This window comes from Lissotriton helveticus, chromosome 9 (genome assembly GCF_964261635.1).
Source record: "Lissotriton helveticus chromosome 9, aLisHel1.1, whole genome shotgun sequence".
Classification (NCBI taxonomy): Eukaryota; Metazoa; Chordata; class Amphibia; order Caudata; family Salamandridae; genus Lissotriton; species Lissotriton helveticus.
The window spans coordinates 1,124,549,989-1,125,683,308 of record NC_136070.1 but is presented as its reverse complement, the minus strand read 5'-3'; the positions used below and the strand labels follow the sequence as shown (position 1 = coordinate 1,125,683,308).

The 1,133,320-nt window shown below is 43.7% G+C and overlaps 1 protein-coding gene across 2 annotated transcripts; it reads right to left on the bottom strand.

The window, feature by feature from the left end:
- Positions 1-251,603: 251,603 nt before the first annotated feature.
- Positions 251,604-986,299, bottom strand: SYNPR (synaptoporin). 2 transcript variants are annotated; one of them, XM_078661539.1, is made up of 6 exons: positions 986,169-986,299; positions 985,979-986,044; positions 369,303-369,427; positions 282,756-282,954; positions 264,117-264,308; positions 251,604-253,300 (listed from the first exon to the last, which is right to left on the bottom strand). In XM_078661539.1, exons 1-6 carry the CDS (start codon positions 986,184-986,186, stop codon positions 252,992-252,994), a joined length of 909 nt encoding a protein of 302 aa, XP_078517665.1. In that variant the 5' UTR covers positions 986,187-986,299; the 3' UTR covers positions 251,604-252,991. The 2 variants fall into 2 exon arrangements, with proteins under 2 accessions (XP_078517665.1, XP_078517666.1); XM_078661540.1 differs by lacking the exons at positions 985,979-986,044; positions 986,169-986,299 and adding an exon at positions 512,226-512,351.
- Positions 986,300-1,133,320: the final 147,021 nt, after the last annotated feature.

The following is a 1,133,320-nucleotide window of genomic DNA, read 5'->3' as shown; positions in this document are numbered from 1 at the left end:
GCCAAAGATTTGGCATATATTTTGTAATCGATGTTGACAAGTGATATCGGTCTGTAATTCTTACAGTGTTGAGTATCCTTCCCCTCCTTTGGTATAATACAAATATAAGCATCTGAAAAAGTGCCCGAGGAAGCACCACTGGTTTTGAAAGAATCCAGAAGGTGAAGTAGTTTGGGCAACAAAAGAGTGGCAAAATGTTGATAAAATTCGACAGTAAAGCCATCTGGGCCGGGGGCTTTGTCTTTCTTAAGGGAATGAAGTGCCGTATGTAGTTCACGAATGGTAAGGGGAATTTCAAGGGAGGTTAGGTCGACAGGAAAGTTGGGAGGGGGTTGAATGCTTGTAAAGAAGGTGGAAAGAGAGTGATCAGAAGAGTAAAGTGTAGAATAGAAGCGAGAAAATTCCTCCAGAATATCCGCATCTTTATGTTGCAGAACTGAATTAGCATCAAAAACAGACTCAATATTCAATTTGTTTTGTTTAACTTTCAAATAGTTAGCAAGAACTTTCCCCGCCTTATTCTTCCCACCATAAAATTTCGAGCTGGATTTCAATAAGTACAACAATGCATCATCAGTAGACTGTTTGTTACAGTTCATTTTCGCATTAACAAGAGCTGTTAAACTTTCCTGGGTGTGAGAGGTATAAAAGGCGTGTTCTAGAGCTTTGATCTGAGATAAAAGATCACTGGTACGTTTACGGGCAAGTTTACGCTTTGTGGCAACATGTCTGAGGATAAAGTCTCTGGCTGCAGCTTTATAGGCGTCCCAGATAGTGTGAGTGGCTAAGGAGGGAGTGTCATTAATGGCAAAAAATTCAGTAGTAAACTCAATAAAGGAGGCAGTAAATTTGGGATCAAGAAGGAGGGCATTGTTGAAACGCCATCTTTTGGGACCGGTGGATTTGGGTAGAATGTCAATGTTAATTAGAACTGGGGCATGATCAGAGAATACAATGGGGCCAATCTCAGCTTTGGTGAGGGATTGGGATAAATGGTGAGAGAGAAAGACATAGTCAATACGTGACTGGGAGTGATGAACCGGGGAGTAGAATGTAAATTCTTTACTGGTTGGGTTGCATAGTCGCCAGGCGTCAATCAGTTTATGTTGAGAAATGGCGTGCGTGAAGAGCTTGTGGGATTTATTAGGGACAAAAAAAGATTTGGAATGCCTGTCTAAAAAGGGATCCAATGGTAAGTTGCAATCGCCTGCTAAAATGAAGTTTTCATCAATACATTCAGTAATACGAGAGGCAAACGCACTCCAGAAAATAGGATTCCCCCCTGTGGGGGCATAGACATTGAGCAAGGAAAAAGGGACACCTTTAGAGGAAAGTTTAACAAATAACCATCTGCCGTCGGGGTCAGATTCGGAGTGCAATACAGAATGAGAAAAAGACTTTCGAATTAACAAAACAACACCATTTCTTTTTCCATCACCAGGAGCTGAAAAAACCCTTCCCACCCAACCTCTTTGGAGCTTAGCAGCCTCGGTATCAGATAGATGGGTTTCTTGCAGGAAGGCGACATCTACATTCAATTTAGCTAAATGGGAAAGGATCTTTTGCCTCTTAATGGGCGAATTTAAACCTTTAACGTTCCAAGAAACAATGCGTACTGACATCAAGAACAATTAAGAAGGGAAAGTGTAAGCAGGAAACATAAGAAAGCCTCATAAAATACGAGAAAGGAGAAACAAGAGAAGAAAAGAGAAAAATTCTTGAAAAAGAAAATAAGAAGGAGAACATTGACAGGGAGTACCATGAAGAAGAAGAACGTTGTGAGAGAATGAGGAGATCGTGGTGAGAAAATAATAGCAGACTGGGGGAGAGAGAAAGCAGTAGAGGAAAAAAACCTTAGGAGACAAGTAAAAAGTACTGTGGAGAGAAGACATGAAAAGAGATGCAGAATAAGTCGAAAGGATAAACGAAGTAAAATGGTAAGAGAATACAGAAAAAGAACGTGAGGGACAATATAATACCATAGAACACTAAGGAGGAGAAGAGAAAGAATGTGAAGAAGAATGGAAAACGATTTTAGCGGGAGTGACGACAACATAGTGGAATAAAGGAAGAAGGATACAAAAAGAAAGAAAACAAATGCGATAAATGTTAACATAGCACAATGTGATGTAGGGAAGGTACTTACTAGGAGTATCGGAGGGGAGAAACGGTCAACAACAGAACAAAGGGGGAACAGTACGGAGGTGGCGATAGGGGGGTAAGACCAACCAACGGAGGGCGAGCACACAGGACAGCGGGGAGTCCCACTGGAGAAAAACACGACGGAGCGCTGTCAACAATCTGAGGAAAAAGGGAGAACAACGGGATTAGAGAATAACAAAAACCAAGACCAAGAGCACAAACAAATATCGTAATGACAAATGTAAGAACTGTAACAGATAATCAGAGAGAACAATATTTAAACTTGAGAAAAGGGCTAAGAACATGGTTCTAAGCAATCATAAGAGAGCAATGAACCAGGTGACAGGAAAAAATCAGTGGAGTCAACAACAAGATTCATGGAGGAAACGCTGAAGAGGGGTTGGAGAACTCCATGCCTGCAGAACCACAAGAATTCAGGAAACTACGAAGTCGCACAGGGTCCTCATAAGTAGTAGTCTTGTTGTTGTAGGTAACTTTAAATAGGCACGGGTGGAAAAGTCCATATCTTGCTCCAATGGAACGGAGGTCTGGGCGCATATCAAGGAAGGCTTTTCGGCGGGCAGCAGTAGATTTAGCGTAGTCTTGAGCGAAGAATAAAGTGGATCCTGACCAAGTAATGCGTGGAAATGCTTTGGCGGCTAAAAGGACCTTCAATAAGTCTGTGTATTCAAGGAAGTACATTATCACACCCCTGGGTTTAGTTGAGGGCGAAGTAGAGGAGGGGAGTCGTCCAAGTCTGTAGGCACGTTGAATGTTGAGGAGGGTACCTTCAGGTAGGTGCAACAGCTTAGGGAGAAAGGGCTGGAAGAAGCCAATAGGATCACTCCCCTCACTTTCCTCTTTCAGGTCGTAGAGACGCAGGTTATTGCGTCTGTTTCTGTTTTCAAGGTCTTCGACCTGTTTTTGAAGAGAAGATATTTGAAGGTCCATATAGGCAACCTTGGTTGTCTTTTCCTGAAGAGACGAGACATCCTTTTTGACAGTGGAGACCCTAGCGTCCAAGTTTGACCAATTGTCGGTAAGCGTTTGCAGCTTGGCATTGGTGTCTTCCATGTATGGACGCAGAGCCCGTATTTCTTCAAGGAGCAGTTCTATTGAGATAGAGGAGGAGGAGTTCGGAGGGGAGGGTGGATTTCCCTTCAGCCTCTTTGGGTTGGTTTTGGTCACCACCTGAGAAGAAGAGGCCTCCATATCATCAGTCGCAGTATCAGCGGATAGGACTGTAGAGGCTTCTAGAGTGGCCAACGTTGAAAATAACTTAGAGTTCCCTAATAAAGTTGCGCTTAGGGGTCTTATCAATGCGCTGCGCCATTGAGATGTGGAGAAATCAGGTGTTAGGAATAGCGCAGACTGAAGTAGAACAAAATGGCCGCCCAGCCTGAGGAGAACAGAAAGTTCGGAGTAAGCGCCAGAAATCAGTGCCAAAAACTAAAAAGGAGTCACCTGTGTAAACTGAGAGTAGATATCATCAGGATGTGATGAAGAGCTGCCTCATGAAGGGTCCATGTGAGCTGATGAAGAAATGCGCGATGTCGCGCGCAGCTACTAGAGGCACCGGCAAGAAAACAAAATGTCGGTCGCGATCCGGAGGAGCCGCGACAGGAGCGAAAATCGGTGAATTAAAGCACCGCCGATGCACTGGGGCAAGAGAAACTAGCCTGGAATATGCCCGGTCAGTTCCGACGCATAATGCTGGTCTCCATGTCTCGCTGGAAGGGCGCTAACCGCCTGTGCACTCCGGTGTGAACGGAGCCGCTAACTGTGAGCTTCCATCCGTATCGGGCGCTTAGCCACGCCCCCCCCCCCCCCGAAATCTAAAGTTCTAACCCTGATCTTTAGGATAGGGAGTTTATTCCTTTATGGTACACTCTTAATGTAAGATATATTTGATGCTTTGTTATAACCATTCATGTGATGAGATTTCTGTAAACTTATTTAATTTATGGACTAACGGAAATAAAGACAAAATAAAGAAAAATAACTTTACTAATCTCTTAATGAGAATAAAGGTTTTAGAAAATGATCTCAACTCTCTTTATTGACTGAATTTAAAACTGTTGATGCTGTTTAAATTTGTGTTGCTGAATTTTCTTCTTGACTTCTAATACAACATTCCAAATCCATCAGAAGGAAGAAGAAGAGCTGTACAATGGAGTTTAAGCAAATATTTTTAAAAGATTGGGGCCAAGTCCACGCTATCAGTTTCTGGTAGCAAAGTGGGGTTTAATGTTTGGAGCAAGGAGCTATAAATAATTATCCAAGTTAGAATAAAGTACCTGAATCCTGGAGTCCAATGCCCAGAGCTTGAGGAGCTAACAAGGTGAGATTTTCTAAGGTAGTTGCTGTTTGGAGACGTGAGTACTAACAGGGTGATGCAACATCTATGGTAATTATGTTTACTGTTGTATTAGTGAGTTGAGAGTAAATGGATGTTTACTGTTTCTATGTGAAGAGATTAATGACTTTAGACTTGGTGTAGTTTAAGATCGTAGGATATTAAAGAGATATTGAGACCAGGGTGGAAGACACTTGAATGAGCCATCGTCAAATGGTATTTCTTTTTTGCAGAGATTTGTGGTGTAGTGCCTGATGTACCATCACCTACACAATTGAGATAGAAATGCTAATGATCTGTTGTGGTTGTCAAATATTGACTGATGTTAACAGAATCGAATTGCGCAAAGAGAGGAAGCTGGTTGAGAATTTACTCACCAATTGAATTTCTGTTTGGGTCATAAAAGTCAGAAGGTGTAAAACCCTTAATATTCCAGTTGTTGAATTGTTATGTTGTTATGGTACTTGGTACTTGTAAAGCGCACAGCGACTCCACAGAGTGTCCCAGCACTAAGAAAGACCCAGAGACCGAAACAGTGAAGACAGACTGACATGGAAATCTCTACTGGCGTTGGAAAAGCCAAGTTTTAAGATTTTTCATAAAGCTGAGGAGATCCTGAACCTGTCTAAAAAAAGGCGGCAGGCTGTTCCACAGCTGTGAGGCCACCACCTGAAAGGAGCGGCCCCTTATGGGAGAGCAAGCAAATTTTGGCACCGTCAACAGTCACTGAGTGGAAGATCTCAGTGTTCTAAGGGGAATATAATGTTGAATTCTATTCCTGATGTACAGGCCCCTATTTTGTGAAAAGCCTCAAAAGCCAGATGTGGACTTTAAAATGTATCCTCTTTCGCACCGGAAGCCAGTGCAAGGATATCAGGTGAAGGATCATATGTGTCCTGGGGCCTACCATGAGTACGGCCCATGTTGCCTCGTTTTGTACCACCTGAAGGCAGCCTAATAGGTAGTCTGGGAGGTCAAGGTACAAAATATCGACATTGTCCAGTCTAGATGTTATTAAGGCCTGGATTACAGTTTTCTTGTGAGGAACTGGTAGAAGAAGAAGAAAGTTCCTCAACATTTTGAATAGTCCAAAGCATGTCCCGGCCACAGTTTGGACCTGAGACTTCATGGACATGTCCGCTTCTAATTTTACTCCAAGATTTTTCACCGTGGTGACTGCCCTGACTGCAGGGGACATGTGCTGAGGCCACCACTGGTGCCATTCCTCCTCCAGATTATGCCCAAAGAAAATGATTTCGATTTTTCAGAGTTGCACATCAACTGGTTCTGTCTGAACCAGGCAAACACCTTCGACAGGCAAGCATTTATCTTGCTTCCCCTCAGCATACTGTCTTTCTCACACGTGAACAGCAGCTGAGTGTCGTCGGTGTAGGATATTACTTTGGCGCCGCATTCCTCTGCCAGAAGGGCCAGGGGTGCCATCTACACATTAAAAAGGGATGGGCTCAGAATAGATCCCTATGGGACTCCTACTTTCATAGAGGGGATGAGGGCTGAAAAGGGAGGGGCCTACACTATTTGCCTACGGTCTTCCAAATATGAAGTAAGCCACCGAAGTACCGTGCCTCCAATGCCACATGCCCTAAGTCTGTGCAGAAGTAGATCATGGGGCACGGTATGAAAGCTGCAGAAAGGTCTAATAGTATCAGTACAGCTTTACCTCTTCTATCGAGCATGCTTTTTAACGTTTCTGAAATGTCAAGTAGCGCTGTCTCTGTACTGAAGTTGGCTCAGAACCCTGATTGACTTGGGTGTAAAACATGATTGGCCTCTATAAAATAAGTTATGACATTATTTACATATTTCTCCAAAGCCTTTGACAAGAAAGATAGCAGCCATATTGGCCTGTAATTGCTTGCTACAGTAGAATCTACCGAGGGTTTCTTTAGGAGCGGTAACATTTTCCCAACTTTCCAGCTAATGGGCATTGTACCCTCGGACAGTGAAAGGTTCACAATCAAGTTGACCACAGGGTTGAGGGGGGAATTGCTATTGTTTTCCCTTGGAAAAGACAAGCAAGAACTGATATATGTTTTTTTTGTTAAAGAGTTTTTCGTTTGGTTTGTGTAAGTATGAGGGTAATTGTGAACGAGAATAAACTACTGCAAGGTGCAAGATTATACAACATAGGGCCATATGTAGGTGGCCAAATACCAGTCGGTAAAGCCAAAAATCAGTAAATTTCGGCTTTACCGACCGGTATTTAGCCCTGTGAGATGTACGTATTACCGAATGGCATTGGTAATAACGAATCGGTAAATAATTACTGATTCCTTATTTACCGATCGGAGAACACCGAAACAATGAATACTGAAACGGTAAATAACGAATCGGTAAAAATCCCAAAATGCGATGTAGCAAAAATCGGTATTACCGAATTTGACCAAAATCGGTAATAACGATTCGGTATTTACCACTGATCCTGAGCAGGTGGTAATCAGGTGCAGTGCATAGAAACAGCCCCAAAATGCAACAGTGTGAACTCAATGGCGGGCCTCTACCTCATACCAAGGTGGCTACGCTTGAGAGCAGCAGGAGTGAGGATCTGGAGACGGGAAGAGCGAGTGTACAGACAGCGCATCACATTGTTTCAATTGACTGAACCAGAAATCCATGAAAGGTACAGGCTGCACCCACACACCATCCTTGACCTAATACGGGACCTCAAACCCTATCTTGAGCATCAGACACCAATGGCGCACCCATGTCCAGGTACTCTGTTGCCTGCACCTCCTGGCATCAGGAAGTTACCAGGGTGTGATAGCCGCAGTAGGTGGTGTGTCACAGAGCAGTCTATCTTGTTTTTTCAACACCTTCCTGGATGCCATGATGGACAGAATGGAACATTACATTACCTTCCCCAGTACACAGGCGGAGCTGCAGAGGACCAAGCTGGATTTCTACCAACTGGCGCAGTTCCCACACGTCATTGGCTGCGTCGATGGGACCCATATACTAATCTGCCCACCTGCAGCAACAGAATACATTTACCGCAACCGAAAATCCACCCACTCCATTAATGTGCAGGTAATATGTGATGCCAAGTTCATCATAACTGACATCGTGGCCAAATTCCCAGGGAGTACCCATGACTCGTACATATTCCGGAACAGTGGTATCCATACACGTCTGGCTGCTGGTGATTTTGGAGAAGGATACCCACTAGGTAAATCAATGTGACACACCCTGATGTACACCTTGGCTCAAGCGATTGGTCACACAAATTAATTACACTTTCTTTTGTATTTAGGTGACAGCGCATATGCCCTCCGGCCTTACCTACTCACACCATATCTCAACCCAACCACCCCAAGGGAGAGGAGATACAATGTGGCACATAAGAGCACACGCAACGTGGTGGAGCGCACCTTTGGACTGTTTAAAAGCAGATTCCGTTGCCTACACAAAAGTGGAGGTGCACGTCAGTACAGCCCCATCAAATGTTGCAAAATTATTGCTACATGTGCCATGCTACACAATCTGGCCACAAAAAAAGGAACAGCAGTGGAACTAACTGACTCTGAGGGCGAGGACGAGAACAACCCTCAGCCAGAGCCCTGCGCAGCTGGTGTTGCAGTTGAACATGATGGGAGACAGAGACGGGCAGAGATAATGTCAAATAATTTCTGAGTGAGTAACGAGACAGAGCCAGTAACAGTTTTTTGTAATGGTGTTTAATAGGCACACCACCAGTATTGTAAGCAGTGTCTATTTGGACATGGGCTACATCACCCATCTAATGTTTGGCAATTGGCAGTGGTTCCTACTTCCTGCGTCCACACGCTGCATGTGCACATTCCCTGCCAACACTGTCTGTAGTGTCAAACTGTTGCTGCGCAGCGCCGTGGCGTTCGCTGCGCCTCCTGCCCTCGGTGGGAGAAGGCGTAATGCTACCACGGCTGGTAGCCATCTCACAGTCCCCCCCCTTCCATTGTGGCCGCCGTTGCCTTCTGCAGGAGCTCTAATGCAGAGGTCATTGAAACCATGCCACTGGCCACATCCCTGCGACAATGCACCATCTCCTCCTGCATGGCGATGGACCTGCGACACATCAGTGAGGTTGCAGTGGCCAGCCGGTTCACTGCCTTGGTATAGGCCTGGAGCCTCTGCCTCTCCCTGCGCCTGCCAAGACGTTCCTGCTCCAACTGGCTGCAGAGGTTGTCCACAGAGATTGCAACTTTCTGCATTCCCTCACACATGTTGTCTCCCATTGCACTGATGCCCTTTTCCATCCTGTGCATGTGTTTGTTAATGTGTGCCACCTCCCTGTGCAGTGATCTCAACTCTCTCCATTGCAGGCACTGGACCTTCAGCATGTTGCCTTCCAGTCCAGCAAACACACTTCCACCCTGTTCGGATGCTTCAGGACTGTCCGGCCTTGCCCTGCGGCGTCGGGATGAACTGTGGGTGCCCTCAGATGGAGTACCAGCCCTCTCCCTGTTGCCCCCCTCATGGACTGGAGACTGTTGGCCCCCTGTGCCCTCCTCTGACGACTCCTCCATCTGCTGGAGGGTGGCCATGGCATGCCTCCCGCCTGACTGTGGTGGTGGTGGTGTTGGTGTTGGTGATCGTCGCAGTGGGGACTGGGTATGAGGGGATGGCGGCGTTCCCTGGCGCTGTGGTGATGCCTGTGATGTAGGAGTTGGTGGTGGTGGTTGCGCTGAGCTTGTGGTCCCTGCAGGCATGCTTTCTTCCTCATGTTGCCTCCCCTCTGGCCTGGCTGTCTTTGCTCTGCTCCCCTCTGCAGCACTGCGAGATGTCTCGCCTGTAATGACACAAATGTAGATATACTCACTGCTCTGTCTGCATTTGAATTACATTAAACATCATGCCTACAGATCACAGTGATTGTCCTGAGATTGCCAATTACTTTCACACGTTATTGTATTTGCTAGCCTGACTGTCCTATACATCAGTTCCCTCCAACTACATCTCCCACAATGCATATCAGGTAATTAGTAAAACATGGAGTGGAGTGGGAGCCCCGATGCCACTATGGGGGTTGGGGAGGGGGTAGCACAGCATGCTGGGCATGCGTCTTACCTTGTTTCCTTGCTGCTCTGGCAGAGCTGTCTGCGTCTCCCACGCCACTCACACTCTCCGGCTGGAGGGTGGACTCCACCATCAGTTCCAGTGGTGTTGGTGCTGGTGCTCTGTTCTTTCCTCCACCAGTTTTGCCAGCCTGCCTCTGCCTCTCTGTCATCCTTGCTTTCGCTGTCTTCCTGAGGTCGTATCACCTCTTCTTGATGTCCTCAATGGTACGCTGGGTCACACCTATGGCTTTTATTTTGTCCTCTATGCCAATCCAGATCTGTCTCTTTTGAGACTCGGGCACATGGAGGGACTGCTTACCAAAAAGCCTGTCATGGTCCTGACTCATATCCTGGATCAGTACCTCCAGCTCCTTTTTCCTGAACTTTAGCTTTCTTTTCCTCTCACTTCCCTCCTTCTCCCTGTCCTAACTTGCCATTTCAAAGCAGTATTTTTTTTTCTGGTTTGTAGCTGTGAAGGCTCTGTTGCTCCTGGCTCCTCAGCTCACCTGCCTGCCTCACAGTAAGCTCCAGGTTCTTTGCAGCTGCCTGGGTGTGGCCACTTCCTGTTTGGGAGGTGATTGGGTGACACAGGATTGGCTGATTCATCGAATTACGAATTTTTGAATTACCAATTCGGTATTTACCGATTCCGTAATGAATTCGGTAATTCCGAATCGTTATTGGTTTTTCTGTCTTTTTTTTTTTTTACCGATTCGTTCCGATTCGGTATTTTTTACCGATTTTTAACGAATCGGTAATATTTACCGATTTTTTATCTACATCGCATTTTCCGATTCCTTAATACCGAATCGGTAAAATTCGGTATTAAGGAATCGTTATTCATGGTTTACCTACATATGGCCCACAGTGTTTTGTGCTAAAATTGGTTAAAGGTGTGCTTTCATGGTGGGATTGGTTGGTGATATCAAAGGGCTGCGCTGTGATAGGCCAGTAATTTTTTGAATGCCGCATTGAGCTTTGTTGACAGGATTTTGAAAAATAACAACTGAGAACAGACTGGAAGGGAACATTTGACGTTTAAGGAACACATTTTGATAAATAACAACTGAGACAAGACTGGAAGTGAAAATTTGACGTTTAAGAAACAGAATCATAACACTGAACTGTGAATTGTTTACATTACGAGTCTCATGGAAACATAACTTTTTTTAAACGATGTAAGAGTTGTCTGAGAGGAGATGTTACAGTTCCAATACTAAAAGATGAAGAGGCACCTACTAAGAGTATGCCTGCAGATTTTATGTTATCTGAAGTGGGATTAAATATGTGTTGATGGCTTTGTCAATGGTGCAAGATTACTGAGAAAGAGGATCCATTGAGGTTTTCAAAATATGGGAGTTTTGAAATATAAGAATTCTTGACAAATTACGGGAAATATTATGTGAGATGAAGCCACCACCTACACCCACACAATTTGATGTTTTAGGCATGTGGGACAAGGCTGCAAGAGACCAAGAAAGAGAAAAATACCAAAAAAGGACAAAGAGAGCAATGCATACGTATGCAGATGCTCGATGGGATGAAGAACAACGTAGATAGTGGAAAGCCATAGATGAAGGCACAAGCTTATGTCCAGCAATTTCTCCCAAAATGCCGGAAAAAGGAAAGAAGAAACATACTAAAGAAAAAGACAAGGATGGAAAAGAGGATGAATATAAGATAGATAGTGATTCAGGAGATGATATATTAGAAGAGAAGTTAGCTGTACGACCCCTAACCATACGCAACTGCAGCTGGTAGTCCTTGAAGTAATGCCACCGCAGCAGTACAGCAGCAACAGCTCCTGTAGAAACTAGAGTGGTACAAATTGAGAGACCACTTCAAATGTTGCAGATTGCCCCACCACAGTTGCTCAGAGACAGATTGTTCCTCCATCTGTGGTAAATCCACCTGCTATGCATGTACTGGTGCAAGCCCGCAAACAGTAACTGTACAGAAGCACCCCAATAAATATTAATCTGACCTCAGAGACACAAGGAGCTGCAGGAGGTTCGCCTGTGAAAGGGTTCATCCAGCCTTGTCAAAAGTCACAGATTGTTGTGTGGAGACCATCTCAAACAGTTCAAGCACTACGAGATGGGGGAACAATTGTCTTTACGATACCAGTGACCCAGGAGGAAACTAACTTGATTGAGAATGGAATTTTTCCACTATGGTTTATTAAGCTGTAGGTATTAAAAAGACAGAAAGCACAGTGCAAGTGACTAGCCCACAACCTGAGAAAGAAAGGTCATTTAAAATCTAAAATTATAAATTAAATGAAAGAAAATTACGCGGGGATGTTCGGATTTAGAATTTTTGAGTACATATTACGAAAATAATTGATCTGCTATGTAAAGAAATTACAAGATGAGCAGCAATTACATGTGAAAAATTTACTAAATTGGCCCAGAAATAAGATGTTGATATTCTAAAAATCCCTCTTACTAGAAGAGTTATAGGGTACAGTTAGATGATGTAGCAATTGAAAACCGGCATCCTACAGGAATGCAGTTACACATTACCGAATTCATAAAATGTATTAATAAATGGAGTGATTTTGAAAAAGTATAAAGCAAATGGACAAAGAAACATGAAAAGGAAAACAAACAGCCAGAAATGGGAAAGGAAAATAAGGAGTCAGATGAGAAAGGAGCTTTGGCTTATCCACTTAGGGAAGCAGCAGGAGGAGTGTATGTTCATGTGTCTTGGAGCAGAGGTGACCTTGGAGCTTTATGAACAATTTCCCAAAATTAAGAGACAAGCCTGTGCAGAGGTACACACAAGTTGATCGATTTGTGAAAATGTCAAAGGTGTTGTAATCTGATTTGGATATATTATTTGATATTGTGGTGCCAAGTGATTTGTGGGCTGAGTGTGAGACCACTGTACAATAGCTATGTTATGTTATGTTAAAAAAGTTTACTAAATCGCTCGTACACCGGTTGGCTTCATGGCGCTGGTTTTAGAAGGGGCAGTTGCTGAGTCGGTCACAGTTGATTCCTAGGCCTGAGTAAACAGTAAAGTTTTAAGGGATTTTCTGAATTTCAGTAAATTGGTACTAGACCTGATTTCCAAGGGAATGGACTTCCAGAATCTAGGAGCCAAAGTAGCAAACCTACTACCCCCTTGTCGCTTCAGCTTAGAGGTGGGGATTGCCAGGAGTTGAAGATGATCTCAGTGAAGGTTGCGTGATAGGGAGTAGCGTGATATAAGGCTGTCTATGAATTCAGGGCCATGGCCGTGTAGAAATTTGAACAGTAAACAACTACCTTTAAAGGCACAGCATTGAGGGACGGGAAGCCAATGCAACTTCTTTAGGAGAGGGGAGGCCTGGTGCCACCTAGGTTGATAGCGGATCAATCTAGCTGCCTGGTTTTGAACCATCTGCTGGCGATTTGAGAGATTGAGAGGGAGTCCAAGGTAAATTGCATTAGAATAGTCAAGGAACGAAAGGACCATGGCTATCACAACATGTATTAGGCTGCTTGGGTGAGTAGCCTACTTAACTTTCTAATCCTGCATAGCTGAAAAAGCAGGAGGAAATCAGCCTACCTGTGTTTTAAGGGCTAGATCATTGGATATAATGACACCAAGGCTCTTGGCTGAAGAAGAAGGGATAGGAGGGGTACCCAGTTCTTTTGGCCAGTAATGTGGGCCCCAAGGATTCTGGCTACCACTTGTCGAAACCAATTCGGTCTTTCCTGGGTTCAGTTTCAAATGATTACAGTCCATCCAATGGCAAATATGCCGCATGGTGGACTGGAAATCGGAAATTGATTGGGGCGAGTTATAGATCGTGAAGAGCAGTTGAAGGTCACCATCGTTGTAAAAAGTGACCACATTCCTTTCCTTTAGAGACTTAATCAGTGGCAGGAGGTAAAGGTTGAACAAGTATGGGAAACGCGAGGAGCCCTGTGGCACCCCACACGTAGTTTTCACCTTGAGAGCCATAAACTGACCCAGATGGACTGCCTGGGAGCGACCTACTAAGAAGGAACGGATCCAGCTAAGGGCAGCGCCCTGAATGCCGGCATCCTTGACACGGTCCACCAGAATCCCATGGTCAACCGTGTCAAAGGGGGCCGATAGGTCTAATAACACCAGGGCCTGGGGAATGCCTTTATCAGCCTTCTCCCGAAGGGAATCCAGTACACCTGTGATTACTGTTTCTGTGGAGTGGGCAGGGCGGAAGCCCGCTTGGTGTGAGTCAAAGAACCTGGTTTAATCAAGAAAGTTGGACAGACATTTAGCCACATGAGCCTCAAGTACCTTGGCTAAGCATGGGAGCAGTGAGATTTGGCTGGTAGTTTGACAGTGTCTATGGGGTCCGCCCCAGGTTTCTTTAAGATGGATATCACAGTGGCCTCTTTAAAGGCCTGTGGTACAAAGCCCTGACACAAAGAGTTGTTCAATGAGGCAAGGGCTGGGCCGGTGAGAGAGATAAAAACATCCTTTAAGATATGGGGGGGACAACAATCCACTGGAAAACCCGATTTGACTTTGGACAAGAGATCTTGAAGGGTCTGGACATCGATGGCCGGGAATGATTAAAGGGAGTAGGAATTCATGGGCCTAGAGGTGGAAGTTTCCTCAGTGGTGTGCTTGGGGATACTGGCTTTAATTGAGGATATGTTGTCTATGTGACGAGCTACCGAGAGATGCACACACTAATGCGCCATTTCCTATAGCTATGTAGATATATGATGCAGTGATTACCTTTCTGAAAGGTAGAATGCCTCCAAAAGACTTAGATTGGTTGAAAATTAATTAAACCACCCAAGATGCAAAAGAATCAGTTCTAAGTATTATGATCATTTGTTGCAGGTGTTCCAACAGCACAGTGGAAGAGAATATCCTGAAGAAAAGGACATGGGGATTTTTGTATCCCAGTTTGTTTTTGGGATGCAGACCAGAGAACAGTTCCCATACAACACAAAGTGTAATTTGTAGTCTGAATATATCACTTGATTAGATCCTGCAATATGCAAAGCATTGCACTAACAAAATAGAAATTAAGCAGAAAATGATTAAAGAGAAATTTATATTGGCTCAAACGAGGTTGGCTCAAAAAGGTTTCCAGAATTCTTCTTTTGCAGGAAATCAAGGAGGTATGCAAGGCTGTGCAAGTTAAATTGTTCAATCTACTGTACACCAGATAGTGTGACATTACAGACACATGAGGAAGATGTGGAACTCAAAAGGATTCAACAAAAGACAGATGTAGGTTTGTTCCCATTAATGACAATTGAATAATTACCTGCTGACTTGAGAGAAACTGTGAACTCAGAAGTGTGTGATTTCACAGAAAAATATATGTTATTGATTGAAGGAGTTAAACTAGTCCAGATTACCGTAAAAGTAAAAGTGCTGTTTGCAAGAATACCACAACATCATCTGTCCCCAGAAACAATTGCAGGAATTACACCTGCAATAGAAAACATGATAAAGAAAGGAATTTTGAGGGAACTAATAGAGAATAGGAGGGCAACCTAATTTCCTCATTCACATTGCACTTTCCAATTCAAATCAATTGCATCCCTAATCACTCTCCTGTTTTCAATTAATATCCATATCATGTTTAAGAAATAACAAAGGTACCCTGAGAGCAGCTTATGCTGTATGTTTAATAAATAAATTATGTTTTTTAAGCTTCATGTGTACAAGGGGTCACCTCAGTACAAGTTGCTGAATTGATTGCCCTTACAAGAGCATGCGGTTTAACTGCTCAATTGAGAGTAACTATATTTACGTATAGTCAGTATGGCTTTTGGCGATGTCCATGATTTTGGCCAATTATGGTAAGAAAGAGGTGTCACTACCTCCTCAGGAACGCCAATCCGAAACGGGGGCAGGTAAAAGATTTGTTGAATGCTCTTGAGTTGCCAGTTGAAATAGCAGTTGTTAAATGTTCGGCTCATCAGAGTGGGAATGGTTACATAGCCATGGGAAATAGGTATGCTGACTCAGTAGCACATTATTGTGCTTTGTTGGCCTGCACAAGTAATGGAGCTTTCACATGTGAGTCTGAGGATGACACTTCATTTTCTGTGCTAATGAAAGTGACAGACACTTGGGAGGAGTTGAAAAGGGTACAAGAGAATATTTCAGAAGCAGAATAATGGAGTTGGATTAAAACAGATTGTGTAAAAAAGGTCAAGGACATTTGGATGTCAGCTGATGGGAGGCCAGTGTTATCTGATAATTTGTTGACTGGATATTTGCATGGATACACACACTTAGGAGGGATGCAATGGACTAGACTTTTTTTTAATCAGAACTGGTTTAATCCCAGATTCAGGATACTAGCGGAACAAGTCATACATGTGTGGCATGTAAACCAATGAATGCAGGGAAAAGAACACACATATCACACTGAGTCACATAGGGAGATCAGGTCATTTCAACAACATGCAGATGGACTTTATCAAAATGCCTGTTGGTAATGGGCTGAGATATATCCTAGTCATGGTATGTGTGTTTTCGAGATGGGTGGAAGCCTACCCAACCAGAAGAAATGACAGTCTCACGGTAGCAAAACTAATATTGCAAGAATTGATACACAGGTATATATAGCATGCTGCCTATTTTGGAATCAGATAGAGGCCCCACTTCAATACTGAGGACCGGAAGATGATTTGCACAGCATTACAAATTGAGAAAAGACTACATTGCAGCTACCAACCTGAGGCTTCTGTCATAGTTGAGCAGATGAATGGGACTATCAAGTTTCGTTTACCAAAAGTTTGTGCTTCAACATCACTGAAATGGCCAGACACTTTACTATTGGTGCTGATGAGTATTCACCGTATCCCTGATAGAAAGACTAGTCTTTTGCCCATGAAATACTGATGGGATGGGCAATGAGGGTGAACAAAGCAAACACAAGTAGATAATGGACGGATCACTGAAACTTTTCAGACACTCACCCCCAGATCTGTGTTGAATCCATAATCGTTCTTTAGCTCACTTCACCACCCCAGTTCGGGAAATGAGGTTGCCTGCTTTACCTGTAAATGCATTATTGAGGATCACAGTTGATATGATATTCAACTACTGCAAAGGATTGACTAATGTGGTGCTTTCTGTATCTTACCCGATACAAATAAAGATCCACACCAAGAACCAATCATTGTGATTGGGTTGTTCTCAAGATTTGTTTTGAGCGAGGTGGAGCTGAAGCCTTTTCCAGGTAATTTCAGTGACTAATACTGCATGAAGTGTGGCAGACTTCCAAACTGAAGAAAGTGAGAAATCCCAAAGAAGAATTTGAGCTCTTTCAATCTGCCAAGAGCACTGGTGACTGTACCAGCACAAGCTGTGAGATAATGTAGAGCAGTGGTACCAGGATCACACCAGCAGGAAGAAGAAAGGGGTGAAGAACTGCAATAAATAGAACCAGTTCAAGTACCTTTTGTTGCATCAAGTGGCATTGAAGTCTCTAACAAAGTAGAAGCAGAGGCTGAACCTTAAGTTGGAAACGTGACTGAACCAGCTCCAGTACAGCAAGAAGATCCAGGTGACTGAGAATAGTCACCCATGAGGTTGAATGGCCTCAGGCTTGTAATCAAAGAAGACTGAAACAAATCTTATCAATTAATCGCATTCCATTAACAATACCAGAAGAAACAGAGACAAGTGATGAAAGTGATTCAGGAGAAAATCAACAAAAACTGTGAAGATCAAAAAGAATAGGAGAGCCTTGTCGGAGGTATTCAGCACCTGAGTGGTCTTACTATTTGGACAGGGTACTCAATGTCACAATTAATGATCTGAGTAATGTGAGATCTGAACTGTTTGAACCTCCATGACATCATTACAATAAGTACTGCTGGATAAAGGATACTTGACAAAAGGAAACTTTGCATTTACAAAAAATTGTGTAAAGTTTAAAGGAAGATATACGAAACATAAAAGACTGACACTGATAAATTCCCATTTTTTATTTTACAGATGATCAACCTAGGCTCAAGTATGCACTAAAAGAGTAGAGCTAGCATTCTTAGAAGAACAAGGAGTAGGGTTAAGGAATGTTTAAGAGGAAGATTGTTTTTTTCGAAAATTAATCATTTAAAGAAGCTATTTGCAAAGTCTGAATATTGAACTTTATCTTGGCTACAATAAATCTGCTTCCAGACAAATCATCTTGCCTTAGAACTAGATTCAAATATATTATGTGTACATCTTAATAATTACAGTAATTATGATTACCATAGTGCTAATAGTATTTTATTTAACACTGGAGAAAGATTTTAGAAATACAAACACAACAAAAACAAATAAATCCGAATGATGAAGAGCAACTAAAAGCTTCATTTGTCTCCTACAACAGGGAGGATTACTCAACAAACGTTTACTCTAGAATACTACAGGGATACACACACACCATGGGAGCCAAAGACTGTTACGTCTGCACTCATTTACTGTCATCAGCAATAGAAGAAGTAACATATTACCACATGCTGTTAACTTATGAAATCTCATGTATTTTATTACTTACAGTAGCATATAGACAAGCACAATTTAAATATTTCTATTCTTACTATGCCTCAATACTTTCTGGTGGCCCTTTAATAAAAAGCATGAATTTACACTCACAAAGAAAAGGAATGGACACCGCTTGATGTTATTTTATGCCACATAGACCTATAGATAGTGTTCAAGCTTGTCAGAATAATTAAACCTGTTTGATGCAACAATTAAAACAAATGTGTATTATGTCATTATAAGAGGGAAACACTAACATGACATGTAGTAAAGACAACGTAATGATGTCCTGAAAAATGTTTGGAAGAAGGAGGAAGATGAATATAGAAAGAAAATGGTGTATCCCAAATGAAGATTAGGCAGTCAACACAAAGGGAAAGTTTGCATTTACAGAAGAAGGGCATCCAAATCTACCAGACATGTGGGAATTAGTAGTTGTGAACACATATTTGAATTAATGGGAGGGACATGGCAAAACGTACAGGGAGAGGAATCTTCATTTCTAGGAGTTTATTTTGTTTGTGGGCAGAATTTTTATTTTTTGTCACCTGCTGACTGGGAGGGAATATGTTATTTAGGAGTGCTACTTCCTAAAATACACCATGTAAATAGTACAGATGCATTGACCATAGCAGCAGCACACAGAGACACCTGTAGTGCAGTGAAGGGAGCTTAATTAGGGGAGATATATTTGGAGCAATCATTCTACCTGTAGGAGTCATATTAAATGATGATAAGATTAGAAAACTGTCAACTGTTGTCCACAAGCAGGCAATTAGTACTTCGGGAGCTTTGCTAGTAGTAAATACTGAGCTGATTGCCATATGTTCAATTGTTTTGCAAGATCGCTTAGCATTAGACATATTACTCACAGAAAAAGGCAGAGTCTGCAAGATGCTAAATTAACCCATACCTGATAAGCATAAGAAAATAGAGGATTTTGCAAAGAACATTTCAGACTTAAACCTGAGTTAGAAGAGTTGGAAACACCTAGGGGCAGATTTATGATAACTGGCGCATCCCCAGGGATGCGCCAGTTATCTTGCGCCGCCGCTCCGCCACCCATGGTGCGCCGCATTTACAATGCGGCGCACCATGGGGCAAAAACGGCACAGATGCGTGATGCATCTGTGCCGTTAAGGTGGCGCATTGCTGGAGTTGCGTCGCAAGCGCGGCGCAGCTCCAGCAAGGCTCGGGGGTGCCCCATCTTTGCAATGCTGCGTCAAGACCCACGCCTGCTTCAAGCAGGCGCAGGGTTTTGACGCAGCATTGGCCTGAAAGTGACTGAGTGAAATCTTATAGATTTCACTCAGCCACTTTTGCGAGGCGCACCTGCCCCGGAACGCCCACCCTGCGCCGGAACGCCCACAAGCGGCTCAGGGCTTTACGACGTGACGCATCTGCCTAGATGCGTCACGTTGTAAATCGGTCGTAGTGATGCGCCACGTTTACGCCGCCTTGCGTGACGCAACAGCGGCGTCAACGTGGCACAAGGGCCTCATAAATCGGCCCCCTAGTATCTTAGAAAGGTTTGAAAAAGGAATTCACACAATTGGGAATTGGATTATGACCGCAGGAGGAGGTATTTTAAAGGCTATACTTATACCAGTACTAATAATAGGGCTTTGTTTGTTATGCTTGTTTTTTTTTATTTAAAGGCTGTAGATGTTACATACACAAGAAAGGGAAAAGAATGATGTATATAGGAAGTCACTGAAATTTCAAAATTTAAAAAGAAAGAGAAGCGATTGAACAGACGATGAGAGTGCCTTTTGAACAGAACTCAAGTGAAACCATGATAATGTGATGGTTAAGTCAAAAATCTAAATTGAGAAGGCAAATTAACTAACACAAATATATTAATCTAGTATTTGAATGTGCAACGATAAATATAAAATGTAATGTAGAAAGCGCACCCATTTGAAATTTGCTAATTTATAATAGGCAGTCATAGTTACCCGTGTAGGCAATGAAAAAGCTATGTAGCGGTTTTCCTTTGACTAGAAGCAAACCTAATTTTCCTGAAATGTGCACAACAGGAATTAGAAGCTTGACCATAAATTGACATAGAAATGTTGTGATAACTTCAGAATATTCCATTTTAGCAAATTATGGGGCCTATTACGAGGGGGTGCACATGGGGGTACCTATGGTACCCCCCTGCATTTGTATGCAGAAATCGGCAGGCACCACACGGTGCCTGCCGCTTTCTGCATACAAATGCAATATATGCATTTTTACCATTGCGGCGGGTGCAGCTTGAAGCCGCACCCGCCGCAATGGTACAAATAGAGGATGTGACCGCCAGGGTGGCGGCCACATCCTAATTGGACAGGAGGGAACTCCGCAGGCCATGTGGAAGTTCCCTCCTCCTCTATGGTCGCGGACGGACTCAAGTCCGTCCGCGATCATAATGGGCCCCATATTATCTTAAAAGCAACATTTTGATAATTAAATGTCTTGCACTTCCTATTTTCTCATGTTTTATGTGACGTCCGAATAGAATAACTTGTGCATTTTAAACAGTAATGATTGATTCATAGTGAAAGGAATGCATTACCTAAAAGTGATTTGCTTTTATTTAATAGTTCATTTTTCTCGCAGTAAATCAAACTGAGATGTAGAAGGTTGATCTATGTTTAAAGGCTTATGGGAACCAAGTCTAATGTTTCCAGAATATAACTATGCAAGACTGACTGTAGCGAACCTTGTAAAAAAGTGTACAAGCCACATGCAGTTTGTGGGAATGGAGGAGATGAACTTGCTTACAGAAAAGTACTGCCATCCTATTAATCAATGAAGGAAAAAGCCTGATACAATGTTTTCCACATGTTATCTTGACTTTTATATTAATGCGTGTTCCCTTTTAGTTTTTACAGGATTGGTGAAGGGAATTGACCCCAGACCTACACCTTTTACGGTTGTGACTACTGCTGCTACTGTTTTCGCTCTCTGGCGTTACCTTTGTTATTTGAAATTTAACAGATTGCTACTGCAACTGCATGCTGAAGAAGAAGAGCCTAGTGCTGAAAAGGGGGTTTAACCCTGCAGATGATGGTAATTTGTAATAGTACTAAACAAATAATTAAAAAAGATTAGGACCCAGTTCGCACTAATTGGGATCTATAAAATGTTTCTTTATCTTATACCCACATTATAGCTTTATCTGGGTGGCAAACATTCAGTGTAAATGGATATCATCATAACACTTTTCCCTGAATTCCTAGTATAGATGTAAAGTTCAATGTAGGGACACATGGGTAGTAGTCCAAGGGCCATATTAACTAATGCTAAATGCAACATGGGCAGCAACCAAAGCTTCTGCGCTTCATTGCATGAAACAAAGAGAGCAGAAACTTGTCATATCTGCTAAGATATGGCTCACGTCTGCTCCCTCCTAGCGTGAGCTCAATGTGTGCTTCCAAGTGCCAACACAGGCACCCTTTCATTATCATTCTGCAAGGATGCCCTAGTTATGACTAGGATTGTTTTTTGCAGAATCATATACCTTCCTGGACAAAAAACAATCCTTATATACAATTTCCTATTTTTATGTTTGCTGCAGAATACTGCACACATCGAAAGAAATAAAGATATTTCTCCTCACATTGCCTCTCTGAGGCAGTCCCAGCATTTTGGCGCATTCCAGTTTCACTGCCCTTGATATATTTGGGTTTGTATCAAAATTGCATTAGTACATACACAGGAACACCCATCCTCCACCCATAGAAAGCCTACCACTATGAAGATAGCACAATGAAGCACAAGCCCCTATGTTGTGTTACATTTTTTTTACAAAGTCACACAAGGTGGAGCAAATCACGCCATGCGTAGCTTTATGAATATTACTGACGCCTTTGCATTGCCCTTCTGTGGCCTTGTGAGACACAATGACAATGCAAAGGCTTGGTCCTAACTTAATAGTTTGCTATCTGAGCCTTAATTCTTCTTGACACAGTGTCAACCCTCTTCCTAGAAAGTGGTACCACATTTGCTCTTTGCATAAACACTTTAAAAAAAAATCCCCTGCTTATCCAGAGTATTCAATGAATAGAACTACCACATGACTTAAAGCCTTTCTTCCCAAACATGCTCAAGCATTTGCTCAAATAAAAAGACAACCCATAATGGGGAACTTAGTACAAGGGTTGTGATGGATATAGATAGGGCCAGATTTAAACTATGGTGGATGGGTTACAGGCTACAGCATCCAAACGTGACAGATATCTGCCTGCCTTATTACAAGTGCATATATCCTATGACACTTGTAATAAGGCAGCCCAGATGCCAGTCGTGTTTATGGTGGAGTATCAGTCCACCAAACACTAAATGTGGCCTTATTGTACTTGGGGATGACCTTTTCCTTCCTCATGATAGTAATTACATTGTGAGAGACTATTACAACGTATTTACTCTGAACTTCCGCCAAACCATCAAGAGAAAAAACATGACACAGATATATTTAACACCCTGAGTTTATTCAGAAGGTACAGCAGCTTGCATATTCACAAGGCACACCCTAAAGTACCATAGTACTTCACAGACACGGTGAATTCAATATGCAATTTATGATGAAGAATGGTGATATTGAGACATGCTTAAGTGGCTGACCTCGAAGCTCCAGAAAAACAACAACTTGTGGCTGTGCCCACTATTCTTTGAGACCTAATCTGTACTTGAGAAAAGACAGTATTAGTCGCAATGCAGGTGAAGTTGATTAGGCTAATTTCAGCTTTAAACCAAACTAAACAACTTCTAATACTTCAGTTCTGTTTTCATACATTAAAAACTATTTTAAAATTGATATACAGTTTTCATTTTTTTCCAGTAAAAAGAACATGATATCAACTTCCCCCTTACTATACTCATATTAAAGAATATAGCATTATTTTATGTAAACTGTTATATGACAGTTAGGGCTTGGAAAAGAAAGAGAGCATATAAAGTGCTTTACTTTCCTAAATGTAGCATGTGTATTTGGTCTTGTATGGTTTGTGCCTGCCAGCCATCTAAATTAGCATGCTAATTCAGCAACAATATATAGCAAATGTAAGATTCTGGCTCTATATTAGTCACTTTGGCTACAAACAAAATTCTCAAATTGAGGGACTTGGGCAAATAAAATAACACTACCCCTTAGAAGAGTGTCAAGTGGTTTTTCCTTCTAAGAAAAAGGTGTGAGAAAGAAACCAGCAACACACTATACTGCGATAAATGTGCAAAACTTCAAGATCAAAAGGAGGACATGGCCAAAAAGAAATTTCACCTTTCAAGAAAGTTATGACTGTTATGGTTCCCAAATACTCAACCAGCAAGGTAAGTCAGGCTTCCAAAAAAAGGTAACTAAGACAAAATGAATAAAATACCATTAGGGCAGAAAATGTGAGATGATGCAAATACCGCAATCAGGAATTTTCATGTTTATTGACGTGTCTGTTAGCGCCTTACAGGGCCGGACTGGCCATAGCGGGCACCGGGCAATCCCCCTGTGCGCCGAACGGGTGGGGGCCGGTTTTGGGTCCCTTGGGGCCGTTTTTGCTACAGGGCCGTTTTTGCAGCATGGCCTCAAAATCGTCCTTGAATCAAAATCAGCCAAAAACCGGCCCCGACAAAGAGCTCGGCGGCACCTCCAACCCCCCGAGTGGGGAGGGGGCCGACCGAGCACTTTGCCAGTGCCGGTTGTGGTTCCCAGTCCGGCCCTGGCGCCTTACATAAATCTTGTGCTCCGCCCCAACTCCCTTTCCAGGCACCCACATTACGTAGCTTGTTGAGAACATACATATTTTGCCAGATTTAAAAAGTTGTATTAAACACAGCCCAATTGCAAAAAACACAGTTGATGGACAGAATGTAGAACAATGTCATACATTCACCCCAGTACAAGGATCTGGGCCTAAACCCATCGTTTTTTTGCACTCCTCACCACCCTGGGTTAGACACTGGCTATATGCAAATCAGCTCTGACCCTGTGCCTCATGGGAACAGTCCAGTCCGAACTACCAAGCCATGTCTTTCCCAGACCGGAATCAAGCACCCAAGGACCGGTTTCTGGCTATCAGCCTTCATCAGCCTGGATAGCTTGACTCCAGTGGTGTGGAGAGCCTGGAACTCACGTCTGAGCATACCCAGCCCACTCGGGGTGAAAATTGCAAAAAACACAGTTGATGGACAGAATGTAGAACAATGTCATACATTCACCCCAGTACAAGGATATGGGCCTAAATCCATCGTTTTTTTGCACTCCACGCCACCCTGGGTTAGACACTGGCTATATGCAAATCAGCTCTGACCCTGTGCCTCATGGGAACAGTCCAGTCCGAACTACCAAGCCATGTCTTTCCCAGACCGGAATCAAGCACCCAAGGACCGGTTTCTGGCTATCAGCCTTCATCAGCCTGGATAGCTTGACTCCAGTGGTGTGGAGAGCCTGGAACTCACGTCTGAGCATACCCAGCCCACTCGGGGTGAAAATTGCAAAAAACACAGTTGATGGACAGAATGTAGAACAATGTCATACATTCACCCCAGTACAAGGATATGGGCCTAAATCCATCGTTTTTTTGCACTCCACGCCACCCTGGGTTAGACACTGGCTATATGCAAATCAGCTCTGACCCTGTGCCTCATGGGAACAGTCCAGTCCGAACTACCAAGCCATGTCTTTCCCAGACCGGAATCAAGCATCCAAGGACCGGTTTCTGGCTATCAGCCTTCATCAGCCTGGATAGCTTGACTCCACAGCTACCTGTGTTTGTCTCCTTCCCACCTCTGTGGCTCCCTCTTCTCTCTGGATGTGTGCGGCTAACTTGTGAACCCTGGACCCTGGAAGTATGGAGGAAGTGGTTAGTAGAAACACAGTATTAGGTATGGACTGGTAAATCCCCTCTAACCCCTGCACCTACCTATTCTAAACCCAGCTGCTCTTTCTCTTTACTAGAAGAGAAATCTGGTCCTATCCCACTGTACCCATGATTGGATTATAGTGGTAGACACATATGAGAACTAGAACTCAAGAGAATAACAAAATGCACATGCAACTCATTCATTGCACTCATATAATTAATATTGGCATAGGCAGACTAAGGGGCATATTTGGGAGAGGTGGGCTGCAGCTGACTCCGGGGGCACGGAGCTCACCGTTCAATTCCCAGTGCCTTTACTGTGAGTTAGTCACACCAAATAATGGTAAATCAGTTGATGAGACTCATTGAAAATTCTGTGGCAATAGAATGAGAGTACTAGCCTCTGGTGTCACCCTGCTGCACTGCTAGGGCTCTAGGCTGGTTACACGTGAACATGTGTGTGGACATATGTGCAGGCTGAGGGTGTGAGGCTACCGCCCAGCTTGGAGCGCTATCTGCACACAAGGAGCCTATCACAAAATTGACTATTTAAGGAAGAGACTAAATTTACAAGGGAAATAGTAATGGATTGCCTTGCCCTCGACTACTGTAAAAATATTCACTGGCTGCAGTAAATAGTATATTTATAAAGTGCTAATTGAATGTAAGGTGGATGCCGACGTTAAAGAACCCATGCTAATACAGAACTATAGCAAAAGGGACACTGTATTTAGAGGGACAGGTGTCACTGAGAGGTAATGCAGAGTTTATATATTCCCAACAGGTGGATTCATTGCATACTTGCAGTAAAACTCTTCTATTCCAATTTTCAGTATGCCTCATACACCTTTTAATTAGATCTGTAGTTCATTATGTCTTCTCTGTATGGTCTGTATGCAGACAGATATATGTACATAATACTGAAGTGTCCTGCTCCCTTGATGGTCTTTGGGATGCTAACACATTCATGTATCCATTTATAATTAACAATATATTGCTAAAGTAAGTTTGCACGCTGTAAAACTATCTGAAAATAAGTTAACTACTATGTTGAATGCGAAACTAAAGATTAGACAACAGCTGCTTAGAGTCTTATTCCAGAAAACAGTCCATGAGCAGATTTGAAATGCATTGTCATCAAGTGGATGAGGACAACAGTCCAGATGCTCATATAAGATAACTTTTTGCACCTTTTGGTGGTAGATTCTTTGTTGTTGTCTTTAACCAGGACAGATACATCATTCTTCCCATGGGACAATGAAGAGGCCCGAGTGTCAAGAGGAAGTAGTGCCTGGAGACTTGGTGATAAGCAGAGTCCCAATATCTGTGGAGCAGCCTGCTATGTTTTTGGGATCAAGCTGGCAGCACATGGTACTTGACCACAGAAAGTGGCAGGTAAATTAACACTACTGCAGTCAATGTTCTAAACCTATCCTGCAACATCCCAGAATGTAGAGTTTGAACATTCAGCTGGCGCTCCAAGAGATCATTCTAGACCCTCTGGAAATCATTCTGGGCATTCAGGAGCTCATTGGAAGTCAGTTATGTGGCATAGCTGATTCTCCTCATTACTAGCTGCACCCATCAGGTCTCTACTCCTGATGTTCACATTAGTGACCACAACCTGAGCCTCTCTTACTGCAGCAGGGTCTTCTCCATCCCTTTCATAACCTGCCCTGTGACCTAACTCGGTGGCCCCAGGTGAAATGTGTCCTGGTTGCACAGCAGAATTTATGAGTGTGGTTAGCACAGGAGCCAGAACAGGTTGTTTACAGATATTGGGGGTGTGGGAAACAGGGTACTTGTGGGGACACTGGTGTATGTAATGAGGACAGGACTCTGCTGGATTTTCTTGATCTTCTGTCCTCAAGGAGAAGGAGAGGACTAAAACACTGGCCACACACGCCTAATGAACCAGGCCTGTCTTCAAGGTCAACCTAATCACAGGGGTACTTCTCCCACTGAAGGCTTGGGATATTGTGTCTTTAGGGGAGTGGACAATGCAGTTGAGCATGATGACTGTTATCTTGATACATCAGCTTGAATAAAATATTAAATAACATATTTAACTTTTTGGAAATGGTAGTTGTTACTATATAAATAACTATAGTATGCTATTGAACATTTGCCTTTTTTGACTTTTATCATGTCTTCCATTTCATCACTAATTTTCCACACCCTACTGATGGAGTTCAGGGGCCTGATTTAATTTTTAAGTCATCTACCTAAGAAATATTGAGTGACATACTGATACAGAGTGAAGTGAAGAATGTGGGTGTTTCCGTGTCAGGGCTGATTTAGTGGGCCTCATACCTGGAATCTAAGGTTGTTTGGCGTTCCTGTCCATGGGCCCATCAGACTAGGCCTGTTAGAAATAGGGGTCTCTAGTTGTCAGAGGTAGGAACCTTTGTACAAATTGGGAACCTTGTTTCTAGTCAGGGTAAGGGAGATACACTACGGCAGGAAAAAGAGCTGCAAGGAGAGTGATGCGTTGATTTTCTCAGCTCTTCTAGTTTCTTCCAGCTCCCAACATCAGGAACAAACTCCAGAGACCACAATCTGGAATAGGCATCTTCTGGCAGGTCAGAACTCAGGGGAGCTGGGGGTGAAGGCTTTGTGTCCTTGAGACTTCAGAACAGGAGGCCAGCACACATAGGCCCTTGTAGATTCTTCTTCAAGCAGGTTCGCAGCAAAGTTCCAGTCTTTGTCCTTTTATTGGCAGAAACACCAGCTACAGGCCAAACCCACACAGCACACAGCAAAAGGGCATTTCTCCTCCACACAGCCCTTCAATTCCTCTACTTGGTAAAGATCCCCCTAGAGTCCAGAAGTGATCTAAAACTCGGGGGTTTAAGGTCCACTACTTATACCCCATTGTGTCTTTGTTCTCTTTGTGCAAGTGTCTCTGAGCCCAGTCCAAACCAGTTCCGTCCTCACTGGTTCAGTAGGACCACAGGGGGTGGGGAGAGCATTGTGCAAGGGAGACAGGTTCAAGGAAAGCTCCTCCCACTACTCTAAATGCATCCAAGCCCCATTCAGCTCAGCTCTGAGTCATCCCCCGTGGCTGTCCATAGTGAATGCACGCCCCCAGCCTCTGTCACCCGAAAACCAGACAGCCAATCAACAAACAGGCAGAGGCACACAGAATGGTTAAACAAGAAATTGCCTACTTTCTAAAAATGACATTTTCAAACACACAATTTGAAAACCATCTTTACTAAAAGAGAGCCTAAACTTTATTCCTCTATCTTGTCCCAACGGGAAGTTATGCTTGTAAGATGTTACAAAGTATCTCCCATTCTATCCTATGGGGCAGATAGCCTTTCAATGGTCAAACATGAAATTGGGAGTATTTCACTATCAGGACATGTCACATACACCAGTACATGTCCTGCCTTTTACATACACTGCACCCTGCCCATGCGGGTAACTTGGGCCTACCATAGTGGTGCCTTACATGTAAGAAAAGGAAAGATCAGTGCCAGGCAAGTGGGTGCACTCGCCGGGTCGACATGGCAGTTTAAAACTCCGGCAGACACTCCAGTGGCAGGTCTGATATACCTTTTCAGAGCTACTCATGTGGGTGGCACAATCAGTGCTGCAGGCCCACTAGTAGCATTTGATTTACAGACCCTGGCACCCTCAGTGCACTTTACTAGGGACTTACCAGTAAATTATATATGCCAATCATGGAAACACCAATCCATAAATATAATTTACCCAGAGAACATATGTACTTTTGAACTGATCAGCAGTGGTCAAGTGCCCAGAGTCCTCTAGCCAACAAGCACTGGACAGGCAAACTTAGGAGAAAGAAGCAAAATGTTTGGAAATGTTTGGAAAAACCCTGCAAAGAGGGCCAAGTATGTGTCCCAAAATGCAGACAGTACCCATTAGCCCAGCACAGTGGTGTGCCCAGTCCTTTCCTGGGGTGTGACTCCTGTCCCCCTCCCAGGGGCAGCCCTGTCCACCAGGACATCAAGCAACAGTGGCTACTGACAACTGTCAGTGACGAGAGCCAAGCATTACACGCCTTTCAGGTCTCCCTAACCTCTGTGCCATCAGAGAGTGGGGGGCTATAGCCCCAGGTACCTGCCACCCTTTCTCCACTTGCCCTCCTGCTAAACCAGGTATAGCATCATGACACTGGCCCACCAGCCCTGCGCCTTTACTCTGCAGCTAGAGAAGAGACTGGGTGGTCTCTTCCACACCCTGTGTTCCTCCCTGGGGCTCTGTAACCTTCCACCTGGAGTGGTACCCCCAGACCCCAGAATTGTCAGGTCACCAGTGGCAGGTGTACCACACAATTCTTCCACAAGTTCACGGGTGCTATCCTGAAACTGGTACACCAGCCTAGGGTCTGTACCCTTAGGCAGCACAGGGGTCAGGGGTGAGGCTTCCTACTCCCTGTCCCTCTTCCTGGGGCTCTGCACCCTGCCACCTGGAACAGTACTCCCAAAAGACAAAGTAGTATGGGCAATGCTAGCTGTCGACCCTTCCTCCAGGTTAGGGAGACACACTGAACCTGGTCCTCCAACCCAGGGTCTGTACCCTTAGTAAGGACCTGTGCCTGGCAACACATGACTTCTGGGGGAGTACACAACCCCCGCCGGAAACACACTCATTGTGAGTTTTGCAAGAGTGTATCTGGTGTATATCTCCAGCCTCCTGTCCACCTGCTGGAGCATGAAGACCCCCCCAGGCCAGAAGTGGCTGCACCACGGTCAGTCCAGGGGTGCTCCGACCTCAGAGCTGACAACCCCTGACCCACTAGCCCTTCCACTGGGGACTGTCTCCCCCTCTCACCCCTTTCTCTGGACTGATGCACCCTCCTAATTGGAGTGGTGCTGCCAGACACCAGAACTGTTGTGATGCTTGTTACAGCAGCCTTCCCCAGCTCATCTGATACTTTAGGACCCCCATCAGGGGATGGCCTCCTGGTACAGGCTAGGCCCCCCTCCTGGTGTTCACTCATTGAACCAACCAGGCTCTGAGACTGGGTTATGGTCACCTTGTGACTCAGCCCTCTCTCCTCAGTGATGGGCCATGGGACCCCTCACCCATTCCACTACACTGAGACCTATCTGGGTCCCTACCAACCTCCTCTACCTCACCTGGTTGGGGCACACCAGAGCCTACCCCTTCAGGATCACTCCCAAAAGCTTCTTCGGACCCTCTGGATTCCACCAAAAGGTCTGCCTCCAACTTAAGCTCCCTAAGGTCAATGAACCTGCACTCCACCTGATGATTTCATAGCTCTGGAAAACAGGTACTTAAAATATGCTCCCCAACAATTGAATTACACAGCCCTACACAAATGCTAACCAAGCTACTCTTTGCCACACCATCCAGTGCCTTAGACAAGTACTCCACATTACCTTTCTGAGATTGGTTAAACAGTGTCTGACTGTTTCTGTCTCTTAATCATCACTCTTCTGGGCAATCTCCATACTCACATACTAAGGCTCCTAACATGGGGGAACCCCTCTCACTGCACCTCTCATCTAGAGTCAGTAGAGTGTCCTTCCCACCACTAGGAATATGAACCCTGTGCCACTTCCTCAATCCTCTTGAGCTCCTCATCAAGCGCTCTCATTCTTATCGTATGTGCCACAATCAATTTCTTCTCTACCAAGGTATAAGCATTCTTCCTCCCTCTAGGCCCCTAAGGCCTTCTAAAGCTCCTCTTTCCTAGAGTTGCTCCTCATGGCACATCCAAAACTCTTGCAGAACTGCTTGAGTTGCTCTACTTTTTAACTACTTAACATTTCAAAGTCAAACTCCTATTCTGCAGCCTCACTTGATGGTTCACCATTTAGAGACATGGTGCATGTGTACTTCAAGGGTCAGATAAAAAATAGAACCAAAAATAAAACACAGCATGTAGTTGTGTAGTGGTCTGCACTAAACTAGTGATGTACACCAATCACTATGGGTCAATAACAAATACAAGTTCAAATCCTCACTACTGACTGCCAATATTAAAAATGGTGGTCTCTAGTTTGAAGAGGTAGCTCCCTTGTCCAAATAGGATAAGAGGATACACACTTTAGATAACCCCTGTTCACCCCCTGGGTAGCTTGGCACAAGCAGACAGGCTTATCCCAGAGGCAATTTGGAAAGTTTTTATACTCAAAGCACATAATATTAAATACACTGCGATGTGACACAGACGCGGCTTTATGAAAAAGATACTTAGAGTATGTGATTTGTCAAGCCCATGAATTATAGAAAATAGAAGAGAAACAGGATTTCTATCTATTAACCTACAATCACATCCCTTTCTGACTGTGGAGCTGGAAGGCCCTTCTTCAGCCAATTCTGCACCAAACATACGGGTGGCCCAAGAGTGTCCCTCACTTGGTCAAGATGAAGACCTTTCTGTAAGGACTCCAATTGCCTACATGCATTCCCAGAGTCGAAACGTTGATGGCTTTATTATCGGTTTACCTTTATGGACAACAGTGATAGATTCACTGTGTCCCTCCAACCTGTTTTAAAATGATGGTGTTGTAAATAGACTAAGCCTTTGATAAGGCTGGATTGGCTTCCTTCATGATTTAGATGTACATATTGTTCACTGACCTTCTTCTTTCACTTACCCTCACATCTGCACATTGCTGCACTTACCCCTCCCTCCCGATTGGGGCACCTCTTTACAAGTGTATTTAACGAATGTTACGTCTCGTGAACATGAGATTCCATGTTCCACATGAATAATATGTGGTCAATATGACGAATATTGTTTGTAATTACTTTAACAGGTGTTGTTGATGCGTATATTTCTCTTTTCAAATTTGCGTCCACTGGGGCCATTTTTTCTGTACCGTACTTTACCCAGGTTCTAGTGACGTGTCTGGGATGACCCTCCTGGTCTTGTAACTCTCCTTTTTAACAGTGGCATTTTCAAACACAATTTAAACACCACCTTTACTAAAAGACGTGTTCAGAGAGCCTAAACTTTATTTCTCCATCTTGTCCCAATGGGCAGGTATACTTGTAAGATATTACAAAGTATCTCCCATTCTATCCTATGGGGCAGATAGCCTTTCAATAGTGAAAAACGAAATTGGCAGTATTTCACTATCAGGACATGTCACACACACCAGTACATGTCCTGCCTTTTACATACACTGCTCCCTGCCCATGGGGTACGTTGGGCCTACCAAAGGGGTGCCTTATATGCAAGAGAAGGGAAGATTAGGACCTGGCAAGAGGGTGCACTTGCCAGGTGGACTTGGCAGTTTGAAACAGTGTGCAGACACTGCAGTTGCATGTCTGAGATACCTTTTGCAGGGCTACTCATGTGGGTGCCACAATCAGTGCTGCAAGTCCACGAGTAACATTTTATTTCCAGGCCTTGACACACTCAGTGCACTTTACTGGGGACCTACCAGTAAATCAAATATGGCAATGATAGAAACACCAATGCATAAACACAATTTACCATTAACTCTGTGTTTGTATAAAACAAGCGTGAGTCAACATTGCACTTTTCAAGGCCGAACTTGCTCACAGTTATGGGTGAATATAATGTGTACCACTGTAGTAAGTTACTCAGTTGATGATACAGATAAATGTCACTGTGACTAAGAGTGGACAGAATTTAGATTATGCTAGAGTAATCAGAGTAATATTGCTAATCCTGCGCCACTCTTTGACACAAAATTACAGATAATTACACAGTTACTCCTGGTCACAAAATTAAGAGTAATTTGAGGGAACAAATCTTGCTGTGAGAGCACATTTAGCAAGCACGAGCATTTGATTGCGCTCGCTATTTCGTAGCTCAAAATTTATGCTTGGGTCCATTTTGGATGCAAGGGTGCCATTTGGGCTATGGAAATAGCACTAAATACATGTGGAAAGTTGGGGCAAAACCCTATTCCAAGAGAACATTTAGCGAGCTTGAGTTGTTGTTTGCACCAACTATTCATGTTCTTTTGCATTAAGCACTATTTCCTAGTGCAAAATGTACACTCACGCCAATTTGGACACAAGCTGGCATTTTTGTACTAAGAAATAGTGCTAAACATAAATACTCTTCTCACGTAATTCAACCATAACCTTATGAAATTCTTAAGAGATTCTGCATGATTATGCTACACAGAATTTCGGGAATTACTCCTTCACCTAACCGTGACATCAGTTTTCTATTTCATGACTTGGATTTTATGTATCTTTCGAATCATGTGGCTCAGTTCAATAGGCAAACCAAAAAAATAATTAATTCCCAGAATGCTATATGTTAATTCAAAACCCAGAACTGAAACAATTTTGTTCTGGTGACTTTGATTCATCCATTCATCCTTGCAATACAGGTTGTTTTTTTATAAGGCATTGCAGTGACTCCTAAGTGTTATTATGTGCCACTTAAATAAGATAAGTGTGGGTGGAGATTACTGTGGGCTGCGTAATTTGAAAGAAGCTGCTGAGACGGTGTAGTTTGAGGTCCAAATGTCAGGTCACACCTATTTAACACTGTTTATCTCTCTCAAATATGTGGACATTCCCACAATATAATAACGAGCGATAAAACATTAGATCCGTCCAATTCTCTTGCAAATGTAATATGCCATGGCAATTTAACAGGAACACTTCGTAGTCGGAATAATAACAATTAGACCAAATTAACAGATACTTCAGTTTAGATGAATGTTTTTATCCAAACTATGTTTATATTAATTTCATGAACATCCAGAATTAGCTAATAAGATGCTACAACAGAGATGAAACTGTCATAGATACCAAATAAGACCACAGTTTACATATTGATTGTAAAAGATTGAGAACAAAATAATGTGATGTATATGTTTTCTAAATGAAATAATAATGTAATTGTACAACATTTACACGGGTGATTTATTGTTATTGTTTTAGTATTATATAATGCCTGTTAGAATAAATGTCGACTTACACATTTCTTTCCCAGACATTTATTTGACTTTTATAGTGAGAAAAAGTGTTTACAATTGTTACAGTGAAGGTTCAAAATATCAAACGGAGACCTTCTTGTTCCATTGTATGTATTACCTGCAAGTACCCTCAGATAAAAACTCAACATTTATATATACACGTGTTTCTGTTTGTTTTTTGCAATTTGTTGCTTTTTTATGTACATTCTGTAAGATATATATTGTTTTGTTTGTGATTTTTTGCCATTTTACAAAGGAATTGAATTGTAAAATAAGCTGATGAAAGAAATTAATTAGCAAGTATACAACTTATCTTGCCCCTAAATGTGATTGCAAATAAACCAATTGAGTATTCAAGTAAATCCCTTGGAGGCACACCTACCCGTTTATCTTATTTGCCCGAGCCCTCAAGGGTAGTTTGGGTTGCCCATTACATTTATCACCATATGCCAGAGCATCTTGGGTTGCTCTGGAAGAGAGATAATAGACAATACCCCACAGATAATGGAACTGCTTGCAGATCTCTTCCTTAGAGTCTCTGGTGTTGAAGACAGCATTCACCTATTCGATGATTCTGACTTACATGCCCCTTCTCTGGCTCCTGGTTGTTGCTTGGACCTGTGCTCCAAACTATTAGTGATCAGCCCTAATTCAAATCAAATCAAAAACAGCTTTATTCGGTGACAACAAGGCAAACACCACAAAAGCATACTAATACAGATATATCTTAAAAAAGGTACATTCTAACTGAATTTCATAAGGGACGTTAATTATAGTACAACATGTGCAAATTTAAGATGCAAGAAGCAGCATAAAATAGTAGGTTCATTTTTCAAAATCCTTAAAATACAATTTACCACTAATTCATACAATAAAGTGTAAGTGCAATCAGTGCAAACGAATGCAATTTAGAGGATATATTACTCATCATCTTTTTCATATAGTACAACATCCAAAGGTGCATAGTCTTTTCCCCTTCTAATTAATTTTTGTATGTTACAGCACTTATTATTTTCATGGTGTCTAAACTACAAATGAAATTAAACGCATCCTTATAATTAAAAAGCATATTTTTTTAAAATAGTGGTTTCAATACACTTTTTTTGGATATTTATATAAAAAGGGCAGAATAAAATAGGATGCAGGGTGGATTGAAGGGTTTTGCCATCACATGGACAGGGGGGCAGAATTCGGTGCCATTTCTCAGTTTTTGGGAAAGCTACTATATAGTGTAAGGTACTCATCCTTAGCCTGGTCAGATCAAATCTATGCTGGACATTTTGGGCCAGGGTAAGATATAACTGGGTGCCCCTCATATAAGGACGTTCACAATAAGCTGCCACTGTCTGTTTTTGCTTGGATGTCCTATCCCTATCTTGTTCAATAGCAGCAAGATATCTCAATTTCAGGTCTCTTTTACTGTGCTCTTGTATGCCTATGGGATCGTCTATGCATATTTCGCACTTTGTCAGGAGGTTAAAAATGGACACAACCATGCTCTGCTGAAATCTTTGTACCTGCCGGGACCCTATGCTCTGTTTCCTGATTCTTAGTGCCGCTCCTCGCGGTACCCGCTTCGCGGGTCCCGCTTCGTGGGGTGTGCTGCAGTGGGTCCGTGGCCATTGGAAGTGTTGGCCCCTTGGAGTCTGCTGTGGGTGTGTGAGTGTAGGCAGGGCTGCGAGCAGCGGGACCGGGACTACATCTCCCAGGAGTCCCCGCTAGCCCAAATTGCACCACCTGGGCCGCTCTCCCTGCCTGCCCCGCCCCACCAACGAACTTAAAATCCCCAGCATTTGGAACCACTTTGGGAAGCTCTGCTGAAATCTTTGTACCTGCCGGGACCCTGTGCTCTGTTTCCTGATTCTTAGTGATGCGCCTCGCGGTACCCGCTTCGCGGATCCCGCTTCGTGGGGTGTGTTGCCACTCCCACTGCCCTCATTAGTCCAACTTGGTTCTTCTGACCCCTATCCCGTGAGTTGTAGTGGTGATGAGGGTTTACTTGGAAAAATGGAAGTATTATTTAAAATGCTTATGCTTCCTCTATTGGAAAGAACTAGACTAATGCACTCAAAACTGGATATACTGGAGAACCTTGTTAATATTAACACCGGTCTGCTAAAAAGCCTGGTTAATGACCAAAAGGCTTTGCCCAACACTACCTGTACTATTAAATCTAAAACTCAAGGTGTAGCTGCTAGTAGTAAGCAGTCTGCCTTAGCTCTTGGTAAGCCAGTAACTTCTCGGCTAGCCCCAAATAACCACGCTAGTATAGATTCTGGTGTTGGGAACCCTCATAATGCCATTACCCAAGCAAAACCAAAGGTGGTGATGGACGGAGCGTTGACAATACAAGCACTCACCCCCAGTCAACTGATCTGGGTTTAATCCATCACCGTTCTTTAGCCCACTCTGCCACCCCAGTTCAGACATGGCAATATGCAAATCAGTCTGACCCTGTGCCTCATGGGAACAGTCCAGCCGAACTGCCAAGCCATGCCTTCTCTGGACCGGAAACAAGCTTCCAAGGACCAGTTTCTGGCATTGCAGCCGTCTTCAGCCCGGCTTGCTTGAATCCAGTGGCAAAGTGAGCAAGGGACTCACGTCTGAGCATACCCTGCCAACTTATGGCGAACAAAGCAAAACCAAAGGTGGTGATGGACGGAGCGTTGACAATACAAGCACTCACCCCCAGTCAACTGATCTGGGTTTAATCCATCACCGTTCTTTAGCCCACTCTGCCACCCCAGTTCAGACATGGCCATATGCAAATCAGTCTGACCCTGTGCCTCATGGGAACAGTCCAGCCCGAACTGCCAAGCCATGCCTTCTCTGGACCGGAAACAAGCTTCAGGGGACCGGTTTCTGGCATTGCAGCCGTCTTCAGCCCGGCTTGCTTGAATCCAGTGGCAAAGTGAGCAAGGGACTCACATCTGAGCATACCCTGCCAACTTATGGCGAACAAAGCAAAACCAAAGGTGGTGATGGAAGGAGCGTTGACAATACAAGCACTCACCCCCAGTCAACTGATCTGGGTTTAATCCATCACCGTTCTCTAGCCCACTGCCACCCCAGTTCAGACATGGCCATATGCAAATCAGTCTGACCCTGTGCCTCATGGGAACAGTCCAGCCCGAACTGCCAAGCCATGCCTTCTCTCGACCGGAAACAAGCTTCCGGGGACCGGTTTCTGGCATTGCAGCCGTCTTCAGCCCGGCTTGCTTGAATCCAGTGGCAAAGTGAGCAAGGGACTCACGTCTGAGCATACCTTGCCAACTTATGGCAAACAAAGCAAAACCAAAGGTGGTGATGGACGGAGCGTTGACAATACGAGCACTCACCCCCAGTCAACTGATCTGGGTTTAATCCATCACCGTTCTTTAGCCCACTCTGCCACCCCAGTTCAGACATGGCCATATGCAAATCAGTCTGACCCTGTGCCTCATGGGAACAGTCCAGCCCGAACTGCCAAGCCATGCCTTCTCTGGACCGGAAACAAGCTTTCGAGGACCGGTTTCTGGCATTGCAGCCGTCTTCAGCCCGGCTTGCTTGAATCCAGTGGCAAAGTGAGCAAGGGACTCACGTCTGAGCATACCCTGCCAACTTATGGCGAACCAAGCAAAACCAAAGGTGGTGTTGGACGGAGCGTTGTCAATACGAGCACTCACCCCCAGTCAACTGATCTGGGTTTAATCCATCACCGTTCTTTAGCCCACTCTGCCACCCCAGTTCAGACATGGCCATATGCAAATCAGTCTGACCCTGTGCCTCATGGGAACAGTCCAGCCCGAACTGCCAAGCCATGCCTTCTCTGGACCGGAAACAAGCTTCCGAGGACCGGTTTCTGGCATTGCAGCCGTCTTCAGCCCGGCTTGCTTGAATCCAGTGGCAAAGTGAGCAAGGGACTCACGTCTGAGCATACCCTGCCAACTTATGGCGAACAAAGCAAATCCAAAGGTGGTGATGGACGGAGCGTTGACAATACAAGCACTCACCCCCAGTCAACTGATCTGGGTTTAATCCATCACCGTTCTTTAGCCCACTCTGCCACCCCAGTTCAGACATGGCCATATGCAAATCAGTCTGACCCTGTGCCTCATGGGAACAGTCCAGCCCGAACTGCCAAGCCATGCCTTCTCTGGACCGGAAACAAGCTTCCGAGGACCGGTTTCTGGCATTGCAGCCGTCTTCAGCCCGGCTTGCTTGAATCCAGTGGCAAAGTGAGCAAGGGACTCACGTCTGAGCATACCCTGCCAACTTATGGCAAACAAAGCAAAACCAAAGGTGGTGATGGACGGAGCGTTGACAATACAAGCACTCACCCCCAGTCAACTGATCTGGGTTTAATCCATCACCGTTCTTTAGCCCACTCTGCCACCCCAGTTCAGACATGGCCATATGCAAATCAGTCTGACCCTGTGCCTCATGGGAACAGTCCAGCCCGAACTGCCAAGCCATGCCTTCTCTGGACCGGAAACAAGCTTCCGAGGACCGGTTTCTGGCATTGCAGCCGTCTTCAGCCCGGCTTGCTTGAATCCAGTGGCAAAGTGAGCAAGGGACTCACGTCTGAGCATACCCTGCCAACTTATGGCGAACAAAGCAAAACCAAAGGTGGTGATGGACGGAGCGTTGACAATACAAGCACTCACCCCCAGTCAACTGATCTGGGTTTAATCCATCACCGTTCTTTAGCCCACTCTGCCACCCCAGTTCAGACATGGCCATATGCAAATCAGTCTGACCCTGTGCCTCATGGGAACAGTCCAGCCCGAACTGCCAAGCCATGCCTTCTCTGGACCGGAAACAAGCTTCCGGGTACCGGTTTCTGGCATTGCAGCCGTCTTCAGCCCGGCTTGCTTGAATCCAGTGGCAAAGTGAGCAAGGGACTCACGTCTGAGCATACCCTGCCAACTTATGGCGAACAAAGCAAAACCAAAGGTGGTGATGGAAGGAGCGTTGACAATACAAGCGCTGACCCCCAGTCAACTGATCTGGGTTTAATCCATCACCGTTCTTTAGCCCACTCTGCCACCCCAGTTCAGACATGGCCATATGCAAATCAGTCTGACCCTGTGCCTCATGGGAACAGTCCAGCCCGAACTGCCAAGCCATGCCTTCTCTGGACCGGAAACAAGCTTCCGGGGACCGGTTTCTGGCATTTCAGCCGTCTTCAGCCCGGCTTGCTTGAATCCAGTGGCAAAGTGAGCAAGGGACTCACGTCTGAGCATACCCTGCCAACTTATGGCGAACAAAGCAAAACCAAAGGTGGTGATGGACGGAGCGTTGACAATACGAGCACTCACCCCCAGTCAACTGATCTGGGTTTAATCCATCACCGTTCTTTAGCCCACTCTGCCACCCCAGTTCAGACATAGCCATATGCAAATCAGTCTGACCCTGTGCCTCATGGGAACAGTCCAGCCCGAACTGCCAAGCCATGCCTTCTCTGGACCGGAAACAAGCTTTCGAGGACCGGTTTCTGGCATTGCAGCCGTCTTCAGCCCGGCTTGCTTGAATCCAGTGGCAAAGTGAGCAAGGGACTCACGTCTGAGCATACCCTGCCAACTTATGGCGAACCAAGCAAAACCAAAGGTGGTGATGGACGGAGCGTTGTCAATACGAGCACTCACCCCCAGTCAACTGATCTGGGTTTAATCCATCACCGTTCTTTAGCCCACTCTGCCACCCCAGTTCAGACATGGCCATATGCAAATCAGTCTGACCCTGTGCCTCATGGGAACAGTCCAGCCCGAACTGCCAAGCCATGCCTTCTCTGGACCGGAAACAAGCTTCCGAGGACCGGTTTCTGGCATTGCAGCCGTCTTCAGCCCGGCTTGCTTGAATCCAGTGGCAAAGTGAGCAAGGGACTCACGTCTGAGCATACCCTGCCAACTTATGGCGAACAAAGCAAAACCAAAGGTGGTGATGGACGGAGCGTTGACAATACAAGCACTCACCCCCAGTCAACTGATCTGGGTTTAATCCATCACCGTTCTTTAGCCCACTCTGCCACCCCAGTTCAGACATGGCCATATGCAAATCAGTCTGACCCTGTGACTCATGGGAACAGTCCAGCCCGAACTGCCAAGCCATGCCTTCTCTGGACCGGAAACAAGCTTCCGAGGACCGGTTTCTGGCATTGCAGCCGTCTTCAGCCCGGCATGCTTGAATCCAGTGGCAAAGTGTGCAAGGGACTCACGTCTGAGCATACCCTGCCAACTTATGGCGAACAAAGCAAAACCAAAGGTGGTGATGGACGAAGCGTTGACAATACAAGCACACACCCCCAGTCAACTGATCTGGGTTTAATCCATCACCGTTCTTTAGCCCACTCTGCCACCCCAGTTCAGACATGGCCATATGCAAATCAGTCTGACCCTGTGCCTCATGGGAACAGTCCAGCCCGAACTGCCAAGCCATGCCTTCTCTGGACCGGAAACAAGCTTCCGGGGACCGGTTTCTGGCATTGCAGCCGTCTTCAGCCCGGCTTGCTTGAATCCAGTGGCAAAGTGAGCAAGGGACTCACGTCTGAGCATACCCTGCCAACTTATGGCGAACAAAGCAAAACCAAAGGTGGTGATGGACGGAGCGTTGACAATACAAGCACTCACCCCCAGTCAACTGATCTGGGTTTAATCCATCAACGTTCTTTAGCCCACTCTGCCACCCCAGTTCAGACATGGCCATATGCAAATCAGTCTGACCCTGTGCCTCATGGGAACAGTCCAGCCCGAACTGCCAAGCCATGCCTTCTCTGGACCGGAAACAAGCTTCCGAGGACCGGTTTCTGGCATTGCAGCCGTCTTCAGCCCGGCTTGCTTGAATCCAGTGGCAAAGTGAGCAAGGGACTCACGTCTGAGCATACCCTGCCAACTTATGGCGAACAAAGCAAATCCAAAGGTGGTGATGGACGGAGCGTTGACAATACAAGCACTCACCCCCAGTCAACTGATCTGGGTTTAATCCATCACCGTTCTTTAGCCCACTCTGCCACCCCAGTTCAGACATGGCCATATGCAAATCAGTCTGACCCTGTGCCTCATGGGAACAGTCCAGCCCGAACTGCCAAGCCATGCCTTCTCTGGACCGGAAACAAGCTTCCGAGGACCGGTTTCTGGCATTGCAGACGTCTTCAGCCCGGCTTGCTTGAATCCAGTGGCAAAGTGAGCAAGGGACTCACGTCTGAGCATACCCTGCCAACTTATAACAAACAAAGCAAAACCAAAGGTGGTGATGGACGGAGCGTTGACAATACAAGCACTCACCCCCAGTCAACTGATCTGGGTTTAATCCATCACCGTTCTTTAGCCCACTCTGCCGCCCCAGTTCAGACATGGCCATATGCAAATCAGTCTGACCCTGTGCCTCATGGGAACAGTCCAGCCCGAACTGCCAAGCCATGCCTTCTCTGGACCGGAAACAAGCTTCCGAGGACCGGTTTCTGGCATTGCAGCCGTCTTCAACCCGGCTTGCTTGAATCCAGTGGCAAAGTGAGCAAGGGACTCACGTCTGAGCATACCCTGCCAACTTATGGCGAACAAAGCAAAACCAAAGGTGGTGATGGACGGAGCGTTGACAATACAAGCACTCACCCCCAGTCAACTGATCTGGGTTTAATCCATCACCGTTCTTTAGCCCACTCTGCCACCCCAGTTCAGACATGGCCATATGCAAATCAGTCTGACCCTGTGCCTCATGGGAACAGTCCAGCCCGAACTGCCAAGCCATGCCTTCTCTGGACCGGAAACAAGCTTCCGAGGACCGGTTTCTGGCATTGCAGCCGTCTTCAGCCCGGCTTGCTTGAATCCAGTGGCAAAGTGAGCAAGGGACTCACGTCTGAGCATACCCTGCCAACTTATGGCGAACAAAGCAAAACCAAAGGTGGTGATGGACGGAGCGTTGACAATACAAGCACTCACCCCCAGTCAACTGATCTGGGTTTAATCCATCACCGTTCTTTAGCCCACTCTGCCACCCCAGTTCAGACATGGCCATATGCAAATCAGTCTGACCCTGTGCCTCATGGGAACAGTCCAGCCCGAACTGCCAAGCCATGCCTTCTCTGGACCGGAAACAAGCTTCCGAGGACCGGTTTCTGGCATTGCAGCCGTCTTCAGCCCGGCTTGCTTGAATCCAGTGGCAAAGTGAGCAAGGGACTCACGTCTGAGCATACCCTGCCAACTTATGGCGAACAAAGCAAAACCACAGGTGGTGATGGACGGAGCGTTGACAATACAAGCGCTGACCCCCAGTCAACTGATCTGGGTTTAATCCATCACCGTTCTTTAGCCCACTCTGCCACCCCAGTTCAGACATGGCAATATGCAAATCAGTCTGACCCTGTGCCTCATGGGAACAGTCCAGCCCGAACTGCCAAGCCATGCCTTCTCTGGACCGGAAACAAGCTTCCGGGGACCGGTTTCTGGCATTTCAGCCGTCTTCAGCCCGGCTTGCTTGAATCCAGTGGCAAAGTGAGCAAGGGACTCACGTCTGAGCATACCCTGCCAACTTATGGCGAACAAAGCAAAACCAAAGGTGGTGATGGACGGAGCGTTGACAATACGAGCACTCACCCCCAGTCAACTGATCTGGGTTTAATCCATCACCGTTCTTTAGCCCACTCTGCCACCCCAGTTCAGACATAGCCATATGCAAATCAGTCTGACCCTGTGCCTCATGGGAACAGTCCAGCCCGAACTGCCAAGCCATGCCTTCTCTGGACCGGAAACAAGCTTTCGAGGACCGGTTTCTGGCATTGCAGCCGTCTTCAGCCCGGCTTGCTTGAATCCAGTGGCAAAGTGAGCAAGGGACTCACGTCTGAGCATACCCTGCCAACTTATGGCGAACCAAGCAAAACCAAAGGTGGTGATGGACGGAGCGTTGTCAATACGAGCACTCACCCCCAGTCAACTGATCTGGGTTTAATCCATCACCGTTCTTTAGCCCACTCTGCCACCCCAGTTCAGACATGGCCATATGCAAATCAGTCTGACCCTGTGCCTCATGGGAACAGTCCAGCCCGAACTGCCAAGCCATGCCTTCTCTGGACCGGAAACAAGCTTCCGAGGACCGGTTTCTGGCATTGCAGCCGTCTTCAGCCCGGCTTGCTTGAATCCAGTGGCAAAGTGAGCAAGGGACTCACGTCTGAGCATACCCTGCCAACTTATGGCGAACAAAGCAAAACCAAAGGTGGTGATGGACGGAGCGTTGACAATACAAGCACTCACCCCCAGTCAACTGATCTGGGTTTAATCCATCACCGTTCTTTAGCCCACTCTGCCACCCCAGTTCAGACATGGCCATATGCAAATCAGTCTGACCCTGTGACTCATGGGAACAGTCCAGCCCGAACTGCCAAGCCATGCCTTCTCTGGACCGGAAACAAGCTTCCGAGGACCGGTTTCTGGGATTGCAGCCGTCTTCAGCCCGGCATGCTTGAATCCAGTGGCAAAGTGTGCAAGGGACTCACGTCTGAGCATACCCTGCCAACTTATGGCGAACAAAGCAAAACCAAAGGTGGTGATGGACGAAGCGTTGACAATACAAGCACACACCCCCAGTCAACTGATCTGGGTTTAATCCATCACCGTTCTTTAGCCCACTCTGCCACCCCAGTTCAGACATGGCCATATGCAAATCAGTCTGACCCTGTGCCTCATGGGAACAGTCCAGCCCGAACTGCCAAGCCATGCCTTCTCTGGACCGGAAACAAGCTTCCGGGGACCGGTTTCTGGCATTGCAGCCGTCTTCAGCCCGGCTTGCTTGAATCCAGTGGCAAAGTGAGCAAGGGACTCACGTCTGAGCATACCCTGCCAACTTATGGCGAACAAAGCAAAACCAAAGGTGGTGATGGACGGAGCGTTGACAATACAAGCACTCACCCCCAGTCAACTGATCTGGGTTTAATCCATCAACGTTCTTTAGCCCACTCTGCCACCCCAGTTCAGACATGGCCATATGCAAATCAGTCTGACCCTGTGCCTCATGGGAACAGTCCAGCCCGAACTGCCAAGCCATGCCTTCTCTGGACCGGAAACAAGCTTCCGAGGACCGGTTTCTGGCATTGCAGCCGTCTTCAGCCCGGCTTGCTTGAATCCAGTGGCAAAGTGAGCAAGGGACTCACGTCTGAGCATACCCTGCCAACTTATGGCGAACAAAGCAAATCCAAAGGTGGTGATGGACGGAGCGTTGACAATACAAGCACTCACCCCCAGTCAACTGATCTGGGTTTAATCCATCACCGTTCTTTAGCCCACTCTGCCACCCCAGTTCAGACATGGCCATATGCAAATCAGTCTGACCCTGTGCCTCATGGGAACAGTCCAGCCCGAACTGCCAAGCCATGCCTTCTCTGGACCGGAAACAAGCTTCCGAGGACCGGTTTCTGGCATTGCAGACGTCTTCAGCCCGGCTTGCTTGAATCCAGTGGCAAAGTGAGCAAGGGACTCACGTCTGAGCATACCCTGCCAACTTATAACAAACAAAGCAAAACCAAAGGTGGTGATGGACGGAGCGTTGACAATACAAGCACTCACCCCCAGTCAACTGATCTGGGTTTAATCCATCACCGTTCTTTAGCCCACTCTGCCGCCCCAGTTCAGACATGGCCATATGCAAATCAGTCTGACCCTGTGCCTCATGGGAACAGTCCAGCCCGAACTGCCAAGCCATGCCTTCTCTGGACCGGAAACAAGCTTCCGAGGACCGGTTTCTGGCATTGCAGCCGTCTTCAACCCGGCTTGCTTGAATCCAGTGGCAAAGTGAGCAAGGGACTCACGTCTGAGCATACCCTGCCAACTTATGGCGAACAAAGCAAAACCAAAGGTGGTGATGGACGGAGCGTTGACAATACAAGCACTCACCCCCAGTCAACTGATCTGGGTTTAATCCATCACCGTTCTTTAGCCCACTCTGCCACCCCAGTTCAGACATGGCCATATGCAAATCAGTCTGACCCTGTGCCTCATGGGAACAGTCCAGCCCGAACTGCCAAGCCATGCCTTCTCTGGACCGGAAACAAGCTTCCGAGGACCGGTTTCTGGCATTGCAGCCGTCTTCAGCCCGGCTTGCTTGAATCCAGTGGCAAAGTGAGCAAGGGACTCACGTCTGAGCATACCCTGCCAACTTATGGCGAACAAAGCAAAACCAAAGGTGGTGATGGACGGAGCGTTGACAATACAAGCACTCACCCCCAGTCAACTGATCTGGGTTTAATCCATCACCGTTCTTTAGCCCACTCTGCCACCCCAGTTCAGACATGGCCATATGCAAATCAGTCTGACCCTGTGCCTCATGGGAACAGTCCAGCCCGAACTGCCAAGCCATGCCTTCTCTGGACCGGAAACAAGCTTCCGAGGACCGGTTTCTGGCATTGCAGCCGTCTTCAGCCCGGCTTGCTTGAATCCAGTGGCAAAGTGAGCAAGGGACTCACGTCTGAGCATACCCTGCCAACTTATGGCGAACAAAGCAAAACCAAAGGTGGTGATGGACGGAGCGTTGACAATACAAGCACTCACCCCCAGTCAACTGATCTGGGTTTAATCCATCACCGTTCTTTAGCCCACTCTGCCACCCCAGTTCAGACATGGCCATATGCAAATCAGTCTGACCCTGTGCCTCATGGGAACAGTCCAGCCCGAACTGCCAAGCCATGCCTTCTCTGGACCGGAAACAAGCTTCCGGGTACCGGTTTCTGGCATTGCAGCCGTCTTCAGCCCGGCTTGCTTGAATCCAGTGGCAAAGTGAGCAAGGGACTCACGTCTGAGCATACCCTGCCAACTTATGGCGAACAAAGCAAAACCAAAGGTGGTGATGGAAGGAGCGTTGACAATACAAGCGCTGACCCCCAGTCAACTGATCTGGGTTTAATCCATCACCGTTCTTTAGCCCACTCTGCCACCCCAGTTCAGATATGGCCATATGCAAATCAGTCTGACCCTGTGCCTCATGGGAACAGTCCAGCCCGAACTGCCAAGCCATGCCTTCTCTGGACCGGAAACAAGCTTCCGGGGACCGGTTTCTGGCATTTCAGCCGTCTTCAGCCCGGCTTGCTTGAATCCAGTGGCAAAGTGAGCAAGGGACTCACGTCTGAGCATACCCTGCCAACTTATGGCGAACAAAGCAAAACCAAAGGTGGTGATGGACGGAGCGTTGACAATACGAGCACTCACCCCCAGTCAACTGATCTGGGTTTAATCCATCACCGTTCTTTAGCCCACTCTGCCACCCCAGTTCAGACATAGCCATATGCAAATCAGTCTGACCCTGTGCCTCATGGGAACAGTCCAGCCCGAACTGCCAAGCCATGCCTTCTCTGGACCGGAAACAAGCTTTCGAGGACCGGTTTCTGGCATTGCAGCCGTCTTCAGCCCGGCTTGCTTGAATCCAGTGGCAAAGTGAGCAAGGGACTCACGTCTGAGCATACCCTGCCAACTTATGGCGAACCAAGCAAAACAAAAGGTGGTGATGGACGGAGCGTTGTCAATACGAGCACTCACCCCCAGTCAACTGATCTGGGTTTAATCCATCACCGTTCTTTAGCCCACTCTGCCACCCCAGTTCAGACATGGCCATATGCAAATCAGTCTGACCCTGTGCCTCATGGGAACAGTCCAGCCCGAACTGCCAAGCCATGCCTTCTCTGGACCGGAAACAAGCTTCCGAGGACCGGTTTCTGGCATTGCAGCCGTCTTCAGCCCGGCTTGCTTGAATCCAGTGGCAAAGTGAGCAAGGGACTCACGTCTGAGCATACCCTGCCAACTTATGGCGAACAAAGCAAAACCAAAGGTGGTGATGGACGGAGCGTTGACAATACAAGCACTCACCCCCAGTCAACTGATCTGAGTTTAATCCATCACCGTTCTTTAGCCCACTCTGCCACCCCAGTTCAGACATGGCCATATGCAAATCAGTCTGACCCTGTGACTCATGGGAACAGTCCAGCCCGAACTGCCAAGCCATGCCTTCTCTGGACCGGAAACAAGCTTCCGAGGACCGGTTTCTGGCATTGCAGCCGTCTTCAGCCCGGCATGCTTGAATCCAGTGGCAAAGTGTGCAAGGGACTCACGTCTGAGCATACCCTGCCAACTTATGGCGAACAAAGCAAAACCAAAGGTGGTGATGGACGAAGCGTTGACAATACAAGCACTCACCCCCAGTCAACTGATCTGGGTTTAATCCATCACCGTTCTTTAGCCCACTCTGCCACCCCAGTTCAGACATGGCCATATGCAAATCAGTCTGACCCTGTGCCTCATGGGAACAGTCCAGCCCGAACTGCCAAGCCATGCCTTCTCTGGACCGGAAACAAGCTTCCGGGGACCGGTTTCTGGCATTGCAGCCGTCTTCAGCCCGGCTTGCTTGAATCCAGTGGCAAAGTGAGCAAGGGACTCACGTCTGAGCATACCCTGCCAACTTATGGCGAACAAAGCAAAAACAAAGGTGGTGATGGACGGAGCGTTGACAATACGAGCACTCACCCCCAGTCAACTGATCTGGGTTTAATCCATCACCGTTCTTTAGCCCACTCTGCCACCCCAGTTCAGACATGGCCATATGCAAATCAGTCTGACCCTGTGCCTCATGGGAACAGTCCAGCCCGAACTGCCAAGCCATGCCTTCTCTGGACCGGAAACAAGCTTTCGAGGACCGGTTTCTGGCATTGCAGCCGTCTTCAGCCCGGCTTGCTTGAATCCAGTGGCAAAGTGAGCAAGGGACTCACGTCTGAGCATACCCTGCCAACTTATGGCGAACAAAGCAAAACCAAAGGTGGTGATGGACGGAGCGTTGACAATACAAGCACTCACCCCCAGTCAACTGATCTGGGTTTAATCCATCAACGTTCTTTAGCCCACTCTGCCACCCCAGTTCAGACATGGCCATATGCAAATCAGTCTGACCCTGTGCCTCATGGGAACAGTCCAGCCCGAACTGCCAAGCCATGCCTTCTCTGGACCGGAAACAAGCTTCCGAGGACCGGTTTCTGGCATTGCAGCCGTCTTCAGCCCGGCTTGCTTGAATCCAGTGGCAAAGTGAGCAAGGGACTCACGTCTGAGCATACCCTGCCAACTTATGGCGAACAAAGCAAAACCAAAGGTGGTGATGGACGGAGCGTTGACAATACAAGCACTCACCCCCAGTCAACTGATCTGGGTTTAATCCATCAACGTTCTTTAGCCCACTCTGCCACCCCAGTTCAGACATGGCCATATGCAAATCAGTCTGACCCTGTGCCTCATGGGAACAGTCCAGCCCGAACTGCCAAGCCATGCCTTCTCTGGACCGGAAACAAGCTTCCGAGGACCGGTTTCTGGCATTGCAGCCGTCTTCAGCCCGGCTTGCTTGAATCCAGTGGCAAAGTGAGCAAGGGACTCACGTCTGAGCATACCCTGCCAACTTATGGCGAACAAAGCAAATCCAAAGGTGGTGATGGACGGAGCGTTGACAATACAAGCACTCACCCCCAGTCAACTGATCTGGGTTTAATCCATCACCGTTCTTTAGCCCACTCTGCCACCCCAGTTCAGACATGGCCATATGCAAATCAGTCTGACCCTGTGCCTCATGGGAACAGTCCAGCCCGAACTGCCAAGCCATGCCTTCTCTGGACCGGAAACAAGCTTCCGAGGACCGGTTTCTGGCATTGCAGACGTCTTCAGCCCGGCTTGCTTGAATCCAGTGGCAAAGTGAGCAAGGGACTCACGTCTGAGCATACCCTGCCAACTTATAACAAACAAAGCAAAACCAAAGGTGGTGATGGACGGAGCGTTGACAATACAAGCACTCACCCCCAGTCAACTGATCTGGGTTTAATCCATCACCGTTCTTTAGCCCACTCTGCCGCCCCAGTTCAGACATGGCCATATGCAAATCAGTCTGACCCTGTGCCTCATGGGAACAGTCCAGCCCGAACTGCCAAGCCATGCCTTCTCTGGACCGGAAACAAGCTTCCGAGGACCGGTTTCTGGCATTGCAGCCGTCTTCAACCCGGCTTGCTTGAATCCAGTGGCAAAGTGAGCAAGGGACTCACGTCTGAGCATACCCTGCCAACTTATGGCGAACAAAGCAAAACCAAAGGTGGTGATGGACGGAGCGTTGACAATACAAGCACTCACCCCCAGTCAACTGATCTGGGTTTAATCCATCACCGTTCTTTAGCCCACTCTGCCACCCCAGTTCAGACATGGCCATATGCAAATCAGTCTGACCCTGTGCCTCATGGGAACAGTCCAGCCCGAACTGCCAAGCCATGCCTTCTCTGGACCGGAAACAAGCTTCCGAGGACCGGTTTCTGGCATTGCAGCCGTCTTCAGCCCGGCTTGCTTGAATCCAGTGGCAAAGTGAGCAAGGGACTCACGTCTGAGCATACCCTGCCAATTTATGGCGAACAGAGCGAAACCAAAGGTGGTGATGGACGGAGCGTTGACAATACAAGCACTCACCCCCAGTCAACTGATCTGGGTTTAATCCATCACCGTTCTTTAGCCCACTCTGCCACCCCAGTTCAGACATGGCCATATGCAAATCAGTCTGACCCTGTGCCTCATGGGAACAGTCCAGCCCGAACTGCCAAGCCATGCCTTCTCTGGACCGGAAACAAGCTTCCGGGGACCGGTTTCTGGCATTGCAGCCGTCTTCAGCCCGGCTTGCTTGAATCCAGTGGCAAAGTGAGCAAGGGACTCACGTCTGAGCATACCCTGCCAACTTATGGCGAACAAAGCAAAACCAAAGGTGGTGATGGAAGGAGCGTTGACAATACAAGCACTCACCCCCAGTCAACTGATCTGGGTTTAATCCATCACCGTTCTTTAGCCCACTCTGCCACCCCAGTTCAGACATGGCCATATGCAAATCAGTCTGACCCTGTGCCTCATGGGAACAGTCCAGCCCGAACTGCCAAGCCATGCCTTCTCTGGACCGGAAACAAGCTTCCGAGGACCGGTTTCTGGCATTGCAGCCGTCTTCAGCCCGGCTTGCTTGAATCCAGTGGCAAAGTGAGCAAGGGACTCACGTCTGAGCATACCCTGCCAACTTATGGCGAACAAAGCAAAACCAAAGGTGGTGATGGACGGAGCGTTGACAATACAAGCACTCACCCCCAGTCAACTGATCTGGGTTTAATCCATCACCGTTCTTTAGCCCACTCTGCCACCCCAGTTCAGACATGGCCATATGCAAATCAGTCTGACCCTGTGCCTCATGGGAACAGTCCAGCCCGAACTGCCAAGCCATGCCTTCTCTGGACCGGAAACAAGCTTCCGGGTACCGGTTTCTGGCATTGCAGCCGTCTTCAGCCCGGCTTGCTTGAATCCAGTGGCAAAGTGAGCAAGGGACTCACGTCTGAGCATACCCTGCCAACTTATGGCGAACAAAGCAAAACCAAAGGTGGTGATGGAAGGAGCGTTGACAATACAAGCGCTGACCCCCAGTCAACTGATCTGGGTTTAATCCATCACCGTTCTTTAGCCCACTCTGCCACCCCAGTTCAGATATGGCCATATGCAAATCAGTCTGACCCTGTGCCTCATGGGAACAGTCCAGCCCGAACTGCCAAGCCATGCCTTCTCTGGACCGGAAACAAGCTTCCGGGGACCGGTTTCTGGCATTTCAGCCGTCTTCAGCCCGGCTTGCTTGAATCCAGTGGCAAAGTGAGCAAGGGACTCACGTCTGAGCATACCCTGCCAACTTATGGCGAACAAAGCAAAACCAAAGGTGGTGATGGACGGAGCGTTGACAATACGAGCACTCACCCCCAGTCAACTGATCTGGGTTTAATCCATCACCGTTCTTTAGCCCACTCTGCCACCCCAGTTCAGACATAGCCATATGCAAATCAGTCTGACCCTGTGCCTCATGGGAACAGTCCAGCCCGAACTGCCAAGCCATGCCTTCTCTGGACCGGAAACAAGCTTTCGAGGACCGGTTTCTGGCATTGCAGCCGTCTTCAGCCCGGCTTGCTTGAATCCAGTGGCAAAGTGAGCAAGGGACTCACGTCTGAGCATACCCTGCCAACTTATGGCGAACCAAGCAAAACAAAAGGTGGTGATGGACGGAGCGTTGTCAATACGAGCACTCACCCCCAGTCAACTGATCTGGGTTTAATCCATCACCGTTCTTTAGCCCACTCTGCCACCCCAGTTCAGACATGGCCATATGCAAATCAGTCTGACCCTGTGCCTCATGGGAACAGTCCAGCCCGAACTGCCAAGCCATGCCTTCTCTGGACCGGAAACAAGCTTCCGAGGACCGGTTTCTGGCATTGCAGCCGTCTTCAGCCCGGCTTGCTTGAATCCAGTGGCAAAGTGAGCAAGGGACTCACGTCTGAGCATACCCTGCCAACTTATGGCGAACAAAGCAAAACCAAAGGTGGTGATGGACGGAGCGTTGACAATACAAGCACTCACCCCCAGTCAACTGATCTGAGTTTAATCCATCACCGTTCTTTAGCCCACTCTGCCACCCCAGTTCAGACATGGCCATATGCAAATCAGTCTGACCCTGTGACTCATGGGAACAGTCCAGCCCGAACTGCCAAGCCATGCCTTCTCTGGACCGGAAACAAGCTTCCGAGGACCGGTTTCTGGCATTGCAGCCGTCTTCAGCCCGGCATGCTTGAATCCAGTGGCAAAGTGTGCAAGGGACTCACGTCTGAGCATACCCTGCCAACTTATGGCGAACAAAGCAAAACCAAAGGTGGTGATGGACGAAGCGTTGACAATACAAGCACTCACCCCCAGTCAACTGATCTGGGTTTAATCCATCACCGTTCTTTAGCCCACTCTGCCACCCCAGTTCAGACATGGCCATATGCAAATCAGTCTGACCCTGTGCCTCATGGGAACAGTCCAGCCCGAACTGCCAAGCCATGCCTTCTCTGGACCGGAAACAAGCTTCCGGGGACCGGTTTCTGGCATTGCAGCCGTCTTCAGCCCGGCTTGCTTGAATCCAGTGGCAAAGTGAGCAAGGGACTCACGTCTGAGCATACCCTGCCAACTTATGGCGAACAAAGCAAAAACAAAGGTGGTGATGGACGGAGCGTTGACAATACGAGCACTCACCCCCAGTCAACTGATCTGGGTTTAATCCATCACCGTTCTTTAGCCCACTCTGCCACCCCAGTTCAGACATGGCCATATGCAAATCAGTCTGACCCTGTGCCTCATGGGAACAGTCCAGCCCGAACTGCCAAGCCATGCCTTCTCTGGACCGGAAACAAGCTTTCGAGGACCGGTTTCTGGCATTGCAGCCGTCTTCAGCCCGGCTTGCTTGAATCCAGTGGCAAAGTGAGCAAGGGACTCACGTCTGAGCATACCCTGCCAACTTATGGCGAACAAAGCAAAACCAAAGGTGGTGATGGACGGAGCGTTGACAATACAAGCACTCACCCCCAGTCAACTGATCTGGGTTTAATCCATCAACGTTCTTTAGCCCACTCTGCCACCCCAGTTCAGACATGGCCATATGCAAATCAGTCTGACCCTGTGCCTCATGGGAACAGTCCAGCCCGAACTGCCAAGCCATGCCTTCTCTGGACCGGAAACAAGCTTCCGAGGACCGGTTTCTGGCATTGCAGCCGTCTTCAGCCCGGCTTGCTTGAATCCAGTGGCAAAGTGAGCAAGGGACTCACGTCTGAGCATACCCTGCCAACTTATGGCGAACAAAGCAAAACCAAAGGTGGTGATGGACGGAGCGTTGACAATACAAGCACTCACCCCCAGTCAACTGATCTGGGTTTAATCCATCAACGTTCTTTAGCCCACTCTGCCACCCCAGTTCAGACATGGCCATATGCAAATCAGTCTGACCCTGTGCCTCATGGGAACAGTCCAGCCCGAACTGCCAAGCCATGCCTTCTCTGGACCGGAAACAAGCTTCCGAGGACCGGTTTCTGGCATTGCAGCCGTCTTCAGCCCGGCTTGCTTGAATCCAGTGGCAAAGTGAGCAAGGGACTCACGTCTGAGCATACCCTGCCAACTTATGGCGAACAAAGCAAATCCAAAGGTGGTGATGGACGGAGCGTTGACAATACAAGCACTCACCCCCAGTCAACTGATCTGGGTTTAATCCATCACCGTTCTTTAGCCCACTCTGCCACCCCAGTTCAGACATGGCCATATGCAAATCAGTCTGACCCTGTGCCTCATGGGAACAGTCCAGCCCGAACTGCCAAGCCATGCCTTCTCTGGACCGGAAACAAGCTTCCGAGGACCGGTTTCTGGCATTGCAGACGTCTTCAGCCCGGCTTGCTTGAATCCAGTGGCAAAGTGAGCAAGGGACTCACGTCTGAGCATACCCTGCCAACTTATAACAAACAAAGCAAAACCAAAGGTGGTGATGGACGGAGCGTTGACAATACAAGCACTCACCCCCAGTCAACTGATCTGGGTTTAATCCATCACCGTTCTTTAGCCCACTCTGCCGCCCCAGTTCAGACATGGCCATATGCAAATCAGTCTGACCCTGTGCCTCATGGGAACAGTCCAGCCCGAACTGCCAAGCCATGCCTTCTCTGGACCGGAAACAAGCTTCCGAGGACCGGTTTCTGGCATTGCAGCCGTCTTCAACCCGGCTTGCTTGAATCCAGTGGCAAAGTGAGCAAGGGACTCACGTCTGAGCATACCCTGCCAACTTATGGCGAACAAAGCAAAACCAAAGGTGGTGATGGACGGAGCGTTGACAATACAAGCACTCACCCCCAGTCAACTGATCTGGGTTTAATCCATCACCGTTCTTTAGCCCACTCTGCCACCCCAGTTCAGACATGGCCATATGCAAATCAGTCTGACCCTGTGCCTCATGGGAACAGTCCAGCCCGAACTGCCAAGCCATGCCTTCTCTGGACCGGAAACAAGCTTCCGAGGACCGGTTTCTGGCATTGCAGCCGTCTTCAGCCCGGCTTGCTTGAATCCAGTGGCAAAGTGAGCAAGGGACTCACGTCTGAGCATACCCTGCCAATTTATGGCGAACAGAGCGAAACCAAAGGTGGTGATGGACGGAGCGTTGACAATACAAGCACTCACCCCCAGTCAACTGATCTGGGTTTAATCCATCACCGTTCTTTAGCCCACTCTGCCACCCCAGTTCAGACATGGCCATATGCAAATCAGTCTGACCCTGTGCCTCATGGGAACAGTCCAGCCCGAACTGCCAAGCCATGCCTTCTCTGGACCGGAAACAAGCTTCCGGGGACCGGTTTCTGGCATTGCAGCCGTCTTCAGCCCGGCTTGCTTGAATCCAGTGGCAAAGTGAGCAAGGGACTCACGTCTGAGCATACCCTGCCAACTTATGGCGAACAAAGCAAAACCAAAGGTGGTGATGGAAGGAGCGTTGACAATACAAGCACTCACCCCCAGTCAACTGATCTGGGTTTAATCCATCACCGTTCTTTAGCCCACTCTGCCACCCCAGTTCAGACATGGCCATATGCAAATCAGTCTGACCCTGTGCCTCATGGGAACAGTCCAGCCCGAACTGCCAAGCCATGCCTTCTCTGGACCGGAAACAAGCTTTCGAGGACCGGTTTCTGGCATTGCAGCCGTCTTCAGCCCGGCTTGCTTGAATCCAGTGGCAAAGTGAGCAAGGGACTCACGTCTGAGCATACCCTGCCAACTTATGGCGAACCAAGCAACACCAAAGGTGGTGATGGACGGAGCGTTGTCAATACGAGCACTCACCCCCAGTCAACTGATCTGGGTTTAATCCATCACCGTTCTTTAGCCCACTCTGCCACCCCAGTTCAGACATGGCCATATGCAAATCAGTCTGACCCTGTGCCTCATGGGAACAGTCCAGCCCGAACTGCCAAGCCATGCCTTCTCTGGACCGGAAACAAGCTTCCGAGGACCTGTTTCTGGCATTGCAGCCGTCTTCAGCCCGGCTTGCTTGAATCCAGTGGCAAAGTGAGCAAGGGACTCACGTCTGAGCATACCCTGCCAACTTATGGCGAACAAAGCAAAACCAAAGGTGGTGATGGACGGAGCGTTGACAATACAAGCACTCACCCCCAGTCAACTGATCTGGGTTTAATCCATCACCGTTCTTTAGCCCACTCTGCCACCCCAGTTCAGACATGGCCATATGCAAATCAGTCTGACCCTGTGCCTCATGGGAACAGTCCAGCCCGAACTGCCAAGCCATGCCTTCTCTGGACCGGAAACGTATAAAAAAACACAGTGGGAGGCGAAGAGAGATTGGGATGAGTGTCATTGGTCCAATCTTTTTGAGGCATGTCAATCCCCAAATCAGGCCAAATTCTGGGAAATTGTGAAATGGGGTAGGAACCCCAACTTTCAAATCCCAGCAAACCATGTGTCTGTGGAAGACTGGGTGGAATTTTACTCAGGACAGTTTAAGGACCCCAATCCGCATCCTTTTACTAGGGAAGAGACGCAGACACCTGTCTACCCTAATCTTAGTCACTCGCTTATTTTTACAACCTCTGACACTGAGTCTGCTCTTAGGCAGGTGCAATCGGGGAAAGTGCCAGGGATGGATTCTATTCCGGCGGATCTCTTTAAAATAAATCTCCAATTATGGGTGCCCTATATAACTCTGATTGCTAATGCAATTACCAAAGGAGCAAGGATTCCTGAATCCTGGAAAGGGGTGGAAATTCTCCCAATTTTTAAAAAAGGGGACAGTTCGGCCCCGGGAAATTACCGCCCCATCAGTTTAATTGATTCCTTACAAAAAATCTTTGCCAGGATGGTCCTTGCGAGAGTCCAGGGATGGATGGAGATGGAAAATGTTCTTTTTCCATTACAGGCGGGCTTCAGATCAGGCATCAGCACCATCGATCAGGTATTCAGACTTACTCTGGTTTACTGGAAGGTGGTGCTGATGGGCGGCGGACACATCTATGCCGCCTTTATAGATCTGAGGTCGGCCTTTGATCTTGTGCCAAGATCCAAGATGTGGGAGGTACTGAGAAATTTAGGACTACCGTTGGATCTATTGGACCTTGTGATCAGATTACACGAGGACAATTATGCTAGGGTAAGGTAACCCGAGGTGTCCGACAAGGGTGCGTTTTGGCACCGACCCTTTTTTTATTGTTTATCGATCAGGTAGTTAAGTTCTTTGCGGAAACCCCAACGGACGCACCATGCTTAGGTGGGACCAAATTTCCAATGCTCATCTTTGCAGATGATACTTTACTCCTCTCCAAGACACGTGGAGGGTTGCAAAAGGCATTAAACAGGTTCGAGGAGTTTTGTAAGCTAAATGAGCTGCAAATCAACGTGAGCAAGACCAAATTTATGGTCTTAACAAAAAATCGCCCCATCAAAAGTTTTGTTACGCTAAATGGTGCTAGTCTTGAACAAGTTGAGGCAATGACCTACCTTGGAGTAACCATAGATTATCGCCTCCGCTGGAAAACCCAGATTGATGTACTTCGCTTAAAATGTGCCCGCCTCACAGGCTGTTTAATCCAGGAACAAAAATTGTCACTAACTAAACGGGTTAAACCAGCACTTAGGATCTATGAGGCCAATATTAGTTCTGCTATTCTGTATGGGACTGACCTATGGGGCTACAAGGACCTCTCGCCATTGGTCAAAGTACAAAATAAGTTCCTGCGGAACCTGGTAGGTCTCCCACAATCTACACCAACCAAACCTCTCTTGCTGGACATGGGCTGCAAACCGATAAACGAGATGGCGCGTTATCGGCTAGTGGCGCTGTGGAGAAGGATCTGGACGTCTCCGGATCTAAGTCGGTTTGCAAGCGAATTGTTGGATGTGAGATCATTACCAGGTTCTAGTAACATCCCTTGGTTGCGAGAGGTTGGAGGAGATGGGTCTTAATGACCTATGGGTCTCTCCAGGCTCCACCATATTCCCGCCAAAGCAAGCATTTAAAGTACTCTACTGGGCATCTGTTAAACTCCCTTCTATCGTGCAATCTGAGGGTTCTAGTTTGACAGGCAGATTTTTGGCCCATAAACTAGACCCTTTCCTGGAGACTTACTGGGACGCCATCACAAAAACTCGAGATAAAAAACTTTATCACCAATTTCGAGTAGGGTCCCTGCCAGCGAGATCTTTTACAAAAAATTGGACGGGCCACTCAAATGAGTTTTGCCCCTGGTGTGTTGACCAAAGGGAGAGTCTGGGTCATTTTGTCTTTGCTTGTCTAGCATATCATACCCCCCGAACTAAATGGATTAGGCCTATTTTTTGTAAATTGAAAATTAAAAGAAGCACCGAAGCTTTGCAGGCGCTACGAAATAATACATCGGAGATGGTGGTAATAGGCGTGGCTAAATATCTGGGGTGGGCATGGATCATTCGTGCTAGACACTTGCAGATATTAGCAGGCACCTGATTGGTAGAATAACAAACTATTTTCTTTTTCCTTCTTTTAGGGTTTCATATATCAGGTCTTTAATTAATAAATTGTTTAATTGTTTTTTTAATGATGAAATGTTTTAGGCAAATACGTCATTTTAACTATCCTTGTATCCCACTAATTTTATTGTACAAACTGTCTTTTATGATATAACAATCGAAATAAAGACTTATGAAACTGAAACTGACACAACCATGGTATGTTCATACCATGGTCTAATGCTAGACAGTCTATAACTAAGTCCTTGGAGAATTTAGTTTCTTTCTTAGTCCATAAGCCAAGCCAGAGTGTAAGGGCAGCTATGTTGAGAGTATCGCTTAAGTATTGGACGGACAATTCTTTGTGTACAATTACGTTTGCGGTTGCACCAGGGACTGCCAACATTCTTTTTAGGAACTTGTTTTCATTAATTTGGAGGATTGTTGTGTTTGCTCTCCCCCATATGGCGGCTCAATAATTAACTGCTGGAACACACTTACTCCTATATAGATTTAAAATTTCACGTAAAGGCTTGTTCCCAAGTTTTGCCGTAAACCTCATTATTCCCTCAGTTGTTTTTAGGAATTTCATTTTACATAATTCAATATGCGGATTCCATGTGCCATTATTATAAAATAATAAACCTAAATATGAAAAAGTAGGGGCTCTGCTTATAAAACCCCAGCCACGTGATGAGGTCTACACTTTTGTTTTTTGCCTCCACATGACATTACAAATGTTTTCTTCAAGTTCAACTGTAGATTTATGCTATTCATGTATTGAGCAAAGTTTTCTATTAGACATTGTAAACCATTAGCAGTTCTGGACATCAAGACAGCATCATCTGCATATAATAACAAGGGGGTGGGGCGTGTTCCGACTTTCGGGGCATCTACGGCTAACTCTTATAAAAATGGATCCACATTATTTATGTATAGGGAAAATAAAAGGAGAGCCAATGCACATCCCTGTCTGATACCTCGCTTTACTGCGAAGTCAGGTGTGCATTCCCCTAAATTTACGTACCGTACCCTTGTACTTAAAAAGTTGTAGATTTGGGATAAGAAGGCCATTATTTCTATGGGAGCGCCGAGATCTCTTAGGGTTTGCCATAATTGTTGGTGATTTACTAAGTCGAAGGCGCTAGTCAAATCTACAAAACATAGATGAAGAGTACCTTCCTTGGCTAGTGTATACTTCCCAATTATTAGGTCCAGGTTAAGACATTGCTCCACCAAACCAATACCCCTTCTGAAGCCATACTTTGCCTCTGATAAGATGTCGTTTTCGTTGGCCCAGTCTTCGAGCCTTTCTAGCATGATTCGTCCCATGATCTTTGAAGAGGAGTCAAGAAGGGATATTGGGCGGTAGCAATTAGCCTTTTCCCTATGCCCTTTTTTAAATATGGGTACGATAACGCTTTCAACCCATGTAATGGGCAAAGCTCCTCCCAAAGCAGCATTGAAAACTGTCAAAAGTATCGGTGTCCAGAGGTCTGGATTGTACTTAAAAACATCTATTGGCACACCGTCTGGGCTTGCCGCTTTCCCACTTGCACTTTTCTGAAGTGAAAGTTTTACTTCCTCTGGTGTGACTGGCAAAGCTTTAACTGAGTTCACCCTGATACATTTTTCATTTTTCCAATCCATAAGATTCATATCTTCTGGGTTGAAAATACTCTTAAAGTGTGTCACCCAATCTTCCGATGGTACCACAGTATCTATTCTAACTGCATTATTATCCTTCAAATATGGGTAGTTGACTGTCTTCCAGAAGAGTGCTGAGTCTTTTAGATCTGCTGCTCGGTTTAGATTTTCCCAAGCCTCTTCATGGATCTCCCGTTTCCTCATTTCCAACACCTCTTTATCATCTCTCCTGGTGGCACTTATTTTTTGAGGGTCTCTCGGTTTTTGTTTGAGTGCAAATTTTAATTCCCTATTCATCCTTGTGCATTAGTGGTTGAACCATCTTTGATTGGACTACGTGTTTTTTTTCCTTTTTTTTTTATGTCAAATCACCTGCGATTGCTTCAGTGATGTTAGAGAAGGCATTAATAACTGAAGTATATGTGAATGAACCATCTAGACATATTTCTAATTCTTTTGATATTTTCCCTTTAGGGATTTTCATAAAAGTCAGGTGGTTAACACCTGTCCATTTCAGGGAAACCCCGTTATTACCTTGAATATCTATGTCGGCATCTCCATCCTTACCCTTTTGTTTAGGTGACAAGTTTATTTCTAAGATCAAACGTAATGAATGATGGTCACTAAACAGACTAACATTTATTAAAACCTCCTTGGTCATCTCATTGCCATTGGACGATATTATTACATGATCTATATTTGACGATGACCGCATACCCACAAAGGTTCGCAGATTTTCTTCCCCCTCTGGGGTAACTGGTTCTAAAACTGTTAAATCAAATTTATGAATTACATTATTAATGGCCTCTCCATATCTGTCATGTTTAAAATTTACAATTTTTTCACCAGAGAAATCGCAATAACCACAGGGCTCACCAGCTTCGATATCACATAGTTCTCTATTAAAGTCACCAGCCCAAATTAAAACATAAGGCCCTACAATTCCCTTCATAAAACAATCTAAATCCCTTTCTAATGAGTCAATTACAGTGCTCCTTGAGCTGTCAAAAACATTATTATAAAAATGTATAATAACAAATACAGGATTTTTCATTCGAGGTTAATTCTAAAAACTGATAATGTTTTGAATCAATAAAAGTTTTACCTACAGTCAGGGGGAAGGCAACTGCAATAAGGGTTGCCAAGCCTCCTTTCGCCCTTCCCTTTCTTGACGGAGTTGCACCTGTACAAATGCTTTGATACCCATTTAGGGGAAAGGTTTCGACACACCAAGTTTCCTGTAATAAAACAACTCCCAAGCCCTCTAATAGATCTACTTAATTGGCGTCATTCATTTTATTTTTTACGCCAGCTATATTCCATGTGGTGATTTTTAAGTTGTTATTTATCCGTGATTCGAGGTCAGCTGTCATAGGGTTAGCCCATCTCGCGTTGTAATTATACTCGGGTACTTCCTCTACCTCTCTTTCACAGCTGTCTATGGGATTAGCCAGTCTCACATTTGTTTTGATGTTACCATTTCTCATATTAATACAACTATCCTGATGTGTGACACAAGAGTCTACTTCAGCAGGTTGTCGACTATTTACTTTTAACTGTGTCCTTGAGATATATATGCTTCACTCGGCAGCAGTGGGTCTGATTTTTGGATCGCATTGTGACCAGGTTTTAGGAGGGGCACAGTCCCCTGAATTTTGGCTGTTATAGTTTGGGGCCAGGTCTCTGTTCTCCCTTACAGGTGAATATATAGGACTAAGGTGTTTAGATATCAGACCCAGTCAATCATTTTGCTCTAATGTGCTCAGAGTCTCGTATCTATCGCGAGTTGGCCCTTCAAAAATAATGGGTCCCTGCAACCATCCATGATTCCTTTGAATTACCCCTCTGGTCATTGCATTTGCTCGATAGAAGTACCCCTAAGGAAGGACGTTGATAACGTCATTCCGTATTGTGAGAGGTGCGGCCCTATTTAATATACACCTGACCAAGTTCGGTGACCTAAAGCTTAGAACCACATTGTCCCCAGCCATGCAGTTTTTTGCATTTTACCACCCAGGCAACCCTTCTGACCATCATAAAGTAATTAAATAAATGATTTCCAAGCCCAGTTTTTGAGTCTAAATAATGAAGGGCCTTATTCTTCAGAGATCACCAGTGTTCCTCCTCTAGTGGTTTCAGTTTCGGTACATTTGCTAGTACTACGGTGTATGGCGTTGCATCGGGCGGGAGATCAAGAACAACCCCTTTTATTTTAACCCCTTCCCCCCTCTGCGATCTTTTTGCAGGTCCGTTTAATGCTGGCATGCATGTGTATGGGGTGTTAGTAACTATCGGTAATGACACAGGCTGTATCGGTGGACACTCTGAAATGGGAGAGGGGGGGTGGGGATATACCTCTACCTGGTGTTGTGATCTAGAACTATTTCCCATCCGGCTATTCTCCGTAGTTTTTGTGTTACAACTCCCAATCCGAGTTCCTGGGTCCATCGCAATATGTTCCCCTATTTTAAGTAATCTCTGATCTATTACCTTTAGTCTGGACATAAGAAGATCAATTAATGCCATTTGTTTTTTTTGCAGAGTTTTATATAGGGTGAACTAGACCCGAACCGAATCAGGTATCAGAGCGCTTTACATAGCACCAGTTACGTTACATGAGGACGGAAACACATTCATTTTAGGCACGGGGAGATTAAGTGATTTGCCCAGAATCACAGGAGGTTTTTGGCGTTGTTACCGAGACTCGAACCCAGATCCCCAGGTCCGAGGTCGAGCGCCCTAGCCGTTAGGCCAACTCCTCTCCCCAGAGTTGCAGAGTGGGACTCCATGATTGGAATAGGCACCGAGGCGAGAATTATCAGGTCCGTGGAATTTTGAGCCCAAGACCCGCCGAGGCGGGGAATTGAACCCTGGTCCCGGGCTAGACCTCTGCATCAGGGTCTGCCGCTCTAACCATTGAGCCACACTTCTCTGTCTAGTGCGAACTTTTGGGATTATGTCAACTGGGATAGGTATTTTACCAGTTTCATTGCCCACATCTATAACACCTATCTGGGAATTATCTATAGTAATTTGTGATGAGTCTAGACATGTAATGGAGTCTGTACTACGATCTTTGGAGGCAGTTTGTCCAATGAGTGGATTTAGTGGGTTAAGTGAAAGCCGCCTTTCTGTTATCTCTATTTCATGCCTAAGTACAGATTCTGCTCGGGTAAGGAAAGCGTCTAGGTTCCCTACCACTCCCGCCCCACACTTACGTAAGTTCTTACTCAATCCCAAGTGGGAGTAAAATAACAATTCAGATTAAAAATATGTTAATGCCAGATGTTTGCACACCCCCTTCAGTCCAAGACAGTCTTTGTTGTTTTGCTTACTTATTGTCCTGCGGTGGGCGTTAGAGGGGGGCCCCAGCCCAGCCTCTTCCAGGCACTGACGGGCGCGGGACGGGCCCGCCTTGGCCCGGGCTTTGCATCCCGCGCAGCGTGTGGCGCCCTGGTGTTTTGAGCACCTCCGGGCGCTCGAGATGACATAGGCGGTGCGCGCCACTGGAGGGTGCCGGGCAATGTAGTCCCCCGGGAGTTGTAAGAGCTTTCACTTGCGGCGCAATGGGTGAATAGAGAGCCGCGTCAGTGAGCCCAACAGGAACAAACAGGTAATCTAAACCCTTCGTGTGGCCAGTTAACGAAGGCATGAGTCAAAGCGCGTCCCGCGCAGTGGGTGGCGCCCCAGTGTTTTGAGCGCCTCCGGGCACTGGAGATGACGTAGGCGGTGCGCACCACTGGAGGGTGCCGGGCAATGTAGTCCCCCAGGAGTTGTAAGAGCTTTCACTTGCGGCGCAATGGGTGAATAGAGAGCCGCGTCAGTGAGCCCAACAGGAACAAACAGGTAATCTAAACCCTTCGTGTGGCCAGTTAACGAAGGCAAGAGTCAAAGCGCGTCCCGCGCAGCGGGTGCCGCCCCAGTGTTTTGAGCGCCTCCGGACACTGGAGATGGCGTAGGCGGTGCGCGCCACTGGAGGGTGCAGGGCAATGTAGTCCCCCGGGAGTTGTAAGAGCTTTTACTTGCGGCGCAATGGGTGAATAGAGAGCCGCGTCAGTGAGCCCAACAGGAACAAACAGGTAATCTAAACCCTTCGTGTGGCCAGTTAACGAAGGCAAGAGTAAAAGTGCGTCCACCATCACAGTTAACTATTTTAGGAGAATCTGTGTTCTTCCAGACATATTAATCAACATTTTGGAAGGAACTAGTCTACCAGTCCTTTGCAGTGAATCGCTTATGGTTTGTGTGGTTTGAGGATCATCTAGCTGTAGTTGCAGGTGTTGTTGCTGTGTTGCTTCTGAGCAAGTTTGTGTTGACTGACCTGTCGTCAGTGTTGATAGACATGTGCGCAGTGCCATCCACCAATTCTGTACTCCATCCTGAGGATACCCCATCCCTCCCTAAATATGGCAGAGGGATGACAGCCATACCAAATTTGGCAAAGCAGTGCATGACTGGGTTATTGACAACATACGACTGAAGCTCAGCCAACGGTCCTTCATCCGTCTGGACAGATGGCAGTATGTGAGGTCAAACCCTAAATTCGGCAGATAGTTAACTGCCACCTGATGGATGGATCAGTTCTGCCATGATGGAATAATGACTGCCATTTGTCAATCTCTAGAACAGGTCCCAAATTCTAATAAGAACTATGCAGTGCACAATATAGTAACTCACCACATGTGCTATTTCCATGGTGACCCACAGTGACTACTTAGCATTTTGTGGCCACTGCTGGGAGTCTGTGAAAGAGCAGCAACTCTTCTGCAATCCTCCTAGGGCTCTGCGGGTTCTGGGTGCTACACATCAGGCAAGTTGAGCAACGAGGGACCATTACTCAAATGTGTTGAATTGTGAAGTGCAGGTATATGAAGTGACAGGTCTAGAACCTCAATACTTACCTGAAAAGAGTTGTCCACAGCAGTAAACTCCCTTCAATCCCTCGCCGACAATCACTCTAGAAAGGAAAAGAAGGACAAGATAGGGTTGCTCGCCATCATTGTGCCGGTGGGGGTGCAGGAGAAGGAGTCAGCAGAAGGATGGATGGACCTCAACGAGAGTCCAGAGTTAAGGAAAACATGAATCGAGGAGCAGGAGAAAGACCAGATGAGCAGGCACGCGGAGAAAGAGCCATGAAGAAAGAAAGTGCTAGGAAGAGGTGAGGAGTGCAGAGTTGTGGTCCCTATCAGCAGAGGTGTTACAGCCTGCCACAATCCAGGAGGACTGTGGCTATGTGGGTGAGTGTTAGTGACACTGACTAAGGGGTGAAAGGTAGTTAGGGTTCTCTCTGTTTTTCTCTCTCTTTCTCTCCCTCTCTCTAGAAGCACTCTTTTCGTCTCTCTCTCTCTCTCTCTCTCTCTCACTCTCTCTCTCTCTCTCCCTCTCTCTCTCTCTCTCTCTCTCTTTCTGGACTTTCTCTCTCTTAAGGAGTGCTCTCTGTTTTTCTCTCTCTCTGTTTCTCTATATCTACCGCTCTCTCTTCTCTCTCTCTCTCTCTCTCTCCCTGTTTCTCTCTGTTCTGGGTAGTGGGGAAAATCCTGTCACCTGATATCATCCAGTTCAGCTTTTGTGCAAAGAGGAAAGGGCTACCCACCTAACTGAAATCATACACCATTTTACAAAAATCCACCATGGAACAATTAACGAGTAAGTTGTGTTGATGTAATGTATTTGGTGGGCATTTGGTACCTCTTCAAGACTTCAAAATAAAGTGACATCACTGCCCCTCTCTGGATATTATTCAGGCTATCACAAGAAAACACCCTATATAAGCATGTGACGTTGGAGGAGCAATAATGAAAGAACAACCCCATCCGTGAATTTCATAATCTCACTGTGGAATCTTCTCTTCGAGGGTTGCAGATGGTCACCTGATGTGAGGTACATGAAGTGGGAGAGGAGAATATGAATAGGATGATTGGTAGATACCAAAGCGTGGAAGACTGGGTTTTTTGTCGCTATTTTGTTCAAGAAATAAATCAAAACTGCAATACTGCTACTTAAAAGGTCTCCGAAGTCATATTTCTGACCCAGAGTCCAAATGTGTCTAACTGTGGGATGGTCACACACTTTTCTGGTTGTCTTGTCATGCAGCCTCCTTTTGCTTATGTTACGAATTTCCATGTTCAAGGACAGGATTTGAGTAAAGATACAGCAGTAATTGTTGTTCTTGTTGTTGTTGTTGTGTGTGTGTGTGTGTTCAAATGCGTACATGGTGGTCATAAGAAATTGTACTAGGTCTGCTCCAGTAATATAATCTGGTGTGTATTACAGCTCCCAACATCCAGGGCCTTGTCATGGGTCTGAGAGGCCATAAGAACTTGGACAGACAGTAGCTGCTGCCTTCAAGACACCTGAAGCAGAGGTTATTTCAGGTTAAAGAGCATGTCTGTCAAAAAGATGGTGGCCAGTCAAGAGGACAATCAATTGTTCCTCCTCCTCTGTCTATGAGAACAGACTTCAGGATAGGTGTGTGGAGTTGCTACCCAGTGGCGTAACGAAACTTGAGGGGTCCCCCCTGCAAAGCACATGGAGGGGGCCCCCCTCCCCGGTGGACATGGTGATCAGTGTGAGTGCATTGTAAATGCTGTGAGTGTATGGTGAGCATGAAAGGGATGGGCGAGAATAAGGACAAAGACAGAAATGTCACATTACAGATATACACATACTTTATTTATGACCCTATTTAGTGTCAAGAGGTCTTTCCAGGCTCTTTAAACACATTGCTGGCATTTTCCTTTTGGCAACCTTACTATATATTCCTTTTCATGAAATGCATTCTCACACTTCAGCAGTAAATGTACATTTCAAATGTAAGGCATAGGCGGAGTGGGGGCCCAGGGGGTACTGGAACTAAAAAGAAAGCTAAGCCTCAGTAACCAGTTTACCAAAGTATGTAAATATGCAAATGTGCTCTGGCCTAGTTGCCTTCAACCCCCTTGCTGCTGGGCCTGGAAGCTGGTAACCTGCACCCACTGCAAGCACCATTTAATTTATGAGGCAGGACTGTTATGAGGCAACTCACTGGTGCAACCAACGCCGGCAAGAGAGTGTAGTGCTGACTGTGTGCACTACAGCACTGATGGGGCCCCTGGAGGCTGGAACACGGGGGCTGCTGGGGGCATAGCTGCCAAGGTTTGATTGCCATGTGTGTCATTTTCATAATTTCAGTGTAATTATGAGTGACATTCCAACGACCGAGTGTACTACTCAGACTCGACCATACCTCAACTTTTTCACCTTTGAGCTCATTTGTAGACCCCATTGCCACATTTCCAGTGGATAAGCCCTTCTTTAATACTGGTACCAGTAGTCAATAGGATCCAGTGTCATTAACTGTCTTGTGTTGCTGACTTAACCAAAACAGCTACAGTATTTTAAGAAGGACATGAACATGAATACTGCCTTCCAAACACACATGGTCTGCAGTATCATCTTTTGAAGAAGGAGATAGTCAAATTCAGTGTTCTTTAAAAAATATATATATTACAGACTTGGACCCATTTGGGGCATTGTTTATGGGCTTCCATTATTCTGCAATGTGTGGCCTCTTCTCAGAGCCGGAGATTGCTGCACCCATGCTCAGGGAAGCATGAAGTTACTAGGTCTAGTCTCGCTGTGGCTTAAAGGTATTATTAGCTTGAGGCTCATTACAGTACTGATGTTACTTAGGCATTGGCTCAGGGTGGGATCAACTTATTCCATCTGGCTTATGGCTCAGTGGAGTTACTGTGCTTGCACGTGTGATAGGAGTATTTAAGCTATTGTAACATTGATTGTGAACTCTAAATACGGTCTTTCCTTTTCAGTCTGACAATATTCAGTCTGAATGTATTCATCTTGAGTTGCTCACTTCAGTAAAGAAGAAATGAGTCACGGCACAAATTATTAAAACTAAAGTTTTTATTAGGGCGAGGGGGCTGTATAATTAAAATTGAAATAAATAAAAGTAAGGAAACCCACTGAGTGGCCTACATCAGTGTAACTTAGCCTGAGAAAGTCCTATCTAGACCAGCCTTACTACTGTTTTACTGCTTGTCACTTTTACAAGATAATTAAAGAGCTGAGTCTGTCTTAGCCACAGCAGACTATATGGATACAACCATTTATAGGTGTCCCTCGGGCCCACCATAAAAAGCTAATCTAGACCCCAGTCTCTGAGGCCTCATTAGGAAACAGTTACTAAACTTTAAACACACATTCTTAAAAGCTCTACGCATGTAAAGTATTGTGTAATCACCAGTGTACAGACCACTAGGGCAGAGTTCCTCCTGGGAATCACCATATGGCTGGTGCCAAGAGTCACTTGACCCCTAGCTCTACACCGATTTAGGGTTGTAGTGCTTTTTGTTATATGGCTGGATTGGCTCAGTTGCACATATCTTCACCTACAGGACAGCCTACGTTCTAGATTACCTCTAGGGACTGGATGCAGGCTGTTACCCAAGAGGTTGTTGTTCATTGTATATGCGTCAGAAGAATGAGCGAATGTGCAGGCATTCCAGGAGTGTAACCCTTTCCCCAGCCAGTGAGATAGAGCCTTCACCTCTAGCTCTGCATAGCCCATGAAAACCAAACCAGGATGCAATATTTCTCTTATAGGACGCGTGTTGCATCCAGGATATAATGTGCTACACCCTGTAATGTACATTTTTCATTTTCATAGAACTACAGAGACTTCACCTCCTATGGCTCAGTTACGACCACCATACAAGGTCTTTCATCTGAGGCTAGTTTACCGTAAGGACACAGAGCCTTGCACCATGACGGTATGGATTCCCTCGGGTGACCATCCTTTACATATTTTCATCTATGATCTTTGCAGTTGTGACTGAATTAGAACAAGGATACAGGCCTTTCACGCCTAGGTCTGGATTACCGCTAGAGATACAGAGCCTCTGACGCCCATGGGTAGTTCATAGGATTAGGAACTGTTCACTACTAAAGCAAAAAACAGTGGGGATTAGGACCCGTTTGCTTCTGTTACTGAACCATCAAAGGGATGGGTTATCCAGGGGATACAGTAACTTTCACATCTAGTAGTGGGCTGACACAGGGATGCAGTACCTTTCACCTATGGCACACACAATGAATTAAACCATCTCTAAGCTCTTACAACATGGTGGATTACTATTGCCGAGCTCCGTGATTAATACTTTTATTGCCATCAGAATATAGGCGACTCAGCAGACTCGCCGGGATTCAAAGTTTTGATTTGAAGGTTCTACACTGACAGTGAATGTATTAGCCCGTATGACCATTTTAGCAACCGAAAATGCATATACTTTTACTTCCAAGCAGGGTGGCTATCTCGTGAATCCAGCCAAGAATATTGGTAGCCTTCATGACTGGATAATTTGAGCGATTTATATATTTCTAAAGTGAACTATTACCCAGTAATAGTGTGCCTGGTGATGAGGCTGCCCTTGTGTGTCACTAACAACTCCGAAAATAGTGGAGAATATTAACTTTTCATCCTCTTAATGGAATAATGTGGCAATATGGAGCCATTGGATGAATAAATAACCTTTTAAATTACAATTACATTCACATGAATACAGGACCTTTTACTTATAAGGCTAACTTATCATACGGATAGATGGTAAATCACCTCCAAGGGTGGGTTATTAGTGAGGAAGAACCTTTAACTAGTAGTGCTGGATTACTACCTAGTGGTGATGCCTTTTAAATGTAGAGCTAAATTAGTAGAGGTGTTCATTCATTCATGACCTTTTATCACTAGGTCTCAATTGTGAGAGGAGTTGGCCTAACGGCTAGGGCGCTCGACCTCGGACCTGGAGGAACTGGGTTCGAGTCTCGGTAACGACGCCAAAACCTCCTGTGATTCTGGGCAAATCACTTAATCTCCCTGTGCCTAAAATGAAAGTAATGTAAAAATGTAACGTAACTGGAAAAATATGTAAAGCGCTCTGATACCTGATTCGGTTCGGGTCTAGTTCACGCTATATAAAACTCTGCAAAAAAAAAAAAATTGTCTCTGGGATGCATAGCCTTTCACTTCTACAGTGGCGTCACTAGGGGGGTGCGGCCCGCACCGGGTGACACCAATCTGCACTGCAGCCTCGCCTCTGCTCTCACCTTTACTGGCGCTCCCTGTGCAAGCTTGCTTGTTCCTCATGCTGTTCACACTCGCCAGCGTCTCGCAGGAGATCTTCAATGGTTGACTGCAATTTTCTTTGCTCGCAAGGCAACTCTATAGCAGCCTAGCTCATCGGAGGGTGCATGGTTTCCTATTTTTCAGTATCTTGCACAGTCTTCAGTTTTCCAGTTAACCAGTTCCAAATTTCAGCTTGCTCTTCACTACAGTGCCACCTGTTGCTCGCACTCTTGTTTATACAAATCCAGGGAAGACAGAAGGAGTAAGAGAGAGAGGGAGACAGAGGGAGCTAGAGGGAGTAATACAGAGAGAGGGAGCTAGAGAGAGCAAGACAGAGAGAGAGGGAGTAACAAAGGGAGAGAGGGAGCTAGAGAGAGTAAGACAGAGAGAGAGAGCTAGAGTGAGAAAGACAGAGAGAGAGGGAGCTAGAGTGAGAATGACAGAGAGAGAGGGAGCTAGAGGGAGTAAGACAGAGAGAGGGACACAGAGGTAGCTAGAGAAAGTAAAACAGAGAGAGAGGGAGCTAGACAAAGAGAGGGAGCTGGAGGGAGTAAGATAGAGAGAGAGGGAGCTAGAGGGAGTAAGACAGAGAGAGGGAGCTAGAGGGAGTAAGATAGAGAGAGAGGGAGCTAGAGGGAGCAAGACAGAGAGAGAGGAAGCTAGAGGGAATAAGAGAGAGGGAGCTAGAGGGAGCAAGACAGAGAGAGAGGGAGCTAGAGGGAGTAAGACAGAGAGAGGGAGCTAGGGAAAGCAAGACAGAGAGAGAGGGAGCTATAGGGAGCTAGACAAAGAGAGGACGCTAGAGGGAGTAAGACAGAGAGAGAGGGAGAAAGAGGGAGCTAGAGGGAGCAAAACAGAGAGAGAGGGAGCTAGAGGGAGTAAGATAGAGAGAGAGGGAGCTAGAGGGAGGAAGACAGAGAGAGAGGGAGCTAGAGGGAGTAAGAGAGAGAGAGGGAGGGAGCTAGAGAGAGGAAGACAGAGAGAGAGGGAGCTAGAGGGAGTACGACAGAGAGAGAGGGAGCTAGAGGGAGTAAGACAGAGGGAGCTAGAGGGAGTAAGACAGAGAGAGAGGGAGACAGAGGGAGCTAGAGGGAGCAAGAGAGAGGGAGCTAGAGGGAGCTAGACAGAGAGAGGGAGCTAGAGGGAGTAAGACAGACAGAGAGAGAGGGAGCTAGAGAGAGTAAGACAGAGAGCGAGGGAGCTAGAGGGAACTAGAGGGAGTAAGATAGAGAGAGAGGGAGCTAGACAGAGAGAGGGAGCTAGAGGGAGTAAAATAGAGAGAGAGGGAGCTAGAGCGAGCAAGACAGAGAGAGAGGGAGCTAGAGGGAGTAAGAGAGAGAGAGGGAGCAAGACAGAGAGAGGGAGCTAGAGGGAGTAAGATAGAGAGAGAGGGAGCTAGAGCGAGCAAGACAGAGAGAGAGGGAGCTAGAGGTAGTAAGATAGAGAGGGAGCTAGAGCGAGCAAGACAGAGAGAGGGAGCTAGAGGGACTAATACGGTGAGAGAGGGAGCTAGAGGGAGTAAGACAGAGAGAGAGGGAGCTAGACGGAGCAAGACAGAGAGAGAAGGAGCTAGAGGGAGCAAGACAGAGAGAGAGGGAGCTAGAGGGAGTAAGACAGAGAGAGAGGGAGCTAGAGGGAGTAAGACAGAGAGAGAGGGAGCTAGAGGGAGTAAGAGAGAGAGAGGGGGAGCTAGAGGGAGTAAGACAGGGAGAGAGGGAGCTAGACAGAGAGAGGGAGCTAGAGGGATTACGATAGAGAGAGGGAGCTAGAGGGAGTAAGAGAGAGAGGGAGCTAGAGGGAGCAAGACAGAGAGAGAGGGAGCTAGAGGGAGTAAGACAGAGAGAGGGAGACAGAGGGAGCTAGAGGGAGCAAGACAGAGAGAGAGGGAGCTAGAGGGATTAAGATAGAGAGAGAGTGAGCTAGAGGGCGCTAGACAGAGAGAGGAAGCTAGAGGGAGTAAGAGAGAGAGAGGGAGCTAGAGGGAGCAAGACAGAGTGAGAGGGAGCTGGAGGGAGTAGGACAGAGAGAGAGAGAGAGAGAGAGAGAGAGAGCGGGCTAGAGGGAGTAAGAGAGAGAGAGAGGGAGCTAGAGGGAGTAAGAGAGAGGGGGCTAGAGGGAGTAAGACAGAGAGAGAGGAAGCTAGAGGGAGTAAGACAGAGAGAGAGAGGGAGCTAGAGGGAGTAAAACAGAGAGAGTGAGCAAGACAGAGAGAGAGGGAGCAAGAGGGAGTAAGAGAGAGAGAGGGAGCTAGAGGGAGTAAGAGAGAGAGCGGGAGCTAGAGGGAGTAAGGGAGAGAGAGCGGGGGGTAGAGGGAGTAAGACAGAGAGAGGGAGCTAAGAGAGTAAGACAGAGAGAGAGGGAGCTAGAGGGAGTAAGACAGAGAGAGAGGGAGCTAGAAGGAGTAAGAGAGGGAGCTAGAGGGAGCAAGACAGAGAGAGGGAGCTAGAGGGAGTAAGACAGAGGGAGAGGGAGCTAGAGGGAGTAAGACAGAGAGAGAGGGAGCTAGAGGGAGTAAGACAGAGAGAGAGGGAACCAGAGGGAGCTAGAGGGAGTACGACAGAGAGAGGGAGCTAGAGTGAGCTAGACAGAGAGAGGGAGCTAGAGGGAGTAACACAGAGAGAGAGGGAGTAAGACAGAGAGAGGGAGAAAGAGGGAGCTAGGGGTAGCAAGACAGAGAGAGAGGGAGCAAGACAGAGAGAGGGAGCTAGAGGAGTAAGACAGAGAGAGAGTGATCTAGAGGGCGCTAGACAGAGAGAGGGAGCTAGAGGGAGTAAAAGTGAGAGAGGGAGCTAGAGGGAGCAAGACAGGGAGAGAGGGAGCTAGAAAGAGAGAGGGAGCTAGAGTGATTACGATGGAGAGAGGGAGCTAGAGGGAGCTAGAGGGAGCAAGACAGAGAGAGAGGGGGCTAGAGGGAGTAAGAAAGAGAGAGGGAGCTAGAGGGAGTAAGAGAGAGGGGGCTAGAGGGAGTAAGACCGAGAGAGAGGAAGCTAGAGGGAGTAAGACAGAGAGAGGGAGCTAGAGGGAGCAAGACAGAGAGAGGGAGCTAGAGGGAGCAAGACAGAGAGAGAGGTAGCTAGAGGGAGTAAAACAGAGAGAGGGAGCTAGAGGGAGCAAGAGAGAGAGAGGTAGCTAGAGGGAGTAAAACAGAGAGAGGGAGCTAGAGGGAGCAAGAGAGAGAGAGAGGGAGCTAGAGGGAGTAATAGAGAGAGAGGGAGCTAGAGGGAGTAAGAGAGAGAGCGGGAGCTAGAGGGAGTAAGAGAGAGAGAGCGGGAGCTAGAGGGAGTAAGACAGAGGGAAGGAGCTAGAGGGAGTAAGACAGGGAGCTAGAGGGAGTAAGACAGAGAAAGGGAGCTAGAGGGAGTAAGACAAAGGGAGAGGGAGCTAGAGGGAGTAAGACAGAGACAGAGGGAGCTAGAGGGAGTAAGACAGAGAGAGAGGGAACTAGAGGGAGCTAGAGGGAGTAAGACAGAGAGAGGGAGCTAGAGGGAGCTAGACAGAGAGAGGGAGCTTGAGGGAGTAAGACAGTACCTAGCGCCGTACATTTCCGACAGAGGTGGTCCATGTGGTAAGTCGTGAGGGGGTGACACCATGAGTTACCTGCACCGGGTGACACCAACCCCAGTGACGCCACTGCACTTTTATTCAGGCCTAAGCCATGGCAGAGACACCAGGCTGAGCGGCGGGTCCTCTCCTAGGAGCATGAAAGGTTCACACACAAGTCATGACCTACTGTGTGAGTCACTCAGTGAATGTCCTTACAATTACCTCGGGGTGGGCTGACCGGTCCGGTTGCCTGCCATTCCAGTTCTGGCCTGCAGCTATATTTTACTTCCTCTGCAATTCCAATTCGCGGCGGTGGGGTGCAGTTTGTGAGAGCAACGATGGTGGTTGCAGCTTGCGCATTGTCGCGTGGCTGCAATTAATCAAAAATTTGAATCATGATAATTGTCACGTGACAACCACCTGTTATGATTAAATTTTTTATTTATTGCAGCCTCTCGACAGTACTCAAACCGCATCCACCGCACTATGTGATGAATTTAGGAAGGGTGGGGTAAGCAGGAGAAAGTTCCCCAGGAAGCTGAGCGCTTAAGGCTGCGTAGTACATATGTACAAGATGTGATGTGATGACAGTGCACAAGCGCCAATACTCATCTTCCTGTGCAGTGTTAAAGGTCACCATTGCCGTCCATTACGTACACTGAACAGTAAACCTGAACCCGGTAGCAGTCAAGTCCTGTATCCTCACAAAAGCGTAGGTGAAGGTCCACACCCCTGGGTCCTAAAGTGCGTAATTCTGACAGCCAGTCGGCCACAGTTGTAAAGCTACAGGGCGAATGCACGTTTTGCAATGTAACAACATAATGTCTGATTATGTGTTTAAAATACAGACATAAGTACTTAATACTCGTGCACCGGCAACCGTGTTTATAATGCCGAAAAACGTCAACAAAACCCTACAGTTTTCTGGTAGTTCTGAAATCAGCACATGTAGTTACAACAGGCCAAAGCTCCCTGAGTCGGCAAGATAGTCATGTGCTTGTAAGGATGAGAAAGGCCCGAGCTATAAGGTTATATACACATGCATATGGGCAGATGAAAACATTTAAGTGAGATTACTGCAGCTCATTATGTAATGTCATGTTAATGTCAGTAACCACACTGACCGACCTCGCTCTCACTCACAAACTGAAACTGGGGCTGGCAATCTTCGTCACGGTCTCCACTGGCAGCGCCTGGCAGAACCAGGCCCGGGGCCTGTAATATACTCCTAAATTGCGGTAAAGCCGGCTCCTGTCTGCCCCATGATGCATGCAGTGGCGCTACGGGCAAACTGACTGCAATAAATCAAACATTTTAATCATGATTGTCTTGGTCACAGTGATAATGATCATGATTAAAAATGTTGATCCATAGCAGTTGGCCACGGCCTACGACGGTGCGCAAGCCGCAGCCCCCTCGCTTCTCTCTCACAAACGGGAGATATGCATCTTCACAGACTCCGTCCTCTGTGAAAAACCAGGCCTGGCCTATATTACTTTTGGCATTAAATCCCGGCCCATTTGCCCGCCCACTGCGCCCACTGCGCCCACTGCCCAGCCCATGATAATGCATGCACGCATTCCATTCCATTCGCAGCCCTTGCGCCCCCCAGTGCCACTGCACCTGTGGCATTACGCTCCTGTTCGAGACTTCCCAGAATCACAAAGGGAGAAACTAGAACTGTAAAGTTTTAGAGGAAATATTTGATCTATGTTTACTGTGCTGATTCTAAGAAAATGTCTCAGCTTAATATCATGATTTGTGGGCGGTGCCACTTTGAATGTGACCTGGTAAGTCAGACTCAGGCAGACAGACTTCAAAGAAATACGGCAATCACAGACCTATTCACACAGGTTGGCGCTCCCTACAGTGATGCGGTAGCTCACCTCCTTAGGCCTGGCTGGCCTGCAGCTTTGAAGGAGATCGGGGCGGGCTGCGGGCAGCAGAAGACAGGGCGACTGGGGCCTGGGCGAGGCTAGCCACACCAGGGCCAGGCAAGGGCTAATACTCACTTCTAGTACGGTCAACGGCGGCCACACCCTTCTTCGAAGTCTGTCTGTAGTAAAGTCACGCGCACTTTACAATGCGCATGACAAAATTGCACGCATTTTTCACCAGTTCCCACCCTGAAGACCGCGGCGCGCAGACTCAGACAATAACTGCGCGCCGCCACGCCCCCGGACCGTTTTAATTATGAACACAAGAGAGCTGTACTGCGCAGTGCGCACCAAATATTTAATTAATTAATTAAAAAAAGGTTCAGGCAGGCCGGCAGGGCGAGCGCACGGCCCTATAATTAATTTTTAAAATAGAGGCCGAGCCGAGGCACGTCACCGTCCGTGGTGTGTGCGCACTGTTTATAGGCCTAGCTTGCCTCTGCCTCTGCTGAGACTAGTGAGGGGGCCTCTGGAGCGTGGGGGCCCCCTGCGGGGGCCTATGTTAATACCCCCTATAATTAATGATGAAATAGAGAGGCTGTCACGTCACCGTCTGTGGTGTGCGCGCACAGTTTATAGGCCTGGCTTGCTTGCAGTGATGCAGTCGTCTGACGTCTTTGCCGAGAGTGAGGGCAAGGGGGGGGGGGCTGTCTTATTACTCCCCTGTAATTTAACGTTTAATTAGAGGCTGTCACCGTTCCGTGGGTTGTGTGCACTGTTTAATTTAGGCGTGCTGCCTTGCTTGCAGCAGTCTTTCTCTACTGGGAGTGAGGGGGCCCCCTGGAGGGCGAGGCCCCCCCGCACCGCGGGGCCTGCGGGGGCCTGTGTTACGCCCCTGGCCGAGGCACGTCACCGTCCGTGGTGTGTGCGCACTGTTTATAGGCCTAGCTTGCCTCTGCCTCTGCTGAGACTAGTGAGGGGGCCTCTGGAGCGTGGGGGCCCCCTGCGGGGGCCTATGTTAATACCCCCTATAATTAATGATGAAATAGAGAGGCTGTCACGTCACTGTCTGTGGTGTGCGCGCACAGTTTATAGGCCTGGCTTGCTTGCAGTGATGCAGTCGTCTGACGTCTTTGCCGAGAGTGAGGGCAGGGGGGGGCTTGGAGCATGGGGGCCCTGTGAGGGGGCCCCTGGAGCGTGGGGGCCCCAGCGGTGCCTGTCTTATTACTCCCCTGTAATTTAACGTTTAATTAGAGGCCGTCACCGTTCCGTGGGTTGTGTGCACTGTTTAATTTAGGCGTGCTGCCTTGCTTGCAGCAGTCTTTCTCTACTGGGAGTGAGGGGGCCCCCTGGAGTGCGAGGCCCCCCCGCACCGCGGGGCCTGCGGCGGCCTGTGTTACGCCCCTGTTGCTACCATACTTTGCTCCAGGCATAAATAATTATCAGAAAAGTGGGCTCCTTTGCTACTGAAAGTGTTTTTCATACTCGCATACTTCAGTGGAAGCACTCCAAAGGCACTTAATGCACAAATGAAATGGCTGCAAGCTGATGATGAGCTTAGCAGATACTCTTATGGGTACAAAGTTCAGCGTAGGGTTATCACAATGTTCAGAAATAGCACGGCGCTCAACAGATAGTAGGTCTAGTGTAATTTTTGTAGCTAGTAATGGTTGGTGCTGCTTGATAAGAGATAACCCTGTTCTCTGGGAGAGAAGGGGGAGAGGAGCTCTTCCTTCTGTATGTCTGTATGCAAGGTGAAGCGCACACAACCTAGGTATGTTCAACGGTTGGTTCTGTATCTTTTGATGGAAGGATAAGATCAGACTTCACTTTGGTTATTTCTTTCCTTATTTATTTCATCCATTAACAGTGTTTGTTTTTACATGAAAACCAGCCGACACGTGTTTCGTCAAAAATGGGGTAGACCCGTGACTCTTCAGGGCTGGGGAGATAAAGTAAAGTCAGAAAATATTTTTATGTAGTGATATGGGAGTGAGGAGGGATGGGTAAGTGGAAGGAGGTAAATTGATAACCAGTAGTGAGGGGATGTGATGGGAAGGAGAAAATGACTACAAGAACAATAATGAAGGAGTGTAGACCCAAAGATGGTGCAGAAAGATGGGCAGAAGGTGAGTTTATGACGCGGTGAATACCCGAGTGCGACATATAATGCATGGTGAGTGTGATCTAAGAGATCTGTGTGGTGGTGAGCTGCTGTTTGTACTTCTCATAACAGTAATAATGCAGCGACGCAAAACGCAAAGCCACATGGTGTGTGTAATGTGGGGACAAAGTGACAAACTGAAAATCCAACCAAACTTTAACATGAATAATGTTCAACAGTCTGTTCTGTGGAAAAAAGGGGGAAGAAAGCATACAATCGAAGTACCATGATATATATAGGTAGTACATATTCGAAGTGGTGGTGCGTGGAGTGAGGTGACTTTAAATAATCATGCACAGTTCAACAGTTAATTTCCTTAATTCAATACTTAAAATACTGATATGAAGAATCTGAGATCACATGTATTTGTAACATTTCTATCTTGATATTGGTTGAGTAGTGATCAATATGTATGAGATACCAATCATTTCTTCATGCTGAGTGTATTAAAAGGCCGAAAGCCTCATCTTCTGTCTGGAGTGTCTATATTAATACTAGTTCATGTGTATGTTTTCCCTAGCCATGTATAATGCAATCGGTTTACACAAATGAGGATAAGACATATCAAAAAAAGACTAGTATGCTTAGTTTGTTCATATGGCGGGTAGTACACAAGAACAGAAAAATGTGTTCTATCGGGTATATTAATTATGCTTTCTTTGGTGGTGCTGGTAAGAATCCGGTTAGAAAACCCTTGGTTGTGGTTGGTTTGTTAGTATCTACCGCCCCCAGGATTCTACATGAAGTTATCGGAGACGAGAATGACGGGACAACAGGGTGAAGAATATTTAACAAAATGCGCAGGCATACCTGTCGGAATATGGGCTGCGGGCAGTATCTATAAGTTCGGAAAACAAGAAAAAGAAGGGGTGGCATGGATGAAAATAGACATGTAAACTGCGAATACTAGGACAAATTATTAGTAATTACGCGTCAGTCGGGGTGAGGAGGAGGTTGGACTCACCGTCAGACCGGTGATAATTCCAACCCGGTCCTAGTCGGGTGTCAGATAATGTACGTGGACGTGAAGGGAGTTCTTCCTTTGTGTCCCACGCGTCTGTAAAGTTAAGAAAGTGCCGCCGTTGGGTATGTGGTATTTTAAGTATTGAATTAAGGAAATTAACTGTTGAACTGTGCATGATTATTTAAAGTCACCTCACTCCACGGACCACCACTTCGAATATGTACTACCTATATATATCATGGTACTTCGATTGTATGCTTTCTTCCCCCTTTTTTCCACAGAACAGACTGTTGAACATTATTCATGTTAAAGGTTGGTTGGATTTTCAGTTTGTCACTTTGTCCCCACATGACACACACCATGTGGCTTTGCGTTTTGCGTCGCTGCATTATTACTGTTATGAGAAGTACAAACAGCAGCTCACCACCACACAGATCTCTTAGATCACACTCACCATGCATTATATGTCGCACTCGGGTATTCACCGCGTCATAAACTCACCTTCTGCCCATCTTTCTGCACCATCTTTGGGTCTACACTCCTTCATTATTGTTCTTGTAGTCATTTTCTCCTTCCCATCACATCCCCTCACTACTGGCTATCAATTTACTGAGGTACTGGGTTTTTAAGAACCGGCACAGAACCGGTAACCCAGCGGTGTCAGGGAATTAACACCCAGAGACCTCGGGTTCTTCCTGATTCAGACCTACAGAAACTCAGAGTCTTCTAGGTGAAGTCAAAGATTAGTTTATTGGCTGCAACCAAGGTAACAGGGTCCTAGAAGTACAATACGGGTATATTCTCAGGAGACTGCACACTTTCACGAAGTCAGGCTTCTCTCTTTATACATGATATTCGGCCTTGGGCAAACATTCTTCGAATTCGTGGTATGTCATTTATAGTTACTGGTTACAAAAAGAAAAGCAGAGTCATGATGACATGTACATATTTCACGCCGTGCTGCCCATAACAAATCATCCGGCAAGGCCCAACATTTCATCAGATATCGCTGGACCCCCAATAAAAACGGTCACCTCCCCATCATAAAGCAAGTGAAGAAAAGGAGTGGAGAAAAGATGTGAGCGAGATATGGCAGGTGTGCCCGCTGAAATGGTTTTATGGCTGGTTGAGCCTAGATGCTATCTTGCTCGGCCACTGGAAGGGAACTGACCTAACGAGTTCGGCCTGGGGCAATGGTTCTAACTTGTACTGAGGTCAGGGAGAAGTCGATTAAGGAGTATGTGTCCTTGTGGAATCAAATTCAACTGGATTAAGGCCTATGTAGAGGGCAACATGTAAATGGGAGCCAAGGGCTCAGAATGTAAATGACCATTTCAAGGTGAAATCGTCACTCGAACACACCAAAAATTCATGTACATGATGTACTCGTCATTCTCGGTCTTTTGATACCAAATTCGTCATATTTCGACGAAGTTTTATTTCTCGAGTCCAGAACTTTTATACGAATCCAGATTTTCAGAACCTCAAACCCTCCTTTTGCCCTTACATAGGCAATTAATCTATTTTCATGCTAGTCCAAGTCCAGATCTGTATTCCGAAAGTCATTGAGATGTTGCTGTAACATCATTCTAGTACTTAGTTCATCTCTCGACACAGGCTTCCTGACACATGATGTAACACAGAGGCCACATATTGCAGGAGCACACTGTATGCATAGACAGAACAGGAAAAGAATGGCTAAGACCATTCCAACGACCATCAGAATTTTCCATCCCCAGGCAGATATCAGTTCCCAGAACCATCCCATTAACGACCAATCTCCTTTATCCACATGGATAGATTCAGAAATCTTATGTAATTTGGAGATGGCCCTGTACACGGTTGGAGCATTATCTGGGATGAAAATGCAACAACTAGACTGGATCAATTTGCATACTCCACCTCGGTCCGCAAGTATTACATCCAAAGCGACCCGGTTCTGAAGGGTCATAAGTCGATCCGACTGGAGCTCAGCAGTCAGGTTACTAAGGGCACCAGCAGTTTCAGTCACGGTGGATTCAACTACCCATGTCAATTGCCTTATGTTCCTGCTGTTAGCCATGGCTCCCCAGAACGGCAGAAAACCCATTGCAAAGTCACCAAATTCTTGACCTGCAGTGTCTTCTTTACTCAAAACACCTCTAACTACCCTTGTCCGATGGTAATCTGCCGCCGCTGTGTAGGTGGGAGGTAACAGGAATGAAACAAAACATGAGCCCGAGAAGTCAGGGGGCAACCATGTATAGGCTCTATCATGGCAGATGAAATAAGTACCCTTAGCGGCTAAAACGCAGGGGAAGTCTGAGATCCAAAAACATACGTTTCTGTACAGATACTCTTCCCTAGCTGAGCTCTGGGATTCTTGCCAATACCTTGCAGACACAGGTGACCTTGATGGGGTACGATCCAGATAGAGGACGATCTCTTGGCTTGCTGTTTCTCACTTAATGTAGTGCCATATCCGGTCACGTTCCAACCTACATATGCAAGTATCTCATCATCCGGGGTATCTTCGCAAGAAGTTACTTCCTTGATCATGTCAACTATACCTTTGACTAGGGCGCTAGTCTTGAGGTTGTCTTTTACAGAACGTAGGGGTTGGATTTCTCGTGCATATATGAACATTGTCCTATATGCCCAGACTGAACCATTGTGACTAAATGGCAGGACCAAATAGGGGATACCTTTATCCGTGGTGTGGGGCATGAGACCACACACCCAACAGTTAGTTGTGTTCATTACAAGTTGGTGTTGGTGTAATAACTGAACGAAGGAGTTATTAATGAACTCTAATCTCCTATTTGATTCGTGGTCAGGCAGAGGGTGGAAAGAATGAGAGGAAACAGTAGGAGGAGGTATGGGTGATGTAGTGGGCACAAATGTCACATGAAAAGAGAATAAAACATAGCTTATCAAAAAGACCATTACGCTGGATAGCATAAAAATACACACTATTATAAAACTTTTCTTCCTCATCGTGTTAAAAAGTCTCTGCTTAAAGTTCATTTGTTTGGCAGGCCTCTCCACATCAGGAAACTCCATCCTCTCTAAGGTGCTGCCCGCGGTGGTAGGTTGCCTCTGCTAAAGGATGCTTCCGTCAGTCTAGGGCAACTCCCTTGGACCAACCAGAACTACCGACCTAACGTCGTCAGCTGCACCCAAAAGTCTTTAATCAACCGCGACCCTAGCAGCGGAACCCGGATGGCGGTTCGAAAAACAAAAATAAGCAAGTTACCTAGATGGGAGATCTGCACTTTCAAAAATAGGATTTGGGGAAAAAGACACTTTTATTAGTCCATAGGTTTTTCTCAGATCATAAAAAGGAATCGCTTTTGATTAGTCTGTTTTTCTTGGTCGCAAATTGTAGCGTCTTTTCCCGGGTACTGTCTGGTCCAGAAATAGTAGTTCAGGCTCCACAGAGTTCAATTGTTCTTGTGGTGGCACAGTTTCTTGAAGAATGTTCTCGCTTTCACAATCAGGGTTAGTTTCTTTTACACGTTCATCAGTTGTGCGCTCTGAGTCAGTGCCTCCTTTCTGGACCCATTGGTCATGTGGCAGAGGGAAGGGTATCTTCTTACAATGGATCCCGTGGACCCAATTGGCCTTCCCCTCCACCCTAACAGCCGACCTCGTAGACAGGAGGACGAGGTGAGGCCCGGTCCATCTGGGCTGGTCGTTTCTTGTTCTTTGAAAGTTGCGGATGAGAACCCATGAACCGGGGTCAATGGAGTGACCCGGAGTCTCAGAGACCGGAGGCAAGGTGTTGTGGACCTGTTGATATAAAACACGCAATTTAGCCGTCAATTCATACAAGTAATCAAGCAAAATAGGGTGTTGCAGCTCGCTGAATTTCGTGGGCCTAGGCACTCCCCATATGTTGGCTGGCCGGCCAAAGACTATTTCATAAGGGCTGAGTTTCACTCGCGAATGCACAGTCATTCTGGTGGATAGGAGTGCTAAGGGTAGAGCGTCAGGCCATTTAAGACCTGTGCTCGCTTGGATTTTGGCCAATTTAAGTTTAAGCGTGCCATTGTAACATTCCACTAATCCAGCTGATTGGGGGTGATTTGCAGCGTGGAACTTCTGCCTAATGCCTAGCCCTTCACACACTCTTTTCATCACACGACCCACAAATTCACTTCCGTTGTCAGACCAGACCATTCTAGGCATTCCGAACCTGGGGAAGTACTCTTTTACAAGGGCTTTCGCTGTGGACAAGGCAGTATTGTCTTTTAGGGGATAGGCTTCTACCCATCTTGAGAAGGCACAAACAACCACAAGCACGTATTTTAAGTTGTTGCACCTCTCCATGTGTATGAAATCTAGCTGCAAAACCTCGAACGGATATGTAGGAGGTGCAAAATGAGCAGCTGGAGTTGGGGTTCCCCTACCAGGATTGTGCTTCAGACATACCATGCAATTCTTGACAACATTCTCTGCACACTTGGGAATCCCTGAATTCTTCCACACTGGGGGCAACAACTCGCAAATCCCTTTCACGCTGATATGAGCCATCCCATGAGCCATTGTAACCACTGCAGGCACATATGCATCGGGTAACAACCATCTCTGATGCTCTGTCAATTCAATCCAACAACCATTTGCATCCATTCTCCCTGTACTTTCTCTCCACGTGCTTAACTCTTTCTCCGTGGCCTCAGCTTGGATGGACTTCACACTTTCTATCGTGTCCTCACATATTCCAACCTCACCAGTCCATTTTCCAGGGCTTGCAACATACATTCGGCTTATCACATTCTTTGCAGTTTCCTTAGCGGTTTCATCAGCAAATGCATTTCCACGACCAACATCATCAGTCACTTTCTTGTGAGCACTACATTTCACGATCGCTATTTGCAGGGGCAACGTCAGTTATTCAAGAAGCTCATTCACCAACTGACCATGCTGAATCTTAGTTCCATGCGAAGTCAGGAACCCACGTTCTCTCCACAATCGTCCAAAACTGTGAGCCACTCCAAACGCATACTGACTGTCAGTGTAGACAGTCACTCTCATTCCTCTAGACAATACACATGCTCTCGTAAGTGCAACGAGTTCTGCGGCTTGAGCTGAACCATGTGGTATTCGCGCAGTTTCAACGACTGTGTGCAAAGTTGTGACAGCATATGCTGTAGTCACGTTCCCATTTGGGAGCTTAAAGCATGAACCATCTACCCATAATGTACCATCACATTCAGCAAGAGGAGTGTCGAACAAATCCACTCTCCCTTTTGTCTCTTCCTCTGTTGTGAGAAAACAATCGTGCTGTTCTGAAGCATCTGACTCCTCTGCAATTGGTAACAATGTGGCTAGGTTCAAGGTACTGCACCTTTTTATGTGCACATGGCTCGCTAGTAGCGTCAATTCGTAACTGGACAGTCGAGCACTCGTTAAGTGCTGTGTCTTGGTCCTATTTAGCAATGTGTCTACTGCATGCGGGACCATCACGATTATTGTATTATTCATTACTAGACCAGCAGACTGTCGAATGGAAACAGCTGCTGCTGCTGTGGCCCTTAAACAACTTGGCAATGCTCGTGCTACCGGATCCAAAGTTGACGAAAAATAGGCGCATGGCCGCTGTCTATCTCCGAATAACTGAGTCAGCACAGACAATGCACAGCCTTCCTTTTCGTGGACATACAATGTGAAAGGCTTACTGTAGTTGGGGGTACCTAACACAGGAGCCGAACATAATGCTGTGCGTAATTCGAAAAAGCTTTTCTGACACTCTTCAGACCAAGGAATGGGATTGGGTGTATTTTTACACGTTAATGCCACCAAGGGTTTGGCCAATAACGAAAAATTTGGAATCCACTGTCTACAGTACGATGTAATGCCCAAGAAAGCACGTACTTCTCTCTGTGTTCTTGGCACACTCAATTTCGCTATTGCCTGAATTCTTTCTGGGGTCAGTTTCCTTCCCTCCTTCGATAAGAGATGGCCTAAGTAGGTCACTTCTTGTCGGCAATATTGAAGCTTGGAAAGTGACACCTTGTGATGCAGATCACACAGATGACGCAACAATGTCAACGTGGCCTTTTTACAAATTTTCTCATTATCTGCAGCAATGAGCAAATCGTCCACATACTGTACAAGAGTGGCACCTTTTGGCAAAACAATCGTGTCAAGCTGATTTTTCAGAGCCTGACTGTATATTGAGGGGCTTTCACAGTAGCCTTGAGGAGCGCGTTTAAACGGAAGCTTCGACCTCCTAAACTAAAGGAAAAAATATCCCTGCTCTCCTCAGCAATTGGGATGCTGAAGAAAGCATTCTTTAGGTCAATCCCTGTAAACCATGAAGCAGAAGCTGGAATCATAGTCAATAATGTGGTAATGTCGGGCACAACTGGGAATTGTGGCACGACTATCTTATTTACTTCTCGAAGATCAATCACGAATCTGTACACAGGTGGCTGAGAAGGGTCAGTTCGTTTTAAAACAGGCAGAACAGGACTATTGCAAACATTGCCTCGTGTTTCCTCAATCACATCCTTTTCATTCAATTCGTAAACGATCGCTAGCAAAGCTTTTTCACCCTCATTAGATATTCTGTATTGGGGAATTCGTGGCATTTTAACATTCGACTTCAATGTTACAACATATGGTGGAATTTCTAAAAGACCTACATCATTCGGACCAGTAGCCCAAAGAATATCTGGGAGAATCGACAATTCTGCTGGAAGTGCATCTCTCGACAAATAAATGGGAGAAACCACTTTCTTACCTAAAGTAAGTTGTACTCCTGAAGGAGAACAGTACAGAGTCGCATATAATCTTTTTAGCAAATCTAATCCTAGCAAATTTTCACCACAACCTGTTGTCAGAAAAAGGGGTGCTTCGAATTCACAAGGACCAACCGAAAGAGATAAAGGGTCAGAAATTGGATTTCTAACTGGGGCGCCAGAAAAACCTACAGGAACGTTCATTTCGCCAGACAAAGGTGCGCCAGGGAGTTTGGAGTGCATAATAGAACTCTTTGTAGCACCAGTATCCAACAGAAAAGGTTCTGACACACCTGATGTAATCACCTCAACGTAAGGTCCACTCTGATCTACTGGAACTGAAACAACTCCCTCTCTTTGTCTATGGCTGTCCTAGCAATCCTCATTCTCCCACTGCTCATTTTCTGTGTAATACTCATCAACGTAGTATTGAGCTGTCCTGTCAGATACGTTATTTTGCTGATCAAACCTGTTCATAGAGTTTTGTGGTGGAAGGGGACGTGTGTCCTGTGGGGCGTTTCCACGCCCTCTACCTCTAGGCGCTTGCTGACTGCCACGACCTCTTACACCAGAAATTCCATTTGCACGTTGTGATAGGGCAGGATAGTTATACTTGTAATGACCCTCCTGTTTGCAATATAAACACTGGTTAGGACCTACACGGGGTTGAGTGTAATCGAATCTTTGCAAGTTTCTCTGATATTGTTGAGGCTGCTGAAAAGTATTCTGGTAGTGATTCTGGCCATTATTATGTTGATTACCACCACGTGGCGGATAGGCTTGCTGTAGCAAAACCTTCGTTTTGAGTTCTCTAGTTTTCTTTTCTACTTTATCTTTCTCATCTTTGTCTCTATTCTCGTAGTACTGTGCAGTAGCTAATATCTGGGCCGAAGATGAGACTGCCCACGAACTTTCTGAATCTTTTAATTTTCTACACAATTCTGGAATCAGATTGTGCACGAATTTAGCGACAAACAATTTCTGACCACCTTCTGTGGTCATATCTTGACCGCTGTGGTCAATGAATGTTTCTTCAAATCTGGTGAAGAAATCTGAAACAGTTTCTTCTTTCTTTTGCTTGCATGCAGACAACTTATCCCAATTTACGCGTATTGCAGGCATTATCGTTTTTATGTAATCTACTATTCTACCAGGTAGTTCTGCTATCAAAGGTTCGGGTTTGGCACCACCAACTTGGCGGGCATCTGCAGCAGTAATATTAGCCCACGTGTCACCTAATTCCTGGTCATGATCTACATGACGAATTTTACCCCATAAAGGCTGTGGAACAACATTCCCAAATAGCATATCGATATCGGCTAAATTCATTATACATGACCCGGCAGTTTGTGACAACTCTTTATAGTACCCTGCAGGATTTTTACGCGGATCTGGTAATGTTTGTTTGAGTGCTAAAACTTCAGCTCGCTTCCATGGGACATGTACCCATACACGCTGGAAGTGTGGCAAAACAGGTGGGACAGCAGTCGCATCACCCTCTCTCCACTGTGGGGGAACTTCTCTCATAGGGTATTGTCGTGCCTTTTTCCTACTGGATGTATTACATTCAGATGGTGACCCAGAACTGTTTCCCTTACTCCGATATGATAATAACATTTCAACTGCCTTTTCCACATCTGGACCTACAATCATACCCTCTCCGAACTTAAACCGTACACGACACATTTCTTGTGGGATGCATTCTTGATCATTGTCTTCCAAATCCTCGCCAAGAAAGACACACATCTGTTCGAAAACATATCTCTGTGTCGCTGCTTCCCATCGATGGAAGACTTCCATGACAGACTGTACATCATATTTTGCAGTGTCCATAACCCATTTCCGAGATAAATTATTCAGTGAATCTCTCTCTTGATAATCAGGCAGTTGACTTCGCAACTGTCTTCTTCCTATGTTAGGGGTCGTAGTAGGCGACCCGAAAAGAGGTAAAAGAAGATTAGTAACAGTGCTGGCCATTTTCTGCCGAATGGAAGGTGAAACTGAAGGACAAACAGATGGAAAAACGGGGTGAGATAAGGCGGGGGTAGAGATGGCAGAAGAGGTATCAGGGAAAATAGAGGTGGTACTAGGCAGAATCGTAGAGGGAGCATTAGGAGATGTAAAAAGTACATTAGGCAAAATCGTAGAAAACACAGGTGAAACAGAAGTGGTCGGTGGGCCTGGAGGAGGCTGCACCGAAGAAGTAGGAGCCAGCTGAAGAACAGCTGGTGGGTGCTGTGAAAAGGATAGAATCTGCCCTGATGAGAATCCTGCAAGCTGCGAATCAGGATTCGAAACGCGTCGGCAGTCGTTTTTTTCAAAATTGCCATTTATTGCGGAAACTGCTTTTGGTTCCTGAAATCTATTTGAATAGCTCCTATTCAGGCTCTGTGAGCATAACAACTGTTTCAAATGATGTTTCTCACTTTCTCTCTGGGTTTCTAGACATTTACAAAGAGCCCTAGTTTCACAAACGTAAAAAGTTTTTTATGGTCCATGTATTCAATGTGATGTTGGCATTTGTGAATAAGTTAATGTTTTTGTAATTGTTCACCATTTTGTTGGTTATTGCACTTTTGAATTTGATTTATTTGTGAATGTATATATGACTCAACCATGAGGTTGATAGTGATCTGAGTTCTGCTTATTGTGATTCTCTCTCTTTTTGTAAACTGAGTATTCAATTGACAAACATAAAATGTTTTGTGTAAACTAACAATTTGTGGTTTACTCGTACCGGAAGTCAGTTTGTACTTTAATTAACTTGGGGGCATAGGCAATCATTTCTATGTTCATATTGTGAGGCCCTGCCTACCCTCCTTCCCATTGGGCCCAGCCACACTTGTGTGTTCTAGTTTGAGTGCGGGCAATCGCCCGAGTGGCTTGGGAACGACACTTTCCAAGTGTCCTTGGATTTTGTCAGCATTTATTGCGGCGCAAGAGTGTTCACTCTTGCTTACTATGGCAGACAAAGATACGCTGTCCTTCACGGAGAGCCATATTGATCAACTAATAGCGTCTTCACCATTCTCCACAATTACTTTGAGTGCCTCAGCAAAACAACAAAACGAGGCAGACAAACTGTTAAGGCTTCAAAAGAAGCATATCCGAACAGAACTGCACGGCCACTTTCTATTAAGGCACCTAAAAGCTGGTACCATCCCTTGGGGCCTTCAAGTTAAGAACATCCCCGTGATTTTCACAGAGGATACTGATTATAAGAAAGGGTTTAGTCAAATCAACACCAAGTGTAGCAGGGACCTAATGGTTCATACCATTGAAACAGCCCAACGCATTTGCAGCCAGGAGGAGAAGGAGATACAAGACCTGATTAAAACAATTAATGACAACCAGACCACGACTGAAGCTAAGGCACTCCTTGATAAAATTGAAAAGGAAATTGCCACTTTCAAGGATTACTCTTTGAATACTAAAGCAGCTCAGTTTGAAAAGGATTCGAAATCTTTTCAATTGGAGAGGGTATATCCTTTTCTTAAAGAGGATTTTTACACTTCTGGTGAGTCACGAGGGGCCCTAAACTCTTTCCAGGGTAGATCCAGAAACAGGTTTTTAACCTTTTCAGATACCACTTCCTCTTCTGACTCCTCCTCTGACTCAAGACAGTCCAACTTCAACAGACGAGGCGCCACTCGAGGGTCGGCTCCTTTTTTGTCCAGGGGCGGCCAGTCGCGACCTCGGTTCAAGCAACCTTGGCAAATGCAAACACGCAACAAGAACTACAACAACAACTAGATTCGTCTACTGTAGTGAACCTTTCCAATAGGGATCTTTCCAGGGATGAAAAAATGCTTCTTAACCTTGGCCTTAAATTCGTTCCCAACAAAAGGACGGATTTTACCAAATTAAAAGTAGAAGCACTTGACTTCTGCCGCAAGGTAAGGTTAAAAGCTTTCTTCGCGGGTGCCGAAATGACGTCCACACAGGAAACGACTGGACTTAGAGTGAAATCACGTTTCACCCCAACTTTAAACATTCCAAAACAAGTCATAGCCTTTGAACAGGCTGTACTGTCTTCCCTGACCAAACTTGAGAGAAAACAAAGTTTTTCCAAGAATAACATCAGCAAGGGCGTACAAAAAGCTATTAGTGATCTGAAATCTGACACTTCAATAGTTATCAAACAAGCCGATAAGGGCGGGGCCGTGGTCCTTTGGCCACGCCCCATGTACCTTGCCGAAGGTCTAAAACATGTAAATAACAGGGAATGGTACAGACCGTCAAAAGAAGACCCAGTCCACGCAATTCAGGACAAAATATCACGACTTACCAAGGAGGGTTTGGACCTTGGTTTTCTAGGACCTAAAGAGTATGAATTCCTCAATAAGAAAATGCCTCGAACTCCGGTTCTCTACTTCTTACCGAAGATTCATAAAGACGACAAGGTACCCCCGGGCAGACCCATTGTCTCGGGTTGCGACTCGGCGCTCGAACCAGTGTCTATATACATTGATTTCTTCTTAAAGCCATGTATTGCCAAAGTCCGATCGCACCTTAGCGACACAACAGCCTTCATTAAACAGATTGAGGGACACCCATTCGATGACCGGACTGAGTTGATGGTGACACTTGACGTCGCCTCGCTCTACACCCAGATACCGCAGGATGAGGCTCTTGAGGTCATCGAGCTATATCTAGACCAAAGGGAGAGACCCCACCGGGTACCCACCAACTTTATTGTGGCATTAGCAGAGATAACTCTCCGTAGTAACTACTTCAAGTTTGAAAATAGCTTTTATGTTCAAATCAAAGGGACAGCCATGGGTTGTCCCTATGCACCGGAGCTGGCTGTGCTATACATGGCACAATATGAGGAGCGTTTTGTCCTTAGTGCCAACCCTTTTTCAGGACAGATCATTCAGTGGCTAAGATACATCGACGACGTCTGGCTCCTGTGGCAGGGGAGCCAGGCGGACGTCGAGCAGTTTCATTTGTGGCTGAACGCTAGGCACCCAGACATCCAATTCACACTCAACCAAAGTCCAAAAGAAATGACTTTCCTGGACGTCACGGTAAGCACCCATGAGGCTAAGCTAATTACCTCCTTGCACAAAAAGGAAACAGACCGCAACACCATTTTGCATTATACCAGTTCGCATCCTCAATCGTTAAAAAATAATTTGCCTTACGGGCAACTGTTGAGGATCAGGCGAAATTGCACTAACCTTTGTGATTTTGACTCTCATGCAACACGATTCTGCAACGAGATGGCAGAACGGGGATACCCCAAAAAGCTGTTAAAACACTCTAAGAACAGGGCCAAATTTACCCCCAGGGAGACATTGCTTGAAAAGAAAGAGAAGAAAGATCTGCAAAAATTGGTTTGTGTGACAACATTCGGCCAACACACGAACCAATTTAAAAACATAATTAGGAATAACTGGCATCTTCTTGAGTCTTTAGAGTATCCTCTCCAAAAACCCATCTTCGCTATGCGTAAGAACAGAAGCATAGGACAACATTTAATCAGAGCAGACAGTCATATCACAGCACCCAAAAGCGACCTTGTCACGCAGTGGAATCTGAAACCCATATGCGGACATCATAAGTGTGGCAATTGTGTTTCTTGTTCAAGCACCATTGAAGGTGACGTTTTTGTAAACAATGGCATCAGATGGAAGCATGACAGCTTCACAAATTGCAAGACCAGAAATGTCGTCTATGCGGTGGTCTGCCCATGTGACAGAGTTTATGTTGGCAAAACAAACCAGCCGATTAATGCCCGAATTACCCAGCACCGCTCCCGGCTTAAGAAAAAAGTCATCACAGCCCCCATGGTGGAACACTTTACCAGTAATGGTCACTCTGAGTCTGATTTCAAATGGACCGTACTGGCATGGATTGACCCTAAACACTTCCGTGACGTTGATACAATGTTGTTGAGCAAAGAGGCGTATCTAATCCTAAAGTTTGACAGTGTAAATAAGGGTCTTAATAGCCTCAGTGAAATCAATAGAGCATAATCATTTTGTGCATGCTGTTGGACACTACATGTCCCATAATGCACCTTATTGGTCAGCCAAAACCTGAATTCATGTTTCACACTACAGGTCCCAGCATGCCCCATTACTAGGTCTTCCGCCTGATTGGCCCGCCACAAGTTCGATGGTATTGCCACCTGACCGGCGACGCCCAGAGATATTCACATCTCTGAGACACCGCTGTGGAGCAAGTATGCTTGATCGGAATTGACACTGTGGTAAGCATGGAAGCAGCCGTTCCCGAAAACTGTTCATTTAATATTGACATGTCAATGCGGTAATGCATCCCCCTCCCATTCCCCTGCAGATATTGATTCGAGCGCTTGGTGAAGAACTCGTAACAGAACCCCCATTGTGGGTACCGCGAATTTTTGTCCAAGTAAGTAGCTCAATTCTTAATCTAAACGCGACTAGCGCTTGAAATTGAATCAAATAGCAAAGCGGTAACATGGTGCCCTCCGCTTTTCCCAACAGAGGTACAACTGTCTCTCTGCATGGTGGAACAGGGGCCACATAACAGAACCCACCTTGAGGTTTTTGCGGACCAACGTCCAAGTAAGTGCCTTTCTGAATATCAAGGGGCTCATGCGATTATTTAATTGGTGAATAAACAGTGTACTAAGACGCACTCCACCGCCTTCTTTCCAGAAAACTAAAAGAACTTCACCATTAGCGGCATAGATGTGGCCCGGCTTCCACATAAACGCAGGTAACTGAGTAACAGATGTTTTTCCAGCCTCCCTTTCCTGCGCATTCGGCCAACGCTCATTGACTCTATTACTTTGTTGCAGTGCAGGCCACCAAGCACAGACGACATTCCTTCCAATCCATGATTAACTGTGGGCAGTAATCACACAAGGTACAAACTGTTTTTGTTACCTAACTGCCCGGAGACTGATGGTCAGAAGTCGCGCTAGATAGTAAAATTTTGCTTTTGTTTTTTATTTTAAATAGTGCCCATGGACTAGATAGAATCTGCCCTGATGAGAATCCTGCAAGCTGCGAATCAGGATTCGAAACGCGTCGGCAGTCGTTTTTTTCAAAATTGCCATTTATTGCGGAAACTGCTTTTGGTTCCTGAAATCTATTTGAATAGCTCCTATTCAGGCTCTGTGAGCATAACAACTGTTTCAAATGATGTTTCTCACTTTCTCTCTGGGTTTCTAGACATTTACAAAGAGCCCTAGTTTCACAAACGTAAAAAGTTTTTTATGGTCCATGTATTCAATGTGATGTTGGCATTTGTGAATAAGTTAATGTTTTTGTAATTGTTCACCATTTTGTTGGTTATTGCACTTTTGAATTTGATTTATTTGTGAATGTATATATGACTCAACCATGAGGTTGATAGTGATCTGAGTTCTGCTTATTGTGATTCTCTCTCTTTTTGTAAACTGAGTATTCAATTGACAAACATAAAATGTTTTGTGTAAACTAACAATTTGTGGTTTACTCGTACCGGAAGTCAGTTTGTACTTTAATTAACTTGGGGGCATAGGCAATCATTTCTATGTTCGTGAAAGAGCAGGAGGCGCAGCTTGTGCAACTAAAGGTTGCGGGGGTGCTGTGGCATTCTGCGCATAGGGGGGTGGTGAATTTAGCAAATGTGACATGAATGGGTCTTTTTCACGTTCTTTTGCTGCCTCTTGCTGAAGAGACGGCAAAACTGGATAACACTTATCTATTGCCATTTTACGTTGCCTGTGCAACTGCTCATTCATCTGCTCTTCTTCATTATCTTTAAACTGCACAGCAGCTTGCATTACTGAAAGTCCCCCTTCTCTCTTATTTTTCTTAGCTAATTTAATTTCTTTTTGTTTGGCTTCTTTGCGCCATAAGCAGAAAGAGTCAAACATCGCCGGCCGGGCTTTCTTTTTAAAGAGTTTAAATTCAAGGTTGTCTAAGATTTCAGAATCAAAGCTACCATATTGGGGCCATTTTAAAACACCATCTTTCCTAGTGTATTTAATCCATACTTCGTTGTAAGTGATGGGGCCTACCCCATGTTTTACATATAGCTCGTAAGTCGGAGTTCCAACTGGAGGAACCGGACATGAGTCCTCCAATCGGGAGTCCCTATTATTACTACCAAGACAAAATAAATTCCCAAGTCTAAGACTAGGCATCCTCGCTCTCTAGTCTAGTTCCAAAACTTCAAAGGATTATCGATTACGATATTTCTCGTGAATACACGAGTCCTTCGGTTATGGTGCTTGCAAGTACCAATACAAAACCTTTTGTATCCCAAAGATACCACAAAGTAAGTCCAACTAAGGACTGGGAGACGCTCCACTTATACTTAACTGAAAATATCGATGGCGTCACCAGAAGACTCGTCTCAGTGTTTCGCTCTACCAAAAACTTCAAGGGTCCAACATCAGGGCGACAGCCAGGGCAGCAGTCCTTGTAGCCGTCGGGAAGCGGGGGAACCTCGCAGCAAAGACCTTTGGACCACGTCGACATGCAGGGGTCGATGAGGTGGTGGGCCCTCCTCCGGAATTTCCACACGAAGCTCCTCACGATCTTCAGGCTGACTGGTACCACTGGAATCGCCCCAAACGCTGGGCGCCAACTGAGGTACTGGGTTTTTAAGAACCGGCACAGAACCGGTAACCCAGCGGTGTCAGGGAATCAACACCCAGAGACCTCGGGTTCTTCCTGATTCAGACCTACAGAAACTCAGAGTCTTCTAGGTGAAGTCAAAGATTAGTTTATTGGCTGCAACCAAGGTAACAGGGTCCTAGAAGTACAATACGGGTATATTCTCAGGAGACTGCACACTTTCACGAAGTCAGGCTTCTCTCTTTATACATGATATTCGGCCTTGGGCAAACATTCTTCGAATTCGTGGTATGTCATTTATAGTTACTGGTTACAAAAAGAAAAGCAGAGTCATGATGACATGTACATATTTCACGTCGTGCTGCCCATAACAAATCATCCGGCAAGGCCCAACATTTCATCAGATATCGCTGGACCCCCAATAAAAACGGTCACCTCCCCATCATAAAGCAAGTGAAGAAAAGGAGTGGAGAAAAGATGTGAGCGAGATATGGCAGGTGTGCGCGCTGAAATTGTTTTATGGCTGGTTGAGCCTAGATGCTATCTTGCTCGGCCACTGGAAGGGAACTGACCTAACGAGTTCGGCCTGGGGCAATGGTTCTAACTTGTACTGAGGTCAGGGAGAAGTCGATTAAGGAGTATGTGTCCTTGTGGAATCTAATTCAACTGGATTAAGGCCTATGTAGAGGGCAACATGTAAATGGGAGCCAAGGGCTCAGAATGTAAATGACGATTTCAAGGTGAAATCGTCACTCGAACACACCGAAAATTCATGTACATGATGTACTCGTCATTCTCGGTCTTTTGATACCAAATTCGTCATATTTCGACGAAGTTTTATTTCTCTAGTCCAGAACTTTTATACGAATCCAGATTTTCAGAACCTCATTACCTCCTTCCACTTACCCATCCCTCCTCACTCCCATATCACTACATAAAAATATTTTCTGACTTTACTTTATCTCCCCAGCCCTGAAGAGTCACGGGTCTACCCCGTTTTTGACGAAACACGTGTCGGCTGGTTTTCATGTAAAAACAAACACTGTTAATGGATGAAATAAATAAGGAAAGAAATAACCAAAGTGAAGTCTGATCTTATCCTTCCATCAAAAGATACAGAACCAACCGTTGAACATACCTAGGTTGTGTGTGCTTCACCTTGCATACAGATACTCTTATGGGCTTATTCAACATTTGAATACTAGCTTTAAGCAATGACTGTAACGAGTTTACCCTAAGACTCTCTCTTTACATATTTCTTTAATCACATTAACAAAGGAAGATAAGCCATTGGAATTACTAGCCACATTTAAAGTCTCAGGAAAGCAAGACAACTTGCATCAGGTTTATGTGGAGAGTCAGCGAACAAAAAAAATGAAAGAGGCAGATGTACAGGTATCAGTTACCTATTCCTTAAAAGAACCATGAACAGGAACTCTTTGCAGCTTCAGCCAGAAAGTAAACTGAAACTTTAGAAAATGAGACGAGTACAACAAAAGAATGCAAATGAGGTATAGAATTTAAGAATTTGATAGATCTAAGAATAATGCAAGTAGTTGACAGGAAATGTGGCAATGATCAGTTTCTTTCTTAAGTGCCTTATGTGTGCCCTAAAACCTAAGCTGCGGACCATGTTTGGATTTTAAATGCACCTGTGTGCATTCATCAGTGAAGAGTCTCATCTTGGAAATTTCCTGCTAAATGATACATAGTTTTCAGTCATATCGAACAGCATAAAAAACAGGAATTCACATAATTTGTTTCAAATACACTAATATACTTTTATCTGTCAATGTAATATATAAATGCTGCTTATCAGAAAAACTAACTTAAACCAGATAATTTCAGGTTTATTGAGTAAGACGTTGACTAATAAATAATATGTAATGAATGAATGATATAATAAATAAATGATATAAAATAAGATATTATTCATATATATATTTATAGATAGTCGCTACTGAGTAGTTATAATTAGACCTGCATTTCCATAGGAAATGCCTCTTTTAGTTTGCTAACTTTGGCAATATTTGATAAATCTTATTTAGAAAAGCTACTGCCACAAATAGTGTCCTCCATGCCACAAACCAACATGACTGGAGACTCAACTAGAGCATACCTTATGGAGAAATGTGAAGAATAAAAAGAAACTGTTCCACACAAAAAGAGCTCAGTATCAATTTTCAATTAATGAATAAGAGCTTCCTATTTAGGGAGTACCCTTCTAAAGAGGAATCAAAAGAACGAATGAAGCTGGTAACAAGAACAGAGCTTCTATGCAAAATTAAAATTAAGGAACCTACAGATTATGAAAACATAAGTCTAATCATCCCTTAAAGCAAAGAGGTGAATTATATAAGAAGGATCCTAAGAAAACACTGGCATTTGCTAAGAAATGGCAATGACCCGAGAGACAGAATTGGCTCATTTCTGAAACTGACATTCAAAAAGGTACCCTCACTATGTACAATTCAGGCAAGCAGTACATTTTTTCAAAACATGAAGAATAAAAAGTACTGTTATGATTTAAATCTGAAAACAGTAATGTGTTTGAAAATGTGCTAAATGTAAAGCTTACAGATGTGGAATTTCATTAAAGCAGTATTCAATAAAGGAAAGTACATATTCAATCAGAAAGACAATCACTTGTAAGAGCACCTTTGTTTTTTGCATTCTGAAACGTCCATGCGATCTATTTTGTATAGGAAGTACAACTCATCACTTGCATAAACGAATACAGGAACATCTACGGCAATAAAAAAACAAAGATGTGAATTATCCAGTAGCAAGACATTGCAAAACTGCATATGATGGGGATGTGTCATGTTTGAAATTTTGGGGCATTGACCAATTAGAAAAACCATTAAGAGGAGGAGACAGAATATGCCTATTAATATAGTCGGAATCAAAATACATAATTAAATACAAAACAAAAAAAATCAACAATCAAGATAAGGAACTTCATGTGCATTATGAACAATGAATTATGAACAATATTGAGTAACAGTGCCAAAGCCAAGGACTATGACTTACATGGCATTAAACAAAAACAGAAGATGACCAAGTATATCACATGTAAAACTGATTATGTGGTGTATGTGATTATATATGCTCATGCATGAAATAGTATATAGAAAGTACCATCTTTCTATTAAAAAAGTAATGCTAGAGCACAAGAGGGTGATAATGATTCAGAACACCATTTGCAGTACATCACAATTCTTTCATGAAGTTCATAATGTAGCCTTACTGCCCGCCGTAGCGAGCTATACCGGCAATTAAAGGCCCGCTGTAGCATTAAAGGCCCAAGCCGATGGCGAGGGACTTTAACAAGGGAGCAGGACGTTTATGGCCTGTATAGCTCAGCTATGGAGGGCTATAAGGCTAGAGGGCAGAATGTTCTAACAAATAAAACAAAATCTTCTCGGAGCTCGAGGGGGTTTAAACAGCTGTGAACAAACTGAAGGTATTCAATGGAGTGCTCCACATCCCAATGTTCTAATAGAGATTAGACAAATGAAATAATTTTGAAATAGACAATGTTCCGAAAACCTCAGAGGAGATTACAGAACACTGTCTCTATGCAGAATGGAATCCAGATATATCATTGAGGTAGGGTGACTGGCACCAAGGGGGGTAAATGTGGATGAAAAAATACATGCACATTTGTAAAACGTACTCTAGAAACAGCAGTAACTCTGTAGGCAACTTGTAGACTATGATTAGTGTAAAATGTATGCTTTTATATTTTCTGGGGTAAACACATGCAAGGCACTGTGCCAACCCCCCTTGCTCCACCCCACGGGGAGGAAACCATCCTTCAGCTGTGCACTGCATGAGGAGTGCCCTGGGCTCCCAAGGACATTGCCTGCCTCCCCTTATGAAATGAATTTGACCCGGGAGAATGGGGTCCCTGGGCCTGGTTATGGCTCAGGGAGGGGACAATGCACCCCCACCTCTTTAAAAAATACATACATACCCCCTTCCATTTTAAAAGCAAATAGCCCTGGGGGGTGGTGTTCCAAGGGTCCTAGTGTAGTTTGTGGGGGAGCATGTCCATTCCCCTTTCATCATATTTGGCCCCGGGAGCTGGGATCCCCGGGGCCTCATTGAGACGGAGGGAGAGGACCATTTCCCTCCCTCCCTTTGGTATAGCACACAGCACCAGGGGATTGGGTCCCCGGAGCCTCAAGGAGGCTCTGTGAGTGGAGCCATATGCCCCCTTCCCGTAAATATGCAAAAGTGCTGCCCCCTGCCCCTCACACTGGGAGATGATTTTGGAAGCATGGGAGCCCTTGCTTTTTTTTTAAACTGTTTGCTGTGGATCTTTTTTTGGCATGAGTGAGTCCCCCTGGGACCACACCTGAGGCCTAGGGTGACAATGTATCCCTATCCTGCCCCCTTATTTAATGTTTTAACCCTTTTTTAGGACTTTGAATGAATTCCAAGTCCTAAGATGGCTGGTGCCACATTTTTGTTGATGTGTTGGTCAACAATTAAAGTAAATGGGTGACCCAGTGTCCCTTAGAACCTAGGTATTGACGTTACAGTGTACAAAATAGTTCAGTCGGGTAGCACCTAATTCCTTTAACCCCTTCCATGCTGCCGTCGGCCATTGGCCGACGGCTACCTGCCCAGTGTTGCCGTCGGCCAATGGCCGACGCTTCCCTTCCCGTTTTGCGGACGTGCCGCACTTCCGTAAAATTGGCTCCGCATGAAACGGGTTAATCTTATAATATTTATACAGTGATTTAACTATAGTCATTGATTCATTAGAAGACACACACACCATAGCTTGTTAGATAAGCATGTATATATTTTTTTATATGTATATATAAATATATTTGTGCCCAAACTTCCTGTCTGCCGATCATTGGCAGAACAACCAGGCACGGACCTCAATCAAACTCACAAGAAGATCAACATAAAAGTTGTGGAGAAAGCAGTGTGGTTTATTGAGAGGTAAACCGCAGAATCAAACAGGCATAATGCCTGCCACATGCGAGCTTGATCACATGATATATATATATAAATATAAAAAAAAAAATATATATATATATATATATATATATATATATATATATATATATATATATATTAAACCTACTGGCAGTCGCCAGAAGGTACATATAGTTAGGATTGGCTACCATAGGAAATCCGCAACATTCTATTGGGAATAACTCTGGTGCCGGTTGAGGAATTTGTGTGTAATTTTCCAAAATTTTGGGCAGCTCTGCTGCGCTCCTTCACTGAAAGTTTCGGGTGGATTGGTTAAGTGGGGGCTGAGAAAAAAGGGGGGTCCCAAAACATGTTTTCCCCATGATAATTTCCATAGGACGGTCTGACAAGTCTACAGCCCGAACCGCTGAACGGAATTACGCCAAACTTTGCAAAATTGTAGGGACTGGTACGCAGATGTGCCTTTGCTATATTTGGTGAAAATCCCTCCAGTAGTTCCTGAGAAAATCAAAAGAGAAAAAATATATCTATCTATAGCTGCTTACGTGTAAGCTTACTGTAAGCTTACCTTTCCGAGCATGAGCTGCATTCTAATTGGCTGCCAATGTCTGTCAACACTCCAAACCAGAAAGTGTTGGCAGCCATCTTGTGCCTCAGTAGACTGAGGCACAGGAAAGCAGAAAAACAAACGTGTAGAACTCAAAAAGGGGGCAGGGTAGAAGCAACCTGACCCCCTAGACCTGCTCAGGGGTTCCCACAAGGATCCCCAAGGTAAAAAAAAAAAATTGTTTTCAAAATTCAAATTCTTCATCCAAGAAGTGTTGGCAGCCATCTTGGGACCAATATACATGATAGCACCTCATTAAAAAGCATTGTAGTGAATAGAGGGTTTTAGGACTATAGTTAAATTATAAATCATTTGTTGATGGTACCATACTCATTTTAGGAATTGTGGTGTGTTCTAAGGTGATTTTACCATGTGAAAAAGCCTTCTGCTGGGATATCATAAATCATGTTTGAAAGAAAACTATTATCTCATGCTTTTCCCACAGTGGTTTGGAAGGGGATCTATAAGCTAAACTGAAAGCATATTTTCTGTAAATTCACATTATCTTTCTCAGTCATGTGAGAATGAAGTCTGACATTCTCAGTAAAACATGTACATCCAACAAGGACAGAGACTGTCAGTTGATTCCTTTGTGTTCTACTGCAGCTTCCCAGAGTGTTCTAAAGAACAACTAGAGCGCTAACAGTCTTACTTATGACAAAAGTATGGCACACCAGAAGCCTTCTTGATTGGAATGAAGTGGTAAGTCTGAAAACATTTAATTTAAAAAGGAACAAAATGAGGGGGTTCATTTTGCCATAGAAAGTATGATTAGTGTTTCAGAAAGAAAAATTAGGGCGCATTTTGAGTGACTTCTCAAATACTCTTCTATATCATTAAACAATTCTGACATGCAGTCTCCCAAGATGACCACCAGAGACAAAAGAGCCCAAATGTAGCCCAAATAGCACCCAGATGTAGCCCAAGTATAGCCCAATGACAGAATGTCCCAGAGTGTTCTAAAGAACAACTAGAGCACTAACAGTCTTACTTATGACAAAAGTATGGCACAACAGAAGCCATCTTGATTGGAATGAAGTGGTAACTCTTAAAACATTTAATTTAAAAAGGAACAATATGAGGATATATTTTGCCATAGAAAGTATGATTAGTGCTGCAGAAAGAAAAATTAGGGCACATTTTGAGTGACTTCTGAAATCCTATTCTCTTTCATTAAAAAATTCTGACTTGCAGACTCCCAAGATGGCCACCAGAGACAAAAGAGCCCAAATGTAGCCCGCATATCACCCAGATGTAGCCCAAGTATAACCCAATGACAGAATGTCCCAGAGTGTTCTAAAGAACAACTAGAGCGCTAACAGTCTTACTTATGACAAAAGTATGGCACAACAGAAGCCATCTTGATTGGAATGAAGTGGTAAGTCTGAAAACATTTAATTTAAAAAGTAACACAATGAGGGGGTTCATTTTGCCATAGAAAGAATGATTAGTGCTTCAGAAAGAAAAATTAGGGCACATTTTGAGTGACTTCTCAAATCCTCTTCTATTTCATTAAAAGAATTCTGACATACAGACTGAAACATGTACTTTGAATACCAGCAGCAGACTTCCCTGGTGAGCAGTAGCTTTACTACAGTGATATAATGAGCATCTAGAGTGCTAACATTCAGAATTTATGGCAAATGTGTGACACATCTGAATGTCTTCTTGAGGCCTGCCCAGGTGGTCCCACAAGGACCAAAAAGACCAACATTTCTTTTAAAAAAAACCTGGTATGTTTTTTTAAAAATTACCCCCCGGGGAGACCAAATCGCGGTGGCATAGTGATAAAGAAATGTGAGGGGTCCACAATCCCCTCAACACTGCCCCGGGGACCGCCGCCCCCGGGGCAAAGCAACACAGCCCCTTGGCGCATACTTGAAGCTCCTGGTGGGCTACTTGGCCAGTATGCAAGGGGAATTAGTTCCTATTCTGCAAACACGCCAGGGGTTGCGCTGCAGAAAGGTGTAAAAAAGGGTGTGGCCTCATTACACCTCTCTGCAATGCAGCCCCCTGGCGCATACTGCAGGTTCCAGGTGGGCTAGTTGGCCCCCAGGGACCCGCAGTATGCAAGGGGAATTAGTTCCCCCTCTGCAAACACGCCCGGGGCTGCGTTGCAGAGAGGTGTAAAAAAAGGGTGTGGCATTACACCTTTCTGTAATGCAGCTCCCTGGCTTATACTGGAGGCTCCTGGTGGGCTAGTTTCCCCCCAGGGACCCCCAGTATGCAAGGGGAATTAGTTCCTCCTCTGCAAACGCGCCAAGGGTTGCGCTGCAGAACGTTGTAAAAAGGGGACGTGCCCTCTGAACACCTGCCTGCAAAAATGTAGTAAATCAGTATAAAAACAATACCAATTAATAGATTTAAAAATTGTTATTTAAAAAACCTTCGAAATTCAATGAAAAAAACCATAGGTTTCAGGCCTTATATAGTTAGGAATTAGCATTTAAAGACCATGCAAATTCACTGAAAAAACCATAGGTTTCAGGTCTTATATAGTTAAGAATTAGCATTTAAAAAACCTTTGAAATTCACTGAAAAAAACATAGGTTTCAGGCGTTATATAGTTAGGAATTAGCTTTTAAAAAACCTTTGAAATTCACTCAAAAAACTATAAGTTTTAGGGGTGTTATAGTTAACTGGACATTTCACTCATACAAAACCATTGAAATTGCTCCTATATAGTTAGTTGTACTAACTATATTTCGCGAACCCGCAAACCACTGCTGATGATGTCACATATTAGATCATTCATGACATGGTCAGTGACATCACTGATGACATCTCAAATTACATCACTGATGACATCACTGATGACATAATCCACGTGACAATCACATACACCTTTTCATACACTATTACAATTTTTCATCACTCTTTGTAAAATACAGAGTATCATATTTGAATCCATTGTCACAGCAATACAAGTATCTAAAAATCCACTCAGTGATTCATAGATGTATACACACATCTAATCACTTACCTGTGGATTCACTCATACAAGATGTCAATGAACAATAGAACACTATCAAAAATACTTATACACCTATATCGACATTAAACAACAGCACACATCCTATTCACATATGAAGTCATCCTACTCACTTATGCAAACAATGGATCATACTTACATATTTACTTAGCAAAACACTTATACAAACACCACTTCATCTATTCATTTAGATAGTAAGTCATACTTAGTGAATTATAAAATCATTATTACAAGTATACAGTTATCCATACAGTCACTCACACAATCATTGAGTCTTATTTATACTTATTTATATACAACAACTGACACATACACTGCCTTTTATTTTTCTAGTTTGTTGGAAATGTACCATTGAGAAATATATTTGCTCATCACCACACCCATAAAGAGATTCACTCACCCAAACTGTTAGAACAAGTTGTTTTAACTTCATATATCTACTGAATCAACTATTCACACATCTTTGGACAGTCACACACACCCCACCGAACCACACACACTTTCACACTCCCATACAAATACTCAGTTAACTAATCAATAACTAATATAGACTTTCACATAGCTAGTAACCAACTGTAGAATCAGTTTACACAACAACTGACAAAGTGATACAGATATTCACACAGTTTAGTCACTATCCACTATATTTAGTGAGACATTATAAATTGGTCAAGTAAACAGTCAATTACACTGCTACTAAATCCTCCATCCAAATATTTATTTATATATATCCACTCATTCTTCAATGCAAATTGCTATATATATAATGCATATTTAAATAACAAAGCAAACCACATTCACTGGATGATGTCATCAGTGATGTCATCAGTGATGTCATTTGAGATGTCATCAGTGATGTCACTGACCATGTCATGAATGGTCAAATATGTGACATCATCAGCAGTAGATTGCGGGTGCGCGAAATATCTAGGAGCAATTTCAATGGTTTTGTATGAGTGAAATGTCCAGTTAACTATAACACCCCTAAAACTTATAGTTTTTTGAGTGAATTCCAAAGGTTTTTTAAAAGCTAATTCCTAACTATATAACGCCTGAAACCTATGGTTTTTTCAGTGAATTTCAAAGGTTTTTTAAATGCTAATTCCTAACTATATAAGGCCTGAAACCTATGGTTTTTTCAGTGAATATATATATATCAGAAACAACTTAGGAATATTATCTATCGGCATTGGCCCATAATCAGGAATGACCCTGTGATAGGGAAAGACTGTAACAAAATCCCCCAGCTCACTTTTCGAAAAACTAAAAGTATGAAAGAAGAACTGGTAGTAAATGACCCTGTCCCAAAGAAAAAAGAACCCCTGTGGCTAAAAGCAAAAAATGGTTTCTTTAAATGCACTAAGTGCAAAGCATGCCAGTATGGAATGAATGTTACCAAAGTTGATGTGCCAAATAGAAGAAAACCAATCGAGATATGCGCAAATTACACATGCAGGACGGACTTTGCAGTTTACGTCTTACAATGTAGTTGTAATAAAAAGTACGTGGGTAGCACTATCCATCCTGCCCACGTAAGGGTGTTACAGCACCTAAGAGCTATTACTAACAACGACCCCTCATATCCAGTGGCAAGGCACATCAACGCTATACATGGAGGAAAAGCTGAGAACATTAAGTACTTTGTGATTGACCATGTTAAGAAAAACATCAGAGGGGGGAACAGACAGTTGGCCCTCCGAAGATTAGAATCTCGGTACATTATCCTGTTGGACACCAAGGCCCCGCAGGGACTGAACGCAGATGAGGCCCTTAGTGTGCATTTATAGTCCACAATAAAAGTTAACAATACAAGTAGCTGTCCATGCAATCTTCGAACCCACCCTTCCGTTAAAGAAGAGTAACATTAGCTTCACTATTACTTTTCAGCAAACGCTGTAAGTATCAGAGTAGAGTATATATGAGGTGGCAATTGACAACGGGATTGGCAATACAAATTGTGATCTTACGAATACTATTTTTTATGAAAATATATGAAAATAACATCTTGCTATAGGTGAAGTAATATAAATAAATTAACCTACGATATGTTAGATGGTCATTTGTAATTGCCCACATGGGCTTTATTTAAGAACAATCTGAAATTTGCTCAATGAAAAGAAGGGATTAGCACCACTAGAGTGTCGTAGTAGTAATTAAGGGCACTAGACCCTAAAGCCATGATCCCTCCTTAGCGCAAAACAAACATATGTGAGATGTATTCTTAAAGAAATATATATACATGATACAAGAAAATAGACATACACAATTAAATGCCACACCAAGTCACTGTGAATGAAATAATTAGCAAATTATATATATTCTTAAGTGCCGAACCCTAAATGATAAGATACTCTACATTGATACAATGAAATTGAATTGTCATCAGACATGTTTAATTTTAATTTTAATTTATTTTGTTGTGTGCCAAAGGTGAATATAATGTGTAGCGCGAATTGTTTGTTGCATGTAAAGTTGTAACCCTTCAGTGGCCATGAGGCAATGGTCACTATGACAACACTGATGCCGCCACATAGACCAATGAGCACTGTGAAAAGTTTAAAAGCACTCACTTACTTGAATTCTTTGTTGTGAACAAGACGGTTCTTCCGTCGAAACGCGTCAACTTTTCACTTGATTAATAAAACTTGTTCCTGAACGAGATCCCACGGTGTCAGCGCCTGTGTATCATCGGGTAAACACAGGAGTGGAGAATATATATATACATATATACATATATGAACCAAGCGATCTTCAGATAACCACACTCCTGTTGTGGAAAACACGAAGACACGGACCCAATGGCTGTAGTCAAGGAAATCTTTAATCAATCCCTCGCTGGTTACGCGTTTCGAGCACCGAGTGCCCTTGGTCACACACCGCGCACCAGGTCAGCTACAAATTTATACATTTTTTTAACCAGTGATGCTCCACCCATTTTCGTGGGTCTCAAAGTATAGACATAGAAGAAACACGTGTTCACTTGACAACTACGTGCTCAACTCTATATACAATTGAAACAAAAAACCTGTGTTAAACCCTAAATGATAAGATACTCTACATTGATACAATGAAATTGAATTGTCATCAGACATGTTTAATTTTAATTTTAATTTATTTTGTTGTGTGCCAAAGGTGAATATAATGTGTAGCGCGAATTGTTTGTTGCATGTAAAGTTGTAACCCTTCAGTGGCCATGAGGCAATGGTCACTATGACAACACTGATGCCGCCACATAGACCAATGAGCACTGTGAAAAGTTTAAAAGCACTCACTTACTTGAATTCTTTGTTGTGAACAAGACGGTTCTTCCGTCGAAACGCGTCAACTTTTCACTTGATTAATAAAACTTGTTCCTGAACGAGATCCCACGGTGTCAGCGCCTGTGTATCATCGGGTAAACACAGGAGTGGAGAATATATATATACATATATACATATATATATATATATATATATATATATATATATATATATATATATATATATATATATATATATATATATATATAAACAATTTGGTTACTTGCAATAAAAGACGCCTCCACTGCCTCCCCTGATGTGGTCTCTTCTTCTTGCCTGTGGAGAAGGTTCTTGCATACATTTCAGCACGAGTGCCAAGTCGTGCCTTTAAAGAGATCCCCGCACCAAAAGAGGGCCCCGGACAAACTTGGATTCCGCTTCGGTGGCGTTGTCTGTACCTAGGTTACTGGGAGTACCGGGACCCCACCACTGGACCTGGCAAGCAAATGGGCAGTGCTGGAGTAATTTACGCCACATTGGGTGAGCTGGACTTCCGGATCTACCCCTGCTTAACGCTATGCTGGGATTCGGTGGGGATGCGGTTTGGGGAGCAGAGGAGACGCCGGCTTTGTAATGACTAGATGCCAGTATCCCGCAGAAAGGTCCATCACTTACCCTCGCAGATTTCCCAGAGCAGTCCACAGCATTCTGGGACATGGAGTACAGATGCATGGGGCGTCCTCCATGTTGATCAGCCAAGAACACAAACTATTGCTGCTTGAGGGGGCGGAGACTACTGACATCAGGCAGGAGGGGCCACCGGTATTAAAACCTTGACTAACGCCCTGCTCCTGCTCAAACCATTTGGCGCTGAAGAAGGCGACAGAGATCGCCGAAATGCATTCGCCTCGGATAAACAATTTGGTTACTTGCAATAAAAGACGCCTCCACTGCCTCCCCTGATGTGGTCTCTTCTTCTTGCCTGTGGAGAAGGTTCTTGCATATATATATATATATATATATATATATATATATATATTCACTGAATAAAACAGAGGTTTCAGGGACGTTATAGTTAGTTGGACATTTCACTCATACAAAACCAGAGAAATTTGTCCGTTATAGTCAGTTCACCTAACTATAACTCATGCCCCCGCAATGCACTGCTGATGACGTCACATATTACATCATTGATGACATCTCAAATGACATTATTGGTGACATTACTGATGACATCATCCAGTGACTGTGTGTTTCTATAAAGTTTTAATATGTTTTATATATATGCCAAGGTGTATTGAAGAATGAGTGGGTGCATAAGTGTCTGGATGGAGGGTTTAGTAGGTGTGTGACTGTGTAAGTGAGTGATTAAATGTGTTTTACTGAATACATGGTTTAGTGACTAAACTGTGTGAATATCTGTATCAGTGTGTCTGTTGTTGTGTAAGCTGTTGCATGGGTTGCTGAGTAGCTACATGTGTGTCTAAATGGGTTATTGATTGGTTGCCTGAGTGTCTGTATGGGTGCCTGAGTGTTTGTGTGGGTGGGTGGGAGGTGTGTGACTTTGTGCATGTATGTATGAGTGGTTGATTCACACATACTCTGTGTATGGGTTCAAGAGTGTGTCTGTGAAGGACTGTGTGGGTGAGTGAGTGTGCGTATGGCTGTGTTGGTGAGTGATTGAATGTCTCAGTGGTATATGTGTGAGTAACTACATATATGAAAGGCAGTATATGTGAGTGTTGGAGTATATAAATGACTGTATGTGAGAGTGAGTGCTAATGAGAGTGGCTGTATGAATGAGTGTGTGCTTGTGTCAGTGATTGTATAAGAGAGTAAGTATGTGTTAGTATCTGTTTAACCACTTGGATGCTAAGGTACATCCACCTCTTCCCATTGACTTTCCATTGAAATCAATGGAAACTCCATGACGAGTTACCCTTGTCATTAGCACTGAAGGGGATAAATAGGTGAGGTGGTGTGTGTGTTTAACTGTATCGGTGAGTAAATGGGAGTGTGATTGATTCTTTACAAGACCTACTAGGTGTGTAAGTAACTGTATGGGTGAGTGGCCGTGTGTGAGTGTCTTTATAGGTGTATTAGTGCATATGATAGTGCTGTATTGATGTGTGACTGCATGTATGGGTGACTGTATGGGTGAATGAGTAGATGTGTGTGTAGACCTAGGAATCAGTGAGTGATTATGTAGTAACTGGTGTTGGTGTGTCCATGGTTTCGAAAATGGTACTCTGTATTTTAGAGTGGGTGTATCAAAGGTTATATTCGGGTGTGAAGAGGTGCATCAGATTATCACGTGGATGATGTCATCAGTGATGTCATTTGAGAATGTCATCATTGATTTCACTGACCATGTCATGAATGATGTAATATGTAACGTCATCAGCAGTGTATTGCAGGGGTGAGAGTTATAGTTAGCTGAACTAACTATAATGGACACATTTCTCAGGTTTTGTATGAGTGAAAAGTCCAACTAACTATACCGTCCCTGAAACCTCTGTTTTTTTCAGTGAATTTCTACGGTTTTTTAAATGCTAATTTCTAACTATAACATGCCTAAAAACTATGTTTTTTTCAGTGATTTCAAAGGTCTTTTAAATGCTAATTTCTAACTATAACGTCCCTGGAACCTATGGTTTTTTCAGTAAATTTCAAAGGTTTTTTAAATGCTAATTTCTAACTATGCCTACAGAGGTAGGACATGTGAAGAAAGAGGAACAAAGACACAGAAAGAAGCAAGACAAATGCAGAAAGAGGCAACAGAAGTCCAAAAAGATTAAGAAAAGTGCAGGAAGAAGCAAGAGATGTGCAGAAAGAACCAACAGAGGAACAGAAAGTCCTCTTGTGCACCCAACTTTTTGCTGATGGGTGCTGGTGGTAACTGACTCTGACTAACCAGGGCTATGCTAAAAGACACTTTGAATACAGTGAAAACACCTGTGTCCTCAGGACACAAGAGGACCTCATTGCCCCACCGTGCGCCAAGAAGTGCATTTGCAGAGTGGTGTAAAAAGGGGCGTGGCCTCGGACCACCTATCTGCAAAGCAGCTCTGTGGCGCATATTGGAGGTACCTGGTAGAGCTAGTTGCCCCAGGTACCCTCAGTATTCAAGGGGAATTAATTCCACATCCAACAACGTGCCAGGGGGTGTGTTTGCAGAGTGGTGAAGAAAGGGGGCATGGCCTCCAGCGAGATACCGGCTATTTTTTTCTTCTTTTTTTAACAAGGGTGGCTGTGTGCCCCCTTTTTTAAACTTTTGTGGGACCCCATCACCCAGGGCCTGACCCCTATTTTTATATTTTTTGGTTTTAAAAATGGGAAGGGGGCCACGTAGCCCCCCTCCCGAGGCCAATTTCATGCCCGGAGACCCCATTCCCCAGGGCATGACCAGAATTTTTTAATTTATTTATATGTATGGCCCTGGGGACCCCATCCCCCGGGCCGGCCCTTTCATTTTTTCTTTTTTATTAGAGGAGAGGGGGACGCGTGGCCCCCCTCCTGGGCCACTTTTGGCCCCGGGGACCTCATCCCCGCGGTCTGGCCTCTGTGATTGGGACCGTGGGGGGAGCCCCAATGCCCCCACGGTCCCGCCAGCTCCCGGCCTCCTGCGGAAGCCGGTATTGCTTTTGAGCAAGGGGAGCTGCGGACATTCAGCTCCCTTTGCTCAAAAGCAATTCTGCTTTGCTTCATTGAAGCGAGAGCAGGTTTCCCTGCTCTCACTTCAATGAAGCAAAGCAGAGTTTGCTATGGCAGGGAGGGAGCCGTGCTCCCGACCTGTTATAGCAAACAGCAATGTCCCGGGGTGGGCACCCCAGGACATTACAGGAGCTGGCCCTGGGGGGTGGCGGTCCCCAGGGCCATTGAGGGTTCCAGAGGGGGCGGCATGGCCCCCTCTCTTAGTTTTCAAAGCCCCCGGGAGGTGGTGGTTCCCGGGGCTTGGGGGTCCGTAACGGATCCCCCAACTTCAATATTTAGTGGCCCGGGGAGGTGGTGGTCTCCAGGGCATGTGGGGTGGCTCGAGCCCCCCCACACATTTATTATTTTAAAAAACAGAGCCCCGGGGAAGTGGTGGTCCCAGGGGCTTGGGGGGGCCACAAGGCCCCCTGCATTTTTTGCACAATGCGCCGGGGAGGTGGCAGTCCCTGGGGCCGCAGGGGACCGAGTGCTCCCTGCACATCATAAATAAAGCCCGCGGAGGTGGCAGTCCCCAGGGCTGCTGGGGCCCCCACAGGCCCCTGCCACATAATTAAGCATGCCACTCGACCTGGTTCACCCGGGAGCTTAAATACAACTAAGCGCGAGAGACCGCGCTTCGTTTTTTTTTCTCTCTCGGCTGGATTCGTGACCCAAGTGCAAATGCGGCCTATTTATTTTAATGCTTTTTTGGGCCCTGGGGGTCCTTGTGGGACCCCCTGATCAGGCCTAGGGTGTTTGTACCCTGCCCCCTTTTCATGTCTTTTATCTTTGTTTCACCCTTTTTCTTGTGACTCGGTTACCGAGTTACATGATGGCTGCCAACAGTTCATAGTTTGGAGTGTTGGCAGCTAATCATAGTGAAGCTCGTGCCCGGGAGGGTTTATGAACCCTCCTCGGTGCTCAGATATTGATAAAAAGAAAAGCATACTCTAAACCAAGATATACCTTTATGGCAAATTTGGTGTAATTCCGTTCAGCAGGTCGGGCTGTAGCCTGTGATAAAGTTTCCTATAGGAAATAACATGGAGAAAATGTGCTTTGGGACCCCCCCTTTTTCTCGGCCCCTGCTTGACGAATTACCCCGAAACTTTCAACACACAAACTGAGCAGTCGAACCCTATCGTTTGGAAAATTTCACGTAGATTCCTCAAACGGCGCCAAAGATGTTGGCAATTCATGAAACGCTTTTCCTGTTGAAACTAGGTTTTAACTATAACTACCTACTGGCAACCACCAGTAGGTAATATATACATACACATATATATAGAAGTGGAAAAACTATAGACTAAATAACAAAAAACACAGATACATAAGTAACACAAGTTGGTGAACAGTATATTTAAGTCTCTGTCCAGGTATACAATTCCAGTAGTAAACTTAGACTTCAACTTTTTATGGTTACACTGTTTAAGGACATGAGAGAGCAATACGTCAATGTTTGGACCCAAATGTCTGTATTATAGGGGCATCACGTAGGGTCTTCTTCAGGTCAAAAGGTAATGTGACAATTTAGTCTTAGTAAAAAGAACTCCTCCAATCCTGGATTAAGTGCAAAGTAGTCGCCTTGTGAAGGCACCATCAAATAGTTAAAAAGTCACTGGGGTGTCTTCTTCTCATGGATGGGGATGACGCTGATCCTTTCCCAAAGGGATAATAAATCAAAATGCACACTGGGTATTCAATGGCTAATCCTCCAGAATGCAAAGGGAACTGCTTGGCTAACGAAGGAAGCTGCCGTCCTCACGGTTACAAGGAATGTAACTGCATACCGATTCTGCACTTAATGTTAACAAACAATCAGCAATGATGGTGGCAGCCAATCAGATCTCATCAGGAGATCTGTCCGCTCCACATATTCTCAGCAGTGTGATGTACACAAAGTGTTTGAGCCTTAGCTACTCAAAAACCACTTAAAGTATTTACACCAAGTCACAAAAAGCATGCCTTCTGGACAAAGATCTAACTTTCAGTCAAATGTGTTGTGATTCCGTTCAACATTTTTTGTGGTGTCGCTGTTCAATTTTTCTATGGAAAAATGAATAAGGAAAATGGGTTTTGGGACTCCCCATCCCCCTTTTTCTTTGTCTTCCATTAATGGATCACACCAAAAGTTTCCAGTAAAGAACTGAGGTGGATGAGACTTTTTCTGCGGAAAGTTTTGTGAAGATTCGCCAAGCATACTCAAAGTTATTAAGAAAGCAAAAAATGCTATTCCTATGGAAATACAGACCTAACTATAACCACCCAGTGGAATATTTATCGATATACATAGAAAAAGTGCAGTCTGGTTTTAGGGATCAATTTCAGATAGTTTTATCAGTCTCTTGAAAGACCTATTGTTTCCAATACATTGGCACATATTTGAAGTAGGTTCTGATTCAATCCTTTGGTCATGATTGGATGCTTTTGTTGTCTATATCAAGTGGCTGCTTTTGATTCAATTACCTCCCTCCATGTCCTTGAGCTTGTCCCATCAAGGAGGATTTTAGTCTTATATTGCTTTGATGGAATGAATTGTATCTACTGCTGAATTGATAGTATTATATTTCAATTTTGCATTCAGAAGTCTAAGGGAGTGTATGTGTTTTCTTGCGCTCCCTGTATTAATTCCTGTCCCCACCCACTCACTCTCTCTATTAACTCCCTCCCTCCTTGGTCCCTGATGCCTTTAGTCCTGCACCCTGTCAAACTCCCCATCCCGCAACTCAGTTTCAGTTATTTAATAATTTTTAATGAGAGCTTGATAGCTGCAAATTTCTGTAGGGCCACTCATTTATTTTTTCAGACTTGCATGCACATTTTTTTAAATATTTCCTTTAAATTTACTATTTTAACACATCCATCTGCCATGTTAGAATGGTATATTAAAATGAGCTACCATGTGTCACTAAGTATGCTTGTTCACACATCACAATGCTCCCAGGGGAATCTGTCCCAAAGCATGTATGCATGGAGGCGCATTTGTCACACCACATGTGCATGTATTGTGGCAGTCTTTAAACGGGTTTCCTTTAATAGAAATCTCTTTGTATAATAACCGGCCATGTGTTATGATGCATTCTTTATCTTGATATCAATAAACAAGCATTTGCCAATCGAATCCTTTAGAGTCACCTTTTCTTGGCAATGTAAGTGATTGCTTTGGAAGAGATACTAAAGTTAACCTTTAGCCATTCTTTGGAAATGCATTTCCCCAATGACTACAAAAGAATGTTTACAATATCCATGTGCATATTATGCAACCGGTGCAAGCGCAGCGAAGCGTCTCCCATTACCTTATGCTTATCCCGAGTCTCTGCAAGTTAAATATATAAATTAACCTTATAATACTGAGACTTTAATGTTTGCCAGAGATATAAACAAAGATAATTCCAGTGCAAGCTCATCTCTAACAGAGGCCCGATCTACATAAAGAATGAACATGATGGTGACTTTTGTCTGAAAACCTATCAATGTTTTATTTATCTGCTGGATATGCAGTTCAAAATCAATGCTTGTCCTAAGAAGGATGTCTTCATTAACTGGCTGGCTGAGCTTTGCTGAAACCCCTTCTAACTTAATGTAGTATTATTGACAATAGTAAATCCTGAGCAAAATTCCATAATATTTTAGTGGATGGATTTTGTCTCCATGGTAATTGTAAAAGATGACTGATCATTTCTATTCATATTTTTTGGTCTGGCTGACAGAATACAAATGATATAAATGACAAACAATATAATTTTTGAAAGGATATGAAGCAATTAATAATGTCTGTTTCAAGTTAAATGTCATTCCATTTTTTACTAAATTTTGAAATAAACATAATTTATTATACATTTATTTTAAAATATGAAGCTTCTAGCACTCACTGGCTGCTCTTGCTGCTCCTGTTGGTGCTCATATTCTAAAGGTCATCTGCTGTTGGTCCCCCTCTGTAAAAATCAGGCTGTCAGACAGCTTTTCCTCTGCCCATGCTAAGTTCTCCACAGTCCCAAGAGTGTAAAGGCAAGTATTGCATCTCTAGGCATACACATACAAAGAAGGCAAAACTTCACTTTTAAATCGCATCTACTCACAGCTTTAGCTATCAGCTGGGGACCTACTTTTCCAGTACATTATATATACTTGGGCAAGATCCTTGTTCATAATGTGATAGCTTTGTTTTATATGTGAAGTCTCTCCTCTTGATTCAATGGTTTTACACCCTTTTCTTTCTTTGTCGCACCTAGGAGCATCTTGGTCTCACAGTGTTCAGATTTGATTAATTATAAGCTTACCATGGCTGACTTGTGAGGAATCCATGGGAATGCTTGTGTTTTCTTGTTCCTCCTACATCCTGCCTTGCACTCTTTCTCTGCTTATTGACTCCCAAAGTGTGTTGTCCTTCTTTCTGGTTTTATTATTTACTCCCCCACTGTGTTCTCCGATCCCACTTCCCATCCCACTGCCCATTTGTGAGCATTCAGGGAAAACAACATCTAATTTTGCAATAATTGCTAATTTCCTGTGTTTGAGTCACTTTTGAGTGGAGAGAAGTAAAGCACTATTTAGACACATGTAGATTGTTAGACTTGTCTCTGGAGCAGGTCCCACAGTTGCAATGGCTTTTTGGCTAACATATTAGTTCACACCTTTTATTTTGTCTCCCTGCCCCCATTTATTGTTTTCTTACCTTTCTGGTTTCCCCATTTTTGCTGCTTGCTCTTGTTTTATCTTGACTTGTATTATGCCATCTTACCTCATTTTCTGTAAATTCCTCAAGCAATTAACCCTCCTTTACAATTTTCTCGAACTCGAAATTCCACAGCTTTTTAAACAAGCACAATAAACAAATAATGTTTATTTACTCCACTGAAGAATTCAAAATAGTTAAGTCACATAAGGCCTAACCACAAATACCCGCTTTCAACCTACACACACACACACAGATGAAATCTCGACCATCAGAAATCACCCTGGCTTATGTAGCTTGCCCCTTGTGCAATAGGTTCTACTAACACCAGTCATTATTGGTACATTCACAACAATCTGTTATGGTACCTTTGTCAATTTTGCGGTTGATGGCATTTCACGAACCAGCCCCACAAAACCTTTAGCAAACAATTAATACCACAATAGCCCTTATTTATCCTGGGATCTTGCACTGTGCTGAGCCTGATCACAACTTCAACTCTTCATCAACAAACTCCTATACACATTTACAGAATCAAACCATAAACATTACTAGAACGTGAGACATACAACTTCAACACAATAACATAAGGTCAAAATGGACCATTGCGATGCACAACCCTATTCTTACTCACACCTCCATCACTGCAAACGTCTTTTGAACTATCAAATGTCTTCAATCTTCAAAGTTTGCCCTTGGACTTTAGGAACATGGGCAATTCTAAATTGGGGCAAGTTTTATTAATTTGGCTCCTTTTCTCCTTCCTGCTACGACTTGCTAGAGCGGGATTCTTGTATCTCAATCGTCGAATATAATCATTAAATCACCCCCTCTTTGGTTATACGGACCTTTGTTAGTCGACAAATCTGAACCACATAAATACCACAAAGCAATACTTGACTAACAATGGACTAGCAGGTTTGTATGTTGGAACAACAATAGGCTAAACAACGAAAGCCTTTACAATGTAGGCTTTGCCATGTTAAAGTCCTAACAATGCCTGCCTTTAAAACTAAAGTTTTTACCACTGATATGCCACTGCAACAGATGCCTTCACTATAAAAATGTACATATTTGGCAGGTAAATATAAACCATTTTTTATTTTACATATTTATATGAGTATAAAGGGGTTTATACATAGCTGTAAAATACTTACATCTTTGTGGTAAAGGCATGCGTTGTAAAAGTATTATAGGTAAGTATTAACTATATATATATATCCCATAATCTCAAGCATATAAAAGACATACTGATTTTAGTTTACGGTTCTAGCACACATATGGAGCATTGATAATTCGAGTTCTGGCACTGGTCATGCACTTATGGCTTTTTGAACTCTGCACTGCCATCTAAATGAATTGTGGGCCTTGCAGTCTGGTTGGGAGAAATAACAATCACCCGGTGACTGACATTAGAGTCGGACACAAACACACTTTGTGTAAATAAAGCCCTGCAGTGCTGCCACTAATTTCATGAATTTGAAGATGTTTCTCAGTGCACTCAAACACGCATTTGCAAGTGACAATCTAAATCATGTTCGATATTGTTACCAGAACGTTTTTTTCCATTTGAAATTTGAGATGTCCTGACACAGAATTGTTCATAATTTATGCAGCAGGACCTCATGCGATTCAAACATATTTTAAATCATTTTTTTGATCTAATCCAAAAAGAAAGGGCATTTTATGTTTTTATAGAGAGTTGGCGCCACTATGTTAAATACCCAAATACTCTGGCTAGTAATTTTTGACAAGCTTTTATCGAGAGCAGGAAAGATAACATTGTATCTTTTCTGGGCATATATCAGCAGGCACACTATGTTTAAATGCTTGTTGTAACTATGTGGACTAATGCACTATGCTTTTATTCATTGGTATAATCATGTTGCATTCAGCATTTTAGTTAGTAGGCAATTAGAATGTTTTGCCAGTGACATTTTCTGTTTAAGATAAAATGGTCAAATAGCGGTAATTAGCATTTGATTATAACTACATAGTCTGTCTTCTGTGCCTATCCATTTTCAAATGGAGGGAAGGGGTATTTAAGTGGGATTGTTGATGTCGCCAATCAGATTGATAAAGGTTGCTGTGCAGCCGAAACGCGTATCTCATCTAATGCGGGGTTGAGGGAGACCTGAAATACAATAAATGAGCCATATTCCTGCCTACCTTGAGTACATGCCTCTTCTCCATTGGCGTTGGATGTTTCTTTTGATATATATATATATATATATATATATGTCAAACACAAACAGGAAACCCTTTGAAGATACGTGCCACACGAAGGTAAATCAGCTCTCTTTATTTTGTCGCCTGCCGGCAGGAAATAATGAGGGACAGCTTTTCAGAATAAAATGCCAGACGCGTTACAGGTTAAGACCTTTCTTCAGTGGCATGTAGTTGTGAGAGGCTGCAAGCGCAAGTAGAACTGCACAGTTTATAATTTCCAGCACCTGTCCTTGTGGGCGTGGTCATTCGCATGGCCTTGTGGGTGATGTAGTGCAGTTCTAGTATTGCCCCAGTGGGTTCGCTTCTCGAAGTCTCTGAGTGAACTGGATAAATCTTGCATTGTCCAAAATAGTGCCTGCCCAGCTTTAAGACTGCCAAATTGTAGCTTGCGAGCTGGCTCCTTCCCTGCAAAAAGGCTCCAGCTCTCCTTCGTTCACAAATGCTACAGCACCCGCGTGGTGCCGCAGCTATATATATATATATATATATATATGCAGCCACGTCGGTTCGATTTAGTGCGGGAATTGCAGCGCTCACCATGGGTGTGGCTCCCTGCGGCGGAACGACGCCGCTTTTAATATTGCAACACAGTCCTTCTCACGAAAGAAACTGGGGCGCACAACAATAGTTTCCACATCATGCGTGATTTAATCTTGGACCATTTCAAATATACAGGATGAAAAGCGAGTGATCTACGCGTTTCGGTGTCCCTGACACCTTGGTCACGATCAACTCGTCGCTCTTTTTCTCATTATTTAAAAGCCTTGCAAGTTGGTAATTGCATCATTTCCTGCCCAATGGCTTTCAGCGTCCAGATGCATTATGGGTGCTGTAGTTTTTGTATATAACAAAAACTAGAAAAAACAAAACAATCTACTCAATGTAATAACAGTTTTATGTTGATCTTTGCAAAACCTCTAGTGGGACATGAAGGTGAATATTCTTCATCTCTTTCTCATTACTTTGCTTCCTTTTTCTTCTTTTTCCTTGTTTTATCCTTTCCTTGTTTGCTTACTCTCTTTTTGTTTCTCATTTCTTCTTTTTGTTTTTGTTATTGTTTTCTTTTTCTTTTTACCAAACATGTTCGTATCCCTTTGTTTAAGTGAATATATAACTCCTCTGACTGATTTAGGCCGTGTGGGTTCAGAGTTCGAAGATTTAGAATGTGGTGAGATTCTTTCTGGCGTAAGAGTTTCTCACTGTCTCCTCCACGCTCATTCCTTGGGATTGTTTCAATATCACAGAACTTCAATCGGCTCCAATCTCCTTCATGATAATGTTCCATATGTTTCGCAATCGCGTTTGATCTATCTTTATGGATTGTTGCTCTTACGTGTTCCATTACTCGTTTTTTCAGTTCACATATAGTACTTCCCACGAACAGCCGTGGGCACGGACATTCCACCACATATACAATGTATTGCGTATTGCAAGTGATCAATTGGCGTATCTCCCACATTTTGTTATTTGCCATTTTGACTTCTTTTGTTTGTTTTGCGATTTGGCACATTTTGCATGTGTGACATTTCAGAAATCTTTTTGTTGTCAACCGTTTCATCCCTTTTTATTAATTTAAAATGACTGTGGATGAGGTGGTCAGGTTTCTTGCCCTCCGATAAGCTATCGTGGGATGTTTCCCTACTATTTTACTCACAGTTTCGCATTAGAGAGTGAATAGTAGAGAGAGAGTAGTAGAGTAGTAGAGAGTGAGTAGTAGAGAGTGAGTAGTAGAGAGTAGTGGGGTAGTAGAGAGTGAGTAGTAGAGTGAGTAGTAGAGAGCGAGTAGTAGAGAGTGAGAAGTAGAGAGTGAATAGTAGAGAGTGAGTAGTAGAGAGTGAGTAGTAGAGAGTAGTAGAGTAGTAGAGAGTGAGTAGTAGAGAGAGAGTAGTAGAGCGTGAGTATCAGAGAGTAGTCAGTCAGTGTCAGTCAGTGTCAGTCAGTCAGTCAGTGTCAGTCAGTGTCAGTCAGTCTGTGTAAGTCAATCAGTGTCAGTCAGTGTCAGTCAATCAGTGTCAGTTAGTGTCAGTCAGTCAGTGTCAGTCAACCAGTGTCAATCAGTAAGTCAGTGTCAGTCAGTCAGTGTCAGTCAATCAGTGTCAGTCAGTTATTGTCACTTAATCAATGTCAGTCAGTGTCAGTGTCAGTCAATCAGTGTCAGTCAGTGTCAATCAGTCAGTGTCAGTTAGTCAGTGTCAGCTAGAGCCGCTCTGCTGACCTGGTTCTCTGGCTCTAAAGCAGCTCTGCTGACCTGGTTCTCTCCCTCTAAAGCAGCTCTGCTGACCTGGTTTCTCTGGCTCTACAGCACGTCTGCTTACCTGGTTCTCTTGCTCTAGAGCAGCTCTGCTGACCTAGTTCTTAGGCTATAGAGCAGCTCTGCTGATATGGTTCTCTGGCTCTACAAGAACTATGCTGACCTGGTTCTCTGGCTCTGAAGCATCTCTGCTGACCCAGTTCTATGGCTCTAAAGCAGTTCTGCTGACATACTTCTCTGGCTCTAGAGCAGCTCTGCTGACCTGGTTCTCTCCCTCTAAAGCAGCCCCACTGATCTGGTTTCTCTGCTCTACAGCAGCTCTGCTGACCTGGTTCTCTGGCTCTAGAGCAGTTCTGCTGACCTGGTTCTCTGGCTTTAAAGCAGCTCTGCTGACCTGGTCCAATGGCTCTAAGGCAGCTCTGCTGACTTGGTTCTCTGGTTCTAGGGCAGCTCTGCTGACCTGGTTCTCTGGATCTAAAGCAGTTCTGCTGACCTCTTTCTCTGGCTCTAAAGCAGCTCTGCTGGCCAGTGTTAGTCAGTAAGTCAGTGTCAGTCAGACAGTGTCAGTCAATCAGTGTCAGTCAGTTAGTGTCACTTAATCAATGTCAGTAAGTGTCAGTGTCAGTCAATCAGTGTCAGTCAGTGTCAATCAGTCAGTGTCAGTCAGTCAGTGTCAGCTAGAGCCGCTCTGCTGACCTGGTTCTCTGGCTCTAAAGCAGCTCTGCTGACCTGGTTCTCTCCCTCTAAAGCAGCTCTGCTGACCTGGTTTCTCTGGCTCTACAGCAGCTCTGCTGACCTGGTTCTCTGCCTCTAGAGCAGCTCTGCTGACCTAGTTCTTAGGCTCTATTGCAGCTCCGCTGACATGGTTCTCTGGCGCTACAACAGCTCTGCTGACCTGGTTCTCTGGATCTAAAGCAGCTCTGCTGACCCGGTTCTATGGCTCTAAAGCAGCTCTGCTGACCTGGTTCTCTCCCTCTAAAGCAGCTCTGCAGACCTGGTTCTCTCGCTCTAAAGCAGCTCTACTGACCTGGTTTCTCTGGCTCTACAGCAGCTCTGCTAAGCTGGTTCTCTGGCTATAAAGCAGCTCTGCCGGCCTGGTTCTCTGGCTCTTGAGCAGCTCTGCTGACCTGGTTCTCTGGCTCTAGAGCAGCTCTGCTAACCCGGTTCTCTTGCTCTAAAGCATCTCTGCTGACCTGGTACTATCCCTCTAAAGAGCTCTGCTGACCTGGTTCTCTGGCTCTAAAGCAGTTCTGCTGACCTGGTTCTCTGCCTCTAGAGCAGCTCTGCTGACCTGGTTCTATGGCTCTAGAGCAGCTCTGCTGACCTGGTTCTCTGGCTCTAGAGCAACTCTGCTGACCTGGTTCTCTGGCTCTAAAGCAGTTCTGCTGACCTGGTTCTCTGGCTCTAAAGCAGCTCTGCTGACCTGGTTTCTCTGGCTCTACAGCAGCTCTGCTGACCTGGATCTTGACCTCTAGAGCAGCTCTGCTGACCTGGGACTCTGGCTCTAGAGCAGCTCTGCTGACCTGGGTCTCTGGTTCTAGAGTTGCTCTGCTGACCTGCTTCTTAGGCTCTAGAGCAGCTCTGCTGACCTGGTTCTCTGGCTCTACAATGCTCTGATGACCTGGTTTCTCTGGCTCTACAGCAGCTCTGCTGACCTGGTTCTCTGCGCTCACGATGCACGCACCCGACTTTGCAAAAATATATTAAAAAATAATGTAAGTTTATTATAAGTACAAATATTTTTTCCATGAATATCTTAGGTAATCTCTTGCCCTAATATGTATATTAAAGACACGTACATATCATTTTGGAACATACATTTTTTTTTGCGGGAGTCGCGCACCCAGCACGCCCCAGCACGTATATGATGTCACGCGGGACCCGCCACCGCGCAAGCGTCTTGTACCGTAATACGCATGTGTCGTGAATGCGCAGGAGCAGGAGTCGCGGACTGGTCGCATACCAATTGCGCACATCACGTAATATGAAATGTACATGATGTAACTAAAAAACACACAGCCGTCGCACACCATACAAGGTTCCTTTACGACTTTTCTAAAATGGAGGCTAGAATCCGCGCACCCACTGTGATGTGTACGCTTTGAGTGCGCGACTCCGGAAAAAAATTGGTAATTTAAAAAAAAAGAAAATAATATAAATATATTAAAGAAAAAAGAAAACAATAAAAATAATCAATATTTCAGTTTGAATTAAAAAAATTTTTTTTTTGCAATTTTCAGAAAAATATATAATGTTATTTAATGAATAAAATATTTATAAATAAACAGGTAAAAAACTGTAGAAAATCAGTACAAAAAATAGGTATAACTACTATCACACTTAAAAATTAGCATTTAAAAAACCTTTGAAATTCACTGAAATAAACCATAGGTTTCAGAGACATTATAGTTAGAAATTAGCATTTAAAAAATCTTTGAAATTCATTGAAAAAAACATAGGTTTCAGAGACATTATAGTTAGAAATTAGCATTTAAAAAACCTTAGAAATTCACAGAAAAAACATAGGTTTCAGGGGTGTTATAGTTAGTTGGCCATTTCACTCATACAAACCCATAGAAATTCTTTTGTTACAGTTAGTTCTGCTAACTTTAACTCACGCGCCCGCAATGCACTGCTGATGATGTCACATATTGCATCATTCATGACATGGTCAGTGACATCACTGATGACATCATTCATGACATCTCAAATGACATCACTGGTACACCTGGTACCTACAGTAGGCAGTTATAGTTAGGACCTAGTTTCCATAGGAAAAGTGTTTATTGATGTGTCTTTATCTTTAGTGTCATTTGATGAATCTTTACAAAATGTTCCCCAAAAAGTGCTCCAGTGATAGTCATGGCACATGGAAAGTTTCGGGTGAAGAGTCTGTCGGCGGGGACTGAGTAAAGGAAGGGGTTCAAAAAATGTTGGTGGGGTTTGAGCGTGCTCCTGTGGGCATATATTAGTGTTGAAAAACCACAACTTTGTGTTTATCGTGATTGTGTGGAATTGCTCCCTAACGCTATGACCAACTGTCTCGCACTGGACAGCAATGTGGACTCTGGGAGGAAATTACGGGCATGTATTGAATGTTAAGCAACTTCCAGCATCGAACATTTTGGTGCTTTAAGTAAGAGACTGTTCACTTGTAAAGCATTCCTTGACCAGGCCTGTTCAAGTTGTAATATGATTAGCCTAATTAGGAAGAACTTTCCTACATACATACAATGTTAGTTTACAGCCTTTTATTTTATTTTATGATTTTAGTCTGGTATTTTGGCACACATGTTTGAGCAATTGGCGGCCTAATCAACATACTTTCATTGTAACCATCCATGCAGGAGTCGTGAATGCTGTGAATTAAAATACGTTTATATGCACAGAGAAGAGGATTGTGTTATGACATTTCTAGTTACACAGACATAGTAAATTATAGATTTTTTGTCTTCTATTTTTTTGCCTTAGGTAAAGTTGGCAAAACATCTGTTTTGTCTCAATGACATTAGTGACATTTCCATGTGTTTAACTTATATCAACTCAGTCAAACTCTATCAGATATTCCATACTGGTGCAATGTGTTTAAACGGTAGTATTTTGTTTATGTCTATTAGATACCTGCAGGGGGTGGGCTATACATTTTCACATTGTTAGGTTGCCAATTTGATTGACAAAGGCTTCTTTGAAGCCGAAATGCGTCTCCTTAAGCTCGGGGTCGAGGGCGACCTGGAAATGAAAAATAAAGATGCCATATTCCTGCGTCTCTCGAGTACGTGCCTCCTTCTTTGGGAGCTAGATTGTTTGTATATATAAATTTGAACATTTTTGACTTTCACTTGGAATCCTGCAAGATTACCACTTGGATTTATATTATGAACCACTTTGAATGCATCAGAGTGCGGAATAGTGCATTTTACTATCAGCAAACATAATGAATTTTTCCATCATTCACTCTTATGTTATGGTGCATTCTGGGACATTGATGTTTTTTCTGTCAGGTGACCACGGAAACGCCAATAAATCACAGGCACTAACATTATGTATGTCATTTCCTGCCCGTGACCAAGGCTACCCGGCCGAAACTAGTTGGGATTACAGGACTTTTTGTGCCTTTCGTTTCATTAAATGCTTCCTGAAATTCGAAAAGGGCCTCTGCTTTGTTGCTTCACTGTGTGGAATTCGCCGGGGCTCTCGGTGCCCGGTTTCAGACGCCGCCCTGAAGGGTCGAGGGCTCCCCAAACGGAGATGTTTTGGAATGGATTTATGGAAGGAGCATGACCCACACGCTGCCGCTTGACCCACTGAGGTAATGCCATTATGGAACACGAACGGCAGCGCTGGAAGGGATTTGGGTGGGGGATGATTCCCCTTCCAATCTTTCGGATGACAGAGGCATTTCAATGGAGCAGGACGTTATTTGAGCATTTTTGCCTTTCACTTGGAATCCTGCAAGATTACCACTTGGATTTATATTGTGAACCACTTTGAATGCATCAGAGTGCGGAATAGTGCATTTTACTATCAGCAAAAATAATGAATTTTTCCATCATTCACTCTTATGCTATGGTGCATTCTGGGACATTGATGTTTTTTCTGTCAGGTGACCACGGAAACGCCAATAAATCACAGGCACTAACATTATGAATGTCATTTCCTGCCCGTGACCAAGGCTACCCGGCTGAAACTAGTTGGGATTACAAGACTTTTTGTGCCTTTCGTTTCATTAAATGCTTCCTGAAATTCGAAAAGGGCCTCTGCTTTGTTGCTTCACTGTGTGGAATTCGCCGGGGCTCTCCGTGCCCGGTTTCAGAGGCCGCTCTGAAGGGTCGAGGGCTCCCCAAACGGAGATGTTTTGGAATATATATATATATATAATATATATATATATATATATATATATATATATATATATATATATATATATACACATATATATATATATATATATATATATATATATATATATATATATATTACCTACTGGTGGTCGCCAGTAGGTAGTTATACTTAAAACCTAGTTTCCATAGGAAATCCGCAACATTCTATTTGGAATAACTTTGGTGCAGGTGGTCACATCTTCGGAAATTTCTCCAAGAAGTTGGCCTGCTCCGCTCCGCTCCTTCCCTGAAAGTTTGGGGGTGTTTTCTCCATGCAATTTCCCATAGGACCTTTAGTCGGGGCTACAGCCCGAAAGGCTGAAAGGAATTACACCAAACACCAAACGTGGCAAAAAGGTAGAGTTCTGTTTGCAGATGGGCCTTTTTGTTAAATGGTGTAAATCCGTTCAGTAGTTCCTGAGAAAATCAAAAGTAAAATCATAGATATATATTGGAGGTGTTACGGTAAGCTTACTGTAAGCTTACTGTACTCTGTACCTTCCCGAGCACGAGCTGAATGCTAATTGGCTGTCAACTGTCTGTCAACACTCAAAACCAGAAAGTGTTGGCAGCCATCTTGCGCCTTGGTAGACTGAGGCACAAGAAAGCAGAAAAACAAATGTGTAGAACGCAAAAAATGGGGCAGGGTAGAAACGCCCTGAGCCCATAGGCCTCAGGGGTCCCTCAAGGACCTTTAAGGCCCCCCATTTCTTTTTTTATACAAAAATCGCGGAGTTCGAGTACCGTACGAGCTGCATGCTCATTGGCTGAGAACACTCCAAACCAGGAAGTGTTGGCAGCCACCTTGTCATCAGTGATGTCATGAGTGATGTCACTGAACATGTCATGAGTGATGTCATATGTGACGTCATCAGCAGTGCATTGCGGGCGCGTGAGTTATAGTTAGCTGAATTAACTATAACGGGGGAATTTCAATGGTTTTGTATGACTGAAATGTCCAGCTAACTATAACATATGTGAAACCTATGGTTTTTTTCAGTGAATTTCTAAGGTTTTTTAAATGCTACTTTTTAACTATAACATGGCTGAAACCTATGGTTTTTTCAGTGAATATATATATATATATATATATATATATATATATATATATATATATATATAGTACCTACAGTAGGTTGTTATAGTTAGGACCTAGTTTCCATAGGAAAAGTGTTTTTTTGACATGTCATTTGATGAATCTTTACCAAATTTTCCCCAAAAAGTGCTCCAGTGATAGTTGTGGCACATGAAAAGTTTCGGGGCGGGGACTGAGTAAAGGAGAGGGTTAAAAAAATGTAGGTACTAGGTGTATATATAAATATATATATATATTTATATATATTTATATATATATATATATTCACTGAAAAAAACATAGGTTTCAGACATGTTATAGTTAGGGATTAGCATTTTAAAAACCTTAGAAATTCACTGAAAAAGATTGGTTTTAGGGGTGTTATAGTTAGCTGAACAATTCACTCATACAAAACCATTGAAATTCCTCCGTTATAGTTAGTTGTACTAACTATAACTCGCGCGCCCGCAATCCACTGCTGATGATGTCACATATTACATCATTCATGACATGGCCAGTGACATCTTCCATCATGTGGACATTTTTTACATTTCCCGCTGGCCAGAAAAAAGTGAACGCCACCAAGGTGATTTTTAAGATCTGCAAATCAGTACTCTCACGTGGATATCCGAACAAAAAGTATTCTTGTGGGACCGCAAGCATGCTTAAACATTTAAAATGCTTACATCTAGCACACGAAGAGTGCCAAAGACTCCAAGAAAACCCACCACCACCACCGGCAGTAGCAAGCACTTCGAGGACGTCTCCATCAAGCCAACATCTGGATATACGTCCCCAATTTGCTAATGCAAAAATACACTGCATTAAGTGTAATTGTTTGCTGTGGTATGGAGAGCAATCTGTGGACTTTGTTTGCCGGGCTTTAGACAATCATCGGTTCTAGAGGTTTTTTTTCCAGACGTTCATTGATTTGTTGCTCCAGTTCTGTTTTTTTTTAAAACAAAAAAATCAAAAAATCGTTAAGTAAAACACAAAAGAAATATAAAAAAACAAAACCAAAAAAAAAGTTATTTTCAGAACTAACTTCTCTGGTTAAAAAAAGAGCTATATACGTATGATAGTGTGTGAAAGTTTGGTTGAATGTATGTGTAGTGGATAATTGACTGAACGAATGCATTAGTAGTGTATTGTGAAGTGCAGAATTATAAGGAAGTGCTGCAGCATGACACTAAGCTCTTTAGCTGCAATCTGCTGTCGTACTTCCGAAGCACAGGGATGCAACATATGTACATAAATATGTTGCAAGGCTATGCTTTCCTCTGCACTGCAGCTTAAACTGCAGCAATGTGGTTACACAGGCACCCTTGCACCATGGTGCAAGGATATCTGTGTCTTGTGGAGTTTGTTTTTGTGCAGAAAGACACAACTTCCTGCACAAAAACAATCAGTGAAGGCCTTTTTCTCCTTCAATGTGTGCTGTGCATTATAGCATATATTGAAAGAGAAAAAATGAGGAGGAATGAAAACAATTCTCCTTGTTGTGTCTTGCTACACCAATTGGAAAATGGTGCAGCATTCACACACATGTCCAGATTTATGATTTATGATGAACCTGGAGATGTGTCTTGTTCTATGAGTGTTCTGTGAAAGCACACACAGCAACACCTAAAGAACGCCCTTTCAACGCAAAGTGGTGTGTATGATGAGGTTGTATTTACACGGAGAAAAAAAGGTACACAGACTACCTTTTCCTCTCTTTGTAAATATGAAGAGTGTCTTGCGCTATAACTATGTTACAAAAAGTGACATATTGTTAGCACAGGATGCTTCTAAATTTGCCCCATAAGTGCTTAGGTATTGGCAGACTGTTACAATAAGAACATATTGCTAGTTGATTCATTAAAAAATTGCATGAGAGTGATAGGAGGTAAGCACAGACTTACATCTGCAAAGATACTCAAAAAAGAATGATTGAAATGGTTGTGTTCCTTCAATAGGTACAATGGGAAATGTTATGAACCAATCAAATCTTTTTTTTTTCAGGTCACACAATATCCTATGACACTGAGATTCCAAAACTACATCGGTATAAACTGGGTGTTTTCAAGACTGTATTAATACTTTGTAGCTTCTTCCAGATCTGTTTGCATAGTATATAAAGAAATTAATTTGTACTAGGATTAATGGTTAGGCCAATCCTTAACCACACGAGTGATAAGTACAATAATTTCAGTACTGCAAACAGAAAACAAGATAAATTTATAAGTACTTACGTTTTGGCAAACTGATAAGACACGTTTATAGATTAGTGAAGAGAAGGGATGGGGCCTGATGTGACATGTGCAAACACACTCTCTGACGTGTTTTAAGTTAAGGAATTTTGTCTCTTTTAATCCTGAAAGTTCCTCTGCCCTACTAGCCCACCATGTCTCTCTATTAAATACCATACAGGTGCCTTGCAGAGAGGGGCTCTGAAGGCATGTCCTATTTTATACCTCTCTGCAATGCAACCTCTGGCACTTTCTGCACACTTCTGGTGGGTTAGTTGCCCCCCAGTGACACTCAGTATTCATGTTAAGTTTATCCTGTAACTTAAAACTGCCACAAAACACCTTTCCAAACATATCTACTCTGTTGATGTCCCCTTTCTTCACCTGTGTGCAAAGACAGGCTATTGTGCATTTTAATACTTAGTTATACTTACCTTCATAGCAATAGAAATAAAAAACACTACACATTTTTTTCAATTGTTTTTTACAATCTAAATTGTTGAAAATGTCATATTTTAGAATTAGGATTTGTGAAAGAGAAGAAAAAAATACAGTTATAATATATAATAATATATTTTTTACAACACAGCATAACTTTAACATTTCACAAATTATTTTCTTTGCCTTTTTTGCTGTTCTCAGAATGTACTGAATTTCACTTGAAACAATGATTTAAATCGTACTCATCACATAACAGCGAGCAAAAAAAAACAATCAATAAGATTGTTTAAAAAAACCTGAGACTACATCCTCAATACCAACCCATATAATAGAAATCACACATATATAAAATGCTTACTTCTAAGAAGATTTTCTACGTTAAATTTATAAACACTGTAAATGTTGTTGCTTAAAAATATACGCTGAGATAATGTGCAAGAAAAAGTCCATAATTCAAAGATACACCTTTCCTTGAGGCCAAATGGTATTATTGCAATCCTTTTTATTTAAATTGTCCAATAGTAATCATGTTAAATCATATTATTAAATTCCTCAGAGGCCGAATTATGTTCCTAAAACTTTGGCTATAAAAATATTAGTTAGGAATTTGGTAATTTGCTTGGCAAACATTGTTTAAAAACCAAATGAGCATCATTACAATATGTCCAGCCTTTATCACATTTTAAATAGGCAGTGTAATGTCCAGATGTTGTAGAAGGACCCTCATGGAACATTATTGCTACTGCTACAAAAGTCCTTCCTGATATTGATAGTTGACTTGCTACAAAATGTTTTATTAAAGTGTCCATTTTCCTTCCATCAGCTGTACAAAGTTGCATGATTAAAATGATATATTGTCCTTATCGTTGTAAAATAAAGTTGATAACATTTCTGATTTGATTTGGCTACACTCCATGTTTTGATTTGCTGCTTTAACTATTTTGTTGAAAGACACTGATGTACAGTCTGGTAATGTCAAATATATCAATCTTTCAGTGTCTATGTTGTAGGCATGAAATACAAAAGTGAAGGTGCTTAGATCACTCCATGCATAGTCCTTAAGAGTTTGAAGCACTGCGTGCCCTAAAGCCTAGCTCACTGCATGGGAACATGTACTTATGTGTCTGCAAACACATTAATCAAGCAAATGATTCTCTCTCAATTTTCCCAAATACACACTGACTAACAGTGTGATTCTAGACAAATAACAGTATCCCTTCCACTTTGCTGAACGGATTACTACAACCACACATACCAAATGCTTCTCTCACAATGCATTACAAATGAACACACACTACCAGTGTGATTCTACAGAAGCAACACTATTCACTAGTCTACAAGAGTTAAGACGACTGCACACATTTCAAATATTTCATTACTACTTTTGAGAGTGCAAGCTTGACACATTTTAAAATACATAAGCAAGGACTGCTTTAAATTCTACCAAAACTTAGCAACAGCATAAGTTTTTAACAAGTACTAAAACGTCAAGTACATGAAATACGCACAGGCTTCTCTCACAACAGTTCCTAAACTTACAAACGCGACACAGTGTGATTTAAGGCAAACAAGACTATCACTTAGACTTTATCAAAACACATTTACTGATCTACAAAAACAAAAGTGTCAACACACATTTCACATATTTCATTATTGCATTTCAATGTTAAAGCGTAACTCATTTTCCAAATACATAAGCAATGTCTATTTTCTTATTCTACCAAAACTTAACATCAATAAAAGTTTTCAAGCACTTATGTGTCTGCAAACACATCAAGCAACCAAATGCTTCTCTCGCAATTTTCCAAAATGCACACTAACTCACAGTGTGATTCTAGACAAATTTTTTACATTCTGAGAAACTCCTGAGGCGGAAAGCCGGGAGCAGCTATTTTAAGAATCCCCATTACTTTTTTAACATTGTAATACTGTGTATTTTAAAACCATTGCACTATTTTCGCCTGGCATTACCTGATTAGCGCTGAGCAGCAGATCGCTTGTTGTCTCGCCCTGGTCTCTCGTTTTGCCGCCATTTCCTGTTCGAGGGAGCCACCAGACACGCCCACCTCGGTTGGCCACGCCCCCCCTCACAGGTACATATAATGCTCGCTGATCGCTAGCGCTGCATTTACATTCTGAGAAACTCCTGAGGCGGAAAGCCGGGAGCAGCTATTTTAAGAATCCCCATTACTTTTTTAACATTGTAATACTGTGTATTTTAAAACCATTGCACTATTTTCGCCTGGCATTACCTGATTAGCGCTGAGCAGCAGATCTCTTGTTGTCTCGCCCTGGTCTCTCGTTTTGCCGCCATTTCCTGTTCGAGGGAGCCACCAGACACGCCCACCTCGATTGGCCACGCCCCCCTCACAGGTATATATAATGCTCGCTGATCGCTAGCGCTGCATTTACATTCTGAGAAACTCCTGAGGCGGAAAGCCGGGAGCAGCTATTTTAAGAATCCCCATTACTTTTTTAACATTGTAATACTGTGTATTTTAAAACCATTGCACTATTTTCGCCTGGCATTACCTGATTAGCGCTGAGCAGCAGATCGCTTGTTGTCTCGCACTGGTCTCTCGTTTTGCCGCCATTTCCTGTTCGAGGGAGCCACCAGACACGCCACCTCGGTTGGCCACGCCCCCCTCACAGGTACATATAATGCTCGCTGATCGCTAGCGCTGCATTTACATTCTGAGAAACTCCTGAGGCAGAAAGCCAGGAGCAGCTATTTTAAGAATCCCCATTACTTTTTTAACATTGTAATACTGTGTATTTTAAAACCATTGCACTATTTTCGCCTGGCATTACCTGATTAGCGCTGAGCAGCAGATCGCTTGTTGTCTCGCCCTGGTCTCTCGTTTTGCCGCCATTTCCTGTTCAAGGGAGCAACCAGACACGCCCACCTCGGTTGGCCACGCCACCCTCACAGGTACATATAATGCTCGCTGATCGCTAGCGCTGCATTTACATTCTGAGAAACTCCTGAGGCGGAAAGCCGGGAGCCGCTATTTTAAGAATCCCCATTACTTTTTTAACATTGTAATACTGTGTATTTTAAAAGCATTGCACTATTTTCGCCTGGCATTACCTGATTAGCGCTGAGCAGCAGATCGCTTGTTGTCTCGCCCTGGTCTCTCGTTTTGCCGCCATTTCCTGTTCGAGGGAGCCACCAGACACGCCCACCTCGGTTGGCCACGCCCTTCCTCCAACGCTCGGAGCTCCCCTATAAATTATGAGTCTCTGCCGGAAGCGCAGCGGGCGCGACGATTGCGCGCCGAAGGCGCGCATAAGGCAAGCTCATCTGCGCTCGTCCGCGCCTCGAACGCGACTGGTGCAGCCCACTCTGCCCAGTTCCCCATGCTGCCCACTTCCCCCCTTTTGCCTCTTACTCGTGAGACCCTGCTCCTTCTCAGAGAATTTGCGCACGAAGGTCACCTCTCTTTTTCCGATACTGCCTATCCTCTGCACGATTTCACTAGTAAGGGTCTGCTAATGGGAGGTCTGCTTAATGTTAGATCATTGCCAAAGCACGCTAATGAAATTCAATTGCTTATTGATACTCATCACCTGGACGCACTCTTCCTTACAGAGACATGGACCCATGCCGATTGTGACATTGAACTCGACTGGGCCTGCCCCCAAGACTTTAAAATATTGCATCTTCCTAGACCCAAAGGCCGTGGTGGTGGAGTAGGCATTATCCACAGAGCCTCCTGGTCCATAAACATCTTAGACATGGACCCAGTTGCCGGGACTGAACTCCTCGGCCTTTCCATAAATTGCCACTCCGGAACCACCTTTACGGCAGTTATCTGCTATCGCCCCCCGGGAGCTTTTAATTCTCAACAACAACAATCGTTACTCACCACCCTTACAAATATGGCCACCTCCCACAACAAGTTGATCGTTCTAGGCGATTTTAATCTCTGGCCAAATGGCAGCCTGGACACTGGATTGCACAATCTTGTACTCTCCTGTGAAAGCGTGGGTCTTTATCAACTGGTCAATAAACCCACCCACACAGCAGGGCATCAACTTGACCTTATTTTCTCCACCCCTCAGCTAGTACACCTGATCGACATCCTGCCTATGTGCTGGACCGATCATGCGCTCATCAAATTCTTCATAACTAGCAACGGAGCCAGAAGGTCGGCATTTAGTTCCTCCCCCGAATTTCTGTACAGAGACTGGAAAGCTCTGGACAAATTGAGATCTGCCGGCACCGTATTTAAAGTGGAAAACAGTTTTTCCCCCACTAATCCGGTGGAAGACAACTACAAGGCCTTCTGTATGAGGATATCCTCGACCACTGACTCCATCGCCCCCCAGAAGAAATGCAAGCCTAAGAGCAGAGCACCAGCTCCCTGGTATGACGACTCCCTGAAAGTCCTCAAACTAGCCTGTAAACAGGCTGAGAGGAAATGGAGGCAAGGCTACTCCGATACTAACAAGTCACTCTGGAAAGTTAAACTCCGGGTATATAAAACTGCTATTGTTCAAAGTAAAGCTAACTATTTCTGCTCCACTATAGTCAACGCCACCAATAGCTCGAAAAGTATCTTTCAGATTCTTAACAACCTTACCCACCCTGACTGTGCCAAAAATACAATCCCACCCTCACAAGCACTCTGCGACAATCTCGCATCATTCTTTAAAGATAAAATTGAGACCATCATTCACAACCTGAACACCTCCCCACCACTGGATAGTCCCAACTGCCCCGGGTCTAGCACCACTGACCCGGTCCCGATGCACTCCGAGCACCTTCCCATGGAAAGGCTGCGGGAATTTCCCCCCATTTTAGATACAGATTTTGACAGATTGGCGCTTGGGATCACCTCGGGCTCCCCTCTCGACCCTCTACCCCCAAAGATCTGGAAAAGTTTTGGAACAGAACTCTTTGGCACCCTGCGCAGGATCTGCAACCAATCCTTGTGTCGCGGATTTGTTCCAACTCCTTGGAAGCAGGCTCTCATCACCCCGCTGCTGAAAAAACCCTCCTTGAACCCTGAATGTTTGTCGAATTATCGGCCTATCTCCCTCTTGCCATTCCCGGCAAAGGTTACCGAACGCTGGGTGAGTTCTTGTCTCTCTAAACACCTGGAGCAGAATCACATCCTGGACGATATTCAATTTGGCTTTCGGCCAGCCCATGGCACCGAAACAGCTGTCCTGACAGCCATGGAAGATCTTCGTATGCGGGCAGACAGGGGCCAGGCAGTAGCCTTGATCTTGCTGGACCTGTCTGCCGCATTCGACACGGTTAATCATGGGACCCTGCTGGAGAGACTAGGAGAGGCTGGGGTTGATGGTACGGCTCTGCTTTGGTTCCATTCATACCTGCGGGACAGGAAGCAGGCCGTGTCCCTCCCCCCATTCCAATCCGCCTTCGTCTCAGTGCCCCATGGGGTGCCCCAGGGCTCGGCTATCAGCCCCATTCTTTTTAACGTGTACCTTAAGCCCCTGATCACGTTAATAAAGTCCCATAGGTTAAAAGCTATCAGCTATGCGGACGACACCCAGCTTATTCTCTCTTGGGAAGGGGAAGATTCTGTCCCTCTAACATCGTTTCACGACTGCCTAAGAGATACGGCTGGTTGGCTGCACAAAAACTCGCTGCAATTCAACTCCTCCAAAACTGAGGTTCTGTTCTGCCCTGGAAATCGAATCCCACGCCTGTTCCCTACCGAATTTTGGCCCCCGGAAGCACCGGAAAAACCACAGCCAGTCACCACGGTTCGCAACCTGGGTGTCACAATGAACAACAAGCTGAGTATGGAAACCCAAGTTGCTAAAACAGTGGGGACTTGCTCAGCCCTACTGCGCTCTTTGCGCAAGATTATGCCACTCCTCCCCGCACAAGCTCGAGCGTTAATAGTCAGGTGTACTATTCTTAGTCGCCTGGACTATTGTAACGCTCTGTTACTCGAGTCCCCAGCTGTGCTGCTGGATCGAATACAAAGAGTTCAGTCGGCCGCCGCCAAGCTCGCTCTTGGCTGGACCAGGAGGTCCTCCGCCACAGCGGCCTTGGCCGAGCTGCACTGGCTCCCCTTAAAGCAGCGAGTGGCCTTCAAAGCCCTTTGCCTCGTTTTTAAGGCCTTGCACGGAGTCGGACCCAGACCTTTGCAAGCCATGTTTTCCTGGTACACCCCCACCAGAACTCTCCGCTCTGCCTCGGCCTGCCTTGTCACAGTACCTAGATTCAACAAGGTCAGGACTGGGGGCAGATCCTTCAGAGTCGCAGCTGCAAAACTATGGAACAGTTTGCCCCTGGACATCCGCCAAATATCGCAACTACTTCCCTTCCGAAAACGTATCAAAACCTGGCTTTTTCCCTAAAACCCACTCTCTTGCTACTCATCCTCAGTCTCCTCACTTAGGAGTTTTCTCTCCAGCGCCAGGGTACCTGCAAGGTGACAGCCGCGCTATATAAATGTTTTAAATAAATAAATAAATAATAAATAACAGTACCCCTTGCACTTTACCAAAAAACATTTAGTAGTCTGGAACAGGAAACATGACAGCACACATTCCACATATTTTAATACACGGTCTCACAAACTAAATCTAGACATGCAACACTACTTCCTGCAGTTTACCAAGAGAAACACATTAATATTATTAAAAAACAAATATACCAAATACAACCTAACACAAAAGAATAAGTTACCTTTGAAATTGATTTGTAGATTAAGAAGTATGTCAGTCACACACCAGATTTTCTTATACAGACTCTCTGCTCTGTGCATCTATTAGCAAAACCAAAAGAATGGCAAGCTTTCCCTCTCATTCTCCACACATATACATGTAAATATCAAATCACATTGCTCCCCACAATAATTCAAAAGCTAACACACATTTCTATTGGTTACACATTTCAGCCCTTTCCATGTGACATACATTTAAACCATACCCCCAATCTACTCACTGCCTGTTACCATAGAAACAGTTCATGGAACACTTAACTCATAGGTAAGAAGTTCAACACACAATGTTGCAACTCCAAACAGCAAGTGTGCTTGACTATTCAAAATATCAGCATATCATATGTAATGTACCTTTGAAATACTTTTTTGTAAACCAATAAAAACATGCTTTCAAAAAGCAGAAACATGCACCCTACTTTTGAGACTAAAATGATCTCAAACACCTAACCATTTCTTTTCTTTTTTCAAAACTGCATCTTATCCACCATTTTAGAAAAATCTAACTTCTCAAATTGCCATTTCACATACAGAGACCATCTTAGTGCATCCAGACCTCCCTTCAAGATCCTTAGAGTGTGATTGTGGGACACAGCTATATTTTCTGGAGCCAAAGGTTTACCAAATAAAGGCATTAAATGGATTGGACAGAGAGGGTTAAAGTGGCTCCAATTTATGCAATTGGTTAAATCCTTTTTGCATCGCCAACACCCTGACCTCATAATTGTGCACTGTTGTGGCAATAACCGAGGCACTTTGACTGGGGTAGGTCTGGAAATGGTTATGAAGGACTCCTTTGCAGAATTGATGTCACGTTTCCCCCAAACTGCCTTTGTCTATTCTAACATATGCCAAAGGCAGAAATGGAACTGGCCCAATCAATTTTGTCCAGAGATTGAGAAAGCTAGGAAACATGTGAATAAATCTGTTTCTGCTTTTCTCCGAGACTATAGAATGGGGTCCATTTACCACAACAATCTACGTTTCAATTTGGTTAGCATCTATAGGAGAAATGGTGTACATTTTACAGATGAGAGAAACAGAGTCTTCCTCATAAACTTTAGACTCTGCATCTGTATTTACTTTTAGGTACCAAAACTCTGTCAATAAACACAGCGGCTCTTTTTAGAGACACCCAAGTGCTAAACAGATAAGCTTGATGTATATCTCAAAAATGTTTTTTTTGCTTGGAGTCGCGCACCCAACGCGTCAGAATCGTCCATCAAATGCATAAAAGTCGTGCACCAAACGTGCTGGAGTCGCACACCCTACAGATTAGTAGTCATGCTTCCAACGCGTGCACACCAGGGGGCTAAGCTAGATGCGCGACTCCTAATTTTACCGTAAAAAAAATAGCCACTTTTACCATAAAAAAAATAGCAAACATGCAGCTCCCCGTGTGGAAAAGCAATATGGTTTGGATTTTGAAAGAGAGAGCAGGTTTCCCTGCTCTCTCTTTCAAAATCCAAACCAAGTTTGCTATGGGAGGGCGGGAAACTCCCGGCCTCTCATAGCAAACAACAGGAGCCGGCCCTGGGGGTGGTGGTCCCCAGGGCCACACAGCCACCCTCCCACAATACATAAAGCCCCGGGGGGTGGTGGTCCCCGGAGCTTGGGAGGGCCATTAAACCCCCTGCCACAAATTATAATGGGAGGGGCTTTTGAGCCCCTCCCAACAATTTATTTTGTAGCCCCAGGGTGGCGGTCCCCGGGGCTGAGGGGCCCCTCTGGGACCCCTTTAAATGTAATAATTTTGCCCCCAGGATTTGCCCCCCCCGGGGGCTAATTATAAAAGAAGCTCCGTTCTATTTATTTATTTTTTTACGGCAAGATCTGTGCACCCTGCGCGCACTTTGCGGTTTTAACAAAGTAATAACATTGGGGGGGCCTGGGAGTCCTTCTGGGACCCCCTAAGCAGGTCTTGAGGGTCAGGGTACTTCTACCCTGCCCCCTTTATACGTTTTGCACACTTATTCCACAGACTTCTTCAGTCTCCCTTCTACAGAGGCACAAAATGGCTGCCAACAGTTTCTGGTTTCGAATGTTGACAACCACTTGACAGCCAATTAGCATTCAGTGCCTGATCAGGAGGGTGCGCTCAGGGTGTGCGCACGGTGGGCTCAGGGTGCGCGCACGGTCGGCTCCGGGTGCACACAGGTTGCGCGGATCCACCGCGGCCATAGATATATGTGTACTTTTAACTGTAATTTCCTCAGTAACTACTGAACAGATTGACACCATTTAAGCACATGGCACGAGTCTGAACTGAGGACTACCTCTTTGCCAAATTTGGAGTAATTCCGTTCAGCAGTTCAGGCTGTAGCTGCGGCTAAATCACGTTTTGGGATCCCCCTTTTTTCTCAGCCCCCGCTACATGAATCATTTGAGATGTCATCAGTGATGTCATGAGTGATGTCACTGACTATGTCATGAGTGATGTAATATGTGAAGTCATTAGCAGTGTATTGCGGGCGCGCCAGTTATAATGAGTACAACTAACTATAACGTGGGAATTTCAATGGTTTTGTATGAGTAAATTGTCCGGCTAACTATAACTGATATGAAACCTATGGTTTTTTCAATGAATTTGCAAGGTTTTTTAAATGCTAATTCCTAACTATAACGTGTGTGAAACCTATGTTTTTTTCAGTGAATTTGCAATGTTTTTTAAATGCTAATTCCTAACTATAACGTGTGTGAAACCTATGTTTTTTTTGTGAATTTGCAAGGTTTTTTAAATGCTAACCCCTAAATAAAATATGTGTGAAAATCTTTGTTTTTTATTATGAATATAAATACAACATCAAAACACTCAAACTAGTTTTTTTTGGGGGGGGGATTTTTTTTTTGCGTGCGCGCATCGTGCGTGCAGCCCTTTACCCAGTTTAAAAAAACAAAAATGGCGGCTGAAGGGTGCATCGGGGGTACGAGCACCGTGCGTGCATCTCGCGGGTTTTTAAAAAAAAACAATTGTTTTTTTGGGCAGTCGGGATCTTTAAGGGACCCCCTGAGGAAACCTAGGGGTCAGGGAGTCTGTTCCTTGCCTCCTTTGTGTGTTTTAAAACTTTTATAATAATCGAGTAATACGTCATTTTCGTGCGCCGTGCGCGCACCGTGCGCCCACGTCAAATCATGTGACTCAAAAACAACACTTTTTATTGGTTAATACTAGTTTCTATTCTGGAATCTTCAAAAACCCCACCCACTTCCCTCACTATTTGCTTTATTCTCCTGGAAGAAGGACCCTTTTTGAAGCTGGAAGCAGAAAAATCAACAGGATGGCAGAAAGACAGGAAACAACATCTTCTTCTTCTGACTCCCACCTAGAATACCGCCAGAGAGCCAAGAAGGGGAAATCTTCTTTTATTTTGGAAGTTTTTTACTTTTCCTGAGGGACTAAAAAAGGTAAATGCCCCTAAAGTAACGTGTACCCTTTGTGGTACTGTTCTTTCAAGGGGAATCCCTCTCAAAAAATACTCCTTTTCAATACATACCATGATCAGACATGTAAAAAATGTGAACCCTGTGCAATATGCCCAAGAAGCCACAAGAGCTCTGGCCCAGCAGATTCCACCAGCTGTGGCCAGCACATCTACAGCTCCACCTCCATCGCCAGCAACAGCAGAAATGGACCTTAGGCCATATTTGGCGCATGTGCATATGCGGTGCAACAAATGCTTTGATCTTATTGTTTTTGGAGAACAGAGCCTGAATCTAATTGAACGCAGCATTTAGAACCATAAATGCTCTGAAAGGAGATCATTTTTTTTTATTTTTCATTTATTTTGTTCTTGTTGAACAGTTTCCATGTTGCAGTTCCTGAATTTTCTTCAAAAAAACAAAAAATATATAAAACTTTTAAAAAAGGAAAAAAAATATAAAACAACAAAAGAAAAAAAAAGTTCTTTTCAGAACTCATTCATTTCTCTAAAAAGAGTTGTATTCCTAACACACTGTGTCGTTCATTTTTTTGAATGAAAGCGTAGTGCATAAATGAATGATTGAAATGACTGAGTGAAGGGGAGGAAGGGACTGAGGGATAGAGTGAAAAAAGGGGAGTATGGTGAGTGACAAAAGAGGAGTCGAAGAGTGACTGAAGAAGGGGACTAAGGGTAGGGGAGTGAGTTAAGGGGAGTGAAAAACTAAGGGAAGGGCAATAAAGAAAGGAGAATGAGGTAGGGGAGTGAGAGAAGTGGATCAGGGGCAGCGACAGAGAAGGGGAGGAAGAGACTGAGGGAATGAGTGAGGAAAGGCGAGTATGGTGAGTGAAGAAAGGGGAGTCAAAGAGTGACTGAAAGAAGGGGACTAAAGGTAGGGGAGTGAGGTAAGTGAAGAGAAACAGTAAGGGAAGGGCAGTAAGGAAAGGAGAATGAGGGAGGATGAGTGAGAGAACTAGAGCTGGGGCAGAGACAGGGAAGAGGAGGAAGGGACTGATGGAATGAGTGAGGGAAGGGGAGTATGGTGAGTGAGGAAAGGGGAGTCAAAGAGTGACTGAAATAAGGTGGACTAAGAGTAGGGGAGTGAGTTAAGGGGAGTGAAAAAGTAAGTCATCCATGTGACAATCAAATACACCTCATCACACACTAGTATAATCTTTCATCACTCAATGTAAAATAGTAAGTGCCATATTTGAAACCATTGACACACCAATAGAAATTTCTAAACACCCACTCAGTTATTCATAGAGCTATACACACATCTAATCACTTACCTATAGCTTCAGTGTTATATGCAGTGAATAATCAACAGAACACTATCAAATATACTTATACGCCTATTTCAATATTACACAACAGCACACATTGTATTCACTTATAAAGACATCCTTCTGACTTATGCAAACAATTGATTATTCTTACATTTACTCATCTACACAGTTATACAAACACCACTTCATCTATTTCTATAGATAGTAAATCACACTTAGTGTGTTATAAAATCACTATTACAAGTATACAGTTATCCATATACTGACTCATACAATCACTAAGTCTTAGTTACACTTAATTAGATATAACTGTCACATACACTGCCTTTTTTCAAGTTTAATAGAGATGTACCATTGAGAGAAATATTTCATCACCACCACACCCATAAACATATACACTCACTGAAACAACTTTTACAACATGTACTCTTAACCTCATATACCTACTGAATGAACTATTCACACATTTTCTGGCAATCAAACACCCCCCACCAAACCACATAGATATTCATTTACCCATACAAATGCTCAGTTAAGAAACCAAGGGTCCTACTCATGTCCTTTCTACGTTCACCTGTCTCAGACCTCTTTGGACTATACTGATGCAATAAAGCTCTGAAGTCTTTGTGAACTCTTCCCTATGACTTACTAGTTGCCCGTTTGGTGAAGCATTTGTTTATAGATTTGCTGCATCTGCTGCCAAGGAAGTGGAGGAGATCACACCTGATAGTGACAGGGCTGTGCCTGCCTGACCACAATGCTGACTCCACCCCCCTGCTGGGCGACTGTCACCTCTGTCCCTGATACTGAGAGGAAGAAGGAAGCCAGGAAACCCCCAGTGCCTCAGCAACACCCAGAACTGGTTTAGACCGAGCTCAGCGCCCACTTGCACAAAGACTTCAAAGGACTTCAAAGACTTTTTGGGGTATAACAGAAGGACCCCTGACTACAGAAAGGGAGATTCTACAATCAAGAGGAACCTCTGCTGGAAGAAGGACTGCTGGAGAACTGAAGGAAGATTGCCTTGCTGTGTGCTCTAAGGGCTGACCTGTTCTGCTGTCCAACTGGAAGCTGAGAAGAAGAAAGGGACTTTGCTGTGTGCTGTGACCCTGCCTGCTTGAAACTACAGAGACTTTGCTGTGTGCTGTGTCTCCTGAACTGAATCTCCAAGGGCCTGAGAAGAGCTGGCCTCCTGTTTGGAACCCAGGGTTAAAGGTTCCTAAAGCTTTGCCAAAAACGCTGTAGAGATCGTGCCTGTTCCCTCCTGGGCACGTGATTTGTGACTGCTGGCCGTGTAAGAGGTTCGGTGTGCTCATCGGCACAGTCTTGCGACAGACCGGAGGCTCGTTGTGCTCCCCCTCGGGAGTTATTGTTCCAAAGGCTTTCTGTGCCAACACGAGCGCTCTGCCCGTCTTCCGAACCCTAAATATCACCAGGCCATTGTTCACCGCCGCCGCCCGGGGCCAGGAATACCCTGCGAAGTTGCCGTTCGCTGGGGAGCTGCAGCGGCGAAGATCGGAGCCGCCGCGCTCCCATTGGCTGAAGGAGCCGAGCCCCCTCACCAACGCCGCGACGGGATAGGCCCGTGCGGCGCAGCGTCATCGCCGTTGTAGTGCCGTGATTGGCTGAAGAGCGGAGCGTCACGGAAAGCCTGTCCCGGGAGCCGCACTGCCATTGGCTGACTCCCGGGTGTGACAGAGGCTTGCCCCAAACGCCGCGAAAGGATTGGTCCCCGTCATCGAGACCTCTGAACTGCCGAGTGATCACCGCCGGGACCGGGGAAGACTGACCCGACCTCGCCGAGGGAATCCTTGAAGTGCCCCCAGCCCCCGGCCTGCCCGTCTCTGCTCGGAGCGCCGAGCTAGCTCCCCGCCGCTCCCTGAAGAACTGAGAGCGGGCGGAGAGGCTGCGGAGACCGACCGGGGCTGAGAGCGAGTGTGCTCTGTCAGGCGCGGGGCGCCTGAAGCCATCTAAAGTGCGAGGCTGTGCCGAGGAAAGTGAAAAGAGTCCGAGGAGCACTCCGTGAGGCGCTTGCAGCGCTTGGGGTGCATTTACTCCCAGGACTGTTTTGCAAGAGATTTTACCCAGTGGCATTGTTTTTACTGCTCGTTTTGAGAGCCCCTTTAAAGTAAGTCAGTATTACTCGTTTTTAGTGCTGATTCACAAGAGACCTGAGACAATCTATATAAGAACTTCCTACTAATTTAACTGCAACCATTAAGATTAAGTACTACATTCTTGAAGAAGTGATTAACGTGCAACTGTTTTATTTTCCTGCTGAAACTAGATAAAGATATATATTTTTCTATCAATATACTTACCTGTGTGGTCTCAGTTTGTGGTGGATTGGGGATTACGGTTGTGTTAAGTGCATTTATAGTACACATTGCCTCAGAGATAAGCCTGTCTGCTCGTGCCAAGCTACCTAGAGGGTGAGCAGGGGTTATCTACTTTGTGTAATTCTTCACCCTGACTAGAAGCAAGGGTCCCTACTTGGTCTAAGGTACTTACCTCTGCCAATTAGAGACCCCCAGATCTAACATTGGTGGACAGCGGTGCGGATTTTGAACTAATAATTGCACTTGACCTGCAGTGATTTCTTGTACATCACTAGTCTAGTTTAGCAGCACAGGTTGCGCAAGATTTTTACTTTTTGGTGAAACCTTTTTGTTGAAAAGGTTAGGAAGCATCATGTCTCAGAAAGCGGCAAGCGTGAGAGTAGAATTGGAACTTGAATTTGAAATTCAGGAGTTGTTCAACTACAAAAAGGAGCAACTGAAGCAGTTCTGCAAACAGCTTGGATGCCCAGCGAAGGGCAGCGCAAACAAGGAAGAGCTACGGAAAGCTCTGAGGGCCTGGTGGGAGGCCCAACATGGTGATCCAGAAGTTGTTATTGGAGAGGGAGGCACACAGGAGAATGCTTTTGTATCCAGTGATTTGCCAGTGAGGAGGCCAGCGTCTAGGGCTGGCAGCAACCACTCCAGTAGGATTATTTCTCCAGAGGAGCTGGAGGATAATCAGAGAACCAAGGCCCATGAGATTGAGCTTTTTAAACTCAAAACCCAAGCAGAAGAGAGGAGACTGCGCCTTGAAACTGAGAAAGAGGCGGAGGAGAGAAGAAATGCTCTCTCTTTGGAGGAGAAGAAACTCCAATTGGCTCATGAGTTGAGCATGAGGGAGCTGGACATTAAATCCAAAAAGGTGGAGTCCAGTTCTAATGGTGGCAGCGCACAACCAGTACAGGCGGGTAAAGTATACATACCAAAAGATCTGGTACAGAATTATCAGAGGGGTGAGGATATTTATGCGTGGTTTAGATCGTATGAACTTGCCTTAAAGATGAATGAAGTGCCTGAGAAGAATTGGGGGGCAGGTTTGTGGAAGCATTTTGAGGCCACTGGGAGGGATGTCTTGGCACCCTTAGAAGCATCAGGTACTTTATCCTACCCCGCTATGAAGGAGGCTTTGTGCCTCAGGTATGGGCTCACTCCAGAACAGTACCGCCAGAAGTTTAGGAACTTCAAGAAGCTTGATTCAAGTACTTGGGTGGAGTGTGTGAGTATGTACACGTGTGCACTGGAAGGTTGGATAAAGAGCAGCAAAGTTACTGATTATGTGGGGTTGTGTCACTTGATTAGTTGGGAGAACTTGAGTAGTTTATGTGTTCCAGAGCTGCGCCAGCATCTTTTAGATAGCAAGTTAACTGATCCCAGTGAGCTTGCTAAAGAGGCGGCCCGCTGGACTAGCACCAGGGTCCACAAGGGGGTGGTAAGTACCCCAGCCAAAGGTGGACAGGGTCCCCAGCAGAAGAGTGGGGGGGACACGGGTAATCAAAAGGAGACTTCTAAAGGGCCCCAAAATAGTTCCCAGGAGAAGGAGTCTCAACCCCCCAAGTCTAAGAAGTCCGGGCCCCATAAGGGCAAGCAGGACAACAGGTCCCCGCCTACTTGCTATGCATGTAGGGAGGTGGGGCACATTGCCCCCAAATGTCCAAAGAAGAACTCAGCACCCACTGGTGCTCCCTCTCCGGCGTTAGCCAGTGTACTTTTGGGAGGGGATTTGATTTCCAGTGGGGAGGAGGGGTTAGCAGTGATGACCCTTGTCTCTTTAGGAGACCAAGAGATGGCCCAGGAAACCTTGCTGCCCCAAAACACTAAGAAATACGGGCAGAAGGTGACCATCAATGGACAGGAAATAGAGGCTCTGAGAGACACAGGGGCCAGCGTGACATCTGTCAGGTGTCGGTGGGTGTCTGAAGAGCAAATTGTTCCCAAGGTACTCCGACCTGTGGTGGCATCTGACAGTTCAGTGCGCTTCTGCCAAGTGGCAAATGTTTCCTTTGAATGGGGAGGAGTCTCTGGTATTTTGGAGGTTGTTGTAAGTGATGCCTTGCCTGTAGATTGTCTATTAGGTAATGACCTGGAGAGCTCTCCATGGAAAGAGGTGGAGCACAGGACTCACTTGGAAATGTCGGGTTTGCCTGCGTGGATCTGTGTGTCCACCCGTGCAATGAGAGCCAGAGAGGGCGGATTAGCAGAACTGGAGCCTGGAACAATGGCCCAGGGACCTGCCAAGAGAGGAAGGGGTAGAGGGCGCGGGAAACCAGCCCCCACCGTTCCCACGGTCCAGGAGGAAGCAGACCCGGAGGGGGATGCCCTGGAACCTACAGGTGAGCAAGTGGCCGAACTGGGGGAATTGCCTGAGCTGTCCCAGTGGCAGCAAGATGGTGGTCCCTCCAGGGAGGAATTCTGCCAGGCTCAGAAGGAGTGCCCTTCTCTCATTGGTGTGCGGCAGCAGGCTGCAGACCAGGCAGCAGGCCTGGGGTCCAAGGAACATTTGATCTACTGGGAAGATGACTTACTTTATAGTGAGCCTAAGTTCGCTGAGCCCGGTGCAGCCCGTGTGCTGGTAGTACCCGAGCGCTTCAGGAACTTCCTACTGGGTCTGGCTCATGACGTGCCTCTCGCAGGACATCTGGGGCAAGACAAGACCTATCACAGGCTTGTCACCCATTTCTACTGGCCCCAGATGAAGAAGCACGTCTCTGCCTTTTGTAAGTCTTGCCAAACTTGTCAGGCCAGTGGCAAGAGCGGAGGGAAGTGCGTGGCACCCCTCCAACCCTTTCCTGTGGTGAGCACCCCTTTTGAGCGAGTGGGCATTGATATCGTGGGGCCCCTGGACCCCAAGACGGCCTTAGGCAACAGGTTTATCCTGGTCTTGGTGGACCATGCCACTCGGTACCCGGAAGCCATCCCGCTCAGGACAGTCACAGCCCCCGTGGTGGGCCGTGCCTTGATGGGAATCTTTTCCCGTGTGGGGTTCCCCAGAGAGGTGGTCTCTGACAGGGGGACAAACTTCATTTCTAAGTACATGAAGTCCCTGTGGGAGGAGTGTGGGGTGACATACAAATTCACCACTCCTTACCACCCTCAAGGAAATGGGTTGGTTGAAAGATTCAACCCCACATTGAAGGGCATGATTATGGGCCTGGAAGAGCCCATGAGGTGGAAATGGGACGTCTTGTTACCATGCCTGTTGTTTGCCTACAGGGAGGTGCCTCAGAAATCCTTAGGGTTCAGTCCCTTTGAGTTGCTGTATGGCCACCCTGTCAGAGGGTCTCTCACTCTGGTGAAGGAGGGGTGGGAGAAATCCCGTGGGAAAACCCCTCAGGATGTGTTCAGCTATGTGCTGGCCATTCGCAACAAGACCAAGCGCTTCAGGAAGCTCGCTCAAGAGAACCTGGAGGCTAGCCAGGAGGAAATGAAGCGATGGTATGACCAGAACACTTCTCTGGTTGAGTTCCACCCTGGTCAGAAAGTGTGGGTGATGGCGCCGGTGGAGCCTTGTGCGCTCCGTGACAAGTGGACCGGGCCATATGAGGTGGTGGAGCGCAAGAGTGAGGTTACCTACTTGGTTAACCTGAAGACTCCCAGGCAGCCCCTGAGAGTGCTACATGTGAACCGCCTCAAACCCCACTTTGAAAGTTTCAGAAGTGACTATGCTCATGGCTACAGATGCTGGAGGGGAGGAGGATAGTGATCCTCTCCCTGACCTCCTGGCAACCAAGGAGCAAGATGGGTCAGTGGCTGGTGTGATACTCTCACCCACCCTGACCCCAGAGCAGCAAAAGGACTGTCGCCAAGTCTTGGGTCAGTTCGCCCCCCTGTTCTCCCTGACCCCAGGTGTTACCAAATGGTGCGTCCACGATGTGGATACTGGAGATAGTCTGCCTGTGAAACAGAAGTTTTACAGGGTGGTTGACAAGGTCAGAGCTAGCATCAAAGAAGAAGTTTCCAAGATGTTGGCACTAGGGGTAATTGAGCCCTCCAGCAGCCCCTAGGCTAGCCCAGTGGTCTTAGTGCCAAAGAAAGCTGCTACCCCCGGTGGCACCCCAGAACTCCGGTTCTGCGTGGACTACCGTGGGCTCAATGCGGTCACCAAGACTGACGCGCACCCCATCCCCAGAGCTGATGAGCTGGTGGATCGGTTGGGAGCTGCCCAGTACCTGAGCACTTTTGATTTGACTTCAGGGTACTGGCAGATTGCCTTAACTGAGGGGGCCAAGGAGAGGTCAGCATTTTCAACGCCAGAGGGGCACTTCCAGTTCCGCGTCATGCCCTTTGGGTTGAAAAATGCCCCTGCCACATTCCAGAGACTGGTCAACCAGGTATTAGCTGGGCTGGAGGATTTCAGCGCAGCGTACCTGGATGACATTGCTGTGTTCAGCTCCACTTGGGAGGAACACCTGCAACACCTCTGCGCAGTGTTGAAGGCTCTGCAGAAGGCAGGCCTTACTATCAAGGCCAGTAAGTGCCAGATAGGGCAGGGATCTGTGGTGTACTTGGGACACCAGGTGGGGAGCGGCCAGGTGGCGCCCCTACAGGCAAAGATTGATACCATTCTGGCTTGGGAGCCCCCCCAGACCCAGACTGAGGTGAGAGCCTTTCAAGGTCTCACCGGGTATTACAGACGGTTTGTCAAAGGTTATGGCACCATTGTGGCCCCTTTGACAGAGCTGACATCTAGAAATCAGCCCAGGAAAGTGAATTGGACTGAGGCCTGTCAAACTGCTTTTGACACCCTCAAAGCTGCCATGTGCACAGCACCGGTGCTTAAGGCACCTGACTTTTCCAGTGAGTTCATTGTGCAAACTGACGCTTCAGAGCAAGCCGTGGGAGCAGTACTCTCACAAATCAATGATGAGGGCGCAGACCAACCAGTGGCTTTCATTAGCAGGAGGCTACTCCCCAGGGAACTGAGATGGAGTGCCATTGAAAGAGAAGCTTCGTTGTGGTCTGGGCTCTGAAGAAGCTGAGGCCCTACCTGTTTGGGACTCACTTCCGTGTTCAGACCGACCACAGGCCCCTCAGATGGTTAATGCAGATGAGGGGTGAGAATCCAAAACTGTTGAGGTGGTCCATTTCCCTAAAGGGGGTGGACTTCACGGTGGAGCACCGCCCTGGTACAGAACACGCCAATGCTGATGGTCTGTCCAGATTCTTACGCCTTAGTGATGAGGACTCCCAAGAGGTTGGGTAGTTCTCCCCACTTTCAGCTGGAGGGGACACGTGTTAGACCTGACACCCTTGGCGTGGTTTTCCCCCATCTTTTTGCCTCTGTCTACTGTATTTTTGATGCTGTGCTGGATTTCGTTTTTGCTGGTTTAGATGCTTTGGACACTCTGCCACTGCTAATCAGTGCCAGAGTGTAAGTGCTCCCTATGTAAATGGTCTTATTGATTAGGAATACCTGATTGGCATATTTGTATCACCATGAAGTCCCTAGTAAAGTGCACTGTGTGTGCCAGGGCTGGTGATGACAGATGCTACTAGTGGGCCTGCAGCGCAGATTGCGCCACCCACATGAGTAGCCCTAAAATGGTGTCTCAGGCCTGCCAGCGCAGGGCCTGTGTGCAGTCAGTGGACTGCCATGTCCGCCTGGCCAGTGTCCCCACTGGCTGGGCCTAACCCTTCCCTGTCTGTGCACATCAGTCACCCCTATGGAAGGCTCAAGGTACCCCCCTGGGCAGGGTGCAGTGTATGGGTAAGGTTGAGCATGTACTAGTGCAGGTCACATGCTCTGGTAGTGAGCAGCAGCCATTTTGTGTGCTCACTGCAGTAAGGTTATCTTGCTCCATAGAATAACATGGGGGAGGCTGGTCCCAATGGATACCAGCCTACCTTCTCATAGGAACAAGATGGGACATAAGTGAATGATATCCCTGAACTCAGAATTTAATAACACATCTTTTAGTACAGGTTGTTTTTAAATTCTGTGTTTGAGAATGGTACTTTTAGAAAGTGGCTGTTCTCTTGTCTAACCTTTCTGTGTGCCTGGGCCTGTTTGTGGATTGACTGTCTGGCCTGAGTGTGACAGGGGCTGCAGAGCCCCCAGGAGGTTGTCTGAGTCAGCCCGAGGATGAAAGGCAGCATCTGCTGCCAGGGAAGTGGGAGGAGATCACACCTGATAGTGACAGGGCTGTGCCTGCCTGACCACAATGCTGACTCCACCCCCCTGCTGGGCGACTGTCACCTCTGTCCCTGATACTGAGAGGAAGAAGGAAGCCAGGAAACCCCCAGTGCCTCAGCAACACCCAGAACTGGTTTAGACCGGGCTTAGGGCCCACTTGCACAAAGACTTCAAAGGACTTCAAAGACTTTTTGGGGTATAAGAGAAGGACCCCTGACTACAGAAAGGGAGATTCTACAATCAAGAGGAACCTCTGCTGGAAGAAGGACTGCTGGAGAACTGAAGGAAGATTGCCTTGCTGTGTGCTCTAAGGGCTGACCTGTTCTGCTGTCCAACTGGAAGCTGAGAAGAAGAAAGGGACTTTGCTGTGTGCTGTGACCCTGCCTGCTTGAAACTACAGAGACTTTGCTGTGTGCTGTGTCTCCTGAACTGAATCTCCAAGGGCCTGAGAAGAGCTGGCCTCCTGTTTGGAACCCAGGGTTAAAGGTTCCTAAAGCTTTGCCAAAAACGCTGTGGAGATCGTGCCTGTTCCCTCCTGGGCACGTGATTTGTGACTGCAGGCCGTGTAAGAGGTTCGGTGTGCTTATCGGCACAGTCTTGCGACAGACCGGAGGCTCGTTGTGCTCCCCCTCGGGAGTTATTGTTCAAAAGGCTTTCTGTGCCCACACGAGCGCTCTGCCCGTCTTCCGAACCCTAAATATCACCAGGCCGTTGTTCACCGCCGCCGCCCGGGGCCAGGAATACCCTGCGAAGTTGCCGTTCGCTGGGGAGCTGCAGCGGCGAAGATCGGAGCCGCCGCGAACCCATTGGCTGAAGGAGCCGAGCCCCCTCACCAACGCCGTGACGGGATAGGCACGTGCGGCGCAGCGTCATCGCCGTTGTAGTGCCGTGATTGGCTGAAGAGCGGAGCGTCACGGAAAGCCTGTCCCGGGAGCCGCACTGCCATTGGCAGACTCCCGGGTGTGACAGAGGCTCGCCCCAAACGCCGCAACAGGATTGGTCCCCGTCATCGGGACCTCTGAACTGCCGAGTGATCACCGCCAGGACCGGGGAAGACTGACCCGACCTCGCCGAGGGAATCCTTGAAGTGCCCCCAGCCCCCGGCCTGCCCGTCTCCGCTCGGAGCGCCGAGCTAGCTCCCCGCCGCTCCCTGAAGGACTGAGAGCGGGCGGAGAGGCTGCGGAGACCGGCCGGGGCTGAGAGCAAGTGTGCTCTGTCAGGCGCGGGGCGCCTGAAGCCATCTAAAGTGCGAGGCTGTGCCGAGGAAAGTGAAAAGAGTCCGAGGAGCACTCGGTGAGGCGCGCTTGCAGCGCTTGGGGTGCATTTACTCCCGGACTGTTTTACAAGAGATTTTACCCATTGGCATTGTTTTTACTGCTCGTTTTGAGAGCCCCTTTAAAGTAAGTCAGTATTACTCGTTTTTAGTGCTGATTCACAAGAAACCTGAGACAATCTATATAAGAACTTCCTACTAATTTAACTGCAACCATTAAGATTAAGTACTACATTCTTGAAGAAGTGATTAACGTGCAACTGTTTTATTTTCCTGCTGAAACTAGATAAAGATATATATTTTTCTATAAATATACTTACCTGTGTGGTCTCAGTTTGTGGTGGATTGGGTATTACGGTTGTGTTAAGTGCATTTATGGTACACATTGCCTCAGAGATAAGCCTGTCTGCTCGTGCCAAGCTACCTAGAGGGTGAGCAGGGGTTATCTACTTTGTGTAATTCTTCACCCTGACTAGAAGCAAGGGTCCCTACTTGGTCTAAGGTACTTACCTCTGCCAATTAGAGACCCCCAGATCTAACAATATATATATACATATACTATTTTTAGCGAATGACTCTCTGCGGTATGGGACGCTGAAGAAGACTTAAGGTCGAAATGCATTCGCCAGTACTGCAAATTGCTTCCAAATAATCGTGGTTCATACCTGGAATCCCCCTCTGGCCTCTCTTTCTTCTACTTGTGGAGGGAAGTTACTGCATATTATCTGCGCCTACCAGCGACGCAGTCCAGATGGCCCTGCCGCAAAAAGTGACTCGGACTCAAGCTGGTGACTGTTCGCTGCTTGCAGTGGATCTATGAACTCAGGGTACTGAGAAGTCCGATATCCGCCATTTCATCTCGGGAGGCTCCGGTGGCGTGAGGTATTCATACCTCCATCAGGACGCTGTGCCGAAGTATGGCTGTCCCTGCTGGATATGCTTACTTGATTTGAATGGCAGCGGTGGCCCGAGGGGACCCAGGGAGAGCCATGCAGTGGTTGGAAGTACTCGGAGGTTCCCGCGCCACCCAACAGCAAAGTCCAGGCATTTGTGTCAATACAACTCACAACCTCCACATCACCAACCAGGATGCATCGAATATTGCATTATGGGAGTTGGAGTTCCGGCATTCACTGTGACAGGCAACAGGTGTGAAGAATCAGCAAGGGGGTGGTACCATGCAGGACTACTTATAATGAGTTGCTGAGAAGGGACTATTTTTAGCGAATGCCTCTCTGCGGTATGGGGCGCTGAAGAAGACTTAAGTCGAAATGCATTCGCCAGTACTTCAAATTGCTTCCAAATAAACGTGGTTCATACCTGGAATCCCCCTCTGGCCTCTGTTTCTTCTACTTGTGGAGGGAAGTTACTGCATATATATATATATTACCTACTGGCGATAGCCAGTAGGTATATATAGTTAGGATTGTTTTCCATAGGGAAATCGCAACATTCTATTGGGAATAACTTTGGCGCCGGTTGAGGAATCTTCCTGAAATTTTTCTTAACTTTGCCTCGCGGCGCTCCGCTCCTTCCCTGAGTGTTTGGGGGGGATTCGTCAAGCGGGGGCTGAGATAAAAGGGGGGTCCCAAAACATGTTTTCCCCATGTTAATTTCCATAGGGCGGTTGGACTCACTTTTAGCCCGAACGGCTGAATGGTTTTCCACCAAACTTGGCAACATTGTAGGAACTGGTAGCCCGATGTGCCTTTGCTATGTCTCAAGATATGTGCTCCAGTGGTTTTTATAAAAATTAACTTTGAAAAAATATATATTGGGCTATATATATGTTAGAGCCCAAATGTAGCCCGATGTAGCCCAATGTAGCCCAATGTAGCCCAAAGATGGCCACCATAGACAAAAAAAAACAAATGTAGCCCAAATATCAGCCAGATGAAGCCCAACTATAGCCCAATGACAGAATGTCCCAGAGTGTTCTAAAGAACAACTAGAGAGCTAACAGTCTTACTTATGACAAAAGTATGGCACACCTGAAGTCATCTTGATTGGAATAAAGTGTTAACACTTAAAACATTTAATTTGCAAAGGAACAAAATGAGGGGGTTCATTTTGCCATAGAAATTATGATTAGTGCTGAAGAAAGAAAAATTAGGGCACATTTTGAGTGACTTCTCAAATCCTCTTATATTCCATTAAAAAAAGTCTGATATGCAGTCTTCCAAGATGGCCACCAGAGACAAAAGAGCCCAAATGTAGCCCAAATATCAGCTAGATGTAGCCCAACTATAGCCCAATGACAGAATGTCCCAGAGTGTTCTAAAGAACAACTAGAACGCTAACAGTCTTACTTATGATATGGCACACCTGAAGTCATCTTGATTGGAATAAAATGGTAACACTTAATACATTTAATTTGAAAAGGAACAAAATGAGGGGTTTCATTTTGCCATAGAAATTTTATTACCTACTGGCGATAGCCAGTAGGTATATATAGTTAGTTTTGTTTTCCATAGGGAAATCGCAATATTCTATTGGGAATAACTTTGGCGCCGGTTGAGGAATCTTCCTGAAATTTTCCTTAACTTTGCCTCGCGGCGCTCCGTTCCTTCCCTGAAAGTTTGGGTGGGATTCGTCAAGCGGGGGCCGAGATAAAAGGGGGTCCCAAAACGTGTTTTCCCCATGTTAATTTCCATAGGGCGGTTGGACTCACTTTTAGCCCGAACGGCTGAATAGTTTTCCACCAAACTTGGCAAAATTTTAGGGACTGGTAGCCCGATGTGCCTTTGCTATGTCTCAAGATATGTGCTCCAGTGGTTTTTACGAAAATTAACTTTGAAAAAATATATATTGGGCTACATTGGGCTATATATATGTTAGAGCCCAAATGTAGCCCAATGTAGCCCAAAGATGGCCACCAGAGACAAAAAAAAACAAATGTAGCCCAAATATCAGCCAGATGCAGCCCAACTATAGCCCAATGACAGAATGTCCCAGAGTGTTATAAAGAACAACTAGAGCGCTAACAGTCTTACTTATGACAAAAGTATGGCACACCTGAAGTCATCTTGATTGGAATAAAGTGTTAACACTTAAAACATTTAATTTGCAAAGGAACAAAATGAGGGGGTTCATTTTGCCATAGAAATTATGATTAGTGCTGAAGAAAGAAAAATTAGGGCACATTTTGAGTGACTTCTCAAATCCTCTTATATTCCATTAAAAAAAGTCTGATATGGGGAGGAGCCAAGCTCGCGAGCGTAATGGTCGCCTTTTAGCTCGGCTCCCGCAGCCCTCCGGCCTGATCATGTATCCTGTATAATATCCTGTCCGGAGACGACACATTATCGGATAATCAGAAACGGAACACCTCGCTGGTACTCACCATTTGACCCGGAGATCTCGACGTGCAGCGGCTCCGAAGTTGTGCCCTCCGCAAGACCGGGGCCTCCGTGGAACCTAGACCGGGACCTAGCCTGTGGGGTCCGACGACTGTCGGCCCCGGTCGGGAGAGTGAACCAATGATGAGAGCCGTTGTGCGAAAATCCCGGCGATCCTGATCCGGGCCTGCCCTGGTGACCGTGCGGCTGATGTGGGTGAGATGCACCGGGAACTGATTCCGTGAAGGGGTCCCCCCCCCGCCGCGGCTTTGACCGGCGGCCCTGGACCTCTGCGCCCGGACTCTGCTTGTTGGGGGCGCCGGTGCTGGTGACCCGCATTGGGCGGACATCCTTTCGGTACCAAGGCTGCCATTGCTGGGAGCCCCCCGGAGCTCTGTGAAGTCCTACATTTTTGAACTGTTTTTTGGGGGTCGCGGAGGGCGGCGACTGGGCTGACTTCGCGAAATGGCGGCCGACCCTCTGCAACATGAATCGCCTTGTGGCGGCGGGCTTGGGTTGCCTAATTGCGCGGGGGTCCGGTCTGGGGAGCGTGAGCTTACGGTCAGAGATATCCTGGAAGCTCTGAGAGCCCTGCGCGCATCCCTGACCCCCGATGTCCCTGTGTGTCCGCCACGATCTGCCACCATTTTGAGCAGCCGTTTCTTCTTGCCGCCCGCTTGTTTCAGTGACTCCATTGCCTCGCCCCCCTCTATGGCCGCAAGTGTTGCTGCCGCTGATCGAAGATCATTTTGTGTGCCGGTGACTTTGGAGCTCCCTGTTTTTCGAGGTTCTGACCCCGGGGACTTGGACATTGTGCCGCGGCCCTGTTCGGCTCGGATGCCTGGAAATATTGGTGGATTGCCGCCTGCACCTGCTCCGATGGCTTCGCCTTTGTTTACTACGGAGACCCCCTCGCCTTCCCAAGCGGCGAAACTGAACTCCTGTTCTTCATCACCCGTGCTGCGATTGCTGATACATTTACACTCTCTGCTCGGACTTTTGCTCACTTGCGGACTGATTTACCCCCCATGTCTACATGGTAGTCAACATTTTTTTCGATTGTGTGCTGGTTTTGTATTGAATATCTCATTCTACACTGTCATGTGGTGGGTGGGATTTGTGGTTCGGAAGGGATGGGGGTGATATGCACGACTCCTGGTTGATTATTGGTATACGACTTAGTGGCGCAGTTGTTTGTACCCATAGAGCGGTGGGTGGTCCTCTCATCTGTAAGTTTTATGGCGCTTGATGGGGTGTCGTCCTGGTCTGTTTTTGCTGCGATTGTCTGGTTGGGCGGAGGGCGGCGGCCGACCATATTGATTTCTGTTCTTATGCTCCTCCCTCCTGTTTTTTTTTATTTTTGTTTCGGTTTCTTTTTGTCTCGTTCTTCTCTCTTTCTTGCTATATTTCGGGTTCTGGTTTAGGGCGACAGGCACGCTGTCTGAAGGGTAGGCCATAGCCTTCTACAGGGGTGCAGGGTGGGATGGGTGGGCTGGGTTCTATTTGTTGTTTGTTTTATGGTTCTATAGCCCTTTTGTATCTCTTTATAGTAATGCCGCGTCTGTCCTTGCCTCCCGTGGTGTGTTCGGGGTGAGGTGTGTGGCGTCGTTAATCCTCCTTTTATGGTTCGGTTGCATTTCTTCTCGATTGCTGTACCCTTCCTGGTGCTGATACTCCTGTTTTCTCCTGTACTCCCGCCATGGGACGCCTGTGTCGGCGTGTCTTCTTTCTTTTGTTTTTGTATTTCATTTCTTTTTCTTATTGTTCCGTCTTGTTCTCCTCCCCTCCCCCTCCTTCCCCCCCCTTCCCCCCTCCTTTCCTCGCCCCGCCCCCCTCCCTCCATTTTCCTAGAGGTCACTATGACGGGTTAGTTTTGATGTAATGTTTCTCCGATCCCTCTGTTCTGGCTTAGCTGTGGTTTGGGTGGTGGGCATGTAACGATGATACTGTTCAAGTGTCGATTATGTCTAAATTATCTCGATCTTCTTGTGTGAATTGCGTTGCCTCTCCTGTATTGTGGCCCCATACCCCCTTATTGTCGCTGAGGCTGGTTCTGGGACTTCGGACATCTCTATATTGAAAGTGAGCCTGTCGTATGCCTTATCCCCATATTATAAAATTAACCTTTTTTGCTCCTGTGTCTTGGCCCTCTGGTTCCTAGGTATATTCTCCCTTTTTACGATTGTATTGCCTCTGCTTCTTGCTGCCTGACTCTGTAATGTTTGCCTTGGAACTTTTGATTGTTTTACGTATTGAGGCCGGCCGATTTGGTTGTAGGCCTAGACTTGTATATCCTTTTGACGCTAATAAAGGTTTTCTAAAAAAAAATAAAAAAAAATAAAAAATTCTGATATGCAGTCTCCCAAGATGGCCACCAGAGACAAAAGAGCCCAAATGTAGCCCAAATATCAGCCAGATGTAGCCCAACTATAGCCCAATGACAGAATGTCCCAGAGTGTTCTAAAGAACAACTAGAACGCTAACAGTCTTACTTATGACATAAGTATGGCACACCTGAAGTCATCTTGATTGGAATAAAGTGGTAACACTTAATACATTTAATTTGAAAAGGAAAACATGAGGGGTTTCATTTTGCCATAGAAATTTTATATATATATATATTCAATGAAAAAACCATAGGTTACACACCAGTTATAGTTAGGAATTAGCATTTAAAAAACCTTTGAAATTCACGGAAAAAACCATAGGTTTCAGGCCTTATATAGTTAAGAATCAGCATTTAAAAAACCTTTGAAATTCACTGAAAAAACCATAGGTTTCAGGCCTTATATAGTTAGGAATCAGCATCTAAAAAACCTTTGAAATTCACTGAAAAAACCATAGGTTTCAGGCCTTATATAGTTAGGAAATAGCATTTAAAAAAACCTTTGAAATTCACTGAAAAAACCATAGGTTTCAGGAGTTATATAGTTAGGAATTAGTTTTTAAAAAACCTTTGAAATTCACTCAAAAAACTATAAGTTTTAGTGGTGTTATAGTTAGCTGGACATTTTACTCATACAAAACCAATGAAATTGCTCCTATATAGTTAGTTGTACTAACTATATTTCGCGCACCCGCAATCCACTGCTGATGATGTCACATAATAGATCATTCATGACATGGTCAGTGACATCACTGATGACATCTCAAATGACATCACTGATGACATCACTGATGACATCATCCACGTGACAATCACATTCACCTTTTCATACACTATTACAATTTTTCATCACTGTTTGTAAAATACAGAGTATCATATTTAAATCCATTGTCACAGCAATACAAGTATCTAAAAATCCACTCAGTGATTCATAGATGTATACACACATCTAATCACTTACCTATGGATTCACTCATACATGCTGTCAATGAACAATAGAACACTATCAAATATACTTATACATCTATATCGACATTAAACAACAGCACGCATCCTATTCACATATGAAGTCATCCTACTCACTTATGCAAACAATGGATCATACTTACATATTTACTTAGCAAAACACTTATACAAACACCACTTCTTCTATTCATTTAGATAGTAAGTCATACTTAGTGAATTATAAAATCATTATTACTAGTATACAGTTATCCATACAGTCACTCACACAATCATTGTGTCTTATGTATACTTATTTATATACAACAACTGAAACATACACTGCCTTTTATTTTTCTAGTTTGTTGGACCTGTACCTTTGAGAAATATATTTGCTCATCACCACACCCATAAAGAGATTCCCTCACCCAAACTGTTAGAACATGTAGTTTTAACTTCGTATATCTACTGAATCAATTATTCACACATCTTTGGACAGTCACACACCCCCCACCGAACCACACACACTTTCACACTCCCATACAAATACTCAGTTAACTAATCAATAACTAATATAGACTTTCACATAGCTAGTAACCAACTGTAGAATCAGTTTACACAACAACTGACAAAGTGATACAGATATTCACACAGTTTAGTCACTATCCACTATATTTAGTGAGACATTATAAATTGGTCAAGTAAACAGTCAATTACACTGCTACTAAATCCTCCATCCAAATATTTATTTATATATATCCACTCATTCTTCAATGTAAATTGCTATATATATATAATGCATATTTAAATAACGAAGCAAACCACATTCACTGGATGATGTCATCAGTGATGTCATCAGTGATGTCATTTGAGATGTCATCAGTGATGTCACTGACCATGTCATGAATGATCTAATATGTGACATCATCAGCAGTGGATTGCGGGTGCGCGAAATATAGTTAGAACAACTAACTATAAAGGAGCAATTTCATTGGTTCTGTATGAGTAAAATGTCCAGCTAACTATAACACCACTAAAACTTATAGTTTTTTGAGTGAATTTCAAAGTTTTTTTAAAAAACTAATTCCTAACTATATAACTCCTGAAACCTATGGTTTTTTCAGTGAATATATATATATATATATATATATATATATATATATATATATATTACCTACTGGCGATCGCCAGTAGGTATATATAGTTAGGATTTTTTCTCTATGGGATTTTTGAAAATTCTATGTCTAATAACTTTGGCGTTTGTGGACGGAATTGGCTGAAATTTTCAGGAAAATGGCACATTTTGTTTCTGAGCAGCCCCTGAAAATTTGGGGGGGGTTTGTCAAGGGGGGGGGCCGAGAAAAAAGGGGGGTCCCAAAACGCGTTTTTCCCATGTTAATTTCCATAGGGCGGTTGGCCTCACTTTTAGCCCGAACGGCTGAATGGATTTGCACGAAACTTGGCAAAATTGTAGGGACTGGTAGCCCGATGTGCCTTTTGTAGGTCTCAATATATGTGCTCCAGTGGATGTTGAGAAATTAACGTTTAAAAAAAGATATATATCTGTAACAGCGGACCGGGCAGCGCTCCAGGACGCGTACTTTTCGCGCAACGGAGCTTTGTGAAGCGAAGCTGATTGGTTCTCCGGCGTCTGTCAACATTCCAAACAGTCCGTAGCGGCCGCCATCTTGTCTCTCGGTAGGATCGAGAGACAAGAGGAGGCCAAAGCGAAGGGGCAAATGACCATAAGGGGGCATAGTACATTGTCGCTGACCCCCTAGGTTTGATGTGGAGGTTTTAAAAAGGCCCCGCGGGGCAAAAAAAAATAAAATAATAATAATCGAACGGCTGAATGGATTTGCACGAAACTTGGCAAAATTGTAGGGACTGGTAGCCCGATGTGCCTTTGCTAGGTCTCAATATATGTGCTCCAGTGGATTTTGAGAAATTAACGTTCAAAAAAAGATATATATCTGTAACAGCGCTCCGCTTCGCTTGCTTGCGAAGCTGATTGGTTTTTCGGCGTCTGTAAACATTCCAAACAGTCCGTAGCGGCCGCCATCTTGTCTCTCGGTAGGATCGAGAGACAAGAGGAGGCCAAAGCGAAGGGGCAAATGACCATTAGGGGGCATAGTAGATCGTCCCTGACCCCCTAGGTTTGATGTGGAGGCTTTGAAAGGGTCTCGCAGGGCAAAAAAAAATATACAGTTTTTTTAGTTTTTTTGCGTGGAGTGCGCCCGGTTCGCGAACCGGGAAGAGTTCTGGGGAGCGTACTTTCTTGAAAATTAGTGAAAAAAGTTAGAGTAAAATAATAATTGTGAGTGATCAGATGTAGGGTAGCTCTGAGAAGAGCTTTTGGGTTTATGGTACATTTAGGTACTTATAAGTAGGTACCAATGCACAGTCTTAAATTCAGAGTGAAAACTCTGTTGCCCTCATCTGAGAAGTGAACTCCATCTCCTCTGTAGATATCTTGCATGTAGTAACACAAGTTATTGTTGTACAGGGAGCCCATTCCATGGTCTCTCATGTAAGCTGAAACAGATTTGTTTACATGCTTCCTCGATTTCTCAATTTGTGGACAAAATTGGTTCGACCACCTCCATTTCTGTCTTTGGCATATATTTGAATATACCAAGTCAGTCTGAGGAAAAAGTGCCATCAATTGCTCAAAGGTGTCCTTTAAAAGCATTTCCAGACCTACCCCAGTCAAAGTGCCCAAATCATTACCTCCACAGTGCACAATTAACAGGTCAGGTTTTGGCAAATGCATAAAGGTTTTCACCAATGGTATCAATTGGTGACATTTTAATCCTCTGTGGCCAAACCACTTAATTTCCACATCTTGTAAATTGAGGTTAGGTAAATTCCTGTTTTCAGCGTACCTTTGAGCCCAATAGATGTAACTATGTCCAACAATCCAGACAGAAAACATGGTGAGAGAAGGTTCTGCTGCAGTCAGATGAAGTGTGGCAATGAAATAGCAGTTGAAAAAATGAGAGTGTAAAATGAAAAAAACTGAGGAGTTTCTGTGTTAATGAAGCAGTAAGAGTGATTGGTGGATTTTGATTGCTGAAAACAGAAAGTTAGTGTGCATGGATGAGTTCGTTGAAAGATGTATTTTGAGTGGCGAAGAAAAAATCATTAAATGAAAGAATGCTCTGGATATGCAGGTGCACTGAGAGTTCAGAGTTCAATTGCAACATTGTTGTGTGAGAGGTCTTGCAAGAGGTGGTTGCTATGCAGAAAAAGCAGAGAGGGGGCAGAGGGGGGAAGGGTTTTGCTTTGAAAAAAAGTGAGGGAAGAGTTTTGATTGGGTGACATGAGAGATATGTGTGAGGAATTACAGCATTTCTGTGCTTTTGATAGCTGCAGACTCTGGAGTGCATACCTTTTGCTCTGCTGAAGACAAATTGGTGTGTTTCTGAGACTGTTTTGAAACTCAAAGTATTTGCTAAGGTGAGAAAAGATTTCTTTAATTTAGATAGAAAATAGTGTGCTTTAAGGAGAAAATTATGAAGAAAGTTGTGTTTTTCAAATGTTGCTTTGTCTCAAGTGTTTCACAAATAGATTTTGTTTCTTTGAGAAATTGTAATTGGAGAAAATGTGAAGTATTAGTACTGACAGGGCTTTTATGTGCATAGGAGCTGTGGAGTGTTTTCAAATTATGACTTGTAAATCGTTTTTGAGAAAAAGCAATGGTTTTAATATTGATGAGAAGGACATAATGGTGTCTGCTTCTTTATAAGGTAATTGAGAGTCTCTGATGTTATTTTTCCCATTTCAATGTAAGAAGTTTGTCTGTGGAGCAAATTGCTTGTAAATATGCTCCCACCTGTGCATGGCAAATTTAGATTTTGAATGTTTCCGTTACATAGGCATGTTAAAGGTGACTGAAACATGCTGCAAAGGCAATCAAAAAATGCTTTTATGTGTCTTAAGGACATTTTAAGTCATTTCCCCATGTGCAGTGTTTTCAAATTATGAGTTGAAAATCGTTTTTGAGGTAAAGGAATGTTTTCAAAATTTATGTGTGCCATATGACCCCAAATTTCTTTTTCAGGGGTGCAGCAGGGTGTTCTTGAGACACCCCTGCACCGTCGGAAAAATTCGTAATTTGCCATGAGGTAATTGCTAATCGCAAATTGCACCTTCATTCCTATGGGCCTCCTGCTGCATGGAAATGAATGGGTAATTTGTAATTAGCAAATAGGTCATCGCAAACTAGGAATGGTAAAGAATCGCTATTTATTCCTTAAAGTTCGCTATTTAGGAAATGCAAAAAACTTTGATGATACATATGGCGGTTCATCTCTAACAAGATAAGAAGCATAGGGATAGATTTATGATGACTGGCGCATCACCAGGGATGTGTTAGTCATTCTGTGCCGCTGTTCCGTCACCTATGGTGTGCTGCATTTACAATGCGGCGCATCATGGGGCAAAAACAGCACAGATGCGTGACGTATTTGTGCCGTAAAGTTGGCGCATTGCTGGAGTTGTATCGCAAGTGTGATGAAGCTCCAGTAAGGCTGAGGGGTGCCCCTGTCGCAGGGTTTCTGTTCTCACACAGAACTGTGGACAGAGGATTGGAACCTCGGCGAATTAGGGTGTCCCAAAACTCACCTTAGTAATCAAAACCCCTTAGCAAGCTAGGTACAGTGTCACATTGGATATAACAAACTCTCAATGTTTAGACAATCCAGAATATGAACTTATAGTACCTCAGGATACGTGGAACTCATGAACAGTCGGTCGTTATATATTTCTTAGAAACCAGAACATGGAGTTAAGAAGAACACATGTGTATTTGAAATGTTTATTTACTAATGCCGTCTTCTCAGGCGTAGTATCTTAGATTATACAAGTACACATATTATCAGTAGCAAAATTACCAGCATAGTCAGTAGTACATAAAAAGCGAATGGTGACAGTATGTTAACATGCTGTAAATGAATAAGAGTTAGCAACACTTATAAGCAGCCGCGGGCCGTGGAGGGAGTTACGGTGGGGCAGGGAGGCGGGGAGGGGGAGGGGCAGGGGCAGGGTGGAGAGGGCTCCACCCTGCCCCTCCCCCTCCCCGCCTCCCTGCCCCACCGTAACTCCCTCCACGGCCCGCGGCTGCTTATATCTCACCCTCCCTAATACACATAATATATTATTTGCTAAGAAGGTCTCTTTGTGTTGGTTTAGGGCGTGCCGATACTTTAGTGTCTTAGATTTGAAGGAATCACATCAGCATACACCAGCTCTCTCTTCATGTGAACCGCATCAAGTGTTGTGTATGTGTGTTCGGCAAAGCAATATAAAACCCGCCTCATGCCCAGAATTGGGAGAAGCTGCACTTATGTTATGAGTATGAAGTCGTGGAGATCAGACCTCATAACAATTCTGTATCGTGTTGTTCTTGAAACTTCAGCACTCGCTGTACAGATATAGTTTAAGAAGTAAAGCAGATAGTAGAGCAATAACATATTATTCTCATGTAAATCACGATGAACTATTAGGTTGAAAGCTAAAGCAACAACTAAGTGTCGTGTGCAGAAGTTGCAAAAAAGGAAAAAATGGCGTTTAAACCGGTAATGAGTCCATGCTAACTTAACATGGTGTAAAGATATTCAGGACCTAGATGACACCTCCCCATGATCCGGAAACGAACTGAATAAGATAATAGAAGTGCCATCTCATGAGAGCAGATTGCAACTTTATATGTGGACGGTCCGCAAGGTAAAACATTAAAAACTAGGAAAATGTAATGCTAAAGAAAAATAAAACAGCCAAGTACTTTATCGAGTCTTAAGCCAATAGGCAAGCTAAATAATAAAAACTTGACAAATAAGTCAATGAATTGTCAATGAAATGCTAGTACTCAGCATATCAAACATGAAAAAGGTCTATGACATAACTGTGTATGCAAAATAAACTGCAACAGCCTCCAATAGGAAGTCACCGTCTTCAAGAACATAAGTGCTCTCCCAGCACCGGATCCTCTATCAACATCAGAGGACAGCTCGGTGGGTTTTCAAGAAAGCTCTGTTCCAAGAAAGACTGTGTTGCCGCCAGTAAATTCCAGGGACCAATTAGTCCATGCATCAATGCCACAGCCATAATCCTTTCGCCAGGACAAACCAACTCGTGAGTAATGATAGGAGTCATCAGCTGATTAAAGTCGACGTCAGGAGAAACCGGTCCGCAGAGACACAAATCAATGGCCCAATCGAAATCACAGGTCAGGCAGTGAAATACAGGCTGGACACAGGTGAAGTAGGTGAATCGAAAAGATAATCCATATGCCGTGCTTAATATCGCCAACGGCATTGCGCCATAATATTCTAGCATGCGATTGCGGAACAGTGTCAGCAGCTGCAGGGCGGGAGCTTGCACAGGAGGGACATTCATATTTAAAAATGTAAAAAAGCACAAGAGCGTCCGCTGGTAATGCAAGTAAAAATGGGAATCCACGAAGCAGAGTGGAAAAAATAGAATGAAAGAAAGCAGGGATGACTCCAAAGATTTTCTCAAATGAAGTCACGAGACCACTGGTAACAACTTTAAAAAAGTGCGCCAGGCCCTTTGTGGAGGACGCGTTAGAGATATTCCGAACCATCTTGCTGAAATGGAAAGGCGAATCTGTATTTAAAAGGGTCTGCACCTCTGTACGGGTGTTCGCTATGTGAAGCACGAAAGTTTCACGGGCCGAACTCAAGGCCACCTCTCTCTGAGACAAAAGAGCTCTTATTCTTGCCATGCCGTTGAAATGTGCTCCCAAGGTTGGTATTTGTGGCCAGATTGAAAACTCCCTATGTTCATGTGTGGGAGGAAATAGAACATTTCTGCAGCAAATAACCCGTTCATTTACTGTTACGATAAAATGAATACTTTTAATTAACCCAGAACAATCTTCATTATTGAGCATCAAATAACTACCATTTTCCAAGAACTTGAACGTGGGGATGATAGCAGGAACTGGTGTGCCTTGCAACACGCAAGCCATATTTGGTCGGTGTTTGCTGCATGAACCGTGTAACTGTATGTGCCTACACATTAGTGAATGATCTGGCGTCTCAGTGCATTCCTCTCCATTCAGATAAAGTTCTTGATCATCTTTGAAAATCTGTATGTGTATGGAAGCGACCAGACCTCATGAAGAAAACCACTACCTAAAGGTTAATAACGACCTATTGGTATATATTTCATACAATTTGAAAACTTATATAAAGCAAAAGGCAGCGTTATTAAACCGTGGATAAGGCACGTTGCCAAAGCAGTCAACCTTTTGGATTTATACTGGAAATGTTAAAGGAAGAATTACGGAGTAGGGCCTGTAAATCTTTAATGGACAACGAGTAAAATTACTCCAACCATCATATTCCTCTAACTCCGGGATAGTAGGGGTGTTTAATTTTTTAGAAGTAGCCAATCCAAAGCATTTGGTCTGGGAAATTGTTTCATTCACAAACAACATATGATTTGGGATGAGACATGCACGGTGGAAAGCCTCAGTGCCTTGTACCTGCCAGGTTCGTGAACCCCAAACTGATGTAGATCCTGGATATTTTTACTCTGTGTTACGTTAGCATGGTCTCATTACTGGTTTAAACGCCATTTTTCCTTTTTTGTAACTTCTGCACACAACACTTAGTTGTTGCTTTAGCTTTCAGCCTACCTGCGTCAAGATCTATGCCTGCTTCAAGCAGGCGCAGGGTTTTGATGTAGCTTTGTCCTATCTGATTGTAAATGCGGCACACCGTGGGTGGCAGAGCAGCGGTGCACGTTAACTGGTGCATCCCTGGGGATGTGCTAGTTAATATAAATCTGCCCCTTTACATTTAATTATGTGCAGGGGACACAGAGTAGGTGAGGTTTATCCAAGGTTAAGAAGAGATGAGTCCTGTTCAGTGAAAAATTGGAGATAGGCTTCAGTATATTATATACTTAAGTAGTGTGTTAAGTTTTTGATGACTGTTATTAATTTACTGTTGGGTAATAGTGGTTAATAACATTTTTTATTATATTTTACCACAGATTCAACTGCAGATTATTTCAAGATTTTAGGATGCCTAGCAAAGAAAGAGTGAGAAAGGCTGCAAAACGTCAAAGACAGCAGGACCATGGAATAATGCAGCAGTCCTCTAACAAAAAGATTTGTCAAGTCACCAAGAAAGCACCGGGTAAGAGTCCAAAAACAGTCATAAGAAATATGTGTAGTAAAAAAAATATTACTACAGAAAATGTTTCAGTCCAGAAAAGGAGAAAGAATTCAAATGGTAAGGAAAGGCCAATGAGAAATGTTACTGCTAGAGTAAGAGATAACTCTATGCATGAAAGTAGAAGGAAACAACAGTTTAGGGATATTCGTAAACGAATGTTCCGCAACAGGATAATTGGGAATTTGTTAAAAAATATTAAGAAAGGTCAACAGAAAGTGGTTTTTTATAAGAGAAAAAAAATAGTTGAGAAAGTTATTGATCAGGCATTTGAAATTAAACGTAAGTTATTTATTTTGACAATCAATAGAATTAGGAAGCTAAACAAGGTAATTTATGATTTCAAAAGAAATAGTAGATGGAAGAGAATAGTTAATCGTAGTAATTTTTGTGAAGTTTTTTCTGGAGAATGGATGCATAGTTCAAGCTCTGAGGCATTTTTTAATGAGGAGAGTTATTTCCAGGATAATGATTTGGTGCATGCAGTTGACACCAGTGGTCGAGCTTATGAAGTGAAAGATGGTTGTCCAGTTGAAAAAGAAAAAGTTGTGAGAACAGAGATAGAAGAGGTGTTAGGTAATGAGGTTTTAGGGAGACGTCCTAAGGGTCCTGTGTACACCTGGAAGTGTAGTAGTATTTGCAGTGTACGACAGGATTCCATCAATTTGCTTTGTGATTTTATACGGTCATTTAATAAGAAAAGTTTGAAGCAGAAAATGAAGTTGTTGCAAGAATTAGATCCTTGCAGAGTGAGAGAAGTGATAGGTTTGCATGGTCATTCACTGGCTTGTCTTTCCAGGAGAGTATGCCACAGTGTTTTTCATCATTTCAGGATGCTAGCAGTGCATCATAATAAAGTGAGGAAATTAGTTAGAATGTTGTATTATGCTAAGAGTCCAGCAATTATGCTTAAACAATTATGCGCTGCTCTTTTGCATGGTTCTGAAATAGATGTGAAGAATATATGTGAAGAAATTAAGTTTTGTTACTTTGGAAGTAAAGAGGAGAATGTTGAAATTGACCAAGAAGAAGAGAGTAATGTGGAAGATAGTGTACAGGTTTCCAGTACAGATAATTTTCAGAGGGAAATTGCGACGTTTGAGGTGAAATCAAGTGAGAGGCCAAATTTCACTTGTGTGTGTTGTCGACGCACTTATTATAAGAATCAGACTAAGTTAGTGGATTTATATGGAAAAAGTGAAAGGGAAAATAATAGTGAATGGAAGGATTTTACAACATACTTGATGGTAGAAAATTGTTTTGATTTGGGATTGGATCAACGTGTGTGTACTTATTGTTGTAACAAATTAAATCAAAACCAGATGCCTGCTAGAGCAGTTCATAATAATCTGGAATTGGTTGAGATTCCTTCTGAATTGAAGGATTTAAATACTTATGAATCTATTTTGATTCAAAGTATCCATCCCTTTCAGGCTATTGTAAGAATGGAGCCAAAGACAGGGAAATTGCCTCCATCAGATTTACAGAGAGGATTAAAGGGAAGAGTTGTTTATTTGCCTCTAGATTTGAAGAAAAACATTAACACAATTGGAGTAGAAAAAGTGGAAGAGGAACCTCTTGTTATCTTAGTTAATGGGGTTCCGACAAAGAATAAGAAAATATGGCAAGATTTAGTAGATGTTAGGAAAGTCAAAAGGGCAACATTGTATTTGAAAAAAAATAATAAATACTATAAAAATGTATATGTTGCAGAAGAGGAAGTAAGTGAGGAAGAGGATAGCGATTTGTGTGCTGGTCAAATTGAGAAAGTAGAACCCTGTACTAGTGAAGAAATATATGAACATTATAGTGTTCATCCTTTGCATTCCAAGGAAGTCATGGGGAATGCTATTGAGTTGTTTCAAATGAAACAAGCGAAAGGGAGTCCCATTAGTGTTTGGGAGGAAAGTTTGGAAGCTCGGTGTTTCCCACAGCTTTTTCCAACAGGTCAGGGAGGAAGATATGATGAGCGACCTCATCAAATTCCTGCTTCTGAATACCGGACTTTGCGATTGTATGCAGGAGATCCTAGGTTTCGACAATGCATTCCTTATTTGTTTCATCTCCTGTTTGAAAGCGATCTGTCTGGACTGTCATATGCAGTGAACCACATCTTGAAAAGTGGTATACACATGCAAAACATCTCGGCAAGTGACTTTATGGATAAAGTCAATGTCCAAGACAGTATTTTGGATTCTCACCTGATTAATCTCATGGCGTGTCAGCGTGGTACTAATGAGTACTGGTACCGTCGTCATGGTGATTTAAAATGTATGCTGAGGAACTTAGGAACTCCCACATGGTTCCTCACTTTGAGCTGTGCTGAGTATGGCTGGGAAGACTTACTTGAATTTCTACGAGAGGCAAATGCTAACATAGAAAACATCGAATTCAAGACACCCGGAGAACTGTGCTCTTTGGATCCAGTCAATGTATGTAGGTACTTCAATCATAGATTTGAAGGTATGATGTCTTTCATCATGAATAAGAAGAATCCACCTCTTGGAGAGGTGTTGGATTTCTTCTGGAGGAAGGAGTACCAAGCAAGAGGTGCTCCTCATATACATATGTTGCTGTGGATCAAGGATGCACCTAAATTTGGAACGGATGCAGACGACTCAGTGATGAGTTTCATAGAACAGTATTCTACGTGTGCTGTTCCAAACTCAAAGGAGAAAAAAAGCCTAAGAGAAAAAGTTCTACGTTTCCAAAGTCATCGATGTGGAAAGTACTGTCGTCGTAAATTCCGGAACAAAGACAAGTTCTACACCAAATGTCGTTTCGGCTTTCCACGATCGGTGATTTCTAAAGGAAGAGTGAACAGTTTGATGTCTTCGCTGCGACATAATGTGATGAAGAAATCACCTAAAAACACATACAATTTGAAGAGGAACGAAGAGTCTAAGTACATCAACGACTACAACCCGGTGATTTTGTCCATGTGGAATGCTAACATGGATATACAGTTTGTGGCTGATAACTGTATGGCTGTGGCTCGGTATGTGACATCTTACATCACCAAAAAAGAGAAGACAGAATTGAAGGATATGTGGGAGGACATTTCCCATGAAAAGAGCCTCAGCAGGAAGTTGTACAGTTTCAGTCTGAAGATGTTGTCGCACCGAGAAATCGGAGCTTACGAATGTTCTGACCGGTTGTCTTCAGCAAGTCTCTATGCCAAGTCCAGGAGTATCGTTTGGGCGAGTGTTGGTCTTGCTGCAACGCGTAATCGAGTTCTGAAACCTGTGCGGGAAATTGAGTATTTGGCGGAAAAGGAGCCAAACAGTACCGACATTTTGAAGAGCAACATGTTGGATACATATTATCCAAATCGAAGCAGTCACCTCGAGAATGTTTGTCTGTATGAGGTTCTGCAAAATTACATATTCAAGAGGAACATCAAAGAAGATACTGAGAAAGGAGTGTATGCTGTAATAGGAAGTGAGGGATGTCTGGTCAAGCAAAGAAAATGCCACTTGATAAACCATCGAAAATTGAGTGGCGAATCTCCTGAAAAAAAGGAGTTTTTCTATTTAGCACTTTTGCAACTTTTTAAGCCTTGGCGTGCAGAAGAGGAACTGCTTGGAGATTTCCTTTGTTACGAAGACTCATTCAATGCTGCCAAGGAGACCATAGAATGTCCTGCTTTTCCCAAATATGTAGAAATGTTGAATGTGGAAATTGAGCAGGAAGCAACGATTGCAGCCGAGATTGCCAGAGACAGTTCTCAGGACAGTCAGAGTTCTGCTTCATTGAGTCAGGATCCACTAGGAGGACCTCTTATCGAAAATGAAGCTGCCACTGCTATGAATGAAGTGGAAAGAGCCATGGCACATGCTCAGGAGGATGCGGTTAACTTAGAAGAGTTGGAAAGACAACTCAACGTTGAGCTGAGGAAAATATATGACGAACTTACCATGCAAATTGATCATGGAATAAGTCATGACAAGAAAGAGTGCTCATGTACGTCGTTGAAGCCTGTCCGACTGTACGTGAGTGGAGAAGCGGGAACTGGAAAAAGTTTCCTTATTAAAGCAATTTCATGTTATTTGCAGGAAAGGACAGAGTCATCGCTGTCTTGTGTTGTCACCGCTCCAACTGGACTGGCAGCACATAACATTAAAGGGATTACTTTACATCGTTTACTGATGCTGCCAGTGGAGCATGACAACAAATTAGAATATCACAAGCTATCTGGAGATGCTTGTTTTGAAGTTTCAAGAGTCTTGAGGAAAATGAAACTTCTTATCATTGACGAAGTAAGCATGGTTTCCAATGTCATGCTTGCCTTTGTGCATTTGAGAATGCAAGAAGTTCTCAAAACAGAGTATGATGTGTTATTTGGTGGCAAACACATCATTGTTTTCGGAGATCTTCTGCAGCTGACACCAGTGAAAGGGCAACCTGTGTTCAAAATGCTCACGCATGAAGATACCAGGAAGTGCTTAGGGAGTATTGGCAACGTCAATATATGGTTAAACTTCAATTATGCTGAACTGCATGAAAATATGCGTCAGGCAAAGGATGAAGTTTACAAGACTATTCTACAAGATGTTAGAATTGGAAAAGTGACCGAGCATGGGAAAGAAGCTTTACATGCACGATTACTGACAAATTTATATCCAGACGAAGATGTTGTGCCTGAGAATATTTTTCAGAAAGTTACTGAGAAAAAATCTGGAATATGTTTGATGCCAACTCTTGCAGAATGTGCCAAATTCAACAACAAAATGTTGCATTTAGAAAAGCAAGAGATTGTGAAATTGGAAGCTATTGACAGAGTAGAGCATATGGGATCAACAATTATTTTGTCTGAGAATCTGAAAACAAAATTGGATTCATTAGAGAAGAGTATATCTAAAACTGCGGGTTTTGAAAAGACTCTGAATGTGTGCTTGAACTGCCGTATAATTTTAAGAAGGAATTTACATGTTGAAAGAGGTCTGGTAAATGGATCAATGGGTAATGTTGTTGATTTTGTGAAATACAGAAATAGAGATGGAATTGAATTTTTAAAAATTAAATTTGATGGCATTGAGGAAGTACAGCTAATTGCTCGTTGTTCTGCTAGATTTTTGCTTGTAAAAGACTTATATGTTCGTCGTAAGCAGTTTCCTGTTTGCTTGGCATATGCGGTGACAATCCATAAATCGCAAGGTTTAAGTGTAGACTGTGCATTGGTGAATATTGGCAGTTCTGTGTTCAAGGAGGGTATGGCATATGTGGCATTGTCACGAGTTAGGACTTTATCGGGATTGTACTTGATTGAGTGTGATGTCACAAACATTTGTGCGGATCTAGATTGTGTTAAGGAATACAATAGGTTGAGAAGAGAGTATGCGCCACATTTGCCTCAGTATCCTTTGTTTGAGAAACGTGTGGTAGGCCGGAAACGAAGAAATGTGACCAATACTGGGGAGGTTGTAGCAAAAAGACGATGAACCTGAAATTATAAGCAGAAACAAAAAGGATTCTGTTGAAGATGTTGTTGGTTTTCAATTTGAAAACAGTTCTGGTGTCAACTGCTATGCTAATGTAGTGGTTAATGTTTTGTTTTCTCTAGAAAATGTAAAAGAAGAGATTGTGGTCAATTCTGATCAAAGATTTTGCAGTTTGTTAAATTCTGTGTTAGAGAAATGTAGCACTGATAGAACAAACATAGAAAGTGTGTCTGAAATTCGAAATCTGTTAGACAGATGTTCAGGCCAAACACAATTCTCTCAAAATAGTCAGCAAGATTGTCAGGAGTTTTTAATGTATATGCTTGATGTATTGCATGATGAAGGTGTAGATGTAGATCACCTGTTTGGGCTTTCTTATCAATGGCAGCATGACTGCGAGAACTGTAGGGTATCAAGTACTACTAGTGTAGACTCAGAAAGATTTATATATTTAACTTTGCCAGACAGTAAATCAGTCTCTTTTAATAAGCTAGTAAAAGCAGCTGATCACAATATGGAGTGTAGGCAATGTAAATCTGAAATGATGTCCACATTATTTATACGAACATATGGCCAGTATGTCATTTTAATGTTCCAACGATGTAGGCCTGATGGAACAAAATTGACAACTTTAATTAAAAATTTTGTGGCTTCACAGTTGTCAATATCAGGAAGGACTTTTGTAACTGTAGCAATTATATATCATGATGGTCCTTCAATAACATCAGGACATTATACAGCTTATTTAAAGTGTAGAAATGGCTGGTCATTCTGCAATGATTCTGTTTTAATTTTCAAAAAAAAATTGCCATATGACCTTAAAAACTCTTACCTGGTGTTTTTAAAACCCAAACTTTAGGGAAAGAATCTCGGGATGTGCTCTGAGGAATTTCAAGAAGTTCTCATGGCTCCTACACTATTTGGCCTTGAGGATAAGTGTAGTACAGAGACATAACTTTTTACCATAACACTGGACGTCATTGAGAAATACGTGCACTTTGAATGAGTTCAGAAAAACTATTTCTTTTTATAAGCTAATTGAAGCAGCCAATCAAAACATGGAGTAGAGGGAATGTAAGTCTGCAATGCTGTCTACTGTTTTACATTGCTTTGTGATTAAAAGTGATGTAGAGAATTAAATAATTGTACTAGTCATAAAGGTAGTGTAAGTCTGCTTCATAGTAAGCAGTATCAGTGTGATAGGAAATGTAGAACATGATTGAGCAAGAAGGGGAAGATATTACTAGTCCAGGATTGTGTAAATGATCTTCAACATTTTAATTCTGAAAGTTGCGGAAATGCGAAAAGACGGGATTGGCTTACAAGAAATCCAAGAGTTATAAATGGCTTTGACAAGATTTGGCCTTGTGGAAACTTGTGGTAGAGAGCAAGAAGTCATTTATTGTATGTAACATGTTTTTGAAAACGATGGAGGTATTCTTTCAGAAAGTGGCGGGTTGAAAGTAATAACAGCACAACAGAGTGTAAGCTGTTCATAGGACATCCTTGGCCGTCATGGAAAGTAAGTTAACTTTAAGGAGTTCTGAATTCTGATTTGTTATGTTGTATGGGTTTTTTAAACACAATCATTTTGATTGTGTTTTTTTTTCCCCGCTGTTATATGATGAATACCTTCAAGTCACTGTTTTTAGTGAAATTTGATACATTCTGAGAACAGCAAAAATAAACCATTTAACATGTATAATTAATTCTGTTCTGTTTGCATTTATGATGTACATGTAGAACTGTGTAGGAGGCATGGAGAAGGTGAGGCTTCTGTAAGTGTCAAAGTTGTTGCATACAGTGAACACATTCACACATCGGTCCACTCTTCCTTGGATGTGGTGGAGGTGGTGGGGAAGCACCAGCTGAAGCTACTAAAGAAGCCATTGCTCACTGGTAACAAAGGGTCTTTCTCTCACAATGATGAAAGTCAGAATGAGGAAAGAAAGAGGGATTTTCATCATTTGGGAAAAACAATAGTTCTCAACCAATGAAAAGTGTTCATTTTAGATTATATGACCTAGTCTTACATCATTAGGAAAGCAAAAGTGAAATGAACCAATGAAAAGTGTTATTACCAAGTCACATGACCTGCTGTGTTTATGTTACACGCTTTGCAGGGCCTTCCGGTTTGCTTCCAGAAACCTTTGCTTTGCGACTCGGTAAGCGTACCAGTTCGCTAACGTAGTACGTCATATGACGTATCACGCGACAACGCGAAACGTCATGCGGACGGGAGGCGTCACGATGTTGTTTTCTAGCGCGGCAGTTGCAGTAAAGAAACGTTTACTGGCTCGCGGTCTATTTCGCGGCATCAAGGTCCGCTAACGGGAAGCTTCCCGATTCGCGAAGTGGGAACGAAGAAAATTTTTTTTTTTTAAAAAAGTTATTAATAAACATATAAAATATATTTTGGGATTTAAAGAAGAATACATTTTACAGCTACAGATATTTGCTATTAAAAAACCATTGAAATTCACTGAAAAAACCATAGGTTATAGATTATATATAGTTAGGAATTAGCATTTACAAAACCTTGAAAATTCACTGAAAAAACCATAGGTTATAGACCATATATAGTTAGGAATTAGCATTTAAAAAACCTTATTTTACTCACACAAAACCATTGAAATTCCATATATAGTTAGTTGCACTAACTATATATCGCGCACCCGCAATCCACTGCTGATGATGTCACATATTACATCATTCATGACATGGTCAGTGACATCACTGATGACATCTCAAATGACATCACTGATGACAACATCCAGTGATTATGTGTTTCTGTAAAGTTTAAATATGTTTTACATATTGAAGAATGAGTGTATGTATAAGTGTCTGAATGAAGGTTTTAGTAGGTGCGTGATTGACTGTATGAGTGAGTGATTAAATGCGTCTTACTAAATGCACGGGTTAGTGACTAAACTGTCTGAAAGTGTGCATCAGTATGTCTGTTGTGCAAGCTGCTGCATGTGTTGATCAGTAGCTATATAAGTAGCTATATGGGTTATTGATTGGTTGCACAAGTATTTGTATGGGAGACTGAGTGTGTGTATGGCTGGCTGGGAGGTGTGTGACTCTGTGCAGATCAATGTGTACTTGTATCAGTGATTCTATAAGAGAGTAAGTATGTGTTAGTATATGTTTGAAAATGTAAGGTACTCTATGTTTAACTGTGTAGATTAGAAAATGGAAGTGTGATTGATTCTTTACAGGACTGACTAGGTGTGTGAGTAACTCCATGGATGAGTGGCAGAGTGTGAGTGTCTGTATAGGTGTATGAGTGCATATGATAGTGTTGTAAAGATGAGTGATTGTATGTATGAATGATTGTATGGGTGAATGAGTGAATGTGTGTGTAGACGTAGGAATCAGTGAGTGCGTATGTAGTAACTAGTATTGGTGTGTCAATGGTTTCAAAAATTATACTCTGTATTTAACACTGGGTTGTAACAGAGGTTATATTAAAGTGTGAGGAGATGCATTGTATTGTCACATTAATGATATCATCATTGATGTGACCATTGATGTCAAATGAGATATCATCAGTGATGTCATTTGAGATGTCATCAGTGATGTCATCAGTGATGTCACTGACCATGTCATGAATGATGTAATATGTGACATCATCAGCAGTGGATTGCGGGTGCGCGATATATAGTTAGTGCAACTAACTATATATGGAATTTCAATGGTTTTGTGTGAGTAAAATAAGGTTTTTTAAATGCTAATTCCTAACTATATATGGTCTATAACCTATGGTTTTTTCAGTGAATTTTCAAGGTTTTGTAAATGCTAATTCCTAACTATATATAATCTATAACCTATGGTTTTTTCAGTGAATATATATATATATATATATATATATATATATTGCAACACAATCCTTCTCACAATCTTTCTCACTAAAGAAAATGGGGCGCACACCAATAGTTTCCACATCATGCGTGATTTAATCTTGGACCATTTCAAATATACAGGATGAAAAGCGAGTGATCTACGCGTTTCGGTGTCCCTGACACCTTGGTCACGATCAACTCGACGCTTTTTTTTTCATTATCTAAAAGCCTTTCAAGATAGTAATTGCATCATTTCGTACCCAATGGTTTTCAGCGTTACCAGTAGGTACTATATATATATATATATACATACACTTAATACTTACCTATAATACTTACCAAAAGTCTTACATGTACATTGAAATTGTTGCTTTTCCAATTAAATCCGTGATAAAGGCATCCATGATAAAAACATACTCATAGAAAATATTGTTGTAGAAGCTTGCATTGTAAAGATATTGTTAATGTAAAGCCTTGGTTTTTAAGGCATCTTGTTGTTTAGCCTTCGTTGTAAATGCTGTTTCCCCTAGCAGTGGCCTATTGCAGAATCCTCTATACCTACTATAAAACGTCGCAAGAAATTCAGAAAAAATCTTTCAGGAATAACTCCTACAATGATAAATAAGATCCAGTTCTCTACACTGTTAGTTATTTGTCTTTTTGTTAATCCTTCATTCCATGGAGCAGGGCTTGTTAAATTGAGTTTATTTTCCAGAAACAGATGTAAATTCCTGTGGCTGCTGCTGCGGAACATGGTTGGTGGGGCTGGGAGGGTGAAAAAAACAAGAAGAAAACGTATCTGTGAATACCCTTACCACACCCAAGTGGGCCGGCCAAAACGTCATGCACACTTAAAGAGTGCAAACCACTCCTCCCTCTGCTCTGGCCTGCCCAGTCCTGCCCCTGCCCGCCCTAACCTGGCTCTGAGTTCACACTGAAAAATGATAATAGCATTGTGTTATTATCATTGTATTATATACTATTGAAATCTAGCTTCATGTATGAATGTAAAATAGTTGGACAAACATGCAAAATAATTATAACTGTGAAAAATGCCCCTTTGATTATTTTGGCCCTATTTTTTGCGGACTTTCAATGCTGTTGTTTATACTCTTCACTAGTGCGCTGCCCTACAGTACCTTCTGAATGGGCTATGACGGGTAAAAATTGTGAAACATGTAAATATTGGCTAATCCCTGATCGGCATATTAAACTCCCACATAAGGCTATATTATATATGGGGCAAAAACTACAATGGTGGCATGGAAAGTCAATTGTCAACTGTGGACTGATGCAGTTATTATTGTGCCATCCACTAACATGACAAGGAAAGCATGGCTTCTGGCATACCATTTTGTCCTGACTGGGGCAGTTTGAACTTGCAGCCCAACCAGTTAAAATAACCCCTTTGGTATGGAAAAAAACATTTCAATTTAAACATAGCCCACAAGGTGGGGCGCATGGTATTTATAAGTGAAACTGGTAAAAAATGTAATGTTACCATGGCCCTACAGTAAAAAGCCACCCAAAAATATTTTCAACATGAAAGGCTCTGGGTGTCCTATGAGGAAAAATAGTGTACAGATTAAAATAATAATTCAGGTATTCATGGTTTAGGACAGGCTAGAGAATGGATGCATCACTATTTTTAATATGATTAAAAATCTAATTCAATGCTGAGATTTGATTAAAAATAAATAATTAGGAAATCAAGGGGCATATTTACAAGCCCCTAGTACCACCGGAGAGTCACTTTTTTTGACGCTCCGGTGTCGATATGTGCTGGCTCATATTTACAAGGCCACACAAAGCCACCCTACATGGCTTTTCAGGACCTTGTAAATACAGTTCCTTTTTACGCATTACTTTGTGTGAACGAGGCATGGAATGGGTGTTGCTGTCAGTGTTCCACGGCAAAACCCATTGCTTTTTGACATTGCACAAAATTTACAAGGATCTGTAAATGTGAGGCAGTGCCAAAAACTAACACCATTGAAAAGAAGGTGTTAGAATGGCGCACTGAGGAGAAATATTTTATTTCTCCTTGTTTTTTGCTCTTTCTGTGTGTGCTGCACATAGAAGAAGCAAATGACCTTTAATGATTCTTTATTTGCAGCAAGGTGTCCCTTCCTGCACATAAACTGCAAAAAATTAGAACGCAGTTGGAGACTAACCTATGACACAGAGGCAAAACTTATTTATAGAACGGCCTTAAAAAAATTTAACAAACTAAAAAAATCTGCCATGAGAGAGTTTTTTTCCTCGCAAATTAAAGATGCAGACAACTCGGCAAAGACATTGTTCAAAATTGTCAAAGATTTTGTCAAACCGCCGGCCATGACTCCTAATAACCTAGCTAATCAGTCTCTTTGTAATGGATTATCAGATTTTTTTCAGGAAAAAATAGAGAAAATCTCTGCTTCTTTTCCTCCAGTCACTACATCTGAGCACTCCCTTTCCCTTGTTTCAACCAGTCTTATCACTGGTCCTGCTCTACTGGCATTTAAGGACCTCACCCCAGATTTTGCACTTAAATTACTGACTCAGTGCAAATCAGGCTCTCCTCTTGATCCGGTCCCCCCTAAGATTATGAGTGACTTAGCTACTGCACTTATAGAACCACTTACTTCCATATGGAATGCCTCTTTACATCTAGGCCAATTTCCCACTGTATGGAAGGAAGCTATGCTTGTGCCTATTCTGAAGAAAACAGATGCGGACCCCACGCAATTTTGTAATTATCGGCCTATCTCTCTCCTTCCTAAACCAGCGAAGGTTTTGGAAAAGGCCGTTCAGTTGCAACTCGCAGAATATCTGGAGAATAATCTTTTACTCCATGACTCCCAATCCGGTTTCCGTACGGGTTTTAGTACGGAAACTGCATTGCTAGAGGTATCGGAGACTGTTCGAGAATGTGTGGATAAGGGCGAGGAGGCCATGTTGGTCCTCCTCGACCTATCCGCCGCTTTCGATACGGTGTCCCACAAAATACTTTTAGATCGACGGGAGCAGATTGGACTGGGTGGCACTGCTCTGTCATGGATTAGTTCTTTTCTCCAAGGACGATCCCAGAGGGTCCTTCTTAGACCATTTATATCGGAGTGCAAACCTCTTGTGTGCGGAGTCCCGCAGGGCTCTGCTCTGAGCCCACTGTTTTTCAATGTCTACTTGGCCCCTTTGGCCAATGTAGTGGAATCATGTGGAGTCAGAGTGATCTCTTATGCTGATGATACTCAGCTGATATTTTCCTTTAGAGATCACTCTGACTCCAGCCTTTCCAGCTTTCGCCACTGCCTGAGCAAAATTTGCTCTTGGATGTCGGGTAACCATCTCCGACTTAATACTGACAAGACGGAGGTCCTGTTTTTTAATCAAAAAATGATCATATCCCCCTCACTGTGGTGGCCAACAGTACTTAACCCCCCTCCCATCCCGGTGCATGCCGCCCGCAATCTGGGGTTTCAATTTGATGATATGCTTTCTTGTGGCCCTCAAATTAACAAGGTCACTGCTGCCTGTTTCGGAAAATTAAAGATGATGAGAAAGATATTTCCATTTCTGCCGATGGACGCGCGCAGAACGGTGACTCAGGCCTTAATAACCTCCCATCTGGATTATGCCAACAGTCTCTATGCTGGGGCTCCTGCGTATCAAATTGAACGTCTTCAAGTAGTTCAAAATGCTGCAGCTAGACTGATTGGCAACATCCCTTTCAGACATCCGATTTCTGCGTTTCGCAAACAGCTTCACTGGCTACCTATAGCCAGTCGCATTAAGTTTAAAACGCTCATTCTTGCTTACCGAGCCCTGAATGGAACAGGACCAGTATATTTAAGAAAGAGATTGGTACTTTCCCATTCTGTCAGAGACCTACGTTCTAACAACTTACGTCTCATGACTGTTCCACGCTTTCGCCGTGCTAGAACGGGTGGCAGAGCCTTTGCAGTTCTTGCTGCCAAACATTGGAACAGCTTACCTTTAGACCTCAGATTTGCCCCTTCCGAATCTCTGTTTCGTGGCCGGTTGAAAACCTGGCTATTCTCATCTATCTAGATTGATTCTCCTTTTCTGCTTACAGCCTTAGCGCCGGGACACCCCCTTTGGGGGTAGCCGTGCGCTCTATAAGATTCATAAATAAATAAATAAATAAACGATCATCCCAGCAACACAAGCACTCTCGCAGTGTGTCTGCGTTGGCACTAGGCAACATTTTAAGCCCCAGCGCAAGGGAAAACACAGGGGTATGTCATATTCTTGTGAATAAGGTGCCTCTCTGTGTTTTTTAAATGACACAGTGCAGTGCTGCTAAATTGCTTGCAGCACCACGCTGCATAATTTCTTTGTAAATGTGCCCCCTAGTTTGTTGAAAATTACCTTTTCTGTGCCTGAATCTCCTTGAGTCGAATTTGCATTAGCCTGTCTGCAGCTGCCATATATTTGCTTGACCTTAATTAGGTGTGAAAACTGCTCCCAGAGCAGGATAGTGCTGTATGCCTGGTAACTGGATGGGCTGGGTGTAGGTTATATCTCTATCAACTTAGGAAGAGCATCTTGGGAGGTTCCAGTAACTTCATTATCGTGAAAAGGGCGGAGGTGAGGTGCGTCTATTCATAGTTGAGTGTAAGGGGAAACATGGAAAGGGAGACCTTTGATCTTTAGGCCTTCTGTAGCTGATTGGACCCCAGCCCTGTAGGAGGGGAATCTGGTCCCAGAGCCTGTATGGTAAAGCTTAAGGGGAGGGGATTGCTTATTTCCCACTACCCTCAATGCCAAATTTCAGATCACAAGCCGTCATTGACAGGTTCCTCATTAATGCCACAGGACAGCGCACCGCAGCCTACTCTGTATAGCTGTAGTAACTGGGTTCCTGTAGCCGGCCAGTGCTCTATCACGTTTGGCTTGTACCTGTAACTTTATCCCGGTCTGGTGCGACCAGATATCCACAGTTGCCGCTTTACGCCGTCTGGCTGTAAATTTACTAAATTCTTTGAAATTGAACATCTCCAAAACTACTGATTGGATTTTTGTTGTTTCATTCTTGCTTCATTTATTAATCTATACTCTATCTTTCTAACTTTGTTGCAGGATTGTTTTTTGTATGTTTTCACTGTGTTACTGTTTGAAGTGTTGCACAAATGCGATATGTATTGCCTCTGAGTTAATCCTGATAGCTCTGTACCTAGCTACCCAAAGATTGAGCACATATTTATTTAGGGTTTGCCTGTGACTTTACCCTGAGAAGAATTGTGGTTGCTTCTTGAGAAGCGTTTCATCCTCCTCATCCAATATCAGAATTTACAGGCCCCTTAATTTAATCCATCACCTTAGTATCTCAGTGCATCCCTTCCATGAACCCTCTCTGAATACTGTCACTTAAGCCAATGAACACCACACACCAGCCACCAAATGTATTCTGTCACAACAGTCGCTTGTTGGAGAACCACACTGCCACACCCAACAGTAACCAATATCAATACAGATGCTCACTGTTGGCAGCAGTCTGGGCAGGATACAATGGATGGTACTCGCTGCGCCTCTCACCAGGCCGGGTCACCCCCTTGCTCCTCCTGCCGCCTCCTGCTCCAGCCTGCCTTGCCAGCCTTGCCAGCCTGCCTAGCCGCATTTCCCGCCGCCGCAGACGCCCCCCTGGTCCCACGAGCGGCCCAGCCACTGCAGAGCCGGCCGCTCGCCCGTTCCCGCCGCTGCTCGCCCAGGCCCCGCCCACCACCGGCCCATTGGACGAGCCGCTCCCGCCGCCCAGCTGACCCGCCCTCACGTCCCCCTTCTTATGACGCCCCCAGAGCGACCGCGCAGCGGACGCGCGCAGCGGGAGCACCAAATGAGCGCCGAAGGTGCACCAAAGGTAAGCCCGTCTACGCCCGTCCGCGCCTGGACCGCGCCCAGTGCCAGGACCCCTGGCCCTCGCAGACCCCAGCCCACCCGCCGGACGTACGACGCCGCCACCCTCAACGCACTCAACGCCGGCCGAACCCCTGGATGCTACCGAGCCACCCCGAGACGCACCCACGGACCCTTCATCTGCCAGTCCTGCAAGTTCTCCTGCATCCGGACCTGCACTGCACCAGCACCGACCAAGCCGAGCACCAGCAGCACCCACCTGAAGTGCATCCTGCTCAACACCCGCTCCGTCCACAGACACGCCGTCGAGCTCTGGAACCTGCTCGACACCACAGCCCCAGACGTCGCCTTCCTCACAGAAACCTGGATGAACGCCTCCTCAGCGCCCGACATCGCCATCGCCATCCCGGACGGCTACAAGATCATCCGGAGGGACCGCGTCAACCAGACAGGAGGAGGCATCGCCATCATCCACAGGAACACCATCCGCATCACGACCAACACCGACGACACCATCGCACCCGCCGAACACCTGCACTTCCAGATCCACGTCAACCCCAAGACCACCCTCAGAGGCACCCTCATCTACAGACCCCCGGGACCACGCACACAATTCAGCGAGGACATCGCCGACTTCATCAGCCCGCTCGCCCTCCCCTCAGCCGACTACATCCTCCTCAGGGACCTCAACTTCCACCTGGAGAACAACAACGACCGCAACACCACCACCCTGCTGGACAACCTCGCAAACCTGGGACTCAAGCAGCTGGTGACCACCCCCACCCACTAAGCCGGACACACACTCGACCCGATCTTCTCTTCCAGCAAGGACATCGGCTTCAGCCACGCCACGGGACTCCAATGGACGGACCACAGCTGCGTCCACTTCAGCTTCAGAAGGACCACGCTCCACCATCACCAGCAACAGGCTCCCCGCAGAAGCTGGAACAAGATCACTGCAGACCAGCTCACTACGTCCTTGAGCAAGAACCCTCCCACCAGCACAACGAACCCCAGTCAAGCAGCCACCAACCTCATGAAATGGATCAGCGACTGCACAGACGAACTCGCCCCGCTGAAGACCCCGCCGAGCAGACCCGGCAGCAAGAAAGCCCCATGGTTTAACAACGAACTCAAGAGCTCCAAGAAGAACTGCAGAGCACTCGAGAAAACCTGGCGCACAGACCCAACACCGGACAACATGACTGCCCTCAAGCTTGCCACCCGAAAACACCACCAGCTGATCCGCGCCACCAAGAAAACCGCATTCAAGGAACGACTGGACAACAACGCACACAACAGAAAGGAACTCTTCAACATCGTGAATGAGCTCTCCAACGCCGGAAACAATGACATCACCCCTTCGCAAGACCTCTGCAACTCCCTCGCCTCCTACTTCCACAACAAGATCGCGGACATCCACAACAGCTTCAGCACTCAACCAACGCACGCCACGACCGAACCACCGCCCCCCACCACCACCCTCCGTGCCTGGACCCCGATCAGCACCGAAGACACCATCCGCACGATGAACTCCATCCACTCCGGATCTCCGACAGACCCCTGCCCTCACCACGTCTTCAACAAGGCCGACGCTGTCATCGCACCCCACCTGCGGGACATCATCAACACCTCCTTCGACATCGCCACCTTCCCGGAGAGCTGGAAGCACGCCGAACTCAGCGCTCTACTCAAGAAACCATCAGCAGACCCTACCGACCTCAAGAATTACCGCCCCATCTCGCTGCTCCCGTTTCCGGCAAAAGTCATCGAGAAGACCGTCAACAAGCAACTGGCCGCCTTCCTCGAGACGAACGGCTCCCTCGACCTCTCGCAGTCTGGCTTCCGGGCCAACCACAGCACCGAGACCGCCCTGATCGCAGCCACAGACGACATCCGAGCCCTGCTCGACAACGGAGAAACAGCGGCCCTCATCCTCCTGGACCTCTCCGCGGCCTTCGACACTGTCTGCCACCGCATGCTAGTACAGCGCCTCAGCAACGTCGGAATCCAGGAGAAGGCACTGGAGTGGATCACCTCCTTCCTCACCGGAAGGACACAGAGAGTCCGCCTCCCCCCGTTCAGATCCGAGGCCACCGAAGTCATCTGCGGCGTTCCTCAAGGCTCCTCTCTCAGCCCAACTCTCTTCAACGTCTACATGAGCCCCCTCGCAGCCATCGCACGCCAGCACAACCTGAACATCATCTCCTACGCCGACGACACCCAGCTGATCCTCTCCCTCACTAACGACCCCGCCACCGCCAGAGCCAACCTGCACGAAGGGATGACAGAAGTAGCCAAATGGATGTCGAACAGCCGCCTGAAACTGAACTCAGACAAGACGGAAGTCCTCATCCTGGGATCCTCACCCTCCGCCTGGGACGACTCCTGGTGGCCCCCCGCCCTGGGCAGCGCACCCAAACCAACTGACCACGCACGCAACCTGGGCTTCATCCTGGACTCCTCCCTCTCCATGACCAGACAAGTCAACGCCGTCTCCTCGTCGTGCTTCCACATCCTGAGAATGCTACGCAAAATCTTCCGATGGATCCCCACCGAGACCAGGAAGACGGTCACCCAGGCCCTCATCACCAGCCGTCTGGACTACGGCAACTCCCTCTACGCCGGTACCACCGCCAAACTCCAGAAGAGACTCCAGCGGATCCAGAACACCTCAGCACGACTCATCCTGGACATCCCCCGCCGCAGCCACATCTCCGGACACCTGAGAGACCTGCACTGGCTCCCGGTCAACAAGAGAATCACCTTCCGGCTCCTCACCCACGCACACAAAGCCCTACACAACCAAGGACCAGGATACCTCAACAGCCACCTCAACTTCTACGCTCCCACGCGCCAGCTTCGATCGACCAGCCACGCCCTCGCCGCCGTCCCCCGCATCCGAAGAGCCACCACAGGAGGAAGGTCCTTCTCCTACCTGGCCGCCAAGACTTGGAACTCCCTTCCGACCCACCTACGCCTGACCCAGGACCACCTCGCCTTCAGGAAGCAGCTCAAGACCTGGCTGTTCTAGCAGTAGCGGACCCCCCCCCCCCAGCGCCTTGAGACCCTCCGGGTGAGTAGTGCGCTATACAAATGCTCTGATTGATTGATTGATTGATACTCTTTACCACAAACTGGAGGTCAGAAGCACTGTGTGACTAGATCCAGTGCAGAATATTGCAATATCATCAGAGATGATGTTTGAGCTTCAGTGCAAGTCATAATATTCATGTGAAGGACAGCAGCAAACAGACCCTGTAGATGTACACAAACTGCTCCAACAAAGAAGTGGTACACAGTTAATGCGTCCCCCAAAGGTGACATTTGCAAGCAGGATTAGCGCTGCCAAGGACTCCCCCAGGCACTCTTCTCTAGGCGAGAGGAATCAAAAAGTGTTACAGCCTTAGTGTGCAATGCTGATCACTCGGAAATATCAGGTTAGTACGTCTGCAGTGAAAGACAATGTGATGCCATTGCGCTGCCTTTCACTACGGTGATGGGTATTTTATTGTAAGAAGGATTACAGGCAGAGCCACTGGAATCATGCGATTGTGCAGCCGCGTCGATTTCCACATGATTATTTGCCGCATTTTCCACATAATCCATCATGTGCCACACAATCTTCAGATTTTAAGGGAAAAAAGTGTGTTTATTGCCTAAATAGTTTAGAAGTTAGAAAAAATGCAGCGACATGTGTTGCCACGTGGTGGAAGGCCCTTTGCAAAGATGGACTGGTAACCTTTCTGTTGCTTATTGCTAAATCTGGGTGTTGAATTGGTAGTATTGAGGCGCAATCAATGCCCAGACTGTGTTACCAAGTTTAAAAATGACAAAATAATGAAGCAATACTATTACAAAATGATCTGAATTTATGCCACATAATCTGCTATTTCTTGCTGCATAATTTAGTCAATCCTGCCAAATAGTTTGGCCCGGTCTTGCTGCATAATTCCAGTGGCCCCACTTACAGGAGGTCCACGAGGCTGGAGATTGAGTAGACGACCCCCACTTCTAGGGGAGGGTTGCCCTTAATAGTGCCACGAAATCGAGCCTCCTCCGGGTGGCTGGATGAAGAGTGGGATTACTGGTGACGTCACTGGGAGTACGTAAAGGAAACCCAAACTCAGTGTAAGGTATTTATGGCAGTGTCCTAGAGATCTCGTCCTCTTTGTCTTCATGGACCCCAGGGAAGTCGCAGGAGCGGCATCAACAGGGAGCGAGGCGGAGTGTGGCACGGCGGCCATGGCGTAGCGCGGGATAGCTTCAGCTGTTGGGTATTTGGCAGGGCTTTAAGTAGGCCGGGTCTGTCCGGGTCTGAGCACCAGCAGTTATTTTCAGGGGGCCTGGAACCGGGTCTCTTTTGGGCTCTGTTTTCAGGCAGCCAAAGGTAGTCCGTTTTCTTTTTCTTTTTCCTCGACTGCAGTGAGAGCATCCACATGATGTGCCCATGCTCACAAACAACTTCAGAAGCACTGACGTCTTACTTTTTAACAGCGCCCCTTACCACGCTTTCACTTTTACTGTCGCGCTGTCCCCGAACTCACAACACTTCCTCTCCAGTCTCCTCGCCCCCACTACTCGGCAGCAGAAGCCATAGTCCCCTCATGGCAACAGGACCCCCCGCCCCACACATGGATACCCTACAAACATGGAATAATAACACAGGACACAGTGTTTGGTTGGAAAGAAAATGCTGCAGGATTTATTACATACAACATATGTAATCAAGATGGGTTAGCTTATGGGCGATCCAAGGGCAGGCCGCATTCTCGCCACCTGCCCGCCTGATGAGCCGGGCAGCACAGTGTGGAACCACCTGTGTGCTGCCCCATATGTTAATTAACTAAACTCGCGCCCGAGGGGCGGAGCGCAACTAGGCAACCCCCGGTTGTACAGGCCCACAACCGCCCGAAGGACTACTGAGGCGCCGACACGTGTACCCGGACCTCCCATGAAGTCCAGGTGTTAGGCTCTGGCACCCCTATGTGCCTGCTGGGGTACAACGCTGCACCTCTCTGCTTCCGGATCACCCTGTAACTCCGCCTGCAACGAAAAATGAAAACTTTAAAAAGTTCAAGCAGTCCCACCCCCAATTGGCGCACGGGTAAGAGGTAGGGAGGGGAAGTGCGTCCTAAACGACCGTCTGTCCGTGGTGAGGGGCGGCAAAGAGGCCTGAACATGGCGAGGGGGACTTAAGTACCCCTCGCCAGGCCTGCCGCCCCCCGAAGCACGTCACTGGGCCAGCCCCGTTCCCTGCTGGACCCCTCCTGCCGGAGGGAGTACCTGTATGGAAAGGGGGCGCGGGGGGAGCCCCCCGGCGACTAAGGTGCCGCCCTCTTGATGGCCACCGGGTGGCCTCGGGCAGCTGCATAGTCCCCTCATGGCAACAGGACCCCCCGCCCCACACATGGATACCCTACAAACATGGAATAATAACACAGGACACAGTGTTTGGTTGGAAAGAAAATGCTGCAGGATTTATTACATACAACATATGTAATCAAGATGGGTTAGCTTATGGGCGATCCAAGGGCAGGCCGCATTCTCGCCACCTGCCCGCCTGATGAGCCGGGCAGCACAGTGTGGAACCACCTGTGTGCTGCCCCATATGTTAATTAACTAAACTCGCGCCCCGAGGGGCGGAGCGCAACTAGGCAACCCCCGGTTGTACAGGCCCACAACCGCCCGAAGGACTACTGAGGCGCCGACACGTGTACCCGGACCTCCCATGAAGTCCAGGTGTTAGGCTCTGGCACCCCTATGTGCCTGCTGAGGTACAACGCTGCACCTCTCTGCTTCCGGATCACCCTGTAACTCCGCCACAGCCCGACCGGCGGCCACCGCCGCCGCCCGGGCCCCCCATCCACTAGGCTCCTTCCTACCTGCAGCCTCTCTCCTGCAAAGCATCGTACAAATCTAGGAGGAAAAGGTCCAAGCCCACTGGATTGAGATGCACGCCATCTATCTCAAAGTAACCTTTTATCTTATCCTGAATCATCTCATGGCGGATTAAACCAATGCCTCTCTGCGAAGTGAATTTACGCATGTCGCGGTTTACCCTCCTCCTAGACCTTTCTATGGCTTCACATGACCTAGCGCCTCGCCAGACTCTGCGTGGGAGCATTTCGGACCACCAGACCTCACAGCTCCCCACCATTCTGCAAACCTCCACCAGGTCCGCCTTCATTTTATGCAGCAGCGCGGACCTTCCCATGTTGGTGATGTCGTTGCCCCCCAGGTGAATGACCAAGTGATGCGGCGGAGCGCCACCTGTCGCAAGGGAGTGCCTGAGTCTGGACAAGAGGCCGCTCTAGCGCATGCCCGGGAAACCTAACCATACACACTCCGTGTTGGAGAAACCCTGCATCCCGTTCCTGGTAGCTGCCCATCGACCTAACCTTGCGACGGTTGAATGGCCCAGAACCCAAACTCTCGAACCTGTCAACACAAAAGACACCAATAACTTTATGTTCTTTTATTGCACACTTAACACAGCAAAAGAGAAAAGGTACAGCCAACAAAACATGCATAGTGTTCGAATAAACTGTAAGGCCCTTGTGCTAAGGGCGGACATAGCGCTTGTAACACAGTGACTCCCAGCGCCCCACCCTTCTAATGCCTTCTGCCGGCATGCCCGCCCAGGAGGCGGAGGTGGCCGCCCCAATACGAAAGGAGTGGCTGGAGAAGCGCTTCCCTTTGTCAGTCAGGCCAGCTCGGGCTAGGCAGGCCAGCATTATTCTATCCATCTGGTACCTGGTGAGGGGTGAGAGGTCCTCGTGCACAAGGAGGTAGCCCGCCCCAGCTGGTCGCAGGGCGAGGTAGTTTCGGACCGCCGCCACGGGGCAGCCGGTTTGCTCCCCAATGGGAGCCAGTACAATGCGAACCCCCTTTCTGGTTTGGTCTGTCTTGGACTTCCTGAGCGGTGAGACAGCTGGCTTCACCTGCCTTCTTGGGTTTATTCTGGAGGCAGCTTCGGCCATGCTACCTCTAAGATAGCTTGTCTATAAGGATGACTTACGACCACCACTAAGGGATTGCTTTGACTGAAACCAAGTGCCCCCCTATGATCCAGACCTGAAACACATGCCTGCTGAAACCAATGCCCCTCTGACACTAATCTGCAAAATAACCCCCGGGTCCAATTCCTCTACAGCAATAGTGTAGACTATCCCAGGTTTGTGAGGTCATACCCCTAGGTGAATGACCAGGTGCTGAGGGGCCTCCCCTGCTGAAATTGCTTCCTAATCTATACCATAGGAGATCCAGCGCATGCCACTGAGACCCACCACACAGGCGTCAGCAGTTACACCCAGGTCAATTTTCAACTTCTGCCGAAACGCAGTTCTCCGAATAATCAACTGTAAACTGTGCTTTGTTTAAACGCTTGTGTATCTATACTCACGAAGAGTACAGAGGGTTATTAGAGTGCTAAATACATAATTTTTTTTAGTATATAACTCGCGTGGTGGCCTTACATTTGATATACAGGATTGCAATGGTAAAACAGCTGGCATCACCTGCCCCCAAGTTTAGCCTGGAGGGGAAAGCTTGTCTGTAAGGAAGACTTACAACCCCCATCAGGGATTGTATAGACTGACCCAAGGTGCCCCCAGAATTGGAGACATCAGTGCCACAGGCCAGCTTCTCACATTGGGAGGGGCTCCAAAGGAATCTTTAAGTTACTCGAGTTTATTCACGAGGTTGTTCCAGCGCAAGCCAGGGGAGCCCAACCACACGTAAACGTGTTCGAGAAGCCGTGTGTCCAATTCCTGATGGGAGCCCACCGAGCCAAGCCACCACCCTTCTGATTGAAAACGAGCAAAAGGGGTGTTAAGATACCCGAAAGATCATGTAAACCCCCACCTTAAAGGGCTTCATAATAGCTGATAAGAGCGATCCCATAGCTTATTTACCCAAACTACTCGCCACACGAGATGCTGTGCAACCTCCTACTGGCCCTAACTGGAGGAAGTAAAGCGTCGCCCGCTGGGACATGAGCCTGTGGTAAATAGCCGCTTGTCACATAACTACCCAAGTACATGTCAGAAGAGGATGCACCAAAGACTGTCGTGCGATCAGCTCGGATCCCGCCAACGCTGGGTGGCTCCCAGGTACCTCCGGCCCAAAGCCATGGAACATATGCTAACCCGAAGGCAGAATAACCAGCATGTTTCAAGACCCACACATGTAATTCTGGGTCTTGAAAGGCCGGAGAACCAGGGGATGGGTCTCCGCCCCCATGAACTTCAAATAGAACACAAGGACCAAGTGGTGCTACCTGACCCATGTGGGGTCCTGTATCGACAATGAACCAAGTTGAGAAATACAGAGGCAGGCGCTGCAAACCCAGTTGGGTGACCCCAAGAGTCCCCTCACACTAAGGCTGAAGTCCTATCCCGGGTAGCCCCACCTGTTGTCCAAGGTGCCCTCGGGTGGAAAGGCACCTGCCCTAGTTCGCTTGTTCGTCCCCCCGGGGGTGCTAGCCCTCCCCTGACGTTAGGGAAAAGAGCATGCTTGAAACTAATGGGTGCTGGAGAGCTTATGAAAAGGGGCGGTTCGAGGGGTAGATCAAGCCCTGAACTGTGCATGCCGATATCTGCGCGCTGAATGAAGCAGGAGCCTGCCCAAGGAACTGCCCCTTGAAGAGAAATGGGCATGCTTGAAAATAGTGGGTGCTAGTGAACGTATGAATGGTCAGCAATAAGATGTACCAAGCCCTGACTATGCAAGCCAGTCTCTGCGCGCTGCATGAAGCCGGAGCCAGTCCCAGGAACTGCCCCTTGTATAGCGACTTGAGGGGGGGGGGACATGCAACACCCAATCAGTTAACTTCGCACCGCTGCGCCCACAGCCCCCCCAATGACAGTTTGCTATGGTGCCTATCCTGATAGCACCTCAGGAGGCCCACCAGGAGGGTAGGGAAGTACTCCAGATGGATAGTCAAGCCCTTGCTATAGTCTGGGGGGAAGCCTCGATATATAGAAAAGAATATTCCCTTGGTTCTGATGGGTCCTCCCGGGTGTTCTAGTAGTTAGAGGGTCTGCCCAACAACATGTTGACCCTCTCCCTGTACTTGATCCTCTACTGAAACTGAGCACTTAACTTCTCTCTCAAAGCACCCCACTACTTGCACTAAGTCGCTCTCGAAGCATGCACGCCTGACCCTTTCTACCTGTAACGCCCCATATGCTAACTCTTGACTGTATGCTCAGGAGAACAGGTCTGCATCTAGCTAGAAATGTGTTCGCAATGCTCTCACATATCGGTTCTGTATAGGTAGTTGCGCGCGCTGACAATCTATAAAAGTCTGCGCTGTAAGGAGGCAAGAAAGAAATGTACATGATTGCCAGCTGCTGCGAGAAGAGAGAGGCAAGGCAGCTCGCACCTGCTTCCCCTGCAACAAAGTCGACCGCTTTGAAGTGAAGCCTCAGCCCCTCCATTAAAGGCGAGTGCCTAGATGCTGCCGTGCCCTCTCCCAGTAGCCTCCCGGAAACTGGCTTGCTGCATGAAGTACCCATGCAGACTTGCCACCCTGGCAGCCATGCGCTACTGAGGCCACTGAGTTACCTGTGTTCTAGAAAGTCGAAAAAAAATGGGGGGGGGTCCTCTTACCAAATTCGTCACCAGACAAATGTATCTACCGCACTGTGCTCCTGGAAGGGCATGTCCCCCGGGCGCCTACCTGCCCTGTGAAGGGACCACATACGCATCCCACCGGGCAGTGCGCAGGAGGCCCATAAGCCACAGCCTAGGCAGTAGTGGCGCGGCGGCTGCAGGAAAAAGGGGGGCGGGCGAGCACCCGCCCACGGGCCTGCCAACGAGGGATCGTTAAAGGGTTCAGTCACAACACTGTGACTGTGGCGTTCGGGGGGGCACAGCAGTAGGGGGGGCACAGCAGTAGCCCCCCCCATGCACGCTCGCATGTCTACTGACGCTTGCGCCGAAACCACGGGGGCATGTCTGTGATTGAAACGGCTTCCCCACAAGCCAATCCCACTAATTTCATGGGCGGAGCCCATGAGGGGCACGGCGGCTTACCTCACTGACATGAAAGAAAACCCCTAGCCCAGGGTGGCGAACACAGGAAACCCTTCTTTACTGCTTTTTACCTCGTGTTCCGGTCAGCGGGCGGAGCCGTTTCGGGAAGTCTCAATAAATGCATAATTAAAGAGGCTCATTTCTTCTGACCGGGCAGAAACCTAAACTAAATAATGAATGGAAAGTCTGAATCAGTGTGCAACAGGGGTAGCGCAGCACCCTGAGATCAGTCTAGAGATAGTCGCTTTTTGCATTATTCTGTTAGGCAGCTAAAATATCGCTCTCCAGGGAACGCTCGCAACAAAATTCTAAATACTACAGACGAGACCATGTTATGAGCAGGGTGGCTGGAATCAGTCATGCATGTGTGCATGTATACCGTGCTATAAATGGAAATATACCAGTGCAAATACTCATTCTTCTGGGTACCAGTATGCTACTAAGAAATGCGGCACTCTCCCTTTACATGTTTTGCAGCAGAACTGACATTTGCAGGTACTCTCCCTTTCAAATAAAGACGGTAATGAATTCAGTACCGGACAAAACCTGCCCACAAGCACTGCTTGTATGTGAAGGTATATAAGTGCTGAGGCTTAATAACAGAAGCTAATCAGGCCACCCACAGCGCCAGATACATACATCACGAACAATAACTAGTGCAGGCAGGAGGGGTGGCGGAAAACCGGGGAGAGCGCGCAAGGTAGCAGCAGGGGCGTAACACAGGCCCCCGCAGGCCCCGCGGTGCGGGGGGGCCTCGCGCTCCAGGGGGCCCCCTCACTCCCAGTAGAGAAAGACTGCTGCAAGCAAGGCAGCACGCCTAAATTAAACAGTGCACACAACCCACGGAACGGTGACAGCCTCTAATTAAACGTTAAATTACAGGGGAGTAATAAGACAGGCCCCCGCTGGGGCCCCCACGCTCCAGGGGCCCCCTCACGGGGCCCCCGTGCTCCAAGCCCCCCCCCTGCCCTCACTCTCGGCAAAGACGTCAGACGACTGCATCACTGCAAGCAAGCCAGGCCTATAAACTGTGCGCGCACACCACAGACGGTGACGTGACAGCCTCTCTATTTAATCATTAATTATAGGGGGTATTAACATAGGCCCCCGCAGGGGGCCCCCACGCTCCAGAGGCCCCCTCACTAGTCTCAGCAGAGGCAGAGGCAAGCTAGGCCTATAAACAGTGCGCACACACCACGGACGGTGACGTGCCTCGGCTCGGCCTCTATTTTAAAAATTAATTATAGGGCCGTGCGCTCGCCCTGCCGGCCTGCCTGAACCTTTTTTAAATTAATTAATTAAATATTTGGTGCGCACTGCGCAGTACAGCTCTCTTGTGTTCATAATTAATACGGTCCGGGGGCGTGGCGGCGCGCATTTATTGTCTGAGTCTGCGCGCCGCGGTCTTCAGGGTGGGAACTGGTGAAAAATGCGTGCAATTTTGTCATGCGCATTGTAAAGTGCGCGTGACTTTAGTACAGACAGACTTCGAAGAAGGGTGTGGCCGCCGTTGACCGTACTAGAAGTGAGTATTAGCCCTTGCCTGGCCCTGGTGTGGCTAGCCTCGCTCAGGCCCCAGTCGCCCTGTCTTCTGCTGCCCGCAGCCCGCCCCGCTCTCCTTCAAAGCTGCAGGCCAGCCAGGCCTAAGGAGGTGAGCTACCGCATCACTGTAGGGAGCGCCAACCTGTGTGAATAGGTCTGTGATTGCCGTATTTCTTTGAAGTCTGTCTGCCTGAGTCTGACTTACCAGGTCACATTCAAAGTGGCACCGCCCACAAATCATGATATTAAGCTGAGACATTTTCTTAGAATCAGCACAGTAAACATAGATCAAATATTTCCTCTAAAACTTTACAGTTCTAGTTTCTCCCTTTGTGATTCTGGGAAGTCTCGAACAGGAGCGTAATGCCACAGGTGCAGTGGCACTGGGGGGCGCAAGGGCTGCGAATGGAATGGGATGCGTGCATGCATTATCATGGGCTGGGCAGTGGGCGCAGTGGGCGGCCAAATGGGCCGGGATTTAATGCCAAAAGTAATATAGGCCAGGCCTGGTTTTTCACAGAGGACGGAGTCTGTGAAGATGCATATCTCCCGTTTGTGAGAGAGAAGCGAGGGGGCTGCGGCTTGCGCCCCGTCGTAGGCCGTGGCCAACTGCTATGGATCAACATTTTTAATCATGATCATTATCACTGTGACCAAGACAATCATGATTAAAATGTTTGATTTATTGCAGTCAGTTTGCCCGTAGCTCCACTGCATGCATCATGGGGCAGACAGGAGCCGGCTTTACCGCAATTTAGGAGTATATTACAGGCCCCGGGCCTGGTTCTGCCAGGCGCTGCCAGTGGAGACCGTGACGAGGATTGCCAGCCCCAGTTTCAGTTTGTGAGTGAGAGCGAGGTCGGTCAGTGTGGTTACTGACATTAACATGACATTACATAATGAGCTGCAGTAATCTCACTTAAATGTTTTCATCTGGATGTAGAGTCCTAGCATGAACACGGTCTAGTGTTCAGGAGTGATGTAACACACTTTACACACACCCACCACAGACGTCATGGTGTCACATGACGCTGCTAATAAAAGGGGCGAGCGCACGTGCTTGTGGCCATTCCCACTACCCCTAACTGGTGTCCGTGTGCACGTCATTGCTGCTGTCCACCATGCGGGCCTAGGGCCCCTCCGCAATTCTACAATGGCGACGAGGCCGGTAGTGCAGCCCATGCGTGCCACTACCCTCGGCTGAACAAGAAGAAAAGGGGAAGAGAGCTGCCCGCCTAGAGGGCATCCCCTGTAGCGAGGCGCAACGCGCCGTGAAGCCGGTGGGCACGTCGGAGCCCCACAGCAAGCCGACCGGAGCCCACCCGCGTCGACCGCCACCAACGAGTGCCACCAGAACGAGCGGACCGCCCAGTGCCCACCTGCGACGGCCGCAAGGCTGAAAACCCCCACCGGAGAGGTGCACGGGCCGGGCGGAGCCCACCCGCCACGACCGCGACAAAGCATCTGGCCCGCCGGCCGAAGGTGAGCCCCAGGGGCGAAGCGCCCGCCGTGAACTATGCCACTTATAAGCAGGACCGGCGGAGCCCACCCGCGGCCTGCCCGAGTCGTCCCCTGCCCCCGCCGCGTGTGTGCTTAGAAGCGGCGGGGCACAGAGACTGAAGACGGCGTGAAATAAAGCGCGGCCGGACCCGCAATCACCAAAAACAACGAGGGGGAGGGAGCGGAGTAGCTAACCGCCTCCCGACCCCCCTCGCAACGTGATCCGGGCCAGCGGAGCCCACCCGCGGCCCGCCAGTAGCCCCCCAGCGAAGAAAGACTCTGCAGCGCCAGCGGAGCCCACCCGTGGCCTGCCGGCGGCACCCACAACAAAGGACACACACTGCAGAACCAGCGGAGCCTACCCGCGGCCTGCGACGTACATGGCAGGTCTCCGCCGCGCAGCGTGTGCAAGTTGAAGCTGCTGCGGCGGCAGACCGGGGAAAGTGAAGCCTGCCGCACCGGACAATCACCAGCGTCTACATAGGCAGAGCCGGCGGAGCCTACCCGCGGCCTGCCTCAAACACCCTGTCCCGAGGTGAGTGAACAGAGGGCAACGCGGAGCTCACCCGCCTGGGGAAGCATCAGCATTTCCCCCCCCCCCCGCCCACGGACTGCGAGACGCTGCCGCGGGCAGGGAGGACCCAGGAAAAGTGACTGGCGTTTTTTTTCTGTGCCCTGAAACCGGCACCACGCACCCGCCAAGCAACTGCTTGAAGCGGAGCCTACCCGCTCAGCACACCACACATCGCCGGCAACACCCCCAGCAGTGCCTCACTCACACGCACAGACACTCCTATGTGCCCCCATCTCTAAATGTAAAGTGCCGGTGCACCCGGCAAGAACCTGAACATGTGCCCCCTGCAGCAATCATCCAACTGTGGGGCGCCTATGGCTCTTCCTGTGCTTTCTGAACAAACCCGACAGGAATGGGAGCGCGCGCCTGTGCATTTCTGCCCACAAAAGTGAAAAGGAAAGAGACTCACCGGGAGAACAGTTTGAAGCAGGTTCCCAGCAGCAGCTCCAGCCCCCCCTGTGCACTAAGGGACTGAGACAGTAGAGTGCACATCAGGGGAAGACAAGAGCCACAAGACAGGCTGTTACAAGAATCCAGCATCACTGCCACCCAGTGGCCAAAAGCAAAAGTGCACCTGCATCCATAAGGACAAAACAAGCATTGCACAACGCAAGCTCAATCAGCAGCAGCAAAGGGGCAACAGACTGAGTAACGCCCCAACGAAAGCATCCAACCTCACGCAGCAAGTAAGTGCGCAACAGCGCAGGTGACACCCACACACACCAGCAAGGAGTCGGCGGCTGCCACTTCCAACGCGACGTGGGAAGAGGCGCGAACGTCTCACTTAACATCCAAGCACTGACGTCTGGAGGAAACGACTGCCAAGCACTGGAAGAACGTCCAGGGAAAAGACTGCCGCGATCAAAGGACGGAGAGAGCAGCGACGCCTTGTGGCCACAGGCGCTCACCGCAGCATCAACTACTCCCGCCAACGGTCCAAAGCATCAAGTACCTGACGACAGCCAAAGCAGCAAGTACCCAACGTCATGCAACAGGCGTCCCAGAACCCTGAACAGTAAGTGCGCAAACAACGCGCCACGTGGCGACGCACAGCCACCGCAAGCGAAAGAAGAGCGCAGGCAGCACCATCGCGCAGAACAATTATCACGCACGACCACACGACGTGGCGCCTCCCAGGAGCCGATCCGCAGAATGATCGCCCATTAAGTGCTGACCCACAACGGGTCCCCAGGAACTGTTGTAGCGCAAAGTCCGACAGGACGACCGAAAGCAACCTGCCAGGCATCGGCAGAAGTGGACCACCAACCGGTCCAGGACGTTCAACCATGAAAAGGTCTACGGACGTGGACCCCCGAACGTCACCAACAAGCATCAAGAAAAGAAGGTTCGCGACACCAACTCTGGCTGCTGAGGAAGAAGGAGAAAGTGTCCCCGACGGGGACAAGACCAGGGGTACACATGCAGAGTGCGCGCACTGCATGGAGGACCCAGGTCAGGAGAGAAGACACAAGATCGGTCGAAGTGATGTCGCGAAGCAGGAGGAAGAAAAGGAGAGATCCGAGTGGCACATCTGCCACCGTGAAAAGGAAGGAAGAAAAGAAGAGATCTGAGTGGCACGTCTGCCACCGCGAAAAGGAAGAAAAGGAGAGATCCGAGTGGCACATCTGCCAGCATGAAAAGGAAGGAAGAAAAGAAGAGATCTGAGTGGCATATCTGCCACCGTGAAAAGGGAGGAAGAAAAGAAGAGATCTGAGTGGCACGTCTGCCACTGTGAAAAGTAAGGAAGTATATCCATGTGGCCTGTTGCCACAGTTAAGAGTAGAAGGAGAAGTCAGTGCGAAGCAACGTCCCCACGGTGAACCAACTAAGGAAAGAGAGAGGAGTGCAGGAAGACCACTCACACTCCCGAAGAGAAGGAAGGCGACAAGTGCCAGGACAACGGTGCGAGGAACACGAGGCCGGAAGAACACCAGTGGCAAAGAAGACCAGCTGATAGACGATGTTTCCGCACACCCAGGATCTGCGGAGAGGAGCAAGCGAGACCGTTTGTGACATCCACCTTTGGGGTCACACGGACACTGGACACATGCCAGCCGTGGTGACTCAGGGGCAGAGGCCTCCGGGACGCATGTCCCCGCGACGAGAGACGGTCCTCCGACGCCCATCCGAAAGGTCCGGGGAGGGCAAAGACATCGCAAGCAAAGACAGAAACCAACAGCTACCTTGGGACGAGGCTGCGGAATCTGAGGTGAGACACATCGTCTCTTCCATACCCCCACTGACGGCGGCGTAGGAACAACTGATGTGGCACATCCAGCCCAGCGCAAATCCGAGAATGAGGACCTCAAGGATATCCCGTGGCAGGGGAACACCGACGAGAGGGGTCATCCTGGTGAGAGGGATGCCTTGCAACGGATCTGCCTTTTGCCAAGTAGGACACAGACTACAAGTGAAGCTAAGGCCGAGACCGGAAATCGTGCATCATTCCCCGGCGAACGACAAGAACTCTAACTGCACCCGTCGCCATGGAAGTTAGCAAAAAAAAAAAAAAAGGACTGTGAGGACAAATTCTGTCGCAGAGTCGTCAATAGACTGGTTCCATCGAGCACCCCCAAACCTGTGCCACTGTGAACTGACGTTCCCCGCAGCAGATTGAACATTATCTGTGATGCCAAGCAGCGGCGGATAAAAGAACTCAGCGGAAGTTGAACACTTCACTGCATCCTGATACAGTTTGTTTTTCCCACAGGTTGATTTCTGTATGTGGGTTTTTGCGATTAAAAAATGGGAGGGATGTAGAGTCCTAGCATGAACACAGTCTAGTGTTCAGGAGTGATGTAACACACTTTACACACACCCACCACAGACGTCATGGTGTCACATGACGCTGCTAATAAAAGGGGCGAGCGCACGTGCTCGTGGCCATTCCCACTACCCCTAACTGGTGTCCGTGTGCACGTCATTGCTGCTGTCCACCATGCGGGCCTAGGGCCCCTCCGCAATTCTACACTGCCCATATGCATGTGTATATAACCTTATAGCTCGGGCCTTTCTCATCCTTACAAGCACATGACTGTCTTGCCGACTCAGGGAGCTTTTGCCTGTTGTAACTACATGTGCTGATTTCAGAACTACCAGAAAACTGTAGGGTTTTGTTGACGTTTTTCGGCATTATAAACACGGTTGCCGGTGCACGAGTATTAAGTACTTATGTCTGTATTTTAAACACATAATCAGACATTATGTTGTTACATTGCAAAACGTGCATTCGCCCTGTATCTTTACAACTGTGGGCGACTGGCTGTCAGAATTACGCACTTTAGGACCCAGGGGTGTGGACCTTCACCTACGCTTTTGTGAGGATACAGGACTTGACTGCTACCGGGTTCAGGTTTACTGTTCAGTGTACGTAATGGACGGCAATGGTGACCTTTAACACTGCACAGGAAGATGAGTACTGGCGCTTGTGCACTGTCATCACATCACATCGTGTACATATGTACTACGCAGCCTTAAGCGCTCAGCTTCCTGGGGAACTTTCTCCTGCTTTTACCCCACCCTTCCTAAATTCATCACATAGTGCGGTGGATGCGGTTTGAGTAATGTCGAGAGGCTGCAATAAATAAAAAATGTAATCATAACAGGTGGTTGTCACGTGACAATTATCATGATTTACATTTTTGATTAATTGCAGCCACGCGACAATGCGCAAGCTGCAACCATCATCGTTGCTCTCACAAACTGCACCCCACCGCCGCGAATTGGAATTGCAGAGGAAGTAAAATATAGCTGCAGGCCAGAACTGGAATGGCAGGCAACCGGACCGGTCAGCCCACCCCGAGGTAATTCACTGAGTGACTCACACAGTAGGTCATGACTTGTGTGTGAACCTTTCATGCTCCTAGGAGAGGACCCGCCGCTCAGCCTGGTGTCTCTGCCATGGCTTAGGCCTGAATAGAAGTGAAAGGCTATGCATCCCAGAGACATTTTTTTTTTTTTTGCAGAGTTTTATATAGCGCGAACTAGACCCGAACCGAATCCGGTATCAGAGCGCTTTACATATTTTTCCAGTTACGTTACATTTTTACATTTTCCAGTTACTTTCATTTTAGGCAAGGGGAGATTAAGTGATTTGCCCAGATACTTTACATTTTTACATTTTCCAGTTACTTTCATTTTAGGCACGGGGAGATTAAGTGATTTGCCCAGAATCACAGGAGGTTTTGGCGTCGTTACCGAGACTTGAACCCAGTTCCTCCAGGTCCGAGGTCGAGCGCCCTAGCCGTTAGGCCAACTCCTCTCACAATTGAGACCTAGTGATAAAAGGTCATGAATGAATGAACACCTCTACTAATTTAGCTCTACATTTAAAAGGCATCACCACTAGGTAGTAATCCAGCACTACTAGTTAAAGGTTCTTCCTCACTAATAACCCACCCTTGGAGGTGATTTGCCATCTATCCGTATGATAAGTTAGCCTTATAAGTAAAAGGTCCTGTATTCATGTGAATGTAATTGTAATTTAAAAGGTTATTTATTCATCCAATGGCTCCATATTGCCACATTATTCCATTAAGAGGATGAAAAGTTAATATTCTCCACTATTTTCGGAGTTGTTAGTGACACACAAGGGCAGCCTCATCACCAGGCACACTATTACTGGGTAATAGTGCAATTTAGAAATATATAAATTGCTCAAATTATCCAGTCATGAAGGCTACCAATATTCTTGGCTGGATTCACGAGATAGCCACCCTGCTTGGAAGTAAAAGTATATGCATTTTCGGTTGCTAAAATGGTCATACGGGCTAATACATTCACTGTCAGTGTAGAACCTTCAAATCAAAACTTTGAATCCCGGCGAGTCTGCTGAGTCGCCTATATTCTGATGGCAATAAAAGTATTAATCACGGAGCTCGGCAATAGTAATCCACCATGTTGTAAGAGCTTAGAGATGGTTTAATTCATTGTGTGTGCCATAGGTGAAAGGTACTGCATCCCTGTGTCAGCCCACTACTAGATGTGAAAGTTACTGTATCCCCTGGATAACCCATCCCTTTGATGGTTCAGTAACAGAAGCAAACGGGTCCTAATCCCCACTGTTTTTTGCTTTAGTAGTGAACAGTTCTTAATCCTATGAACTACCCATGGGCGTCAGAGGCTCTGTATCTCTAGCGGTAATCCATACCTAGGCGTGAAAGGCCTGTATCCTTGTTCTAATTCAGTCACAACTGCAAAGATCATAGATGAAAATATGTAAAGGATGGTCACCCGAGGGAATCCATACCGTCATGGTGCAAGGCTCTGTGTCCTTACGGTAAACTAGCCTCAGATGAAAGACCTTGTATGGTGGTCGTAACTGAGCCATAGGAGGTGAAGTCTCTGTAGTTCTATGAAAATGAAAAATGTACATTACAGGGTGTAGCACATTATATCCTGGATGCAACACGCGTCCTATAAGAGAAATATTGCATCCTGGTTTGGTTTTCATGGGCTATGCAGAGCTAGAGGTGAAGGCTCTATCTCACTGGCTGGGGAAAGGGTTACACTCCTGGAATGCCTGCACATTCGCTCATTCTTCTGACGCACATACAATGAACAACAACCTCTTGGGTAACAGCCTGCATCCAGTCCCTGGAGGTAATCCAGAACGTAGGCTGTGCTGTAGGTGAAGATATGTGCAACTGAGCCAATCCAGCCATATAACAAAAAGCACTACAACCCTAAATCGGTGTAGAGCTAGGGGTCAAGTGACTCTTGGCACCAGCCATATGGTGATTCCCAGGAGGAACTCTGCCCTAGTGGTCGGTACACTGGTGATTACACAATACTTTACATGCGTAGAGCTTTTAAGAATGTGTGTTTAAAGTTTAGTAACTGTTTCCTAATGAGGCCTCAGAGACTGGGGTCTAGATTAGCTTTTTATGGTGGGCCCGAGGGACACTTATAAATGGTTGTATCCATATAGTCTGCTGTGGCTAAGACAGACTCAGCTCTTTAATTATCTTGTAAAAGTGACAAGCAGTAAAACAGTAGTAAGGCTGGTCTAGATAGGACTTTCTCAGGCTAAGTTACACTGATGTAGGCCACTCAGTGGGTTTCCTTACTTTTATTTATTTCAATTTTAATTATACAGCCCCCTCGCCCTAATAAAAACTTTAGTTTTAATAATTTGTGCCGTGACTCATTTCTTCTTTACTGAAGTGAGCAACTCAAGATGAATACATTCAGACTGAATATTGTCAGACTGAAAAGGAAAGACCGTATTTAGAGTTCACAATCAATGTTACAATAGCTTAAATACTCCTATCACACGTGCAAGCACAGTAACTCCACTGAGCCATAAGCCAGATGGAATAAGTTGATCCCACCCTGAGCCAATGCCTAAGTAACGTCAGTACTGTAATGAGCCTCAAGCTAATAATACCTTTAAGCCACAGCGAGACTAGACCTAGTAACTTCATGCTTCCCTGAGCATGGGTGCAGCAATCTCCGGCTCTGAGAAGAGGCCACACATTGCAGAATAATGGAAGCCCATAAACAATGCCCCAAATGGGTCCAAGTCTGTAATATATATATTTTTTAAAGAACACTGAATTTGACTATCTCCTTCTTCAAAAGATGATACTGCAGACCATGTGTGTTTGGAAGGCAGTATTCATGTTCATGTCCTTCTTAAAATACTGTAGCTGTTTTGGTTAAGTCAGCAACACAAGATAGTTAATGACACTGGATCATATTGACTACTGGTACCAGTATTAAAGAAGGGCTTATTCACTGGAAATGTAGGAATGGGGTCTACAAATGAGCTCAAAGGTGAAAAAGTTGAGGTACGGTCGAGTCTGAGTAGTACACTCAGTCGTTGGAATGTCACTCATAATTACACTGAAATTATGAAAATGTCACACATGGCAATCAAACCTTGGCAGCTATGCCCCCAGCAGCCCCCGTGTTCCAGCCTCCAGGGGCCCCATCAGTGCTGTAGTGCACACAGTCAGCACTACACTCTCTTGCAGGCGTTGGTTGCACCAGTGAGTTGCCTCATAACAGTCCTGCCTCATAAATTAAATGGTGCTTGCAGTGGGTGCAGGTGACCAGCTTCCAGGCCCAGCAGCAAGGGGGTTGAAGGCAACTAGGCCAGAGCACATTTGCATATTTACATACTTTGGTAAACTGGTTACTGAGGCTTAGCTTTCTTTTTAGTTCCAGTACCCCCTGGGCCCCCACTCCGCCTATGCCTTACATTTGAAATGTACATTTACTGCTGAAGTGTGAGAATGCATTTCATGAAAAGGAATATATAGTAAGGTTGCCAAAAGGAAAATGCCAGCAATGTGTTTAAAGAGCCTGGAAAGACCTCTTGACACTAAATAGGGTCATAAATAAAGTATGTGTATATCTGTAATGTGACATTTCTGTCTTTGTCCTTATTCTCGCCCATCCCTTTCATGCTCACTATACACTCACAGCATTTACAATGCACTCACACTGATCACCATGTCCACCGGGGAGGGGGGCCCCCTCCATGTGCTTTGCAGGGGGGCCCCCTCAAGTTTCGTTACGCCACTGGGTAGCAGGCCGAATCGGTCTGCAAGATAAGGAGATGCATTAATTAAATAGAAGCACACAACATCGCACTAAACGTCTGACGCTGGTGCTGAGCTCATGCGAGAGCCGGAAAAAGGATTGCCAACACACGTGCCAAAATTACTGACAATGAAGCAAATGATGCGCTTCCATGCTTGATTGAGCGCTATAATGTTATTGTTGTAAAGCCCGGCCCCCAAGGGAAGCACACAAACTGAACCCGCCGCAACGACCAGGCACAAGGCCGACACGTGCGAGGGGTCCAGCAAGCAAGGAAATTAGGGAACTAAAACATACACCGCTGTAGGAACAACATTGTGAAACAGGAATAATCATTTGATTTGTATACTCCCCGGTGCAGATTGTCTTGTTTTCACAGATTGAGATCTGCATCCTCAAAACCCCTTTTGTATCATGCTGTCGGGTCTCGTGCAGAAGTGCATAAGTGCCGAGGACCGTCTCCGCTTGAGTCCTGAACGAGGCTGGCTAAGGGTAGTTCTTTTACCTAAACCTTCTTGATAACATTAAAGTTAACAAGGCTGCAGGCCAGTTACACAGTGATGTTAATTTGTGCACGTGGGACGGCAAAGCATGACCCGGTATTATTATTATTATTGTTATTATTATTATTATTTTTTTGCATCAGCCAGACACTGAAGCTTGATTCCCAAGAGGATATGCGGCTGTCCAGCTACATAATGCTCCCCATTCCTACATCGTTTTGACGCTAAGCAGATGTCGAACAGAGCAAATGTCTCCCCATTCAGTGCTGGGCATCTAGTAACATTTGGTTGGCAAAACGTACACAAGCAACGCGGGTAAAACAATGAATTAACGGTTTGGATTGCAGAACCAAAGCCAGGCACATCCTTGTTCGGGTCACAGCACCCGCAGCCAGGATCTCAAGGGTTGACGAGGGCACGCCTGCGTGCAGCACCGAGGGAGAAGGGGTGAGCACAACCCACTCCACCATGTACCCGCCCTCCATGCATTGTGTCCTCAAGGGCGCGCCTCCAGCCACGATCAAGGAACAAACCTTGGCCCACAAGTTCACACTCCCGCATATCGCACACTTAAAGGGGCACAGCGCCTCGCGGGTCGAGGCACAATCTGTCCTATCCGGGGAGGGGGACTTAAAACCCGTTACCATGTTCGCATGGACATTGGTACTACCCCTGCAATGCCTACAGGAAAGGTGGCTGCAGGACACTTAAAGCTAATAGCATGTCGGGCCATATCCAGCAGACTGCACTTGAGACAATGGCCGGGTCGGTCGGCATGGATGCCGGGAGGGTATGAGGGGGGGGGGGGGGGCAGGGGGTAGAACAACCTACCATGCATAGCTCCTGGGCCCGAGGACCACGTGAGCAGACGGCATGTGCACGCAGCATCACCTCAATCCCCTCGCAGTAGCCATGCCGGAAAGTACCGAGCATCAACCCCTCCACCTAGCGGACCCAGACGCCTGCTTGCAGCTGGAGATCTGAGCGCCACAACTGGCCACACGCCCCCCAAAGGCGGCGGGTACACAAATCACCTTGTCCTATCGCGGCTAGGTCCCTGTACACAAGCTGCCCCCGTGGCTACCGGGGGTGGATTAAAACCGATTCCTTCACGTCACGCTGAATAAACTCAGTCAGCTCCCGACTGAGCAGGCACCTACTAACTTGTGTGCCCTTCACACCAACGCTAACGTTTCGTAATGCGCGACCCACAAAGCCCCGGGTCGATAAACTCCACTCGGGGCCTGAGCCTCACTGAGTCCTCCCCAGCCGAAAAGACAACGGAGTGGCGCAGGCACAGCTGCCCCACCCCCGTCTATCCCCGTGGCCGATAAACCAGAGCCCCCCGGGCAAAGCCACCCGGTGGCGACCCCAGTGGCCAAGTGGGAGCTGCCGTAGTACCAACACCTCCCCCCCAGCGGCCTGCGGCTTCTGCCGGCCGCCTCGCCCTGCTGCAACCCCGATGGGGGAGCGGGCCGGAGGGGGGGCTAGCGCACTCACCGCACGATCTGCGTCGCAGCTCCCCGCCACATCCGAAAATAGCTCAAGGTGAGGACACGATCTCCAGGCCTCTGGATGGCATCCAGAAGGCCCGCCAGCAGCACCCTGGAAGGGACGCAGCAAAGAGTGTCCCGATGCCCGACGTCCGGAGCGCAGAGCCCCCACTGCCAGCCTGACCGCACGTGGGTGTATGTTTGGCCGCTGAGCCATCTCGCGGCCTGCCCCCCCCCCCTGCCCGTTCTTTCCCCCCTGGCGTGACCTGTGGTCCGCCGGACGCGTGGCCTGTGAGCCGCCGGACACGTGGCCTGTGGCCTCCCTTCGGGACCAAATGGTCCGGTGAAAGGTCGACGGCGAGGGAGGCAGGGGCAAAACGCCTGTTGCTCCCCCCCATGCGTGGCCCGTGGAGGGAGGGGATATGGGGTGGTGGAGGAGAGCGGGTGTGGAGGGCCTCCACCCCGCCCTCCACATGGTGGGGGCCTACCGGGAAGCGCGGGCCAAGCCACGTGGGAGAGAGCTTGCGGGCGACCCACTGTCGGGCTTCCCCAGCCCAAAGGTCCACCGCATCGGGCTTGCGCCCGGCCCGGTCGAGGCGCCGCCACGGGACCCACCATAACCCCCGACCTCAACCCCCCGTGCTACCCCCAGAGCGGTGCTCAGTATGGTGGCACCCCCCACTCCACAGCGGCCTGCTTCCTAAGCAGGCTGCCTGGCCCCGATCGACCTCCGCTAGGAGGGAGTGGGCGGAGGAGGGGTACCGGCTCACTAGGCCTGACTCACCGCAAAACACGACAGTCCTAGCTTGCGAAGTGCGTCCTAAACGACCGTCTGTCCGTGGTGAGGGGCGGCAAAGAGGCCTGAACATGGCGAGGGGGACTTAAGTACCCCTCGCCAGGCCTGCCGCCCCCCGAAGCACGTCACTGGGCCAGCCCCGTTCCCTGCTGGACCCCTCCTGCCGGAGGGAGTACCTGTATGGAAAGGGGGCGGGGGGGAGCCCCCCGGCGACTAAGGTGCCGCCCTCTTGATGGCCACCGGGTGGCCTCGGGCAGCTGCAGGAGTAGCAGTGCCACCGGGTCACAACTCCATCTTGCAGGAAGACGAGCAGTAGGCAACTGCGTGGTAACTGGCACGGTATCATCTAAAAGCCCTTGGAATTAATTGTGTGCATGTGAAGAAGCGTTTCTTAACCTTGCATTCCAACCTCCATAACTGATCACAAAACTACCCCAAAGGCAGTGTGTCTAAATCGAACAGCGTTTTCATTTAATGACTGTTTTTTTGTCTCGCATCAGAAAGGCACAACAACATACCCTCAAATATTATTCAAACATACGAGTGTGCTTTCTTCGCCGTATTATTTGATATAAAGTGATGAGCATAATTTGGGCAGACACTCGAAAAACAACGTGCAGGCAGTAAATAAACATTCATACCGCCAGCCGAAAAACCAGTCACCCCTCCCTCTGCCCCCACCTGCTGCAACTGCTTCGCACTTCGGTACCGGCTGCAACGAAAATGAAAAGTACATTTGGTGGTTCCTTTCACCAAGTGTATTTCTGCCTAGGTTTGGACAGTTTCACAATTATTTCGGATCTAGTCACTTTGCACCCTTCCAACTGTACCTGCGATCCTTTCATTAACATGGGGTAAGCCAATGCTGAACAGCCTCACCCCCATTTTGAAAAGGATTGACAGCGAATGAGGAAATGCAAAGATGTGCACCTGCCCGTTGGGACAGGAGTGGGGTGGTGACAGGAGTTTTGTTGCGCTAGGGGACTCCATTTGATTTCATGGAAATAGAAAAGTCCACGTACCTACTACCTACAGAACGGATGTTTGCTGCGAAGTGCTGGTACTCTAGCATAAAAAATATTGCAGCATTGATGAGAAATGCAGGTACTCTTTCTCTCCCCTTCAAGTTACAAAAGTGTGGGCACTTCTGTACAGGAGAGCACATGCCCGTTTGAAGCACTGGATAGTAAATGAAACACACAAAAAAGCCTCCGCATCCTAGCACTCAAACAAAGCTAATGTGTGCTACATTACTTTGACATATGTCATTGGTATTTTAGGCTTAGTTTGGGCCCTAGAGTCAGTCAGTTTTAAAAGTGCATTTGTTTCATGTACTTTGTGCAACACGTTATTGCTGATATCAGGTGCTTAATGTAACTGCTCACTCTCAACGTTGGCTGGTAGAGCACGGTTTGTGTTGTATGTTTAGTACAGGGCTTTAAGTGGGCCGGGTCTGTCCGGGTCTGCACTGGCAGTTATTTTCAGGGGGCCTCGAAATGGGTCTCTATCAGGCTCTATTTTCAGTCCTCCAAAGGTAGTCCATTTTCTTTTTTTCTTTTTCCTCGACTGCAGTGAGAGCATGCACATCGATGAGCACATGCTCATTTTGCTCACTACTGAGCAGCGGAGGTAGTGAGCATGCCAGGTGAGTCGCATTGTAGGAACTAGTCTGCTTGATCCTGCCCCAGCCCTAACGCAATGCTAGTTATCTTGATTTAGACCACGCCCCTACTTGAATTGGCCACACCCCTTTAAGTGGTTTGCCCTGCCCATTTTAGAGCACCCCCAGTTTTTTTGCCCACTTAAAGCCCTGGTATTTGGGATGCTCGCTGGGTGTGCAATTTGTTGCTGGTGGGTTTCAGAGTTGTGGATGAGGGGTTGCTTGAGTTTTGGAGGGGCCACGTGGTGGCAGCCGGGGCGTGCAGCAAAGTTTGTTGTTTGGTGGATTTGATGCATTGTCGCGGAGGGGTAATAGAGATGCGACTCTCTGGCTCACTTGGCTGTTTCTTGGCTCAATTATCTGTCGGTGCGCACAGCTCGAGTGCAGTGTGTTGACCTGGGGTGTCGGTTGGAAGCTTTGTCCTGCATTTTTGGTGCCTCTACGAGACGATGGTCAGGACCGCGGCGGGAAACTGGGTAGATCTGTAGACTGCTGCGATATGCGGGGGGCTTGGCCATATGAGGAATGGGGTGGCAGATTGGTGTGGATAAAGTATTGGAGCATCGTCTCCGGCCCGGGCCGGTGTTTTGCGCCTCAGCATACGCGCGTAATATATATATAAAAAAAATGGATTGGAATTTGTGGCAGCTTAATGCATCTTTTTTCCATGACTCGATAGCAATTGTTCTGTGCTTTCACACTGCAATGTTTTTGGAAAAGGTATAAACGATGTATAGTTTTACAAGGGATCAGCTTCATTTATTGCACTTAATGCAGGAAATGCTGTCATAGCACGCTCCATCACTTAACTACAGGAATCAGAAACATATTTTGAATAAGAACCCTGTACAAGCAAAGCAGCATACAAAATGACTGTTAAAAAAAAACCTGACAACTAAAGTAGGATAGATGGCTGCTCACTAAAAGCACATGCTGTCTTGAATCGGAGGCCTGTGCTTCTAGCATACACTGCTATGAATGCATGTGGGTATTCCGTGCTTTAAATGGAAATATTGAAGGGCTGGTACTCACCATCCAGACTACCTCTTTTCACATGAGAAGGTCAGGTACTCTCCCATTAAATGTGTTGCTGCAGTGCAGAGAAGTGCATGCACTCTCTCTTTCACTATAAAGTACTGGGCCCTGCCCATTTTAATACTACCACCGACTGGAGACATATGGCCTCTTATACTTCATTCGTAAAGCACAATTCACTTCATTGGCAGAGGAAGTACATTAATAGACTATTCAACTACCACTCTCATTCCCATGCAGACAACGTACAGAGTTACCTGGGAGTCAAATGTCTTCCCATTCAATTGTAAGGATTGTACCTGTCCTTTAGGTATTCAAGTAGGGATTAGAGGCTGGTCTCCTTTGGCAATATGTATACTGTGGGCAGGTGGTAAGTGGCGCAGATGTGGTAGAAGTCTTTTGAGACTAGGTGTTTAACATATTGTCTTTTGTTTTTGGCTAGTAGGTTTGAGCATGGTACCAAAGCGCACACACGCAAATCCCAGAAAGTCTGCATCCCAGGAGACATTCCTTAAGTAAGCTTTGGAAGGTGGCAAACAGCATGACATGGAAGCAGCGCTGCAGAAGTTGGCAGGCAAGCCAGAGCAACAGGCAGACGATGGGACACCAAAGCGGCAGAGAAAGGTCCCGGTTCGTTATAGGGAGGCGCAACAGGACAAACCTTGCGTGCAGCCTGAAGCAGTAGCCGCAGTGGGGGGTGAGTCAAATGCTCAGGGCATGGCTGCTCGCAGCTTGGATCAGGTGGCGCAAGGGCCAATATTTAACTTGAGTGTGGGTGCAGGTAGGCAGAGCATAATGGCTATTTCAAAAACAGCGGCATCAGTTGCGCTCACCTCAGGTTGGGGGAGCACCAGTAGTAATGCTGGGAACGCTGTGGCCCACCAGCCCCCAGAATTATCGGGTGGAGGTCAGTGCCACCTCCTCACGGTCCAGGCATGGCGACCGGAGCACAGGGGGGGTGGCAAGTGGCGGGGGCCACTGGCACCCACCAGTCCCCGGTAATGATGGGGGGTGCCGGTGCCACCTCTATTCGGACAAGTTTTGGTGATGGGAGCCCAAGGGGGGTCAGCAGCCCAGGTGTGGGCACAATCCGGGGGGGGCACCTGCAACGGTGGGGTTGGGTGTAGCTCAGCCTTCGCCCACACAGGCGCAGGGGGGGCGACCATAGTCCAATCGCCTCTTGTAGTGACCCTATTGATATTTGGGTCTACCTCCCTAGTGCTGGCCCCTCCTCCTACAATTTCTTGGCATGTTCCGGCTGAGACGCGAGAACGGATTCACAAGGGGTAAATTGTAAACGTCTTTGACTTTATCAATGCGGGGGTGGTCCCAAGTAGGCCGAGAGTAGGAAAGGAGAGCGAGTTAAAGCCATAGACGGTGTGGGTGGTGTGGTCCTTGAAGAACTGGGTGACAGGTTTCTCTATTTGCGTGGCGATTCTGACTCACAAAACACCAGCGCTAGCCCCACAATTATTTGGGTACATGTCCCTCATACACGTGGCGGTATCCGAGTTCCAAGGGTCATCGTGGTTGCAGTACGACATTAAGTTCAGGCAGATGAAAGTGGTTAGGCCAGAAATAGCATGAGACCTGAGGGAGATCAATATTTGGCATGCAGAGTTCAATATGCCTCAAGCAATGGAGAGGGTGGCTCAGTCCTTTCGATTTGACAGAAGTTTGGGAGATAAAAAACTGGCCTGCTGACAGTACAACAAGAAAGAATGTGGCAAGGGGTCAGCATGAAAGTTTAAACACATTTGCTCTTCTGTGGGGGTAAGGACACCCGGAGTTTAAGTGTTTTAAAAAAACATGGCAAGCAGAGAGCAAAAAACCCCTAAGAGTCCATTGCCCAATCAATAGTGCGAATCTCCCTTCCCCAATTCGCCTGCATGTTCTAATGCATCTACTCAGCAAATAACCAAACAGCAAGGAGGCACACATGCTGTACTATGGCTTTAGGGAACGGTTCTGCATTCCTTCCAAAGCGGGGTGGCGGGTCCTTTTAGTTCTCCACCTTGCGCATCCTTGGTGTGTTCGCCATTGGGGCTGGTTCCAAAGAAAGAGACTAGCAAATTCCACTTAATTCACAACCTCTCTTACCCCACTGGGCTATCTGTCAATGATGGGTTGGACCAGACATTATGCGCAGCACAGTATACAAGCTTTGTCGAGCCATTGCAAAAGTACAGAGATTAGGCAGGAGGGCCTTGATGGCCAAGTCAGACAGAGGCGGCCTTTTACCTGTCCACCCAGAGGATACTCGTTTGCTAGGTTTCACTTTCGAGGGTCAGTACTTCCTTGACTTATGCATGCCCATGGGGTGTTCCATAGCGTGTTCGGTGTTTGAGACATTCAGCAGATTCCTTGAGTGGGCAGTGAGGGACTTGGTGTCATCGGACAATGTGGTGCATTACCTGGACGACTTCCTGGTCATAGGGCCCCCTGGTGACAGGGCATGTGGGAGGGCCCTGCAGGGATTCTGGCAGCTTGCTCAGGCTTTGGGGCTCCGTTGGCTGAAGACAAGATGGAAGGCCCCACCACATGTTTGTGCTTCCTGGGTATTGAGATCGACTTGGTGGTTGGGGAGTGTAGGTTGCCGCAAGAGAAGGTGAGAGCATTCAGGGATGTGGTTAACGCCTGTTTAGTGGCCAGGAAGATTACACTGCATCAGCTGCTGGTCTTGGTGGGGCAATTAAACTTCTCCTTTGAGAGTGATTCCTATGGGGTGAGTTTTTTCAAAGAATATAGCAATGACCGGCATACAGGCGAGGCATCACCACACCAGATTATCTGCAGAGGTCAGAGAGGACTTGGAGATTTGGAGGGGGTTCTTAGATAATTTCAATGGAACACTATTGTGGCAGCAACCAGCCCGGAGCAGCAGAGAGATAGCCCTCTTCACAGACGCGGCGGGTAGCATTGGTTTCAGGGCAGTGTTAGGTTCTAGGTGGTGCATGCAGCATTGGCCTGGGGAGTGGGTTGTGTCTTGGCTCAGACACAAAGTGATCTTTCTTGATTTGTTTCCCATCATTGTCACCCTACACATTTTGGGGCATCAATAGTGAACACGAGAATAGTTTTTTGGTCAGACAGCATGTCTACGGTCATGGCCATTAATAACCAGAGAGCGAAATGCCTTTGGGTGCTGCGGTTCCTGGAGTATCTTATATGCCTATTCTTTTGCATAACGTGCAAATTTCAGCCAAACATGTTCCGGGTGTAGATAATGCAGTAGCTGACCCTTTGCCTCGATCTAAGTTGGCAGAGTTCAGGGCACGATGGCCACAAGTGGATACAGTGATGGCAGACTTCCCAGAGGAGTTGTGGATGCTTGGTGCCCCACTGCCTCAGACCTAATTGCAGCGGCGCTGGCACCCAAGACAAAATCTATGTACAAGAAAGCTTGGGTGGTGTACATCGCAACGTTCAGATCAGTCTCTCAAGTAGACAGGATCATCCTGGAAGGTGTGCTGGGCTCTCTGGTGAGGCAGAGGGATAGGGGAAATCACTGTCGCTATTATGCCGGCAACTGTCTGCCAATGCCTTCTTTGCCGGGTTGCAAGGAGTCAGAGATCCTACCAAGGACTTTAGGGTACGAAAGACCATCGGAGGTTGGGAACGCATGGTACCAGTTGGACAAGACAATAGGTGACCTATAAACATGGAGAGGCTGGGGAGGCTTATGGGGGCCTTACAGTAGGTGTGCCGGTCCCAATATGAAGTAGAGCTATTCAGCCTTGCATGCGTGCTAGCCTTCTTTGGGGCCTTGCGCATCTCCGAGTTGGTAGCTTTGTCAAAGAAGGGTGAAGGGGGGCTAGGTGTGGTGGATGTCCGCCTGGAGGTAGGGGCATCCATCTTAGGATCTAAAGGTAAAAAACAGATTCACTAGGGAAAGGGACATGGGTGAAATTGCACGCGGTGCACAACGCCATGTTCTGTCCGGTGGCATTGGCAAGGGATTACCTCAGGGGGTGCCCAGTAGTGCCCTCAATCAGGCTTCTAATATACAGGGAATGGGGGACCAATGACACAATACCAGTTCACTCGGGTGTGTAAGCTGGCGTTGGCCTACCTGGGCGAGGATTCAACACAATTTAGTTCCCATTCCTTTCGCATAGGGGCGGCTACCACGGCTGCGGAGATGGGCCTGCCAGCAGAAGCAATCAAACGGGTGGATTGATGGCTGTCTGCATGTTTTGAGCGGTATGTGTGGCCGAATCTAGTGTAGAGTGAGGCATGATGCCCGGGGGCCAACCAGTTTTGGTGCAAAACAGCAATTCTTTCTCTCTTTCAGTTGATGTTCGCAGCCCAGTACGTGTATGTTGGTGTGGGCATTCCTTGATTTGCAGAGCGGAACAGCAATTCCATGGGTCCAGTCTGGAGGAAGCACAAAAGGCTGCTGGTTTTGCACACTATGGGATTGGGGTGGGGGGTCTAACATTTCAGGATCAGTTTGGTTGGCTGAACAAGCAATAGAATCGAATGCAGTTCCCCGCCCGGTCATTGCAGTCATTCACACTGGTGGGAGTGATATGGTGCCACTAGGCAGGCGAGGGGTGAGAGGCTTTGTTTGCAGCCATGTCTAGGATTAGGCAATACTTGCCAATGGCCTCAATTTTGTGGTCAGTGGTAATACCACGGGCGGTATGGGCTGGAGGGGCTCCGGTAAAGGCTATGAACCAATCTGTAAAGAAGCTGAACCATTCGATCAAAAGTGTTTTAGCGGGATCCACAATGGGAACAATTCGGTACAACTGGCTCCTCCCCAAGGAATAGGGAGTTTTTCCATGCAGATGGGGTGCATCTGTCAGCAAAAGGGATGGAAATCTTTATCCAGACTATTCTGGGGGCTATTGTGGAGGCCAATCAGCAACGGGGGGGGGCGAGTGCGCCAGTGAGCTTCTCACCCTGTGGTGGAGCGCTAACAGGTAACAACAAAGGGGCATGCACAGCATTGGAGGTTCAGTGACTGGATGGACCCCAGGAGGGGGTAGGATGGAAGTGTGCAGAGGGTAGGCAGTGAGGGGGAACTGACTTACTGGTGGTCCTAGACTCTACTGCCCTAACCCGCAACGTATGGACTGAATCTTGGGGTGGCTGCCTGTGTTCAGGTACCCCGGTGGGGCCAGTGTGCTATGCGGTGCCCTGGATTTCAAGTAATGCAACTGTTGGCTGTAGAGCGTTAGGGCCTGCTGGCACAATGCGCGCAGCAGAGTTGGCCCTCGGGGGCCGATTGGGCTAAATTCAAGTTCAAGTGTACAGCCAAGTTAAAGTTCAAACGTAATGTTGTGCCTACTTTCTTTGGCAACTAGATGTTGCTAAAGTGTGATGCTGCGAATATTATTATACATCCAAGTAGAATACTTTTACTCTGATAGTGCTTTGTGGTGAATTATTTGGTTCAATGTTAATAAAAAGTCTACACCTTGGATAACATAACCTGATTCTGAGAGTTCTTGGGCTCGGCCGGGGCGGAAAGTGGGCAGAAGTGGGGGAGGAGCAAGTGTTTCATTGTGCGCGTACTATGAGTAGGCGCCCACGCCTAGGGGAGGGGCGCCCCATAGTAGCGCCACGGAATTGAGCCTCCTTCAGGGGGCTGGATGAAGAGTGGGATCACTGGTGATGTCACTGGGAGTACGTAAATGAAACAGAAACCCAGTGTAAGCTATTTAAGGCTGCGTCCCAGGGGTCTCGTCCTCTTTGTCTTCTTGAACCCCAGGGAAGACGCAGGAGCGTCATCACCATCCACCCACCCGGCAGAAGAGCAAGGCGGAGTGCTGATAGTTAACAACAAAGCGGCATGCACAGCATTAGAGGGGGTAGGATTGAAGTGTGCAGTGGGTAGGTGAAGAGGGGGGACTGGCCTGCTGGTGGTCTTGGACTCCACTGTCCTCACCCACAACGTATAGACTGAGTAGATACTTGGGAAGGCTGCCTGTGTTCAGGTACCCCGGTGGGCCAAGTGGTATGCAGTGCCCTGGATTTCAAATAATGCAACTGTTGGCTGGATGGCTTTGGGGCCTGCTGTCACAATGTGCACAGCTGAGTCTGTCCTCGGGGGCTGAGTCGGCCAAATTTAAGTTCAAGTGTACGGCCAAGTTAAAGTTCAAGCGTAATGTTGCGCCTAATTTCCTTACTGCCTTCGGCATGTGGATGTCGCTAAAGTGTGATGCCGTGAATAATATTATAAATCCAAGTAGAATAATTGTAATCCCGTAGTGGTTTGTGGTGAATTATTTGGTTTGATGTGAATAAAAAGTCTACGCCTTGGACAACATAACCTGATTCTGAGAGTTCTTGGGCCCGGCCGGGGTGGATAATGTTGAGTTTTTACAGGGTTACGCCCAAGTAAAAAACTACCCGGCCTGGGTCAGTAGTACGGTACGTTTATAAGTGGTCGGAGTAGTTGAGAACATTCAAATATACATCAAACATGTGAACATAAGCACAAAAAGATATTATCACCATACGGTCAATTCAAAAAAAGAAGACATTTTTAATTCTCTTTCAATCTGCATTAGATGCAATTGTAAATCAAAGCATTAAATGGGTAATTGTGCCTTTTTCTTCAAAAAGGGTGTAGGAAGTGACACAGCGAAGAAATGGGGAAGTGATGGTGAGGGACAGGGTAAAGGTGTTTGTGACATAGATAAAATACGCACTATATACAAGTAAGCCTTTCCAGCCTGTCAAGGTCAATTAGTTCCCTAATACATTGCTCATCGGTACATTTTTAATAATACATTCTGATCCATGAGCATGTGAAGGTGTGGTAAAGATGGTCTACGTTTCGACCCCCAATGAACAGGAGGGTTATTGATGGCCTCACAGCGGGATCTTCATCAGGACAATGGAACACCTATGGGTAATGAATACGGTTCAGAGTCTAATCTACTATATGTGGTGAAATATCTAATGTAAGAAAATGGAAGTGAACTTACTGGTCTGCAGGATGTACTGGCAAAGTTAGATCCTAAGCGGGCTTCAAGGTAGCTCCAGTAACACTGTTAAGGAGACATGGGCGTGAGTCAGCATGTCAAATGCAAAAATTACTGAACAATAGTAATTAGCATGGGGTTAAATACTCACATCAAAAAAGGACAATTCGGGGCATGAGGATTCAATCTCCCATGGTCAGCGGAATAATCCGATACAAAAGTCTGAAATGAGGAGGGGGCATGATGTCACATACCTGGGTTCACAACATAATGGTTGCGTCTAATGTTAACATACAGGAAATGACGGGCTTCCGTTCAAAACAGATTTGGGTTAATGCACATAGTTAGAAAAAAGTCTACTGAATCATAGAGCCCCATGTGTCTATAAAATACCATCGAATGTAATGCTAATTGAGGATGAAGCGCGAAAATGCGCTCACGCAAGGTGGAAGGACCTGGCGGCGAGTGACAATCTAAAATGAACAAAAGCGGCAAACACCGCGGTAATTGAATAGAAGAGGCTCGACTACTCCAGATCATATGAGCGGGGGACGCCTGTCAGAGATTAGATCTAAAATGCCAGGAAAGGCATCAAATGCGCTGCTTACCTCAATCAGTTGGCGGCTGCAGGGTGAATGCGGCTCGCCTTTCTCCACACGTACAAGTAGACTCGTTAACGCACGTGCACCGTGAGGTGCAGCCGCTCGATGGAGGCAGAGGGGCTCGTCTGGCCTCCACCAATGGGTGTAAGGCAGGGCATGTCCAAGTTACGGAACCGGCTCTGGTAGCGGCCGGTGTGTGTCTGCGTGACAGCGCAAGGGATACAGCTATTAGTAAGGTCCTTGACACAGGGGATCATTAGATAGTGGAGGTGAATATTGCGACCTCTCCAGTATGTGGGTACTGTCAACAAAGGAAACACCCATGAACAACATTACAGGGGTTAATTGGAGAGACATGCAAATATAAAAAAACTGTTGTAAAAACATTGCATATGAACGATAAACAATATAATGTGGCATACCACATATGTGTACTCATAATCTGTTCAGGGTAGTATATCTTTAAAATGTATATATTTTACATCTTGAAGGGGATGTTAAACCAAAAAACATGATATATACATTTCTTGGGACACTGTTTGATAGTACAATTAGTTGTGTGTGTTGGTCTACACTGTTGTAAAAACATTGCACATGAACTATAAAAAATACAATATGGCATACCACATATGTGTAGTCATAATCTGTTCAGGGTAGTATATCTTTAAAATGTATATATTTTCATCTTGAAGGGGATGTTTAACCAAAGGACATGATATATACATTTCTTGGGACACTATTTGTTTGTACAGTTAATTGTGTGTGTTGGTATACACTACATAGTGTCTGCCCTGAGTTATTCGGTATGTAGGCAAGCCATTTGTGCGTGGGTAGAGTCTTGTTCGTTGAGTCCATTCAAGACACTATTAAAACGGTGCATCCACTTGCATTCTCTTATATTTAGGATTTGGGAAAGGTCACCTCCCCGTTGTCCCAGAGATACCTTCTCTAGTGCCCCCATTTGATGGATTCCGGGGTGTGGGTAGCATCCATAAAATGTTCCACTAGTGGTGCTCCAGCTGTTTTGCAGCAAATCCTACTGCAATGTTGTAGGATTCGTGTCTTCGCCTTTTGTCTGGTCTGGCCCACATACATTTTATTGCATGGGCATACAATGGCGTAAATAACGTTCTCTGTGTTGCAGTTAGTGTGATCTTGAAGGGTGATGGTGTGTTGTCCATGTGTGAAGGTCTTAGTTTCTATACACATGGGGCAGGCCTTGCATTTAGTGCATTTATAGTGTCCCAGTATTTGAGGTAGGTTCCACATTGTCTGGATGGTCTGTTGGTGTGGGACATCAAGTAAGGAGCGTACCACTTGGTCCTTGATATTTTTGGCTTTTTTGAAAGCGTGCACCTGTGGTTCATGTACTTCTAGAGTGTCCGCGATCAAACCCCAATGACCATTGATTATTCGTTTGATGTCATTACTTCTTGTGCAGAACGTAGTGACACATATCACCCTGTCCAGGGTGGTTTCGCGGTCTCTGGGAACAAGTAAAGTCTCTCTGGCATTGTACCATGCCCTCTTGCGCGATCTCTTGACTAGTCTTTTGGGATATCCTCTTTCTACGAGGCGATTGATCAGGTCTTCTGATTCTCTAAAAAAATCTTCTTTCAATGAACAATTCCTTCTGATCCTGAGAAACTGTCCAAAAGGGAGATTATTCCGAAGTCCTCTGGTGTGGTGGCAGGTATACCGTAGCAGCGTATTGAGTTCTGCCGGTTTCCTGAAAAGGGTGGTATACAGGTGGTTATCTTTGACTTTAATGCTGATATCTAGAAAGTCAATAGTTTTTTTGTCATATTGCATTGTCCTGATGAAGAACCCGCTGTGAGGCCATCAATAACCCTCCTGTTCATTGGGGGTCGAAACGTAGACCATCTTTACCACACCTTCACATGCTCATGGATCAGAATGTATTAATTAAAAATGTACCGATGAGCAATGTATTATGGAACTAATTGACCTTGACAGGCTGGAAAGGCTTACTTGTATATAGTGTGTATTTTATCTATGTCACAAACACCTTTACCCTGTCCCTCACCATCACTTTCCCATTTCTTCGCTGTGTCACTTCCTACACCCAGGAACACTATTTTTGAAGAAAAAGGCACAATTACCCATTTAATGCTTTGATTTACAATTGCATCTAATGCGGCTTGAAAGAGAATTAAAAACTTCTTCTTTTCTTGAATTGACCGTATGGTGATCTATCTTTTTGTGTTTATGCTCACATGTTTGATGTATATTTGAATGTTCTCAACTACTCCGGGGTGGATAGTGGGCAGAAGTGGGGGAGTAGTAAGTGTTTTGTTGTGCGCGTACCAAGTGGCAGACACCCCGGAGTGCAAACAATTAACATAATCGCCACAAGTTGTCTCTTATTTCCATAGCATTCATAATCGAGCAAAATAGAGGCACAAAATTAGTTGAGGATTTCAATAATATTAACATCAAAAAGCTAACAGCCTGTTTGCATTCAGTCTGGGTTTTAGTTTGTTGAGGGTAAGATTGGACCCTTGGGGAGACCGGAGGTCATCTGACCTCTCTGGAGAGAATCACTACTTTTGGGGTAGAAGGGAATAGGAAATGGGCTGGAGTCAGGGACCTTTTCCGAGATTGATTGCTACAGGCACTATCCACATCAGGTGGGCAGAGCCTTACTGAGTGATTGTCGTGATCAAGCTATGCTGCTGCAACAAATAAACAGATCCAAAAAAACTCAAATGGTTCTCAAGATTTAATCAGTTGGCCAGTGGCGAGGCTCACACTATGTGAAATACTTCTTAAGTGTCAGTTATATTTACAACGCCCGCTATCTTTCTTCTGAAAATGCTACTCCAGCCTGTGAAGCATGCTATGGAAAGTTCCTCTAAAAGTTGTGAAGTCACCCAGTATGTAGAAAACCACACTGAACGGGTCAAAACTCCCATATTTCATATTGCACTGGAGCCTTGCATTAGGCACATACTAAATTACATGCTAAACATTATATTTGTTTTTTTCAGAATTTTGTTGATTTAAAACATGGTCTTCTTAAACCAGGGTAATCACTTTATTTATCTTCCCTTCAGTGGCAAAATCATGAAGGTCAATTGCATTCAAGAGTTGAGAACAACAGCCTCCCCCCCAGTCACTATTCATCCTGGTGGTGCCCCTCATCCCAGCATTCACTGGCGTTTAGCAAGATATCAAGATGCCCTGACATGGGGATTTATTTTTAGCCCTCTGTAGCGTTTGACACCATTAATCATATAAGGAGAGCTGACAGTGAGATTCAGTGACTCAAAAATACAATAGGTAATGCTACTGTGTAAATGTAATATTGTGTTTTAGTGATGATTAATACAATGCACTAAGTCTGAAGCCCTGGTTATTTGTAAGCCACTCTTTATTTGCATCCTTTTCAATATTTATGTGTAGGGACAGAGGAGTCCCTCAGGTCCCTGGCATAGGCATCCATCAACATAAAGGTACCGTGCAGTTGCATGTGATGCTCTACAATATAGCCAGCGTTACCATTATTATGCATTTACAACTGTATGAGTCAGCCCATTGCTGAGTTGATACAACAGCTGCAGTGGTCGGGTTTACTTGCAAGTCTCAGATTTTAATAATGGCAAGGTAAACCAGTCATTTATTTTTGGAATTCAGACAATTAATAGACCTTGGATAGAAATAGCAGCTATAAGAATTACTGCTATGTGCCTATTTGAAAAAGGAACTTGCCTTAGCTGTTCTCCATTATAAGTCGGTGTTTGTGTTTGAATTCACTTTAAATGGGGACTGATGATGATGGTAACACAATCAAACACTGGTTGGATAAAACTTTATAACACAGTGGTGGTTGCTACTGTGTAGTTGTAGTGAGGTCACACTTTCCACAGGAGGAGCATTTTTTATTTTGCTAATAACTTTGGAGCCTTTTGATGACTCTTCGGGAAAGTTCAAACAAAAAAAGTTCATCCACTGCAGCTGCTTCCTGAAAAGATTCGTTGGTGATCTAACAACGGGGGAACCAAGAAAAAGGGGGTGTTCCAAAATGTATTTTTCTCATGCAATTTCTCATAGAAAATGTGGGAAGTGATAGAAAATAAAATGGCTGATTGGAGTTACACCGAATTTTGTTGAAAGCTAGTGCCCAAACTTACTAAGCATTTGCATTGTCCTTGAGTCATGCAAGTTGATACGAGGCAATGCAAGTGTTTAAGTGACATTTACAAAGCAATGCAAATCGATAATTGCATGGCCGTGCATCACTGTTTACCCACAAAGAAATGCAAGGCAGAAGAGTGAAACCTTCTTTGGGAAGGCGTTACTTTGGTAGAGTATTGGCGTTCCTGTGCATCCACTCATGTATTTTGACTCAAATCCAGATTTACTCAAGTCAATGAACCTGGACTTGCATCGTAATTCCTCTTTGCATGTGTGTGCTGCATACTGAGCATACTAACAAAGAGTAATAAGTCTGTAAGGATTGTGTTGGTGTAGGAATGTATCCTATCCTGCAATGCAGGCAGCCTTGTACCACGGCGTGAGGGTGCCTGCATTGGCACTAGGCAGCCACAAGTGTGCCAGTGCAGAGAGATAACTGAACAGTGTCATATATTTGTACTTATGGTGAAGTTCAGCTCTCCCCCGGTCAAGCAAAGCAGCTTTGCATGAACTGTTAGTAAATCTGGGCCAAGATCTTTACTCAGAAACCATGTTTTTGTGAAGTAGTGTAGATCCGCTCAGCTATTTTACAAAAATGAAGGTTCAAAATATAGTGCAATGTGGATTGTTGGTCTCACCTAGTACCACGGTACCACAAATTTAACAAATAGACAATTCTGTTTGGCTGAGCGGGATTTTATTCCTGTTGGTGCCTTTGGGCCAGCTCCTGTGGCTAACTTTTCACTGCAAACACCCACAAGCCAGACTCAGTGGCCAACCATGCCACAAAGGCAGTGCACTGTGGAGAGGGGAGCTGGCCAACCACACACTGTGCAGAAAGGCTGTGCACTGGGAGCTGGCTGCACACAGGGGAGTTTAGTACAAGGGAAGGACAACCAAGATAGGATTCTCGCTTGACCTGCTCATTGTTTCTCTCGGCCTCGAAGGAGTACCACGATATCCATGGGAGGTAAAATAAATAAAAGAAATATGTTCAGCCCTTAGGTTTGGCCATTCAGGAGCCACTACAAAAAAAAGCTGACACCTTTTAGATTTTGTTGTCCACTGGACTGATATTTAACAGAAACGTTTTTTAATACAAACATTCCAAAGTCCAGTAGCGGCTCGTAAAGGGAGTGCTGCGGGGCAGTCGGGAGGGGCGGGGGAGGAGCGGGTGGGGGGTAGTAAACTACAGAATACGGCCAAACAGAGGTAATTAAACAAATAAATAAATAAAACGAGTTTCATTGTGCGCTCTGCATTGCCAAATGCGATGCAGCGCGCACAATAATTTTATTTGTTTATTTGTTTACTTACCTCTGTTCGGTCGTATTCCATATTTTACTACCCCCCACCCTGCTCCTCCCCCGCCCCACTGCGCCGCAGCACTTCCTCCACGAGCCGCTACTGCCAAAGTCATCATGGCCTGAGACAGAACTGGAGACCAGTAAACACATACAAATGTCTGCTGGTCTCCCGTAAGTGCATCATCCACCACACTTATGCAAGGCCCACCATCAGAAGATGTTGACATCTTTGTGCTCCAAAGCCCTTCTACAGCACTAGAAGAAGCAAGGCCTGCAAAGAAATCACTGGTGCGGCAGTTTGGTGACCTTCCACCCAGTCAGACAAATAATGAGTATACTCTAGGTAACATGCCCTTTCTACTAGAAGGTGCAGCAGAGAGGTAAAACTGGCCGTATTTGACTGGAACAACTAGAATGTAGAAGCACCTGAGGGCTATGCACTAAAACACGATAGTACGGTAAGATGTACCGAAAACGAGCGATTAAAAGACAACTAACTGCTCCGGAGGAAGTGCTGCAACAAGAAGAGGAAGAAAATGATGATATCATTCAGCATTTTGGCATATACAGCAGAATTTGAAAAAAATATTTGCAGCCTGTGGTGTGGTAAGCATAAGACTATATACAAGAGCCATGGAACATCTCCTGCAAAAAGATTCAAAAGTCTTGTGTAAACAAATAAATGAATTAATAACAAAAGCAAAACGAAGTTACAAAGAATGTAAAATACATTTTCAAAACCAGGAGTTAAAAACTTACAAAATAGTAAAAACACCGGAAAATACAATGATACAAAAGACCAATACTTATAAACTGAAATTGAAAAACAAAAAAGTTTTTACAACTTCCATTGGCTGACTTCTGTGTTCAGCAGGGTGTTCGCTGCTTCCAAGGAGTTGGGCATAGTTCCTGGCCAGAGACCAAGCCTTGTGGCCTGCCCCCCAATCCACACACCCGAAGTCCATGTGCGGCAGAGGGTTGCTCACCAACAGTGGGTTGCTGCAAGCTAAAATCCTTTGGCCAACCCTCAGCCGCATAGACCAAAAGCTGTGTTCAGTAGGAGAGCTGGATGAGTGTGATAAACAAAACAAATCAGAAATCCACCCAAAAAAACAAAGGTTAAAATGATGGTATAGTTAGGTATGGTAATAAGATCTTAAGTTATGTAAAAAAAATAATGAAATTGACTGAAAAAAAGGTTATTTGACATTATAATTGTGTAAGGAAATACGATTTTAGCTAATGTTTGAGATCCCCCGAATTTTATTGAAAAACAAAGTGTACAGTGATGCTATAGTTAGGTGTTGAAACAATATAAAAACTAATGGTTAACCCCCCCCCCCCCCCAAAAAAAAACACTGAAATGATCAGTTATAATTAACTGAGCTAACTATAATATATGCCCCGCCACACATTGCTTATGACATTACATCACTCATCACTCATGATAAGTTAAATTACATCACTGCTGAATTCTCAAATGACATACCACAACACCGATGACATCATCCAAGCTACTGCTCCTCAGATGGAAACAATGCAGTTCTAGAGAGTAGCCACATCCCATTCATTATGATATGACTGCAACACCTAACCATAACATCACTTTAACCTTTGTATTTTTCAGTGAATCAATTTAAACAAACATGCATAGCCTTAAACACAGTTAAACACATGAAAGCATATACATATGTTAAAATAACATATGCGAATAGGTTGTATATTGCCTTAATTGACGTATACATATGGCAGCTTGTTTAATCATGATTAACTGGACCAGAAACCTCAATCATGCAAAAACCTAGCTGTTGATTCCGTTAATTCAGAGCTATACATCGACTGACGACAATGGTCCAGAGCTGTATCTATTTTTGACCTTCCTGAATAATCTCAAGAATTAATAAATGTCATGTAAATGTCAAGTTCAGAAAATGAAAATGCTGGCCACAGGACCAATTTGCGTAAATCTGCTGAGTTTTCTCACACCATAAAAAAATCAGAATTGACAGCACAGGCCATGTGAATCGTGACTACACAGTATGATCTGCTACAATAATCGCTACGTTCTGTACACACTTCCTACATTTTACACATGAAGCAGTGGCTCCTGAAGAGGTAGTCTCCTCTTGACAACTAAACATGTTATAACAAGCATCGGCAAAGCCAATATGTCTGGCCTATAACTCCATTTCTAGAATGATTTTGGATTTTGTTTTAGTTCTGTGTATAAGTGAATGGGGGTTTAATAAAGAATGGAAGCAGTCACATGATGATAATGTAGTAGGTCACAAGGATTACATTGTAGTAATAATAATATCGAACCCACTACATCGACCTAACAGCTACATTACAGGGTAAATAGATGTAAGTAGTTACAGAAATAGTAAATAAGTACTCTGCTATCTAGTGTTTAGGTTAATGTAGTGGATGTAACATAATATTACATCCACTACATTAACCTACACACTACAATCTTATATTACTGTGTGCTGATATCTTAAACCTCGATATAGTGATGTGCAAACAGTCAAATTCTTTTGTGGTGCTGATGTGATTCGGAGAACATAGATTAGGGATGTTCTAAGGTCTGATGTATCACACCAGCATCTTTCTTCATGTAACATACACATTCAGTGCAGCAAATCTCCTTTTTAAGTGGATCAGCGTGGGATAATGCAAACAGGGAAAGTACTTTTGACAAACCCCATAAAAATTCCTGAACCTTCTGTGCTCGTAAATTAAAAGGAGTGTCCAATGAGACAATACAACCTGCAGGTGTAACTACTGCTAAGGAGAAGAGGAAAATAAGGAGAAGTCGGAAAATTAAACAGAGGGAGAGATAACGTGACAAAGAAGAAGGGGCAAAAATGGGAATGATTGGCAGATGGGGTTACCAAGAACTAAAACTTAGGGAGATGGGATACATTTAAAATTATGCGGGGAAAGAGAGGATAGTGGAGAGAATGAGTACTGGTGGAGAGAAAAATTAGACAAAGTTACAGAATGAAGAGTAAAGTAAAAGAGAAAAGAGAAAAGAAGGGGAAACGAATGGAAACTGGAAGAGAGGCGAGACAGGGAAAAAAGGAGATAACAGGAATAGATGCAGAGTAAACTAATGGAGAGAAAAACATGTGAAGAGCGAGAGAAGACAGAATGGAGAAAAAGGAAGAACAACGAGAGAGGATAGGCCAGGGAGGGAGTGTAAAACTAATGGAAAAGACAAATGGAGAAAACAGGAATACATGGGAATATAGATAAAGAGATGTGAACGGAGAAAGACGAGAAATTATATGTGGGGAGATATTGACGAGATAGGTGCGCGCGAGAAGAGTATAAGGGCAAAGAAGAGAAATCTGAGGAGGATGCACAGTGATGAGTATGTAAGAATTCAGAATGAAAGATAATGATAACAGTAGGGGGAAGCATTGGAGTTACGAGACAGAATGAACGGGGAGAAGAAAATATGGCCATTAAAAAAAAGTTGCCGACAAAAGAATCATATGTGAGAAGCAGTGGTGGAAAACTAGAATTGGGAGATTGATGACAATTAAGAAATTACAGTAGACTGGTGAAATAGTGAAAGAAATGACAGGAAAGTGGAGAGAACAATGAAGATGACACAAGTTGAGAAGGATAACGAGAATGGAGGAAACAGATGACAGCGGGGAAGGGAAGAAACAAAAAAGAGAATGCAGGGAGAAAAGTAAAAAGGAGCTGAGAGAAGGGGGAAGAGGGGAAAACAAGGCGGAAAATACAATCACAAGGAGAATGGGGAACAGAAGGAGTAGAGGGAACAGAATGAGGGAAAATAGTTCAGAAGAGAGGCGACAAAAGAGGAGAAATATATAGCGAATTGGTTTGGAGATGAGGAAGCTGATAAAGGGGGGGCATAGAGACAGTTTAGCAAACTGAAAAAGGAAGAAAAGAGAACAAAGGAAGAAGAGAAGTTGGACATCTTGGCTCAAAATGAAGTGCGCACTGAGGGGCTGTGACCCCAGAGGGTGAAGCAAGCACAAAGAGGGAAGATAAAGAGGTACTGAGCTAAATGAAAAATAATGACAAAGCTGAGATTAGGGTAGAAGATCGCAGATGTGGGAAACGTCAGAAACATAGGATAGAACGGAATGGGAGAGAAAAATAATTTAAAGGGGTAATAAAAGGACAACGACAGATCAAAAAGGACATAATGCATGTAAAAAGAATGAGAGGGAAAAGCTCAGACTGGCAGGCAGATGAATATACATTGCATTCACCCTGAGACTTCATGATGATGAAAAAGCAAACGTGTGGGAATTCAGAAATAGCGCTCTCTTAGTTACATGTAAAAACATTTATCCTCAGTTCCACTTTAGTTGCGTAAGACTTTTTTCGTCCTTGATGTGATTCTTAACAACCTGTCCCACAACTTTTGACAGATGACTCTACATTTTCAGGAGCACGAAGAATTATTCTAATACAGTTACCTTTCTGTTAAATATATTCACAGACTCAAGTAAACATAAGGGGCCTTAATAAAGTCTGCCCAACACCATTGCGAGAAAGAACCACCCGACCTCAGGTCGGAGGCTCCGAACGCAGTATTTTGATGCGATTGCCTATGGTGTGATCAAAAACTTCCATTTCTTAATTGGAACCATTTGTGGTGGGGGGAAAAGGCCCGCAGCACAAGCTTCCATTGAGAAATGGAGGTTTTGAAATATCCCTGCACTTTGTGGAAGGCACCATGCCATGTCTGCCAAACGGTGCAAGGATGTTTGAATGGGGCATCGTAGGTGCCAGGGGGACCTGCTTGGGGCACCCAAAGTTGGTTTCTGACGTGGATTGGCTGTCAAAAAACAATATCGTAATCCCGACTGTAGAGCTGAGCCTGACTCCGCCGTCATTATAGGGATTACGATTTCGCTCCTGTTCCGATGGGCTCACAGATCGTGTCCCAAGAGGAGTGGAATTTCCCTGCTGGTTTTGTTCCCATCACCATCATCAAAATACAGTGGTTAGTGGGAAACTCAGGATGTCAGGCAGAGAGCTTCCTACCGCTGGTCAAAGGCTTACTGTCTGACATCCTAATGGGTCACATAGTGTTCTCCAGGTTCAGCCTTCCAATCTAACTACTGATTCTAGATTTCTGTTTTATACCATTCCAACATTTGGCAGGTAAACCTACAGACATTGAATACATACAACTTGACACAGCACATCCTCTACAAAGTCGCTTCTTGAGGGAATGTGAAAGTGGCTATTTTTAGAAGGTGATACCACCAAATATTGGGAAAGAAACTCATTCTTGAAAGGAGAAAAACATTTGATGAGAGGATAACATCCACACACTTGTTTAAATTAAAAACAAATAGGTTTTTTGCAAGATGAACAGGATGACATAAAGCATTAGTTGAGGTATTTTGATACTGGGCTTTAAGTATCCCCATCATTTGTTGAAATGAGCAATGGGTCAAAATCTACATGGGAAATGTGATGGGCGCACTTGTGTTGTGGCAGTTTGTTTTTAAACGCACACACACATGCATACACACACACACTCACTGTATACCACACTCTCAACACACATGCACACTTTTACAATCCCTTACTATTCATCTCCTACAGGTGCTCATCCTCTAGGCCACCATTACCACTTGACTATCCATTGGTGTTATAAACAGTTCAGAATTAAAAGTTCTAAAGCAAATCTTAGGAAACCGTAAGCGGTGCACACTTTTTGTGTCCGCTCACATCTATATGTAGGATGTGGTCTAGTGGATAAGCAGTGGAGAAAGAAACCAGGGAGATAGAATTCGTACATCATCAGCCCGCCTTGACCACATCATGTGATGCTGGGCGAATGACTTTCTGAGCTGAGTAAATAGCTTGCCATTTACAATAAGATCTACCACACGGTACATTGGTGTAGCAAGGATGCTAGGCACCCTGGTGTGAAGAAGGGAAATTAAACATCTTGCCTGCTACTTGAGTAGTAAACTACAGCCAAAGGTGGGGTTCAGTGGGCTCGTATAACCCCGGTGTCAATGCACTTGCTGCACTATTTGTAGCTACACCTCCAACCAGGACATCTGCTGAAGGAAGCACGACGGTCATATTACTAGGACACTGGTGTGTAATCTACCCTGCTTCGGTTGTTTCTGCAGCCCCTGCAGAATGTAAACACAAATGCAGATGAAGCTACACCACCTTAGAACAGTGATGGTGGCTAGAAAGATACTCACACCTTTTACAAAGCAGGACATTCCTGTGATGCATTCAATTTCAATTTCAAAATACTTTATTCGGTTTCCAAATTCACAGAAAACCATAAAAGTTCATAAAAATACAATAATCATAATGTACAATTTATAAAACATGATAGAAATAAGAGGGCTAAAAAGTGTATAAAATACAGTTAAAATTCCCAATTCATCAGTATTCTTAACAGAAGAAACCCAGCTTCCAGTTCCCATTTAACTAGCTGGTAAATACTATTGGCCAAGATTTGCTCTATGCCTAACACAAAATCTCAAAAAGCGGGCAACATTTTTTGCATAGAACTCATCCTCCGCAAATTGGAGAGCTAGAAAAGCTGGGCGACAGGAACGTAGGCCCATAATTCTTAAAATTGGTATTATCCACATCTTTCAGGGCTCTATATAAAATTTACAGAATAACACAATATGTATCGGGGACTGGGAGGAAACATTGTCACACGGACAAGCTAGAAGATTCCTAGACCAGTCGTTAACATGGGGGAATGAGACCAATCGGTAAAAGATGTTGAGCCTAAGACGGGTCAGCAATAGTTTATCATAATTACACATCTCAAATGTTAAGTAGGGCTGAATACCTAAGGTGGTCTGGATATTTAGAATATGCTGGACTGAGCTCTTTCCACTCTCCGAGCTTAATCTTAGCTCGTCAAGGTGTGACATACAGATCTTCTTTAAGGTGGCTTTAGAAACTTCAACGATAGACGGGGGAGACAGATAGTACTTCTCTAATCCCAGATCATGAAAACATTTTTATATAGGCAAGCCAGCTAATTTTATGCTTATTATGTAATAAAAGGCAATCGTTGACAAGAGTTCGTGTTAGGTCATTTTTAGGGGAAGTCCACACCCGGTACCATAAAAAGTATCGGTTGCATTTTGATGATATCTGATATGTATGCCATGCCTAGTTCTACGTGACAACAATAGGATGAAGAACTTTGGGGTAATGCTAACAGATACCTCAGAAAAGAATTCTCTATTTTCTGGAGTGCTTCGACCTTCCCATGGCCCCAAACCCCCGCCCCGTAACAAGCTACACTTAAACATTTAGCTTGATATATTTTAAGCATGTCAGAAGCTGCCCTTTTCCCCAGCCTTTGTGCAAATGATATCATGGCTGTGGTTGCCCTTAGAAATAGTAGTTTTCTAGCCTCTATCGCTTGCTTCCATGACGATTTATTGTCGATTAAAATCCCTAAATATGGGTATGTATGTGTTCTTTCCAGTTTCATACTATCAATGAAGATATCCTTTGCTTTCTTAAACCCGTGACTGCGTACTTAGTAAATGTTTTTTTCATGTTAATTCTGAGGTCCAGCCCTTTCATAAAGTTCCGATACCTCGCTACGTTACGTTGCAGCTCCACAGGGGTTCTGGCTAAAATCACGGCGTTGTCGAAGTAGAGAAGAGCTGGTATCGGACGAGTTACGATACATGGCATGTCCTGGCCCCCTTCCAGCATAGCTTTTTCCAACCCATTTGTATAAAGGGTGAACAGGAAGGGAGCCAGGACAAAACCCTGTCTAACCACTCTCTCCACCCCGAAAGACACCGTGAGTTCACCTTTGAGCCCATATCTCACTCTCGCCGTTGCGCCAGAGTAAAGTTCTCTAAGGAAATTGACCAACGGTTGGTCAATTCCCAATTCTGCAAGGATAGCCCATAGTTTAGGATGGCTTACACAGTCGAAAGCGGCTGTGAGATCAACGTAGGCCATGTATAGTTGGCCACCTTTAGCTCCAAGATATTTCCCCATTAAGAGGGACAAATTAAGCGCTTGTTCCACATTTCCCAGACCCTCTCTAAATCCATACTGTATGTCAGCAATTATATTGTTATTTTCTGCCCAAGATTGGAGTCTGCCAAGAAGAATTCGGCCTGCCACCTTGCCGAGGAAGTCAAGGAGGTAGATAGGATGATAACATGCGGCATTGTGGCGGTCGCCTTTTTCAAAAATTGGGACGAGTATCGAGGCCGACCATGAATCATTTATTGTACAAGCAGCTTCCAGTACCTTAGTCAGAATTGGGGTCCATAATTCTAAGTTATATTTAAAAAAGACCACCGGGACCCCGTCCGGTCCTGGAGCTTTCTCGCCTTTACTAACTATCAGGGCTTCTTCTACTTCCTGGAATGTCAACATAAGAGGGATCGGGAAAACAGATGACTGCCCCTCAAAGTAATATATATCAGTGGTCTCACTAGAATTATGTCCGAAAATCTCAGAATAATGTTTGACCCATGCGGCAGCATCTACTGCGACCTCTATCGCTGGGTGTTCAGTTTTGCCACATAGGAATGGAGCTTTTACAACCTTCCAAAAGTTTACAGAATCCTTCATGACGCAACCTTTATGCAAGTGGGCCCATAGTTCATTTTTTAATTCCAACTTACGAGCCTTTAGTGCTTTATTATAGATATTTCTAAGTTTAGTAATTACTTCCTTGTCCCTGGGTATTTTATGTAATGCGAGTTTCAGTGAGGAATATGCTTTGGTGCAGGTACTGTTAAACCATCCCCTCTTTGTTTGACTTTTCCCCTTTATTTTTTGAAAAAGAGTTTGCTGGACTATCTCAGTGATAGTAACATAACTGGTCAGAATCTCACTGGGCGATGTATCAGGGTTTAGGCATTTTTCTATCGATGGCATTGCTTTCCTCACTATTTTTGTAGACAGCTCAACTGGATTAATCTTTACCCATTTTAATGCAAAGCCATTTAATCTGTCCAACATTAACATCTGTTGTCCCAAGTAACTTAATGAAGTCTGTTTTGGTTGTTTAGTTGGGACCAATATTGTTATGGTGTTTGGATAGTGGTCACTTGTGGCATTATTTACAGTTACAAAGTCTTGGATGCTCGGTTCTATACTACTAGTAACCAGAATATAATCAATCACACTATGGGAACCCCTACCGTTAAAAGTCGCTGAAAAAGGAACTGGGGGAGCCATTAATTCATTTGCAAACCCCATCTCTAAGGCAGCCATAATTTCGTTCAGACGGGAGCCGATAGGTGAGTTAGTGAAATGGGTTAATGTGTTGTTGTGCTCATCCAATATTCCACAATTCCTATTGGTATTATTGATACAGAGGGATAGATTGAAGTCTCCCCCCCAAATTAATTTAAAATTTTCTTTGGGGTATTTATTCTTTTGCTCCTGTAATGTGAACAGAATATCATTCAGGATTATTAGTAATTCAGGAGACGATAAATTATTGTAAAAATTGACCCAAAAATAATTAACGGACTTGTTTATCTTTAAGGTAGCAATTTGGAAATTAGGTTCTAATCTTAAGATAACAATTTTTTTCAATGGTAATAGTATTTGAAATAAAAATTGTTAGCCCACCTCGTGGCCTGCCTGAAATTGACCAAAGAGCACACGAACAGAAGGTTTTATAGCCCTCGAGATGTAATTCTGTGGTCGCCCAAGTTTCCTGAAGGCATAAGATGTTATAATTCCTTGCGAGTTCTAGCCAAGCGTCATTGATTAATTTCGGTCGAAGGCCTGCCACGTTCCAGAAGATAATATTAGGTATCAAGGTATTTGGATTACTGGAGGCTTTTATGAGTTTAGTAGCTGATGGGACTAGACCGTTATTACCAGCTAATAGCAGTGTGGACAGGACCTCTTTTTGAGCTACCACTGAGTCTTCTTTTTTGTTATTGTTTTCTGATAAATTAACAGAGTGATCTAAAGTTATTGGAGAATCAGGGATATTCATACATTCCAGGTCTTGTTGCTCTAAGCCTGGGACTATTCGCCCTTGGCCCATGGTAGTTGAATGGTTGTCAATCAGTCAGTCATTGTCTTCAAGACCTGATAAAGGGTTAAATCTATTGCTGATCGGCATGAAGTACCTCCTTGGATCATTAAATATATAGGATCCAAGTTCTAGGGCGTTATTGTGCGATACGAGAGGGGGATAGAAAAACCCTAAAGGTAGACTATTTATTCCTACTGAATCTAAAAAATAGTTCTCACTAGCTGCTATTATCTTTTTTTACCAGTAACGGGGATGCGAAGCTTAAAACTAAACTATCTCCAGATAATCTTTTTTCCGAGCCATACACCCACTGTACCCTTCGCACCATCTTGAATTCATGGAAAAGTTGATTTATCAAACCTACCTTACTACCCAGCCAATGGAGAGATCTATTTCTCAAAGAAACCCATGACTCTTCCTCTGTATTCCCAGTTTCTGTTACATTTGCCAGAACCACAACATATGGGGTAGCTGCCGGGGGGAGATCTAAACGACTAGTCAAGTTCCTCTGCCCCCCCATATTGTTGTAGTTTAATTGGGGCGTGGCGTCTTAATGTGTCATAAGATTTTGTTGATTGGGCAAGGTCGAGGGCACCTATCCGACTTAGAATGGGGGCAACCTCCCCCTTCTCTTGTATGGAATCTCGAGTGCCTGATGGTTCAAAAACTTGGCTGCTCTTCCCATTCTCGGCAGGAATTTTTTTAGTAGAAGTCTTCTCTTTTCTATTGTCAATTCTTTCTATATTGATACGGGGCCCCTAATAAGAAAGGTTTATTGCTCCCAGCATGAAGGCTCCCGCCCAGGGTCACTGGATGTTGGGGTCACAAGCAACCACCTGCCACCTCCCCTTTAGTGCTATTATTTAAGATAAACTCCTCCACTGTGGTAAGTCTAGACGAAAGTTGGTCCATCCTGACTCTCAGGTATAGATCTAATCTCTCCACCAGTGTAATCAAGTTTTTCATATCTCTGTGTATTTCCTCGTTATCATTTGATATAGGCTTGCCCTTCATTTGGCCCTTGATTTGGGCCCCTCGTTTTTTCCCTTGTGGAGTCTGTTTACCTGATTTATGAATCTTATTCAATGATTGAATCTTTACAGGTTGTCTTTTAGTAATTTGATTATCTGCTACGCCTGGATTTTTAAGCCTCTTTTGAGGTGGTTGGGTGGGGGAGTCATTATCGATAGAGACAATGTCATCAGAGTCGAGATGGACACATCCATTAGACTGGACTACCTTTAAGGTACCCTGGCCTGGTTGAAGAGATTCATCTAGGGGTGCGTTTTCTGAGCTCCCCCAAGAAGATCCTGCTTCAATGGATTCCTCAACAGATGATATCTGTTTGTCGAGGACCCCCACCGCCCGCGTCAGATAATTCAATAACGTTTGTTGTGAATCAAACCCTGCCTTAGCAACTTGTAGACGTTTTGGGGTTGGTAATTTCCTTTTACCCATTATGCTGTATAAATCTGTAGTTGTGATGCATTCATGTTTTCCATTACCCTGTCTAGCTTAGTTTACGCTTGGTATAGCAGGGTTTGGTAATTTTACCAAAGACATTGCTTACATATTGACTACTACGTTTTTTTCTCTTCTACATTCAAGGTATACAGAAAGGAAAGTGGTAGCCCTCCAGAATGTGTTGCATCCTTTTTATTTTCATTGGACACATAGACAATACTAATGTTGCATGTTTGACATGGGTTCCAAGAGGTTAGTCACCCACTGTGCTGCTGGCAAGTAAGCGGAGCGGTTAAAGAGGTAGTTAGAAAGTAAACCTTGTCCTGTCACCAACCCAACAAAGCAGTTTTACAGCTCACAATTTATTGTCTCCTGCTCATTCTTTCCACACCACCGTTAATTATTCCAATGCATTGCTAAGTCATATGCAGGAATTGGCTGGGATAAATTGACAGATACAATTGTGCAAATCGTCAGGAACGTTTTTTCCTCTTCTTTCCTTCTTTGAAACAACTAAAATGTGAGGCAGGGCTGCGTTTTAAGCTTTGAGAGAGGTGGTGGACCCCGGTTCCTTCTTTTGCTTTAAAGAAAAATAGGCAGAGAAAGTGAAAAATGTTTACAAATTCCATTTGATATCTTCTTTTTCATTGTATGTACTGCACTGCTTGCCAAGTTTTAAAAAAAATCAAGGGACACAGACTTCAACTAATTAACGCAAATTCAGAGGATTTGGCCTAATGGCTAGAAGTTCGACGTCGAAACTGGGGGCATATTATCAAGGGGGCGATAGTATTATCACCGCTTAGCGGCCGAAAACGGCCGCTAAAGCGGAGAAAATTGCCTACCACCCTATTAGCAAGCTGTCGCTAACAGCAGTTAGCGACAGCTTGTAGGCGATAGCGAGCGGTTTGGGGCCCGCTTTGCATGTCAGCGATATTTATCGCTAATGACATGCAAAGTGGGCGTACCCAACCTGTTAGCGACTGAAAGTAGTCGCTAACATCGCTATCGCCTATTACCAACACCTGCTCAGACCAGTTCTTAGACATTATATTCAATGGGAGGTGGATATAATGGCTAAGACCTTGTTAGCGATAATGCGTGAATATCGCTGTATTCTCAGCAATATTCACGGATTTTGCCGCTATCGCCGGGAATTTTATCGCTTTTGAGATAAATGTTGCTAATAGCACGTTATCTCAGCGATAAAATCCCGTGATGCGCGGCGATCAAAAAATTGCCGCTAACCCTACTTAACGATGAATATTGCTATTTGTTGGTAATATGCCCCTGGGTTCGAATCTCAGCAGGGACACTTAACATCCTGTGATTCTGTCCAAATCACTTAATCTCCCCGTGCCTAGCACAAATGAATGTGCCCGTCTGTAAGGCGACTGGTGCTTATGCAAAGCGCTCTGATACCTTCGGGTCGAGTTTCCCCAATATATAAGTAAAACCAAAAATCATTGATTAATTGTGGTCTCAATCACTGGTAAGTTATCATAGACTACAGGAAGGGGTTGTTTACAGGGATTTCTTTTTTAAATAGAGCACACATTTTCCATATCAATCAATCAATCACGGCTGATCACCCAATAAGGTATTCAGGCACGCGCAGGCCCCAGAGGCTTATTCGAACAGCCAGGTCTTTAGGGCCTTTCCCAACAAGGAGGGTCAGCTGATCCAACTGACCTCAAAATGAGATCTGATTGACTGCCACCCCATCAACCACGAAGTGGTGGCAGCCATCTTGGGACTGTTCTTGACAGAGTCCTAAGAAAACACAGAAAAAAAATATATGAAGGCAGAGTAATCCTATAGGACCCAGGTGGGGTCCTATAGGGACTCCGCCTGGCGGAAAACACGTTTTTTGAAAATGTTACTGCAAATTTGCAGAGGATCCTTGAACCAGCAGTACAATTCAAAAAGTATAACAAGCACAGTTTCCTGGGCTTGAGTTATAGTTACCTTAAGGGCACAGGTTAGAGTTTCTTGAGATAAGTACAACTATAACTGCTGAATTTTATGGTTTTGTGTGTGTAATCTGAACCAAACTATAATGACCATGTATCCTTAGTTTTTTTAAGTGAATTTCCAAGTTTTTTATTATTTATATTCTAACTATAACATATATATGTATGTGTGTATATATATATATATATATATATATTTATTAAGCATGGGCGTAAAATCGTTCCGCTCGCGGATTTTGCGGATTTTCGGAAAATTCGCAATCCGCGAACTCTCGCGAACTTGCCGAAAATTCGTAAAATCCGTGCGAAGCGGATTTTTTGCTTGGTCGCACTTGCCAACTAGAATTCTATACAATTTCGCGAGAGTAAACACTTGCGAACACGTAGATGCGGCGGGCAGCGACAATCTCGCAATTGCGAGATTGCAAAATTTGCAATTTCGCACAAGAAATCCACCAGCAGGCAGTTTAAACCTTGAAAATTATGATTTTTATCAGAATAACTCCTCAGGTTGACATTTGCCTGCACTTTCTCTTTTCAAGGAGTCCATTTTGGGGGGGGGGGGGAAGGAAGTGCCCCACAGTCTCCAACTTCCTGTTTCTGACCAGCAGGCTCCTCCCAGTGCTTTCTTCATGTGCTGGTCACTTTGATTTGGATCTTGACCTGGAAGGGTTACTTTTTGTGGATGCTGCTGGATATTTGGATTTTTGCAAAACTGAAAGCACTCAGCAGGTGCAAAAGTTCAATCTTATCATTAGTAACCTTTCCCTGTAGTGCTTCCTGAGGGGCCCCTTCAGAGTTCATTTGCATACTTGCAACTATTCTATGACCCTGCTCTGACCCTCACAGCAGGCTCAGAGAATAGCTACAAGTATACAACAAAGGTCCTGCTAAAAAAATTACACTGCAACAGAAAGCAATTACAGACAAAACTGAAAGCACTCAGCAGGTGCAAAAGTTCAATCTTATCATTAGTAACCATTCCCTGTAGTGCTTCTTGAGGGGCCCCTTCAGAGTTCAGTTGCCTACTTGCAACTATTCTATGAGTTAGACCCTGCTCTGACCCTCACAGCAGGCTCAGAGAATAGCTACAAGTAGGCCACAAAGGTCCTGTGAAAAAAAAATTGCACTGCAACAGAAAGCAAATTACAGATAAGGAAGCAGGTGCCAGCCAGACTGGAAGTTTAAATTCAGTGACACATTAATCAACCCCAAATTAATTCATGTCAGTTGAAGCAGGGCAGGTGTGCTTGCTTTTTTTCACCCCCATAATCTACAGTGATAAACCAACCAGAGGGTGGCAGTGATGTACCAGAGGGTGGCATGGGTGTTCCAGAGGGTGGCAGTGGTGAAACAGAGGGTGCTGTGAACCTGTGATGATGAACCAGACGTAGAAACAACATAGTCACGGCCGTTGCGAGCCGACAAGTAAGTTCGCAATTGCGAACCGGTACACAACCCTCGCGAACTGGCAGAAACCCTTGCGAACACACAAAAAAAAATAATCCGCAAATTCGCGAGAGTTCGCGGATTTTGCTGATTGCAAATCCGTAAATACGCAAGTTCGCGGATTGCCAATTCGCAAAATCCTCCCATGCTTAATATTTATATATATATATATATTATATATATATATATATATATATATATATATATATATATATATATATATATATATATATCGCTCAAGCTTTTCAGGGCTCCAAAGAAAAGATGCAGCACTCAAGGAGGGGTACGAAATCACGGAAGGATTTATTAAGCGGGAAAAATGCACAGATGCGTTTCGGCGTGAGCCTTCGTCAGTGTGTCGATCGTAACTTACAAACAGCATGTTAATAAAGTTTCCATATAATCAATGACAGCGACATAGGACTAGACCCTTGAACATCACTATTGGCGCCATCTTGGAGTGTTGTTATGTTCCACATTATACCACATGCGAAGATCGATTTAACATTTGTCAATTATCTTCGTGTTCGTGTTAAAAGGGTATATTATACATAAGCATGTCACAAGATTAAGACGTAAAATAAAGCTGTGGATCGGCTAGTGTCCTATGTACAAGCTGTCTCATTATGACTATTGTATTTACTATTTACTGAAAATGACACCACAATTCATCAAAATTCATCAAGGATTAATCAAAAATTAATCAAGATGTCCACCAAAACATGGTGAGATCTCAATTCATCAAAGATCAATGTTAATCAGTTCAAAATTCAAAATTTGCAAAATTTGCAAAATTTACAAGATGCAAAACTCAGATGAAACACAAGGCAAAGCCGTATAAGACTTGGCTAAATTCATATCAAACAAACAGAATTTCTATGAAACAGTGGAAGGAAGGATTACCCAATTAAACATTAGAGACTGTAGATACTCTACAGCCAACAGTGGAATGGTGAGGGAATGCTTTTGAAAGGTCACTATTTCATCATTAGAAGACGTCATTCCCAGAAAGTGATCAAGTTGTTAAAATGTCACTTTCCTAGATGAAATGCCATTTCCTCTCCACTGTTGAGTCCTCTTGGGTATTTGGTAGAGAGATCTATAATATACCTTGATTCCAACCTGCGAAGTCTTCTCAGACGATCGCCTCCTCTTACATTGGGTGGGACAATGTCCAACCCAAAGAATTGGAGTTTGTTGCGATCCTTTCCGTGCTCTTCAGCAAAATGCCGGGCAACCGGATAGGCGGAATCCACCTTGTCGATTGCCCGAAGATGTTCCAATATTCTTAGTTTGAGTTCCTTAATTGTACTGCCGATGTAGCGGAGGCCACATGGGCAGTAAACTACAAACTGGGAACTGCAGGTTATAAATTTCCTAATGGGCAATGTTCTCCCCGTGTCGGATATGGTATAAGAGAGCACTCTTCTACTACCGACACAGGCTTTACAGCGCTCACAGGGAAAGAATCCCATAATTTGTTTCAAGGTATTACTTTTGGGTATGGGTTTCTCCAGATGACTGGAGACCATCATTTCACCCAATGATCTTGCTCTGCTAAATGTTAATAGAGGGTGAGCAGGTAAATCCTCCTTCAATATTGTTAGACCTGTCAGCCTTAGGGTGGTCTCCCCTACATTTTTGCCCTTTTTGCCTCCCATTTTTATCCTATATTTTGTTGGACTTAGGACTCTGGGCGCCTCACCACTGCTAAACAGTGCTGAGGTGCAGGTGCTCTCCCTTAAAACCTTGTGAGGCTGGCATATGAGCCACAAGCCACTGCTACCGCAGTAAGGCTTAATCCCCCATTGGCTAACATTGGGAACCTCCCCTTATGGACTAACTTCTGACAGGGACCTAATAAGTCTATCATGTTTGGTCTTGTTGGACTCGGGGCGGGGAACCCTTTCCAATGATATATAGGGTTTGGGCATTACTACGCTAGGGATCCCACTTTTATAAAGGGGACTTTTTCCTGCCTACACTTAGATTAGGCTGCAGACTCCCCCCTCCCCTCTGCATACTGATAGCCTGCCTGGGTTGGGAGGTGGGAGTGGTGATTCACACCTTCTTCCCTGGGATGAGCTGTGATGGGCTGCCCACTGTAGCCTTAATGGCCTGTCTCTCGTCACTGTGACAGCTAGGTCAGGGAAGGCAGGGAACATACCAGAACTCCCTGGACTCTTCCAGAAGCCCCTGCCCCCCAGACCCTTCCAGAGACTTCCACCACTTTCTAGCCTAGACTAAAAAGATATATAAGGGAGGGTCCTGGCCTCACATTCTTGTTACACTGCTGGACCTGGAAGAATCCCTGCTGGAGTGAGGACTGCTGCGCAAGAGGATTGCCACTGGGAAGGAGGCTGATTGCTCCAAGGAACTGCTGCCCCACAACCTGCTGAGCTGCCCTACTGTCTGCTGATCCTGCCCTGCATGGGAGACTGCAACATCACCACCAGAGTGTCTCCACAACATCCCAAAGGAACTACTCTTCTTTGAACCACATTTTAAAGAGTCTTCAACCGTTTAAAGATTGCCTTTTTGGGACTGCACCCTTTTTAAGCTAAACGAAACTACCTGTCCTTGGACCACAGCGTTTTAAAGACTGCCCTTTGGAACAGCAACAACACTCTCAAGATTTGCCCTGCAACGCTGTGCCTGCCCTCAACACTGCTGGCCCCGTGGTCCTCCCGAGGGCTCTGTGATTGCCTCTGCTTCTGGCGCAAGCCGACTGAAACTGGCCCTGAGGTCACCGCCACTGGGACCGGAGTGCGCTGTGTAGCGCTGAGAAGCGAAGCGCTGTGTGGCAGCAGGCTCCGTCGTTGCCCTGGACTTGGAGGCACTGTTAAGCGCTGTGCTAAAGGAGCACTGTGTGGTTGTGACCCCTACCTGTGCAGCGCCTGCTGAGCCCGAGGCCCCAGGAGGAGAGGAGCCTCGCACTCGCACCCGCAACCACCACCCCAGGTAACGCCTCAGTGCAACCAGGCCGCTGCGAGGGGGCGGGGTGCGGGTTGGCCAGGTACCTGGAGTGTGAGCTTTGTGCTTGGCTGGGAACCGTCCTTCACTGACTGGCCTACGGGGGCATAATTACTTGGTCATTGACACTGGGGCATTTTTTAGCATTACCAGCAGCGCCTGGGCAGCCGCACTTCCTACGTTGGGAGCATCATTTCTATGAGAGGCACACTTATTACGCTACAAGGGAACTTTGGCCTAAGTACCTTCCCCCAGCGAATTTTGACCATAAGAACCTACCTCAAGTGAACCCTTGCCATCCAAGGACACTGTGAGAAAGACATTACCAGCAGGAGCCCTTGGCGCACCTGAGCTTTTGGTGATTTGATCAGGCCTTGGAACTGGATTCATTCTTATTGATTATTGATCTTGCTTGGAAACTGGAATCCTTTTTTTATTGATCTTGCCTGGAGCTGGATTTACCTGCTTTTGGTTCTCGCATACCTTTTAGATAAAGAAATTCTTATTCTTATACAAAACTGGTGTGGTGTTCCTTTTGTGAGTGTTTTTACTGTGTCATCGCCATTGTGTGTTGCACAAATACTTTACACATTGCCTCTGAAGTTACGCCTTTGCTGCTCTGCGCCAAGCTACCAGGTCGGAAGCGGTGGTCCCTACTTGGACTAGGGTGCATAACCCTGCCAACTAGAGACCCCGGTTCTAACAAATATGCTGTCAGTTTGTAATATATGCCAGTTCTTATGTAGCATTGCTCTTAGGTCGTTGGCACCTGACGAGTAGGGAGTAATCAATCTGAACTTCCCTTTGTTAGCGGCAACTCTTTTCTCTCGACCACCACCTTTGTTTTGGTAGTCAATAATGTTGCCCTTTGTATCCTTCTTACTTTCTTCAATGTTCTATTTAGAACTTCCTCTCCATAGCCTCTAACAGAGAAGCGTGCCAAACACTCTGAGGCAGCCGCCTCAAAGTCTGAATCCCTTGAACAGTTCCTTCGGAGCCTAAGCAATTCTCCGTAAGGAATGCTCTTTATAAGCTGGGGGGGATGGCTACTGCTGGCAAAGAGTGTTAAATTGCCAGCAGGTTCTTTCCTATACAGAGAAGTATGCAGATGGTCCCCCTCCACAAACACCCTCAGATCCAAGTACTCCGCTGCCACCGGACTAATTGAACCTGAGAAATGCAGGTTTAGGTCATTGGTGTTAAGTACCTTGATGAATTCCTCTGCTGTGTTTGTTTCACCGTTCCAGACGATGAATAAATCGTCAATATAACGATGCCAGCATACAAACTCCCCTCTATCTTGTCCAACTGTACAGCTCCTGGGCACCTGCTCCTCCCACCAGCCAACGAATAAATTCGCATAACTGGGAGCGAAGCAGGTGCCCATCGCCGTACCAGACCTTTGGATGTACAATTGGTCCTCAAAAAGAAAGATATTATGAGTTAGACAAAATTCCGTGAATTCGACAATCATGTCATTGTGTTTAGCAAATCTCATCTGGCGCTGTTCTAGAGAATGTCTGACTGCCTGAAGGCCCTGTCCGTGCTCTATACACGTGTATAGGCTGGTCATATCCAGCACCATCAGCAGATACCTCGGGTTCCATGTTAGCTCCTGGATCTTTGTTAAGAAGTCCTTTGTGTCCTGTATATAGGATTTTAATTTTACCACCAAAGGAAACAGAGTGTTATCCACGAAGCGAGACATATTCTCTGTCAAACTGCCAAAGGATGAAATGATAGGGCGGCCTGGAGGACAGTCCATGTCTTTGTGTAGCTTAGGGAGGTGGTAGAAGGTAGGGATCATTGGATTGTTGTTCCTTAAAAAGAGATGCTCATTTTTCCCCAGCATCTGGAGGCTGTACCACTTCTGAATTAATATCTCATATTCTGTGATACTTTGTTGGTATAAAGCAGTTGTACATTGCATGTAATATTTTTCATCTGCTAGTTGCCTCAGTGCTTCCCCTCTGTATTGGTCTCTGCCCATTAAGACCACGTTCCCCCCATTGTCGGAGGGCTTGATCACGAGGGTTTTGTCATTCATCAGGTTTGTCAACGCCAGTCGCTGGCAATGAGTAATGTTGTTCCTTGCAGCTCGATGATCCGCTTTCCTGTACTGTATGAGGTCGTTTTTCATGGGCTCAGTGAATACATCCACGGCGTCCCATGGCGATTGTGGCACGAAAGTTGAAATAGGTTTAAATGTGCTTTCATCCCTCTCCTGCTCCACACCTTGTAAGATTGCTCTCTGTGCGATATTCAGATGACTAGTGTCATGTTCTTGTTTTAATCGCAAATCTTTGAGGGGGATGTATGACGTTACAACGCAGGCTATTACAACGCCTGCCTTTACAACGCGTTTTTACATCGCAATCCATTACAACGCATAGTGCTTTTGGGTGTTGGATAGTGAATAGTTTAATTTACTATTCCAACTCCAGTTCCCGTGGACACTAGGGAAGGTTATTGGATAGTAAATTAACCTATTCCCTATCCTAGAGCGCCCCCCGCGCAATGCGTTGTAATGGTTTGCGTTGTAATGACCGCGTTGTAATGGTAGTGCGTTGTAAAAGTTTCATTGTAAATGTTGTTTACCCTTCGAGGGCCTCAATTGCAGGAAGGTCCCTACTACTGAGGGTATCTGTCGCCGTCATCCTTGCGCCTTTCTTATTGCGATCTTTCAGATGGGGACGCAGTTTAAAATGTTTGTGAAGTTTCAACTTCCTGGTAAAGCGGAACAAGTCTATTCTGGTTTGCGTATACTCCAGATTGTTGGTGGGGCAGAATTTAAGGCCCAGACTTAATACTTCCATCTCAACGTCGGTCAATTGTTTATTGGTCAAATTAACCACTGTTAAATAAGCCGGATGGTAGGGGCCACAGTTCTCATTGTGTGTTATTGCTTCTTGTTCGTTTTTCGATTGGACCAGCGGGAGGTTCTTGCACTGCCTCTGCCTCCTCTTACCGCCACCTGCCCTCCTCGTCCTCCTTGTCCTCCTGACCCCTCTGCATCTGCATCTGGTGGTTTGTTCTTCCCGCCGCGCAGCCATGACTTCGAATTCCTCCTGAAAAGGGGTTCTTTTGGGTCAAGCACCTTGTACAGTGTCGGCTATGTTTTGTCTTCCCGAGCTGCCGGAATCTTGTTGTTCATCTCCAGATTCATTTTCGGTAACTTCGGACTCCAAGGTGACAGTCTCTGTTTCCGGTGTTGTACTAGCACCGAAGCTAGCCCCGGTCCCATTTTGAAGAGCCTTGCGTGGAGCATCATATTTCTTTGCGTATGTAAGTACGCGGCCTGTGAGGTAGTCATTGGCATCGCGCTCATATTTCTCTTGTTTACGCATTCGGATTTTTTGCTCGTATTTAATGAGCCTGGTCTTCATCTGATCCCTCGCCTGTGATATCAATGCTCTTTGTCCCGGATCAGTTTCCTTCTCCAACTCTTCGTCTATTGTTTTAATTTCGATCAACGCCTTCTCTCTGTCACTCCAGGCGTATTTGACCAGAATCTTCAGGGTGCCCTCACAGTAGGATGCTGTGTGCTCGAACCAATCCGTTAGAAGTTGGGGATCTGGATGTTCATAGGAGGGTACTGTGTGGACCCTTAAGCCTCTTGGAACCCTCTGTTCTTCCACGTAGTTGGTAAGACTCGTGGCTTCCCACCATTTATGCACTTCGCGCTCATGGAGCCTTTCCAGCTTCATGAGCGTTTCTTTCAGCTTGTTACTTTGAGGTGCTGGCATCAGCATTGTTGTTGTCTCTGAGAGCGTTTCTCGCCGTTTGAACATGTCTTTGGCTGCAGTGTTCCGTTCAGTGTCTGAGAACATGCTGTTTGTTAAAATTGTTGCTCTGCTTTCGTTCCGGCAACCTTGTAGTGTGTTCTCCCCACTTCCGTGTGAACGTCCCCTCCTTTGTCGGTCTACCGCTCTCATCCGCTACAGTTTTACATATATATGTAATTGAGGAGGCTCACCGTCTCCTGTCAGGGGCCCCAGAAACTCCAGCGCTTTCCTCACGGTTCAGTCTTCTCCGGATTATTTGGATCTTTGCCCCAGCGGTTGCGGCGGTGCGCAGCGTGACTCCTCATGGAAAACGCTCGTCTCCCACGTTAAGCTGCTCACTCTCAACCGGGGGCTGCTGGCGGCTCGTGGGAAGCCGCGTTACATCGCGCTCGAGCTTTTCAGGGCTCCAAAGAAAAGATGCAGCACTCAAGGAGGGGTACGAAATCACGGAAGGATTTATTAAGTGGGAAAAACGCACAGACGCGTTTCGGCGTGAGCCTTCGTCAGTGTGTCGATCATAACTTACAAACAGCAGGTTAATAAAGTTTCCATATAATCAATGACAGCGACATAGGACTAGACCCTTGAACATCATTATGGGCGCCATCTTGGAGTGTTGTTATGTTCCACATTATACCACATGCGAAGATCGATTTAACATTTGTCAATTATCTTCGTGTTCGTGTTAAAAGGGTATATTATACATAAGCATGTCACAAGATTAATATATATATATATATACATACTACCTACTGGCAGTAACCAGTGGTAGTTATAGTTACAATGTAGTTTCCATAGGAAGAGCATTTTTTGTTTTGCGGATATCTTTGGGGCCACTTGATGAATCTGCACGAAACCACCGAACCACTGAACAGAATTACATTAGATTTGGCAGAAAGCAAGATAATGGTCCTGAAAGCGTGCTTTATGTGAAATCTGGGATACCATCACCACCCTCTCTCCATTGATGTTGCCTTCATTAACAAAACAAGGCTCAGTCCCTCTTCAAACCCTGATAGTCCCACTGCAACATCCAACAGCTACAAGATAATACATCAAACCCGCACCAACAAACTCGGTGGATCATCTTTAAGGAAACCATCGATGCATCACCACCAGCACCGACCGCAAACCTCTAATGGAACAACTCAACTTCCAATTACAGACCAATGCAAATACTACAATTAAAGGCACCCAGGTATACAGGCCCTAGGGACCCCAACTGGCTTTCTGCCACAACACTTCCAACCTCATCGCCCCTAACCATCAACCTCGACCCCTATGTCCTACCTTCGACCTCAATTTCCAACTTGGTCCAAACACACCATTGTTCACTTCACCATCTCTGGCACTCAGCACTCCATCACCAAGCATCACAGCTCCTCCCACAAGAGCTGGGGTAAGGTACCAGAGACACATTGGAATCAGGCCTTCAGCTCCATCCAAACCAAAGCTTCATCAAACCTAGAGCAGGCTGTCCATAACTTCTCCGATTGGATCACCAAATGTGCTGACAGTCATCCTGATGAAACCAGAAAATCCATAGTAATAAGCCATGTCTTAACATTTCTGCTATTGCTTTAACACATAGCTATAGTTTTAATTTCTAAATGTTAAAATGTTTTACATTTGAGTTTAAATATTGTGCCTAATTCTCTGATATCTATAGCATAGCATGAGAAAAGAGCACAAATTAATTAAAGTAAAATATAAAATGGATTAAATAACAAAAGATGTAGCATAACAACCACAAAATACTCTGATAAAAATGAGGCTAACACCTAGAAAATACTACGTTTACAGTAAAAGGCATTTCTGTTACATAACAGCAACATTCCATACTCACCTTCACACTAATTCAGTGCTGATAGTATATTACAATTGTCCCCTACTGCCTTCATTTACAAATCTATTTGAAGTTCTACATATTAAAAAGGTGCATATGTAGCATTACTTAACAGTGCAAATTTTAGATTGTGATAAAAAAATGAATTTGCACTAGTAAATGGATTTATCCCCACACATTTTTGTACGAGTGGGGCACATACATCTCAAAGGACCAGGTTGTGGGTGTTCCAGCTTGGCGACTGTCAGCATTCCACTATCCTGCATCTAGAGGTCATTCACAAATGCCCTTTACAAACCTGTCTTTTTATCAGCTTAAGCCAATAATCCCATCTACACTTATCATACTCAGTTTTACTTCCCCTTTTAGTCCAGGTTTCTGCTCTATGTCCCTGATGCATTACCGTCTTTGTAGTTCCATCTGCCTTCAAACCTTTCCTAGATAACGTTGCGGTGGTGAATTTCTGTTCACTGGATTTATTCCTAGATCTTATTGGTACTCTGGTCTCTTTATATTTGTATTCTGGACCCTTCTCTATATTTTTGCTGATCCATACTCCATTCCAGGTTTTCCTATTCCGTCTTCTGTCTCCTGCTTCCCCTGGTCTTCCCTTCTCCAGGTCCCAGTTCAGCCCTCCCTTCATTAGTGGTTCCCTGATTCCCTGTAACTGGTTAAGTCCTTGTCCCTGGGCAGGGTGCAGTGTCTGTGAAAGGCAGGACATGTACTGGTGTGTGTGACATGTCCTGATCGTGAAATACTGCCAATTTAGTTTTTCACTATTTAAAGACTATCTGGCCCATAGGATAGAATGGGAGATACTCTGTAATATCGTACAAGTATAACTTCCCATTGGGACAAGATAGAGAAATAAAGTTTTGGCTCTCTGAATTCAGACTTTAGTAACACATCTTTTAGTAAAGGTGGTTTTTAAATTTTATGTCTGAAAATTCCACTTTTAGAAAGTAGTAATTTTTTTGTTTAACCATTATGTGTGCCTCTCCCTGTTTGTTAATTGACTGTTTGGTTTTGGAGTAACAGGGGCTGGGGATGTGCATTCACTGTAGACAGGCACTGGGGGGTTAAGGTGTGCCTGGCCCGTGCTGAATGACTCAGAGCTGAGCTGCATTTGGAGTAGTGGTAGGAGTTATCCTTGCACCCAAATAGGGCCTGTCTCCCTTGCACTATTCTGTCTCCACCCGTGTAGTCATACTTCAGCAGTGAGGACAGAACTGGTTTGGACTGGGCCCAGAGATTCTTGCAGAAAGGGATCAAATACAAAATGGGATATCAGTAGTAGACCTTAAACCACAGAACTTTTCATTACTTCTGAACTCAAGAGGAACCTTTGCCGAGGAGAAGAGCTGAAGAGCTGTGAGGAGGAGTACTGGCCCTTTGCTGTGTGGGGTTGGCCTGGAGTTACTGTTTCTGCCTACAAAGGACAGAGTCTGGAACTTTGCTGTGAACCTGCTTGAAGGTGAATCTCCAAGGGCCTGTGTGTGCTAGCCTCCTGTTCTGAAGTCTCAGGGACACAAAGACTTCACTCCCAGCTTCCCTGAACTCTACTGCTGAGAGTTATGACCTGTCAAGAGGTGCCTATTCCAGTTCTGGGCATCTGGAGGTTTTCCCTGCTGTTGGGAGCTTGAAGAAACCTGAAGCACTGAGAAATTCAATGCATCACCTTTCTTGTGGGTGTTTTTTCCTGATGTAGCACCACCGTGCGAAAAGAATCTCCACGCACTGTCCCACCACTGCAGAGACAATGCAGCACCTGTCACGGCTGCAAGAACCCACACATTGTGGGATAATGGCTGAAAAACCGACATAGCGCCACTTACAGCTGCTGCATCAAGCGCCAACACATCCCGGATTTCCATGCATCCCACCTGTGCGGCAAGTTTTCCTGCTGCATCACCCGCAGACCAGAACCATCTTGGAGTCGACGCATCACTTCCTCCTGCAGTCCGTATTAGATTCAACTCTTCTCCTGGTTGCAGCAGAACTGTTGCATTGCCTCCAGAGGACTCAGGAACTGATGCATCTTTTTGTTTCTCGACGCTTCCCTTCTCTGCGGCGATTTTGCCTTGTGAATTGTGATGCACCTACAGGTACTTTGTGTAGAATCATGCATCCATAGTTTTCTACGGACCAAGTTAATTGAAGCCTTTGAAAAGTCATATTCTTATTACATGTGTGTTGGATTTTCGTCATTTTGGTCTTGTTGAGTTTAGATAAAGATAATTTATTTTCCCTAAACTGGTGTGGTGTCTATTTGTGGTGTTATTACTGTATTACTGTGTGTTTTGAGTACAAAGACTTTGCAAATTGCCTTTGAGATAAGTCTGTCTACTCGTGCGAAGCTACCCATGAGGTGAGCAGGGGTTAGCTAAAGTGTTTATCCCCCTTACCCTGAGTAGAAACAAGGGTCCCTATTTGGACAAAAGAATATACCATTGCCAACTAGAGACCCCCATTTCTAACACCTCCTATCTGCACTCTTCTTTATCTACCCTGTTTTTATACAGACTCCTTGCCTTGAGTTCTGTGTTCCTGTTGTCTAATTATTGCTGTCTTGCCTTGTTTGAGTAGAGATCTTTCCTAGCCTTATTTCCAGTACTTCAGTCCTATTTCAGATTCTTCTGTCTTGCATTTTTATCCTGATTTCATTGCCTCCAGGGGATCCAGTTAGATTTCAAGGCTTGTGCATTTAGCACAGAGAGCCACCCAGTGCACTTTCTCTATTGGAGCTGCAGGATATCTCCCAGAGCTCAGTGAGATTAACTTTCTCCTAGCTTTTGTATAAGATCTTTTCCCTTCACAGAGATCATTTTCGAGGAGCAGACAAACTATCATTTATGATAGTTTCTCTATTGTTGCCCTCATTTATATTCCTGTTGTTTGGACTTCCTCTTCCCTATTCACTGCCTGTTTAAACCTGCTTCAGTCTCCTGATTCTGTCCTGCTTTCTTCAGGTACTCTCTTGTTTCTATTCCCTTCAGAGACCACACACAAAACCAGTATCCAATCTTGTCTCAGTCGCACCCAGCTAGTCCACTGACGGATCACCCTGCTAGTTCCTTCACAGATACACCTGCAAACAATTGTGAATATTAATAAATCTGCAGATTTGTGGTTACTTTCAAACTTTTAACACAAAGACCCTGATGTAGAGTTTGATGGACGGCTTACTCTGTCAAAGCGGCGTAGAACATCATGCTGCTTGTAATAAGGTGGATGGGATATCCGGCACGTTTGTGAAGGAGTAATCTGCCTGACAAACTCTAAATCAGGCCAATCGTTTTCAAAACTGAAAATGGCTACATGCTAGAGGGAGGGTGGAGAAGGGGTTTATCCAAGGGGCTAAATATTTCTCTTCATGGTGAAACAAACAAAGAAGTAAGGGCAAATTTACAGATTTTGTTACATTCATACAACAGGAAAAAAAAACACTAACTGCATTTATGAATGAGTTGATATTCAATCAGGTGAGTTGCTGGTCAAAGCAATTATATTTGTAAACTGCTGTAAACTATGGGATATCTAGTTACTTGTAAATCTGATCAGAGACACCAGCCATTAGAGAGAACACGTGAACTAAAGAGGAGTCTTCAGGTTCTTCTAAATATTTCTCCAAATATGTCTGTTTCTCTAAAACAAGATCAATTGACCAATCATTCTCTTTCAATAGCAGGAATGAGCTGAAATCTCACTGCTTTTCTTTTGACCCAGGTGGCTGCTCGGTAAACAGGGCTTTATTTCAGTGGCACCACATCCTTCGATGATTGCTTTCTAGATCATCACAAGAACATAAAACCTTGCACAGCTCTCAATAGGAATCCAGTGAAATCTGTGAGTGGTTGGGTTGAAATGCTCCTAATGTATCAGTCTGTTGACCTTTCTAGCAGAAGATTATTTTTCTGAATGCAACACAATAACATATGACTAAAACATATTTATAAAGTTCATATTCACACGTATATACCTTTGCATTGAATAACATATGTTTAATGTTACAGGACTGAATGAAACTAATTGTATCAATGTCAGGAGGAAGAAAGACTGGATTAAACTGCTGGTAATGAAATGTGTGACCATTAAGTCAAACGCAAATGCCAGCATTTTTTACTGAGCCACCAGACCCAGCAGTTCAATACCTATAGAATGCCCCAACAAAGACTGAGTAGCAGCAATCGAGCCGAGAAAATTTATAACACATACTCTAGAAGCCATCTTATCTTCAGTCATGAGGGGTTGCAGCTTATTCAGCAGAAGAAGCTACAGGTCTGTGACAGGGTATTGTATGTTCTTCCATGTGGTGTAGATTATTAAATATCTCCACCAGAGTCCTAACCTTCAGAGAGAGTTAAACTACTGTGGGACCAATTCACAGAACTAATATCAGATAACATCCTAAACTTACTACTTTTGATATTCACAGAAGGCATTTAGTAGTAGTAAAGTTAGGACTTCTAACTTTACTACTACTACTAAACTGAGACAAAATCCTAACTTTACGACTTTCGGTATTCACAAAAGGCATTTAGAAGTAGTAAAGTTAGGAGTCCTAACTTTACTACTATTAAATACCTTCTGTGAATTCCAAAAGTAGTATGTTTAGTATTTTATCTCAGATTAGTTCTGTGAATCGGCCTCTTTATTACCACCTATCTGAGCTCATTTTATTTATCATCAATCCTAAAGGCATCAAGCAACAAATCCAGTCTTACTGGAGTTTAGGGCCAGTCATATCTCCTGCAGCCAAATATGAATTTCATCAAAAACACTAGAGATGGACAGTAACCAATTTGGGGAGCGCTAGCTGCACATCTTAAGAAGAGATGTGGAATCCTATTGTCAGTATTATGGTTGTTTTATCACCATTTTGTCCATAGTGATGAGCAAGTGAATCTCAGCAATACGTTTATAAATAGCAGGCCTGATGGACTCAGTGAGGGCTTTTTATGCAAAGGGCTAATGCTAGACTGCTTCCTAAAGTATTAGTTAACAATTTTAGGGATGACCAGAGTCATTGTTGCAACCATTTCTATGAGCAGCAGGGGTTACCTGGACACTTAGTAAAGCTCAGCCCTTTAATAGAAATCTCAATTTTTATGGAAGTGATTGTAGTCTGTGGAACTGTTTGAACCTAGACTACGAAAAGGTGTATGTAGAAAGAGTTTTTAATGGTGCCTCACGGGGCTTTTTGTCACTATGTGATCACTCTTGAATAATCACCATTTTTCCAACAAAGACATTTTGAATCTCTTGCCGACAACTCAAAAAATCAGCAATGTTTTTTATTGACTTTTAGGATCTTAAATGGCTGCGGTACAGGCATTGGCATCTTTAACCATTGATTTAAAGGAATGGAATGTGTGCAAGACATGCTCCATTTATAGGACAGCGCTGAGCTGGGCTTTTTATTCCCTTTATTCCCTTTGTGAATCCTTTTTTTAGAATGATTGGCTTTCTTTCAGGCTAAAACCAATGTAATTTGTGCTAAGATGTCACCCATCCTTTCAGAAAGGTGGTATATAAATCTACCTACCCATCTACCTGGGAATGGGACTGTGATTTAAGGAACTTTAATAACAGCAGTTCAATTGCTTGATGAGAGTGATTTCTCATATAATGTTTTAAAATTGTGTACCTCCATGGCTTATTTCTTTTTCCCTCATAACCCAGCTGGTACAAGTAATGTAATGTAAGCCAGTATTTATACCGCGCAACTGTCACTCCAAGGAGCATCTAGGCACCTATACTGACCAGGAAGATCTAAGACACTGGTCAGACTGCTTTCAAGGTCCAGCCATGGGCGTTCACACTAGTGCTCTGGTGCAGGTATCAGGGAGATTAAAGATCCAGGTTTTCGGAACTCTGCTTCTCGTTCCATGGCACGCAGATGAGGGGGGAGTTTATTCCATGCCTTTGACCCTGGCACAGGCAAGGATTTACCACCTCTCGAACTGAGTCTGAAGGCAGGAACAGACAACAGGTTAGCATTGGAGGACCTCAAGGCACGCAAAGGATGGTACCGTGAGAACCTCCTTTGAATGTACTTTGGTCCCCGACAGTGGAAGGCTCTAAAAGTAATTAGGAGGATCTTAAAAAGGACCCGTTTAATTACTGGTAGCCAGTGCAGGGTATTTAATGCGGCAGATGCAGAGGATTTCTTTGGCCATTTCAGCACCAGCCTGGCCGCTGCACGTTGCACCATCTGCAACCTGTACGTGACCGCCTTATTAGTTCCCGCATATAGGCTGTTGCAATAGTCAAGTCTCGAGGTTACTAGAGCGACTGCTACCATTTTCCTAGCTGACAAAGAAAATAGGTCAAAGAATTTTCTTAGTCCCTTGATGACATTAAAGCAGGTGCCTGCTACCGCTAATGCCTGTTGTTTGAACGACAAGTGCATGCTAAAAGGCTGGAAAACTGGGCATTAAAAGGGCAACTTGTCTGTGGTAAGGAGACCAACTAGGGTATAACTAGCGTGACGCTTGTGTGCTGACAGGCGTTTTCAGGTCTCTCCTCTAAAATCGCGATAGCGCTTTTTAAATTACCTTTTTTGTGTATTTGTTTTAAATTTGTTTAATTGTATACCCTGGTTTTAAATCGCCCTATACTTGCACTATAATCGGTCATTCACCGCCTTTGGCGGGTCCCCGACCTCGCGTCCCGTGTAGAGCGGCCATTTTGGGGGTAGAAGTGGACGCCTGGCGGCGCCATTTTTGGTAGCGGGCTAGCTGTCACCAGGACAGGCTAGACCTGCATTTAAGGCGGGCATTTCAGCGAAGTTCCCTGGTCAGATAACTAGCACGACGCTTATGTACTGACAGGCGTTTTCAGGTCTCTCCTCTTTTAAATTACCTTTTTTGTGTATTTGTTTTAAATTTGTTTAATTGTATACCCTGGTTTTAAATCGCCCTATACTTGCACTATAATCGGTCATTCACCGCCTTGTGCGGATCCCCGACCTTGCGTCCCGTGTAGAGCGGCCATTTTGGGGTAGAAGTGGACGCCTGGCGGCGCCATTTTTGGTAGCGGGCTAGCTGTCACCAGGACTGGCTAGACCTGCATTTAAGGCGGGCATTTCAGCAAAGTTCCCTGGTCAGATAACTAGCACGACGCTTGTGTGCTGACAGGCGTTTTCAGGTCTCTCCTCTAAAATCGCGATAGCGCTTTTTAAATTACCTTTTTTGTGTATTTGTTTTAAATTTGTTTAATTGTATACCCTGGTTTTAAATCGCCCTATACTTGCACTATAAACGGTCATTCACCGCCTTTGGCGGGTCCCCGACCTCGCGTCCCGTGTAGAGCGGCCATTTTGGGGGTAGAAGTGGACGCCTGGTGGCGCCATTTTTGGTAGCGGGCTAGCTGTCACCAGGACAGGCTAGACCTGCATTTAAAGCGGCCCTGCAGACGCGCAGCATTTGTGCCGTAGTAACGCTGGAGTCACGCCAGAGTCCAGCCCGTCTGCGCCTGTCCGTGCTAAGGACGGGATAATGGACGGGATTAATGGGGAATTATGTAGTTCAGAGGTAGATTTACAGGCAGGCTATAACTATACTATTCAAGATTTGCGTGCCTTTAAGCCATCTCGGCTACCTTGTCATTTCTCCTGCCCTCCTGAGGCATTCCTAAACTCTCCCTGTTGTGGCTGTTTTCAGAGCCGGGGCAGGCTGCTGTTTGGCGACCGCATCAGACCTCCCCTCCCTGCTCGCCTTCCGTGTACCACCAGTTCTATGAAGGAAAGTGGTTTTCTCATCAATGCTAGATCTTTGGTGAGAAACAATATTTCCTTCTATGATTTTGTATCAGCAAGAAAGCCCACTTGGGTGTTTGTAATGGAAACCTGGGCTTCGGACCATTCCGGTCAGGATCTGGTGGTTGCTACACCAGAAGGATATGCGCTGGCTAGGTTGGATAGAGTTGGGCGGAGAGGAGGTGGACTGGGAATTTTTTATAAGACTTCCCATTCCTGTCGCATCTTGGAATTGTCTGGTCCTTCTGACCTCTTTCAAGCCCTTCACTTTTCAATTGGTCTCCCCAGGGCTACCCCTTTTGTGGGGGTACTGATCTATGGGCCCCCAGGTCCTTGGACTGATTTTAGCCAGTCCCTGCTCAACATCTTGGAACCTTATTTTGGTTGTGCCCAATTAACGGTCCTGGGGGACCTAAACTTCCATTTGGATAATGCTATCTCCAGAGATTCTTCCATCCTTCTGGACTCGTTATCAGCCTATGGTCTACAGCAGTTGGTCAAACTTCCCACTCATCAGGCGGGTCACATCTTGGACGGAGTCTTCTCGAACGATCCCGGCCTATGGACAGGTCCTCCTATTCCACTGAGCTGGTCGGACCATTTGGCTGTCCCTTTGGAACGTCAGGATGTTTCTCATAACCTTAAGTGGATAGGCCCTAGTAAATTGGTACCTAGAAGAGACTTTAGGAAGGTCACCAATGCCTCCCTGGCCCCTCTGATCCGGATATCTGCCATTAATTCAGCCAAGGATGTTAACACTGCCACTGCTGAACTGACGAGTGCTGTCACAACAGCATTAGACGTGCTGGCCCCTGTAACTCTGTGTTACTCTGCCCGGCAGAGACCTTCTGCTCCGTGGTTTTCGGAGCCTCTTAGACTCCTGAGGCGGGGCTGCAGGAGGCAGGAAAGGCTTTGGCGGATGAGATGGAATCCCTTAGAGAGGGAGAAACATAAAGCTCCCCTCAAGGAATACAAGGCGGAGGTTATTAGGGTGAAACAAGAGTATTTCGCCCATCTCACGACTACTCTTACCTCCCCGAGAGATCTTTTTAAGATAGTTGATTCCCCCTGTACATTGCAGATGCCGGACCCTACGGTATGTTCACAAGTCCTCTGTGATAAAATCGCAGGATTTTTTCATACGAAGATTGCTGACATTCAATTGGCCCTTGATACACAAAGGGCCTCAATACTCCCTCCCTCTCCTGGTGTTGTTTTTTTCCCCCCTTGAAACGATTGCCCCCGCCACCACTGTGAGTCTATCTAGGTTTCCCCCACTCTCTCTTCAGGATCTTGACTTGCTTTTAAGCAAGCTGAGGTCAGGGTCTCCTTTAGATCCTTGTCCTCTTAAAGTTCTGAAGGATTGCGGAGATACCCTATTGCCCCCGCTCTTAGACATCATGAACAGAGCAATGAGGGATGGTATCTTTCCCGATCAATGGAAGAGTGCTGTGGTTAAGCCCCTCCTTAAGAAGCCCACATTAGACCCTGATGTGCTCAAGAACTTCCGCCCTATCTCCCTGCTCCCTGCCCCTGCCAAGATGCTGGAGTCCCATCTAAATAAGCATCTGACGGAGTTCTTGGACAACTCGGGACAGTTAGATCAGTCCCAACACGGTTTCAGGAGGGCTCACAGCACGGAGACGGCCCTGACGACTGTGCTTGATGACATCCGCACTGAAGTCGACCAAGGCCATACCTCCCTGCTGATTCTTTTAGATCTGACAGCCGCCTTTGATACCCTGTCTCCATCTGTTCTAACATCTCGTTTGAGGGAGATAGGGGTAGATGGCGTGGCCTTGAGCCTATTGGCTTCTTTTCTGAATCAGAGGGAGCAAAGGGTTAAGCTAGGAGACTTTCTATCCCCTCCCACTCCTGTGCAATGTGGGGTCCCCCAAGGGTCGGCTTTAAGTCCGACCCTGTTTAACATCTATGTGGCCCCACTTGCTAGGTTGGTAAGATCCTATGGGATGGAGATAGTCTCCTATGCTGATGACACACAGATCTTGGTGTCCCTCCCCCGTTCGGTGCACGCTCCCATTCATAACTTTAGAAGTTGTATGGAGGCGGTTGCTGAGTGGATGATTAACAACTCACTCAAACTGAATGAGGAGAAGACCGAAGTTCTGGTCTTTGGTGGCAATGTTAACATCTGGATGGCCGAATGGTGGCCTCCCTCGCTGGGAATCTGCCCCACTCCTACCGACTCTGCCAAAAACTTGGGAGTAATTATGGACCTTGATCTCTCAATGGCACAGCAGGTCAACAGAACGATAGCTACCTGTTGGGGCATTATTAAGATACTTCGCAAAATCAAGCATTACTTGTCTCCGCTGGCTCGTAAGCAGGTCGTCGTTGCATTGGTGGCCTCGCGACTTGATTATTGTAATGCTCTTTAAGCGGGGGTTAACAAAGGTCTTTTGCGGCGCCTCCAGACAGTACAGAACGCGGCGGCCAAATTTGTGCTGGATGCTCCTCGACTATCCTCCGCCACGGCGGCCAGGAAAACCTTACATTGGCTCCCTATTGAGTCTAGAATTGTCTTTAAGACACTCTGCATGACCTATGGGGCACTTACTGGTAAGGGGGCTGAGGGCGTGAGGAAATTGCTACATCCATACGTCCCGGAGAGAGCTCTCCGATCATCAACCAAGAGTTTGTTGGTGGTTCCCCGTGTCCGCAGAACCAAATGGGGTGGGAGGGCGTTTTCAGCAGTAGCCCCCAAACTTTGGAATAGCCTGCCGCTTGGAATTAAAACCCAGCCGTCAGTCCTGACCTTTCGGAAAGCCCTGAAAACATGGTTATTCTCCAAGGCATACCTGTAATGCTTGTTATCTGGCATTTGCTGATCGTTTTCCTAGGCGCCTTGATGCCTCCGGGCTTAGTTGCGCATTATAAGACCCTTTCCATTTCCATTTCCATTTCCATTTCCATATGCCCCATGGATGTTTTCATGGATGGGTGTGTTAATCCACTTCTTATCCCTCTCTGTTTCTAAGGAACCCAGGAAATATGAAATATCGTGTCTAATTTAGAGATCTGCCCACAATGTAAAATTTCCCATAGTAAATATTTGCTGACTGGTGCTCATTAGGGAGGTTATTACCAACGAAGTGACCATATCTATAAAGAAAGAGTGGTATACTCTACTACTACTATTCTTACTATAGGGCAAGAATGGAGGGGCATCCACTTCCTTACTAAGAAAATAAGCAGCTGAGTGAGCTAGTTTACCCCTCTCTCTTTCCAGCATTCTCCTGACGATCATCGCATACTCCTGCTAAGTATCACACTTGCACATTCCTAGCAGTGCCTTTGAGATGGAGAAGTGAGCCTACAGCAAAATATCTCCATGTTTCTTTTTGAATGAGACCCACCATGTGGCAATACAGTATATACCCTAAGAACGATAAAGACACAGGCCCAAAAGTCACTGGTAAACTTAAAAAACACTAAACAAGAATGTACTGTAAGCAATAAGTTTACTAGAGTCAAATAGATATCACAACATATATTCATCCACCTTGAAGCCAAAGTCTGGCTATAACAGTTATGTGAGAAATATTATGTTTTATGCTATATTTCTTGCAGCATTACTGTGATACATTGATGTTATTATACACTGACATAAAGTTCTGAAGGAATGCAGATGTTTAGCTATTCAATTAACACTGTGCTTTAAAATGAGCAAAGCAATGATTATTAATAAATGGAGTTGTCATACATAATTTGTGATATGAACAAGCCACGTATACAAGAAATATAGGCTAGTATTTTAGTGGCTTACTTAGATCTGTTGACCGCAATACTGTATACTATAGACCATTTATGCTTAAGCTGAACTGGCAGCTCATGTTATGGAATAGTTTATGCATGAGTAGAATTCTGTCAATACATAACATCTACATACAGCAAATGTTGCCTATCGTTATATTGACCATGATGGGGCATTGCCAATGTTGACTATGTTTTATAGTGTTCGGTACATTTTATAATGACATTGTAAAGTAAAGTGGGAAATGGTATGTAACCTTATGCTCTCCGCCTATTAATACAAAATACATTTGTTCCCATAAAATCTGTTTCTTGGCCCTTAAATGTTACAATGCACCTTTGTGATATACAAAGCACCAGTGCTAGCTAATACAGACAAAATCAGTTTGGATGAAAAACAGACCAAACACTACTGTATGAAATGAGGAACCATTTTGTTTCAGGAGATTATAAAGTGGAATTGAGCAAGCCATAAACTTTCACACACGTCACCACATTAGAAATATGCACACAATGCGTTTCACATACTTTTTTTGAAATAGCTTAATAGCTGTAAACTTCTGTTAGACAGTTAAATCATACGTTTTCTTTGACATTTTACCACCATGCACCAAATCATAATAAACAAATATGAAATAAAAGGCACATATGCAAAATACACACAAGTTTGGAAATGTAGGTAAAATATTTCATGCATTATGAATTTAAAGTATAAAGTTGGGACATCATATAAAATGTTCTGCACAAAGACCTAAGAAAGGTTGATTCAACATTACTTTAGGAATAGCACATCATCTAATATCTCACTAGCTCCTTGTACTGATTTACCAGACAAAAAACTACAACAAAGATGTCTACATATTGCATATAACATTTATCCCAGTTCACAACCTATATCATTTGCTATTCACAATTAGGTATTATATTAGAACTGCCCCCTTTTCAAACATTTAAATCTTTATTGTAAATACCCTGTATGGCATATACTGACTTCTGGTCTTTAAACCGTTTTTGACAGTGAGCCTTTTTAATGTTAAACTGTTAACAAGAATTATCATTGAAAATAGCCCACACTAATATTACATTTGATTGGTGAAAGATGTTGGAACACTTTGAGCATAACCGGTCTGATTGTAGGGTTGCTGAGAGTATCCACTCATTTGACCTAGGTTTGGCTGTTGGCTTATTTCTTCCTGTTGGTTGTACCCACCAGGTGGGCCATAGGTATCTTGACTAAGCCCTCCTTGGTTATATGATTGATTGTAGCCGCTGGGTTGTTTTTCCATGGTTTCTTGAGGGTATCTCTGTCCAGAAGAATGCCATCCAGTTTCCTTGAAAACAAACCAAATATTTCCAGCCCAGAGGATAAAATTCAAGAATCCGAAGACCTATTAAAAAAGAACCAAAAAGGTTAGCATATTGTCTAATATCACATAGAAATATATTTGTGATACATTTGTTATCAACTTTAAAAATATATTCCTTTACTTTGATGCAAACATTTAGATTAATTTTTATCAAGTAAGTTATTTTCATAGAATTTTGAATTACATTATGGCTGGACATACCCATGTGCACAAGTCTGATCATTCGCTCTCCCTCAAGTTCTGATAACCCCTCCTTACCAATATCAAAAGCCCATGGGTCCACTGTGACTTAAACATATCTCTTCATCTCCAAAGAGATTCAGGCAGCACTAAGTGGAGCTGACATCAATTTCAGCAACTCAATTCAATGCCAGAATTTCCTGACTCACTCTTTACCACTTACTAACTGTTTCTTAATGTACATTCTCACTGAGGAAATCAGTGGGCATCTCTCCATAACTGTTGCTATCACTATAGTACTAGTACGTACCACCCGAAAGCATACATTTAATGGCCACACTAGATCAGGCAATGACTTTAATCTGCAAAGTTCTAAGTGTTATGAGACAATGAACACTAATGCACAGAAGGTAACATCTTTGGCTAGAGCTACTCCAGCAGACATCTATATGCAATATTATCAAAAAGCCAATCCAACACTGGGCATAGAAGAAAACCTCTGTTTAATAGTAACTATGGTGGACAGAATGCTAATGACTGTTACTTTGCTCATAAGCAACTGATAAAGGCTTCTAAGTGTTAGGGGCAAACTTAGGATCTGCACACTTTAGTCAAGTAAAAAGACTTCTTACAGGTAATCAAGATGATAGATACTGGCAAAGAAGAAGCAAAAGAAAACCAGTGCTTGGGAAAAATGGATTTTACATAAGCCGAGGCAATGTTTGGATGTATTGAGAATAATAAATGAAGAGCATTCTCCAATTAATTATGAGGAGGACTGATCCAAATTCCTTTCTGAGTTGTATCAGCTTACTTTAAATTTACCTGGCAAAAGTTTTTTTCTGATACATAAGTGGAGGGAAACCTGTCTTTTGATAAGTTATTGTGTTATTTAGTCTCTTAAAGCCAGTTATGCTACATGCCCTGGTAGAATTTTCAATGCCCTACTTGCTCTGCTAGCAATTTGCATTCCTATTTCATGGACCTCTGGTTGTACTTGATACTTGGAATCGTAGCTGTTATTAGCTGTGGCCTGTTAAAACTTACTAAATGTCTTCTTGGAGGAAACTGGGCAAATGTCCAGCAAGCAAATAAAGTGCTACTGACAACACATTCCAATCATATACAGCCTAAAGGAGAGATGTGATCTAATCGTTTGCTATTTGCCTTATTCCTTGCAGATTTTCTATCAACGCTATCTCAGATCGATACCTTTCCTTCTAAAATGTTAATACGCATTTCTATGTATTCTATAGGATCTTGATAACACTCCTTTAGGATCTTGATAACACTCCTAGAGGTTTACAAAAACAACTGACTGTATTACAAAATTATGTTCCAAAAAACATCTAGCAAATCTAGTAAATGTGAGTAAGAGTGCAAAGTGTTTCTACTGTTCACGTTTGGGCAATGAGAAATAGGAGACTTTAAAACTGCTCAGATGTTTAGTTGTTCAATTAAATATCACCCGGCCTGGGTTGGAAATGTCATCTGGCAGCGTCAAAGTCAATGGGTGTTGCAGTGGAACGCCCACCACAACACCCATTGCCGCTAAGTCTAGCGTGAAAGGGGGCCTCATATAGAAGGCAGCGTTAAGCCACGTTAAGTGACTTAACACGTAAGGCGAGGCCCCTATCGCCATCAAGTCACTGAAAGGGATGTTGTGCTGGCGATAGGGGCTTGTAAATATGCCCCACAGTGTCTTCTCTGAAAGGAAGGTGCTACTTCGAATCTATGTTTTGAGGACATTCAATTACTCCCTAATTGAAGGTATATAATCAAAAAGTAATTCCAGCTGCTTTGTACATCTGCCCTCCTTTAATATTGGACTTGGTTACTAAATCAGAATCAGTGCTTATTTTGAGCCAGTGGCTTCTGCACTTACTTGTCAGCACTGACTCTCATGGCTGTCTGCCACATGATGTCGCAGTCAGTCTAATTTAGAGATGAGCACAACAACAGTTTGTGATTAATTTAATCTACATTAAAAACGACTAACACCTGCCACCCAAGCCATTCTAATGGCTTTATGGGCCTGTAATAGTTTAAATTGTTACCCCTGTAGGACTGTGATCGTTTTTTGTTCTGTGTGTATTGTCAGTGCGAGTCCTGGCAGGGGCACCAGGTGGATGGAACAGGCTGCAGTGACCACCTTAACGAGGGTCATGGCAGTTCTTTTTTTTTTTTACAAATTAAGCACTAAAGGATGTTTTAAAACATTTGAAGGCAGATGTTGGCTAAGAATGTTGTGTCTTTCTAAATCTGCCCCAGTGAAATCTACTCAACTGGAAACAGATCAACAAAAGTTGAGTTTTACTCTTTGATATCTGGGACTTACATTTGAGTGCAAATTGATTAACGCGGGTAGTCACACAATAACAGGTATGCCCAGAAGGAATTTTTGTTGAGTAAAAACTATTTGGACAGGAGAAAACAGCAGCTTCTTATTGTTTTGCACCTAATCTCATTTAAAAGATCCCCATCAGTTACCTGGCCACGTTGGGTGCAGTCACTGTCCTCTGAAGGAAAGCTTCCACGTACCGGTGGCATGGTCCACCAAGACTAGAATGAATATTTCGCCCATGGCTGTCTTTGGGTACAGAAGCCCAATGATGTTGGTACCTGCTAGAACTAGGGGTCTCTAGTTGGCAGAGGTAGGTACCTTTGACCAAAGAGGGACCCTTGCTTCTAGTCAGGGTAAGGGGGTACACTTCTAAAATAACCCCTGCTCACCCCATTGGTAGCTTGGCACGAGCAAACAGGCTTATCTCAGAGGCAGTGTGTTAAGCATTTGTGAAGACATACAGTAATACAGTGAAAACACTACAGATGGACACCACACAGGTTTTATAAAAATAAGTCTTCTTTTTATAGACTTAACACAAGACCACAAATGACAAAATCCACAATACTGTATTAAAAATAGACTTAAAGATGGTAGAAATAATTTTGTTCAAGTTGGTGATAAATGCAACACGTTTCTCACAAAAGTACCTTGGAGGCGTAACGCAAAACAAACAAAAGGTCTGCAGGGAGGGTGATGCATCGGTTCCTTGCTTCGGGGGAGGTGATGCGTCACGCCTCAATGCTTGCGCAGAGTAGGGGAAGCATCTGTTCCGGAGAGGAGGTGATGTATTCATTCTCGTACTGCGTTCCAGTTACGATGCGGCAAGATGGCGCCTTGATGCGATGTGACAATCCTGTGCGATGCGATAAAATGGTGCCCTTGATGCGATGCGATGACGTGGAGATGATGCATGCACGCCCAACGGCCTTGCGGCAAACTCTGTAACTTTGGAGCCATGACAGGCCCTGCAACATGCTTCTATGGTGATGCGACGGCGACCCTTGTGGTGGCAACACGCTTCTCCGGTGATGTCACGGCAAACAGCTGTGACGAAGAAACGCTTCTCTGGTATTGCGGCGGCGACATGCTTCTCCGGCGATGAGACGACAACAGCAGCGATGGCGACAAGCTACTTCTCGTTAAGTCGTGGTTTCAGCTCCAAACGACACGCAGGCTTCTTCAGATAGAATTTCCAGCAAGGAAATTCAGAGGGGAGCTGGTGGTGAAGTCTTGTAGCCCTGAGACTTCAGCAGGAGGCAATCACAAGTTCAAACCCTTGGAGAAATATTCTGCAGGATGATGAAAGTTACTTAAAAGTTCCTTCTCCTTTCCTTGGCAATGAAGACACCACTGCAGGCCAACCCAGCCAACAGCACACTGGCAGAGGGGCAGTCCAAACTCCTACAGCATCCTTGGTTCTTCCTCTTGGCAAAGGTTAATCTTGTTGTTACAGAATTGATCTAAAGCTCCGGGGTCTGGGCCACAATATCTATACTGCAAAATCCTTTGTCCTCTGAAGGCAGAGAGTCCTGTACCTAGTCCAAACCAGTTCTGTGCAGTCCTGGAGCACTTTGTTTAAATTACTCCTGCTTTCCTTTGGCAGGGTGGGCCAGGGGCATCAGTCACACCACAGGAGGTGGAGCCAGCATTGTGGAAGGCAGGCACAGTCATATTCAGGCCCAGGTGCTACTCCTCCCACCTCGGTAGATGCAGATAGGAATATTCAGCCCTTTGCTGACTCACCCTGTCTCCTGGAGCCACCCCAGCCCCTGTCACTCACAAAACCAGACATACAATACACAGCCTAGCAGAGGCAGGCTGGATGGTTAGGCAAGAAAATACCTACTTTCTAAAAGTGATATTTTCAAACACAAAATGTTGAAACCAACTTTACTAAAATATGTATTTTATCATCCTGAGTTCAGGCATACTAAATTCGAATTTCAACCATGTTCCCTGGGTCAGTATGAGTAACTCAAATAAAGTGTCTTATCTTGTTAGCGGAGCTGGTGGTGATGAGGGAACCATGGGACACTCTTTGAAGGAGGATTCGGAGAGATTTAGAGGAGTAGTTGTCTCTGTCTCAGAAGGGTTAGAGGAAAGGACAGAAGAGGAGGAGGTTAAAAGTTTTCCCAAATGTGTAGTGAGAATTAATGGGGTTTATATAGAGCTTATGGCAGATTCTGGATCACCATGGATGATTGTTACCATAGACTGTTTTCATCATAAGTTTGAACATTTGTTGTTATGGAACATTTAAATCCATCTGACATTATTGCTGAGACCTTTAATGGTATTGTCATTGACATCATTGGATATGTTGACCCTGATATTCTTTTTAAAGGTAGAGAGGCAATGATTACATGGTATGTGCTAAACCTGTCATACAAACATTACGGTATAAGCCCATTAATGTGAGGGATGAATTAAGAAACATGTTGATGGGAATGGTAAATGAGGGAGCAAGTGTATAGACAGAGACTTCAGAATAGGTGATAGTTTTGGCGCGCACACCACATAATTATCTGAGACTCTGTGTGGACTTGAGAGCTGTTAATGCCAACATTATTGTGAACTGTCATCCTTAGCCCCACATTAATGAAGTGAGTTGCATGCTTAATGGCACCAGAGTATTTTTCACTCTAGATTTGCGGTCAACCTATCACCAGATTGAGCTGACTGAGGATTCACGTCATCTAACAGTGTTCATTACACCGCAGGGGCTATTTCAATTTAGAAGTATGCCTTTTGGATTATCCTCTGTGGCATCTGTTTTTCAAATGACTATGTTTCATCTCTTCGAAAATATAGAAAAACCGTGTAAAATGTTTTCAAGATAATATCTTAATATTTTCAAAAGATTAAGTGGAACATAAGAACCATCTTAGAGAAGTGTGTAATGTTTTGAAGAGAAGTGGTTTAACACTAAAAGGTAACAAATGTCATTTCTTTTGCAAATCTGTTGAGTACCTGGATCACATGGGGTCCAAGGAAGGTGTTGTTCCAAAAAAAGTCCCTGGTTGATGCCATTTTTAAAGCTCCTGCTCCTGATAACAGGGAAACATTATTGTCATTTGCAGGACTTTGTGTGTATTACAGTAAGTTCTTTGTGAATTTTGCTACTAAAATGGAACTTCTCAGGGAACTCACAAGAAAAAATGTGGAAAATCTGTGGACTGACAGGAAAAATCGGCTTTTGAGGAAATTAAGAATGAGATTGCCCATGCTCCTACTCTTAAACCTTTTAGACTGGGCGCACATTGTATTGGAATTGTGGACACATGTATGTATGGTATTGGTGGCGCGTTATCATAAAGGTGTGGTAAGGAACAGTGGAATATTACTTTTGCTTTGCGCACATTGTCAGATTCTGAAAGAAGATATGCAGTTATTGAGAAGGAGCTTTTGGTGTGTTTTTGGGCCACTGAACATTTCTGTAATTTCATCTGGGGGTCATGCTTTATTCTCAAAACTGATCACAAGCCCCTTGTAGGGGTTCTTTCTCCGGGTGGGGGTTGGAATGCTGCTGCTCGGATCGCCAGGCTTGGCTCAAAACTTCAAGAGTATAGTTTGGAAGTGGAATATGTGCCAGGACGAAGTTATATAATGGCTGACTGCTAGTCACATCTTCCTCTATCTTACATGGCAAATGATTTAACTGGTATCGAAGAGGATGTTGTTCTTGCAGTATCTGATTATGTTTCTGATGAGTTTAAGGAGTTACAGAAGGACAAATGGATGAAGGATGATATGGATGATCAGCTTTTGGGTCAGGTTAAAAAGTATGTGGAAGAAGGATGGCCAGAAAGAAGGCAGGTGCAGGAAGAACTTTTTCGAAATGGCCTGAGGTGAGACTGGTTCCTCATACCACATCCAGTGCCATTATTTAATTTTTCAAAAAGGTTTTTGCTGAGGAAGGTTATCCGAAGTAGTGATATCTGATAACAGTACTCAACTTGTGTCTAAAGAGCTGCAACGTTTTTTTCTCTTTTAGCAATATTAGGCATGTAACCACTGCTTTGTATGCACCACAAGGTAATGGACACGTTGAAAGGTTTAAGAGAGTCCTTAAGGAGTGTATTATTTGGGCACGTGGATGTGGTGGTTTGAGGAAGGACACATTGAGAGAGAAACTGTGGTGGTATCTTATTACTCCTCAGACCACCACTGAGGTCAGTCCTTTTAGATTGTTAAGAGGTAGACTACCCATATCCAAGTTGTGTCCTTGGTGGTTAAGGAAGGAACAGTCCAAATTGCAAGGTAAAGTGAGTGTTCAAGAGATCAAGGATAGAGTTCAAATGAAGCAAGATAGGGTGAAGAAGCTGTATGATGAAAAATGGAAACCCATGTGTTACTCCTTTGTGGTGGGTGATAGGGTGAAGGTGAAGAAGCCTGGGCAGCTTACAAAGAGTATGCAAACATTTGGTAGGGTTATGAGAATCATTAAAGTCTATGGCAAGAGTATAGTGACTCAAGATGGGAAGGTCTGGAATGTGAGACGTATGGCTATATGTAATCTAGATTTCAATGAAAAGTTTGATGATGGATCTTTCTTGAGAGTGAACTTGGGAAAACAGGTCTGCTCTGATTTGCAAGGTGCTGATCTAGCACAACATGACTCTTTTAGCACCTTAGCTGCTATGGAACGTCCAGCTCCAGTGCTGGAGGTTCCATTGCGCAGGTGCAGTTCGAATGTTCAACGGCCGACAGCAGCACTACGGAGGTAGTGGTGCCGTCGGCCGTTGGTCGTGCGCAGCACCTAAGGTGTTAAAGATTCAAATGCATCTGATGTGGGAAACTTTTGTGTTTCTCTTGCTGAAGATTCTGTAGCATCCAGAGTTACGTTGGGAATGTGTGTTAAGGGTTGTCCTTCCAGATTTGCTGATTTTCTGTAACCCTTTTTTTCTCCTTATCTTTTATTTTTCACAATAATGGGCCTATTTGGATGTCCGCCCGCCACCGTAACAGTAAGCAGGACTGAACGCCAGAGGCGCGGCGGTCCCGCTATGGCAATTAGGATGCTACCCCAACCCTGGCGGTCGCATTCAGCACATTTTACATTGCAGCGGGTGGTGCCGTCAGCAGCACCCGCCGCAATGCAAAATATGCATTTTGTGCAGTGTGGTGCACAATGTGACAGGCACCACGCTGTGCCTGCCACCTTGTGCATGCCAATGAAGGGGGGCACCATGGGTACCCTCTAAGTGCAGGCATCTACCCCCCAGGGGTCCCACAATGGACCCCAAAGGCATTCTCCGCATGCCTTTCCATGGCAGAGTCTCTGCCATGGAAAGGCATGTCACCACAGGTATACTAATATGGATGATGGTGCCTGCACCATATTGGCTGCCTTTTCTGCCCAGCCGCCAATGCGACCGCCGGAAAAGCAGCACGGTGGCGGCGATCTGCCAGATATCCTAATTGTCCCCTAAGTGTTCTTATCTTCTTTGTATATAGTTTTATTGTTTTCCTTATAAGGAAAAGGTGTGTTAGATCTACGGCTTCCTTGCTGTTTATGCCTATGTCATAGGGTTGATGTAACATGGTTCCCTTATGGAATGTGGGGATGCTAAGATTCATTTCGATCTGCACAGTTGGAGTTGTACCAGGGTACTGTACTGCAAGGAAATAAACAATCTTTCAAGTTATTCCTGTGTGGCTCATTTCTGGATTTACCAAGCAAGTTTTACCGTAAGTGCCTATTAAGTCTCCAGTGTAAAATACAATGATGCTTTAACACCCCGGCACATATACTTGTACGCCCTGTAGCGTATGTGTTTTTGCACCTAGTTCCCACATCAAAAGCAAAATATTGACAATAACATGCAAACACGGGTAGTGACTTGTTGAGGAGGCTCAAATTAATATCCGGTTGTAATATGAAGAAGACACAGTAAATCTTGTTAATTAAACAAATAAAATACCAGCACATTAATACAGAAGTGTATGCGACATTGAAGATTTGAATAAGGAAGGGCGTTTTATAGACGGGAATGCTGCCTTCACTCTATAAACTGTACAATAATAATGGTAACAATATACCATGACAGGTACCATTAAAAAATGTGTGAAATATAGGAAATAACCCCATAAGAATTCAAGTAGAAGCTTAAAAGATACAGTGAAAGGGTAATGTATGCAGATACACATTGACTTGAAAAATGCAGAAACATTTTATTTGGAACAAAGAATATTGGAAACTCTAAGAAGAAAAGATTGATTGTTGAAAGCTCAATCATTAGGCAATTTTAAAGCTTTGATTACAAAATACATGCTTTAGTTAAGTAATAACTGTAAGTGTTCCTGACAGGTTAGGAATGGAGCTGGACACAAGAGGATAGGCAGCAAAGTCAAAGCGAAAGTCAACTAAATCGATCAATACAATGTGAAGAATGAGGAGTAAGAAGCAATTGATTTACCATCTACTTAGTTAAAATGACTGAAGGCCTCATTAGGGTTTGGCAGAGAGGGAGGAATGATGTAAACCAGCGGCCTTACTTGTCCGCCAAAACTGTGGTTCATTCGCTCTATTTAAAGTTGGGGGAACTTCTGCATTAGCATCAGCTTCACTGATAGTAACTGGCTCATAGTGGGCTCATATAGGGCCATATGTATCAAGCCAAATTGACTTCGCAAACGCCGAAATTCGCAGGCGTTTGTGAATGCAATTTGGACTAATGATATGTATCAAGGAAATCTGCTTGAAAGATAAGGAATCGCAAAATTTGTGATTCCTTATCTTGCGATTGCATTTAAGGAATCGCAAATTTTGCGAAACCTTACATGCAATGTAAGAAGCCCAAAAAAATCACAAATTGGCCTTAAGGAATCGCAAATTACCACCAACTTCTAGTTGGTGGTAAGTTGCGCTTTCCTTTCAAAATGCATATTTTTTCATTTTTCAAAGTGCCATGTGACGCACATACATGCCGTTAGGGCATGTATGTGCGTCACGTGCACCCATGCAGATTTCAGGGGTGCAACAGGGTGTCCTTTGGACACCCCTGCACCCTTGAAAATATTCTCAATTTGCGATTAGCAAATTGCGAATCACAAATTTCCCCTTCATTCCTATGGGCCTCCTGACCCATAGAAATGAATGGGAAATTATTCCTTAATTGCGATTAGCAATTTGCTAATCGCAATTAAGGAATTTTAAGAAATCGCTAAAAAAAAGCGAATTTCTACATACATACCATTTTGCGATTTCTAAATAGCGATTCCTTAAAAATCGCTATTTAGAAATCGCAAAAGGAAATGTTGATACATATGGCCCATAGTGTGTATCACTCATTCCCGCCGAGTGTCAGCCATGTGGTGCAATGCATGGGTGACATAGACAGGGAAAATGGTAAGAGGCTACATACACAGGGAGAAACCTCCCAGCACATGTAGAGCATTTATTTTTTGACAAAACCAACTCTCACTTTGGGAGCTTGGTTTCTCTGAATAAAAAGGTTTGCCAATTGGGCTGTTGGAAAATGGCCTCCACACAACAAACGTTCATTGATGTTAAGGGAGCTGACTTGGTGGTAGTTCAATTTCTAGCTGAGGTCCATACCAGGCAGACAGTGATCTCTAAACAGGGAGAATGGTTCTTCACCATGGTGTAAGTCAAGACCTCCATCCCCTGGCAGACGGCCAGAGCATCCTCCAGGGTCTAAGAAAAGCCCTTAGCCTCCTAATGAGAAGCTCTAGAAATAAAGTACAAAATCCCTTTAAAAGACATGTGATCAGGCTTAAAAATATTTATTTATGGGGTGGCCCATATTTATGAATGGGTCCCAAATGTATTGCAGTTAAAATATTAAACGGTATTGCTGAGAAAGGTCACTAAACATTTTAAAACGTACCAATTTAGGGGCAGAAAAGAAGATAACATTAAACAATATGTTTTCGAAAGTTAAATGATATAGAGTCTTATAAAAGAAGAGCATTCCCGTCTAGTGAAATTAAAAGTAAGAGCGTGCCACAAACTATTTAATATTTGCTCGCATTGTTTAAGATGTCACTTGGAGCCCTTCAGTGAAAAATAACCCTGTTGTTGAACCTTCTTGTAAAACTCTGTATTTTGTATTAGCATTAATGTCTGACATGACATCAGGATTCCTTGAGCCACAATGGAGTGAGGAGTAATTGAACGAAATGAAAAATTGATATGAAGATTAGGTGCAAAAAACACAACAGAAACAAAATAAAAAAGCAATAAAAATTATTGGGTACAATCATGGATGAGATGTGATATGGGTGTTATTCGACACATAGATATGAAAGCTACAAGCACCTTTAGAATACTAAATGTATACTTACAACTGAAGTGTTTAAACTTGACATAACAGGTCGGCGGAGAGACATGCACTTGTTTGATTGTTGTTTGCAAGCTGAAATCAGTAGCAACACTTCATCTGGATCTGTGGCACTTTTAACATCAGCCAGGGCCTTTGCCCAAGCAGAGGATCCCACAAGCCACATAAAGGAGAAGATCACTGTCACTATGAAATCCTGAAACATAAAAATAACGATTAATAGTACTGGTAGTGGACATACATGGTGGACATGAAAAACATCTATTTTTAATATATAATCAGCGATACCAACGATGATATAATTTGAAATGTCATCAGTGAGTTCATGCATGATTTCACAAGCATTTCATGGCAAGGCGCAATTTACGATTTGCGTAGCTTAGCATAACTAGCAAATTATTGCTAGTTTTGACTATTACACATCACCATATATTTGATTAAAACCCCTTAATAATTTCCTGAAAAAAATAGTTAAATGGGAGCTATGATTGAAAATTAACTCTGAAAACCCATTGAATTTTGCAAGTTATGGTTAGGATCTATAACTCACACAACAGACCTGCAAACCATAACTTACACACCAGATGCAACCTCTGGACCTCCCCTTAATGTGACAGATGCAACTACGAATTTCATAAATAATCTTACAGATGAGATTACATATCACATTACCCTTAACACTATGTAAGAGACAAATAAGAATAAAGGTCATTTTTATCAAGACTTTGCACCGGTGCAATTCATGCAAAGTGGTGCAAAATTGTGATATGGTATTTACTTTCCAGCAAAGTGCTCTTTTTTTTTAGCTAAAATGCTTTGCTCTCCTTTGCGATGCTTTGCAGTTCTTTGCGTCAACAGGACATTCCATGGGTGTTACCTGCACAAGGGCAACCACCCATTGTTCTTGACAGAAACCCATACCTACTAAAACTGTTAAGACCAGGTTTAGCATCTCAGAAAATGCCCCCCTGAGGCAGACCAGAAGTCGGAGAAATGTTTTGATTTCATACATTGCTTGTGGACTTCATTGCATAAGACATATCAACTGAATGAAATATTTTATAAATTGTCTAAGCATGCCATTTTGTACTGTACCAGACCTATGCTAGTCAACATGCACACAGCTTTGCACTATGGTGAAACGTGAATGTGTGACAGCAGCCTTAAAGAGAACCAGTGCAGATAAGCAGAGCATCAGCAGGCCATAATTTTTAACCCCTTCCCTGCGGGGCATATTCCCCGGCTGTGCTGGGGGTAGGGGTGGCGCGCACAGCGCCCCCATGCTCATGACGAGGTCAGCTCGTAATGAGGCACAGTGCTCGTGTGTCATGACCACACCCGTTTGTGCTCGCGCAGCAGGGAAATTAGCCCAGCATGCGAGCGTTCCAACGGTCATGACGTAAGCTCGTCATGAGCACACGGGCACCGTGGCTCATGACGAGCTGACCTCGTCATGAGCATGCAAGGTGTTAAATATGGTTCTGTACTTCTCTTCCCTAAGCACAACGAAGAGCAGCTGCTTTGGTTTCTGTGCTGTGCTGATCTATTATTTTGTAAATCTGCCCAATCATATTATTTATTCACTTGAATATGTATTGGTATTAAATTGTGTTTGGCTTTTTAGGTCTTGCTACTTTATTGGGATACATATTGCGGCATCATAAGCATTACTTTTGAGGTCACCACCCGAATGTTGCCTTAATTTGACTGATCTAAAAACATTTACTATGAAAAACCCAAAGTTCCATTGAAAAGGCATTTTTTGTCTTCGTTACAACTTTGCCACCCTTCAATGAATCTGCACAAAAGCAACATCTCGGTTGGGTTCCTCGTGGCATTTTTCATGCAGATCCACAAAGTGAAGGGCTAAAATAACAGTACGTTTCCCATTTTAACTCCCGTTCAATTCTTTGCTCCTTCATATAAAAAACACAGCTGACCAGAATTACACCAAGCATGTCAGAACTGTACACAAGAAATTGCCTTTGTTTAGTTTGGTGTAAATCCCTTCAGTAGTTCTTGAGAAATCAGCATTTAAAAAGTGGTCTACCCTGTTTATCAAGAGGTTGCTGGACTACTGTTACGCGCTGTATGTGGGCATGAATAAGAGCTCTGTACATCGTCTGCAGATTGTCCAGAATGCTGCAGCCAGGCTGCTGCTCAATCTTCCCAGGCTTTCCTCAGCTTCCCTGGCCAGGAAAGATCTTCACTAGCTGACCATTCAGGCTAGGATTTCATTTAAGCTGCTCTGCCTGGCCCATGGCACAATTCATGGCTCTGGGTCAGAGGGCATTAGGTCCCTTCTCGTCCCCTATCTCCCCAGTAGAGCCCTTCGGTCCTCCACAAAAATTCTACTTCGAGTGCCCAGCTTCTCCAAAGCCAGATGGGGGGGAGGGCCTTCTCCACTCTGGTTCCTAAGCTCTGGAACTCCCTTCCGTCCGATCTGGTTGCACAACCCTCTTTGGTACTTTTCCGCAGGGATTTGAAAAGTTGGCATTTCCAAAGGGTTTATTCCTAAGCCATGGACCTGGCAACTTTGAGACCTGTGATGTGAAATTTGGCTTTGTCTGGCGCCTTGATGCCTTTGGGCTAAGTTGCGCGTTCTAAATTTCTTTTCATTCATTCATTCATTGCATTCTAGAATTGTAAAGGTATATTTTTGATTTGCCTACAACCTGAGCCCTATATGATTAATGAGGCTACATTTTAGATATGGTAAGGTATATGTTTGATTTGCCTATAACTTGAATACTGTATGATGAATTTCCCTGACATTTGAGATGTTTAGATTAGTCTTGCTCTTTAAATTTGTGGAGATGTGTCAGAAAAGGAGCATTTAATAGGGAGTGTCAATTACGTGTTCATTTGCCAATAACTGTTCCATCATTTGATGAATCCCCATGAAATCTGGTAGACATTTAGCATGCTTAATCTTCTGGGGGTGTGTCATGTTTCATTCACATTCATAAAGGGAAGTGTTAAACCTGTCAACCTTAGTGTGGCCTTCCCTCCAACTTTTAGTCTTCCTCCTCCATTTTTGTCTGACTTTGTTTTTCTGGCCTTAGGACTCTAAGCACTTCACACTGCTAACACGTGCTAAAGTGCAAGTGCTCTCTCCTCTAAACATGCTAATATTGGCTCATACCCAACTGGCATATTTACTGTACTAATACCTCCCTAGTAAAGTGGTAGTATAAGTGAACAGGGCCTTTAAATGTAATGTCAGTAGTGGGCCAACAGCAGTGATTGTGCCACCCACTTAAGTAGCCCTTTAAACATGTCTCAAGCCGGGGCGTGGCCAAGATGGCGAGCTAAGAGGACGCCTTCCTCGCGAGCTCCCGAGACCCCGGAGCCTTTGTGCCGCCAGCTGCTGCTGATCTCCCCCGGATCCAGTGGGAGGCGGTGCCCAACACCGGTGACCGAGCGCCGGCGCGGTCTGGGGATCCCCGGTGCCCTTCAGGACGTAGCGGAGCCGGGTTGGTGGATTCCCGGAGGGGAGGCCTGCTGCCGAGCAGGAAAGCGCCTGCGGGTCGCCCCGCGGAACACGCCGGCGGAGCTGAGAGGAGCCCTAGTGGGGCAGCGGAGACAGACGGAAGGGAGGTTCTCCCTAGCGAGCCGCTACCGGGGCGGAGAGAAAGCATCTCGCGGCGGCCCCGCGGAGAACTGACCGGGGCCTCGCGCTGCGGACCCTGGGAGACCCGACTACGCGACCCCGGGGATCCGGAAGACCGAGAGGCCTACCCTGGGGCGCCGTCTTCTGAGGCCCTCCGCTGCGCCCCACGAGGTCAGGAGGATCGGCGCAGTGCCCAGAGAGCGCTCCCAGACGCCCGGAGTGTCCCGAGCAAGGTACGGGACCCCGCCCCGACACACTTTTCAAGCGGGCCCCGGTGGGCCTACAGGGAGGCGCCGACGCTCAGCTCAGGGCCCTGCCTGTATGGGGGCCCTCCCTCCTGCGCCACACAAGACGCCGGAGCTGGACTGTCCAGCTGAAACCCCCCGGGAAGGCCTTTCTGGGTGATGAGCTGTCAGCCTGGGCAGTGCATTGGGCGGCGCGAGGGCAACGGTGAGAAGTGCCGGCCTCGGAGGAGCTTGGCCTGCGCCATTTCTACAGCAACCCGGTGGGGGCTACCCAGACTCTTCTAAGCGGCTTGAATTACTGCATCTAACCGAGAGGAGCTGGGGACAGACCGGGTGACGCGCCACTGGGGATTGGACACGACGGAGTGGCCCAGCTGCCGCTGGCCCTGGACGCTCTCCTCCACACGGTGTGGCGGGGGTAGTGCCTGGCTGTCGGCGGTGTGCGGCTGCGCCCACCCTGTGGAGACCTCGTGAAAGGCTGAGGGTCCCCCAACATCAGGAGTGCAGCCACGCACATCGCGGCCCCATGGGGCTCGGGACCTTTTCGATACCCTCCACGTCAAGGGACACTCCAGCTCCTACGATGTCTGGCAACCGAGGGGGTAAGAAAGGTGAGCGCACCTTACCCGATATGCTGAGCAGAGCAACTCTAAGGCAAGATAGGAACCAGCCCGCCCCGAGCCCCCCATCCAGCTCTCGAGGGGCGGAAGGAGGGGAACTCCCGGTGACCCGATCATTTCTGGAATCGTTATTCAGCACCCTCAGGGAGGACTTTCAAGCGCTGAAACAGGAGGTGGCGGGAGAGGTGCGTGAGGTGCGTTGGGAGGTCGACTCCCTTGGTGAACTTGTGGCAGCTGTAGAGGAGACTGGCCACACCCGCGATGAGGAGATAAAACACCTGCAGCAGGAGGTTCTGCGGCTCAGGGATCAACAGATTGACCTCCAGGCCCACGTGGAGGATCTCGAGAATAGGTCCAGGCGCAACAACATTAGAGTCCGAGGCGTTTCATCTGGAGAAGAAGGGGAGGACGTGACTGCTTACCTGGGAGATCTGTTTCGCGACATCTTGGGGGAACCGGGAGACTTCCCGGTGAGGATTGATAGGGCACACAGAGTAGGCCCGCCGCGACGGGCTTCGGCGCCAGCCCCGGACATCTTGGCCTTCCTGCCGGACTTCCCCTTGAAGGAACGGATCATACGCAAAGCTAGACGTCGGCAACCGCTGCATTTCCGGAGTCATCAGGTAGCGCTGTTTCAGGACTTATCCACGATCACCCTTCAAAAGCGCAAATCCTTCAAGATCGCCACAGACTTCTTGAGAGAACACGGCACACAGTATTCCTGGGGCCATCCTTTCCGGCTAATCTTCCGCTGGAACGGGACCTTGCACCAACTCCGGTCCCTTCAGGACATTTGCGAGGTGCTGGGGATCACGGCGACGGACACCGACACTCCCACGACTTCCCGTCGACGCACCACCAGAGATGGCTGGCAGACTGTCCGACGGCGCCAGCCAACCGGGGAGTTCTCACACCTATGTCGCTCCCACCTAGGTGATCTCGACATGCATGATCTGTGGAGACGCCTACATCCGAATACTCGGGCCTATTCCTACTACTCCCACGCGCATAAGACATACGCGAGACTAGATCACATCCTAGTTACGGGGCCGATAGCCGCACTAGCGACGGCTTCCGACATGGGGGTTCTCACGTTATCGGATCATGCCCCGGTGACGGGTTCCTTTCAACTGCCGCCGGTGTCACCCTCTCGGGGAGTCCGGCGCCTCAGGGACGCCCTGTTGCATAAGCATGTGGTGGTGAAGCAGATACGGGATGCGATCGCTGACTACCAGTCCCATAACGACAATGAGGATACCACCCGCGCGACGCAATGGGCCGCCTTGAAGGCGGTGCTCCGTGGAGAATTCATCGCCACCTCGTCTGCGGAGAATAGAGAATGACAACAAAAACGGGATGAGCTTACCACCAGAGTGCGGGAGCTGGAACAGATGCATCAAAGAACAGGGGCCCCCAGAGTCTGGTGGCAGCTTAAGGCGGCCCGGAAAATGCTCTCCGCGCTGGACATGGACAGGGCGGAATATGCTGCGGTGCGCCTGAAACATGCGTACTATACCGGTGGAGATAGGTGCGGCCGCCTCCTCGCGAACAAGCTCTGGGTGAAACACCAGCGTCAGCGGGTTGCGGAACTGTCGACTCCCAGTGGAGCGACTGCAACGGAGGACCCTCAGATTGCGGAGGAATTCCGCCGATACTATGCTGACTTATACGCGGGCGAACCGCCCTCAGCATTGGCTGAGACTGATTACCTTGAGTCGATCGAGCTTCCTGCTCTCACCCCGGAACAGGCGGAACACCTGGAGCGGGGCATCCGGCCGGAAGAGGTGATTGCAGCCATCTCCCGTCTTAAACATGGGAAGGCCCCAGGGCCCGATGGGTACACCCCACTCTTCTACAAGACATTCTGTCAAGAACTGGTCCCACTGTTGACGCGTCTCTATAACTCCTTCGCGAAACCGGGAGCTATCCCTCCGGACTTGCTTCGTGCGATGTCTCGGTTATTCCCAAACCTGGGAAAGACAGGTCTGAGTGTGGCTCCTATCGGCCAATCTCGTTGCTAAACGTGGACCTCAAGCTCTACACAGGGATTCTGGCGACTCGTCTAGCGCAATATCTGCCGGGCCTTGTGGACCCGGATCAAGCTGGGTTTGTCCCCGGACGGCAAACGGTGGACAACACTAAGAGAGTGGTACACGTCCTAGAGAAGGCCTCTCACGTCCCTGGGGAGCGCATGTTGTTATCGGTCGACGCGGAGAAAGCGTTCGACCGGGTGCGCTGGTCTTACCTTGACAGAGTGCTTTGCAAATTAGGGGTGGGGGAGAAATTCCGCACCCTCGTATTTAACTGTTACAAACATCCATCAGCAGTGGTGAGGGTGAATGGGTGCAGCTCCGCACACTTCGCGATAGAAAGGGGGACCAGACAGGGGTGCCCGCTGTCCCCACTTCTTTTCGCCCTTTACATGGAGCCGTTTGCCCAGAGGATTCGTCGGAACCCGAAGGTGACTGGAGTCCAGATGGGAGGCTACATTCACACCATCAGCCTGTACGCGGACGACGTGATCCTCATGCTTGATGACCCGGGGGAGGCTCTCCCGGCCTGTATCGCCGAGATGGATGCCTTCGCCGCGGTGGCGGGCTTCAAGATGAACATGAGGAAATCATCCGCCCTGGACCTCTCGCTAACCACTGCAACGAGACTTGAGTTGCAGAGACGCTTCCCCATGAGTTGGTCTAAAGACCTGATCCCGTACTTGGGTGTCTTATTGGCACCTTCCTTGGCCGCCATGGTGACGGCGAATTACGCGGCACTGGGTAAAAAGATGAAGGAGGAATTGTCCCGCTGGAACAAGGGCACATTGTCATTACTGGGGCGAATCGCCGCGGTGAAGATGACTCTTTTGCCGCAGGTCCTGTATTTGTTTCGGGCCTTACTGCTTCTGCCCCCGAAGGGCTGGATCAGACAAGCACAGGCTGACATCGCCCGCTTTGTCTGGCAGGGCCGCAAGCCCAGGCTTAAGAGAGCCCTGTCTACGCTAGCCCCGGAATCCGGAGGCCTTGGCATACCGGATCTCCACAAGTACTTCCAAGCGGCGCAACTAAGGTATTTTGTGGAGTGGAGCAAATGGGAATCTGACAGGCACTGGTTGTTTCAGGACCAGGCAGTGGCGGGCAGAACCTTACAAGAGATACCCTTCATGCGCAGAGCTCATCGCCCCCCCAATCTCTACGCGTCCTTGGTCACGCAAGTTCCGCTCAGAGTGTGGGATGCCGTGAATGCTACACGGGAATTTACCACCTTCCCGTCGCCGCTTACGCCCTTGATTGGGAACCCTGACTTTCAACCCGGGATGGAACCTGGCGCGTTCTCGCTTTGGCAGGCTGCCAGATGCTGCGCTTTGTTTCACATGTATGGTTCTGAGGGGGTCGTGTCGTTCCAGGACCTCAGGCGGGAGTACCATCTGCCTGAGACTGAACGTTTGCGATATCAACAGGTTCGCCACTGGGCGCTGCAGCGGGCGGTACGGGACCTGGCCGACCGGAAACTTACACCCTACGAGATGTGGCTGGCGACACGCTCATCGGATGCCAAGCTCGTCTCGGACCTGTACAAACTGTTGCAGCCCCCCCCCTTCCACATCTATAACCCCGGTCGGAACCGATGGGAACGGGAACTGGGGAGGGAACTAAGCCACAAGGAATGGGACGACATCTCCTACAGCGCGCGTCACTCAGCTTACCACACCGGGCTCACCGAGACTTTCACTAAAATAACCACGTACTGGTACTACACTCCTCAACGACTGCATGAAATGAACCAAAACATCCCGGACACCTGCTGGCGCGAGTGCGGACATACTGGCACACTGACACATATCCTGTGGGACTGCCCGCTGCTAGGTCCCTACTGGGAGGAGGTCCTGGATGAGATTGACCGGTGCTTTGGCATTGAACTGCCTCGCTTCCCCGCCTATGTCCTATTGGGGTTGCCTAACGGGTTGATGTATCCTCTGAGGTCCAGAAGGGGTAGACAGATAGCGATTGCATTGGGTTCTGCGATACAGAACATACTCATTTATTGGCGCACCACTACCACTCCCAACATTATAGGCTGGTTACACAGGTTATGGCACGTTCTGGGTATGGAGAAACTGTCCCTTACGGTGGCGGGCGAGGTAGACAAGTTGGAGGAATTGTGGCAGCCTTTTCTCACCCTACTACAGTCAGAATTTAAGGAAATTACTTGCCCTCGATATCTCAGGCTCATGCGACTGACATCCCTGACTACTCCGCAGGTTTAGTTACTGTGTAGGTATCCGTGATGTGGGGCGAGGTACCAACGCGGAGGTGTGGAAGACGCGAGACATTTGCTCAGCACAAACGGGGGGGGGGAGACACGGAGGGAGGGGGGGAGGGGAGGTAGAGGAGGTTCGGGGGGAGGGCAGGGTGGGGGCAGTTGAGGGGGGGGTTGTTGGTTTTGGTGTTAGTCGTCATTGCCCTTACACCTAGCATATGGCTCCACAACATGTTCTGATTGTAATGTCTGACATTCTGATGGCACTCATGGAACGGAGACTCTGAATAGCACCTCTTCAACGACAAGTTTACATTGTCTGTATTCTTTCCTTGTTTATAACCATGCAATAAAATGCTTTAAACCTAAACATGTCTCAAGCCTGCCCCTGCGGATCCTGTGGGTGCAGTTTAAATTGCCATTTCGGCCTGGCAAAATAAACCTTTTGCCAGGCCCAAAACTTCTTTTTTAATACATATACGTCACCACTAGGCCCTGGACAGCCCAGAGGGCAGGGTGCAATATATTTAATAAGCAGGACATATACCTTTATGTTTTACATGTCCTAGAAGTGAAAAACTCTTACATTCATTTTTTCACTGTTGCAAGGCCTCTATTTAAAATCCTCATTTATGGTGAAGTTAGATTATATAATTACACTTCTGAAAATGCCACTCTTAGTCACATAACTGGGTGTAGTTGGCAGTTGAACTTTGTGCATTCCTCCTAGACAACAACACACAATGGGAGCTTAGGTTTTATTAAGTGGGCCATGGCTGGCATGATGGGAGGGTTGAGCCGGGCCCAGTCTCAATTACACATGATAATACTGTGTCCTGTCACCACACAAAGGATAGGAGTTAGTCTGGAGCCAGGGCAGGGAAGGCAGGACATATTTGCCCTTCAAAAGCTTACATCTAGAAGCTTCTTCCCACTTCAAAGGCACAACTGTGCATAAAAGAAGGACCTCAGACATCACCACCTCAGTACACTTCTGGACCTGTGCATAGTCTGCCAAGAAGGACTGCTGTGATGCAGAAGGACCGCCACTCTGCTGGACTGCACTCTGCTCTACTCCTGCTGTGGCTGTGCTGACTTGCTACACTCTTGCCTGGGTGAGAAAGACTGGATCTGCATCTATTGAACACAGACCCTAGAGTGACTCCAAGGGCTAGTTAGCTGGCCTCCTGATCTGAAGACTCAGGACCATAGCAGGCTTCCAACAAAACTGCACCAGCACCTGGACTCTGTAATCTGTGAGTCTAGCCAGCCAAGAAGTGCCACCACAGTACTGGACCCTTGGAAGGGGGTCTAAGGTGCTTAGCAGCAGAACCATCACAAATTCCCTTCTGAGCAGTGCACCCTCAAGCAGAATCGATGCATCGCTGCTATTCCGTGGATTGGGCTCTGCCCAGAAGGTTTGCACCCAATTCCTTGCATCTCTCGTCAAGGGCAGCTCAATGACAGTGAAAAAAACGCTGCAGCGCAGCTTCACAGCTCAGGGATACTGATGGATTGCCCCAGCTATGCACAGCATCCTCTAAGTCTGGCCTTCAGATTGCAAGCCTCGTTGACATGATCCTCAACAACAACGCAACAGGACATCGCACCACAAGCTTCGCCACATCTCGGAACTGATGCATCGCTTTAACTGCAAGATGCTTCCTCGCCTTGGATCAACGCAACACTCTGCAACCAGGATTAAAGTTACTTTGTTTAGTGGGCCTAACCAGGTTGCTGTAGCTGGCCTGCATTCCATCATGGTTGGTCTGAAATTGTGACTTTGTCCTGGTCCGGCGTGACCCTATACCCTTTGTTGGCGCTTTTTGCTTTTATGCACTATTTTATCCTAAAATGTTAACATTCAATGTCTCCCGTTTCCCTGATTGGATTCTTGTCATTTTGGCTTGTGTTAGTTATTATAATTAATCTTTCTAAACCAGATGGGGGATCTTATTTGTGTGGTGTTTTCACTGTTTTTCTCTTTGAAGTATTGCATAAATACTTTACACCTTGCCTCCCTCTTAAGCCTGACTGCCTGTGTCAAGGTACCAGAGACTGATCACAGGTTAATTTGGGATTTGCGTGACCCTTACCCTGACTAGGATTGGGATTGCTTATTGACCAGGGCTCACACATTTGCCAACAATCTATTTTCTAACAGGTACAGAAAAGCAAGTTCTTTAATGAGGCCTTGTGTGCAAGAAAGACATAGGTTCTAGTTTAACAGTACCTCAGTGGTAGACTTCAGCAGTGGCATAACACACAATGACATGTCCCCTGCAGAATGTTATGAGGGACCGTGGTGTCTCCTTGATCACACAGACATGTATTAATTATGGGCTCAATAGTGGCCCCTGAAGGGTTGGGACCCCCTAGACTGCAGGGGCCTATATTATGACCAGGCCATTGACCTAGGGACATTGGGTACCTTTTGCTGGGCCTCTGTCTGCCAGCAGTATTAAATAAACAGTGTTACTTTTCTGTTCCCTTCTGCTCAGAAGAGCAGAGTGGTTTCACACGTGTTTAAATATTTCTTATTCCATGCCATTGCATGCATACTTCCAGACATGCAATGGCATGGCTTAAGGGTTAGGTGCACCCCGCACCGCTGAGGTAGGTGAGGGGGCCTCCATTATGCCCCTAGAGTCCAGTGTTAGATTAGTTTGGAGGGTCAATGGCACACAGAACGTAGGGCCTCATTATGATGGTGGTCGGACTTTCATCCCTCCGTTTGTAGTAGTATGCCACCGCCTTCAAGCCCATTTCAGTACTTTAAATGGGAGCGCCTGAAAGAAATTGAGCAAGCAGGGGAACACATTCTGTTTAATATAAGAGACAATCTCCCCAACCAGGTAGGTACAGAGATTTCCAGAGTACGATGTCCATTTTAATAGTGCTAAAGAGAGCAGGAGATAATTGGCGGCATAAAGGTAACAGAAATGTGGGGTAGTGAAGACCCCTAAGTATTTAAGGTCTCTGCCCTCGGCCCAGCATAAGGGAAGCAAGATGGTAAGTTTGGTGAACACTTCTAGAGAATGAACCATGCCCAGCATTTCAGATTTCACCATTCACCAAGACTCCGGCATGAGGAGAGTGATAATTAGCTGCCAGCCATGTTAACATGTGTGGCCCCAGCCCGAGGGTCTCCAACACCCTGAAGAGAAAAGCACTATTAACTCTATCACATTATTCTTTTTAGCATTGAGAGAGAGTAATACCATAAAGATTGTTGCATATGAGCATTCTTCAACTTTTGAATGCATGTTTATTTAGGTTGATTGCATATTTATTTGTTTGTGTGCTCTTTCAATGTGCTCCTAAGACCTCTCATGAGATTCTGAGTGTTCTTGGCTAATGCAACCTCCTGCTCCTATTGTCTAATCATGTTTCAATCTATTGAAAACACAGCAGACCTGTTGGTGTGCCTGTGTGCTAAGGCCATAAATTCCGTCAAGTTTGTTAAACACTGGTTTTCCTTTAACTATGACCTTAAAGGTAATTCAATCTGTTCTCACGTAAACTTTTCACCTCCTTTTCATCAGCACAAGTTTTTGGCTGCACTTCTCTTTCACCACGTATAGCTATGTGATGCTCTCAGCTGTTGGACCGTGTTTTCATATTTTATTTCTTCCATGTCATTAGTCCTACTAGATGCAGGCACTGGCAGCCCAAACAAAGTTGAGTGGAACCACCACCCTTGTGGCCTTCCATCATCACTCTACCATGGCCTCGGTGTAGAATTTACGAGGCAGCTCTGGACCCAAGATGGCCACCCAAACCACCTGCAATCACCAAGACTGAGGCCTCAGCAGTATATCGGCCCACACAATCACTGCTGCTTACAGTGGCACCACCAGGGGCCACCGCTTGATAGTCGCCATCTGCTTTCTCCTCCGTGGGCTGATGATGTTCTGGTGGGCCATTGAAGATGTCCGAGCACAGATCTCATGCGACACTCATCAACTTGGCTCGGTTGCCAGCCACGCCCCAATTAATTAGTTTTTCAGGTTATTTTATGAGGTGATTTGTATATCCAAATGTAAATATTTAATCAGAAGGATTTTATACGGTGTACAGATTTTTACCTACATGTAGCTATTTTAGGCTAGTTTGAAATGCTAAGATCTCAATACACATACTTTTTGACTGATTGAACTATGATTCTTGGCTAACAATATCTTTGCCTGACAGATGATTACCTTCTGTTCAGGAAAAAACTAAAAACCACCCTGTTTCCTAGATGCTGATCCGATTCAATTGACCAACTTGCACTGTATCAAAACCCGTCCTAAGCGCTGTGATGTCCCTCTGGATGATTGATGCGCTACATAAACACTAATAAATACAAATACAAATATCTGGGTGGAGTTGGGTAGGCGAGAAACTGGTGAAACCTAATCCATGCAAGGTCTTTATGACAAACAAAAACATTGAACCTCTTTTACCCAGTGCTATGGTGGAGTGAAGGAGTTAATTTCCGCAGAAGAGCTGAAGTTTATCCCAGTGTAACCCAGTCCTGTTGTACGTGATAGTATAAGCGTCTTATTGACCATGGTCCTAAGGTTAAGCCACCTATTGTTTCAACTGTCAGTCAATCAATCAGGGGTTTGTTAAAGCGTGACTACTCACCCGTAAGGGTCTCAAGGCGCTAGGGGTGGGGGGGTGGTGCAGGTTCCATTCCATCAAAGAGGGGGTCTGTCGAAGAGCCAGGTTTTGAGGTTTCTTGCGAAGATGGGGAGCGATGTTGTCTGTCTGAGGTGTAGCGGAAGGGCGTTCCATGCTTTGGCAGCGAGGAAGGAGAAGGAGCGGCCTCCCGATCTGGTCTTTCTGGTGCGGGGGACCACGGTGTAGGAGAGCTGGGCTGATCGTAGGGTCCTTTGGGGTGGGTGGAATTTGAGTCGGCTGTTCAGGTATGCTGGTCCGGTGCCGTGGAGGACCTTGTGTGCGTGGGTAAGCATCTTAAAGGTGATTCTCGCCTCGACGGGGAGCCAGTGGAGTGTGCACAGGTGCTGGGAGATGTGGCAGTGTTTTGGCAGGTTGAGGACCAGTCTTGCGGCGGCGTTCTGGATGTTCTGTAGCTTGCGGATGAGGTTTTTGTTTATTCCGGCGTAGAGTGCATTGCCGTAGTCGAGTCTGCTGGTGACCAGGGCGTGAGTGACTGTCTTTCGGTGTTCGAGGGGGATCCATTTGAAGGTCTTACGAAGGAGGCGGAGGGTGTGGAAGCAGGAAGATGAGACAGAGTTGATCTGGCGGTCCATTTTGAGCTCGGAGTCCAGGATGATTCCCAGGTTGCGTGCGTGGTCTGTGGGGGTTGGCGGGTTTCCGAGGGCGGTGGGCCAGCAGGTGTCGCTCCAGGCGTCGGGGTTTGGGCCCATGATGAGTACTTCTGTTTTGTTGGTGTTTAGTTGTAGGCAGCTGTTTTTCATCCATTTGGCGACGGCTTCCATGCCTTCTCGAAAGTTGCGTCTGGCGGTGTTGGGCTCGTTGGATAGGGAGAGGATGAGCTGGGTGTCGTCTGCGTATGACACAATGTTGAGTCCGTAGGTTCTGAAGATGGGGGCAAGTGGAGCCATGTAGACGTTGAAGAGCATCGGGCTGAGGGAGGAGCCCTGGGGGACTCCGCAGGTGGTAGGTGTGGGGTCCGAGAGGAAAGGGGGGAGTCTGACCCGCTGCGTCCTGCCGGAGAGGAAGGAGCAGATCCAGTCGAGGGCCTTGTCCTGGATTCCTGCGTCATAGAGTCTGCGTATTAGGGTGCGGTGGGAGACTGTGTCGAACGCCGCTGATAGGTCGAGAAGGATGAGGGCTACTGTTTCTCCTTTGTCCAGTAGGGTGCGGATGTCGTCTGTTGCGGCGAGGAGGGCGGTTTCCGTACTGTGGTTTTTTCTGGAGGAGTCGAGGATGTTGTGTTCTTCAATGAATGTGGCGAGTTGGCTGTTGATGGCTTTCTCGATGACTTTCGCTGGGAACGGGAGCAGGGAGATGGGTCTGTAGTTTTTGAGGTCGGTGGGGTCCGCTGAGGGTTTCTTTAGGAGGGGGTTCACCTCGGCGTGTTTCCAGTTGTCGAGGAACGAGGCAGTCGCCAGGGAGCGGTTGATGGTGTGGCGGAGCATGGGTGCGATGGTGTCGGCGGCTCTGTTGAAGATGTGGTGGGGGCAGGGGTCCGTGGGGGCCCCTGAGTGGATTGACTTCATTGTCTTCAGTGTGTCTTCGGTGGTGAGGGCTGTCCAGTCATCAATCGCTGGTTTCCGGGTGCCGGGGGTGGTTGGTGAGGGTTCAGTGTGTTGGTTGTCTTCGTCGAAGTTGTCGTAGATGCTCTTGATTTTGCGGTGGAAAAGGGTGCTGATTTTGTCGCAGAGGTCTTGTGAGGGAGGGATGTCGGTAGACTCGCTGGTGGGTTGGGCGAACTCCTTGATGATGCTGAAGAGTTCCTTATTGTTGTGTGCGTGGGTGGAGATTCTGTCTTCAATCGCTTTTTTCCTCGTTTCTCTGATGAGTTGATGATGGATGTTGGTGGCGGCTCTGAAGTTGTTGTGGGCTTCTGTGGATTTGGTGTTTCTCCAGGCCTTTTCGAGGCGGCGGCATGTGCGCCTGGATTCTCGAAGTTCGGTGGTAAACCATCTGGCTTTCTTGGCATGGGTATTGTTGTTTTTCTTGAGGGGGGCTATGGTGTTGGTGCCATCCGAGATCCATCTATGCAGGGTTCGGGCTGCGGTGTTGGGGTCGTCGTTTTCCGCGATGGTTGAGGTGGAGTTGTTGAGTGAGGAGGTGAGCTGGTCGTCGGTAATTTTGGTCCAGTTTCTTTGTGGAAGCAGGTGATGGTGTCTGTGGATGGTGGGTGTTCTGAAGATGAAGTGGACGCAACGATGGTCGGTCCAAGGGAGTTCGGTGGTGTGGCTGAAGGTGATGGAGTTTCCTGTAGTGAAGAGGGGGTCGAGGGTGTGTCCTGCTGAGTGCGTGGGCTCGGTCACGATCTGGCGGAGTCAATATTGTGGAGGTTGTCCAGGAGGCATAAGGTTTTGGGGTCCAGTTGATTGTCAAGGTGGAAGTTGAGGTCTCCCAGCAGGGTGTAGTTGGTGGATGCGATGGCCTGCGGGGAGATAATGTCTGTGATGGAGTTGGCGAAGGGTCCGCGGGGTCCAGTGGGTCGGTAGATGAGGGTCCTCGGAGGGCGGCGGTGGGGCTGGCCAGTATCTTGAAGTGAAGGTGTTCCATCAGTTCTGAGGACTCTTCAGGGAGTGTGCTCAGGTGGAGGCTGGATTTGTGGACGATGGCGATTCCTCCTCCTGGGTGGGTGGGGCTGATTCACTGGCCTGGTCAAATTGTTTACACTCCCTTGTATGATAAGTTTCTTTCCACCCCTGAATACAATTCTGCAAACCACCTAAGTGGAACTTGTGCCAAACTACCTGTTCAAGTAGGACATTGTTAATGATTCATCCATCCTGTCTATCTCATTGGAACCTTAAAGGTCTTTCTGGAAGTATCAAAGGGATTTCCAAACTGATATCAGCGCCTTCCATTCCAAGTTTACAAGGTTCTGTGATGGAAGAAACAGAGACTTCTTGTAATTATGGAGGAATAGAAATCTGCCGAGAGTTCACACTACCTCATAAATGTTCTTGGTCAGAGTCACCTGAGATTGATGAACAATCAATATGTCATCCAGATACAGATAATCTTAAACATTTTTTATCATTGAGAATTGTAAGTATATGAGTGAAAAGTTTGGTGAACACTACTGCTGACGGCTTCAACCCAAAAAGGATTTGAAACTGCTTCTGATTCTCCCCCAGAAGTGAACCTAAGAAATCTCTGATGCACCTCATTGTTGGGCACATTCAGGTAGGCATCCTGGAGACCTATTGATGCCAAAATGTAATTTTCCCTTACCCAAGGAATTACCTGTTGCATGGTGGTCATTTTGAAATGTATAGTTTTTGGAATAGAGTTCCTGGGGATTTATATACCAAAAGATCAGTGAGCACCAGCTGTTTTATCTCTCTGGTTCTGGAAACTGTAGTATTGTGTTCTTCTCCAGAAGGGATGACACACTCAGAAAAAGAGCTTGTCTCTAGCTTAGATCCCTTGGCCATGGGGTTACAAAAAAATATTTTCTGCAGGCTTGGTTTTAAATCCTGTGGTATAGTCCAAGGAAATCACCTGGTTAACCAAATATCTTCGACATCATCCAGCCATTTCCGCTACACCAACAAAAGTTACCCAGTCACTTGTGAAGAGACACTTATGTTGGCATAGACAGAAATACTGATTCTGAAGTGTGCAAATGTTCTAAATCATTGCTAGTTTGAGTTGTCTGAAACCCAGACACGCTTGTTTCCGGTCCAGGGAAGGCATGGCTTGGCAGTTCGGGCTGGACTGTTCCCATGAGGCACAGGGTCAGACTGATTTGCATATAGCCATGTCTGAACTGGGGTGGCAGAGTGGGCTAAAGAACGGGGATGGATTAAACCCAGATCTTTTGACTGGGTGTGAGTATTTGATTGATTCAGATGCTCCGTCCATCACCACCCCCTTTTGTACCAAAAATTCCCTATGAAAATGACATGGGGAAAAATGTGTTTGTGAACTCTCCTTTTTCTCAGCCCCAGCTTGACGGATTACATCAAAACTTTCTAGGAAGGAGCTGAGGTGGATGAATTTTGTTTTAGAACGTTTTGAGAAGATTTGACAAACAGAGCCAAAGTTATTAGCAAAACCGTAAATGTTCTTCATATGGAGATTCTGACTTACATAAACTACACAGTGGCAACCACTATATATATATATTTATATATATAGTAGTAACATTATGGTTAGGTGAAAATGTAATTTAAAACTTACCATTTTACACTTAAAAAGCCACTGCACTGTACCTGTTATAATTTACTGAGATAACTAGAACTTGTGCCACCTCTATGCCCACTGTTGTCATCAATGATGTAATGTGAGATGTTATCAGTGATGTCATCAATGATGTCATTGAGCACGTCATGAGTGATGCAAACTGTGAGGTCAACAGCAGAGCATGGTGGAGGCTTCAGTATGAATATTCCAAAAAAAAGCTGCCTTCAGCAAGCCTCCACACTGTTGCTAACAAGGCGCGACACCATGGCCAATTGTTATGCAGTCACTAAAGGAACATTGGTCAAAGCATCACTGGCACAGGGGACTCTAGTTACCGCCAACAGTCTGCATACCGAAAACCCTTTCAAGGGAAATGTTTAAGTAGAACCCAGCACCACTCCCTACTTTCCCTGAAAAGTTCTGAACAATATTTTAAAAAAGTGGAACCCTTTTGCACCACTAAAAAATAAAAGAAAAAATCCAAATTAAAAAAACATAGGCATTGAACTTTGGAAAAGGAGTGTCACTTATAACGAGTGCACACAAAGAACAAGATGTATTGTGGGAGATTTCCACTGTAGTAGTTAAAGGGATAGGATGTTTTCAGTATGGACAGAAAGTTAAAGATAGGCGGTTACTTGTTATGTGTGTCTTCACCCAGGCGTGGTCTCAAATTGCAAACAGTAAGGAATGGGGAGAGGAATGTGGATGAGGAAGGTAATGATATGCCTTACTTTGAAGCACTGTCAGTTTAGGGTGTCTGGGGATTCATTAATTGACGCTATAGAGCTGAATCTCTAGATGCTAAAAATAAAATAAGTACAGTTTATTTAGGGATGCCTTTGAAATAAGTTGATTAAAAGGCTAGGGATAATCCCAAAGGCTTTCATACATCGTTCATGCTGGGCTATTAATGTCACAATTCAGAAACTCATCACATGTACAATATTGTGTGCATTGCAACCATAGAGGAGAGTAACACATGGGAAAGATGGGCCATATTATGGCATAGTGAATTGTCCATGTATGTTAAATCATAAACTGTCATTGAAAAAATTACTTACAATTAGAGGACCTCTGTTGTTTTCACGGTACTTGTTCTGGAAGAAAATGTAAACAACAGTGGCGGCCAGAGAGTAGAGGAAAGCAAAGACAGCAATGGTGACGAAGAACTCTGCGGATGAAGAGGAGTCTCCAATGAGGTAGAGGGTCTCTCGCCGCTTCCCTTCGCAGGTGGGGGCATTGAACACCACCTGGTACAACCTACATTCAAAAAGAAGTTCAGATTGAAAGCTTTATGAATTTAAAGCGACCACTGTCTTTAGAAATGCAATGCAGCATTTAAATGTTAAATATATTCTCCTTAATGGCAAAGGCATTAATATGCCCGATGGATCCAGGCTCAACTCATGCACAATGCAGCCTCATTAATCTTGCACTGGAGACCAGAATAACCCACTTTTAATGCAGCAGCAGATATGATTTTAGTTTTTAATCTGAGAATGATGCATTGCCCAGTATTCAGATATTATCTTTGTCTGAAAGTTCTATGTTAAATATTATTCACAAACTGTATCACAGTGAAACACCTTCGTTTGAAAGTATCCCACATCAATTAAAGTGGCATTTTAGATTTTCTATATATTTGTGATATGCTGCCCCATAGATTTGGACACAATGTATTCAAACAATTATGTGGATGAAATGATTGGTCATTTAAAGCATATAACATCTCAACATAAATTACAAAGGAATAGACTGCATCAATATAGCACAGAATCTTTTAAAACAGGAGTTCACAGTAGCGTGTTCGAGTCTGTTTTTTATAAGAAAAAAAAACAAATTGTGCTTTGGTGCCTTGAATGAGGAGGGTGAAGGAGTGGATGGAAAAGATAAGGAAGAATCAAGTGGACATTTTGATTTGCCTCGTCCAACCAGCATCAAAAAGGATGGACGCAACAGCCTAAAAGGGTAAAAAAAAGTAAACAGTTTGCTTTTTTCGAAGTAAAAAATAATCAGAGCTCTAAGTCATTTTGTAGGGTGCGGGTTTTATCCAGAGACCACGCTGTGTGCCCTGTGGCCACAGGGTACAATTGTAGACCGTGCCCTCAGGAGTAAAGCATGTGTGGTAATATCCAGTGGGTTAAGATCGCTTGGTAAACACTGCATGCCATTTGACCACTGGCCCCTGTGGTAGACCTGCATGGTATTTTCAACTGCTCTGTTGAATTCTATCCCCCTTTTCAGATTGTCAATTTCATAAGGAGATTTATGATTCTTTATATGATATTGTGGGACATTGCTGTACTGCTTAGTATTGTGTTTTGTACTTTCTGTTAGATATAATTCTCCTTATACTATAACTATATTTAATATATGTGTTATTATTAAAGGAGAAGTGTACACTCAACGTTTGTGTGTTCATTTATGCTTATGGATAATTAGGTTTCACTATAATGTATTTTATCCTGGTTCATCGTACACACCATTTCTGGAGTTAAGCCACAGGCTACTCCTCCACGTCTAATCAGAGTCAAATACACATAAGTGACCCCCACTTTCCAACACCGTCTGTGTACCCTGACTGCTTACTATTAGCGACTCTGGACTTTTGCTCCTTTGGAGAGCCCTATAAAACAGACTCCTGAAAATTCGGCCTGATAAATGATATCACAATCAGCATGGGAAAAGGGATCAGGTTTCAGCAGTCTGGGCGTATCATATAACTCAAAGCCACACCATGTGCTCAAACTCCAAAGGGACAGAACTACTTCTTTGCCCTTCTCTCTGTGTCCTTGGGAACTGGTAGAAGAGCATGAATTAAGGTCATTCACTTTGGCAATATGGCAATGCTTTTTAGGCTCAGAGAGAAATGGGACAGAGCTCAGAGCCTAGGTGCAGGTTTGACCGTGTGCCCAGAGCATCCTGGTTACAGTCAAAGGAAGTATCAAACAAGCCCTGATGGCAGGGTAATTGAAAACTTTGATTTCATTGGAGATATGATAAGTTATGTAATCAGTCATTTCAGTGATTATGCATGATATGATATCATCTGTAACCTGTGAAGTAAGAGGCAGTGCACTGTGAGAGGTATGCTGTTTAGTTCACAGTAACTGGTGAATTTCAGAAGTTGTAGGTTGTGGATCATAATACTAACCTCGCATCAAGTTACATTTTAGGGGATTATACACATATAAATGACCAAATGTATAATATGGACACTGCTGTTATAATTGAGGCCACTAGTTCCTAACGCAAAAGTACATCAGCTTAATTATCTAGGATTTTGGGAAAAATGGCATTGAAATATAAAGTTGAGTTTCTAATTCAAATTCTCATAAGAATATTTTGACAAGTTACAGATCAAACTCGATTGCCACTCAGTTAAAATTTCATGTATATTAGTCGAATGGGATTGAACTATAGTGGTGATCTAAGAGTAGCCTATCCAAGTCCTACAGGAATATGTGATCTCAGATACACCACATACGTCTGAATAGAATACAATCAATCTCAATGCTACGTTATAACATTTCTCATATAGGCCATTTTCACAATTTGAAAATTCGTTCAGCTGTTTTTGATGTGTTGAAGGGCATTGAAAGATTAACCTCTTGTGTGTTTAGTCTGTTCATTTATGAAATATCCATTAATCCAGATCAAATAGTACAAACAAAAACCAAAATAAAACCCCATCAAACTCTGGTTCTACAATAGATTATATGTTCCTAACTAGTGCTTAATTATCTGTGAATCTGATTTGGATCAGTGGATCTAAGAAATTTAACTGGTTGCCTGTGACTGAACGGTTTTGGTCGTGTGGCTTCTTGGGGATGTCTTCTAGCAGAAAAAACTGGAAGGATATAAAGAGGAAAAGGGGAATTTCCTATTCTCGGAGAGAGGTTAACAGAAGAACAGATCCTACCCTCAAAACTAATTCACTTGCACTACATAGTGTACATCCATGGACCCCCTGGAAAGTCACTGTGTTAATATACTCTGAGGCAGCAAGCCGAAGTCTATAGGAGAACTGTGACCTCACAATCAGTTCATGGACTTTCACTATGCATTTAAAATGTGCATACAGCATTTGATATATGAAAACCATAAATGTAGTGTTTTTGACATGCCAAAATATATAGCACTATAGAGGACAAAACAGAATTGGGATGAAAATGAATGGATTTTGTATCACTAGGTAGGGAGCCAAAGTCGAATGGCACTTCCCATAGAATGAAAGATATTATAAGCATTTTATTAAATGTATTTTTACATTGAGCTGATGGCTTATTCATGTCAATGTGTTTGTATTTAAGGTTAGTGTGACATTTGTTCATGTAAGAAGCAGGAGGTAAAGCGCACGGTTAATTTGAAAGAAGGCATAAATTAAGTTTATCAAAGTCAATAAACTCTGTAAGCAGCTTCCTGAAAGCGAAGAATATGTTGATGTTTTACACAGAGCTGATGTAATTTGAACACTGTGCTTTCATTATTTTGTCTTTCACTTAGAGGTCACTTGGTCAGAAGCCACAGAAGTATGCTGTTGTCAAGAATCATTTAGCAGAGCAACTTGCTCATTAACTGTAAGGCCTTAAACTGAATGCCTGTTGCTGTTGAACGAAATAAATACTGATGTTGCCCTCTTGAAAGTGAAGTGCGTTTGTGGGATTATGATGTCTTAAAAAGGGTTGTGAGTTCATAAACATGGTCTATATGCTAGGGGCACATTACAGAACCATTGACTGACAAGTAACCATGAATGGGCAAATGAAGGACCAAGGAGATTCCCAAGGTGTTCGTACTACAGAGGAGGTGAGAGTGACTGTGTAGTCAGGTTAAGTCAGACTTTCCATTAAAAAGACAATTCTTGGTTTTCTAATTACAATGGTCTGGTTAAACAAATACGTTCATGCATTTTGAGTTGTTGTTGGATTGTTTCAAGCAAATCTGTCAAGCAGGGCCAAAAAAAGTTGGCGTCCCAAAAGTGACATTTTACATTTCAAATCCCATTCAATTTTTGTTCCTCGATACTGAAAAAACTGCTGAATGGAATTTCAGCATGCTTCATGTGTAAGTATAACTTTACTGAAAGAAGTGCCTTTGCTTAGTTTGATGTAAAGCTTTCTAGAAATTAGCCTGTACAAATGTTCTATCTGGGCAGGCAGAGGTTACATTTTGAGATATATCTGGACCGTGAATCTGCAGATCATACATTGATTGTCAAATGCATAGAGGATTTATTAATAAAGGCACACCATTGGATTAGGGAGTGTCTTCTCCATTCATCCATTGTAGAACTACAAATCTGGATTTTGAATCGCTACTCTAATTGGCAGGCCTTTACAGGAAATGTTGGTCATGGCTACAAGTAACCAATGTGGTGCATGGAGAACCGTTTTGGGAAAATAAATAAATGGGCATGTGCCTACTCTGGCCCTGGTCCATGTGTGGGTGGGGTCCACAAAGAGACCTCCCGAAATTAAAATATTAAACAGGAGTTTAATTGTAGGAATTTTGAACTTCATTAATGAACTCTAGACCTTCAAGCACTTCCCTAAATATGGGTCGTACCTCACTCAACAAGACACCAAAATGATAGATCCTTAATAACTTTGATTCACTTTATTGACTTTGCAGCACAGTCGAGAAATAAAATCCAGTGGCAATGAAAGGTTAGCAAATTGTCATGGTGCAGCAGTCTTTTGATCATTCATTTCCTTTTCTTGACTTGGTCATTGCCAAATCTGCATGTCAGCTTATCGATATATTAACAGAAGTTTACAAACAGCTCTTTTATTCATATGTTTACAAACAGTGATGAAATATGAACATTTTGAAAATGTACGAACTTAGATTAGATATGCGAACACCCCTCTCAATATACTAAATTCACATCTCTAGAACACATACTCCACATGAGACACACACTCAACACTTCACATAATACACATAACTAACACACTTCATAATGTCCATTATACATAAACCATTCACAATTCACATATCTAAAACATAGGACAGTCACAATCCATGACACTCAAATACATACTGCATGTGAGGCACACTCTCAACACACATACATATTGTAAACAATTCTGCATACTCCTGAAAGATACACAGTCATGTCTTCTGGCACATGTACTCATAATCACAGACACACACCCCGAGTCTGTATACAATCAAACTGATATAAATGCCCAACACACTTGAGAGATACACACAGGCTGATAGACATGCATGACACATATGGTATTTTCTGTCCAAACACTGTAGATGTTAGCTGAAGACAGAAATCTCAGATTTTAAATACAGAAATTACCCTAAATGTGTTATGCTCAAGAATGTATTACCGTTAATCTTGAAATACACCATAGATCATGAAATATCAACAACAGAATTGACATAGGATTCAGTCATATTTTCTTATAATGAATTAAAAGCATAAGATTTTACTATTGATAACAAATAGTCACAATGTATTAATATTTTCTTTACTCCCACCAGGATGTGTGATATGACTAGAATTTACAAAATGAATAATTTAATGACATCTATGTAAAAAACTCATCAGACAAATGTGTTGGAATTACAATTCAACATCTGAATCCCATGGATATTATACATGTATATAGTTAAAGTTTGTCATTGCTTTGAAGGAGGATTAAAAACGTTACCTGGTGTTGGATAGCTAGCTCTAGTGAGTACAATCATCAGATTTAGATATTTGGATGCCTGATTTCATTATTATTTCCAGAGGTGTATGCATATTCTATTTATGATAATGGAATTGTATGTGATGATAGTTGTTTTTGCCAGAATCTACCTTTCTTACAAATCAGTTACAATTAATTGTAACGGAAAGGCTGTACATTTGTGTGTGTGTGTGTGTGTGTGTGTGTATGTGTAAAGTGGAATCAATCGTTATCAGGATAATGAGAGATCTATGCAGGTGTTTAATTTTGCAAAGCACACATTAGACAACTACCATCTTTACAATGTTACTAGAATGCACTCAGATCTCAAACTGCTGCTATCACACAATGGAAGGCATTAATTAGCACGTTGCTGTAATTCACAAGATCATATGCAATAACTATGCAATAAAACAATGCCTGCCTATACAATGTAAAATAACCTCCACAGTTGAAACGGAGTACTGCACAAATCCACTTTTCCAGCCATTGTGTGTCAAAAGGTTGATTTTAGTGTGTAATGATATAGTTTGTTTTTTGCACATGTATATTAGTCCAGGAAAATCCCTTTGACTCAGACAGAAAGGGTCCGATTAAGACACAGTTAGGAAAGCATTCCCACCTAGGGCCCGATTACAACGTGGTTAGGAAGGGCTCTTAACTGCATTTGCTCCTTCAAAAGCGGATCGGGAACGTGTCTTTCCAACTGAGGGCTCGATTACAATGCGGTTAAGAACATAGGCTCCTATTGAGGTCAATAGGAGTCCAACCACATCGTATTTGGAAACATCCGGATGCATCGTACTAGGTCAGTTGGACTCTCCTGATCTGAGTCGGTAGGAAACCATTTCCAAAACCATTCGGTCGGGAAGATTTCCTAACCACATCGCAATCGTCCCAAAGTGTTGTGTAGCATGTTCAAGTCTTATTTCGACATGTGCCACTCTATAATGCAAAACAGTGACTTCTAAATCCAATGAACATATACCAACGTTAAGGACATGGACGTTGAATCAGCAAAAATGGTACGGAAAATTGAAGTGACATCACACCCTCTTTGACACCAGTGACATCACAAGGAAGATTCCTTGCCCCACTTTAGACTCCTCAACAGATTGCGGTTTCCTACTGAACTGCAAATAGTACAACTTATGAACACTCTTTCCTTTCTCTTTCTCCCAAGGCTTCCATTACCCTCGCAGAGCAGGGGTCATAAAGGGTAGTGCCAACCGACGCTTGATGCAGCTGCAACAACTAGCTACCCTTACCTGACACACATAATCAAAGATGAATGCAAAACTTTAATTTGCATTTTGCAAACACTTTTGAAGCGGACCTCCAAGCGCTTCAGAGCCTAATAAACCCTTTTAACTAAACGAGACATGCACTTCTTTTTCAGAACATATTTAATAAAAAAAGGCCAGCGTGGTTTCACGCTGGGTCTACTGAAAGAATGTTCTCAAGCATAAAAAATACACTTCTAAATCGAATGCCTCATATCAGTAACATTTATAAAATTCATGCAGATACTTCATTAAAAGATACTAAACATGTAAAGTGCAAAAGTAGTGTAATACATGAATAAATAAACGGGTGTGATATTTAGGAGAAAGCTGTAGAGAAAACGACAACAAGGACTATCTCAAGACAAAAACATATTTGTAGGATGAAGTATGTAAATTAGATGGAAAATAAGTAAAACAGCAGCAGTGTGAAATTGCATCATTATGAAGGTTTAAGCAAAAGAGCCTGCATTCCTGCTGTTCGCTCAGCAGTGCTTATGCCAGCCCGTTAGGGTCTCCAACTTTTGAAGATAGCTCCTATTAATTTTAAAATCCGTCCATGAATTATTTGTTAAAAAGCTTGCTTTTGCTTCTCAGTAAAGAGACGAAGAGTGTGAAGTATATGAGGGCCTATTTTGCCCACTTGAGTGTTCCCCATTGACAGAACAAAATACATTGTTGGACCTGTGCATCAATTTAGCGCCAAGAGTCAATAGGTGCTATAAGGCTGCCGTCTTACATCACCATACTGAAGAACCGGTTGTGGTACTGCACATGAGTTCTATTGCTATGGGTTTGCATTCTCAGTCTTCTTGCATTTAGACATTTGTCATGTAATCACTGGTGTAACTTCAACAAAATCCCAAGGAAGGGGAAAGTGTCATCAAGTTGTGTATGGCCGATAAAGACGTCACAGGGTTGACACCCGGAACATAAGGATAGAAACTCAACAGCCACCACTGTGGCTGAGGTAGTAGTGGAAGTCCAGGGAGGGGAAGGTAAACAGGACTTTTACAGGGACTTTTACTGGACAACTGGACAAGTAAAAGCAAGAACCAGTGGAAATAGAGAACAAGGTGGGGCCATAGCTGCTAGGCATCCAGGGTGTTCAGGTGTGCAATTCTCAGGATTGCAGTGTGCCTATGCGTGCCATTCAAGTGTCGTTTGTGTGATACTTCAGTTACACTTTACAGGGGCGTAACACAGGCCCCCGCATCCCCCGCGGTGCGGGGGGGCCTCTAGCTCCAAGGGGCCCCTTGGCACTGCACTCTGGCACGAGAGCTCTTGATTGAGCCCGGAGGGGGCCCCTCTAAGTACCGTGCAGGGAGGCCCCCTCACTTTTCGTTACACCAGTGACACTTTAATGTGAGCTGACCAATGAAGTCATGTCTGCATTTCAGAAACTGTTAGTCCCATTTCTGAAAACGAATGCTCTATAAGAGGCCTTGAAATTGAGAGAGCGCAAACTGATTTAAATGTATGAGTACATCACACTTACCTGTAGTAAGCACAAATCATGAAGAGAAATGCCATGAGTGCTAATAGTATCTGCAAATATATTCAAAAATGTATAGTTAATATAGAGATTTAAGTAGAAGTGGAACTAATACAGAAATGTGTGACATTATATGACTTTATTAGATGTGATTATTTTGAATCCATGTCGTGAAGCTGCTAAAACATAAGATGGTATGTGGTTAAAAGCAGAACGTGGTAGGCCTCAGGGCCAGAGCTGGAGGGAAAGGGAAGATGGTTCTTTTCACGACACAGATTGTATTACAATTTTTGGTCATTGCATTAAATAGGCCATGATTTATAGAAATGTTTACTTAATAATAGAATAAGAGTATTAACATGCTTTAATTAAATGAAGAAGTTGAATGCTATAATCATAATGAGAAATATTGTAGGCCTGAAATGTTTTAGCATTGATTTACACGTACATGTCTGGGCTGAGAAATGTTGCAAGCCTTTTTCTTTTTAGAAGTATATGAGAGTTGGGTTCTTGGCGGCAGATATCTGTCTGCAACAGGAAAGGGGGGATCCAATTATAAATGAATGAATAGAGGTCTGTTCAGTAGACGGCCCAGACATGGAGGAGGGTTCTGGAATGTTTAAGGGGTATCAGCGGGCCGGAGAAGAGCCTGAGAAGCAAGGTCAACTCTAACGTCTGAGGCCCAATACAAAGCATCATGGAAAAAGCCTGAAGCTACACCACGTGAGAGGCGTTTCGCAAGGGGCGTCTCAAATGTTGTTGACTGTTTTGTATTAGGGACAGCACCCCTGGGTGGAGTTAGAGCAGAGACCTGAGGACCCTTTAGAGAGCGGATGGGTAGGCAGTGAGGGGTCATGACTGGAGAACTATAGGTTTTCACCAAGAGACATAGAGTGGGTGACTTCCCTTGGGGGTCATTCACTGCTGACACCTTTGTTAGGTTGGGATTTGGTTAAGTAGGGATACCATCTAGAACAGGGTAGGGACGCCTAACCTGTGTGTGTTTTCCTCCAACCTAAATGAAGGAGAGATATGCGTCTATGCTGATAGCTTTATTATTCTTAGAACTTGTGTTAGTGATTTCTGTTGCTCGTCTGAGGGCTTTTCGAGAGCACATGTATGTAATTGGACCTGTGTATCTCGTGAATCTCATTCTGAGATGCCTGTATTTGCAGCTTATCATTTCCTTACAATAAACTTTTGAAAGCTAGAAGTTGTCTGTGGTCTTTGGGAGTAGAGTCCTTTATTGGGTGAACTAACTTGCAGATGGGTGTACTGTTTTCCTCCAAGACAGGCAACAAAGGTTCAGTCGACCAGATCGAGGTTTAGGTCAATAGATATAAGGTATCGATCAAAATCTCGCCCTTTCAGTTGGTAGCAGAGGATGGTTGCCTTCTTGAGGACGGTGACCTAGGCCAGGTTAGCTTACCCCAAGGCCCCTAGAAATCGATGATCGGAAGAACAGCCCGCAGAAGAAGATCCGGATGACGTGAGACAGAAAAAGCAGCAGTATCGGTCGAGAGTGAGTATAAAGGGTTATGCGTGTTAGATTGCGGTGTTTTGTAATGTATCTATGTTGTAATGTCTGGCGGAGTTGAATGTCTGTAGAGTGACTGTGGAACAGGTTGTGAGCGCGCGCAACCGGTGGAAATCTTAAGTTCAAGGAGAGCTTAAGTGGTTCGGGTGTATCGGACACCCAGAGTAATTGTCAACTAGTGTGAAGGGGGTCATGAGGTACCATTGATCACCCGAGAGACCGAGATAGGGGGAACGTAAGAGTGAGTGCGTGAGTAACGGACGCTGGTCGGAAGTTACTGTGTGTGTAAGCAACCTATCAGAGAGACGATAGACATCTCGTCAGTTGTGTTGACAATTACAGATAGACTGTGGACGTACAGTCGAGAGAAGTGACCGCTTGGTCGGAAGTAGTCATTTTTCGGTGTATGAATGGGACGCATGCATAACCGGGAGACGAGTTGAGAAAGGAGGGGTGCTGCTGCGAAGCGGAGAAAAGTGACGTCAGGTGGTGTCGCGCAGTGATTGGCTGACCGGAGAAAGACCGCGCTGTGATAGGCCAGCTAGCGAACACGTCAGACAGGGTCGCGACGTGATTGGCCGACCGGAGAAAGACCGCGCTGCGATAGGCCAAGCTAGCAAAGCCGCGACAGGATTGGTGGATTGTCATCAGGAAGTAAACAGAGTAGCGAGGCTGGATTTTGTGCGCATAATCATGAAGTGTTTTAAATGGTTGAAAGCGGTGTTTAAAAAAGAGAAGCGGGGATCGTATGAAGGGGAAGAAGCCCCGCCGGAGGGTACGCCAGCTCGTTACATGGCAGTAAATGTTGGGTTGCATACGATCCTCTGGATATCAGAGTGGAGTAAGATTACGGAAGGAAATGAGGAACTGACGTTCCCGAAGTACGGGACGTTCAGATTAGAGGTGTTACATCGATTGAAATCAGTCATGACCTCAAAGAGACCCTTGCCTAGACCAACCCAGTTTGAAGCTCTTGAAGCATGGATTAGGGCAGCGCATGAAAAGAATATGAACAGACGACAAGAAAGGGTGAAACGATCGGTAAGGGCAGTGCAGGATGCCAGGTGGGATGCGGATGCTAAAAGATGGAGAGTGCATAATTTGGAAATAAATAAACTGTACCCAGTGTTAGAGGCGCCCGTAAATAAAACTCCCCTGGAAGAAGATGAGGAGAGCGAAACAGAGGATAGCCTGATAAACAGATTATTGACAGACAGGCCACCCCCGTATAATAGAGCAGGGGGGGAGGTCGAGAAGAGTGAAGGAGAAAAGGGGGGCAATGCAGGAGAGCATAGACCGCTTCCCAGTTCAGAGTGGGATCCTGAGCCAAAGAAAGAGCTGTCCCAGCCTAGTCATGTGCAACAGGTAGTCGGTAGGTTTGTGGTACAAAGAGCGCCGGAAACGGAAAGCGCCACATCCTACCCATTACCAGATGCACTACAGGTACCTGTTACCATAGGTCCTATAATATCGATATATGACCAAGAGAGAGCAAGAGGGGAAGAACGGAAACGGAAAGACAGAGAAAGAGCAGAGGAGGCAAGGAGGAACGATACCACTAATTCCCCAAGTCAGATGCCGATACCCAGAGAGTGGAGTACACCGATGCACACAGCAGGGGACCCAGGAGGGGATCCTGGGGGCCCTAGATGGCCAATGGATCTGAGGGGATCTGGACGAAAATCCTTTCAAGAGCTAAATGAGTACATGAAGCAGTGGGATGAGGCAGTGAAGGCTCAAAAGAGCATCAATGCTGCAGAAGCAGAAAGGGAAAGTCAGGACAGCAGAGCACGGACTCACTGCGGGGCTGGGGAGAGTAGCCCGGAGTGGGACTGTAGAGGGAGTAGGGGAGTCACCCATTGGGCCCGGAATGGAGGTAGAACAGACCTGGAAAACGGGGGCCCTGGGAGTGAAGGGGTGGCGCGCCCAATACTCAGTGAAGGAGAGAGGAGAGCGCAAGAGTACAGAAACAGCTTTAAGTGTCCACACTGTGTGCCTGGCACCAGAGAACTGAATGGGAGTTGCGAGAGGTCGCACCATAGTCCCTGTGATGACGGCAATGAGCGCAGCCCAGGGAATATGGGGAACCAGGAAGGATCGTATCGGATACTGAGCGATACGAGGCAAAGGGAGAGTAGCGACCAGAGGGAAAATAACAGAGAGATGTGCGGTGAGAGGAGAGAAGGAGATGAGAGTGGGCAGAGAGAGAGTGGGGGTAACAGGCCCGTGTTCCATCACCTTCCTAGATCGGATGGCCGAGCATGGGACCTGGAGAGATGGGAGCGAGGGAGACCACCCATTAACTCTCCCGAGCCCAAACGTAGAGCTCGAAGTTGGGATGGTAGGGAGACCAGTGAGCCCCCTTCGAAAGACATATTGCGAGCTGAGATAAAAGCCAAGAGACTCGATGTCTCCAGTTTAAGGTCAGACCTGGATGACATGGTAGATGGTACCCTGCCTTTAGAAAGAATGGAAATGTATGAACAGGATGAAATACTGTATATGGCAAAGGACATTACTCGAAAAGCGAGAGCAGTCCATGAGAAGTTAGTCGAACTAGCAGGCAAATATATGGTGGACTTGTCAAGAACCAAAGCATTACAGGGTAACCACAGGCTGCATTACACAGATCGAGACCTAGATGAGAGGAGAACGATTGGGCTGAAAACACACATAAGGGAACTGATTGCTGGAATAAGGACATGGAGGGCACTAGATAAGTGGGAAGAGAGGTGGTCCAAGAAAGGGACCGGCAGGAGAAGCATGATTGGTATGACACCAGGACAGCAGGGAATAGAAGCTTACCCTTTGCGTGAAGTTGCAAATGGGAACTATGTACATGTCCCTTGGAGTAGGGGAGATTTAGCTGCTTTTACCACCTCTTTCCCCAAGTTACGAGAGAACCCTGTGGAGTGGTACAAGCAAGTCGAGAGGTTTGTAAAAATCTCAAAGGTCCTTTGGATAGATCTGAACACGCTGTTTGACATTGTAGTACCAGGAGATCTGTGGACAGCATGCAAGGTTAGCGCTGAGTGGCCCACAACGGAGCCAGAGAGAGATGCTAAGACTAATGGGCCGTCCGAAATTGTGATGGCAAAATTCGAGAGAGTGATGACTTGGCTGAAAGAAAAAGTGCCAATGCAAGACATAGATTGGGTCAGAATAGACCGAACGAGACAGGAACCCAAAGAGACAGTTCATGAATATTATGAGAGATTGCTGAAGGCGTTTAAACAGTATAGCGGCTTGGATGTAATGGATCCAAAAGACATAGGGCAATTCGTGTCCAAGTTCGTCCTGGGACTGAGACCGGATATTAGTTTAATGATTCAGCAACACTCGATTTGTTGGCAAACTAAACCCCTAGATGAAATACTGAGATATGCCAGGTACTGCTGTGATGAGATAGATTCCAAGGCTAAGAAACTAAAGGAAAAGTTGATGGTGGTACAGATGCAGGCAGCAGGGAAAGGGGGACAACAGCAACAACAGCAAGGGACAGGTACAGGAGGAAAGAAGCAGTATAGTCAGAACAAGGGTAATGAGGAGAGTTCCACCTTTAGACCCAGAATAGACATAGCTACCTTGAAGAAAACGACTAGGTGCCACCAGTGCAACGAGGTGGGGCATTGGAAACGCGAGTGCCCCTACAATGTAGAGATAGGAGAGCAAGAGATAGAGGAGGAAGAGGTCCAGAGCGCACCTACAAGAGGGGTAACGCCATACCAAGGAAAGGTGCTCAAAGGGGGGGGGGCTCCTCCCCGAGCCCAGTTCCCGCAACCTCCTCGAGTAGGGAGTATGGGTAAGACCTATAGACAAATGCCCCTGTTTGTGGAAGGGGAAGAGTGCTATTATGTAGACCCATTAACTGGACAGAGAGTGGAAAGAGAAGACTGCACCCTTGGGGCAGCCTTAGAGGTAGATCAGAGGGGACCCTATGTGGAAGCAGAAGTAGCAGGGTGCCCTACGACATTTCTGGTGGACACAGGAGCCACTAGATCCACGATCAGATCAGCTGCAGTTCCAGACCTGCCTATGTCTGGAGAGACCATACAGGTGGTAGGGGTCGCAAACAGGAGAATAACCAGCCAATTGACAGAACCGGTACAGGTGAAAATAGGGAAGTACAGCGATGAGCACCAATTTGTGGTTTGCGATTCAAGCCCTGTGTGTCTGCTAGGAAGAGACCTGTTGTGCAAATTGAATTGTACTATATATTGTACCCCCCAGGGAGTGGAGGTATTGACTAATGATGATGATGCAGATTTCAAAGTTGCAAACTCAAGAATATGTGTGGAGCTGTACCCTACTTTGACAGTAGACGAGCTTCCCTGGGACTTGAGAGAGACAGTGGCACCAGAGGTATGGGATTTCACTGGGGAAGAGATTGGATTGGTCAAAGGGGTGGACCCAGTGAAAATTGTAGTGAAACCGCATGCTGAGTTCCCAAGAACACCCCAATATAAATTGACTCCAGAAACGATTGCAGGTATAAAACCCGTGATCGAGTCCATGATTAAACAGGGAATACTGAAAGAAATCGTGGGTAGTCCATGCAACTCCCCGATTATGGGTCTGCAGAAACCAAATGGGAAATTTCGGATAGTGCAGGACCTTCGAAAGATTAATAACATAGTCGTTTCGTGTTGTCCAGTGGTACCGAATCCATCAGTGATACTGTTTCAGATTCCATTCCAAGCAGAGTGGTTCACAGTGATCGATCTTTGTCAGGCTTTCTTTTCGATCCCTTTGGACGAAGATAGCCATTTTCTTTTCGCATTTAAGCTGGAAAATCGCGTTCTAACATGGTGTCGTATCCCTCAAGGGTATACAGAGAGTCCATCGATCTTTAACCAGCTTCTGAAGAAAAATCTTGAAAGTCTAGTGCTGCCCCAGAAGTCAGTTCTGGTCCAGTACATAGACGACCTCCTTGTGGCGTCAGAAACAGAAGAAGCTTGCAGGGAAGATTCCATTGCTTTGTTAAATCATCTAGCTGCCAATGGGCACAAGGTGTCCCCGGGAAAATTGCAGTACTGCCTGACAGAGGTGCAGTACTTGGGACACAGAATTGAGAAGGGCAAACGAAAAGTGTCACCAGATAGGATAGAGGCGATCATGAAAATGAATGCGCCTAAGACACAGAGAGAGGTCAGGATGTTCCTAGGGATGGTGGGTTATTGCCGACAGTGGATCGTGAATTTTTCACTGAAAGCAAAGCCCTTGCAAAAACTGACGCACAAGGAAGTGAGCGATCCGGTACCATGGGACAAAGACTGTTTGATGGCGTTCCTACAGCTGAGAGAGGACCTGTGTCGTGCTCCGGCATTGGGAATGCCTGATTACAATAAACAATTTTTTCTTTACTGTTGTGAGAGAGAAGGTTGTGCGTTGTCTGTGTTGGTCCAAATCCATGGGAATGCCCGTAGACCAGTTGCTTATTTCTCGGCTACTTTAGACCCAGTAGCCGCAGCGTTGCCCGGATGTCTCAAATCCGTTGCTGCAACGGGTGTCAGCATTGAGAGATGTGAAAATATCGTTATGGGGCACCCGTTAGAGGTGTGCGTGCCACATTCTGTTGAACTGTTGATGACCAGGACCAAAACACAGCATCTGACCAACAGTAGGCTCACGCGCTATGAGCAAGTTATTCTTGCTGCAGAGAACGTGACTCTCAAGAGATGCTCTGTTTTGAACCCTGCTACCTTGATGCCACTTCCAAATGATATCGATGATGATGATGAATGTACAGACCATGACTGTCTCGATGTGACTGAACTATGCACCAAACCCAGACCCGACATCGTAGATGAGCCACTGACCGACCCAGACGAAGTTTTCTTTGTCGATGGCTCATGTGTAAGAGACGAGGTTGGGCAGTTGAGAGCAGCTTATGCTGTTTGTACAATTGAAGGAGTTGTGGAAGCTGGGTGCCTGGAAGGAGTACACTCCGCTCAGGTAGCCGAGATTATTGCCCTGACACGTGCTTGCTTAGCAGGCAATCAAATTCGAGTTACCATATACACCGACAGCCAGTATGGGTATGGGGTAGTTCATGATTACGGGCAGTTATGGTCTCAAAGAGGGTTCATGACTTCTTCAGGCTCTCCCATTCGCAATGGAGAGTTTGTGCGCCTGTTGTTAGAGGCATTGCAATGCCCGGCAAGTATCGCAGTTGTAAAGTGCACCGCACATACCAGTAATGAGGACTTTGTTTCGAAAGGCAATAGATATGCTGATGAAGTTGCGCGGTATTGCGCGGAACAAGGTTACTCTTTCACAGAGGTGGATGTGGGTGGAATAAATGTAAGAACTGAATTAGCCATGATACTGGAAACTGTTGATACTTGGGATGAACTGTCAACCATGCAAGAAAATGCTCCTGATTCTGAAAAAGAAACATGGGAAAAGGCAGGATGTGTAATGGGTGAGACCCATTTTTGGGTCTCAGCAGACGGCAGAGCAGTGTTGCCCAATGAGATGGTGAGTCCAATGGCTAGGCTCATACATGGTCCCGTACACTTAGGGAGAGATGCTATGCTGAGAGTGTTTAGACAGACTTGGTACAATCCTAAGTTTAGAATAGCAGCAGAAGCAGTGTGCCAGCGTTGTGTGACCTGCCAGCAGCTGAACGTAGGAAAAAGAACACCAGTTGCACTAAGTCACATAGGAAGGTCTGGAGGTCCATTCAATCGAATGCAGATAGATTTCATTGAAATGCCAAGGTGCAACCGCCTCCGCTATGTCCTGGTGGTTGTTTGTGTGTTCTCCAGATGGGTTGAGGCATACCCTACACGTAGGTGCGACACCCTCACAGTGGCCAAGTTACTGCTTAGAGAACTCATTCCTCGCTTCGGGGTGCCGGCCTTTTTGGAATCAGATAGGGGAACACATTTTAACAGCGAGCTTGTGAAGATGATCTGTGTAGCACTAAATATTGACCAAAAGCTGCATTGCAGTTACCGACCAGAAGCCTCAGGAATTGTGGAGCAGATCAATGGCACAATCAAGGCCAGAATAGCAAAAGTGTGCTCCTCAACGACCCTGAGTTGGCCTGATGCCCTGCCATTAGTTCTCATGAGCCTTCGTAGTACCCCAGACAGAAGAACAGGGTTGTCACCACATGAGGTGTTAATGGGGAGAGCAATGAGGCTGCCATCTATTCCAGCTACTGCACTGTTAAATATCACAGATGATATGATCCTGGACTATTGTAAGGGGCTGTCTGACGCCATGCGTTCTGTGTCCCTTCAGGTGCAGGCTGCCGAGGTTCCAGCGTGCCAGGGCCCTTGCCATGACCTGTATCCTGGGGACTGGGTCCTGGTGAAGAAACATGTGAGAAGAAGCTGCTTGGATATTCGTTGGCGTGGGCCCTTCCAGGTCATCCTGATCACAAACACAGCTGTAAAGGTGGGAGGCCTGCCCAATTGGATCCACGCGTCACATACGAAAAGGGTTCCAGCACCTCTGGAAACAGCTCCTCTCTCGGATAGACGTCCAGCAGAGGACCGAGAAGCCATAGAGGGGGCTAGCCAAGCTGTAGAGGTGCCAGCGGAAGCAGGGAACGAGTCTGACCAAGCTGAGGACGGTCAGTACAACAGCGAAACAGAAGACGCTACAGAAGGAGAAAGTAGCTGGGAGTACGAGTCAGACCCTGACAGGTCTGAGAGAGAGCGAGAACAGAGAAGAAGAAGAAGGAGTAGAAGGGCACGTGGAGAAGCTAATTGGCCGCAAAGAAGGAGCTCTAGCCTGAGGTCAACTCCAGAAGCAACCCTTCCTCCGATATCAGAAGACTCAGATCCGGAAGAAGGTGCTCAGGGCGCTGAAGCACCGGACCGAAGAAGGTCAAGAAGAGTGCGTGTGCCTAACAGAAGATACTCCACACCTGAGTGGACATATCTGGCGACAAATGTCTGTGAAACCGGAGACAGGGAGGATCCGAGCGGTGGTGGTGTCCAGTTCTGAGCCCATTATCACCGTGGAAATACGACTGTTGGTACCCGGTGTCGAACAAGAAGGGTCACTAACATTCATGCTCCCCAGACCTCCCCGCCTCAGCAAGTTAAAACATATGTTTCTTACAGAATTGCAATTCCCCGACTTTGGTACAACGATAACAGCACATGAAGAGCACAATCTTCGTTTGGAAATACTGAACTATGCTATTGAAGCTGCAACCACAAATCTGATAGTAGACTGTTAAAGGACTTTGTAAATAAAGCAAGCAGAAAAAAGAAGATTACCTAGCGCCCAGGAAGCAGAGAATTTTAGGGAACTTCCCTTGAGTGGATGGAGAAGGGCTAGGGTTGTCTTTTTGAACTGTTAAAGGACTTTTGCGAAGAAGGTTGTCAGCCTCCAGCTGTGTGGATTCTAAAGACAAAAGGATTGAAAAGAGACTGTAAAGGAACGAGAGGAAAAGAACTTTTTGCAAAGATAAAGAGAGAACTATATTGTCTGACGAAATGGAGGCCGGCACCCCGAACCGCAGAGCTAAATGTATAATAGGTACACTAATAGTAGGAGTGATAATATTAATAGCTTTAGTGGTAACAATTTCTTATGTAAAGGGACATGAGGAAGAGGCAAAGGTAACTGATGTGAATTCTGTAGAAACGCTTACACCCACTGTTGCTGGTGAAAAAGGGGAAAACACTCAAGAGAAAGCGTTATTAGCTGCAGAAGCCCGCAGGTTACATGTAGACGAGTCCCAAGGAGACTTTAGGTCAAATGCTTATGCTAAACTTTTATATGAATACGTGGATGCCATGGAGGTTAAGGATTGCTACGTCTGCATGCAGTTGCCGGCGTCTGTAGATGAAGGAATTCGCTATCATCACCTCCCTCTGACATATGGCATTACATGTAGCTTATTGCTTAGTATATTTTATGAGAGAGATAGTTTTGAATACTATTTCTCTAATTATGATTCAGTGTTGCCAGAAGTCCCAAATTATAAGCAGATGAATAAATGGGATTACTGGAAGAGTGAAGACAGATTGGCCAAGTTCTTCATTCCTTGGATTACCTTAGATACTTCACATGCCCGTAGAAATAACCTGACATGCAAGGTGTCAGAAGTCGAGAAGAAGTTCATAGGGCAGGTGGATGATCGTTATAGAAGACAAAAGATTTTGAAAAAATCAGGACAAGGGAAAATAGATTGGACCGAGGAAGAGAAGTCACACAAGAGAAAGGGTAGTAGTGGTCCAATAGCTTTAGATAAAGCGCAGAGAGGAAAGTTATGTCTTCACAGAGCCAAAACGTATTATGAAAATGTATACGTGGGTGAAGTTGACTGTGAACATGCTTTTAATTTAGAGTACTACACTAAGGATTTCCTGAAGGGAATGCAAGTGATTCCAAATGTGTATTTTGTATGTGGAAGAAATGCTTACGTGAGACTACCTGACAACTGGTATGGATCATGTTACTTGGCAATTGTCTTCCCCAAAATATATCATGCACAAGACTTAGTGATCATTGAGGGTCAGACATCATCGAGGGGAAGGAGAGATGTAGGTGATGCCGAAATGGTTGGAGATGTCTTTGGAGCTATGTTCCCTCTTTTGGGAATAATCCTTAATGATGTTAAAATTAGACGACTGGCAACAGTTGTCGACAGGTTGTCTGCCAGCACTGCTCAGTCCTTAATGCTGGTAGAAGGAGAGATGCAATCGATAAGGGCTATGGTTCTTCAAAATCGTCTTGCATTAGATGTCCTACTAGCAAAAGAGGGCGGAGTCTGTAAGGCTTTGAAGGTCCAGGAATGTTGCACTTACATTCCAGACAATTCGAAGCCCCTTGAGAAAGTTATTAAGAACATAACTAATATTCACAAGGAGATCGAAGACTTGAGTAGAGAAAATGTCTGGGAAAAGGTGGGCCACGGAATGAGTACAGTTGGAGGGTGGTTTTCCACCTTAGGCAAAAGCTTTGTTTGGTATATCCTAAAGCCTATCATCATAATATTGATCTGTGGGATAATATTGTGGGGATTGGTGAGGGTATTCAAATGGTACAGAGCAAGAAGGTCAGAAAGGGCCCAAAGAGAACAGCTGCGGAGATTGGCTGCCATACAAGATAATCAGTACAGGAGCCTGAGAGCTCTGGAAGCGCAGAGAATGCCAGCAATAACTTCAGTTTAAATGTTAGTGATGACCCCGAGAGGTCATCAAAGGGGGGAACTGAGAGAGCGCAAACTGATTTAAATGTATGAGTACATCACACTTACCTGTAGTAAGCACAAATCATGAAGAGAAATGCCATGAGTGCTAATAGTATCTGCAAATATATTCAAAAATGTATAGTTAATATAGAGATTTAAGTAGAAGTGGAACTAATACAGAAATGTGTGACATTATATGACTTTATTAGATGTGATTATTTTGAATCCATGTCGTGAAGCTGCTAAAACATAAGATGGTATGTGGTTAAAAGCAGAACGTGGTAGGCCTCAGGGCCAGAGCTGGAGGGAAAGGGAAGATGGTTCTTTTCACGACACAGATTGTATTACAATTTTTGGTCATTGCATTAAATAGGCCATGATTTATAGAAATGTTTACTTAATAATAGAATAAGAGTATTAACATGCTTTAATTAAATGAAGAAGTTGAATGCTATAATCATAATGAGAAATATTGTAGGCCTGAAATGTTTTAGCATTGATTTACACGTACATGTCTGGGCTGAGAAATGTTGCAAGCCTTTTTCTTTTTAGAAGTATATGAGAGTTGGGTTCTTGGCGGCAGATATCTGTCTGCAACAGGAAAGGGGGGATCCAATTATAAATGAATGAATAGAGGTCTGTTCAGTAGACGGCCCAGACATGGAGGAGGGTTCTGGAATGTTTAAGGGGTATCAGCGGGCCGGAGAAGAGCCTGAGAAGCAAGGTCAACTCTAACGTCTGAGGCCCAATACAAAGCATCATGGAAAAAGCCTGAAGCTACACCACGTGAGAGGCGTTTCGCAAGGGGCGTCTCAAATGTTGTTGACTGTTTTGTATTAGGGACAGCACCCCTGGGTGGAGTTAGAGCAGAGACCTGAGGACCCTTTAGAGAGCGGATGGGTAGGCAGTGAGGGGTCATGACTGGAGAACTATAGGTTTTCACCAAGAGACATAGAGTGGGTGACTTCCCTTGGGGGTCATTCACTGCTGACACCTTTGTTAGGTTGGGATTTGGTTAAGTAGGGATACCATCTAGAACAGGGTAGGGACGCCTAACCTGTGTGTGTTTTCCTCCAACCTAAATGAAGGAGAGATATGCGTCTATGCTGATAGCTTTATTATTCTTAGAACTTGTGTTAGTGATTTCTGTTGCTCGTCTGAGGGCTTTTCGAGAGCACATGTATGTAATTGGACCTGTGTATCTCGTGAATCTCATTCTGAGATGCCTGTATTTGCAGCTTATCATTTCCTTACAATAAACTTTTGAAAGCTAGAAGTTGTCTGTGGTCTTTGGGAGTAGAGTCCTTTATTGGGTGAACTAACTTGCAGATGGGTGTACTGTTTTCCTCCAAGACAGGCAACAAAGGTTCAGTCGACCAGATCGAGGTTTAGGTCAATAGATATAAGGTATCGATCAAAATCTCGCCCTTTCAAAATGAATAAAACTTTTCTGAATTGCCAACCAGCTATATGCTTGTCAGGGTTTGGATTGAGTTCAGATCTCTCCTGGTATAGTCCGACACAAGGAACAAGTGCATTGGCATGTCAGAGCTCATGGTACGATGACTTTTATCCTGTGGTCCACTGACAAGAAGAGTATGCTTCAGATGAAACTGAGAGCCTTTCCTGATGCATCTCTGTCAAGTGTCGGATACAAAAAATGATGACATGGGCAGCTTAGAGTAGAATGACTAGACAGCCTAAAGCATGGCACCAAGGACGGACTGAAGATGACCTGATGCACAGTGTGTCATCTTCTCCATCACTATACTATCCCTAAGTGAAGAGAAATTCTCTGGTGTATTATCCTCCAGGTTAGCACATCCTCAAGGGATCGAAGCTGTCTCCATTTCCCACTTCTCCCTTTTGCATCCCCATCCTCTTCTTGCACTCTGCCACAACCGTCTCTTGCTCCCTTTCCTAATCTCTTATTCTCCCCCTGTCAATTTACTGACTTTCGAGTATTTCTCTCACTTAGGTCTTCTCCCTTTCACATCTTTCCGCACTCCCTCTTTTTCTCCCCTTCATGTCCCTTTGCTTCTCTTGATCTCTCTTCCTCTCTCCTCTGCATCCTTTCTTATTTCCCTCCTATTGCCTCTCCCTCCCTCTTACTCTTCACCCCACACATTGTTTATTTGACCCTTCTTGTTTTGTCACTCGTTTCCCCTCAGAACTAGTTTTCTACTGCTTTTACCCTGTTCCATTTGTTCAACCAAATGCATCCCTGATAAATTCAAACAGTGTGGACAGAAGACAACACTGACAGTAAGAAACTACTTAGGGAGATCCAGACATACTCTTTGTCAAAACATGGCTTTTAAGGGTGCATTGAATTATGAATTACTAACAGGTCATAAAAGGTTTAAAGAATGGTGGTTATCAGAGTCCATGAACAACGTCCAATACAGCCTTTAAAAATTGTTCCAAGTGGTCCTCAAAGGGAAGATGACGCTAACAATTTTTACAGGGATAGCTGCTAGATGTGTTTTTCTCTGATTGGTCCCACCGAATGTTCACGAATATGTGGTGGCTCTGTAGGCCAGCATCAAAGATGCTTTTTATATATCAGTGCACATCAACTTACAGCCAGCCATTAGACAGCATAGAAAACCGCCACAGAAAAAGGACACAATGGGGCTTATTTATGAGCCCTTGCGTCACTTTTGCGCTGCCAGTGTGTCACTTTTTGTGATGCACCAGCAGCGTAAACAATGCACCATGTTGCGTTATATTTACAAAGTGGCGCATCTAGGTAGATGCATCACTTTGTAAACCCCTGCGCCACATTATACCTGCGCCAGGTATAAAGTATGCAGGTTGGCCGTTCTGACACAAGTAAGCCTCGTAGAAGTGATGCAGTGAAATCTATGAGATTTCACTGCATCACTTCAGGATGCAAATGGGTCAATATCACACCCCTGCCTCACAGCAGGCGTAAGACTGATGCAGGAACATTTGAAATGGGACTTGCCCATGTGAAAATGACTCATTGATGGAGTTGCGTCACTTTTGTGACACACTCCAGCAATGCGTAATTTTTGCACCTACAGATACGTCAGAAATACTGACGTATCTGTAACTCCTTGCGACATGATGCGTCATACTGTAAATATGACGCATCCAGCATGTCGCAAAGGGCGCAATGAAAAGTGATGCATCGCTGTTCTCACGCAGAGATGCATCACTTTTCATAATTGAGGCTCAGGATTTTCAGTTTTTCATGCACCAAGCCTTCCCCCTTTAAATGGTTTGGTAATTGAAATTGAGGAAATAACCTCAATATTTTCAGAACATGGCCTGACACCGACTTTTAACCTGTCAGGAGTAAACACACCACCTCTCACTTTTCCATGGTTCATGAACAGATAATTTCCATTTGAGCTCTGCTGATTATTTAACTGGATCCAAACTAGAATGACATAATAATACAGCAATTGCACATACAACCTCCAAGGTCACATTACTACCTGGCTCTTACAAGGCCACCAGAGAATTTATGTGGATTTGTAGTAACTTGATTCAATTAAATTTCCTTCACAGTCTATTTCCTTTAAGAATGTATTTTAATAATAATTTCAGTAGTTGATTAGTATGCCAGGCCCTTTGAAAATTCCCCGTCATACTGTTTCTGCCACCGGATGCCTCCATCCCCCTTAAAATGTGCACAAAATATATATCTTCAAACTTAAGATGGAAAGTTGAGGATGAAAGCCAATAAGTACATCTTTCTCAAATATGTGTGTATTAATGAAACTCTTGCTGGAGGACAGGCAAAAGCATCTCAGAGAAGCACCACATTTTGGAATTATGCTGCAAATTAGGATGATGTGAGCATGAAAAACACATCAAACGCATATATAAATATTCAGGTTTACTTTAGGAACAAGGTCATAAATCTCAAACAAAAAATACAGCGTTAAAATACATGCAGTGGCCATTCAGATGATATTCATCTCCATAATGAAGATTGAGAAGCATCTCCATAGGAGACATGCCTCCAGTTGTGACCCAGGTAGGGAACTCTTTTTTAAATCAGGAGGTGCAACAAAGGTGCTAGAGGTGGTCTGGAAACCTTACAAATGTACACATCTAGTGCTTAATTTGAGCCCATGGTTGGGGTTGAGGCCCACCAGCACTTATTTTTTTATACCAACCAAGAAAGAGTAAATCACAAAAGGAGGATGAAGGGGTACTAGAAAGAACAGAAAAAACACTGATAAATGGAAAAAGCTGAGATTAACAAGAGCATGCAATAGAGGGATAAGAGACTTGGGGCCAAATGTCCTAAGGTTCCTGTTTGCATTTCTTAAATAGCGATTATGTAGGAATTGCTTTTTAAGAAATGCAAAAGGATATGTGTAAAACTTGCGATTCCTACAGATTGAGAATTGCTATTAGGGAAACGCAAATAGGAAATGCCATTGCATTTCTGCCTATGGGCAAAATAGGAATTGGTTTGTATTTCCTAAATTGCGATTTGCTAATAGGAAATCACAATTTAAGAAATGCATAGCCAAGTGTACTTCTGGGCTTAAAACACCCTGGAGGCATCCCAAATTTCCTAGACACCAAATGGTTCAGGCAAGAAAATGCCCACTCTCTAAAAGTAAAAAAAGTAGTGGAACTTAGTTGCACCCCAGCCCAGTCGCACGGCACTGGTGTTCAATAATATTCCAATTCAAAACGGTCATCCATTTTGCTTGATTTAATTCCGATTAAAATTAAAAAAACATCATTACTAGTTTGCCCTGCATCATTCCCAAAAACTACTTTGTACCTCCCTTATTCCTTAAAAATAATACTGAAAACAAACCCTTTCCCTATCTCTGTGTAACCCACCCACCCTATTTAATGAGCTCTACATCGCTCCCCTTTATGCCAAACACTTCTATGTGCACCCCCATCTCGTGATTCTTAGTCTATCCTGTGACACCACCTTCCCACATACTCCAATCTCACTTCCCAACACTGACGAATCCAAAACCTCCATCCTCCAAACTTCCCCTGTTACCCCTTTCAGTCACACTCTATCCACTGCAACTCAACCACATTCATACCCTACTCTCCACGCTCACATCTCCCATTCCAATTACCGATTTATTTCTTCCTTCTTAAATTTCTCCAATCCTCTCTGCTTCAACTTAGCCATACACACATCATTCTCCAACCCCCCCCCCCCATATTCCGATTCACCACCATAAAAGCGAAAACGGGCCTCCCGCTCTCCGCTCAACATCCTCATTCTCACAAATGTCATCCCCCATATGTCTGCTCCGTTTAAATCAACCAACCACCAACAAAGCCACTCCCTTCACAATTCAAACTACAATCGTACATGTTGTCTTGCATCAAATGGTTAATAACACACTATGTATAATTTTGTGTTAAACGGTCATTTTTGGTTAGAAGGCATGTACAATTAATAGTTATAGGTAACATTGTGTTTATGGCAAACCGGTGGGTTATGGGAGTTGTAGTTTTAGCTGTTGTGATTTGAGTTTGGAGAGTAGGCAAAGTAGGGCAGGTGGTTTTTGTAGTTTGCATTGTGAAGGGAGCAGCTTCGTTTGTGGTTGGTTGATTTAAATGGAGCAGACATTTGGGGGATGACATTTGTGAGAATGAGGATGTTGAGCGGAGAGCGGGAAGCCCGTTTTCGAAGGTATGGTGAAAACATTGGGGGTGACCATGCAAAACGAGTCACTTATCACTACTGGTTATTGACACCTCAAAGGATGTGTCAACTGATTTGCAAAGGGGAACTGGTCCCCTGAGAATACTTTCCCTTAAAGTATTGTGTTGGCAGCCCTTTAGGGAGAAGGGAGTGCAGGTAACCACCACCTGCTACCCCTGATACTTTCCCAAAAGGCAACCTTTCATTTTTTTAAAGCAGCATCAGTTTTGTTAAGGAGCATGGGCTGCTTTAAAAAGAGCTTTCCATTTGGTAACACAAACACAGGTATGGTGCATGCTGTCCCTAGTAGGCCACCTACTTGAAGAGAATCACAGGGGGTCGCAAACTGCTATCCGCCTATTTATATAAATTAGGTTAATCATTCGGTGATCCCTTACGGATGGTGATTTTGCAAGACGACCTATTAGAACATATGCCACTTCACAAAATCAGAGTGCCGTCGCCGAAGGTCATTCTGCCATTTGCAGCCACTTTTTGCCAACATACTCCTAGAACCTCTGGCCCGAAGTTCTCTTTGACAATGTTGAAAACTTGCAAGTAACACTAATTGCATTTATCTTTTCAAAACAGATATTACCAATGATTGAGATGAATTTAGAAAGGTTCACAGTGAGTATTCCAGCTCATGAATATCAAAACACATCGAAACATGGGAGATTTATGTTCCGAGTAGGTTTGATTTGATTCGAATTTTTCCCACCAAGAGATGCTTTTATCTTTCATTTGAGCCACATTTTTCATGTCATGTTTGCTTTTTAAGTCACAGCTGTGTAGAGAGCTCTTCATACATAATTACCATAAATAATACTGTAAATGAGTAGGCTCTTGCTATCCATGAGAATCAATCATAGGTAAGCTCTAATTTATTTTCTGTTGCAAGAATCAATCATAGGTAAGCACAAATGTATTCTCTGTTGCAAATAAAGATGTTGTTGATGTAGTAATCCGTGACGTGTCGTGTTTTGGGATAAGTCTCTTTATGGCAAGCTTTGTCGAAAAACTGACACGATCCCCTGCTGCTCCTTTGGTCAATACATAAGGGACTAGTAGAAATCCCACTCTGCAGTTATCCATTTAAAAATTATAAAATTATTCTTAATGTTCTTAAACTTCAAAGGCATTAAATATGGGAATGATTGTGTTCTCCACCTTTGGGACTGTGCACAACGATCAACAGCATTTTATCACATCTCATACTGATCACTGGTTCTCAAATAGATATCTTTATTATCGATGTCAAGCAATTTCAGCCATAATAATAAACAGAACCACTGCTATCATGGCCGGTTAGAATCCAATAATCATATTATATTTTTTTCTTAATTTTTTTACACTTCATAAGGCAAAATAGATTTGAGCGCTCTGGACTAACTGGTACTACAGGGTAATAAATTCAGAAGCATTTGTCAAGATATTTGGTATTGGATTGTCTATTACTATCATATTGTAGTAATAATGGTATTAGTAGTAATAATATTAGCAAAATAATAATAATAGTAACAATAATAACAGCAAAAACAACACCAGCAACAAAGGTACAGATATGCCAAAGTAAATAACAATTCTCTTCACAACAGCAATACACAAAATATATCAGGTACGTATGGACTACTTTAGCTGACGTGGACCAGCATTAAAAAAGAACAAATGTTTTGATCAAATAGTCATGAAAATATTGTTATCTTTCCCTAAAAATATAATTATTGATTTAGCAGATGTAGTACAATTTTATTTCTAATGTTGTTACCGTTTGAATGCCCACGTATTTGTACAGCCAAAAAAGGAAGAAAATGCACCAGAAAATAACCCATGTTCTTTTTCCGGTTAAGCCAAATCCCTTCTATGTTCTTAGAATTTCCAGTTAACACATTGACTGTAAATCATATGAATATTATGCTGCAAAACTACGAGTGTCAACTTCCACTTTTCAGTGGACTGAGTACTAACAGAGAGGCCCAAAAACCAGGTCTTAATCTCTCAGTTTTAGGATGATAGTAGAAGACTATTTAGAGTTTGGTAATAATACACCTGAGCACAGAGAGATACCATAAAGCCTGTGTCTTCTAAATATTGTTTGCCTTATAATAATGATTATCATAGTGAGACCTGCCCTCCATGCCAATTACTTCATGTCAAATGAATGGGCATGTGTAACATAGGTAAAGAGACAACAGAGAGAGAGATAAAAAGTGTCAGTGGGAAAGTCTGAGAGGTTAAGGGTACAAGTCAGTAGGAAGGAAGCTGGTCCTGTAAGTGCAGCTATTGATGATGTTTGTGAATGATCAACTTACTACTGGGTCTGACTCATTCTACCTGCCTCTTTTAACATCGGTGAAAAGATGCATTTTGAGTGCATAGGATTATCTATGCTGGGGTCTGTGGACAGCTGCAGTCACTTTCAAACGTGGTCCTGCATGATCAAGTGATTTCTGCTTTCTGCCTGTTGGGCACTCAGAAAGAAGCTGGAGACTTGGCACAGCTACCCTTGAACAAGCAGTGCAATATGGTACTGGTGGTTTGGTGTGACAGGATGAAAGTGACTTTTGCCTGAAGGTGTCCAGGGCTTGTAGCTCTAAGTGAACAGCCAGACTGAAAAGGATGTCCTATGACACACCGCTCATAACCGGCAGCTGCAAAGTGCCTGCCTTCATTAATTTCTTCTCTCCTTGCAGCTCATTGCCATTCCCTGTTGAATGTATCCTGAATTTCATATTCGTACTTTGCAATCTTATGCAGCTGTTTCTGATTTTGAAAAAGAGACTGTAGTTGTTCACCACAGAATTATCGTTATGCAAAAATGTTGACTCCAGACTACAGACTACCGCTACATCATCAAAGTAAGTATATGTAAGTAAGAATAGGTTTACTACTCATAAATACTCATCTATGCATCTTGAAGATTAGTATATCTCCACATCTATGTACGTTGAAGATACTTAAAGCTTCAGGTATGCAGATGTGGCATTAGGAATAGTAGATCTCTACCTATATATGCTTAACTTGACAACACCCTGGTAGTCGATTTTCTGGAGTGATATTTTTTCCAGACGATATTAAAAACTCGCAGGAAGAAGAATACCCCGCGGGTGTGACTGTTTCCGAGGTAATCTACTCTGTAATGGGAAACAGCCATTACAACACGGCTGTTTCCCCGCAATGCCATTACATCGCAAGCGTAACAACTCATGCGATGTAGCAACGCGTAGCCATTACTATGTGTATTTTTACATCGCATGCGCTGTCACAACGCATGCAATGTAATGCCACCCAACTCGGTGTGAGGAAACAGAGGCTCTTCCGTTTCCTCACAACGACTTGCACCGCAGTGAAGCAGGAAGCAGGAACCAGGAGCAGAGACAGCGACGCTGGAGAGGAACAACGAGGAAAGAGAGGTAAGGGTTTTTGTGCTTGGGGTGGGAGTAGTGTCGTAGTGTTTTAGGGTTTAGAGTAATGTAGGGGTGGGAGTAGTGTGGGTAGTGGTTTAGGGTAGTGTTGTAGTGTCGTATTGTTTTAGGGTTTACAGTAGTGTAGGGGTTGGAGTAGTGTGGGTAGTGGTTTAGGGTAGTATTGTAGTGTTGTAGTGTTTTAGGGTTTAGAGTAGTGTAGGGGTGGGAGTAGTGTGGGTAGTGGTTTAGGGTAGTGTTTTAATGTTGCAGTGTTTTAGGGTTTAGAGTAGTGTAGGGCTGGGAGTAGTGTGGGTAGTGGTTTAGGGTACTGTTGTAGTGTTGTAGTGTTTTAGGGTTTAGGGTAGTGTCGTGGTGTTTGAGTAGTGTAGGGGGTCGTGCTAGGGGTAGTGTTGTAGTGTTTGTGTTGTGTAGTGGTTTAGGGTTTAGTGTAATGTTGTAGTGTTTGTGTAGTGTAGTGTTTTAGGGTTTAGGGTAGTGTTGTAGTGTTTGTTTAGTGTAGTATTTTAGGGTTTAGTGTAGAGTTGTAGTGTTTGTGCAGTGTTTTAGGGTAGTGCCGGGGGGCTTGTGTAGTGTAGTGTTATTGTAGGGAGTAGTTGTGCAGGGGTAGTGTAGAGTCACTTACCCTGCAAACTTTTACCACGAGTATAGTTTTACCATGTATGCCTTTGCGTTGTAATGGCATGCGTGGTAAAAGCATACTCGTGGTAAAAGATTGCGATGTAATGGCATGTCGTTGTCATTGACATCGAGTAGTAACACCCGTGTTGTAATGGCATGCGTGGCATTAGTATGCTATATAATGACATACAACCCTCTGTAATATATGTTCATCACAGCAAAGGTGCCAATTTTTGGAATACTAATTAGCTCACCTTATTTTGTATTATCTGTGCTAGACATAATTTTCTGGGTAGTTTTATATTTGCTATAAAATCTGAAGAAGGGTTTGTCGTATCTGCAGTTTTTTCTTTTTTTAAAGCCAAAAAGCACAGTGGAAACTATTATCGTCCCTTTGACTTGTTCTCTTTTCATGTTTTGCCATTTAAATCCATACAACATTGCGACATTTTGAAAGACTCCTTGAACTGTTCCAATATGACTCAGAATGGCTCTCCTTTTTACAAAGAAGCTATCACAAAAAAGGCCTCTGAGTAAAAATAAATGAGTTTTGAGTATTGATAAATCGGACCCAATATCTGAATATAATGTCTTGAAGGATACACTGCAGAGTAAGTAAGGCACTGAGGGGTTTAAACTGCAGAGTGATATGCAGTGGTTTAAAAGTTTGGAAACCACAGCATACCACTTGGCGCCCCCTGCGCCTATGGGAGGGGCACCCTTAGTAGCGCCACGAAATCAAGTTTCCTCCAGGGGCTGGATGAGGTATGGGATTGTTGGTGACTGGGAGTACGTAAGGGAAACCGAAACCCAGTGGCAAGTTATTTAAGGCGGCTTCCCAGGGGTCTCTTCCTCTTTGTCCTCTTGGACCCCAGGGAAGCCGCAGGAGCATCGCCAAAGAGGAGCGAGGTGGAGTGTGGCACGGTGGATCCGAGGGGGCCATGGCGTAGCAATAACTAGCGTTAGCTTGTGAAATGTCCCGCGACCTTACACATTTTGAAGGGCTGTTTGATTAGTGGAGTATTTGGTATGCTGGCTGAATGTACTCGGTGCTAAATAGGTGTATGAGTTGGGAGCGCAGCAGCATTTGGTGAATTGGTACCTTTAGTACGTTGTCCCGGAGGGGTAATGGACATGCGGCTCAATGGCTCTCTGGCGCAGTTATCTGTTGATGTACAGCATGTTGAATGCGCCATGTGCTCCTCCCTCCTTCTCCAGGACTTAAAAATGTCAGCTTTAAGCTGCTTTAGTTTCCCGCCGCTATAGGAGTCAGGGCCGCGGCGAGAAACTGGCTGGATCTGTACGCTGCTGCGATATGCAGCGGGCGTGGTCGTAGGCGGAATGCAGTGGAAGATGCACGTGGCTCAAGTATCAAAGCATCGACTGCAGCTCAGTGTTATGTTGTATTATTATATATTTTGTGTATTGCTTTAAGGCTCGTGTTGGAGCGAGCCTTTGGAATGCATGTGGCATCATTGATGTTCTAATGTGAGAAAGTCAGTTAGAGCCTGGCTATGTATATGTAAGGTTGTGCTTCCTGGCGCTACCTGTTCTTCTACTGTTATTCTTTATTTTTAATAAAGAACTTAAGGAATCCGACTACTCTCCGTACTTTACAATTGGCGACGACGAGGGAAACGGAGGTTTTAACTATTTTCAACGTCGTGGTGAAACTGCGGACATTTCAGGAGAAAAACGAATTATATTGGAGCATGCTGGCAAAAAAAAAAAACGACGAAAGAGTAATGCCTGTATGATTCTACTTTTCTACACAGAAGCTGTGAGATCGAGCAACATCCTCTGCAAGGTAGGAGGAAAGGATCTCTTTTACCTCATAACTTTCAGTTGAGCGGCGCCTGCCTGCATCCTTTGAGCGGGTGGAAAGTTCCAAGTACGATCTCCTGGCCGGCATTAGAGCGTCCTTCCCCTTTCAACGCTCCGACGTCAATTTCTCCGCTGTGATGAGTTTGCGAGATGACGAAAGGGCGCAAGGTCACGCAGCGTGACCCTGCGTGGCAGCCATTTTTTTTTTTTTCGTGAATAAAATTTTGGATTGTCAGTTTCACACGACGGAGTGCACGTTTTAAACAGAGTAAAGGAGGAACAGTTGGAATATAAATAAAGCGGTTCATTAGCGCTTCATATGAAGAACAGGTGAGACTGTCAGGGCACTATTTTAAGTGGATTGTATTCGTGGATACATTATTTTTTTTTAAATCTATTAGTGTTATCATTGAGCATATTTACAAGTGCATTATTGCACATTTACAAGTGAAGTACAATTTATGGAAACTGGTGATCAGCCTGAGAATACATCAAAAGAAGAGATGGCTCAACAAAGTTTTATAATCAGCCCTCCACAACCTTTCTGGACTACGGGATCTCAGCCAGATATGAAATGGGTAGAATGGAAGGAATATTTCACTAATTATATTTGTGCTATCGATGAAAACGGAAAATGAAGCCAGAACAAAAAAAAAGGATACTTTTACATTCCTTGGGACCAAAAGGGTTAAAAACGTAGTCATGCATGCAAAAAGTGGTCAATGCAGATTTCAGTGAATTTGATAATGCCATTGGAGATATGGACACATATTTCGCACCAAAAGTTTGTATTGGTGTAGTGAGGCTTAAATTCTTTCAGAGAAAACAAAAGAAAGAAGAATTAGTTGATGAATGGTTAGATGACTTAAAAAAACTAGCAATCGACTGTGAATTTGGAAATTTGCATGATGACCTTATTCGGGACCAACTAGTTATGCACGATGATAACTCACCAATACAGGACCGTCTTTGGGTAAATGGTGATACACCCTTGGATGATGTGCTTGCTATAATGAGGAAGTCGGAAATGTCCGGGAGATGTGCCATTGTTGTCAAAGACACAGTAAAAGAATCTGATAAAGCATCATCAGCAGTTTTCAAAATACAAGGGGCAGCAAAAAGCCAAACTAGACAATTTCAAAACAAAGGTCCTAATCAACCTTTCAGAAATCAAGGAAGAGAAAAGAGTGTAGAAGAGAGAAGGTGTTACCATTGCGACAGCAAAGAACATATGGCTTACAGCAAGATGTGCCCAGCTCTAAGGAAAAAATGTGGCGTGTGTCGGTTAATGGGCCATTTTAGCAAAATGTGTCGCAAGCGTAGGAATGTTAAATGTATTTGGAGCGAAGATTTTAGTGCAAATGAGAGTGGTGAGGATGATGAGAGTTGTGTGAAAAATGTGAGGGGGAATTATATGCTCAATATCACTGATGAGGCAATGGAAGGTAAACCAATATGTGAAGTGTCCTTAGGGGGTATAAAAGTAAAAGTATATGCGGATTCTGGATCTCCATACACTATCATTAATGAAGAGATATGGAAGAAGAAATTTACACACAAAATAGGGGATAAATTGAACGTCTCTGATGTTAACCCTGTGAGTTACATGGGAGAAAGAATAGGTTTGCTGGGTTTCAGATGGCTTACCTTTCTTTTTAAAGGGAGGCTGTCAAGAGGGAAGTTATACATAGCCAAAACGGGACCATCTGTCTTGGGGTGACATGACCAGAAAAACCTACATATCATTTTAGACCCAAACAGCAAAGAGAAGGTGCTGGTCTTAGATGAGTGTAGCAAGATAAAGGATGTCTTGAAAAGTAAATTCACTAATGTAGTGGGAGAAAAGTTGGGGAAGTTAAGAGGTTTTGAGCATAGGATCATGCTCAAAAGTGATGAGCAATCTAAAGTACATAAGGTCAGACCTATTCCATTGTTGATAAGGGATGAGGTAAAGAAAGAAATACAAGGCCTTTTAGCTAAAGGTGTTATTGAAGAAGTAGATTCATCAGAATGGATTAGTCCAGTAGTAGTAGCGAGGAAATCTAATGGAAAAATTTGTTTGTGTATAGATTTACGCCATCTTAATAAAAACATTGTCATTGAAAGGTTCCCGTTACCAAAGATTAATGAGATGGTCTCTTCGTTAAGAGGAGCAACTTCGTTCTCCACAATAGACCTTCTGCCGTCTATCACCAGGTGGTTCTGGAGCCGGAATCGAGGCATTTAACGGCTTTTATCACGCCGTTCAGTTGTTATCAATTCAGGAGAATGCCTTTTGGGCTTGCATCAGCCGCTGCTGTTTTCCAGCGGGTAATGCACAAATTGTTTGGAGATATGGAAGGGATAAGTTTCTTTCAAGATGATGTTTTAATTGCAGGCACCAACAAAGAAGATCATGATTCAAAACTGTTGAAAGTGTTTGAAACACTGAATTCAGCAGGATTAACTGTGGAGTTATCTAAATGTAAATTTGGAGAAAGAAGTGTCTCTGATCTAGGACGTGTCATTAGTGAGGAAGGTGTCAGGCCAAAAGTGTCACTGGTGGAAAGCATTGTATCATCGCCGGCACCAGAATCTAAAGAAGAGATTAAGTCCTTCTTAGGAATGGCAGAATACTGCGCTAAATTCATAGAAAATTTTGCTTCAAAGGTGTATAATATTAGATCATTACTGAAGAAGAATGTGAAGTTTGAATGGACGAAGGAGTGCAAAAGGGAGTTTGCAGAAATTAAATGGGAATTACAAAAAGTAAATGCTTTGTCAAGTTTTGACCCCAATTTGGATTGCCTTTTGACAACAGACGCAAGTGATAAAGGGTTGGGCGCAGTACTATCGCAGGTTGGAGGTGATGGAAAAGAGAGAATTATTTTGTTTGCGTCCAGAGCTTTGTCACCTGCGGAAAGCAGATACCCAATAATAGAAAGGGACTTTAGCTTGCGCGTGGGCGTTAGAGCATTTTCGTGCATTTGTATGGGGGAAAATGGTAAACATCAGGACGGATCATAAACCATTAGTCCACATTTTGTCTACAGATGGAACTGCAACAGCTTCAGCTAGATTGGCAAGAATTTCAATGCGTATGAAGGAATACATATACAGAATTAGTTATGTACCAGGAAAAGATAATGTAGTGGCGGATTGTTTGTCTAGACTGCCTGCACCGTTAGAGGAGTGTGTTGATGACCCATGGGGGAACTTCAGTGTGGCTTTAATACAGGATTCTGGGGTTCCTGCCATCAGCAGAGACGAATGGTCTAAGGAACATGATAAGGATAGAGAGTTGGTGGAAGTTTCTAAATTTATTTGCAAAGGATGGCCTAAAGAAAGGTTTATGACAAGCAATTTGAAACCATTTTGGGAATTACATTCTGAATTATCTTTTGAAAAGGAAGTTTTAATGAGGGGGGACAGGATTGTTCCACCTGTAGGATTAAGAAAAAAGATTTTACAAATGTGTCATGAGGGACATTTTGGAATAGTAAGAACTAAGTTGGCAGTCAAGGGTTTGTTTTGGTGGCCGAAGGTTGATAAGGAGATAGAAACTTTTGTAAAAGTTTGTCCAGTCTGTAGTTCGGCTGATAAGTTCTTGAGGACGTTGAGACCGACAATGAGTGAGGGACTAATTCCAAATCTTCCTTGGGAAACTATTGCAGTGGATATTTTTGGTCCAATAGGAGACATGAAAGAATATGGTCTGGTTCCTATTGATCTTTTTACTAAGTGGCCCGTGGTTACATTTGTAGAAAAGGTGGACACTCAAACAGTTCTGAAATTTTTGGATAAGATTTTTATGATAGAAGGGTTGCCTGTGAATATTTTAACGGACAATGGAGTACAATTTTTATCCAAGCCAGCTAAAGAGTACTTTGAGAAGTGTGGTATTAAGCATAAAACAACAGCTTTGTACAATCCAAGTGGGAACGGAACGGTAGAACGGTTTAATAGGGTGATTAAAGGTATTTTGCAGGCAGCTAATAACAAGAATTTGGATTGGAAACTAGAGATACAGACAGCGGTGTGGTCTTATAAAGTCACTTTGCACAATTGTACTGGTGTGTCTCCTTTCGTAATGATGAGAGGTAGATTACCCAGGTGTAAATTTAATCCGGGTTGGTTATTTAAGGAGAGTGTGCAGAAATGGTCACCTGAGGAAGTGAAAAAGAATTTGGAATTAGTTCATTTTAAGAGCAAGGAATACTATGATAAACGCCATGGTGCTAAAGATACAATGGTGAAAGTTGGAGATTGGGTCAGGATCAGGAAACCATATAAGGTTCAGAAGGGTGAGAACAAGTTTGATTTGGCAAAAAAAAGTTGTTGAAGTTTTTAGGAACTCTGTTAAGTTAAGTGACGGAAAGGTTTGTAACCTTAAAGATGTTGCTTTTGATATCTGTCAAGATCATGATGAAGAGGAGATTGTGAGTAAAAGATCAAGAGACTTTGATTGGGTGGAAGATTATTTCAAAAACAGTGAGTTACAATCCCAGTTAGCTTTGGGTGGAAAACAAACTACAGGTTCACTAAGTGGTGGAGATGAAGGTGGTTTGTTACCTCAATTAAGAGAAGGAGAAGGGATGGTTAGTGATTCCGTGATGGACAGGCAGGTTGGCAGGTCCTTGTCAGGCCAAGGTGGTGAAGAAGGCAATGAGGAGAACAAGGATGGAAACAGAGATTCCAATTTCACTGATATAGACAAAAATATAGAGCCTTGCATTGTTAGTGCTGAAGGCTCAAAAAGGAAAAGAGATTTGCCTGGTTGGCTTAAAGAATATGTTAGGTAGAATATCTTAGGTTCTGTATTATTGTATTTTTTATTATTTCATTTTCTTTTTCATTTATTAAGTTATTCCTATGTTTGTACATTTTGTTATCATTGTAAGGGGGGGAAGTGTTATGTTGTATTATTTTATATTTTGTGTATTGCTTTAAGGCTCGTGTTGGAGCGAGCCTTTGGAATGCATGTGGCATCATTGATGTTCTAATGTGAGAGAATCAGTTAGAGCCTGGCTATGTATATGTAAGGTTGTGCTTCCTGGCGCTACCTGTTCTTCTACTGTTATTCTTTATTTTTAATAAAGAACTTAAGGAATCCGACTACTTTCCGTACTTTACACTCAGGTCGGTATTTCGCGCTTCAGGCTGCTTTGTGCTGCATGTTTGGAGCCTCTGCAAGATGTTCGTTTCCCGCTGCTAAGATAGGGCTGAGCCTGTAGACTGACTGGAGTGGTACCGTAAGCTGCCATGACATGCAGGGGCGTGGCCGGAGGCGGAACGCAGTGGCAGACGGGGTGTGGCTCAAGTATCAGACATTGGCTTCGGCCCGGGCCAGGGCTTTGCGCCTCAGCATACACGCGTAAATAACAAACAAAAAAACAAAACATTGGATTTTGTGGCAGCTTAATGCATCTTCTTTTATTTCCTCACGAGTGTATTGGGTGCTTTGAAGGGTAATTTAGAAGTGCTGGTACACTCTTTTCTCCTGAGAAGGGCAGGTACTCTCCCATTAAATGTTTTGCTGCGGTGCAGAAAAGTGCAGGTACTCTCTCTTACACAATAAAGTGCAGGTCTCTGCCCATTTAAGACTACCACAGTCTGGAGACATATGGCCTCTTAATCTTCATTCGTAGAGCACCATTCACTTTTTGGGTGGATGAAGTACATTAATAAGACTATTCAACTGCCACTATAAATGCCATGGAGACAACGCACAGGTAGACCTGGGAGTGAAATGTCTTCCCATTCAATTGTAGGGAATGTACCTGCCCTTTAGGTGTTCAAGTGGGGATTAGCGGCAGATCTCTGTTGGCGATACATTACTGTGTGCAGGTGGTATGGGGCGCAGATGTGGTAGAAGTCTTTTGAGACTAGGTGTTTAACATATTGACTTTTGTTACTGGCTAGTAGGAATGAGCATGGCACCGAAGCACGCAAATCCCAGAAGTGTGCATCTCAGGAGGATTTTCATGCCTTAAGCGAGTTTTGGAAGGCAACAAAGCGGCACAGCACGGAGGCAGTGCTGCAGAAGTTGGCGGGCGAGCCAGAGCTACGGCCAGAAGAAGGGATGCAAAAGCGGCAGAGGAAGGTCCCGGTTTGTTTTAGGGAAGCACAGTTGGACAAGCCCGGCATACAGCCTGAAGCAGTAGCCACAGTGGGGGTGAGTCAATTGCTCATGACATGGCCACTCACAGATTGGATCAGGCAGCACAGAGGCCAGTGCTTAACATGAGTGTGGGCACAGTGGGGCAGAGCATAATAGCAATTTCAACGAGAGTGATCATTGGGCTCACCTCAGGTAGGGGGAGCACCAGTAGTAACTCAAGCGGCAGGGAACGCTGCTGCCCACCAGCCCCCAGTCGGGCATCGGTAACCCTACCTCTTGGGCCAGGCATGGTGACAGGAGCACAAGGCGGGTTGCAAGGAGCGGGGAGCACTGCCATCCACCTGTCCCCGGTAACAATGGGGGGCCACCTGTGCCACCTCTTCCCAGACAAGTTACAGTGATGGGAACACAAGGTGGGGTGGCACGATCTGGGGGGGAGCCAGCATCAGTGGGTTTGGGTGTAGTTCTGCCTTCGCCCGCACTGGCAATGTTGGGGGGCGAGCGTAGTCCAATCGCCTCCTGTAGTGACCCCTTTGATATTTGGGGCTACTTTCTTAGTGCTGGCCACTCCTTATGCAATTTTATGGCACCTTCCGGGTGAGACGTGAGAACGGATTCACAAGGGGTAATTTGCAAACGTCTTTGACTTGATCAATGCGGGTGTGGTCCCAAGTAGGCCAAGAGCAGGAAAGGAGAGCGAGTTAAAGCCAAAGACGGTGTGGGTGGAGTGGACCTTGAGGAACTGGGCGACGGGTTTCTCCATTTATGCGGTGATTCTGCCTGAGAAAACACCAGTGCTGGCCCCGCAATTATTTGGGTACATGTCCCTCATACACGGGGCGGCCTCTGAGTTTCCAGGGGCAGGGTGGTTGCAATACGACCTTAAGTTCAGGCAGATGAAAGTGGTTAGACCAGAAATGGGATCAGAGGGAGATTATTATTTGGCATCTAGAGTTCAAAAACTGGGCTGCTGGCAGTACAACAAGAAGGACTATAGCAAGGGGGCAGCATGTAAGTTTAAACACATTTGCTCTTTCTGCGGGGGGCAAAGACAGTGTTTTAAAAACCACGGCAAACTGAGAGAGCAAATAACCCCTTAGAGTTGATTCCCCAATCAATAGTGCAAAGCTCCCTTCCCCAATTCGCCTGCATGTTCTCATGCATCAACTCAGCAAATATCCAAACAACAAGGAGGCACACATGTTGTACTACGGTTTCACAGATGGTTTCCACATTCCCTCCCATGCACCCACCACATCAGTCCAGCCGAAAAATCAGTTGTCAGTTTTGCAGCAGCATGAACTGGTCCAGGACAAGATTGTGAGGGAGGTGCACGCGGGTCCTTTTTGTACTCCACCTTGCGCATCCTTGGTGTATTCGCCATTGAGGCTGGTTCCAAAGAAAGAGCCAGGTAAATTTTGCTTAATTCACAACCTTTATTACCCCATTGGATTATCTGTCAATGATGGGTTGGACCAGACATTATGTGCAGTGAGATACACCACCTTTGACAAAGCCATTGCAAAAGTACAGAGATTAGGCAGGGGGGCCCTGATGGCCAAGTCAGACATAGAGATGGCCTTCGTCTGCTACCCGTCCACCCAGAGAATACTCACTTGCTAGGTTTCACTTTTGAGGGTCAGTATTTCCTTGACTTATGCATGCCCATGGGGTATTCCATAGCGTGTTCGGTGTTTGAGACATTCAGCAGATTCCTTGAGTGGGCAGTGAGGGACTTGGTGTCATTGGACAATGTGGTGCATTACCTGGACGACTTCCTGTTCATGGGGCCCCCTGATTGCCAGGCATGTCATCGCACTGCACGGTTTCTGACAGCTTACTCAGGCATCGGGGGTTCCATTGGCTAAAGAGAAGGTGGAAGGCCCCACCACATGTTTGTGCTTCCTTGGTATAGAGATAGACTCGGTAGTTGGGGAGTGTAGATTGTCACAAGAGAAGGTGCGGGCATTCAGGGATGTGGTTAACGCCTGCAGAGTGGTCAAGAAGGTTACGCTACATCAGCTACAGGTCTTGCTGAGTCAATTGAACTATACCTTGAGAGTGATTCCCATGCGGAGAGTTTTTCAAAGAAAATAGCATGAGCTATGACCGGCCTGCGGGCGAAGCATCACCACACCAGATTGTCTGCAGAGGTCAGAGAAGACTTGGAGGAGGTTCTTAGATAATTTCAACAGAACTCTATTGCGGCAGCAACCAGCCCTTAGCAGCAGAGAGATAGCCCTCTTCACAGACGCGGCAGGTAGCATTGGTTTTGGGGCAGTGTTGGGTGCTAGGTGGTGCATGCAGCATTGGCATGGGGAGTGGTTTGCATCTGGGCTCACATGCAACCTTTCTTGAATTGTTTCCCATCGTTGTCGCCCTACACATTTGGGGGGCATCAATAGCAAACACCAGAATGTTTTTTGGTCAGACAGCATGTCGGCGGTCATGGCCATTAATAATCAGAGCACAAAATGCCTTTGTGTGCTACAGTTGCTGAAATCTCTTATTCGCCTATGTCTTTTGCATAACGTGCATTTTTGTGCCAAACATGTACCAGGTGTGGATAATGCAGTAGCTGACGCTTTGTCACGATCTAGGTTGGCAGAGTTCAGGGCACGGTGGTCGCAAGCGGATGAAGTGATGGCGGACTTCCCTGAGGAGTTGTGGAGGCTTGGTGCCCCATTGCTAACAGACCTAATTGCAGCAGCGCTGGCACCCAAGACAAAACATATGTACAAAATGGCTTGGGGGGTGTACACCGCAACATTCAAATCAGGTGAGAAAACAGATAGGTTCGCCCCGGAAGATGTTCTGAGTTTTCTGGTGAGGCAGAAGGACAGGGGGGAAATCACTATCGCTTGTCCACCGGCAATTGTCCTCCAGTGCCTTCTTTGCCGAGTTGCAAAGAGTCAGGGATCCTACCAAGGACTTTAAGGTGCTAAAGGCCATCAGGGGTTGGGAACGCATGGTACCCAGTGTGCAAGACAATAGGTGACCTATAAACATGGAGAGCCTGGGGAGGCTTTTGGGGGCCTTACAGCAGGTGTGCCGGTCCCAATATGAAGTGGAGCTATTCAGCCTTGCATGCGTGCTAGCCTTCTTTGGGGCCTTGCACATCTCTGAGTTGGTAGCTTTGTCAAAAAAGGGTGAAGGGGGACTAGGCCTGGCAGATGTCCACCTGGAGGGCGGGGCGATACATCGCCGGATCCAAAGGTCCAAAACGGACCCACAAGGAAAAGGGGCATGGGTGCCGCTCGCAAGCCGTTTTACTGTTGGAGTTCTCCCTGGGACCCTGTGTCATTGCACGGACATTGCCATTGAGGATTGTGGGCATTTGGAGCACAAGCCGACCAAGCCGAGCTAACCGAGGGAAAACCGATAACATCAGCAGGGGCCGGGACTGCGAGATCCACCACCCCAAGCGCTTCTCCAACTCTGCGCAGCTGGTGTCTCTTCCCGCCCCTGCTCCCCCGCAGGCTATTTACGGCTCGCGGCCCCCGCTCCGCGGGAGCCGCTCGCAAGCCTTTTTACTGTTGGAGTTCTCCCTGGGACCCTGTGTCATTGCACGGACATTGCCATCGAGGATTGTGGGCATTTGGAGCACAAGCCGACCAATCTGAGCCAACCGAGGGAAAACCAATAACATCATCAGGGGCCGGGACTGCAAGATCCAGCATCCCAAGCGCTTCTCCAACTCTGCGCAGCTGGTGTCTCTTCCCGCCCCCGCTCCCCCGCAGCCTATTTACGGCTCGCCGCCCCCGCTCCGCGGGAGCCGCTTGCAAGCCGTTTTACTGTTGGAATTCTCCCTGGGACCCTGTGTCATTGCACGGACATTGCCATTGAGGATTGTGGGCATTTGGAGCACAAGCCGACCAAGCCGAGCCAACCGAGGGAAAACCGATAACATCAGCAGGGGCCGGGTCTGCGAGATCCAGCATCCCAAGCACTTCTCCAACTCTGCGCTGCTGGTGTCTCTTCCCGCCCCTGCACCCTCTACTTATCCACGCCCTCTCCCGCGGATAGCGTGACGCGCGCGGGACAGAGCCCGGGCAAAGGGCGGGCCGTTTGAGGCCGTTCGAGCACGGGCGAGACCGGACCGGGCCACCCCCCTTGGCTCTTCTGCCTCACACCCAAACAAACTCACTGGCTGCTGAGAAAGGACCATGTCAGCTAGAGAAACCAGGAGTAAAAGTACCCTTGCCAGAGGTGCCCATACTGGTACTCTGGACAATTATTTTGTAAAAGCTGGCGCTCTCCTGATTGATGAAATTACAGTCCTGGAACGACGTATCTCCCAGGAAATTGAGTGGGTAAGAAGTTCCTCCATGGGAACTATTGCTCAAGCTAGGACTCCCGTAAAGGAAAACGATCAACTTTCACTTGGCTTAGGGGTTACTGGGATTAGGGGGTAACAGCTATGTCAGATGTAGATATCTCAATTTCTTTTAATGATCTACCACACCCATCTTCTCCATCCCAGCATCACACACAATCTAGCCCCCCCCCTCACTGTCAATATTTTAAGCCCCAAAACCAGAGACACCCGCTTGAACCAGGGAGTCAGGGAAGGAGCTATCCTGAAATGGAAAAGAACGACCCAAAATCCAGGTAGTCGTAAGGCGAAAGCTCCCAAACTCAACCCCTTACTGGAGGCAGTCCCCGCAGAAACTAGTAAATCTGCATCAACACTCACTGAAAATGCCCCAGCGATACCTATAGTGGTTGTACCCTTGCAGGTAATGGAATACGCGAGCCCCAAATCTAGTTTGACTGAAGGAGGCGACATTCCTATTAATAATATTGTCGCCCTCCTGAAGTCTCTCCTCAGCCCCTTAGAAGCCCGTTTATTAAAGATTGAGGCCAGGCTATCTTCCATAGAAAAATCAACGGCCCAAATAGCAGATGCCCTCAAAGTTGGAAACAAGGCAGTTAGGGGCGGGACAGATCCTAAGAATTTGAAGGGCACATCAGTTCCAATGGGGAAGGATACTAGACAGCCGTCAAAAACGACCCAACGAGAGCCGCCCACTTCCCATTGCACAACCCCACATCTCACTGAGGGAGCGCCCAAACCGACCCCTTTGGGTTCTAACACTCCAGCAATTCCAAGAGCCCAAGTCACGTCACAAAGACCTAGGCCGCTGAGCCTACCCCCTGAGGCTGGACCTTATGTTGTTATATTGGCTGGTATACCGGAGTTAAAACCCGAATCCAGCGAATCAACAACCTCCTTAAAGAACAAGGTGGCCGACTGGCTTTCTCTAAATCGACCCCTCCCCCAGGGAATAGTTAGCGAGGTTCTCATGGCAAGAAGAGTGCCTTGGGTTGACAATTCACGGAAAACAATTAATGGGGACTGCGCCGTGATTAACTTCAGGGACCCCAGGACTGTATCCCATATTTGCGGATGGCCACACCCTGACCAGGGGACTTCCATCTAACCCTTACCTCTCTCCTTCTTCTACCCACCTAGGATGAATCCGTTTGATGAGGAGGGATGGGAGACAGTCCCCAGGCGAGGTGGTAGGGGAGGATGGGCAGAGGAGATTTCTATCGTCACATAGATAGACAGCCTGCCCAGTTTAACACATATAATAGTTTCAGTTGCCTGGACATGGTTGACTGACATACCCCGAATTGGGGGGGATTGGATGTGAGCAACCCAGGGGTGGTTCGGACAGCAACTTTAATTTTAGCTCCTCAAACGATCTCAGTGATCGAATTACAGAGTCACTGAGACGTGCTGACCAGCGAATAGACCAGGAAGGCCAATATCCATTAATGGGGTTCTCGCCCATCTGTAGGGACCTCCCAGGCACTGGAGGGGACCAGGTCTAGATTATAACATCCCCGGCCAGCCCTCTAGTTGAGAGGATTCTCGCTTTTCCCGCACCCAACCCAGGATCGCATCTTTTAAAGATGCTTTCCTGGAATGTGGCCGGTATTGGAAATAAGCTGGATTGCCCGGATTGGAGCTCTTTTGTGGGAAGTAAAGATATTTGTCTGTTCCAAGAAACCTGGGCGCGAGAGTAACACACCGGCCCAGGCTTCGCAGTATTTTTCACACTCCCGAGATGGGGGGGGCAAGGGGAGGCCATCTGGGGGCCTTGCAATTTGGGTGGCTACACACCTCGGTTGCAAAGTAGCACCTTATCCCACAGCTTCGGATGATATTCTATGTGTCATCCTAGAGTGGAGAAATTCAAGCAAATTGGCACTGGTAAATGTCTACTCCAGGCCGGTGAATGTAACCAGGGAATCAGGCACCATTGAGGAACTTTCCGCCCTTCTCTGCGATTTCCCACATGGCACCTCATTTCTGGTAGGAGGAGATCTAAACTCCCATTTCGAGCACTTCCAGGACTAGTAGATGGAATATCACTGGAGGAGGACGCGTTGTGGCAAGTTCCCTCCACGGCGGCCCCTCCCCCCAGAGCTTGGACACCCCTTGCAGTCCAGATTACTACTCTAACCCTTAATCATGGTATCAGGGCCTGTAATGGACAGACCAAGTCTGACATCCCCCCCAAATGCACATTCAATAAAGTGGGAAGGGAGTCAAGACTGGATTACATTCTGGTTCAGTTGTCTTCCTGGTCGCATATCGAGGACTTCAGGGTAATACCCAGGGAGGATAGCGACCATAATGCGCTAGAATTACTATATTCCCTTCCGGGTATAGACATAGCAAACGGGGCTGCTTCAGAAGTGCCTGACATGGGCTTATCACTGTCAAACAACAGACGGAGAGTGAGGTGGGAAAAGCTAGTAGCGAATCCGGATAAGATCGGGGGGTTGTATGCCCGTGTTATTCCGATACTTGAAAGGGTGTCCGTATTAACATTAATGGCGATGTGCATACAAAACTTTGGTTGGCACATGAAGATCTTATTAAATCCCTGGCAGATGTTCTCTTCTCTATGGGAGGGAAGGGGGGAGTAAGGCCACACCAACCCACTTGGTATAACGCTGCATGTCGTAATGTGAAATCAGAATTATTGACGAGCATTAAGCAGGGCAAAAGTAGAATACTTATACAGGAAAGGAGAAAAGAGTACAAGCGGCTGATCATCCATGCTAAGGCCGAATGGGACATTGATAGGTGGGAGAATCTGGCCAGCACATTAGCTGTCAGGGACTCCCGGAAGTTCTGGTGCCTGGTGAATGTCAGGTCGGAGGATCCTCCTTCTGCGATTGAGTCCAACATTTCAGCCGAGGTCTGGCAAGATCATTTCCAGGCGTTGTACACAGATGGTGAAGGGGCACCAAATGAGGTACTCCCAACCACCGGAGTGCAGCAGGAGGTGGACCTGTTCACAGAGGCTGAGGTACGGGTGGCCATTCTAGGTCTGGCCTCTGGCAAGGCGTCGGGCCTGGACGGGCTCCCGGGCGACATTTTCAAACAGGAGCCGGACATCTGGGCCCCCTACCTGCTGACAATATTCAATGCCATCTTGAGGGGCATGGAGGTGCCCTGTACTTGGCTGGGAGCGGAGATTGTTCCCATTTTTAAGAAGGGATCACCTCTGCTTCCAGCCAACTACAGGCCCATCAGCCTCATAGATGTCTCCCAAAAACTTTTTGGTAGGCTGATACTTGACCGCCTCCAAAACTGGATGGAGGAGTTTTCTATTCTCTCCCCCTATCAGGCTGGTTTTCGAAGGAAGATCTCAACAACAGACCAGATCTTCCGACTCAATCTTCTGTTTTGGAAAACCGCTATAATCGAAGGAGGCAGCCTCTACACGGTTTTTGTAGACCTGCGCGCCGCCTTCAATTTGGTTCCAAGATCTAGACTCTGGACAGTGTTGGCGGAGATGGGCATCCCCTCGGACATCCTGAACATCCTGATAAGACTGCACCTAGACAACTATGCACGGGTTAGGTGTGGTAGAAACGGGAAGCTTTCAGGAAGATTCCCCATTGACAGGGGGATGAGGCAGGGTTGTGTGCTCGCACCCACCCTGTTCTGCCTCTTTGTCAATGGGGTAGTAGATCACCTGACAAGGATAGCCGACATTGATGCTCCGAAACTCGGCGGCAGCAGGGTGCCCGCAATTATGTTCGCCGACGACACCCTGCTGCTGTCTAAATCGCCGATGGGAATCCAACAGGTCTTTGATGGGTTTGAAGCATTTTGCGCTGACAGGGGACTTGAGATCAATGCAATGAAAACCAAATATATGATTCTCAGTCCTCCTCCCCTAACACGCCCCAATCCTACCATAGGCACACTGAGACTAGAGAGGGTTAACACATTTGAATACCTAGGGGTTACCATCAATCAAAATCTGACTTGGGATACACATCGGAAAAAGGCTAATATCAAATTAGCCCAGTTAACGGGTGGTATCTCAAGGATGGCAAATAGATCAACCCACAAACCCCTTGGTCCAGTGCTCCAAATTTATAAAATGCAGGCTCGGGGTGCAGTTACACATGGAGGGGAATTGTGGGGGCACATACCTTCCCAAGATCTGACAATCACGGAGAACAAATTTATCAGGCTGATGGTGGCTTTACCACCAAGTACTCCACTCCTGCCGCTCAGATTAGACCTGGGCTTAAGAACCATCGAGGAAGAATTGGGGCTAAAACCCTTAACTTTCTGGCGCAGAATTTGGAGTACCCCGTAACTCTCGTGCTACAGGACGGAGTTGCAAGAGATTTTATCTCTAGCAAAAGCAGAGAACATTCCCTGGCTGTAATATATAAAACATACATGTGAGAGCCTAGGAAGGCCGGAACTGTGGCTGGATCCAGCCAACGCTTGTAACAGGGTATCCCGTAAATCCTTATCGAAAGATTATTACGAATTCAAAATAACATTATTATTACAGAATTCAAGTATGGGGTCTCTAACACATTCATTCATCAAAACTAAAGACTCCTACCAACGGGAACTTGTCCTCGACAATATCAGCCCTGCTTTGACAAGGAAACTCTTTTTACAGTGGAGGTATGGTACACTTCCCCTCAAAGCATTTGGCTGTACCTGGTCCCATCCCCCGTCCTCAGACTTATGTCCAGAATGCTTGCACCATCAGGAAACCGACTTGCATGTTATTTTCTTCTGTAAGGCCTACCACAAACCGAGAAAGTACTGGCTTGTTCCCCTACTTAAAAATCGGGGGTTCAGGCACTAGTCGTCTGCCTACAGAATAATAAAAACGGATGTATCACCTCCAACTGTGTTTGGGGTAGCAAAATTTTTAACTGCGATGTGGCATATTCGTACCCGCTGTATGCATTGATATAGATTTGGTACAGTTTTAAAATTGTAATATGTATTTCTGATTTTTAAATTGACACTCAATGCACGATGAACGATAGGTAAACCTTTGTTATTGTCTCTTGTGTCCACCGGGATGGGAATTGCAAACTTTTTTTAACTATTGTTGATAGAATTGTAATAATCTTTTGTACTATTTTGTCACTACCTTTTATGATCTAATTGATCGAAATAAAGGAATAATAAAAAAAGAAATTACATGCATTTTGTCCAGTGGCATTGGCAAGGGATTACCTCAGGGGACGCCCCGTGGTGGCCTCATCCAGGCTTCTAGTACACAGGGATAGGGTACCAATGATGTAATACCAGTTCACTCAGGTGTGTAAACGGGCATTGGCCGACCTGGGTGAAGATCCAACACAGTTTAGTTCCCATTCCTTTTGCATAGGAGCGGCTACCACAGCTGCGGAGATGGGCCTGCCAGCCGAAGCAATCAAACAAGTGGGTCGATGGTGGTCTGCCTGTTTTGAGCGGTATGTGTTGCCGAATTTAGTGTAGAGTGCGGCATAATGCCGGGGGCCCAACAGTTTTGGTCATAACAGCAATTCTTTCTCTCTTTCAGTTGATGCTCGCAGCTCAGGTCACGTATCATGGTGTGGGCATTCCTTGATTCGCAGAGCGGAGCAGCAATTCCGCAGGTCATGTCTGGACGAAGCGCAAAAGGTCGCTGGCTTTGCACACCATTGCAGGATATGTTTGATCGCTAGAGGAAGCAGTAGAATCTAAAGCAGTTCCCCGCCTGGTCATTGTAGACATTCACGCTGGCGGGAATTATATGGTGCCACTAGGCAGGCAAGGGGTGAGAGAGGCTTTGTTGTCAGCCTTGTCTAGGATTAGGCAATACTTACCAACAGCATGAATTCTGTGGTCAGAGGTAATACCACGGGCAGTATGGGCTGGAGGGGCTCCGGTAAAGGCTATAACCAATCTGTAAAGAAGCTGAACCATTCGATCAAAAGTATTTTAGAGGGCTCCACGAGGGGTACAATTCTGCACAACTTGCTCCTCCCCAGGAATAGGGAGTTGTTCCATCCGGATGGGGTGCATCTGTCGGCAAAATGGATGGAAATCTTTATACAGACTATACTGGGGGCTATCGTGGAATACGGTCAGCACAAGAGGGGTGGAAGAGGGCGAGTGCGCCAGTGAGCTTTTCACCCTGTGGCAGATCGCTGACAGTTAACAACAAAGGGGCATGCACAGCATTGGAGGTGCAGCGACTGGATGGATGCCAGGAGGGGGTAGGATCAAAATGTGCAGAGGGTAGGCATTGATGGGGGACTAACATGCTGGTGGTCCTGGACTCTTCTGCCCTAACCCGCAACATATGGACTGAGTAGAATCCTGTGGTGGCTGCCTGTGTTTAGGTACCCCAGTGGGCCGGTGAGCTATGCGGTGCCCTAGATTTCAAGTAATGCAACTGTTGGCTGTAGCACGTTGAGGCCTGCTTGCACAATGTGCTCAGCAGTGTGGGTCCTCGGGGGCAGAGTCGGCCAAATTCAAGTTCAAGTGTACTGCCAAGTTAAAGTTCAAATGCAATGTGGTGCCTAATTTCCTTACTGCCTGTGGCATGTGGATGTTGCAAAAATGTGATGCCTTGAATAATGTTATATATCCAAGTATAATATTTTTACTCTTGTAGTGGTTATGGTGAATTATCTGGTTTGATGTGAATAAAAAGTCTATACCTTGGACACAACATAACCTGATTCTGGAACGTGTGGGCCCGCCGGGGGCGGAAAGTGGGCAGAAGTGGGAGGTGGAGCTAGTGTTTCATTGTGCATGTACTATGTACGGGTGCAGAGCGGTTTTTGGCTGCGCTATTTTCTTAGCACAAAATGCATCCTCGCACCATTTTTGGACTCAAGGGTGATTTTTCGCTATGAAAATAGCACCAAATACCTGCTCGGTCCTGTTACAGATTTCTGCTGAATATTAATGTTATTCCCCAAAATGTGGCAGAATCAAACTTCGCCAATTCCGCCCACCCATATTGTCATCCACAGAATACTGTTAGATGTGTGCCACATCACCATGTTAAAGAATAACTGTTAAAAGTATGCCTTAGTCAGGAATTTAACAGATGTTAAAAACCTGAGTTAAGGCTGAGGTAGCAAGACTTTTTTTTATCGCTGCACCTCCTTGTAAATATTGCTAAGCTGCCTTAACAATATTAACATGTGTTGTTTTCACAGCCACGCCTTCTTTGCATCTCTTTCGCACCCGGCAAAGTTTCATGACTTTTGTCATCCTTTAATGTTGCAAAGTGATACCTTTTTAACTTTGGTCAGACATTCCATGAGAAATGAGCCAGGCATCTGGCGCCAACGTTCTCCACTGCCGCTCCACTGGCAGCGGGAAGTGCTGAAGCACTACCCAGTTTTCTCCTGGCGGAATTCTTATGCCATAGACAGGGATATTCAACAGGCACTATATATTATCATCAGGCTCTGCACTGTCAAGACGGTTGATTGGGATCCAATAATGGGGCGGCACTGTCTCTGATGAATAATAGGGTTGTTCTCCTGCTGTTGCAGATTGCTCCATTTTATCACACGTTTTCAAAAATCTTTGCCAGGGTCACTCTTTGCAAAGCTGCCCATGTTTAAAAAATGTATGCAAAATTCTAAACACTAAACTTTACAACTTCTTACATCACTACTTCCTGATATATTTGGTATAGTTTTGACAAATGATTTCCAAAGATTTCCAAATCTTTCTTGTCCGTTCAAAGACTTTGGCAATTATCTAATGTCATCTTTCCATTGTAAAAAATTAACAATGTTTTTGGCTTGCTTTGCATCTGATGAAAAGAGCATTGCTATTGACTTGCTTTCTTCTGGCTCTAAAAGAAAGTGTAACATGTATGGCGGATTCAGGAGAGACAAAACTGCTAAAGCATAACTTTAATGCACCCAGACTGGCACTAATATCATACATCTCGAGCTTGCAATCATGCTTGGGGCCATAACACAGAAATAACGATGTTTTGTATCAGCTCTGCAGCATCATCTTCGTAGTCCAACATAAGCGCTGCATAATTAAACAAGACCCAGCAGGTCACATTTCTCCTGGGGAGCATACTACTTAATGCTGGCCCATCTTTGGACCTCGATGCCATAATTTGGCTACAGCTTCAAATGATGCAAAATAGGTTTGTGGAATGTGCAAACTGAAAAGCGAACTTATTATTATTATTATTATTATAATTATTATTATTATTAGGCGTTCTTATAAAGCGCTGAACTGTCACCCACCGGGCCGAACTTGCCATGTCAAAGATAAAATCATTCCAAACTAGGAATGTGTCCTCCCTGACAGTGTCAAAGTCAGTAAGTTCACTTGGTCTTGTTAGAATGCATCCACCACAGAATTGCTAGTAAGAAAATATTTTACTTTGTTTAGATGATGCCTTAGGTCCAACAATATATACGGCTTGGCTATGGGGTGCACCAGGTACGCCATGATGTTGTTTCCACCCTGAATTGAGAGTGACCCCAATCTTGGTCTAACTATTGTGTTTTCTTGGCAATTCCAGTTTTTAGGTGTGAGTTTATTGACTTGAGAAAATCTTTGTTCCTAATAAAATAAGTGCCCCTTTTGGTTATTGTAACTAAATCAAAGAGCAATTCAGAATTCTCTCATTATTGTACAGGCATAACACAAATACAATGTAGATTTTAGGAAAGATTAAAAAAATTAATACATTCTGAGCCTGATTCACAAAGGTAAAGTTGCACTTTTCTGTAAGTTTACTATTTTTAGGTATACACAAACTACATGTGGGGATTTATGACTCTGCACTGCCTATACTTATGTGTGCGGAGTCGGACACTCGGAGACTCTGCAGCTGGGAACTCCACACAACTAAGTATTGGGAGTGTGGAGTCATAAAACTGCGCATGTAGTTTGAAATACCTAAAAGTAGTAAAATTACACACAAGTGTACATTTACCTTTATGAATCCAGCCCTCAGTATTTGGGCCCATAACAATTCGTGCCACCTACTCATGAGACCCACCGATTTTAACATCATGATTACATTTGCAAGTAGTCCATTATTCTCCAATTCTCCTCTAAAAATTGAAAGGTAAACTGGCATGCTTACTTCAAACAATATGTCCTCTAGGGTAAATCTAATGAAGGCACATAGAAACTGTCTTGGGGGTTGGCAGGGCTTGGACATAATTGTTCACAAGTCAGTTGCTGCTTTCCCTGGGTTTCTTGAACCTCACACTTTGACATGTTTGCTGAAACTCAAGATATGATTTCCTCAGCTTTCTTGAATGGTGAAAATAAGTGCAATCGTAGAATATTATTGCTAGAAATTGAAGTTTGTTGTTGGCAGAGTATACACATTTTCCTAGCAGGAGCCATAATCCTAGTAAGGGTAAGTCAAATGCACACTCAAAATTAAGCTGTGCTCACTTTCTGGTAGCTTGGCGCAGAGCTGCCAGGCTTAACTTAAGAGGCAATGTGTAAAGTATTTGTGCACACTTTAATTACAGTGACACAGTGAAAACACCACAAAAAGACTCCATACCAGTTTGGAAAAAAAGAAAATATTCATCTGAGTAAAACAAGACCAAAAACAATGTAGTTCCAATTAGTAGATTTTGAGATATGATTTTTTAAAGAATAAATCCAAACACAATGCTTAGAAGTCAATAGCGCTTACAGGTTACTTGAGGTCGTGCTGGACCGGGATAAATCCAAAGTTCAGGCCAAACACGATGGAGGGCAGGCTGGCTACAGGAGCCATGCAGTGCTCACTGACAAAGTACCTTGTTGGCGTTGAAGTCTGTAGTGCGTCGGTTCCGATCCATACAGATTATGTCGAGGGATAGGAGCTGTGTTGACATCAAGCCTACCGTAGAGGTCAAAGGATCGGCATTGCGTCATCCTCGAACCTCGCAGTTGGGACTCGAGTCGTCGTTGAATCCACACTGCGTTGAATTTTGTAATAAACGGCTGCAAGACCCACTTCTGAGACCAGGATGGGAGGGGCCACCTCAGGCAAGGGTAGGACTTACAGGTGGCAGAATCCAGTCGCGCCAGCAAATCTGCAATACGTCTTTTGTGTGCTTGAGAATTCAGAAAAGAGGACGAAAGCCAGCAAGTCCTTAGAGAAACCTGGGCTCAAAGATGTAGAGAGCAGGTCCAGTCTCTCTCACTCCCAGGCAAGAAGCAAGAGGCAGCAGGCCAACACAGCAGAGAAGGTAGCAAAGTGGCAGTTCCTCCTATAGCACAGCAATCATCAGGCTAACACAGCAATGCAGTTAGCAAAGTGGCAGTCCCTCCTACAGCACATCAGCTCTTCTTCCAGGCAGAATGTCCTTGGTTCCAGCAAAGTTCTGATTTGGGGGTGTTAGGTGTCTAGTGCTAATATCCAAATATGCCTTTGAAATGGGGGAGACTTTAAAGAGGCCTTTGAAGATCACAAGGTGCCTGCCTTTCCTGCCCTAGCTCCAGACTCACTACAGGGGTGTATGCAGCTTTTTATGTGGGGACTGACACAGCCCTTTTCAAGCGCAAGTGCCAGCTCTTCCCTCCCTGTCGTCAGTCAAGTGGATTATGCAAAGCATCAGGAACACCACCGCTTCCAATGTCAATATATATTCCACAACCATTCCACATGTTCGACGTATCCAGTACCTGAAGAATACTAATGGTATCATTTTGGGATTGGGGGACTGTGATGGTACTGAAAATTGGAAGTGATCCTGCACCACCAAACTCACAGTTCCCACTCCACCTTTAGGATTGAGACAATCTCGGATTGTGCGCTGGGAAGTCTTCACTGGCTTCAGGCACACTTAATCATTGACATCCTCCCTACTATCGGAGGACCCCACCTTTAATGCATCAGAAGCTTAGCTCTATTTAGGGCAGCACTCCTGATTCTTTCCTTGCCAGGTTTGCTATGCAAGCCATAGTGGACCCAGACAGGGAATATCAACATCAGCACCACGTAACAGAGAGAAAAAAGGCCATCAGATTATTTTTGCTCTTCAAAAACAAACCATGCTTTATTAGTTTGTTTCTGAAAAAAAAGAGTGGCAAGTGGGCCTCTATTTGGGGACCCACATAACACTCACCTATGAAGAAAGAATGTCTGGGATGTTGGCAGAAGCACTTTCATCAGAAAAAAACTGCACAGTAAAGGCTGGGCGGTCTTCCATAGGCTGAGAGCGGGTAGGGTTGGTAAAAGCCCCGCATCCTGGAAATGCCTTCAACGGTGATTTAAATGACCATACACACTAAATTATTTTGTGTCCCACACGAAATAACTTTTCTACTTTGGCACTAAAAGGGAAATGCACACAGCAGAACAAAGAATAGATTTCTGAAAGAGTGGATGTGTTCCTGGTAGGAACACCTCTCCTAATTTTATATGGCTATAACTGTCAATGGCCCTAACTGAGGCACATAAAGCAATGTCACTGATATCTAAATTGTATTTGTTACCCTCAATTGGATCTGAGTTGCTGTCATGAATTGGACGGATATAGGCACACATAACAACTAGTAAAACTGTTACAAAGCTTTTTGTTGTGAAACAGGGCAGGAGACAAGTTGTCAGTTGTCACCTATCCTGTTTGTTGTAGCAATGGAGTCAATGGCATGTAGGCCCCGAAATGTGCAACCCCTCTAGAGGTAAAGACTTACACCATATGTGGCATTTGATTTCCCTATGTGCAGATAATGTGCTTTGGAATGTAACAGACCTGAAAGTTGACTTTTCCACATCATGGACATGATATATAGGTTCAGTTCTGTATATGGACTGTATGCTAATTGAGGAAAATCTGTTTTCCATTATGTGAAGGGAACCCCACTGATGAAGGCAAGAATCCCTTAGTATCATTACAGTGGGACCATCTATATTTAGGTAATTGGATATGCAGCTACATCGTGATGAAGAGGACTTAATATTTGCCAATTTGCACATTGCAATGCCAGTGGTCCATGTTTTTATAAAAGAGCCATCATTGTTGGTAGTTGGAAGAAATGTCTTGGTAAAAATGACAGCCTTGCCCAGACATATATTTTTTCCTACCATCTCTGCAGTCCTAAGCCTGTTTTTTATGCATTTGAGCTCCTTGATTGGGAATTAACATGGCTGCTATGAGTAAGTTACAGATGTTTCCAGAAAAACGTGAGCTCAAAATGCCATCTATAGAAGGGAATTACATTGCAGCACAATTACAGTACATATTCAACTGGGTAGTGGAGACCTCAAGCCAGGAAGTGAAAATCTTGGATAGGGTGCTTGCTACTGCAACCATATCAGAGGTAATTCTTGCTGGTGCTAACTCTAAGGTGGACGGACCATCCAGCATTAATAAGGTTACTGCAGCACTTTTTCAAAAAGTTGCAAGCAGTCGGAGAACAATCTCAGCGGTTCGGTTTTGTAGCATTACATACTTTCAAATGGTAAGTAAAATAATTGCAAAGTTAAAGATTGGCAGTGTATCTGACCTTTATGAAAATGCCAATGTTAACATTTTTATACTATTAGAGATGCATTAGTTATATTTGAAAAATGGTGTCCTCACAGTGACTGAATATTCAAAAGCTGCTTTCACTACTCAGGTTTAGGAGAAATTCTTCAAGGATTGATTTAGGAGTAAGTAAATCTAAGAAATGAAAAATCCTTAGTTCAAATTCTTGCCTGGGAAAATGCCGGCAAATTAATTACATTTATTTTCCACTTAGATTTCAAAACCTTATTTAAAGGTGAAATTAGACCTTTGATAACTTCAGGGGAAAAGTAACTTTGTACAAATGTACTTGCTGACTAAGCCATTGTTTGGCCACTCATCTTAGCTCAAGAGGCACACTACACATTGTTTACTAGAACCATCTGGGAAGGGTAAGGAGGCAAGAATAGATGGCAGAAAAAAGACAAGCTAATTCTATTACCTTTGATTTAGAAATGCCAAGTGTACAGGCAGGATCAGTTCTAGATTATTCCCAAGCCCATCCTACACTTCCAGGCACTGATGCCAGCAGTAGGGAGTGCCAGTTTGAAGGCTGACAGTTGGGAGGTTACCTCATCTAAATAGTAATGGGTAGCCATTTTGGATGCAGGGCTTCTGGGAACTTTTACAGTAAAGCAGAAAGAAAGAGCTGCAAATGGAGTTGAGCAAACGGAGAGAAAGTAGCTAGGACTGGATAGGTCAAAATTCTTCAATCAGTGTCTCATGCACAGGATCAGACTGGCACCTCATCACCACATCCTCAAAACAATTCCATTATATCCTATGGAACTTGTGATATGGCAGACCGGATATGAGTCATGTTTGTGATGGAGTATCCCATCCGCCAAGATCATAATCAGACCCAGAGCAGCTGAAAATAAATCACTGCTCTGAGACAGTGTGCTGAAACTCTTGGTCGAACTCTAGTGACTTTTCAGTTGTCCTACTGCGTAAGTGCTAGCTAGGTGAGGTCTTCTTTGACCTGTAGGCACAGGCTACATTAGTGACATCACAGAAGAGGGACTGCTGAATTAGAAAAGCAAGTGATCCGGTTGCTTTTGGGGCACATAAACAGTGGCCCTGGGTGGAGTTACAGAACTCCATCCACTTCAATGGCTGGGGGTGGGGTAGGCCGATGGACAAGGAGGTAGTGGGTGGAAACAATTTGTTGGTCATCACAGAGGGGCAGGCTATAAGGGGGTCACAGGGTGCTGCTCTCCTAGCAGTAACACACGTTTTGTACTTCATTTGCTTTCAATTTGAAAAAAACGTTATGAAGCTGAGCACAACAGAGTGCTCCTTATCTCGACCATAGAGGCCAAAGAGAGTGAAGTAACCAGCTGCGGACAACAATTGCACTTTTGGACTAAGACATAAGTGTGCAGTTAAGCTTCTGCCTCTATCGGGGTGTCATCAACCCTTGCTTTAGCAGCTACAGTGGGTTGGCCTCTTCTGTCTGCAGCTCGGCCGACAAAGGCTCCTAATTACCATGGGAGGGTGAGTGAGTGAAAGGAAGGATAGGTAGATGGATGGATGGGTGAAATGGGGATGAATAGATGCATGGATGAATGAGTGAAAGGATAGACATAGGAATGGAAGAGTGAAAGGGCAGGGAGGGTGTATGAGTGAAAGTCAGGGAGGGTGTATGAGAGAAAGGGAGGCTGGATAAATGGATGGGTGGATGGAGTGAAAGGATATGTTGATAGGTGATGAGAGAAAAATGGAGGAATGGTAGAATAAGTGGAAGGATGGATAGATGAGTCGAAGGATGAGTGGATGGATGGATGGATGGAGTGAAAGTAAGGATGGATGTGCAAAAGGATGGATGAGTGAAAGGATGTATGTCAAGATGGATAAGTTAAACAATATATGGATGAGTGAAAAGCAGGGAAGATGGATGTCTGGGTGGAATGATGGATGGCTGATTGAAAGGGTGAATTGATGGATGATGAATAGATGGATGAGTGAGTAAAAGGATGGATGACTGAGTGAAAGGGTAAATGGAGGGATGTATGAATGTATGGATGGATGGGATGATGGGTGGATGGATGGGTGTAATGATAGATGGCTGATTGAAAGGTTGGAGGGATGAATTAGCCAAAGGGAGGATGATGGATCGATGAAGTGAAAGGATGGATAGATGGAGTGAAAGGGTGGATAGATGAGTGAAAGGATGGATGCTGATTGAATAGATGAATGAATGGATGGCTGGATGAAAGGGGAATGGATATGTGAAAGGATAGATGATTGAGTGGATGGATTGGTTTGATGTGTAGGTGTCCCTGGATCAGTGGCAGCTCTCCTTTATGGGCACCACAGCTACACCACACCCTCCTTGTTTTGTGGTGTATTTTTAGTGTATCAAGAGTGAATAATTATTCTTTCTTAACATAATAAAAATGAAATGCAGACCACTTCGGGTCCAGCAACAAACTGAGGCACCTAGTGACAATGTTTGATTGCTGACACAGGTGCATGAAGGTGCCTGCACCATTCCAGCACTGTGGGCATGTCTGTGTAACTATGTGTGTGAGTTAAAGTGAGAGATAGTCAGTGAAGGAAGGAGTCAGAGTGAGTGAGAATGAGTGACAGGAAGGACCAGTTTGTTTGAATATGACTGGAAGTGAGCGTGGGAGAATAACAGTGAGTGTAACTGTGTGTGAGACTGAGTCACATTAAGACTGAGTATTTCAGAATGATTGAGAAGACTGCAAAGTGAGCAAGGGACCCAGTCTTTGATTTGCTCAAATGCTCCGTCCATCACCCCCTTTGGTATCACTTTGTTCGCCCTATTTTGGCAGGGTATGCCCAGACGTGGGTCCCTTGCTCACTTTACCACTGGATTCAAGCTAGCCTGGCTGATGATGGCTGATTAGCCAGAAATCGGTCCCAAGATCCTTGTTCAGGTCCAGGGAAGACAAGGCTTGGCAGTTCGGGCTGGGCTGTTCCCATGAGGCACAGGGTCAGACTGATTTGCATATTGCCACATCTAAACTGGGGTGGTGGGGTGAGCTAAAGAATGATGATGGATTAAACCCAGATCAGTTGACTGGGGGTGAGTGTTTGATTTGCTCAAACGCTCAGTCCATCATCCCCTTTGGTATCGCTTTGTTCTCACTACTGGAGCATAACTCAGTAGGGGTGGAGTGAGTGGCACTTGCCAGTCCTCCTTTTCTCCCAAATGATATTAGTCTCCATTTGAGCTTGCAGAATCTAAAGAGGTGACCGCAATAATTTGTGGTTAATATAACATACATCTTTTTCTCACTTCAGGATCATTTTCTGGCACCTTTTGCAGACTCCACTGCTAAACTGGATTAATGAACTAATATGTCGGCGTAAACTGTGATCTCTGTGGAATGTAATACTTGCCAGTTTACCATGAGCAAGCTCTTGTCTTCCTTAAAACATCCATTGGAGGAAAAGCTCAGGGTTCTAAATGCTCAGCCAAGACAATTGCAGAATAGAAATTTTTCGAGGAAGAGGATGGTTTTAATCGATTGAAGCAGTAATTAGAAATGGATGAAGTCATAGCAACTATTGTGAAGAGGGCACAGACCAAATTGAGTACCTTAAACTAATGCTTAACGAAATCACGACTTAAAAGCAAATTTAAAAGTATTAAAAAAATGTATCATGAACTGTTCTTTGAATTATTTAGAGTGATTGCTCTCCTTGAGTAACTTAAATTTTTTTGTGTTAACATAAAGAAATATGTGAATTTCTTGAATGAGGCAACTGTCCAATAATACTGTAACCTAACTACTCAAAGGGCTTCCTTTTAATCGTAATCAATAAACATAGCGGAAAGAAAAAAAGAACATATCCTAATAATTTATTATCAAATGTATCTGCAAATTGGTCACTAACTGAAAAGAGTAGTGCAAAAACGAAGCAAAATCTTAGGGGTTTTTGATTATTTCATTGGACTAATTTTTCAGTGACATTTACACTAAAAACTAGTTTAAATACAACATTTGTACTAGCCGACTTGTGCAAATATATTATTTTTATAAATCATTCATACTGCTGAAGTTTATGTGATTTAGGCTGAATAATGTCTTTTTGACTCTAAGTAGCAAAAGAGAGGCCACAATGTGGTAATTTATACAAAAGATGAGTATACAGAGAAATGAGAATCAAATCTCAATTAGTCATTGTTAAGCTATTTTAAGCTGCTTTGAATGTTGACTAGTTGGGAAAAAAACAGGCTTCTGCAGTGTTTGTGAAGTGTGTATATTTTAATAAAATTTGAACTGTTGAACAAAACATGAAGTTCCAACTGGAGTAGATGTGTGAAATATAGCTATAAATTTTTTTCAGAGTAAGATACATGAATCTGCATGTAATTAAGCTTCCTCCACCACTATTTGTCAAATTGGGCACGGGTTAATCCTAAAGCTACCTTGAATAAAAAAGTCGTAAAAAGGCTTAAAAATTCCATGGTTATCATATATCACAAATATTATGAAGGAGTTAGGTGGGGGAGTTTATGTTGGGATACAAATTAATTCACAAATTCCTTCATGAATAGCATGGATGTTATTGTTGAAGCATATTTATGCTTGAAACTGTAGCTCTCTATCTTTAAAAAAAGCCAGGAAAAGTGCTCTCTTGACAAGATTTAGATTAGGCTCAATGTGTGGTTATTTGTCTTTTCCCTTAACACATAATAGTGTCGATTTGATTTGTCTGTGCCCTTGTGATGAATTTTCCTCTCATTATTGATTCCTTTGTTGAAATGTATTAGATGTGGGTGTGATAAATATAGACCTGCATTACATTTTTGTACAGATATTAACAAGATTAAATGCAAAGTGGCTTCTATATTTTCTCATTTGTTCTGAAAATTAGTTTTGTGTGTTGTTGCTATGTGTATTTATACTTTTATGATTATAATCAAAAAGGATTACTGATGACGATGATATTGACAAACTAATGTCCTTCAAAGACTGTCTAGAACACCTCTGCAGTCTACGCCTTCATGTTGACATAATTTTCTGTGATCTGGGTGTTGTCGGCATAATTGTTGAAATAAAACCAGAAAGGGTGGTATGTAGAATGGGAGGTCTTTTAAAACTGCGGAGCTCTAACGTCCATCCTCTGAAAGAATTCAAACATTCCAGCGTTATTCCATTTATATCCTCAGCAAACATTCCAGGTCAGTTCAGTTTCAAAAGATATTTATATTCATTTATCTATTTATTTCATAAGTGTTTTATATAGTGCTATCAAGACCCAAGGCTATCAGAGAACTTTACATCAGTAAATGCTTACATCAAGGTAACAGGATAAATCAGCTCAGTAAATGTTTACATCGAGGTAACGAGATAAATCAACTCAGGTAGGTCAGATCAAGTCACACCAGTACAGGACAGGAGATATTGGAGGGGGAGGTCCAGAGAGAGCTGAAGGTGGAGTTATTGTTTCGTTGGGCTGTTAATGATCCATTATTTCAGATGCCGGTTGATTAGGAGATCTTTTAACTGTCTCTTGAAGCACGTGAAGGAAGGATTGGTCCGGCTATGTATTGGTATGGAGTTCCATATTTTGGGGACATTGCGTGAAAAGGAGCGATCCTGAGTTTTTTTGTTTGTGGGCTTTGAGTGGGATGAGGAACATGGTATTTGAGCTTCTGGGGTTTCTTGTCTGTCTTGCCCTTTTGAGATTAGAGGCTAGGTATGTTGGTTTTCCGGTGTGTAGGCCTTTTTGGGTCAGCCAGGCTGTTTTAAAGCTGCAGTGAGCTTCAGTCGGAAGCCATCTCAGATCTTTCAGGACTGGGAAGATGTGGTCGTATTTTTTGTATTCCTCTTGACCATTCTGGCTGCTACGTTGAGAGTGGTCCTGAAGGGCGCAAGGTGGTATCTGGCAGAGCCTATGACGGTGGCATTCCCGTAGTCCAATCTTGACAGCACGAGCACTTGTGTGGCAGATTTGAGATCTTCCTGCAGTAGGTAGGGTTTGATTCTGTTCAGAAGTTTCAGGTTGTAGAAAGAACCCTTCACATTGTTCTTAATATGATCTTAGATGGTCAGTTTGGAGTCTTGGGTAAATTCAGTTTACCCATTCTAGCATCTGGATGGACCGCTCTGTATTTGATATGAGTAGAGTTTTTAGTCTTGTCTTGATTGAGCTTGAGGTGGTTGCAAAATAGCAAGTGACTTCTTTGAAGGTGCCATTTAATCAGAGAATGTCTTTAAGTGAGGAGATTTCCATTTAAAGCTGGGTGTCATCCGCATATAGACGGAAGGGGATTTTATCTTGGTTGAGGATGGCAGTGAGAGGTTCCATGTAGACATTGAATAGTGCGGGAGAGAGGACAGAGCCTTGGGGGACCCCCCCATGTTATCCCTGTTGTATCAGAGGTCTGATTGTCTATTTTTATTTTTTGAGTGTGGTTATTTAGAAAGGATGCAAACCAGCATAGGATCATGCCATCTGCACCAATTCTTTTTTGTAGGGAGTCCAAGAGGCGCTTGTGGACGACTGTGTCAAAGACCGCTGATTGGTCTAGGAGAATGAGTAGGCAGCATTGGACTATATGCAGAGACTTGTGTAGGTCATCTATTATGTTCGGAATGGCTGTTTCCGTGTTGCATCCTTTTCTAAAGCCTAATTGGAGGGGATCCAGAAGATTATTGTTTTCAATATGTTGGTCAAGCTGTGCGAGACCACATCTCTCTAGAGTTTTGGATAGGCAGGATAGAATAAAAACTGGTCTGAAGTTATTGAAGTTTTTCGGGTCAGCTCCCAGTTTTTTGATTGTTAGCATGACCTTACTGAGTTTGAGACAGTCCGACATCACTCCAGTTTTCAGGAAGCTGTTTATTATCTTAGTCTAGAGGGGTGGTAGGGTGTGGTTGAGTTTTTTGCCAAGGAGGCTGAGAGTGGGTCCTCAAAGTGGGAGGAGGGTTTGGACATGGCCAGCAAAGAAAATATGTCTTCGTCCGTGAGTGGGTTGAATATCTTCCGGCTTCTCTGGTTAATGTGAGGCCCTGGGTTTGGATGCTCTCGATGTTGTCCTGAGGGGTGATTGTTGCTGGGGAGGGCGTGAATTGCGAAGGTTGATTGTTGTCTTTGTTTCTGGGGGTGGGGTCCCCATTGGAGGGCTGATTGTGATTGAGGGAGATCTTGATCTTCGTGATTTAATCATTGAAGAAGGTGCCACATTTTTCACATTGTTCTTTGGATATATGAGGTTTTTTTAGGGCTGGTTTGGAGGTTTGTTGATCGAATGATATTAAAGAGCTCATTTGGGTATTTTTTTGGCCTTATCTTGAGTGTTGCGGAAGAAGGAGGCTTTTTTATTCATTATGTGTTTTTTGTAGTTTCTGCGTTCTCTCCTGAGGCGATCCAGGTGGTCTTTTGGCTACTCTGAGCTGTCTTCTTTCAGTGTTGAGGTTTTTTTTTAACCAGGATCTTGAGGTAGTGTTTTTCACCTTTTTTTTAGTTTCAGAAGTGCTACTTAGTCCAGAAGAAATTACATTGTTGAATTGTATGTTATGTTATGTTATGTAAAAATTGGCTTATAAAGCGCACGTTCACCAAACGGTTTCTTGGCGCTATGAGCAGGACGGGCGCAAAATCAAACAGTGAGTGATAATCAGTTGTAGGCTTGGGCAAAAAAACAAGTTTTGAGTAGTTTCCTAAATTGCGTATAGGAGTCCACCATGCGCAAGTAAAGAGGGAGGGCGTTCCAGAATTGGGGGCCAGGATCGTGTATCTGAGGCCACCGTGTTTCTTCAATCAATCAATTAATCAATCATGCCATTTGTATAGCGCACTACTCACCCGGGAGGGTCTCAAGGCGCTTGGGGGGAGGGGTATGCTACTGCTCGAACAGCCAGGTCTTGAGTTGTTTCCTGAAGGCGAGATGGTCCTGGGTCAGCCGAAGGTGGATGGGGAGGGAGTTCCAAGTCTTGGCAGCCAGGTAAGAGAAGGATCTTCCTCCGGCGGTGGCTCTTCGGATGCGTGGTACGGCTGCGAGGGCGAGGCTGGTGGACCGTAGCTGGCGGGTGGGCGTGTAGAAGGTCAGGCGGTCGTTAAGGTACTTGGGGCCCAGGTTGTGGAGAGACTTGTGTGCGTGGGTGAGGACCCAGAACGTGATCCTCTTGTCGACGGGGAGCCAGTGCAGGTTCCTCAGGTGGCTGGAGATGTGGCTGCGTCGGGGGACATCCAGGATGAGTCGGGCGGAGGCGTTCTGGATGCACTGGAGTCTTTTCTGTAGCTTGGCTGTGGTTCCGGCGCAGAGGGCGTTTCCGTAGTCCAGTCGGCTGGTGACGAGTGCCTGGGTGATAGTCTTCCTGGTCTCGGTCGGGATCCAGCGGAAGATCTTGCGAAGCATACGCAGGGTGTTGAAGCACGATGAGGAGACGGCGTTGACTTGTCTGGTCATCGAGAGGGAGGGGTCCAGGATGAAGCCCAGGTTGCGTGCGTGGTCGGTTGGCTTGGGTGCAGTGCCCAGGGCTGGGGGCCACCAGGAGTCGTCCCAGGCGGAGGGCGAAGATCCCAGGATGAGGACTTCCATCTTGTCCGAGTTCAGTTTCAGGTGGCTGTCCTTCATCCACTCGGCGACGTCTTTCATCCCTTCGTGTAGGCAGGTGTCCGGGTCTCTGGTGAGGGAGAGGATCAGCTGGGTGTCGTCGGCGTAAGAGATGATGTTGAGGTTGTGCGGCGTGCGATGGCTGCGTGAGTTTTCATGTAGATGTTGAAGAGGGTGGGGCTGAGTGAAGATCCTTGCGGGACGCCGCAGATGACTTCGGTGGCCTCGTAACGAAACGGGGGGAGGCGGACTCTTTGTGTTCTTCCGGCGAGGAACGAGATGATCCACTCCAGTGCCTTCTCTTGGATACCGATGTTGCTGAGGCGCTGGATGCGGTGGCAGACCGTGCCGAATGCAGCGGAGAGGTCCAGGAGGATGAGGGCCACTGTTTCCCCCTTGTCGAGCAGGGTCCGGATGTCGTCGGTGGCTGCGATGAGGGCGGTCTCGGTGCTGTGGTTGGCTCTGAAGCCGGACTGCGAGGGGTCGAGGGATCCGTTCGTCTCGAGGAAGGCGGTCAGCTGTCTGTTGACGATCTTCTCGATGACTTTAGCTGGAAAAGGGAGGAGCGAGATGGGGCGGAAGTTTTTGAGATCGGTGGGGTCCGCTGTAGGTTTCTTCAGGAGGGCGCTGATCTCGGCGTGCTTCCAGCTCTCCGGGAAGGTGGCGGTGTTGAAGGAGGCGTTGATGATGTTGAGGAGTTGGGGTGCGATGGTGGAGTCGGCCATGTTGAAGACGTGGTGTGGGCAGGGGTCTGTCGGTGATCCGGAGTGGATGGTGTTCATCGTGCGGGCTGTGTCTTCAGTGGTCACCGTGGTCCAGGTGCGAAGGGTGGAGGTGGGGGGCATTGGTTCGACGGTTGGGTGCGTGGGTGGGGTGCCGAAGCTGTTGTGGATGTCGGCGATCTTGCGGTGGAAGAACGAGGCGAGGGAGTCGCAGAGGTCTTGTGACGGAGTGATGTCGTTGGTGCCGGTGCTGGGGTTGGGGTTGGAGAACTCCTTGACGATAGTGAAGAGCTCTTTGCTGTCATGGGCGTTGTTGTCCAGTCGTTCCTTCAGGGATTTCTTCTTGGTGGTGCGGATGAGCTGGTGGTGCTTGCGGGTAGCGTGTTTGAGGGCGGTCATGTTGTCGGTGGTCCGGTCGAGGAGCCAGGCTTTCTCGAGGGTGCGGCAGGTCTTCTTGGAGTCCTTGAGGTCGTCGGTGAACCAGGATGCCTTCTTGCTTCTGGGTCTGCTGGGTCTGCTGGAAGGGTTCTTTAGTGGCGCGAGGTCGTCGGCGCAGGCGGTCAGCCACTGTGTGAAGTTGCGGGCTGCTTCGTTGGGGTCCGTTGTGTTGGCGGGTTGGCTCTGGCTGAGGGAGGTGGTGAGCTGGTCTGCGGTGATCTTGCTCCAATTCCTGTGAGGTACCTGTTGCGGGTGGTGGTGAGTCGTGGATCTTTTGAAGCTGAAGTGGACGCAGCTGTGGTCGGTCCAGTGGAGTCCGGTGGCGTGGCTGAAGGTGATGTACTTGCTGGAAGAGAAGACGGGATCAAGCGTGTGGCCGGCGTAGTGGGTGGGGGTGTTGACCAGTTGCTTGAGTCCGAGGTTGGCGAGGTTTTCCAGCAGGGCGGTGGTGTTGCGGTCCTTGTTGTTCTCCAGGTGGAAGTTGAGGTCCCCGAGGAGGATGTAGTCAGTGGAGGGGAGGGCGTGCGGGCTGATGAAGTCTGTGATGTCTTCGCTGAATTGTGTGCGTGGTCCCGGGGGTCTGTAGACGAGGATGCCTCTGAGGGTCGTCTTAGGGTCGGTGTGAATCTGGAAGTGGAGATGTTCGGCTGCGGCGAAGGAGTCGTTGGCATCAGTCGTGATGCGGATGGTGTTCCTGTGGACGATGGCGATGCCACCTCCGGTCTGGTTGATGCGGTCCCTCCTGATGATCTTGTACCCGTCCGGGATGGCGATGGCGATGTTGGGTGCAGAGGAGGCGTTCATCCAGGTTTCCGTGAGGAAGGCGACGTCCTGTTGTGTAGCGTCGAGGAGGTTCCAGAGTTCCACGGCGTGTCTGTGGACGGAGCGGGTGTTGATCAGGATGCACTTGAGGTGGTTGCTGCTGGTGTTTGTCTTGGCGGGTGCGGGGCAGGTTCGGAGGCAGGTGAACTTGCAGGTGCAGCAGGTGAAGGGTCCGTGGGTGCGTCTCGGGGTGGCTCGGCAGCAGGCGTGGGTCCGGCCGGCATTGAGTGCGTTGAGAGTGGCGGCGTCGTAGGTCAGTCGGGTCGTCTTGCCTCGGCGGGGAGGGCCAGGGGTCCTGGCGCTGGGCACCGGCCAGGCGCGGACGGGCGCAGACGGGCTTACCTTTGGCGCACCTTCGGCGCTCAATCGGCGCGCCCGCTGCGCGCGTCCGCTGCGCGGTCGCTCTGGGGGCGTCATAAGTAAGGAGCCGGGAGGGAGGAGCAGCTGGGTGGCAGGAGCGGGGCGGCGAATGGAATCACAGGGGGGCGGGGCCGCAGGGAGGCAGCGGCGGGAAATTCCAAGAAGCAGCGGGCAGCGGGAAATTCCCAGGAGCAGCGGGCAGCGAGCGAAGGAATCTGCAGGCAGGAGGCGGCAAAGGCAGGCAGGAGCGGCAGCAGTGAGTGGGGCGACCAAGCCCTGTGGAGGGCTGAGCGGTCACACTCTGTGGTCCCCTATGGTCCCCTTAAGTAAGGAGCCGGGAGGGAGGAGCAGCTGGGTGGCGGGAGCGGAGCGGCGAATGTAATCACAGGGGGGCGGGGCCGCAGGGAGGCAGCGGCGGGAAATTCCAAGAAGCAGCGGGCAGCGGGAAATTCCCAGGAGCAGCGGGAAATTCCCAGGAGCAGCGGGCAGCGAGCGAAGGAATCTGCAGGCAGGAGGCGGCAAAGGCAGGCAGGAGCGGCAGCAGTGAGTGGGGCGACCAAGCCCTGTGGAGGGCTGAGCGGTCACACTCTGTGGTCCCCTACGGTCCCCTTAAGTAAGGAGCCGGGAGGGAGGAGCAGCTGGGTGGCGGGAGCGGGGCGGCGAATGGAATCACAGGGGGGCGGGGCCGCAGGGAGGCAGCGGCGGGAAATTCCAAGAAGCAGCGGGCAGCGGGAAATTCCCAGGAGCAGCGGGAAATTCCCAGGAGCAGCGGGCAGCGAGCGAAGGAATCTGCAGGCAGGAGGCGGCAAAGGCAGGCAGGAGCGGCAGCAGTGAGTGGGGCGACCAATCCCTGTGGAGGGCTGAGCGGTTTAAAGCATGAGAGACCAGCAAGTTTTATTGGAGGAGCGTAAATCTCGAGGGGGAAGATACCGCTGAGTGTTCAAAGCAATGAAAGCAGGACCACGTCCTGACAGGGCTTTATGGATGGTACAGCCCAGTTTAAACAGACAGCACTGGGGTGTGGGAAGCCAGTGGAGGCTTCTCAGCAATGGTTTCACATGGGAGTGCTTTGGCTGCCCAAGAATGAGTCTGGCTGCCTGGTTCTGAACCCGTTGCAAGCGATGTAATTGGTATGCAGGTATACCAACATACAAAGAATTAGCGTAATCTATACGCAAAATAACCACGGCAAGAACCCCTTGGGTCAGGGCTTGGGGAGAAAAAAATCTGCTAATTTTACGAATTCTTCAGAGGTGAAAAAAGCATGCCGAGACCACTGAGCTGACCTGGGCCTTCACGGTAAGGTAATTGCTGATCATGATTCCTAGACTCTTTACAGAGGAGGCCGGGAGTGGAGGGCTCCCCAAAGAAGGAGGCCAAATGTTAGAATTCCACGGGGTTCCCAGACTACCAGTAAGAATCGACTCTGTTTTATCTGGGTTTAGTTTGAGTGGATTTGCATTCATCCAAACACTAATAAAACTCATTATGGATTGAAAATTTGTGATGGATGGAGCAGATGAATTGATGTTAAAAATCAACTGGAGGTGATCGGCATAGTTGAACACAACAACCGTTCTCTTACGCAAGGCCAGAATCAGGGGTAGAATGTACAAGTTAAAGAGTAGAGGGGAGAGGGAGGAGCCCTGTGGGACACCACAGGTCAATTTTTTTTGTTCCGCCCTGAAACTAGCCAGGCGAACAGATTGGGAACGGTTTGTAAGAAAGGAGGTGATCCATTTCAATGGCAGGGGAGCTGCCGACACGGTCAACCAAAAGCTGGTGGTCGTAAAAAAAAAGGGGGGTTTATTTTTTTGTAGGAAACAGGGATTTGATTAGGCGCTCAGCTTATTGACGCAATAGAGTACAATACAACCCAGTAAATGAATATGGTGCAAACTAGGCAAGGGGATATGCCCTAAAACCCCTTATTAGGGTGTAGGAAAAACCCACACACAGTAAACATGAAAACAACACATAAAAAAGAGTAAAGATTGTGTAATCACAATATGTAACAACAAAAGAACAAGTATCTTCGAGATGAAAGGAAAAGGTCTTGAGTGGATCAAGTTGAATCTTTTAATCCTTTTCAAACGTAAAAGCACGGTGGAACAAGCCAGCCAAAAGCTGGTGGTTGACCGTGTCAAAAGCAGCTGACAGATCAAGGAGCACCAGGGCCTGGGTTGTGCCCTGGCTTGCCCCCCTTCTTGGATCATCCAGGACTGCCAGAACAACAGTCTCGGTAGAATGTTCTGGTCTAAACCCCGCTTGGAGAGGATCCAGGTAGTGAGTCTGTTCGACAAAGGAACTGAGGCAGTTGGTAACTGAGCTTCTATGACCTTGCTCAAGTAGGGTAGCAAAGAGATAGGGTGATAATTACCAGGTACCTGCAAATCTAGGCTAGGTTTTTTAAGCATAGGGACGACCTCCCCCATCTTAAATGAATCTGGGACAGTCCCTTGAGCAAGAGAGTTGTTAATGAGCGATAGGGGAGGATCCGGACAGCGTAGAAAACCTACTGAAGAATATGGGCTAGACAGCTGCGCAGAGGGGAGCCAGGACCAACTTTCTTATGTAGACCAAAAAAGGCTTTTTTAGTGACAAGGGGAAATTGATCCAAAGAGGCAGTGTTTGTGTCACAACATACAAGAGGCGAGGGATCTATGGGTTTAGGAATGCTGGCCTTGATGGTAGCGATTTTCTCAATAAAAAAAAGATTACGTGAATCGCACAGGGGTTGAGAGGCAGTGGGTTTTACTGTGACTTGGTCTGGTTTCGTTAGTTCGTCCACTATCGAAAACATTTCCTTGGCTTTATTAGCTGAGTTTAGTATTTTAGAGGAAAAATAATCAGCTTTGGTCTGAAGGATCGAGGTTTTATAATCTTTAAAGGAAGACACAAAAATGACCTTAAGAGCAGGGCAATAATTGCATCGCCACTTGCGTTCTGCTTGCCTCAGAGCTAATTTCTTTGCCTTCAGTTCTGTTGAAAACCAACATTGTGCGTCATGAGACCTCTTTATTCTGACTTTCTTCAGAGGGGCTGCACTGTCTCTGCCCATGTCCAGACAAGTATTGATGTGTATCACTTGAGTATGAAGGGACGCCTCAGAGGCAATAGGGGCTGAAGCGATTATTGAGGAGCAAAAGTCCTTCATATCCACTCAACTCCAATTTCTAGCTAGGAAATTACCTGATGGAGGGGAAGTGTCACAATGGACAGAAGGGATAAGGAAGGTTACCAGATGGTGGTCCGACCATCTACACAGGGCCACTTGTAGGTGGGAGATATCCAAGTTGGTAGTCCAAATCTTGTCTAAGGTGTGCCCATTAACATGGGTGGCGACCTTTATATGTTGAATGCAATTCATTCCCGTTAAGAGTTCTGGAAATTCCTGAGAGCAGGGGCTTTCATGTACATCATTGGGCCAGTAGTTGATGTCCCCAACAATTAAAACTCGGGAATTGTTAACCACCAGCTCGGCTATCTTATCCGCCACCAACTGAGGGAATGTGGGCATATGAGAAGGGGGTCTGTAGAGAAGGGCACAGATGAATGAGAGGTCGTGAGACTCAAATTTTAATAATAGGCTGTCGACTAGAGGGATGCCTAAAGAAACAAAAGAAGTAAATTTATGTTTCTGATTGATTATGACTGCCACCCCTCCACCAGCCTTCCCCGCATGTCTATTAGCTTGAAGGATATGGTAGTTGTCAAGGAGTGCCATGAGAATATCAGGGTACGACTCCTCAGACAAACAAGTTTCAGAGAGGAGAAGGATGTCTGGCTTGACAGTGTCCAGCAAGAAGAAAATCTTGAGCTGGTGTTTTACCATTGAACGTTTATTTAAATAACATACAGAGAGTCCTTCCTGCACCTGGTGTGTAGAGTTAATGGGGGCTGTGAGGCATTTATTGTTTGCAGAGGGCTTTTGGTCAATAGTTTTCAGGGACTTGTCAAGATGGGGATTCCCATAAGAGAAAATCCCAAGTGACTTTAATTTGACCTCAGTACGAGGGCTAATGACTGCAGCTTTATGTAGTTGCTTTAATTCCTACGGGTAATATTTTAGAACAAGGGCATGGTGTATGGCCCCTGCCCCCGGACAGGCTCGGACGGGCGCCGATGGGCTTTCCTTTGGCACGCCGTCGGCGCGCCCACTGCGCACGTCCGCTGCGCGGAAAGGAAAGCATCACTTTAAATAAAAGTACAAGAGTCCACCCTCTCCGTTCTCCAACCCGGAAGAGGGGAGCTGGGTAGTGTCGTAGCCGTTACTCCCTCCACACAACCGGGACAAGGACCCTTGGTGGACCGGGGAGCAGTGCAGTTCAGAGCACGTAAGTAACAATAAGCAAATATTAAGTTTAAAAAAAAAAAGTTTTGTGGCGAGTTTAAAAAGTAACAGGTCACCCCCAGCGAGCAAGATCATACACACAGCTTAGTGATGCAGTGCACGTCCGCTGTGAGGAAAGGAAAGCATCACTTTAAATAAAAGTACAAGACTCCACCCTCTTCGGTCTCCAACCTGGAAGAGCGGAGCTGGGTAGTGTCGTAGCCATTACTCCCTCTGCACAACCGGGACAAGGACCCGTGGTAGACCTGGGAGCAGTGCGGTGCAGAGCAGGTAAGTAACAATAGGCAAATATTATGTGTTTTTTTTTAATTGTGGTGGGTGGTGAGTTCATTTATTGATAGGTTTACTGATTAGGGGGATAGTAGAGATGCGATTTTTTCTTCAAGGTCTTGTAGAGGAACTTGTCTAATGTTTCTCTTCCATTGGAGGGTTTTTTGCATCCGAGTTGGGAGGGGATATACCTTGTTGATGTGAAATAGGATGAGGTGGTGATCTGACCAGTTAACAGGGATTATGTTGTCAATGGTTAGTGTATCTTCCTGAGCAATAATGGCATCCAGGGTTGCACCTTTAATGTAGGTGCTACCTTTGCAATGCTGGGAGAGATTTTTACCGACTAATAGGTCATTGAGGGATTGGATTAGGGTTTTGTTTTTATTGATGAGGTCCACTAGGATAATATTGCGGGAAGTTGAGAATTAGAAAATATGCAATCAAATCTGCTAAGTGTTCGCCAAAGGATAGTGTGTTACTCGGTGGGTGGTAGAGAATGTGACAGTTCATTGTTATGTTCAAATGTATTGTAGGAGAAGGTGTCTGTTTTGCTCACGCTGATGTTGTTTTATGGATAATGGCGATGCCCCTACTACTGCGGTTCTTCCTGCCTTTCCTAATGATCGAGAATCCCGGTGAAACTAGCATGTCATGATTGGGTAGGAGGAATCCTCTAGCCATGTTTCCGAAATGAATGCAATATAAACCTTGGGGGTTTAAGATTTTTCTGCTATTTCTGTTGCATGTCTGGTTGCCGATTTGCAGTTTATGAGCATGCATTTGGTCTCCCTGAGGTTAGTCAAAATTTGGGAGGAGGAAGTCTGTGGGATATTGACAAGGTGTGCTGGTGGTCTGGCCATTGATGTTGGTGTGGGGTTTCTTCCTCGTACCATGATAACCTGGATTTTTGATAAAGGATTTTGCCTGTTTATACCAGGCTGTATGATTTGTCTAGTTCCCCCACCTCACTCAGTGACATCATGGTGGTTGTTTTAGGCATCTGGGCTCTGAGGCTGAGGAGTTTTGTAGTCCAGCTGCCTGGTTGTGTCTTCACTCTACTTATGAGTTGTGTGCTGTTTCATGTAGGGGGAGTAAAGTTGCTTGGTGGGAATTGAACCTATGTTTAGGTTTCTTGTGATGAGATTGAGCCCTTGTAGTAGTCTTTCTATTTGATTTTCCATGAACGTTAGTCGGCCATTTAGTTTGGACATGAACATTATTGGCTTCTACATGGAAGGAGTCTGGGCGGGTTGTTTCTTGTTTTGCAGGGGGAGGCTGTCTCTAGTCTGTGTCCCTGAGTTGGAGAGTCACTTTATGTTGTGGGAGCTGTGATTGATCAGGGTCCTTGAGTCTATGCTGGTGTGAGCTGGAGTCAGAAAGTCAGTAGGGGAGAAGTTGGAGGTGTCCCTTATTTCTTTGTTATTGGTGGTGGAATTGGTAGTTGAGCTGTGTCAGTCTCTTTTGGATGATATCATTAGTGCATTGGTGTAAGCAGAGGGTTGGCAGTGAGGGTTGGAGTCATGAGCAAATTTGTCTGCATTCTGAGAGGTCTGAGGTAATGGACGAGAGTGAGGACTGTGAGGGGGTGAGTAAAGGAAGTGTTGAAGGATTGGGGGTGGGATTGATGGAGGTGATCTGACCTAAGGTGGTGGTGTGATTTGTGCTAGTGTGAGGGTCCATCATATTTTGCGCTCTAGGAGAATTTGTTTGGATCAGTGACCTCCCTGTTATATTGGGTTCTGTCCTGAGTGGGTGGGGATAAGGTGTATTGTTAGGGGGTGAGCTGAATTAGTGGTGTGAGTTGTGAGAGTTTCAGTGAGGGGAGGGTGAATAGTAAGGGAGAGATTGGTGTTCGAGTTATGACTCAGAAGTGTTTTATTTTGTTTTGTGTTCTGTGGGGGAGAGTGGCTCAAGGGGGAATATATTTGCGGCCTTGATATGGCATTTATTAGCAAGGCGAAAATGAATTAAAAAGTGCATAGGTTGGAATCATTGGCTTGTATCACAATGGTCCCGGTTTTGAAGACGGTTGTGGTAGCTTTGCCTTTAAATAGGGTGAATTAAAGATTGTTAATTTGCATCCATGTGGTGTGTTGGTGCCTTCCATAATGTGAAGGTATTGTGCTAGGGTTGTGGTCCATTTTGCAGGGCAGGTAATGAAGAAGATGAGGTCTGTTCTCTTATCCTGTTTAGAATCAATGTGGTAGAAGTCTGCAATGAGTGCTTTAGGGTGTTGCTTAATCAGTTTATGTTTGCGGTTTTTGGCTACTGTGGTAGATGGGTTGGTGAGGGTGATGGTGAAGGAGTACCGAATGTGAGGATTCAGGAGGGAAGGAGGCGCAGGGGAGGTGCAGCGCAGCAGTGTTGTTTGGTAAGGCATCTGGGCTTGGTCGGGGGTGCTGTGCAGTGGTGCTGAGTAGTAGGGCAGCACAGCTGGGTAGGGGTGTTGTGGCAGAATATGGTCAGGTAGGTTAGTCGTTAATCACAGACATCAAGGGCATCAGAAAATTATGGTAAACAATAGTAAACTGGCGTTGTAGGTGTGATGGGGTAAGGAGAGTGTAGTTCTCACCTCTATTAATTATGATAAGGAGGGCCCTTCATAGTAAAGATGAGTGGAGGAGGTTAGGTTTGTATACTATTCGAACCATTTCATGCTGGCTGCTCTAGTTAGTGCTTTGCTTTCAATGCAACTGTGATTTCAGTCCTAAATACTTTTGGCTGCTGGTGCCATTTTGTGAGGAGAGTCCTCATGTCAGGAAAGGGGGGGTAGATCAAAATGGAAGGCAGGCCACTATCGGGTGAATCCTCCAGAGGACCGGGTGCTCCAGCCGCAGCAGGGCGACATCGGCATGTGCGGCAATAGAGAGAAGCAGCATGATTGCCCCCAATGTGGGCAGGGCGGCAGAATGCAATAGTGAGGGGTTTTGATGCTGGAGGCTGTCCTAGAACGTCATGCAGGAGGCGCAGGACATCTCCCGCTACAATACACATGCAGCTGGCCAGCCTGCAACCAGCAGGCTCAGTATCTCTTAGTGGGCCAGTGATGCTGCTATGCATGCAAAAGAACACATCATACTAAAATGTATCAATACATAGACAATCAAAACAACTTAAGAGTCAGTAAACCATCCCAGTTGAACAGCTCCAGTCAAAAAGCATGCATCAGATACAAATTTGCTGATCGAGTAGTCACTAAGTACAGTAGGGCAGGCCTATAATGGGTAAGATTCTACTCTATCAACTAAGAGACTAAAATGTGCATGTGCAATTGCTTATTAAATCCACAAAATAGAATAAAGTACAAAGTATCTTGTGAAGAGATGGGGGTCACATCCTCAGGGAGCTAGTGAAGAAGCAGTAGACCAGCCCTTGTAAATGCAAGAAGGCAATTCATTAAGTTTAAATCGAGTTAACAAGAAATAAAGCATACTTCTTTTAACACACAATAAATAAGGTTCAAGAAGAGGTACAGTTTTCAACAATATAACAGATAGAACAGTCAATCAATCAATCAATCAATCACTTGTAATGCGCACTGCTTACCCATGTGGGTCTCAAGGCGCTGGGAGAGGGGGGTGCTGCTTCTGTTCAAAGAGCCAGGTCTTGAGGAGTCTTCTGAAGGCCAGCAGGTCTTGGGTTTGCCGTAGGCGGTTGGGAGGGTGTTCCAGGTCTTAGTGGCGAAGTGGGAGAAAGATCTTCTGCCAGCAGTCGTTCTTTGGATGCGGGGGACTGTGGCAAGGGTGAGGGCAGCAGAGCGGAGCTGGCGGGTGGGGGTGTAGAAGATTAGTCATCTGTTGAGGTATGCTGGTCCGGTGTTGTGGAGTGCTTTGTGTGCGTGGGTGAGGAGCTTGAAGGTGATCCTATTGTTGACGGGGAGCCAGTGCAGGTCTCTCAGGTGGGGTGTGATGTTGGGGGATGTCGAGGACCAGACGTGCATAGGCGTTCTGGATGCGTTGCAGCCGTCTCAGTAGTTTGGCCGATGTTCCTGCGTAGAGGGCATTTCCATAGTCCAACCTGCTGGTGACAAGGGCCTGGGTGACTGTTCTTCTCGTTTCGGTGGGGATCCACTTGTAAATCCTGCGGAGCATGCAAAGGGTGTTGAAGCAGGAGGAGGAGACGGCATTGACCTGCTTAGTCATGGGCAGGTTGGAGTCGAGGATGACCCCTAGGTAGCGTGCGTGGTCGCTGGGTGCTGGGGCTATTCCCAGTGTGTTCGGCCACGAGGAGTCGTCCCAGGCTGAAGGGGTGGATCTGAGGATGAGAGCCTCTGTCTTGTCCGAGTTCAGCTTCAGTTGGCTGTTCTTCACCCCTTCGGCGTTGGCCTTCATTCATTCGTGGAGGTTGGTTTTGGCAGTGTGAAGGTCATTGGTGAGGGAGAGTATCAGCTGGGTGTCATCGGCGTAGTAGATGATGTTGAGGTTGTGCTGTCGGGCGACGTGGGTGAGGGGTGCCATGTAGATGTTGAACTGCATCGGACTGAGGGGTGAGCCCTGCGGTATGCTGCAGATGATCTCTGTAGCAATGAAGTGGAAGGGGGAGGCGGACTCTCTGTGTTCTTCTGGAGAGGAAGGATGTGGTCCAGTCCAGGCCTTCTCTTGGATCCCGGCGTTGTGTAGGCGTGTTCATAGTGTGTGTTGGCAGACCCTGTCGAAGGCAACTGACATGTCCAGGAGGATGAGGGCTGCTGTTTCTCCGTTGTCTAGCATGGTCCTGATGTCATCGGTGACGGCAATGGATTACTTTCCAGAGATGGGGTGTGATGGCTGTGCTGGCTTTGTTGAAGATGTGGTGAGGGTATGGGTCTAACGGTGATCCGGACTGGATGTTGTTCATGATCTTGCTGGTGTCTTCCGTCATTGATGCTGGTCCAGGAGAGCTGGCGCTTGGTGTGGGTGGTGGTCGTGGGGGGGAGTTCTCAGTGGTTGTCAGGGCGGTCGCGACGTTGAAGCTGTCACGGATGTCGGCGATCTTGCGGTGGAAGAAGGTGGCCATCAAGTCGCACAGGTCTTGCGAAGGTGGGATGTCGCTGGTGTTGGAGCTGGGGTTGGAGAGTTCCTTCTCGATGTTGAAGAGCTCTTTGCTGTTGTGTGCATTGTTATCTAGGTGGTCTTTGAATGATGCCCTTTTGGCAGATCTGATGAGGTGATGGTGTCTTCAGGTGGCGTTCTTGTGGGCTGCGTAGCTGTCTGGTGTTCGTTCGTGGATCCAGTTCTTCTTCAGTTTTCGGCATGTTCGTTTGGAGGCCTGGAGGTCTTTAGTGAACCAGGTGGCTTTCCTAGTGGTGTGACGGTTGGAGGGTGTCTTGAGCGGGGTGAGGGTGTTGGCGCAGTCATCGATCCATTGTCTGAGGTTGCGGGTGGCGGTGTCGGCGGGTGGGTTCTGGGTGCGGGTGTTGGTTAGCTAGTCTTCGGTGACTTTGCTCCAGCAGCACAGAGGCATCTGTTGGGTGCGGTGGTGGGCTTCCTGAAGGTGAAGTGGATACAGTGATGGTCGGTCCAGTGGGGTTTGGTGGTGTGGTTGAATGAGACGTGGGGGCTTGCGGAGAAGATGGGGTCAGTGTGTGGCTGGCAGCGTGGGTGGGTGTTGTCACGAGTTGTCTGAGTCCGAGGTTGGTGAGGTTGCCGATCAGGGTGGTGGAGTTGGTGTCGTTGTTCTCAAGGTGAAAGTTAAGGTCACCGAGGAGGATGTAGTCCATGGAGGCGAGGGCGTGTGTGCTGATGAAGTCGGCGATGGAGTTGCTGAACTGTGGTCAGGGTCCGGGGGGTCTGTAGACGAGGGTTCCTCTGAGGGTGGTGTTGGGGTCAGTGGGGATCTGGAAGTGTAGGGGTTCGGCGGTGCTGAGGGTGTCGTCGGTGTTGGTCGGTCGAGACTCTGAGGGTGTTCTTTTGGACAATGATGATTCCTCCTCCAACTCCATTGGTGCGGTCCCTGCGGGTGACCTTGTAGCCTTTCAGGATGGCTATGGCGATGTCGGGTGCTGAGGCGGGGTTCAGCCAGGTCTCTGTCAGGAAGGCGACATCTGGGAAGGTTGAGTCAAGAAGGTCCCAGAGTTTAACGGCGTGTTTTTGGGCGGAACAGGTGTTGAGGAGGATGTATCTGAGGTAGTTGGGTTCTTTCCTGGGCGAAGGTTTGGTGGGCGGATGCATGTGAAGCTGCAGTTCTGGCAGGTGAATGGTCCTTGGGTGCTGCGAGGGGGCGGCCTTATATGCACAATAGGTTTACATAATTGTTGTATCAATTGAATTTTGTCCATTATAAAAAAGCATGTTTCTTCCAGGTCAAATTGGACATAACAATAACCACAGGTCTAGCAAATACCTCATGATGGCCCAGTTGTAAAAAATGAACTCAATACATCTTAAGCAAGGAATGTTTCTAACTCAATCCAATCTAAAACAATCTCTGATTATTGATTGGTTCAGACTAGTCTCTAGGGTTATGGCTAGTGCTAGCAATGGAAACGAAGAAGCTGATATGTAGCCTTGGCCCAATTCTTCTTAGATAAGAAATGAGGCATTATTTTGTGGGAGGATTAAAAGATATTTGAAAAAAACAGTTGTCCATCATTTTCAAAAAGGGATTACTTACATGTCCCCAAATATCACACCCATATGGGGATTAGCAACACATTTGGCCTGATAGATTTTTAAGAATTGCCTCAGTGGATGTTCTACCCAGGCTGGTATCAGAACCACGAACCACAGAACTTGATCTTCAAACGAAATGTTTCTTAGTAAAAACAAGTTAGCAAACATGACACCAAGGTAGCAAAAACAATTGGTCTGGCTTATAACACAATCCTTAACAGTACCACGTTTTGCCAATCTAGGTCCCCTAATCAATACATCAGTCATATTGTAGATGGCACTAACATCCAAAGAGTCCTTACAGGATGCAAAATAGTATAATAAACATTGTAGACCATTTGCAGTTTTAGCAAGTAATACGGCATAGTTGGCATAAAACTAAGATTGGGCATCTACCCTCTAGAGGCACATCTTAACATTCCCTGGGAAGAGCTTTTTATATAAACCCTAAATAAAAAGGGAGTCAAAATGCATGCTCATCTGATCTCACTCTTTAATAATGAAAAAATAAAAACAAGTACATTTACCCCTTGCTCTATACCTCACAGTAACAGTCAAATTGGGATAAAGATCATGAAGAATACAAATCAGATTAAAATTCAACACAGGCCAGATATAATAGACCAAAATGTATCTCTTCTGGTCCTGTTGAGGTCCAAAAGGGCCAGGTTTAATGAGCACTACTTGGCCATTGTATATTTATTAATAATTTAAATGAAGATTCAAACATTCGTCAAGGGTGCGCAATCTAGGCCGAAAACCGTACTGCAAATCTGTAAGAACATGTCTAGTCTAGTTAGTCAATAAAGAAAATAGTCTGTAATTCCATGGGTCATTTTTATTCAAAAACAGGAACTATATCCGTAATTGTGGAGTGCAATGGGCTTCATCTGCATTGACAGACACAGTAGGAACTGGGGCTCACAGGGAAACAGAGCGTTATAAATCAAGAGGTGCCCCATCAGGACCAGATGCCGTATACTTCTATGCCAAGATAATAACTTCAGTAACCTCCTCGAATGAAAAGGAAATTCTAGGTGTTTGAGGATCGTAGATAAACCTGATGAAAGCTCCCCTGAAGCTTGATAACCCTAAATCATCTCAAAATCCTGTTCCTCCCCCTTCCGGTAAAATATGCGAACATATGAGAGTATTTTCTTTTACAATCTCCCAAAAATCTGCACTATCTCTAAGGGCACTTACTTGAGCTAACTACTCCCAGGCTTCCTCCCTCAGGGTTGTTTATCTTTCTTTCACTGCTTTCTTATAACGAGTTTTGTAAGCGACTACCCTGCCCCAGCTCTGGGTGTCCATTGTAAAGCCAATATTAAATAATGCCAATCACAAATACATACACAATCAAACCACCTACATGCATTTGATGGTTTAGGCTTTCTGTCATTAATCCGATTATCTTTGATATTGCTACAAATGCATTGAAAACAAGCAAGAATATCTCCTTCTGGGTAAGAATCATCCAAACAGACTTGAATATCTGAAAGGCGCCCTATAAGCATTCTTTCTGGGGAAAGCATCTGGTATTACACCATAGCCCAAGGCCCTGATCACAGGCCATCCCTGCTCTCTTATGAGCAAAGACACATTTGATATTCATGTTTCTCTATGTCAGTGAGATAGAAACAAGGTTGTCATCACTGAAAATACTCCAGAAAACTTTGAATTTACTAAGCATTTTACAAAGCGGAGTTGAAAGGAAAATATAATCAATAATAGATGATAATCCCCTACTAATAAAAGTCGGTGGGATTGGCTTGGAAACATAATTGGCTCTCAAAATCATTGTAAATAAAAGTTTAAAATCATGTAATAGAGTGTTCATTCACTTGACGTATATGGAGTGTTCAAAATGTAAAGTACAATTCCAGGCACCAACTAGGAGACTATCAAACCAAAAACAATTACCTTTACAAAAGTGAAGGTTAACATTCCCCAACACAGCCAGAAAAGTATTCATAGGAAACTGATCCTAGTCCAGAGTCTAGGAAAATCCTTAGCCAACCCAGATGTTTTGAGATACTGTTAACAACAATCATATTAGAGTTATATAAATTGACTCATCACAAGCTACATTGTAGTGTAGTTCCTATATTCCCAATAGGCTCTGCGCATTGGAATAGTATATCCTATTGATTAGACGTAGGACTGAGGTCGACTAGGTCTCTATCGAATATACTAGACGTAATTGTGAGTGCCATCTAGCTCAGAGGTCACTAGAAACTTTCTCGAATGAACAAGAAGGTATTCATTTCTGACAACCGCATAAACATGACAACTTTGTTTCCCAAAAATAAGAAATGTATGTCTAGAGTCACGGAAACAATAGATAGTTATTTCACTCAGTCAATCGTGCATGCTTCGCTTTCACCAGAGGTGCAGAGAAATAGAGAGACAGGCATTTTCAATAAAAAGTATTTATTGAACAGTCTTCTTTCTCATGCAGAGGAAATGAACTGCTACAATCGTAATACTGGTTGCAAAGTACAATGCATATAGTACGTAGAGTATTATAAAAGAATACTGTAAAAGCATGATATGGTTTCTAAGCCATAAAATACAAAGAATACATACATTAATAAATAAAGACTGAAAAGTACTCAACTGGTGCTTCTAAAATATGCCTACCCCGGTGTACCTAACCTAGGTCTAGTACAAGCGAAGAAGTAAGTGAGGTGTAGCTTAGTTTCAGTATTCTTTTGCCAAGAACCTATCCAAGAATTCTCTAAGGGTCTAATCAGCTCCGTACCTTGGTTTTAGAATGAAGGAGGTCTGGTATTTCTCTCTCAGGACTCGATTTCCCAACAACCCACAAGGGTAGCTTGGAAACACTGGAGCTGGATTTCTCGTTAAGAGAAAAGACAGCGTCTCTCTCACTGTGTCTACTGGAGGGTCGGCTTCCTTCGGCACTTGCTGCGGCGAGCTGTGTCGTGTAGGTAGATAGTCGAACTGCTCCAAACCACTGTGTGTTTGCCTGGGCAAGTGTGGGCATATTTTTACCTTGAAGGTGCCAAGTTTGACGTAAGGTTGGACATAATAACGTCATCAAAGACTCAGTTCTTTGAAAACTCCATGAGTTCTTGGTTAACCGCATCGCTGCTAGAGAGTTACCCATGCTGTGCTGGACAGCAATAAAACGGGTGTGGTCATGATGAGCTCAGCTCGTCATGAGCACACGAGCACTGTGCTGCATGACGAGCTGAGCTCGTCATGAGCATGGAAGGGGTTAAATCAATATTCAAGCAAGGGGAAGTCCCTGACTGCTGAAGGTGGGTTTTTCCAAGAAATCGTTGTGGATTTTCAGAACTAGTGGAAGTAGCCATGCCGTATTTGGACTGCATAGGCTAAGTCTAAATATGGTTATGATTTCTATACCTATATATGGGCATGAATCTGGAAAATTACACTAGTGTCCTAAATTCATATACAACAATATGAAGACTTGAATGCTATCAAAGTAGCTCTGAGACTTTACAATTTAAGGTTGATGCCATCATAGGAAATTAACCAACCTACACTTCACAGAAACTGTAGGAACAGTGGGTGTAAATGTCAAAGTGAACCAATCCAAGAAAAAACTAGACTCTGCCCAAGATTCCTGAGAACAAATTATAACAAAATCCTTGATAAATATCGAGACATTCAATATAATATTTTTTTAATTTGCTTGCCAGCTGTAGTCCAATTAATGATATTCAAAGCTTTAAATATGTCAGTCAAAATTGTGGTCACAATTTATGTGCAAAAATGTATGTTCCTGAAATGGTGATACATCAATCAATCAAGTGCAACACTGTCACCCCTACGGATATCTGGGCACTGTCCCATAGATTCATCAAGCATCCATTTTGCGATTCCTTATTAACGAAAAATAAGGATTCGCTAATAAGGAATAGCAAAATGCTATGCATGAAGAACTCGCTTAAAAAATAGCGATTTCTTAAAATTCCTTAATTGCGATACGCAAATTGCGAGTCGCAATTAAGGAATACCTCCCCATTCATTCCTATGGGCCTAGAGGCCCTAGCGATTTCTTAAAATTCCTTAATTGCGATACGCAAATTGCGAGTCGCAATTAAGGAATACCTCCCCATTCATTCCTATGGGCCTAGAGGCCCACAGGAATGAATGGGAAGACAATCTCAATTTGCGATTCTCAATTAGAGAATCGCAAATTGAGATTGCAATTTCAAGGGTGCCAGGGTGTCAAAAGGACACCATGTTGCACCCCTGAAATCTGCATATGGGTTCATCTTGCACACACACATGCCCTAAGGGCATGTTTGTGTGTAAAATGGAACTTTGAAAAATGCACTTTAGTGCATTTTTCAAAGTTTTTGCAAATTACCATGAAGTTCAACTTCATGGTAATTTGCTCCCCCTATTAGCGAAATCACTAATTTTTTAACTTTAATGCATTGAATTTAAGGAATCTCAATTTGAGATTCCTTAAATGCAATAGCAATTTAAGTAATTGCAATTTTGCAATTTAAGTAATTGCGATTTTTGCATTTGGGATGATGCATCCCAAATGCAAAAATACCGGTCGCAAAGGGGCAGATTCTGAGAATCTGCCCCTTTCCGAGCGGTGTTTAGCTTGATGCATCTATGCCTGTGTCTCTGTCGAAGAGCCAGGCTCTGAGCCTCTTCGTAAAGTCTACCAGCAGGAGGGCTACGCGGAGCTGGAGTGGAAGGTCGTTTCAGGTCTTGACAGAGATGTAGAAGCAACGCCAATGTTGTGGCTGTGATTGATGCAGGGTGTGTGTGAGAGGGTGAGTGAATAGGAGAGCAAGTGTCCAGTGGATTGGTGGAGGTTCAGTCAGTGGTTGAGGTAGGCTGGTCCTAGGTCATGGAGGGCTTTGAAGGCGTTCTGGAGAAACTTGATCCAGCAACTTTTCTGGATGGGGAGCCAGTGGAGGTCTCTCAGGTGGGGGATGATCTGGTTTCATTTGGGGAGGTCCAGGATGAGTCTAGCTGCAGCATTCTGTATGGTCCGGAGTCTTCTGAGAAGCTGGGTGGATATGCTGGCATAGAGGGCACTGCTGTAGTCGAGGCCACTGGTGACAAGGTGAGTGATGGTCTTTCTGTTGTTAGTTGGGATCAATCTGAAGATTCTGCGGACCATGCGAAACGTGTGGAAGCAGGAGGAGGCGACTGCGTTAACTTGTTGTTTCATGGTCAGTTGACTGTCGAGGATGATGTTGCGTGCGTGGTTGGTACATTTTCCACAAAGAAAAAATTAAACTTCATGGTAACCGCAATTAATGGTACATCTGATCCCGCTTACAAGCAGTCACGAGGGGATGGAGAGAGGTGTGACAGGAGGAATAAAGAAGGTTTTGGAAAGGTGCAGATCATTTGAGACATATCCATCATAGTTGGTGGTTCATGTTCATGTCAGTGGTCTCAAGAAAAATAGGATGTACCTACGCAAATGGAAAATGGAAAAATAGGATGTTCAAGGGAAATGGAAAAAGAGGTCTTTAGACCTGCTGGATCCTTTCCCAAATGGAAATAGCATATCCATCATAGGTGGTGTTTCATGTCATTGGTTTCGAGAAAAATAGATATACTTAAAGGATAAAAGATAAATGGAAAAGGAGGGTTGTTAACCCTTGCTGGAGCCTTTTCCAAATGGAGATACATGTATACAGATATAAAGGGAAAATAAGTTTTCTAGGGTGTAGCCTTGTGGTTACAGAATGCAATATTCAAGACATCTGTGCCTTCTAAGGTAACTGTGCAGTTTGCTTCAGGAGATTGATCTAAAGCATTTGCTACTATGCATGGTGATACACAAGACAGGAGCAAAAAGAATGAAATCATTGGTGCACCCTACACAGGGTTTTAATGTTTCAGTTTATCATGATTCATTGCAGAGTGACAATGGCAAACGTGATGTGATGTGATGTATTTGGAGATTGTGATTGGATGTATAATCAGAAAAAATGCTTGAAATAAAAGGAAGAGTACTTTGCCAGTTCTGTAACACCAATTATGGAAACACACTTAAGGCATTCTCCCCACTGCAAACAAATTACAGAACACAGCATAACACTTTTCCCTCTGGGAGATACTTTCTATACCACCTCAATAACGACATAGAAAGTGTGATGCCTGACAATAGGCTTTCTGCATCATGCCAAAAGGGTTCCATTTACTCTTAATTTGCTCACCAGAGGCACCTCCTTGGATGCAGACCCTATTAAAGGCAGGCTGAGAGCACCCTGACACACGCTGGGGGTCTAATTCACAACATCTTTTCTATGAGTATTTCTTTCTTTCTTCTGTCCAAGTGAATACACCTGAGTTTCCAGACTCCATTTGCAAAGCATTAGCTGTGAGTAATGTTGTTCACTCCAGGCGTAAGTGTGACTTACTCATGTATTTTCAGATATCAAACATGCTTACTCGTGGATAAAAGTCTGTAAGTCAGGTAGGTGTTTAAGCACAGGGTTGGGAGGGTCTGATTGATACTGAGGTGCTTTCAGAGACTGAATCACCAGAACAACTGCCCTTTACCTTTGTGTGGAAACAAGGTTCCCCGAGAGGGAAAGTGTAGTCCATAAGTGAATTTCATTGAAAAGGGTGTCAACCTTCCTCCCTCTCAACACGTACATCTCGATGTGGCATCAGTGACACAACAACACAGATGATACTGAGTATCCAGCACCCATCAGGTGCTGCAGAACTCTGGTGCACAATAATGAGCATGCTTTGGTCTTCTTTCATCAGGTGTACAGAAGAAAACGAGGTACCGAGTCCTTAAATGTACTACCCATTTAATGTGCATACTTTTTGACTTGTGATTCAAATGGTGTGGCCTCTGCATTCTAATTGGAAGGCATTTCCTATTGTTCTAATTGAAGAGCACTGAAAGTATTGTGTTATTTTCAAGAAATTCCTCTTATCATGGCATCACTTGTAGGACAATTTTCAAGGGCTCTTGTCATGCGTGGTGCCTTGGAGAACCAGTGCTTTGGACAGAGTCACACCTTGATACCACAGTCAGCAATCCATACACAGATAGTCTCTACCCATAAACTGGCCTCAAGATAAGTCTTAAAGCACAGTAAACTTATAATAGATTTATAAAGGAAAACATAATGAAATTAGTAAAATAAGGAGGCAAAATTAATATGTGTCGGCTCCTACACATGACAAAGGGCACACATTGGACCTTCGTGCTCAGCATAGCACAGAAGCTTCACTTTTGGTGGTTATAGAGGAGCTTAAAGCTCTTCTAGATAATTGAGGTTCTGCCGCTATCCTACCGCTTGACATGAGTGCAGCATTCAACACCGTTGATCATGCCCTCTTGAAAGATAAGAAACTAGGAATTCAGAATAGAGTGATGGATTGGCTCATCTCTTTCCTGGAAAACAGATCTTATCAAGTTATGGAAAAAGCCTGCTATTCAAACATCCTGCCAACTATATGTTGAGTGTCACAGGGATTGTCACTCAGCCCTACCCTGTTTAACATGTAAGTTCGACAGTTTGCCTCTATAGTGCAGGAGTTCGTCATCTTGGTGGTCTCATGTACAGACAACACCCAGTTGGTTGCCTCTCTGACAAATAGTCCCAATTCTGAAAACCAACAATTGGTACCTTGCCCGGATAGAATGGTTTAATGGATGTCAGACTGTTGCTTAAAGCTAAACGGTGACAAGACAGAACTAATAATACTAGGAAACTTGGCCATACCAGACCATTGGATAGCTGGCCAAATGGTATGGGCAACCCTCTTGACCCCAATTCTTCTAAAAAAAAAACCTTGGGAATTTGGATGGATAGAGCCCTAGTAATGGATCATAAAGCAAACAGTGTCTGGAATCTGCTTTGGGCTGCTCAGAATGATCAGGAAGATACTAGCTCTGTTTCTAGATCATTTAAGAAAAACTATGACTCAGTCCCTCATAGTCTCGCATTTGGACTATAGCAACTCTCTTTATGTGGGCTCACCTAAGTATGTAATGAAGAGACTTCAGGTGGTACAAAATGCAGCAGCACGGCTCCTGCTAAAGGTACCTAGCTACATTTGAGTAAGAGAATCCTTAAACAGCTCCATTAGCTGCCATTTGAGGGAAGAATCAAGTTCATATCCCTCTGTATTGCACACAGGACCGTAAAAAATAAAGGTCTAGTAAAGTTCAGCAATCTTGTATGTACAAATGTTCCAGCCAGCCTCTTAAAATCCTCTCAATTACATCTCCTCAGCATGACCGGAGTCAAAAGGACAATATGGGGAGGAAGATCATTTGCACAATTGATACCTAAGTTGTGGAATGATCTCCCACTTACAGAAAAAAGACAGTCCCTGAATAGCTAGAATTATTTGGAGAAGAGTACAGGGAAAGATACACAAAGCAAGCAAACATGACTACTTCTCCAAATCTGCATATAACAAAACAGTACGTTTATGAGTTACAAATATCATAAGTCAGACGGGTTTAGTTAATAATTTATTCATCTTGAGAACAAAAGATTTTTTTTTTCCTTTTTTCAATTTAAATAAAGTTCCAAAGCATATATTATTGTAATATTTAATTAGCACTATATATATATATATATATATATATATATATATATATATATATATATATATCCTGATACTTGGGCAAAAGAAGCATCGTACCAATTTTTCAACCTGATACTTGAGCAACCGAGTGGTTCGGTGCTTTTTTTCCCTAAGTATCGGGATTCAAAAATCTCCTATACACGCTACGTTCGTCTTATCGACAAACGTAGCGCGTATAGGCGATTTTTTTTGTAGAATAAATAATCAAGCTTATTTACTTGTACTATAAAGCCAACCTGAGTCACCGAAACAAATAGCGTGTGATCTTCTTATTTAAGAACACAACTGTTGGGTGATTCATATATTCATTCCCCATATGTCACCAATGGATAAATGCCCTCGCATAAGTTAGAACAAAGGGAAGTTCAGAAATACATTGTGACAATAATAAACTGTCACTATACATGATCGCACAAGTGAGAGTGGAAACTTGTCCCCTCTATATGGTATTGTTGTAGCTAAACACTGTCAGAAAAGGAGATTACCTGTGATAGCCCACCTGTCTATACCTTGACAAAAGTGTTGGGAGAAATTAGTAGTAAAGCCTGAAGAAGGAGGTTGGACATGTGTATGCCTCCAAAACGCGTCGCTTCTTGGACTACTTGTAAATAAAAGTTTTCGTGAATCATATGGACCGTTGTGGAACATATGAAAAGGACAACAAGATTTAATGTTGAATTATTGCCCATGATTGTCTTTGAACTTGCACAGACTGACTTGCACGTTTTCCCATATATGTGATTTTAATGTTTGATATTCCTGTGGGTATTGTATTTTATATATTTTAGTGATTACCAAAAAATCAAAAAGAAGGAAGAACGTTTTTAAACCAACCCAATAAATATTTTCGTATTGGATTTATTTGGCTACTGTGATATTAATTTGGTGAAATTTCAGTGTTGCATGTGGTGTGGCAGTAATATGGTATGCAATTGAAGTATCCCAAAGGAAGTTTATTTGAGACTTTGTATTTCTTCTTTAATGCATTAGTGGGCACAGTTACTCAGTTCAGCACTCACCTGTGCGGGGAGGCCCTCAGGCATCCATGTACTTTATAAATCCAAAACATAAACAAAATTGCAGTTCAGAGCTGTAAAATCATATTTAATCCACCAGTAATTTACATGTATGCACACAGAGGGAATTTCTGTCTGCTTTCTGGATATGTACAGCTTCCCACCTACATTCAGCTGTCAAAATGAACATGAAATGCAGCAGAAGGTCATCTTGGTTACTTAATGTAGCATTATATGCATATTGCTGATTACCAAAGGTATATAAATTAATAGGTTAATTTTAACACTTTAGATAGCCAAAGGTGTTTACCTGAAGGGGTATGAGAAGGGTACATCGATCTTGAGGTCGCTCTCACTCTTGTTTGCACAAGCCACGCTGAGTCTCAGTTCTCCAGAGTAGCCACCACATGTTGCAAATGCAAAGATTGCAAAAAGCTGTGAAAAAGCAAGAATTTTAATTCACATGAAATACGATTTTTTTAACATTAACTCACGTTGTGCTCTTGAGGACCATGTATTTTTGGTAAATTTGTTATGATCATGTTCTGCACTCAGAAGATATAGTACTTCTTAAGCGGCATATTGGGAGTGTCCTTTGTGATGTAATTTATTTTTGCATCAAAGGGACAATGTGGAGCAAAGCACCTGAAGAATTAGTCACCAACTTCAAATCATGAAATCATGAATATATCTTCCTTAATAATAAGTCAAAGATTCTCAAATGTTATTCTACCTCAGATGCAATCAGTGGGCTGTATCCTCCTGGCTTCTAGTAATTTAGCTGTAAAATTTATAGCCTGTGAAAACTTGTTCAGGAGACTTCTAGGTCTAGAGTACTGAAATTGCATCGAAAGTTCAAAGAGCCTTTTTGAGCTTCTTTGGCAATTTAAAATTTAATTAGGTGTTGCAAGCATCTTTGCATTGTATTTCATCATTCATGTAAACACCCCCTTCCCTGTTGTGTATTGTCGGATGGGTAACACGCTATAGCGTAGGGAATGCGTGATTGACAGTGTTGTATTTGTTGTGATCCGGTGTGGGAGGTAAGTTTGTGTTGTGCGTGAGTGACCAGAACGTTGCCCTTATCTTGCCTTGGGGTTTGGTGCCCAGCAGTGTGATGGAGGAAGCAGTGTGAGTGATTGCAGCCTTTCCTGAAATAATGTCAGCAGTCCTGCTCTGTAAATTAGGTATTCCCTTGTGTGCATGTCCTACGCTACTTAGGAAGAGCCTTGGCCTATGTGTCAGGGCTTTATAACATGTACACACACATGCACGATAAACACGAGCGGAACGTGCTATCGGTGATCCCTTGGAGATGGTGCGCCATAATAACAACCACTAGTATGGTCGTACATCTGGCCCTAAATGTCTGGTCTCTCTCATTTTACAGAGAGCTTCGCTTTGCACAGAAGCTGCACAGAGTTTCCTGTTGTGCATACATGACTTACTGTAAGATTTCTAAACCTATAGGGGTATTATGAAGATGCATATTTTTATAGAAGCATAGTTAAAAAAATGTGTTTTTTATGTGCTCCAGCATGCAGATACATTTTCATCCTACGCTGTTTAAAATGCGCCAAGACGCCTACGGGCAAACGCACGCGCTCTACAAGTTGTATTAATAAATAAATAAATAAATAAATAAATGATTTAATTACTTCATACCCAACTTTAGGCGTTTGTTTTTTGCGATATAATCTCTACAGTGTTGAAAGAAGGCATAAAATACAGATTTATTACTGAGAACCTAAAACGACATCTCCCCATAAAGGGAATACTTCATAAAGGTGTATGTCATCATGTCATTTTTCCCAAACCCCATTAACAATACACAGACTTGAGATGTTATGCCTCTAATGGCTGATGTGAAAGCACCAGTGATAAGCTAATTCACGCTATCTTTAACATCTAAATTTTGTTAATTTTTCAGCCTCTTATAAACCACAATCATCAATTCACCACTAATGCCAATTTACCACATTCTGAGAACACATTAATTAACTCTGCAGTTCAGATGCTACATAATTAGTTGCAGATTACTAATTAATAAGATGATAAATGAAAGCTCTAATACACACACTTATGTCTAAATAAACTAAGAAGCTCTGTTTCTCATTCAAATACCATCTGCATACTACTAGAGGCATTTAACGAAATCCATGTTTATTACCTTTCAAGCAACACTCGGTGTATTGTGCTGCAAATGTATTCAAACAAAAAATGGTTTCTCTTGAACTCCCTACCACGAATTGGAGAATAGGAAAAGAGATAGGAAATTCTGGGCCAGATGTAGGAACCCTAATACCGGTCAGTAACGGCAGAAATTACCGAATTTCGGCCGTTACGGACTGGTGTTAGGCATTTGGGATGTAGGTGGCTACATTTCAGATTCGGTAATTTACCAACCGGTACTTAGGAATTCGGTAAATTACTGAATTCTTAATTACCGATTCGGTAAATTACCGAATCTGAAATGTAGGAAGCACTCAAGTGAGTGCTTTTCACCTGTAAGGATTCGTTATTTACCACCAACTACAAGTTGGTGGTAAATAACGAAAACCGTTAAAAAAGCAATTTTGTGCTTTTTTAACAGTGCCATGTCGCAGACATACATGCAGGGCATGTATGTGTGCCACATGTGCACCCATGCACTATTCAGGGGTGCAACTGGGTGTCAATGTGACACCCTGCCACCCTTGTAGGTCTTCCCCCCTTACTGATTCGGTATTTACCAAATCGGTATTCCCCATTCATTCCTATGGGCCTGGAGGCCCATAGGAATGAATGGGGAATACTGATTCGGTAAATACCGAATCGGTATTTACCGAATTTTACACATTCGGTAAAAATTACCGAATTAATACCTACATACCATTTACCCATTCAAAAATACCGAAAGGGTAAAATTCGGTATTTTAGAATCGGTAAATGGTATTTACCTACATCTGGCCCTCTATATCTAACAAAGTAATATCTCTCCCAGAAACACACACATCAGAGAATTCAACTAAGGGAATATTCATATCATAGAAATAGATATAGGTTTCAATTCTTCGGTAACATAAAAAACAGCCACTAAATCCACAAGCCTGGCAAAGTGGAAGCAATAATTCCTCAGCTGCCCAGGCCCAATAAATCAGACAATCTCTTATTCAGCAAGACAAAGTAAATCAGGAGTGACAAAAATAATCCTCACATAGAAACCCAGAAACGCAAAACAGAAAATACCCGTCTTGATTACATTTTAATAAACAAAAAAGCAAGCATAACGCATCAATCCCATACTCACTGTCACTCTGGGCAGTCAACAAAAAAGTCATGAATGGCCAAAAGCGCTGATTGTACCCCAGCCACAGCCAAAGTGAACTCTAGCTTTCAAACAGATTTAAGGAATGTACAGACATTATGGGTGCTGATGACCTCTTCCAGGGGAACAACTTGGTTGGCATTAGTAGCTTACCTCAGACCGCAGAAACTGATCAAACCTCATCTAAAAAACACCCCTCAGCAGACAGCCCAGGTACCCACAGACCACTACTGCATACACCTTTATAACTAGAATCCTAAAGATAAATTCTTACTGCATAACTCTCTCCTTTGCCAGATATTACAGTCTCTTGCAGGACTTCCAACAAATGTTCGAAGACAGTAAAAATAAAGACAATCTGCTGTCCGATACCTGAACAATAGCCAAGCATTCAATGTTATTCTAAACTGTGATTTCGTTTGCTCTAATATTAAAGGTGGATATAATCAATACTGCCTATTTTTTAAACATGTTGCTCTATTGAGTTCAAAGTCTGAAGTTGCTCACAGATTGCTCAATTCACATCAACTTAAATAGGAAAGGTACAACAAGAAGTGGCAAAAATCTACCTGTGGACCGAAATGCTTAATGAAGATTCCAAATTATAATATTTGTTTTCCAGAACCATTGAGAAATTACCAACAGTGGCGCGGAAAGTTCACAACCTAATCTGGTTGATAAACATGATAATTAATATGCTTTAGATACATTGCATACAATCTCAACCAGTAAACGATATACAGAATTGTAGATAGTGAATATTGAGATATATGTTCTCTGAGGGATTCTCAAAAAGACAATAAGATCAAAGCTCGAATTGCTTAGAATGTCACCCAGAACATTCACGTTATTTACTTTTATCTAGCTACAATGTTATGTTATGCGTGGTCTACTGTAATCAACTTCACTTTATGTTTTCGTTAGCAATGTGGACATGATATACAACGTGGTATGCTATAAATAGATGTATACTGCTGTCTTATATGTAACTTTCTTCAGAATTTCCAGAAGACATGATTACTCAAAGATAAAACCCTGTGGAACCAAGTATGTAGTACACAGCTAAGTTTGATGTAGTACATAACTTGAAAGAAATATATTATGACTTATAACTTAATATGCATATGGAATTGAAAACTAAGGCATACATAAGACACAACATCTCATTGTCCCATAGAAAAAACATTCCCAGTCAAGTCCTTAGGGGTGCCGCCACTACTATAATATGGCCCCCACCATGTTGAGATCAATGCGGTGGAAAGAGATCTTTTATGCACTCTATTTACATTATCAGGGTTCCCCGTTCTGCACAGGGTACCAACCACCCAACAAATAGGCAGCAGATACGACCTTCATCACAGAACATAGTAAATGCTGATGTTTTGAAGTGTAAGGTGTATAGCAACCGGCGTGATCTTTTTTTTTTATGGGACTACTGTAAGTAGTATTTTACATTGTTTTCCAGCACTGCTAATTCAGTAATTTAGAGTACTTTGCCCCAGAGCAACTTGATTTTTCCCAGACATTATTCAGCTTTTTTCCACAGAAATAATGCCATTACCAAAATGCTGCTAATTCTAACTATTTCAGTTTTTTCAAACAAGTAACGTATTGTGACTACAGCTATTTATTTGTGTTTGCTCATCGTTTTGCCAAGCTTTCTGTTAGCAAACATGTCTACATCAGAGTGGCGGTAGTGAATTACTCTCTACCTCACACTTCTAACACAAATTTGGCTTCAATAAGCCATGTGATTGAATTTAAAAAGAATTGGCAGGTTTTTAGATTTGCACCTGATGCTGGTTTTCATTGTATTTGCTGCCACATATTTTAAACCACAATCCGGCTGGAAGTACCCAGGAGTTAGGTACCTAGAAACGACAGGGTGTCACCCCACTTACAAATCAGAAATCCACAACACAGATAGACCTTTTAATTCAAGAAGCACTTGACAGTCCAATATCTGTGAGCATTTCCAGCATGTGCGTACCTCACCTTGGGAGACCTCCAATGAATGGAGCCAATGTTCTCTCGGCCAAAAGCACAATGCGCAATAAAAAATACCAGCAAACATCTAAAACTGCTTTAGTCCTGCAATAACAGCGATTTTACTTAATTTATGTTGCATTGTTTACACGACTATTTGAAGCAACATATTCATTATAATTAAACAGACAATCATTGGCAAAGCAAGTAAGTCTAGCCTTGCCAATATGAGGTGTTGGATCCACTTTTCTTAATTGCTCATTGCATGCATAAGCCACAAAAATATAAAGAAGCACAAAAGAGTATGCTACTCTTTGAACATGGCACCCAATTGCTTTATATTTAAAAAAAATAGCTATCGCATATAACTTTCATAGAACATTATGTGTGCTTTCTAGCAGATAGGTGTGCTTAGAATAAGTACAGAAACCATTTAAAATTGTAATGTACATCAATGGGGAAATATTCCTTTTCGAGCAGTTTGCAGACATAGTTTAAACACACAAGAAAGAGAAATACATTATATAAGGCTACATAATAGAAAGAGAAGTCATTCAGAAAGTCAAGCATTGTCACACCAACCCTGGCACTGAAGTGCATTTTTTTCTAGTCTAGGACATGGACAAGCCAAATACAGGCACTCACAGTGTAAGACAGCCAATTGCTGAAGTCGGTTGATCCATTACCAAACTGTGTAGGATGTTGTGGGTGGAAGCCAAATGTGAATGACAGTTAAACAGACCGATGTATGTAGTATATATGTATTTAATTATGATTTCTTTTATTACATGAGACTAAATGGCTGCTACCGCCTCTACACCAAACCTAAGAAAGAGCCTTATCAAAAAGGCTAGGGCCCACATGCATCATTGTTACATTTTGCACTTCCTAATTTGCGAAAAATAAGGAATCGCAAATTAAGAAGTGCAAAATGCTATGCATCATTATTTTCGGTATTCATTTGGGATTCGGTAAAAATCGCAATTTTTACCGAATCCCAAATGAATACCGAATTCTTAAGTAAATTTTCGCAATTCCCATTGATTCCTATGGGCCAAAAGGCCCATAGGAGTCAATGGGAAGGCATCAGCAAATTGCTTAGAAAATTAGAAAATGTATTTTTGTAATGTATGAAAATGTATTTTTCGCATCATGTTTCACACACACATGTCCTAAGGACATGATGCATTGCTTTTAAGAAATCGCACATATGCGACTTCTTAAAAGCACCCACAATTTTAGAACTCGCAACAATGTTACGAATTCTAAAATTGCTTCATGCATCCCAAAAAGCACTTTTGCATTCGCAAACGGCCGATTTTAAGGAATCGCACCGTTTGGGACTACAAAAATGCTTGATGCATGTGGGCCTAGGCACTTATCCAATAGCCGAACCCTTAAAATACAAATTCAGTTGGCTAGAAGGACTGGTACAATTTCTTTTAAAGGATAATTGCTAATTTGATAGATCGAGTGGATGAATCTAATCTAGATCGCAGTGTATGGAGTTATGTGCTGAAAATCAGGTGGATGCCATCTCAGCCTCATGCTGGGAGGGTGGCAAGGTGGGTAAATGTCTGAGAGGAATATTGTGTGAAACCGCAGTAAGGAACGAGTAAGCTAACATCATTAAACCAGAACATCGGATAATTCCTACTTTAAAATGTAAAGGTTTAAACGACATTTCAACACAGAAGCAATTTCCGAAGATGCAGTCAAAAATAGCCAACTTAAGAAAAGGAATGCCTCTAAATTAATATATGCCACGTGCTTAAAAAGCTCACGTGCTACTCCTTTCTTTGAACTATTCATGCACCTCTCCCTGGAAAATGGTGTGAAGTGAATTACGAGTGAACATTGCTGCCTAATGAACCTGTTAATTTTGCGTAATTATTGGTAGGCGTTGGGAGCTATAAAGAGAAATGGCTCCTGTAGGACGAGGAGGCGTCTTTTTGTTAGGTCCAAAAATGCTATTGTCTATGTTTCCATTAGTATCTTCATATCTTTTCCAAAATGTGCCACACGCCCTTCCTCCTCCTCATTATCATATCATGTGAAGAAACTGGTAGCTGCCAAAAGCAGAGCTGTCAGGATGTAATAGCTAATCAATAACATCACAATTTATGTAGCACTTTTGTTACAAAGAAGACTGGAACAAAGGTAAGTCAAGATAAGACTTTATTATGGTCTCCACTCTACCACCAATAAACAGCTCAGGTTACAGGGCGCAGCGTTCTCTTTTCTCCTCTCAGTCAGGTTACCCACCTCAACATTCTAAGGCAGCCTCTGGCCCTACAGCAGGGTAGTACCAACTGGGAAATGAAGGAGGGGGGAACAAAAGGAAAGGGCAAGAGGGGACATGATTCTCTCAAGGATTACATAAATGTGCGAGGAGTATAACATGAAAGATAGAAGTACTAGAGAATATAACAACTATATATGCGTAAGACTCATGCGCTGTGGCTCAGGAAATAGAGAAGGACACATATTAGAACACACTTGTTTTGAGCACCATCGTAAAGGGAGATGTTGGTCCAAAGTTCCCAATTGATCAGTTAGCTTATCCTGATATCGCTGTCCACATTGGTAACGTTTTTCTTTCTGATCAACTCTATTTAAATGCGGTTCGCTTGATCAGACCTTACCCATTAGTACTCAGTTCTATAAAGGGGCCTATGCACATGGAAAACAGTCCTTAAAGGAAGCTGTGCCTATAATATAACATTATATCCATCCATGTTTCCTTCAACAATTCGTCAACACTATACAGGCGGTATAAACATGGATGAAATGAAGTAATTTTTAGATTATTGTGATAAATTCAACCTTGAATGACCACTTTGGTCATAAAAAGATTGTCTTATGGTAACCTCTGCACTTCGTTCATAACAGTCCTAGGGGTATATTCACAAGAATGTGTGCTAAACATCACCAAAAAATGTTAACGCACACTTTACACATCACAGCCCACAGCCTTACCCATTAGTACTCAGTTCTATAAAGGGGCCTATGCACATGGAAAACAGTCCTTAAAGGAAGCTGTGCCTATAATATAACATTATATCCATCCATGTTTCCTTCAACAATTCGTCAACACTATACAGGCGGTATAAACATGGATGAAATGAAGTAATTTTTAGATTATTGTGATCAATTCAACCTTGAATGACCACTTTGGTCATAAAAAGATTGTCTTATGGTAACCTCTGCACTTCGTTCATAACAGTCCTAGGGATATATTCACAAGAATGTGTGCTAAACATCACCAAAAAATGTTAACGCACACTTTACACATCACAGCCCATCGTGGGAAATAAACCCCTGTTAACATGGAATTCACAACAAGGTGGTAGCATGCAATAGTCTGGCAAAAACACTGCCAATGTCCGCAATACAACCACCACAACGGAGATAAAAACACAAACGACAATGCGTAAAAAGACGCGATGTGCCCAAATGCGATAAGAAAACAGTGACAACCAGCGAGATGCCAGCAATACCCACATGGGAAAAAGCACAAGAACAGCAGAGGAAAATGCCACTAAAAAAACGACATCAACTGCTGAGTACCACGGATGCACCCTGATCCACTGCAGAGGACAACATGAACCCCACAATTCCCACTGAGGAACACACTGGGCCTGTGGAAGGCCAATGAAAAGAGGATGAGGAAGACAGGGTACAGTCGCCAGGAAAACAAGATTATCGGCACAGATGAGCCAGAACACTTCCAGCAACTGTACGTCACCTCCAACGTGTCATTGGCAACAAAGAGGCAAAGATGGCACACCACCTCGGACCATGTGAAGGCCATCTCATGGCAGAGGAGGAGAATGGAAAAGCACATGGGGCCCTGGACTGATGTGAATGGCAAATCCAAGCAGAAACTTGCTGCCAACACAGAAGCAGCAATGCACTCCGGAGGAGGGGGCCAGCAGAACACCAGGAGCTGAATGACATGGAGAAGATGATGGCCACACCCACCAGGCTGGAGACGATGACAGGAGTCGGGGATCCGGACACTGTCCAACATGACCCGACACCACATCAACAGGGTGCACACCGACCAGGGGGTGGGTGGACGGGGGGAGACAGGCCCAATGGCACACATGCACAATTAAGCAGAGAACACTGCACACCCACAATGAATCACAATCATGTCCCTGATCCCACGGGAACACCTCAGCACACACACAAACACCAAGTAGTCCCATGTACACCATGTGCCCAAAGGGGCACCCACAAAACACATCAACAAGCCGACAACCAACACATACAAACGTGTAAAATATAGCAAACATGCATATACGTCAGCCACACTGACAATGCAAGAGACACCACATGACGAGAAGCATGGCTGCTGTCCACGATACTGAGGTGGTTGAGTGCGGACCACAACTGGAAAGGAGCAGGTCACACTCGGACACAACCACCTGCACAAACAACCTCTGACGTCAATGACACATCTGTGGACAAACCATGCCCAAGAGTCACAACTCGACAAAGAGTACAAGTTACCCAAGCTCGCCACATCCCAGCACCATGGAAGCACAGGACTGACAGTGGCAGACAAATAAGAGCCGCAGGAGCGAACCAACCACTGTGCAGAATATGCACATAAGTAGAAGTGTACCTCGACATTGACAACATCCCCGTATAAACAGCAACACCTCCACAACAGAACAAAGGACACTACTGGTGCCGAAAATATCACAACATTGCAAATCACATCTGGCACAGCAGGAAACTGTGACATTACAATGTACAAGTACAACCTGTAACCTGCAAATATCTTTTATTCACACCTACTGTATTTTTGGACATTTTGTACTGTCCTATGATTGCCAGGGACAGCCACAATGTCACGTGCTCATGAGAAGTAATTGTCAATGATGGTGTTCCTACGGGCCATTCCTGTCGCAGCTACAGTGGGATGTGGGCCACCTGCCCCATCGTCCCTATCATCATCCGGTACATCTGGAACTGGGTTCCATGGTGCATTGGTGCATAATCAATCAATCAATCAGGAGTTTGTTAAAGCGCGACTACTCACCCGTAAGGGTCTCAAGGCGCTAGGGGTGGGGGGGGGTTGGGGGGGTGCAGGTTCCATTCCATCAAGGAGGGGGTCTGTCGAAGAGCCAGGTTTTGAGGTTTCTTGCGAAGATGGGGAGCGATGTTGTCTGTCTGAGGTGGAGCGGAAGGGCGTTCCATGCTTTGGCCGCGAGGAAGGAGAAGGAGCGGCCTCCCGATCTGGTCTTTCTGGTGCGGGGGACCACAGCGTAGGAAAGCTGGGCTGATCCTAGGGTCCTTTGGGGTGCGTGGAATTTGAGTCGGCTGTTCAGGTATGCTGGTCCGGTGCCGTGGAGGGCCTTGTGTGCGTGGGTGAGCATCTTAAAGGTGATTCTCGCCTCGACGGGGAGCCAGTGGAGTGTGTGCAGGTGCTGGGAGATGTGGCAGTGTTTTGGCAGGTTGAGCACCAGTCTTGCGGCGGCGTTCTGGATGTTCTGTAGCTTGCGGATGAGGTTTTTGTTTATTCTGGCGTAGAGTGCGTTGCCGTAGTCGAGTCTGCTGGTGACCAGGGCGTGAGTGACTGTCTTTCGGTGTTCGAGGGGGATCCATTTGAAGGTCTTACGAAGGAGGCGGAGGGTGTGGAAGCAGGAAGATGAGACAGAGTTGATCTGGCGGTCCATTTTGAGCTCGGAGTCCAGGATGATTCCCAGGTTGCGTGCGTGGTCTGTGGGGGTTGGCGGGTTTCCGAGGGCGGTGGGCCACCAGGTGTCACTCCAGGCGTCGGGGTTTGGGCCCATGATGAGTACTTCTGTTTTGTTGGTGTTTAGTTGTAGGCAGCTGTTTTTCATCCATTTGGCGACGGCTTCCATGCCTTCTCGAAAGTTGCGTATGGCGGTGTTGGGCTCGTTGGATAGGGAGAGGATGAGCTGGGTGTCGTCTGCATATGACACGATGTTGAGTCCGTAGGTTCTGACGATGGGGGCAAGTGGAGCCATGTAGACGTTGAAGAGCGTCGGGCTGAGGGAGGAGCCCTGGGGGACTCCGCAGGTGATAGGTGTGGGGTCCGAGAGGAAAGGGGGGAGTCTGACCCGCTGCGTCCTGCTGGAGAGGAAGGAGCAGATCCAGTCGAGGGCCTTGTCCTGGATTCCTGCATCGTAGAGTCTGCGTATTAGGGTGCGGTGGGAGACTGTGTCGAACGCCGCTGATAGGTCGAGGAGGATGAGGGCTACTGTTTCTCCCTTGTCCAGTAAGGTGCGGATGTCGTCTGTTGCGGCGAGGAGGGCGGTTTCCGTACTGTGGTTTTTTCTGAAGCCGGATTGGGAGGAGTCGAGGATGTTGTGTTCTTCAATGAATGTGGCGAGTTGGCTGTTGATGGCTTTCTCGATGACTTTCGCTGGGAACGGGAGCAGGGAGATGGGTCTGTAGTTTTTGAGGTCGGTGGGGTCCGCTGAGGGTTTCTTTAGGTGGGGGTTGACCTCGGCGTGTTTCCAGTCATCGGGGAATGAGGCGGTCGCCAGGGAGCGGTTGATGGTTTGGCGGAGCATGGGTGCGATGGTGTTGCCTGCTCTGTTGAAGATGTGGTGGGGGCAGGGGTCCGTGGGGGCCCCTGAGTGGATTGACTTCATTGTCTTCAGTGTGTCTTCGGTGGTGAGGGCTGTCCAGTCATCAATCGCTGGTTTCCGGGTGTTGGGGGTGGTTGGTGAGGGTTCAGTGTGTTGGTTGTCTTCGTCGAAGTTGTCGTAGATGCTCTTGATTTTGTGGTGGAAAAAGATGCTGAGTTTGTCGCAGAGGTCTTGTGAGGGAGGGATGTCGGTAGACTCGCTGGTGGGTTGGGCGAACTCCTTGATGATGCTGAAGAGTTCCTTGCTGTTGTGTGCGTGGGTGGAGATTCTGTCTTCAATCGCTTTTTCCCTCGTTTCTCTGATGAGTTGATGGTGGGCGTTGGTGGCGGCTCTGAAGTTGTTGTGGGCTTCTGTGGATTTGGTGATTCTCCAGGCCTTTTCGAGGCGGCGGCATGTGTGCCTGGACTCTCGAAGTTCGTGGTAAACCATCTGGCTTTCTTGGCACGGGTATTGTTGTTTTTCTTGAGGGGGGCTATGGTGTTGGTGTTGTCCGAGATCCATTTATGCAGGGTTCGGGCTGCGGTGTTGGGGTCGTCATTTCCGCGATGGTTGGGGTGGAGTTGTTGAGTGAGGAGGTGAGCTGGTCATCGGTGATTTTGGTCCAGTTTCTTTGTGGAAGCAGGTGCTGGTGTCTGTGGATGGTGGGTGTTCTGAAGGTGAAGTGGACGCAACGATGGTCGGTCCATGGGAGTTCGGTGGTGTGGCTGAAGGTGATGGAGTTTCCTGTAGTGAAGAGGGGGTCGAGGCTGTGTCCTGCTGAGTGCGTGGGCTCGGTCACGATCTGGCGGAGTCCAATGTTGTGGAGGTTGTCCAGGAGGGATGTGGTGTTGGGGTCCAGTTGATTGTCGAGGTGGAAGTTGAGGTCTCCCAGCAGGGTGTAGTTGGTGGATGCGATGGCCTGCGGGGAGATAATGTCCGTGATGGAGTTGGCGAAGGGTCCGCGGGGCCCAGGGGTTCGGTAGATGAGGGTTCCTCGAAGGGCGGCGGTAGGGCTGGCCAGTATCTTGAAGTGAAGGTGTTCCATCAGTTCTGTGGACTCGTCAGGGAGTGTGCTCAGGCGGAGGCTGGATTTGTGGACGATGGCGATTCCTCCTCCTGGGTGGATGGGGCGGTCCTTCCTGGAGATCTTGTATCCTTGGGGGATGGCGATGGCGATGTCCGGTCCCGAGGTGGTGTTGGTCCAGGTTTCGGTGAAGAATGCTACGTCTGGGGTTGTGCTGTCGAGGAGGTCCCAGATTTCTGTGGCGTGTTTGTGGAGGGATCGGACGTTGAGGAGGATGCATTGCAGGGTCTTCAGTTCGGTTGTGTTCTTGTGGGCGGGTTGTGCTGGATCCGTATTCTTGGCGGTGCTGCAGGTGTGCCGGCAGCGGTGACAGCTGAAGGGTCCATGGGTGTCGGCTGGTGATGCTAGCTTGCAGTTGTTGTTGCAGCCTGGGTTGAGTGCGTGGAGTGCTGCTGGGTCGTAGCGTTGGTGGGGCGGAGGTCCAGGGTTCCTGGTGCTGGTCGCGGACGGGTCGCAGACGGGCGCAGACGTGCTTGCCTTTGATGCGCCTTCGGTGCACCAGCGGCGCGGCCGCGTAGTGGCCGCCATTAAGTAGGGGTCGGGGAGGGCTGGACAGCTGGGAGGCGGGAGCGGGGAGGGGAGCTGGATTGGGCCGTCGTGCTGGGGGGGAGGGGCCGCGGGGGCAGCAGCGGCGGGGAAAGGTAAAGGGAGGAAAGAAGGGATAAAGAAAAAAGGGAAAATAGGCAGAAATAAGGCACAAAAGAGCAGAGATACAGAAAAGAGCAGAAAGGTGAAAGATAGAAAGGGTAAAAAAACGAGTGAAAACGAGAGAAGGAGCAGAGGGAGAGAAAGGGAAAATGGGCAAAAATAAGGCACAAAAGAGCAGAGGTGCAGAAAGGTGAAAGATAGAAGGGGAAAAAAACGAGTGAAAACGAGTGAAGGAGCAGAGGGAGAGAAAGGGAAATGGGCAGAAATAAGGCGCAAAAGAACAGAGGTGCAGAAAGATGAAAGATAGAAAAGGGAGAAAAACGAGTGATGGAGCAGAAAGAAAGAAAGGAGACAGAGGTCCACTGGACCACCCGGGATGAGGCGCAGGGAAACCTGCGAGTGGAGGAGGGCCTCGATCACCAACACTCAAGAGTGCAGGGGCAGGGGCACCTCACTTAATGGTGGAGCTGCGAGGGTGGGAGAGCAATTTCACTGACAATGAGTCAGTGGTCTTGCTCGCCTGTCCCCGCAGTGGCCGCCATTAAGTAGGGGTCGGGGAGGGCTGGACAGCTGGGAGGCGGGAGCGGGGAGGGGAGCTGGATTGGGCCGGTCGTGCTGGGGGGTTAGGGGCCGCGGGGGCAGCAGCGGCGGGGAAAGGTAAAGGGAGGAACGAAGGGATAAAGAAAAAAGGGAAAATAGGCAGAAATAAGGCACAAAAGAGCAGAGATACAGAAAAGAGCAGAAAGGTGAAAGATAGAAAGGGTAAAAAAACGAGTGAAAACGAGAGAAGGAGCAGAGGGAGAGAAAGGGAAAATGGGCAAAAATAAGGCACAAAAGAGCAGAGGTGCAGAAAGGTGAAAGATAGAAGGGGAAAAAAACGAGTGAAGGAGCAGAGGGAGAGAAAGGGAAATGGGCAGAGATAAGGCGCAAAAGAACAGAGGTGCAGAAAGGTGAAAGATAGAAAGGGGAGAAAAACGAGTGAAGGAGCAGAAAGAAAGAAAGGAGACAGAGGTCCACTGGACCACCCGGGATGAGGCGCAGGGAAACCTGCGGGTGGAGGAGGGCCTCGATCACCAACACTCAAGAGTGCAGGGGCAGGGGCACCTCACTTAATGGTGGAGCTGCGAGGGTGGGAGAGCAATTTCACTGACAATGAGTCAGTGGTCTTGCTCGCCTGTCCCCGCAGTGGCCGCCATTAAGTAGGGGTCGGGGAGGGCTGGACAGCTGGGAGGCGGGAGCGGGGAGGGGAGCTGGATTGGGCCGGTCGTGCTGGGGGGTTAGGGGCCGCGGGGGCAGCAGCGGCGGGGAAAGGTAAAGGGAGGAAAGAAGGGATAAAGAAAAAAGGGAAAATAGGCAGAAATAAGGCACAAAAGAGCAGAGATGCAGAAAAGAGCAGAAAGGTGAAAGATAGAAAGGGTAAAAAAACGAGTGAAAACGAGAGAAGGAGCAGAGGGAGAGAAAGGGAAAATGGGCAAAAATAAGGCACAAAAGAGCAGAGGTGCAGAAAGGTGAAAGATAGAAAGGGGAAAAAAACGAGTGAAAACGAGTGAAGGAGCAGAGGGAGAGAAAGGGAAATGGGCAGAAATAAGGCGCAAAAGAACAGAGGTGCAGAAAGGTGAAAGATAGAAAGGGGAGAAAAACGAGTGAAGGAGCAGAAAGAAAGAAAGGAGACAGAGGACCACTGGACCACCCGGGATGAGGCGCAGGGAAACCTGTGGGTGGAGGAGGGCCTCGATCACCAACACTCAAGAGTGCAGGGGCAGGGGCACCTCACTTAATGGTGGAGCTGTGAGGGTGGGAGAGCAATTTCACTGACAATGAGTCAGTGGTCTTGCTGCGTACACAGATGTTGTGCAACACACAACATACAACGATCATCTTGCACATGATTTCCGGGCTGTACAGGAGCTTTCCACCTGTGCCATCCAGGCACCTGAAACGTGACTTTAACACGCCAAATGTGCGTCCAATGATTCCCCTGGTGCTTATGTTGGCTGCATTGTACTGCCTCTGGGCGGGTGTGTTCGGGTCTCGGAGGGGTGTCATCATTCAAGGGCAGAGTGCATATCCTTGATCACCTGTTAAAGTGCAGGGAGAAAAGAGTCAATACTTGGTTCGGAAGGATGTGATGTCAGGCCCACTAATCCAGTGATGCCTCTGCTGGCTGTGTGTTGGTTGGCTGTAAGCCAACCCTCAGTGAGTAGCTGGTGCTGGCAAAAACTCCAACAGTCATCAGGCACTCAGAAATGCAATGTCAGAACAACAAGGGGGGATGACTTGAGTCGTACAGGGTTAGTGGCCCCGGATGCACAGCGGTCACATGGGCCCACCGCCATGGGATGCTGACCTGCGGGAGACTGAGGTAGGGTCACAAGTGCAGAGCAGGTGTATGTAGATGTAACAGGAGTGTGTCAAAGAGTGTCTCGGAAGACAGTGGAAGTTGTACCCCCAGGGCATGATGCAGAGGGCATATGCTAGCTGTGTCCAGCAACATGAAGGATATGGATGCCACAGACTCATGCCAGACACCAAGTCCGTACCTGCCCATTGCTGATGATAACCCCCAGGCCACAGGCTCAGACACCAATGATGTTCCGCCGGAGGATGACGGTCACTCACGGCACACAGGGTTAGTGGTCTCACGTGATGACGGTCTGCCATATTGAATTTTGCCTCACTGATCAAAGTGTGTCTGGTGCTGTGGCTGCTGCCATGGACTTGCGGTCACTGCCATTCAGGACTCAGGACACAGTTCCACATGTGGGACCTACTGTGACAAAGGGGATACCAGTGGGGTATGTCCATGAGAAAGGAGTGATGTGGCCCAGCGTCGTGGGGGCCAGCGATGGTCTGCGGAGGCTGCAGAGCTTGCGGGACTGGGACTTAGACTTTGCCCCAGCACATGGCGGGCCCTCTATGACACACAACGGTGTTGGCAGGTGAGTAGTGCAGCCTTGGGGCACTAGGTCGCAGGCCCCGGTGCCCACGGCATCAGCCTCGTGACGGACAGCGAGGCACCGCCCTGTCAGTGACGTTCGCCTTTCTAGGAGAAAACCACGCTCTGCGCCACAGGGTTTTGGTCCACACGCCTGAGCAGCCCTGGTGTATTCGGGGCCCACCCACTACGCTCATGCACACAGGGCGGGAGGCAGCGAACAACATTTACGCTATCTGAGCCACAGCCTGGTGTGACATGATTGCGTCCACTGTTCACTGCTCTCCAGTCACCAGCAGTTGTGGTCTGCATGGACATATCTGTGGTTTGCCTACCCATGTCTGTCATGCACACCCACGCCTCACTTGTCGTGTACATTCCCATTCATGGGTAACTTGCATCCTTAGCACATGGCTGCATTCTGCATCTACTCACGTTCAGCTGTTGTGTGGCTGTGATGTCATGATTTGGTTGTATTGTGTGCAGGGTAGCCCAGGATCACCATGGAGTGGTGTTGTCGTGTCTTGTAGGTGAGCATGTTGATTGCCATGTTGTATGTGGTTTGGTCACGTGTGCATTTCCACAGTTGTGCGTTGTGTGATGGTGGCTTTGAGGTGTGTGGTGTGTTGACGTGGCACTTACCAACGAGCTGTCCAGTTCCATATGTGCCATCCTGGAAGCGCTGGTTGATGATGGACTGTCGGAAGATGTAGGAATTGTGCACTCTGCCGGGGTAGTTTGTGAAGACATTAGTGAAGAGTCCCCGGTGGTCCACTCTTGCCTGCACATTGATGGAATGCATGTGCTTTCTGTTGTGGTAGTGGTGTGCAGTATCTGCAGGGGGCACTAGTGGGACATGTGTTCAGTCTATTGCCCCCAACATGGCTGGGAATCTAGCTATGGCGTAGAAGCCTTGCTTGGTCTCCTGCTGTTCCTGCGCAGTGTGGGGGAAGTGAAGGTACTGGGGTATGAAGCTGAGGATGGCATCCAGGGCAGGTGTGATGAACTTTGATAGGGGTGGCTGTAAGACCCCTCTGACTCTGGCAGTTGTTGGTTGGAAGGTACCAGAGACCAACAGGTGCAGCACAGGCAGCAGCTTTGTCTGCGGAGGGATGTTGGTTCTCCGCTGTGTTGGAACTGTCAACCTGTGGGCGATGTGGGTCATGATACGGATGATGGTTTTCCTTTTGAGCCTGTAGTGGGCAATGACTTCTTCGGGTGTTAGGTCTGTGAGACTGGTGCGTTTTCTGTCGGTCCATTATCTTACTCTGCGCTGCCTCTGCGGTGGTCCGATGGGGTGGTTACTGGGGGTGGTGGCAGTCCAGGGGGTGGTGGCGGTGGATGTTGTGGCCCTGTTGGGGCTCCGAGCTGCATGATGAGTAGCTCCATGGCGTAGTTTGTTCTTCGGGTGTGGCTGTGTGCGGCGCTTCATTGCCTACTGCAGGTCGTCATCCAGCTTTACACCTGGAGGAGGCAGGTGTTAAATACCTGCTGCTACTGCAGCTTATCGTGTCGTTTTGGTTTGCATCGCAGATCTGGCATTTCATTGTGAAAGTGGTGTTTTGGTTTTTTCATGTGTTTTTGCATGGGAACGCCTACTCTGCATCTCATTAGGGTTAGTTGGTGGTGTCCACCGTGGAGATACATTTTGGGGTAGTTATCACAGGAATACAGGCGATGTCTGCAGTTTGCACCAGCTTGTGAATGGGGTGTTCAAACTATCTCTACTTTTGATGCGTTAAGGTGGAGATAAATCGGAGTTGAGTCCTTGTGAATATCCCCCCTAGAGGCATCGGGCCTTATTTCCTATGTTTTTGCACGGTGCAGCGTTCCATGAAAGGGATCAAGCAGTACAGCCAGATATCTATTTAGATGTGGCGATTTTCTTCTCCTCCGGGGCTGGTGCACGTAAGGCTGCCTCGCACCAACGCACAAGGAGCAAGAGTGTGTGCGCGTGATTCCGAGGATAGGTTTGGTACTGGACGGAAAGCGTAGCTTTGCTAGAGTTTAATACTTTCCCCAAAAGGGCCTGATTACCAGTCAGATGTTTTTCTGACCTGAGTGTAAACCCCTGTCAGAATTACAAGTTCAGTGTTATTTTACACATACGTTATTTATCAGATGTGTTTAATAACTCAACCTTTGTTAAATCTAGGCAGGTCAAACCTGCTGAAAAGTAACAGGGGAAAGCATAAGGTATTTACTGTAGCATGCAAAATTTGGTGCCTTACACTCCAAAATCTGCATGCTATTCCCCATAATCTTTCAATAGGTGTTATCTATCACAACCGATAAATAACTTACCCCTTAGTATCTTTTTTTATCAGGAGCAATAAATAAAGCCTCATCTTGTCATCAGGCCTTTTGTGTTTGTGCTATACAGTGCACCACACATGCAAAGATGGAAAGGTTTTGAGAACAGACATTTATTTCAAACTTTACAGCCACCGCACGGAGGAGTAGATTTCTGGTAAAAGTGCCTGCCTCCCAATGTTAGCATGTTATGTTATGTTATGTTAGGTTTTTTTTGTAAAGCGCACGTACGCCCATGGGCTTCATGGCGCTGTAGAAGTAGGAACCTAACACAACAACTTACTGATAATAAGCCTGTCTGAACAGCCAAGTTTTATAAGAACGTCTAAAAGTTAGAAAGTCTGGGCTGAGCCTAAGGGAAAGTGGTAGGGAGTTCCATAGGACAGCAGCTAAGTAATGGAAACAGCTGCCGCCCTGACGCTTTCTCCTGTAAGAGGGAACAACCAGCAAGTCTTTATTGATGGATCTAAGATTGCGAGTGGGCTTGTATTTGGAGACCAACTGATTGATGAACTGAGGCCCTATGTTTTGTAGACTCTTGTATATGATACAGCCGGACTTAAACATGATTCTTTGAGATACAGGCAGCCAGTGTAATTGTTCTAGGCCTGGCCTGATGGAACACCGCCTAGGTTGTTTAAGAACAAGTCTGGCTGCCTGGTTCTGCACTAGTTGGAGTCTTTTTAAAAGGCCAGATGGAAGGCCCAGGTACAGACTATTAGAAAAGTCCAGCCTGGAGAGTACCAGTGCAATGGTGACCTGGATAAGGGCTGAGTATGTCAGAAATTGTGCAATCTTTTTTATTTTCCTAATCTGGTAAAAACTAGCAGAAACACCTGCTCCGACTTGAGCTTTTAATGAAAGATCCGATGCAAGTGTAACACCCAAGCTCTTCACTGAAGAAGCAGGGACTGGGGCAGGACCAAGGCTCAAAGGCCAATAATGGGGGCCCCAGCTGATACTGCTGTCCCCGGGAAGAATTAACTCGGTTTTACCCGGGTTGAGCTTGAGGTGGTTTAAGCTCATCCAGCGTTGTATCATAAGCATAGTTTGGTGAAAGTGGGCGACTGAATCAGGAGTATTCAGAGGGAAAATTAGCTGTAAGTCGTCAGCATAATTAAAGATTGTGACATTGAATTGTTTTAGAAGGTGAAGGAGGGGGCGCAGATACAAATTGAAAAGCAAAGGGGAAAGTGAGGATCCCTGTGGGACCCCACAAGTGGAGGTGGTTCTTGAAGCAGTGAAAGGCCCTAAGCGAACCGCTTGAGTGCGGTTCGAGATAAAGGAAGTGATCCACTCAAGGGCAGCGCCCCTGAGGCCCGCCTGCTCGACACGGCTAATTAAAATAGAAAAATCAACCGTGTCGAACGCGGCCGACAAATCAAGGAGAACCAGTGCCTGGTGGATGCCTTTATCCGCATTTGATCTTAATGTGTTTTGAACGGCCAAAATGACAGATTCCGTCGAGTGACAGGGACGGAAACCTGCTTGGTTAGTTTCAAGATAGTCACTATCCTCTATAAATTTGGAAAAAGATGTGGAGATGTGCGCTTCCAATATCTTCGACAAATATGGAAGTAGAGAGATTGGTCTATAGTTGACCAAGGCTTGAGGATCAGCCCCAGGTTTTTTTAATAGAGGAATAAGGAGGGCCTGTTTGAATCGGGGGGGGACCATGCCACTCACCAGTGAGGAATTCAGTACAGATAGAATAGTTTGAGGCAAGGTTTGTCCTATTTCTCTATATATATATGGAGGACAAACATCCTCAGGGGAGCCTGATTTAACTCGGGTAAGCAGTTGGGACAGCAATTTGTTGTCAATTGATGGGAAAACTTCAAGTGTGTGAGGATTGAAAAAAGCGTCCTCCAATGAAGGAGGAACCGGGGAGTTGATAATGCTTTGTTTTATATCCAGAATTTTATTGATAAAGAATGTGTTTAAAGAATCACACATATCTTGAGTGGAGACAACAGGAGGAACAGTTCTATCGCTGTCACACAGCTCGTTCACCATCTTAAAGATATCTTTGCTTTTGTTTTGCGAATTTGCAATAAGCTCAGAGAAATAAGTGGTTTTCTGTGACGAGATGGATTTTTGATACTCTTTGCGAGCAGCGCGGTAGTTCTCCCTATCCTGCTTAGAATAGTTAGATCTCCAGATCCGTTCTTTTTTACGGACTGCAAGTTTTTCCGCCTGCAATTGTGGGGTAAACCATCTGTGTGTGTTATTCGCGCGGGAGCGGGGAGGGAGAGTCCATGGGGCGTGCAGATCTGCAGCACCTCCAATCCAATGGAAAATAGATTCCTCCATCTCGTCTGGACTACCTACAATAGAAGGTAAGATTGTAGTTAGCGAGTGTAGAAAATCAGGAGTACTGATACTCTTCCATTTCCTAATTTTCCCCAGTTTCTGGGGTCTCAAGGCCTTGTCACAGCTCGCCAAAACGGTGAATTGGATGAGGTAGTGGTCTGACCAGATACATGGTTCGGCGACCAACGTGGATATATTAAGGTCAAAGGACCATACCTGGTCAAGGCTGTGACCCTTCCGGTGAGTGGAAGACTCAATGTGCTGGCATAGGTTAAGGTCGACCAGGAGGTCTTTTAGTTCTCCTGCTTGAGCATCTACTTCTACTGCGTCAAACCAAAGGTTAAAATCCCCTAAGAGAAGGGTTTTAGAATAAGTTGTAACCAGTGGGGCAAGTTGCTCCGCTAGGGCTGAGGGAAAAGCAGGCATGGAAGAGGGGGGACGGTAAATTAAAACAGTTAAAATAGCGCCACAGTCCGTATCAATTTTGAAGACAAGGTTTTCAATGCCTGGCAATTCAAGTGAGGGTAACAGTAGGGGTTTAAGGGAGTTCTTGAAAATGGCGGCAACTCCGCCACCTCTCTTGCCTGAGGGGCGGTTCACAGCAAAAATATAGTAGTCGCCAGGGAGAGTGGCCAGAATATCAGGTAGGGAGTCCTGGGTTAGCCAGGTCTCCGTCAGGTACAATACATCCGGTTTTTCCTCTGTGAGTAATAGAAACAAATCTGTTTGATGTTGTACCATAGAGCGCGTATTAAGGTACATACAATTAAGGGTCTTGGTGAGGGGCGTAGGTGGAGTTTTGCCGACATGCCGGGGGGTTTCGGGGGGTAGCTCAGGCACTACAAATGTGTGCGAGGCAATGCCGTAAGTGCTAATGCGTTTACGTACATAAGGGACAACGATAGGGCATAGATGGTCGGGTGGTCTGAGAGCCTGAAGTTGCAAGCTCGAATAAGCATATTTTTGGGCATGGTGCCTGGCCCCTGGCTCCGGACGTGTGCGGACGGGCGCAGACGGGCTTGGCTTAGGCGCGGCTTCGGCGCGCAACCGGCGCGCCCGCTGCGCCAGCCCGCTGCGCCGTCTGGTCCCTAGGCACATTATATAGGTGCGAGGAGGGCGGGAGGAAGGCGCGACTAGAGCGCTCCTCCTGCCTGACCAAAGGTGGCGCCCACCGCCGCCGATTATCGGTCCAAGGCGGCTGGGCAAAGTAAAGAAGAGGTGGATAGAGTGTTAGTGTGCCTGGCAATTATTATTTCCCCTAATCTTCAGAAAAGCCCCCCAGAGTTCAGAGAACACAGAAATGCTCCGCAAGTTAAAAAGTTAAAAATAGTACACAGCAATAATTCGGAACAGGTAAAAGCAGTTTAAGTTGTAAAAGCAGTTTAAGTTGTTCGAAAGGCTCGCAGCCCTAGGTACTCCCTCTAGGGAGAGCTCATTAGCATATAAGGATTGGCATCAACACCCATGGATGGTTGCAATGTTTGTGCTTTAGACTACTTTCCAACACAACTTTGCATTGGGATTGCATTGATTTGCTTTGATGTGAATTCAGCAAGTATAGGATGATCCAATATAAGGTCCCCAAAGTGTACAAAATATATAGGTTTCAATGCTCCATGCGTGCATGAATTAAAATCGGTATAACTGGAATGGCAAAGTAAAACTTTAGCTCTTAAAAATCTGGTGATTCCCAAATCTCCAGCATTTATTCAGGATCTCTTTTATCTTATCTTATAAAAAACGAATAGCAAATGTTATATAAATTGTAATCATCATAACAACGAAAGCTTCAAGCTGTAGTTTACATGTTATAGAACATTTCAAAAGAATAACGTAGGAATGCCCTGTAACAATCGGTAATCACAATAGGCCCACATATAAGAAACCTCAAGAAGTCTCTGAAACCAACTCTTGCACTTTGGGTGGGGAAATTGTCTCTGGTTCACGTAGTACTGTGGTAGATCTTACAATGGGAGCCTCTCCTGTCAAGATTGAAGAGAGGCAAATTGAGGGTAGGTTGAGTGATACAGGGAAGGATAGGGGGGGTGACGAAGAATTTCTTAAAATTGTTTGGGGTACACTAAAACAGCTACTCACCCCCTTGGAACTTAGGCTTTCCCGTATAGAGAATAATCTACTTGAAATGGACAGGACTATTGTCACTTTGGCTAGTCTTAGTCTAAAGGAAATGGAAGCAAAGTTTCCCCAGGGTGAGGATTTTACCCCACAGGCTCAGGTGCCAGAACCCCCGCTGGTGCCCCCACCAATACTTAAACCTTTGCCCGAGCCCCCCCTAATACCCAAACCTATACCAAAGCCCCGTACCACAGTCTGTAACCCCACTGCTACTACTCCAAGATTCACAACATCAAGCACTCGTCCCCCCCAAAGTATAGCCCCGTCCAAACAAAGATTACAAGCTGTTCCACACCACCCTAAACAGCCAGAATCTGTGAATATTCTACCTCGGCAGCCCAGTCGTCCAAATTTTCGTGGGGGTTTTATTGATTTGCCACCAGAAGCTGGGCCCTATGTTATTGTATTAGCTGGAGTACCTGTACTGGGTCCGCAAACACAAGACAACCATCATTCTCTAAAAAACAAAGTTATTTACTGGCTCAACGAAAATAAACAGCTCCCTAATCATCAAAGAAGTCGGGTACTAATGGTACGTAGAGTACCCTGGGTAGGCCCTACACACAAGTCCATTGCTGGGGATTGTATAGTAGTATCTTTTGCAGATCCTCATCCAGCTCAGCATCTTTGTGTATGGTCTTCACGAGACGCTAACCCTTCCATTGTTGTCAGACCCCTTACTTTTTTCTATCCACCACGACAGCAGTTTGCGATGGAGGGGTCTTGGACAACAGTTCAAAACACCAGATGGAATGGTCGAAGGGATGGTGGCCAAAGTCCACATAATTGGTGGCAAGGCGTGCCTACTTCTAATATGTTCGGTTGTTTGGATGAGGTTGACTGACTTGGGGGAATTGACGCCATAATGCACACTATGGAACCCGCTCTCCCACAGGTGATTGCTACACCCACCTCCTTGATAACCTGTACAGATTGTTTAACCTCTCCCAAAGGTTTTGGTCTAGATTTGGACCCTGTTAATATCCCTATTAAGTCCAGGACAGGGGAGTTGGGCTTATCGCAGACTATTCCATCTAGTAGTCCAGAGGATACAATCAGGGTGGCCTCATGGAATATTGCAGGGCTAAGGGGTCGCCTGGACAACGATGACTGGGTCGATTCTATTGACTCACATGACATCATCGTTTTCCAGGAAACATGGACAACTGTCCCCCTATTTAGAGTAGGCTACCTGAATTATCATAAACCGGCCATACAGGGTCCTAGGGGTAGGACCTCAGGAAGACTTACGGTGTGGATTAGAAATAACCTGGGATTCCGTGCCAAGGAAAATCTGGTAGAGAATGCTGACCTCCTATGTATTAGTCTGAGTAAAGATAACACCAAGGATATTCTCCTAATTAATATCTACGCCCGAGGTTGTCAGGGTGGGAGGAAGCAACCAGTTCTGAATGATCTAGAATATCTTCTGAAGAAGTTCAAAGGCGATCATTTTGTCATAATAGCAGGCGACCTGAATAGCTCATTCGAGCCCATTCTTACTTTGGCAGAAGATGTGGGAATTGAAGAGGATACTGCTTGGAATATTCCCTGTTAACTATTAGCAAGGGTGTTAGGGGTACCGAGGTAGCATTACACTGGTTAGGTTTATGCCTGGAGTGGGGTCTTCGGGCAGTGAATGGCCGCACTCCGTCTGACAACTTGGGGACGCCAACCTTTGATAATGGACTCAGTACTAGTCGCATCGACTATATATTGGTCAATATAGAATCTTGGTCATACGTAATGGATATGGTGGTAGAGACTAGGCCAGAGAGTGATCACAACCCTCTCTCTTTGGGGCTCAGGGTTCCTGGACTGGGTGATCGTCAATTGGAAACAACTTACTTAACGTCTGACTTAGTCCTGTGTGACAACTGACGACGAGTCAAATGGTCTAGAGTTATAGACGACCCTGTGCTCATTTGTAAAATAGAGGAGTTGGTCCTTGACGCAAGGGGTAGGATGACCACATTATCCCTTGCTGGTGGGGTTGATCCTTTAATCATTGACCTTCATGAGAAGTGCTTCACGGATCTTAAAAACTTCCTCACCAAGCCATCAAATAATAAGATTGTTAAATTACACAAAAGATGGTATAATAAGAGCTGTAGAGATGCTCACACCAAATTAATAGCAGCTGTCAAATCTAGGATCACTTATGACATTAGGAAAGCTAGGCAGCTCTATAAACAAGTGCTTTGGGCAGCTAAGCGGGATTGGGATGATTCCTATTGGCTAGATCTCCTCAATGTCTGTGCGTCATCAAATCAAGCGAAATTTTGGATGACAGTTAGAAGGGGCAGGGACCCGGACTGCCAAACATCGGTTAACCATGTTTCTGCTCTGGACTGGGTGGAATTTTTTTCAACCCAATTCAAAGACACTAGTGCCGAGCATGAACTGTTAACCGAACCTGTGATGAAGGCAATACCTATAAATCCGGGGGATAGACTCACATTTTCTGCCTCAGACACGGTACACGCCCTAGAGTCTGTCCAGTCTGGTAAAGCTCCAGGTTTAGATGCTATACCAGCTGACCTTTTTAAATTAAATCTCGACCTATAGGTCCCTTACATTACGCTATTGGCAAATAACATCGCAGCAGGGGCAAGGATTCCGCAATCTTGGAAAGGGGCCGAGATACTGCCAGTATATAAAAAAGGGGATTGCTCAATGCCAAATAACTATCGCCCCATAAGCTTGATAGATTCGATTAAAAAAATAGTATCAAGAATGGTCCTACTAAGAATTCAGGGGTGGATCGAGCAGAACAATATACTTTCCCCTATGCAGGCAGGATTCAGATTAGGCACTAGCACCATAGACCAGGTGTTTCGACTCACCATGCTCTACTGGAAGGTGGTTTTTTTGGGCGATGGAGTTATCTATGCCGCATTTGTCGACCTCAAGTCGGCTTTTGACTTAGTTCCAAGGGTGAAACTGTGGGAGGCTCTTAGACTAATGGGTCTTCCCTTAGAACTGTTGGAATTAGTCAGGCGTTTACATGAGGATAATTTCGCTCAGGTAAGGTGGGGGAGACAGGGTCAGGTGACCGACAGCTTTCCAGTCCAACGAGGGGTGCGCCAGGGCTGTGTTTTGGCTCCTACCCTGTTTCTCCTCTTCATCAACCAGGTAGTCCAATTTTTTAATAACACACAGACTGATGCACCTATCCTGGGCGGCTTAAAATATCCTATGTTAATCTGCGCCGACGACACCCTGCTCCTTTCTAAAACTCGGAGCGGGTTACAGGTAGCCCTGAATAGGTTTTCAGAGTTCTGCAAAAACAACGACTTACAGATCAATGTTGACAAAACTAAATTTATGGTCTTTAGTAAGAAAACCCCTCCTAAAAGTTCGGTTACTTTGAATGGTGTCCCAATCGAGCAGGTCAGGGTCATGACGTATCTGGGTGTGACCCTTGATCATCAACTTAGTTGGAACCCTCAATTGGAGACATTAAAACTCAAATGCATTCGCCTCACAGGCTGTTTATTGCAGGAACATAAAAAATCCCTTACCAAACGCATCACTCCGGCACTAAAAATTTATGAGGCCAAGGTCAATGCAGCAACCTTGTATGGAGCGGACATATGGGGTTATAAGGACTTGTCAGTTTTGGCCATTGCACAGAACAGGTTCTTTAGGAACCAGGTAGGGCTTCCACAATCCTCACCTATTAAACCACTGCTATTAGATCTTGGCTGTAGACCTCTAGATGAGCTGGCACAGCTCCGTCTAGTGGCACTATGGCGTCGGCTTTGGACGACTCCAGAGCTTAGCCTTTTTGCTCATGAATTAGATGAGGTCAAATCATTGGGGGGTGCTTATAAAATCCCATGGCTCAGGGAAGTCAAACATATTTTGTATACAATGGGCCTGCCCGAGCTATGGACAAACCCTGGGGGCTCCAGTTTTCCATCAAAACTTGAGTTTAAGGACCTTTTTTGGGCCACGAAAAAATCTATACTGGTCACCCAATCCTCGGACAAAAATTTAACTGGACTTTTTTTAACACATAAGGTAATTCCATCTCTTGAGCCCTACTGGGATTTGATTTGCAAAACGCTAGACCGTAAACTGTATCACCAGTTTCGTATCGGTACATTGCCTATCAATTCCTTTACTACAAAGTGGGCGATGAATGCAAGCAACAAATGTTTTTGGTGTCCTGACCAGGTAGAAAGCATTGGTCATTTATTTTTTGCATGTCCAGCATATCGTTCCCCTCGAATGAAATGGCTGAAACCCTTATGTGCATTTTTGGATTGTGGGGGACATCGAGAAGCCCTGCAGAAACTACGAGATATTAGGTCCGAAATGTTTGTGATTTGTGTAGCCAAATTTCTGGGTTGGGTGTGGCTGATCCGCACAAAGAAATCGAACATATTTTCAAATTGATTGTTATGATTACATGTGTTTGCTTGCCATATTCTTTTTAGTGTAATGGGGATATGTCAGTAGTAGTTTTTAATTGTATTAGTACTGTATGTCGTCTTTTATGAATTTTATTCGAAATAAAGATTTAATGATGATGATGAAACCTCAATTACACGTATTACAAATTTGGGTTACCACAAATAAAATGTATTATGAATTATATTAAACTGTTATACTGAGTAAAGTGTTTCAACCATTTAATGGTTAGATTACCAAAACTCCCGAGCTAAGCAGGCTACTGCTGTTGTAGATAAATGCTTACAACTCTTGAAGCTACCAAGCATTCCACTGCAATACATTCAGCGGTTTACTTAGCCATACATTGAATGTCCCACAACAGTATAGCAAGATAGAATTTATCGAATTAAAGTTAAAGGATGATTGTTGTTTCTTTCATAAACTAATCTTTTGTATTTTTCCAAAATAGTCATGAAGGTCATCAGGTCCACCAAATGTGTTTTTACTACCTTAATCAATATGAAATCAATCTACCACTTATGCCAACACTCTCCTCGGCCAATCCTAAGTATCTTTGTTTTTCTATGAAGATAATTTTCAAAGTTGTAGGTATGTAAACTACTGAACTATTAGCCTTTTGGCTTTTGACAAACACCCTATCTGGTTTCTCACTACTGTTAGGTTGCTCCTCTCATAGGTTTGCATTGGGAGTTTCCTGATAGGTGTTCAGTGGAAATTTCTGATCTGGAAGGAGTAGTTTTGCCATGTTTAGTATGTTTGGAATAGTGATGATAAATCCTCCTTATTGGTGAAGGTAGATTTTTCATTACTATTTTAGAAATGGCACTTTTAGAATGGGGGCATTTCTATGTGCTTATGACTCTTTGTGCTTTACGGCCTGAATCCAGTTAACATCTGTTTTAGACTTACAGGGGCCTGTTTTGTGCATTCACTCTAGACAGTCACAAAGGGATCTGAGGCGTGCCCTGCCTATCCTGATCGGTCTTCCTGAGCTAGAGTGGTGGGAGGAGTTGTCACTAACACCTGAATAGGGCTGTGGCTGTTTTCCCACAATGCTGTCTCCAGCCCCCTGTAGTGTGTCTGGAGCCAGGTCTGGGATTGAATGGGGATGCTGTGCGCTTCTAAAGTTTGTTTGAAGTTACCTCCCGATCAGAGACATTTTGTACAGGGGCTCTGGCTCCATGGTTATAGACACTGCGTGGGACTTGTAACCAGATGCTGATGGCTCTACATGCTGCGGAAAGGAATGTCGGGCTGTCAGGAGAAGCTACCACTTGGACTTGGCTTTGATGACCTGCTAAGAAGGACTGCCTCTTCACCTTCCAAGGACACTGTGTGTTGGCCTGCCTGTATTCCTGCCTGTGTGCCCCAGTGACATCCCAGGACTTGGTAGCCTGACCAGTGTTACTTGAAAACCTAGCGCTTGCTGAGTGCTTTCCTTTGTGGGAAGACTTACTGTGTGGTGAGCGCACTGATCTCGCTTGGTACTGGGACTGACTTGAACAAGGTGGGTGTGGTGCTTTTTCTAACCCAGCACATGGTGAACGTTTTCGGCTTGATATCTCAAGTGCATGATGCCGAAACTGCATTTTGTATCCAGTGCAGCTCACCCCACAGCAGGAAGAAGTGACGGGTCCGAGGATATGGCCCAACCCACCTGAACAGCTCAGCATGTGCCAGGAACCCTGTAATCTGGACCAGTGTGCTGCTTTGAATTGAAGCGACTCCAGAAGGTACTGTCTACCACAGCCACCCCACACTAACTAGCAGGCCGCCTTGCTTATCTTTCCACGTCCGGAAGGACCGCAGGAGGTCTCTCTCCCACCTGCATCCAGGTATATTTTCTGTGCCTGCAGCAGCTGCACAATGTGGACACATGGTGCTGTGCTTTCCCATTTCTCTCATGCGGAGGACCAAGTTAGGTCTCTTGCCATCATATGAATGTGTATGCCCGCCTCTTGTGACCTACCTAGGGGGAAACGTGCTCTGTGATATAGCCTTATGAGATGAAACCTCGACGGAGGCCCATGTTCTATTAGGAATTTTGCCACACCCACAGAACCGCCAGAATTACGTTAACTCAAGCAGTATGTGTGCAGGGGTCCCAGCAACCTACTTGGTGTGCAAATTACAGTATAATAGTAATAGAAGCCAAGGAGTACTGGGCTCTGCCGTTGATGGTGATTCCTATGTGTGTATCCATTACCTAACAGCTTCATATTTATGCCCTGGTGTTTTTATGTATGATGTTTTTTTCTCACAATGCCAGGACTTGCAGAGTATACCCAACAGCTTTGAGTTATGTATGATATAACATGTATTTCAGGCCCTGATGTTTTCAAATGTATGTAATTTTTGTCTTGCATTGTCGGGATAACATGCATTATTTCAGGATTAGGTTTCTGTGCGCAGCAAATATAGTTTTTTTGTATGACGTGTGCAACATATAATTCTTTTTTTTTATATTTAATTTTTATTGCAGGTTCATAACAAGTCAGTGGCAGACACTCAGATACTTCAAACAAGCGTTATCAATGGTAGATCCCACTGTCAGTAGATGGATACACAGCCATTCAGCCCACACCCCGGAGGCCAGGCGGCAAGTTTTGGTAGAACGCATAAGGTATATCCAATATACATTTCTGAGCATCTAGGTGGTGTTCTAAGTCCCTGCATGTTCACTTTCGTTGAGCCCCCCCTCCCCTCCCCCCATAACCGTAAAACATATGGTATTGTCGTCCATTGAAAAACTTACAAAACCACTGCAGCATTCACACCGTCCCACCCACTCCCCCCCTCATCCGCGCCAAGAACACATTCCATAGTCCTGAGTCACAAATCGTAGACACCCTATGATAGTCCATTAGTACAGTAGTGGGCGACACCCTCCCAGCGCCAGAGTCCCATTCAAACTGGTGACCCAACCCAAGCTCATCAAGGAAGGCTCACCCTCCCAGCCCCTCATCCAGCCCATGGTAAAGCCTCCACTTAGACCACACTCTACGGAATTTTTTGGGACACCCTCTGGCCTTATAAGTTACCCTTTTGGCTGCCATGTAGAGATCAAGCCCTGTCCTCCATTCCTCCAGGACTGGGGGCTCTGGCACCCCCCAGTGCTTTGCAATGTCTCTTTTCGCCACGACCAATGCCAGAGCCAGAAATATAAGAAGGGGTCGTGTCAGATCAACCTCGTTGGTCATGCCCAACAGTGCTAGCTTAGGATCTTGTATGAGTGGGGCCCCGAGGACCTCCTCCAATTCTTTGAACACCTGGGTCCAATATGCTTGTATAATACTGCAGGACCATATCGTGTGGTAGAAATCCCCCACCCCTTGATGGCATCTAAGACAACCTGGGTCTTCCACTTTTCCCATTCTACACAGCCTCTGCCTGTCATAGTAAGTTCTATGGAGTACATTGAACTGGATCAGTCACAGCCGGGACTTGATTGCCACCTCCCGGGGATGCATGAGTACCATGTCCCAATCCAGATCCTCCATCTCGCCTACATCTGCCTCCCAGGTAGCCCTGAGCTTAGCCAGATCCCCCAGCATATGGTTGGTTAACGTTTTATACGTCAGGGAGACCGCCTGTCTCGATATCTGCTCTTGAAGGAGCCTCCCCTCAAGAGGTGCATATTCAGGGATTTCCGAGAGTGCAATGTTTTGGGCCTTCCAGGCGTGTCGTAGTTGTATATATCTAAACTTTTGTGTCATGGAGTCCGAATTCTGACTGAAGGACCCGGAACGATTTGAGCCCCCCCTTGGCAATGACATCCCCTATAGTAGAGATGCCAATGTCGTCCCATCTTCGGAAACCGCGCAGTTTGTGTAGTTCTGCCAGCCATTGGCAATGCCATAATGGCGTCTGTCGTGTGGGTTTCTTATCCCATTCCATGCGACGGTTGGCCTTCGTCCATGCGGATATTGTTATAGCCGTAGCCGGGAGGAGGGAAGACCCTCGCAAGGTCCCATACAGAAAGCATAGTAAGTTTCTGGACGACATTTGCGCTCGTTTAAGAGCGTACGTCGGGTGTTCCGCCGGAGCATGGAGCCAGTCATTTATTGGCGTTAGGTGCTCCGCCCAATAATAGGCCTCTAGATTAGGGAGGGAGATCCCACCACTATATTGATTCCTCTGAAGCGTGGCCAAAGCCACCCTGGCGTGTTTGCCTAGCCAAAGGAAGGATCGTAGGTCTGCATGAATCCTACGAAAGACCGCCGCCGGCACTGGGTAGTACTCGTTTTGCAGCGCGTACAGGAATTTCGGTAATAGGACCATTTTAAACATGGCCGCCCTTCCTAGGAGTGTCAGCGGGAGCTGTCTCCATCGGTTCATATCCGCCACTGCGTTAAGTATGATCCATTCTAAGTTTCTATCGAAGGAGAGAGTCGCACTTGCGGTAATATAGATCCCGAGGTACTGGAAGCCCTCGGAGGTTGTCAGTAGATCTTTTGGTAGTCTCCCCCATCGGTTGCCTCCCCCAGGGTCGTAGAGTACCGATTTGTGCCAGTTTATTTTATGTCCGGCCATCTCGCCATAGCATCCTATTTCCCGGAATAGCTCTGGGATCGAGGTGTCTGGCTCAGTGACATAGAGCAGGACATCGTCGGCATATAGCGAGATTTTTTCAGGCCTTAAGTCGGCGTCACTGCTCGTAAAACCACGAATGTCATCGTTTTTCCGGATCCTGGCGGCGAGCACCTCTATTGTGAGTGTAAACAAGAGGGGGGACAGAGGGCATCCCTGTCGAGTACCTCTCTGAATCTGGAACTCGCGCGATAGAGTACCGTTCACTCGTATCCTGGCTCTCGGGTCTGTATAGAGGAGCCGTACCCACCGGGTGAAATTTGGCCCGAAACCTAGTTTACACAGAACTGCAAAGAGGAAGGGCCAGTGCACTGCGTCGAACGCCTTTTCGGCGTCGAGGGAAAGGAACCAATGGGGGTCGCTGCGGTCGCGCACTTCTTGCAGCCAGTTATGGGTTCTTCTGAGGTTCAATTTAGTGGCTCTATCTGGTAGGAAGCCTGACTGGTCCAGATGAACCAGGCCTGGTACAACTGTTCTCAGGCGGGTTGCCAAGATTGTAGCTAACAGCTTCACCTCCGTATTCAGTAGGGAGATTGGTCGGTAAGAAGCGCAGTCCTCCCGGGGTCTGCCTTCTTTATATATCGGGACAATCGTGGCTCTGGCCAGGTCTGGGGGTAGCTGTCCCTCTTCAAAGGCACCCGTAAAGAGGCCCTTAAGGTGGCGCGACAGTAAGTCCGCCGTACGTTTAAAAAACTCCGCCGGGAAGCCGTTAGGACCCGGGGTTTTGCCTGGTCTCAATCCTGCAATGGCCTCAGTAATTTCATCCATCGTTATGTCCACCTCTAGGGAGGCAATGGATTCGGGCGGTAGGGTCGGGAGGACTGTTGTATCTAGATACTGTAGCACCTCCTCATGAGCGGCAAGATCACGTGCTGCGTAGAACGCCTCAAAATGCGTGGCGAAAGTTTCGGCAATCTCTGTGTCAGTGTTGACAGTAGCACCTGTGCTGGTTTTAACACTGTCAGTCCACCTCGCCGCCTGCTCTTTCCTACTGAGCCATGCTAGGAGCTTCCCTTACTTGTCTCCCACATCGTATAGCCTGTGAAGTGTAGCAAGTGATTGGGTCTTCGCTTCGTCAGTCACCAGCTCCCTGTATTGTTTCTGAGCATCTAGGAGCCTTCTAAGGGTTTCAGTGTTTGCTTGGGCTAAATGGTCTCTTTCCCTCTGTAGGATATCCTGTTCCAGGGCGGCCACGTCAGCCTGGAGTCTCCGTCTTTCTTCACCCAACCTAGAATTTATCCTGTCCCTAAGTACTGGCTTCAGGGCTTCCCACAGAGTAACACTGCATTCAACCGTACCCACATTTTCAGCCAGATACACCTTAATATCAGCCCGTATGCCTCTAAGTATGTTTGCGTTTTGTAAGTCCCAGGCCGCCAGACGCCAGGCTCCCGGATGTCTACGCTGGCTCTGTCCTACCTTAACATACAATGGCGAGTGGTCCGATATGCCCCTGGCCCTGTACTCTGCAATATCATCTGCCCTCAGGTACTGGCGGGACATAAAAATATAGTGGAGTCGTGAGAACACCTTGTGCGCCCTGGAGTAGTATGAGTATGCCTGTTGTGTCAGGTGAAGCCACCTCCAGATGTCCGTAAGTCCTATGGCAGACATCTGACTACATAGTGCGGTCTGGTGTTCACTTCCGGCCAGGTCACCGGACCTGTCGCGGCCGGTGTGCATGACATCATTAAAGTCCCCTCCCACCACTTGTATCGTATCTGAGGTCTCCAGTAGTATATGGGTAAGTGCTGTGAGTGTACGGGACTGCAATTTGGGTGGTGCATAGACCGAGACAAGCGTGTAGGTGCGTCTCTTCCAGGTGCCCTGTACTCCTGCGTAAGTTCCCTGTGGGTCAATCCAGGTGCGGGTGATGCAGAATGGGGAGGTTTTTCTGACGATGACTGCCACCCCTCTAGAGTCAGAGGTGTATCCCGCATGTGCTAAGACCCTGTGTCTCCCTCGAGCGATAAAGGTGCACAGGGTACCCTTGAGATGTGTTTCTTGCAAGAAGGTAAAGTCTGGGTCCACCCCTTTAATGTAGGCATTCACCAGGCCTCTTTTGATTTCAGAGCCCAGACCATTTACATTCCACGTGCAACATATAATTCTTGACCTCATTGTACAGTGGAGAAGTGTGGCTCAATGGTTAGAGCAGGCAGACCTTGATGCAGAGCTCTGGCCAGGGACCAGGGTTCGATTCCCGCCTCGGCGGATCTCCGGCTCATTAATTCCCCTGACTTGATATTCTCGCCTCAGTGCCTGTTCTGATCATGGGTCCCACGCTGCAACTCTGGGCAATAGCTTGCTTAGTCTCCACAACGGCCCCAAAAGCGCTGGGATGCCTGGCTGCACCTGGGGGGTGCCCAGGAGTGGACATTTCCCAGGAAAGCCAGGAAGGGTTCCTAAGCGATATACGGACAGCGCCGGGACACCTCCGGTGGAGGTTGCTGTGCGCTTTACAAATTCCGACATTTACATTTAACAGTGATATGACAATTGACTAGTTGGCAAAGGGATTTATGGTTTATGTCATCTTTGGTCTATATTATATACAATATATGAGATATTTTTATATAATATTGTGTGGGGTCTTCTTTTTGGTGTATTTACATTTGTGTGTGTGCCTTGTGCAAATACTTTACTTATTGTCTCTGGGATAAGTCTGACTGCTCTGCCAAGCTACCACGGGGTTATTTTGGGTGTGTAACTCCCTTACACTAGAGTGGTGGGTTCTACCTGGCTTCCCCATCTTTAACACTTACTGTAATGGAAAATGTTGTGGATTCAAGATATTTCTTCAGATGCTATGGCCATGTAATTGATATGAAAGGAATGGGGTAGAGTCCTGGGGTTCTGTATATTGCAGGCTACATTTAAAGGGATACAGAAAGAAGAACTATTGGGGAAGTCTTCCAGAGCAACTCACACTGTACAGGAATCTAATCCAATGCAAGAGACGATTCACACAAAAAATCCAATTGAGACATGGATTAAACATCTTGGGATATATGTAAGTGTACATTATGAACAATGCACAAATGTGCAAACAGATACATATTGTTGAATTGATATATGTTTGTGTAACATATGCAAGATATGGATACATTTTACATCGTAAAATTCAACTACGTATGACAAAAATTGCCATTTTTGGTGCAAACCCAAGGAAATGCAGTGCAAAATCATGTATTGGAAGTGAGCCCAAATTCGATTCTTGGACACTTCCTTTTGGAAACCAAGCCACTGAGAGGTGGTGATGATCCTGTAATCATGTCATTCTAGACAAACCCTAGTGCAATTTCAGGAAAAGGGACGTCAAGGGCCCCACAAAGGTGAACAGCAGAGGTGTGGAATTTAATAAAAAATCTACTTGTTCCTGGGACATGTTGCTTCATAAATGTACTTGTCCTGTAATAAAATCCACTTGTCCCTTTGGTGCCATGTAGTGACGACAAATTATGGCAGCAATCTCATTATATAAGAGCTCTGAAAATAGGCTCTCTGATTATGCCAGCGTCTCATACCATTGTAGGGTTTAAACACTAGCATTTCCCTTATTTTACCAACTTTCCAAAGATCTACATAGTGGGGCTGGAGGTAGTGGTAAGCAATAGTTCCCCATGGTTAGAGTGCCTTTTAAATCTGTGCAAACCAACCATCTTGCATTTTTTTTTGTGTTTTTATGAGCTTGTCTCAAATATTTTCCTATACAGAGGAAGGCTTGTAATATACTCCTGACAAGGGCAGAAGTAAAACTTCTTCCAGGGTTGAGAAAAAAAGTGGTTGATGGGAGTGTGAAAGTATTACCGCTCAACAGATTTCTGTATGGACAAATCTACACATGTATATTTGCTTGTGCTAAAATGCAATTCACAAATATTTCCTAGGAGCACAATTTCCTGACCTACTTCTGTAAAATCTTGTGAATTCATAAAAACTTTACATATTCACTAATGCAATGCCATGGATGCACTTTCGTGACTCTCTTTCAGAATTTGGCCCTTATTTAGATCTGTAATTGCAAACACAACAGTGATGGACAGAATGTGGATCAATGTCACACATTCACCCCAGTCCAAAGATCTGGGCCCAAATCCATCGTTTTTCCACTCCACACCACCCTGGGTTAGACAATGGCGATATGCAAATCAGCGCTGACCCTGTGCCCCATGGGAACAGTCCAGTCCAAACTACAAAAGCCATGTCCTTCCCAGAACGGAAACAAGCATCCGAGGACCGGCCCGGTTTCGAGGTAACACCTCTCATCAGCCCGGCTAGCTTGATTCCAGTGGTGTGGAGTAACTGGGACTCACGTCTGAGCATCCCCAGCACACTTAGAGCGGTAACTGCAAACACAACAATGATGGACAGAATGTGGATCAATGTCACACATTCACCCCAGTCCAAAGATCTGGGCCCAAATCCATCGTTTTGGTGTGGAGTGGAAAAACGATGGATTTGGGCCCAGATCTTTGGACTGGGTTGAATGTGTGACATTGATCCACATTCTGTCCATCATTGTTGTGTTTGCAGTTACCGCTCTAAGTGTGCTGGGGATGCTCAGACGTGAGTCCCAGTTACTCCACACCACTGGAATCAAGCTAGCCGGGCTGATGAGAGGTGTTACCTCGAAACCGGGCCGGTCCTCGGATGCTTGTTTCCGTTCTGGGAAGGACATGGCTTTTGTAGTTCGGACTGGACTGTTCCCATGGGGCACAGGGTCAGTGCTGATTTGCATATCGCCATTGTCTAACACAGGGTGGTGTGGAGTTGAAATACGATGGATTTGGGCCCAGATCTTTGGACTGGGTTGAATGTGTGACATTGATCCACATTCTGTCCATCATTGTTGTGTTTGCAGTTACCGCTCTAAGTGTACTGGGGATGCTCAGACGTGAGTCCCAGTTACTCCACACTACTGGAATCAAGCTAGCCGGGCTGATGAGAGGTGTTACCTCGAAACCGGGCCGGTCCTCGGATGCTTGTTTCCGTTCTGGGAAGGACATGGCTTTTGTAGTTCGGACTGGACTGTTCCCATGGGGCACAGGGTCAGTGCTGATTTGCATATCGCCATTGTCTAACCCAGGGTGGTGTGTAGTGGAAAAACGATGGATTTGGGCCCAGATCTTTGGACTGGGTTGAATGTGTGACATTGATCCACATTCTGTCCATCATTGTTGTGTTTTCAGTTACCGCTCTAAGTGTACTGGGGATGCTCAGACGTGAGTCCCAGTTACTCCACACCACTGGAATCAAGCTAGCCGGGCTGATGAGAGGTGTTACCTCGAAACCGGGCCGGTCCTCGGATGCTTGTTTCCGTTCTGGGAAGGACATGGCTTTTGTAGTTCGGACTGGACTGTTCCCATGGGGCACAGGGTCAGTGCTGATTTGTATATCGCCATTGTCTAACCCAGGGTGGTGTGGAGTGGAAAAACGATGGATTTGGGCCCAGATCTTTGGACTGGGTTGAATGTGTGACATTGATCCACATTCTGTCCATCATTGTTGTGTTTGCAGTTACCGCTCTAAGTGTACTGGGGATGCTCAGACGTGAGTCCCAGTTACTCCACACCACTGGAATCAAGCTAGCCGGGCTGATGAGAGGTGTTACCTCAAAACCGGGCCGGTCCTCGGATGCTTGTTTCCGTTCTGGGAAGGACATGGCTTTTGTAGTTCGGACTGGACTGTTCCCATGGGGCACAGGGTCAGTGCTGATTTGCATATCGCCATTGTCTAACCCAGGGTGGTGTGGAGTGGAAAAACGATGGATTTGGGCCCAGATCTTTGGACTGGGTTGAATGTGTGACATTGATCCACATTCTGTCCATCATTGTTGTGTTTGCAGTTACCGCTCTAAGTGTACTGGGGATGCTCAGACGTGAGTCCCAGTTACTCCACACCACTGGAATCAAGCTAGCCGGGCTGATGAGAGGTGTTACCTAGAAACCGGGCCGGTCCTCGGATGCTTGTTTCCGTTCTGGGAAGGACATGGCTTTTGTAGTTCGGACTGGACTGTTCCCATGGGGCACAGGGTCAGTGCTGATTTGCATATCGCCATTGTCTAACCCAGGGTGGTGTGGAGTGGAAAAACGATGGATTTGGGCCCAGATCTTTGGACTGGGTTGAATGTGTGACATTTATCCACATTCTGTCCATCATTGTTGTGTTTGCAGTTACCGCTCTAAGTGTACTGGGGATGCTCAGACGTGAGTCCCAGTTACTCCACACCACTGGAATCAAGCTAGCCGGGCTGATGAGAGGTGTTACCTCGAAACCGGGCCGGTCCTCGGATGCTTGTTTCCGTTCTGGGAAGGACATGGCTTTTGTAGTTCGGACTGGACTGTTCCCATGGGGCACAGGGTCAGTGCTGATTTGCATATCGCCATTGTCTAACCCAGGGTGGTGTGTAGTGGAAAAACGATGGATTTGGGCCCAGATCTTTGGACTGGGTTGAATGTGTGACATTGATCCACATTCTGTCCATCATTGTTGTGTTTGCAGTTACCGCTCTAAGTGTACTGGGGATGCTCAGACGTGAGTCCCAGTTACTCCACACCACTGGAATCAAGCTAGCCGGGCTGATGAGAGGTGTTACCTCGAAACCGGGCCGGTCCTCGGATGCTTGTTTCCGTTCTGGGAAGGACATGGCTTTTGTAGTTCGGACTGGACTGTTCCCATGGGGCACAGGGTCAGTGCTGATTTGCATATCGCCATTGTCTAACCCAGGGTGGTGTGGAGTGGAAAAACGATGGATTTGGGCCCAGATCTTTGGACTGGGTTGAATGTGTGACATTGATACACATTCTGTCCATCATTGTTGTGTTTGCAGTTACCGCTCTAAGTGTACTGGGGATGCTCAGACGTGAGTCCCAGTTACTCCACACCACTGGAATCAAGCTAGCCGGGCTGATGAGAGGTGTTACCTCGAAACCGGGCCGGTCCTCGGATGCTTGTTTCCGTTCTGGGAAGGACATGGCTTTTGTAGTTCGGACTGGACTGTTCCCACAGGGTCAGTGCTGATTTGCATATCGCCATTGTCTAACCCAGGGTGGTGTGGAGTGGAAAAACGATGGATTTGGGCCCAGATCTTTGGACTGGGTTGAATGTGTGACATTGATCCACATTCTGTCCATCATTGTTGTGTTTGCAGTTACCGCTTATTTAGATCTGGCGTCAAACAACATCTTTCTTTTTAATTAAAATTCTCTCTCTTTCTTTCTCTCTACCAGCTGACTTCACTATGAGTGACAGCATTCTGCTCTATCACAAGGAGAATATCGGCATGCAAAGTAGTTGTGTTCAGTGTCTACCTGACTATTGTGGCAAAAGTGGGTTGTTTGAGACAAAAATGTTTTTTTGCTTTTGCCAATGTTTGTCAAAACGAGAAAAACATTGACAAAACCAAAAGGCTGCCCACCAATGTCATACTTTTGCCAATACTTGTTTATTTTCATGTTTCATGTAATTTTGTTGAAACTGGTTACACTGATTTTCCTTTATAAATTTTTGGGGAAATACTACCATGCATTAACATATTTTACTAAACCGTACCTCAAAGAAATAGTACCAAAAATGACACAGTAGTTTAGCAAAATGTTTTTTCTAGTTGCATTTTTGTAAAAACGTTTTATTTTGAAAGCAAAAAATTCTCACTCTTGCTTTCAAGCTTTTGCATATATTTGCATCTAATCAAAGACCATCCTGAAAGCATTATACATAGTCTCAAATGGTTAAACTTTGCAAACGTGTGCAAATTTCTATACTGGAACCACTGTCAAAAGTGCAGCCTGAACTTGAAACATTTCTTTAGAGTGGACATCCTAATAATAAAGGCTTTGCATTAATGAATGATAAATACAAGTTCAGGCAGCATTAACACTTCCACACACTTTGCCTGCTTTGAAAGGCGTTCAGATGGATCCCCATCGAATCCAGAAAAACAGTCTCCCAAGCACTCATCAGTAGCAGACTTGTCTGCGACAATGCACTCTATGTTGGCCTCACCTGGAAACTCCTCCGGAAACTACAGGCCATTCAAAATGCTGCAGCCAGACTGGTGCTTGACAACACCTCCACAGCCACATCAACGAACACCTCCGAGAACTCCACTGGCTCCCAGTCAACAAAAGAATCACTTTCAAGCTCTTGTCACATGCTTACAAAGCCCTTCATGACACAGGACTGGCATACCTGCACCACCGCCTCTCATTCCACGTACCTACCAGACACCTCCGCTCCACCCAGCTGACCCTGGCCACCATCCCTCGGATCCACAAGACTAAAACTTGAGGAAGATCCTCCTCCAAACTTGCAGACCAAGACCTGGAACACCCTGCCTCTCTACCTCAGACAATCCCCGTCCCTAACCCAATTCAGGAAGGATCTCAAGACCTGGCTTTTTGACTGAACCACGGCGCTCAGATAGTTCAACAGCCCCCCCATTCCCTCCCCCACACCTTGAGACCCTCACGGGTGAGTAGTCATGCTTTTCGAACCCTGATTGATTGATTAACAGATAGATATAAACATTACCTTAACTGCAGAAAATGCCCTTCCCTGATTCATAACTTGGTACTGTAATCTGGCAGCCAAAGGATGCGGACTGCAGGGGGTTAGGCATACTTGTCTCAATGACAAAATAAACATGAAATACTTGTTGGCCTTGACCCCAAACAATATTTCCTGGGCGTTGGGTATAGGAATTCCTCTTCCCTGTGAAAAGGTAAATAAAACAAATGTCTACATTGGGATGGAAAGTGCACGCCAATCATCATTTAGCTCAGTGCACTTGAAGATTGCTGACACTTGGACAGGACTCCCTGGAACTTAGCCAGCACTTCTGTGTGGTGTAACGAGTGGTATAGAGGTTCTTGGTGCTCTGTGACAAAGTTTCTCAACTCTTTGGACCTCCTTGAGACTGTTGAAGAGCCCAGTACAGCAATAGACCAGACCACCAGATTCAGGTTTGTCTGAGGCAGGTCAGAGTTCTACTTCCATAAAACAAAGCAGGAGGGTCCTCACAGTAAAATTTAAAAAATAAAATAAGCACAAAATGTCAAAGATCAAATCAGTAGAACTGGAGATATTTAGTTTTAAAGTTTTAAGTAAAAATAGCGCCAAGAAGCAGAAAGTAGTCATTGTGGGTATCTGTTCGAGCGAGTCCTAGACAAAGTCACATGTTCATGCTAATCGCAATGGAGTTTGCGACCGACAGAGGCGCCAAGGTAGTCCCGCTGAAAAAGTTGACTTCTGAAAGTCCATTGAGCAGAGTTCAAACTTCAGGATTTAAGAGTAGGAGCCCAACTGATGCCAGCCAAGGGTCCAGGACCTTGGGAAGTGCCTTTTGGGGATCAGGGTCTCACTCCAGGAGAGGCCAGCAGGGCTCAGGCAGGTCCAGATGCATGTCTAGGTTGGGCTAGCAGCAGGACCAGTTGCAGTAGGTCAGCCGGGCAGTTGCAGGGAGACCTGTGGGACTTGTTGAACTTGTGTCCCTGTAGCTCGGAGCAGGAGGTCAGCCAACTGACCCTTGGAGTCACTCTGGTAGTCTTGAGTTCCAAGAGACAGTGGACTCTCCTTCTAATAACAAGGCATGTCTCAAGCAACAGGTAAGCCATCTGAAGAACAAAGCATGCTTCAAGCAGCGGGGCAGTCCTCTGGAGAACAAGGCAGGCCTCCAGCAGTAGAGCAGTACTCTGTTAGCAGCAGTGCAATCCCCTGAGAAACAAGGCCTGCTTCGAGCAGCAAGACAGACCTCTGAGAAATAAGGCAGGCCTCAAGCAGCAGGGCAGTCCTCTGAGAAAGAAGGTAGTCTTTCTGAAGACTTCCACAAGTCTGGGAGTGTAGTGAAGATTTGGTGTGAGGGTCCACTGTTTATACCTGGTGCCATCTCTGAAGTGCGAACACACTCATGGAGTTTTCCCCCCTACATATGGTTCTGGAATATCCTTCCTCCCTGCCCAGGTGACAAAATGTTTGGGTTGACAAAAACCTGATGTCAAGTTATTTGTGAATGTGGTGAGGCAGAGTCTTTGAAATGTAAATGGGACAGGGAACAGTTCTGCCCCTGCCATTCTGGCAGATGGCTCTCTCTCAGCTACACCCAGGATCTAATGTTTACTGTCTGGGCCCAATGCACCTTTCTGATGGGAGAGTAACTAACAGGCACAGACAGCTGGAAATTCCTAAAAGGCCTCAGAAAATTTAGGGCAGGAAAATGACAACTTTCTAAAAGTGGCATTTTCAAAATTATAATAAAAAATCCAAGTTTACCGTTAAAAAGATTTTAAATTACAATTCATGTGATTCAAAAGTTGATATTTCAACCTGTTCCTAATCAAAAGATAGGACTTATTAAATGTAGTAAGGTAACCCAATGTTATCCTATAGGAGAGGTAGACCTCACAGTAGTGAAAAACAAATTTGAGATTTTTTCACTACCAGGACATGTAAGTACATGTCCATCGTTTTAAATGCACTGCTCCCTGTCCTACTTTAGGAGTGGCTTAGTGATATTAAAAAGAAAAGTTTATGCCAGGTAAAAGGTTTATTTTGCGAGGTCGAATTGGCAGTTTAAAACTGCACAAAACCTACAGGCCCACTAATAGCGTTTAATTTACAGGCCCTGGGTACATGTAATACCACTGTACTAGAGGCTCCTAAGTAAATGAAATGTCCCAATTGGGTGTAAGCCTATTTTATAATGTTTTAAGCAGTGAGCACTCGAACTTTAGCACTGGTTAGAAGGGGTACATTGTACAGAGTCCTAAAAAACAACAAAACTGGATTCAGAAAACAGGAGAGGAGAAGGAAACATTTTTGGGGGTGACCCTGCAGAGAAGGTCAAGTCCAACACAAGACAATTATTATGGGGTTTTGAAGCTGTGCTGACCAGAAACAAAATGTGTCTCCTAGAAGCTATTCTCACTTATTAACAGTGAACCTAAGATCCTATCCAAAATTATCATCAACCACCTTCTCAGAGCAATTCATAAACTGCTTGAACGCAACGAAAGTTCCTTTATGCCTCATAGACCCTCCAGACTTAATATCAGGAGGTTCAACAACACTTTTGCACTCTCACATCAGCATGATCGACCCTTTGTGTTGTTGCCCGTTGATTTTGAAAGGCTTAGTTCCTGATTTTAAATGCTCTTAATTGATGATTATCTTTTTTAACTTTGCTTTTTAGCTTATTTATATTTTTTAATGGATTACACTATACGATGTTACTACTTAATTTACTGCTAAAAATTGCCCTCAACTGAGATGTCAGACTATGCCCAATGTTCATGGGTGTTAATTACTAGAGGAGGCGTGACCTTTTCCATATTGTTGCTCTCTTGTCATTTGGGGTTCAAATGTTGGAGTTTAACTATTGAAATTGTTTTTAAACTTTAGTCTGTTATTTCAAGCTGTTGCATTTATAAACAATATATTATTGTGCTTTTATGGCAGTAATTGCCGAAATAAAGTTTTTTGACTTGACTTGAAAGGCTTAGTTGGTACTACCTCTTTTCTCTGCTTAGAAATATTAATGTCAGAGCTAACTTTGTGGCTTACATTAGCTTTTATACACCAATTTTACAGCTAAACTGTGAATCAATTTTTCTCTTTATCCCGGCATTCACAATAGAAAGGGGCTTCCATCAGCACCTTGTCATCTCTCCATTACTTTTTCCACTAGCCATTGAGCCCTCCCTCGAATGGCTTCACTGCGATGCATCATCAACGGGCTTTCCTTGGTCACTGGAACTGTAAGTCTCACTTCATGCAGGTGACCTTCTTGTCTACCTTTCTCACTGGATGCACTTAAATATTTGAGTTCACACTGTGCACTCCAAGTTATCTGGGGGAAATCATGGGTAATCCCTCTTGATAGCCCCAAGGATGTCGAGGGAGAATTCTCATTTCAAATTCTCAACATGCCTTTTAATAATTTGGCATGCATATTTCGCTCTCCCCTATGAAAGCTTTTGGCCAAAACATAGCCCACATACTTGAACACCTCCATCACGACCTAGACTACTGGAATTTACTGCCCTGCTTTATTATGGGCAGTGCGGTAATCAACAGCAGAGTAGAGGCACACCCCGATTCTGAGGTCTGGGATATACTTGGGGTATATGCTGGGTATTTCAACCTTAGGGACAGCCCTATCATATTCCACTTTTAAGTCCTCTGCAGAGCTAAAAAAGGACTTTGGTCTATTTCACACTCCTTTTTTTATAAATTCCTCCACTCTCGACATGCTCTACTTATTTACAAGTAGACTCAATCGCAGACTTCCATCCAGAGGCTAAGATCCTGATGGGCGACTTGGGGCACACACACACAATCACCTGCTTATAAACATCCATTGTTATCATCAGTCCGGATACACTTAACAAATTAAGGAAAGCCTGGGAATCAGATGTTGGCCTCTTAGAGGTTTTAGAATGGCTGGAGGCACTGGTTGCACAAGGAGAGATCTCAGGGGCATATGTATCAACATCCATGTTTGCGATTCTCAAATAGAGATTTTTTAGGAATCGCTATTTGAGAACTGCAAAAAGGGATGTATGTACAAAATCACATTTTTTTGCGATTTTTTAGTTTTCCTTAATTGCGATTAGCAAATTGTGAAATCGCAATTGAGGAATACTTTCCCATTCATTTTTCTGGGCCAGGAGGCCCATAGGAATGAATATGAAGTCAATCTCAATTTGCGATTCGCATTTTGAGAATCACAAATTAAGAATAATTTCAAGGGTGCAAAGGTGCGATTCCTTAAATGCTTACGCAAAATTAATGAATCGCAAATTTTGCGATTCCTTAATTTTTCGATTAAGGTGCAAGGATGCAATTCCTTAAATGCTTACGCAAAATTAATGAATCGCAAATTTTGCGATTCCTTAATTTTTCGATTACGGTGCAAGGATCTGATTCCTTAAATGCTTACACAAGATTAAGGAATCGCAAATTTTGCGATTCCTTAATTTTGCGATGCAATTTCCCTACTACATACCATTTTATGAATTTTCAGTCGCAAACGCTGCTTTTTCTGAATTGGGGTGGCAGAGTGGGCTAAAGAACGGTGATGGATTAAACCCAGATCAGTTGACTGGGGGTGAGTGCTTGTATTGTCAAAGCTTCGTCCATCGTTCCTTTGGTTTTTCTTTGTTCTCCATAAGTATGCTCAGACGTGAGTCCCTTGCTCACTTTGCCACTGGATTCAAGCAAGCCGGGCTGAAGAAGGCTGAAATGCCAGAAACCGGTCCTCGGTAGCTTGTTTCCGGTCCACGGAAGGCATGGCTTGGCAGTTCGGGCTGGACTGTTCCCATGAGGCACAGGGTCGGGCTGGACTGATTTGCACATGGCATTTAGAGTGGGCTAAAGAACGGTGATGGATTAAACCCAGATCAGTTGACTGGGGGTGAGTGCTTGTATTGTCAACGCTCCGTCCATCATTTCCTTTGGTTTTTCTTTTTGCGAATAGCAGCATTTGAGACTAAAAATTGCGTTGATACATCTGCCCCTCAGTCACTTCTGGATTTCGCTCAGTTTGGTTGCCTACATTGGATTTTATCACGAGAGAAATTGTAGTGTATTAAACAAGACTGATCTCCTCAGTGTCTCCAATGCCATGATGCAGTGGGAGAGCGCTTTCACAAGGTCTGGCAGTGCACCTCTCTACATGAGATTTGGGGGAGGGGAAAAAGAACAGACTTGTTACGCTGTGCTTTGCTCCTAAACTGCCCCAGATCCTCGCTTGGCATTACTACAGATATCTGAGTACTTTGGCCTCTCCAGATAATAAAAACAATTTCGGGGGGCGGGCCATGATCACAGGCTAGCAGGCTATTATATCACACATAAATTACATGCTCATACCCCAACAAGTATTGCGAAATGGAAAGACGGTCAACATGAGTCAAATGTGTTGGAAAAGCCATTTTATGAAGCAAGAGGGTGCACACACAACAGTCTGGGATATGAGAGGATTGGGCCCAATACATGGCAAATGTGGACTAGATGGCAATGGTACTCTGTCAATCAAAGACAATAAACCTGGCACATTTGCAAGGTTGTTGATACATTAGAGATGCTTGCAGGTGCTAGGAGAGACCTTTTTCTTCTTTTTTTTCTTTTTATGAAGTGCTGTATTCATTGTACTGGTAACGTTGTCTGCTCATATTATACCTTCCCATAAACAATGATGCAATTAGCTTGTGCTGTTATCATGCAAAATAAAAATACATTTATTAAAAAAAGCTATTTATACCTTGTGCTGCCTTGAAGTTTGGAAGAGTGGTTGGGCTATTCTTCCCTCCTGTTGTAGTAGTTATCATCGCAAATGGAGTGAGAAAATGTGCTTTCCCATGATATTAAAAGACAGGATAGCTGCCAATCACAGGAACTTACCTGGGATGGGCCAACGTGGGAGTGGAGAGAAGCAGAAGGTAATGCCAAAGACCAGGGAAGAGGCCTGCCTTGTGGCAATAAAATGCCACAATGAGGCTCATGCGACAAAAACCTTTCATCCAGAGAACAACAAGGGAAACATGATCCAAATCAAGAAAAGGCGTGATGCCTCGTTATCATAGTGCTGGATTGGGGCGGAGACTTTGAGAACCCGAGAGCGATCCACGACTTCTGCCTTCTTGAAAAGAAGCATTTGGATCGATTTTCACATAAGCAAGCCTTCTTTTTCCCACCTTGAAACTAGAGACTAGAGACTGGAATGCTCTCAAAAAGTCAGATGGTTGTCTTCTTACAAATGCCCCAGGGATGCAGCCCTGGACTTTAATTGATTCTGCGCTGTTTCATGGCGATTTGTGCCAAAGATCTTAATACATCTGTAACTTTGATTCTCTTAATCTGCTTTTCATCTTTTTTGACAATTTCTTATTAAATTGATCTTGTTCTTTCCACATTGGTTTAGAAATGTTGTTGTGTTGTGTTCTGGCTTTAACACTATTTGCTAATGCTTGGACCTATCTGGAATTTCTCATGGCAATAGTCGGCTGCTTGTGCCAAAGCTTCCAGTAGTTGAGCAGAATATTCCCAGTGAACTGTGCTGTAGTCTGATTAAGTCATTGGGTCACCTCTTCACATATTAATAACCCACTGTCTCATAGAGAGGAGCTATTGTGGCGTGGCTGAGCTGCCAAAGCTGGAACTTGGGAATCTTGGTCCTAATCCTGGTTTTGGTACATAAGATTGTGTACAAATAAACTAATTCCCCTCTACCTAAACAAGGTGTAATATGTGAAATGGTATGCACTTGTAAACAGAAACTTTAATGTAAGTGGATTAATCAAAATGTTCAAATTCCAACTTCTTCTAAATGATCTTGTATCACTTCCAATCTTCACCCCTCCCATTAATAAGCATCACTCCCAAGCTGTGTATCTATGTTTGCAGTATATAAACGGCAACACACAAATACACTGATAAATACAAAGAAGTAGAGAGGTAAAAAAGAAGTGAGGAATTAGCTGTTCCTGTTTTTTCTATGTGAGCAGTAGCCATCCTCAACCAGCTTGCTGTGCGTGCAACAATGGCTTGCACGCATTAGCCTTGTAATTTTTCAGTCCTGTGGAGGAGGAGACAGGTCTGTCATGTTCCATCCCAAAGGACCATGACATTTCTTTAAATAGGCCTGTTTTAAACTGCAAAATTTACGTTTGTAACATTTTGCAAACATTATACAGTTATTTGAAATTTCAAAAAAGCAACTTTTACACTCATGGGAGCACTAAACTGGAGGTGCCTTTATTAAAAAGTTACATAAAATAAAAGCAAGGCAACCGGCAGAAGGACAAATTGTCCTCGGCAAAACATTGTCTTCCCAAGCCAGTCTCTCTCTCGCTAAGAAGAATAATGCAAAATTGTGCACAATTTACATTTGCAAATTTTGAAAATTTCACCAGTCTGAATAAAAAGATGCGAGTGACTCCTTAGGTTTACTTTTACTGAGGTGCACAAGCAATCCTTGATTACAAAAACATGGAATTAGTGACGGATTATGCAGGAGGACCTTTTTTACAACGGGCTGTCGTGTAGTCTATGGATCTTAATCCTGCTGATTAATATGGTCCCCTGACTGACTACGACCTGGGGAATCCCCAGGATTTCCCCTGGGCTGCCATGTATGCAGGGCAGTTTGAGGGGGATTGTGGTACTTTCACGGCCATTTAAATGTGAACCACACTCACCACTCTCCCCTCAAAAACTGGCCAACCATATAAATGGTATTATTACTGGAGCACATGGCAGAAATTAGATATGGGGCTTCTGCTCAGGCCTAAATAGAACAGAGCAGAGGTGTGTGTAAGGGCACAATTTGGCCCAATTTTGTTAGACTATGGGGCATATTACCAACGATTAGCGGATATTTATCGCTAACTAGGCTTAGCAACAAATTTTTTATCGCTAAGCATCGCCGGAAATTATCGCTGAGATAACGTGCTATTAGCAACGTTTATCTCCAAAGCGATACATTTTCCGGCGATAGCGTGAATATCGCTGACAATACAGCGATATTCACGCATTGGCGTCAAAATGCTCTTAGCCATGTTATCCACCTCCCATTGGATAACATGGCTAAGAACTGGTCAGAGCAGGCGTTAGTTTTTCGTGATAGCGGGAATATTTCCTTCGCTATGCCTGCCTTGCTAATAGGCGATAGCGGCGTTAGCGACTGCTTTCAGTCGCTAACAGGTTGGGTACGCCCATTTTGCATGTCATTAGCGATAAATATCGCTAACATGCAAAGCGGGCCCCAAACCGCTCGCTATCGCCTAAAGCTGTCGCTAACTGCTGTTAGTGACAGCTTGGTAGTAGAGCGATAGAAAACGGCCACTAAAGCTGTGATAATTGCCTATCGCCCTGCTTGGTAATATGCCCCTATATGTGTTAGATATTTTTAATGGACTGCACATATGCACTGGACTTTACAACTGTGTGTAAATATCATTCCTATGTGTTAGCTGAGAATAGATAATGTGCCCTTTGGGCCTGATTCTTCAAAACAGAAAGAGCCCCATTCAAACAGGAGGCTCTCATTTTTAGTGCGGGTCTAAATGCACAATGGGAGTTTTGGTCAAGTTGAGGGACAACTATAAAGACAGAAGCTGTGCCCACTGGTTCAGGTGTGCCCCCATTTAAATTAGAGAAGCTGTAGTGGTCTCACTGCTCAAATATGCATTGTCTTTAGTGAGCCAGATACCTATAGTGAATGTGGTCCACCTTTGTCAACAGGTTCCATCCCCTGCCATCATGTCAACCATAGGAGCACATTAGCATTCATGGGGCCAGATGTACAACTCTTTTTTGCATCCACAAATGGGAGATCGGCCTGTTTGCGACTGCACAAAAGGTTCCAGGCATGTACAAATGCTATTTTGCAAGCCACTGACTCGCAAAATAGCATTTGTGACTCTAGCTATTAGGAAGGGGCGCCCCTTCCTAATAGTGACTCAACATGCCATTTACTGTTGTTTTGCGACCACATTTGCGGTCGCGAAACACTTGCAGTTTACCACCTGCTTGAAGTAGGTGGTAAACCACTCACAGATGGGAAGGGGTCCCAGGGACCACTGCCTGCCCTCAAAAAATGAAACTGAAAAGTTTCATTTTTGTTTTTTAAATGCATCCTGTTTTCGTTTAAAGGAAAACGGGCTGTATTTAAGCAAAAATGACCTGCTTTATTTGAAAAGCAGTCCCAGACATGGTGGACTGCTGACCCCAGCAGGCCACCATCCCTGAGGATGCTAGCCATTCCCATTGGGGTAGCACTTGCGCTTGCCTCATGAATATTGATGAGGCATGCAATTTGTGACCCCCACTAGGAATCGCAAACAGTGACTGAGACACTGTTGTACATTGCATGTGCATTTTGTGACTCAAAATGCAATCGTCGTACATCTGGCCCAAAGACTCTCAAGGGAAGGAACATGTTAATGTACTAGCTTGAAATTCTACTTAAGATCATACTAGTAACTTTGAGATGGGAATGTAATTCCATACTCCTGCTCTCATGCGCTTCAGGAACAGGGGAGAAACGTTTATACAGTGCAGTCAGTCTACCATCTAAAATCAGCTGATTTATAACTGCTGCAGATCCGAGCATAGACCTTTGTTACTGATAAATGCACTGAACTATTCCCCTTTCCATTCTTTAATATGACCCTCAGCACATATTGTGTGGTAGGCCTGCTGCGAATATGCAAAGTAATTTGTACACATACAGTTTGTGCACATTCTTGATGAAAATGAACACATTTGCAAAACTCACATGTTGGCTATGGACTCAGCATATTTATATCAGGAATTGACTACTTGATGCGTTTTCATTTCCAATAGTCGTGTACTGCGTAGACACTTCTGTTAATGTATGCATTGTGTAAACTAAATGTTGAAATCTATGAATGCAAATCAGCCATAAGGAGCTAACGTTTTACTTAAGGCCATAAGGAGCTAATTTTTTACTTAAGGGATAACCAAATTACTCCAAATAAACTCTTAGCAAAATGTCTAAGCACAATAAATGAATTGGATTTTCTCCACTTATTCCATGTTTTCCAGTAATACAGGTTTGGATGCAAATAGGAGCTTGAATCCGAATCAAGATTATTGAATGTCAAACATCACACACAATCGGGCACATGCATCATTGGTTTTTGCATTCGCAAACGGTGCGAATCGCAAAATTCGGCCGTTTGCGAATGCAAATCCAATTTTTGAGATGCATCAAGTTTTTTTATTTTTCGCAATTTAAGAAATCACAATTTTTTTGCGATTTCTTAAATTGCGATTGCATTTAAGAAATCGCATTTTTGCGATTTCTTAAATGCAATGCATCATTTAAAAAAAATTGCGAATTCGCACATTAGAAGTGTAAAATTAGCATGAAGTCAACCTTCATGGTAATTTTAGAAAAGTTTCAAAAATGCACAAAAGTGCATTTTTGACACTTTCATTTTACACTCACACATGCCCTTGGGCATGTATGTGTGAAAAATGGACTGTATGTTACATTTCAGGGGTGCAGGGGTGGTCCTTTGGACCCCCCCTGCACCCTTGAAATTGCATTCTCATTTTGCGATTCCTTAATTGCAAACCGCAAAATGAGAATGCCATCCCATTGATTCCTATGGGTCTCTAGGCCCATAGGAATCAATGTAAAGGGATTCCTTATTTGCGATTCGCAAAATTGAGAATCGCAAATAAGGAAAAATAAGGAATCGCAAAAATATATGCAAATTTTTAATGCATAGGTATTTGCGATTTCTAAATTGCGATTCCTTAATTTTCGCAATTTAGGAATCGCAAATACCAACAATGATGCATGTGGGCCAATATCACCACTAAAAACTTGATGAAATGTGTGCTTAGGAAAAAGTCCAAGATTCCACATGTTGCACCTCCAAATGGGGGTAACATGCAATATTGTCAAGTCATCCCCAATTCTGACCAACGTAATTTATAAAACGTGGTAATATCCCAAGGGAGCATAAAAATACCACATGATGTTCCATGAGGTATTTCTGCTTTATTTTACTGGTACAATTGGAATGAGTCCCCGGGTACTGAAAACACGTTGACAAGAGTAATACTCCAAGGGGCATATTTGCAAGAATTTAACGCCGCCATAGCGTACATTTTTTGATGTTACAGCGGCTATGTTTTTTTTATCACCTTATTTACAAGTTGCCGCTAACTGGAGTTAGCAACACTTTTCTGGTGAAAATGTCCAAATATTGCATGAATTTTTCGCTCGAAATTGGAGGGATTGCACCCAAGATACAATGCAATGAAGAAATAAGGATCATAAAATGAATGGATGAAAGGTGCATGTAATCAATGATGACTGGCACAGGAGTCAAGTTCCCTTTCATGATGGATTAATATGGACATTTCACGTTTGGTAATTCGAGGAAGGAGAAGTAACTATTTTTTACAAAGACAAATCTTCTTTTAATATGAGGCCATCACAAACATTATTGTTGGGGGGTGTGTATTTTTGTTTTACTGTTATTAGTTACACCGATCGTTTTGTTTTAAAATATCGGAGGGAAGATCAGGGACCAAGATTAACACCATGTTAAGCGGGTTAGTGTAGTATGCATTCTGGGACGTGTAGTTGTTTTTTAGGGGAGAGAATGGGTGGGTTGCATACGCAGTCCGTCGTTTTTGCTTAGTCTAGAGGCTGGTTATAGATAGATGGAGTGCACCACCTGTGAGCAGTTAACGAGGGTGGAGAAACTTAAAAAAGCTCTTCACCAACTGATTTAGTTTGCATTTAAATGAGACATGGGCACCTCGGCACGCCATAAAAGAGGAATATTGCATGATAGAACTCGGCATGTTGTTTTAAAGAAAGCCAGCCTTTCCGAAATTGTTTTTAGTGGAAGATGACGCACCATATGTCATGGTAAGAGTGATTATGATCAGAGTACTTCTTAGCACTAATCAATAGGCTAGATTATTGAATTTGACAATGGGGCTGGATTCACCAAGGGTTAATTTGTTGCTTAGAACATTTAACAGTGGCATGGGTGTGATCAAATGGATCGATGCTATTTCTTTGGAAAATTCATTGTAACCCTCATGGCAATGGCTACATTAATTAGTAGCGGATTTTTACCTCTTATGTATTATAAATGTATTTTGTTTGTGCATTCAAGTTAAGATGATATATGATGGCTTAAATATAAATGTGTTTGTATTTTAGATGCCTCTGACAAAGGGATTTCTTCCCGAAATGCATTGGGTCGTGTGAAATAAACTCATGATATGTGGAACCTATTTCTGCTCCTGGGCTTATGTGAACTTCGTCATAAAACTTTGATATGAATAAAACGAGTTGAACGAACTGTAAAGAAGGATGACAAGTTTTGAAAAATACGTTTAAAATAGAAGATTAAAAGTTGGAATTTAGTTCATTAGATTCATTCAGTTTTGTGGCTGTGCGACTTGGTGGAACCATAGCTGGTTCCCCCGTGATTTGTTAAATGTAAATATCACCACATTTCTCTGAGATGCAAGGTGGGCGTTCTTGTGAAAAAACTGCCGCTAATCTGACTTCGCAATATTTACGAGGAATTCCTTGTAGGGTGCAAAACCCAAAAACTGCCTCTAAATTCAGTTGGAGGCAGTTTTTAAAAGACCAGAAAATAGCTTGTCTTATAATTGGTGCAAACATTTGGGGCCTCCTTTTAGAGGTTTTTGTGCTGGACAGCACAGCAAAGAATATTGCTGCGCAATATGGTACAATACCACCACAACTCCCAAACACAAAAAACACAGCATACTCCAAAGAAAACAATTGCAAATATGTACTATTATTTCACTTTATGTTACTGTATTATTCTGCTATCTTTTATAGATCTAGTTGATGCGTTGGTGTGTTTTGATGGTGTTCTGAATAGGGATCTAGTATTGTACAGGTATCGTTGAGCTGTAGTTTCATACTTTGTTCGCATGCTGTATTTTGTTGTATTGTATGTTTGCTGTTATGTTGCTGGTACACTGATTTGTTGCTATGCTGTGCGCTGTATTCCTATTATTTTGCTAGGTTATTTTTATGTGGTGTGTATGAGTGTGGTTGCTGTACCTCTACTGCAGTCTACCTGCTTAAATGTGCATATATATTATTGTCACACATTATCACCTCCATAAACCTGCTTTGATAATAGGGTGGTAAAACCATGGCTTTATGTAACACATGTAACAGAAAAGGACAACACAGCTTTGTGCTATGCCCCTTGACTCTGACATGATGAGGTTACTTCTTCTAACTCTTCGCTCCATTCTTGGGGTCGCCCATTTTTTGTCTGACGTTTTTTAAGCGAGCATCAATGACCTTAGCAGGTGAGATTTGGATACATCTCTACATACAAGTTGGATCTGTTTTTTTTATATTAGATACTTCGCTAGTTTATCTTTAGAAAAACATTTCTCGTTACCTCCCCACAATAGCTCTTTTTCCCTGTGACTTCTAACTTGTAGACTCACCATTTTAAAGGTTTTCATTGAATGTTAAAGTGATGTAGGGCCTTTGCCTTTTCTGTTTGCCTCAAGCATGTACAATGTCACGTTTGATCATGTCCTCTTAATATCAATGAACATTGTATTCGTTGTTGAAATACAACCCAAGCATTAGGATGTAGCTGCAACCTCCCTAAGCATCACCCTTCCTCCAGTCTTCCACCTTAGCACACGTCAGTACAAGTCAGCTTCATTTGCGCATCACTGCATCAGTTATCTTTGCAGAAGTAAAGAAGATTAACATGGTGCAGATTTCAGAGAATGGAACTGTACACAGAGCCTGGCTACTGCTTTCCTTGCCCTTTGTGGATTTTTATGCGCATCAAATAAAAGTCAAAAAAGGAAACACCTGAACACAATTTTATTCCCTATTTATTCTGGATGCTCAGTACATGAAGAGAGATCTGGTGAAGAATGATGCCATTGGAATCCCTCATCACCGCTCTCTTGAGCTGCATGTCACATCACATCATTTGAGTCTCTTTGTCGAGAGCCAAAGAGAGAGAGAGATCGAGAGGGAGTGTAATGCGAGTGGATGAAAGTGAGTGAGTGGTGACCAAATGCATCTCTCCTAAGGTACTTGAGCAACAGGGCAACACCCCCGGATCGCTGTGTGAGCTAGTGTAGAGCTACTAACCACTCAACAGAGTCATACAAATAATTTGAAAGATCTAAACAAAATTTAGTTAAAAATATAACAATCTTATATGTAAAAAAATACCAAACAAGGAACACAATGGCTATGTGGATATGAAGGGCTTTGAGAAATAAGACATATACCATGGGATGACAGTGAGAAAAGGCACTCAGCAATCGTCAGTGGGAAATACATGAAAAAGGTAGTTAAAACAGACAGTTGAGAAAAAAGTCTGTTCTATTAATAGCTTTCACTGACTCTTGCTGAATTGGAAAAAGTTGTAAAGTGTTCCCCAGAACTAGTAAACACCCACCATATTTTTCCTATATGACACCAGTGAACCAACACCTCCAAAGGAAATACAAAAACAGGTCTAGTTTTTTACAACACCCACCAGGCTAAATGGAGAAAGAACCTAGCAAGCCAGCTTTGAGGTGCGAATGTGACCAACATCCCCCACGGCCAAAAAATGCAGATTTCCAAATCACCCACTTTCAAAGGTGATGCCACCATAACATTATAAAGAAATGGCAAAGTCATGGTCCAAGCCAACAACTTTAACCTGCACCAATTTGCACACATCTTCCCTGGGCTTTGCAACTCCATTTCTAGTCCCCCCAACTATCCAACCACTACCCAACCTGCCCCCCAGAGCTCAACAAAAAAAATAGCGCTCACAAAACCTACCACAAGCTCAAAACTCACTGTACACCTTAGACCTAAACTCGATCGCTATGCCATGGGCCCCCACACACTCCACCCATCCCTCTCGACTCACCCCTTCCCCAAGACACTGCTCCCTGTTTCTACCCCTCACCCCACTCAAAACACTAACCTTGTACTACCGACCCCCCATAACCCCAACATAAGCCTAATCACCACCCAAACCACAGCCAAAAAAGCTTAAGGACACAAGCTAAACACACTCCCCACAATCTGCTCAATGGCGGCCACTTGGGTCACCTCTACCCGCAGTCCAACCACCCCACAACCCCTCCCAGCCCAACCAACAACTCCAAATTAAACATCCCCTTAATTCCCCTCCCTCTCCACCCTGAACCTAGTGTTGGCGGCCGAATTAACCGAATGTCTAACACGTGTGGAAAAACAACTTGAGTCTCTCTTGCCATAGAACCCTATGCCCAATATATCTGTAACTGAAAGCCGTACCTGCCTACAAAGCCAACTTGACATAATCACTCAGGGCATAAACAAAATCCTCATCAACGCCAAAACCTCCACTATCCCCACCCAACAGTCGCAACTCCCCTCCCACATACACATCAGTGAAGCCTCTCCGCTTCCCAAATCCCAACTGAAAAGCTAGCACACTACCCCTCTCAACAACCAACATCACAGGCCAAAAAGAGTGAGTCCTAAGATGTCCTAGGGAGAAGTAATGAATCTTGACAAGACATATGACCTTAGGAAAGCCCAGGCCCCCAACCTCTAACATATAGGTGATCACCGGAATTGGCAGAGACATCAACTCCCCTAGGATTAAAAGAACAATATCACAACGCATGTAATACCTTTGGCTTCCCCTCCCAAAATCACACCACCATCTGCAAAGCACACTGCATGCTAATAAACTGTAGACCAGCAATCAAGCATAAAACAGAGTTGGCTGAGTCCATTCTGAACTATGGCATTGACATTGCATTTGTCACTGAAACCTGGCTCAATGAATCATCCTATTTGATCCTTGACCTCCCAGTCCCCCAGGTTTCCCTATCATTGAAAAGGACAGATTAGTCCATCATGGCAGTGGCATATCCATCATCCATAAGAATCGCATCAAAATAGCTGAAACTAAAACCCTCTCCTATTCAACAATCTAATACCTCACCATCAACCAAATACAAAAAGGCAACAAAGTAACAAAATGCCATCTGATCTACCAACCTTTATGAAACACTCTCACGTTCAGGAAACAACTATCTGACCTACTAACACACTGATTCCACTCTAACTCCGACAACATTATCCTAGGTGACTTCAATCTCCACTGGAATAACAAGAAGGACACATTAATACAGTCACAAAATAAGCTCCTATTCAGCAAAGATCTCACCTAACGCTGCAAGGGACAACCCAGCAACAAAGGCTCTACCTTTGATGCCATCATAGCCAAAACTGAAATAATGAACATCAACAACGTTCTCCCAATTGACTGGTCAGACCACCACTTCATTCTGTTTAACATTAGCCAAGCTGCAGCGCCACCAAACTGAGCATGTTTACCCATCGATGGGGTAGAAACCTCATTCATATCCCTCTCTCTGACTTGGAAGAAAAAATATAATCCCTACTCCTACCCACCAAAGACAACTTCAATATGGATGAGCTCACTACCCTTCACACCTCGACAATGAAAACTGCCCTTGACCAACTAAACCCCCTGAAACACAAAAGAGTCAGCGATACCCCATCAATAGCCTGGTTCAACAAGGACCTCAACTCTGAAAGAAGACAAGTCAGAGCTGCTGAAAGACTCGGGAGAGCAAACCCACAGCCAACATCTTCCAGCTCAGAAGAGAATGCAGGAACTACAAAAAACACATCCTCAAAGATAAAGACACCTTCTTCTGGAATGCCCTAGACAAAGCTAAAAACCCCCCCATAGACCTCTTCAACATCGTCCAAAATTAAACCTCCAAACCTGCCAAAAAGAATCCCCCTGCTTCAAAACTACAATGTGACAACTTGGTCTTCAATGAGAAAAAAATCTAAATCGACTCAATACAGCCAACTCATTACCCAAAACAGAGATAAACCCAACCCTAGTTCACTCCATGATCTCCAAAACCTAGACTCCTCCCCCACTGACTGTCAAAATAATCCAATACCCAAGACCCTCCTCTACACCCAAGTGTTGGAAGGACTTCAAACCTCTCTCAGAAGAGTACATCTCCATGGCGATTACCAAATCCAAACCCTCACCCCACTATGCAGACCCACTACCTGCCTCCCTGGCTAAAACCCTCAACCTCATCTTAACCCCTCTATGGACCAAGATCATTAACATATCCTTGAACAATAGGCTGATGTCCGACTGTCTAAAACAAGGCCAAGTCACCCCCTGCTAAAAAAACAGATGCAGACCTGAATAATCCCAAGAACTTTAGACCCATCACCAACGTTCCATTCCTAGCAAAAATTCTCGAGAAATGTGTTCTCTCCCAACTCAACCAACACCTGACCTCCAACAAGCTACTCGACTCACACTAGACAGGTTTCAGGAAGGGATGCAGCACTGAAACACCTATACTGAGCATAACAAATTACTTTCACAACTCCTTTGACTCAAACAGAGGCTGCCTACTCGTCTTCCTTCTGAAATGGTTGTCTTCGTTTCTACATAACCGATCCCCAAACTCATAAAAATCAACAACTCGATGTCCGACATCTCTCCCATACCCCAAGGTGTCATGCAACGCTCAGTCCTTTTTCCCACACTCTTTAGCATTTACATGGAACCCCTCACAACCATTCTAAAACAAGCAAATATCCCCTATCACCTATTTGCCAATGACACCCAACTACCTAGAATTATCCTCTCTTAACTAAATTCACCTATTTAATTCCACACTCTTAAAAGTACAAAACTGGCTATCACACAACCATCGCAAACTCAACCAAGAAAAAATAATAATTCTTGTCTTCTCGGATCACAACCACCCCCCACAGATCCAAGAATGGATAAATAACCTGGACTTCCGAAACTGCAAGCTTACTTTAGCTGACTCAGCTAAATCTCTAAGGATCTCTTTGGACTCCAACTAAACATGAGCTATCATATAAGCTCTACTGCAAAGGGTGCTTTCTACAGCCTAAAACTCCTCAACAAAATCAAGCATTTCCTTCCATCTATTGACCTAAAAACTGCAAAACAGGCTCTAGTTCTGTCCAGACTAGCCTATGGAAATGATACACTCACTGGAGCACCTAAAGCACATGTAGCCCCCATGAGAGCCACCCTAAACGCAGCAGCAAAAATGGTCACAGGAGCCATGAAACACAACCACATTGCCCACGAGCTGCAAAACTTAAAGTGGCTTCCAATCGAAGCACGTTGTTTCAAAACACCCTGTCTCACCCATAAAGCCTTAAACACTGGCAAAACCGATTACCTCACTGCCAAACTCACAAAAGCAGGACAATCAACAAACCTATGAATCTCCAATGTGCTCCTTCTCATCCTCCCCAAAATAAACAAACAAAAAACCCTCTCATGCTCTTTCTCAGGCAACACCCTTAAAATCTTGAACTATCTCTCCAACTGGATAGCAGAGCCAACCCCTCCTTCACAAGCTTCAAGAGACAATTAAAAGAATTTCTCCTCAACTGTCATCTCTATCCCTCCTGACAATATCCGCTCTGTCACCTCGTAAACCCCTACTAATGATGGTTACCACTGCCGCAAAGTTTCTGGCTGATCCGATCCTCAGCTCCTCAATCGATCTTCTCCACTCTGTCTGAACAGAACTTTTAGTACATTATATTGAATTATGAACTAACTAGAACCTCTGCTTATTACTGTACTGTGACTGTTTATGATTCTGTTGTGTATGTTGCTGTTAAGTGCTCTGATACTCCTTGGGTTGTGTCAGCGCTATATAAAACTTGTAAAATAAAAAATAAAATTAAAGTAATTCCCCAGCTGATTTGCAGACTTCCTCCGCTCTAGGAGCATCTAAACTTCCAGGCACCTCAGGCTGTAAACTCCATATAATAAAAAAACTATTTCACTGGTAGAGGTTTCACAGCAGTATGTCACAGAGTTCTGCTGCATGCCTCAAGAACAAGAACTGAGGCTAAAGGTTGGACAACTTTCCCAATTATTCTTTACCAGGTGAAGCAGAATCTTCTGTAAACAGATTAAATGCACTGTCAAGTGTTCTCCTTCCCTGCCTTGTTCTGAGGAGACGTCATTGGTGAGACAAATACCTGTCACATTTCACTGTGGCAAACAGTGCCACATCAGGCATATTAGGCTGTTGTAAAAAATTATCCTTAATACATACAATACACACAGATGGATTACATGAATATATTCCTCTCAGGCCATTATCCTGCCTACCCGTGTCCCTTCTCACAAGCACTCCAGTTAAGCAGAAGCGGTTCTGCACTGCAAAAACTGGCTGTGCTTCGACCACTGCCTTGGCGGTTCCCCTAGGGGTCCCCATCACCCTAGAAAAATTGGGAGTCTGAACTAGGCACTGTAAAAGACAGGTCTAATTTTGAATAGTTTTTTATCTGGTTCAGCTAGGAACTGGAATTTGGACAGGGAGAAAACAGTTACTAACATGTATTTGCATGGGCCATGCCCTCTGCAGCTGTGGACCCACAGGTTTACTAGTATTGCAATGGCTCTATTAAGCTAGTAACTATTAGAAATAGGGGTCTCTAGTTGGCTGTGGCTTGCACCCTGTCCAAGTAGGGACCATTCCTTCCTGTAGCTTGGCATGAGCAGTCAGGCTTATCTCAGAGGCACTGTGTAAAGTATTTGTACATAACACACAGTAACGCTGTAAAAACACTACAAATGGACAGCACCCCAGTTTATAAATATAAAGTATATTTATGTAAACCAAACAAGACACAAATAGCAAAAATCCAACATAGGCAACTCAAAATACAACTTTTAAAAGGTTTCAAGCTATTCTGTCAATAGAACGCTATGGATGTTGTGATTTTACACAAAGTAACTCAGATGCGTCAAAATCCACAAGACAAAACAGCCGCAGAGGAGGGAAACATAAGAAAACACAGCAATGCATCGGTTCCTGGGTGCAATTCTTCCAACCGCATAACAAGGACTGTGTCGGAATCAGTGCGGGGGTCTCGGACTTTAAAGACATGGTGCGCTAAACTTGGAATGCAGTAGTTTCTTTGGCCGGTGAAAGCCACTGCGTTGATTTCTTTGGCTAGCCGGCGGCTATGCTGTGCTGCATTGGGAAAAAGAGCAGCTAGTGGGCAGAAGCATCGATTTTTATGTTTTTAGGTAGGTCTTTGCAGCAGGACCAACCTGCAAGGGCCCAGAACTGGGTTTGGCACCACAAGGCAGGTCAAAACTCCCAGCAGTGGAGTTCAGGGATGCTGCAGATTAAGTATTTGATGGTCCTGAGACTTCAAACAGGAGGCAAGCACAGAGAAGCCCTTGGAGAAACCTAGCAAGCAGGATACAAAGCAAAGTCCTGTCCTTTTCCTCTCCAAAGCAGTAGTAGCAACTGCAGGCCATGCCAGCAAAGCAAAACACAGCAAAGTGGTAGTACTCCTCTCCACAGCTCGTCAGCTCTTCTCCTTGTTGAAGGATTGTCTTTGTAGTGCACAAGCTATTCTGCTTGGTCTTGGCTCCAGACACACTCCTGGGGGAGCGTGACATCCTTGTGAATGGCCAGGTACAGCCCAATTCAGCGGCTGTTGATAGCTCCTCCCCCACTCTAGATCGCCAGAGTGATGGGCCATCAGGAAATGCAGGGCACACTTCAACTCCCTTTGTGTGGCTGTCTGGAGTGAATGCACAAACAGACATTGATTCCACAGGCAGGCAGAGGCACAAAATGGTTAACTATCTAAGAGTGCCATTTTCTAACATACAATTTAAAAAACACCTTCACTAAAACATGCATTTTAAAATCCTGACCTCAGAGAGCCCAAACTCCAAATCTCTAGCTGTTCCCGATTGAAAGTTACACTTGTAAAATGTTACAGGGCAGCTCCAATATTAGCCTATGGTTGAGCTAACCTTTGCAGTAATGAAAACTAAATTTGCAGCATTTCACTATCAGGACATGTAAAACACACCAGTTCATGTCTTACCTTTCACATACACTATACGCTGCCCACGGGGGTAACTTGGGCCTAACTTAGGGGTGTCTTACATGTAGTTAGAGGGAAGGTTAGTGCCCTGGCAAGTGGGTGCGCTTGACAGGTGGACATGGCATTTCATAACTGCACTCACAGACACTGCAATGGCAGGCCAGAGACAGGTTTACAGGGCTAGTCAAGTGGGTGGCACAAACAGTGCTGCTGGTCCACTAAAAGCATTTGATTTACAGGCCCTGGGCACACATAGAACACTTTGCTAGGGTGTTACCAATAAATCAAATATGCTAATCATGGAGAACCAATCGGAATTACAATGTACACAGGGAACACTTGCACCTTAGCACTGATCTTCAGTGGTAAAGGGCCCAGGGTACATAAATCAGCAAAAACAAAGTCCAGGGCAAAGTAAAAAATACCGGGGATAGAGGCCAAAAGATAAGTGAAACCATGCCCGAGATGCTAGGTCTGACAGTAACATTGGGAGTCATGCCTGTAAAAAGTGGTCACCATAGCTTAGTCGCTGCCTTCCACCCTTTATGCAATGAGTTTCTTCACCTCTAGTCCAGCAGATATAATTACATTTTTTGAACCAACAAACTCTAGCTGTATGCACAATGTGTGTATTATGATCAAACATCTGGGTTAACAGTTTGAGGAAAACTTCCCAGGAAAACAAAAAAAAACCTTACCACAAATGCAGGGTAAAGAATTGTCAAAAAAGCAATGCCCGTTTAAAACACGTCAGGAACGAAAACAAAGGTATTGGAAATTTGGGTTATGTATTTCTAAGACTACACTCATACATGATCATAGAACATGTAATGTATTCCTAATAAAAATACAATTTTCAGCTGCATATCCTCTTCATTCGAATACGTAATAAACCAATATAGAAAAATATGTATTTGCATATTTAGCCAAGGGACCAAGACTGTTAGATGTATAAACAAGAAGCATCCCTTGTAAATCTAATGATAAGTACATGGTTGAAATGCCTTTGTACTTCTGCATCTTGGCAGTTATAGATCCCTAAGGAGAAAAACATGCATCTTTTTAAAAATTCCAGTTGTTCACAGGAAGCAGATATTGAAGGAACACATTCACTAACGAGTGATTTCTACTACAGACAGACCTACTTGGTATGCACTATAATCAGAGGCAATCAGATTAAGAAATAAATAATATCTTAAATAAATGAAGCTCAAACAAGAATCAGAACACAGACACATGTATTTAAAGAACTGCAATTTATGTTTAACGTGCCAACGATGCATGAAGAACTTCACAGAACGACTTCACGCCCAACACACACACCGTTCTAATGCAGTGTTATAGTATTAAAGCCAGTTAAATCAAGACAGTCATACAAGTAAGCACCTCACAGAATACAAATGCCATAAAAAAAACTCATGTTCAGATACACAGTGAGAAAGGGGGTGACTTAGACCACTAAAACATCTCTAAAAAACCTACCTCCGACTGAGGTGGATCAAAGAGATACGATTTAACAAACCAGACATGCCAATAGGTCTGGCTTTTACTTTGAAGCACTTCTTTCGTGATTGCCGAATAAAGCTGTGTGTTTTTTACTATGTCAGTGTCTGGGTGCAAAATCTGGTCAATGGATGGAAGAAAAGACGGACAAACAGGCGAGTGGATAAGTTAGTGCACAAATAGTGCAAGGACAGAATGACCACACTTATACGACAAAAACATGCATAGCCACAGACATGGATTTACCCCTACCAATAGGCAGTGACAAGGGAGAACAGAACAATTACAGTGACAGCATTCACTGGCATACTAGAACTTCACAAGGGCCATTATTGTGAGAACCTCAAGGGTCCTGATGGAGTTTGTGTTTGAATCACGATTTCCAGGTTTGTCAAAATTACCTCAAACAGTGTTTTTCCCCCATAACATTTCTCAAGATAATACCTGATGCCATGTTTGCAGGCAAAAATTTCAATATTCGGAGTTCTGTACATCGGAATAGGGGAAAACATAGCAACAAATGACGTTGCAATACTCTACCAGTTAATACTGCACCAATCTGCATCGGTATTTATCAGATGCAGTACTTCCTTGGAGGTAAGGAGGGCATTGTATTGCAACCTTATAAAGTGTAAAAAATACTGCAGAAGAAGTAATCTTCACTGACAGTAAAAAAAGGATGGGACATATTATCAAGAACGGCGATAACATCATCGTCGCTTTAGCGGCAGGAAACTGCCGCAAAAGCGGTGATAAGGGACTTGGTAATATGCCCTAGAGAATTCCAATAAAAGTCCAGATTTGATGTTCTTGACACCAGAACCTGGGCTTCTATTGGAATTCTCTAGGGCATATTATCAAGCCCCTTATCGCCACTTTAGCGGCATTTTCCTGCCGCTAAAGCGGCGATAATGTTATCGCCGTTCTTGATAATATGGCCCGATATGTTTTGCTTAAGCTGTTTAAGCTGCATTCATGTTCTTTGCTTACACTGTAACTCAGAAATCACACAGAGAAGTTTGAACTTCCTGATTTATGGTTAGAGATGTGCATAGCTTGATTAATTGCCTTTAGCGTTATTACACATAGTTACCACAACATTATGTAGAATTACTCCAGCGTAATTAATATTTCTCCCAGGCCGAGATATGGGTAATTTTTCGAGTAGTGGAAATATAATTCAATGCACCATGAAGCATAAACAGAGCAAGGTGACACAGTAACCATGTGATTTTGATTACATTAATCTTCGAAAGATAACAAACTTACTTCCAATTATCACTGTTTTGAGAGAAGCAATAACAGTATACATTCTGAATGATTACACCATTGTGAAAAATGTAATGTTATAAAAGTCGCACCACGCCACCTCAATGGTTAAGGCATTCGACGCTAACAGTGACAGTCACACATGTTTCGAGGGATTCAATTATTTCATCTAGGATGGAATATGAGGTGGATGATTTGGTGTAGGCACCCAATGTATGCAGGAAATTGAGGGGCTTATTTTCAAGCCCGTTGCTCTGCAGGTGCATCACTTGTTTTAACGCAATGACACCTGATCCAGCGGCCTATAGAAAATATATCATAAACAACGCTACCCAACTTCATAACCTATAAACAAAATTCTATACTAACTTATGGACCCATTTATAAACATGACATATTTGGGCCTACTGAATCGGGTGGTCAGATTAAATCTATATACACCTTATTTACAAACTATATACAATTTATACATATCTGGAAGGAATATTATCATTATAACAATTCCTAACTATTTAAACGACCACCATTTGGCGATGGGATCTAGCTAATAGTAACCTGCACTTCTGAATAATCAAGACCAGCTTGTTTGTCAAAAGTAAGATTTATATTTACTAAATTATGGTATTTCAATGTAATTTATTATTGTAATTTTATTAGCATTAAAGTAAGCATATTTGAAAAGTTTCATGAGAAAAATACAGTTTAAGTAAGAAATTCAAAGTTTAAGTAAAGTTTTAATAGTTTAGCATTTCTAAAGTCTAAATCCCTAGCTAAGCTAAATAAATGGAAAATAAAGTAAAGTTCTTTGAGGATTCTTACGTGCTCCACGCAAAGTCCAGCAGCACTTCACCCTCATCAGAAAGTCAGAAAGCAGCAGCCAGCCCATCCCTAAGGGCATGACTTTTTATACCTTTCTATGCTAGCTAATCTAAGCGAAGGAAAGTTTTCATAAATCCACGATGTCCCATTGGATGAGTGACAAGTGACATGTCATCCATATTTCAAAACTTCCATTAGGTCACATTTCTTAAAGACCATTGTCTTTTCCGAATGCAACCAGGAGCTTCCTTGGTTTGCAACAATTGTAAAATAATATTCTCACAGTGTTCATTTCACTTCCGCGGGTGCCAAGTTAGAGCTGACAAAATTGTCCTTTATCACCGTTTTCCGACCTTGGCCACGTCCGACAAAATGATGACAGCACGTCAGATTTGCTTAGTGAATGCAGCTTTGACGAACACTTTTTCAGAATGGGCATCTCGTGACTTTTGCAGAAGTAAAATTCAGCTTTAGCAAACTCGAGCAAACTAGGCCCAAAAGCAGGCAACTTATGTTTTCTAGTAATAAACAAACACAAGAAAAGTATTAATGTAAGAAATAATGTTGATTCTGTATCCACCCTAGGTTTACTAATTAATTAACCCACCCGATTAGTCTAATGTTACCTAGCAAATGCAAACATATAAAGCAGCGTTTATATCTACCAGTCTTCATGAATCCATGAAAAATTATGTGCACCTAGAATAGTAGAAATAACATCACATAGACAAGGAAAAGCAAAATAAGCACATGCCTCTTTTAGGTTTGCTGCAGTTAGTAATAACAAAAACGAAAACAACAAATTATTTTATTATTTTGCACGAACAAAAAGATGCAACACTTATGCACGTTTATGAGCACACATGTTAGTCCCCCCATGTGTAAAGTTTAATCTAAATTGAATTAGCACAATACATCACAAATCATTAATATTATTATTCATGTTATGGGAATGTGACTTTGCGAGTTTAAACAAAATTCTGTTTTATATCTCGCTCCATCAACTCCCTCATCTGGTGATTAACAAATCACCACACCACCACCCAAAATTTGGTAATTTAAACTTCCGAGAAAATGATTCAAATTCATTTGTGTCAGTAATCCTAAAAACCTGTGTCTGCATAATCCTCGGAATTTGCATAACGTTCTCTGTGTAACTCCTGTAACTCAATCTCCCTTTCTTCTTCTTTTCTAAGTTTATAGATCCTTTTCTTTTCTTTCAACTGCTTCTTTCTTTTATGCAACAAACAACCTATTTTTGTCAAAATAAAAATGAATATTATTATGATCAAAGGTGCCAAAATCTTGCCAAGAATTGAACTACCAATATCATGAAACCAATTTTTAATTGCTTGGAATCTTTTTGAAAGTTTCCCTGTAAAATCATCTTCTTCTAAAGGAATTATTTCTGAATGAATTTGTGTAATGTTTTTAATGTACATCTCTATATTCTTACTTTCATCAGGTATATATGTGCAACAATGTTGTACATGTAAAATGCCACAGACTCCTCCCTCTTTTGCTAGGAGTATGTCTAAAGCAAGGCGATCTTGAATCACCATGGATCTGATTGCAATTACCTCGACATTCACTAATTGGAATCCATCGGCTGTGTCTGTTGACAATCTGTCAACAATTGTGGACAATTTTCTGATTCTCCCTGCATTTAGGGTTATACCAACAAAAGGTATCACTGCTTGAAAAATATCTCCCAGTACTTCTGTAAAAGTTTCTCTTTTGACTCTATTTACATAATTATGAATTTTGAACAATCCTTCTGAATCTCTGTCAACATGAAACACTTTAGGAAATACAATTCCCACATAAGTTCCATACCAATGGTCTGGAAGGTTGTAGTAGGCTTTGTCACCACAAACAAAATAAATCCCAGGGAAGATTGGATCTTTTCCACCTTTAAATCCCCAACCTCCCAATATCTGATAAGTATCTTCACAGTTACTTGCACCTACAAAATAATTATTAAAAAGTGTATTATCTCTTCTAATACAAAGCTTTCCACTAACTGGTTTGTCTATGTGAATTGCAACATTTTCAAGCATTTTGCCATTTAACTTCTCATCCTCTTTTTGCCAAAATTTTGACTTAGTCTGCTTGACTAATTCATTTCTTTTGTAAATTGCTCTTCTCTCCTCAACTAGGTTCAAAAATTTCTTTCCCTCAGCACTCAATTTGCAGGTTAGATTATTCTTGTAAGCATACTCGTAAGAGAGTTCATTAGTAACAAGGAAAAATTCTCTCATTTGTTTGGCTTTCTTATGCTTATTTAAAGCACCATCAATCTTTATATTCGCAAAAATCTCGTCAAAATCTGAATAGTAATATTCTAAGCGTCCAGTCTGATAAAATAAGCTAGTTAACACACTACATGTTACACCATATGTAAGAGGAAGCATATTGTATGTCACTCCCTCAGAAACAGAAACGGGTAACTTGACGCAGACATAGCAGTCTTTTGCATCCATTACCTTGACATATTCACTCAAAAGCTTTGTGAATGTATTACTTGAAAAATCACTAATAGATTTATCTTGATGAATGTTAGGTTGATGATCAATAACTTTTGCAGATGCACTATGTTTAGTTTGACTAACCAAAGCTTTGCTTGTCATGTTAACTTTGTGTAATTCTCTATTCATCTCTAATGGGATGATCACAGCTAAAACTAACCAGAGCAGAATTAAAATGAGCAGACACACCAGAGTCATCTTACAGCATCTCTTAAAAACAGAACACCTTGAAGTGCTCTCTTTAACATAAGGCATTTTTGGTTAGTTTTGCCTCAAAATTTAAAAACAAAATTTATTTTAAAATTTCTAAGAAATAAACTCTAATTTATTTATACCCCCCTTTTAAAATAATTTTATTTTTAAAACCCTAAACAAGATTTCTTCGACCTTATGTCATACATAAGTTTTCTTCAACTAAACAGTTTTTCTTCGACCTTATGTCAGCTAACAAATTTTCTTCAGCCTTTTGCCAAATTAAAATTTCTGTACTTCAATCATTGTCACTAATTTCTTCTATTTCGTTTTCTTCTTCACTACTACCATAAATGTCAATAACAGGTGGAATTACTAAATAAGTCCACTCAGGAGACTTGTATTTCTGGTTTGGTCTTACTATTCTTTTTCCTTTTCTCGACACCACTTCAATTTTCCTTCCAACTCCCACTTCCTTTCCAGGACTCTTTTGACTACTGATTTCTTCAACTTGCTCTTTAGGTTTCTTGATCAACCTCACTCTCAATCTTCCACCAGGCCAGTAGTCTGCTTTTCTCACGTATTTCTTCTTTGGTTCAGAAGCATTTGATTCTGACTTCCAAGCCCTTTTCTTTCTGTTTTCACTTTCACCATCCACGTCACTTTCTTCAGTTTCGTAGTCTGAAATTTCAATTGACTCAGGAACTTCTCTATTCGGCAGTTTTACTCTTTCAGGAACACCTCTCTGATTTCCAATACTGGTACTTGGTAATTCGTCTTCTTCTTCTTCTTCAATTACCTCCAATTTCCCAGACTTTGGATTTCTGTTCCTTACTCCAGAGCTTGTTTTCTGCTTTTCGATACTCTCCTGGTCTGAAACTTCTTTTTGTTTTGCTTCTCTGTCTTTAACAGAAACAACTGAATCCTCAGTTATCTTTCCTTTTAACAGATTCTCTTCACCTTCAGAATCTATTTCAATAATTTCCAAGTCTTTTCTTGTTAAATTGTCATTCACAGGCACATGTTCCAGATGTCGACCTTCCTGTCGATCTTCAGAATCTGGATTTGTTTCACCTTCTGCTTCAGAATCCGAATCATCTGTAGTATCACTTTCAACATCAGAACTCTCAGGAGTTGGTACTGGAATAGTATGACTAGGATGAATCCAACGTTTCAATCCTTTGCATTTTACAGCATTAGTAGTGATCAAAATTATTTGCCTAGGCTTCTGCCATCTAGGAGCCAGACAATTTCTTCTTCGATGTACTTTTGTTCTGACCCAATCACCAGGCCTCAGGTCATGTGTCAAAACCTTTTCATTTGATTGTGCTTCAGTTCCCACCTGATTAGACACAGAAGTCACTATATCAGATAACCTTTTACAGTAATCCAAAATAGCACTGTCATTTATGCTCAACAGTTTACCTACAGGTACAAAGGCTTGTCTCATAACTCTTCCCATTAAAATTTCATGAGGACTCAAACCTGTCTTTTTATCTGGTGTACTTCTTAATGACATCAAAACAAGTGGAAGAGCATCTGTCCATTTTACACCTGTTTCAAGACACATTTTTCCAATTCTGTTTTTAATTGTTCCATTAATCTGTTCAACTACCCCAGATGCCTCTGGTCTGTATGCACAGTGTATTTTCTGCTCAATGCTCAAAGCTTCACAAATTAACTTCATCAGTTTGTTATCAAAATGGCTTCCTCCATCACTCTCAATAGTGACTGGAAAACCGTACCTCGGGATAATTTCTCTGAGCAGTAATTTTGCTACTGTAATTGAATCACAGTGTCGTGTAGGAAATGCTTCTACCCATCTTGAAAATAAACAAACAATCACAAGAACATATTTTAAACAATTGTGTAAGGGCATTTCAATGAAATCCATCTGTAACCTGGTAAAAGGACCACCCTCTCGACCAATTATTCCTGTCCCTACCAATGATTTTCTGTTTGGATTCATTTGTTGGCATGATAAACACCTTTGACAAAAAGATTCTGCAATTGTTCTGAATTTAGTATTGAACCAAGTCTCTCGGAAAAGTCTGATCATAGAATCTCTTCCAAGATGTGCCGGACCATGATATAATCTGGCCATATCAGCAATCAAACAATTTGGTAAGACTACTCTGCCATCTTTGTAAACCCACACTCCATCTTCATCACGTGGTCTACAATCTGATCTTAACCACAGATCTTTTTCTTCATCATCTGCTTCATTTTGTAAGTCTCTAATCTCATGCCATGTTTCTACAACTGTTGTTAGCATTAATGAATTTGAATCAGTTTCTTTACTCCTTTCCCGATTGTATGCATAACCTTTTCTTGCACAAAATGTTGCCGTTTCATCTGCGAATGCATTGCCTTTTGAGATATAATCAACTCCTTTAGTGTGCGCTGCACACTTGACAATTGCAATTTCTTTTGGCAATTGTATTGCTTCAATTAATCTCCTAATGAAAACTGCATTTTTAATCGGTGACCCTGCTGATGTCATATAGCCTCTCTGAGACCAGAGTTGTCCATAATCATGTACAACTCCATATCCATACTGACTATCAGTAATGATGGTAACTCTTATATCCTTTGATATTTCACATGCACGAATTAAAGCAATCAATTCAGCCACTTGTGCTGATCGAACTCCTTCAAGACATGATGCTTCTTCAACGTCTGCAACTGTGCAGACTGAATATGAGGCTTTCAAGACACCTCCTTCAGATCTCAAACATGAGCCATCTACAAAGTAGACAAAATCTGATTCAGATAAAGGTCTATCTTTGATATCATGTCTTGGCTTCGTGCAGAATTCCATAACATCTAAACATTCATGTTCTGTTTCAATGTCATCGATGATCTCAGAATCAGGCAGTAATGTAGAAGGATTCAGATTCAAACATCTTGAAATCGAAACATTATCTGCTCCTAGTATGATTTTCTCATACTTTGTTAATCTGCTGCTTGTCAAATGCTGAGTTTTACCTCTTGTCAGCAATATTTCAACTGAATGAGGCACAAAAACTTTCACAGGAAATCCCATAATGATTCCTTCACTCTGTTCAAGACTAACACTTGTAGCTGCAACTGCTTTCAAGCAACCTGGTAATGCTTTTGCAATGGGATCAAGTACTGCAGAGAAGTATGCAATAGGTTTCTTTAAATTCCCATGTCTCTGAATTAATACAGACAATGCACATCCTTCTCTCTCACTACAGTACAGTTCAAAATCTTTCTCATAATTCGGCATACCTAAAGCAGGAGCTTGGCATAAGCTCTTTTTTAAGTTCTCAAAAGATTCCATCTCAACTTCATTGAGAATAATTGGATCTTTTACATCAGACTTTGTCAGTCTTTGTAGTGGTTTTGCAATTACTGAAAATCCACTTATCCATTGTCGACAGTAACCAACCATTCCCAAGAACATTCTGACCTGTCTCTGTGTTCTTGGAGGTTGCATTGCTTGAATCATTTTAATTCTCTCAATTGTCACTTGCCTTTTTCCCTTTGCAATTCTGTGACCAAGATATTTTACTTCTTGCTTGCAAAACTGCAATTTTTCTGGAGACACTTTATGTCCCTCTTCAGCAAGGCGATTTAACAGTATTATTGTGTCTGTCACACAATTTTCTCTTGTCTTTGCAGCTATCAACAAATCATCAATATACTGCACCAACGTAGACCTACCAGGTAAGTCCAGGTTTTCCAAAGACCTTTTTAACAATTCATTAAAGATTGAAGGACTTTCTGTATAGCCCTGAGGGATTCTTGACCATCCGAGGGTCTTACCTTGGAATCTGAAAGCAAAGATTTCATAACTGTCTGGATGTAAAGGAACAGTAAAGAATGCATTGCAAAGATCAATGACAGTATACCATTCAGCATCATGTGGAATCTGGTACAGAATTACTGCTGGATTTGGAACCACAGGACAACATGGAACAACTATTTGATTAACTTTTCTCAAATCTTGTACGATCCTAAATGCTCCATTCGACTTTTTAACTCCCATAATTGGTGAATTACAAGGACTACTCTCCATTTCTTTTAACACACCTTGTTTGATTAATTTTTCAATTATAGGTGTAATACCTTCAATTGTTTCTGCTTTCATTTTATACTGTGGAATATTAGGAAATTCTATTCCCTGTTTCAATGTAATTTTTACTGGATCTACGTTTTTCATCAGACCCATCTCATTCCCAGTAAAATCCCATATATCAGATTTCACTGTTTCCTTGAGCTCTTCAGGCAAATCTTTCTTTTCAAATGCAGGAAACAATTTTGTTTCTTCTGCTTCCATCATCATCATTGTCATTCTGTACAAACCATCTTCCTCCATTGTTTGTAACTCAACTCCATCAGGAGAACAATATATTCTGCAATTCATTTTACACAGAATGTCTCTTCCTAATAAATTTACTGGACTACTATTACAAACCACAAATCTGTGTTTGTCTCTATAATTTCCAATTTCAACTGGAACTGGATCAGTTAAATCAGTTTTAATTTGTTGATTACTTACTCCAACAACTTGGATGGTATCCCCAGAGAGAGGTAGGTTTTCAATTTCCACTGATCTAACAGTAGAACGGGTAGCACCAGTGTCCACTAGAAAAGTGATGTCTACATCGTTAACTTTCCCGTTTACAAATGGACCAGACTGGTCAACCTCAAGAGTGGCTCCAACAACACACTCTTCCTCCTCTCTCGGGCACCGTCAGCAATAATCATCAGAATCACTGTCTTGGCTTTCTGTTAACAAAAATTGTTGTGAAGCATTTTGCATTTGCACCCTTTGTTGCTTTTGCTGTTTTTGCGGTTTTATTACCTGTTCATTTCCCTGAAATCCCACACTTGAATTATATTTTTGAACTCCCCCACAATTCGGAAATGGTGGTTGTGGCAATTGATCCTGACGGTTATTCACCTGTTGCTGTTGCTGTCGCTGAATGTTTAACTCGTTTAACCCCTGTTGCATCTGTAGCTGTTGCTGCAGGTCAACACCATTCTGCATCTGTGGATTTAATAAGGGATTCTTTAAGTTTTTAGGAGGTTTAGGACACTCGTCTCTCCAATGTCCATATTCGCCACAATTAAAACAAGGTAATCTTTGTTTCATCTCCTCAATCTTTGGGCTAAATTTTCTTGGAAAAATATTACCTTTAAGCTTTCCTTGTATCTGGTTCGTATTTCCAGTTTGAACAAAATTTGTGTTCTTATTACCCATGCTGGCAATTTGTTGCTCAGCCACTTTTACCTGAGCCCACATGGCTTTCTCCCTGAGCTTCTTTTGTCTCACCTCCAACTCATCACTGCAATACTTAGCTTTTCTCAGAATATCATCCACAGAAAGTGATTGCCATCCTACAATGCTATTCCTGATCATGTCTGCAATTTCAGGTTTTAGTCCATAAACGAATCTATAGACAAAATGACTCATGTCCTTTTCATCCAATTTTTCATAGCCACTGTATTGTTTAAAAATTAACAGTAACCTCTCATAAAAAGAATGAACTGATTCTTTTGTTTCCTGATTTGTCCTTTCTATTTTAACCCAATCAACTTCTTTGGGTGGAATTTTGTTTTTCATCCAAACGATCACTTTTTCGTAAAAATCCATTACAAGAGGATTTGGAGCACCTGTTTCTTTGATTCGCTCAGGTTCTGTTTTTGGCCAACTTATTGATATTTTACATTCTGTCCAAAGATCTGATGGAACGACAATGTCGAAAAATCCATCTAAATCAATCCACAGAACTTTTGACACTTTGATAAACCTATCCACTTGTCTATACCACTCTACTGGTTTCTCCCTCAATTTTGGAAAGTCATTTGTGAATAGCAGTATGTCCTGTCTTGACCAAGGGACATGAACATATCCTCCACCTGCAATCTCTCTCATTGGAAATTGTTTTGACAATTTTTCCAATCTTTCATCTTCCTTCTTTTTCGTCCATTTTACTCTCCACTTATTGAGTTCTCCCAGCTTTTTGATGTAAACAATTAAATCTTTTATATGCAGTATTCTTCCCATTGAGTTCAAACTCTCAATGTCACTTTCTGAAAAGTCTAGTCTGTAATGCTTTGCAAAATTCTTTTGTTTACTCACATCAATTTCAAGTTCCGCTGCTAGTTCCTCTAACTGATCATATTTATTTTTAGTCTTCCACTGAATACTTTTACAAATGAACAGTAGTTCATCATCTCGATAATAATTCAAACTATCTGGACCAATTGTTCCAATTATTAATTCTTCAATATTTGCTTTTAATTTAGCCACATCAAGTTTCGGAGTGGTCACCCTAACTTCAGGACTCCCTACATCTGAAATAGCACCCATTGGTGTTTTTGGAGATAAATCCTCATTAAAAGTTAAATCTGGCATCCTCGATCTCGAAGAGCTTATTTCAGATATGTCTGAGTAAAATTTTTCAGCAACCTTTTGAATTTCTGCATTTAAAGGAATAGTTAACCCTGTCTTGTTTGATTCTCTTTGGTCAAATACAGGCTGAACAGGACCAATTGTTACTGGAACTGTCACAGATTCCATTCTTTTTGTCATTCGTCTAATTAATTCTTCCTTAGATTTTAAATATTCAGCAGAATCAGCTGTCTCAATATTTCTTGTTTCCCTTGCATAGTCTTTTGGAGCTTCCCTTGCTCTTGGAGTCATTGCAAAATGTCTACCTTCATTTCGAGCATTATCGAATTCTGGTCTTCTTGGAGTTTCAATAATTTCACAATTATTTGGATAAAGTTTTGGAGTTTCATTAATTGGAGGTGCACTCGGTGAAGTTTCAGTAGAAACTACCGGAGTAGACCATGATCTAGGAGGTCTCAAAGGTTGATTCTTTCTAGCTGTAGTGTATATTTCTTCCATAACTGCATCTTCAGATTCACTTTCTATAGATTTCCCAGCAGGAGTACCCATAACCATTTCCTGAATTAAATATAATCCTTCACTCATGTTTCCCTGCCTCCACATTCTCAACCTGTCTTCATGAGTATCTCTTCTCCAAGCTGGAGGTTTAGTAGGTCTTTTAATTCCACTAGCTTCTCTTTGTAACTGATACATTTCATCTTCCCACTCAACTAAAGCTTCAAATTGAGTTGGTCTCGGTTTTGGAATAAGAGCATTCATTTTCTCTCGTAAATTTCTTAAGACTTTTACATTAAATGAACCATCATCAGGCCAAGTTAAAACACCGTCGTTCTTTGTATAGCGTTTCCAGCTATCAAACCATAAAACAGTATGATATCCATATTCACCTTCCATGTACGCTGCAGGCGTTTTATACTTATGAAGTAATTTACCACCTCGCGTTTCGATCTTATCAGGTGAAAATAAATTTTTAAATTTCTGAAATAATGTTGGCTTTTTCTCAACATGCTTAAAATGATAACTCATTGTTAAGAGTTAAATCTAAATCACAAAATCGTTCGTAAAATATTTCCGGGATGTTCCGCAAAGCAACCAATCCGTGCGCGAAACACACCAACAAACCAATGATAGTTGAGCTACGTCACTTTTCTGCTCAACAAATAAAAATGGAGTTTTTCTGAAGGACCAATCTGCTTACAGGTCGTCAGAGACTTAAGAGCCAATCAGAATATAATTTGTGACGTAGGTTACCCAATCCCAGCGCGGCTCTGTGACGTACACAGCAGCTGCGGTTTCTCGCTTCTCACTCCTAGCGCTTACCCCTACTTCACAAAATCTTTTCACAGCGCCATTTTAAGAACACTTTTCAGTGTAAATTAATTCTTAAACAATGACAATAAGGACTCATCTGTTTGTTTCACTATTTAGGATAGTTTACATACATTCAAGTATCCACACTTCGGAATAGTCGGCGCTATTCACACTAAGGATAATTCTCAATTGTCAGTAGAGTAACTCTTACCCCACCCTTCTAACACGTAAAATTATGAACTCGTTTTCCTCTGAACGCACCGCGAAGTGACAGTTCTAAGAGTTCCACTTGAACATAAATTACAAATCAAACTCGCACTTTCACACGGAAAATTCCCTAAATTCAAACACACATGAAATCCGTACAGGACTCTCACCTGTTTATAGAAATCATGCACCGTTAGCAAAATAACGACGTTATCCGTACAGGACTCTAACCTGTTTATAGATATAAAACATGTATCCCTACAGGACTTTAACCTGTTTATAGATAATCATGTACCGACGCTACTCTGCCCTTCACTCAAGCTCGGATATAACTAATACTCTTATCACAGTGAGTTTTATGGAAGGCACTTTGTCCCTATTCTCATGCTGCTCTGATTTCTTAGAAAACCCTCACTATACAAGATTCACACCTAGCCCTAACACTGTGCTGCACGGCGACAACACTATGGTACACGGCGATACCAATTGTGATACTCGGCGATATCACTGCAAACAGAACAGATGACTTGCGTGACTAATTTCTCGCCACACAATCTATACCGGTATAGCTTACAGATAGCACGAAAAACAAACTCAACATGTGTTAAAACATCGATCCTATTTCCATACCATAACACTTTAGTAACCCTTAGCAACCAACATATTACCTTGGTTACCCTTAGCAACCATCAATTTCTGCTACCAGAGAATTGATCCAGCGGCCTATAGAAAATATATCATAAACAACGCTACCCAACTTCATAACCTATAAACAAAATTCTATACTAACTTATGGACCCATTTATAAACATGACATATTTGGGCCTACTGAATCAGGTGGTCAGATTAAATCTATATACACCTTATTTACAAACTATATACAATTTATACATCTGTGGAAGGAATATTATCATTATAACAATTCCTAACTATTTAAACGACCACCATTTGGCGATGGGATCTAGCTAATAGTAACCTGCACTTCTGAATAATCAAGACCAGCTTGTTTGTCAAAAGTAAGATTTTTATTTACTAAATTATGGTATTTCAAATGTAATTTATTATTGTAATTTTATTAGCATTAAAGTAAGCATATTTGAAAAGTTTCATGAGAAAAATACAGTTTAAGTAAGAAATTCAAAGTTTAAGTAAAGTTTTAATAGTTTAGCATTTCTAAAGTCTAACAGCCTGATTCATGTAGCCATTAGCGCTCGCAAAAGGGCCAGATTCTGAGAATCTGGCCCTTTGCGAGTGCGATTTTTGCATTTGGTATTCATGATACCAAATGCAAAAATCGCTATTTAAGAAGTCGCAAATATGCGAGGAATAGCATTTAAGGAATCTCTATTAGAGATTCCTCAAATGCTATTCATGACACATCAAGAAATTGCGATTTAGCACTTTTGGGGCCGCTATTTACCGAGAGGTCAGACCTCTCGGTAAATAGCAAAAACTCAGAGAAATGCTTTTAAAAGCATTTTTCTAAGTTGCATGTTGCACACACACATGTCCTTTGGACATGTGTGTGCGCAACACCTGTTCAAATGTGCTTTTTAGGGGTGCAACAGGGTGTCCTTTGGACACCCCTGGCACCCTTAAAATCGCTATCTTATTTGCGAGTAGCAAATTGCTACTCGCAAATAAGGGATACTCCCCATTCATTCCTATGGGCCTCTTGGCCCATAGGAATGAATGGGGAGTTTTTGCGAGTAGCAAATTGCTACTCGCAAATAAAGAACATGTAGGAATCGCTATTTCATTAGCAATTCCTACATGAATGCCGTTTTGCGTGTCCTCAATAGCGAGTCGCTATGATTCGCTATTAGAGCCACGCAAAACGGATTGTACATGAATCAGGCTGCAAATCCCTAGCTAAGCTAAATAAATGGAAAATAAAGTAAAGTTCTTTGAGGATTCTTACGTGCTCCACGCAATGTCCAGCAGCACTTCACCCTCATCAGAAAGTCAGAAAGCAGCAGCCAGCCCATCCCTAAGGGCATGACTTTTTATACCTTTCTATGCTAGCTAATCTAAGCGAAGGAAAGTTTTCATAAATCCACGATGTCCCATTGGATGAGAGTGACAAGTGACATGTCACCCATATTTCAAAACTTCCATTAGGTCACATTTCTTAAAGACCATTGTCTTTTCCGAATGCAACCAGGAGCTTCCTTGGTTTGCAACAATTGTAAAATAATATTCTCACAGTGTTCATTTCACTTCCGCGGGTGCCAAGTTAGAGCTGACAAAATTGTCCTTTATCACCGTTTTCCGACCTTGGCCACGTCCGACAAAATGATGACAGCACGTCAGATTTGCTTAGTGAATGCAGCTTTGACGAACACTTTTTCAGAATGGGCATCTCGTGACTTTTGCAGAAGTAAAATTCAGCTTTAGCAAACTCGAGCAAACTAGGCCCAAAAGCAGGCAACTTATGTTTTCTAGTAATAAACAAACACAAGAAAAGTATTAATGTAAGAAATAATGTTGATTCTGTATCCACCCTAGGTTTACTAATTAATTAACCCACCCGATTAGTCTAATGTTACCTAGCAAATGCAAACATATAAAGCAGCGTTTATATCTACCAGTCTTCATGAATCCATGAAACCTTATGTGCACCTAGAATAGTAGAAATAACATCACATAGACAAGGAAAAGCAAAATAAGCACATGCCTCTTTTAGGTTTGCTGCAGTTAGTAATAACAAAAACGAAAACAACAAATTATTTTATTATTTTGCACGAACAAAAAGATGCAACACTTATGCACGTTTATGAGCACACATGTTAGTCCCCCCATGTGTAAAGTTTAATCTAAATTGAATTAGCACAATACATCACAAATCATTAATATTATTATTCATGTTATGGGAATGTGACTTTGCGAGTTTAAACAAAATTCTGTTTTATATCTCGCTCCATCACACCCCAGATTGTAGATCCATAGCACCTGAACACAAGCTGGATATAGAACAATTGGACTGAGGTGTCTGAACCGTGTGGTTGGTTTTGGATGCTCATGTGTGGATTATTGAGACGTGCCTACCATTCTAGATGTCATTGTCCCCTTGCAGTGAGGGCCAAGGACTTTTTAAAAAAAAAAATCTTTTATTTATGCGTTTTGATATAGCGCAGACTTAACCCGAAGGCGTCAGAGCGCTTCACAATAGGAACAGAAAATTACAAAAGAACAAAATTACAAAAGCAGATGATAAGTTACATGAGGTAAAAGTGACAATTGTGAGCAAACAATACATGAGGTAGCAAACAGTGCAATACAGGAGGAAATAGTGACAAGTGTGCAAGTTACAAGTACAATTAGAGGTATAATACTGCAATATATGCTAGACACAGACACAAGAACAAACGTTACGTAGGCAATGGTGGTACTTGTGCAAGTATCAAAAGCAAACAAACTGTGAGAGGTAGCAAACAGTGTGTTACAGGAGAAAAGTGACGAGTGCAAGTTACAGAAGGGTACCATACACGGTACAAGGATAATACTGCAATAAATGGTAAACACTCAAACTACCAGAACACACTGGGAAGGCACTTCCATAGTCATGGAGAATAGTTTTCAGTAATGGGAGGTCTTCCTTCAGATAATAGAGAGGGCATGAATTACATTTAGAAGTGTCTGTGAAGGAGGAGAACTTTGAGGTCCCTTTTGAAGGCCTGGGTGGAGGCGGTGGTCCGGAGCTGAGGCGGAAGTGAGTTCCAGATTCTCACTGCATTTCCTGAAAAGGATTGGGCCATCGATCTTTCCTTCTTGAAAGTGGGAGGTTCAAGCAGTAGATTTTCTGCATTACGTGACGTACTTCCTACTTGCCCTTCTGTATTGTAGGATGCTGGTTCAGGGGAAGTACCAGTGGTCCAGTGAGAGAGAACCTGGAGTCTTGTGAAGTGCACAAAGTACTGCTTGGGGTGGGTGGCACATAGGACCTGAAGCTTGGCCATTCTCTTTGGTGTTAGGTGGGTTGATAGCCGAGTGAAGCCTCCTCTTCAGGAGCTCCTTTCCCATTGTCTTAGTGCAAATTTTATCAGAACATCTTTTTGGTTGCTTTGTGCTGGATGTGATTGTGTCTGGTGCTGCCCCCCCTGCTAGGGCTCATGGACTCTTTCCTTGCCCTCTTGCTGTGTTGTCCACTTTTGGGTCATATTAACTGTTGCTCATCTGAGGTGACTGCACAAAGAGCGAAAGCTCATGCACACACTTGTTGTGGCTGAGTCTGGGACCCACATGTTGCATTTTCTCCTGGGCCTTCAATCCTAGGGAGCTTCCTTCCTTTATGGGGGTACACACCCAGCAGCTTCTTGGGGGACTTTTTCATAGACAGCAAGGAATGCATCATTATTTGCTACTTCTACTTGAGTAAAGGTGGCCCCGTAAACAAAGTGTTGATGTGCCATGTGCTTCTGATTCAGCACAGGAAGGTCCTGTCACACTGACAGGATGCTGAGACTGGAGTATGCCAAACTTCAGGCATGATCACCACATCAAATGAAAGAGTGCACCTCTCCTATGCAGACATTTCCAACTAATGTACCAAATTAAATGGGTGTATGGTGGTAAAGAGGAATAACTTCATATATCATGACTGCGATGTACACCTCCCAATTATGGGCAAAATTAGAGGTATTGTGGGCAAAATGTTAATGACTTAAAGAATCTTACTAATTGCCCTTACTCTCTGCTTATTGTGTATTAAAGCCATAAACCTGGGCAGATTGCTGACCCTCTATATATCGCATATTGATGGTATAAGCCTTGGCAGGCAATTAGAACAGTCTCTAGCTGGATCTCAGGTACCTGAAATACAAATCCTGATGAGCAGTCAATCTGCAAACTCAAGAGGTACAAGTGCAAGAAAGGCATTAATTTTTTTCTTTTGAAGGTGTCGCTATGGCTACAACGACAAGCTTAATGCAAATGTGTGAGTTTTGCAACTGGTAAATGCTGTTCAAGGCTGATTATTTTTAAATGTTTGTATTCAATAATTAACCAAGCCTTGATAGATAGCCCCACTGTACCCCTCAATGCAATGTTGTAAGCTTATGTCTGGCACTTAAAGGCAGTAAATTTGTAGCTCACATGGAAAAGGGTTGTATCTGCATGTGACATCCTGCATGGAGCCATGATAAAGAAGACATCCCCTGGCCATGGCTGGGCAGTAGCCAGGAGTTGAGGTCTAGTTTCTCTGTACATTTCCTGTTGAGATCTGCTGAAAGATTGCAGGAGTGAACTTAGATGGACAGAGCAACAAGAATAGTGGAACTTGAAGCATCTGTTGTTGGAGAGGGACTTCGCAAGTCTCCTGCAGCATACGCGCAGCAGCAATTGTCAAAGCCCAGTCTTTCCTGGAGTGTCTTTAAAAGTAACCACAGGTCACACCATGGAAAAAAGAGCCAAGGAATGGACAGTGCTATGAGGTGGTTTTGCTTACTTCCTGGAGGACAACCCTCTGTATATATGTATGTGTATGGTATTTCTATAGCGTAAACAAAGCCAAAAGGTAGTGGACTCCACAGTCTTATCTCCTGTGACCATCATAATAGAAGAATATAAAAAAATTATGCCTTTACAAAGTTGACAAAGGAATAAAACAGTTAAAAAAATAATGGTTTTGTGGAAGGCGGGATTGGACTTTCTTATGGGCCTGGAGCTGCCGGTCTTTGAAGCCCGGGGGTGTCCACGCAAACACTACAAAATATGGAAGCGGTGGGCGGACTACAGGGGCCTGACACTTGACCCCCGATAGACATTGACGTTGTCCCGTCTCCTGATGTGGATCCTGTACCCTAGACTGTTGGCCTACGCTGCCATTGCTATTCATCTCATGTTGTTAAGCTGATCACGTGCACCGGGTTAGGGTGGGATAAGGGGTGGGTAGTTGGGGCTGGGGTGGGGGGCGGTTTTTCTGCTTGGGGCTGGGTGGGATGGGGGGGGATTGTTGGGGTATGTCATTTTGAAACTCTGGGTTCACTGCCATGCTTTTACGCGTGAATCATTGACAGTCTTCTCCTGACTGTGGAGGGCTGTACCGAATTCTGCTTGAACTCTTAATAAAAACGGTTTTGAAAAAAAAAAAATAATGGTTTGAGAAAAATATGGGGAAACTGTAGCATGTGTTGCAGCACGAGTAGTAACATTTTATGTTATGCTTACTCTCCTTACTACACTAACCATACTGGACCCTTTACAATAAGACAATCTGTAGCATTTCCATTTACCACAAAGGCAATGATCCTCTGATGAATCTATCTCCACCGATTGGTGTGATGGAAATTAGTGTGGCCAAATCACGACGCTAGCTGTCCGGTGAGGATTATTGATTGACAGCCAACTCACAAATTTGAGAACAGATTTAGGTACACCACTCTCTAGACCATGCTGCAGAAATAAAAAATAACAGCAGAAAGACCCTACCTCCTGAAGAAGTTAAGTTGGACTAGAATTATGCAAACCAAAAGCTCTGCAATAGCAACATAGAACAGAAGTAATGCTCGATGTTCTGACAGAAGTCAGAATATGTGTTAAATCGCACAGTATAAATCTAAGAACCAACAAGACTTAATAATGGACTCAGGCAGGTAATAGATTAATTTGGTCATTGTGTTAAAGGTTCAAAATCCATAGCAATAGGCAGTCTTTTAAGAATTTCAGTTAAGAATATCACAGCGTGCATAAAAAATTGCCAAACATTTAGGCAAGGCTTTATCGGATGGTTATTATAAGAATCAATTTTCAGAGTTACAGAGTCCCACTACCATTAAAGGTGGAAGGAACGTTTGTTTGTCTAACAGCTCAAATCCTAAGAAGGGGAAAGGGTTCAGATTTAAAGTCCATTAAGGGTGAGCCCATTAGCATAGAACAAAAGAAATAAAGAAAAATGAAATTGAACTGGTTCAGCAAAGAAGGTTTCATTCCATCTTCTACTGACTGTAGCTTCAGAAAAGCAGTCCAAACGTAAGAGGACAGTTCTCAGTAATCATCAAAAATCAATCTGCATAGCATCCTCTCGCAAGGGGAAAAGAAAAAGGATGGTGTTGCCTCAAAGTAGTAAAATTCTGAAAGGTGTTTGTCAAGAAGCAAAAATCAAGTAGCATCTGTGTTACCCCTCTTTTGGGATTCCTTCTTCTAAAAGTCTCTAACAAAATCCCAGTGATGTTGTATCACACTGCCATTGAAAGACTTTCAGATGCTCAGATTCACACAATTTCCCCTAGAACACTCACAACTTTAAGCTGCTTTCTCAAGGTAGTAATTAGAAACAAAAAAGTTGAGAGTCCACATCGGCCTAACCTTGGTACAAAAGAAATACAAATGATCAATCTTTAGTAGCTAGTGAAATCCTGTTCCCACTGGAATAATTCACTGTGTACATTGAAGAAACATTTCGGAATGTAGAAAGCTACACGTGTACTGAACAAATAGAGCAACATTTCACTAGTTGTAAAAGGACCATTCTATTAGGTAAGGGGAAAGGTCATCAGCATTAGAGAAAAAGTATATCTGAAAGAGCCTTTAAATAGCCATTGCACATTTTAAATGAAATAAACTCTAAAACAATCACAAATGTAATGCAATAAGTTGATTCACATAAAGAATATGAAGAACTTTCACCAGACATTATTACATGGAAACAGCTAATGTTAGAAATACCCTATTACCACAATGTTTCTCAATATTCATATAAGAATATCATTTTCTAAATTCACACTACAAAATTTATTTTTCACTTTTCACAAATTATAAGACCTCTAATATTATTAGGGGAAATTTCAAGGTCGTACCTAGTGTCTATGCATTTTTGCACTGAGTTTTCTAAATGGTGCATTCTAACAGAAGGCAATAGAAACACTACGGGGCATATTATCAAGGGTGGCGATAGGGAATTCTCGCCCCTTTAGCGGCCGTTTTCGGCCGCTAAGCGGTGATAATTCTATCGCCCTATTAGCAAGCTGTCGCTAACAGCAGTTAGCGACAGATTTTAGGTGATAGCGAGCGGTTTGAGGCCCGCTTTGCATGTTAGCGATATTTATCGCTAATGACATGCACAGTGGGCGTACCCAAACTGTTAGCGACTGAAAACAGTCGCTAACATCGCAATCGCCTATTAGCAAGGCAGGCGTAGCGATGGAAATATTCACGCTAAGCGCGAATATCTCCAAATACTAACACCTGCCCAGACCAGTTCTTAGCCATGTTATCCAATGGGAGGTGGATAACATGGCTAAGAGCATTTCGTCGCTAATGCGTGAATATCGCTGTATTCTCAGCGATTTTCACGCATTTCGCCGCTATCGCCGGAAAATGTATCGCTTTGGAGATAAACGTTGCAAATAGCACATTATCTCAGCAATAAATTCCGGCGATGCTCAGCGATAAGAAAATCGTCGCTAAGTCTATTTATCTATTTAGCGATAAATATCGCTACTTGTTGGTAATATGCCCCCCGCTATTTTATTAATGACAAAATGTCATCTGAAGACGTAAATAAACAACATGTTTATAAGAAATACATTAGTGCAACTCATTTCTGTGTATAAGTATTACTTTGTGTGTATGTTTTCTTCATCTTACATTTTAAAGCACTCTCCTACTACACTTGTCTCAGTTTCATGTGTCACCATGTCTAACTGGGGCAAAGTGCACTTTCAGCTTTTCCTGTCTTTAATCAGTAAATGTGTTGTGACTGGGCCTGTTCCACACTATATAGAACTGTAAATACATAAATAAGTGGGATGTGCATATTCATCATGGTATGGTATACCATTTATACGAGTTATCCATTTTCTGTGCTGTCACACTGCTGCCATCCAGTGGTTAAGTTCTACAGGTTTGTGTTATGGCACCTTTATAATGTCTATACGGTTTGGAAAGGTCATCACGCACTATTCTCCACAAAGGCAAAGTGTGTTAATACACAAATTAACCAAAAAGATGGTAATGTCAGTAGTTGTGTCTTCTCTTTGAAAGTCTATGACACTAAAAAACACAAAAGAACATGTAGGATCTACAATAACATTAAACTGGATATTACTTTGCACATGAAGTCAACTTATAATGCAAATATTGCTAATATGTTTTGAGCATAGACCAGGAATGTTTCCCACTGGTAGCTCATGTAAAAGGCGAGTCAACCACTGGAAAGGCTAGAAAGACATGAAGTGAAGCTCAGGACAGTCAGAAACGTATACAATAAGAAAGATAATGGAAAAGCAAATCTTTATAGCTGTACTCTGGTAAGGTCATCCTCAAGTGTGTTGATAGCCAAGATTGACCAAATGAATACAAGGAGGCAGTTGCACTCTTCATGGCTAAACATGTTTAAGCCTAAACGTGTACCATTTTTATGTGGCGGTCGAAGGCATGGGAGAAACATGCCAGAAAATGAGTTGCATAAAACTATAACAGTACCTAACTTTCTAAATTTCTGATAACCTCATGAAAGAAGTCACTAGAACACAAACGCGGTAATTTCAATCTGCAAGGAGACAACTCCCTGCTACTGTTTCCTTTAGACTTTACGGCCTTGACTAAATGATGTACCCAGCAATCCGACACTGCTTTGACAACTGCTCTCCGCACGAAAAATAGTGTTTGGACTCTCTACTTGATCACTAAAATAGGAGGGGGGAACTGGGGCTATTCGAAATGTGCCCCTTTAACCGGTCTCCAGATCTGTGTTAATACCCCATACCACTTCAACACAATTCTGCCTATGATTCACCTTGTGTTACATGCAACAGTGAGACTATCGGAAGTACTTTTCAAAGATTACTTCAAATCATTGATGGAGGCCATGAAAGGTACTCACATGAGTGAATAAATCACTAAGAGAAAATCAAACATTAAGGCAATACATGGAAGCACTCTCAGATATAGAGAAAGAACTTGAAGGTTCAAAACTAAGATAATGCTCCCAAAATCACATCCTCTTGGTGTGGAGCAAAGGGAATATGGAGCGTGAGCGCAGGTAACTAATATTGATCTATTGATGTCCATGTCAAAGAAATAATTAAAGAAGCTCTCTTACTTGTGCTTACCTCTTAGCACTCAGGGAAGATGTAATTTACAGAGTATTCTCTTAATCTTGATAGCTTAAGTCTAACTCCATACACACCACTGGTTAAGACGTCTTGTTTAATTAAGTCTCAGTTAGAATCAATAAGTCTAGATTACATAAATTATACAGATCTGTGATTTCAATTTGATGTTTCTCTGCTGATGTGTAGATATGTAATATGCATTTGAAAGGCACTGTGCTTGGAAGATTTGTTGAATGAAGAGAGATCTTTATTTGTATGAGGTTATCTCGGGCAGATGCCTTTACAGTTGAGAGTCAACACCTTTCTCCTCGTGTAATATTGGCCAGGATGTGTAATTGATGTTTTGACAGAGTTGAATAGACTCCCAATGTCTTCAGTACTGAGTGGTACTGCGAGGTACAAAGTGTTTTGTTTCACCCCTTCCAAATATAACTAGCTTACTTTTGTCCTCCTTCACCACCCTTTCCCTTTATCTCCTTTCCTAATTTTATTAAAAGACTTTCCATCCACCCTGTTGGGCTTGGCCCTTTCTGCAGGATCATCCCTGAACTTTTTGCTTTCCTCCTAGTCTTTTTTCTGACATGGCATTGGTGGTTCTAGGACTCCGGGCACTTTAGCACTGCTGTCCAGTGTAAAGTTCATGTGCTCTCTGTGGTAAACATGGTAAGATTGGTCTACACCTGTTTGGCATTTTTAATTTACCTGTCAGTCCCTTGTAAAGTGGTATCTCATATACCCAGGGTTGGTAAATTAAATGCTACTGGTGGGCTTGCAGCGCTGATTGTGCCACCCACCAAAGCAGCCTTTCAAACCTGTCTCAGGCCTCTGCCATTGCAGGGCCTGTGCGCGCAGTGTTACTGCCGCAGTGGCGTGGCACCTAAAGTGTGTGCCATGTCTTTGACCCCCCTTTTACTACATGTCAGTCCCCTCTAAGGTAGGCCCTAACTAGCCCTATGGGCAGTGTGTATTGTAGGTAAAAGGTAGGACCTGTACATTAAGTGTGTGACATGCCCTGGTAGTGACAAACAGCCATTTTGGTTTCTCACTGCTGTGAGGCTGCCCTCCGATCAGAATGCATTGGGTATTCCCTGATAAGTGTTTCAGTGGTAATTCCTGACATGAGAGGAGCAGCGTGGTCAAGTTTGGATAGTAATAATAAAGGCTACGCAATGGTGTGCGCAGATTTATTATAACTATTTTAAAGAAATGCCACTTTTAGAAGTTGGCATTTCTGTGTGCCATGTGTCTGCCTGCCTGATGTGGATTGCATGTCTGACTTTGGAGTAGCAGGGGCTGGTGAGGTGTGTGTGTCTCCAGGAGGGGCAGGGTGAGTCAGCACTAGGCTGAATGGGACATCTGCATTTGGAGTAGTGGGTGTAGTAGTCCCCTGACCCTGTAGAGGTCTGTGTCTGCCTATGTGAATTCTTGCTCCGCCACCCTGTGGTGGTCTGATGACTGAGCCCCAATCTAACAAAGGAGGGTGTGAGCACTGTACACAAATTGCTTCAACACCTCCCAGAACCAGTTAGGACTAGTTCTCCCCAAGCCCTGTGCCAGGGCATACAAAGAAAATGTTAGTATAAATATTGGGGCTGTGACCCCATGAAGTGGTTGTGCTTTTTGGTGCTTCCTGGTGACTTGTTGCTGTTGGGCCCCAGGAAGAACCACCACAAGGGACTGCCTCCCTGCTGGAGGGCCCTGTGAGCAGGCCCAGCCTTTGCCCTGGACGTTTTTGGAGCATAGCGCCTCATGAGCGCTATATCTTTAATTCCAGGAGGGAATCATGGTGCTCTGCAGTACTGCACTGCATTCCGAGGGAACCCCGGCATGGGATTCCCCTGAGTTGTTGGTGGTGGAGTGGGACCCCACCCAGCATTTCCACATTCCAGTAGAGCAGGAGCCCACCCCGCATTGTTGCTTCTTTTTAGCGGGTGCCCACTCCGCATCTGCCCAAGAGGAGAGGAGCCGCGGCTGAGCGCGGTGACCAGGAAGCAAGGCAAGTTGCCTGGAGGTAGGCGGGGCCAAGAAGAGGAAGTTGCCAGCCGGCTGGAGACTAGGCAGCACGTCACAGATGACTGGCCGCATCGTGACTGAAGGAGGGCGGGAGCCTACCCCGCCTCCATGTCCAAAGGGGGCCAGAGAAGACTGCAGTCACACTGGAGACCTCCCTCTGTGGCTTCCAAGGGTGGGGGTCAGGCGGAAGGAGCCTGACTGTGGGCGGGGCTCTCATGTCCACGAGGAGAGCCCCACGTGAAACTGTAGTCCCCTGTTTGAGTGGAGGAGAGCGGCGTCCCCACAGCTGGCAGATACCATTGTCCCGACAGGTGGAGGAGCCTGGAGCTTCGTGGCCTGGTCCCTGAAGAGCCCCGGTGAGTGGGGCTCAACTTGGCTGGGGGGCTGAATTCTCCACAGTGGTCCTGCCCGTTGGGGGGGCGTTGCAACATGGGAGCAAGTGGTGATTCAAAGCCCCAGAGGGGGCTTCCAGGGCACAGTGGTTCCGGTGCCTAATTTTCCACAGATGCCCCGCCGGACAGCTGCATCGTGGGGGCCATTTTGATGTAGAGCCCGAGTGGGGACTTGGGAGGCACAGTGGTGCTAAAGTCTAATTTCCAGCTGCACCACAAGTGAGAGCAGACAGCTGCAACCCGGGGGCATTTTGTTTGTTGCCTCATAATAAGAAAGGGGTGAGAAGCACCCCACACCCCCAGCGCATTGCGCACTTTTGCTTTAGCTGCAAGTGGCAGCTTAACGCCCTGATATTCTGGACAGAGGGCATTTTGAGCCCAAGTGAAAGGTCAGTTGGCCTGGGGTCAGTTTTTAAGTTGATGTATGCACATGGTCAGTGTACTGTGGTGCACTGCATTTTATTGCGTAATGTGTTTATGCTTGTGATGCCTAATGTCATGCTATGATGTTTTTGGATGATGCCTATTGCGTAATGTGTTTATGCTAATGAGGTTTGGGCCTAATGTGTTTTATGCCTACTGTGATGCAGACATAATGTGTTTATTTTGCTAGATATAATGCTGAGGTCATTATTGTGCCAGTAGTTACTGGTTGTGTTTTACATTTGCTACTTGTGCTTTTGTGATGGTTCTGACAGTGACCCGATTGGCCCTGTTATTTATAAAGTCCCCTGTGAATATTCCCTAGTGCCAGTTGGCACAGTGTATGTGTGTGATTATGATTCTAATGTGTTTTGGATAATACAAAGGCTATTTTTATATAACCTTGTGTGGAGTTTCTTTTGTGGTGTGCCTATTGTGTTGCTGCTGTGTGTGTGTGTTGCACAAACACTTTACACATTGCCTCTGGGATAAGCCTGACTGCTCGTGCCAAGCTACCAAGGGGGTGAGCAGGGGTTATCTTCAGAGTGTAACTCCCTTGCCCTGACTAGAGTCGTGGTTTCTGCCTGGCTTAGGCGCTTGCCCTAGCCAATCAGAAATCCCATTTCTAACACACCCATACCACCATCTCTTCAATCATCCTTTACCCCAGCCTTAGTAGAACTAAAAATACCTGACCCCCTGCCAACATCCCCCATCATCCAATATGTATTCTCTCCCCCCGGGCACAGTGCTGACCATGATCTCCTGTCTCCTTTGTCTCTGTGGACACTCAAGAGAGGCAAAAGAAGTTGTTTGAGACCACCAGCTGCATTGTGCTAACACACTAGGACCGCGGGAGACTCGAGTACTGAGAAAGAAAGCATTTACCAAAATGATGTCAGAGCAGGTGGAAAATAAATCTGTATGAAGCAGTGATTAATCAGATTCACTATCTGGAATTACACTACCAGTCTTTTCGTGAACCACAGTTAACATATAGAATTATAGATGGATAACAGTGAATTATGGGGATGTTTTCACCAAGGTGTTCTGAGTGACAAGAAATAGACAACAAGTTGTCTATGATGTCACTCAGAACCCCGAGGTGCGAAACATCCCCGTAATTCGCTTTTAACCGATCTGTAATTTTATGTTATGTATGGTCCCTCCCGCCCAAGTCATCTACCCCTGATTTCGACTGCTACGCAGGAGCAGAGGATGAATGGGAGAGCCACACATAACATGGCCTGTCCTCCCTGTCCCAAATATAAAAAAATACCTGACATCCTGTCACCCAACCCACCACTCTCTGTGTCTTTCCTTCAGAAGCTGTGCTCCCTGTATTCCAGTGCTGCTCTGAAAGGCTCTTATAGACCCCTGCAACAACAGCCTGGAATTCCTTTATGACCAAGTGACAGTGAGTTATGAGATCTGTAACCCACCGTCGCTATGTCATAGCAGCAAATTATCACAATTAGAATATTTATGTTAATGGTTTTCAGTGAGAGCCATACATACCAATATGATAATATACAGTAATACACTATGTAACACATGAGAAAAGGTGAAAGAGAAAGGCGTTCCGTGTTATGCACCTCCCCCTGCCCTCTTATGGAAGAGATAATAGTACATGGAGAATTATAGCACTGATAAAGTAGACTATTACAATACATAAAAGAAACCACCCTTACAGTATAACAAAAATAGTAAATTTTTTATCCTTAGTGTTCCCCACATGCTGACACAAAGAAGGGACACTGTCTTAAAATGTCTCCCTCCGATAATTACCATAGTAAAAAGAAAATCCTTCCCAATAAAGGCTAATTAGCTGGGCCCACTACATTTCTGGATGCATTATCCCACTTGTCTCTACACTGCTTAGGGATGCTTGCCAAGAAAATAGCACAAAGCACACCACGAACCCAGACAAAACCCAACAATGTTCAGTTAAGTGCTGTTAGGTCAATATTTATGTAAAACTGTGGGCGCTATAGAGCTAAATGGAGAGTGCCTCAAGTAATATCAGTTTGACTCTCACAGATGCTGTATTAATTCATCACCAATGTTGGAAAGTAATATCTAACTCTGCATACTAAAATCTCTGTTACTGTTACCAGAAAAACAGGGCTCTTTCTGCAATTTCAAAAGTATACTTAAGCAATCCTGAAGAGAATGAATTTCAACTTTTTGCTATAACAATTTATTTTGTATCGCCACTGTTTTGGCCCCTGTTCATACACAAGATCTGCTGTCATATTATACACGCCAAGATTAATATCTCCCCAAGCCTCTGAATGAACACTATATCGGCGCAAGCACTGTCTGGCGGCTTTTCTTCAATTTAATATTTGATTTAATCAGTGCCAACTTGTTTATGTAGCCCCTTCTGGCTATTTCTTCCCTTGTCTTCCACTGTTCAATGTGCAGAAAAGGAAAGCATTCTTTAAGAGAAAGTACCATTGCTACCTGTGAGACCAACTTCAAAGGCAGAGTTTAGAGATATGTGAGCAGGCGAAAAAAATATACAAACTGTGCTTGGTTTGCCTGGAAGGTCATCGTGACTTTCAAAGAATATTCTTCTTAAACTGAAAGCAGGCACGTCTTGTGCAATGAAAATTGAGGCTGCAGTATGTATCAGTAAATCATTTTCATCCACAATATATACTGGTCTTGATCAATACATAGCAGACACTATTCCTATATGGTAAACAAAATACCATAAAAGAGTAGTGGCAGAAACTGCTGGTAAGGGTAAGTAGTGTTTGAAAAAATACAATAATTGTGATCACCGGCTGGCTGCAATCAAACATTGCTAAAACACAGGATTCACAATCCTCACAACAAAATGATGATACTTTCAGCCAGTGATGGTTACTGTTTATAAATGAATAATCAGAAACACATAAAGCAAGACAATACAAAGCAAATAAGGGACAGTCATGGTACCAGGTAATATGGAAAAAAGGGGAAGTTCGAAAAGTGCTCAAGGTAGGTAAACCTATCTATCGTCTGGATTTAGGGTTAGTGATATTGGTCACCCAAAATAGGCTTTCTGTAAAGACGATCTCAGTCAGATGTTTCTCAATGATGGGGAGAGGACCTTCAACGATTATAGGAGCCGACCAATGTCTTTAGAAGTCCATAGGTACAAAGTCCTTCTCTGAGGACACAAAAGCTTCACAACAATAGAGCTAGCTTACAAGCTAACCAGGTTTGGCACTGCACCACGGTTCAAGGAGAACAAAACTAACAAAAAGGTAGTCCAGCAAGGGGGTGTACTCACACGACCAAGGGCCTAATTTAAATAATGGTGGGTGGCCCGTTTCTTTGAGACGGAGTTAATTACTCTGATGCCTTGATTGAGGTGCTGCCCACCAAATTTAGAAATAAAAGCCAAGCTGGTGGTCATTTCTAATGTAGTGGCAGGGCACTGTGGTTCCTGTCAATCCTGATTACAGTTTAGTGCAGGGCTTGGCCAACATGACAGAGCCCTGCCCCAAACTATTTTCTTTTTTATTTGAAAAAAGAAGTGGGATTTTCTTTTTCAAAATGAAAATGCTCCCCTCACTTTGAGTCCTATTACATGGCGGGCGGAGCATTTAGCAGTTTCTACCACTCCTTACTGCCAGGGCTTTCCTGGCTGTGAGAGGCAGTGAAAACTGACATCTAAATTAGGTGGGCAGAATTAGATGTCTTCATCTGATGGCCCTTACTCCTCAAGGAGGTTGGAAGGGTTTAATCAAGGAGGTGACAGTCGTCTGCACCGTGATTGTACATAAGTTCCACCCAGTTTTGAATATGGTGGGCAGACCTTTAGCTTGGCAGTATAAGTTCCACCCAGTTTTAAATATGGTGGGCAGACCTTTAGCTTGGCAGTATGTATACTCTGCTGCCATTGTAGTGGAGTATATATACTGCCAAGATATAAATCGAGACCTAAGCCTACACTCTGTTCACTTTAACTTGTAGAAGGAAACTACTTGAGCAGAACTGTTTCTTGAGAAGGGCAGAGAGACGTTCAAGACCCTGTGCTTGTACCTCTATATTCATTACCTTGGCTATCGGCTACCAACTATGCACAGTCAGCCGCAAGTGAGGTCACAAGAAATTCAGCAGATGCCTTCACTTTTATTCCCAGCATACTGCAGGTGGGCAGCATTCAGCTCTTTCTGTTTCCAAGATGTATTCTTCTTCAACAAACTAGGGGGAGGCTGTGGGTAATACTATTGCCAAACAGGGCGTCAAAAACAGGGTCATACTGTGACAGAAACTAAGCCTGGGCACCAACATAAAAGAGGCCCCCATTAGGGACTAGTGGCCCATGTTTGCAAATTGGGGACATTTGAGCACGCTGCCTGCAATGTTAGTTTTAACGTCAGGGTAATATGTAGTAAACACTGGCCCAGCAGACCATAAAACAGCCCACTAACAGCCAAAAAATCCCACACACTGACCTGTCAGAGCAGCCCTTTGGGGACTGCCTGTTTGACGTATAGGTCAGTCCGACCCTGGTCAGGGTGTATCAAGGGACCGGGAAACAGTAGAGTGGAGACAATCTGCATTGAAGTCAAAGACTGCAAAAGACTATTACACCAGAGACCAAATATAGGGAAGTAATACACTGCAGGGCAGCAAGAGAATGCCAGATAAGCAGGCAGTGCTAGGGAGCCAGTGATTGTAATGTTGTTAGGTGATTCGGACAGTGACAAAGATAGAGAAACAGGGGGGTTCAGAGGATACAAAAGAGAACAAGTCAGTTGATTAAATCAGGACTCAATGAAAAACAAATCTAGCTAGCTTGAGTGCTGCAAATCACAGGTGAGATGAACAGATGAAGGTGTTTTACCCAGCTGCCAACCCCAGAATACATGAGGGGGTGACCCCATGCCACTCCGAAGCTAAGCTCATGGGCATCACTCCTGTACTATCCATCAGGGGCAGCTCCTCCAAAATGGCGGCACTGCGTTGCCCCACTGCTTTATCGCAGTGCAAGAAGCAGAAACATAAAATGGTAATAACTTGGAGTTATTACCATTTTATGATTGGTTGCCGGCGAGAGGGTGGGCGGGGCTTTTCTGCAGCCAGGGCAGGGAATAAGTGGTGTGCCTGACCACCCTGAGTGCACAAAGACTGTTTGGTCGCCCCCCTGGGGAAGTCTAAACCAGTCATGCATACTCTGCCCTTCTCCATGTAGGCTGCACTGCAGCCTGCATGGAGAAGATGGCCTCCCCATAGGCCGCTGGCTGGGCGGCACCCCGACCAATCACAACGCTGCTTGCAGCGTTGTGATTGGCCCAGGGGAGGGAGCCTTGCTGCCTGCGTCCTGTTCCTGCCAGAGGCAGGAAAGCAGGAGTTCAGGAGCAATGAAGATGCAGGACCCGGCCGGCGGAAAGGTATGTTTAATTTTTTTTACAATTATTTTTAAATTAAACCCCCTGTGCTACCTCCCCTCGCGACCCCCCCACCCTCCAGCCATACCGGCAGAGACTGCTATCCATGACACAGAAGACATTTAGAACGATTGTATTCATTGCATACTCCTGTACTGAATCCTAAACACACCCCAGTAATACTTGTGATATCTGTTATCTCACCTTACGCTCTGGTACTCATCATATATAAGCCTTAGTACACTCTATCACTGGATTCAAGATAGCCTGCCTGATGAGGATTATGAATCCGAAACTGGTCCCAGGATGCTTGTTTCCAGTCCAGGGAAGACATGGCTTGGCAGTTCGGACTGGACTGTTCCCATGAGGCACAGGGTCAGACTGATTTGCATATGGCCATGTCTGAACTGGGGTGGTGGAGTGAGCTAAAGAATGGTGATGGATTATACCCAGATCAGTTGTCTGGGGGTGAGTGTTTGATTTGCTCAAACGCTCCGTCCATCATCCGCTTTGGTAACGCTTTGTTCGCCCTAAGTTGGCAGGGTATGCCCAGACATGGATCCCTTGCTCACTCTACCGCTGGATTCAAGATAGCCTGGCTGATGAGGATTTTGAATCCGAAACCGGTCCCAGGATGCTTGTTTCCGGTCCAGGGAAGACATAGCTTGGCAGTTCGGGCTGGACAGTTCCTATGAAGCACAGGGTTAGACTGATTTGCATATGGCCATGTCTGAACTGGGGTGGTGGACTGAGCTAAAGAATGGTGATGGATTATACCCAGATCAGTTGACTGGGGGTGAGTGTTTCATTTGCTCAAACGCTCCATCCATCATGCCCTTTGGTATCGCTTTGTTCGCCCTAAGTTGGTAGGGTATGCCCAGATGTGGGTCCCTTGCTCACTCTACCACTGTATTCAAGATAGCCTGGCTGATGTGGAATATGAATCCGAAACCGGTCCCAGGATGCTTGTTTCTGGTCCAGGGAAGACATGGCTTGGCAGTTCGGGCTGGTCTGTTCCCATGAGGCACAGGGTCAGACTGATTTGCATATGGCCATGTCTGAACTGGGATGGTGGAGTGAGCTAAAGAATGGTGATGGATTATACCCAGATCAGTTGACTGGGAGTGAGTGCTTGATTTGCTCAAACGCTCCGTCCATCATCCCCTTTGGTATTGCTTAGTACACCATGAGGCGGTTCTGCCATTAGGAATGCAGAATAGAACTGTTACCAGATTATATTTAGCTTTACCTTTTAACTACAGTTCCTGTTTTAATTTTTTTTTCCGGAAATTCTCACCTACCCATACCTTCTGCACTATTCCAATAATTATTGTGAGGTGAATGTTTTTGGCAAACAGAGAACTAGGCAAATATAGTTGATTAATACTTTTTTGAGGTTCACTCCACTTTAGCGCCCGTTGTCTTTCTTTTTGATAACATCACTGAAAAATAGTTGATTGCTGACTGCATCACTACTTACAAAACCATTCAGAGCAAACTATTTTTAGTGCAATCTCATTATACAGTGATCTATTCCAATAAGACCAGAATAGCAAGAATGTCATCTCAAAACTAGAATGCTAAATTATTTTATTGATCATTTTATCAAAACATGTAGCCTAATGGTCTACTAATGCTGAAGTTTCATTAAATATTAATTCTATAAATCAGGATTACGGTATGAGTGCATCAGAAAACAATTAACATAAAAGACAGTTTATGGTTGACTGACATTTTGTGGCTTTTGCATTTAATGTTCCAAGTGACAACATGGTAAAGCGTTTTTCGTCTTTAATGTACCAAATGTAACAAATAACGATATGTTCCACACTGGTAACAGGTGATTCACTGTTAAAAGAAAAGAAACATGTCAATTTCGAATTTTTAATTTCATAATTTTTTTTCAAGCTTCAAGTACGTTTCTATTTCACTCAATGTTCTTATTATTGTTCTGATTATTGCTACTTGACACAAAGCACAAAACAACCCTTTAAATTCATATTCGGTTTAAAAAAGAATAATTACGCAATTATTGCAATGCACGGGTGTTCACTTTGTAATCATAGCGATGATTAAAATGTGTAAATGTTAAGCATATAAAAAACTTTTTTTGGTCCCCCATCATAGTCTAAACGAGACCTTGAATTCACTGCTGGGAGTCCAATGGTTGTCATCATGCCATCAACAATTCCCTGTAGTGATTCCCAGCTACTGCAGTGAGGAAGTGTTGGGGATTTAAGAAAGGAAGCTCTCGCCCCTTTCAGAATAGGAGCTGCTGTCAGTATTGCCGAGCTGCTGTCAGTATTGCCTCAGGACAGCTTATCACCTCATCACACCCCAGGTTCCCATAAATACCAACATTCTGAGGGAGGTTTTGTAAAAAAAATCTGAGAAATGGTTTTCCCCTTTGAGTTACATATAAGAGGAGGGGATTTTAGAAGAGAGACACGTAAAATAAAGACATTTTGGCCTTTGTGAGTCTCCTGTCCGAATCGGGTATGTATTCCTGCCGTCAAAGCCGGAAGGCTAAGCAGACCTGGACAAACAGAAGGCTAGCATGGTCGGTGTTATTTCTGAATAACCCTACCAACCTGTGGCAGGCAGGGACCATCCTGTCAGTGATGTACCAAATGTAACCTAGACCCTAATGCAGAGCCACTAGAATTATAGGGTAGGGGAGGATCAAATTATTTGCCAGGCAGCAAGAAAAGGCAAATTATGTTGCTTAATGTGACACATTTTGTAATAGCATTGCTTCATTGTGTTGTTTTTACGCATAAATACACTGTATGGGTGAAGATTGCATCTCATTGGTACCAGTTTATCACCCCTGACCAGCAATCCTTTATGAAAGGCCTTGCACTGTGTGGTAACACTTATCGCTACTGTTTTAGTAACTTTTGTTCCATTTGAGCTAGAACCATTTGTTTTGTAATCTACAAATAATGCAGCAGATAACCGATAATGTGGCAAATGCAACAGATCTTAATTATCTGGAAGACTCTGCAGTCACAGAATCTCATAATCCCAGTGTTCCTACAGTATTTCAGCAAGAGAAAAGGGAATGGTTTGATTGTAAAAAAAGAGCTATAATTTTGGTGCAGTGAGCTTCCTAGACTCATTGGCTGTGGTGCCACTGCACCTGCTGCAATATGGATAGCTGTGTGACCTAAATCCTGTTGCCAATGCGTCACAAGAATGTTGAGAGGACAGATTAAATTGGGTCAATCTCAGCACTGCCAAGCTGGGAAGGAGCGGGCAAGAGCAAGCACTTTAATGCAAATACAGGACCAGGGCTGGGGAGTGAGACATAGTAGAAAAATATGCCAAGTGAAAGGTTGCTCCCCTCATAGCCTTATTGCTTGTGCTGTACCACGGCACAAGCCCAGCGGAAATGCCTTCTCAAGTTGAGCCAATAGTCCCGTTTGCTGGGAAAAAGTTTGCTGGGAGCACGGTGAGTGTCTCCGGTGGTGGTCAGGGGAGTGAAGGGCCGCCGGGCATTGCAGACAGATGGGATAGGGCTTTGCAATCGCTATCGGCAATACTGCTGTGCAAAGAGACACATTTTTTGAGCGAGCGGGACGGTTCTTGAGCAAATGGGCTCGTTCGTAAACAGCCCAAAAGCTTGATTTAAAGGGTCTGTAGTGCAAGGAACCAACTTGTGAGGCCAAGGACTGGAGGGGGCTCTTCATGCAAGGGAAGGATTCACAGATGGCAGAGTCCAGCAGCACCAGCAAAGTTGCAAGAAGTCTTTTGTGACCCTGAGACTTCAGAGAGCAGGAGGCAAGCTGACTAACCCTTGGAGAAACTTGGGTTCAAGGATGTAGAGAGCAGGTCCTGTCCTTCTCATTCCTAGCCAAGAAGCAGCAGGCAGCTGGCCAACACAGCAGAGTTGGTAACAAAGTGACAGTCCCGCCTAGAGCACGGAAAAAAGCAGGCAGCCGGCCAACGCAGCAATGCAGGTAGCAAAGTGGCAGTCCGTCCTGCAGAACAGCAGCTCTTCTTGCAGACAGAATGTCTTTGGTTCCAGAAAAGTTCTGATCTGGTGGTGTCAGTGGTCCAGTACTTATACCCAAATACGCCTTTGAAGTGGGAAGACATCAAAGAGGCCTTTGTAGATCACAAGGTTTCTACCGTTCCTGGCACCAGACATACTACAAGGGTTATCCAGCTCTTTGTGAGGGGACAGGCACAGCCTTATTAAGGCACAAGTGTCAGCTCCTCCCTCCCAATCTACCGCGGGAAGGCCCATCATCCTGGTGATGGTCCATCAGGATGCAAATGTCATACCTCAGCTGCCTTTGTGAGTCTGTCTAGAGGGAATGCAGAAAGTCCACCTGTCACCCTAACTTCGACATGTATTCAGAGACAGGCGAAGGCATAGAATGGGTAAAGTAAGAAATTGCCACATTTCTAAAAGTAAAAAGAGCAATTGGTGGACAGAATACTGCACAATGTCAAACATTCACCACAGTACAGAGATCTGGGCCTAAATCCATAGTTGTTTTGCCCCCATGCCATTCCAGTTCAGACCCAGCCATATGTACTTCAGTCTTGACCCCGTTCCCCATGGGAACCAACCAACCTCAACTGCCAGGCCAGGTCCTCCCTGGACTGAAACAAGCATCCTGGGACCGGTTTCGGGGAATTACCCCTCATCAGCCAGGGAGCATGGTCAAGACTGATTTGCATATGGCTGGGTTCAAACTGGAATGGCATGGGGAGCAAAAAAACTGGATTTAGGTCCAGATCTCTGTACTGGGGTGAATGTATGAAATTGTTCTGCATTCTGTCCATCCATTGTTCTTTTTGCAACTTTTCTGAAAGTTGAATTTTCAGACCTGCCATTTAAAATTCAACTTTCCTAAAAGATGTGTTTTTTAATTGTGAGTCCAGAGACACCAAACTCCAGTTTTCTATCTTCTCCCAATGGGAAAATAAGCTTAAAATATGTTTTAAGGCTATCCCCATGTTAACCTTCGAGAGCGATAGGCCTTGCAGTAGTGAAAAACAGATATGGCAGCTTTTCACTACCAGGAACACACTAAAACTTAAAAGTACAGGTCCTACCTTTTAACTACACTGCACCCTGCCCATGAGGCCACCTAGGGCCAGTTGAAAAAGGGGAGTGCAGTTCCTAGAGGGGGGATGAAGGGGCAAGGGGAAAAGACTAAACTTTTGTCATGTTGCCCTCACACACCCCGAAAGGTGTCATGCTTCATCATTGGGCCTTGCTCATCTTCGGGCCGGCGCTGCAATGCTCCAAAGGCTCACCATTTCCGGGGCTCTTTGTCGGAGAATTTTTTATTGAACCCGTTAGGTGTGTGCCGGTGTGGGGACCGTGGGGGGTTGTGGTTTAAAATAGGTCAGGGTCAGTCCTATACTCAATAGTTTTAATGGTTGAGGTAGATCCTGCCTAATTAAAAAGTAGGAGTGGATGCCCTATGGGAATATGATATTCCTGGCAGGCAGTCTTTAAGGTGGGGCTACCTAGGGCCTACATTAGGGGTGAATTACACGTAACAAAAAGTAAGGGTTGGTTCTGGCAAGGAGGTTAACTTGCTAGGTCAAATGGCAGCTTAAATTGCAAAAACAAGCTCTGCAATGGCAAGCCGGAGCCATGTTGAAAGGACCACCAAGTGGGTCGCACAATCAGTGCTGTAGGCCCACTAGCAGCATTTAATTTACAGGACCCGGGCTTGTGCTGTAAACTGAGGCTTTTCCACTGGGTTTCTCTTTACAGGGTTATTTCTAAATGAAACTCTAAAGAGGGCAGTATATTATGCAAACATCCACACTTTCCAGCCTCCCAAGATACTTTAGCCACTGAAAATACTATTCGCCATTTGTACACACACTATCAGTGAGAAAATCATGATGATGCTAAAATGGAAGCTATTCTGACAATTATTTATCCTTTCTAATGACTTATAGTTCCTCAATTAGTCGAAAAAGTTCATGTCAATTTACCAGTTATAGTTTACTGAGCTAACTACAACTTGCAGCTCTGCCATGCACTGCTTATGACCTTACATATTACATCACTCATGATGTGCTAAATGACATCATTGATGACATCGCTGATGACATCTCACAAAACATCATTGGTACATTGTTTTATTTAATCATGCAAAGTTTTATAAATGGGAATCACGGTCTTAAAACTCTGAATGGATATACATTTTAAGATGTGCTATGACAGCTCATCTAGTCAATGTAAGGTCTAATTTTTGATGAATTTTCCAATTATGAAATTAGTTTGGCAACATTGTTCTCCTTAATTAAGTCAACTCTAATTCACATTGTCATATCTTTGGTTGCCTTACATATAAGTGTCCTTATGTTAATGGATCTTTCTAATAAGGCTGATTAAGGCATCAATATTACTCTCACAGTAAAAGTCAATTGGGTTTCAGAAATGGTGAATTGTTGCAGCAGTAACATACGCACAAAGTGGGTCAGTAATGTTTGCACTGGGAAATAGTCTTTTACTTATGTTTTGGGCAATGTTAGTTATGTTTGCTGCTTTTAATACCATTGTGTCATATTTTGAGATGCTGTAAAATCTCTTGGTAGGTATTTAGTTATATAATTCAGCCTCCCATTTTTCAAGAAATCTGCAGCCTTTAATGCAGGGTAGGAGAAACAATCTCCTTTATTTGCTTTGAATGCATTTAGAGATAGGCCTCCAGAATTTAACACGTAAAGAGTCAACAGAATCTTCTCAGATTTACCTTCTAATCTGGAATTAAAATTGATGTTTAGATCTTCACAGTGTTTGTCTCAGTTTCCCCCATTTATAAAAGAGTTATGATTTCAATATAAAACTATTGAGTCTAAATTCATACTGGTGACACTGAATTTCAAAATTGCATTTTATGTGCGTGGTTGCCCCAAGAAGTTCACCAAGATTTGGACCCCATGGCTGACACACTATGGTCTAGAAAAAGGGAGTGATGATAGTGACAATAGCTGCACCCAGGATTGAGTCAGACACATGAGAGGGAGAGGACCTGGAGGTTGCCCCTCCGCCGGCTGGAATCCTCGAGGTGGGAGGGGAAGGGTGGAGGAGGCCCAGTTCCTGTTTTCTTCCCTGTGAATTGGTGGAGAAATATGCTAGTACATATTGCTGCTCATGAATGGTTTAACTTTCGCTAAGACTGCAAATTTGCTGTGTGCCATGTATTTTTCCCAGACTATTAATACCTTTTGTATAAATAAAAACAGTTTAAAAAAAAAGTGTACTTTATAAGGTGTTAAACTGTTGATGAGGCTAAACCAATGATTAAAACCTGGTAGTTGCCCATTGCCTGTGGATAACTTTTAAGGTGATGCAGCATTGCAGGAGAAATTAGCTATTTATATGTTGTGAAGGTTCAAGCAATTTTGGTAATCTTAGGAAGTGAGCTATAGGGGCTTAGCAATTCCAAGTCAAAACTCATGTTTTTAAACAGGCCTCAGATGAGAAAGGATTAAGGCAAAATTAAGCAAGGGTCAGAGTTGATATCTCAAACTACTTAAAATCACAAAATAGGAAGATGTTTTTCCCTGCACAGACACCAAACTCTACCTACTGAGTTTGAATCAAGGAGATTTTTGGGTTTCTCTGGCTAAGAAGAAAAAGAGGTGCTCTAACTTGAACCTAAATTCTCTCTGGATACAACGTGCCTGAATATAGGGCGAGAATGCCTGTCAGTCTCCCCTATCTGCTGTTTTTGCACAAAAATTCCAAAAAGTCAGATCTGCTGGTCACTGTAGCATAAAAAAGGATATAGGGAGCCATTGTGAATGACAAGGTAGCATTTGTTTGGGCTTTCAAATTATAGTGATCCATGACGTTCCTCCTCAATGTCTGTATCACTCTTGGACAGGGTGAGGAAGACATTGGAAGACACATGACTAGCGGTGTTGTGCTACTTGATCCTACAGTATCCAAATTGAATACTGAACATTCAGGTGCCGAATTTCTGTGAGTGGAATCAAAGTCCTGAGTCACTACCGTAGTTATGATGTTTTTTTCAAGACACATAGGAAGACTCAGAAGAGATTCCAGTTCCAGTCAGATAATGATGCAGTCTACAAACTTTCACCAGTTCTTTACTATTCTCCAAGAACGTCTATGGAGCTCCTACTAAACCTGTTTTTGTGGAGCCCTTATTGAATACATCTTTTAGAGAACTGCTGCATGAGCAGATCAAGATACAAAAAATGCCCAAGCCTCAATGTGACTTTATATAATGAGCCAATCGGCACTATCCACTATCCAACACTTGCACTCGAGCCAGCTCGATTTGGCAACTTTCCTGTTAACAAAATAACTTACATTTTTCCAGCTTTATAAGTGAACAACACTGACTTCTGTATTAATGGTTTGCCTTGTTGACAAGGTGAAAATATTTGAAAAATGTTGAACCTATTTTTCTCTATTTATATCTATCTGATTTTTTTTTCTGATGGCTAAGGAGCTCATTTAGCCCTAAGTAGGGATGGCACTATGGAGCTAGGGGGCAAACATCCTTTCTCCATCAGCCCACCAGATCATGACGCAGTATTTAAAGTCCACTGCCATGTTGGTGAGGAATTTTTAACCAAAGTGGCCTGCACACACAATGGATGAACCTTCGCAGAAAATGTCCTGCTGACCAAGCAACTCATCTCCCGCCCTCAAAGTAAGTTACCACCAGGTTCTGTAAGGACTTCCGCTGCCCTGTATTGCCCACTGCCTGTTGTGACCCGTGTCTAACCCGCGGATTTAAATATTTAATTGCAGATTGTGCGATCGCGCACTTCTATGGATTTGTTATCACATCCTGCAGGTTGGACTCCCCAACCATCACGGTAATTATGTCCATTTTACTTTCCCGCCCTCCTGTGTGCCGCCGCCTCACCACGAGGGCACCGGCGTTCTAACTCCTTCCTCCTCCTCCCCATCAGGTCTCTTCAGCTGGCCCACTGCCAGTACTGAACGCGAGCCATCGCGCCCGCCCATGTTTTTGACAACTCCACTGTAAGTACCTCACCACTCACCTGTGCAGGATTACGGCACCACGTTCACGTTATTTTTCACGTTTTGGCTTGATACCATAACCGGTAGCGTATATAATGCATGGTTCGCTGTAACATGTTTCCTCATCCGTGTTTTTATACTGGTCGCTGCGCCCCCCTTCAAACGGCCACTCTGTAATAGGAGCCCTTCCGGCAGGCCACACTTTCACCGGTATCTCCCCTAGACACTACAAAATTCTGGTCGAGGGCCACTGTGCCTTCTTTTTCACCCAAAATTGGAATTATTTCTCTTCCCCCAAATGGAAATATTATCTTACGAGTAGGTCTACTTTTCTTGATATCGCTACAACTGCACCTTTAGTACTCTGAGCACTTTTTAGCCTGCGCCGCCGTGATTAGGACCCACTTATTCACGCCACTCGCTGGTTTTTAATCTCCCTTCCACCCACACAGCTCGTCGAGTTTTAAACTCACCAAAGTCACTGATCTAATGTGCCTAGCAGACCTTATGTTCATCAACATATGTTTTCTTTTTTCCTTTTCCTCTATTTTCCTTGTGTCCATTATATGTACAGTAATGTGATAAAGGCATAGTGTAATTGTAATTCTGAAGACAACAATGTTTGTTTTAATTGTCCTGAGGATGATGCCCGGTATCTAGCGCTGGCATCGAAACGTCGTCGACACCCAAACGCCATACGCAATATGATTAAACAATATTGTAATGTGCAATGGTGTACAAAATAATAATCTAAGTCTGTAAGATTTCAAATACGAGTGTGCAGACGTATTACCCTCTTGCCCTTTGGCCATTCTATTTTCGTTGTTTTATCTAAGTGTTCTGTGGGTCACGGCTGTGTCCACTTGGCATCAAGTGTTTTAAACAACTCCTTATTTCTGCACATATATGGAAAATAAATTCTTGTCCGGCTGGACAAAAGACATACTAACTATTTAGAGTATGATTATTGTCGGAATGTTATTTCTCCTTCCAAAATAGGGACCATTGTTCTCTATATTATGATACTGCCCAAGGTCCCTATGCTATACCTTTTGGGTTCCCTTGTTTCTTTGTAACAGACCATGCAACCATGTCATGGGCAAACTGGCTGGCATTTTGATTTTACATAAACAAAACAGAATTGTGTCTGTTAAAAATAGCAATTCCCTGTGTACTGTGAGTCTTCCTCCACCTAGCAGGGGGTCATTGTTGAGTTTTCCTTTATATAAATAGGAAAAGCAGTCTCAGAAGGTCCTCCACAAATAGGGTGTGCCTTCCTATATTGTAAAGCCAGTACCTCTGAGGAGGATGGGCTTCAGCAAAGGGTTTCTAATGCTGCTATCCAGTATCTAAGTAAGGTAGTGGAATAGAGAGCAGGGATGATATGGTATCAACAGTTTTTGGGGGAGATGTCCTATTATTGACCCATTCAAAAAGACCATCTGAGCCTGAAGCATGTCTCATGCTGCTAAGTGATATAAAAGCGCAATTTTCGTGCCTCTGCCAATCTTTCCTCCTGGCAATGGCTTTGAGAAAACAAGAGCACATACACATTTCTTTACAATCTCTTCCACATTACCCTGTTAGATGAATCTTTTACATTAGAATTGCGTACTTTAGAATCACTACTGAATGTTAGAAAACACGCTCTGCAGCAAAGATGGCCGTCAAAGCAGTCTGATGGGTTTAAGAATGTTTTAGGTATTAAAGGAGATACAGCCCACCCCTGGCTCCCCTAAACAAAAAAGAGCTATATTTGGTATAAAGATCAATAACTTGGTAATTTGTTTTTGTAAAAATTTTGAATGTGAGGTGCTCTTTTGTGCTTGGAAAGTGATTTGTATTATGACATTTTAAGTTGTTGTTGTGTGATGAAAATCAAACGGAATTATTTGTTTTAGTTCTGCAGAAGACAATTACTGACAGAGTTGGTACCCTCCTTTAGAATGATAGGAAGAATGTTAGGGACCAGGTCCCATGAGCCTGGATGGGACTCGAATGGATCTGGTACATGAGGAAGTTTAAATTCATTTAAGCGTTGGCGTGAACAAAGTGGAATGGATGCTGTGATTCAGTTTTTGGGAACCAAGACAAGGGTTGATAGAGAAGATTGAAAGGCAGTGATTGCTCAAGGACAATAAGCATTAATCAAAGAGGGTGATAGATTCACTGGCTCTTGATGCAGGTTTAGGAACGGTATTAATGGATGGGCTCTAGGAATTCGGAGATGGGTTGGGAGTTGGCTTGGTCTTCCAAGAGACCTAATGCACATGTTGATTGGGTGAGAAAGGTGCATAAACCGAGTAAATTTGAGAAAGATGTTAGAAAGTTTTCAGGGGCTAATATATTTGCTTCACAATCATTCATTTAATTGAACAGCAAATTTTGCTTGTCCCGGTGAGCATAATCAAGACTATCAACATCAAAATATATCACAGACAGAGTCGTACGTAACACATGGCCATGCATCCCCCACAGAGCATGGAGGGGTCCTCAGGTTCTTGTCCTGGGGAGGCCCTCTGACCAACCTGCCATCTTTTCCTTGCACGGGCTATAATTCTTTTAAAATGCGTGTGTCAGGAGCCCTCTCTCATTTAGTTTATTTAAGCTTGTCAATGTGAATGGGCCTTCCACGTACTTTGCGGGGGTGGGGGAGCACTGGTTTAGTTATGCCCCATATCATATAAAACAATGAGTGGCCAACTCAATGGAAATGATTCGCGCCAATGGCAGGCAAATAGCACATTTAGCTTGGGCCATGAGGTGAGAGGCTCTCATGTGTTAAATCTACTGAACCATATAATACGTCTTAAATAAATTACAAGACATGGGACCGCACACAATATTTTATTGAAAACCATGTAAGGCAGACATTTGTCACAATATCCCTGTGAAATAAATTTCCAATAAAAAAATGATATCTTGAAAACATTTCGAATAAAACCGTAAAGACTGATAGAATGAAATAAATAAAATAGCGAGCAACATAAAATAACTAACACAAATATAATATCTTTCACAAACAGTGCAGTAGTGTAAAAACCATGGTGGCGGGAGAAAGTCCAGATGCCACACATTCACCACTTTGCCTCTGAATTATAGCCTGGGCATCGAAGGGGAAAGGAAGCACAAGTACTCGTCCAACTGCGCTGCAGTTTTGGATGAAAGCATCACGAAAATGTGAATACATAACCTACAAAATACCATATCCCAGGGGGGGCCAAAGCCAAAGACGCTGAGAGTGTCAGAAATAAATCACAACAGGGCCACTCGGAAGTTAATTCTAAACATGAAAGGAGAAAACTAATGACATCCTGGAAGAAAGAGAACAGAGAGCAATCAAAGTGGATCACGTTTTTTCTCAACCTACTTAACTCTGATTACTGACTGAATTGCATTCACATTAACTCTGTTAGGGTTGAAATTGAACTCCTAATATTGATTCACATAAGTGTTTGTTGAATTATGAATGGAAGTGTTGTAAAGCACTTTTTCCTTTCACACACCACTGCTCAGTTTTACCTCAAGTCATATTCAGAATTGCCCACATTTCTTACAGTTCAAGCTATCTGTGTGCTCATCCCACACCAGAAATGGATTTAATGCTGTTTCACACAAATACGCATGTTTATTTGGTAAATGAAATACCTGTTTAGAAAAAGTCTTTAAAATGTTTTCTGTTATTGAAGCATATTCCTTACCATAAGCCTGTTGCCTTTCTGTTGGTTAAATATGATAAAGACAGGCTTCCCCTTCGCCTTCATCTGTCATTGTAAATGAAAAAGCTCCATAGTCTACTGCCTGTAGAAGTATTCCACTTTATCACAGCTATCTCACTTGGATTTCTAATAAAGCGACTGTCCCAAAATCTCACCATTTGAAGGCTATTCTTTGAAGAATATTTTATTGTAATGAAAATAATGGAATAGAATGAGTGCATACACTATATGTCTAATAATTGCTGTAAAACACAACATATCTCTATTTTTAAAGCCTTCAAGGAACAATAACAGACTTTCTCTGCATGACTGCAACACATTGATATGCTATTCATGACAACACACACATTGAGCAGTGATGACAGTTTTTGGCTGTGTCTTAAGTGGTTAAAGAGTTGGAGCAGTGCTATTTAACTACCTTAGAAAGTGGTAAATAGTTGCTTTCACATGAACTTTCAAGGCAGATGGTGCTTTTAACTGGAAATATAGCAGTCCAAAGGGTATTAATCTTTGGATTTCTGCATTGAAAGTTAATACAATCCATCAAAATCGATATTTGATTCTAAATCAGAACAAAATGTGAATTAGAATTGCAATCACAACAGTAATAACAAAACAAGCGTGTTCTATAAGGAAATTCTCTAAACAAAATTAATTTGGGATAAAGGTGGAAAAGGCGTCAGATCAGAAACTCATTTAAATGCTCTGATGAAAAAGAGAGAAATCAATGCTCAAGCAGGAAGCCTTTGCATTATAGCTGGAAAGTATTCTCAGCTCAAAGATTTTTGCAATCCATTCATTAAAATCTAAGCAAGGCAGTCTCTCATAAAGAAAAGTCATCAGGAACCCAGAGTCGGGCAAGGAATATGTCCTACTCTAAGAATGCACACTAATATAAACACACATATTCTATGTTGCAACATTGTTTTCTTTCATCTTCTTCATCCTTCAATAGAATATCATCAAACTCGTGGGAATAAGCCTACTCCCCATTATCCTAGATGAACACAATAGGTTTTCAGACATTGAACTTGAAAAGTTATAGCATTGATTTTTTGCTGTGCAGGCAGTTCTTTCCATTAACCATTTTTCTGGTCATCTCCTCTTCTTTCGGGTGAGAACTCACTATCATTTGATGAATACATAACATATGCCTATTCACTAGCTAACAGAAGGCTCCTGGAAACATTTATAATGAAAGGAAAAACATGGTCCACAAATAATATTCAATGTAAAAACAGGCCTTCCAGGGTTAATGTATTTTTCTTCGATTTAAATGGCATCTACAGTTAAGTTAACTTAAAACAGCACTCAGCCCTTATATTTATTTGCGGGCTTACAACATTTAGGTATGATTACCTGCTACAAATTGTGCATTTTTGCATATGTCATATTTAAACATAAGCTTGTGCACATTAATAATAAAAGCATTTTGACAGCGAATAACATTTTTGGCAGTATTGGCATATCTAAAGTAAACAGCTAAATTTATCACAATAACATACACAAAGGAACATAATAGCATGATTAAAACATTACAGGACACATTATAACAATACAATCAAAACAGAATGCAACACAACAATCACACTACAACACAACAAAATCATATGCAATAAAGCATCACAAAAACACAGTGGCACAAAAAACAAACACAATAATAATAAGAAGACAAACAATAAATGTGTGCTGTTGTCATACATTCTCTACCAACTTCAAAATTCTACTTTCGTAACGTAGTGATAAAAGGTTTTTGGGGCAAGCATTGCCTTAAATTACCACCAAGAACATGAAGCTGCCCTACTCAAAAATGTTTGTGAACTGGCGTCTTCTATTTGAGTTCTATTGGTACAAGAGTCAAGACTTGGAAAATCTGCGTGTCGGTTGATGCCAAAATGATCCTAAAGTTTTTCAAGATGTATTTCTACAAACTTAAAAAGCATTCAAAACATAAATTTCTAATTCATTATCGTAAAATCAGCTAAAAGCTATGCACACAACTTTTGAGATAGCAACCTCAACTATCATTTCTTTTATATTTTTGAATTTTTTTGAATGTTGAATTTGCTATTCAAGTATGCCATAGAATGTTCCATAAATTTTAAACATGAACATTTTAGAAGAGTCGGGGGGCGCTAGAGGGCGCGCGAACTGAATGGCCGCACCTTAGTGAGGCTCCAGCAGCCTGGCATCTCTATCCGACATTGATCCTTGTATTTCTGCTCCCACCCGCCTGAAAATCCCCACGAAGGAGCGGCGGGCGACACTGCACACTCGGTGCAAGTTTGAAGGCTTTACCTCCTTTGGTCACGAAGATAGCGCCGATTGAATAGACGGCCGGGGTGCGTCCTAGCACGGTGAAGCCCGGCGGCGGCTACAGGGACTACGCAAGCCCGGGGATCGCCATGAGGCACGCAGGCCTGCAGGACATGGGCGGGCAGCGCTGCTCGTCCCGGTAGCGGAGGTGGACGCTGGCTGACCCCGGAGGGACAACCGGTGAGGGACACTGTGCGTGTATTGCTTGCGGCGCCTGGGGAGGATCTGGGGCGCCGCTGACGATGCTTCACCCCTGCGGCCTCGGAACTACAGTTGCGACAGGCGCGAGCTCATAGTGCCGAATCGACCTGCCACGGCCTCCATTAAGTAAGTTCCGAGCCCTGGACTGCCAGTGTTTCATTTCCGAAAGTACAGGCCACGATACCTGTTGCTGCCATTACTCCAGGCCTACGCTGTGGAGGCAGGCGCTCCCCCCAGGGCCAGTAATCCTGTGGTGGACCTCGGGGCACTACCTCTTGTCCTGTACTAGGGAGCTTGCGGCGGCGCACTTGACTCGAGCGCCTGGAGCCCCGTTGACGATACTTGCCCTGATCCACGCTTTACTCCCCCGTGGATCTCCACAGTGGACACCTACCGGATTTTCCCTTCTACCATTGAGGCACGTGCGGGGTGCCGAACCTACTGGATAGCGCCACATCAACAGTGAGTAGCCCTCTTCACCTCACACTCCACCAGCCAGGGTGTGCGTAGCGTTTGAACGCACCCCGTCTCCTTGCCGCCATGGGGAAACCGGACAACCGGCAGCCAAAGCTGCAGTTTGAACCTGCAACGCAAAAGAAAGCGACTAGACACACGGGCGACAGTGTGCAACCCCGGAGTCCAGCCGCGGAGGTTTCCACATCAGCCCACGCAGCCCCGGACATTGCCACGATGCTGCAGGAGATGCGCCAGGGCTTTGCCACCGTGGTTGACAAGGTGGATAGGGTATCCGCTAGAATGGACGGCATAGTCCAGAAAATGGATGTCCATGAAGAGCGCATTATGGAGGTGGAGCGCCGAATATCCGAAAATGACGACACCACGGCGGCGCATACTTCACGACTTTCCAGAATGGATAATGTATTGCGGGTAATTGCCGCCAAAAATGAGGAATTGGAAGCGAGAAGTCAACAGAACAACATCCGCGTCACGGGCATTCCAGAATCGACCAACACTGGGAAGATGGAGCTATACATCGAAAAGCTACTTACAGCAGCAGTGGGGGCGGAAGCTCTCTCGAACCAGTTTATTGTGGAGCGCGCTCACCGTTCGCTTGGTCCCCAGCCCAAGCCTGGCGCCCCGCCACGACCCATCATTGCGTGCCTGCTCAACTATCGAGATCGCCATGCGGCGCTACGGGCGGCCCGGGCGAACCAAAACCTCACATATGATGGAGTGTCCTTCTCTATATATCCTGACTTTACCCCGGTGGTTCAAGAACAGAGGCGGAAGTTCCTTACTGTTAAGAGAAAACTTCGAGAACTGAACATTGATTACGCCCTTTTGTACCCGGCCAAATTGAGAGTAACCCACCAAGGCACGCAACATTTCTTTCTCAACCCCCAGCAAGTTGAAGACTATATTAAAACTTTGCCTAAACGTGGTAGGCGACCTGCGGATGCTGAAGGCCTACATGACTCTAGTACTGAATGAATGATCAATGGCCCTGTGTTGTTCTAATTTTGCGGTTTACTGGATTATCATCGCTGTCTCACTGCATGGCGAAGGCTATCACGGTGTGCGGTGGCTACGACTGGCTCCTGGGGTGCCATGGACGGGTGCCGGACTGCAGGTGGTAATGTATGCCAGGCCCCCACCCCCCCTACTCCCTCTCCCATCCGGAAAGAGACGCTAAGGGTGGACTTGCACGGAGCGGGAGGACTGGGGGTGGCCGGACGTGCACCTCTGATGACCCCTACTGGGTGTACCCCAAGGACCTTGACTCTTTCCCTGTTGTTGTTCAATTGTTTGGGTTACTATGTGGGTGGGGGGTGGGCTTGGGATACTGGCGAGTTGGGGAAGCTTCAGTGGGAGGGGGGTGGCGGGCGGGAGACTTTGCATAGTAGGAATGCAGCTAGCAAAGAGCGGCTCACTTTAGCGGTGCCGGGAGGGTTAAGAGGCCATGATTGGTTGCTAGATGCTACTGGTATTTCTGCATGCCTTGTCCCTTTGTTGGGATTCGTTGGGGAGGGGTGGGAGGGGGTTCGATTTGGGAGACCTGTTTGTTTTCGGTTCACAACATGTGCGTTAGGTATCAAAGAATTGTTTCTACGTCTCTGTGGGGGGTGGGAAAGGGTCCACTTTGGGACGCTTGTTTGGTTTCGGTTCATAACGTCTGCACTAGTTCTCGTAGAATTTCTTCGATGTCACGATGGGAGACGGCTGGCTAGTGGCCAGGAGAGAGATGGGTCTACTTTGCGATATGTGAAATGTATGTTGCTGAGACACAGTACTGGTATCTGGGGAGTTGCCCCTGGGCGGCGGCTCCCATTTCCTCCAGGTATTACAGAATTGGCGAGATTTGGGAAGGGTATGCACCTTGCTGATTGTGGTTACGCCTTGTTGGATGCCTTGATTCCTAATCTATATATCCAATTGCACCCATGGGGGACACACACCTGAATGTGCTCACATGGAACGTGAGAGGGCTGGGAGATCATAGAAAGAGGAGACAGATACTGGGGTATCTGAATCGCCATAAAATTCACGTTGCTTTCCTACAGGAAACGCACTTTGCGCCTAATAGACCACACTCTTTTGGCAACAGGTGGGCCTCATATACTGTCTTCTCTTCATATTCCTCCTATGCATGGGGTACGGCTCTTCTTATCAAAAGAAATACACCCTTCTATCTAGCGGGCTCAAAGGCGGACCCACAGGGGAGATATTGCTTAATGTGGGGCAGGCTGGGACGTATGACAGTGACGCTCGCCTGCTGTTACGGGCCTAACATAGACGATCCGCAGTACTTCACTGCATTATGGGCAGCGATAGTTGAGACGGGGTCACAACACATCATATGGGGGGGTGATTTCAACATAACCTTAAATCCCGCCTTAGACAGATCACACCCCGCCCCACATCATTACACTACTGGGAGGGGGGGTCCTCCGTGCGACTATTGATGACAACCACCTCATAGATGCATGGCGATCTCATTGTGGGGCAAAAGGGGAAGGTACTCACTTCACCGCACAGGCAAAATCATGGGCTAGACTTGACTACATACTCCTGACATCTCACCTCTACACATCACTTATACACGCAACGCACCTCCCCAGAACATATTCTGACCATTCTCCGGTTCTTATCACATTGAAGGGCGCTGAATTGGGCCCCCCTGTGACGGCATGGCGCATGCAGCCCTCGATGCTCCTAGACATGGAGTTCCAGGAGGAGCTTCGTGAGGAATGTCTAGACTTCTTTAAACGCAATAAGGACTCAGTTCAGGATGTTGAAACTATATGGGATGCATTTAAAGTTACGCTTCGAGGCCTCTGCATTTCGAAGGGCTCGGGGGTACTCAAGAGCATACTGAATAGATTGAGGTCCCTGGAAGCAGACCTCGGGCGTGCAGAAGAGGCCCTCCGAGCGAACCCGGGGGGCAATGCATTGGCTGAGATACGGGAAAAGATATCGGAGTATACTGATGAGGCTGCCCGGGAGGTGAAATTCAGGAACAAACACTGGGTGGCAAGACGATATGGGGAGGGCGAGAGACCTGGGAAAGCCCTGGCTACTACAGTTAAACTTCTGCGGTCGCCCACTGTCATACTTGAGTTAGAGACTGCTGAAGGGTTGCTACTTAGGGACTCCACGCAAATACTGAATGAATTTGTACGACATTATAGTACACTTTACTCCTCAACCAGAACAGGGGAACTGACGCTAGAGGACTACTTGGCAGATGTATCATTGGGATGGCTGAGCGACTCGCAAAGGGCATTTTTGAGTGCCCCATTCGAACTTGATGAAGTCAGGGAGGCTATCATGCACATGACATCGGGCAAAGCCACTGGGCTGGATGGCATCCCCATCGAATTTTACAAGACATATATAGACTTCATGGCGCCGGTACTGCGTGAAGTGTATGAAGATGCGCTGAAGGTTGGTCACCTTCCCGCCTCCATGAGAACTGCTCTCATCACGTCCCTGCTTAAGCCTGGGAAGCCCGCTACACATTGCGATTCCTACAGACCCCTATCATTGCTAACTTGCGACGTGAAGATCCTCGCTAAGCTAATTGCGACGCGCATTAGTCTCCTACTACCAGACCTTATACTTCCTGATCAGGCTGGATTTGTCCCAGGTAGAGCGACATCACACAACCTTCGCACTTTTTTCTCGGTCTATGATTCTGTCCATGAAGACTTGCCAATGGCGGCCATATTTTTAGACGCCACTAAGGCGTTCGACTCGCTCGAGTGGGATTATGTATTCCGGGTGCTGGAGCGGATGGGCTTCCCTATTATTTTTATCTCCTGGATCAGATTGCTATATACACGTCCTGTAGCCAGAGTACTTATTAACGGACAGCTGTCCTCGGAATTCCCGGTCTCCAGGGGGACTAGGCAGGGTTGCCCCCTGTCCCCGCTCCTGTTTGCCATAGCCACAGAACCCCTCGCAGCTAAACTACGTCAACATCATCGGGATAGTGCATTGCGGTGCTTTCAAAGGCAGATACTCATTTTGATGTACGCCGATGATATTACACTCTATGTTCGCCACCCGGGTGAGAATCTGCACCCCATACTTAGAGAATTCATTCGGTTTGGGTCTCTCTCTGGCGTCCAGATTAACTGGAGCAAGTCATGCCTTTTTCCACTCACTGCCTCGACACATAAAATTCCACAGGAATATCCACTTGCCTGGTGTGAGGGAGATTTCAAATACCTGGGTATACATATAGAAAAGGATAGGGAGGCGCTTATTCGAGCCAATTATGGCACGGTGATGGATAAAATCAGTGATAATATTTCCAGGTGGATAACCCTTCCCTTGTCCATGGCAGGGAGGGCCTCGTTAGTTAAGATGGTGATACTCCCTCAACTTCTGTATTTATTTCTGAACATACCATTTCATCCCGGAGCATATTTTTTTAAGCTACTGCACTCAGAATTGCTCAAACTGGTCTGGGGTGGGAAAACGCCCAGGCTTAAGTGGGAGGTCCTTGTCAGACCTTACTCGCAAGGTGGTTTTGGGATTCCGGATTTCGAACTCTATTACCGAGCTGCCCAGGCCCACTTCGCCTACTTCTGGGTAAGACAACCTAGATACATGCCCTAGCTGGCGGCTGAACATTGGCTAGCGCACCCGACACCGATCGAAGGAGCGCTCTACTCCCCAGTAGAAGGTAGAGATAAAACCCCAAATACAGTCCTTAGCACGGTGACGGCATGGAATCATATTAGTTCGAAACTCGATCTACGATTGATATACGCCCCACTACTTCCCTTGACATACCACCCGCAATTGCCGCTACTACAGGAAGCTGGCTTTCAAAAGTTATTGACGAAAATCCATGTTCGAACATGGGGAGATTTGTACAGAGAGGGCACCTTCCGTACCAAAGACCAACTTTATGAAGGGATACAACCGACGCCGCTAGAGGTATTTTACTATATAAGGCTCCGACATGGTTTGCAGGCAGTTACACCGGATTTCCCACACGAGCCTCCTGTACTTCTCCCTCTACAACACATTCTTCAACTCGATAACCCCAGCAGGCTGGTGTCTACGCTTTATAGGTCGATCCGTGTCAATATGGAATACGCTGAGTTGCCTGCTAGGGAGAGGTGGGACCAGGAACTAGCCATAGCCCTTACTGACAAACAATGGACGTTTTGCCTGCAGCAAACTGAACGCATTTCATCCAGCAGTAGATATAGGATCATTCACTATAAATTCATTCACAGATTATATTATACACCTGTGCGTCTGCACAGATTCCAGCTACGGTCTTCTGACACTTGTGACAGGTGTGGGGCTCCTGGGGCTGATTTCCTGCATCTTGCATGGGGGTGTGCTCAGGTATACCGCTATTGGGATCAGGTCTTTCAGGCACTCTCCAAGATGATAGACATGGCAGTGGAGCCATCTCCGTTACTGGCACTGCTGGGCTATGTTGAACCATTCCATGCAGCCCACCGCAAATATGTGGCGATGGCCATGCTATTGGCCAAGCGTAAAGTAGCCTGCAAATGGGGAAGGGGGAGAGCACCCAAATTTAAGGAGTGGATGCGAGACATGGTGTACTGCCAAGAACAATTACATACTTACTCTGAACTGTTGCCTCCCACTTCCAGGCCCACGGACATATGGGCCCCGCTGCACTGCTATTTGATAGCGGAATCTCCGATTGCTGCCGAGGATTAAGGTTGGAATGCTGGGACGTTGCTTTGATGCTCACTGGACGGGGGATGGTGTGAGGTTGTATCGAGCTGCTGTGGGTTCAGTTAATAATGTTATAGACACCCCCCCCCCGATACCCCAGCCGGTGGACCCCTCCAGTTCCCCACTTGTTGCCCTACCTTTGTGGGTAGCGGTATAGTGCTAACTGCCCTTTGCCTTGGCCGTAGGGGTTCTTCTGGCCATCTCATGAGGCGTGATGCCTTAATACAGCTTGATTGTAAACCTCATTCTATGTACTGCAAGTTCTTTTTTGTCTCTCCTTTCCCTTTCTTATTCTATGCCGACTATTGGGGTAGACAGGCCATCATGCTGGCGCACGTGACTCTCCCTCTATGTGACTGGGTTATCGCACATGTTGAGGTTACTAAAAAATTTTAAAAAATGTGAGACGAACTGATATGCTTATGTTTCGTTTGTACTTGTCAATAAGTTGATGTGCTCTCTACACAGAAATACGTAAGCCAATTTTCGTATGACTTTTCTTATCCTGCTGCTTTGCATCAAATAGCGGCCGGCCTCAGGGTTGTAGGCATAACGCTGTGTATCCTTGACAGTACTCAATAAACGTCTTGCACCAAAAAAATAAAAAAATAAATAAATGAACATTTTACAAGAGTCATTTGAAAAGTGGGAAGGAAGAGTGTTTTTTTGAAGTTCTTAAATACACTCTACTAGGAGGTTGAACTCATAGGGTGCTGCTTATGGAGCTTTGTTTGCTCCTATTTGTTTGCAATTTATTATTAATAATCTTTTTACACCACAGCTGAAAGACATTCTAAATTCATTAGCATGACTTATTGAAGGTCTAATGACATTTACCCATATCACACCAACTCTTATGGGACTACACTAGGTCCCATGCGAAACCCACAAAATCTTAAACATAAGGTGCATCACAAACAAGGCCATCAGAATTACACTGTTCCATACCTGGCAGGGAAATTGCCTCTATCAGGCGGATATGCCTCACCAGATGTCAAAACACCGCCAGAGTGGAAACAAAAAGATGCAAGAGCGAGCAAATCCCAAAACAAGCCTTCAACAGCTATGTCCCCAACATCCGAAACAAAAACTCCACCAACATCAGAACTGCCTAAACGTTAATCAATTCACAAAGGAGCCTTAGACCAAGCTCTTCAGGCAGCACTTCATCTCTTTGACAGAGGTTTCACCACCAAGGAACATCCTGCTTCATTGTAAACTGTCCTGACTCGTAACTTAGGGCTTCTGTCCCTGTTCAGCACTTACTCACTCTCTAGCTAGGTGGATGATCTAAAACTATTTAAATGTAAAAATTGGATTATTATTTGGGGTGGGTGACTATCCACCTCAACGAATAATCACAACTCTTGCCAAGGTGAACATTTAAATCACCAAATTAACGTTCACTTCTGGTAGCTATGGCACAAAGCAGACAGGCTTATCTTATGGCAATGAGGATAAGCATTTATGCAGCACTAGAATAGTAATGAAGTCAAAATGCTGAACAATACATTTTGCTGTACTTGTGTTCCTTAAATGTTCCAGAATTAAATAAACAAACTGAAACCAAAATGACAAAATCCAGATATACATTTTAAAAATTTTAAGAAGAAATAGTGCCAAACAGAGTTAAACACCAATGCTCCTATAGGGTCATGGTACACCGGGCCCAAGGCGCAATTTCAGACTGACTGGTTCTTACTGGTCAAAGATTTTACCCTTTGACTTGGGGCCTGAATTTGAGTTTGACGGAAGGGTTACTCCATCACAAACACGATGGATAGTCCTTCTGCCATATTACAAGTGCCTTTGGAAATAATGTACTTTTAATACAGTGGACGGGAGGTAAGTTATGCTTGTGATGGAGCAACCTGCCTGCTGAACTGTAAATCAGGCCCTTAATCTTTTATGTCCTAACTTTTCAGGGGTTTTGGAACAGCTCCTCTGGGTCTTAGAACCTCAAGAGCAGCACTAAGTGACCTGGACATACTCCAACAGAGGCCATCAGTAATGTACAGGCAAGGCCCAGTTGCTACTGGTCAAATGGGCAGTCCAGGAAAATGGCCTCTTGCAGCTTGTCACCCTGTAGCTACACAGGAGGTCATCCAACTGACACTTTGAGTCCCCTGCTTTGTCCCGGTCCAGTCCTTCAGTAGTCCTCTCATGTCACAGACAGCAGGTGCAGTACTCTTCCAATTTTCTACAGGGCAAGAACGTATTCTGTTGTGGGTACCTGGAGGTGCCACATTTATGCCTAGCACCAGAAGATGGATGGGGTGACTCCAGGGCATTTCCTAAATAAAGGGGTACAAGTTCCAGGTCAACCATATCCACTTTTTCAGTAGTTCCAGTAGTTCCTGCCTTACCACAAACAATCCCAAAATGCAGTGTGTCAGGTTATTTTAAAGGTGGTAAAAGTCTCCCGCCACATTAAACATAAACTGTGAGGGCCCTGGTTGTGTGGGAGTGTGTCACAAGTAAATCACCAGTGTCCTCCCACATCTAACACTAAAATCAAATGTGAGTTTGAAAGTCTTTCAAGCTGTGGCATCAAAGGCAGGAGAACAGAACATGCTTTTTGGATTCACATAAAAGCTGCTCAATTTTTATGTCAGCAACAATGGTGAACTGCATTAATTGTTATTTTAGTTTAATTTAATACTAGATGGCTACACTCGCTGAACAACTGTTGTGGAGTCTATAAGTTCTGAAAAATATTATTAAGTGATATGTCTGAGAATACATTCTTGTTAAAAGTTGAGAAAATGAAATAGCAAACAGAATGTAAACTTGTTAACAAATAATACATAGTGTGTTGTTACCTTATTAATTTAAAAACAGTTTCTCCTTTCCACTTAATAGACTCTAAGAATGGCTAGTATGGTACACATTTTGGCGAAGGGATGCATAGGTGAAATTATGCTTATAATACCTGTAAGAAAATAATTTTGTTACAGGTTGACTGGGATGTGAGCCTGGTCAAACAGGACTTCAGTCTTTGTCAGGGTAAGGTCAAGCAAACCCCAATTTAACCTGTACTCAATCCCACGGGTAGCTTGGCACAACTTAGAGACAATGTGGAATGTATTTTGTGCAACAATTAATACAGTAAAACAGTGAAAACACCACACAAAAGCAGTCCCACACCAAGTTAGAAAAAAAGTGCTGAATTTAATAAACAAACCAGACCAAACTAACAAAAGTCCAAACAGTAGAGTCGGAGTTATGAATTTTTAAGCAATAATGTGTAAAATAGTGTCTAAAAGCACAAATTGCTAACCGCAGAAATCTGGTCACGCTTGTCTGGGTCAACATCAAACATTCAGGCTGACCGCAACAGAGGGAGGGTCAGATAGTGTCCCAGATTAGTCCCGCTGAAGTTCCACCTTCTCTAGATCTGTACCAAGAATCCCATTTGTATTGTAGCCAAGAGGATCAAGGAGAACATCGCAGGACGCTGTTGGCCTGGCGCAAAGAGCAGAGAAGCATCGCAAATTGGTAGGCTGGGGCTTCATGTGGTGGTGCCCTGTGGGCGTTTGATGCTGCAGTGCAAAGAGATGGACTAGCGGTTGCTCACAATGGTTTTTGGTGCAAGCAGCGTGGCCTCGGTGCAAATGGGTCCATTTGCGGTCTCGAAGAGCCCAAAAGCTTCTATTTTCTATTTAGGGGGTTTTATATAGCGCTTGGTGACGCACAGCTGCGTGTCCCCGCGCTAATGAGCTAATTCCTACCAGAGCTGACCAGTGCAGAAGATTATTGTGAGAATAGAGCAGTCTTCAGCTTGGCTCTGAAGAGTGTTTCTGAGGGTTCCAATCGCAAAGCCATAGGTAGCTTGTTCCATCTGGATGCTGCGAGGAGCCTAAAAGATCCTCCACCCATCCGGGCTCTGGACACCTTAGGGATTAACAGGAGTCCTGAACCGGAAGATCTCAGAGAGCGAGACGGCTCATATGGTGTCAGCAATCCTTTTGCAATCCTGTCAGCTTGATTTAAGCTAGCTGAACCACACTCAGGGTCCAGGAACTGAGGGGCACCACTTAGGGGTCAGGAACTCGCTGCAGCTTGGTCCAGGAGCTGGTTAGGGAGTGTTATATGTCCCTGAGACTGAAATCTGAGGCCAGAAGACTAGCCCTTGGAGTCACTCTGGGGTCCAGCGTTCAAGATGAAGTTGGAGGGGCAGTTCTTCTTCACCAGGCAAGAGGGCAGCAGGTCAGCACAGCAGGGCACCAGTTGCTTTAGAGCAGCAGTCCAGCAGAGTGGCTGTCCTTGTAGCAACACAACAATCCTTCCTCCCTGGCAGAGTATCCATAGGTCCAGAAGTGTATTGAAGACTTGTTGTCTGAGGTCCAGTATTTATACACAGTACTGTCTTTCAATTAGGGAGAAGCCTTTAGAGGCATGCCTTTGTTGTGCACAGATGCCCTGCTTTCCTGGCTCCGGACTGACTACAAGGGGTATGCAACCCTTTGTGTGGAGGTAGAACACAGCTGATTCAAGTATAAGTGGGGCTGGGCCCAGCTCCTCCCATTCATGCTGCCAGTGATGGCCCATCCAGTCACATCTAAGCTTCCCTATGTGTGTGACTGTCTAGGAGGAATACACAATGTCCAACTATCATTTACACCTAGTCATGTGACCCAGAGGCAGGCTGTAGGCACAAAAGGCCATAGCAAGAAAATGGCAGCTTTCTAAAAGTGGTGTTTTCAGAATAGCATTTTAAACTCCAATGTCACCACGAGTTAGGATTTTAAATTCTAATTCCAGAGGCACCAAACATGAACTGGAGTCTATCACAATTTGTAAATGACACTTATAAAATGTAATAAGGAAACTCCAATGTTATCCCATGGGGAAGATAAGCCCTGCAGTAGTGAAAAATGAATTTAAGAGCTTTTCACTACAAGGACACTTAAAAGTATATGTCCTGCATTTAAAATACATTGCACCCTGCCGTCTGGGCTGTTCAGGGCCTACCCTCGGTGTCACTTGTACGTATTAAAAAGGAAGATTTGGGCCTAGCAAAATACTTACTTTTCAATGTTGAAATGGCAGTATAAACTGTACACACAGGTCCTGCACTGGTAGACCTGAGTAGACCTGAGACATCTTTAATGTGCAACTTAAATTAGTGTCACAACCATAATCAATGTTGCAGGCCTAGTAGTAGTATTTAATTTAAAGGACATGGGCACATGTAGCACCAGCTTACCAGGGACTTACAAGTACATTATATATGCCAATTGGATATAAGTCAATGTTATCATGTTCTAGGGAAAGAGCACAAGCATATTAGCACCAGTAATAACAATAGTAAACTGTACAGAGTCCCAAAGCTAGCAAGAACCAATTCACCAAAGACAGAAGGTCTGAAGACAAAAAGTTGATAGCACTCTGTGGATGCCAGTTCTAACAATGCCATTTCCCTACACCCTAAGCCTGAAAAAGCAGGAATTGTTCCACATAGTTCTCTTGTGTTCTCAGAGGGAAGACTAGCTTTAAATAAACTTTAACCTGATGGGGAACCTGAACTTTGATATTTCATCTTAGGCCTAACCCAAGTCGATTACCATTTAAGACCTACTGGAGACCCTTTTGAATCTTCAAATTCCTGATACTTAAGCGGTGCTGGAAACCAGGATAAAGGATTTGTTTTTAATACTCAGTTACTTATAGTCGGGGTATACTAGAATGGGTTATTGACATTTAAACACAGACTCTCTCTCAAAGATAAGCCCTGTAACTCTTGACTGAATAGTAGTTGCTGATCATGTCACCAAGTCAAAACGGCTTAAAACTTGAGGAAGACAGAAAATTAGGCTCTAACTTTTTATAATGATAAAATGACATTATATCTCTTCCCCCCATCATGAGGAGATTAATCAGAAAATGAGCAATTCTTGAAACCAAATTAATAGAATGGAAAAATCAATTAAAAGATTTAAACCTTATTCAGGAGGCCCAAACCTTTATTTGTCACCCGCTTATCATGGTGTTCAGTGCTGAATAACCCCCACAGTTGATTTACTCAATAACATAGCTGGTCAGATTGATTAAATCATTTGCGTTGCCATGGTATCCTACGCAGATGATACACAGATTATTGTCTCCATTTCAAACAATATCCAGGACATAGCCCATAACTTTCAAGCCTGCATGCAACAAGTGAGTGGATGGGTGCTAGAGAACTGCCTCAGGTTAAACTCAAATAAAACTGAAGTTTTACTTTTTGGCAGAGATCCGTCCTTCTGGTCCTCTGACTGGCGGTATCAGGAATTAGGTCCCCTTCCTCTTCCAGCCACTAAGGCAAAAACCTTGGGAGTCATCGTTGATGCAACTCTGTCTTTTTCCCACCATGTGAAGGTGCTCATTTCATCTACGTTTTCCACTCTAAAAACTTTGAGAAAATGTTTTCCTTTTATGCCTCCAGAACTGCAAAAACGGTGGTTTCGGCACTAGTGTTATCCAAATTGGACTATTGCAATGCCCCACTGGTCGATATACAAAAGGGACTTCTTGTCAAGCTGCAGGTTCTTCTAAACCCTGCGGCTCATCTGCTCTTTGGCATTCCTAAACACTCCTCAGCCAAGCAGGCCCTTAAAGCCTTGCACTTGCTACCCGTATAAAAAATTATATATTTCAAGGTGCTATGCATTGCTTTTAAGGCCCTTCATAAACACGGCCCAGACTCTCTGATTAATCGATTCTGCTGGTAAGTCCCTTCCAGAAATATTCGGTCTTCATCACACAAGCTTGTAGTGCCCAACCCCGACTTTCGAACTGGAGTGGTAAAAGCTTTGTAAACATCACAGCCAGATTGTGGAAACATCTGCCTGTTAAGCTTAAACACTCGCCTGATTTGCTCTCCTTTAGGAAGGGTCTAAAGACTTGGCTATTTACCTCATAGTGTCTCTTATTTTTGGTCTTAGTCTCTCAGTGGAATCATGTGGTTTGATGCCAAGCGCTTAGGTGCCCTAGGGTATTAGTTGTGCTATACAAATAAATAAATAAATAAACATACGGACAATTGTGCTCAACTAATTTTTAAACTCGGGCCATATTATACATAGTGCTTCAGGGGCACAACAGGAACTTGTGCTTGCTTTTTCCAAATGAGGCACTATGGTATTACAGAAGAGGCCGCAGAAGCTTGTGTGGCCCTTTCTGTAATGTTGAAAGTGCTGGTGCACATGCAGCGCCAGCGCTATCTTCTGAGGGCGTTCCCTCATTAGCATGGGTAATGGCTCCATGCAAATTATGGAATCACTTTGTCTCTCTGCCCATGAGGTTTTACAGATGCCAGTGCAGAGGTAAATACATCCATAGAAGGTGCACTGAAAGTGCACCACAAAAGGTTGGCACACTTTTAGTATGTCACTTTGCGCCCAGATGGCAGCCCTCTCGAAGAAAGGTGGTCCCATGTCCTATCCAGATATCTCCCTACAGATAAGTGCACTAACTCACTGCACTCGCCTGAAGGTATCTCCAACCCCTCTTTAAGGTGCTGGTGGGTTGCTGCCTCTACATAGAAACAATGGTATCTTTGAAGCAGCTGATCCGTATTTTATGTAATGTGCTTCCCTCAGTGCACAACAAGTTCATGGTTGCTCTGGGGGCAGCACATACATTTTTATAGGGTGCAGTGTTCCTCTTTGTGCTGGACTACTGGCTTAAAAATGCTGCGTAGAGCAAACAAGGACAGTGCACACGATATGTTATAAGGGCCCTGTAGTCCTTTTGATAGAATATATGGTAATGTGTTTGTTGAACTAAAGTGGAGACCTATTTTTTTATTTATAGATTCTGACATTTTCTACAATATCAACAAAAGGATTTAATTCTCTTGCATTCACGAGCAATAGGGAAAATGCTATATATACACACATGACCTTACCAGACAGCAATATTGTTAGCATTACACACATCTTTGTGCACTAACAATGCCTAAAATATACCTACAAAAACAATGGTGATGTACAGGGCTGTCAGCGGAATTGAAATAAAGTGGGTTTGAAGTCCCTCATTAACCCTCCATGCCATCCTCTGAAATTCCAAGAGGATCTACAGGAAAGTTGTGAAAGAGGTTAAAACCTCTTACATCAAAATCCAAATTGATTCAACGGCCAAGTAGTCAGCTGGCATTACTCATAGCTTAAAAAACCCCGATAACTTTATAATTTGCAATTCTCATTCCTAACTACTCTACTGAACCTGAAAATGCTTCAAAGCTCCATTCAGCGCCCAAGTTTTCAATATATGTATGGAGCAATCTAGTTAACAGCTGCAATATTCAGGTGTCTCATATCACCAATAATTAATGATACACAGCTATATCTTGAAATAACTTTTGAATCCAATATAAATCAAGTCTTACAGACCTTTCAAAACTAAATCCCTGGCTGCCAATTTACAGCTGAAACTCAAATCACGAAACTGAGATTTTGCTCATCTGTGGGAGGCCTCCAAACTATCAAATCAGTCGAAATGATACTTCATTAAAATCTGCTGTTGAATGTCATACCACAAACATCTACAACCTGGATTATGATGACTGAAGTGTAGGAAGTCTAATATCACAAAATCTAACTTCAATGTTAAATTAGATTATGGAAAAATTGATATCACTTCTCTTCCTAAAACCCATCTTGACTCTCAAAAGGGTTCTCCACACTTCATATTATCTCATTACTAACTCAAGGCATATTGTGCACCTCACTCTCTCATTACTCACCAGTCAGTGGGTCCCTGTTGATGTTATATTCACCTATAAATCATTTTCCCTATCCCAAAAGTATTTTACTCCATACAGATCAGGAGCTGAAGAAACATTACCACCATGCAATAGGAACATAGATCTTACAGAATTCTCTGTAAACAACGATGACTTCCGCCAACATTTAACTCTATTTTGCTTTCAAACAAGTTTTGCACTATACACACCAACAAACACCTTCCTATGTAGCCTGTACTGAAGGGTAAAGATCCATCCACAGTACAGAAATCATTGTTTTAAAGTCCTTGGAGAAGAAACTTAACAGGTCCCGGGCTTCTTTTGTTTGCACACAAAATGTGGAACTTACTTCACTAGATCGTCACCTGTTTTACACTTAGGGCCCGATTACGACTTTGGCAGTGTGTGAGCGGGTCCACCACGCCGATGCCCCACTCCCACACCGCCAAAGCCCGTTAGCACTGCCCACCATAATACAAGTTTTCTCATGTCTGGTGGGCGTTTCTTGGCGATACCACTGAAAATGGGCACTGCAATGGGAGCGCCAAAGGCAGTTCCAGCAAGGCATTGACTATGAAGTCCAAGCCTTGCTGGAACTAGGGGTGCATGCAGAAGGTGGGCAAGCACCAACATGCATGGGGCAAGTGGGGCCCTGTAAGCCCCCCTTTGTTTCCTCACCGCCAGAAGTTTAAGGGGGAAGGAATCTCCATGAAACCGCTGGCAGTCATGCTGGCAGTCATGAAACTCGTAAAAAGCATGGCGTGCCGTAGCTGCAAGACCAGAATATTGTGAGCTCCCTACTGCTGCGCCACCAACAGGAAATGTGGTTCCCTAGTTGTGGTAAATAAATAAATAATACCCTATTTTTGACTAGGCATAAATCATAACAGATAGCTCAATAAAATAAGAGTCAAGATTCGAGGTAGTAGGAGTTTCTGCAGGTTTATTACAGCATAAAGGACAGGATCAGGACAACCTGCATAGGAACAGAATGGCAGGGCTAGAGTGGCCCGGCAGCTGCCGGGGCTAGGTCTGGGATGAGCGCGCTAACTTTTAATAACAATACATGAGCATTTATACATAGCGTGAACACATAGCATTACATTGCAGTAGGCGTAGCAGTGGGTGGAGCAGAAGGCGTGACGCGTAGCAGTCGCGAAAGATAACAGTAAAAGTGGGTGTAACTGGGCGTATACATAGACATGTGGTGCAAACGTAACAGAATATGTCATGAATGGGAGGAATCATTGGAGGGGGCTACCTAAGGAGCCGGGACCTCTAACCTGATGGTGCGCGTAAACTGGCAATGACGTGTTACTAGGAGAAGCTGGGGGCTATGAACTCTGTGCTAGGAGCAGAGACTAAAGTCTGGAGGGTCGGAGCGACATGTACCTAAACCCTATCTAGTATCTGATGTTTAGGGAACATGTTGATATAAACTAGAAGTCATGAGGGGAAAAGCTAACTTGACTCTAAGACTGGACCATGCATTATTCTACATGTAGTGCGTGATGAAAAATACTAAATGACCATTAAATACAGTATTTCTCTTAACATGGAGCCGTATAGGCTAAACAATGACGGAAACTATTGATGCAGTTCAGTAGCTTAGGAATGCAGAGAAGGAGGACTGAACTGATAACTGGAATCATAACATACTTTTGGCAGACTCAGAGGCAGAGCCGAGCTGTACCGGGCACTGCGAGGCAGGAAGTAAGTGAAAGGTCGAGGATACAGGTGGGGGCTGTATCGCTCCTTAACGAGGCTTCAGGAGACAGGAGCTGAATCTGTGGTCCGGGCCCTGTTGAGGCCTAGAAACGGGGACTTTACAATGGAATAATGTGCACACTGAGAAACGTGGCAACATTACTTTACATAGGCCTAATATTCGTAGTATTCACGAGGACTGGAAACTGGCATACCAGAGGTGGACACAACTATAATTGCGTCATTAATCGGACATGGGGAATAACATATGCATATTGGTCATGCACACATAACATATGATGGATGAGGCGTAGGGACACAGAACATGGCAAAATTTACTTTTCCACATTCCCTCCTTGTCACTACGTTTCATCAGGAAACATCAATATTCATGATACCATCTATCATTTCATACAGTACCATTTGTTCATCTCGAATTGTCTTGGAACGGGATTTAGAACGGGGCTTGGGACTAGGAATACAAGAGGTAGCACAAATGCCGCAAATCGCAGGGCCACATTGTATACAGAGGCAGCAGCTAAATATGATCGCTACTGCAATACCTAGAAAGGACAGGACTTTCCATCCCCATGCGGAAATTATATTCCAGAACCAACCGGACCATGTCCAGGTGCCTGGGTCTTGATGTAACAGATGGGCAATTTTATGAAGTCTGGTTATAGCTGAATAAACAGACGGCGCGTTATTTGGAATGAAAATGCAGCAACTAGATCCGAGGACTCTACAGGCCCCGCCCCTATCGGCCAGTATGACGTCAAGGACGAGACGATTCTGTAAAACGACAATTCTCATAAAGGATTGCTCTTCGGTTAGGTTACTTAGGGCAGAGGCAGTCTCATCTACTACAGCTTCAAGGGTTCTTGTTAACCTACGGATTAGCTTACTATTTACAACTGTACCTAAATAAGGGAAGACACCTTTATCAATATCAATAAATTGCTCTGCGGCGGTTTCAGTATAATCGACAATCGGGAGGTTTCTCTTGTGTCTAGTGTGTACTAGATGTGTGTTTCTATGATAGTCAGGTGGGGCTAGAAAAACAGGTGGCAGTAGGAAGGCAATGTAACAGGTTCCCTCCCAATCGAGGGGCAGATGAACATATGCAGTTTGACCACAAACAAAATAAGAATGACGTGAGGCTTTAAAAATAGATTTCCCACTGTCACTATACTGGATAACAGTAGTACATTCACTATGGCCTACTTGTACAGAACCCTTATTTCGGACACATAATTCGCCTTTGACTGGTAGTACTGAAATAGCAGGTGAGTCTGGAGTAGTATCAGACTGAACATTCAGGACCATGAAATTCGACGAATAATTACCTAAATTATAAACTTCATTTTCTAGATCTAAACCTGTTCTGTGGGGGAAACCTTGCTTGTCTGGGAAACATGTACTGTTAAGAAAAGACATATCTGTGGAGGATGACGTTAACGTGGACCATGCTCCACACGAACCATTATGTGAAAATGGATAAGGAAAGAGTGGCAGAACTCCCTTCGGTGTCTGGAAAGGGGGGAGTCGACCACACACCCAACAATTAGTGGCATTGCTGGTCTGGTGTGAGTAATGTAACATACGGATAAATGAATTATTACGCATAGCGAGGCGGTATGAATATTCGTGAGGAGGCAGATCACTAAACGTGTGCTCTACTGTAGCATTAGCAGACTTATTTACATGAGGAACTGGAAAACACAGGAAAAGTGCGTAACTAGTGCAGGAAATCATTATGCTGAGAAATAATATGAAACTTAGAAAAACGATACATTGAATTGAGTTTTGACTGACTCTCTCACTATGGGGGTCTATTTTATACATGTCAGAAACAGTCTAACCGTTTCACCTAGGGGAGGACTTATACAATCAAACTGACTGACTTATTTTACTAGACCTGAGCTTTAACTTATACTCCTGTTGCGGAGTTTTCTCTAACAGGGAAGGGGTTGTAACAATGTCTTTTGTGGGACAGTCCTTTAAAACAATGTCTTGGCAGTCTTTAAAATCCTGGGACTCCTTGGAAATGTTTTTAGAAACGGGTTTCAATCCATTGAAAAGTTTTACATGAGAAAGGTGGACCCACCCCTTCCTGCCTTCCAGCTTGACGGCAGTACGGGTGGTCAAGAGGACCTGACGTGGCTCCTTCCAACGAGGTTCCAGCGGACTTGATCTGTCAAAATTCCGGACCATCACAAGGGAACCTGGAACGATTTCATGCGGTGCCACCTCGGTATTGTCTGGAAATGCGGCGGCAACCTGTGAACGACATGAGTTGAGGGCAGACATCAAGGAAGCTAGGTAATCTGTCAACATATTACATGAAACATCGGTAATACTTCGGGGTCTAGGAGTACCCCACATGTTAGGGGGGCGGCCGAAAACGACCTCATACGGGGACAGACCTGATCTGGAATGTGCGACCATACGCATATAAAATAAAGCGACTGGCAGAGCTACTAGCCAGTCCACACCCTTATCTTTACAAACTTTTGCAATACGGATTTTCAGGGTCTGATTATGTCTCTCGACTAGACCGGCTGCTTCAGGATGGCGTACACAATGGAACTTCCACTGGTACCCTAACAACAGGGAAACATGCTTCATTAACTCTGAGGAGAATGGCTGACCGTTATCAGAATATACGACTCTAGGGAGTCCATATCTAGGGAAGAATTCACGAACCAACTGCTTGGCAGTGGTCGCGGCTGTGTAATCTGGGACTGGATATGCTTCTGTCCACCTGGACAAAGCGCATACAACTACAAGGACATACTTGAAACCTCGACATCGCTCCATTTGAATATAATCCATCTGGAGGACCTCAAAAGGGTGGTCAGGGGGCTGGAAACCACCTTGTTCCACCGGGACACTTTTACCTGGATTAAACTGACAACATATCATACAGGTACGGACTTTCTGCTTGGCTGCAGCTCGTAAATGCTTGTTGAACCAAATGTTCTGGATACTGTCTAACATAGCTTTTTCTCCTAAATGTGCTGGACTATGTGCGGTATTAATAATGACTTGAACCATAGAATCGGGGAGAAACCATGTGGCTCTACCCTTCGTTAACCATCCTTGATCTGTCTGGACCCCTCCTTGTTCAGACCATTTCTTGATTTCCTCAGGAGTAGCATGTAACTGGATATCTATGACATCTTGTGTAGGGTCCTTAACTGTCATGCATGTAGTCGGATCTGGAGTATGTGTCTGATTAACTGGAATGTCTGGAGTCTGTGCTGTAAGCTTGGCTGTGCGGTCTGCTAGATCGTTACCTTGGGAAATAATGTCAGTAACTTTCGTATGTGCTTTGCATTTCATGATAGCAATAGATGTCGGTAAATGTATGGCATCTAACAGAGCTTGAATAAGGAGACCATGCTGAATCTTGGTTCCATGAGAAGTCATGAAACCTCTCTCCTGCCAGAGCACTCCGAAGTCGTGTACAACTCCAAATGCGTAGCGTGAATCTGTGTAAACATTAACTTTCAGGTTCTTGGCGTGTATACAGGCTTGTGTCAGAGCAACTAGCTCTGCTGCTTGAGCGGACAGGGTATCAATACGGTGTGTTTCAATAACTTCGGTGTCAGTAGTCACTGCATACGCGGCGACTAGTTCTCCTGTACTAGTTCTCATACATGAACCATCCACATAAAGTGTCAGGTCAGGATCTGGTAACGGAATGTCTGTCAGGTCTTGTCTTGGCTTTGTCGTAATGTTAACTATTTCCACGCAGTCATGTGTGTCAGGATTTGAATTAACTGATGGTAACAGTGTAGCAGGATTCAGGATGTTGCAGCGTCTGATTTCTATGTGTGGCTGAAACAGTGTCAATTCATAACCTGTTAAACGTGCAATTGTCAAGTGCTGAGTTTGTGTTCGGTTTAAAAGAACTTCTACGGAATGTGGAACTTGTACTGTCAGGGAGTGTCCTAAAACTATGGAATCACTTTGTCTGATAGCTAGTGCTGTGGCTGCAACTGACTTGAGGCACGCAGGCAACGCCTGGGCGACTGGATCTAGTGTGCTCGAAAAATAAGCACAGGGCTTGTATTGTCCTGCTTGATCTTGTGTGAGAACAGATAATGCTGTACCTTCACGTTCTGTAACGAAAAGTGTAAAAGGCTTACTGTAGTTCGGTGTAGCTAGAACTGGAGCTTGGCATAGGGCTTTCTTTAACTCGTTGAAACTAAGTGTGTGTTCAGATGTCCAAGGGAGGACAGTCGGTACGGCTGCCTCCTGTGTCGTTAACTGTATCAGTGGCTTGGCTAAAAATGCATACTGGGGGATCCATTGTCTACAATAAGAAGTAAGGCCAATAAAGGCACGTACCTCCTTCTGGGTTCTGGGCTGGGGAAGACTCGCTATTAACTGGATACGGTCTGGTGTCAACTGCCTACCCCTCTTGGACAGCAAGTGTCCTAAGTATACCACTTGCTGGACACAGAATTGAAGCTTCGAAGGTGACACCTTGTGCCCCATCTCGGCTAGGAAATACAGAACTGTAAGGGATGCTCACTCGCATGCACGTTCGGAACGGGCTGTGATCAGTAGATCATCGACATACTGGAGCAGGGCAGTGTCAGTTGGCATGTGAATATTGTCTAGTTGTCTCTTAAGTGCTTGACTGTAAATACTAGGACTTTCTGTGAAACCTTGAGGAGCGCGTGTGAACATATAGCTCCTTCCATTTAAACAAAATCCGAAAAGAAACTGGCTGTCTGGATGAATTGGAACACTAAAAAATGCGTTCTTGAGGTCTATGACAGTGAAGAACGTGGCTTCGGAATCAATGGCTGTTAATAGTGAAGAGATATCTGGGACAACTGGGTACTGAGGAATAATACATTTGTTAAGCTCTCGTAAATCAATCACTAATCGATATACTGGGGGTGCATTTGGATCAGTACGTTTCATGACTGGAATGATCGGAGAATTACATACATTGGAGTCAGTTTCTACAACTACTCCTTGAGCCATGAGCTCGTCAATAATTTTGGATAAGGCTGCTACAGCCTCAGGTGGCAATCTGTACTGTCTGATTCGTGGTAACACTACACCTGGTTTGAGAGTCACACGATAGGGTGTGATTTGCATATAACCTACATCAGTTGGACCTTGCGCCCGTAAATGCTGCGGAACATTAGACAGTCTTGAATCAAAATCTCGTAATACATAGTGACCCTTAAAGTCACGTAGGAACAATCGTATTCCCTCTGGGGAACAACATATAACGGCACCTAACTCTTTCAGTGTCTTAATGCCTAACAGATTTTCTGGACATGACTTAGTAAGTAACAGATCAGTAGTGCGGGACAATGGACCTACTTCTAGAGTGACTGGCTTTGAAATCTCATTAACTATTGGTTTTCCTGAAAATCCAAGGGAAACATTTCTTGAGCCTGAGAGCGGAGCCCCTGGAACTTCGGCATGACTAATTGTGGTCCTACTTGCCCCTGTATCAATCAAAAACTTTCTGTCTTTCCCTAATACTTGACTGTGAACATAGGGACCTTCTTGATCTACAGGTATCTCGATGAGAGGCAAGCCTACCTCCCTCTCTAGGCTGTTTCATGAATATGGCTGGTACTCTGGATACTCGGACTGTGCATACTGGTACATCTGTGATGTGACATGCTGTGTTGCAGCAATAGGCTGCGGTACTGTAACTGTCTGTTGTGCATTCTGTGACTGAGGAATCTGTGAAACTTGTTCTTGTCTAGGCGGACGTGGTCTTTCTTTAGTCTTACCAGTAGCTATGTTGTGTTTCAGAACTGCACACTCGTTTATAAAATGACCTGGCTGTTTACAATAATTGCAGTTCCCTTTAACGGGAGCTGCAGGATGACTGGCTTGATTCGGACCCCTCTTCTGGCTGTCTTGAGGAACAGATTGTGCAACTAGCACTTTCATTTTCGTGTCTTTCATACGTTTTCTTTCGTGTTCTTGCTCTTCCCTGATTCTGTTCTGGTGATACTGAAGCATCTGGAGCATCTGGGACGGAGTATTTGCTTGCCAGGTGCTTTCGACTTTCAAAACTCGATTTTTAATTTGTGGACTTGAATTCTCGACTAATTTAGTAACGAAAAGGTGAGGGTATGACTCACTACTTGTCTTGAGACCACTGTTAATACTGAAACATTTTTCAAACCTAGAATAAAAATCACTAATATCTTCATCTTGTTTCTGTTTACAGGCTGAGATTGCATCCCAGTCTTCTTTTCTCGTTGTTAATAATCTGGGTAAAACTTGAATTAATAATTCTGGTAATTCTTTACATTTATCTCCAAGACCGGTACCTGGTACTCGTGCCTTGTCTTCAGCTTCTAGAGCTTCCCAATCGATCTTTTTCTCTCCCACCTCCCATTCTTTTTCCTTTAACTTTTCATACACCCCTGCGGGTAACAGGACCTTTAACATTTTAATGATATCTGGGTAAGTATATTCTCCCATACGGAGCATGTCTTTTAATTCTCTATGGAACCCTGCTGGATCTTTGTCATGACAGGGAATTAATTTCTTCATTTCAAGAAGTTCCATCTTTGATATTGGAGTGTATACAAACACTCGTTGCATTTCGCCACCCGTCCCTCTGACTGGGTGGACTTCTCGTAACGGATTCTGTCTGTCTATATAGAATGATTTACTTTCTGGGGGTGAGACATGAACAAAATGCGGGTTCAGAAACGTTCTATATTTGTGGCGCTGCTCTAGAATGACACTAATTAAATCGGTACCTAGACCTCTCCATCTATACTGGAGTAACTCGTTCAGGACATCATGTAACGGGCCTGGATCAGAATGTTGACCCTCATACAGAGTAATGAGGTGCTGAATCATATACATACCCACCAGTCGCTGCTCGGCTGGGGGCATTTTCAGAAACATTTGTGCCACTATTTCGTCTGGAAAAGTGGTAGAATCAGTAATCCATCGGACTGCTGATCGGGCTAGTTCTTGTTCATGCATAGTACTTAATTCACTGTAACCGATTCGTGATTTCAGAATGTGATCGGTAGCTTGAAATACTTGTTCTAGAGAACCTTGTTCTGGTGCTGGATGACGGAAAATAGACTTGTGTTCTAGACGTAAATGGCGATCTGGAAATCTAGATTTTCCTACATACGCTATTCTGGCGGGATTCTCGTCCTCTTCCTCTTCAGGATCGGAGGTACTTTCTTTCTCGCTTACTTGTGCTGCTTTACGCTGTTCGTGTATCTTTATTATTTCTTTACGGATTTTCTTGTACATACTTTCCATGGCACCGACGGTCTTGTGCTTACCCTCGGCTATATTATCACTCCACCTTGTCAGGATTCTCATTTCGGCAGAATCTTTAGACGGGTAATCTTGTTCTCTTATTAGACAATTGATCAGGAACTTTAATATCATGAGCTGGATCTCGGCTTTCCTTTGAGACATGGCCTCGCCAATACTTTCTGGATCATCCCCTGTACGGATGAAACGATATATTCTGTCTAGGTCTTCTTTCATATTTGGTAGGGTGACTAGATACTCGGTCACCTTTCTTACGCGGAATGAATATAAAACCATATTATCCTCGCCTGGGACTGGATCATAGCAACATTCGGCAAGGGATTTTCTTATTTCTGCTACAGTCTGATGTCTAGGCGTACGCTGTGATGCTTGTGCATGTAATTCGGCTAACGTTAAACGCTTGTGTGGCGGCGGGGTTTGAGGAGGACCTCCTCCTGCGGCCCCTAGACTGGAATCATCGACGGACATTCTTCGTGGCGGAGCGGGAAGTTGAAATGCTGGCTGGACCGGGGGTACCGTAGCAGGTACTCCGGTGTCTGGAAGAGCGGGAAGTGCCTGATTTACAGGGACTGGCGGAGCGCGAACAGGATTTGTATATTCTGGGACTGTGTCGTCCAAATAGGACGAAATAAAAATATCAGCTGCGGTCGGTTTGTGACGTAGCTTGGTCGGAACTAATGGTGGCGGGAAATTACTGGATGCCTCTGGGGTCGCTTTTGGCAAGCCCTCGGCAAGAAGAGGATACATACCCTTAATAAGGGCATGCCTCTGTCTGTCTGACTGTTCGGCTTTGACTTGTTCACCTATCTCGATTAATTCTCTTTCTTGGGCTCGTTCCTGGGATTCTCTACTTAACTCTGACTTTCTGACTTCCTTTTCGGTTCTTCTATGAGCTTCCTTGCGCCATAACTCGATGGCATCTTTCTGTGACTGTCTGGCTTTCTTTTTCCATAATGCTTCCTCTACTCGCATGATACATTCGGCATCCCATGTACCCGATACGGGCCATCTATACTTTTCATCTAACTGTTTGGTATACTCTACCCATAAATCTAAATACAATATGGCACTTATGCCATGTTTCTGATACATAAAATGACCTGGACTGTCCCTCGGCGGAACAGGAACTGCTGCTTCCAGCAGACCCTTTCTAGTTTTTAACTGACGTAACTTGGAAAATATAGGCATGACTGAACTGTAATCTGGACACAATACAATACACAATAAACACGAAATCACGTCACACTCATACCACAACATTAAAATACATGAAGAACATTATAAATAACAGTTTGAACAGAATATTACCTGGAATACTGAGAGCAGAAATACAAGAATTTTCTCGAGAACGGAACAGACTAGAATTACTGGATGCACTGCTGTAACAGTACGGAACATACCGGTCCCATAAAGGAACGCATCAAGACCCGTATCCACCTAGGTGGACACTTCGTTTGTGAGTCTGGGCACCACCAACCCACGGACCAGGAGTCAATTTAGATTGGTCCTGTCTAGATACTACCCCAGCAATGGTACTCACCGGGCAGCACGGAACGGAAGGCCTTGGACTGGACTGGACTGCTACGACGACGGACGGACTTCGGACTTCAGTTACGGGTGGGCCTCCGGATACCTCGGACCTTGGACTCTCGGCTTGGGCTCTGGTCGGGACTCGCCGCGTTCCTCCACCGTCTCGTTTGGATGCTGGACCGCCTCCTCCGTCTCCTCCGTGGGCCTGAGGGATACTTGGAGCAGAAATATCTGCCAGTGCACGGTATGGTTCCGTCACGACTGCAGAGGGTCAGGGGGTCGGCGTGGCTTCACCGACGCGTGGGGAAAGGGCAAGTCCCTATTCGGGCGCCATTATGTGGTAAATAAATAAATAATACCCTATTTTTGACTAGGCATAAATCATAACAGATAGCTCAATAAAATAAGAGTCAAGATTCGAGGTAGTAGGAGTTTCTGCAGGTTTATTACAGCATAAAGGACAGGATCAGGACAACCTGCATAGGAACAGAATGGCAGGGCTAGAGTGGCCCGGCAGCTGCCGGGGCTAGGTCTGGGATGAGCGCGCTAACTTTTAATAACAATACATGAGCATTTATACATAGCGTGAACACATAGCATTACATTGCAGTAGGCGTAGCAGTGGGTGGAGCAGAAGGCGTGACGCGTAGCAGTCGCGAAAGATAACAGTAAAAGTGGGTGTAACTGGGCGTATACATAGACATGTGGTGCAAACGTAACAGAATATGTCATGAATGGGAGGAATCATTGGAGGGGGCTACCTAAGGAGCCGGGACCTCTAACCTGATGGTGCGCGTAAACTGGCAATGACGTGTTACTAGGAGAAGCTGGGGGCTATGAACTCTGTGCTAGGAGCAGAGACTAAAGTCTGGAGGGTCGGAGCGACATGTACCTAAACCCTATCTAGTATCTGATGTTTAGGGAACATGTTGATATAAACTAGAAGTCATGAGGGGAAAAGCTAACTTGACTCTAAGACTGGACCATGCATTATTCTACATGTAGTGCGTGATGAAAAATACTAAATGACCATTAAATACAGTATTTCTCTTAACATGGAGCCGTATAGGCTAAACAATGACGGAAACTATTGATGCAGTTCAGTAGCTTAGGAATGCAGAGAAGGAGGACTGAACTGATAACTGGAATCATAACATACTTTTGGCAGACTCAGAGGCAGAGCCGAGCTGTACCGGGCACTGCGAGGCAGGAAGTAAGTGAAAGGTCGAGGATACAGGTGGGGGCTGTATCGCTCCTTAACGAGGCTTCAGGAGACAGGAGCTGAATCTGTGGTCCGGGCCCTGTTGAGGCCTAGAAACGGGGACTTTACAATGGAATAATGTGCACACTGAGAAACGTGGCAACATTACTTTACATAGGCCTAATATTCGTAGTATTCACGAGGACTGGAAACTGGCATACCAGAGGTGGACACAACTATAATTGCGTCATTAATCGGACATGGGGAATAACATATGCATATTGGTCATGCACACATAACATATGATGGATGAGGCGTAGGGACACAGAACATGGCAAAATTTACTTTTCCACATAGTGATGGTGACAGTCCAATGGTGGTCCAACTGCCAAAGTTGTAATAGAGTGGTGAGACCGCCGGTGCGGTGGTGGCCAGAGCACCACCTTAGAGCCACTGTGAGTTTGGCGGTCCACAGACCCCCAAACTCCTAATCAGGCCCTAATTGTATAACCTTAAATCAATATGGCCCGATGTCCAAGGACTGATGAGTTTAGGTGAATTACTTTTTCAGTACTTGTGGCTTACCCATGAAATTTGGGAGTAGATTAGAAGTAAGTCACCCCAAAATCATTTAGAACTGGCCCTCTAGCACATATCTCACAAAGACTGAAGCATGAATAAGCATGAATTGTTCTTGTAGTACTCCGAACTTACTTGTGAACTTCAGCAATCAACTATGAGTACTCCTGTCTCACTCCAGTTTACTTCTGGAATTCAGGAGTACTGCAAGACTGAGTTTCTTTGCAATCTTTGTGAATCTGACCCAATCTGTTTTGCTCGGCTTGTCCGCTCTTAATCTTCCCCATTCTTCACACTCTGGAGAAAGTGATATTGACTATTAACCCGTGATGCTAAAAATATAATGTAAATACCACATATTTGTTCTCTCTCTGCTTAAGCAGACCACCCCTTGACTTCTCCCTCTGTTCCTCCTCTGTGACCACCTCCACAACCATCAGCATATGTTTGAAAGCCATCCCATATTCTTAAATTGAGCCCCTACTATTAATACATTGTAACAAATTGTCGAGCAATTTTTACGATTACTTTTATTGACACTCAAGTCTGAGTAGAGTGCTAACACTTTCTTGATCTAATGTTATCATTTTTCTCAAGACAGTGCAGAAGCAAAAGATCTAAGCTCCACCTTTAAACTTTCATATTTTCAATTCTGGTGGCGTATTGCTGCTCCAGTCAGTGCCTGAGATAAAAAAGCAACTCTCATTATAAAAATCTTAAAAGGACAAAAAAATCATATTTTTCAGCACGATGGCAATGCAGCAGAAAACTGTCTGTTTCAGTTGTTTTGGTGTCGGTCCTGACACATTCACTGTAGACGGATAACAAGCTCTTCAACTGACTGCCTTGGAACTGGATTAAAACAAGATAACATATACAGGAGAAGGGAACTGAAAGGTAGGCTGAGAAGAAAGCAGCTTCATTTGACATTTGCTGTAAGAAAAATGCAAACAATATATATTGTGAAAGATATGCATTTTTTATCATGCTGAAAATATCAAGACATTTTGACTTCAAGCAAACATAGCAGCCTTTATTTCTGTGCAGTCACACAATTTTTTTTTTTAATCCAGATATCATGTGTAGAACATCCCAAAGTGGCCCAAGGTATGGCATGATGCTTCGTGATAGAATGGGGACTAAGAATTCGCCTGGGTTTTCTTCCATTCATTGCCTTCAGTAAACAATTACTTTAGACTATTCATTAGGAGGGTTGAGCATGCATAATGAACATTGCTACATTTTTCTCGAATAGTTAAAAATAGACTCCAACACCGCGATCCTTTAGCCTTCTAATACATTCAGAGCACTGCAAGCCATTTCACGAAGCACCCTTTGGAGATAAAGTACAACCCTGAGTGTAACCACAAACAGTAAGGTAGGAAGAGTTAAACAGTGATGAACAAACAGTGTTACCCACATGACATACCTAGATGCTTGGAAAATGAAACTTGACTGCAGTAACAGGTGAAGCTAACTGAGCATTTTATTGGTTTCCCATGCACACACACCTACTATGGGTGGGCAAAATCCAAATATATTCAACAGAACTGCAGAGAAGGAGTTTCAATGGCTCTCATCGGCTCATCATTTCCCTACAGTGGTTTTTGCTACCAGAATCCAATACAGATGTACTTTTTCAAATTGGTAAAAATAATAATATAATAAAATAAAAATATAATATATCATGACTGATGGTCAAATTCAATACAAACATTATTGCACAATATATAAAGTGTATCTTTCTAAATATCCCTACAATCATCCCATTCACTTTTCTATTTTGAATTTCGTTTTCTTCATTGTCCTTTTATTGATATTCTTTTATCGAGTGTTGACTACTTTGCAGGTTTGGCAATGTAAAATGTTGGCATTCAAATGCCAGGTCCTTTAACAAGTACTTTGCAATTCCACACTTTTGGGATTGGCCAAATAAAAGCTGAACGCAACAGTCATGAGTCAGTAATGGAGTTTATTTAGCCTGTGCATCTGCAATTTTCATTGGTGGAGCTAATAAAAAAGAAATATCATTGGCCTACAAGCGGAAAACATGTAACCCAGTGAATATGTGTTGGAGTTTTAGTATCAGATTGTTCCTTTCAATGTTCAGCAGCTCTGAATTGCCCATATGACAGGCTTGTTAGAAAGGAAACTTCACATATATACTAAAGTTCAAATATAAAGCTCTAAAGACTTTAAGAATAGTAAAACATCTCAATAGTATGTTGGAAGCTACATAATGTCAAACCAGCAGAAAACACCTTTTATAACAAGAAATGATTATTTAAATTGTAAGTATTAAAGCACAGTATTAGTGGCCCGGCAATATTACAAGTAAGTTTTTCATTGCCACTGGCAAATCTGCCCCAGTACTATGCAGTTAGAGGTTCAACCCCATGGAATGGGGATAAAACCACATAGAATTCCCAATCCCATGGGGTTCAACACATATGTTCACTACCTGCTCTGTTTGCAGGGACTTTGGTTTGCGGTGGGGAGTCAGCTAGGGGGAGTAATAGAAAAGAAAGGGGAAATTTATTTTCTGTCAGGGTGAGCATTGAAATGCTGTTGCTGCAGCCAAAGTTTCATGCAAATTTACTGTGTGGAATTACAGCACGGTAAAATCAGCTTCTGTTCTCCCACATCTGGTTAAAACTAGTGTAGAAACTGACCCACTGGTTGGAGCGGAATTCCATGAGGTAGTACTGCTCCGCCTAACTTGTAATGAGAGCTGAAATGTTTGTTTAATATATTCTACATTTGGTAGATGCAATGCTCATTGTTTCACTACTTACTTACCATTCCTCAAGAGGATGCAAAATTTCTGATGGAAAAATTATTAGTAGCTAGTCAGTGCTAATTCAATTCTTGGTGTCCCTTTGAATAAATCTAGTGTGTAATGCAGACTTCACTGTTCATGGCCGTATATTCCTTCTCTTTGTTGCAATAATCACCTGTATGTAACTACACAGTTGACTTGGCATGACCATTATATCTTTGGCCTTTTTCAGTTAATCATGCATAATCATTTCTGCCAAGCGTTTGGAACAATAACCAATTAATCATTTATCCTCATTCCTTCTGTCTTTTCATACCTCTGTTTGTCTCTTCATCTGGTGCTTGTCTTTATTTGGATGCCTGCCTGTTTGTTTCCTGTGTAGTTGCATGTATGTTGTGTTCAGCTCTAAATAGATCTTCAGGTACATTGTCTGTGTGTTAGCTTGTGTGCATGTTACCTGTATATTATGCCCTGTGCGTATAGTTGCTCTGTGTTTGATGAGGTTGAGTGTGCGTAGGTGGTTGTTCAGAAGTACCTGTAATTTTGTAATGTGCGTTGTGGGGGCTCTTTGTTGGTGTGCCAGGATGCATAGATGGTTTGTGTGATCTGTGCGTGTTTGTCTGTAGATGCTCTGGTTTGTATGTGCTGGGTGGCTGTATTATTCTGCCAATACGCATGCATGTTTGATATATAATCCTGTGTGCTTGAATGTCTTATGTCAGTTTGCATGCAACAATCAAAACCTGATCTGATCAAAATGTTGGATGGAGAAGTTCATAATTACATCAATACTTAGATCCACAGATACGAGAAGTTCAACATCAGACTAAACAAATCTCTGATCTGTTATCATTATAATGGAACTTGAGATAGTTTTGTATGTTCTGCTCAGCCCTATTTAGTCTCCATTGGATATGAAAGATCTCTTATCTACATCAGCCACGTGAATGGGTTGCCGGCACAGAAAACCCAGGACAATACTTTATGTAGTGGTGGGGAGCTGCATATCACAAGGAGGATAAAGTTAAGGAATACCATGGTGCCATTGCTCATGGGGCCCTTTGGGTACCCAGAATCCATCCCAGCCTTCTCTTCATGCAGTTACTGCAGAGGAGCCCCAGAGGTTACGCACGCCTGCTGCAAGGATGGATTCCACCAAGCAGCCCCTCAGGGCTAGGAGACAGAACATGGACATCACAGCTGTTATATTCTCCTAAAGGTTGTGATATGCATAGAAGGAGGCAACACCTCCTTGGGAATATTTACAAAACCAGGACATTCATCTGTTACCACCAGGCTAATGGTCCGACTGATCTATCCTCATGACTACATCTGTCACTTATAAGCAAGACCTAAAGCAATTATACGTACGTATGCATTATTATGGAATATTTTACACCACACAATACAAATTAAGTGGGTAGTTCAGAAAGAATGATGAAAACATAAGACATCCATGTATAGTTTATTTCCACCTATGTGTTTGTGTAGCTGTCGCACATTTAAGTGCATCGTAATCATCTCAAGTGGTCTACACGGCAGTCTGCTCGAATGATGCATTTCTCTATATGCTCCTACTGTCTTATACTTACACCTGGGGCATGTCCACAGGAGCAGGTGTGGCTGAAATGTACATTTGCATATATTAACCTCCATTAACAGAACTAATTATGCTCCCCTGAATCCACAAATATGAACACACTGCAACTGTGCTCTTTCCATGCAAATCTATTGCAATATGTTCCATGGGTCACAATCACTTATAACCCCAGTGTGCCTCAATTCTGATCAGTGTATTTTCAGCCACGCGTCCCCTGGTTTCCTTCAGAGACTCACTAAAAGTGCTGTTTCCCCAAACCCCCAAAAATATAACTCCCACCTCCAAGCTCCCAGTGAAGGACAGCAATTTATAGTCAGGCATGTATAGGTGACTGTAAAAGATTTCCAAGAAAAAGACTCTTCAACATAATATATATATATAGTCTTTGGTCACACTGTGAAAGTACCCATGACAACAACATCATTCATCTATTAGGAGTTTTTACACAATCAGCATGTATACTCAAGTATGTTACTGCATTCATGGATAACATTTAGAGCTAATGAAATGGGCTTGCTAGAGCATAGTGCAGTACGACAGCTCCCTGGGCAGTAACTACTGACCACCGAAGGAGAATGAATGTCAGCAAAGGTCCAAGAAAAGTTATTCACAATAGACCCAACAGTAAAACTTTCCACTTTGCTTTTATATCCATTTCCTATAAAGACAATGTTTTATTTAAAAAGGCTCGCCAGCTGCTAATAAAATATTTAAATCGAGGGTAATTGCCAGATTAGGAGATTCGCTTGTTGAAAAACAATCATCAGACTATTGCTGCTAACAAGCCTGTGGATTCCAATGCATTAATGCAACCTTAAACTTATTTTTTGTCTTAGACTGTTAAAAAAAATTACCATTCCCCCTGATGATGTTTGGATTATACCAAGTTTTGAGTACTAAACAACATCTGTGGTCGAGTTCTGTTACATTGGGACATCTAATATCTCCATGTGACTTCTTCCACTGTATAGTGAAACCCAGGGAAATGCATACAACACAGTGGATCTTTAATCAATAAAACTACTTGTTATCTAACCATCGCCAATCGTCTGCCATTCTGATTGATAGTTTTGAAGTGACTTTTCGACGGTTTGTGACCCATCTGTAGGTTGTGTATTGTAACAGTTTGTAGGGTATAATAAAGCAGGCACACAGACTTGTTCAATATCCTTCATCAAAAGAAGTGTGAAACATGTTGTGGCAATCGACTTACAGGAAAGCTACTTCACAAAAACTACACAATTTTATCAACCATAATCATTAAAAAATGACATTTTCCCATGATTTATTACTCTGCATACCGATCAATATATTATTCCATCCTAAACCAGTCTCACAGTTGGGAAATATGTGGAAATGTGTTTTGCTGGAAAGCGAATAATTCTGCAAAAAGAGCAACACTTCTTTTCTGGCGAAAGAAACAGCGTAAGTGCTGAGTGAAGGCAACAATACCACCGACTGTGTGTTTCCCTTTGATGGCTCCAATTATTAATTTTAGAACACCTGATTGAACTAGCACACAGAAGAACATATTCTTTTAAAATTACATGCATAACCATTAGTGGTTGAACTAGCACACAGAAGAACATATTCTTTTAAAATTACATGCATAACCATTAGTTAGTACAAAAATAAACCTCTCTGCCTTTTAATACATAATTTTCCTACACCATACTTATTCCAAATAGTTCTACAATGTGTCCCTGAGCAGGAAAGTAAAATCAACAACCGCTACAGTAATGCACTTTAAAATTAACTTCTTTCAAATGATTGCATTAAAGACAAGGCTGCACGGTAGGAATGTGCCATCAAACACCTTTACAAAAACAGCCAACTCTTTTTAAACCACACTGACTACATCATTTCGACTTTTCAAACGTATTCAAACCAGCTTTCAGCATTCAGAAGTCAAAAAAATAAAAACTTTACAACAACCTCACAAGGCATGTACAAAAAGAAGCTTTCACAATAAAAGCTCAGGCATTGGCAAGCATATTATTAAAATAATCTGGATGGAGTAATGTTCTGACGTTCACTTACCGGAGCAAATATCACCATACACATTTACACAGGACTTTAAAATCCCGCTTCCCTCGCTTGAAATCGAGCCCAGATTGTCTCATGCTAGAGAGGCTCTGGGAGGCTTCGGGGCGCAGTCTGCCTCTCACCGTCCTCGTGAAAGAAGAAAGGCAGCGCGAGGAGATGCTGGCAGACAGGGCGATGCTGCGCGAGCAGGAGCAGCCTCAGTGGTCCATGCAGGGGGATGGCAGACTGTTCCTGTTACAGACAACGGCTGCACTGAGCTCGCTGTGCTGTGAGTAGGGGCATCTGGTACAGCCCACCGGTGAGCTGCGATAAGCCTGACTGTTGCGTGCGACCATGGGGGTTCTCCGAGGGAGCTGATAAGGATGGGCTGCCGTGGCAGGGCGATATTAATTATATTCCACTCTCCACTGCAAAGGTGATGCCCAATTCTATTGAGTTTGATTACAATTCTAAGGATGCATGCTTAATAACTTCATTGTGTAAGGTATTTAGCATCTTAATATTCAGAAAGCATTACATTTTGGCTAAAGTAGCATTCACATGCCCCTTTCTACTCGCCCGCGGGAAACATCCATCACAACGCAACTTTTACGACGCACTACCATTACAACGCAGGATTTACAACGCAAGTCCTTACAACGACTTGCGCTGGAGGGCGCTGTAGGATAGGGAATAGTTTAATTTACTATCCAAAACCTTCCTTACTATCCACGGGGACTGGAGTTGGAATAGTAAATTAAAGTATTCCACTATCCAGCGCCCCCCAACGCAAGTCGTTGTAACGACTTGCGTTGTAAAACCTGCGTTGTAAAGGCATGCGTAGTAAAAGTATGCGTTGTGATGACATACATCCCTCGCCCGCGCATCCTTTCAGCAGGGATGGCACTAGCAGGGACACTCCAGATTCCCCCCAAAAGTCACTGCACAGGTACCTTACAAAAGGGGCGATGGTAGCCATCTACTGAAGTGCAAGCCTTGCAAAACGAATAGGACACATGAAGATGCCTCCAACGGTTGGAGGAGTGGCCTTGCGGTGGTCTCATTCAGGGGATGGTCTGCGCGTCAGCCTACCTGTGGTCAGGTGGGGTTCATTAGACTCCACCCACACAGACCAGTGAGGTCTAGTGAGCTCCTCTAGTACCCTCCACAAACAAAGCCTGGGATTAGATAATCAAAAATCTGATCAATCTTCACTTCCTCGATGGCCTGCGATTGAAATGGGGAAAGCTCCTTCCACTGCTAATTTTACACTGGTTTGTGCCTTCAAACCTCTCAAGTGTACCCAGCCTATCGGATGGTTTATGTGTCAGTAGGTGTATGACAGAAGATACTTCATGAAGATGTATTCACTGAAGGTTCTTTGCTATGGACTACAGTGGAAAGCTGTATTAAAGAGCCTTAGCAGGAGGGATAGCTGAGTGAGCGAAATGTTTGCCACTACAACAAAGCCGCAATGAGCCGGCCACAACTTTGAATCCCAGCAAAAATGACTCAGTATTCTATCCTCCCAAAGGTTTGTCAATTGAAGACCATGAGTGGGTAGTAGTAACATCTATCTTTTAAGGCACTCAAAAAGCATAGTATGAAGTGCCATATAACAAACATAGTCCTCTAGGTGTTAATGGCCTGGTTACTTAATGATACTCTACATTACTCCGAGTTAGGCCTTCCTCATTACAGTCCTTACCTGCATGAGATTTACCCCCATTACTCAGCCTCGCTAATATCCAACCAAACATCTATAATCATAGATACTGTTAGTCCCATCAGTTTTGGGCTGGCTAAGACACATCAAAGCCTGTCAGAACCCACAGTTCCAAATAGAATGAGTATGATACACTTGTTCGATAACCTTTGCTCATCCTCTTGTACCTTATCACAGAGCAGCCAGGCTTATCCTCAGGGCTCAAGTGTAAAGCGTTCTCACAACACCCCGCTTTGCAACACATTGCATTTGCCATAAAAAAAGACTCCACACCGCAGGTATAAAAACACTTGTCTTTGTATTACACACATACCCTGAAATCAAAACGAGATACACATTGTATATACACTCTACAGGTATACACAATTGTCAAACTTCTCTTGAATCGAAGCAAAGCACACATTGTATATACACTCTGCAGTTATATGAAATTGCTGGACTTTCCCATTGCAGAAAGGTCTAACAGCCACTAGTCTATGACTATGCCTTGTGACCCAGACCCTCAGTGTTTTAACTCTACCAGCCAGTGATACACCTTGCCCCTACTGGAACCCTGTTGGCTAGACAGTCAGAACCATGTAACATGGAAAGAAACAGTTAGGTTTGTCCATCCGAATCCAAACTCCAGGCAACCAACTGCACCTGCATGAGGGTGAGATCGGTCTCCCCTCATAGACAAAAGGTTGTGACCCAGGAAGATGGCGCATTCCCCATCAGAAGAAATGTTTTCCCCTCAAGCGAAGTTATGACCTGACGTAGATCCCTGGCAGTAGCCTTCTGATGCCCACAAGGCAAAACAAAAACCCTTGGGTCTCATCACAATGTTTCCAAAAACAAAGCACCATGTGGCGTAGCTCCAGGGAGAGGGAGCCAATGACCTCGGACAGAGGTGGCATTGTCAGGCACTGCTGTCCTTTCAATCTGGAGGCCTAGGACAGTCTCAGCTCCAAGCTCAGGTTCCCCCAAACACCCCTCAGACACCACACACTGGAGAACAAGCGAGCACAGGTCCCCTTAGTTGCAAGCATGCGTCCTTTTCACTCTTCAAACTCCCCTGCATTCCTCAAACTCCTCACTTCCCGCCACCTCAGATGGTTGATCTTTGCACACACACACTCCTCTTGCATAGCTAGATGATGGAGTATGCCAGGAAGGTCCTTGTCCAAACCATGATCACTTCCCACTGTCTCCACCTCACCCAATGCAGTCCTTACGATCTCCTGGAGACAGTGAGATCCTTTGAGTCCCAGGGGTCTCGTGGACAGGATGCCAGCTCACCAGTCTTCAGGGAGTACCTCAAGCTCCTGGCCACAACAGGTGGCACTAGCTGCAGACCAGAAAGGTTCAGGCAAAATCCACCAAGTGATAGTTCCATTCTTAGAGCACAACAATCTCCAAGTCACCACAAGTCTATGGATAATCTTGTTGCAGTCCCTCCTGCCGTAATGATTCCTCATGTCAAAGCCCCAGTATCAAACCAGTGTAGTATGGTTCTGAATTCAAAAGTGTCTCTACTTTCTGAGGCTGAAGCCCCAGTAGTAATACCCACTATGGCATTTGAAGATACAATCAGTTCAAAAGACTAATGTTGAAATGCACAGGATCTCTTTAAATTGTGTCCTGTTCTGCAAACCTACCCTGGGAGGTTTGATCACAATCTATAGTGGGGCCCAGACAATGCCCCTTGGAATGCAGGTGCCAATTCTACCTCTATGTAACCATCCCAGAAAGGCCCTTCAGAGTCAGAGGCCCACAGTTTCCCATGAACGACTAGTTTATGGCCCTCTTTCAGGAATACACAGATGTGACTATCCCCCTGGCACTCAGCTGTGAATTAGGTGCCAGGCCACCAAGCACATCGAGCTACGCACATCGAAATGCCCACTTTTCCAAAGTCACATTTCCATCACCGTTATGTAGAACCTACTCCCACTACGGAGCAGGATTCGCCATTACAACTCATAGATACCAAGCACCATACTGCCAGACAGCCTTTCTCTACATCCCCCGGTGCTAATCCAATATGAGAAGCAGGCCCCATCATACTGAACACATCATTCTGTGTTATTCATGACTCTTGCAGGTAACATATACACACACCTGCCCAACATCTTCCCAACAACACACCCTGTCACCAGGGAGAACTACAATATAGCATGAGACATGCAGAACCTTGTCACACAGCTCTATAAATGCCCAATCGAGTAACAGTGACCTGTGCACACAGGTCTCACCAGGGCAAACCTGTGGCACTATCAATCACCTACCTCCGTGGATGACACAACCAGTGTGACAGGCCTAAAAAAGGCACATTCGAGATGCATGCCCTGGGTATTACCTCATGACAAGGGACTTACAACACTGCTGAGCCCAACGATTTGACAACACATGGTAGTGCAAAAAGTGCACAAGTCCTAAGCTAGCACAAACGCCAGCCAAAACGGTTAGGGGAGACCACACTAACAAAGGCCAGGTCTAACAGATGCCCTCTATTTCCTCTTTATGGACATAAAAGAGAACTACTTATGAAGTGTTTCCTATAAAGCCAAATACTCAACATAATATTCTGCCAGTTGTTTCTCCTCTAGCTCCTTCAGGAAGGGTGATATGGGGGTGGAAAATTGAGGACTGTGGACAGACCTGGACTTGGAGCAATGATTACCAGTAAGTAACTGGGCCATTACCTCCTCACCCATTTCCTTGTGCTCACCTGCAAGAGTAACTACTAAAGCACAAAGTAAATAAAGCAATGCAATAATAAGGTGAAAACACATCACAATTAAACTTCCAAACGGCATAAAGAAAAGTAGAGGACATTTTATTCAATAAAATGACACAAAAACAACACAATTCCAATAAGGGGACCCAGAGATATGACATTTGTAATATTTAAATATTAATAATGCCACCCGCGTTCAACTAGACACAGCAGACCAGGACCTAGAAGCGATTTGAGTCCAATCATGTTGGAACATTGATTGGATACAGAACCAGGCTAGAACTGGTCATAAGTTTTACCTTGGGACACAGTTGAAATTTGAAAAAACTTTAGCAGAACAAAAAAGCAGGTTGTAGCAAAACAGGACTCCACAAGGATTTTGCATTTAGAGATGGTTCCTTGCTGACCTGTTACTTTAGCTGCCTTTGCCCAGTCATGATTTCTGCATTCACACTTAGGGCCCGAGGATAATGCAGGTTGGAAGGCCTCCTAACGGCATTTTCTCCATCCGAATCGGATTAGGAATGTGTCTTTCTGACCGAATCAGAAAGGTTTCCGACTGACCGAGTACTATGCGAGTTAAGAGTTAGAAATATCCTATTCTGAACCCGATGGCATTCAGAATGACCAAGCTGTACGGAGCAGACTTGTACGTCTCTACGGGCTGCGTTTTTGAATGACTGAGTACGATGCTGGATTTGGACAGCCTTTCTGAATCATGCCATCTGACTCAAATCAGCAATCGGAATCAGACTTTGGGGTCCTGTAGCAGCGCCCCCATGCACTGGGAGCCTTCCCAATCTGGTCCGTGGGGGTTCCCATGGATTCCCCCTTACCAGCCATGAACAGTGTGGCAGGCACCAGTGGGGGCCCGCCACAGGGTGCACGATTTTCCCCAGCCACCCCTTTCCTCAGTGGGCGCCTATGCGTTTAGTCAAAACATAGGCTCCCATTGAAGTCAATTGGAGTCCACCCTAATCATATCTGGAAGCATCCGGATGCATCGTACTCGGTTGGTCAGACTCTCCCGATTTGAGTCACTCGGAAACCATTCCCAAACCCATTCGGTATGGATGATTTCTAAACCACATCATTCACAAGCCCTAAATAACTTTTTCAGCCCTCAGAATCATTCAGTGGGGGAAGACTGCAGGCTGTAACTGAAGCGGGCTTCACAATGCCTGATACATTCTCAGTGAGGTCCTTCTTTTTCAAATTTGATGCTGCAGCGAAGTTCTGTGCAAAGAAGCCTGATTCTTTAGCTGATTGGTAATGACCCAGTAGGAGTGGCTTGGCAGGTTTGTTCGATCTTCCAGAGGTCATTAAGTTAGAATAGTTTCTAAGTCCCAGGTTTTTACGGGTAGTAGTCAAAGTCCAGCCAGACAAATTCAAAGGTTCCATGACCTTAGAAACAGCACTGGGAAGTCAAGGCATGCTCTAGCAGAGGCCAGCTGCAGGTTTCAGGCCAGGTCTAGTTGGAACTAGTCAGCTTGGCAGTTGCAGGAGAAGCCGCTTGCAGCTTGATGCACTCCTGTAGCTTGAACTGGAGGTACGCCTAATGACTCTTGGGGTCCACTTAATTGTCCTGGGTACAAGAGGAAGCAGGCCAGTCTTTCAGGACACCACCAGGTCACAGTCAGCAGTCCAAGCCTTCTATGGTTGTTCCTCAGGTCTAAACGGTGGTCTGAGGAGGACACCAGAGGAGGTCACATTGGTGCCTGGAAGTAGTTTGTAAGTGCTGGTGACTTTTTTCCCTTCCCTAAACAATGGGATACATGTTCCCAGGGGTAACTCTACCCAAATTTGCAGCGATTCCTGTCTGCCATACTGCAAACATTCCCACAGTGCACCTCTCTGACCAAATCCAAGATGGAGGAAACTTTCTCCCCTTGTTCAAAGCCCATGTGCCCACCTCTATGTGTGGCCAGTGCAAGATGCAACTTCCTCTATGATCACTAAATACCAATTCTGAGGGAGGCTCTCCTCCCGCTGGGATTGGTGCCTGGGTGACACGGGAAACAAACGAAGGGGTATGTCCATGTGTCATCTGACATCAGCTTGTGACAGAGGAGGTTGCTTTGAAGTAAATTAACTATCTAGGAAGAGTCCAAATGGTCATTATGCCAGAGAAACAAAAACAACTCCCCACCCCTAGCCCTTTGCCTCAGCTTTAGGAGCAGTTTCCATAACTCATTGGTGTTTGAACACTCAGTGGGCTGCGGTTAGAGGTCAATGCAAATCAGCCTCCTATGGCTTTAGGCAGTGAAAAGGTAACTTTCTAAACGTTTAATAAAAGTATAACAAAAAAGCTGACTAAACAATGAATTTTAAAAGAGTTATTGAATCCAACTTCTAGTTGTTCCCTACTATGAGATAGCATGATTAATATTTATGTTTAATACTTGTTCCCATTGTTTCTTTATGGGCCAGCCAGCCTTCATACAGTTGAAATAGCTTTTGGATGAGAGCCACTGCAAAGATATGCTAGCATTACATTACTATTTTTAGGTACAACAGTCTGTCTTGGGAGCTACAGGGACAATTTAGGGATGACTTGTTAATATTTAAAATATAATAAATAGACCTATCAAAGGGTTTTTTTGTCTGGCGAAAGTGAAGTTTTACACTCCTTTAGTCAGGGTACAATGGTACACCTGAAGCGCTGTTTGCACTGACGATAAGTAATTTAAATATGCCAATTAGTATTAAGACAATTCAACAATGTTTAAATGGGGAGCACAGACACTTTATTACTATTTAGCAGAGGTAAAGTGCAAAGAATTTTTCATTCAGGAAAAAGTAGAGTTCAGAAAAAAAGGCAGAAAATCTAGGGTGACCATGCAGAAGAGGCAGGTTTACCTACAATAACTTCATCCAGATTCCTTTATTTTTCACTTTTGAATGACAGACTTGGAAAATGAAATATGGTGGCCCAACTATCAAGATATCTGTACTTTCTTTTACCACATTTAACACATAGTGTGTTGGCCTTTTTGCAAATCTGATTAACTCATTTATAATAAAGTAAAAAAGAGATTGTGGTTTGGACCAGGCTATTTCTCATCATGCATATTTGGTGAAAATCCATCCTGGATTGTTTGGAGTAGATGCACCATAGGTGTTCCTATGGGAACTGACATTGAAATTTCAGTATCAATTTAAAATCAGCAAGTTATAAATAAAGACATTTTTTATTTAAATTCCAACATTAGCTTTTTATTAGGGATTGTTTCCCTTTTAGGAAATGATATATATTTGACATGTGTTTACAGAACTCTGTTATGAAGGATAGATGTATGAGGCACCCTATTCCTAAATACAAGGATTGTATCCCAATAACAGATGAATAATTATAAACAGAGTTGACCTCTAGAATGTCTTAGGTGTTAGATAAAAAAGGTTCAAAAGCTTACCATGTGCATGTTTGGGTATGGTAAACCCTAATGTGGGTTTGTCAATTACTTTGGAAATTCCTGTAAGTAGGGCAGCTGCATGTTACGGTAGTGGTAATGTGTGCTGTACACTCAATGGGTAGCTAGTTGTTAATAATGTAAACATCTCAACATTTCAATAGTAACCAGAATATGTGATAAAGGGAAAATAGTTGTTATTTAGACCAAATGAATTTAAAAGAGTGAGGCATGATTGTTAAAATAATTTTATGTATAATTTATTCTGAAATAAATTTTGAACTCTGGTATAAATGGACTAAAATAAACTGTCAGTTTAGAAGTACTACAGTATTAGCTATGACATGTTATCAAAAATATTTTATTTTAACGGGTAATATTGGCTGTGGTTACTAATTTAGCAACCTAATGTATTATCCCTTTATACCTGTCAAATTAAATACCATAAAAGAGATATGTATCTATAAACTTTTGATATTAAATATATTATTTAATACTTTTAATGATCACCAAAATTCTCATTTCATATCTAATGTTTCGTAAACTTAGGGAGATGCTGAAGGATACTACTAGCCATTTTCATGTATGATTATTATTATTACTATAATATTAATATTATTATTAATATTATTGTTAATAATATGGGTATGATATTAAGAGATGATAAAATCTGTCTAGTACATATATGCTTAATGTATTCTTGAATTACGAAAGAAGTTTGGCATTTACTATGAGCTACGTAAAAGTAACAGTGGCATTAAAAAAACGATGTTTTATGTATGAGAAATTGGATCATTCTATCTCATGAGAACAGAATGATAAACTTACTATACAAATAGGTGTAATGGGGATCAACGGTGTTGACCTTAAGTATTAGACAATTGCCTGATCTTCAGAAATTATAGACGTTAAGAGCTGAATCGTAAAATCACTCTTAACGATAGTCAATCAAATTCTAATGATTATTAAAGTGATATTAGGATCCCATATTGATCTTAATTAAGTGGTTTGTTTCAGGAAACTTTCCATAATGTGTGATTTTCATTGTATTGATTGAAAACATGAGTTGATGAATCTAACTAAAATAACCAAAAGATGTATTTTTCTCTTTTATTACAGTTTCCTGTTGCACAACTGAATGAAACATTGGGGATGCATCTTCCAATGTGGAGTGCAGGTAATACGGCCAGGACAAACTCTGATTACCCACACTTTAAAAAAAAAGCAAATCATATGTTATTGTAAATTCTTTTTCCATTTGCCATCCTCACCAGCTGTTCTAGGTTCTCTTCTTAAGCTTTGCTCTCTTGGGTTGTCTTTCTGTGCACAAATATGCATTAAATACACATTACTGGACAAGATGTTTTACATTTAAATACACAATTCAAAATATAAATGTACTGCTTCTTACCAAAGGGATTCCTATTACTTTACAAATCAGTGCTTAATTTGTGTCAGTGTTTACCAGTACTCAGCAGCAGCATTTATTTTGTAACACAGGTACATATTCATGAAACTCCACCACGCAGCCAATTCCTGTCAATCTTTAAACAGAGCACATTGCCACAACATTTATCAACTCAATATGTATTAAAAAAAATAACATGTCAAACATATCTGGGCCATTCTTATAGCTTTGTGTACAAGTGACATTAAAAATTGTAGGGTTAGTTTGCAGCACAGTTTACTAGCATCTAGCAGTGAAAAGGGGTGTAGTGGAATAACTTTGTGGTCTGGCACTTGTGTATTTTACAAATGAAGTGCAAATTTAGATTGCTCTATGCATGTGTACATATTATTGATAATGATTAATATTAGCCTACAAGATTGATGGTCATCTCAAAACAAACATCTTGTTTAAATATAATTTCCCCTCAAGCATGGAAAAAATTTCTTTCTGTAGTACATAATTGCAATCATAAAAGCTTCAGCAATACATTCTATGTTTGGCAGTGTTGGCAAATAAAAACAGGAATGTTTTCCTAAATGGCATAGTGAAAAATGTTTGGTAATTTCTAATAAATAATTACTTTACCTTAACATTAGTTACCCATTTACATGACAATAAAGCTACCAATTACATTCAACAATTACTGCACAGTAAATTCTAAAATGGCATCACAAGAACGCCAGTGAATATAAATTCATCTCAAACTTTTTTGGTTTAACATTCTTGAAGAGAATACAGTCTAATTACTGTCAAATGTATCTTAAGTTTTCAGATGTATAGTTAACAGCAAGGTATTATTAAAATGTTGCATAATTGAGCTCTTCAGAATGACTCCCACATAAGATTCATTATTTTCCTCTGCCTAAACTTGCAATATTGTCTTCATTACATAGCTTGTCACTCAAATTACAGGAGTTCTTTTATCTAAGTGTAAGTTGTTTTAATGTCCTTCTGGTTTGAATGTCTATCTCCTTATTTGAAAATACAGTTTAACTTAGCACTTGTTTTGGGAGTCTTCAATTGGGTTTGCAGAGATTCATGGAAGAAATTCAGCCTGCAGGAGGGCTTTCAGTGCAAGAGTCAATAGAGGAAAAGTGGAAGCAGTTGTTATATAGAAAGCAGTGAAAAGGGCGATGTATGTGGTACCAATTTACAAATCGCTTCATCAAGAAAACACTGAATGGTCAAAGGAAATGCAATATATTCTAATAACTGTTTAACACAAAACAACTACATTGTGATTCAAAACAACACAATTTGTCAAGCCTGAAAAGGAAAATATCTAAGTCATATGAAAAAACCTGACTCATTAGAAATTTGTTTAATGCAACCAATCACTGTATAATTATCATTAACAACATTCTAGCACTGATAGCAGACAAGGTAGTTAAACAAGGTAGCTGAAAAATAACATGTATGCCTCTACTGGGCCTACCAGCTCCGCCTGCATAATATATCGTAGAATTCTTACAAAACCACTATTCTCACAACATACACATATTCAATGTTCCCCTCTCATGCAAATAGTCCACAGTTCCCTCAAGCATGCCAGCATCAGCTACTCCTCCATAGTGATTGCTGATTCCATTGTGCTAAGCAACAACCCACCTATTTCAAAACACTCCGTCATACTACATCAAAATATTTCCTTAGGGTTTCACAGCTTCAGGGCCAAATTGAAATATAACCTGCAAGGAATCAGAATAATACTGGCAAGCACAGACATTGCAGAGGGTCAACTCATCTGCCTAGATAATGGCAAACATGCACTATCCTGCTGAAACTGGTTTAAGACACTGAGCTAATCTGAGAGGTTTCCTTAGAGTGGATACAATCATTCATCAATACTGCAACTAATAGATGGAGCTTTTGCTCTGCATTACTGGCACCAAAATGTATATGATAGCACCGAGTAACAAGGAAGAAAAGACAATTAAATTTTTGTTAAAATCAAGTCTGCAAAGTCTTCCTTTCTGATGCAGAAAGTAATGTAACTTAGACCTAAATACCCCACCCCAAGTGAATGAAATATGTTTGTGTGCACATGTGTTGCAAAGACATCCTGTGCCCTGGGCACCCCCATTTTTGTATTACTGGTACTGGTGGTAACTGACTCTGAATCTCCCTGTGCTCTGTCTAACCAGGCCTAGGACCAGTGCTATCCTGCAAACACACTTAGAAGACAGTAAAAACACCTACATACACTTGGGTAAACTATGGGATAGGGTAACCCTATGATTGGCTTGACTTCCCCTAAAAAGCGCTAGTACAAAATAGGTCAGGGGGCTCAAAACTACCTTCAAGTTCCTAGTGTGTAATAGAGCAAGGAGGTTTTGAGGCCAGCAGCCCTTTCTGCACTTGCATGTGTGCACTGCTGAGGCCTGACGTCAGTTTAAAAACAGCCTTGTGTTGCAGGACTGCTTTTAACATTCAAGCTGTGTCCAAAATCAACTTTGGTGTTTGGGGCACCTACTCATTATTAAACTACAATATTATGGCATATGAGGTAACCTCAGGGTCTCTCTTAGGTGTTCCAGTGGGGGAGGAGGGGTCATATATTTCTAAGGAGAGGTTTTATAGGCCTTGGGTTTAGTGAAATTGCACATTTCTCTTCTCACATTGTCGTACAGTGTTTCCCAAAATAGGCTTTTGTGCTAATAGCACTGTGGCATGAGGATCTGCATTACTTTTACATATTCAGAACCCCTGAAGTCTCCCGTAGGTGTTCCAGGGGTAGGGGTAGTCCTATAGATATAGGCAGGGTCCTTATAAAAGATGTGTCATAAGCCCTGGTGCTGGAGAAATTGCCCATTTCATTTTCTTCTTTAGTAGATCCCCAGCCACATAGGTTAACATGGCAAGAAGATATTAATCAATAATTCTTACCAGGGAAACCCTCAAAAATATCATTCAAGGTATTACTAGTATGGTATTGATAAGTCCAATAATAATCTATTGTTGAATTTATCTTAAAATGTACAGACAAGAAGTTATAAGACTTTCTTATCTGTAAGCCAAAATTCGGCCATCCAGTGATCTTCCATGATTGGTCAAAGGTAAGTGGATTAGCCAGGCTGCTTTTATGAGGTGATAAGTAGCCCCTGGGGTTAGAGAGCCATTCTGGCAGAAGAGGATTCTGCGATATAGGAATGCCCGAGCAGGAAGAGGGGTCATAAACAATGATCTTAAATAGAAGGAGGAGACAGTCAGAAGAAGCCAGTTTGAATTACACCCCTACTCTTCGAACTCAGCCAGATGGCAGGCTTAAGAAAGGAATGTGCAGATGCCAGGGGAAGGAGAACACGGAGATGAGGCATCCTAGAGGTTGGTTTAACCAGCTGTTGCCTCTCAGCTGGAACTTCAGCCATATTGAATTTTGGAGAAATGGTAGCTGCCTGGAAGACCACTGTGGCACACTTTGAAAGAAATGGTCATGTTCTGTGGTCTGCCCTGCACCTCATTGGACGGAAGTGCCCTCCTGCATGTCCCCAGGGAACACTGAATTAGTATCTGAGAGGGGCTCTCAGATCTGCTGCATGAAACTAAAGGAAGAAGAAGGTTCTATGCTCGAAGTTTGATTTTCACCAACCAGGTCCAGCACTCTTACTGACTGCACATGCTGCACAATCTGGAACTAAAACCCTGTGGCTTAAACCTGCTACGAAAGGAGGAAAGAGTGGAATCCCTGCAAGCTACAGGTTAGCAGAACTCACCTGGACAATCACCATCAAGAATTCCAGCCCGGACTACAAGCTGTAGATATGAAAGGATTTTGTCCAAGTGAATTGTGGGAATGGAACCCCCAAACTTTCAAGGACCTTATGGAGCTCCCAGACCCTTGGTGTATGTTTTGGACACTTTGGAACCCTCAAATGTAACTTTAAAGCAACTTTGGAAAAAAGCTCCATAAGTGGACTAACTCAGCCTGGACAGCCAGGCAGGGGATCCTGAACCGCGAGTCGGCCTACCCTCCAAGTTCGTCCCACTGGAAAGCTCTGGAGGTCTGACTTCAATGAGTCTGACTGGGAGCTTGTCGCAAGGCAAGCCAGAGAACCTTTCCCGAATACGGACTGGCTGAAAGCTTTGAGGGACCCGGTCGGCCTGAAACTTTGACTATGTCCCGGTCTAGCACGATTCGATGTTCCAATAGGCATAGTAGGTTTTTATGTGCTGTATAGTGCTAAATCTTTAAAAAATCATGTCTCCTGTTGCCTGTATTGAATTATATTTGTTTTGATGTCAATTTAAATATAAACGTATTTCCTATTTTTGTAACTTGGTTATGGATTTTTATTATGTGTTGTGTCTTAATTAATTACTAAATGGGTGTTTTTAAATGCTTTACATACCTGTCTTTGTAGTTAAGCCTACCTGTTCGCAGCCTAGCAACCAAGGGTTGAGCATGGGAATAATTTACTGAGAACTATTGGGAGCGTATATTGTGGTATTGGCTTTATTGCCAGTGGTAGATAGACATTTACCACTACTAATAACCCACTTTCCAACAACATGGACTAATGATATTTTATCTACACTGGTATTCAAAAAAGAACTAATTGAACTTAAAAAATTGGACACCTCAAATGACCCTCAACACTCACAATCATAAATCAAGAAAACGTAACCAAAAACAACACTGTAGGCCGTTAAGGATTAATAAAAGCATCTCACTCCAATGCAATGTGTTTACCGGACCAAAGGGTCGGGGTTACAACCCATGCCGGTCCCCCTAACAAGCATAGTCAATCTACCAACAGAAGTTCAATTGGCAAAATATTTAAAAGAAGTTGTGGCAATGCTAATAGGTCTGGCTTATGAAAGCACTTTCAAGCCAGAGCTAAAAATCTAGGTATATTAATGACTGCCCTCCTCCTGTCTGTGCTGCTGCCAGAGAGAAAAGCTTTACATTTTCTAGTTATCTGAGCCATATTAATAGCATTGCAATGGCATATGTGTGCCCATAAATGTTTATGCTGAGGCAGCTGGATAAACAAACAAAATGATCACAGCTGTGTGGAGAAGAAGCTCTTTTTGGGGAAGCACACAACTTCCGCATGTCCAGTCGAAACACGTACTCCTGGCTCCCAACATGTGGGTGGAGCCAAAGCCCCTCTCCCATTGACAGCCAAGCCAGACCATAACTAATGGGTAGTCAAATACATATTTTTAAAATGAAGTGAAAAGCCAAGCAAAGTGAGCCTGCCCAACTCCCCAAACAGGGAGATTCTTGTCAACTCCTACACAAGACACATTCTGAAAACAAAAACTTTAAAACATTATAAACTTTACATCACAATTTTCAGATTATTTTACAATTCTTCAAAGTGTATAAAGCACTGTGCATAGTTTAGTTTTACGTTTTGAACCAAATGCCCCCAGATTGGCACAAGGAAGTTTCTGTCATGTTCTAAAAACATACTGCCATTCTACCTAAAAATAACAAGTTTAATTATGTCCTCAATCAAAATACTGGGCCCGATTCACAGAACTAACTTAAGACGAAATCCTAAACTTACTACCATTTTAGTATTCACAGAAGGCACTTACTCATTTTGGTATTCACAGAAGACACTTACTCATTTTGGTATTCACAGAAGTTAGGAGTCCTAACTTGAGGACTCCTAAATGCCTTCTGTGAATACCGAAAGTCTTAAAGTTAGGATTTTTCTCAGTTTAGTAGTAGTAAAGTTAGGACTCCTAACTTTGGGACTCCTAAATGCCTTCTGTGAATACCGAAAGTCTTAAAATTGGGATTTTCTCAGTACTTTAGGACTTCTAAATGCCTTCTGTGAATACCGAAAGTCTTAAAATTGGTATTTTTCTCAGTTTAGTAGTAGTTAAAGTTAGGACTCCTAACTTTAGGACTCCTAAATGCCTTCTGTGAATACCAACAGTCTTAAAATTAGGATTTTTCTAACTTTACTACTACTAAACTGACAAAAATTCAAATGTTAAGACTTTTAGTATTTACAGAAGGCATTAAGGAGTCCTAAAGTTAGGTGTCCTAACTTTACTACTACTACTACTGGCATAGGCAGCATGAGTGTGCCTTTTGGGTTCATGTGAGTTTAGTGTCGGGCAAAGGATGAAGCCTGAGGGGGCCATTAGTCACCCATAATTGAAGAGCTGCATATAATACTAAATTGATAATACCAGACCAAAAAGTTTCTTCAGAGAGTGACTAGCACCATCACAACTGGGGTAACCCACTTTTACAATCCTATGCCACCATGTGAATTACCCACTATCCTCTGTGTTAGCACCTGACCCACCTGTAACCAATGATGATTTGTGGTATTTCAAAGTGGTTGGGCATAAATATCAAATTCCACAGAGCAAAGGTGCAGAACTCACCTTTCTTATGTAGTGCCTGGGGATCTACCCCAAGAAAATTTAGAAAATAATCAGTGGCAAATGATTTGTACAGTAAAATTTTCACATAAAAAGATTGAATCAAGAGTGACTGCAGGAGGAAAAGAAACCCTGAAGGACTTCAACGGGGTCCGCTGGACACCAACAGATGGTGAAACCACTGTCTTTGATGTTAGCAACTTGCTCATCTCTAAGCAATAATGACAGGTGACCTTTTTTAAGCGGTGGAGTTTAAACAACTGCTTGCACGCAAGCAATCCTCACTATTTTTAGATTTTGTAAAAGCAGTGCCAAAATTATACAGACAGGGGGCGTGGCTTGGCGCGCGGCAATGGCGGTCGCAGCTATCTAGAGCTCCCGCTTGCCCGCTACTTATCCGACAGATTATCCTGACCCCCGGACCTCTTACTCTCGCCCAAAGTGAGGCGATTGCTGCTGCTGTTGCCTGGTTTCTCCCGGCGGGGTCGGCGGAGCCTCGGGTGCCGGATCGCGGCCGGGTGGAGACGAGGAGTGTGCGGCCCGGCGCTCGGCTTGAAACCGGGGGACTCCATTTTGGCGCACCCGAGGCTAGTGCTACCGGTGTGGCGTGGCCGCCCAGCCGCTTGCCTGACGCGGACTTGGCCCAGCGGGATACCGCACATCGGGCGCGGCCCCCCCGAGAGCCCGGCGGGGCACTTTGAGATCCTGAGGGCGTGGGCTCGCCCTGCTGTGTGCTGTGGCCTTGTGGAGCCGGCCGGACCGGGGCCTCGGATTTCGCGACTCCCGCCCGGGGCTCGCTGTGGGCTGCTGCGGCCTCCGGGGTCGGACGGGGCCTCGTCGCTTGGCCTGGCGGAGATCCTCCCTGCTGCCCCTACACGGCGGACGGCCTGGAACGCCGTGGGTCGACGGCCTGGGGGCCCTGTGGTGATTTGTGAGTGCCCGCGCCTGTGCATGGCGCAGTGAGGCCTGGCATTCCGGTGGGGCGCCGGGACCTCGATTTTGGCGGACACCGGCTGGGCGGCCTGTGGGTGGGTCGGCTGGCCCGCCGCCGGACATTGGACTTTGGCTGTGAGGAAGGCGATTTTCTCCTCCTGGGACCCTGCGAGAGGAGAGTGTGTCCTGGCGCCGCTGCGCTGCCTGCTCCGCTGGGGAGCCGAGTGATCGGACTGCGGCCGGGGCTTGGAGGGCTGCGCTCCCCCATCGATTGGACCTGCACCTTCACTACTTGGAGCCTGGTGGTGCTCGGAGCTCCCCTGCCCTGGGGCTCTGGCAGTGGCTGAACGGCGGCGGACAGATCGAGACGTCTTGGCTTGCCAGGAGCCCGGAGTTGATCCGTGAGTACCCCATCCCCCTGGTCCCCGGGCCCTGTTGGAGTTCGGGCGGACGCTGTAGGGGGCCCTGGGGCAGTTTGGAGAGGTCGCCTGGCGGCCTGGGGGGCTTGGAGGTCCCTGATTGTCGGCGGGTGGAGTGCGGGCCTCGGGGCCTATCTAGACTTTGCTTGGCCAAGGGGCTTCATCACAGAGACAGTCCACTGGGCCCCGCTAAGTGCCCTACTGCCATCGTGTGGCCTTCCTCCCCTGCTATACTTGGTGAAGGGGCTGGGGGTCCCTGACGGCCATTCCCACATACGTGGTTGATATTGCACGAGAGACTTGCAGCCATGACCAGAGGGGGTGGCGGTCCCGCCAAGCAGGTGACAATCGACAAGTTCACCGGGCCGAGTGGGGGCCCTGGTCCTTCGGGAGGTGGACAGCAGCAGGGCGGTGGACCCGACAACGCGGCACTAATGGCGGCCATTACCCAGTCAAGGGATGCGCTCGATGCCAAGATCGGAGCGGTGGGCGCCGATGTCACCCTCTTGCGACAGGACTTGCGGAATGCTGTGGCGAGGATCACAGAAACTGAATCCAGGGTGTCGGTTGTGGAGGATGATGTCGACACGCTTAAGAAGAAAATGGCGGCGGTGGAGGCGGCGCAGCGGGGCCTGGCGCTTCGGGTGGAAGATGCTGAAGGGCGCGCGCGCCGCAATAACCTTCGCTTCGTTGGCTTTCCAGAACGGTGTGAGAAGGGCATCATGGAACAATTTCTCAAGCAGTGGCTGGAGTCCTGGCTGCCCCCGGAAGCTTTATCTAATTGCTTTGTAATTGAACGCGCGCACCGCGCCCTATCGCAGATGCCGCCAGAGGGTGAACGTCCTAGGGCAGTGATTGCTAGGCTGCTGAACTACCATGATCGAGATGTCATTCTACGGGAGGCGAGATCCAGGGACTCTCTCCTATATGAGAATCGTAAAATAATGATCTTCCCTGATTACACGAAACTGGTACAGCAGCAGCGCCAATCCTTCATGCACGCCAAGGCGAAATTGCGTGGTCTTAAACTTCAGTACTCTCTGTTGTACCCAGCGCGCCTGAAGGTGATTTTTCAATCTCGTACTCTGTTCTTCGATACTCCAGAGGACCTCTTCAAGTGGACCGACGAGACAGTGAGGGTCCGGCCGAACCCCCAGCCGGGGCTGAATCCGGGGCCCTCGAGGGAGGTCTCACAGGAGAGGACCAGACCCAAGAGGCATCGACGATCCAGGTCACGTAAGCGCTCGGCCTCCCTCAGCAGTGTCCGGGCCAGTGGTGGGACAGCAGATTCCGACCAATCTGAGGTGGATAATGGCACGACCTGATGGTGTTGCGCTCCTCTGAACAGTGGTGACTGCAGGTTTTGGCCACAGGAGTACGAGCACTTGAGGCTCGATAGACTGGTGGCGTCAGTACTGCCTTGAGATTGCTTTGCGGCTGATCACTGAACGTGAAAGGGGATTGTGAGTGGGGGGTTCGGGGGTTACATATAAGGGGCTACTGTTCTCCTGCGAATGTGGGAGTTTGAGGGGGGGGAGGGTTGTGACTACTAGTTCTGGGGGTGTTGGGATCCATTGGCATGGCCGGCTCAGGGCTCCCTGTTCTGGACCCGGAGTCGCCCATGCCGCGACAGGTACTTCATGGTTTTTTGAGGTATAGGGTGGGGGGTGGAAGGGTGCGGGTGGCTGGAGACGGGGCCACTGAGTTGGGACTGTACTTTGATAGTGACTATGATGACATTCATTTGATGGTTGGTTCTGGGGTTCAGGGTGAGACGGGAGTAGCTCGTCGTGTTTTTTGGGTGTTTTGGGGTGGGGGGGTGGGTCTGCACGTGTGTTTTGCTGCGGTGTTATTTCCTGTGCATGATGGGAGGCAATGGCAAGGACACTCTATTGGATGGGTCCCACTGGACTATGGCTGAAGTGACGCATGGCCTTCCTGGGGCATCTCTGCGGGTGATCACTTGGAATGTCAGGGGGATGCTTGACAAAATTAAGCGGGGGGCAGTGTTGCGATGGGGGAAAAATGAAAGTGCTGACATCTTATTGCTCCAAGAAACCCACATGATGGGCTCCAAAGTGCTGGGCCTGCAGAGGTTTGGCTACCACCAGGTGTTCCATGCTGGTTTTTCCCGGGGATCTAGGGGGGTGGCCATTTTGATTCATCGCCGGGTGGCGTACGTCCATGAGAAACAGTGGGTTGACCCGCTGGGTCGATTTATTTTTGTCAAGGGCATGGTGGGCACTGAATCTGTGGTTTTTGGGAGTGTCTATGCCCCCCCTCCCCTGCAATGGGCCCTGGCTGAGAAACTTTTCGCGGTGTGGGAGGACATTCCTGATTCCTTGGCGATGATTGGTGGTGACTGGAACGACGTACTGAATGCTAATATGGACCGCCGGCGGCGCCGAGATGTGAATGTTGCTGCCCCCCCCCCCCTGTCCGCACCAGACTGCATGCTTTGACTGAGGGACTGGGTTGGTCGGATGCCTGGAGGCACATGCATCCTACCGCGCGTGAATATACATATGTCTCCGCTGTGCATGGCTCCTATTCAAGATTGGACTGTATGTTTGTGCCTAGTGGCTGTCTGTGTAGAGTGAAGAGTGCTGTCATTTTGCCTAGGGGTCTGTCCGACCACTCCCCAGTGTCGGTTAGGGTGGAACTCCGCCGACAGCGCCAACCGTTTCGGTGGAGGATGTCCTCGTGGCATCTACAGCAGCCGGCCTACGTGACACACTTAAGGGAAGCGCTGGATCTCTATTGGCGAGAGAATCTTGTAGGGGACGTGGATGCCGGGGTGGTGTGGGAAGCCATGAAGCCCACTATCCGGGGAGTGGACATTGCGTGGTGTGCCGCGGCGCGTCGGAAGCGGAGGGAACTGATTACGGACGCGGCCGCGCAGGTGGCAACTTTAGAAGAGCAGAACCGAATGGGTGGGGGTGAGGCCGGGTTGCGACTCCTTCTTCAGGCTCAACAGGCCTATGCATCCGTCCTTCTGGATGAGGCTAGACAGGCGTGGCTGGCTACGCGTAGTAGAACATACCAGTGGGGGGACAAATCATGTACAAAGCTTCATAGACTCTGCCAACGCCATCTCCAGCCGCTTGCGCTGCTGGGACTCACGTCTGCCGACGGGGAGGTCATTACTGATCCAATCGAACTGGCGGCGAGTTTTGCCGCTTACTTTGCTACCCAATACGCCCCTTGCGACCGCCTGTCCGCTGACGAGGTGATTAAATTTATTGAGGACCTGCCCCCCAAGGCAGTGTCTGAAGAAACTAGGCTGGCGTTAGATGTACCCCTTACGGCTGAGGAACTAGGCGATGCCCTGGGACAGCTAAATACTGGGAAGGCCCCTGGTCCGAGTGGCTACCCGAGTGAGTTCTTTAAAATGTTTCATGTACAGCTGGGGCCCCATTATCACCGCGCGCTTGAGGCTGCGCGTGAACGGGGCTCTCTGCCCCAGGACTGGAGGCACGCCGAAATTGTGGTCTTCCAGAAGCCGGGTCGACCCCCGGAGAGGCATGACTCGTATCGTCCCATTTCTTTACTCAATCTTGAGGCTAAAGTTCTGGCCAAAGCTCTGGCGAATCGCTTGTCCCCACATATCACAGATCTTGTTCATCCGGATCAGGCCGGGTTTATGCCCCATAGAGCGACGCGACATAACATCAGACGCGCACAGGCGGCGATTGACGCGGTGGGAGCTACGGGGGAGCGAGCGGCTTTGTTGCTCGCGGACATTAATAAGGCCTTTGACTCTGTCAGCTGGACCTACCTCTTTGCGCTGTTGCCCCGACTCAATCTAGGCCCTGTTTTCCTGTCCTATATCCGGCTACTATACACTGATATTACGGCCTCGGTGCGGGTTGCGGGGGCGGTGTCGGAGACTTTTCCGATTGGTCGAGGGACTCGACAGGGATGCCCACTCTCCCCCTATCTCTTTGCTTTGCTTATGGAGCCACTAGCTGCCTGGGTGCGCATAGATGCGCAAATGCGGGGGTTTGTATGGAATGACAGCTTGACTGATAGAATTGCGCTGTACGCGGACGATGTCCTTTTCTTTCTTACTGATCTGCAGCGTTCGGGACCACGCGTACTGGACATTATGCGAATATTTGGAGAGGTCTCAGGTCTCTTTCTGAACCTGCGTAAATCTATCCTCTGGGTGCTGGATGGAAGTGATGTGGCGGATCCTTGGGCGCTGGATCTACAAGTGGTTACACACGGCCTGCAATATTTGGGAGTATTCCTGTCGAAATCGACCGACGTTGCTTGGGAGCGTAATGTCGTCCCGGTTTGGGATCGAGTACAGTCGGATGTCAAAACTTGGTCTCGGATGCCCCTCTCGATATTTGGCAGGTCCGCCATTTTTAAGATGGTGGCGCTTCCACGTCTCCTGTACCAGTTGCAGAACCATCCGTATCCGATTGCACCCCAGTGGTTCCGACAGGTTAATTCGATCTTAGGCCGTTTTCTGTGGGCTGGGGGGACGGCCAGAGTGGCACTTCGTACGTGCTTCTTGTCCACCTATTGTGGTGGCCTGGCCACCTCGGACCTGTTGTCCTATTACCAGGCCGCACATCTGCTTATCCTGAACGACTGGTGGTACAGTGACAGGGGGGATCCGGCTTATGCCCTGGAACGCTCCTTGATGGGCGACAACCCACTCCACACAGTGCTTTACTCGGCCCGCTTGCGGCGGGATCTGCCGAGAGTGACATGCCTTGTTTTTGCCATATGGAGACAGGCCTTGCGCCGTATGGGCTGGTGGGGTCGCCTGACCGCGGAGACGCCGCTATGGCGTAACGGTCTATTGCCTGAGTTGTCGGCGTTGACGGGATTCGATGGCTGGGATGCGATAGGGATTTCGCGGCTGGGGAATGTGATGTCCGGTACGACGCTCAAGTCCTTTCAGGCACTTAGAGCTGAGTTCGATATGCCCCAATCCCAATTCTTTCGGTATTTACAACTGCGCCATGCATTGTGGCCCAGCATCGCCAACTTGGATTCCCTCCCCGACTTTAGTCCCATCGAGGCGAAGGTCTTTATGGGGGATCTGGGAGAGAAAAAGGTCTCTCGCATCTATCAGACTTTGGTCACTCATTGCTCCTCCACCCTTCTTCCGTTAAAGGCGACTTGGGAAGCTGATGTTGGCCCCCTCGATGAAGATGACTGGAGGGAGGCTCTGGAGTCCCCTAGGGGAGCAGCCATTGCTATGCGGCTTAGGCTCATTCAGTTCAAAATTCTCCATAGGGCCTACTTCACCCGTGAACGATTGTGGAAGGCTGGCCTGATTGAGTCCCCGGAGTGTTTGCGCTGTGGAGATGCCGTGGGCAGTTTGCTTCATACATTATGGTCATGCCCGAGGTTGGTGGGCTTCTGGAGCGGTGTGTGGGACTGCCTGTCGGAGGTATTGGGTTGGACTCTTCCTCGCACCCATCGCCTGGGCCTGCTCCACGTTTTAGAGGGAGTTGGTGGAAATGTATATAAACGGCACTTGCTGCTCCTGGGTCTGGTAGTGGCCAAGAGGGACTTGGCCCGAGCCTGGAAGGATGTGAGGCCCCCCCCCCTGGGTGCATGGAGGGCCGAACTGGACTTTTGCATGGGCCTGGAACGGCCGATCTTTGAAGCCCGCGGTTGCCCCCGCAAACATTTCAAGATATGGAAGAGGTGGGCCGAGTATAGGGGGTTGACTCTTGACCCTCCAGCGGCACTGGAAGAAGACCTCTCGACTTGTGTTGTTGGCTAGTTCTTGCATTGTGCTACAAATCTTATTCCATGATGTGACACAGCGGCGATTAATACACACGTGCTAAGGGGTGGGGTGGGATGTTGGGAGGGAGTTGGGAGGAATGGGTAGTTTGGGTTTGAAAAGGTGGGGGAAGGCATAATAATGTTCCTTTATATCTGTCTTTTCTGGATTGCTTAGCTGGACACTTGGTTCTGTATTAAAATGGAGAATTGATGTTTGGTGGTGTTCTCCTGATTGTGGGGAGCCACGCAAATTGCTTGCTTATTCCTACCAATAAAAAATTTGTTGTGAAAAAAAAAAATTATACAGACAGGATATGAAGTAATTCCAGCTGTGCTTTAATGAAATACCCAAACTCTCTTGTGATATGTCAGGCATGCCTAACCCTCCCCAAAAAGTCTTGTTCACGACACAGTGTTTGGCCAAAGAGCTTTATTCATTACACACAGTTAACACATTAGATTATTCAACTTCACATGGTCTAATGCTAATTAAATTAGCAATTCAAGTCACAGGAAGGGAATGTCAGAAGGCATTGAAATATCACAATCATCTGCCAAGAATAGCATTGCTAGAACAGTCCTTCCAGCTCACAGAATAATGCTACTGGTCAATCACCTAGAATGTTCAGGATCAGAGGCCAACATTTACTCTCAACAGAGGTTCTAATGCCCCTATACTAGCGCAGGAAATAGGTGCTCTTCCTCCACCTCCAGCAGCAGCGACAATCAGGTCATCATATTTCAGACGTCTAATAAAGTCCATACATAATTTCAGCTTACTGAAGGTGTTGGTCTGAACCTTGTGGTTATTCACGAATTTACAAGGACGAAAAAGGTCTGAAAGAAACCACTGTCCTGTGAATATTGGCAAGGATGCTTTCCGTTATGTTTTCAAGTAGCACGGGTGATATCCTGTTTGTAACAGAATTGGAAGGCTTCCCAGATAAGTTGTTTTAATTCCTTAACAAAATGTGGGTCCTCCATCTGCAGTAGATATTTCAGAATTGGTATTATCATGACTCATGAACAGGTAATAATAGGATGAAATGAATGAACAGTCATATCCAGCGGATGTGTAGGTTGGCCATCAAGGGCAATAAGGCGAGTCATGCTGAATATTCTACAGATACAGTTCTGATGGTATCTGGCTTTGTCCAAATGCTCTGCACCTAGATGAAGTCGACAGATTTAAAGGAAATTACATTTTCATCCTCTGTATGCTTGCTAAGATTTTCAGCTACCTTAAAAAGCTTTTCTCTGCCCAGTATGAAATTGTCAATTGAGCGTAAACGGTTTTGCACTTCAGTGTATCTCATTCATAAAAAGTCAACAATTTCTCAATTTTTTGAAGCTTTTACTTGTTTTCGTGATTCATATGTTATGAGTAATGCGTCTTAGTTAGATCTAGGTATTTGGTCAAAGAGAATTGATCTTGGGTCTTTTTAACATTTGTGTCTTTCTAATGCTAATGAGATGTCCTTTCTCGAAATACATTTGAAGAGTGACATTTGTCATTGGGTATCCAAAGGTCGTGAGTAACTTTCAGGTAAAGTAATTGACTATTACAGCAGAAATTATATGACAAGATTGGAAGCTGCTGCTCGAGATTAATGCACAGTTTGATGTGCAACTATAGCAGTAACTGTTGGTTTACCAGAAAATATACACCCTCAATAAAGTGCCAGAAGAGTAAAACATCGACAAATAAGATACCGCACTACCAAAAAAAACACAGATGCAAACAAGCATTGAAGCAGTACTATATAGTAATTTTGGTATTTCACTATTGATGGAGGAACTACTGCTCTTGATATGGGTCACAATATGCTGACATAATTGGTGGATAGGTGGTGGTCATGGGAGTTAGGTGTTGAAAGTATGCACCAAGTTTATCATGGAAAATTCTGTACCGGTGAATTCCCTGCTGGAACCACACAACAGGCACATGTCTTGACATGTGCCTGCAAGGCATAATGAGGAGGTTCCGGGAAACTGCTAAGAATTCACTGCCAGCAGCAAATGGCAGTGAGGCCCAGGTAAAGAAAACTTATAAAGTGACATATTATGTTTTTTTGTTTGAATGTTTTTATTGTTATTTCAACTTATAGTAACAATACAGAGCTGTACATGGTGCAGGGCGACACAGCAATGAGCAATAGGAACCACAGCTAGGAGTAAATACAGTGAGGAAATTGTATCGTGCCACCAGCACGAGGTTTATCCAGTGTCTCTGTGGAGAAAGAAGTTGGAGGGTATAGGGGAGGAAAACAGTGGTAGTTACACAGAACAGCCTCACTCTGCATTTCCCACCAGTACATGCCTTTCGCATCTGCGGTCTCCCCCGTCCACCCACCAGGGCAATGGAAGCCTCCGAAGGCCGAGGCAGCAACACCTGCGTATGTTAATGTGAGTGTGGATCTGCACTGGTCGCAGGGGCGCGGCCAGTGGGGTGTCATAGAGGAGGGGCGCCATCGAGGGCCATGAAGTGCGCAGGTCGGGCAAGTCCCGGACTGGTCAACACGCACCAGCGACTTGTGGGGAGGAGGAGTGCAGAGGCATGTCCCACTAGTTTCCAGTGCATAAGGAGGTAGGCGAAGTCTCGGTGCGCTGTGTGTTGTGTCCCTCATTGCCACTCGGCAATCCGCTTTGTGGTCACTGCAATGTCATTGCCGTCTCATGTGCTCCGTTACATGAACTGGCGAACAGGGGAGAGAGAAGGGGGGGGAAGGGGGGGAGGGGCTGGGCGCGGTCAGCAAGGTCAGCCATGTGTCTCACGTGGTGCCATGAGGATGGCGCAGCAAGAGCGGGTGTTAGGGAGGGCAACTATCGTGTCGGCCGGTGGATGTCTGTAGTGTGTAGTGGGGGGGGCGTGGGGAGCCCTGCGGGAGGCGTGAGGCGCTGGAGTGGTATGCAGGTCATCCTCTCGGTAGTCAAAGTGCGATCTGGCTGGTAGCTAGTTGAACGCCATTTCAGGGGGGTGCATGAAGGGCTGAGCAAGAGACGTCAGGGCTGTCACGCGCATCGGCTTGCTCCGCTATCGTGTCTCCGCCTCCCTCAGGGGAGCTGGCGGGTGTGTGGTCTCCCAGAGGGTGTCTGTCGCTGTGAAAGGCGCTGAGCATGTCATCCCACAGTGTTGCTATTGGGAACTGTCGCAATCTCGCCGTTTCCTCGTTGTGTAGGACTATGCTTTCCGCCCTTGCCCAGGTGTCCAGAGAGGTGCGCCAATGTTGGGGCAAGGGAGGGGTCGCGCGTTTCCAATGCTTAGTGAGTAGTCTCTTGGCTGTAATGAGGCCCAGATCCCAAAAACGGGAGGGGACTTTGTTGAGGGCGGTTCTCTTATAGAGGCCCAGCAGGCATGTCTCCCATGTGTGTGGTAACGGCATAGCCGTGCAGCGGTCAAGAACCATTAGCACTGATTGCCAGTATGGCCGTATCCGAGGGCAGAGCCATAACATATGTAGCAGATCCGCACCAGTTAGTGCGCATCTTGGGCAGCTAGCCGAGGCACCCGGGAAATATTGGTTGAGCCTGTCTGGTGAGAGGTATGCCCTGTGCAACACATAAAATTGTATCACCTTGAAGCGTGCGTTACGAGGGATGTTTTTGGGGCTGGCGAGTACCATCATCCACTCCTTGTCCGTCCAGTCCCTCCCTCTGTCGATTGCCCATTTAGCACGCAGGGGCTGTAGGGTATGTTGCGTGTGGGTCAATAAGGCCTGAGTCAACCAATGTACCACGTGCGTACAATCCCCCATGACATGGAGGTGTTGTATCAGCTGATGCGTGGGGGGCTCAACTGTGATGTTACCCCATCTTCGGGTGTACGCCGCTACTATGGATGCGTGTTGTAAGAATTGGCCCGCGGGAATGCCCGTGTCGTCAGCCAGTGTCTCAAAGGGAATCAGGGTGCCATCGGCATATAGGTCCGCCATGGTTTCAATCCCTGAGCTCGTCCAGTGTTCCAGCGCAGCTGCCGTGACTATGGCAGTCGTTTTAGGTGTGCCCAGGAGTGGGAGTGCTGGAGCGTAAGGTGTGACATGTTTAGTGAGCCGTATGCTTCTGTTAAAGCATTTCACCGCTACGTCCACATGTAGCTGTGGCCTGTGTTTCGTACGTGCTAATGGGTGGAAAAACGAGTGAATTTGCAGGAGGGTGAGCGAGTCCTCATGTGAGGTCGTGTCCGCCAGGTTCCTGCCCGAGAGCCAGGCGGTCACTCACTGGAGCTGCGCCGCTAGGTAGTAGAGCTCCAGATTTGGCACTGCGAGGCCGCCCGCCTCAATTGGCGCGTAGAGCTTATTTAGCGCCACCCTGGGTCGTCCAGCATTCCAGACCAAATCCCGGAGTATAGACTCCAGGTCCTTAAATGTACGGGCCGGGACATACTCTGGTATGTTGGCAAAGTAATAGAGAAGCCTGGGCAACACTCATCTTCGTCAATGTGATCCTGGCCGGGACAGTGAGTGGGAGAGTCTTCCAAAAGGATACCTGCGACCTGATGGATGTGACGGCGCGTGTCAGATTGCCATCTAGGATTTCAGGGTGTGTTCTGTATATATAAATTCCCAGGTATTTGAACACAGTATCATGCCATGGCAGTAGTTCCCCCCCGATGCCAATTCCTGGGTTCGGGATGTCGGGCGCAAAGGAGTATGCTCCCGACTTCGCCCAGTTCACCCTGAGTCCAGACATGGTCTCAAAGGTCCGGAATATTTCCGAGAGGTCCCGTGGCAAATTCGTGAGGTCCCTGAAGTACAGTAATAGGTCGTCAGCGTACAGCGAGACCGCATGTGTGCCGTCTGCTAGCGGTATACCCCAGTTCGCCCCACTTCCGCGCAGTATCTCAGCGAGAGGTTCGATTGCCATCGCGAAAAGTAGCGGGGACAGCGGGCATCCCTGTCTGGTTCCCCGTCTGACTCTTATAGTGTCCGAAAGCAGCTTGCCCGTGCGGACGCGTACTTCCGGACTCCTATATAGCAGGCCGACCATTTCGATGTAGTTATCGCCCAGGTCAAATTTGCTCAGTACCTCCCGTAGATACGGCCATTCGACCGAGTCGAAGGCCTTTTCGAGATCGAGAATTAGGCACCCCGATCTCGGCCAGTCCCGTACCGCATATTCCTGCACCCGGAACAGCCTCCTGATGTTGTGGGATGTGCACCTAGTGGGTACAAAGCCGTTTTGGTCGCTGTGCACCAGGGATGGCACCAGTGGCGCCAGTCGCCTTGCCAGGGAAGACGCTAAGATCTTATAATCCGTATTTAGGAGTGCTAGAGGCCTGTACGAGCCGAGGAGCGTGGCATCCCGGCCGGGTTTGAGCAGTGACACCAGTGTCGCCTCGTTCATGGATGTGGGCAGGGCAGAGTCATCCAACGCCGCCGAGTACACTCTTATGAGCTCCGGGATCAAGATGTCGGAGCAAGCCTTGTAGTATTCAGCCGGGAGGCCGTCTGGTCCGGGTGCTTTACCGTTCGAGAGGGCAGAGATGGCGTCGCGCAGCTCATCCGCCTCAAATGGCGACCCAAGGTCGTCTTGCTGGTCTGCCGTAAGGGCGGGAAGCCTGAGCCCTTCGAGGTAATCGGCAATGTTTGGGTGCGGGGTCGAGAGACGTGACTCATATAGCGCTCGGTAGTGCACTATAAAGGCGTCATGGATCTTCGCCTGGGTGTATACCGCGGTGCCAGCGGGCGGGTGTATCGTAGTGATGGGGGACGTTCGTTCCTCTCGTTGAATTAGCCAAGCTAGCAGTTTGCCAGGTTTATCCCCAGTGTGGTGTGTGCGGGCCGAGTGTGCTGCGTAGTTAACATGTTTCAGGCTGTCTATGAGTTTGTCATGCTCCGCGCGTGCTGCCAATAGTTTGGCATCATCACCGTCAGCCGCTTCTCGCTCAGCCTGCAACAGGTCTGTTTCCAGGCATTTAAGGTCAGCTTCTATGCGGCGGCGTGAGAGGGCTTGTGTGCCCAGACAGTGCCCCCTGAGGACCACTTTAAATGCGTCCCACTCTATCTGCGGGGACGACGCCGTGCCGGTGTTGTCCTCAAAATACTGCGCTGTCTGTGCGCTAATGGAGCTTCGGAAATGGCCATCTAGGAGTAGGTCAGGCTGGAGCCGCCAAGTGGGCGCCGGGGGTCGGGGGCAGTCCCATGCTATGCTCAGGGTATGGGGATTGTGGTCGGAATGTGTGCGGCCCATGTAGCAGGTGTCTACGATGTGCGGCAAAATGTCTTCAGTGACCATGTATCTGTCTAACCTCACATGAAGAGCGTGTGCCCCAGAGTAGTACGAATAGGCCCTGGTGTGGGGGTTATGGCTACGCCAAGCGTCTCGCAAGTCCCATTGCGTGGACCATGCCTGGAGGGTGTCTGCAGTAGTCTGTGCATGTGAGTTGGGCGGTGGGGGATGCGAACGGTCAAGGGTCACGTCCAGCATGCCGTTATAATCCCCACCCAACACCCACGGGACACCATGCCAGGGAGTTAAAGTGGTGGACAATTGTGCCAGGAAAGCCGCCAAGCCCGTGTTGGGTGCATATACCGAGGCCAGCACCAGTGGGTTCCCGTCCAGCCTGCCATGGACCACCACAAACCGTCCTCCGGGATCTATGTGCATGTCTGACATCGCCCAAGGTGTGCCCGGTCTGACCCACACTAGTGATCCCTTGGCATATGACGAATGGCGCGTGGCGTATAGTTGCCCCCACCATCGGCGGCGCAGTGTGTTGACTTCCGAGTCACTGAGGTGCGTCTCCTGTAGGAGAGCTATCTGTATGTGATGGCGCTTGAGGTAGGAGTATATTTGGTAGCGCCGGGATGGTGTGTGCATGCCCCTGACATTCCACGTACATATCTTAATGGCAGACATTACAGCAATCCAGTATCAGTCCTCGTCCCGCCTCCCCGTCGCCGCCCCTCGTACCCCACATCATCGTCAAACAACTCACCCCAGCGCCACACCACATCGGCCTCCCCGCGGCCACAATTCCCAGCAATGGAAGGGGGGGGGGATAAGGGTACATAAAAATGGGGGAACAGTGAATTCTCGAACTTGGTGAACATGTAGAATACCAAAAGGTCGGGTGCGGAACGTGCTCCCGTCCATACTCTCAAGGAGAGTAACCATATCTAAGACTGAAGAGGGTAGGTGTGCAGATCGCACCCTAATCGTGGTAGCAAACCAACAATGTCTGTCCATGGAGACCCTCCACCCACCCGGCGAATGTCCGGCAGTACAATAAAAAGGGAAAGAAAAAACATCTATGCAAATGCAAATGCAGGCCCCCATGCACACATGCACCAAATCACTACACGTTACGTATCCCAGGGTGGCAGTATTCAGGAGCAGCTTCTCCGGGTGTGTGTGTCAGCCGGGAATGGGCGCCAGCGACACGCCCGGGGGTCAGTATCGCCACAGGGGTCTCCGGGTGCGTATTCACTCCTCAAGCAGAATGCAAGGCCAACACTCTCACCCGGCATGGGGTGAGTGCATGTCAATCCATCCCTCCACTGCCGTGGAGGCGTCGTCCGAGTCGTGTCTCTCATCCCTGTGGCGCACTCAGCTGATATAGTCCGCCGTCTGGGGCGTGACGTCCGGTCTTTCCTCCGAGCCTTGTGAATTCGGTATGCCATAGATGGCTTCGTCGTCACTGGGAGGGTCTTGCTGGCTGCCTCCCGCTGTCGCACTCTGCATTGGGGAAGAGCTCACTTCCATGACCAGGCGAAGGGCGTCTTGCTTCTCCTGCTGCCGAGCGTCCTCCGGGGGGGCCGTCCTCGCCGTTCCTCGCGTAGTGGATCGTGATCTCCGGCGCGGTCTGCGTCTCCTCCGGGCGTTTCCGTTCTGCCTCCTGGGTGCAGGACCAGCCATGGTCTCGGGGTCTGTGCCCACGCCTCCGTCCAGCCATGCCTCCACCTCCGTCGGGTCAGTGAAGAAATGTGTGCGTTCTCCAGCCACCACCCTCAGTTTCGCAGGAAACAACAGAGAGTATTGCAGGCCGTTTGATCCGGGTCAGAACCCTTCCCGGATTTGTCCATCTTGACTTTGGGGATGGTTCCGCTGTTCCCAGTGTGGTTCCTGGTCCCAGTAGACATCTGTGTTAGGGCGCGAGTATTACCTCAGCAGTGAGGGCTGTGCCAGTGGGGCGCGATGGTGTTCAGGTCCGTAGACGCACTGGCAGGTCACGCTGCGGTGGCGGTCTCCCGACTTCAGGCCTCAGCTCGCGGGCAGCACAGGGTCCCGCCTCAGGTGGGCCGTTGCTGCTACTTGGAAGTGGAGCGTAGGTGCGTCGCCGCTACAGGCGGCCTCTCGGGACCCGGTACACCTCGTGTGCAGCCGTCAGCTAAGGGGGTGTCATGGGCGTCTTGCTCGCTCGCCCATCACGGTGGGGCTATTCCCGGTCCCTGGTGGTCGGGCCCTTCCTTCGTGGCCCGTCGGAAGGTTTACGAAGTTTCACCGAGGGCAGCCGCCAACGTTCCCGACCTCAGCCACCTCAAGCGTCCGTGCCGCCCACGCCCCCCCTCCAGCTACTCGGTCCGTCTGTTCTGTCCACGGGTCAGGGGACGCTCTTGTGGAAAAGTAAATTTTGCCATGTTCTGTGTCCCTACGCCTCATCCATCATATGTTATGTGTGCATGACCAATATGCATATGTTATTCCCCATGTCCGATTAAGGACGCAATTACAGTTGTGTCCACCTCTGGTATGTCCTTTCCCAGTCCTCGTGAATACTACGAATATCAGGCCTATGTAAAGTTACGTTGCCACGTTTCCCAGTGTGCACGTTATTCCATTATAAAATCCCCGTTTCTAGGCCTCAAAAGGGCCCGGACATCAGATTCAGCTCCTGTCTCCTGAAAGCCTCGCTGAGGAGCGATACAGCCCCCACCTGTATCCTCGACCCTTCACTTACTTCCTGCCTCGCAGTGCCCGGTGCAGCTTGGCTCTGCCTCTGAGTCTGCCAAAAGTATGTTATAGTTCCAGTTATCAGTTCAGTCCTCCTTCTCTGCATTCCTAAGCTACTGAACTGCATCAATAGTTTCCGTCATTGTCTAGCCTTCTCGTCTCCACGTTAAGAGAAATACTGTATTTAATGGTCATTTAATATTCTTCATCACGCACTACATGTAGAATAATGCATGGTCCAGTCTTAGAATCAAGTTAGCTTTTCCCCTCATGACTTCTAGTTTATATCAACATGTTCCCTAAACATCAGATACTAGATAGGGTTTAGGTACATGTCGCTCCGACCCTCCAGACTCTAGTCTCTGCTCCTAGCACAGAGTTCATAGCCCCCAGCCTCTCCTAGTAATACGTCATTGCCAGTTTACGCGCACCATTAGGTTAGAGGTCCCGGCTCCTTAGGTAGCCCCCTCCAATGATTCCGCCCATTCATGACATATTCTGTTACTTTTGCACCACATGTCTATGTACACGCCCAGTTACACCTACTTTTACTGTTATCTCTCGCGACTGCTACGCGTCACGCCTTCTGCTCCACCCACTGCTACGCCTACTGCAATGTAATGCTATGTGTTCGCGCTATGTATATATGCCTGTGTTTTGTTATTGAATGTTAGCGCGCTCATCCCAGGTCAAGCCCCGGCAGCTGCTGGGCCCCAGTTGTCCTGCCGGGCCTTATTGTCCTATTCCTATGCAGGTTGTCCTGATCCTGTCCTTATGCTGTAATAAACCTGCAGAAACTCCTACTACCTCGAATCTTGACTCTTATTTATTGAGCTATCTGTTATGCTATATGCCTAGTCAAAAATAGGGTATTATTTATTTATTTACCACATAATGGCGCCCGAACAGGGACTTGCCCTTTCCCCACGCGTCGGTGAAGCCATGCCGACCCCCTGACCCTCTGCAGTCGTGACGGAACTCTTCTGCGCAGTGGCAGATATTTCTGTTCAAGTATCCCTCAGGCCCACGGAGGAGACGGAGGAGGCGGTCCAGCATCCGAACGAGACGGTGGAGGAACGCGGCGAGTCCCGACCAGAGCCCAAGCCGAGAGTCCAAGGTCCGAGGTATCCGGAGGCCCACCCGTAACTGAAGTCCGAAGTTCGTCGTCGTAGAAATCCAGTCCAGTCCGAGGCCTTCCGTTCCGTGCTGCCCGGTGAGTACCATTGCTGGGGTAGTATCTAGACAGGACCAATCTAAATTGACTCCTGGTCCGTGGGTTGGTGGTGCCCAGACTCACAAACGAAGTGTTCACCTAGGTGGATACGGGTCTTGATGTGTCCCTTTATGGGACCGGTATGTTCCGTACTGTTATAGCAGTGCATCCAGTAACTCTAGTCTGTTCCGTTCTCGAGAAAATTCGTGTATTTCTGTTCTCAGTATTTCAGGTAATATTCTGTTCGAACTGTTATTTATAATGTTCTTTATGTATTTTAATGTTGTGGTATGAGTGTGATGTGATTTCGTGTTTTCATTGTATATTGTATTGTGTCCAGATTACAGTTCAGTCATGCCTATATTTTCCAAGTTACGTCAGTTAAAAACTAGAAAGGGTCTGCTGGAAGCAGCAGTTCCTGTTCCGCCTAGGGACAGTCCAGGTCACTTTATGTATCAGAAACATGGCATAAGCGCCATATTATATCTAGATTTATGGGTAGAGTATACCAAACAGTTAGAAGAAAAGTATAGATGGCCCGTATCGGGTACATGGGATGCCGAATGTATCATGCGAGTAGAAGAAGCATTATGGAAAAAGAAAGCCAGACAGTCACAGAAAGATGCCATCGAGTTATGGCGTAAAGAAGCGCATAAAAGAACGGAAAAGGAAGTCAGAAAGTCAGAGTTAAGTAGAGAATCCCAAGAACGAGCCCAAGAAAGAGAATTAATCGAGATAGGTGAACGAGTCAAAGCCGAACAGTCAGACAGACAGAGGCATGCCCTTATTAAGGGTATGTATCCTCTTCTTGCCGAGGGCTTGCCAAAAGCGACCCCAGAGGCATCCAGTAATTTCCCGCCACCATTAGTTCCGACCAAGCTACGTCACAAACCGACCGCAGCTGATATTTTTATTTCGTCCTATTTGGACGACACAGTCCCCGAATATGCAAATCCTGTCCGCGCTCCGCCTGTCCCTGTAAATCAGGCGCTTCCCGCTCCTCCAGACACCGGAGTACCTGTTACGGTACCCCCGGTCCAGCCCGCCATACAAGTCCAGCCTACAGTTCCATTTCCCACTCTGCCAGGACGTAGAGCCTCAGTAGACGACTCCAGTCTAGGGGCCGCAGGAGGAGCTACTCCTCAAACCCCGCCGCCACACAAGCGTTTATCGGCACTCGAATTACATGCTCAAGCATCACAGCGTACTCCTAAAAGTAATAAGTCTGTCACAGAAATCAGACAAGCCCTTGGCGAATGTGTCTATGACGCAGTTCCAGGCGAGTATAATATGGTTTTATATTCCGTACGCGTAAGGAGGGTGACCGAGTATCTAGTCACCTTACCGAATATGAAAGAAGATCTAGACAGAATATATCATTTCATCCGTACAGGGGATGATCCAGAAAGTATTGGCGAGATTATGTCCCAAAGGAAAGCCGAGATCCAGCTCATGATATTAAAGTTCCTGATCAATTGTCTAATAAGAGAACAAGATTACCCGTCTAAAGATCCCGCCGAAATGAGAATCCTGACAAGGTGGAGTGATAATATAGCCGAGGGTAAGCACAAGACCGTCGGTGCTATGGAGAGTATGTACAAGAAAATCCGTAAAGAGATAATAAAGATACACGAACAACGTAAAGCAGCACAAGTAAGTGAGAAAGAAAGTAACTCTGATACTGAAGAGGTAGACGACGAGAATCCCGCCAGAATAGCGTATGTAGGAAAATCTAGATTTCCAGATCGCCATTTACGCCTAGAACCCAAGTTTATTTTTCATCATTCAGCACCAGAACAAGGTTCTCTAGAACAAGTATTTCAAGCTACCGATCACATTTTGAAATCACGAGTCGGTTACAGTGAGTTAAGTACTATGCATGAACAAGAACTAGCCCGATCAGCAGTCCGATGGATTACTGATTCTACCACTTTTCCAGACGAAATAGTGGCACAAATGTTTCTGAAACTGCCCCCAGCCGAGCAACGACTGGTGGGTATGTATATGATTCAGCACCTCATTACTCTGTATGAGGGTCAACACTCTGATCCAGGTCCGTTACATGATATTCTGAACGAGTTACTCCAGTACAAATGGAGAGGTCTAGGTACCGATTTAATTAGTGTCATTCTAGAACAGCGTCACAAATATAGAACGTTCTTGAACCCGCATTTTGTTCATGTCTCACCTCCAGAAAATAAATCATTTTACATAGACAGACAGAATCCGTTACGAGAAGTCCACCCAGTCAGAGGGACGGGTGGCGAAATGCAACGAGTGTTTGTATACACTCCAATATCAAAGATGGAACTTCTTGAAATGAAAAAATTAATTCCCTGTCATGATAAAGATCCAGCGGGGTTCCATCGAGAATTAAAAGACATGCTCCGTATGGGAGAATACACTTACCCAGATATCATTAAAATGTTAAAGGTCCTGTTACCCGCAGGGGTGTATGAAAAGTTAAAGGAAAAAGAATGGGAGGTGGGAGAGAAAAAGATCGATTGGACAGCTCTAGAAGCTGAAGACAAGGCACGAGTACCAGGTACCGGTCTTGGAGATAAATGTAAAGAATTACCAGAATTATTGATTCAAGTTTTACCCAGATTATTGACAACGAGAAAAGAAGACTGGGATGCAATCTCAGCCTGTAAACAGAAACAAGATGAAGATATTAGTGATTTTTATTCTAGATTTGAAAAATGTTTCAGTATTAACAGTGGTCTCAAGACAAGTAGTGAGTCATACCCTCACCTTTTTGTTACCAAATTAGTCGAGAATTCAAGTCCACAAATTAAAAATCGAGTCTTGAAAGTCGAAAGCACCTGGCAAGCAAATACTCCGTCCCAGATGCTCCAGATGCTTCAGTATCACCAGAATAGAATCAGGGAAGAGCAAGAACACGAGAGAAAACGTATGAAAGACACGAAAATGAAAGTGCTAGTTGCACAATCTATTCCTCAAGACAGTCAGAAGAGGGGTCCGAATCAAGCCAGTCATCCTGCAGCTCCCGTTAAAGGGAACTGCAATTATTGTAAACAGCCAGGTCATTTTATAAACGAGTGTGCAGTTCTGAAACACAACATAGCTACTGGTAAGACTAAAGAAAGACCACGTCCGCCGAGACAAGAACAAGTTTCACAGACTCCTCAGTCACAGAATGCACAACAGACAGTTACAGTACCGCAGCCTATTGCTGCAACACAGCATGTCACATCACAGATGTACCAGTATGCACAGTCTGAGTATCCAGAGTACCAGCCATATTCATGAAACAGCCTAGAGAGGGAGGTAGGCTTGCCTCTCATCGAGATACCTGTAGATCAAGAAGGTCCCTATGTTCACAGTCAAGTATTAGGGAAAGACAGAAAGTTTTTGATCGATACAGGGGCAAGTAGGACCACAATTAGTCATGCCGAAGTTCCAGGGGCTCCGCTCTCAGGCTCAAGAAATGTTTCCCTTGGATTTTCAGGAAATCCAATAGTTAATGAGATATCTAAGCCAGTTACTCTAGAAGTAGGTCCATTGTCCCGCACTACTGATCTGTTACTTACTAAGTCATGTCCAGAAAATCTGTTAGGCATTAAGACACTGAAAGAATTAGGTGCAGTCATTTGCTGTTCCCCAGAGGGAATACGTCTGTTCCTACGTGACTTCAAGGGTCACTATGTACTACGAGATTTTGATTCGAGACTGTCTAATGTCCCGCAGCACTTATGGGCGCAAGGTCCAACTGATGTAGGTTATATGCAAATCACACCCTATCGTGTGACTCTCAAACCAGGTGTAGTGTTACCACGAATCAGACAGTACAGATTGCCACCTGAGGCTGTAGCAGCCTTATCCAAAATTATTGACGAGCTCATGGCTCAAGGAGTAGTTGTAGAAACTGACTCCAATGTATGTAATTCTCCGATCATTCCAGTCATGAAACGTACTGATCCAAATGCACCCCCAGTATATCGATTAGTGATTGATTTACGAGAGCTTAATAAATGTATTATTCCTCAGTACCCAGTAGTCCCAGATATCTCTTCCCTATTAACAGCCATTGATTCTGAAGCCACGTTCTTCACTGTCATAGACCTCAAGAATGCATTTTTTAGTGTTCCAATTCATCCAGACAGCCAGTTTCTTTTCGGATTTTGTTTTAATGGAAGGAGCTATATGTTCACACGAGCTCCTCAAGGTTTCACAGAAAGCCCTAGTATTTACAGTCAAGCACTCAAGAGACAACTAGACAACATTCATATGCCAACTGACACTGCCCTGCTCCAGTATGTCGATGATCTACTGATCACAGCCCGTTCCGAACGTGCTTGCGAGCGAGCGTCACTTACAGTACTGTATTTCCTAGCCGAGATGGGGCACAAGGTGTCACCTTCGAAGCTTCAATTCTGTGTCCAGCAAGTGGTATACTTAGGACACTTGCTGTCCAAGAGGGGAAGGCAGTTGACACCCGACCGTATCCAGTTAATAGCGAGTCTTCCCCAGCCCAGAACCCAGAAGGAGGTACGTGCCTTTATCGGCCTTACTTCTTATTGTAGACAATGGATTCCCCAGTATGCATTTCTAGCCAAGCCACTGATACAGTTAACGACACAGGAGGCAGCCGTATCGACTGTCCTCCCTTGGACATCTGAACATACACTTAGTTTCAACGAGTTAAAGAAAGCCCTATGCCAAGCTCCAGTTCTAGCTACACCGAACTACAGTAAGCCTTTTACACTTTTCGTTACTGAACGTGAAGGTACAGCATTATCTGTTCTTACACAAGATCAAGCAGGACAATACAAGCCCTGTGCTTATTTTTCTAGCACATTAGATCCAGTCGCCCAGGCGTTGCCTGTGTGCCTCAAGTCAGTTGCAGCCACAGCACTAGCTATCAGACAAAGTGATTCCATAGTTTTAGGACATTCCCTGACAGTACAAGTCCCACATTCCGTGGAAGTTCTTTTGAACCGAACACAAACTCAGCACTTGACAATTGCACGTTTAACAGGTTATGAATTGACACTGTTCCAGCCACACATAGGAATTAGACGCTGCAACGTCCTGAATCCTGCTACACTGTTACCATCAGTTAGTTCAAATTCTGACCCACATGACTGTGTGGAAGTAATTAACATTACGACAAAGCCAAGACAAGACCTGACAGACATTCCGTTACCAGATCCCGATCTGACACTCTATGTGGATGGTTCATGTATGAGAACTAGTACAGGAGAACTAGTCGCCGCGTATGCAGTAACTACTGACACTGAAGTTATTGAAACACACCGTATTGATACCCTGTCCGCTCAAGCAGCAGAGCTAGTCGCTCTGACACAAGCCTGTATACACGCCAAGAACCTGAAAGTTAATGTTTACACAGATTCACGTTACGCATTTGGAGTTGTACACGACTTCGGAGTGCTCTGGCAGGAGAGAGGTTTCATGACTTCTCATGGAACCAAGATTCAGCATGGTCTCCTTATTCAAGCCCTGTTAGATGCCATACATTTACCGACATCTATCGCTATCATGAAGTGCAAAGCACATACGAAAGTTATTGACATTATTTCCCAAGGTAACGATCTAGCAGATCGCACAGCCAAGCTTACAGCACAGACTCCAGACATTCCAGTTAACATGACACATATTCCAGATACGATTACATGTATGACAGTTAAGGACCCTACACAAGATGTCATAGATATCCAGTTACATGCTACTCCCGATGAAATCAAGAAATGGTCTGAACAAGGAGGGGTCCAGACAGATCAAGGATGGTTAACGAAGGGTAGAGCCACATGGTTTCTCCCCGACTCTATGGTTCAAGTCATTATCAATACCGCACATAGTCCAGCACATTTAGGAGAAAAAGCTATGTTAGACAGTATCCAGAACATTTGGTTCAACAAGCATTTACGAGCTGCAGCCAAGCAGAAAGTCCGTACCTGTATGATATGTTGTCAGTTTAATCCAGGTAAAAGTGTCCCGGTGGAACAAGGTGGTTTCCAGCCCCCTGACCACCCTTTTGAGGTCCTCCAGATGGATTATATTCAGATGGAGCGATGTCGAGGTTTCAAGTATGTCCTTGTAGTAGTATGCGCTTTGTCCAGGTGGACAGAAGCATATCCAGTCCCAGATTACACAGCCGCGACCACTGCCAAACAGTTGGTTCGTGAATTTTTCCCTAGGTATGGACTCCCTAGAGTCGTATATTCTGATAACGGTCAGCCATTCTCCTCAGAGTTAATGAAGCACGTTTCCCTGTTGTTAGGGTACCAGTGGAAGTTCCATTGTGTACGCCATCCTGAAGCAGCCGGTCTGGTCGAGAGACATAATCAGACTCTGAAAATCCGTATCGCAAAAGTTTGTAAAGACAAAGGTGTGGACTGGCTAGTAGCTCTGCCAGTCGCTTTGTTTTATATGCGCATGGTTGCACATTCCAGATCAGGTCTGTCCCCGTATGAGGTCGTTTTCGGCCGGCCCCCTAACATGTGGGGTACTCCTAGACCCCGAAGTATTACCGATGTTTCATGTAATATGCTGACAGATTACCTAGCTTCCTTGATGTCTGCCCTCAACTCATGTCGTTCACAGGTTGCCGCCGCATTTCCAGACAATACCGAGGTGGCACCGCACGAGATCGTTCCAGGCTCCTTGGTGATGATCAGAAATTTTGACAGATCAAGTCCGCTGGAACCACGTTGGAAGGAGCCACATCAGGTCCTCTTGACCACCCGTACTGCCGTCAAGTTGGAAGGCAGGAAGGGGTGGGTCCATCTTTCTCATGTAAAACTTTTCAATGGATTGAAACCAGTCTCCAAGAACATTTCCAAGGATTCCCAAGATTCTAAAGACTGCCAAAACATTGTTTTAAAGGACTGTCCCGCAAAAGACATTACTACAACCCCTCCCTTGTTAGAGAAAACTCCGCAACAGGAGTATAAGTTAAAGCTCAGGTCTAGCAAAATAAGTCAGTCAGTTTGATTGTATAAGTCCTCCCCTAGGTGAAACGGTTAGACTGTTTCTGACATGTATAAAATAGACCCCCATAGTGAGAGAGTCAGTCAAAGTTCAATCAGATGTATCGTTTTTCTAAGTTTCATATTATTCATCAGCATTATGATTTCCTGCATCAGCTATGCGTTCTATCTGTATTTTCTAGTTCCTCATGTAAATATGTCTGCTAATGCTACAGTAGAGCACACGTTTAGTGATCTGCCTCCTCACGAATATTCTTACCGCCTCGCTATGCGCAACAACTCATTTATCCGTATGTTACATTACTCACACCAGACCAGCAATGCCACTAATTGTTGGGTGTGTGGTCGACTCCCCCCTTTCCAGACACCGAAGGGAGTTCTGCCACTCTTTCCTTATCCTTTTTCACATAATGGTTCGTGTGGAGCATGGTCCACGTTAACGTCATCCGCAACAGATATGTCTTTTCTTAACAGTACATGTTTTCCAGATAAGCAAGGTCTCCCCCACAGAACAGGTTTAGATCTAGAAAATGAAGTATATAATTTAGGTAATTATTCGTCGAATTTCATGGTCCTGAATGTTCAGTCTGATACTACTCCAGACTTACCTGCTATTTCAGTACTACCTGTCAAAGGCGAATTATGTGTCCGTAGTTATGGTTCCATACATGTAGGACATAGTGAATGTACTACTGTTATCAAGTATAGTGACAGTGGGAAATTTATTTTTAAAGCTTCACATCATTCTTATTTTGTTTGTGGTCAAACCGCATATGTTCATCTGCCCCTCGATTGGGAGGGAACCTGTTATATTGCCTTCCTACTGCCACCTGTTTTCCTAGCCCCACCTGACTACCATAGGAATTCCTTCCTAGTACATACTAGACACAAGAGAAATCTCCCGATTGTCGATTATACTGAAACCGCCGCAGAACAATTCATTGATATAGATAAAGGTGTTTTCCCTTATTTAGGTACAGTTGTAAATAGTAAACTAATCCGTAGGTTAACAAGAACCCTTGAAGCAGTAGTAGATGAGACTGCCTCCGCTCTAGGTAACCTAACCGAAGAGCAATCCTTTATGAGAATTGTCGTTTTACAGAATCGTCTCGTCCTTGATGTCATACTGGCCGATAGGGGCGGGGCCTGTAGAGTTCTCGGATCTAGTTGCTGCATTTTCATTCCAAATAACGCGCCGTCTGTTTATTCAGCTATAACCAGACTCCATAAAATTGCCCATCTGTTACATCAAGACCCAGGCACCTGGACATGGTCCGGTTGGTTCTGGAATATAATTTCCGCATGGGGATGGAAATTCCTGTCCTTTCTAGGTATTGCAGTAGCGATCATATTTAGCTGCTGCCTCTGTATACAATGTGGCCCTGCGATTTGCAGCATGTGTGCTACCTCTTGTATTCCTAGTCCTAAGCCCCGTTCTAAATCCCGTTCCAAGACAATTCGAGACGAGCAAATGGTACTGTATGAAATAATAGATGGTATCATGAATATTGATGTTTCCTGATGGAAACGTAGTGACAAGGAGGGAATGTGGAAAAGTAAATTTTGCCATGTTCTGTGTCCCTACGCCTCATCCATCATATGTTATGTGTGCATGACCAATATGCATATGTTATTCCCCATGTCCGATTAAGGACGCAATTACAGTTGTGTCCACCTCTGGTATGTCCTTTCCCAGTCCTCGTGAATACTACGAATATCAGGCCTATGTAAAGTTACGTTGCCACGTTTCCCAGTGTGCACGTTATTCCATTATAAAATCCCCGTTTCTAGGCCTCAAAAGGGCCCGGACATCAGATTCAGCTCCTGTCTCCTGAAAGCCTCGCTGAGGAGCGATACAGCCCCCACCTGTATCCTCGACCCTTCACTTACTTCCTGCCTCGCAGTGCCCGGTGCAGCTTGGCTCTGCCTCTGAGTCTGCCAAAAGTATGTTATAGTTCCAGTTATCAGTTCAGTCCTCCTTCTCTGCATTCCTAAGCTACTGAACTGCATCAATAGTTTCCGTCATTGTCTAGCCTTCTCGTCTCCACGTTAAGAGAAATACTGTATTTAATGGTCATTTAATATTCTTCATCACGCACTACATGTAGAATAATGCATGGTCCAGTCTTAGAATCAAGTTAGCTTTTCCCCTCATGACTTCTAGTTTATATCAACATGTTCCCTAAACATCAGATACTAGATAGGGTTTAGGTACATGTCGCTCCGACCCTCCAGACTCTAGTCTCTGCTCCTAGCACAGAGTTCATAGCCCCCAGCCTCTCCTAGTAATACGTCATTGCCAGTTTACGCGCACCATTAGGTTAGAGGTCCCGGCTCCTTAGGTAGCCCCCTCCAATGATTCCGCCCATTCATGACATATTCTGTTACTTTTGCACCACATGTCTATGTACACGCCCAGTTACACCTACTTTTACTGTTATCTCTCGCGACTGCTACGCGTCACGCCTTCTGCTCCACCCACTGCTACGCCTACTGCAATGTAATGCTATGTGTTCGCGCTATGTATATATGCCTGTGTTTTGTTATTGAATGTTAGCGCGCTCATCCCAGGTCAAGCCCCGGCAGCTGCTGGGCCCCAGTTGTCCTGCCGGGCCTTATTGTCCTATTCCTATGCAGGTTGTCCTGATCCTGTCCTTATGCTGTAATAAACCTGCAGAAACTCCTACTACCTCGAATCTTGACTCTTATTTATTGAGCTATCTGTTATGCTATATGCCTAGTCAAAAATAGGGTATTATTTATTTATTTACCACACTCTGGGGCAGCGCGTGTGCCAGTCGTTCAGTGCCGGTCTCGGTGGGGGACCGTCCTCTCGTTCCTCGGGCCTCAGCTCCTCCACCAGTGTCACGTGGCGCCGGGGCCAGCAGTGGGCAAGGGTCCAGTGTCCACAGCAGTCGGCGAGGGGTTATATGGGGCGAGGCCGATGTGCGTGGCCAGTGCCGCAAACCTGTCGCTGAGGCCTCTCCCTCAGGCCTACCAGTGCGCACGGAGTCTCAGGTTGGTCAGAGCACTGTTCGGGCACTAAGGCAGTATGTGCGGCCCTCCGGCAGCTGGTCCGGAGCGCCGGTCACGGTCAGGCGCGGTGGGGCACCCCAGACGCCGCCCGGCCCCGTCAGGCGTCACTCTGTGTCGGGTGGTCGGGCCTCTCCGCCGCAGCAGGCGCCCCCGGCTCCCGTCTTCACTCCCGCACAGGCCCCCGGCGCCCCCCCCCGCCGGCCGTCCGCACAGCGGCCACTCCGCCGATGAGGCTGATTCCGCCGACCCCAAGCCCCGGCTTCCTTACCGGTCCCTCACGGTGACTCAGCGCCGGTCAGCTCCGATCCGTGCAGGTCCGGCGGCCGCAGTAGTGGGGGGGGGTGCAATGCGCAATGTCCAGTGCTTCCGGCGCCTCGTGTGTTGGTTCACCGCGGTCAGCGCCGCTTGAGTGCTCCGTTCCGGCCCTCCGGGCCTAGCTGTAGTCCTGGAGCCCCAGGCTGTCCTGGGCGCACGCCGGGCGGGGAGGCGGCCTGCGCGGCTGCTTTTCAGCGCTGTCCCCGGTGCAGGTCAGGTGCACCGATCGCCCCCAAAATTGGCAGGGGGACGGATGACCACACTCCACGTCGGCGCCGGCAGTTTCCGCCGGTCGTGGTCCGTGCTGGGCAGGATAAATGCGCCGGGTGGGGAAGCTCAGTGCGGAGCTCTACCCGGAGGCGTCCATGTCGTTTGCGTGCTTAGCCACGCCCCCAAGTGACATATTATGTTGAAGTGGATGATGGTGACCATGAGGAGGCCCAAGGAGCAGGTCCACTGTGAGGCATCCTTCATTCACATTAGAGCACCCAGAAGCAAATTGAGCAAGCTGCAGGCATAAGAAGGTAATTAAACAATACAGTACTTGTAGAGAGGACAAAGCAGTCCTACCACAGTTACAAGGCAGAAACCTTGTACAATGAATATCAAATATATAAAAAACACGGGAATTCCCTACTGGAGAAGCATGGTAGTAAGTATCTCATGCTGATTTCACCTAGAATCTTTGTAAGAGAGAATGCATTATTCCTGGTCTTTTAAAGGGCATGGTTTGCCAAATGTGTCTTGACACTGGATTTCAGGATCCCACTCCCACACATACACCACTCCCTGCCACAGCCCCAACAGACTTTCAACTGACCCCCGTATTCGTCTGCCTAGACCTGAAAATGAACACTATACTGGATAAAATCTCCAGTACGCAATGTTTCTCTTCAACATGCCTCCTCTTCATACATATATGGCAAACATTGATCTGGCCAAAAGCAAGCACTATAATGTCCCATCCTCTATTCCATGGCAAACACTCCCATACACTCATTACCAACTCAGACCTAGATGCACCACAACTGGAATGTTGCAACAGGAAGTTGAAATGCTGAGCAATACATACAACAATGCTCCAAGCAAATCTGACAAGATCCTGGCCATCCTGGGCACCAGTAGGATCCCTGCTACCACTCGCCCACCCAGGCTGCCTGCTCAATTAACTACCATCCAACTCCATCAGTGTGGTCCTAAATCATTTCCTACACTATGTTGCATGCTATTAAACTGTTGGTAAGCAGTCAAGCTTGCCACTAAAATAGCTGAAACCTTCCTATGACACAAAATTGACATCTGCTTTCTGACTGAAACCTGGCTGAAAGACAACTCATCCTCTATTATCGATCTCCTCAAGCCACCAGACTTCTCAATCATTCATTGCGACCGTAAGGATCATATTGGTGGTGGATTAGCCATCATACATAAAAAATATCTTTGCCTAACCCTCTTCTACACATTCAAAGACCCTACCTTTGAATATCTCTGAGTTCATCTCTCCTCTAAATGCTCCAATCACATCAAATCTCATGTCATCTATTACCCACCAGGTGAAAAACCTCAATTCTTGGAAGACTTAACAGACCTAATAACGCAAAATTCCCTAAAGGGCAGCACAGAAATTATACTAGGAGACCTAAGCCTACACTTGAATAATGCAGAAGATTTAATAGTACAAACTTTATCCGCACTTCTTGAAGCGAATGATCTCTTCTAATGCTATAGCAGTATGCAAACTCACAATAAAGGCTCTAACCTCAACATAATCATTTCCAACAATGAAACCATATCTCTCTACTCCATCCTAAACTCCAACTGGACTGACCACCACCTAATTCCTTTCAATCTCAATGCTAACCAACCTAAGGCCCACTCCCAAAATATCCGTCCCAAGCATTGGGCGAGGAACACACTTCGAATACCCCAGGCAGAGCTAGAAGCAATAGTCAGCTATCAAATTCTACCTCTACCTCACCTCACCTCCGCTGAGTCATCAACTCCCACTACAACATAAAAATGTCAGAACTCCTCGTCATAGACGGCCCTCTGAAATTCAAGAAATAAGGAAATATTCCATCCAGATCCTGGATCAACAAAGACCATAACAAAGAGAGACAATGATTTAGACTGGTTGAAAGAACATGGAGAGAACACCCCTCACTGACCTATCTCCCACTCCTCTGAACTGAGCACCTAAAATACTAAAAACACATCTTCAGAGAAAATGCATCATTTTTCTGAGCCCAACTTGACCACTCTAAAAACAAACCTAAAGACCTCTTCAACATTATCAAACAGCAAACGTCTTCTTTCCCACAACACACAATCACTGACTCTACTAAGCGCTGTGAAGAGTTCACCACTTTCTTAGCTGAAAAAGTAACAAACATCAAACTCTCACTGGACTCTTCCACCTCCTCACCCTGTACCAAAGATACCTCCATCCAACAAAAAGGGTCCACCCAATGCCTCACCCTCAACCAAGGGTGGTCCCCCCAAACTCACCCTCTCAGTGATCTAAAACTCTAACCCTAACTTGTTGCTACTAAAAAACAATGCAGCCTGGTCTGAATAATTCGACAAAATCTTCGAAGAAGAAATCCTCAAAATACTTGCATGCCTGAAGGGAACATAGCACCTTTGTGACCCCTCCCTACCACGCTTGTCAAAAATCTCAGGCACATCATCTCTCCTACATGGACTAAAATCATTAACCACGTCTTATCCTGTGGCTCCATGTCGACTTCCCTTCAACTTGGCCAAGTCACCCCCTTAATCAAAAAGCCAGACGCAGACCTATAACCAACCTGCATCTCCTTGCCAAATCTATTGAAAAATAAGTGCTCTCACAAGTCAACAATCACATTGAAAAATACAATCTGCATGACACCTTCCAAGCTAGATTTAGCAACGGATGAAGTACAGAGATGCCAATACTGAACATCACTGACGACCTACACAGATCTCTTGATGATGGCATAGCCTGTCCTCTTCCGGTGGCCTTTTATACCGTCAACCAGGATATTCTCCTAAACACCCTCTCAGAGTGTGCAGGCATCAATAGTATATTCCTTTAGTGGTTTGCTTCCTACCTTAACCATTGCTCTCATCTAATCAAACTCCATGTCAACAGCAGCATCCGTCTTACAAGAAGTTCCCCAAGGGTCAATCCTATATCCTGCCTTATTCAACCTTTATATGGAACCCCTTACAATGATCCTGAAACAAGCAAGATGGCCTACCATCTTCATGCAGATGATATCCAGCTCTACATCAAAATCTCATCACATAAATATAACCAGCACATAAACAACACTCTCTCCATGGTACAATCATGGCTCGACAACAAACTCCTTCTCAGGTCAAGGAAAGGATGAGCTACTGTACCTCAGATAGTATGGAGTCTGTTGAAGGGGAAGCTGGGCAGTCCAAAGTAAAGGGCATTCTCATCACCTAACAATGAGGAGAAAACGTTCTACATGGATATGCAATTGCCTCCAGGATGGGGGCTTGGAAGAATGTTTCTGAGGCTTTTCATTGAAAGTAAGCACATTGCTGCAATAGTACTCATTTGAGAGGCACATCACAGAATCATTGGTTATTCCCATATTACGGAGGGTATGGAACAGCAGAGAAGATGGTCGATGGTCACTAGGCAGTGGTCCAGACATAACACAGCTTCCCAGAAAAAGGTTCTGCACCTAGTCAAAGTTAAGATTGAATAAATTGGCAGACATCCAATCAGCAATGAGACCACGCTGGATTGGAAAACTGTGATATCAGATTTGAATGAAAGCAGCACAGACCTACAAAAAAAATTGAGCATCTTCTCCTTAACAGCAAAATGAAACATCAAAGCTTTTAATAAAGGCTGACAATGGGGCAAAGTAGGCATTAACACTGATGATATTCCACAGAGGAGATGTATGCATTGCAAATGAAATGAGGGTGAGGGGGACAGTTTGTGTTTGCTCAGGAATCAAGGATAGCTGGATAGAGGATGGTGTCAAATGGAGCTGTCAGATCAAAAAAGATTGGAGCAAAGACACTGACACAATCCAACTCTAGCCTGATGTCATCCATGGTGATGAACAGAGTTTTCTCAGTCCTGCAATCCAGGCAAAGCCAACCGCACAAGATCAAGGGATGAATCTCCTGAGGTAAATTGGAGTGCTAGGAATTAACAGTTTTTCAATATTGTTGCGAACTGATGAAGGGAGAAAGTGGGCTGTGGTGTCAGCAGATGATGTTTTCAGTAAAGGTACAAAGATTGTCAGCACAGGGCAGGTGGGAATGATAGCTAGGAATGTAGACAGGAAATATAAGATCAAGAAAATGGTCAGAAATATGTGTCAGTCGAAATCAATTCCTCGCGATACCCTTGTCTTAGCTTTGGGATTATGCATCATTTAAAAATATTCATCATTCTCCCCTGGCCATAACTGAGAATTAAACAGCCAAGAATGGACATCGAAATATATGTCCCAGTACAATACATCATTTGTGGCTCCACATTCGGTATTATAGCTGCAGCCGGAGAATATATCTTCTTATAGTAAGCCATTACATTAAATACGGTTTATTTTCCAAATGAAAGAACAATAAAATACAACAATCGAACTACGTATTATGTTCATCAGAGAAATGTATGGAAAATAATTCAATTATACATGTCTTTATGCACATATATTGTATTCATAAATGAGCACTCCTGTTCCAAATCAAGTTGAAAACTTTTGTAGGTGATCCTTAGATGGATGGTCTGTAAAAAGTCCTGTGGCTGCTCATCTCTGCTCACAAAAACATCCCTAAGCACCCAGACCAGGGGAAACTCCACAATAAGGACAGCATCATGAACAAACAAAAGAAATGCTCCGAGTGTAATAATCACACGGCAGGAGGAGCAGCCTGCAAGAACATCTGTGATAGCCTCATTACCTCATCATTTTAAATTATATACATTTAATGCTCTCTTGACTGACTTCACAAAAGCTTGCAAATACCCAAAGGGGGTATTTTTGCAACATAAAGGAGAGTGAACCTAACGAGAAACAAAAATTAAATCTACTTTGCGTGCTTTGTTTTCAATTGCAATCCAAACGAAAAAAATCAAGTTGATTCTCTAGATCATTGCTTACTGTATTACATTTCACAAGAAATAATTTTGTTTGGGCTAAACCTTACAACCACGAGGCCACAGTCAAAGAGTCCAATGAACCAGATCAAAAAATGTATTTGTCTGGTTGTGTTTCATACCCTTGATGGTACGTCAAGACAATGGGCCTTATTTATGAAGGCCTTGCGCCACCGGTGCGTCACTTTAAAAATGGGAAAAAGTGACGCACCGGTGGCGCAAGGCCTTCATAAATGAGGCCCAATGTATTTTCTGTTACTCTATTATGCTCTGTTGTATACTTTAGTGATTTCAATAAACACTGCTACATATACGGGCAAATATGCACATGCCTTTAAAGTTTCAATGACAACCAACCATTTACAGCTGCCCAAACTGGTAAAATAGCACTGCTTCAGATCTTCAACAGCGTAGCTTTGCCAGTAGGATTGGGGGTGTGAGCTTCAGATTTTCCCAACAATCACAATGGCATATAATGTTAAAATACATTATAGGACAAGCAGGGTGCATGCGAGGGGCCTAAGGGGCAGATTGATATTAGTACTGAGTGAGAGAAAACACAATATTTTGTTAAATAACCAACATTTTTTGAGGACTTTCAAAACAGAGAGGGAGAGAGTATATCTGCTTTTGTGTCTGTTTGTTGGTAGAAAATTCGTAGTGAAAACTGACAATCACCTCACCATACACGACTGAAAGCACCTGCACCAAACTATTTATCAAAAAATAAATTTATTAGGGGGGGTGTAACACCCCACACACCCCCTCACGCTATGCCCCTATCCATTCAGTGGTATGGGAACAACTCTGGTACGGCACGTCATGGAAATGTGTTTAAAAGGTGCTATCTGTAAATAACTAATCTCTAAAGATTTAATCATATGTTATCATGCTTGATTAATTTTTGTTTGGCTGTGGTTGCCAGTGAGTAGGCTATTACAATGATTCATAACCTTATGATTTACATGGACCCCAAAGGAATTAGTGTGAATTTGTCTGAGCACCCAGAGAAATAAATGGAGCAGTTTTTGGACGGTTCTGATGGATATGTGGACGTTGTTCCAGATCCTGGGAGCATAGATGAAAATGTACTCTTGCCTTGCTTTTTTAATTTTTCCAGTTTTTACTCTTAGCCTGTAGTCCTATGGACTCTTGGTTGCAGGTTTCGCCAAGAACACCCTGAGATGGAGAGCTTGTCTGCAAGATATGTGGGGGGGGGGGGGGGGGTGGTCATGATGGCTTTGCAAATGATGAAGGTAGTTTTGAAGATGGTGTGGGCTAGAAATGGGTAACAGGCCATCTTTGTTTTTAGGCAATATGTTCCTTCAGGGTGATGCTGGTGTCCAGGGTAAATGCAAGTGGCTTGACAGTCACTGATAGTTTGGGTATGAGGCTGTCAAGGTTCATGTAATTGAGGCAGGTTTGTACTGTTTTTTTGTTTGGTGTTCCTGGCAAAAGACAGGAATTCTCTCTTAGTTAGGCTGAGCTGCAGGTAGGTGCTGGACATTCAAGTCTGTATGATGTGTAGGCAGTGTTTGAGGGGTTGGTTGTCTGAATCAGAGGATACTTCGTAGCAAAGTTGTGCATCATTGTCAGAATGATGAATCTAGATGCTATTATCTGTGAGTAGAGCACTAAGTGGCTCCATATAGAGGATGAAGAAGAAAAGATACCGTATGGAACACGGGTACTCAGCGGGTGATAAAAATCTTTTGGGACAAAGAAGTGCCCATGTAAAGAAATTGAAGTTGGTTACCAAGTGACGAAGGAAGTTTGCACAGTCACCTTATGTAAAACAATTAGCACAGAGGAAACTACAGCAATCATGAAGACCATTCCCTCCATGGCCCCAGTGTACACCTCCCCGACAACTCCTTCGACAAAGGATTAATCCTTATCAGCAAGGCCATCAACACTTACCTCAATATCTCCATCAGTACAGCCACTTTCACGGTCACCATGAAAACAAACTGCCATCACTGTCCTCCTAAAGAAACCTCATCTGACCCAACCTAACTCATCGATTACCGACACAATATCCCTCCTTCCCTCGCTCGCTCAACCCAATCCTCTTCAGGATCTACATGACCCTGCTAGACAACGTAATTTGAGCTCACATAAACATCCTTACTTACGCTGACCCCACACAGCTAATACTGTCCTTCCCTGACAAAACACCCATGCATGACAGAAGTAGCCACCTGGATGACATCCAATTCCAAATTGAACTCAAACAAGACTGAGATGGTAGTCTTCTGGAAGAACGCCTTGCCATGGGACTCCACCTGGTGACCCACAGACCTTGGATCCAACCTCACATCTTGCTCGCAATCAAGAAACCTCAGATTCATCATAGAAAACAAACTGGACATGTTAATTAGTAAATGTTGAGTGTACCTACCCACAATTTGGAAATAGGCCGTAATCTTGTACAATCTTGAATGAAATATTCTTCTTGTTATCACATTTTTTCCCAAATAAAGTTAACAAGTTTTGTAGTTTTTTTGGGAATATCTGTTATTTTTGATTCTTCTCAGAAGTGAACACGAATCACATCACGTTGTGTACAGTTTTAGTTAGGAACTTTCTTCTCTAAACCTTTGGTCAATCATGTCTTGTGAAAAAGTGTGCCACTATCTCAAAAAACGTACACATTTTAAATGTGATTGAGTTCTTTAACTACTGATCACATAAGCTTTTCTAAGTATCTTTGTAAACTAATTGCTTTGTGTAATTTTTATTTCTGTATCTGATTTTTTGATTTAATCCTTCAATGACAGTCCACTCACCTTCATAAATACAAATAAAATGTCATCAACATCACATGAAAAAATGCATACAACTATTCCCAATAGCTTTTAAAAGTCTTAAACTACATCTAATAAAGAGTCAACATCCTTCCCACAAACACAGTAAAACAAATCACACAATTTTGAATAAAGCAAATAGATATATTCCAATTTTCACAACATCACAGAACCGCACACCCAATCTACTTTCAGTGCATTTGCATATAGATTGGATATGCTCTAATGCAGACATACAGCGTTTTTCAATGCCTAATCAAAGTGGCGTTTTCCAGAGTATCTGTTTCTGCCCATAGTATGTAATTTGTTTAGGAAGTGTGAATTAACGTTTCGGTTTCCACAATATTTTATTTCAGCTCTATATAACTATATATCTATTGGTTCACTAATTTATTTATGACCCATTATCCCATTTATATATTAATTTAAATTTCCCGATGTTAGGTTTTTCCCTAATCCCTGCCATTAGAACACCAACAGTGAAATGCAAGTAATCCCCACTAACCAGAAAACTGTGTTCATGGTCTGCAATGGAAAGCTGGCCTCTTCAGCCTCATTGACTCTCTGGGTAGCTGTGAAGGAGCTGTCAAGTCTTAACTCAAAGGAGGTTGAATGTGGAAACTAAGTACAGAAAAACACAATTATTACAATACAAATGAAGATGGAATGTCAGATATGGGGTATTGTAAGAAATTGAGTTACTAATTTGGAACCCTATTGTAACACATGACACTCTTAGGGTAGTGAAATAGAGCAGTCCAAGACCTACTTGGGGAAGGTGGTGTCGGAAAGTAATCGGCATTCCTGGTATGCGATAATAACACTCAATAAATGTATGTCCAGTCAGTGCTTTTTCTTTGCTAAATGATAAATACATGTATCTCACAAACACACTAATAACTACTGCACATTAATTAAGAAATATATACATCAGGCAGATGGGGTTACCGTTGGTGACAGTCTGAAATCACATTTGACCCCTAATATGTCAAGACACCAAACAATCAAAGTACCCTCCGCCCAGTGATAACAGATAAAACATCACAGTCTGGGGTATCACTTAAATTAAATGTCTCACATGAGCTTACAATCATTTCATACTTTCAAACAAACTTCTTTTTTGGGAAGTTTTGTTACACATTCCATTATATGAAGTGTTTTACACTTATTGAAGTAATATTCTAATGTTAAGACTCTACAGTCAGCAAGTGTTTCAGTGCCATGCCCTTACTCAAGGCTCTAATATAAATGATGCATCCTGATTCATAACTTTGTAGCGTGATATCCCTTTATCGAGGGGGATAAAGATATTGGAGCAAGGCAATCGAGATATTTGTATTTGTATTTATAAGTGAGACATCTTCAATTGCAAGATCAAATAATTGGTAATCCTTATTAGGATTAAGATTAAAATTAGAAAGGATTCTATTTTTTTACAACTTTTATATACATATTTGTAATTTCATTAAACCTGATGGTTGGCTTGTTTGAAGGCTTTTAACCAACACAGTAGGTCTGAGTTTGCTCTGGTGACAAGCCAGTGATCAAAACTAAAGGCCTTATTGGCTCAGTAGGAAAATATATTTCTGATGCCACAGATCTGATTTGTTTATTATGAAAAGTTATGATAAACTCAGTAGACCTGACACATTGGTTGTGAAACACATATGTTAAAGGTTATCGGTATTAAGGTTGGATTGTTATTTCTCTGAGTTAAAGCCTATAGACAGGTATTTTATTACATGCAATGTCACACAGTGCATTTGTAGGGAAGGATTTTGATGTTGGTTACCACCTTTGACAAAACCTAGGGGGAAACGATTTGGATTTGCAAAAATTCTTGCTAGAATATCTTCTTGGTTGTGTACCAGGATGTTGTAACAAAGAAAAGCATTACATATTACATATATTGACACATAGAAACACATATCTATATAGGTACATGAGGGCCTCTGGGTCAGAGACGTTCAGCCATTGGTCTGTCTTAGTGTCATTTATACTATGCTTCCATCCATGACAGTGTACTGCATGGGCTAATGGTTCAGCCCACAAGTCACTGGGTCTCTTGTCCTGTGAATGAAGGCATTTTCTGAGCAGATTCACGCACCCACCTAAAAATTAGTGTGCTTCTGTGTCAGGGCTGGCTGGCTAGTCATTTAGTTTTAAATTATTTCCTTTCATAGCTCACTTTTCATTTCATTGATTCTACTCTTTTTATTTTAATATATTAAGATGATACTACAGCTCCTGTATCCCATGTCGCCACTTCCTGTAAGTCAACATAGCATAATATTGTCCTTATTGCATCATTGTTTTATCATTCCAAGATTGCAAACACATTGAGTCTAAATGTAGCAGCCATGCTGGAACTTCAAAACATTGATATAATATTTACAATACCTCTGCAAGACGGATACCTGGTTCTAAGTTTAGTTTTGTTATTGCATGCATATGCCTCCGTGTGTAGACAGCAGCATGTTTTCTTTTTTAAACTTGTATTCCTTTATGTTATTGTGCATATGCTGTTGAATTTATGTGTTTTATTGCGATTGTGTCTGAGGGTAAATGTAAAAATGAGTCAGTGGATACATGAATGAGTGCAATGATGAGGGCAGAGTACATTTATGAGGATCTTTTAAGTGCGGAAACCCATTAGAGACACCAGAGGCCCTGTCATTCATAATCTGGACTTATGGACATTGCCAATGCTTCTTTTTAATTGTACATGATTGTGTGATGTATTATATGTATTTTAGCTGTCCATTCATATCAGATGAGTAACCAAGGGCCAGATGTATCAAAGCTTAGCCACAAAAAGAGAACACTGTTGATGCTGCTGTGAAGGTGGGTCCTAGAGGAAGGGAGGGTAGAAAAGGAAATGGGTGAGTATGCACCCCAATTCCTTTGATTCTGCCTGATTGAAGCAGGTGATGGTGATCTACCTGGAATGGTCAACGAAAAGCCAACTCGTAATTTCGACAGCAGTGAACTTGTCTGTACTGCCTTCCGACAACTGCTTTCCCCATGCCGTCGTTGAAGCAGTTGGCAAATGGCTAGCCTGGCGGTGATGCTCCGGCTGTCTTTCAATCTGTGAACAGCTAACATCGTAATATGGAGGGTGGGCTGCAATCTAGGTGGCGAGGTTTCCAATAATGTTTTGACGACAATCCCTTACCGCCAAACTCATAATTAGGCCCTTCGTTTTTAGCCCCACCAGCATGCTCCTGTATTGTGTTAACCTCCTCACATCATGCAATTCTACTTTTGAAATAAGGTAAAATCTCACTCTGATTGGGCACCTTCTATCTTGCGTGACCTAGACACTCATCCCAAGTTTCCAGAAATGCCGACTTGTACAGAGGTGAGATTTTGTGCCAATATGACAAATGTGTACTAGTCTGGCAGTTTATCCATTGTTACATTTTTTCCTGTAAACATATGCATGAAGAACAACTGATGGACAGAATGTTGAACAATGTCAAACTTTCACCCCAGTACAGAGATCTGGGCATAACTCCATTGTTTTTTGCTCCCCATGCCATTCCAAGGAAGGGGCCTTGGTGCTGGGTGCGGTCCAGAGGAGGTCGGATGAAAACAGGCTTGCCTTTGGCGCACCAGTGGTACGCCCACTGCATAGGGCCTGCCATTAAGTAGTGCTGCGGGGGGAACTGGACAACTGGGAGGCAGGAAACATGTGAAAGAACACTGGAGGGGGCGGGGATGCGTGGGGGGAGCGGGGGTTGCAAACATTTTTTTTAACTCTTACCTCGAGGCCGGGTCCCGTGTCTTCTGTGCCGCTGCTCTTCTGAGTCTGCTTCCAGTAACAGGAAGCAGGCAGCCAAGCTCCCTCCACTAAGACAATCACAAGGCTGCAATGGGGCATTGTGATTGTTTTTGAGCGCTGTGACAAGGCATTCAGCCAGGGGCTGGAGGGGTGGGCATATTGTCCATGCATGCTGTAATGCAGCCTGCATTGGGTACAGGGAGGTGTGCATGACTTCTTTGGGCAGCCTGAGAGGGCCGACCAAACAGTCATTGCACTCTTAGTTCTGACCCCTGCTCAAACTGCAGTTTACACAGGGGTCGGGAAACAATGACCCAATCATAATAAGGCCCTATGAGCTTTACAGACCAAGTTCCAGGCAGAACAAGAGGAATGAATGAGTTGACACAATACCATCAATAAATCTGTTACAGTTTTCAAGAAAGTCTATACCAACAAAAGTAAGATCATGCATGGCCAACATGAGATCCTTGAATATGTGTACAAGTTGATGAATGGGCAAAATTATGTCTGTGCATGTAAAGTGTCCAAAAGTTACATGCAAAGCAAGGAGAGATCACACTTAGGTACTGAAGGGCCATCAGAGTATCTGTGCAGATGTCAAGCCCACATGGGTGCTGTACAGTTGTTTCAGTAGTACAGAACAAGGGGAGTCCTGAATTAGGCCATGCAGCACCACAGTTAATTCTATAACAACAAAATGGACGACAAATTCGTTTTAAGGAGTGGCACTGAAATCAGTGCATGCTAACAAAAGTGTGAGTGAAGTGATGCAGTAACACCATGAGGTCCAGCAGATGGAGATGTGTGGAAATAACAGCAGACCAGTGGTGACATTTAAAATATTGTCAACTTAACTGCAACTGCTGCAGCCACATTTCTGCATGCTAAGCTCTGCTTCCAAGTTGTGCCTGTCTCTGATGAATAAAGCCTCTCTCTCATGCCTGTCATCGTAGGAAAGAAATGTTTAAATAACTTGCTCAGTGCTGATATTTTACATTCATGTTCTGTTTAAAGACTGTTTGCACACTCTGTCATGACTTCAAATTCTGCACTTGTGTAATGACTTTATTTCAGTCTCATTACATAATCTTAATTGCGGTCCTATGTAAGAAAGTATACAAATTTGTGTCTTGTCCCTGCTTGGATGGCTCTACGCCCACTGGGGTGCTAGAAGGTCTCCTTATCCTTTGAATCACAGATTAATTTTTCTTTTGTTAATAAACACTTGCAGACTTCAAATTGGTGCAAGATCAGGTTTTCTCTAATAGTCTGCGATGAAGTTAGTGCAAGTAAAGTGATGTTCTTTTTTTTAAATGTAGTTTTCCCTCATCATCATCAGTTGACTCCCCACCGCCCGCCCTACTGCTCTTACCTGCATGGGCTGCTCCTGTTAACGGACCTAGGGCCATATTATCAAGAAAGGGCGATACATTATCACCGCTTTTATCGGCAGGAAACTGCCGATAAAAGCGGCGATGATGGGCTTGATAATATACCCTTGTGAATTCCCATAGAAGCCCAGGTTAACACCATAATATGGCCCCTTGTGTGTAGGTGCTGAAAGGTGCCTACACTTGACAAACAAAGAGTATGGCTGGACCAAACTCCACACAGCCCCAGGTGCTAAAGGTAATGATGTATAAGCAGTATTATTTGACGTTTTACATGTCACCCTGACACAGATGACGGGAGGACTCAGAGTGCAACAATAATGTTAGTTGGAAGTGGAGCAGCACCTGCAGTGCAACCAGTCAAAGGAGAATCAGCAAATGAGGTGCAAGAGAGTACAGTGGATGTTTTGAATTTGGCAAATGCAGCACTTGTGACAGGCACTGAAATGAGGGTGCACCGTATTCAAGGTGATAGATATACTCCACAGACACCTTCACCGAAGCACATACTCTTGCCCAGCATTCTACTGTTATAGTGCCCAATATCAGAGCAGCAAGGGGTAAGGCTCAATTATAACCTATGATAACCCAAGATAGTCTAAGACACAGGGAACGGTGGAGAGTGAAAAAACTTTAAAAAAGCATTCAAAATGTCCAACATACCTCCTCCTTAAGTGACATAGAAAATGGCAATTTCCAGACTGCCCCTTTACAACCCACAGATTACCTCCTGCCCTTACAAAAGTATTTCGGTCTAAGGAACAAAGATTGGGTCAACATGGATGCCCCCTTTCATCTGCTCATATAGTGAGTATAAAACAATTATTCCCCAACACCAGTCTTAATCCCAAAAAGGTCTGTGAAAAATTACCGACTGTATCTGAATGTTTCAAATCTATTTTGGCTGATGTGAATCAATTGTTATGTCTTATTTTATTGAAGGAAGATAAAGATAATTTGATTGGAAAGAGTACTTGTCCTCAAGAGGCCTCTGATGACACAGTCAATCTCACTCTGGAGAGAGAGGCATTGATCTATGTTTTAATTGATGTGTGCCCAGTTAAGACTGACTGGACTCAAAATTAGTCATTGTAAACAAAATAAGGGTTTATCTCATGTTGAGTTTCTTGATTGTTCTTTAACAATAGTCTGGTAGTGCACGAGCTGGACTAAGTGCAGGAGGATGCCTGTGTTGCTTTAGCCCCAAATTTTTTGCGCAAGATACAGGAGTAACTTCATACTATCTGCATCTAGTAGAACACCAAAAATCAAGTGAATCAAAGCTGATGCAACATTTAAAAAAACTGCTACAAGGGAAAGCCAGGGACTCAGGAAATATGTGTGAGACAAAGCCAATCAAGGAGGGCAGAGACCAAATTCTGGTGTGCATGGAAATGGGAGATCGGGGTGAGGCCCAGAGAGGGATCAAGGAGACATGGCTCTGCCCATTGGCTGTTAATATTTTAATTGCGGATAGTTCAGACTTTGGAAATGGGATTGCCTAGCACCCACCACCAACCCAAGCATCCTAAATGTACCAGTTTGTCCCAAAATTGGAATCTCGCCTATTAGGAAAGCACAATAAGAGAGGGTTGTGCTGTAAATACTTGGAATCCTGTATGTGAGGATTGGCTGTAAGTGCAATATGTTCTTAGTAATGGAAAGACTCCTGTCTTATTGATACTGGTGCTTGCAGTTAAGATTTAAAATCCTCTGAATTCCCTTAACTCTCTTGGGCATGTCCATTGAAGCAGTTGGATATCATAACACCTGTATCCCACATCCTATCACTAATCCCATATCCATAACCCTGGGCACCATTACATTAGGTCTTGTTCAGACGTACCTCTCTTATGGAGACATCTTTTGGTAAATTGAAGAAGTGATGATGTATATTTGAATGTACCTACAAGCAATGAAAACAAAGTTGGAGCCGGTTGTATGAAGCTATTGATTATACTGACGGTGTAAAATCTAAACATTGCCAAAATGTATCTCAGTTGTACGTGAACTAGTACCTTCTACCTTATAAACTGAACCTGCTCATGATGTTGATTGCATGCTAATAGGTGAGTCTGTACAGATTAAGGTAAATCCAATAAGAAACTGTTATGCTCTGAAGCGGGAGCAGAAATCAGACACTTTATTAAAACAGTTCCTAGTGTCCACTCTGTGTGTAACCAACAGCCCAATCCCAATTGTATTAATCAAAAAGCATTGCTAGTGCACATGTACCACCTCTGGCATAAGTGATTAGAAGTCTCCTAGCTACTTGATTCCTTATGATAAGAAGTCTCATAGCTACTTGATTCTCCAATTGGTTTTGCTGGGATTCTTTGCTGCAAGTCTTGTTAATTTTCAGACTGTGAGGCTATGCCTAGTACGGCCTGGTGGTAAGCGCCCAGAAATCAACAACACTCTGCCTGCCACCCGCCTTTGATATCAAAAATACTTGAACAGTGTAAGCCCCTTCTTGCACTGTCCGGATCACTGCCAACACAATCTTAAAATCATCCCTTGCTGGGTTTAAGCACACTTGCCCACCAATGCCAGAGGGAGTATACCTATGGCACACATTCCCTTTGACAAAGAAGAGTCATATCTTTACTTGGATTTGCATGGCACTATCCTGATGAAATCAGCAATATTTCTGACCTTTTACCCATTTCAACTGGAAGTTTCTATTTCTCTAACCAAAACAGTAACCCCCACTACTGGACACATTGCTAACACTGCCTATAGGATGGATTGCAAAAACTAAAACAGCAGCATCGCTATGGGCCACAGAGTCTGTGTTTTATCACAGGAGTCCTTTATTCCCATAACTGCTCCCTGGAGAACCTGATACTAACTTTGTTTTTTGGCAACTATCATACACTTAGTTACTGTTGGAAATGGCTCTTTCCTTCAATTTTTTGCTTTTGCCCTTCCTAATTTTCCGCTGATCTATGTGCTTACCTTGGGACTTTGAGAGCTTTTGACTCTGCCATTCAGTGCCAAAGCCCTGTGCTTGTCATATAGATAATGGTGATTGAATACATGATTGGCTGATTTGTGTTAGCTGTAAGCATCTTGTCCAGGGGTAAGACATATACCAATGGCATGCAAATCAAATGCTTGTCTGTGGGCCTGCAGCACTGGTTGTGCAACTCATGGAGGTTGTTCTGCAAATGTGCCACAGGTTTGCCTGGTGGGGCCTGTGTTTGCAGGTTACTGTTACTCGGCTTGGCATTTAAAAAGCTTCTTGAAAAGGTTCGGCATGTCTCTCGCTATATCCGAGTTCTTCCTACTGACAGGGTGTGGTGTTGGGAAGAGGTTGGGTATGTGCATGTATGCATTACATGCACGGGTCATGAATGGCACAGAGTGGTGTGTTCGGTACAATAGGGCCAGCTTTTTGCATTGGATTACGATGAGGGGACTAGTGGAAAGGTTACTGAGTAGTATTTCCTATGTGCAAAAGTGTAGCAGTATAGTGTCAGATATGAATGAGTTAGTAATGGTGAATCCTCGCCAGTTGTGCAAGTGGATTCGACATTACTAATGTGGAAATGTCACTTTGGTAAAATGGGCCTTTCTGTGCTCATGGCTCTGTATGCCTGTCAGCCAATCTCCAATCCACATCTGGACCCTAGGGGGACAGCTACATCTGTGCATTCCTGAAAGAAGGCCATAAACCAGGGGCTCAAGGGAAACTGCAGACCTCTGACTCTGAGGGGCCTTCCTAGGACGGATACCAGGGGGTGGAATCCGCACCTGCATTCCAAGGGGTAGGATCTTGACCCCACTAAAGATATTGTTCAAACCTCCTAGGGCAGGATGGCAAACAGGACAACATTTAGAGAGGGCCTCTGCATTTTAAAGGTGGCCTTTTTGAACTAATCTCATCTTCAAAGGCCATTGTGGTTATACCTACTGGGGCTCTGCCCTCAGGAGTTTAAAGACGTTTTTGGGATTGTAACCATACTACGCTGGTTTGACGCTGGGACATCAGCAAGTGGAACCAATCTGACAATAAGGAGGGCAACTGGATTATCCACAGACTTGCCTGAGGCTTGTCGTGCTCCAGGAAGGGGACCATCATTTGGTGGATTTTGCCTGGATGTTGCTGGTCGGCAGTTAATTGCCTGCTGTCACGGCTCGGGTCCCTAAGTACTCTCCAAGGACCGGTTGGTTGGCCTCCAGTCCCAGGGACAAGATCCCAGGGACAGAAAAGATCTCTCCATTTTCATGAGATCATAAGGAGTGTGCAGGGTGTGGCTAAAACAGGTGGACGGGATCGTCGATTGGGACAAGGACTGTACTGACGTACATCATAATCAAACTGTGCAGAGGAGTGTGCTCATAAAGATCAGCCGTCCAACTGAGGTGCCGGAACATGATGAGATCGAGGAGTGCAGGGGAAGTTTTGCCAGGTCTGAGGGACCCGTGCTTGCAACCGGCAACCTGTGCTCACACTCTGTAGCATGTGGTGTCCGAGGGGTGTTGGGGGAGGTCTGCCAAGTCTGTGGAATCCAAGCTGGAAGCCTAGAATGTCTTTGACCTCCAGATCGGGAGGATGACAGTGCCCAACATCGCCTCTGTCCGAAGTCGCTGGCTCCCTCTCCCCGGACTCACACCACAAGGTACTCTGATGTTGAGAATATTGTGACTCGATGCAAGTGGTCTTGTTGTGCCTTGTGTGCACCCATGGCTTACTGCCTAGAGCACCTGCAGCTTGCACCTCCGCCTGAGAGGAAACATTTCTCCAACTAGGATGCTTGCCAGCTTCCGGTATCACAAACTTTTGCCTACTGGGGGGGATTGTGATCCCACACTCCTAAATGTGCCGCAGGGCGTGTGAAGGCCAAATCTGGGAGAACAAAACCAAGTAACTGTATCCTTCTCCTCCAGGTGGTCCCGACTGTAGGAAGGTGGAAATCTGACTATGGTTACCCCCAAACTTTTTGCCTGGTGTTTAGCTGGTTTTTGACATAGTTGGCCTGGGATCCTGCTATTCAGGGCCCCAGGCTAATGGCTCTCTCCTTAAAATGGACTCCATGTACTTTAGGTGCATAACGACATTGGAACTGGTTCACCTTATTGGCCCCTGTAACAGTGTACCCAGGTACCCAGGGCATAGGTGCTTCCAAGGCCTACCAGGGGCTGCAGCATGTATTATGCCACCCCTGGCCTGGCCTCCATATTTGACACAACTGGCTGATCACTCAGCTGGGGTAAGTCGGTGTAACCACCCCTTACTTAGGTGTAGTATGCCTATACCTAACCTAAAATGGACACATATGTTCCTATCAGTCACTCCTATGGAAGGCCTCATCAATCCTGGAGGCAGAGTGCTTGGAAATATGTGAGATAGTGCCTGGCATGAGCTGAGCCTGTCTGCAGCTTTCGGAACCATGTCCTTTAGCTGTTTCATGATACTGCCATACCATATACTCTTAAGTGCATTATGAACTTCGCGGTTAAATGCTATCTTGGGTTTGGCTTTATCAAAACATGTCGAGTAAGGTGTCATACGAATTGGAATACTACCCCCTCACCAGTTCTGGCGACGGGGGTAGCATTCCACCCTTCTAGAGGGACACGACATGTACCTAACCTGAACCCCGGTTAAAGTTAAACAGAGCCTCAGCATCACAAGAAGGATGCTGCCACCGCAGACACAAGTCTGACCTCCTGCTGCTGCGAGTCCTTCCAGCGAGGGCAGCTTGGACAAAGGGTTTCCTGCCTTGGGAGGTGCTAGCACCACCCCAGACAGGACTTTGTGTATTGGGTAGGACAGGGCTGAATAGAATCAGACATGCCTGGGGCACACAAGGTGTCCCTGTGCATAGGCCAGTTCAAACCGGTGCTGGGGCCTTCCGGCCCCAGTCCTGGCGCGAAACTGGACAAAGGAAAGGGGGTGTAACCACCCCCCTTCCTGGTTCCACCCAGAGGAGGGACCTAGTAGGTGATCCGGCCCCCCAGATTCGAATAAGAGTGGGAGCTGTGTCCTGAGACTTCAGATCATCCTGAATCAACTTGAAATACAGGAGAAGACTTGACTTCGACATTCTGCTGCTCAGAAGACGGAAGAGAATCTCCCTTGTGGCCAAGGAGTGACCACCCTGTGAACACAGGCACCAACCAGCAACTCAACGTCTGCTTTGCCGCCGCCTCCCACCGGAGCCCGAGCCCAGAGCCTGACAAGACCCAGACTCCCAGACTTCTCACAGCCCGATCCACAGTCCCTGCAAAGAAGGGACCCGTGGAGGCACCGAGAGACGTGGGACCGGACCTCTTGAAAGACCCCCGAGAAGCTGACTGCGCAGCACCTGAGGCACCCTCGACGCTGTACTTTGGGGTTTGAGAAGCCCCAACATCGAGCAGCCCTTGCACCGAAGATCAGCCCCCCAGCATCTCCACGATCTGCGTGGGGCCCTTTTGCATTGTGCCACTCGACGTGCCATCCCGGCCACTTGCCACGTGGCTAGTGGCCATCTTGGCGACGAAAACGACAAACTACACCGCTGGTCTGGTTGCTCCAGACTGACCCTTGCTCCCCTGAAAAGGAGCAGCCGCTCTGACCTTGCTGGTCCGAGTAAGAAGCTTGAATCACTTCCTGCGTGGCTTGCTTTAGCCAAGGCCTGTTTGCTCCAATCAAGTTGCCGACACCGCCATCAGCGAGAGCCTACGTGGGACAGCTCGTGACCGACTCCTGGACGTCCTTGACCTCTTCGTGTCCACGTGGCTGCAGAGACAATCTTCACGACATCACCTGTTTGCACCCGACATCGCCTGGTTCCGTCCTGGTTCCACGGTAGTCACTGGCTAGTGACTTTGAACATTGTCCCCTCTGCTTTCAGGTCTTCACCTCTTCAGATCCACCCTTGGATCCACCGGAACTCTTCACATCGAGCCGCCTGCAGCATCTTCAGCTCCAAGCACCATCGACCTGCGTGACGAAACCCGACACTACTTCGACCCTATGCACCTGCTTCCTGTGGGTGAGGTAGCTCAGCTCCGCCGGTGTTCCCACACTGGTACACACCTCTAGTGTCTGTGTCTAAAGTTTCATCCTTCTAGGTCACTCGGAAGGTTCCTTAATAACTAACTTTGTAACTTTTACGCACCGTTGACATTGCATTGGTATTGCGTGCGCTTTCCGCACTGCACCCGAGTCCCGCGGGCCTTTCCCGACTTCTTCACTGCTAGTCCCGATCAGCTCCAGCGATTCCCCAGGCCCTAGGCCTCTTCACTTTCCCCATAGTGGTTCTTATACCATTATTTTTGTATATGGTTTAGGTGGCCCCTAAGGCTCATCCATATTTGTGCAACTTTTATGTATTTAAACTATGTTTTGTTTTAACGCATTTGCTCCTGTGCTCATAAAGAGTATAGGGGATATTTGTAGAAATAAATCTATATATATTTTTAATATATATCTGTGTGGTGTCCTTGCATTTGGTATTCAAGGGGATTGTGTATGGTAAAACAGCTTGCTTCACATGCCTTTACAGAGTTTAGCCTAAGACTGCTTAGTCCTTGCTACCCCTAGGATAGCTTGTCTATAAGGTCGACTTTACAACCTGCACCATAAGGGTTGCTTGGCATGGTACAAGGTGATCACTAGAACTAGTGAGCAGCATATACCAGGCCAACTTCTCACACCGACAATCTAATCAAAGTGTCACCAGTGGGTTCAACATCTAGCGTTGGCTGGTGTCATTTAAATGGCTGTGGGGTGGGTCATGAGGCGTAGTCAAAACCTGTGATTTCTTAACCATACAACTGTACAGAGTATGCAATATTGGGAATGTTTTATTGTATGCTAATGTGCTAGCAGAAAGTGGAATACCTCCAAACAGCCTGCATATATGCTTCTAATGCTTTTCATGTGGGAGAGATTATTTGGATCGTGAATACATCGGTGAAGTACACCCATGGGTTAATGTTGCTTACAAGACTGAGGGGATAACGAGGCACGTGGAGACCTATAACAAGAACATATATGTTCATGCCGTTCTGCTGCTAATGGGAGAGTTTGACAATTGCATATAACTGTAAACCATATTTACAATGTGTGTGTCGTTTTAATTTCAATGTATTTGTAATACAAAGAGAAGTGATTTATACATGCAGTGTAGATTCTTTTTGTAGTGTACTCAGTGTGTTGCAAGGGTGATGTTGTGCCAATACTTTTCACTCTGACCCCGTGGATAAGCCTGACTGCTCTGTGCCAAACAACCCAAGGGTGAGCACAGGTTAATGGACAAGTGTATTGTACTCATCCTATCTAGGAAGGTGGATTCTGTCTGGCTTTGATACATCCCAGCTGGCCAGAAACCTCTGAGTCTAGCAGTTACCCAATGAGTAGCCTGGGTCCTGTTACGCTGCTTATGTGGCCCCAATGATCCAGAGTACTCCTGCCAGATCTCCATAGCGGAAAAGACTACCAGGGTAAAATATACAAACTCATCTGCTTCTTTGCTATTCTGTTTCCAATGTGCAGAATAAAATTGTTAATACAGGAAATACAAAACGTGGTTTAGAAAAGGTTGTCAAATCCACTGCTTGTCTTGGTTGAAGGGCATATTCGGTGGCTTAGAAATAAAGGTAATAGACATGATTTTGGTGGTCTTCATACTCCTCATACTCAGATGCTTATCAGTTTCTGTGTTTGTTCCATTAACCATTTTACTAAAAATAAGGAATTTTCCTTTTCTTTTACAATTAGGGTACCTGAAGGTGACGATGATGTAGATGTAAAGCCTAATAATAGATCATTGGAATATGTCAGCAAGAATTTATCCCAAATAGTAAATCTCCTAATGCGTATTGATTTGATTAGTGTTTTGTATGATTACAGAATACAATTGTGTAAAATGACAGGATTGTGGAATTCTAATTGTTACCTTAGTGTAAGTGTAACTACTGCCACTCCACTCAGTTCCAGCCAATGCCTACAAAATGTGCACGTCTCTGGCATATGATGCCTCTCTCTCATGCCTGGCGTTGTATGCAAGACATTTTTTAATAGTTTGCTCAGTGCCTATAAGTTTATATTTCTGTAATACTATGAATCCCACATGTACACTCTTTATTGACGTACTCTCCTGCGCCTGTTTAATACATTTGTGTGGTCTCCATTTGAGACCAGTATATGGAAATATAAAGATTTGTGTTGTATCTTTTTGGGTAGTTTTGTAGTTTCATTTTGATGCCAGGAGATTCCCTTCTCACTCAATTCTATGATTTAAAGAGTGATTTTTCTGTTATTATTAAACACAAACTAAGAACTGATATGTGAGCATATTTCTTTAAAACAAGAATGATATCATCGCCAAGAGTAGTCATGAGTGGTTCAAGAGGTAGGCATGTGCCAGAGTTGGGTGTAGGCTGCCACCTTTGAGTTGTCAAGTTGGTGGCATGCCAAAAGCATTTCTCCTCAATGCCTCTTTGTGAGCAGAACCTCAAACACCAAAATCATAGACAACCCAAAATATTACTTTCAGAGATTCTGCTACAACACTTGATCTAACATTAAAGAACACCCTCCTCATCATCAGACCCAACATTACTTTAGCAGTGTAATACAATGGTAACTGAGACCCCTAAAAAAATTAAGTTCTAGATCATGGAAAAGTTAGAGGGTTTTATTAAAAAAATCCCATATTAAGCCTTACAGAGACATGCAGAATATGTCTTGAAAGTCAAAAATCTGAATCATCCCAAAATCAGAATTGTACCTAATGAACAGCAACATTACAAAAGGGATGGGTAGAGTCTCAAGAGGCAAAGGAAAGTCATCTGGCTCACTCCCAAAACCAGAGGTTTATATGCACATTTTATGAATAGGCAAAGAGCAGAAACTGCAATTTCTGCATGGCATGACTAGTGTTAACACATATTGGACAAATCAGAAACAAGATTATCATTGTCACACTAATGCACTTAATGCTAACCCATGTTTAAGTAATTTGCCAGCAGCTTTTGCACTGTTGCCATCAGGAAATGCACAACACAATATGAAACATTTTTCAAACAAAGACCCATACACCAGTTTATTCTACCAGGCCAATATAAGAACTGATGTAAAAATGTTATTGGACTTTTGACACTTTTGGAACAAAAATAGATTTTTAATCACATTAAAAGCTCTCTAAGGAAAATAACCAGCTATGTCACAGTGTCATGTGTTCTGCAAAGATTGGGAGGAGAGAAGATGCGTGGGGGTCATTGATTGGGAGGGGGAATGAGCAGGAGCAAGATGTCTAGATTTGTCATAAAAATCATTAGTCCTCAAAAATAATTTATCACCCAAAATTGCGCATTAGAAAAAAACTTTTACACCATACTGTGCTATGCAGCTGAGGTGAACCTGCCATATACGTTATCAGTACTATACTATATTGAAGCTACGAATAAATACGTGAGAAGGATATATTTATATATTTCTGCCCATAAAGTTAGTAAAAGTAATTACTCTGCCTCTGAATTAATTGCTTCATTATGAACGCACAGGTATTCGTGCTATTTTTGTTGTGTTGAAGACTTTCAAGCTGTGTCATATCTCTCGGAAAAGACCACAATAAATTGTAGTTGCATCATGTTAGAAGACATCCTGCCTTTACCTAATACGAAACTGAATATAATAATATTTTCGCAAACCGTTAAGTCGGATTATATTTTATTTTAACTATAAACAGGGAGCAGTTGTAAGCATTTCAGTAGCTTCCTCAAATAAGCAAAAACAGCTTAAACACAATAATTATTATATCCTGGTGCTGGGATCTTTAGTTGTCACCAGTTTGTATGAACCATCCTTTTATGATGTCTATATTAGATTCGCTACCTGCTGAGAAAAATAAGCCGTTCTGGAGCTTGAGGTGTTACTTGTGACCTACATGCAGTCAGTCAAGACTGACTACAACAGACTTAGATAGGACATAAGGAAGTTCAATAACTTGTGTTCTTCTGCGACCAGGGGAACACATTTAATGAGCAGTCACAACACAAGTGGTGGTGGTAACCTGTATGTCGTGTTTTGGGCTTTTGCTAATAACTATTTTATTCACTCGCTATTTAACATTAATCACAAGAGAAGGCCTGAATTGAAAAAAAAATAATGTCGCTGGTATGTTTTTGAAATTTTAAGAAAAAAAGCTCTGACTTGCCGCCAAAAGTGGGTCTTGCAGCTCTGAAAACGACAAAAATAAATGAAATAATCGAAGTATATAGGTCATGAATGAATACTTAAAATTATAGGAACAGCTGTCTTTTTTAGTCGCAAATCTAAAGTTACCGAATTCTGTTGATTGTCAGTCCAAAGTAAAATATCTACCATGAGATAGATGAAAACCTTGTGCAAAATCAGACACAAAGTTCACATGTAGTAATGCAGTTTTCGATTAAGCAAGGCAATGTTTGAAAATTCAAATACATGTGAGGGTACGTAATACAGACACAGATTATGGAATAGTTTTAAAAAATTATTCCTTTCTTTACATATTTAGGTTTGATGGCATTCAAGTGCATTAACCTACACACTTACAATTTACACAGCATCCCCAAAGTTGCTGGAAGTTGGGTTGAGGGAGGTGCTGCAGGTCCCCAATATAACTTCTTTTAACATGGTAATGGAGTTTGCTTTTCTTCCTTTGACTGCACCTCCACTCTGAAAATTGTTCCAGCACAAAGACCTCCTACATTTTCCAATTTCCATGTGTGACTAGCACTGCCAGCCCATGAATTTTCGTTGAATCCCAGACTTCTAATTCTGATTCCTTTGCTCAACCCTTGGTAGCTGGCTGCGAGCCTGCAGGCTTAACTTAGGTGACAGGTGTGTAAAGCATGTAAGAACACAAATACATTAAATAAGTAAGACACAACACACAATAAAAATCCAACACAAATATATAGAAATAGGAGATGGCGGTATGATTATCAAGACAACAAAATGATAAGAATCCAACGTAGGGAACCAGAGATTTGAATTTTTTTAAAAGAAACACTTTCTGGTGCTTAAAAGGCAAATGCCCCAACTAGGGAGATCTGGTTGTGCTTGACCAAGACTAAGTCAAAGTTTCAGGCTGACCGCGATGGAGCGTGGATTGGATACAGTGAGCGGTAGGTCCCGGTCAAGTTTTTATCTTGTGACTTAGTTTTAGTTAACCACTCCAAAAGTAACATTATGCTATGCGGAACTAGACGCATCAATGGGCTACAGAAAATTTAAATTAGTCATTGACGGCATATAGTTTGGTCTAGTACCAACCTCAGGTACATGGGCACTCAATTTACTAGCATAGTTTGTCAGCAACACAGCTTTCAAATCTTTAAGATAGCACCTTGGCCATGATAACGAGTTTTAAGAAATTGGTGGACAAGATGGGGGGCTCTGATTTTACAGGCATATGTAATGTTGTCGAAGCTAACCTTAACCTATGGCTCATTTATATTTAAAGACAGTCCCTTGCAGTATGGTTGGACAACGCGCAAACCAATTGAGACAAGTAATTGTTCCATTTGCCCAAATCCACTCCATCATCCCAAATACGATTAGAATTTGGACTGTACAAACAATCAGTCATGGCAAAGGCATGGTTCCTGGGTTACTACAGCAAATTTAAGCCAGCTCCCAGAGGATCCTGTAAATAATTGATTTGGCAAGGTACCCAAGATCCTAAGCATCAATGGAAATCCTATGTGACGGGCTCAATAGAATCTTTGAATGCACAGGGCATCATGGAAAAAATCTGCAGCCAGAGACAACCTTAAAAACCTTTGCTAAAAGTGCAAAAATAACATTGGGAGACCTTGCACGAAAGGAACATGCAGATTTATCTTTACCAAAGCCTGGGTAAAGCCTCATATCTCGTCAGCCACATGAAATTGGTCTTTAAAAAGAACTAATGAGGCTCAGATGTAGACTAATACCATTAAAAGCCTATACATTTGGGTGCCTAAAAGGCTCCTCTATCCATAATTGCTAACTGTGTAATTTTACGCAGGAATCTTTGATGCATATTGGTTGTATTAGCCCCTGTCTGAAAAGCCTAAGGTGCTTCTGGTTAAAGCCAATATTTAGTCGTCCTGGCATCTATCAATGTAACTAGGCCATCCTCGCTAGCTTGACTGGTGCCGATGCACAGCTTTCAGTTAGATGCATGAAATTCCTTAGGGCGGTCATTAAGATTCTGAATTTGGTCCCTGTGGATAGCTAATGGGGTCGCATGAAAGGTGCTACCTGTCTCCAGTCTTAGAGTAACTACCTATGCCTAAGGCTACTGCACCTTGCATGAAGCACTTTACTTATCAGCCTGCAGCACTACCATGCCACTCTGACTAGGATCAGTGGAGAAGAGGAGCACCGCAGAAAGTTAACATGGCTGTTTGAACACTGTCACCAGACTCTAACCCTAGATCAACTACCTAAGACAGAGGTAATTGCACTTTGCACCATGCACTTTACTTACCAGCTCAGAGTCTTACTTTGACACACCCGGATGAAGATCAGTGGGGAAGAGGAGCCTCGTAGGTCATCCTCGGAGAGCCACCTAAGCCTGAGGTCATTGCACTTTGCATCATGCACTTTACTTACCAGCTCATAGTCTTACCTTGACAACCTTTCTATGGACCAATAGGGAAAAGGAGTTCTGTAGAGAGCTAACAGGGTAACTAAAAAAATGTCATCAGATCATAGCCCTAAAACAGCCATTTAAGTCTGAGGCTATCCGCATGCTGCATCATGCACTTTACTTCCCAGTCTTTAGTCCAATAATCACACTCTGTCTAAGTTCAGTGGAGAAGAGGAACTTTCGGTCTAGGATGAGGGTAGAGTGGACTCAATAGGCCCCTCAGTACTGCACAAAGCACCCTCGTCTGAAATGTCATGTTAGGTGCACTGGCATTAATGGCAACACAGTTGCTTACCCAACCTGCCCGTCTTCAACTCATGATTACATATCTATCTATCTTCTTACTTATTCAAATTTTTTGAGCTTTTTCTATCCACATTGGGCGGTTCTCCTTGGCAGGCCGGGTTTGGGTTCGACAACGGCGGCTTGCTACACCTGGAGGCCTCGTTGATTTCTGGAAGTCTTGTTGATGATGAAAAGCTCTGGAGCTTCAGCGGGGCAAACCTGAATTTCATGCCAGGTCGTAGTTCAACGTCGCTGGCTTGACACTCAACGACGGGTCGGTCATCTTATAGAGTGTTTTGGTCAAAATGCTCTAAATGATTCCAAACTTCTGGAGATGCCTCCAGAAGGTCTTCTTGGGTTCTGGATGAGTCCACAACACCCAAATACGATTAGAATTTGGACTGTACGAAGTTCAAGTTCAAGTTCAGAAATTTATATAGCGCACTACTCACCCAGAGGGTCTCAAGGCGCTTGAGGAGGCGGGAGTATTTACTTATCGAATATCCAAGTTTTTAATTGCTTTCTGAAGGAGAGGTGGTTCTGAGTCTGGCGAAGGTGGGTGGGGAGAGAATTCCAGGTCTTGGCTGCTAAGTAGGAGAAGGATCTTCCCCCCATGGTGGATCTGTGGATGCGAGGAATGGCGGCGAGGGCTTGGTTGGATGATCGTAGTTGGCGGGTGGGGGTGTAAAAGGACAGTCTCGTGTTGAGGCATTCGGGTCCTAGGTCGTAGAGGGCTTTGTGTGCGTGGGTAAGGAGACGGAACGTTATTTTTTTGTTGACCGGGAGCCAGTGGAGATCTCTCAGGTGATCGGAAATGTGAGCTTGACGAGGGATGTCCAATATAAGTCTGGCTGATGCGTTTTGAATGCGTTGAAGTTTTTTCTGTAGTTTGGCTGTGGTTCCGGCGTAGAGGGTGTTTCCGTAATCCAGTCGGCTGGTGACAAGTGCGTGGGTGACCGTCTTTCTTGTTTCCGTGGGGATCCAGCGGAAGACTTTTTTGAGCATGCGTAGGATGTTGAAGCAGGATGATGAGATGGCATTGGCTTGTCTGGTCATTGAGAGGGAGGAGTCTAAGATGAATCACAGGTTACGTGCGTGATCCGTTGGAATGGGTGCGGTTCCCAGGGCTGTTGGCCACCAAGAGTCATCCCAGGCCGAGGGGGATGATCCTAAGAAGGACTTCCGTTTTGTCCGAGTTCAGTTTTAAGCGGCTGTTCTTCATCCACTCGGCTACTTCTTTCATTCCTTCGTGTAGGTTGGTTTTGGCGGTGTTCGGGTCTTTGGTGAAGGAGAGGATCAGCTGGGTGTCATCTGCGTAGGAGATGATGTTGAGGTTGTGTTGGCGCGCGATGGATGCGAGGGAACTCATGTATACGTTGAAGAGGGTGGGACTGAGTGAAGATCCTTGTGGTACGCCGCAGATGACTTCGTTAGCCTCTGATTTGAAGGGGGGGAGGCGGACTCTCTGGGTTCTTCCGGTGAGGAACGAGATGATCCAGTCCAATGCTTTTCCTTGTATTCCGATGTTGCTGAGGCGTTGTATAAGGGTGTTATGACAGACTGTGTCGAAGGCTGCGAAGAGGTCAAGTAAGATGAGGGCAACTGTTTCTCCGTTGTCCAGTAGTGTTCGGATGTCGTCTGTTGCTGCGATGAGGGCGGTTTCGGTGCTGTGTTTGGCTCGGAAGCCAGATTGTGAAGGGTCGAGGGATTTGTTGGATTCGAGGAAGGCGGCGAGCTGACTATTAACGGCTTTCTCGATGACTTTGGCGGAGAAAGGGAGGGGCGAGATTGGGCGGTAGTTCTTGAGTTCGGTGGGGTCTGCTGTGGGTTTCTTCAGAAGGGCGCTGAGTTCGGCATGTTTCCAGATTTCCAGGAAGGTAGCGGAGTTGAAAGAGCAGTTGATGACATCGCGGAGATGGGGTGCGATGATGGAGTCTGCTTTGTTGAAAATGTGGTGGGGACAAGGGTCAGTTGGCGATCCTGAGTGGATGGAGTTCATCAGGCGGATGGTGTCTTCGGTGGTGATTGGGTTCCAGGTGTAAAGGATGTTAGAGGGCGGTGTTGGATCGGAAATGGGTGGAGTGGACATGTTTTCGGGCTGGTTGTCAAAGCTGTTATGTATATCGGCGATTTTGTTGTGGAAGAATGAGGATAGAGATTCACAGAGGTCTTGGGAGGGAGAGATGTCGTTAGTGCCGGCGGTGGGGTTAGTAAATTCTTTGACGATGTTGAATAGTTCCTTGCTGTTTTGGGCATTGTTGTCAAGTCGATCCTTGAAAGCTGATTTTTTGGTGGATCGGATAAGTTGGTGGTGTTTGCTGGTGGCGTTCTTGAAGGTGGCTAGGTTATCAGTGGTTGTTTTTTTTTTCCAGGTTTTCTCGAGAGTACGACAGAGCTTCTTGGATTTCTTGAGGTCATCGTTGAACCATGGTGCTTTTTTGCTACCTTGCTTGATTAGATGCTTTTTCAAGGGTGCGAGTTCATCTGCGCTATGGGTGATTCATTGGGTGAGGTTAGTGGCTGCTTGGTTAGGGTCCGATGATTTGTTGGGGGGGTTTTGGTGAAGCGATGTGAAGAGTTGTTAGGTGGTGATTTTGTTCCAATTTCAGTCATGGCAAAGGCATGGTTCCTGGGTTACTACAGCAAATTTAAGCCAGCTCCCAGAGGATCCTGTAAATAATTGATTTGGCAAGGTACCCAAGATCCTAAGCATCAATGGAAATCTTATGTGACGGGCTCAATAGAATCTTTGAATGCACAGGGCATCATGGAAAACATCTGCAGCCAGAGACAACCTCCAAAACCTTTGCTAAAAGTGCAAAAATAACATCGGGAGACCTTGCACGAAAGGAACATGCAGATTTATCTTTACCAAAGCCTGGGTAAAGCCTCATATCTCATCAGCCACATGAAATTGGTCTTTAAAAAGAACTAATGAGGCTCAGATGTAGACTAATACCATTAAAAGCATATACATTTGGGTGCCTAAAAGGCTCCTCTATTCATAATTGCTAACTGTTTAATTTTACGCAGGAATCTTTGATGCATATTGGTTGTATTAGCCCCTGTCTGAAAAGCCTAAGGTGCTTCTGGTTATAGCCAATATTTAGTCATCCTGGCATCTAGCAATGTAACTAGGCCATCCTCGCTAGCTTGACTGGTGCCGATGCACAGCTTTCAGTTAGATGCATGAAATTCCTTAGGGCGGTCATTAAGATTCTGAATTTGGTCCCTGTGGATAGCTAATGGGGTCGCATGAAAGGTGCTACCTGTCTCCAGTCTTAGAATAACTACCTATGCCTGAGGCTACTGCACTTTACTTATCAGCCTGCAGCACTACCATGCCACTCTGACTAGGATCAGTGGAGAAGAGGAGCACCGCAGAAAGTTAACATGGCTGTTTGAACACTGTCACCAGACTCTAACCCTAGATCAACTACCTAAGACTGAGGTAATTGCACTTTGCACCATGTACTTTACTTACCAGCTCAGAGTCTTACTTTGACACACCCGGATGAAGATCAGTGGGGAAGAGGAGCCTCGTAGGTCATCCTCGGAGAGCCACCTAAGCCTGAGGTCATTGCACTTTGCATCATGCACTTTACTTACCAGCTCATAGTCTTACCTTGACAACCTTGCTAGTGACCAATAGGGAAAAGGAGTTATGTAGAGAGCTAACAGGGTAGACAAAAAAAAATGTCATCAGATCATAGCCCTAAAACAGCCATTTAAGTCTGAGGCTATCCGTATGCTGCATTCTGCACTTTACTTCCCAGTCTTTAGTCCTATAATCACACTCTGGCTAAGTTCAGTGGAGAAGAGGAACTTTCGGTCTAGGATGAGGGTAGAGTGGACTCAATAGGCCCCTCAGTACTGCACAAAGCACCCTCGTCTGAAATGTCATGTTAGGTGCACTGGCATTAATGGCAACACAGTTGCTTACCCAACCTGCCCGTCTTCAACTCATGATTACATTTACCAAACCCTGTCATTCATTCATATAGTCCGTAAGCCTGCACCATCAAAGACTTTAACCCGACTATTGATAGGCTCCTTGGCAAAATGGTACCACACTAGGGGTTCCGGCGCTAATGGAATCTAGAGGTTTTACCTAATTTTGTCCTCTTTATAAATTTTTTTAAACACATTAACCTAACTTTGAGTACATGTTTTATCCTGAACGCCCTGTTTGATTCTTTGGCAGAATTGTAATACATCATAATTGTATATTGACGGGAGCAGATGTAATTGATTACGGAGCTGCACTATGTATTGTGTTTTGACAATATATGCCTTTGTTTTAACAAGCATTTCTGCTTTATTTTCTCTAATTGTTATGGTTTTAAATAACTAGAAACAATAAGATTTGTATCTATCTATCTATCTATCTATCTTCTTACTTATTCAAATTTTTTGAGCTTTTTCTATCCACATTGGGCGGTTCTCCTTGGCAGGCCGGGTTTGGGTTCGACAACGGCGGCTTGCTACACCTGGAGGCCTTGTTGATTTCTGGAAGTCTTGTTGATGATGAAAAGCTCTGGAGCTTCAGCGGGGCAAACCTGAATTTCATGCCAGGTCGTAGTTCAACGTCGCTGGCTTGACACTCAACGACGGGTCCGTCATCTTAAAGAGTGTTTTGGTCAAAATGCTCTAAATGATTCCAAACTTCTGGAGATGCCTCCAGAAGGTCTTCTTGGGTTCTGGATGAGTCCACAACACCAGGCAAGGTTTCAGAAGCTCTGAGTTGATCCATGGAGAGGTGGGACTACAGTTCCCACAATGCACCTGGACAAATCCTTAAAAGCACATCTGAAGGAGGTCTTCTGGATTCTTCTTGGTGGAGGTAATGACGGAAGAGCTATTTTAACCAGTTACATTCAGGGAGTACACTCCTTAAACCTTTAGTGCTAGGCAAAGTCCTTCTTTGTCTGTAGTTCCAAAGTGTGCAGCAGGTGCTGTCATTCAGAGTGCAGGCCACTTGTAGTCATTCAGAGTGCAGTCCTCTTGGTGCAGGTCAAGGGTTTCAGCAGTATAGTCATTCTTCTTGTTGTTTCTTCAGGCAGGGATCTGAGTTGCTGGGCATCTCTCCCATATTCATCCATGCTTCTGGGGTGACAAGCAGGGGACAATCCCTGGTCAATGCGGTACAGAGTGCCACACTCAGGTATGACAACTTCCTTGAAAGTGTGGCAGATTTTGGCAGGTTTGTTGTCAAAATCCAAAATGAGAACATCTCTGCTGGAGCGTAATGTCTTGCTTACCCAGCCTACTGGTGTCGCTAACTGTCCCTAACACTTCCCTCCCAGCCCCTCTGCTACTTCAGGGTCTCCCATCTGGCTGGGTGTGCAGGAAGTGGGGGTGGGCCTGGGTCCTATCCTAAGCATCTTTACCCCTTTGAAGACCAGTTTGGCTACCCAGACCCCTTCCTACCTGTTGCTCTGCAGCTTGCAGATCTCCTCTCACCAAATGCTCCTTGTTTCCTTTCAGGCCACTTCACACTTCATCAGAGAAGCTTGGCTCAGCCTGTTAACAACTGACTTATCAGGAGAGGCTACTGTACAGCTGGATTTAGGCACATCAGAAAAACAAGTTCTGTAACTTATTTTCTGTCATAATTATAATAAATCAAATGTTGGCAAGTTTCTGGATTTATTCTAACTGTTATTTAGACACTTTGAAGTATCATTTTAGCTCACTTTGGTCAATAGTTAGACTTTATTTACGTTTAATAAATCCATGCCATGATAGTATATGGAGCTAATGTACTACACTGGGGAAAACTAATTTGGCAGTTCTTCCCTCACCAGGTCATATAAAACATATGTTATAATATCACTGCTTATAGTTACAAGGCACCCTATCCATGGGGCACTTAGGTGAGATCTTATATATAACAACAAGGTAGTTTAAGACTTTTGAAGTACCTTTAATACAAGTTGAATTTGCATATCATTTTAATTTAAAAGCAGCCTGCAAATCAGGGATGACTTTTAAAATGACAGCAGGTCACACAGCAGTGCACACTTAAGTGCATTAAATCTTCTGGGCCTCTCACCGTACATGCCCTACTATATACTAGGGGCTTACACGTAGGTTGCCAAACCAATTGTAATTAGACCTAATTACCATATACCTTTTAACCAAAGCACTGACACTGGGCCTGGTTAGCAGATCCCAGGGCCCAATCAGTCTCAGTAACCACCAGTATAAGTCAATAAATTGGGATGATAAGGGTAAAAGGATGACTTTTCATGCAGCCCAGTCTACCCTAAACTAAAGGTGATGGTTAACTAACATATACCCTGGTAGTCCTCATCAGCTAAGTGGAAATACCTGGACAGTCCATCTTAATTAGCATAGGCAGTATCAGATTTGTGTTCTACTGTGAAGTCCATCCTCAGTAGAGACATGGACCACCTCAACAGTTTAGGATTCTCCCCCTCATCTGCATGGGCCACCTGAGAGTTCTGTGGAGTATGGATTATGTTTAAGTACTTGCTTTAAAAGTTATGTTAGTGCCAAGGTGTTTCATGCCACAAACATGTCATCCATCTTAAAATATATCAATATTGTGTTTAACCAATGTGATCTACCAAACAAACAAACTCAAATATGTAGGAGTCTCTGGCTTGACTCAAGAGTGTCAAACCTGCTAGTGACATTAAGTTCTGTATTCCTTAAGTACCATCCACCTGAAGCTAAAAAAAACACACTCAAAACACTCTTACCAATTTTTGGGATTGATTTTATGCCACTGACCTGTGTAAAGCGCCTAGCAATGGCCAAAGACCTAATCAAAGCACCTAGTACTGGTAAAACCAAAACAACCAGAGGTTTAGGGTACCTCAAAAAATACAATCTCCAAAATAGGAAATGAAAGTCAGGGAAGGTGTCTTTTTTGTACAGAGATGTCCAAATAACTCAAGTGTTTTGATACTCTTTCCCTTTAATGAGATCCTCCCAGAACACCAAGAGTCCTTCTTCATGTTTTGCATATTTTATGCAATTTGCACTAGACTTCTCTTATGTGCACATTTAAAGGTTTTAGGAAACAAGGCAAATATCTGGTAACTAGATTATTACCCAGTTAACCAGTTTCAGCAGATTAACAGAAAAACATAAAATTACATTGCATCATGGAAATATATTGACACGTTTTAGCTAGCAAACTTCTGGAGGAAAAAAAAATACAATTAAATGTTTACCAATGTGTAGTAACCCTGTTACCACAAAGTATTGTTCATATATTCACCAGCAGCCCTAAATACAGAAATAATTGCATGCAATAATGACATCACTGCATTTTGGATTTGCCACTGGATTTAGTGTAATTGCTCTAATTACTAATGTGTGTGTTCTTGAGCTATCAAGAAATATTGGGCCTCATTTATGAAAAGTGACGCATCGCTGCGTGAAAACAGCGATGCATCACTTTTCACTGCGTCCTCCTTGCGACACCAATGATGCGTCATATTTACAGTATGACGCATCATGTCTCAAGGAGTTACAGATACGTCAGTATTTCTGACGTATCTGTAAGCGCAAAAGTCACGCATTGCTGGGGTGTGTCACATATGAAAGGGCTTGCGTCAGTCTTACGCCTGCTGTGAGGCAGGCGCAAGATTTTGACGCAACAGCGTCCTAAAAGTGACGCAGTGTAATCTCATAGATTTCACTGCGTCACTATTACGAGGCTTTTTGCGGGGGAACGCCCCCTCTGCATACATTATACCTGACGCAGGTATAATGTAGCGCAGGGGTTTACAAAGTGACGCATCTGCTTAGATGCGTCACTTTGTAAATAGTGCGCAACAGGAGGCATGTTTTACGCCGCTGATGCGTCACAAAAAGTGACGCATCGGAAGCGCAAAACTGACGCAAGGCCTCATAAATGAGGCCCATTATATGGTAAAATGGATCACAGGATTCTGATATACATCACTCATGGAGACTTTGAATATAGATTGTGTACAAGAGGACACCTCTGCAAATCATACATTTGTAGTTTTCGGAGCTAAAACACAATACCAAGTTAGAACAATGAAATCAGAATAGCACAGAATCAGACTTGTCGGTGCCTTCATGTAAACATTGTCTGACTCAGACCGTACTCTGACCTCTATGTTACATAAGACATGTTTATATCGTTCGCGTGTACAGGTGCTTGCCCTTCACCAGCTCTGCAAAGCATTCCTCTCGTTTTAAAGCATGAGTAATACTCCCAAGAGAAAAAAAACTATATCAAGAAATAAAACCTTATGTACTCTGCAGTGTAATGCACCTGAACAGTCCTCAGAGGCGTGATCCTCGGGAAAGCTTTTTAGGCAGTTCATTTTCAACTGCATTGTGATTTTCAGGGTGATGGGATTGGATGTTGTGACGTATGTATCCATCCCAGACAAGGTGCTGCTGCAGGTCCAGAATGGAGCCAATAACATCACAGTGGGAAAACGCTGCGGATATATTTTTTACAGTGGGACCCGGAATGTATTGCCGGTTTTCCAGTGGAGAATGCTATGTCCAAAGGTTCAAATCTCCAGGAATGGTCTAATCCGCCATGTTTAAGATGTGGGGTTCCAAGCACAGCAGAATGCAAGTTAAAAAAAGGTTCTCTGTCGTGCTGGTCAACTAGTATTCTTTCAAGGATGTAACAGCTCCCTTACCTCAAAACAATGTTGCAACCTCCTATATGAATGAGTAGGCAACTGTGGCACAACTATTACCCCCTCTTTCTCACTATTCCATTTTACGATGATTGAGAGATGTATACAAGTCTATCGAATTTTATGGCGGCTGTGAGAAGCACTTCTGTTTCTTCATAGACCCTGAATGCAGAAAACCCTTTAATACATAAAGTCCAAACATTACTTTTCGGATATTTGAAAGCAACATTTAGCTAGAGTTTAGCACTGCTTTTGTGGATTGTGTACTTCCACAAACCACGTTTTTGGTTGTCCCTTCTGGTATTCATAACTATGACAAGGATCCATATAATGCTGGACGTATAGGCTCATTTATTTTCTTCTACTGGTTTGAAGGATATCAAGGCCTTTGGAAGACGCATATGTATTTGCATTTGTATCCGTGTTTATATTTATGGACTTCCATACTATATATATATTGTGGCAGAGTGGATTATTAGATGAAGTGGGTGGCAGTCCTCTTCAAGTACTATGGCACTATTCCAGAATAGGTCAAGTTTGGTCTCAATAATTTAAACCTGAGCACAACTCTGGGTAGTGGTAGCACAGAGCAGACAGGTTTAACGTAGAAGACATTTGTATAACATTTATCAGTATGAAAACAGTTAAAAAACTAAAAGCAGAAAAGGCAACACAATAAACAGCAATAAAGATGAACTGGAGATATGACTTCTCAAAGTTGTAGATGTTTCCAGAGCTAAAAAGTGCTAAGCCCCAACTGTCGGTATCTGGTCGCGATAGACCAAGTCAAGGTCCTCAGTGAGGCAAGGCCGCAAGCTGTGGCCAAAATGGATTCCGCAAGGCCGGATAACTGTGAGACGAAGTGCTGGTGAAGCTGTTGACCTTTGGAGGGAAAGTTTGAGTGGGATAAAATCAAAATTTGCGTCCAGGACGGTTACTCACTGACCCAATACTTTCAGCATCTTTTCATGCTGAAGATTTCTATCTTCGAGCTCAAAAGCTTTTTGGTAGTCATACTTGTTTCAGCAAAGCAAACCAGCCTGTTGAATCTGACTATCGAAGCAATGTCAGCAGCTGCAGCTTGCCGGGAGTCTGATGGTTGTCCTCTCATTCTTTTTGAAAAAGTTTGGAAAAAAAGTTCTAAGTGTCCAGTTTTGCAGTTCTTTTTGGGGAGAGAAACCAATCTTCAACAGCCAATCATCCAGGACCTTTTAGCACTCCTCAATCTCTCAGAAGCCACTATCAGGATCCAGGGCAAATCCAGGTGGAACTGGCCAGCTGGGCTCTACAGAATCTTGGGCTTCTTGCAGCTTATGTGCCCCAGGCATTGTCTAGGAGGCTAGTCCGCTAGCCCTTGGAGTCTACTCTTCAGTCCTGGGCTCAAGTGGAAGCAAGGCCAAACCTTTCCACCACAGGTTACAACATGAGCAGTCCTCTTTCCCTGGCAAGGGTTCTGCAGGTGCAGTCGTTCTTCTGTCGTCCCCAGTACAGCAACGTTCTGAACAATATATCCAGTGCTTCACGTTTTATGCCTGGCAAAAGCTTGTGGGTGGGAATAACTCCCGACACAACAACGTAAAGCTTCCCAGGGGCAACCCTACTCAATTTGACATAATTTCTTGGGTGATGGCCCTCTCCAATGTCAAGATCCAATTTGGCAGAACCTTTCTTCCCTTGGTCTGAGCTCTGGGCACACTCCTGAGGTGTGTCTATGGAAATGAGGAACTCCCCAGCAAAATCAGTTCTGGAGTAGTTGTTCCCCCCAGTTGGATTTGTGCCACTCTGGCAACTGGAACAATGGCAGGGGCGGGCCTAGGTGTGAGTTGCATTTACCTGTGACAGGGGCTGCCCCTTTAAAGCTTCTACAGTTAGAGTCCACCTCCCACAGGCCATCCTGTCAGCAGGGATTCACATCTTCTCCGAGCCAAGGCCCTTTTGTTTCCTTTCCTATGAGCAATTCATACCTCCCAGCAAGCTGCCAGGTGACAGCTGGGGATTATCTATGAAAGGGTTACAAGAGGCTTTTAGGGAGAAAAATGCAAACTCTCTAAAAGTGTCAAAATAGTCATTTAAAATCGGACTTTAAAATTGGATTACTTGTTAAATGCCTATTAATTTGAGTGCATACATCATGGTTATAGCTGTTCCTCAACAAAAGTTATAACATACATATATCATACATATATACAGCATTATATGCTGATATAATGTAACCCCGAGATTTTATAGTGAAGAGGCTGCCTAGCGAAAAAACTACTTTGGAGTTTTTTCAATGCCAGGACATGTAAAACTTAGATATGCATGTCCTACTTTTTTAAATACCATGAACTCGGCCCTATGGACATTTACAGCCTAGTTTAGGGATGACTTACAAGTTTAAAAAGAAAGGTTTAAGCCAGGCAATAGGTTTATGCAGCCAGATCAAATTTGCAGTTTAAAACTGTACACTCAGGCTGCAGGGGCAGGTCTCAAAATACGCGTTGCACTGTCACTTTAGTGGTGGCTCAGTAGGGGTTGAAGTCCACTAGTGACATTTAATTTACAGGCCCTGGGTACACAGAGTCCATATACTAGGGATTTATAGGTAAATTAAATATGCCAAATCCCCGATTAGACAAATGTAAATGCTTTGAGGGCTCAGAACACATACACTTGGTGGTGAACTGCAACTCTCTAGAGTCCTAAAAAGCCCATACACCAGCAGCATCTGTTGAAATTTGGGAGATGAACATACAAAAAAGTGTCATTCTCTTACACAAACAATGCCAGAAAGAAAATCAAATTTTGCGGTGTTAGGTACCAAAGTAATCAGATTGTCCTGCAATTTGGTAAATTGGCCATTTTGCAGGATATCTGTGGCACTGCAGCTATCAGGTGTGGTCAGAGAAATGTGGTCTCTATTTTCCTTCCACAACAGAGGTAGCATGATGTGGTGATTCACTCCCTTGAGGCTGTTGAAGAATTAGGTGCAGTGACCCTTTCACAATATGACTCTGGAAAAGTTTGACTTTGTTCGACTTTTACAACCTAAACAATGTTCAGATGGCCTATGACAAAGGTGCAATATTGTGGCTAGGTCCCCAAGAGTGTCTGTGTGTATAGGATTGTGACAGCATGTGACATGGTGTTGCTCATCAATATGCTAAAAAGAAAGTTAAAATAATCCCAAGAGATATGGCGTGTACACCAGAAGGTGACGCTTTTTTTGTGATGATCTCCTGAACTTCAAAGTTGAGATGAGGATTTTTCAGCAAATCCTTATTATTAAGCCAAATGTTGTGAATAGAGCAGACTGTGAATGCCACTCATATATTTGGGGGCCCATAGCCCCACCAATCTGACCTCGCTACATGATGTAAACTTCCAACTTTCCTACTGACTATTAATGAAGTAATTTCCTGATAACATAGGCTCATGGTTCAGCCAAATTACTTCTGTTAAAAAGAATGTTCCCCTGCATTCTATTAGTTTTCACTGTGTTGTTAGAAATAGTGCTATGTGACCTATGTGGCGACTAAATTTATATGTGGAAACACTTGGGCTAGAATTTTACAGAAGACCCTTACTCGCCCTAAAGCTCAAGGAGGATATTCAGTACCAGACATCCTTCTCTACTAAATAGAGGCAACACTTTGTAAGGCAATCAGCAAAGAAGCAACCCAGTATGCCCTGCAGTTCAAACAGCACATGAAAGGAAAAGCGTAAAGCAAGCAATAAACATAATTTACTAAACAAACTTCAAAACCAACAGCGATGAAGAAAAGGACTCAGTGAAAAAAATTATATTGATGACAAATAAATCTGAACTTCAAATGGACATGATCAACATTCTGATGAACCCTGAAGAGGGGCATTCATCCTTTTACACACTATTAGAAATTGAGGTCACACGCATTGCTCGAGAGATGGTTGTACAGGAAATGCTCCAGGAAAACAAATGAAGTTGTATTTTCGAACATCTGAAGCAATGATCAGTGTGCACCTCCATAGACTAAATTAAATAGGAGAAAATTCGTACTTATAGTTCTGCTTTAAATATTTCCTATTTCCACTTATTGGACTGTTTCCCACATGTCTTCCAGCAAAGTGAAGATCAAATAAATATCATGTTTGTATACAGTGTAACAGTTGATATTCATAGACTCGCATAGAACTTGAAGGGAGAAATGTCACATCTATTCAGTGATGACATTTATAATAGGGATGGTTATGTAATGTTTAATTCCACGAGTAATATCATTAATGATATTACTTGTGAACCACCTGCCATGTCATGTTTTCCCTATGGTTATTGGGTCCACTCCTTGGCGTCAACCAACAGAAAACAACAAGAGTGTCTGTTGGACGAGGCCCTCTCTGCAGGGTCACACCCAAACGTTTTGCCTTCACACCTCCTATTTTTGATCAATTCGTTTTTGTTGGCTCTAGGACTCTGTGCAATTTACCACTGCTATCCAGTGCTATTTAGGCCCTTGGCAGCATATAGGGCAGGATGCATTGTAGTTAAAACATTGGCCATGTACTTTTAAGTTTCAAAAGGCCATACAGTAAAAAACTTGTTTTTCACATGCAGCTAGCTTGGAACCAGGGCAGAGGAATCATCAAACTTCAAGCAAAGGATTTCCTTAGAAACTACTCCTAATTCAAAGAAGGCTTTATGTATAAAAAGGGGACCCCAAACCCACTCTTCAGTACACCTGTGAAAAACTCAGAAGGACTGCTGCTCTGTCCTGCTGCAAGAAGGACTGCTACGCTGTTGTCCTGCAGCCTGAGTGAAGGACTGAATCTGAATCTTGAACCCAGTACTACACTCCAAGGGCCAGATGGCTGGCCTCGTGATCACAACCTCAAAGGCAGGAGAGGTTTTTTGGTCTGCTATAAATGGTAAACACGTTCTTCCTCTGCTACCTGTTGAATACTGTAAAAAAGAAGTGCAAGCCCTAATTTCGATTGGACTATGTCAATGTCCTGTATCTGGGCTTACCGGCATATCTTCTCAATTGGCTGCAGGTTGTTCAGAAAGCCGCAGCCAGAGCTATTGTTATGATGAATCCCAGAACGCATATGTCTCCCCATGAAGGCATTGCACTGTCTCCTGGTCAGAAAGAGGATTCAGTTTAATGTATGTATGTATGTATGTATTGGTACTCTTTTATAGCGCATGTCTGTCACCCAACGGGTATCCTGGCGCTTTGACTAAAAGGAACCTGCTTCGCACCATGCTGACTTAAAGGAGCTAGTGTATCCCAGCCTTAGGAAAAATATGTGTTTTTAGATTTTTCTTAAAAGAATTGAGATCGTTCATGCTTCTCAATCCTAGTGGAAGAGCATTCCATAACCTGGCTGCCGTAAAGCTGAAAGATCGGCCGCCCAGTCGCGATCTCAAAACTTTAGGCACCACAGCAAGGTAGGCAGAAGCCGAACGAAGGGATCTGGACAGAGTATACCAATGAAACATATTCTGTAGTGGCACTGGGCCTTGTCCATGGAGGGCCCTAAATACAATACATAATGATTTAAAATCAATCCGCTGAAGGACCGGTAACCAATGAAGGTCCCTTAGTGCCTGGGATGAAGAGTCAAAACGGCGACGAGCCAATGCTAATTTAGCTGCAAGATTCTGCACCCGTTGCAGTTTTCCTGTCAAAGTAGATGGTGCTCCAAGGAAAAGGGCATTACAGTAGTCCAAACGACTTACAATAATGCTTCTCACCACCTCTGGCCTACTGTCCAAGGGAAGCATCGGAAGGACCTTCCTCAGCATTCGAAGTAGTCCCATACAGTTACTCACTGTTTTGTTAACAGCTGCATCCAGTTGGAGGTTAGACCCAAACATCACTCCCAGATTACGGACCGAGGTGGCAGACACAGACGTGCTCTGGAAGGAAAGCGGCCAAAAGTCCGACGGGAGAGGTCTAGGGACGCGATCAGTAGTGCAGTGTAAGACTTCTGTCTTAGAGCTGTTAAACAACAACGAATTCTGATTCAGCCAATCAGCAGTTGCGAGCATAAAGAGTTTAAAGCTCTAGTGCTGGCCTATCGAGCATTCCATGGGGGAAATAACCTTTACAACGCAACTTTTACAACGCACTACCATTACAACGGAACTTTTACAACGCAACATCCATTACATAGCCTGCCATTACAACGCATGACACTACAATGCATACCATTACAATGCATGTCATTACAACGCAGTCATTACAACGCATACCATTACAACGCATATCATTACCATCCAACACTTACCCTACTGTTGCACCCCCTGGAGTTAGAATAGTAATTTTTACCCCTACACTATCCAACACTTACCCTACTGTTGCACCCCTTGGAGTTAGAATAGTAATTTTTACCCCTACACTATCCAATACTTACCATACATGCAATGTAATGTTATGCGTTGTAATGGTATGCGTTGTAAAGGTAGTATGCATTGTAATGGAATGCGTTGTAAAGGTAGTTTTTAAAAATTCGTTGTAATGGCAAGCGTTGTAATGGATGTTGGTTGTAAAAAATGCGTTGAAAAGGTGTGCGTTGTAAAAGTATGCGTTGTAACGTCATACAACCTTCCATGGTACTGGTGCTGTTTATCTGAGAAGGAGGATCCAACAGTACGAGCCCCAATGGGTCTTGAGGGCCTCAGGGCATTCCCTCATGCTCATCCCCAAATTTGCCAGCTCTCGGGCAGGGGGCCACTCCTTTCAAGTTTTGGCAGCTCATCTGTGGAATGATCTGCTTTTGCATCTTAGACAGGTCCAGGACTTGCAGCTCTTTAGGAGACTACTAAAAACGTGGTTGTTTCAGCAATAGTACACTGGTAGGCAATGTTTGAGCTAATCCTGTTTGTGGTTTCTGGTGGTTTAGCGCCGGGAGACTCTATGTGTGTAGCTGTGTGCTTTACAAATACCTATTTTCATTAATTTAATTTCCAAAAACCATGAACCAGCACCTGGGCGCTGTGACTCCTGTTTCCCTAAGTGGTATCACCCCAGTCCTAGACCCTTGGATGTGTGGCTAAAGGTGCTGTGCCGGCTCACCTGTGGTGCTGTGAGCAGAACCAACACAGTACAACCCATTTCTTCACAGCTGCATGGGAACCGCTGCAGCGCGACTCCTCCCTGATGCCAATCTTGCATCACAGTCTCAAATCGCCTTGAAACAGCTGCTGCGCGACACATCTCCGATGAAGGCCTTCACATCGCAAGCCTTTTGTCAGCGGTAGTCTCTAAGAAACCTAAGGATTTGCATCGAAGGCCCTCAAGCTTCTTCAGAACTGTGGGTATGTAACAAAACTTCAATGCAGGACTTTGCATCGCAAGCGCCTCATTGACTGCATCCTTAATGATGACGCAGGACTCCGCATTGCAGTCTCGTAGCTCCTCAGATCCGCGGCTTTGCAGCGCAACCTAGAAGCAGGACATTTCAACACTCTGCAAACCAGGATTGAAGGTACTTTTGTTCAGTAGGTCTAACAAGGTCCCTGTACCTGGCCCATGCTCGATCGCCATCAGCCTGCATTTGTGACTTTATCCTGGTCCACCAGGACTAGATAACCACAGGTGGTGCTGTGTGCTTCTAGGCACTATTTTTACTTAAAACTTTGAAATTGCATGTTTCAAGTTATACTGATTGGATCTTTCTCATTTTGGTCTGAAATAATTTATTTAAATGTACTCTAGTTTTCTAAATCGACATGGTGTTGTTCTTGGTTTGTGTTATCCCTTTATTACAGATTAAGTGGTGCATAAATACTTTACACATTGACTTTAAGTTAAACCTGACTGCTTCTGTGGCAAGTAACCAAAGGGTTAAGCACAGGTTACTTTAGTGGCTTTTTGTGGTTACCCAGACAAAGATTGTAGATGTTGCTTGAGTAGAATTTCACTCCCCTCAAACAACAACCCATTTTATCACAAGGAGGAAAAGTAAAAGCAACATAAGACGTATTACCAAGAACTGTTCAAAGCATATAAGATTAAATTCAGAAATATTAACCGTTAATCATGCTCAATATACAAAGGACAAGCATACGGAGATAGTTCCAATAACCATGTCATATCGAAACCAAACTCCAGATAAGCAAAAGATCAACAATAAAGCAATGTTGGGCATAATTTTTGCATAAGAAGAATTTGAGAAAGTTTGCCTTACAGAAAAAAATGCAAGTTCGTCCAAAATAGATAATGTTATGATTCTGAATTATCAAATCCTTCACAAACATTGAATAATATCAATTGTATCTCACAAATCATTGGAATTATGGAACATTGTCTGTTGAATAGGCAAAATATCCTTTGTTTATTGCATTTGCATCCACAATGCTAACGGGAATTATCCAATAGCCATAAGACACACGGGTGACCACAACACTGCCAAAGCTTCTCATCCACTCTGTTTAGAGGGTTAAGAATAATGTTTCTCAGAGAGGCATTGCCAGACAGCTGCGCGATTCACGCGCCTCACCCAATCAGCCGCTCTCCCCAGACATTGCCCAGGAAGTATTGCCCGAGGCACACACAGTACTTAACGAATCTCGCCTTGCAATTCAGTAATATGTGGGACTCTCGAGGAGGAGTGCAAAGTGAATTGGAGGATGAGACACCTTAACGTAGAAAGTTACGGAAAAATGGGGAACGGCCACATGCATATTACCATACTACAGTAACCGTGGGAAGTTTAAGGCCTTATCCTTATCTGTGATACTATTCTACTTCTAGAGTGTGATGACAGGGTCCACACCCTCGGAGCCACCCATGGAGTGAGGAAATACGACACTACCAGTAGGTTCCTTTTTGGGTTACCTACTTTTTGTGCCAGTATGTCAAGAGTTGTATGGACATGTGTGATGCAAGCACTATATTAAGTTGCCATAACTCCCACTATAAGGCACAGTTTGGCACATATGTGATTGTTTAGATGCATGTTTGTGATGTAAGCATGACTTCCATGGTAAAGAACACTTTGCCACATATCCACAGCACGAGTTGCAGTACTTTACTGTTATGAAATGCTGAGAGTTCCAGTATGTTCGGGACATAGTGCATGACCTGTGTGTGCCACTTGTGCTATGCCGTTTGTTCCTTATATATGATGCTATCTACATAACTGTTGTATCTTTCTCATTCCCATTACTTTACAGAAGTAGTTGCAAGAAGTGATTATTTTCATGTAGAAGTAGTCACGGGAAGTGACCATTTCCATGTAGGCTTGTAAATTCAAGCTTACTTTGCATGCCTTAGGGTGCATGAGATTTTCTTTTCTGGTCCTGAAGAAAGCCATATTGACCCCCAAGGGGCACTTAGGAGAGATTGCTGAAACATGTTGACAATGATTAAGGATACAAAAAATCAAGACAATCTCACAGGTATCCACCACTGTTTTTATAATTTATACAGGGCCTGCACTATTAAAATACCCCTTGAAGTAGGACACTCTGAGTCAATTTTAAATCACGTACACTTGCAGGACACACACTAAAAACAGCTCCACTGTAATCAGGCATCGCAGCACACCCTGGAAGCATTTGGCGACCAGGGTGGAAACCCAATGATGAAGCATGCCACCAACTAGGTTGGTGAGTGAGGGTTTTAAAAAAAAAAACGTTGCCCCCCCTTTTCCCTTGGGTTTTTGAGCTACAGACCTCTCAAGTTTATTGTTTAAGTAGGCAAGGAGCTCACCCTTGTTTGGTTGATTTTAGCATAGCTAGGGACAGGGAACGAGTTCCCTTTGTCCTCTTCCACTTCTTTGTTGATTATGATGTTTAAATTGAGCCAGATCTCATATTGCAATGGGCCCGGGCCAAGAATCTGTGCTGGTTCTGAAAGGTGATTCGAATGCATGGAGTAATTATCTTATCCTCAAATTACATACTTTTACAAAACAGGACAAAAACCCAAGTCCAGGACAGGGAGCACTGCAATTTCACTACTACCAACAGATCACCTCCTTAGATGTGACAGGAAAAATCTTCACAATATTTATATTTGAACATTTACAAGGCTGGGCGTTTGGGAACCATTATACCTAGAAAACAATCCGGTTTTGGATCAAAGCACTCAGTCATGGACACATTGTAATTCTGCAAACACTGACTAACAACTAAATAACTCTTGAAAGAGGATGATGCGATATGTATTTCTTCATGACTGTGAAAAGTAATTCGACCTGAATTTACAATTTCCTCCAACTCAAAGAAACTGACCAAATGGTAATCCATCTTTAAGGCTTTTCGGATGGTGACTCTTATATTAGAGTGGAGTATTCCAGGCCCCAGTTTTAGTGTATCACCTTTCTGAGCCACAGGTTTAGTGTATAGCTTCGTTGCTAACTTTCCTTCACGGGACATGGTTGTTAAGTCTAAAAAGTCAATCAATTTGTTACTTGACTGAGATGTGAACTTCAAGTGATGTGAGCAATTGTTAACCACATCGCTGCTAGGCATATTTTCCTCCTGTGCTGAGGACCAATACTACTGGGTGTGGTCATGACGAGCTCAGCTCGTCATGAGCACAGGAGCACTGTACTGCATGACAAGCTGAGCTCGTCATGAGCATGGAAGGGGTTAAGCCACTCAAGAAAATCAGCAAGTGCCACACTGTTTCCTTTCCAAAGAAAAACAATATCATCAATATATTGGCTCCAATGGCATATATTGTCAAAGAAGGGATTGACGGCACTGTTGTAGATGTATTTCCTCTCAAAACTATCAACAAACAGTATGGCAAAGTTTGGTGCATAAGAGGACCCCATTGAAGTCCTCTTAGTTTGCAAATAATAGTGGCCATCAAACTCAAAATAATTTTGTGTTTGTGATATTGTTAATAAATCAATGATAACCTCAGTTGGGACAGTGACTGGGCCAGGTCAGGTGCTCAACACATCTTTTATCAAACTGGTACCTTCAATTTGTGGGGTGTTGGTGTACAAGGACTCTATGTCCAAACACAACAACAATTCCCCAACAGGATTTAAGTCAATGTTCTCAATCTATCTGACCATGTCACTACTGAAATGGACATAGTTTTTAGTGTTCATAGAAACATCTTTAATAAAACCATCAATATATTTGGAAAAGGGATCAAGTACATAGTCACACCCAGAAACAATGGGTCTCCCTGGGGGGCACAACAGATGTTTATGCATTTTAGATAGCGTACAGAGAACAAAAGGCCTAGGTGATTTTGTGTTTAGGTATTAAAACTCACGTGAGCTTACAAATATAGAATTCTTCGCTTTGGCAGTAGTATCCTGACTCATCTTTTGGATCTCAAATAAGGAGTTGTAGTTGAGCCGAGAATACTGGTTCTGGTTCAAAACTTGCCATTGTATTTCTACTTTATAAGTTGTTATTGTTTGAACTACAACTCTACCCCGTTATCTGCAGGCTTAATTATCAGATCGTTGTGGCCCTTGAGGGCCATCAAAGCTTGTCTTTCCTCTGATGTAATATTGTATGGAATGTATTCAAATTTGATTTAAGTTTAGTCACTTTTTTCATGACAATACTTTCAAATGCAAGAAGCTCAACTGGCATTATATTGCTTTGAGGATTAAAGGAAGAAGGAGGTCTCAGTTTTGAGGGATTAAAAACCTCAGGGGAACAATTATCTATAAAGAAGTCTTTCAATAGCAGGTTGCCAATTTTTTTTAGAAGTTCTACTTGGGTGTTAAAAAGTGGAACTTCATTTGGCACAAAACTCAATCCTTTGCTAAGTAATGATATTTCTGACGAGGAGAGAACATAGTCAGACAGATTGAAAATGGGAATAAGATCAGAGCCAAAAGTCTCATACATTGGGGAGGTCCCCATTGGTAAAACTTCCTGTGTGTCTGCTTCTCTCTGGGTTGAAAGTTACATTGTTGTAATCTGCCTCTCCCCCTGCCACTGCCTCAACCGCACTGCCCTAAAAAAAAAAGGTGGCAGCCAGATGTTTGAGGTCCAGTGCGAGGGCCTTCTCCTGCATCTGACTCCTCAGTCAAGCTTACAGAAAACTCAGAGAATGTAACAGCAGTATCACTGAAACCATTACGGAATCTGGGGTCATCAGTGAAAATGACAGAAACATCCCGTACTTGTAAACCAAATGGATTTGTATCTTTTTTTAGGTATTCAGTCATCATAAGCGCATGGAATCTAATGCCATATGTTTTTTCTGACATTTCTATAGTTCATCCAGCAGTGATTGTGCTTCACCCACCACTGGTGGAGAAGTTGAAGGTCCTAATAGAGATGGGCCACTCTACAGTTTTTCAATATATTCTTCTGAATATACAGAGACAACACGATCAGTCATGCTGGGTTAGACGTGTTTGAGTACCACCTATAAGCTCACACAGCAAACCTGCTGCACTTTAATGGTTACATACAACAGGGCAGCCTTATTACCCAGAACCTAGGGCATTAAACAATATTAAAGCTACAATGGTTCGGGAACCAATACTATTTCAACAACATAACAATTCAATTAAGTAAAGAAAAAAGAAAGAAAATATACCCACAAAGAAATGTATTCAAAGCTAAAAGGTTTTTTGAGTGTTAAAGTGAAACATATTCCATCTAACATACAACAATCAATAGATGAACAAACTCTTTTTGCTTATATTGTTACACTAAACAAACACATTAAAAAAATAAACGGTGTAAACAGCAAACTCATTTACTTCAAGGAAGCAGTTCTTGACCTGCTTCCTGGGTACCCCTTGGGATCTGCAATGCCTCCTTAGAAGGTCCATGGCTTATTGGAAAATCAAATATTATTAACAGATTAATAAAGTGTATATAAATAAAGAAGCAAAATGTAAAATTTGAAGATGTTCAGTAAATGGGAAGGAATTTTAAATCAGAGGTTAAAAATTAAGTTGACATCATCAGCTTGATCTGTGGAGCACTGCAAGTGCATCAAACAGAATATGGTATGGGTGGCTTAATTGAATTTAGAAAAGCTTCAACCTTTCCATTAAATTTTGATTACATTCAATTTTGTTTGTCAATTAAATAAAATATTTCATAATTTGTGTATTTGTTTTATGTATGCTTGTTACTGTAATTTTGTATACTGTTTTGTGGTTCACTCAACAAAATTGCCTAGGCCAAGGTCCCAGGATTCAAATAAGTACTCAATGGGGCTCCCAGATTCCAAAAACGAATCAGGGGGGGTTGCTGAATTCCAGGTATGATTAGGTTGGAGTCCACAGAAGTCAAATTGTTAAGAACAACTGCTCCAGGATTCAGACATAAAGTTAACACATTTTAACAATAATTTCTGATCAGTTGTTAATGTGAATATACACTTTTATTGACATTAAAGTGATAAACACATGTGAAAAAGAAATTAACTATTACACATGATACATTCTCTAAGTTTGTTAAACGTATTCAGTTTTATTGGCAATTAGATACAATGCCTAAAATGGCAATACTATGGCCCCCATTAGGATGGCGGGCGTACTTTGGCCGCCATCCTCACGGTACCAGGGACCACTGACCATAAGGGCGATCTGCCTGCCATCATAATGGCCCCCTAAATCTTACCAAAACTTCTGCTATTTATATGAAAAACAAAAACAGGACCAACATACAACCCTGCCTCGGATGTACGTCGTTACAACGCATGCTTTTACAAAGCATGCCTTTACGACGCAAGTTTTACAACGACTTGTGTTGGGGGCGCTGGATAGTGAATAGTTTAATTTACTATTGCAACTCCGGTCCCCGTGGATAGTAGGGAAGGTGTTGGATAGTAAATTAAAACTATTCCCTATCCTAGAGCACCCCCCAGCGCAAGTCGTTGTAAAAGTTGCGTTGTAATGGTTGCGTCGTAAAGGTACTTTGTTGTAAAAGTTGCATTGTAAACGCTGTTCCCCCCCTGCCTCAAACCTTTAGGGTATACATTCTTCTAGCTAATGCACCACTTCCACCCAATTCCACCCTAGTCCATGAGCCTTCATGTAGTTGAATAATCAATTTGAAGAGGCCTTGTGGGCCTGGTGGGCACTCCAATTTCCCTGGTGAAACTCCAAGTACTGGTGCAGGATACCCAGGATACTTTCTTTCCCTGTTTGAAACTCATCATTTTGGTATAAAAATCTCCCTTCAACCTGATAAACTTAGAGGCCTCTTCATTTAGGAGACGAAGGTTCAAATATAAATTGGTCCATTGCACTTCAATAGTTACAAACAGGAACCCATACTCTTTATAATATTAACAAACAAAGCTAAAGTAGAAAGAAAGAAACATATATCTTGCACACAAATCTATCCCAAGAGGGGGTAGACTAGACAACAGAGGAAATACATTCACCGCACCAGCACAATACACTCCTTAATGGACGTCTATGTAGTTCAAAGCCTGGTAAAATGAGCTAGCAATCCACTATTAACAGTGGTTGCAGCTCGATATCAGTTCCTCACTGGGCGACCGCGTGATTGGAGATGATTACCTGTGCCGCATGGTGGCACTGTATGTGTTGTCAGATCAGGAGTTCCCCAGAGTGAGGCAAGAGTTTGGATAAGCCATTGAGTGAATTTCGAGTGACGAGCATTTACTAGTCTTCATCATTACATCCACTAAGGCATGTGACATGCATCCCACCCACACGGCAGCATCAACATCACAGTCCTTGTCGTTGAAAGAAGGACACATAAATAAGCTGGGCCATAACGCAGGCCCCTACAGTGCAGGAGGTCCCCAACCATGATGAAGCTGTCATGCAGACCCAGGTCTATCCATATCTGTGTGGTGCGTGTGGCTCAGCCCTCAACATATTATGCTGCGAGGGGCATCATTTTGTGTTATACCATGGTAAATATGTTTAATTTCAGTGTGAAGACATGAGTGATGTCATCAACAATGCAATCCATGATGTTATCTGTAAAGTCAGTGCTATTCCTCGAGCTACCCCATTACCAACAAGCATTTGCAATGCAATAGGTCTCGCATTTACGCAAGACCTATTGCATTGAAAATGATTGCCATCATGACAACGGGAGGGAGGGCGGGCCGGAGGGAAGGCACGGACTTCGGGATGGCAAGCGGGGGAGAAGGTGCAGACAATGGGGAGGGAGGGAAGGCTGGTGGAGAAATTTTGAAGGCTCGGAGAACGGGAGGGTGGGGGACAATGGGAGGGAGGGCGGTCGGGGGGAAGAAGGCACCAAAGCACGTCATTGCTGCAGTCGGAGAACCTCATTAACCAAAATAGTGCTCATAGTCAAAATAACAGTACCGTGTAACACTCGAACTTAAGGGGCCAGTCGTCATGGTAGGTGACAAATGTAGAGGAGGAGGCACTGGTGTAACGAAAATTGAGGGGGCCTTCCTGCAAGGTATGTAGAGGGCCCCCCTCCGGGCTCAATTAGGAACTCTCTGGACAGAGTGCAGTGCCGAGGGGACCCCCTGGAGCTTCGGGCCCCCCGCACCGTTGTGGCTGCGGGGGCCTGTGTTACGCCCCTGGGAGGCGGTACTAAGGTGGGACTAACAAGCCTATTAACGAATCAAAAGCCAGCATTTAGGACAGACAATGACACAAGCCAATCCCAAGTATGGGCAGAGAGTGGGCAGAGCTTCTATTCACCTACTCCTCTACAATAAGCCTCGCAGAGCAGCACATGGGCGCTGGCTCTAGGATCGACTTAAAAAGCAGCTGGCGGAGCTCTTTTCTTGAGTTAGGAGATGCGTGAGTGTATGGTCATAAGGGAGGAAGGCTTCCCTTCAACATGTGATGCTAGAAGAAAAGGGGTCAGGTATGAGCGTAAGTCCATGGCATGGGTAATAGTGCACAGACACGACTTTGAAGGGAAATAACTACATGCCATGTTTAACTCATGGCAGTTGGGGAATCTATCATTACCACGCTATAACAAATAACTCGTGTTAACTCTAGGGCACTACATGTGAAATTACACAGAAATGCTGATTTCCCATTCAAACTAACAATTTGTGGCCTATACTCAAAATATCTCACCGACTCTTAATGAAGGTTCAAATAACAGAAACCCGTCTTCAAGAAGACAGTTAACGTTTCTGAGCAAATACTGATACAATTAGCTAGACAGCAAGACAATGAAAGGTGTACAAATGTAATATGGCAACGTATTAAGTAAACAATGTTAAATTCATGATGACAGTATATCTGTGAGATTTTCTATACGATTAAAAATTATAGCCTACATGGTACAGCATACCAGAAATATGTGTTCACTAAATCTCAAAAGCAGATAAAAACTCAAGGCTTGACTTGCAAACTTGGGGGTAGATTTACAATAACTGGCGCATCCCCAGGGATGCGCCAGTTATTGTGCGCCGCTGCTCCGCCACCCATGGTGGGCCGCATTTACAATGCGGCGCACCATGGGGCAAAAACGGCACAGATGCGTGACGCATCGGTGCCGTAAACGTGGCGCATTGCTGGAGTTGCGTCGCGCTCGGGAGTGCCCTATCTGTCCAATGCTGTGCCAAGCCTTACGCCTGCTTCAAGCAGGCGCAGGGTTTTGACGTAGCATTGGCCTAAAAGTGACTGAGTGAAATCTTGTAGATTTCTCTCAGCCACTTTTAGGAGGCGTTCCTGCGCAGGAACGCCCCCCCCTGCGCCGGAACGCCTCCTTATGGCGCAGGGCTTTACAACGTGACGCATCTCCCAGATGCGTCACGTTGTAAATAGGGCGCATTGTTTGCGCCGCCGTTGCGTCAAAAAAAGTGACGCAATTGCGGCGCAAAGAGGCGCAAGGGGCTTGTAAATCTGCCCCTTTGTGCTTTGAACAGTTCTTCTGTTATTCCTGAATTCCGGAAGTGAGTTAACAGTACTCTTGTCTTACCCCAGGAGTAAGCCAGACTTGCTACAAAAGTAAGTCACAACTACTAAAAGCTGAAAATGTGTTCTTTGGTCTCTTAGACTTCCCATATGTTTCTTTCAAAAATTATTTTCATTTCACATCTCAACCCATCTGAAATACACATATGCCCTCTGCTGGAATGATCCGAAATTGCACCTTATAGATTTCTAGGGGGATTTTATTCTTGATGTGGAAATGAAGACAATAAAACAGAGGACACTAATAGGGTACTATATCTAGAATCAAATAAAAATGAAAATCTCATTATTATGTCAGGCCTTTTAGCGTCGTAGAATATAACTTATCAGTGAAACGCTAAGCAAACCAAAAACGTTCGTAGCACAATTATAAATTACTATGTCAATACACGGATTTTAATAGCGCTTATTAAAATTCACTACAAAATGGAATGTAACTCAAGTACACAAAATAAATCTCAAAATAAAATAGACTGTATATGAGAATAAAGTGTGCTGAGGTCAGTAATGATTAAAATACATGTTACAGTTTCTGGGCTCTTTGCATTTTCCATTGCCGAAAGCCCAGACAACAACTATTAAAATATTTCATTCTGCACATTTTGCAGTGCAGCTGAATCTTTGTATGAACAGTTATCTCTCCAATGACTAGGCTTATTATAAACAGGATCACTTCCAAAGTTGCCAAACACTGTGCTTCCTTACTTGCACTTGTTTTAATATTATGGTAAATCATTTGTAAATAAGCATCACTATTTTTTTGTGCATTGATTGCAAAGAGCTGCGACATTACAATTCTGCTAACAACCTGTTTCCACATGATATCCTTTCTAAATGATGGAAATAACACATGCAACTATTATCCAATTTAACAGAACTCAATTTACGGGACCTCAGAATATAAAGGGCTGAATTCGGGATTGAACCAATGACTTTCATAGCTTGTATAAAATAGTTATGCAGTACTAAAACAGTAATAAAGTAAAAACACCAAGCAATAAAAATACCAAACCAAATGTAAAACAACAGAGTAAAATATAATACACAAAATGACATGAAAATGACAAAAGTCCAAAATGGTAGAACAGAGGTATGAAAGTAAAAATAGCACCTAAAATCACTAAGGGCTAATGATAGTCTAAGGAGCGATTAGACCGGGACCTAGGTTTGATTTGAGGATGAGTGCGATGGAGCGCGGGTCAGATACACCAAATGGATTGGTCCCAGTGAGAATCTGGAAGTCAAAAAGTTTTTTAAAGCTTCCACATCACGCTTCTGAATGGAACTTGCAGAATGTGACTTTGTGACCTTTTGGGAAGAAAAAGCCACTGTACTTGGGATGCTGATGAAACTGTAGCTGCCGCCATGGACCTGAATGCCAGATACCTGAAGCAGGTTGATCCCGCAGGCCTCCTGGAACTTTGGAGATTTCTCGCTGAAAGGTTTCTGAGTCCTAAAGCAGAATAGGAGTTTGTTGTTTATTTTTTCAGAGGTGCAGAAGTCTCCTTGTGGGTTGTAGATAAAATTCCATCCGATGCTGTAGAACTGCTCTTAGGATACTTTTCTGGGTGACTCCCACTGATGCTCTGAAAATCTGAAGGAAAAGTTTTCAAATGGTTCCACATGACTTATGGTGCCAAATCAACCACCACAGGATACACTTCTAGGGTCCTCAGAGCCTCAGGGAAGTAACTTAGAGACTCTAACTATGTCAGCAGGCAGAGGTCAACAGCAATGTCCAATCAAAATCCAATTGACATTGGTTAGCTGGGCACTTTAGGAAATAGGCCTATTTCAGCTTGTTATGTCCCTGTAGCCACACAGAAAGTCAGCCAACTGACTTTTGGATTCACTTCTTTGTCCTGGTTACAGAGGGGAGCAGGTCTAGGCCTTGGGGGTTCCTCTTGGGTCACAGATAGCACGTCCAGTACTTTTCTGATTTCCCGTAGGCCCAGGAAGTGTTCCGTGAATGGTGCCTTGGGGTTCCACATTTATTTCTGACACCAGCTAGTGGGTGGGGAAACTCTTGGTTCTTCCCTAACAAATAGGGTAAACGATTCTAAAGGCACCCCAAACTACTTTTGAATCAGTTCCAGATTGCCCTAAAGCAAGCAATCACACAGTGTATCTTATTCCCAAAATTCAAAATATGGAAAAGGTGGACAAGAGGCTGATTTCTCCAGGTCTTTGTTTACATTTACTTCTGAAAGGACAGATTCATTTTCAGGTAAACAAAATTCCGAGGTCCACACTAACTAGTCTTCATGAAATAGAAGAAAAACCTCTTCCCAGACCTAGGCCATTGTCTCTGGTCTTGGAGCATTTTCACATCTCATTCAGGTTAAGCACATTCTTTATTCAAAGCACAACCTTGTTATACATTACAAATATGTTGGTAGGTATTTGAGAAGACAATCATGAGATGTTATTCATAAATGTATACAATAAAAGTCTTCCAATAATCCGTTTTCTTCAATTCAATTCTTTATTCTTTAGCTTCAGAGCCAACACGTGCTTCGTCGCTGTAGGTGTAACCCTGCAACTTCGTCAGGGCTGTCCAAATTTGTTGAAGGCAAATCAAATCTTGTGTCCGGTTATACTTCCATCCCAGCCCATCTCTAATAAAGTGACAATGTACTCTTGGTATGAGTCACTATTGTCAAGTCACCAATTTAGACTGAGTATGCAGCACCACTACGACGATGTCTGGTCTCCGAATTCTGTTTCGTGCCCTCAAGGACCTGTATCTATGCAGAGAAAGTTTGAATGGTATGTACCTGTGAGAAGCCTACTCTCCTCTTCGGCCAAACTGGTGAAAATACCAAGATTCAAGAAGATAAATTCAGGAGGCAGAGCCTTTGGTGTATCGGCCGCCAGATTATGGAATGAGTTCCACTGGAACTGAGACAAGTTACAGACCTTCTTCCCTTTAAGAAGAGATTGAAAACTTGGCTGTTCCCTAAAGTTTAAATTTGTTGTCAGCTCCCGGACGTTCCTTACCCCAAATTGTGCACTCTTAATGTTAGCGCCAGGATGCCTGTTAGGTGACAGAGTGCTTTACAAGTGTGATAAATAAATAAGTCGGCAAGGAGTGTTCCTATATGAAGAGAGAGACCAGAAGAACTGTGCATACTGCTCTGAAGCCATACAGAGACTGCACATCAGAGATAGCAGGAAGCTCTGTCCTATGACCAGCAATGAAGTGCATGTGAGTATTGACTATAGACCGATTCACTGCACCAAGCTGTGATATTCTGTTACCTGTAGGAATTCCATCATTTTCCATTCCCAGGTACCTTCCCAGCCTCTTTGTAGAGTGGAAAATGCTTTCATCCAACCATCTGTGGGTATCAGTGCCAGAACAGTGTCCCAGAACCATGATACTGGTCTCTTTGTCAATGCAGGGTTGTACAGTTTTCAAGCAACAGATGGAAATCTGCTCCCCAGGTCCAGAGTTTACTGCATTGGACCATCATGCACATTCAGGTTAGATTACAATGTGCTATTTGGTGTTGGAGCTGTTAAAATATCATACATTTTCTCTTCTAGGTATCCCCCTTCTTAAATTATATATGTTGTGTGCTTAGGTATAGATTTCAAATGAACATGCACACTTATTATTGGCATTACGTTACTCAATGTGACATGATAATTAAGTCTACTCGAATATAGTCTTGTTTTTCTGTATGGATTGTTTTGCCTTCTCCGCTGATTTCTCTTAAAAAGTTAACATGGTTTCATAGAAACTGATATCTTCACTTCTTATTTATTGTTTTTAAATGATAGGCAAAGTTTCACAGAATGTAAGTAAGCGAAAGGCTACCAGAGCCTTTCTGTTGATTGTTTATTCTGAAAATGTTCAACAATGTTCAGAAACAATACATAAACTAAGAATAAATGGATTGAGATAAAGAGGAACTTTGTACCAGGGACTTGAGACTGAGGGTCATACGAAGTAGTAACTACCTTATTGTGCTGACAGGGAAGGCATATCTAGCCCTCATTTGGCAAGCTTATCCACCTGCCTGCAGATGCAGGTGAGATTAGCAGATGCAGTGTGTTTGCTGCAAGTTGTATGTAGTTGTGAACCAGCACTGAATCTCAAAGTATGCCTCTTTCGGTTTCTAAGTTTAGCTGAGTTAGCTGAGATGAAGGAGGGTTTGGAGATACTGAAAAAAGAAGCTTTATTGTATTATCATGATGTTATAATATATTTAATATTCAACCTCCTGATAAGTATTATTGCCTCTATTGTGCTTGTTTTTTATGATAGCTGCTATTCATACTGTATGAGCAGTAGTAGGATAATGATTTTAAATAAAACGTGAAAATATATTTCTGATTTCTTAGTGCTCTTGAGTGTGCCTATTAATGATGAAAGAGGGTTTGGGATCTGCTCACAGGATTGATCATTACCTAGAAAGAATCTCACTCAAGGAATACTCAGTCGGTTGTAGGGTGGTTGCAGTATTTCAGGTTTTCTCTCTCAGGTGGGTACACTGACTAAGTGCTTGGTATCATTAGGTCTAGAATACCCATTTCCGGGCCATGTTCTGAAAGGAAATCCAGAAAACCAATAAATGGTGCCAAACGTGGAGCCCAATCTTCTAGATCTTTGAGTAATTTTGTTCAACACATTCCAGATACCAATATTAAAATAAACAGAGATGTTCTTTGTAATATTGATTACTTCCTTCTATCCAGAGAGGTGCTTGCTTGCTATTGTAGATTATCAGGTGCTTTATTTATAAAAGGCTATTCTCCGTTTTAAGTTCAGTTTTCTGTCTCATGACTTGAATCAGTTTTATGATAGTCTCAACCATTTACGATGGGGGCAATTTCTGTGCAATAGTTACACAACACAACATATCGGGTGTGCGGTAATATTTTTTGTAAATGCATACACTTTTTAAATATTTTACTCATAGGTGGAGTTTGATGCAGTTGATCCCAATACGGGAGATTTTCATGCAGACAAAACTGCTGCAGTTCTGTTACATATGAACCCTATCTTGACTTAGAAGTCCCATTAGAATGCCAGGGACATCAAGCATAGTTTGGTGGTCAACTATTCCATGCAAGTCAGAATGATGCATGGCCGGACTGGCCGAAGCGAGCACCAGGCATTTCCCAGGGGGCCGGAAAGGTGGGGCCGTTCTTGTTGCTGGGGACTGGTTTTGCAGCAGTGCTACAAAATCTGCCCCTTGTAACTAAAGCAAAAGCCCAGCATGATGTATAGCAGCAGTGTTCCAGCCCTGGCAATTACATGCGACTGCCCATCCCCCCTCAACCCCGGTCAGGCCGGAAGTAATTGCCAGGGCTGGTTTGCGATCCCAGTCCAGCCCGGGTAGAATGGGTCCTTTGAGTAATGATGGGACTACCTGAGCAGTACTGACTGGGTATATACACCCTACACTGGCTTAGTATATCTAACAATTGCAGAAGTAAGACACATACTAAACCAGATAGTAGCCGCTATGCAACTTCACAGTTTGTTTTACAATCAACTACTGTGGAGAACATTTGTACACAGTTTTTAACAACAAGAGCATCCAACAGTGCAGGTAATTAGCCTACGGACTATTAATGCTATCATGCACAAAGAGCCCACCAAATGAGATGAGATTCCATTTTGCATTGTACATAAAACTAACCGGCTAGAAGTGGTGTACAACAGGATGTTAATTATGTGTGTTCCGCTCGGTATGGTACCACTTGCAGAGACATGAACTACTTGGGTAAAAACATTTGTGATTATTATTTACACTACTAAGTGCATCCTCACTAGCGATGCCACTAGAGGTTTTCAATATAGAATGTACCCGGAGTTGTAACTACTCATGATTTGAATTAAATTAATAGGTAATTATGAGAAAGTTACTCAAATGTTCTGAATAACATTTGAGGAGAAGCTGGAGTTCTGGCAGTGTGCCAGGGGTTGGTCAAGACTGTGAATGAGAGCTTACAAAGATTATTTCAGAAACGTATCCCTCTATAGGTCATGATATTTTAGGATATTGGGGAGACAGCCATGACAACGCGGGCTTTACACCGCGCTGCCATTACGACGCTGCCATCACAACGCTAGTTGTTACAATGACTTGCGCTGGATGGCGCTCTTGGTAAAGGAATAGTTTTATTTTCTATTTCAACACCTTCCCTACTGTTACGTGTGCTGTAGTTGGAATAGAAAATGAAACTATTCCACAATCCAGCGCCTACAGCGCAAGTCGTTGTAACGACTTACGTTGTAATGGATGCGTCGTAATGGCAGCGCGGGGTAAAGCCCGCGTTGTCATGGCATACATCCGGATATTGAGCTGCTACACCACTGGGTTCCAGTAGGGATGGATATAATTTGAGGCACCACCATAAAATTAGAAAGGATTGATATTAGTATTTTGGTAGCTGATTTCCATGTTGTTTTATAGGATTGACTGGGTATCTGAGAAAGGACGAGCAGTCAAACAGGAAAGTGAACCTAAATTTGGAATACAGAAGGAAGAGAAATGTTCAGATTCAAGGACTCGCTTTAAGAAAAAAGAAAGTAACCTAGTTTAACAAAAAGCATGCCTTGGTGGTGACAGACACTTTTCATTCAGGACCTGGCCAGCAGCACTTCTTGGTTGAGCAGCAGAAGTGACAATATCATGCCAGACTCTTGAGAGTACCTGCTGGGGACTCCAACTGAAGAAATTATACCTATCGAGACACCTGATGAAAATGGAATCCCTGCAGACAGGGTTTATGATGTACAAATAGAAATTGAGAGTAATATATCACATACAATTGAGGCTGCATTCTGGTCTCACTTGTTGACTGATTATTGTTAGACCGTACAGCCTTAGGGTGGTCATTCCCCCAACCTTTTGTCTATTTCTTCCACTTTTCTGACCTTGTTTTTGCTAGCTTTTAGGAGCTTGAGCTCTCTCCACTAAACATGGTAGCTTTGGTTCATCCACATTTGGCATGGTTAATTTACTTATAAGTCCCCAGTAAGGTGGCACTCCCTGTATCCTTGTCCAGCCAAAGCTTCTAGTGGGCCTTATACTAGTGGGTTTGCAGCACTGATTGTGTCGCCCACAGAAGTAGCCCTTTGACCATGTCTCAGACCTGCCAATGCAGGGCTTGTGTGTGCAGTTTACACTGCCATGTCAACCTTCCAAAATAAACCTTTTGCCATGTCTAAACATTCCCTTCGTATATATTAGTATATATAAGTCACCCTAAGGTAGGCCATGGACGGCTCACTGACAGAATATCGCAAGTCGAATATCGAGCTACAGAAATATCGACACAAGAATATTGATGTCCAGAATATCGAAGTACTATCTACATTGTGGTAAGTATAACAATATAGAGAAAAAAATATCGATGTCAAAAATATAGTTACTAAAAATATTGTTTTTAATGTTAAAAATTAAAAAAAACATAGTTAAAAATATTTAAATTGTTTAAACAATTATAACTAATACATATAATGTAAAAATAAATGAAACATATACATATAAAATATAATATATGTACATACTTAATAATATTAATACTTAATTATTTTAATAACTAAATAGCTAAAAAACATTTTATAAATTATAAATACATATAAACACATACAACAATAATATAAATACGAATATAAAAAATATATATAACAAATTAAAAAATTACAATATTATTGATCTTTTTAAAATAAATTGTACACCACATTAACAAAAACAGTAGAATAAATATTGGATAGTGGAGGGAATAAAATTACTATTCCCACTCCAGAGAGTGTATCAGTAGGGAAAGTGTTGGATAGCGTAATGGTAAAAACGTACTATTCCCACTCCAGTGAGTGCAACAGTAGGGAAAGTGTTGGATAGCGAAGGTGTAAAAATGACTATTTCCAATCCAGAGAGTGCAACAGTAGGGAAAGTGTTGGATAGAGAAGGGTTAAAAATTACTATTCGCCCTCCAGTGAGTGCAACAGTAGGCAATGTGTTGGATAGCGTAGGGGTAAAAATTACTATTCCCACTCCAGAGAGTGCGACAGTAGGGAAAGTGTTGGATAGCGAAAGGGTTAAAAATTACTATTCCCACTCCAGAAAGTGCAACAGTAAGGAAAGTGTTGGATAGCGTATGAGTTAAAATTACTATTCCAGCTCCAGAGAGTGCAACAGTAGGGAAAGTGTTGGATAGCGAAGGGGTAAAAATTTCTATTCCCACTCCAGTAAGTGCAAAAGTAGGGAAAGTGTTGGATAGCGTAGGGGTTAAAATTACTATTCCCACCCCAGAGAGTGCAACAGTAAGGAAAACGTTGTATAGTGTTGGGGTAAAAATGACTATTCCCACTCCACTGAGTGCCACAGTAGGGAAAGTGTTGGATAGCAAAGGGGTAAAAATTACTATTCCCACTCCAGTGAGTGCAACAGTAGGGAAAGTGTTGGATAGTGTTGGGGTTAAAATTACTATTTCCACTCCAAAGAGTGCAACAGCAGGGAAAGTGTTGGATAGCATAGGGGTAAAAATTACTATTCCCACTCCGGTGAGAGCAACAGTAGGGAAAGTGTTGGATAGTGTAGGGGTAAACATTACTATTCCCACTCCAGAGAGTGCAACGGTAGGGAAAGTTCTGTATAGCCAAGGAGTTAAAATTACTATTCCCACTCCAGAGAGTGCAACAGTATGGAAAGTGTTGGATACCGCAGGGGTAAAAATTACTAATCCCACTCCGGAGAGTGTAACTGTAGGGAAAGTGTTGGATAGCAGAGAGTTTAAATTAACATGCTTATCAATTATTTAAAAAATAAATAAATAACCAATTAATAATAATGTAATATTACATTATTTATGAATACCAATAAAATAAAATGTATATTTACTTTAATAAAAATTTAATTACTTCCCACCGTATTCCCCTATAAACCCACAACCCACTCCTAAAATAAATTAACAAAATTAATATAATAAACAAATAATCAATTAATAAAAATGTATTACCAATTATTAATTCATTAACAATACATTAATTATCAATACCAATAAATAAATATTGTTAATCACTTTATTATAATTAATTTACTTCTCACCCTATTCCGCTATAAACCAACAACCCGCTCCAAAAACAAATGAATACAATTAATATACTGATCAATTAATAAAAAGTAATTACCAATTAATAATTAATTTACAATGAATACATTATCAATACCAATAAATAAAAATGTATAATTACTTAATTATTATAAATTACTTCCCACTCTATTCCCCTATAAACCCACAACCCGCTCCTAAACTAAATTAACACAATTCATATAATTATCAATTAATACAAATTAATTACCAATCAATATTTAATTGGCAATAAATCAGTTATAAAAACGAAAAAATAAAAAAGTATAATTATTTTGTTATAATTAAATTACTTCCCACCCTATTCCCTTATGAACCCACAACCCGCTACAGAACTAAAATGCAAAATGTAATTAAATATAATTAATAATTTTTACAAATTATTATTTAATTTACTGTAATTAAATTATTTCCGACCCTATTCCCCTATAAACCCACAACCCTCCACAGTACTAAAACATAACGTACTTTAAAGAAAATTACTAACTTCTAAAAATGTAATATAGATATTTAAAAAAATACAATACATAACAAAAAATATAAAACACATACATATAAAATACATACTAAAATACATTACACTAATAAAAACATTGATATTATTAACGATATTACTGACTTCGATATTAACAAAAACAATATATCTTACTTTCAGGTTGATATTGTGGTCACCGATATTCTTGATGCCAATATTCTGTCCCTTCGATATTTACAAATTGATATTTCTGTAGGTCAAAATCAAAAAGTCGATATTATGTCTGTACGCCGCCCTGGACAACCAAGATGGCAGGGAGCAATGTATTTAAAAGGCAGGGCATGTACTACTAAGTTTTACATGTACTGGTGGTGAAAAACTCCCAAAGCTGTTTTTCACTACTGCAAGGCCTATCTCTTCCATAGGATAACATTTGGGATTACCTTATTACATGTTATATGTGTGATTTCCAATTGGGAAGAGATAGGACCCCACCCCCCTAAGTCTGGTGTTAGTGAAATCCTAATTTAAAATCCTAACTTATGTTAACGTTGGATTTTAAGTTAGAAATCCGAAACTGACACTTTTAAAAAGTTGACACTTTCTTACCATAGCCATTTGGTGCCCGCTGCCATTCTCTGATCAGTCTGGGGTGGATGACAGCTGGGCTTTTGTGTATTCCTACTGACAACATGTTTAGAGCATGCATGATTTCCAGAGAAATTATATTTCTACACAAAACAGTATAGAAGACAACACATGGCCTTTTTGTCTTTTAGAGATGATCCAAAGACACCATCAATTGCAAAGATTCGTGTGAAACACTTTTCAAGATGGAAATGAAATGAAACATCACCAATAGTGAGGTAACTGAAATGGTATAGAATGGAGCATATCATTTAAGAATGTTCAGCTCAGATGGAATAGATACTAATGTATATTTAAACAGAATCCTATCTGAAGCTGCTGTATAAGTGACAAACAGACCAGAAGCTCATTATAAAATTACTCCTCATTGATCTAACTACGTACAGAGGGGTCGATTAGGATGGCGGCGAATCCGCATCCTCTGGGCCGGTGGAATTCACCGCCGCGGTTCCTGAAAACACCACCCGCCAGATTAGGATGACGGTGGGATCAGCGGCGGACGGCAGGTCCGTCCACCGCTGATCCGCGGGGTGTAGACCGCTATTTGGTGGCGGTGTCTGCAAGATACCGCCAGCCAAATTAGGAAGCGTGTGTAAATATGCTTTTCCGCGGCGGGTTTTCCGCTGTGGAAAAGCATGTGGACCTTTGCTTCTGGGGGGCCTTTGCGGGCCCCCAGGGTGAAGGGGGGGGGGTGCACATGGGGGGTACCTATGGTACCCCCTGCATTTGCATGCACAATGCGTCAGGCACCGCCCGGTGCCTGCCGCTTTGTGCATGCAAATGCAATGCATTCATTTTTAACATTGCGGCGGGTGCTGCTTGAAGCAGCACCCGCCGCAATGTTGAAGATACAGGATGTGACCGCCAGGGTGGCGGTCACATCCTAATTGGCATGGAGAGAATGCCGCTGCCCTTGCGGACGGTCCCTCCACCTCGGGGGTGGCGGACGGACGCAAGTCCGTCTGCCATACTAATAGGCCCCCTAGTTAGCAAGTTATGGTAACAATGGTTGTCTCATTTCATCTAAAATGCTGTGAAGGGACACCTGTCAAAGCTCCTTGAAGGCATGGATTTCAGAGATATCCTTCAGGTCCTCATCCCATAAAAAACAAGGGTATATACCTAATATGTGCTGCTATAAAAGAGCAAGCATTTTGTGAAAAATGCTGGCAAAAAAAAGCAGAAATGCTGACAAAGAAATATTGCCAAGCACATTTACAATTATTGAGAACGTTTTTGAATACTCTCTAAATGCATATCCACATTTTCAACCATTATTTTCTAAGCTCTCATACTTTTGTAGCAGGGGAGCACTCAAATGCGAGCAATAGTGCAACCAAATTGGACTTTGAAATTGTATAGAGTACCATGGCAGATCATAAATGAGTCCACACTGCTTAGTCTCTATAACTTGACCACAAAACAGGCAACAATTCCTGTTGTCAAGAGAACAGATAGAGAGCACCCAATTTCCTATAGCAGAAGATCCACATCTTATGTGGCACCTGTGTAGTAGAAATGATACGGATCTATATTGCTTGTTTTTATAATAGTTACTATTCCTATTCTATGCACTAAGATAGGATTTTGCTAATAAATATATCTTGAAAATATATTCTCAGTTTCTTCATCGCTAACTTTGCCTAGAATACATCTCACTCTAATAATATGGGTTGCTGGGTGGTAACAGTCCATTGCGGTTTTGACTCATGTTGGAGCATTGACTAAGTCTTTTGAATCAAAGTGTCTGAAAACCCATTCCAGGGATGTGTTCTGGAAAATAAATCCAGAAAACACATTTGAGGATACCACAGCTGGATTATATACCTGTATGGTTCAAGTTAAGAAATAGTTGGCAGAACAATTGCTTGAAATTGAATTCAGTGAAAACTGAGGTGCTACTGTTTGGTAGCAATACCTCCTTCTGGTCACCGAGCTTGTGGCCCCAAGAAATGTGTACTCTTTCTACCCCAGTGGAGTACAGTTTCATAGTAAGCTATCATTTGAAGGTCACATTAATACTGTTACTACTTCCTCTTTCTTCTTGCTTAGGATCTTGAAGAAGGTCCTTAATTTTATATCATCAAATCTACAGAAAATTGTGGCTTCTTTTCAGATCACATCCAATTTGGATTACTGAGATGCCCTTTTTTACAAACATACAGAAAAGTTTTTTTTTTTTAAACAACAGATTCTACAGATTGCACCTGCTCGCCTGTTGCTTGGAATTCCGAGACACAAGTCTGCTTCTCAGGCTCTAGGTCAGCTCCACTGACTCCCAGTAAAGAAACACATATACTTTAAAGCCCTATGTATCACTTTTAAAGTCTTGCCAATCTCTGGTCCTGACCATCTGACTCAGCGTTTGTAGTGTCCTATTCGATCTTGAATCCTTCACTTTGGCTCAAACTTCAACCTAATTGTTCCAAAGATCCAACTGGGGTGGTGAGGCAGGAACTGTGAGACCTGTAAATCCAAGCTGTGGAACTCCCTGCCCCTTGAAATCAAAGGGAAACCTGACCTTTTTGTTTTTGAAAAAGCCCTAAAAAGCTGGCTTTTTAATCAGTAATACCTTAAGTTGGCTCCCTCTCCATCTGTTTGCTGGTGCCAAGCTTAGCCCCTAGACACCTATGGATAGTAGAGCACTTTATATTTTTATTTTCATTTAATTTCCATCCCTATAAAGGACACTGGGTCTTCTTGTGTGAATTTGTCAGCTGAGTTCGGTATTACAAATGACACAGCAATGTTTAGCTTTGTGGTCAAGAACTCTAACAATAGGCCACCTGGTATCCAAGCAGCAGGGTATTAGGACGTTTTCAGCCACAACAGAGAGGTCACAATATATCATTTCTGTTGCCTATATTGGCTGGTACATACTGCAAAGTATGGGAAGCCTAAACATAAGCATTGTCCCCCAAACAACCACTTCATAAATTGTAACAATAAAATGGCAAAATGCACATTTACACGACCATGGCCGGATTATCATTTCTCCTAAATCCATCAGGAGCTGCTATGACTGATCTTTTGTCTAAATTTGATTCATCTCTTATTTGGCTTCAACTGAATATGAATTAGGCTTTGTTGCTTTAAAGTAGTTGGAAGGAGTTGAGACTTTTTAGAGATACTTTTAGAGATACTTAAAAGTACCTCTCCCAGAAGAACCTTCTGACTTAGATAATATTGCCTTTCATCTCCAAAAGACAGTCCCAGAACAGCTCATGTTAAAGACTCTCAATCTGTTGGGACAGCTCTAAAATGTGCCTTGGTACCAAACTCAAATGATAAGAACTTCTCTTTGCTTGCCATGAGCATCGTTCTGTCTCAACAAACCCAGGAAAAGAAACCAGTATCAATCCATGAACCGCAGGAATCTAGTTTATTATATTTTAAGCTAAACACCTATGTGTGTGTGTGAGATCATGTTTAACTGCAGCCTAGTGTGTTTGTGAAAGCATGTGTGATCTAGCTTTCCTGCATTATAGTATTCATCCCCTCTGGAATTATGACTTTTTGTTTTACTGAGGCCTACTAAGCTGGCCTCAGTCCCATGTGATCTGAAAAAATGGGATGCCATTGATATTTGGGTGCAGCTCTGGCAGTTGGGCCGACTTTACTCCATATTGGAGCCTGAGTCTGAAACTTTAAAATGATAAACGAATACTAGCTAGCCCATTGTAACAATATAAGGGAAGGCCACCCTACTTGTTGCATCTGGAATTATGGTGCAAGATGTTTTTTCACACAAAAAGGTGCATTACACCAAGTTATAAAAACAGCACACCCCAAAATAATTATATCAATCAATTCATAATTTGAATTTTGAAAATGCAGACTTTTTTTTAAATCACATTTAGCTTCGGTGTTACTGGAATACTTAACACACATGTTCCTGGAATACACTTCCTACTTTGTGCTATTACGACCAGTGGTTCAACTCAGTCTGGTATACAACCTTTACAACAAAACTTTTACAACGACCTACCATTACAACGCAACTTTTACAACGCAAACTATTACAACACATTGCTCTGGGGGGCGCTCTAGGATAGGGAATAGGTTAATTTACTATCCAATAACCTTCCCTACTATCCACGGGGACTGGAGTTGGAATAGTAAATTAAACTATTCACTATCCAGCACCCCAAAGCGCTATGCGTTGTAATGGTATGCGTGGTAAAAACCGCGTTGTAAAGGTAGGCGCTGTAAAAGTATGCGTTGTAACGTCATACATCCACTCAGTCTTTCCAAGTGAAACTGCATTTTGGCCAAGTAAGATAGAAGAGAACTAATTTGGTGTGAACCCTCCCCCATAATATTAAACCAGATTGTCATAACTCTTCTGCCATGCTCGTAGCTTTTTCAACCAATGATCAGCATACACCTACTTGTTTCTTTGCATATCTTGCAATTCTGGAGCGCTGCTTAATACAGCTCCATTTGGTCCTACTCAACATTTGTTTGCTGCAAATCTAGTGTTCCAATAGCAGAAATCATGACTAAGAGCAGCAACTTAACTTCACTTTAACTGCATTCACTAATGGGTCAGCTACTTAAGGAGTGTAATCCTAGTAGTACTACTGGAGAACATAAGGATGTATTGGAATATTTTACAATGTCCATTGGTTTTAAATTGCATGCCTTTTTAATTTGTTCTCCATTCAAACATTTTACTTTTTTGCATAACTTAAATTTTTTCTGGAGAGAAGCCCTACCATTGATACCAGTCGTTAAGCCCAGGCTTTCTCAAAGTAACCGTGCTTTGGTCTAGCAAGATACTTGATTCCTAATTTTGTGGTATCCTTTTTGTCATATTATTAAACAAGAATCTCACAGTCCCTTGCCCTGCTAGATCTTTGTATGGATGCAGCACCTTGTTTAATCCCACTTTAAAGAAATTGGGATTTTAGTTGCAAAGGATGTGAGTCCTTCATAAGTAAAAGGTCTTTAAAGTTCTCTTAACTAAGAACCAAGGGCCATATTATCAAGCAAGGGCGATACATTATTGCCGCTTTTATCGTCAGGAAGCTGCCGCTAAAGCGGCGATAATGGGCTTGATAATATGCCCTTGTGAATTCCCATAGAAGCCCAGGTTCTGGTGTTAACCTGGCTTCTATGGGAATTTGCAAGGGCATATTATCAAGCCCATTATCGCCGCTTTAGCAGCAGTTTCCTGCCGATACAAGCGGTGATAATGTATCGCCAAGGACTCCATTGTATCATTTGACTCTTATAGGGTAACAAAGCACAGCAGGCCAAGGCCTGCTCAGGGGAGGTGGTGTTGGTTACTAACCCTAGCTCACTGGTACACAACAAAAACACTCAATAAATCAATTTCTAGTCAGTTTTCTTTCTTTTGAAAAGGAAAATTACCTTTATTACACACCCCTGAAAATTACCTTTAATACATTGTGCGAGTGTCACCCCACTAGTAAAAGCCGTAACATGTTACATTTCACTACTGCAACACCACTGAAATCAATGAGAGCAGTGACAATATGTAAGACATGTGATAACTCACCACCGAAGTCAATATGGATAGTACCAACATTCAAAAGCATTCATTATACAGTGAAACCCTGCACTGCCAGCTATCATTATAGTTAATAAAGCATTTAAATGAAAGCATGCGTGCCACCACATCTTGCTTTTATTTTCACTACACTGCTACTGCAGTAACACAACCAACCAATAAAGGTCCCTGCCTACCTAAACCCAAGTGCAAAAGCACAAGATAAGGATGAGCTTTACATGCAAACAAAATCTCTCCTGGGGTCATAATAATAATGCCGTACGAGACTTAGAGCAAATGTAGTGGTTAAACTCTGGGGGGCTGCTGCAACCTCTGCGGCAGACAAAAACACGCAAGATTCATCGATTGTGCCCCTGCCCGTTTCTTGAGGCACCAACGCAAAGCAGATATGTAAATTGAGCCAACGCAGATGCTTATGTGGCACACCTCAGCATTGAGATGGATAAATAATAAGCAGCTTTGCTTCCCATGACTTCCTTTCTAACCGACCTCTCTCTGCAACCTCTTTTTTATTTCAGGTGCCCCAGTCCCACCCAAGGCACCAACAGCCTTATTTTTCATTGGGGGGCACAATGGGAACCCCAAGGTTTTGAGGTCCCATCCAGTTTAGACACAGAACAGTCACTGTGTGCCTCACAGATCCAGCATCCTAATCCTCCTCCCCCACACATGTGATTTACATCCTAGGTGGAAAGAGACTGTGCTGTGGTTCCCACTGTGGGCAGGAACCATGTTGCTGGCGTGCCTACAACCCCCAGACATTGTCACAAGGGCAAGAAGCCCAGCCTTTATGACTAGGACCCAGGGGATGTGGTCCCCAGGAGAGTCTTTCCAGTGCACCTGTCACTGAAGAGTACGGGCCCCTGGAGAAACAACTAATTTCCACACCCCTCGCCCAAAGAGGACCAGAAACAATTGTCCTGACCCCCATTGGCTTGTTTCTCCCAGGAGGAATTTCAAGCCTTCAACAGTGGTGGCTACTTGCTCTGTTTCACGATTGCCCCCCTCCCCATGTGGGACGGGTATTTAAATGTTGTTACCTCTGGTTCCAAAGGGCTAGTCTTCAAGATGTTGGCTCACTATGCACAAAGTGGTCAGCCCCAGTTATGAGAGGAATGCTATAATCAATCTAAGCCAATACTAATTGCTCTGGACCACAATAAGGTCCATTGTGCTTTTTGCTCACTGTGCCACTACTGACAGGGAACAAAGACATGGGCCAGGCTTGATACCACCCCAATAGAAAAAGTACTGCAAAACGTCTAAGATGTTTGCCCTCTAAATGGAAACACAAACAACCACTGACAAGTTTAGGCCTTGTTGGACTTCTTCTTTGAGTTGCAGATATGGACTTATGGAATAGTATACAAGGAATCGAAGACAATGAATATAGTCTGCACTTTGAATTCAAACACGCATTGGCAAAGTCAGTAGGTCAGATGTGTACAAATGTGCAAACACGTGAGCATAGACTGCTTGCGGCTCCTCTCTGTGCACTGGTTCTCTTTCTGTGCCTTCTATATGTATGCCTCGTGTTGTATTCCTCAAGGTTTTGGTGCTACATATTGCACATTGGAGCATGCTGCGTCGGCATCATTTAGTGCATTAAAGCCATGCCTATTCGCTTCGGCAATGATTGTTTCATTAAGGCAGCACAGACTAAATTCAATTTACGCGTCCAAAGTTTAGTCAGTTCTCCACTCTGCTTTGCCCAACAAAGAGAAAGAGAGCTGAGAATTATCATCGACCCTAAAATCGCCTGGAGGGCGCTCTCGTTACGGATTAAAGCACCATACGGAGTAATTAAATGGGAAGAATCTACAATGACTCTGAAAAAAATCCAACATAAATTAAAAGAATTCCTATTGAAGTATTAGATAGTCATGCCTCACATTCGTCCAAAAATTGCTTAGCACACAGGCATAACAGCAACAACAAAGGGAGCTCTCCATTTGTTTTAATTTATGTTAATTTGCCTCTGCACACACATTTGCTGTTGCAGTTTAGAATTTGGCAGAATATTTGCCCATCAATATGGCGGACAGTTACATCGTCAAGCCAATCCGTGACAAAGCTGCACGTTTATCTCATCTGCAGCAGTGATGCCGCACCACAGAAGCCACTTTAACTTGTCTGTTTTTATACGTAATGATACCACCAAATGTTATTTTCTTGATGCTTCATCGCACTTTCTTCACACTGTCTTTCCTTGTAATTAGTATCCGGTGTTCAGCATACTGTATGCAAATTATAATAATGAGGCTAAAAGCTTTTCCTGAAACAGACTGTGCCTTAGAATCATTAGCTGAATGACAAAAAGGGGATGTAATCTCTCTGAAAATTACGGTTTCTTGTAATTACTTTGTGGGAATTCTGGGTAAAGCTAGCATGTCTTTTTTTCAGAGGCTTTGTTGGCATTCTTTGATGATATTTCAGAAAAGTGATAAGTTAATTTATTCGCTGTTACTCTGAAAAATGTCTTGACCAAGGAACACTGTCTAATAAGCAATCCTGTCTTCTAATGATGTTCTCGCAGTGCACATTTACAACTGGTAATACACCGAAGTCTTGTTAGACATTCCCTGCTGTCACAGTGAGCAAAAGGTCATGTTGTTGTCAGTTTATATATTTTCTATTTACAGTGTCATATAGACCTGAGGCCAATTGCTAATAAAAGTCATAAAGCCTACGTGCACCTGTTTGTGAAAGTTTAGCTCAAACATCACTCCCTCTCTCCTGCCTTTTGTGCAGCTACTACAACTTGAACAATGCAAGCAGATGCAGCAGTTCGTTTGTACACGTTTTCACCTTCATTTACACACGAGCGGTAGCAAGTGTGATTACACCTACTATTCACTGGGCACACACGCCTTTGTTGTATTAATGCTGATGTGTATAACGTTTTTCATCATTTGGGGTTCATATCTTCCCGAAATAAGAATGTGGGAAAATATTGTTTGCACTCATTTGAAATACTGGTTGTCAACCAGACAACATTTTGAAATGCTACATCCCTCAAGAAGACTTTTATAGATAGGTGTTTCAATATAAAAATTATTCTGAATGGAAATGTGTAAAATTTTACATGATTGATAAGCATTGACTTCAATAAAGATAAAAAAGTAAACAGAAAGTGACTTTTGGAGTATAGCGAAGTGATTATTTGAGTTGTGTTTTGCAGACACAATGTATACCTAAACGTATGCAAACTATTTTTGTCTATATTTTCTACAATATCAAAACAAAAAGAACAGGTTAGTTATAAGGGACACACCTTGACCTAGATTTTAGGTGGATGTACCCGGAGAGTGCACTGCCTAGGAAACCCTAGTAGGTGACATGCTTCATCATAGGGTTCCCACCCTGGTCACCGAATGTTTCCAGGGTGTGCTGTGACACCTGATTACAATGGGGCAGGTTGTTTTTTTGGGTGAGATTGTGATCAGGAGGGTAACGTGTTCATGAGATGTGCTTTTAAAATTGGCTCAAATACTCTCTGTTTTTTTAAAACCCTCATTTTTATTGTTGAGAGTATTGGTCAGTGTTCAAAAGGTGGCAGATATATGAAGGATATTATTTTGATCCTTCTTATCCTGTGAATAGTCTACATGTTTCAGCCATGTTCAAATGTGCCCCTTAGGGTCAAAAGGCTTTTGTCAGGACCAATAGAAGCATGCATGCACACTAAGACATGCAACTGTTGTGTGGATTGTACGTACCACCCACTAGAAATCCTCTGTGTCGCTTTTAGTTTTCAGCGACAGTGGCTACTTGCCACCTGAGATCAGCCAAGGGGGTGCACCCTGTAGTCACACTTTCCACATGCGGGATGACTGAGGAAGATTAGGTATTGGAGGGTGAGATACCTCATCAGTAAGTTGGACTATGGGAACACCCTCTAGGCTAGGATTGCCCAGCAACTAACCAGCAGACTATAAACCATCCAGAACCCTGCAGACAGACCCCCTCAACCTCCCACACAGAACACACATCACACCACACCTCAGGGAGCTACACTAGCTCCAGATACACAAACACGCTCAAATCAAACTCCTCCGACACACACTAAACAACTCAGGCTGAACATACCTGATCAATCACATATTTTTCCACCCAACATCCAGACAACTCTGTTCCACAAGAGTCTTATTTGTAAACATCGCAGGCATACACAGAACCAGATCAGGAGGACCAGTCTTCTCTTACATTGCTCTTAAAATGTTGAATGACCTCCCACTTCAACTCAGAGCCTCCTCCTCTCTTCTTGAATTCTGCAAAAAACGAAATACCTGGCTTTTCAATTAACCAACATTCCATAGGCAGGACCATGCACTCACACCTGCTTAGCGCCGGGACATCCTCCCTGGTGATAATGGACTAGATGTACTACGCTTTTTAGCGTGCGCAAACGGGTTTTAGATGAGTTTGCGCTTGCTAAAAAGCATGTGCCCATGTACAAACAGTATTTTGCGACTCGCAAATAAATTGCAACTTGCAAAATTCTGCTTTGTGACTCGTTATTAGGAAGGTGCATTCCATTCCTAATAGCTACCGCAAAGCTATGCACCAACTCGCAAATTACCACCTACTTCAAGTAGGTGGTAATGCATTCGTAAATAGGAAGGGGTCCCCAGGGGACCCCGTCCCCATTGCAAATACATGCAATATTATTTTTTAAGGGCATGCAGTCCTTCAAAAATTAAACAAAAATGTTTTTTTTTTTTTTTAAATGCATCCTGCTTTCCTTCAATGAAAACGGGCTGCATAAAAAAAAAAGCTGCTGTATTTCAAAACTGTCCCAGACATGATGGTCTGCTGAGCCCAACAAGCCACCATCCCTGGAAGGTATGTCACTCCCAATGGGCTCGCAAACTGTGAGAGGCTCCTTAATATTCATAAGCCTTGCAATTTGCGACCCCGTTGGGAATCGCAAACAGTTTTAAACACACTGTTGTACACGCCAAATAGTGCTTCGCAAATTGCAAGTTGCAAATGCAAAGCTATTTGCGAGGTGCTATTTGGTAGGTCATACACCTGGCCCAATGTGCTTTATAAATACAAACACACACAAATAACATGACTTGAGAAAGGATTACATGTATGGCCTTGTTGCCCATCCTTCTAAACAGCAAAGCTAATGGGTTTGTTGAAAGGCATGCAGGGCGATGAAATGGGTAGGTAACTTGATGTAAATTATTGGGGTGCAGTGCAGCAGTTGGTATGAAAAAAAACTGTGTATGCCATTGATAGGGTCACGTTGAGACTTGCTTTGAATTGATGTTGGATATGACCCTTCTTCAACCTACAGTTGCCATATTCCAGACAACTGAAGTAAGTCTTAAATCTTTTGATTTTACTAAAGTACAGATGAGCATTTAGTGCTCTCAGATATGAACAAACCTAAGCGCCCTCTCGACCAATATCTCAAACTTTGTCTCTTGCACTTAAGTCATACCATTAACTGGCTGTTACTTAATGTAAACATTCTTGTTGAAACACATTGAGAAAATATCTTCTGCACATTTTTTGGTCTTTCCTTAATGCTTATACTGATGCAGTGGAAATTTGCGTTAATATGATTATTTGCTCTTCCAGAACTGAAAAGGTGATGCTAAGTTTGGCAAGTGTATTTGGAAACATCTCTTGGTTCTTTTGAATTTTGCACATACTTGATTTAAGATGCATGTGACGGGGTGCTGGGTGAACCCCGTAATGATCTGGAGTGGTGGTCCGCCGCTCCCCTCTCACCTTGCACATTGTCCCCACAGCTACCCGAGACCGAGTGGAGCGAGAAGAAAGACGAATACTGGACCCCTCCTGAAATGGGACCCGGCTCCTTTACTTGGAACGAGCCGAGTACGTTAGCCACGCCCCTTCTCTACGGAGCAACGTCAAAAAGCGGAAGCACTGTTTCCTCGGCGGACGGCGTTTCCCTCGAGGAGGACTGTTTGCGGACCGGAAGGAGCAACGCGAGTGAGACCGGGAAGGAGGACGAGCTACAGACGTGCCCCGCTGTGGTCGACAAGCCAGGAGGCCAACGTTGCGGCGCTTCGCCCTGCCACGGTCCCGAGGGAGGAACGTGGCTTGACAAGGTACGGGGCCGGGTAGCAGGGTGGGTTGGACGTAGTAGCGTCCATACTGAATAGTTACCGCCTCGGAGAGTACCTTGTATCCCTTGTGCCCTTACCCTCACGAGCACTACGAGCACTGCGCCACGTTAGAGGATTCACTTGCACTTGACTTCCTTCACCCCCCCCTTCCTAAAAGCTGTATATATTGGACGTCCCAGTAACCTTAGTCTTCTTGCCTGTCTTTTTGCTTTTGGGTGCCGGTGGACCTGTCGTGCAACGCCTTTCTGCAACGGGGAGAAGAAACCAGTCCGAAGCCCCATTGGTCCTTTGGTGTAAACGGCGGATGTGTCCCAAACCCCACCTTTATTTGGCTGAACTCTTTGAAAGACTGATTTCCCATACCGGATTGCTACTTCTGTTATGCAGAAGAAGACTTATATCCCAATAAAACCTTCTTTAAAGTCCTTACTCAAAGCCCCTACGTTTGTCTTTACTCCTAACTCTGATAGAATAGAAGGGCTGGAACAACAAGAGGAACCCCCCCTGGGACAATGCAATTCATGAAATCACGGGGGGGGCACTAGGTGGCGCACTTGCAAGATGGCCTTATGTAAGTGAGGCTTCTGCCGCCTGGTGATCTTAATCCTACAAATATCCTGTTAATGGATTCATCTGCGGCATGTGGCACCGCAGATTGAAAGAGCTGACCCGCCTGCTAGAATACAGCGAAAACCAGGAGAATCGGTTGCCCTCTGCCCGCGCAAGACGCTACTGAAGTTAGACCCGGGTGCGGCGATAGCGCTGTGGGGAAGCGGGCCTCGGCTGCAGTGATCACTACAGCCCGCGGCTGCACACAAGGCACCGAGGCCGCGCGGAGCGCTGTGACTGGTGAAAGTGGCGGCGAGACCCCTGGCCCCCTCTGAGTGGTGGTCAGTATAGGCAAGGGCTGTGACCGGGGGCATTAATCCTGTGGCGGCCGCGCCGCGGCAGATATCGTGGCAGAGTAAAAAGTGGAGACGGTGAGTGGGGAAGCTTGCATGGGCCTGTCAGTGCGGGGGCCGGCTGACGATCGACCTGTGAGCTGAGGCGGAGGGGTGTAGAGCACTATGGAGAGGCTGTGCAGCAAAGGAGAATAAATGCAATTGCCCTCCCCTTCAAGAAATAAGGAAAGTCGGGACCTGTTGACTGTTTGGCTGCACTGCCCGTGGTGATAGTGGATGGCAAGTAGTCACCGGCTACGACACCTGCGACTAACAATCTTGGAGAGCTGTACATTAAGTGCTGGCAGGAGACTTTGGCACCAGAACGGGATGTGAAAAGCACCGGAGGGTACCTGCAGACGGTAACGAGCACCATAATGAGGTGGTACCTGTAGAGTGTATAAAAGGGGATACCCCTATATGGGTGCACTGCCTGGACGCCGTCAGAGGGAAATTGGATGACTAAGGAAGCGGGGAACCCAGTGTGTCTACGTCCGAGCGGCTGCGAAGATGGCCCTCCTTGCCCAGACAGCGCACTGAATAGACAGTTCCCCCCCGGGGGCTGCGTAGCCCTGGGAGCACAGCAGTGCTTGGATTACGGAGATGCTACTGTGCTGCCACGAGACGGGGGCCCCTGTGGAAGGCAGCATAGCAAGGAAATATCGATATTGCTGCTGTGCCCGGGCTCAGGGAATAGCAAGTGCCATCTGTGCACCACTTATTATAACTGAGATGGAACCCTACTGCACATAAAGAGGGAGCAGCCGCGCCGGTGGTCACAGAGAGGGACAGAGGATTCAGCGCGCAGCAATAGTACGCGAGTCTAGAAACAACATGGGCAAGCCAGACACTAGGCAGCCGATGCTAAATTTTGACGCAGCAAAGAGGAGCAACCGATCTGCGCAAGAGGACCAGGAACAGGCTGGGAGAAATAGGACTCAGGAGGAGACCGCTGGACAGTCCACTGATGTGCAGGACATCTTTCGGGAGGTCTGACAGGGGTTTGCCACCATAGTGGATAAGGTTGATAGAATGTCGTCGTGGATGGATGCCATTGCGCACAAACTAGACGGCCATGAAGAGAGGATCAAGGAAACAGAAAGATGCATCTCCGACTCGGAAGACGCGACTGCCAGACATGCGACGCAGCTCACCCGCATGGATAACCTATTAAGGATCATTGCTGCGAAGAATGAGGCCTTGGAAGTACGCATTAGGTGCAATAACATTCGCATTTTAGGGATACCAGAAATGACCAACACTGGACGAATGGAAGACTATGGGCCTGATTCACAGAACTAACTTAAGGCAAAATCCTAAACTTACTACTTTTGGTATTCACAGAAGTTAGGATTTAAGACAGACTTAAGTTAGGATTTTGTCTTAAGTTTGTCTTAAGTCTGTCTTAAGTTTGTCTTAAGACAAACTTAAGACAAAATCCTAACTTCTGTGAATACCAAAAGTAGTAAGTTTAGGATTTTGTCTTAAATTAGTTCTGTGAATCTGCCCCTATGTGGAGAAAATGCTTCTAACGGTGATTGGCTCAGAAGCTTTTTCCAACCACTTAATTGTAGATCACTGGGACCTAGGCCCAAACCTGGCAACACCCTGAGGCCCATAATAGCGAGACTTTTGAATTATAGGGACCGAGATGCGGCCCTGCGGGCTGCGAGAAGCAAACAGACCTTATCATACGATGGCAACTCATTCTCAATTTATCCTGACTTCACGCCTGTAGTCCAGGAGAACGACGGAAATTCATAGACGTCAAGAATAAGCTGAGGAAGGCCCAAATTGACTATGCGCTTTTATATCCGGCACGTCTGCGGGTTACGCACCAGGGCAAACAGAGGTTCTTCACAAAACCGCAGCAAGTGGAGGATTTCCTCAAGCCAATTAAAAAACTGTGAAGGTGGCTCAGAGGACCACCGACGGTCCCCGATGGCAGGGGCAGAGGACGATACGCAGTGACGCAATCCCTGAGAGGCGTGGACATGGTAAAACATTTCTGTATTTGAGACATGTGAGTTATGTGCTGGCGGGTAGCTCTGTTAGAAGATGCCTGATCTAGTTGAATGATGAACCATAATGTACTAAACAAATGCTCACCGGGCATTCTCTGCCCGTTAGGGCCTGCGGCTTCGGCTGCGGAGTGCTCTATGGGTGAAGGGTCGCTGTGATGCCACCTAGAGATGGCCCCCGAAGGGAATCACCCCGGGCTTGTCTGCTGCATATGGTTTGCAGGGACTACACTGTTGTTTTTGTTGGGGGAGGGATGGGGTGGGGACGGTGGGCATAGAATGCTGGCCCGTTGGGGATGCTTCAGTGGAGGGAGTGGGTAGGAGGGGGAGTTGAAAGGGTGTTGGTTAATTTGGAGAGGATCGAAGGTCTTGACATAGAGATCACAGAATTAACAGATAGACCACGAGTAGAAGGTACGACAGGCAACATTACATTATGCACTGTTCACATATGGTTCCAGGGGCGAAGTGCTACAAAGACGTGGTTTGACCATTAGAGGATATGGGCATATGACTAACTTAGACATGACACAACTAAATATTATTACGTGGATCGTGAGGGGACTGGGGGACCCGAGGAAAAAACGACAAGTCCTAGCTTATCTGGACAGGCACCGTACACATATAGAGATGCTACAAGAGACTCACTTCACACCCCAGAGGGCCTCTGCATTTGCATCTAGATGATTCAGAAAAGGGGGTGGTGATGAACAGAGTGCCTGAATTAAGCAGACCACTCTTACCCAGTCCAAAGATCAGGGCTTGATCCATCACCGTTTTTTAGCTCACTGCACCATCCCAGCTCAGAACTTGGCTATATGCAAATTAGTCTGTTCCTGTCCCAGTGCATGATGGGAACAGGGCAAACCAAACTACCAAGCCAATTCTTGAACTGGGAAGGAAACAAGCTTCCGGGGACCGGTTTCTGCCATTTCAGGCGTCGTCGGCCCGGCTTGCTTGAATCCTGATGGTGCAATGAGCAAGGGACTCACATCTGAGTATACCCTTCCACGCTGATGGTGGACAAAATGATTCAGAAAAGGGGGTGGTGATGAACAGAGTTCCTGAATTAAGCAGACCACTCTTACCCAGTCCAAAGATCAGAACTTGATCCATCACCGTTTTTTTAGCTCACTGCACCATCCCAGCTCAGAACTTGGCTATATGCAAATTAGTCTGTTCCTGTCCCAGTGCATGATGGGAACAGGGCAAACCAAACTACCAAGCCAATTCTTGTACTGGGAAGGAAACAAGCTTCCGGGGACCGGTTTCTGCCATTTCAGGCGTCGTCGGCCCGGCTTGTTTGAATCCTTATGGTGCAATGAGCAAGGGACTCACATCTGAGTATACCCTTCCACGCTGATGGTGGACAAAATGATTCAGAAAAGGGGGTGGTGATGAACAGAGTGCCTGAATTAGGCAGACCACTCTTACCCAGTCCAAAGATCAGGGCTTGATCCATCACCGTTTTTTAGCTCACTGCACCATCCCAGCTCAGAACTTGGCTATATGCAAATTAGTCTGTTCCTGTCCCAGTGCATGATGGGAACAGGGCAAACCAAACTACCAAGCCAATTCTTGTACTGGGAAGGAAACAAGCTTCCGGGGACCGGTTTCTGCCTTTCAGGCGTCGTCGGCCCGGCTTGCTTGAATCCTGATGGTGCAATGAGCAAGGGACTCACATCTGAGTATACCCTTCCACGCTGATGGTGGACAAAATGATTCAGAAAAGGGGGTGGTGATGAACAGAGTGCCTGAATTAAGCAGACCACTCTTACCCAGTCCAAAGATCAGGGCTTGATCCATCACCGTTTTTTAGCTCACTGCACCATCCCAGCTCAGAACTTGGCTATATGCAAATTAGTCTGTTCCTGTCCCAGTGCATGATGGGAACAGGGCAAACCAAACTACCAAGCCAATTCTTGTACTGGGAAGGAAACAAGCTTCCGGGGACCGGTTTCTGCCATTTCAGGCGTCGTCGGCCCGGCTTGCTTGAATCCTGATGGTGCAATGAGCAAGGGACTCACATCTGAGTATACCCTTCCACGCTGATGGTGGACAAAATGATTCAGAAAAGGGGGTGGTGATGAACAGAGTGCCTGAATTAAGCAGACCACTCTTACCCAGTCCAAAGATCAGGGCTTGATCCATCACCGTTTTTTAGCTCACTGCACCATCCCAGCTCAGAACTTGGCTATATGCAAATTAGTCTGTTCCTGTCCCAGTGCATGATGGGAACAGGGCAAACCAAACTACCAAGCCAATTCTTGTACTGGGAAGGAAACAAGCTTCCGGGGACCGGTTTCTGCCATTTCAGGCGTCGTCGGCCCGGCTTGCTTGAATCCTGATGGTGCAATGAGCAAGGGACTCACATCTGAGTATACCCTTCCGCGCTGATGGTGGACAAAATGATTCAGAAAAGGGGGTGGTGATGAACAGAGTGCCTGAATTAAGCAGACCACTCTTACCCAGTCCAAAGATCAGGGCTTGATCCATCACCGTTTTTTAGCTCACTGCACCATCCCAGCTCAGAACTTGGCTATATGCAAATTAGTCTGTTCCTGTCCCAGTGCATGATGGGAACAGGGCAAACCAAACTACCAAGCCAATTCTTGTACTGGGAAGGAAACAAGCTTCCGGGGACCGGTTTCTGCCATTTCAGGCGTCGCCGGCCCGGCTTGCTTGAATCCTGATGGTGCAATGAGCAAGGGACTCACATCTGAGTATACCCTTCCACGCTGATGGTGGACAAAATGATTCAGAAAAGGGGGTGGTGATGAACAGAGTGCCTGAATTAAGCAGACCACTCTTACCCAGTCCAAAGATCACGGCTTGATCCATCACCGTTTTTTAGCTCACTGCACCATCCCAGCTCAGAACTTGGCTATATGCAAATTAGTCTGTTCCTGTCCCAGTGCATGATGGGAACAGGGCAAACCAAACTACCAAGCCAATTCTTGTACTGGGAAGGAAACAAGCTTCCGGGGACCGGTTTCTGCCATTTCAGGCGTCGTCGGCCCGGCTTGCTTGAATCCTGATGGTGCAATGAGCAAGGGACTCACATCTGAGTATACCCTTCCACGCTGATGGTGGACAAAATGATTCTGGTGAAGAATTGGCTTGGTAGTTTGGTCTGCCCTGTTCCCATGATGCACTGGGCCAGGGACAGACTAATTTGCATATAGCCAGGTTCTGAGCTGGGATGGGGCAGTGAGCTAAATAACGGTGATGGATCAAGCCCTGATCTTTGGACTGGGTAAGAGTGGTCTGCTTAATTCAGACACTCTGTTCATCACCACCCCTTTTCTGCATCTAGATGGGCAGCACACAGAATATTCTCCTCTTACTCTAACTACTCAAGGGGGACTGCCATACTGGTTAAGAGACAAGTGCCCTTCCACCTGGCTGGAACCTTCAGCGATGACCAGGGGAGGTACTGCCTGGCTTGGGGACGCCTCGGTCGGAGTCGGTAACTCTGGTGTGCTGTTATGGGCCCAACATAATGCTCCACATTTTTTTATCTCGTTGAGGGCAGTGATCAGGGAGATAGGCTCTAATCATATTATATGGGGAGGAGACTTCAATGTTACTTACGCTCAGGGCCTTGATAGGTCTCATCCTGCCCCCCACCATCGCACCAAGGCAAGCATGGTCATGCAGGATATTATTACTGACGACCAATTAATAGATGCGTGGAGACACATCAATCCCCTAAATTGTGAAGGGACTCATTAAACAGCACAAGCAGCGTCGTGGGCAAGGCTAGATTATTGGATTATATCTTGGGGACCGGGGCCGGCGATCTGTGAGGTGCAGCACTTAGCTAGGACATACTCAGACCACGCACCAGTTAAACTCATGCTCTCCCCAGCAGACTTTAACCCCCCATGAAGTGCTTGGCGGCTTAACGCGTGCAAGCTTTTAGACACGGTGTTCCAAGAAGAACTGCACATAGAAAGAAATCCAGTTTTTTTTTAACGAAATAAGGGTACAGTACAAAGTGTGGAGACCATCTGGGAGGCATTTAAAGTCACACTTAGAGGGTTTTGCATATCTAAAGGGGTGGAGGTGTTAAAAGATATCACTAATACACTTCGCAGATTAGATATAGAGCTCAAGGCACTGGAAGCATCATTAGCGCCCAGACCGGATGGAGCTATGCAGCGTGAGTTCAGAGCAAAGCTACAGAATACATGGATATGGCACACAGGGAAACACGTTTCAGAGGCAAACACTGGATGTCCCGCAGGTACGGGAAGGGAGAAAGACCCGGTAAAGTGTTAGCGGACACGATTAGAAGGCCACGCTATTCTTATTATGTGGTGGAATTGGAAAGGTCGGATGGAACACATTGTTGGGACACTGCGAGCATACTTGAGGCTTTTACACGCCACTACACAGATCTTTATACCACTACCAGAAGGGATGATCTAGATCTGGAGGCATACCTTGAGGATGTCACTCTGGGCTGGCTGAGCGACGTGCACCGTGAATTTCTGTGTGCTCCCTTTGAATTGGACGAGGTTCGAGAAGCCATCATGCGCATGCAATCAGGAAAGGCCACTGGTACGGATGGCATTCCGATAGAATTTTACAAAACCTATATAGATCTGATGGCCCCAATCCTACGGGATGTCTACGAGGAGTCATTGGAAATGGGCTCCCTCCCACCGTCTATGAGGGAAGCTCTCATTATTTCACTTTTGAAGCCAGAGAAGCCACCCCACCAGTGCGGGTCCTACCGACGGCTCTCCCTTCTCAATTGTGATGCCAAGAATCTGGCAAAGCTCATCGCCAATCGAATAAGCTTGGTGTTAGAACACCTGATTCTTCCAGATCAGTCCGGTTTCGTCCCCAGAAGGGCCACTTCCCATAACCTGCGGACCCTTTTTACAATTTTAAACAACGTGTCCCCAGACTTACCTTTGACAGCAATCTTTCTAGATGTCACTAAGGCTTTCGATTCTATGGAGTGGGATTACATTTTTGGATTAATGCTCCGGATGGGGTTCCCACCACTTTTTCTGTCTTGGATTCGACTGCTGTATCACCGACCAGGGTGCCCATAAATGGGCATGCGTCTCAAACCTTGTCGATTACTAGGGGTACCCGTCAGGGATGCCCGCTGTCCCCCTTGCTGTTTGCCTTGGCAACAGAACCACGGTACGACACGGTAGAGACAGTACCATAATGACAAGGCTCTGCGGGGTAACATGAGGCAGATATTGATCTCCATGTATGCCGATGATATCACCTTATATGTGAGAGACCCCCAACATAATTTGAAACTTCGGGAATTCATTGTATTTGGGAAACTCTCGGGGAGCCAGATAAACTGGAGGAAATCCTGCCTCTTTCCACTGACGGACTCGGTAGTGCGCTTTCCATTAGACTACCCATTGGAGTGGTGCGATGATTAGCTGAGATACCTGGGTGTCGGTATCACTGGGAATAAGGAGGAACTTATGAGGCTCAACCATGGGGTTGCGCTGAACCGCATAACAGATAGCGTGACCCGCTGGATTACACTGCCGATCTCCATGGCAGGGCGGGCGTCCCTAATTAAAATGGTGGTACTACCCCAATTGCTTTATCTATTTTTAAATATTCTGTATTACCCGGGAAGGCATTTTTTAAAATCTTTTAAAACAGAACTGATTAGATTGGTGTGGGGAGTAAGCAACCTAGGCTGCAGTGGGCTGTCCTAACAAGGGCATATTTGTCAGGGGGGTTTGGTATTCCAGATTTTGAACTTTATTATGTAAATGCGCAAGCCCATTATCTATACTTCTGGATAAAGAAACCCAAATACATGCCACAACTAGCAGCAGAACACTGGCTTGTGCACCCGATCCCGATAGAAGGAGTCCTGTACGCTGCTTTAAATACCAAAGAGCAGACGCAGAACACTGTCTATGCTACGATCGCGGCATGGAGGCGTATTGAGCACCTACTGGTGGCCCCCATGATTTACTCCCCGCTCTTTCCACTTGTATATCACCCGAACATGCCCCTTCTCCAAGGAACGCTATTTCATAAATTTCAGGACCGAATGACTATCAGAACGTGGGGTGACTTATATGAAGATGGACAATTTCGGAACTCGCAGAGTATATTTCAGGGTGTGCGGCAAACCCCGTTGGACGCCTTTCTGTATATACGGCTCAAACAGGGGTTCCGATCTCTAACCTCGGACTTTCCGGCTGAACCCCTGTCACTTGACCTACTGCACTTGATCCTTCAACAAGCAACGCCCAAAGGCCTAGTCTCACTGATCTATCGTACGGTCCACACACAGCGAGAGGTAACAGCATCACAGCACCGCACACAATGGGGAACTGGACTGGGATTCGCACTGACAGACGACCAATGGGAATATTGTTGCTCACAGACCAAGCGGGTCTCTTCCAGCAGCAGGCTGCGTATTATACAATATAAATATTTACATAGATTGTATTACACACCAGTTAAGATGCACAGATATCAGTTACGTAACACAGACAGGTGTGATAGATGCCATGCGCCACAAACTGATTTTTTGCACTTCGCCTGGGACTGCCCAGGAGTGAGGGAGTACGGGGGACATGTACTTGAAGCCCTGACTCTGATGACCAGCACGCATATTGAGCCCACACCGCTACTGGCCTTGTTGAGTTACGTTAAAAATGTGCCTGGAATGCCAGTACATAGCCCTTGCACTGCTAATGGCCAAGAGACAAATAGCCTGTAGTTGGGGCAGGGGGAGAGCATCCAAATTTAACAACTGGCTCAATTATATGATTTATTGTCAGGAACAACTCACCAATTATGCCGAATTGATACCTAGCGCATCCAAACGCAGGAATATCTGGTCACCGCTAACATCCTACTTACTGACGCGGCCCCGTGGGTCTCCGGAGCACACGCCAACAGGTCTGGCCCCACAAAACACTCAGCCGGAAGAGTGCAGTGTGGAGGGAGTGTAACCACCTATAGAGACCCACATGTAAGGTGTTCTGTACTGGCTGTATTAACAGACATAAACATGGGTACGTGTCACTGATGGGCCTGTTTAGCCAATACCGTTTAAAGTGCACTGGAATGAGAGACGACTTGGTGGGAGACCGTGAACCCTCTGATGGTTAACAAAAATTAGTATTGTCATACGTAACGCACTACAGTGTAATAAGTGTTGTGTACTCGCTGAAATGTATACATGAGCCGAATGTACCAATGTGGTCAACAATAGAGCTTCTCTGGTTGTTTGTATTAATACTTTAAGAAGAATACAAGTAAATTCAAAACCAACTGATTCACTTGACGAGGCCGGCCCGAAGCGGTTGTAGGCGACTTGCTGTGTATGTATATGTTGCTATTGATGAGCTTTAATTGAATGATCACTACGCTGCCAGCCGGGAAACGCTTGTAGGCACCAAGCCGTTTATAACACTGTATGCTACTAATAAAGGTCTTGAAGTTATAAAAAAAGAAGAAGAAGAAACTTATGCAAACCCCCTATTCTCACTTTACTAGAGAGTTGTTCAAACCTGGTGAAATGCTTGAGAAACCTGACACTTTCTCCTTAATGATAAGTAACCGGTTCTAATTTTACCACTGAAATCATGGTTATGTAATGAAATTCGATAGCCCCATGGTGGTTTTCTAGTTTGTGTGCTAGAGTTTGTGACGTGGGACCCACAGGCATCCATTCTAGTACAATACAGCTAAATTTATCCACAGTGTCAAGTTTTATTCTGAGGTGAGTGACAGTTTGCTGTTATCACACATTTGCCAATATTGCTTATGTTTTCAGTCATCACTATTTTTGGTTTCTTTGTGCCCATGCCTAGTGGATAAGGGGTGTGAGGCAGTGCTCTGCCACCATCATCATACACTATCCATAGGAAGCAGCTGCTCTCTATTTCTTCACCCAGCAAATATGAAAATATACAAACATACAGATTTTCTCGGCTAGGCTGCACATTGCAGTGTAATGTGTAAATGTATGCACGAAAACAGAAGGGGGTCAATATGGATTCATGGATTGTGCCTGTGATAGGGTTATTACTTTTTTGTTCTCTCACGCAGACTTAATCTAAAGCAGTTCGCCATGTCACTAGGAGTATACCCTATGAGCACTAGGACACAGATGTAGATGATGGCACAACTTTTCCTATTTGCCCACTGCTCTCTCAGAAGCCGTGATCGCAGGGGCAGGACCTACAAGAAAAGCAGGGTCAGCGCCCAACCCTAACCTGACTCCTGATATGTTGAGCAGCAGATTCCCAACTCAATGAGAAAAATTATCCTGGAGGCTTTCCAGTCAAAGGAGACAAAAGCAACCTTCTAGAATCCCAGGGAATGTGTGTGCCAAGCAGGAAGTTAAATGAAATGGGTAGAGGAAGGTAAGAAACGTGGGTCTGTGAATGTAAGAGGCAGAAAGAAGTGACTGTGTGGGTGCTTGACCAATGAAAATCTTAGTTTGGTTTAGTGTAGGGACTCATGGTGCCCATCCATGACATCTTGTATACCATTTTAGTGGAATTCTAGTTAACCCTGGTAAGAATGTTCTTTGTTGTGGACATTTCGATTGAAAAAATGGTTATATCTGGCAGTATCATGACTCCCTCCATTACATTTTGTGTTATTTTGGAGATATTCAGGCTATTCCTGGCTAACTAGTGGTCCACCTCTGAAATGCGGAGGTTATTTCTGGCTAGCATAATGGAGGCATCTTCCATCACATACAGTTGCCATTTTTAGTAATGCTGTGATTATTTCTGCCATAATGGTGGTCACACCGTGACATATTATGTGTACTTATGATAATATTCTAGCTCATGCTGGCATATTAGAGCCTGCGCCGTGAAACACTGAGCATACAAGATTCCACAGCCCTAGCTTACTGCTGACATTTTCTGACGACAATATGTCTATCCCAGCAATTATAGAGGCACATAATTGACGTAATGGGGCCATCTTTTTTGATATTCCGGTTATCCCCAGCATAACTCATAGTCGCTCATCCTCAACATGTTACCGGCTTTGTTGGCAATATTCTTGATATCTGTGGAATGTGAGAGGCCCATTCTTCAAAAATTATGGGCCTGACAACATTTTAACTAACCACAGCATAATGCTACCCATCTTTGACATAATGTTTGTGGTCTTGATATAACTGTGACTATCGGTTGCTTAATGTTGACTGTGGCAATATTGATACCATTCTTGCTATGTTTGCTATCCCGACCATAATGGTGGTGAAAATCTTGGTCATACGTTGCGCTTCCTTGTTATATGATAATCATGGGCATGAAATGTAGAATTTGTCCATGTGTGGGTGCTATGTGAAAATGGCAGGTTATATCTCGGAGTGTTTGCTGAAAAATAAAAGTTTGTTATTTCCAGTTAAAATACTGCTTTTTCTTATGCAAGCTCGCAGGAGAGAAGATAATTTACTCATGAGCAAGGTACTAGAGCATGGAACCTGGTATCACTACCCGATTTTAAAAGGCTGCTGGATGAGTCCAAACCTGTAATCTCAAATAAGGCCGATGAGAGTGATCAAGCCATTAAGTGTTGCCTCTTGAAAGCGCTGAGTCTATAGCTCCCTACCAAGAAGGGGATGAATGCGCGTTCGGCCCGATGGTTCTCCCAGGATTTAACCCTTGAGAGAGCTGCTTGTAAAAATTTGGAGAGAGTGTGGCGTCGCCTCTATCTAAATGAGGATAAATTACATTATGAAGTGGCCTTGAATATTTTCCATAATATTATAAAAAAAAGTGCACTCCTCATTTCATCAGAGAGGCCGATAAAAATGGCAAGGAGATTTTTTTAATTCATTCTAGCTTCACAGATCCGAAAACAACATCCCAGAATCCAATTATTCACTTTGTGCTGGATTAAATGACTTTTTTGAAGAAAAGTTCTTCAAAATCCAGGTCAGCATGTAGAACTCCTACTCACTGGCCGACGCACCAGATTTTGGTGACATTACAGGCCCATCTGCTAAGACAATGCTGACACACTTTTTGTAACCCTCTTCAGAGGACCTGAAGAAGCAGTTTGCTTTCTGTAAATCAGGATCCCCGAAGATCCTCTTCCACTTCACTTATTGGTGGCTGTTACGGACAATATAGCTCCAGTTTACTAGGAACTATTCTCAGTTTCACTTCATTCAGGCACCATTCCTGATTCTTGGAAGAGAGCCAAAGTGGTTCCCCATCTTAAAAAGACCAGTGCAGATTCCGAAATACTGCCTAACATTTGTCTGGTCACATTATTGCCAGCGACTGCTGGGATTTTAGAAAAATCAATAAATCAGCAGCTCACCACTTTTTTTTAAAGATAACATAATACTACATCTCTCCCAGTCTGGCTTTCATTCACAACATAGGGCCTCATTATGATGTTGGCCGGAAAGCCTCCTCCCGTCAGTCGGGAATCTCCTTGACCATGTCGAAACGCTTCCGACCGACTCAGTCGGTTTACAATCCGCCCGTCCAATTACGATGTTTGTAGTCGAATTGTAAACTGCACGGTCATTCCGAATCAGTTATGACCAGCTTTTGGAGTATTTGTGTCGGTCAGAACCGCATCGTACAGCTCTATGGACAGTATTTCTGACTAAGTGATTACAATGCCGATGTCCAACAGCCTTTCCGCGTTGGCCTGTCAAACACAAAAAGGCTGTCAGAAAGTGACTTTTGGGGCCCTTGTCATGCCCTACCTTTATTCTGTGGCCATCGGTTTGGGCCAGAGGGGGTAGCTAAGGGATCCCCCCTGTACAACCCTGCACTGTGTGGCTGGCACAATGGAGTGCACGTGAAAGGGTGCAGAATTTTCTGCACCCCCCATTTCCCCATAGGAGCCTGTGTTGTCGGGCAGAACACGGCCTCCTATAAAAGTCAATAGGACTCCGACCGAACAGCAGTCAGTCGCGTTGTAATCGGTTGGGCGGAACCACAGACTGCGAGTCCTGAACCCGAGATGCTGTTGGCTGGAAAGTCCCTCCCGACATCATAATGAGGCCCATAGTTCGGAGACAGCTTTGCTAGTGCAGTGCCTGAGGATTAGCAAAGTACTGTATTTAAGACTAAAAACCCAGTTTACTGATTGTGTCCCTTGGGATATCCTGATAGCTCTTGAAAGGCCAATGGACCTTTGCGACCATTTTAGAATGGAGCTAGAATAGAAACATGAACTATGTATATATCAGCAACCGCCAGATTATTAATGTTGAGTCAATGATGAGAGGTTGATGAAGTTTCCCACACTTTTATTTATCTTAAAGGATTAGTATGGTTTTGTCATCTTTATGCAGATTAGTCAGTTTACAGAAATATCAATAAAAGATTGATTAGTGACAGCATATATCAATACAAAGGGCCTTATTACGATGTCAGTCAGACTTGCATCTGACTGACATCGTAGTGGAAACGGACCACCCGACAGTCGGTGGTTCCACTTCCACAATTAGGATGTGACCGCGTTCGTGGCAGTCACAAAGTTGTGGGTTGCAGCACCAGTCTCAATAGAAAATATACATTTTTAAACCATCCCAGCACTGTGTGGCAGGCACTTTCTGCCACACAGTACAGGGATGTTTACAGGGACACCACAGGTGCCCCCCACCAGCCTCTTAATGGAAGCTGTGGGGGGACAGAGGCCTTGCTAGGGCTCCCCCGAATAACTTTCCAACAGCCTTTCCATGTCAGAAGCCTGACATGTAAAGGCTGTGGGAAAGTGACTTCATTATCCCCACGGCAGAGCTGAGGCTGGCTCTGCCGTCATTATGGGATTATGATTCCTTCCGATGCTCCGACGGGCTCCTTGAGGCTGCCAGAAGCACTGCAGAATCCCCCCACGGGTTTTCCTCAGACAGCCAGGGTTGTAATATGGCAGTCGGAGGGAAACCATCAATGTCGGATCGATTGCCGCTTGACATTGAAATCGGGCCCAAAGTGTTCCATAAAGGAAAATTATCACTAAGTTCGCTAAGAACCTAATGTACCCTAAATAGAACAAAAAAAGAGCAAGAATTAGAATAAGAGAGAACCTTCCCAAAAATAGTTTTTCTGTAAACTCAGCCGAGTTCGCTACAGTTGCAGTTGCACCCATCAACAATAGTATGATCTTTGCAGTAACAATGATAAGAAAAGGGTCTTTGAATAAAGTAATCTTTAACAGCAGCTTTCAGCAACAGAAGCAAAGGACTATCTCGCTGATAGAAGAGGTGCAAGGCAGGGAAGAGAGCTGGATCAGAGTCTGAGAAAGTCACCTTCCTAACTCGCAAGGAGCACTTATTATTATAAAATCACACAAGAATGTATTGAAACTTGTTAGACATTAGCTCCTTTCATCCAAAGCAAACCACTCTACCGATGGTGTGGTCAACTTCCGATGCATCATCTCCCAATTTTTATGGTAAACATTCACGCTGATATAGTGTAAAACACAGTTTCTGAATTTTGTTACATGAAGGAAAGTTCCATGAAAACCTTCATGCCTAAGCTAAAAGATGCCCACTGTGAATGCAATATAATTACAAAAAGGGGGTGGTGATGGACAGAGTATCTGAGTTAATCAGAACACTCCTACCCAGTCAACAGATCAGGGCTTGATCCATCACCGTTTTTTAGCTCACTGCACCATCCCAGTTCAGAACCTGGCTATATGCAAATTAGTCTGTCCCTGGCCCAGTGCATCATGGGAACAGGGCAGACCAAACTACCAAGCCAATTCTTCACTGGAAAGGAAACAAGCTTCCGGGGACCGGTTTCTGGCATTACAGCCGTCTTCGGCCCGGCTTGCTTGAATCCTGATGGTGCAATGAGCAAGGGACTCATGTCTGAGCATACCCTTCCACACTCATGGTGGCAAAGCAAATCGGGTATAATGGGGCAAACTAGTATTAATTTTTTGTGAGTCATTCATAAAATATATATCAAATTCATTATTTATGCCAACAGTCACAGCAAAGCTTATTGTATTAAGATAGGTGATCTAATTGGGTGTCATGAGACTAAAGAAATGCTGGCTTGAAGTCAGCACAGTCTTAAGCAAGTCGCTGGTGCTAGGCAAAATGTTCTAAATAAACGTCTATTAAGCTATGACCAAGAGTTGAAAGAAAAAAGACTCTTAGGCCTAACTGAAGAGGCATGTTTTAGAATAAGAGCGTGGTACAAATGTATTTCTACATAATTTCGTATACACTTTAATATGTTATGTTATGTTATGTTATGTTATCTTTATTTGTTATGCGCACAGCTGCTCCAGCTAAGGAGCGTCCTGGCGCAGTGACAAGGTAGGACAATAACACAACAAGAACAGAAAAGGCGTATGGAGTAACTGGGTTTAAAACAGAAAGGTTTTGATTGCTCTCCTAAAAAGCATAAGGTCCTCCATCTGGCGAATATCTGACGGCAGAGAGTTCCAGATGGAAGCCGCTTTAACGCGGAAGGAGCGCCCTCCCGAGCGGCTAAGCCTGAATCTAGGGACCACGGTGAGGGCCTGACCTTGAGAATGAAGGGCACGCGTGGGTACGTAAAAGGACACAAGGCTGGACAAAATTTGGGGGCCAATACCTTTCAAAGTTTTATATGTTAAGCAAAGAACCTTAAAATGAATTCGCTTCCTCACTGAAAGCCAGTGAAGGGAGCGGAGAACATTGGACACCGAGCAAAATTTGGGCAAGCCAACGATTGCTCTGGCCGCCGCATTTTGTACCCGTTGTAGACGGGTAATTTCCGCCTGATTGGCTCCAACCAGGAGAGAGCTGGCGTAATCCAGGCGTGAGATGACAGTGGCCTGGATCACCAGCTGCCTTGTAGGAGCATCAAAGTATTTGAGGACAGGTCGTAATCCTCGCAGCAAGCCGAAACAGCAGGCGGCTGTTTTTTTGGTGTGGTCGACAAAGGTGAGGCCGGCATCCAGCCAGACTCCCAGGTTTTTCAGCTCAGAGACCGGGGTCGGAGTTGGTCCCAGTTCCGGCGGCCACCATTGGTCCCCCCACAAGTCCACTCTCTTCCCGACGACCATAACCTCTGTTTTGGTGGCATTGAGCTGTCAACCAGCTGGCCACCCCCTTCAGTCCGTTCTGAAACCTGGGGGCATCTTGCTCCGCGTCCCCGCTGAGAGTGACCGCTAGCTGAGTATCGTCGGCGTAGGAGACCAAAGTCAGACCCCACTGCCTAGCGACCTCAGCCAGCGGTCTCACGTATAGATTGAATAACGTGGGACTCAGCGAGGACCCCTGCGGAACCCCCATGGCCAGTGGCTGGAAATTGGACTTAAAAGGAGGGATGGCCACACAGAAGGAACGGTCGTCAAGAAAAGAGCGGAACCACTGCAAAGCCCGGCCGCTAACGCCACTGTCCTCAAGCCGGTGCAAAAGGATGGTGTGGGAAACCGTGTCGAAGGCGGCGCTGAGATCTAATAGTATCAGCGCCGCCGTCTGACCAGCATCCAGCACCGCTCGGAGATGTTCAACCATCACAAGAAGGGCAGTTTCCGTGCTGTGACCAGCACGGAAGCCATGTTGTGTGGGGTCAAGGACATTGGTCCGGGCGAGATGTTCCGACAAGGCGATGTTAGCATGGGCCTCCGTTATCTTTGCCGGCCAGGGTAGCAGTGAGATGGGGCGATAACTTTCCGGTTTTGAAGGGTCCAGGGTAGGTTTCTTAATGATTGGGGACACCACCGCCTGCTTCCACTTAGTTGGAACCACACCTAACTCCAGCGAGAGGTTGACTAGGGAACGCACAACAGTACGTCCCATAAAAGCCTGATCTCTGAACAAGGCAGGTCTTACTGGGTCCAAAGGAGATCCAGACTTAACTCGCAAGGCAAGTTTGTCAAACCCCTCCGGAAGGAGTGGAGGAAATGAAAGCAGGGGAGGATGGACTAGGGCCCCATTCTTATTTTCCAGGTCATTCCCTATACTGGGGAAGGCCCGATAGATGTCCTGGACCTTTCCCAGAAAGTAGGTGGCAAGGGATTCACAATGAGCGGTGGAACCCACAACCGCAGAGGGAGGCCGTTTCGCCAGGAGGTCCTTCATAGCCCTGAAGATAATCTTTGATGGGTTAGAGCTATTACAGATTTCGGTAGCATAATATGCCGCACGCGCTCGACATATTGCCCGATGGTAACTCCTGACGGAGGCGACATATGCAGCTTTTAAATCAGCCTCATAGGTCCTCCGCCAAGCTCTTTCCGCCCGTCTACAAGCTACCTTCAGGGCATGAAGGGCGCTGTTATACCAGGGACTTGGGTCTCTAGAGCTGATTTTACTAGATACAATTGGTATCAAAGAATCCAGAGCCCTGGTTACCCAAGAGCAAAAATGGTTGTAGCCCTTTTCCACGTCATCAGATGGATTTGGCGGTTCTACCGCTAGGAGGCGGTGGAAGTCCTCAAGTCTAAGTTTGTTCCAATGCCTCCTAGGTACCCGTCTGGCCAAAGAGATGGAAGAGGCCGCGGGTAGGGGACATTGGATGGTCACCAAGGAATGGTCTGTCCATACTAACGGGGAGACAGATATAACTTTAGTCTCACCCAAATTAGTAAAGAAAGGGTCCAGGGTATGACCCCCTACGTGAGTGGGCTGAAGAACCAGCTGGGAGAGCTGAAGGGCCTCTAAATCTGCAGAGATGCTACGTACCGCCAGGTTAGAAGGGGTGTCAAAATGAACGTAAATTGGGGGCTAACTGAGATTTTAAAAGAGGCACTCTCACACCCAGCTATGTTGAGACCACTCCATATGCAGGTGTAACAAGTCCTGACTATGAGGGCAATACCACCACCTCTTGATGATCCCGCTACGCTAGGGGAGGAGCGTTAAATAGGCGTTCCCTCTTTAGCGCATGCGCAATGAAGCGCTGGCGGAAATAGCCGCCTTTACCCCAATCTAAGATGGCGCCCACCCCAGGCACCGGACCCGCCAAACGGCGGTGGAGGTCACGATCTACAGTGCAAGTAAGGGGGGTTTAAAACGGGGGTCCCAGCAGACCTGAAAAAGAAAATAAACAATTTTAAAATACGCTACTCAATGAGCGCCCAGAACGCTCCTGGCAGCCGTGCGCTACCTTGTCAGGGGAAGATCGACCAGGGACTCGCCTTAAATAGGCGTTCCCTCTTTAGCGCATGCGCAATGAAGCGCTGGCGGAAATAGCCGCCTTTACCCCAATCTAAGATGGCGCCCACCCCAGGCACCGGACCCGCCAAACGGCGGTGGAGGTCACGATCTACAGTGCAAGTAAGGGGGGTTTAAAACGGGGGTCCCAGCAGACCTGAAAAAGAAAATAAACAATTTTAAAATACGCTACTCAATGAGCGCCCAGAACGCTCCTGGCAGCCGTGCGCTACCTTGTCAGGGGAAGATCGACCAGGGACTCGCCTTAAATAGGCGTTCCCTCTTTAGCGCATGCGCCATGAAGCGCTGGCGGAAATAGCCGCCTTTACCCCAATCTAAGATGGTGCCCACCCCAGCCACCGGACCGGCCAAACGGCGGTGGAGGTCACGATCTACAGTGCAAGTAAGGGGGGTTTAAAACGGGGGTCCCAGCAGACCTGAAAAAGAAAATAAACAATTTTAAAATACGCTACTCAATGAGCGCCCAGAACGCTCCTGGCAGCCGTGCGCTACCTTGTCAGGGGAAGATCGACCAGGGACTCGCCTTAAATAGGCGTTCCCTCTTTAGCGCATGCGCAATGAAGCGCTGGCGGAAATAGCCGCCTTTACCCCAATCTAAGATGGCGCCCACCCCAGGCACGGACCCGCCAAACGGCGTGGAGGTCACGATCCACAGTGCAAGTAAGGGGGGTTTAAAACGGGGGTCCCAGCAGACCTGAAAAAGAAAATAAACAATTTTAAAATACGCTACTCAATGAGCGCCCAGAACGCTCCTGGCAGCCGTGCGCTACCTTGTCAGGGGAAGATCGACCAGGGACTCGCCTTAAATAGGCGTTCCCTCTTTAGCGCATGCGCCATGAAGCGCTGGCGGAAATAGCCGCCTTTACCCCAATCTAAGATGGCGCCCACCCCAGGCACCAGACCCGCCAAACGGCGGTGGAGGTCACGATCTACAGTGCAAGTAAGGGGGGTTTAAAACGGGGGTCCCAGCAGACCTGAAAAAGAAAATAAACAATTTTAAAATACGCTACTCAATGAGCGCCCAGAACGCTCCTGGCAGCCGTGCGCTACCTTGTCAGCACATATATATATGTATATATATATATATATATATATATATATATATATATATACATATATATATATATATTCACTGAAAAAACCATAGGTTTCAGGCCTGATATAGTTAGGAATTAGCATTTAAAAAACCTTAGAAATTCACTGAAAAAACTGTAGATTTTAGGGGTGTTATAGTTAGCTGGACATTTCACCCATACAATCCACTGCTGTTGATGTCACATATTACATCATTCATGACATGGTCAGTGACATCACTGATGACATCTCAAATGACATCACTGATGACAACATCCATTAAATGTGGTTTGCTTTGTTATTTAAATATGTATTATATATATAGCAATATATAAATATAAATATCTGGATGGAGGATTTAGAAGCAGTGTAATTGACTGTTTACTTGACTAATTTAAAGTGTCTCTCTAAATATATTGGATAGTGACTAAACTGTGTGAACATCTGTATCAATTTGTCAGTTGTTGTAAAAACTACTTCTCCAGTTGGTTACTAGCTATTTGAAAGTCTATATTAGTTATTGATTAGTTAACTAAGTATTTGTATGGGAGAGTGAATGTGTGTGTGGGTTGGTGGGAGGTGTGTGACTGCCCAAAGATGTGTGAATTGTTGATTTAGTAGGTATATGACGTTAAGACTACATGTTATAACAGTTGTTTGGGTGAGTGAATTTCTTTATGGGTGTGGTGATGAGCAAATATCTCTCTTAATGGTACATGTCCAACAAAGTGGAAAAATAAAAGGCAATGTATGTGTCAGTTGTTGTTTATAAATAAGTATACGTAAGACTCACTGATTGTATGCGTGACTGTATAGATAACTGTATACTTGTAATAGTGATTTTATAACACACTAAGTATAATTTACTATATACATATGAATAGATAAAGTGGTGATTGTATAAGTGTATAGCTAAGTAAATGTAAGTATGATCCATTGTTTGCATAAGTGAATAGGATGACTTTATAAGTGAATAGGATTTGTGCTGGTGTGTAATGTCGATATAGGTGTATAAGTATATCAAGTATATTTGATAGTGTTCTATTGATCATTGACTGCATGTATGAGTGAATCTGTAGGTAAGTGATTAGATGTGTGTATAGATCTAGGAAACACTGAGTGGTTTTTTAGAAACTTGTATCGGTGTGTCAATTGATTTAAATATGGTACTCTGTATTTTACAGTGAGTGACGAAAGGTTATACTAGTGTATGATGAGGTGTATCATCACGTGGATGATGTCATCAGTGATGTCATTTGAGATGTCATCAACAAAGGCACCTCTTTGTTTCCCCAAGTCAGTCTTACACCAAATCCGTTGGCGGGCAGCTACACCCAGAACTAGTTTTGAGTAACCACAGAAGAGGGCACTGCTCATTAACCTGGGGCCACCCCTTCTTGGGCAAACAAGTTTTGCACAAGAGAGGAAGGGTCTCTATATCATGAAATTTAGGGGAAAACTGCACTGTGGGATTGTCTGCAGAATGGGCAAACAGAAACAAGGAATAAGTGGGTTGATTTGCCCCTCGGAACTCTTACCCTATTGGTCAGAGAGGAGCAAGGAGACACCACACCCACAAGCTAGTGCCAAACATAAATGTGGCTTCCCCATGGCACCCTCCTCAGAACACTTCTGGATCTACAGAAGATCAGAAGATGTCTGTTTGTGCCCTGAAAGGCAACCCGAAGGACTGCACCTGCACAGTCTTGTACACAGGCCAAACAAGTGGACTCCAGGCGGTCAGGTGGCACTGTGTGACTGCAGGGACACAACAAGCTACCTTTACTGGAAATGGCCAGTTGACCAGTACCAATTGGGACTGGATTGGACCTTGCTGGTGGACTCTGCTGAAGTGAGTTATGGCCCTAAGGTCTTGGGAATCTTGGAAGTGTCCGTGAGTAGCTGTTCCAGATACTCTGAAAAGTTGGGACTTAAAACATGTTTTGACTGCTAAGACCTCCAGAGCCCTGAAGGAGACTCTGTGGCAAAGGTGTCCGGTTTAATGCATTGTCTTCAAATGCAGCTTCAGGTTTGCCCCACTGGAGGATTTCAAAAACAGTAAAAAACACTAAGGGCCTGATTTCGTTCTTGGCGGGACTCCCATCACCCCTTCGTGGAGTCATTTACAAGTACTCCATTAGGTTGATGGATTCCTGCCCTCCTTATTTTTATGTGGGCTGGCTGATCCTCTGTCTGCATTTACTGAGTGTTTTTGGTCGCGTAAGTGGCTCACCTCCGTCAATGTGGTGGACTCCTCTGCTGGCTAACATTACTCCGTCGCCGTTAGAGTGGCCGTATTGTGCCGAGCTCAATTAGATTTCTTAGTTGTGCTGGCATTGCATTAATGGCGGATTCATGATGGAGGAACTCCGTTGCAATACATGTACAACATTGTATTCTTCCTGTGGCTTTTGGATGGATGCTAGCATCCCACACCTGATGTGTTTTGGCTGATTGTTTTCACCTGCATATCGCATTATAAAACACAATCCATTTCAGACCATGGTCCTTTGGTATTCCACTGCAGCAGAACATTGTTCATGAGCACTTATTCTGTGGTCAGGCTTTTTTTTGGCTTTCTGTGTTTATTTATTTATTTTTTTATTGACTGATGAGAGCATTATCTAAATTGAAATAAATAAATAATTTTACACGGTTTGTCCTAACATTATTATTCACTTACAATTCATTGATTATTAAAAATGTTAAGGATGAAAATATATAATACATATTCTTACTTACATTTATAACAGACAATATAAATGATTTTTTAAATCGCATATTTGTAAAGTCTAAACATTAGAAAAAAAGTAATGGACATAAAAATTTCAGTGCAAGCATTCATCATGATAAAGGGCACTTACACCCAAAAAATATAGTTTTTTATCATTTCAAGTGTTAATACAGGTGTGTACAAACAAATACGCATTACACCTTTAAAAAAAGAAATAAAATGTAATAAAATACAGAAAATGCACTAGACAAGGGGAAATGTTACATAAATATTTTAAAAATATGATTTAAGTTTAGAACTAGCGTTGATTTTATATTATTTAAAAAAAAAATGTTTTACCTTGTCTAGTACAATTACTGAAATATGTTACATTTAAATTATTCATAAAATGTGTTATACATATGTTTACAATTTGATAGTGTATGAAAAATTATTAAACACAGCTGTATGAATCCATGTTGAATTGTGATTAATATCAAAGTTTGTGTAAGTGTGCCTTATGATGGAAACAAGCACCAAATTTGAAGAAAAAAAAAATACAGGTGTGTTTCTTAAAAATTCTTAAATGACAACATTACACACATATGCATTACACATTAGAAAAAAATTGCTAGTAGAGAAATAAAAAAATGCATGAGTCCAATTCAAAAGAAAACAAGAAAAAACGAAGATTACCATTGATTCCAGTGACAATAGGGTTGATTTGCTTTGAGGTCTAGTAGCAGCAGCAAAAGAAGTACTTGGACGATCGGGTTCATGATAGAAATGGAAGTGGAAAAAAGAAATAAAGGTACATTTCCACCTTATAACCCTTCAGAAGTGCCAACTCTGGTGTAGAGGTTTACCCGCCACAGTAACATGGGCCCGAGGATATATTGGCTGAACTCCCTCCGGCAGCCACTTTTGTCTATGATGCCGTCAACACAGGAGGAAAATTCTGTCGGAGACTATGGTACTCAGTTGGACTATTTTCCAAAGACCAACCAGAATCTAAATTGAGAGGGCGGACTACCTAGTAAGCAGGTGGATAAACTGACATAAAAGTGATGGCGGAATCAGATCGGCCAAGGTTTAAATCAAGCCCTAATTTCATACTGCACCAATACTTGCCAAACTGCCCTAAGATTAGCCTGTCTATTCTGTGCCTTAGCTTATGGGGTTTGAGCTCTGGTTAAATTAGTGAGTGACATTTACTGTAGCAAGCACCCCAAAACATATCATCAGAGAGTTTTCATCGTCCATAAAAGTTCATCTTCTTTTATTCTCAGATGCTCTTATGGAGCATGTTCTAGCCAGTCAACACTGTTAGACCTGACATCATTGGCGTGAGTCTCCCTTCCATTTTTGACGGATTGGCTCCTCTGTTTTGATATGTTTTTGCTGGATTTATGCTTTGGGCACCGTGCCATTGCTAATCAGTGCCACAGTGCAAGTGCTCTCTATGTTAAATCGATGTACTGATTGGTTATTCCACAATTGGGTTCTTTGATTTACTGTCAGCTCCTAGTACAGTGCACCATGTGTGCCCAGAGTTTGTAAATCAAATGCTGCTGGTGGGCTGGCAGCACTGGTTGTGCCACCCACAGAAGCCGCTTGTAAAGAATGTCTCAGGCCTGCCATTGCAAGGCCTGTGTGTAGTCTAGCACCCTCAATGTCGACTTGGCCAAGTGCACCCACTTGTCAGTCCCTAAACCCTCCCTTTGCTTCATATTAGACACCCCTATGGTAGGCCCAAGGGCAGGGTGCATTGTAAGTATAAGGTAGGACATGCTCTGATGTGTGTAGCATGTTCTAATAGTGAATTACAGCCATTTTCGTTTTTCACTATTGAAGGCTACCTGTTCTCATAGGCCGGAATGGACAGTGAGGATTATTACATTCTTATAATCCTAACTGACTCAGGGAACATGGTAGAAATTCAAATTTAGTATGCCTGAACTCAGAATAATAAAATACATCTTTTAGTAAAGTTTATTTTAATATTCTGTGTTTGCAAATACCCCTTTTAGAAAGTAGGTATTTGCTTGCCTAACCATTGGAGCCTGCCTCTGCTGAGTTGTGTATTCCTTGTCTGGGTTTGTGTGTGACAGGGCTGGGGAATTTCCAGGAGACAGTCTGGGACAGCCCAGTGGTGAATAGGGAGATTAACATCCAGATGGGAGGGGGAGAGTGCACCTGGGACCTGAATAGGGCTCTGCCTTCCCTCTACAATGCTGGCTCCACCCCCTGTGGCTTGCCTGATGTCTCTGCCCTGCACATTGAAAAGAGAAGAGGAATCCTGTCAACAGAGTGCTCCAGAGCTGTATCTTCCATCCCTTGTGCTGGCTCCACCTCCTGTGGGGCGGCTGATGTCTCTGCCCTGCACAGTGAAAGGAAGAGGAGAGTCAGGTCAACAAAGTGCTCAGGAACTGGTTTGAACTAGGCAGGCCACTCTTCCTTCAGAGAACAAAGGATTTTGGGGTATAAATGTTAATATAATTTATACGGCGCCCAGCTGCCCCAGCGAAGGGGCGTCCCGGCGCTAAGGCACCAACAAGCCAGCTACCAGATGGAAAGAAGGGTAGCAGTGGCAGGTACAGAGCAAAGACTTACAGAGCAAAGATTAGATCCTAGGTGCATCTTGAGAGCCCTTCTAAACAGAAGAAGGTCGTCGATAGCGCGGATATGGCCTGGTAAGGAGTTCCAGAGCTTCGCCGCCAGGTAGAGGAAGGAGCGCCCTCCAGCTCTGCAGCGTTTGAAGCGTGGAACCATAACCAGACCTTGACCTTTGGACCTCAGTGAGCGTGAGGGGACATAGGGGGTCAGTAGATTCTCCAGGATTTTGGCAGTGGATTGTTTAAGGATTTTAAAGGATAGGCACAATGTCTTGAACTGTATCCTTTGGGCCATTGGGAGCCAGTGCAACTTCCCTATGGGTTCCTTCACTGAGCAAAACCTAGGAAGGCCAACCAAGGCTCTGGCTGCAGCATTCTGTATGCGCTGCACCCGGGTGATTTCCGCCTGATTAGCCCCCAGCAGGAGGGAGCTGGCGTAATCCAGCCGGGACAAAATGGTAGCCTGAATTATGAGTTGCCTGGTAGGTGCATCAAAGAATTTCAAAATTGGTCTGATAGCCCGTAGGATGCCAAAACACGTGGCTGCCACTTTTTTAGTGTGGCTAGAGAAGCTGAGGACGGGGTCTAACCATACCCCTAGATTTTTTACCTCTGTCACCGGTATGGGTGTCTTACCCAGGACCGAAGGCCACCACTGATCGCCCCACAGATCAGTGGTGGCCACAGGACCCAGTCCCACAGACTTTAGAACACTTCTGGAACAAGAAACTTTTCTGCCAAGGAGAAGAACCAAGGAAGCTGCAGGAGTTTGGACTACCCCTCTGCCAGTGTGCTATTTGCTGGGTTGGCCTGCAGTGGTTGCTTTATTGCCAAGGGAAAGGAGAATGAACTTTGTAAGGACTTTCAACTACAGAATATTCTCCAAGGGCTTGATCTGTGCTTGCCTCCTGCTGAAGTCTCAGGGCCAAAAGACTTCCCCTCCAGCTCCCTCCAGAATTTCCTTGCTGGGAATTCTGACTCCAGTCACTTGCGCGCTGCTGGGAGCTGGAAGCGCGACGCATCGAGAAGAAGCGAGTCGCCGGCGCAGCTGAAATCGTCGCAACACCGGAAAAGCGAGCTTTTGTCGCATCTCGCTGTAAGCGTGTGTTCATCGAAGCTGCCTGCTGTCGCATCACCGGAGAAGCGTGATGCCATCGAGAGAGTCGCCATCGCATCGCCGGAGAAGCGCGTCGCAGGGCCTGTCGCGACTCCAAAGTACAGAGTCGCCGCAAGGCTGCCAGGGCGCCACCGTATCGTCATCGCATCGCCGCATCAAGGGCGCCATCTTCTCGCATCACAACTGGATCATCACATCGTCATCGCATCGCGGCGCCATCTTGCGCAAAGCAACAGGTCTAGAATCTACGCATCACCTCCGTACTGGTAAGGCTCACGACGAGCCCCCTACTCTGCGCAAGCATTGAGGAAGGATGCAACCGTTCCCCCGGGTCACGGAACCGACGCATCTCCCCTCCTGCGAGTCCTTTTGTTTAATTTGCGTTACGCATCCAGGTACTTTGTTGAGAACTTTGTAGCATCTACCATCAACTTGAACAAAGAGACTTTAATCATCTTTTAAGTAATCTTAAGTATAGTATTGTGGATTTTTGTCGTTTGTGGTCTTGTGTTTAAGTCTATATAAAGAATACTTATTTTTATAAAACCTGTGTTGTGTCCATCTGTAGTGTTATCACTGCATTACTGTGTATGTTCACAAATGCTTAACACACTGCCTCTGAGATAAGCCTGTCTGCTCATGCCAAGCTACCAAGGGGGTAATCAGGGGTTATTAAGGAGTGTAATCCCCTTATCGTGACTTAGAAGTAAGGGTCCATTGCCAACTAGAGACCCCCAGATCTAACAGCCACTTAGTGGTAACGCAATGAATTTACAGGGGTTTATTAGCATTTATTGTTTTGCATGAATATTAATTCAGAAGCTCTTCATATCAGGTGTATGGTAGGAAATCAAGTAAAGACAACATGTGAGATTGAATGCAAAAGCTAAGGAGCTAGAATGGTATCCAGTCGTGTGTCTAGATACGGAGATTTCTCATGCATGTAATAATCAACTTTCTTACAGTCACAAAATTGTCTACTCACTTTTGCATACTCTGGGGTCGCACTATGCATTAGTGGCCAAACAGTCTTGCAAGCTTTGGAAACTGTTAGTCCAATATGATAAACAGATCTTAGACAGCTCTGGCAGGAAATTTACCATATACACCACACCAACGGTAATGGAATGAACACCTCCTAACACCCCAAAAAACCCATTTCTTCTACATCAATCTATACTCCTTCCTAGCTCCTAAAACCCAGGATTCAGAAATGAGTTTCAAGACATTTGATAAAAAGCCTGGCACCTTCTATACTCACCAGAAAATCTCAATGCCAGCATGACCAACTGACCAGAATTCACTAGATTGTGGAGCTTCCCTAGAAAATCTACAAATAAACTGTGAAACCATGGAAGAAGCAACAGGCAAACCACTGACAACTCAAATATGACCAGAAACAAGGCCTGCAGCCATCAAAGTGGAGTCATCACCCCTACTGCCTCTGTCCATGCTGAGACAATAATGTCACCCTCATAATCAGTGCAAATGTTGAAAATATATGAAATATAAATATACAAGGGCTTAGTACTTTCCAGTCCTAAAGAAATGTGTTCACACCTTCTACTTCCTGGTCCGGCTTCCAGCTGAAAAACCTCCCTACTTGAACTTTCATTCTGTTTGCAAAAAGCTTTACCACATAAAGACCAAACATCTCCTGACTCCTCAGAACATCAATCCGTCTAGTCTCTACTAGACGAGTCAGGATATCACACTCATGGTTTACATTAACTCAAAAGTTGTGGAAGGGGTACCAAATGTCAGCAACTTCACTGCTTCATGCCTTGTAATGTAATCTGGAGGAATCATGTGGTGGGTTTGGGTCTGGCCTTAGACTGTCTTCTTGGAGCAAGACCAAGTCAGATTTGTATGTTACTGGTTCTGATACTGGGTAAAATAACAATCATACTTAACAAAGTGCTCTAAAAGGAGTCACTTATAACATGCTTCTAATTTTGACAGTATTCTAATCCAACTGTATTAATTAAATCATAGAAAGTAATAAGGCGTATCAGCATATTTTTCTTTTTTACAGAAAGGATGTTTACTTTTTTCCTCAATATATCAAATTTCCAATATATAATCAGTATTCTTAATACAAAGTTTTTAATAGCACTACCGACTGACACTGCGAAAAACAATAGATTCTGTTGTATCACCAACTGAACTCACACTCTATCTCCTACTCTATATCCTACTCTATATCCTACTATACATACAAGTATATTTCAGAATCCTCCACACGTAAGGCAATTAATTCCAAATGCAGTCCCGACAAATCAACCTGCCTGGTTCCTCATCTTCAGTAGGAATCACCTAAGTTAAGGTAAGTTGGTGATCTTTCAGGGGACTTTCCGTTCTGGCTTTGTTACATGACTGAGTCTTGATTATGGTCTCATGGACTGATTTGCCTCCAGAGACCAAAAGGCTGACACATTATACTCTCTAACAACACTCAAACAATCAGGAATGGACACTTTTTGGTTGAAAATGCATATTTTGTTAGGTGGATATACCATTCCCCATTGACCATTTTGAATTCAACAGAATCTATTTGTTTGTTCAGTGGTTTGTTCAGTGTGGATCAGTAGTGCTGTTGTAAACTTTGTATTAAGAACACTGATTGTATTTTGGAAATGTATTATGTTGTGTTTTGTTACGAAAAGGTAATAAAAGGAGACACAGGAAAAAGTAGAAATCTTTTCTGCAAAAAAGGAAACATTTTATGTTGGTGCATTTTATTACTTTCTGTGATTTAAGTCATACAGTTGGATTAGAATAGCAACAACATTAGAAGCATATTATAAGTGACTCCTTCAGGAATATATTGTTAAATATGAGAACTAATTGCCCTAGCTGATTGGAAGGGGTAAAATAACAATTAACTGGATTGTGTCCCAGAGTAATTGCCAGGGCTGAGATTAATTCAAGCAATCCACTCTTCATGTTTTTTTCTGCAGTTCTTCCCTTGGCGTGCTCTGTTCTATTAGCATTCATCTTGTCACTTCTCCAGTGCTACCAATTGTAAATTGATCGTGAATTGCGCCCATGCAGAGGCCTTCTTTAGATGTATAAAGTATTGCTCGGTAGGTACCAGATCATCTAGTAACAGTTTTCTTTACATTTTGAGACCATTATCCTCTTTTTTCAAAAATACAGTTCAGCTTCTTCCACATTGGTTCTCAATGAAGACTTTATGCCCATTGTTCAAACATAACATTTAATTCCTCAGAACTACTTGTTTACGCTCCAAACTGCATGGGCTCTTATACCTCTGATGTAACTTTGCAGGTTTATTTCAAGGTACAACTGTGGTGTCTACTGGGTCTTTATGAAAGTGTATGTTGTTATAAACATTACAGTGCTAGATGTTTGTGCAATGCGTCATTCATTGCTTAGATGTTCATATCGGATCACTGAAATAATATCGAGGGACAGAATATCGACCAACAAAAATATCGTTGAGAAAATATCGAGAGACAAAATATCGAGTTTCTATCTACAAACAGGTAAGTACAAAAATATCGAGTTAAAAATATCGTTTACAAAAATATAGTTGTAAAAAATATCGACTTTAATAAAAACAATGTTTAATTACATTAATATAAAAAATTAATTACTAAAATATACTTAACAATACTTAAAATAACTTTTAATAATTAAATAATTAATGAAAGTAAAAAAATAATATTTTTTAATCATATTTCTTAAAACATATATATATATATAGTAACAAAATGTAATTAAATAATAGCCAATATTATTAACGTACAAATACAAAAGAGTAAAAATTACTATTCCCACTCCAGTGGGTGCAACAGTAGGGAAAGCGTTGGATAGCGTAGGGGTTAAAATTACTATTCCCACTCCAAGGAGTGCAACAGTGGATATATGACGTTACAACGCAACATTTACAACGCACTACCATTACAACGTAAGTATTGGTAAGTATATAATAATTTTTATAATTTAAATGATTTACAATTAATTTAATATAATTTAATTTCATTTCATTTCATTTCATTAAATTCATGTAAATTTAATTTTACTTTATTTTTACACTGTACCCCTGTACCCCAAAAACCCAAAACTGACCCTGAACCCTAAAAAAAACCCTTTACCCAAAACCCCAAAACTGACCCTGAACCCTAAAAATACCCCTTTACCCAAAAACTAAAAACTGACCCTGAACCCTAAAAATACCCCTTTACCCAAAAACCCAAAACTGACCCTGAACCCTAAAAATACCCCTTTACCCAAAAACTAAAAACTGACCCTGAACCCTAAAAATACCCCTTTACCCAAAAACTAAAAACTGACCATGAACCATAAAAATACCCCTTTACCCAAAAACTAAAAACTGACCCTGAACCCTAAAAATACCCCTTTACCCAAAAACTAAAAACTGACCCTAAACCCTAAAAATACCCCTTTACCCAAAAACTAAAAACTGACCCTGAACCCAAAAAATACCCCTTTACCCAAAAACTAAAAACTGACCCTGAACCCTAAAAATACCCCTTTACCCAAAAACTAAAAACTGACCCTGAACCCTAAAAATACCCCTTTACTCAAAAACTAAAAACTGACCCTGAACCCAAAAAATACCCCTTTACCCAAAAACTAAAAACTGACCCTGAACCCTAAAAATACCCCTTTACCCAAAAACCAAAAACTGACCCTGAACCCTAAAAATACCCCTTTAATTTAACATAATTAGCAATTAATCAATTAAATTAACTTAATTACCAATTACATTTTAATTAATTAACAAATATTTTTAATTAACAATTAATTAAATATTACTACCAATTATTAAATTTACATATTTAAATAATTATAATTAAATTACTTCCCACCCTATTCCCCTATAAACCCACAACCCGCTACAGGAAATGAATTATTTAAATTTACACAATTAGCAATTGATCAATTAAATTAAATTAATTACCAATTAAATTTTAAATAATTAACAAATATTATTTAATTACCAATTAATTAAATATTACTACCAATTAATACATTTACATATTTAATTAATTATAATTAAATTACTTCCCACCCTATTCCCCTATAAACCCACAACCCGCTACAGGAAATAAATTATTTTAATTTACATAATTAGCAATTAATCAATTAAATTAAATTAATTACCAATTAAATTTTAAATAATTAACAAATATTATTTAATTACCAATTAATTAATTATTACTACCAATTAATAAATTTACATATTTAATTAATTATAATTAAATTACTTCCCACCCTATTCCCCTATAAACCCACAACCCGCTACAGAATAAAATTACACAATAATTTAAAAAAAATCATTAATTAAAAATAATTATAACATAAAATGACACTTTTCACACATATTATAACATAAAAACACTATAAATAATTAAATATTATTTAAAAAACGATATTTTTTACTATCTAGATAATATACTTGGATATTCACTTTCTATATTATTTACAGTCGATATTACTTCACTTACCTTAAAAACGATATTTTGACTGTCGATATTCTGTCCTGTCGATATTTTGTCCAAACTATATTTAAAACTCGATATTCTGTCCAAACGATATTTTGGAGTCGATATTATGTCTGTGCACCGTTCATATCATCTGGATTTGAAACAGATGTCTTTAAAACAAAAACCACATAAGTGTTTAGAAGAATTCATGCAAGGAGGGTAACAGCAGAGTACCAGCCCTATTCCTATCATGAGACCTGCGTAAGCATGACATATTTGTTTAATTTCATCCAGAGATTTCGGTTGCTAAAGGTGTGGCTTAAAACAGGAATAGCTACAAGGGGAATCATATCTACACCTACCAATTTCCTTGGAGGTGGCCAACTTCAGCATCCTGGGCAACCTGAATCTGCATCTGGACTGCCATGACTCCTGGGATATTGTTAATTTCCTGGGGGACTTGGAGGCCTGCCAGCTTATGCAGATAATGGAGGGCGCATCCCATCTTACTGGCCACCTGCTGGACCCTGTGTTTTCTAACATCCAGCCTGTCATCGCACATGCTCCTCTTCAACTAGCCTGGTCTGACCATTTTCTTATTCTGTCTTTTGGCTGCAGAGCCCCCCAGCTTTGGAATCTGCTTCCATTTTCTCTTCGGAGTACTGCCAATCTGCTCCAGTTTAGGAGGGGCCTGAAGACCTGGCTTTTTAACTCCTAGTCTGTTTTTAACTTCCCACTGTTTCTGCATTGTTTTGTTGTCTGTTTTTTAGCTGTGTTGTGTTATTTCCTATGAGTTGAGGGTGGAAAGCGTCGGGACACTCCTTGTGAGTAGCTGTACGCTATACAAAAACTGAATAACATAACATAACATAACATAACATAACATATAAGTTTAGATCTCGCAGACGCCCCTTTTCAAGTCGTCCAGCATTCCACTATGAAGCGACCATGGCATAAATTGGATACCTCTGGCTTTGTGTCCAGCCTTAAAGCTTCCTGCCCTATCTAATCTAACGATCTGGAAGAAGCAGACAAGGCTCATAGGAGCTGGCTTAGCAGCACATTAGACCACTGCATCCCAAAAAAACTGATCTGCACTAAGCATACAAAATCCCATGCTTGGTACAATGAGTATTTAAGGCAGGAAAAACAACACTGCAAATCCCTGGAATGCTTATGGAGACGCTCCTACGACCCCTCAGCAAAACTACTCTACAGACGGGCGATCAAAGCCTATCATAAGGTTGTCCAAAAGGCCAAAGCCGCATATTATACCAATTTAATCACTTCAAGTGCCAATCCCTCCAAAACCATATTTTCCCTGGTCGATGACATGACGAAGCCCATAGCAACCACTAATAATATCATCTCCTCCAACCAACAGTGTGAAGAGCTAGCCTAATATTTCATCAATAAAATTGATGACACCTATACTACACTCGAGGTGCGTAGGGCGACACCAGACTCTTTGCTTTCTATCATCACCACAGACTACTCTCCCCATCTCCAAGCCCTACCCCCCTATCCTGTAAAGACATGGACAACATCTCTAACAAGGTGAAATCTGGCTCTCCTGCCGACCCGGTCAAACCTGATATTTTAAGGAAGTTGAAAGATTGCCTCCTGACTGCATGGAGGGTGCTGATTAACAGATCACTCCAGTCAGGGGTGCTCCCCAAATCATGGAAACACGCTAAGGTCGTCCCATTCCTAAAAAAGCCTACATTGGATGCCTCTGCTCCTGAGAACTTCCGGACCATCTCTTTGCTCCCTTACCTGGCAAAGGTCATGGAATCCCATGTCAAATACCACCCTTACCAGGTATTTAGAGGAGAAGGAGATTCTGGACAAATCACAAAACGGGTTCCGGTCTAATCATAGCACGGAATCTGCCTTGCTGGCAGTCACAGAGCAGCTGAAGGCGGTACTGGATAAGGGTGGCACCACTGTTCTGGTGCTGCTCGACCTGAGTGCAGCCTTTGACACGGTCTCCCATGGGATCCTACTCCATCGACTCAGGGAGATCGGGGTCTGCGGCACGGCCTGGGCCTGTTTTGCATCGTTTCTATCTGAATGTTCCTTCCAGATTCATGCCCCCCTCATCAGTCCAATATCCATCCTCTCAACTGCGGTGTCCCACAGGGCTCTGTGTTGAGCCCTACACTTTTTAACGTTTACATTCGCCCTCTGGCCCTTCTGGCCAAGGCCCGTGGGATTCAGATGTTATCTTACGCTGATGACATGCAGGTGTTGTTCACCTTCACTAAAGACCCTGGCCTAGATAAACTGAGGTTCAAGGAAGACATTTTTGCAACCTCAGACTGGCTAGCAGACAACTATCTCCAACTTAACGCCTCTAAAACGGAGGTGCGCCTGTTTGGGAGAGACTCGCATAACTGGGACCACCAATGGTGGCCCGCTGAGTTGGGTCCTCCCCCTCAACCAAAGAACGCAGTAAAAAACTAAGGGGTCCTAATGGACAACTCCTTGTCCTTTGAACTGCATGCAAAAAAAGTGGCAGGCACCTGGTTCGGTCTCCTACGTGGGCTGAAACCCATCCTAGGATTCTTTACTGCCTCCATCCGTCAGACGATCATTCAAGCAGTAGTCTTGTCTCGTCTGGACTACTGCAACGGACTCCTACTGGGCACTTCTAACATCGTTACGAAGAGATTACAACAAGCCCAGAATGCTGCTTCCCGTACTTTGTTTGCCCTCCCTAAATACTGTCCCACCTCCCATCTCCTGCGACGCTTACACTGGCTCCCGATTAAACAGAGAATCCACTTCAAAACTGTATCCTTCATAATATCTTATTCAGCCAGGGCCCTCAGATTTTACAGGGCCTTTGCTCATTGTATGTACCCACACGGGCTCTGGGCTCCGCTGACCTGCACCTGGCCTGCACTCCTAGAGTGCGCAGATGCAGAGCAGGAGGATGCTCTTTTAGGTCTCTGGCCCCTCTCCTGTGGAACTCTATCCCGATCGTGGCCCGCTGTTCCTTAGACCACTTAGCCTTCAGAAAACAGATTAAAACCTGGCTGTTCTCTTCCATCTAGCTGGGCTGCCTTTTAACCCTGCTGGGCCTGCTCTGCGGGCTTCTGACTCCTTAGCTCCCTCTTTACCTCTGACGTGCGACCTGCTAGCGTTGGGACGCCCCGTTGCTGGGGTAGCCATGCGCTCTATAAAATTTGTTAACATAACGTAACATAACAATGCCTCCTTTTGTAGTGGCTTCTCAGGGCCCAACTTGTATTTCCTCCTCATATATGTAACTCTGGGGTGTGGACAGATCTCCCAATCGCCAGGCTACTCATAACAAAGTCTTTAGTGTTTATTTTATTAGCATATTCAGCGGTTCCATTTTTGTAAAAGGAACAAGTGTGTATTCTTACAATAATTAACATCTTTCAGCTAAACAGATGTTCCTGGTTTTCAGATTAGGTTGTATGTTACTAATTAGAACTCTTTCAAATTAAAACAAGTAGCTCTGTTGCAGGTGCATTTTAAATACTGTGTAGTTTTGATATCTACAATAAGAGATTCAAATGAGAGGGATGAGAAACAATACCCTACATCAAGTGTGCAGACTTCTCTGATAATTACCTATACATATATATGCACAAACAAAATCTTCTTTATGATGAATAATTAGCAGTGAAATAATACCATAAAATGCACAGAATAGAAGCAGTGGAAATGATACTTAATGTTATGTCACTAATATATGACTAAGCTTTTATATTGCTTAATGGATGATTATATGAACCAGGATCGGCAAAATCTCAATTGATATAAACTAATCCTTGAACTGCATTTGCATCCGGGTCTAAAGCGCAGACTATATGGCTAAGGAGGATTTAGAGTCTGCAATATTTGTGGTGTTGCCTAACAGACATATATTATTGACAGGTAAATTGATAATGTGAAGAAAAAGGGTCCATTTCTTAAATGTATTGTGTATATATATATTTATTTTTTTCACTGAAAAAACGAAGTTTAAAATAACATTATAGTTAGGTGAATATGTCAGCGATAACAATAATGTTTAGAACTAAAAAAAACACAGAAATTCAGCAGTTATAGTTAGAAGATTTAACTGTAACTGGTGCCCCTGCCATGCTCTGCTTATAATCTCACACATTACATCACTCATGACATGTTCTATGACATCACTGATGACATCTCAAATTTCATCATTGATGGCAAAACGGATGACATCATCCAATTAGTGTTTTAGCTGTTGTATAGTTTACAAAGTGGCGGGAACTACCATAGTACTTAATTTTGTACAGCCTGTGTCTATCTAATGGGTGTAAGCGTTTATTACAACACAAAAGACTCGAGTCCTGTAATGGCTGCCAGACACAATTTTCTCATGTTACTGGCAGCCAATCAGAGATGGCCCAAGGAAAGAAAAAGCTCTCTGGGCCCATCAGAATGCTCTATTTTTTAAATTAGGTTTGAGGGACTCTCACCAGAGTAATTCAAATCCAAACGTCTAGATATACAAATATGTTTTTACCGTATTTTCTCAAAAACAGATTTATCCCAAATCACAAAAAGCACGCTTTCTTGACCAAACTCCAGCTTTCTGAAAAATGTGGTGCAATTCTCTTCAGCAGTTTTTGTAGTAACAATTTCTAAAAAAGGGATTCGAATTTTGTAGGCACTTCTGAATTGCTGCCACCATCATCAATAGTCTCAGAGGCCTTTAGGGACCTCAGGTCCATCGGGCACGGTCTCCTCTTGTGAGCCAGCAGGGCAAACGCAAGGATTGCTGCTGCCTTTTTCTTTTCATCAGCCAAGACTATCTTTTTCTAATCAAGGGCAAGGGTAGCCAGCAGTAATTTTCTGGCCCTCTCCGCCAGACTGCCCTCAGGTTTTGCTGGGCACAAGCTTTGAGAAGGCATATGCTCTGGATAATGCAGGTGATGCTACCCCTTGAGGAGAGGCGCATCTTCAGGCACTAGGGCCTCCTCAATGCCATCCATGTTTTCTTCTTCAGCTTCATCCTCATTCTCCACTGAGGTGGACTGTAGATAAAGGACCAGAATGCAATGTTGCAATCTTTCTTGGACTGCTTCTTCAGTTTCAGACCTCATTGCTTGCACATGTTCCTCAGCACTGCCATACTAAGGCTCTCCACATTGACCAGCTACACCTCCATCTTCCCAAAAACATAAGGTACAAAAATTGAAAGTAGGAATAAACTTAGGAAAAATCAAAAATGACCCATATAAATCTAAAAGCCAATTAAAAATCCATAATGGCAATCAATTTTTGCTATCAATTTAAAAAAGGATGTTTAATTTCAACTTAAGTCACTGTGTGGTACTGCAAAACACAAGACCAGGATCCCATGGCTAAACACCAAAGTAAGAAAGCAGGTTATTATTTAGGGTGGGTGACTGCCCACCTCATGGAAAAATAACACTCCGTTTCAGGGTGAATCCTAAAAGTCACTAAATTAACCTGAGCTCAACCCTCTGTTAGCTATATCTCACAGCTGATAGGCATAATTAAGAGCAATGTGTAAAGTATTTAGGCAGTACCAAAACAGTGATAAAGTACAAACAGAAACACAAAAAAACCTAAAAATAAATTAGAAAATAAAGTTTAATAAACAACATGACACCAAGATGATACAAAATCCATCAAGAGGAACTTACAAAATTAATTTTTAATGTTTTAAGTAAAAAAATAACACCGAAAAGCATTCTACGGCAATGATTGTCTATGGAAGTGGTAGACCAGGACCTAGGTGCGATTTGAGGTTGACCGAGGTGGAGCACCAGTCAAACACATCATGTTGGTCCTGGTGAAATTCTGAAAGTCAATAAGTTTGAAAAAGTTTCGGAGTCCCACCACAATGCGGGACTGTTTCAATTTTTTGAGAGAAAAGCATTGAAATTTCTTCTAAGTTCCAAAGCAGAAGGAGACTTTGCTACCTTTTAAGAAAAAATTGTGACCACTGAATTTATAGCAGCTGCTGTGAAGCTGAAGGCTGGATACATAAAGCATTTGGCCCTGTTCAAGATCTGGAGCTTTGGAGATATTTTTTAGAGGTGCGGGGACCTTTCAATGGGACAAAGTTGCAATGCAATCGGATACTGGGGAACTGTCAGTCAAATACCTTTCGCTGCAGGTCCTGCTTTACCTCTATGCCTCTGGAGAAAACATTTTTATAAGTTCTCAAACTTTTTTTGAAACCCAGACAACCACAGGAGTAAACTTCTAAGACCTATAAGGCCCCAGGGAAAGGCACTTAGAGATTCACAGGGAGCCATGCAGAGGCCAACAGCGAAGTCCCATCCATGTTCAGTTGCCACTGGTCAGCTTAGCTCCTCAGGGAAAGTCCTCTAACAGCACGTTGTGTCCCTATTGCCACACAGAAAGTCAGCCAACTGACCCTTTAAGTCCACTTCTTTGTCCTTGGTGCAAAAGGGAGACGGTCCAGTCCTTCAGGGCTACTGTCAGGTAACAGTTAGAAGATCCAGCCATCTTTTGAGTTCCAGCATCCATCCCCCTCTTTAGTTCTGTAGGCTCTAGGAGTGCAATGCCCTGCCAATCTGAGCCATGAGAGAAGAGTGTATTGATATCACGTTATACTGTTGCACCACCAAAAAGAACTCTGCATATTGGAACTTTTGTACGGATGAGTCAAGCTCTCTCGCTCTCTCACTCTCACTCTCCGTCTCGTTAGCTCTCCCCCTTTTCCTGTGTGAATTATCTGTAACGTTGTGTTACATTATTTGTAGGTGCCATATTTGCAAAGACTTTGCATCGGGTTTGCTTTTTTGACCCAAACGCTATGCAAAGTGTTGTGTTGATACTTACAATCCAACACAAATCACAATTTCCATTGGATTGTAACCAAAAGCTATGGAAATCAGTGCATTACGCTGACCTGTGTTACTGAGCATACCATGGGCGGTATATAGGTGTTCCCATGCCACCATCCATGAATTTTTATGCAAATCTCTATCTACATTGAAGTATTACCTAGGATTTGTACCAAAATCCTGTGCCTTCTTGAGATGTCCCCTCATTTCCCCCCTTTGCATGTGTGCTGCACATTTCAGAACACATTTAAATAGTGAGACACCCTAAATTATAGTTTTTGTACAGAAAGGAACTCTTTTCTGTATAAAACCTTTGCTTACCCCAATGCAGATACCCTTGCACCATGGCAGAATTGTGTCTGCATTGGGATGTGTGATAGAGGCATGCATGGCTAAACCATGCAAGCCCATGCATGCCTCTATTGCACAACCTAAACCACGAATACATCTTAACCATGCATTCCTTTACCACACATGCCTTTACCACGTAATCTTGTGGTAAAGGCATGAATGGCTAAGGGGTATGGCTGTCTCAGGTCGTGAAGCCCCACCCTAAGCTGCAAACTCTCTATCTGCCCACCCCCCTGCCCTGAGGTCCAAGTACCCTGACCCGACCCCTCCCAACCGCTAAGCTGTCCCTAACCCTTAAGTAACATTACCCGACCAACTCCCACCCCCCTGCGCTGTCCCTAAACTACCCCAACCCCTTCCACTGCCATTAGGCCTAAAACCCAAACCCCTATTTTAAAAAAACTACCCGACCCCCCTGAGCCCTAAACATTACCCCGTCTACCCATTCCCCTCCCCCTGCACTGAAGCCTACCACCCTGTCACTTAAACACTACCCCAACCCCCTCCTATGCCCCCACGCTAGCCCCCACGCAACCCCTTTCAATGCCCTTAGGACTAATACCCTAAGCCCATCCCCGAAAACTAACCCAACCCTCCCCCAGTCCTGTCAATGTGTCCCCGGCCCTCTCAGCACAGAAAACTACCTCCGACCCCTATCCCAGAAAAATACCCAGCTCAGCCCCACTTACCTCACCACAGCTCTGTTTCCGGTGAGGTCTTCCTGCTTCAGTCCCTGCTGCAGCCAGCAGCTAGACCACAGACATCCTCAACCACAAGTATGCGTGGTTAAGGCATATGCATGGTTAAGGCAAGAGTGGTTACGCTTGCGATGTCGGAACACGGCGGCTGAGGCCGCGGTGTTCCGACTGTTTCCCTCTGCATTGGGCATTGCAACATAAAGTGCTCCCGAGCAGGGACAGAGCATAACAGCACCATATCTTAGTAAATATGATGCTGTTCTGCTCTCTCTAATTCACACAACACATGGCAGAAACTTCACTTGCTGCCCTCTGTTTTGGGGTTTGTTTGTAAATCTGCATGCTGGCACTCAACTTTGTCTTCTTGTGCTTGAGTGGTACGAGTCTCCCGCATGCACTTTCTGTTCTTCATCCCCTACACAATTATTCCCCTTCACACCTCTTCTCAATCACTCCTGCAGCGTTATGGTACATCAAGAGCATTATGAGGTGACCAGAGCACATATTTGGTCCATCACGCCCAATCTGCCTCACTGTATCACGAAACCACAGCCGTCACATCCATGGACACATGCACTTGACAGACAAGATAACAGCACTTTATCACAACACTAGTGGTAGCAATGCATCATATAAAGGCTATGACAAAGAATGTATACTTGATGAATGGGTAAATGAAGAAATCTGTCATCTGCCTTCGTCATTCCAGCAGTGTGTACTCCTTGTCTTACCTTACGCCAGACTTCTCCAATGAGTAGCTTTTGAGACAATGGTAGCTCTGCCGCTACCTATAGGTAGCTCTCCTGTGTGTAACCCAGCCTATGGGTAGCTCTCCTGTGTGCACCCAAGCCTACTAAATTAGAAGTATTTTCTTGGTTGACATAATATATGTATAACATAATTTGGAGTGTGCATCTGAGACGAAAAAGTGTGTGTTTTCAGTAATCATATGCTGATGTTTGGAGAAAAATGGCTGAATTTCCAATACATATAGAAAGCTGATACTTGAGTGGCACATCATGTGGCATTAGGGAGACACATAACTAATATCGTTACCTTGGTTCCAGAGGAATTGCAGTTATGGCTGCTAAGTATTACCCATATAGAGGCTTTCAAAATTGATAAAACCCGTTCTAGATTACTGCCTGCAACCCTGTCCGACTCCATGAGGTGATCGATGCTAGTAATCTTGCATAAGGTGGCACTAATGTAATCTTGTCTGATGTAGCCACTATTACAAAACTGATATTAGTAGCTCAAGATGATTTTCATTGAACATGAGTACCTGTTATTACAGAAAAGGTTGGAGACCCCTGCCTTACGCCCTCTTAATATTATCGGTAGATTAACATTTTTTAATTTTTTTTTAACTGAAATTCAGAATAGTCTTATTTTTACATTTGGAAGTACTAACATAAAAAGCGAGTTTGAAATTGGTAATTCTTCAAAGCACAACGCTTTCTTTTTTTTTTCAAATCAAGGGAGCTGGCATCGCATTTTTGAGAAGCAAATCTGCCACATGCTATTTTCAAAAATACATATTCACTGCATTCAAATCATTTAAAATATTTTCGTTTCTTACAATCTCTACGGAGAGTGTTCAGTCATTGTTGCCATCTGGTGTGCCTCACTGAAGTCGCATGCAGCTGCTCCATTAGAGCTTGCAATCAAGGCTTTCACATTAAAATTCAACCTAAATGAATGCAGCGGCATTACATGACACTGCGAACAGCAAGGCGAGGGAATGCATTCTTTCTGGAAATAATGATGAGACTTGAAATGCTTCAGTTTGGATCAGGTTGGAGACAGGAACTGTGCCCATCGAGTGGTTTTGATGGTCAGAAACTGCCAAGCTTGTCATTTGGCAGGTTCTTGTTATAATGATATTCATTCTCCCTCCTAAAAAGCTACACGCCCATTGATTTCTCGGATGCCACCCTCTTTGCAAGCCTGCATTATCTTTCATCATTTTCATGTTCTTCCTCTGTTCACTCTAATGCGGTCACACTTTTAAATATCTGGCCTCATCCTCATTCAAGACAGTTATCGTAATTGTAATTGCATTTATAAAGTGCTTACTACTCCAGAGGAAGCATTGAAGTGCTTTTTGGCGAGTAGTACACTACTCCGGAACTCAAATAGGATAAGTGGCGAGTTTGTGTAGGGAAATATGAAATGTATTTGTGTGATGGACATATGAGTCTGCTATTTGGGGTGAAAAGAATAGTGCAGAGATCGAAGAGGGAGGGGTTTGTGTTTATATTACGCCTGGTACCCCTGAAGAGGCAAAGCACTTTTCCAGGAGTAGCACAGTACTCTGGAACCCAAACAAGATTAGTGGTGAATTAGTATAGGTGTTAGAAATAGGATCCCTGGCTGGCCAGGGCTTGCGCCAAAGTCAGTCAGAGACCACCATTCCCACGTCAGGGCAAGGGAGTTACAAGCCAAGAAAACCCCTGCTCACCCTCTTTGTAACGTAATACGAGCAGTAAGGCTAAACTCGGAGGCAATGTGAGTTAAGTGTTTGCGCCCGCACCCCCAGCAACAACACCCAATGCCCACCACAAAGGAAACTCCACACAAGGTTATATATAAAAATAGCCTTTGTATTACACCAAAACACATTAGATAAACACACACACTTTACAATGTGCCAACAGGCACGGACAGAATTTACAGGGGATATCTACAAAACAGGGCCACATGGACCACTGTCAGGAATATGCACTTTTGGACTTAGTACTTGGTAGAATTAGCACTTGTAGGAATAATAATTAGCACATAGCACATATAATAATAATCACTGTAGCACAAAATAGAACATAAAGCACACAACCAGTAACCACTGGTAACCGGTAAGTACCACCTATGCAACCCTAACCACCTTAGGAAAATATTGCGCAGGGAACCAGGACCTCCCTAGCAACCCCTGTACTAGGAGAAAACAACCACCTAAGTATCACCATACATTTAGGTGTATAAGCATAGCAACATTACACATGATGCATCATCACATTCAGAGGTGTAGGAAGGAAAACACATGATGCATAAACATACATTCAGCGGTGTAAGGACAAGGCCCATGATGCATCAAAAGACATTCAGAGGTGCAGGGAAGGAAAACACATGATGCCTAAAAACATTCAGAGGTGTAGGTAATAACAATTGCGCAGAAATCACATTAGCAAGTAAATCACAATTTGCGCAAGGTGCACATAGGCACAACACCAGAACTGTCCCTCAGGCCAACTGGCCTCTCAAGGGCTCAAATGCCCTTAGTCCAAAATGTCAGGGCAGGCTGCGCAGGCAGCCAAGAACAAACCTAAATGTGGCAACTGCCCACTAAGTGCTGGGCAGCTGTAAGGCAATGGGAACACACGCGAGGGAGCCTCGCAGGCTCTGACCAACTGACCGGTGTCCCCCAAGAGCCTCGCTGGGCTCTAAAAAGCAGAATGGTACCCTGAGCCTCTCTCGGGGCTCGACAAACAAATGGGGCGACGTGAGCCTTTCTGGGCTCGGAATACAACGGGGACGCCTTGAGCCTCTCGGAGCTCTAAATCACAAAATGCGGGCGTGGAGCCTCGTGGGCTCAAAAACAGAAATGCCCCTGGGAGCCTCTCTGGCTCTGAAGCAATGCCAAACAGTGGTGGAGCCTATCAGGCTCGAAATAATAATGCCCCCCGGAGCCCTCGTGGCTCTAAACAAGAATGCCCCTCGTTGGAGTCCTGCTCGGGAGACTCGTGGGCTCAAAACAACAAGGCCCCTAGGTTGGAGTCCCCCCTCTGGGGACTCGAAAATAGCAACTGCCCCCGGAGCCCTTCTCAAAGGGGCTCGCGATTACCAATAGGCACCCCTGAGCCCCAAGCGGAGGAGCGACCCCGGGGACGCCCGCACTCACCGGCTGTCTGGGGAGGCGGTGGCTCCTCACGGCGTTGGCTCCTCTCCGCTGGGCTTCTCCGGGTGGAGGCGGCGGGGCTCTCTCCTCGGGAGAGCCTCACAGGGGGGACGGTTTCTCCTTCTCGTCAGTCCAGGAGCGCGGGGTGGCCTCCCGTCCGCTTCCTGGTTCCTCGGCTTCCCTCAGCCAATCAAAGCGCGGCGCTGGGCCCAATCCCAGCGCGGCGCTGCTCGTGACGCTGCAGGCTGGTTTCCCTGGGGCTGGGGAGAGCTTGGTGCTTGCGGCGGTGATTTTCCTTCACCACTGCAGGGTGGGCACCTGCGAATTAACTCCTACAGCGGGGTGTGCACCACATTTTCGGAAAAAGAAATAACGGCATATAAACGGGTCAAATGCCGTGTGGGCACCGGCTGAGAACAAGTGAGCGCTCCCAAGCGCTAGTAGAAAAGATAAAGCACTCCCAAAGCGCTATAAGTGGAAATCGGGCGCTAGCAGCACATGAAGCGCTCCCAAGCGCTAGAAGTATAAATTAAGCGCTTCCAAGCGCTGTGGCATCAGGAAGATCCCCAAGAAGCGCTCCCAGCGCTAGGGCAAACAAAAGTCCAGCAAAAAGTCTTTTAGGTAGGTAGGGGGGCCAGGCTGGGCCCAGAGCCAGCTCACTGGGCCTCCAGGCAGGCAGGCAGTCCAAGTGGCGGTCCTCCTGGCGCCCAGCAGCAGCAGCAGCCCCCCTCAGATAGGATCCTGGAAGAGAACGACCTTTCTGGGGACACAGCCCCTTTTTATACAGTTAAACCCTTTGCCTGTAGGTGCAGGGTGGGGGAGAAAACAGTCGCAGCTGGTTTTGGAGTACTTTGTTTTCCCCAGCCACCCTTTCCATTCACCAGGCAGGCTAGGGTCATCATTCGCACCACAGGGGGCGGAGCCAGCATTGTGTGGGGAAAGCCCAGCCCTATTCAGGTTCCAGGTGCACCACTCCCTCACATCACACATGGTAATCTCAACACTCACCACTGGGCAGACCCATCATGACTCATGGAGCCTGGAACCCCAGCCAGCTCCAGCCAATCACACGCCAGCACCTTTACAGCACACGCACAGCCATGTCTAGAAGTGACACTTCCACACTAGACACATACACGCCGCATACATCATTGCGCAGCATTCAATCACACGAGTCCGCACATACCAGACTTGAGCCTGCACACCCCACGCATCAGGAACTACCAGGGACACATACATTCCCCATGCATTCCTATGGGAGGGCAGGCCTATCTCACCACATGCACTCAGAGTGCGCACGCACTTTCCACTGGGACACAGTGAAAGTGCGCAGAAACAAAAAATCACCATCATCAGGTCACCATTAAAAGCAAAAAGTTTAGGGGTGAACCTGCCAGAAGGGCCAAGTCCAACAATAGGGAAATAAGAAATTATTTTGAACGGTGGGCGTGTGCGTCTGTTACTTGTATTGGAAAGAATAGTGGAGGGATAGAAGAGGGAAGGGTCTAGACGTGTTTATTTGGAGATCATAGCAGGAGCAGGTTTGGAATGAGTAGTTTAAACACCGTTGGTGGAATTATACAGTGAGTCACTGCAGTATGAGGGTGTCAGGAAGGGCCAGACTGGCCATAGCGGGCACCAGGCATTTTCCCAAAGGGCCAGAAGGATGGGGGCCAGTTTTGTACCAGTGGGAACCAGTGTTGTTGCTGGGGGCCGGTTTTGCAGGGCTGGTTTGCGATCCCAGACCGGTCCTTGCGGCGGGGTACCTAATGGCTGCTTTTTCACTGTGAACCTAGTGAAACATGATATAGGGCCAGATGCATCATGCATTTTGCTCCTCGCAAATGAGCCGAATCGGAGAATCGGCCCGTTTGCGATTGCAAAAAAATGCATTTCCGATGCCGCAAACCCAATTATGTAATTCGGTAACCTGCTACCAAATCGCAAAATGGGTTTGCGTTTCGCTATTTGGAAGGGGCGTATTTAGGGCGTCCCTTACAAATAGCGAATCCTAACGGTATGCATGAATGTTTTGTGACTGTGAATGCAGTTGCAAAACATTCACATTTTACCACCAAGTTCAAGTAGGTGGTAACCCATTTGCAAATGTTAGTGAATGTTAGTAAATTCATTTTTTAAGAGCAGGCAGTGGTCCCACCACCATTAAGGAAAATGGGCTGCATTTTACAAAAAAAGAGTATTGCTTTATTTAAAAGCAATTACAGACATGGTGGTCTGCTGAGCCAAGCAGGCCACCATCCCTGTGATTTGTGCGATTCCTAGGGGGTCGCAAATTGTAACATACCTCATTAATATTCATGAGGTAGGTTATTTGCGATCCCCTAGGAATCGCTAAAAGTGTTAAACACACTTTCATTAATTCCATTTTGAGATTTCCTAATTGCGAATTGCAAAGATTCGTAATTAAGAAATTGCACAACAGGGCCTTCATACGTCTGGCCCATAACTTCTTCATTCTGCAGTAGCCTTGGTTTGTTAGCACCGTGGGGAATGACAGGCGGGTCACCTACTTTTACATCAAACAAATTGTTATCGCCCCAACCTACTCAGAGGAAGGCTCAGGGTTTTGGCACGGGATGTTTAAATGCACTTCCATTTTTATTGAGATGGATTTTTCCAGTTATGGGCAGAAGCTGTCCTTGTGCCCATTATTGAAACAAGCAAGCACTTTTGTGATTCTCAGGAGCAATTTATTGAAACATACATAATTTAACTTACATTTATCATTTCAAATCAAATCCTCACTGCATTGGGCGTATCTTGGCAAAATAAATGATTAGGCATTGCATTCTTTTAAGAACGTTTCTCCCAAAGTAAGGATCTGCTTACTGTTGTGAAAAGTGCAGAATAGTTCATTACAATCGTTGGCAAAGCCAATTAGTCTCACTTTATATTAGGAAGCATTGGCACTGGTATTCACATGCATCTGTAAAAGTAGCAATCTGTCCTTTCCCGATGCAGACTGCTGTACTATTGGCTTCTGGAGTCAGACCCAAATGTATGGCTGAGAAAGAAAGAGTCAACACATTGGAGAAGTCAAAGTAAACAGTTGGTACCTCTTGTGTTTTTGTATAGCGGCACTAGGGAAAGGAGACTGATACAAAGTAACAATAGTTCTTGGCAAAAGTAAAACACAATGTATAGCTTATTCTAATGCAGAAGTTGCTTCATGTTGTGTGGGGGTCACAGAAATTACCTTTGAGAGTGCTTGAGAAAAAAACAATTTTCAAAGCAACACAATGCACCAATAGATATGCAACACTGTAAACAATATGCTCTACTTTTTCAACTGTATGCCATTTATTTAGGAGTAGTACGTTGTCCAATCAGTGGTGTCAGACTGACTCTTAAAATATTAACTGAGTGGATTACCATTGTACTCACTACAATACGTGAAAGAGAGCAGCAAGTGGAAACAGATCAGAAGAAATCAATCAGCTCCAACTCAGCTGGAATGATAATTAATGGATGCTGCCTTCCACTACAGTATGCTATAGAAGGTGCATTAGAGAATGTAAGTAACTTATTCTTTCCAACTTGTGAATCGATTCGAAAGCAATGCACGTTCAAAGGAGGGGTATCTGAGGGCTGGATATTAAGCCACAAAGTCCTGCAGAACCGTGCAGACTTTGCTACTGGATTCAAGCTAGCCTGGCTGATAAAGGGTGTTACCAAGAAACCGGTCCCAGGATGCCTGTTTCTGGTTCAGGGAAGACCTGGCTTGGCAGTGTCAGAAAAGTTTCAGCACTCTGTCCATTATCTCCTTGTGTTTGCTTTGTTCACCCTAAGTTGGCAGGGTATGCCCAGACGTGGGTCCCTTGCTCACTTTGCCACTGGATTTAAGCTAGCCTGGTTAATGAAGGGTGTTAACCAGAAACCAGTCCTAGGATGCTTGTTTCCAGTTCAGGGAAGACCTGGCTTGGCAGTTTGGGCTGGACTGTTCCCATGGGGCACAGGGTCAAGACTGATTTGCATATAGCTGTGTCTGAACTGAGGTGACGAAGTGAGCTAAAAAATGATAATGGATGCAACCTAGATCTGTGACTGGGGTTGAGTGTCTGAAAAGTTTCAGCGCTACGTCCATTATCTCCTTGTGTTTGATATGGCCTGTTGAAATGTGGAGATTGATTTCATGCTGTCCTTCTCTTATGAAACTGTACCGACTGATAGCTGTCTGGGTTGAAGATGGTGGGAGGGGTGGGGATTTGACGTTTACTGTTAATGATAATGTCAGTGATGCCAATGCCCAGGAGCGGTCTGTGCAGGTAGGAGTGGTGGATCGGGGTGGGGAGACTCAATAGATGACAAAGAGGGAAAATTAATTATTTATTTAATTTTCCCACGTCAACATCTGTCCCGTCCTGCCACACCCCTCCTCCCCACCCTACTGCTCTTACCTGGATGGGTTACTCCTGCCAATGCTTCTATATCAAAGGTGTACTTATGGTATCCTGTGCCGTATCTTTCTGAGATATTGCTGCACTACTTTCACTGCAAAATTAAAATGAAGATATTCATAAAAAAGAAGATACTCAGGACACTATAATGTTGCCATGTAATATTTAGGTCACAATCTTCTGGAACCCTACCCTTCACCCGTTGGCTTTATCACCAGAGCCATTCCCATTCTGAGGCAGCACACAGACAGCTACTGGTATTTCGGGTGACAGGCACTGTCAGTGCCTATTTACATGTAATTGTGATTTGGGATTGGGCTGCACAATAAACAAAGGAGTCCACTATTCCCCTTGTGCTGAATACAAGATGCTAGGGCTGCGTTACCACCAGCTTCTAACCAAGGGAACCGATAGTACTCCCAATTGCTTAGCTTATTATAATTTGAATGAATATATCACTTTTTCAGGCTTCTACTTTTAAGAGGACAAATTATTCACATATAAACACAGGTTTATTCTATAAACTTCACAAAGCTTCCCACATTTAGGGGGTCATTAGGATGGCGGATTTCCCGCATACTCCGGGCCGGCGGAAGCCACCGCCGGCCCGGAGTATGCGGGAAATCCGCCGAGGAGGCCTGAAAGACCCACCGCCAAATCAGGATGGCTGGTGGGTCTCCCAATCCATCCGCCGCTTTTCCGCCGCGGTCGGAAGGCGACCACGGCGGAAAAGCAATAACATGGCTGGCGGTGTCTATCAGACACCGCCAGCCATATTAGGATGCAGGGTGAGTCATGCTTTTCCGCGGCGGCTTTTCCGCCGTGGAAAAGCATACGGACAGTCACTTTGGGGGCCCGTTGCGGGCCCCCTGGGTGAAGGTTGCGTGGGGGGTGCACATGGGGGGTACCTATGGTACCCCCCTGCCCTTGCGTGCACGAAGCGGCAGGCACCGCGCGGTGCCTGCCGCTTTGTGCATGCAAATGCACACCTTTCGTTTTTTGCATTGCGGCAGATGCTGCTTCAAGCAGCATCCGCCGCAATGTAAAACATACAGGATGTGACCGCCAGGGTGGCGGTCACATCCTAATTGCTATGGAGGGACCGCCGCTGCCCATGCGGACGGTCCCTCCAACTCAGGGGTGGCGGACGGACGCAAGTCCGTCCGCCATCCTAATCGGCCCCTTACTGTGGAGTCAGGGACTTCTCCAATCTAGTTGATATCCTGTTATTCTCAGCACTTCCTGAAGCTTGTGGGTATAGTGGCTAAAATTTTTCGGCCTCTTTACAAAGAAAAACATTGTCCTCAGACACCCTTTCTGTATGGATAGGCGTAGCCCTCCCAGTACACCAAAGTTCATTGTGATGAAATGGTGGCTCTCCAACTAGATATGGGCAGCAGTTGTTGCTGAACACATGAGTCATGAGTTTTTCTTTTGGTGAAAACTTTGCTGCCTAAATCCTGCTTGCAAATACTTTAACCCTCCAACTAGGTAGATTACTTCTTCTCCTGCTGAGCTGAAATATAATATTTTTTTATTTATAAGGGAAAGCATGCATATAATTGGAGTAACAACTACACTGTAACTTAGCTGGAAAATAGAACTTATAAAAATAAAAATATAGGGGCATATTACCAAGCAATAGCGAAAATTATCGCTATTGCTTGGTTAGAGTCAAAATTTTACCGCTGAGCTGCGGCGATTTTTATCGCAGATAAACCTTGGTATTACCAAGGTTTATCGCAAATGCGATAAAAAACGGCCGCAATGCATGAATATCGCTGAAAAGTCAGCGATATTCATGCATTACTGAGCTAATGCTCTTAGCCATGTTATCCACCTCCCATTGTATAACATGGCTAAGAACTGCTCAGGGCAGGTGTTAGCTTTTGGAGATATTCGCGCTTAGCGCGAATATCTCCAAAAGTTGGTAATAGGAGATAGCGATGTTAGCGACTGTTTCCAGTCGCTAACATCTTGGCACGCCCACTTTGCATGTCATTAGTGATAAATATCATTGACATGCAAAGTGGGGCCCAAGATGGTCGCTATCTCCTACTAGCTGTCGCTAACTGGTGTTAGCGACAGCTAGGTAATAGGGAGATACTTTTATCTCCGCTTTCTTGGCTTTTAAAGCCAAAAAAGCGGAGATAAACCCCCTTGATAATATGCCCCATAATTCTTCCAAGTATTCAGTCAGCTAAAGATATTTTAGTAACACCTGCCATTTACAATGCTTACGTCCTGATATGGCACTAAGTTTTGATGACTGTGCAAACTCCTTGACACACTTGTTTAGGCAGAAAAAGGTTTGTTGGCGACAATCCCTGGAGCAGCTAGCTTCCTCTCCACTAGTAAGTAACAAAACTGAAATAAAAAAGAGGAAACCAATAATAATACTATATCCCTGCTTGCCTAAAAATAAAGATAAAGGGGCTTATTTCTATGCCGATCAGACACTCATTCGGCCGGCATCATGTCAGAATGGAAACCGACCGACTAGTAGTCTGTGGCTCCATCTGACAAATTAGGATATGAGGTGGTCGGAAACACCCATTTTTTCTTTGTGGCTTGTGCTGCGGTCGGATAAGGGGTGCGTTTACAAACAGCCATGCACTGTGTAGCAGGCACCAACACAATGCATGGGTATTTTATGGCATGCTAGGGGTCCCAAAGTCCGTTTCCAACAGCCTTTCAATGGAGATCGGACCACCATTGAAAAGCTGTCTGAGGGACATCCTAATCCTATGGCAGTGCCTAAGCAGCCACCACCGTTATTGAATGGAATAACATTCCGCCATCAGAACCATCGGTCAGTCCCTCCGCCATGCCTCTGACTGCCGCACATCTTAATGCGGCAGTTGGACTGCGACATCAGATGTCGTTTGGATCGCAACCAATGTCTTGTCGATTGCTATCTGACTGACATCATAATGAGGCCCCCTGTTATATAATGACTTAGTCCACATGGGGCACTCCAGAAAATTCTAGCCCTTGTAAATGTGATAATTTCTCGGCACAGGACACTTTGCACTTTATTATGTTTTGCGAATACTATGCGGACATTAGGAAGAAGCTTTTGTTCCCAATTTTGAGGGAGGCAGGGTTTTTACAGGTCAGGCCTGCCCTCCTGTATTTACAATTGCTAAATAGCCCCGTATTATATTCCATGTTGCAAGTTTTTTAGTAGCTGGTGTGCGGATTAAAAACAAGAGCATTTGTGCCCCGTCTATCTTAGGCTGACTTTGATTGGAATTAATTCATTTTAGACTTACGGCACTAATGTAGTATCAAATTGTAATTGAGATTTTTGTATTTTACTAGTGATGAATTTTTATCAAATTTTGTCTGAATATTTAATATGCATAATTATTGTTGTATATGTTATTTGAATATAAATGTACCTCTGTCTTTTTATGATATTAATTTATCGAATAAAAGTAATTTGACTGACTGACTGACTGACTTAGTCTAGCAGAATTTTATGCAAGATTTGTGCAGAATTTTGCAGACAGTACGCAAGAAACTCAACAACTTCTTATGAAAGATGCAATCTTTATATTTAAACACAATTTGCAACTGAATGTAAACACCATTCCCACCAAAATAAGTAAAGCCATACCCCTAAGTGGTTTTGACCCCTCCCTTGCAGTAGTAATGACCACTGTTGCCAGCAACAAAGGTTATATCAAATTAACATATATGAAAAAGTTATCACCATTACCTTCTTCACAAAATCAGAAGACTCTTACTTTGTTATTGAGAAGGGCATTTTGGCATTTGTATGGGTCGTAATCTATTCTTGACAACTTGTGTGCCTGCATCCCATTACAGTGAAGTCGATAATCGACATGAGTGATTTTGCAAACTCTTCAACTTTGCATCGCTACACTGGAACTGACGCCTCACTGCCAACGCCACCTAACTTCACCTGTCTAGATTTAATGCCTCACCTCCTCACAGACTCAGCGCCTCACCTCCCCTCCCCCACAGCAACCAGGGAACTGGCTTCACCTCATCACCAACGCCTCACCTCCATGACGCCGTGCATCGTCCATAGACTTTGTTTCCATGGTACTGTTTTTTGGGAGTCCTTGTGGCTCTGTGACCGACGACGCGCACCTTGCGGTCAGCTCCGTACTTTAGACTTATGCCTTTCACAATGTAGTGATAGCCCCAGGTGGAGCTATATTGTTCCTACAAGTTCTATTTTTTAAATACATGTTCTAAAAGTATATCTTCATACCTGTATGTTGGATTTTTTTTTGTTTTGGTCTTGTTTAGTTTAGATAAAGATACTTTATTTTTCTAAACTGGTGTGGTGTCCATTACTGTGTTTTTGAGTACAAACACTTTACACATTGCCTTTTGGATAAGCCTCTCTGCTCGTAACAATCCACCAAGGGGTGAGCAGGGTATATCTGAAGTGTGTAACTCCCTTATGCTTACTAGAAGGAAAGGTCTCTACTAGGACAAAGGTGCATACCTCTGGCAATTAGAAACTCTCATTTCTAACACTCTATGCCATTCCTAAGTGTAATGAATCATGGGTGCTAGATATCACAGGTGTGAACAGTAATGACATAGAATTTGAAATGTTGACACTTTTTAAAAATCTTGGTGAATAAATCACGAAATGATTCACTTTTTAATGTTTTGTAATTTTTATGAGGGTCCCAGAAAGTCTTTTATAATTCCTATTCTTAAAAGAGCTGGCTTTAAGAGGGTTAGCCCAGTTTTTATTTGTTTACAACTTCTGTCAAGTGATTCTGTATTCCACATGCTTAGCTTTTAAATTGCTGTTGTTAGGCTTAGAGCTGTGATTAAATATGACAGTGGGACCTATTTCTTCTTACTTCTGTAACTAAGGTTTTAGAAAGATTTTGCTGTATCATTTTCTTTTGATACGTGTGTTGGAGTTGTATGATGTATGTATGACCTTTATGGTTTTATTTGATAAACTGAATAAAGTATAAATACATTGAATTGAATTGAATAATTCAAGTGTAACACTTTCTGGTTCTAACATACTGCATCACAAATACCCTATGTTTGACTAACAATGTTGAATAAATAATTTGTGCATTTGTTATTACACTTGGGCTTGGAGCTCTGGAAATTATCCTTTGCTTCTTTATACTGGATGCGAAGAGTTTGAACATGACCATGCTAAACACCCACCCGCATGCCACGTAGGTGTCCACGTCATCCTCTTTACACTAGAAAGTCGTTCAGCGACACGCACGTATCACATATTGACATATTTCTGTCGTGGGTATGCATCTGAAATAGCACTGCTAAAATGTTCTACTTAGTCATCTTTTGCATCTGTGATGTCTTCTCACATACTGTTCTAAAAATACCTAATCAAAACTGTCAAGAGAACCAAAGACTGCTACCAATCTGTCTTGCCGTGTTTCCGCACCCCCTTGGAGAAATAATTTATTAAATAAAATATAAATGTCTTATGGTTGCTTCAAATAAAAGAAAGCAGTTGAGATTAGATAACTTCTAACAGGTAATATTCCATGATAATTATAGTGATGTTAACCTTTTGACGGTGTATGTTTAGGCTTTTGTTTAATATTTATGCACAGCAAGAGTAATCAATGTCTATCATTTAATGGTACTGAAAATTTTGAAAATTCAATCCTCAAGCAGATGTTTTATTATTCATTACCTAACCATTTGTACAAATATATAGATATATTTCAGTAATGTAAATACAGTGGTGGTTGATGGACATCACATTGGTGAGGGGCAAAAAATATATACAATACATATATATATATAAATACACACAATACACGTAGCATATACAATTACACATAATAAATACACAATAATAGACACACTAACATGAATATACACATAAAAAAATCACTTACCTTACACTGCCGCTCGATATTCTGCAGTACAGTGTTGCTGTTCTGCCGCATGTCCTCTGAGCGTGAAGCCTACAGCGAACTCTCTCATCCAATCAAGACACTGTTCTAAAGGGCTGGATCTGGCTGGCTCCATGCTCCAAAGGCACTGTAGACCTATGCATGATCTCCCACCCACCTGTCCTAGACAACAGGATTGGAGAGGTGTGAATTGCGTAGGTCGATTTGGCAGTAGCAAGGTAATAGGCCAAACCAACATGCGCAATGCAAACTTAAGTGGCCACCCCTCACTGCTACCAATCATTGGCAGTAGTGATGTAAGAGTAATTAAGAGCAGGTTAGACGATGTAGTGGAGAGCGGGGGTGGAGTAGGCATTGTAGTAGGCACAGAGAAGATGAACTGCAAAGATGGGGAGCAAGGAAGTGAAGGTGTGTTTATGAATATATATATATATATATATATTTATATATATATATATATATATATATATATATATATATATATATATAATAGATGTATTAAACATCATTCATTAAAATCATTGCACATGCAAGTATTGTGGCATGATCTAAAAACATCACTAAAAACTATACCAAAATGCGTGAGTCTGGTTGCTACAATCTCTTAAATGCATTGGAATTATATGCCTCAAGTCTTGAGCAGGCCTCTGATTTCTATCAGACACGTTTTTTGAACAGCAGAAGAGAATACAATATTGCTTACAATAGTTGAAAATATTCATGATTTTACACATTTTAATTGATCATTGGAGCAGTTTCTCTGCCCAGAGCTCACATTTTGTAAACCAACAATTGAGGACGGTTCCAGAGGGGTAGAAGCATGCGATTATTACTCACCTACAAGAGCGTGTGTTTTGCACATTAAAAGCTGAAGTAATACCTCTCTCCAATTCTTCATGAGAGTTTGGCATATGCACACATGATGGATCAAATCCTCTTTAGCTGCAACACAATATGGAGTTAATGCCCTCAGTGTTCATTAGCCAGGGTAGAGTCTAGTCAAGTGAAGGAAGGTTGCCAAACTGAAGGTTCATTAATTTTCATTTCAAAAAAGGTTTATAACCTGCCCTAAGTTATGGTTTTGGGCAGGCGTCTGCTGCGACGCCTGCCCGTGCTCCATGGCGATCCTCGGGGAAGCTACGGCGGCCTGCAGTGGAGCATGATAACGAGTGCCTGAAGTGGGAGCGATGGTGACCCCCCCCCTCCACCCATAAGCAAGCCTGAGAGCCCGTGGGATTCGAGGCGGCATTGACACACAGCTCGCAGCCCCCGCGAGGCAGCTGTGAGTGGGGGAAGGGTTCAGCAAGCACCCATGCCCGCATCAAAGACCACATAGCAGGCGCCCGAAGAGCGAGCCTCCCGCAGAGGCGGGAGACGCAGATGTGGGCAGATCGTTATAAAGGCAGCACGACCGACCATAGAAATAGTGAGGGAACAGACAAAGGCTCACGTGCAAGCTCAGCTGAAGGCCGTAGAGGAGGAACCTGCACTCGACATGGCCCTTCGGAGCTGAGGATCCATGGCAACCCCGTTTTTCCAGCCTCTTGAGCGGTTCCCCCTTCCTTTGGTCATAATTTCAGTGATGCTTTTACAATTTGGCAATGCTCTGGCTGAGCCCTGTGACAGATGCCTGACCTCAAAATGGCACCTGCTGTGAGGGAGCATCGGGAGGCTCAGAGGTGCCCCCGGGGGCTCCCCTATGCACAATGCAGCTTGGCTTTCTATACTCTTGGCGGGGACTACTCGGTGGAGGGCACAAGGGAGTTGCTGTTCACCTTCCTGCAGCTCTCCGTGATTTTGTCCTTGTCCTCCAGAGAATGATTGAGTCCCACTGCTTCTGCCCCACGCTGTCCTGAATGCCGAGACCTGAGCAACATGGCTGATGACCGGTGGAGCTGCTTGACAGCTAATGAGGAGATTGGCCCTAGTTTCCCCCTTGACCGTCACCTACCCAGCCGGACATTGGGCATAGTTCCTCCTCGCCTCCCTGCTATTACTCCTTCCTCCCCTCCCTCCTACGAATTATTGAAACATTGTTTATGTGCACTGCACCTTACTATGCTCTTGTATCTGATGTAACTTGTAATGCAACAATCCTAAATGTAAAGCGCTCTGATACCCTCTTGGGTCAAGTTCGCGCTATATAAAACTTTATAAATAAATAAATAAATAAATGGATGTTTTCGTTTGGACAGTGCTACCTCTGCCAATGAAAGTTTTTAAATAACATTAATTAAGTTTTATTAAAAGAGGTGTGTGTGACTGACACACACCATAAGGATTTTATCTGAAGTGTAAGTAAAGAGTTTTCCATGTCCTTCTTAGAAGGTGAGTGTTCAGAACCATTTGCTATTTCTGTCCACAAGATCTGATTAAGAGATAGCTGAGTTGTTGGTCTCAATATGTTGCAAAATTTTACAAAGGCTCCCTGCCTGGCTATTGTATGCTTCAGTATGCCAAACACCAGGCATATATCAGTTGTGGATCTTTTTCTCGGCAGGGAGAAAAGGTACCTGTGTGTATTGGAAACAGTGGTATCCATAAATTAGGGTTGGTAGAAATTTGGCAGATATTACTTTCAAAATTGGGGCTAATATGTGCCAATGGGTGTTTTATATAGAGTATGAAATGTCTCACATCATAGAGCAGTCTTTAACTCTCAGCTGCCTAATCTGTTGTTGGAAGGAAACTTTAGAGTTCACAATCACCCTAAGGTACAGGTACACATCCATGTTCCCAATTTGACCTCCCATCTATGGGTTTTGTTTAGTTTGTTGTCAACCACCAACACCTAAATACTCACTGAGTTTATTGTCATTATTAGGTGTGGACTCTGCTAAAATATTAATAAGCCTTTGCAGACCCACTTTAGTTTGACTTGCTAGAATTACATCATCTGCATATAACATATTAGATATAGGGCACCCGCCTATTATTGGCTGGAGAGAATTTACAGAATACTGTTCAGCAGTCAAATTGTCTAGAAATAAGTTAAGAAGTTGAGGGGCCAAAAACACAACCCTGGTTCAAGACTACTTGGGTTTCAATCTTTCTAGAGATACGTGAATTAACACCAGTCTCAATTCTTACCCAGGTGTTAGTACAGAACAACTGAATGGACCTCACAAGACAAGGCAGAATTTCCCACTACACAACTTTTTCCCATAACTTATTTATCTGTACACGATCATTAGTGGCTTTGAAATATACATAGCAAAGATGTAAAGGTATTTGCTTTTTTAACTGCGGGTCGATAATCAGTGAGAGTGTTGGGATGTTAGTTGTGGTGCATTTCCTCTGCAAAATTTCAACTGATTTATAGGAGTTAATTTCTCGTCATTTTCAAAGGTTCCTAATTCTTGCAGCAGCAGAAATGCTAAGTATTCATCATCCTTATAAAGATGCATTACTATTCTATAGCTTTCTCGTGCTTATCTTTGTGAATTGGGTTTATAATAGAACCTCTCCTGGAGCCTAGTATTGCCTCACACTAGAAGGTGTGGTCAGAACATTTTTGCAGCCCAGAATAAAGGATTCTTTCTAAAGATGGACTCTAGAATTCCATTTGGGTTCCAGAGGGCTCCATCACAATGTCCTTTCACCATAACCATCACAACTTGGGTGGTTGAATATGACATAAGTGACTTGACTGTTTTCATTCATGGAAAAAGTTTGATTAAATGTTCATTAGATCTTTTTTTACCAATAGTTGAAGAACTTTCTGACATTCTGAGAACCTTGGAGGATGAAATTCATAATGTCAAGGCGAAACTATCCAAACAAATTCAAGATGATGAGTGGAAACATTTTTGGGAAGAGGTCAATAAGAAATTTGATAGATATGCCAAAGAAATACATGACTGTAAAATTAAAAAATTCCAAAAATACACCATAGACTACAAACTAGTTGAAGTCTACACCTGGGCCGAGGTGTACTCACATAGAAGATGGCAAAGGAACCCCAACACAAAAAGAGTCTGGCATCTGATACAGACATAGCTTCTGATAGACCGCCAATCTCAAGTTAAATAGAGTATCAGCATAACCATTGACAAGTGCAGGTGGACAAATATTCCCTAAACTGGCTTTTTTAGCCATAAGTCCAGCGGCCAACAATCAACAGGAAAGAAACATGGAAAAACTAGGAGACGTAAAGGAGACAGAGCAAGAAAAAGAGAGGAGAAATTTACGCTGAAAGACAAAGACTTACTAATAAATATCTCTACAGTCAAATTAACCAACGTCCAAATAGGTATTGAAAGTAACATAAATTTTTTCAGGTTCATGAGAGCAACACACTTAGAATATTGCTTCAGGACCATGGTATTTTCCACTGTGATCACACAAGAATCAGAATATAAAGAATTTAATGCAAAAAACACATTCCTTGCTCCTATTTCTCATAAGTCTATAGAACCATTTGAAGGATTAGTGAAATATGATATCAAATGTATCAAGTTTGAAGCCACACAGTCTAGAACTCTCATAAATGAAGAGTGGAACACATTGGATGCACTAGCAAATGAGAAAGACCTCACATTTCAGCTTGCAGACAAAGGAGGGCCCTTGTGGTCATGTATACAGAAAAGTATGATCATTAACTAAATGCGCATGTCTATGATACCAACATGTACATGCATTTATCTAATGACCCACTCAAACTTTTCAAACCATTTTAATGCAAATTCTGACTAAGGGCACATACATGGAATGGACAAGTGAATTCACATGCAATTACCTATTCGGACAAGTGAACGCACATACAATTACCTATTCACTGAATATCCACAAAGGTCTCAGTATTATATGTTACCTAAGGTCCACAAATATCGTACAAACCCCCATTTCAACCTATAGTATCTGCCTGTGCGTCGATCAGCGAACCCATTAGCAGATACCGTGACTTCTTTCTTCAACCCATTGTACAACAGTGGCAATCATGTATTAAGGATACTACAAATGTTTGTAATAATATCACCCAATTGCCTACAGAAGACTTGGCAGACTGATGACTTCTCTCCACCATTGATGTCAACTCATTATAATGATCTATTCCTCATATTAAAGGATTGGAAGCAGTGAAGTGGGTCCTATTAAAACCAGAGGCAATTGATGCCAGCAAAGTATTTATTTTGGAGCTATTACACTTTTAATTATTTCACAGTTCCTTCCAGTGCAAGACAGTTTTTTCCTCCGGAGCAATGGAACGTGAATGTTTTTTTCCGGAACTCCATTCTACGCGAATATCTTCATTGCAAAATTTGAAAATGATTTTGTGTTGTAAGATGAGAACTGGCAGCAGCACCTAATAATGTATGAATGAGCCATATTAGAACTAAATATAGGTATGCTCAACCAGTGTAATGAACACATAAAATACATTAATCAGATCAACAAATAATGTATCTGTTTTCTGGACTGAATAATTGTGCCAGAAATGTGTTGTGTGTCAACAGATTAATTTAGGGAAATGAACTCCAGTGACATTGAGCCATATAAAAAGATCAGGAGGATCGTTAAACAGTGCCTGTGTGCAACGGGCTGAGATATGTCCTAGTGATTGTGTGCATCTTCTCACGCTGGGTTGAAGCCTACCTAACCAGAAGAAATAACCTTGAGAAAATAACATTGAGTCAATAAAAGATCAGGAGGACCATTAAACAGTGCCTGTATGCAACGGGCTGAGATATGTCACAGTGATTGTGTGCATCTTCTCGCGTTGGGTTGAAGCCTACTAACCAGTAGAAATAACCGTCTTACAATAGCTAAACTGTTGTTGAGGGAGCTCATATCAAGGTTCAGTTGGCAGATTTTTCTTGTGTTGAACTAAGGGATTAATTTTAATAATGCAGTCCTGAAAACGTGTGCAAAGTTGCAAATGGAGTAGAAATTGCTTTGCAGTTTTAGGCCAGAGGCTTCTGGCATTGTGGAGCAGGTGATTGGCACGTTGAAAGTACAATTAGCCAAAGTGTGTGCATTAGACACTTTGCCTCTTGTGCTGATGTGTCTTCGCAGTGTTCCTGAATGAAAAAAAGGATTATCTCTGCACAAGATAATCATAGGGAGAACAATGACACTGCCTGCACTGCCCGTAAATGCGCTTGTGAATATAACAGATGACATGGTTCTTGACTATTCCAAGGGACTGGCTGACTTGGTCCTTTCTGTGTCCCACCAGGTTGAAGCTGTTGCCACCTCTTGATGTCAGGAACAGTGCCATGACCTCAGACCCGGCGACTGTGTCTTGGTGAAGAACACGTTTTGAAAACGTGTCTCTAACCTAAATGGCGAGTAAAGTGGAGTGTCCTCTTGAAGATGCAACAGTATCTGTGCCTGAACTGCAACCCACAATTAAGAGACAACAGGAAGAGGTTGCCCAGAGTACTGAGACTCAGCAAGAGTCTATGACAGCAAATCTTCTGCCTGAGGAGGATCTTGATAAACTGACAGTTGGAGAGTCGTGGCCTTAACACCTACCTGAGCAGGACACAAACCTGAAGAAAATCTGCTTACTGCAATTTCCTACTTAATGGTCTGTTTCTCGAGAAGTCATCAAAATTGATCAAAATAATAAGCGTAGGTTCAATATAGCAGGTTTATTAATAGATGTGATTGTAGTACTAATTGTTTGGCTTGTAGGATTATCCTCCCATACTTCTTTCACAGTAGCCGAGATAAAGCATAGTGTTGCCCCTCAGACCATGACTTCTAGTGTTGAAATGGGTTAATACGATGTCAATGAATACCATGATATCCACAGGCCCTACAACGGCAATGCTAAAATCTAAAATATCAATGCATGCCATAAACTGTACCCGCAGGATTATGCCAATACCCTTCAATATAATATCATTGTCTTTCATAAGCTGTACCCGCACAATGGCGCCGACTGCGGCAATAATAAGACTAATGTATGTCATAATCCATGCACAAATGATGATACTGTTGCTAGTAAAAATAATGTTGATGTACGTTATGACTTAAGCATACTTAAATAACTGTGTCAATGCCAGTAAGAACAATGACAATGTACGCTATGACAACTGTACACATAATGTTGAGAATGTCAATAAAAATGATATCAGTGACTGCCATATTATTTTCAGGAGTTCCAGTGAGCTTGTATTATTGCTGTTGGATTCACGCAAGGTGACCTCCCCTTCAATCCTGAACCAAAAACACATGATTAGACAAGTGCTACGACCCACGCCCTCGCCTATCAAATGCTAGGTCAAAGGTAGGGTTTCTTTTAACCTATAGACAAGCGCCCGCCTAGCGAAAACCCTGATCGATCCCACACCCAGTTGCACCACAAACAGTTCTAATGAAATTGGAACCAATAAAACATGTTTGGCCACAGGTTCACGTTCCCCAAAGTACCACAAAGGTAGATGACCACATGTAGATACAAACACTCAACCAATCAGGACACAACATGCACACCACATGTAGTAATCATGCATTCCTCATGCTGGACATCTAGACACACACACACTGGCCCATACTAGCTCTCCCTGAGGTCGAGAGCCATCTGTGTCTTTATCAGATGCCTGTGCTTGTTGATTTACAACTGAGCCTCTTTTTGGAATGTAGAAATTGTTTTATTGTACCTCCCTCACGAATTGTATATAAAAGAGGTCAAAACTTTGTACACGAGAGACTTTGAGCAGATGCACTCTGGCCGCAGGCTTTAATTAAACCAACTTGTTCCTGTTTTGCCAAATGGCTCATGTCTTTTCATTTATTTAAGGTAAACTCATATCCGACCAACACAACTGATAACATTTTACACACATTAGATTATAAGGCTTTGCATGTGGATGCATCTAGAGGAGATTATTCTTCAAATGTTGGGTCTGTTTTATGGAAAGGGACAGTTCCAATATTATTTTTCAAATAACGATTTGGTAATTTCGGAAGTTCCTCTGACATCTCATACTAAGACATCCTCATGCTAAGATGATGGATACAGTACACAGTCTGCTAAGACTGAAAACTAAATTGGACACCACCTATGGTCACAGACACAATCTGATTCCTTTGATACATGTAAGGCAGAAGTCTGGTAAATGCTTTTAAGACTTGTGAAACAATGGAACACAAAAGCGAAAGTTATTTCAATGCCTAATATTTTCTAATTCATTTACTGGCTGTCAATTATCGAGCTGACATGTAATTAAGGAGAAGTACATGAAAAAAGTGCTATCAGTGACTTTGTTCACATAATGGCTGGGTCTACACCTGGGGTGGCATGGTGAGCAAAGAAAACGATGGATTTAACCCAGATCCCTTCACAGGGGGTGAATATATGATTTATGCAGCATTACGTCCATCATTTGTTTGTGTAGCACTTTTCACCCTAAGTGGGATGAGTATGCCCAGATATGGGTCCCTTGCTCATTGTGACACTGGATTCAGCTAGGTTGTGTGTGAGTAGGGATAAATAGACCCTTAATACTAAGAGCCTGGGGAAAAGTGATTGTGATCATATCTTCGAGTATATAGGAGCATGGTTTCTGTTTTTGGCAGAACAAGATCCCATTATTTCTGGAGTTTATATAGGAGCATGGGTTCTGTTTTTGGCAGAACAAGATCCCGTTATTTCTGGAGTTTATTTTGTTTGTGGGCAACATGCTTCCTTCAAATTGCCCAGGGGATATGATGGTACAGCTCTCCAAAGATGTATTGTGTAGAACATTTGAATGAATCTTTGCGGGGAACAAAATTTAGAACTAAACAAGATAGTAGTGGTGCTGAAAGTGTGGGAGACACTTTTTGTGCCATCATCCCACCTGGGGGGTAATCTTTAATGATCTCAAGACAATAGCAAATTCCTTCTTGGCTTTAGATACTGAAATTGTAGCTATGAGATCCATGGTTTGGCAGAATTGTCTTGCTTTAGACATTCTCCTCAGGAAAGTGAGCAGAGTTTACAGGATGTTAAAGGTCCACCAATGCTGTACCTACATTCCTGATGAGAGCAAGAAATTAGAAAAACATATTAAGAACATGACTGACTTGAAAGGAGAGTGAAAGGAGTTAGAAACTACAGTTGCTTGGGAGCAATTGACAATGTTTTATTGGCTGCAGTAGGCAAATGGTTTGGAAGCCTTTTTGTTATAATTGCCCGTTGAGGTCTGAGAAGAGATTCGTGCAATATCTCTGTTTGTAATTTTCTGTTTGTAATTTTTAAAAGGCAATTTTGAAGAGGTACAAGTACTTGAAAGCAAAAGGAGAAGCACAAGATAGGAAAGGTTAAAGGGAAAGGATGTGAAATTCAGGAGAGTCAGTGTAGATTTTAGGATGACATGAAACATCTGGAAAATACTAGACGAGAGTTCTTAAAAACTTCAAGATATTGTTTTCATCTCATCTGTTAAGAATTCACATGTGTGTTATTGTGGTGGCTAACATTGCCATCTGAGTGGGATTGGAGGAGCACAATTTAGACTCCATCCGTGCACAATGCACAATTTGGATTTATATTTGATATTATATCTACTGTGTGCCTTAATAAAGATTAACATGTGTGCACATCTAATGCAATGAAATATAACCCCTGAGAAACCCCAGAGAAACTGAAGCTTATTTAAATGTGTGCACTAATGTTTATTTTACCATGCAAATTAATTCTGAACTCATGTTACATTTATACTTTAAGTCACATCTGCATATGTTTGGAAAGTCATATTCAAAGGTGAAATCATGTATGCACTTGATCACGTTTGCATTTACTTTGAACTATGTGTGCATCAGTATAATCATGTACTTGAAGTGCACGGTAAATGCTTAGCTAAAGTTAGCCTGGCACGAGAGAAAAAGGCCATGTGACTTCGAAATATGCTTTGCTTGGTTAGAATGTTCTTTCCTTTGCAGGTGCTTTCTTATGGTTTTATTAGCTAGAAAAAAAGGAGTATTGTTGTCTGTTTACATTTCTTGATAGCAAGGACAGAGAAGAGAAATCATGGGAAGAAACGGGAAAACCAAATGAGCAGATGAAACATCCTATTCAGCGTGTATCAGGAGTGGAGAGATTTACAAGGTTACAGCATCTGTCCAAACTCTGTGGGATGAGAAAGTCCACCAATGTTGCATTTGCACAACATGAAGATAGAGACAACTGGTCTCTGGAGGGGTGAAAAGAGATACAAATGTTGCTGAAGTGTCTATTTGTTTTCATTAGTGTTCACACTATAAGAAGTTGCATTGGACTTTGAAAGGTACAGACCTTTCTGCTTCACTCCTTTATATTTGCTATTGTGAAGCTTCAGGCTAAACACTTATCCTATTGAGAGGACTTTTACTGAAATCTTCACTATGCTGACACCTTCTCTAGGCTGACAATTTTCTTGAGACCCCACTCCAGAAATCACCCTTATTATTAGATGACTCTAGAACTTATTCATGTTAGGAGAGAACTTCAGAGTTTCTTTATGGAACATCTATTTCTGATTTTCTGGTTCTCTGTATTGTTGTGGCTGTGATTAATTCATACCTTATCATTCTAAGACTGAACCTGTGGGAGATTCCAGATTCCTGTATCTTTCTAATATTAGTCTAATATTCGTATACATTGGTTTGCATGTTAATGTGCAATAAACCACTGAACTCCAATCAACGATTCCTAATCATTATTATGGGGTCAAATTGGCTACATACAAGTTGAATTGTCTTATTAATGTTAACTTCCTTTTCGTTTCAGCCAACTTAAAAAGATCCGTCAGATGAGAGATTTTAAATCATGCTTCTGTGTGTTCTCACCTGTATATATGTTCAAGGTGCGTATATGTGTAGTTAGGAATAAGAAATCTATATGCACCTTTCGAAATTTGGTTTTCGAAACTTTTTCAATGATGTTCTTACAGGACGATCAGCCTAGAGGAAGCAAAAGACTACGCTATTCATTCGCAATCTTTAGTAGTTTGGAACTGGCGAGGCAGGACATATTCCAATAGAATATACGTAACAAAAACAACTGGCACCAACCCAACTACTCCAAGCAGCTAGATGCTGTGTGGAAATAAAAAAAACACCAAAATCCATTGACAGTGCACTTATTAAAAATGTGTTACTTAGGCCAATACACATTTCAGTAAACCTAAATGTTTCTCTGAATTAACAATGGATACCTATTTTCCATTTAAATGTCATTATTTATTTTAACAGAAATAAGCATTTTAACAGATATAAGTCAACTCTATTTATCTATGAAAGCATGAACCGAGTCTCTCGTTGAGAGATCAAACAGTCTTTTTCAATCATGCCTGCAGTATGGAGTGTGGGTGGATATCTGCTCATCAGCAAAGCCTAGATGAAAAAGTTAAGCAAAGGCCCAATCCGCAGCATCATTTCAATGAACAACGTTATGGTTGTCTGTTTAATTAACACACGCGCTATAGCTCTTCTCTGAAGTCGAATAACAAAGATCATGGTAATTTCTGTTTTTTGCAAGACACGTTTTGCTTTTTTCTAAGCTATCAGACAACCTAGATTTGCAGCCACATTGTGGCATAACTGTGAACGTTTTAATGATTGCACTAGGTGGAAAGAATTCCCTTACCTGAATTTGAGTGAGGAGGATAAGTATAATCTACACCAGAAATCTTTCAATAAAAAGCACTCGCCCCAAAGCCCAAACTATTGAATTATTGAGATGTATGGGTGTTAATGTTCAAAAGAAATGTCCAAACATGCCTCTTAGACTGTAACCGATCAAATTTCTTTTTGGCTTTGCTATGTGCAGACTTTACTGGCTTCATTTGAATATTGCTAATGAAGGAGGTAGGTTTCATAAGGAATAGCATAAACACAGTTCATATGAGCACGCCTCGGTCACAACCGCACCTCTCTTGTTCTATGCAGATGTGAAAGGAGCAGTGCAAATATGAAGCACACTTGCATCTAAGCAACAAATGGAGGTCGCTATCACAGTGCACCAGCCAGTGAGCCTTCCATTTGGTCAACACAGTAATGACCGGCCGGCATTAAAAAGTGACCGGCACGTGTTTTATTGTTGTCATGTTCCCGTTTTTATCAACAAAACCTGGGTTTTTTTTGCAAGTCAGAGGTGTCAGTTATCTTCCCTGGGCTTATACACACTATCCTGATGGTAATGTGTCGTGGCCTATATTTGTAATAAGTTTGTGCATGCCTCTAACTGTGATGCAGCCTCTGGATTTCAGTGTACATCATATATACTTATACATCCTTGGGAACAGTAGAGACAGTAATTGTAGAGCTGGTCTAGTGGTGGCTGTGCAGTTACATGGTGGATGTATTAAAGAGAACTGAACATGTTTACTGTGTATGTGTTCTCTTAACATTGGCAACGAGTTAAAGCATCTACCAATGAACCCAACAAGTTAAGTCTGACCGACTTTTGTCGATACCAACAGTGAGAAGGGCTGTGACGATTACTGCGCAGTAAGTTTGAGTCTGCAGTGTTCATGAGGCAAATTCTTCTTAATTATATTGCCGCTAACCGTGTTCTCAGGCGCTAGGGTGCACATTGGTTAAAAAACTTGGAACCACAATTTCTGAGCGCTACTTTCTTAGCACTGACTTTAGCCCAAGAGTTTGAAAGATGCCATTGCCCGGACCCCGGTGTTAGAATAGAACACTTACAGCATGCTGGCTGCACCACAAGTCTGATAAACCCAAGATCAGCGCATGTCCCTCACGTTGAAGTAGAAGCCTGACGTTGTAGCTCACTGGCGCATGAGTGAACGCACTGGAGAGTAATCAGGAATTGATTCTCTGGCACAAGTGAATACTAGAACGCTAACCATCGTTGTGGAGACGACCGGGCAGACTAATCCTGGAGGACGTATTGAAGAAGTATGTGTTAAAAAAACAGGAGTATCCAGAAGCAGTTGAACAAGCGCTGTGGTCACTGAAACTTACAGGGCAATCTGTGGATTCAGGGCCATAACATCTACGAGAGCCTGGCCGAGATCACTATGGGAAATGCTGAAGGGGAATCTAGGGACACTTTTGAGATGTCCAGGTTGATGTCAGTGAAGCATTTTGGTCCCAGGATGAATGTTATCATGGAGAGACATAAATTCCTCACAAAAGTCCACAACAAAAAGGAGAAAGTGGGCAACTATATACCTTCACTTAAGAGTTTAGCAAGTACATTTGAATTTGGAGATTTGACGGAGTCTTTGATTAGGGACCAGCTTGTGCACTCTACTGATAATCCTAAAGTGCAGGAGAAGTTACTCATTAAGAATCCCACTCTAAAAGATGCAATGGATATAGTGGAGGGTATGGGACACATGACTGGGTGGAACAAAGAAATGCGGGATTAACCTACCAGTTTTTAGGTCTCGTGACCTTAAATGCGTGCAAGCGCATTGAGGAACGAGAATTCAAGTGCTCAAAATGCTCATGAAACCACCAGCTTTTTGCTGGCGTTTTCATGCAGTTCATGTGAACCACGTGTTCAAACATGAACGCGCATCAGCCTCCCTCCATTTGCCGCACAGCACATCAAAGGGCTTTGCCCAGCGTGCGCTCTGCGGCTTCTCGGCTTCTCCTCCCCTAACTTCCTTGCATTTCTCCTCCCCCTCCCCAGCCAGCTTCCCCCAGGCCGTGTTCCCTCATCCCTCGCACCCCCTCCTCCTTCAGCTTATCACATTCTTTAAACTAAAAATGCGTCCCCGCTTGTAGCATGCAGGGGCCTAAAGTGATTGCATTAACCAAACTAGTTTTCCTACTCAATTTTTTTTCCCGACAGATAAAGGTAAGTTGCATTTATATTTTCCATTTAAGGTATGTGCGTTGTATTGTGTATGTCTGTACGTAAACATCTACCAAAATCCCCCAGGATCAGAGTTCACTTACTTTTATTTATGCACTTTGACTGCTGCCCAGATCAGTGATGAGTGCTTGGCAAAGAATAAATAGTAATAATAAAATACATTTTCATGCAGATTTTAATATTGCTAATCAGTAAGTTGCCACATCAAAGGCTCTGTGCCACTTTCACCCACACAGCAACACTTACAGACACGCAACGCCGCTCACACCCACGCAAGCCCGCTATCATCCACGCAACACCACACTCACCCACGCAACGCCACTCACCCAAACAACGCAACTCATCCACGCAACCCCACTCATCCACGCAACCCCACTCATCCACGCAAGCCCACTCATCCACGCAACGCCACTCACACACGCAACGCCACTCACACATGCAACGCCACTCACACACGCAACGCCACTCACACACGCAACGCCACTCACACACGCAACGCCACTCACACACGCAACGCCACTCACACACGGTCTCGCAGTAGGAAAGTTGGAGCTATTGGTTTTGTAAATGACAAAGCCCTTTATGTTTTTAAAATGAAAACAAAAATAAAAGGCATTGTTATTTGCAATTGTAATAGCTCCAACTTTCCTACTGCGAGACCTATTGGCAACGCCAGTGCTTGATAGATGAGCGTCAGCTTTTTTCTTAGTCTTCAATAAATTCGAAATAAATCAACGTGTGAAATACACTCAGGTTATTTACACTTTGTGTGCGAGCTAGTCATACGCACCAGCTTTAGCTTTACAATAAATTGTGCAAACAAATCCAGTGTCCATATAAAAGCCAAGAGGAACAAGCATTGGCATGGCCAATAGGTCTCGCATTTGGGACCTTATAAGTATTTAGTTATGCAGCACAATATCCCTGGTGCAACAACATCAACTGTTGCGTTGCTAAACACTTATAAGGTCCCAGACACGAGACCTATTGGCTATGCTAATGCTTGTTGTGAGAGAGCGGTTCACCTTAACTTGTACACCGAGGAACATGATGAATGTTGCTCTTCAGTACATAAAGTGGGAGCTACTAGCTCTGAGGGATGTATCATTAATGCCAAGAGTAAAGGAAATGTTGTTGGGGATACACAGGATAAAATGAAAACAAGCAAAATGAAAAAAAAAATGTTTTAGGTGTGGTAACCCCATTCACTTATCCAACAGTCCCAATTGTTATGCCAGGAATTTATTTGATTTGTAGGGGGTGTGCCAAAATAGGACACCTGGCTAGGGTATGCAAGACTACAATGGTGCAATATATTGCTGACCAGCCAGAAGTGCACCAACACCATGCTATACTGTGTATCACAGGACCAAACCAGTGGAGTGAATAAGATAAGTAGGTGGCTGTTGCTTGTGTAGCAATGCCTGAGTGCCAGATACTAGTGAATGGAAAGGAGATCATGGTTTTGGCAAGTCTGGGTTTCCCATTTACTCTTATAGGCAGCAAAACTGTGAACGCATATTTGGAAGTCAAAATATAAAGCTGTGTGCCCCTGATATTTTACCCTAGTGGCTATGGTGGTGTGAAAATGTACCTAATTTGTTACACCATAAAGAGTATCAATTTCAAGGGGCATGAAACTGTAGGTAAAGTATATGTGGCCAAACATGGGGCAACCTTTTAACGTGGAGACAACAAAAGACTGTGGGGATTGCACTAAATCCCAATGCCACAGACCTGGTTACGCTCATAGCTAACATCAGTGAAGATGAGAACTTGGTAAAGAACTTTCCTGAAGTATTCAGGGAGGAACTGGGATTACTGCAAGGATTTGAGCATACGATTGTCCTCAAGACCAATGCCAAAATTGTAGATCATAAGGTTTGGAAGGTCACAAACCTTATGATTGGTCCCTTGAAAGAAGAGTTGTACAGAATGAAAAGGTTGGATGTGGTGGAAGAAACTGAGTTGTCTAAGTCGTTTTCCCCTGTGGTGTTCGCACCCAAGGACAATGGGTCCAAGTTGAGAATGTGTGTGGACCTCAGCAGTGTATTTGGTTGGACCAACAGCCCCATCCGAATATAGCGGAAATGTTGTCTATGCTAATTGGGTTTGGTGTGATTGATCTTTCTGCAGCTTACTGCCAGGAGACGCTGCACAAAAATTCCTGTCATCTAACATATTTTGTAACATCTGTAGGAGCCTTCAGGTTCAAAAGAATGCCTTTCGACCTGGCTTCAGCAGCTGCATGCTTTCAGAGACTAATAAAGGGAGTCCCAGATGGGGTCAGCACTGTACTGTTTTTCCAGCATGACATTCCGGTTTACGGTAAGGACAGAGCAACCCATGATGTCATCTTGAGGCAGGTTTTAGAGAAGTTAAGGGACAGTGGGCTCACGTTAAAGCATGACAAGTGCAGATTCAAAGTGGGCACAGTATTGTACCTTGAACTTAATCTCTCGGGGGAGGGCATTAAGCCCAAGGTGAATTTGACGGAGTCCATCATGAAAGCCCCAGCTCCTGTAAACAAGGATGGTGTTCGGTCATTTCTTTGACTGGCTGAATACTATTCAACATTTGTAACGTGGTTGGCTAGCATAGTGGTCCCTCTCAGGGCCATGTTGAAGAAAGGTGTCAAGTTTGAGTGGTCAGCCAAGGAGCTTTCTCGAAATGTAAAAAGATAATTGAAGAATGCCCAGTTTGAAACATTTTGATGTTACAAAAAAGCCACTTTAAAGGCTTTCTCTGTTTACCCTTTACATAGAGGTCTGACCACAAACCCTTAGCACAAGTTTTTACATGCAAAGGTTCGGAGATGGCAACCCCCAGAATCAAGAGATGGGTAGAGTGTACTTGATTTTAATTTCAAGGTGGAATATTTACTGGGCTTCGTAATGCTGTGGCAGACTGTCTCTCCAGACTGCCACTGGGGGATAGGGTGCTCTCTGAGACTGACATCCTCACGATGTTGGTGATTAAGCCAGTTTTGAGTCAGCTTTGAGCAAAGTGGAATGGAGTGAAGAATGGGATACGGATGCAACTTGGGCAGAAGTGATGAAATATATTGAAGAGGGATAGCCTGATCGCAGGTTCCTGTCAGAAGAGGTAAATACATTCTGGTATGTGAAGGAAAAATTAAGTATATTGGATGGTAAGCTGCTCAGAGGAGACCGCTTAGTTTCACCGGAAGGTTGAAGGAACAGGATAATGATCGTGGCACATGAAGGACACATGGGCCGAAATCTCACCAAAGCAAGAGTATGGGAGAGTTACTGGTGGCCCGTCCTTGACAGACAGACAGAAGGTCTAGTTGTGTGCAGGCAATGACCAATCCAAGGTGGTCAGAACAGCACCTCTGTCCCCAGTGCAGGTACAAGAAAAGCCTTGGTACAAACTAGGGTTGTACATTGTTGGGCCTTTTAATTTTCTTCCTCCTGGGAAAGGTATGTGTTTGTATTGGTGAATTATACATCTGTTGGAAAGTAGGATCTGCTTTTATGGTTACCCCCACTTTTTGCCTGGTGCTATGCTGTTTCTGACTGGGATCTTGCTAATCAGGACCCCAGTCTCTGTGCTTTCTCCCCTAAATTGGTTATGGTAAGCACGTAGGTACATCCCAAATTGCATACTGGTGTACCCTACATGTCCCTAGTATATGGTACGGAGGAACCCAGGGCATAGGTATACCAGGGGTCCCCCATCGCCCCCACCCCATAGGCTGAAGCATGTATTATGCCACCCATGGGAAACCATTCAAACTGTAACTACAGATCTGCCATTGCAGCCTGTGTAAGCTGATGCGAGCACCATTTACGACATATATAGGTTTCCTTATATCTAGGTCACTGCACTTAAAACCTAAAAGTTACATCTAAAGCAGGCCTTACATTTCAGAAGGCATGGTGCAAGTGTGAGGGTGCCCCTGCATGAGCAGGACACCCCTACCACCTTCAGAGTCCGCTCTCCCGGGTTATAAGTGCATCAGCCATTACGATACATAGAGTGGCAATGCGTCATTAAGCAATGACCATCTCTAAACCACTTGTACTGAACCCTGTCATGTTTGGTATCAAACATATTTCAGATGGTAAGCGCTAGAACAAAAACTTCCAATTTTTCTGAGGTAAAGTCCATCCCACGCCAATTAGAACAGCATTCTAGAATCTTTTATTAATTCTTCACTGCCTTCTTGCATGCTCTGTCCTTACTATTTTGCATCATCAGCAACTTATGAAAAACTCTTAAGATCTCCTCTTACTTAACTACACCAGTAATTAAATGCTCACTCCAGTTTTATTTTCCCAATAAATGGAGATTTCCAAAGTTGAAGAAAGGGGAATTTATACACTCTATAGAGCTGTTTCTGCAACATTCTTTATGCAGGTCTTCAGTGGGCATATCTGTATCCAGGGTGGTGTTTAGACATAAAACCTTCTCCTGGAATAGTTATTTTAGCCGAATGTAGCAGCTCCTGTATTTATTGTTCTGTTAGAGCCATTAAGGAAAGGGAGGGTAGCGCTTGCCATATTTGCCCTTGGCTGAGCAACAACGAGCTCTGAATATTTTTTCAGGAAAGGCATAGGCTTGCCTCCTGCGACCTCAAGTACATTAGAGTTGTTAGGCAACGGGCTTTGCCTTTAATAGAGCATACTAGAACTGTATTATTTTCAATTGCACACATGACTTTACACACTTTATTTCATAAATGGTCATTCGTTAAAGACAACATTTCAAAATATGTGATCACTTTAAACATAATGAATAAGGGAATGGCCATACCTTTGCTCCCACTTAAAAAACGCGTGTACACTTTACATTGATATGCAGATCATGGTTACTACGTGTCACATTCCCACATGAATCACACCCACCTTAATCCATAAGTGGAAAACGTCATGTCAAAATGATGTGCACAGCAGAACATTTGTTGTCATAACAATATGTGGAATTAGTTATGTCTCCATGGCATCTAGAGTAAATCTTGTCAGACTGATATGCGAGGCACATCTTGTGTCATTAAGGAAAGGTTCACTACTTGAAAGCTTCTTTGCAAGAGAATCTAGGCCTATTCACAAAGATAAATATACACATGTTTATATACTCACATATACATTTACTGCTACAGCTATGTGTAACACGTTTTTGCTATTCACCATTACTAAGTATAGTTTTACACCTACGTGTAGATGTACATGTCTCCAACCCCTCAAACCAGGGATGGAGACTCCTACATTAGGGTTTATAAATGTAAAGTTACCAGTAGCTACTGTGTTCACAGAGATGAAGATTTCTGCCAATGTGGTGAAATGTCTGTGTGGGAAATTATATGGAAAATGATTAAAATGTATTATTCTCAAAAAGATACGAATATATATATATTTTCCTGTTAAATATAAATGTAAGTCAGCTTAAATATTTGTCTTTAACCTAAAACTAATACAATAAAAAGTTAGAGCACAATGACTCAACAAATCATTAATATTTGTATTTTCAGTTGTAGTAAGTGCACATAAAATGGTGTTTAATTTAAATAAAATGTAAACATTTTAATTTAATTTAACTTTTGAAATCATTATTTAAAATTGTATATCATTTTTAATGTTAAAATATGCATATGCATATTAATGTTGACAAATTCTAGCAAATGTCTAAATAATTATTGCTGAACTGGTTTGGAATTGTTTGGAATTGTTACCAAATCCCCAAGATGACAATATTAGACTATATTACACATTACCCAGGATATATTTTTTACATTACTACATTAAATGTTTTTTGGGGTATTTACCTTAAAAAATCTGCTTTCTTCAAAGAGCAGCTAACAGTGTGCACTGACTGGAATCAGTATGTTGAGGATATGTTTATCTTAATTGTATAACATGCTGATAAATCAATAGGCAAAGTGAGGTACAGTTTGTTTATGTGGTTATGTGACTGCAATTTGTACTGTAAAAAATATGGATTTTGCATATTTGTTACATAATTTGGCACATCATTTTCAACATTTTCATATTTCACAAAACAAAATTCTAGCTCAAATGAATGAAAATAATATTGGGACAGAATGTACCACACATGGTTCGATTGCTTTTTTTTGGCCTGCATATCTTACATAGCATTGCGGCATAATTCGGCCCACCATACTGGGTAACCCTAGCTGTCCTGATATGTTGAAACTCTACCAGGCTGTTTAGGGGCTAAAATTATAACGAGGAAATCCTTATTTCATAAGTAACTGGGAAATATTATATATTCAATATAGGATTACTCCAGTTCTGAAAATTAATCATCCGGCACTCTGAGAGAAGTTTTGGTCACTCGATCAAGTTTATTGTTTAGACGAAATCACATCAACGCGTTTCAGCAGTCTCACGCTGCCTTGTTCATGATGCCTGAGCACCATTACATTTTCATTAAAATACTGAAAGCAGTGAATGACATTGAAAAGGGACTAAGGGGCACATGCATCAATGGAAATTGAATTCGCAAATGGTGCGAATCGCAAAATTCGGCCGTTTGCGAATTTTAAGCGATTTCTTGATGCATTGCAGTTTGCGATTCCTTATTTTTCGCAATTAAGGAATCGCAAAATGCAATATTGATGCATGTGTACCTAAATTCACAGCGATCACACAGTGCTCTACTGCTCGCAAACCGGCCAATCTTATTCTATGCAGCCTTCAATTCAGCATATTTCTTTTTTTAGACCTTATACTAGAATAAATATTCAAATAGTAATATCAACACAGTACATTCGTAATTTCAATAATCAAATACTCTGGATTTTTATAATCAGCAGAAACCTCGATTTCTTGCATATCTCATCCACTATTCATCGATTATATTTAAAATTGCATTATTTTACATGATTTCAATTATTATTTCATTAGATATATTTCAATTTCATCCTCATAGGAGATTAAAGTGCAAGTGCAAAAGGTACATTTCCACCTGTTTTGGGCTGTAGCAACTTTAGAAGTGTAGTTGGTGAACAGCAAATAGTCGTACTGTTTGTGGGTATGTTTATGTATGAGTATGTCCCTTCTTATTCTCTTCCTTAACTTATCATAGTCCCTCCCATTTAGCATAAAATAGTGCCCATTTTGAAGCCACTCTGCCTTACCCCTCCCATATTTACTATAGAAATGTTAATCTGTGTATGCAGATATTGCCACACAGAAATGATATGAGAAGACAGATGCGAAGGTCTCTACACACAGGCTTGTGAATACCATTCTGCATTATGTGAGCTGTACTGCTGTATTACTAGTTTATGTACTACAAAATGAAAGTTGTGAAAGATATATACATATATATATTCACTGAAAAAACCATAGCTTTTACACACGTTATAGTTAGGAAATAGCATTTACAAACCTATGAAATTCACTGAAAAAAACATAGGTTTGACACCAGTTATAGTTAGCTGGAAATTTTACTCGCATAAAACCAATGAAATTCCCACGTTATAGTTAGTTGGACTCACTATAACTTGCGCGTGCAATGCACTGCTGATGATGTCACATATTACATCACTCATGACATGGTCAGTGACATCAGTCATGACATCACTGATGACACTATCCAGTGAATGTGTGTCTTTTTAAAAAATAAATATGTGTTATATATGTATATGTAAAAGTTGATGGAAGAATAAATGTTTAAATAAGTGATTACTTGGATGTTTAAAAAAAAATTGATTGGTTAACTGGTTTATTAAGTGTATCTTAGTGAATACATATATTAGAGAGTAATGTTTAAATATTTAAATATATGTATTAGTGTTTCACTTTGTGTATAAGTGGTTGCATGGGTTGGTGAGTAGCTACATGTGTATGTATATGGGTTATTAGATGTTTTTGTTAGTATCAGTATGAGTGTTTGTATGGTTTGGTGAGGGTATTACTTAACACATAGATGCATGAATGACTGACTCTCTCTTTGTATGTGTTTTGAAGACAGCATATGTGCAGGACTGTATGGGTGGAAGAGTGTGTATATGTGTGTGTTAGTGAGTGAATGACTGTCTCACTAGTGTCTTTATCAGTAACTACATATGTTTTAATCTAATATATGTGAATATTGATGTATATAAGTGAGTATATGTGAGAGAAAGAGATTGTTAGAGTTCCTGTTTAGATAAGTATGTGTTTCTATAAGTGATTGTTTAAGAGAGTAAGTATGTGTAAGTTTCCATAGAAGTAAGGTGGTTGTGTGTGTATAGCTGTATATGCAAATAAATGGATGTTCAATAGTTTATTTGCATGTGTGAATATGTGTGAGAGTATCTTTTGGATGATTGTCGGTGTGTAACAGGATGTATAGGTGTATCACTACATATCATGAGTGAGTATATGTACGAGTGAATATATAGAACTGTTGATCAATGAGTGGATGTGTATATAGATGGTGGAATTATTGAATTGGTTGTTGTAACTTGTATGGGTATCTACATTTTTTTGAACATTTTAGTTTCTATTTCTTAATATGTGTTTCAACGGTTACATTACAGTGAAAAGAGGTCTGTCACTCTGTAACAAGGATGGTGTCATCAGTGATGTCATGACTGATGTCACTGACCATGTCATGAGTGATGTAATATGTGACGTCATCAGCAGTTCATTGCACGCGCAAGTTATAGTGAGTCCAACTAACTATAACGTGGGAATTTCATTGGTTTTATGCGAGTAAAATTTCCAGCTAACTATAACTGGTGTCAAACCTATGGTTTTTTCAGTGAATTTCATAGGTTTGTAAATGCTATTTCCTAACTATAACGTGGTAAAAGCTATGGTTTTTTCAGTGAATTTCATAGGTTTTTTAAATGCTACTTCCTAACTATAACGTGTTTAAAACCTATGGTTTTTTCAGTGAATATATATATATATATATATTACCTACTGGCGGTCGCCAGTAGGTATATATAGTTAGGATTTTTTCTCTATTGGATTTTTGAAAATTCTATGTCTAATAACTTTGGCGTTTGTGGACGGAATTGGCTGAAATTTTCAGGAAAATGGAACAGTTTGTTTCTGAGCAGCCCCTGAAAATTTGGGGGGGGTTCGTCAAGGGGGGGCCGAGAAAAAAGGGGGGTCCCAAAACGTGTTTTTAACATTGAGTTTTCCATAGGGCGGTTGGCCTCACTTTTAGCCCGAACGGCTGAATGGATTTGCACGAAACTTGGCAAAATTGTAGGGACTGGTAGCCCGATGTGCCTTTTGTAGGTCTCAATATATGTGCTCCAGTGGATTTTGAGAAATTAACGTTTAAAAAAAGATATATATCTGTAACAGCGGACCGGGCAGCGCTCCGGTTCGCGGACTTTTCGCGCAACGGAGCTTTGTGAAGCGAAGCTGATTGGTTCTCCGGCGTCTGTCAACATTCCAAACAGTCCGTAGCGGCAGCCATCTTGTCTCTCGGTAGGATTGAGAGACAAGAGGAGGCCAAAACAAAGGGGGAAATAACCATAAGGGGGCATAGTAGATCCTCCCTGACCCCCTAGGTTTAATGTGGAGGTTTTAAAAGGGCCCCGCGGGGCAAAAAAAAATAATATTTTTTTTGTTTTTTTGCGTGGGTAGCGCCCGGTCCGCGAACCTTAAGCGTTACGGGAGTCTGTCAACATTCCAAACAGTCCGTAGCGGCCGCCATCTTGTCTCTCAGTAGGATTGAGAGACAAGAGGAGGCCAAAACAAAGGGGGAAATAACCATAAGGGGGCATAGTAGATCCTCCCTGACCCCCTAGGTTTAATGTGGAGGTTTTAAAAGGGCCCCGCGGGGCAAAAAAAAAATAATTTTTTTTGTTTTTTTTGCGTGGGTAGCGCCCGGTACGCGAACCTTAAGCGTTACGGGAGTCCACCATTTTGTGTTTCAGTCGAATTAAGATACAAAATGGAGGGCAAATAATGTTCAGAATGGGTAGAAGGGGGCACGGTAGACTTATCTTGACCCCCTAGGTTTTGTGAGGATGGCTGAGGAGGCTTATATGTGCGAAAAAAACATTTTTTTTTTAATTTCGCGAGGTTAGCTCCCGGTTCGCGTATCGGGTAGCGCCCGGGGAGCGTACTTTGTTGAAAATTAGTGAAAAAAGTTAGAGTAAAATAATAATTGTGAGTGATCAGATGTAGGGTAGCTCTGAGAAGAGCTTTTGGGTTTATGGTACATTTAGGTACTTATAAGTAGGTACCAATGCACATTCTTAAATTCAGAATGAAAATTCTGTTGCCCTCATCTGAGAAGTGAACTCCATCTCCTCTGTAGATATCTTGCATGTAGTAACGCAAGTTATTGTTGTACAGGGAGCCCATTCCATGGTCTCTCATGTAAGCTGAAACAGATTTGTTTACATGCTTCCTCGACTTCTCAATTTGTGGACAAAATTGGTTTGACCACCTCCATTTCTGTCTTTGGCATATATTTGAATATACCAAGGCAGTCTGAGGAAAAAGTGCCATCAATTGCTCAAAGGTGTCCTTTAAAAGCATTTCCAGACCTACCCCAGTCAAAGTGCCCAAATTATTACCTCCACAGTGCACAATTAACAGGTCAGGTTTGGGCAAATGCATAAAGGTTTTCACGAATGGTATCAATTGGTGACATTTTAATCCTCTGTGGCCAAACCACTTAATTTCCACATCTTGTAAATTGAGGTTAGGTAATTTTCTGTTCTCAGCATACCTGTGAGCCCAGTGGATATAACTATGTCCAACAATCCAGACAGAAAACATGGTGAGAGAAGGTTCTGCTGCAGTCAGATGAAGTGTGGCAATGAAATGGCAGTTGAAAAAATGAGAGTTTAAAATGAAAAAAACTGTGGAGTTTCTGTGTTAATGAAGCAGTAACAGTGATTGGTGGATTTTGATTGCTGAAAACAGAAAGTTAGGGTGCATGGGTGAGTTCTTTGAAAGATGTATTTTGAATGGTCAATAAATAATCATTAAATGAAAGATTGCAGTGGATACGCAGGTGCACTGAGAGTTCAGAGTTCAATTGCAACATTGTTGTGTGAACTTGCAAACACCAGAGGTCTTGCAAGAGGTGGTTGCTATGCAGAAAAGGCATGAAATGGCAGAGGGGGGAAGGGTTTTCATTTGAAAAAAAGTGAGGGAAGAGTTTTGATTGGGTGACATGAGAGATATGTGTGAAGAATTACAGCATTTCTGTGCTTTTGATAGCTGCAGACTCTGGAGTGCATACCTTTTGCTCTGCTGAAGACAAATTGGTGTGTTTCTGAGACTGTTTTCAAACTCAAAGTATTTGCTAAGGTGAGAAAATATTTCTTTAATTTAGATAGAGAATAGTGTGCTTTAAGGAGAAAATTATGAAGAAAGTTGTGTTTTTCAAATGTTGCTTTGTCTCAAGTGTTTTACAAATAGATTTTGTTTCTTTGAGAAAATGTAATTGGAGAAAATGTGAAGTATTAGTACTGACAGGGTGTTTTTCTGCATAGGAGCTGTGGAGTCTTTTCAAATTATGACTTGAGAATCGTTTTTGAGGAAGATGAATGGTTATAATATTTCTGAGAAGGACATAATGGTGTATGCTTCTTTATAATGCAATTGAATGTCTCTGATGTTATTTTTCCCATTTTAAAGTAAGACTTTTCTCTGTGGCGCAAATTGCTTGTAAATATGCTCCCACCTGTGCATGGTAAATTTTTGTTTTGAATGTTTGTGTTACATAGCCATGTTAAAAGTGATACAAACATGCTGCAAAGGCAATCAAAAAACGCTTTTATGTGTCTTAAGGACATTTAAAGTAATTTTCCCATGTGCAGTGTTTTGAAATTATGATTTGAAAATCGTTTTTGGGGAAAAGGAATTGTTTTTAAAATTAATAACAAGGACATAATGGTGTATGCTTTTTTATAAGGCAATTGACTGTCTCTGATGTTATTTTTCCCATTTTAATGTAAGACCTTTCTCTGTGGCGCAAATTGCTTGTAAATATGCTCCCACCTGTGCATGGCAAATTTAGATTTTGAATGTTTGTGTTACATAGCCATGTTAAAAGTGATACAAACATGCTGCAAAGGCAATCAAAAAACGCTTTTATGTGTCTTAAGGACATTTAAAGTAATTTTCCCATGTGCAGTGTTTTGAAATTATGATTTGAAAATCGTTTTTGGGGAAAAGGAATTGTTTTTAAAATTAATAACAAGGACATAATGGTGTATGCTTTTTTATAAGGCAATTGACTGTCTCTGATGTTATTTTTCCCATTTTAATGTAAGACCTTTCTCTGTGGCGCAAATTGCTTGTAAATATGCTCCCACCTAAGCATGGCAAATTTAGATTTTGAATGTTTGTGTTAAATAGCCATGTTAAAAGTGACCCAACCATGCTGGAAAGGCAATCAAAAAACACTTTCATGTGTCTTAAGGACATTTTAAGTCATTTCCTCATGTGCAGTGTTTTCAAATTATGATTTGAAAATCGTTTTTGGGGAAAAGGAATGGTTTGTAAATGTATGACAAGGATATAATGGTGTATGCTTCTTTATAAGGCATTTCTGTGTCTCTGATGTCATTTTTCCCATATTCTATTAAAAGACCTTTCTCCGTGGGCCACATTCATTGTAAATATGGTCACACTTGTGCATGTTAATTTTGGTTTTTACTGTTTGAGTTACATAACCATGTTAAAAGTGACCCAAAAAAATTGCAAAGGCTTTCAAAAAACACTTTCATGTGTCTTAAGAACATTTTAAGTAATTTCCCTGTGGGCAGTGTTTTCAAATTATGAATTGAAAATCGTTTTTGAGGTAATGGAATGTTGTTAAAATTTATGTGCGCCATATGCCCCCAAATTTCTTTTTCAGGGGTGCAGCAGGGTGTTCTTGAGACACACATGCACCCTTGGAAAAATTCCTAATTTGCGATGAGCTAATTGCTAATCGCAAATTGCACCTTCATTCCTATGAGCCTCCTAGCCCATGGAAATGAATGGGTAATTTGCAATTAGCAATTTGCTCATTGCAAATTAGGAATGGTAAAGAATTGCTATTTATTCCTTAAAATTTGCTATTTTGGAAATGCAAAATAGTTATATGATACATATGCCGGTTGATGTCTAACAAGATAAGAAGCTTAGGGATACATTTATGATGACTGGCGCAATGAAGTGGACATTACTTACTTCATTGGTAGAGCTTTACATGTATTATGTCCTCTGTATTCTTCATCAAGCGTAACTTTAATCTGCAATCCTGAGTAGGCCTCACCTTAAACAAACCTCTGGATAGGCCACACCTTATCGTCATCCTGAATTAATCATTTAAAATGCTAGGGACAGATTTATGATAGGTGTATGCCTCTTTTGCGCCACTTACAAAACACTGTCCACGGGGAAATGACTTAAAATGTGCTTAAGACACATGAATGTGTTTTTTTAAAGCGTTTGCAATTTTTTTGGGTCACTTTTAACATGGCTATGTGACTCAAACAGTCAAAATCTAAATTCACCATGCACAGGTGGGAGCATATTTACAAGGAATGTGCTCTATGGGGAAAGGTCTTATAATGTAATATGGGAAAAATGACATCAGAGACAGTGAAATGCCTTATAGAGAAGCATACACCATTATGTCCTTGTCATAAATTTGCAAACCATTCCTTTTCCCCAAAAACGATTTTCAAATCATAATTTCAAAACACTGCACATGTGGAAATGACTTAAAATATCCTTAATTCAAAATTTGCTATTCCTTATTTTGCGATTGCACTGAAGGATTTGCAAATTTTGCGATTTCTTAAATGCAATGTATCAAACAAAAAATATGTAAAAAATGACATTAAGGATTTGGAAACTACCACCAACTTCTAGTTTGTGTTAATTTGCGAATTCTTTTCAAAAATAATTTTTTTTTTAAAAACAAAAGGTGCCACATGACGCCAATACATGCCCTTAGGGCATGTATGTGCGCCATATGCCGCCAAATTTCTTTTTCAGGGGTGCAGCAGGGTGTTCTTGAGACACCCATGCACCCTTGGAAAAATTCCTAATTTGCGATGAGCTAATTGCTAATCGCAAATTGCACCTTCATTCCTATGAGCCTCCTAGCCCATGGAAATGAATGGGTAATTTGCAATTAGCAATTTGCTCATTGCAAATTAGGAATGGTAAAGAATTGCTATTTATTCCTTAAAATTCGCTATTTAGGAAATGCAAAATAGTTTGATGGTACATATGGCGGTTCATCTGTAACAAGATAAGAAGCTTAGGGATAGATTTATGATGACTGGCGCATCACCAGGGATGTGCCAGTCATCTTGCGCCGCTGTTCCGCCACCCATGGTGTGCTGCATTTACAATGTGGCGCAGCATGGGGCAAAAATGGCACAGATGCGTGACGTATCTGTGCTGTAAAGGTGGCGCATTGCTGGAATTGTATCGCAAGTGCGATGCAGCTCAAGCAAGGCTCAGGGGTGCCCCATCTCCACAATGTTGCGTCAAGACCTATGCCTGCTTAAAGCAGGCGCAGGGTTTTGACGCAGCTTTTTCCTATCTGATTGTAAATACGGCACACCATGGGTGGCAGAGCAGCGGTGCATGTTAACTGGTGCATGCCTGGGGATGTGCCATTTAACATAAATCTGCCCCTTTACATTTAAGTATGTGCAGGGGACACAGAGTTGGTGAGGCTTATCCAAGGTTAAGAAGAGATGAGTCCTGTTCACTGAAAAATTAGACATAGGCTTCACCTGCTCAGCATCGCTGGACATGGCTAAATAATAGCTGCAAAATGTTACTCTTGTTAAACAATTTTACTATTATAATCTCTGAGATTTGTCTCTTACTCTGCAACATCTCATTGTTGTTATCTTTCTTTAAAGATAAAGACAACATCAACATGAGCGACAATCTGCAATCAGTTGATTTTGACCTCATCATTGAACTTGTAATTGAAACATCAGTGGATGTTGATCCCTTGGATGATTTAAATCCTGAGGATGAAGAAGAGCGTGATGAGGATGCAGATTTGTCCGAATTATATGAGATAGGGTGGGAAGCTGACCTGCTTGAGCCTATGGAACTATAAACATTTATTTTTAAAATTTATAATAAATAAAAAGTAAAAGTGTAAACCGTTTAATTTAAAAATAAAGACACCTTCAAAAACAGGTTATGTGTAGTGTCTTCAATAAAATATTAAAATATGCTCATAAAATTAGATCAGATTCACATATAAAATAGCACAGGTAACATGAATATAAATTCCATTTCTTTTCTGCTATTTCTGTATTGTAAATTTGCCAAGGACTAAAAAATCTTCTATTTAAAATGTCAAGTAGTGTGTTAAGTTTTTGATCACTGTTATTGATTTACTGTTTGGTAATAGTGGTTAATAACATTTTTTAATATATTTTACCACAGATTCAACTGCAGATCATTTCAACATTTCACCATGCCAACGAAAGAAAGAGAGAGAAAGGCTGCAAAACGTCAAAGACAGCAGGCCAATCAAAAGAAGCAGCAGTCCTCTAACAAAAAGATTTGTCAAGTCACGAAGAAAGCACCGGGTAAGAGTACAAAAACATTCATAAGAAATATGTGTAGTAAAAAAAATATTACTACAGAAAATGTTTCAGTCCATAAAAAGAGAAGGAATTCAAATGGAAAGGAAAGGCCAATCAAAAATGTTACTGCTAGAGCAAGAGATAACTCTGTGCATGATAGTAGAAGGAAACAACAGTTTAGGGACATTCGTAAACGAATGTTCCGTAACAGGATAATTGGCAATTTGTTAAAAAATATTAAGAAAGGTCAACAGAAAGTGGTTTTTTATAAGAGAAAAAAAAAAGTTGAGAAAGTTATTGATCAGGCATTTGAAATTAAACGTAAGTTATTTATTTTGATAATCAATAGAATTAGGAAGCTAAAGAAGGCAATTTATGATTTCAAAAGAAATAGTAGATGGAAGAGAATAGTTAATCGTAGTAATTTTTGTGAAGTTTTTTCTGGAGAATGGATGCATAGTTCAAGCTCTGAGGCATTTTTTAATGAGGAGAGTTATTTCCAGGATAATGATTTGGTGCATGCAGTTGACACCAGTGGTCGTGCTTATGAAGTGAAAGATGGTTGTCCAGTTGAAAAAGAAAAACTTGTGACAACAGAGACAGAAGAGGTGTTAGGTAATGAGGTTTTAGGAAGACGTGCTAAGGGTCCTGTGTACACCTGGAAGTGTAGTAGTATTTGTAGTGTGCGACAGGATTCCATCAATTTGCTTTGTGATTTTGTACGGTCATTTAATAAGAAAAGTTTGAAGCAGAAAATGATGTTGTTGCAAGAATTAGATCCTTGCAGAGTGAGAGAAGTGACAGGTTTGCATGGTCATTCACTGGCTTGTCTTTCCAGGAGAGTATGCCAGAGTGTTTTTCATCATTTCAGGATGCTAGCAGTGCATCATAATAAAGTGAGGAAATTAGTTAGAATGTTGTATTATGCTAAGAGTCCAGCAATTATGCTTAAACAATTATGCGCTGCTCTTTTGCATGGTTCTGAAATAGATGTGAAGAATATATGTGAAGAAATTGAGTTTTGTTACTTTGGAAGTAAAGAGGAGAATGTTGAAATTGACCAAGAAGAAGCGGGTAATGTGGAAGATAGTGTACAGGTTTCCAGTACAGATAATTTCCAGAGGGAAATTGCGACGTTTCAGGTCAAATCAAGTGAGAGGCCAAATTTCATTTGTGTGTGTTGTCGACGCACTTATTATAAGAATCAGACTAAGTTAGTGGATTTATATGCAAAAAGTGAAAGGGAAAATAATAGTGAATGGAAGGATTTCACAACATACTTGATGGTAGAAAATTGTTTTGATTTGGGATTGGATCAACGTGTGTGTACTTATTGTTGTAACAAATTAAATCAAAACCAGATGCCTGCTAGAGCAGTTCATAATAATCTGGAATTGATTGAGATTCCTTCTGAATTGAAGGATTTAAATACTTATGAATTTATTTTGATTCAAAGTATCCATCCCTTTCAGGCTATTGTAAGAATGGAGCCAAAGACAGGGAAATTGCCTCCATCAGATTTACAGAGAGGATTAAAGGGAAGAGTTGTTTATTCGCCTCTAGATTTGAAGAAAAACATTAACACAATTGGAGTAGAAAAAGTGGACGAGGAACCTCTGGTTATCTTAGTTAATGGGGTTCCGACAAAGAATAAGAAAATATGGCAAGATTTAGTAGATGTTAGGAAAGTTAAAAAGGCAACATTGTATTTGAAAAAAAATAATACATTCTATAAGAATGTATATGTTGCAGAAGAGGAAGTAAGTGAGGAAGAGGATAGCGATTTGTGTGCTGGTCAAATTGAGAAAGTAGAACCCTCTACTAGTGAAGAAATATATGAACATTATAGTGTTCATCCTTTGCATTCCAAGGAAGTCATGGGGAATGCTATTGAGTTGTTTCAAATGAAACAAGCCAAAGGGAGTCCCATTAGTGTTTGGGAGGAAAGTTTGGAAGCTCGGTGTTTCCCACAGCTTTTTCCAACAGGTCAGGGAGGAAGATATGATGAGCGACCTCATCAAATTCCTGCTTCTGAATACCGGACTTTGCGATTGTATGCAGGAGATGCTAGGTTTCGACAATGCATTCCTTATTTGTTTCATCTCCTGTTTGAAAGCGATCTGTCTGGACTGTCATATGCAGTGAACCACATCTTGAAAAGTGGTATACACATGCAAAACATCTCGGCAAGTGACTTTATGGATAAAGTCAATGTCCAAGACAGTATTTTGGATTCTCACCTGATTAATCTCATGGCGTGTCAGCGTGGTACTAATGAGTACTGGTACCGTCGTCATGGTGATTTAAAATGTATGCTGAGGAACTTAGGTACTCCCACATGGTTCCTCACTCTGAGCTGTGCCGAGTATGGCTGGGAAGACTTACTTGAATTTCTATGAGAGGCAAATGCTAACGTAGATAACATCGAATTCAAGACACCCGGAGAACTGTGCTCTTTGGATCCAGTCAATGTATGTAGGTACTTCAATCATAGATTTGAAGCTATGATGTCTTTCATCATGAATAAGAAGAATCCACCTCTTGGAGAGGTGTTGGATTTCTTCTGGAGAAAGGAGTACCAAGCAAGAGGTGCTCCTCATATACATATGTTGTTGTGGATCAAGGATGCACCTAAATTTGGAACGGATCCAGAAGACTCAGTGATGAGTTTCATCCAACAGTATTCTACGTGTGCTGTTCCAAACGCAAAGGAGAAGAAAAGCCTAAGAGAAAAAGTTCTGCGTTTCCAAAGCCATCGATGTGGAAAGTACTGCCGTCGTAAATTCCGAAACAAGGACAAGTTCTACACCAAATGTCGTTTCGGCTTTCCACGACCGGTGATTTCTAAAGGAAGAGTAAACAGTTTGATGTCTTCGCTGCGACATAATGTGATGAAGAAATCACCTAAAAACACATACAATTTGAAGAGGAACGAAGAGTCCAAGTACATCAACGACTACAACCCGGTGATTTTGTCCATGTGGAATGCTAACATGGATATACAGTTTGTGGCTGATAACTGTATGGCTGTGGCTCGGTATGTGACATCTTACATCACCAAAAAAGAGAAGACAGAATTGAAGGATATGTGGGAGGACATTTCCCATGAAAAGAGCCTCAGCAAGAAGTTGTACAGTTTCAGTCTGAAGATGTTGTCGCATCGAGAAATCGGAGCTTACGAATGTTCTGACCGGTTGTCTTCAGCAAGTCTCTATGCCAAGTCCAGGAGTATCGTTTGGGCGAGTGTTGGTCTTGCTGCAACGCGTAATCAAGTTCTGAAACCTGTGCGGGAAATTGAGTATTTGGCGGAAAAGGAGCCAAACAGTACCGACATTTTGAAGAGCAACATGTTGGATACATATTATCCAAATCGAAGCAGTCACCTCGAGAATGTTTGTCTGTATGAGGTTCTGCAAAATTACATATTCAAGAGGAACATCAAAGAAGATACTGAGAAAGGAGTGTATGCTGTAATAGGAAGTGAGGGATGTCTGGTCAAGCAAAGAAAATGCCACTTGATAAACCATCGAAAATTGAGTGGCGAATCTCCTGAAAAAAAGGAGTTTTTCTATTTAGCACTTTTGCAACTTTTTAAGCCATGGCGTGCAGAAGAGGAACTGCTTGGAGATTTCCTTTGTTACGAAGACTCATTCAATGCTGCCAAGGAGACCATAGAATGTCCTGCTTTTCCCAAATATGTAGAAATGTTGAATGTGGAAATTGAGCAGGAAGCAACGATTGCAGCCGAGATTGCCAGAGACAGTTCTCAGGACAGTCAGAGTTCTGCTTCATTGAGTCAGGATCCACTAGGAGGACCTCTTATCGAAAATGAAGCTGCCACTGCTATGAATGAAGTGGAAAGAGCCATGGCACATGCTCAGGAGGATGCGGTTAACTTAGAAGAGTTGGAAAGACAACTCATCGTTGAGCAGAGGAAAATATATGACGAACTTACCATGCAAATTGATCATGGATTAAGTCATGACAAGAAAGAGTGCTCATGTACGTCGTTGAAGCCTGTCCGACTGTATGTGAGTGGAGAAGCAGGAACTGGAAAAAGTTTCCTTATTAAAGCAATTTCATGTTATTTGCAGGAAAGGACAGAGTCATCGCTGTCTTGTGTTGTCACCGCTCCAACTGGACTGGCAGCACATAACATTAAAGGGATTACTTTACATCGTTTACTGATGCTGCCAGTGGAGCATGACAACAAATTAGAATATCACAAGCTATCTGGAGATGCTTGTTTTGAAGTTTCAAGAGTCTTGAGGAAAATGAAACTTCTTATCATTGACGAAGTAAGCATGGTTTCCAATGTCATGCTTGCCTTTGTGCATTTGAGAATGCAAGAAGTTCTCAAAACAGAGTATGATGTGTTATTTGGTGGCAAACACATCATTGTTTTCAGAGATCTTCTGCAGCTGACACCAGTGAAAGGGCAACCTGTGTTCAAAATGCTCACGCATGAAGATACCAGGAAGTGCTTAGGGAGCATTGGCAACGTCAATATATGGTTAAACTTCAATTATGCTGAACTGCATGAAAATATGCGTCAGGCAAAGGATGAAGTTTACAAGACTATTCTACAAGATGTTAGAATTGGAAAAGTGACCGAGCATGGGAAAGAAGCTTTACATGCACGATTACTGACAAATTTATATCCAGACGAAGATGTTGTGCCTGAGAATATTTTTCAGAAAGTTACTGAGAAAAAATCTGGAATATGTTTGATGCCAACTCTTGCAGAATGTGCCAAATTCAACAACAAAATGTTGCATTTAGAAAAGCAAGAGATTGTGAAACTGGAAGCTATTGACAGAGTAGAGCATATGGGATCAACAATTATTTTGTCTGAGAATCTGAAAACAAAATTGGATTCATTAGAGAAGAGTATATCTAAAACTGCGGGTTTTGAAAAGACTCTGAATGTGTGCTTGAACTGCCGTATAATTTTAAGAAGGAATTTACATGTTGAAAGAGGTCTGGTAAATGGATCAATGGGTAATGTTGTTGATTTTGTGAAATACAGAAATAGAGATGGAATTGAATTTTTAAAAATTAAATTTGATGGCATTGAGGAAGTACAGCTAATTGCTCGTTGTTCTGCTAGATTTTTGCTTGTAAAAGACTTATATGTTCGTCGTAAGCAGTTTCCTGTTTGCTTGGCATATGCGGTGACAATCCATAAATCGCAAGGTTTAAGTGTAGACTGTGCATTGGTGAATATTGGCAGTTCTGTGTTCAAGGAGGGTATGGCATATGTGGCATTGTCACGAGTTAGAAGTTTATCGGGATTGTACTTGATTGAGTGTGATGTCACAAACATTTGTGCGGATCTAGATTGTGTTAAGGAATACAATAGGTTAAGAAGAGAGTATGCGCCACATTTGCCTCAGTATCCTTTGTTTGAGAAACGTGTGGTAGGCCGGAAACGAAGAAATGTGACCAATACTGGGGAGGTTGTAGCAAAAAGACGAAAAGTCGATGAACCTGAAATTATAAGCAGAAACAAAAAGGATTCTGTTGAAGATGTTGTTGGTTTTCAATTTGAAAACAGTTCTGGTGTCAACTGCTATGCTAATGTAGTGGTTAATGTTTTGTTTTCTCTAGAAAATGTAAAAGAAGAGATTGTGGTCAATTCTGATCAAAGATTTTGCAGTTTGTTAAATTCTGTGTTAGAGAAATGTAGCACTGATAGAACAAACATAGAAAGTGTGTCTGAAATTCGAAATCTGTTAGACAGATGTTCAGGCCAAACACAATTCTCTCAAAATAGTCAGCAAGATTGTCAGGAGTTTTTAATGTATATGCTTGATGTATTGCATGATGAAGGTGTAGATGTAGATCACCTGTTTGGGCTTTCTTATCAATGGCAGCATGACTGCGAGAACTGTAGGGTATCAAGTACTACTAGTGTAGACTCAGAAAGATTTATATATTTAACTTTGCCAGACAGTAAATCAGTCTCTTTTAATAAGCTAGTAAAAGCAGCTGATCACAACATGGAGTGTAGCCAATGAAAATCTGAAATGATGTCCACATTATTTATACGAACATATGGCCAGTATGTCATTTTAATGTTCCAACGATGTAGGCCTGATGGAACAAAATTGACAACTTTAATTAAAAATTTTGTGGCTTCACAGTTGTCAATATCAGGAAGGACTTTTGTAACTGTAGCAATTATATATCATGATGGTCCTTCAATAACATCAGGACATTATACTGCTTATTTAAAGTGTAGAAATGGCTGGTCATTCTGCAATGATTCTGTTTTAATTTTCAAAAAAAAATTGCCGTATGACCTTAAAAACTCTTACCTGGTGTTTTTAAAACCAAAATTTTAGGGAAAGAATCTTGGGATGTGCTCTGAGGAATTTCAAGAAGTTCTAATGGCTCCTACACGATTTGGCCTTGAGGATAAGTGTAGTACAGAGACATAAGTTCTTACCATAACACTGGACGTCATGGAGAAATACGTGCACTTTGAATGAGTTCAGAAAAACTGTTTCTTTTTATAAGCTAATTGAAGCAGCCAATCAAAACATGGAGTAGAGGGAATGTAAGTCTGCAATGCTGTCTACTGTTTTACATTGCTTTGTCATTAAAAGTGATGTAGAGAATTAAATAATTGTACTAGTCATAAAGGTAGTGTAAGTCTGCTTCATAGTAAGCAGTATCAGTGTGATAGGAAATGTAGAACATGATTGAGCAAGAAGGGGAAGATATTACTAGTCCAGGATTGTGAAAATGATCTTCAACATTTTAATTGTGAAAGTTGCGGAAATACAACATGACGGGATTGGCTTAAAAGAATTCTAAGAGTTATAAATGGCTCAGACACGATTTGGCCTTGTGGAAACGTGTGGTAGAGAGCGAGAAGTCATTTATTGTATGTAACATGTTTTTGAAAACGATGGAGGTTTTCTTTCAGAAAGTGGCGGGTTGAAAGTAATAACAGCACAACAGAGTGTAAGCTGTTCATAGGACATCCTTGGCCGTCATGGAAAGTAAGTTAACTTTAAGGAGTTCTGAATTCTGATTTGTTATGTTGTATGGGTTTTTTAAACACAATCATTTTGATTGTGTTTTTTTTTCCCCGCTGTTATATGATGAATACCTTCAAGTCACTGTTTTAGTGAAATTTGATACATTCTGAGAACAGCAAAAATAAACCATTTAACATGTATAATTAATTCTGTTCTGTTTGCATTTATGATGTACATGTAGAACTGTGTAGGAGGCATGGAGAAGGTGAGGCTTCTGCAAGTGTCAAAGTTGTTGCATACAGTGCTCATATTCTACGTAGTCTTTTATATTTCATTACTTTCACTGTTTCTGACTGATCTAAACATTTTTTTTTAAAAAGAACAGTAAGTATAAGGGAAGGAAAAAGACAGTTATGTTAAAAGAAACACAGCTATAGGGAATAAACTAGGTATACTGTTACCCGCAATCCTCTGCTGATTATGTCACTGAGCATGTCATGAATGATGTAATATGTGACATCATCAGCAGTGGATTACGGGTAATAGTATCTCTAGTTTACTCCCCTATAGCTGTCTTTCTTTTAACATAACTGTCTGTTTCCTTCCCTTATACTTACTGTTCTTTTTTTAAAAAACATTTTTTTGGTTCGCTTCCGGTTCGCGTACCGGGGAGCGAACTGGGAAGCGAACTAAGAGAAATAGAGGTTGGCACAGTTCCAAATATTGTACCAATTTTTTAATAACGGGGAGGTAGTTCTGAAAAGAACTTTTTTTTAAATTGTTTTTGTTGTTTTATATTTTTTTTATTATTTTTCTGAACATTTTTTTACTTTTTTGAATTTTTCTGAACAGTTTTATATTTTTTTTGTTTTTTTTTCGGAGGGGGCAACGAAAACGATTAATTGTAAAGGGCTCAACAGGAGCAACAAAACAAAAAAAAAGAATTTATTGTTTGGGGCGTTTCGGACAAACATGAGCATGATTGTCAATAGCTCTGTTGATCAGAGTGATGCTACTTTCTCCGTAGCAAATGAATCCACTGCAATGTACGCAGACTTGTTTTACTTCACAAAATCTCGTTTGTATATTTGGCACCATCTCCCTGCCCTCTGGTCCCGTTACTTCCGGTACAACAGATCTTCTGGCCATAATAGGGAGATTATCTAGGTCGTCCTGTTCCTCTTCTTCCTCTTCTTGCTGAATTATAACTTTAGCAGGTGGTCCACTCTTCTTGGATGTGGTGGAGGTGGTGGGGAAGCACCAGCTGAAGCTACTAAAGAAGCCATTGCTCACTGGTAACAAAGGGTCTTTCTCTCACAATGATGAAAGTCAGAGTGAGGAAAGAAGGAGGGATTTTCATCATTTGGGAAAAACAATAGTTCTCAACCAATGAAAAGTGTTCATTTTAGATTATATGACCTAGTCTTACATCATTAGGAAACCAAAAGTGAAATGAACCAATGAAAAGTGTTATTACCAAGTCACATGACCTGCTGTGTTTACGTTACGCGCTTTGCAGGGCCTCCCGGTTTGCTTCCAGAAACCTGTGCTTTGCGACTCGGTAAGCGTACCAGTTCGCTAACGTAGCACGTCATATGACGTATCACGCGACAACGCGAAACGTCATGCGGACTGGAGGCGTCACGATGTTGTTTTCTAACGCGGCAGTTGCGGTAAAGAAACGTTTACCGGCTCGCGGTCTATTTCGCGGCATCAAGGTCAGCTAACGGGAAGCTTCCCGATTCGCGAAGCGGGAACGAAGAAAAAAAAATATTTAAAAAAAAGTTATTAATAAACATATAAAATATATTTTTGGATTTAAAGAAGAATACATTTTACAGCTACAGATATTAGCTGTTAAAAAACCAATGAAATTCACTGAAAAAACCATAGGTTATAGACCATATATAGTTAGGAATTAGCATTTACAAAACCTTGAAAATTCACTGAAAAAAACATAGGTTATAGACCATATATAGTTAGGAATTAGCATTTAGAAAACCTTATTTTACTCACACAAAACCATTGAAATTCCATATATAGTTAGTTGCACTAACTATATATCGCGCACCCGCAATCCACTGCTGATGATGTCACATATTACATCATTCATGACATGGTCAGTGACATCACTGATGACATCACTGATGACATCTCAAATGACATCACTGATGACATCACTGATGACATCTCAAATGACATCACTGATAACATCTCAAATGACATCCCTGATGACATCACTGATGACATCTCAAATGACATCACTGATGACATCTCATTTGACATCAATGGTCACATCACTGATGATATCATTCATGTGACAATACAATGCATCTCCTCACACTTTAATATAACCTCTGTTACACCCAGTGTTAAATACAGAATATAATTTTTTAAACCATTGACACACCAATACTAGTTACTACATACGCACTCACTGATTCCTATGTCTACACACACATTCACTCATTCACCCATACAATCATTCATACATACAATCACTCATCTTTACAACACTATCATATGCACTCATACACCTATACAGACACTCAGACTCTGCCACTGATCCATGGAGTTACTCACACACCTAGTCAGTCCTGTAAAGAATCAATCACACTTCCATTTTCTAATCTATACAGTTAAACATAGAGTACCTTACATTTTCAAACATATACTAATACATACTTACTCTCTTATACAATCATTGATACAAGAACACATTGATCTGCACAGAGTCAGACATCTCCCAGCCAGCCACACACACACTCAGTCTCCCATACAAATACTTGGACAATCAATCAATAACCCATATAGTTACTCATATAGCTACTGATCAACACATGCAGCACTTTACAGAACAACAGACATAATGATGCACAAATTAAGACAGTTTAGTCACTAACCCATGCACTCAGTGAGACACATTTAATCACTTACTCATTCATAAAGTCAGTCACGCACCTACTAAATCTTTTATTTAGGCACTTCTACATCTACTCATTTTTCAATATGTAAAACATATTTAAACTTTACAGAAACACACAGTCAATGGATGATGTCATCAGTGATGTCATCAGTGATGTCATTTGAGATGTCATCAGTGATGTCATCAGTGATGTCACTGACCATGTCATGAATGATGTAATATGTGACATCATCAGCAGTGGATTGCGGGTGCGCGATATATAGTTAGTGCAACTAACTATATATGGAATTTCAATGGTTTTGTGTGAGTAAAATAAGGTTTTCTAAATGCTAATTCCTAACTATATATGGTCTATAACCTATGGTTTTTTCAGTGAATATATATATATATACAATTTCTATGGCAAAATGAAACCCCTCATTTTGTTCCTTTTCAAATTAAATGTATTAAGTGTTACCACTTTATTCCAATCAAGATGACTTCAGGTGTGCCATACTTTGTCATAAGTAAGACTGTTAGCGTTCTAGTTGTTCTTTAGAACACTCTGGGACATTCTGTCATTGGGCTATAGTTGGGCTACATCTGGCTGATATTTGGGCTACATTTGGGCTCTTTTGTCACTGGTGGCCATCTTGGGAGACTGCATATCAGAATTCTTTTAATGAAATATAAGAGGATTTGAGAAGTCACTCAAAATGTGCCCTAATTGTTCTTTCTTCAGCACTAATCATAATTTCTATGGCAAAATGAACCCCCTCATTTTGTTCCTTTGCAAATTAAATGTTTTAAGTCTTAACACTTTATTCCAATCAAGATGACTTCAGGTGTGCCATACTTTTGTCATAAGTAAGACTGTTAGCGCACTAGTTGTTCTTTAGAACACTCTGGGACATTCTGTCATTGGGCTATAGTTGGGCTACATCTGGCTGATAGTTGGGCTACATTTGTTTATTTTGTCTCTGGTGGCCATCTTTGGGCTACATTGGGCTACATTGGGCTACATTGGGCTACATTTGGGCTCTAACATATATATAGCCCAATGTAGCCCAATATATATTTATTCAAAGTTAATTTTCTCAGCAACTACTGAACAGATTTACACCATTCAAAGAAAAGCGTAATCTGCGAGCCGGACTCTACCTTTCTACCAAATTCCTTATAAATCCATTCAGCCGTTCGAGCTGTAGCCGTGTCTAAACGTCCTCTGGAAAATAACATGGGGAAAACACGTTTTGGGACCCCCCTTTTATCTCAGCCCCCACTTGACAAATCCCCCCCAAACTTTCAGGGAAGGAGCGGAGCGGAGCAGGCCATCTTCTTTGAGAAATTCGCAAAGATTCGTCCACCGGCGCCAAAGTTATTCTCAATAGAATGTTGCGGATTTCCTATGGAAACTAGGTCCTAACTACTGTCATTGGGCTATAGTTGGGCTACATCTGGCTGATATTTGGGCTACATTTGGGCTCTTTTGTCTCTGTTGGCCATCTTGGGAGACTGCATATCAGAATTTTTTTCATGAAATATAAGAGGATTTGAGAAGTCACTCAAAATGTGCCCTAATTTTTCTTTCTTCAGCACTAATCATAATTTCTATGGCAAAATGAACCCCCTCATTTTGTTCCTTTGCAAATTAAATGTTTTAAGTGTTAACACTTTATTCCAATCAAGATGACTTCAGGTGTGCCATACTTTTGTCATAAGTAAGACTGTTAGCGCTCTAGTTGTTCTTTAGAACACTCTGGGACATTCTGTCATTGGGCTATAGTTTGGCTACATCTGGCTGATATTTGGGCTACATTTGTTTTTTTTGTCTCTGGTGGCCATCTTTGGGCTACATTGGGCTACATTGGGCTACATTTGGGCTCTAACATATATATAGCCCAATGTAGCCCAATATATATTTTTTCAAAGTTAATTTTCTCAGCAACTACTGAACAGATTTACACCATTCAAAGAAAAGCGTAATCTGCGAGCCGCACTCTACCTTTCTACCAAATTTCATATAAATCCATTCAGCCGTTCGAGCTGTAGCCGTGTCTAAACGTCCTCTGGAAAATAACATGGGGAAAACACGTTTTGGGACCCCCCTTTTATCTCAGCCCCCACTTGACAAATCCCCCCCAAACTTTCAGGAAAGGAGCGGAGCGGAGCAGGCCATCTTCCTTGAGAAATTCGCAAAGATTCGTCCACCGGCGCCAAAGTTATGCTCAATAGAATGTTGCGGATTTCCTATGGAAACTAGGTCCTAACTACTGTCGTTGGGCTATAGTTGGGCTACATCTGGCTGATATTTGGGCTACATTTGGGCTCTTTTGTCTCTGGTGGCCATCTTGGGAGACTGCATATCAGAATTTTTTTAATGAAATATAAGAGGATTTGAGAAGTCACTCAAAATGTGCCCTAATTTTTCTTTCTTCAGCACTAATCATAATTTCTATGGCAAAATGAACCCCCTCATTTTGTTCCTTTGCAAATGAAATGTTTTAAGTGTTAACACTTTATTCCAATCAAGATGACTTCAGGTGTGCCATACTTTTGTCATAAGTAAGACTGTTAGCGCTCTAGTTGTTCTTTAGAACACTCTGGGACATTCTGTCATTGGGCTATAGTTGGGCTACATCTGGATGATATTTGGGCTACATTTGTTTTTTTTTGTCTCTGGTGGCCCTCTTTGGGCTACATTGGGCTACATTGGGCTACATTTGGGCTCTAACATATATATAGCCCAATGTAGCCCAATATATATTTTTTCAAAGTTTATTTTCTCAGCAACTACTGAACAGATTTACACCATTCAAAGAAAAGCGTAATCTGCGAGCCGGACTCTACCTTTCTACCAAATGTCTTATAAATCCATTCAGCCGTTCGAGCTGTAGCCGTGTCTAAACGTCCTATGGAAAATAACATGGGGAAAACACGTTTTGGGACCCCCCTTTTATCTCAGCCCCCAATTGACGAATGCCCCCCAAACTTTCAGGGAAGGAGCGGGGCGGAGCAGGCCATCTTCTTTGAGAAATTCGCAAAGATTCGTCCACCGGTGCCAGAGTTATTCTCAATAGAATGTTGCGGATTTCCTATGGAAACTAGGTCCTAACTCTAACTACCTACTGGCGACCGCCAGTAGGTAATATATATATTTCCCTGCTGGCACGATGTTGCTGGATGTTTCAGCGCTCTGTTGCGGTTCGTAAACAACTCTCTGTAAATATCCTCAAGCTTTACAGATGTAAAGAATTGGGTCGCACTCACGGGTGGTTTATGATACCTTTTTATTACAAATTCATGGTTAGTTCCAGAACCAAATTTTAATGATGTCCCAACACGTTTTGGTCTTGCAGAGACCTTGTTCATGGGTATGTGATCCTCATCACAGGTGTCTATTACGTATGTCATACATATTACTCATTTCCTGTCATGCCTCTTTGGCTTTCTTGGAAATGTAGTGTGTTAGTGCAAAACAGTTCAAATTATTAAGAAGATTGTGCACATTTAAAAAAAAAACTAGTGAATAATAAACTCAGTATGGGCTATCTTTCATTTAGCTTGTTTGCGGCAAATTAATTGTTTTAACAAATAATCAATTCATATATATGTACATGATATTATAGTCCATTTCCTTGAACTTTTCCAATCTAAAAAACATCCTCACAATACCCTCTAGGGCGTCTAATCATATATTCTTAAAAGTGATTAAATCTCATCATCTTTGACTGTTAATGTAGCCATTATTTTCCTATTAATATCAGGTGATTAGGAACAGAATTCTAAGCTCATATATTGCCCGACATATATCTAAACTGCTGCAACAATTAACACCCACTAGAGGGTGTCCTTCATACCGATATAAGTGCTTGTGAATATGTAGTTTAATGGTTAAAACTATTTCAAAATTACTTCAAAACAAATCAAAAAAAGATCAAAAAGAAGCATCACTTTAATTTCAGAGGTATATGTAAAATTATTTGTCGTGATTCAATCCATGCTGTGTAAGGGTTCCCAAGTCCAGAATGTAAAACTGGAGACCTTTAGGAAGCACCCGGGTATACCTTTAATAGGAATATGTTAAACGCCTTTGAGGTTTCACAATGCACAGTCGCACTTTTATTAATCTGTCCTAATGCGGCAGTACTTCTGAGCAGAGGCAAGATGGCGGCCGCACGGACGGCCGAGTGAGCTGCTCTCCCCGCTTTCCACCTCTGACCTAACTGTCCGAACAATGAAGGACGGTGCCGTATGACCGTTCTGCCAGAGAGAAGCTGTCAACGAACAAGGAGTAATGGAGTACCCTTACCCGGATGAGCTGGCGCCTGTGGTTTCCGCTGTGGCACACCCCGCACCGGTGTCATCTGGCATCCTGGTCCCGACCGAATCCTGCACTCGCAACAGTATCCGCTCAGCCTGCGGCGCGACTCACAACAATCATGCCGCCAAAGGGTTCTGCCAGCAGGGGCCACGGTACAACAATGCCGAGGTCAGGAGCTGTGGGGAAGATCACGGCTACTGTCTCTAACTCCAAGGGTCAGGAAACTGACGGTTTACAGCTAGGGAATGCGGTCTTGGCCGGTAAGAGTAGTAATGCTGGCCGCAACAAACAAACTGTTCTTTCATTGTTTAAAACCCAGTCGGTTAAAAAGAATGCATCTGTTAGTTCTCCTGCCGTGACAAGGAGTTCTGGCCCCGTAAGATCTCCGTCTTCTACCGTTGTATTGGCAGCTTGTACAAACGGGGGCGGCGGGGGGGGGGCTCCTGCCTGAAAGTTGTGAAACTGACTCTGGTGTTCAGCAAACCAGCTGCATGCTGGGTAATGGAGTCCCTTGGGTAAAGAAACAGGATTTAAAGGATGCAGGGCTATCTGAAGCAGCATTATCAACTGACCAGATGGATCTAATGCAGGACCTAGAGCTTAATAAGGAGGACGACCCAGCAGATACATTTTTTTATCTATCAGATGTGTCAAACTCCTCCGAAGAGGTTGTCCAGGGCAAGGATTGGGCCGGTGATGACAGCGATACCAGAAGCTTTCACTTGGATGTTGAAGGCGATCAATCTCAGCTGAGGGCAGAGACGGTCAAGAAAGTTATTGCAGTCCCTGATGGCCCTATTCAGAACGGGGGGGACCACGGGAGGTATGTCTTGGGATTACTTGTATTAATCGAGCCTGCTGGATAAATGGGACATTGGGGACAGCGCAGCATCTGGCAGTAATAGTGCAGCCTTCGCCTCTCCTGAGAAAATCACGCTCTCCACCATATATCAGGTCATGTTGGCGCACAAAGAGGAGTCAAGGGTCGAAAGCTCCCGGACACAAGGGGCCCGTAGGAAACTGCAAAATTCCATCCACAGGATTGCGAAGACGTGCTCAGACTTCTCCTCCAGAATTACAGAGGCGGAAACTAGGATCTCTCAACTTGAGGATGACCTTGCTGTGCAGCTGTCCAAGGTTGAAAGCATACAGTCAATTAGGGATGACACTGTGTTCAAACTAACTGATTTAGAGAACAGGGCCAGGCGCAAAAACCTGAGGATTCTAGGTAACTCAGAGGGTCATGAAGGCGCTAACGTCTGCCAATTTGTATTTGAACTATTCGAAGAAGCCTTCCCAAATCTCCCGCAGTGGCACTGGAAGATACAAATCCAGAGAGTTCATCGCTTTCTTTCTAACCAACGGAGCTCAGGTGCTCAGTCTGACAATCATCCTTGGGCCATCCTGATCTCTTGAATAACTTTTTAGCCCGGGAATTCCTGTATGATCTGGCGAGGCCGGACAGTAAAAGAACTAGGAAAGGCGACAGTTTCTTCGTGTGTCCTGACTTTTGTCAGAAGACAGTTGAGCTGCGCTGGCATCTCAGGCAATTGATCCCAGAATACCAGGCAAAGGGGGCTCAGGTTTTCCTCTTGAAGCCTGCCAAGCTAAAGGTGATCTACAAGGGGCAAACTCATTTCTTTCACACAGAGGTTCTGGCTAAGGAATATCTACTTACGCTGACGAAAGAGTAAAGGGCTATAGATGGCTCCGGTAGATCTTCTTGGACTATGACTACTATGTGGGATTAGACTGACTCGTCTCTAATGCCTGCTTAATTACAGATTGATTTGAGTATATTTTAGGTGCAGGGGTGGACTGAGCGAGGGTTTGCCGCTCCACATCACCAGAACAGTAGGTACCTATGCTTTTGAAGGTGGGGGGAGGTAGGGTGGGGTTCAGGAGTGGGAAGGGGTCAAGGGGTGGGGAGATTGGGTTTGGGGTTGGTGGTGTGTGGTGGAGGGAGGCTCAATCTTTTTTCTTACAAGATGGTTATGGCAATGTACATAAAAGATTTTTCAATTTCTTCTTATTCAATCTCATTGTAGGTGTTCTCTTTAGCAGTGACATAGGATCATTGGGTTTGGGTAATGCTGGGGTGATCAGGATTGCTTTTTTTAAGGATGGCGGGTAGGCACAACCTTATTCGAATCTGCTCTCTAAACTCTTGTGGCTTAAATGATAGGAGAAAGAGGGGTGTGCTAGCTAAAATGGTCAGACATTGGGATATAGACGTATTGTGTCTGCAAGAAACACACTTCCCTTGGAATAACCGTGCTTGGTTGAGGGAGGTGGGTTTTGATTTGATTGCCTGCTCCCGGCAAGCTACTACTACGAGGGGGGTAGCTATAATGGGCAGGCGAGATGTCTGTGTCGCCAAGCAAGCTAAGGTGGACAATTTTGGACGATGGGCTCTTGCTGATATAATGGTTAGGGGATCTCCATATAGCGTCTGCTCATTGTATGGATCTAACTTGGATGAGCCCTCTGTCATGCATTTTCTGAGTTTTGAATTTGCCCACTGGCCCTCCCCCAAAATCTTGTGTGGTGATCTCAATATTAATTTGAATTCAAACTTTGATTTAAAAAGTAATGACCCATACACCGGGAGGAGAAATAAGACATTTAAGGCTGTTCAGGGGCTTTGCCAGGAGCATGCATTGGTTGATGTCTGGCAGAAGCTGTATTCGGTTGATCTCGGCTTTACTTTTTATTCAGCCCCCCACAGTAAATGTGTCCGCTTAGATTATTTTTTGGTTTCAGACTCGATTCTCGAAGGAGGTAGGTGTGAGCTGCATCCTAGAGTAATTTCGGATCACAACCCACTGATCTTACAACTTCCGTTTACTGGGACAAAATCACCTCGGTCAGCCTGGACTTTGAGCGGAAAATATTGCTTGATTAGGAGTATTGCAGTCATATGTCTGAATGGATAAAAGATTTCTTTCAGTGAAATAATGGCTCAGCCCCTGTGGCAATCGTTTGGGAAGCCTATAAGGCAGCAGTCAGGGGGGAGACTCTCAGTTTTTCACTACACCGTCAAAAGATGATTAAAGAGAGGATCAAAAGTTGGAATGATCAGTTGCGAGAGGCCGAGGAAGCATTAATTAGAGATATTACTGATCAGGCAAAGAAAGAGGACTGTCTTAGGCAGATAGCTATCTGCAGGAATATAATTTTATTAGCACTTTGGGGAGGAGCATGCAGCTAATTTTATTCAGTATAAAACAGAGGTCCATGAGTTTGGCAAGAATACCGGCAGACTGCTGGCTAAAAGGCTACATCACAAGGGGGTTCTGAATCGGATATGCTGGATTAAAGACAGCACAGATCAGATTCAAGACCAACCAGATAAAGTCCTTGAAGTATTTTGGGAATTTATAAGGCCCTTTATTCCTCTGAAGAGGAGGATGAAGGTGATTTGGCGGAAGAATATCTGGTTGAGTATGCAACTGCGAAGGTGACACCGGAACAGTCTGATGTTCTTTCCTGCTCGATTTCTAGGGAGCAGTTAGAACTAGCTCTAGTGTCACTGGCAGCTGGTAAGGTGACTGGGCCCGACCTCATTGCTCCTTGAGTTTTATCGAACATTTAGGAATACTCTACTCGGGGAGCTAGTATCACTATTTACACTTGCCCAGAGTGGCCAGACCCCTGATTCTTGAATTAAGACCACTATTGTGGTCTTTAGAAAGAAGGACAAACCAGAGCTTAGCCCTTCCTCCTACCGCCCGGTTTCATTAATTTGTGTGGATAGTAAGATATATGCCAAAATCATTGCACTTAGGCTAGGAAAGGTGATTGCCCCCTTGGTTCTAGCCGCCAACATGGTTTTATACCTGGCCGGGACACCACAGATCACATCAGGAGGGCAATAGCATTATTCGACTGGGCCCAGGTCTGCAAACAGCCTATGGCAATGATCCTGTTGGACGCCGAAAAGGCGTTCAACACGGTCTCCTGGAGCTATTTATGGCAGTTATTAAAAATTAAGGGATTCCCACAAGATTTTATTAAGTCCATACAAGGCTTATACATCTCTCCAGAAGCCTCAGTTCACATTTCTGGTCAAGAATCACTTCCCCTTTCTCTTAGCAGAGGAACTCGACAGGGGTGCCCGTGCTCTCTACTTTTATTTTCAATTTATATAGATCCCTTTCTGAATAAACTAGATAGCAGTCTAAGGAACAAGCCAGTTTTGGTTAATGGTGTAGTTTACAAAACGTGGCCATTTTCACGAAGGAGGCAGGCTCTGCTCTTGCGGCAGTTTATGACCTAGCTAAACAATTTGGTGCAGTTTCTGGTTATTGACTGAATGTTGACAAAACACAAGTTATACACTCAGATTTTCTGAAACCTGCAGGGATTCCAATAACCCCGTCTGCCACCTATTTGGGAGTGAAGACCACACCGTCAGTGGAGGATATACCAGAAATCAATGGGTCACCGATTGTTAAACAGGCAAATCAATCATTGGAGAGACTGGACCATCTCCATCTCTCACTCCATGGTCGCTCCAATGTAATAAAAATGCTAATACTGTCAAAATTCCTATACTTATTTCGCGCCATCCCTATTGAATTTCCAATGCATTGTATCGTGAGTGCCGAGAGGGCTTGTTTAAGATTTCTATGGGGGTATCATAAAGCAAAGAGAGCGTCAAAGTGGTTAATACTCCCTAGGCCAAGGGGTGGTTGGGGTATGCCCTCTTTGCTGTTATATCATTGGGCTGCACTTTTGTAGCATATGGGAGTGTTAGTATCAAGAGGGAAGACGGTGGTGCCAGAGTTTGCCTGACCTTCAATTTATGAGGTACTCCTTGGGGGAGAGGCTTGTAATTGCTTGGTTAGTAACATCGAACCAAGCTATTACAAGAAAGTTAAATTCAAGATTATACAATCTTCCTTTTCGGTCTGGAAAAAAGTTCGTAGACGATCTGGCATTCCAACCATTAATGCATATACTCCTCTGATCTCCTACGGCCTCTTGCCTTCGATCTTTCAGGATTCAATCACTTTTAGTTGGGGTACTCGTGGGATTAAGGTTTTGGGGGATTTCTTTCTGGGGGGCCAAATCACTTCTTTTTCTGATCTACAAGACAAGTATGGCCTTTCCACTAGACATTTTTAAAATTTTTACAAATTAGAAGTTATCTCCCAAAGCTTGTAACCGTTAGAGCAGATATGTTTGAGAGTTTTCTGGTGGTGGGGCACATTGAGAAGAGATCCAGAATTGGGTCAATATATCACACACTCATCTCTGATCTGCCTGATGATCTGACTGCTCAAAATGACAAGTGGAACAGGAAATTTAGTCAAGAAGGGACCGATCTAGCAGTCTCTCTGGAGTTGGCTGGCCAGATGCTAATCACTGGCAGCTTGAGATCCCAACATTATATGTCCGTCTTAGATTTATATTACACTCCCGGCAAAATCGCCAAATGGCCTAATCCCTGTGGGAATTTATGTAGCAGATGCGGAACCTGGGCTGCGGACACAATACATATGTTCTCCTGTCCCAAGTTAATCAAGTACATTGAAGGTGTTGAGCTATTTTTGGTTCAAATCACTGGCAAAACCTTGACTCTTACACCGGTTATTTGGTTATTTTGGGGGTCTATCAATCACAGAATGGCGCCTTGCGCAGTAAACCTGAGCGGGGTTTTCTGTTCAGTGCAATGTCAAACTTTAGGGCATGTATAACGCTGCAATTGACTAGTCCTGACTCCCCCACCTTTATTAACTGGAGGGATCGACTATTGGCAACATACAAAATGGAGTTAGCTGTGTATAGAGTAAAAGGCCGGAGAAGACAGGAGTTGGGTTGCCGAATTTGGGCTCCTGTCACAGACTGGATAGGATGAAGTCGCTATGTTTGGTCAAGGTCTGCCTTTATTGTTGTTTTCTTTGTTTATGAATCTCCATACTGTGCACCCACTTATGCTAGTTATTTGTATATTTTTTGAATTATGTAATGCCATACCTTTCTGTTGCTATTTAAAGGCAAAAAAAAAATAATAATGATAATAATCTGTCCTAATGCGAGTATAGTAGAGGTTCGACGCCGATATATAACTCCAATTCAACTAAAGTATAATGCTATCTTGGTCCAAGATTTAATTTTGTTGTGTAACTCTCCAGTCAATGAATTTGTATGCCATAACTTGTTAAAAAAGTTTTTTGAAGCTGTTCTACACACAATAGTAAGATTTTATTTTATTTTACAGAATGTTATCTAAGCAGGCCATAAAATATTATCAACTTCCATTTTTATAGTGTGTTTTAAAAGTGTTACCATTTCAAATATTTTAAACTCAATAATAATAATTTTATATCTGTATTTGTTGATCTCAGTTGAGGGCTGCCCAAATAAATAAAATTACTGAAATTACTGACAGGATTCTCTTTGTCTCAGTTTCCGTACCCAGTCACCACCTCGTTTATGCCGGGTAATTGGCTTGATCAAGGAGAATTTAAGTTTTTCCAGTCCCCTTCATTGTTTAGTTCAATATGTTTTGCCACAGCATTTCCGCAATCTTTATTTATGGTTGCCCTCACATGTTCCAGGAGTCTTTTTTTTTAGTTCACAAATGGTGCTCCCCATATATTTTAGGTTGTATGGATATTTCATTACATAATCAACATATTGGCTCTTACATGTCAAGTGTTGTCTTATTGTCCATTTTTTTTTGTTGCTATTGTGATTTGGTTTCTGTTGATGGCTATTTGACATATCTTGCAATTGTTACATTTGAAGTGGATTGTGTTAGCCAGCTGGTAGATTTACTCATTTTTTTTAAATGGCTGTGCATCAGGTTGTCTTTCAGATTTCTAGCTCTTTGAAAGGTTATGTTCGGGTGGTTGCCCATTAGTTTAGCCGTTGGTTCATCTAATTGTAAATCTTTCTTAAGACCTTTCTGATTCCCTTTGCCTCTATTGAGAACGTGGTTATTAGGTGTATTACAATTGTTTTTTCATATGAATTTTTCTCTTTTTTCTTTAGCATGTCAATCCTTGATTTTTGCTGCATTTTGTTTAGGTCTGTTGTGATAGTGTGTTGCTTATATCCTATTCTTTTGAATCTGCAAGTTTTTTCTTCAGTATATTTCATCAATTCATCATCTTGAGAGCATATTGTACAAACCCTGAGGAATTCCCCGTAAGGGATGCTATTGATTAAAGTTGATTGCTGGAAACTTTGGGCATGTAATAATGCATTATTTGCAGATTCTTGTATATGAAGGGTGGTGTGGATTTTCTTTGATATACATTTCTATGTCCAAGAATTTTGAAATATAGTGTGAATTCCTCTTCATTTCCATCACAGATGATATATAGATGATCTATATATCATCACCCCATAGTGATCATTTTTGGATTGCCTTGAGACCTGTTGTTCCCACCAACCCATGGTGAGGCATGCGTAGCTTGGGCTACAGATGGCTTTGGCCAATATCATCTCTTTCACTCCATAGTGTGCAAAATTCACCAATATGGTCCTAGAGTATTTAGCTTGGTCAGAGGGTTAAGCTGGGACTCTATGTGCACCCATAATTTTCACACCCTGAGTGCACTCTGGAAATATGTATGATTTAATTAAACCTTCCACCAAGGAGAAACAGCCACACCATCCTCTTCATGTTCTGGGTTTCTGGTAATACGTGAGTAGGAATGCCCTGAGAGGTTTTCCATTTGCTCTTGTTTGTTTTCTAGCCACAATATCTACTTTTTCAAATTGTCATTAACTTTTTCCAGCACGTATACCTTATCCCTGCACTCAGATATTCCTTTTCCATCTAAACAATTTGAGATGAGAAGTGACCCAGCTGTGTGCACACATGATCCATCTGCATCTTCAACTCATCAGCTATCCCTTTCTGAATGTTTTAGATTGTTTTAACCTCTTTCAACATCTCTTCTAGTATACCTAGCAGAACACTTGTGACATCATCCACTGGGGTCACTCATTCGGCATACAGGGTCTTGCTGTTCCAGCTTTTCCTCCTGTGTCGCAATTACTGTGGGTTATGCTCCAAATGGATTTCACAGTCCATCCCCCTGGACAAGGTCTCTTTAGCTGATATGGTCTCTTCCTCCATCCACTGTGCCGTTAACAACATTTTTTACCACTGCTTTTCTGGCCTGAAACAGCAGGTAAACCTGGCTCACACCACCTTTTCCTTCTGCATCACCAGAGGGGGAGCTTTCCTCCTCTCTATTTTCTGGAGAGTAGTTATCTGACATCTCCATAGTTTTCAATTGTACTAGCTGTGTCTTTTGCTTGAAATACACTTGACCCCTACTGACCCAGAAATTAAAGGTTGACTGCTCCCTGTACTCGGGAATGCTGTTCCTGCACCGTCTCTGGGACTTTTCTGGTTTCCGCTGGGGAAGGTTTTTTTGCAGAGGTTTATAGAGCAAACTTGACCCGAATCTGGGATCAGAGCACGTTACATAAGACCAGTTACTTTACATGAGGACACACATTCATTTTTGTTAGGCACAGGGAGATTAAGTGATTTGCCCAAAAATCACAGGATGTTCAGCGTCATTGCTGAGACTCGAGCCCGGTTACCCAGATTCAAGGTCGACCACCCTAGCCGTTAGGCCAACTCCTCTCCCCTGAGGTTGAAACTAGAACTGTAGTGTCAATTAAGCCTTCCTAGCCTTTTTCCATAGGCCTTGATATTAAAGCCACTACTGCTTCAACATACTCCAGGGAAGCTTTCCGTATGCTCATTGAAACACCTAGTGGGACCTTCCTTCTTTCAATCAAGTGTTTGATTGTTTTTAATGTCTCAGCTAACTTAGCTGGTATTGCCAGATAGGGTATCTGTGTTGCTGGTGTCTTGGGGTAGTGTCTGCATATTCCGTAGTTATGTCCACAATTCAAACATTTTACGGATGAACCAGACTCAGGGATGGGATAAAAAGAGTAGCAAACTCTTCGAACTCCAATCTCTTTCCTTTAGAATTAAGGTTAATCTGGCAAAAAACTAACCCCCTCTTTTGTCAAATACTAAGCTAAGGGTCAGTATACACACTCTACTTGCCTTCACAGTCATTTTTTTGCCACTCCAAAAACACCAGCTGAGTTAGGAAGATCAATATTTCAATATACGCTGCTTAGCGTCTCTCAGGTCAACAAGCTGCTTGTACAGTTTCCATCTGGCCCTTACCAAGATAACTGCGCCACTTCAACGCCCCTCCATCTGCAAAGCCCGGAGGAGCCTTAAAGTCTATGCAAAGCTGTACTTACTCTGTACAGACAGGCACCTTCTCATCCTCACAAGGCTCCACTTAGCTCGTGCTTTAAAAAAATACCAAATAGTGTGGAGCAACATTTTACCCCAACCCAGTCGCACAGCCACAGATAAGTTCACACGAATTATCGAATCTCGTCCTTCATTAATCTTCCTATATCTTGATGCTTTATTGCAAATGTCCGGAGTACTCTTGTTTTTACTAATCCACATGCAAGATGTCATGTTGTTTTTATAAAGGTTCAAATATACAAGATGTGTCTATCCAGACCTCCTCAAGAACACAATAAAAACACGTTTCGTTCCAAGCAATTTTCTTGCCACTGCTATTATTGGAGCTTAAGGGGCAGGAGGCATAAGAATGTCCTCCGATGCCAAGACACCCACACACATTAAACTGCGGCTTTCAGGCAGCTCTCCTACTCCATTGTGAGGACGTCATGTAACCTGGTGGGGTGAGTAAGACGTGGGCCGGAATTCAGGAGACAACAGCATCATCCCCCACCCAGTCAGGCACCAAAAAATAAGCCAATATATTATTGAATTTTCTTCAAGTTTTACTTTTTCCTGGAGATGTTTTATATTTATTTCTGAGGAGCACTATTTTTACCTGTGAATGTGTTTTTTGACACTTTGAATTTTTGCATTTTGTGTGCTTTTTTCTTTCTATTTTATCCGGATTTTTTTTTTATAGATTACAGCTAGATCATAGACAACTGTATATGATATTTTATTTGAAATTTATTTGGTGGGAAATGTTTATTGCTTCTAAAGTAGTTTTAATATTTTGGTTTGTTATATGTACGCAGTTTGTCGCTAATTGGTTTTAGGTGCTGTGTTTTTAATAGATGATATTTGTTGGGTTAACTGTATATATTTATTGAACTCTTTATCTGAATAGATTTTGCTCAAATATTTTGACAGATTAGTAAAGAAATGTAAAGTATACTTCTTTTGTATAATCATTGGAATGCAAATATTGAATTTTGCCCTCTGCCTATTTGATTTAACCAATCCATGGTTATATCTATGTGGTTTTGATTTTTAGAAAACCACTCCAAGATGGCGCCTATGGTATTGCTGAGGGTCTAGTCCCCTGTTGATGTTTATGAATTAACACATGATTTTATTTAAGGTGTGTTTTGGGATTACGGGTTGTGACACCGACGAAGGCTTTTAGCCGAAACGTTTGTCTGTGCTAAATAAACTGCACGCTGCTGAGTAATTCCCCTGAGTGCTGCTCTTTTCTTTTCGTACCACGGAGAAGTTCTTTGAGCGTTATATATATATATATATACCTATAGATCTATAGATAGATAGATAGATAGATAGATAGATAGATAGATAGATAGATAGATAGATAGATAGATAGATAGATAGATAGATAGATGGACAGATACATAGATAGATATCACTTTAATTTGTTTTGCTATATACATTCGTATTTTAGTTTTAGCTGGAATATTTGGAAATTTAAAAATAGAATTCTTGCTATGGATGGTAGGCCTTGGTTATTAATAAATATTTGCATTGCAGTATTTCCTACATTTCTTTTGTTTCTTTTGCTTAAGTTGGGGATTATACTCTTCTATTCTAAGTTGCTGGTAATTTTGTTCTTTTGTTAAAATTTCTAGGAATTTTGTAGGGTGGCTTTAGCCTAGAGTACTTTGGAAGACATAATCATAATAATCTTTATTTCAGAATTTAAGCAAATCTAATAAAAGATCATAGTCGTACAAAACATAGATATATTAACCTCATACATCAAATTGTCATCTTATTTTAAGAGCACCAATTGCAATCAGGAAGTTAAATAACATATACATTTATCAGTCAATAATTGTAAAACATCAGAGCTGGAAGCTATTGATTAAAATGTAACTCCTTTTAAAGTGGAATGATGAAATCTCTTTGAGGCTGAGCATAAAACCACAAAACATGAGTCACTAGGGACCGCATTATGCATTTTTATTGTTTGTAATGGGCGTACCTATTAAAAGGTGTGCCCGGTGGAAACAATGAAAGTGTGCCCTATTATGGTGAATATGCTGCCCCCTGGTTGCAGCGCATTAATGTGAAAACAGGGAGTGGCTGCTTGTAGCTGGTCAATGTTTTCACAGTGCAGACAGCATCCACAGGTGAACATAGATCCCCTTGCTGGCGGGTGCAGTCAGTGAATGAACCTGCCTGCAAGGGAATGTCTTGGGTGTCCATAGGACCCCTTTTCCCCAATTAAGAGGGCTGCTCTCAGAGGCGAACTCACAGTGCACAACGTTTTAGGTATTGCACCTCTTAATTTGCATAGGGCACGCCCCTCTATCTAATGAAGGGGACAAACAAGTGTTTTCACCCCCTTCTGTAATACCAAAGTGCCACGAGGGCACGCGAATCTGGTGCAAAAGCCCTTTGCAACCCCAGGGCATTTACTGTAATACAGACCATGGTCAGAGTACCAAGGTCCTAGGATTTTACTTCATTCAAAACCTTTGGGACCACTAGCAATAAGTGCAATAAGTTCAACCAGAACCATGTAGTGATTGCTATTTGTTACAGATCTAACACAAGGCTCTGTATGATGCATTGTTCGAGTTTAGATAATTCCTGACCCTCTCTTCGGCCAGGTGCAGGGATTTTTTTAAATTCAAGCCAAATTGGTCTTTGTAATCATTTCAGCCTCTCAAACAAGTCACGGTAGCACACCAATGCAAACAAGTTTTCAATACATTTTAATCATGGATTGTGCTGTGCTTTATTAAGGGCGAGACAGTCCAGCAATATTTCCCAGTTCAATTCATTCTCAGACATTGTCCAGATTGTAACTCATCTCAAAACGGGGACAGAGGTCATCAGATAGATAACTTAACACAGTTTTTGATGCACTATATAGGAATGCACTAGGGAACTCTCAAGTGATGACTTGTAAATTGATATTCAACTCTGTGTAACAAAGTAGTAATGACATACCCTTAAATATCACTACCATGCATTACCACATACACACTTTCGGTTGGATTATCTTTATCAGAGGTTTTTATCCCAACCTGGAAACAAAATAATGAAACTGATTCATTAGCCCTTGAAACAAATCTATCATATATAGATCTGGTTTGGCTACTGCACATCTGTTGATGGGGTTCAGATTTAGGCACTGATCGTTTGTGACCCTACCATGTCTAATGCCATATTTCAAATTTGAGAGAATGTTATTCTCATCAGTCCAAATTGTTAATCTGTTAAAAACCACCCGCTCAAAGACCTTTACATTAGAGTCAATTAATGATATTGGTCAATACCACTGGAGTTTATTCTCCTCTCCCTTTTTTAAAACAAGTACAATAATTGAGGATGAAGACGACATTGGGAGCCTCTCAATTACTACTGCTTTTTATGGTCTGGGTAAGTAGTTCAGCCCAAACTTCAGGCTCGCTGACATTAAGTTCAGAAGGAAATCTTGTAGCTTTGTTGTTAGACAATCATAAAATACATTAATTTAATTTCTCCAGTGTGAAAACTAGTTTAGAAGCATCACCACCTGAGGGCAAAACGTCTCTGAAGAGATCAGAAAACGTATAAGTATGAATTCCTCGAAAACGTCACACCCAAACTTCGAGAGAGATATGGAACCAGTTAGTCCTGCTGCTCAAGTAAGCAAGAATAGAGCCAATAATGATTTCCCAGAATAGGGACTATCTTTTTATCCCAACCTGGAAATAAACTACAGAAACTGAAATACTAGCCCTAAAAACAAATGGTTCTTACCACAGAGTCCAGGTACCCACAGAGACAAACAGGATATGAAAAGGAGGTGATCGAGATAATTCATGATCTTGAACTAGAAAAGTCCTGGTTCTGGTGAACTGAGGCCTGACCACCATGACATGGTGGATAGGTCCAGGTTATCCATAAAGGTGTCAAAGGAATCCAGGAGCTTTTGTGGCTCTACCACAGTTCTAGCTAGTAAAGTAAAGGAAGTCAGGAAGGGGGCATTTTCCTACATAAGTTGTTTAAATAAAGAGTAAACAAAATGGGACCAAAATATACCCTTGACGAACTCCTCTTTTGCCAATGATGCCTTGGACCAGGACCCATTGTTGTTATATAGGACAACATCGGACATATTCATATGTAAATAGGCCAAAGTGAGATCCATTAAGACCGTAAGGATATACCTGGTTTTGCTACTGTGCACTTGTTGATGATGTTCAGATTTAGGTACTTATCATTTGTGCCCCTAGCAGGTCTAATCCCACATTGAAAATCTGAAAGAATGTGATTCTCATCAGCCCAATTTGTTAATCTGCTAAAAACCACCTCCCAAAGACATTTACAACAGAGTGAATTATTGATATTAGTCTATAACATTGGGGTTTATTCTTCTCTCCCTTTTTAAAAATTGTTACGATAATTGAGGATGACCAAGACTATGAGAGTTTCTCAATTTCTACTGCATTTATGGCCTTGGTAAGTAGGGGAGCCCAAACGTCAGGCTTGTTGTCATACAGTTCAGTGGAAATTCAATCAGGGCCTGGAGGTTTGTTTTTAGATAACTATAAAGTACCCTTGTTTATTTCCCCCATTGTGAAAAGTAGGTCATAAACCCCTTCACGTGGGGGCAACACATCTCTAAAGGGATCAGAAAAGGTATAGGTATAAATTCCTGCAAAATTCCTCACCCAACTTTCAGGAGTTATATGGAAATGGATAGTCCTGCTGTCTGAGTATGCAAAAATAGAGCCAATAAAGATATCCCACTATAGGGAACTATTATTTAGACAACTAGCTTGAAGTAGTTGTTCCTACACACATCCACCTTTTGACCTCTAATTTATAACTAGACTAACATGTAGCTATCAGCCTTTTATCTCTTGGTTGGGTCTTTAATGTTCTATGCTTGTTTTTGTGAGCTCGTTAACATTTGTCACCAAGTGATCTAGTACTTGTGAACTGATGTTTGCATTTGGTACTGACAGGAGGTCAAATATGGGATATAGTGGCATTGGGCTGCATTTCCAATGCATAATTTGTTTTGACTTGCTGTCCTACCATGCCGTTATATATATGGTACACCATGGCATGCGATACTTTTATTGTGTCTGTGACTGGAATAGAGCAGATTGCCAACCTATGTATCTTCAAAAATAGTCCATTAGGGGACCTAGTTTATCTGTTTGGTAGTGGATTGAATCTCAAGAGGCTTTAGTGGTTTGCTACTAATGTCACTGTGATCTATGCTAGATAAATTATTGTTTATTTCATAGGCTAATTGTCCTTTGATGAGTATTCTACACTTTGTGCACATTTTTAGAGGTGTCTCCATATACTCTGGTTAAAATGATAATAACAGCCCTATAAAGCTGTATGTGGGTATATTTTTAAATGGATCATTGCATGTTCGAAGCCACTGGATTTGTTTTGTGGATAGTAGTAGTTATTTGGGGATTTTATTTGAGTTAGTTCTTCATGGTATGTTGCACTTTGTTTGTCAGGCAAAAGTACGTGCAAATGTATGTTTGCATTGTAATATTCAGAGAGAATTTTTTATATTTGTGTCTATGATGATGGCAGAATTTAAATGTACCGCCCATTATTCACTTGTTGCTTTGTGTTAATTTTAGGAGGTTGTTTTCTGTTGCATAAATTATTATTCTTCTGTTATTGTTAGAGTTGTCATACAAAGGAAAGGGTTCCTTGCTATGCTAGTCATTTAATTATCCGGTATATTTAGCTTTTTCAATTTTTTGGGGGCAGCATGGGTTTCAGTTGTGGTTTTTCTGGTTCTCTGTTATAAACGTTTCTATGTTTGGGATGCCCTGAAGCTGCCTTGTATTATAGTGAGGATTTGGTATATTTTTTGAGAGTTCCTGGGATTTCCTGAGAACTAGTGCTGGCTTCCCTAGAGTCTTGTAACACGTTTCTAATTTTGATTTCTGTACCATAAGGTAGGTGACTATACTCTCTAACATTTTGTACAATTTTGATTCTATTCATAGCCCTTCCCATAACATGCATCTGAATAATATTGACTGTAATTCTTGTGTACAAATCTTTGTTGGGATCCTTGTTTTTGTTTGAATGCTGCAGGACAGAGCTTGATTTTGTGCCGGTTTAAACAAATATTTGTTGGAATGATGAGGTTACTTTACCTTTATTTTTAAACTGTATAGTGTTTTTTGTTGGCTTACGTTGTTATATTACTTACTTGAGTTCAAAGTTTCTGGCATTACTGGACTAGTGTTCGCTATATAAGGGAAATGCAAATAAGAAGCATTATATTAATTTTTAGATTTAAGTTACATGTTTGGATATTAAGTTATAATTTATTTATTTCATATTGGTAACTTTTTTGAGTTTTTTTTTTTTTTCTTTGGTGTTGGTTTCTGGAAGTGGTGGCCTTAATGCTGGAAAATAATACACATTTTGTATCCTTTTTATGAGGGTTAATTAATTAGTAAAGTGTTAGTAATGATTTGTATGTTAAAGTCTTTATTTTATCTGACGTTTTTAAATTATTTAATGGATGTAATTAGTGTTTATATTTTGATTAAATATATGTGTTTGTGTGTTTATGTGCATGTGTATGTATATTACCTACTGGCGGTCGCCAGTAGGTAGTTATAGTTAGGACCTAGTTACCATAGGAAAAGCATTTTTTGATTTGCCAATATCTTTAGCGCCCAATGACCAATCTTCGTGAAATAAAAAAAATTAAAAACCACAGGGTTGGACCGCTCAGTTTGCGTGTTAAAAGTTTCGGGGTGAATCGTCAAGCGGGGGCTACAGCCCAAACTGCTGAACAGAATTACACCAAATTTGCAAAAAAGTAGGTCTTACTCTGTGCCCTTTTTGTTAAATGGAGTAAATCTGTTCGGTAGTTCTTGAGAAATTTAAAAAAGAAAAATATCGATATCTGAGCACCGAGGAGGGTTCGCAAACCCTCCCAGGCACAAGCTGCACTATGATTGGCTGCCAACACTCCAAACCAGAAAGTATTGGCAGCCATCTTGTGACTCACAAGAAAACTGTTGAAATGAGGTTAAAAAACAAGAAAAGGGGTCAGAGTAAAAACACCTTGACCACTAGTCCTGTTCAGGGGTGTCCCACAAGGACCCCAGGGCCAAAAAAAGCATTTAAAAAAAAGAATTTGCGCTGGGGTCACCGAATCTGCCCAAGAAAATAAAAAAAAGGAAGCGCTTGCTCCCGTGCTTCATTTAATTGAGCCCCCAGTGGGCCAGGTCCCGGGGGAATGACAAAATTATATTGCAGCCCCAGGGACCGCTACCTCACCAGGGCTATGCAAATTGTATGTGTGAGGGCATGTGGCCCCCCCGCAACCACGGGGTCCGCCACCTCCCCGGGGCTTGTTTAATAATCTGTGGGGGGCCTCCTATGCCCTCCCCAATCCCCAGGGACTGCCACCCCCGGGGCTTTACTTAAATATGCACAGGGGACACACTGCTCCACCCCCTGCTCCGGGGACTGCCACCTCCCGGGGACACACAGGCACAAATTTGAGGGTGGGCTAAGCCCTGGGACCACTACCTCCCCGGGGCTGTGCAAATGATGAGAGCGGGCCCTCCTCCAGGAGCCCTTGATGGCCCTGGGGACCGCCGCCACCCAGGGCCAGCTCCTGCAATGTCCCGGGGGGGCCACCCCCGTACATTGCTGTTTACTATTGCAGGGCAGGAGCATGGCTCCCACCCTGCCATAGCAAACCCTGCTTTGCTTAATTGAAGTGAGAGCAGAAAATCCTGCTCTCGCTTCAATGAAGCAAAGTAGATTGCTTTTGAGCAAGGGGAGCTGCATGTCAGTAGCTCCCCTTGCTGAAAAGCAATGCCGGCTCCCGCAGGAGGTGGAGAGCCAGCGGGACCGTGGGGGCATTGGGGCTCAAGTGAATATAGAGGCTAGGGACGCTACCCTCTAGACTGGGCTCTCCGGTAATAACGAAAACAAAGTTTTCTCATTGAATTATTCAAGTTTATTCCATTTCGAACACTTCACATCTGTTCATTTAAACGTGGTGTTTGTTGCTCTTGTCAACATAATACAAAATCTTATGTTGTGTGATACATCATTATGTTAATCCATGTTTTCAAAATACCCAATGCATTTCGGGTCAAACAACAGCCATGACCCTTCGTCAGGGGTCTAAAGAAAGGAAATCAAACAGGACCAAATTAGTCACCCGACACAATAACCAACAGTCTAAAAATATACCATGTCGCACCACTCTTAATCTCACTGCATGAGAAAGAAAACGCGAAAAACGGAAAAGTCGTGCTCGAACAAGAACCCAAATACACCAGATCAAGGATACATAGCGCCTGGCTTAAGGATGCGTTCATGAGCAGAAGAATGCTCCACCTTAGTGCTGTAAGAAAAACAACATGCTGTGAAGAAATCATAGCGCTAGCCGCTGCCACTAAACAAAAACGCCAGTGTTACAAGGCAAAAGATAAAAACTTACACGCTTATGCTCGCGTTCGCGCTTCCATGGATTTCAGCAAGTTTACGACTAGCCAACTATCCTTGTTCTCATAGGATAAAGCGTGTGTCACGTGATCGCGGCTGCAACCAATCGCGTTGCAGAACCGTGGTCACGTGAGGGGGGTATGCTGACTTCAAACTAACCCTGCAGTGATAAAATATTTCGAAACTCTCGCACAAAAATAAAACTACGCTCACGCAGTTAGCCCTAAGAATAAGTAATGACATGTTATTCAATATCAATGAAAACTCAAAAAAGGTAAAATGAAACATCAAAATATTCGTGATCAAACCTTACTGCATGCAAAATTCATCCAATTACATATGAACACATGTTGAGGGGAACAGGACCTGGGCACAAGTCAATAACAGTGTTAAGTGAGTCATAAGACCCACGCATACTCGATACGATCGTTCAAACCCATGGGCTGGGAAGAGTTCCGTTTTTTAACCCATTGGAACTCAGCTTTAAGTCTTTGTTTCATTGGATCCATGTCTGGGCGCTGATGGATAACCTCGATCACCATGAATTTTAACTGTGATATTTGGTGATTCATTGCTTTCCAATGGCACGCTATTGCTGACTTGAGATTGCTAAGTCTAATATTGCTTTTATGTTCCGTGATGCGGATTTTCACTTTACGTTCTGTTTGCCCGACGTATACCTTGCCACATGGGCACTTTATCAAATATATACAATTCGCTGTGTCGCAATTACCAGAATACTCCAATTTGATGGGAAAGCCTTTGGTTGGATGCATCATAATGTTTCCACAGATAACGTTATTGCAATGAATGCAGTTGAAACACTTAGACATTCCTTTCCATGTTTTTTTCTCTTTACTTGGAGTGTTCAATACTTCTTTCAAATTTTTGGATCTTTGATATGCGAAGGTCACATGATCGCTATATATGTCTTTCAAATCAGGTTCATTTTGCACCAAGTGCCAATGTTTCAGGCTACGTGCGACGACGAGGGCACCCACCAGGAAATTTAAAGTAAATACTGTTGAAAAATTGCACAGAGTGCTCAGGATAATACTATTTGTTGTCACGGCATTGGGGCTCCCCCATGGTCCCAATCACTGAAGCCAGCTCCCGAAAGATAGGTTCCCCGGGGCTAAACGTGGCCTGGAAGGGGGGCCAGGTAGCCTCCCTCCCCTCTAATAAGAAAAAAAAGGCCAGCCATGGCTTCTGCTGCACTGCTGGTGGGGCGGTGAGGTCCTCTTGTGTCCTGAGGACCTCAGGACACAAGTGGACTTTATCCTCCGAGCTCTGAGCTACAATGCGCCAAAAGCCGCATTTGCAGCGTGGTGTAAAAAGGGCCATGGACTCGGAACACTTCTCTGCAACGCAGCTATGTGGCACTTACTGGAGTTACCTGGTGGGCTAGTTGGCCCCCAGGGACTCTTAGGATGCAAGGGGACTTAATCCCCCAAGTTACAATGCACCAGAACACGCGTTTGCACAGTGGTGCAGGGACGAGCGGGCCTGATATAACAAGTGTGCAAGCCACCCACTGGTGCATTGTAGTCCCCTTCAATCCTGAGGGTACCTGGGGGCCAACTACCCCACCAAGTTCCTCCAGTAAGCTCCACAGAGCTGTGTTACAGAGAGGTGGTCCGAGGCCACGCCCCTTTTTACACCACTCTGCGAACGCGGCTTCTGGTGCACTGCTGGTAGGGTGATGAGGTCCTCTTGCGTCCTAAGCACCTAACTAACTATAACTCGCGCCCCTGCAGTTCACTGCTGATGATCTCATATAGTGACATCACTTGACATTTCAAATGACATCACTGATTACATCATCCATGTGATAATCTGATGCACCTCCTCACTGCCTAATAAAAACTTTTATGCACCCACTCTAAAATGCAGACTACCAATATTGAAAGCATAGACAGACCAATAGCAGTTAGTACATACCCACTCAGTGATTCCTAGGTCTACACACACACATCCCCTCATTCAACCATACTGTAACTCATACATGCAGTCACTCATCAATACAACGCTATCATATGCACTCATACACCTATACATACACTCACACACCACCACTCATCCATAGACTTACTCACACACCTACTTAATCATGCAAAGAATCAATCATACCCATTTACTCACCTATAAAGTTATACACTGACCACCTCACTCATTTATACAAATACTAACACATACCTACTCTCTTATACAATCACTGATACCAGCACACACTCATCAATACAGCCACTCTCACAATCACTCACTCTCACGTATAGTGACTTATATATTCCATTACTCACATATACTGCCATTCACATATGTAGTTACCCACATATATATCACTGAGATATCCATTCACTCACCAACACACCCATAAACACACTCACCCAACCATACAGCCCTTCACAGATGCACTCTTGATACCATACACCCAGTGAATCACCTTCTCACAAATCTACGTACAGAGTCACCCACCCACTCACAAAGACACTCAGGCACCCATATAGATACTAAGACAAGCAATCAATAACTCAAATAGACAGTCATGTAGCTACTCACCAACCAATGCAGCCGCTTATACACCAACTGACTGACTGAAACAGACATTTACACAGTTTACTCAATAACCCATGCATTCACTAAGATACACTTAATCAGTCACTTACACAATCAGTCACACACCTACTAAATCAGCCATTCAATCACTTATACACCCACTCTTTCTTCAAAACACCCTGGCATAAATATATATACGCGTTTCGTAAACACCGTTTACTTGATCACGGTTAATGATGCGGTGCCTGCCACATGGTGCAGGGATGTTTAGGTCAGATGCATGGTGGATAGTCTCTCCACCAGCCCACCATGTGCCCACCATCGTAATGTGGTGGGCGGACCTGCAGGGGCACATGGCGATGGGACCGCCACCAATGACCTAATGGCAGTGGTCCCACAACCATCATAATTGGGCCCTAAGTCCCACAACAAAATAATACAGGGCTCCTCTTTTCCCATCTTATTACGTTATCACCCAGTGGAGCCAGATACAAGGAACGTGTTACGGCCTGTTCACACATTTCTTCTGTTCATATCTCTTTATTTGAGAGGTAGAACTAATCCTAAACCTGTGCCTGCGTGTTCTCTTAACAGAAAACATTTTATGCTAGTGCTGGTGGTTTCTACACTCCACCGAGAATACGATAAACCAACTCACTGGATTGAATAATCTAAATGACGTGGGCACAAAGCAACATTTGATGTCCTACAAATAACCAAAAAGGTCACAGCAGAGAGCAAAGATTCTTCAGTCCCTTCAGGTGTTATATATAAAGGCAATAGAATATATTTGTTTCAGTGGATAATTAAATAGGCAACATTGTTCTCCAGCTTGGATTTAAATTGTGATAATATAAAAATAAAGGCATACATTATGTCCAAAAAAGCATGATTTTTAAAAACATATCAGCTCTTAAACTGACTGGGTTAAAACATTAACTGATGTTTGCATCATTTTCATTCAAACAGTATTAGAACAACTTGAAGGCAAGAACTCCTTGTCTATTTTAAGAATGTATCTAATTATGTCCAGGGGGTTGATAGAGTGCCATAGCAGTTAGATAAAAAGAATGACAGTGGAAAACGATTGCACAGATATTTACATGTTAACAATGTATTGTTTTCCATTTACCTTTTTCCATACCTATTTATTTGAATTATCATTAAGTATTGTGAAGACAATGCCCTTATAATCAAGGTCTCTTAATCCAACCCCCTCTTCCTCATGGTTTATACCCTTTCTTCCCATCCACTCTAGATAATCTTGCTTACTCACATAACATTCTGAATGATACATGCAGATGTTTTATTTATTTATTTATTTTTTTACTGAGTTTTATAACGCGCCTGGTTACCCTTGGGCATCCCCGCGCTCATCCAGAAAGAAACGCCAGAACAAAAAACAGCAAGAGTTAGGCGGAAAACAAGTGGGTTTTTAAAAGTTTACGGAAGCGCAGGGTGCTCGTTTCCAGACGCAGGTGCAGGGGGAGGGAATTCCATAATGTCGCCACATGTATGGAGAATCTCCTACCACCGGTTCTTGCCTTCCTAACCCTCGCGACCTGTAACAGATAAAGATGATCTGAACGAAGGGCACGAGAGGCCTTGTAGGGTTGAACCATATCCCGCAGGATGGGTGGGCCTTTCCCCTGCAGAATTTTTTGGGCCATACAAAGAGCCTTAAATTTCACCCTTTCTCGTACGGGGAGCCAATGTAGTGCCTTCAGCGCAGGACGAGCTGAGTGGCGCTTAGGGAGATCTGTCAGGAGCCTGGCTGCCGCGTTTTGCACCTGCTGCAGTTTGTTTAAAGTCGATTCTGGGGCCCCAAGAAACAGCGCATTGCTGAAATCCAACCGCGAGACAATAAGCCCCTGGATAAGTAGTCTCCTGGCGGCCATTGGGAGGAGAGGTAGAATCTTCCGAGCTGACCGGAGCAGACCGAAACACACGCCTGCGGTCTTTTTGGCGTGTGTCTTGAAGGAAAGGTCCTGCTCCAGCCATACCCCCAAGCTCTTAATCTCCTGTTTGGGGGTGGGTACAGCTCCCAAGCAGCTAGGCCAGCTACTAGGTGACAAGGAGGGGGAGGAGTTTCCCAGCATCATCAATTCCGTCTTTGAGCCATTGAGTTTGAGTGCTGAGCTACACATCCAGGAAAAGATATTAACCAGACACGTGTGGGACCATCACTGATGTGGCTAGTTTTATTCTTTTTGCATATCTTTGGACAGTACAGACATCCAAGGGTTTTACAGTTGGTTCAAGGTTACCGAGAAAAATCTCATCAGGAATCTATTTTTATTTTCTCACTGCAGAGATCCGTTGGTTAGAAGTTATAGAAGACCCAGGCAGCAATGGGACTTAAAGGACTATTGCAAAACATTGCTGGGATCCTTTGAAGTGGATCACTAGTGAGTACTAGAGAGTATACATAGGGTCCCTTTGTGATATAGAGTAATACTGTGTCCCCTTTCTGTTGTGTTTATACCCAAATGTTTTACCCAGAGTGGGAGAAGGTGTTTAGCATGCTTGTGCTTTAATTTTGGCCCTCACTTGTTAACTCTAATCACGTTCTTACTGATACAGAGGACAAAGGCTGTAGCTTGACCTGGCTATGAAGAAAAAATAAAAGCCACGAACCTCCAGAAATTGGTGACTGTGTTGGTTTTGTTTAATATACAACCTTTGTAAGCAAATGGACCATGTGGCAGGAAAACCCATGGAAGGTGTCATGATTTATCATTAACCAGATTCTGGTGCCCCAGAGCAGTGGAGATCAAGGAACCTGTAAACTCTGAATCTTTCCAGTAAGAGCCACTTTGACAAAACTAGACCCTGAATACTTGAGAGGGGTGCTGGTAGTATTTCTTTCAAAGAAAAGGATGCATGTCAGAGGACTACTTCTGGGAGCTGTGCACGATCAGCAGAACAATAGTTCAGTGTAAATTAGAGAAGGGTATGCACCACCAAGGCGAGTGTAGAGACCATCTGCAGTGTGCCCTATAGCAGAAGGAATCAGTTAATGTAATTCTAAAGGTGGGGCAGTATATCCTTTTCCCCTCAATGAGTGGTGCCTGAGATGCAGTAAGAAGTGAGCCCTGGAGACAGGTTCACCTAAGAAGTGCCTTTGACAGCTTTGCACTACATATGCATTGTCACTGCGCTCAGCACTGCCATCAGCACCTGTAACATCTTCACACTAAAGAAATCATCCAAGCTGTGACCCTGGGTGGACTCTTTGATTGTGTGGGTAGTGGGTTTGAATTTAGGGCTGAAAAAGTTCCCATGGCAAGGCCCCCACCCACTGATGAGCAGACATGACTGTGCCCTGCATCATCATGTGTATGCATCTCACTCGATGTCATGACTGAAGTCATGCATCAGGATATCATTAGAGGCAGGGGCTTATGTTGTCAGGGCTTGGACAGGTTCTGTGTGGCTGCTTCTGGCATTTATTTGGGAGTGCGCACAGTAGTTGAAGGTTGTCCTTACTGACTGAGCCTGGTGAAAACCCATTCTATCGAACTACAAGAAAAGTACAGTGTGAACGTAGAACTTTTAGGGGAAAGCACCAAACACACGGGGACAATTAAAAAAGGATGACCAGTTCAGTCTGATTACAAAAAGAAAGTGTATTAACTACAGACATAAGACAGGCTTGAGACTAATGCACCAACTGCTTTATTGTGCAAAGATTGTGTCACCAGGACACCCCTTACAAAGAAAAGTTAGCGGCAGACTTGGATTCTATTGGCTGGTCCCCCCATGCAGCAATACCTTCCCCAAGTGTAACTATATGCACCATTGTGCCCTCTCATAACAGTGTACAATATTGAGTTTATGATGTCAGTACTTTTAAAAAAAAGCATTACGTGGGCACTCATTTCTTAACCACTATTATATGCTTTACTAGGTTTATAAGTATCTAACACTACTCCACAATGCAAAAATAAGATTTGGACGGCTCAACCTCGCTACCCATGGGTAACGGTAAAATTCGGGTGGGCGTCCCAAACCTTCACACAAATATAACCCAAGAACACAGTGTTATATGTCCTCATATTATAATTTGTGGGAGACATGAGTGGATAATGTAGAAATATGAGACACAGGGGCTTGAAAAGGAACAGATGATCATCCAGGACCTCGCGGGCGAGCTGAGCATTTGGGAAAAACTGCAGGTAAGGCTATAATGGGACAGTAAGCCCAAAGGCAGTGTGACGGAACTGACTGAGGCTGACTGCAATGGTACAGGTATAGAAAGTGAATCATGCATTCCAAATAGTGGGGCAAGTATGTCACCTCATAAAATGTTGTGATCCTACCAGCTTTTCCAAGAAAAGGCTAGGAAGAGCACTAGAATGTCCAGAAAATGTCCCGAAGCACAAAAGAAGCATTAACAGCCTACTGGAAGCAAACAGTAGCAACACCAGCCACCTAGAGCTAATACCTTACAAAATACCATTGCTAGACAACATAACTGCTTTCCGACCCTCCTTTAATACTGAGAAGTATGCTTGAGTGTGTCTAGTCACCTACTACTACGGTGCTCTCTCTCTCTCTCTCTCTGTATATATATATATAAATCCACCATAGCTTTCAGGGGTGTTATATTTAGCTGCGCATTTCACTCACACAAAACCATTGAAATTCCTCCGTTATAGTTAGTTGTACTAACTGTAACTCTCGCGCCCGCAATCCACTGGTGATGATGTCACATATTACATCATTCATGACATGGTCTGTGACATCACTGATGACATCTCAAATGACATCACTGATGACATCACTGATGACATCATCCAGTGAATGTGGTTTGGTTTGTTATTTAAATATGTAATATATATATAGCTATCTGTATTTAAGAATCCGTGGATATATACCTATCTTGAGGGAGTATTTAGTAGGAGTGTGATTGACTGTTTACCTGACTAATTTATAGTGTCTCATTAAATATATTGGATAGTGACTAAACTGTGTGAATATCTGTATTACTATGTCAGTTGTTGTGTAAACTGTTGCACCAGTTAGTAACTAGCTATGTTAAAGTCTATATTAGTTATTGATTAGTTAACGGACTGTTTGTATGGGAGAGTGAATGTGTGTGTGGTTCGGTGGGGGATCTGTGACTGCCCAAAGATATGTGAATAGTTAATTCAGTAGATATATGACGTTAAGACTCCGTGTTATAATAGTTGTTTGGGTGAGTGAATATCTTTATGGATGTGGTGCTGAGCAAATATATTTCTCAATTGTACATGTCCAACAAAGTAGAAAAAATAAAAGGCAGTGTATGTGACAGTTGTTGTATTTAAATAAGTATACATAAGTCTCATTAATTGCATGAGTGACTGTATAGATAACTGTTTACTTGTAATAGTGATTTCATAACACTCTAAGCATGAGTTACTATCTATAAGAATAAATGAAGTGCTATTTATATAAGTGTGTAGCTGAGTAACTGTAAATATGATACATTGTTAGCAAAAGTGAGTAGGATGACTGCATAACTGAATAGGATGTGTGCTGGTGTGTAAGCACCTTCAATAGCTGCATTATGTGAACTATGATAACAAACAATGTACAAGTTTGCACCAAAATGTACCTCCACCACCAGCAATACCAAGTACCTCTGGGGTATCACCCTCAAAATCGCCACCAGACATACGTCCCCAATTTGTGGAAGTTACAATGCACTGCGTGAAGAGGAATTGTGTAATTTGTTATAAGGAACAATCAGTACACCTTGTTTTCACAGCAATGATAACCATAGATGCTAGTTTTTTCCCCCCCTTAAAGAAAGTTCATATACACCAGCATGCAACAGAGAATGATTTCAGTGCAGCCCGTTCAGACCGCGCATCATCGTAGGGTGAGCACACGATAAACACCAGACGTACCACTAACTTAGTACAGCGTAAGTAATAGCCACGTGCCTTTGTAAAGCAAAATTCAATAGTCAAAACACATTTTTACCAGAGCGGTCTGCCTGGACCACGCATCATCGCAGGCTCCACACAAACCACCCCTGCCTCAGTGCACCACAACTCATAAACACTTTACGATAGAATCTTCTGTGTATTACTTGACATACAATGCTCCTACCTTTGTACAGCAAAAGTCATAAACCGTTTATGATTAATTATCTGGATATGATATCATGATTACTATTCTACTTGTTACCAAAAACAACGTAATAAAATGGAGTCGAGCACACGTGCCTGTACCCACTTCAACTATCTATCTGTGTCTGTGTATTTATTGTGTTTGTAAAATGCTCCGCCCTACCATATTATATTGAGGTATAAACAGCATATGCAACCATCTTACCTCTGACAGTAAGTGTGGGTCGTTCCTCCTTTTCTTTTGTTTTTAGCATATTTATATAGCGCAAAATCAACTCAAAACTAATACATTTTCAGGCACGCGTACATTACGTCATTACTCCACAATAACAGTATGTGGATGCAATTCCGAGGCTCGAACCCTAAATTACAGTTCTACAATGTACCTGAATAACCACATCCGTATATATATTAGCTGCCCTTCATGTGCCACAAACTGCAACTTAAACCTTTCACAGCCCTGTACAACAATCCACTGAGTGTGTAACAAAGATTCATAATCGCAGAAATGCGTCATGTCCACCATGTTTTATGTATGCAACTATGAACGAATATAGAGTCAGTGATACTCCGTACCTTATATGTTGGCTAAGTTGTGGGACTTTATAGATATAATGACACATTTCTTGTTAAGACCCGGGTGACGTCAGCACTACAAAACAGACACCCAAATCACTTGATTTCTCATATAGCTCACGACGGGACCACACCCATAGCTCCGGAATCATGGTTCAGAGCCTCGCGCATCTCTGGCATACGTCAGGCCAGCCCACTCCACTTACGCTTCCAGGAAAACATAACAACAAAACATTGCCCAGATTTAATTGTTGTGATTTCTTACTTGCAGGCCTAGTTGTGAGAATGGCACACACACACTCCCTCATGACTGGTATACACCCACACCACACCCATCCACCGCATCCGTCACTACACACGTGACCGTACCAATAAAAAAGACGAGGCTGTACAAAAACCGTTATATTAATCCTGGATCCTCTACAAGACCAAAAAGGAAAGCAAACTAAAACAAAACACTGTGTACAACCCCATTGTACCACTTTTGCGTCCAAGGCCCACCCAACAAAATTAGAAGTGTGGGGGCCTCAACGACCCCCCTCAAGCCCCGGGAACCACCATCCCAGGCAATTTGTGTATTGTGAGAGACAGACTGCGTGACCCTATTACTAGAGGCCTCGAGAGCCCTGGAGACGGCAACACCCGATGGCCGGCTCATGCAGTGTCCCGGGGTGCCTACCGCCGACACACTGCTGTTTGCTTTGAGAGGGCGGGAATCTCAAGGCTCCCACCCTCCCATAGCAGACTTAGTTTGCATTTTGAAAGACAAAGCAGAGAAATCTGTTTCAAAATAAAAAGCAGATTGCATTTCCACATACATGTTAGCATCTCCCCTTGCGGTACTGCAATGCCGACTCCCGAAGAACGTGGGAAGCCGGCGGGACCGTGGGGGCATTGTAGCTCCCCTCATGGTCACCAACATTTGTTATAAGACCCGGGGGATAGGGTCCCCAGAGACATTAGAAATTACTAATAGGGGCTATTTTTTATGGTAAAATTACAAGTCTGGTGTGCACCCTCTGGATGCACGACTCATAATCTGTATGGTGCGCAAGTCCAGCGCCTTTAATGCTCAACTTGTACGTGTTTGGGACTTGGCATTACTTTTCCACATCACAAGCTACCAACATTCAACTCCCCATGTGGAAAAGCAATCTGAATTTGATTTTGAAAGAGAGAACAGATTTCCTTGCTATGGAAGGGCGGGAAGGACACCCCAGGACACTGCAGGAACCGGCCCTCCCACAATACATAAAGCCCCGGGGAGTGGTGGTCCCCGGGGCTTTGGAGACCTTACAGCCCCCCTCCCTAGCCATACTTTTTTTTGTAGCCCCAGTGAGTAACGGGCCCTCAAGTACTCCAGAAGGGGAGCCACGAAGTCCCCCTCCCACAATATATAAACCCGCGACGGGTAATGGTCCCCTTGGCTTTCAGGACCCCTCCCCCACCATTTTTTTCTTTTTAGCCCCGGGCACTGACGATCCCCGAGGCTGGGGGTCCCCTCTAGGCCCGACATAAAATTTAATAATTTTGCCCTCGGAATTTAATCCCCCGGAGACAGATTATTTTTTAAAAAACCTCCTTTTTATTTTATTTATTTTAAGGCACAGTCCACGCACCCTACACGCATCCCGGTTGTTTTAAAAAAAAAAGAAATGTGGGCCCTTGGGGTCCACTGGGTAACATTATTTAAACCCTACGCCATTTCTCCGCTTTGAACACATATTCCACTGACTTACTCAGCCTCGCTTCTACCGAGGTACAAAATGACTGCCAACAGTTTCTAGTTTCGAATGTTGACAACCACTTGACAGCTAATTAGCATTCAGCGCGTGATCGGAAGGGTGCACTTATGGTACGATGACAATGCGTGCAGTATCTGTATTAATGTTTTATGGGAAGAGACCCGCGTGGCCCCCCTTCCGTGGCCAATTCCGGGCACCGAGGACCCCATCCCCCGGGGCATGGCCAATTAATTTTTTTGTTTTCTATGGAGGAGGACTGCATAGCCCCCCTCCGGAGGCGGGGCTATGCAAGGCCCCGGAAAGCCCATTCCCCGTGGACAGACTTTTTTTTTAGCCCCGAGGAGCCAATCCCCCGGGGCTGTCCTTCACTGTTGGGGACCGTGGGGGGGTCTCCAATCCCCCCACGGTCCCGCTGGCGTTCTATCGATATACGAACCCCATCTGTGTGTGTACCCCCTAGGAGTTGCCTTCACTTTGCGTATGCATGTTTGTGGTAGCGCATGCATGTTAATGTTGTGCATGCGCACAATTCGTCCCACCATCTGGCCGTGTACCCCTAATGTATTTCATTTTATTTGCACATGCTCAATTACAACATGCCCAATCACAGCTCTCACACCCAGTGACATCATGCTCTACCAATCATCGTTCTGCAAAGCATTTATAATCTTCCAACTTTCTCAAACTTTTCTTATTTCGCAGTCACAGCCATAGATAGTGTTAGTATCCACTTCTTCGTAGGTGAGCACTTTTTTAAGGATAATTAAGTTAATTAATCTGAACAATCTTTAAGTACAGCGTAAATGCACATTTTTGTTCGATTTGGCAATGTTGTTTTTAAGCACACTTTCCTGCTTTTTTTATCGTTAAAGTTGACTTCGTAACCTTTGTTTCTGTGCAAATCACTTAATCCTGCTGTGTTTCTTTAAGTTGCCAAGCGCCACGTGGCCGTTCCCGCAGCAGTGTGCTACGTGCTGTTCAAGTTAATGCGATGTAGCTTTTCTCATGTAAGTAGTGCGTCACGTGCCCCATGCATTGCAAAAGTAATGGGTTCGGCAATAGTGTATTTTAGCACGGTTTCCAGCTCTTATACGTCGAATAACTTGCCTTGGTAGCCGATGTTTCTGGGAAATCACTTAATCTTGCCGCCTTTTGGGGGAGGAGCTTTGCGGGCATCCAAGATGGTCGCGTGAGCACAGAGCTCCTCGGACCCACGCCGCCCTTCACGATTATCCTGGCAACATCCTGATTTCGAGGACGGGCTTTTGTTCGCACATCCTTGCTGATCTTCGAACACTTTGAAAAATCGAATTTGGACGCCGGGGTCCACTTTTGCATCGTCTCTACTTTTTGAGGCCCACCCCGAGGTGGACCGGGGGCTCGGTTACTTCGCAGGCCGTGGAGTAGTTGATCAACAACGGCTGCAGGGGTCCCCTCTGGTCGACCCCTCCTGACTTTCGGTTTCGATTTCTGCTCCCGGCTTTGATGGGCAGGGGGGAAGCCTTTCACCACCTTCGGCTGGCCTGTTGTCTCCTTTCTGTTTGGTACTGGCACGACTACCTGCCTGCAACTCGGCCCTTTTGTGCCTACTATTATCGGAATTTGTCTTGTTGACTATCCGGACACATTGCGCCCGGCCATTTTCACCAGGTTGCAAGGACCCCTTCGGGGTCCCTTTTCCAAAATGGCCACCGGATAGCCTCTTGAGAAGCGCAAGACTAAGGCACCTCTCCGTGGCGGCCAAAATCAGACTAATATCATGGACCACTATTCGCAGGTCAAGGGGTCGGCCGGCGCTGCGGGCCGCGCTTCGGATAACCCTAAGACCCCCTTTTCAGCGTCTTCGGACCCATCCTTGCATGACGTCATGGGAGCCATCGCCAGCATGCAGGCCTCTATGGGACAGCAGTACGAGGCCTTAGCCTTCAAGATCGACACGGTGGCCGTCGACATTACGCTGATTAGAGCGGATCTTTCGAAGACCAATGAAAGGGTCGAGTCATTGGGTTTGAAGACATCTAGTCTTACTGCGGATGTCGCAGAAGCCCAGGCTGAGATCGGCAATCTGCGTTCCTCACATGACCAAATGGCTCGCCGTCTGGAAGACTACGAAAATAGGGCCCGTCGTAACAATGTGCGCCTTATTGGTGTCCCGGAGAATCCCGAGACTATGGGGGTCGACCTTTTGGTGGAGGACTTGATTGCCAACTATCTTTCTCCCGCTGGACTCAGCAAGTTCTTTGCGGTTGAGCGCGCTCATCGTGTTCCCGGCGGGAAGGCTAAGCCGGGCGCACCCCCGAGGCCCATCATTGCCCGGTTGTTCCACTTCAGAGACCGGGACGCTGTTCTGCAGGCCTCGCGGGACAAGGGCCCAGTGAACTTTGAAAATGCCTCCGTTTCCTTTTATCCGGACTTTTCGCCGCTTGTCCAAAAACAACGACTTGGATTTCAGGGTGTTAAGAAGCAATTGCGGGACTTGGGTCTCAAGTACTCCTTGTTGTTCCCGACCAGGCTCCGGATTGAATATCGGGAACGTGTATTCTTTTTTGATTGCCCTGAAAATGTCAGTGACTGGCTCGACTCCCTGCCTATGACAAATGAACATACTGAGCACCCCGGAGGCGCCGACGGCGGTGTGGCTGAATGAGGGCTTCACCTGTGGATCCCGGCGTCTGACCTTTTATGCTGTTTCAGCTGAGTCTGGACTTGGGTCTTTTATTAGGCCTAGATCAGCCTGGGGGTGGCGGGGGTAAATGGGTACTCTTCCTCCTCCTGGGTACTTTGCGTAGCTTAGTTTAGTAATGGGGCGACTGGCACACTGCAAGTTGGGGTGGCTTATTAGTCTTACGCAGGGGTGCAGGGTGGGGGGAGTAACGGGGTCAAGTTGGGGGGTGGTGGGTGTGTGTGTGTGTGTTTCTGTTTACTCGCAAGGCATCGTATTGTTTTTCTCATCTGTATTGCTCGTGGGGTTCTGTGTGGGTCCGGCTCTTTCTACTTTTCGGGGATGGGGGGCGGCGAGTTGAGACTGTTATCCTAGAATGTCAATGGATTAGGGGACAGAATTAAGCGTAGTATTGTTTTGCGATTCCTTAGGCGTCACTCCCCCGATATTGTCCTCCTACAGGAGACGCACTTAATAGGCAAAGCTTGTCAGGCAATGAATAGGCGCGGTTATCGTTTGGTGGCCCACTCGGGGTTTACTTCTGGGTCCAGGGGGGCTGGTATTCTCATTCGGTCCTCTCTCCCTTTCGCAGTTGACGAGGTGAGACTAGACGACAGGGGGCGCTATGCTGTGCTCACTGGCAGGTGGGAGGGGAAGACATTGTCCATACTGTCAGTCTATGTCCCCCCGGGTCTGCAGGCTTTAACTTATGCTGATCTGAGTCGCGTCCTTTTGGACCTTCCCGAGGGGCTTCTGATCCTGGTTGGAGATTTAAACTCGGTTGTCTCTGGCACCTCTGATCGTCATCCTCCCAGGGATCAACCCCGGGTGCAAAGGTGGTTGAGTGATTTGCTAGAGACCTTCGGGCTTGTAGACGCCTGGAGGCTACTACACCCTACACAGCTACAGTACACTTTCCACTCTGGGGCACACGGCAGCCTTTCTAGATTGGACTATTTCTTACTGCCGGCGGTCCAGTCCTCCTCCATCAGAGAAATTCGTCACCTCCCTAGGGGTATTTCCGATCACTCCCCCTTGTGGCTCCGATATGAGGTAGGGGCAGGCGATGAGGGTAGAGTAGCTCCTATTAACCCGTGGTACTTTCATAACCCCAAGACCCGCACGGACCTTGTGAAAGCTATTGATCATTATTTTGAAGACAATGTGGGGTCTGTTTTTTTCTGCTGTTTCATTATGGGAAGCATTTAAAACTGTTATACGTGGTCAGTCTTTATCCTTGATTGTCACTGCTAAAATGGCTGCAAATGTGGACGTTGTGCGCATCGAATCCGAGATAGCCGCTTTGGAAGACGATCTTCGGTTGGGCGTCTCCAGTGCCAAGTTGCACTCCCTTTCTTTGAAACAAGCCGACTACAAGGTCCTTGTAACGGATGCTGCGAAAGTGATGTATAGGGAGCAGCAGGGAAGACTGTATGATGTGGGTGATAAAGCGGGTAAATTGCTAGCGAGGTTGGACAAGACGGAGAGAGTGAATCTCTGGTCCCCGTGATTGAGAGGCTTGATGGTGAGTGTGTCACTGACCCTGCTGGGATCGTTCAGTGTTTCGCGGATCACTTTGAGACAGTGTACACCTCCGTTTGTGACAGGGATGAGGAAGACTTCCGTTTGCTGTTGCGGAACATTGCTTTGCCTCGCCTCTCTGACTCTGACAGAGACCTCATGGACGCTTCGCTTACAGTTGATGAAATCGTGGTTGCTATTCGTTCCCTCCGCTCGGGTAAGGCGATGGGCCCCAATGGTTTGCCCATTGAATTGTACAAGCTGCGACCCGACTAAATGGCGCCCTATTTATGAGACATGTTCCTCGAGGCTCTGGAGTCTGGCTCCGTCCTCTTGGACCAACGACTTGCTACCATCGTCGTCATTCCCAAGGAGGGTAAGCCTCGAGATCGTTGTACTTCATATAGACCCATCTCTTTACTCAATGCCGAACCTAAAATTTTGGCCAAACTGTTGGCTAATCGCTTGGTGACTGTTATCGGGGACTTGATCCATCCAGATCAATCCAGTTTTATCCCGCACCGCAACACTGCTTTGAATCTGCGCAGACTCCACGGGGTCCTCGCGAGAGCCGAGACGCTTACTGAACCGGCCATTTTGGCGTCTCTCGACGCCACCATGGCCTTCGACACTATTGAATGGCCCTACCTTTGGGCGGCCCTCTCGAAATTCGGGTTTGGGCCGGGCTTTATAGCCTGGGTGAAACTTCTTTATGAAAATCCCCTGGCCCAGGTAGTTGTTAATCGCAGGGTGTCTTGCGTTTTTACGCTTGGACGGGGCACCCGTCAGGGCTGTCCGCTCTCCCCTTTGCTTTTTGCTCTCGCTCTCGAGCCCTTGGCGTAGTGGCTCCGTTGGGAACCTTCTATGCGGGGTATCCGATGGTCTCCTGATTTTGAGGATCGAGTCTCGTTATACGCGGACGATATCCTCCTATATCTCACCTCCCCTAAAAAGTCCCTTAATGTGCTTTTCGATGTTCTTACTTCTTTCGGTAAGAACTCCGGTCTTGTCATCAATTGGGCTAAATCCTGCGTCTAAGTTTTGGCAGGATATCTCCCTCCACTGCCGCGTAGATTTCTGATTCACGTGACGGAGACCGGGTTTAAGTACTTGGGGATTTATGTTTCCTTGGACCCCTCCAGGCGTTATGAGCTTAATTTATCGCCCCCCCCTTCAGCGGCTTAAGCTTGATGTGGCTCGCTGGCGTAGGTTGCTGCTGTCGCCCCTCGGTAGAACGGCGCTTTTCAAGATGATGTCTCTGCCTTGATTTCTGTACGCACTTCAGAATTCCTTTGACCCGATTGCCTCGGGCTATTTTCGTGAAGTGGAGAGCCTACAGAGACAACTGGTCTGGGATGGGCGTGCTCGTATTTCTCTTTCTAAACTCACGCTTCCATGGTATGATGCCGGTATAGCCCTCCCGGACTTCAGACGTTACTATTGGGCATCCCAGTTAAGTGCGATTAATCATGCGACCTACGCACCGGGCCCTGCCCCGGCGTTCTCCATGGACAGATTTATTTTGCCTGGGGGGACCTTCAGCAGAGCGTTGTATTCTGGTAGTCTCCGTGGAACACTGACCGGTCCCACTAAGATTGCGGTGAGAGTGTGGCGTGATGCGAATGCGGCCCTGGGTTGGTGTGGCAGGTTTACTCGGGCCACCCCTTTGTATGATTCGGAATGCTTGGGCCATCTGTGGAAAACGAAAGGTTTTGATAAATGGGACTGATTGGTATCAGTAGAGTGGGTGATTTGTGGTCGAAGGGTACTGTCATGTCCTTTGATGTGCTGCGAGTGGAGTATAAGCTTAGTGACAATGAATTCTTTAGATACGCCCAGATTCGTCATGCTCTGTTGTCTGTATTTGCTGCGGGTGCTGATATTCCTGAATCTTCCCCTTTGGAGGACCGCATTTTGGATGGTCATGTGCCCGACAGCACGATCTCCTTGATTTATAAGAAACTCATCAATAACAGAGCTGACTTGCTGGTCCGCCTCCGAGGTGCATGGTGTGCAGACGAACTTGAATTGGACGATGAGGACTGGCAATCTGCTCTGTCCTCGCCCAAGGAGGTCGCCATTCCTGCTCGCTTGAGGTTCGTCCAACTTAAGATTCTCCATCGAGTGTATGTCACTGGGCCTTGTCTGGTTCGAATGGGTTTCTCCTTGGATGGGTTATGTAAGTGTGGCTGTGGTATGTCTGGTTCCTTTCTCCACATATTGTGGGAATGCCCGGAGATGGTCAGGTTCTGGTCCCGAGTGCATGATGTCATGAAAAGTGTTACGGGTGTGTCCCTGCTGCCCGAGGCCAGGCGTTGTTTGTTGAATGTCTGGGAGCCTAATGACTACAGCTCAGCACAGATTATATGGGCGACCCTTGGAAATATGGTCGCGAAGACGGACATTGCCCAGCTCTGGGGTTCACATGGACCACCTACCCTATCCAAGTGGAAAGAAAACATGGACTGGTGCATGTTCCGGGAGAAGACTGTGTACCTTTCCCGGGGACGGCCCAGGAAATGGGGTAGAATCTGGTCCCAGTGGAATGCTTATCGTGGTAATATATGTACCCCCCACAGGATGTGACCATTGATGTGTCTTTGTCCCCCTAATTGGCATTCACTCGTCATCTATGGTTAATGATTCCGCTTGTTTCCTTGTCCGCCCCTGCCCCCGTTCTATCTGATTGCATTGTATTCCTTTAGCCTTTGAGCTTTGCCTGCACGGTCCCATGCCAATGTATTATTATGTCTCTGCCTTGTGAGGTTTGGTTTGTTTATTTGTATGTCTGTTTTTTTTCAATAAAAACTTTCTAAACATAAAAAAAAAAAAAAAAATCTTGCCGCCTTTCATTTTTTAAGTAGTGCGCCACATGTTGCTTCCTCGCCATGTACTGCGCATGTAATCGATTGGTCAATGTTGTATTTTAGCATGCTCTCCATGTTTTTTAATAACGTCAAACTTGATTTCTTATCCGTAGTTCTGTGCAAATCACTTAATCCTGCCACGTTTCTTTAATTTGCCAAGCGCCACATGGCCGTTCCTGCAGCAGTGTGCTACGTGCTGTTTAAGTTAATGTGATGTAGTTTTTCTCATGAAAGTAGTGTATCATGTGCCCCATGCATTGCAAAAGTAATGTTTTCGGCAATAGAGTATTTTAGCACGGTTTCCAGCTCTTATACGTTTTAGCTCGTGTAAGTAGTGCGTCAGGTGCCCCATGCATTGCAAAAGTAATGTTTTCGGCAATAGTGTCTTTTAGCATCGGCTACCGGCTCATATACGTCGAATAACTTGCCTTGGTAGCCAATGTTTCTGGGCAAATCACTTAATACTGCCGTCTTTAATTTTTTAAGTAGTGTGCCACTTGTTGCTTCCTCCCCATGTACTGCACGTGTAATCGAAATGGTCAATGTTGTATTTTAGCACGCTCTCCATGTTTTTTAATAACGTTAAGCTTGATTTCTTTTTGCACGTTTCTTTGATTTGCCAAGCACCACGTGGTCGTCCCCGCAGCAGTGTGCTACGTGCTGTTCAAGTTAATGTGATGTAGTTTTTCTCATGAAAGTAGTGTATCATGTGCCCCATGCATTGCAAAAGTAATGTTTTCGGCAATAGAGTATTTTAGCACGGTTTCCAGCTCTTATACGTCGAATAACTTGCCTTGGTAGCCGATGTTTCTGGGCAAATCACTTAATCTTGCCGCCTTTCATTTTTTAAGTAGTGCGCCACGTGTTGCTTCCTTTCCATGCAGTGCACATGTAATCGATTGGTCAATGTTGTATTTTAGCACGCTCTCCATCTTTTTTAATAACGTAAAACTCGATTTCCCCCTGTTCTAGCTCATTATACAGATGTCTCAACCATGGGACGTACTGGTCGCCACAAGCTGTTTATTCCTGCCCATGCACTATCCCAGGTGGTGGTCAACAACTTGACACACCAGATCCACTTACTGCTCTCCATATACTATCAGCCGAAAATTGCCATGGACCTAATGGAGTTATAAGGTTTGACTTTAACATTTCATGATAGAAAAGCATTCTGAGATAAGCTTTTGTGTATTTAATGTGTTTGCAGACAGATAAATGTGCTGTTGTCATGTTTTGGTAGAATTAGTTGGCATTCTAGTATTATCAAAATGACAAAAAGCATGTCCTCATGAACAATGTGTGAGTTATAATTTTTCTTGCTTCTATAAATATTTTTATAAAATGTAAATCTCCATTGTGATAGTCTTATAGACGTTTGTTTTTGAAACCCATATGCTTCTCATTTAAATGCTCGTTACACAGTTTCAGCCTGCACTTGAGATACAAAGTGAAAATATTGTTTTGAATTTTTTTATTTGAAGACATCTCTTTCAATTTTCCTTGATGTTTATTTCTCAATTTCTAGATCATAGAAGTCCAAATAGGGTTCTATCAGATCAAGGCTATGAGTTTGTGAATGAAGTGAGTGACCAATGTCGTCCTAACATTTGTAAAATTCAATGCTATTTCCTATTTTGCTTGCCAAATATAATTATACCTATTTTTTTAGGTTAATTGAGAGTTATCTAAGCTTTTACAAATAGAACGTTCTGTAAGTGGAACCTATCACCCACAGACAAATGATTTAGATGAACATACTAATATATAAGCTGTACACCTTCAGAGAAGGAGAGTTAGTACTTCTGACAAATTGCAAGCGAACAACAAGAAAAGGACACATTTTGGAGCATAAGTTTACTGGACCGTACCGTATTGCCGATATGCAAGAAAAGCTTGTAAAATTAGTCAATAATGCTAGCAAAATGCCTTTGCGTACAACTTATAATCTCGACATGTTGAATGAAAGCGAAATATTTACATAACCATTCGTATATTTTGAAAAGGTTTTCCTACAGATATTGAAGCGTCCCGAATATGACCAATGGCAGTTAGTGATAGAATCTAACCAAAGATAACAGGACAGCTACAATTGTGGTGTTTTTTGCATGCTGGTAATGATACTTCCAAAACTATTAATTTGTTGAAGATACATTACTTTATGTTATTTTATGTTAGTAACTGTTTTCGTTAGAATAGTTGTAAATAGGAAAGAGTGCTTTTAGGGATGACACTTATGAACGCCTACCGAGCGCGTCCATAGTGCCCATCGAAAGCATATTGGTATTCGCATATGATTTTGTCTAACCACTATTATGGTCCTAACGCAATTGGTTTGAAACCTCTGATGATTGCTTTTCAACCTCAATCCTATTGAGAACAATTTTTTTATGTACAATAAAATTAAGCTTGGACATTTGTACAACATATACATTTTTAACTCTTTTTTCATTTTGCAGAATGTTACATAAGTCAGCAGCCAATTGCCGAGATTGAAGAAAGTATATCCTCCTCTTCTAGCTCATTACACCGATGTCTCAAACATGGAACGTACTAGTTGTGAGAAGATCAATGAAAATTGCAATGGACCTAATGGAGTCATCAGGTTTGACTTTAACATTTTATAATAGAAAATGTATAATAACCTAGTGGTGTCATAAACTTCATATAACTTGGTACTTTCTTTTGTCTTTCAAATTATTTAATAAAAAGGCACAGCTTAAAATTTGAACATAGTATAGTAAGATATTTGCATTAACACCTTTGCTGCGGCGGCTATTCCGCCGCAGCGCTAAGGTGGCGGGGGGCCGCGTGGCGCTCACACGCTGGTGACGGAACCGCTCCGTCACCAGCCTCGGGTGAGCTGTGCTGATGACGGAGCGGTTCCGTCATGGCCCCGCCTGCTATATTTAGAGTCTTTCTCTAGTGTATGGAACCAAAAAGATTCACAAATTTTTAACGGATAGCGTTAAGGTAAATACTCTCAATATGACTAGTCGATGAAGTTAAAAAGTAATGGATATAAGTACTTGAGGGTTTTTTGGTGGCAGATAATATCCAATTCACACTTGTACGGATGTGCCTGATACAGGGTCCCTTTCCGTATAACTAATGGATGATTAGGTATTAGGATGGCATACAGAGCTCCCAACCTTCTTACTTTTTCTCTTAAACGGTTCCAAATTAGGGTCCTATATTAGGCTGTGCAGTAGAGGTTGACGGTGTTGCTCCACTGGTACTTGGGCCTTCTCATGAAGCAGGAGGAGCCTCTCTCAATCTCCTTAACTCTTCCCTTGCAAAGTTGACCGCATGCTTGATCTGCAAGTTCTTCCGCATACTTGCAGTTCCACACCAGTACTTTTTATTGGGGTCTCCTCTTGAAAGCAGTTTTGCATATGCTGCAAGTAACTTTTCTTGCATTCACCTTTTTTAAGACTTGTGGAAATGAATTTCAAAACATTCAATATTGTTGTAATGCACACAGCCAGACAAGAATGAACACTGCAACTTAAGTGCATTACAGAAAGGTAGCAAGCATGAAATTAGATGATTGTGTATTAGGATGGCATACAGAACTCACATATAAAATGGTTTCCAAGCCTTCTTACTTTTTCTCTAGAAGGCTTGATAAGATCTTTCCAAGAGAATTTGAAAGGAGAAAGTAGGAGATCAAGAACAGAGGTAGGACGTAATATCTCAAAGTGCAAAAATGGATAAAAAGGGTGGACCAAAGTCTGTATGTACAATGGCCAATGGAACTGTTTTGAGAGCGTGTACACCCAAGGTCAAGTGAAGAGATTTGATTGATGAGGCATAGCAAAGGAGGTGGCAACAACGGGGAGGAAGGTCCATGGGTGGTGGAGGCTTGGTTTGTAAATCTGCTCTATCTATAACTTTCTCTCTCTCACAGTTTTAATGTCGTTTTCTCTATCTTTCTCTCTGCCACTCACTCTCACATTGTTTCTCTTTCTCTTTTAAAGATATGTGCCCTGCTGTCCACTCTGATGTGTAGAACCAAGCTGAGTTGAGTTTGTGAACTCTGTTGGTCACAGTGTTTACACAACGGCCTAGATATACAATACCTCCGATTAAATGCATTCGAAATGAAAGTGCTTATTTACAAACCCCTTTTGCGTCACTTTCAACATGAGAAAAGTAACACAAAAGTGGTGCAAGAGTTTTGTAAATAAGCCCTAAAGAATATTGTCCTGCATAATGACTTGATCTCTCACCTAATTCTGTCTCATCGCTGAATCATTTTAAAGACCTGTTGATCTGTAATGTAAATATGAAGCAGTAGGCACTTCTATACAGACACCACTTTAACACAAGCCTATAAGACAAGTGAAATGTATCTGGCACACTGCACATGTAAAAAAAAAAAGTAAATATTGTCAAGTGTTACTTTGACTTGTGATGTTTTACCTCATTTAGTCACATCGATCTCATTTTAAACACGTATTTTCTTTTTGTGTTTTGCAGATTACCTACCATACTTCTATTGGAGTCCATATCACATTGTGTTTATTATATTGTTTTGTTAAAGGTATGGTTCTAGTTATTTATTGTATTGTTATCTTTTAGTTATGTTTCCAGTTATTTATTGTTTTAATAAAAGTTAATTAAAAAAACTTATATACGTCTTTTTTTTGTTGGGGTAGCAGTCCACAAAAGAAATGATATTTATAATTTGAAGTATGATTCTGAGGCTAACTCTTTACCAGATCTTTACCAGAGTCTATTGCTACAACGTACGGTTCCTATGGAAAACTTTTAAAACTACAACACCATTAGCAACATAGTGTGGTGAACTTCTAACATCTGTGCTAATTTAAGTGCTCAATGAACTGTTACTATGGTAACAGGCAGAAGCCATTTGGGGGTAAGGTTGAAAGGTACTGGCTGTACAGAAACCGTTATGGATCCTCTACATGACAGAAAGGAAAGCAAAGTAAAACAAAACACTGTGTACCAAATTTACAATCCCCCTGTACCACTTTCTCATCCAACCCCCACTACAAAATTAGAAGTATGTGGGCCTCAACGAACCCCCTCATGCCTCGGGAACCACCTCCCCGGGAATTTGTGTATTACGGGAGGCAGACTTTGTTGCCCTCCGCCTGGTGCCTGGAGGGCCTTGAGTACCGCCGCACCCGACGGCTGGCTCCTGCTGTTTGCTTTGACAGGGCGGGACTTTTTTAAAAAACAGAAACATGCACCCTAGATTTCAGTGTAGAATGTTGTAAAACAACCAATCATTTCTTTTCTGTTTTTCACCACAGCATCTTATCCACCATTTTAGAAAAATCTTACTTATCAAACTGCCATTTTATTTACAGAGACCATCTGAGGGCATCGAGACCTCCTTTCAAGATGCCTAGAGTGTGAATTGCGGGACACAACTATATTTTCTTGAGCCAAAGAGACTATAGAATGGGGTCCATTTACCACAACAATCTGCGGTTCAATATGCATGGCATCTATAGGAAAGATACTGTACATTTTACAGATGAAGGGAACAGATTCTTCCTCATGAACTTTAGACTCTGCATCGGTACTTACTTGTAGGTACTAAAATCTCTCAATAAACACAAGGGCTCTTTTTAGAGCCACCCAAGATCTAAACACATAAGCTTGATGTATATCTCAAAAATACATTAGATTATATATATATATATATATATTGACTGAAAAAACCATAGGTTTCACACCAGTTATAGTTCGGTGGAAATTTTACTTGCATAAAACCATTGAAATTCCCACGTTATAGTTAGTTGGACTCACTATAACTTGCGCGTGCAATGCACTGCTGATGACGTCACATATTACATCACTCATGACATGGTCAGTGACATCACTCATGACATCACTGATGACATCTCAAATGACATCACTGATGACAACATCCTTGTGACAAAGTGGCAGACCTCCTATCAGCATAAAATAACCTTTGACACTCACACACATCATTCAAAAATAGAAACTAACATTTTCTTAAAAAAGGAGAAACCAATACCAATTACAACAACTTATTAGGTAATTCCAACATCTACATACACATCCACTCATTCACCAACAGTTCTATATAGTCACTCATGCATGTACTTACTCATCATATGTACTCATACACCTATACATACTAATACTCATCCATATAGTTACTCACACACAAATTCACACATGCAAATAAACTATCAAAAAAACATTTACTTGATTATACTGCTATATACACACCACTACACATACTTCTACAGAAACGGAAACATATTTACTCTCTTAAACAATCAATTATAAAAACACATACTCACTAACCCACCCATAAACACAATCATCCACCCATACAGTCTTGCACACATGCTGTCTTCAAAATACATACAAATAGTGAGTCACTCTTTCATGCATCTGTAATCTAAGTAATATCCCCCACCGAACCATACAGACACTGATACTGATACTCAAAAAAACAACTAATAACCCATATACACACGCATGTAGCTACTCACCAACCCATGCAGCCACTTATACACAAAGTGAGACACAGATACAGATATTTAAATATTTAAACATTACTCGCTAATATATGTATTCACTAAGATACATTTAATAAGTCAGTTAACCAATCAACTTTACACAAAAAAAACATCCATTTAGACAATTATTTACCCATTTGTTCTTCCATCAACCTTTAGATATACTTATATAAAAAATATTTATTTTTCAGAAAGATACACATTCACTGGATGATGTCATCAGTGATGTCATTTGAGATGTCATCAGTAGCAGCCCAACTATAGCCCAGTGACAGAATGTCCCAGAGTGTTCTAAAGAACAACTAGAGTGCTAACAGTCTTACTTATGACAAAAGTATGGCACACCTGAAGTCATCTTGATTGGAATAAAGTGTTAAGACTTAAAACATTTAATTTGCAAAGGAACAAAATGAGGGGGTTCATTTTGCCATAGAAATTATGATTAGTGCTGAAGAAAGAAAAATTAGGGCACATTTTGAGTGACTTCTCAAATCCTCTTATATTTCATTAAAATAATTCTGATATGCAGTCTCCCAAGATGGCCACCAGAGACAAAAGAGCCCAAATGTAGCCCAAATATCAGCCAGATGTAGCCCAACTATAGCCCAATGACAGAATGTCCCAGAGTGTTCTAAAGAACAACTAGAACGCTAACAGTCTTACTTATGACAAAAGTATGGCACACCTGAAGTCATCTTGATTGGAATAAAGTGGTAACACTTAATACATTTAATTTGAAAAGGAACAAAATGAGGGGTTTCATTTTGCCATAGAAATGTTATATATATATATATATATATATATATATATATATATATATATATATATATATATATATATAGATATATATATATATATATATATATATTACCTACTGGCGGTCGCCAGTAGGTATATATAGTTAGGATTTTTTTTGAATAGGGAATTCTATGTTGAATAACTTTGGCGTTGATGGACGGAATTGGCTGAAATTTTCAGGAAAATGGCACATTTTGTTTCTGAGCGTCCCCTGAAAGTTTGGGGGGGCTTCGTCAAACGGGGGCCTAGAAAAAAGGGGGGCTCCAAATGTGTTTTTAACATTGAGTTTTCCATAGGGCGGTTGGACTCACTTTTAGCTCGAACGGCTGAATGGATTTCTATGAAACTTGGCAAAATTGTAGAGACTGTTTGCCCGATGTGCCTTTGCTAGGTCTCAAGATATGTGCTCCAGTGGATTTTGAGAAATTAACGTTCAAAAAAATATATATATCTGTGACAGCGTCCCGGTTAGCGCCCCGGTTCGCGTACCAGACGCGTAACGGAACTTCGCGAGGAGAAGCGGATTGTCTCTCCGTTGACTGTCAACATTCTAACCAGTCCAGAGCGGCCGCCATCTTGTCTCTCGGTAGGATCGAGAGACAAGAGGTGGAAATAAACGAAGGGGGAAATGAATGAAAGGGGGCAAGGTAGACCCCTCCTGACCCCCTAGGATTGATGTGGGGGCTATTAAAGGGCCCCGCGGGGCAAAAAAATAAAATTTATTTTTTTCCGATTTTTCGCGGTGGAAGCGCTACCCGGTACGCGAACCGGGTAGCTCACCGGTAGCGTAACGGGAGTCCGCCATCTTGTGTTTCGGACGAATTTAGTCACAAGATGGAGGATAAACAATGTTGGGAATGGGTATAAGGGGGCACGGGAGACATATCCTGACCCCCTAGGTTTTCTGAGGGTGGCTGAGGAGGCCCATATATGTAAAAAAAACCACCTTTTTTTTTCAAATTTTCGCACGGTTAGCGCCCGGTCCGCGCACCGGGTAGCGTTCCGGAAAGCGTAACAAGGGGAAAACCAAGGGAAATATTAAAATAATATTTTAGAGTGCTTTGAGGTAGGGTAGCTCTGAATAGAGCTGTTGTGTTGTGTGGGTGATGTAAGTACCAACATGTAGGTACCAATGAAGAGTCTAAAATTCAATGTACACCGTCTCCTCTGTAGATATTTTGTATGTTCTAATATGGGTTATTTAAATGTAAATGTGTGGAAAAGCACTTCATGCTTTAAAGCAATTGTATTTTTGAACTGATTGTTCTTTCCTCTTAGTCCTCCTCTTTGTTTTTTTTCCCTACACTCTTCTTCAGCATGATAGTTGATAAATTCGTTCACTCAAAAAATTTATATACATAAAAAAAATTATATTAAATACATATAAAATATATTTTTCCTTTAACAGAAGAATACATTTTACAGCTTTTGATATTTGCTATTAAAAAACCATTGAAATTCACTGAAAAAAACATAGGTTATAGACCATATATAGTTAGGAATTAGCATTTACAAAACCTTGAAAATTCACTGAAAAAACCATAGGTTATAGACCATATATAGTTAGGAATTAGCATTTACAAAACCTTATTTTACTCACACAAAACCATTGAAATTCGCAAATATAGTTAGTTGCACTAACTATATATCGCGCACCCGCAATCCACTGCTGATCATGTCACATATTACATCATTCATGACATGGTCAGTGACATCACTGATGACATCACTGATGACATCTCAAATGACATCACTGATGACATCACTGATGACAACATCCAGTGACTGTATGTTTCTGTAAAGTTAAAATATGTCTTACATATTGAAGAATGAGTGGATGTATAAGTGTCTGGATGAAGGATTTAGTAGGTGCATGACTGACTGTATGAGTGAGTGATTAAATGTGTCTCACTGAGTGCATGGGTTAGTGACTAAACTGTCTTAATTTGTGCATCATTATGTATGTTGTTCTGTAAACTGCTGCATGTGTTGATCAGTAGCTATATGAGTAACTATATGGGTTATTGATTGGTTGCCCAAGTATTTGTATGGGAGACTGAGTGTGTGTGTGTGGGTGGCTGGGAGGTGTATGACTCTGTGCATAGATGTGTGAGCAGTTGATTCACTAGATGTATGGGTTCAAAAGTGCATGTGGAAACAGCTGTATGGGCGGTTGACTGTGTGCATGAGTGTATTGGTGAGTGAATGGATATCTCAGTGCTACATGTCAAAGTAAGTACATATGTAAAACACAGTACATGTGAGAGTTGACATATATAAATAACTGTGCATAAGAGCCAGTGAATGTGTGAGTGGCTGTATGGATCATTGTGAACTTGTATCAGGGATTGTATAAGAGAGTAAATATGTGTTAGTATATGTTTGAATAAGTAAGGTGTGTATAACTGTATAGTTGAGGAAATGGAGGTGTGATTGATTCTTTGCATGCCTGACTAGGTGTGTGAGTAACTCCATGGATGAGTGACAGTCTGTGAGTGTCTGTTTACACTGAGTGTATCTAAGGTTATATTAGAGTCTGAAGAGGTTCATCGTATTATCACATGAATGATGTCATCAGTGATGTGATCAGTAATGTCAAATGAGATGTCATCAGTGATGTCATTTGAAATGTCATCAGTGATGTCATCAGTGATGTCATTTGAGATGCCATCAGTGATGTCATCAGTGATGTCATTTGAGATGTCATCAGTGATGTCATCAGTGATGTCATTTGAGATGTCATCAGTGATGTCATCAGTGATGTCATTTGAGATGTCATCAGTGATGACATCACTGATGACATCTCAAATGACATCACTGATGACATCTCATTTGACATTACTGATCACATCACTGATGACATCATTCATGTGATAATACGATGAACCTCTTCAGACTCTAATATAACCTTAGATACACTCAGTGTAAACAGACACTCACAGACTGTCACTGAATGATGTAATATGTGACATGATCAGCAGGGGATTGCGGGTGCGCGATATATAGTTAGTGCAACTAACTATATATGCGAATTTCAATGGTTTTGTGTGAGTAAAATAAGGTTTTGTAAATGCTAATTCCTAACTATATATGGTCTATAACCTATGGTTTTTTCAGTGAATTTTCAAGGTTTTGTAAATGCTAATTCCTAACTATATATGGTCTATAACCTATGTTTTTTTCAGAGAATATATATATATACATATGTATATATATATATATATATATATATATATATATACATATATATATATATATATCACAACTTGTCCTTCATCAAATAAAAAACTGAACTGCCCTCCTCGTAGTCTTCAGTCAAGGTTTATTCACATAGCTGATTTAAACTGAAAGCGTCAAGCTCCAGATGGTTGGACTTGGTTCGCAATTCTGGCTTCAACTCTAATGTAAAGCCTCCACCTACCATTGGTACAGGCTTCTTGCTGTTACAAATCGAGAATAGAATGGCTTGATTACTTATAAGTAATCTTTATTACTCCTTGTCCATGTCTTCCTGGCACAGCCCTTACAACTGGAGGAGTGGCCCAAAGCTGAGACAGGCTATACTTCTATTAATAATTATTAACACTGTATAACTATAGGCGAACATCAATATTAATCTCTCCCCATTCCATTACCCATAAAACCAAGCACTTCCTTTCTAGTCAACCTAAGTATACCAACCTCTGAAATAGCTTCATTAGCTTCAATGGTGGTGGAGTAAAGGAGTAAGACTGTGATGGGAAATTCTTGAATTACGGTTAATGAAGATTATTGGATAAGTAATCTAGCCATTTTCGCCCATCTTACCCATTACAGTCCCTGTAGCTTGAGGTATGCCTACCTTCAACCTAACCTACGTAACTGAGTAGAAATCAAATCTAGAATTAAGTACCTCTGTTTGTTAAATATTTTATGTTTTTTTGTTATCATTGATTAAGGTACAAGCAAGTACACTTTTCAAAAAGGTACAGGAAGAGTCAGGTACAACATCCAATTTGTTAAGTTTGAGAAAAGTATCCTGAGAAAGCCATGTAGAGTATCTACAAATTTCCACTGAAGAAATTATTCTTGTGTCTGCCCATGACGCTGCCCCTCTGCTGGTAATATTCCCCGGATACCAAAGGGGACATTCTGACCTAGGTATTAATAGGCAGAAATGATAACACATTTGATCCATATGCTATTTGTTTAATGAATTGCACCCTCCGGAACAGTCCCCAAATTCATTAGCAATCAACAAGAATACCTAAAAGTTTCTGTCCTCTTGATGTAGATCTCAAAGGGGCCGATTACAATGCCGTAGGAAACAGCTCTTACCCTCGGTCAGAGCAGTTTCTATCGCATTGTAATCACTTGTTTGGATTAATTTTCGACCGACCCATTTTGATGGAGTCGGCCAGACATGAATCAAAACAGGATTTCTGAATGGCTTATGACGGGCTCTGAAAGCCTGTCCATCGTTCGGAAAAGGACCTGTAATCCCAAGGGCGGCTCTTACCACCCGAGGGATTACGATGGCAGATTCCCACAGCCTTTCTGTGCCAGCATTTCCGACACCGAAAGCCTGTGGGAATACGAATTTGCGGGGCCCCCATGGGTGCCCCCCTGTTGATTCCTGCACCCGGTGGCGGGCACCTTGAGGTGCCTGCTGTTGGGTTCAGGGATGAACTACACCTTTGCTCTCTACAATGGGAGCATTCTCATGTGTTCAGAATGCATGCTCCCACTGTAAAGAATAGGATGGCTACAGAACAGTGTTTGGTCGCATCCTACTTGCTAGTTTGGGACTGCCGACAGGAGGTCGGTCGGTCCCAGTTCCAGATCAATGTCGGACAAACTCAGGTCTGTATGACATCAAAATTGGCCCCTAAGGCTCTCTTAATATTAAACTCATGCAAGATCTGAGGATGTTGAAAAAATACTGGTAGAACAATTTCTTGTTTCAATGAAAATGTGATTTAGCCTTAGAAATAAAGCTTGATTCTTAGAGTTACTTAAGTAGGATTTTATTTGTTAAAACGGGTCATATATAACTAATGTTCTTTTTTTCCCAATCTCCCACATGAAGTTATTTGCAATAAAAATGGTGCCTCGTAAGTTAGGACTGTTAAAGGAATCAAAAGGTGAATTTGTTGGAGCCTTCAAGACTAATGGTAAATTCCATGATGAAACTGGTATATGATATACTGGTGTCTCTATGTGAAGCATCTCAAGAGACATGAAACACATTCATCAGTAGACATGAAAGAATTAGTGTGATGCCTGAAAGATGTTATAGCTTCCCACTTGTTTTTTAATGCTAATACATATAGTTCAGTCAAAAATAGATCACCAGAAACTCAAAAATCTGACAAGGAAGACAACATACTGGATGTAAACTACTTGAGTCGCACTGAGAGGAAAAATTCCTCAAATACCTAGAAAAGAAGACCCTTGAGACAGAAGGTCTCCCTGCTTGTTGAGAGTGTTGATATTGACAGGAAGAGGAAAATGAGGTACATCGACAAAAGTGTAACAAGTGGGGCTCAAGGGGTCATTAGCAAGATGGAATCAAATAGAGCAACCTTAGTCGTCTCCCTCTGATATATCCTAAGCACCCTGTGGTGGACAGGAACTGGAGGAGATGAATCAATAGCCAAAGTCTCCACTAATGGGTGCCTCAAACAGAAGCCTTTAAGCATTATATTGTCTCTTGTTTCAAAGAGGTCTGTCTATACAAGTCATGCACAAAATCATTGTTATGCTTTTTAAAACATTCAGATTTCATTGCAGATCCACTGAAAAGCAAAGTGACAATTCAGCCAATCTGACAATACATTTTCCTCCCCTTTCAGGTAAGATGTCTTCAGAGATACTAGCTGAACTGCTGCCAATATCACTAAATCCTGAGATTCTTGAGCTACACTGATACTTCTTGTTCCATCTTTCATTTTATATAGGATCTGGTAAACCGATTGCCTGTTTGAACTAACTTGGCTCTAATGGTGGAATCCGGCTGCTAATTCCCCTCTCATGCCAACTTGCCATAAATTGTCTGTGTTCCAAAGACCCCACCCAAGCCTATAAAACTGGCATATAGAGTTCTTTCCATTGGATCTGGTGTTACCAACAAAGGGCCCCTACGTAAATAATGCTTCATCAACCACCAAGTCAACTTTCCCCTTATGTCCTCTGACAGAGAGATTATAGATCCCTGTGCTCCTTGGGCTGAACGCGCTGAACGCGCTAATCTTTGCACCTCTCCTGTGTCCCTGCCTGCTGTGTGCCGCCCCTCCTCACCGGACCCGCTTCGCGGGTCCCGCTTCGCGGTTTCTCGGCAGCGGCAGGTTGTGTCAGACGGGCTTTACTTTACCGGCAGGGCTGCGAGGGTAGAGCGGGACTCCACGGACCAGGAGTCCCCGCGCGCCCGTCTCCAGCTGGGCTCCTCTCCCTGCCGGCACCGCCCCCAACACCAGGTGTTTAAAATCACCCTAAAGACTTTCATCGTTGGAATCCCTGTGCTCCTTGGGCTGAACGCGCTGAACGCGCTAATCTTTGCACCTCTCCTGTGTCCCTGCCTGCTGTGTGCCGCCCCTCCTCGCCGGACCCGCTTCGCGGGTCCCGCTTCGCGGTTTCTCGGCAGCGGCAGGTTGTGTCAGACGGGCTTTACTTTACCGGCAGGGCTGCGAGGGTAGAGCGGGACTCCACGGACCAGGAGTCCCCGCGCGCCCGTCTCCAGCTGGGCTCCTCTCCCTGCCGGCAACGCCACCTTGGTGTTTCCTATTCATCCCTTCAAAAGAAGGAAACCCTCCCGCAGGCGCGGGAGCGCGCGGGAGAGCGCCGGGAGAAGCCCGGGACAAGGGCGGGACCGTCTGTGGCCGTCCGGGGCCGAAGGAGGCCGGGCTGGGCCACCCCATTAACATCTACAGCCCAGGTATTGTTCCACCGACTGATATATTAACTGTCTCGTGATTTGTGGATTCATCGGTGGGGTAAAAGGGGGGTTCTCTGCACTATGGCTTGCACAACAAGCACCTCTACACTGCTGCCTCCAATGGCAGAGGCAGAGCCGGCTGTCATGGGCCCTCTTGATTCCTACTTCAAACGCTTGCCACAGGATATTGACAAAGAGATTGCCCTGGCCGAAAGACGAGCTGGGCGTAGGCTCTCGATTGAGCTTTTGAAAAACCCGCCTGAAAAAAATCAAGGTCTGAACTTTCCTGCGCTGGTTACACCACTGTCATCTATTGTTCTACCAGTCACCCAGGACCTACTATTTGATATACCCTCCCATACTGAGTTAGTTGACATTTCTTCATCAGTCACTGTAGTAACTAGTCTATCTGTTGAGCATTCTGATGTACTCAGTCAATTATCTAAAGAGAAAGTAGTTTTGGAAAAACCCTGTGTGCATTTGGATGTGCTTAAACCTAAGCCTGGTGTTAAAAGGAAATGGGGAGTTACTGCTAAAAAACCCCAACCACAAAAACCTGTGAGAAAGCATAGGAAGTTGGGTTCTAAACCACTCCTAAGCCATGTCCCTGCAAAGAATGACGTAGTAATGCCGACTGGGGAGGATATAGTAGCCCAACTAGAAGTGGACCCTATAATTATGGTGCCTTCTACAACATTGGCGGTTCCAGCCACAGATCCAACTCTTATAGAAATCCCGGGGTCACTATCTCCAAATCATGATCTCCTGGTAGAAGTGGGAAAAATAATGCGTTCCCTTCTACATCCCGTAGAGCTTAGACTGCAAAAGCTAGCTGAACAACTTGACCATCTAGAACAAGCTAGCTTAGATAATTTTTTTTCTATTAAATCTTTAATTAAGTCTGGCAATAGAATGGGTGAGATTGGGAAACACCCACAGATAGCTGATAAAGACCAAGGAGTCGCGTTGGTAGACCTACAATCCCCGCCTGTAAGTGTTACTCCTGTCCAGGAAAACAAAGGGGAGAACAGTAAGAATGTATCTAATCCAATGTCCACTAAAATTATTAGTAATAGTGGGAAAACCAATTCCATTAACACTACCAATAGGGGTTGTAAGGTTAGTGTAAAAAATCCGCCCACCATAACTGGTAAAAATGCCACACTTTTGCCGATCGGACCGGGGAAAATTATGGCCAAAAGGCCAGGAAATGATAAAATCCCTTCTAGCAATGGCAACGGGAATAAGGTGGGGCCTACGACCCATATAGCAATGAGTGGTGGTCCCACGAGGGATGCCCCTAGTATCGGGAACGGGACTAATACTGTTGTGGCAGTGGAAAACATCCTTACACAGTGCCGTGTTCTCCCAGAGCAAGCACTAACTAAACCCAATACAACTAAATTTCTGACTAGGATCCCCACAGTACAGCTCACCCCAGACTCCTACCCATATGTGGCCATACTCACCAATGTTCCACCCCTAATGGAGGGCCAAAGAGAAACTTATGACACGCAAAAAAACAAGGCCATGCATTGGCTTCGTGTCAATAGACCCCTGCCAGGGGGAGTGGATGGCCTGATAATTGGGGTAAGAAGAGTCGATTGGATAGGGAATACCCTAAAAAAGCAGGGGGGTTAGTGTATTATAATTAACTTTCAGGATCCAAGGGTTGTGGGGCTGATAACGGGACCTGGTTGGAACATTAGCATTGGTGGGATTGGGGTTGTGGACCTAACTTTCTTTTATCCCAGACCGGTCATCTACCCAGGGGGTTGTAGGGAGCAATTGAGATCCAGTCTCTGTACTGGGGTAGAGGCTGGCCCCACTGCTGTGCCCACTTTAAGAACAAATAATTACTACATACCGGCATTCATCCCCCAGAATGGGCAGGGACAGATGAGGTGGGGATATTGACAGAGTTCAGATGAGCAATTACATCTGGAAGGGGAAATGGTTGGGGGAAGTAACCCCGTTGAAACAATGATAAACAATGAAGAGGTAATGAGTTTAACATCTGAAGTAGTGAATGTGAGTGATGGGAGTATCATTGCAAGTTCGGTGGGCTGTGTGGGTGAACTAGCAATCCCAACTACTATTTGCATGAAGGAGGGAATAGTTGCTAATTGCATAAACACTGTTATAGGAGAGGATTGTGATTATGGGACGCTGGATGATCTGTTATCCATGGTATCTATCGAAAAGGGGACTTGTATAGAAAACACCCTGGAGAGATTTTTGTCATGGAATGTAGCGGGGCTGGGGGCTAGACTGTTGTCACAGTATTGGATTGATTTTGTGAGTGGGTTCGAAATGTGCCTATTCCAAGAGACGTGGGCTTGCGACCCAATATATTTCCCAGGTTACTTAAATTTTTGTATACCAGCTACGAGAGGCCCCAGGGGTAGACCTATGGGTGGCCTCGCAATTTGGATCAAGCAAAACTCAAATGTTAAAGTAAAAATGATTGATCTAGGGTGCAAGGATATACAATTATTAAGACTATCTGTAGGAAAGGGTGGCTTGATAGACATTTATAACATATATGCTAGGGGCAAGTGTCTTGGGAATTCTGCTACCCTAGAGGTCTTATCCGCCTCCCTCGAATCCCAGTCACTTGGAAACAGAGTAATTTTGGCTGGTGATTTGAATAGGACATTTGAGCCTTTAGAAAATACTGCATATCCAATAGGAATGGAGGAAGATGCCCTTTGGGGCATCCCAAATCTAAACCTCATACCTGTGAAGCGGTGGTCAAAAGATATTCTATTGTTGAATGCGTTATGTCTAGAGTATGGTTTGAGGGCCCTTAATGGCAGGACAAAAAGCGACCAAGGTGGCAATTGTACATTCGACAATGGACATAATAAAAGTAGGATCGACTATGTCATCTGTAGTCTTGAATTATGGTGTGGCGTGGGTGACATGGAAATTGTGGGGAGAGTAGAAAGTGACCATAACCCCCTCTGTGTCTCCCACTCATGGTGGAGGGCCGCACGAACTAACTCTGTGTCAGGTAGTGGGAGCGTACCTGTTATGACTAATGACTCAAGACGGGTGAGATGGCCATATGTCCTGGCCAATTTGTCCACTATGGAGTCCATTAAATTGGAGACAGACAATGCTATTGCCGCCATGATGAAAGTAGATCCGGTAACACAGACTCTGTCCAATTAACTGATATACATGACACATTCTTCTCCGCGATAAAACCGCACTTTACCAAGTCATCAAAGACTAACAGAAAAGTACCAATCACTATGGCGACCTGGTTCAACAAACAGTGCAGGGTAGCCAGACTGGAGTTGGGCAGAGCACTCAAAAGCAGGGTCAAGGCCTCGATTAGCGCCACTAGGAAAGTTTATAATGACAGTATCCGTAAGGCAAAGAAGTTGTGGGACGAGGAGTACTGGGAGGAGCTACTCGAGGCCTCAGGGCAAAAGGATTCCAGACTTTTCTGGAAAATTGTGAAATGGGGAAGAGGGGGCGCCCCCAACAATCCCGACAACAATGTCGATGAGGCGTTGTGGGTCGAGTATTTTAAACCCCAGTATGCTGAGAGTAGGGATATTATGGCCATAGAACCAATCCCTATGGTATTCTGCAAGTGTGATTTATTTTCATCCAAGGACGCGGAACTCGTAATAGCAAGTTTGCAGGGGGGGAAAGCCCCTGGGCTAGATGGAATCCCCTCAGACATTTTCAAATACGACAAGGCCCAGTGGGCAAAATACGCGACCTTGTTGGGAAATGGTCTAGCGAAAGGGGCAAAAATCCCAAATATATGGAAGGGGGCAATAATAATACCGATCTTTAAGAAAGGCGATCGGTCACTCCCGGCAAATTATAGACCAATAAGTTTGTTGGCCACCATGCAAAAAGTGGTGGGGAAGATGTTGGTTGACAAACTTATGGCCTGGGTAGATGACAACAATGCTTTATCCCCCTTCCAGGCAGGATTCAGACGTGCAACTAGTACGGTCGACCAAATTTTTCGCTTCACCATGCTGCGGTGGGGGACTGTACTCCTGGGCAAAGGCAGGCTCTATGTAGCATTTGTAGATCTAAGGGCCGCCTTTGATCTGGTGCCCAGGCGCACGCTGTGGGAGGTTCTGTACAAAATAGGGGTCCCACCTGATTTGCTCACGCTGATAATGCGTCTGCATGAAAGCAACTATGCAAAGGTTCAGTGGGGGAGGAATGGGGAATCCACCACCAACTTCCCAGTCGAGCGGGGGGTCCGGCAGGGATGTGCTATGGCACCCCTGCTGTTCTCCCTGTTCATTAATGGCATTGTAGATAGGATACTGGACGCAATGGTTGACGCACCTTCGTTAGCGGGCATCAGAGTTCCAATTCTGATGTTCGCTGACGACACTTTGATCGTGTCTAAAACCCCGTCGGGTCTCCAGCGAGCCTTAAACATTTTTGACTCATTCTGTAAAGAACGGGGTCTTGAGGTTAATGTAAATAAAACCAAGTTGATGGCCTTTGGGCAAAAGCGTCAATCTCGACCCAATGTGTCTTTGAACAATATCAAACTAGAGTTGGTAAATGTTTTTACATACCTTGGGGTCGAGATATCAAGTAAACTTGGTTGGTCAAGACACATAGAGAAGGCGGTGTTGAAACACCAGCAGATTTCTGGAGCACTCAGGGTCGAGCAAGTAAAATCCAAAACCAGGCCTATAAAACCTGTTCTCATGGTTTATGACGCAAAAGCCCTGGGCGCAACCCTTTACGGGGCTGAAGTCTGGGGCTTTGAGAGTCTTACCACCCTTCAAAGATCTGAGAACAGGTTTGTGAGAGGGATAACTAGTCTCCCTCAAAGTACCCCACTGATACCGCTTGGTTTAGATTTAGGTAGAAGATCGCTTAGTGACCGTGCCCGACTGAGGCCTATCCTTTATTGGAGACGGCTATGGACAACCGTGGAAATAAGACACTACGCTGAGGGGTTCTTAGCATTAGCCAAACTAGATGTTTTCCATAAAATTACATGGCTAAAAACGTTAAGGGATGTCCTTGCAGAGCTTGGGCTCTCCAAATTGTGGGAAAACCCCCTTGGGGAAGTATTCCCTAGTAAATCCAGTATTAAAGAACTATATTGGAACCACATTGATCAAAAACTTTGGAGGAGCGTAACCTCAGAATCCATGGGGGGTAGATTCATGGAAATTAAACAAAGACCATCCTTAGAAAAGTATTGGGACAGTATAACTGTCCCAATAGATAGGAAATTATTTTTCCAGTTAAGGGCAGGCTCTCTCCCCTTGAGGTGTATGACGTCCAGGTGGAAAACTGGAGGTAGCGCGTGTTGTCCGTCATGTGGGGCCCCCAATGAAAACATCGCACACTTTCATTTTTTATGTGTGGCTTATGTAACTCCAAGAAAATCTTGGTTGGCTCCAGTTTGTAGGAACCTTGGTGTCCTAAGTGGTGTTGAGGGGCTGAGAATTATTTGTTCCTCCACTGAAATGTCCATCGTAGTCGGAACTGCCAAATATCTGGGGTGGGCATGGTCAATAAGGAGGAGGGCTCTATCCACTAATGTGTTCTGAATTTTACATATTCCTATGTATGATTTATCTTTGCAGATAGCAACTGGGAGACATATATGAATTTTAACTTTAAAATGCGGCTAACACGTATGGTATGAGTTTTTATTGTATAAACTCGGGAATGGTCCGTAACGCGGAGGTTTCTATATTGTAACATGCATCTAGTTTCCGCATATTATGAAAAAGCTTATTTTAATTCCTATTGATAAATGAATTTTATGTTTATGTATTAGGTATTTTTAACCACAAATTACTTGTTATAGAATGTTTGATGTTTTTAAGAAATGTATGAATTTATATGTGTGTGCTTTTATGAGTGTATAACTCGAATAAAGCTTTTTCTACTACTAAAAAAAAAAAAAAAAAAAAAAAAAAAAAAGATGCCATGTCCTGGCTAGCTGGATTCTAGAAGACTCATAAATGCAGAACTAATGGACTAAGAGGCAGCCTGGCTAATGGAACTCTGCTACAGCAGAACAGTTCGTACTTCACTCATTAGAACTGCTCTGCTGTAGCAAAGTCCATGCTTAATTTATGATGCTAAAGAGTCACAATCACTTCCTCCAGTAGGAGGACCTACTTTTGAAGTTATCTATACAACTGTGTGAGTTAATGAGATGTGCATTTGAAGGGGGTTGCTTAGCTTATCTCAAATAGCTAATTTCAGTGGATTTGGATTTGAACAATAACACCTGCCACAAAGGTTTTATTAAGGGGAATGTTACTGCTTTCATTTCAGTTTTGCTTTGCTGTTTATTAATCAAGAACAATATCTTAGACTAATAAATATTTTGGATTCAGTGAAAATTAATAACAAGTAGTAGTATGAAGATGCACAGATGGTAATATGCAGCTTTTTAGAGTAGTTGAGCATGGTGTGTGTGATGCCCATCCCCTACCTTACCAATGCTGTTTAACGGTCCATAAGTGTTGCATGCAATCCTATCTTCAATGTGTAGTAGGTAGAAAAAAAGGTGATTAAAGAGAACAAATACTCAGCTTTTCAAAATCTATCTAGAGAGAAATAAATCAGTGAATACGCCTTGAGAATGTAAACAGTGTTTTCTTCTGTAATGTCACTGTAACATGCAATCTGAGTGCAAGTAAGCAAATTAATTAGGCTTTACAATACCAATGACAATAATTTGACAAATGACAACACTAATGAGAAAGAAATCGACAATTGCGCTATTGTGATAAAATACTTTTTAGTACACATATATTTTCACTGTCATGACACATTTATATAAAAATCACACCTTTGAAGTATCTCTTTTCTTTTTTGTAGGTTTATTGAATGCTTAAGTTACAATACAAACATTTCGCAAGCGAGCCATCAACTTTGCTTCATGGGAATCAATGCAAGCAATTTAGAGTGCACAATGTGCCAACGAATATATGAGGCAAATATGTGGCATTCATCTCTTTTAACACCAAAAAGAACTCCTCCCCACTCCCTCCCCCTTGCACTATAACAATATGACACAAAGGAACAAAGCATCCCCCCTCCTAGAGCTACACATTTATAGAGGTACATTGATGTGAGTCTGATAACATCAGGCATCATCAGTGTATGAGTGCAAATACGTGGTACCTTACAAGTCAGGATGACTCCGGAGGTATAAGCCCAAAAGTCTTTGGGTCTGGACGATTCAGGCAGTTCTTCTGCACACACCTTTGAAGTTAATGTTGAAATCACACTTCGCAGGAAATCCCATTTTGCTCACTTAAGGTCTGATTTATTGTATTGTTTCTTTTCTCTTTTTGGAAGGGTGGCAGATGACATTGCATCAGTCACCCTTATGTACGTAAGACGGTGGTCTTTGTAGCTTTAGAGGAACTGGTGGTTCCCCTGATAGTATAAAACATATGGTGGATAGCTCCCCTCAGTCTTCAGGGACAACCTATAAACTTTCAGCTCTCCAATTGGGGGTCATTAGTCATCCCTAAATAGGGAGGACTATGCAATATCCCTACTCCATCAGCCAGCATTATGCCAGGCCATCAGACTAGCGTATCATCAACAGAGCCAATGAAGGCACGGCTGACAGAAAGCGTATGGTTCACCTGACTCTAAAAAGAGTGGGAGCACTGACAGTTTAACCAGCAGGGTACTCCATCACAAATGTGATGGAGTATCCTCTCTTCCAAACTCTAAACCAGGCCCTAACTATCTTTGCCCCTATGTCATGGTACGCTTAAGTAGGTCATATATTGGAGAAGAGGGTTGAAATGTTAAAAGAGGTGTGACATTTTGCACTTTTGTAAATATCCTGAATATAGCAATAGGGAAGTATCTCCTCAAAAAATGTAAAAGTGCACCACATTCTATTGACTCTGCTGGCAGTCCCTCATCAGTGCATTTGTGTGACTTGTTAAATTTTAATTCAACCATTTCAGAGATATCAGTAAAACTTTCATTGTCCAAAGCGCATGCAGAAGAGCTATAGGCTCTGTAAAAGACCACAATCATCAGTAAAATATGCACAGTACATTGAGTTAATGAAAAGTCGGGTGTATATAATAAGGAACTGAATTATTAGTCGGGGTGCATGATAGTCCACCACGAGTAGCAAAGTCACAAGCCCAAACGTTTTGTGACAAAACCTGAGCCCAACCCATGATAGCAATGGCAAAGAGCAGCCAGGCTAAACTTAGTGAAAAAGTTTAAAGCATTTAAAAGTACCAAAACATTTTAAACATTAAAACAACAATACAAATCCTACTCCAAGTTATGAAAATATGAAAATGTCATTAGCAAAATGTCATTAAGATGACAGAAATCCAATAAGGAGAAGCAGATATATGATTTTGGATAGATTTATGAAAAAACAGGCCAAGAAAAAGGTAACTGCCAATAAGTAGTCACTGTCTGAAGGTGATCGAACCTAGGCCTGGTCAAAGATTGTACCTTAGCACCCCGTCATGATTTCTACATTCTGATTTTGGCACTTTTTTTAGCTCAGGTTCCTCCAGTGGGGCATATTTGCAAGGCTATACTCAAGAATATTACACTGAAGTCAGTCTTGCCACAAGAGTACAGTAGGCAGGTTTGTCAATCAGCAAAAACCTCTGAGTGGGACTAATGTGCTCTTCTTACTCACCAAGGTCACACCTTGGGTGGATTGACCTGATTGGATGATCCCAGTCCTCATCGGGTGTGGAAGTCCAAAGCATTTTCAAGTCCAAACTCTTCAAAGATTTCAGAATAAGCCCTCCTGGAGACCCCTAAGGCTGCCAGGGCATCAGGGACAGCACTAAGGAGTAAGGGCTCATTTTTTTGCAGAATCCACCATCAGGGTTCAGCCCTCTTCCAGTTCAAACTGACCATGCCAGGAAAAAGGCCTCTTGCCCTTTTTCATTTTTCTGTAGCCAAAAATGAAATCAGTCAACTGTCCCTTGGATTCTACTTGTTTGTCCTGGATACAAGTGGGAGAAGGTCCAGCCCTTCAGGTCTCCTGACTTGTCTCAAACAGCAGGGGCATTCCTTCTTCTGTTCTTCCACATGTCCAGAAATATGGGCTAAATGTTCCCAGATGCATACCTACCCCCTTACTCAGCAGTCACTGAATATCTAACTGCAGAGAATCCCACAGTACGCTTTAAAACTATACTCCAAGACAGGGAAACCATTTCTCACTTGTGCAGAGCCTGTGTACCCACCCAGAGGTGTGCCCAGGTAAATGAGTAGCCCCCTCCTTTCTGGTCACTCAAAACTGGTTCTTGGATAACTTCTCTCTTACTGAGTTTGGAGCCAGGATGATGGTTCACATTTTAAGATAAAAAAAGTGTTGAATGGAATTATACCAAACTTGTCATGAAATGTGAACTTTTCTTTACACACATTTGGAGTGTGAGCCATGATTTGCAAAACTGCTGTGTAAGTTATGTCCTTCAGAGCTATCTGTAATGAGCAAATTTTAGTAATTTGTTTTAAATTTTAACCACAACTTAATTTAATTATACGTTTTATAAAGGAAGTTTAAATATGAACTGCAAAATGCAGTGACAGGCCTGTGGCATGTTTTACAGTGCTTCCTTAGTGGATGGCACAATGGGTGCTGCTGCCCACTACCAGCTTTGATTTACAGGCCCACGTTACATGGAGTACCATTTACTAGGATTGTACAAATAAATTACATGTGCCAATTAGGTGTAGGCCAATTTAACCTTGTTTAAGGACAGAGCACAAGCACTTTAGCGGTGGTTACCACAGGTTAACGCAGTGTCCCAGTGCTAACAAAAACAAGTTCAGCGAAGTAAGAGAGTGAAGGCAAAACATTTTTAGGAATACCACGCCAAGGATGTCAGGTCTAACACACTAAGGGCCTGATTAACATAGATAAACGTACACTTGTGTGTAAGTTTACAATTATTTGGAAATTGCGAGTGGCATCTTTACGAGTGCGGAGTCTCTGGAGGTAAAAAGACCTATGTTTTCTTTGTGTGGAGACTCCACACTCATAACGATACTACTTCTAAATCCCTTTGAGAATAACAAACAATTGTAAACCTGCACAAAAGTGTAAGTTTACTTTTGAGAGGCAGGCCCTAGAATTTTACTCCAGTTTGTGTTTTGGTTTGGTGTAAATCCACTGAGTAGTTTTGTGAATTAGATTTTTTTTTAAACTTGCTGGGAGAGCTTCAAAGGGTTGAATACAAATATTCTGACTGTTAATTGGTGAATCCTCCATGAATTTCTGAACTGTTAAGGATCTTGTCATTCATTTTAGACTTGTGGATCCAGTTGCGACTCAATGAAACTGTGCACTGTATTTGTTGATGTTGATGCTGGTAACAACAACTTTGATCTTAACCATGAACAGTTTTAGTCACAATAGATGCACTGATGCAAAGATGTCACCATAACACTGTAACAATATTAAATGGCAAGAGCAGTCAAGGGACATTATTTAAAAATCATTTGAAAATACTTCATTATTAATGATGGAAATCAAAGTATGTGTGCAAACGACTCAAAGAAAACACTGCAGTGGCTTCATATTTCACGAATACACAAAAGCAAAGATTCACAAAGGGCATCTTTTGTGACCTAGAGGCCCAATTCTGGATGCTTACCTCATAAAGGCATTATATGGTTAATATTCATAGTATACATCATATGCATTGTTTTATCACTAGTTCAAAACTGCTGGGTTACCGGTACAATGCATGTCATCCTGGCATATTATTGTATTCCGTTATAGTGGCGGAATGTTTTTATTACTTAATGGAAACATGCATTTTTACTGCATTTGGTGTTTCGCACACACACCACTCAATAGATTTCAGTATTCAAGGCCAAATGCGCTTAAGACTATAAAAAAAAACACCAATATTAATGTCTACTAAATCAGGATGTATAATAGTTGCATCTTATTTTGCTTCTCTATGTTCTTCCTACTTCACTTTTACATACCAAGAGCAGTGTGAGAAATGTGCAAGTGCATTTCAAATATGTCATAAGCTGCAGCATCTAGAAAAAATAACAGCATAACTAATAATACCACAAGCTTCACAAACCATTAGTTTGCAGAAAATGTCAAATTGTTTTCATAACAGTCTTAACCCCAGCAGTTTCCTTGGTAACAGGATCAAGTGATGCATCAGCAGCTGGGCAGTTATTGTAACCATGGTTTGTCAGATAGCCACCCAGAGGGGACTTGACTAAAACCAAGGAAACATGTTTTAGAAGCAAAGTACAATGTAATAGAAATGTAAAATAAATATGCCCCTAATTAAAACAATGTCATCCCTAATCTATGACAAATTGCGCAAAATAATTAACATAGCAGCCGCAGTGACCTGTCTGTTGTGATAATTAAAAGTGACATTTACTCTGTTAGCTACATGCCCTAAAATATTTTGAGCTCTAAACACCATTATTATTATTATGCACGAAATCCTGTTAGCTTCTTCAAAGGTTGCTGTCGACAATTAAATCATGATTCACAAAGAAAATGTATTTTGAGCAGAATAAATAATGTGTCAACTTGTTCCTGAGCAGATGAAGTAAATGCATATTGCAGTTAATTCAAAGGCATCCCCATTTGCAACTACAGGATGTGCAGAAAGAAATGCGGTTAAAACGTGGAAATGTGGCAATTTTCTTACAGGCATCCATCTCATGGCAATGTAATATTGAGCAGATGGATTTCCTTCATCAGTACAATATTTGTATATATATATATATATCATGAAATTTTTAAAACTCGTGGGGCCCTCCGGTCCACTCCCATCCTGAAAGTTTGGGGGTGATTCGTCAAACGGGGGGCGAGAAAAACGGGGGGTCCTATGTAATTTCCCATAGGAACCTTTAATTGCAGCTACAGCTGGAACTGCTGAACGGAATTACACCAAATTTGGCAAAGAGGTTGTCCTTGGTTCAGACTCATGCCTTGGTGTTAAATGGTGTACATCTGTTCAGTAGTTGTATAGATATTAAAGAAAAAATTACCTACTGGCGGTCGCCAGTAGGTATATATAGTTAGGATTTTTTCTCTATGGGTTTTTTGAAAATTCTATGTCTAATAACTTTGGCGTTTGTGGACGGAATTGGCTGAAATTTTCAGGAAAATGGCACATTTTGTTTCTGAGCAGCCCCTGAAAATTGGTGGGGGGGGGTTCGTCCAGGGGGGGTCGAGAAAAAAGGGGGGTCCCAAAACGTGTTTTTAACATTGAGTTTTCCATAGGGCGGTTGGCCTCACTTTTAGCCCGAACGGCTGAATGGATTTGCACGAAACTTGGCAAAATTGTAGGGACTGGTAGCCCGATGTGCCTTTTGTAGGTCTCAATATATGTGCTACAGTGGATTTTGAGAAATTAACGCGTACTTTTCGCGCAACGGAGCTTTGTGAAGCGAAGCTGATTGGTTCTCCGGCGTCTGTCAACATTCCAAACAGTCCGTAGCGGCCGCCATCTTGTCTCTCGGTAGGATCGAGAGACAAGAGGAGGCCAAAGCGAAGGGGCAAATGACCATAAGGGGGAATAGTAGATCCTCGCTGACCCCCTAGGTTTGATGTGGAGGTTTTAAAAGGGCCCCGTGGGGCAAAAAAAAATAATAATAATAATAATCGAACGGCTGAATGGATTTGCACGAAACTTGGCAAAATTGTAGGGACTGGTAGCCCGATGTGCCTTTGCTAGGTCTCAATATATGTGCTTCAGTGGATTTTGAGAAATTAACGTTCAAAAAAAGATATATATCTGTAACAGCGCACCGCTTCGCGTACTTTTCGCGTTACGGAGCTTTGCGAAGCGAAGCTGATTGGCTCTCCGGTGTCTGTAAACATTCCAAACAGTACGTAGCGGCCGCCATCTTGTCTCTCGGTAGGATCGAGAGACAAGAGGAGGCCAAAGCGAAGGGGCAAATGACCATAAGGGGGCATAGTAGATCCTCGCTGACCCCCTAGGTTTGATGTGGAGGTTTTAAAAGGGCCCCGCGGGGCAAAAAAAAAAATAATAATAATAATCGAACGGCTGAATGGATTTGCACAAAACTTGGTAAAATATTAGGGACTGGTAGCCCGATGTGCCTTTGCTAGGTCTCAATATATGTGCTTCAGTGCATTTTGAGAAATTAACGTTCAAAAACAAGATATATATCTGTAACAGCGCTCCGCTTCGCGGAGATAAAATTATATCTGTATTACCTAGCTGTTGCTAACACCAGTTAGCGACGGCTAGTAGGAGATAGCGACCATCTTGGGCCCCACTTTGCATGTGAGTGATATTTATCACTAATGACATGCAAAGTGGGCATGCCAAGATGTTAGCGACTGGAAACAGTCGCTAACATCGCTATCTCCTATTATCAACTTTTGGAAATATTCGAGATAAGCGCGAATATCTCCAAAAAGTAACAGCTGCCCTGAGCAGTTCTTAGCCATGTTATCCAATGGGAGGTGGATAACATGGCTAAGAGCATTAGCTCGGTAATGCATGAATATCGCTGAGTTTTCAGCGATATTAATGCATTGCGGTCGTTTTTTATCGTATTTGCGATAAACCTTGATAATAGCAAGGTTTATCTGCGATAATTTCTGACGGTAAAAAAATCTTTGCAATGCATCGTTAGGGATAAATATCGCTTAACTTTGGTAATATGCCCCAACGTCTGTTAACGTTCGATTCGAAGGAAATCAGGAAGTGTTGAAAAACATTGTCTGCGCCATCTTGTCTTTTTTCAAATGCCACACTTTTGTCGTGCACGGCAGCCATTTTAGATGCCTTGACCAGACCCACTCTGTGCACGCTGTCGATCCTTAGCATGGCTCCCCACCCTCGCAAGCATCTCCCCCAGGCAGTGGTCTCCCCCGCTCTCTGTCTTATGCATGGGTAATAAACCTCCCCCCATCTGCGCTGCTCTTCCCTGAGAATCACACCCTGTGCCCGCCCGACACCTCCCTTTCGCCCTATTCACTACCGCACCCTCTGACACTCCTTTTCCTCTGTGTCCGATTGTCCAGGCCGGTCCTAGGCTATCAGCTAGCCCTGCAGATGTAGTTTATGGCCACAGCTGTAAAGAATCACCCCTCTTCAAAGGAGTTATAGTAGATCAAGGCCCACACTCGATGAGATCCGTCACAGCAGAAGCGTTGCTATTATCTGAAAACCATCCTGTATTGTGATTGGGGAGGGGACCGAGCGTGAAGCGGAAGATTCCAGGGATGACTCTTTGTACATCAAAGTTTTTACAATTATTTGTCACATTAAAAATATATAGCACTCCGACAAAGTAGTAAGATTATAAAACTTTAATAATTTATAAATATATACAAGAAAACAAAAATAGTAATAACATATAAACATTTTTAGGGAAAAACAACGAAGTAGCGGTCGGCTGTGCGAATAGTCCCAACGCAGCACAACGTCCAGATTTCCGGCGTGGGGCATCGCGGGGGGTGGGTCATCAGTAGCAAACTGTTGTGCGAATAGTTCCAAGGCAGCAGAACGCGCCGAAATTTAGATGACACGAAAGTGATGTCTAGTAAGTTGCCACCCAGCAAATAACGGCGTGGGGCGACGCGGGGGGTGGGTCATCAGTAGCAAACTGTTGTGCGAATAGTTCCAAGGCAGCAGAACGATGGCACCAAGGTGATGTCCAGTAAGTTGCCGCACTGGTTTTGGTATCCTACAATGCTGCTCCGAATAACGGCGTGGGGCGCCCCGGGGGAGGCGGCGTGAACGGGCCTCTCCAGGTGGAGTGTCATCTGTTGTAGTGGGGCGCCCCTTTACCGTTTCAGTTGCCATTCCGTCCGTTTTTGGTCCACTGTGTCAAAAGCCGCAATTCAGCTGAGTTGCGCCCACTCTTGCGGTGCAGCGATAGGCGGCTGTCACAGGACTCTCAAAATGGCGACAGGCTCTTTCCTTTTTGGGCCTGGTCCACTGAAATGGCCCTGGGACACCTTGGAAATCGGACGCTTGTCTGCTAGGTCTTGGACCCCATTCTCGAAAGCGTCCCCTCCGCCTTGAGAATTCATCAAAAGTTTTGGGGGCCCCGACTCCTGCAGGCTTCTGGTGGGGAGCGGCTGCCATGATTGCTCGCGGAATGACCACGACGGAGCTACGAGATGGTGGTGCTCTCATGCTGACGCCAGTTTAGTCTGAAACATCCAGAAACAAGGTGGGGCTTTCATCGTTTGGGAAAAAAAAAAGTTTTCATCCAATGAAAAGTGTTGTTTTTAGGTCATATGATCAAGCCTTCCATCATTAGGAAACCAAAAGTAAAATGAACCAATGAAAAGTTTTATAAACAAGTCACATGACCTGTTATGCGGCATAGGGTATAAAATGCGGAGAAAATACGTTGGCACGTTAGGCGGCGTCAGTAGCGGACCGATGTGCGAATAGGCCGAAGGCAATACAACGCGCCAAGATCCGGATGGCACCGAGGTGGTGTCCAGCAAGTTGCAGCACTTGTGTGGCCATCCTACAATGCTGAAAGTCGGCGTGGGGCGCCCCGTTGGTCTGTGAGTTTGTGTCAGTAGCGGACCGATGTGCGAATAGGCCGAAGGCAGCACAACGCGCCAAGATCCGGATGGCACCGAGGTGGTGTCTAGTAAGTTGCCGCACTGGTGTGGCCATCCAACAATGCTGAAAGTCGGCGTGGGGCGCCCCGTTGGCCTGTGAGATGGCGTCAGTAGCGGACCGATGTGCGAATAGGCCGAAGGCAGCACAACGCGCCAAGATCCGGATGGCACCGAGGTGGTGTCTAGTAAGTTGTCGCACTTCTGTGGCCATCCTACAATGTTGAAAGTCGGCGTGGGGCGCCCCGTTGGCCTGTGAGATGGCGTCAGTAGCGGACCGATGTGCGAATGGGGCCAAAGGCAGCGCAACAATATTTTTTGTATGGAAGATACCACTAGGCGTTGAGATGCCAAGATTCGGATGGCACCGAGGTGATGTCTAGCAAGTTGCTGTACTGGTGTGGTCATCCTACAATGCTGAAACTCGGCGTGGGTCGCCCCATTAGCCTGTGAGATGGCGTCAGTAGCGGACCGATGTGCGAATAGGCCGAAGGCAGCACAACGCGCCAAGATCCGGATGTCACCGTGGTGGTTTCATAGTTGAGAGGCACTTCATCTGCAGTGGGGCGCCGAGATCCGGATGGCACCGAGGTGATGTCTAGCAAGTTGCTGTACTGGTGTGGTCATTCTACAATGCTGAAAGTCGGCGTGGGGCGCCCCATTAGCCTGTGAGATGGCGTCAGTAGCGGACTGATGTGCGAATGGGGCCAAAGGCAGCGCAACAATATTTTCTGAAGAGAAGACACCAAAAGGTGCTGACATTCCAAGATCCGGATGGCACCGAGGTGGTGTCAAGCAAGCTATGCAGTTGAGTTGTGTGCGCACTTGCGGCGAATAGGTCGAAGGCAGCATAACAATGTTTTTTGAATAGAAGACACCACAAGGCGTTGAGATTCGGTTACCACCGAGGTGATGTCTAGCAAGTTGCCGCACTGGTGTGGCCATCCTACAATACTGCTCCGAATAACGGCGTGGGGTGCCCGAAGGGGGGGGAGCCGGCGTGAATGGGCCTTCCTAGGTGGAGGTTCGTCTGCTGTAGTGGGGCGCCCCTTTACCGTTTCAGTTGCCATTCAGCTGAGTTTCGGCTGCTCTTGATGCTACAGCGACAGGCGGCTGCAAGAGGACTCTCAAAATGGCGGCCTGTTCTTTGGATTTGGGCCTGGTCCACTAAAATGGCCCTGGGACACCTTAGAACTCGGACGCTCGATTTTTTTTTCCTTTCCTGTACATGCAAAAAAAGGTAAATGCCCGGTACGTTACACGCTTCATCTGCCACGATGAACTCTCCAGAGGAACCGAAAAAAAATATAGTTGTGGTAACTATACCATGCATCGTCATATGGAGAGGTGGCACCAATTAATTATAGTGCTGCATAAAAGAGAGATTTGGAGGAGAACCCCTGACCTGCTAGTACATTCATCAAAGAAGTGGCACTGAGAGCTTCAGAGGCAAGGGAAACGGTCCCAAATATTTAGAAGAACTTTGGAAAGATTAAAATGACATGTTTAGATTGTGGCAAATTAATTTCATGTGGACAGATGAGTTTTACTCTAATAAATACAGCATATGAACATCATCATAGTCGATGGTTGGTAGAGACATTTTGACTATATCCTGGACCTGCACGTCCTCGCCCAAAATGGCGCCGGAATAAATGGGACTCGTAACTCCTTGTTGTGTACTGGTTGCAGAACCTTGAAATCACGAGATACGTATGCAGTTTTGAAGCACATGGCGGGCGGGGACGAGAATTGATTGACTATTTCGACATCCCTATTGATATTAAGTTCTGATGTGTTATTGATTACTGTACTGTTGAAAGTTCGAATTAACGTCACCCATGGTACTTGCCCGCAAATGTATATCTAGATAATTTTATTGTAACTGGCCCTGTCGTATTTTAATTATAAAATGTACGTCCACCGATTCCGTAACTGTTAGACACCTTAGTTCTTGCAACCTAATGGCCCGCCCGTTACGTTCCTCTACAGTGTAAATGTCTATTCATCATATACGATTACAGTTTGCTCTGTGGCAGGCCCACGTGGTTATAGGCTCGTATTTGTATAATGAAATTTTCACAATAAAGGTTTTTAAAAGAAAACATGGTAGTAGTATATACATTGGTAAAGTTTTTAATAATAGTGACTGTTTTAGAATCATTAAAAGGCAAGTGAAATAAAGCAGACCAATTACATGAAGGGTAAAAGGTATAATACGAAGGAACGCAGTAAAGATAAATGGTCAAGGGCTGTTGTGTTTTCTTTTCCTGCAACATAAAGTGATCGATAAGAATCTCATATTCAGGCGTATCGGCGACTAAGACAGCAGGTCGACCCTCTTTTGCTCAACGGCTCCGTCATGGGACGAAGAAACGCTCTTTTTCTCGAAAAAAGAATATATTTTACTTGCAGGACAGTTGTAAAATTTCCGGGAAAGTACATTAGCCTGGAACATTATAACATATATTTAAGAAAAAATAATGTTCGGAAGTAATGAAAAGCGTAATTTTTAGGTCATATGACCAAGCCTTTCATCATTACAATAAGAAAAGTAAAATGAACCAATGAAAAGTTTTATTAACAAGTCACATGACTTGTTATGCTTACGTTACGCGCTGCGCGCCCCGGATGACTTCCGGATGCGCTAACGCGGCGCGTCATATGACGCATTACGCGACAACGCAGGTCCAGAATATAGTCAAAATGTCTCCACCAACCAGCGGTCGGAACACAACCCCTTTCAGCAGGCTAAATAGTTCTGTTAAATGACAACAGAAGGGACAGGCAACAAGAACCATCAGTCAAAGAGGGGAGGGCTAGTTCTTCTCTACCGGGTTACATTGGGGCGCTACCGGAACTGATCGAATTGGTAGTCTACAGTGTTTCTGGATGTTTCAGACTGAAGCTGGGGTTAGCATGAGAGCAGCACCATTTCGTAGCTCCGTCGTGGTCATTCCGCAACCAATCATGGCAGCCGTTCTTTATCGTTATTTTGGGCGGGGTGGGTGGCGGAGCCGAGCTGTTTTGCAGCCATCATTGTGTGGAGTTCAGTTCATCTCACTAGTTTTGTATTTGTCATGAGGGGTTGTTCCTAATGTTTCTATTTTAGCGAGGTCAAAAAGAGATCCCATTAGTGGCCTACAGATTTTGCTCGATTCCTTTTCTTTTTTTTTACACGATTTTTCGTTATCTGCAAAGACTAAACAGAGTATTGCGACTCTGTGTTTGTTTGTAAATAGAGAATGAACCAAAGAGAACTAATTCTAAAACAGTAAATACTTGGATAACAATCAATCAAATGGAGAGAGAAGCAGGCACGACGGATTACAACGGGGGCAAAGGCCTGCGTTAACTACCTTTCACTATCTGCAAAGAGAGAGTACTCCTAATAGAAATGAGGGGGGGGGGCACCATTCAAAGCAGATCAGTGTGCATAAACACGAAAATGTTTTCACTTACCACGTACTTGACATTCGACAGCTTATGATATTTGCCATTAAAAAACCATTGAAATTCACTGAAAAAACCATAGGTTATAGACCATATATAGTTAGGAATTAGCATTTACAAAACCTTGAAAATTCACTGAAAAAACCATAGGTTATAGACCATATATAGTTAGGAATTAGCATTTAAAAAACCTTATTTTACTCACACAAAACCATTGAAATTCCATATATAGTTAGTTGCACTAACTATATATCGCGCACCCGCAATCCACTGCTGATCATGTCACATATTACATCATTCATGACATGGTCAGTGACATCACTGATGACATCACTGATGACATCTCAAATGACATCACTGATGACATCACTGATGACATCTCATTTGACATCATTCTTGTGCTAATACGATAAACCTCTTCAGACTCTAATATAACCTTAGATACACTCAGTGTATACAGACACTCACACACTGCCACTCATCCATGGAGTTACTCACACACCCAGTCAGTCATGCAAAGAAACAATCTCACCTCCATTTCTTCAACTATACAGTTAAACACACCTTACTTATTGAAACATATACTAACACATATTTACTCTCCTATACAATCCCTGATACAAGTTCACAATGATCGATACAACCACTCACTCATTCAGTGGCTCTCATGCACAGTTATTTATATATGCCAACTCTCACATGTACTGTGTTTTACATATGTACTTACTATAACATGTAGCATTGAGATATCCATTCACTCATCAATACACTCATGCACACAGTCAACTGCCCATGTAGCTGTTTCCACATGCACTCTTGAACTCATACACCTAGTGAATAAACTGCTCACACATCTATGCATGGAGTCACACACCTTCCAGCCACCCCCACACAAACTCAATCTCCCATAGAAATACTTGGGCAACCAATTAATAACACATATAGCCTCTCGTATAGCTAATGATCAACACATGCAGCAGTTTACAGAACAACAGACATAATGATGCACAAATTAAGACAGTTTAGTCACTAACCCATGCATTCAGTGAGACACATTTAATCACTCACTCATACAGTCAGTCACGCACCTACTAAATCCTTCATCCAGACACTTATACATCCACTCATTCTTCAATATGTAAGACATATTTTAACTTTACAGAAACATACAGTCACTGGATGTTGTCATCAGTGATGTCATCAGTGATGTCATTTGAGATGTCATCAGTGATGTCATCAGTGATGTCACTGACCATGTCATGAATGATGTAATATGTGACATGATCAGCAGTGGATTGCGGGTGCGCGATATATAGTTAGTGCAACTAACTATATATGGAATTTCAATGGTTTTGTGTGAGTAAAATAAGGTTTTTTAAATGCTAATTCCTAACTATATATGGTCTATAACCTATGGTTTTTTCAGTGAATATATATATATGTATCTGGGCAGAGTCTGACACATTTCATCGTGAGATCTGATTGCCTGTCAGCACTTCATCCAAGAAGTGTTGGCAGCCATCTTGGGATCAACATACATGATAGCACCTCATTAAAAAGCATTGCAGTTAATAGACGGTTTTAAGACTTTATTTACATTATAAATCATTTGTTGATGGTACCATACTCATTTTAGGAATTATGGCGTGTTCTAAGGTGATTTTAACATGTGAAAAAGCCTTCTGCTGGGATATCATGAATCATGTTTAAGAGAAAACTATGTTCTCATGCTTTTTCCACATAGGTTTGGAAGGTGATCTATAAGCTAAACTGAGGGCATATTTTCTGTAAATTCACATTATCTTTCTCAGTCATGTGAGAATGAAGCCTGACAGTCTCAGTAAAACATGTCTTTGCCCAACAAGGGCAGAGACTGTCAGTTGATTCCTCTGTGTTCTACTGCAGCTTACCAGAGTGTTCTAAAGAACAACTAGAGTGCTAACAGCCTTATTTATGACAAATGTATAGCACACCTTAAGCCAACTTGATTGGAATAAAGTGGTAACTCCTAAAATATTTATTTTAAAAGGAACAAAATGAGGGGGTTAACTTTGCCATAGAAAGTATGATTAGTGCTGCAGAAAGAAAAACTTAGGGCACATTGTGAGTGACTTCTCAAATCCTCTTCTATTTAAGTAAAACAAATTCTGACATGCAGACTGAAACATGTACTTTCAATACAAGCAGCAGACTTCCCTGGTGAGCATTAGCTTTATTACAGTGATCTAATGAGCAACTAGAGTGCTAACATTCAGAATTCATGGCAAATGTGTGACACATCTGAATGCCTTCTTGATGGAACCAAAGTAAAAAACTGAAAGTATTTCCTACTGAGGAGACTGTGGTAAATGAGGAAATTAGGAAACTTTATAACAAATAAGTCTTCCAAGATGCTCGCCAGAGACAAAAGAGTCCTAATGTAACACAAATATCACCCAGATGTAGCCCAAGTATAGTCCAATGTCAGAATGTCCCAGAGTGTTCTAAAGAACAACTAGAGCGCTAACAGTCTTACTTATGACAAAAGTATGGAACACCTGAAACCATCTTGATTGGAATAAAGTGGTAAGACTTAAACATTTAATTTGCAAAGGAACAAAAGGAGGGGCTCCATTTTGCTATGGAAATTGTGGTTAGTGCTGCAGAAGAAAAATTAGGGCACATTTTGACTTCTCAAATCGTCTGCTATTTCATTTTAAAATTCTAACATGCAGACTGAAACATGCACTTTGAATACCAGCAGCAGACTTTCCTGGTGAGCAGTAGCTTTAATACAGTGATCTAATGAGCAACTAGAGTGCTAACATTCAGAATGTATGGCAAATGTATGACACATCTGAATGCCTTTTTGATGAAGGCAAAGTAAAAAACTGAAAGTATTTCCTACTGAGGAGACTATAGTAAATGAGGAAATTAGGAAACTTCATAACAAATAAGTCTCCCAAGATGGCCTCCAGAGACAAAAGAGCCCAAATGTAGCTCAGATATCACCTAGATGTAGCCCAAGTATAGCCCAATGACAGAATGTCCCGGAGTGTTCTAAAGAACAAATAGAGCGCTAACAGTCTGCCTTATGCCAAAAGTATGGAACACCTGAGGCCATCTTGATCGGAATAAAGTGGTAAGACTTAAAACATTTAATTTGAAAAGGAACAAACTGAGGGGGTTCATTTTGCCATAGAAAGTATGATTAGTGCTGCAGAAAGAAAAACTTAGGGCACATTGTAAGTGACTTCTCAAATCCTCTTCTATTTAAGTAAAACAAATTCTGACATGCAGACTGAAACATGTACTTTCAATACCAGCAGCAGACTTCCCTGGTGAGCAGTAGCTTTATTACAGTGATCTAATGAGCAACTAGAGTGCTAACATTCAGAATTTATGGCAAATGTGTGACACATCTGTATGCTTTCTTGATGGTACCAAAGTAAAAAACTGAAAGTATTTCCTACTGAGGAGACTGTAGTAAATGAGGAAATTAGAAAACTTCATAAAAAAATGGGTCTCCCAAGATGGCCACCAGAGACAAAAGAGTCCAAATGTAGCACAAATATCATCCAGATGTAGCCCAAGTATAGTCCAATGGCAGAATGTCCCAGCGTGTTCTAAAGAACAACTAGATTGCTAACAGCCTTACTTATGACAAAAGTATGGATCATCTGAAGCCATCTTGATTGAAATAAAGTGGGAAGACTTAAAACATTTAATTTGCAAAGGAACAAAATGAGGGGCTTTATTTTGCCATGGAAATTGTGGTTAGTGCTTCAGAAAAAAAAAGTAGGGCACATTTTGACTTCTCAAATCCTCTTCTGTTTCATTAAAAAATTCTAACATGCAGACTGAAACATGCACTTTGAATACTAGCAGCAGACTTCCCTGGTGAGCAGTAGATTTACTACAGTGATCTAATGAGCAACTAGAGTGCTAACATTCAGAATGTATTGTAAATGTGTGACACATCTGAATGCCTTCTTAATGGAACCAAAGTAAAAAACTGAAAGTATTTCCTACTGAGGAGACTGTAGTAAATGAGGAAATTAGGAAACTTCATAACAAATAAGTCTCCCAAGATGGCCACATGAGACAAAAGAGCCCAAATGTAGCACCAATATCACCCAGATGTAGCCCAAGTATAGCCCAATAACAGAATGTCCCAGAGTGTTCTAAAGAACAACTAGAGCGCCAATAGTCTTACTTATGACAAAAGTATGGAACACCTGAAGCCATCTTGATTGGAATAAAGTGGTAATACTTAAAACATTTAATTTGCAAAGGAACAAAATGAGGGGCTTCAATTTCCCATAGAAATTATGATTAGTGCTGCAGAATGAAAAATTAGGGCACATTTTGACTTCTCAAATCCTCTTCTATTTCATTAAAAAATGCTAATATGCAGACTGAAACATGCACTTTGAGCACCAGCAGCAGACTTCCCTGGTGAGCCGTAGCTTTACTACAGTGATCTAATGAGCAACAGCAGTGCTAACATTCAGAAATTATGCTAAATGAGTGGCACATCTGAATACCTTCTTGATGCAACCAAAGTAAAAAAACTGAAAGTATTTCCTACAGAGGAGACTGTAGTAAATGAGGAAATTAGGAATCTTCATAAAAAATAAGTCTCCCAATATGGCCACCAGAGACAAAAGAGCCCAAATGTAGCACAAACATCACCCAGATGTAGCCCAAGTATAGTCCAATGACAGAATGTCCCAGAGTGTTCTAAAGAACAACTAGAGCGCTAACAGTCTTACGTATGACAAATGTATGGCACACCTGAAGCCATCCTGATTGGAATACAGTGTTAGCACTTAAAACATTTAATTTGCAAAGGAACAACATGAGAGGGTTCATTTTGCCATAGAAATTATGATTAGTGCTGCAGAAAGAAAAATGTGGGCACATTTTGAGTGACTTTTCAAATCCTCTTCTATTTCATTAAAAAGAAATCTGACATGCATACTGAAACATGCACTTTGAATACCAGAAGCAGACTTCCCTGGTGAGCAGTAGCTTTACTACAGTGATCTAATGAGCAACCAGAATGCTAACATTCTGAATTTATAGCAAATGTGTGACACATCTGAATGCCTTCTTGATGGAATCAAAGTAAAAAAACTGAAAGTATTTCCTACTGAGGAGACTAGTAAATGAGGAAATTAGGAAACCTCATAACAAATAAGTCTCCCAGAGGTGGGTCCTGTGCTCTCCATGCCACTGGAGTCAAGCGTCGCGTACCGTAATGTGCATGTGTCGCGAATGCACTGGAGCAGGAGTCATGGACTGGTCGCATACCAATTGCGCACATCATGAATATTCAATGTGTATGATGTAACTGAAAAACACGCAGCTGTTGCACACCATACTTGGATCCTTCACAACTTTTCTAAAATGGCAGCTAGAATCCGAGCACCCACTGTGATGTGTACGCTTTGGGTGCGCGGCTCAGAAAAAAAATTGTAAAAACTATTTTTTTTAAAGAAAATAATATAAATATATTAAAAGAAAAAAATATCAAAAAAGTAAATAATATTTCAGTTTGATATTTAATTTTTTTGTGTGCAATTTTCAGAAAAATATATAATGCTATTTAATGAATAAAATATTTATAAATCAACAGTTAAAAAACTGTAGAAGATCAGTACAAGGAAATTGGTATAACTACAATTACACTTAAAAATTAGCATTTAAAGAACCTTTGAAATTCACTGAAAAAAACATAGGTTTCAGAGACATTATAGTTAGAAATCAGCATTTAAAAAATCTTAGAAATTCACTGAAAAAATATAGGTTTCATGGGTGTTATAGTTAGCTGGACATTTCACTCGTACAAAACCATAGAAATTCCTCCGTTATAGTTAGTTCTGTTAACTATAACTCTCGCGCCCGCAATGCACTGCTGATAATGTCACATATTACATCATTCATGACATGGTCAGTGACATCACTGATGACATCTCAAATGACATCACTGATGACATCATCCATGTGACAATCTGATACACCTAATCATACACTAGTATAACCTTTCATCACTCACTGTAAAATACGGAGTACCATATTTGAAACCATTGACACACCAATCCCAGTTACTACATATCCACTCACTGATTCCTAAGTCTACACACACAAATACCCATTCAACAACAGAATCACTTATACATGCAGTCACTAATTAATAGAACACTATCTAATGCACCTATACACATATATAGATTTTGACATATCAGCAGTCATCTTAGTCAGTTATGTAGTCATCCTACTCACTCATGAAAAAAATTAATCACACTTACATTTACTCACTTACACAATTATACACACAACACCTCATTTATTTAAACTCATAGTAACTCATAGTTAATATGTTAAAAAATCACCATTACAATTCTACACTCATTCATATAGTTACTCTTACAATCACTGACGCTTACATATACTTATTTATATACACCAACTCTCACATACAATGCCTTTTATTTTTTTATTTTGTTGAAGATGTACAACTAAAACATATATTCGCTCACCAACACACAAATAAATACACTCATTCACCCAAACAACACATGCACTCTTAAACCCATACACCTAGTCAATAAAAAATTCACACATCTATGCATAGAGTTACACACACACCATCCATCCACACACAAACTCAGTGTCCCATACAAATACTCACCCAACTAATCAATAACTAATATACACACTCATGTAGTTAGTGACCAACTGATGCAGCATGTTATACAACAACAGAGACAGTGATGCACACATTCACATAGTTTTGTTACTAATCCCTGTATTAAGTGAGACACTTTTAATTACTCACTTAAACAGACAGTCAAACTGCTACTAAATCCTCCATCCAGACTGTTATATATCCATTCAATCTTCAATACAGATTGGTATATATATAATACATATTTAAATTTCAAACTAAACCATATTCACAGGATGATGTCTTCAGTAATGTCATCAGTGATGTAATTTGAGATGTTATCAGTGATGTCATCAGTGATGTCACTGACCATGTCATGAATGATGTAATATGTGACATCATCCCAAGTGCATTGCGGGCGGGCGAGTTATAGTTAGCAGAACTAACTATAACGGAGGAATTTCTATGGTTTAGTATGAGTGAATTGTCCAGCCAACTATAACACCCCTGAAACCTATGTTTTTTTCTGTGAAATTCTCAGGTTTTTTAAATGCTGATTTCTAACTATAACGTATAACGTCTCTGAAACCTTTGTTTTTTTCAGTGAATATATATATATATATATATATATATATATATATATATATATATATATATATATATATATATATATATATATATATATATAGATGCATGTATGCGCTCTTGTATAATATAAACTGGTTTTCATGTGCTATATAAAAATATATATTAGCTAGGCACAGAGAGATTATGTAATGTGCCCATAAATAGAGGATGTTGAGCCGATATCGGTACTCGTACCTGTTTGCCCAGTTCTGTAGACAAAAACGACCCAGATCCTGGATAAGATCATAATAATGCAGACGCAACATTTGGTAGAACACTAACCTTTTCTTGAGCCCTATACAACAGACATGACATTCTCAGCACTCTCTTTTCTATCTCTTGCAAATTAGTCCCAATAACCTAATAAGACATACATGTCCTGGGTATGACTTCCTACTTATGCTTAGTCAGTCCTAACAATGCCACCCACAATGCTTCCATCAAAAGGATCCACCTCACTGCCAGTGCTTCAGGTTATACTCTTGAGCAGGTCAGATGCACCCTTACAAGCTTAGACTAACAGGTCAAGAAAGGCCCTTTCCTCTGAGGTCCATCCACAATGGCATGCAAAGTCTGGGAAAGTTTTTCTTTTTCCCCATCCTCTTCAACATGTCCATGTCCAAAATTCTGACCTTCAGCCAGGGACTCACTTTCCAGTTATATGCCAAAGAAGCTCAAATCCACAGTACAGTCAGCGGTCTGAGGACTTTTCCGGAACCTGGAGCAGGCCTAGCTTCCTGAGCAATGTTTGTAATTGTAAATACATTTATATAGCGCATGCTACCCCTGACAATGCATTGAAGCACTTTTCAGTGAATTGCATGCTACCCCGGAACCTAAATGGATTAGTGGTGGATTAGTATAGTGATACATTTTAATTTGGGCACCGGACATGTGAGACTGTTCATTGGATATAGAAGGATATAGGGGGAAGAGTCTAGAAAGTGTTATTTGGGAAAATCTTAGGGGGAACAATTAGGTTTGGGATGAGTTAAAGGAAGGATAGAGGGAAGAATATAGAAAGTGTTACTTGGGGATTATAGTAATAAATGAAGGTTTGGGATGAGTCAAAGGATGGATAGAGAAGGGAGGAGTCTAGAAAGAGTTACTGGGAGATAATAGTAGTACAATGACATTTGGGATGAGTCAGATTGGAGGAAGAGGATGTATTGATAGAGGTATAGGATGAGACATAGTAGTGCACTGAAGGGAGGTTTTTTCTTTTTTCGGCAGTAGGAGTAATGAAATATATATATATATATATATATATATATATATATATATATATATTCACTGAAAAAACCATAGGTTATAGACCATATATAGTTAGGAATTAGCATTTAAAAAACCTTATTTTACTCACACAAAACCAATGAAATTCCATATATAGTTAGTTGTACTAACTATATATCGCGCACCCGCAATCCACTGCTGATCATGTCACATATTACATCATTCATGACATGGTCAGTGACATCACTGATGACATCACTGATGACATCTCAAATGACATCACTGATGACATCACTGATGACATCTCAAATGACATCACTGATGACATCACTGATGACAACATCCAGTGACTGTATTTTTCTGTAAAGTTAAAATATGTCTTACATATTGAAGAATGAGTGGATGTATAAGTGTCTGGATGAAGGATTTAGTAGGTGCATGACTGACTGACTGTATGAGTGAGTGGTTAAATGTGTCTCATTGAGTGCATGGGTTAGTGACTAAACTGTCTTAATTTGTGCATCATTATGTCTGTTGTTCTGTAAACTGCTGCATGTGTTGATCAGTAGCTATATGAGTAACTATATGGGTTATTGATTGGTTGCCCAAGCATTTGTATGGGAAACTGGGAGTGTGTGTGGGTGGCTGGGAAGGTGTATGACTCTGTGCATAATGTATGGGTTCAAAAGTGCATGTGGAAACAGCTGTATGGGTGGTTGACTGTGTGCATGACTGTATTGGTGAGTGAATGGATATCTCAGTGCTACATGTCAAAGTAAGTACATATGTAAAACACAGTACATGTGAGAGTTGACATATATAAATAACTGTGCATAAGAGCCAGTGAATGTGTGAGTGGCTGTATGGATCATTGTGCTCTTGTATCCAGGATTGTATAAGTGAGTAAATATGTTTAGTATATGTTTGAATAAGTAAGGTGTGTTTAACTGTATAGTTAAGGAAATGGAGGTGTGATTGATTGTTTGCATGACTGACTAGGTGTGTGTGTAACTTCATGGATGAGTGACAATCTGCGAGTCTGTGTTTACACTGAGTGTATCTAAGGTTATATTAGAGTCTGAAGAGGTTCATCGTATTATCACATGAATGATGTCATCAGTGATGTGATCAGTAATGTCAAATGAGATGTCATCAGTGATGTCATCAGTGATGTCATTTGAGATGTCATCAGTAATGGCATCAGTGATGTCATTTGAGATGTCATCAGTGATGTCATCAGTGATGTCATTTGAGATGTCATCAGTGATGTCATCAGTGATGTCACTGACCATGTCATGAATGATGTAATATGTGACATGATCAGCAGTGGATTGCGGGTGCGCGATATATAGTTAGTACAACTAACTATATATGGAATTTCATTGGTTTTGTGTGAGTAAAATAAGGTTTTTTAAATGCTAATTCCTAACTATATATGGTCTATAACCTATGGTTTTTTCAGTGAATTTTCAAGGTTTTGTAAATGCTAATTCCTAACTATATATGGTCTATAACCTATGGTTTTTTCAATGAATTTCATTGGTTTTTTAAAAGCTAATATCTATAGCTGTAAAATTTATTCTTCTTTAAATCCAAAAATATATTTTATATGTTTATTAATAATTTTTTTAAAATATTTTTTTTGTTTCGCTCCCGGTCCGCGAACCGGGAAGCTTCCCGTTAGCTCAATTTGATTCCGCGATCCGGTCCGCGAACCGGTAAGAAATCAACATAGTGACGGTATCGCGTTGCCGCGTAATGCGTCTTATGACGTACTGCGTTAGCGCACCCGGAAGTGCCCCGGGGCGCGAACCGAGGCGCGAAACGCAGCTCCCCGGAAGCGATCCGCGGCGCGAAAGCGCGACGTATCGCGTTGCCGCGAAATGCGTCTTGTGACGTATCGCGTTAGCGCACCCGGAAGTGTCCCGGGGCGCGGACCGGGGCGCGAAGCTTAGCGACCCGGAAGCTAACCGGGGCGCGTTCCGCAGCGCGTAACATGAGCGTGAGAGGTCATGTGACTTGTTAATAAAACTTTTCATTGGTTCATTTCACTTTTAGTTTCATAATTATGGAAGGCTAGGTCAGGTGACCTAAAAATAACACTTTTCATTGGTTGAGAAGTATTGTTTTTTCCAAATGATGAAAACCCCTCCTTCTTTCCTCACTCTGACTTTCATCATTGTGAGAGGAAGACCTATTTTGCTTGTTGGAAGACCTATTTTGCTTGTGTGAAAATGGCTTCATTGGTTGCTTCAGCTGGTGGACCCCCACCACCACCTCCACCTCCTCATGGGAAGAGAGGACCACCTCCCCAGGTGATTACCAACACTGAGGAGGAAGATGAAGAAATGGATGAGGAGGGAGAAGAACCACAATTCCTGGAAGAGTTGCCCCGGGTTTCCAGAAAGAAAGCCAGTTTCATCTGGCAGTTTTTTTCGATGCCTCGTGGACAAAAAAAAGTCAACGCGAGGTATGTCACCTGCCTCATATGCAAGGAACAATTGTCCAGAGGGACGGACAAAAAATACAGTTATGGTAATCACACCATGCATAGGCACATGACGAGGAAACATCCCCTAAATTACAGCCGGGCGGAATTAAGGGATATGCTGGACAATCCTAGACCAACTCCTGTGGCCAGACCAACAATACCGGTTTCTTTAACACCAGAGGAGGCACGGGAAACTGTGCCAAATATCCAAGAAAATTTTGGGCATATGATACATTTATGTATGCACTGTCGTGCATTATTAGCTTGTGGCAACATGAGCATCAATGCACTCAACCTTTCATATGAACACCATGATTGCCCTAACCGCCCCCAGTAATTTTTTTTTGCTCCTGTTGAGCCCTTTTCAACGCCTGTTTTTTGTTGTTTCCCCCCCCCCCAAAAAAACCAAAAAATCTATAAAATCGTTCAAAAAAAACAAAAAATGTTCAAAAAAAAAAATATATATAAAACAACAAAAATATAAAAAAAAAGTTCTTTTCAGAACTACCTTCCCTTTCAAAAAAAATTGCTACAATGTTTAGCACTCTGACAAGCTCTATTTCTTTTGGTTCGCTCCCGGGTTAGCTTCCCGGTACGCGGACCGGGAGCTAACCAAAAAAATTTTTTTTTTTTTAAAAAAGTGTAAGTATAAGGAAAGTAAACAGAGAGTGATGTTAAAAGAAAGACAGCTATAGGGAGTAAAGAAGAGATACTGTTTAATAGATCTATTTACCGAAGAAAAGACAGAAGAGGGTATAATTGTGAAAAACAAAATAGATAACGAAGTGAAAGAAAAAAAAAGAGAGTATAACATTAACAAAGAAGAGTTTCTTGGAGAATGTGAGTGAATGTTCAAAATAAGATTAAAATATGGGGAATAACAGAGAGAAAAAATAGAAAACAGAAAACAAAAAATAACAGAAAAAGATTAATTGAAACAGCAAAGAAATGTAAGTAACATAGAGCCATATCATCAACATAGGCAATAAAAGTTTTGCAGCTTTTATTGGCAGAAATGTGTCGCTAAAGCCGCTTTTGCGGCAGAAAACTGCCGCTAAAACCACTTTTTAACCAGTTTTCTGCCAATAAAAAGAGCAATAATTTTATTGGCTGTGTTCATAATATTCCCCTTAGTGTGCTTCAACTACACAGAGAAAGCATTATGAACAAGTAGTGATAGAGTGATCAGTCAAAGACACTAAGAGTAATAGAGACGGAGTGAGTGAACAAGAGTGAGGAACTATGAGAAGAGAGGGACTGAGAAAAAGAGTGGAAGGAGTTGAGTAAGTAGATAATAGAGAAAGGAATGAGGGAAGTAGCAAAGGCAGGAAACTGAGGGTTAAAGAAATGAAGCAGTGGAACTAATAGAAGTTCAATGTGATAGAAATGTAACGAAAAGAGTACAAAATATTTACCTTATAATTGTCGTTAAATTACTCACTTTTTGTTTTTATACTTTCAATCTGTGAAAGAGAGAACAAACATTTGAAAAATATTAAAACATGTATTTAAAAATTACAAAAGACAAGGGCAAAGATTGAAGGACACACAGTTTTTCAACAACTTTGACACTTACAGAAGCTTCTGCTTCTCCAGGCCCCCTACACAGTCCTAAAGATATACATTTTAAACTAACAGTATCTTGATGCAGATGAAGTGAGGCCTATCTTAAAACATGGTGCATATTTTGCATTGCTGTTGTTTCAGAAAAGTGTCGCAAGACACTAAAATTTTAAATAATTGCTTCAGGATGCCAATAAGATGTCTACTATCCAGAGTTTTGTTTCAGATGAGGCCTACTCAGGGTTGCAGATGAAATTTCGAGTTGTTGAAGAGAATAGAGGACATAATACATGTGAAGGTCTACCAATGAAGTGAGTCATGTCCACTGCACTCTTCAACAAAGTCCAAACCTCCTATGTTTCCCTGGACAGACCTAAACTTGATCTGCACAATGTGATTCGTAATGATAGGAAACACAGGTGATCTAATTGAAATACATGCAATTTATTTTGCTCATTTCTCAATCACATCACTTGCGTTTCCTTTGCTTAGGTATCTCATTGTGCAGATGTAGTCTAGCATATGAAAGAATACGCAGAAGTGCAGCACTGCATGCAACAACTTTGACACTTACAGAAGCCTCACCTTCTCCATGCCTCCTACACAGTTCTACATATACATCATAAATGCAAACAGTACAGAATTAATTATACATGTTAAATGGTTTATTTTTGCTGTTCTCAGAATGTATCAAAATTCACTAAAAACAGTGACTTGAAGGTATTCATCATGTAACAGCGGGGAAAAAAAACACAATCAAAATGATTGTGTTTAAAAAACCCATACAACATCAGAAATCAAAATTCAGAACTCCTTAAAGTTAACTTACTTTCCATGACGTCCAAGGATGTCCTATGAACAGCTTACACTCTTTTGTGCTGTTATTACTTTCAGCCCGCCACTTTCTGAAAGAAAATCTCCATCGTTTTTAAAAACACGTTACATGCAATAAATGACTTCTTGCTCTCTACCACAATTTTCCACAAGGCCAAATCTTGTCAGAGCCATTTATAACTCTTGGATTTCTTGTAAGCCAATCCCGTCATTTGGCATTTCCGCAACTTTCAGAATTAAAATGTTGAAGATCATTTTCACAATCCTGGAATAGTAATATCTTCCCCTTCTTGCTCAGTCATGTTCTACTTTTCCTATGACACTGATACAAGCAGACTTACACTACCTCTATGACTACTACAATTATTTAATTCTCTACATCACTTTTAATCACAAAGCAATGTAAAACAGTAGACAGCATTGCAGACTTACATTCCCTCTACTCCATGTTTTGATTGGTTGCTTCAATCAGTTTATAAAAAGATACAGTTTTTCTGAACTCATTCAAAGTGCACGTATTTCTCCATAATGTCCAGTCCTATGGTTAGAAGTTATGTCTCTGAACTACACTTATCCTCAAGGCCAAATTGTGTAGGAGCCATTAGAACTTCTTGAAATTCCACAGAGCACATCCCGAGATTATTTCCCTAAAATTTTGGCTTTAAAAACACCAGGTAAGAGTTTTTAAGGTCATACGGCAATTTTTTTTTAAAAATTAAAACAGAATCATTGCAGAATGACCAGCCATTTCTAGACTTTAAATAAGCTGTGTAATGTCCTGATGTTATTGAAGGGCCGTCATGATATATAATTGCTGCAGTTACAAAAGTCCTTCCTGATATTGACAACTGCGAAGCTACAAAATTTTTAATTAAAGTTGTCAATTTTGTTCCATCAGGCCTACATCGTTGGAACATTAAAATGACATACTGGCCATATGTTCGTATAAATAATGTGGACATCATTTCAGATTTACATTGGCTACACTCCATGTTGTGATCAGCTGCTTTTACTAGCTTATTAAAGGAGACTGATTTACTGTCTGGCAAAGTTAAATATATAAATCTTTCTGAGTCTACACTAGTAGTACTTGATACCATACAGTTCTCGCAGTCATGCTGCCATTGATAAGAAAGCCCAAACAGCTGATCTACATCTACACCTTCAGCATGTAATACATCAAGCATATACATTAAAAACTCCTGACAATCTTGCTGAATATTTTGAGAGAATTGTGTTTGGCCTGAACATCTGTCTAACAGATTTTGAATTTCAGACACACTTTCTATGTTTCTTCTATCAGTGGTACATTTCTCTAACACAGAATTTAACAAACTGCAAAATCTTTGATCAGAATTGACCACAATCTCTTCTTTTACATTTTTTAGAGAAAATAAAACATTAACCACTACATTAGCATAGCAGTTGACACCAGAACTGTTTTCAAACTGAAAACCAACAACATCTTCAACAGAATCCTTTTTGTTTCTGCTTGTAATTTTAGGTTCATTGACTTTTTGTCTTTTTGCTACAACCTCCCCAGTATTGTTCTCATTTCTTCGTTTCCGGCCTACCACACGTTTCTCAAACAAAGGATACTGAGGCAAATGTGGCGCATACTCTCTTCTTAACCTATTGTATTCCTTAACACAATCTAGATCCGCACAAATGTTTGTGACATCACACTCAATCAAGTACAATCCCGATAAAGTTCTAACTCGTGACAATGCCACATATGCCATACCCTCCTTGAACACAGAACTGCCAATATTCACCAATGCACTGTCTACACTTAAACCTTGCGATTTATGAATTGTCACCGCATATGCCAAGCAAACAGGAAACTGCTTACGGCGAACATATAAGTCTTTTACAAGCAAAAATCTAGCAGAACAACGAGCAATTAGCTGTACTTCCTCAATGCCATCAAATTTAATTTTTAAAAATTCAATTCCATCTCTATTTCTGTATTTCACAAAATCAACAACATTACCCATTGATCCATTTACCAGACCTCTTTCAACATGTAAATTCTTTCTTAAAATTATACGGCAGTTCAAGCACACATTCAGAGTCTTTTCAAAACCTGCAGTTTTAGATATACTCTTCTCTAATGAATCCAATTTTGTTTTCAGATTCTCAGACAAAATAATTGTTGATCCCATATGCTCTACTCTATCAATAGCTTCCAGGTTCACAATCTCTTGCTTTTCTAAATGCAACATTTTGTTGTTAAATTTGGCACATTCTGCAAGGGTTGGCATCAAACATATTCCAGATTTCTTCTCAGTAATTTTCTGAAAAATATTCTCAGGCACAACATCTTGTTCTGGATATAAATTTGACAGTAATCGTGCATGTAAAGCTTCTTTCCCATGCTCGGTCACTTTTCCAATTCTAACATCTTGTAGAATAGTCTTGTAAACTTCATCCTTCGCCTGACGCATATTTTCATGCAGTTCAGCATAATTGAAGTTTAACCATATATTGACGTTGCCAATGCTGCCTAGGCACTTCCTGGTATCTTCATGCGTGAGCATTTTGAACACAGGTTGCCCTTTCACTGGTGTCAGCTGCAGAAGATCTCCGAAAACAATGATGTGTTTGCCACCAAATAACACATCATACTCTGTTTTGAGAACTTCTTGCATCCTCAAATGCACAAAGGCAAGCATGACATTGGAAACCATGCTTACTTCGTCAATGATAAGAAGTTTCATTTTCCTCAAGATTCTTGAAACTTCAAAACAAGCATCTCCAGATAGCTTGTCATATTGTAATTTGTTGTCATGCTCCACTGGCAGCATCAGTAAACGATGTAAAGTAATCCCTTTAATGTTATGTGCTGCCAGTCCAGTTGGAGCGGTGACAACACAAGACAGCGATGACTCTGTCCTTTCCTGCAAATAGCATGAAATTGCTTTAATGAGGAAACTTTTTCCAGTTCCCGCTTCTCCACTCACGTACAGTCGGACAGGCTTCAACGACGTACATGAGCACTCTTTCTTGTCATGACTTAATCCATGATCAATTTGCATGGTAACTTCGTCATATATTTTCCTCTGCTCAACGTTGAGTTGTCTTTCCAACTCTTCTAAGTTAACCGCATCCTCCTGAGCATGTGCCATGGCTCTTTCCACTTCATTCATAGCAGTGGCAGCTTCATTTTCAATAAAAGGTCCTCCTAGTGGATCCTGACTCAATGAAGCAGAACTCTGACTGTCCTGAGAACTGTCTCTGGCAATCTCGGCTGCAATCGTTGCTTCCTGCTCAATTTCCGCATTCAACATTTCTACATATTTGGGAAAAGCAGGACATTCTATGGTCTCCTTGGCGGCATTGAAAGAGTCTTCGTAACAGAGGAAATCTCCAAGCAGTTCCTCTTCTGCACGCCAAGGCTTGAAAAGTTGCAAAAGTGCTAAATAGAAAAACTCCTTTTTTTCAGGAGATTCACCACTCAATTTTCGATGGTTTACCAAGTGGCATTTTCTTTGCTTGACCAGACATCCCTCACTTCCTATTACAGCATACACTCCTTTCTCAGTATCTTCTTTGATGTTCCTCTTGAATATGTAATTTTGCAGAACCTCATACAGACAAACATTCTCGAGGTGACTGCTTCGATTTGGATAATATGTATCCAACATGTTTGTCTTCAAAATGTCGGTACTGTTTGGCTCCTTTTCCGCCAAATACTCAATTTCCCGCACAGGTTTGAGAACTCGATTACGCGTTGCTGCAAGACCAAGACTCGCCCAAACGATACTCCTGGACTTGGCATAGAGACTTGCTGAAGACAACCGGTCAGAACATTCGTACGCTCCGATTTCTCGATGCGACAACATCTTCAGACTGAAACTGTACAACTTCTTGCTCAGGCTCTTTTCATGGGAAATGTCCTCCCACATATCCTTCAATTCTGTCTTCTCTTTTTTGGTGATGTAAGACGTCACATACCGAGCCACAGCCATACAGTTATCAGCCACAAACTGTATATCCATGTTAGCATTCCACATGGACAAAATCACCGGGTTGTAGTCGTTGATGTACTTGGACTCTTCGTTCCTCTTCAAATTGTAAGTGTTTTTAGGTGATTTCTTCATGACATTGTGTCGCAGCGAAGACATCAAACTGTTTACTCTTCCTTTAGAAATCACCGGTCGTGGAAAGCCGAAACGACATTTGGTGTAGAACTTGTCTTTGTTTCGGAATTTACGACGGCAGTACTTTCCACATCGATGGCTTTGGAAACGCAGAACTTTTTCTCTTAGGCTTTTCTTCTCCTTTGCGTTTGGAACAGCACACGTAGAATACTGTTGGATGAAACTCATCACTGAGTCTTCTGGATCCGTTCCAAATTTAGGTGCATCCTTGATCCACAGCAACATATGTATATGAGGAGCACCTCTTGCTTGGTACTCTTTTCTCCAGAAGAAATCCAACACCTCTCCAAGAGGTGGATTCTTCTTATTCATGATGAAAGACATCATAGCTTCAAATCTATGATTGAAGTACCTACATACATTGACTGGATCCAAAGAGCACAGTTCTCCGGGTGTCTTGAATTCGATGTTATCTACGTTAGCATTTGCCTCTCGTAGAAATTCAAGTAAGTCTTCCCAGCCATACTCGGCACAGCTCAGAGTGAGGAACCATGTGGGAGTACCTAAGTTCCTCAGCATACATTTTAAATCACCATGACGACGGTACCAGTACTCATTAGTACCACGCTGACATGCCATGAGATTAATCAGGTGAGAATCCAAAATACTATCTTGGACATTGACTTTATCCATAAAGTCACTTGCCGAGATGTTTTGCATGTGTATACCACTTTTCAAGATGTGGTTCACTGCATATGACAGTCCAGACAGATCGCTTTCAAACAGGAGATGAAACAAATAAGGAATGCATTGTCGAAACCTAGCATCTCCTGCATACAATCGCAAAGTCCGGTATTCAGAAGCAGGAATTTGATGAGGTCGCTCATCATATCTTCCTCCCTGACCTGTTGGAAAAAGCTGTGGGAAACACCGAGCTTCCAAACTTTCCTCCCAAACACTAATGGGACTCCCTTTGGCTTGTTTCATTTGAAACAACTCAATAGCATTCCCCATGACTTCCTTGGAATGCAAAGGATGAACACTATAATGTTCATATATTTCTTCACTAGTAGAGGGTTCTACTTTCTCAATTTGACCAGCACACAAATCGCTATCCTCTTCCTCACTTACTTCCTCTTCTGCAACATATACATTCTTATAGTATTTATTATTTTTTTTCAAATACAATGTTGCCTTTTTAACTTTCCTAACATCTACTAAATCTTGCCATATTTTCTTATTCTTTGTCGGAACCCCATTAACTAAGATAACCAGAGGTTCCTCTTCCACTTTTTCTACTCCAATTGTGTTAATGTTTTTCTTCAAATCTAGAGGCAAATAAACAACTCTTCCCTTTAATCCTCTCTGTAAATCTGATGGAGGCAATTTCCCTGTCTTTGGCTCCATTCATACAATAGCCTGAAAGGGATGGATACTTTGAATCAAAATAGATTCATAAGTATTTAAATCCTTCAATTCAGAAGGAATCTCAACCAATTCCAGATTATTATGAACTGCTCTAGCAGGCATCTGGTTTTGATTTAATTTGCAAGAACAATAAGTACACACACGTTGATCCAATCCCAAATCAAAACAATTTTCTACCATCAAGTATGTTGCAAAATCCTTCCATTCACTATTATTTTCCCTTTCACTTTTTGCATATAAATCCACTAACTTAGTCTGATTCTTATAATAAGTGCGTCGACAACACACACAAGTGAAATTCGGCCTCTCACTTGATTTCACCTCAAACGTCGCAATTTCCCTCTGGAAATTATCTGTACTGGAAACCTGTACACTATCTTCCACAAGACCCTCTTCTTCTTGCTCAATTTCAACATTCTCCTCTTTACTTCCAAAGTAACAAAACTCAATTTCTTCACATATATTCTTCACATCTATTTCAGAACCATGCAAAAGAGCAGCGCATAATTGTTTAAGCATAATTGCTGGACTCTTAGCATAATACAACATTCTAACTAATTTCCTCACTTTGTTATGATGCACTGCTAGCATCCTGAAATGATGAAAAACACTCTGGCATACTCTCCTGGAAAGACAAGCCAGTGAATGTCCATGCAAACCTGTCACTTCTCTTACTCTGCAAGGATCTAATTCTTGCAACAACATCATTTTCTGCTTCAAACTTTTCTTATTAAATGACCGTACAAAATCACAAAGCAAATTGATGGAATCCTGTCGCACACTGCAAATACTACTACACTTCCAGGTGTACACAGGACCCTTAGCACGTCTTCCTAAAACCTCATTACCTAACACCTCTTCTGCCTCTGTTGTCACAAGTTTTTCTTTTTCAACTGGACAACCATCTTTCACTTCATAAGCACGACCACTGGTGTCAACTGCATGCACCAAATCATTATCCTGGAAATAACTCTCCTCATTAAAAAATGCCTCACAGCTTGAACTATGCATCCATTCTCCAGAAAAAACTTCACAAAAATTACTACGATTAACTATTCTCTTCCATCTACTATTTCTTTTGAAATCAAAAATTGCCTTGTTTAGCTTCCTAATTCTATTGATTATCAAAATAAATAACTTACGTTTAATTTCAAATGCCTGATCAATAACTTTCTCAACTTTTTTTTTTGTCTTATAAAAAACTAGTTTATGTTGACCTTTCTTAATATTTTTTAACAAATTGCCAATTATCCTGTTCCGGAACATTCGTTTACGAATCTCCCTAAACTGTTGTTTCCTTCTACTATCATGCACACAGTTATCTCTTGCTCTAGCAGTAACATTTTTCATTGGCCTTTCTTTTCCATTTGATTTCCTTCTCGTTTTATGGACTGAAACATTTTCTGTAGTAATATTTTTTTTATTACACATATTTCTTATAAAGTGTTTTGTGCTCTTACCCGGTGCTTTCTTCGTGACTTGACAAATCTTTTTGTTAGAGGACTGCTGCGTATTATTTTTCACCTGCTGTCTTTGACGTTTTGCAGCCTTTCTCTGTCTTTCTATTGTAGGCATGGTGAAATCTTGAAATGATCTGCAGTTGAATCTGTGGAAAAATATAATAAATAATGTTATTAACCATTATTACCAAACAGTAAATCAGTAACAGTGATAAAAAACTTAACACACTACTTGACATTTTAATTAGAAGATTTTTTAGTCGTTGGCAAATTTACAATACAGAAATACCAGAAAAGAAATTACATTTATATTTATGTTACCTATGCTATTTTATATGTGAATCTGATCTAATTTTATGAGCATATTTTAATATTTTATTGAAGACACTACACATAACCTGCTTTTGAAGGTGTCTTTATTTTTAAATTAAACGGTTTACCTTTTTACTTTTTATTAATTATAAATTTTAAAAATAAATGTTTATAGTTCCAAAGGCTCAAGCAGGTCAGCTTCCCATCCTATATCATATAATTCGGACAAATCTGCATCCTCATCACGCTCTTCTTCATCCTCAGGATTTAAATCATCCAATGGATCAACATCCACTGATGTTTCAATTACAAGTTCAATGATGAGGTCAAAATCAACTGATTGCAGATTGTCGCTCATGTTTAGGTTGTCTTTATCTTTAAAGAAAGATAACAACAATGAGATGTTGCAGAGTAAGAGACAAATCTCACAGATTATAATAGTAAAATTGTTTAACAAGAGTAACATTTTGCAGCTATTATTTAGCCATGTCCAGCGATGCTGAGCAGGTGAAGCCTATGTCTAATTTTTCACTGAACAGGACTCATCTGTTCTTAACCTTGGATAAGCCTCACCGACTCTGTGTCCCCTGCACATACTTAAATGTAAAGGGGCAGATTTATGTTAAATGGCACATCCCCAGGCATGCACCAGTTAACGTGCACCACTGCTCTGCCACCCATGGTGTGCCGCATTTACAATCAGATAGGAGAAACCTGTGTCAAAACCCTGCGCCTGCTTGAAGCAGGCATAGGTCTTGACGCAACATTGTGGAGATGGTGCACCCCTGAGCCTTGCTGGAGCTGCATCGCACTTGCGATACAACTCCAGCAATGCGCCACCTTAACGGCACAGATGCGTCAAGCATCTGTGCCGTTTTTGCCCCATGCTGCGCCGCATTGTAAATGCAGCACACCATGGGTGGCGGAACAGCGGCGCAAGATGACTGGCACATCCCTGGTGATGCACCAGTCATCATAAATCTATCCCTAAGCTTCTTATCTTGTTAGAGATGAACTGCCATATGTATCATCAAAATATTTTGCATTTCCTAAATAGCGAATTTTAAGGAATAAATAGCGATTCTTTACCATTCCTAATTTGCGATGAGCAAATTGCTAATTGCAAGTTACCCATTCATTTCCATGGGCTAGGAGGCTCATAGGAATGAAGGTTTAATTTGCGATTAGCAATTTGCTCATCACAAATTAGGAATTTTTCCAAGGGTGCAGGGGTGTCTCAAGAACACCCTGCTGCACCCCTGAAAAAGAAATTTGGGGGCATATGGCACACATACATGCCCTAAGGGCATGTGTTGGCGTCATATGGGACCTTTTGTTTTTTTTAAAAAAAGCTTTTTGAAAAGAATTCACAAATTACCACCAATTTACCACAATAGTTTCCAAATCCTTAATGTCATTTTTTACATATTTTTTGTTTGATACATTGCATTTAAGTAGTCACAAAATTTGCAAATCCTTCAGTGCAATTGCAAAATAAGGAATAGCAAATTTTGCTACTCCTTATTTTGCATCAAACTTGTTTGATACATACCATTTGTCTAATTAACATTCGCAAAGGCCAAAATTCGTAGAATTTTGATCTTTGCGAATGCTAATTAGCTTGATACATATGGCCCCACGTGAGGCCTGTCTTACGACATGGTGCATCTTTTGCATCACTGCTGCATCGGTTTCATGTGGTACGTTTTTTTTACACCATGACATATCTGCCTAAATGCATCAATTTGTAATGTTGTCGCCTCATAGCAAATCTTTTGCACCACCGCTGCATCATAAAAGTGACGCACAGTGGCACAAAAGAGGCATACACCTATCATAAATCTGTCCCTAGCATTTTAAATGATTAATCCAGGATGACGATAAAGTGTGGCCTATCCAGAGGTTTGTTGAAGGTGAGGCCTACTCAGGATTGCAGATTAAAGTTACGCTTGATGAAGAATACAGAGGAGATAATACATGTAAAGGCTTACCAATGAAGTAAGTAATGTGCACTTTATTGCGCCAGTCATCATAAATGTATCCCTAAGCTTCTTATCTTGTTACAGATCAACCACCATATCTACCATCAAACTATTTTGCATTTCCTAAATAGCAAATTTTAAGGAATAAATAGCAATTCTTTACCATTCATAATTTGCAATGAGCAAATTGCTAATTGCAAATTAGCACCGCCGTTGCATCATAAAAGTGACGCACAGTGGCACAAAAGAGGCATACACCTATCATAAATCTGTCCCTACCATTTTAAATGATTAATCCAGGATGACAATAAGGTGTGGCCTATCCAAAAGTTTGTTTAAGTTGAGGCCTACTCAGGATTGCAGATTAAAGTTACGCTTGATGAAGAATACAGAGGAGATAATACATGTAAAGGCCTACCAATGAAGTAAGTAATGTCCACTTTATTGCGCCAGTCATCATAAATGTATCCCTAAGCTTCTTATCTTGTTACAGATGAACCACCATATGTACCATCAAACTATTTTGCATTTCCTAAATAGCAAATTTTAAGGAATAAATAGCAATTCTTTACTATTCCTAATTTGCAATGAGCAAATTGCTAATTGCAAATTACCCATTCATTTCCATGGGCTAGGAGGCTCATAGGAATGAAGGTTGCAATTTGCGATTAGCAATTAGCTCATCACAAAATAGGAATTTTTTCAAGCGTGCAGGGGTATCTCAAGAACACCCTGCTGCACCCCTGAAAAAGAAATTTGGGGGCATATGGCACACCTACATGCCCTAAGGGCATGTATGGGCGTCATATGGGACCTTTTGTTTTTTGGAAAAAAATGCTTTTTGAAAAGAATTTGCAAATTACCACAAACTAGAAGTTGGTGGTAGTTTCCAAATCCTTAATATCATTTTTTACATATTTTTTGTTTGATACATTGCATTTAAGGAATCGCACATTTTGAATTAAGGACATTTTAAGTCATTTCCACATGTGCAGTGTTTTCAAATTATGATTTGAAAATCGTTTTGGGGGAAAAGTAATGGTTTGCAAATTTATGACAAGGACATAATGGTGTATGCTTCTCTATAAGGCATTTCAGTGTCTCTGATGTCATTTTTCCCATATTACATTATAAGACCTTTCCCCATGGAGCACATTCCTTGTAAATATGCTCCCACCTGTGCATGGCGAATTTAGATTTTGACTGTTTGAGTCACATAGCCATGTTAAAAGTGACCCAAAACAATTGCAAACGTTTTAAAAAAACACATTCATGTGTCTTAAGGACATTTTAAGTCATTTCCCCATGGACAATGTTTTCTAAGTGGCGCAAAAGAGGCATACACCTATCATAAATCTGTCCCTAGCATTTTAAATGATTAAATCAAGATAACAATAAGATGTGGCCTATCCAGAGGTTTGTTTAAAGTGAGGCCTACTCAGGATTGCAGATTAAAGTTACGCTTGATGAAGAATACAGAGGAGATAATACATGTAAAGCTCTACCAATGAAGTAAGTGATTTCTACTTCATTGCGCCAGTCATCATAAATGTATGCCTAAGCTTCTTATCTTGTTAGACATCAACCGCCATATGTATCATATAACTATATTGCATTTCCAAAAAAGCGAATTTTAAGGAATAAATAGCGATTCTTTACCATTCCAAATTTGCGATGAGAAAATTGCTAATTGCAAATTACCCATTCATTTCCATGGGCTAGGAGGCTCATATAAATGAAGGTGCAATTTGCGATTAACAATGTGCTCATCACAAATTAGGAATTTTTCAAAAGCTGCAGGGGTGTCTCAATAACACCCTGCTGCACCCCTGAAAAAGAAATTTGGGGGCATATGGCGCACATAAATTTTAACAACATTCCTTTACCTCAAAAACGATTTTCAAATCATAATTTCAAAACACTACACATGGGAAAATGACTTAAAATGTCCTTAAGACACATAAAAGCGTTTTTTGATTGCCTTTCCTGCATGGTTGGGTCACTTTTAACATGTATATGTAACACAAACATTCAAAATCTAAATTTTCCATGCACATGTGGGAGCATATTTACAAGCAATTTGCGCCACAGAGAAAGGTCTTACACTAAAATGAGAAAAATAACATCAGGGACAGTCAATTGCCTTATAAAGAAGCATACACCATTATGTCCTTGTCATGAATTTAAAAACAATTCCTTTACCCCAAAAACGATTTTCAAATCATAATTTCAAAACACTGCACATGGGAAAATGACTTAAAATGTCATTAAGACACATGAAAGCGTTTTTTGATTGCCTTTCCAGCATGGTTGGGTCACTTTTAACATGGCTATGTAACACAAACATTTAAAATTTAAATTTACCATGCACAGGTGGGAGCATGTTTACAAGCAATTTGCGCCACAGAGAACAATCTTACATTAAAATGGGAAAAATAACATCAGGGACAGTCAATTGCGTTATAAAGAAGCATACACCATTATGTCCTTGTCATAAATTTAAAAACAATTCCTTTACCTCAAAAACGATTTTCAAATCATAATTTCAAAACACTGCACATGGGAAAATTACTTAAAATGTCCTTAAGACACATAAAAGCGTTTTTTGATTGCCTTTCCTGCATGGTTGGGTCACTTTTAACATGGCTATGTAACACAAACATTCAAAATCTAAATTTTCCATGCACAGGTGGGAGCATATTTACAAGCAATTTGCGCCACATAATTCATAATTTTCTCCTTAAAGCACACTATTCTCTATCTAAATTAAAGAAATATTTTCTCACCTTAGCAAATACTTTGAGTTTGAAAACAGTCTCAGAAACACACCAATTTGTCTTCAGCAGAGCAAAAGGTATGCACTCCAGAGTCTGCAGCTATCAAAAGCACAGAAATGCTGTAATTCTTCACACATATTTCTCATGTCACCCAATCAAAACTCTTCCCTCACTTTTTTTCAAATGAAAACCCTTCCCCCCTCTGCCCTTTCTGTCTTTTCTGCATGGCAACCACCTCTTGGAAGACTTTTGGTGTTTGCAAGTTCACACAACTTTGTTGCAATTGAACTCTGAACTCTCAGTGCACCTGCATATCCAGTGCATTCTTTCATTTAATGATTTTTTATTGACCATTCAAAATACATCTTTCAAAGAACCCATCCGTGCACCCTAACTTTCTGTTTTCAGCAATCAAAATCCACCAATCACTGTTACTGCTTCATGAACACAGAAACTCCACAGTTTTTTTCATTTTAAACTCTCATTTTTTCAACTGCCATTTCATTGCCACACTTCATCTGACTGCAGGAGAACCTTCTCTCACCATGTTTTCTGTCTGGATTGTTGGACATAGTTATATTCACTGGGCTCAAAGGTACGTTGAAAACAGGAAATTACCTAACCTCAATTTACAAGATGTGGAAATTAAGTGGTTTGGCCACAGAGGATTAAAATGTCACCAATTGATACCATTGGTGAAAACCTTTATGCATTTGCCCAAACCTGACCTGTTAATTGTGCACTGTGGAGGTAATGACTTGGGCACTTTGACTGGTGTAGGTCTGGAAATGCTTTTAAAGGACACCTTTGAGCAATTAATGGCACTTTTTCCTCAGACTGCCTTGGTATATTCAAATATATGCCAAAGACAGAAATGGAGGTGGTCAAACCAATTTTGTCCACAAATTGAGAAGTCGAGGAAGCATGTAAACAAATCTGTTTCAGCTTACATGAGAGACCATGGAATGGGCTCCCTGTACAACAATAACTTGCGTTACTACATGCAAGATATCTACAGAGGAGATGGAGTTCACTTCTCAGATGAGGGCAACAGAGTTTTCACTCTGAATTTAAGAATGTGCATCGGTACCTACTTATAAGTACCTAAATGTACCATAAACCCAAAAGCTCTTCTCAGAGCTACCCTACATCTGATCACTCACAATTATTATTTTACTCTAACATTTTTCACTAATTTCCAACAAAATACGCTCCCTGGGGCGCTACCCGGTACGCGAACCGGGAGCTAACCTCGCGACATTTTTAAAAAAAATTGTTTTTTTCCGCACATATAAGCCTCCTCAGCCACCCTCACAAAACCTAGGGTGTCAAGATAAGTCTACCGTGCCCCCTTCTACCCATTCTGAACATTATTTGCCCTCCATCTTGTATCTTAATTCGACCGAAACACAAAATGGTGGACTCCCGTTACGCTTAAGGTTCGCGAACCGGGGCGCTCAACGGTTCGCGTACCGGGTCGCTCCCTGGGAAGCGCACCATCAAAAAAGGTGGGAAAGTAGTTCACAGAAAAGCCACTGGAGACAATTTCACCAAATATAGATTAGCTCATACTACATACCAATCCCTACCATTTTCACAAATTTGATTGGAATTCCATTTAGTCATTTAGCCTGTAGACCTCTCTAAATACCCTGAGGTAAATTACTTCACAAAACACATCTGAAGTGTTGGAATTGACAACCAATGAAAATGTTACTTTCATTTTCTATTTTTTTTACCTGACATTTCATTGGTTATATACCTGAATATATATAAAGGAAGAGAAGAAAACACAGCCATTTTGACTACTACTTCTTGCTGTACATTTCAATAGTATTTTCACTAATTCCTTCAACTTCTTTCTAAAGGTAAGTTTTTATTTTTAAAACTGAAGTATATTGTGCACTATAAGTTAATATGGTAAACTTTTTCTGATAGATATATACTATCCCTCTGTAGTAGTTATAGATTTAGAGAGACTTCTCTGTTATAGTTATGGATGGAGTTAGGCTTCTCTTGTATAATTATGAATTTACTTACGTTAAATCACATACACATTTTTATATTCCTACTTCCACTCTGATACTATACACTGCCCAAAGATAAATTCACTGATAAAAAATGCCTATCTAAAATTATTCCCAACATTGCCCTATCTCTACTAATATATATTTTTTTAATTCAAATTTCAGGCAAAATGGAAGGCGAAAACCAAGTTTCTTTTGAAATGGACCTGCAAGAGAGCAGCCAAGAATTGATTGATACAATTGATCAAATTGACATTGAATTTTTCGATGAAACTTGGGACAATGAACTACTGCAATGTGTACAAGCAGTAGATAACCTCCTTGCAAATGAGGACATTTTACACCCTCAGAGACTACAATGTATATTCCATGATAATTATGAAATTTCTGACAATGAAATGTTAGAAAGTTTAATAAATTATGAAACCCAATCACATTAAAAAAAATGCTTAAAAAATAAAGAAAATAAAAAATAATCAACAAAAACAACAATCAATTAACATACAGCATTTGAAAAGTCTATCATTCATTTTTCATTGCAGTACGCTGCCCAGAACGCTTCCCGGTTCGCGGACCGGGCGCTCCCCACGCAAAAAAAAAAAAAAAAGTTTTTTTGTTTTTTTTGCCCCGCGGGGCCCTTTTAAAACCTCCACATTAAACCTAGGGAGTCAGGGAGGATCTAGTATGCCCCCTTATGGTCATTTTCGCCTTTGTTTTGGCCTCCTCTTGTCTCTCAATCCTACCGAGAGACAAGATGGCGGCCGCTCCGGACTGTTTAGAATGTTGACAGACACCGGAGAGCCAATCAGCTTAGCTACGCGAAGTTCCGGTACGCTTAAGGTCCGCGGACCGGAGCGCTGCCCGGAGCGCGCTTACAGATATATATCTTTTTTTAAACGTTAATTTCTCAAAATCCACTGGAGCACATATATTGAGACCTAGAAAAGGCACATCGGGCTACCAGTCCCTACAATTTTGCCAAGTTTCATGGAAATCCATTCAGCCGTTCGGGCTAAAAGTGAGGCCAACCGCCCTATGGAAAACTCAATGTTAAAAACACGTTTTGGGACCCCCCTTTTTTCTCGGCCCCCCCTTGACGAAACCCCCCCAAATTTCCAAGGGCTGCTCAGAAACAAAATGTTCCATTTTCCAGAAAATTTCAGCCAATTCTGTCCACAAACGCCAAAGTTATTAGACATAGAATTTTCAAAAATCCCATAGGGAAAAAATCCTAACTATATATACCTACTGGCGACCGCCAGTAGGTAATATATATATATATATATAGATACTGAACTACATGGAAAAGTATATGTTTATATGGAAAATAAGGTCCACTGACAAAACGTTGTTTCTGGAAATATCACCATACCAAAATATCGTCACATAAATATTGTTGTCAAAAATATCGTCATCATATATTGATAATGTGAATGACAAAAATATCAAATTACAATTTCGTTGTCATTTATATAATTGTACACAATATAGTTTTTTTAAATATAAATATAAATATTAAACATGAAATATATTAAAAAGTGAAGCTAATATAATACAAATTAAATATATGTAATTAATTTTTAAATACATATAAGTATTATACTTATTAAAAAAATGTAAACACACATATATTTATATATATATTTAGGTATATATAATTACAAATATTATTAAATTAATATTTTCAATTGATATTTTAATAAAAAAATGATTTTAAATGTAATACTTTTATAAACAAACACACATATATATTATATATATATATATATAAAACCTACGAGATAAATAAATAGCAATTATATTACAATTAAAAAGTAAACAACATAAACTATCAATTTACTAAACATGAATTTTTGTTAGCAAATATAAAAAATATGGCCATTTATAAATATTATAATTTTAAATATGCTAAATCATAACAATTTAATTTGAAATAAAGTAAAGTAAACTAAACTATAAAATTCTATAAATAATGCATATTCTAATAATTGAATCTAGGAGGGGTACAATTTACTAATCCCATTCCATGCAATGGAACACTGTGGGAAATTTTCAATTGTGGGAGGGTAAAATGTTCTATTCCCACTCCAGTCAGTGCAACAGTAGGGAATGTGTTGGACTCATGAGGGGTAAATTTAACTATCTGCACTTCACGCAGTGCTACAAGAGTGCATGTGATTGCGAAGGGGTAAAATGTATTATTCCCACTCCAATCTATACAACAGTAGGGAAACTCTTGGGTTCTGGAGGGGTAACATTTACTATTCCTACTCCAGACAGTGCAACCGTAGGGAAAGTGTTGGATTGCATAGGGGTAAAATTTGCTATTCCCACTACAATCTCTGCAACAGTAGGGAAAGTGTTGGATTTTGAGGGGTAACATTTACTATTCCCACTCCAGTCACTGCAACAGTAGGGAAAATATTTTATTGCGTAGGGATAAAATGTACTATTCCCACTCCAGTCAGTGTAACAGTAGGGACAGCGTTAGGCTCAGAAAGGGTACAAATTACTATTCCCACTCCAGTCATAGCAACAGTAGGAAAAGTGCTGCATTTCAGAGGGGTAACTTTCACTATTCCCATTCAGACATTACAACAGTAGGGAAAGTGCTGGATTGCGGAGGGATAACATTTACTATTGCCACTTTAGTCAGTGCAACAGTAGGGAAAGTGTTGAATTGAGGAAGGATCAATCAATCAATATTTAGCTTTATTCGACCATAATATTCATAGCCATAAAAGCACATAACACAATCAGTAAAATTGAAGTTGAAAAAGATTATTATAATACATAGATTAAGAGAAATAAAATGCACAGTCCACATTTAAAAAGTTACATCAAATAGTATCCAACAGCATTTCAGATCCCACTATTACATCTAGAAAGGGGCCTCGAAGGCCTCAAATAACATTCTTTTCCTATGCCACAGGACCGTTTTTAAGAACTAGGAAACCCTCCAAGCCACATGCTCATTCTCTAATAATTGTAAGTGAACAAGAGCTGGGCGGCATTGCCTAAGGCCTTGCTGTCTTAGAAGCGGTAGTGACCATATTTTCCTTAATTCAAAAAACAGCTTACAAAAAAGGAATAGCTGAATAGTGGACTGCTCTGAGTGGGAGTCGCACACACACGGGGGTAGAGGTCTTGACCAGTCATTCATCTTGGGTGTCGTCACTAGTCTGTGTACAGTGCCTAGTCTAAATCTGGTCAAAAGCATTCTATCATATCCACTAGGGACAAAGATTAATTAAGGTTCCATAGCCAGAGAAGTGAGCCTTAACTGATGTTGCATAACTGTTGGTTTAACAGCTTTATCGGCTACTCTTAATAATCCCAACGTAGCAAGGCCCTCTTTCTTCAAAGTTTTTCTCGAGATTCCAGCCATAGAGCTAGGGTTTGTATAATAATCTGAGTGGCCAAGATATATCATAAACCTGTGAACGTACATAAACCAGGGGATCTTGTGCGCCCATCCAACCCAATATAATCGCTCAGGATATCTTGATTTAAATGGTTTTGTTCACTAACCCATTTCGTGTGCCAAAGGAGGATAGGCTCCAGTTTATTGAGGTCCGTTAAGTACGGTAGGCCCAGCTCCTCATGACACAGAAATGAGGATGTGCCAGGAAGAACTGAAAGAATATACCTGAGGAAGGCGTTTTCCATGGTTTGTAGAGGTAAAGAATAAAAAAAAAAAAAACAGCCCCATAAATCACTGCGGATATACACTGCACCCTATATATTTGCAGGAATTCGCCCGGTGGCTTCCTGCCCAACTTCTTCGCAAAGATGGCAAGGGCACTAGTAGATCTAATAAAGCCAGGTTTTTTTCGACTCCATTGAGCGGGTCCAAGTATTGTTCTGATTAAAAAGGACACCAAGATACGGGAAAGTTCTTGTTGATGCTAACTTCCTAACATCCAGACAAATGTCCCTGCCCTTAATCTTGTGTGTCCCTATACCACAACTCATTATAAAAGTCTTTGAGAAATTGACACATAAACCCAAATCACACATAAAAGAGTTAAAACTGTCCAAAACCCTTTGTAAGCCATTTTGTGTACCCTCCATTAACACCGCGTCATCGGTATAGCAGGGCCTGCTTGAGGGAAATCTTGTTCTCTCTTTAGGAGTGCCTTGGCCAGCCCATTAGTGTATAGATCAAAAAGGAAGGGGGGCAGGACACACCCCTGCCTAACCCCTCTTCTTACAGGGAATATTTTTTTGCACTAACGCTCCAACCCATATCTGACGATGGCCGACGCTCCCTCATAGAGTCGCTGCAGGAAGGCGATAATATTGGGCTCCACACCTAAGTCTACGAGGATCTCCCAAAGCCTGACATGGATTACGGAATCGAATGCTGCTGTTAGATCCACAAAAACTAAATAAATCCTCCTTTTTTTAGCTCTTGTGTATTTCTCTATGAGGATAGCCAGGTTTAAACTCTGTTCAATTGTACCCAGCCCCTTCCGGAAACCGTACTGAAAGTCTGACAGCACCTGATTTTCAGCTGCCCAATCCTGTAAATAGTGTAGAACAACTCGTCTTGCCACCTTCACCATGGAATCAAGGAGGGAAATTGGTCTGTAGCGGCCAGGATCTTGACGATTTCCCTTCTTGAATATCGGGACAATGATAGACTCTGTCCAAGTCTTTAAGAAGGTAATGGAGTTGCTAGCGTTAACCAATTGAGTCAGGAGTGGGCCCCATAGCGCAACATTTGCCTATGGGGCCCCCTGGCTAGGAGCAAGAGCTAAATCCATTTTATCCACCGTTACATGAAGGTTACCATGGAGGATAGGATTAACACCCTTAGATTGTTGATCATCATGAAGGGCTGGACCATTATAGAGTGCAGAAAAATTATTTACCCAGTCTCTTTTTGAGATCGCAATCCAAATGGCAGGGCCTCCAGCCCCACTCATGGGGGGTGCTCTTAAGACCTTCCAGAAGGCCGCGGAATCCTTCGGTTGGGCTGCTGCGTGGAACGACTCCCAGGGTTCCTCTCTCAGGTACCTTTTTCATTTGGAAATTGTCCTCTTATAGAGTTCTCTTGCCCTCCCTATCCCCTCACACAATCTAGGTTGTCTATGGAGCTCTCGCATCAAATTAGAGTGAGCTTTAGTACAGACACTTATAAACCATCTGGGAGTTGTCAGCTTATTACAGCAGCTCTTAACCTCCTTGGTTATCTCATGAAAGGAGTGAAAAATTTGTTTAAGCAGATGTCAAAGGCAGGTTTACATGTTAGAATGGGCTGTTTAGTCAATGCCTCTGAATCTACTTTAGACCCGCTAAGGGCATACCCATTTGTTTTATTTAGCTCCAGGGTACCCATCACCCGGTTCACTGGATTCTTCCCCACTGGGCTTTAAACAGTTAGATGTAGCTTAAGGCATGGCAGATAGTGATCGCTCAATGCAATGCTGCCTATCGCAAAGGAGCGAAGCCTAGAGGCAAAAATATGTGAGACCAACATGAAGTCAATGGTTGACAAAAGACCTCTCCCATTAAAGGTTGGGGACATAATCACTGGAGTAGGAACAAGTTCATTTGCAAATCTCATATCAAACCGAGACATTAAATCATCGAACAGATCCCCAGCCTTTGTGTGTGAGAAATGACAGTTAAGGTTCCCATCTTCAATATGGATACCATATATTTTTGGATCAACCGATTTGCACAATGCTCAGTTAAAATCCTCCAAGAAGATAATTACAGTGTCCTTTGATCTTTTATTACAAATGGCATCCAGGGCCTTGCCAATCCTTATAACCTCAGCCTCAAGCTCCCCCGCAGGAACATTGTTATAGAAATTTACGAGAAGCACTCTCTGTGAGTGCTTCATATGTAGTTGGATAACATGATAGTAGCAGTCCCCTGCACAAAAGACGATCTTATCCACCACTAGCATGTTAGAAATGTATGTACACATCCCTCCCTTGGGCCTTCCTCCCAAACTCTTCACCGCAGGAGTGTTAAAAGTCATATAACTGTTAATATGTATAGGATCCAACTCCCATGTCTCTTGCAAGCAGAGAATGTCAGTGCTTGCAATGAAATCACACCACAGCGGATTTTGAATTATCGCACGCAGCCCTGCGATGTTCCAAGAGATAATGCTAGTTGCTGATTTTGCTATAGTTGGAATAGGACTCACTTGTGATGTAGAAGGAAATTGGCTTGAACTATACGGAGTTCCTGTAGTGACGTAAAGCACAGTGTTGTTGTTTCTCAGATCGTCTGAAGTGGGGTCACTACAAATAGGCTCCCTACGTTCGCCCAAGTTTGAGGGGGAAAGTAGATTAGTGGGAGTGCTAGGGCTTACTCTCCTACTGCGCTGCGTGGCAGGGCTAACCACAGGCTTGCCAGACCCCCCCTTTGCTCTTAAAATAGGCTGCATAGGGATCGCAAGTCAGTCAACCTCTTCCAAATTGTGAAGTGGTTCAAAATAATTGCTCACAGGGATGGAGTAAGAGTAATAATGCGGGCCACCAGAGAAGCCCTCTGGATGATGTTGGCAAGAGTTTACGGGGTGATAAAAGAAACCCAACGGTACAATGCTGACCCCCTTAATTCTGGCTGGCCAGTTGCCCACTCTATTCATGATGGTGCGGACAAGTGCTTAAGATGCAAAGGAAAGAACTACACAATCTCCTGGAAGAGACTTAACAGAATGACACACCCACCCTATCCTGTGTGCCATTCTTAATTTGGTAAAAAGCTAATTTGACAACACAGTTTTCCCACTTAGATAGTGCAAACATTTATTGCGGAGAGTTGACCAGTGTTCCGCCTCCCCTTGTGGTAACGGAGGGACGTTCAACAGGACTATTGTGAGTGGTGTCGCTTCTAGAGGAAGATGAAAAGTCTTCAGGCCCTTAGCTCCCCCCCCAAACCACTCGGGGGTCCTGAATCTGGGCAAGATGAAATTCCCGTCTTTTGTGGGGGCTGGTGATTAGGGTTAGATGTTAAGTTGGCTGCTCTTTTCTTGCCCTGCTGCCAATTCGGATAGGTATACACCGAATGACCTGCCGCTTTTTGCAAGAAAACAGCACCATTAGGAACAGGATGTTGTTCTAGGCTGGGTTGCAGTCTATCGCCTATGGGGGCCCCTAGGGGTAAATAGGTCTGATTCTGTACGCCATTCGAGGAGAGATTGCAAACCGGGACATCTGAGGAATTAGGTAGCACCCTCATAACGAGTTCACTAGAACTTTGTAAAGTTACAGAAGGGTGGTTCATAAGCCTTTCCAACTTCGCTAGTCTATCCTCTATTTTGATGAGGGTGGATTTTAAGGGACTCACAACCACTGTGAGGATTTCCTCCAATTTCTGCCAAAACTCTCTGGAGTGTGGAATTGTAGGGCAGGAGGAAGCCACCTCTGTGGGAGATATTGACTCAGAGGTCGACACATGCAGCCCAGTATTCGCCACAGATTCCGAAATTGTGGCTTGTTTGCTATTTTGCCTAGTAATATTCATGCGCTTTCCTTTCTTCCTTAGGGGTTTTGGCCGAATTGGTTGGCTATATTTTGCTTTTTGGGCCCTGGTAAAAAGTCGTGTTGGTGGGGTACTGGCGAATCTGTTAAAAATGGCTCCGATGAAGGGGATATCATAGAAGAACGACCAACCGGTGAGTTAACTTCTTTAGCAAGCAATGGAGGATGTAAACCAGCTGCCATGGGCTCTAAGGATAACCTTTGTTCTGTTATCCCTATTTTGTGCTTTAATGCTGACTCAGCCCGTGACAAAAAAGCATCTACGGTACCCACCACCCCCTTCCCTGTGAGGGACTTTCTCTTGGCCATAGTGGAGAAATCCTTAGATGTAAATAGAACAAAAAAAGGATATATAAAGCCGAGACTGCTATGACCAACAGGTTATAAGTCCCCGTTCACACAGCGTGGTAGACACGACAAATTATAATGCTTCACAAAGTCTCACCCGCTAGGTGCATTTGGCAGTATAGGTCAGTCAGTATATGTCATTCGAGTGGCCCAGCCCGTCCTCTTGCGGCCCCTGATGGGCACAGCCTGACAGAGAGGCCACGCTTTATGTGCGATGTCCACACCTCCACCTGACCCGCTGCAGCTGTAGGCAGAGGGTTGCACCCTGGGCGTAGTAGTGCCCTCCCAAGGTGACGCCAGCAAACTCTGGAGGTAGGTGTAGATTAACCCTGGGACCTCGACCCACCAGGAAAAAGCTCAGCCGAAATACAGGACAAGCAGCATCCACAGGCAAAGGCAACAGGATCGATGTGACTGGAGTCAGAAGGTGGCTTTTGATAGTGATGGTACTTCGGAGGCCAAAGTGAGCTAAGCTGGGGGAGCAGAGTACTAGGGGGGCCACTTCACCTTGCTTACACTCAGTGATAACAAGAGGCAACAAGAACAGCGGTAGGAGGCTGGCGGCGCTGGATTGCAGGTAGGCGCATTTTAGTGCGATGGTGGGTCCGCGGCTGCACGGTCAGCAATCCTCCGTAGGGCTGTGCTGTGAGCAGGCACTGTAAGGAGAAAATCAGCGGGGCGACTAACAAGGACCGGTGCCACACATGTTTGGATTTCGGTGGCAGTGGCTTTCGGGAACACTTCGGGAGCACTTTTCGACACCCTCATGTTCCTGCTCCTGCTCCTACTGCTCCTACTGCTGCTATGGTCGGAACAAAGACACGGTCAATTGTATTATTCCCACTCCATGAAGTTCAACCGTAGGGAAAGTGTTGGATTGCGGAGGGGTAAAATTTACTATTCCCACACCAGTCTATAAAATTCTAGGGAAAGTATTGGATTGGGGAGGAGTACAATTTAATATTCCCACTACAGTCAGTGAAACAGCAGGGAAAGCATTGGATTGCAGAGGGGTAATATTTACTATTCCCAGTGCAACCACCATACCCCTACAAAACCTACAACCCGCACCTAAAACTTAACATTTAAAAGAATGTATAACACAATTCGCATGCTTAATGATCAATTAATTAACATTAATTTATAACTATATATTCATTAAAATGAATTTACTTCCCATCCTACACCCCTACAAAACCCACAACCCACACCTGAAACCTAACTTTACGAGAACATTTATTGCACAATTAACATAAATATTTATGAATTAAGTAATTATTATTCCCTAAAAATGATTTATTAATTAATTACAATTAATTTAATTCCCACCCTGTACTCCTATAAAGCCCCCAACCCGCTACAGTACTAACCAACACAAAACACAGCTAAAAATGTAATAACTATATCAAAAAAGAATTAAGAATACAAAACATTTATTACATATACGTTTAAAAAATTAAGCTAAAATACGAAACAATAATTAAAAAATGATAGTGTAAGCAACTATATATTTGTAAACGCAATTTTTGATGTCAATATTTTCAAAATCCACATTACTTATCTTAAAATCGATATTCTTGTCTACGATATTCTTGCAGACGATAATTCTACACCACGATATTTTAGACACAATATTTTGGTATGATGATATTTTGTCTTCGATACTTTGACGGAATGATGGAAATTAATAAAGTGATATAAAGTTGTATATATAAAGTCCCATATGTACATGTATGGAAAAATAGTCAGAGCCTTATTATGAGTTTGGCGGTCTCGGAGCTGGACCGCCATGCTGACGCTCTGGTTTGTGACTGGCAAAGCCATTAAAGACCCCCTCCCACAGTGCGACTTATTTTTACTCTGGCGGGCAGTTCTTTGGAGATCCCACTGCGTACCTTAGGAAAAGGCACTGCAATGGGATCATCAAAGGCAGTTCCTGCAGGAACTGCGGGTGCACGCACACACGGGGGCTCAACATGTGCCTCCCAGCAGATGTAACAGGGTGCACCACCATGAACAGTGTGGCGGCAAAGAAACTCCTAATATACTTGGCAGTGGAGCAATGGCACCACCAGTATATTTGGGGCCTCAGACCGTATTGCCACCGCCAGGGATCGTGGATCCCTGGTGGCAGCAGAAGTCCTGTGGAGGTCCAACCGCTACAGTCCTAATGCAACGGGTGGGCCACCATACTCATAGTAAGGGCCTCCGAAACTCAGATTTTCAACTGCTACTATATATAAAGTTAATTTAGTGTGTATACATATTAGTTATTTTTTTGGGGGTGGGGAATGTTATGCCTTTGGTATATTTATAATTGTTCCTTTTTATGTTATATTTTCCCCAATATTTCAATAGTGTAGCACTTACAGATACAGATATGATCATATTTACACATTGTGATAGATAAAATTAAACACATTGTGATAAATTAAAATAAATAATACATACATATTCTAACCATAAGTAATCTATACATTTGTTAAGCAGAGCTAAAAGAATATCAATATATTTTTAAGCTATAATTGATATATATATTTAGAAATGCACACATCTAAGTAGATACATATAATCAAATTATACATACACATGTATATGCTGTACATTTGTGTTTTGAGTATGGTGGTCATGTAGGAAAGAGCCAACTCTTGATGAGTCTTCTAAAGATAAAATATTTATCCATGGATCTGATGTTTGAGAGATCTGAATCCATAATGTGACTGCTTGAACAGAGAAAGATGTACCACCCATGGCGTTTTTCTAGTATGCTGGTGTTCCAAGGCAAGGTGGCAATCTGAAGCGGTGGTTCCTTTGCTGTATGTAATGTTTATTCCTGATGTAAAATGATCCTGTTCCATGTATTGCTTCGTGGGTAATACAGCAGCTTGAAGGTGAATTTTCTGGCAAACAGAAATCACTGTAGTGCCCTTAAGGCAGGGGAGATGTGGGCAAATGGCTTTACATGTAGGCGTATTCTGGCCGCAGAATTCAGAATTTGCTGTAGTCTTTTAAATAGATGATCCGTGGCAAAGGCCATTTGTGTAATCAAGTTTAGACAGTACAAGAGAGATAGCAGCTAGTGTATTTTGTGGAAATTCTAGGTCTTGCAGAGTTTTCATAGTATTGAAGGTTGACATTGCAAACCTATCCACTTGGGCATTAATAGATTGGAGTTCATGGAAATTCCAGGGTTTCTTACTTCCTTGGACACATTTGGAGGTGGTCCCAGAATGTCAGGCCAGGCAAAGAGTGGGTCATAGTATTTCCAATCGCAACATGTGAGTATTTCAGTTTTTGACACATTCAATTTGTGATGGCTCCATGGCATCCACTGATAAAAGGTTCTGAGGTGACTGAAGATTTTTGAGTTTTCAGTATCTTTGGGGCTTTCCAGCTAAAGAGGTATTTGTGTATCATCTGAGTAATTATATAATGTGAGCTGAAATTTGTTGATCATTGCTGGTAATGTTTATGTAATTTTTGAATGGCACGTGTGAGATGAGAGAGCTTTGAGGGACCCCTGCTTTTGTGAAGTACTGTTTTGGATGAAAAGGGGGGAGTAAGGATAACATTTGTTCTGTTTAAGGAAGGACATGATGCAGTCAAGAGCAGTGCCCACCATGCTGGCTTCGTAGAGTCTTTGGATTAGACTCATGGGTACTCACAAACAGTTTGGTCTGTGATGTGACCTAGGGCCACATTAATGCCTGCAGGGTGGTGGCAGGGGGGTGTGGGTGAAATGTAAGCAAAACCAAAAAAACCTAGGATTAATTCCACCTTCCCCACTTAACCAATTGACGATTGAGAACGGCGCACCAGTTCAATAGAAAGTCATGCAAGCAGAACCCACCAGCAAAATCAATCACTGGGCATGCGAGCCGCGGGAGTCCATCCACGAGGATGACAAAACCAATCAGACTAGTTGCACATCACACGTGTTAGACCGGGTATCATTGGTGTGGGTCTCCCTTCCATTTTTTCTGTTGCCTCATGTGCTTTTGCTCATGTTAGATGCTTTAGGCACTGTGCCACTGCTGTCCAGTGCCACAGTGCGAGTGTTCCCTACTGTAAATTGATGTTTTGATTAGTGGTTCCATGATTGGATGTTTGGTTTACTTGTCAGACCCTAGTACAGGGCACTGAGTGTGCCCAGGGCGTGTAAATCCAAATGCTGCAGGTGGGCTTGCAGCACTGGTTGTGCTACCCACAGAAGCGGTCTTGTAAAACGTGTCCACGGTCTGCCATTGCAGAGCCTGCATGCCGTCTGGTACTGTCATGCTGACTGGGCAAGTGCACCCAGTTGCCAGTCCCTAAACCTTCCCTTTCCTTCATATCAGTCACCCCTATGGTAGGCCCAAATGCAGGGTGCATTGTAAGTATAAGGTAGGACAAGCCCTGATGTGTGTTGCATGTCCTAATAGTGAATTACAGCCATTTTCGTTTTTCACTATTGTAAGGCTACCTGTTCTCCATAGGCCAGAATGGGCTGTTAGAATTGTTACACTTTATAATCCTAACAGGCTCAGAGAACATGGTAGAAATTCGAGATTAGTATGCCTGGACTCAGAATAATAAAATACATCTTTTAGTGAAGTTTATTTTAATATTCTGTGTTTGCAAATTCCACTTTTAGAAAGTAGGTATTTGCATGCCTAACCATTTGAGCCTGCCTCTGCGAGGTTGTGTATTCCTTCATCTGGTTTCTCTGAGTGACAGGGCTGGGGGATTCCAAGAGACAGGCTGGGGCAGCCCGGTGGTGAATAGGGAGATCTGCATCTAGATGGGAGGAGTTGCACCTGGGACCTGAATAGGGCTGGGCCTTCCCTCTACAATGCCGGCTCCACCCTCTGTGGTGCGACTGATGTCTCTGCCCTGCACACTGAAAGAAGAGAAGGAAGACTGTCAACAAAGTGCTCCAGGACTGTACTTGCCTTCCACAATGCTGGCTCCACCTCCTGTGGGGCGTTTGATGTGCCTGCCCTGCGCTGTGTAAGGAAAGGAGAAGTCTAGTAAACAGAGTGCTTCAGAACTGGCTCGAACTGGGCACAGGCCCCTCTCCCCTCAGAGAACAAAGGATTTTGGGGTATAAATATTGGGACCCTGATCCCAAGAAGTTAGATCACTTCTGGACTTACAAGACGAGACCTCTGCTGAGGAGAAGGAACCTGAAGAAACTGAGGAGAGACTATTCCCAAGCTGAAGTGCTGCTTGGGGGATTGGCCGGCAGTGGTTGCCTGACTGCCAAAGGGAGGAGAAAGAACTTTGTGGACTTTTCTTTCAACTTGTGCAAAGATCTCCAAGGGCTTGGAAGAGAGCTTGCCCCTGACCGATGTCCCAGGACCATTGAACTTCACCAGCCTTTGTGAATTGCTCCTGGAAACAAGTGGCTACAGAGGCAGGGAGCGGTGACCAACTCTCGCGACCGGCCCGGTGTCCTGTAGGCACCGCATCAAGCAACGTCCGCCTCGAACAACACAAGCTCTGCACTCACCGACTCCGTCCTGATGCCATCACCGAGCCGTAGCCTGCACCACGACTGGTAGATATCGCGACGTGCAACGCCTCACTACACCGAATCGAACTGGTCTGACCGACGCGGTCACTGCTGCTGACTTCGAGTCCTGTGACCGCTCCGGAGTTACGCACCACCTTGTATGATTCGCGACGCACCACCTGGCTCACACTGCTGTCCGGACTGATCGACGCCAGCTCCTGAACTCCGGCTCGTTCGCCCCACCGCAAGCTGCAAGCACCGCATCGAAGCACCGTTTCGCCCTGCAACGCAAGCCTTGGATCCACCAACTCTTTCAACAGGCCGCTGCCTGCACCAGATCGAGGGAAAACGCATCCTGCAACGCTTCTTTTCTGTACCGCGACGATCACCTGAACCGGCTCGCACGTCCGTGCCTGCCGCCCCAAGTAAAAGGTACTGTGACTGAGTCTGTCGACATTTGAGTGGGCCCGTACCGACACGATCCGCTGGATTTGCTAGACTCTGTTTTTTTCAACAACGCTGTAGCTCATCCAGGCTACCGACTCGCACAGAACCTTGATTTAAGCCTTTTTAACAAGAACTCTTGAAAGCTAATAGTACTGTGGATTCTTTTTGTCGTTTATTTGTCTTGTGGTAACTCTATATAAAATATACTTATTTTTTATATAAAACCTTTTGTGGTGTCCATATGTAGTGTTGTCACTGGGTTACTGTATGTGGTCACAAATGCTTAACTTACATCACCTCTGAAATAAGTCTTGACTGCTCGCGCTACGCTGCCTATTGGGTGAGCAGGGGTTATTTTAGGAGTACCCCTGTAGGCTCCCATGATTCTGGGCTCATAGATCGTCCCCTGCCAGCAGCTCCAGTCCTTTTGTAGTTCTACCAAGCTCTGTCTCAGTTCACGTCCCATGCTCCCACATCTTAACTCTGGTGGAGCAGAGTTTACCACCCACCCCTAATTCTATCCCCTTCCCGGACAGAATCTGTTTGAAAGTCGGAAATTATGGAGTTGTCTTCAATGAGTTGTGACATCTGGGTGAATGCTGCTCTTTCTATCAGTTTGCCCAGGAAAGGTCCATGTATAATCGTTCTAAGTTGTTTAGGTCATGTGGATCCAGGTTTGTTTCTTTAATAGCATATTTTCTTTATACCGATCAAAAACATTAATTCAGAATGAATCAGTATCAAGCAAGGCACTTCTATTCTTAGATCTCCTCATGTATACCATGTTTGGTGTTGATCCGATAATGTTTTAGCAACATTTGCACAGCTACAATGCAACCATGTTTGGTGTGCAACATCTTCAGGCAGTCTTTTTTTTAGCAGCATTTGAATTTTAACAGTATTTAGACCCATACCAACGATGTTAAAAACAAAACTTCATGTTCAACCATGCAATTTGATATGAATAGGACACTTTACCCTGCATACTTTTACTCTGCGTGGCATTACCCGCATTTTTTTCCAATGCGGGGCTTTACAAGGCAATCCATTACAATGCACCCCCTATTACAACGCAATTTACTATTCTTCACCGGGTGTTACTTTGGGGAATGTGTTGTAATATTTTGCGGCTTAAAGCCATGCTTTGTAAAATATTGGGGGGTGTAAAAACTGCAGGATAATGGCATGCAGAGTAACGCATGCGAGGTAAAGGATGTTTCCCATTTGACATCAGCTCAAAAATTGGACTTTACGAATGCATGACACGCAAACTGTGGCCACTTGACAGCTATGAAGAAGAAATTGTTGATAACCGAATGGTAAATGGAAACCAAGAACTAAGAAAGTTAAACATGAATGTTGATTCTAAAGTGGGATCATAACCGAGAATGTGTGCAATAACTGGGTACAGATATCCTTGAGGAAACCCCATTAGTACTTTCAAAACCATTATCCATTTATCTTTGCAAAGATCCATAAACATTGTTTTACGTTTTTGTTCTGTCCCCTCTTCTTCATCAATTAGACCATCATTAAGAGCTGCCCAATTAAATGTGGTATGCACTGTAGCTGCTGTTTCTGTCTGGATACCCTCCCAGATGAGTTGTGCGCTTCATAAATACATATAACAATAGCGCAAATGTGAGTTTTGTGATAAATATCGAGATGTCAAACCTGCCAATATATTATTTGCTGTTCAGATAAGGTCATACTTTTACAAAATCATCATCTTTTCTTCTGATTAGCTTTCCAGGTCTTGTTGGATCCAATTAATGTGCAAATACATTTAGCATTATTGACCCAAATTAAATTAAATGAAAGAACCTTATAAATCAAATGACGGAACCTTATAAATCGCCCGCGCTAAGAATTTCGTAGCGCGAGCTGCATCGCAGTTTGCGATGCAGGGTGCGCTACGAAATTTGTTTTGTTCATTACATTGTTTACTTACCTCCAATTATCCATATTCCGGTTTTTAGCACCCCCAACCCTGCCCCTCCCCCGCCCTGCCTTTCTGCCCCACCGCAACTCCCTCCACGAGCCGTGGCTGACTCCTAGTAAACCGGATTCAGTGCTATGCTCATCTGTGAATCCAGCCTGGGAAGGGTGGAGGGAATTCTGCGCTACTACAAATAAAGTGAGCTGGGTGTTTGCATGCTTCGCCAGTATTTTGGGGTGAATGGGCATCAGAGAGATGGGCCTAACCTTGGAACAGATGGATGGGTCCAAGTGTTTTTCTTTAATTCCATTTGGAATATTTACCACATCAACTTAATTACTGAGTCTATAATCAAAAAATATTCATGGGAGGGGTCAGATTGGTTATACACCCAATAACAATCCTTGTGATTATATAAAGATGCTAATGGTGATTGCCAGCTGGTTTCTATAGGCTTTCAATTATTAAATGTGTATATTGCTTTTCATGATTCATTAACAGTAATCTATGAAACAAGTGGGGAAACGGTCATTACATTAAATGGTTTGTATTCCGATGAACTGCATTAGTGACTAACTACTAATCTATTTCTAAAGGTATTTTGAAGTACATAAAGTAGCACTCTTGTAGTCACCATTAATATTCATTTAAACTTAGTACAAATAAAAAAGACTATCAGCCTGATTCATCAAGGGGCCGTTTTGCGAGCCCCTAATAGCGAATCATAGCGATTCGCTATTGAGGACTCGCAAAACGGTATTCATGTAGGAATTGCTAAATAAATAGCGATTCCTACATGTTCTCTATTTGCGAGTAGCAATTTGCTACTCGCAAAAAAAGGAATACCTCCCCATTCATTCCTATAGGCCAAAAGGCCCATAGGAATGAATGGGGAGTATCCCTTATTTGCGAGTAGCAATTTGCTACTCGCAAATCAGATAGCGATTTTAAGGGTGCCAGGGCTGTCCAAAGGACACCCTGTAGCACCCCTAAAATGCACATTTGAACAGGTGTCCAAAGGACATGTGTGTGTGTAACATGCAAAAGAAAAAAATGCACTAAAGTGCTTTTTACACTATTTACGCAATTTACCACCAAGTCAGACCTGGTGGTAAATTGAGACCAAATATTGCGATTTCGCTATTTCTATTTGGTTGATGAATTGCATTTAAGGAATCTCTATTAGAGATTCCTCAAATCCAATTCCTCGCAAATATGCGATTTCGGTAATAGAGATTTTTGCATTTGGGATGATGAATCCCAAATGCAAAAATCGCACTCGCAAAGGGCCAGATTCTCAGAATCTGGCCCTTTGCGAGCGCAAATCAGCTTGATGAATCAGGCTGTTTGTCCTCGTTGGATTTTTACCAGTAGAAAGTTCGACTTTTTGGACCGATTCACAAATGCAAGTAAGAGTTTGTAAAGTGGAAAGTGCTCTGATGCAACCAATTTGGCGATATGCTTTATAACACTTGTTACATAAATAAATACATAACTAAAGAATCTACCTACCAGATTAGAATGATGCAAACTGCTTCTACAACTAAGATGTGATACAAAATCGCTAACATCTGTTAGATGTTTCAATGTAAAGAATACCATACAAATTTAGTATACACAACATAACATTTCCTTCAGGAAAGACCACCCCTCCAGATATTGATTGGGTGGAAACAAATTGCATTTACATAATCTTGGTTCATTTCTTGGGAATGTTATCCCATACATATCTCAGCTTATGGAACAAATATAGAATAATAGAAAATTAATCTCTTTCTAGTAACAAATCGCTCCTGACACAGAGGACACTATGACCCACATATCAGTATTCAGGAAAACCCCTCAAGGGCAACATTTTCTCTCTAAGCATTTTATACAGAAAGCAAATAAGTGGCAGCTGATCCTCTCCAATGTATGTTTTTTCAGGCATAAACGTGTTTTTTTATAATGAATAGAAAAAACACTTGTCTCCTTCTTTTCCACTACAGTTTGGTAAAACAAAATAATCCAGTGTGACAAGTTTATTTTGGGAATGAAATAGTTCCTGAGTATATAAGGTTGAGGTTGAGAATGGGAAACGCCAATGATAATGCACATGTATATTACCGCTTCAAAATCTTCAAAAATTGGCTTTACAATTTCAGCAGCAATGTTAGTGTGAGCCAAGTGCAGCAATATGTCAAGCAATTTAATGTTCAGCTCCAAAAAGAGTAAATAGGAAAGATTGTGATGCTACTACAGCAGCATGTGGGGAAATCTGGGTTTTCTACATGGTCACCCCCGATTATTCCACCTTTATCAGCACATTATGTTATCTGGTATTAGGACTGTGTGCCTCGTGATACTGTTATTCAGTACTAGTGTCTTTATGCTCTTGCTCTCAAACGCTGTTGGTAAATTTGATTTCACCCGATTGGTCTATTTAACTTTCTTGTAAGGTCTTAGATAATGGCACAGAAAATGCATTGAAGTTAAACATCATATGTGAATAGCAGTGTGACTTTACACCACCCACATATATAATAGAAATATATGGCTTTCAAGAGTACAGCTGTGCCCTGGCTGGACTGCAGCTTCCGGGCACTGCAGTGGAAAGTGTCATTGCTTTATAAGAAAACCTACTTTTATATATTATTAAGTCACCTCTAAAGTGACTCTTGTAAGCCTACAATGCAGAGTGTCTATTATATAAAAACAAAGAGGTGCCCTTGCAGTCACTAATAGCCTAAAAGCTTTTTTCACTATAAGGTTCATTCGACAAGCCTGGACGTGAATAAAACATTGTACATCTTTGCTTGGGAACAAACTATAGAAGTCATTTATGGTTATTTTCATCTTAGTTTAATAAAAACGTATTTAATGGGGAAATCACATTTTTTATGATATCAGTGGAAAAGTATGTTTATGGAAAGGTTCTTTGGGCTGCCTGAGAAAGAACTAGCCTAAAATCACATGTATCACACCGCCAGAGGCCAAGACACATTGTTGGCTGGAGTTGATGAATTTCAAAGGACAATAACTCCTGAAGGGAGACGTATTGTCAGCAATTGTCAACTTTGCAGAATTAGCCATCTCTGAGAGGTACAGGACAGCTAGTAGATCAAAGGACTCCCTTAACATTTCTTTTCTTGACATGCTGACCCCAAGTGGGCCTGACATTATCTGCTCCTACTTATTCCAAGAGGCCTTGTAGTCTCTTTAGTTTCAACCCCAGCAGGAAAGAGAAACCAAATCTGATCATGACAGAAGGAGGGAAAGCTAAGGGCTGCCTGGAACTCCTCTAGGTTGAAAAATTGACAAATGTGGTACTCTTGGAAATGTTTACACTAAAGCAAAAAAGAAGTGTTATTAAAGGAGGTGGGAATATGGTGAGAAAGTAGACCGAAGTGGGTGGGGAAAATTCTCCAATCAGTAACTAGTGCACAGGATAAGTCTGGCATCTCGCCAATATCTCCTCATAATGTTCCTGGCCCTGAGAAAAATGCACATTAAGTAGATTGCCCTTCTTGAAGTTAGGAGACTTCTGACACCTGCTGGAAGAAGATAATTCAAGAAGTTCTGGCCCTTACTGCCATCGAAAGGCTGGAACTGTTGTCCCAAGGGCAAGAAACTGGCCTCCTGTTTACCTGTTCTAGGGACACAAATGAATGACTTTTGACTGTCTGGAGAGAAACCTAGTGCATAGATGCCTAACTTGAGGACCTAGAGGCTGCAGCTCGAACCAGAAAAGATCTTTATAGCAGGTGGAGAAAAGTGGGACTTAGGGCCCGATTTAATTCTTGGCACTAATCATACTCCATCGCAATGGCGACAGAGTATCTTTACCATCATGAATGTAGTCTGACTGCCAAATTTAGATGAGGATGGACCTTTGGTTTAATCACGGAGGAGTCTCCACTTTATCTTCACCAGGAGTAAACCCCTTTGATGGCCCTGTGGCTAAGGACCATCGGAAGCAGACCTGTAATTCTTACAACCGATTGGATGGGTAGAATTAGAGGTGAGTCACCACCAGGAAAATCCTTACAGTAGAGGAAGTGAAAACTGCTAACTGCTCCTCTAACCATGGGAATCCTCTGTATTTTCTTTTGAGTTTTCAGAAAGTAAAACCTGCTTCTGTCTTTTCTTTTTGAAAATATATAAGAAAACAGTTTGATGCTTAGCGCCATCATGTTAACAGAGCAGTGCACCAAACTTCACAAAGCACTGACAAAAACTGTTGTGACGGCGGTTCCTGCTAATGCTTTAAGAAATTACTGCTTGCTTGGCGGTCATTTCTTAATGTGGCAGGCAACACCTCTATCATGGTTATGGAGTAATTTACTCCTTCTCTGTGATGGAGAGTCGTGCAATGCGTCAATATCAAAATTAAGCTGTTAGTAATTTTTCCATCTCTGGAGGACCTAAACAAAGTGGTGGTGGGGAGGCTTGCTCAGTGAGGTTTAACCGAAGGCAGGTAAGAAAGCACTGACTCTACAGTAGGGAACTTTTTACTACCAAGCAAAAGAGTTTAGCAGAACCTCTTGGGGAAGGTGTGAGCCTTGTGGAACCAAGCATAGCATTACCCAACAGCAGGAGTTTGATAACTGAAAATGTTACGAAGGGCCAGTTTTAAAGTTTGGCGAAGAGAGTGCAGTACGTCAGTCTGGCGGAGGACATTACATCCACAACCCTGATGAACTACTGTCTGACACATGTAGAGATTACTGCTGGCCCAGTGGTAATCTCTGTACCTTGATAGGAACCACCATCAAGGTGGTTTCTGTCAAGTTAGGAAAAACTTTGTGGACAGTCACTAATGGTTTTGAGTGACATTCACCAAACGTTAGCCAAGTGTTTGTTTATCGAAAACAAACTCCCAAAGTTGGAGGTCATTATTGAGAAATAAATAACTAATGACCCCAGATTTCAGAGAGTTGTTTCCTGGGTTTAGGGGGGATGTCATTATTTTATTCTTATCCTCACTATGTACCCCAAATAGGGCAGTGCTGTAATGCCCTTCCTCAAGTGGTCCCTACTCTGTTGCACCTTTAAAGGAAGCATTACGTCAACAGAGCCACAAGGAGCCCTACCAGTAGAAAGCTCATGGTTTACCTGACTCTAAATGAAGCAGGCGGCCGGGAGTTTGCCTGACAGGTTACTTCATCACGTTTATGCTACCTGTCCATCAATCTCTAAATCTTTCCCTAAATTGAATGATAAAACTTTGAATCCGAATGCGGTGGCAAATACACTCCAGTAATGAAGGAATCTCAGGCTATAAAAAATACAGCTTTGACCCCATTAGAACTGTAGGCGCTAAAACCAACCACTTCAGCAGGAGCTCGGTGATGATGTATGTAACTTTAAGGAACCCTGAAAGGATCCTGCCATGCTCATGGATTTTGGCATCCATTTCTGAGACTAAGTAGCTGCTTTAGAGTTAGGGAGGTATGGCACTTTGTTGCAAATGCGCCGCAAAGACAACACAAACCTTTAGTAAATCTGCAAGCCCTTCGTAAATCAGCACTTTAGACTTGTCCTCACAAAGAGGATAAATGCGATCTTTATTTGTTAATTCAGTCAAAAAGAGATGGGAGGGAAAAAAGGGTAAGGGACCTGATTATGACTTTGGCAGTGCGGTAGCAGGGTGGGCCGTCACCGCCCAGCACCGCAAAACTCGACCTCCGGCCACCCGCCAGACTATGAGTTTCCTTGTTGTCTGGCGGACCGTCCTTTGGCGTTCCCATGGCAATTGGAATGCCAAAGCAAGTTAAGTCCAAGCCAGCACAAACTGGTTGTACAAGCCGACAGGGGGGCACGCTATGTGCCCCCCTGCATGCATTCTCATGGCCTGAGGCACCAGGGGGCCCCTTAATTTTCTCACCACCAGCAGTTTCATGGCATGAACACTGCCACGAGACCGCTGGCAGTGAGGAAACGCATAATATGCTTGGTGGTGCTGTAGCAGCCATGCCAAACACTTTGCAGCCTCACACCGCTGCACTACCACCAGGGATTCCAGATCCCTGGTGGTTGCAGCGGTGACATGGACGTCTGATCGCTGTAGTTGTAATACAGCAGTTGGACCATTGTTGCAGCTGTCCCAGCCGTTTCCCCAACTACACCATGGGTAGGGCGGTCCAATGGCCCGATGAACCCGTAATCAGGTGCAGGAACTGCACTTGAAACCACTGGAAATTAAACAGTTGATACATTTGTTTGTCTAAATGAAGTTTCTGTATGGATTTGATATTCAGATTGCTTGCCCACTTGAATGTGGGGAAACATGACACAAATTAAACAGACCTTTGGGTGTGAACGGAAGTAAGAAGGAAATAATACCCTTGCTATGCCAAACAAAATCCTGCATGCAACTTAGGACTCCCTTTCATTATTCACGTTGTTGTAAATGGTTACAATCCTTGTTTATGCGAAATGCCTACGTATGGTAAAGCAAGGGGACGTTAGCTCATATATAAGTAGTTCTACACTGTGAATGAGTGATGTGATAAAAAACAAACTTGTTTAACAAGCCACTTTGAAATATATTTTGATGGATACCTATTAAATATATGAATTACTCATAATTAAAGGGTCCTTTTATAATATCTAAAGAAAAGAGTATGGTATGAACACAAATTTTAATGATGTTACACTAGCAATTTTACTCATTTATTTTCACCTTTTGAACGATTCAAACTATGGTGGGTAACTATTATAAATGACTATGGGGAATGTCATTCTCGTTCACTTTTCAAACAATATTGGGCTATTTTCATATTCCTAAAATAAAACACAAAATACAAATTCAAGACACCTTTCTCTGTGTTTTATGCCACAACTGCAACAATTCCAAGAATATGCTGAAACTACAGCAAAGACCATATGTTTTCGAGGTGATAAGCTTTCAATTTGCTAAGAGACATCTGAAATAGAGCATACAAAGATGAATTTTCCCCAGAGACCTTGGACTTCTTTAACACATTTTCCGCATTTTTATGCCATAATTCGTACAATGTGTTTTTCCTCTTGTTCATGAATTTGTCAGCATGATCCAAACGTTTGGAGAACTGATGTGACATAGTAATCAAACCACATTCCCGGTAGTTCCCCTTCAAAAGAATATAATTTGAAATTTTTACATACATTAAGAATCAAAACACCACATTTATTTATGTATTCATTTATTTAAGTATTTATATGTTTTATTCAATCAAATTTGAATATGAATAACACCTAGCTATGATTTGTTGTGAGAAAGGATTTATTTAATCAATGAATTAATGAATTTAATTAATCAGGGTCTTTAAGGCTCTCTCCGGTAAAAGGGTCCGTTGGCTTCTCTGTGATGAGAGACTCTCCATACTCCCAGACTTTTCCATATGTAAGATTTCAGATCTCACAGGCTATCTCAGCTGATAGAATGCCAGATCTCTCCGACCCTATTGTGACAGGCTGTCTCGAGCGCTCTCGGTGTAGGGTCTCAAGCTCTCCCTGCTGGTAGGGTCTCAGGCACGCTTTGGTGTCAGGGTCTTTAAAACACTGTACTGTGCCAGGGTTTCTAACTCTCTATTTAGTGTTTGAAACTCTTAAGCCCTCTCGAGTGTACATTTTAGGTCTCTTATGCTTTTTGTCTATGGTTCTTTCTGGTAACAGGTCTCAGGTTCTCTCTGGTGTGAAGGACTCTCATGCTCCCTCTGGTGGAAGTCACGCTCTTACTGGTACACGGGTCTGTCCAGCTCACACTGGCTATATAGTCTGTGACAGGTGGCAGAGTCACATAGGCTTTCATGGCTGTTACTCTTAAGCACTCTCGGTCTCTAATAGGCTGCCTCTAGTAACAAGCTCTATCTCACTCTCTTGTTTACAGGCCCTGCCAAGCTCCCTCTAGTGCCTGGCTCTGAGAGGCCATATATGATGATAGGATCTATCTGGATATCTCTGCTAACAGCCCCACTGACCTTTTCTCTGTCAAAATAGGGTATGTCTGAAGTATGAATTTTAGGTCAAGACCCGGAGGCCAATATTATGCAATAATACTTTATTTCGGCCACACATAACGGCTCCCTTCAAGAACATCGAACACAGAAAAAACAATCCAAAGCTAATAAAAGCAACCATCTTCCTACTGTTATTACTGCTGCTCACACAGATTGTCATCAAGATAACGTGTGACAGCTTGGGCTGACTGTTAATAATACTTTTAGTAAGTTCTATGTGGGTTAAATTATTTTGATTTTATGAGATGTGGGGCCACATGTATCAACTTCATATATGGATGAGTTGCACACCTTGTGCTCAACCAATATTCCTCGTATCTTACACGTCCGAATCCATCTTCTGCGTGCTTTAACACTGGTGGTGTGCCTAGCCCAAACGTACGTGTAAGCTAAACATCATTAACATGGGGCTATCTTTTAACCCCAAAACCAGTGGCACAGCCAATGTTGCATTTGCAAATATTCTCATTTCTTCAACGTATATACTTCTTTCAATTCCATGTTTCCTCTTCTTTTTTCATTTTCGCTATAAACCTTTCAAATCCCCATGCAAGGAAATGCAATTTTCTGAGTTTCCCATGTTTCAGTGGGTCATCCGAACCTCTTCTCCAAAAAACACGTACAAAGGCGAAATTCATCAAAAGCAGTTTATTAACACCCAATGCATTTCGAGCCTCTGGGGGCCCTTCGTCAGGGGTAACTGAAAATAACAATAAAACGTACATTATAAAACCTCCAATATATGTACAATTAATCTCATGAAACTGTGCTTATGCACTAAATGTAACATCTTATGCCCTCTGTAATGTTCTAAACTAGTTGATTGTTTTCATTAATCAGTATTACTTCACTATTCCTATTAGTTCGTTACTCCCACTCACTAAGTCAATGACTCCCCTCCACTAACCCCATCACCGAAATCAACCCCCATCTCTATTCCCCATACTTCCATTTTAATGGTGCAAGACCCTTCCAGTGAACGCTTCACTCGTCTCCTCCTCCTGCTTCCCCTTGCTTAACAACCCTCGTTCATATCTACTTTCTACCCCGCTATCTGCCTTTTTACTTGTACCTGTCAGTTAACACACTTCGTAAAGATATCTTACACCTCCGCCCTGACCGTGCTCTCTCAATCGCCACTCTCGTGTTACAAACAGTCTGTCCTATTTGCTTCTCGTATACCTGCTATTGAGTGTTCATCCTCCTCACTTGCTGCAATAAAAGGATTTAACTTTGCTTTACCCGCCTCCTAACATTTAAATTTGATCATCCTCCCCTCCCCCTTCTACCACGTGACATTTTACACCCAAACCAATAGTCATCGTCAACACCCGCCTAAAGCACTCCAACTCCCATAATACATTCAAACTCCGTGCTCAAAACATAACCCTATTAAGCAATTGAATATACAAATCCATGTATTGCTCCGTTTAACTTTTGTTACAAATCCGTACCACTACCGCTTGTAAATATAAACAATTAAAATCGATTGTGCAATGTCCAAAATTTTCAGTATTGATCTGACTTCCAGAAACTAATAATCAGCATGCTTGATGAATTATGTTGTTCCGCCCTGCATGGGACAAACGATAAAGTTTTTTCAATGTTCTTATTTTTATATCTTTGTTTTATAATGGGTGCTAACCCGTTAGGGCAAAAACCGTCGACAACTTCATATATGTTTGCAAATGGGCCGACTCTCAGAATGGTCCCATTTGCGAATTGGAAAAAGCCTTTTGGGATGTATCATACAAAAAGGCCATCACAAAATAGAGAATTGCTAAATTTGCGATTCTCTATTTTGTGAATGCAATTAAGGAATTGCAAATTGCGATTCCTTAAAAGCAATTCTGGAAGCACCAGAAATGTGCTATTTGGCATTAAGGAATTGCAAATTACCACCAACTTCAAGTTGGTGGTAATTTGCGATTTTCTTTAAAAAAAAGCACATTTTTGATTTTTTTAAAGTGCCATATGTTGCGCATACATGCCCTTAGGCATGTATGTGCGCAAAATGTGCACATATGCATATTTCAGAGGTGCAACAGGGTGTCCTTTTGGCACCCTTGCAACCATGAAATTGCATTCTCAATTTGTGATTCTCTAATTGGTAATCGCAAATTGAGAATGTCTTCCGATCATTCCCATGGACCTCCCAGCCCATAGGAATGAATGGGAAGGTATTCCTTAATAGTGAATCTCAATTTGCGATTCGCAATTAAGGAATATGTAGGATTTGCAACATTTGTAGCGAATCCTAGATACATTGCATTTTGCGATTCTCTAGTTGCGATTTGTAAAAATCGGAATTTGAGAATCACAAAACTCTTTTTTTGATACATATGGCCCTATATTTCGACTCATTTTCATAGTGAATCTCTTGCTATGTCTTTTGAGCGGGATGTTCTCCAGTGTGCATCGCATTATGGCTTTCCATTGGAGGCACACTTAAATATTTGAGTCCTTAGTAACAGTGTACACAATCTGTTTTCCCTTCCACGGTTATCAGAGGAAGGTTTGATCTCACGGAGGGATGCCGTAGGAGAGCAGCCATAGTTTGGAAGTGAGGCACAGCTTTCCAGTACAGTGTTGCATGGGAGAGTGTCATCACACTAGCTCTCTGAGCATGAGCATTGTTTCGGGAGCCCTTTTGAAGATGCTTGACGTATACCAGTACCCATTTTGCCGGGAAGGGGAGAAATACGTTTGGTTTTATGGTTAAGGTATTTTGACATTTTGGGATGAAACACACACTTCAGGAGTTCTGTTAGAACGCAATCTTGTGGTGAGGTGTTTGTTGATCTTGAGGTACGGAGGTTTTTGCATCAGCAGATCTGGATGTTTAAATTAAATAAAGCATTGGATAGAATTTCATTAGAAATGTTAAATAAAATGGAAAGGAAATTCGAGTCGATTGTATTGAATAGAGAAATTCATCAGGAAGAGGAACATGTTTGGTCTACAAATAAAGTGAGAAATAAAACAAAGTCAGGGGTTAAAGTTATCAGTAAAGGAAGAGCATTGAACATAGTTCACATCAGGCAAAAAGAAGGAACTCTGCATGGGCAGAATAGAATTTCTTCACAAGGGATGGGATAAATAAAGGCCAAGAGAGCGATGCACTTGATAAGGAAAAAGTACGCAAGCATAAGAGCTGTTTGTGATGAGTCATCAAGTAGTGCTGAGATAGAGATTAGTTGTTCCTCAGATTTTGATTCAGATGATCAAGAGCACACTCTGCAGAGGAAAATTGTTAACGGATTAAAATATATTGAAATAGTTCAAGAAGCATTATCGGATCCTTTGGGTTATTGTATATTTGATCCTTTACTTTTCCTCTTTAGGCAGAATGGGCCCCTTCTAAATATGTGAGCATTGGTTTAGGAAGGAAATGTCTACGGATGTTAAAGAAAGTTTGTGATCAGAGTGTCTAAGACCAGCTTTGCTAGATGCAAAGATTTTGACTTTCATAGGCAAAGGGGGACAAGAGCAACGTAAGGGTTTAGATAGAGGTCTCTGTACTTGTCAGGACAGGCTTTTGAAAGTAATTGGCCCTTTAATAAAGATGTTTGATATGGCAGAAGAAGCCTATGTTTTGCATAAGATGACTGATGTAGAAGAGTTGCATCAGTGGATGCAACATGCTGTTTGGTTATTGTGGAATGCTAAAACAGCATTGTCTATTGAGTGTTGCAAGAGTATTTTTCTACGAATTGACCTGAAGCTGGTGGATCTATATACTAAGGAAAAGGGACCAGCAGCCAAGTTTTTGTTAATTGGTGATGCATTTATAAAGGACTTATCTAAATTTGTGAGAGCATTTTGTTCCTAATAAATATCACAAAGAGATATTAAAATGGACTTCAATGATTATGCTTTTGAAAAGGCCGGGAGAACCAAATGTGAATTTTCCAGATGAGGACAAGGCATCATGAGAAACTCTTTTTCCTGTCGATATAGGCCCCATCAAGGACGGCATCCTTACCAAAGTGAAAGTTTTTTTTCACAAAGACAATGAGCTCTTTGTAGAGGTACTCTTCAGGAAAGGCATAACTGAAGTTCCTCAAGTAAATTTAGGGCTTTTTGCTTTCCCCTTAAAATTGTCTGGCAGACTTGCTCAATTTTATAGGAGCTGGGTTCACATAAGAAAAGATTCTTGGGTCCTGGAAACAGTGCAACAGTTTCAAATGGAGTTTGTGGAGAAACAGATTCAAGGTCAGTTACCAAGAAAGTTGCGTTTAAACAAAGAAGAGGAGAAGTTGGTGGATCTAGAAGTTCAGGATTTGATAGCAAAGAAATATATAACTCAGGAAGAAGAGAAATCAAAGGGCATAATATTAGCCCCCATGTCTTTAATAAATCTAGATGTTCTGCTCACTAGGCTGTGGACAATCTGCATGTTCCCAACCAAGCTGGAGTTTTGCAGTTGAGACATGTAGGTATTTGTAGTAGGGCACATATGCACTTTGGTGGGGATATCTTAGAAAGTAAACAGTGGGTGATTTTTTGTCTTGCAGCATGATGTTTTGTTCTGGTCTGTAACATGTCTACAGGTTACAAGATACTATGAGAAAAAAACATTTACTACCCGTATGGTCATTCCTACTTTAACTTTGCTACACTGGCTGAGCATCAAATAATGGACTGCCTTCAAAAAGCCGGGTCTGGTTCACACATAATTGCATGGCACAACCAGGACCACATACCAAATCTCAGCTTCCCTAAGTAGTCTCACTTTGCTCCTGTCTAAGCTGAAACAGTGTTTGGGAAACATCTGCGCTTTCAATATCTTCTGATAATCTAATCAAGTTCATGTTTGCCACAAACCCAACATGATATCCTATTAAAAGAACCTGAAGACTTTCCTCTTGCTCCAAGTCCTTATTTTCCGAATGACAGTATTACTAAAGCCATTTAGCTTACTTGCCTCTCCAATTCCCATGACACCTCTAGTCCTCTGCAGCATACTTGTTCCCATGTAGGCTCTTCATCACCTGAGTGCACTCTAAAAATTTTGAATAAATAATTCAATACCACTGCTGAAAGTGAGGAGGCTGTGGCAGACAGCATCTTTGAATCACAGCCTTGCTTTGAATTGCAGGTCCTTCATTTTAAGGACAGGGATGTGATCGAAGTTGTTATGTCCCAGAGCTAATAATTAGGAGATATGGATTCTATCCCTTCTTTACTACTTGAACAAAACAGTGTGATCAAAGGCAAAGTTGTTGTCTTGTGCTTCAAAGTTAGGGGTTAGAAATAACAAATATGATCAAATTAGTTATTTTCACCCTTGACAAAAGATTCTGTCAGTTGTCAGTGACAAATTGCCCCATGTCAGGACACAGTACGCAGCTCAACCACTGTCCACTTTCTTTCTCTTTCCATTCTATAACCTTTAGGAGTGTATTTGTACCTGGGAGAAACCAAACCTACAAATGCCAGAATACGAATATCAAATCAAGTCTGGATGGACTTGTGCCTTCTACTGAACAACATTCGGAGGACGGAGTGACTTTATCAGCTTTGAGCTTAAGTACATTTTCCTGGGATGTTTACTCTAGCATGAAAAGTATTTTTTGCAATTAAACCCCATTCAATATGTCTTACTAGTAAGACAGCAGCAGTCAAGTACTAAAGATGATTTGGAAGCTCATCCTGCAACAGGGGCGTAACACAAGCCCCTGCAGCCCCCGCGGTGCGGGGGGGCCCTCACCCTCCAGGGGGCCCCGTCAGCACCGCACTTCTGCTGGGGAGCTCTAGATTGAGTCCGGAGGGGGCCCCTTCACTTACCCTGCAGGGGGGCTCCCTCAAGGTTCCTTATGCCACTGTCCTGCAGCCGAACCCTGTCTTGCCTAATGGTGTCTTTTTTGTGGTCGCTTAGCTGGTTAAAAGATCTGCAATTCACATATAATTCCTTCATCTATATCACTTTCTATTGATGCCTTTACCAAGGTAGTTAACAGTAATTTCCGAGCTGGCCTCCCAATTATATCTGCTGCTATTGTATCCTCTTTCTCCTCCTGTGTCTCTTCTGTTAACAGGAAGTTGGACAATTTTAGGATGGTCATCTTAGCTTGGCTTTACATCCATCTATCAATATGGGGTGAAGGAGAGGTATTCATCACTTCTGCAATCACCCTCCATGTGAAGAGTACCTCAACTGCCTCCAGTGTTACTGCACATGTCATGACAATCAGCAACTGCTTCTAGGTGGGCCTGTAGGCATTGTACATGATGGTTGCTAGTGATGGATGTTGATAGATACCGATGCTCACTGGTTGGTATGTGGATTCAAAGGTAAAGAGGCTAAGCATTGTCATTCAAGATTACAGATGTTCCATGATGGATTGCTGTGGGTGATCCAAAATGTGAACTGCACACTCCATAAAGTATTCCCTGTCGAAGGGTGACCCATTGTTCCACTGTAAGTGTTGTATCCTGTGCAGTTTCAACATATGAATCACTCTTTCAGAAAACAATGGCAAATGATCTAAAGCCGCTCTTTTAGTGCATTATATTATTATTATTCAAGTAATTCTAGAATAATCAATACAAAAATATCTAATCAACAACTAAAAGGTGCATCCGACCTTTTAAGTGTAATAAACTGCTTTGGAGGTTCTGTGTGCCTAGTGGTGAGGCCATTTGTGGTTGATTCCGTGAGTATGAGGAAGCCAGTATCTGGCTATGTATATAAATTAAATTATCATCCTGGCTACTAGAAGCCAAGAAGAGTGATATTACTTACTTGGTACACCATGCTATTAAGCCTAATCACAAGTCAACAGTCCTGTTAGATATCCAACGTGCCTATGATGCTTCTGATAAAGTGGAACTTATTTCTAAACAATTTAATGCATACAAGCAGGCCACATTCTATTGACATTTCAGAATGTACACTTGTAAAATTCCAACTTGTTCTCTTTACAGAAAACTCAGCGATGATAGTAGGATGATCTCAGCACCTGCAGAGCATTACGTGAATTAATTTCACCTCACCTTTTTCTGGTTCCGAGTTGCAATATCTGAAAAACAAAGGACTAACACACAGAAGTAACTGGTTAGATGAAATATATTTATGTTCTTCAGGTGTATAAAACGTGTGCTCGGCTCTATGCTGTACCAGAAAAGCCCATGTGCTCAGCTCTGTGCTGTACCAGAAAAGGCCATCACGATATTGCCCTTGGACCATTGTGGAAGCTGTTTTCTATAAATAGGCTACATTTACTATTCGCACCCAAAGCTGGCTACATTGACGAAAGGGTTGGACTCTAAAGGGGTAATATTTACTATTCCCACTCCAACGTTATCTACACTGGGGAAAGTGTTAGATTTTAAAGGGGTCAGATTTGCTATTCTTATTACAACCTTAGCTACATTGAGTACATTGTTGGACTCTAAAGATAGGGCACTTAACAATAAATACAATTGTTTAAAAACATTTCAAGTAAACACATAATATTATTTATCAAATTACTAAAATATAGAACCAATTTAAACAATAAACATTTACACATTACATTACAGTAGCAAATAAGTAAAATAAATTGTGAAGACAACTCCCACACAAATAACCAATCGAATAATTTTTTTCCCAAAAAAACAAAAATATTTCAAAAGATGAACTAAAAAATAAAATAAATTTAGAAAAATAAACAAATAAGTATAAACAATAACAAAATATAGTAATTAAATAATTAACTAATCTAATTATTTAATAACATTAACAGCCAATACATTAAAGCAAATTAACACATTAGTTAAGTAATTAATTGACATACTAAAATCATTAACAAGTCATATATACTAAAACAATATAAAATGTAAAAACAACTTCACACCCTACTTCCTTTTGGGCCGAATAACCCACCAACAAAATACCATATTAATAATAAAATATCAAATAACATCAATACAATAATGCGTTATTAAAACATATACTTAACAATTCAAGTATTTTTTAAATATGAATAAAAATACAACAAAAACAAACATATATAATTAAAAATACTTCCGCTCTGCTCCCGGCAAACCCAACAACCCACCAACATAAATTCATAATAAAAATCCATATAATCTAAAACTATTAACATAAATAACACAAATAAATTATACAATAAAGAAAAAGGTAAAACAAAAACATACAAGAAACACATATTTTCTGTATTCTGACATTAAAGTAATCAATAATATTTACTACATCAATGTGCTCTACTACATTAGAAAAAACAACATTCTTATGACTGATAAAGTTGAACGATATTCTTGACATCACATTAATTTTTCCTCCATAGGATAGACCAACAATATTGTTGAGTTGATATTAAGGTTGAATTTTCCCAGGTGGCTCTGCCTGTGTAAATTACATCTTGTAGAGGCTTCCGCGCTGCTGTGAAACAGGCTGCTGCCCCAGGTGATGCTCCTATCCCACCTGAAGAGAGGGATAGAGCTAGGACCCAGAGGTGAGATTGAGGGTGTCTCTAGTGGTCAATTGCTATGTGGCTAGCTCTCATTGGTTGCTGTTGAGACTTTCTGCTGACATTGTAGGAAATCACAATGGAGAAAAATGAACACAAGAAAGCAAATCTCTCTTTTACCTGTGAACAAACTCTGAAATGTCAAACAGGATTTAAGAATAACGAGATGCACATGTAGAGGAACAAGATTTGCACATGAAGATAGACATTGACAACATGTATGGTCAATTTGAAGGAGAGAATTTCAAACAAGTGTATTGTATAGATATGAGTAGGGGGTTAGTTTAGACATGGGCACCACTACTGGTCGGAAAAGCCCATCAGAGCAGATAACGTTTTAGAAGTGATCCAGCAGAAAAAAAAAAAATTTGAGACACAATATTTAAAAATAACACACATACCAGGCTTGTTGGAGCCTTCTATTACAGGCAGAATGAAAACATATGTGGAGAAACTGATCACTGATATTTTGAATATGTTTAATCTGTCTTCTCTGTTTAATTTGGAGTGAACGCACTCCTCTTATGCCCCTGGAATAGTCTCCGGGACCCCCCCCCCAAGATAGATTACTGCTCTTATCTTGAATTATAGAGACCAGGATCAATAAATATGAAAGTATATCTAAGAAACTCTTTTCAAACTTTACAATCAGTGTCCAGGAGGCTGGAGGGCCCTTCACAATGATACTGGAGGTTTTCTGCATGGTAAGCTATCCGTGGTTTGGCTGAGTAGTACACACTCCTATGGCACTCATTTAGAGTGGTTATTTTTTTATTACATTTTTGCACGGTGGTGTAATTTCACTGAAAGCTGGGGCACACAGTGTGGGGGGTTTGTATTTGGGAGAGCAGAAACATGAATTCCATACAATGGGGGAAAAGCATGATGGTCTTTGGATACGATGGATGTGTGAGTTGTATGCATCAATACTGAACATGACTGAGGTGCATCTATTAGTGTTTGAAATATACAAGCCTCATTCATATGTTCTCATAAAATATTACGGGACTCAAGTAAAGAAGGCCAGCAGAGTACTGGTGTACCTGACTTGAAAGAAGATAGATTTAGCTTTCTTATAAGAGACCCAACTGACTTCATGAATGGAGGGTGAGTTCACTAGAGATTGTGGGTAGCACTGTTATTTTTCATCAGGCAATACATAAAAGGAAGGGAATTTGATTAGGCAAGGTGTACAGTTTTAACACATTTTCACAAACTTTGATACCAATGGTGGATATTACAGTTACAAAATACTGAGAGACAACCATATAACTTCACTGAACTGATATGGCCCAATTGTCGACTGCTTAGCCCTTTATAATGACATTGTAGGTTCTTGTGGGAGAATGGACCCCCTTTTTTTATTATGGAGTCAAGAGTCTGAAGTTATTCTTAATTTTATTCCTAATGTTACTGCGGATAGATTCACAATTAGTAATAGACTGCTCTCAGCCGATGTGCAAACTCCAGAGCATTATGGGCCAAAATATACATACTTTCCATTATCCATGATGCAGAATCTCGGATTGCCTACCAGCTTTTGTCACAAGATGTGTGCACCTGAGTTTCTGAAGCGGAGCAAGAGCCCTCACACACCCCAATGCTTCATCATAGGGTACCTTCTCGTCGGGCCAGTGCTGCAACGCATTTTGAGCTGCCGCAGTGAAGTGTGAGGTGCTATGTGAAGGTGTAGTGAGTGAGTAGGATGGTGGGTTAAAATAACTTGAGGTGCTAATAAGGCAAACATTTCATGTATGGAACCCTTGATTATACTAAAGCAAATGTAGGCCAGAGTGGATATAATGGCCCACATTGGCCCTAAATACAAGTGTTGGTCAACATGTTTCTTGCTAAAAATGTAACAAAGGATCAAGGCAATTCATCCGGACCATGAAAAGTGAAAAACAAAACTACTTATAGGGAGAACGGTCAGAAATAAATGTGTTACCTAAAGACGTACCAGTCCCAGTGCATTAGAGTATGTAGTATACCTTGGTGTAATCAATAGGTAAACCCACTGCTAATAATGCTGGGCTAAGGCTCCATGATCAATGGTGAAGTCGTACTATGAGAGCGTGGTGCCACGGTTGAAGATCGCTGCGGAAAGCGTGCGACCTACCCCTAGCTCGGCTACTGCTCGTCTGCTAACATTTGTCCTTCCAAACTGGATGATAAGTAACAACACTGGAAATTCCAGTTAAGTGCACTGTTGTACACCAGCTTTAGGAAGGAAGTGAGATATGCTATTGAATATATTACTCTTAATACGGGATCCATATCAAACCTTTGCATTATGCAGGCCGTGTTCAAGGTCTTAATTCTGGGTGTTGTATTTTAAAGCGAGTGAAGGTGTTTAGTCAAACCAAAATTTTTTGGTTAATTAACACCCTAATAATGTTACGTATAACATTTACAAATTGTTAATATATTGAATTACATACATAGTGAGTATCATACCACTGTTCGCAGACACTTGCCAGCAGCCTTACCTGCCGTGAGGGGAACGGCCAGCAACCACTCCGTTTCGCCGTGAGGGAAACGGCTTCAGCGGGACTAGCGGGACCAGACCGCACTACATCCCCCAGCAGCCCCGGCACACCGGCACTCCCGTGACGCTCCTGCTGCGCCCGTAGGCGCTATAACAGTGCAGAGCGCCGAGCGGGGAGTGGGACACTTGCCAGCAGCCTTACCTGCCATGAGGGGAACGGCCAGCAACCACTCCATTTCGCCGTGAGGGGAACGGCTTCAGCGGGACTAGCGGGACCAGACCGCACTACATCCCCCAGCAGCACCGGCACACCGGCGCTCCCGTGACGCTCCTGCGTCTAACATTTGTAGACAAATCAATCAAAGCCTACTTGCAGGTCCCAGTCAGATAAAACGCAAAGGGAAAAGATGGTTTAATAAAAGATGCTCTGGGGCACACACACGGTTACTTAAGGCTCTGAAGGCTACCCCTAAAGATAGAGTCCAAATAGCAAGTTTGAGATCTGCATATAAGAAAGCCATTTCGGACAGAAAAAATGAGCTGAAAGAAGAGGCCTGGTTGCAACTACTAGCTCCTGAGACTTTAAAAAATAGTGGGCAGTTCTGGAAAATCGTTAATCAACCACTATTCTCGGCTGAGGATAACTCTATTCTAGAAACAAATATCCCGGATGAGAGCTGGATTTCACATTTTGGGAAAATGTACTCGACCCCAGACTCAGAAAAACAGCAGATTAATATATTTTCTAGCTCTGAGGGCTTACATGTGATTTTTGAAGAGACAGAGGTAGAAAGTGCGATTGAACAGACCTTACAAAATAAGGCCCCAGGCCCCGACGGGGTTCCCTCAGATGTTTTTAAATGCGCGCCAAAATTTTGGTCTAAAATCCTGTGTAGTGTTTTTAACGCCCTGAATCAAAATAATATTCCGGAGTCTTGTAAAAAATCTATTATTATTCCAGTCTTTAAGAAGGGAGATAGGCAGGACACCTCCTGTTATAGACCTATCTCCCTAATAGACTCCTCTGTAAAAATTCTAGGACGTGTTATTTTGCACAAATTAACAGATTGGCTCGACGATAGAGAAGTTTTGTCGAACCTGCAATATGGGTTTAGATCAAAAAGGAGTACTCTAGACCAGTGTCTCAACCTGCAATTGCTTTTAGATAAATACACCAAGGCTAAAGAGGGGTCAATGTACCTGGGGTTTATGGACCTCTCATCAGCATTTGACCTTGTAAATAGGTCTAAGTTATGGCAAATTTTACTAGACATGGGATTAGACCGGGCCCTAGTTAACCTCCTGGCGGATTTACACTTGGGCTTATTGGCATCTGTCCGGGTCACCACCCAGGGGCGTTGTTCCAGCCATTTTAACTCAGAACGGGGGGTCAGGCAAGGGTGTATCCTGGCCCCCCTTCTTTTTACGGTGTATATTAATGCCCTAAAATCTGTATTAAAGGAGGCAACTCTTGATATACCGCGTATAGGGGAACTTGGTATTCCAGTCCTCCTCTATGCGGACGATGCTGTCCTTCTCTCACGGACGGGGGTTGGACTCCAACGGTTGCTAGATGCTTTCGGAAAGTTTATGGGATCCCTCAATCTTAAAATAAATGCAAAGAAGTCGCAAATTATGATTACAGGGAGGTGCAGCAGGAAAAAACTATCTAAAACCTTTTACTGCTGCGAAGAAGAACTGTGCAGAGTGCCCACGTTCCCCTATCTTGGGATTACCTTTGATGAGAGGGGGAATTGGGGCCCGCAACTCAAAAACAGAAACATCTCCCTTGCTAGAACTACTTCTGCACTCCAGGGATTCGCTAAAAAACTGGGGGCAAGACCTATAGCTGCGTTGATGAAAATATACAAAGCAAAATGCATTGCTACTGCGACTTATGGCAGCTCAATATGGGGCTATAGTGTTTTGGATTGCCTACAGGTGACAGAAAACAAATTTTTGAGATCAGTTCTCTCTGTCCCACAGTCCACTCCCTCTTACACTATTCACTCTGAATTGGGGGTAGGGTTCATTTCTGACATGATAGGAATGGCTCCCGTAATATGCTGGATGAAGACCTGGTTGAACCAGGAAATCTCCTTGAACCATATTATCATGAAAGACTGTCTCTCACTAGAAAATTCCAGTAAGATTCAGTGGTTGACATATATTAAAAATACCTTTTTAAATTAGGGAGACCGGAGCTTTTCTCCTCCCCAGAAATAATAACTTCCAGGGACATCACACAAATTAAGGGACCCATGGCAGAACTGATGTCTTTGGAAAGAGAGGAAATAGAGCTCAGAAAACCCATTGTAAGGGCTAATCTCATTGTTGCTAGTTCACATGGCCCGGAAATGTATTTTAACATGGTGAACCGTCCTTACCACAGGTTTCTTTTACCTCGCTTCCGTTTTAACCTGATTCACCTGAATCTTGGTTATTTTCCAAATTGGAGCACTCCCGATAATGCACTGCCGTGTTCTTGCGACAATTTTTCCACTCGGAACACATTGCATTTTCTGATGTTCTGTGGGCATTTCACGGAACTTAGAAAGAAACTTTTGGTCCCCATACTTAGGGAGGCGGGGTTTCTGCTAGTCAAGCACTCTCTCTTGTACTTGCAATTACTAAAGACCCCCGGACCATTTTTCACGTTGCTAGCTTTTTAGTGAGTGCTGTCAGAATCAAGAACAGGCGGATGATTAATGGTTTATAAATGTTCAGTGTTGTATTTTGCAAGGATGTTTTCACAGAAAAATTGTCTGCTAGGGCAAATAATTTGGTATGTTTTTTATTCTATTTATTGTGATTTGTAACCCATGAAAACACTGAGAACACCTTCTTAATTGGTTTTTATTAATATTATGTGTAAATAATGTATTCAATGTGAGTGTCGTTTTGTACCATTGTCTTTTTATGATATTGATTTATTGAAATAAAGTATTCTGACTGACTGACTGACTGATAAAAGCACATCAGTTGCTTTGTTCTCATTTGAGTGTCTCAAATCATTAAATGAGACAGAATATAGCCTATTACATAAAGGAAGATTACTTTGGGCTCTCTTTATCCATGGGTCAAATAATTAGTTGATCAATAGTGGTCATCTTTATAAAATGCAACAATTCAGTTTTGTTAATAGAAATTAAAATCAGCAACAATTTAGATTTGATAATAGACAATAAATGCAACTAATAAAGTGCAATAGTGCTAACATCATACTGCCATTTGATTAGTGCAAATACTTAGCAAGGAGTTCTAACTAAAGTTCACCCCAATGAGTGACAGGATAGCCAAGGTTAACACTCATATACTCTAGTCTAGCAGTACAGTTCAATGTGCATTTTACAGATCGATCTATGGCAGTTGACTACTAACCAGGGTTCATTAGGGTCATCCTAATTTAAAGTGTACTGCCTTTTCTTGTGACTGGGGCTGAATGTTTGCATTGTCTACCTTTGGTCCATCATTTGTTCCTTTTGCTTTTGTCTCCCTCATTGGGAAGGGAATGTCCAGACTTGGGCTCCGTGCTCACTGCACCACTGGACTCAAACCAGCCTTGCTGATGGCGGTTGATGCCCAGAAACCGGTCCCAGGATGCATGTTTCTGGTCCAGGGAGGACATGGCTTGGCAGTTCGTGCTGGACTGTTCCCATGAAGAACAGCGTCAAGACTGATTGCCATATGGCTCGGTCGAAACCTGGGTGGCATGGTGAGAGAAAGAACAATATACTAAACTCAGATCTTTGTGACTGGGGGTGAATGTTTGCATTGTTCAGCTTCTGTCCATCATTTGTTCCTTTTGCTTATCATGTAATGATAAATATTTAATCAGCTTGTAATTCAATTGCGTGTCAGTAGAATCAAGACTTGTCATTTTGGCAGCCTTAAATTACTTATGCCCCCAGAGTTAAAGCTCTTTTTTAATAGATTGACACATGCCTTTTGTAAGAAGGGTCATATACAAATCAGATGTATAAAGTGCTCCTTCTCAGATCCACAAAGTCTCCATGATGTAGGGCTATTATATTTCCAATATGATTGGTCACCCAGCGATGGTAATCGGCCAAATTGAACCATCATCATCTCTTTATGTCCCCTGAGAATGGAAAACTTATGTACCCCTGAGAATGGAAGACTTAAGTAAGGGGCTGGTTTAAGCCTGTCATGGTATTTAAGCACCATCCAGGTGAGCGAACGACAGCTGAGGCTATTTTTGTCATCCAGATACATGTGTATTATCATGGCCTTATTTACCACTTGGTGGATAGTCGAAAAGGGCAGATTATTGTTCCAGAACTCAGCTATATTTGTCAGTTTTAATGAGTTATAAAGATATTTATTATAAGTTGATTGAGGATCTTTTTACAGGGCTGACCATAAAAATTATTTAATAAGGGTCTTGATATGCCTTAAATTTGTACCATCACCTCATGGTGGTATGCATTCTCCTAAATACATTTGATGAGTAAGCCCAAATTCCAATCAGATTTGCACGAGAGAAATGTTTTAAGGAAACCTGAATGCCGTTTAAACGTGAAGACCTGCAGTCTGTCCAAAAGGGGTGCGTCATTCCCATGCATGGCAACACTTGCATATGCCACGGTCAGAAGCAATTTAGCCATTATTACTGACAGTAATGGCTTAAAAGAGGAGCCATCCAATTTCTTGGAGTGTGAAAAATGCAAAGATCAAGTTGTTTCCTTTTTTGTCATGTACTGTTTCTACTCAAGGAAATTTGCAATACTGTCCATATAAACTCCCAGAAATTTGTGGCTGTTAACTTTCTCCATCATCGTCTCGTTCAGCCAGATATTGACTGGGGACTCAGGTCGGTGCCTAATAGTTAATGTTTTAGTTTTGGTTTTGTTTGTGTTGATTTCACGTTTGTTAGCAATGCCATCGTTTTTCAGTTCAATGACTGATCTTTGCAATCCAAATTTTATTAGACTATGCAATACTGCATCATCCACACAGGATAGGCATAATGATCTTAGGGTGCATAGGCATCGTGAATGTGAATTTACCTGGTCTAACCCCGGTGATTGATCAGATGTGATGTGGCAAAAATACAATGTCCTTCTTTAGGCCTTTTTCCATAGCAATCTACCTTGATAGGCTTGTGCCACCTCCTAATTTCACTTGAATCCAGGTTTGCAGTACAATTGTTTAATAGCTCGTACCATCTTAGCTGGGATGTTCCACTCACTTAATTTTCTTTACAGGATCCCGGGACCAGCAAAGTCAAATGCTGCTTTGAGATCTATAAAGTTGAAACCTTTTTCACATTCACTTGCATTTATCTGCTATTAGGGAAACTGCAAAGGTGGGTATTGACACAAATCCACACTACTCTCAAGAGGTTGGAAACTGAGTTTAAAAATCTTTACGGGGAATATATTAGGTCACATGACCCTAACATGCTAGTAAAACTGAAAGGGGAGGAGCCAACTTTCAAAGCTAAAATATATATATATATATATATATATATTCACGCTCCGTTTGCCCAACAAATTGAGTTGCACTCTGACACAGGCGAATATTTCCAGTATGAGCTGACATCTGCCTGCTGTTTCCAAATCCAGTCTCTCCCGTTCGTAATGCCTGACGCGTTTCTGGAAGATACGACTTCCTTCATCAGAGGCTTTTACAGGATTGATGTGTGCTTTAGGACTCTGTTCCTCTTAATCCAATGCGACTTTACACACCCCCAGATGGGCGGGTTCCTTAACCAGCAAGGCATTGTGGTATACAGAGTCCTGGCATTTCACGCACTATTTCTGGAGAAAACAGTTCGCGCCCTCAGATGGGCCCCCAACCAACAGTGCCAGCTCTCATCCCTAGCCGGTGTCCCACAGTGCGATTCGGCAACTTCCTGGTCGCGTGGTCCCCACCGTTAGTAGGGGTGGTGCAACTCGAACGGGAGAGACTGGATTTGGAAACAGCAGGCAGATGTCAGCTCATACTGGAAATAAAGGTTTGCCACCTTTCGCCTGTGTCAGAGTGCAACTCAATTTGTTGGGCAAACGGAGCGTGAATACTAGGCGGCTGCCCAAGTCGCCGAGTTGCACCACCCCTACTAACGGTGGGGACCACGCGACCAGGAAGTTGCCGAATCGCACTGTGGGACACCGGCTAGGGATGAGAGCTGGCACTGTTGGTTGGGGGCCCATCTGAGGGCGCGAACTGTTTTCTCCAGAAATAGTGCGTGAAATGCCAGGACTCTGTATACCACAATGCCTTGCTGGTTAAGGAACCCGCCCATCTGGGGGCGTGTAAAGTCGCATTGGATTAAGAGGAACAGAGTCCTAAAGCACATATCAATCCTGTAAAAGCCTCTGATGAAGGAAGTCGTATCTTCCAGAAACGCGAAGGCATTACGAACGGGAGAGACTGGATTTGGAAACAGCAGGCAGATGTCAGCTCATACTGGAAATAAAGGTTTGCCACCTTTCGCCTGTGTCAGAGTGCAACTCAATTTGTTGGGCAAACGGAGCGTGAATATATATATATATATATATATATATATATATATATATATATATATATATATATATATATATATATCCACCAAACTCCTTCTTGCGAGAGAGCAGAGGCCCCAACAAGGGTAACATCTTGGAAGCACTTTATTAATGTTTGATGGCGAATGCATTTCGGCATATGTGTAGCCTTCCTCAGCGCCTAAGTATCCAGGAGGTATGCAGCAAGCTCTTGGTAAGTCCTGCCTCCTTTATCTTGCTGGTACAAGCCTGTTCCGCCCCCTGATAGTCCGATCACCTGTGTTAGTTCACGTTGGTTGTGGTGAACTACAGGACCCAGAATCCTTTGTTTGGGGATTCCGGTAGAAGGTGCGGGGGTGAAATTAACGCCAAGTGGTTGTGCGGGGGTGCAGGGAGTGATGCGTGCAATTTAAAACCATATTTTCCTGCTTGTAAGTCTCAACTGAAGTGCCTCCTCGGGTCCTCTCGACCGCCCCAGCCCCAAAGACCAGGTTTCTTTACAGCGGGGGGAGCAGTGACAGTGCACACCGCCCAGCATGAAGTTAATAACCTCACTACCGCCTTCCATCTTCCTGATAGCCGCGGCGGGCCCAGACCAACCAGTACCTTGGTTGGCAAACAAAACTGCCACAGCAGAGCCAGTGACGTCCGGGCCAACTTGAGGAGCGGGTGCCTCTGTTTCGGGTCTCTGGCTGACGCGACATTGTATCCACCAAACTCCTTCTTGCGAGAGAGCAGAGGCCACAACAAGGGGAACATCTTGGAAGCACTTTATTGATGTTTGACGGCAAATGCATTTTGGAATATGTGTAGCCTTCCTCAGCGCCTAAGTGTCCAGGAGGTATGCAGCAAGCTCTTGGTAAGTCCTGCCTCCTTTATCTTGCTGGTACAAGCCCGCTCCTCCCCCTGATAGTCCGATCACCTGTGTTAGTTCACGTTGGTTGTGGTGAACTACAGGACCCAGAATCCTTTGTTTGGGGATTCCGGTAGAAGGTGCGGGGGTGAAATTAATGCCAAGTGGTTGTGCGGGGGTGCAGGGAGTGATGCGTGCAATTTAAAACCATATTTTCCTGCTTGTAAGTCTCAACTGAAGTGCCTCCTTGGGTCCCCTCGACCGGTCCAGCCCCAAAGACCAGGTTTCTTTACAGCGGGGGCAGCAGTGACAGTGCACACCACCCAGCATGAGGTTAATAACCTCACTACCGCCTCCCATCTTCCTGATATCCACGGCGGGCCCAGACCAACCAGTACCTTGGTTAGCAAATGAAACTGCCACAGCAGAGCCAGTGACGTCCGGGCCAACTTGAGGAGCGGGGGCCTCTGTTTCGTGTCTCTGGCTGACGTGACATTGTATCCACCAAACTCCTTCTTGCGAGAGAGCAGAGGCCACAACAAGGGGAACATCTTGGAAGCACTTTATTGATGTTTGACGGCGAATGCATTTCGGCATATGTGTAGCCTTCCTCAGTGCCTAGGTGTCCAGGAGGTATGCAGCAAGCTCTTGGTAAATCCTGCCTCCTTTATCCTCCTGGAACAAGTCCGCTCTGCCCCCTTATAGTCCGATCACCTGTGTCAGTTCACGTTGGTTATGATGAACTACAGGACCCAGAATCCTTTGTTTGGGGATTCCGGTAGAAGGTGCGGGATGTGAAATTAACACCAAGTGGTTGTGCGGGGGTGCAGGGAGTGATGTGTGCAATTTAAAACCATATTGTCCTGCTTGTAAGTCTCAACTGAAGCGCCTCCTCGGGTCCCCTCGACCGCTTCAGCCCCAAAGACCAGGTTTCTTTACAGCGGGGGCATATATATATATATATGCTACCGCTAGACAAAATATGAAAAGATGAGCTCATGGGACGAACACTATCCAGATTATCCAATGCACAGTAGCAGAAGATTCAAGAGAATTAAAATCAAAAGAATGAGTTGTACTGGATGACATTAGTGTCCTATTATGCAGATCAGTTACCTGCTAAAGGACCAGCCCCCAAGGCTGCGAATGGCAGATAATAGAATAGGATCTCACTGGCTGGTTGATCATTCACTGGACCGTTTGGCTCAAACCATCAAACTGATGGCTGGGGGGAAGATCCCTGGTGACAATGGCATCAGAATTCTTTAGGAATTATATAAATATTCTGTCCCCGCCTCTTACATAGATGTACTACAAGGCAGGGGAATCTGGGACTCTCCCACCACTGTAAGAATGACAGCTGTAGAAATTTTACGTCAACCAGGTAAATCTCCTTCTTGTTGATGATGAACAAGGATGTCAAAGTTTTGGTGAAGGTTAAACATAAAGGTTGTGCCTTACTTATTTTTCCTGGCACTAACAAGGTAGTCACACTTCATAGTGGGCTTCTTCACTTCAATAATCTTTTTGAATTTTTCTAACTCCTGCATCGGTTTATTCCTCATCGCACGGTAGTGACATTGCTGTTGGCCAAAGAAAAAAGTGTTCGACTCATTAGAATGTCCATGTAAGTTTATGGTGCTAAGAAGACTAAGCTTGCAAGAGAGCATTATGGGCCGGTTATCCCTTCTTTTCTCTGAACGTTCAAGCTAGGGGTTGAATTAATGGCTGCTTATCGACACCACAGCTGAAAATAATTAGTTGTATCAGAGAGGGGCATCCGTTCTCCCCATTATTATTTACCATTGGAATGGTCTTCCTGGTGTGCACCTTTGGGAACACTATGCCTAAAAAGGTCTCAGAATATAGACCAGGAAAAATGTTGTATCCAAAATTTTGGGTGCTGAGGGAATTTGTGAGATTTGTATTTATATCTGGACTGCAGATAAAATGGAGAAAATTGGAGCTGTTCCCCATCACTCCATATACTGTTTTTACTTTCCCTTGGAGTGAAGGGTAAATTTAGTGTGATATTTAAACGTTAGGATCTACCAAGATGTTGTTGTAATACTTTGGGTAAAACAATTCTCAGTGGTTGCTATAATGCAAGATGCTGTTGTTATATATAGGTCCCTCCAGAGGCCACGGCTCATATGATAGCAATCCATGAGATGCTCTTTAACAGATTGCTATGCTTAATATACAATAATTCCATAGCTGATATACAATTATTTTTCAAAACCTGGCGAATGGTATCTTTTTGTTGAAAGGCAAATTACCTTACTTGAATTCGGAAACTAATGACCGTGTCACATGATGGGGGAGAGGAGGTTCTCAATTTTATATTTTGAGCAAAATTTCTGAATGACGAAAGAAACATTACCTGGGTACCGCATAGCGTATCAGCTGCAGCAGTTAACAGTGGCGGTAGGTGAATATTCTGCTTGCTAAACATATGCCAAAGCCTTTGTTTCAGGTTAACATGTTGGCTTATATGATGCTGGCCAGCACCAATTGACTACCAGTATGGGTATGGATTTGACTTACTTTTCGGGAGTTTCCATTAGTAGACAATCCCTGTCTAGAGGCTACCACAGAAGGTAAAGAAGTGTTACAGATAAACTTTTTAGGCCTGTCTAAACTGGGTGATCAGCTGTAAGGAGCTGTGTGACATAAACCCATTGATTCCCTTCTGTACTTCAGACTCATCCATTCTTTTCTCTGTCTCCCTTCGTGGCATTGCTTTGATCGAGCACGGGAATACCATCTACAATTAGGCGATTGTCAGTTGAGGTGCTCCTATTAGCAAAAAAGGGAGTAGCAATTTGCGGACAAAGGCCTGATGACAACAATAAAAGACTAAATGACATTTAGCATACCCTAATGATAAGAAGACAAGTGAGAATTACAATCTATTTCCACCCATGCACTATATATATATTTGTGCTATAGCGGCTCAGAGTGGTCTGGAAATGGGTACCATTTGTAAAGATAGTTCACACTTGATTCAGTTATGGCTTTTACCTGAAGGAAAAGATGATGTTAGTCATTCAGTTTTATGGAGCAAGAGCTCCACCATGAATTAGATGAGTGCCCAAACTCCTGATTCCTCCTTTATAATCAGAGGTGGGCTACTGCTCAGATTCCCCTGGTGGAACATAAATCAACTATGCTCATGGATATATGTGACCTGTTGCAGGTCCATCAAAGGGACCAAATGACATACAGCCTTTGTCCGCCCACCAATAAACACCACTGTCCTAGGGTTCCTAGGCAAAAACATTTTACATTTGCTGGATTGCATGGAGAAGACTTCATGCACACCAGTAACATTATAATTTTGCTCTGCAGAATGAATCCTCCACTTTAAAGACAGCATTGAGTAGAACAACAATAAATACCAATTGGGCCAAATTAACATGACAGCCTGCTTAGCATTCAGTTATGCCTTGAGGGCATGCTTGGCACCATTGCATGCCCTTATAGCACAGAGATCTTTGTCAGGCAGAAAGGGATCTCAGGATATAGTGGGCCATCCTCTGCCATGTCGTCGAAGGCCATTAGTTTGGTTTGTTGGTGGGCCCATTTTCAATGTCAAAATGAGATTTGGTGTTTCTGACAGTGTATGTAAGGAATGACAGAGATAAAATTGGTAAACTATAACATTCAAGAACAATGACCCTCAATTAGACAATGACATACAGCCTTTGTCCACCCACCAATAAACACCACTGTCCTAGTGGACTACGATCACCATCTTTCGAGATCTCCTTCAGACTGGCACAGAGGACTATGCCTTAAGAGAAGATGCCGTGATGGTGGAACCTCCGAATGCACTGACTGTTTGCTTGCCGGCTACCATGTTTCAAGTGGTCACTCAGCAAACATTTTATTTTGCAAAACAAACTTCCAAAGTAGGGATTTATTTATGTGAAAACAAAAAAAACAATACGACTCTGACACTCTGGGCATTGTTTTACAGGGTGTGGCCGTCATTTTCCTCTTCTTCTCTTTCAATCAATCATAGCATTTATATAGCGCGCTACTCACCCGGAGGGTCTCAAGGTGCTTGGGGGAGGGGGGGTCCGCTACTGCTCGAACAGCCAGGTCTTGAGCTGCCTCTTGAAGGCGAGGTGGTCTTGGGTCAGGCGGAGGTGGGTCGGGAGGGAGTTCCACATCTTGGCGGCGAGGTAGGAGAAGGATCTTCCTCCTGTGGTGGCTCTTCGGATGCGGGGGACGGCGGCGAGGGCGTGGTTCGTTGATCGAAGCTGGCGCGTGGGAGTGTAGAAGTTGAGGCGGCTGTTGAGGTATCTTGGGACTTGGTTGTGTAGGGCTTTGTGTGCGTGGGTGAGGAGTCGGAAGGTGATTCTCTTGTTGACCGGGAGCCAGTGCAGGTCTCTTAGGTGTCCGGAGATGTGGCTGAGTCGGGGGATGTCCAGGATGAGTCTTGCTGAGGCGTTCTGGATTCGCTGGAGTCTCTTCTGTAGTCTGGCAGTGGTTCCGGCGTAGAGGGAGTTGCCGTAGTCCAGTCGGCTGGTGATGAGGGCCTGGGTGACCGTCTTCCTGGTTTCGGTGGGGATCCACCGGAAGATCTTACGTAGCATGCGCCGGATGTTGAAGCACGATGAGGAGACGGCGTTGACTTGTCTGGTCATTGAGAGGGAGGAGTCCAGGATGAAGCCCAGGTTGCGTGCGTGGTCTGTTGGTTTGGGTGCGCTGCCCAGGGCGGGGGCCACCAGGAGTCATCCCAGGCGGAGGGCGAAGATCCCAGGATGAGGACTTCCGTCTTGTCTGAGTTCAGTTTCAGGCGGCTGTTCTTCATCCACTCTGCTACGTCTTTCATCCCCTCCTGTAGGCTGGCTCTGGCGGTGGCGGGGTCGTTGGTGAGGGAGAGGATCAGCTGGGTGTCGTCGGCGTAAGAGATGATGTTGAGGTTGTGTTGGCGGGCAATGGCTGCAAGGGGGCTCATGTAGACATTGAAGAGGGTGGGGCTGAGCAAGGAGCCTTGAGGAACGCCACAGATGACTTCGGTGGCTTCTGATCTGAAGGGGGGAAGGCGGACTCTCTGGGTCCTTCCGGCGAGGAAGGAGGTGATACACTCTAGAGCCTTCTCTTGGATTCCGGCGTTGCTGAGGCGCTGCTCTAGGGTGCGGTGGCAGACAGTGTCGAAAGCTGCGGAGAGGTCCAGGAAGATGAGGGCTGCTGTTTCCCCGTTATCGAGCAGGGCTCGGATGTCATCGGTGGCGGCGATGAGGGCGGTCTCGGTGCTGTGGTTGGCCCGGAAGCCGGACTGCGAGTGGTCGAGGGCTCCATTCGTCTCGAGGAAGGCGGCCAGCTGCTTGTTGACGGTCTTCTTGATGACTTTGGCCGGAAACGGTTTCTTCAGTAGAGCGCTGAGTTCGGCATGCTTCCAGCTCTCCGGGAAGGTCGCTGTGTCGAAGGAGGTGTTGATGATGTCCCGCAGGTGGGGTGCGATGACGGAGTCGGCCTTGTTGAAGACTTGGTGAGGGCAGGGGTCGGTTGGGCATCCGGAGTGGATGGAGTTCATCATGCGTAGGGTTTCCTCGGTGTTGATCGGGGTCCAGGCGCGGAGGGTGGCGGTGGGGGGTGTAGGTGCTGTCGTGGGGTGCGTCGGTTCTGTGCTGAAGCTGTTGTGTATGTCTGCGATCTTGTTGTGGAAGTTGGAGGCGAGGGAGTTGCAGAGGTCTTGTGATGGGGTGATGTCGTTGGTTCCGGCGTTGGGGTTGGGGAGCTCTTTGACGATGTTGAAGAGTTCCTTGCTGTTGTGGGCGTTGTTGTCCAGTCGTTCCTTGAATGCGGTTTTCTTGGTGGTGCGGATCAGTTGGTGGTGTTTTCGAGTGGCGAGCTTGAGCGTGCTCATGTTATCTGGTGTTGGGTCTCTGCGCCAGGCTCTCTCGAGGGCTTGGCAGTTCCTCTTGGAGCTCTTGAGTTCGTCGGTGAACCATGGTGCTTTCTTGCTGCCGGGTCTGCTGGGTGGGGTCCTCAGTGGGGCGAGGTCGTCTGCGCAGTTGCTGATCCACTTCGTGAGGTTGTTGGCGGCCTGGGTGGGGTTCGCTGAGCTTGCGGGTGGGTTCTGGCTCAGGGAGGCGGTGAGCTGGTCGGTTGTGATCTTGTTCCATCTTCTGCTTGCGACCTGTTGCTGGTGGTGGTGTGTCGTGTTATTTTTCTAGCTGAAGTGGACGCAGCTGTGGTCCGTCCAGTGGAGTCCGGTGGCGTGGCTGAAGACGATGTCCTTGCTGGAGGAGAAGACAGGGTCGAGTGTGTGTCCGGCGTAGTGGGTTAGGGTGGTCACCAGCTGCTTGAGACCGAGGGTGGCGAGGTTGTCCAGCAGGGTGGTGGTGTTGCGGTCGTTGTTGTTCTCCAGGTGGAAGTTGAGGTCCCCGAGGAGGATGTAGTCAGCGGAGGGGAGAGCGTGCGGGCTGATGAAGTCGGCGATATCTTCGCTGAATTGTGTGCGTGGTCCTGGGGGTCTGTAGATGAGGGTGCCTCTGAGGGTGGTCTTGGGGTCGGTGTGGATCTGGAAGTGAAGATGTTCAGCGGCTGTGAGCGGGTCGTCGGCGTTGCTCGTGACGCGGATGGTGTTCCTGTGGATGATGGCGATGCCTCCTCCAGTCTGGTTGCCGCGGTCCCTCCGGATGATCTTGTAACCGTCTGGGATGGCGATGGCGATGTCGGGCGCTGAGGAGGCGTTCATCCAGGTTTCCGTGAGGAAGGCGACGTCTGGTGATGTTGTGTCGAGGAGGTTCCAGAGTTCGACGGCGTGCCTGTGGACGGAGCGGGTGTTGAGCAGGATGCACTTGAGGTGGTTGCTGCTGGAGTTCGGTTTGTTGGGTGCTGGTGTAGTGCCGGTCCGGTGGCAGGTGAACTTGCAGGAGTGGCAGCTGAAGGGTCCGTGGGTGCGCCTCGGAGTGGCTCGGTAGCATCCAGGGATCCCGCCGGTGTTGAGTGCGATGAGGTCGGAGGCGCCGTAGGACAGTCGGGTCGTTTACCGTCGGTGGGGACCAGGGGTCCTGGCACTGGGCGCGGTCGAGGCGCGGACGGGCGCAGACGGGCTTACCTTTGGTGCGCCTTCGGCGCACAATCGGTGCGCCCGCTGCGCGTACGCACGGTCGCCATTTATGGCGAAGTGTGAGGGAGGGAGGAGCAGCTGGGAGGTGGGAGCGGGAAGGGCACACAAAGAAAGGGGGCGTGGCCGCACGCAGGCGGCGGGAAGCGGGGAGCGGGGCGGGAGGCGCAGGGACAGAGAGGGGAATGGCACGGAGCAAAGCCAAGGGAAACGGGCAGATTACACAAACAGGCAAACAGGCAAACACACAAACAGGCAAATTACTCTACCATGCGGGGAACAGTACAGTGGGAAGTACAATATGAAATATAACACACAAGTCAATCACGATCACAAAACAGCGGCAGGGGGCGGGGTCGTCGGGGCGGGCTCAGCGAGGCTGAGGGCAGCAGCGGGGGAGGACCGCACACGCAGCAGCTGGTGGCCGTGCGGCGCGGGGGTGTCCTGAGGGCAGGTCTTTGGGACTGCTATCATATCAGCCATTGCCTCTAACTAGGGAGGACTGTATGATGGACTTACACTGAAGGCCCCATGTCCATCAGGCCATCGGTGTAAGGCTTCCACTGGCTTCACCAGTGAGATCACCACCTTTGGAAACATAGCGCTCTGTCTTATTCTGTATAGAATGGGTCGTTTTTAGTGGGCAGGCTACTGAGCCACATTTGTGGTGGAATACTGTGACATAATCCACATCTGATCCTATGCTCGCTGAAGCACTTCTTCATTTTTTCAAATGACTTAGTGAAGGCTCAATACTTTAAACAATATTTTTTGTTATGGTTATGCCAGTGAATTAAATCTCCTATTCCATGAAGGGGTTATTTTCGCAACTCTACAAACTTAGCAGTAATAAAACATAAAAACAAGGGATCAATAGTAATCTCCTAGAGAATGATGTAATGATTGTCCTATGAAAAATGTTTTGGTCGTTTTAATTATAGACAAGACTTGTGTAATGGCAATATTCACCTGAAATACAAAATGCGATAACCATGTTGACTCAAATTTGCCTCAATATCTTGTGTGTAAATGTGTATTGGCTGTATATAATTGCTAAAGTCTGTTTGTAAAGACTATATGCAATTCAAATATTTACAAAATGAAAGCTCAGAAACAACATTTTAGGCTATGCATGAGGAACAGAAGAGTACCATATCTGTTATGACTTTTTGTAAGCCAACGGTTGTAAAATATTAAGTGAATCTCATATTTTTAGGACTCTATTTGTGTTTTCATTAGTAATTAGAGGTTGTAGCCATTGGACTGGTGCCATTGCTCCTTATACAATTGACAGAGAGATACCACTTAAAGTGCTCTCTATTTTGAATTTTATGTTCTGGCACATTGCCAATCATTGCTTTTGGTATTGTCCTAGCTGGCACCATGGAGTTTTTTATATATCGCAGGAAGCAAGAGATTCTGTTGAAAGGATCTTTTTAATCAGAGAGCACCTGGTAGCTCTTGTCCTGACTTTGTAGGTATGTTCACCTTTACAGAATACTGGGTAAATAGTTCGAGTTATGGACTGGTTTCTATAAAGTATTTATCATGTTTCTGAATCCGAACCTTCATTCAACATATATTCAGTTACAAAATAAAATAAATTCATATTTTCTGCCCCCTGCACATCCACCATGCCTCCCATATTTACCTCTCATTCGCTTCTCCCTGTTGTCTTCCATTCATTGTCTCTCAACCATTGTTCCCCTAATGTCTGCTCTTCTCTTCATTGTCCGTTCTCCTAATACTCTTATTCCATGTATTCTTCCCACTCATTTTCCATTTTCAACTGCTCTATTCCTTGTCTCATGTACTCTCTTCTTTTCTCTTGCTAAATTTAATACATTTTCTAAATTCTTATACATACCCATGTGTTACTCCTTGTCATTTTCAGCTCTAAAATATCCTTCAAATTTAACTTCTTTCCAATCATTTTCTCATACCAAACCTTCGCTTGCCTTCTACTTTGTTTTAGATTTTCGTCACCCTCCCTATTGTTGTACTAACTCCACCTTTCTTTCTTCTTCTCTCATATCTCTAGCTCACTTTCTCTTTCACTCATGGTAAGGAGTCACCTGGAAAGTAGAGGAAGGAGAGTGGCAAAAGATTTTAACACAGTTTTGGCTATGCTCCAAAAACATCCTGGCAAGACAATCTTCAAAGAAGCATCTAAAGGGTGTCTGTAATGTATCAATTGTTCTCCAGTGTGAGCTGAGCTACTATTCTAACTGGAGGTATGAAGAATATAGAAGATAATAATACATTAATGAGCATAAAGAATGACAAGTCTAAACCAAGGATGAGTAAATATAGTGAAATTGTATGAACTAATCACCTTTAAAAATTGGAAAAAAAATAAAACATAGAATTGAGTGAAGAAAAAATAACTACCATTAAAGTATGCAGAGTCATCCAAGGTGTCAGAAGAGTTCCCAGCGTACCGTGCACTACTGCAAGAATAGCATGTTTCTGAAGGCAAAATGGTTGAAGATGGGTCTAATGTCAGGCTGAAAAATCAGATTAGCAAAAGGTTGGAGGAGCTGGAACAGACCAGGCGAGATAAAATATATTTTTAAAATTTGGCACAAATGATTTCAAATAGTGCACTCGCTTGTGGCAGATAAAGAAAGATTTTAAAAGAATACAACTGGCTACTGAAACCCGCTGCAGGGATCCGAGATAACTTCATATGTTCTCGTTATTGGAGCTCAAGAACTATGTGGGCAGCCATGTTTTGAATGCTTTGAAGATAACATATACTTTTTGGGGTATTCCACGGTAAACTATATTCCCATAGTCTACTCTCAAAGAGATAAATGCCTGAGTGATTGTTTCCTTGCGGGGAGAGGTGGTACTGGAAGAATTCTTTTCAAAGTCCTAGAAAGCTAGGTGACTATTGGACATCACTTTCCTCGTTTGGGAATTGAAAGACACAGAATTGTCAAAAGTGATTCCAAGGTTCCTTACTTGTCGCACCAGAGTTGTTGGTGAGTTCATGGAAGCCAGCCGCCTGAGGCCTCACCTACTTGAAGTTAATGGACCAAAATGATGGGCCTTGCTTTGCTTGTTTAGTTTGATGAATTATAATTCATCCAGACAACAATATCAGAGTGAACTGAAAATGCGATCAAGATTAGGGGAGTCTGCTGCTAGATGCAATACAAGCACTGTCCTAAGCTGTAGTAAAACAGAACCCCAAAGGATTCGATAAGATGTGCTCACAGGACTTACATAGGCATTAAAAAGTGAAGGACTGAGAGAAGATGCCTGAATTGGAAACAGTTTTGTGCATTAACTTGTCTATTATCTAGGAACGTTTTGAGCCAAGTCAGTTCCTTGCCTCTCACTCTTAACCCATGCAAATGGGAAACAAGATTGGCATGGGAGACAATGATAAAAGCACTGGCCTTCTAAGTCCTTTCCTCTAGTATCAGATCAAAAGAGAAAACAGCAAGTGAGTGACCAATGCTGGCGTATACATGGAAGTACAGCCTGATCGAGAATGTTACCGTACACTTATAGCCCCTATTACAAGTCAAGCAGTGTTTGCGTAGGAGTCGGAATTACAATTAACCTTCCCTTTATCACACCTGGTAATTACATGCTAATTACGGTGTGCAATAAAGATCAAAGGCATCAATAGATTTCAATAGGTCAAACATAATAGAGGAACGTAGTAGAGAAAAAAGCCAGGTAATTAATGGAATAAGCGGGTGTTGGTGTAGTGAGCACAAAAATGCACGTGCTATGTCCATAATATGCGCCATTTCTCACACTCAATAAATATTAATAAACCTTGAAAAAATTGTGCAGTAGACATGTTAAAATGGGGCCAAAAATTCACAAGGGTTTAGGGAAATTTGAGTAAACTTCTCTCTGTGTAAGTGACTCGCCTTAGGTTACAATGTTAAATTTAGAAATATAGTCTGACATCGTGTTAGGACTGCAACCCAAATCCCCATGCAAGCCTAGAAAAATGCACAGTGCTTGCATTTACAGCAGCATGCAGCAGACATCTGTTTTGCGAAATCAATGGATGCTGTTTGTACAGTTAATTCATATTTATGGCACATTGGGAGACGCCTCCAGTTCAAGTATGAAATATGAAAGTTAGATAATTGTGTCTGTGTTCTGTAAACGACAGATTCAATATCATCAGTACAACTCACAGCGAATCAGTGAGGAAAAGAAATTAAATTTTCAGAAGTCATGATTCTCTGAAAGAGAGGCTTCTGCAGTTATAATGAGACCGCGACTCACTGGCCGGCCTTATTTCACTGATGAGAAGAACTTCATTGAAATAGATGCGCACGAAATCTGCCACAACCAATTCGCCACTTCAGGAATCAAGAGATACAGATTGGCAGTCATCCATTCCACAGCTACAGCCTATTTGAAAAATGCATTTGTGCTTCTTAGATCTTCTCATGAAGCCTGCCGTGCCTGGCATATTCAATACTGTGGGAGCATAGAGCTTTTGCTGCCACCTTCATGATTATGGTCAACATTACTTGATAGTGTATAGGGGTGCAACCATCATGGGAACTGTTTCCTGCTGTATAACACAGATTGCCCATTATACAAATTTGAGAGCCAAGAGCTTCTCTAACCTAATTCTTAGGTTCCTGACGCCGAGAATTACTTCGGCGCCTTGCTGCTGGTCGCGCTGGTCGCGCGCTCGTCTGCTTAGTGCAAATTTTAAAAATCCCCGTTTTTGGATTTATTTTTAATTTTAATTTCTGCCTTCTCCCCTGGTCTTAACTGCGGGCTGCCCCTTACCTGCACTGTAATTTGAGGAATCATCACCACTGTTTGGCGGGTCCGGGTTACTGGGAGGTTGTGGCTGTCAGCGCCTTCTTGGCCAGGGCTAGAAGCGCGAACGCCATCTTGGAGCGTCCAGGTGACCTGGGACGCCGAGACGACGCTATTTAGGGCGAGCTGGCTGGGAGGTGAGCCTGCTTAGGTTCCTGATGCCGAGAATTACTTCGGCGCCTTGCTGCTGGTCGCGCTGGTCGCGCGCTCGTCTGCTTAGTGCAAATTTTAAAAATCCCCGTTTTTGGATTTATTTTTAATTTTAATTTCTGCCTTCTCCCCTGGTCTTAACTGCGGGCTGCCCCTTACCTGCACTGTAATTTGAGGAATCATCACCACTATTTGGCGGGTCCGGGTTACTGGGAGGTTGTGGCTGTCAGCGCCTTCTTGGCCAGGGCTAGAAGCGCGAACGCCATCTTGGAGCGTCCAGGTGACCTGGGACGCCGAGACGACGCTATTTAGGGCGAGCTGGCTGGGAGGTGAGCCTGCTTAGGTTCCTGATGCCGAGAATTACTTCGGCGCCTTGCTGCTGGTCGCGCTGGTCGCGCGCTCGTCTGCTTAGTGCAAATTTTAAAAATCCCCGTTTTTGGATTTATTTTTCATTTTAATTTCTGCCTTCTCCCCTGGTCTTAACTGTGGGCTGCCCCTTACCTGCACTGTAATTTGAGGAATCATCACCGCTGTTTGGCGGGTCCGGGTTACTGGGAGGTTGTGGCTGTCAGCGCCATCTTGGCCAGGGCTAGAAGCGCGAGCGCCATCTTGGAGCATCCAGGTGACCTGGGACGCCGAGACGACGCTATTTAAAGCTCGCCTGTAGAGCGCAGCGGTGACGGGCAGCGGTCGCGCCCTCACTGCACCTGAGTCGTGCCAGAGTCCTGCCCGTCTGCGCTCGTCCGCGTCTCGGAGGCGTGCTAGGCGGGACTCTGGGCTACGTCTCATATCTAGCAGGGGCACACCATTGGTCCTAAGGTATGTGCCGCTCACGACCTTCCGGGGTGTTTTCCTACAGCGCGGATGTTTTGATATCCTTGCGCGCTCATCCTTTGGGTTGCAAATGTCTTTTCCCCGGAGGTCGCCTTCTGGGAAAAGGCTGTCCTGTTTGTGGTTGGCGCCCAACGGCTTCGCCAAATCCTGTTCTTCCATCTCCCACCAAGCACTATCATTGTGCTCTATTGAATACCAGGTCCCTGGCTTGTCACTCGACGGACATCTGGAATTTTCTTGCAGACTCCGATATATCATGTCCATTCCTAACTGAGACATGGTTGGGGGCAGGCTCTGAACCGGATGTTGCCTGTGCCCTTCCGTCTAATTATACCATCTTAAGGAAAGACAGATTTGGGGGTAGAGGAGGAGGAGTGGCCTTGATAGTGGACAAGGCCTTGGGTTGTTCCTCTTTTCCTGTGGAGAACATTGCAGGATGTGAAGCTTTAGGCTTTACACTCAGTTTCTCAGCTTCTCAGACGTGCACAGGGATTCTTGTATATAGACCACCTGGTCCCATTGGTTCTTTTATTGAAGACATGCAGGCGGCTCTCTCCGTACCCTGCATGCGTTCAGCACATTGTATGTTGCTGGGTGATTTAAATTTACATATGGACTCAATATCAGACGCCAATGCGTCGAAGCTGCGGGATATTACTGCACTGCTGGGGCTCGCCCCTTTTATTGATAGCCCTACCCACGTTAAAGGACACACGTTAGATTTAATTTTTTCTACTGTGCCGATCGAAGTGTCCTCGCTGCTCCCAGTCCTTTGGTCTGACCATTTTTTAATAAAGTTTGTTATCTCATACGAGACTAGGCCCAGGCAAAGAACACAGAAGGAGGTGACTCGTCAATCCAGAGCATTCCATTTAGTGACAGCAGATATGCTATCGGCTGCTCTCTGTCAACAGCCATGCAAACTTACAGGGAACTTAGATACTGATCTGATTTTGGTTCAGAAATGGCTGCAAACAAGATTCGAGGAGCTAGCCCCAGTGAAGTCAACTAGAACTGCTCCCTGTCCTGATTCCGCTCTTTGGTTTACCTCCACACTACGTATAATGCGCCAAGATTGTAAAAAGGCGGAAAGACTCTGGCGTCGCAAATACGATCCAGTGGAGAAAACAAAGTATCGTGATGCCATAAAACATTACCATAAAGATATTGCCGAAGCCAAAAAGGAATATCTGGAGCACAGGATAGATCGAGCGGATAATACGAGTAGGGAACTCTTTAGAATTGTTAAGGAGTTTGTGGATCCTGCTGCAGGTGCCCTCTCACACTCTCATACCAAAGGGTGGATTAGGCAGCTTGCTGACTTTTTTGTCACAAAGATTAAAACTATTCAGGATTCCTTTCCCTCCGTGGACTCTTCCGGGGTTGCCGACGATTTCGCCAGCAACGGGCCGGTACCATCTTTAGAGGCAGAACTTGAGCCCACACTATCGGTCTTTCCGCAGCTGTCCTGTGCAACATCGCTGGAGCTACTGTCCCGGCTTCAATCTGGCTCACCCCTGGATGCATGTCCAGCAAGGTGCTTGGGCAGGGTGGCACCGGTAGTAAACAGCTTGCTGAACCCCCTGCTCAACTTGTCTTTGAGCTCCGGAGTGGTGCCTCGGGATTGGAAACACGCACTCATTCTGCCGCTGATCAAAAAGCCTCAGTTAGATCCTTTGCTGCTGGCTAACTATAGACCGATCTCCCTCCTCCCTGCTCTGGCGAAGGTGGTTGACAAGCATGTTCAGTACACACTTACCACCTTTATTGAGAATAACAACATTCTCCATGATTCTCAATCCGGTTTCCGTGCTAATTATAGCACGGAGACTGCCCTCGTGGAGGTGACCGACGCCATCAGGGAGACGCTCGATCTAGGGGGAAAGGCTATGTTAGTCATGCTGGGTTTGTCGGCGGCTTTCGACACCGTCCCTCATGCTGGTCTCCTTTTAAGACTCAGGGAGATCGGACTGCGGGGGACGGTGTTGGATTGGTTTCAATCCTTCTTATCGGGCCGCCGACAGGTGATCTGGGCTCCTCCGTTCTCCGCTGAAATGCCATCGCTAGAGGTTGGGGTTCCCCAAGGGTCCATTCTGAGCCCCACCATTTTTAACATCTATATGGCCCCTCTGGCGGTGGTAGCGGAGACTTATGGGGCCCGGGTCATCTCATACGCTGATGACACCCAGCTTCTGTTTACATGCAGCAAAGGAGAGGCTTTTGACGGCGACAGGATCAAAGACTGTCTGAGTGCAGTCTTTGCGTGGTTTCAGTGGCACAGCCTGAAAAGCAACTCGGATAAGTCTGAGTTGCTTTTCTTTGGCTGTGCCCCTGATCCGGGTTGGAAGTCCTGGTGGCCCCAGGATATGTTCCCCCCTGAGAAATCATCCTCCCAAGTGAAAAATCTTGGAGTGGTATTTGATGATGACCTCTCCTTCCATCCCCACATTATGGGGATATCCGGGAAATGCTTCGGCATCCTCAAGATGCTGAGGAAGTTTCTTCCTTTGCTCTCCCTACAATATCGGAAGACAGTAGTTCAGGCGCTAGTGGGATCTAGGTTAGATTACGCTAATGCGCTTTTTGCTGGTCTGCCCAGGTACATCCTGGCCAGACTGCAAATTGTCCAAAACTCGGCGGCCAGAGCTATATTTGGCCTGCCTAGGAGAGCCAGCGCCCAACTGCTTCTAAACAGGCTGCATTGGCTACCTATTTCCAAAAGAATCAGGTTTAAAATCCTCACGCTGGCCTTCAAAGCCCTTCACTCTGTCGGTCCTAATTATATCAGAAAGCGGATCGCTTTCTATGTGCCGCGGAGGATGTTGCGGTCGGCCGATTTGGCTAAATTGGAGGTGCCTACTGCCAAACGAGTTCGGATGGGAGGACGGTCCTTTCAATTTGTGGCAGCTCGCCTCTGGAACGAGCTCCCTCTCTCCCTCCGCAAAGCTAAGAGTCTCTTAGCTTTTAGGAAAGAGCTGAAGACCATGCTCTTTTCCGCGTAATCACTGCGACTGTGGTGTTGCTGCCTTTGTGTTTTTAGGTTTCAGGTCTCTTTGCCAAAGCGCCGGGACACCCCATGGGGTAGCCGTGCGCTCTAAAAGTACGGCCTTAACATAACATAACATCATATCACCTGCATCACAATACTAGCTCTGGACTGGGTGAAATCCATGTGTCATTTTCCATAACTGAGAGATATCTACTGTGGGCTTATTCTTTTGGAGTTAAAATAACACTCCTAAAAGCTGGTAATATTGTTTCCAGCTGCTTTGTAATCATTGAAGCCTAAGAAGGGGGGCTTGTCAGTGAAAATGTATTTTAGGAGCCCCAGCTCATGCCTCAGTTCTGTGGATCCTGGGAAAGTTTTGACAGTGGAGACACTGTTTTTGTCATCATATGACAGTTCTGTAATATTTATGTGTTCCAAACAGAGCAACCCTATTATATCAGAAGCATGGTCTATAGAATGAAACTCTCTAACCTTTTGTAATAGTTGGGGAATAAATGCTAGGCCCATATTGCATCACCCAACCGCAAGTAAAAATCTTGCCCCTCTCCATAGGAAATTTTGTGAGGGATATAGATTTTCCCCACAAGGTATTTTTTGAATGGAGTTAACATAGATGTTTAAACTATATTTTACGGATATATTAGTTAACAAGACTTAGGCTTTACAGTCAGGGTTAAGAGCATTAGTTCTCTGGAGCACCACGCCATGTAGGTTCCTATCCCATGAATCTGCCTAGGTATTGGGATTGTTGCCAATCCCAACAATTATTAGCTGGGGCTTTAGACCAAGGTATGGCACCAAACCAGCTATTTAAAATGCCTGAGACAGACTACTTACTGTGCCAGATGAAGCAGAGTTGTTGCTTCTAGGAATGTTGGACCTGTGAGTAGCAATTGCTTCTGCTGTCCACTCCTTTTTTGTAGGGCAACTGAAGGATTCTGCTGATGGTTCTGAGCATGCAGTAAATTGGTTTGCATCATTTCTTAAAGGTAGGGGCCAATCAGTCAAGCATGGAATCTGTGTCTCCTCCTTCCTCACCATTGATTGCGACATGGCTCAGAGTTACACATAATGGCCCATTTTAAGTAAAATACAGCTACAGCCACTTTTTAATCAGAAGGACTTCAATTTCACTCTTACAGTTGTGATACTCAGGTCTACATGTTGGTAGATGAACACAGGTGGACACATTCGGGAACATAAACACTATCTTTTATCAAAGATGGCAGTTGGCTGGATTTTAATAGCCTCAGGCTCAGTGGTTCTAAAACGAAAATAACAGTTTAGGGTCAAAACACCTACGTCCTGCTCCAGAGTGCTGTTCTCGTCTCCTATTCTCTTGGGTTTGTCCATTCGATTTGCCAATCAGGTCAAAAGCACCAGCATAATTAGGGTTTCCAGCGTGAACCTTTCTCTTGAAATTAATAAACAAAAAAAACCTGCTACTTTCGGTTGAAATAATTACAAAAAGGGGGTGGTGATGGACAGAGTATCTGAGTTAAACAGAACACTCCTACCCAGTCAACAGATCAGGGCTTGATCCATCACCGTTTTTTAGCTCACTGCACCATCCCAGTTCAGAACCTGGCTATATGCAAATTAGTCTGTCCCTGGCCCAGTGCATCATGGGAACAGGGCAGACCAAACTACCAAGCCAATTCTTCACTGGAAAGGAAACAAGCTTCCGGGGACCGGTTTCTGGCATTACAGCCGTCTTCGGCCCAGCTTGCTTGAATCCTGATGGTGCAATGAGCAAGGGACTCATGTCTGAGCATACCCTTCCACACTCATGGTGGCCAAAATAATTACAAAAAGGGGGTGGTGATGGACAGAGTATCTGAGTTAAACAGAACACTCCTACCCAGTCAACAGATCAGGGCTTGATCCATCACCGTTTTTTAGCTCACTGCACCATCCCAGTTCAGAACCTGGCTATATGCAAATTAGTCTGTCCCTGGCCCAGTGCATCATGGGAACAGGGCAGACCAAACTACCAAGCCAATTCTTCACTGGAAAGGAAACAAGCTTCCGGGACCGGTTTCTGGCATTACCAGTATTACCAGAATATGACTTGCTGCATCCATCAATACATGATTATTGAAGATGTACTGTTGATGAAGTGAACACACTTCCAGCAAAAATAAATGTTCTAACAAACAAAGTAATATGCTTAAAAGAACGAATAAAATCATTGACAAGGCAAGTAAATGATAGTAATAATATAACATTAAGAAATGGTAACGAGATCCTCAAGTTAACTAAACACCAAATATTAAAATCTCAAGACGTCCAAGAGAGATTAATGCCGACCACTTCACAACTCTCTGGAACTACTATAATACACATAAACTGGAAAGATCATTAAACAGAGAGAATAGATACACACCTTTAGGAAGATATCCTAAGGTTCCATCTAGACTCCCACCCCACGAAGCCTCAAATCATCAACAGAAAGGAGATACATACACGCTGCAACATTCAATGGGGGCTACTGCAACATAAGCACAGTGCTGAGGGATTGCCCAAAAATCCACGCGAACACATAATTCACTTAATTAACATTCCCTAACTAAATAAACAAAGCAGGGAGGATGGGGAAACCCTCATGAACAAAGTTACCCATTGGATCAAACATGGCCGACAATGCCTATCTGTGATACACTCAGATATAGTGAGCGCGGAATGGCTGAAGAGTGGGTGAAGGATCATGATGTTATTCTAATAACAGTTGCAAACAAAAGGATTCTGGATGTACTGATTGCCATGGACTTGAGAACAGTCATTGTCAAAATCAAAAATAAGGTTTAAGCTTCATAAGCCATTTATTGATGGGTCAAAAAATATTCAAAACCTTGATGGAGAAGACTGCCTATCCCCACATAAAATACTAGATTAGAGCAGTACAAATCTAACCTTCAAAAATGGTGAAGATACAGAGGGGCAGATTTACCAGCCCCCTGCGCCACCAGTATGTCACGTTTTGTGACATACTGGAGGCACATTTCACTTCTCCATACTTACAAGGAAAGAAAAAGCCACTCTCCAAGGCTTTTCCTCTCCTTGTAAATATGACCCCTTCACACGCAGAACTTTGCGTGGAAGAGGCATTCCATGGGTATTGCTGTGGGTGTTCCCACGCAACACCAATGGAACGAGACACCTTTCCAGATTTACAAGCAATCGTAAATCTGGAAATGCGTGTCAATGTTATGCCTCCACAGGGGAGGCGTAGCGAGGCACAACCAGGAGAAATGCTTTCATTTCTCCTCGTTTTTTCTTCTTTCAATGCATGCTGCATTCTACAGAACGCATTGGAAGAGTAAAATGCCTGTAGTGATTGTTTTTGTGCAGGAAGGTGCCCCATGACGCAGACATCCTTGCACCATTGTGTAAGGGCACCTGTGCCGGCGCATGGCTGCAGTTTGTGTGCCAGCGCAGGGGAGAGAACAGGAATACGACATATTATTGTAAATATGTCACATTCCTATGCTTTGGAAGTGCCACAGCGTGGGGCTTGCTGTGCCACTCTGCGGCACTTCCTTGTAGATCTGCCCCTCAGTATGTAAAAGCTGGAAGATAGGATGCAGTAGCGTGCCAAGAAAAAAACTGGGTAAAAGTGGAGAGGCAACTTATTCTATAAAAATAGAGATAGGGTGGGAAGAAAAACGGAATGCCTTGACAGTTCCTAGGCTACTGCCCAAAGAAACGATAGCCATGATCTCATGGAATGTAGCAGTATTAAAAATCAAGCTCCTTTACCCGGACTGGCAAAAATATGTTGAGCAGTTTCACTTTTGCCTCTTGCAGGAGAGTTGGCTGTTAGAGCCTTGTTACAAAAAAGGGTACAAAATGTTCAACAAAAACGCCATTCTTTCACGGAATTCCAGGCCATTCGGGGAGCTGGTTATCTGGGCAAAGAGTTCTTTAGACACAAATGTAAATATCTATCATATTGATTCCCCAGACATCCTAGAATTAAAATTAGCCATGGATGATGGTAAATTGTTACACATGTTTAACATCTATATTAGACCAAGGAGAGCCAACGTGGAATCATAAATCATAAGACAACTGGATACCATCCTTAAAGATATAGATTCCAGTGATACAATAATTATAGGTGGACATTTTAATTGTAGATACGAACAGCTTATAGGCTTGGGCACTATCATTGAGGAGGAGGATATGGCAAGAAGTATCCCCAATTGGAAGTAGGTAACCATATACCGTGCACTAATACATCTCTGCAATTGCCATATTTTTACAACAGAACATGGCCTTCTACACATTTAGTAGGGGAAATGCCCGTTCAGGAATTGATTATATACCACAGAGCACAATAACATTGCTCGATTTAGGATAGATAGGGAAAGGGAAAATAGTGATCATTATCCCTTCACCCTAGAATTGACAGGGCGTAACGCTAAAGCACGAATAATTAATATAGATTCAACTTATATTGAACCTATGATAGGTAACAATTGCAAAACACTTAGAATGCCCTCCATTATGACTAATAGAGAGACCATGACTAAAATCTACAACATCTTCTCAGAGATATTAGAGAAATGTTATAAGAACAGCCATCCTCGAGCCTTGGCAATAGCTACCCATCAAACTCTTGCTCTAAAACTAAGCCCGCTTTTAACAAAAGCATCTGTAAGTAAAACAAGGCAAGAGGCAAGGAGAAGAGATTTATCGAATCCATGGTACTCAGCCAAGTGCAAAAAAGCAAGAAAATCTTACTCCACACCCTTCAAAGTGGTAATGCACTAATGGTAAGAGAGGCAAGGGTTAAATATAAAAAATAAATAATAAACACACAAAAAGATTGGAGGATACAAATTGGTGCAACTTACTCCTAGCAGCTAAATCAAGGGACTTTGCTCAATTCTTGAAAATAGTTGCACATGGCACCAGGGATTAGGGCCCTATGTATCAACACATTTCCCCATAGACACAGAATGGGCAAAACCCTTTGATACATCTGGCCCTAAGTCCCCCCACACAGGGCATTACGTAGACCCAGACACCCAGTAGCGGTCGGCAGTATGGATTACGGAGTATAACAGGTAAGTAAACATTTAAATAAATAAAACAAATTTCGTTGCGCGCACTGCATCACATTTGGTGATGCAGTGCGCGCAACAAAATGTGTTATATTTGTTAAAATGTGTACCTACCTGTTAAACTCCGTAATCCATACATTACTACCCCCCACCCTGCCCCTCCCCCTGCCCACGTCACCGCCCTGCAAACACTCCTACTGCCGACCGCTACTGCAGACACCTGGACTCTGCATTTCACAAATCTTTATCTGTCTTCTAATTATCTAGAACGGGAGGAGCAAATGTGTTTGAGAATTAGGATGGAGGGAAGTGAGGAGAATGAATTGCACTTTAGTCTATCTGAAACAAAGTGGGCCATTGAAGCTATAATACTGAGGAAAGTGCCCGGGTTAGATAGGATTCCTGGGGACCTACTGAAATAGGAAAAAGAAGTGTGGGTACCTTATGCAAATTTGATTAGCAACGTGGTTGCTTAAAGAGCATAATTTCCCTTAACTTGGAATGGGGCAGAAATAGTCCCAATCCAGAATAAAAGGTAATAAGTGTGACCCTGGGAACTATAGGCCGATAAGCCTTATAGATGTGATGCAACAAACCTACGCCTGTCAAATCTTAAATAGTTCGAATTACTGGATCTGCAACAATTATATATTTACAATTTCCCAAGAAGGGTTCACTATTGAGAAGATGTTTAGGCTCATGTGTATTCAATGAAAATACATAAAAAGCAGGGAGGACATGCATATATAGCATTTATTGTTCTAAAGGCGGCGTTTGATTATGTCCCGAGGGGACTTCTGTGGACAACATTAAAGACCCAAGGTGTCCCAGAAGAAACTCTGACCCAGATAATAAGGCTACATCAAAACAACTTTGCAGGAGTACGCTGGGGCGAACTTGGTAATCTTACAGAACAGATACCAATAAGAAGAGAGTGGTCCGACAGGGCTGTGTGATGACGCCAACCGTGTTCTGCCTGTACACTAATGATCTTATTGATCTTCTAAAACAATGCAGTCGTGATTCTCTGAATCTTTGCGGAAATTCGATTCCCGCATCGCTTTTTGCTGACGATACCATCTTGATTTCTAAAACATCAAGGGTCTTCAAAACGTACTCAATATTTTCTCCATCTACTTCACAAAATTGGGACTAGAAATAAATATAAAGGAAACAAAATATATGACAATAAGACCACACAGGTCCTTCAAGAAAAATATTATAGTGGGGAACAGAAGCTGTAACATGTAGCCAACTTCAAGTACTTGGGTATAACACTGGCCTCTCTATATTATCTTGGGAACCTTAGATAAGGAATGGAAAGATGGTACTTATGCAAAGTTCAAAACCAATAATGTGTAAATACTACAAGGCTACCATTAAGGCAGTAACACCTGCTCTCGAGATTTATAGACACAAGGCCTCATCAGCAGCATTGTATGGAGCCAAATTATGGGCATAGACAAAGTAAAATCCCTTGCCACAATGGAAAATAAGTTGCCACAATGGAAAAAAGAGTTTATGAAAGTGCTCCTATGCCTCCCTATAGGTGCACCCGTAATACCAATGTACTTTCATGCAATTAGTAAACAAATAGAACACATTGCAACATTAAGACCCATTCTCTATTGGATCAGAGTATGGACAATGGAGGAACTCTGACATTATAGAGAAGGCCTTCAAATAATTCTGGAGCTAGATACAAATCTAACCTTTCCTTGGTTACAACTTGTTAAAACATGGCTTAACAAACCTGACTTACTAGCATACTGGAACAAACCGCAAACTTTACAAATCATTTTCTTTTTAGAAACAGCTTAAGCTAGTATACTGGGAGTTTGTTACAAATAAATGTCACTGTAACCCAAACCTAGACCGTCTTACATCTCAGTTTCTCACCACAAAGGCTGCATCTGCTTTTGAAGAAACTGTATATCAAATTTTGCTATGGAATTTTGCAAATCATAAAATATAATTCTAAATGGAAAACGAACAATGTGGTTGAGGATGAGATATGAACTTTATGCATTTTAGGTCAGGTAGAAAATATTGCACTGCTCTTGCAATGTTCTTTTGCACTGCTTACAATAAGAAGAGGAAAAATGGATACATCCACTCTGTAATACCAAGAGCTTCAGAAAATGTGAGGAAGCCCTACAAGTGTTAAAAACTGACTCTTCATCCGATATAGATTTTGCTCTTAGCAGGCATTTACTTGCAATTGGATTTGTACGAAAGAAGCTGGGAGCAAAATTCTAAAAAGTTTGAAATTACTATGATGGATTATGCATACTTCTTGCCCTCAGCAGTTAGCTACAGCTGGACCTATATGTAAGAAGATGGGATCGAATTTTTAATACTGTTTTAAATTAGTAAATGGAGTGTCTTATCCTAGTAATAACATTTGAATATAAGCACACCAATGAGACTGGTAATCAAAATCTTCAAATCTTAAGGGTATTCGATGCCAAATAATGAATCCCTTAAATTGAATGTATTTTATATTAACCATTAAGAGAGCAATGGGACTCTTAGATATGTAAATTTAAATTCCTATATCGCCCGAAACAGGAGTGCCTAAAATTAAGGACAGATTTTTAACCATGATATTGTCTAATTAGAGAATTACTGTGGTTTATCCTTTGGAAGTATTAACAGTTGTAAAAGGATTGCATAACAAAAATTAAACGGAATGCTTATGTACATTTTCTTGTAACTTTAAAGGTCTATGGCCTAAATGGTTTATTTAGCTTAGGCACAAACTGTAACTGAATCAACGCTGTGTGCATATCAGCTACTAAAATTCTGAGACTTGTTAACGTGTGGCGATGATTGTTCTCTCTGAGGACATGATAAGAGCATCAAATTTTATGTGAGTTCAAGTTTAGGACCAATTTATGCTGCTATATATCCTATAATTTGCAGAAAAAGCATCAATGGCTATAACAAAGGGAAATGCAGGATCACAATATGAGCGCTAAAGCAGCATTCAAAAAGGAAAACTATAAATATGGCAGCTGCTACAAACAAAAATCTGAATTTGCATTGGATCTTGGCCCGTCAATATCCTGTGAGGTTCATAGAAAGTGCCTGAGGCAATCCTCATTAGAACATTACCCAACATGTCTCTATGGCCTCTTTCTCTAGAAGCTGCCAGTAAGGATCATGGAGTTCCAATGAAGAACTAGAATGTTCACTGTGCTCAAACAAGTTGCCTGATCTGGGACGCATGCTGATCGAGAAGCACTTTTATTTTTCAGAAAGTTTCTTGTGCAAAAGACTGAACACATACAAGAAAATGGTTCTCATCTCAGTTGCTGCAAGTTGCTATTCCCATTACTAAATGTACATTTCTTCTCAAAACATTAATAGTACATGTTCATTTTGACATAGGATATCACAAAAAAGGTCGACGCGTTTCGAACGGGACCCTTTGTCCGATTCTCATCAGGACCACAAAAGGAAATCTGAAAGAGGAAACAAGACATTCCCTTACAATCAACAACCTTATTCAGTATATCAATGATAACATTGAGACAAACCCACCACGAGCAATCTGAGCCCCCACCTTAGTTTTCAAGACCTCGCTTCAATCAGATGAATGGAAGCGTGTACGTCTGTGGGAAAGGTCAGTGACAGATTAGTTTATGCTTATTAGTGCCTGCTGTCAAGCTTGTTTTGGTCATAGGCGTAAAATTTGGGCGTTAAATTTACCTGCCAGGCAGCGTATCTGACGAAAGAGAACAAGTTCTCGATCGTGGTGCTAGGCTGTGGGATGAAGGAATGTATCACTCGTCAGGTGTATTAAATGTTGTAGTTTTTTTTGTGCGGCTGTAAAACAGTAATACAATGTACTAAGTTCAACGCTCAGAAGTCGCAGCTTGTGTAAAACAGGCAGTTACAGCGTCGAGGTGGCATAGAATTACCTTCGATGATAGCCGCTCGACTAGGGTTTTATTTTCCGAGTCAAGAAGGACGGCACTGGCGGCGTCTCATTTCCGACATTGGCGGTGTGAGCAAACGTTTTTCAAATGTCCTGAAAGAGAGACGAGTGACGGGCAATAAATGGGTGGGCCCAATTGTATGGCATATCGGGACAGTCAAATTGGCATTTTCGTGGAGTTCCAACGTACCTTAAGCAGAGATTCGATCTCAAATAGTTCGTACCGCGGCAGGAGTCTGGCGGTGCGGCATGCATCACCCGGAAGTATTCGTGTTCCTGCTAGAAGAGTTGTAATGGAACAATGCGGTTCGATTCGTGGGCAGTCCAGAAGGTCACGTGACCGCGGGGAGTGTCTGGTAGTTGTAGTTCCAAAATATATTGGGGCAAGTCGGAGTTATCATGTTCCCAATATCTTTTGGCTGACACTCTGGAACAGAAGGTGGGGATAAGGTTATTTTCCTGCAATCAGAAGAACAGCCGATAATTTGAAATACACAAAGGACAGGGCAGAAGAACCTAAAATACCCGGAGGATCTCAGAAAATTCATTAAGCCCATTTGTAACCGTATTGAATCTCATAATGAGTTGTACTTCGCGTTGGCTTAGTCTGGCTTCCATATTGCCACCTCTGATGTCAGTTTCCAATTTGGAGAGAACAGTCCATTTTATATCATTCTCTGTGTGTCCTTCAGTCTGCCAATGGCTGACCAATGGTGCATTGGCTACTAGCCTCCGAACTCTAGATTTATGTTGAGTGATCCGCTGTCGGATTTCCTCAGAGGTTTTGCCTACGTATAGTTTAGAGCAGGGACATAAAATACCATAAATGACATTTTTCGTTTTACAGTTTGAAAAAGCAGAGTGTTTCCATAGATGCCTTTATATGAAAAGACGTCTCCTTCCATCGTTTTGTCACAGCACGTACAAGTGCCACAATTGTGATGGCCCTGAATGGGCTGTTGACCCAGCATGCTCCGTAGTGTGGATGTTTCTTTTTTGGGTAATGCTGCCCGCACCACGAAATTGGCAATACTTTTTTCTTTTTTAAAAGCAAAAAGGGGTGGTTGTTGTAGACTGCAATCAAGATTCTTGATCAAGTGCCAATTTTGGTTAATGATTTTTTTAAGTTGATTGGCATTTGGGCAAAAAGTGGTTACGCAAACAATTCTCTGTCTCTTTCCAGAAGGGCATCTCGAGGTGTCCACCAGGCTCGACGTAATGCATGCTTAAGCAATTTCCTCGGGTATCCTCGATCTTTTAGGCATTCAAATAGATTTTGTGCATGTTCAAAGTATTCATCTCTGAATGTGCAATTTCGCCTAATCCTTAAGAATTGGCCAAAAGGTAGATTTTGGCGCAGATTTCGAGGATGATTGCTTGTATAATGCAATGCTTTATTGCGATCTGTGTCTTTTCTGAAGAGTGTGGTTGCCAATGACCTTTCTGATGCATAGACTTTTACATCTAAGAAGGTGATTTGATGTGTTGAAAAGTTTATTGTAAATTGGATGTCTTTTGTACATCTATTGAGCCAGTGCAAAAACTCCTTAAGTTGTTCCTCGGAACCACTCCAGATAAAGAAAGCGTCATCAATGTAACGCATGTAGTGAGTGATACATGCCATGAATGGGTTATTATTGAAGATGAATTTGTCCTCAAATAATCCCATGAACAGGACAGCCAATTCCGGCGTGAAGGGGTAACCCATGGCTACCCCTTTGATTTGATAGAAGAAATCAGTCCCGAACAAAAAATAGTTTTTTTGCAGTGCAAATTTCGCAAGAAGCAATAATGAAATCAGTTGGTACTCTGACTGGTTGTTCTCTAGTGTCTAGAAAATAGGACAGAGTCTCCAGGGCTTCTTCCTTCGGAATCTGAGTATACAGGGCAACCACATCCATTGTGACCAGTAGTTGCCTCGATGGATCATACTCTATGTGTGCCAGTCTGTTGATAAAGGCAGTCGTGTCCTGCAAATGTGCTGGAACTGATGAAATGAGTGGCTTTAAGAAAAAGTCAATATATTTTGACACTGGTTCCAGTAAAGACTCGCATCCCGAGATGATGGGTATCCCGGGGGGATTTGTTTCACTTTGGTGGACTTTGGGGAGAACATAGAATAAGGGAATTCAAGGTTTCTTATTTTGGAGAAATAATGACTCTTTGGGTCCCAGGAAGCCTTGTTCGACCCCTATTTGTATCAAATTGGACAATTGTCCTTGAAGTTCTACTGTAGGGTCTTTTATGATCTTCCTATAACAGTCTGTGTCTCCTAGTTGTCTCATAACTTCAGTTTGATACTTGTCTGTCTGCCACAGTACTACTGCACCTCCCTTATCCGCTTGTTTGATTACCAAAGATGGATCGTTTTAAAGACTACCCATGCACCATACCTTAGGGATGTGCAGTCACATATTGCACCTATCAAGGTGGACTCTCTGCCCCCAGTCAAAATGAGGCAGTCTGACTGCTGCATTGATGTGTGGTTTGTGTATAGCCTGGATCTTTTTCTTGACCCAAACACATGGCATGGCCATTTTAAGTCACTATACTCAGAGGTTATTACCCAACCTATACGTAGTTTTTTAACAAAGGTAACATGTACCTCAGTAACTGCCCAGCACAGTTCAAATACAGTCCCTTATGTTAGCCTAGAAGACACAATGGCGACAATATATGTCATCAAACTAGGGAAAGCTCCTAGCCCTGATAAACTTCCTGATAACCTATTGAGACATGACAACATAGTATGGGCTCCTTACGTATACCTTCTTTGTAAGCTGTGGCAGCCATAGTCCAGTTACCAGAGTCATGGAAAGGGACTGGAATAATCTGAATTTTGAAAAAAGGAACTCAACAAGACCCCATTAATTATAGGCCTATATGCCTGATAGATACCTTATGAAAAATTCAAGCCAAACCGGTCTTATCCAAACTCAACAACTGGATAGAGAGCAACAACATTTTAACACAGTACCAAGTTGAGTTCAGAGCGAGAACGAGCACAATAGATCAGGTCTGTAGACTTCTTTGTATAGGATGGAAATACGTGTAAAAGACAGAGAGGGACCCCTTACAAGTATCAAGGGAAATGAGGTACTTTCAACCAGAAAAGAGATAATCCCCTTGACCAAACAATATTGTCAATATGCAATGATTAACAATACATCAAATTGTAAATACCATATTCAATTCAAACATTTCAAAAGTTTTTATTAAAAAATATAAGATAATTTTTTTAAAACATATGACATCACAGTTATGACCCAATAAACACTTTAGAATACAATACATATAATACAGAGGAAATTGATCGGATGGAAATACAGAAATCTAATGCTTTTGATCTCATCCCTAGAGATTCCCTTTGGGATACCCTCAAAACTCAGGGAGTCCCTGAAGATCTTCTGACACAGATAGTTAGATTGCATGAAGACACCTATGCAAAGGTCAGATGGGGACCCAGGGGTAAACTTACAGAGGCGATTCCTATAAGGAGAGGAGTAAGGCAGGGATGTGTTCTGGCTCCCACCCTTTTCTCACTATACATAAATGATGTAGTGAAGCACCTCCAGGGTTGTAAACATGACTCACCAAGGTTGGGAGTGAAGCCAGTGCAGGCTCTGCTATTCGTTGATGATACAATTTGGGACTGCAGCATTTGTTAAATTCTTTAATGTGTTTTAAAGGGCCTTGAAATAAATTCTAACAAAACAAAATACATGACAATAAGACCATATAAAACTTTTAAGAAAAACATTACAGTCCAAAACTAAAAGTTAGAATATGTGCCCAACTTTAACTACCTTGGTATTACTCTAGACACTAAATTAAAATGGTATCCACATATACAGAAAAGCAAGGATATCCTGCTCCAAAATTCCATGCCAATATTGAAAAACATCAGAATAGTGTAACCAAGGCAGTGTCTTCGGCCCTCGATGTTTATATAAATAGGGCACAATCGGCAACACTATATGGCGCAGAGCTCTGGGGGGGTAACATGACGGAACATGTTTTCACGGGAGAAAACAAGTTCTTAAGGATGTCATTATGCCTGCCTGTATGCACACCCATGATTCCTATCATTTAGTATCTTAATATAACCCAACAAACCATACTGGGAGCTCTGTTATTCTGGGTCCGTCTGTGGACCACAGAAGAATTTATGAATTACAAAGAGGGGCTAATGGAGATTTTAAGATTAGATGGGCAACCACAATTGCAGTGGGTTAGACACGTCCACCTATAATTCTGTAACTAGGTCTAAACCGTTTCTGGGATGCTACCAGCTCCTTCACAAATCTTTCAAAGAAGATCTTGAAAACACTTTTTGGGGATATATGCAAAACAATATTCATCACTGTACAAAACTAGGTAGGATAACATCTCAGTTCTTATTAACAAAACAGCTCCTTTTCTTTGAAAAATACCTAGATGAAGTCCAACTGCAATTGGCCAAGTCCTTATACATTAAGTTTTGCCTCGACGTCTTACAGGTCGATTGCAACACAACCAAATGGTTACGCAATAACAGTGATGACTGAGAAGTCTATTGTCTCTTATGCCAACCCAATGCCATGGAAAATGATTCTCACTTGTTATTCTTTTGCCCAGCAACATTATACCCAGGGAAAAATTGATTTAACCTATTTGTCTGAACCTGAGAATAAGGTCACAATTGGGAGCCATTTGGATTTTTAAATCGGAATACATCCCAGAAAATTGTTTTTAGTGTAAGCTGATACTTATTTGCTGTTAATTTAATACACAAGGGGAAAGGCTTGAAATTCTAAATTAACAGTTGTTGCTAATATTTTTATTTGATTTTAACATCATATATTGTTTGAGTATGTCAAAGCACTTTCTTGCACTTGCACTTTATTAATTACTGCCTGATCCAACGTCATCCCACTTTTAAGAAATGATACAACAGCATCAGTATTATAAATTACTTTTAACAGTTACTATTGTTAGACCAGTTAGTTATTTTATTAACTTATCCACTCTTCCTAAAACAAACAATGAGAATACTGTTTTTTATCGGAAGATTATGGGTGCAGTTTGTTGTTCTTTTTTAAATCTTTATTTTTGTGTCTTTATGGGTATTTTTTATGATTTTTTAACCCGGATTGAATATTAATTGTCTTTTGCGGGTGCGTGTTTGTATTACCATGCCCCTCCCTAATCACCTCCTTTAAATGTCTTAATCCTATGCCACAGGAGTAAATATTCCTCATTTCTCAAGGCACTAACTACCCCTTGTCCTTTCCTTATTCTGCTAAAACCTATACCTATGTGAGAGGAGGTCTCTGTCACCATGGCAGAGATCTCAATAAAGAAAGGATAGGAGAGGCCTAGGTCCTGTCCTTAGTTTTGCGAATAGAACCTTTTAGTGTATGAGGATTAGTAGTGCTACTTTACATTTTGCAAACTGTAAATAGTCTCTAATGTCTTCGACAAATCCCAAAATTGTGAAAGTGGCATAGCACATGAATTTTCAGCATCATTTTTACCTTAGTTTGTAAAATAATATTGCTTTTTGTAAAAGGAAACCCCCACCAGTAACTCATTATTTGTGGCTGTGTCCGTCTACATATATAAGCAGAGGTCAACAACCAATAAACAATTCTAATGATTTTTCTCTGGGGACACTGACTGTTTTTTACTAGTGTGATGGCTCATTAATTCCCAGTGCTGAATGACGGCCCCGAAGCTCATTAATGCCTAGGCCATTTATGCTCATTAGTCCTTAATAATATTGCTATTCATTAGTGTCATGGGCTGATAATCCTCAATATTGCTAGGACCAATGGAGCTCATTAATGCTGCTAAAAGTTATTGTGGATGTTCATTATTGTGTTGTCCGATTATTGCTCATTAATGCATAAGACCAATAATACTTGTTAATAACTGATTGTTAAACATTATTACAGCCCAAGTCTTGATGTTTAAGAAGCCTTAGGCCGCTATTGATGATCAGGGTTATGCTCCTGGCATAGGAACATTAGACGTGTTACTGCCTAATGATATAGATGCTCACAGAAACTCAATACTACGTTGGAGGATTAAGGATCCTTGTCCCCATGATTATTGTCTCAAATCATCCCCGTGCCTTAGTGCAATGTCCAATATGTGCTTATTGCAGCCTGGTGTTATTTTGTTCTACCAATGCACTGGGGTGTTAATGTTTTTTACATGCCTTCCTAATTATTTCTTATTGATCCTAGGGACCACTACAACCAGTGTCTTACTAACTGGACATATTGATCGACATTGAGATGCTGTTAAAGGACTTTACTGACAGTGTCATTAAAACTTACTGATGCATGGGGACATTAAGGTTTGTTCTAGGTAGAGAATATTGGCCCACATGTACTTACTTTCCAATAGATGAAAAATGTGTAAAACACTTTGATAAATCGGGCTATTGCTCCACATTAAAGCCTGTATCTATTGACACTATGGGACTATGGCTTGAAATACAAAAACAAAAGAATACAATTCACCAGAAAATGCTGTAAATAAGGGTTATGAGATAAACGTTCAAAAACTGGAAATATAGCAAATGAGGTAGAGAGTTAACCTTAACTCAGACCTTCACCATTTATACCATTACACATGTTTAGACTCATATAGTGACACTTCACACTATCTATAATACGAGTAAAAGATGTTTACACATGGAAACAGTCACACTTAAAAATGGGTATAATGTGGAACAGCAGTCTGTAGTACCACGGATTAATATATTTTGTATCACAAACTTGAAGGATGTTGTACACAAACTCAATCCAAATCCTTCTCTACATCACTAGTACCAGAACCCAAACTAGAAATAGTTTATCACATAATTACAAACTCACTTAACCACTTCCATGCTAATGACAAGGTCAGCTCGTCATGCAGTTTACTGGAGCTGTGCTTATGACGAGCTGACCTTGTCATGAACAAGGCAAATTTGGAGCTTTCAGCACCCAGCGGGAAAAACCTTATCAGCCAAGGTGTTAATAAGCTAGCTACTCTCAGCTCAGTGAAAACGAAATCTAATATTAAACTAAACACTGAATGGTTCAGAAAAGACCTGTGGTACAAAAGGGAGTGGTGATGGACGGACCATCTGAACCAATCAAACACTCACACCCAGTCAACAGATCTGGATTTAATCCATCACCGTTCTTTAGCCCACTCTGCCACCCCAGTTCAGACATGGCCATATGCAAATCAGTCTGACCCTGTGCCTCATGGGAACAGTCCAGCCCGAACTGCCAAGCCATGCCTTCCATGGACCGGAAACAAGCTTCCGAGGAACGGCTTCTGGCATTTCAGCCGTCTTCAGCCCGGCTGGCTTGAATCCAGCGGCAAAGTGAGCAAGGGACTCACGTCTGAGCATACCCTGCCAAGTTATGGCAAACAAAGTGGTACAAAAGGGGTCAGACTGATTTGCATATGGCCATGTCTGAACTGGGGTGGCAGAGTGGGCTAAAGAACGGTGATGGATTAAACCCAGATCTGTTGACTGGGTGTGAGTGCTTGACTGGTTCAGATGCTCCGTCCATCACCACACCCTTTTGTACCGCTTTGGCCGCCATAAGTTGGCAGGGTATGCTCAGACGTGAGTCCCTTGCTCACTTTGACATTGGATTGAAGCAAGCCTGGCTGAAGACGGCTGTAATGCCAGAAACCATTCCTAGGAAGCTTGAATCTTGTCCAGGGAAGGCATGGCTTGGCAGTTCGGGCTGGACTGTTCCCATGATACACAGGGTCAGACTGATTTGCACATGGCCATGTCTGAACTGGGGTGGCAGAGTGGGCTAAAGAACGGTGATGAATTAAACCCAGATCTGTTGACTGGGTGTGAGTGTTTGATTGGTTCAGATGCTCCGTCCATCACCACCCCCTTTTGTACCGCTTCAGAAAAGACCTGGCCATAGTAAATAGTAAGAAGCTGCTGCTTGAACAAAGATAGTGTAAGACCTTACCTAGCAAGGAGAAGTGTGCAGTGCAAGAAGTAGCACCTCCAATCTAACAAATCCAAAGCCAGTGCCTTAAGCACTACACCAATCAAGTAATCTAATATCACACCTCTTCTTATGACACGAACACATTCACACCAGTGATATGGCTAATTATATCCAATCTCCAAAATCCCTTTCTCCAATGAAATTCTGGAAAAAGGAGTTAGAGAACACACACATAATTATGTAACACAAACCCTCCTTCTCTGGGATGTCTAGTCAGATTTGAGACTCCCAAGAGGCACGGAGACCTCATTGCCCAACATCAGTTCGCAAATCCTTACTTTGATTAATAAATATTGGCAAAGGGTTCTTATATTGCTGCACCCCTCTGCTACCTATGACACAACTGACCCTACAATACAATTTAGAAGTATCCAGGTTTGGGCAGAGATCACCAGGATAGCTGCATATTGGAACAACTCCTACATGTCATTACTGTCGAACAGCAGTATGTCCATTATACCATCAACAATCATATGAATATTCAATTTGACGATCTTCAGGAAAGCTAGACTAAAATCACAAATGTATTTCACCATGTATAACACTGGATGAAAGAAAATGTCTTTGTTTGAATGGAGCAATGCCTGAGATCTTCATGTTTAGCAGAATTGTCCAGAAACCCAACTCACTGCAAACAATTCAGTATCTGGAAAGTCAACCACCTACATACACAGAGGCAAAAAGGCAAAGCAGGGGGAAACAACTTGGATTTTTTTTTTACACAAATCTACATGTTGGTTGGGGCTATCTTTGCTATGAAAGTTTCTGCCTACTGCATAGATTCTGTGGCATAATGACGGTGCTAGTGACAGCTGCCCATTAACACCGTTTGCAAACATGTGATAATTATTAATGTTATAATGAAATACCGCTCACTTCACAGCAAGCAACGTTAAATAACCCCAATGCTTGGCAAAATGGTAGTAAATTGGTCTGATAATTCATGAGCAAATTTGCAAGCCTCACAACATAACTGAGAACTGTTTTATTTTTGCAAACATTACCTGCACCTCTGGAATTTAAATTCAAGTCAGGCAATTAGAATATCCGAATTCATGAATGCAATCAAATTTAAAAAAATTCAAATGTTGATCAGCAAATGAATGATCAAAATATCTCTAATTTAGTCCCATGAAATCTGCCTAACACCTTATTGTAGCGCCAATATTCTATATAAGAATTGGAAAATTCACAATCAAATCTACTCCATATGTGAAAATTCTCTGCAAGAGCATTTATCTTGTTTCACATTGTGTGAAAGTTTCACCAACCTGCACTACCAATCTGTGCAGTGGTACAATGTACATTAGTAACAAAAGCAGAAAACGGTTGGTTCAAAGTGGGGGTCACGGTTGGAGTTGTGTGCGGTGTCGTTAAGGATTTCAGGTTTGGATGGAGATGCCTGGATGTCCGCCAATATATAAGCAGTGTGCAACATTTTTGGACACTCTACTCAAGGGTAGTTAAAGAATTAGACTAGAAATGTGGGAAAGTACATTCACATGTCCACCACTTAATGGAAGTGTATGTATAAGTAGGAAATGAGAGGAGAATATGGGGTCAATCTACCATCTTCCTAACACTGCACATAACTACCGCACAGAGTATGAAAATGTAGAGCTTGGAAAATAAGTGTGAGTGTACAAGTACACTACACAACATATGTAATTTGGTACCCTGTTCCTGCAGTGCAAGCCCCCAAAAGCTATTTTCACTGTGAAAGGCCCTGGCTGTCCCATGCAAAAATTTAAAGTACAGATTAAAATATGGATTCTGCTATCTCGAGTTTGGGACCAGCTAGAAAAAGAACACACACTGTTTAAATATTGATTAAAAACCCAATTCACTGGTGAAGTCAGCATTTTATTACATATTTCGGAAAAGTTACTTTTAGGAAGTTACCTTCTCCATGCCAGAAACTCTTAGAGGCTAATTAACATTAAATCTCCAGCAGATGTCCAGCAATTGCTTGACCGTAATGATGTAGGAAAGCATCCCCAGACCAGGGACAATGACCTGGGTTAGGGGAAGTGTATTTCTCCCCCTGGCAAGAAGACTAGTTTGTGTGGGCCCAGGAACTTAGGGGCTGATTACGATGGTGGACAGATGTCAGTCCGCCTGCCATCGTCTCGGGGAGTGGGACCGCCCGCCTACAAGGTGGCGGTCCCACAAGTGCCATAACGATGCAGCCGCCACCATGGCAGGTACCATGTGGTGCTTGCCAAATGGTGCAAAAATATGTGTGCCCCCAACCCCAAAACCAAAGTACCTGGGGTAAAGAGGGGCCCGCTACAGACCCCCAAAGTCCATCCCCACTAGCCTTCCCATGGAGGGTGAACCACTAAGGGAAGGCTAGCGAGATGGACCATCATAATCCCAACGGCTGTGCCTGGTTGGCACTGCCACCATTTCTGGGTATACGAGGTGGCCTCCGCAGCAAAGGCGGGCTCAAGGAGCCCATCGGATGTGTGGTGGTCGGAGTTTTTGACTGCCACGGTACTGCCCGCCATAATAATATGGCGGGGGGAAAATGGCCTCACAATGGCGGTTCACCGCCATCGTAATCAGCCCTTTAAAAATCTCCGGAGGATCAGGACCAACGACCTAAGCAATCTGACAAGGATTTTCTGGGCTGAAAAAACAGGTTACTCCAACTTGAGGCTTCCTACAGCAGCAAATCCATTTCAGTAGGTACTCAGCAAGAAAGCATCTAGCCTCATACAACTCATAGTCAAATAGATACAGTCTGAAACTTTTTCAAGAAGGAGGATCCTGAGCTCTGAAAGAAAGACTAAGGGCCTGATTTAGAACTCAGCGGATGGGTTACTCTATCACAACAGTGACGGATATCCCAATCGCCGAAATATAAAACCCATCTGCTGAGTTCTAAATCATGCCCTAAGTCTGAGAGAGGTAATCTTGACTGAACAAAGGCACAAAAAGTATTCAGCCATCAAGAGGACTTTTCTCGGTGCGAAATGTTGATTATCCCACACTGAGTTTTCTTGCCAGAAGCAGCAGCTTCAGTAGGACATTGTCCAACGGCTATCTGGCCTTGTGGAAATCTTCTCGGAAACAGCGTGCAATCTTGCCCAGCTGCGGGATTCTGACTCCCTTTCACGTATAATGAAGGTAAAATATCCAACTGGGATGAACCTACTTGGTGTATCTCACACATGCTATGCTACAATGCTGTAGGCCTGAAATCGTGTCTAGATCTGGGTCAACTGTTACAACAGCCTTGGTGCATTTTCACTGACATTTTTCAAAAATCACATCTGCAGTTACCCTTTTTTTTTTTAACTGATATTCCTGATTTTCCCTATTAGATGTTTTTCTATTTTTGTAAATTGGAGTGAGGTGTTTATTGTGTTGTGTTTTCAATTCTTAATAATAATAATTGTTTTGGTACTTCTTAATACTCTACATATTTTCTGTAAGTTAAGCCTGTCTGCTTGCCGCCGTAGCTACAAGGGTTTTATCCCCGAGTGAGGTAAGAATCACTTCCAGAGGATCAGATTGAAAGGGTGTGTGTGGTACCTGTGCCAGTCAGACCATAGTGATGGCAAGGCTAGCTTCCCCAGGACAATATCTGCCAGGACTAGTTTGTAGGGCCAGGAATGTTCTTTGGCAGGAATCTGTCTGTCTGAGCCCCTGATATCTTATGAATGCGAGGTTCTAGTTACACCCAATAGGGTAATTGTCAGTCCTCATCTTCCTCTTGACCTTGATAGTAAATTCCCACAAATGAGAAAACAGTTGAGAGGGGCAGCCACCGATGGTGCCTCAAAAAAACAGGTTTCTGGGGACACTTCCCCTAAGTTAAAAATCTAAGGTACAACAGGGACCTCATTAGAAAGTGGGCAATTCCTTACCAGCCCATGGATGGAAGTAAGGCTTACTCAAAGTGCCCGATTAGAGCATCCATCTAAATGGCCAGGTTTCTGGTTCCTTACAGTGACAGCTGTCAGTGTCCTCTGTAGGTTGCTTGCCTTTTGGGCAGAGCTTGACTCAACTTGGGCACAGAAGGAGGAACGAGGAGAGAGGATGAAACATAACCTTCTTGGTCAAGATGGTATTATTCACCTGCTGAGATACCTCTGAGGGTATGCCAGGGTTAGATCTATCCCAGTTGACATCTACAGATGAGAAGGGTTCTCAATGGATCCAGTTAGTTGCTTGGGCTGAGCTTAACAGAGTGGCAGAACTAAAAACGGTACAACGTCGGGGTAGTACCACAACTGTTGCTCTGGTCTAACTCCACGCAGGGTGTAGACTTGGCAATAGGATGTGAGGCTGGAGATGCTCTGCCAATACAGAGGGCTTTTCCACATCCTGTCTGCCTAAATTAATGAGCACTGCCAAATAAATGGATGTTGCTCTTTGCCTTTTTAGCTATAGATGGCCTTTTTGAAAAGTCATGCCCATTTGTTGCTTAATGTTAAAGCTGTTTAGATTCTTATTTAACTTTCTGATATATCCATAGCATACGGTGCAGTCAATTAATCTATGGCACAGAAAGTTAAATGTCAAGTATGGACTGCAGTACATATTGTTCATCCACTGGTCTGACCAGGAGAGCATGGCTTCAGTATTGCCATGGTAGCCTGACAGCTGAACTTTAAACCTGCAACCTGACAAGACAAAATAACTCTTTTGAGCTGAAAAATCCTCATTTTATTTAAGAAGCCACACGTATGTAAGCCTTGTAGCACACAATGTAGGCGGCATAGTATTTCAAATGGTACATGCAGAAACATTATATCACCCTGTCCCTGCAATGACAAGCCCCCAAAGCTATTTCCAATGGGAAAGGACCTGCCATTCCTATGGAGATGAGTTTCCCTACCTTGGATTTTGGGAGTAAGGTGCACTATGGGATTGTTTGTAGTAAGGCTGACTTTAGCTTCTGCAAAGGTGGGTTGGGTTGTGACAGGGAACAGTTATCCCATTGGTCAGGGAGGATCGAGGGGAGCCAGAAGTCATCTCTACCCACTGGCTGGTGCTAAAAGTAAATGTGACACTCCATGGCATTCCCCTCAGAACACTTTCTGGACCTGTCGAAGGACAGAAAAAGGACAGCATCTCCGTTTTGAGACCTTTGAGAAGGGCTGGACCAGTTCCACTTGTTTCCAGTGCAAAGAAGTAGACTCCAGGGTCAGTTGGCTGACCTCCTGTGTGGCTACAGTGACACAACAAGCTGCAATAGGCAGTTTACCTGATGTTCCCAGCTGGCCAGCAAAAACTGAATCTGGACTGGACCCTGCTGCTGGCCTCTGCCAGAGTACGTTTTGACCCCCTACTGCTGCTGCTGAGTTCCTGTAACACTTAACTGTGTCTAACTAGACTTCCAATGCCTCTGAAAGTAGGGACTTAACAAATGTTGGGACTTTCAAACCTCTGGTGGACTGGGACCAATCACCTAAACCAATCCATCCAAATAGTGACTTTTCTTGGCTAAAAGCAGGTTTATCCCACATGGTGCTTCTCAGCAGCAGCAAATCCATTTTAGTGGACCCTCGGTGAGAAGGTATCCAGCTAAATAGAACTCATCATTTGATACCACCCACAGACTTATCCTTCTATTTCTAGGCTCTGGAAAAGAGACTAAGGCCCTAATTTAGAGTTTAGCGGAGAGGGAACTCTGTCGCAACAGCGATGTACTACCCTTTCTGCCAAATGGTCACTCCAACCCCCTGATATAGATGTGGGTGGACCGGAGGTGTGCCTACAACAGAGTCTAAATAATATCCCAAAGACTTGACAGAGAATGGGATGTTGGAGGGTAGCCATTCAACCACATACCTAATTTAGAGTGGGCTGCCTGATCTCTTTTTTGGCCGTCCTTCACCGCTAGGAATATTTAGCAGTGAGGGACAGTAAAAAAAATAATGACCCACCACACACACAATTTGGTAGGAAATTCCCAGAGTGTGTGGGCCATTAGTTTTATATTTTTTAATAACTCCCACTTTGGGAGTTTGTTTATGGAAAATTTGAAATTTGACAGAGGGCCTTTATTTTGGTGACTCTAACTTTGGTGGGCCATATGTACAGCAGGACGATGGAGTATTTTACTCCATTATCCTGAAAAATGTACGCTGTCTGCCAAAGTATAAATCAGACCCGAACATAGAAAATTACAACAACGGTACAAACATTAGCCAACCAACAAAAGGAATTCTCTGGGACTAAAATAATCCTGCTCTGAGTTTTTCCCGCCAAAAGCAATGGCTTCAGCTGGACCTCGTTCAATTGTCATCTGGCCTCTTGGAACTCTCACAACTTTTCCTCAGTATTTCAACATCTATTTCAGACCCTGAGTCCCACTATAAAATTTCTGACCGGGATGATCCTACTTGGTGTAACCGACACGTCCTTCATCACAGTCAGCCAGAAATCCAGCTTAGTTGCCGCACAACCTGGGCCACAAACTATTATTGGCCCTTTACATTTGCACAGTGTTTTTTTTTCACTTAAGTCTTTAAAAATTCATATCTCCAGTCCCCCTTATTGGGTTTTTGTCATTTTGGTGTCCTTTTTACTTATTACATTATTCTCTATTTATACAGTCAAGTTGGGTTTTTATTGTGTTTTTTCTTAATTTTTACCTGTTTTGGTACTTCTAAATACTTTACATATTTTCTTTATGTTAAGCCTGTCTGCCCTCTGCTACAGCTGCCAGGGGTGAGCTCAGTTTTCATTTATAAAAACCTTCGATGGAAATTTACAGGTTAGACACTTTGGGCCCCATTTTGATGTCAGTGGGACCACCACTGATAGGCCACCTATGGCAGTCCCACCGACATCCAGGCCATTGGTCTGACCCCCGCATTATGATGCAGACGGTCAGAATGCAGCAGTCTGGGGGACAGACCACCACCTCTGAAAGGCTCAAGAAGCCCATCAGGGCAGTGGTCGGACACTAAGCCTTACAATGGAGGCGATGCCTGCATAGGCACCACCATAGGGATTAGAATGTTCATTTCCCACAGCCATTTCATGGTGGTCCCATTGAAAAGGCTGTCAGAATGGGTCTTTAGGGGCCCCAAGGAGGGGCCTGGGGGCACATCTGGTGCCCTCCAAACATCTATGCACTGTGTGCGAAGCACCACATGGTGCCTGACACATGGTACATGGATGTTTGAAAACATGCCTTTTTCTAATGCCACTTGTGCTCCAGCCCTTTTCCAGGCCACAGCATAAGCCACAGTAGAAAAATGCAGTTTCCCACCGCCTACAAGCTGGTCTCATAAAAATAAGGTGGGTGGGACCACTGGCTACTTGTCGGGTGCTCTCAGTCCCCCTATGATGGCGGTCAGATACTTGTCCGGTTGCCAATGGAATGAGGCCCTTTATTTCTTGTGGTGGCCTTCCATCCACCCCAATTAATGATTAACTTTCTTATGTAGTCTAAACATATGTAGTTCAGAAATATCTGCAAACACCCAAAACATTCCAGCAAATAAGAATGAAAAGGTGTACCAATAACTATTGTAATTTAACTTTGAGAATCATCTCGAATCAGGTTATATTATGCAGCTACACAGTACATTAATATTACATGAATTAGAAATAATTAACATGAAATTCAAAATAATACATGCAGACCATATTTGCTCCAACATTATGACAGTAAGTGCAAATACTCCAACAGAATTGTTTTTTTCTTAAGAGGGCCCCTCTTATTTTAATACAATTTGCATTCACTAATTGCACACACCCCTATCTCTTTTCGGTTTCTTTACATTACGTTGACAGTCTCTTGGCATTAATTAATCCAGCAGATGTGACCACAATAGCTGCTCATAGTAATACTGATACTTATCTCACCTTCAATTAATTAAAAATATAGAGCTTCAAATAGCCCCACCTGATATATTATGGAATAATCTTCTGTCTGTTGCTATCTCTGATAAGTCCTGCTCAAACTGGATTGTTAAAAGACTAGTAATTGTTAAGAAATGTTCTTACGGAACTGTAAATGACCAAAAAAAGGCTGCTAAAAGATGACTGGATCATTGATGCGTCACCACTAACAACATACAAAATAACCTTTAAATCTAAATGGTCAACCTACTCACATATGCTTATAGATTTACATAATGCCTGCACATTGGTCTTGTCAGCATCTAAAAATATGCAGGGTTTACATGCTGTCCTTTTGGTTTATTCTGCTGTGATGATTTAAGGCCTCATTTAGAGTTTGGTCAGCAACCTGCCATCTGCCATATTTAGGGATCTCTGCCAGCCTGCAGGAGATCTGTGTGCCTTCAAAGGAATCACCACGTAATATTTGCTGAGTGACCTCTATGTGATATGTGACCTCACAGGAATTTGTTTTTGTTTTACCAAAGCAAAATCCCAAAGTGGGAGTTTGGCATTTGTTACATAAAATACCAATGATCCTATAATAAATTGGGTTATAAGTTTAGTGGGGTGGGGGGATGAGGGCCCAACTGAAGTAGTTTGAAATAATTGTAGTATTTTCAATATTGAACATAGAACAGAAGCTGAAAGTGCACATAAAAAGGAAGTCAAGCCAATACATATAATAACTAGGTAATAAATAGGTTAAAATTAGCTTTCAAATAATACATAAAATAGGTAACCAATTATTGTTAGAAATGGAGGTCTCTAGTTGTCAAGGGTTTGCACATTTGTCTAACTAGGGACCCTTCATCCTAGTCAGGGTACGGGGATACACTTCTAAAATAACCCCTGCTCACCCCCTTGGCAGCTTGGCATGAGCAGACAGGCGTATCTCGGAGCCACTGTGTAAAGCATTTGTGCACACAAACAGTAATACAGTGAAAACTCTACAAATGGATACCACACCAGTTTCGAAAAAAAAAAATCTTTCTCTAAACCAAACAAGACCAAAAGGACAAAAATCCAGCATACAGTTATCAAAATATGATTATTAGAAGGTAAAGACAGTTATGCCCAAAGCAAACTATAGATGCAACACTTTCAACACAAAGTACCTTGGATTCATCACAATCATAAACAAAAACAGCCACAGGGAAGGTGATGCGTTGGTTCCTTATGCCCAGGGAAGGTGATGCATTGGTTCCTTACTTCAGGGGAGGTGATGCGTTAGTTCCTTACTGCCACAGAGGGGAGGTGATGTGTCGGTTCCTTACTGAAGGGGATGTGATGCATCAGTATCTTACTGTGTGGGGAGGTGATGCATCTGTTTCTTCCAGCACCCCCTTTGCTCTTGTAGACTTGGCGCCCCGGAAACCCCCTGGTGCCATTTAAATTACAGGCCTTAACTACATGTAGCACTATGGATAAATTAAAATGACTAATGAGGTATATAATGATGTTACCATGTCTAGAAGGGAGAGCACAAGCACGTTACCACGGGTTATCAAGAGTAAAGTGCACATAAGCCCTCAGTTTCACAGAAAAAGGCAGACATCTGGGCGACCGTGGAGAAAGAGCCTAGTCCAACAGATTCTTACACTCTGGAATTTTATTCCAGTGGGTGCAGGTAATATTTCTTTTTTATGATTGGAACAGTCAAACTTTCCTTGTGGATTGATGTACTTATATTGGTGGCCCATAATCTTTCCAGTGGTTGGTATAAGGTTTACCCAAGTGGATCCTGGGGTTCTGCTGACAAAAAAACGTGATGACCTGCCCTACTCTAATTCGAGCAAGCTGAAGTAAGTTTGCCTGACAGAGCACTCAGCCACGTTTACAGTGGAGTGTCTGGTCTGCCAAACACTAAACATGCTTTAAATCTGTTTTTCCGAATTGGAATGTCTTAGAGGGTATATTATCAAGAACCATAGTCATATAGTTTCTATCTTATGTATTACAAGCTTGTTTATATTATTAATTTATATTGTAAAGTTTAAATGGTCCTTAAATTGTTTTTTGAAACCCAATCCAATGAAGCATTATTGTATTCAAGCTGCTTACAGAGCCACACTTTTGATGCTGGTTTCAATTCCTGCTGTGCTTCCTAACATCTCCTTCCTACCGCAACAAACTTGCTGAATGAGTGATGACAACAATATAACAATGTTTAGTATTGTAGAACCCAACACCCCTCCCCTACTTTAAATAGTGCATTGTGATTTCTGTGTCCCAAGTGCATAGTTTTATAGTTTACTGATTTGAACCTAAACCTTTCTTGAATCACACCAGACCTTTCCCAGTCAACCGTGGTTTTCTGTAAGGTAATGGGTATGCAAATCACCTGCAAACAGGCATAACAATAAGACCACTCCTACTGAAATTTGGGAAAAGTGTGCAAAAGGGAAGGTTGGTAACTGATCTTTATACCATTTCAATTGAAATCCCACTCTCATAAACTCAAATGCATTTTAGGATCACTCTAGCAGTTTATTAAACATGTTCTTGGATAAAAAGTTATGAACAATATAAAACCAAAGAAAAATATAAAAAACACTGTCATAGTATGAACTAGTGGTGCAACAGTGTTGTTCAAGCACACATTCACATTTATGTGTGTGTAATATTCCTGCAGGTTTATCAAAGGACTAGCGCTGCTCATAGATGAAATTGTCAGGTACATACCTCAATTTAGGGGACATTGGGTAGACAACAACTTTCTGAATGTGGTTGGAGACTTTGATTTGTCAGTACGATGCTACCTTGCATAGTGCTACCCAGAACATCTTTTGTCTTGCCTAAAACTTTGTGCTCAAGCAAGTAATTAAGGTTATTCATCAAGGGTACATGGGTATGCAAATCACCTGCAAACAGGCATAACAATAAGACCACTCCTACTGAAATTTGGGCAAAGTGTGCAAAAGGGAAGGTTGGACACTGATCTTTATACCATTAAAATTGAAATCCCACTCTTATACACTCAAATGCATTTTAGGATCACTCTAGCTGTTTATTAAACATGTTGTTGGATAAAAAGTTATGAACAATATAAAACCAAAGAAAAATATAAAAAACACTGTCATAGTATGAACTAGTGGTGCAATCTAAACAGTGCTGTTCAAGCGCACATTCACATTTATGTGTGTGTAATATTCCTGCAGGTTTATCAAAGGACTAGCGTTGCTCATAGATTAAATTGTCAGGTACATACCTCAATTTAGGGGACATTGGGTAGACAACAACTTTCTGAATGTGGTTGGAGACTTTGATTTGTCAGTACGATGCTACCTTGCATAGTGCTACTCAGAACATCTTTTGTCTTGCCTAAAACTTTGTGCTCAAGCAAGTAAATAAGGTTATTCATCAAGGGTATATATAATTCACGTTATATTTGCTCTCCTTTCGTAGTTAAGGTCACCTTCATCCTAGGTCTGTCCCGGACAGACTATGCTTTGATTCAATTTGATATTACCATGAACAATACATTTGCTGTCTCAGTTCCTCTAACTTTGCCAATCATGCCTTTGGTCCAAAGGTGAGATTGGTGAGGCCATTCAAAGATTTGTACAGGGGGCGTGGCCAACTAACATGAGCAATCGGACGTGATCTCGATCAGCTCCGTCCCAGGGCCCGCAAAGATCCTTGAAAAAAGGCATACATTTTACATCTCGGAAGAAGCACAGAGCACCCCCTGAAAGGGGAAAATGGTAAAGAATGGCAAAGGAGCTCTCTGATGCCCCTGCAAGCAGACAAAGATGCTTGGGTGAGCTGATGGTGCTCAGAGTGTTGAACAAGAAAATGGCGCTAAGCATCGCGGTGGACCCAGAGCGGCGTATTGCCTAAGCCCCCGAGACTCCTGCCACCGAGCCGACGGTCTGAACTTGCCCACAGACGCTGGTGGTGGCACTCCATTCGAAGCCCAGATGCCGTACTGCATCCCAACGTAGCAGATGACGTGGCAGGAGGAGATCTTGAGGTGAGAGCCCCGGGGCTGCAAAATGGTGGAACCCCCCGCCAGGATAGCGGGCTTGCTGCGGTACGGAGGAACAATCGACAATGGCACTGATCCCTACCTCAAAGAAGTGCTGGCTCCCTAAATGCAGGTCACACAACCCCTCAGCAACGAGATACCACCACTAAGGCTGCCGAGCAGCAGAGGGGGACGTGACTGCGGTTCCAGTGCCCGGCGGGGAGCGCAACCTTGATTGGCCCGATTCAGCGAGCCCCCTGAGAGAGTGGGGAAGGTCTGAGGAGCCCCCCCACCTGTCAGTGGAAATTACTACTAATTTCAGAGGGCAGCGGGGGCCTGAGACTTCTGAACGCTGCAACTGGCGGGGCGCAAACCCTAGGGGCACCGAGCGATGAACACCCAAATGGCAAGTTCTGTAAAGGGAGATGCAGATGTGTACTGACGGGGTGATCCCAAGACCATGAAGCAACTAGTGGGAGAGACGCCCTGAGGCCCTAATTAAGATGAAACTCAGGATGCCTGGTGCCTGACCTTAACATGGCCGCCGAGCTGTGGACAGGTAAATACTAAAGACCACCAGTAGCACTTCGTGGGGTACCAAGTGAGCCACTCTGCTTATCTACAACTGAAAGGGTGATCTTAGAGGTATACCAGGCCACTGTGCATAGAGAAAACACTGAGGACACCACCAAGCAGACCGCATGACTGCAGTGTCTGGAGTTGTAATCACAGGTGCTTCGCACTGGTTCTGCACAACGAGAGGGGCGGCCAGGAGCTGAAAAGAAAGCGGATCCCGTTATGCCACCCAAAAAGAGCCCCAGCAACAAGTTCTCCAATTACTTTCCCACCACAGATGTGACAGCGGCAGGCGACGAGGTGACACCACCGACAGGGACCATGGCGCTAACTAGAGAGGGCCTCATGTCTTCCATGCAGGAATTGAAAAAGGAACTCCGGGCACACATCAAAGCTGATATGGACGCCTCGTTTGCACTTTCCGTGCAGAGATGAGGGAGAAAATTGTATCCATGCAAGCAGATGTGGATTCAGTGGGCACCCGAACGCTGGATCTCGAGGCAAAACCTCAAGAGCTAGCCGATCGGCTCACACCCTTGGAAGAAGGATTGACGGGCCTGAGTAGCCAGTTGCAAGCCACCCTGCTTAAGTGCGAGGACTTAGAAAATCGCTCTTGACGCAACAACATTCGAGCAAGTGAGCTGGAGGAAGATTGTGAGGGCCCAGACTTAGAGGCATTCATGGTGGGTTTATTCTCTTCGGTTTTGGGGGAGGTTGGCCCTGAGGTCTGGCTAGAGAGAGTCCACAGAGTGGGGCCGCGTCTCCCAGGTGAGTAGGAGACCCCGCGACGTCCTGGCAAAATTCAGTTAATTGAAGATCAAGGAAAAGGCCCTTCAAAAAGCATGATCCACAGACAAGATCACCTTAAAAAATGTCACGTGTGCACTCTACCAAGACGTGGCACAGGCCTCCCTCCTACAGCGCCAGCAGTTCCGCTCACTTACCGATTTTCTAAGTGAAAAGAGAACCAGGTACCGATGGACATATCCCTTTGGAATAGCCTCCCATTGGGATAACAAATATCTACACTGCACGGAGCTGAAAGAAGCTGTGGACCTGCTGTGAATTGAGATCACCCCCTCACACGACCAGACTCCTTCACAAGATAACGAGGGTGAGAGGCGCCGCAGGAGACAAGGCGGAGGCTCATGGCAGACAATAGGATCAGGGAGTAAGAAAACCAGAGCTTGAAGCCAACGATTGGTGAATCCTGTGCTACATAGTACACATGTCTTGGGGGATAGAGAAACCCCGAAATGCCAGTTTGACATGGAGCGGCTGGATGGAGCGAAGGACTTGCATTTACCTTGTCTGAGATAGGTTGTGGACGGAAGGCCTCTCGATTGACCCACTCATCATTTGTCATGACACTCTATCCCACCCTCATGTGGCAGCCAAGGGAGACATTGGAATAGCTGAATGGAGAGGAGGACTTGCATTACTTCAATTAAAGTAGACCCTATGGCCCAAGCTTAGGTCGGGGGCCTAGAACCTGATGCGTGTGGCCAATACACTACATAGGCAAGTGCTGTAGGTTGCTTGTGAAATCCTGAGCTGTTTGTAATTAATGTGGTACAGAAAAATCTGAGGGTGGGGGCTCGGAGGGGAGTGCCGACCACTGAGGGGACACTAGCAGAGCCAGTGGAACTAACATACTTGAATAGTTAATCTGAAAGTGACAACTAAGGGGGGTTAATACACTCTCTCTAGACAAGTGCCTTAATGATGACAAAATAGGGGCTGGGGGAACGGGAATGGTTACTTTCCTCGAGTCAGTTGAGGAATGGAAGCTCCCCTCGACGATGGGGACTTTCGATACTCGGTTTTACTGTTTATGTTGTTTTATTAATATAGTTAGATGTCATGGTGCATTTTTTCTATTCTTCATTTATAAGCTGGGGAGGAGAGAGGAGGGTAGATACAACACCAGCTCATGGGGGGGCGTAACTCAATCTGAATAACTATGGCAGTCCAGATCACATCGTGGAATGTCCGTGGCCTAAACTCCCCTAACATGTGACAGCGCCTTTGGAAATATTTACTTCACCACAATATCCAAGTGGAAGATCTCCAAGAAACCTATCTCAAAAAGTCTGAGGAACATCGTCTGAAACATAAAAGCTTCCCACTCATATTCAGATCCTCCCAAGGTCCACACCGTTTCAATCCCAAGACTTCAAAGCGGACAAAATAGGGAGATATATTATGGTAAGGGGGGAATTACGGGGCAGGCAGTGCACGTTTGCAGTTCTTTATGCACCAAACACGGGGCAGCAGGACTTCAACCTCTCTTTCCTTATGGCTTTGGGAAGCTTTGCGCAAGGGGAAATACTTTTAATGGGTGATTTTAACCTATTCTGGGACAAAGGGCTGGACATGACCCATCCACACAGAGCTGCGGCAGGAGTGTTTGGTCAGGCTTAAAGATCGCAACTCCGACTACTGGGCCTGATAGATGTGTGGCAGGACCATCATCCCCCGATTGTGACTACTCCTTCTCCCACTCCCACTCCCACAGGACATACTCCCACATTGATTACATATTTGGGAGTCAATCCCTGCTCCCCTCAGCCACACAAACACATTTCCACCCGATATTTTGTCTAATCACGCCCCTCTAGAGGTGACCCTCACATGGCCAAATCCCCACTCAAGACACATGCGCTGGTACTTTCCCAACTTCCTCTGTAGGGATCGCTTATTGCGAGATGAGATCAGGCAATCCAGTAAAGATTTTCTTGAGCAGAATAATCCTGATCTCACCTCACATGCCAACACCTGGGATGCACTCAACGCAGTAATCCGGGGCAAGTGCATTGAGCTAGACAACATCTAAAAATCGCTGCAACGGGAGGAGTGCCTCCTGCTAGAAAAAGAACCACTGTCCGCAGAACAGGGCCACAAGACAAACCCCTCAGCCCCAGCATTGAGGAAAGTCATTGCCCTTAGAGGCAAGCTGCAGGCCATATACACGAACAGGGTGGAAACAAACATCTTACGTCTTCAGACCAGGGGATATGAGGGAGGGAATAAGGCGGGGTCCTTACTCGTTCAGCAGCTCAGGGCCAAACAGGAAAGGGAATATATAAAACTCATAATAGATGTGGTCGAAGTTCCACACAAGACAGAGGAGGGGAAGGCTCGAGCCTTTGAAGGGTTCTACCAAACTCTTTATACATCAGAACACCCACGGGCACAGAACCAACAATGGTATCTGGAATCCTTAGATCTCCCACAGGTTCCCCCAGATGCTAATGAGGAATTGGCCGCACCCATTATTCCTGAGGAAGTGCAAAAGGCGATCGACGCACTTAAACTATAAAAAGCACCGGGGCTGGACGGATTCACAGCCCACTTTTACCAAACCTTCACTCCGGAAATAGTCCCCGTTTTAACCACCCTCTTCAACGTCATTGCCTCAACACAGAAGGTCAACCCCACCATGGAAGAAGCGCTTGTGGCAGTCATCCCCAAACCATGGAAGGACCCTGCAGTCTGTTCCTCATACAGCCCGATAGCCCTACAGAACCTGGATGCCAAGATTTATTCCAAAATCCTGGCTACGCACCTCAAATCTGTGCTCCCATGCCTTATTGACCGAGACCAGTCGGGTTTTATCAAGGGTCGGCAAACCCACGATAATCTGCGGCACATCATCCACTTAATAGATAAGGCCCAGAGGAAAAATATCCCAGTAGCTTTTTTCTTGCTTTACGCGGAGAAAGCATCTGACCGTGTGGAATGGTCCTTCTTGTTCTGGGTGCTTCGGCGCTTTGGCTTCAATGAGGCCTTCATCGGGACGGTTAGTGCCAACTTTCACTTTCCTAGCTCAAGAGTCCTGCTTAATGCCGTGGCTTCCTCCTCGTTTGGCCTGGCACGAGGAACAAGGCAGTGTTGCCCTCTATCACCCCTCCTCTTCGCCTTAGAGCCTTTGGCGCACAAAATTAGAAGGAATCTCGACATTCAGAGAATGGGTTTTGGCACAGATGATCATAAGATATTTCTCTTTGCCGACGATGTGCTTTTTCCGGTCATAGAATCTTTGACCACCCTCCCGGCTATCCAAGAGGAGCTGGCGCTGTTTGAGAGAGCAGCGGGCTTTAAGACCAACCTAACCAAGCCATTCTTACTTAATCTGACCCGTTCTCTGGAGGAGTAGCTTTAGGTGGAGAGCTAGTCCCCATTTCACTGCACAACTAAGGAAATTACCTATCTGGGTATCCAGCTCACCCCTGTATCTCAGACCTCTATAAAGCTAACTTCCCTCCCCTTTTACGCAAACTGAATCACGATCTGGGCATACGGAGTGCTGCATATATTTCGTGGTTAGGAAGGATCATTGCCATCAAAATGAACGTGCTCCCCCAGTTGCTCTACCTCTTTCAGGGGCTGCCCCTCCTGGTGGAAAAAGGCCTATTTAAGGAACTGCGCCAAATGATAACGAAGTGTGTCTGGTTGGGAAAAAGAGACAGTTTACCTTATCGCCGGCTCACGCGGTCACGGGGAGGTGAGGGGCTGGCACTGCCAGACTTTCAGGCATACTATAGGGTGGCCCAGTTGAGAGTTATCACAGAATACTTGTAACGAGCTTCAGAGAAGCATTGGCTTCATGTAGATAGGCAGATTACCAGCCGCACCAAATAGGACTTACTGTGGAAGCCAAAACACGACAGACCACTACATGAAAGCTATGGGACGATCTCAATAAGAGGTTGCGGATGACCACCTTTCCCTCTCCTTACACGCCGATACATTTTAATGCAGAATTTCCCCCGGCACTAATGGATGGACCCTTCAATGCATGGTGGGAGGGGTGATGTCTTATTATTTCCCACCTTTTCAGAAAAGGGAGATGCTCACATTTAAAGGATGCATGAAACAATTCTCACTCACCTCACAGGAGGAATTCCACTACCTGCAGCTTAAACACTGGGTACAGCAACCTATGGTGTGGCTGGCCGCTACCAGAGACCTGCTCCGCATAGAAAAGTTTGCACAGTCTGGGTCCTCCTCTAAGGGATGCATCTCCTTTATATATGCTCTTATACAGGCCCTGAGCCCCAATGCGACCCCGTCATTTAAATGCTTATGGGATGCACTAGTGGATACTCCTTTGTTGGACAAAAAGTGGGAATACTTAAGCAAAGACAGAGTGAAAGTTAATTGCTCAATGTACCTATGGGAGGCACACTACAAAATCATATACGACTGGTACTTGTATCCCGATAAGTTACACAAGATCTTCCCTGACACCTCAGATAGATGCTGGAGGGGGTATGGTCTATTGGGCGACTATCGGAATATCTGGTGGGATTGCCCCTCCATGCAGCCATTTTAGAAACAAATCATGTGCCAAATTAAGCTCATGCTAGGATACCCCAACGTTAAACGCAGAATTCATTATGTGTCTTTGCTCCCCCCCAGTGCACTGCTGATGACATCACATATTACATCATTCAGAAAGAGCCAATAGAAGTGCAGAAAGAGGCAGCAGATGTGTAGAAAGAGTTGTGAAGGGTGTAGAAAGAGCAAGAGAAGTACAGAAAGAGGTAACAGAGGTACAGAAAGATGCAAGAGATGTGCAAAAAAAGGCAGAAAAGGTGCAGAAATAGGGAACAGGGATGCTGAAAGAGGCAATAGAGGTGCAGAAAGGGGCAAGATATCTTCAGAAAAAAGCAACAGAGGTGCTAAAAGATGCAAGTGAGGTGTAGAAAGAGGCAAGAGATCTGCAGAAAAAAAGCAACAGAGGTGCTGAAAGAACCAACAGAGGTGCGAAAAGAGGCAAGAGAGGTGTAGAAAAAGATAGGTGGGATTCACAAAGAGGCAAGGGAGGTACAGAAAGAGGCAGGAGGGGTGCAGTAAGAAGGAAGAAAAGTACAGAAAGAGGGAAGAGAATTGCTGAAAGAAGCAACAGAGGTGTAGAAAGAAGCAGGAGAAGTACAGATAGAGGCAAGTGAGGTGCAGAAAGAAGCAAGAGAGGTGCAGAAAGAAGTAAGAGAAGTGAAGAAAGAAGTAACAGAGGTGCAGAAAGAGGCAAAAAGGGTGCAGAAAGATGTAAGAGGGATACAGAAAAAGGCAAGAATCGTGCAGAAAGAGAGAAGAAGGGGGCAGAAAGAGGCAAGAGGGGTACAGAAAGAAGCAAATGATGTACAGAACGAGGGAAGAGAGGGTCAGAAAGTAGAAGAGATTTACAGAAAGGAGCAAGAGAAGTACAGAAAAAGAAATAAAGTGTAGAAAGAAGCAACAGAAATGTCGAAAGAGGCAAGAAAGATGCAAAAGGAAGCAAGAGTGGCTTGCACACCATTATTACCAATTTAACACCCACATTTAGCCATAAGTAACAGGTGACCATTCTAGGTTTTTCAAAGGGTCTTCCACCATGCTGTAACACTTGTCACTGTATTTTTGGTAACGTTTGAACTGTATGAGCTAGAAACAAGTATTTTTTTCTTCAAATCTGCAGATTAGTGATGAATTATGTGGCTAATGCAGAAAATGTATAATTGTGCGAAAGTCAGTGCAGCCAACCTGTCGCATAATTCCAGTGGCCCTGCTCATACCTCTGACAAGGTCCACAAGCGCTCCTCAGTGGTTCCTTCTTTTTTGTGTCTCATGGAGCTTATAGTTTAGCTTCCATGGAAATGAGGAAGACTAAACCTAAGGTTATCACTTCACAACAGAGACTACAATACCACACAATTACTCTCAATAACACATAATCCCACTCCACATAATTCCTATACACTAAATAACACATACTTTCTATTCACATAGTTTCACTGCACAACATACCACATAATTCCACTACACACAACGTACATCCACTCTACACCCAAAAACATTAGTAGAAAAACTTTTACATTTACAACGCCAATAGCTCTAACTCTCGCAAATGCGAAACCTATGACATTGCAAATGTTTCTTTAACTAGTAGTCACGTTTGCAGAGTTGTGGAGAAAGGGTGCTGAGCCTCCGACCAGCGCTCAGGATTCCGCTGCGTAGGACTTACATGTGGTACCAGGAGGACTTCTTGTCCCCACAGTCCCTCAGGAGTAAAGGGGACTTCATCCTCATCCTGTAGTCTGCCAGGAGGTGTCTTTGCAGAGTGGTGAAGATAGGGGGCATGGCCTCTGAAGACGTTTTAGCAATCCCACTGTCTGGCACTTACTGGAGTTAACAAGAGGGGTAGTTGGCCCACAAGGACATCCTTCAGGGCCAACTACCCCTCCTAATACCTCCAATAAGTCCCACACAGCAGGATTACGAAGTTTACATAGCAGGCCATAACCCCTTTGCCCAACACTCCGCAAACTCGCTCCCTGGTGCGCTCTTGGATGGGCATTGAAGTCACCTTCGCTGCTGGGGGTCCTTTGGGGCCAACTAGCCTACCTCTTACCTCCAGTAAGCCCCACACAGTGGGATTGCTGAGAGGTGGACACAGGCCATGCCCCCTTTCTCTAACACTGCAAATGCACCCCCTGGCATGTTCTAAGTTGTGGAATTAGGTCCCTTGCCTGCTGATGGTCCCTAGTGGCCAACTAGCCCACTTGGTACCTCCAGTAAGCCCCATACAGCTGGATTGCTGAGGGAGGTCTGAGGCCACGCCCTCTTTTTACACCACTCTGCAAATGTGCCAGCTGGCGCACTGCTGCTCAGGGTATGAAGTCCACATGTATCCTGAGGTCCCCAGGACACAAGAGGACCTCATTGCTCAACCAGCAGTGCCCCAAGAGGTGCTTTTGCAGAGTGGTGTTAAAAGGTAGTGTGGCCTTGGACCACTCTCAGCAATCCAGCTGTGTGGGGCCTCCTGGCAGTACCTGGTGAGCTAGTTGGCGAGGCAAGGGGAGTTAATTCCACAACTTTAAACGTGCCAGGGGGCTAGTTTGCAGAGTGGTACAGGAAGGGGCGGGGCCTCTGGTGAGATGCTGGCTTTACTATTTTAAAAAAAAATTGTGTGGCAGCCCTTCTTTTATTATTTTTTGGGCCCTGGGGAGCCCATCCCCAGGACCTGAGCATGTTTACCATGCGGCTTCCCTTCACTGGGCCGCTATTGGCCCGGGGACCCCATCCCCCGGGGCATTGACTTGTTTTGTAAAAACAAATAGTACGGGAGGGGGCCCCATGGCCCCCCTTCCCTTGGCCTCTTCTGGCTCTGGGAATCCCATCCACCAGGGCCTGGCCAGCCTGTTTTTTTTAAGAGGGGGGCCACGGGCCCCAACACCATAATTTAGTATTGCCCATGGGACCTGGCTTTTTTAACAAATAAAGCCCGGGAGACCGCGATTAGTTTGTTTTTAAAATTTAGGCCGGATTCCTGCACCCAGCTCAAATTCGGACAAAAATATTTAAAACAATGCTTTTTTGGGGCCTGGGGGTCCTTGTGGGACCCCCTAGGCAGGCCTAGTGGGTCAGGGTGTTTCTACCCTGCCACCTTTTCTTGTTTTTTTACTGTTTACTAGTGACTCGGTTACCGAATGACAAGATGGCTGCCAACACATTTTGGTTTGGAGTGTTGGCAGCCAATCAGAATGAAGCTTGTGCTCAGGAGGAGTCACGACTCCTCCTCCGTGCTCAGATATATTCATTTAAATTTTTTTAATTTCTCAGCAACTACTGAATGGATTTACACCATTTAAAAAAGGGTCACTTTCTCAACCAAGAGCTACCTTCTTGCCAAATTTGGTGTAATCCGTTCAGCAGTTCAGGCTATAGTCGTGTCTAAAGTTCCTATGGAAATTAACATGGGAAAAATTTGTTTTTGGACCCTCCGTTTTCTCAACCCCGCTTGATGAATCACCCCAAAACTTTAAAGATAGGAGCTGATTGGAGCACCCCATTAGTTTTGAACATTTTGCGAAGATTCGTCAAACGGCGCCAAATATATTGGCAAATCAAAAATAGGCTTTACCTATGGAAAATAGGTCCTTACTATACCTACCAGCTGGCAAACACCACCAGGAGGCAATATATATATATATATATTCACTGAAAAAACCATAGGTTATACACCATATATAGTTAGGAATTAGCATTTAAAAAACCTTATTTTACTCACACAAAACCATTGAAATTCCATATATAGTTAGTTGTACTAACTATATATCGCGCACCCGCAATCCACTGCTGATCATGTCACATATTACATCATTCATGACATGGTCAGTGACATCACTGATGACATCACTGATGACATCTCAAATGACATCACTGATGACATCACTGATGACATCTCAAATGACATCACTGATGACATCACTGATGACATCTCAAATGACATCACTGATGACATCACTGATGACAACATCCAGTGACTGTATGTTTCTGTAAAGTTAAAATATGTCTTACATATTGAAGAATGAGTGGATGTAGAAGTGTCTGAACAAAGGATTTAGTAGGTGCATGACTGACTGTATGAGTGAGTGATTAAATGTGTCTCACTGAGTGCATGGGTTAGTGACTAAACTGTCTTAATTTGTGCATCATTATGTCTGTTGTTCTGTAAACTGCTGCATGTGTTGATCAGTAGCTATATGATTAACCAATCCAATCCAATCCAAAAATTCTTTATTTCGGCCACATGGGCCATAAAAGAAGCAGTAAAAATACATATAGATAAAACACAATATATACAATAAAACCAACTGGGCCTGCAATGTTTAGAAAGTACAAGGTAAAATAAGTTAACCTGACATTTTCTTCCTTATTAGCCATGCTGCCATTAGGAATTTAGAAACCGCAAACACAATGTGGCCCAGGGTGTTAGTTTTCAGAACCCTGTAAGCCTGTAAATAGTTCCTGAAGCCCAGGTTCCGGCATAGTGGGGCTAGCCAGCGCCTCCTCGGGCTCCGATAGACATAACAACAGAACATTATGTGCAGATCGTCTTCATCCCTAGCTTTGCAGCATGGACAGAGCTTGTCGCCCCCTGACGCCCATTTGTAGGTAAAAACTTTAGTAGGGAGCGTGCCAAACCTCCATTGCAGGAACAGTTTCCTCGCCAGTAGCGGGTAAATAAAATCCATAAAAGGTTCAAAGGCATACGAATTTTTGGATGCTAAAAAACGCCCCGTCAGGGTTTCGCTGTCATATGCATTGGCCATACCAGCAAGGCTTTCATTCTTGTAAAGTTGTGCGAGGGATTTGCGTGAAATCCTTCTACAGCCCTGAGCAGGATCGTCCCAAAGGTCAGGCAGTTTCAGGCTAGAGCATTCCGACTTGATGTATGCCAGCCAAGGAATCTTACCATTAACGTCCAGCCTCATGATGTGTATAAGGTCCTGCCTGTAGTGGTGCAGCTCCTCGGTGGTCCATACCCGGTGCCACAACTTCATAGGTTTCGACCGTAGGTCCTCTGCAATTGACGGAATGCCCAGGTCAAGTCTTAAAGGGAGGAGTGGTGTGCCCTGCGGGAGAGCAAGTAAGCGTCTAAAGAAACAGTTTTCCACCCCTACCATAGCCTTCTCAGCTTTGTGACCCCACAGCTCACTGCCATACAAGGCAGCTGCCTTCGCCTGGGTCCTGTACATTTCCAGAGCCGGGCTAACAGGTTTAAAAGTAGATCTATTGGACACCCTGAGGAGTGCGCCCGTTAGCTGGGAAAGTTTCAGCCTGGATCTTGCTACCTGAGAGTCCCATGTCAGATTTTCTTGTAGGGAAACCCCCAGATATATAAAAGTGGAGACCCTTTCAAGGCTAGTTCCCCCCAATTTTGGATTGGGTCTGGTTTTGGAAGGGGGGTTGAAGATCATGAACTTGGTTTTATCCGTGTTCACCTCCAGTGTTGATCAGTAGCTATATGATTAACTATATGGGTTATTGATTGGTTGCCCGAGTATTTGTATGGGAGACTGAGAGTGTGTATGGGTGGCTGGGAGGTGTATGACTCTCTGCATAGATGTATGGGTTCAAAAGTGCATGTGGAAACAGCTGTATGGGCGGTTGACTGTGTGCATGACTGTATTGGTGAGTGAATAGATATCTCAGTGCTACATGTCAAAGTAAGTACATATGTAAAATACAGTACATGTGAGAGTTGACATATATAAATAACTGTGCATAAGAGCCAGTGAATGTGTGAGTGGCTGTATGGATCATTGTGAACTTGTATCCAGGATTGTATAAGTGAGTAAATATGTTTTAGTATATGTTTGAATAAGTAAGGTGTGTTTAACTGTATAGTTAAGGAAATGGAGGTGTGATTGATTGTTTGCATGACTGACTAGGTGTGTGTGTAACTTCATGGATGAGTGACAATCTGCGAGTCTGTGTTTACACTGAGTGTATCTAAGGTTATATTAGAGTCTGAAGAGGTTCATCGTATTATCACATGAATGATGTCATCAGTGATGTGATCAGTAATGTCAAATGAGATGTCATCAGTGATGTCATCAGTGATGTCATTTGAGATGTCATCAGTGATGTCATCAGTGATGTCATTTGAGATGTCATCAGTGATGTCATCAGTGATGTCATTTGAGATGTCATCAGTGATGTCATCAGTGATGTCACTGACCATGTCATGAATGATGTAATATGTGACATGATCAGCAGTGGATTGCGGGTGCGCGATATATAGTTAGTACAACTAACTATATATGGAATTTCAATGGTTTTGTGTGAGTAAAATAAGGTTTTTTAAATGCTAATTCCTAACTATATATGGTGTATAACCTATGGTTTTTTCAGTGAATTTTCAAGGTTTTGTAAATGCTAATTCCTAACTATATATGGTCTATAACCTATGGTTTTTTCAGTGAATTTCATTGGTTTTTTAAAAGCTAATATCTATAGCTGTAAAATGTATTCTTCTTTAAATCCAAAAATATATTTTATATGTTTATTAATAATTTTTTTTAAATATTTTTTTTGTTTCGCTCCCGGTCCGCGAACCGGGAAGCTTCCCGTTAGCTCATTTTGATGCCGCGACCCGGTCCGCGAACCGGTAAACGGTCCGTTTGCGCAACTGCCACGTTAGAAATCATTATCGTGACGCGTCGCGGAAGCGTGACGTATCACGTTGTCGTGTAATGCGTCTTATGACGCGCCGCGTTAGCGCACCCGGAAGTGCTCCGGGGCGCGGACCGAGGCGCGAAACGCAGCTCCCCAGAAGCGATCCGCGGCGCGTCGCGAAAGCGCGACGTATCGCGTTACCGCGTAATGCGTCTTATGACGTACCGCGTTAGCGCACCCGGAAGTGCTCCGGGGCGCGGACCAAGGCGCGAAGCGCAGCGACCCGGAAGCTATCCGGGGCGCGTTCCGCAGCGCGTAACATAAGCGTGAGAGGTCATGTGACTTGTTAATAACACTTTTCATTGGTTCATTTCACTTTTGGTTTCATAATGTTGTTAGGCTTGGTCATGTGACCTAAAAATAACACTTTTCATTGGTTTAGAACTATTTTTTTTTCTCAAATGATGAAAACCCCTCCTTCTTTTTACCTCATTCTTACTTTCTATTTCCAGAGAGCAAGACCTATTTTTCACAATGGCTTCTGTAATAGCTGCAGCTGGTGCTTCTCAGCAACCACCACCACCACCACCACCAAAAGGACCACCACCAACACTGGACTTTGGTAGAGAGGAAGATAATGAGGACGAAGAGGAGGAAGAGGAGGAAGAGCAAGTAAGGCAGTTCCTGCCAGAAACACCAAGGCAGAGCCATATTAAAGAGCACTACATATGGCAATTCTTTAAAATTCCACCTGGACAAAAGAAGGTCAACGCACCCCAGGTGTCTTGTTTGATTTGCAAAAATATACTTTCTCGTGGCAACCCCAACAAGAAATACAGCTTTGGCAATCATACAATGATTCGCCACATGGAGCGATGGCATCCTAATAATCTTTCCCAAGCACAAGTAAGGGATCTTGCTGCCAACCCCCCAGATGTCATCCCCAGCACCAACAGGGGACAAAGCTCATTCGCCGGACCTGAAGGCCGAGAAATAATCCCCAACATTCAAGCTCCTTTTGCACACTACAAAATAGTTTGTATATATTGTGGAGGAACTATTGCTTATGGAGAGAAGAGTATTACTTTGATTAACCGAGCTGGAGAAAATCATAAATGCTACAAGATGAGAAAACAATGAATCCTTTTTATTTTTTTTTTGCTCCTGTTGAGACATGTTCTAACCCTGCTTTTTTGTTATTTCCCCCTTACAAAACCCAAAAAAAACACAAAATAGTTTTCAAAAATCAAAAAGAAAATCAAAAAATTGTTCAGAAAATTCATTAAAAAAAGAAAAAAAAGAAAAAGAATAAAAAAACAGTTCTTTTCAGAACTACCTTCCATTTATAACAAAATTGCCAAAATGTTTATACCCTGTCTTTCTTTTCTCCTCATAGTACGCTCCTCGGACCGCTTCCCGGTGCGCGTACCGGGCGCTACCCACGCAAAAAAAACAAAAACAAAAATTGGGGTTTTTTTGCCCCGCGGGGCCCTTTTAAAGCCTCCACATTAAACCTAGGGGGTCAGGGAGGATCTACTATGCCCCCTTATGGTCATTTCCCCCTTTGTTTTGGCCTCCTCTTGTCTCTCAATCCTACCGAGAGACAAGATGGCGGCCGCTCCGGACTGTTTAGAATGTTGACAGACACCGGAGAGCCAATCAGCTTCGCTACGCGAAGTTCCGGTACGCTTAAGGTCCGCGGACCGGAGCGCTGCCCAGAGCGCGCTTACAGATATATATCTTTTTTTAAACGTTAATTTCTCAAAATCCACTGGAGCACATATATTGAGACCTACAAAAGGCACATCGGGCTACCAGTCCCTACAATTTTGCCAAGTTTCATGCAAATCCATTCAGCCGTTCGGGCTAAAAGTGAGGCCAACCGCCCTATGGAAAACTCAATGTTAAAAACACGTTTTGGGACCCCCCTTTTTTCTCGACCCCCCCTGGACGAACCCCCCCAAATTTCCAGGGGCTGCTCAGAAACAAAATGTTCCATTTTCCAGAAAATGTCTGCCAATTCCGTCCACAAACGCCAAAGTTATTAGACATAGAATTTTCAAAAATCCCATAGGGAAAAAATCCTAACTATATATACCTACTGGCGACCGCCAGTAGGTAATATATATATATATATATATATATATATATATATATATATATATATATATATATATATATATATATATATTATATATATATATATATATATATATATATACATATACATATACATTACCTACTGGCGGTCGCCAGTAGGTATATATAGTTAGGATTTTTTCTCTATGGGATTTTTGAAAATTCTATGTCTAATAACTTTGGCGTTTGTGGACGGAATTGGCTGAAATTTTCAGGAAAATGGCACATTTTGTTTCTGAGCAGCCCCTGAAAATTGGGGGGGGGGTCGTCCAGGGGGGGTCGAGAAAAAAGGGGGGTCCCAAAACGTGTTTTTAACATTGAGTTTTCCATAGGGCGGTTGGCCTCACTTTTAGCCCGAACGGCTGAATGGATTTGCACGAAACTTGGCAAAATTGTAGGGACTGGTAGCCCGATGTGCCTTTTGTAGGTCTCAATATATGTGCTCCAGTGGATTTTGAGAAATTAACGTTTAAAAAAAGATATATATCTGTAACAGCGGACCGGGCAGCGCTCCGGTTCGCGGACTTTACGCGGTACGGAGCTTTGTGAAGCGAAGCTGATTGGTTCTCCGGTGTCTGTAAACATTCCAAACAGTCCGTAGCGGCCGCCATCTTGTCTCTCGGTAGGATCGAGAGACAAGCGGAGGCCAAACCGAAGGGGCAAATGACCATAAGGGGGCATAGTAGATCCTCCCTGACCCTTTAGGTTTGATGTGGAGGTTTTAAAAGGGCCCCGCGGGGCAAAAAAAAAAAAAATAATAATAATCGAACAGCTGAATGGATTTGCACGAAACTTGGCAAAATTATAGGGACTGGTAGCCCGATGTGCCTTTGCTAGATCTCAATATATGTGCTCCAGTGGATTTTGAGAAATTAACGTTCAAAAAAAGATATATATCTGTAACAGCGCTCTGCTTCGTGTACTTTTCGTGTTACGGAGCTTTGCGAAGCTGATTGGTTCTTCGGCGTCTGTAAACATTCCAAACAGTCCGTAGCGGCCGCCATCTTGTCTCTCGGTAGGATCGAGAGACAAGAGGAGGCCAAAGCGAAGGGGCAAATGACCATAAGGGGGCATAGTAGATCCTCCTTGACCTCTTAGGTTTGATGTGGAGGTTTTAAAAGGGCCCCGCGGGGCAAAAAAAAAATAATAATAATAATCGAACGGCTGAATGGATTTGCACGAAACTTGGCAAAATTGTAGGGACTGGTAGCTCGATGTGCCTTTGCTAGGTCTCAATATATGTGCTTCAGTGCATTTTGAGAAATTAACGTTCAAAAACAAGATATATATCTGTAACAGCGCTCCGCTTCGCGGAGATAAAATTATATCTGTATTACCTAGCTGTTGCTAACACCAGTTAGCGATGGCTAGTAGGAGATAGCGACCATCTTGGGCCCCACTTTGCATGTGAGTGATATTTATCACTAATGACATGCAAAGTGGGCATGCCAAGATGTTAGCGACTGGAAACAGTCGCTAACATCGCTATCTCCTATTATCAACTTTTGGAAATATTCGAGATAAGCGCGAATATCTCCAAAAGCTAGCACCTGCCCTGAGCAGTTCTTAGCCATGTTATCCAATGGGAGGTGGATAACATGGCTAAGAGCATTAGCTCGGTAATGCATGAATATCGCTGAGTTTTCAGCGATATTAATGCATTGCGGTCGTTTTTTATCGTATTTGCGATAAACCTTGATAATAGCAAGGTTTATCTGCGATAATTTCTGACGATGCTTAGCGGTAAAAAAATCGTTGCTAAGCATCGTTAGGGATAAATATCGCTTAACTTTGGTAATATGCCCCAACGTCTGTTAACGTTCGATTCGAAGGAAATCAGGAAGTGTTGAAAAACATTGTCTGCGCCATCTTGTCTTTTTTCAAATGCCACACTTTTGTCGTGCACGGCAGCCATTTTAGATGCCTTGACCAGACCCACTCTGTGCACGCTGTCGATCCTTAGCATGGCTCCCCACCCTCGCAAGCATCTCCCCCAGGTAGTGGTCACCCCCGCTCTCTGTCTTATGCATGGGTAATAAACCTCCCCCCATCTGCGCTGCTCTTCCCTGAGAATCACACCCTGTGCCTGCCCGACACCTCCCTTTCGTCCTATTCACTACCGCACCCTCTGACACTCCTTTTCCTCTGTGTCCGATTGTCCAGGCTGGTCCTAGGGTATCAGCTAGCCCTGCAGATGTAGTTTATGGCCCCAGCTGTAAAGAATCACCCCTCTTCAAAGGAGTTATAGTAGATCAAGGCCCACACTCGATGAGATCCGTCACAGCAGAAGCGTTGCTATTATCTGAAAACCATCCTGTATTGTGATTGGGGAGGGGACCGAGCCTGAAGCGGAAGATTCCAGGGATGACTCTTTGTACATCAAAGTTTTTACAATTATGTGTCACATTAAAAATTATATAGCACTCCGACAAAGTAGTAAGATTATAAAACTTTAATAATTTATAAATATATACAAGAAAACAAAAATAGTAATAACATATAAACATTTTTAGGGAAAAACAACGAAGTAGCGGTCGGCTGTGCGAATAGTCCCAACGCAGCACAACGTCCAGATTTCCGGCGTGGGGCGTCGCGGGGGGTGGGTCATCAGTAGCAAACTGTTGTGCGAATAGTTCCAAGGCAGCAGAACGATGGCACCAAGGTGATGTCCAGTAAGTTGCCGCACTGGTTTTGGTATCCTACAATGCTGCTCCGAATAACGGCGTGGGGCGCCCCGGGGGAGGCGGCGTGAACGGGCCTCTCCAGGTGGAGTGTCATCTGTTGTAGTGGGGCGCCCCTTTACCGTTTCAGTTGCCATTCCGTCCGTTTTTGGTCCACTGTGTCAAAAGCCGCAATTCAGCTGAGTTGCGCCCACTCTTGCGGTGCAGCGATAGGCGGCTGTCACAGGACTCTCAAAATGGCGGCAGGCTCTTTCCTTTTTGGGCCTGGTCCACTGAAATGGTCTGGGACACCTTGGAAATCGGACGCTTGTCTGCTAGGTCTTGGACCCCATTCTCGAAAGCGTCCCCTCCGCCTTGAGAATTCATCAAACGTTTTGGGGGCCCCCGACTCCTGTAGGCTTCTGGTGGGAGCGGTTGCCATGATTGCTCGCGGAATGACCACGACGGAGCTACGAGATGGTGGTGCTCTCATGCTGACGCCAGCTTCAGTCTGAAACATCCAGAAACAAGGTGGGGCTTTCATCGTTTGGGAAAAAAAAAAAGTTTTCATCCAATGAAAAGTGTTGCTTTTAGGTCATATGATCAAGCCTTCCATCATTAGGAAACCAAAAGTAAAATGAACCAATGAAAAGTTTTATAAACAAGTCACATGACCTGTTATGCGGCATAGGGTATAAAATGCGGAGAAAATACGTTGGCACGTGAGGCGGCGTCAGTAGCGGACCGATGTGCGAATAGGCCGAAGGCAATACAACGCGCCAAGATCCGGATGGCACCGAGGTGGTGTCCAGCAAGTTGCAGCACTGGTGTGGCCATCCTACAATGCTGAAAGTCGGCGTGGGGCGCCCCGTTGGCCTGTGAGTTTGCGTCAGTAGCGGACCGATGTGCGAATAAGCCGAAGGCAGCACAACGCGCCAAGATCCGGATGGCACCGAGGTGGTGTCTAGTAAGTTGCCGCACTGGTGTGGCCATCCTACAATGTTGAAAGTCGGCGTGGGGCGCCCCGTTGGCCTGTGAGATGGCGGCAGTAGCGGACCGATGTGCGAATGGGGCCAAAGGCAGCGCAACAATATTTTCGGAATAGAAGACACCACAAGGCGCTGAGATGCCAAGATCCGGATGGCACCGAGGTGGTGTCTAGCAAGTTGTGGCACTGGTGTGGCCATCGTACAATGGTAAAAGTCGGCGTGGGGCGCCCTGTTGGCCTGTGAGATGGTGTCAGTAGCGGACTGATGTGCGAATGGGGCCAAAGGCAGCGCAACAATATTTTCTGACTGACACCACAAGGCGCTGAGATGCCAAGATCCGGATGGCACCGAGGTGATGTCTAAGTTGCGGACCGATGTGCGAATGGGGCCAAAGGCAGCGCAACAATATTTTCTGTATGGAAGATACCACTAGGCGTTGAGATGCCAAGATCCGGATGGCACCGAGGTGATGTCTAGCAAGTTGCTGTACTGGTGTGGTCATCCTACAATGCTGAAACTCGGCGTGGGGCGCCCCATTAGCCTGTGAGATGGCGTCAGTAGCGGACCGATGTGCGAATAGGCCGAAGGCAGCACAACGCGCCAAGATCCGGATGTCACCGTGGTGGTTTCATAGTTGAGAGGCACTTCATCTGCAGTGGGGCGCCGAGATCCGGATGGCACCGAGGTGATGTCTAGCAAGTTGCTGTACTGGTGTGGTCATCCTACAATGCTGAAAGTCGGCGTGGGGCGCCCCATTAGCCTGTGAGATGGCGTCAGTAGCGGACTGATGTGCGAATGGGGCCAAAGGCAGCGCAACAATATTTTCTGAAGAGAAGACACCAAAAGGCGCTGAGATTCCAAGATCCGGATGGCACCGAGGTGGTGTCTAGCAAGCTATGCAGTTGAGTTGTGTGCGCACTTGCGGCGAATAGGTCGAAGGCAGCATAACAATGTTTTCTGAATAGAAGACACCACAAGGCGTTGAGATTCGGTTACCACCGAGGTGATGTCTAGCAAGTTGCCGCACTGGTGTGGCCATCCTACAATACTGCTCCGAATAACGGCGTGGGGTGCCCGAAGGGGGGGGGGGAGGCGGCGTGAACGGGCCTTCCTAGGTGGAGGCTCGTCTGCTGTAGTGGGGCGCCCCTTTACCGTTTCAGTTGCCATTCATCTGAGTTTCGGCTGCTCTTGATGCTACAGCGACAGGCGGCTGCAACAGGACTCTCAAAATGGCGGCCTGTTCTTTGGATTTGGGCCTGGTCCACTAAAATGGCCCTGGGACACCTTAGAACTCGGACGCTCGATTTTTTTTTCCTTTCCTGTACATGCAAAAAAAGGTAAATGCCCGGTACGTTACACGCTTCATCTGCCACGATGAACTCTCCAGAGGAACCGAAAAAAATATAGTTGTGGTAACTATACCATGCATCGTCATATGGAGAGGTGGCACCAATTAATTATAGTGCTGCATAAAAGAGAGATTTGGAGGAGAACCCCTGACCTGCTAGTACATTCATCAAAGAAGTGGCACTGACAGCATCAGAGGCAAGGGAAACGGTCCCAAATATTTAGAAGAACTTTGGAAAGATTAAAATGACATGTTTAGATTGTGGCAAATTAATTTCATGTGGACAGATGAGTGTTACTCTAATAAATACAGCATATGAACATCATGATAGTCGATGGTTGGTAGAGACATTTTGACTACATCCTGGACCTGCCCGTCCTCGCCCAAAATGGCGCCGGAATAAATGGGACTCGTAACTCCTTGTTGTGTACTGGTTGCAGAACCTTGAAATCACGAGATACGTATGCAGTTTTGAAGCACATGGCGGGTGGGGACGAGAATTGATTGAATATTTCGACATCCCTATTGATATTAAGTTCTGATGTGTTATTGATTACTGTACTATTGAAAGTTCGAATTAACGTCACCCATGGTACTTGCCCGCAAATGTATATCTAGATAATTTTATTGTAACTGGCCCTGTCGTATTTTAATTATAAAATGTACGTCCACCGATTCCGTAACTGTTAGACACCTTAGTTCTTGCAACCTAATGGCCCGCCCGTTACGTTCCTCTACAGTGTAAATGTCTACTCATCATGTACGATTACAGTTTGCTCCGTGGCAGGCCCACGTGGTTATAGGCTCGTATTTGTATAATGAAATTTTCACAATAAAGGTTTTTAAAAGAAAACATGGTAGTAGTATATACATTGGTAAAGTTTTTAATAATAGTCACTGTTTTAGAATCATTAAAAGGCAAGTGAAATAAAGCAGACCAATTACATGAAGGGTAAAAGGTATAATACGAAGGAACGCAGTAAAGATAAATGGTCAAGGGCTGTTGTGTTTTCTATTCCTGCAACATAAAGTGATCGATAAGAATCTCATATTCAGGCGTATCGGCGACTAAGACAGCAGGTCGACCCTCTTTTGCTCAACGGCTCCGTCATGGGACGAAGAAACGCTCTTTTTCTCGAAAAAAGAATATATTTTACTTGCAGGACAGTTGTAAATTTTCCAGGAAAGTACATTAGCCTGGAACATTATTACATATATTTAAGAAAAAATAATGTTCGGAAGTAATAAAAAGCGTAATTTTTAGGTCATATGACCAAGCCTTTCATCATTAGAATAAGAAAAGTAAAATGAACCAATGAAAAGTTTTATTAACAAGTCACATGACTTGTTATGCTTACGTTACGCGCTGCGCGCCCCGGATGACTTCCGGATGCGCTAACGCGGCACGTCATATGACGCATTACGCGACAACGCAGGTCCAGAATATAGTCAAAATGTCTCCACCAACCAGCGGTCGGAACACAACCCCTTTCAGCAGGCTAAATAGTTCTGTTAAATGACAACAGAAGGGACAGGCAACAAGAACCATCAGTCAAAGAGGGGAGGGCTAGTTCTTCTCTACCGGGTTACATTGGGGCGCTACCGGAACTGATCGAATTGGTAGTCTACAGTGTTTCTGGATGTTTCAGACTGAAGCTGGGGTTAGCATGAGAGCAGCACCATTTCGTAGCTCCGTCGTGGCCATTCCGCAACCAATCATGGCAGCCGCTCTTTATCGTTATTTTGGGCGGGGTGGGTGGCGGAGCCGAGCTGTTTTGCAGCCATCATTGTGTGGAGTTCAGTTCATCTCACTAGTTTTGTATTTGTCATGAGGGGTTGTTCCTAATGTTTCTATTTTAGCGAGGTCAAAAAGAGATCCCATTAGTGGCCTACTGATTTTGCTCGATTCCTTTTCTTTTTTTTTTACACGATTTTTCGTTATCTGCAAAGACTAAACAGAGTATTGCGACTCTGTGTTTGTTTGTAAATAGAGAATGAACCAAAGAGAACCAATTCTAAAACAGTAAATACTTGGATAACAATCAATCAAATGGAGAGAGAAGCAGGCACGACGTATTACAACGGGGGCAAAGGCCTGCGTTAACTACCTTTCACTATCTGCAAAGAGAGAGTACTCCTAATAGAAATGAGGGGGGGGGCACCATTCAAAGCAGATCAGTGTGCATAAACACGAAAATGTTTTCACTTACCACGTACTTGACATTCGACAGCTTATGATATTTGCTATTAAAAAACCATTGAAATTCACTGAAAAAACCATAGGTTATAGACCATATATAGTTAGGAATTAGCATTTACAAAACCTTGAAAATTCACTGAAAAAACCATAGGTTATAGACCATATATAGTTAGGAATTAGCATTTAAAAAACCTTATTTTACTCACACAAAACCATTGAAATTCCATATATAGTTAGTTGCACTAACTATATATCGCGCACCCGCAATCCACTGCTGATGATGTCACATATTACATCATTCATGACATGGTCAGTGACATCACTGATGACATCACTGATGACATCTCAAATGACATCACTGAAGCAAGCCGGGCCGACGAGGCTGAAATGCCAGAAACCGGTCCCCGGTAGCTTGTATCCTTTCTGGTGAAGAATTGGCTTGGTAGTTTCGTCTGCCCTGTTCCCATGATGCACTGGGCCAGGGACAGACTAATTTGCATATAGCCAGGTTCTGAGCTGGGATGGGGCAGTGAGCTAAATAACGGAGATGGATCAAGCCCTGATCTTTGGACTGGGTAAGAGTGGTCTGCTTAATTCAGACACTCTGTTCATCACCACCCCCTTTTCTGAATCGTTTTTGGCCACTATAGGTGTGGCAGGGTATACTCAGACATGAGTCCCTTGCTCACTGCTCCATAAGGATTCAAGCAAGCCGGGCCGACGAGGCTGAAATGCCAGAAACCGGTCCCCGGTAGCTTGTATCCTTTCTGGTGAAGAATTGGCTTGGTAGTTTCGTCTGCCCTGTTCCCATGATGCACTGGGCCAGGGACAGACTAATTTGCATATAGCCAGGTTCTGAGCTGGGATGGGGCAGTGAGCTAAATAACGGTGATGGATCAAGCCCTGATCTTTGGACTGGGTAAGAGTGGTATGCTTAATTCAGACACTCTGTTCATCACCACCCCCTTTTCTGAATCGTTTTTGGCCACTATAGGTGTGGCAGGGTATACTCAGACATGAGTCCCTTGCTCACTGCTCCATCAGGATTCAAGCAAGCCGGGCCAACGAGGCTGAAATGCCAGAAACCGGTCCCCGGTAGCTTGTATCCTTTCTGGTGAAGAATTGGCTTAGTAGTTTCGTCTGCCCTGTTCCCATGATGCACTGGGCCAGGGACAGACTAATTTGCATATAGCCAGGTTCTGAGCTGGGATGGGGCAGTTAGCTAAATAACGGTGATGGATCAAGCCCTGATCTTTGGACTGGGTAAGAGTGGTCTGCTTAATTCAGACACTCTGTTCATCACCACCCCCTTTTCTGAATCGTGAAATTACCTTGATGGCATAAATTCGTTTGAGTTTGCAACAATGACAAAAACACAGGATTGAACTGGGAACTGCTTGAATATGTATTGTGGTGATGCCTACTCTTGATCTGGGCCTTATGATGTATAATTATATATAATTATAACTGTCAGTCTCCCGTTTCCGAAGGAAGAAATGGGGAGGATCGAAGTTCGCGACCCTTGCTCCAGTCCTGTGGAATTCCTTGCCTCTAGAGCTTAGATCTCTAACTCTTTACCCTCAATTCCGGAAGAAACTCAAAGCCCATCTATTTTCTAAAGCTTTTAACTAGGTCACGTGTGGCTTTCATTCTCTCCTTCTTATTCTCTGTCACTCCTCCTCTGGGGATTTGTCTGTTACAGCGCCATGAAACCGCTGGTGAAAGTGCGCTTTTATAAATATTTTAAACTCAAACTCAAACTATGCTATCTGTATCTTAATGCCCACTGGGGCGTGATAGTAACATCGTAGACATTTATATACGCACTGGCAACTGATTGGGCCCACTGGGGCATTAGTTGGGTGTTAACCAGTTGTTTGGCATAGTCTATATTAAGGACCATGAGGGCCAATGACAACGCAACTTATATAATCACGGTGCACAAGACCGCAATATTTCATATTGATTGCTGTTACCAAAATGAATTTACTCTGTGTAGAAATTTGCCATTAACTATTACTTGATCAATTTGTATATAAAAACTCGAAGCATTTTGGGATATTAAATCCATTTTGATAAAATATATAATTATGTAATTATGAATTGTAATATATGACAAAATATCGGCAACATGAATGCTACAAGGTGCAACAAGATGGGGCGTATATGACGTACATTAAGATACATTATCTAAATATAGAATGCTCATCGTTGATGCAGTACTTATCCATTACAAGATGTCCTCCGTGTTCACACTGTTTGTCACATGATTAATCACTTAGGGTGTGTTTTGTGAATTTAAAAATGGCCGCTTGTGTTGGTCAGACGAGCGTGAACAAGCCGTAATGGTGAAACGTGTCGTGACTTTTCACTTGCAAAAATAAATTATTGCAAGCAATCTCTGGGTGTCCTGGTTCATTTCTTACAACGAGAGGTAATTTGGAGCGAATATATATATATATATATATATATATATATATATATATATGTATATATATATATATATATAATATAACACTACAGTATTTTGCAGTCGTGCAGCCAGTGAAGAGTGCATTTCCCAATAGAATTCCTGGAGTCTTTTTAAACACAAACAGTATGGGTAACGTACATAAACAAATTAACAAATGCAATAGCTAGGGGACAGGCAGTGCCAGCTTCCTGGAAAGGAGCCGAGATATTCACAAAAAGGGCAGCAGGGAAAAGTCTGCAAATTATAGGCCGACCGGCGCTGGTGGATCAGTAGACTAATGCATCCATTGCAGGGGCCTGTGTTCGACCTTATGGTCACAGGTTCAAATCCCGGCGGGTCCACACAGCCTTTCATCCATCTGAGGTCGAATAAATGAGTACCATTGAGTTGGGTAACAATAAACATTAAGTTTGAGCAAATTTTGTGAATTCGCGATTCGCGAATTTGCAAAAAAATCTGCGAATTCGCGGATTTTCCTGCAAAATAGCGGATTTTTTGGCAATTGCACTATAATCAACTGGAGTACTTTCTACTGGCTAATCAGTAAGTGCTACCTCGTTTGGTAAATGTATCGTGCTTTTCCTACACTACAGCTGCGTTAAGGCCCAGAAGAGTTGTCTCCAGTGACCCCGTGTGTCTGCTACTTTGCCACCGCGCCCATAGGCGCCGAGGTCCCTCGACTGAGCTGTCCATCACAGTGGGGGAAAGGGCGTGAAGAGGTTGCATAGCCTAGTGTGTGTGGGGCCGGGCTTCTGTGCGAGTTCACATGCCTCTTGTTTATAAAGGTCAGAGACCGATCAGCACAGCAGATGAGAAGAAAGCAGCCTCCTGGTCACTGGAAGTACAGGGGGATTGCGCTCGAGAAACTCGTGGATGCCAAGACCTCCATCACGGATTACAGCTATTTGTAGACGGTAGATTTGGGGAGAAAGCACACCTGCCTAGCATCGACCATGCTCACTAGATTCTTGGGCTGATTAATAATGCGTTACAAATTTTGAGCTTCAACTCGGAGACCTGCTTTATTTATATCTGTAAGTGCTTCCTGCTGAGGTGTGACAGGAGCCTCGTTGGTCAGAAAATAGTTGCAAGTAGGCAACGAGGCGCCGCTCAGGAAGCACTTACAGGGTTGTAGCAGGTGCTCAAGTTGAAGTTAATTTCTTTGTAACCCTTTTGTAAATGGTTACAAAGAAATTAGCTTTAACTTGGGCACCTGCTGTAACCCTGTAAGTGCTTCCTGAACAAAATTTGGTTCACTCGCGGATTCGCGGATTTTGCCGCAATTTCGCGAGATTCGCGGATCGCGAAATTGCGGAAAATCCACAAATTCTGCGAGCGGAACGAATTTTCGGCCCATACTTAATAAACATCTGTTTTTCAGTGCCAAGACACCTACAGGTAATCGAGCGCTTTACAAATACACCTGTTATGTTATAAGCCTGATAAATGTTCTACAGAAGGTTTACGCAAAACAGATTTTAACTAGGGTCACTGATTGGTTGACAGAAGAAAACATACCATCATCATGCCAGGCAGGATTCCGGAAAAAACACAAGCACACTAGACCAGGTATTTAGACTGATGATTATATGTTGGAAATATACAAGATTAAGATCTAACCACCTATATGTCGCCTTTATTGATCTAAAGGTGCCATTCGATTCCATTCCCAGAGCACAGCTGTCGGGATCCTTAAACCAACAGGGTGTTTCTGATGAGACTTTAATCCAAATCATGAGACCACATCAAGATAACTATGCAAAAGTGCAATGGGGCAAGGGAGGTGAGCTAACTGATGAGATCCCAGTCAAGAAGGGAGTGCGCCAGGGTTGTATCTTAGACAAAATATGAAGGTGAGCAACCCAATATACCCTTGCGGGCTCGGGCAATACTTGTTATAAGAAAAAAGGCCAGCAAGGGATTTTGTTCTATTATTATTTATCAGCGTAGTTGGGGCCTGTTATGAAAATCAGGATTCCTAAAACTGTTCTTAATCAGTAGCTGTAGTGAATCGTTAACTTTAGGCAAAGAGTCACATAAGATCTATAAATACCACTGTATTTATAGATCTTATGTGACTCTTTGCCTAAAGTTAACGATTCACTACAGCTACTGATTAAGAACAGTTTTAGGAATCCTGATTTTCATAACAGGCCCCAACTACGCTGATAAATAATAATAGAACAAAATCCCTTGCTGGCCTTTTTTCTTATAACAAGGGTTGTATCTTGGCATCGATTCTATTCCTTTTGTATGTAAATGCCCTGGTTAAAAATCTGCAAAATTGTGTACATGATTCACCTAAAATGGGAGGCAATCACATCTGCGCCCTAACATTCGTGGACGACACCATCTTATTGTCCCAAACACCCAACGGCTTACAGAATTTGGTTTACAGCTTAAATGACTACTGTAAAGCAAAAGGTCTTGAGGTGATCCCAACAAAAACGAAATATATAACAATAAGGCCTCATAGAAGTTTTAAAAACAAAATATACTTGAATGGCACAGAACTGGAATGAGTATCTAATTTTGTTTAGTTGGGGGTCACCTTAGACTCACAGCAGTCGGGGACCGTCTGAGCCATGCCTGAGATTGGAATTCGCGCTGCAGCGAAGGTGTTAACACAGAATTTCATCCCCATTGTAAAAAAACTATCTGCAACATCCTTCAAAGTTATCACTCCAGCCCTGGAAGTATACAAGACCAGAGCCCAATCTGCCGCCCCATACAGAGCTGATATTTGGGGAAGTGGAACCCTCAAACCCTTAATAATAGCAGAAAACAAAATCTTGAGAATGTTTGTTGCCCTTCCTCAACGCACTCCATTGACTCCTCTGACCTATGACTTGGATATTAAACGCCTCGAGTATCTGGCAGTTTGGAGAACACTGTTGCTCTGGATCAGAACTTGGACAACACCGAAGCTAACTGTGTACAGAGAATCAGTGATCGAACTCCTGGCACTCAGCACTCAAACCACGTTCCCTTAGTTGATCCACATTAGAACGTGGTGTTTGGATCTAGGACTCAGCAGATATTGGTTGAATCTAAGTCTGCTGACTTCTGAGGTAAAAAACACATTTTGAATTTGTGAGAGACAAGGTAACTGTAAGCGGTTCACATGGAAGCTTAACTACACAATTCCTTGAGTTTAAAACTAGATAGAACCGCTACTGGCAAAGTGTCTATATTTGAAATTTAGATATGGAATTTTACAACTAAATAGCTTTGTTGCAAAGTGGTCAAGGCTACAAATCAAGGAGGGGGACCCTCGTTCTGCCTTATGTCAAATGGTGGTTGATGAAGATATCGCACACATCTTGTTTTTCGGCCCAGCATACAAATTAGCTACGAGGAAATGAATAAAACCGATAGCCAGGTGCCTTAGTGTCAGGAGAATGAATGTTATACTGAGATTACTAAAAACTGACAACTCCGGCCTAATAGTCTTTAGTCTCAGCCGATTTCTACTGGCTATTCATTTTATAAGGAAAAACGGAGGGCAAAATGTATAATTATATGAAACTGGCTGTCAAATCAAAGTGCCTACTTAGATATAATGCTGTACAATTTGGCAGAACCAACTACGACAAAATTCATAGTGAACTGTGTATTATGGCCAAGATCAAAATGAAAACTTAAAAGGAAATAGTATAAGTATTGGTGTAAAAACTGAAGCCTTTAAAATCTACTATATTAGTTTCCAAATTTCTAGTAATAATTTGACGATTTTAAGATTTGATACTTTTTTTTTACAGGCATTTTATGGAATTTTAAAGAATATCTAAATTGTAGTCGTTTTTTTAACAGTTCGATATAAATCAATTCATGATGATGGTCCTGTGGTATAATGAAACAATCTGAACCACTTTGCACCTAATGCACATGCACTTTTGATGAATTTACTATTATCATAGAATAAATTGTGTTTTGTAGCTATAATATTGCACAGGCACTTTATAAGCGATCAAGTTAACAGGGCAACTCTTAGATTTTCAGGAAAAAAAGATGGTACTTACCTAGATCCAATATGAACTGTAATACATTACATGTACATAAATTTGACAATGTGAGCAATGGAGAATGTATTTTAATTCTATTGATGCATGTAGTGTATATTATCGTTTTCTTACTTTTCTGGCCTTATAGGCCGAAATAAAGTATTTGAATATATATATATTACCTACTGGCCGTCGCCAGGAAGTAGTTATAGTTAGGACCAAGTTTCCATAGGAAAAGCATTTTTTGTTTTCCCAATAACTTTGGCGCCGGTTGACGAATCTTTGCGAAATACTCGTGGGGCGCTCTGGTCAGCTCCTATCTTGAAAGTTTCGGGGTGATTCAGCAAGCAGGGGCCGAGAAAAAAGTGGGGTCCCAAAATGTGTTTTTTCCATGTTAATTCCCATAGGAAACTTAAGATATGGCTACAGCCCGACCTGCTGAACGGAATTACACCAAATTTGGCAAAAAGGTAGCCCTTGTTTCAGAAAGAACTCTTTTTCTTAAATGGTGTAAATCCATTTACTAGTTGCTGAGAAAATCAAAAAATAAAAGTTTAGATATATAGAGGCACGGAGAATACGCGCACCTTCCTGACCACGAGCTTTATTGTAATTGGCTGTCAACACTCCAAACCAGGAAGTGTTGGCAGCCTCCTTGTGCATCGGTAACAGAGGCACAAGAAAACAGGGAAATAAAGGCATAGAACAAGAAAATGGGGCAGGGTAGAAACACCCAGACCCCCTAGGCCTGCTCAGGGGGTCCCACAAGGACGCCAAGGGCCAAAAAAAGCATTATTTTTTTTAAATTGGTGAGATTCGCAAACCCAGCGCAAATTTCGACCAAAAAAAAAAATGAAGTGGGGGCTCCTGTGCTTTGTTATTATTCAGCCCCCAGGGGCATGTAAAATTTAAATTGCGGGGGACCGGGCAGGCCCCCACAGCTCCGGGTGCCACCACCCCTCGGAACTTTCATTAAATATTTGCATGGGGCTCCGGCCCCCCCGCAGCCCCAGGGACCACCACCCCCGGAGCTTTGCTTTTATTATATGTTGGGGGGGCCCTAACCCCGGGGACCGCCACCACCGGGGCTTTTAGTAATTATTTTGCGGGGCCCCGGGGGTGGCGGTCCCCGGGGCTTTTAAAAAAAATAAAATCATACACCTGTCGAGCCCCCCACACGCCCTGGGGACCGCCACCTCCCCGTGGCACTAATATTCAAATTTCAGGGTCCATTACGGACCCCCTCCTGGAGCCCTTAATGGCCCAGGGGACCACCACCCCCAGTACCAGCTCCAGCAGTGTCCCAGGGTGCCCACCCCCGGGACACTGCTGTTTGCAGTGACAGGGCGGGAGCCGTGTGGCTCCCACCATGTCATTGCAAACTCTGCTCTGCTTCATTAAAGCGAGAGCAGGGAAACCTGTTCTCGCTTCAATGAGGCAAAGCAGATTGCTTTTCCACACGAGGAGCTGCATGTCAGCAGCTCCCCATGTGGAAAATCAATGCCAGCTCCCACAGGAACGCGGGGAGCCGGCGGGACCGCGGGGGCATCGGGGCTCCCCCCACGGTCCCCAACGGAGAGGGTCAGCCCTAGGGAATGGGGTCTCTGGGGCTAGAAGTGGCCCGGGAGGGGCCACATGGCCCCCCTCCCAAAAAAAAATTATAATAATAATAAAGGCCCTCCATAAAAAAAAATATATATTTATGTGGCCCTTCCCCGAGGGAGGGGGTCCGCGGGGCTGGAATTGGCCATGGGAGGGGGGACAACATGGCCCTCTTCTCGCTCTGTGGCACTTACTGGAGGTACCTGGTGGGCTAGTTGGACCCTAGGGACCCTCAGGATTCAAGGGGACTTAATCCCCCAACTTAAATCATGCCAGTGGGTGCATTTGCACAGTGGTGAATGGAGAGGGCGGTCCTGAGGTGACATGAGTGCAAACACGCCCTGTGGCACAGTTTAAGTTGGCGAACTAATTCCCCTTCAATCCTGAGGGCCCCTGGAGGCTAACTAGCCCACCAGGAACCTCCAGTAAGCGCCAGAGGCCTAGGTTGCGGAGAAGTGGTCCAGGCCACGCCCCTTTTTTACCTCTCTGCAACACAGCTCTGTAGCGCTTACTGGAGGTACCTGGAGGGCTAGTGGGACCCCAGGGACCCTCAGGATTCAAGGGTACTTAATTCCCCAACTTAAAAAGCACCACAGGCGCGTTTGCACAGTCATGAAGGGAGGGGGCGGAGCCTGAGGTGACATGAGTGCAAACACGCCCTGTGGCTCATTTTAAGTTGAGGAATTAATTCCCCTTCAATCCTGAGGGCCCCTGGGCGCTACCTAGCCCACCAGGTACCTCCAGTAAGCACCAGAGGCCTGCATTTCAGAGAGGTGGTCCAGGACATGCACCTTTTTACACCTCTCTGCAAAGAAGCTCTGTGGCGCTTACTGGAGGTACCTGGTGGGCTGGTTGGACTCCATGGACCCTCAGGATTCAAGGGGACTTAATCCCCCAACTTAAAACGTGCCACGGGCTTTGGACGAATGTAATGTCCAACTAACTATAACACCCCTGAAACCTATGGTTTTGTCAGTGAATTTCTAAGGTTTTTTAAATGCTAATTTCTAACTAAAACGTCCCTGAAACCTATGGTTTTTTCAGTGAATATATATATATATATATATATATATATATATATATATATATGTATATATATACATATATATATATATATATATATATATATATATATATATATATATTCACTGAAAAAACCATAGGTTATAGACCATATATAGTTAGGAATTAGCATTTACAAAACCTTATTTTACTCACACAAAACCATTGAAATTCCATATATAGTTAGTTGTACTAACTATATATCGCGCACCCGTAATCCACTGCTGATGATGTCACATATTACATCATTCATGACATGGTCAGTGACATCACTGATGACATCACTGATGACATCTCAAATGACATCACTGATGACATCACTGATGACAACATCCAGTGACTGTATGTTTCTGTAAAGTTAAAATATGTCTTATATATTGAAGAATGAGTGGATGTATAAGTGTCTGGATGATGTATTTAGTAGGTGCATGACTGACTGTATAAGTGAGTGATTAAATGTGTCTCACTGAGTGCATGGGTTAGTGACTAAACTGTTTTAAATTGTGCACCATTGTGTCTGTTGTTTTGTAATCTGATGCATGTGTTGATCATTAGCTATATGACTAACTATATGGGTTATTGATTAGTTGGCCAAGTATTTGTATGGGAGACTGAGTGTGTGTGTGGGTGTCTGGGAGGTGTATGACTCTGTGCATAGTCCTGCTTTGGACTTCTGAAATCATTGAGGAAAGTCCTGCCCCTCCTGCCCACCGAATCCCAAAAGTTGCTTATTCAAGGCCTAATAATCTCGAGGCTTGATTATAGCAACGTGATATACCTAGGCGCCCCAGAGGTGACTCTGAACAAACTTCAGAGAATTCAGAATACCGCTGCCCGGATTCTCACAAATACCCTGCCAGAGCATCGGCCAAACCGGCCTTAAAACTCCTCCACTGGCTTCCCATAAGAGAGCGGGTCAAATTCAAGGCCCTGTGTCTGGCCTACAAACTACGACGAAATCAAGGCCCCCCTGTTCTTAAGAAATTCATCACACCTTACAAATCCTCAAGACCCCTCCGCTCTGACACAGAAAATCTCATTGTTGCCCCCAAATTCAAGAGAGCCCGGTCTGGAGGAAGGCGTTTCTCAGTCCAGACTGCACGACTTTGGAACACACTTCCCCGAGTCCTTCGCCTCGAACCTCAATACCTCCGCTTTAGGAAACAGCTCAAAACCCACCTCTTTCCACAGTGAATCACTCTTGGCCCTTATCTTGTTCTTTCGTTCCACCCTCCCTGTCCTTTTTCCCTTTTCCCCTTCCCTTGTCCCACTGTACTCAGGAGATAGGATTCTCTAGCGCTGGGATACCTCCGGGTGACTACGCGCTCTACAAAAATAAATAATAATAATAATAATGTGTGAGCAGTTGATTCACTAGATGTATGGGTTCAAAAGTGCATGTGGAAACAGCTGTATGGGCGGTTTACTGTGTGCATGAGTGTATTGGTGAGTGAATGGATATCTCAGTGCTACATGTCAAAGTAAGTACATATGTAAAACACAGTACATGTGGTAGTTGACATATATAAATAACTGTGCATAAGAGCCAGTGAATGTGTGAGTGGCTGTATGGATTATTGTGAACTTGTATCAGGGATTGTATAACAGAGTAAATATGTGTTATTATATGTTTCAATAAGTAAGGTGTGTTTAACTATATAGTTGAGGAAATGGAGGTGTGATTGATTCTTTGCAAGACTGATTAGGTGTGTGAGTAACTCCATGGATGAGTGACAGTCTGTGAGTGTCTGTTTACACTGAGTGTATCTAAGGTTATATTAGAGTCTGAAGAGGTTCATCGTATCATCACATGAATGATGTCATGAGTAATGTCAAATGAGATGTCATCAGTGATGTCATCAGTGATGTCATTTGAGATGTCATCAGTGATGTCATCAGTGATGTCACTGACCATGTCATGAATGATGTAATATGTGACATCATCAGCAGTGGATTGCGGGTGCGCGATATATAGTTAGTACAACTAACTATATATGGAATTTCAATGGTTTTGTGTGAGTAAAATAAGGTTTTGTAAATGCTAATTCCTAACTATATATGGTCTATAACCTATGGTTTTTTCAGTGAATTTTCAAGGTTTTGTAAATGCTAATTCCTAACTATATATGGTCTATAACCTATGGTTTTTTCAGTGAATTTCATAGGTTTTTTAATAGCAAATCTTTATAAAAATAATACATTTTAAATCGAATTTTATATTATATAATTTTTTTATTTTTTTAATATTATTGTTGGTGCGCTCCCGGGGCGCGGACAGGTGAACGCACGGGTAAGCGCAATCTTGCGGCGCGCCCCGGGGCGCGTACTAATGCGCGCCCCGGAAGCGCTATTGCCGCGAACGAAAACAACATCGTGACGTATCGCATAGCCGCCACGCCTAGCGTCATAAGACACGTATCGCGTAGCCGCGAGATGCGTCTTATGACGCACCGCGTAAGCGCCCCGGAAGCGCATACGATCGCGCAACGTAAGCGCCCCGATGCGCTTACGATACACGCCCGGGACGCGCCCCGGGGCGCGTAGCGTAAGCGCGTCAAACCATGTGACTTTAAAATAACACTTTTCATTGGTTCAGAACTTTTTTTTTTCAAAATTGTGTGAAACCCACCCATTTCTCTCACTATTGCTTTGTACTTGGAGAGAGCAAGAGCTGTTCTGTCTACTCTGTTTATCTCCTACTTTTCTGATCTCCAGCAATGGCTGCAAGAGAGTCATCCAGCAGTGATTCAGACGGATTTTTAGATGAGGACCCTCCTCAGCAAAAGAAAAAAAACCATTTCATCTGGAAATTTTACGACATCCCTGAAGGACAGAAAAAAGTCAACGCTCCCAAAGTAACCTGCAAAATATGTGGGAGTAGTTTATCCAGAGGCAATCCTCTGAAAAAATATAGTTTTGGGAATGCTAATTTGATCAGGCATGTGAAAAGAAGACACCCTAACAACTTTGCCAGGGAGAGTGTCAGAGAGCTGGCACGGAATGTACCCACAGATGGCGGCAGCACCTCCACTGGTGGAGCAACACCTTCGGGACCAACCCGTGGAAGAATGGTCCCTAACATTCAGCCGGTGTTTGCAGGCATCAAATTTTTGTGCACGGAGTGCGACGAACTGCTCTGCTATGGGGAGCAGAGTGTTGAACTCATTGCCCTAAAGAAACAGCAACACCGCTGCTCTTCCAGTCCCTTAATTTTCAAATTTTTTTGCTCCTGTTGAGCAGTTTTGGAATCCTTGTTTTTGTTTTTCCCTTGACAAAAATCCCAAAAAAATATAAAATTGTTTTAAAAAGTCTAAAAAAAATATAAAACAACAAAAACAAAAAAATATATATAAAACAACAAAATCAATAAAAAAGTTCTTTTCAGAACTACCTCCAATTTATAAAAAAAAGCTTTTTTTTTTTTTAAAAGTCTGTCATTTTTTATCTCCATGGTACGCTCCCCCGTACGCTCCCCGGTGCGCGTACCGGGCGCTCCCCCCCGCGAAAATCGATTTTTTTTAAATTTTTTTTTCACCCGCGGGAGCCTTTTAAGGCCCCCACATCAAAAGTAGGGGGTCAGGGGGGTGTACCCTGCCCCCTTTTGCTCATTTCCCCCCTTTGATTCTTGCCACCTCTTGTGTCTCAATCCTACCGAGACACAAGATGGCGGCTGCTGCGGACTGTTTCGAATGTTTACAGACACCCGAGAACCAATCAGCTTGCCGTGCGCAAGTCGCGTGGCGCGCCTGGAGCGCTCCCCGGTACGCGTACCGGGCGCGGCTCTAGATATATATCTTTTTTTAAACCTAATTTACTCAAAATTCACAGGACCACATATCTTGAGACCTAGCAAAGGCACATCGGGCAAACAATATCTACAATTTTGCCAAGTTTCGTGGAAATCCATTCAGCCGTTTGAGCTAAAAGTGAGGCCAACCGCCCTATGGAAAATTGCATGGCAAAAACATGTTTTGGGACCCCCCTTTTTTCTCGGCCCCCCCTTGACGACCCCCCCCAAATTTTCAGGGGCTGCTCAGAAACAAAATGTTCCATTTTCCTGAAAATTTCAGCCAATTCCGTCCACAAACGCCAAAGTTATTAGACATAGAATTTTCAAAAATCCCATAGAGAAAAAATCCTAACTATATATACCTACTGGCGACCGCCAGTAGGTAATATATATATATATATATATATATTCACTGAAAAAACCATAGGTTATAGACCATATATAGTTAGGAATTAGCATTTACAAAACCTTATTTTACTCACACAAAACCATTGAAATTCGCATATATAGTTAGTTGCACTAACTATATATCGCGCACCCGCAATCCACTGCTGATCATGTCACATATAACATCATTCATGACATGGTCAGTGACATCACTGATGACATCACTGATGACATCTCAAATGACATCACTGATGACATCACTGATGACATCTCAAATGACATCACTGATGACATCACTGATGACATCTCAAATGACATCACTGGTGACATCACTGATGACATCTCATTTGACATTACTGATCACATCACTGATGACATCATTCATGTGATAATACGATGAACCTCTTCAGACTCTAATATAACCTTAGATACACTCAGTGTAAACAGACACTCACAGACTGTCACTCATCCATGGAGTTACTCACACACCTAGTCAGTCATGCAAAGAATCAATCACACCTCCATTTCCACAACTATACAGTTATACACACCTTACTTATTCAAACATATACTAACACATATTTACTCTCTTATACAATCCCTGATACAAGTTCACAATGATCCATACAGCCACTCACACATTCACTGGCTCTTATGCACAGTTATTTATATATGTCAACTCTCACATGTACTGTGTTTTACATATGTACTTACTTTGACATGTAGCACTGAGATATCCATTCACTCACCAATACACTCATGCACACAGTCAACCGCCCATACAGCTGTTTCCACATGCACTTTTGAACCCATACATCTAGTGAATCAACTGCTCACACATCTATGCACAGAGTCATACACCTCCCAGCCACCCACACACACACTCAGTCTCCCATACAAATACTTGGGCAACCAATCAATAACCCATACAGTTACTCATATAGCTACTGATCAACACATGCAGCAGTTTACAGAACAACAGACATAATGATGCACAAATTAAAACAGTGTAGTCACTAACCCATGCACTCAGTGAGACACATTTAATCACTCACTCATACAGTCAGTCATGCACCTACTAAATCCTTCATCCAGACACTTATACATCCACTCATTCTTCAATATGTAAGACATATTTTAACTTTACAGAAACATACAGTCACCTTGACCCAGCTCCTGAGGCGGAAAGCCGGGAGCTGGAGGTACTTTTGTATTTGCAGGCATTTTAGAATTTTTAACAAAAACGAAGCTTTTTAAAATTTGCGTGGTGTCACTTACTTGTTGTTCTTAAATCCAGCACCACTGCCAGAATCTGCTCCCTGTTGAAACGCACAGCCGATCTTAACGCTGTGACGCTTCTGACCATCCCCAGCGGCCGCCATCAGACCAGGCGTGCACGCTGACCACGCCCACTTAGGCCAGGCCCCCCCGAGTGATCTATATAAGCACTGACCACTAGCGCTTCTGTATTCACCTTGACCCAGCTCCTGAGGCGGAAAGCCGGGAGCTGGAGGTACTTTTGTATTTGCAGGCATTTTAGAATTTTTAACAAAAACGAAGCTTTTTAAAATTTGCGTGGTGTCACTTACTTGTTGTTCTTAAATCCAGCACCACTGCCAGAATCTGCTCCCTGTTGAAACGCACAGCCGATCTTAACGCTGTGACGCTTCTGACCATCCCCAGCGGCCGCCATCAGACCAGGCGTGCACGCTGACCCCGCCCACTTAGGCCACGCCCCCCGAGTGATCTATATAAGCACTGACCACTAGCGCTTCTGTATTCACCTTGACCCAGCTCCTGAGGCGGAAAGCCGGGAGCTGGAGGTACTTTTGTATTTGCAGGCATTTTAGAATTTTTAACAAAAACGAAGCTTTTTAAAATTTGCGTGGTGTCACTTACTTGTTGTTCTTAAATCCAGCACCACTGCCAGAATCTGCTCCCTGTTGAAACGCACAGCCGATCTTAACGCTGTGACGCTTCTGACCATCCCCAGCGGCCGCCATCAGACCAGGCGTGCACGCTGACCACGCCCACTTAGGCCACGCCCCCCTCCGGGTTAAATATGTGCATTTACAGGAAGCGCAGCGGACGAGCGCAGCGGGAGCGCCGTTTGCGCGCCGAAGGCGCGCCTAAGGCAAGCCCATCTGCGCCCGTCCGCGACCAGCCGGGACCCGGGGCCACAACCCCTGACTCTCGTACCACCCAGAGCGTGACCTACAGCACAGCGGTCCTATACAACATCGGTAAGACTTCCACACCTCAGTGCTCCCATAGCTACGCTCCAACAGAGCTACCGGCCCAATGTTCAGGCTGCAAACACGTCTTCCGCAAATCCCCGCCGGCCGCGGCACAAACGTACCATATGTACGCGCTAAACTGCCGCTCCTTACCTAAACACAGCTTACAGATTGCTGTGCTGCTCGAGGAGATAAAGCCAGACGCAGTTTTCCTGACAGAAACGTGGCTCACTGCTCACTCTGGACCAGAGGTGGTGCAAGCCTTACCTGTAGGCTACCATATCACTAGAGTAGACAGACCGACAGGGAGAGGCGGAGGTCTGGCGATTATTCTGAAGAACCAGTACCGATGCCGTACAACAGCGGAAACTATCCCTGAGTGCGAGAGTGTAGCATTCTGCATAGAGTTCAATGCAAATAGCTCCTTCTCCGGCACCCTGATCTACCGCCCCCCAGAGCCTGCAAAACGGTTCCATAGGTCCCTTCCAGAAATTATAGCGGAAAGAATTCTTTCGTCCACCAACCATACGATTCTGGGGGACCTAAATCTCCACTTCAACTCCCCCTCTGACCACATTGCCCAGGAATTACTAAATGACCTGGAAGCCCTCCAACTGTCCCAACTGGTTACAGCCCCAACACACGAAAAGGGCAATTTACTTGACCCTATATTCAGTAACTGTCGGGATTTAACTGTTAATCAACCCACCCCCCTTCCATGGTCGGACCATTTTTTGGTCCCTTTTACTTGGGCTAATCACAAAACTCCCCAGACACCGCCCCAAGTCACTACCAGGAGAAACTGGTCAAAACTCCCATTTGAGTCCTGGCTGCTTAACCTGGACTCCACTCGCCCGTCACCCTGCCAAGACCCCAATGTGGCAAACGCCCACTATGAAAGTTGGATCGCCCACTCATTAAATTCGATCCTCCCGCTTCGTAGATCCTCCTCGAAGAGACTACAGAAATCAGCTCCCTGGTTTTCTGACTCTCTAAGACACCTAAAACGCCTCTGCAGGCAACGAGAGAGAGCCTGGCGCCTAGACTTCCTTCCAGAGAAAAAGGCCTCCTACAAAGAGGCGATCAAAACCTACAAAGAAGGGATCAGAACGGCCCAGGCAACCCATTACTCTGAGAAAATACTAGAGGCAAAATCCAAGCCTAAAGAAATTTTCCGAATTATAAAGCAATGCTCCAGTGCCAACACGGCACCCCCGCCTATCAAAACCCAGGATCAATGCAATGAGCTTGCGGACTTTTTCCACAACAAAGTCCTAAAAATTCACTCTACCTTTTCGACAGTAGCCACCAACCCAGATGCAACTAATTTACCTCCCCCCAGACCACTTCCTCACCTAGACCAGCCTTCCCTCGAGCACTTCCCCCCTCTGGATCTCGACACTCTAAGCAAGGTGGCACGACAAGTCAAGTCGGGCTCCCCTTGTGACCCTGCTCCCCCAGAAATCCAGATGCAGGCAAGCGAAGCCACCCTGCCTGTAATCCTGGATCTTCTAAATACATCCATATCCACTTGCTCAGTCCCCACTGCCTGGAAGCAGGCTATGGTACGGGCACTGTTGAAGAAACCCAGCCTGGACCCTAATGACCACTCCAGCTACCGCCCTATCTCACTTCTCCCTTGGGTGAGTAAGGTGTTAGAGAAGTACATAAACGCTCAGCTGGCTCAGTTCCTGGAAGACCATTCGCTATTACATACATCCCAGACAGGCTTCAGACCGAAGCATGGTACAGAAACCGCCCTGTTAGCGGTCACCGAAGAAACTAGAAGGATACTAGACCAGGGAGGATCAGTGGCAGTGATCCTCCTTGATCTAAGTGCCGCCTTCGATACGGTCAGCTACACCATCTTGCTGGACCGTCTCTGTAACATCGGAGTTTCTGGTGACGCTTTAAGGTGGTTCGACTCCTTTCTGTCTGGGAGGTCGTTTCAGATCTTCGACGGAGAGATGAGGTCCTCGAGCAAACCCCTGACCTGCGGAGTACCTCAGGGCTCCTCCCTGAGCCCTGTACTGTTCAACGTGTACATGGGGCCGCTGGCGGGTGTTGTCGAACCATATGGCATCAAAATCGTATCATATGCCGACGACACCCAGCTTGTGGTCTCACTGGCCACAGAGAACAACGGTCACTCCCCAGCCGACCTGCTAAAATGCCTAGAGGACGTCAGGGATTGGATGACCAACTCCTCCCTAAAACTAAATGGAGAAAAGACGGAGCTTATGCTCCTAGGCCCAACCTCTCCTGTGCCTTTCACTTCCTTATGGCCCAGTACACTAGGCCCGCCCCCCATCCCTAAGGAAAGTGTAAAAAGCCTGGGAGTGTGGTTGGACAACAAACTCTCCTTCTCCACCCAGGCCACCAAACTGTCCGCCACCTGTTTTGGTCTACTTAGGATCCTGAGAAAGGTCCTCCCGCTACTCCCCTTAGAGGCCAAAAGGGTGGCGATACAGGGTCTCATCCAGTCTCGGCTGGACTCAAACAATGCCCTATACGTGGGGGCACCGGAGATGACCCTCCGAAAACTGCAGGTTGTTCAAAACTGTGCAGCACGCACCCTGCTGAGCATCCCACGCACCCAGTCAGCCAGACCTGCCCTAAAAAGCCTTCACTGGCTTCCAGTGAGGCAGAGAGTGGCCTTCAAGGCGCTATGCCTGGCGCACCGCGCCTTCTGGAAAAAAGGTCCAGCCATCAACACCGACCTGGTTACCCCCTACCACCCTAGCAGGAACCTACGGTCGATGGAGGCGTTCCTCGCCACTGTCCCCAGAGTGAAGCGAGCCAGATCTGGGGGTAGGCTGTTCTCTTTGAACACCGCCAGGCTCTGGAATGCGCTCCCCATCTCACTCCGATCCAACCCAGACCTCCTCTCCTTTCGGAAAAATCTAAAGACACTGCTGTTTGCTAAATCCGAAGTACCTTAGCCTCCCGTGCTTCCTTGCCTCAACCCAGCGCTTGGACGCCTACGGGCAGCAACCGCGCTTAATAAATATCGTTACAATACAATACAATACAATGTTGTCATCAGTGATGTCATCAGTGATGTCATTTGAGATGTCATCAGTGATGTCATCAGTGATGTCACTGACCATGTCATGAATGATGTAATATGTGACATGATCAGCAGTGGATTGCGGGTGCGCGATATATAGTTAGTGCAACTAACTATATATGCGAATTTCAATGGTTTTGTGTGAGTAAAATAAGGTTTTGTAAATGCTAATTCCTAACTATATATGGTCTATAACCTATGGTTTTTTCAGTGAATTTTCAAGGTTTTGTAAATGCTAATTCCTAACTATATATGGTCTATAACCTATGGTTTTTTCAGTGAATTTCAATGGTTTTTTAATAGCAAGTATCAAAAGCTGTAAAATGTATTCTTCTTTTAAAGGAAAAATATATTTTATATCTATTTAATATAATTTTTTTATGTATATAAATTTTTTGAGGGAACAAATTTATCAACTATCATGCTGAAGAAGAGTGTGGGGAAAAAAAAACAAAGAGGAGGACTAAGAGGAAAGAACAATCAGTTCAAAAATACAATTGCTTTAAAGCATGAAGTGCTTTTCCACACATTTACATTTAAATAACCCATATTAGAACATACAAAATATCTACAGAGGAGACGGTGTACATTGAATTTTAGACTCTTCATTCGTACCTACATGTTAGTACTTACATCACCCACACAACACAACAGCTCTATTTTTCAAATTTTCGCACGGTTAGCACCCGGACCGCGCACCGGGTAGGGTTCCGGAAAGCGTAACAAGGGGAAAACCAAGGGAAATAGTAAAATAATATTTTAGAGTGCTTTGAGCATACAGTCACTGGATGTTGTCATCAGTGATGTCATCAGTGATGTCATTTGAGATGTCATCTGTGATGTCATCAGTGATGTCACTGACCATGTCATGAATGATGTAATATGTGACATCATCAGCAGTGGATTGCGGGTGCGCGATATATAGTTAGTGCAACTAACTATATATGGAATTTCAATGGTTTTGTGTGAGTAAAATAAGGTTTTTTAAATGCTAATTCCTAACTATATATGGTCTATAACCTATGGTTTTTTCAGTGAATTTTCAAGGTTTTGTAAATGCTAATTCCTAACTATATATGGTCTATAACCTATGGTTTTTTCAGTGAATTTCAATGGTTTTTTAATAGCAAATATCATAAGCTGTCGAATGTCAAGTACGTGGTAAGTGAAAACATTTTCGTGTTTATGCACACTGATCTGCTTTGAATGGTGCCCCCCCCCCTCATTTCTATTAGGAGTACTCTCTCTTTGCAGATAGTGAAAGGTAGTTAACGCAGGCCTTTGCCCCCGTTGTAATACGTCGTGCCTGCTTCTCTCTCCATTTGATTGATTGTTATCCAAGTATTTACTGTTTTAGAATTGGTTCTCTTTGGTTCATTCTCTATTTACAAACAAACACAGAGTCGCAATACTCTGTTTAGTCTTTGCAGATAACGAAAAATCGTGTAAAAAAAAAGAAAAGGAATCGAGCAAAATCAGTAGGCCACTAATGGGATCTCTTTTTGACCTCGCTAAAATAGAAACATTAGGAACAACCCCTCATGACAAATACAAAACTAGTGAGATGAACTGAACTCCACACAATGATGGCTGCAAAACAGCTCGGCTCCGCCACCCACCCCGCCCAAAATAACGATAAAGAGCGGCTGCCATGATTGGTTGCGGAATGGCCACGACGGAGCTACGAAATGGTGCTGCTCTCATGCTAACCCCAGCTTCAGTCTGAAACATCCAGAAACACTGTAGACTACCAATTCGATCAGTTCCGGTAGCGCCCCAATGTAACCCGGTAGAGAAGAACTAGCCCTCCCCTCTTTGACTGATGGTTCTTGTTGCCTGTCCCTTCTGTTGTCATTTAACAGAACTATTTAGCCTGCTGAAAGGGGTTGTGTTCCGACCGCTGGTTGGTGGAGACATTTTGACTATATTCTGGACCTGCGTTGTCGCGTAATGCGTCATATGACGCGCCGCATTAGCGCATCCGGAAGTCATCCGGGGCGCGCAGCGCGTAACGTAAGCATAACAAGTCATGTGACTTGTTAATAAAACTTTTCATTGGTTCATTTTACTTTTCTTATTCTAATGATGAAAGGCTTGGTCATATGACCTAAAAATTACGCTTTTTATTACTTCCGAACATTATTTTTTCTTAAATATATGTTATAATGTTCCAGGCTAATGTACTTTCCCGGAAAATTTACAACTGTCCTGCAAGTAAAATATATTCTTTTTTCGAGAAAAAGAGCGTTTCTTCGTCCCATGACGGAGCCGTTGAGCAAAAGAGGGTCGACCTGCTGTCTTAGTCGCCGATACGCCTGAATATGAGATTCTTATCGATCACTTTATGTTGCAGGAATAGAAAACACAACAGCCCTTGACCATTTATCTTTACTGCGTTCCTTCGTATTATACCTTTTACCCTTCATGTAATTGGTCTGCTTTATTTCACTTGCCTTTTAATGATTCTAAAACAGTGACTATTATTAAAAACTTTACCAATGTATATACTACTACCATGTTTTCTTTTAAAAACCTTTATTGTGAAAATTTCATTATACAAATACGAGCCTATAACCACGTGGGCCTGCCACGGAGCAAACTGTAATCGTACATGATGAGTAGACATTTACACTGTAGAGGAACGTAACGGGCGGGCCATTAGGTTGCAAGAACTAAGGTGTCTAACAGTTACGGAATCGGTGGACGTACATTTTATAATTAAAATACGACAGGGCCAGTTACAATAAAATTATCTAGATATACATTTGCGGGCAAGTACCATGGGTGACGTTAATTCGAACTTTCAATAGTACAGTAATCAATAACACATCAGAACTTAATATCAATAGGGATGTCGAAATATTCAATCAATTCTCGTCCCCGCCCGCCATGTGCTTCAAAACTGCATACGTATCTCGTGATTTCAAGGTTCTGCAACCAGTACACAACAAGGAGTTACGAGTCCCATTTATTCCGGCGCCATTTTGGGCGAGGACGGGCAGGTCCAGGATATAGTCAAAATGTCTCTACCAACCATCGACTATGATGATGTTCATATGCTGTATTTATTAGAGTAACACTCATCTGTCCACATGAAATTAATTTGCCACAATCTAAACATGTCATTTTAATCTTTCCAAAGTTCTTCTAAATATTTGGGACCGTTTCCCTTGCCTCTGATGCTGTCAGTGCCACTTCTTTGATGAATGTACTAGCAGGTCAGGGGTTCTCCTCCAAATCTCTCTTTTATGCAGCACTATAATTAATTGGTGCCACCTCTCCATATGACGATGCATGGTATAGTTACCACAACTATATTTTTTTTCGGTTCCTCTGGAGAGTTCATCGTAGCAGATGAAGCGTGTAACGTACCGGGCATTTACCTTTTTTTGCATGTACAGGAAAGGAAAAAAAAATCGAGCGTCCGAGTTCTAAGGTGTCCCAGGGCCATTTTAGTGGACCAGGCCCAAATCCAAAGAACAGGCCGCCATTTTGAGAGTCATGTTGCAGCCGCCTGTCGCTGTAGCATCAAGAGCAGCCGAAACTCAGCTGAATGGCAACTGAAACGGTAAAGGGGCGCCCCACTACAGCAGACGAGCCTCCACCTAGGAAGGCCCGTTCACGCCGCCTCCCCCCCCCCTTCGGGCACCCCACGCCGTTATTCGGAGCAGTATTGTAGGATGGCCACACCAGTGCGGCAACTTGCTAGACATCACCTCGGTGGTAACCGAATCTCAACGCCTTGTGGTGTCTTCTATTCAGAAAACATTGTTATGCTGCCTTCGACCTATTCGCCGCAAGTGCGCACACAACTCAACTGCATAGCTTGCTAGACACCACCTCGGTGCCATCCGGATCTTGGAATCTCAGCGCCTTTTGGTGTCTTCTCTTCAGAAAATATTGTTGCGCTGCCTTTGGCCCCATTCGCACATCGGTCCGCTACTGACGCCATCTCACAGGCTAATGGGGCGCCCCACGCCGACTTTCAGCATTGTAGGATGACCACACCAGTACAGCAACTTGCTAGACATCACCTCGGTGCCATCCGGATCTCGGCGCCCCACTGCAGATGAAGTGCCTCTCAACTATGAAACCACCACGGTGACATCCGGATCTTGGAGCGTTGTGCTGCCTTCGGCCTATTCGCACATCGGTCCGCTACTGACGCCATCTCACAGGCTAATGGGGCGCCCCACGCCGAGTTTCAGCATTGTAGGATGACCACACCAGTACAGCAACTTGCTAGACATCACCTCGGTGCCATCCGGATCTTGGCATCTCAACGCCTAGTGGTATCTTCCATACAGAAAATATTGTTGCGCTGCCTTTGGCCCCATTCGCACATCGGTCCGCAACTTAGACATCACCTCGGTGCCATCCGGATCTTGGCATCTCAGCGCCTTGTGGTGTCAGTCAGAAAATATTGTTGCGCTGCCTTTGGCCCCATTCGCACATCAGTCCGCTACTGACACCATCTCACAGGCCAACAGGGCGCCCCAAGCCGACTTTTACCATTGTACGATGGCCACACCAGTGCCACAACTTGCTAGACACCACCTCGGTGCCATCCGGATCTTGGCATCTCAGCGCCTTGTGGTGTCTTCTATTCCGAAAATATTGTTGCGCTGCCTTTGGCCCCATTCGCACATCGGTCCGCTACTGCCGCCATCTCACAAGCCAACGGGGCGCCCCACGCCGACTTTCAACATTGTAGGATGGCCACACCAGTGCGGCAACTTACTAGACACCACCTCGGTGCCATCCGGATCTTGGCGCGTTGTGCTGCCTTCGGCCTATTCGCACATCGGTCCGCTACTGACGCAAACTCACAGGCCAACGGGGCGCCCCACGCCGACTTTCAGCATTGTAGGATGGCCACACCAGTGCTGCAACTTGCTGGACACCACCTCGGTGCCATCCGGATCTTGGCGCGTTGTATTGCCTTCGGCCTATTCGCACATCGGTCCGCTACTGACGCCGCCTCACGTGCCAACGTATTTTCTCCGCATTTTATACCCTATGCCGCATAACAGGTCATGTGACTTGTTTATAAAACTTTTCATTGGTTCATTTTACTTTTGGTTTCCTAATGATGGAAGGCTTGATCATATGACCTAAAAACAACACTTTTCATTGGATGAAAACTTTTTTTTTTTCCCAAACGATGAAAGCCCCACCTTGTTTCTGGATGTTTCAGACTGAAGCTGGCGTCAGCATGAGAGCACCACCATCTCGTAGCTCCGTCGTGGTCATTCCGCGAGCAATCATGGCAACCGCTCCCACCAGAAGCCTACAGGAGTCGGGGGCCCCCAAAACTTTTGATGAATTCTCAAGGCGGAGGGGACGCTTTCGAGAATGGGGTCCAAGACCTAGCAGACAAGTGTCCGATTTCCAAGGTGTCCCAGACCATTTCAGTGGACCAGGCCCAAAAAGGAAAGAGCCTGCCGCCATTTTGAGAGTCCTGTGACAGCCGCCTATCGCTGCACCGCAAGAGTGGGCGCAACTCAGCTGAATTGCGGCTTTTGACACAGTGGACCAAAAACGGACGGAATGGCAACTGAAACGGTAAAGGGGCGCCCCACTACAACAGATGACACTCCACCTGGAGAGGCCCGTTCACGCCGCCTCCCCCGGGGGGCCCCACGCCGTTATTCGGAGCAGCATTGTAGGATACCAAAACCAGTGCGGCAACTTACTGGACATCACCTTGGTGCCATCGTTCTGCTGCCTTGGAACTATTCGCACAACAGTTTGCTACTGATGACCCACCCCCCGCGACGCCCCACGGCGGAAATCTGGACGTTGTGCTGCGTTGGGACTATTCGCACAGCCGACCGCTACTTCGTTGTTTTTCCCTAAAAATGTTTATATGTTATTACTATTTTTGTTTTCTTGTATATATTTATAAATTATTAAAGTTTTATAATCTTACTACTTTGTCGGAGTGCTATATATTTTTAATGTGACACATAAAAACTTTGATGTACAAAGAGTCATCCCTGGAATCTTCCGCTTCAGGCTCGGTCCCCTCCCCAATCACAATACAGGATGGTTTTCAGATAATAGCAACGCTTCTGCTGTGACGGATCTCATCGAGTGTGGGCCTTGATCTACTATAACTCCTTTGAAGAGGGGTGATTCTTTACAGCTGGGGCCATAAACTACATCTGCAGGGCTAGCTGATACCCTAGGACCAGCCTGGACAATCGGACACAGAGGAAAAGGAGTGTCAGAGGGTGCGGTAGTGAATAGGGCGAAAGGGAGGTGTCGGGCAGGCACAGGGTGTGATTCTCAGGGAAGAGCAGCGCAGATGGGGGGAGGTTTATTACCCATGCATAAGACAGAGAGCGGGGTGACCACTGCCTGGGGGAGATGCTTGCGAGGGTGGGGAGCCATGCTAAGGATCGACAGCGTGCACAGAGTGGGTCTGGTCAAGGCATCTAAAATGGCTGCCGTGCACGACAAAAGTGTGGCATTTGAAAAAAGACAAGATGGCGCAGACAATGTTTTTCAACACTTCCTGATTTCCTTCGAATCGAACGTTAACAGACGTTGGGGCATATTACCAAAGTTAAGCGATATTTATCCCTAACGATGCTTAGCAACGATTTTTTTACCGCTAAGCATCGTCAGAAATTATCGCAGATAAACCTTGCTATATCAAGGTTTATCGCAAATACGATAATAAACGACCGCAATGCATTAATATCGCTGAAAACTCAGCGATATTCATGCATTACCGAGCTAATGCTCTTAGCCATGTTATCCACCTCCCATTGGATAACATGGCTAAGAACTGCTCAGGGCAGGTGCTAGCTTTTGGAGATATTCGCGCTTATCTCGAATATTTCCAAAAGTTGATAATAGGAGATAGCGATGTTAGCGACTGTTTCCAGTCGCTAACATCTTGGCATGCCCACTTTGCATGTCATTAGTGATAAATATCACTCACATGCAAAGTGGGGCCCAAGATGGTCGCTATCTCCTACTAGCCGTCGCTAACTGGTGTTAGCAACAGCTAGGTAATACAGATATAATTTTATCTCCGCGAAGCGGAGCGCTGTTACAGATATATATCTTGTTTTTGAACGTTAATTTCTCAAAATGCACTGAAGCACATATATTGAGACCTAGCAAAGGCACATCGAGCTACCAGTCCCTACAATTTTGCCAAGTTTCGTGCAAATCCATTCAGCCGTTCGATTATTATTATTATTTTTTTTTTGCCCCGCGGGGCCCTTTTAAAACCTCCACATCAAACCTAAGAGGTCAAGGAGGATCTACTATGCCCCCTCATGGTCATTTGCCCCTTCGCTTTGGCCTCCTCTTGTCTCTCGATCCTACCGAGAGACAAGATGGCGGCCGCTACGGACTGTTTGCAATGTTTACAGACGCCGGAGAACCAATCAGCTTCGCAAACCTCCGTTACGCGAAGCGGAGCGCTGTTACAGATATATATCTTTTTTTGAACTTTAATTTCTCAAAATCCACTGGAGCACATATATTAAGACCTAGCAAAGGCACATCGGGCTACCAGTCCCTACAATTTTGCCAAGTTTCGTGCAAATCCATTCAGCCGTTCGATTATTATTATATTTTTTTTTTTTTGCCCCGCGGGGCCCTTTCAAAACCTCCACATCAAACCTAGGGGGTCAGCGAGAATCTACTATGCCCCCTTATGGTCATTTGCCCCTTCGCTTTGGCCTCCTCTTGTCTCTCGATCCTACCGAGAGACAAGATGGCGGCCGCTACGGACTGTTTGGAATGTTTACAGACGCCGGAAAACCAATCAGCTTCGCTTCACAAAGCTCCGTACCGCGTAAAGTCCGCGAACCGGAGCGCTGCCCGGTCCGCTGTTACAGATATATATCTTTTTTTGAACGTTAATTTCTCAAAATCCACTGAAGCACATATATTGAGACCTACAAAAGGCACATCGGGCTACCAGTCCCTACAATTTTGCCAAGTTTCGTGCAAATCCATTCAGCCGTTCGGGCTAAAAGTGAGGCCAACCGCCCTATGGAAAACTCAATGTTAAAAACACGTTTTGGGACCCCCCTTTTTTCTCGGCCCCCCCTTGACGAACCCCCCAAATTTTCAAGGGCTGCTCAGAAACAAAATGTGCCATTTTCCTGAAAATTTCAGCCAATTCCGTCCACAAACGCCAAAGTTATTAGACATAGAATTTTCAAAAATCCCATAGGGAAAAAATCCTAACTATATATACCTACTGGCGACCGCCAGTAGGTAATATATATATATATATATATACATATATATATATATATATATATATATATACATATATATATATATATATATATATATATATATATATATATATATATATATATATATATATATATATATATATATATATATATATATAACATTTCTATGGCAAAATGAACCCCCTCATTTTGTTCCTTTGCAAATTAAATGTTTTAAGTGTTAACACTTTATTCCAATCAAGATGACTTCAGGTGTGCCATACTTTTGTCATAAGTAAGACTGTTAGCGCTCTAGTTGTTCTTTAGAACACTCTGGGACATTCTGTCACTGGGCTATAGTTGGGCTACATCTGGCTGATATTTGGGATACATTTGGGCTCTTTTGTCTCTGGTGGCCATCTTTGGGCTACATTGGGCTACATTGGGCTACATTGGGCTACATTTGGGCTCCAACATATATATAGCCCAATGTAGCCCAATATATATTTTTCAAAGTTAATTTTCGTAAAAACCACTGGAGCATATATCTTGAGACATAGCAAAGGCACATCGGGCTACCAGTCCCTACAATTTTGCCAGGTTTTGTGGAAATCCATTCAGCCGTTCGAGCTAAAAGTGAGGCCAACCGCCCTATGGAAAACTCAATGTTAAAAACACGTTTTGGGACCCCCCTTTTTTCTCGCCCCCCCTTAACGAAACCCCCCCATATTTTCAGGGGCTGCTCAGAAACAGAATGTGCCATTTTCCTGAAAATATCAGCCAATTCCGTCCACAAACGCCAAAGTTATTAGACATAGAATTTTCAGAAATCCCATAGAGAAAAAATCCTAACTATATATACCTACTGGCTATCGCCAGTAGGTAATATATATTAGAACACTACAGTATTTTGCAGTCATGCAGCCAGTGATGAGTGCACCCCAGGGTCCAAAATGAAAGCAATAATTTATTGGCAAGTTATCAGCATTGACAGACGCGTTTTGGCATGTAGCCTTCCTCAATGTCAGTGTAAGTCAAAAACGTTTAAATCATATGTTTCAACATGATCTGGTGCAGGAGCCTATGTGACCGAGAAAAGTAGTAGAGTCAACCGGGCTGGCAATGAAGATTAGTGTCAAGATGGTGCTGAAAATTATGTACTTGATTGGCCCTTACCCAGGTTCCCCCAAGCCCAGCGTGCGATGACTGCCAGTAATAAAGGGCTGATTAGGAGCAGACGCCCTTCTGCACCACTCCACCTAGACACCCAGTGACCCAGATGGTGGCCACAGTGACCCTGGGGATGGGCCCTGACCACCCAGATGTGTGACTTAAAGCTGCCAGCCGAAACAGCTGGTGAGGCCTTCAGACTTTTCACACTTCAGCTTCACGCATACCTACATCCCATTAATGTGATGTCTTGGTCCCCCCCACCATTCTGCTGCTGATGTACAAGAAAATGCGATCACGATACTAAAGCCCACTGTGATCTGCTTTGGGTGCCAATTAGCTGAGGACTGAGGTAAAATCACAATACTTCATTCATCGATCTTTGAGCGGCTAGTTGTACAGTCCCTAATCAGGCCAGAATTTAGGGGTATGTGACCACCTGTACACTTCACTAGGAGGGGGGCCATGTGGCCCCTCCCGGGCCACTTCTAGCCCCAGAGACTCCATCCCCTGGGGCTGACCCTCTCCGTTGGAGACCGTGGGGGGAGCCCCGATGCCCCCGCGGTCCCGCCGGCTCCCCGCGTTCCTGTGGGAGCTGGCATTGATTTTCCACATGGGGAGCTGCTGACATGCATCTCATTTTAGAACTTTAGTTTCCCAGTTTAACTTCTAAGTTCAGGTCCCAAAAATGTGGAGCCAGTTACCACTAGCTCGTCACTGAATCTCAAATGTTTTGTAAAGTACCGAAGACTCACATTTTCTGTTGACAGTTTCCTCTTTTGATTCAACTCCGCAATTCAGTTTCAGAACCAAGACACCCCTGTGAGAATATGTGCTTAAAGTATTTCACTCATCCAATCATTGCTCGATTTTCTTTGCCAAAAACCAATGTAATTGCAGCGTTTGCAACTCTCTGAACTACAGTACACAACAGGCTATGATCTCTGATGAAGGGCTGTGCCTTGGCCGGGTCTGGCACTACACTTTCCAGCATGAGGAGTCTTCTGGCATTGTGGGGGGAAGATCTGGAACAAGAAACTACCTCAAGAATTCAAAACATTCTGCAAAAAACAGAGGCAGTAACTAGCGTGAGAACTGCCCAGTCGTGACCAGCAGTGCAATATACCAGAAGCAGTGTGCTACTGCTCCGTGCCTGCTGCCTAAGAACCTGGATCGTCCTGCCTACACTGACGCTCTGCACATTATTTATATACTGCTTTCTGATTAGACGGATGCCGGGATTTGGTTATTGGTGTGTATCTACTGGAGGAAGCTATGTGATGGACAGAGGCAGCTTAGTAGCTCGGGTCCACAATGAAGAGTGGTCCTGCGATGCTGCTGGAAACAATGCACGTCAGAGCCTGATTGGGCTTACCTAAATGCCCCAAGCCAAGTGTCCTAAGATTGCCAGTAACAGAGGGCTGATTGGAAGGGGCGACGCTTTGAACCAAGTCCTGGGAGCCCTGAAAGTTGAGGCCAACAGTCGGAGCTGCTGCTACGGGTGTAGGAACCCCCTTGTGGAGACACCCCATGCCCAGATACCTGGTGACCCAGCGGTTGCAACAGAGGGTGGTCCCACTAAACCAGAGATTTTGCCCTACCATCTCAGAGGCATGGTTGAACATTTCCAGCAAGAGGTGTGGTGAGTGGGGCCATCAGACTCTTCACCCTCGGCCTCGTGGCTACAATAGCCCATTAGATTCAGGTCTTGGTCATCCCCCAACATTTTAACGCTACTCTACAAGCAAATTTGGTCATGTTACTTAAGCCTACTGTGCTCTGCATTGTCTACCAATAATCTTAGGACTTAGGTAAAATCACAATACCTAGTTAATCGATCTCTAAATGGTAGTGGTACTGCTACTAACCAGGACAGAATTGTGGCGTATCTGATTACATATTCACTTCATTCTGCAACTCATTTAGAGCTTTAATTTCCCAGTTTACCTGGGCGAACCTTTTTCCGTTCTGGCCTCAAAACTGTGGAACTAATTGCCTCTTGCTCGCGGCTGAATCGCAAATCATGCCATTCAGTTTCAGCACCAAGACACCCCTGTGTGAACATGTGCTTAAAAGTACTTCTTGCATTCCTTAATTTATTGATTTACTTCGGAAAAATCTGATGCTGGAGCAATGTTTGTAATTCACTGAAGTACAGTACCCAATAGGCTATGACCTCTGGTGAAGGGCCATCCCTTGGCAGGGTTAAGAGCTACATTTGTAAGCATGATGAATTTTCTGATGTTGTACAGAAAATTCTGGACAAAGGAACTACCTCAAGAATATGGACCATTGTGGAAAAAACAGCAGGCTTTCTGTGTCACTTGGAACAAAGTCCTGCCAGCCCAAAAACTTGAGGCCTACAGTTGGATCCACTGCTGCAGTGAAGAAGCCCCTTTGTGAAGCAACCCTGTGCCGGAATTCACTGACAAAATGGAGAGTTGTCCTGCTGGTCCTCAGGATGGGCCCATCAACCCAGAGGTGTGGCTGAACACTGCCAGCTGGGGCAGCTGGTTAGAGCGGCCTTCAGACCTTTCACCCCTAGGCCTCGTGGCTGTCTATAGTGCATTAGTATTGGTCCTTGGTCCTTACAACAATTCTGCTGCTGTTATACAAGCGGTTTGCCCACCCAGTACCTAAATATAGCATCAGAGGGCTTATCCTGCAACTAGACCTGGGAGGGACAGACTGGATATGGTGATGAATGAGGCACCGGAGTGAAAGAATGGCAGAGCAGTAATCTAGCAGCGCAATGGAGTGTGGGCCCTCCCTGCTTAAAATTGGATAGGGCTTCATTTAGAATTGTAGTTGGACCGACCCTCGGCCAGAGTAATCCTTTCTGTGTCTGTAGCTTTATTGCAAAACAGACCATTTTCTCTCCTCCCCAGCCCCTCGTACTGATCATTACATCAGTCATTGCATGGAGCACATTGGACTGTTTTACTACATCAGGAAGTCCTGTAATAACAACTGTGAAAAGGCTGCTCATGCTGCAGCACTGCCACTGGGCATATAGGAGCTAGGACTGTCTGGTCACTTTCTTCGTTTTTGATCCTGTGTATGTGGCCACCACCAGACTGCCCAAAATTGGCATGATTGGGAATGGAAAAACCCACCCATAGCAGAGTATACTTTAAAAGTTCACTATTATCCTCCCAATCCAATGGGAGGGTACTTTCAAGTGGCGGTTGGCACCAGACCGGAAGAGACCCCAGACCTTGAGGAGGGCAAAAGTTCTACTACTAATGTCATTCTTCATGTCATACAGTCCTCCAGATTTGCCCTAGAAACTAAAACTGGAGAGGTGAGGGTGAATGAGGTGTTCCTATGCCAAGACCATTGCAATACTCTTTCCTGAGTCACAGAGAAGGAAGGCCATATCACTACACTGGAAAACACTGTCTCCACACTATGCCAGACCATCAAGAAGATCCAGAGTTCAGCAAGAGAGACTGCAAGTAGGATGGAAGGACACATAAGGTGTGATAATCTCTGCCTGCTTGATTTTGTGAGGGGAGTGGAAAGTCCACATTCAGAACAATTTCTTGATTTATGGCTCCACTCTTTCCTCCTAGAAGACCAAATAGCCTCCTGTTTTCGGGTGGAAGTTGCTCATAAAGCAGCTCGCAACAGCCCTCTCCCGGGGCCCAGCCACACCCAATTATTACCTGCATTTTAATCTACGGACAGAGACCCTATTCGTCTATCAATAAGGGAGGTGGGTGGTATTAAATGTGAGGCCCACAATATTCTTACTTTTCCTGATTACACTTGCATAGTCCAAACAAAAAGGAAATCCTTTGAACAGGCAAAACAAAAGCAAGAGCGATGGGTCTTAAATATATGCTCCACCACCCTGCATGACTCAAGTTCCTCTTTCATTATAAAGCTTTGTTCTTTAACTATTGACAACAATTCTGAGAATTGGGAAGAAGAACGCTCCCTCTTTGAACCGAGGGGGTTAGAGGTTGGCTGAGGCTATTTGAGAGGTGGTGAGAGGTAAGCAGCAACAGGATGATCTTACTTGCTGCATTAGCTGTTACCGCAGACAGGGGCTTCGACCCCCGGAACCCATGACAACCTCCAGAGATCATGCCAGCTCTGGAACACTAACTCCTCCAATGCAAAGGGTGAGGGAAGACCTGCTTCTGCTCCCTGAACCATTGTAAGTGAGCGTGGTCAAGATGTCTTAGCCAACCTCATGATACATGGTTGGCACTTGATTGTTCCAATGATTACCAAACCCCCACCTCATAAGTGATTTATTTTGTTTTTCAGGTATGTGGGTATTAATGTTCGGGTAACAGATGCTTCTGGATGGGAAGTGTGGTGTGTGGGGTAGTTGGGGGCTGCTGCTCCTAAAGTTATTCTGTTTGTGAAGAATGGCACACAGTAACACCAAATACAACGCCCAAACCAAATGTTTACACAATCAGATTTTCACTAGCAGTTTAAAGTTATAAAGTAGAATGTCAATGGACTCCTGGTTAGAATCAAGGGGCAGTACTGTGACATATCAAACAGTTGGCCCTAGAAGTTATCCTCTTGCAGGCAACCAACATTTTGGGCACAAAAAGAATCCTTAGAGGACAATATGTGTATACCAGAGTATTTCAATATGGTTTTACTAGGGGTTCCAATGGGTTTACGATTCTCTTCCTGTATTAGATCTAGTATCTGTACAGATAGATTGGGCTGTTTTGTATACTATAAGGCTCAGTGGAAGGCTCCTCATGGGTGACATGTAGCGAATAAGCCTAAGATAATAAGCTCAACTTTAAATGTCTTATCTGAAAACCTCCTACAAGCGTTTGTGGAAACATTGATGGAAGGGGGCATCTTCAGTGCTATTCTTCATAAATCCTTAGGCACCACTTCCCCTTATGCTAATTCTAAAACTGCAGCTCTACATAAATGAGTGACTTTGGCACCTAAATGTCAGGGACTTTGAACACTGTTCAACCATGCATCATTGCAGCTCTAGATTTGATTATTTCTTTAGGCCTACAGCCTGTCTCTCCGCCATCACATGAATAATCATCCTTCCAAGACGTGTCTCGGATCTGCTCTGATTGAGATGCTTATGCATAGCCCCCAAATAGGACAGACCAGTATGTGCGACTTAAATGCCTGATGGTTCAGGAATGAGTCCCTGACAGAGACACTACGCCAGGGCATAGTTGTTTACCTTGAATCGAACTTGGATCTGTGTCCTCCCCTATTAGTCTCTCGAAGGCAGTTAAAAGAGTGATTAGAGTTGAGGACTTTTGAAAAATAAAAGGTAGGCAGAATGGTAGGGAGCAGGAGACTGTAGAATGAATTAGAATTACAGATTTAACAACTTGAGCAGCTTTCTCTTCTGACCCCACAGGAGAATCGTATGTTCAATTACATGACCTTTGTCAGACCCTGTAACAGAGACTGCTGGGCCCCTTGCTCGATACAGGCTGTATGAGCTCAACAATAAAGCAGGCACATTTCGGGGCTTGTACTTTCAACACCTGCATGTTTCTCTACCTTGGGTGGTTCAGAAGCCAGCGATCTATGGAGCAGCCTCTGTCCTAACATTATAATGGGGAAACATAATATACATACACTACCCATACTTCCCACAGGGCTCCAGTACCTGACAATCCATTTTAAGATTTGGGCATGCATATCCTGCTAGATCGACAAGAAGCCTGGGATGCAAATATCACTATCATCCTTACTGGAACTCGAATTGATCTGGAATCTTGGACCTCATTTTTTTTTTGTATTACAAACAATCCATAAATTTTTTCCGCTACCTTCTTTCAAGATCTCCAAACATTGATTTTAAATTTCTTTGGCTAGGCAAACTCCCTAGGGTTTCACTTGCTAAATGCACTCTCCTTATGTATGTATGATGGTGGCCTGGGTACCCCTGACATATGGCTTTATTACTGGGCAACGCAACTAATACCAATTGAAGACTGGCTACATGGAGACCGTCATGACTCCTTTTTTTTTTTTTTTTTTTTTATTATTTTCTGGCAGAGGTAATACATACAAGGGCATGACCAAAAAAAGAAATACAAAATCAAACAGAGTTCTTTACAGAAAAGAAATAACCATAATGCGATTCAAATCCAATTATCAATTGGTAGCCATAACTTCCGACCAAAAGTCTTCTTTTTGAGTCCTTTCAGTTTATAAACTGCTTTATCCATTCTATAAACATTTAGCAGCTTTCCCAACCATAACTCAAACGTTGGAGGATCTACATCCAACCATCTAGAAGTGATACAAGCTCGAAAAATAGACATTCCAATAAACAGAAAATATTCTTGATCTATTGTTAAATCCTGAGGAGGAAAATACACACCAAAAATAATAATAGTAGGATGCAACGTAATCCGAACATGTAACAAATTAGACAAAAACTTTTCGATCTTCTCAATATATACAACAAGTTTAGAACAACTATGGAACATATGGATTGAGTCGGCTGCTAAAGTACCACAGCGACTGCAATTGATACCTTTTACAGCTTTCCATTTTACCAGTTTTGCAGGTGTATAATAAAGATCTAGGGTGGACATAAAATGTTGGCTTTTAAGAGAGCTATTAATAAGTGTCTTATTGCTCATCTCAAATACTTTTACCAGGTCAATCCCTTCAATACAGAGCTTCCTCTCCCATTTCCGGGTATGATGATCCAAGTCATTCTGAATCCTGTTATTCATTAACTGATAAATAGTGCCAATACGACTGTTCTTCCTAGAGCTTTCCAGAATATCAATAGTTTCCATAGTATCAGTAAATAAAACATTTTTTTTTTCCAGGAAGCTACGAATCTGTAGATATTTAAAAAAATCATTCCTAGATAAACCAAAAATCTCTTGTAGTTTAGAGAAGGACAAAAGGGGCCCATTTTGGTACAGTTGACCGAGTGAATGAATCTGTTTCATATACCACCGGTGAATTACCATATCTTGAAAAATTGCTGGTAATAACTTATTATCGAGCAAAGGTGTATAGTAGTTCAGTTTTGGGACTAAACCTAAAATTTTATTCATTTGCCTCCAAATTAAACATGCCGCATGGACTACCTTGAACTTTGTTTTTTTATAATAGCTAGGTTCAATGATTTTCACCAAACATTGCCGTGCGTCAGTACCGAGGAGCATTTCAAAGATAGAAGGTGACATAGCTGGATCTAATACACAATCATGAAAGAGCAAAACCCGAAAGGTTTTCAGAGCAATAGCCCAGTAATACATTTTAAAATTCGGAAGCCCTAAGCCGGCACAATCTAGTGGGAGAGTGCACCATTTTAGAGATCTTCTGGCACGATGGTATCCCCATAAAAACCTAGACACCATTCTATCAATTCTATTGAAAAGAGACATTGAAAAAAATAGGGGGATTGTACGAAAGAAATACAAAAATTTTGGGAAGATCATCATTTTGATAACGTTAGTTCGACCATATAATGACAGATGTAGATTATTAAATCTTTCTAGCGATCTATTAGAGGATATAAGCAAGGGGTCTAAATTTAATGCAACAATATCCTCAACCTTGGATGATAGAGTAACACCAAGATAAGAGCCAGTAGTATTAAGTGGGATGTCGATGGGTTTACCCGTTTCTGAATGAATAATCTGGGTCTTGGTAATGTTTAACTTATAGCCGGAGACCTTTCCGAACTCATTAGCCAAATTAATTATTGTAGGTAACGCAGAGGAGACGTCTGAGGTGACAATTGCGACGTCATCCGCGTACGCTAAAACTTTATGGTCTACTCCAAAAAGATGAACTGGTGGAATATTTGGTTCCAAAATAAGTCTACTTAAATAGGGTTCTAAATATAAGGCAAATAAAAGCGGGGAGCAGGGGCACCCTTGTCTCGTCCCTCTCGTAATTGGAAAGGGTCTTGAATAGTCAGTGCCCAGTCTTATAATGCCCTTGGGACCAGAATACAATGACCGTACCGCCTGAATAAATTGTATAGGAAATCCCTTCCCTTCTAACACAGTCCAAAGGAATCCCCAGTCCACTCTATCAAACGCTTTCTCAGCATCGAGTAAGATCACCCCGACTGGGGATTCCTTTGCCTGTGCCCAATCTAAAAGTGTAATAACACGTCTAACATGGTCAGTAGTATCTCTACCTCTGATAAAACCATGTTGAATATTAGACACTAGACTAGACATCACCTGGTTGAGCCTGTTTGCAAGAATTTTTGAATAGATCTTACTATCTGCCGTAATAAGAGATATAGGTCGATATGAACCTAATTCTTTCGGATCCTTATGTTTCTTCAAAAACACTACTATAATAGCGGTGGACCAGGAATCAGGTGGCTTCCCTTGAAATGCAGAATTAAAAATCTTTACCAATTCTGGTTTCAACATATGTCTAAATGTGCGATAGAATTCGAGAGGTATCTGATCAAATCCCATAGCTTTACCTGCAGCAAGACTCAGAATGGCTTGCTCAATCTCTTCCCAACTTATTGGACGTCCAAATGCGTTAGTCTCTTCACATCCCAATACTAATTGATTAGTACCGCAAAGATAATCAACGGGATTCAGAGTCTTATCTACTTCATTGTGAAAGTCATTATACAATGTTTTATAGAACCCCAAGAATGACTCTAAAATTCCTCCCCTAGATTCATAATAGTCACCGTTCAAATCATTGACGCCCTTGATTTCATTAATAGAGGATTTCTGACGTAAACGCTGTGCTAATATTTTACCGGTACGCTCACTATATTCATAACGTTCGGTTTTAAAAAGCTTGAAATCTGATGCTACTTTATCAGCAATATGAGTCCGTAGGCCAGAACGTTCAATTACTAGGCGTAGCTGCGACTCTTCTATACCAACATTATTTTTACAAGCCATCGCTAGGTCCATCTCAGCTAACCTGATTTTATTTAATCTCTCTCTAAATTCTGTTTGTGTTTTTTTCCTCTTGAAGTTTGCAAAGCTAATTGTCTCTCCGCGTATGATTGATTTAAATGCATCCCACACCACTGGGGGGGAGGCTGAATCGTTATTTATTAAAAAATAGTCATTAATAATAGTCGCCATAAATTGTAAGTAATCCTCATCTAATAAAAGGTTTCTCTGAAATGACCAAGATCTACTTGAATTCTTAGATTCTGTAGAAACCTCAATCTCAGCAATTATAGGATTATGGTCTGAGATGACTTGGGGAAGAATTTCAAGACTAATTGTCTCCAAAAACTGCAAAGACGTGAAAAAATAGTCTAATCGGGCAAACTTACGATGTGGATAGGAGTAAAAGGTATATCCAGGATCTTTAGAATACCTTTTATGCCATACATCCGTTAATCCGTTATTCACAACCAACTCCCGAAGGGCATAATAAGTTCTGGGTTTATGACCGATATACCTTCTTCCTGAGTTGATATTCCAGTCGGCTGGCAGATGAATGTTTAAGTCCCCACATATTATAATAGGTTGCGCCCAAATAGCTAATTCTGTGTTAATAATATTAAAAACTTCCGCATCATCTAGGTTCGGCCCATACATACAACATAAAGAAAATTTAGAACAACCAATAATTAGCTCAGCGAGTCCCCATCTACCCCATTTATCAGCTAGAGTTTTCGAACACTTCGCAACTCCCTTTCGCATACAGATAGCAATGCCTCTTTTTATACCCATCTGCTTAGAGACAAGTAGCACCTCCAAACCCAACTTATCCAAAAGTGAGCGTTTGTCCCATGCAATATGAGTTTCTTGTATACATAATAAATCGATAGACAATGTCTGAATTATAGAGCGAAACATTCCAATCTTTTTAAAGTCATTAAGACCATTGATATTAATAGTACATATTTTCACTTTTATCTTCTTTTCCTCCATATTGAGATGATGAAAAAAAAAAGAATAGCAAACCTCAGCAATATATAGTCCTCGCAGCTACAACTTAAATACCAACTAAGATACCAAATGAACATCCTTGCAACGAATACCTCTGCCTTACACCCCCACCACCAACCCTTACCCTTTCCCACCCCCACCCGTTTACCCAGAACCCCTCCCCCCACCCTCCCCATTATAGGAGGCATAGGAACTATCAGTTCCTAGAACATATGGGTGCCGTGTCCCTGGGCCATAGCGTCCAAGAGAAAAAAGGAGAAGAGAAAACAGTTAGATGAAGAGACGAAATTTAGAGGAAAAATTAGAAAATTAAAAGAATAAAGAAGAGAAAGAGGGAGAATGAATATTCCTATTTTAAAGAAAAAGAGAAGAAGAGAAGAAACAAGAAAAAAAACACAATTGCAACAAAATTACTTGAGCTGGCAGCCCTTTTAGTCCTTATATACCATATCTAATTATAATTCAGATAGAGTTCAAATATTCTTTGGCTTTAATCTCTGAAATAAAGTATTTAACTGTGCCTTTGAACACTGTCTTTAGCTTCGCTGGGCCTTGAAGAAAAACGGCAACTTCTTTTTTTTGAAAATCAGGAATCAGTTGTCTCAACCTCCACCGTTGTGCCACTGTAGCCTGACAATAATCTGGTCTTACAAAAAACTGGCAGCCAAGTCCATCCGCTTTCTTGTCTGGTCTCGCTGACACAAAAATAGCCTCACGAGCAAGAAAATTATTAAATGAGACCAGAATGGCCCTAGGATAATTTGCTTAACCTTGACGTGGACTCCGCACAGTGAAGGGGAACCTGTGCGCACGTTGTACTTCTCGAGCCCAGTCCCATTCTGCCATTTCGGGAAAGGCATCCTTCAATAGATTGACAATAAACCGCCGAGGGTCAGATCCTTCTTTGTTTTCGGGAATTCCCAAAAAGCGTAGATTGCTTCTACGGGCCTGATTCTCCAAATTAGCAATCTTATCGGACAAATCCTCTTTTAAGGCCATAAAATCACCAACTTCCTGTCTCTGTGCCATACTTTCTTCCTCCAGAACTGCTATTCTGGTCTCTGCTTCGACAACTCTGTCGGTGGTCTCGGAGCACATCTTGATGGCACGACGAACTGAATTTTTGACCTTGGCACAGGCCACCTGTGTGCGTAGATTTTCAGCCTTACTTTCAGCCCTGTGGCTCATCATAGTATCGTAAATCATCTTCAAGGTTATCTCCTCAGGACCTTCACCATTGTCATGTGTAGCGACCGAACCAGGGACAGGGTCAGATGTAGTTCCCGCAATGTCCGTGACATCAGTGGCAGAGACAGGTACAAAATTAGAAGACAGAATGGAAGACGGTGTATTCCCCCCTTTATGTGGATTAGCATCAGCTTCCTTACTCCCCACACGAAGTGACCGTTTTTTCCAAAGTTTTTTTTTAATGGTAGTAGCTGTGTTAACCTCAGGGCTCCCACTAAATTCAACATCTGAAGATAGGCTCTCACAACTGATCTCAGCCCAATCTTTATGAGCTCCTGTTGCATCATCCGAGGATATTTCTGACAGGGAAAAAAACTTCTCCGAGGCTTCCAAATTAGTATGCAATACAGAGTCTACAACTGTCTTCTGTTGCTCGTTTTCTGCAGATACTGGTACCAATAGCGTGGGTAGCGAGCAAGAACGGGTGATACCAGCAACACCAAAAACTACATCTCCCATAATACCCTTCTTTAGGGGATTAGCCAGCGACAAGTTTGGAGAAATGTTTAACGGATTATTATCAGTTTCCGCTGTGAAAGTCAGTTGATCAGATTGCATTGTCGTCGCATCCATACTTTGCCCAATTTCATCGGTTAATATTTTATTTCTGGCTGCTTGCTTCTCGAACAAAGCAGGCAGAGTCTGCAGCATAGCGTCCTTAACACTCGCGGCCTCATTATGCTTCGTAGGGGGTCTACCAGAGTTCTTACCCTGTTTAGTTATGGGATTAGCAGGGGTTAAGCTTACCGCCTCTGAAGCCTCCGCCATAACAGATCCCTCGACGCCCGGGTCCGTGTTTCTCTCCGTTCGGCCCCCGTCGGTTTTCTTGTTACTGCGGGTGCTGACGGACGAAGGCAACGGTGTCTTTTTTTTCCCCTTCCGTGTACCGCCTCCGCCTCCGCCTCTACCAGGAAGGACACCGCTCTGCGCCCAAAATAGGCAGAGTGTAGCACGCCACAGCGGGGACCGCCGTCTAAGCTCATAGAAATTCAGCAACATTCGTATGTTCTTTTCGAGGGATACTTTGTATCGCGTATCACGTTTAACGCGTCAGAAACATTGACAGCTCCCAAGAGAATCTCCGCAATACTTTCGCCCGCCGCCTTTCTCCACACCACAGAAGCAACCCGGTTAACAGCCGGAAACAGGCGACGCCTCAGGCGGCCTCCGTCTTAAAATGTCCAGCAACGGGAGAAACGCCGATACAGCCAAGTGAGTAATTGAATACAGCCAGATGCCAAATGCAGCCGTGCAAAGCCGCTCACGCCATATATCTCAGAAGCGCTACAAGTCTAAGAATTTTCCTCGTGAAAAATAGATCGATGCTCTCCCCCTTTCTCCCGGACGCCTGGAGCCAGGGAGCAAGCTGCTCACACAGCCTTCCACACGGCAGCCATCTTGCCTCTGGAATCCTAACACGCCGACCGTCATGACTCCTTCTTATCATTAGTTAGAAACAGTCAAGAAGCTGGGGATTTTGAATTTACTGTACAGGGTCCTACTCCATTTTCACTTCATCTAATTAGGAGCCTATCACTCCTTTGTTGGCGGACTGCACTGACTCACATGAAATGGATTAACAGATTTACAGCTCGCAATCCCCTCTTGTTGTGTACAAGGCTTAATCATGTAACGCACCTTGCAGGCTGTCATATCTAGGACTTCCTTGGAGCTTTAGGACATTTGGGAAGTATTTTTACATTTGAACATCTAACCAGGGAATTCCTAATGCACAAATCGTAATTTTCTAGATACCTCCAAATCTGTCATGCAATAAAATCCAATAGAACAGATTTAGTGGGCGTGCCAGAATACAGTCAACTGAAGGCTAAAATATCAATGGGCCCATTGGGTCCGAAGGGTATATCCAGCTATATAGATTCATTTATCTCAATAGCCTAGACCTGTGGTAGGACCATAGCTCAATCTGTGGACATAACATGAGTGAGCTGGATGATGATGACTGGCGAGATGCAGAAATGGCTCCCCGAAAAAATTCCACTCCTAATAATCTCTGACTAATTCAGTTCAAATACTTCCATAGAGCATATTACAGTCCTAACAGACTCTGGAAAAAAGGGAGAGTTAAGTCATTTGCATGTAGAAGATATGTTGACCAAAGAGGATCATTTTACCAGGTAGTGTGGTCCTGACCCCTTTATTGCCCAGTACTGCAAGATATAGCACAACACCTTGGCCAATATTCTCCATACCCCCACAACATTAGACCCCAAAGTACACTGTTAGGAATCATGGTGGGGTGGACTAACTCACTGTCAGAGATCACTGATGACTACTGGCTTCTTTTTTTGGGGCGGGGGAGATTTATATAGCGCAAACTAGACCTAAAAATATCGGAAAGCTTGACATGAGCACCAGTTGCGTTACAGATGGACACATTAATTTGTTTTTTGTTAGGCATGGTGAGATTAAGTGATTTGCCCAGAATCACAGGATGTTGAGCGTCTCTGCCCCGACTCGAACCCGGTTCCCCAGCTTCGAGGTTGACTGCCAAGCCATAAGGCTACATCCTCTCCCCGAAGGATGGTTGCTTAGCAAGACATTGCTTGGTACTGTAGCATCCCGTAACATCCCCATTTGGTGGTTTGGTACTGGCTTCTTGGTTGATTAGCAAATCATTGCTTGTACTGTAGAAACGCGTAACATCCCCCTTTGGTGGTTTGGACCAGAGGTATGGAATACGGCGAGAGGGAAGAAAAGGCGATACATAAAGATGAAACTATGGAGTCCTTGGACTTCCCGACACAAATGCTCCTGATTGGTACTCATCTGCTGTCTCAATTATTTAATATGTATGATGATTATGTGGTTTGTGGTACACCTTTCTTAAAGGAAAATTCATCCCTGCTGTATGTGGTGCATGTGCTACCTTTCCTTTGATGGTGTTTATTTGTTGTTGTACTACATTTAATTGGAATAAATGAATTAAACAAATATTTTTCAAAAAAAAGAATATTGAGCTACTGTATTCAGGTCGGGCTATGTGGCTCTGTGGAGTTGCTGTCACCTTTCTAGGAATTCTTGTTTCTTCAGCTAAGAGCATGATTTCTATTGATGCTAAAAAAAAGTCCTAATTGTCTGAAGGAGTGTCTTCTGTTTGAAATTTCAAATCAATATAGTTATTTATTTGTGTAAGTGCAGTTAGGCTCTGGAAGTGTTATTATTTCGATTTTTGAACATTAGCCTGGCCATTGTTTTAAACTATTTCTTAAAATACACATCTTGTTCTATTATATAAGTATACTTATTGAATGTGCAGAGTATTACCTGGATGTGGCACAAACAAGTGTGGGCAAAGCAGTCTCTGTAGTTTACCGCAGGATATTGTCAGTTACATATCTTTTGATTCACTTTGTGTAATACTCTTGAACACAGTTTGGGCAGATTTGTTTATTCCTTTTCCTAATTTTCTTATTTATATATCTCCTTTCCTCTACTGAAGGTCATCCAAAGCAGTTGAGGTTCCAGTCTGCTCCTCTGCCTACAGGGTTTCACTTTCACCCTTCTCCGAACTACTTCTAAAGATCTGCGGGCAGATTTACAAGCCGCTTGCGCCACTTTGCGTCACTTTTAACATGGGAAAAGTGACGCAAAAGTGGCGCAAGGGGCTTGTAGATCTGCCCCCTGATCTCCAACTTTTATGTGATTATGTTGGAGGCTAAAGATACCAACAAAAGGGCATTTCAAACTATTTGGGAGAAAGTCATAGGGAAGACACAGCGCCCAGGGAATTGGAGGCCCTATGGCAGGATATACACAATTGTTCCCTCTGTCTAAGGAACACATTCATCTTAAGGTGCCAAACAAATGGCAGTATGTCCCAACCAAAATAAACAACATCTTCCCAACACCGAGTCGCAGATGTTGAGGATGTGGAGTCAAAGGAGCAATTTGTTGGATATGTGATAGGAATGTCACAAACAGACCCCGTTCTAGAAAGATATCACCAAAACATTAAAGGAAGTGTTGGTATTCCCAACCTCAAACCTCACAGAAGTTTTTATTCTGGGATTACGCCTCCCAAACATGAGAAACTTTGCAAGGACTTATAGACTCTTGATTGGGCATCGTTTAGGTGCAGCTAAGCTGCCCATTGCTTTTTGGTGGAAACAAAAGGACCCACCATTATTAATTCAATGACATTATTGACTATGGGATATATTAGCGATGAAGTGTTTTGTATGCAATGTTAATGAAGAACATATGAGATCTGAAGAGTACTGGGACACTGCTAAACTATCTGTTCAATGGTCTCCCTACTGTAGCGTTTCCACTGTGAATTAATGCCCTGGAATTGTTTTAATAAAATGGGAACGCTGGATATATGATTGCAATTGTGCAAAATGAAGAGGAAATGAAGCTCACAGAAAGGAACCTGAATTCAGTGGTAAATATTCAATTACCTGTGTTATGTTGTATGGTGACCTATGCAATCAAGAGGTGGGGCTCTATAACTTTAGTATTTGTTACATTGGGGGTAAAAATGTTCTGGCTGATGTCTCTTCCATGAGATGGATAACATATGTTCATATAAAACAAATGCAAGTTCAGGTGCTTCAAATGATCAGAGAGTTGATTTTGCAGTGTAATAAAAGCAACCACCAACAGAATTTGGCTTTACCAAAAAAAACACAGGGGAAGGCCCAGAGTTTTTCCAATGTAAATGCAACCTGGGAAATTACACTCAACCTATAAGCATTTCAACAACCTGTGCTGAAGACTGCGCATGTCTGTCACTATTCAGCTCCTTTCAAACATGACATTTTATTAAAACTTAACGATTTTGGATAGAAACTTGAATGCATGAAAAGAGGTAAATCAAAGTGGATCGAAAAACTATTGAAGATGCAGTAACTCAAGCTGAGTGCATTAGGGTTTTAAAGTAAGTATTCAAATATCTTTTCGAGTGGGTTTGAATCAATGAAAATGCGTATTGGTTGTGCACGAAGCCGGACAGTAGGTGCATTAGAAAGCTGTGGGAATGGAGCCTACGACCAGATGGGCCACCTTGTAGGGCACAGTAAGAAGCTAACAAAACTGAAATACCTCTATTTACCTAGAATAAGACCGATGTGTGCATATATCAAGAAGCAGATACACTGAATGAAACAGCCCCGAATACAAAATTACAGAACCATCTATTTGCATTTTCTGATGTAATATCTATTATTTTGTTTCCAACTTTAGTTATAAGTTGACACTTGGAACTTCCATTTTTCTCTCTCCTCGCTACATTATCTGCACCATTTTACGTAGAAGAGAAACAGGTGATACTGAATTACTTTAAGTGAAGCATTTCTGGCACTGTTTTTAAGCTTTACGGTTATCAGTATAATATTACACCAATGCAGTGCCTAATTAGGGGAGAGGATGTAGCCTTACGTCTAGAGCGGTCGATATCGAAGTTGGGGAACCAAGGGGCATATTATCAAGGGGGCCGATAGGCAATTTTCGCCGCTTTAGCGGCCGTTTTCGCCCGCTAAGCGGCGATAATACTATCGTCCTATTAGCAAGCTGTCGCTAACAGCAGTTAGCGACAGCTTTCAGGCAATAGCGAGCGGTTTGGGGCCCGCTTTGCATGTCAGCGATATTTATCGCTAATGACATGCAAAGTGGGCGTACCCAACCTGTTAGCGAAATGCAGTCGCTAACATCGCTATCAAAAGGGGATGATGGACGGAGCGTTTCAGCAAATCAAACACTCACCCCCAGTCAACTGATCTGGGTTTAATCCATCACCATTCTTTAGCCCACTCAGCCACCCCATTTCAGACATAGCTATATGCAAATCAGTCTGACCCTGTGCCTCATGGGAACAGTCCAGCCCGAACTGCCAAGCCATGTCTTCCATGGACCGGAAACAAGCATCCTGGGACCGGTTTCGGATTCATAATCCTCATCAGCCAGGCTATCTTGAATCCAGTGGCCAAGTGAGCAAGGGACTCACGTCTGAGCATACCCTGCCACACTTAGGGCGAACAAAGGGATACAAAAGGGGATGATGGACGGAGCGTTTCAGCAAATCAAACACTCACCCCCAGTCAACTGATCTGGGTTTAATCCATCACCATTCTTTAGCCCACTCAGTCACCCCATTTCAGACATGGCTATATGCAAATCAGTCTGACCCTGTGCCTCATGGGAACAGTCCAGCCCGAACTGCCAAGCCATGTCTTCCATGGACCGGAAACAAGCATCCTGGGACCGGTTTCGGATTCATAATCCTCATCAGCCAGGCTATCTTGAATCCAGTGTCCAAGTGAGCAAGGGACTCACGTCTGAGCATACACTGCCACACTTATGGCGAACAAAGCGATACAAAAGGGGATGATGGACGGAGCGTTTCAGCAAATCAAACACTCACCCCCAGTCAACTGATCTGGGTTTAATCCATCACCATTCTTTAGCCCACTCAGCCACCCCATTTCAGACATGGCTATATGCAAATCAGTCTGACCCTGTGCCTCATGGGAACAGTACAACCCGAACTGCTCAGACCAGTTCTTAGCCATTATATCCAATGGGAGGTGGATATAATGGCTAAGACCCTGTTAGCGATAATGCGTGAATATCGCTGTATTCTAAGCGATATTCACGGATTTTGACGCTATCACCGGGAATTTTATCGCTTTTGAGCTAAACGTTGCTAATAGCACGTTATCTCACCGATAAAATCCTGTGATGCGCGGCGATAAAAAAATTACCGCTAACCCTACTTAGCGATAAATATCGCTATTTGTTGATAATATGCCCCCAGGTTCGAGTCTCGGCAATGACGCTCAACATCCTGTGATTCTGGGCAAATCACTTAATCTCCCCGTTCCTAACAAGGAATGCTTCCTTGTGTAAGGCAAATGGTGCTCATGTACATCGCTTTGATACCCGATATCTTCGGGTCTAGTTCGCTATATAAAATTCCACAAAAAAAAAAAATAATAATAATTTGAATGGGTGGTTTCAGGTGGGGCCCACCAGCAATCTTTTTTTGGGGACCAGCATTTATTTTTCTCAATAGATTTTGTTCCAGCGCAAGAGGGGAAAACAGAAAAGGGGGAAAGGAAGAAGAAGAGAAAGACGGAAAAACAGTGACAAGACCTGGAATCAAGAACACAAGTTCTTGCTATTTGGCACCCGACAATCAAGTTGTAGCGGTGAGTGGGGGGAGATCCAGGGTCCCTGGCGCTGGTCGCCGTCGGGTCGGGGACGGGCGCAGACAAGCTTACCTTGTGACCGCACAGCGGCCGCCATTAAATAGGAAGGGGTGGCAGAGTACCAACAGATAATATTAAGGAAAAACGAGTTCAGACAATATTACACATAAGGAAAACAATAATAGCACAATGCAGGCAACAATTACGTGAAACACGAAGGACACCACGGATACACGCCAAGACCAGACGGGGCCTTGAAACCTACAGGTGGAGGTCAGCGAGTGAGATGGCGGGGCACAGCACATCGGAGAGAGAGTCAGCCTTAGACCAGAGGCCAGAGGTCTTGCTCTGCCATGGGAACAATGCTGCCTAACAGCATCTTAAGACAACCTGACAATGCAGCCAGCATTCCATATTCTATTGCTTCTTCCTCCTAGTTCCAAAGGTACTTTCTCCTAGAAAGTGTGCACTCAGTTGTCTTTGCATCATCAAGATAGATGATAGTGGCAGCTCTGGGCATAAACAACAATAGACTACCAGCTGATGTCAGATGCACAGTCAAATACAACAAAACAAAACACTGCAAATGAAATGTAGTTCCCAGTAAACAAAGCAAAACTGTGAGCCCCACCACAAGTCCAATTCTAGACTCAAGTAATGAAAGTGATGCATGTGCTAGCAAAACCTCAGTAAAAAAGCACATAAAAACTGTAGAACATATCCACTTGGGTCACATATGTGAAGTAAAATGATTCCCAAACAATGAGAATCGACCAAATTAAGCAATAAAATAAAAGGACAATAGCAGCAGCGCTGGGCACCTATGATAAACACAGATTATGGCATGCTTAACTCACAACAAATGCTCCACTGTTCATACCTATTTAAAAGCATAGAGGATCCTCCTGCCAAAACAGTACTTCAACTAAGCGAGTCTCAATACCTACTCATCGCAATCCCAAGAAAAATTCCATAAAATGCACAGTGTAAAGGATGCACAATGTAGGGAACGAAAACAAGATCCTTCCTGTCGCTGAGTTATAACATCTCAGTGCTCGTGGTACAGAGCTATCAGTCCAAGAAAACCTCTCTAAAATTGTATATCTCATTGCTAAAGGGTGCTAGGAGCACCATATCAATATCTCCATGCCCACGTAGGAAAGATCTTGGTAGTAAAGGAGATCTAAACAGGTTTCTGAAATTCAGGGAAAGTTGAGGTGAGTTCAACAGGCACAAAAGGCATATCCAGGTCCCGCACAAGGTGTCTTTGAGACTTGGGCGCTGGCAAGCAGGCAAGTCACTTTGGGTTTTGGACCTCTGCACAGCAAGAAATTGTCACAGAACCCAACAGGGTGGCTAGAACAAACTTTGTTTTGCACCAAGGCTAGTAGGGTTGCTGATAGGCCTGTGATCAACATGCCACCGGACCATAGCGGAAGAGGCATGGAGGGAGGTCACTGAAGACTGAAGAAGAAAAATGTGGGCATGCAGAGTTAAAAATGCCAACTGTTTACTGTCAAGGTATACCAGTTTCATAATCTTCAAGTTTTTCCACCCAAATCTCACCAAGCAAAAAAAAGTCTGCTCGTGCCTTGAAGTGAAATCCAGAATACTTGTTACATTTATGGTTTGAGAAATTATTTCATTTGTTTTTAAGTGTATTTACAGATTTCAAATCTGGCCTCTGAAGGCAGCACAGCAGTGTACATGGGAACAGAATATGTAGCCAACAAGGGAGGGTACAAGGACATGTGAGTATATTTACAAATGAACTTAGAAATACTAAAGCCGATCAACTCCATTTACTCTTATGCCCTACACCTACCTTTCCCACTACCTTCACCTTTCATGCAACATTTCATCTCTCTGTCTTTTATATGAAGAACTCTCTTTAAATCCAACTCAATTAAAAACTTGATGAAATCACATTCCAGACTCTGTCCTATTCACGGAACAGAAAAAGATCCACCAATCAACCCAAATCTCTATTAAACATACACACAAAAATCAAAACATAACAGAAAGGTTTACTAAGGCCTAATTCTAAGCATTGGTGGTTTGAAGAAAGTAAGGCTCCCGATCTAATTAATCCGGAAATCCTGGTTTGGGTACAAATGGAGTTTGCTCTCAAATTGGTAAATACATTTTTGAATAATTGCATGTAAAACTGTAAAACGTGGCTTAATTTGCGCATGGAAAAACTATGTCATTCTGATATTTACACCCCAAAAATGGTTAAAAAACAAACTTGTGGTACTATTGAGCTAATCACCATTGTGGGGGATGAAACTTGAAATGCTGTGGTAAATACACACCAAGTAGAAAACGCACCTCACTGCGTCTGTATTTATTGAGTGCAGCAATATTGTGGCACTCATAATAAGGGCCCTTGTCTTCATTAGACCACCAATGCCAGATTTAGGTGAGAGTCGAATTTGGAAGTAAGAAAAGAGGCCTCAATCTCTATTATTTTCCTACACGAAAAAATACTTTACAGAGGTAGACTTTCCATTGCAAACATTTCTTAAGAAAGGACACGTCTTGTGTTGAGACCAAAAGGCAACTCTACCATCAAAGTTGTGTTTTTCTTCTGTAGCCTCATTAAGGGGGGAATTACAGGAAAAGAAAAAATGACCTACAGAAAAGCTGTGGACAATAGATTTGTCAGTGTAACTACCCACTAGGCCCCTGGATCCAAGAATTGAGTCTTGAACAGCAAAATCTATGCAATGCACAAAGAAGCAAAAGGATCAAGGCAGGGACTTCTTGCTTGCTGCAAATCACCACTGATCTTAGGACAAAACATTCATTTCTGCGCAACTGAAAAGACATTACTGAAACTGACTACCTCAATAATCAAGAGTCCCTTATGCTGAACATGCTAGCTTCTGCTCAGGAAGGCATCTGAAAGGCAAGCTTGGCTAGAGGCTCCAGCTGAACCCCCTGGATCTCATCTTTTCTTTTGTTAAAGGCCACAGTTCTGTACAGTCCAACTGAATCAGTATTTCCTTTTGGACGAGTGAGAAGAAATGTCTCAGGGTCCTAAAAACTACAGACAACTCCTTCCAATTGGAAAATCATAGGAACACCCTTGCTGAATTTGGGTGGGGCACTTCCTGACACCATAATTGACCCCCAATCGTCATCGATCTAAAAGAGGGGCTTTGTACTCATGGGAACTCTTGTGGACTGGAGGTCCGCCAGACAACAAGTTGTTTCAGAAGTGGCTACATTTAGGAGCATTTCCAAAACACACATGCCCCTAGCAAATGTCAGCCACTGCCTGACATTTCAACATTCTGATAGTTCCATTTTTAGACAGAGGGTTTTGTCCTCAAGAAGAAGCATACATGAGGCCCAGTGATGGTGACATTTGTCATTAAATTGTTTTCTTGTCGTTCTGTAATGGAGACATGATGGTTATGATGGTAAAATGTGTCTTATTCGTATTTCTATGGTTCCATACACTACAATGTGACATCGCACAGTGAGTCAGTGCAAGATCTGCTGCTGAAAAACACAGTGCATGCAAGGCAGATGGAAATTCCTTAGTGACGTCATCCAGCATGGGAGAGACTCTGAAGTAGTCCACTTAACCATGAAACCATGCCATCTCAGAGCAGCAATGAAAAACCAATATAAGTTATTTTCCTTGTTTCAGCCCCAATCCAGCCATAACATGTACGTTATTACTTTCATGTTCTTCTAAGATGCTGGTAGACTGGAGCAAAGACCAACAGTGGTTTCTGTAACTTAGGACCAGATGTAGGTCAAAGCAGTTTAGCGAGTCCTTAATAGCGATTTTTAGAGAATCGCTATTAAGGATTGGCAAAATGCCACGTAGGTAGGAATCGCAATATTTTTTGCAATTCCTTAATATTCCTTAATTGCAAATTGCAATTTGCAATCAAGGAATAGCTTCCCATTCACTCCTATGTGCCTAAAGGCCCATAGGAATTAATAGGAATTGCACACACAATCTGCGAGTACCCAATGGGTACTCGCAAATTGTGTGCGCAATTTCAAGGTTGCAAGGGTTCCAAAAGGACACCCTGTTGCACCCTTGAAATATGCATGTGTGCACATGTGGCACACATACATGCCCTACGGGCATGAATGTGTGCCACATGGCACTTGTAAAAAAGAAAAAAAAGTGTTTTTTTAAAGGAAATCGCATATTACCAACAACTTGAAGTTGGTGGTTATTTGCGATTCCTTATGGCAATATAGCAATTTGCGATGCCTACTAGCATAGCATTTAGGGAATTGCAAATTACAATTTTCTAACTCCTTGCGCAAAATAAGGAATCGCAATTTTTGCGATTCCTTATTTTGTGCGTAGGTATTTGCCTTCCTACATTGCACACAGCTGAATTGTGGGAATGCCAACATTTCTTTATACTGAAGTTTCATGTATCAGAGTTATGACCCTCCTTGTACGTAAGGACAGGAAGGATGACATGGAAAGCCTTTTCGGCCCTAATCCTTAAATAACAAATATATACTCGTAGAATTTAATGAATAGGACATACAGCCAGATTCATGAAGCCGAAAACGGCTCGCAAAGGGCCAGATTCTCAGAATCTGGCCCTTTGCGAGCGCTATTTTTGCATTTGGGATTCATCGTCCCAAATGCAAAAATCGCATTTGTAGAAATCGCAAATTTGCGAGGAATTGCATTTAAGGAATCTCAATTAGAGATTCCTTAAATGCAATTCATGAACCATTTAAAAATTGCGAATTTGCAATCTGGGGCCGCTATTTAATGCGAAGTCTGACTTCGTGGTAAATAGCGAAAACTTAGAAAAATGCACTTTAGTGGACCTGTGTGTGCGCAACACCAGTGTACATGAGCATTTCAGGGGTGCTACAGGGTGTCCTTTGGACACCCTGGCACCCTTGAAATCGCTTCCTTATTTGCGATTTGCTAATTGCTATTCGCAAATAAGGATTGACTTCCCATTCATTCCTATGGGCCTTTAGGCCCATAGGAATGAATGGGAAAGCCATTCCTTATTTGCGATTAGCAATTAGTGCATCGCAAATAAGGAGGCAGTAGAAATCGCTATAATTTTTGCGATTTCTACATGAATCCCTTTTAGCGAGTCTTTAATAGCGATTCCTTAATAATCGCTATTAAGGACTCGCAAAACGGGACTTTGATGAATCTGGGGGCTAGTCCCCCCACAAATGATATACGAACAAAATACAGTTTCCACATCATCATAAGCTGAATCAGACTGTGGCCTGGTACAGAAAATAAGAAATATGTACAATGTCGGAGAACTGCTCAATACAATACTAGGCCATCACAGTGACAGAATGTTGGCTAAAAAACAAAAAACCATGCTTTGGCCTTTTCCCTCAGTGAAATAGTCAAAGGATGTTGACACTGACTCTTGAATGAGGCTTATTTTGGGCTAATACATTGAATACTATATAGACCTCAAAATGTTATGCAAGAGTTATTCATTATCAGTTTCTCAAGGTAAACAGATATTGCGCATACAACTTTTATTTATTCTTATCTCCTATCTGCAGGGTAACTGTATTGTCAATACACATTGTTTTCAATAAACAAACAGCATTGCGTTTATCATATCATATATGCCTCGTGAAATGAACCAGCAAATGCGTATCACAATAATGCAAAAACCAGGTTTATTAAACAAACTATAACACATGATATCAACACATTCAGGGATATGTAGTCATTTGAAAAATAATCACACAAAAACTACCAGCACCTAAAATATACACAGTGAAGACTATCTGACTAATGCCATATGATGGGCAATGAACTTCCAGCTCACGTGGGTTTTCGAGGGTTGTTCAGCCCTGCTGGCTATGGATGTCACTTGACCTGCAGATTTCACTACGAATAAGCATCAGAGAAACAAACAGTGACATTGCGCGACTGGCCAATTATCTTCCTCCTTCTTTGCTCGACCCAAATACGAGAAGGATTTAGACATAAGAAGGAAAAATACTGAGCAGGATGGCCAATGCAAACGTCTAAAGCATCTGTGCATGCACATGACGAAATGCTTGCAGCAATGGCATGCATTCCTGACATTTACAGTCATTTCTGGAGAGAAATGCATAGCCAGGCAGACCCAGACAGCTGAAATACCTCGAGATATGTAACAAACCACTCTACATGAAGGAATTGCAATATTTAGTAAGAATCATTCTGTCTACGACCATAAACATGCAAATGCTTTTTTGGTATGTATTTCCGTTCGCATCTCATTCATGTGGATAATGCACGCGAAGAGATGCAATAACGCCCTCACTTCTCCAAATAGGATTCTGTGTGCATCGGTGCAGAAACCATCAGCGTTACCACATGACCTGGACTGTTTTTGTTTACACCACATCCCTGAATGGCACGTTTGAAAAGTCCCTTTCCCTCCTTTTTTATTCCCGGGCAAATACAGAGCTGGCATTTCGATCTGTAAGGGTGGTACCTTGCCAGGCATCGCACTGAAGCGAAAGGTGTCACCTCTTCAAAGTGAGGGAACATGTAACAGTCAAAGCCCCGCCGTGAACAAGCCCTCTGTAGCCCTCCCCAATACCACCTGCACATACACAAGGCGCGAGCTTTTTAAAGCTCCCCTGCTACGCAAGTGTCTGAAAATAGACCGCAAGTGCCTTCTGATCGACAATTACAACGCGGTAATCAACAGTGCCTAAGCCATTAATTACGGCAGGCGGATCTAGGCGCCAATAAAGTGCCTTCGGCAATCTTCTGTTTTATCACTCATCGTTTTGGCTGCACGCGCGCATGTTTTCTTCCTGCCATATTTCCTGAGCAAATGGTACACAAAACACTGTGCAAAGGGTTTGGAAAACAGCCTGTCCACGGCCATTACCATCACAGTATCATAGACGAGGTCCGTAAGAAGACATTGGGGATTTAAGTAGTTGTTTAAAAACGCATTCAGTTTCGAAACTTACCCATTCTAGGACGCGCAGAAACGCCAGGGGCTCCTTCACCTTTTTGAAAGACCCCGATCCCACCAGCTTTGGAGGCGTGAAAAATAAAACAGAATCCGTTGTTCAGCTGAGAGTTTCTATTTTTATGAAAGCGATTCAAAGCGCCCACTTGCCAGAGGCGAAGAAAGGCTCGTGCAAGCATCATTCTTACCTGGTTCAGAAGATCCATGCCTTTCTCGACCCCTCGAGTCCGAAACAAAGTAGTCCGGAGAGTGTAACAAATGACAGGTGGAGCAGCAGTCAGGAAAACTATTGATGGGGATGCTGAAGATTGCTGTGCAACCGCTGCTGCTGCTGCCGCCGCTGTTTCAGCACAGCCAGCTCAGGCAGAGGAGGATGCAAGTGCTGCCAGCTTCTGAAGGAAAAACAAGCACAATCTCTCTTCAAAAGAAGCAAGAGTAGGCTCAACCTACAACAAGCATTGGCATTGCCAGTAGGGCTCGCCTATGGGACCTTATAAGTGTTTAGCAAGATCTATTGATTTTGCTAATTTGTGTAAGCTATGTTGTGTATCTTGGTGCTGTGCAGCATGTTATAATAAAAAAGTATTATAAACCGTTTTGTTACTTTAAATATCACCAAGAAGACATTGTGTACAACTGAACAACTTCATTCAAAAAGATTTTTTTTATAAAAAAAATAGTTTCTATATTTTTTGTCCTTGCAGTAGTGGCAAATTCTTACTGACTGTTGTAGGTTTTTTTTTTTATATGGAGGGGGGCATAACTAATGGGAGGATGGTGTTTCGGAAATAGTTCCTAAATTATAATGCGAGCAGCAGACGGACAGAAAGGGAGAATGAATAGATGCCATATTCCAAGGGCAGATTGAGCTGCTGGTACTTACTGATTTTGAGGTGGTACTAATGTGATGATGTGCTGAAATGGAGATGATGCTTTGGTGATTCTGAATGATACTCATGTGGTGCTTATTGATGTTGAGGTGGTGCTTAGTGATGCTGAATGATGCTGCGGTGGTGCTGAGTTATGCTGAGTTGATGCTGAGTAATGTTTAGGTGGGGTGCTGTGCTGGTGCTCATGTGGTGCTGTGCTGGTGTGCGCCTGCAGGCCCAAAGGATAATAGTAAACACTTAGGGGCATATGTAGGTAAATCAATTTTTGCGATTCGGAAAATGCGATTTTCTGAGAATCGCACTTTTGGTATCGCAAAACCGGATGTAGGTAAAAAATCGCTATTAAATAGCGATTACCCAAAAATTCGTAGAATTATTCTGCGATTACTCAAATTGCGATTCCTTATTAGCGAATTTGCTAAAAAAGAATCGCAAAAACGGGAAAGAGCAATTCAGGTGCAGAATGATGACATCACAACCAGGAAGTGTGAGTTCCCATGCTGCACCTGATTGCCTGCACCTGTTCCAGAGTCAGTTGCTGGCTGAGAGACAGTGAGGAGGGAGTTTGGAATTGTCTCTGACACCAAAGTTGCAGAAATGGAATCCCAGGGTTCTGAAAAGCAGGGTGGGGACAAGCAGGCTGATGAACAGAGCAGGAAAAGAAAACAAAAAATTTCTGAGAGGGAGCTGGAGGTATTGATAGAGGAGGTAGTGAGGCAATATGACCTCCAGTTTGGGAAAGCCTCACTTCGTGTTCCTGAAGCCAGGAAAAGAAAAATTTGGTCTGACATACAAGAAAAGGTAAACGCCGTAGGCGTAACCCATCGTACTACCGAGGACTTGAGGAAGAGGTGGTACGATATGAGGCAAAGTTCGAAGGAGAGGGTGGCCTCAAGATTGGCAGAAGCTAAGGCAACTGGAGGTGGGACCTCCACTACACCAGATCCAACGCCCCTGGAGGAGTTGGTGGAGGGTACCCTCATGCCTGAGGCAGTGATGGGCATGGCTGACCTTGACAATTCTGACACCAGAGACACCACAGAAGGTACGATGCATGCCAATATTCCTAAAGCATCCCCATCCCACTCAGACCCCAACATCCCCATGCATGAATAGGAATCCGGTCCATGTTTTGAGGGTCACCCAGTGAGGCATTTTGAGAAATGTAGTCCCATGTAATGTAAGTTTGTCCAGATACACATACAAAGGGTACATAGGGAACAGTCACACTAGCAATGTACAAAATAGATAAAATAGACAAGTAGGCATGTCATTTGTAGTATGAAGAACTTTATTGAAATGAGAAAAAAAATTAAATTGACACACAACTCATGTGTGCTATTTTTTGACAGATGGACCAAGAACACAGGACACTGTGGCAGCAGTGGGGGAGACAGCTACAGCAGAGGACCAGGCAGGGCAGGAGACCCAAGGTGCGACACGTGACACACCATCAGCGCAAAGCAAACGGCGCAGAATTGTTCCTGCACTGATACCAATGCCATCCGGGTCCACAGATGCAGAAGATGACAAACAGGCTGCAGCTACTCCAAACACAAGTCAGGGCAGATCACAAACATGCGCATCTAACACGACTGGCAGTGCTGCAAGACAGAGGGCACGGGCCAACACCAGCACAGCCTCCTCAGGTACAGAATCTGTCTTCGCAGGGCTGGAGGGCAACATGTTGCGTGTGCAGCGCCTGCAAAGTAAAGGAATCACATCAATACAGCGGCAGCTAGCACAACACAACCGGCACATGTCGGAGCTGAGACTTGGTGTCACAGCAATAGCACAAGCCTCAGAGGCAAATCTGAGTGAAGCTAGGATTGATAGGCAGGCCCAGCGCAGGGAACAACGGCGGTTACACACACACCTGGACCAGTTTGCAAGGGCTGTCAGCCGGCAATCCACAGCCATATCTATGCTAGCTTGAAGAACTGTAAGCTTGCAACATGAGATGGCACACTGCTGCCAGGACGTCGCAATGAGCCTGGTGCAGGTAACCCATGCACTTGCCCAACTGCGGGCTGTTGTCACTGGGGGAATTGTAATGTCAGGGAGCCTAGACACACATTGGCAATCCAGCAGGAGCACACCTACTCCACCTATTCCTGCAGAAAGGCGTATGAGTGGCCGTCAGGGCAGAGCTGTGGACGACAACAGCGAAGCTACTGCACAGGCTGAAGGAGGTGCATCAGGGCATGCACCCCGGAGGTGAAGGGTCGGCATGCGAAAGGCATGTTGTGAGGCAACACATGCCATGAGGACTACCTAAGTCAATGATATTATGGCACTGTGAGGACATTAACATGTGCTAACTACAAAGTTACAGTCACACTGTGTGACTTTGCATATCCTGCATTTAAGGAAGTAAACATATTTTTAAAACATCAACATTGGTCATTGTGGTCTATTATCTCACCTAGAAGTAGTTCTGTGTGATGTCATCACGTCTCAGGCGCCCAGCAGCTGCCCCAGCTCCTCCTGCACGTCTGCGTTTGGGGGCTGGATCCTCCTCATCGGATGTGTCCGACTCTGTCAGATCCACTGGGGTGCCTTTCTTGGTAGCAATGTTGTGTAGCATTGCGCAGGCCACCACTATCTTGCAACACGTCTCCGGGCTGTACTGTAGAGTACCTCCACTCTTGTGGAGACACCGGTAACAGCTATTGAGGATTCCAAAGGTCCTCTCAATGGTGGCTCTTGTGGCTCTGTGGGCAGTGTTGTATCTCCGCTCAGCAGCTGTGGTTGGATTAAGGTAGGATGTGAGGCTGTAGTCCCTCACAGCATATGCACTGTCTCCTGTAGGGATGAAGTATGTAGATGTTTAGCAACATACTGCAAGTTGAAACATTTCATACTACTGTTTGTGTGTCCCATAGAATTACCTAGCAAGTATCCCTCTCCAAAATCGCCACTTGTAAGTCTGCGATGTAAACCACAGTGTATAAAAATGAAGGAATCATGTGTGCTTCCTGGAAATTTTGCAACTATATCTGTGATGACATGTTTGGCATTATAGACTACCTGGATGTTTAACAAATGGTATGATTTTCTGTTTCTAAAAACATACTCTTTGTGTGATGGGGGACAGTGCGACATGCGTTCTGTCTACGCAGCCAATCACATGGGGGAATTTTGCAATTTGATAAAAATCCTGTTTAGTTTGGTCCAGTTCCTGCTGTGTGTCTGGGACTTTGATGTGGTGATGCATCCTCTGCATCATGGCATTGAGAAATGCACGGAAAAAGCGCGATAGTGCGCTCTGGGACACCCCGCCTACTGTGGGTATTACCCCCTGAAAACTCCTTGACGCTAGGGGGTGCAGTGGGCACAACACCTGTATGTGTGTGGGAATGGTGTGTGCCCTGTATGTGGGGTGCTCCAGCATGGGTGCCAGCTCCTCTATAAGCTCCAGGATACTTTCTGGATGCAGCCTGTAGTGCACATGGATGTCCTCCTCAGTGTGTTGGAAGAGGGTGATGCGTGTCCTGTAGATCCTCTCCTGCCGTCTCCTTCTCTCTTCAGCCTCTTGGATACTCAGCCTCCTGGCTATAACATAAAGCCCAGCCATTGTGAGAAGCCACTGTTGCATTATGGGCCACTTTAAATATTTTGCACCTGATTACCACCTGACCAGAGTTGGTGGTAATTGAGAAGTGCAAAATTGCAATTTTTGCAAATTCGCTTTTTGCTACTTTTACCTACATGGAAAAATGCGATTTTGCAATTTGTGTGACGGAATTTGCGATGTTCCCAAATACTGACACGCAGTTTGCGAATTCGCAGATTTATTCGCAGAACCGATTACACGCAAAATTGCTAATCGCAAATTTTGCGATTAGCAATTTAGCATGGAACATTACTTACCTACATCCCATCACACACTTTTGCGATTGCAAACACCCGGGATTCTGCGAATTTTGGGTTTTGCGAACGCAAACTACCTACCTACATATGGCCCTTAATCTCCCTGAGCCTACCAAAAAATAACCGTGTCCTTATGTAATGTAAGTGGTGCTCATGTATAAGTGCTCCAATACCTGCGGGTTGTGTTCACGCCATATAAAATAAAATAAAAAAATAACAAAAGGGAGATTTTTCTGGATGTAAGAAAAAGCAGAATATAAACAATATTTAAAGCTCCCATCTACTTTAAAGTGGGAGGCCGTAGGAACAGAGGCAAGGTAAAGATATAGCGACTTCATGGTGAAGCAGTACACCACAGTGGGGCTGTTTGTGGTTGCAGTTGTTAATGCTTTTATTAATAGCTAGAGGTGGACTGGAAATAGATGTCGCTTGGCGCCTAGGGCAGAATCAGTGAAATTTCAGCATTTCCAGTGTCTGGCCTCTAGGCTGTGACTGTGACAGTCGTATATCAGGCTCAACTCTAAAATGCCTGTAGGGCATGGGCAGAGTCAGTGGCATGCCAGGTGCCAGGCCCAAAGGATAGTAGTAAACACACAATCGCCCCGATCCCATAAACACTGGAGCACTTTAAATATTACCATCCACTTTAAAATGTGAGGCTGGAGGAACGTAGGCTTGGTAAAGATAGGGCGACTCCATGTAAATTAGTCGCCCCAGAGTGGGCCTGTTTATGTTTGTAGGGACACTGTGGGTCCCTCCCCCAGTCGAAAGGTCTCCAAAAGACAGAAGCACCCGTTCTAACCACAGTAGGCAGGCGAACTCCAGCTGCTGATGCCCTGAGCCAAACTGAACAAAAATAAATTATTCGCCAACAAACACATACATTAACAGCAGAGCGAGCAAATATCTACACAAGGTATACTATATTTATATTAACATTTAAGGAAATAATATTACATATGTAAAAGCTATAATAATGTGATTTCAGAGAAAATAATGAATCTCCCTGTGCCTACCAAAAAATGAATGTGTCCTTATGTAATGTAACTGGTGTTTGTGCAAAACGCTCCAAAAGATTTGGGTCGAGTTTGTGCTATATAAAACTTTTTTAAAAATCCATAACGAGACCCAAAAAGGATTGTTAGAGTAAACTGTCTGACTACAGGCAACTTAGAGCCCAGAAGTCCTCGAGGTCTGAAAGTATTCAAGCTTGCTGAAGAGACAATTTAGGCTTTGAGTTCATAGCTCACAGATTGGCTACAGCAGAAAAGATGTGGTATGACAGAAGCAAACTATCTGTTATCGAGAGAATGATAGGGCAGGCTTCTGGTACTCAAATAGACTAAGGAGCCTGGACTCCGAGCAAGGGTGGGTTTGAAGGTTAAGGGGATAAATGGAAAGAATATATGTCTGACAAGTGCCTCCACCTCAGTCAGCCCTGATTCATTAGCCAACAGCATTGAGAACTCTGGTACTAGTTGTTCAAAATGTCCAATTTCAAAATATGTGCATTTAAGTCACAAGTTGCTTAGTGCTGCTGAGTGAAAAATCAGGGCTGGCTGAAGGTCACCCTAATCACATCGAGCCACTAGACAGTTAAGTGTTTGAGCAAGGAAACAACAATATACACTATCAGTAAACCAAACACTAGTAAGTAAGGGTGTGCAGATGAACAGAAGCACCCATGGTATATTTAGATTTTCAGCCAAGCTGGGCTTCAGACTGGTTAAGGCGATGGCAGCAATTTATAGGGAAAGGGTTTTTTCCATCACAGCATATAGGGCTGGTGTCTGGGGTTATCACAATGGTAAAGCGCTGCAGACGGAGCAAAATGGCTTTCTCAAACGCCTTCTTAGTCTGCCCACTTTGGCTTCTTCTGAGATCACTCACAGAGAAGTAGGGCTTCAGTACCTTACAGACATAGTTTCATCTTGCTCCTTACTGCTCTGGTGTTCCATATGGTCCAAAAAAGAAACTAGTTTTACAAAATCAATCATTTTAGACTGTTTCACTCTGGACAATGTTTTGGCTATTCCCTGGTTAAGTTATATCAATTCTTTGTATAGTAATTTTTTTAAGATGTCAGTCCGTATGAACTTCCTACAAGCAATATCACTTAGCAAGTTGTCTATCAGAGATACTTTTATGAATTATAAGAGTAACGTTCAGCTTGATTGTGAGAGAAGGAAACAAACTGTCAAGCTTTACCTATCACTTACTATAACAGAGGGCTGTCAAGATTATTTAATTTATATTCCCAATCTCATGCACTGTTTTGTACTAGTTAGATTCATATTGGGAATTGTCCACCATTTAGTTGCCTTCCCAAAAATGAAAACCTGTCCTTTGGACAAGACCCCTTGCCCATGTGATGGACAGAGCAAGCAAAGCACTGTGCACTCTGTGATTTTTATTCTGGTTTTAGAAGTTATTACTTAAAACCAATTCTGCTTTGGTCCAGCAATGGATCACATCTTGCTGCTTTAAAATACTTGTCCAAGCTAATTGATGAGAGGGTTTGCGTTAATATGGCACTTTTTATTATTAGTGCAATTAATATAGGCAAAAGTATTTTTGTACCGACATAGTGTTGACCTTTTAATGATTTCTAGAGACTGTACTCCTTTTTAAAACATATTTTAGGTGTTTTTACGTGATTAACTTCGGCCCCATGCTGTATACTAAGCGTTATATGTATTGTTTTTGAACATCTGACACTATTTACGTGTAATGTAATCAGTTTGAATTATATTAACTTTTATAGTTGTTTTATACATACCGAATAATGTTCTTCTAATCAAATCGGGTGTGCAGATTCAGCCTAGGAAAGGATAAGGTGATAAGTCACAGGTCATGCAGAGATTATTTGTAAAAAACATATTGCCCTGACTCCTGCAAGGGGTCTGCCACTTTTTGAATACCATGAGAGCAGGATTTTGTGCTCTCCTCTTGGCTGTAATAACCTCAACCTAGACTCTAATTCTGCTATTCCTGTGTTTCACCACCTTGCCAATCCTGGGCACAGACAGACAAATGCTGAATTCTCTAGACAAAGAAGACGAACAAGCATTTGACTATTAGTACAGATAGCGCCATCTTGGGACGTATGTACCTTTCACCTTCGGAGCAACAGTGAAAGAATTACCACGCTGCCAAGAAAATATGTCCTGAATAACGCATGTTTATTTTATATGACTATCTTTAGCACATTAATAAAATACATTAGGGACACAAAGTTAATTACACGTGATGGAGTAAAGCATATTGAAAGCAAGGTGTTTGGAAGTATAGACAACAACATAATCAAATTACAGTCCATTAGATGCAATTAAAATGTCTGCCAATGGCCCAGTTCCTATTGTTTTTTGTAATTTTAACAAAGCATTGGCACTGTCATGGTTGTCCCTTCTTTATTTCCAGAGCTGGTAGTGTTTCATGCAGCTACACCTGGTTCAATAAAGAATGAACTAGAGTGCTGACTTGCCTTTTACAATGTTTCTGCAGTTGTGTCATGCAGCTTCACAATTCAGATTTAACATTGTTTACTTTCCTCTGCAGCAATCTGAATTTGAGCAGGAAATGGGTTTTCTTTCTGCTGCTTTCCTTTGTAGCTTGGGATTACTACCTTTCAAATATTTGCATAAGAATTTCTGTAAAACTCCCCATACCTACTCCAAACAAGTCCTAAACAAGTCGGGTAGGGGGGTAGCAAAAAAAGCGGCTGCAAGCCTTTCTTTTCTGAACATGGTGCCCAAATTAAGAACAACACAAAAACAGCTCCCAAAGTAAATTTAAAACAAGAGAGTGCAGTGGCTGTGAAGAACGAACAAGCACAGCAAATGAAGTGGCCACAAAACTTTCATCAAGCCGCACACCAAGTAAACAAAACACGAACACTTAGCACAAGCAGAGGTAGCCCAACAAAAAAGAGTGATCTCAAATTATCCTAAATAACCTATAAAGTAAGAACACATGTAACAGGAGCAGTCCTCATGGGAGGATACTAAAGTTCAAAAGGAGGAACTTCTAAGCATATTCACCAAACAAAAGCTACCATTTATCAAGGGCAGTAAGAGGAACCAATGAAAAAATTGGGTGGTGCTTGAAGCCCATATTGTAGATACAACATGTCTCAAAGAGACAGCGCACATGCGCTTCCTAGACGAGACCCAAAGAGGTAGAGGGCACTAAAAATTAAAATGTCCTTTGTTTTTTTATTCAAAATAATATTTAGTTAAGCAGGCTTTGCTTACTGGGGCATTTCTCATGCACTGAAAAATGACTAGTTATTTTGTGACACCATTATGCTGTGCACTAAAACTAACTTACCTATCACCTTATGGAAGAACAACCCTGGTGCCTGGAAAGACTATTGTTCATCAAATCCCCTAGGTTTTCCAGTCAGCAACATTAACTTGGGTCTCCTTTCGGCTCCCAATAATAGAGATTCTTATGATAGGGTGGACCTGTGCATAGAGATGCAACCATGCTCCTTGTCTTCAAAATGCAATATTCACAGTTCCTTACAGGATCCATCTGACAATCTAGATAACTGCCTAGTGATGCCATGTTTACTACTACTAATCCTAAGAAACTATTCAGCTCCAGGCATACGGGCCATTTGCTCAAGTTTTATGAAGCAGAAGAGGTGGGATGTGATACTGAAATGGGAATTTATAGCAAATCTTCTGTATATATGTATAAAATGGCTTTTTTGTCTCTGTTTACTTTAATTGTCAATCAGACATAATTTAGGGAGCTTTTCTTGTTCCTTTTGCTATGTTAACTATGTACTGATAAGGGGAAATACCAGCTTTAGGTCATTTCCCTACTTTTTTAAAGGTCTAATCAGTAAAATACTGTTCATTCCAGTAAAAAAACATGTCAGTAAAAAGAACAGGCCAGATAGCAATCCTGTCCAGGGACTACAGTTATCCTGTGTGTAAGAAGTGAGGGATTAGTTGAGGGGAGTGAGTACCCCCCTCAAATAACTACAATCCTTGTCAGTGTGAAACCTTAAAGTTGCTAAATTAACGTGAGCTCAAACCCCTAGTAGCTGTAGCACAGAGCAGAGAGTCTAAACTTAAAAGCAGTGAGAAAAGTATTTACGTAGAGCTCAAACAGTAATAAAGGCAAAACACAACACAAGGATAATCCGAAATCAATTTAGAACAATAGAGTAAATTCTAAAAAATAAATTGACATCAAAACAACAAAAATCCAATCAGTAGAATTGGAGTTATATATGTTTAAGGCTCAAAATAGGACTAAAAAGCATTAATTACAATGGAGCATGGGTCGGATACATGAATCTGGTTGATCCTGATGAAAAATATTACCGTTGGACTTAGTCTCTAGAATGAAAGTCAAAAATCCACAGTGGTACAATCCAACATGCTGTGGACAAGAGGGCTCCATATGTCTGGATAGCCGCTCAATGAGTCCTCCGTGAAGCTGTTGAATTTTGGCAGGAAAGCACATAGTTGAAGAAATTTGAATTTCACAGCCAGAGAAGGTTCATTGATGGATGGATACTTTTCATGCCAATGAAGACTTCTACCTTCAGACTTAGTCCCTTTTCAGGTTACTCCAGCAGGGCATGGCTGCAGGCTGTAGCTGAAGAGGGCTCCACAATACCAGGTAGCTTCTCCACAGGGTCCTGCTGGGTCAGATTTACCCCTGTGGGGAACGTAGTAGGAGCAAAATAGATTTTTGGCCAGGCGACAAAACATCTTCATCGTACGTGCAAAAAGTAAAAAAGTTTCAAAGACCCCGTTTTCAGATTTGTTAGAAGAGGAGATTAACAGCAGCAGAGGGTCCAGGACATTGAGGACAGCAATTGGGGGTCACAGATAATCCAGCTGAGGCCAAAAATAGGGTCTAGATCAGGTCCAGTTGGAAATTGTCAGCAGGAAATGCAGGCAAATACCTCATGAAGCTTGCTGTGTCCCTGCAGCCAAAACAGGAAGTCAGTCTTATGACCTTTGATGCCTACTTCTTTGTCCTGAAAACAAGAGGGAGAGCAAGCCCAGTCTTATTGCCTTGTCTCAGGTCACAAATTGTCGGTCAAGTTCTCTTCTGCTCAGCCACAAGTCCAGAAAGCATTCTTGGCTCTTCTCGGGTCAAACACAGCAGGTCCAGTCCTCTTCTGGTCTTCTATAGGTTCCGAAAGTGTTCTTGGCTCTTCTCTGGTCACAGGCAGCAGGTCCAGTCCTCTTCTGTTCTTCCACAGGTCCAGAAAGTGTTCTGAGGAGCATGTTGGCGATACCAACTTTATGTCCAGTGCCAGCCTGTAGGCGGGGGAAACTCCAGACCACTCCTTTACCATGGGGTAAAAGATCCCAGGGGCAATCCCACCCACTTTTGCAGAACTTCCTTTGTTTTTTTTTTAATCCAAACATTCCCACAGTGTCCCTCTTTGCAGTCATGTTTTCCCTATCACTGCATTGCTGGCTTAACGGGTGTTGCAGCCCACTGCTGACATTTAACTCACAGGGCCTAGATACACTTTAGACACCATATACTAGGGACATTTAGGTAAGTTAAAGATGCCAATTAGGGGCATGCTAATTTTATTATGCTGAAAGGGCGAGCACAGGCTCTTTATCACTGGTTAGCAGGGGAAAGTTCCACAGAGTTTTACAGCCAACAAAAACAGTCTAGGCAAAAATCTGTGGCTACACAATGCAAAATATGGTATTTAAAATACTGTGTATTGATCCTATTTGACCTTTCCTTTCCTCTAGTCCTCAAACACTATTTACCCTCTAGTGCTAATTGAAAGACTGCCCTTATACATCCATGTTTTCACGGTTTGCTTCTTTTCTGCAAAAACACACCCACACTGGGCCCATTTCTCTCTAGAAGAGACTATCTAAAATGTTACATGCTTTGGGTCCTTGTCCTGTCACCATCACCACTGAACTATTATGTCTCCCCCCCCTCAGACATCTTAGACTCTTGCAAGATTGAATATCACATATATGCAGATGACTCATCGTTCCAGCTCAAGCTTAAAGACAAGCCTAGCAACCTTCTCTGCTTGTCCATTCACCTTTCAACTGTTCAACTTCAGTTGCTAAAAGATAGGCTCTGCCTAAACAGTAAAAGAAAACTGAAATCCCACTCATTGGCCATGTCTTCCCTCTATCTTGGCACGAGGAACTGGACTCTTAGGAAAATCCCCATCAACAGATACTTTAATTTGAAGGATGCTCTTTGATAGTAATCCACAAATTTACCTCCCACACCCAATCGAATTTAGTCTGAAATATAGTATTCCACCATCTTTGACTGTAAAAAGGGGCACTGCTACTGCTCCGCTCATCTTAGAAAATCTCGGTAAGTTGGTGTGCTTTTGACCTGCTTCGATTCTATAGTTTAGACACTGGCCTCCCCAGCAGATCTCTTTAAAAATGCTCACATTTTGTTTGTCTTGGAATGAAACAGTTGCAACACAACATATAGAATCCTTCCTAGTCCCTTGTCAACAAAAGAAAGAATGATATTTAAAACAATGTACACATACACAAGGCACTGTATGGTTGTTCACTGACTTGTCCTGGAAACCTTTAGGATAGTGGGGAGCCACCTCATATATCTATGATCCAGCACTTAGTTATTAAAATATAGCAAAATCTGCATGTATTTTTCAGGTTCTAATTGCATCTTAAAATGCACTCAATTCTGATGGGTTTTAATTGAGATAATATTGATATGCCCTAGGTAACACATTATCCTCTTTTTTTAATTATTTTACAGCCTTGACAAAGCAAAGTGTTCCGCAAACCTCAAGTTGGGTGCTGCCATGAACTATGGCTTAGAAATATTGTAAAATTGGCTGTTACCATGAATTAAGTAATGGGAATTTTGAAATCTATGAATAAAGTGGTGATACCATAGATCACATGGCAACTGTGCAAAGATAATCGAGAAAATAAAATATCCAGGCTGTGATGCATGCAATGCCTTGACATCCTAGTTATCACTATGCCCTCCTGAGCAATAGTAGAAAGTAGCTCAGATACTTCTTTGATGCCTTTAATTACTTTAGCTGTATCTAGGAATCTCTGAAGCACAGACATTATTAAGGAGTAGCTAGAAGTAGAAGCTGCTACTCGTGGCATTCTCTCTGGTGCTCCTGCCAGTGGTCCTGCTTTCGTAGCAATAAGGCTTGTGATGGAGGCAGCAGGAATAGGAAGTGAACAGGTTTCTTAAAGTCCTGTTTACTTCCTAGGTTTCCACTCTCTGCTCTTCTCATACCACCATAACAATAAGAGTCTGCTGATGGGCTTATTGTGGGGGCAAAGGAATGAGACTTCGTTGTTGCTGTGGCCAAAGGATGCGCAATGTCACTTCTGCTTCTCCTTGCATTATGTCGAATCCACTTTCATGCTTTTAAGGGAAAAGCAGCAGATTCTTATAGGTGAATTTCTCAGCGGGGAGTTATAGCAGCATCCTCTAGGGTTGTTGTTAGAATGTTGCTGGTTCATGACTTTGTTTATTTAACCTCTCTCCTGATGGCACCTGAAATTATTGGATCAAGGATGCTATTGTTTTGTCTATTGATTGCTTTTTTCCTTTCTGTAGATTGTTTATAACTTGACTTGTTATATCACTTTGCTACATTATGTAACAATCTTTAGCATGACTTATGCAGTTTAATGAACTGTTAATTACTTTTAGTCCTGGCATCCTTTGTGTGGTTTCCCCCTGACTTTTTGTCTTGCGACCTCCTGTTTTTCCTGACTATGTTTTTTAAGGCATTAGGATTCTGCACACTTTACCACTGCTAATCAGTGCTACAGTGCTTGTGCTTCCTGCTCAAAACATGGTAACATTGGCTTATAACCAATTGGCATATTTGATTTAATTACATGACCCTACTTAGGTCCACTACATGTGGCCAGGGAATGTATAATAAATGTTACGTGTGGGCCTGTGCACACACTTAGGTAGCCCTTTACACATGTCTCAGGCCGGCCATTGCAAAGCCTGTGTATGCAATTGTAACCTGCCATGTCAACCTGACAAAATAAAATTTTTGCCAAGCTTTCCTTTTCAATACACATAAGTCACACCTAAGGTAAGCCCTAGAGTGTCCCAAGGGCAGGGTGCAGTGTACTTTGTTGGACATGTACTTTTAAGCTTTACATGTCCAGGTAGTGAAACCTCCTAAATTCGTTTTTCATTACTGCAAGGCATATTTCTCTAATAGGATAACATTGGAGTTGTCTCATTACATTTTATAAGTGTAATTTACAAATAGGAAAAGATAACTAGTTCATGTTTGGCGTCTCTGGAATCCTAATTTAAAATCCTAACTTATGGTGGAGTCACATTTTAAATTACAATTCTGAAAATGCCACTAGAAAGTTGCCATTTTCTTGCCTTGGATATTTGGTGCCTGCAGGCTGTTTCTGGTCACATGACTGGGTGTAGTTGGCACATGTAATTTGTATATTCCTCCTAGACAGTCAAACACAATGGAAGCATAGGTGTGACAGGATGGGTCGTCACTAGCATGATGGGAGGGAGGAGATTGGCATAGCCTCACTTACACCTAAATAGGATGTCCCCTTTCTCCTGCATACCCCCTGTAGTTTTTCTGGAGTCAGGGCAGGTAAGGCAGGGCACACTTCAATGGCATGCCTCTAGAAGTTTCTCCCGCTTTAAAGGCACAACAGTTTGTAAAAGAAGGACATCAGGCACCACCACTTCAGGACACTTTGTCCCTGTGGACACTCTTTCAGGAAGATGGACTGCTGTGCTGCTACAAGGACTGCCACTCTGATGGACTGCTGCTCCAGAATGAACTGTTGCCCTGCTGTGCTGACATGCTACCCTCTTGCCTTGGGAAAAAGAACTGAACCTGCAACTCCATCATGAGCCCAGGACTCCAAAGTGACTAAAGGGCTAGCCTGCTAGCCTCTTGATCTCAGCAGCAGGGACATTACATGCTCTCCAACATCTCCTGGACCAGTCTTCAGCGAGTTCCTGACCCAAGTGGTGCCTCTCAGGTCGTGGACCCTTGGTGTGACTTTCGAACTCTTAATAATGCGTTTTTGGGCTCTACATGACTATGAATGGGCCAATTAACACTGGAACCGTCCTGCTTGCTCCAAAATAAGCATTTGGAACCACCAGCCCGTCTCTTTGCACAGCAGCATCAACAGCCCGTAGGAGACTGCCAATGCGAAGCTCCAGCGCACCAATCGCTGACACCCGACCTGCTCTTCGCATCACGCTGACTGCCATCTGGAATGCTCCCCTTGCTCCTCAAGACCCTTTCCAATGTGAGCAGTACTCTTGGCCCAAATTTAGGTGAGGTAAAACGTCAGCAGGACTAATCTGGGACTGTATCCGACCTGCGCTCCATCATGGTCGGCCTGAACCTTTGACTTTGACCTGGTCCAGTGTGACCAGATAGCCGTGCTTTATGCTTTTTAGGTGCTATATTGCAGTTTATTCTTTAAAAAAATCAGTGATTGGAATGTTGTCATTTTGTGCTTTTTCTATTTATTAAAAATCACTCTATTCTTCTAACCTGGTGTGGGATCTTTTTGTGTGGTGTTTTCGCTGTTTTACTTTACACATTAGGTATACCCATAACCCCCTGGCACTGGTTGGGGAACCCCGAGGGACCCTGTGGGAGTACCACAGTAGAGTAAAATAAAAAATAAAAATTAAGGAGTGAGGGTCCATGTAGCGATTGGCAAGTGCAGAGGTTGGGTGCAGTATGTGGCAATAAACTAGGCCCTGCAGTAAACGCCCCACTGTGCACAGCTGAAAACTGCTCCCACAGGGGTGTTGGGCCGATGGAGGTGGAGCTGGATACAGGGTCTGGCCAGAGGCCACGACCTGTGGAAAACCTCTCACTACAAATAGCTTAAGGCTGTGCTCTGTGAGAGGTGGCTGCCCTCAAGGGGATAGGTGCAGGACCTGAGGAGAGTCAAATTCAGTAGATGACAAGTGGTTTTTATCACATGTATTCTTTTTTGGTTGTCAGTGATATTAACTGCCTTTCTGTCTTTTTTCTAGGGTCAACCCAGAATGAGAACTGGGTGAATAACCATAAAGTAGAGGCAGTGGAAAGTAAAGTACATTTATTAACAACAACTCCATTTGTACATACTAACAATGAATTTCGTCCTTGCCCTGAAAACAAGTCACACACCCTTTCTACACAATGTTTTTATCTCTGCCTCTTGGCTATTTAGTGGGTAAAAGAGGGTGTGATGCACACATACCTACCATCTTCTTTCAAGGTACATGTAAAACAAGATAATTTCTTAACAACTGCTACATTTGTATTTGTATACCCTAAAAAGGAATTCCTTCCTTGCCCTGAAACTCAGCCACCAGCCTTTTTAACCACCACACTATGTTTGTGTCTCTGCCTCTTGGCTATTTAGTGGCTTGGATTCTTATCTATCCCTTATACTAGTCTGTCTTCTTCCTCTCATTAGTTATGTTAGCCCATAACCAAGTCTAATCCGAATCCACACCCTGGACTAAAGTAGACTTTACCTACCACCCACGTGGTCCCTAGGCCAGGCAACAGTATTGGTTGTACTGTTAATGGATAAGGGACAATGTGTGGCATGGGCATGGAACCTGCATTGCTGGTTTGGAGGCCCTGCATTGGTTACACATGAACACTTGTACACATGCATGTGCACATGCATGTGCACATGTGTGCAGGCTGAGCGAATAATACTGATGAATGACTCAGCCATCTACCTCAGGTATCGTGGTACAGGGAGCCACATCACAGATGGAACTTGTTATGGCTTGGTAAGGCATCATAATTCAATTGGAAATATATAATGAAATGCGCTCTTTTATTGCCTCAAATGTCATACTATAGTGTTTTAGTAATGTCACACTTTGAATAAAATATGCTCAACATTCAAGTTTGGACTAAAACAATGTAGGAATACCAGGCTTTTCCTATATGCTCCAGGCTCACAAACACACATTCATCATAATCTTTTTTAATAGATGTCTGTTTATGTATTTTAAATTTGGAAACATTTTCAGGAGCCAGCCTTAATGGAATTCAGGTTTTAAACTACTCTGCTGGGCCAAGTTCTGACTGGTTGGCAGTTCAAAGGCACCCCTTAAACAACAGTCCTTATCGGTGAGACTAGCCTTCTCTTGGGAGAGGAAGGAGGAAGTCTCTAATAGGGGAATCAGCTGCATTCTCTGAACTGCACTCTCTGACAAGCCTGCATAATTTGTTCCACAGGAGACAAATGAGGACAGGGATACACCCTGCTCCTGTCCACACAGCGGTTTCCTTTAAAGATTTCGAGAGGAGATATCTGTTCTAGCTGGAAGGAGCCAAGCTCAATTGAAAGGCATTTCTCAACCTTAGTTTATTTTCCCAATATTTCAAATTCCCAGACCGCTGTGTAGGGGGATTGGTCAGCCTATGTGCTGCTCCTAGGAAATATTCATGGGTGGAGGAGTAATGTGACTTTTCTTGATTTGTTAGTGGCACTTACAGTCTAGAAAAACATACTTCCATTTTTAAACCCATGCACAAAGGAAGAGACTTTGAGAAGAAAGGAACCACAAAAGAGGAAAACCGAGGGCCTGCCTGCTAATTGAACCTCTGCCTATACTTGGAGTGTTGCACTTTAGTGGATACTGTTCTATACCTAGTGGCACTGTCCTCCCAGCTCCCCGAGGGGTTGTCCTCCTGGGACCCTGAAGATAGGGGATTTACTTGACTTCTGTTGACTGACCCTGATTTGTGGTTCCTTAGGAGGAGATATCACAGCCTACTGTAGGACACACAAGAACCATGCACATGGAGGAAGGATATGCTTGTGTGGGAGTGCAGGTAGGGTATGTGATCTCCTTAAGGACCTGTGGGATGCTGTGCAGGAAATCCCCCAGGTTAGGAGGTTGCCATGAGGTGGGACATAAAAGAACATCCCAATGCCTTTTTCCCTGCCCCTGGTGATGGAAGAAAGAAACTGCAGTGCTATGGGCAAGTAAAAACATTTTTCAATCATCCTATGGAGGACTGGATCAGTTCACAGTTGCCCACTGTCCTGAACTCCTTTTTTGTAGGGTCCTAATAGGAATTCATTATGTTCACCTACCCATGACCAAGAAAAAATGTAGGGTCAATAATAAAGTGCTAACTCTGGAGCAAGGGTGAGGGGTTGTTTGGAAATGTTGCCTCCCTATTCTTGGGTAAAAAATGAAATGAAAAACAAAAATAAAAAAATGAACTGAAATACAGTATTTGTAAAGCGCACAATTACCCGAGGGTGTCGAGGCACTGGGGATCATTGGGAAGATTAAGCGAGCTATTGCAAAGAGTCACATGGTGCTAAACTAAACTGCTGCCGGCACATGGGATTGAACCGTGAACCCCATGGTCCAGAGTCAAGCACCCTGGCTGCTGTGCCACACCTCCTCCGCTTCCTGTAGGATATCCAAACCTTGGGCAAGGCAGTGGAACATAATAACCCAATGCTCAAGAAATGGGGAAGGGATTTAAATTTTTTTTTTTAAATGACTCCCAGCAGTCACTGCACATTATCAGTATAATGCAAATTGAAAAGCCATCGCAATAATGCTTGAATTCTTTTGTACACAAGCAGACACCCCTGTCAGACGCATGCAGAAGCTCAAAAACACTAATTCTAACATGCCATCTACACCCTATGTCACCATCAGATACCCATGCATGGCACTGGCAACACATTCATGTCATAAGATCCACATAGTTCGGTTACACCCTGACAGATACTCAGAAAAAACACAAACTTTCAAACATCCATTCAAACATTTGACACAATGCACACAGCCAGTCACCCATGCACATTGGTGGGTACACATGAACATGGCTGGCACCCATGTACATATTCAGACGCACACTTATGCCCACAAACAACAATCAAATGAAACCCACCCAACATCAGATGCTCCCGCAGACATACCATCAACTGCCTTTACTCTCACCATCAGGTGCCCAACCACCCATAATCATCTGCCTACACATTCAATCATATACACACATACCCATCATTAGATAAAACAGAGCGAATACCATCAGACACAAACACCCACCATATAAGATGTCTCTACTCGTATAAACACATTTCCTTTTTTTAGCTATACGTTAATGTAAAATGAACAGACAAAACCAAAATTTACCATTAAGAGAGATTTTAAGCTGAAGGAACCGCCCATAACTTTTGAATTTCTTAACATTGTTATGGTGAGGTCATTATAAACATATTAGACAATTTTAATTCCCTTTCAATTTTCGTTAAAAAAAGAAACATTTTCGATTTCTCTGGAAATCAATTGTAATATTCTAAGTATGTGTCAGCGATTAGTAATACCTATGCTCGTTTTTGTTGTGGATACAGTGTGCAAACATTTGCATTTGCATTATTTCCTTTGTTCATAGTGCTTTTGTTTTATTTGTTCTGCTTATGTAGGTAACACATTACCTAATGCCATATGTAATACATTCAATGTTTGTATTTTATTCTTTTTACTGTTTTTCCATTAAATAATTACTGTGATATTTGTTGTAATGTTTGTAATGTTCACAAAATGTATCCAATCAAATTAGATCTTTCTTCATGTGTAGCTGATGTGTGTCTGGTATTGTTTGCAAACCTTTCATAGATGTCACACATCATTGTAAGTATCCAATACAAATTACTTTACTTGCTAAGTAGGTCACATAGTGAGAATAGAAATTTTGTTGAGTAATAATAGTTTTTAGCCAGCCGGTTCCAAAGTTTTTGCTTCTGACTACTCTATCTTATTACTAAGAATGTTTTTAAATAACCTCTATTTTGAACTGTGACGATAACTTACCATACTTCTCCTGACCTCTATCGAGGAACTTCCTAGGCCTTCGCGGGCCTACTTAGCAGTATGCTGTAGAGTGACAGGTTAGGTTTGTGCAGATCTTAAGGTAAAATGATTTACATTTTTGTGGTGTGAGATACTGGGCAGTGCTTCAATTAGTGTGTACCTAATGTAAGTATTTTAAAGGTAATTACCGTTATTGTGGACATATTCTAGGATAAAGGTTTTGTTATTTAATGTAGGAACATCTTGCATCTTTAACATGACATGTATACTAATACCTACTTTATTGTTTCATGCATTGTTCATTGTCAAAAGTTGCTCCCCACTACTGGCTTTCATCAAAAGACCGGGCGTGCACAATGCAATATCAATCATGTCATGACTGCATATTTATTAGATTAATCGTTTGGCAGTGCTTACCATAGCAGAATAAGAAATGAGAATCCAGATCTATTTCGCAGTGATGACACTCGAATTTCTACTGGTAATATGTCATTTTATCTAATTTGCAAAGTGTTGTCAAATATACTGTTAAACCACTTCCACTAATATCTCTTCACCAAACCCACCAAACTCTATACCTCCCGAAAGAGCTACCAGTTTTTTTTTACAGTTTTTATATATGTGTAATTGACTTAAAAAACATGCTACTGTTATTTAGGATCAGGCCTTCTATCACACAAGGAAAACATATTTAGTTAAACATTGTCTCTTCATCTTTTAAACCATCTGGTGGCCATAGAATTGGGAATGAGAAATGCATTGTGCACAGTCCAGCAAAATTACGGAAGATTGTAAAAAAGAAAAGAAAATGCAGTCTTTCTACTGTTTATCGGCAATAAGACTGATATTTACGAATGATGATCCATTCTTCACTGCCTCATCCACCTCAGTAGACATGCCTGCCACAATGATCACAATGAATTATGGTAGAACGGAGTTGGTTCCTAACATTTCAAGTTGCTATGATAGAGTGATTTTTAAGATCAGGAGCATTGTTCAGAAGCTTACTTGCACTATGTTGTAAACACATGCATGTTGGGGAGAAGTGGTTTCAGAAACGTAAACTAAACTAGATTTCAATTAACTAAACATAAAACATTGTTCCACTTTAATATTTTGCACTGTACCCTTTACATGTGAGTCCAAAATCGGTTTTATAAGGAAGTGTTTATTACATCATGAATGTATTTCTTTCAAACATCATTTTTCATGTAGAAATTATTTCTGGCTTGTTATAGCACTTACCAGGTTGCCTATACTGGTCTTCGAGTGTGTTGCAGTATGACTGACCTCAGAGGTCCGGTGGCTGATGGAAACAGTAGTGGTGACAAATATTTTCCTAACTCTCCTGTACATAAAGACAGAGCTGTTGGAACTGCTCTGAGTGTTTCTGATATCACCGAACTTAAAAGAAGAGGACCCCATTGTAGGAAGCTGTCTCTTTTTATAGTGGACCAAAAAGAGGTACACTGTGTAAAGAGTCCAAGCAAACCCCGAAGGAATTACAGAGGCACAAATTACACCCCAAATGCTTTATTTTGTGGTAGTGTGGGCGAGCAGAAAGGCATATCAGAGGGTAGTGCTAAGCATTTATTGTATACACAATGGCAGTAAATGAGACACACACTCAATAAAGAAATCCGACACTAACTTATAAAAATAACATTTACTTTTATATAAATTTAGATACCAAGATGATCAGAATCAGGTGAGTACTTTTCAAATTAAGAATCTTTACAGATGACAAAAGTTGACACTTTTTGGGTGCATTAATGTTGTCCTATGGGGGAAAACATGTACTACATTTGGGTACTTCAAAGCGACTTACAGGACTGTTCTTCTGGACTTAAGCTGAGTATGGTGCAAGGTCCAAGGCTACACCAGTAGGTCACCTAGGGGGCTCTGTGGCATCTGGGTGTATCCAGGGGGTCAGAAACTCGTCTGTGGTAGCAGACTGGACTGGACCAGTCAGCTAGCCCACTAGAGGGCTGGTAGGTTTTAGGGGGAACATCTAAGGTACCCTCTTGATGCCTGTATTAATACATCAATCACTGGAATCAGTGTGGGTTTATTAAAACAAGGTGGTTGATACCAAAAACACGTTTCAGTGAAGCCAGTATGTAGCTGGGGAACTTGTGTTCATCAGTGCCCAGTGCGTACCTTAAGATGGCTTCCCTGCTCACTTGCAATATCTAGTAATTGAAATGGATGTCGCTGGGGCACATCTGCTCATGCAGATATGCACTCACATACAATATAATGCACCCAGCCTTAGCGCTCAAAGGCCTGCTGTAAGGGTGACATACATATTAAATGCTGTGACTTTGGCATGACACACAGGAATGTGGCATGTCATGTTTTCACTCATGGTTTGCACCAAGTCACAGCCTGCAATGGCATAAGATATGCTGCAACCCTCAGGGACCATATTTAGCAACCATGTCCTAGGTACCTAGAGTACCATTTACTAGGGACTCACAGGGGTGCTAAAGTCCTCAGCCAATTGTAGCACATTTAGACAGCACCTTGTTTTGGGGAAGGAGCACTGGCACTAAGGTCTGGTTAGAAGGCTTTCATGGACTGTCAGAGTCGAAAATCAGCATCTAGTAGCTAAAAAGGGGGTACAAAGTGGGGAGGTAACTAGTATATATGGTTGCATTTCACCGCACCCCCAAATGTTGAATATCAATTATTGCAATACATAGCTAGCAATATATGTAGGTATATTAAATTGCACTAATGCTTCTAAATACCATTCGAGCATGAAAACACTGCTGCAACACACAGTCACAGCAATGAGACTGTATTCCATGCAGTGTGCATACATATTTGTGTACTAGTGTCAGAAAGTTACAAAACCATGTATATGGTCAGATTGGTTTCAATAAACTGTATCATACTATGGAAGAAGAGATGGTGCTAGACCTTCAACGTTTGTTGCAGACACAGTAGGTGCAAAATTATAGTTAGTGGATCTGGCGAGAAATTGTTCTTCTGCACCAAACGACAACAGTACAGATGACTTGAGTGTCACTGCCTCTGTAGTCTGCAACATCTATAAAGCTAAACTCTGCTCGGCTGTTAAAAATGAAGACAAGAGAAAACTTGTATCTGCAACCATCATTTGTTATAACCTATGAGTAGTAATAGTGAGTAAATTAGTAAAAAGTCTTTGCAGTATAGCTTTTCAGGTAGAAAGACTCCAAGGTCCTTAAGGGCCACCAAATTGGTATAAAAGTGATGATATTTTAAATTTTGTAAGTGGTATGGTGTGCATATCTTTATGTGTTTGTGATCCTCTTATTGTTCTTTTGTGTTAATGAATTGTATGATGCATATTGTGTATATTTTGAGTGTACACTTATTATTCTTAGTTTGCGACCACAGGAAAAGCTTTACAATTGTTGGTGCAGTGCATGTATCTGCTTATGTGTTTGCCAGGAACAAAAATTATACAATAGTCTTTGTTTAAAATAGAAACTCCTAGTGTGCTGGTGTTTCTACTTATAAATTGACTAGCCATGGCTGTTTTGCACACCGACATATGTACATGTGTCGCTTGTCTGTACTTCCACTGTTTGGGAGCAATTAGAATGGTGCAAAGTGTTTTGATGTAGGATAAAACTCCAAATGTCTCATTCATTGGTTATATTTCAGGGGATATGCTGACGGAGGTCGCTGCTCTGTGAGCATGCATACCACTTGAAAAGACTGAAAGCTGCCATTGCCATACTTTGGCTATGGATGGGGCAGGCCATGCCACAGGGTCTGGGAGAATATAAGATCTATGCTAGCTGCATGTGCTGCCCCATGTTCTGTGCCAGAGGTCAAAGTGCGTCGCCATTTAAGAATCTTAAGTACACCTCTAGGGTAGGTCTTCATGATAGATGACTTCTAGAAATAAGGTCCATTTAGGTCCACTGGTGCTATTTGGAAACCTTTCTTCCAGACCAGTGAGATTGTCAGGACATTAGTTCTGGGTAATCATGCCCCTCAAGCCCACCTTTCAGCAGCACTAACTCTGAGTATTAGTACAGCAGGTGATCAGCATGGCTAAACAAGGGAAAGAGTTATGGGGAGCGTACACTAGGAAAGGAGATATGCAACTAAAGTCATTAGATGTTTATCCTCGTTGTTGAGTTGTAGAGTAATCATTACAATTGCCTAGTAAATTGTATTAAATATACCTACAGGAACAAATTGTACCAGTATATCTCATAACAGTGGTACTCTTCTGTTTTCTCTTTGAAAGGCTATTCACTAAAATACAATCATTCTAACAATATCAATAAAAATGCAACCTGTTTATCAAGGACTCACTTACCTTGTCTGAGCAGCAAGATTTACAGTAAGTATCATATTTTGTAGATGAAAGTTTAGTCAAGTATTCTTATAGTCACAAAGTGAGAGGAAGAGGATCTAACTTCAAGCACGCACTCCTTTATTAAACATAAAACCACCATGGATGCTTGAATCTGTAGAATCACTCTAGATGACTTGTACATTTTGTTTATAGTGCTAACTATAAACTTGAGGTCTCCTAAAGATATTGTAGAAGATGCCTCATCCACAACTTATTATGGAATGCTTCATGAAAGCATCTCCGCAACAGAGCTGGTAAATACCACTCTGGAGGTGTTAGACCTGGCCTCCGTGGTGCGGATTCCCCTGACTTTTTGCCCCTGCCTCCTGTGATTTTGCCTGTGTATTGGACTTTGCTTTTGCTGGTTTAAGTGCTTTGGGCACTTTGGCACTGATAATCAGTGCCAAAGTGCAAGTGCTCCCTGTGTAAATTGTCTTTTTATTGGTTCTCCATGATTGGCATATTTGATTTACTGGAAAGTCCCTAGCAAAGTGCACTGTGAGTGCACGTGGCCTGTACATATAATGCTACTAGTGGGCCTGCAGCACTGATTGTCCACCTACACAAGTAGCCTTTCAAAGGTGTCTTAGACCTGCCACTGCAATGTCTTCACAGTCTGTTTTTAACTGCCATGTTTACCTGGCAAGTGCTCCTACTTGCTAGGCCGTAAGCTCCCCCCTTCTTACATGTAAAACACTCCTAAGGTAGGCCAAAGGTAGCCCTGTGTGCATGTTGCATTGTATGGGAAAGGTAGGACATGTACTGGTGTGTGTAATATCCTGATAGTGAAATACTGCACATTTTGTTTTTCACTAAGGCTGTCTGTCCCATAGGTGAACACGGGAGCTGCCTTGTAACATCTTACAAGAGTAACTTTCCATTGGGACAAGATGGAGAAATGGAGTTTAGGCTCTCTGAACTCAGAAAGAATTTAGTAACACACCTTTTAGTAAAGGTGGTTTTTAAATTATGTGTTTGAAAATGTTACTTTAAGAAAGTGAACATTGTCTTGCTTTACCATTCTGTGTACCTCTGCCTGGTTGTGTATTCACCATCTGGTTTTGGAGTGACAGGAGCTGGGGATATGCATTCACATTAGACCGTCACAAGGGTGCTATGGTGTGTATTGCCTTACCTGGGTGACTCATAGCCAGGCTGAATAGACCTTTCTGCATTTAGAATGGTAGGAGGAGTTTTTACTAGCACCTGAATAAGCTGAATCTGCTCTGCATAATCCTGACTCCACCTCCTGTAGTGAGGTTGGACCAGGGAGGACATAACTGATTTTTACTGAGCTCAGAAACGCTTGAAATAAGGACTACAAAGAGAAAATGGGGTATAAGTAGTTGACTTTAAATCCCAGAACTTTAGATCACTTCTGGAATCAAGAGGAACCTCTGCCAAGTAAGAAGAACTGAAGAGCTGTAAGGAAGAGTGCTGCCCCTTTGCTGTGCGTTGCTTTGCTGGGTTGGTCTGCAGTTGCTGCTTCTGCCAAGGAGAGGACAAAGACAGGAAAGGTTGTGAAACTTATATGAGAAGAATCTCGAAGGGCATGTGTGTGCTTGTCTCCTGTTCTGAAGTCTCAGGGACACAAAGACTTCACCAACAGCTTTCTTGAACTCCATTGTTGGGAGTTCTGGCCTGCCAGGTGGTGCCAAACTGCCAATTCCAGTTCTGGGCCCCTGAAGGTTGTTCCTGCAACTAGAAGCTGTGAAAGCCTAAAAATCGATGCTTCACTCTGCTAGCCGCTGTTTATTTCAATGCAGCACCTCATTGCGGGATACATCTCTAACGCACATCCTCGTATCGCCAAAGAAATCGACTCAGCACCTGCCCACTGCCCGAAAAACGACTGCCCGACGACCCTCATGCACCAATCTCTGAAGTCTGAGATCACCACACCGACTCTGACGCAGGCCCTGTTGTGCTGCTAAAATAATCAGCGCATCGTGGGGCCAGAGCTTAAGAAGTTGACGCAGTACCTATGTGACCACTGCCGCATCGATCTCCAGTGCACTCTGATTTCCACACATCACACCTGTGCGCCAAATTTACACCGACGCTGGGGCTGCAATAAGAAATCAACACACCTACCCGGCACTGTAAGTAACAGTAATCTTCTCTACAGTAAGGAACGGACGCATCACCTCCACTGGAGCAAAGAACCAACACATCACCTTCCATGCACGTAATGAGTCAGCGCATCACACTCGCAGTGGCTGTTTTTGCTTGTGATTTTGACGCATCCCAGCTACTTTGTGCTAAAAGTAATGCATCCATAGTTTCCTATGGACAGCACTGGATTTACCTTCTAAAAGTCATATTGTGATATCTGTATGTTGAACCTTTGTCATTTTGGTCTTGTTTGGTTGAGATAAAGATACTTTATCTTTCTAAACTGGTGTGGTGTCCATTTGTAGCGTTTTTACTGTGGGTTATATAAAACGCTTTACACATTGCCTCTGTAGTTTAGTCTGACTGCTCTTAGTCAAGCTGCCAGAGAGTGAGCACAGGCAAATTTATGTGTACACTTTACTCATCCTGATTATAAGGGAGGGTCCCTGCTGGACAGGGTGCAAGCCACTGCCAACTAGAGACCCCCATTTCTAACATGCGGACTTAAACAACTTGGGAGTTCTTATATAATTGCTTATCTAGATATAAGCAGGGATCCAATTAAAAAAATGTCTATGAATAGACACAAAAATATTGTTTTATTAGCGAGTACCCTTGATATGATAAAGAATGTATCTTAGAGGGATTTAAGGTGAAGAACAATGATACACCCGTAGTATTTCTGCCAGATTGGTATTTACCTACTCTGGTGTGGGGAAGATTCCTATGATGAAGCATGCCACGATAAGTTGTGGGTGAGGCATCGTCTTCAAAATATTTTGGATGCCTAAGGTTTATAGTGAGCACTATAAACAAAGCTTAATAGAGTCATCTAGAGTGACTCTATGGGTTGCTCACGTATTCCCCCAGCAGATGAAAATAAGTCTGTTCTTTAGGATTGTTCACCTTCACTGAACTTTATTTTAAATTCACTGAGTACTTTAATTTGCTGAAACCTCTTGACTCTCAATGGTTATAACTGTTTTCACTTTTTTACAAAAATCTGTCTCTTTCCATAAGTTCTATTGGATATAGTTTTTCTTCTGCTCCTTCTGGGCCTTTTTAGTCTTTAATCTTTAATTGGCAAGAACATCAATAATCACCAAGCGATTTATTAGCAATCCTCGCTTACTAGCCAATCTCTAGAATTTACCCCGATTAGGTTTTCCTTTAAAATGTAGTGTAGTTCCTATATTCCCAATAGACTCTGCGCATTGGAATAATATACTCAGCAGTGTAGACGTAGGACTGAGGTTATCTAGGTCTCTACTGACTATATTAGACTTAAGGTTTGCCAGCTAGCTCAGAGGTCACTAGAAACTTTCTCGAATAAACGAGGAGGAGTTTAACCTCCCTGGATAGACAAGAAGGGATTAGCTTCTGACAACCATAAAACATGACAACTTTGCTCTCCCTGAATAAGAGTGTATCTCTAGAGTCGTGTGAAAACAATAGACAGCTATTTCACTCAGTCAAATGTGCGTACTTAGTTTCACCAGAATGCAGAGAAAAGAGAGATGGGCGATTTCAATAAAAGGTGTTATTTATTGAGCAGTCTTCTTCCTCATACAAGAGAAATGAATTGCCACGATTGTAATACTCATGGTAAAGTAAAGTGCGTACAGTAAAAGGAGGATTATAAAATAATACGGTAAAAGCATTGATATGGTTTCTTAGCCATATGATACTTTAAAATAGATCAAATATATACATACATATATACATTGACTAATCGTACTCAACTGGTGCTTCTAAATACGCCTACCCCGGTGTACCTGACCTAAGCCTAATACGTGGGAAGGAGTAAGTAAGTAACAGTTTAAGTTAAGTTTGTTTTGCCAAGAATCTGACTCAAGAATTCTCTGTAAGGGTTTAGTCAGCTCCGTACCTGGGTAATAGAAAGCAGGAGGTCTTGTATCTCTTTCTCAGGACTCGATATCCCAGTAACCCGCGAAGGTATCTGGAAACACCGGAGCTGGATTTCTCGGCAGGAGAAAAGACAGCGTCTCTCTCAGTGCGTCAAAGAGGAGGGGCAGCGTCCGTGGGCTCTCGCATCAGCTGGGCTCTCGGGCAAGTAGATAGCTGCTCTGCTCCAGAATCACCACTGTGTGTTTGCTTAAGGCAACGTTGGTATATTTATACCTGAAAGGTGCCGGGTTTGACGTAAGGTTGGACATAAGACGTCAATAAATATGTCACTAAGAACTGGCTGTTCTTACAGTGCTTTACAGGAGTTCTAGGACGAAATCAAAACAAAAGCAAGGGGGATTTCCCAGGTTGCTGGAGGCTTGGTTATGTTTAGAGAACTCGGTGTGCTTCCTAGGGGGCCGGAGAAGTAGCCTTGCTTAATGTGACAGCATGTGCTACGACTGAATTATGGATATGATTATTATGCCGTTGTATGGATATTATTGATTATAACCGGACAAGGGCATAAAATAGGAATATCGATTCAGGTTTCCTAGATAAAACACTACTCCCACTCCACGAATTAATGTCCATCATTACTAAAACTTAAGCAATAGTAAACATAAAAGGTGCATGTGTATACCAACCCACCCCAAAATACATTTTTGCATTTGAAATGGTGTATGCGAAATACATGAAAATGATTATAGCTACTGTACGCTTTTCAAGCAGTGTAATCATTCATTAAAAAGGATGCATATATATATTGGCATGAATGATTTGCGAAATTTACACATGAAATGGTTTTTAATACAGAAAAAAAAGGTTGAGACCATTCCATCACATATAAATATAGTTGCTGTAAATGTGCTAGAGGCTGACGTGATATATTGTCTTTAGAGTTCCTAAAATAGAAGTTCTGTTCTCTAAGAATAGTTCTACTTCAAGCAGAGTACATGTGCCAGAAAAAGGGTAAATATTTTGGAATCGGGGAAAAAAAAATAATTTCGCTTTCAGGGGAGAGAGAAAAAATATAGTTCCAAATATGTTCAGTAGCTTTTGTTTATCAAAGCCGAAGGCCGAATACAGAGTTCAGGGAACGCTGTGTACTAATTTGCTTAAAAGTTATTCTTTTTGTTCGGGGGAAAACATCATTTCAGATAGACTTTCAAAAAAGTAGTTTACCGCTTCAGGTGAAAGTTCGACCAAGTTGGAAAATGCCACAACTGTGCAGTCGTGAGAATGATTGCAATCATCGATGACAGGATCAGCAATGCTCACAGAAGGTCGTACCTGGGTGATGTTGCTCTCATCTCGTACTTCACTACCCTTTAATCGCAGTGGTGAAGTCTCAACGAATGCCGTCATCAGGATTGGTAACCGCTGGGGACAACATGATGCATGAGCCGTTACAGGACTTAGCAAAGTATCTGTATCCAATGGTACTGCTGATTGTAGTGTAAGACAGACGTACAACACGCATTCTTCTCCGCATAGCATAGATCGAAGCACAGGTAAGATACAATTCTGCCAGATGGGTCTGAACGAAAGAAACCAGGTCATATTCAGATCTCTTAGCCGGGCTAATCCAAGGACTTTAGTTATGCGGTCCCGATAGCGTATAGCTAGGATCGTTTCTTCCATTGTTGCTGGAGTGTTGTCTGCGTTTTGGCTTGCCATAACGAAGCAGAAGTATCAAAAATAAAATGCCTGCTACAAGTCCCAACAGGAGTGGTAGGCCTCCAAAGACAGAATGGACAAAATTAGGAAAAATGCCCAGAACTGTTGTGAAGGGTGTTAACAGTCCCGAAAAAAATTGTCTTAAATACATGTGGGATACCGCTCGTATCAGACATATTTAGGATTTGGCTTAACATTTCTGCGAAATGTAGGGGGCAATTTGTTGATAAAAGTGTATGTATCTCTGCCGTTGTCCTTGCAACTTGTAGATCATACGTTTCTTTTGATGACGTCAAGGGCACAGTTGTCTGCAAAAGGACAGACTTCATTCTGCTTAAAGTATCAATTCGAATAGAAGAGATATTCAAAAAGGGCCAAATTTTTGCCTCCCTGTCTGGAGTGCTGTTTGGAAACAATACTTGCATACAGCAAGTGACCATGGAACTAACGCTCACGAGATAAGCTTTTCCTGGCACCATGCCACAACATTTGTGGTCCACTATTAGAATATAGCTCCCGTTAGAAAGCCGTCTAAAGAATGGCTCTATTCGAGTTGCAGGTGTGCCATGCTGGTGACATGAAAGGTTATTCGAAGTCCCCTCACAGGCCCCATGCAGGTTAATACCTTGACACAGAAGTATACCACTTAGTGACCTTTTACAATTATTACCACTAAGAAATACATTTTGTTCCTTTTCACTATAACATGTGTGTGTGTAAGGTAATTTCCATGATGACTTAATGTACCCTTTACCCAACCTTTCATACTGGCCTGCTGGTATATACTCTTGACAGTTTTTAATCGGAAAGTTGTTATCGGAATAGTTATTATTCCGTGTATTATCCATTCAATGACAGGTCGTTCTGACATTGTCAATGGCAATCTCTCAAGTTTTTCAATGCTCAGAATTGTATATTCCGCTCCTTTCTGTGCCAAACTGATTTGTGTATCAGTAAGGTTAAAGATAGAGAATAATGACGTTGTGTTGATTAAACGCCAAGGCACGTAGCCTGAACGCAGATTTTGTAACGTCCAGCCAAGCTGTACAATAGAACGTAATTGGGACTGACCATGTTGTAACATTAGTAAGTCCTGCTCTATTATATCTATAGCAGATGATACAATACTGTCCAGTGAATATATTCTGGAAGACAGAGTCATTAACCCATTGTGCACAACAGAAAGTAATTTTTCCAAATTAATACGATCAATTTCCCGTATTTTTTCTGCTGTTTCAATTTGCGTTTCTTTCCAAGCTTCGTTGTAAGCTGCATATATACCGGCCGCTATGAAACGTTTTTGACGCTGTTTGCGTGGTCCCATTATGAAATCACGCAAGTCAGAACCGTCTTTAAGTAAAGTCAAGTGTTGCTTAATTTCTGCCAGTGTGGATTTCTGTAGCCATTCGAGTTTTCCTACACTGTATGTTGTAACTGTCCCTGCATGTTGTCTCTGGGAGTATCTAGGGTCTGGCCTGGTCAATTTGAACCCCTGTAATTTGTTCAGGAATCTATCTTGACAGTTATTTGTGTCTGTGGGCCAGATCAACCATTTTTCAAATCAGGATGTGTTCTGTTTTGGTTGAAAATATGTGATACGTCTATCTCAACAGCTGTATTGCTATTACTGTCAGGTGTTGGCTTTGGAATAGATGGTTTGTTTAAGTCTTTAATTTTGGCTAGGCCAAGACAGGTTGTCTGTTGAGTTGTGTCATTCAAGAATATAGTTTGTTCTGGGATCATGCAGGCTCTAAATAATGATTCTATACCTTGGACCTGCCAATCTTTGGTACCCCAGATGGTTTTTGTTTCAATATTGTTTTTCCAAAAATCAAAACCAAATGTAGTCATTTGTTCATAAAATACTTCTGAATAGATTAATTTAGTGTTTGTCAGCATTGTTTTCATTCCTGTCGTATTTAACATTTTGAAATAAAAGGCTTCTGCTTCACTTGTGTTAAACCCTGAGAAGTATGGGAATTTCTCATAAAATGTTTTTGAACTGCCTTTTGGTGGAGTTGCACAATGTTCCCATTGATTATACTTTAAAACATTTCTAGGTTGAGCAGATTTATGCAAATAGTAATGTGCAAAGTGATTGTAGCAGTACATTTGTTCATAATTAGATGAACCCTGCAAGTAATCATGTTCTGTAAATTTTGCTGACATTACTAAATCTGACATCTTTTCATTAATACTTTCAAAGTCCCAATCATCAGAGAATGTGCTCGGTTTTACAAAGTCACTCAATGAAACCTTAAACTGGTGTAGATACTTCAATAGCTCGACCGGGCCATACATTTCGTAATCTGTTTTGTCCCAAGCTACCCCACCGGGTATTGGATTGGCTGTGACATTCACGGATGATAGTTATCTTTTCTCGATGTGAGATGACTTGTGTGGCTTTAAGACCAAGTTGATGTTCTGACTTGCTGTGTCCATTGTACTGTATTTTCCCTCAATGAATTTTCCCAAACAAAGAACCATGATGAGCCAAAGCAGGAGGAAAAGTACACCTAACACAATCCAAACTTCAATCCATGGAGAATTCAGATATGTTTCTTTGAGTTGATGAAACAGTTCTGTTACTTTGTCTTTAAAAGATATTGTTGTTGGCTGTTCTTCAGGTTTGCTTGGATCCTCAGAAAAGTCATCGAAATTGATGAAGTAGCCAGATGCAGTTCTGTCAATTGTTGGAATCGCTTCCGGATTTTTCTTTGCTTTTGGAATTTTCTTTGTTTCATTAGCATAGGCTGAGGCTACATCGTTGTAGACAGGTGTTTCTTGATGAACTGTTGCAATTTGGGTTTCAAGAGGCATACGTTCCATGGCATTGTTGCATAGTCCTTTTTTATTCACTGCAGGTTTATCAAATGTGATTAGTCTCTCAGTTTGAACCTCTTGTATTGTAGCAAACTTTGGTGTTCTGCTATTTTTTGGGAGTCCACTGGGCCTACTACTTATTATTGGCCACATGATTGTGGTTTTACCAGGTCGATGGATACAACTCGGTTCTCCTTTTTACCAGCAAGGGGCGGTAGTACAACTGATCTTGTTCCGTTGACAGCTAAGACAGGTACTGCTTTTCTGTAAGAAGGCCCAAATTCCTTCTTCACCGCGATTTTCTCTCTGACCAGATCCCCAATCTTTGGAATCCAGACAGGTCTTGCTGGGACAGGTGGTTGCTCTTCAGTGGCTGTTGGCTGTTGTTTTAGCTTTACGTTGCTCAGGTCTTTTCTTTTTTCATTTAAGTCCTGTAAAATAGCCAAACGATCTTTGATATCAAAGCATTTTTCTTCTACCACTGATGTCTGACTATCTAAGTCCTGAATATGCATTCTAGTACTGAACAATAGTTCATACGGACTGAAACCTTTTAGAGAATTTCTTGGCAGATTGTTAAGACTACGTTGGACACTTGTTAAATGTTGGACCCACCCATCACCCGTACCTAATACCCTCGCCGTTATAGATTGCTTTATGTCTCGTTTTTTTCTTTCCACAATCCCGTTTCCCTCAGGATGGAAGGGACAAGAGTACCGCAATGCAATGCCCATGCTGGTCATGGCCTCCTTATAAGCTCGAGAGCTAAAAGCAGGACCCTGGTCAGAATGTAGCATGCCAATTGCGTATGTGCCGATATAGACTCGCAAATCTTTTATAACAGTTCTGGCGTCAGCCGAGCGCTGCTGTCTTCATTTTAAGTGAATCTAGTCTTAAATAATATACATTGGGACGCATGTTTCCTGTTTAATCATGCATATAGATCGCCTGGTGCTTTCTATTAGGTGTTCTGGCACTACTTCAGCCGGTTCGCCACTGCGATCTCTGTTGCAGTTTTCACAATTTTTTGCAAATTTGTGACTATCCAAGCTCATTCCCGGCCACCAGTATTCTGATTGTAATTCTTTCAGAGATTCTTTGATCATCTGATACCTTAGACCTAATCCATATGTGCTTCTTGTATTAAGAAGATTCTCCTGTTCGTGTTTGGAATTACTCTATCCCCCACTCCAGGGATTCGAGCAAAAGGAACGGAGTTTGCATCGATTATGTATGTATAATTGAGTGGATAGTTCGCGGGTAATGCTGCACAGTCGCCTTTTGAAGACGTCTTTACCGCCAGCATGGTTTCCCCGTCTATGTATTTTTCTGAACGCTTTTTTGTGGCTACGGAAGCCGGATTGGTTGCTTCCGCTGTGGCTGTCTCAGCCATTGAATTCCCTGCAGCGTGAACGCCAACACGCTGATGACTCAGTGTATGTATCACGTGAGTCTTTTGTAGTTCTTTCTTCAAAAGAACTACTTGTTCCCAAAGCGATTTTTGCTTGATTGTGGCACCTGTGTCATCTTTGTAACCGTTTTTAACCCATTTCTGCAAGTCATTATTATATGATTTGACGCAGGAATGCGAATCGCACACTATTAGTGTCAGGAATTCGTGATAGGCAATGTCGAGCGCCATTTTTAAAGCTATTAATTCAGTTTTTTGACCTGAATTGTCTTTTACAGATTGTGACATTGTTACCAGTGGTCTCAATTTACCTCCGCGCCACCGGCATTTGACAACCTCGCATGTAGCTTTATAAGCTTGTTTTCCCCAAACTGAGGGTTGTGCATATCCGTCTGTATATATTACACAGGCGTAAAGTTGTATGGGCAGAATTTCGATTGGCAGAGGATATTTTTTTTCATACGTTAGATATTTCAATTTTTTCATTTCCGGGTCAAAATAGTATTTCACTTTTTCTGTAGCAAGAGAATTCTCCCATTGTATCCATTTTGGATCTAATGCCACGGTAGTTAAATTACGTGGGCTTGTTAATGCCTCGAAGGCTGATTCTGTTGTTAAAACAGTAATCCGTCTGCCTTGGGCCTGGGCTCTTTCTTTTGCTACAGCTGTTTGAACCGTATTTACAACATTTTCCGCGAGACTGAATGTTTTTTCAGCTTGTGAGTACAAGTATGATTTGTATGCTATTGGTACCTTTTCTCCCTCATTAGAGGTCAGGTACGTGAATCCGCATCTTCCTGGGATGACTCGGATTACAAGGTTTGCTTGTATTATCGCGAGTTTGCAATTTTGTTTTTGCTAACATGTCTGTTTGCAATGATCTCAAAATTTCTGTGTGTTTTTGAGTCCAATTGATTTGTTTAAAATCAGGTTTTATTAGTTCATAGAGAGGTTTAACCCTCTCCGCATAATTTAGAATGTAAGTTCTTCCGAAATTCAGGAAACCTAGTATTGATTTAAGTTCTTCAGCGTTTTAGGTGCTTGGAGCACAGCACACTTCTCTAAGAAATTGTCTGCTAGGCTTTTGCCTTCACTTGATATTTCATATCCTAAAATCAGGACAGTCAGATGGGCAATTCGTGACTTTTTAAAGTTGAATTTGTAACCCACTGCTGCGAACCCAAGTATTATGGTGTTCACTCTTTTCAAGTGAGTATCCAAGTCATCATCTGTTAGATAGATGTCATCGACATAAGATAATGCCTCATCATCATACATTTGTAGTAACTCTGTTACTCTTGCTGAGAATAATCCTGGGCTATTTTTGAACCCCTGTGGGAGTCAACAGAAATTTTCTGCGAGCCCATTATTGAGAAAGCAGTCAAATACCTGCTTTCAGGTGCAATGTTTTGACAAAAAAATCCATTAGAGATGTCTAATGTTGTTTTGTATTTTTAGCGCACGATGTTATTCATTAGTGCTGCACTGTGTGAGTTTTGTACTGCAAATGTCTTGCAACATGAGTTAAGGTGTCTGTAGTCCAAAACTAGACAATATGAATCGTCTGGCTTGGAGACAGGAAACAAAGGATTGTTCATTTGTGAGATGCATGTTTCAATCACCCCTTGGTATTCAAGTTGATCTAAGATCTCCCTGACCTGTTTTGTAGCTTCTTGCTTAATTGGGTACTGCCTTTGTGCAGTTGGTTGACATTTTAATTGGATTTTGTGAGGAGGAGAGTCCTCATCCCATCCTACATGATTTTTATATAATGCAGGAGCTTGGGCTACTGCCCACTTTCTTGCAAGTGTATATTTTGTTATGAATTGGAATGTGATTTGAGAAGGCAGGCATAATCATTTCTTCGCCATGAGGGCACTCCCTGACAAACTCTGGTGGCCAGTCTTTCTCAGCTAAAAGGATATCATAGCCTTTGGAAAGGTTATCCCAAAATAGACCCCTTACTTTCCTAGTCTTATCTCCCTCTATACGTTGTGTTATATCGTATATTTTATGAGTTTTGCTAACTCTGCTGTCTGCAGTTTCCACTTGAATGTATTCATTCGTGTCCACTGTCTCCAGATGATTCATCAGGATCTTGCGAGCTATGGTCACTTCTGCTGCGCTGTCTAGCACTGTCTGGGTCCACTCTCCGTTTTTCAGCTGTGTCCTCAGAATCCTCGGCATGTTTAACTATTTTAATGCTGGCTACCTTCTTTCTTGGAAATTGCAATTTTTTACTTTGATGAGCAGGTTCCTTGTCTTTGGACTTGACGTGCTCTTCCCTTTGTCCTGACCATCCTCTTCTTTCTGATTTCTGAGAGGAAGTCTGAAAAGATCGAGAGGGACGTGTATCAATATCTTGATATCTATCAGGTTTTTTCAGATTATCCCTATTTCTAAGGTTGTATCTTTTCTCAGAGGGCTCCCTCTGGGGAGACTTGTGTCCTTGGTCCGGAGATCTTTCTCTCCGCCGAGGAGACCTTCCTCTGGACTGGAGTCTTTTTTCTTTGGGAGTGGATTGTTTATTTCCATCCCAGCTCTTTTTTGGAGTGTTTAGATTATTTTTTAATAAATATCTTTTCAGGATTTTCAGTTAGTTGGGGTTTTACTGGTTTCCCACCCAAACTATCTCTTCCTAGTTCTTCATAGGATTTTTCTATGATTCTGGCAAGTTCAAATGGTTGTTCTGCTATATCTGTTTCTTTCAATTTCTGGCGTATCGCCACAGATCCTGCTTCCCCTTTTATGTTGGCTAATAATATAGCCGAGACCTGCTTGAAGTCTTTTAGTAATTTCATACCCAGAGTTAAAGCAGGTTCTGGACCGTATTCATTTTGAATCTGTCTTAGCACATCGGGTATTACCGCCATCGACGGAACACCATGCGTTTTTGTGTAAATGGAAGCAAAGACGGTGCCCCAAGTGTCACAGTCCTCTACATGTGGTGCGATCCCCATTGGAAGACAGATAGTCAGAATTCTGTGTTTCTCAGTAGGGGTAGTATCCGGAAATATTGCCCCTATTTGAGTGATTTTTTTGTGCTAACCAGAATGGAATTTGTTCCCGTTTTATGGGTACCTTACCCAGACATGATTGTATGTTCTGAGGTTTAATTTTGTTTGTGTTCCCCTGATGAGGGGTCAGCTGTGGAATGTTAACAGTTGGTTGGACTGTTGAAGTCCGCATTACATATTGGACTAATTGTCTATGTATTTTAATTATTATTTTTAGCTGGACTAAAAGTTCTGGTACTGACATTTTTTCAATGTCTGGATGTGGTGTGTAGCTGGCTAGAACCGGCCACGTTGCTCCTGGTCTACCTAGTGGACCGAGCCTGGTGATGTGATTATTATGTTTTAGGGCGCCTTTAAACCAGAGCAGGTGCTCTTGGTATTTTAATGGGATTTCCACCTCCTCGAAAGGGGTGTACTCTTCCGGAGGTTCCTCTATTTTGTAATAGTGGAATTCGTGTGTGACAGCGTTTGCTGCTGGAAAATTTATCCATGAATAGAATACCTCTGTCTGCCGATATTCGTGTGCCTCAATTACGAATATGACTGTGCTGAGGTACTGGGTTATTCAGAACCGGCACAGACACCGGTAACCCATCGGTGTCAGGGTACACCCAGAGACCTCGGGTTCTTCCTGATCCAGACCACAGAAACTCAGAGTCTTCTAGGTGAAGTCAAAGATCGATTTATTGGCTGCAACCAAGGTAACAAGTGTCCTAGAAGTACAACACACGGGGAAGTATATTCTCAGGAGACTGCTCGAATTTACAAAGTCAGGCTTCTCTGTTTATACAGAATATTCGGCTTCAGGCAAGCATTCTTCGAATTTGCAATATATCATTTACAGGTTTTGGTTACAAAGGAAAAGCAGAGTCATGATGACATGTACATATTTCACGTTGTGCTGCCCACAACAAATCACCCGGCAAGGCCCAACATTTTATCAGATATCGGTGGACCCCCAATAAAACAGGCACCTCCCCACCATAAAGTAAGTGAAGCAAAGAGAGTAGAGACAGATGGGAGCGAGATACGGCAGGTGAGCGCGCTGAAATGGTTTTATGGCTTGTTGAGCCTTGATGCTATCTTGTTCGGCCATTGGGAGGGGAACTGACCTAACGAGTTCGGCCTGGGGCAATGGTTCCAACTTGCACAGGTCATAGGAAAGTCGATTAAGGAGTATGTGTCCTTGTGGAATTGAATTCAGCTGGATTAAGGCCTATGTAAAGGGCAACACATAAATGGAGGCGAAGGGTTTCAGAACGCAAATGACGATTTCGAGGTGAAATCGTCACTCGAATGTGCTGAAATTATATGTACATGGTGTGCTCGTCATTCTCGGTCTTTTGATACCGAATTCGTCATGTTACGACAAAGTTTTAATTCTCGAGTCCAGAACGATTACGGGAATCCAGAATCTTCAGAACCACAGTACAACCTCTCGATGTTAGTCCATTTTCTATAAGTTTAAGAGTTATAGTTTTTCTTATGTTGACCGGAATGAGTATTGCATTCGGGTCATTCTGTAGGAGACTTGTGTCATCCTCTAGGAGTCGAGCTGCTATTCTTGCTGTCTCCCTTTCGTCGTCACTTTCTGGTATTTCTACTGACAGAAAGGTTTTTGTTGCAGATCAAGTTTCAAGGAAACAAAGATTAGGTGCACAATATTTTTGGAACACTGTATCCTTCAACATTGACTAAACCAAAAACTATACATAGAAATCTCTTCCTACTAAGTTCCGGCGGATTTTTAACCTTTTACCCACTCCAGACGTCTTTTGGAGTATTTACGGGAAAAATGGTCTGTGTGAAAAAGCACGACTGAGTTACTCTAACGTCTTGCGTTAGATTTATCGCCTTACCAAACGTTGGGCGCCATGTAGTGTAGTTCCTATATTCCCAATAGGCTCTGCGCATTGGAATAATATACTCAGCAGTGTAGACGTAGGACTGAGGTTATCTAGGTCTCTACTGACTATATTAGACTATAGGTTTGCCAGCTAGCTCAGAGGTCACTAGAAACTTTCTCGAATAAACGAGGAGGAGTTTAACCTCCCTGGATAGACAAGAAGGGATTAGCTTCTGACAACCATAAAACATGACAACTTTGCTCTCCCTGAATAAGAGTGTATCTCTAGAGTCGTGTGAAAACAATAGACAGCTATTTCACTCAGTCAAATGTGCGTACTTAGTTTCAACAGAATGCAGAGAAAAGAGAGACGGGCGTTTTCAATAAAAGGTGTTATTTATTGAGCAGTCTTCTTCCTCATACAAGAGAAATGAATTGTCACGATTGTAATACTCATGGTAAAGTAAAGTGCGTACAGTAAAAGGAGGATTATAAAATAATACAGTAAAAGCATTGATATGGTTTCTTAGCCATATGATACTTTAAAATAGATAAAATATATACATACATATATACATTGACTAATCGTACTCAACTGGTGCTTCTAAATACGCCTACCCCGGTGTACCTGCTCTAAGCCTAATACGTGGGAAGGAGTAAGTAAGTAACAGTTTAAGTTAAGTTCGTTTTGCCAAGAATCTGACTCAAGAATTCTCTGTAAGGGTTTAGTCAGCTCCGTACCTGGGTAATAGAAAGCAGGAGGTCTTGTATCTCTTTCTCAGGACTCGATATCCCAGTAACCCACGAAGGTATCTGGAAACACCGGAGCTGGATTTCTCGGCAGGAGAAAAGACAGCGTCTCTCTCAGTGCGTCAAAGAGGAGGGGCAGCGTCCGTGGGCTCTCGCATCAGCTGGGCTCTCGGGCAAGTAGATAGCTGCTCTGCTCCAGAATCACCACCGTGTGTTTGCTTAAGGCAACGTTGGTATATTTATACCTGAAAGGTGCCGGGTTTGACGTAAGGTTGGACATAAGACGTCAATAAAGATGTCACTAAGAACTGGCCGTTCTTACAGTGCTTTACAGGAGTTCTAGGACGAAATCAAAACAAAAGCAAGGGGGATTTCCCAGGTTGCTGGAGGCTTGGTTTTGTTTAGAGAACTCGGTGTGCTTCCTAGGGGGCCGGAGAAGTAGCCTTGCTTAATGTGACAGCATGTGCTACGACTGAATTATGGATATGATTATTATGCCATTGTATGGATATTATTGATTATAACCGGACAAGGGCATAAAATAGGAATATCGATTCAGGTTTCCTAGAGAAAACACTACAAAAACATATCACTAGTCTTATCAATTTCAACTAAGTATGCCTTACCATAAAGCAGTGGTCTTCAAACTTTACAATACCATGCCCTACCAGTGGAAAAAAATATCATTGGGGCCTCCCTCAAAATATTTTCCCCAATATTTTATTAAACTAGCAATATTTAAATATGTCTAGACCTATTTAAACATTGCAGGTAAATGATGTTACCATTTTAAAAATGCTACCAAATACATGATTGCCAAACATACTATTCTTGTCAGGACGCCTTACTAACCTGTAAAGTATCCACAGTGTGATTTTAGTAAAAGGGGGTGGAGTTTTCAAGAATATTTGGAGTCCCATCCCTTTTGACACCTTCTCCTAGCCAGGATAGAAGGGAGAAGAGATGTTAGTGATGTCCCTTTACAGAGCGGCTTACTGCCGCTAATTTTTTCCCCTCTAAATACAAATCACTGTTATCAGTATAATGCCACTTTTGACAAGAGCCTGGGGCCCCCCTTGGATCACTTGAAGCCCCCCTTGGAGGGCCCACCCCCCCCAGTTTGAAGACCCCTTCCATAAAGAATCAAATCTTATCTTGCTCACAAAGGGGTGTTCTAACTATCCTTCGTCAACACCAACACTTCAGCCTGCTGTCCAGGTCTGAGCTTCTCAACTACTTCCTGCAGTATCCAGAATAATCTGCATTGTTGGTTGGCCGTGTCTTCCTTAAACAGGTATGCACATTCAAAATGGCCATCAAGACTTTCAGTGATCATATGTGAGCTTTTAAATCTTTCAAGAACCAAGATTCAATATAGTAGCTGTACTGTGAACAGTCTCGCAGGATTGGTTTGTGATCTTAGCCCATGAGCCCATTTATTGGCAATATAATGCATACACTGATAACGCTTTATTGTATGCAAGTTGCCTCATAGGCTAGGTTATTTTAAAATAAGTGTTTACTCAGGAAGAGGTCCAAAGTATGTGAAGAGCATGGCCATCCCTGACAGAGATTTAAAACTCTGTTTTAACTTCCAGACTTTCACTGGAACAAATACATTTGGTGTATCGACCCGGGCTCCGGCACAGTCAGCCTGAAATTGCACATAGGTCCATTGACTATCTAGCACCTTACTTCTTCTTGACACCATTTCTAATTAAAACTTTAAACATTTACATCTCCGGTTCCCCCTATTGGATTTTTTATTTTTTGTGTCATTGTGTTTGTAACATTTTCCTCTACCTTTCTAGTTTGGTTTGGAATTTTTATGCTTTGGCATTTTGACTTTATTACTTACTGCTTTGGTACTGCATAAATATTTAGCACATTGCCTTAAGTTAAGAATGCATACTCTATGGAATAGTTACAAGTGGTTTGAACTCAGTGTAAGTTAGAAACTTGAAGGGCTCACACCCAATAATAATCCAATTTCTGACAATGACTGTCGGAAATTGGGTTATTAGTTTTACATGACGTGAGACCTGAACACATAATAGGCCCACAATGTCTCCTTACTGGAAACCAAGCATCCTATTGTAGTGCTTGACCCTCTCAGGGTAGTGAAGCAGAGCAGTCTGAGGACTACTCTGGGGAGATGATGTTGGCTAGTAATCCCCAGTCACTGGCATGCAGTAATAGGACTCAATTGTCTAGTCAGTGCTTTTTGTTTACAAAGGCAAAAGCACATGTATTACACATATACTACTAACTACTATGCATGCATTTACAATTATATACATAAAGCAAATAGAGATACATCGGTGACACTCTGAAATCACATTTGACCCATAAAGGGTAGCAACCCCCAAAATCACTGTAACCCCACAACCAACTTTACCAGACAGCACAACACAATAGAGAGGGGTAACACTTTAAGCAAAACAGGCCCATTAGCTTTGTCAAGGGTCATCACAACAACATAAATGGTGGGCCTATTGGCTTGGTCATAGGTACATCTACACATGCTAAAACCACCACCCTTTCAATACAATCATGTATAAATACCATCCTTAATATCCTAAAGCAATCCAACACTATTTGTCAACATAAAGAGTTAATAAAGATTGCAAATAAACATAACACGTGTCAGTGTCTTTTTTTATACACCTTCATGTCAAATAATATGTAACCATAGAACCAGCTCCTTGAGGGTGCTGCACTACCAGCTGAAGAGTAAAAGCACCAACCTTGTAAGTGTTTGAAATAAAGGAAAAACTGTCTGGGGTCATATATTTCTGCCCCCCAAAAACATAGGGTAGGTCTCCGAATTCACTCGGGGTTGCTGCCTCATGCTGCCCCCGCACAACATCATTGATGGTGCCCATTTGGGGACGTTACATGAATGAAATATATGCCATTTAAAGAAGTTGCGCAGGGCATTATGGTGCGTCCATTGAGAAGCAGTGAATATTAATAAAGCTGCTCCTGCCCCAACCTTTTGCAACTACATGGTCACAAGATGCACGTTTTTTCTTTGTTTTAATTTTCTTTGTCTGGGTTGACTGGTTCCACCCGGGCACCCTGCCTTAGTTCCTCATTGGGGGCAGCTCATGGAGCCCACCCCGCCTGCCCCTGCAGCTTCTTGCGGAGTCTGCATCCGTTTCTGTTGGTCCTGGAGAGAGCAACGTGCTGCTTTTCTACCCACTCTATGTAGGTAGGGAGTTTGGTGTGTTGTGGCTGCCCGCTCACCTCAAAGAAGGTCACGGCGAGTGGGGGTGAGCCTACCACATTTGGGGTAGTGCGCAGGCAGTCTCCTAGTTGTCCATGCATCCGTGGCCTGGGGAGTTGTGCACCAAGTGAGTGGGAATGAGCCTTAGATGTGGGTCTCCCGCATGCCCGCTCCCTGGGTTAAATAAAAAGATAATTCTTGTGCCTACCCCCAGGGCTTGGCGCACCCAGAGGTAATTTAAGGAAGATGCAACAGGGCTCAACGTTATTCGATCTACCCTGTACGTCAAATGTCACCAATGTTAAAAAGGCCATATCTCTACCTTGGAGGACTGATCTGGGTGCCCCTGGCAACATTTTATTCCTGGAGGTGAGCTCTAGCCACCAGGAGCAGTTCCAGCAGGACTCCTGGTCTGGAAAGTGGTGTAGTTTGCTGGAATCTGGTACCCCTGGCTCCCTCTGCCAGCTTTCCTTCTGGTCTTTGCTGCTCTTCTCCTCCCTCTGGGACACAGAAGTCTAGCTCTTCCTCCAACAGGTCCTCAGGAAGTTTAAGGGGACCAGCCTCACTGGCCCTGGTCAATAATGAGCAGTCCTTAGTCTTTTAGGTCATCAGGGGGCATTTCCTTCCAGTTGGCCATAGTTATTGACACCATAATAGTTCCAGAAAAAAGCACTCTCTCTCTCCCTTGGACACGAGTTTTTAAATGGGGGTGGAAGGTTCTAGAAGCCAGTCTTCCCTTGCCTATCCTAGGACACCACATCACTTCCCCACCCCTGTCTCAACCTTCCTGCACATCATGCTGGGGCAGTTTAAGAGGGTGCCGCTCAGAAGTCACTGGCCACGCATCCTCTGGGAGCCTCATCTCTGCACCTTGCTGACATCACTGCCAAGTTCATTCAAAGCAAAATTTCAAAGAGGAAACTCCCCCTGTGTTGGCTCCAGTTGTCTGGGCTTCCTCTTTTGTTTAGTGGCTCTGGACTGTACCCAGCCCTGCTACATTGTGACAGCTAATTACCAGATGCAAACTTTCTTCCCCACCCATTCTTCTTCAAGAGCTGATGGAGCACTGTTAGTTATTCCTTTTGTGTCTGGAGGCCTTTGTACCCTCTGCCGAAGAGCAGACTAATTAACTTGGGCCAGCAGGGTGACAAAAGGCCTGGACTCAGATCCTGAGCTGAGCCAAAGAAACATTAAAATTGTAGATAACCCATAAGATGTATGGTTGTGACATGCATATGTGAAGTCGGTGGGAACTTTTCATCCCCAATTGATATCTTGCTGCACTTTGTAGGCTTAAAGAAGGCAAAACTGTACTCTAAGGCAGATTTCCCGCTGTATGTATAACACAGTGTCACTACAGACAAAACAATAAACCATACTGACTTTACCTATGAGGGTCTACTTATATTATAAGGCCTAACCCAGGTCAATAACTAACCCTGCTGAGGGTGAGAAACAATTTGTGAGATTCACACACAGTAAAATGTCCAAAAGTGGGTGATAAAAAAAAAAGAATAAAAATCCAGGCATACTAAATTGAACCCAATTGCAACAGTGACCCATTACAATCCTGCTTTTTTGACTCTATATCACTGTTTGTTCCTGTCAGATAAGATTTTGTGAGGGAGTGGCCCATTACATTGGACCACACATATCTCCTAGAGCCGAATAAAAGAATATATGCAAACTTTCCCTTTTCTTTAATGATTAACGCAAATTGTTCAAAGTGGGTGGCAAGAAAGAGATTAAAAAAATTAAAACATACAAACTGACTCCTAATCTATCCTCAACATGCACCCTGTTCCTGTGACAAAAACAATGTTAAAGTCTTTTTTCAACGCCTGATCACTTAAGCCCAGTGCTAAATGAAGGAACACAACAGTTGCTCAGAAGGATGAATACCATTCTGCCACCCCCTTCAAAAACTCATACTAGGAATCTACAACAGGATGGCGTGGTGAGAAGGAAGTCCACCATAGATCCTATCCAAGAGGAAATTGGCACCCAGCCTCACTACTTACGCCAGCTGTGTTATGAAGGTTCTTTCCCATTGTTCTTATCACCCAACTGCTCAAGGAGCCGGATTTAGGAAACCTTGGATAGAAGTAGCAAAATAAAGAAAGGTGGCGAAAGAGAGATAGGACGGTGGCAGTTGAAGAAGCCCTCTCCATGTCTCAGGAACTTGAGCAGTTTTAGGGGTGACATCATCTATTCTGTTACTCAATAAAACAACTGCAGAGTTACAGAGACCCCAGTATTTCCAAATTCAATGTGCTTTGTGGCAGACGGGAGAGGGCTGAATTAAGCCTGATGGATTCAGAAGGAACAGTGGAAGAGGTGAGTTACACTATGATCAGCAGATGCGAGGTTTCTACTTTACCCATTCAAAAAGGTTGTAGGTAGCAAGAGGGATTGCTGCTATACCACAAGAATAGAGAAATCATGGACAAGTGTCACTCAATATATTAGCTGAAATGTCCATTGAAAAGGGTTAACTCATACACCCCATCCCGCCCAATCCAGAGTCTCAATCTGAATTGCTGCCACTAGTTGATATTAAAAAATGAAAACAACTAATCTTCACAAAGGTGGTCAGTGTATTAAAGTAAGAAACTCAGAACATGAACCTGCATATTTCCGTGTATCCTGCGCTGAAGACCAGTCCAGTACATGGTAATTCCTAAATGTAGATTGCCCCAAAATAGAGAAACACAAAAGTTGTGATCCTCCTCTTAGCAGATGATGCAATACTCCTAGCCTGACTGAGAAGACATGCCTCACTTATTGAATTTCTTTTAAAAGGCTGTGAAAACAATAAACCCATAATAGATGCACCTGAGATTAAGTTAATGATCATAAACTAAAAAACAACTGGAAATGAATCTTTTAAGAAAATGGAATACAGCTTGAACAAATCTCGGACCTTGATAACCTAAACATAAGGTTTGCACCCAAGGTAATATGGGTCAAACAAAAAGAAAATCAGTGTATATCATTTGTCAGGAAGTGGAAGCTGTTCAGCTTAAAGCAATACTATTTTTGGTCACGCTATACATGAACCCTGCTGCTTAATTGTACTTAAAATATGTCTACTTGATATAATGGGCCTGGAAGGTTCTGGAGAAAAGATTAAATCAAAAGGGTATTGTAACTTGTGGAATGACCCATACACAATGAGAGCAGAGGAGCAGCATAGTCATAGAAGCTAACTATTGCCATCTAAATCAAATCTAATATATTAACAGTACCAGGGAAGGCACCTTGCTACTTGATTATCCAGAAATAAAGAATGTGGAGGACCCTGGACCCCATCTGAATGTTATTTTATGGTACGCTTGAAGAAATTTGGGACAGATGTATGAATTACTGGTTGCAAAAGTTCTATGCACAATTTGTAATGAGTATTGTTGTGACCACTAAAGTATTTATGAACCAATCTATGTACTGATAAGTTGGTCTGTAAAATTCTGCTTTTAAATGAACCATATTCTGACCTACCTTATACATTTTAAAGTGGTAGGTCGTAAATTGCAATGCACTCAGATTGCTGACCATCACACGGACGTTGCCCTTCTAGGGTGAGCAGATCACTATATCTGTAGTTACCTTTAAATAAAGTAAATTTTATATTTGAATGCACACCATTTTCCTTTTTTGAAAGGTTTGTTTACAATTTGGCAGTGGTCGCCTCAAGCGCTGCCAACTCCCCAAACCACTTTTTTTGTCGCCTTCCATTTTGAAAATGGATTTCTACTCCAACACAGGGTCTATAACTACTTTCCAATGTTTCTGAACAGGTTTTTGTCGCAAAACAATGATATATCTTTAATCTATTTTGTACTTGGAGAAGACATCTAAAACCGGCCATTCTAAATAGTGAATCACTATGAGGTTACAAGTCCATTTTAGCATTTGCCAAAAGTTTACCTCATCCCAAACTATTTTTACTACATAAGAAAAAACTATTTTGGGGTTTCAAACTCTGAATCAGTGTGACTGTAACATAGCTTCATACATCTGGTGCTTTTGTTTTAAAATTCATACTCAAAGTCATACTTTTGCATGCCCTTACTATGAAATGGTGCTCTAACAAGGAAACCACTGTTCTCTGCAATTGTGGCCTAGGAGGAAAGGAAATAATTAGCTATGTTATGTTTCTTCATACAAAAAATGTGGGCGGTGGAGAGTTGCTGATGTTCCTACTGTTTAGGATGTATATGTAGAAATTGGATTATTACTAGAGGTAGGTGACTACCATAACATCACTAAATTCACCTATGTTCACCCTAGTAGCTATAGTGCAGAGCAGAAAGGTTTAACTAAGTGCAATAATAAAGGATGTATGCATTACCAAAACAGCAATAGAGTCAACATTCTAAACGATAAAAATCCCAAACAGAATTAAAAAGATTCAATAAACAAAATTACACCAAAATGACAAAAATCCGATCATGGAAACCAGAGATATGATTTTTGTTAAAGTTTTAAAGTACAAATAGTGTAAATGCACACCGCTATTCAATGGTCATGGTAGACCTGAGCACACTTTTTGAGCATGGGTCAGATACACCAATCAGGTTCAGCCTGGTCTAAGATTTTCCATTCTGATATAGACCTTCAAGTTGCAATCCTCTGGAGGAATGCACTTCTAAAGGTGTGCATGACTTCAGCAGCCATACATTGAGGGCCTTTTAGAACGATTTTTATGCACATGATCCTTGTCAGCTGGAGGTGGTCTGGGCATTCATCGGGACCCAATCGACCCCTATTTTACAAAATTACTTGATGGGCCTATCTCCCACAAAGAAATTGCTAAAGCATTAAAACAGCTCCCGACTGGCAAAACCCCGAGCCCGATTGGCCTGCCGGTCGCTTTTTATCGGGTCTTCTACCCTCAGTTACAGGATCACTTGCTCGATCTCTTTAACAGCTTCACTGATCAGTCGGGTCTCTCTCCTACGATGAATGAGGCGGAGATAGTGGGTGTCCCCAAGTCTGGCAAAGATCCAACCCTGCCAGCCTCTTTCTGCCATATTGCCCTGTTAAATACCGACGCCAAGTTATTCACCAAAATCTTGGCGAATCGTTTGGAACACCACCTTCCAGGCCTTATTGACCCCGATCAAGTAGGGTTTATCCGCCACCGTCAAGGTGTGGACAATATTCGTCCGATTGCCCATTTAATGGAAAAGTTGCCTATCACAGCTATCCCTGCATGCCGTCTCCCTCGATACCGAAAAAGCGTTTGATCTCGTGGACTGGGGCTTTCTCCGGGTGGTTCTTCAGAAAGTTGGCTTGGGACCTGGATATAAACTGATGGCCCCCTATGCCAAGCCTACCACTCGCATTCGTTTAAATAGCTCCACCACTGTTCCTATCTCTTTCCACTGAGGCACTCGTCAGGGGTGCCCGCTCTCTCCTTTATTATTCGCACTTGTGGTCGAGAACCTGGCTATTGCTATACGCCGCAACCAGGATTTACGGGGTATCCCTATGGGGGGCACTGAGCATAAAGCTTCCCTCTTTGCCAATGAACTTCTTCTGTCTTTGTCCTCCCCGTCAGCCTCTCACCCTGCAGCGGCTGAGCTATAGGGGTCCTTTGAAGCCACCTCTGGCTATCGGATCAATCTTGCGAAATCCCAGGCTCTTAATCTTACACTCTCGGCCTCGGAGGTCCAGGGATTGCGGGACCAGCTCCGGGTGCAGTGGACTAACGAGTCAATTCACTACTTGGGCCTGGATCTGGCTCCTACGCTCGCATCTTTGTCCTCATCTAATTGGCCTAGATATCGGAAATCTATTCGCGAGGAGATGCATTGATGTGAGGGACTTCCCCTGACGTGGATGAGGTGCCTTAACGCCATTAAAATGTCCCTCCTTCCTAAAGTCCCTCTAACGCGCAATCCTGCATTCCCTCTTGCTTTGCAGCTTCAGGCTTTTGCGGTTTGGACCGTAGAGGTTCGGCGAGTCCTCCAGGATTTTTTCCAGGGCACTGTCCTCCATACTTTTCACCAGGGCAAATAATTTTTTCATCTCTCTGAAAGCGCGCATTTGCAATAATGTCAATTGCACCACTGGCTTAGTTCCCCGAAATATTCCCGGGATGTGACTCAGCAGCTCACCCCCTTTGAGTCATTGGTTCGTAAATTCGAGGGGTCAAGGGGCCTGATCTCTAGAACCTACTCTGTTCTTCAGCACTCTAACCAGCTCCTGCCTCATGGCTATCAGACACGTTGGGCCTCTGATATGACAGCTGACATCTCCCTGGAGGAGCTGGCTTGCTTGTGGAGGGACATCCCCAAGGTGTACTGTAGCATGCCTCAGCACGAATCTGCATATAAACTGATGACACAACGGTATTATCCCCCTACCTGTCTCCATCAGATGTTCCCGAACGCCCCTCCGCTTTGCTGGAGATGCTGGACTGATAGAGGGGACTTCCTACACATTTGGCGGTCTTACCCGGGTCTTACCTTGTTTTGGAAGGATGTCTTCAGTCACATTAAACAGGTGGTGGGTTTCCCAGTTCCTTCTAACCCGTCCCTAGCAATTCTGGCCATTTGGCCCGGCGCGATGAAGGTCATGACTTCGGTGGACTGGTACCTAATTCTTTCACCTATTGGGAGCGGCACGGCAGTCTACTGCCTCCTGCTGGAAGCAACCCCACCCTCCTCCTATTGCTGCTTTGTTCCTCCGGCTGTGGATGTCGGGGCAGATTTACAAGCCGCTTGCGACACTTTTAATCCACCGTTGTGTGACTTTTGTGACACAGCGGCGGCGTAAACCATGCGCCTTGTTGCGCCTTATTTACAACGTGACGCGTCTTGGGAGATGCGTCACGTTGCAGGGTGGGCATTCTGGCGCTTGACCGCCACGTAAAAGTGACGCAGTGAAATCTACATGATTTCGCTGAGTCACTTTTACGGCCATGTTGCGTCAAAACCCAGCGCCTGCTTTAAGCAGGCGTAAGGCTTGACGCACCATGTTGGACATAGGCAGGGTTGGAACAGTGCTGGAGTCTGCAGGATCGCCTTACCCTTCATGGTTAGAGCTCCCTGTGGTAGAAATCATCACAGTGGGCAGGGATGTGGGCGACACTGTCAGGAGGTGGGAAGCAGAGGGAACCCTATTGCTTATTGCCCCCCCTTTTATCAGGGCCTTGTAGGCGTGCTTCAACATGTATTTAGAAATCTTGCAGCAACGGGGACAAAGGCAGAGAACTCTGAGCACTTAAATCAAAAAATAGTGTAACTGGACTCCACAATTCTTTTTGCTTGGCAGCTAAAGCCAAGGGGTAGACAAAAGTCGTATCTAACCTGTGATTATAGCAAACAGCATACCACCAAGCCTGATAAGATAAGATACAAGAAGTTCCTAAACCTCCATGAATTCCTGTATTTTGTTAAACATATTAATATTATTTTCGCTTTTCTTGTAATTACAATGTATATTTAGTATATCTTTTCTTACCTTATATCATACCAGTTGCCAATTTTGCTTATATTTATTCTCAATTTTTGATGTTTCTTTTTGTAGCTTATATTAATACCTTTAATTATCTTGATGTATACTTTTGCTTGTTATTTTCTTTGCCTTACTTTGTAAGCTTATGTCATATTCTTTCAATAACATTTTTCTGAACTCAAAAAAAAAAAAGAAATCTTGCAGCAAGTTTGCCCTGCTTAATAATTAATGATAAGGCAGCTAAATTGTGAAATATCACTAGGTGGGGCCAGATGTTGGCGGAACTGCATTTTCTCTTTTACATGGAGGTTATGTTTTTTTAAACTTAGAAATAGGCGCTTAAGCTACATGGGGCCCCTCGTTGATATTTTTAACGGTGCTTGCAAATAGGACTGACGTGCAACGCTCGGTGTGCTAAACCTCGCCCCAAGAAGAATGGCTAGAAAAGTAAAAAGAAAACGTCAACAGACTTTGCGAAGTTTATTGTCTTAGCCTGACTTCACGGGTGACGTTTAAACTTCGACCAACTAGAACAATAAAAGCCAAAACACAAAAGAGAATTGCAAGGGAATCTTCAATTACTCAGAACAGCGCTTAAACATCGTGTATACATATGGCCTACAAAGCAACAGATTCACTGAACAAAGTTGAAAAAACCCACGTAAAGGGAAAACAAGTCTATGCAATGCGGCACGTCAAAGGAATTAATATTCTGAATAATTTAGATATAGAAGAAATAATGCCCTTGGAAACCACTTTAAAAAACATTTTAAAACCATTTCAGCTTGGACTCAGCTTAAAAAGGCTTCCTTATTCCGCCTTCCAAGGAGACTGCTTTGTCTACTGAATGTATGTCATGGATGTATTTTGCCATGACACTGGTGACAGTAAATGTTATTAGTTCCGTTTGGTAACTCCTTGTAGCAGTTAGAGGTTTTCTCTGATGAGCTTGTACATAAAATTGAACATGCTGTGCCAGTTTTGTCTGGGGATTTCAATGTATCCTGATTGTGTGCGCACCATGATGTAAATTGGTATGCATGGACTTAACCATGCTCTCTAGGGACTTGTTTACTCAGCTTTTAAGCATGATTGCAGAAGGGCCGTGATTATATGTTTTTGCATAGTGAATGTCAAATTGGATGTGTTATCTCTGCAGATGGCTAAGCTTCAGGACAGTTATTCTGCGTGCGTGACAAGCTAACGTTATGTGTAGGGGATGTGTAGGACAACCCACATCTGTGTATCTTGAGGAGCAGGGTGAGATACTGAGAGTGAATACAGTTAATGCATTTTGAACATGAGATGTCGTCAACGTGTTTGAATAATGCAATGTGTTTTTTAATGGAAACAACATTTGCATTGCAGAAGTATGGAATACTGGTTAGCTCAAATTTCTGAAGGCACTCTGAATCTGAGGGGGGATAATGAGGAGAGAAGGGATGATGAGAATTGCTTGTATTTCTCACCCATTGTTCTTCCCACCACAGCTGACTAAGTGCTCCTTAGCTAACAATGCATAATGTGCACAAGAGGTAATTCAACATCACTACATAAGTGGTGGACATTATTAAAACAAGCAGTGGCAAAGCCAATAGGTATGACCTTGTTAAGCTTGCATTGATTTTTTTAATTGCAGTCATGCCATAGGTCTTAAAATGTAAAAAGTATTACAAAGTAAAAATTGTGCCACCTAAAGGTGATGTCCATATGAAAAGCAGAAATTGTCCCTCTAACCTTGATACAGAAGGGGACTACTTTTTTAGGTAAATGTGCACATATACACAATCTAAATGGCATCACTTACAGTCAGTCAGTCAATCAATCAAGTGAATTGTAAAGCACGACTACTCACCCGTAAGGGACTCAAGGTGCGGGGGGAGTTGGGAGGGCTGCGGATCTGTCGAAGGCACTGTCGTTCAGTCCAAGAGCCAGGTCTTGAGGTCCTTTCTGAATTGAGGCCGTGATGGTGATTGCCTGAGATGGAAAGGCAGGGCACTCCAGATCTTTGCTGGGAGGTAGGGGAAGGATCTTCATCGCGCCGAGGTCTTGCAGATACGCGGGACGATGACCAGGGCCATTTGGGTGAAGTGAAGGTCTCTGGTGGGTGTGTGGAATGCGAGTCAGTGGTTGAGGTGCACAGGCCCTGCATCATGTAGGGCTTTGTAGAGTAAAGAGAGCCAATGGCTGAGGTGGGCTGAGGGGGAAACAGCCTTTACAATGAGGTAAATAAATTGTATGACTTTGCCTCGCATTTTTTAGCAAGCATTTTTTTTACAATGATTATGCATTTACATTGCATACCAATACCATGCATTTAAGGTAAGTTGGGGGTCTCTCCCTATAAATACATTGTTTTTAAATATAAAAACAATGTGTGGTATTGGCATGCGATGTAAATGCATAATCGCTCTAAAACATGCGTGCTAAAAAATTTGAGGCAAAGGCTTGCAATGCATTTACCAGCGTTGTACTGTCGTACAACGGGCTGAGGATCTACACTATGCTATATTCTTGGGTGGGTGAACGTTGAAGGACACCTGAGAAGACCAATGGATGAGGAGGGCTGAAAAACTCCCATATAAATACTAACTCTCACTCAGACCTAAAGTACTGTGTGATGTGTAGCTATAGACACAATCAAACAGATGCCAACTATGTCAAAAGCTGATGCAATAGCAACAAGAGAGGGAAAGGAGACAAGCAACAAAGAAGATAAAATAAAAAATCAGAAGATATAAAAACTTAATTAAGTATTGAAATATTAAGAGTTCAAAGGAGAGAAATGGAAACTCCGGTAAATACCATTTAACAGTTTTCTGTGGATTTACACCGGTTCTGCACATACACATGAAAGGAGTCAAACGAGAGTGATAACCTGGAAAGAAACATTTTAAATAGGCTGCTACACATAAACGTGCATGACAACTAAACTTTATAGAATGAGAGATCTATTATGTGTCAAGAGGTACCATTTCCTAAGTGGCTTGAATATAAAGGCTGAGAAATGAACAGGAACCTTATATATGACCACAAATAAATAAACATGAAAGAAGCAATCCTCCTTAGTATTGTAATCTTCGGAATGTACAGCAGCATATACAAATAAGCACTGGAAAAATATATAACTGAAAGGGTTTGTTATTGATCGAAGAGTGTAGATACTCTGTCACTCTGGTATGGATCGATTAATCCAGCCACACACGCAAAGTCAACCATAAATGAAGTGCCACTATGAGTTAGACTCCAGGGCCTTTCACTTTGCTTTTGAGACTTGTGATTCGTGTTCATTTCCATTGCCAGCATATTGTGTTCATCCACATTAACATAGAAAGCTTTCATTGCATTTGAATCAGATGCAGGGATTATGTTTGCATCCGAGCCCATTGCACAGGTTTCTAGAATGACTCCTGCTTCAGTATTTATGAGGCAAGACTTCTATTAATCGTTGTGTATGGTTTCTTTTGGTAGCAGCTATTTCGACGGTAACCGGGTAAATATTGAATTGTACCTGCTGTTTACTTGGCTGCCAGGTAAAAAATACAAATTATTGACTATATGGCTGGCAGCCGTGAAAATAACAGAGATATGTCCCTATTTACAAGACCCCTGACCCGTTCTGGTCAAGATTCTGCTCTCTCGGTGCACAGGTCCACCACAAATGCCCCACTCGGCACCGCCGCAGACCCCGGTTCGAGGCCCTGTGCTTCTGCCTTTTCTTTTTCTCTGCTGTTTTCTCTCTTCCTTAATTTTGTTTTCCTATTTTGCCTTCTTATTCCTACTTTTACCTGGAATTCTTCTATTCCCCATTCTTTGCTCCTTATTTCTCCTTATTTCTGTTTCCGTTTCCTCTAATTCTCCTTTATTTCTGTTTGCCTTTATTTAGTTTTTCCACTTTTTGCCTTTTTTTAAGTGCCGTTCCTGACCTGCTGCGGCTGCCCCCGCTTTCCCTCCCGCTCCCAAATGTTGTTGCGCCATGCGCCCTCCTCCCAGCTGTCCCACCCTCCCCCGACCTCTACTTACTGTCGGACGTTGCGCGGCCGCGCAGCAGGTGCATGGTGTGGGCGTGTCGCCGGCACACCAAATGCAAGCTCATCTGCGCCCGTCCATGACCTGACCGCGGCCAGCGCCAGGAACCCGGGTCCTCTGACCCGCCAGTGCTAAAGTTCCTCAGCTCTCTACACACTCAACACAGGCAAGAACATCAACTGTAAGCTCTCCTCACCTCTCGATACTCACTGACTGGTCACCTGCCGTCACTGCCACCACTCCTTTGCCCTTGCCGAGGCCCATGACCCTCCCCCACCCTCCAGTAACAACTCGTGCCCAAACCCTGCGATGCATCCTCCTCCACGTCTGCTCCCTTCCCTAGACACAGAGTCGTAATCTGGGACTTCCTCGACATCATCGCCCCAGACATCGCCTTCCTCACCAAAACCTGGACGAACGCCGCCTCTAGACCAGACATCACGATAGCCATCCCCAAAGGATACTAAATCACCCAGAAGGACTGCTCCAACCTCCCCGAGGAAAGCAATGCCATCTCCCACAAAGCCAACCTTCTTCTGAGCACCTACACCGACGGGCCCACAGACCTGATAGGACATCTCCACTTCAAGATACAGACCAACCCATCCACCACCCTCCGAGGCACCCACATCTACATACCCTCAGGACCCCATGCACCTTTCTGCGAATCCATAACTGACATCAACACACCGCATGCCATCACCTCCACTGACTACACCTAGCTGGGAGACCTCAACTTCCACCTCGACAACCGCCAAGACCCCAACTCCAACTCCCTCCTGGACAACCTCCACGTCATCGGACTCAAACAGATCATACCAGAACCAATGCACTCAGCAAGACACACCCTATGTCCCATCTTCATAGCAGGGAACTCCATCACCTTCAGCCATACCTCCGAACTCACTTGGATGGATCACCACGGCGTTCACTTCACCTTCAAAGCTAACATCTCACGCAGATGTGCACACAAGCTCCAGCGCAGGAATTGGAACAAAATCTCAGACGACCAGCTTGCCATCACCCTCAGCAGCTCCGCTCCCACCGCCACAGAGGACGACCCTACTACCGCCACCCATGCTCTACACAACTGAACTGGATCATCCAATGCCCCAACACTGACGCCCCATCAAGAAAACATACAACCCTCATGCAAAGACAGCCAGCTGGTACTCAACCGAAGTCTGTGACTCCAAATACACCTGCAGGTGCTTTTGAAAGCTATTGAAGAACTCCAAATTCCCAGCAGACCTCCACAACTTTTAAACAGCCACCACTACCCACCACAAACTCATCAGATACTCAAGGAAGAAAGCACTCCAGGACAGAATCTCCACCACATAATAGTAAGGAACTCTTCAGCATCATCAAAGAGTTTGCCCGTCCCAAAGCGAGACTACAGACATCCCCCCCTCCCAGGACATCTGTTACAAACTCAGTGCTGTCTTACACCACAAGATCAAGTCCATCTATGACAAATGTGATGACAACAACCTCTTCGAGGAACCCCCTCCCACCATTCCCAGCACCATGCAGCCAACACTAGACAGCTGGACCGCCCTCAGCATCGAAGACACCCTGAAGACTATAAAGACCACCCACTCCAGGGCCCCCATGGACCCCTGGTCCACCACATCTACCACAGAGCCGCAGACATCATCGCCCTGAGCTTCAACAAATTATTAACGTCTCCCTCGAGACCACCTCCTTTCCAGACAACTGGAAACACGCCAAGATCAACCCTCTCCTGAAAAAACCCTCGACAGACCCCACCGACCTCAAGAATTTCAGACCGAGCTCCTTACTCCCACATCCAACCAAAGTCATGGAAAAAGCTGTCAACAGTCATCCCGCCGCTTTCATAGAAGAAAACAACTTCCTCTACTCCTTCCAATCAGGCTTCAGGAAGAACCACAGCACCGAAACCGACTTCCTCGCAGCGACAGACGACATCTGCTCCCTCCTCAATAGAGGAGAGACTGTGGCTCTCATCCTCTTGGACCTCTCCGCGGCCTTCGACACAGTCTATCATTGCACCCTAGCCCGCAGACTCCACGACGCAGGAATCCGGAACAAGGCCCTGAACTGGATCCAGTCTTTCCTCTCCAGCAGAAGGCAACAGGTCAGACTCCCTCCTTTCCTTTTGGAGCCCACACCGACCACCTGCAGAGTCTCACAAGGATCCTCCATGAGCCCGACACTGTTCAACATCTACATGGCCCCACTCTCATCCATTGTCACATCACATGGACTCAACATTGTATCGTACACAGATGACACCCAACTCATCCTCTCCCTATCCAACGCCCCCAACTTCACCAAACACAACTTTCAAGATGGTATGGAAGCAGTTGCCAGGTTGATGAAGAACAGCTGCCTACATCTCAACATGGACAAAACTGTGGTACTCATCAAGGGCCCAAACCCCGACGCCTGAAACGACACCTGGTGGCCTCCTGCCCTCGGAAGCCCTCCCTCCCCCAGGGACCACGCATGCAGCCTCAGAATCATCCTCGACTCTGAACTCAAAATGGACCGCCAGATAAACGCTGCCACCTCTTCCTGCTACCACACCCTCTGCCTACTCCAAAAGTCCTTCAACTGGATTCTCCCTGAACACAGAAAAGCTGTCACTCTCACCCTAAGCAGCAGCCAGTTGGATTACGACAATACACTCTTCGCGGTGATCAACAAGAACCTCACCCGCAAACTCCAGAACACCCAGAATACCGTCACCAGACTAGTCCTAAACCTACTGCACCACTGCCACTTCAGCCGACACCTATGGTCACTATACTGGTTCCCCGTTGATAAGAGAATCACCTACAAGCTTCTCACCCACACCCACAAGGCCCATCACAACACCAGACCCGCCTACATGAACCACTGCCTCACGTTTAACGCACCCCAAGGCTCCCTCCACTCAGCCCAGCTCTCCCTCGCGATGGTACATCGCATCAAGAATACCAGAGCAGGAGGATGCTCCTTCTCCCTCCTCGCTGCCAAGGCATGGAATGCTCTATCTCTCAACCTCCGACAGACGCTATCACTCCCCAAGTTTTAGAAGGACCTCAAGACCTGGCTCTTCTCAGAGCTCCGTGATCTTCCAGGAGCTGTGCACCTTCCTTTCCCCCCTCAGCGCCTTGAAACCCTTTTCGGGTGAGTAGCTGCGCTCTACATTAAGTGATTGATAATTAAACAGTGCAGATTCTGCATTGTATGGCCGGTGGCCATACAAATAGCAGAAAAACTTCACTATGTACCCCAGTGCACTGCTAAATAGTAGAGATTTTGCACTGTTTGACTGGTGTCCATACAAATAGCAAGGAAACTTCAATGTTCATCCGCCCGCTGGCCATTTGACAGAGATGATGCACTGTTTGTCTGGTAATCCTACCAATAGCATAGAAAATGTACCTGGCCTGTACTGAATAACAGACATTATGTACTATTTGGCTGAAGGTCAAGCAAATAGTGAAGAAACCGCACTATTCACCCGAGCAATGGATAACTAGCAAGCATTATGCACTATTTGCACAGCTGCAGTGCAAATTGCCAAGAAACTTTACTCTTTACCTGGCTACAGGCAGAATAGCAGTCATTATGTACAACATGGCCAGCAGCTATTCAAATAATACAAAAATTAATTAGTTCCCTGGCAACTGGCTAAGTAGTAGCCATGAACATGGAATGGTAGTGCAAAGGTCACATCGACTAATTTATCAGGGTTGACACTCAGTACTTCTTTGCTGGGCTTCCAATCACTTTTACCATATATGTATTTTCATGACCCGTCATTGGGCCCTTAGAGTTTTGCAGAACATTAGTCTGGATTATCACCGCCAGCTTTGGTTCCTAGTGTTATCACAGATGACAATCAGAGCGCTTTGTTACTCATAATTCGCTGTTGATTACCTGAGAGGATCTATCTGGATACTCCCTCACCCGCTTCTCTGCTCACAGGAGACTTCATATGATTTTAATATCTGATTTGCTGATTGACATAGCCTTTTGACCCCCTTTGATAGCCATTAACGATTGTTGCTGCTTTCAGACCTAAGTTTCTCAAACACTTTCTGCCATCCTCCTGTGGACGCGTCTTTTATTTTATATGGAATCAATCTTGTCTTGGTCACGTTTTGTGATACTCAATGATGTTAAGGCCTGAATAATATGTGCAGAAATAGAATTATCTTGCAAAAATTAATGCACCCTGCTTAACTAGAAAGCCTGTAACGCAAGGCTTGCTAAAGCACACTACTCGCAACATGCATTAGCTCTCTGGCCCAGCAACAGCCAACATTAGCATACCATATATAGATAGATCTAAGTGTCTGTCTCTGGTTGGACAAAGTATTTGCTGAAACTATGTTGTTGTCAAGTTTTGGAAAAATCCCCCACTGTCTAATCACTGGCCATGTAGACATCACACATTCCATCACACTGGTGGCATGAACCATTTTCCTTCTCTGATTGATTATATGCTTACAGATTGTGTAATTCTGTCCTGTCTGAACAAATACAAATGATGTATTTGTTCATGACAATGAAGAAATCACCGTGCTATTGTATTTTGACCATATTCCTTTTCACTCATCCACCTTTAGACCTCTCGGACAAGTTTCAGTCCTTCTGCCCTCTGATCCACCCTCAGGCTACTATGCCAGAATCAGATAGCATCTGCTATCACTCAGGTGTAACAGTCCTAGATTTCATCCATTTTGTGTGCTCTGATTTTTCAGCAAATACTTACTAGTTCTAAAGGTGGGCTCAGAAAGGTGTGGGTTTATAGGAGTTGACACCATAAGAAGTGTGAATAATAACCATTTTCAAATGGATATCCTAATACATGTGGCCTAAAATCACATAGGTGTCATCCTACTCTCTGTCTTTTTCATTCTCCTCCTGATCCTTCTATACATTCTGATGTTAGTATTCCTCCTGGCACTGTTCCAAGCTCTCCTTTTCAGGGTTGTTTTGGTCCTCCAAGTCATCATCCTGATTCTGGTCTTACTATCTCTGGTCACCCTGCTACCGGTTTCATGAATCCGGTACTCCTGGTTCTTGTCCTTCCTGAGCTCGGTCTTCATGGCCTTGCTCCTGGCCCTTCCTGGTCCTCCTGATCCTGGTACTACTAATTCCTATCACCCTGATTCTTTTGGTCTGCTCACCACCTCACCCTGTTGCCCTGGTGCTCCTATTTCTGTTGTTCCCAGTCCTCATGGTTTGGTTCATTCTGATTCTTCTTGTCCTGGGCCTTGACCTCTTGGTCTACCTGATAATGCATCCACTGTTCCTGGTCCTCCTCATTAGACCCTCTTGGGATAGCCAGGGCATTTTGGTCTTGTTCTAGTCTCATTGGTCCTCTGGTGTCCTGCCCCCCTGATCCACACCATACTGGCCCTGCTACTGCAGTGCCTGGTCCCCACACTCCACTAGATACATCAGCTCCTGATGCCTTCAGTTACCCCCTTTTCCCACTAGCCCTGTTCCTGCATATTTTGATCTTTTTAGCCCATATAATTCTCCTCCATCTAGTCCCTGGTACCAACGGTCCTATCCACCTGCTTCTTATCTGACTACTTCTCCTGATCCTCCTTCACCCTGTCATGATGGCCCTTTACCCCTTGTCATCTTGGTTCTGCACTAACTTGTCCACTTAGTCCTGATTCTTCTTGGTAAGGTCACCCTATTCTTAGCCACCCAGCTTGGTCTTCCTGGCTGCTGTCATCCTTGTTCTCTTTTTCCTCCATGCCCTGGTATGCCTTGACCCTTCTGATTGCTAAAGACAGTGGTCCCTAGACATCATCTTGATATTCTGAATAGTAAATATAGTCTAGATAGGTTCTATATTCTTTGTGCAGCCGGACAGGTTTTTAATATTCAATAAATATATAGAAAAACATTCATACACAATTGAAGCGGGACACAACCTGGGTCCTGCTACCACATTAGGACAAACAACAGTTAAGGGAAGAAGGTTCAGGCAATGAGAACAAGTCTGTGAACAGAAAAATGTAGTAGGCTTAAATAGCATGGAGACACCATTGCCAGTGAAGCTATACATTATATTGACATGCATATGGTGTACAAATCGTCAACGGCTATGTCAGAAGAAAGGGATCATCTTCAGGACATTAGATAATTCATGCCTGTATACTTTGTGCCCAAGACAATACATAATTCTTGTCTGAGTACATTCAGTAGCAAGTTACTACATTTGGGGCAAACCATATTATGGGAAGGAAAAGGGAAAAAAGGGAAAAAAACAGGGGAGAGAAAAAGAACCAAATGGTTACTTCCAACTACCGATTCGGTAAGAATCTGTATTTACCGATTCTGTAATTACCGAATCGGTATTTCACATTGATTCCTATGGGCCTTGAAGCCCATAGGAATCAATGGTAAATACAGATTCGGTATTTACAGAATCAGTAAATACCGAATCCTGCAAGGGTGCAGGGGGTGTCACTTTGACACCCTCTAGCACCCCAAGTACAGACTTGTGTGACATGTGGCACACATACATGCCCTAAGGGCATGTCTGTGTGTCACATTGCACAGGTGTGCATGCACAGATGTGCATGCACACCTGAATTCGGTATTTTACCACACAATAGGATTGTGTGGTAAAATACCAACTCTTAAGGGCCTGTGGCACTCTTAGGAGTGTCAGCTACATATGGATTTACCGAATCGGTATATTTACCGATTCGGTAAAATACCAAAGTGGTAAATTTACCGATTCGGTAAATATACAGATTCTGTAAATAACGACCCACCTACATCTGAAAAGCCAAATACCGGTCGGTAACGGCCGAAATCGGCTGTTACTGACCGGTATTTGGCTACCTACATCTGGCCCTAGATCCTATAAAGGTGTTTCTCACCCCTATAATTTTTTGAATGGCTTCTTTGAGTCCTGTTTCAATTCCCCAAAAATATCTTAAGAAGATTGATTCTCTTTTGTTATTATTGTTAGGGAATTATAAAAATCCAGATTAGCTATTTCATGTCTGAGGAAAGCAAATCAGGAAGGAGATGCAAATTCCCCTGATTTCAGGAATTATCATTATGCATTCTGTTTAGAACAAGCTGCTTTTTTACTTTTTGGTTTCATTCTAAGCACTTCCTCTGCGACCTTTATGGGTTGACATGGCTTCCTTTTTTATAACACTGTTTTATTTGAAAGAATCTATCTCTTTTACAACACAGCCAGCACTCTTCCCAATATTGACCATTGCTTCCACTTATACATTATTAAGACCACTTTTCTTTTCAAATACTCAGAAACAATTGGATTTCTTGAATTCCTAACTTTGATCCACTAAAGATTTTATAATCAAAAATAAATCCCTTTTTTGGAAAGCATGTTGGAATGGGTTTAATAATTATTAGAACATTGGAATGTTGGGAGCTCCATTGTAGACAATGGAGTGCTCCCTGCCTCTACGGGCCGGTAAAGGCCCACAGAGCAACATTCCAATGTCTTACAAAGGCCTCTCAGAGCTCGAGGGGATTTAAATCCCCTTGAGCTTTGAGAGGCCTTTGTTTTATTTGTTAGAACATTCTGCCCTCTAGTGGCAGAATGTTCTAATAGCCTTATAGCCCTTGGTAGAAGGGCTATAACGGCTATTAAAGTCCTGCTACCTTGTTAAAGTCCTTTGACTCAGGCCTTTAACGCAGTAGCAGACCTTTAATAGCCGGTATAGCATGCTACAGCGGACTATAAGGCTAAAAAAACATGCTTGTTATCATTTTATCTCCCTAAAATCGTTTGAACAACCCTATAATGTATTAGCCAATGCCATTACCTGCTACTATTCAAACATCAATTTTGGTATACCCGCTTATACACCTACAATTGTTTCTTTATTGTCTGCTTCATCCAAGGCATCAATACTTCATAAAGCATTAAACTATTAAAGTTAAATAGAAGACAGAATTGCTTTTGTGCATTATTATGATGATTTTGGCGAAAACTTTCAATTCCTTTTGGGCAACAAACACGACACAAGAGTTGTACTTTATGTACAATCGTCTATGTATTACCCCCTACATTTGTAGCTCATGTCAATGAAAACTTACCATCTAAATGTTGGTCTTGTATTGAGATGAACAGTATCTTTATCCTTAATTGATTCTTATACAGCGCTATTCACGGACGGGTCTCTAAGTGCTTATGAGAGAGCACCAGCGGTCGTAAACGGGTACATGGCCGCACAGTAAGGCCAGTTAAACAGTTCCCAGGGCCTCCATGAATAGGAGCATCTTAAGCTGTTTCCTGAATGGGAGGAGGGCCTGTTCCTTCCGTAAGTGATCGGGCAGTTGGTTCCATAGTTATGGAAGCAAGATGGAAAAGACTCTGCCCCCTTTGGATGCAGTATTGCATCTTGGGGTGGCCAAGTGGCAGGCCTCAGAGGACAGCAATATGCAGCCCGTTTGGTTCTTCAGGCGTTCCTTAATGTAAGCTGGAGCTTTGCCGTAGATTTCTTTATGGGCAATGCAGAGACCCTTAAATTTAACTCTTTCCTTGATGGGGAGCCAGTGTAATTTTCACATCAGAAGGGAGGCGTGGGACCGTGTTGGCAGCCTAAAGACCAGCCTGGAAGCTAGTACGTTTTTGAGGGAGGCCAATGTACAAGGCATTGTTATAATCTAGTCTGGAGACAATTGTGGACGACCCGATCGTTTGTAAAGAGGCAGTTGAAAGGAGTGGGACAAGTTTTCATAGCTGTCTCTTAAGCCCTAAACAAGTTCCGACCACTGTGGTGACTTGGTTAACCATGGAGAGCTCTGAATCAATTTTTATGCCTAGGCTTTTCACGGCATGTGCTGGTGTGGGGGTGACACCCAGCTCCTGGGGCCAGAAATGGTCGCTCCAGGGGTTGTCTTTTGTGGGAGTGACAAGGACTTCCATTTTATCAGGGTTGATTTTTAACGAGTTGGCAGTCATCCAATTTACTGTGAATCTGAGGATGTTTTGTGCCGCATCCTGGTCATAGGTGGAATAATAAATCCAGAGGATAAGCTGGGTGTCGTCCGCATAGTTGAAGACTCGGCAGTCCATGTGGTCTAGGGCTGTCACCAGAGGCTGTAAGTAGATGTTGAAGAGGAGCGGGGACAATGCAGAGCCTTGAGGGACACCGCAGGTGAGGATGCCACTGTCTGATACCGGCTCCCCTAACTGGATCCTCTGGGACCGCTCTGACAGGAAAAATTCTAGCCACTGGTATGCCGGCCCATGAATACCCAGGTCCATTATTCGATCCAGCAGCCGAGTGTGGTTGACCGTATTGAACGCCGCTGAAAGGTCTAATAGAATCAGGGTGCTCAGTTTTTTATTGTCAGCCATAATACTGAAGTCATCAAGAACCGAAAACATCACAAGTTCCATTCTCTGGTGGACTCTGAATCCAGCTTGTCGCATCTGGGGTAGTTGGTATTCCTCCAGAAATGATTAAAGTGTTTTGAGAACATGTTGTTCTATCACTTTTGCCAGGAAGGGGAGCTGGGAGATGGGCCTATAGTTCTTGAGAGTAACAACATCTGCTCCAGATTTCTTTAGGTGGGGGTGACTCTGGCCTCCTTCAGGTTGGAAGGTAGGTGGCCGGTCTCCAAGGAGTTATTCAGTAAGGTCAGGAGCTGTTTTTCCAGGACGGAGAGGGCCATCTGGAAATTCTCAGAGGGCAGGGGTCTGCAGGAGAGCCCGATTTAATGCAATACATCAGTTGTATCAGTGATGTGGAATCCAGTATCGGGAAAGTGGAAAGTTGTTTACCGGGAAGAGGGGGAGCCTGATTCTGGACTACGGAGCACTGATTGATGGGGTTATTGTCAATCTCAGAAATAATGTCCTTGACCTTTTCAAGGGGTGAAGCTGCGGATTTCACCTCAGACTTTTAGCTGAGTTCTTTCAGAATTCTGAAGATCTATTTCTGTTTGTTAGGTGCATCTGTGATTCTCGCCTCATAATATTAAGCTTTCCTGACAATTATCATTTTTTTATATTAGGTCCTTGCTCATACCAACTGGTCAACTGTATGTTGTATTCGTCATTGCAAGAAAGCATCACATTTGCATCTATTCTTACATAGCATTTTTTGTTATTTAACTGTTTATATGCTTCAGTCAGGTACTTGTGTTTGTCCCAAAGATCAATGTTTCCCCCTTTGTCCGCATTTCTTACAATGCAATTTTCATTCTCTGTTAGTTTTTTAAACAGAGCCTGGTATTCTTTTTGTTGTATCATCAATGGGAAAATCACATCCTACACTGGAGTCGATGCATTGATGATTTGTTTTTGGTGTGGAAAGGCACCGAAGAACAGGCAAAACAATTCATCAATGAATTACAACAGAATGACTTGAATTTAAAATTCACCAGTGAAAAGAGTAGAACAAGTGTGAATTTTTTTGATCTAACTGTATACATTGAGAATGGTAAGGTAGAAATCCAACTATTTAGGAAACCCATCTCTACTAGCACACTGTTACATGCCAAAAGCTTTCACCCGGAGAATCTAAAGAGGGGTATTTCCTACGGTAAATGTTTACGGACTAAACCAAATTGCAGTAATGAGGCAGAGTTAAAAAATCAAATGAAGGTTCTATAACAAAGGTTTAAGACAAGGAAATATCCTGATAAATGGATTGATCAAGCAATCCTTAAAGCAGATGAAAAGAAACAAGAAGATATCTTGTTTAATAAAAAAGAAATCAAGAAAGAAGATTTCACCCAACAAGCTAGATTTGTAACTATATACAGTGCTCAGCATGTAAAAATAAGGGGTATTTTGAATAAATACTGGCATGTGATCAAGAGTGACCCTATTCTAGGAAAATCAGTTCCCCGGAGACCGCAGATCACATTTAGGAAGGTGAAATATCTTAAGCAGGCTCTAGTCAAAAATACATTGAAGAAACCTCAACCAAAAACTACCTAGTTAGTTAAATGTCAAGGTTTTGTAAAATTTGTGAAGTGTAAGGTTTGTAAACATGGTACAAATACTGAGACATATAAGACAGGCTTGAGTAAGCATCCAAAGAAAATTAGAGGCAAATACAACTGCAAGACAGATTTTGCTGTCTACATACTTCAGTGCCCATGTGGCCTGATGTACGTGGGCAGCACAATCTTGGAGGTACATAAAAGAATTCTCCAACATTTAAGAGCTGCAAAGAATGGAGATAGAGCATACCCCGTCGCTCGACACTGAAATATTTCACAATAAGAACGTACAAGGGTTAACATACTATGTGATCAATGCTGTAGAAAAAAATCCTAGGTGGAAACAGAGAGAAGAAGTTGAGGAGACTTGAGTCACGTTATAGTGTAGAACTAAATTTCAAACAGCCAGGAGGTTTGAACATGAAAGAAGAACTGTACACACATTTATAGAGTGGAAATAGGTTCTTGTTGGTAAAACAGTAAGATATCTAGAGTAACAAGTTATGAAAAAGTTTTTAATTTACATAGCATGACTTTGTTGGTTTGTAGTTTTTTCATTGTAAAAAAGGAGGTTGGCATAGCCCACTGGGGCATAATAGACAGAACGCTGAAAAAGAATTGCCTTCTGGGGCCAAATTCTGCGTATTATTAGTAAAATGAAATGGGTAAATATTGCGCACAACATGAGGAATTGTGTTTACATTATGTATTAATTGTGAGGACTTGTGAGATCGAATTAGTGAGTCACATAAGTCAAAGAAGTTTCCAATGTTAACCTCAAGGCACGAACAAACATCACAAACTACTAGTCTTTTCACAAATGTACAAATTTTGTAGTTCTTTTTAAAAATCACATGTGAATCGTGTTAAAATGGCCGCAAATTTCAAAATCTCCTTGCCAGTGAACAAGGGTGCAACGCACTTGAAACGCGTTTGACGAGTGGCTATAGAATATATTTTCTTAAAACCGCACACAGCTTTGTTTTCCTTATATGAATACAAACAGAAGGGTTTGGAGTTATATGTATATATATATATATATATATATATATATATATATATATATATATATATATATATATATATATATTCACAGAAAAAACCATAGGTTATAGACCATATATAGTTAGGAATTAGCATTTACAAAACCTTGAAAATTCACTGAAAAAACCATAGGTTATAGACCATATATAGTTAGGAATTAGCATTTAGAAAACCTTATTTTACTCACACAAAACCATTGAAATTCCATATATAGTTAGTTGCACTAACTATATATCGCGCACCCGCAATCCACTGCTGATGATGTCACATATTACATCATTCATGACATGGTCAGTGACATCACTGATGACATCACTGATGACATCTCAAATGACATCACTGATGACATCACTGATGACATCTCATTTGACATCATTCTTGTGCTAATACGATAAACCTCTTCAGACTCTAATATAACCTTAGATACACTCAGTGTATACAGACACTCACACACTGTCACTCATCCATGGAGTTACTCACACACCTAGTCAGTCATGCAAAGAAACAATCTCACCTCCATTTCCTCAACTATACAGTTATACACACCTTACTTATTCAAACATATACTAACACATATTTACTCTCTTATACAATCCCTGATACAAGTTCACAATGATCCATACAGCCACTCACACATTCAGTGGCTCTCATGCACAGTTATTTATATATGCCAACTCTCACATGTACTGTGTTTTACATATGTACTTACTATGACATGTAGCATTGAGATATCCATTCACTCATCAATACACTCATGCACACAGTCAACCGCCCATGTAGCTTTTTCCACATGCACTCTTGAACTCATACACCTAGTGAATCAACTGCTCACACATCTATGCACAGAGTCACACACCTCCCAGCCACCCCCACACAAACTCAATCTCCCATAGAAATACTTGGGCAACCAATTAATAACACATATAGCCTCTCGTATAGCTAATGATCAACACATGCAGCAGTTTACATCACAACAGACATAATGATGCACAAATTAAGACAGTTTAGTCACTAACCCATGCATTCAGTGAGACACATTTAATCACTCACTCATACAGTCAGTCACGCACCTACTAAATCCTTCATCCAGACACTTATACATCCACTCATTCTTCAATATCTAAGACATATTTTAACTTTACAGAAACATACAGTCACTGGATGTTGTCATCAGTGATGTCATTTGAGATGTCATCAGTGATGTCATCAGTGATGTCACTGACCATGTCATGAATGATGTAATATGTGACATCATCAGCAGTGGATTGCGGGTGCGCGATATATAGTTAGTGCAACTAACTATATATGGAATTTCAATGGTTTTGTGTGAGTAAAATAAGGTTTTCTAAATGCTAATTCCTAACTATATATGGTCTATAACCTATGGTTTTTTCAGTGAATTTTCAAGGTTTTGTAAATGCTAATTCCTAACTATATATGGTCTATAACCTATGGTTTTTTCTGTGAATTTCATTGGTTTTTTAACAGCTAATATCTGTAGCTGTAAAATGTATTCTTCTTTAAATCCAAAAATATATTTTATATGTTTATGAATAATTTTTTTTTTAAATATTTTTTTTTCTTCGTTCCCGCTTCGCGAATCGGGAAGCTTCCCGTTAGCTGACCTTGATGCCGCGAAATAGACCGCGAGCCGGTAAACGTTTCTTTACCGCAAGTGCCGCGTTAGAAAACAACATCGTGACGCCTCCCGTCCGCATGACGTTCCACGTTGTCGCGTGATACGTCATATGACGTGCTACGTTAGCGAACTGGTACGCGAAGCGAGTTCCAAAGCGCAGGTTTCTGGAAGCAAACCGGGAGGCCCTGCAAAGCGCTTAACGTAAACACAGCAAGTCATGTGACTTGGTAATAACACTTTTCATTGGTTCATTTCACTTTTGGTTTCCTAATGATGTAAGACTAGGTCATATAATCTAAAATGAACACTTTTGATTGGTTGAGAACTCTTGTTTTTCCCAAATGATGAAAATCCCTCCTTCTTTCCTCACTCTGACTTTCATCATTGTGAGAGAAAGACCCTTTGTGATCACTGAGCAATGGCTTCTTTAGTAGCTTCAGCTGGTGCTTCCCCACCACCTCCACCACCTCCAAGGAAGAGAGGACCACCTGCTCAAGTTGTGATTCAACAAGAAGAAGAAGAAGAGGAACAGGAGGACGAGCACGAAGAGAGGCAGTTTTTGCCTGAGCAGCCCAAGACGTCTCACCGGAAAGAAAACTTCATTTGGCAATTTTTTAAAATTCCCAAAGGTCAGAAAAAAGTAAATGCAAGATACGTAACTTGCCTTATATGTCAAGATAGACTGTCCAGAGGGACCGACAAAAAATACAGTTTCGGAAACTACACAATGCATCGCCATATGACTAGGTGGCATCCTAACAACTACAGTGCTGCACAGTTTCGGAACGACCTAGATAATCTCCCTATTATGGCCAGAAGATCTGTTGTACCGGAAGTAACGGGACCAGAGGGCAGGGAGATGGTGCCAAATATACAAATGAGATTTGGTGAAGTAAAACACACCTGCGTATTTTGCGATGGATTCATTTCCTACGGAGAAAGAAGCATCACTCTGATCAACAGAGCTATTGACTATCATATGCAAGTTTGTCCGAAACGCCCAAAATAATAAATACTTCTTTTTTTTGTTTTGTTGCTCCTGTTGAGCCCTTTACAATGAATCGTTTTCATTGCCCCCTCCAAGAAAAACCCAAAAAAATATAAAACTGTTCCGAAAAATTCAAAAACATTAAAAAAATGTTCAGAAAAATAAAAAAAAAAGTTCTTTTCAGAACTACCTCCCCGTTATTAAAAAATTGGTACAATATTTGGAACTGTGCCAACCTCTATTTCTCTTAGTTCGCTTCCTAGTTCGCTCGCTGGTACGCGAACTGGAAGCGAACCAAAAACAGTAAGTATAAGGGAAGGAAACACACACTTATGTTAAAAGAAAGACAGCTATAGGGGAGTAAACTAGAGATACTATTACCCATAATCCACTACTGATGATGTCACATATTACATCATTCATGACATGCTCAGTGACATCATCAGCAGAGGATTGCGGGTTTTTTGGCAACATGCCTTATCCACGGTTTAATAACGCTGCCTTTTGCTTTATATAAGTTTTCAAATTGTATGAAATATATACCAATAGGTCTTTATGAACCTTTAGGTAGTGCTTTTGTTCATGAGGTCTGGTCGCTTCCATACACATACAGATGTTTCAAAGATGATCAAGAAGTTTATCTGAATGGAGAGGAATGCACTGAGACGCCAGATCATTCACTAATGTGTAGGCACATACAGTTACACGATTCATGCAACAAACACCGACCAAATATGGCTTGCGTGTTGCAAGGCACGCCAGTTCCTGCTATCATCCCCACGTTCAAGTTGTTGGAAAATGGTAGTTATTTGATGCTCAATAATGAAGATTGTTCTGAGTTAATTAAAAGTATTCCTTTTATCGTAACAGTAAGTGAACGGGTTATTTGCTGCAGAAATGTTCTATTTCCTCCCACACATGAACATAGGGAGTTTTCAATCTGGCCACAAATACCAACCTTGGGACACGTTTCAACGGCATGACAAGAATAAGAGCTCTTTTGTCTCAGAGAGAGGTGGCCTTGAGTTCGGCCCGTGAAACTTTCGTACTTCACATAGCGAACACCCGTACACAGCTTTGCCTTTCAATTTCAGCAACATGTTTCCGACTATCTTTAACGCATCCTCCACAAAATCCCTGGCACACTTTTTTAAAGTTGTTACCAGTGGTCTCGTGACTTCATTTGAGAAAATCTTTGGAGTCATCCCTGCTCCCTTTCATTCCATTTTCTCCACTCTGGTTCGTGGATTGCATTTTTACTTGCATTACCAGCGGACGCTCTTGTGCTTTTTTACATTTTTAAATATGGATGTCCCTCCTATGCAACCTCCGACCCTGCAGCTGCTGACACTGTTCCGCAATCGCATGCTAGAATATTATGGCACAATGCCGTTGGCGATATTAAGCACGGCATATGGATTATCTTTTCGGTTCTCCTACTTCACCTGTGTCCAGCCTGTATTTCACTGCCTGACCTGTGATTTCGATTGGGCCATTGATTTGTGTCTCTGCGGACCGGTTTCTCCTGACGTCGACTTTAATCAGCTGATGACTCCTATCATTACTCACGAGTTGGTTTGTCCTGGCGAAAGGATTATGGCTGTGGCATTGATGCATGGACTACTTGGTCCCTGGAATTTACTGGCGGCAGCACAGTCTTTCTTGGAACACAGCTTTCTTGAAAACCCACCGAGCTGTCCTCTGATGGTGATAGAGGATCCGGTGCTGGGAGAGCACGTATGTTCTTTTCCGCTTTTAAATTGGATGGCTGAACTGTTTTCGGATGAAGACGGTGACTTCCTGTTGGAGGCTGTTGCAGCTTATTTTGCATACACACTTATGTCATAGACCTTTTTCATGTTTCATATGCTGAGTACTAGCATTTCATTGACAATTCATTGACTTAATTGTCAAGTTTTTATTATTTACCTTGCCTATTGGCTTAAGACTCGATAAAGTACTTGGCTGTTTTATTTTTCTTTAGCATTGAATTTTCCTAGTTTTTAATGCTTTACCTTGCGGACCGTCCACATATAAACTTGCAATCTGCTCTCATGAGATGGCACTTCTATTATCTTATTCAGTTCGTTTCCGGATCATGGGGAGGTGTCATCTAGGTCCTGGATATCTTTACACCGTGTTAAGTTAGCATGGGCTCATTACCGGTTTAAACGCCATTTTTCCTTTTTTGCAACTTCTGCACACGACATTTAGTTGTTGCTTTAGCTTTCCACCTAGTAGTTCATCGTGGTTTACATGAGAATAATATGTTATTGGTCTACTATCTGCTTTACTTGTTAAACTATATCTGTACAGCGAGTGCTAAAGTTTCAAGAACAACACGATACAGAATTGTTATGAGGTCTGATCTCCACGACTTCATACTCATAACATAAGTGCAACTTCTGCCAATTCTGGGCATGAGGCGGGTTTTATATTGCTTTGCCGAACACACATACACAACAGTTGATGCGGTTCACATGAAGAGAGAGCTGGTGTATGCTGATGTGATTCCTTCAAATCTAAGACACTAAAGTATGGGCACGCCCTAAACCAACACAAAGAGACCTTCTTAGCAAATAATATAATATGTGTATTAGGGAGGGTGAGATATAAGCAGCCGCGGGCCGTGGAGGGAGTTACGGTGAGGCAGGGAGGCGGGGAGGGGGAGAAGCAGGGTGGAGCCCTCTCTACCTTGCCCCTCCCCCTCCCCGCCTCCCTGCCCCACCGTAACTCCCTCCACGGCCCGCGGCTGCTTATAAGTGTTGCTAACTCTTATTCATTTACAGCATGTTAACATACTGTCACCATTCGCTTTTTATGTACTAGTAACTATGCTGGTAATTTTGCTACTGATAATATGTGTACTTGTATTCTCCACCCTGCTTCTCCCCCTCCCCGCCTCCCTGCCTCACCGTAACTCCCTCCACGGCCCGCGGCTGCTTATAAGTGTTGCTAACTCTTATTCATTTACAGCATGTTAACATACTATCACCATTCACTTTTTATGTACTAGTAACTATGCTGGTAATTTTGCTACTGATAATATGTGTACTTTTATTATCTAAGGTACTACGCCTGAGAAGACGGCATTAGTAAATAAACATTTCAAATACACCTGTGTTCTTCTTAACTCCATGTTCTGGTTTCTAAGAAATATATAACGACCGACTGTTCATGAGTTCCACGTATCCTGAGGTACTATAAGTTCATATTCTGGATTGTCTAAACATTGAGAGTTTGTTATATCCAATGTGACACTGTACCTAGCTTGCTAAATAGTTTTTGATTACTAACGTGAGTTTTGGGACACCCTAATTCGCCGAGGTTCCAATCCTCTGTCCACAGTTCTGTGTGAGAACAGAAACCCTGCGACAGGGGCACCCCCGACCCTTGCTGGAGCTTCATCACACTTGCGATACAACTCCAGCAATGCGCCACCTTTACGGCACAGATACATCACGCATCTGTGCTGTTTTTGCCCCGTGATGCGCCGCATTGTAAATGCAGCACACCATAGGTGACGGAACAGCGGCACAGAATGACTAACACATCCCTGGTGATGCGCCAGTCATCATAAATCTATCCCTATGCTTCTTATCTTGTTAGAGATGAACCGCCATATGTATCATCAAAGTTATTTGCATTTCCTAAATAGCGAACTTTAAGGAATAAATAGCGATTCTTTACCATTCCTAGTTTGCGATGAGCTATTTGCTAATTAGCCGAATGTAGCCCAATGAAGCCCAATGTAGCCCAATGTAGCCCAAAGATGGCCGCCAGACACACAAAAAAACAAATGTAGCCCAAATATCAGCCAGATGTAGCCCAACTATAGCCCAGTGACAGAATGACCAATCAGCTTCGCAAACCTCCGTTACGCGAAGCGGAGCGCTGTTACAGATATATATCTTTTTTTGAACGTTAATTTCTCAAAATCCACTGGAGCACATATATTGAGACCTAGCAAAGGCACATCGGGCTACCAGTCCCTAATATTTTGCCAAGTTTCGTGCAAATCCATTCAGCCGTTCGATTATTATTTTTATTATTTTTTTTTGCCCCGCGGGGCCCTTTTAAAACCTCCACATCAAACCTAGGGGGTCAGCGAGGATCTACTATGCCCCTTTATAGTTATTTCCCCCTTTGTTTTGACCTCCTCTTGTCTCTCGATCCTACCGAGAGACAAGATGGCGGCCGCTACGGACTGTTTGGAATGTTGACAGACGCCGGAGAACCAATCAGCTTCGCTTCACAAAGCTCCGTTGCGCGAAAAGTCCGCGAACCAGAGCGCTGCCCGGTCCGCTGTTACAGATATATATCTTTTTTTAAACGTTAATTTCTCAAAATCCACTGGAGCACATATATTGAGACCTACAAAAGGCACATCGGGCTACCAGTCCCTACAATTTTGCCAAGTTTCGTGCAAATCCATTCAGCCGTTCGGGCTAAAAGTGAGGCCAACCGCCCTATGGAAAACTCAATGTTAAAAACACGTTTTGGGACCCCCCTTTTTTCTCGGCCCCCACTGGACGAACCCCCCCCAAATTTTCAAGGGCTGCTCAGAAACAAAATGTGCCATTTTCCTGAAAATTTCAGCCAATTCCGTCCACAAACGCCAAAGTTATTAGACATAGAATTTTCAAAAAACCCATAGAGAAAAAATCCTAACTATATATACCTACTGGCGACCGCCAGTAGGTAATATATATATATATATATACACACACACATGGGCCTGTTTAGTTCTGTATATATATATTTATAACACAACTACACAAGCCCATGTATTCTGCAAGACCTATTTACTATAGTAATCCTTCATCCACATCATAGAATAGATAGATAGTTGAGAGCGAACGGACCCTTCTTTACAATCAGCGCCATCATTATCATTCTCCTCATCCCTCCCATCACAACTAACCAACCTGGACATACTCTACCAGTCTCCAGTGTGCACTCACACCACATTGAACTTCACTTTCACAATCATAAAAGGTCTAAAATATCCCACTCTTCCCTTTAACATGAAACCGCGTTTTTTTAATCCATACCCTGTGACCTGCCAACCACACACTTGTTTTTGCCCCATGTTTGTTGTCAAACCTCGCTTTATACTTCAACTAATGCTTAGCAATCTTCTCTTGCACTTCCTCCTTTCATGCATTGCTCTCCTTGATTCCATCCCTCAACCACAGGGGATTCATCTTAGTAGCAGCGATTCTCCCTCTTAATTTTACTCCACTAAAAGGAGGAAAATCTCTGACTGCATTGTGCATGGTTCAGTGTGCCCACAGTTTTTCCCTGAGTAAATTCTTCAAAGAACCACCACAATTCACAGCCTGTTGACTACACACTTTAACTAACGAATTCATGCCATCCACCAGTCCATTAGCTTGGGGAGATTAAAGCGCTTTCTATAGTGTTTGACACCCTTGTCCCTGAAAAGCTCCATCTGAGAGGAAGTGAACTGCACTCCACTAACAGTAACTATACTCTTAGGGACTCCTTCTCTGGCAAACTCATCTCTCAAGAATCCAATCACTATGTGAGTAGTGATATCTTTGACACATCTCTCTGAGACCCACTTAGATGTGTAGTCTACCAGTATTTTGAAAAAGAATTCAGCTGGGGATAATGAATTGAAAGGCTTAATAATATCTATACGTAATGTACACCGGGTTTTTTTCAGGTACCTCCACCTGCGATAAGGGAGCTCTCCTAGTTACTTTACTCGTATCACAATTTGCATTCTGCACACAATTCTTGACCAATGTCTCAAACATGCAATCCACCTAAGGCCACCAATAACATTCTGTCACACTGGCCTTGGTCTTTTTCCTTCCAAGATGACCTTCATGGGCCAGATTACAATCTTGTCCTGCAACCCTTGAGGTGGCACCAACCCCTCTCCTCTACACAGAAAATCACCAACAGTCGATAATTCATCATGTACTGCCAAAATTCTTCTACACACCCTATTAAACGTCTCCTCTCAGGTGACCCTCTAACCACATACCCCCTTTACCAGGGTCATGGCATCATAATCTCCAATTACTCTAATACACTCAATCATGGTTAATGCCATTAGTTGTACCTACAATACACTAGTCTCCTCATGTTTTTCATCCTCTTTGGGTAACAGGAATAAGCAATCTGCCGTTATATTTTGAGACCCTTTCAAATACTCCATTTGGAATTTATAGTATGTCACACCTTCCATCCCTCTGCTAATGCGAGGTGTAGCTCTCACACTTCCTTTACAAGTGAACAACATCACCAATTTTCCATGGTCTGATCTCACCACAAAAGGTAGACAACATAAGTAAAACTTGAAATGTTCAGTAACCCATGTGCATACTAGGATCTCCATCACAATGGCCAATTAATTCTATTCTGCACTCTGCAGAGCCTTGGAAGCAAAAACAATGACTCTCTCCTCTCCATCCACAATTTGAGATAACACAGCCCCCAGACCCTTCAAACTGACATCAGTAGTCAATATAGGGCTAGATGTAGGTAAATCTATTTTACCACTTCTTAAAAACCGAATTTTACCGATTCGGTATTTAAGAAGTGGTAAAATAGAGGGAGGGAGATGTAGGTAATTCCAGATGAGGAATTACCGAATCAGTAAAATTTGGTAAATACCGAATCGGTATTTCCTATTGATTCCTATGGGCTTCACAGCCCATAGGAATCAATGGGAAATACCGATTCGGTAATTACCGAATCGGTAAATACCGAATTCTGCAAGGGTGCAGGGGGTGTCACTTTGACACCCTCTGGCACCCCAGAAATTGACATGTGCGCCATGTGGCACACAGACATGCCCTAAGGGCATGTCTGTCTGTCACATGGCATAGGTGTGCATGCACACATGTGCATGCACACCTGAATTCGGTATTTTAACACCCAATTGGATTGGGTGGTAAAATACCGAATTTGTAGGGCCATTGGGACTCTGAAGAGTCCCACCTACATCTGAGATTTACCGAATCGGTAAAAATACCGATTCAGTATTTTACAGAATCGGTAAATTTACCGAATCGGTAAATTTACAGATTCTGTAAAAATGTGCCCCTACATCCCAAAAACCCATTTACCGGTCGATAACGGCCAAAATCGGCCGTTACCGGTCGGTAAATGGCTCCTACATCTGGCCCATAGTTTTCTTAAAGACATCAAAATGCCCCAAAATAGAAAATTTGCTAATACTATGTTTAATGATTTTGAAAGCAATTTTACATTCACCCGACTTTACAAATGTCTCTCCTTTCTTCAGTAGCAATCGTATCTGCTGCACCACACTCACAAAATTCTGAATGAATTTGTTATAATATTCAGCTGAACCCCAGAAACAATGCACTTCTTCCTTATTAGAAAGATCCAGTGCATCAACTATGGATTACCCAAATCAGACTTACATTAATTCCATCACTGTAAATAGTATGTCCCAGATATGAAACCATTGTCACCCTGAATCTCCGTGTTTCCTTCTTTGCCGTCAAGCCATTCTCATGTAACCTCTCAAGCACTTCATACAACTTCCTATCATGATCTCCCTAATCTTTAGCATACACCAGTATATCATCCTGGCAGACCTTAACATGACTGATGCGCTCCAGAACTTTCATTATCCCTCCTTGGAAGCATGCTGCTTATGATGCAAGTCCAAAAGGTATACTGATAAAACAGTAAGCACCAAAAGTCATTACAAATGCGGTCAAATATTTGAACGCATCATTCAACATTACCTGGTGATACGCAGCTGAGAGGTCTATCACACTGAAAAACCATGCATCTTTCAACACTTCTTACCCAATATTCAGTGAAGGCTTGAAGGCTTTCTGTCAACCCACGTGTTTTTATTTAGATCTCTCACATCAATGCACATCCTTAAATTCTTGCAACAGCCTTCCAAGTTCCTTTTTCAAAGGGTTCAACATCGAAAACAATACATTCCTCACTTTGTGCACAACTGGCTTTTCACCATCCTTAAGGACAATGCAAAGCTCAAACCCCTTCAGCCTTGCAAACTTGTCAAAGACTTCTAGAAATATCACCACAGGGGTCAAAGTTAATAATCAAGTTTCTTTCATGTCTCCAACCAAGCAAACAATCACCCCTTTTAGCTACATACATTTCCCCCCATTTCTTCTTTTCGTTGAAATTAATTAACATTGGGACATATCCAATAACATCAATGGTTGCACCCTTATAACCAAAAGCTTTGATATTAGGATCCAGGTGTTCAGCTCCTTTTTTGCAAAGCACATCTTCCGAAATGTGATCCTCAACCAGAGTGTATGGTGATTGGAAATCTGCTAGTAAAGTCAGTTCTTTACCTCCTATAAAAATCGTACACTCGGGCATATTCAATGTATCATTCTCACACTCAATATTGTTTGAAATCACACCTTCTGTGACAGACAATACTGTGTAACTCCATTTATTTTTCGCTTCTTCCACTTGATGTACAACCTTATCATCACTATTCACATCAGGAAGACCTTTACGATTCTGTAGCAAAATACAATTTCCTCCCATAATTCCTACATATAACATTCCTAGCAAAATAATTTGGGCACTTTTCTGTGTACTGTCAAGTGCCACAACGATAACACTTAATTTTACTGTTATCTCTCTTAATCATTTGTTCTTTCATAAAGTTCTTCTGCTTGTCATCCTTCTTCATAACAGTGACTGGCAATTTCCACACCATCTTGCCTTATCACTTTAATCCAAAAGCCTGTGTGCTCAATACCCTCTATAATGGCCTTCTTGAGATTAGGGTTCCTTGCCAAAAGCTTCTCTTTATTACTGTTCATATACCGTACCAACTGTTCCCTGATTAAGAAAACAGATCTCAAAATTCACATGTTCTGGCCAAAGTCCACAAACATGTTAAATAGTTATCTATTCTTTCCATTTTGCCTGGTCGATGTGCTAAGAACTTATGGCACTAAAGAACTACATTTATCTGCGTTCCAAAGTGTAGTTCCAACATCTCAACTGACATGTCATACACACCTCTCTGTTGCCCTTCAGCATTTCCCATGGGAATTTCCTCTAAGCTTTCATAAATATTTCTACCCTCCACCCCAAGGATGTGTAGTAAAACACCTTGCTTCCTAGCTACTGAAACATTTTCTTCCTCAGTTGCCACCAAATGAGAATCAAATAGTTTATTCCATCTTGGCCATGGTAAAGTAGGTTCTCCTGCATCTGATAAAAACTGTGGATGTTGTATCACTCCAGTTGCCATATATATAGAAAATAAACTTAACTAAGTTTTCAAAATAATACATTACCACAACAGGTAAACACAATATATTAAAACATAAACCTATGTATCTTGGAGTCAGTGTTTTGCCTACATTAGAAAAAAAGCAGGCTAAACTCCAACCAGCTTCGGTACTTCTCCAGAGTATTTCTGTGTTCTTAAATTCCACACACCTTACTAAAGGAAGATATTCTCTTTGTTATATATGACAGCAATGAAAAAACAGCACATATGCAGTACCAGCTGCGTCTCCTACATGTTATGTTATGTTATGTTACATCTGCTTATATAGCGCGGCGGCTGCCCCAGCGAAGGGGCGTCCCGGCGCTTGACTAGACAGGAGAGTACACAACATACAGACAGGTTATCAGGTCAGTTTAGCAGAACAGGTGGGTTTTTAATGCCTTTCTAAAGGTAAGAAGGTCATTTATACTCCGAATCCGCAGAGGTAGTGCGTTCCATAGTTTGGCAGCCATGTATTGAAAGGAACGCCCTCCTGTGCGGGCTAGCCTAAAACGGGGAATTGTGACCAGGTTTTTTCCTTCGGATCTGAGCGCTCTATTGGGAGTATACTGCGTCATAAGATGACATAGCATGGGAGGTAGAGATTTTTTTTGAATCTTAAAGGCCAAGCACAGGGCCTTAAAAGCGATTCTCTTTTCCACCGGCAACCAGTGCAGTTTTACCAGGGTCTTGGTTGCAGACTCGAATCGGGGTAGCCCTGTTAGGGCCCGCGCTGCCGCGTTTTGGACGCGCTGAAAACGTTTTTTTTCCGCTTGATTGGCTCCCAGGAGTAAGGAGTTAGCATAATCTAAGCGGGAAAGAATTGTGGCTTGGATGATTACCTGACGTGTGGAGGGGTCGAAGAATTTTAGTATCGGTCGTAAATTGCGCAGGATACCGAAGCTTGTGGCAGCTACTTTTTTTGTGTGGCTAGTAAAACTCAAAGTTGAGTCGAACCACACCCCCAGGTTTTTTACCTCTGTATTGGGGTTGGGGGGGGGCCCGATTCAAAATTACCACACAATATGTCCCTTGATGTGATGTGTGGTAATTCCAGCCACCCAAAAAAGAGCAATGTCACATGCATGTCATAACATTATATGCACAGCTCCGGTGGCACATACATGCCACTTTAGCAGATACTGATGTATGGCCATGACGAGTACTTCAACTCGCAAGGAGATTCTATTATGCACTCTTCGACACTAGCAGATGAAATAGCAGGTAAAAGTCCACTCTTGCCATTGCAATAATCCCCATTGAAACCAATATGCGCTGGCAATTCCAAAAATAGAAAACCACTGGTATGCAAACAAATCAAGGGAAACACTCACATCAACTCAGTTCAAGTGTTGATACTTCACATAATAGGGGTTGCTGCTGACCAATGCATCCTGCCCCCGGCAGAGGTCTCCTCGTTGCCACTTTTCTTATGCTGCATTCTCCTCAAAGAAGTGGAGAAATTCAAACGCGTTTTAAGGTAGAAAAGGTGGTTTAATAAGGTTACAGATTGGAGCAACACCAAACAGATCTTCATTCTTCTGAGTCTCCTCCAGCTGCCACCCACCACCAGAACACTCAACCTAGAACACTTCAATAACACAGTGAACAGTCCATTACGGAAATGATGGAATAAAATGCAACCAATTAAAACACAGCATATCTTCCTTAGAGTTGTGATAAAAAAACAGAAACTCCAATGTCTTTCAGCTACTCAATTGTGCCAGGCAATTGGACTTTGGATGTATTCAGTGTAAAGCTGCCATTGCCTGGTGCTTCATGAACAGCAATGTTGGTTTAGATATTTGTATCTAGTGGCGAGATGCTAATGTGTGTTATCTGTGTTTTACAATTATCAGTTTGTGAGTTTTCTTTTTAGTGCATTTGTGTCACAGTTTCAATAAAGCAGCTATCAAATTACACTCAGGAACTGTCTTTGCACATCAATAAGTTATTAGGTTTATCAAAAAAAGCTAATGTTAAGAGCATTTATTTTAAAGCAATCCGGAACACTGCTCCAATGGGCCAGCTAAGTGAGCAGCTCTTAGTTCCACTCTCGCCTGGGTAACGCCTGGAAGTTCCAAGAGCAGGGATTCTCAATGTATGGCCCATGGGCTGCTTGAGACCTGCCTGAGTCTGAAGAATAGTTCCCCTGCTGAACGGCAGCAGTAGGCTGCTGTTCACTTTACTGAGCACTAACATTCAGAAAGCTGTTGAACAAACTGGCTAAAGTTGATCTGCAGGTTAACTGAAGTAAATGAAGAGAGGTACAGAAGGTGCCCTGCATCAATTATTTTTAGGCACACTTTCAAGTGTAAAGACATGGTGCAACAAACATGTTCAAATATGATAAAGTCACTACAACGTTAAAAACGTGTATTTCTCTTACATGTGGAAGAGTTTTACCCTAGTACATCAGATTATATCACAGCATTCAGTGCCATTTATTAGAAGTGATCATTTTCAACCATGGACTTTGAAACATTCATGCCACCCCTGTTACTGACAACAATTGCATTAGTGAATCAAGAGGCAAATTAGTTGTCATTTGTACAATCTGTGTGGTTGTTATACATGGAACAACATCATTAAATGGAATACAAAAGACGTTTTGTGTAGTGCACATCCTGAACTAATGTATTTCAAGGTGCTCTCATCATGAAAAAAAGTAGGTAGGGCAACATAAAACAATTGTCTAGGGTCACATAGTTTTTCAACTGGGAAGCTGGAATTGATCCAAGAAACTCTGGTTCCACATTGAGAACGCCACTAGATGGGTGTCCAGTGGTCTCTCTTTTTACATAAAAAGGTCATACAGTACTCAATGTCGGGTTTTCTCCTGGACTTTTTCGCTGGAGTGAAATGGACCATGACGAATGTTTCCAACTTCCACGTGGATAAAAAGGACCCGACGTGGTCAAAGTCACGATTGACCCACCTTGAAGAGAGGAGGGAGGTTTCTGGTAACATTACCGGGTTTCTACTCTGGTCATCTGGCTTTCCTCACATCCTTCTCATTCCGAAAATCAAAATAATATGACATTCAGTTCTTAAATACTTCTAAGAATACTGAAATATATGCGGTGTAGATTTATCTTGGTTAATTCCTTGTGTCCCATCCTCCGTGTGCCTAGTGTTATCAGTGGCTCAAGATGAACTTTTGTTGAATCTATAACAAAAACAAGATCCTTGTAATTCTAGTATTTATAAGGACCTAGTGCGCAATTCTATTAAATGATCTGTTTCCCACCTTTGCTATTTCTTGTGTGTGCTTGGGAAAATTGAGCTCTAGCAAACTTTCAGATAGTCACAGTGACAAAAAAAAAATATCCATCCTATGTATAAAGGCAATTTTCTTAACCTAACATAACACATACACAAACAAAATCATGTCATGCCCCTTTAACATGGCTCATAGCAAAATAAAATACTTCACTTTGAAAGAACAATGTAAATGCTTGGACTTGTTTTATATCTGTCACTGTATACATCACGACATTTGGGCACAACTCAATAGAAGATTAATGTTTTTTCAGATTTCAGTCATATTAAGCCTTCTTAGATGAAAATGAATTTAAAGGAAATAATCAGATAAGTATAATTGTGAGCTTTTAAGCATGACTGCCGTTTTACCCCACAGTGATCAGTTGCTGGCTTAATGCGTTGCTTTTCACTTGTGTTTTGCAGGTTACCGAGGGGGTGGAGTCGACAAAGAACGCCACAATACTCCGGAGAACAAGATGGCCTGAGAACAAAATTGATGAACCCAACAGAAGAATTTCAGGGATCCACAGGTGCCCAAAAACCAGGAAATCGGGTAAGTATCCGCAGCAGGAAGACCAACGACGAGTGGCTTGCAGTGGTGCAGTGTACAGTTTTAAAGGCTCCGCGCTCAGCCAATTCAAATGAACCACACGCTTGTAGCTCAATGTTCGGGCAGTCACTGCAGCCAAATGAAACATGCACTTGTTTTGGACTGCAGGATCCAAGAAAACTTGCAGCTGAGACAGTCATCTGGCTATACCCTTAAGTGACTCATCCACCGCAATCACATCCTGGTTATTAAGCAGAAAATGGTCTAGAAAGGAGATGAGTTGACCAAGATCAATCAATTCTGTGAAACAGGAGTGCCAACATAATAGTATAGTACTCCTTGGTTCAACTTTCTCAGTGAAATTCCAATTACTCATAGGGTAAAATCAAATAATTGGGTTAGAGTCCTGTTTTCGTGTCACATACTTACTACCAGTGTTTAGTTTGGTTAAAGTGTCTCTGTAAATAAAAAAGAAGTTAAGAAATGAATTCCAAAACTTATTGAACACGGGCACACAATTTGTCAGAAGGTAAGGTTTAGATTAAAAAAATGCATCTTCTGGTTTTACAGTTTTCATCTTGTTCATTACACAACAACTGTAGTGAGAGGGTTTCAAATGGTAAGACTTTGGCATTACTGTCACTTAACAAATGCCACTGTTTTTGGAACCTGCCCAGACATTTAATACAGAGATTTCAACCAACCTATTTTGGCAACGTAGTAAACACAGAATGAAACGTAACGTCTCCTAGAGTCATGGCTAACATTTTGCCACTGGTAGAGGTTAGATGATTCTGTCTGTCCACCTCAATGAATTGCAAACCTTGAGGGTCTTTAATTACAGCACTCACTACATTAAAGGAGCCTTTTTCTAAGTATTCCTACTGATAAGAGCCTATAGCAGATAGCGGGGCCTAAGAATCTTTTTCACTCCAAATCAATGATCAATTCACTTTGTTTGTACACTTGACTTGCAAAAGGTAGTGATAGCAAGCAGAGCCAGCTTACTCGAGGTTGAGGTAGAGGGATAGCAACTCAGATACAGCATAACACAGTATTGTCTAATCTGAGTTTCTTCACAAGGTCAGGGGATTAATTTAGACAGCAGCATGAAATAAAACCTTCAAATAACTCCATGACCCACAGTCCACACTATGTACATGCTTCGGTCTCCTTTGCCCATTATACCTCTGATCCTCTGAATCCCAGCCTGTATCAATCAATCAATCAATCAATCATGGCTTATATAGAACAGCTACTCACCCATGAGGGTCTCAAGGCGCTGACGCAGTCTAAGAGCCAGGTCTTGAGAACCTTCCTGAATTGAGTCAGCGCCGGGGCTTGCCTGAGTTGGAGAGGCAGGGTGTTCCAGGTCTTGGTGATGAGGTAGGAGAAGGATCTTCCTCCGGTCCTGGTCTTGAGGATCCGTGGGTGGAGCAGAGGTGTCTGGTGGGTACGTGGAATGTGAGGTGGAGGTTCAAATATGCTGGTCCTGCATCATGGAGGGCTTTGTAGGCATGTGTGAGAAGCATGAATGTGACTCCTTTGTTGACTGGGCGCCAGTGGTAATCTTGCAGGTGTTCAGTGATGTGCATGCAACAGGGATGTTGAGCACCAGTCTGGCTGAGGCGATTTGAACGTTCTATAATTTTCTCTTCATGGCCTTGAGCACGTCATCTGGGGTGAGCGGGGTCCAGTTGAGCAGGATCTGTTGGGGGCAGTGGAATTGGGTGCAGAGGTGGAGGGTGTGGTGGGAGGGTCTTGGGTGTCGCAGCTGTCATAGATCTGCTTGATCTTGCAGTGGGAAAAGGTGCAAAGATTGTTGCATAGGTCTAGGGAGGGTGGAACATCTGTGGTCTTGCTGTTGGGATTGGCAAACTCTTCGACAATGGTGAAGAGTTCTTTGCTGTTGTGTGCTTTGGTGTTAATTCTGTCTTGCAGGGCCTTTTCCTTTGTGGTTTTGAGGAGGAGGTGGTGGACAGTGATGGTGGCATTGATGGCTGCATGGGCTTCTGGGGTTTTGTTGTTCTTCCATCTTTTCTCAAGCCATCTACAGGCGCATCTGGATTCCTGAAGGGCAGGATTGAACCAGCTGGCTTTTTTAGAGTTTTGCTTGCTGGGGGCTTTCTGGAGGGACTACAGAGTGTTAGAACAGTTGGATATCCATCAGTGGAGATTGCATGCTGAGGTTTTGGCATCTGTGGATGTTGCCAGTGGGTTTGTGCTGAGGGAGGCAGTGAGATGGGCTTTGGTGACCTTGATCTAATTTCTGCGGGTGAGGTGGTGGGCGTGGTGTTGTATGGTGTCCTATGTTTGTGAGGTTCTCCAGAAGGGATGCAGTATTCTATTCATTAGGGTTGTCCAGGTGAAAATTGAGGTTGCCAAGTAGGATGTAGTTGGTGGATTAGAGAGCCTAGGGTGTGATGAGGTTGTTGTCGGCGTCAGTGAAGGGCAGGCATCGGCCAGGAGGTCTGTAGATGAGTGTGCCACAGAGGGTGGTGTTGGAGTTGGTCTGGACTTGGAAGTGGACGAGTTCCATGCTTATCATTGGGTCATCTGAGTGGGATGGCGGTGTCTATGTCTGCTGCTGAGCTGGGGTTCATCCAGATTTCCGTGAGGAAGGTGATGTCAGGAAAGATGGAGTCAAGATGGTCCCAGATTTCAGCGGCATGTTTGTGAAGTGAGTGAGAGGATGCAGCTGAGACGGTCGGGTACTCTGTGGTCTACTGAGTGGTGGGAGGATCTGGAGTGCAGTGGTGGGTTAGGGTGCAGCAGTGGTGGCAGCAAGAGAAGGGGCCATGGATGTCACTTGGTATCATGAGGGGGTACAAAAGGGGGTGGTGATGGACGGAGCATCTGAACCAATCACACACTCACACCCAGTCAACAGATCTGGGTATAATCCATCACCGTTCTTTAGCCCACTACGCCACCAAAGTTCAGACATGGCCATATGCAAATCAGTCTGACCCTGTGCCTCATGGGAACAGTCCAGCCCGAACTGCCAAGCCATGCCTTCCCTGGACCAGACTCAAGCTTCCTAGGACCGGTTTCTGGCATTACAACCGTCTTCAGCCAGGCTTGCTTGAATCCAGTGGCAAAGTGAGCAAGGGACTCACGTCTGAGCATACCCTGCCAACTTATGGCGAACAAAGCGGTACAAAAGGGGGTGGTGATGGACGGAGCATCTTAACCAATCAAACACTCACACCCAGTCAACAGATCTGGGTATAATCCATCACCGTTCGTTAGCCCACTCTGCCACCCCAGTTCAGACATGGCCATATGCAAATCCGTCTGACCCTGTGCCTCATGGGAACAGTCCAGCCTGAACTGCCAAGCCATGCATTCCCTGGACCAGACTCAAGCTTCCTAGGACCGGTTTCTGGCATTACAGCCGTCTTCAGCCAGGCTTGCTTAAATCCAGTGGCAAAGTGAGCAAGGGACTCACGCCTGAGCATACCCTGCCAACTCATGGCGAACAAAGCGGTACAAAAGGGGGTGTTGATGGACGGAGCATCTGAACCAATCAAACACTCACAGCCAGTCAACAGATCTGGGTATAATTCATCACTGTTCTTTAGCCCACTCTGCCACCCCAGTTCAGACATGGCCATATGCAAATCAGTCTGACCCTGTGCCTCATGGGAACAGTCCAGCCCGAACTGCCAAGCCATGCCTTCCCTGGACCAGACTCAAGCTTCCTAGGACCGGTTTCTGGCATTACAGCTGTCTTCAGCCAGGCTTGCTTGAATCCAATGGCAAAGTGAGCAAAGGACTCACGTCTGAGCATACCCTGCCAACTTATGGCGAACAAAACGATACAAAAGGGGGTGGTGATGAACGGAGCATCTAAACCAATCAAACACTCACACCCAGTCAACAGATCTGGGTATAATCCATCACCATTCTTTAGCCCACTCTGCCACCCCAGTTCAGACATGTCTATATGCAAAACAGTCTGACCCTGTGCCTCATGGGAACATTCCAGCCCGAACTGCCAAGCCATGCCTTCCCTGGACCAGACTCAAGCTTTCTAGGACCGGTTTCTGGCATTACAGCCGTCTTCACCCAGGCTTCCTTGAATCCAGTGGCAAAGTGAGCAAGGGACTCACGTCTGAGCATACCCTGCCAACTTATGGCGAACAAAGCGATACAAAAGGGGGTGGTGATGGACAGAGCATCTGAACCAATCAAACACTCACACCCAGTCACCAGATCTGAACCAATCACACACTCACACCCAGTCAACAGATCTGGGTATAATCCATCCCCGTTCTTTAGCCCACTCTGCCACCCCAGTTCAGACATGGCCATATGCAAATCAGTCTGACCATGTGCCTCATGGGAACAGTCCAGCCCGAACTGCTTAGCCATGCCTTCCCTGGGCCAGACTCAAGCTTCCTAGAACCGGTTTCTGGCATTACAGCCGTCTTCAGCCAGGCTTGCTTGAATCCAGTGGCAAAGTGAGCAAGGGACTCATGTCTGAGCATACCCTGCCAACTGATGGCGAACAAAGCGGTACAAAAGGGGGTAGTGATGGATGGAGCATCTGAACCAATCAAACACTCACACCCAGTCAACAGATCTGGGTATAATCCATCACCGTGCTTTAGCCAACTCTGCCACCCCAGTTCAGACATGGCCATATGCAATCAGTCTGACCCTGTGCCTCATGGGAACAGTCCAGCCCGAACTGCCATGAGGTATCATGAGGCAGACGTGGAGGGTGTGGAGGGTGTGGACGGTGTATGCGTTATAGTGGTGGTGGAGGCAAAGACCAGGGTCCGTGGTGCTGGGCTTGGTCGAGACATGGATGGGCGCAGATGGGCTTGCCTTTGGCAAGCCTTCAGCTTGCTAGTGGCATGGCTGGGCAGCAGCCACCATTAAGTAGTGTGCGGCGGTGGCTGGACAGCTGGGAGGTCAGAAGCGCAGGTGGCGGGAAAGTGGCACTGGAGGGGGGCAGGGTCTCAGGGATCGCCTCGTCGGGACGAAAAGGAGAGAAAAGCCCAGAAGCAGCAAAGTGGCAAAAAGGTGCAAAAGGAAAAAAGTGCAGAAACGGTGAAAGGGGTGAAAAAGGACAGGAAAAGATTCAGAGAAAGGCAGATTAGAGAGACAGAGGGCAGAGCAACTCGCCATTATTGATTGTTTATGTGCAGGAAGGTGTCCCTTCCTGCACATAAAGAATCGCTCCTGCAATGCAGACACCCTTGCACCATGGCGCAAGGGGGCCTGCACATGTGCTAGGCACATTTTTTAGCGTCATCGCCAGGGGAATCTCAAGGGTGCACGAGAAATAGGGCGCATCCCAGCATTTTGAATACAGCTTTGCCAAACTTCCCTCATAGAGTAGCTGCAACCTCTCCATATTGCCATCTTCCCCATCAACAACAAACAACATCCTCTACATTGTGGCTATGTCTGTGGTGCATGAAGAGCGCTATTTTTTTTTAAATATCCTCATAAGTCTGCAAATATTTAAAGTAGAATACAGCCCATATGTCATAAATATAAAACAATACAACTAGGAACATCTTTATATGGAACCAGGATGAATTTGCAACGAAATACGCCTTTTTAAATTTAGTTAAAATTATGTTTTTTTCAATAAAGTCCTACGGGACAGCACAACGAGTATAAGCACTGTAGTATGGTCTTCGAAAAGGCACCAGATGAGTTCTAAAAGCAGTGCTACCCCCCTATTGTCCATCTGATAAAGGTTTGTCTGTAGCTACCCTATTGATACTCCACCCCTACATATGATGCTAATGGCTGTGGTGCTAATAGCACTTACAGGAGGCTTATCACAATATTTAGAGAATGCCGTTTAATTTGGGGAACTAACTAGTGGTAACAATATTAGAGCTGGTCATTCCCGCATCCTTATTCTGGGCGTCTCTAACGGCGGAAACTAATTTAGACATTGCTGTGTGCAGTATTTCTGTGACAACACGTTGTAATTACCCTTTGCTCTCAGTCCCCAAAACTGATTCTTACTGGTTTCTGCACTTTAAATGCAGAAAGGCCCGATTCTTAAAAATTGATTACCACCACTTTTTTTGATCTGGGGAATTTACAAAGGTTTCTCAAGGAATGCCTAGAAACTGCTACAGTCATGTTTCCAGGAGCAGTAGACCAAGCCTGTGAATTTGCAATTGCAAATATCTAGTGGAATTTCCGATAGTGCTTTTGCCAATACTGCACAACTGCACGCGGGTCATATTGCATTTGTGCAATGCCATATTGTGTGGCGGGTTTTTCTCCAGAAGGAATATGCTTTTCAACTGGAGAAATCTTCCCAGAAATCGCAAATTGTGTGGCTATTACCTTCGCATTCCTACTCCAGAAACCATTGTATTCCTCCCCTTGACAAAAATAAATCTGTGCCTTTTACTGGGTAGGAACGGGTCGAAAGGAACCCACAAACTATACATTTAGGCACAAAGTTTTCAGGTATTTCCATCGTGGAAGGTCACTGATTGCCCATCTCCCACCCCTTGGAACACATTTATTTAAATAACAATCTTGTCACTAAATCGTGTTGCAAGTAAAAAATTAACTATCGTCATTTACACATTTGGTTTTACACAGGTACAAATGTCTAATTGCGCGTGCATTCCAAACTTAAAATCGTGAATATGTTTTCGAATCAGGCCCAAATGTTTACATTCAGCAACAGGGTTCCTCAAAATCGCCATCCATGAACTGTACCTCTGTAAAGAGAGACAGAGAGACTATTTTAACTCACTTTTCATCCTTACCTGCATTTGCGAATTAGAACAGGCAGTAAAAATTATTTCACATATTTTATGTTATAATGTAGCTGGCGTGCCACAAAATGTTAACTAAACATAGACAAATGTAATTGTTTATTTACTTGAAAAAGCCCAGAGAAGAACACCATGTTAGGCTGTTACTTCAGTTTTTTCATTATATAAAGCAGTTATCCAGAAGATGGTGCCACAGCTCTTTCTGTGAAACATGCATCGTTGCGGGCTGTAATTGAATTTCAGACACACAACATGAGTTCTGCAAATACAATAATGCCAACATGGAATGGAAGAAAATAAGCCAATCACTGCAAACAATGTAATAGTCTCACATTGACGTTTCACAGCTGTTCACTGCGCTAGTGCTGTTTTTTTAGAAAGGGGAACTGCAACATGATTACCTATATTCTCACCACAGGCCTCGTCGATTTGCTCAGCAGTAAAAGCATTCAGTCTATTAAAAATGCAAGTCTTCCTCTCCAACTGTTTTTAATCGATTGTTCTTTGGCATATTCATAACTGTTATTATGTTATGATAATATTAGACAATTTTTTAGTAAACCAGAAATCACTTTTGGAAAATATTATTTTGTATGCATAATAGAGCACTTCTTCGTAAATGTTAATTTCTTAACAAATACAATGGGGCATATGTACAACCCCATACGTTACCTATAAAGACGTTGTGGTGGCGATAGGGGGCTGCGTCTTATGTACAAGGCAGCGTTAAGCCACCTAACGTAGCTTAACGCTGCCTTGTAAGTAAGGCACCCTTTCACACTATGCTTAGCGTGAAAGGGGTGGGCAGTGGTTATTGCGGTGGGCATTCCACCGCAACACCCATTCACTTTGACGCTGCCCATGTACAAGGGTGTCGTACAAAGAATGCAGCGCCAAAATTAAGACCAGGTAAATTCTGGCCTTAAGTTGGCGAAACGAGGAGAAATGCATTATTTCTCCTCGATTTTGCTTGTTCCATGTGTGCTGCATTGCGCAGCACACATGGAAAAAGCAAAATGTCATGGTTTGTTTATGTACAAGAAGGTGTCCCTTCCTGTACATAAACAATCTTTTTAAAAAAATGAAATTTTTTCACTTTCATGTGTGTGTAGCAGCACACATGAAAGTGACAGAATGGCATTTTAGGATTTTTTATGTGCCGGAAGGGTCACCTTCCAACACATAAACAACCTTCCCCTGCACGCAGACAGCCTTGCACTATGGTGCAAGGGTGCCTGCGTTGGCACTAAGTTGCTAAACTTAGCGCCATTGCAGGGGGAAATGCAAGGCTGCACCACATTCTTGTAAATATGGTCCAGCCTTGCGTTTCAGAAGTGGCAAGGCGCAGAGTTAAGCCAAAGAGGCTAACGCGGCGCTCCGCCACTTCCTTGTACATATCCCTCAAAGTGTTGGATATTCTTTATGCTAGTACGAGAAAGCATGCAGGCACTATTATGTAAAATTGTATTTCTTCCCTTAATTAAATGTAATGATTCTAACTTTGGGCATATATGTGTGAAAGGCACACATGTTGGGTTCCATTAGCAGTACTTAATGTGCAAAAATATAAGTGGCAGTTCTCAAGGTCTCCCACTGCAGCTGACACCATCCACTGCTGGCAAATGACAATGCTAACATGACCTACAAACTGTCGCACTTAAACAAGTGTGTCATTTTAAACAAGTCCAGGTACCCCAGGGGATGCTCTGGAAGTGCTAGTTTTATATATTTTAGTTGATTGAGTTGTTAAATGCTCAAGTGGGGGACAGAGAACACCACCTTGTGGTATACTCACATAAGTAAGTGCTGCGGTTTAGAAATAAGTGGCAAACACTGCCACCAATTAAGCACTGATGGGGAGGCATATATCACCTAAGCAAAGTGCCGCCCCGTGTGATTTTAATATTTACCTGGGGTCACATTATGAATGGCCACGGTTTCACCCTGATCATCCCATCCCAAGATTTAACAATGTGATGGGAATCTGTCAATCCTGAGGAATGGGGGGGGGGGGCACTCGCTATTACCTTTAATGGGGAACAACATGCAACAAATAGTGTTTCCCCACCTATTCTTGTAAATTATTCCCACTTCTACCAGATTTACAACCGAAGAGAGCACCTGTTTTAGCAAGTGAAGTCTCTGTTTAAAACAAAATAAAGAAAATCCTGCTGTTCTATTTCTTCTTCTGAACCATATTAAACTGTATTGACCAAATTCACAAAATCCACAGAAAAGCAGGACATTTACTATCTTAATTTAATTTTGGTATTCAGAAAGAATTCCAAGAGTAATACCTATGCAAGTTGTAGGTTAAGTGGGTACCTATACTGCACATCCATCAAAAGTGATTTTGCACTTTTAAATGTTGTATTTGTTTCCCCACATGGTCATGGACAAACCTCTTCATCTCTGCGCCCAATGAACTTTGGTGGTGTTCCTTTCTTAGTTTCACACTAAAAACAAACTCTTGACTTTGATAGGTGTAAATATACAAATACTTTCGGGTCCTCATTTATGGGGAAATGGTGTAGGACAGCGCCACAAGTCTTCTTGCTGCGCTGGCCTACACCAATGTTAAAGGGCAGGAATGCACAGTATTGATGAAATACAGTGCATTCCTGTCCTTTCTCCCTGCGCTGGAGCACAATTTTCTGTCTGGTGCCAATGGAAGCACCCTTGCACCATGGTGCAAGGGTGTCTGCAAAGCATGCAGGCTTGTTTTTGTGCTCAAAGGGACACCTTCCTGCATAAAAAACAATCCTGAGGGGCTTAGTCTATGTGTACTGCAGAATGCAGCACACATGGAGGGAGAAAAAAACTAGTAGAAATATTTCTCCTCATTGTGCCTGCTCTGGTGAGGCGTAGGGTTTTGGAGCTGCTCCAGGTTTTGTGATTAAGTAAATCTGGGGCAGCGTCTAAATCCATGGGTTTTGCATGAGAAAACCGACCGCAACACAAATGGAACGCCTCCCCGATCGCTGAGTAAGGCAACGCAGTGGCACTGACTGCTTTGCCTTACTCCATATCTATGAGTCCATGCAAAGCAACACAAAGTGGCTTTGCGTGCCTCATAGATAAGATTGGTAGGCTTGCAAGGCCGGAGCGACACTCCAGTGGTGCAAGCCTCTCTAAATATGCCACATACAGCCTGATTCATCAACGGGCCGTTTTGCGACCCCCTAATAGCGAATCATAGCGATTCGCTATTAAGGACTCGCAAAACGGTATTCATGTAGGAATTGCTAAATAAATAGCGATTCCTACACATTCCTTATTTGTGAGTAGCAAATTGCTAATCGCAAATAAGGAATAACTATAGGAACGAATGGGGAGTATTCCTTATTTGCGATTAGCAATTTGCTACTCGCAAATAAGATAGCGATTTATAGGGTGCCAGGGGTGTCCAAAGGACACCCTGTAGCACCCCTTAAATGCAAATTGAAACAGGTGTTGCGCACACACATGTCCAAAGGACATGTGTGTGTGCAACATGCAACTTAGGAAAATGCTTTTAAAAGCATTTTTCTAAGTTTTTGCTATTTACCGAGAGGTCTGACCTCTCGGTAAATAGCGGCCCGAAATTGCGAATTAGCAATTTAAAAATGGTTGATGAATTGCTTTTAAGGAATCTCAAATAGAGATTCCTTAAATGTAATTCCTCGCAATTTAGCGAATTAGCAATTACCGATTTTTGCATTTGGGATGATGAATCCCAAATGCAAAAATTGCGCTCCCAAAGGGCCAGATTCTCAGATTCTGTCCCTTTGCGAGCGCAATTCGGCTTGATGAATCAGGCTGATAGATTCCAAAGGTACCCGCAAAAAGGCCTGAATGACCACTAACTTGAGTGTGGCTGTTGAGTGTGGCTGTTCATTTACTATTGTAGTAGCCCTACCAAGGAATGCTCACAAAACCACATAGAAGAACTGAATTTTAATAGCGAAATTCCATGTTACTGATGAAGTTCCCTGTTCATAAATCCAATTTAGAATTTCACACATTTCTGAGAATGAGAAATGGGGTTCTTTCTCCCCTTGTAAACTATGTTTTTGTGGTGCACTAACTGTTTACCTTGGTCTGTAATAACCTTAATGAATTGGGCTCTAACCTGTTAATTTTTATAGGCATTCTGGTGCTCCTGTATAACTGGCATGCCATTTCCAGGAAGATGCAGTCGCTCTGGTAGAAAACACTCAATGTCAAAGTGCAAGGTTTGGTAAGCTGGAGTCCATGCATTCATTCATTTGCACATTTGGAGTGCCATTGACAGAACTCACAGACTTATGATGTTTGTGGCAGAAGTTAGTTGAAGTTTTTCCTGTATGCATATAGAGTGGCATGACTTTGCTTCAAATATGATCATTGTTATGGACTGGGGAGGATAACGCAAGCCACACCACTTTACTCTCACACTTGAAACATGAACAATTTGACAAGACAATAAGACTTAACCTGTGGTAATGGGCATAATATGCTTTAATTGGCTTAGTCATTAATTTTAATTAATTTTTGATTTCTGCAAATAAATTTGCTCTTTGTGAGCAGCCAAAGTGACAGGCACTCCACTGAAAGGATGAAGAAATGTCATTACCATTACTTAGCTACCTTGCCTCCACACAGTGGCACAGCTCCTCTTCTTCAGTGTTCCGCTCTTGGTCTCCCTGTGATAAAGTGCCCCTTTTAGCTGGGTCGCTCCCATTTGTTTGTACTGAAGTTGCTGTTTTTGTGACTCTTTGCACTGGCATACTGCTAATCAAGCACCAACGCATGTGCTCTGACCCCTAAAATATGGTAAAATAGGCTAACTCCTAATTGGCATATTTAACTCTCCTTTAAGGCCTTTGTATTTGGTGCAGAAATACAGTAGTGGCATGGAATGTTGGATATCACGCCTTGGACGGCAGCACTTTTTGTGTGATTCATTAGTGTGAAAAAGTAAATCATTGCCTCAGGGCTACCATTTCAACCTGACTGCTGCAGTTAAAACCTGCAGTCAGACCTGTCAAAATTACCCTTTTGAAATACGTCATGCCTATGTAGTCCTTGCAGCCTCCAAGATAGGGTATATGATATTTAAAAGTTGTACATGTAGAAATGTAATTTTGCCAGTTCCTTAAAGTGTCAAGCACCCAAAAGATATTTAAATTCTGCATGGTTCTGACTGTCCTATGAGGTTAATCAGTGTGTATAATATTGCTATCTGGGGTTTGGGACAAGCTATAGAAATGGTTCAACCACTATTTTTAACATTAATAAAAAATCACATTCACTGGTGAAGTTAGATTTAAGTAAATATTCAGAAAAAGAAACATTTAGAAAGTTACCCTTTCCCTGCTGGAAGCTACTGGAGGCTAATTTGCATTTGCCTGCTAGCAACTGCCCACAAGTACTTCACCTTAATGAGGTTTGTTGGAAAATGTCCCTCTCTGAAGGATCACTTTAACTTTTTGCCTTTCCATTCTCTGTTTATGAGCTTCTTTTTTTGGCTTGAGGACTTATAGCAATATACCACTGCTGACCAGTGTTAAAGTGCATGTGCTCTACCCTTTAAACACGGTAGAATTGGTTTACACCTGATTGGTATATTTGTTATACTGGTAAGTCCCTTGTAAAGTGGTATACTAAATACCTAGGGCCTGTACATCAAATTCTACCAGTGGGCTGTAGCACTGATTGTGCCACTTGCGGAAACAGCCTTTGAAACCCATCTCAGGCCTGCCAGTACAGTTTCTGTGTGTGAGGGGTACTGCCACTTTCGAGTTGGCGTCTCAAGCTACTTGCCAACCCTAAAACTCTCCTTTTAATATATAGATATATATACATGTCACTCCTAAGGTAGGCCCTAAGTAAGCCTAAGGGCAGAGTGCTATGTAAGTAAAAGATAGGATATGTATCTTTATATTTTGCATGTCCTGGTAGTGACAAACAAACTACTTTGTTTTCCACTACTGTGGGGCCTACCCCTCTCATATGCCAGCATTGGTAATTCCTTAATACTCTTTTAAGATGTAATTCCTGATCGAGAGGAGTAGATTTTTCATGTTTGATTTGTTTGGAATGGTAATGATAAATCCTACTTATTGGTGAAGTTGAGGCTCATCTCCATTCTGAGCACCCACGTGCATTTTGATGGGGAGGGAGGAATGGGGAAGGCTTCCACTTACACTTCAATAGGTAGTATCCTGTCCACACACAAAGCACTGATTTACCCCCCACAGGTAACCTGGCAGACAGGACTGGTCTGAAATGGATCCTTGTGCAGTTCAGAGAGTTTCTTTGAACTCACCCCTTACATCGGAGGCACTTTTGGGTATAGTACTGGGTCACTGACCTCCTAAAAACAGATACTTTTTGGACCTGTAACGAGATACTGCTCGAGTTACATCTGCACATTACCAGAAGGACTGCTGCACTGTGTGGGGGGGACGGCCACTTTGCTACCTGTCTTGTTGTGCTGGCTCGCTGCCTGCTACCTCTTATTGTGCTGAACTCAAGGTGCTTTCCAAGGCTTGCTGGCTGGCCCCGTGTTCCCAAAGTCTTAAGGCCATCAAAGACTTCAGTAACTTCTTCATGGCTACCAGACTCTCCCATCTGTGAGTCCAGCAGTTGAGCCCAGTCACAATCAGTGTGTTATCTTCCACAAGCATGGATTCCTGCAAGCGGAGCTCGGCAGCAGCGTATTACCCTAGTACACTCCCTTCCTGTGCCGAGGCATTGCCCCATCTACCATCCCGAGGTGAGACCACCCCGGCGCCTCCCAAAACGTCAAGGTGACATCAGGAACCCGTCTCTGGGTGCGCCAGCACCACATCTGTACACCTCTGCCTCGCACAAGGTACTGTGTGTGACTGGACCTGTGTGGTCCCTGTAGGCATACTGTGCTCTCTCACAGACAGCTGACTCAGTCTCAGTAAAACGGTTTTGAGGGACCCCAAAAGCATCTTCCAACCAGTGACTGTTATGCGTTGACCTACAGATACTTATACAGCCGTAGAATTTGACAATCCACTGCTTAGACTTTTTTTTTTTTGTCCTCATTTGCCATCCCTTGCTTCAAAAAGAGAAATAGAAGCACCGACCACCGTATGTGTCCATTAGGAACCAGGGTGGAACCTTCTCCTTGCCAAGTTTAGGACAAATATACCAGACTGGCGGAAGATGATTACAAGGAATTTTTGTTTGCTCCATCTTAGGCACGTATTTGCCTGCTGGACCAGGTTGGTTGTCGAACTATTTGCGCCCTGCCACCACCATGTCCATGGAGTATATAGGCATAATCATCGGACCCGGGAAAAAAAAAAACCCGGGCTGTTCAAATGATCATTGTCATCTACATTGCACCAACAAATTCCAAAATGTAAGATTACGTTTACTGCAGGTTCTGGCCATGTCCGCTTTTGATGTATCGTATAGTGACATTAACCAGCCAGCATGGGATGGAGCCTTGGAGTCAACCTGCTTAGATCTTGTCCAGTGTAACTCACGTAATTTTAAGCACTGAGTTTTGCATGTATTTTGAAAAGCTCATACCGTGAAAAGCACTCATTGCTGTTTTGTTGTTTTTACGTTAATGTGGTTATATTATATTAACTTATTTTCATAAAACTGTGTGGTGTTTATATGTCTGCACCAAGCTACCCGAGGGTGAGCACAGATTATCTTAGTTGTCTATATAGCTTACCCTGCCTAGAGTTGTGAGTTCTGCCTGGCCTGGGTGTATACCTTAGCCAACCAGAAACTACATTTCTACCAAGGTGTAAAACTGCTCCCCGAGGAGAGCCAGAAGCTTAGACCTGGTGACAGGATTGGGTGGGTGTGTAGCATTTAATAACTATCAGCTCAGGAAGGGCAGCTGGGGGGGGCCTAACTGCCATGGCAAGAGGAGTGCATAGAAATAGTGCTCACTCTAGACCTGCATAATCCTGCTGATAATTCCCGATCGGGGGCCCATCCAACCAGCTAAACACCAGGGCTGATTCCCAGAAATACAGAGAGGATACCATATACCCCTGTCCTGGCCACACACGACTGCAGTGGTGGTTGAAGCACAGTTGAGAGACGATCAAGATGCGGGCTGCGTGATGAGAAACGGCTGCTGGGACATAGCCGAAAAGTGGCAATGTGCTCCTGTTTTGCTCCGGAATGCCCTGACCTTGGCGTAGGGCCTACAGACAGCACCTAGCACTGCTGCATTGGACCCCGCTCAGTACCCCTGTGCCATACGGGGCTGAGCCTGCATCCCTGTGACAGCCTGAGAGCACTTGTAACCAAGCTGTGGCTCACTGGACAGTGACGTGGAGGCAGCTGCTGGTAAGAGCATGCAGCCTTGCGACTTCGCATGCAGAAGCACCTTTGGATGGGGGTGCCCTTGCTGCAGCTGGGAAATTATTGGGAGCTCCCCATCCTCAAGCAGGGCCTGATAGTAGCCATAGCCCAGTGGCCCAGATGCTGTCAACTGTGCATTGGGCCTGAGTTGGGACAGACTCTAGCACCTCAAAACAGAGGCTCCTGTACCAGTTTGGCGGGGGTCATCAGTCTATAGCACTTGAACTTCACAGATCGCCCGGCCCCAGAGGCACCCCTCCCTAAGACTATCAATCACTCTGCCACCCAGATATGCTAGCTGGCCATTGCTGGCTGATATCCATATGGATGCTCTACATTTAGTCCATACCTAATGCTTTCTCTCTCCACGCCACCCCAAGTCCCCAGGTTGTACCTAATTATCCCGGTGGTGATACAGGGTATACCAGGCCCCATGGCCCCTGCCTTCCTGCTACCCCAACCCAAAATCCCCCTGGACTATTTGGGGACAGCATGGGGCGCACTCACCGCCACAAAATGTATGTTGAAGAGGGTCACCATCCCTCCTGCTTCTTCACCCCTTGCTGTCAAACTGATCACAATATTGGCAGCCATAGGGTCCACCAGAGATGCCCTTAAAATCAAAACAGATGCACTGGTGGTGGGTCTGGGACTGTTAAGCGATGGCCAATGGAAAATAGTGAAATGAGTATGCCAAATAGAAACAGCTGCTTCTGAACTGGGCCCTACCATTAAAACACACATCAGGGACCTGTTCTCCGTTTTTGGCAGAGTCAAGGTCTTGGAGACCTGAATAGAAGATCAGGAGGGAAGGGCTCAACAGAACAATATCTAAGTCCTGGGTTGCTAGAGCTGATTGTGGGCGTGTCCATGATAATTTTTCTGGAATACTGGTTGAGGAAGGTGGTGGCCCCTTAGGGACTGTCTAAGCATTTTGCAATGGAATGAGGACATAAAGTACGGTAACGCCCCCTTCCACCTAGGGCTCCTACATGGCCTGTGGCTGCTCAGCTGCTACATTATAGGGACCATGACTTTATCTTCTGACAAACATGCATGTATGGTTCCTACCAGGGACAATGTCTGAGTCTCTCTCTTCACTGATTTTACAGTCACTGTTTAAAGTCAACGGTCATCATTTCTCTTAGCAAAGAGAAGACACATAGAGCTGGGGATCAACTATGCACTGCTGTTCCCAGCCACACTCTGGGTGTCCCATGATGGAAAGTCCTTCTTATTTGCCACATCGGAGGAAGATTTGCAGTAGATCGATGACTACGGCAAGGGGGACAATGCCAACTGATGATTTCCCCTACCATGCCCCGTAAATGCAAGATCCATGGCCTTCACAGCATCAAGCCCAATCGGGTCACAACAAGACAATAGCAGTGTCCATCACAATCACCCAACCAGAGAAAGAGCCCAAGGAGATATCTGGCTTTACATGGACACCTCATCCAGCACTGGGCGCAGCACTGACACCTGTACACTCCTGCCCAAAGTAACACCGGGCACAGAGCACAACATTGCATGATTGTCCCCTTGAGGGTGGACAGACTCTGTGCACTGCCCCATGCCAGCTTTGCTCCTCGTTACACCTACCAAGCACAGAAAGCTACAGTGGTTCACAAAAGAGCACTGATGGACTGAGTGTGGCCGAAAGAGAGGCTCGCTCTTTTCTACTTTGTTCACCTTTTCTTTCACGCCCTCTCCCCCCTACCATCATGCAGATATTGCTAATTCATCTCTCCCTTGAGGGAGCCTGAAATAAATACAATTTGATTAGTTTGGACAATATGTGGTGGCATATTTATCCAGGGTCGGTTCAGTTGGGGTTTATTTATAAAATGTTCTTGGTTTGACACTCTGCTGCAGGACACAGTGGGATCCAAGGCCAGGGGAATAGCGAGGAAGGGGGATGGGCTTCATTGACTGTGTGTATTGTAGAGACCTATGACTACTACTGGATACTCAATTAAGCTCCTGACCTTGAACGTGAGGGACTTTAACTCCCCAACCAAATGGAAGAGGCTACAATCCTATATAAAACGACGCAGTGTTCAAGCTGCATTCTTGCAGGAAATGCATCTGACCCAGGAGGTTGCGCTACAAAAAAGATGGCGGGGCACGTATACCACAGTCCTACTCTGCCTTTTCCACAGGAGTATGTATCTGAGTTTTACCTTAGGTACCCTTCCTCCCACACACAGAGATCATAGATCCAGAATGTATATTCATAGCACTTGGAGCTAAATTAGAGGGAAAGGATCTTGTCCTACTCAATCGCTATGCTCTGAACACAGATCAACAAACCTTCCTTATCTTCCTCACCCCTCAACTTTCCACATAACTACATTACCCGTTATCAAAGGGTGCAGTTTTAATTATTAAAGGGACACGCACATGGACAGGCCTCAACCTCAGCTACATGTCACCCCGCCAAACCCATGCCATGGCCAGATTCCTCTGTGGTTGGATGAAGGAGTGGAGAGTGGTGGACATTTGGAGAGAGCATAATCCGCACCTTTGAGGCTGTTCATTTCACTTGGGCTGCATGACTTGAATGTCGGTCTTGACACACTATTCTGTAACCATCTCTCATGTGGCAGATCGATTCACTCGTGTAACTTGACACACTCGGACCACAACCCCTTCTTATTGTCCCTGGCTTGGAACACGCACAAGCCTCCAATCCCAACGTGGAGACTAAGCAAAGCTACTCTGAAGGATCAGGCCATCTGGGACACCCTAGCGACCACCATCAACACTTATAATGCAGAGAAAGAGGGCACCCCATCCTTCTGTCTGGTAGAGTGGGAGATGCTTAAGGTGTCATTTTCTGACACTGCATAGCCACATGCTCCGGGATCTGGGCAGAACAAGTCCATGAGATCGCATAACGGTAACATACATTAGACAACTTACGCAAAAAGGATCCCCAAGACCTGGAGGCGTGTATGCAGGCTGTCATGGAAAGAGAGTAACTGTTGGTGGTGCTAGAACGTTTAGGAGGTCATGACTACCAATAGTATGTCAACATGGTGCACAAAAACAAAAATGAGACACTTTGCTGGCATGGTTAGCTGATCCCCATAGGCAACACACACATATAATTTTCCTAGAGGATCGGACAGGTCAGAAGGTGTAGACACAGACTGCCATTACCATGTTTTGTGACTATTATGCAGATCTCAATTCTGCAAGACCTGGGGTTAGTCAGGAAGAACTACATAATTATGTCATTTCTGCCACAACTAATAGACTGACTCATATGTGGCTGCTCCACTAGGAGGTGACATTTAGACTCAAGGGGTTAATGAGGACATTTATTCACTAGCACAGGGAAGGTTCTGAGCACAGATGGACAACTGATAGAGTTTTACTCAACTTTTGTTGACATACTGGCCCACATACTGACCAAAATCTATTATGCTGTGAGGGACGGGAAATCCCTCCCCCCACTGTATTCAAAGCTCTACTTATACCCCTGCTGAAATGGGACAGGGAGGCAAACCCGATTCACGCCCCACCTCAGAACTTTGATACACCCGGATCAGTCAGGATTCATCCCGACACAGTATGATCCCTAACATCCATAGGCTTATTAATTGTTTACAGTCCAATTATGCAACTACCACAGGGCAAATGTCCTGGCGATTGACATAGAAAAAGCATCAATTCCCTCCACAGGGGTTAACTGTAAACACCATGATCCATATGGGGCTGGACCGGGGGTTCCTCACCTGGACTAAACTCTTATGCTCCTCCCCTCCTACACGAGTCTAAACCGACAAAATATCTCTAACCCCTGCAATATAGTGAAGGGTACTCCTGGGCGAAGCTTCATTTATGTCAGAGGCCAACATCATCCATTTCCTTGTGATGCCGTCACACAAAGTACATTAATGGAAATTCCAAAAATGATGGTCCAATTGAGGAAAGTTTAGGAAAACAACTTTACTGGACCAAAATGCTCAGATTCAATCACAAAAACAAATGCCAAAATAAGGATACTTTAGCATTAACACTTTTTCCATCATAGAAGTACTTTTTTCCTATCTAAGATAAATTGACACTTATTGTAAATACTGCTACTTATGAAAACAAAAACATATAATCATGCCTATTTTTAAAAGCTAGATTAGGCCAATGGTTTTGAAATTTTTGCCTAAAAACTCTGCAATATATATATATATATGTTAACCCATTACTATGAACGTTTTTGTATTTGCTCATGGTATGATATTGTTGTACTTACAATAATGATATATTAAGCAAAATCAGTATGTACTAATTGTTTCTAACTGTGTTACAGTAGCTTTACAATATATTATGTCTTACCTACAGGTTTTTGAAAACCTGAAAATAAATGAAGTCTTAAAAAATAAATGGGTTAAAGGGTTGAAGAGGGACAGTGGCTTCTTGAAATTAATATTGTGAGAAATACCTCAGTAGGAATATTTTATGTTAATCTTACAGGTAGGTGGGAAGTAGTATGATCACCCACATCAACTTTCTAGATTTAAAGAGTTGAGAACTATCATACAAATCCAATTCATTCTAGTTTGGCAACTTGTCAATTGTACAGATATTGAAGAATCCAGTGGTACATTTCACCAGAATATTGGCACTCTTGAAACTAATTGCTGGACCTGGTCCTCTCCCTGCTGGGTCACCCACAAACCCCTTGGCCTTTAACCCTCCTGTTTTGCTGATATCAGTTTTTTTTGGCCTTATAACTCTTTGCATTTTAACATTGCTAACCCATGCTAAAATGTTTGTGCTCTCTCTCTCTAGTAGGGCGCCTAACACCCAGGGCTGGTGCCCTCCATTTTGAGAAACCTCAGAGGTCTGGGAAACCTCAGCAGCAAGTAGGGAACTCCTTGCCAATTACCAAGGGTGGAAGTAAGGCCTACCAAAGACCTCTCTTGGAACCTCCACCTGTCAGAGGATGGCAAAGGGTCTGGTTCTTGACACTGACAGCTGTCAGTGGCCTCTGCTGGTTGGTGTGCTTATGGGCACAGATTTCCTTAGGATCATGACAGAAGTCTGATCCAGGAGACAGAATGGGCCAAATCACTTGTTTGCTATGGTGGTACTTTTTACCTACGGTTATGCATCAGTGAGAAAATTAAAGTTTAGAGTCTCACAGATGGGGTTCACAGATGATGAGAAGGGTTTCCAATGGGTCATTGTAGTGGCTCAGGAGAGTGTTGACAGAGTGATACAATTAGGTTCAGAGGGCATAGAATTGACAAATGCCAATACAGAAGAGGCCCATTGTTGATGTTCTATTGCCGGAGCAGGAAGCCCATCAAGATGTTGATTAGCCTACCTTGGCTTTGAGATGGGGGGGATCATGTTGGACATGGCATCCTCAGCAGGGTCATACCCAAAATGTTAAGACTTCACCTCGCCTGTTTTGCTGAATTCGATTTTGTTGACTCGTCACTAAAGTGCTAGAACAAAGGAGACAGGGCCAGACTGGCTACCAGACTTTCCTTACTAAACAATGCAAAACAAATGTTTAAAAAGTTCGCTTTAAAGCTATTTGTTTTGGATTGTTCATTTAGAAGTGCCGCCGCTCCTCAGAAACAAAATCAGCCCCTCTGAAGTGACCTGGACCCCACCCTGCCACACCAGCAAAAAACGCCCAGTAGCTAGTCCGGCCTAGAAGGGTGAATTGACATACACCCCAATTGGCTCATTTATGTCACTTATATGTTTTTAGTAAATGGTACTACACAGGTACCCAGTGCTTGTAAAATAAATGGTACTAGTGGGCTTGTTGCACTCATTGTGCCACCTACTAATGTAGCCCTTTGAAACATGTCTCAGGCCTGCAACTGCAACCAGTAGTGCAGTTTGCTACCAATTCAACATTTTCCAGAACTAAACCTTCCTTTTTAATACTCATAAGTTACTTGTAAAGTAGGCCATACCAGCTCCTAGGGCAGGGTGCCTAGTATTTAAGTAAGTAAGGCATGTGTACTCCACATTTACAAGTCCAGGCAGTGAAAAACTCCAAAAGTTTATTTTTTGCTGTGGTAAGGATATTCTCTCCTATTGACTAAGACTGTGTTACCTTATCACATTTAATGCATGCTAACTTTGAACTGGTAGCAGATAGAGATTGTTAGACCTGTCAACCTTGGGGTGGCCTTCCTCCAAACAGCACCCTCCTAATTTTTCTGAATTCATTTTTGTTGGCTTTTGGACTCTGTGCACTTTACTGCTGCTAAACAGTGCCAACATGTTTGTGCTCACTCCCTAAAACATGGTAATATTGACTTACACCTGGTTGGTATATTTAATTACTCACAGGTCCCTAATACAGTGGGATACCATGTACCCAGGGCACTGTGAATTAAATGCTGCTAGTTGGCCTGTAGCACATGTGCCACCCACTTAGGAAGCCCCTTAAAACATGTTGCAAGTCTGCCATTTCAGCCTCTATGCAGTTTTATACTGCCAATTTGACTTGATATAAGAACCTTGCCAAACCTTAAGCTCCCTTTTTATTCAATATACATTACCCCTAAGGTAGACCATAGGTAGAAGATAGGGCAGGGTGCATTGTAATTAAAAGATTGGGCATGTACATTAAAATTGTACATGTCCTGGTTGTCAAAAACTCCTAAATTATTCAATATACATTACCCCTAAGGTAGACCATAGGTAGCCCATAGGGCAGGGTGCATTGTAATTAAAAGATTGGGCATGTACATTAAAATTGTACATGTCCTGGTTGTCAAAAACTCCTAAATTCATGTTTCACTACTGTGAAGCCTACCTCTCCCATAGGACAACTTTGGGTTGCCTTTTTACATTTACTAAGTAAGTGCATATTTTTGATTGGTAGTAGGCAAGGATTTCATCTTTGATGTCTAAGAAATTGTAATTTAAAATCTTCTTTAATGGTGAAGTAGAATTTTAGGCTGAATAGAAAAGAAGGGTTAGGATTCGTGCGGTATGCGACGGCGCCTTCTCATGTGTGCAAAAGTAAGTGAATGTTCTCTCTAGTGAATGGTGCTACAGGTAAGGGGCTAACTCTAAAGGTCCACAAATTTCTATACCAACTGCCTGTGCACACGTTATTGTAAATTGCAGAGCCAGTGCTGCATCTTTCAACTCGATGAGATATTTAGGTAAATCACTCATGCAAACAAACAAGTAAATAAAACATTAACAGAACACTCCAGGTATCTTGTGTCCTCTGTATTTATTGGAGATCGATTGCCCAGTCAACACGTGTTTCGTCAGGGTAAAAACCCACAACTTCTTCAGGGCTATATGGCGAAAAGACTGAAAGTGAAAAAATCACTCCACCAGTTTTAAATCCGTCCTGGCTGATGCAGGAAAATGTGTTCCCAAGGTAAGTTCAAATGGAGAAAGGAATCGTGAGTCAATTGAAAAAGTCACTCAGAGCAATATGTCGAGGAAATGCAGCACATAAGAGTCAGTAAGCCGAGTTAGGCTTAATCCAGGGTGAGTATGCCTCCTGGAGAAGTGTAGACGGGCAGACGAGTGTGCTGCTAAGTCTAACAACCCACTGTGAAAACCGGAATTTTAAGTTACAATTATGAATTTGACACTTTTAGAAAGTTGCCATTCTCCTGCTCTAACTAATTGGTGCCTGCAATCTGTTCCTGGGACACATGACTGGGTGCAGTTGGCAGTTGATTTTTTGTATTTATTCCTCCCAGACAGCCACACAATAGAGAGATTATATGTGCCTGGATGGGCTGTCACTGACAGGATGGGGGCAGAGTTGGGCCCAGGCCTACTTGCAAATCAATAGGCTGTGCCCTGCCTTAACACAAAGGATTTGACACCAGTGCATTGTACCTGCAGCCTGGCTGGGGCCACAGCAAGGGAGGCAGGAAATTGCAAGAACTTCAAAGGGAATTCTCTAGAACGTTTTCCTACGTGCCTAGAGACATCAAGAATGAAAATTGGAGCCTCAAAACTACCCTTTAGTAGACTTTCTGGGCCTGCACAAGGACACTCAGAAGACTGCATGCTGATGTGGTCCGCAGTGTACTTCAGAAGATGCCTTTGCTACACCTGGAAGTACTGCTCTACTGCCTGAAGACTATGTTACACCATTCAGAGTTCAGCCCAGAAGCTTGAGGATAGGACTACTAGAGTAACTGCAAAGGCTAGTTGGCTGGCCGTCTGATCAGAGCCTCAGGGATAGAAAAGGCTTCTTCCATCTTGAGCTTACACCAGGACCTAGACTGACTGAGTCCTGACCCTCCAAGTGGTGCTTCCCCAGTTCTGGTCCCTTGTAAGTGGTGCTTAAAGGTAAACCTGATAGCCAAAATCCAAAATTTAGGACTTGAGTGTTTGGCAAAAAACTGCTCTGAGAACAGAGAGGAGACTAGGACCAGCATGCTTGTCTAGCCACCTGAGGTGCATTGTCGGCCAGCCTGACTTTGCAGAAACTATGTTTAAATTCCCTGCAGCAGCAAATGCTTTTACGTGGTGCTTTGTGAAAGGGATAGCAGGCCTTGTGGAGCTCTCACCAGCTCAGCCTTCAGCCTTGTTCTGCTGGAGACTTTCAACTTCGCAAAAAAGATTGCCTGATTTAGTGCTATATTGGCAGTTTACTCATCACAAACGTGACATATTTCCCGTCTGCGGTGTACCAAGTGCCATTGGATATAATGCATTTGTAACATTGTGAATGGGATATCCGTCATGTTGGTGATGGAGTAACCTGTCCACCAAACTCTAAATCAGGCCATTAGTCAAAACTTGGACATTTTCACTGTGACCTTTTCCCGTGGCTCCCCGACAACAATGTCTCCTCCTCCGACAACATCTGTAGCTTTGCCCACTGAATCTTACCTTCTCAAGACATTTTTGCTGACATTTCTTCAATGTCCTAAGGTTAGCACTCACAGGGCCCAATCCACTTCTTGTATGCGACTCACACTCCATTGTTGTCTGCCATATTTTTTTTACTTCGACCTGGTTTCATGTGACTAGATGACCGTGCTTGGCCCTTTTATCTTGTAGGCACTCGTTTTTAGCCTTTAAGTTTTAAACATTCACAACTTCTGGTTTTTGTTGTTTTGCTGTCAAATAATTTATTAAAATTTACTCTATTTTTCTAAACTGCTGTGGAATCTTTCTTGCATTGTGTTTTCACTTTATTGCCATATGTGTGCTGCATACATACATTACAAACTGCCTCTAAGTTAAGCATAAATGCTTTTGTGACAAGCTACTAGAGGGTTAGACAAAGGTTAATTTAGTGACTTGTGTGGTTCACACTAATATATTGTGGCTGTTACTTGAGCAGGGATAACACCCCAGTCAACCAACAACCCATTTTCTCACTGACATATGCTGTTTAGAATCAAATGAATTGTAATTTAAAATCCACTTTAATAGTAAAGTCCAATTTTAAGTTACAATTTTGAAAATGCCACTTTTAGAAGTTTCAAGAGATGTAAGAATCGTAGCCGTGATTGGGGACAGTTCACAGAATCTTCTTGCACGCAACAAGACGTTTGCTCGACTATTATTTATGAATATATTTAAGGGAAGGAGTGCATTCTTACATCTCTTGGTTCTTGCTATGCAATTATATTGTCCCTAATTAGTTTGCACCCCATAGATGACTGGTCGGAACTATGGACAGACAATTTTATCACTTCAGAGGCAATGGAAAAACACGGAAGATCGAGAGTGGATTTTGAGTCAACTTCACTGATTATAACAATATCTCTGGTTTTCATCGGATGTAGACATTTTGTTTACATCTGTTTTGTTGTACCAGTGTTTATTTTAAGTAGGATGTACTTTTTGTGAGGACTTCCATTATCACAATAGCACAAACTGCTGTGAATTATTAATGAACATTATTTGCACAGATTTATTTTAGATACGCTGTTACAGATATTTATATTTGTCATATTTAACATTTGGATCACATTAAGGGGGTGGTGAGTTAATGGGTGGGGTTGGTTTGTGGGTGGGTTAATTTGCATTTGCTTAGGCATTCATTCATTGACTTGTGGATGTATATCGCAGTGGGGAACTGTGTCTTCCGTTTTGAAATACCACTTTAAAGTCTCGGAGCTCTGAAAGGGGAGGTCACGGGGTCGAAGCCTACCTTCAACTGATTGTACACACGTGGGCGAGTCTATAACTAGAAAGGTCCGTTAAGTAGAAACATCACCGGCTTGAGACCGGAGTGAGCGAACGCGCATGAAGTGAGAAGGCAGATGATTATGGCTAAGAAGGTAATTTGCAGAGGGTTTTGCTTAATGTTAGTTGGGAAAGCTAACTCGAATAACTAAAGGGGCCAGTATTTCAAAAGAACCCGGGGAAGATCGTTAGAGGTTGTGGGGGGGTGCACATCAGTTTGCTTATGAGTTGTCTTCATAAGTTGGGTTTGACTGGCAAAGATGCAGTGGGTTATGTTATTTTCAGAACAGTGTGGGCTATGGTACTGTTAGAAGGTATTTATTATCGTTTTCTAGCATGGGTGGTTTTTGTTGGGTAAATTTGCGATTATGGGGTAGGTGGGGTTGATGAGGGTCACGTGATTACTTTTTTTAGAGTATCTAGTGAAACTACTTTTGTACAGTCAGCTTAGTTATCTTTTTATCTGTTTCAGTAACCCCTGACGAAGAACCTTATGGTTCGAAATGTATTGGGTGGAACGCTCTTAATCATCTCTCTATGAATGCCTAACAGAGTGTCTCGTGTCTCTGTCGGTCGAGGCAGGTGAACTCGGAGATCTTAGGCGTGCCCTGCACCGCCTGGCCCATAAGGTCAGGTTCTCCAATTGGCGGCCCAACGTGTGGGCGACTTCAGCGGTAGTAGTTTTGCCCGAGAGTCGTGAGGAGCTTCGCAAGAAAATTCCAGAGGATTTCGCGAACCACATGAGCGACCCCTGCATGTCAAAGTGGACCGAAGGTCTTTTGAAGCGTGGCTACTCCTTCCCGACGGCTGCTGACAACTGCTGCCCTGACTGTCGCTCTGCCTTGGCCCTTCGGTGATGATTGGTATCGCGAGACGTTAGACGGACATCTGTTAGCGTGAGAAAAGCATTTAGTTAAGTATTTGTGGGTAGCGCCCACTATCTTTGTTTTTGTATTTGTTATTCGATTAGCGCGCTAACCGAAGCCAAGGGGTAAGTACGTTTGTGCTGTGACTCTATTGTCTGAAAATCCCTTGACGTTTGTAAAGAAGTCCAGTTTGTTACGAAATGCCTGGATTTAGTAAGTTTAAGAAATGTTGTTGTTTTGGTTGTTCTAGGGATTCCCGGCTAGAGGATTCTTGTCCGATTCCTCCAGTTGGAACTCCTACCTACGAACTGTATTCGAAACATGGTCTGGGTCCTATTGTTTTTAACGAAACATGGATCCGCTACACTAGGAAGGATGGTGTTTTGCAATGGCCACAAAATGGTTCTTTTGAGCCCGATATATTAGATAATTTAGAAACGATTCTATTCAAGAGAAAAGCCCGGCCGGCAATGTTTGACTCATTTGGCCTATGGCGTAAGGAAGCCAAACAGAAAGAAATTAGGCAAATGAAGAAAGATAAGAAAGAGCAGAGTATGTCGATTCTACAGGCGGCCCAACAATTTAAAAATGACGAAGCTGATCAGGTGGTTGACAAATTTGTTTTTAATTTACTTCCAGAATTATCGCATAAATTAAAACAATCGTAGAGTTCGTGGGCTGTCTCTTCCACTGCTCAGATATTGGCTACTGCTCAATATTATGAGAATAGGGATAAGGAAGACAAGGAGAAAGCGGAGAAAAAGACTAAAGACTTAAAAACGAAGGTCCTTCTGCAACAGGCTTATCCCCCTCGTTCCGCTCAACACCAATTTCCGCAGCCCCCGCAGTTACAGAGGTTGTTACAGAAGCTAGTACCCTCAGTTCCACGAGTTCCATTGGGCCCTAATCAGTGTGCCTACTGTAAGGAAGATGGTCATTTTAAGAATACTTGTCCAATTTTATTACAGCGGTATGGTGGACCATTAGCGCCACGTCGTGGTGATTCTCGATCCATATCCAGAGGTAGGGGTCGTGGCGCGTCGACACAGGAATGACGTCCCTCTCCCCCTCAGGATTCAACAAATTACTTTGATCAGCAGAATTCTCAATCTGCACAATACTACAATGATGACTATTGTTTCGATAATGAGGACGTTGATTTTCATACTAGCTAGGACAGCCATAGGCAAAGTAAGGGAGTCGTATCAGTTCCAGTAGATCAGGAAGGACCTTATGTTAATGTTATGGCATTAGGTGTTACAGAACCATTTCTCTTGGATACTGGTGCTATGAGAAGTTCCATAATGCATTCTAAACTCCCTGGGGCACCTTTGTCTGGCTTAACAAATGTTTCTGTGGGATTCTCTGGCGCCCCAGTTTCAAATACTATTTCTCGCCCTTTGCCCATTTCCATTGGTCCATACGATTTGGAAGCTCCACTCCTTTTAACAACAGGATGCGGAGAAAATTTCTTGGGTTTGGACTTATTGAAACGTCTACATGCTACACTGTATTGTTCACCCTCTGGCGTGCACCTCACTTTGGCTGATAAACTAACTTCTCCGATGTATGTATCTAAAGAACAGCTACCACCCGAGTTACGTTCACTTCCTGCTACACTTTGGGCTGCGGGTCCGAATTATGTTGGCTTATTGCAAATTCCACCATATGTGATTACTGTTAAAGACATTGTTAAAATGCCACGTGTTCCTCAATATAAAATATCTAGTGATGGTGAGAGAGCTTTGTTGGCCATTGTTCATGATTTGATTCAGAAAGGTGTGGTTGAAGAGACTACAGGGAATGTTTGCAATAGCCCTGTTTTACCTATTCTCAAACGTACTGATCCCTCTCAGCCACCCATGTACCGTTTTGTAATTGATCTTCGAGAGGTCAACAAGATTGTTGTCCCTCAGTTCCCTGTTGTGCCAGATATAACAGCTTTGCTTACTATGATTCCTGCTTCAGCGGTCTGGTTCTCGGTTATTGATCTTAAGAATGCTTCCTTTAGCATTCCTATTGCTGAAGAAAGTAGGGATCTCTTTGGCTTCTCTCTCGGAGGCCGAAGCTTCCGGTTTAAGCGTGCACCTCAGGGCTATTGTGAAAGTCCTTCCATATATAGTCAAGCTTTAAAGTCTCAGCTTGACACCTTTTCTTTACCCTCAGGTGCTACTCTTATCCAATATGTGGATGATTTGTTGATAGCTGCTGATTCGGAAAATGTCTGTAAAACTGCAACTGTGTCGTTCTTACGACATTTGTCTGATTTACATCATAAAGTATTATCTTCCAAGTTACAATATTGCAGACAAAAAGTTACCTATTTAGGTCATCTCTTGTCGAAGGAGGGAAGGCGATTGACTCCAGAACGTATTCATGCAATTGCACGGATGCCTGTGCCATCCACACAAAGAGAAGTGCGTGCTTTCTTAGGCATTACCTCTTACTGTAGACAGTGGATTCCAAATTTTTCCCTACTTGCTAAACCTCTGTTGGCACTTACACTAAAAGATACGCCCCAACCTCTGCCTTGGACTGATGAATGTCAACAGAGTTTTACAGATTTACGTACTGCCTTGTGTTCAGCTCCTGTGTTGGGTACTCCAAATTATAGTAAACCTTTCACGCTCTATGTCCATGAAAGGGAAGGTTGCGCATTATCAGTATTGACGCAACAATTCGGCGACAAACAAAGGCTGTGTGCCTATTTTTCTGCAACATTAGATCCAGTAGCTAAGGCATTACCTAGTTGCCTTAGAGCAAAAGCAGCAGCGGCAATTTCTATACCTCAATCTGCTGGACTAGTGCTAGATCATACTCTTAATGTTATGGTGCCACATGCAGTAGATACTCTTCTTAACAGGACAAAAACTCAGCACTTAACGAGTGCTCGCTTGTCTGGATATGAGTTGACACTTCTAGCTAGTCATATACACATAAAAAGATGTAATGTTCTAAATCCAGCAACATTGTTGCCTATTTTGGATGCGAACCATGTACAAGATCAACATGATAGTTTTCTTCGCACTGAAGAAGAAACAAAGGGTCGAATAGATTTGAAGGATACACCACTTGTGGACCCGGATGGGATCCTATGGGTAGATGGGTCTTGTTTCAAGCTTCCTAATGGCGAAACCACAGCTGCTTATGCAGTAACGACTTTGTACACAGTGGTAAAAACTGCACGCATTTCGCATAACTAAGCGCAAGCTGCAGAATTGATTGCGTTGACAAGAGCATGTGTGTTGGCGAAAGGGAAAAGAGTGACTGTCTATACAGACAGTCAGTATGCATTTGGCGTTGCCCATAGTTTTGGTCGTTTGTGGAGGGAAAGAGGATTCTTTACCTCCCACGGCACCAAGATACAACATGGTCAGTTGGTAACTGACCTCCTTGAATCACTTGCTATGCCTACTCAAATAGCGATTGTAAAGTGCAGTGCGTATAAAAAGATTACTGATGACGTGGGTCAAGGAAATGCATTTGCAGATAAGATAGCGAAGGAGACAGCGAGGAATGTTGAAAGTCGCATGTATGTTGCGGGCCCTGCAAGATGGGTCGCAGAAGCTGGTATGTGTGAAGACACAGTGGAAAGTGTGAAAGCGATTCAGAAGGAGGCCACTGAGAAAGAATTAAGTACGTGGAGAGAGAGTACGGGAATGTTGGATAGTATGGGATGTTGGACGGAATTGTCAGAACATCAACGATGGTTGCTACCAGATGCGTATGTACTGCCTGTAGTCATTATGGCCCATGGACCAGCCCATATTAATGCACGGGGTATATGTAAGCTTTTAGCTCCAGTATGGCAGAATGAAGGTATTCCTAAATGTGCAGAAAATGTGGTGAAACATTGCATTAGAGAGGCATATACACAAGGCACTTTCAACCTATGTGGAAAACAATGAGCTCCTGCATTTGTCCCAATCCGGGTTCAGGAGTGGCTTTTCTACCGAAACGGCGCTACTCGGGGTCACAGAAAAGATCAGGGAGCTTATGGATGACGGCCAAACAGTAGCACTGGTCTTGTTAGATCTTAGTGCGGCTTTCGACACCATTTCTCACTCCATACTGCTTGACAGGCTGGGGGAGAATGGTGTCGAGGGCAAAGCTCTGGAATGGATTAGATCTTACTTATCCCTCCGCACTTTCCAGATCTCCTCTTCGGAGGCATGTTCTGAGGTATTCCACTCTCCTCATGGTGTGCCGCAGGGATCAATCCTGAGCCCTCTGTTTTTTAATTTGTATCTACGACCACTGGCCAATCTTGGAGAAAACTTTGGTCTAAGTTTAATGACCTATGCAGACGACTCGCAAGTCCTGTTTTCACTCTCCAAATCCGACTTGTCTGTCCCTTCTGCATTAAAAGTAGGCCTCCAAGAAATATTTAGTTGGATGTCAGCCAACCAACTCAAATTAAATGGAGATAAGACAGAGGTCCTACTGTTAGGAAATAGTAAAGACCTCTGGAACGACTCCCATTGGCCATCGTCATTAGGCAAACTCCCACCTTCAGCCTCTCAGGTTAGAAACCTTGGGGTCATCATAGATGACAGTCTATCTATGACTCAACAAGCAAATAAAGTGGCAGGTATTTGCTTTACCATTCTTAAATGGTTACGCAAAATAGTCTGGATGTTGCCACCCACTACCCAGAAGACCGTGGTCAATGCCTTAGTGACATCTCGGCTTGATTACGGTAACATCTTATACCTGGGTTCAAACAAGGCAGTGATAAAGCGTCTACAATTAGTGCAGAACGCTGCGGCCAGACTGCTCTGCAAAATCCCTAGATACGCCAGGATCACCAAACATCTTAGGGAGTTGCATTGGCTTAAGGTTGAAAATCGAATTCGTTTCAAGGCCCTGAGTTATTTATTTAAAATCAAAGCTGGCACTGCCCCCAAATATCTACAGGCACTTGCTAAACCCTACCTCCCAAATCGTAGTCTTCGTTCAGGCACAGCTGCAAACTTTGTGGTACCAAGGTTTAAACGGGCCAGAATAGGCGGGAGATCTTTTTCCTACCTGGGCCCAACGCTGTGGAACTCACTGCCTATTCATATACGCAAGGAGGAAAGCTACATGAATTTCAGAAAAAGTGTAAAAACATGGTTATTTAATAAATAAATGCTTTGACTGTTCTCTCTCCAGTGGTATCGTGTTCATGCTGGTCCGGCGCCGGGAAACCCTTTGTGGGTAGCTGTGCGCCTTACAAGTGCTATAAAATAAATAAATAAATAAATAAATAATTGTTTGTTTGATGCACAATCCAGGAAAGGGAACCCCAACTCCAGCAGGTCACTTTGCACCTCCTACGTACCCATTCGAGGTACTGCAAATAGACTATGTCCATATGGAACGCTTTAATAATCTCAAGTACGTCCTGGTGGTGGTTTGTGCCTTTTCCAGATGGATAGAGGCCTACCCCCTAAAGGACAACACTGCCCTGTCCACTGCAAAAATACTTTTGAAAGAATTCTTCCCGAGATTTGGTTTGCCGCGCATTGTCTGGAGTGACAATGGAAGTGAATTTGTAGGTCAAATTATGCAAAAGGTGTGTGTGGGTCTAGGCATTAGACAGAAATTCCATGCTGCAAACCATCCTCAGTCAGCAGGTCTGGTAGAGTGCTATAATGGCACTCTCAAACTTAAGTTAGCAAAGATTCAGGCCAGCACGGGCCTTTCTTGGCCTGATGCCTTGCCTTTGGCACTCCTTTTTACTAGAACGACTGTTCATTCTCGTTTGGGGCTTAGCCCATACGAGATTGTGTTCGGACGCCCAGCTAATGTCTGGGGAGTTCCCAGACCCAAAAAGTACTCAGATATTCCATACCCGCAGTTGGTTGACTATTTGCATGATCTCACCACTAAATTGCATGTTATTCGTCAACAGGTCCAAAACGCTTTACCGGAGGCCTCCTCAGATCCCGGACACTCCATCCAGCCTGGGGATTGGGTGTGTCTGAAGAATTTCCAGAGGAAAAAGAACTTGGAACCTCGATGGGGGCCACCGAGACAAGTGTTACTCACAACTCGTACAGCTGTTAAGGTCCTGGGAAAGAAGAACTGGATCCACGGCGTGCATTGCAAAAGGGTACCATTGCCTTTACCTTATGACCAGTGGGTCCGAGAAGGTATCGGTGATAGTGAGTGCGAGAAGGTACCCAGTTTCATACCTTTCAGCAGTGCACGCCTGGATTGGACTAGCTCAGAGAAGCAGGATGATGACGTACCTGTGCACCTGAGACTTAACACCACAGATACTGAACATTTATTCAAGGACCAAATAACCCCTGGAAAGAGACGATATAATCTGAGAAACAGATTGCCTAAAGACAATTAATTTTGATTTCCCTTAATTCTGTTTATAAAGAAAAGGGTTTTTTTCCCCTTATCCATCAAGTTGCAGGGTCACGGTAGGAGTCTTGAGCTGTGACCTGAATAGTGACTAGGTCAACAGAACTTGCAGTGTCATAGGACGGCTAACAATCACAGCCAAGTGATTAAGGAAGATTATCGTGAGCAACGCCTTTAGAGTAATGGATAGTACAGGGAAAGGAAGTGATATTAAAATGATGAAGAGAGCTCATTATAAGAAATTATTATTCAGTCGTTGTGGCGTAGCACTATGTGTTTTGGTATGTTTATGTAGTTTATTAGCATGCATAGGATGGTTTATTCACGTCCTACAGTTAGTACCTGTTCCCGCTTCTGTCCCTCTAACTCCCTCTACTACTGTTTCTCCGCATAAATTTTACTCACTCCCAGACCACGAGCAAATGAGAAGAATGGAATATCTTAACAATTCGTTCATTCAACTGTTACATCAGCATCAATTGATAGTAAATGTTACTGATTGTTGGGTCTGTGGTCTCATACCACATAATACACAAAGAGGAATGCCGTATCTAGCCCTCCCCTTTTCATATGAAGGTTCTGCTTGGGCCTCTGGCTATGTTTTCCAATGCATACCAGAACTTACTTCGATATCCTTCTGGTGGATCCTATAATGGTGGAGTGGATTTCAGTCACAGTTCTTTGATAAAGGGTATTGTAACTATGGCAAAGATTGCTGACATTATCAAAATTCCCAAAGATGAGAAGAGAGCATACAATGGGTGGAATATAACTCGTTATACTCTCAGCCTTACTGACAAGCTCAAGCAACAGAGTTCTACACCGATTTGGGTACTACCCCAAAGAGGTCGTTTGTGCTTGCAAATAAATGGCCAGAATACCAAAACTAAGCAAGAGAGGAGCAATTGCTCCCATACTTATGTCTATACTCCTTCTATCCCCGCACCATTGGTGGCATCGCAAGGTACATATTTTACCTGTCATGACAAAGCTTATACATGGCTTCCCCCATACTTCTCGGGGACGTGTTATATAGCTTTTCTCCTCCCTCCTACATACCCTGCTCCTGCTGATTATCATAAAAAGAGAGTTGCTAGAGGAGTTGTAGATTCGGGAGATACAGCAGGGCAAGAAGGAGGGGATTTTCTGAAAGGGTTTCTTCCCTTTTGGGGTCCGATGGCCAATAGCAAAAATATCCGACAGTTGGTTCGCGTGGTTGATGCCACAATCAATGTAACTTCTGGAGCATTAAAGAATTTGACTGCTGAGCTTCAGGCGGATCGACTTATGATTTTACAGAATAGAATGGCTTTAGACATAGTCCTTGCAGATAAAGGAGGAGTCTGTAAACTGATTGGATCCAGTTGTTGCATTTATATTCCTGAGAATGTCCCTACAGTAGACCCAGCTTTTGGTCACCTTAGATATCGAAGCATTGTATACCAACATCCCCCAGGACCATACCATCCAAGTATTGTCATCCATTCTTGAAGGGAAGGATCTTGGAGGTGGAAACAAAGACTTTATTATTGGTTGTGTAGAATTGGTATTAAAAAACAACCTTTTTTTATTCAAGGACGAGCTGTTCAAGCAGGTCAAAGGGACCAGCATGGGGGCCACATGTGCCCCCAGTCTGGCATGCCTATATGTTGGATATTTCGAAGAAAAACACATTTATAATGAATTGGCACCTTTTTTTGAAAATGTGTCCCATTGGCACCGTTTCATCGACGACATCATCTTTGTCTGGAAGGGTGCCAGTGAGGAGCTACTGACCTTTCTGGAGTGGCTGAATTTGGGTGACAGTAACTTAAAATTTACTGCACACTACAGTGCCCAATGTGTAGATATCTTAGACATAAAAATCAAAGAGGTCGAGGGTTTTTTGGAAGTCGAATTATACACAAAGCCGACAGACAAAAACACCCTCCTCCAGTACCAAAGCAACCATCCAAAATCCCAAAAGGACAATATTCCCTTTGGAGAATTTTTAAGACTACGTCACAACTGTACAAGCCTAACAGATTTTTACCAACATGCTGAAATCATGAGCAAAAAATTGGGCGAGAGAGGTTATCCAAAGAGGCTAATAAAACAATCCATGAAGAGGGCCAGATTTTATAATAGAGAAAACCTATTAGAGGTAGATAGGGCCAAGAAAAACAAGGCGGACAATAGAATTGTGTTCGTAAGCCAATACTCTGGCCTCAGTAATAAAATAAAAAATATAGTGAATCGGAACTGGAAGATCATCAACACGGGTCTGCCAGCACCAATACCGAAGCCTTTGTTTTCATTTAGACGAAATAAAACAATTAAGAATGCTTTGGTTAAAACATATAAAAATACGTCTACCTCTGTACAAACCACTCTGGTGAACAAGAGCAAAGCAACAGGCAACCATAAATGTGGAACTTGTTCAATCTGCCCTAATTGTATTGAAACAAAGAAATTGGTATTCAACGGAAAAACTTTGGTCCCTAGGACTCTTAATAATTGTAGGAGCAAAAATGTAGTCTACCTGCTTGTCTGCCCCTGTGGGTTAGGCTATGTAGGTGAGACAGGCAGGGAGCTGCGGACAAGACTACTGGAACATAGATCTTCATTAAAAAACAAGAAAGAAAATGCACCCCTAGTGTATCACTACCAAAAGGAAAACCATGGGTGTAATGAATTCACATGGTACATTTTAGAAAAAATAACCATAAGTAGAAGAGGTGGGAATGTTGGCGCCCTAAGAAAAACACGTGAACAATGGTTTATGTGTTTTTTAGATACAGTGGATAAAGGGTTAAACTCAAAGGAAGACTGGATGAAAATCGTAGCCTATAATTAAAAGAAAACTGGAGGAATAATATCAACCAATAACTGAATAAACTGAAGCGGTATTCATTGCACGGGGACAAACCGGCAAAAGTGTGTTAGGGGTTGAAAATTCTCTAACTGTTTAGCCCTTGTAAAATTAGGACCACCGGAAAATTTCTTTTTTCCTTTTTTTTGCCCCCCCTTTTTTTTGTCTTCATGTTTAATTGCATATTTGGAGGGTGCAGTGTCACCATGGGAGGTTAGCAAAATAATACAAACACGTAAAATTAGCGCGAGAGTATAATTAGATATTATGCATACTAAAGATAAACATTAATAGGTGAGATCGGTAATCTCATAAATGCGGTCGATATAAATAAATAATAGCGGACTTTATAAGGCTGAGCCACGCAAGTTATATGAAAACGAGGCTTAGTACGCATATGAGAATGCGGGAATGGAACATCAATAGGATCCGCCCATGAGGTGGGGTCATGTAAAAGACACGAAAACGAGGCGAGGCACGCATAGGACAAAGCGGAAACAGCATTTCAACAACATCCACTCGCTAACCAGAATCAATCAGGTGATACAGATCTAACCAATTAACGGGGTTTAAAAGAGGAAAGAAGCGTGGGTAATTTGAAACACTACGGGGGAATCAGACGTATGACCGAGAAACGCCGGCCGGGAGTGGAGACGCGATAGCTGCTGAATTTCGAGGTAAGAGGGTGCATAATGCCGTGTCCGAGGGGTTTAGGGTTAGTGATAACATCCAAGTAAAAACATACACTAACTTTAGCTCCCGCTATACCTTTCTACCCTATAGAGACAGAAAACAAAAGACTGTGTGCAGCCAAGTATCCACTCCTTCCTATACTCTGCTACATGAGGAGCAAGGTGGGTCGTTTTTGAATAGGCTCAACAGGTCAAAAATGATTTAGACACCTTTTTAATGTAGGGTGGGTGTTATAATCAAGCAATATTCGTTATTTGTTATCAGATACACGCCAAGTTAGAACAGAGCGGGCCGCCCTATCCAGCAGTCGCGACTAGTGGTCTAACGCTAAATAGACAACAACAAATACAGGTAAATCCGGGCGAAAAATTAGAACGCCCATAATAAATTTAATGTGAAAAACGTCCAAATAATATGTGTTAGCAAGAGATCAATGTAGAAAAAATAAACTCTATTACAGATAACCCCTGTGCAGGACGCAAGATTTTACCATTGGAAAAGAATAAACAACAAGGAATTCCCTAGCATGAACAAAGGTAAAAGCAGGTTGACATTAGGAGGTTTAAGTAATAGGTCCTTGGCAGTGCATCAGGCATAGTTATAAATATCTCATTACTTTTCAGAATAGCCCTGCCCTATAATATGCCCGTGCAGGATAACCAGAGAAGTCCTTCCCGAGTATGAAATAAAAGGTAACAACTGCCAGGAATATGTTGTCAATAAACCCATACCCATGGTAGTTTTCTTTTCCCAATATGCGGGAGGGTGATATTGAATGTATAAGCACACATGGTAATATTGGACAACTGTAGGTGCTATGATGATTAAAAATGATGAGACCTAGGCTTAACCTGATCAAGTCGCGAATGGTAGTTAAAAATATTGCTTGTTGATACAGTACAAGAGAAATTAAATTGATAGGTTGAAAGAAGATGTATATTGCCCTAGATGCATAGCGATCAGTTGTACTAGGGATTGGTGTGTCTAATGAATAGTAAAATCAGTAATATGCAAAACAGATACTGACAGCCATATGTTTGTTCATAGGACCTTCCTAAGTTTAAGGCAACCATCCAGTGCCGCAGATAAAGAGAGACGAAATATAACAGTCTTGAAAAAGATGGCAAGAAAATGAAATAAGCCATCGAAACGCGTCGACGCAAAATGAACTGCACAACCGAGTAACCGTGTCAATTTTGTAAAGTACAACAAGTATATGTACCCAAGATTGCCAGTCTGAGATTTATATACTCGGTGTGCTATAGCTTTAATGACAAAACTGTATTGTCTTTATGTGTCTCTCTCTGATGTGTTGTAGCAGAATTTGATTAATCCATTTTGTACTGTCAGTTGGATTTCTTGTTTAATTCTCCTCATTATATTGTGTTGGGTTTGATTTTATATTGTTAGAGGAAAAGGTTTTCCGCTTTCTTTTTCCCCTTTTTAATATCATTTGTAATATGGTATTACCATATTTTTTAACTTGTGATTCTCTATGCTTTTAATAATAATAAATTTGTACAAGTTTTTACATACGTATTGGTTTGTTTTATCTTGTTTAAATGTCAAAGTGTTCAAAATTAATATGTGGGCTTAACAAATGAATTGTGCCAAGGGAAACACTCTATTTCACCTACAGTATACCAAGCCATCTCTAAGCTACATGTCATCTCTGAGTCTATTCACCAAGATACTGGAGATTGGTCTGTGATGGGATGGTTTTGAGGACTACTGTCCACTTGGGGATGGAAAGTGCTAACTTTCCTTGGAATGATTTTAGCACTCGTCTTTTCTTGTTGTCTTTGTCTACAGTGTGGTCCAGCCATTTGTGGACTCTGTGCCACGATCTGTGTCTCCAAACAAGTAGCACAGCAGACAGAACACATTAAGATGATGGTGCAACAACATCTCAGTGACCTCATGACCATTGATATTGACTCAGACTAACATGGGTTCCTTTGTGCATTGCCTGAGTATGGCAAAAGGAGGGTCTGAGGTTACGTAGTTTTCAGCCCCGCTTCGCTATAGCCGCCATTTTGTGTTTAGTCGCCATTTATGTTGCCTCACTCAGGCAGCATGGCTAACGCGGTAAAATGGTCTTTCTGCCGTTTTCAGCTGCTCCATGTTTTTCTCGTTAAAGAACAACCTTTGTCCTTGTGTGCGATACTGATGTCAGGGTCTGGCCGAGTTCGCAAAACCATGTCTAGACTGATTAATCCATGTCTTACTCCACTGTTTGAGTCCCACCATTCTTCTCGACCTTATCTTCTCTGGCCTTCGTGTGTTCTCTTGTTACATAGCCCTTCTTTTGAAGCATTCTACACATGTTTTGCCACCTGCAAATTGAATTATGGGCACTAGTGTTGATTACCCTGAGGGGAGGAGAGCACACGGGGTCTGAAAGGAGGGTGTGTTTTAGACATCCGATAGCTTGTTTTCGAACTATTCCTATTTGTCAGTTTTGTGTATATTGGGAGTTGTCATTGTAAACTTGTGTTGTATAATAGACTGTGCACCACGGAATAAAGTGGCAGTCTCTTGAGAACCTACCTTGTGGTACTTCTTAGATAACTGTGCTTAGCTGCAGCTAATAAAACTACTTTTCTACGCCTAACAGAGTGTCTCATGTCTCTGTCGGTCGAGGCAGGTGAACTCGGAGATCTTAGGCGTGCCCTGCGCCGCCTGGCCCATAAGGTCAGGTTCTCCAAGAAGAAAGCCTGCCCTGCTGCCCTGCTCCTAAAAGGACTGCCCTGCTGCTGGAAGACCTGCCTTGCAGCCTGAGGAGGGAATACTGGGCCTGCTTCTTGAACCTAGGACCACCAAAGTGACTTCAAGGGCTAGCTAGATAGTCACCTGTGCTGGCTCCAGAGGCTCCAGAGTCTCTGGAACCTAGCTGCCTGCTGCTGCCCGTCCCTGCTGGAGTGCGTCCTAACCCCTAAGTAATGACCTCCAGGTCCTGGTCCCTTGGTGTGGGGTTAAAGTGGCCTCCTCCTACCAAAATCCAAGACCTAGGACATATTACATTTTTCAGCAAAAATTGCTCTGAGAACTGACAGAGGACCGGGACCTACCTGCAATCCGAGCCAACAAAGGTGCATCATTGTGGACTTTACTTCACGGCAGCTCCTGCTATGTTTTTGAAAAAAGGGGGGCCAGCAAGGGATTTCGTTTAAGATTCACAGTGTCAGCACAAAAGGATTCAAATTAAATAGAGTACCCAACTACCATTGGTTAGTGGCTGAGTGTAATTACTCAAATACAAATCAACAATGTTACCACACTAACATGATGATATAAAGAAATACAAAAACCAGGTGATTTATTCAAAGGATTATTATTTTCTTTGAGAAGAATAAATTCAATCAGTAAAAAAGGGTACAATATAATGCATTTGGGATATAGAAGGGGAAACTAAGATGCTCCAAACTAAAATCACAAAACAAGTCTAAACTGCTGATAAATGATAATACACTAATACACTAATTTCAAATCAATACAAGAAAATCAATGATGGCTGGTGAGTAGTGAGCAGAATTAGACTTAGTAGTCGACGTTTCGGTCTTTCGGAAAATGGATTCATAAGACCATCATCAGGACAAGAACTTTATGCATTGCAGTTGATGACCCTGGGGAGAACTGTAACAAAATAACATCCCATTACAACCTGGTTATATTAAGATACAAAAATTAAGTACATGTCTGTTCCTAAATAATGGGGAGAACATGCTGGAAAAATAATAAGTCGGTGTGGCGACTTAACAAACGAATCAGGTCAACAATTCATATTCATGTCAATCAAACGCTATGAAGTACAGTTGGTTATAAATGTAACTCACATTAATGAGGATAACACAACTTAGGCCTACACAGATGGAAGCCGGTCTACAATTAATATTTATGTAAATAATACGCTGCCAAATACAGTTGGTTATAGATATAACTCACATTGATGAGGATAACACAAATGGCCGGTGATGCTTCATGGAATTGAATCGAAGCAGCAAGGAAACTTTGCCAATTAGCAGGTCAAAGGTAAGACATAACTGTATTGCTGGAAGATAAACATAGTGGCATCACTATATTGTTACTTGGTGACTAGGGCTGGAACAGTGTTCCGCCTATGAAAAGAATTACCTTGTTTTTTTGATGTCTGTAACACAATTCTTCTCCACAGCATCAAATGCTCTCAAGTGGGACCTCATGGCCAGAGTATCCAGCCTTGTGGAGCCCTATTCAATTACAGACTGCAACCTTGCCCTACTGGGTGAATCAGAGCTACAGAAAATCTTCTGAGTATGAAGGTAGAAATCTTCACTGAGTTTGACAATGACCAGCACAACATCAACAACCTCCTTGGCCTGAGAATTCAGCTTCGCCAACTTGGAACATTTTCTACCCTTGTCAGTGAATTCATTGAGACCTTGTTCAGTGGCTCCCCATCACTGACGAATCATTTTTTGATGCAGCCTCGTGTCTTGCTCTGCTGAGACTCTACTTTCTTACTTCAAACTAAGATAACCAGAGGAAGGGCCCAGTTCATCAGTTGTATCAGTCCTGAGCTCCAGCTTGGTCAGACTTCAATTTTAATGTTGACCCGGTCTGGTGTGACCAAACCCCATGTATGGCTCTTTGATCTTTCAGACACTATTTTTCACTAAAAGGTTTTTAAAAATCATTACTCTTGTTCTACTGATTGTATTCTATAGCTTTGGTTGTATTTTGTTAATTTATTTAGAAATATAGCACAAACATGACCATCGGGGGTATCAGTGCGCTTTACAGATTATGCAGCAAGAAGGGTACAGGCAAACAAACAGATTCAACATAGTGAAAAGTACACAGTCCTAAAGGGTCCGACATTCTCGCGAGACAAGCAGCTGGGCCACCAATCAGTGTCTATAGCCCCAGACTCAAGTGGGGAAGCCAGACTGAGGCAGAAATTTCTTCATCAAGGGTCCTTTGACTTCTATTTTGAAGAGGACAGTGGAAGGGATTACCCTGACTTCGGGGGGAAGGTAGTTTCAGATCCTAGGCGACATACCTGAAAAGGCCCCGATTATAGGTCTTTTTTCCCTTCAATTTTTGTGCTTTGAGTAAAAGGTTGCTGGGCCTTTTTGAGGCTCTTGAACCACATGAGAGCTCCAGTTTCTGAACGAGGTACATCGGTGTCCTGAAGTGGATGCCTTTGTGTGCCTTGCATGCGATTTTTTACTGTATCCGAGCTACATATGGAAGCCAATTCAGGGGCAGCAATTCAGGAGAGATGTGGTAGTATCTTTTAGTACCATTAAGAGCCTAGGAGTAGAAATGAAGGCACCCTAAGAGGAGCCATTTTCACTCTGGGCAAGCCAAAAAGCGTTGCGCTGACATAGTCCAGCTTTGCAATCACTAGTGCACTGCAACCTTTAGGTCATGAGCAGGGAGAAAGGGTTTGAGCTTCCTTATGATGCTGAGTTGGAAGTTCTCTCCTTTGGTGAGGGAACTGATGTACTTTTGCATCTTCAGAGTTTTGTCTAATATAATACCTAGCGATGATGCCGAGTCCACGAGGTGAGGTCCACACTTAAGAGCAGTAAGCTGATTCAACCATTGTTCAATGATTGGAAATTGCTTGTGAGATTAGGAGGAATTCTGTTTTTAGAGGATTTAGTTTCAGGTGGTTACGTGTCAGCCAGCTTTGTGTTTCCAGCAGGACTGAGTTGAGGGATTGAATGTTCTCAAGGGAGGCGATCTTCAGGTATAGTTGAGAATCATCCTCATCCTCATACATATGATAGTGGATAATAGAGGATTTCAGAATTTCTGTTAGAGGCTCCCTGAATAAGTTGAAGAGCGTGGCAGAGAGTGCTGAACCTTGGGGAACCCCCAGCATAACCGGTGCAGGATGGGACAGGGATTCGTTCCCCTTGAAGCTCTGGGATCTGTTCAGGAGAAACGAAGAGAACCAGTTAAGAACAGGCCCTGACAACCCCATCCTGTGTTCCAGGAGGTCAATTAGGTTATTATGTTTGACAGTATTAAATGCTGACGAAAGGTCAAGAAGGATCAATAGGCACAACTCATTATGGTCCAGCATTCTTAGCGCATCATCAACAATGTGCATTAGTGCTGACTCTGTGCTATGGCCCGAGCGGAAAGCAGATTGCCATTGGTCCAGGAGTTGGAAATGGTCGATGTGGTTACAGAGTTGGGCGAGCACACATTTCTCCAGGAGCTTTGCCAAGGCGGGGATTTTGGAGATTGGGCGAAAGCTATGAAGGTCTGTGGGATCAGCAGTTGGCTTCTTTAGAATCGGGGTAACTTGACCTGCTTTTAGGCAATCCAGAATAGCACCGTGCTGAAGTGATGCATTGACAATCATAGTCCACAATGTTAGTAAGGAGGATCTAACTTCCGGGAAAAGGTTCAATGGCAGAGGGTCGTTGTGGTGATTAGAAGGTTTCAGAGTCAACAGCGTTTTGTGTATAGTGCATTCATCCAAGGTTTGGAACAGACTCCAGGATGCATTGTTTTTGGGGAGGTAGGGTTGTGCATGGTCAGTGATATCCAAGCCTGGTGGATGGAGGGAGATTAGTGGACTGACCCACAGATGGTCACGGGCAGAACGTAATTCAGTTTCAATCTTACTAATCTAATCTGTGAAGAAATCTGTGAAGAAATCTGTGAAGAAATCTGTGAAGAAATCTGTGAAGAAATCTGTGAATTCTTCACAATTAAGCAATGTCCCTTGACCCAGAGACACAGAGTTCTGATGACAGTTTTTTGGGGCGTTTTTTTGCTTGGTCTAGTTGAGTTCTGAAAAAAGTGGCCTTCGAGCATCTAATGCGTTTATTATATATGCTTCTCAGGGATCTCAAGTGGTAGAGAGGCTCAAGGGATGGATAGGACCGCCACAGCCTTTCTGCAAGACTTACGTTTCTTCTTTCGGAAATAAGACTATCTGTAAACCATGGTTTGGAGAGTTTAAAGGACATTCGTTTAAGCTGTAGTGGTGCAACCGAGTCTAGTACGTTGAGCATCGCGTGGTTATAGTGGGCCGTAAGGTCGTTGACATCCGACATGTTCAGTGGGGGGGGGGGGGATGTTATCACAGAGAGCAGTCAGATCTTGCGGGTTGATGTTCGTAGGCATGTGTTCAACTGTTTTGGGATCTTAGGTTGGGCTTTACTTGCTCTTACCGATTCTAGGATGTGGAAGGTGATGCAATAGTGATCTGTCCAATCACATGGATGCCCACGGGCGTACGTGCACTGAATAAATAAATAATTAACATCAAATTCAGGAGGAAGGAGTTGTGCTTACCAATGACAAGATCTAAGGTTGCTTCTTTGATATGAGTGGGGCTGTCACAGAATTGGATTAGGTTGAGGTCCAGTAGGAAGGATTTAAGGCTATTGACCACCACATCATTTACATCATTCCAGTGGAGGTTGAAATCTCACAGGAAGATCTGAGTGCCATGGAAATCTGCAATGGCCGAGATAATGTCCATGATCTGTTCTGTGGAGGGAAGGTTGTTGCGAGGGCGGTGGTAAAACGTGTGCAGTTTGCATGAGTGATTGTTTCCACCAGCCACTTCAATGCAAAGTATTCACAGGATGGGAGGGGGCAGTCTGTATTACTTTCACTGTAAGATTGCTACCATGTAAACATGCAATGCCTCCACCTTGACAACTGGATCTATCCATCCTAATGATATCATAGTTGGGAGGCATTAAAAAGTCCAGGATGGGGGCAGCTGAGTCATTTGGCCAGGTTTCTGTCAACATGACAAGGTCAATATCCTGGGCAAGGGGGAGGTCAGCAATGTCCTCAGCATGTTTAGCCGCTGATCTACAATTTAGGAGCACCCATTTGAGACTTATGTTGGTGTCTGTTGGTGCTAGTAGAGTAGTGGTGACTCTCGTGAGGCTGTTCTGATTTAAAGTTCTGGTGTTTGGCCCAGGTTCCCTGAAGGGATCAGTGGGGCTGGATTTAATTTGTTGCAAGTTTTCTATGGTACAAGGATGTGCTGGATCATATGAAAGCAGGAGAGGATGAATATCCATATCAGACAGGGAGGCTCTGCATCTGGATGGGTGAGCAGGGTCGTTAGGGGGCGGAGCGGAGACCCACAGATGGGGTGTGTGGGTGACGTGAGAAGGTGACCACCAAGTAAAGGGGGGAAGTGAGCCAGGTACACTCGCAATCTGGGAGTGAGCGGAGATGGTCATTGTTCAAGTTGGAGCAACTTAGTCTGGAGTAAGCAGACAAAGCCTCTGTGATATGTAATAGACTACAAACCGCTGTCTTAAGTTGTTGTAAGCGGAGTGCTATCTCGCTCAGAAGGCCATCCAGTGAGGTGTGTGGATGGGATTGGGAGGCTAGGTCCAGGGGACCCTGATGTGTTAGAGAGCTAGTGAGGTCGGGGGAAAGTAGGGCGGGTGGTGAATAATGTACCCCGAAAGGATGGGTAGGATAGGGGAGGACAAATAGAGACCCATGGAGGCCAGTGGGAGCCTGTTGGAATTGTGTGTTGGGTTGGAAGAATGTATCCTGGGGAGAATCAAGGCAGTGCTGTGAGCAATGGCGCTAGGGGAGTTAGGGCTAGCTAACAGTGTGGGGGGAGCACGTAGATTAGCATGATGACTGTGCTGTTGTGGCTCGTGCAGGGGAATTGTTATTAAGAGTTAGGGTAGGTAGAAGCAGGCCCTTTGAAGCAGATGTGGGATTAGAAGATGGTAGTGGAGAGGTAGGAGATAGAGTTTGTGAAGACTGGGGTACCACATTGGGTCCCGCCCTTCAGAGGGTGGCAGAATTGGAGTTAGCCACTGTATTCATGATGGAGGGGAAACATTTGTCAAATATCAGTAGATTGCGGCCTGAGGCTCATATAAGGATGGTTCTGTTTTTGTAGAGGGAGATTGTGGCGCTCTCCACCGTCAGCATGGCTCATCCGGCAGCACCAGAGGGCTCAGCTCATCGAGCAGCATCTCAAGACCCGGGCATTTGGCTCCCCAGAGCTGTGGCAAGATGTCCATGTGCACAACGGATTAGACCCTCGAGCCAACTCTACATCAGGGATCTCAGCGGCGGGGGGAGGGCAGTGGGGTGTTCTCCTTGCTGAGTCCCGAGCTCACCGTCACAACCTTGGGAGCTCGGGGGGCAATGAAGAGCAAGCGGGAGACTCACCCTGTGGCAGCTGCTCCAGACTGACCAAGGCTCTGATCCCCACACGAGACAGAGGCGGACCACAGAGCACATAGAGATCGCAAATGGGCTTCAGGTAGGTTTTTTGCCAGACGCTCTTCTTTGTGGGGGGTCACTTCGATAATTGCATTGCAGAAGCTTTCCTTGGATAGTTGCCATGCAGAAGTTTTCCTTCATGCAGTGATGTCAAGTAAAAGGGTTGATGGGGGGCATAGAAAGGATATTCACAAAAGAGTGATCCCAAGCCCCGGAGCATCTTTGGCGAGCTCCAGCTCGGCGGCCATCTTGCATATATCCAATATATCCATATATTAAAATTATTCTATTTTTCTAAATTTGTTGTGACTTAACTGTTACTATTCCTTTTCCTTAGCTAAATATTACCTACTGCTCATCCAGGATGAGTGCTGGAGTGCTTGGTGATGAATGGAACGCTGAATGCTTGGAGATGTCATTGATAGCATGGGTACCTGGTGATGTGCTGAGTGTTAGTTGGAGTGCGCAGGTTGAGCAGCAGGGAGGCTGCTCCTGGTGGGGCTATCTGTTATCATCTACTTACTTACCTACTTACCCTGAACGTACCTTGTAACAAAGCTTATTAAACCATCTATAGATTATACTCCTTTGCTAATGGAGTTTGTATTGCACCATTTTGTTGACGATTTGACAAGAACCTGTGTGTTGGTTAAGACAGACTGTATATGAATCTACTGAAGAAACTGGAAGTAAGGTACCTGCTGAAGAAACTGACACTAAGTAACCTGAAGGAAAAACAATGTCCTGGTCAGCCCCACCAGTGTCCCTCATCACCTGGACAGCCTGAAGCTTGGAGCATTTGACCTTCTTAACATCAGATAGTGCAACTGACAGTACTTCTTTGATCTCCTCAAACAGCCAGGGCTGATCTGTTTTGTGTGTATTACATAGAAGCTGCTGTGTGTATTTGGAGGAAATCTGCAGCATTTATTTTGAGGTTGTTATCATACAGCGTTTGTTTTGATAAAGCAGCTGGTCTATCCCTGTGGTACTAATGGTGAGGATACAGTTGAAATTATTAATAACAGTGAGTCCTGCAATGCTGTGAGGGCATCCTAAGTCTGACTTTGGCTTGTGGGGGGGCGTGCGGAGTGCGTGCCCTTTTACCGTTGGGTTCTGCAGGATTCAGATGGCCGCCGGACTGTCATCTGTGCATGGCACGTGTCCACTTACCAGGATGAGAGTAGGCGTTTGAAAATGCCCATGTGCAATGCCCTGCATCATGGATTTGTTCTCTCCTGCTGCCACCCCGAGGCTTGGAGCACTGTGACGCACTCTGCATGAGTCAGCAACAAGCGTCACTTGGCAGTGGACCTTCGCGCTGGGTGGAGTTGCGAGACAATAAGGGAAATGCATTGTCACTGTGATGACTGCTGGGAGGTCACCAACTAAACCCTGTATCTGTCTGTGCACTGCTTGCTTTAAGGATACTGGAAGTGGTGTGTGGCGTGCATATGATGCATGAGGGTAAGTGGGTTTCTGTTGTGCGGCTGCTTTTATCCCATCTGCTAATTGAGACAAGGATTTGCGAACGGGAGCATGCGCAGTGAGGTTCAGACCTGACAGGGCGAACAGGAATTAAGGGAACATTGATGTTCTTGCAGGTTGAGCAGCAGGGCGGCTGCTCCTGCTGGGGCTATCTGTTCACATCTACTTACTTACCTGGGGCCTCATTTATGAGGCTGTGCGTCAATTTTACGCCACCGGTGTGTCACTTTTTGTGACGCACCAGCGGCGTAAAAAATGCGCCTTGTAGCGCCATATTTACAAAGTGATGCATCTAGATAGATGTGTCACTTTGTAAACCCCTGCGCCACATTATACCTGCGTCAGGTATAATGTATGCAAGGGGGGGGCGTTTTGACGCAAGAAAGGGTCATGGAAGTGACGCAGTCAAATCTATAATATTTCACACCGCCATTTCTTGGCCGCTAATAGGTCAAAATCTTACGCCTGCTTCATGGCAGGCATAAGACTGATGCAGGCACTAACAACATGGGACTTGCCCATGTGAAAGTAGACATTGCCGGAGTTGGGTCACTTTTGTGACACACTCCAGCAATGCGTCACTTTTGCACCTACAGATACGTCAGAAATACTGACTTATCTGTAACTCCTTGCGACATGATGCGTCATACTATTCAATTCATTAAGCTTTATTCGATTTGAAAATACAAATCATAAAAGCGTACAAGTTAAAAACATACAAATTAAAAACCAACAAAAGTAGAACTAGCAAATGATAACACAGAATACTGACAAATTTAAAACAAAGAAGAAGAAAAAGTAACCCGCCCATAAACATAGGTACTTTGTTAGAAATGCACTTATCACAAAATTCAGCATTTAAGCAGACCCGCCAATTCCTTAGATTGAACCTTCACGTAGGCAGTTAATAAAATCTTCCATAAAGATGATTGTTGTATACAGCGTCAAGATAATTACGTGGAAAAAAGTTACTGCCATTCATTTCCAAGGCGCTTCTACCCATTGGATAAAAAGACCCTGCCTTTGGCCTTAATGAAGAAGTATACAATGAGCTGGGATAAAAGTCATGTAGATCCCCGGTACTTATGGGGCCGTCTTTATTTTGACGCTGCCAGGTTTGGAGGTACGGAATGATACGTCTGCTTCTAAATTTTACTAAGACCAAATCCCCGGGCGTGTCTTTTCGGAGGGGTCCCAACCAGCCCACCCTTCTAACACTTAAAATTCTACCGTCAAGATCTGCTGGCAAAGGTCTATTCTTTGATAGCCAATATGTAGCCTTATTTTGTAGGTCTTGTTGGCTTTCAGTTTTCCCCTGTTCGAGTATGGGAACTCCCGAAAGGACAAATACGAAGGGGGCAGCCTCCGGTGGTAGGTGGATGTGAGATGGTTTGATCGACCCTGTTCTAACAAAGTTGCGCTGTGCTGGAACACGATTTGGATGGGCTTTGGGGGCCTTTGGGACTGGTGTGATGGGGGGTGGTACTTGAATATGTGCATTAATGCTTAGTGCAGATGACTTAAGGGGTTCAACAATAACAGGTGGGTGAGAGAGCTTAGAGGGTACCTGATACTTTATAGAAGCCAAATTTACTTGGAATGCACCCTCTAATTCCGTAAGCCTATCCCCAAGCAGTGTTATTTTTTCCATAAATGGTGAAACGACGGAATTAATCAGCCGTTTAACAAGAGACAGTAAGGCCAACTGTGATGGAGGCGCTAGGTCATCCAATATTTCCGTAATCTCAACCGAATCTGGAGTTAGGGGGGGAATGGAGGCAGACAGTGAGGGGTTTAGACACAATTTAGATTGTTTGGAATGGTTACCGTTGTGTTCGGCTTCATCACACTTCCTTTTGGCAGATACAGGGCGGGATGGAGGCGTACTTCGTACACCGGATATAAAAGGTAAAGTAAGATCGCGCGGGCTATTGATTGGGTTTAGTGCACTTGGGTTTTTTACACAATGATTTGGGGGGGTAGTCGGTTCGGGACTGCTTGCCACTAGAGCATACTTAGTTCCGCACAAGTTACTCAGATCATCTAACCATGATAAGGTGTCCCCTGAGTTGGTTGTGGATAAAGGGGATTGCTTACTAGTTATAATTTCTATAGGAGGAGAAAGTTCAATAACATCTGTTAGTGGTGGAGATGTCAAGGTTAACTTGTTTAGGTGGTGAACCAGTGTCCCTTTGGACGGATCCCTCAACGGGATAACTATTGTTTTGGGTACCCCCTTCCGAGTCATCTTAAAATATGGGTGAGTGATTAATTAACAGAAGAGGCCACTATAATATATAAATTTCATGAACAAATATTATTTCCCTTAGATAGTCAATTGGTGTTTTTTAGACAAAAGGGATAAGTCTTTATTCCTTCTTGCAAGTAAAGTCATAGGGCCCGCCCTTTGTCCGCGCAGCAGAATCCTTAGGGAACTTTATAGCTTGTATTGCGTCCTGGGGGTGGGGCAGCCAGGCAGCGCAAGCCAGGTGGTGAGGCTCAGGCAGGGACTCCTGGGAAAGTGAGTCCCTGCAGCGCCGCTCACAGTGCTGCCTTCTTGGAATGCCGATCAGCCCAGCCACACAGCGTCCCGAGCAGCAAGTGCTCCTCTCCCCGGCAACTCCTGCAGATCCTGAAAACAACGACGCGGCACCCACGAAGCGGGTGCGGCTAGAGGTAGGCTTTGGGGCAGGGAAACACAGTCCAGGGTCAGGTCTCCTCCCGCACGATGCAGCAGAGTGTCCTGCAGTTAGGGGCTTTGGTCATACTATAAATATGACGCATCAATCATGATGCAAGGAGTGCGCACTGAGAAGTGACGCATCGCTGCTTTCACGCAGCAATGCGTCATTTCTCATAAATGAGGCCCCTGGAATTTACCTTATAACTAAGCTTAAATAAACCATCTATAGATTATACACCGCGTCTAGTGGACTTTGTATTACAACAATTTTATTACTGTCAGTGTGCTGCACAAATAATTAAGAAATTGCCTCTAAGTTAAGCACAACTGCTTTGTGCCAAGCTACCAGAGGTTTAAACAGATGTTAATGTAGTGACGTTTGTGGTTCACCCTGACAAGGATTATGGTTGTTGTCAGAGTGGGATTTCTACTCTTCTCAACTCTCAACCCAATTTTTACATCAATGATAACATCATTTTTTAAGAAGATCATATGTTTTCCTGTGGTGTTAGTTACAGAATGTAATAATTGGGTGACTGTTGTACTGTTCTATTTCAGTACAAAGGAAAGTTGGGAGATAGCTCCATTGGCAAAGGAGAAAATGTTGCTATTTCCAACTGCACTCTGGAATGTTGGGCACCTTGACCGAGACTGGTGGTTATCCACTTAATAGCCTGGTAGAAGCTTGGTGAGTCTGAAGAGACCACTGGGGACTTTATACATTGACAGGTATGCGGAAGAAGGTAGACTTTACACCTTGCCTCTTAGTTAAGCCTGACTGCTGGTGCCAAATCCACCAGTGGGTTCAGCCCAGGTTAATGTGGGGTTGCTTGTGACTTCACCCAACAGAGAACTGTGGTTGCTGCTTGAGTAGGGTTTCACTCCCCTCAACCAGTAACTTCATTTCTTACAAATGGCAACTAACATGAAACACATGGCATGCACTGACTAAACTAATATTTGATGGTGAACTACTTTACATATGAGTACTAACAGTGCAATGAACTGCATAACCCCCGGGCCATTTTGGAAGACTTGTGCACATAATAACTCCCAACCTTCGTTATTGTTAGTGTTATCCTGTAGCTCTCTGACTAACCCGCAGCTTAGAGTGGTACTCGATCCGAGCAACTAGAAGTAGCATTTCCAGCAAATAACCAAATAGATTTCTCCTTGCTGGTGAATGTCAACTACCATGAAACACGTTTCCAGAGGTGTCAACCAATGGCTGTGCTAATATTTGATAGTGAACAACTTTACTTGTGCACTAACACTCCAATGAACTGCATAAGCCATGCACCTTTGAGAAAGCGTTCTAATAATGTTAGCAGTGATCTCCCACCTCTGAACAATACAGAATTATATTAGCGTTATATTGAGGTGGTATATTTGCATGAGGTGGAAATGGCCATTTTTGTGTGAGCGTAAAATTACAGTGGCCCAAGCTATATCGTTCATTATCAGGTTTTCATGTGAAACCTTTCTGGCTGGTCAGTAGAAATTCAATTTGAGCTCCCGTGAGAGTAGCACAAATTAACAATTATTAAAATGACTGTAAAATTGACAATTCGAGACAGCGGCCTGAGAGAGAATATAGTAACGGGCATGAAGCTTAGCAGCACATTTTATCGATGCCACACGCATGAAATTACGCTTTATGTGACCTGCGATATTCAATACAATTTGAAAAGATGAAATGTGTCAACAAATTTGGAAAGGCAAATGTACAGGTGCATACAACTGAAACGTTAGTTTTCTGACGTTATATTAATAACACAATGCAGTATAAAAGAGCATTATCAGTGTATGTTGTCGAAAGACATAAAAAGTCTTCCACACAATTCCCTGTGAAATAATTAATTCTCAGTAATGTCGACAACAAATCAGATAGGACAGAATTAGAATAGGAAATTCAGAAAGATTAACTTGACGATATGGAATTGCAGGCCTGCGTTTTTCATGCTTATCTGGACTATAGGTGAGCAGATTTTTCTAGCCGCAGACATATACGAAATTCCCTACTCCACCATTTTTTAAATGTTATAATGTTTCCTATGAACTTAGGCAAACAGTTTTTCCCATGCCCTCACTTTACTAGCGTGTGTAGGAAGTCCTTGATACACAGTTTAAAAAAGCTATCTTAAATATAGGTTGATTGGAATACAATTTTCTCCTGGATGATTTAGGTGGGCGTTTAAGTGTGTAATACCCACGCTTTCATGTTTCACTCTCTCTAAAACAAAAGAAAACTTGTGAGCGTGAGGTGCTGCTTCCTAATGGGTAGTTGTTAGAATTGACACCCTTGTGTAGTAGTCCCCCAAACGGTTTGCATTCACCCACCTGTTTTGCAGAATGTTATTTTTTTACTTTAGGACTCTGTGCACTTTACTACTTATAACAAGTGCTAAAGTGCTTGTACTCTCTCCCTTGAACATGGTACTATTGACCTGCGCCTAATTGACAATTTTTTTTTACTTTAAGCTCCTAATAAATGGTACCCCATTTACTCAGTGCCTGTAGATTACATTCTACTGGTGGCTCTGCAGCACTTATGGTGCCATCCACAAAAGTAGCATTTGAAAACATTTCTGCCTGCCACTACAGTCTGTAGTACAGTTTTAAAAATTTTAATAAACCTTTTGCCAGGTCCAAACTCTCCTTTTAATACATACACGTCACCCCTAAGGTAGGCCCTAAAGTCTCATAGGACAGGGTACACAGCATTTTAAAAGTAAGATTTGTGGGTTTAAGTTTTACATGTCCTGGTAGTAACACGTCATAATTTTGTTTTGTCATGTATTGCAGGTTCTAGCTCTCCCCTAGGATGACATTGGGTTATCTTGTTACACATAACAAGTAACAACTCAAGTTTATGAGCCAATAGGAACATTATGTAGACGCTGAACTGAATTATCTCAAACCATTTTTAATGGTAAAGTCGGATGTTACATCAAAATTCTGAAAATCGAGCATTTAGAAAGTTGGCATTTTCTTCTCCTAACCATCTGGTCCCTGCTGCCTGTGTTATGGGCCACATGCCTGTGGATAGCGTGGTCTATTCATTCCAGACAGTGAGACAAATGGGGAATAGATGTTGGCTGGATGGGCCATCCTGCCAATATGTTTGGGCCAGAACTGTTCCTTGCTCCACTTACATTTCAAAGGGCTGTCTTCAGCACACTACTTGACAGCAACCATTTGTCTCTCTAGACTACTTGGAACCTTAACAGGGGAAGGGAGGATCCTTCCAGAACTAGATGTGGGGGTAGTAATATAGGATACCCCCACACTTCAAAGACTGACACCAGGTATAAATATTGGGCCTCTTGAACTACTTATCAGATCACTTCTGGACCTGTGGAAGACTATGAAGAAGGACTGCCCTGCTGTCCCTGCTGCTGGAAGTACTGCGCTGCTGCCATGCTGCCTGTGGAAGGAAGAACAGATCTATTCCTTGAACGCAGGAAAACCAGAATGACCCCAAGGGCGAGGTGGATGGCCTCCTTTTCTGAGCTACAGGGTCACAACAAACTCCAGAGTACCCCTGCAAATGGCTTGTTGACTTGTTGTAACTGAAGCTGCCTGGACCTGCAAGTGGATCTGTTGGCCCTTGCTAGGATGAACCTCTGATCCCTAAAAGGTGCCTCCCCAGGTCCTGAACCCTTTGCTGGCATCAGAGAGAAATCCTTTGCCAAAAAAAGGTGAAATTCTGAGGTTTTGGAATCTTTGTGCCAATAACAAAAGAGTGTTCCCTATGCAGTTCTTCCTCAATTATCAACATAAATAATAAGTCATACCCATTCATACATTTAAAAAACACGCAACAAATAAGCCTTGTTTTTGGTAAAAACTACATTTCCTCCTTAATTTTGCAAAACAGATCATGCAAATCGTTGATAAAAACACTTCATAAGTACATTTTAATATCCCATTCGTTTAAAAACACAATGTTTCCTATATATAATTAATTTCTCTTCCAATTGACAATCCTTTTGACCAGGTGTAGCAGTTAGTTCAACAACTTTGGAGTAAAGCACATCTTTAATGAAGCAGCTCCTTTGTATGAAAATGCATCACATTGGTCGTGCTTCATAGATGACGTGTTCTTCATTTGGGATGGAGACAAAGGATGTCTGGACAGTTCTATTTACTGGCTAAACTGGGGAGACCCTAACTTGAAGTTTACATCGACCACCAGTCAATAGTTTTGTGATTTTTTTATATATTAAAATATTAGCTAAAGAAAAACCTACAGATAGAAATACTATCCTTCATTATTAAAGCAACAACCCTAGATGCCAGAAGGATAATATAGCTTTTGGCCACTTTAAGTGGTTCATACTGGAAAAAACCACGGGAATAGCAAGGGGTGGGGACCTGGATAAAAAACAAAAGTGTAGGGAACAATTCTTTTTGAGTAAATTCAAAACCTATATATATGGACTTTCAAGATTTTATATTTTTTCTGAGAAGACGATAACAAGCTCCATTTGTATTTGACACTCCAAGATAGCCGCTAAACTTATCTAGTTTTCTCCATGGGCAGGGGGATTACTTGACCCGGGAAGTGCTTGACCCAACCAGGGGCAACAGGTGCAAGAATAATATTATTATAAACATCACTTGTTGCGGGTATATAAACTGACTGCAAAGAAGTCCTTGAAATCAGTACCAGAGGAACGGCTGACAGAGGCACACATATTTATCCGCGGTGTAAGTCCCTTTCATAAGAAGGATTGTAATAGGGGGCAGTGAGGTGATTTCAGCCTTTGAATCCCTCTTGATTTAGGGGTTTGAATTCATAGCTTTTAGTTAACTTTTAAAAGAAGAGTAATTCAATGTACGTGGCCCTGCTAGAGTTGCTAATTTATTACGCCATATAGAAATGAGTAGTGAACTATGTTAGCTGTGACCAGGTGAAAATTTGAAAATACAAAATCTGGTCAAAATGTCTTAAAAAATAATTTGATTCTTAAAAAATGATTTGTTCCACAAAATGCTTCTTCCTAAAACAACAGATGTAGCATTAATTAATAGTAATGATGAATTACATATATCCAATAGAATCGATAACGAAGAAATATATAAATGGACTACTGGTGATTGAAAATAAGAATTCCCCTGTCCATCCGCCGTATTGCACTGAAAAAGCCACGGCCCTTAATGGTTTTTAAAGATCTAAGGATTAAGTAATAATATCCGGAACTAAAGGGTAAACCTAATAAATCTCTGATCCATTCTTAGGAAAAAAATGACCTTAACCCCTTCCATGCACATGAAATTTCCGCGCTGTGCAGTTTTAATTAGTGGGCAGGATTCAGACGGCAGGGGGCCATCCTCCACACACGCCAACCGTGACGTGTGACGACTCCCTGCCATCACAAGCATACAAGGGGTTAACCTATATGATCTAAGTACTAATTTTAGACATTATATATAGATTTCAGACCGTCAGCTGAATAGGAGGAAAATCCCCACCAAATAATGAACGAATCCTTATGAACTATAAAGAATTTCAGTACTGAGCATATCTAAGTAAGTCAGAGTTTGGTCAATATTTGGAAAGAGTGGGAGAGTGAGTGCGTTTTAGAGAATAATGCCTTCGGACAAGTAGTGGCGATACTGTTTGAATAATCTGTTTCGTCGCAGGGTCTAAAAGTGGAATAGAATGGTTGTGTTCATACTAATATGCTAGTGCCTGTTTTCAGGTATATCCTCCTTTGTTAACACTCACATATACACTGTTTTTTTGCATTTTTTAGAATCAACTATATTGTATTTTATACATAAACCTGTCCTGAAGAAGGTGGTGTCAAGCAACTCCAGTCCACCGAAACTCAGCGTCGACATTTGGTTTTAAATAATATGATAATTGTTTTAAATTATATTAGTTTTCTAATTGTGTGTTTCCTTTGATAGACAATCAGTATGTAGATTTAGAAAAACTCATTCATGATATGCTTCTTTGGAAATATATGCAAAATTACACAACATATAGATCAATAGAAACTATCAATGTGTGAGATGTGCACTCCAAAGTTGTTGAACTAACTGCTACACCGGGACAAAAGGGTTGTCAATTGAAGAGAAATTCATTATAAATAGGAAACGCTTCGTTTTTAAACAAATGGGATATTAAAATGTACTTATGAAGTGTTTTTATCAACGATATGCATAATCTGTTTTGTAAAATAATGGAGGAGATATAATTTTTACCAAGAACAAGGCTTATTGGTTGTGTGTTTTAAATGTATGAATGAGTATGAGTTATTATTTGTGTTGATAATTCAGGAAGAACTGCATAGGGAACACTCTTTAGTTATTGGTGTTATTTGACCCAGTTCCCTTTGTAGTTGACGGGCTACTCTCTCTTTTGGTCTTGGCTTCTTTGCGACCACAAACAGGCCAGTTGATGCTGAGGCCCTGCCCTCCATGACTACAACCAACTAGATGGCCAGGTGCATTTGTTATGTTATGTTATAGGTATTTATGGTGCGCACAGCTGCTCCAGCAAAGGAGCGTCCTGGCGCATGACAAGGAGAAACACAACACCGCTAACAACAGGAGCAGAAGAAACAGATATAAACAAAGTTAAAACAAGAAGGTCTTGATAGCCCTACGGAACTGTAGAAGATCCTCCAAGAGACGGATCTCAACCGGGAGGGAGTTCCAGATAACCGCAGCTCTCACTCGAAAGGAACGGCCACCGGCACGGCAAAGCTTAAACCGGGGAACAATGGCGAGAGCCTGGCCCAAAGATCGGAGGGAGCGATACGGGACATATAAAGATAGAAGATTGGTCAGTATCTGGGGGGCAGTGCCCTTCAAGATTTTAAAGGCCAGACATAAAACCTTAAACTGGATTCTCATCCTTACCGGCAACCAATGCAGGGAGCGGAGGACGTTAGAGACGGAGTAGAATCTAGGCAAACCAACTATGGCTCTAGCGGCCGCATTTTGGACACGCTGCAGGCGAGTAAGTTCAGCCTGGTTAGCCCCCACCAGGAGGGAGCTGGCGTAATCAAGCCGGGAAATCACCGTAGCCTGAATCACCAGCTGCCTGGTGGGGGCATCAAAATTTTTTAAAACAGGTCTTAAGCCCCGCAGCACACCAAAGCAGCAGGACGCAGTTTTCTTTGTATGGCCAACAAAGTTAAGACTGTAATCTAGCCAAGCTCCCAGATTTTTCAATTCAGAGACCGGAGTCGGAGATGGTCCTAATTCCGACGGCCACCTCCTGTCTCCCCAAAGCTCCGCGCACTTACCGACAACCATGATCTCTGTCTTACTGGCATTAAGCTGGAGACAATTCGCAGTCATCCAGCCAGCCAGTGCCTTCAGTCCACTCTCAAACCTAGGGGCATCCAAAACCGCATCCCCGCTGAGAGTAACCGCCAGCTGAGTGTCGTCAGCATATGACACCATAGTCAGGCCCCACTGCTTGACGACCTCAGCCAGCGGTCTCACGTATAGGTTAAATAACGTTGGACTCAGCGAGGAGCCCTGGGGGACCCCCATGGCCAGAGGATGGAATTTGGACTGGTAGGGTGGAATGGCCACGCAGAAAGAGCGGTTGTCTAGAAAGGAGCGGAACCACTGCAGAGCAGACCCCCCGATGCCAATCTCCTCCAACCGGTGTAGCAGAATGCGATGAGAGACGGTGTCAAAGGCGGCGCTAAGGTCTAATAATACAAGCGCCTCTTTGTGCAACAGCGATTGTTCTTCAGAATAGGTGCCTTTCATCTCACTCTAGCCTCCTCTGCCTATATTTTTGGTTTATGATATGAGGCAGTTCTCTTAGCCTGGAAGAAGCTATCAAGTTTTTTAACCATGTTAATGCTGACTTAAAAATATTGACAAAACAGAGCCCCAAAGAATAAAAAAATGGGAGAGTTGGGTAGGCAAAGTTGCAAGAAAACAATAGCAAAATGAAAACAATAAGTGTCTCTTACAAATACAGACAATAATGACCTGGGCTGCAAATATTAAATGGGTAGGCTGAATTAGCAGAGTTTCATTTAGATAAAAACTCTACGAGACAATCAGTAGAACCAGAGAAATGCAATGAAACTAGTGCCTAAAAGCACAAAGCACCAACTATGGTCATGTGCTTGCACTGGACCAGGACAAAGTCATGAGTACAGGCCAACTGCGATGAAGCGCGGGCTAGATACAGGGTCCAGGTTTAGGCCTTCAAAATAAAGCACCTTAAATACTTGTTTGTGGAAGGTTGAGAGAGCCTGTGTGGATGATGTGCTGTGCAGTGGCAGTTCTGGGAAAGCTGTGGTGCTGCAATGCGGAGTCCTGCAACATTGTCAAGAATGCCAGCAATATGGGGCTTGTTAAGCGAGGTAATGCGCCAAGGATGCTTCAAGCAGCGGCAACTCTGAGGAAGTTGTGGAGCTGCAATCCAAAGTCCTGTGTTGTTATCAAGTATATTATCAACGAGGGGCTTGTGAGGCGAATGGCTGTGTTGAGAATGTATAACACAGCTGTGGTTCCATGGAAGCTGCAGGCTGTCTAGCCAGGTCCTTCTTTGGGGATGTATTGTGCAGTGATGGTTCCAAAATGGCGGCCAGGAGATGCGTTGTGCTGTGTAAATTCTGCTCACTGGACCACAGCTGGGCTGGCAGAGCACCGTCAGGCCTACTTCCAATGGTCCAGGACTTGGGTGGCACCACTTGGGGGCAGACTCACAACAGAGAGAGTCCAGGTGCAGGGTTGAGAGTGGTTGGAGCCTTCCTTATTGAGGCTCTGATCAGGAGGTCAGCCAACTAGCCCTTGGAGTCACTCTGGTGGTTGTGGGTTCAAGATGCAAGTCCAGTCCTTCTCAGTCTGGTAGCAGGGCAGCAGGGCCACAGAGAAGCAGAGTCACAGTCCTTCTTGCATAATAGGAAAGCAGTCCTTTTGAATCTTCCATAGGTCCAGAGGTGTTCTGAAGAGTTGCGTCTGTAAGGGCAATATTTATTCCTGGTGCCTACTTTAAAGTAAGGGAAGGTTCTAGAGGTTTTCACTCTGAGGTGTTTTGAATTTTCAGTCTCCCTGCCCTGACCCCAGCTTGTATAGGGACACCAAAGACTAGTTAGTGTTAAACCATTTGTGAGTGTGCTCAGGCAATGAGGCGTTGTGATATGTATGTGTAGTAGGGGACAGCACCTCTCCCATCCTGCCTGCACCTATTCGCCTTTGTCTCGTTGTCTGGTAGCAATCCACAAAATCCAACTGTCAGTTACATCTAGTCAAGTGACCCAAGAACGGGCTGCAGGCACCAAATGGTTAGGTTACAAAAAAGTCTACTTTTAAAGTGGCTTTCTCAGAATAGTGACTTAAAACTGACTTTACCATTAAACATATTTCTAGACACCAAAGTTGAAATTCCTACCTGTTCCCAACTGAGAGTTAACACGTATTCAATGTAATAAGTAACCCAATGATATCCCATTGAAGTGGTAGTGAAAACTTTCAGTAGTGAAAATCACACTTAGGAGTTTTTCACTAGCAGGACATATAAAACTTAAAAGTACATGTTCAACATTTTAAATACACTGCTCCCTCTGGGCTGCATATGGCCTACCCTAGGGGTGATTTACATATATTAAAAAGGAAGGTTAGGCCTGGTAAAATGTTTTTTGTCCAGGTCAAATTGGCAATTTAAAACTACCCACACAGGCTGCAATGGCAGGACTGATATGTGTGTAAATGGCTTCTTAAGTGGGTGGCACAACAAGTGGTGCAGGTCAACTAGTAGCATTCAATTTACAGGCCCTGTTTTAATGTAGTACCATTTTACTAGGAATTTACAAGTAAATGAAATGTGCCAATTGGGTGTAAACTAATGTTACCATGTTTAAAGGCGAGAGCACACATACATTAGCACAGGGTTCTAAGGCTAACAAAACAAGATCAGCAACATTTTGGGGGAAGACCATCCTAAAGGTGACAGAGATACCACTCATCATTTCATGGAGAATAAAAGGGTAAACTTAAATGTGCCCATGAAGTGTAGATTGTATATCGCCATTTTCCATGCACAATGTCATTTTCTTGACTATTTGAAGCTTAATAGAAACTAGGATAAAGGCAAAACTAATGCTGGAAATGACAGGCATTGCATCATATTTTAAACGTAATAGAAACTTTGATACAATGGCATGTTTGACGCTTTATCATTATATTATTATTAATATGATTAGTATTATTATAATTACTAATATTATTATGTGTGTTCTTAGTATTATGATTACCATTATTATAATTATTACTAGTACAATAATAATAACAATAATGATATCAATATTTACCATTTTAAAATATCACTAATGCTCTTTGGTGCTTCCCTTGCAGGTTTGGTCTATGCTGGTGATTTGTGGGCTTAAGAGCTAACAAAGAATCAGAGTGTTCTTCTAATTAGTATTTACAAAATACATACGCTAATTATTAAGTTGTTTCTCTAGCATAGCAGATGATTTTCTAGAGATAGTCTGTTAATGGTCTCCTTAAGAAATCCAGGCAGTTCAAAGAATCAAGCAACCATTGCCTAGTTGAAAAGGTAATTTGGCTAGTTAGGTGTAACTATTTTTAGAAACAAATTTGCAGTTCAATATGTTTTCAAAAGTTCTCCTATATTGTCTCCAAAATGAAGGATTTTTATTTGTTATCTGAACATTTAAAACAAGTCATAAGTCATTGAAAGCCAGCAACTCATATACAGACATGATAAAGCGTTTTCTGGGCCTACTTGCTTACCATTGGTCGTCCAATTGAGAGGTGATGGGAGTTAACATTGCATCATCCAAATTCAATTGACAGTGCAACTGATTAGGCTACACAATGAGCACCAGGAATCGGTAGCTAGAGTTAAGAAGATTTATTACAAAATGAAATCAAGTTAACCCCTTGCATGCTCATGAAGGCCCCCGGCCGTCATGCTTCACAGTGGGTGTGTGCTCACGACGGCTGGGGGCCGTCCGAATCCCGCCCACTATGTAAATGACCCACACAGCGTAAAAATTTGCTGCGCATGCAAGGGGTTAATATACACCAATATCACTACCATGCTATATAGATACAGAAATATGACTGGGAAACTCAATCTCCTAAAGAGGTTTAGGCGTACCAGGATTAAACAACTAAGGAATTCAGTCACAGCAATACAAAAGATTAGTAGAAATATCTGATGTTCAGAGAAACGTCTCAGGCTTGTTGTCTATACATAGGTACATAGGTACATCTCTAGACACTTAAATTAGGGCAAGCTAAGAGGATGGTTCTGTTACCCTGAAGTATCTAAACAAATCTGGAAATTCCATAAAGGAGATTAGAACTAGGCAAGGAAAACATAAGTAGGGAAGGTTTCAACATTTCAGAAGCTCGGCCAACAGTCTTCTATGGGTCAGAGAATGAGTGATGGTCTAAGCATAGAAAGCATAGAGGTCTTAACCTCTCAGAGTCCAAAAGGAAACTGGGGTAAGGAAACCTGAATAGATCATGGAAGCATCTGCAAAGATCTCAAGGGTATCTGCATGCTCCAACAGTGTTAAGACTAAGTTACAACAGACAAGAATCCTGTACGCATCATCTGGAGTATATTGTTTTCATCCATTTCTCATGTTGTAGGTTGCAACATTTTCCAAATATCCCTCACCCAGCATGAGAACGGCATTGTCTTTTCACATACAAATTATATCACAACATTGTTGACTAGGCCTGTCAGTTGACGCTCTAGTCCTCCATATTTTTATATTTATCAGGTCTTATCAGGCTTTTTTTCTGCCTTTAGTACAGTAATGTGTCTATTTTCAAACTAACAATGCATGTAAATACCTGCAAGAAATGTCACATTAGCAGAAAATGAAAAACAGTATTTATGCAACATAGTGAAATACAGACCTTCTAGTGTATTAGATTTACATTACATGTAGCATACAGTAAATCTTTCAAATAATCTTGTCGAAGTATGGCTTGGATATACATTTAAATGAAATATATGTGTAACATTAGTGCACACCATAAACACATTCTTAATTGAAATCACATTCTGCATATCTGAGGATGGTTTCTATTTGGTTTGCTAATCAATACATGTGATTCAAGCCAATAAAGGACTTATTATGAAAGCCAAATTCCATCTATATAGTAGGAACACTATCTACTAAGTAAGGACAGTTTATTTCATAAAGACTTCAAATAATATCAATCAGTTATGGTCAAACGCACAAAGTGAATATCCTCTAATCCTACAGTGAATGCACTGTTTAATGATGATTTTAAGTGCAGTACTTACATAATCGTTAAACCACACAAGAAAAATGTGCTAAGTGGACATTAGTGTCATATATCTTTTAAGTATTTCTGATGTACTTGTGACGTAGAAAGGGTGGGCAATATTGCGCTGCACCAGACTCATGGATCTACAAAAATACTTATTGGGAAGCAACAGGGCTGTATTTAAAAGAAAAACACAAACTGAGAAGAAAAGGTAAGGTGGCACCTACAGACGATGTAGTTACATTAATTAAAAATCACATCTTCAGTTTTGTAGATTGTTTACCGCTTTTAGGATTTTAAATACATTTTGTGCTTGCTGTGAACTAGGGCAACAGGTTTTGTAAATACAGAGTAATATTGACCATTAGCCAGTTAACCAGTTCTAATTAATTTTTAGAAAGCTTTTTATATCCTACACATGAGCACTGAGAATACTTTTGTTTCGTCTCTAATTAATTTATTCACTGATATTAATTATTTTGTCAGAATAAGTATTACATTCTTTGATGTTTGAAACAGCATTTCATATTTAGATAAATTATAAAAGTGACAGTTGTAGGAAAACTACCATTGCCTCTCTTTTAATTGAAATCTCATTGTTAGAGGGCAATATTCACTAACCTGTGTAGTGACACCATGAGTCCAAAAGGATTGGCATTGATTCATAACTCCATTACTAATGTACAGCCACCAAAGTATTATGTGTGAGAGACACACAAGAGTCGGGGAAGAGGAATAATAGGGACAGAGAGAGAACATATCTCTTGTGCTGATTGGTCCACATCCATTTTATTGGAATGCATCAGCAGTCTGATTGTGTCCTGTGTGTTGGATGTGATGTATTGTGCACAGGATTGCTACAGTGCAAAATGCAAGAGGTGATGCAGCACTTTGGGCCAACCCTCTTACCATTCTTCCTTCGATGGTCCTGTCTTCCCAGCTGAGATGTGAGGGGAGTCATCAATCAATTTAAATCAACAGTATAATCCATTTAGCTACACAAAAAGGACCAGGAATCAATGGCTATATTTAAGAAGTTTTATTACAAGTGTGCCATAAAGTTAAGGTACATAAATCTAAACACCATGCTATAAAGATACAGAATAACGACTGGGATGCCCATCCTCCTAAAGAACTTTAGGCGTGACTGTATGAGGCAAACAAAAAGTTTAGTCACAGCCATAAAAAAGAGCAGTAATAAAATCTGCTGCCCAGACACCAGTTTCATGAGTAAATCTAGAATCACCTAGGTTAAAGTCCAAACTAAAAGGATGGTTCATTAGTCTAAGAAATCCTAAAATTCCGAGAACTGCAGAAAAGTGGGAATATGCAGGAAAGTACAGGAAGTGAGAGAAGGTATCAGAATTGCAGAAGCTTGGTCAAGAGTCTTTTTTTGGGTCAGGGTAATTTGAGTATTAGTCTAAGCCATGCTCAGCAAGAATCAAAAAGGAATAAGCATAGAGGTCAAAACCTCTCAAAGTCCAAGGAAAGCAGCTCTATCATCAAGCAGTGTAAAATCCAGTTATTCACACTAGCATCTTTCAGGTACCACCCCTCAGTTCACATCATCAGGGGCTTCCATTATCCTTTTCAATTCTCAAGTTGTAAGTTGCATGTCCCACATACTGAACACGGTAACAACATTGCCCTTGCTCAACTAAGCCAAGTTGTAATATTGCTCAATAGGACTCTTCAGTTAACGCTCCGGCTTTCCATGTTTCTTTGTCAAGGTCTTCGTCTCAGGTTCACTATCTATCCCTTAATACAGTGTTGTAGCTATTCTCAAACTACCAATGTGTGTGAACGCACCTGCAAGGGAAAGGTCATGTAAGCAGAAATGGAAAACAGTATTTTATGCAGAATGGAAAACAGGCCTAGTAAGGCCAATTTTAGAATCTTAAATCATTGGCACACCTTTAATATACATCTGCACTTTCAAACACAAATGAATATAACTTGTCAGTACATTAGATTCATATTGTATGTGGCATACAGTAACATTTTCAATACTCAGGTCCACGTATGGCTAAGAACTACATTTTATATGAAATAGATTTGAAACATTAGTAATCACATTCTATAAATCAATATTGTTTCTATAGTACACACATTTTAAATATATGAGGATGGTTTATTCATCAAATCCCAAAATGTTTATCTAATTTAATATGGTGAAGGCACAGAGGGGCATATTATCAAGACAGGCGATAAAATGATCGCCGCTTTAGCGGCAGAAAACTGCCGCTAAAACGGCGATAATGGCCTTGATAATATGCTCTATGGAATTCCAATTGAAGCTCAGGTTAGATGTCCTTCACATCTAGCATGAGCTTCAAGTGGAATTCCATAGAGCATATTATCAAGCCCATTATCGCCGTTTTAGCAGCAGTTTTCTGCCGCTAAAGTGGCGATAATTTTATTGCCTGTCTTGATAACATGCTCCATAGTGTTATGTATAAAGTCTCTAATTCCACCATGAATGGACTTCAATAATGATGTCAAGTACAACACCCTCTATTAAGATTGTTAGGCCACACCCGAACCAAGTGCTAAGTGCACTTTGATTCATTTCGGACGTGTAAAGGTGGAGTCAAAATTAAGCTTTACAACAGGTTTTAAAGCAATAATTACGTCATTAGGGATGAGTCTACATTCATACAATAGATTTTGGAATACCACATAAGGTTATATACTTGCTAAAGATGCTTGCACTGCCCACACTGTAAGGTATGGTGCAGTACTAACTGCGCTCTAATACAAGCAAGGTTAACACAGGTCTTTTAATGCTACAGCAGAAATAATATCAACACAATTGTATACAGAAACATTGACCTAAAATAGAGTACACTCATGATACAATGTACCATTTGTCACTACACATTACATTCATTGAGATGAAAACTGGCGTTCTAGAAACGCTAAAAGCCAAAAGAACAATCTATAGCACCTGGCTAACTGGTACCATGCATGTAGCAGGCGAGTCTTGAATGGATGTCCACAGGGTTACGTTTGTAGCTATATAATACTAGGTAAAAGTCTTCAGTTGGTACAGTAGGCCATAAAGCAGTCTTTGAATACAAAAGTGTGAAATGTGTAGGAAGCACATGAACTGAATCCTTAACTAAATATTCTTACTGGGATTTTGATCTCTCAGCAAGAATTAAATAAAGAACTGAGAAGCAGCTATTGGGAATGAAACTGTGAAGCTGGTGGGTTCTGGCACTTCGATACTGGAGGGCAGGGTTGGATTTGGATACAAAATAGGTCCGGGCATGCTAAAAAACAGTGGCCCACATTTGCGGATTGCGTTTCCGCAAAACACTGCTTTGGAAAAACACTGCTTTGGTGAAGTTATATGAAAAGAAGGGGAGGTAGGTCTTTGACAAAGGCATCTTTTCTTAACATCACTCAGATTTTAAAAAATGTATGGAGAAGTTCACACAGATGAACCGCACCTGAATACAAGTGAGACCACTTCTGCTCATGCCCCCTGCCCCTCTCAATCTGCATACATTAGCGGGCCAGCCCAGCGAGAGAAAGGGAGTGGCACCTCTGCTCGTTGGTAAAAAGGGAGGTAATAGAGGCCCATCTGCCTCCAGAAAGGTCACTCAGGCACTCCCTTGGCCGCTGGCAGCATCCGAACAGCATAGCCACCACCCAAATTGGCCCC

Excerpts from the sequence above, each read along its gene's own strand:
- SYNPR (XM_078661539.1), bottom strand. Across the intron at positions 264,309-282,755 it reads ACAACAGAGGTCCTCTAATT|GATTTCATAGTGACAGTGAT; the intron begins GTAAGTAATTTT and ends TTTATGTTTCAG. Across the intron at positions 253,301-264,116 it reads CAAGTTTAAACACTTCAGTT|GTCTTCGGATTCTTGAATTT; the intron begins GTAAGTATACAT and ends CTTTTTTAATAG.